The sequence below is a fragment of the Ambystoma mexicanum genome, chromosome 1p (assembly GCF_040938575.1).
Source record: "Ambystoma mexicanum isolate Mex_15411 chromosome 1p, UKY_AmexF1_1, whole genome shotgun sequence".
Classification (NCBI taxonomy): domain Eukaryota; kingdom Metazoa; phylum Chordata; class Amphibia; order Caudata; family Ambystomatidae; genus Ambystoma; species Ambystoma mexicanum.
Window position 1 is genome coordinate 654184688 of NC_090921.1, and position 1153433 is coordinate 655338120.

Below are 1153433 nucleotides of genomic sequence, written 5' to 3' on the forward strand. Positions count from 1 at the left end.
GACTGCAAATACAATGTTGATCTTGTTGCTTCCAAATCGATTTCACGCATTCTTAATAATTTCCTAGAAGATTTTAACTTGCTTAGCAATAAGGATGAAGATTCACGAATAACTTTGTTATCCACCATTCTTTCTCATCTAGGTCTTCATCAATGTATTCGACTTTCCAGGCAGAGTTTGGGGAATAATTTGCATTATATTATTATCTCTCCATCTCTCCTCGCTTCTGATTCTCCTTTGGGTATTTGCTTGGACTGATTACTTAGCCATTTAATATACATTAGGCCTTTTAAAACGTTTCTCCTGTTATTCTGAATGAAGATCTGTCTTCTACATTTTCTGACCTTCCTATTTCTTCTTCCATTTAAAATAAGGGTATAACGTTAATTCGTTGCCAGGCATTTCTACGCCTGCATTTTAAACGTGTACAAAATCACAAATACGTTTATTTAAATGTTTTTGGGTGGGAAAGGGAAGAAAAGAGGTTGGGGGTGTTTGGGAATTGTAAAACAAATAGGTGGGGGACGAGGGGTTTTGGGGCGGGAGCCCCCATAAAAAAAAAAGATTTGATGAACTTTTTCATAATTCTGTCCACGTTTAAAAGGCAGTAGTAAAAATGCCTCACGATGAAACAACATAGAACCCAAAAAAATGCCCCAAGCACCAATTATCCATCACTTGCATCCCAAGCAGCAGATCAGCTGGCGTCTGTATGATTATTTTATATCAAATCCCATCCCTCAGCTCGCTGCTTTACTCACCAGTTAAGGGAGAAAAAACGTTCATCTGACGTACTGAAAATACCTGGCGCAAATCTCAAGACCATCTTTATTTGTGCAGTTTTCCTCTCCAGAGTTTCTCTTCATTTAAAATTAATGCTGCTAACTCCCACTTTATACATACTCAGGTTCCACATGCTTCTAATCAACCATGTGATTTATTTAATGTCATCAAGCTCTGTATTGGTCCTTTTCCTGTTTCATCCATACTATGTTCTCCCCGTTTAGTTAAAATCCAGCAAAATCCTTAGGTTTCACCATTGACAGCAATCTGTCCTTTCCGAAACACATAGCCAAGAAGGCCCAAATACCCTGGCTCAGAATATCTACCCTTCGAAAAATCAAACCCTTCATCCCTGTGCAGTACTTTCAGACCGTAGTGCAGGCCTGTGTGGTCTCGCACATCGATGGGGGAAATGCTCTCCTGACAGGACTCCCAGCTGCTCACTTGGCTCCCCTAAAAGCAGTCCACCACGCTGCAGCATTTCTTATTACGGGAGCACAGAATTTGGAAGGAATTACCCCATCCTACGCAAACTACTTTGGCTTCCACTCCAAGCCTGGCTACTGTTCAAGACTGCATGTATCATCTACAAAGCAGTCACGAGTAGCACCCCAACATACCTGGGGGCTAAGCGCCACATATCTGGTGGCACATCCTCCACATGGATCAAATTGACCAAACATGCTTGAATCACAACTCGTCCGCAAAGAGAGGACCCATAAACAATCCTATTCTTGTCATGCACCCACCCACGGGAACTCGATCCCGGTGTTGGCTCAGAATGGCCCCAAAATTCTCCAATTTCGCAAATCTCTCAAAACATAGCTCGTTCAACAACACCTGACCAAGGGCTTATTCCAAGGCATGCACATACCAACACACAGACCTCACCGTAATGCACTACTGTTAAAAGAGGCCAGTCCAATTGCCGGCTACCCCGACTCTGTGCAGTGCTCTTCTGTTCTCGAGCTAGGTCAGTGCTTTAAACAATAAAAACACATTTAAAAAAAAATATGAGCAATTCTATTTTCTTTCAAAAAATTTAAACAATTCAATCTGATATCCCTTCCAAAGTTCCCCATTCCCTTTCCCCTACTCATGTTATTTGATCAGATCCATCCCAATTTGCATTCTTTTTTACCTGTTCAAAATTCAGATTTTTGGATTTTACGCCTGTATGAAACCTACTTCCTACTCTAATGATTCTCTTCCATCACATCTTATTAAATCTGTTCCTGATATAATTTATTGCTTTTGGCTACCCCCATTGATTCTTTCAGCCAATCTTCCTTTCATGACTTGTTAAAAACTTGTCAAATATTCCCCTTACTAAAGAAGCACAGACTCAACCCCCTGGACATAGCCAACTACAGCCCCAATTACCACTTTGTTGTTTCTAGATAAAGTCCTTGCAGTAAAGGGCATCAGGTGAACTTTCCCAGCACCTTTCCCATTACTGTTTGCTGTAGGACGTTCAGTCTGGCCTCTGTCCCTGGTGTAGCAGAGAGACTGCTACCCTGCAAGTGATGGATGATGCTCTGTGCATCCTGGACACTTGTGGGGCCATGTCATCTCATGTTCCTGCATCTCTCAATGGCATTTAAGATGGTCAACAATGAGCTGTAGCTTAACATCTTATCCTCCTGCATGTGTTGGTGGGACCCTCCTAGACTGGCACACCTCCTTTCTGCGAAATAAGTCTCAGTTTGTGAAGGTGGCGATTCAGGGTTTCTCTGCACTCTGTCCGGTCACCCATTTTGTTTAACATCTACATGGGCCCCTGGGGATCTGGTTTGTGGATTGCGACTTTAAGTGCACCAGTATGCCGATGACGCTCAGATCTATCTGAGGGTGTCTTTGCCAGCAGATGTCTCAATGCCATTGAGGTCTGGATGTCGTCTTTTTCTTTCAAATGTAAACTCTCTAAAACCGTGTTTTTCTTGACTTCTTCCATTTCCTCTTCAACAGCATGTTTCGAAGAGTGGCTTTCACCACGCTCTTTGCTTGGAACCACTCCTACCTTGGTGTTCTCTGTGAAGTCTCTTGGTTTTACTCTCGGTTCACTTTATCTTTATGGCTCGTATCTCCTGCTTGTCCCTTTCCAGTGTTTTTAGTTTACTGTTTTTGCCTCCCTCAGATTTTCATACTGCTGTATTATGGAGCCTGGACAGTGATAATACCAACTTCACAGATTTGCCAGAGGCATTTTTGGATTATTTTAAGACTGTATCACACTCAGCCGCCCATCTTATTTTTTGGCAGTTGAACATTTATTCACCACCCCCTATCTGAATTACTCATTGTTGGCTCCCAATTCACTTCAAATAACTTTTCAAGATGTATTGCATCACGTGCAAGAAGTGGGAATTGAACGGCTGGCTTACCTGGCCGCTAACCTCTTCATCTCTATAGGTTAGGCAGTTCCCTACCTAAAACATGGCAGATAATCTGCCCAATTTTTTTCCGCTGCTGTTCCCTGTGCTTGGAGTGTGCAGACATGCTCCACTAGTTTGCTTCCCACTTCATGAGCTTTTTTTAAAGCCTTTAAAACTCATCTTTTGTTTTTACCTTGCTTATCCCTAAAGGCACCTAACCAGGAAATCTGGTTGTATATTTCTACCCTCTTTCTTGATTTTAGACATTTTTCTTTGCTGTTTAGCGCTGTTACCAATTTTATGTTATTGAACGTTGTTGTTGCCATTTCCAAATTGTGATTATGTAATGGGCTGCTATGCGCTTTGTAAATGGAAATTAAAGTGAAAAAGGAAGCAATATTAAGGACCCTTGTTATGCTGGAAAACACTGGCACAGAATGGAAAAGTGGTTACAGCTCACTAAACTCCTGATTGTATTAAACTCTTAGGGCAAGATTCATGGAAAAGTGCGCATTTCTCCCGCAATTGCTGTGCACCGAGAACAACACTGCGCGAGCCTGTGCATAGAACAAAAAATGCGTGCCCTGCATATTCATGTAATGTAGGGCAGAAAGTAACCGCATTCGCAAGTCGCGCCCGGAGCACCCCCCGACAGCCCCCACGCAAAGCATAAACAGCTAGAACAGCTACCTTTGCATGCTCCCCGACTGCGAACACACGCACCCTTCAAACAGTGCACGGCCTCTCCCGCAATTAGGTCTGCATCTTGGGGACCCTGCGCAGGGTCCCCATAACTCTTGCCGGCACCCTGACAACATGCGTATGATACTTGGTAACTTGGGTAAAACTCAGAGAATTGGGGGGATAAACCATTCCTGCACCCTGCTACACTGCGTACGTACATCCCTAAATTAGATCGGAACCTCAGTTGCGTACACCCACCTGTAAATCCGACATGCAAACCCATATCTGCGATTCCTCTGCTCAAGTGCCTTAACCCCTGCCTTCGGGTGGCGTTGTGATCAAGGGATTTGCATGGCTTTCTCCGCTGAGAGGCTGTGCGGGTGGTTCCATGAATACTTGTTGTTTGGCACAATTGTGGACGTGAGAGGGGCTGTCTGCTGGCCGTCCCTCGTAATTCCCACTTTTTCACATTTTCATCCCCATTCACTGTGTTCCCCTCCCATTACAGCCCTCTGTGCAAGCCACACCCATGCTCTGCGTGATGTCTCGCACAAGGCGCTCGGCAGCTCGCAGACCCGTGCTGAGCTTGCGCAAACTCCACGGACGTCCTGGAAAAGTACTGAGCATTCGATTCCATGAATCGACAAATGTAATTTTGCACGCAGTTTGACGCACAAGTTCCCTATTTCCTGTGCACGTAATTCCATGAATCAGGCCCTTAGTGTTCATGCTATGGTTCAGGGCACAGAATGGGACATCCATTTGTAAACGTGGGAGAAGAGGGCAAAAAATTGAAGATGGGAACCCGGGCAAAAACATTTAAGGTCAAGATGTATGTTAAGAGCCGAGGACGTACATTTTAGGGACAGTCAATATGCTGTGAATTGGGGGCACCGATATAAAGTACAATGAGTATGGCGGAAGCTGAAGGCAAAGAATAAAAGGGGTACTGGTATATTGCGAAACACTGGTGGGTGTGTTGAAAGCTGATTGCATAGAGGTGAAAGGCAAAGGGTATGCTGGGATATGAGGGTACAGAACAGAGGGAGAATGGGTAGGCGGTGAATAGAGGTAATTTAATGAAGTGGCGGTTGTTATGCTGGAAGCTACGAGCTGAACATCAGAGGATGTGCTGGGACATGAAGGCAGACAATGGATGAAGCCACAGGAAAAGAATGAAGAAACTGCTGGCAGGATGGGAGAGGAGGCTGAAGATCTGAAGGGCAGAGGGTAAGATGGAAGTTGAATACAAAGAACAAAGAACAACAGTGGTGTAGAGACAGTTGACCAGATTGCCGGAAGGATGGAATATACATTTGAAGACAACTGCGCAGATATATACCAGGATTAGAGGGATAAGGATCCTGGGACAAGTGCACCGTGTGTCCGAGGCTGTCCGGCATAGTAGCTCCATTCACTGCTTCACCCCTTTTTATATGAGTTATTTCAGAAAACGACGCCTATACTCTCCACACCCTGTCCCACCTTTCAAGCAATTCAAGGGAAAATCCGTTTTTGGAATTTTAACAGACAAACAAGGCAAATTGATTGTCACTAGGTGCTCTTTAGAGAGCACTAAAAGAACATAACACAAATAAAAATGAAATCTTGAAATCTTGATTCCAGATATATTGTTGTAATCCCATCTCGTTTTGAAAAAAGGCTGAATGGGTGCAGCAACTACATATGTGTTTGTTTGATTTGTTGGAACTGTTCTTAAAGTGCTGGCTCCTAATCCATGAGTGTAGATAACACTTGAAAGGTGAAAACCCCCAAGATATCCACATCTTCTCTGCCAAATCCGAGTTTTGCTTTAGGGAATATCTTTGATGGTGCTGCATGATCAAATGAAGTCATGGTGATTAGTGCACATTTGCAGCAGTTTGATCAGATCGCATGATCTTTTGATTACCGGCTACCTGAAGTTCAGAAACAATCTGAAATCTTGGTTGTGGCAATTTATCTTTTTAGGGCTCTTTGACAATTGTGACGATGCAAAGTGATGTTTCATTGTTAGGTTCATTGTTGTGTATTGGTTGTTTTGTAGCTTATGTGCGAATACATTTGTATTTTTTAAACGTGCTCCAATTCACCAGTGCCAGGTTCACCCTATATAAGTATTATAAATAAACAAGTAAATAAATAAATAAATAAACAAATTAGCTTTATTCTCAAGGACTTGCAATGAAACAAAGGAGGGGATAGCAGTGAGCATCGCAGATGTATAACAGGCCTAGAACGGCAGTAAATATGGATATGCCTGTAGCATCTCTGACACACACGCAAATTGGATTGACAAACATTTGCTGAAGGACAAAATCAAACCGTTTCAGTTTTAGGCTATTAAAATCATTTATTGTAGCAGGAATACATTTGAGGTACTCACAAATATATTCTGATTTGCTACAGTGCAGATATTTAGGAATGAACCCAGTCATGTTTACAAATAAAAGGTTCTCCATATGGTCCCCAAGATGAAGTCGGAAATCACATATTGAAAAAGGTTTCTAAAGGAGGGTCTATGAATAGGTTACCAAAATTCAACACAAGCCTTAACACTAACTATGCCACCATACACATAAACACTTCATTTGCACAAAGTGTTGCACTTTCCCAGAATTATTTTTAATATAAAAGTAGAAACCTTTGTGTATTTTACAATACTAATATGGTATATTATGTTCTTGGGGAGTGACGTGGCACTCACTCAGTGGCCAATTTCCGAGCTATACAAGCTTAGATAATCTATGTAGCCCAGAAGGTGGCCATTGAGGGAAGCCTCGCCATTCATCCAGGCTTGCTAGGCTGGCCGCATGGCTCTCAGTGCCGCACTCCTGTGAAAAGAGGGAGCACAGCATTAACATCCATGCTGCCAGAATTGCATGGCTCTCAGCGAGAAGCTCTCTCTTATCAGGGGAGCACCGTGCTGGTAGCCATTCGTTCATGGCTCTCAGAGCGGCTCGCCACCTTGGCCGGCTGCATCTGACACATGTGGCCCAGCCACCTAAATCTCCTGCCCCCTCCCAACTGCTGATTACTTACTAAGAGTGACGAATCAACTTCCAGGGTAGGAGGTCAAGGGGTGAATATCGGTTTTTAAACCATCAATCAGGCCCATGCTTCTAATACACCAGAAGAGTTACGAACACATTGGAATAACAACAAAATTATAAAACTCCTTGTCCAATTTTGGTAACGTGGAAGCAACGGCAGGCTTATCTCCTAAAGGTCGTGGATCGTTGGTTAGTTACAAAACAGCAAAAATACAATTATTAATCAATGATAAAACGGACTGTCCAGTCAAGGTTGTATCAAAAATATCTACTTTATTTATATCACAACAGACAGTTCTAGCAACACTAGGAAATACAGAAGGAAAAGGGATGCACTCTGGATACTGATAGGAGGGTAGTCGATATGGTTAATACTCACAACAGTTTAAGGTTACTTGGCTCTATCAGAAAGCGAGAAATGGGCCTTAGTATGTTCGTAGGGGCCTTCTGGGAAAGACCAGGGTGACAGATCCACAATGTACCTTGTGCTGTAGGTGTTCTTGGTGCTCAACAGGGTTGAGTCGGCTTCAGGGCGCTTTGAAGTCTTCTGTGACAGAGTTCAAGATGGGAGCCAGCTGCGGTTATCCAGTGGCAAGATGGTTCGGCAAGCGAAGCTGGACGAATGGCTGAAGGCTGGCCTACACAGTATCTCCGGGTCAGGAATCGTCTCAGTGCTGGTCGGCAGTTCTGGAGCACTGGTTTTGATGTGTCGGATGTCTTTAAGTGACTGCGGCTTGACAACGGTCAGCGTTGCAGTCAGTTGAAGCTCAAGGAACTCAACTGGCTGAAAAATGTCCTTTAAGGGGGTGGGCGGTAGATGCTTGTCGATGAACTTCTCCCAGCTTCTTCAATGGGCTTGTGTCATCCTTTAAGGCAGACGTCCCGAAGCTGAGGAGTGTGTTGCAGGCAGCTGCCTTGTCCTTGGTTGTAGGTTCAGAGATGTTTTGGCGCTTCCTAGGAAGTTTGCTCCAGAGCCTAGCAGGGCAGGCTGTGTGCTGGCTGGGTACCAGTTCTGGAGCGGTCGGAGTGTCCTCTGAGGCCTTTATCTCCCTCTGTTGCCTGGGAGATGTTTAGGGGAGGGATCTTGCTTCCCTATTTGGAGGCCCTGCCCTTCCTTCCCTGGTGGAAGATGTAAGGCAGACTGTACCTTCAGCCAGGGTCCAATGATGAGTTTTTCTTGCTACTCCTTGCAAAGTCTTCAGATGATCTGCCAAAAGAGGGGCACAGCCCTCTTTTAAAGCCAAGTGTGGCACAGTGATTGGTGTAGGCTAAGCCCACCTTAATGAACCAATCCTGGGGACCACGCCAACAATCTCCTGTATGCATGAGCTCATAACCAGAGCGCTTTGCAAAAGGAAAGGTAAAGGGGTGACATCTTTCTGTCTGTTGTTCATTGAAGAGTCTTTCTGGTTAATGGAATCTCTGTGTGGCTACTGAATAAAGCGACAGGACTCCCTTGAAGCTGCAGTGAGAGCAATCCACATTCTCCTACCTTATGAATGGGGTCTCCCTAACGGGTTGGCTTACTGTAACCAAACAGTCCCAGACATGACAGCTCACTGTCATTGTTACTGAGGACGAGAGCTGGCTTCATGTTGACACAGTTACATATGAAAGGTTGTTGGATTTCCTGTATCCTTTGTTAAACTCTGCAGATAGTCCCCACGCGGGCCTGTTTGAAGTACCATCTAATTGGTATATTAATTGCTGCCACCAGCTGCAGGGGCCAACAAAAGAGAAGTGAGGATCCAGGGAGCCTTTGTTAGTTAATCAGGCTGGCCATGGCAGGGGAAGCTTGGTCCTCCTTCTTCCTGGAGATGGCATAGTGTACTCCAGGTTGTCACATTCCAACAAAATATGATAGGGTGGACTGTTTCTGTAGGCTGTATCTATCCAGAGTACACGGGTCTATTTGTTTGCTGTGGTGTGAGCATAAGAAAATGTCCGTGGATTAGCCCCACACATTTTCCTGAGGTTGGTCTACCATCATTCCATTTAATTACAAATTTCAAAAAGCCCAGGCGAGCATCCACCCACTATGCAGATGGTCGCATTCATCACACCAAGGGTGGGGGTGGGGTGCAGGGACATCATTTCACCAAAATGCCTGGGATAGCGGAAGTGACATGAACCATGACTTCTGATGACATCACAGCAAGTCATGTCACTGGACCACACCCCCAAGTGACATCACGGGAAGTGATGGAACATGACCTTTCACCCCTTGTCAAAACAGGAAGTGGCATCACACAGCATTGATACTCAGTACACTAAGAAAATATGGTTATATCACTGTAATATGATGTACATTTCATACAAGAATGGATCAGTATATATATCATTAATATCACTGTGTATAGGCCCATATTACCAAATTAGTTTGGATGTAACCGAACATCCAACACAAAAACCTGGACTATTGTACATCACTCGAGCTAAACTGTAAGCAGACACAGCATTTTGAAGAGGCCTAAACCCCAAAGCGCAGACATCCAGTGTCTGCCAAGTGTCTGGCCACAGACTGGACACAGCAATTGACCAACACAAGTCCAACCAGAAAAACGATGGGCTGGAGGATTGCCCATAGTTGTGCCAGTGGTTATGAATGATTTGAAACCTTTCAGTCATCACCTTTCTGTTTTGCTTATTTGGTAAGTAACCCCATTTTATTTTGTTAGATAGGAGATAGAGGGGAAGGATGTGTTGCAGGTCACAGTAATAGCAGGATTTTTTAATTTTAAAATGTAGACAGAGGCAGCAGCTCCATGACATCACCTGCCCATTTTATTATTTTCTTAGGTCCATAATATCTTGCTTAAGGCCAGCCTTCTCCAGCCTCTAAGCGCTTGAACAGGAACTGAACCCATGTTGTACTGCATCCTCTTGTTTCAAGGCAAGTGCGCTGCCCCTGAGCTATCCTTCCAAATATATATTTTTTTTGATTGAGGAAGCAACAGATGGTTTATTTCAAAGGCATAGGGCAACTTCATGTAAATTAATTATCTCACCTTGTGTCTATCTACAGTGTGCCTGTTATGCAGGTCTGGCAGATCTGGGTCAGGTCACACATTGCCCAAGCAAGATTTTTGGCAGAAGCCACTGAGACACACTCCTCTCATCACAGGCCCAGTGGCTCCCTGGATGTACAAAGCAGACAACGGTAAACACTGATGAAATGAGGGTTCATGATATGGTGTCACTGAGTACTGCAGGCTGCTCTTACCCATTCCCAGCTAGCTAGACCTAGCCTCCATACCCTTCCTGTTGCTACAGTACTAGGTATGAGCTGCACAGACAGTCCCGCCTCTGAACACAACCGTTCAGGCATGCTTCACTAATGGACTGCCAACCTGTTAGTGATGGCGGCTTCAGGGTTTTTCCTGCGTCCCTGTTATTTCTCCAGCTAATGAGATCTAGATTCCAGGTGAAAAAAGCTGGTACATTTAGCTGCATTTACAGCTGCCTTTTTCAGGTGCAACACAGATATCTGCTCTTGGGACTGCCTCTTTTTTCCAGTGGCCCAGGGGTTGCAAGGACAGGTCTAGAGGTAGCAGAAGGGAAGCAAGGGGTAGTAGCTGCTATCCCTGGCCTCCCCCAAATTTTGTCCCTGGGGGGTGTATGCCCCTCTGACAGCGCCACCCTCTTCCTTGCCTGGGGTGAACCTGACAGAAGCTGCCCAGGCAAGGGAAATCACCTGCCCAACTCACCCAACTCCTTACCTTTTTAGGGTGGTGCTGACTTCCCCTCCCCCTTACTGCCTGCTGTCTTCACTAGGTCACACCTGCAAATGCAGCCCAGCTTTTTCTAAGCCTTGACCCTCCTTCCTCATCATGTTTCTACATGTGCTCACTCCAGGCAGATTGCCTTTTTTAAAAAAAATATATATTTATTTATTTTAAGGGGCATCATATTTTTCTAGACCATGCCCTCGAGCATTTAAAAGTAGACCCTACAGACCAAAACAAATCAAAGAACATCTCATACATACAAAACATTCAACAACAATCAACCACAGTGATTACAAATACACCTTAGTTTAACCTTGCCTGATCAAGATTAGGATACAGCAATCCAAAGATGTGTTCTATCCCAAGTCTAACGTTATCCCAGATTTGTATTCCTATGAAACAATTCTTACTGCTGCAACTGGTCAGATCAGCCTCAGTTTTGACCATGAAGAGGTGGCAGGGCCTGTGCAAGGGTTTATGCTCCACATGGCAAAGGGCCATTTTGGTGCTTCTCTACCTTAGAACTGGAGGACCCAATGTCATATTTTCTGGGGGCAACATGGCGTCCTTGGCACCCTCTTTGTTTGTGGAGCCCTAAACAGCTGCCCAGAATTGCCTTATTGTCGCACTGATCCTGAGAATAGAACAGTAAAGAAGAAAGTAGCATTAATGCCATCTAATTTACAGACAGAGAAACACAGGCCACTGTCAATAGTATCTCCTCATTTATGAATTCAGGCATATAGGAGATTGCTTAAATTGTCAGGCGATTATTCAAGAGACTGCACAGTGCTTGGACATGGGACCCTTTTAGGAGAGTGAATAAGAATATTCCTTCTGCTTCCCTAGAATTTCGAATTCACAATGGGGGCACTCAGTGAGCTAAGGAGGGCCAGTTCCTCTTTACTGGTGCAAATGCCCATAAAGTACATAACTATGCCAACGCTGCACACCTGTTGATTTGTGAAATAAACACAGTAATCATGTTTGGTTTATTATTGTTATGTTTAATAAAAGCCACAGATTTTTATTGCCAACACAAAAAAAAACAATGAGTCTGCATAATTTTGTATGATGCGTAATGTATATTTTCAATGCCACACAGAGGCTAGCTATTCAAAAGCTTGTGGCACCCTGAGCATGCACACCCACCCAGCTGCCATGCGAGCGCATGGTCATAGGTGCGAACTGGCATCGATACTGGGGAGGGATGGAAGGGGATCGATGGACTTGAAGAGGGGAGCCTGGAGACACTGGGTCTGGGGAGGCCATGTGAACAATGGTCCCTGTGCAGAAGATCCCTTTGAATTGTATATGGTGTTTGGCAACTGGAGTGTTGCAACCCACCCAGCCCCCTTAGGAGCGCACGGCCACAGGTGGGAACTACCATTTATACTGAAGGGGGGATGGATGGGCATGAGGCGAGCGCAAAAAGTCCAGAACACTGCTGAAGGGACTCAAACTTATGTTTATTGCAGGGACAGGTCTTGAAGTGTGGAGTCCGGAACACTGGGTCTGCAGAGGCCATGTGAACAATGGTCCCTGTGCAGAAGATCCCTTTGAAGTTTATATGGTGTTTGGCAACGGGAGTGTTCCAACCCACCCAGCCCACGTGGGAGCACACGGCCACAGGTGCGAAATGCCATTGATACTGGAGGGGGGATGGATAGGCATGAGGCGAGTGCAAAAGGGCAGCAACACTGCCGAAGGGACTGTCGGGGGGAAATTCTGCCGGGGTCGGCCGGGCCGTCCGCAGACCTCCGGGCAGGGAGGCCCCAACTCCTCCCGTATATCCCAAAAGAGATAGAGTATGAGACACGCACAAGAAGCAAGGTGACTCTGCTGTTTATTAAACACAAACGGCAGGGATGGGTCAAGGATCATACGCGTCTGACCTGACACACACACAATCGTGGGGCTCGCAGGCCCTTTTTACTGTAGTATGACGCGCTACTTGCGTCACTTCGAAAGTTGACAAAAAACCTATCGCCACTCTTAATTGGTTGCTCGAGTGGTAGAGTTAGTATAGCATACGTATAGAGAATAATATGAGTGGACGAGGGTTAGTCAGGTGATATATCTGGGATGTCCCTACAATTAGATACATGAGAATTGTTACATGAAGACTCCTAATGATTGGTTAATATTAATGGCGTCAGTGATAAGAGCCCCATGTTCTGATTGGTGCGCCCGTGAGCTTCCCAGCCTGGGACCATCGCTGTTCCCAGCTCTCGGTGTACCTGCAAGTTGCAACAATGTTTCACTATGGGTACATGCAGACAATGTGAAGACTTATTCATGAGCTGGACGGCCGACTACTCCCACTGTCGCAGATGTCCATTGATCCTTTCAAGTGTATCTGCCAGTGTCTTGTAACGAGGGATCCAGACGCCTCCTTCCTCCTGGGCTTGGCATCTTGTCAGGTTCTGCTTGGTCACGTGAGGTGGGACCGTGTTTGAGGCAGAATTCTGCACAATTAATATTGTTTTTCCACTGTGTGCCTGGTTTAATTTACAGGTGCGACTTTGATGTTGGTGCACGGCGTGCGAGGTTGCAACATCGTGCCCTTGATGGTCTGCTTTTGGAATGTGAGTTTGCAACATTACGACCTTGGCTGTCTGCTTTCGCCAGGCTCATTCTGCAGGATCAGCAACCTGACTCTTGTTCTGTTAATGTCCACGGGAGCTCTTGCTTGCGGCCTACTTAGGCCTGGTGTATAGGTGGAACCGTTTGGTGCACAGGCGCTTTAGGTTATAGTCTCATATTATCTTATGACCAGTATCGTGTCTTCGTTATAATTCTCATTATGGCACCTAGGTTTAGAAGAAGCGTAAGCAAGCTCTTTAGATGAGTTCATGGTGCGTCTTGCGTTTCTGCATTTTGAGAGCCTATGTGGAAAATAATAAAGATGCACGTCCGTGAGTATGTCTGTCGCCTACGTCATAGCACTGAGTATATGCTTCGTGTAAATTGGTGCGGGAGTGTCCAGTGTGTATATTGGCACAGGTGTGCTATCCGTTGGCTAGGTCGTCATGGCATCTCTAACGACTTATAGGTTTTAGTCTAGTTGATCCATGCCGCAGGCATCGGCATGGGCAGGGCGGGCTGCTGGGCAGGCAGATGGACACATCCGTATGTTCCTGTACCAGGGTATTTGGTCGTCTGGTAGGTGGGCAAACTCTTCTCGTGGTGGGTGCTTGGGCCGTGAACCTTTAGGCCAGGCGCGAGAGGGGGAAGATGGGAGCCTGTTTTTCCATTTTCCCACTTCAGTCCCCCCTCTGGTCGACTTGTCGACCACAAACATATCCTTTTCGTTATCTCCTCTTACTCTCCATATTTTAGTTATTCCTCCTAAATGTCCATAATGGTTAACATGATCTTCAAATGACCAATACATATATTCACAGGTTCCTCCAGGAGTACAGTATACCCATTTCCCTATGTAACTCCTGGGGTTTCTTGGGTTCTCGACCTTCACCGATGGTGGGTCCAGGTGGTTGGTAATGATCTGATTGCGCAATTTCTCTCTCTTTTGTATGATTATGCCTGTGTGTTGGCCGTCATCTGCTGGCATCAGTGGGTGCATACCGACCATTTCAAGCAACTCGTCAGTGGTGCGTGCCTTCCGGGCTTTCCAAAATCTTATTATGATCAGTGTTGCTCCAGCAAAAATAATACAACCAACTATAATTTTCAGTCCATCTGACAGCCAAGATGGCATCCATGACCATAATAGCGAAAACCAGCTCTCATCCTTTTTCACACCTTTACTTTCATCCACCATTTTGGAGTGCAACTGGGCCAATTGTGAAACTGCTTCTGTCAGTGTACCGTTGTCAGCATCGTTGGCAGGAATGAATGTGCAGCATGATTGTCCTATCTTTGCGCAAACTCCTCCTTCCATGGCAGTGAGGAGGTCCAATACATATCTGTTCTGCAGTGCTACCATCCTTATTGCTCGCAGCTCCTCTTTTATCGCGTTGAATCCGTTTACTGTAGAATTGATGGTCATCATAAGTTCCCATCTAGTTATCTGGAGCCATTTTGCGTTTGCGTAAGCCTGTAGTCCCGGATGTATTATTGAGGAGAAGAACATTGCTGCTCTGCTGAATAGTCTGTGTTCTGGCGGGATTGAAGTGAGTGCCGTTTCCGATCTTCCCCATAGGTAATTTCCTGTTAGAGGTTCTCCTTGTCTTTTCCGTCTATTTAGGACAGTATCATTGCCGCTGGTCCTGTTCCCTGGCTCCTACTGAGGTGGTGCAGATCTCTTATTTCTCTTATCCCCTTCATCCATCTTGGGAAAGTTCGCCACATTCACATGCTTCTGGGGTACCACTAGTGATGGTACATTGACGTGCACCATCGTGCATACACCATTCCACAGAGGGGGCAGTGTGTGATATGCCTTTTCTCCACAGGCCCAGAAATGGTCCATTATCACTGCTGTTCCTGCTCCCCCCTCAGGTAACTCCATCACGCTTCCACAATTGGTGTTGTATCCTACGTCCACCTCTCCTTTATGTTGGTAGCATACTTTGGGCGCAGTCAGTGGCAGAATTGTTATCGGGTCTTCATCCGTTTCTATCCATGTGAGCATAGGCACGTATTTGATCCAAGTCATCCAACATCTGTGGTTGTGTGCATCGATAGTTGAAATAGTTTCTTTTGTTACCATGTTGCTGCCAACCACTCCTATCTCCCATTTGTTGTCCAAGTACACTTTCCCCGTTATCGTCACCAGTGGCCTCTCCCAGCATCCTAGTTTACCAGGAACTTCAGTGGCGTACCAATCACATGATAAATACTGCAGTGTTACTTTCTTTGTTTCTCCTTTTGCAGGACCACTTGTTATGTATCTGAATGCTTCAGCATGTAAACTGCTCTTATGGTAACTCAAATAAGTCTTGAGGAAGTTGTTTTCGTATGGGTATGAGTCTCGTGTTTTCCACGTCATATGCACCACTGTCCCTTGAAATCTTCCTTTCGTTTGGAACAGTGCCAAGTATATTATGCATCGTGCTGTTTTCTCGTCTATCTCTGTGGCAACAAATGTTCGAGAAGCACTCATGGCGTATGGTATTAATGAGCAAACGTAGCAGCTGTCTTCTGTTGTCTGCTTACCAATGCGGGTCATGTGTTGATACCATATGTTGTTTGAGATGTGTGCTGAATCTTGTATGTAATTGTCAATACCTTTATTATCTGAGTATGTGCTGCGTTGAACTCTATTTTGCTTGTGCGCAATTTTACTAATATCACCTGACGTAACACCTGTTGCAGCTGGGGATGGGGGTGTGTTAGGTTTGGGTACAGCAATAATATTGATAGCACAGCTGTACTGCCATACAGAGGCAGCTACGAACCCGGTGATTACCAAAATCCCTATTACTTTTATTACATACGCTAATTTCACCGGCATTTTGCTCTTACCTTGCTGCAGTCCGGCAGCGTATTCTTGCGACGTTAGAGTTGCCCGCCTGAAAATTCTCAATATGCTGGTTATTAAATGTTAGTTGTTGTTTTTTAAGCTCTCCCTATCAAATAATCATTCAGTGCCCAGGCGAAGAGCTGTTCCCACGCTACTCTAAGCGATCTATCTCTTAGGGCAGGTAAGTATGGGTGGAGGTGGGGCATCGAATATTCTATGGCCAAAAGGAATGCCGTGTAGTAGACACGTACCCTTTTCCTTTTCAGGTACGTTGGCCTTTTTATTTCATATACAAATTGGTGTGACAATTCTTCTGGGTAGTTATCGTCTGAGGGTACCATCTACTCCTGTGCAGTGAATTTGTTAGTTATCTACTTTCTTAGCAATACAATAATACGCGATTCCTGCATGTGCGAGAGAAAAGAGAGCATTCACGTGTTTACATGTGTAGTTGTGCAAGACAATGTCCTTCAGTTCAGTTACTACTGTAATGGGGACAGGGGTCAGTGGATGATGGGCAGGTTTTTTTTGGGTTCAACTGGTGGGCGTGGCTTTTACTCTTTGAGCGTGTGATCATGGGGTGGGCTGTATGGGGATCACCCCTTCCTTCTTCAGTTATTGTCTCTAGGTAGTCTGGGGAGTGACAAGGTATGGGAATACTTGGGCCGCTGGCTGTGGTAGGACTTTCTTCTTCCGTTGTCGATGTTGTCGCTGTTCTCTCAATGGACCTGTCGGTGGCGCTGGGGCGGGTCTGTTGTCTGTAGATCTTTATGTCGTGTAGGTGGTTCCAGGCACGCTTGTCTTGTAGCTTTACTGCTCTTGTTGATACCTCCTCTACCAGATGGGGACCAGTAAAACGTGGGCTATTCCATTTCCTATTGAAGTTGCGAAGTAGTACGTGGTCACCTTTAGCAATCTTACACAGTCCTTCCTTTTCCAGTTCTTTATCCGCGTCTTCTTGTTGGCTTCTATTAGACCCGCCCCGTGTGCGCTCGAGCTGTTGAGACACAAACACTACACTAGTAATCAAAGAAGACACATATTGGTACATTTCATCACCCAGAACACTTGCAGTACTTTCGTGGTCGGTAAATGCTCTTGACGTTGGCGTTAGGGGAAGGCGCATTTGACGTCCGCTAACCACCTCATGGGGAGTGAGGTGGTTGTTGGACCCTGGCCTATTCCTTAGCTCAAATAAAGCTAATGGAAGACAATATAACCAACTCCTCTTTGTTGTTTGTTGTATCTTTGCAATTGCCTCCTTTAATAGGCCATTCAGTCGTTCACATATACCGTTGGCCTGTGGGTGGTATGCACATGCAAATTTATGTTGAATGTTCAGCAGTGATGTAATGTGCTGAAACATCTCGTTTGCGAAATGTGGGCCATTGTCTGACCTTAACACCTTGCATACTCCCCACCTGGGGAAGACCTCCCTCACTATGAATTTGGCTGCTCTAAATGCATCTGGGTGTGAACAGGGCCCTGCCTCAATCCACCTAGAAAATGGGCAAACTACTACAATCATATACCTATTTCCTTGACATATATTGATCATATCAACATAGTCAATATGGAGATGCCGGAAAGGTCCCTCTGGCCGGGGTATAGTACCTCTTATCACCTTTAGAGTGTGGCCGGCCGTAAACTGTTGACATGTGAGACAATTACTGATAAAATTTGACACATGCGAATTTAACTCGGGGCAGAACCAGTCTTCCCTAATTCGTGCTGCAATTACTTCCTTGCCTGTGTGAGCTGGATGATGTAGTTGGTTCAGGGCGGTGTTCAAAAGTGCCAATGGCATTACAACCTTTCCAGTGCCACCCTGGCGCCATAGTCCGTCGGTTGGTGACATTGTACACCCTCTTTTTACCCATATTTCTTTTTCGGCCATTGGTGCAGCCGCTTGTAACTCCATAATCTGTGTGGCTGGGAGATGGGTGTACCCTTCTCTTATCAACATCTCCTTAGCCATTCCCCTTCCTCTCCCTCTCTGTGACTCTGGGAGGTTCCATATCTCACCAAAGTATGCAGCATACTTCGCATGTGCGTCCGCTGCTGCGTTTCCCTTCGAGACGTGGTCTTCACCATTGGTGTGTGCGGTGCATTTCACTAAAGCTAATTCTTGGGGGTCATTAATTACTTCAATTAGTTCAGCCAATAAGAGGGCATGTTGCACTGGAGTGCCATCAGCTCTCCTAAACCCTCTTCTTCTCCATTTCGACAGCCCTGAGTGGACAGTGGATGTAACATATGCGCTGTCGGAATATATGGTCACCCGTTTGTCAAAGCTTTCCTTCAACGCCAAGATCAGTGCGACCAGTTCAGCTGCTTGAGCGGAGTAATGCTGTGGTAATTGTACACATTTCATTGCCACACACACTGGTACCTCCATCATTTTTACCACCGCAGCCCCTGTTCTCCTCACACCATCCCTCTGATCGATAGTTGATGACCCATCAATAAATAAGAGCTCACCCCCCTCTAGTGCGTTTTCCTCAACTTTTCTAGTACATGAGTACATTTCAGTCGTTTGTGTACAGTCATGGGCATAATCTCCCTCCTCAATTACTTCTGCTAGGAACCTTGCAGGGTTGACCGTGCCGCATCTAACAATTGATAGTTCGGCTCTGGATAGAATGATCTCATAACCTGATGCTCTTTGCGTGGTTAGGGTGGATTTAGGTTTATTTAATATCGCAAAAAGTGCATGTTCCACAAATAGTGTAGTTGGGCACCCCATGGTGATTGCTGATGCTTTTTCTACCGCAAAAGCAGCTGCGGCGAGACCTTGTTCGCAGGGGAAGTGGCCTAACATTACAGGATCTAAGTGGCCACTGTAAAATGCTACTGGTTTGTAGCCCATGCTTGTTTTCTGAGCCAACACTGCTTTCATTACTGCTGAGTCGCAATGTGAAAATATAAAAAATTGCCGCTCATAGTCTGGGGATGCCAGTACTGGAGCAGTTGATATCGCATCTTTTAATTCATCAAAAGCTTCTTTCATTTCCATCGTCCACCCCAGTTTTTTCTCCCCTTTATTAGCTTCCCGTAACGCCTCAAGCAGAGGTCCTATGTACGAACTGTAATCAAATACCCAAGCTCTACAGTAGTTGCAGAGCCCCAGGAACTGCTGCAGTTCCCTTACAGTTTGTGGCATTGGAGTGGTCGATATAGCTTGTGCTCTTTGTGGTGCGATCTTTCTTCCATGTTGGGATATAAGCTGACCAATGTAAAGTACCTGTTCTTGACAGTACTGTATTTTCTCCATGTCTACCTTGTAACCTTTGTCAGCCAATATTGTCAGCATCTTTAATGAGTCCTCTCTGCATGTTTTTTCGTTTTTACTGCAAATTATTATATCATCCACATACTGCAACACCGTGCTTTCTACTTCAATGTTACCCAAATCCATCTGTATTACTCTATTGAAAATTGAAGGTGATTCACAATACCCTTGTGGCAATCTGGTGTGTTTCCACTTAGCGTTTCTGTAAGTGAAGCTCGTCAGATCTTGTGAGTCTGGGTGTAATGGTATTGAGAAAAAAGCATTTTTAAGGTCGATCACTGTAAATCGTGATGCTTCTGCTGGAATGCCACACAATATTGTGGCCGGGTTTGCAGCTACGGGATATTCCGCTTCTACTATGTTGTTCAAGGGCCTGAGATCCTGTATAAAGCACCAAGATCCCCCTTTAGCCTTGCGCACTGGGTACACAGCCGTATTACATGGTGATTCTGAGGGGACCAATATACCATTATTTATAAGGGCCGTTATGGTTTCATATATGCCCTCATCTGCCTCTTTTGATAGTGGGTACTGTTTTACTCTGGGGAGTATTGCACCTTTTTTCAATTTTATTTTTACTCCCCCTATACTTTTTATGCAGCCCACGTCATAGGGGCCAGTAGTCCACAATGATTTGGGTACTTTTGACATATCGTCCTTAAAGAAAGGGACCGGTGTGCATGCGGGTGCCTCAAGTCCATTGCAATTTTCTGTGCTACTTGTTTGTAGGCCACTCTTAGCCATATTTCCACACTCATCATAAACACCATTTCACCTTCCTCCTTTTCATCTGAAAACAGCTCCTCATCTGACACCTGGGTGAGCCTACATCCTTCTGCTAATGCTATCACTGCCCTCCATGCTCTTCCTTCTCTGTCTTGGGCATGTACGGCAATATAATCAGCTGTTGCAATAATGCTTTCAATATCCATTGAAACCACCTTCCCTTCTTGCTCATTAACAGGTGTTTCTGGTCTGAACAGATAGGCTGCTGGCCTTCTCCATATTTTCCCTTCTATCCCTGGCATCCATGCAATTGCCATGTCCGTTCCATACTGGAAGAGCTCACCATCTACTGGCTCCGCCCTAATCGCTGTCTGTCCACAGTATGCTTGCATAATCTGTCGTGCCGTGAGCATGTTAATCCCCGGAGTAGAGCAAATTATGCCGTCCTCGGTGAAGGAGATCGTCATATTCAACCTATTCATTATATCTCTCCCCAGTATATTTACTGGTGAGGCACTATAATATAAAAGTGGAACTGACAGATCGTAATCTCCAATAGATAAGGGAATGTTATCAGTAAAGGGAACCAACCCTCTAGCCCCAGAGAATCCTTGGGTGTTCATGGTCTCGCCTGACATCTTAAATTTACCTTCCTTTATGCAAGACCGGGTCGCCCCGGTGTCAACAAGGAATGATAATTTTTTGTCACCTATCGTTACCTCTATGCGTGGTTCCTCCGCACTATTAGGTGTTACTGACAGGATGGGACACACCAAGGCCGTCTGTGGGCTGTCCTATTGGGGGTACAACGACTGGCCATTTCCGGTATAAGGGTTATGTCCCAAAACCGTCACCCTACCCAGTTGTGTTTGTGGTATTTGTGGTTGTTGTGTCATCGCTACCTGTTGTTGTGGCAGTGTTTGGGGCTGTTGTTGTGTTAATTGTTGTTGTTGTTCATTTCCTTGTTGCAACATTTGCTGTTGTGGTATGCCCTGCTGTACCTGTGAGGGCCTTGATTGTCCCTGATCACTCCATGATGGTGTTCCTGGTCTAACTCTACACGTGCGTGACATGTGCCCCAATAGTCCACAGCTCCAACACACTGGTGGTTCCCTATTCTGCCATGGAAAGCTCCCTGTGTTGTCCTGGTATACTGGTTGCCCTAAGGGGTAGGAATTTCTAAATCCTCCCACCTGCGGTTGGGTGCCATATCTGTACCCTCTCCCTCTCATAATTCCTCCTCTCCCCCTGTTATAATTATAATACCCAGCTCCTTGCATTGGGTATCCTCCTCCCATGTTGGGCGTGTATGGTTGGAGTGGCGGCACCTGTTGTGATGTAGTCTGTGAAGGTGGTAATTGGGCGGAATCTTGTGCAGCCACTACTTGTGTGGGGCTTTGGGTCATTGTTGTAGGTGTAGTTATTAGTGCCCCTTCCATTGTGTATTTAGTAAGCTTTTTCTGTACTAATTTAGCCTCTTCCGTTTTCCTGTCCTCTTCCTTTTGTTTCATTTTTCCTTGCCATGTCCTACAATGATGCACTATAGTCAGTTGTATTTCGGGCCATGGTTTTGCTTCCATTCCCACTACTTTCTTTAGTTGTTTCTGAACTCCTTCTGGGAGCCCTTGTACCAGTATATGGTAAAATATTGCTGGTGTTTTATCCCATTGTTCTCTAGTTTCCATGCGCCACTTCTCTTGGATTTCCTGGATATAATCAACAGGATCTTCGTTCTCATGCATCTTGCGGGATGTGATTGCTCCTATATCTGATGTGTCTGGGTACTGTACCCTCAGTGCCTGCCATAGTGCATGTCTGCAGTTTGCGAATGGTGCCCCATCGTGTGATGTATTTGTTATTGTTACCCCATGAAATCCCGCTCTCTTCCAGATGTCATCCGCTCTATCCCCTAATATTGATATTAAAAGGCCCTTTACATCTCCTACTGCCAGCTTCTGTCCTGCGGTGTGTTTTTCCATTTCATATATCCATTTACCCGCACCTCCACTTAATGATGGGAGCCTACATTTTATATTTTCTTTATCGGTATGCTTCCAAGGAACATACTGTGGTCTAACCCCACCTCTCTCCAAAAGTGGCATTAAATTATGTCTTGTTTCACCCTTTGTATTCCATAATATTGAGTCCTCACACCCTTCCTCCTCTTCCCTTTCTTCCACATTTTCACTTTCGTTTGTATTTCCCCTGCTCATACCTCTTTCTTCTCCATCTTTTCCCCTTCTTCCATCTTCCTCTGTATTTAATGTGGGCATGTGTATACCTCTTTCCTGCCTGCGACTAGGGAGGTCTCTAAGCCGCCATGTATAGGGTGTCAGTTCGTCGGTAAAGGGCGCTAGTTTTATTTTGCGTAACGAACGTGAGGTGGTTGAGCATGTAGGGTGCGATAGGGGAGGGCGTGATGGGGATGATGGGGATGGGGATGTTGCATCCTCATGTGCCTGTCTTTCCTCTATTCCTTTCTTTCCCTCCTCACTTCTCTCCATCTCACCCTTTCTCCTACTGATCCATGGTGAGTCTAGGTTGGTCCGGGTGATGTATAGTTTATCTAAGCTTTCCCTTTCGCTGTTTCTTCCTTCATTTTCCGCTCCCTCTTCCTCACTACAAAAGCTAGTCATAAACGGCACCCCCCACTCGGTCTTTTTCCCCTTGATCGTTACTGTATGTAAATCTATTAGGTCCAGTTCTCCTCTTTCTCCTTTATCAACCGCTCCCCTTTGTGCTGATGTTGTTGCTACTTCTGTGTCATCATATACATCCCTCCATGCTCCACTCTCCTTTCCCCTATCTCCTCTTTCTCCTTCATACCTTTCCTCCATCTCCTTACTAGTTTCCTCCCTTTTCCTTTTCAATTCCTCCATCACTTCACTTCTCATCTGTTCTAATATTCTTTCATCCTCTTTCTTCCTTTCCCATTTCGCCCTTTCTTTTTCTACTATATTCTCCATCACCCTCCCTTCTTCGTATTTCTTAGTTGATTCTGATAGTAACCTCCTCCTCCGTATTGCCATTTCTTTTTCTTTTTCTTCTTCTTCCCTTTTCTTTTCCCGCAGTACTACTCTTGATACCCTTTCTGCTGCTGCTTTTACCCTGTCAGCTTCTCTCCTTTGCTCCTCAGTTTGTTCCCTTATTTTTTCCAATTCGTTCTTACCTTCTCTCCTTTTCCTCACTCTCTCTCTCTCCTCCCTCTCAAGCTGCTTGATCAATTCATTCTGTTCATCCCTTAATTTTGCTAATCGTTCCTCCAAAACCTCTTCTTTTTGACTTAACAGCTCTTCCCCCCTCAATTCACTCTCTCTGGCATTATCCTCGTCTGTTTTCTTTACTACCTCCTTCTCTTCTCCTGTTAATGAACCTCGTAATTTTAATAATATCTGTGCAGCTACCCATTCATCATTTCCTATTTCCACAGTCTGGTCTTCTCTAGTCCTCCCCTCCCCTGCTGGCATTTTCCTGTGAGCCACATATGGTGGAGGGCTGTATGCCGGATTCGAGTATCCCTCAGCCGCCCTTAACTGTCCTCTTTCTATTTCTCCCAATTCTCTTAAAGGGTACAACCCCCCTCCCTCTGTTTTTACTCCCGTTGCTATGGGTATATCATTGCTCGGTTCCTTTTTTATTTCATCTGCTTTATTATTCTTTCCTCCTCCCTCACCTCTGTTTCCTGTGTTCTTTGGGTCCTCATTCCCCTGTGTCCCATCCTCTCCTTCCTCCTTAATCTCTGTTTCTTCTGGTATTTCCCCCATAGTGAATATTCCATTTGGTCCTGGTCGGGACCCCTGGAACATCCTCCATAAGTTAAACACCTCCACGTGGTTTGCCAACTTCTTCCCTTTATACGTGTTGTGCATATGATTTAATAGTGAATGTTGGACATATGGGTCGAAGCTGCCGTTAGGTGGCCACGGTGTTAACATTTTGTTATCCGTCCCCTGGGTCCATTCTATGCTATACTTAATCAGTTTCTCCCTATGGGGTGGCAGTGTTGTGCATATGTATTGTAGTGGCGTGGTGAGGGTGTTCCCCCACCCTCCCGATCCTGTTCCGTATGACATAGTGGCGCTCCACTTGCTACCCTCCCCTAATCTGGTATCAGTTTATCCCACTAGTAGTTTACAATATACAGCCTTATATCATTACCTGGCCCCGTAAGTTTGGGGGCTTGCGATAGTCCGCTTAAGGAAAATTATAAAAATATAGTATGTTACATCTGTAGATTTTCCTCTACCTTTTCTTCCTTTATACAACACCCTTACGGCCCCCTGCGGCCAAGGCGTACATAGCCCCCTGCAGCTGCGTACCCTTTATTGCGTTCTTATACAATCGTCCTGTTTCCACGTGCTCCTCCCCCTTCTACACCTGCCGTGGCCGGCGTTCTCCGTGCGCAGCCACGTTCCCCGTTTCGCCTTTCCTTGATCAACTCGTTTACCGTTTATCTCCGTTTCCACTCCCTTACCACAGTTCTCTTCCCCACCACTCTCAAAACGAAGATGCCTCGTGCTTGTGATATCCTATGAAAACCCTACTGGTGACGTCACCGATCTCGTAGAGCTACTGGTGAGTTCTTCGTATATTCTTTAAATCCAAAATACACCTGCAATCTACCCCCGTTAACCCCACAGCTGTCTTCCCGTCACTCCCGGAACAAGGTAATCAAATCAACAATATAATCGGACTGCGCACACTGCGTCGCCTCGCATGTGATACGCCCCTCGACAGGAGGGCTTAAACAGCCAATTATCTTCCGTATTGGGCAACTAACTAGCTACCGCCTACAGGGAAACGTCATCTACCTATCGAGTGTCTTGCTCGAACAATAGGGATCCTCATCTACTCATTGTTCAATAAATGCCAAATTGTAGGAAACCACACACACACACACCCTTACACGTAGTCGCGACCTGGGCCAATCAGGTTCTACGAGCAGCCGCACGTGATGTTTTCGTGCTCCGCCCCCTTCTCTCGCGTTACGTAGCCAACTGCTCTCGCGCTTGTTCAACTACCATTCATTCTATTTCTAACACTAAATTCTCGAACCTTCGCCGTTCACCTGTGCAACACCTCCCGCCTCCCGTTTTTAATTCCTCCCCCCTCCCTCACAATTTCACATTGTTTGTTGTGCGTGGCATGCTCACCAAGTTCTCTTGATGCGGGGCCGCTCGACTGCGTGCACCCCTCCGAGCGGCTCGCCACCTCCCCTCGTCTGGACCACGTCTGGACACTCGCCAACCGCGGGCGGGATACTTCTCAACCGGCTCCCGAGGGCCAATATCCGGATTGCGCTGTCCGGTCTTCTCGCAGTTCCGCGATGGTCCTGTAGTCCTAAGAAGGGGGCGACGGCAGAGGGGGCCGCGCCGCCGGGCCTCCTCGCAACTGGAGTGCTTGGAAAAAGTAAAAAAAATAAAAATGCCGATCTTAAACAAATCTCAGCAGTGCCTCCAACTTGTCGGGGGGAAATTCTGCTGGGGTCGGCCGGGCCATCTGCAGACCTCCGGGCAGGGAGGCCCCAACTCCTCCCGTATATCCCAAAAGAGATAGAGTATGAGACACGCACAAGAAGCAAGGTGACTCTGCTGTTTATTAAACACAAACGGCAGGGATGGGTCAAGGATCATACGCGTCTGACCTGACACACACACAATCGTGGGGCTCGCAGGCCCTTTTTACTGTAGTATGACGCGCTACTTGCGTCACTTCGAAAGTTGACAAAAAACCTATCGCCACTCTTAATTGGTTGCTCGAGTGGTAGAGTTAGTATAGCATACGTATAGAGAATAATATGAGTGGACGAGGGTTAGTCAGGTGATATATCTGGGATGTCCCTACAATTAGATACATGAGAATTGTTACATGAAGACTCCTAATGATTGGTTAATATTAATGGCGTCATGTTCTGATTGGTGCGCCCGTGAGCTTCCCAGCCTGGGACCATCGCTGTTCCCAGCTCTCGGTGTACCTGCAAGTTGCAACAATGTTTCACTATGGGTACATGCAGACAATGTGAAGACTTATTCATGAGCTGGACGGCCGACTACTCCCACTGTCGCAGATGTCCATTGATCCTTTCAAGTGTATCTGCCAGTGTCTTGTAACGAGGGATCCAGACGCCTCCTTCCTCCTGGGCTTGGCATCTTGTCAGGTTCGGCTTGGTCACGTGAGGTGGGACCGTGTTTGAGGCAGAATTCTGCACAATTAATATTGTTTTTCCACTGTGTGCCTGGTTTAATTTACAGGTGCGACTTTGATGTTGGTGCACGGCGTGCGAGGTTGCAACATCGTGCCCTTGATGGTCTGCTTTTGGAATGTGGGTTTGCAACATTACGACCTTGGCTGTCTGCTTTCGCCAGGCTCATTCTGCAGGATCAGCAACCTGACTCTTGTTCTGTTAATGTCCACGGGAGCTCTTGCTTGCGGCCTACTTAGGCCTGGTGTATAGGTGGAACCGTTTGGTGCACAGGCGCTTTAGGTTATAGTCTCATATTATCTTATGACCAGTATCGTGTCTTCGTTATAATTCTCATTATGGCACCTAGGTTTAGAAGAAGCGTAAGCAAGCGCTTTAGATGAGTTCATGGTGCGTCTTGCGTTTCTGCATTTTGAGAGCCTATGTGGAAAATAATAAAGATGCACGTCCGTGAGTATGTCTGTCGCCTACGTCATAGCACTGAGTATATGCTTCGTGTAAATTGGTGCGGGAGTGTCCAGTGTGTATATTGGCACAGGTGTGCTATCCGTTGGCTAGGTCGTCATGGCATCTCTAACGACTTATAGGTTTTAGTCTAGTTGATCCATGCCGCAGGCATCGGCATGGGCAGGGCGGGCTGCTGGGCAGGCAGATGGACACATCCGTATGTTCCTGTACCAGGGTATTTGGTCGTCTGGTAGGTGGGCAAACTCTTCTCGTGGCGGGTGCTTGGGCCGTGAACCTTTAGGCCAGGCGCGAGAGGGGGAAGATGGGAGCCTGTTTTTCCATTTTCCCACTTCAGGACACAAACTTATGTTAATTGCTGGGGCGGGGTCTTGAAGAGGGGAGTCTGAGACAATGGGTCTGGGGAAGCCATGGGAACAATGGTCCCTGTGGGGAAGATCCCTTTGAAGTGTACATGGTGTTTGGCAACTGGAGTGTTCCAACCCACCCAGCCCCTTGGGAGCGCACGACCACAGGTGCAAAATGCCATTGATACTGGAGGAGGGATCGATGGGCATGAGGCAAGCGCAAAAGGGCCGGAACTCTGCTGAAAGGACACAAACTTATGTTTATTGCAGGGGCAGGGCCTTGAAGAGGGGAGTCTGGAGACACTGAGTCTGGGGAGGCCATGTGAACAATGTTCTCCCTGCCGAAGATCCCTTTGAAGTGTACATGCTGTTTGGCAACTGGAGTGTTCCAAACCACACATCCCCCTTGGGAGCGCATGGCTACAGGTGCAAACTGCCATTGATACTAAAGGGGGGATGGATGGGCATGAGGTGAGCGCATATGGTCCGGAACACTGCTGAAGGGACATAAACTTATGTTGATTGCTGGGGCAGGGTCTTGAAGAGGGGAGTCTGGAGGATCCCTTTGAGTAGTACATGGTGTTTGGCATCTTTAGCATGCCCACCCACACACTACTGGAGGGGGGATACTAGAGGGGGGATTGATGGGGATGAGGTGAGCGCAAAAGGGAACCAACCATTCTTTCATGATCCCCATAAATGATTGGGCGTGTTCTTGACTCACTGAAAAATTCAACCAACTATTTTGTATATGCTCATTTGTATTTTACTTAGTTTGGTGATGTTGATGGCACAAACAAACTACAAATTGTATACTTGAGGTTGCAGCACAATGTGTGAAAATCCCTGTACTGTCTGCTGTCACTGGGGAATTTGGCACGAATAGCTCAAATGACACAGGCGGGTTTACTCGTCGAATGCGGAATCCAAGCCTCCCATGAAGCCACCATGTAAATGAACAGTATCTTTGAAAGAGAAACATAAATATTTTAATTGAATGAGCCAGATAAGTGTACCACCTTACTTGAAAATGCATCCTAAATTCGATGGCATATTTGCCCTTAGAAAAGTATCTTTCTGGAAACATGTACTTGGGCTTTGAAGTATCGACACATTACAAAAGTGAACACCGATTCAAGCCAGAAAGGTTTGGGCCATAGAGAAATATAGTTTTTTAGTCGAAAGTGAAAGACATGCAAGCGATGAACACTCTGATTTGCAATAAGTGCGAGAAATGTATTTAATTTACAGACTAAATTAATTTGTCAGTGATCGATCAAAGTTACGACAATGTAGGAGAACAACAAGAAATGTTAGTCATCCCAGTGGTCAAAATTCCATTACATCTAGACTATACTTACTCGTTACTTGGATTGCGAAGGTGAACTGTTGCGTGAAGTTTGTGCATAAGCACCATCATAATCCTCAACACGGACCATGTGAGGCAGACTTCCCTGAAGTCATGCAGCTCGTTAATGCATAGCGGTGGTGTGTCTTCTTCGGCTATGTTGGACAAGCATCCAGAGTTGTCTTGGCAGCAGCAGTTCTCCACCTCAGTTGGCATGACCTTGCAATTATTGCAGGTACACCAGGTGGAAACGTCTTCCATTCGACTAGGCTCAGGCTCCGGTGATTCATCTTCCCAAATATCAACCGATTTCCCATCGTTTCCGCTTCTTTCTTTTTCTCTTTCAATTAGTTCCTCTTCAGAATATTCTGGCTCGTACTTGTAGGGCTGTATTGTTGCCATAGTTCTTGAAAATTGAATAAGTACAAAATCCACAGTCAGCAAAATAAAAACGTTTTTGTTTGTATGTAGCAACTACTGATAAAGAAGAAGAAAATACATTGCAATGTTACAAATACCCATAGAGCAAATAAATGCACAATCGGCACAAATTATGACATTTCGAAATGATATAAGGTTTGATAAAGACATTGATTCATTATATGATACATTTTTAAATAAAACACAAGTACTGATTTAAATAATTTCTGCTAGTGTAAGTACCTGTTTACAGGGCGTCGTGCTAGGAAGAGAGCTGCACAGAGCAGAACCAAGTCACTTGCAATCGTAACTAAATACATGGAGACGACTGAAAAAGCGACTGCAATGTTGTCTGCTCAGAAAGGGTCTGTTCATACTTGTTGAGGAAAGAGGCATCCTGGCATTTCCATGGAGACACGTCAATAGCTTGCGCACAGAGAACGTTGACACGAGACATACATTGGCATTGTAAGCTTCTAGTGATGTCACTTTGAGGGGCGGGCGATCTGTATTCTTGCGAGGGCACTTGAACCTAAGGCGATGCATCAACAGATAAGATTAGCACAAGATGGCGGCGCCCAAGCCGTTGATTTCGCATGTGTAAAAGTGAGGAAAACTAAGGTAAAATGCATAGGAAAGAATTTTAAGATCGATTACAGTATGCTTAAAAATACATGCCTGAACGATCGGGACAATAACATTTTTATCCAAAATTCCCCTTTAATGTTGCGTTTGGTGAAGACTTCACCAGTGCTGGAATTGGGCAGGATTTTCTTGGATTCTGAATCCTGAAAAACATGTCACTATGGACCCCGATTAAGGAAAAACAAACAGCCAATGTCCTTGATGAGTCACTTTAATAAACTGCACCCAGAGTGATCAGCTTTCTCATTGGTCAGAGACATTCCAAGCTCAAAACAGCTCTCCTGAGGCTTGTCTTTTAGTTGTTGTTTTGTTTTGAACATAAACAAATACAAGTGTCGTAAAGGCTAAATGTTTACAGACATAGCAGTATTGAATGACTAGGATCAGGGTATCTGTCTTAATAGGTGCAAATGGTGGGTGATAGAAAATTGTAGAGATGCATGCATTATGGCACTCTGACACAACACAGTTGTTTGTCTTGCACCATTAGTCTTCCTTTTTTCAGAGGCAATTGTTTAGGTTTACATTAATCTACACAATAGTCATTATAGGCTTCCATTCAGGAGACAGAAAATAAAATCATCTACATTCTCCGATCCTGTCGTTATGTTATTTCTGCAGATTTCAGATCATCTCTGTTATCCTATTCCTGTGCTTGTATACTTTTTTAGAAGTCGGTCACATGTGTCCCGTAACACCACCCCTAGCCTTGCGCATCATGCTCACCCCTAGAGCGTCACGTGATCTCAGGCTATTTTTTCCTATTTCCAGCACTGCATTGGAACATTATTTCAGGATAACCTTTAAAGTAGCGAGACGAGGACATAATTCTCGTTTCTGTGAAAGATGTCCCCCGCATGTTCCCAGTATCCGCAGGATGTCCATGGTACTAATGAGATTAACCTTAATTCTCCCGCTGTTGGCGAGGACGTGGTTCACATGGAAGCCTAACTCCTCGGTTAACAGCAGTCCAAAAAAGCCATCTTGTTAACGGATTAATTCTATAAATGAGGCATTTGTCACGTTAAGAGCTTTGTTGTTATCAGCCATTTTGATTTCTTAAAGAATACACAATCTCCTGGCATGCCAGTGTGTTGTTCACAGTTTCTGTCTACAAGCACTCGGACACAGTTTGATGTGGAGAAAAGTACGTACAAATACTATTTTTAAATAAATATAAATTTGGGAAATTATGAAGCAGTACAGCCTAAGCAGGGGTCAAGTCCTAAACAAAAAAGTTGAGGACTTAATGGAAAATGGGAAATATGCATATTTCCTTCAATTAGCTTTGCATAACCATATACATCGCACAGGGCGAGTGGCATTTGCATTCATAAGATCAACACACAAAAAAAGAGAGAATTTTTTCTTCTAATGTTTTGAAAGCAAGGTGTGCATGTTTTAAGCCGCAAGAATCAATACCGATATTTTTCCTGGAACGTGCAGTCCTGAAAATGTGAAATTTCACATTTAGTTGTTTTTTACTTTTCGGCAGGTTATATGGTGTAGTGGTGAACCTGCCCACCACTGTCCTATTCTCGAGGTCGTTGTAAATTTAATATAGGCGGTCAATGTTGCTCATTTTACACTCTGCCTCTAAAATACCAGCGGGAACGGTTCTGAAAACATGGGCGGACGCCGTCCAACCGCGTATACCTCGACTTGAGCCCTGAGCCTATGGGCCTGATTCATGGAATTATTTGCACGGTTCAAAGTGACTTTGCACTGCTGAAAAGTGACTTTGCGCTGCCGCCACAAAGGGCCTCATTACGACCCTGGCGCTAAGTGGTTAACGGCGCCGTAAAAGGCTGCGGCGCCGTTAACCACTGAGCGCCTTACTACGAGGTCCCTTTTTTGCGGGACCCGACCCTAACGGCTGGTACCGTAATTGCCGCCTTCCCCATTCCCATTGAGCCCTATGGGGCAAAAATGGGAATGGGGAAGGGCGATGGTGAAATGGGGAAATACCGCCCCGCCAACCTTGGAATGTGGCGGTATTTTCCTATTTCACCATTGCGGACTCGTTACAATACCGGCACCAACCATGGTGCTAATAGCGCCATGGTTTAGCGCCGGTGTTGTAATGAGGGCCAAACCCTGATTCATGGAACCGTGCAAAGTGTATCCATGAATCAGGGTTCTTGTCCGCAGTGTAAAGACATTTTTCAGCAGTGCAAGCAAAGTCACTTTGAACCGTGCAAGAAATTCCATGTATCAGGCCCTTAAAGCACTGATGATACCCCTGATTCATGGACTTATTTGCGTATAAAACAGGGATTTGCGTGCCATTCTTCCCGCAAATCCCCATTCGTCAAACAGGGATTTGCGGGCAGAATGGCACGCAAATCCCCGTTTTACACGCAAATAATTCCATGAATCGGGGAGAGAGTGCAAATGGAACCGCTGGCACCGCTTCCTGCCACCAACACATTTGCTGACATTGTTGAAAAGTGGCAGGGGCTTTTTCTAGAGTAGTATGAGTCTGCAATAGCAGTTTTCGGGGAGCAAAGTGAAAATGGAGCACAGCAATGTACTTAACTGGGGCAACCCTGGGTTTACAATACTGAAACGTGAATTCTGGTTTTCTGCGGGTAATGTGAAACAGGCATGTGCATTTTCAGGAGGCAGTGTAAAACTGGCATTCTAATTTTCTGGGGCAGGTTGAGGTGTAAACCCAGAACAAACATTGGCAAAGGCAATAGGTTATGGTGTCCATAGGTAAAGGGCAGTCTCTAAAGGCTCAATAGTTCCATCATATGTCTGGAGTTGTCACCATTTGCTAAGTGCGGTGACAACACTACTGCCCTGCAGGAATACAGGGATGAGTACTGGCTTCTAAGCTGTTACTCTGCTCCACATTAATACTAGAACAGTAATGATCCCAATTATAAAGGTGAACCAGGCACAACATGAATGGGTACCTCCTTCTCCTCTTAAGGTAGCTTGGGCCGAGGGCAGGCTATACTCTTCAAAAGGGAGTGAGCCAGCATGGAAGCATTGAAAACAACCATAGTACGGTAAGTACCAAAACAGCAGAAATGTCAAATCAGTTTGCTATAATAACAAGATTTTAAGTAAACTAAAGAAACAAACTATTAAAACACTACCAATCTACCCATATAGTGAGAAACATAGACAATGCAGCCTTTGAGAGAAAAGAGCAGTCCGGATATTGAAGAACATGGGTCTGCAGGTAAACAGTCTTGTGGGGCAGTTAAACAAGTTCAAGAATATGTCATTAAGGCATTCAATGTGTCTTAAATGTCACTGGGGCCCATAGAAGAAGACCAGGGTACAGAACTGCTGATTAATACCTTATTGTCTTATTTCACAGTACCAACTTCCTCGGGCAGGGCTTCTGGTGGCTTTCTTGTACTTCGTGTCAGGATTGAAATGGTCAGCTGCCTCGATAGGATTCAACAAAGCGATGTGGTTCGGCAAACGGAAATGGCTAGAGGTTTGTAGAAGTTTGGCACACACAGGTGATGTTCAAGTTGGATTAGGTTAAAGGCATCATTGGGTCTCGATATGAAGAAAGTTGATACTCAGCTTCAGCAGAGAGTGGGCTCAACTGGATCCAACAAAGTAGTGCGGTACAACAAACGGCAGCAGCTTGTGGCTTGATGAAACTTGAGACAGGCTGACAAAGTTCAAAGGTACTCAAAGCAGCTCAAAGTGCAGCTCTGTTGGGTCTTTGCCGTGGTCCAATGGAGTTTGGAGCACTGAAAGAGTGCTCATAGGCTTTGCAACTGGGTGACGCTGAGTTAAGATGTTCATCAATTCCCAGATCCGCTAAATTTCAGGAGTTTTGTTGTGTTGAATCTGATCACTTTAACTCTCTCTTAACTAAAACCTTTTCACTGAATTTCGAGGGTTTTGTTATATTATAGTTTCTTCAGGCCTCGCTAGCTATGGCCTTCAGCTGTGGCCACTCTTCTACATGTTGCACTATCATAGTCAGGGCCCACTAGTCATGGCGTTTGACCACGACCAGTGACCACGGCCTTTGGCAGTGTCCACTGCACATGTTGCATAAATACGTTTCTTCAGAGCCCACTAGCATGTTACATCAATATTTTCTGCCCAAAGACCCATTGCTCCCTGCCTAGTAGATGTGATTGCTTTATATGTCAAATATTTTTTCTGCTCTCCATTCCCGTAATAATTGCCCAGCAATCATTTCCAATTATGCCGATTCCTGTGGTCGCGCATCTGTGTTCTGATTCCTGCGATAACAGAAAAAATGCTCAAAATTAATATATCTTCCCTGTCCTCACAGGCACTCAACATTTGTCCCCCTCCTCTTTTCTTGGTCCCCACTCCTCCCAATTGCTTTTTCCCTGCCTTAACCTCTCCCATTAATGCCTATCACTCTTTGGTTCATGTGACACAGCTTCTTTTCTGAGCGTGTCTAGCAGTGTTGCCGTGTTAATCTTGTGAGATTCTCCCAGTTTTTCACTGATAAACTGAAAATATTCTACTCTTAACTTGCTCCCCAGCCCACCTTCAACTCCTCAACTTCACACGGTGTCCTCTTTCCCATGGGTGTTACTAGGTCTGGAAAAGATTTCGGGCTTCGCTAAAGTCGGGACTGTGGGGACTCGGGGGTTAGCTAGCCTTTTGGTTGTAGCCCCTGAGCATCTATCTGGGGCTACAGCCAAAAGACCTGGGGCTAAAGCCCCCTCAGCTCCCCCTAGCAATGTCTCTGCTCTTTCCATCTCCCCACCTCTAGCCTGATGTGATTGCATACTTATTCCTTTTTAGCACTTCTCATTTTCGACTTCCCCTGGTGTTATCGCGACAATAGCTTGCATCGAGCAGGAAAGAAATGGCGGATTTTCATTTCTGCGAACCCTCTCAGCCACTCCGCTGCAAAGTACCATGAGAGATATTTAAATGTTTTCTGGGAACCAGGGGAACCCCATTCTCTGTCAAGAGTTTCAAAAACTACGGGAGGGATTTTCCGCAAACTAGCAAAAGAAATATCTGAGTTTTTTATGCCCAAATTGTTCCTTAGTTCAATTGATGCACTTTTCTCTATGAGAAAATGAATGTGACTGGGGATTAGGGATGTGAGCCTGCTATGTAATACCATACATAGGGGAGAGGGCAAGCAGGATTCTACTGGGGTTGACCCCCTCTGGGGACAAGGAATCTCATTGTAAGGATTTCATTCCACCTCCCCTTACTTCAAAGACCAAAGTGTTTGTTGGTTATATGAGAATTCAACAGTGCAATCATGTACTGGGCCCTTTTAAAGTGGTTTGCTTGGTTTCTGACCCGTTTCTGTTGCTGCCCTTCTGTGAAGACTGGAACAAATCGAATATTTCCTTTCTAACGAGAGCCATAAAGCCACCTCAACATCAAGAGAAAGAGAGAGAATCAGCCATAGAGCGAGAAACGCCGGCTTGAGCAAGCATGCACAGGTGGGCCTCCCTCCCTCGCAGGAGTTGCTGGGCCAAAGAGCAATGCAGTCGACTTGGTGGGTGGAGACTCAGGGCAGCCTGTGGAATGCTGCCGCTCTGATGAACGTGGGGGACACCATGAGCTTGAGGCCACAGAGGAAGGAAGCAAAGCCAAACCAAAAGAAAAATATTAGTTGTCCTGTCTTTCTGATGCCAAGGTCCCAGAGAGGAAGAAGGGACGTGAGAAAGCTGAGTGTGCAGACCTGTGAGGGGTTAAGAGAATGGATCTAAATTGGCCAGGAAAAACACCTCCACGAACGGGGATGATGAACAGAAGGTATACAGCATTGTACGAGGAAAGGGTGAAGGGCAGTGAAGCCACAACGGAGCCCTCGCTGGGCTAAGATTTTGAAAACCCCACGGAAGGTGGATTAACTGATAACCAAAGCAGGGCTGAGCATGCCCAGACCTGTAGCTCACCTCAGAGTGAGAATCTGAATACCCCATAAGGGGTGAGAGAAATGACAAGCAAAGTAGGGCTGAGCAGGCACATAGCCCATGCAAGACTGAAAGCATAAATATCTCCAGAGGGATAAAGAGAGAGGAAGTCTCATTTATTTTAGTTACGCCGTCATTTCTTCACGGCATTTCGTTTTAACATTCGTTTTTAAGGAAACATGTATGCTAGATTAGTGGAAGTGAATCCTTCTTTAACCTGTGAAAAAACAAGTAGTAGCCCTTTTGTTTACCAGCTTGAACTAAGTTTGAATACCTAGATATTGTTTTAAACTTAAATAGACTGTTGTTTTCCATACGAGCTGCCTGGGGAGCTTAAACTACATCTCCCAGCAGCCCTGTAGTTCTCACTCCTTCTTCTGTTCAACCTCGGCGCGAACGCGCCGGCGAGAATGGGGCAAGCCGGTCTGTGCCGGTCCGTGGCCGGACGTGTCGGCGTTCTGGGGTAAGTTTTCCTTCCCTACCTTGGGAACATTCTCTTAATCACGGCATTAGGGCCGTTTTTATTATAATTGTAGCTAAGTTTCAAAGGGGAATCATAAAAGGGGAATTCTAAACAGTTTTATTATATTGTGTGTATCGTAGGCAACTTGCTGCCTCCAGATTTCATTTCTTTTGAAGTCTTAGCAAGCCCTAGGAAGGTCTGTATGAGCGAACTCATTGCTGTGCTTGCTTTCTAACTCCGCCCTCGTTCTCCCTGTTTTCCTGGGCACTTGGTGCCACCCGGTGCTTAGGTTAGACGGGGCTAGCGATATGCAGGCCCTAGATGCAGAAATGCAAGTGAGATCGCAGGAGGGGGAGGGGCCCATAATTAATGAGGTGGAGGGGAACACTAATATTGAACCACCAGAGGAGTGTATTGAGAAGTTTTTGCATCTTAACATTGGTCTATTTAATACACGTTCCTTAACTAAACATGCCATTAACATCAAAGACATGATTAGTTCGAACAACTTTGATATTCTCTGTGTAACGGAACCCTGGCTTAAAGACCCAGTGGGGCCCGCTTGCGAACAGGCCATACCAGAAGATTACACTATTTACTTTGACAACAGATTGCAGGGCAGGGGGGGTGGGGTGGCAATTATTGCTAAGGATAGCCTCAAACTTTTTAAGGTGACTTTAGGCTTTAGTGGGTGTGAAGCTTTGCACCTGAAACTGGTTTTCTCACCCAACAACTGCCTCACCCTAATAGCTATCTATAGACCACCGGCTCTAGTCTCAGACTTTTCATCGGAACTCTGTTCATACTTAAACACTCTAAGATCCGTCAATGTGTCCACGGCTATTATGGGAGACCTTAACCTCTGGCGAGGGAATAAGAAGGACAAAGGAGCCATGGCTCTGGAAAAAGCATTGAACAATCTTGACTTTAAAGTTCTTAACAAGGACCCCACTACCTCTCAGAGAAACCAGTTAGACTGGATGTGTGGATACAATATATCCCTGCAAGACTGCAGAACCACACCCTGTATCTGGAGTGACCATTATCTGATATCGGCCAACTTAAAACTGCCTTACTACGCACATAAGCATAATCCCCACTTCAAAGTAGCTAATAGAAATTTTCAAAATCTAAATAAGCTACTGCTTAAGTCATGCACTGATAAAATACTGGGTTCTTTTCAGGATCATGACTCGTGTGTTAATCTTCTAGATAAATACAACAAGCATCTCCTTGAGTTAGTGGAGTCAGAGGCACCGCTCACAACCAAGCTAGCTAGGAAAAACAATAATAGTCAAAAATGGTTCACCTCAGAGCTCCATTTATTGAAGAAGGAAAAACGGACCTTGGAGAGAAAATGGATCATAGATAAATCTGTGGATAGTAAAAATAATTGGAAAAGAAAGGACAAGGAATATAGAGACAGAATTAAGGCTGCTAAGGCCGATTTTTTTAATTCTGAAATTGAGCATGCAGACAATAAGACTAGCAAACTCTTCGATATTCTGAAGAGTATTGAAAAACCTGCAACACTCACCCCTCCATTCATGCCCACAGAGGAGGACTGTAACACGGTTTTAAATGCCTTCCAAGCCAAAATCGAAAAAGCACAACAAAATATTATCAAGGCCAGAACCTCCGTTAAACAGGACGTTCGCCCCACTGAAGTGGAGGCAACTGTCAGAGTCAATATACTAGTGAGGGGGAATCCCTTATTTTAACTACTCAAGTAGTTACTCTACCTTTTATCATGAAGACAATCTTGTTAGACATGAGAGGTAGATAGTTTTTTTATCAACATATAACAGACATATTTCATTAACTGGCGCTGTAAAACAAGTAGTTCATTCGATTTGTAATATTCAAATCTGTTAGAAAAACACATAGTAGCTTAAAAAAGCAGTGGGTAAATCCCATTCACTTGACATAAAACAATTGTACGTTGTTTAAAAATACAAACAGTTTTTTGTTGTGACACTTAAACTGAGCCATAGGGAAGTAATAACTTCCATCTAAATGGCTAGACTTTGGTTCAGTGATCAGTCTGGGAAGCAATTGCTATCTCTAACTGTTCACGGGACCTCGGTTCAGGTTATTGAATCATCATGCTAGTGTCAATTCTAGATGGTTAAACTAGCAACTGTCAGAGAACAGCTCTTTAAATTTGACCCCATTTCAGAGGCAGAGCTGCTAGAGGTGTTGAATGATATGAAACCTACCACTTGTGTAGAAAATAGTTTACCACCTAGTATCATCCTTAACCACAAAGACATTTCGCTCCTATCCTCCGGAGAATAGTGAATGCATCTTTTCAAGAGGGCACAGTGCCCAGAGATCTGAAGAAAGTCACCATCACCCCACTTGTTAAAAAAGCTGGCCTGGATCCTAAGGACCCAGCAAACCTTCGCCCAATAACTAACTCGAATTTCGTTCTTAAACCTCTAGACAAGGTAGCAACACAGCAACTTCACCACTTTGTAGAGAACCAGGAGATTTTGCACCAGCAACAATCAGGCTTCAGAGCGTCCCATAGTACTGAGACAGCCATGCTGGACCTGCAGAATCAGATGCTGAGTTTGTTAGACAAGAATAAGTTAGGGATGCTGATGCTCCTAGACCTAAGTGCCGCTTTCGACCTGGTGGACCATCTACTTCTTATCAAGGCACTTAGAGAGAACGTGGGCTGTTCCAAAGGAGCCATTGATTGGCTTCTGTCATTTCTATCTAACCGCCAAGCCAGAGTCCATTGGGGTAACAGTTTCTCTGATCGCTGTGACATTCTATTTGGAGTTCCCCAAGGGGCCAGTTTGTCTCCGATGCTGTTTAATATATACATGCGCACCCTGTGCAGTTTATTGGTGGAAGCAGGTGTGTCGTTTACAAATTACGCGGACGACACCCAACTCATATTGGAATTGGGGGGTAGTCATCACGCCACGGATAGCGAAGTGATTGCAAGGGTTTACAAGACTATAGACGACTGGATGCAGGCAAACCGGATGTGCCTTAATGACTTAAAAACAGAACTGATGCTGTTTGGTTCCAGTCGTCAGTTGGCCAATCTGGGGGTAGAGTACAATTCTTTCCGAATCAAGAATGCCACTATTTTGGTGGCCCCTAAAGTGAAAACCCTGGGTATGATGGTCAATTCTGCGGTCGATTCTCATGCCCAGACCAGCTACCTTAAAAAAAACATGGCGTATTACCTCAGGCTAATGAAAGCAATTTAGCCGTTCCTTAATGAAGGCAATATGGCTACGATAGCCAGAGCCATTATTCTATCACGGCTTGACTATGGTAATGCGCTGTTGGTAGGGGCCTCTTCTAAGGACCTATCAAGCTGTCAGGTGATCCAGAACAATGCAGTCAGGTTAGTTAAGAATTTGCTACTGCAGATAGATTATCTCTGCACTGGCTTAGAGTAGAGGAAAGAGTTCAAGGCTCTCTGTTTGGTACACAAGTGCCTCTATGGCACAGCGCCGGACTACTTGAAAAAGAGCTTAGTGCTCTACACACCCAGGAGAAATCTACGCTCGGAGGGTAAGTGCCTACTGACTTTACCTAAGTTCAAGTTGAAGTCCGGGTTGGGTAGATCCTTCCTGGTGCTGGCTCCTAAATTGTGGAACAGCGTTCCTGAAACTCTAAGGTCAGAAGTAAATCACCCTGCTTTCAGGAAGCGGTTGAAGACACACCTTTTTAGATGATGAATCGGGGGAAAGCAGTATTTCAGGGTCATTTTTCAGGCCGCAGTATTCGTTATTTAATGTCTTTCGTGTAGCTGCTGTGTGTAAGTTTAAGTGCCCTGATGCCCTCGGGCTACCGGCACTATATAAAAATAAAATACATACATACATACAGACTGCATCTCAGAAGATGGGATAAAGTAGGATAATTTAGGACTGGCTGATAAGGCCTTTGATTTTGCCAAGAGGACAACTGGGTCACATTTTTTTGTTACGACTACTATAACAGCTAGAAGGCTGAAAAAAAGATTTTGAGAACACTTTTGTGGGGTTCAGGAAAACAGCCACCACTAAGTTAACTTCGGGAGAGTAACGCTATTCTAAGCTAAAACATATATTGTCTTTTCTTTTCATAGTGGTAGGGCAGATGTTAGGATAGTGCAGGTTTTCCTTTACAGAGTTTTCTTCGTAAAACGTCCTGACAAGCACCCACTTCTTTTTTTTTTATTTTTGGAATAGGGAACACAGCTTAAAAACAGGGTTTAGAGGAGGTATTATTTATGTTAATAAAACATCCTGTTCAAACATGTCCACTTGTCTGTCTCTTATGTCTGAAAAAAACTTTAGTTAATGAACAGTTTAGGTGAATAAGTTCAGTGCAACAAAAACCTTGAAATTCAGTCAAATAACTTTAGTTGAAACACCACTAAGGTGAAACAATGTGATGCAACGAAACCCTTGTAATTCAGTGAAAACATTTAGTTGAAGTGATTTTAAGTTGCTGATTAAATGCCACAGAATCCCTAATATTCGTTAGGTTATGGAAGTTACACTACCTTAACGATGAGGTGGCATTGCACAGCCCCTAAGCAAATGGTAACCATTGCCAAAAACTATTTGGTCAAAGTGTATTTTGGCAAAAAAAAACAGGACATCCTCATAGATCTGGCTAGCAGTGTCTGTGATCGAGCAGTCATGCCCAACTCTTAGGACGGGGGCAGGGAAGACAAAAATACATATTAACACTATTTTACTCTGAATTAATACCTGGGGGAAGGTGATAAAGACCTCATCGATCAAACTCCAAGATGTATCTCATGGTAAGGCTCAGACTTTCTCTGGCTCACCACTCGTCACTAACCTCCCTGCCATTCTGCTGTTTTTTAATCTCTGTCAAAGGTTCTACCCCATCTCCGGCTTGCAGCCTTCCTCCTTGCTGTCACCCACATCCTCCTTCACCCCCAATGGCATGTCTTGCTGACAGATTCCCCTCTCCACCTCTGTATGGTCACCGTGAACTCCCACATGCTTTTGAGCCCTTCCTTACTATTTACTGTTCTACTTCCGCATATTAGCCTGTGCTGTTTCTGGCTCATCGTTCTCCAGGGATGGGCTGGCAAGGGAGCAAAGGGGAAATTGCCCCCCGCCCACCAATCTGGCAAGGTTGTTGTTACATTGGTTGGAAATTAAAAATGCAAACGTTTCTTGGTCACCCCCACACATAGACCTCATCAGTGAGTGAGCAAGCGGCAAAAGAGCTCAGACAGCAGTCCCACAATCATAAAACGCACGGGTGGAGTCTGCATTTTGAAGGTATGCATTTAAAATGTCAGGCTCTGTGGCCCTGGGTGGTCATGTTGGCACTGCTGCGGCCCATACACCAATGGTCTTTTATGACCCTCAGCAGCTTATCATGGTTCCTGATTTCATATGAGCTTGTCCTCGATATCACAGGAGGGCATACCCTGTGCTGTGGTGAATTGCTTGATCACTCGAAAGTTCATTATGAAAAGTGCTTACTAGCTCCCAGAATAGCACTGATGGAGGTTACTATATGGTGCCTATAGTAACGAATCTTGGACTGTTTGTGACTTTCACACAGTTGGGAATCATGTACATAAAGATGCCAAATTTGGGTGTTATCAATGATAAGTGGGGTACAATGTGAGTTTGTGACAGTTTTTCATTGCATTGTACAGTACACCCTTGTGTGTTGGGTGGGGAGTACTATGTGTTTGACTGTATCTGAGACACGACTATTCATTCCAGAGCAAGTGATTGCATCATAGCACGCAGCTATCATGAGTATGACTTCACAGTGCTGAGCCGCCCTTGTCTAATCGATATACCTCTGCTCAACGGAGGGTACAGGGGGCTGCATCTGCTACATGAACTTGCATGGGCCACAACACACCACTCAGCAGACGGGCCTACATTCTCTAAAACCACAACACTGGTGACAGGTGCTGTATACATTTTTATTTTAACATAGGATTATGGCACACTTCTTGCCCAAATAAGGAATTGGTTCTACCATAACGGCATCTCACAGCATGAGCACACAGATATCCACTCCCACACATACTATACACAGGCGTAAACACACTCATACTCGTCACTCAGATTGCAGCAAACACACACACACAATGTGACAACATTACTACTGCTCTGCAGGAGTACAGGGACGCCATTTCACCAGAATATGAGGGGTAGGAAGTAACATCACACGATCCATGACCGCTGATGCCATCACATGAAGTGATGTCATTTGACACCCCCCCCGGAGTGACATCACAGGAGGCGATGGAACTTGACATTTCACCGCTTGACAAACTAGGAAGTGGAATTACATAGCATTGTTCCTAAGCACACTATGAATAATGTGGTTATGATATCACTGTTAAGTGATATACATGTCATACAAGAGTGGATCACCATAAGTATCGTTATTATCAGTGTGTATAGGCCCATATTATCAAATTACTGTGATTGCAAGCAGACGTCCAAGGTCAAATGATAATGATGTGTTATTATTTAGCACTTACGCTTAAGCGCTTTATATAGAACAAATATACATACAATATCACCCAACCTGTGCTGGTACTCATTTATCAACCTCAGAAGGATGAAAAGCTGAGTTGACCTTGCTGGAATTCAAACCTGCAACTTGCAGATCACATACACATCGCAGCAGCGAGTGCTCAAACCACTGAGCTATTTTAACAGCTATAACTATCTTACCGGCTACAGTAAAATGAGCTGTCTGAATGTTCTCAAAGTCAGAAAGCAAATTATACTCTAGTTGATACCATTAAATTGGTAACTCAGATTTAACAGCAGGACCGGTCATCTGCAAGTCTGGTGCAAAGTTGACCACGTGTCAAGACTACATGGATCTACTTTTCAGGCTTCAGAGGTTGACAAAATACATACCATTGGGAGGGTTCGTAACTGTGTATTAAAGAATTTAGAGTAGCACAGGGAAAGCAGCACACTCCAATGGCATCCCATACTCTGGACACTCGTTACCTCATACCTTCTATGAAACATCCTGAACAGCATGCCATGGAGATAGTAAAGATACACACATTATAACAAAGCACTCATTGTGGCACAATGAAATCAAGGGTCACTTTCTGTGCTATGGCCAAACATTTCTACACTGTACACAATCTTTTAGGCACATGGATTTTTTCAAGTGACCGAAGACACCGAAATTTAATTTCTTGTGATGATCGTAACAGAGACAACGGCAGAAAAAAATGCTATAACTGCAACTTGCGAAAAAAGCAAAATACATAGTCCAAAATGTATGCTTATTCTACTGTAAAAGCTTTTTGGACGTTTTTGTCTAAATTGTGAATTTGAAGTGAGCCTGAAATAAACCTTTAATGAGTCTAGCAATTGTTGCATAGAATTCCAGAAAGACACATTATTTGTTATTCCTATTCTTTCTTATTTAGGGTCACTTCTCAAAGTGTTACACTTGTGGAACCATCTGTTTTTTTAAAAGATCTGAACAAGGAAGCCAGCCCTTCCAGAAACAAAGAGTCACATGGTGCTGGCGACGTCCAGGAGCTTCAATATAAATACATTTAAAAACAAAAGATTTAGTTTTTTTCAGGGGTAGCAGGGGTAGTGAGAGAGACCTCAGGGGTCACTGGTGCGACTCCTGGTGACCCCCAAATGACGTCCCTGTACAGTGATAAGTAGTGGATAAAACTGCATTCTCAGTCCCACACTACTTCTAAACCAGCAGTGACACCAATCGTTAAGGTGAAACAGGTACATTCAGAAAGGTATACATCCATCACCTTTTGCGATAGCACAGTTCAAGGGCAGGCTCTATCTTTATGAGGGGAGTGAGCTGCTAGGAGTAGCAACCCAAACAACTTCCAATCAAGGTTCTATACACATATAGACTATTAGCCAAACAACAAAATGCAAGCAACTAATCAGAAAACACTAGGAAAAACCACTCACTCTCCAAAAACACAGAGAATGCAAGTCGTTTATGAAAGGGCACTTTAGATACATGAGCAGGGGTGTTGCGGCAATAAAATGGCAACACTGTCATTGTTAAAGGATATGTCTTCCTAAAAAAAAGATGGGGAAGGAGGACTTAAAAGTTACTATGGTCCCAAAAAGTGCCTATATAGGACATGCCTCATTCACAGTGCCTTTATTCTTCGTCCTTGTGTTGGAGTCTGCGTTGGTTTTTAGGTCATCCCATATAGATAGTAGTGCTGTTTCCATTACTCTCATGGTCTGAAGCTGACTTGCGCCTGGTCTAGAATCTGGTTGTTTTCTACATGTTCCAGTATTTATTCGTAGATGTAGCGTTCTAGGAGTTTTGATGGGTACAGAGGCCCTCGCATCCGTGTCCGGGTCCTCGGAATGAGGACTTACCGGGCCATTCTGAGTTCGGATGGCCCGGTAATTCCTCCCTCAAGGACCCGGACACGGTCCTTCCCCATTCCCATTCAGCCCCCATAGGGCTGAATGGGAATGGGAGAGGGAGCAAACAACGGGCCATAACGAGATGGCCCGTTGTTTGCTCCCTCTTCCCCTCGCGGGACCCGGTAAGCACGCCTGGCTTTCCCAGGCGTGCTTACCGTGTCCCGCGAGGGGACCTCGTAATGTGGTGGAACGGGTTGAACGGTGCCGTCACCTTATACGGCGCCGTTTAACCCATTCTGCCAGGGTCGTAATGAGGCCCACTATGTTTGAAATTGGTCGGTAGTTAGTTAGGTCTTCCATGTTTCCTACTGGCTTTTTAAGCAGTGGATTGATGTATGCTGTTTTGAAGGCTTGTGGCTCATTTCCTGTTGCTAGTGAATTGTTAAAGTGGTTGCCGAAGTATTCTGCAGTGTTTTTTGGGTCCGAATAGTATTGTACATATTTGTCGGGCCACGGTCTTCTGATGAGCGTGTCACTTTTTTCACTAGGCTGTTGAATTTTTCTGTTGAAATTCGTGAGAAGTGTGCGAGTAAAAGACTCAGTACACTACATATGAAGTGCAGCGGTACATAAAGCACAAAACAAAACAAATAAAGCACACACTTTGGGAAATTGAAGGCATGTCATCAGTGTGCATGCATCATTATCTGCGCATGGGTAGTTGGGACACAGTTTTGCCGAGATGCATTTGCCGTGACCTTGAACAACCTACTCGCTTTTCATTGGGGACATTTCATGGGGGTGAAATGCAGCCATTTCACCCACCCCTAGCCCTGAGTTACGACCAGGATTGAGTCAAAATTGGTAATGAGTCCAATATACCTTGAGTGCAACCACGTCATCTCCAAGTTTAAGGTCACTATAAAGCTGATTATAGCCAAAATGGAATGCAAGCAAACTCTCATATGCCATTGTTTCACAAACTGGGAACACTGGGATGGAAAGGTTATGATATTTCTTGTGCAATTTGGCCATCCAAGTCAACCTGACCTGCAGAATGGTCTTATAAATATGCGAGAAATGCACTGAAAGATTTCATAACAATGATTAACTTAACCTTTTTGGAGGAAGGGGAATACTGTGCTGACAGATGCTTGTGAAATCAAACGTGTTTCGAAAACCTGATTTCCAGGTTATTGTAATTCTCTTCTTAGGAGTTGGAACACTTTTTGAGCAGAGACATGTTTTTGGAGAGGTATCTAAGACTTTGTGCTTACATTGAGTAGGGTGGGTAGAGCTTCTATGATGCTGGATTGGAAAACATGAATCCCGCTCTCAGCTCCCTTGGAAAATATTGATAGAATGTAGAAGGAGATCCCTGCATGAAGACCAGTGGCTTGGCCTGAGGGTCAACCATCAGAAGCTTAATCCAACACTAGCCAAAAGCAAGACACAGATCATCTGCCACAGGTGGTCACCTTCTCCAGTTCATTAATGTCTCAACTGCCTGGTGCACATCCTTCCTGAACAACTTGTAGAAGACCTTGACCACTCTAAGGGTGTCAGATTCCTCATTGGGCATCGTTACAAACTTGGGGTGATGTTTAAATATGGAGGTGAGTGCTGATTCAGCCACCTTCAATACCAATACTGGTGATCAGAGCAGAATTATGTCTGAGATCGCCACTATCAATTTCCAAATGGAATAAGCTGAATTTCTATTGTAAAATGCTAACATCCCTGTTAATATGGAATGAAGTCTCCACAGTAGTACACAAATGTCTCTGTGGTCAAGCACTGAGGTACATAAAAGATTCTATTAGTGTTTTTAACCGTAAGAGAATGACTAGATCTAGTGATTCCATACGCCTGGTTGGTCCGAAAAGCAACGGGTGAACGGCCCTGGTAGGTCTTTCCATTCACAGGCAGCATGGGTATGGAATAACCTCCCCAAAGACCTGTGTGCGGAAAGCAACCATGCAACATTTAGGAAACGTTTGAAAACAGTACTTTTGAATTAATTCATTTCACAGATCTCCTCTTGTATTTGACCTTTACTTCTTCCCTTCTTTTCTCTGCGCCCTGATGCCTGCTGGCTCCGGCACATTATAAATAAATAAATAAATAAATAAATATTAGCAAGAATGTATTTGTAGAGTTAGAAAAAATTGTTAAGATGCTATTTAAAAGGCAAATTAAGTGAACCAAATTATTTAGTAGAGAGGTTTAACGCGGTTAAACCAAAAATTTAACAATGGAATATAATTGAAAATGGGGCGCAATTGTGTTCATACACTCGCCTGGAAAAATTTAATGAACCATCCCTCTAATGAATCAACCAATGGCATCCCTGAGGAAATGTCTATTTAATACTAATAGGAATTGGTATTTTAAATTCCAGTTAAACACCTTGAATATGCAGGAACTTACTGGGCCTATTAGAAAAAGCAAAATAAAGTGACATTTAACAACTCAGTCATAGAATGTCATGCATTAGATGAGGAAAGGTAGAAGCACTTTATCCGTTTTGTACATTCGAGAGGACACCTGCATCGCAAGCAATTTTGGGCTTGAGAGATGCAGGGAAAACAGCGATCTCTGACCACTGCACTTACATCCTTTTGCTTTTAGGAGTCTGGGTGAAGACCAGCAATTCATCTAGTCTGTCTCTATATGCATTTGATACATAGTTAGATGGTCACTATGAGATTCTATGGTGACGGGTGTAGCCGTAGCCAATAGCACGGACCATGAGTCAGATCAGACACTGTTATATCCACCTGGGATACTCTCGTATGATGCATTTTACATATACTTAGAGGATTACGCTGATACTTTATGTTCGCTGGTAGAGCCACAGTCAATAGCTTGGACTGCGTGTGGGATCAGGACTTCTATATCCATCTGGGACACTTCTGTACGTTGCATTGTAAATAGACATCTCACATTGAGTCCTTGTATATTGGTATGCATTGTCCCCTCTTACGTATTATCTCTGATTAGAAGTGGCACCACCTCAATGTTCGCACTGTAGGCACTGGCACTTTGTTGATCTACATGCTACCAGGATTCGTGAGCTAGCAACATGATTACATCATCATGAGAGACTATCTGATGAACGACCAGGGTTTACATTGCAATTTTTAAATGGATAATGTTAGCATTTTTCTTTTTTTTTCTTGTAAATAAATTGTATTATCATGTATTATTCATTCCTATTTGTTGTATTTTAATCACATTGTTATGTAATACTTTCTATAACAAGTGAAAGGTTTAATTTACAAACCAAATTACAATGAACAAGAACAGACAAACAAGGAAATGTGTCACCTCAGCAAACAGCTACCTCCCTGCAATGAGGCCAGATATAGGGCCTCATTATGGTTTGGGAGTGAATTGTCAAATCAGAGGCGTTTACCAAGTACCTCTGATGTGCCAGATCATCACTCTGAGTCTGGAGGGAAATGCCATTGGAGGCTCTCCCAGGGAATACTGCATGAGGTGTAACTAGTTGGTTTTGATTTGAACATCCACCTGTTTTTACTTCGACTGAAGAGGTGGATGGAAAATTCCCCATAGGTTCAAATGAAAAAGAAACAGGGGACGTTCTACTGGTGAGATAAGAATGCCAAATTGAACCAATAGAAGCCAGTAACCAATTTCAAGATGCAATGTTATCATCTATTGTACTCTCTCACGTGCGGATTAGAAACTGTCCATGAACTCAAATGCAAGCCCATGGGTCTGGCAGACATCATTTCGCACACGTCCACCGTTATTTATAGGGGGGTCAGAGAAGAAGGGTGCGGATGATCGCATTTCTGAATGCTATGGCTTTTGTTAAAGAGGGGGATGTCTGAAGTCTTCTGTGGTCATTGGCTAGTGGGAAAGCTTGGCTGGTAGGCCCTCCGAACAGGAAGGCAAACGTGGTGTGTAGAAGTGGGCTGCATGCAACAGCCCAAGATTTGGGGATAACTGGACACAAATTAACACATACAAGACTTGGGGACTCATCAGGAGTTGGGCTTCCGCCCTTAAATGCTGTGGTAACGCTATTACCGCCGCATTTAAGGGTTGGCCCAATCATGAGTTGAGCTGTAAATTGGACTTTTACCTCCATCTTTTTGCTGGAGGTAAAAATGTCCACTTACCACCTGTTTTCAGCACTATGACCATGGCCGGAATTACCTCCGGTGTTAAATTTGCCCCAGCCCCATTGGGATACCCCCATGTCATGATGAGGCCATTTGGGTGGATGGATCAGCTGCGCTCTTTCCAGGTGCTCAGGTTTGAATCGATGAGCTTGAAAGTTAGTTTGTAACAGCCCACAGAAGCCTTGCATTATTTGTTAAACAATATGTTTATCAAACAGATTTCCGTGCACCCACAAGTTTAAAATCAAACCGAATGAAGCATTTTTATTAAACACCAGCTATCCTCCTTTTCATATCTGATAGTAGTTAATTTAATGTTGAGAAAATATAGAGGCGAATCTACTGGAAGTAATACACTTCACTGTCGCAATTGCTAATTGGAACATATAATGCACATGTATGAATTGATTAAAAATAAGTAATTGAGTTTAATAAAAACATTGAATAAAAGATTGAATGCTCTGGTAGTCTTGTACTTTCATAAATTTGCAAATTCGTTTTTTTCACGGTATTCGGGGAAGTTTTTTTTCTGCGGGAGATGTCTCTGTTTCACATTTGTGTGACAGAAAAATGCAAATAAAATAAAAAAAACTTATGAAACAGAGAATAAATGCATGTGTATTTTAAGAAGCGGGTAATCCCATCTGTGGCCCGGGCGTGTCCAGCTGCAGCTGGGGCTGCTGCTCCGTGACCGCTGGCACTTTCAGTCCCCTGCAAGTTTGCCAACACCTGCTTGGGTTTCCGTTTAACAATGATCTCCTCAAGACAGCTAAGACCTTTTCAACACTTGAAGTTCACATTGTCCTTTATGTTGATTAAAGTGCCAGTGGAATGCGGTGTCTTCATGTTACTGGTGACTCCTTCCTGGATAAGCACTTGGGGCACTGCATGGTCTGCATCAATGGAAGTCCTCCTCCAACAATGACCTGTCACAGATCTGGAGTTACTCCGCCACACCCCAGAGATAAATCCTTGGCCAACCACTCGGTCAACTCATTCATTGGACTATATACCGACTGAGTCCACCTGTGTACCTTTCAGTAAACTCTTCGGATAGACACTGACCAGCTGTCAGATAGCAACAACAAACAGCTTTGGCTCTGTTGAACTTGTGACTTAGAAGTTATAAACTCCTGTGCTCCCCCCAATCCTCCAAACAACGTTCACACATGGATCTTGTTTGTAAGGGGCACAAAGAGATATCCAAACAATAACCACTATAACTGTTACCCAGGGAGTCGGGAATGCCTCTGTACACTCTGCCTCTAAACCTTTTTGAGAAGTACGCAGTGGATAAAAGAAGGATAGCTGTGTTTTCTGCTTTGGCCCCTCAATCTGGCTCTTTCCGGTTAATAACCAACACAAGGCTGAAATAGTTTGCAACTTTGGCAATTCTCTCCATATCAGGAGACGCAATTCTGCAACTTAAACCTCCCCCATTGAGCTCCCATGAATCTCGAATCCAAAGATATCTGTATGTGCATTCTGCAGTCAATAGCCTCCATTGCAGTCATGCCCACCCTCCTTGGGTGCATCTCTGCCCCTGATCCTCATGATCCTCTTTCACACTCACCATGTACCACTAAATACCACTTTATTACATTTGTTATTGTGGATTTGTAATGCACCTACACACGTGCGTGTTTCAAAGCCCAACAAGGCAAGGGGTCTGGGGAGGGAGGGTCAATCCTACCAGGCCTTGTACATTCAGATCGTGCAAGTGAAGGTATATATAAAACGCTTAATACCTGAGGTCGATTTTTTAAGCGCAGAGTGCGGATTCAAACCAGTGTTGCTGATCTTGCTTCCAAGACCCACACGCTGCCACTGAGCTATCACCCCTTCGCTTGAGCAATTCAATTAGATGACTGCTCAGTTGTACCATCGTGCATTTGGAATGCCACCCCAATTGACTACCTTCCAGAGTTCCTTTTGGAGTTCATCATTGGACTGTGAGACATATTCTTCTATCACCAAACGACGTGCCCCATTTGGTATGCAGATTGCACCCCCCCCCCCAAAATCCCCTTTCTCAACCATGCAGCAGACGAACCTTGATCCACTCACTGCTTGGCATATCCCATTCCTTTATTTGATTCCCAGATCCAATATACAAGGATAACTGTCACCCTCCCCACACTGCTGGAATCCCAATGCATACAACAGAATTCCACCGCCACTCCCTTCAGAAGCTCCTGCTTCCAAGCCATGGAACTGAAATAAAACTATCCTGATTCAATGTGCAGGCAGCTTGCAGTATTTTCCCAATGATTGTATTGATATGTTTACAACAAGGGCACATGCGCTAAGGGGCTCATGAATGTAAATAATAGCACTCCAATTCAAAAACACTGTGCACCATTTTTATTTCCATAAGGATTGCACAGTGGCAACGCGCTGGCCTTGGAAGCAAAGTCACGCAGCGCAACAGAGGTTCAAATCCCAGATAGGTGCTTAGAAACCGAACTGAGGTATGGTATTAGACACATTATTAAAATAAAAACTATAAAATAAATAATAAGTCCAACCAAATATACATAATAGGCCACTTCTAGAGAACTACATTACCAGCCTTTATAAAAAGTGGAGAGTAGGCAGCAAGGGAGGGGGTGTGTGAAGGGAGGGGGAGCAAGACGATGGAGCACACACCACATTACCTTATGGCATTTCCCACACTTTGTCACCCGACTTTCCAAAATTCCACGTGGTCCAAGTAATGCCTGGTTTACACTCCAGCGAACCTGAAATCACTCCTTTGCCTCGCACGGGCTCACCACAAAGCATTAGCATCACCCGCATCTCCAGATCTGCTGCCAGCCCGATCTCCTGAAGGCATCTCCCATTTGGAGGTTGTTCCATTCTCCATAACTATGCCAATGGTGAAGTAATAATCCCCGTTTCCAGTACCTAATGTATAACGTGTGCACTCCCTATGGGCGTATTGCAACATATAAGCAATCTTTACATAGAATGGATCCATGTATGATCTGGGTCTTCTTTTAATGCACATAAGTGCATTTCCTTGCATCTGGGTATTGACATGTTATAATACACTGAGGAGCCCTAGCCTTGTCTGAGCATTTTCTATGCTTGCATTAAGTAAAACAAAAAAACAAAAAAGAAACATTGTTGCACCCTGAATAGTGCCAAGTAGGGGTTTTACAGATGTACAGCAGCCAACTTTAACTTAATTATTCCCGTAGCTTTCTAGAGAGAGCGATGAATCATTATTGCCGGATAATGACCCACATGTAAGTTTTCGCCTCAGGCTGTACATTGTGGAAGGGCCATTATCATAAGCGATGATGACCCCTTCCGCAGGCTATAAGGCTACTAACTCTAATTACCTTATTATGGCAACAGAAATATTGGTTTTGGAGTGGTGGTGAAGTATACAGCATTATTTTCATAGTGAGTAATGTACATGGACACCATGTTAGTAAATGATATGTGGTTAACTATTGCAGTATTTACATAGCAAAGTAGACATTTTAATTGTAAGATTGGTTGCATGGGCACTGTTTTAACATGAGCATGCCTTAGGTGTGATTGAAAAATAAATGCTCTTTCTACATGAAAGTGAAAAAAAATGTCAATGTTTTAGTATGTTTGCATTACATTGGATGTTGCCTGTCACTTTGAAGGCTCAGTGAAATAAAATCCACCAGAAGTCTGGGAAGAAATCTTGCTGGAAAATGGCATTGCTGTTTCTGAATGCAGAGAAATGCTTCCTGCTGTTTCACTTTCTGCTTCTGCAGATGAATACACAGGTACTGTCGTATCACCTGTCCCGGTGTGATTCGTGGAGCCCACAAATCTTGCCAGCCTCTCTCTTCTGCAGGATGTCAACATACACTTACCATGGATTTTCTCGGCAAGGCAGAAAAGTGTTCCATCTAAACATTTTCAGTAGCAAATCGAAAGATGAGTATGGCTACATCATATTTAACAAGAAAGCCACCAGCAGATATTGAGCCTCATCACGAGTTGGACGGTAATAGCGTTACCGTCACCCGGTCCGGCGCTATCAGCGCCGGATCAAGGGTTGGGCGGTAATGGACTCGTGATTGGGCAGACCTTACATGCAGCGGTAATAGCGTTACAGCCGCATTTAAGGGCTACCGCCCAACTCGTAATGAAGTCCAATGAATTGTTAAATAACTTGCCACTCACCACATCCAAACATGCCAGTATCCATTTTGGTTTATAATTTGACGTATAATATTATACATAGTATTGATCATACATATATAATAATTAATTTCTTTGATAGAAACTATTGGTACTAAGTGAAAACATAGTTTTCACTAGACCAAAAACAAAAAAGATCTATTTAGAAAGACCGCTCTGTGACTGCACAGAGCGGTCTTTCTAAATGGAACTGTCAGCTCCTGCCACACCCAAGTGCGCACAGGTCCTGGCAGGCTGACAGGCACGGCGAGACACAGAGGAGTCATCGCAGGTGTGTCAAGTGAGTGTGTGTGTCTGCGTGTGTGTTTGTGTACATATGTGTGTGGACTTGGTGTGTATTGTGCTGAGTGGGGGAGGTGGGTGGGAAAAGGGTGGGGTTTAAAATAACAACAGGTGGGAGAGCGTGGGGGTGGGGAAGGGATCATCTTATGGGAGCATGTCATATTTCGAAATTTTAAAGCCGGCACAAAAACGGCCGAAATAAATCTGGAAATTTGACAGAGAACCAAACTATTTCATTAGGCAGGTCAGCAGGAATTCAGGCATGATTCTTCTAGATTATACATTAGTATTGAATGATATTACCATTATAAAACAGTATATAATTCGCACATTTTATGTATGTAATACATTGCAAGAAGTCTACATTGGATTGTTTTTTCAGTGTTTGGTTTAGTGCCGACCTACCTTATTTGCTGCTGCACCATCTCAAACGCGAGGTGTTTAACATGGCAGAGTATGGCAGGTGGGTCTGGACCACAGAAACCCCAATGGGATGAGGACAGGGGACTTGTGATTGGGCCAGTACTAGATGTCACACTGTATGGTTGACATTTACATTTTATATCTTTAAAATTTGACTCACAGGGGGATAAAGTGGATTACCCAGAATCATACGAGTTTCTGGCCAAGAGTCAAACTTCGGATTATAACAAAGGTCTCAGTTCCGAATTTCAGCAAACTAGAGGCAAGTCCACATCCCCTCCCTGTATGGAGTCAGATGCATCTCATAGCCATATCTGGGTCATATATGTTAGTGCAATGTTTTGTACCAACGCATGGGTCATTGGAACATCCGCTAGAATGTTGTATCATGGGAATTCCATAGTGCATCTCAATACAACCAGTGCCTGCATGGATTTGTGGAAGTCCCTCTCTGGGATGTATTGCCCTATGCTTCTCAGCAAGTGTAGCTGCAATTGGGCTGCTTCCGAAGACTTAAGTTAAGTATTCACATTTTTTGCTGAAAGACGTTTTGTAATAGCTTCTTGCATTCAATCACTCCCACAACTCTGAATGGCCTTGTCCCCTCCTGACCAGCTCCTTTTCCTCCTTCTTTCCATTCTAAGACCCCCGCTTGAGTTCACAAAGTGTCATCAAATTCTAATGCAAACAACAAACGTGTAATTAGTAGGTTTTGGTAAATGGACATGCGCAAATAGCAATTGTGATGACATTTTAAGTTTGGCAATTTTTTGGTAGCAACAACATTTTTCAATTTCACTAAAATTGCTACAGATAAAATAAAGTGATATCTGAACTTTGTTCCACCACATCCAAAATCCTGGATGGATGTAAAATAAAGAAGCTCTGGACAACATTTCCTAGTCAACCTAGTGTATTACTACTTCTCTCACCTCAAATCGATTGCTTTTCCTCTCCCTCCTGCAAATGATGCTAGACACCATGTGCCTGGTTTTGCCAAGGCTGGGCTACACAACCAGTTGGACTTCCCAAGCGAATAGAGAATGCTGATGCTAGTCTACTTCTACCACCACATCAGAGACAGCAGAAGAATCCAGAAAAGAAGATAGCATGCAGATCAAAGAAGACATTGTGGTCCGCCTTGGCTGCCTACCTCTCGTGCCACCACGAGGCGGAACATGGCAGGAGGATCCCCTGTTGCTGATGTGGTGTCTAGACTGTGGCACTCCCTACTCAGAAGAACCCGATCCCTGTGAGACCACAAGACTGGAAGAATCCATTCCCTGTGAGACCACAACACTGGAAGAAAAAGCATTCAAAACATGGCTATTTACAATAGCAGCCACATCCTAGAAGCTGCCCTACCCAACCAGAGGTGGTCATCACAGCTAAGAGCTTAGAAACGTTACTAAGGGAACCGCTACCTACCCACTTGGGCCCTTAGGTCTGAAGACCAATGTCTGCTCGTTATCCCTAGGACGAATTGTAGCTTGAGAGGAGATCGCTGTTTCTCAGTTGCCAGGCCCAGACTGTGGAACAGTCTTCCACTGAGCCTAAGACAGGCAAGCTCTCTGCTGAGATTCAGAGCGGGTTTAAAGACCTATCTATTTAAGTAAACCTGGTGATTTCGGCTTCTGTTTGATTTTTGTGGTGTCAGTTTCTACTAGGCTGATGTTTTCTTTTTATCATATGGTTTCATCTCTGTCAGGACTCAATTAAGTTTGTTGTGTGCACTTTACAAATCCCAAAAACCCAAACTCAAACTCAAACCAAATTAACTAAAAATACCCGTGGACCCAACATAGAAATGTGCTACTAGTAAGTCAGTACTAATACATTAAATGAATAATCACACCTTAAACCCAACAATACAAAGACCGGCTACTGGTTTACCATGAGACCAACACTAACAACCATCTGACATCTGATGGCCTCAGATGTGGTTGCGCACCAAAGCCACTCCTCTAGCCATACTTTTTCACACTAGATAAGGATTCAAAAGGCTACTCATGACGAGTTAACATCGTCCAAACTCACCTTTGCAACAGACAACAGACCCACCATGTTGTTTCTCTTGCTCATCCCAAACTAGGCTGAGTCAGGATCAACAATGCCCCCAACACATGAAATCATGATATGTAACCAGCCGATGATACAGGCCATGACACTAGTTCAAGTTGCTTCTCCACTTGCACTGCTACCTACGGCACAATATACCACAAAACCCACACTCATATGCTCATAGGCAACGCATTCCCAACCAGCCGTTCACACACCGATTTATTTAAGTGGTCTCTTAATGGAAGAGAGGGATCCCAACATCACGATGCAATAGGCTTATGTTTAAGTCAATTTACTCTTTACTGCTTCACCCTGAGGTAGGCTGTGTCAGTGTCTTCAAGGATCCTTGTAATCCACCTCATCACCATAAGTCTAATAATGATAACAATTGCATACTCTGTTTGTATTATGACTCATTGAAAGTGGTATGTCACATTGCACATTTGTTTGTTAAATCATGTTTGCGGTAGAAAACTGATGCACGGTTGCAGTGTGCAATGGACTGTGCAATGCCAGCAAGTCATGAAGGTATTAAAGGCTTGCAATACGAACCTGCATCTAACATCTACCAACGTCCAACCCTAAACAACATCCTTCATATCTACAATAGTCCTGCCTGCCTCACACAAATGAAGCACTCACTAAAGTCCCCAATTCTATCATCCACTCTTGCCAGCTAGCCAGACCCCTAAACTAGTCCACATGCGGGCGGCAGTTTCTGCTTGAGAACACCACCTCCCATCTAAACCGCAGACACATGTCACACACAAAGGACACACACATATGCAGGCAACAGCAAAATATGGCCTGCCTTGCACAGCTGATCTAATAGCAACCTCTACTCTGCCCCTGAGCCCCCACTAACCCACCCATAACTCCATCTTTTTACTTGCGTGACTTTACCAGCCAAGAGGTCATGCAAAGAGAAACAGAAGCATTGTACCTAGACACAGTAAGGTACCATAGCGTACAATAGATGGGGAGTGGCACACCTAGAAAAGAAGAAGGGCGAAAGGTGAATGTGGGGAGCAGTCAGGGGATAGACAAAGGGTCTGGGTCTTTAGGTGCTGGGTGCAGCGCAGAAGTGAAGGAGCTGATGGTGAAGGGGGAGGCGAGCAGGTGGAGGTAATACGATTGAAGCAGCTGCGATCAGAGTTGAGTTTCATTATTTGTATTTGATTGGAGTTTATATAGCACTTTTAGCCAAAGCGCTTTACATAGAACAGGTAATACATTACGAAGCAAAGTGAATTCTTAACATGAATCATGTAGCAGAGAACAATATACAGAACAATTTACTATGAAACAGATAGTAACATAATTGAGCAGAGTTGGTCGGTGATCAAATCAGCCGTTGACTGTTAGGCGGGTGAGTGGAGTAGGAGGGCTTTTAAACTAGTGCAGATGGAGGAGTAAGAGGTGATGGAGCGGAGAGGGAGAGATAGATGATTCCAATGAAGTGGGGCAAGGAGTTGAAAGGAACGGAAACAGGATTTTGCACAAGGGTTGGGGGGAAGAGTAAGTAGGAAGAGATCAGCAGAGTGGAGAGAATGAGAGGGAGAATAGAAGGAGAGGAGGGATGCGAGGTAGGCGGGGCACGTCCGTAGAGAGATTTGAAAACAAGACAGAGGAAGTTGTATTTGAGATGAGAGTGAAAGGAGAGCCAACCTAATGAGGTAAGGGATAAAGAGATAGTGTCTTGGTGGGAAAGAAGACAGAGAGAATGGATGGCAGAATGGTAGATGGATTTATGGGGGGCAAGATGGGAGGAAGGGAGGCCAAAGAGGAGAACAGAGTAATAGAAAATTCAAGAGAAGATTAAAGAAGATATTAGAATTTTAGTGGCCTGGAAAGTAAGGAAGGGACGAATTTTGCGTATGTTGTATAGGTGGAAGCAACTTAAATATGGAGGAAGCCCGGTATACAGTTGACTGAAATAAGTTAGCAACGTATACTCTGTCTGAGTCCGGGAGGACAAAGATCTGTATTTAAAGCGAAGACAGAGCTATAGTGTAGATGCCACACATATACAGGACTCCCAGAGTCGGGAGACCACACAAGGACCAGTCATTTTAAAAAAATGATAAACATCAAATTTAATAGGGTTAGGATCTAAAAAGTGATTAAATAATGTGGTCCACAATACATACAATTCATAAACAGAGTAACAAGAAAACAAACAGTCGTTACGTGACAAGCTATAATCTAGCTGATTGACAATGTATCAAACCATAGACACATTCAACATCAGTAGGTACATTTTTACAAATAGTGTACCGTACCCTACAGTGGTTAGGTTTAGTATGACAACAAATTAGTAACTCTGGTAACAATACAGAGTATTAGCTCGACATGTTTCAGTTCCTACAGTTATTCTGGAACATTCATCAGGAGGTATATAATTAACCACGTAACCAAGACAACAATCAATAGACAACTAATAACATTCGTGGTATTCGTAGCATCTCCATTGATGCCTTGTGGGTGCTCTCTACTCAAAAAGTAGTAGGCGGTATGGGACCGAGGGTCGTTCCTACCTTCGAATTGAAAGTAGCTGCACCGAGCATAAATGGATCTAGCAAACAGGCTCCGGGGAAAGATCCTGCAGCCAGCGATAAATGCTGTGTGGTTCGTACAGCGAGTATAGGTGGAAGCGGCAGGACCGGGAGGTAAGAGGGTTGTGGTGAGTGAAAGAGAGCTTGGTGTCAAGGTGGAGAGCAAGTTTGCGGGCAGAGTGGGAGATAGGGAGATGGGAGGGAGGAAAGAGAATGGAGGGAGGAGGAGAAGGAGGATATTAGCAGGAAAGAATAGAACTTCAGTTTTCTCTGTGTTCAGGGTAAGAAAGTGGGAGGACATCCAGGAGTTGATAGCAGTGAGGCAGAATGAGTGTTTGATGATGGATGTCGGGGGTGAAAGATGAGAGAGATATAGCTGGGTGTCGTCAGCATAGAGGTGGTGAGATAAACCAATGGAAGAGATGATAGGGGCAAGAAGGGAGGTGTACAGATAGAAGAGAAAAGGGCCAAGAACGGATCCTTGGGGGACGCCATAGTCGAGAGTGTAGGAGGGGGAGGTGCAGCCCCCCCAGGAAACAGAAAGGGTGCATTTAAATAGATAGGAAATGAACCTGTCAAGGGCGGAGCCCTTTAAGCCAAAGGAGGAGAGGGAGTCAAGAAGTAAAGGGTGATCTACAATAATAATAATTTGGCATTTATATAGCGCTACAAACCCTCAGGTATCTGAGCGCTGCTTATTATTACCCACGGTGTGTGGTGCTCATTTATCAACCTCGGAAAGATGAAAAGCTGAGTTTGGCCCCGCCGGGCTTTGAACCTGCGTTAGCAGGCTCTGCACGGATGTCAAAGCGAGCGCTCTACTCGCTGTGCCACTTGACCGGCATTCGACAATGTCGAAGGCGGCTGATAGGTCAAGGAGAATAAGCAAAGAAGAGTGTTTGGAGTAGCGGGCTGTAAGGAGAGAGTTAAGGACGGAGGTGAGAGCAGCTTCAGTTGAATGGCGAGGGTGGAACCCTGATTGAGTGGTAGGGAGGAGAGAAAGCTTAGGGACGTAAACTGAGAGTTGTGAGTAAACGAGGCGTTCAAGGAGCTTGGATAGGAAGGGTAAGAGGGAGATGGGGCAGAAGTTAGAAACCAGGCGAGGGTATGCGGAGGGCTTTTTCAGAATTTGAATGATGATTGCTGCTTAAAGGCGGATGGGAAAGTCGAGGTAGCAAGACAGATGTTGAAGAAGGATGTAAGGTAAGGTACCAGGAGCGGGTAGACTTTGGGGATGAGAGAGGTGGGAAGGGGATCACCGGGGGCTGCGGTTTGGATAGGAGAAGGGAGACTTCAGAGTCAGAGATAGGAGTGAAGTTAGAAATTGTGGTGGAGGTGGATGTGAGAGGTGCGGAGGGGGAATATATGTGGGTGATTGCAGAATGTCTTGACGTAGAGTGTTTACCTTAGAGGAGAAGAAGTTAGAGAGATCAGTAGCCAAGAGAGGCGAGGCAACAGAAGGATCAGGCGTGGGGGGAGAAAGAAGGCAGGTCAAGGTTTGAAAGATGCAGTGGGGATGAGTGGACTGAGTGTGGAGAAGGTCTGAAAAGTAAGTTTGGCAGATTTAATGCAGTTGTCATAGAGAGTGTGGTAGGAGAAGTAAGAAGCCTGGTTAGCTGGAGATCAATGTTTGTGCCAGCGTCTTTCAAGGTGGCGGAGGATGCGGCGCACAGAGAAGAGATGTGGAGAGAGCCAGGGTTGGGCGGGTTTGCAGGAAGGGTGGAAGGAGGTGAGAGGGTGGAGTTGGTTGAAACTGGTGGAGTGGGATAAGTAGAGAGTGGATGTGGCATCATTCGCAGAGAGAATGAAAAAGTGAGGGAGAGAGGGAAGGGAGTTGGAGCAGGTATTGTAGAAAAGTGAAGCATTAAAGTTGTGCAGGTCACGTCGGGAGAAGCAGGTGGACAAATAGCAAGGAAGGTCAGATACAGTGGAAGCCATGAAAGAGGAAACAATGATTAGGTCTAGAGTGGAACCGGAAGTGTGAGTGGGCGGAGCAGGGAGAGGGGTGAGTAGTTAGGAGTCGAGTAATGAGAGGTCATTACTCAGAGTCATTACTCTAGAGGAACGGTTTTCAAAATGATTGTATTTATAGGGGTGCTTTTTTGTTAATGATTTGTTCAGTTTTCACACTCCTGATTTTTGCACGTTTTATTTTTGAGTGCAACTCTTTATAAATGATTGCCAAACCAAAATGTTCAGCCATAAAGCGGTCCCATCACTCGACATAGTCCAGAATTAATTCATACTGACCATTTCGGCCAGATCAGATGAATCTGTTACTAACAGAAATTCAAAAAGTGTACAAAAAACTTTATTGATACGAGCTCTATGAGGTCGAAATTGCCCTCTCTTAACTCTAGTTGGGTGTTGTCAGCATATTGGGAGGTATTGATGACCAGTCTGATAAATACAGCTCTTAGCAGTTACACAACGACTTCAAATAACATATTTTTAATTTTTATTTAGGTTATATTTATAGTGCAATCTAACTAGGGAGCAAAGGAGCGCTCGTCAGGGAATTGAGGGTAACATATGGGGGTAGGGAGGGGTTACAAAATGTAACAGGGTTCTTCTGGCCATGGGGGTGGGGTGTCATGTGGGAACACAAGGTACCTTGGTTACACCTCGGTATTGACTGAAGAGTATGCTCATCAGTTCCTTCCTGAACTGCAGGGGTGATGGCAGAGTCCAGATTGCTGCTGGGATATGTTTTCAGTAGGCAGGGGAACAGCAAAAGGAGTCCTGTTTCCTGGTATTTCCTTGTGTACCGGTTTAATCTCGAGCCTAGCGATGGTTTGGCTCCTGGTGGAGCATGAATTAACTGAGCTACAGAGGTTTGCAGCTAAGTAGGCAGGCACACAAGCAGTGATTGCCTTCTAGGTGCTGGAGGCAGTCTTACTGTCTGGGAAGGGAAGCCAATGCAACTCCCTTCCCTGTCTGTAGGCTTGGAAAGATGTGGTTGCTTTTTTTTTCTTCCCATTATGAGTCGTGCCGTGCCATGTTGGGCAGCCCTAAGTGGGGCCAGGTGTGTTGATTGGTTGATCAATGGTTGATTGCAGTCGGGAGTGAAGTCCTAATGCTTTGCCATTGGGTGAAGGTGATGGTTTGGGTGTGTTTGTAATCATTCCAGTGCGGGTCGAAATCCCATATGAACATGGGGTTTGAGGAGTCTACTTTAATAATTTGAATGGTAATCTGCAAACAGACGATTAGTCATGTAAAAGTAAAAGCAGAGAGAGCTGGTGTAGACCATGCCGCTTGTACCTATTATAGATTTGTGTAGAGAATGTGGCATTCACCATACATTTTGACCAGTATATGCGGAACAATGTGATGTACACGCTTCAGCTGTACAAGTGTGGGGTTTAGAGAGGAATCGAAATGATGTGACAATCTAAACCTACCACATGAATGTTCAACAGAACTGGAATCATTATTTTAGAACAACGACAAGGACATTGACTTTTCTTTTTCAAAAACACATATACTTTTTGTTTTTATTTTTAAAACAGTGATGATTAAAATCCCTTTACTTTTTCGGTTGTGGTCTTTATGAATTCTCCAGTCCTTTGTCAGTTATTGACATAACATGTATCATCCAATGGTCCTTGTGGACCTCCAGTGTTGTATTCGATCTAAAATATATGCATGCATTTAATTCCTGCTCTTTTTATGTTTCACAACAAACGGTGGCCTACTAGGGCCAGATACAATTGAATGTTCCATGGATTGTAGGTTTAATGGGCAAGATCTGGTCCTTAAAACATTCCATAGGTTCCAGCCATCAGAATTGTATTTATTGCTCCCGGAATATAAGAATAAAAAGTTTTTTTTTTTTTTTACAAATAACCCTAAAAGACAACCCTCTTGTTCCCATTAAATGTGTCTTACAGTAATAGTGTTGAACTTTCACCTGGTACGATGAGATTATCTCTCACCATATTGGATGGTATATTGAATAGTGGCATGCACACGTGGGTGCAATTAAAGCTTCTTCTCCATTAGCATCTTCTTTATGGTCTCGGCACAGGATGGCATAATGTGGTAGAAGGAGGCAATCTGTCATGGGCTGCGGGAAGGGTTTGCATCATGGTAAATAGTTCAATGTTTGCCTGATGCCAATGTGCTATAATTCAACTGTACAAACCAGACCTGCATTTCAATTTTTTTCAAAAACCTGTGATGTCTGTGCCTCATTTATACATGTTATAATGGGTGATAGGTGGGCTTAAATGAGACTTTTTGACTAAGTCATTCTGGATGTATGTGGTTAGTTGCTTATTGTAGGAAGGCTAAGTCTAAGACTAAAGCTTATTAAAGAACGGTTAAGACCAAGATAACAAGCCTCTAAATATGCATTCACTATGGTTTCTAGTAATTTCAGTGCGCCTAGCTCTTTGGCAGTGTAGTTGCAACTATGATGGAAAAAGCTCTGGCAAACAAATCGTTGAGCTTATTAAGGCTGCATTATAAGGAATGACCATGGCATGCGACAGACCTGGAACTTGAGAATGATCATTTATGATTGCTTATTTTCTGAGATCTTTTGTTATTTTATTGGGGTTCAGTTATGTTAATAGATATTTTGATATTTGGTTTATAGGAGCACATAGGGATCTCATTAGTGTGGTCACTGTGAGAGGTATTTTGCCTATTAGGCAATCGCCTATGATTGTTGCCTTTCAGTTAATTTGAGGTTGTTTGAGATTTGTGATCTGGAGTCTAGTTGTCCTTTTCTCCTGGTCTCTGGGGCCTAGTGATGTTTTCTGGACAGACCCTGAGGGCTGGGACTCAGCACCCACTACATAATGCAAGGTCAGGTGAGTTAAACAGAGGAACTCCCAGTACATCGCCAGCCCCAAGAGAGCCACAACCACAATCACCCACAGTAGACCCCAGAATGGACACCAGATCTGAAATCAAGGGGCTCAAAGCCTTAATAGAGGTATTGTAGCCAGTCACGAGGGAGGGGAGACTGGTCCCAGAAGAAAAGAACTTTGAGGGAGATGAAGCCACCTAAGTTCCTGCTGAACAAACTGGGCTGGAAACTAAGGGAACATGCTCCAACGAAAAGCAAATCCAGTAATGCCAGTACGAATACAGAACCGAAATCAGCTGTCACAAACAAACCACACTTTCAGGCCGATTCATGGAATAATTAGCGCGGCGCAAGTGGCCAAAAACGTGCGAATCGCAGTGGAATAGCGAAAATCGCAGTGCAAGTGCGAAAATCGCACGAAAAGCAGCGCACATCGATTCATGGAAGGCCGTGCGCGAGAAAACCATCGGATGTGCGATAAAAAAGTGTGCGGCGCACGTCGGCGCACAGGCCATCTAACTGCGTGCGCCAGGTCACAGCGAAAATCGCACAGGCCACAGCGAAAATCGCACATAGCTCGGCGCACGCAACAAAAGTAGGCGGAACACGGGGCGTAACACTCGGAATGGGGAACAACTTGCCAAAATGTGGGCATCACGGGGGAAGTACAGGAACGCCCACACGCTCGCCTACAACACGTATTCATGGAATAGAATAGGGCAAAAAAGCGCACGCTCAAACCAGCGCACAGGCACAAACACGACCGCCACAAGAAAGCAGGCGGTCGCGTCTCTGCGCCTGTAAGAAATGTGCGCCAAAAGGTGCGCCAACAAATAGCACCTATATACAGCCATGATGAATGGCCCATACTGTGGCCCTCCAGGACAAATGACGTGCAAAGGGCTACCCACAAACACGGACACCCGCTGAAAAAAAATACGTGTGCGTGTATGCCGGGGTGCGCGGGAAGTCTCACACGCGATTTGTCAGGGTACGTGGATTTCAGGGGTGCGCGGGAAGTTCCACACGCGATTTGGCCATGTACGTGGATTTCAGGGGTGCGCGGGAAGTTCCACACGCGATTTGGCCGGGTATGTGGATTTCAGGGGTGCGCGGGAAGTTCCACACGCGATTTGTCAGGGTACGTGGATTTCAGGGGTGCACGGGAAGTTCCACACGCGATTTGGCCGTGTACGTGGATTTCAGGGGTGCGTGGGAAGTTCCACACGCGATTTGGCCGGGTACGTGGATTTCAGGGGTGCGCGGGAAGTTCCACACGCGATTTGGCCGGGTACGTGGATTTCAGGGGTGCGCGGGAAGTTCCACACGCGATTTGTCAGGGTACGTGGATTTCAGGGGTGCGCGGGAAGTTCCACACGCGATTTGGCCGGGTACGTGGATTTCAGGGGGGCGCGGGAAGTTCCACACGCGATTTGGCCGGGTACGTGGATTTCAGGGGTGTGCGGGAAGTTCCACACACGATTTGTCAGGGTACGTGGATTTCAGGGGTGCGCGGGAAGTTCCACATGCGATTTGTCAGGGTACGTGGATTTCAGGGGTGCGCGGGAAGTTCCACACGCGATTTGGCCGGGTACGTGGATTTCAGGGGTGCGCGGGAAGTTTCACACGCGATTTGGCTGGGCACGTGTATGACAGGGGTACGCGGGAAATTCTACACGCGATTTGGCTGTGTGCTCCCAGTTATTCCCTGTACACCCTCCACAGCCCCTGCAGGCAGCACACACCACAGGGGACTACCCTGCACACCTGCTCATGTCACCCAGCACCCCCAGCCCCCAGCCACCAGGGGCAGCCTCCACCAGGCCCCCACTCATGTCTCCCACCACCCCCACCCCCCAGCAGTGCAGGGGCAGCCTCCACCAGGCCCCCACTCATGTCTACCACCACCCCCACCCCCCAGCATCCAGGGGCAGCCTCCACCAGGCCCCCACTCATGTCTCCCACCACCCCCACCCCCCCGCCACCAGGGGCACCCTCCACCAGGCCCCCACTCATGTCTACCACCACCCCCACCCCCCAGCATCCAGGGGCAGCCTCCACCAGGCCCCCACCCATGTCTCCTACCACCCCCACCCCCCAGCAGTGCAGGGGCACCCTCCACCAGGCCCCCACCCATGTCTCCCACAACCCCCACCCCCCAGCAGTGCAGGGGCAGCCTCCACCAGGCCCCCACCCATGTCCCCTATCACCCCCACCCCCCAGCCACCAGGGGCAGCCTCCACCAGGCCCCCACTAAAGTCTCCCACCACCCCCACCCCCCAGCAGTGCAGGGGCAGCCTCCACCAGGCCCCCACCCATGTCCCCTATCACCCCCACCCCCCAGCATCCAGGGGCACCCTCCACCAGGCCCCCACCCATGTCTCCCACCACCCCCACCCCCCAGCATCCAGGGGCAGCCTCCACCAGGCCCCCACTCATGTCTCCCACCACCCCCACCCCCCCAGCAGTGCAGGGGCAGCCTCCACCAGGCCCCCACTCATGTCTACCACCACCCCCACCCCCCAGCAGTGCAGGGGCAGCCTCCACTAGGCCCCCACCCATGTCCCCTATCACCCCCGACCCCCAGCATCCAGGGGAACCCTCCACCAGGCCCCCACTCATGTCCCCTATCACCCCCACCCCCCAGCATCCAGGGGCACCCTCCACCAGGCCCCCGTCATGTCTACCACCACCCCCACCCCCCAGCCACCAGGGGCAGCCTCCACCAGTCCCCACTCATGTCCCCTATCACCCCCACCCCCCAGCATCCAGGGGCACCCTCCACCAGGCCCCCACTCATGTCTACCACCACCCCCACCCCCCAGCCACCAGGGGCAGCCTCCACCAGGCCCCCACTCATGTCCCACACCACCCCCACCCCCCAGCAGTGCAGGGGCAGCCTCCACTAGGCCCCCACCCATGTCCCCTATCACCCCCACCCCCCAGCATCCAGGGGCACCCTCCACCAGGCCCCCACTCATGTCCCCTATCACCCCCACCCCCCAGCATCCAGGGGCACCCTCCACCAGGCCCCCACCCATGTCTCCCACCACCCCCACCCCCCAGCATCCAGGGGCAGCCTCCACCAGGCCCCCACTCATGTCTCCCACCACCCCCACCCCCCAGCAGTGCAGGGGCAGCCTCCACCAGGCCCCCACTCATGTCTACCACCACCCCCACCCCCCAGCAGTGCAGGGGCAGCCTCCACTAGGCCCTCACCCATGTCCCTTATCACCCCCACCCCCCAGCATCCTGGGGCACCCTCCACCAGGCCCCCACTCATGTCCCCTATCACCCCCACCCCCCAGCATCCAGGGGCACCCTCCACCAGGCCCCCACTCATGTCTACCACCACCCCCACCCCCCAGCCACCAGGGGCAGCCTCCACCAGGCCCCCACTCATGTCTCCCACCACCCCCACCCCCCAGCATCCAGGGGCACCCTCCACCAGGCCCCCACTCATGTCTCCCACCACCCCCACCCCCCAGCCGCCAGGGGCACCCTCCACCAGGCCCCCACCCATGTCTCCCACCACCCCCACCCCCCAGCAGTGCAGGGGCAGCCTCCACCAGGCCCCCACTCATGTCCCCTATCACCCCCACCCCCCAGCATCCAGGGGCACCCTCCACCAGGCCCCCGCTCATGTCTCCCACCACCCCCACCCCCCAGCAGTGCAGGGGCACCCTCCACCAGGCCCCCACCCATGTCTCCCACCACCCCCACCCCCCAGCAGTGCAGGGGCAGCCTCCACCAGGCCCCCACTCATGTCCCCAATCACCCCCACCCCCCAGCCACCAGGGGCACCCTCCACCAGGCCCCCATCCATGTCTCCCACCACCCCCACCCCCCAGCAGTGCAGGGGCAGCCTCCACTAGGCCCCCACCCATGTCCCCTATCACCCCCACCCCCCAGCATCCAGGGGCACCCTCCACCAGGCCCCCACTCATGTCCCCTATCACCCCCACCCCCCAGCATCCAGGGGCACCCTCCACCAGGCCCCCACCCATGTCTCCCACCACCCCCACCCCCCAGCATCCAGGGGCAGCCTCCACCAGGCCCCCACTCATGTCTCCCACCACCCCCACCCCCCAGCAGTGCAGGGGCAGCCTCCACCTGGCCCCCACTCATGTCTACCACCACCCCCACCCCCCAGCAGTGCAGGGGCAGCCTCCACTAGGCCCTCACCCATGTCCCTTATCACCCCACCCCCCAGCATCCTGGGGCACCCTCCACCAAGCCCCCACTCATGTCCCCTATCACCCCCACCCCCCAGCATCCAGGGGCACCCTCCACCAGGCCCCCACTCATGTCTACCACCACCCCCACCCCCCAGCCACCAGGGGCAGCCTCCACCAGGCCCCCACTCATGTCTCCCACCACCCCCACCCCCCAGCATCCAGGGGCACCCTCCACCAGGCCCCCACTCATGTCTCCCACCACCCCCACCCCCCAGCCGCCAGGGGCACCCTCCACCAGGCCCCCACCCATGTCTCCCACCACCCCCACCCCCCAGCAGTGCAGGGGCAGCCTCCACCAGGCCCCCACTCATGTCCCCTATCACCCCCACCCCCCAGCATCCAGGGGCACCCTCCACCAGGCCCCCGCTCATGTCTCCCACCACCCCCACCCCCCAGCAGTGCAGGGGCACCCTCCACCAGGCCCCCACCCATGTCTCCCACCACCCCCACCCCCCAGCAGTGCAGGGGCAGCCTCCACCAGGCCCCCACTCATGTCCCCAATCACCCCCACCCCCCAGCCACCAGGGGCACCCTCCACCAGGCCCCCATCCATGCCTCCCACCACCCCCACCCCCCAGCAGTGCAGGGGCAGCCTCCACTAGGCCCCCACCCATGTCCCCTATCACCCCCACCCCCCAGCATCCAGGGGCACCCTCCACCAGGCCCCCACTCATGTCCCCTATCCCCCCACCCCCCAGCATCCAGGGGCACCCTCCACCAGGCCCCCACTCATGTCTACCACCACCCCCACCCCCCAGCCACCAGGGGCACCCTCCACCAGGCCCCCATCCATGTCTCCCACCACCCCCACCCCCCAGCAGTGCAGGGGCAGCCTCCACTAGGCCCCCACCCATGTCCCCTATCACCCCCACCCCCCAGCATCCAGGGGCACCCTCCACCAGGCCCCCACTCATGTCCCCTATCCCCCCACCCCCCAGCATCCAGGGGCACCCTCCACCAGGCCCCCACTCATGTCTACCACCACCCCCACCCCCCAGCCACCAGGGGCACCCTCCACCAGGCCCCCATCCATGTCTCCCACCACCCCCACCCCCCAGCAGTGCAGGGGCACCCTCCACCAGGCCCCCACTCATGTCCCCTATCACTCCCACCCCCCCGCCACCAGGGGCACCCTCCACCAGGCCCCCATCCATGTCTCCCACCACCCCCACCCCCCAGCCACCAGGGGCACCCTCCACCCGGCCCCCACTCATGTCCCCTATCACCCCCACCCCCCCCGCCACCAGGGGCACCCTCCACCAGGCCCCCATCCATGTCTCCCACAACCCCCACCCCCCAGCAGTGCAGGGGCACCCTCCACCAGGCCCCCACTCATGTCTCTCACCACCCCCACACCCCTGCATCCAGGGGCAGCCTCCACCAGGCCCCCACTCATGTCTCCCTGCACCCAGGTCCTCACAATCACCAACCATGTGCGTAATGGTCAGCCTCCACAGCCAAAAGGCCCTACCAAGTAACCCATTCACCCACATGGAAATGGAAATTACATGTTACACCCCCAACGTACATAAAGCAAATGAACCCATGTCTGTCACACACAATGGTTGCAAATGAATTGGAAAACACCCAACATGACATGCATGAAACCAATGAAATGATACCACACAGTGAAGTATGAAAACAAAATTGTATTAAAAAAATAAGAATGCAAATGAAATGAAACAAACTACAATGCCAATGAAAAAAAGAAAAGGTGCATGTCCGTCCCAAAAAATTAAAAACACCAAATCCAAAAAAAATGTACTTCAAAGTCACATTAAAAATGAAATCAATCCGACAGAAAAAAAATAAATCCAAACACCATTGCTCCATGGAGAAGAAATAAAAAATTAAAAAATAAAACAATCCAATGAAGAACTATGTACAAAATATCCAAGGGTCCATGAGCCCAACTGAACAAAGGAAACCTACAAAAAACCCTAACAAAAATGCAACTATATACAAAAAGTGGAGCTGTGTCCGTCGACTCCAAATCATAAGAATAAACAAATGAAACCTAAAACTAAAGAACAATATACAAAGGCGGCGGGCAAGTCCAGCGGCTCACTCCGTAGTGTTCCGGGCCAGGGCATCATCAAACTCCTCGTCTATGTCCCAGAGGCGGTCCTGTTCCATGGCCCCGAGGGTCCGCAGGGACGATGCCATCTGCTCCTCCAACCCCCTGCGGATTGCCTCGAGGCACTCGGCCCGCCTCAGGGCCCTCCGGATGGAGTTCTCCGCCCTGACCATCGTGAGCCGCTCCTCTTCCGCCCGCCGCCCCTCCGCACCTATCTGCTGGCCCAACCGCAGCCACACGGAAGACACTTCCTGTCCTGGGTCCTCCTGCCCTCCGGCCGATGCCTGCCCCTCCGATGTTGATGGCCCCGAGCCATGATGCCTCCCACGTTGACTCTGCTGCTGCCTCCGACGTAACTGCCTCTGCCAGCACGACGGCTTCCAGGCTGATGGAATCCACCGACGCCGTTGTGCACGTGCCCTGCCTGATGATGCCGGCACATCCTCCATCTGCTGGGGTACAGTTGCTGTGGTGTCCACCACTGCTTGACCTCCGACTCCCGACTGTGGCAGGGATGGGATCCCCACCGAGCTGGCTGCATAGGTCAGGGCAGGTCCACAGGGGGCCCTGGTGGCATCTGGGCCGGAAGACGGCAAGGAGAACGACTGGCGTATAGCCTCCACAGAGGAGGAGAGGGCCGCCAGATTGGCCGACACATGCAGGAAACCCCCGAACATGGAAGATCCCAATTGGGCCACGTCGACACGGTGCTCTTCGTGATGATGTGCGTGCTCCTCCCGGGAAGCACGCACGTCATCACGAATTGCACCCGCGCGCATCGCAACCCCAATCAGGACCTTCTCCATACGAACACGGGTCCCCTCGTCCACAGGTGGAGGGGAGTCAGGTGACATGGACATCCCCTCTACCTGCGGACGGGCCTGGGACGGGGCATCCCTGCTGGTGCATGGTGGTGCACTCACAGGGTCAGGGACAGCGACATGCACAGGCCCCTCCACAGTGACCTGTGCTGCCTCCTGCCCCTGGCCCTGGACTGCACCACTTGCACCAGCAGGGATGCCCCCACCAGGCCCCATGTGTGCCCCTGTGGCGGCCTCCTCCTCCTCTGTGGAAACCACCAACCTGGATGGCTCCTCACCGTCTTCCACCGTAGCAGGCCCCTGTGGGGGCTCACCCACCCCTTCCGCTGCAGCCGTGGGGGCATCCCCGCCGCCTTGCTCCACAGCGCCGTCTCCGCCCTCTTCTTCACTAGCCACTGCGTAGAGGGAGACAAAGAACACAAGCATCAGGGTACTGTACAATGGTCCCCTAGACAGGAAGCAATAGCAGATGAGTACCACTGTCAAAGTACACTTCCATCATGTCCCTCCACAACACATGGGTCAGTCCAGGCAAAACACACACAGTAACAGGCATGGTGCATGCCATGGACATTTCCATACATGTCCAATGGACTCTTGAAACATACAATGATATGGAACTCACATGCATCATGGGTCATGCCTATCACATGCACACACTTCACCTCAGTCACATCCATCTGGCCCCATACACCCCAAACACAGCGGATACAAGGGTAACTAGGCTGCATCAGTGAATCTGTGCATTGTCACACACATGTGTCATGCATCCATGGCATGCACAAGTCACAGAGACACAGGTCAGGCACACAGACATGGCTACCATATATGTACCTGGCATCAGCACCCATCCCTCACCCCCACCCATGTCCAGGAACAGAGACTGGCATGCTCTCATGTTTAAAATCTGCATAGGGCTCCCCATGTGGCATTTAAACACATGCAACAACCATGTGGTTCACACATCACTGGTCGCACATGCATTACCATGATGTTCCTGCACACATACATGCATACATGGCCTATGTCACACATACAGGCAAGTATCAGAGAACCAGCACACCGCAACATGCCCTGTCTCACACAGCAATGCTTGGACACTTACCGCTCAACTCCAGACGGGTCTCCCTCTCAAGGATCTGGGCGTGGAGCGCTGGGCGTACGCGTTCCAGGACCCTCATCTGGATGGAACTCATGCGGCCCCGGACCCCCTCCACGAGGCGCCGGGCCTTCACGAGGGTCCTGGACCTCAAGTCCTCCCAGCGCTTCTTGATCTTCTGGACATCGCGGGTTGCCACCCCCTCTGCGTTGATGGCAACCACACAGTCGGCCCAGATCCTCTCCCGTCCTTCCTTGCTGGCGCGGGACGATCCAAAGAGGGCATCATACTGCCCCAGGACATGCTCCACCAGGACACCAACTTCGGTGGCAGTGAAGCTGGTGCCCCTCTGCCCCTCTGTCCTGGGGTTGCCACTGGTGCCAGATGTGGAAGTGCCCGACATGGCAACCCCAGAGGCAGGTGTGGGTCGGCAACTGGGTCCTGGGGCTGGGCTGTGGAGCGATGTAATCCCAGTCGGGAGTCTTCAGTTCCAGCAGGGGTGGACACAGCAACTGGACCCCTGCAGATGGCTGATGTGCAGGCACCAAATGGCAGGGCACGGTGCCAGCAGGCAGGCAGGCAGACAGGCAGTAGCAGATGGCACGTGGGAGGCTGCTCGGGGCACTGGGGGGCAGTAATTCGGCCTTCTGGGCAGGAGCGTGGTCTTCCGTGTGTTTTCGCGTGGCCAGCTTGATACGGAGTGATTTGGCACGTGAAAATCCTGCACGTCAGCGTGAAATTCGAGGAAAGGCCCTTAGCGCGTAAGCGCGTCAGCACGCATACGCGATTCTATTGGACCAAAGGCCCTCAGCGCTTAAGCGCGTCTGTGACGTGACCCGCACGGGTGTTTCCCACACAGCACGTGATGACGGAGCACACGTGGAAAGACTGCACGTCAGAGTGTCATCGCGTGTAATTGGACAAAAGTGCGCGTACACGCGATTGGCCTATGTACGTGTATTTCAGGGGTGCGCGGGCACTTACACACGCAAGTACGTCAGCGCACCTGTATCCCGGGGTGCGCGGGAATTCCCACACGCTATTGGACTGGGTACTGGATTTCAGGGGTGCGCGGGTCACACGCTCGCCTACAACACGCGCAACGCATAAATTTGCGTGCTAACAAAATAACAAGCTCTGACCCAGGATGAACATACCGTTCCTAGCAGCAGTGGCCGTGGGCTACCAAAGGAGGAGGAGGAGGATAGTCAGGGCCAGAATATTCACACCCAGAACCAGCCTTTTCGGGATGCCTGATGACCAGGTGTATGGGAGGTACAGGTTTCCACCACACATAATACTGGACCTGGTGAGTGAGTGGGAGGATGACCTCACATCACCCACTCTGTGCTCCCAAGCACTCAGCCCCCTGGAGAAGGTCCTCAATGTACTGCACTTCTTAGCCACTGGATCATTTCAGCGGACAAGTGCCATAGTGGGTGGGGTATCACAGGCCACCCAGTCACGCTGCCTACACCAGGTCTTGAACATCATCACTGCAGGCCCATCAGTCCGCAGGCACATATACCTGCCCAGAACACCTGCAGAAAGGCATGCTGCCGCCCTGGATTTTTACGGTGTGGCACGATTCCCCAAAGTGCTAGGTGCCATCGACTGCACCCATGTGGCTCTACGTCCCCCCAGGGCATCAGAGCACATCTATAGGAACCGCAAGCACTGGCATTCCATCAACGTGCAGGTAGTATGTAATGCCAAGGGAATCATCACCTCAGTATATGCCAACTATCCCGGGTCCACCCACAACAGCTTCATTTACCGAATGTCCACCCTAAGACGGGACCTAGAAGCTGGGCGGCATGGCGATACATGGCTGCTTGGTGAGTATGAATGCCACTGCACATGCATGCATGTCAGATACTGAGCAAGGTCACAACCCCACCAATGATACCAATCACCACCTCCACAGGGGACAGTGCCTACCCTCTCAGCCCCCACATGATGACGCCAATTCGGAACCCCACCACACCACCCGAGGTAAGATATAACACAGCCCACATTACAACCCGGGGCATAATGGAGCGCACATTCGGAGTGCTAAAGTCACGCTTTCGCTCCCTTGACCGTTCTGGCGGGCAGCTGTTATACGCTCCCCCAGTACTGTGCAGGATCATAGTGGCAGCATGTGTCCTGCACAACGTTGCAACACGCCGGGGCCGGGCCGTGGACATGGTGGTGGCCCCACATCCCCAACCACATGCACAGCCGCTGCACATGGGAGGGGAAAGGGCACGGGGGGAGGCAGCCCGTACACAGCTAGTGGCTAATTACTTCACATAGAAATCACACCCCTGTGGAGTGCACACTGCCCTGGCACATTCCATCTGACAATCAATGATGACTCAACCTGACACTGATCCTGAATGTCTGGAGAATCAACCGTGAAAACCATATCAGCCTGAGATTGTTCACCTGGAAGTGTTACAATGTGTGCATCCCTACCCACACAGACACCACCAAGGCAGTTTTGTGAAGAAACACATTGAAGCAGCTAAAATGAATACCCACTTGCAAAATGCAACAAGAGGACAGTGCCATGTCAGCCAACCCATCCCCAGCACCGCCACACGACACACCGTGCCATGTCATGCTATTTGCAGGTAAACAAAGTAATCCCCACAACATGACACAAGTGTCACAATGTACAGTGTCCCTAATTGAAACTTGCAACACCTGAAATGCTCACAGTAATGCAGGACCAACAACAAACTTGAGCAGGTACTACCATTAGCATGACATCACAAATGTAATAAATTAGTAGTCTCACCACCTGGAAATGCCTGCACTCCCACCACTTCCAACTGTACAGTGTTGGCGCCATGTAGAGTTGTAGGTGCACTGCTGCCAACATGGACCCCATCTCCAAACTAGAGGGCCTTGTGTAGACATGAGGAAGGGACCTGCAAATTGGGAGGTAGACACAGATGATGAGTTACACATCAATGCAACATGCAGTGTACAACACAACAGCAATATGCACTAGGAATGTATACACAGTATTGACTAGACTACCCACACATGTAGTGGGAGTCCAATGTCACCATGTACGTCAATGTCACTTGGGCACACCCTTTGCAAGCCCATGGAAACGGGAAGCAGGAGGGGTGTGTGTGACTCAAACCCAAGCATCTGAACCAAATACATGACAAGCCTGCATGTGCCCAGCCACAATGCAGCGTATGCCCACAGAAACCACGGAAGGCAACAAATTGTCCCAAAAAAATTGGGAAAAATAAAAATAAAAATAAAAATAAAAATAAAAAAAAATAAAAAATGGCCATTGATGGGCCCGGGGGGGTTGGGGGGGCCACCCAGGAGGTCCGAGGACAGGGTGCACACCAAAACCCACCTGTGTGGATCCTGGGAAAAAAAAACACCTCCATGGGCTCATGGCCCACACGGCTACCCTATTGTGGGAGTATCACTGCTGTCGCTATTATCACCCTGTGCAGCTGCATCCGGAGGTGGTTGCACTATGGGAGGCAGCCCACGCAAGGCCCTAGTCTGCTCCTCCATGGCTGCAAGCATGCGGGTGTGGTAGGTCTCGTTCTGGAGGATGAGTGTGCGGAGGTCCCCATGCAACAACTCACGGGATGCCCGGACCTCCGCCCTCGTTGCCTGCATCTCAGCTGAGAGCATACGGGTGAGACGCTCCAGCTGCTGTTCTGTCCTTTGGTGTGTTGAAGCCTCAAGCTCAACTAGAGTCGTCCTGAGGTGAAGGAGCTCCTGCCTCAGGGCTTCCCTGTGGCCCTGGGACTCTATGGAGATGGCCTCCTGCAGAGTCGCCAGTGCCGCCCGCCTGTCCCTGTTGGACGCCAACATGTCCTCCCTGTGTGACTGGCAGATGGAGTCGGTTGCCTGCTGTAGTCGCTCCATCAGCCTTTCAGGGGGGACAATGGAAGTGGCCACCCTATCCATGGCCTGAGCCATCATCTCGGATGATGCTGCCTGTTGGGTTGCCATACCGTAAATGGATTGCTCCCATGCGGTATTGCCAGGTGGCGTACGGCCACCACGTCGGCGGGCACCACACCTGTCTGGGGCAAGGCAAACTGCGCCTTGCTGTGCCGGCACTGCCTGAGGCTGCAGGACTGCATTCCCCCTCTGATCTGCTGGCCCAGGAACAGGATCAGATGTCGCGGAGTGTGACCCTGCATCCGTAACCACCAAAGGCGTAGCTGCCAACACTGACATCCCCATTGAGGGTTCTGACCCTTTTGCAGGTGGGTGGGACAGAACAGAATCCCTCCCTGGAACACTCACCTGCGACGGCACGTAGGTCTCATCATCCGAATCAACACCTGAGTACAGCTCGGGGGAGGTGCAGCCAGAGACACCCCTTGAGAGCACGACCTGCAGCACTTGTGGGTTCTCACCCACCACCACACCACGTCCCTCACTGGTGGTTGGTCGGCCCTCGGACCCCTCCTGGGTCTGCACCATCTCCACAACCATAGCAGTATCAGGTGCGTCTTCACCTGCAAAGACATAAAAACAAAGAAATGGAAACAGGCATTAGCACCATGGCACACAATGAGGGCTGAGAAGCAAGAGAACCAGTACTTGATTGACACATGTCCCACATGACTAAAACCCTCCCATGCATGCACCCTCACTGCATATGAAGGGCAGGCAAATGGCACACACTGATGACACCAAGATGGAAGATGAACACATTTTCTGCATGCTGCCTGGCAGTGGCATCACACATTGGCCTGTGATTGCCAGGTGAAACACACATGCCATCACACAGATGGCATGTACCATTGCTATTGAGTGAAGATGGAGAGGAGGGCAGCACCTATTCATTCAGTCCAGTTCCCGCATGTAATAGCTTTTTCAATTCAAACAGGTCAGATTTTTCACCTAGAGCTGCCAGTCCAAAATGGTCCAATTGCACAGGGACATGTGTGAACAAATGATATCCAGGTAACAAAGTCACTCCACTTTACCATAGCCATGTCAGACATGTGACTAGAGGACTGAGAAATGCCTAGTAAAAGTGGTGGAATGCAAACAATCTGCCAGAATGAACAGAGAAAAATAAGCAACAATGTTGTGGCAAGGTGACACTTCAAGGGCAACTGGCGTGCTGTTGGGCTAGATGTCTACTGTTGGCAGAAGGGATACTGCTATGGCCAAATGCAGCTGCGCAGGAAGTATTGCATGAAGCACATGGCTGACCCATACGACTCAGGCGCACACACTCTCACCTGGCACACAAACAGAAGCCCTCACACACACAACATGCACATGGATGACACACACATGCATGTGCACTCACCGGACAATGCCTCGTAATCAGGCAAATCTCCCACGCCTTGGATCTGTTCCTCCGTGACGTAGGTCCCAGCGACTGTCTCATGTGGAGTGAGTTCCATGTCTACTACTGGAGACCCACCTCCAGTCACTAGAGTTGCGGCATGACTTGAGGCCAGCTTACTCTTTGCCCTGCGCTTTAGGTCATTCCAGCCCTTATAGCAATCATTGGCTGTGCGCCTCACGATTCCAAGGGCACTTACGATGTCCGCAACGGTCTGCCAGTGTGCCTGGCGTTGTGCAGGTGTGGTCTTGGATCCTGCAACAATGACCATCTCGTTATCATGTCCGGACACATACTCGACAAGTGCATTCAGTTTGTCATCCGTGAAGCTTGGCTTCCTCGACGGGCCGGACTGTGTAGCCGTGTCTGGGGCATCAGCCTGTGCCGGACGAGCACTCTTCCTCTTCCGCTTGGAAGGTGGTGGTGATCCTGAGTGTCCTGCGCCGCTCTGGACACTAGGGGCAGGAGCCCTGGTGGACTCTGTATCAGGAGTGTGGGATTGCACACTCAGCATGGGAGTAGGTGCAGGCATTGGCTCAAGTGTAATGGTGTCAGGGGGAATGTCAGCAGGATGGACTAGGACCGACACTGTCCTGGCTGGGTGTGTGAGAGCTGGGGTGGATGGAGCCGCAGCTGCCCCTGCAGCCTCTCCGCCCTGCCTACTTGGGGCAGCAGATGACCTTGCTGCCCCAGATGCACGTGGCATGATGACATCAACGTGCACCAGCGCACGTGTCATAGGCCTGCTGACCTGGAAGTCAGCCATGGAGTCAGCCAGGTCTGGTGCCACAATGGGCTGGTCCAACAAGGGCTGAGCATGGATGGTGTCAGCCACATCAGCCTCAACGGGGGGGGGATTATGGGTGCCCTTGACTGGTCCTCCACACATGGGGGGACAGGCTCAACCTGCAAGTAACGACCACGTCCCCTACCGGATCCACCACGGCCACCACTTGTGGCTCTTCCACCTTTGCCACCCTTACGGAATCCTCGCCTCCCAGCCATGGCACTGATGTTAATGTGCGTATGGGAGTGGCTGTAAACTATTGTCCTGGGCAATTGGGGTTCAAAGGGGTTGGGTACCAGATGGTAATTGTACCCTAGTGCTCTAGAAAGGCTGAATGTAACCCCTGGGGAAAGATGACGGGTCACGCTATGCACAGGAGCCCCAAAAAAGGGAGATGACGTGCACGCAACCCCTCCTAGACCACGTGTGCAGAAAGAAAAACCTGCACTACGCTGTGGCACCCAGTAACACAAGAATGAACGTATGCGTGTCACACGCAGCCTAGAATGACCTCTGAAGGGGTAGGCTACACACGGGGCAAGCACAGATGTTAGATACGTGCGTGACTCACCGTCTGCCAGGTAAAAGAGCGTGAAAAAGGAGCGCGTTTGGTTGGCAACACCCCCGCCAAAAGAAGATTTGTACGCTGTCTGAGGAGACAGGACAACAGTAGAAGGGAACACTGTTTGAGGGAACAGGCCCAGGTAAACCAGTAAAAGAGAAAAAAGAGAAAAAGCTGTCAGAGGTAACAGGGAATACAAACTTGAAACGCCATGAAGTAAATCGCGTGTGAAACGACAAGAAGTACAGAATTCACCCACTCGCTCTCCACGAAAAGCACGTACAAGGAAATGGTGTTCAACACGTACCTTTTATGCAGGCCCACACGTCCAGCGTCACTTACGCGGCGTGTACGCGCTAAGGCCATTTCCACCAATTACACACTTTGTCACTTCTGCGTGTAGGGCCATTTCCACCAATTACACGCTTTGTCACTTCTGCATGTAGGGCCATTTCCACCAATTACACGCTTTGTCACTTCTGCGTGTAGGTCCATTTTCACCAATTACTCGCTTTGTCACTGCCGCGTGTGCGCGCTAGGCCCATTCCCACCAATTACACGCTTTGACACTCGGATGTGTCTTTCATTTTTTTCACACGCAACATTTTCCAACGTGTGCCCAATTCAACGTACACGTGACTTCATAGACGCGCATATGCTGGCGACGTGTTTACGCGCTAAGGGCCTTTCCTCGAATTACACGCAGACGTGTTGGATTTTCACGTGCCAAATCACTCCGTATCAAGCTGGCCACGCGTTCACACACGGAAGACCACGCTCCTGCCCAGAAGGCCAAATTACTGCCCCCCAGAGCCCTGAGCACGCTCCCACCTGCCATCTGCTGCTGCCTGACTGCCTGCTGTCCACGTGCCCTGCCATTTGCTGCCTGCACATCAGCCAGGGGTGCTGTTGCTGTGACCACCCCTGCTGGAACCGAAGACTCCCGACTGATTTACCATCGCCCCACAGCCCAGCCCCAGGACCCAGTTGCCCACCCACTCCTGCCTCTGGGGTTGCCATGTCGGGCACTGCAACATCTGGCACCAGTGGCAACCCCCGGCCAAGGAGGCAGAGGGGCACCAGCTTCACTGCCACCGAAGCTGGTGTCCTGGTGGAGCATGTCCTGGGGCAGTATGATGCCCTCTTCGGAAGGTTGCGCGCCGACAAGGAAGGACGGACACGGATCTGGATGGACATCGTGACTGCCATCAACGCGGAGGAGGTGGCAGTCCGCGACTACGAACGTGTCAGGAAGCGCTGGGAGGACTTCAGGTCCAGGACCCTCAACAAGGCCCGGCGCCTCCTGAAGGCAGCGGATGCTAAGGGGCGCCGGGGCCACTTGTCGGTAGATCAGATGAGGGTCCTGGAACGCATATCCCCAACGCTTCACATCCAGGTCCTTGAGAAGCAGACCCGTCTGGAGTCGAGCGGTAAGTGTACATGCATATTGATTGTAAGCTGTGCGTGTGGTGGTGTGCCAGGAGTGTGCAGGTTGAACATGTATTTTTATGTGGCCAAGTAGGGGGGGTGTACAGGGCCGTGAGGGTGACACATGCGAGGGGTCTCATGTGTGACACATGGATGGTGCTTGTGTGTGTGGGCTTGCATGGCACAGGATGTGGAGGAATGATTGTCAGGTGTGACATGGATGTCGATCAAAACACTGCGACAGTTGGCGGAGGTGTACACATGCATGCAAGTTTGGTGTTGTGTGTGCATGTGTAGTGTACTCCCTATGTTGCATGTGATGTGTGGATGACCTTTGGCTGCTCATGCTGTTGTATGTGAATGGATGGTGCTGGCTGTTGCATTATGGCTGTGGTATGGCTCATGTGTGCAAGTTGAAATGACATGTGTGTTGGGGATTGTGATGCCATGTCTGAGGTTTACCAATGCCACTCATGTATAACTGTCATGTGTATATGAGTCCATTTTACAGTGCCCTGATGCCTGTGTTTTCTTTCACCCTGTCTGCAGCGTCAACTAATGAAGAGGGCGGAGAAGGTGCTGTGGAGCACAGCGGCAGGGGTCGCACCACCAGCCGGAGACGCAAGGCCCGGATCCCCTCCCAGGTTGTGATCCCGTCGGGGAGTGAGGAGTCCGGTGCCGCGTCCCAGGCCGCAGCTGCCGAGGGAGGTCCAAGAGGCGGAGGTTGGAGTTGGACTCCTCGGCAGCAGAAGGGGCAGCTGGGACCCCACAGGGCCCAACGGGGGAAGATGGCACGGAGTCATCCAGGTTGGTGGGGGGTTTATTATTTTTATTTTTTCATTCTTCAATGTGTGGTTTCATCTCATTGTTTTCATGCATGTCATGATATGGGTTTTCAGGTTCCCTTGCAACCATTGTGTGTGTGTGAGACACATGTGTTGATTTACATTGTTTCCATTGGAGTAGTATCATGGGCACATGTAATACTTGGTTGTGTCTTTGGGCTGTGGTGGCTGGCCATGAGGCACATGCTTGAGGATTGTCAGGGCCTGTGGGCAGGGGGACATGAGTGGGGGCCTGGTGGAGGGTGCCCCTGGTGGCTGGGGAGTGGGGGTGGTGGTAGACATGAGTGGGGGCCTGGTGGAGGGTGCCCCTGCACTGCTGGGGGGTGGGGGTGGTGGGAGACATGGATGGGGGCCTGGTGGAGGGTGCCCCTGGTGGCTGGGGGGTGGGGGTGGTGGGAGACATGAGTGGGGGCCTGGCGGAGGGTGCCCCTGCACTGCTGGGGGGTGGGGGTGGTGGGAGACATGGATGGGGGACTGGTGGAGGGTGCCCCTGCACTGCTGGGGGGTGGGGGTGGTGGGAGACATGGATGGGGGCCTGGTGGAGGGTGCCCCTGGTGGCTGGGGGGTGCGGGTGATAGGGGACATGGATGGGGGCCTGGTGGAGGGTGCCCCTGCACTGCTGGGGGGTGGGGGTGGTGGGAGACATGGGTGGGGGCCTGGTGGAGGGTGCCCCTGCACTGCTGGGGGTGGGGGTGGTGGGGGAGATGAGTGGGGGCCTGGTGGAGGGTGCCCCTGCACTACTGGGGGTGGGGGTGGTGGGGAGATGAGTGGGGGCCTGGTGGAGGGTGCCCCTGGTGGCTGGGGGGTGGGGGTGATAGGGGACATGGATGGGGGCCTGGTGGAGGGTGCCCCTGCACTGCTGGGGGTGAGGGTGGTGGGAGACATGGATGGGGGCCTGGTGGAGGGTGCCCCTGGTGGCGGGGGGTTGGGGGTGATAGGGGACATGAGTGGGGGCCTGGTGGAGGCTGCCCCTGCACTGCTGGGGGGTGGGGGTGGTGGGAGACATGGATGGGGGTCTGGTGGAGGGTGCCCCTGCACTGCTGGGGGGTTGGGGTGGTGGGAGACATGGATGGGGGCCTGGTGGAGGGTTTCCCTGGTGGCTGGGGGGTGGGGGTGATAGGGGACATGGATGGGGGCCTGGTGGAGGGTGCCCCTGCACTGCTGGGGGGTGGGGGTGGTGGGAGACATGGGTGGGGGCCTGGTGGAGGGTGCCCCATGCACTGCTGGGGGGTGGGGGTGGTGGGGGAGATGAGTGGGGGCCTGGAGGAGGGTGCCCCTGCACTGCTGGGGGGTGGGGGTGATAGGGGACATGGGTGGGGGCCTGGTGGAGGGTGCCCCTGGTGGCTGGGGGGTGGGGGTGATAGGGGACATGGATGGGGGCCTGGTGGAGGGTGCCCCTGCACTGCTGCGGGGTGGGGGTGGTGGGAGACATGGATGGGGGCCTGGTGGAGGGTGCCCCTGGTGGCTGGGGGGTGGGGGTGATAGGGGACATGGATGGGGGCCTGGTGGAGGGTGCCCCTGCACTGCAGGGGGTGGGGGTGGTGGGAGACATGGATGGGGGCCTGGTGGAGGGTGCCCCTGGTGGCGGGGGGGTGGGGGTGATAGGGGACATGAGTGGGGGCCTGGTGGAGGCTGCCCCTGCACTGCTGGGGGGTGGGGGGGGTGGGAGACATGGATGGGGGCCTGGTGGAGGGTGCCCCTGCACTGCTGGGGGTTGGGGGTGGTGGGAGACATGGATGGGGGCCTGGTGGAGGGTGCCCCTGGTGGCTGGGGGGTGGGGGTGATAGGGGACATGGATGGGGGCCTGGTGGAGGGTGCCCCTGCACTGCTGGGGGGTGGGGTGGTGGGAGACATGGGTGGGGGCCTGGTGGAGGGTGCCCCTGCACTGCTGGGGGGTGGGGGTGGTGGGGGAGATGAGTGGGGGCCTGGTGGAGGGTGCCCCTGCACTGCTGGGGGGTGGGGGTGATAGGGGACATGGGTGGGGGCCTGGTGGAGGGTGCCCCTGCACTGCTGGGGGGTGGGAGTGGTGGTAGACATGGGTGGGGGCCTGGTGGAGGGTGCCCCTGCACTGCTGGGGGGTGGGGTGGTGGGAGACATGGGTGGGGGCCTGGTGGAGGCTGCCCCTGCACTGCTGGGGGGTGGGGGTGGTGGTAGACATGAGTGGGGGCCTGGTGGAGGCTGCCCCTGCACTGCTGGGGGGTGGGGGTGGTGGTAGACATGAGTGGGGGCCTGGTGGAGGCTGCCCCTGGTGGCTGGGGGGTGGGGGTGGTGGGAGACATGGGTGGGGGCCTGGTGGAGGGTGCCCCTGCACTGCTGGGGGGTGGGGGTGGTGGTAGACATGAGTGGGGTCCTGGTGGAGGCTGCCCCTGCACTGCTGGGTGGTGGGGGTGGTGGTAGATATGAGTGGGGGCCTGGTGGAGGCTGCCCCTGGTGGCTGGGGGGTGGGGGTGGTGGGAGACATGAGTGGGGGCCTGGTGGAGGCTGCCGCTGGTGGCTGGGGGGTGGGGGTGGTGGGAGACATGAGTGGGGGCCTGGTGGAGGGTGCCCCTGGTGGCTGGGGGGTGGGGGTGGTGGGAGACATGGGTGGGGGCCTGGTGGAGGGTGCCCCTGGTGGCTGGGGGGTAGGGGTGGTGGGAGACATGGATGGGGGCCTGGTGGAGGGTGCCCCTGGTGGCGGGGGGGTGGGGGTGATAGGGGACATGAGTGGGGGCCTGGTGGAGGCTGCCCCTGCACTGCTGGGGGGTGGGGGTGGTGGGAGACATGGATGGGGGCCTGGTGGAGGGTGCCCCTGGTGGCTGGGGGGTGGGGGTGATAGGGGACATGGATGGGGGCCTGGTGGAGGGTGCCCCTGCACTGCTGGGGGGAGGGGGTGGTGGGAGACATGGATGGGGGCCTGGTGGAGGCTGCCCCTGCACTGCTGGGGGGTGGGGGTGGTGGGAGACATGGATGGGGGCCTGGTGGAGGGTGCCCCTGCACTGCTGGGGGGTGGGGGTGGTGGGAGACATGGATGGGTGCCTGGTGGAGGGTGCCCCTGCACTGCTGGGGGGTGGGGGTGGTGGGAGACATGGATGGGGGCCTGGTGGAGGGTGCCCTTGGTGGCTGGGGGGTGGGGGTGATAGGGGACATGGATGGGGGCCTGGTGGAGGGTGCCCCTGCACTGCTGGGGGGTGGGGGTGGTGGGAGACATGAATGGGGGCCTGGTGGAGGGTACCCCTGGTGGCTGGGGGGTGGGGGTGATAGGGGACATGGATGGGGGCCTGGTGGAGGGTGCCCCTGCACTGCTGGGGGGTGGGGGTGGTGGGAGACATGGATGGGGGCCTGGTGGAGGGTGCCCCTGCACTGCTGGGGGGTGGGGGTGGTGGGAGACATTGATGGAGGCCTGGTGGAGGGTGCCCCTGGTGGCGGGGGGGTGGGGGTGATAGGGGACATGAGTGGGGGCCTGGTGGAGGCTGCCCCTGCACTGCTGGGGGGTGGGGGTGGTGGGAGACATGAATGGGGGCCTGGTGGAGGGTGCCCCTGGTGGCTGGGGGGTGGGGGTGATAGGGGACATGGATGGGGGCCTGGTGGAGGGTGCCCCTGCACTGCTGGGGGGTGGGGGTGGTGGGAGACATGGATGGGGGCCTGGTGGAGGGTGCCCCTGCACTGCTGGGGGGTGGGGGTGGTGGGAGACATGGATGGGGGCCTGGTGGAGGGTGCCCCTGGTGGCTGGGGGGTTGGGGTGATAGGGGACATGGATGGGGGCCTGGTGGAGGGTGCCCCTGCACTGCTGGGGGGTGGGGGTGGTTGGAGACATGGATGGGGGCCTGGTAGAGGGTGCCCCTGGTGGCTGGGGGGTGGGGGTGGTGGTAGACATGAGTGGGGGCCTGGTGGAGGGTGCCCCTGCACTGCTGGGGGGTGGCGGTGGTGGGAGACATGGATGGGGGCCTGGTGGAGGGTGCCCCTGGTGGCGGGGGGGGGTGGGGGTGATAGGGGACATGAGTGGGGGCCTGGTGGAGGCTGCCCCTGCACTGCTGGGGGGTGGGGGTGGTGGGAGACATGGATGGGGGCCTGGTGGAGGTGCCCCTGGTGGCGGGGGTTGGGGGTGATAGGGGACATGAGTGGGGGCCTGGTGGAGGGTGCCCCTGCACTCCTGGGGGGTGGGGGTGGTGGGAGACATGGGTGGGGGCCTGGTGGAGGGTGCCCCTGGTGGCTGCGGGGTGGGGGTGGTGGGAGACATGGATGGGGGCCTGGTGGAGGGTGCCCCTGGTGGTGGGGGGGTGGGGGTGATAGGGGACATGAGTGGGGGCCTGGTGGAGGCTGCCCCTGCACTGCTGGGGGGTGGGGGTGGTGGGAGACATGGATGGGGGCCTGGTGGAGGGTGCCCCTGGTGGCTGGGGGGTGGGGGTGATAGGGGACATGGATGGGGGCCTGGTGGAGGGTGCCCCTGCACTGCTGGGGGGTGGGGGTGGTGAGAGACATGGATGGGGGCCTGGTGGAGGGTGCCCCTGCACTGCTGGGGGGTGGGGGTGGTGGGAGACATGGATGGGGGCCTGGTGGAGGGTGCCCCTCGTGGCTGGGGGGTGGGGGTGATAGGGGACATGGATGGGGGCCTGGTGGAGGGTGCCCCTGCACTGCTGGGGGGTGGGGGTGGTGGGAGACATGGATGGGGGCCTGGTGGAGGGTGCCCCTGGAGGCTGGGGGTGGTGGTAGACATGTGTGGGGGCCTGGTGGAGGGTGCCCCTGCACTGCTGGGGGGTGGGGGTGGTGGGAGACATGGATGGAGGCCTGGTGGAGGGTGCCCCTGGTGGCGGGGGGGTGGGGGTGATAGGGGACATGAGTGGGGGCCTGGTGGAGGCTGCCCCTGCACTGCTGGGGGTTGGGGGTGGTGGGAGACATGGATGGGGGCTTGGTGGAGGGTGCCCCTGGTGGCTGGGGGGTGGGGGTGATAGGGGACATGGATGGGGGCCTGGTGGAGGGTGCCCCTGCACTGCTGGGGGTTGGGGGTGGTGGGAGACATGGGTGGGGGCCTGGTGGAGGGTGCCCCTGCACTGCTGGGGGGTGGGGGTGGTGGGGGAGATGAGTGGGGGCCTGGTGGAGGGTGCCCCTGCACTGCTGGGGGGTGGGGGTGATAGGGGACATGGGTGGGGGCCTGGTGGAGGGTGCCCCTGCACTGCTGGGGGGTGGGGGTGGTGGGAGACATGGGTGGGGGCCTGGTGGAGGGTGCCCCTGCACTGCTGGGGGGTGGGGGTAGTGGGAGACATGGGTGGGGGCCTGGTGGAGGCTGCCCCTGCACTGCTGGGGGGTGGGGGTGGTGGGAGACATGGATGGGGGCCTGGTGGAGGGTGCCCCTGGTGGCGGGCGGGTGGGGGTGATAGGGGACATGAGTGGGGGCCTGGTGGAGGCTGCCCCTGCACTGCTGGGGGGTGGGGGTGGTGGGAGACATGGATGGGGGCCTGGTGGAGGGTGCCCCTGGTGGCGGGGGGGTGGGGGTGATAGGGGACATGAGTGGGGGCCTGGTGGAGGGTGCCCCTGCACTGCTGGGGGGTGGGGGTGGTGGGAGACATGAGTGGGGGCCTGGTGGAGGGTGCCCCTGGGGGCTGGGGGGTGGGGGTGGTGGGAGACATGGGTGGGGGCCTGGTGGAGGGTGCCCCTGGATGCTGGGGGGTGGAGGTGGTGGGAGACATGAGTGGGGGCCTGGTGGAGGGTGCCCCTGGTGGCTGGGGGGTGGGGGTGGTGGGAGACATGGGTGGGGGCCTGGTGGAGGGTGCCCCTGGATGCTGGGGGGTGGGGGCGGTGGGAGACATGAGTGGGGGCCTGGTGGAGGCTGCCCCTGCACTGCTGGGGGGTGGGGGGGTGGGAGACATGGGTGGGGGCCTGGTGAAGGCTGCCCCTGCACTGCTGGGGGGTGGGGGTGCAGGGGGGGACATGAGCAGGTGTGCAGGGTAGTCCCCTGTTTTGTGGGCTGCCTGCAGGGGCCGTGGAGGGTGTACAGGGAACACCTGTGAGGACCCACCCAGCCTAATCGCGTGTGTAACTTCCCACGCACCCCTGTAATACACGTACCAAGCCAAATCGCGTGTGATAATTCCCGCGCACCCCTGTAATACACGTACCTGGCCAAATCGCATGTGAGAATTCCCGCGCACCCCTGTAATACACGTACCCAGCCGAATCGCGTGTAGAACTTCCTGTGTACCCCTGTAATACACGTACCCAGCCAAATCGCGTGTGATAATTCCCGCGTACCCCTGTGATACACGTGCCCTGGCTAATCGCGTGTAAAACTTCACGCGTACCCCTGTAATACATGTACCCTGGCCATTCGCGTGTAGAACTTCCCGCGTACCCCTGTAATACACGTACCCTGGCTAATTGCGTGTATAACTTCACGCGTACCCCTGATATGCACGTTACCCGCTTTGCCTTCCTTGTTTGGCAGCCCTGTAGACTGGTCCAGGGTTAGCGCAGCCCTTTGCGATGATTTAGCGATTTTGATGGCTTTTCCTTGCGCGAGGGCGTTCTTGGGGGCGTTACTGGCGCTGCTGCAGGGTCGCTGCGATACTCTGCGCCACGGCTGGTTTGGGAGCCTAAAATCCATGAATACGCTGTGCGCGGAAATCGGTTTTAGCGCACGTGCCTGGCGCAGACAATCGCACGCGGACACTCTGCGTCAGCCGCTTGCGACACTTTTCTGCGAAATTCTATGAATTACCCTGTTTGTGTTTTGTGTGAATCTTCCCCCTTCCCAGACCTTGTTTATTGATTTATTTTATTTTATGCATGTATTTTAGCACACAAAGCCCTGAGGCATCTAGGCGCTAGTTACAGTAAGTGCTTGTTAGAATTCATAGGTACAAGGACACACATGGGGATTACAGCATAGTGGCAGAAGGTGAAAGCAGACATTGACATGCCTCAACTCATGTTACAGGGGGCTACATCAAGCATGCAGGAATCATAGGGACAACATAGGTGCAAATATATATAGCCTGGCAAAGCTTCACATCATGTTATGGGGGGGCTACATCAGGCATGCAGACATCATAGGGACAAACTAGGTGCAAGTATACAGACATGTCCGAAATGTGAGAAGAGAATGAGAGAGTAGAGTCAAAGATGACCCCCAGGTTTTTTGCCTCACCAGTCAGTGGGGGCGCAGGACCAAGGGAAGCCGGCCAAAGTGAGAGTGGGAAGGTGGGTTCAGGGGTCCCAATGAGGGTGATCTCTGTCTTGCTGGCATTAAGGCAGAGGTCGTTAGCAGCACACCAGGACTGAATTGTGGACAGACAGTCAGGAATGAGCGTGGAGGAGGAAGAGGCCGAAGGAAGCCGAAAGGAGGGCTATGTGTCATCCGCATAACACTGAAAGTTGGAGGTGAAAGCAGAGATTTTGTGGGCCAAAGGAGCCATGTAGACATTAAAAAACCAGGGGGATAGATTAGATCCTTGGGGGACACCACAGGTAGCGAGGGTAATAGCGGAGAAAAAGGACAAAAGCCACGCCAGTGGCTGATCTGTGATTCCCAGGTTATCACGGAGATGGGAGATCAGGATATTGTGGTTTACTGTATCAAAAGCAGAAGAGAGGTCAAGGAGAATGAGGACAGAGGAAGAGTTGGAGTCAAGGATTGTGAGCAGGTCTTCACGGATGTTCAGAAGAGCAGTTTCCATGCCTCTGGATGCTCTAAAGCCAGACTGGTGGTCATAGAGACAACCAAAAGATTCAGTGGAGGTTAAGTTGAGAGGTAGCCAGCTTCTCCAGGAGATTGCCCAGGAAAAGGGTGATGGAGATTGGGCGATAGTTGGCCAGAATGGAAGGGTCAGCAGAGGGTTTTTTGAGCAGAGGGTGCACAAGAGAGTGCTTTAGAGAAGTGGGTAAGACTCCAGTGGCAAAGAAGAGGTTGCATAGGTCTGCTAAGGCTATAGCTAGGGAGTCAATTTTATTTATTTTTATTTTATTTATTACATTTGTTACTCGCCCAGACCCACGGGTATCACGGCGAAAATTTCAATAAATTGTAGCATTTTTATACAAGGTTACAGTTACCATCACATAGTACATATTTTGTACTGAGTTACAAATAAATCATGTGAACATATTTCTTATACTCAGTTACAAATGGTCACGGTAGCAGGTCACATTTTGTTTAAAACACTAGTTGCAGATCTAGAGGTACATGCGAGCCGTAGGGACTACATTTACTGTTTAGGTTCAAAGAAAGGCGGTAAACCAGAGACATTCTAGTACTAAGGTGGAGTAGGACTAGTTGAGGTTAATATTTGTTAAATAACCAGGTTTTCAGTGCTTTTTTGAATTTTAGTAGGGAGTCCTCATTTTTGATACTAATGGGTAGTGTGTTCCAGTGCGATGGGGCTAAGACTTTGAAGCTGCTTCCTCCTGCTCTACTGTATTTGTATTGAGGAACTTCCAAGAGGGCCAGTTTATTCGATCTCAGTGTCCTACAGGAGATTTTATTCTTGATGGTGTTGTTGAGGTAGCTAGGCGCTTTGTTGGTGATGCATTTATAAACGGTGCTGAGTGTTTTGAAGATGATTCTTGCTTCAATAGGCAGCCAGTGGTTTTCTCTTCTGATGCTAGATATATGTTCAAATTTCTTTATACCTAAAGCCGCTCTAAGGGCTTTGTTTTGTAATAGTTGGATTTTATTTAAATTGGTTTTGGAGGTTCCTAGGAATAGGATATTACAGTAATCCAATTTCGTTAGAATCAGCGCTCTGACTAACGTGATGCAATTTGTAGGGGTAAGAAATTGGCCGCTGAGTGAAATACGTTTTGCTGTGTAGGCTGTGGACGAGGAGAGGGTTGCTATTTGTTTGTGCATAGTGAGGTTGGCATCTATATATACACCAAGAGTTTTAACTTGTTTGAGTTCTGGGATCTGTGTACCATCAATGTTGAATTGAGAGTAGTTAGAGTGGAGGGTGCTTATTCTTTTTTGGGAGCCCACAATGAGGACCTCCATTTTCTCATCATTAAGGTAGAGACTTTTTAGGGCCATCCAATTTTGTATTATAGAATAAACTTTATTGATGGTGTCGGTGTCTTGAGAGTAGTCACCTGTAATGGGGATGAGGATCTGGGTGTCATCAGCAAAGTTGGTGTAGATGACACCCATAGCATCAAGAGCCGAGAAAAGGAGTTTAGTATATGCATTGTAGAGGGTGGGAGAGAGGCAGGATCCCTGGGCGACTCCTGTAGGTACTACTATGGGGTCCGCTGCATAGTTTCTGATGGCAACTCTGGATGTGCGGTCCGTTAAAAAGGATTTGATCCACTGAGTCGCGTTAATGGAGAAATTGAAGTCTTTTTTTAGGGTGTTGCATAGTTTATCATGGTCTACCAGGTCAAATGCTGCTGATTGGTCTAGTAGCAGCAGGGTGGCTAGTTTGCCTGAGTCTCTGATAGAGTCCAATTGGATTTTTAAATCCAAGAGGGCTGTCTCCGTACTGTGGTTGGGCCTGAAACCAGATTGTCTGGCTCCTAGTAGGTTATTTTGTTTGAGGTGGGATTGTATTTGGTTGAAGGCTAATTTGTCGATAATTTTAAGTAGGAAAGGGACAGTCGTTATGGGCCGGTAGTTCGTAGGCACTAATGGATCTAAAGTGGGCTTTTTTTAGTAGAGGGGTAACCCACGCCGCTTTAATGCTAGCTGGGTCCTGATTGGTATCCGAAGGAGGCATTTACGAAATTGGTAATTATGGGTGTGAGAGTAAGGGCACATAGTTTGATTAGGTGCGCTGGAAAGATGTCTCCTTTGCAGTTTGAAGCTTTAAGTTTGGATATAGTATTAAGTACTACATCATGTGAGACTGGTGAGAAGTTAAAGAGAGGGGTGGTGTCTACTATGTTTGTGGAGATTTGGTTAGGCGTGGAAGGCTTATCAGTAAGGAGTTTTCTTTTGGAGATGATTTTGTTTTGTAATAGTTTGATTTTAGATGCTAGGGCATCTTGGATGGTGGTGCACCATTCTTTACTTGGTTGGACTGGGTTGATTATGGGGATCGGATTCTCCAGCTCCTTGAGTATGGTGAACAATTCTTTGCTGTCAGAGGATGCATTACTTATTCTGGTGTTGAAGGCATTTGCTTTATGGGTAATGATGGCTAATTTATAGATTTTGTTTGCAGAGTTGAATGCTTCCATAGCTTCTAAGGTATGGGTTTTATTTAGCCGGTGTTCGAGCAATCTTTTAATCCGTCTAAGAGAGACTAGTTCCTCGTTGAACCAAAAAGAGGATTTTTTATCCTTGCATTTGGTTTTGTTGACATAGGGTGCTAGGGTATCAATTGTACTGGTCAGACAATTATGATAAAGTTCAGCTAGGCCACAGGGGTTTTCAGTATTGATCTTTTTTGTTGTTGAGAGAGGCGGCTAATAGGGGGTTGAGGTTTTTTGCTGTAAGTTTCCGGATGTTTCTTGTTACATAAGATTCCTCAATGATAGTTTTAGGTAGGTCTGGTTCATTACACAAAATAGAGAAGTGTATACTGTGATGGTCTGACCATGGTATCGGGTTAATGGAGTCTATGGATACTAAGGTATTGAGTGGTAGTATCCAATCTAATGTTCTTCCTTTTGTATGGGTAGGGGCGTTCACTAGTTGTTTGAATGCCATGTCTTTGAATGCACTGTGTAGTGCTTCTGCTTTGTGGTCTTGAGTGTCATTGAATCCTAAGTTCAAGTCCCCTAGGACTAGACATTTAGTATTCGGTTTAATAAGTGGCGTTAGTAGTAGTGGTATATCTAATTCTGGCTGAGATTTGGCGTTAGGTGCTCTATAGATAGTTATTATGTTTATGGTAGTCTTATGGTTTGTAGCTAGTTTGGCTAGCAGGACTTCGTAACCGTCTGGGTTCTCAATAGGGCACGTTCTTATTTTGAGATGGGTTTTAGCAATAATAGCTACTCCCCCACCAATGTTGTCCTTGGTGGTTTGGAGGGGCAGGGGTCCACCTGTTTGGAGGAGACTTTCATGGACCGGACTTGTCTAGAAACCTCCCCAGGTGTGATAGGAGAGAAGGAGAGAAGGGGGGAGTGGTGTAGGCAGCCGAGGAGGGCCCAGAAGATGATGGTGCATTAGTGAGTATGGTGGAGAGAGAGGGAAGGATGTCCGGTATTTGGGCGGTGAAGTGTGCAGCCAGGTCTCCGCAAAGGGCCTGCATGGGTGCAATAGAGGAAGATGCTGCAGTAGAGTTGGCCAGTTCCTTACAGACTTTGAAAAGTTTGGCCGTATTGTTGGAAGCCACAGAGATGCAGGCTTGAATATGGGCTCTTTTCTTCTGCAGGGTGCTGAGTCTATATTGCCTTTGCAGAAGGCAGCAAGCCACCTTATCATTGGGTGCACCTGAGGATCCCCATTTCCACTCTTTTGTTCTGTACTTGCGTTTAAGGTCAGCTTCAGTCGGACCCTCATGATATGGGCAAGGATGTCTAGAGTATTTGTCATGGAGAGGTGAAAGTTGGAGAGGGCTGTGTCAGGTGGGAGTCAGCCGAAAGAGTAGGCAGAGGAGAGTAGGTGGAGGCAAAGGCAGCCACTGACACTTTTTTCATGGGTCGGAAGACGTAGGTGGGAGGCAGTGCAGGGTATGCCAGTGTTAAGGGAAAAGAGAGCATCAGATAAGAGGAAAGAAGAAAATGATCCATCCATGAGAGTGGAGCAGTGAGAGGGATAGAGAGAGGGATGTCTTTGGAGATGAGTGCATCCAAGGGGTGGCCAGCAGTGTGCGTCAGACCAGAGGGTAGAATGGAGAGAGGGAGAGCGAGTCGCATAGGTTGTGCAAAGCTTCTGAGGAGTCACGAGAGTCAAGATGGATGTTGAGATCCCTCAGAAGGAGAAGTTGGGAGGTGGACGACAAGAGAGAGGATGCCAGGTCAGAACATTCCGACAGGAAGAGGGTGGAATGGCCCAGCGGCTGATAGAAGGTGGCCAGAGTGAGAGAGGAGACAGGGGAGAGAAAGCCTGCAGACCAGGCATTTCAAAAGAGGAGTAGGCCTGAGTGGGAATGGTAGAAACAGGGATCCACTCAGGATATATCAGGGCAACTCTCCCTCCTGGCTTGGTGAGCCTGTTTTTAGGGAGGATCTTGTAGCCTTCAGGGAGAAGTGTGTCAAAACTTGTGACAGAGCTGCCCTTAATATAACCACAAAATTGATGGGTGGAAGGTTTTGAATGAATCTGAACCATTGGCATTGCTCTGGGCAAACTGCCACACCTCAATTTTTTAGCCCGTCTGTGCCATTACAAAAGGCATCCAGCCATATGCAAATCAGTCAGGTACTGCCACTAATGGTAGCAGCCCAAGCCGAATTGCTAGGCCAGGTTCCCTCTGCATGGAAACACAAGCAACCCCAGAGCTGTCCTTAAACAAGGTCTCAGTGAGAGCAAGAACATCAAGGTCCAGGTGTTCAAGGAGGTAACAGATGTCAGAGTATTGTTTGACTGCAGAGCAAGAGTTAAGAGTGGCTATGCAGAGCAAATTGCTATTTCTGAAAGACTTACGGGAGGGGGGTGCAGGGGACAGAGGTCCCAGCTGTAAATGTTGTGTGTGCCAAAGAGGTAGAGGCAAGATAAGGCAGAGGGGCCAGAGGTAGTGCAGGCAAGGGAGCCAGGACAGTACAAAAAGGCAAGGGAACCAGTGGAGGAGGGGCTGCCGAGGGCAGGGGGCCCCCAGATGCTTCAGCAGTGGGTGGCAAGGGCCCCAGCATGGGAGAGGTTGACAGGGTCAGTGCTGAGCGTGTGGACAAGGGAGCCAGGATAGTAGAAGAAGTCAAAGGAGCCATAGTAAAAGAGGCAGTGTGGTAGTGTGGAGGAAAAGAAGCCCGGGAGGCCATAAGTGTCATTGGCAAGGCAGCCAGTGAGGAGAAAGTTAGAAAGTTGATAAGGCGAGGGAGGGTCCTATCAAAAAGAAGGAGGTTGCGTTGAGGCCCTTGTACCAAGATGATACCAATTCGATAGACATTAGTGATGACTCTGGAGTTTGAGGAGGAGGCAAGAAGGACCAGCCAGTGGGTGCCACCCTTGATGTGTGGGGAAGAGTAGGGAGAGAGCGGAGCAACCCTATGAAGAGTCCACAGGTCGGGGGAAGGAACGACAAAGAGAATGTCAGTGAGAGTCTCTGGCTGAAGTACTGACATAGGTGTCCGCGATAGGGAGGCCTGGGATGGAGCCAAGCGTGTCCTTTTTAAAGGAATGATTTGGTCAGAAATTTGTATTGTCCCTACGGATTGGCCATGTGTTTTTAAGCCTAAGTCGGTCGATCGTAGAAAAATTTCCTATGGACCTTACCCGAGTTTTCGTCTACTAAACACACGCGAAAACAAGCAGCAGGGCCGCCATTTTGTGATAATCTTATCACTTGCCCCATCACCCTGGGTGACCTGCTTTTGAGGCACTAAGTCATATCCCCCGACCCTGAGCCTGTCATCAGCAGACGCGTACCGCCCATTTCCCAATGCCAAAGCACGTCTAGTGTCAACAATCGCTGCGCTTCAGCTAATGACGTGTCGCCATGGAAATGGCAGGACACTTCTTTATTCAATAAGTATAAACAGACCGTTTGACAACACACAGCAGCAGATTTTCGATTCCATTCCTCTCTCTGTGTTACTTTGAGTATTCTGTGACTCGTTTCTGTGCTCTGGTCAGCTACCTTCGCCGCTTGTAGCCCGTGTGAACAGATACCTTTACCATCGCTATAAATTATTTTAGTTTGTTTACCACACAATGGCTACAATAATGCCCTACATGTACGAGCCCGAGTATACCGAGGAGGAACTACTGGAAAGGGAAACATGCGAAAAAGATGGGGCTTCGGACGGCAGTTGGCAGGACAAATCAACAGATGAAGACCCTGGACCTAGTCGCATGGACAGTGTTTCCACCTGGTGTACATGCAATCGGTGCGAGCTAATGCCAACCGGGGATGAGAACTGCTGGTGCTGTGAAAAATTTGGATGCGTGGCCTACATTTCGGAAGGCGAGCCACGGTTGCAATGCATCACCGAGCTGCCAGACTTCAGGGCAGCCTGCCTCACACGGTCCGTGTTGAGGATAATGATGCTGCTTATGCACTAACTTCGCGCAACTGTTCGTCCTCATAATCCGAGTAACGAGTAAGTATACTCTGGTTGTGATGCCACTACTATTTCATGGTCGTTTCCTATATTCAAAATTACATCTACATATCATTGTAACGCATGGAAGTCATTCAATACTGTGCAGTGTCTAGATAGCATTTGTCCGAGCAGAATGCCATTAGTTACAAGAATTGTCATTGACAACAAAGGTTTAATAAACTTATCTTGGTCATTTAAAAACAGTTTGTATCGTTCTTTTTCACAGGTGATACAGGCTGGTGGCCTATCGTTCCTTTACATGGTGGCTTCACGGGAGGCTTGGACACCGCGTTCGAAGAGTAATACCCGCCTGTGTCGTTGGTGCCATAAGACAAACTTTCAACAGTGACAGCTGTCAGTACAGGGGATTTTCCCTCGCTGTGCTGCAACCTGACCTGTACAATGTGTAAAGTTTAGTATTTTTGTGCCATAAAAATAAGAAACAAAATAAAACACAACATATATTTTAACAACGGTTGTTTTGATTTTTTAAATGAATCCAGTTTGTCTTCATTCAGCAGTGTTCCGGTGCCTTGTCTGCATGCCCCCGGCCCATCCATCCCACCCCCCTCTATCAAAGGAAGTTCGCGCCAGTGGATGCCAGACTTGGTGAGCAGTGAAGGGTAGGAGATAGAGAAGCAGTTGGAGAAGATAGGAGAGATGAAGAGCGCCATGAGGGGGCACAGGACGTGCTACACTTGATGATCAGCTGGGCTCACAGGAGGGAGTGAGTTGACAGGAGGACACACACAACAAGTAATCACAATGGGAATGGGGAGAAACAGTGCGAGCTCAACAAGTGAGGAGGGGGTACCAGGGAGCAGGTGACAGGGACAGGAGAGCACAGGAGTATGTAAGATTTTTAACTAGCAGGACAAAACTAACATAATGGGAGTACACCTATTTTTGATTCTTTTTTAAAGAAACTGTTACAATTAATGCATGGGGAATACACCTAAATTCGATTTTTAAGCAAACAGACACAATCGATGTATGGGGGAAAAAACACCAAAATTCTATTTTTTTTAAAACAGACACATCAATGTATGAGGAAAACCACACCTACATTTGATTTTTAAACGACAGACACATCAATGTATGGGGAGAAACAAACCTAAATTCGATTTTTAAGCAAACAGACACAGCTAATGTATGGGGAAAACACACCTACATTCATTTTTTTTAAACAACAGACATCAATTTATGGGGGAAACACACCTACATTCGATTTTTAAGCAGACACAATCAGTGCCTGGGGAAAACACAACTAAATGGGTGAAAGCCCACCTAAATTCGAATTTTGTTATTTCTAATTCAAACAAGCAGCCAGCAATCAATGTATGGGGAAGGCACACCTAAAAACGAATATGTTGAGACAGGTTTTCAGGCAGCAGCACAGAAATGTTGCATTGTGGAGGGAGCACCATATGGGGAGGAACCAAAAAGAGGGAAACATCTTCCTTGTAAGGGTACATGAGTCATTAGGGATGCGGCAGTGATAAGTGCCTGGAAGGGAGAGGGTATGAGCCCAGGAGAGATACAGCAGTCCATTGTGCTGTGGTTGCTGAGATGGAGACTTCAGTGGTTGCCTTCGCAAATCCTGGGCGCCATGGAAACGCACATCAGGAAGGCCAAATGTCCGTAGATACACAATAAGGTCCCAATTCATAAAGTTTAAGAAGTAACCCTCGTATCACGTGTAGGACTCCCCTGCATCATAAACATAAAAGAAATACAGGTGGAGAAGAATGTGGAGGAGGAAAGGGAGATGGAGGAAAGAGATGGAAGGATGTGGGAATTGGTCAACCATGAGGGGTGGAGAGATTTGTAGCAAGGAGGTTTGTGACAAGTAGAACAAAGGAGGAGAGCGATTATTTTGAGAGGAGGAAGGAAGCATCAGAGATACAAGGGGCACTAAGGGGGAGGAGGAGAAAGCTAAGAGAGGAGGAAATCAGGGCCCTCCTGTTTCATAGCATTGAGGAGGAAAAAGAAAAGAGTGAAACAGCGGAAGAGAGGAAGGGACAAGTGACAGGGGTCAAAATAAGAACGAGTTGCACAAAGCCAGAGACATCAGCCTGCTAGGAATCCTTCCATCCCAGTGTTGCTGAAGACTGAGGAAGAATCTGATAACTACATAAGTAGTTGGATCTTGGCCATTTCCTGGCCCAGACTGATCTGGTCCAAGGTCATTGCAGCTTCCCTACACGTCCTGTGTAACAAGGCCCCATGAATCCAAGAGGGTAGAAAACTCTGCCAAAGAGACCTACTTCCTGACAAGTGCAACGAAAGGACAACCCTACATCAAAGCCAAGAAAGAAGTGCCCGGACTCTTAAAACCCCAGTCCCTTGACTCATTTGGACTCGTTATTGTGTAAGCACTGTACTGGATATTCTGCCCTTGGGCCTAGTGGACCCACACTATGAACATCTGCATGAACCAACACACTAGGTTCAGCCTCAACAGCATTCCGTACAGTGCTCCACTTGGGCATGCTGTTTAATAGCCAACTTGTATTCCTGCACCTAGTGCACACAATCATGTATTCCACCGCCTGTCCTTGTTGAGAGATGTCTTTCTCTGTGTTAAAGAAGACCACATGGAAACCCGCTATTCCCTTGGGTCTGCCCTCATACAAACATGGCCTCTACTAGTCCTTTTTTTATGCCCTTCTGACGGGACTCATGCCAGAAAACTGCCCCCACCCACAACACAGCAAGTACTGGGACCCTAACCATTCTTTCTTGCAACATATTTTGGCACCAGTTAAACTCACGGCACTGAGGCTGTTGAAGGAAAGCATGCAGTGTTGTATAAACACCTAACATAAATTAATAAATAAGTAAAAACATATATTTTTGTGAGGGTTGTTGCCTCCAAGAGGATATTGGAGTCAACTTGACGGTTTAAAAGGATATCTGAGTGGAATTAAAGATCTGCTTTTAATAGATAGAGTTGCATGCCCCAGGTGCAAACACTGAGTGAAAATCACACAATACACAGTACATGGTGACGGTAGTGTACTAGTGTCCTAACAGGGTGTATGGCTGTGTTCGTTCATTTAAAACTGTGAATGCCCCCACCACACCAAGTCCAAGAATCGAGAGGCCAAAACAAGTTTTGACCACCCATCCCTGGAACTTTATGTTGTCTATATGTGCCTAAGGGCAAAATAACATGACAACTTTTTTTTAGAATGCATATATACCGAATAAGGTCGCTCACAGGGTTAAAGTAACAATGTCAATGCTTATTCTGAGAACATTTCTGTTAAATGGCTCAAGTTTCGTATTAAGAGATTCAACAATGTTTTAGCCACTTTACAGTTCAAATGAGGCTTCTTCTGACTGCATGCCATTAAATGAGCTTCTCATTTACGTAAGATTGTAGGTATTGCGATGTAAACTCATTGACTAGACGGAGTGGGTGTTGAATACTGGTTAGTGTTGTCTTAAAGGCAATAGAAAAACTGGAGGTATTCAGTGAGCTTTGCACTTACGGGGCGCCCAAGCTACTAAACAATGTTGGATTAATTGCTTCTGAGAGTGGTGCTTGTTTGGGTTAGCCTGAAAGATGTCATAGTTCTTTCAAATGTATTCCCAACTAGACTGAACACTTTTACTGCATGTATACTGACGCCTGCAATATCTGTTATCAAGGCATGTGGAAGCTGGCGATACTGCTCCCGCGGTCACCAAAACCACACGATACCTGTCACTGGGAGCATGTGGCAATTCCTGTTACTGGAGGTATTTGGGAAACTGTTGATGCCTGTGTTAGGCAGAATTATATGCAGTACCCTTTGGGAACACAACACACAATTAAGACTACAAGTGACAGTACAAATTCACCTTTGGTACAAGCCTGTACTACACAGTAAAGCGGTAGGGATGGCTGAGCAGCCAGACTTATCTCAAGAGTAAAGTGAGCAGTATCAATAGTTACATAAAGGACAGCAATTACTATGATTCAAACAAACACTGACTCAAGTTTTCTGAGTAAAAGAATATACATTTATTTACACATCAGTTGTATAACATTTCACTAAAGTAAAGCAATTGAGAATTCACACTCTTAATACACCACACCACGCCCAATAGATTTTGGACAGTTAAGCTCAAAAATGAAGTGAGAGCAAAATGGCACTCCAATAATTTAAAAGGGAGGGAAAGACAAAGTTAGACACAAATTGAGCAGTACCAACAGGTAAGTAAGCAGGGCAATCTAGAAAAAGCAACTACAGTGAGGGAATCACATCAAAAAGGCTTAGGGCCAAAGTGAATAGGACAAAAGTCTTTTGCTCAAGATCACACAGTTCAGGGTTGTTCGCGGTTAAGTCTTTGTCAAGAGTTCCAGATGGGGTTGGTCGGCAGAAAAGTTAGTTCAAAGAGTAGAGAAGGACAAGCCCTCGGATTGGCGAAAAGTTTCACACAACTTCACCGCGGCTGGACGAAACGAACAACCGGATTCGAACAGTACCTTAAAATGGAGAAGCAGCTGTAGCTGAGGCGAAGGTTCCTGGCTGGTCCTGCAGGCTCACGGTTCCTGAAGCGACTGTCGGACTGACACGAAGTAGGAAGACTGGAGGGTCCTGCACCGCCCAGGGAAGAAACCAGCAGTAGAGCAAAGCAACAAATAAAAGGTGTGCTCCTTAAAACCCAAGCAGGGATCGACCTTCCTGGCTATCCGGTTCACTGTAGCTCTGTACAGCAAATTCGACCAGAGGAGGGAGGCCTGGCTTCGGGTTTGGGTGTACTGGTTGGTCCCACCAGCTCAGGGGAAGAAGATTCCTGATGGATCTTCTCTGTCGTTGGAGTCTGAAGGTTCGGACCTGCAGCAGGGCTTCACCGGGCGGTTCAGTCATGGTAGGGGTCCTCTTCTGTCAGCTCCTCTTCGGTTCTCTCGTTCCAGTGGCCACCATTCACACAGCCTGGCTGTCAATCACACAGCAGGGTGGCTGTCCTGCCAGGACAGTCGCCACAGCCAATCAGATCAGAGTGCGACATGGGTCTCCAAGGAGACCCTGTGCAGGGAGTCCTAAACCCCTCCCTCACATCCTGTCCCCCCAGAAGTGCAGGCGCCTAAGGAGGGCTTCTGTGTAGAAGCCTGCGAAAGGGCAACGAACAAAGGAACCAAACCTGGTTTGGTGTGCAGAGTAAAACACAAGAAAGATATTTTCAAAAAGAAATGGTGAATAAACCCAGACGGAGCCGTATAAAAATAAATTGTTGGTGCTTAAAGAGATGTTAAAGAAATGTTACATTTTGAACTATGAATGCAAAGTCCGAAGTGCTTTAAAACCGAATCACTATACTATTTAATTACTATTTATTTTCTTTGTTTGGAAATTAGTTCAATGCCTATCCCCCCAAGGGAATCAATGAGCTTTCGAAACCACGCCTACTGACACCCTAAGTGTTATTCCCAGAGCAGCGTTTTCATCCCTTTCATATGACAGGGTATGTATTTTCTTTTTCCGCATTAAAGGTAATCTGTTCTATAAGAACGTGCCTGTTACTGACAGCCAGGATCTGCATTGGCTTTATTTCTGAACCTGTCTACTGCCCGTAAGGCTTTATTTGCATTTTGGTGTGATCCCATCGAGTTTTAATTGATCCTGGATCCAATTGCCAGCTAATTTATTTATTTATGATAGGCCAGGTTGGCTTCCAGGTCTGTGCCTTTGTGCTGATAGTTTTTTATTTCTGTTAACCTATTGATTACTTTATTTTTGTTAAGCCTGTCAATTGAGGGTTTTGTTGATCCACTTTGGGTTCAACGATGGGCACTGATGCTGGTGAGATAGCATGCTTGGAGGAGAGTTAGGGTTCTTTGGAACAATTTCATCTAGTAAATGCTTAGAGGAGAATCACTGTTCTTCCGAGTAATTTCATCTAGTAAATGCTAGTTTTATGACTTTGTTGTTGCCTCTCTCAGCAGATCTTGTAGATCTGATGTAAATAATGAGGAGTTCAGTACTCTGTGTGAGGGATATGATTTTGAATTATTGAAAATGTGCAACAAAGCAGAACCCCCTGCATGTTTGAGCAAATAACTTACACATTCAATTAGACACACCAGAGACAATGGAAAAGCACAGCAGAATAGCAGAATAGATAGGTCGTAAGAGCCTTTTGAAGTGGATTAGGAGGTTGATGTTCCACGGTTAAAGCGTTCCGGCTATGAGGTCCAGCCACAGAGAATCTATGATCACCTCTGGACTTGCAGTGATACACCATCATCGAAAACATAGAATTGACTAGCCATTCGGTAGCAGATTCTATTCAGAACTCAATGGATAGTCTGTAAATCCTGGAATTGGTGAACTCCAACATTGTGGGCCTTTGGTGGTCTCTCCACAAACCAAATGCTATCTGCCCAGCTAACCGCTTAAGAGTGTTGGGTGTTCTGACCCCCGTTTGGACTATTATGCTACAACATTTGGTGCTGTGGGCTTAGGAAATCCAAGATGGCCGAAAAAGCCCACATGTGCGCCAGAATCTATGAAAACCGCGCAGTTTGTGCGCACACCAAAATGGTCGCCTGACTTGCCACCCCCCGGTGCGGGTGTGCTGGGTCAGAAGAGCAATGAGTGAAATGGGGTGCCAAAGAGAAAAACAGCAGTGCCTGTTCGCTAGAAAGCACTTTAAAAATCACTCTTTGTTTCTCTGAAGGCAAGCTCAGAATGCCCATTTCAAACATTGCAGAATATCCAACAATCTCACTGAACACCAGCAGACATTTGACAGAATAAAGTCTTGTGGGCATACAAAATCTGGAAAGAGGATGAGCCTAAAATAATGTTCATAGCAAAACTGGCTGAGCTGTGGATTTCAGCAGTTTAAGAAAATTTGGACTGAAAGACACTAAAAATCTAAATGTTTAAAAGAAATGAGTGACCTACTTTTGAGTGTCACATAGGTTTCAATTGTTTAAATGTCATAGTTTTAAACTTAGAATCAGCATTCCAGCTGCATGTGTAAAAATTGTTAGTTTATTTGAATGCAGAAAACTGGGTAACTAGAAGTGACATTAGCTGGGGCCTGGCTTAAGGAACTGAATTCTGCCTGACATCTACCCCCACAGGAGTTAAAACCTGCTCAGCCACTCTTCCCCTTGCCAAAAGGAGTTGTCACCTCTCTGATTAGATTAGGGGTGGAGCAGCTACAGGGAGTTGAACAAAGGCCTGTCCTGGGCCCAGGCAGATGGTTTATTAGGGTAGTCGTAAATGGCTTCCTTTTGAACAATGGGCCTTCCAGGGCCCAGGCAGATGGTTTATTAGGGGGACCGTAAAATAGCTTCCTCTTGGCAGAAGCTGGGAGGGGCAGGGTCTCTGAGCTTGTCAGAAACTGGATAAACTGGTTTCTACACTATGTGACCTGGGAAACCACACCCCTTTGGGGCCAGAACATAAATCTAAAAAGATGGATCATTCATAGAGCGGACTTGTGAAAATTTTATAAGTGATATCATTATTCTTGTGATTTTTCTGTGCACATTTGAAGACGTGGTAGGACCCGGTGGTATGTTCAGGGGCGTTTTTAGCGGAAAAGAGGATATTACTCTAAATGTATGTATGTATGTTAAAAATCTGACACTCCACCACCTAATGCCCACATGCTTTGCGAACATTTGTGTAAATGCGGGGACAAATCCAATATTGGTAACCCGACCAAAAAGTGAAATATTTTGCCATTTTTTAACCCAAGCCCCCAGGAAGAGCAGAGTTTGAACAGGGTATACCTCATGTGATATGTGATGGGTGCATGTAATTTCAAACCACTGTGTATCTATGAAATATGTCTTTAGGTCAAATATAGATTGTGTGTAATTTGACAGGGGAGTGTCCTTTCTGCAAGCCATTAAATGACATCGCTCTGACACTCCACTTCATTTCCCCAATCAAGAGAGAAAGGAAAGCTTGACCAATGGGCAGTTGAGAGAGGGGCTGGCTAGTGATGATGCACACACACCCACTTTCAAAAGACATAAAAAGAGCCACTGGAAGCTAGAGAGGGGATTCTATTCCACCTGCTGCGGGACGCTCTGCCGGGAAAAACCATACTTTACCTCCATCAACCTCCAGAGAGCCAACATAGAGACTTCAATCTATCCACCTTCAGAGACCAAGACTTTACTTCAGAATTTGTAGCAGAGAGGTCAACTACAAGCTAAACCCCTCTTTAGCAGGTCTCAAACTATTGCCACTATTCACAGCCAGGCGAGCTGTTTGAATTCTTTGCAAGAACTCTTGCCATTTGCCAGAGAGCAGTGTTGTATCCAGAGAGAGACCAGCTGAACCGGAGACCGCTGTATCCGGACCCACAGACCTGATCAGAACCAGAGACCCAGACCAGACCAGCAGAGTAGAGCTGACCCAGACGCTGTGCGCAGAAACCATCCGTGGCGAGTGAAGAAAACCTGTTGACCAGATCCGTGGCGAGGCCCATTCCTTTTAAAATTATATTTTGAGTACCTAGCAGAACTGTGCAGAACCAATCTCTTAGTTAAAATAATATAATTCAATCTATTTTAATCTAACCAGAACTGCCTCCTAACTGTCACCTGTCATTTGCAAAGCTGTCACTTGTCATTTTCTAGCTGCAAGCTGTAACCTGTCGCTTTGAACTTTTAAAATTTCAAATCCGAAAAACTACCTTTATTTAATCGTCCGTATCTCTGGAACCGTTTGGGCTAGGAACTTGGTTTAACTTTCCTCTGAAAGCTTAGAATCCTAGCTTTTCAACGAGCCTAGACTTCCTACTCCTCATACTTTTGCCGTAATCAATGATTCTCGCACTCGCGAATTTTACCGCGATTTTCAATTTGGTTAAAAATCCAGCCACGTGTGAAAACAGCAGCTTCATTGCTTTCCTTTGCCAAAAATTCGTTTAACCTGCTAGTTACTCCTAGATCCTTGCTAAAGTGAGCCTGAACTCATCCCAAGTATATTTCACTCACCCTGAACCTCCTAAAGGGAATTAAAACCATTTTCAGCATATTTCTCACTGCATTGTCACCATATTCAAAGCATTTTGCCTGTGTTTCAAAACTCCTATCTGTTGTATAAGCTGCTGGGGGGGAATTGAACTGAATTCTATTTGATTGCATTCCTAAGAACTGTGTCATCTTCATTTCCTTACAGTGCATAAAAGGGGGGGTGAATTGTCCAAGAAAGTGATTACATTGTCTTTTGCTGAAATCCTATCAAGTTATTTTCTGTACTGCATTTCATTCCACATTGCATCCATTTGAAACCATAAAAGTATTGTTGCTATCGTATCCATCCTATAACCACTCATCATTGATTATAAAGAAGTGTGCTAGTGCCTGACTATCCATTATTGATTACTGCTCAGATTAAGTGTGATATTTAATTATTAATTTATTATAAAGTGTGATATATATATATATATATATATTGTTTAAATTATCAAATAAACCGTTTAAACTTGCAAAACAGAACTACTTCGTGGCTCAGTGGGGTCAGGGGGATTCCAAGAGAGGGGTGTTATATAGGGGTAGTCATCCAGAACGCATGAACTGGACGTAAAGATATATCAATAAGGGTTTCCATTCAGTATCTCAGACTAGGCATTGACTTAGCTGTAGTGTTGAATTGAATCCTCTTACAAATTGAGGGCTCGTCCGGGATGTTTGGGTTAGATCTATCACCTGTGCAGATTAATACAGTATGCCAGCTGACCAGATACACATATCCGGTCGGATCACCACGCTGTGTTACGCTGTAAAGCACACCTCAAAGGAACGCTCTAAGGAAAAGGTCTGTTTTGCAAAAATAAAATATAAACTTCTGTAAGTCAGGAAGGAACTGAAAATAGCCAGAGAACACTTCTTACATAAGCTATTTGTGAGAGGTGAGTGGAATCATCAGGACCAAACGGTCTGGTTGCAGGCAATCGCGCAACAGGTCACTGAAACAGGGTCAGATAGATGGGGAGATCAGGGTCCCCTACATATGGCCCTGAGTGAACTATACATGGCCCCAAAGGCCAAGGATGAGCACTACAAGATTGCCAGGGTAGCGGCATATTTATAGTTACATATGGGAGCCATGCAGGACAAAGCCATGCAGGACAAATGTGCTGAAGGCCAAGATCTGGCGAGTAGGCAACTGCTGGCATTACAGAAGGCCCAATCTGATCTGGACTCTTCTGAGCAGAGGCTGCTCAGGAGCCAGGAGTCAGAAAATGACAGCAGACGGTACATCACTAAAATAAAGGAGGATATGGATGTGCTGCAACAGGAAAAGGCGGAACAGGATACCAGATTTCTGGCCTTGCAGAAGGAGTACCAAGAAGGTTTGGACTCCCTACTGCAGAGCCAGAAAAAGCTGGTGCAACAGTTAGACTTCAATAGGGCATGTGCTGAGCAGGTAGTCACCCTGCAAAGCCACCTAGATAGGGAGAAGGCTGAGAGCAATAAACTGATTTTGAAAGACCTAGATACCCAGGCAGAGTTTGACCAGGAGCGCCAGAAAACTGGTGCCTTCCAAAGGCAAAGGGACGACCTGGCGGCACAGATGCAGGCTCTTAGTCAGGAAAGGGATACCTTAGGCCAGGAAGTCTGCCACTTAAAAAGGAAAATGGAAGAAAATCACCTGGCCCTCCAGGGACTGGGTGACCTCCAAAAAGAACACCAGAACTTGTTAGAGCACACCAGGAAGGTGGAGGATGCTCTGGCAAAAAAGGAGCAGGCCAATAGGGACACAGCTCAGGAGGTAACCCTCCTGCAGCAAAGACTGGCCCAGTGCTCCAGGACCAATCAGGAAATGCAGAGAGAGAATGAGGCTCTCTGGCAGCACAATGATAGGCTCCAACAACAGGTAGCGATGCAGGAGAGACTGATAGAGTCTAGAAAGGCCTTAACTGAGGAACTGAAGGCGCAGGCTCTTGCATTGCAATAGGGAGCAGGGGCGGATAGAGACCAGGTTCGCTGGGAAAGGGAAACTCCTGAGCATAACCTCAGGAGCCCTAGTACCAGAGGCCTTTATCTCTCTCAGTCCCTGAACTCTGCCACCCCCCTGTCCCCTGGCGCACATGAGCACCGGGCCACAGGGATGGCAGATTACTATCCAGCCAGAAGCATGGGGCTCATAGGCCAGTACCTCCCAGGAATGGATGGGCGGGCATCCGGGTATGGGCACCCAAGCACAGTGCAATTTAGTGGGGAACCCCAGGAGAATAGGCCCATTAAGGGCATCCTGAAAACTTCTGCCCAGTTAGGTCAGTGGGGGGGGGGGGTACCCATCAAATCCTGGCAGCAAGGAGGAATCTGAAGACTCCTCTGTACGGCGCAGGACACAGGAGACCAGGTCCCCACATTCTGCCAGCCATTCCCAGGCTCGCAGAATCCGGGAAAACCTGGAAGATCAGACAGGAACCTCTGGGAGCAGTGCCTCTGAGTCAGAGGATGAATGGACAAGGGTTACCCGAACCAAAAAGGCCAATAAGGCAAAAAGGGCCTTGCTTAAGGACCCATTGAAACAGATTAAGGCAATCAGGAGTGTCATCACGCCTTATCATAAGAACGCCAAGTACTCTGTTTGGGAACACTTGGAGCTCTATGAGCAAATGATGGAGACTTTCCATTTGAAGGACAGCAGTAGCTGCATCCAGTACGTCAAATGGACATTCTCCCCAGAATACTCCAGTTTCTTTGCAGGGCTGGAGGACCAAAATCATTTAAGATGGTCCACCTATAAGGCGGCCATCTTGAAACATTTTTCTGTTCACAGAAATCCTCAAGAGGCTCGCAAGGCAGCCTACAATTTGCAATGTGGGGAGGATCAGGCCCCACAAGAATTCGTGCAAGAACTGAAACGTGCCTTTGCGCAGACCACCAGAAGGGTGCGCACAGACAGCAGAGAATTTGTCAATACATTTTTCCATGCCTTGCCCAAATATATAATGACCCAGCTAGTGAGAGATTTTCATGAGAAAAGATCTTTAGACTGGGTCATTGAACAGGCTACCCGGATCTATGAGGTGCAGAAGCCCATAGAAAATAAAAGCAATACCCAGAAAAATCCCAAAACCAACAGCACCCCTGCTGCTGCCAAGGTGGCAGAGGTAAAGGTCACCCCCGTTTTGGATTTGGAGATGGGGGGGCCTAAAAACCTACCTGCACCTAATAATGCTAGGCCCAGAAGGTCCTCGGGCCAGTCACAGACAGGGAGTGAAAGAGGTAGTCCCACAAATGAGGTCCCTCGCTCTCCTGACTATGTAAGTCCCCATTACAAGGGAAACAGACCAATCCTGGGTTATGTGTGGACTCCTCCAGCCCAAGGGGGGGGATCCGGCCAAGCACCTGACCCGGGGAACTTCCCTCCTAACTTCCCCAAGGAGGGCAGAAATTCTCCAAATCCTGGGCAGAACTTTTTCCCCAGGTATCCACCCAATTTCCAGCCCCAAAATCATCCATCCTTCTTTCCCCAATTCCCTGAACCCAGACAACCTAATCCGGGAGAGGGGAGGCCAAGGGTGGAGGGGTACCAAAATCTTCCCAACCAGGGGTACTACCAGAGAAGGGATAGCTACCCTTCCCGGGATCAGCCCAGGGGAGAAAATAGAGCCCCATATCAGCCTGAGCGGGTTTCCCAGTTAGAGCGCCAGATCCAAAATATGGCACGGGATCTAGGTCACATACTGAGGGCTCAACAGAACCCTCAGATGAGCATGCCACCGCAGAATGCCCCAAACTCTGGACCTGGTGCTCCAGAACAATGACGGGGGCAGCACCCCGATAACACACCGGTTCCCAGGGAGGAGGCACAAGGGGAAGGGGGGTGTAAAGCCTTGGAGGAAGCTTCCTTCCCAACTTGTAAACAGCCCCTGGAAAACCAGGAACCGGAAACAAAATCTCCTGCCCCTGAAAGCCCGCCTCCCAAGGAGCAGAGGGGGGGTAGGAGAAACAAAGGACCCAAACAGACCCACTTTGTGGAGGAGGTACAGGTCTTCCAATTTGAGGGAGAGGGATCCTCAGAGGATCATGGGGAAAGGACCTTCTCCTTCAGAGATGGGGGAACTCCTCCCAAGGAAAAATAGGTCCCAAGGGATGCCAATTCAGACTGGGGAGATATGGAGACTGAGCTACCGCCGCCCATCATCTCATCCCAGAACCCACAATACCAAAATCCCCTGGTTCAAACCCATCCTGATGACTGCCTCCAAAAAGGGGGGGGCGGCCCAGAATCGGAACCAGGGGAACCCACAATGGCTCTGATCTCCAGTTGCCAACTTTTTCTTTCAGATTCCCAAGGCTCTCCACAGAATTCTGCCCAAATTTCTTCTCTTGCAATGTCCAAAACCAGAAAGTTAGCCCACCAGTTGTCCAAAAATGTGCATTATCTGTGCGCCCTTGAGGAGAAGGAGGGGAGATATTATGCCCTGGTACAAGTACAGGGGCAGGGTACGATTTCAGCGCTGGTGGACACGGGATCTCAAGCTACCCTTCTGTCCAGAAGGGCATTTGATGAACTGAATGCAGGAAGGGGAGGGAATTACCAAATTCCTCTCACCTCACTTCCTGGACAACTCCAGAACTTTGACGGGAAGGAAATTCCCGTTGAGGGGACGGCAGATTTGGACATTAAAATTGGGCGACACAAGTTGAAACACCCGGTCATAGTTGTGATTCCAGAGGGCACCCCTTGTTTACTAGGGAATGACCTCCTGAGAAGGTTGTCACCCCTAATAGATTGCGTAAACAAGGTCCTCTGGACCCAGACTAGCCGACCCATAAAATTAAAACAGAGTGTCAACCATGTTAGTTTAAACGGCACATGCCACATGGTTGAACAAAAATCTGACCAAGTAGAATTCCACTTCCAGAATAACCAAATTCCAGACGTGACAGTAATAGCAGTAGGACAACAGACTGGTGATGGGGGGTCCTCTCTATTTCTGAAAATCAACCTCCCTTCCAGTTTAAGGTGGTATTCCACACTGGAAGGAAACAACCTGAAATTCTTTACTAATCCACAATCAGAAACTCCCACTCCTATAGTCCAGAAAGATGTGAAATCAGCTCAGAGCCTGGCTGATATTCAGCAAATTGGAGAGCAGTTGTTCATCCCTGTTCAGTTAAATGATGGGAAGGACTCTGTTCTCGCTCGAGTGTGTGTGAACAACGGTAAGAGCTTCATCAGCGAAGCCATGTTCCGCCAACTCCTAAAAGATCCAGCCATTCCCACATTCAAACTGATAGACAAATTGGAAATGCACCTGGAAGCACCCAATTCCAAACATCTCCTGCCAAGCAGGTGTATGCTCAAAATCTCCATTGGCAACAAGAGCATAGTCCACAATTGTTGGGTCGTGCGAGACGTCACTGCCGCTTTTTACTTAGGCAGTGACATTCTCAATCGCTTTGCCATTAGTTTGGACCTAATAAACTTCAAAGCTTGGTCCCGATTAGCAGATAATTCCATGGGCTTTGATGATCCAGAAAAAGCATTTAGGTCAGCTCAATTGCTACCTTATGCAGTTGAGATTCAGATCAAAGAGGAAGTCACCATCCCAGAAAGGACCCGACAATTCTCCCTGGAAGTGAAAGTTAAAAGAGGACAACATTTGAAAAACCCTGATGCTTATATACACCTAAATGCTTCTCTCCAACAGCAAGGGTTGGGGGTAAACCCAACTCCATTAGTCAACATAGAACATGACACCATTCTAATAGAGGTGGATAACAGCGACTTAAAGAGTATTACTCTAGCCGCAGGCACCATTATTGGAATGGCAGTTGATGACCGACATTTTTCCATCGATTTAGGAAATGAACTGTTAGGACCAATCCCCAAGGACTGTTTTGACAGTGACAGTGAGGACAATACAACACCAGACAGGATTTTTACCCGCCATGGGGGGAACTTCCTGGTGCACACTTCTTGCCCTTATGGTAAGGAAGATGTGACTTGTGACTTCAGGAGGGATGAGGTGATTTTCCAGGTCCATGAGGGCTGCCTTTCCCACCTGAAGCCTCCAGTCCAAATCAGCACTCTGACCAGGGACTTCTCCACCCAGCTGGAGGAGGCCGTTGAGATAGCCAAACCAGAAGTCTTTCCAGGCTTCAGGCAGATGGTGGAAGAGAGAGTCAACCTAGCTGATGCCTGTGTGACTCTGGAACAGAAGCAAAAGTTGAAACAAGTCTTCTTGGATTTCCAAGATCTCTTTGCGGTAGACTCATATGACTGTGGTCGCACCGACATCCACACAACAACAATCCCCACGGACCCTGGCATGACTCCAGTGTTTGTGAAGCAATATCGCTTGCCTCTCGCATCAATGGAGTCCCTTACTGAATTACTGAAATAATTAAGAACCTTGAGTCCAGGGGAATAATCCGTCCCGTCCACAGCACCTTCAATAATCCGGTGCTGGGAATATTAAAGCCAAACGGCCAGTGGAGACTCTGCGCTGACCTTAGGGAGCTCAACAAACGGGTCCATACTTCCCGATGGCCTCTTCCCTACATTGACCAAGGGCTGGCCCAGATTCAGGGGTCACAGGTATTCACTGCAATAGACCTGACCAATGGATACTGGACCGTGCCGGTCAGTAGGGAGGACCAATACAAGCTGGCTTTTACCTTTGGGGGCCAGCAGTATACATGGACCCGGACTCCCTTCGGATACCTCAACTCCGGCAATGAATTCAACATTTTCCTACATAAGGCCATGCCCAACCTGGGTGCGAGGGGTAACCTGGCTTATGTAGATGATGTCCTCATCAAAAGTTCATCTGTGGAGGAACACATAGCGGAGATCCGTTATGTTCTGACCCAGTTGAGGGCCGCCGGAGCAAAACTTTCCTTTCAGAAAGCACAGTGGTGTAGAACCCGTGTTAATTTCTTGGGGCATGAGATTACTCCTCAGGGTCTCTGTCCCCAGGAAAAGAAAGTGGAAGCACTTCAGAAACTGAAAGACCCCGCAACTCTGCGGGAACTAAGGAGCCTCCTTGGACTGACTAATTACAGCAGAAAGTTCATTGAGGGCTACGCAGAGATCACCAGACCCCTGATTCATCTCCTGAAGGGGGGGGTCAAGTGGGAATGGGGTCCAGAACAAGCTGAGGCGGTAAAACAACTCAAGAGAAGCCTCTCACAAGCGCCTTGCCTAGTTTACCCTGTCAGAAACAAGGAGTTCTTCCTGGAGACGGGGTTCTCTAATACGTGCTTGACGGCAGTATTATACCAAAAGCATGACAAGGTCAATAAAGTAATCTCCTATGCGAGCAAAACTTTATCCTCTGTGGAGGAAAAATTCAACGATTGTGAGAAGGCACTCCTGGCAACGGTGTGGGCATTGAAGAATTACCGCCCGTTTATCCAGGGGGAACACATCATAGTGGAGACTCCACACCAGCCTCTGCAATATCTCCAAAGTGACAGAATCCGGGCCGGAAATGTGAGTAATTCCCGAATTACTTCCTGGATTCTGTCAATGCAAGGCTTTCCTGTGGAGGTCAGATATGGCCAAAACAAGAAGAGTCCCCTCGCGCAAGGTCTGGCTGACTTGCATGATTGTGCCAGAGAAAACTGTCTCGAGGACGAAAGTCTAAAAATCAAGGACAACACGGAGGCATACCTTTTTAATTCCCCACACAAAGTCTTTGAAGAGGACAAGTGTGAGGGAATGCCCACTGTCTATGTGGATGGATGCTCGTACCATGTTGACAACGACGGGGAGAAAGAACTGGTGGCTGGCGTAGGGAATGCATGGGTGAAGGAGTTCCCAGAACCCTCCGCTGGATACAAAATTGGTCCCCGAAGTAGTCAGGTGGCAGAATTGATGGCTGTGCATCAGGCCATCCTCACTGCTGTCCAGCATCAACTCCACAAACTGGTCATAATCACAGATTCGGATTATGTACGGAATGGGTTCGTGGAGCACCTGGTTAATTGGAAAACCAGAGGCATGTTATGTGCTAATAACAAACCCTTGAAACATGGGAAGTTGATCCAAAACATTGATGATCTGGTCACCTCGAATGAGATGACCATCTATTGGAAAAAGATCAAGGGTCATTCCAAAGTAGAGGGACCAGACAAAACTGGAAATGACTTAGCTGATCAGCTGGCCAAAACCGGGGCCATCCAAGGGGATCTAATAGAAATAGAGTCCCTGTTGGGGGAAATCCAGGTCACTGCTATCACTAGGTCCCAGACAAATGCTCACAATGATCTGTCAACTGCCCAATGGAGCAAGGAGACCCCTGATGCTGATTTGATTACCGCTCAGAAGGGGGATCCAATAATTGGTAAATTTTACCAACACATTGAGGACCCTGAGAACTTTCCCCTGACGGATACCGATTACAACGGGAAAGAGGACCTTAGAGTGTTGATGAAATGTCCAAAAATGTTCCAGATCCAAGACGGTTTGTTGGTAAGGAAATCCAAAGCTGGCCACGATCAGTGGGTGGTTCCTACCTCATTCCGAAGCCTGATGTTAAGTCACGCCCATGGTGCGGCCACCGCCGGTCATAGGGGGTTTCACACAACACTGGAAATCTTAAGAGAGGTTGCATACTGGCCACACATGGGCCAGGACCTCAACCAATACTTGAAGGGTTGTCTTGTGTGTGCACAATTTCAGCCAACATCCCTCACACACCGGGCGCCTCTCCAAAAGAGGGGGATGACACTGCCATGGTCAGATTTACAAATCGACTTCGTAGGCCCTATGATTCGCTCGTCTAGAGGAAATAAGTACATGTTGACTGTGACATGCTTGTTTACCAAGTGGGTGGAATGTCTCCCAGCCCCAAATTGCAAGGCAGAAACAGCAGCTGCCCTGATGATTAACCACATCTTTTCCCGTTTTGGTCTACCTCAAAGGATTGAGTCAGACAGAGGTAGCCACTTCACCAGTGAAGTAATGACAAAGATGTGGGAGATACTGGGGGTCAAGAGAAAGCTACACATTGCTTACAGGCCAGCTTCTTCTGGAGCAGTGGAGAGATACAACCGAACCATTGTGAGCATATTAAAGAAGTTTGTGGCAGATTCTGGGCCAAGTTGGGATATCCGATTACCTCTGGTCCTAATGGCCATCAGATCTACCCCTTCATCTGCAACCAAAATGTCACCATTTGAGTTGATGACTGGACGCAAGATGGTGCTTCCTCAGCATTTGCTCTACAGAACCCAAGAGCAAACGTTCATAAATGCCTCCACAACTCATGAGTATGTGGAGAATTTAAGGAAACACCTTCAGCATGCTTTTGCCTATGCTCAGCGGAATCTAGAAAGATCAGCTGAGAGTATGAAGACCCACTATGACCTGAAAACTTCCAGGAAGGAATATCAGGTGGGGGACCGGGTCTATCTATACAATTTCCAAAGGAACCAGGCCAAGCAGCGAAAATGTTTGCCTACATGGAAGGGACCCTATGAGATTATAGACAAGATCTCCCCTGTGGCCTACAAGATCCGCATCCCCAAAGGCGGTTTGGCAGAGGGGGAAGACAAGTGGGTCCACATAAACCAGTTGAAGTGTTGCCATCCCAGGCACACTTTGCAGCAACTGGAGGAGTCCTCGGTAATCCCAGAGGGTACCACTCCAGAGTAATTCAATTCCAACCCTAAAAGATCCTACCTATAGCCTATCAAATTCTGTGTTTCTCAAGTTTATGTGTTCCTGTCTCTTAATTTAAAAAAATGTGCATGTTCATATCTGTTGAGTTCTAAAATATATATGCCACCCCACTATATCAATGGTGGGGGAGAAATGTCCATGAATAGGTATTGCGCTCTTCCTTTGTCGTCCTAGGAGAAAGAAAACCTGGAGACTGGCCAAGGAGGACGATCCGGAGACCGGGAGCAGAGACGCAAGGGGCCCAGTGTACCGCCCAATACTCCCATCAGGACCGGCGAGGAGAACCGACTGATCCACCCCTGATGGAGGAAAGGATGCTGAACTTTGTCATCTGCGGAATTGGAAGAAGATGATGCGGACCTCCGAGCACGTGGGTCAACATCCTTAGCACCCGACATCCCCTCGACTCAATCCAAGTGCAGTCGGGCGGGGGGGTTTGTTGGGTGTTCTGACCCACGTTTGGACTATTATGCTACAACATTTGGTGATGTGGGCTTAGGAAATCCAAGATGGCCGAAAAAGCCCACATGTGCGCCAGAATCTATGAAAACCGTGCAGTTTGTGCGCACACCAAAATGGTCGCCTGACTTGCCACCCCCCGGTGCGGGTGTGCTGGGTCAGAAGAGCCATGAGTGAAATGGGGTGCCAAAGAGAAAAACAGCAGTGCCTGTTTGCTAGAAAGCACTTTAAAAATGACCCTTTGTTGCTCTGAAGGCAAGCTCAGAATGCCCATTTCAAACATTGCAGAATATCCAACAATCTCACTGAACACCAGCAGACATTTGACAGAATAAAGTCTTGTGGGCATACAAAATCTGGAAAGAGGATGAGCCTAAAATAATGTTCATAGCAAAACTGGCTGAGCTGTGGATTTCAGCAGTTTAAGTAAATTTGGACTGAAAGACACAAAAAATCTAAATGTTTAAAAGAAATGAGTGACCTACTTTTGAGTGTCACATAGGTTTCAATTGTTTAAATGTCATAGTTTTAAACTTAGAATCAGCATTCTAGCTGCATGTGTAAGAATTGTTAGTTTATTTGAATGCAGAAAACTAGGTAACTAGAAGTGACATTAGCTGGGGCCTGGCTTAAGGAACTGAATTCTGCCTGACATCTACCCCCACAGGAGTTAAAACCTGCTCAGCCACTCTTCCCCTTGCCAAAAGGAGTTGTCACCTCTCTGATTAGATTAGGGGTGGAGCAGCTACAGGGAGTTGAACAAAGGCCTGTCCTGGGCCCAGGCAGATGGTTTATTAGGGTAGTCGTAAATGGCTTCCTTTTGAACAATGGGCCTTCCAGGGCCCAGGCAGATGGTTTATTAGGGGGACCGTAAAATAGCACCTCTTGGCAGAAGCTGGGAGGGGCAGGGTCTCTGAGCTTGTCAGAAACTGGATAAACTGGTTTCTACACTATGTGACCTGGGAAACCACACCCCTTTGGGGCCAGAACATAAATCTAAAAAGATGGATCATTCATAGAGCGGACTTGTGAAAATTTTATAAGTGATATCATTATTCTTGTGATTTTTCTGTGCACATTTGAAGACGTGTTAGGACCCGGTGGTATGTTCAGGGGGGTTTTTAGCGGAAAAGAGGATGTTACTCTAAATGTATGTATGTTAAAAATCTGACACTCCACCACCTAATGCCCACATGCTTTGCGAACATTTGTGTAAATGCGGGCACAAATCCAATATTGGTAACCCGACCAAAAAGTGAAATATGTTGCCATTTTTGAACCCAAGCCCCCAGGAAGAGCAGAGTTTGAACAGGGTATACCTCATGTGATATGTGATGGGTGCATGTAATTTCAAACCACTGTGTATCTATGAAATATGTCTTTAGGTCAAATATAGATTGTGTGTAATTTGACAGGGGAGTGTCCTTTCTGCAAGCCATTAAATGACATCGCTCTGACACTCCACTTCATTTCCCCAATCAAGAGAGAAAGGAAAGCTTGACCAATGGGCAGTTGAGAGAGGGGCTGGCTAGTGATGCTGCACACACACCCACTTTCAAAAGACATAAAAAGAGCCACTGGAAGCTAGAGAGGGGATTCTATTCCACCTGCTGTGGGACGCTCTGCTGGGAAAAACCATACTTTACCTCCATCAACCTCCAGAGAGCCACCATAGAGACTTCAATCTATCCACCTTCAGAGACCAAGACTTTACTTCAGAATTTGTAGCAGAGAGGTCAACTACAAGCTAAATCCCTCTTTAGCAGGCCTCAAATCATTGCCACTATTCACAGCCAGGCGAGCTGTTTGAATTCTTTGCAAGAACCCTTGCCATTTGCCAGAGAGCAGTGTTGTATCCAGAGAGAGACCAGCTGAACCGGAGACCGCTGTATCCGGACCCACAGACCTGATCAGAACCAGAGACCCAGACCAGACCAGCAGAGTAGAGCTGACCCAGACGCTGTGCGCAGACATCGTCCGTGGCGAGTGAAGAACACCTGTTGACCAGATCCGTGGCGAGGCCCATTCCTTTTAAAATTATATTGTGAGTACCTAGCAGAACTGTGCAGAACCAATCTCTTAGTTAAAATAATATAATTCAATCTATTTTAATCTAACCAGAACTGCCTCCTAACTGTCACCTGTCATTTGCAAAGCTGTCACTTGTCATTTTCTAGCTGCAAGCTGTAACCTGTCGCTTTGAACTTTTAAAATTTCATATCCGAAAAACGACCTTTATTTAATCGTCTGTATCTCTGGAACCGTTTGGGCTAGGAACTTGGTTTAACTTTCCTCTGAAAGCTTAGAATCCTAGCTTTTCAACGAGCCTAGAAACGACTTCTCATACTTTTGCCGTAATCAATGATTCTTGCACTCGCAAATTTTACCGCGATTTGCAATTTGGTTAAAAATCCAGCCACGTGTGAAAACAGCAGCTTCATTGCTTTCCTTTGCCAAAAATTCGTTTAACCTGCTAGTTACTCCTAGATCCTTGCTAAAGTGAGCCTGAACTCATCCCAAGTATATTTCACTCACCCTGAACCTCCTAAAGGGAATTAAAACCATTTTCAGCATATTTCTCACTGCATTGTCACCATATTCAAAGCATTTTGCCTGTGTTTCAAAACTCCTATCTGTTGTATAAGCTGCTGGGGGGGAATTGAACTGAATTCTATTTGATTGCATTCCTAAGAACTGTGTCATCTTCATCTCCTTACAGTGCATAAAAGGGGGGGTGAATTGTCCAAGAAAGTGATTACATTGTCTTTTGCTGAAATCCTATCAAGTTATTTTCTGTACTGCATTTCATTCCACATTGCATCCATTTGAAACCATAAAAGTATTGTTGCTATCGTATCCATCCTATAACCACTCATCATTGATTATAAAGAAGTGTGCTAGTGCCTGACTATCCATTATTGATTACTGCTCAGATTAAGTGTGATATTCAATTATTAATTTATTATAAAGTGTGATATATATATATATATTGTTTAAATTATCAAATAAACCGTTTAAACTTGCAAAACAGAACTACTTCGTGGCTCAGTGGGGTCAGGGGGATTCCAAGAGAGGGGTGTTATATAGGGGTAGTCATCCAGAACGCATGAACTGGACGTAAAGATATATCAATAAGGGTTTCCATTCAGTATCTCAGACTAGGCATTGACTTAGCTGTAGTGTTGAATTGAATCCTTGAATTGAGGGCTCGTCCGGGATGTTTGGGTTAGATCTATCACTTGTGCAGATTAATACAGTATGCCAGCTGACCAGATACACATATCCGGTCGGATCACCACGCTGTGTTACGCTGTAAAGCACTTCTCAAAGGAACGCTCTAAGGAAAAGGTCTGTTTTGCAAAAATAAAATATAAACTTCTGTAAGTCAGGAAGGAACTCAAATTCCAGAATGACGACCTTGGTAGATATGAAAATAGCCAGAGAACACTTCTTACATAAGCTATTTGTGAGAGGTGAGTGGAATCATCAGGACCAAATGGTCTGGTTGCAGGCAATCGCGCAACAGGTCACTGAAACAGGGTCAGATAAATGGGGAGATCAGGGTCCCCTACATGTGGCCCTGAGTGAACTATACATGGCCCCGAAGGCCAAGGATGAGCACCACAAGATTGCCAGGGTAGCAGCATATTTATAGTTACATATGGGAGCCATGCAGGACAAATGTGCTGAAGGCCAAGATCTGGCGAGTAGGCAACTGCTGGCATTACAGAAGGCCCAATCGGATCTGGACTCTTCTGAGCAGAGGCTGCTCAGGAGCCAGGAGTCAGAAAATGACAGCAGACGGTACATCACTAAAATAAAGGAGGATATGGATGTGCTGCAACAGGAAAAGGCGGACCAGGATACCAGATTTCTGGCCTTGCAGAAGGAGTACCAAGAAGGTTTGGACTCCCTACTGCAGAGCCAGAAAAAGCTGGTGCAACAGTTAGACTTCAATAGGGCATGTGCTGAGCAGGTAGTCACCCTGCAAAGCCACCTAGATAGGGAGAAGGCTGAGAGCAATAAACTGATTTTGAAAGACCTGGATACCCAGGCAGAGTTTGACCAGGAGTGCCAGAAAACTGGTGCCTTCCAAAGGCAAAGGGACGACCTGGCGGCACAGATGCAGGCTCTTAGTCAGGAAAGGGATACCTTAGGCCAGGAAGTCTGCCACTTAAAAAGGAAAATGGAAGAAAATCACCAGGCCCTTCAGGGACTGGGTGACCTCCAAAAAGAACACCAGAACTTGTTAGAGAACACCAGGAAGGTGGAGGATGCTCTGGCAAGAAAGGAGCAGGCCAATAGGGACACAGCTCAGGAGGTAACCCTCCTGCAGCAAAGACTGGCCCAGTGCTCCAGGACCAATCAGGAAACGCAGAGAGAGAATGAGGCTCTCTGCCAGCACAATGATAGGCTCCAACAACAGGTAGCGATGCAGGAGAGACTGATAGAGTCTAGTAAGGCCTTAACTGAGGAACTGAAGGCGCAGGCTCTTGCATTGCAATAGGGAGCAGGGGCGGATAGAGACCAGGTTCGCTGGGAAAGGGAAACTCCTGAGCATAACCTCAGGAGCCCTAGTACCAGAGGCCTTTATCTCTCTCAGTCCCTGGACTCTGCCACCCCCCTGTCCCCTGGCGCACATGAGCACCGGGCCACAGGGATGGCAGATTACTATCCAGCCAGAAGCATGGGGCTCATAGGCCAGTACCTCCCAGGAATGGATGGGCGGGCATCCGGGTATGGGCACCCAAGCACAGTGCAATTTAGTGGGGAACCCCAGGAGAATAGGCCCATTAAGGGCATCCTGAAAACTTCTGCCCAGTTAGGTCAGTGGGGGGGGGTACCCATCAAATCCTGGCAGCAAGGAGGAATCTGAAGACTCCTCTGAACGGCGCAGGACACAGGAGACCAGGTCCCCACATTCTGCCGGCCATTCCCAGGCTCGCAGAATCCGGGAAAACCTGGAAGATCAGACAGGAACCTCTGGGAGCAGTGCCTCTGAGTCAGAGGATGAATGGACAAGGGTTACCCGAACCAAAAAGGCCAATAAGGCAAAAAGGGCCTTGCTTAAGGACCCATTGAAACAGATTAAGGCAATCAGGAGTGTCATCACGCCTTATCATAAGAACGCCAAGTACTCTGTTTGGGAACACTTGGAGCTCTATCAGCAAATGATGGAGACTTTCCATTTGAAGGACAGCAGTAGCTGCATCCAGTACGTCAAATGGACATTCTCCCCAGAATACTCCAGTTTCTTTGCGGGGCTGGAGGACCAAAATCATTTAAGATGGTCCACCTATAAGGCGGCCATCTTGAAACATTTTTCTGTTCACAGAAATCCTCAAGAAGCTCGCAAGGCAGCCTACAATTTGCAATGTGGGGAGGATCAGGCCCCACAAGAATTCGTGCAAGAACTGAAACGTGCCTTTGCGCAGACCACCAGAAGGGTGCGCACAGACAGCAGAGAATTTGTCAATACATTTTTCCATGCCTTGCCCAAATATATAATGACCCAGCTCGTGAGAGATTTTCATGAGAAAAGATCTTTAGACTGGGTCATTGAACAGGCTACCCGGATCTATGAGGTGCAGAAGCCCATAGAAAATAAAAGCAATACCCAGAAAAATCCCAAAACCAACAGCACCCCTGCTGCTGCCAAGGTGGCAGAGGTAAAGGTCACCCCCGTTTTGGATTTGGAGATGGGGGGGCCTAAAAACCTACCTGCACCTAATAATGCTAGGCCCAGAAGGTCCTCGGGCCAGTCACAGACAGGGAGTGAAAGAGGTAGTCCCACAAATGAGGTCCCTCGCTCTCCTGACTATGTAAGTCCCCGTTACAAGGGAAACAGACCAATCCTGGGTTATGTGTGGACTCCTCCAGCCCAAGGGGAGGGGATCCAGCCAAGCACCTGACCCGGGGAACTTCCCTCCTAACTTCCCCAAGGAGGGCAGAAATTCTCCAAATCCTGGGCAGAACTTTTTCCCCAGGTATCCACCCAATTTCCAGCCCCAAAATCATCCATCCTTCTTTCCCCAATTCCCTGAACCCAGACAACCTAATCCGGGAGAGGGGAGGCCAAGGGTGGAGGGGTACCAAAATCTTCCCAACCAGGGGTACTACCAGAGAAGGGATAGCTACCCTTCCCGGGATCAGCCCAGGGGAGAAAATAGAGCCCCATATCAGCCTGAGCGGGTTTCCCAGTTAGAGCGCCAGATCCAAAATATGGCACGGGATCTAGGTCACACACTGAGGGCTCAACAGAACCCTCAGATGAGCATGCCACCCCAGAATGCCCCAAACTCTGGACCTGGTGCTCCAGAACAATGACAGGGGCAGCACCCCGATAACACACTGGTTCCCAGGGAGGAGGCACAAGGGTAAGGGGGGTGTAAAGCCTTGGAGGAAGCTTCCTTCCCAACTTGTAAACAGCCCCTGGAAAACCAGGAACCGGAAACAAAATCTCCTGCCCCTGAAAGCCCGCCTCCCAAGGAGCAGAGGGGGGGTAGGAGAAACAAAGGACCCAAACAGACCCACTTTGTGGAGGAGGTACAGGTCTTCCAATTTGAGGGAGAGGGATCCTCAGAGGATCATGGGGAAAGGACCTTCTCCTTCAGAGATGGGGGAACTCCTCCCAAGGAAAAATGGGTCCCAAGGGATGCCAATTCAGACTGGGGAGATATGGAGACTGAGCTACCGCCGCCCATCAACTCATCCCAGAACCCACAATACCAAAATCCCCTGGTTCAAACCCATCCTGATGACTGCCTCCAAAAAAGGGGGGGCGGCCCAGAACCGGAACCAGGGGAACCCAAAATGGCTCTGATCTCCAGTTGCCAACTTTTTCTTTCAGATTCCCAAGGCTCTCCACAGAATTCTGCCCAAATTTCTTCTCTTGCAATGTCCAAAACCAGAAAGTTAGCCCACCAGTTGTCCAAAAATGTGCATTATCTGTGCCCCCTTGAGGAGAAGGAGGGGAGATATTATGCCCCGGTACAAGTACAGGGGCAGGGTACGATTTCAGCGCTGGTGGACACGGGATCTCAAGCTACCCTTCTGTCCAGAAGGGCATTTGATGAACTGAATGCAGGAAGGGGAGGGAATTACTAAATTCCTCTCACCTCACTTCCTGGACAACTCCAGAACTTTGACGGGAAGGAAATTCCCGTTGAGGGGACGGCAGATTTGGACATTAAAATTGGGTGACACAAGTTGAAACACCCGGTCATAGTTGTGACTCCAGAGGGCACCCCTTGTTTACGAGGGAATGACCTCCTGAGAAGGTTGTCACCCCTAATAGATTGTGTAAACAAGGTCCTCTGGACCCAGACTAGCCGACCCATAAAATTAAAACAGAGTGTCAACCATGTTAGTTTAAACGGCACATGCCACATGGTTGAACAAAAATCTGACCAAGTAGAATTCCACTTCCAGAATAACCAAATTCCAGACGTGACAGTAATAGCAGTAGGACAACAGACTGGTGATGGGGGGTCCTCTCTATTTCTGAAAATCAACCTCCCTTCCAGTTTAAGGTGGTATTCCACACTGGAAGGAAACACCCTGAAATTCTTTACTAATCCACAATCAGAAACTCCCACTCCTATAGTCCAGAAAGATGTGAAATCAGCTCAGAGCCTGGCTGATATTCAGCAAATTGGAGAGCAGTTGTTCATCCCTGTTCAGTTAAATGATGGGAAGGACTCTGTTCTCGCTCGAGTGTGTGTGAACAACGGTAAGAGCTTCATCAGCGAAGCCATGTTCCGCCAACTCCCAAAAGATCCAGCCATTCCCACATTCAAACTGATAGACAAATGGGAAATGGACCTGGAAGCACCCAATTCCAAACATCTCCTGCCAAGCAGGTGTATGCTCAAAATCTCCATTGGCAACAAGAGCATAGTCCACAATTGTTGGGTCGTGCGAGACGTCACTGCCGCTTTTTACTTAGGCAGTGACATTCTCAATCGCTTTGCCATTAGTTTGGACCTAATAAACTTCAAAGCTTGGTCCCGATTAGCAGATAATCCCATGGGCTTTGATGATCCAGAAAAAGCATTTAGGTCAGCTCAATTGCTACCTTATGCAGTTGAGATTCAGATCAAAGAGGAAGTCACCATCCCAGAAAGGACCCGACAATTCTCCCTGGAAGTGAAAGTTAAAAGAGGACAACATTTGAAAAACCCTGATGCTTATATACACCTAAATGCTTCTCTCCAACAGCAAGGGTTGGGGGTAAACCCAACTCCATTAGTCAACATAGAACATGACACCATTCTAATAGAGGTGGATAACAGTGACTTAAAGAGTATTACTCTAGCCGCAGGCACCATTATTGGAATGGCGGTTGATGACCGACATTTTTCCATCGATTTAGGAAATGAACTGTTAGGACCAATCCCCAAGGACTGTTTTGACAGTGACAGTGAGGACAATACAACACCAGACAGGATTTTTACCCGCCATGGGGGGAACTTCCTGGTGCACACTTCTTGCCCTTATGGTAAGGAAGATGTGACTTGTGACTTCAGGAGGGATGAGGTGATTTTCCAGGTCCATGAGGGCTGCCTTTCCCACCTGAAGCCTCCAGTCCTAATCAGCACTCTGACCAGGGACTTCTCCACCCAGCTGGAGGAGGCCGTTGAGATAGCCAAACCAGAAGTCTTTCCAGGCTTCAGGCAGATGGTGGAAGAGAGAGTCAACCTAGCTGATGCCTGTGTGACTCTAGAACAGAAGCAAAAGTTGAAACAAGTCTTCTTGGATTTCCAAGATCTCTTTGCGGTAGACTCATATGACTGTGGTCGCACCGACATCCACACAACAACAATCCCCACGGACCCTGGCATGACTCCAGTGTTTGTGAAGCAATATCGCTTGCCTCTCGCATCAATGGAGTCCCTTACTGAATTACTGAAATAATTAAGAACCTTGAGTCCAGGGGAATAATCCGTCCCGTCCACAGCACCTTCAATAATCCGGTGCTGGGAATATTAAAGCCAAACGGCCAGTGGAGACTCTGCGCTGACCTTAGGGAGCTCAACAAACGGGTCCATACTTCCCGATGGCCTCTTCCCTACATTGACCAAGGGCTGGCCCAGATTCAGGGGTCACAGGTATTCACTGCAATAGACCTGACCAATGGATACTGGACCGTGCCGGTCAGTAGGGAGGACCAATACAAGCTGGCTTTTACCTTTGGGGGCCAGCAGTATACATGGACCCGGACTCCCTTCGGATACCTCAACTCCGGCAATGAATTCAACATTTTCCTACATAAGGCCATGCCCAACCTGGGTGCGAGGGGTAACCTGGCTTATGTAGATGATGTCCTCATCAAAAGTTCATCTGTGGAAGAACACATAGCGGAGATCCGTTATGTTCTGACCCAGTTGAGGGCCGCCGGAGCAAAACTTTCCTTTCAGAAAGCACAGTGGTGTAGAACCCGTGTTAATTTCTTGGGGCATGAGATTACTCCTCAGGGTCTCTGTCCCCAGGAAAAGAAAGTGGAAGCACTTCAGAAACTGAAAGACCCCGCAACTCTGCGGGAACTAAGGAGCCTCCTTGGACTGACTAATTACAGCAGAAAGTTCATTGAGGGCTACGCAGAGATCACCAGACCCCTGATTCATCTCCTGAAGGGGGGGGTCAAGTGGGAATGGGGTCCAGAACAAGCTGAGGCGGTAAAACAACTCAAGAGAAGCCTCTCACAAGCGCCTTGCCTAGTTTACCCTGTCAGAAACAAGGAGTTCTTCCTGGAGACGGGGTTCTCTAATACGTGCTTGACGGCAGTATTATACCAAAAGCATGACAAGGTCAATAAAGTAATCTCCTATGCGAGCAAAACTTTATCCTCTGTGGAGGAAAAATTCAACGATTGTGAGAAGGCACTCCTGGCAACGGTGTGGGCATTGAAGAATTACCGCCCGTTTATCCATGGGGAACACATCATAGTGGAGACTCCACACCAGCCTCTGCAATATCTCCAAAGTGACAGAATCCGGGCCGGAAATGTGAGTAATTCCCGAATTACTTCCTGGATTCTGTCAATGCAAGGCTTTCCTGTGGAGGTCAGATATGGCCAAAACAAGAAGAGTCCCCTCGCGCAAGGTCTGGCTGACTTGCATGATTGTTCCAGAGAAAACTGTCTCGAGGACGAACGTCTAAAAATCAAGGACAACACGGAGGCATACCTTCTTAATTCCCCACACAAAGTCTTTGAAGAGGACAAGTGTGAGGGAATGCCCACTGTCTATGTGGATGGATGCTCGTACCATGTTGACAACGACGGGGAGAAAGAACTGGTGGCTGGCGTAGGGAATGCATGGGTGAAGGAGTTCCCAGAACCCTCTGCTGAATACAAAATTGGTCCCCGAAGTAGTCAGGTGGCAGAATTGATGGCTGTGCATCAGGCCATCCTCACTGCTGTCCAGCATCAACTCCACGAACTGGTCATAATCACAGATTCGGATTATGTACGGAACGGGTTCGTGGAGCACCTGGTTAATTGTAAAACCAGAGGCATGTTATGTGCTAATAACAAACCTTTGAAACATGGGAAGTTGATCCAAAACATTGATGATCTGGTCACCTCGAATGAGATGACCATCTATTGGAAAAAGATCAAGGGTCATTCCAAAGTAGAGGGACCAGACAAAACTGGAAATGACTTAGCTGATCAGCTGGCCAAAACCGGGGCCATCCAAGGGGATCTAATAGAAATACAGTCCCTGTTGGGGGAAATCCAGGTCACTGCTATCACTAGGTCCCAGACAAATGCTCACAATGATCTGTCAACTGCCCAATGGAGCAAGGAGACCCCTGATGCTGATTTGAATACCACTCAGAAGGGGGATCCAATAATTGGTAAATTTTACCAACACATTGAGGACCCTGAGAACTTTCCCCTGACGGATACCGATTACAACGGGAAAGAGGACCTTAGAGTGTTGATGAAATGTCCAAAAATGTTCCGGATCCAAGACGGTTTGTTGGTAAGGAAATCCAAAGCTGGCCACGAGCAGTGGGTGGTTCCTACCTCATTCCGAAGCCTGATGTTAAGTCACGCCCATGATGCGGCCACAGCCGGTCATAGGGGGTTTCACACAACACTGGAAATCTTAAGAAAGGTTGCATACTGGCCACACATGGGCCAGGACCTCAACCAATACTTGAAGGGTTGTCTTGTGTATGCACAATTTCAGCCAACATCCCTCACACACCGGGCGCCTCTCCAAAAGAGGGGGATGACACTGCCATGGTCAGATTTACAAATCGACTTCGTAGGCCCTATGATTCGCTCGTCTAGAGGAAATAAGTACATGTTGACTGTGACATGCTTGTTTACCAAGTGGGTGGAATGTCTCCCAGCCCCAAATTGCAAGGCAGAAACAGCAGCTGCCCTGATGATTAACCACATCTTTTCCCGTTTTGGTCTACCTCAAAGGATTGAGTCAGACAGAGGTAGCCACTTCACCAGTGAAGTAATGACAAAGATGTGGGAGATACTGGGGGTCAAGAGAAAGCTACACATTGCTTACAGGCCAGCTTCTTCTGGAGCAGTGGAGAGATACAACCGAACCATTGTGAGCATATTAAAGAAGTTTGTGGCAGATTCTGGGCCAAGTTGGGATATCCGATTACCTCTGGTCCTAATGGCCATCAGATCTACCCCTTCATCTGCAACCAAAATGTCACCATTTGAGTTGATGACTGGACGCAAGATGGTGCTTCCTCAGCATTTGCTCTACAGAACCCAAGAGCAAACGTTCATAAATGCCTCCACAACTCATGTGTATGTGGAGAATTTAAGGAAACACCTTCAGCATGCTTTTGCCTATGCTCAGCGGAATCTAGAAAGATCAGCTGAGAGTATGAAGACCCACTATGACCTGAAAACTTCCAGGAAGGAATATCAGGTGGGGGACCGGGTCTATCTATACAATTTCCAAAGGAACCAGGCCAAGCAGCGAAAATGTTTGCCTACATGGAAGGGACCCTATGAGATTATAGACAAGATCTCCCCTGTGGCCTACAAGATCCGCATCCCCAAAGGCGGTTTGGCAGAGGGGGAAGACAAGTGGGTCCACATAAACCAGTTGAAGTGTTGCCATCCCAGGCACACTTTGCAGCAACTGGAGGAGTCCTCGGTAATCCCAGAGGGTACCGCTCCAGAGTAATTCAATTCCAACCCTAAAAGATCCTACCTATAGCCTATCAAATTCTGTGTTTCTCAAGTTTATGTGTTCCTGTCTCTTAATTTAAAAAAATGTGCATGTTCATATCTGTTGAGTTCTAAAATATATATGCCACCCCACTATATCAATGGTGGGGGAGAAATGTCCATGAATAGGTATTGCCGCTCTTCCTTTGTCGTCCTAGGAGAAAGAAAACCTGGAGACTGGCCAAGGAGGACGATCCGGAGACCGGGAGCAGAGACGCAAGGGGCCCAGTGTACCGCCCAATACTCCCATCAGGACCGGCGAGGAGAACCGACTGATCCACCCCTGATGGAGGAAAGGATGCTGAACTTTGTCATCTGCGGAATTGGAAGAAGATGATGCGGACCTCCGAGCACGTGGGTCAACATCCTTAGCACCCGACATCCCCTCGACTCAATCCAAGTGCAGTCGGGCGGGGGGGTTTGTTGGGTGTTCTGACCCACGTTTGGACTATTATGCTACAACATTTGGTGATGTGGGCTTAGGAAATCCAAGATGGCCGAAAAAGCCCACATGTGCGCCAGAATCTATGAAAACCGTGCAGTTTGTGCGCACACCAAAATGGTCGCCTGACTTGCCACCCCCCGGTGCGGGTGTGCTGGGTCAGAAGAGCCATGAGTGAAATGGGGTGCCAAAGAGAAAAACAGCAGTGCCTGTTCGCTAGAAAGCACTTTAAAAATTACCCTTTGTTTCTCTGAAGGCAAGCTCAGAATGCCCATTTCAAACATTGCAGAATATCCAACAATCTCACTGAACACCAGCAGACATTTGACAGAATAAAGTCTTGTGGGCATACACAATCTGGAAAGAGGATGAGCCTAAAATAATGTTCATAGCAAAACTGGCTGAGCTGTGGATTTCAGCAGTTTAAGTAAATTTGGACTGAAAGACACTAAAAATCTAAATGTTTAAAAGAAATGAGTGACCTACTTTTGAGTGTCACATAGGTTTAAATTGTTTAAATGTCATAGTTTTAAACTTAGAATCGGCATTCTAGCTGCATGTGTAAAAATTGTTAGTTTATTTGAATGCAGAAAACTAGGTAACTAGAAGTGACATTAGCTGGGGCCTGGCTTAAGGAACTGAATTCTACCTGACATCTACCCCCACAGGAGTTAAAACCTGCTCAGCCACTCTTCCCCTTGCCAAAAGGAGTTGTCAAATCTCTGATTAGATTAGGGGTGGAGCAGCTACAGGGAGTTGAACAAAGGCCTGTCCTGGGCCCAGGCAGATGGTTTATTAGGGTAGTCGTAAATGGCTTCCTTTTGAACAATGGGCCTTCCAGGGCCCAGGCAGATGGTTTATTAGGGGGACCGTAAAATAGCTTCCTCTTGGCAGAAGCTGGGAGGGGCAGGGTCTCTGAGCTTGGCAGAAACTGGATAAACTGGTTTCTACACTATGTGACCTGGGAAACCACACCCCTTTGGGGCCAGAACATAAATCTAAAAAGATGGATCATTCATAGAGCGGACTTGTGAAAATTTTATAAGTGATATCATTATTCTTGTGATTTTTCTGTGCACATTTGAAGACGTTTTAGGACCCGGTGGTATGTTCAGGGGGGTTTTTAGCGGAAAAGAGGATATTACTCTAAATGTATGTATGTTAAAAATCTGACACTCCACCACCTAATGCCCACATGCTTTGCGAACATTTGTGTAAATGCGGGGACAAATCCAATATTGGTAACCCGACCAAAAAGTGAAATATGTTGCCATTTTTGAACCCAAGCCCCCAGGAAGAGCAGAGTTTGAACAGGGTATACCTCATGTGATATGTGATGGGTGCATGTAATTTCAAACCACTGTGTATCTATGAAATATGTCTTTAGGTCAAATATAGATTGTGTGTAATTTGACAGGGGAGTGTCCTTTCTGCAAGCCATTAAATGACATCGCTCTGACACTCCACTTCTTTTCCCCAATCAAGAGAGAAAGGAAAGCTTGACCAATGGGCAGTTGAGAGATGGGCTGGCTAGTGATGCTGCACACACACCCACTTTCAAAAGACATAAAAAGAGCCACTGGAAGCTAGAGAGGGGATTCTATTCCACCTGCTGCGGGACGCTCTGCCGGGAAAATCCATACTTTACCTCCATCAACCTCCAGAGAGCCGACATAGAGACTTCAATCTATCCACCTTCAGAGACCAAGACTTTACTTCAGAATTTGTAGCAGAGAGGTCAACTACAAGCTAAATCCCTCTTTAGCAGGCCTCAAATCATTGCCACTATTCACAGCCAGACGAGCTGTTTGAATTCTTTGCAAGAACTCTTGCCATTTGCCAGAGAGCAGTGTTGTATCCAGAGAGAGACCAGCTGAACCGGAGACCGCTGTATCCGGACCCACAGACCTGATCAGAACCAGAGACCCAGACCAGACCAGAAGAGTAGAGCTGACCCAGACGCTGTGCGCAGAAACCGTCCGTGGCGAGTGAAGAAAACCTGTTGACCAGATCTGTGGCGAGGCCCATTCCTTTTAAAATTTTATTGTGAGTACCTAGCAGAACTGTGCAGAACCAATCTCTTAGTTAAAATAATATAATTCAATCTATTTTAATCTAACCAGAACTGCCTCCTAACTGTCACCTGTCATTTGCAAAGCTGTCACTTGTCATTTTCTAGCTGCAAGCTGTAACCTGTCGCTTTGAACTTTTAAAATTTCAAATCCGAAAAACTACCTTTATTTAATCGTTCGTATATCGGGCTAGGAACTTGGTTTAACTTTCCTCTGAAAGCTTGGAATCTCAGCTTTTCAACAAGCCTAGAACCGACTTCCTACTCCTCATACTTTTGCCGTAATCACGATTCTCGCACTCGTGAATTTTACCGCGATTTGCAATTTGGTTAAAAATCCAGCCACGTGTGAAAACAGCAGCTTCATTGCTTTCCTTTGCCAAACATTCGTTTAACCTGCTAGTTACTCCTAGATCCTTGCTAAAGAGAGCCTGAACTCATCCCAAGTATATTTCACTCACCCTGAACCTCCTAAAGGGAATTAAAACCATTTTCAGCATATTTCTCACTGCATTGTCACCATATTCAAAGCATTTTGCCTGTGTTTCAAAACTCCTATCTGTTGTATAAGCTGCTGGGGGGGGGGAATTGCACTGAATTCTATTTGATTGCATTCCTAAGAACTGTGCCATCTTCATCTCCTTACAGTGCATAAAAGGGGGGGTGAATTGTCAAAGAAAGTGATTACATTGTCTTTTGCTGAAATCCTATCAAGTTATTTTCTGTACTGCATTTTCATTCCACCTTGCATCCATTTGAAACCATAAAAGTATTGTTGCTATCGTATCCATCCTATAACCACTCATCATTGATTATAAAGAAGTGTGCTAGTGCCGGACTATCCATTATTGATTACTGCTCAGATTAAGTGTGATATTCAATTATTAATTTATTATAAAGTGTGATATATATATATATATTGTTTAAATTATCAAATAAACCGTTTAAACTTGCAAAACAGAACTACTTCGTGGCTCAGTGGGGTCAGGGGGATTCCAAGAGAGGGGTGTTATATAGGGGTAGTCATCCAGAACGCATGAACTGGACGTAAAGATATATCAATAAGGGTTTCCATTCCGTATCTCAGACTAGGCATTGACTTAGCTGTAGTGTTGAATTGAATCCTCTTACAAGAGTAGACACATGATGTATCTCAGCAACTTAAAGGCTCTCCCTCAGGAATCATGCCCCAATCCACCTCAGACAGGAACATATCTATGTGGTGCACTATTAGGGTGGAAGCTCCACTTTTATGATGGAGCAGGTAGTAGAGGCCAATGAGATGTCGATGTACAGCACCATTGTGGCACCTACCGCAGAACTCAATGAATCTGCGTTGTGATCTTTTCTGCAGTTTCTCCTCTTCCACTACCTTCCCTGCCACAGGGTTCTAAGATGGATTTATAGTGGTAGGAGTGCTACTTAAAGCCCCAAAATGTTTAAAAAAAGGAATACAAGTAACTTAGTGGCTCTTTGCTGCTAATGAGAATATCAGGCACCTCTCAGGGATCTGCTTTTAGTTAGCTTACGGTCAGGATAGTGCTGGTCAACAGTTACTAGTTATTAAATGACTAGGCTCCTACAACAGACCAGTTATTTTTTATGGAATTATCTGTCCGCTTTTGGTGACCTGTTAGTCATTGGCCAGCCCGATACTCTTGGTGAGCAGTTATTTGTTATGGTCTGTCCTTGCTGTTTGTTGCTGTTGGAGCCCCGCCTGCCCACAACAAAAGCTGTCGCATCCGCCCGCGAGGGTGAAGCCAGCGGCGAGTAAGTCTAAAGGGCTGGTTGTTCTGATTGGGTCTGTCATTACTGATTGCTGCTGCCTGAGACCTGCCCACCCACAACAAAAGCCGCTGCATCCCCCCGTGAGGGTGAAGCCCGCAAGGGGTAAGGCTGCGGGTGTTTGCTCTTGTTGGGTCTGTCCTTGCTGTTTGCTGCTGCCAGAGCTCCTCCACCCAAAACAAAAGCTGTTGTATCCCTCCGCGGGGGTTAAGTCTTCTGGTGTTCGCTCCCGTTGGGTCTGTCCTTGCAGTTTGCTGCTGCCGGAACCCTGCAAGGGTGAAGAGCTACCTGCCGCGGAAGCCAGGGCGTGGGCATTTGTGACCTGCAAGAAGTGCCCACATAACTTGAAAGGAGGCGAGAAAGCACGAGAGACTTGAGCCCAGGGGGCAGGGAGCCTTTCTGTTGTGAATGACTGCTCTGGCTATTGCTGAGGATGTGCTAGAGTTCCTGCAATGGAGGAGGCGGTGGAGGCCCTGTCCCCCTTTCCTCAACTTTTTTTCTCCAAGTCTGCTCTCCTTTCTAATCTGCAAGGTCATTTAGACGCTAAATCAAGCTGCAAGTTCAAGGCGGTGCGAAGAAAGGGGAGGAGGGATGACTGGATACAAATGTCGATCTGGGAAGGGTCCCTGCCTCAGCTGTTGCTGACACTTTCTGTGCTTTGGGGGGTGTAACGAGGAAGATAACCTGCGAGAAACCTAGCAGCATGCTCAGCCTCAATGGAGAGGATTTCCAACAATTACATGAAACAATTCAACCCCCTGTCCTTACCCCCTCCACCAGGACCCCCGGGGAAGGCCATCCAAGCGTGAACCAAGATGAACCACTAATCAATACAAATCTGTCCATCATTGCAGGGAACCCAGTCTGCATGGATGCCACTGATTTTTTTGACTCATTGGGTGGGGGAACCGAGAAGCTTACCATGGGTATAGCCAGACTCATTGGGTGTTGTGACCTACTGGATCTCTCTCTGTCCCCACCTGGGCCTTCTTGCCTGCCACTACGACCAGCTCCTGGAACTATTTGCTTGGCCCATGAGTCATGGGTGGCACCGGGCCAGATGGTGCCCATCTCCCGCCTATTCTTGACCCCCCTCCAAAGAGCCAATGCACTTGGATACCGAAGGATCTGGTGAGGCAAAGCCCTCTTTTAGTTTCACCAGCAGTGGCTGGAGCGAGACTATGCTGGCCCCCCACTCAAGGGTTGGGTCCTTCCTGTGCCTAACACACCTTTGGGGAGCTAAGCCCTCTGTCCAAGGGAATCCGCCCATTGTAGACCCATCACACCCAGAGCCAACACAACCCGGGGCTGCTCCTGTGAACGGCTGCTCTCTGAACTGGCAGTCATAAAAAAACTACTATTGGATTTGATTGAGGTCCAGGGGAAGGGAGAGGTGCGGAGGGGTGGAGAGGGTCTATTGGGGAATGTATCTGTGTGTACCCCCATTGTAGTTATGGGACCACACCCCTCGTGTCCCCACCGTCCAAAGCCCCAGCTGCCCTCGATCTACCAACACTGAGGAGGCAACCCCAGATCAACCAGTCGCTTAAACCAAATGCCTCCAGAGAGCCCATTAACGGCCCAATTTTGGGTATTGACCTCCCCCCCATGTTGGCAAATAATGCCCCTTGCATTTCGGGCACCAAGAGTCCTGGTGAGAGGGTATCCAGTGTAAGTAACCCTCGCTATTGGAGGTATTTGTCCAAGCTCAAGGCTCATGAGGGGCCAAGAAGATCCAATCAATCAATCAATCTGTCAATCAATTTATTTGTATAGCGCTCTATCACTCAAGGAATCATGACGCTCAAACAACTGATAGTCAGGATACATTTAAACGAAACCCAGATGTCAAAGGGAGTACCAAAATTACCCATAGATAGACGAGAACCGAGGGACGCCCTTTCAAATAAATGCCTTCATTGGCTCCATTACTTTGGGGAGTGTGCCTTCGTGACTAAGGGCGTGATGGTGCTCCAGACTGTCCAGTGACTATCCCGTAGATTCTGTTAAACTGGTCTTTAGGGATGAATGAATGGCCAGGGATGTCCTGAGAAAATGTGAGTGGTTTGGCCGGCCCCCAAGAAGATGGATTGTAGTCAGTCCATCTGCCATTCCTGGATCTGTGGGCTCCGCTGGAAACTTCTATGGTAATGAATTTCTATCAGGGGCGAATCTCACTCATCTGGGCTTTCGGCGATCTGGGAGTAATGTGGCACTGGGTCAGTAGAACTGATAACAGAGACTTGTTAATGCTGCCTAATATGGGTGAATTATTGTAATAGTAGCCTAGACATGTTTTGCTAGTATGTGCTTTGATGGCCCAAAGACTGAATAAAGGTATTTGACTGTTATGGGCTGGCCTAAGACCCTTGAAACCTGTTATTTGTTATGGGATGGGCAGGGTTTGCGCACTGATTTGTCAATAACTGTTAAATGGACCGCCTCTTGGTCACCTGTTGTAAGATATTGGATGGTCAGGCCCCTCCTCGAGACAAACGATTAGTTATATGGATGGTCAGGGTGAGCTCACCGATTTGTTAATAACAATGGACTGGCCCGGCTCCACTTGGCCACCAGTCATTAGATATGGGACGATCCGGCTCCTCTCAGGGACCTGTAATTAGTTATGGAACGGTCAGGCTGTTCATGCCAATCGACAGTAAAATGACTTGCACAGCTCTGCTATAGTTCTACCCTATGGCAAAGAGTGATACCCTCATCTTGGCATCACAGGCCTGACCTGCTCTCAGCTCTCCTCGTACTTTCCTGCTACACCTGAAAACCCTGGAACCGTTGGTTGCTGGCTTACATCTAATGCATTTATGAGGATGTTAAGACACACTCTAGAAACAACACATCTTCAAAGACACATGAATGCATTGAAAGCACAATGCATTTGTTATAAACTTTGCTTATTGAAAGGAGTTTTAAAAAAACTCACTCTGTTTGCTTTTATGAATAATTTTATAGTTTTAACAGAGTATTATAAAAGATCAAAACAGTGCAGAACAATGCCGAGAGAAGAAGTACACTATGCAAGTTGCGAGCACAATGAAACAGTGCAGAACAATGCTGAGAGAACTACATTATGCAAGGTGCGAGCACAATTAAACAGTGCAGAACAATGCAGAGAGAAGAAGTACACTATGCAGGTTATGATCACAATGAAACAGTGCATAACAATGTTGAGAGAAGTACACTATTCAAGTTATGATCACAATGAAACAGTGCAGAACAATGCTGAGAGAAGAAGTACACTATGCAAGTTGTAAGCACAATTAAACAGTGCAGAACAATGCTGAGAGAACTACACTATTCAAGTTATGATCACAATGACACAGTGCAGAACAATGTTGAGAGAAGAAGGACACTACGCAAGTTGCGAGTACAATGAATGAACCACAAGGATGGATACAATGTGTGCATGACTGCAGACACACTCCATTGAGAAATATCATTACTTTGGATAGTCTATCCAATAAGAAGACAATCAGCAAGCAAGATGTGCGGCAAAATGTGCAGTACCGGCTGGCCAATAGGGAAGTAGAGATGTTTACTGATGGCCATGCCCAGTATCTAGGTATGGTTCTGCTAAGAGCATTCAGACAGCTTTATACTTCGGGCGGTGATTGAGGTCGAACCATCCTGCTGAATCTGGCAGGTAACCTGCGAGTCCCGCTTAATGTCCGCCATGGTAAGGTAGCTGCTCATGCTGAAGGTGTTGCTTCCGAGATCCCGGGCTGGTTCTCCGGTCACTGCACCCTGGACCATCTTTCTATCCACCAGCCAGTTTACTGTGCCGAAAGGAACTGAGAGATTGCTGATGTGGCAGGTCAGAGTGGGCTGGATGCTTCCACTGGCCACCTCTGGTTGTGGTGAGAAAAGCACTATTTCAGGCTCTGGATAGTTTGCACCTGAAAAATAAACAATATGTTCAGTACGTTTGCGACATTGTATGCACATTATGTATCATCATAGAGACAAAGACGTCAGCTTGTCGTAGCTTGGAGTAGCAATCACTACCTCTAAGTGGAACATACCAGCAAATGCTTTTTGGCAAAAGCACCAGGAGACTGATTTCAATGCAATAGAATATTCAGATGATACAAGAGTGGGAGAAAGCAATGGAGGTGAAGGTACATAGAACCAGATGAGAATGTGCTTGTGGGTTTCCATTAGGGAATTCCTGGTACGCCAATGATCAGTAATTAGAGCTCTAATGATGAAATCAATGATAGGTTAGTCTGTCGCATTGCGTGTGGACATAGAGTGCTCCCACTGCGCTCTTATTAGTAACACATTATTCAATGCCACCACAGAGATTGCGTCAGCAAATAATATTTTCTTCATGTTATTGTCTGTTGCTGACACGTGTTTCGGCCTTTGGCCTTCTTTGAAACCAGACATATACTAATTAGCAATAAAACTAGAATGTCTTGAAGTTTTTCTTATTATATTCTTAAGTTGTAACAAGTAAATAGGTAAAATCCCTGTACCTAGATCTCTGGAGATATCAGCTCTCCTCACAAGGCCGTGTTTCAGAAAAACAAAAACTACATAGGAACAGGTTGATATGACAGAAAAACAGAGTGAGGAAGGGAGAGCAAAACGATTTAAAGAGAGAACGATGGTTTGGGGGGGCAGAGAAAGGCACGCAATATCATATAGATAAGGGTTGGGCATGGGCAGAGCCACTTAGAAACTGGTAGCCAAAGAGCATTAGTGATAAGTAGAAATGTGCACTTTAAAGAGGTCATAGCAGGAGAGATGAGGAGCCAGAGGGGAACAAAGGGAAACAACAGAAGGATGAGAGGAACATTGAAAATAGAAAGCCTCAAATAAAAAAGGAATATACGATATACAGTGACAATCGGGGTAACAAGGAAAGAGCAAGAGCACGAGCCAGGGGAGGCAGAGAGGGCAAGAGGTAGACAAAGAGAGAAATAGAGAGGAAGGTATAGGAGAGAGAGTGAGAGAGCTAGAGGCAACACAGAGGCACAGAGAGGGGTTGCAGATAGAGAAAAAGGAGGAATAAACGACAGCGTGAACTGCAAAGATCAAAAGGGGAAAATGAAAGGGAGAGATGTTCAATACGTGTGTGGGTGTGTGTAAGAGAGGGAGGGCGAGACAGATGGGGGTAAGGAGGCTGAGAAAGTTGGTGAATAGTGAGGAAAATGGAAAGGGAGAGAGATCAGGTGCTGTGTATGGGGAGAAGTGGAGGGAGAATTAGAAGAAATAGGTGGAAGAGAAATATAAGTCTGAGGTGGCGGCGGATAGTATGGATGCAAGATAAAGTGTGAGCAGAAAAGACACTGGATGACAGTGTGAGAGTGGAGGGCTACAAAATTTTAGAAAGATTGATAGTGAGAGAGTGATAGAGAGAAAAAGAGCAAGAGAGAAAGAGACAGTGAGTGGGTGGGGACAAGTGGCTGAGATTGAGGGTGAAGGAGAAGAGAAATGAGTGAATGTTAGAGAATATAGGGGAGACAAATGTAAGAGAGTTATGATAATAGAGGCCTGACAACATGTTTTCTTCTCTTTAGCGAATCAGAACATGTGGAATCCAGTCTCTAACCAAAGTACAAGACCCCATGCTATGCTTTACCTTTGCACTTCTCACAGCTTCCAGCTCTTTAGCCAATCAGAAAGCTTGAAATGGAGGCTCTGCCTGTAAATCCTACATACCAAGCTTTCCTTTGTGATTTGAACACACTGGACACTGGTCTAGTCCATGGATAGGCAAACCTTGTAGCCCGGAACAACCTCTAATAGAGTTAGAGCCCCAACCATCAGGATCTTGTGTTTGGTAGGTGGCTTTCACACTGATTAAAGACACTCATTTTCATATGGGACCCCTAACATGGGCTGCGGTCACCACAATAGAGCCCTCTATCGTGGGCACTAACGTTTCACTATGCGATAGCATGAAAGATTGAGAAGGAGAATACAAATTATTTAGAAAGTTTATAGAGAGGAACAGACTGAGAGGTTAAAAGGAAGGAAGGCATGAGAGAAGAAAGAATGAGGAAAGAAGAAGGAAATAGCCTGAAAATGAGGGAGCTAGAGAGTGGTAGAGAGTTGGGAAAGTAATAAGCAAGCACTAGTGGAGGAGATAAAGAGGAGAGAAAACGGAAGACTGTAAGAGAGGCATGGCGAATGAGGGACAGAAAGAGACATAGAGACTTAGAGAAGGGAACAGTTTAAACGATAGGAGCTAGAGGATATGGTACCCTCAAGGAACACCAAGATACTGAGTAGTGGAGAAGAACATGGCACAATATTGAGAAAGCATGTGAGTCAAAGGAGGAAAGAAAAATACTGCAAGAGTGTGGCGGAGCGAACTATAAGTAGAGTGAAGCAAGTGACGATGAAACTAAATGATCAAAGAGAGGCAGAAAGAAATATGAGAAAAGCAAAAGATGGAAATCTGTTAGAAATCAGGAAAAAAAGAGAAAAAACAATGCAATGGCAAATAAAGAAAAAAATGAACAAAAACTGAAATGAGAAATAGAGAGAAAAAAATGCCAAAATGGAAAGGTGAAAGAAACAAGAAAGAAAGAACAGAAGATAGAATGGAAGGGAGCACTAAATAAATGGTGCATAACCAGAGAGGAACAAATAATGTAGAGCAAGGAGAAGAAAACAAAGTAAGTCATTACAGTGTGTGAGAAGAAAACAATTTGAGCCAATATTGTGCAGTGAAACACGCCCATCTTTTGCTCACACACTATTCCGTTACTGAGAGTGGACCTGCATAGAATCAACCTAACACTGAAATTGTGCAAGGGCATCTTGAACTGCTCACATCCATTTACTCGGTGACTAACAGAAGATAATTGACTGCCCGAATGTTGTGCTATATATGTGCATGTAACATCACAAACATGTTAGGACTTATGCTTAAAGACCCATGTCTGAACTATGATCAATTTTCGCATCACTAAAGCATGCTTACACAATCTAAATTAAGTCACTAAGGGCCTGATTCATGGAATTTGTTGCACGCTTAAAAGTGACTTTGCACTGCCGAGAAGTGACTTTGCACTGTCGGCATACACCCTGATTCATGGAACTGTGCCAAATGACTTTGCACAGATTTTGCACTGCAAAATGCACTTTGCACAGTTCCATGTATCAGGGTTTGTGTCATCAGTGCAAAGTCACTTTTCAGCAGTGCAAAGTCACTTTGAACCGGGCAAATATTCCATGAATCTGGCCCTGGATGTAAAGAAACACTTGAACAGTGACAAACTGGCCCAAGTGGAATCTGGAGAAACCCCCACATGCCTGTGAAGGACCAGTGCGTCTATGACAGTGTAAGTCATAGGTCAGGCACCCATTTTAACATTACAACTAGACTTAACTGTATTTCCTTACATTAAGACTTGTATATTTACAGAAGTTGCATTTTGTGCAGGGATGTGAAAACTACAGCAGTAGCACCTCGTTTTCTTTCACCAACAAGATGCACGCAATGCACTTTAAGAATGTTATCAAGCCATCTCTGAGAACTACATTTCATTTGCAAACGTTTTAAATCAGTGTAAAGTGTATTTACAATACATAGCAACCTTTACAATTCAAGTTGTTAAACTCCAGATTGCTAAATTAGATCATCCCGATTCTAATTTAATAGAGATTGACGGGAAATGGCAGCCTCCCATAAGCAATGTGGAACACACATTCAATGCTGATGTGGACGTTATTAGCCCTTTCAACTGAGGAAGTAGTGACTCAACATATCAGATGCTTTCCAGTGTAAATACACGAGATCTGCCTTTTTTTTAAAATTGTCAAAAAACACACATCATTTTACAACAATGTTACTACTACAGATAAATCTAAGCCCATGCAGAATCAAATGTTTAGTTAAGAGAAAATTGTATTTTCTTTCAAATTAGTACACACTCTTTAGTCAATTCAGGAAAAGTATTCATGCATTATAATAAAAATGGAACATTACACAATAGGTATTCTGAATTATGTCCACTCATTTTACCTATAATGATAAATAAACTTGCTTCTTTGACATAAGTGCAACAGTTTAAGGGAGCAATATATCAAAACTCATGGCTCATTGGAAAATTCAATATTAAAAAATGTTGAAATACATTTCTTAGTGTGTTTATTTATAATGAACTCACACCTTTAACTGAGCATTTTATAGAGATTTTGAGAACGCATTTCGTAGTAAACCTTGTCAATTTGAAATGAAAACTGATGGAACAAAGTGAAGAACAACACATTGCCACAAATGAGCATACACAACTGCTTGTGCCTGTCGCTTATGATTATTTTCGTACCAACATTGTGCTGCTTTAATAAAATCAAATATGTGTGAAATGTCTTGCTTCAAAATCTCTTCCACAAAATATGCTTCTTCACCTAGACATACATGTAGAGAGTAGTAATCAATCATTAGCAACACAGCAATTCTTTTTTTAAATATAAATCAAAGATTAATGAAAATTAAAGAAATGTCTGAAAATTAACCATGCTGACATCAGTATATGCATCTCTGGAAAGGTTTGCCTCCATCATGAATACCTTTGAGTGTTAAACATTTGCAGTTATCATAAACTTTGAACTGGAGAAAGTGGAGACCCATTTTTATTCAACCCTTACTTGCAAACTGAATGCTTGTCTTTTGTTAAATCGATTTCTATCAAGGATCTAATTTGTTTAATCTCAGTCTGTTCCCTGGGATTACATTTTAAGGGTGCACCCCAGACATTAAAGGCTAATGCATTTTAACTAATCAAATGTGTTGGCTATCCATCATCAAGATTACAATTAAAGTATCTCCTTGACACTTGTATTAACTCAGCTTTCTCTTACAGATTAAAGCATATCAATATAATATTATTATTGGATCCTAAATGTCAGTATTAAAAGGATGCCCATCTTTGTGGTTAAATTGGTATTCATTGTATTTGTAAAGAAATGGTATCAAAGAAAATTGTGTTTTTTAAATGTGACTGGCTTGAGGAATCCTAAGTAACTACTTGTTATTTAAGTAAAACAAAAAAATAAGCCAAATACTTTGAATCAATATTAATAGTTGAAATCAAGAGATTAAGTGATTTCGTCCATCTTCATTGTAAAAGTCAGTTAGCTTCTTTGACTGAAGGTCCACACACTGCATAACCATTTAAGCAACTTCATATGAAAACCCCAATGTGGTTGCAAAATCTAGTGCATTATTTCTTAACAATGTTATTAAGGTCCATTTTGTGGCAAGTTCAAAAAATGTAGAGTTTTCTTTACAGCAATGTTAAATACATCCTGTCAATATTAAATTAAACAATGAGTAGTGGTAAGAGAATATTTTGTTTTAATATAATAGTGAATAATCATATTTTAGTTAAATTGCCAATATGTACCATCTAACAGCACAAATCACATTTCACTAGTAGTGATGTCAACTGTTTTAACCATTTTATCTGTAACAGTCAATTTGCTTCTTTCACCGAAGACCCACACAGTGGATAAGGATTTAAGGCACCCCGTTTCAAAACCCTGCCTTACTGGTTGAACGTTAAACATGGCAGGGGAGAGCTGTTGAAACCAAATGATTGGTAATCATGAAAAGCTTGCTTTTTATTCAATTGATGTCTATCAAGGATCTCATTTGTTCTGTCTCAGTCTGTTCCCTGGGATTAAATCTGTAGGATGCACCCCAGACATTAAAGGCTAATGCATGTTAACTAATCAAATGTGTTGACTATATATCATCAAGATTCAAATTAACGTCTTTACTTGACATTTGTATTAACAAAGCTTTCTTTTACAGATTAAAGCATATTTACATAATATTATTAATTTGATCCTACATGACGGTATTAAAGGGATGCCCATCTTTGTGTTTAAATTGGTATTCATTGTATTTGTAAAACAATTGTATCAAAGAAAATTTAGTTTTTTTTAAAATGTGACTGGCTTGATGACTCCTAAATAAATAACGACTTGCTTTTTAAGTTAAAAAATTAAACAAGCCAAACATTGTACATCAAAGTTAATAGTTGAAATCAAGAGAGTAAGTTATTTCACCCATTTTCATTGTAGCAGTCAGTTAGCTTTTTTGACTTAAGGCCCACACACTGGATAATCATTTAAGTAACTTTGTATTAAAACCCCAACGTGGTTGAGAAATCCAGTGCATTATTACTTAACAGTGGTATTTAAGGTCCATTTTGTGGCAAGTTCATAATTATTTTTTACAGCAAAGTTAAATAAATCCTGTCACTATTAAATTAGAAGATGAGTAGTGGTAAGAGAATATGTTATTTAAATATAATAGTGAATAATCATATTTTAGTTAAATTGCCAATATTCACCAGTTCACAGCAAAATTCACATTTCACTAGAGGTGATGCCAGGTGTTTTAACAATCCTACCTGTAACAGTCAATTTGCTTCTTTCACTGAAGACCCACACAGTGGCTAAGTGTGTAAGGCACCCTGTATCAAAACCCTGCCTTACTGGATGAACATTAAACATGGCAGGGGAGAGCTGTATGAAACATTCAACAACTAATAATTAAGTATATCCTATTCCGAATCTTAAGAATAGTGAACACACTCTTGTAATTTAACAGATGCAGTTTTCTTTCTTTAAATTCAATGGTTAAACCATTTTTTTAAATATTATTTAGAAAACAAAGTTCTGAAAATGTCCTTTATATTACTTGGTATTTTCCGGTTGCCTGTTTCTATTTTAATGCAATCAATTGACAAATCTGGTGAATATAGTTTTAGACCAATATAACCAAAACCAAATATGTGGGAAATGTTTTAGTTCAAAATATCTTCAACAAAATATACTCTTCTTCCTGGGAAGCATCCTATACATAAAGAAAGTACTAAACACCTTCAATATAGCATACATTAAGGGGACTTGACACAATCTTATGCATAACTCAAGGGTAAATAAATGTTCTAGGTAAACCTGCACATTTACAATGTTGCCAGATATCAGTGCATCCTTCTCTTCAGAAACTTGCCACCATGAAGTACACTTTTGGGAGTGAACAGTTTTTTCCTGCATTATCTTTGAACTGGAGAAATATTTAAATCTACTCTACTTCAATTTACATACACTTACAGGTTGATTTGTAATCATGAAAATTTTCTCTTTTGCTCACTTGATCCCTATGAATTATCTCAGTCTGGGAAGTGCATCAAGCATTAAATATAAATGTATTTTAGTTAATCAAATTTTTTGGAAGTCTCAGTTCAAGCTTCTCAAAAATGTATGACATCTTCTTTGCCTTACAGATGAATATATATACATATATATATATAACATACAATTCTTAATCCGATACTACATGAAATCATTATAATACAATGTGATAAATCTGATATTAATTGCATTTGTAAAGCAAATTCATAGATGACAATTGTATTTTTAGATATGATTGTGTGCATAATTATGCATTAAAAATTACTCACTGATATTTAAGTAAAATTATTAATAATTCATAAGAATGCACATCAAAGTTAATAGTTCACATCAAGGGATCTCAAGTGCTTCCACCCTTCTTAGCTGCAAACATCAGTTGACTTTTTGACTGAAGACTCATATAGAGGATACCATTAAACAGCCCTGTGATAAAAACCGGGTCACATTGCAAAATCCAATGCATTATTTAATATCAAAGCTCATTAAGATCCATTGTATGGGAAGTTTTAAAAAATTGTGAATAATTTACAGCAATACAAAATGGATCTTGTCAATATTAAATCAAATGATGAGAAGCAGGAACATTTTTATTTTGCTTTAAGATTACATAAAATGATTAAATGGTAATCAATTTGAGAAGTTTCAACTGCCTCACTGCTAACAGTCAATTTGCTTCTTTGACTGAAGGCCAACGCAGAGGCTACTGTTTTAGGGAACCATGCAGCAAAACCCTGCCATGTTGAATGAAGATTAAACATGCCAGGTGAGACCAGTTTTATGCCGTCAACAAATGAAGATTACGTTTATTGGGTAGGTTTGTATGTGCCGTTTGTTTTGGGACTCATAGTATCTGTTTCTGGATTTGTTGGTGTGTAAAAAAGGGTGAGTGGTGTTAAGGTCTGTCATTTATTGCCTCCATATGTACAGATTTCTTTAATTTCTTACTACTATCGGCCATATGGTAGATCTAAGAAAGGTAAGATGACTTGTAAATGATGTAGGTTGTTTTCTTTCTATGTATTTCTGCTTAGAAAATACAAAGGCCAATGAAAAGAAGATACTTGAGTCAAAATTAGCTTATCGTTCGCCAACAATATTTCAATACAACATTAAAAAAAGATTCTATCTGCAGCTCTAAAATATTGGTGCTAGGTGCTTGCCACAGATCCAAGTCATCTTACCCTTCACCATCCGCTCTTCTTTCTTCGTAAAGATTGGATTGAAATATGTGTATAGAGTATCAGAGCCTTTGCAGGGATTCCAACAGAATCATTCCAAAGTAATCTTTTCACAGGTTTTAAGTAAAACTATTCTTTTTAAATGAAATGTTTGCCGATTGGCATTGAACTGAACTCCAGGACTAGTGAAGAATAGCCCTCCTAAACATGTTTCCATTACTTTGCGATACTTCACGTAGTGCATAGGCATGTACGTATGAAGTACTTAACAATGTTTTTCAGCAATATGCTCATCTACAGAACAGGAAAGAAAATATGAGTGAATACCATGTAAAGTGACATAAATACGCGTCAAACTCAGGAAATGCCTAGGGACGATTTATTACTGGTAATTACCCAGATTCTGGCAAACAGATACACATTCTGCTCCCTGTGTCCAATAAACTATCTGTGCAGCTGTCCTACTTTAATCAAAAATATAATTGAAAGCGGTAAGTGGGCACGGGGGCTCATTCGAGCCACATTAGTTAGCACAGGTCTAGGATTTTATGATTTCGAGTGGTCAATCAGTGGGTCGGTGTTGGCTAAGAGTAGTGTTACTGATTTCGTGTCCAGTAGACAGAACATTGAAAATAACTAGTTCTTGTTTTTATTCAGCTAGTGAGGATTGCATATTCTGCTGACACCTATTGTCTGAAAGCTTCCCAAAAGATGGTGGTTTCCATCATAATTCTTGAGGTGGCCCATTAGCTGGGATGGACAGAAGGATACTGGGCAAGTAAAGCATTCATCTGCTACTCGTGAGAGATTAAAAAATAATCTGTACAAGGTTATCAGCAAGGACTGAGCCACCCCAACCACTGGGAGTAGTTCTACAAAGTGCTATCACCTTAAGTCTGACATACACAAGTTGTGGGCTGATCAATAATGCCCAAGGCTATTCTATCAGGAGCAACACTTTTGAAGACTCAGGTTGTTAAATGTTTTGGTGTGTGCTGCATATGCACAGTAAATCTTTTTTTCGGACCCACACATTGTCCTTTGTCTATGGACTTTAAACAAGAGGCATCTGTTCACCATGGGTAAAAGAGTGCGTGTTTGTGTTCCTGCAATCACAGTACAAACAGACCAATAGGCAGTGTGAATGGCTTGCTTGCAGGTCCTATGGACGAAATTGTGTTTCGCACGCTGCGCTTCTCTGTGCATTCAGGTCACGTGAATGATGCGTAACTGACACATAGGGAAACCCATGAGGTCAAGCAGATTCTAAGGGGTTGCCCCATCTTTCAAATGTTGGCGTTTGACAGTTGATTGTTATGCACTTACGCAAACTCGTGCCATACACAGAGGCACGTTTTCACCAGCTGCACGTGAAACTGGGGAAATGCGTGAGATTTACACGAAGTAGACCCCACTGGCACTCAGAATAACCTTGCATCAGTACACATCTTCACACACGACTGCCAGAGGGAAGAAACTGTGGAGAAGTTCTATTTAAGGGATTTTTAATTATTCCGGTCTTTAAAATGGTTTAAGGGTAGATGTGAACATTTCAGTAGCGTTTGGTAAAATTAGGTCTTTAAAAGCCATCATGTAAAATAACGGCCCAGAAAGAAGATCTTGAACGTTGACGGTAAACGCATGTCATTTCAGATTATAGAACTGCAATCTTTCACGAAGAAAAGACACATCCTTTGCCCTTTGCCTTTTGATACACATTGCACCACGAGAGACTGCTCCACGAAGCCACAATGGTTCAGAGAGGCACTGGAGCTGTTTAAGCTTGTGCTCAGTTCTCATACGAGAGTTGAGGATCAGAGAGAAGGCATATATTTTTTTTACAACATTTGCGAGAGTAGCCACAACAAATCGGAAACATTCCCAGCAAGAAAAATCTAGTATTCTTCCATTGTCTATTTTTGAACGGTAAAGTGCCAGAGAGGAAAGCGAATCAAGTTTTTAGAATTCACGAAAGATCACATCAAAAAAGTTGTATATGGCACGAAAGAAAAAAAAAAAGATGTACCTGTGACAGTCAGCTTGCTGGGTTGGCTGAACACGAACACAGTTAGACAATCTATATAAGACCCTATGCAAAAACGATGAGCAGCCGACCCATGAAATGCCCAGCGCTCAGGAGCAGGAGGATAGCCTGCTGTACACTTTGGTGACATAGGGTCTGCACCACCGCCTCCAATTAGAAGGGGACGCGTGTGAAGGAAAAGGAAGTGAAACAAAGAACATGACTCAGCATCATCAACATTCTCTCTGCACTTGCGCGTGCTGAATGCTCAGAAGGCCTGGTAGGACCACCTCTCTGTTTCATTGCTCTATTTGCCTTTCATTCCCATGTTCCCTCCCCGATGCCCGGTGGATGCCTTGAAACAGAATGTATTTGATGTGTATGCACCTTACAGATGCACAATAAATAAAAATAAGAAAAAAACTCTATGCTGGGTGGGCTTTCTCTGTAGAAAAAAGTCCCAATATTACCGCCTTGCAAGAGTTCTGTGCTTCGTTGTTTCTTAAGGGAGCTGTGAAAATTCCTTAGCCTAATAACAAGGCGATATCTCCTTCTACAACATAGCTGTGTCTGGTAAAGTCGAGTAGTGGCACAGGGCAACTGAAGCAAAGGCCTGTGCAACTAGACAGTTGCATGAGAAGTTCCAACCCGGTTTACTAAGTCCTTTATACTTGTAACGGTGAGTTCTCTTGAGTCTATTATATCATCCTTGGGAGAAGCATTTCTGTTGGGATGGACATATCTTCCTTGTCAGGGTGAGCGGACTCGGGATGGAAAACGCTATTCTCATTTACATCTACTTGGACTGCAATATTATGGAGAGGCTGAATTTCCGTGCAACAGTAATATCGTCTATGAGAGAATGAGTTCCATTGGCGCCATTATATGATCCTGTCGAATTGTGACTCACTAGTGTTATAATGTTTTGTTTCTGTGGGTGAGTTTGCTTGGCATTTTAATGATGGTCCACATGAGGATGAGTTCCATGGGATGGGCAGTATCCTCCTTGTAAAGGCCTGTGGGACAGGTTATATCATATCCATGTGAGGAATGGTTTCCGCTGCAGGTAATATCGTTCATGTTAGGTTTAACTAATTTGAAATAATAATACTAACCCTGGTTTTTAAACTATTATATTTGTGTGGAGGTATTCCCTTGGCATTGTATTACAAAAAATCAAATGAGGTTGAGGTCCATTATGTTGGTAATATCATTCAGATGAAGGTGAGTTCCATTAGTACATACAATACTATGCTTCTGTGGATGAGTTTCCTCTACATTGGATTAGCCGTGTGAGACTGAGTTCCATACGCGGGTATCACTAGGATGGGTAAAATCATCCACTTGTGGTTGGGCTCCAGGGATGGGTGATATCTCTTGTGTAAAGTTAAATCCATTAGAAATGTTAATAGTAACACCAGCTGTTTACTGTGAATTTGAAAGTACACAAATGTTATGAGTTCTGTAGACATACCAATTGAACTTGAAACAACAGTTATGATTTTGTACTTTTCTTAATTATGAAATGGCAAATTTTTCATGTTATTAAAAAAAGAATCTAGGAATTATATATATATTGTCAGAAGAAAGAAGAAACGGGCAAACCATTAATTGACTGAAAAAATAGAAGAGATGTTCAAGGATTTAAAGATACGAAAGTGATCCGAAAGATACGTATTTAAAGATACGAAAGATACGAAAGTGTTCCTGTAGATAAAGTTACAGTAGCCGAGTAGATAATGTATAGTCGACTGTCAGAATACCTAAAGGTAATTATACTGTATTAGGAAGAGCATACAAAGATCATAGGACCAGAGCATTGCATCCAGATGAAATGAATAAGAACATATTCTTACATGTGTTTGCAAAATGGCGATGCATTCATGTGTCAGGGCTCTCTTTGTTCACTATCACTACTAGTTCATGGAAGTATAATTAGCCATTAGCTTTGTGTCTCTAACATAGATTGGCAGTCATTTTACTTCTTTGTCTTGATAATCAGATCCAGATTTCAAATCATGGTTTTATATATATGTGTATATATATGCCAAGGCCTGAGGTAGCGGCCCTGTAGTTATAGTGAAGTTGCTTAACCAATAAGAAGAGCACTTCTTGGGCAGTTTATACCTTCTGCCCCTTGGACGAATCCTTATGAAACTTTGCAAAAAAGGTATATGGCCCTGTCAGATTGATCCTGGTGAGGTTTCGTCAAAGGGGGCAAAGTTCTAGGGGGTGGGGGGACCCAAAATTATAAGGTGTTCCCATAATGTGTGGTTTTTCCCATAGATGCAATAGAAAAAGAAATGTGCTCACGCCTACAGCCCAAACTGCTGGATGGATTTTCAACATATTTGTGGCAGGAGAGACGGCTTGGTCCCGAAAGTGTGCTTTTACAAATTTGGTGTAAAACCATCCAATAGTTTTTTTAAAAACAAGCAAAAAGTAGCTAAAAATCAATTGTGATGGGCGATGTGATGTCCGAGGACATCGGACATGTCCGCTGATTGGTCAATAAAAAATATAAGATACGCCAGATGTTTGGAAATGCCCACCATGTTGGTTTAGCGTACAGCCAGAGACATTTTTATGGGAGGGCAAAAGGGACACTTGCCCAGGGCCCCCACTATGGAGGGGGCCCCACAAGGGTAGCTGATCTGAAGAAGTAAGATTCCATTGTTCACCAGTCTTAAATAGCACATGTCTGGATATGTTATGGTGTGCTGCTGAGGCTCTAAACCCATTGACTTTCTGTTTGGCAAGAGCATTCTGCCTTGATCAATTCATCATGTACTGCTTTCTGTGTTCACTGTGGTATACATAGTTTGTGTTTTCCTTCCTGTGGGAATCATGTTGCTCATGTGCAATAGGCAAAGGTTGACATGCATATTGATAAATTGTGCCACAATGATTCAGAAGTTAGCTCAGTATGTGAGCCCCCCATTGCAGAGATATGAGACCATATGCAAAATTAGAATATCACAATCCAGCAAGGCTGGCTGAGTCTTCCCTATGTCTAAAGTTTATTAACCTGCCTGCATATGTACTTGGTTTTGCAGACCAACATCTGCTATTATCAGCAATGTACCTGTACCAGATAAGGGTTGTTATAAAAACTAACTTATCATCCGTATGGTGAAGGTCTAGAAATTGGTTTGTTTAGATGGGGTGTTGTCAAACCTAGGCAATCGCCTCCAATGATGGCATAAACTGTTAGTCCAAGAGGTGAATAAGTATCCAAATTCAAGACTATGGAATGACAGCATTCATGTTTGCATCATGGATTTGCCAGCAGACGATACAGTAATCCTGGTCAAATCATCTAATATATCTTATAGTACTGTGCTGTCTTCTGTGAGGTTTGCCTTCTTGCATGCTGCTGGTATCGTTTAGCCCATTACTTGATCTTTCTTCTTATGTAGGCCATTTGGGTGGTAGACAGAAGAGAGCGGACCATATGTTGCAAGCCTCATGCAAGCATATTTTAAGGTCTGCTTGTTTGACACAAAAAACGGTTTGCTTTTTGGTAAAAGTCAAAGGTTTTCATGCACGTTTATAAATGAAAATGTCACAAGCCATTGTTTTGGAAGTATTTCAAGCTTTAAAATATAAAAGACAAACCCAGATTAAATTTGGTAAAACACATAGATTGGTATGATGGTTATTATATATTCCCTTGATGGAGAGAATTAAGCTAGAATCAGTCCCATTTTGCATAACGCTCTTCTATAATATTTTGTTTAAAAATTGTCATGTTTGGTAATGTCATCTGTGTACTTTCCATTTGATAAAATGAGATTGTTTTAGTTCATAGTAAGAACTGGAAAATCAAGTGTTCAAATGCAGAAATTGCAGAGTTGGTAAAATCCCAGCTTCACCCCTTCACCCCTTAACCAATGTGTGATCCTGGGCATCTCATTTAATCTTGTATTGCCTAACCTCTCAATATTGCCAGTCCCTAAACCCTTCAAAATTGTCAGCCCTTCCAAGTGAGTTCCTTCTCATGGTATGATCTTCATGAAAGCCTTATTCATGGTTTCACTGTGTTAATAGTGACCATATTTATATCACAAACCACAGGCATTTGTTCTTTTGATATCTAAAGGCAACACTATTTGAAAACCATGTCCCACTTCTAATCTCAGTCTGTCTGGATAAAGACACCTTCCTGGTAGCTTCTAATCTGCTTCCACTATCCATGCTATGGTATATGTAGCATTCTCCTTCCTTCCAATTGGTGGTCTCTATCCATGCATGAGCACTTTTGCGTTGTGTGAGGCAGCTAATGTGAGTTCTCTGTCTACAATGGGTTACATGTACCTTTTACATACGGTCCTGCACTAATACTACATCTACCTTCCTGGATGTTATTGATAAAAAAGGATCATGTATGTACTAGAACAGTAACCCCTTTGTAGACTGCTAATGTTGGTCTTCAAATGCTATTTGTTTATCATTCTGGTTAGAGCAAGAATGAAGGGGGCAAGGAGACTTATAGGGAATAAGCATGCTTATTATGCTGCAAGACAGCATACCAAACTATATGTTGTGAGCGCGAGGGGTGGGGGGCACAACCAGTATTCTTGATCGCTTTATTACTTTGGTTTGGTGGAGGGGGGGCCCAAAGAAGTCTGTGCCCAGGGCCCCAAAAGTGCTTAAAATGGCCCTGTGTATAGTCCCCATAGTCCGGGGACATCACGGAAAGCACATTTAAAAAAACACAAGATTGCACTTGTCAAACTAATTAAACAATCTCTGGGAAGGCGAAGGGTTATGAGGATTGGATGGGATATGGCCTTAGAAAGCAAATAAAAATGTGTTTTTCTTCCCCAACGTATGCAAACATTCCAGGGCAGTCGGGGGCATCTATGCTTATTTGTGCATTGCAGGGTTGCTGAAAAGCAGTTTTTGGATGGTTATTACTTTGGCGCCACTCTTTGAAACTGCATGAAATTTCAGAATTTCAGTCTAGACCTGATTCTGAATGGTTTTGAAAAGTGTGGTGCTGTTTTGTTAAGAGGTATCAAAATTAGACGGGGGTCCCAATATATTTCAAAGGCTTATAAATGTTGTTGCCATTTGACGAATTTGCACATAAGATTGCAAAAAGATTTTAGACCTAGATATGAATGCTGTTGAAAAGTTTGCTGGGATTTTATTAATAGGGGGCAAAATTAGAGGGGGGTCTTGACATTATTAGATGACTTATAACTTTGTTGCCATTTGACGAATGTGCACACACGTTTTCAGAAAGATTAAAGACCTAACCTTCAATGTTTGTGGAAAGTCTGAATGGATTGGGTCAAGTGGGGGCTAAGTTATATGACTATTGTATGTACAAATATTTTGACACTTTTGAACAAATAAAACATGGGCAGCTTTCATGCAAACTTGTGTAAGGAGCATTGGCAAGGACCTTAAAGCATGGTTTTTCAAATGTGCTTGTGTTTTATTTTTTGACAAGTGGCATAATGTAGGCACAAAAAATAGTGATATACCTTTGGTGACTGAGTTATAGCCTGTGGCCATGGACAGTGCCAGATTGTCCCGGTCATGGTATAAGGTCATGAACCGAACCATTTGGCTACTGGCCATGGCCGCAAGAGACCGAAAATAGGGTTAAAGTGGCCATGTCCACCTTGGACCAGCTATGTGGTAAAGTTATTCAAAAGTAGACTAGGTTAGAAAGGGAAATATGGTCATAGGGTTCTGTCTTTGCCTTTTCCAGGCTGCCATGGAAAGGGAAGAGGGGCACTGTACGTAGTGCCGCATTCCCTTTCCATGGTGGGCATTTTGGAAAAGGATTTTCCTTCCTACAGGCATCCCGCTGTAGGAAGAACAATCAATTGTTTTGCACCCCGGATTCCTGCTTTGGGACCTAGGGCTGCTAATGGCCTTTATCCCCCATTGCAGGGGCTGCAATGGAGGATAATGGTCTGGAGCCCTCGTTATTTATTTCTTTATAATGCGCCAAAGCATGCAGGCATCAGGGCCCATACAGACACACTTTGCTTTGGCCGATAAGTTGGACTGCCGGCCTGGTATCCCTTGTTCCAGTCCCTGAAACGGGGCATGAACACCACATTATTTCCATTAGCATAACACAAAATGCTAATAGAAATGTTGGAAAAACGGATTGAGTCTATGTACTTTAGTGAGAAATGTAAAGTAGATGGAGTCTATAAGATTTTTTTTTTTTAGTTCTATTTTTAACTTTGACAGGTGGTTCATAAAGGAACCTTTTTTAAAAAAATAATATTTTCAGGAGAGGTTAGAACGTAAGGTGAGGAGGGAAATGAGGGAAGAGGCACCGCACACTAATTTGGAGGGGCAGGTGGACAGGGGAAGATGTTGCATGATTCTTACTTCTAAGGTAGTGGCCAGTATTTCTCATGCTCCTTGATTACAGCTTCAAACACACTTCGAAATTGCTTCCCCCTGCAGAGTGGTGTGTGGAAGTATATACAGAGGACTAATGTCTTCCAAAGATATGGATCAACAGCCTCTTTTATTAATTGCAAGGCAGCTGGTGGGATTTTGTGTCCCACAGAAGTAGGCTGTCTGGTTACAGTATTGGTTGAGGAAGATGATGTGGAGGAAGACAGCCTACTACTTGCTAAGAAAGAAACAATCTTTCTGAGAGCATTGCGGTAGTTGGATTTGGTGTGGTGGTGCACATGGCACATGGTGGTGGTTCCATAGGAGTAATGTCCAGGTAGTCCGCGACTAAGTACAGTGCATTTCACTTTTGTAGCTTCGGCCTTTCGTACATTCCCAACAGTGGTAAAGAACTGCCACACCCATGATTCTCTCTGGGTGCTAGAGGTAGGCACTTCCTCTACCTCATCTTCTTGGTCCTCTTCATTGTATTTGGAAATACTGCACTTTTTGTTGTTGTGTGGGTTGGTGGCTCTTGGAGAAGAGGGATGGAAATAGCTGATGTCATTTTTAAGATAAATAGCAGTTTAGCTACTATTCGTCTAAGTATGTGCTTTGTAAAAGATTGTGAATGGATGATGAGCAAGAATAGGTGCAGGAGCTGTGCAAGGGTACATTTTGAGCTTGAAACTTCCTAGATCAGTAAAAAATGCAGTTCCCAACTGTCCTCAAAGCAAGGACCCGATAGCGAAGTGCAAATGCGTTCATGGACAGGTAATAATGCCGGGCGCGAGCCATGGTCACGTGACACTGTCCGAAGGTCCTCAATGATGTCAGATGTTCGCAGATGTCGTTGGAAGCAAAAACAGTAGAAAAAGTACAAAAGTGTTAAAAATGATGCTAGAAGGTGGGAAATGGCAGAGTTTTAAGGTGAAACTTTGTAAATTGGACAATAATGTTGCTATATTGGGGTAAGTATCATATTAGTAAGTTGCAGATAAATAGCATGCACTGGTAAAAACTCATGAAATTCTCTCAACAAACTTTGTTAAAGAGACGCTATGGTTAAGTTGCACCAATAATATGCTATAAAATTCAATGAAAAAACTTTGTTAAAGGGACGTTATGGTTAAGTTACACTAATAAAAACCTATAAAATTGAATGGAAAAAATGTGGTAAAGGGACGTTATGGTTAAGTTGCACTAATTAAAACCTGTGAAATTCAATGAAAAAACATTGTTAAAGGGACGTTATGGTTAAGTTACACTAATAAAAACCTATGAAATTCAATGAAAAAACAGTGTTAAAGGGACGTTATGGTTAGGTTGCACTAATAAAATCCTATAAAATTCAATGAAAACACTTTGTTAAAGGGACGTTATGCTTACAAGTAAAACCAAAATTCGCCAGTTATGTCCTGGGTGTTAGTCTTAGCAGTGCACGGTGGTGGCACGACTTATGGTTGCTTAGCTTAACATAACTGGTGAATTTCTGAGGTTTTTAGGTTTTACTTGTAACCATAACGTTCCTTTAACACAGTTTTTTCATTGAATTTCATAGGTTTTTACTAGTGCAATTTAACCATAACGTCCCTTTAACAACGTTTTTTCATTAAATATATATATATACACTTTAACTGCTTGTGGATTTGTTTTTTGTGACTTCCAGTCTCTCACCAAAAGCATCGCCAGAGTGCCGTTGTCCCCCGGATTGGTTTCCAATCTTTTCTTTGTTTATATATATATATATATACATAATTTGGACTGTACTTGTGCGATTGATGTTGATGCTTTCTATTTACACCATTTCTTCTATTTCTTGCTAACTCAAATAACATAGGTTGAGTCACGGAGCACCTGGAGACTGCCCTTGGGTGATAGAGGTGCGTGGTATAAAGCATAACATAACATTATGTAGCATGGGGTGCAGGGATCAGCAGATGATACTTCCTAGGAGACACCTACTTGTTTAGAGGCTTTCTTTGATGGGATGCTGGTTCCTTAAAGTTGGTGTTCCGTCTTGCATTGCCACCTTGGTCAGTTTTCGTGTGCAAGGTGCTGTTGCATTTGTTTTCACAGGCAGATGGTAGAATATGACCTGCACTCCTCCTTTTCGGCATTTTTGGTAAAACAATGTTAGTATGTTTTTCTTCCCGACTGGGAAATGTAAGGAAATTCAGGGTGCATGGGAGAAATATGTGATTCTGGCATCACAAGTCACACCTAAAAGTAACAGTTAGTAAGTGTCCTGGACTTGTGGACACTCCTGTCCCATGCACACTTATTACACTGGAGCAGAATTCAGTCAAAAATAGTTAGTTAGACTTTTATGTGCTATGTGATGAATAGTATAAGGAAACTGAATATAATCAGTAAAAAACTGTTTTTACCATGGAAACTGTACTAGTAACAGGAAATTAATATTTGTATCAAGTTTTCAACAAATGCGCTAATGAGGCTGACATATGATTACAATTGTCTAGATATTACTCAGTCCTTGAATAGACATGGATGGTATTGCAGACACATAATAACAGGTTCTTATGCTTAAAAAACGACTTTCACTTCACATTTCTGCAACACGAGAAAGACTCTGTATTTACAAACTACAATTCCCATTAAACTAGGACGTCTCGGTTATGACCGCATGACATTCTGTGTAAGTGTAAACATTTCCTAGCAACATTTGTTATCAATTGCTCAGCTACGAGCCACGCTCGCACTTGCACGAAGGAAATCAAAAGCATTCAACTGTACACAGCTGTTGTAGTGTAGTCATGTCTTGCCACTGGCCTGGGTGCTTGCTCTAGAATGTTGATGCATGAATGTAGCTCAGGAGAATGTTGGGTGGATCTGTGTGTGAATGTTTTGTGAGTGTCAGTTGGGGGCCTGAGCTGGGTTGAATGGATGGCCGGTGGGTCAGCTCCTTTATAAGTAATGTTATACCTTCCCATGTTCCTGTCTATGTCTACATGTGCTGTAAATACAAGAGTAACTGGAGTAATGTACAGATTGTACATATGTGAAATAAAGCCTACCTGGAAGCAATCTAGAGTAAAGCTGGTCTGTGATTCAGAAGTGCACTCTGAATGTCTAGCATTAAGGCTTTACAACATTGGCGACAAGGTTAAAAGAACCTGCATTAAAGGGAAGGTGGAAGGGGGGAAAGCAAATAGGACAGAAAAACAGCGAGAGGAGCTGGAGCAACTGAGATGTACACTAAGGAGTGCTGTGGAGGGGGGGGGGGGAGCAGCGAAAGAGTGACCCACCATTCCCCCAAAACCTTGAATATAACCATCCTGTCCAGCAAATTGGAATTTAAAAAAACATTGGACTGGACTCTGGGAGGGATGTCCCCAAAAATGATAATGCCCCAGAGCTCCCCGCAAGGTTGGAAGGAACCTTGCAGGCAGAGTAACATTATCTAATAGTTTGCAGAAATCCACCATGCTCAGCTAATTGGAAAGCACTCCTAGCGGCCAAGGAGTAGCAATGCCCAGTAATACGTGTTAAAATGAAACTTGGGGCGGCTGTGATTGTCCAGAGCCCTGCTGAAGTAAAAATGAATAAGAGCTGGAAATAAAAATAGACTTGCAATGACTTTGGGCTTGATCCCACAGAAATCCAGCAGGTGGCGATGATGCTACATGTTTTAATTCATGAAAAAAAAGGCGAAATGAATTGGGTTTGGATTATGTTTATTGCTTCCTCTAGCTGAAAAGGGAGTTACTGGAGCGTGTTTCTTCCAAGTTAGTACATTTATGTGCACATTCAAAGAAATTACTTCACTGGACTACTGCAACTGATGTTATTCTGGGCGGCGAATGTAAATGATTTGTTGCACTGGAGAACTACTTCGTATGTGAAACTGTGCTGCATACTTTTAAAGCATGAAATGAAACTATGGAAATATTTATAGCATTGTTTCTAAAATCACGATAACGAAGATGACTTTGAAAGTTACGTTTAAATTAAGCGCAGGATTCTATTTTATGGTTTTATATGTGGTATCCATAACTATAATGGGAATTTGGGGAATAAAATGTTTGTTCTAATGTGTTTATGTGGACAATGCCTGAAGACAGAAGGCACATTTAAAGTGCACAGCACGGTGCTGGTTTGGAGGTTTATTATGCTACAGGCGTAAGCTTTTATAATTATAAATACAGTGAAAGATACAGATTTGAATTATCTTGCAGTTTGCAATAACGTTTTTTTTAAAGGGTTCCTTATGTGATTTTGTTTTTGGATGGGGTGTTACATACATGACGAGGAACCCTTAGTAATGTGTTGGGTATTATGTATAATGCAGCACAATTGATTAGACATTTATAGGTAAAGGAGGACAATTGACACAAATAATAGTGCAATACATGTAATTTATGAAATGCTACACTAGAGATTCTGGATATTGTAATTTTTGAGAGTGTGCATGGGCCGGTGTCTCGTGTGTTGTTTTTATGTTGTGGCACCAAGAGTTCTTATTGGTGCAAACTACATTTATGGTGACAAAGTAAACTTTTTCAAAATGGTAAAGATTCGGAAAGTAGATACAGAAATGGTGAAGTTAAATTATATATGGGAAAAGTGAAATGTATACATGTGGTCAACTGAAAATGGTTGATATTCGTTTTTTCTTTCTTGGAACACATGACACTGTTTTCACACGATTTTAAGGTTGTTAATATTATTTAAGGGTGGCCAACTGCATGTTTTTGAAAGTGTGGTTGGTGTCATGTTTAGAGGGGAGTACACCAAATATTTGTTTTTGGTTGCATGGTGCGACAATCTGCATTAATTGTGCATTTGTATAAAACGTGTGAGGTTTTATGCAATATGAAGATGCAAAGTTATATGGGGACATCTATCAAGTCTTTTATTGGCTGGATGGTGTGGCAATTTTTAGTGGTTGTGCACTTATTAAGTAAATATAAAGGGTTTGAGGTTTATAAATGTGAAAATGCAAATGCAGTTAAAGTGCAGTAAGTAAAGTATATTAAGTAAAAGTAGAAAAGGAGTGTGGATGTATACACAATTTGAAAATTCAAATGTAATTAAAGTGCACTAAGGAGAGTGATGAATGCATAGGTTATTAGGGTACCCGATAGTTTTGAATTGTTATGGTTTTTAGTTATTATAGCTATGTTAGGCAAAAAAAGGTTAATGCTACCAGGAGTATTTAATTTGTTTTTTGGTGACTTGGCATGGGTCTGGTAGTGTCTGGTTTGGATGATATTTGTGATAAGTGATGTGTGCGTATGTTCACCCTGACTGGTTGGAGTTTGCTTGTAGTTGTGGTGGTAGCTGTTATTTTGTGTGGCTGTGATTCTGTGGGATGTCTGAGGGAGTCAAGTGGGAGCAATTTGTGTTTGGATGAGATGTGAGGGTGTAAAGAGGAAGATGTGTGATCCAAGTTATCCCTCTGCAAATGTTGTCCTGTCATGGCAATACCTTTTTTGGTTTGTTAGATGGTTGGACTTGGACTATTTTCCATTTGGTGTCATGTTGTGGTGATACCGGGTCCGTGGCGGGGCAAATGCGTGGTCCCCCAGACATGGATGGTATTGCAGACACATAATAACAGGTTCTTATGCTTACAAAACTACTTTCACTTTACATTTTTGCAACACGAGAAAGACTCTATATTTACAAACTACAATTCCCATGAAACTAGGACGTCTCGGTTATGACTGCATGACATTCTGTATGAGTGTAAACATTGCCTAGCAACATTTGATAACAATTGCTGAGCTACGAGCCACGCTCGCACTTGCACGAAGGAAATCAAAAGTGTTCAACTGTACACAGCGTCTTGGCTATGACCATATTACATTCATTACAAGCTCAAACGCTACTTAGCAACATCTGATCATAACCACCGAGCAGACACAAACGAAATCTACAGTGTTCAACCGCAAATGTCCGCAGACCACATAATTTAAGTCTTGAGCTACTTTAACACATCTGATTAGTCTCATGTAAACTGACACATGAACTGAACATTATCCCGATTCGTTACAGAATAAGGGTTTCGCAGACACATCGTTTGAATATTCCGAAGTGGGACACTTAGCCACTCTACTTATGCAGCTATATTTTGGAAGTAGTATCCTGCCGAAAACAGATAATTTGAAAATAAGTACGCTACAGTTGCACTGAACGTTACTCATATTATCTACAGGCAGAATTACTGAAACGGAATTTCGCAAGGGCTATGACTGTGAGAAGATTGCACTCAGTTGAAATAGCACCAGACAAGAACTTCTAAATACACTCTTGATTTCAAGAGGCTTATTAAGGTAAATCTGAATACGCTATTCAATTTAGTGGCAGAAATACAATATAAAATCTATATTGAGATTTCCTCTATATATGTCATTCACAGGCTTCCTCCTAATAATGCAACCCTTCAGCACAGAAGTATTACGTATTCAGAACATCAGTATTCCACAACATGAGAAAACATTAGGTGAAGTATTCAAATGCCTGCTGAGTTTTGGATCTCGGTAACAACTCAGGAAGTCTTAAGAGGCTTGTGTGCCTGACACTTTTGTTTCATATTTGTTTATAGATTGAATTTGCTGAAAATTTAAGAATAATAGTTTTTTCGCTCCTGAAGAAGAGATTGTTATCTCGAAACGTATAGAGCTCATTTTATATATATTGATTTGTATTGTTATGGTTTTTTCATAATATTGTGTTCTAAAATTGATTTGTTATATTTATGATTGTAGAACTTGACTACTACTTGATACAACTTTACTATTACACCTAGATCTCTAGGTAATACAACATTGTGCATATTCAGTTTCCTTATAACAAAATTGGCTGAAGTACTATTCATCACATAGCACATAAAATTCTAACTAACTATGTTTGACTGAATTCTGCTTCAGTATAATAGGTGTGCATGGGATGGGAGTGTCCACATGTCCTGGACACTTACAAACTGTTACATCATCAAAAGGACTGGCAGGAAAACACTAAATCCTGTAAGCCAATGGGGTGATCGACTGGTTAGTTTTGTCATTTAGCAGAATGTTTTATGTAATCCAGTATTATTTATGTTAAAAACAAAAACACTTATGGCAGGTTCTGTAAAGTTCACAATGCCCCTCTTCTCTGAATAGTCGAATGTCTTTTGTAAAGGGACACACTGTCAAGTACACAATAATGGGGAAGGTGTGTCGACACTCTCCCCCGAACCACAAAAGCCGAATGAAGTCGACCCTCCACCCATGGTTGGCACAGGTATCTGATCTACAAACAACAGGATACCACGTGGCAGCCAGTGGTGGGGAAGAGAGTTAGGGAGAGGTTGTGGACGGGGAGGGGGATGTTAGGAACACCGGGTAGAGGGTTAGGGAATACCTATTTTGGATAGGACCGGGGAAGTAACAGGGAAAACACCTACTCTGTCTAATATCTTGGTAAATAACATATACCATGAATACCTTACTCGAACAGACCAGTAGTACCACTTCATACAGGCACCTGATGTACCTTCCTTGATCAATTACAACAATAGCACCCCTTGATACAGGCACATGTTGTCACACGATTGCAGTTTTCCCACCATGAAGAACATAACACGTGGTGTTATGGGCAAGCGTTAGCAACAATTACAAACATAAAACATAAAGAGTCATAGACATGGAACAAACGCAACCACTGTGCTGTTTCTTGACAAACCCTGAGTACTCTATTTAACATCACCGATACTCGAGTGAAACCTGTGATTCTCCCCTGTGCAAGCGCAACCTGCGTCGAAGCACTAGCACTCTGAAAAAACATGTGGCAAGAGAAACGTTTCCTCTCCGGGCAGTTTTGCTTCAAACTGCTAATACTCTGAGCTCACATGAACTGCACATTCAACTGTTATGTCCCATTAGCAAACCAAACTCAATGAAAACATCACCAGCGTGTTGCCCGCATAACATTAGAGTTCAGCAGAGCCCCTCCAGCACTTATCTTTCATCCGGGAATCTTGCAAGCGTTCCCGGACGTAATCTTGTGCAGCCCGTAGCAGCCACACGTGTCCTCCTTCCGCCACTGCAAAGTTCAGTCTGCTCGCTCATGAAAAGGCAAATACAGGCACGGGCGTCTTCCCTACTCCTCCGGCATGACTTTGTCCCAAAAACCAAAATAAGCCACACCTGACGTGCGCCGTTGGCTCCTAATAAGCTGTTGATAATTAGCGTATGCTGGCCATACGCGCGCATGTCAAAGAACTACCAGTTGTCCCAAGGACAGCTGGGAAATGTAGTTTATTCCCTGTATTGCAGTTACCTGTGCATGCCACCTTCTCCACCTATTCCACCCCATACTCCTGACACACACGCTAATAGGGATCTAATTCACAAAGTGAAATTATTACATCCTGGAAAGGAAGTGCTCAAGTAAACTGTGCATATTTTAAAAGTCCTAAATTTGCGCTATTCAGAAACATAGGCCCCATGGAATTGTGCATATGCAATGACTGCATGAATTCGATACATTGAATGAATGGCGGAGGACAGAGCAGTCAAATGATCAACTGGACAGTGAAGTGGTTGCAACTGCCCATGCAGAATGGGTATGTCTAAGGAGAGGGAAGTCCAGTGAAGGGAATGGACTCGATGGTCGTCCTCGGGATATTTGCTGACTTGCTGTGCTGAGCAAAAGGTTTGTTCCAGTTTTCCCCATTCACAAACTTCCCAAATCCAAACATGAGCAAATTTTTTCATTTTTAGGACACATTTCTTTTCTAAGTTATACACAATTGAACTGTGCTATTTTGTCAAATTACATTTCTTCTTAATTTGCACCCTTGATAGACAGTTAACTGTGTCCTTTGTCATACATATAATTCTTGAACATTTCATTGCTGAGTTTATGTATTGTTGCATTTCTGCAATGGTATCCAGAACAAATGGAAGATGAAACATCAAGGATTACCTTTCTGAGACCAACCTTTGCCTCAAGAAGTTGATTATTTAAAGAGTACTATTAAATTGGATAATAATAACAAGTGTTATTACAAGCTCAGAATAGAAAGCAGTCGTGTAAAAATGTAATATAAATCATAACATTTAAATGTTTGAATTACACATAAAAATATTAAAATCTTGCTCCTTGTGTAAATGATTCACTGGTCACGATCGTTTCATTGCTATATGCGAAATATTTGGTGTACCGTGAAGACGTCCGGCCACTAGGCTTGCTCATTATCGCTATCATGAAGAGGCCACAAGTCAGAAAATCTGGTCACTGAGATAAGTGCTCAGCTCAGAAGTCTGTGCGTATCATAGAGTCTCGGATTTAGGCTCTTTAGGAGACTTTTGGTATGACCAAATCAGACATTCATCCTTCTGGAATGAATACACTGAGCACCATTACAATGGGAAGTAACACAACTAAAAGTACTTTCGTACAACTGTGAGCAATTCAGCAAGATAAAAATGTTACCTCTATTGGCACGCCAGTTTTCTCTCATTAAATCTTTGACATGTGGTTTCCTGAGTAATGTTTTCAGGTAGTCAAATCCTTATAGCAGGACAACACATTTTTGGATGGTCCACTATTCCATAGTCTTCTTTACTACACATCTTTGTTCTTCAACGTATGCCTTATATATTGTATCTCTTTGATAAAACAGCATATATGTATGCTGTGGTTACACATACTCAACTCACTGTTTGGGCCTCATTCAGAGGCTGGCGCGAAGGATTACCGGCACCGTTAAGGACACCGGTGCCGGTAATCCCTTTGCGCCCTATTCCGAGGTCCCTTAGTGGGAGCCGCAAAGGGTCCAGGGAGCAAATAACGGTACCGCAAATTGCGGTACCGTTATTTCCACCTTCCCCATTCCCATTGAGGGCTCAAATGGGCTTGGGGAATGGTATTTTCAATGGGGACTTACCAGTCCTGCAAAGGTCCGACTAGACCGGTAAGTCCCCATTGAATGAGGGCAGACTCGGTACCGTTATTGGAGGCAGCCATGGCGCTATTAGCGCCATGGCTGCCTCCAATCTCGGAATGAGTTTCTTGTTTGAAATAATCAGATTCTTCATAAAAAATGCCCTTCTAGTATTTCTCCCAAAGATTAGACCAGGTACACTTAGTGGAATGGCACATTTGACTGAACATGGGTCACACACAAAAATGTAAGCTAACAAGGGTGACCATATCAATTAGGTTAACTCTTCAATTAAGACTAATGGACAATTCTGCCAACTCTTTAGGATGTTCTCAATGTCCTCCAATAGTGCCCTTAAATTATCCACAAAGATTCTCTGTAGATTGCTTTGCTTTGTGAAAACAAACTATGTTAAAAGCTGAGGTGTCTAACACATTCTATTGCGCAGACTAGAGTTTCATTCACTTTTCTTTTATTTTGATGCATCACACACTGCCCATGTTATTTGAGTGGTTCTTTTCTTAAGCATGATTTGAGTATAAGCAAGTTGGCATTGATACTGGATTTCATTTCTACATTTCGTTGTCAGAAATTCCATATACATTTATATTACATGCATGTAGCACATTGAGAAGTGAGTATGTGTATTTCTATTTTTAACCTAGGTCATAATTCTGTGCAGGGAAAGGAAACAGTATCTGCACATAGCAGCTGACCCCCAATAGAGTCACAGGTTTCACAACAATGTTATCTTCAAAACCAAATGTCAAGGCTGTCCAAATCAGTAGCTTCAATGCTACATGCATTTTAAGGTTGGGGTGAGTGGTGTGAAAATGGAATAAGCACCACGTTCAGTGTGCATTACACACTTAGTGATTCTAGCATACAACCTTTTTAGCATGGACAAATATGTCAGACATAAAGATATGTGGCCATTCTTAATGTTCCCAAATTTCTCTTTGACTTTGTAGAAAGCAGACTGTAGTCGTGACTGGTCTGATCTGTCCGGTTCCTTTTTCTTATGGGGTATTTCAAAAGTGTACAATAGAAGAGTACAGGACTGTTCATCATTGAACGATAACCATCTATCAGAAAATAACATATGGGTTTATTCTAGGTTCTGATGATCGACATTTCTCAGTGGACAAAATTATATGGGAAACACAAGCAAAGTTATGGTGGGTTTAAAAAGGCTTGAAAACCCGCCAGAAATGTGAAAGTAGAATAATACATTTGAACCAAGTCACACATGCCACAACACCACCTAGTAGCCATTGCTGGAAGTTCACATCCAGTTCAGAGCTACATCAGCAAGGCATTATAGGTATCCAAATGAGTGCAAATGCAAGCCTTACACGACAGAATATTGCCTTTGTGGAACATGTGTGGAACATGACAGCGAAACTTTATAGCTTAACCCACCCAAGAGAGACATTTCTTAAAACTCAAGACAACTAATGTCTTGGGAGGATAGGTCAGGGGCAACGTGCTCGCCTTGGAAGCATGATGACATGGAGCAACACAAGTTCGATCCCTGGTCCGCGCTTACAAACCTCTGGGTATTAAGCGCATTGTAAATAACCTATCATATCAAATACCTGGTTTCACCCTTATTAGGGATTATCAGTGGTGACAGACTTGTGGTTGGAGAATTGAGGCATGTATAGTAAACACCAGCCAAGTTATGGTGGGTTAAAAATGGCTTCAAAAGAGCGCTTTCATCAGAACTGTGAAAGTAGAATAATCCATGATTATTCTAGATGGTTAAGCTATGAACAAAGTAGCCCTGCCCTGCATGACATAGACAGAGCATGTTGTTTACTGTTCAGGCATGATTGGTTTTGCAGGTTGACACTCCGCCTGGGGTTGTGCAGACTTGTAGAAGTGCATGGAAGTGATTGCCTCAAGTACTCTGCTGTATGACTAGGATTTGTGCATATGAAAATGTTTAATTTGTCCAAGAAGTCAGTGCTAGTGCTCCCTTGCATAGTAATGACAGGGCATTTCTCATTTGTGGAATTTGGTAGAAGTGCATTGGACACCTTAATTATGTCTTGCAACATTGATCGGCTGCAATGTACACTATGCTGACATTGTCCTAATGACTCTCTGAGAGGTCATTGTCATTTTCCATTGTGGACGTTAGAAATATTACGTATGGCATACCTTCACTCACTTCTAGCACCGTCAGTCCAGTCAGTGTAGTTTGCACCCAAGTGGGTGAATTATTCATGGTACTTCTGTGGTCAGTATATTTGTGAATTGGATCATTTTGCGCTGATTGATTTTCCATTGCGCTAGAGTATTGTCCACTTTCCCAATGATTGCCAACCTCAGTATGTAGTCTGAATCTTTAGTATTTCATAGACCTTTACCCTCTGTCAAAACATCAGCTAAAGGTGGAGTTGGTTGTCAGGTGAAACTCCAGGTTGTACATGCTGTGGTGCCTTGTCACCAATGCAAGAGATAGTGAAATCTGATTACCCCTCATAAGTCTGTTCCAGAGATCATTGCCAATCACCACTGTGGTGGAATGAACAAAAGGACCAAATATTTTTAACCTATTGTCCAACATTTCTTGACATTCCATTGCTAGATGATAAAGTATCTCTGTGCATTCCTCTTTACAAAATCGGCATGTCCTTAATTCTTTCCGAATCTTTAAACCCGGTACATCATTTCCAATGTTGGCAAACAGTTCAATCCGAACTTTAAAAAACAATGTTGTGCATACTGTGATGGTAATTTAGCCAAGTACACACTTGTTTTATCATTTGGTAAATGAAAGAGTCCGACATCAGTGTATCATTTGTGTCTTAGCAGATCCTCAGTTCCTTTAATCTTGTACCATCTTTTTAGTGCCCTTTTTAATGCTAATTGGGACACATCACCATCTATTTGAATTTTTTTCAAACATATCTCACATTTATTCTCATAATCACACCAAAAAGAGTTAGAATTCAAACTCAGCATCTTGCACACATGCAACAAAATTCCACCCTCAGCAGCATTTGTTATCTTTATATAAAATGAGATACTTTTATACAAATATTGAGACTGACATAGGAATTTTTAAAACATCCTTCAAAATACAACCTTTGAGTTTATCCAACCACTTCCTATTTGTTAGATGATGTAGCTCTATACCATACAGAATAATGGGTGACACCTTTGATCTATAAAACTCAATCAACGGGATGAGGGAAAAGGCACACAACCTCATCTTGACCAATTTCATCAGGGAGGAACAACTTTTTATTTAGCCACTATTTTACTTTTTTGCCTTTCCTGAAGTTTTTTTTTTACCAGAAAACAAACCTAAATAACAACAATGTGTCAACGTCCTCCACACGTATACCATGAACTGACCATGAGTACCCTTTTTTCTTACATTTATTTGAGATTGTCATAATCCTAGACTTTGTTGGAGTAATTAAACATTTGTTTTGTTCCAAATAATGAGCTACTCCATCCAGGCAACGTTATAACCCCACAGGGGTAAAATCTAAAAGAATTAAATTGTCAGTATAGGCAATATCATTGGTCTTCAAGGTCCCGCCCTTGGGAGGATAACCAAACAATTCTTTACTTATGTCCCACATATTGGAAACGGATAAGCTAGAAAGTGTGGGGGCGAGTACACACCCTTGTTGTACTCCTTTGTTTACTTCGGTGCTTCTTGAGAGATCTCCTTCAATATTTATCCTCACTCTTACGGTATTGGTGAAATAAAAGATTAATAATATACCTAACACACCTGTCTGGAATACCCCAATTTGACAATGTTCCCAATAAAATGTTGTGATCTATATTTTTAAAAGCAGAGGAAAGGTCTAGTGATGCCACATATAGTAATCTTCTTGTATCCTTTCCAGCGAGTTCCAAACAAGTGAATAAAACAAACCCACTCCTTGCTCTGGCTATGGCTTTCCTATAACCCATTTGTAAAGGACTGAATACCTCTAGATTGTCCGCCCATTTGATTAGGTCCCTCAGTTCCATATTTGCCAAATTTTTAGATGTGACATCTATTAGTGAAATAGGCCTATAGCTCAGTGGATTATTTCTAAAATCTTTTGGTGGCATGAGATAGCACAAATTCCAGTAATGACCAGCTGAGTAAAAAAACGAAAAAAGAATGTCGGACCATAAAAAAGGATTATTTTTTAACAGGGAGTTTAACATGCCATCAGGTCCACTGGGTCTTGAATTTTATAATTGTCCAATCATGAGCACAATATCTTCCTTGCCGAAATCATAGTCCCACCTACCTCCTTTAAACAATGGTGTGGGGGATCTATTGATAACACCTTCCAATTGTCACCCAAACATAGGGGGTAATTCATAGAATTTAGCGCACAAGTGGCGCACGCGGCTGGCACAGAGTGTGTGTGTGCAAATCTCTGCGCCAGCCGCGTGCGCTAAAATCCATTTCCGCGCACAGCGTATTCATGGATTTCAGCTACCAAAACCAGCCGTGGCGCACAGTGGCGCAGCGACCCTGCAGCAGCGCCAGTTACGCCCCCAAGAACGCTCCTCACGCAGGGAAAAGCCATCAAAATTCCCAATCCAGCGCAAAGGGCTGCGCTAACCCTGTACCAGCACGGCAAGCGGGGTACGTGTATTACTGGGGTTCACTGGAAGTTTCACACACGATAGGCCCTGTGCGAGGGAGGTACGTGTATTTCAGGGGTGTGCGGGAAGTTTCACACGCGATTTCAGCAGGGTACGTATATTACAGGCGTGCGCCAGAAGTTTCACACGCGATTTCAGCAGGGTACGTGTATTTCAGGGGTGCGCAGGAAGTTTCACACGCAATTTCAGCAGGGTACGTGTATTTCAGGGGTGCGCGGGAAGTTTCACACGTGATTTCAGCAGGGTATGTGTATTTCAGGGGTGCGCAGGAAGTTTTACACGCGATTGGTCTGGGTACATGTATTTCAGGGGTGCGCGTGAAGTGTTACACGTGATTTCAGCAGGGTATGTGTATTTCAGGGGTGCGCGTGAAGTGTTACACGCAATTTCAGCAGGGTACGTGTATTTCAGGGGTGCGCGGGAAGTTTCACACGCGATAGGCCCTGTGCGAGTGGGGTACGTGTATAACTGGGGTTCGCGGGAAGTTTCACCCGCGATCTCAGCAGGGTACGTGTATAACTGGGGTTCGCGTGAAGTTTGACACGCGATTGGAGCATGGTACGTGTATTACGGTTTTCGCGGGAAGTTTCACACGCGATTTCAGCAGGGTACGTGTATTTCGGGGGTGCCGGGGAGTCCTACACGTGATTTGGCAGTGTGGGTCCTCCCAGGTGTTCCCTGTACACCCTCCACGGCCCCTGCAGGCAGCCCACACCACAGGGGACTACCCTGCACTCCTGGTCATGTCCCGCAGGCAGCCCACCCAACATGGGCATGCCCCCCAGCAAAGCCACATGTCTCCTTGCACTACTGATCACCAACTCATGTCCCCTTGCACCCCCACACCCCAGCAGTGCAGGGCACCTGCCAGCAGGACCCCACTCATGTCCCCTTGCACCCCCGCCCCCCAGTAGTGCGGGGCACCTGCCAGCAGGCCCCACTCATGTCCCCTTGCGCCCCCACCCCCCAGCAGTGCGGGGCACGTGCCAGCAGGCCCCCACCCATGTCCCCTTGCACCCCCACCCCCCAGCAGTGCAGGGCACCTGCCAGGAGGCCCCCACGCATGTCCCCCTCAACATGTCAGCACGATCCACAATCATGGGACTAATGGCCACCCAAATCCCACCCCACGCCACCCCAGTCGAAACACACAACCAAGTATTACATACACCCCACATTGAAATCCCCATCATATGAAACATCCCAAATGGCAAGTATGCACATCAATACATGCCCATCACACACACACAATGGGTGCAAGTGAATATGCATTGTGACATGCAGGAAACCAAGGAAAGCATACCACACAATGAAGTATCAAATAAAAATGTATTAGACACAAAAGCAAGGGAATGAAATGAAATCACACAATAATGTAAATAATAAATAAAAAGCTGCATGTCCAAAATATGAAAAAGAAGATGTATAAAACCAGAATAAAAATCAATCCAAAAGCAAATGGGTCCAAAGAGTCTGTCCGTCAAATCAAATCCAAAGTGAAAAAAAAGAAAAATCCATTAATCCATGGTTAAAAAAATGGCAAATGAAGTGAAATCCATTGTGGAACTATATACAAAGTACAAATCCAGGGTCCATGAGCCCAACCATTGAAAGGAAACCTACAAAAACCCTACATAATGAACAACTATATACAAAAAGGTGGGGCATTGTCCAAGCGCCCCAAATGAAAAGAAAAACAAAAGGAAACCTAACACTATATAACTATTGACAATAGCAGCGGGCTAGTCCAACGGCTCACTTTCTGATTTCCCGGGCCAGGGCATCATCGAACTCCTGCCCAATGTCCCAGAAGCGTTCCTCTTCCATGGCCCTGAGGGTTCGCAGGGACGATGACATCTGGACCTCCAGGTCCCTGCGAATGGCCTCGAGGCACTCGGCCCGCCTCAGGGCCCTATGCATGGAGTTCTCTGCCCTGACCATCATGAGCCGTGCCTCTTCCGCCCGCTGCCGCTCCGCATCAATAGCATGGCCCAACCGCTGCCACACGGAAGACATGTCCCGTCCTGGGTCCTCCTGCCCCCTGTCCGATGCCTGCCCCTCCGATGTTGAAGGCCCCGAGCCATCATGGCTCCCACCTTGTTGCTGCTGTGCCTCTGCATGTGCCCTGGCTCCTGCTGCCTGCACATCCTCCTCCGGCTGGGGTGCAGTTGTTGATGTGGCCACCCCTGCTGGACGTCCGACTCCCAACTGTGGCAGTGATGTGTCCTCCACCAGCCTGGGTGCAGGGTCAGAGGCAGCTCCACAGGGCACCCAGGTGACACATGGGTGGGAAGATGGCACGGAGGACGACTGGCGCATAGGGGGTTCAGTTGAGGAGCGGGTCGGAACAAGGTCCAGAAAACGGAGGAATCCGGCCCTGGTGAGCTGTCCCAGTGGGTCAACGCGGTGAACGAGCCATGCGAGAAGACCTGCAGTCTCCTCATGAAAAGACTGCATGTCAGCTCGCATGGCACGTTGACGCAATGCCACCCCACCCAGGATAGGCTCAACCCGGTGCCGGATAGCCACATCCGCAGGGAGAGGAAGGCCAGTTTGTGTAAGCCAATCCCCTCCCTGAGAACGGGTCTGGACGTAGGCATCCCTGCTGGTGCGGGATGATGCAGTGACAGGATACGGGACAGGATTACACACAGGCACCTCTGCGGCGGCCTGTGCTGCCTCCTGTTCCTGCCCCTGCCCCTGCACTGAACCACTAGCACCAGTGGAATCCCCACCTCCAGACCCTGTCTCTGTCCCTTGCATGGCCTCCTCCTCCACCAAACCGCCCACCAACCTGGATGACTCCATGCCATCTTCCTCCGTCGGGCCCTGTGGGGTCTCAGCTGCCCCTTCTGCTGCCGAGGAGTCCAACTCTGACCTCTGCCTCTTGGACCTATCCTCAGCAGCTGCGGCCTGGGACGCGGCACCGGACTCCTCACTCCCCGACGAGATCACAACCTGGGAGGGGAGCCGGGCTTTGCGTCTCCGGCTGGCGGTGCGATCCCTGCCGCTGGGCTCCACAGCACCCTCTCCGCCCTCTTCATCAGTTGATGCTGCAGACAGGGAGAGATAGAAGACAGGAATCAGGGCACTCTACAATGGACTGATACACACATGACAGTTCCACATGAGTGGCAGTGTCAAACTTCAGACATGGCATCACAATCCCCAACACACGTCATTTGAAATCACACACATGAGCTATTGCACAGCCATATCACAACGGCCAGCACCATCCATACACATACAACAGCATGAGCAGCCAAAGATGAGCCAGACATCACATGAAACACAGGGAGTGCACTAGACATGCACACACGCCACCACATTTACATGCATGTGTACACCTCCACCAACTGTCACAGTGATGAGATTGGCATCCATGTCACATCTGGCAATCAGCCTTCTACATATCAGTGTCACATGCATCCATGTTGCATCACTGTTGCACCCTTGTCAAATACACACACATGCACATGTACACGGTGCAGATACATGCAGCTGGAACCAACATCCATGTGTGACACCACTACCATGCCAATTTACATACACAGTCATTCAAACATGTGTGCTCACACATATGCATTTGGCCTGCATGCTTACCCACACATACACCATCCATGTGTCTCACACATGAGAGGACTCACATGTGTTAGCCTCACGGCCCTATACATACACATCCATACATGGCCCTACAAAACCACATGTGCAACCTGCACACTACTGGCACACCACCACACGCACAGCTTCCAATCAGTATGCATGTACACTTACCGCTCGACTCCAGACGGGTCTGCCTCTCAAGGACCTGGACCTGGAGCGCTGGGCATATGCGTTCCAGGACCTTCATCTGGTGTTCTGACAGGTTGCCCCGGCAGCCCTTAGCATCCGCTGCCTTCAAGAGGTGCCGGGCCTTGTTGAGGGTCCTGGACCTGAAGTCCTCCCAGCGCTTCTTGACATGTTGGAATTTGCGGACTGCCACCCCCTCCGCGTTGATGGCAGTCACGATGTCCGTCCAGATCCTGGTCCGTCCTTCCTTGTCAGCGCGCAAACTTCTGAAGAGGGCATCATACTGCCCCAGGTCTTGCTCCACCAGGACGCCAACTTCGGTGGCAGTGAAGCTGGTGGCCCTCTGCCTCTCTGGCTGGGGGTTGCCAGTGGTCTCAGATGGTGGTGTGCCCGACATGGCAACCCCAGAAGCAGGTGTGGGTGGGCAACTGGGTCCTGGGGCTGGGCTGTAGAGCGATGGTATCCCAGTCGGGAGTCTTCAGTTCCAGCAGGGGTGGTCACAGCAACTGCTCCCCTGGCTGATGTGCAGGCAACAAATAACAGGGCACGTGGGAAGCAGGCAGGCAGGCAGCAGCAGATGGCAGGTGGGAGCGTGCTCGGGGTTCTGGGGGGCAGAAAAATGGCCTTCAGGGCAGGAGCGTGGTCTTCCGTGTGTTTTCGCGTGGCCAGCATGATATGGAGTGATTTGGCACGTGAAAATCTTGCACGTCAGCGTGTAATTCGAGGAAACACCCTTAGCGTGTGAGCACGTCAGCGATTTAATTGGACCAAAGGCCCTTCGCATGTAAGCGCTTCTGTGACGTGAGGCGCGGGGTCGTGCGCGGGCGTTTCCCCCCTGAGGTGGGCATAGCGGATTAGCGCGCGTGCGAAAAAAATGCACGTTCCCATGTGAATGCGTGCAATCCGAGGAAAGGGCCTACGCGCGTAAGTGACGTGACATGCGCAGGCATTTCCCTCAGCATGGGTTAAAGGTGAGCGGGGCCAGCAGTTCGCTGTATGTGCCTTTCATAGAGACCGACGTGTGTTGCTGCTTCCTGTTGTTTTGCACGCCATCACAACTTCACAGCTATCAAGGACGTACCTCTTCTTTTGGCGGGGGTATTGGCTACGCGTGTTTTTCTGCATCGCGCTAGTCAGACGGTGAGTCGCGCACGCTTTTTTTCCCACTGCGGGTGCCCCTGTGTATCGCACGCTTTTTGATGTCATAGTAGCCTGCGTGTCCCACGTGTACGCGATTTTTGTGTTACTGGGTGCCACCGTGTACTGCGGGAGGTTGATTCCACGCACGTAGGCTGCAGGGTTGCGTGCACGGTTTTCCAGCAGTTTTGGGGTACCTGAGCGTTGCGTGACCCATCACCTCATCACCGGGGTCACATACAGCCTTGCAGGTGCAGGGGGGCTGTTAACATCTTGCTTCCCACCCCCTTCACCCCAATTGCCCAGGTCAATTGTGGTGTACACCTCCTATTGGCACTACTCCATCTGTGCCGGCACTACTACATCTGTGTCATGGTTGGGAGGCCACCAAAGGTGAGGGGCGCCTCAGCTGGGCGTACTCCTCGTGGCGGGCGTGGTCAGGGACGTGGCCGGTGTGTCCAGGGAGTAGGGGGATTCCAGGGTGTCCAGGGCAGCCGCAGAGGGGGAAGAGGCAGGGGTGCGCCACTTGAGCATGATGTCGTGCCATGTGTCGGTGCAGTCACGCCACCACCCCCTGTGGTTCCGGGAGATGCAGCTTCTGCATCTGGCACTGGCGCCCATGTGACCCGGCAGTCCATTCCATCGACTGCCACGGGCCCAAGGGTAGTGGTAGCTGCAGGTGCAGCTGTGGACACCGCCACCCAGGCTCAGGGTCTGCCAGCGCAGCCTGCGTTGGCACTGGAGGAGCCCTTGGAAGATTTCCAACAGGCCAGGAGGGAAACTGTAGGGGCACGCAGGGCTGCCCTGACCAAGACACGTGTCCCTGGGGCAGTTATGTCATCTGCTGCCCCAAACAGCCAGGTGTTAGCAAGTGCAGGGGCAGATGCACCCAACAACACCCCGGTTGTGAGTCTGCCAACCAGGACAGTTGCGGTCAATGACCCTGCCACAGCGGATGTTGCTGTGCAGGGTCCATTAGAGGGCACCCAGCTGCCACTGACACAAGTCAGGCCTTTGGTCGTCCCTCCACCTGCCACTCCCTTGGCTCAGTCCACCGAACCCACTAGCCATACTGGTCAGGGCGGCATTAGCCTGCCAGGGTCTGAGCCACATTCCAAGAGGAGGAAGGTTGCACCTGCAGCACAGGCTGGGACCTCACACACAGCCACGACCACCTGCACGTCGAGGAAGAAGCCTTTCTGCAACCAGGAACTGGACTTCCTCGTGGGCTACGTGCGGGCCACAGCCGTGACATGCTAGTGGGTGCCAATAGTCAGACTACGGCTTCCCAACGTGATACCAACTGGAAGCATGTTGCGGAAAATGTCAGTGCATTCGGCCATGAGGTGCGCAACGCGCAAGAGTGCAAAAAGCGTTGGAATGACATCAAACGCAGCGCTAAGGCTAAGCGTGCCTCAAATTACAACTTGACTCTGGGGACTGGCGGTGGGCCTGCACCAGAGGAGGAAGTCCTCACTCCGCATGAGTCACTTGTTGCGGAGTTCATACCATCTGAATCGGTCGAAGGAGTGGGAGAGTTGCTGGACTTTGATGCCCAGTCCAGTGAGTGTTGATGCGTGTTTGTTGAGGATGTGTGTATTTTACTTGTGGGATGTGTTGTGCATGATTGCCACTACATGTGAGGTGTACATGGTTCGGATGTGCAAGTAATGCAATGCTTCCGTGATGCATGTCTGCTCTGCTGGATGGTGGACATGTGGAGCAGACGGGGACTGTCGGCATTAACACTATTGCACCCTACTCACATGCTGGTTACCAGGATGCCCCTCCGGTCCGTGTCCCAGCTCACTGGCCCTTCTGCATGTAGCGTGGGGTGACCTTCCTCTCAGCCCAGGCACGATGTCATAGCATGACTGATGTGCATGTGTCCTCTGCCTGCATGTGGGTACTCCATGTAGGCATGTTCCCTTGCCCCTCCACCCCCCGTTCTGCACCCCAATTCCACCTTTGCACTGGTCTGCTTCAATATTGCCGTTGGGTACTTCCCTGTTAATGCGTCCTGTGTACATGCTAACTTCCCGCAACCAATCTGCCAGACATATGCTGTGTGGTACAGCCTTAGTTCTTGATGCAGGGTATCTCACTTGCACTGTGCAGAGGTTGGATGCCCCGCAGGGACATGAGTGCCCATTCATGCTCCATGTGCATTGCACGCATGCCCCTATGTGTCCTTGACTGGATGATCACTGTAATACAAGTCCTGGGTGACATACATTGCATGGCATTTCATCAGCCTTCCCATGTCTACTGTGGCTCAGTACTGCGTTGCACACATGTTTAGGGTCTGACAATCTGGGTGGGTCACAGGCCTCAGCCTGTTTAATGGCCAATGACTCTGTCCAACTGGTGTAGTGTCCTCTTCACACGTGGGTGGCCTCCAGACGTTTCATCATGTGTCCTGCTTACTGTCCCATCATCATTTGCAGTGCTGTCACTTGACTCACATGAAGCTGTTGATGCTAGTCAACACTGTCTGTAAATACACAGGTCTATGGTCAGCCTTTTGATACAATGCTAGGCATCCCTGCTTTTGCACTTGGGTGGAGGGGTGCTTTGCTTGTAGATATGCTACCCATTGAATGCACATTGCACGTGATGCCTGAAGTTGGCCTTGCACTGCCTTCACATTTTCTGACACACACCATGGAGTTCTTGTACATGTAGGTAGTGAGTAACATACATATTTGCTGCACTGCATAGACCCACTTCAATGCAGACTGCCACCTTTCAACAGGTCTGATCACAGAAGCAATTCCAAGTTGACCCAGCATGCATGCCATGTTCTATTTTGTGTGTCACATGTCTGCCTGATGTTGTCGGGGTGTGTGTGTGTGTTGTGTGCTTCTGACATGTGTAGTGACCTTTTTTCTCTCTATTTTTCAGATGATGATGCAATGGAGCCGGAGGATGGTGTTGTCATGCCAGGCACAGGGTTGGTATCACTACATCAACCCGGCACAAGTGGGGGTTGTGGGGTGGCAGGCCACGAAAACCCCCAAGTGCTACAGGCCATCTTGTCTCTGGCTGCCTATGAGTCCAGCCCTGATGACGACTCTGACATCCATGTCGAGTGGATGAGCATCAGGTTCATGTGTCAGGGGTGAGTGATTCTGATGTGGACACTCCTCTTTCCGCGACACCTGCACTGAGGGGTCAGACAGTCTTGGAACCTCTGCCCGTGGTGGATCAGGACACAGGGTCACCCTCCACACCAGTCACTGATGTGCCTGGGACATCACGTTGACGGGGGCATGTAGTCGTGTAGCCGCGGGCGGTGCCAACACGACGAGGACAACCGGTCCTTGGGTCCCGCAGGGGTCAAGCCCAGCACCACAGTCGCCGCGCGCAACCGCTGTATACTGAGTGGGAGCAAGACATGACTGCCAATTCAGAACGGCAGGGGGCAGCAATGGAGAACATCGCTGAGAGCATGGGGCGTATGGCCCGATCCGTGCTCCCCCCTGCTAGGCAGGTGCTTCTCCAGCAGCAGGCGGCACGGTCCACGGCCCGCTCGCTCAAGCTGGGCATGGCGGCCTCAGACAGGGCACGCCAGGCTGAAATTTCATCTCTGCGTCAAGCAATTGCTGCTCACGCAGAGGCACACATGGAGGCCCTGAGGGAGGAGTATGCTTCCCTCAGATCCACTCTGGGTGTCTTTCTGATGTCCCAGAGGGAGCGGTCAGAGGAGAGGTTTGCACAGCTTGAGCGTACCATCTCGGCTGAGCTACAGGCTTGCCGGGAGGTGCAGCGGTTGTCCAGCCAGGCCTTGCAGGAGGAACTCCGTGTTACATGTGCTACCTTGCAAGAGGAAGCACGTGTATCACGGGAGGTTCTGCATGCAGACGTACGTGTCATCGCCACACAGAACCAGGCTCACCCATCCGGAAGACTGGCTGCCGACGAGGGGCAAGCTGCGGCTAGGCGTGGCCAGGCTATTGTGCCACATCCTCCTTTCCAGGATGAGCCAGAGTCGGACGACCATCTATCTCCCACATAGGTCGGGCTGTGCAGGCGTTGAGTCCATGGAGGTATTTTTTTGGCTCAGCATCATCGCATGTGGGTGTTGAACAGCACCCTGTACCTCCCCCCTCCTGGGTGCCCCCCCCCGGGTCGTATGTGGCCATTTTTGATTTTTCTTTTAGTTTAGTTAGTTAAGTTTCTGTTTGATACTTAGTTTAATTAGGTAAAGTAGGTTTTTCGTAGTTAGTGTAATTAGTTAATATAGTTTAAAATTGCTTGTCTATTGTGCTTTCATGTGACAGTGTGGTGCTTTGTGGCTTTTGAAAGCATTCACTGGCTGTTCCAGCTGGGCCCTTCAGGCTTGTCTTGTGTATGTGTTTGCTGCTTGGGGTCCTTGACTCACATATGCCACTCCTGCTTCCCTTATCCATGGGCTCGCAAGGATGGTTCGGTGTAACAGCCTATTACACAAGGGCTTTGGACTGTCATATCTGTGGCATGTCTGCTGCTGTGGAACTTGTGTTAACACCCCTAGTGGGGATTATTGGGGTGTTATTGACCACTGTTCTGCTTTTGCTAGATGGGGTGTTTCATGATTCATGCGTAAATTCATTGCTATGCATTGTGTAGTATGTTTCTTATCTTTACTGTACATGTGCTTGTTGCAATTCATGCCATAGATAGTGTGTTCCACACTTTGGCTGTGAAAGACGGACGGTGGTGTGATTTCTGATGTACATCTCTGACATGGTCCAGTGAAGTGATGCCTGAAGAGACACACACAGATGAATCTAATGCATTAATCATGTGTTTCATGCCCTTTCTGCAGGGGGATGAGACTCCAGACCATCTTTGCCAGCAGACATGGTCCATTGGACGTCTGGAATCTGGACACGTTTGGTGGTGCCCACATGCACATGTGTGCGCAAGCAGAGGCACAGGGATTGCAATCATACATCCGAAAATTGCTGACATGTTTCAAGGGACTGCAGGCAAGGTGATCAGCACAGGGGGGCCACAACACAGCAAACCTTCCACCAGGCCAGTTGCACATGCATGCTTAGTAGCAGCACTGAGGGTGAGCTTGGACGAATATTGGTGTTGAAAAGCACAATACAGCTCAGATGTGTTGGTGGACTCATGGCTAGTTGATTGTAAGGTTGGCTGGGGCACCTGCAGGGGCAGTGACACATTCCCTCCGGTCCACCATGGTCCATTCAGGCACTTGTATCACCCAAGTAGCGTTCTGAGACATGGAAAGAAGCAGTTGACAGGGACAGACAGCAAGGGACAGACTTGGGTGCAGTGCATTTCATTTCCATGTAGAATTTGAAACATGCACTGCCTACTTTCTTTGGGTCATGGTGGAACACGACTTGTTTGGAAGTCATACCTTGCTATATGCGTCTGTCTGCTTACCCAGGGAACATTGCATGTTGTGTGATTCGTGACACATTGGTGTTCCATTTGGCACGCACCCACCGGCGCCTGACTTACTGCATTGACTGTGTATGAACCATCACAGGGGTAATGTTACGCATGGGTACGAAGCATCCACACCAGATTGTCTGTTTGTAGAGTAGTTTGTTACTTTGGGGCATATTTGGTGGTGTGTTTGTGTGTTATGGGCATGCACAGATTTTTAACTGTGGCTCTCTTTGCAGCATTGAGGTGCTCCTGTTACCGGACCTGAGAGTGCGCAGGCAGGAGGCCAGCACTCACCCCAGAGATAACTTTCTCTTTGACTTCCATTTCAGTGAATTGCTGCTATGTTTATGATGAACAAGTTTGGTATGATTGTGCATGTGTTAATGTGAGTACAACATTCTTGGCCATTCCCTACTTTCCTGTGTCAATCCTACTCCCCTCTCCTGCCCCTCATTCCGGTTATCCAGTATGCCAACGCCTGTCCCGACTCCATATACCTGACCCTCCTTCCCCACCAGGGTCTCAGAGGCCTGTGTGAGTTTGACCTTGCAGCCACCCAGACCACGGTGGGGGTGGTTGGTTCGTGCCACTCCTGTACCTGTACACGGGAGCAGTGACAGTACACATCCGTTTGTGGTGCTTCATTCTATGTTATGTACCACACATGGTACACATCCTGTTGTGACATTGTTTTACTGTGCTACCTTAGTTGTTACATCATTGTGGTAGTACTGGGCCTTTGTGAGGTACTGCTACTTCAAGTCATCTACTGGAGGCTGTTCTGGTTAGTTTTTCTGCCTGCAGGCTTTTTGCTTGGCATCAGTGTTGGCCTGCTTTGAGTTCTCTTGGATGTAGTTTTTTTGAAAATCAAGGTGGACTCTGAGGGTAAAGGGAACTTTTTACACACAAGGTGGGAGATGGTGACAAAGGGGAAGGGTGATCCTGTGGCCAGGTGAAATTCAAGGATGTAGGCTCCATAACCCCGGTGCAGTTGTTCAGTGGGTCATGGTGATTTGTGAGGGAGGGGTGGTGCTTGGTTGGTGATAGTTGCCTTGCCCTGCAGTGTGATGGGCACCCTGACATTGTAATTGTGGTATCCTATGTACATGATGTGTTCTGCTGATCAATGCCTGTTCATGTGTTGTGTTCACCTTTCAGGTGTGAGGGGATAGTTGTGGTTTGACATGCTGGGGTGTACACATGGTGAATGTTCACATGTGATGGGTAGAGGACACTGATGGTCACTTGATTGCACATGCATATGTTGAGTGTATGTCCCTACTGACCCACACACTCGCACTATAATGCACTACATGTACAACCACCCTTCCATGTCCACGTGTACACTCTGTTTTCCTTCTGGTGCCCACTGTGTCCCTGCAGCACATGTCCTATGACCAATTGGGGATCCTGTACATGCCTAATTTGCTTTTTGATGTGGTTTGTCGCTTAGATGTGGTGCTCAGGGTGTGCATCACGCGCAATGGCTGTTCACTGTGCTGTGCACTGAGCAGTGTGTTGCAGGAGGTGGACATGGCACACAGAAGCTGCAGTGTTGATTTTTCAATGCACAATGTGCATGTAGACAGGCATTCATTGTTATGTTACAACTTCGACTTTTGGAATGCATTTGGGTATGACTTCTTTTGGGTGGGAGGTTGTTGGTCAGTCATTTCATCTGATTCCATGTCAGGCATCATTGTCTGATGCTTATTTACATTTTTCACATGGCAATGTGTACCTTATTGGTACTGTGTTGGTGTATGGCTATTGCTTGCCATGTCATGTTGTGCTTTGGGAGGGTTTGAGTGACATACCAGTGATAGTCATGGCCTGTTTTGCAGGTGTGTGTGATTCACACCTTGCATGTGTGCCTTTTGGCCCCACAGGATTGCTTGTGTTTAAGTAGCTAGGGATGCACACAATGTGGCACTTCCATGGCAACAATCTCAGGGTGGTAAGGTTGTGACAGTTGACTGTCTGTTTGTCATCATCGATTGTCACCTGATAGGTGCCAGGCCTGTGTGCACTCCGCAGGGGTGGGAGTTTAGGTGAAAAATGTGTCCACAAGCTGGGTCCGGGCATCCTCGCCACGTGCCCTATCCCCACCCATGGGCAGCGCCTGTGCCTGTGGTTGGGGATGTGGGGGTACCACCATGTCCACCGGTACGCCCTGCCATGTTGCAACATTGTGCAGGACACATGCTGCCACAATGATCCTGCACACTACTGGGGGTGCATAGAGTAGCTGCCCACCAGAGCGGTCAAGGGAGCGGAAGCGTGACTTGAGCACTCCGAATGTGCGCTCCACTATGGCCCTGGTTGCAATATGGGCCGCGTTGTATCTTACCTGGTGTGGTGTGGTGGGGTTCCGGATTGGCATCATCATGTGGTTGCTCAGAGGGTAGGCACTGTCCCCTGGAGAGGTGATAATGGTTGTGATTATTGGGGTTTGTGTATTTGTGTGTCTGTGTGTGACATGCATGCATGTGCAAGGGCATTCGTACTCACCTAGGCGCCATGTGTCGCCATGCTGCCCAGCTTCCAGGGCCCGGCTCAGGGCAGACATTCTGTATATGAAACTGTCATGGGTGGAGCCAGGGTAGTTTGCATAGACAGAGGTGATGATTCCCTTTGCATCGAATACCACCTGTACATTGATGGAATGCCAGTGCTTGCGATTTCAGTAGATGTGCTCAGTGGCCCTAGATGGACGTAGGGCCACATGGGTGCAATCTATGGCACCGAGCTTTTTGGGGAAGTGTGCCACCCTGTAAAAGTCCAGGACAACGGCCTGCCTTTCTGCAGGTGTTCTGGGCCTGCGGACTGAGGGGCGCGCTGTCATGATTGCCAATACCTGGTGTAGGCAGCATGACTGCGTGGCCTGTGAGACCCCCCCCACGATGGCAGTGGTCCGCTGAAATGACCCAGTGGCCAAAAAATGCAGGACATTGAGCACCTTCTCCAAGGGGCTCAATGCTTGGGAGCAAAGGGTGGAGGATGTAAGGTCATCTTCCCACTCCCTGACCAGGTCTAGGATGATACAGGGGGGAAATCTATACCTGCCGTAGACCTGGTCGTCAGGCATCCCAAAAAGGCTTGTCCGTGGTGAAAAAATGCGTGCCCTGGCTATTCTCCTCCTCCTGCGGTGTCCCACGATCAGTGCTGCGACAAATGGGGCATTCGTCGTAGCTGTATATACGTTTTTGTTGTTTGCGCACACTTTTATACTGTGCGCGGGGACGCTTCCGCCTGCCTTCATGTGGCGGACGCATTCACGCCTGTGTGCGTCTTTTGCCATGCGCGGGTTTCCCGTATTCGTATCCATGAATACGGGTTGTTCGCGTGCGTGTGGGCGTTCCGTGTAGTTCCCTGCAGTACTTCCCCAGTTACGCCTTCTTTTTCACACGTTATTCCCCATTCTGCGTGTTACGCCCACTGTTCCGCCTACTTTTGTTGTGTGCGCTGCGCTATGTGCGCTTTTGCTGTGCGCGTAGTGCACGCCGTTTGATGACGTGTGTGCCCGTGTGCGACATGCACCAATTTGGCACACAACCAGTGGGAAACAAGCACAGCGCCTTCCTTGAATCGCACGCGTGCGCGTGCGCTTCTTTCTCACGCTTGCGCCACCTTGCGCCTGCTTGCGCTGGGATTTTCGGCGCACGTTTGTTCCATGAATCGGCCCCATAATCTTGAAGTGGTCAACCCACTCATTTTCAACAATACCTGATAACTGTGAAGTCAACTGACTCACATGTTTGGAATTCAATTTCCACCTCAGAGCCCTATTCAGGGTATTTGTACTTCTTATTCCGACACAACCCACAACAGTAGATAGATTGTATTGATTGTCTTTGAGCTACCACAATCAGCAATTACTCTCTTACTGCTTGACCTTGAATAGGTTTAGTGCATTTAGCACTTTACTCGGTGGCAGCATTGCACAATGTGGCTTGGTACATCCTTTTCAGTTTTTCATCTTCCTTTTGGAAGCATTAAACTCCATGACAAACTCCATTGCACAGGATGCCATTACAAACTAACAAATGCGATGCCTGAGGCACCTACACAACTCAGGAGATTCATGGTTGTGGAGCTTAGGATGTTGTGGCCTCTGATGAAGGCTTTATTTTCTAGCTAAATCCATCTCACCGTGAAGACAGCAACTGTGCCATTTACACAGCGATGAGCAAGTCACCCTCTTCCGAGTGCTTGATCCATTTACTTCTCCCAGCAATTGATCCAATTCCAAAGATCCAACATATTGAGAGAGATGGCTGAACCTACATTGCCTGAAGAGTTCTTGCAGTCTTTGCAGCCAAGCAAGTTAAGGGCATGAGAATAGGGAGACTGGTGAAAAAAGAGATATGAAACAGGAGCAGAAGCATTAGATGGGACAGGCAGACAATGCTAGCACTGCCGGAGCCTTCAAGGATTAAAATGACTGTGTCATGCCTGTAGCTGTAGCACAGATTATGGTAACATGGTGAGCTAATGACAGAGATCAGAATGTTCAGAGCACAATTAAAAGAACTCATACTTTTGACTTTGTTGAAATTGTAATAGACAAAACCATCTATAATAATGAGGAAATATCTACCACTGAAAAACAGAGATTCATCCATTAGCTGATAATGCACTATCACCAGAATACAGCCAGGTACTTCCTGATTAGAATTCCATCACGTAACATGTCAAAATGTTTGCCTCGATGTGCAGAATTTTAAAATGTACGTTTCATTAGGTTAGACTAGATGAGTCAGAAATTTGAGCATAACAATGAAATGATCTTCTCTTCAGAAAGAGTAAATTCCGACTCACATTTTCAGGCAGGACAGGGCAGGCTGGCAGACACCTAAGTGTAGAAGATACATTCTGCAGGTAGGTACCCCTGCCCCATTCTTGCCATCTTCAGTTAGGGCAGGCATTCAAACAAGCAACTTTAGAGAAATGATTAATTCTTAGGCGCTGCATTGTTGATATGTTGGCTCAATGCAGGCAGTTTGTGTAAATAGTAAGGGCTCTACAAAGTCCATACTTTCTTAGCCATTGTATTTTTAGTTTGGGCTATTGGGTGGCACCTCAGTGCCACCTATAAGCCCAAACTATTGTATTAGAGTACAGCTATGTGGGAGTTGGCAAGTGAAGAAGGACACATAGATTGTGGGTGTTGGTTATTTACCTACCGATGGCCTGCTCATGAGCATACTCACCTTTATGCTCATTCCCACCCACTACTGCCCCTCACCACACAAAACACATCCTCCTGAGATCTCTTTGAACTCACTCTATCATTCCGAAACTTCACACCTTTGCCTGTCCGAGTTATTTCTTTTTTTTTCTTCAAATCTCTATAGTAGCATGTCGTTAAAGTGAATCACAGAATAATCAAATACAGAAAGGAATAGTTAACCAGAGAACACAAATCAAAACCTCATAATGAAATAACATATCAATAAGCAAACAACATAATCAAATAATCCCCCCGACATACCAAGAAAATAAACTTTTCATTTATGTAAACAATAAAAGAGCATAATACAACAGTTAATTAAAGTCATCCAACATAGAACACACACACACACACACAAACACCAACAACGCATAGACATCAAACAAAACTCCCAAAAAGAACCCCCCCTTTTATTAGTTATTTGTCTTCCTTTTTTCACTTCATACCCCATTTTCTTTTTCCTTCCTTACCCCCTACCTCTGTATCATCTCTACCCGCAGCTCATACAAATCCACAGCCTACATAGTCAATCATACAAGGCATTGAATGGACCCCAAATGAGACTGTATACCTCTTCTTTGTCTTTTGCTCTAAAGGAAAGCTTTTCAAAATTTGATAAGGTGCGCAAATCAACTAGCCAATCTTCCACTGTAGGCTTCTTCCTGGTTTTCCAAACCCGAAGGTTCAGTCTCATGGCCACCAATAAAGCTTTATTTATCCAACCACCATATTTCAAAGAACGCCTACACCTACCTCGACGTAAAAATAAGATGATGTTCCCACCCGATCTCTGTAAAACTACATCTAAAATTAAATCAATCCTATCAATCACATCAACCCAGAAATCTCGAATTCTAGAGCAGTCCCAGAGAAGGTGTATAAGGGTGCCAACTTCCTTTCCACATCCCCAACATAGATTATCAGCATGTAGCCCTAGTTGAAACATTTGAACTGCTGTCCAGTATACCTTACCCACCACTTTCTGCCTAATCAGACGCAAATTCAAATCCGTAGCCACATTGGCACTTACCCTAAGAATATCATCCCATTCCCCGCCTGTAAAATATATATTTAGATCATCCGACCACACCAATCTCAACTTATCCCATGCCTCAACATGTTTATTTTCCAATTGCATAGAATTCATATATGTACGTACTGAATACTCTTGGCCTGTAAGCAATTGACACAGTGCAGGTTTGGTTTCTAATGAAACACCAATCATCCTTTGCCTAAGACAAATCAGGGAGCTCAGGTCATCATATTTTTGTCTCTCTCGTTCATGCAACCCATATTTCCTCTGTATGTCTTCAAATGTCAAAAGATGATCACCATCTAGATTCTAACATATCACCTACTGTTAAAATCCCCTTCCGAACCCGTCTGCCAAATAAAACATCTGTCGTTCAATTGTAAGACCTCCTTATGCCAAAGAGAAGCATCTTTACTAAAACCATATGACTAGCCATTCTCTCCAAACCACCCCCGCAAGGTTTGCCTGGTTGCCGCTATAGACTTCAACTTCAATCTATTAACCATCATATTGCCCATAGTATAAAGGCTATCCAAACGATAAGGACTGCAAATCCCTCTCTCCATGCATAGCCAGATAGCATCTGCAAAGTCATCAGTCGTATAATAATAAGTCCCCTTCTTAAGCAGAAACGCCTTACAGTATTTATACAAGTCAGGATATCCAAAACCACCTTCATCCAAACTTTACATCAACATAAATCTAGGGATCTGTGGTCTTTTACCCAACCCCCACAAGAAACATTGAAACAGTTTCTCAATCTGCAAAATACGCTTTTGGGAAATTAAGAATGGAATTGACTGAAATATATATAACACTTTTGGCAATAAAATCATCTTTATTGCATTTATCTTAGCCCATAATGACAAATGAAGTCTCTCCCATCGTCTTATTGGATACACAATTTTATCTACGAGTTTATCAATATTAAATTGCATAATTTTCCTCAAATCACCAATGATATATATACCAAGATACTTAACACAAACAGGGGACCATTTGCAATTCCAAACCTTCAAAATATCCTTACTACATTCATTAGACAATGGGAATATCTCAGTCTTGTCCCAGTTTATCTTATGACCCAAAATATCACCCACTTCCTCAAACATCTGTTTCAGAACCAATCCACACTGTTCAGGATTAGACGGCAGGACCACCATATCATCAGCATAAGATAAAACCTTCACTTCCACACCCCCAACACATAAACCTCTGATATCTCCACATTGTCTAATATAAGCCGCCAACGGTTCTAGTGCTAAATCAAACAAAAAAGGCAATAGAGGGCACCCTTGGACAAAGAAAAAGACTCCGATATTAAACCATTTATAGTCGCCCTCGCTTAATTGCATCATGAAGGGGCTAATAGTGTAATAAACATGACTGAACCAAGTGTGCTATTAGCCACTTGATTCTATGGCATGACAGGAGGTTTCATATTATGCATTTCCATCTTTACTCTGAAACCACAGAAGCAAAGAAAAAACTTTTACAAACAAAAATGTTTCAACAACAGAACTAGATAGAGTTCAATGTCCATGCTTGGGGAACTCCCCAAACCACCATGGAGGACAGGTCATGCCCTGCAGGGGAACCAATGAGCAGGGACCCTCCTCTATATATGTCCATTACTCTAACCCCAACCCTTCTTTCTTTGCTGCTGACACCACAAGCTAAATCACCCCTTGTAGTTGTGCTTTGCATGTTAGTCAGTGGTTGACATATGACTTTCTGTATCAAATATATATGTGCTTTACTGCCCTTGGGAATTGTGTTTCCTTATGTTAACTTTATGGTTGCAGTATTGCATTGAACGGCCACTTCGTGGCGTCTGACAAAATTAATGGGTTGAGAGCACCTGCGCTTTATTTAATGTGTGCCTGTGTTTTATGAAGAGAACGTTTCGTTTGAGTACACATTTCCTACCCAACGCGTGCAGGCATGTTTGAAGCTTTTAGCTTCAGGCCTGTCACGCGTGGGTTTGGGGGCGCCTGGCAGCGCCGTGCTCTGTGTTTGTTTTTCCTTATTGCCTTCAGGGCGAGTTGCGCACAAGCGTTTGTTGTTTCCATCGCGTGCGGCTCTTTTGAAGCTTTAGCTTCAAGCCTGTCACGCGACGGTTATGGAGATTTATTTTGTTTATTGAGTTGGCAGCTGTGCGCGCGGGTCTTTAGAAGCCTTGGCTTCAGACCTCACGCGCACAGACTGCCGTTTGTGCTTCCCTCCGTCGGGTCCTTTCAGAAGCTTTCGCTTCAGTCTGGACGCGCGGCGAGAAGCCTTCTGATTTACACTTTTTGACAGCTATCCGTCGTCCGCCCCTCCCTCCCCATTCTCCTCGCGTGCGGGTATTAAAAGCTTTGCTTTGCTCCCGACGCGGCGGGGGGGACGGGAAGGGGGGTTCTAGTGTTGGGAATTTTTTCCTTTATGGTGCAGCGCTCTAGTACCTGTAGGTTCGTAGCGCTATATAAATTGGGAATTAGCAATGTCAGCGCTCTTATACCGGTGGGTTCGAAGCGCTATAAATATATCTATATAACTGCACAATTATTAATGCTCAATTGTTCCTTTTAGACACAATAAGGTACAAGATTGATGGGAAGTTGTTCCCCTTTTTTCTTTTACGCTGCCTCAGGCCCCGGGGTAGGGTTTAGCAGCGCTATGATACCTGCGGGTTCATAGCGATATATATATATATATATATATATATATATATATATATATATATATATATATATATATATATATATATATATATATATATTTTTTTTTTTTTTTTTAATGCTGAATGCTAAATTGTTCAATTTCACCCAATGAGATATGGGGGTTCCCCCCTTTCTCCTTTTAAAGGACACATTATGGGAAATGTGCAGATTTTCCACATGTCCCCTTGCGCACCCTGACAACAGCTTTGCTTACTGATGCGCAGGTCGGGGAGCGCCATGTACCATCTCCCTTACATTTTAGTAATGCAATACATAAATTATAATGTGTCTCACTGTTTGGGGATATATTGTGTCAGACTTTCGGCACATACATTTTGAGTTCCGCTGCCTGCTCGGCTTCAGGTTTCACCTGAGTTTGGATTCTAGGGTTGTTCCCTGGCAGGCTGTTGATTTCCATACCCAGCTAGGGTGAACAGCTTGTGCTGCGCTTGCTCAGCGTATTCCTTGGTTACAGCAATGGTTAAGCTGTAGGTGAAGCATCAACACTTCCCCTTTGTTAAAAGAATTATTCTGTTTTGTTCATTTTTCTCATTTTATCCTTCAAAGAAAAAGACTAGGGTTGGTGGAGGTGGTCGCTGAATGACCTAGAGGGGGCTTGGGCCTTCCTATCCAGCCATCATGCAGGCGCAGTCCTGTACTACCATGATATTTCATGTCCCTTTACGGGGAAAAAAATGTCTGGTTTGTTACCCCTCTCTCTCTCTTTTTTCCATTAGGTAGGTTCAGGGCAACTCAGTCCGTTTACTTCCCTTAGGTTTCTCCTCCCCTGAAGGGGTCAAGTACGCAGGTTATGTGGAGTACCCACATTTCTGGTCTGTTCCTCATAACCTGTTTTCTTAGTATACATCTCCGCTAATGCATGGTCCTTGTTTCTGTGACAGTTAATTTGACAGACCCTACTTGCCTTCATGAGGCGCAAATGACCTTAGCCTTCTTCCCTCATCAGGGGGACGGTCTTGTTTTGTGAGCTAACCCTCTCGACATTGATTGCACAGTCCTTGGTATCCTTCTTTGTCCTAGGGACATAAGGGGTAGGACCCTACGAAGGAAGAGTGGTATCTGTGTTTTTAAGACCTGTATAACTCAGTTTGCTCGATTGGCTAAAGAGGGATGTAACCTCTATTTTTACTAGTTGATGTGCAAGTACTGGGCTACTTGATTGAGATCTTTTTGCCTGCTAGGCAACGACGGCGCCTCTGCTCTTACGGAGCGGCGTAATTACCCCTCTTGTGAGGAGGGATGGCTCAAGGGCAACATATTCCTCTGAGAGGTTAAACTATACAATTCAGGTTCGGATTATAATACTAGCACTTGAAAATGTGCGGATCATGAAGGGCTGGATTATGAGAGCGACTGCCTGCTCGGCATCGATGAAAAACATTCATGGCCACAGGATGGCGTAAGCCCTTACCCGTGCGATTTCATCTCAAATTATTATTGAACAGGGGGCTTTATTAAGATCTTTGCCTCTCAGGAGAAGGGAGTCCGTTCCTTTGGGTGATTTCATAAGTCTACCTATCCGGTAGAAGGTGCATCAAGTGGTGCGCACAGTTACTCCTCTGCTCGAGGGGCTGGAGCACAGTGTTTTTTTGTCCATTTGGAGGGATTGTGCCGATAGGAGTCCTGCTAGTCATAGGATATCTCCTGTAATGCCTCTGGTGTTCACCAGGTTTTCGTAGATGATGTTAATCTCAAACCCCTGGGGGTTGCTGTGGGGTAACAAGGATCCAATGTGCGCTCTTCCTCTGTCAGTTTTTCCCTTGCCCTCATTTTAGAAGGGGCAGTGATAACAGCCTCCCTCACGGTTTCTCAATTATGAATGAGATAAATATGCTCCCTCTAATTGTGAGTGGGCATATGGGGTACTTCTAATAATAATTAGTTTGCAAGTTTTAAGCTCTATTTGTGGCACCCTTTAAATGGAAGTGTTATGCTCATTGTTTCCTGTCTCCTGGCAGATGATATGGTCGTGTTAGACCTCGAGGATTAGTGCTGGGGGTTCCTCCATTTTTCCTCCTCTTAGGAGTTTCCGCTTCAGTTCCACTGTTGGGTTCACTCTTATTATTGTCCCTCCCTTTCGGTTTGGCCTTTCCCATCAGCCCTGGTGTTACCAAGTTAATGAAGAAGGTGATAACTCACCTCGGTTCCAAAGGGTTCTGGCGAATATATATATATTTGTTTCTTGGATACAGTTAGAGATGTCCCTTCCGCGATCACGGAGTTGTTCCTGGTTTTAGGCACGTCATTATAACTCTGCATCTTGTCCTTTGGGATGATAGACTGTACTTAAGTAAGGAGTTAGCTGTTTTCTCCCTTGGAAAGGGTGATTTTTTCCCTTAGCTATCTAACCTAGATGGGCAGAGGGCCAGCTCCTTCCGTGTCATTGTTCCAAGCACCCGCGCGAGAAACTATCGTTCTCGCATTTAGATCAGCCTTTGGAACAGTTACCTAACTCTGTTACACTCATGAGCCTTTCTCTAAGATCAATTGCAGTTAGCTCAGAGACTGGAGCAACATATTGTCAATCAGGATGTCGGTCCGATAACTCAGCAAGTACAGCACTCGCTTTGACATCTGTGCAGAGCCTGCTGATGCGGGATCCAATCTCGACAGAGCCACACTCAGCCTTTCATACTTCCGAGATCGATAAATGAGCTCCACACACTGTGTGTTATAACAAGCAGAGCTCAGATGCCTGATGGTTTGTAGCGCTTTATGGAAGCTACATTATTAGCTCTCTCTTGGCCACGATCTTGTACGGTTGGAGTTCCGATTGGGTGATCTCTTTTCCTTGTGAGAAGGTGGATGCCAGTGCACTGTCTTTGGACGGTTCCTCTGGGATTGCTCGGTTCCTTTTGGGGCCTTCTCGGGATGGGGGTGGTTCCCATCCCTATAGGATTTTACAGTGCATATTGTCTAGTGTCATCCCTATCCACCTGTGTCTATCTCTGCCCGACAGTTTTCTCTTATGGTTCCTTCAGGGGTTTCTCTCTGTTATTCATTAGAATATATTTTCATCTCTTCCTGGGGCTTCAGAAGTTCTTTGCGCAGTGCACTATCTGGGTCACCAAGGACTTTGGAAAGCCTTCAATAAGTCTATTTTCTTTTAGATGGCGGCTATCCAGTGAATGGGTATGTGACTCAGATTTCGATTCTGTTCCTCCCTTAACAGAAAAAGGGTTTCTGGTAGAACGGTCTACGAAGGCTACTTTACATGCCAATGATTGCATTTTACTGCCATTATCTCAGCGAAACATGGTCGCTAAGGGTGAAAACGGTGGTTTGACAGTACTCGGTGCGCAGGACCTTCAGGTCCATTGGTTTTGGGGTTCCACCTTGACTAGGTGTTTTTTATCGGCTACAATTATAGCATATTGTATTACCACATCTTTGTCTTTTCAAGGAAGGATTGTCTGTGCTACAACTGTTTTCAAAGTTATCCATGTGGAGTTTCTTTCCTGTTCAGTGCATCTCCTGTGTCAGTCCTTTAGATATGGACAGTGGAATGTTCTCCCGGGGGTCAGAAAAATCACTTTTTTTATTGCCAGAATGGGTACCCGTTGGGTTTCCTCCATCTATTATCCAGGTCTCAGGGACATGTTCTAATGTATAAGTTATGAAGTGTTTTTAAATGCTTAAGTTGGACTTAACCCCTAAATACCTCTCAGCTGCTTTCCTGTGGGAACACTATTGTGGGGTCTCTTACCCTTGGGCCATATGGATTAAGTAGATTTTGCAGAGAAAGTGAGTCCATTGCTCCTTTGGTCCTTCTGTGGAACATGCTATAGTGTTTAAGATGCTCTCCTGTGGGGAGGGAATTGTCAAAGCAGCTGTTTGGTCATGGGAATAATATTTGGAATAATTTTATTTTATCACAAGTGCATTGCTCAGGTTGGGATTTGGAGTGGGATGCAAGGGCTTTGAACTTGCATAATATGAAGCCTCCTGTCATGCCATAGAATGGGAAATCCCCCTCACTAATGTGACAGGGGGTTTAGATTCTATTAAAGACAGGAGGCGAGTATCATCCCACCCACCCTCCCTTTGTATTGGCTGTTCTGCTTCCACCCACCCACCCTGTTATATTTCATATTGTTTCAGATTTTGGGTGAGAAGTCCTATCCAGAAGAACTTCGTCATAGATGCAGGCTGAGGAAAGGTTAAGATCTCTCCAGTTTCGCTGGATCCTTTCTCCGCGCTACGCAGTTCAACCGTTTCAATGGACCTCTGTTGCAAGACAGCTGCAGAAAGAGGGGTTGGGGTTAGAGTAATGGACATATATAGAGGAGGGTCCCTGCTCATTGGTTCCCCTGCAGGGCAGGACCTGTCCTCCATGATTGTTTGGGGAGTTCCCCATGCATGGACATTGAACTCTATCTAGTTCTGTTGTTGAAACCTTTTTGTTTGTAAAAGTTATTTCTTTGCTGCTGTGGTTTCAGAGTAAAGATGGAAATGCATAATACTCCGCTCCTGTCTTTAATAGAATCTAAATCCCCTGTCACGTTAGTGAGGGCGATTTCCCATTATTATCTGTTCCTTGTACTGAATGTCTGTTAAAAACAAGAATTGACAAAGCCAGGGGGCTTATGCATAGGTATTAATTAGGTATTTGCCAAGCACTGCTATGAAATGTCTAGGTAATCATACAATTTTCCTGCTGTTGCAATCCTTTGGCCAAGTAGTACAATAATAGCAAATGTACATTACGTATCTAAACAAAAGCCCAAGCTGTTAGTTTTGATAATTCTTGTACAACCAAGCAGCATATCTCTTGTAGAATTCAAACTCCATACATATTTATGATCAATTAGGTGTACACCCTGAAAACAAGAATACTTTAAAAAACAATAGGGAGAAAATGAACAAGACTTTCACATTTTCTTTTTCTAAAGCTGTATTCTTGATAAGTGAGAATAGTCCTTTGACAACTGGTTTAAAGAGGTAATTTTATTTTTAACTTTCAAAATTCCCCTACAAATTAATCCATACAAAAAAGCTGTTTTCCTGACAAATGAGAATATTCCTTTGACAAATGGTTTGAAGGGGTAATATTCTCTTTCTTTTTTGAAAACTCCCTTACAAAGTCTTCCATGCAGAGATTGTTCTTTCTTTTGTGCTTATATGGTTAGAATTGCTTTGCGATCATGATGCGTTGAGCACTGAAAGGGTGTGACTACACAGCACATAATAGAAAATGGGTTCTCACAGGATGCAGTTGAAATGACTTTGAACATTGCAGAGACATACATTTCATGCAGTCCTGGAAACGCGTCTGCATAATTATTTACCACTTCACATAATGTGGCAATATCTGAATAAACTGTGATTTTTTTTTACCAGCAATGACTTTGCCACTGCAAGTTCTGCTGCCAAAGCGGTTTTCTGACCTGTCAGCTCTGTATCTGATGCTTGTGTCTGAGTACTGTAAACAAAGCTCCCTTTGGATCAGTTCCTAAATAAATTACAATTGTTAAATACAACATTTTCTCCCTCAGTTTGTGAGCAGTTTGATGAGTAAATAAATCACATTCAGTTTGTAAATAAATGGCCCTGCCGCAGTGTGCTTCCATAGGTGCTCATTTAGGGTTTCAATTTCCCTGTTGGCTTCTTTCCTGTTTTCCGCTGTGCAGAAGCTAAACACATTGGCCCTCATTACGACCTTGGCGGAGAACCATGGTGCTATTAGCACCATGGTCCATGGCGCTAAGTTGCCAACTCCGCCATGGTGGTTGGCGGACTTACCGCCCCATTCCGACCTTGGCGGGGCGGTAAGTCCCCAATCCCCATTTACCCTTCCCCATTCCCATTTTTGCCCCATAGGGCATAATGGGAGTGGGGAAGGCGTTAATTACGCCACCGTAAATTACGGTGGCGTAATTAACAACAAGGTCCCTTAGCGCCATGGATTTTACCGCCTGCAAAAAGCAGGCGTAAAAATCACCATGGCGCTACGGGAACTCGTACTCAGGCGGTAAGGGTCGGCGAAGTTTACGCCGGCGTAAACCCCTTACCGCCTGGGTCGTAATGAGGGCCATTGTCTGGTTATAATCTACAGCTATCAACCCCCTGGCTCTTTTGTTTTATTTATGATTTTGTCACAACATGTCAGGAGGGGATGACATGCACATATTTACTAGGGAGGCACCAGTTTTCTCAAACTAAAGGCTGCATCACTTAAAATGTGCTTTTGCTTTCCAAGCTCCAAAGACAGACCTATTTAAGGATGTTAACGTATCACCACAGATATGTTTTAGCTCTTTAGTGTGGGGCAGGGACTATATTTATTTATGGAACAATGTAGTTGAAGGTGGGACTCATGTTATGCGCCTTCAATCATAAATCCAGGGAAATCACCCATTGTGTTTGCATTCAGAAATATTTCAATGTTAAGTTATGCACCATACCAGTGCCTCAGAGGGTGGGTTACAGGGCCCCCAAACATCATTTTTAAATGTGCATCCATGAGCCCAGTGCATCTTCAGCAAAATATGAAATCCCCCATGAGATGGGGAACACCCAAAAATAACTCATGAGAAAGAGGTGGAAGACCACAACACATAGCACCAATGTAATACACTTGCTGCTCCACATAAAACCAAATATCACACTGGGAACTTAAGAATGAACGCCAATAGTTATATATGACATATCTGTACAGCAATATCAAGATTGCAACCCTTATGAACACATAACACATACTGGCCTTTCTGCTTATATTATTTGATTTTTGATAACACCCTAATTGTAAAATGACTGAAAACATCTGCTCATATATCCTAATTTGGACAGTAATTGACTTTGAGTAGGCTGCCCTGATGTAGCAGCAAACAGTTTCCAGCCATGCATTTCTTTCACAACCCTTCAATTGGAAAATCAGTTCTGAGTGCTTGACTCAGCACTTGCAATCAATTAACATAGTTGCATCACGCCAGACAAGGGTGAATGATCTCATAGACCTAGTACAGGCCAATGATGGATTATGGAGACAGCAAATGACTTGTCTTTTACACGTTCTCCCCCCTCTGCTTGGCAACCCCAGCCAAACACATTTTTTCAATATTTGCCAGTGACCAGTCTTGCATGCACGGCGTGCAGACATGCATTACAAAGGTTCAACAAACACTACATTGAAATACACACGCTACGCTTTTTTTTAAACGTGCTTCACTTCACTGCTGCTTTCTTTTCGTGCTTCACTTCACTGCTGCTTTCTTTTCGTGCTTCACTTCACTGCTGCTTTCTTTTCGTGCTTCACTTCACTACTGATTTGGTGTCCTCGAAACTCATACGGGGGAAAGAAATACAGGCAAAGACAACAACAGCTGCCTGGTGTGCTCCTGCACCTCCAGTATTAATGAGGCTTGGTACTTGCAGGTGGGCTATTGGTTGCTAGGCAACGATGGAAAGTATAGAGGCAATGCTGCAAGCCATGCATGGATCTCACGATTTTTTGTCTCAGTCATTTTTTTAAAAGTGATCTTAAAGTTAGTACTGCGCTCATTGTGTAAACAAAAAATTGTAAGAAGAAAGTTACTTGCAAATGAAAACAGAACAGAGCACAAATCTGTCTGGTCAGAGGCCTTCTTTCTAGGCTGGGGACAGAGCAGTTGCTTGAGAGGGGGGACTGGCCTTCTTGCCCCCACCCCCTTCTGAAGCTGTCCCTGGCACCACTCCTATCATCAAGAAAGTAGGATCTGTAGCTCAGCTCAAGACACAGTTGTTTCAAAAGCCCTCATAACCTTCTACAATTGAAACAGAGGAAATAAGGGAGCTGCTTCACTAACTTCCAGGCCTTCTGATAAGGCCTCATTAAATGCTGTACCCACACATCTGACCTCTGATTCTATTTTATCATCGCGCCCTGCTGCCCGTAATGGATTATCTTGCTCAGGAATCAGTAGAGTAAATGGCATTGAAAGAAGTAGCACCAAGGGAAAAACCTTACAAAAACTCAGACTCGAGCTCTGTCGATCCCCCTCCCACGTCACACATCATGTAGATCTTTCCGAGCTGCTGGATAATGAATGCTGAAAGAAAAGAAGGTCCTCAAGTGAAACTGCCTCTGGAATGTTGGTGAGGCATGGGGCATACAGGTTGCAAAGCAGCTGATCTGGGCCAATTATAGTCACACCGGGGGCAGGGATAAAGCAGTCCTCTCAAATCAGTCCCTCTGGCAATGGAATCATGGGATAGAAGTAGAGCATTTCACTCCTGGAGATGCACCTGGCTATACATCTTGAAATCTATAACTCCCTCCTGTCTCCAGTGAGATCCTCAGCATCAATGACAGGCACCAACATATAAACAGGACACTCCTGATAAGAAGCCGTCTCAGAGCACATCAGAGTGAATCCCACTAGTAAACCTGTGGGGAAGCATATTAAACTCCACACCGAGGCTCTGCTTGGATTGGCAAAGTCCCAGGTGTGTTCTCTAAGTAATCAGGGGAGCTACCCTCCTCAGTTGAAGTCATAATCGCCAATTGCAGTAGAAAATATCAGATCCAACCCGATTCTATGGTGCCATTAGGGTTCCTGACCATCAAGAAGCTTAGCAATTACCCCTTTGTCGGAATCAACTTTGAGCATGGCATTAATACTGATAAAGAGGAAGTCTGGCATTAATGAATAAGAATAGGAGGCAGGCAAGGCGCGAATATATGCACACTTGTGCGTTGGGTCCCCCGCAAGCAGGCCTGCATTTTGGGGACTCCGCCTTGGAGCTGTGTCCAAATTTGGTATTAGCCGTTATTTGTGAGCATTTTTTTTACTTTCAACGATCTTTGAGTCTAGGACTTTGACTGCGCCTTGGTTATCGGAGGTTTCCCTTTCCCATATATTTCCTTCTTGGAAGCCATGTTATCATTCACCACACTTGGAGTGCAAAATGCGACTTTGGTCAACGGTGACTGCAGGCCTGGTGACTTTAAGCCGTGTGACTATCTTAGTCCGCCTGTTTACAGTGTGGGGGGTGGCTGTGCATTAAACTTGGGTCTGGGCATTCCAAGATGGCGGCCGAGCCGAGTGGACATGCGTGAGCAGAGCTCCGTCCCTCAGCTCAGGCCGCAACAATAAAGCACCACACATAAGCGCACACCGTGCCCTGCAGAGCGCAGCCTCCCTCCAAATTCAGGCGAGAAGAGAAGTCCTGAGTAGCGAGGACCTCGCACGAATCGCGAGCCTTTCCAGAGACGCCGTCCCGGAGGACGGGCGAGATCCGGAAGCCCGGCCCCAGAGCAGCCCAGAGAGGTGGAACAGACGGGGAAGCCAACCGCCCTTTGGAGCCCCACCACCCCCCGCCTGCAGCAAGGAGAGAAGGGCCGATCGACGAAAGGAAGGAGCAGAGACTAGACGAAGAGGTCCGTCTCAGAGGACGCAGGAGCAGCTCCAGAGAACTCCAAGCCACAAACGGGAAGGGTGCCAGCCAGGCACAGCGAGCCCAGCCGCGGACGACGCAGCAATCCAGGCGAAGTCGGGACCCGGAAAGAAGAGGCCGCCGCAGTCGAAGCGGGAGAAGACCTGCTTTCAGACGATCCCGATCGAAGGAGCGAGGGAGATCCAGTCACGGCAACAAACCACCGGAGGACGACGGGGCTCCGCAGAAGCGCCGGATCCACGGACACTCAGGTACCAGGTGGGGGGAGAGAGCCTAGCATCGGCCGACCACCCCCCCCCAGAAAATATTGCAGCGCCCCAGGGCACCACAGCGGGCAGGGGGATCCAAGTAGCAAACGACCCCTGCGCCAAAAAGAGGGGAGAGCAAGGCCCTAAATATAAGCTATCAAACTACACGCAGCGGCAGGCCGGGGCCTACCCCTGTGCCGGTAACGCAACACCGCTAGGCCGCAGAGCGCCAACCCATCCCCCCCTTGAGACTCATACCCCCCAAAAGCATCGAGGGGTGCTGGCCCTTCACTCCACCAAACGAGGCAGAAAAACTGTGGAATAAATTAAGGGACAAAGAGAAGGACAGAACAAACGCACAAAACCCCCAAATAGAAGGGGCAGCACCGAGAAGCAGACTGGCGATGGCCCACACCGACGCCCCCAAGAGTTCGACAAAGGGGCTCTCGGCAAACAATAAAGAACCCCCCCACACAAATAACAAACCTGCACCGAGACCACCGAAAACCGCACACAGATCGCGCGTAATTCATGATAAAGGGTCACAGAAGCGGACACCCCCACAACCGCAAAGGAAATACACGCGGACCAGTGCAGCCTAACCAAAACTCAAATCAACACGAAACATTCACGAGACAAGCAACCAAGGTCCCTTAAAACACATACATGTCAAAAGTCAGGACCAGACACGGAGCTCAGGCAGCATTAACGAGCAATAACAGAACCAAACAGGCTCAGGACCTGATCCAAATCTGGGGTGCAGGAAAAATAGCGCCAACACAAACCGACAAACAAAGAAATAAGGGGGAAAGCACGCCAGACCAAGAAGGGAAAGCAGACATGGCCTCGAAGGACGATATGAAAACCTGGTTCAAGGAATTTCAGGAGCAATTCATGTCCATAACGCAGGCACAATTTGAGAACATGAAGGGGGAAATGAAGCAAGCAGTCCAAGAATTAAAGAGGGACATAGAAAACCTGGAGGAGAGAACGGACACTTTGGAAAGGACAGTACAAAACATAGACGAGGAAACTCTCCAACACACAGAAGCGCAAGACAGAATAGCGCGATTGGCGCAGAAACTAGAAGCACAATGTGAAGACCTGGAAAACAGATCCCGGAGGTCGAATATAAGGATTAACAATATGCTGGAAACGGTGGAGGACAAGGAACTTCGCACTGCAACACAACAGGTTTTCAAAGACATACTCACAGATGACACCGGGGAAGAAATCCAGATAGACAGGATACACAGAGTGGGCCCAAAAAGAACAGGCGAACCCGGAACCCGCCCGAGAGACGTTCTAGTGGCAATGACACAATATATGCAAAAGGAACAAATCCTCAAGAAGGCTATGTCAATAGAAAAAATGAGAATGAACAGCAAAGAAGTTCAGCTATATCAAGACCTGGCACAATCCACACTCAGAAAGAGAAGAGAAATGCTCCCAATAACAAAACTCCTAATCGAAAAACAGATACGATACAAGTGGACCTTCCCGTTCGGCCTACTGTTTACATGGGAGGAGCGTCAACATTGCATCATAACTTGCGAGGAAGGCCTCAAGCTCATAGGATGTCAAGAACATGAGCCAGAACCTCCAAACGATGGAGAAACAAATAGAAGAAGGAGAGAACCGAAGGGATGGCAGACGGAGAAAAGAAAAACAAGACTCCAATCCCGCAGATAAGAGGGAAATACATACGACCTCGGACAAGGATGACAGACTTAAGTAAAAACGGAGGGGGCCTCAAGGAAAAAGAGCGATGAAAAGGATATAATCCTCCGTCTGGGCAGGTGTCCACTTAAGGACGTGGCAGAGCAGGGGGACACCCCTGGAATCCACAACTCAAGCAGGGTTTAGGACTCCCTGCGGAACTGTACACCTGAGATGTTAGAGGGCATGGGGCAAAGGCGGAACGCCCGAGCAACCATAGGGCCCAGAGCCCTCCTCAGGGAAAAAGTTGGGGGGGGAAAGTGAGGGAGGGAGGGGGGAAGTTGTTGGGGAAGTTCAGAGGGGGAAAGACACAATCACTGCGACCCGCGAGAAAAGCCCCATCAGCAGAACTGACCCCAAAAGAAAAGATGAGGCTAAAAATCCTGACATATAACATCAGAGGCTTGAACACGCCAGTAAAAAGGAAAAAAATCGAAAAGTTCCTGCACAGAGAAAAGTTTGATATAATAACGTTCCAAGAAACACACATACCAAAAACAGGAAGACCCTAACCGGCATAAGAGGTTTCAATCAAATACTCCAATCCAATGACACGGAGAAAAAAAAAGGAGTCTTGATAGCATTTGCCAACCACCTTAACGTACAAATCAAAGAGACAATGGCAGACAAAAATGGTAGATACCTGTTCACAGTGGCCCAGGTGGAAAATAGACTACTAACCATAGCAACCATATACGCCCCAAACACGGGCCAGGATGGATTCATCAAAGAAACGATTAACAAATTAGAACATTTCGCAAAAGGTGGAGTGATACTAACAGGGGACTTTAACATCGCATGGAATCACCTGGTAGACTGATCAGACACCAAACACACCCATCAAGGGACCCCTTAATCAGCACTAAAACAGATCATGAACAGGATGGCACTAGAAGACGTTTGGCAGAGACTCAGAGGAACGACCAGTGGCTACACGTACCACTCGCATGTACACAACACAAGCTCCAGAATAGACTACATATGGGCCTCAGGAAGCTTAATGGGCGAGATCCAAGATATAGAGAAAGGACATATATCACTGTCAGACCATGCCCCATTATGGATCACACTCCCCAAAATACGTAAACGGTCAGGTCTCTGGCGTTGGACACTCCCCAGAGATACCCTACAAGACCCGGTCCTGAAGGAAACAATAAGGGAAAAGATAGCAGACTATTTCGAACACGACGACACTCCAGATCTATCATCAAGTACAATTTGGGAAGCTTTTAACGCAGTGATAAGAGGTCAAATCATAGCACTAAAAGCACAAAAAGACAAACAACTTTACAAATGGGAAGGCGAATTAGAAAAAAAACTGGAAGAGATAAGAGAAGAGATGACCAAGAACACATCCCTGAAAATAAAGAGAGCATACCAACACGTCCAGAGCCAGATTGACACACTCAGAACTAAAAGAGCGGAAGCACAACTTCTCAACACAAAGCACTGGTATGCGATGAAATCAAATAAGGCAGACAAACTACTGGCGAGACAACTAAAAGGCAAACAGCAAAACCAAACGGTGCAAACACTAAAAGACCGGCAGGGGTGAATAAGAACACAATTAAAAGATATAAAAGAAATATTTAGAGACTATTACCAGGAACTCTACACATCACAGAACCCGAACGAACAGGAACAGGCAGCCTTTCTAAAGGAAGTTACGCTCCCAACCATAACAGAAGACAGCACTGGACAAACTAATAACACCAGAAGAGGTCGCAAAGGCAATCAGAGACCTTCCCAGGAATAAATCTCCAGGACCTGATGGCTTTACAGCAGCCTTTTACAAAACATATGCGGGAACACTGACACCTATCTTGACGACTCTCTTCAACACCTTTAAAGACACGGCCAATATCGCTCCCTCCATGAACGAAGCAAAGATCCTAGTCTTCCACAAGAAAGGGAAAGACCCAGAAAACCCGAGCGCCTATCGATGCGAAACTCTATACTAAAGTGCTCGCCAATAGACTTCCACCCTTACTCCCGAAGTTAATTCATCAAGAACAAGCAGGATTCATCCCGAATAGGAAAACCCATGATAACATTAGACGAATAATTCATCTTATAGAGAAAGCCGGAATCACAAATATCCCCTCAGCAATACTATCAGTTGATGCGGAAAAGGCCTTTGACCGGGTAGAATGGACAATGCTCTTTGCGACACTGAAGAAAATGGGCATGGGCAACTCATACATAAACATGGTTCGGGCCAATTACAATTCACCATTGGCTAGGATAGCAGTGAATGGAGAACTTTCGGACCCGATCCGAATTGGAAGAGGTACCAAACAGGGGTGTCCTCTATCAACCCTGCTCTATGCAGTCTTCCTCGAACCACTACTGGCAAAGATCAGAGAGACACCCACGATAAAGGGCATGGAAATGGGCAGACAGACCCACAAGACAGCGGCATACGTGGATGATATGATGACGACCCTAACAGATCCAATCAAGACACTCCCTCTCCACATCAAACAAATCGAGGAATACAGAGCAATCTCAGGCATAAAAATAAACAGCCAGAAATCATCAGTGATGGCTCTGGCAGGAGACAAACGAGCAATCTACAAAAAGATGAAGGATCTCCACTTGCAGACGGTGGAAGACGGGGTGAAATACTTGGGAGTCACCCTAACGGACACAGTAAAGAACCTCTACGCAGGAAACTACATGGAGCTCATAGAAAAAGTGAAAAGAGACCTAAACAGATGGAACCCCTTAGCAGTCTCTTGGTGGGGCAGAATAACAGTCATCAAAATGACAATACTCCCAAGACTACTCTACTACTTTCAAGCACTCCCTATTCGGATACCGCCGACATTCTTCAAGACCCTAGCCAAAATAGTCACGAAATATATCTGGCAAAACAAAACACCTAGACTGTCACAACAGGCGCTCACAGCACAGAAACTAGACGGGGGCATGGCACTCCCTCACTTCAAGAAATATTATGAGGCCGCCCAACTATGGGTGCTGAACGAATGGACCACCAACAAGTCGGACAAGCGAGATCTAATCTATGTCACCTACTATGGAGCAAACCCGAGCACAGACAGCAGAACGTCAAGATAAGTGAGATCATGAGCTCCGTAATGAACGTCTGGGACAGATTGACCAAGAAAGGAATACTCACAATAGATCCAGCCCCTTTCATTCCAATCCTAGACAATCCAGACTTCCCCCCAGGGATGGGAAAGGGAGCATTCCAGAAATGGCAAGACCTCGACTGCACAAAAGTAGGAGACATGCTGGATGGACAAGGAATTAGAACATTCAAAGAATGTCAAGACTTACTGGGCCTCACGGAGAAGGACAGATATCAGTACGAACAACTGAATCACTGGCTCACAACTTCAAGAATAACACAGGCATTGACAAGAACACTGACACCGTTCGAAACGTATATAATGTCCCAAACTGGCGAAAGGAAATTTGTCTCCACCCTATGTAAGTTCCTGAACGCCCAGACGGAATCCATGACGAGGCAATACATGAAGAAATGGGAAAAGACCCTAGGGAAACAACTAACGAGGGAACAATGGATTTACATCTGGCAAATAATCCCCAAATGGACTAGGTCGATCCAGACGAGAGAAGCCTGGACAAAAATAATTATACAATGGCACCATACCCCGGAAAAACTCCATAGAATGTATCCCACCTCGCAACCAAAATGCTGGAGGGGATGCGACACAGTAGGGTCCTGGAGACACATATGGTGGGACTGCACTGAACTGCAACCATTCTGGTCAGAGGTGAAATCACAAATGCAGAATCTCTTCAAAGAGACGGCAAACCTAGGAGAGGAAGTCTGGATGTGCGGCATGTGGGACCCTCGAGACAGGTCTCTCACAAAGACACAAAAAAGGAACTTTATGGGATTTCTCATAGCAGCATGGCTAGCGATAGCCCAAAACTGGAAATGAAAATCACCTCCAACCAGTCAAGAATGGCTACACAGGATATGGACATATGTGGCAATGGAAAGAATCACATACAATATACAAGGAGACAGACAGAGATTTGCAACAGACTGGGGGGATGCGATAGAGTACTTACAAAGCGACTACATGCTCCAATGGTGTCCACATAAACTCTGAATACTGGACTTGTTCACAGGATAACTCTGAAGTGGGAAAAGAGACTCAGTGGGACACCGAAGAACGATGCGGCCGGTGCGGGGGGAGGGGGGAGGGATGGGGGTTGATACGGGACACTGTTGAGTCCCCATGTTTATGTTTATAGAAATGCCAATAAAAATATTTTTAAAAAAAACGGGTCTGGGGCACACCACGCGTATTATTCCCCATCTTTGTTTTCAACCAGGGGATTTGCCCTTCCTCTGGCAGATGCATCTGCGGAGTGCAAATCCTTCGTTGATTGGGAATCTCCCTGTCTCGTATATAACTGACAAAAAAATATTGAAGGCTGCAAATCTCCCCCTCCCTCTGCCTCCTAAAAGACCTTTGACTCCCAGCACAAAACGCTCTAACGTACGGACATTGCCACAAAGTACTCCTAAAGCCCCCAACAAAACTAAAGACCCCGGAAGTATTTTAATAGATTGTTTTTTTCCTAAAGACTCAAATCCTAAAACAAAAGAACAATTAAAAGTTGTATCTATAATGCCGGAAATGCCTAAGGTGGTACAGCATAATGAACAGTTGATCCCTTCTTCCTGTTCTGAACTTTATGCCCAAATATCTCTGTGTGAATCTACTAATATGTTTAATTTTACGACTCGTGACGTTTCTTCCGATTTCAATGATTCTAAAAATCAAAATGTAGACTGTTCAGTTTTGTGTGCATCCCCCTACTTTTGAATCACTAAGGAGACCGTCGTTATCTACCTCTGCGTCCAACTTACGCTGGAAGGTCCTGTCAGATGAAACACTGATTGAAATCAATCAAGTGCTATGCATTATGGTGAAACTATATGAAGGGTTGAAAAGTGATGTCAATAATAATGCACTGCTTTTAAACGAGGCTCTTGGTAAAATGGATAATTTAGCTGCTATGTACAAAGCCTCAAATAAGGGACCCTCTGACTATGTCTTCAATGTCTCGTCCTTGCTGTTCTCCCACTCACTTAATTAAGTAATCTATGGATTTTATTATTTCCAGCACACTGCCTGTGGATAATATAAGTGTATTAGAGGAGAGGGCAGGAAGGGGGGGGGGCAAGGACGATGTAATATTTGTGACTGAACTTGTTCCACCTTTTTTAAGCATCCCAATCATAGTATAATGAAACCTATTATTAAAAAAGAGTTGAGTGATCTCCCCACAATTGTTACATCTATTGCACCTTCTGATGGTTGATCAGAAAGTTCGAATTGGGGGGGAACACTAAAAGGACCGTGTCTTTTAATAATTAAAAAAAATCATACTGAGCTATCCAAAAATGTTCTATGAACGTTTTTTAAGCAGCCCCTCATTATAAATCTGCTCTCTGGCCCCTTGGGTAAAAGAAAGTGTACAACTTCCATCCGTAAAGTTCAGGCCCATGTACCGGGTAGCATACCGAGGAGGCCGAACAAACTGACTAAGACTCATTCCTCTAATAACCGTGTGACACGATCTGGGCCTGGTGAAAGGGTCGAACTCCCCCAGTTGGACCAAAGGTCTACCACTCCCTCTTCTGAGCCCATTCAAGCCACCATGAATAACAACTTGCCTTTTAAGATTGGATGTGATCAGAGAGAACTTGGCATAAACTCAAGTGTACTCCCTAGGGTCGGCACATGGCCCTTAGAGGGGTTGAAAACTGGGGGACTGAATCGTCCTGGAGCTTGTCAGTGGAAAGTCCCCCTGCAGTCTCTTCCTCCCCACTTGCAAACTAAGGAGCTCAACAAAGAGCACATGAGCGTTCCTAGTGTAATTCAGGAGGAGCGCATCAATGTTGTCCGCTAGGATTTCCCTTCAATTTAAGGAGCACAGGGACACATTACCCACAGAATAACTAGAGCGGTTTCCAAAGGGCCCACAATATTATGAGAGGGCTAAACCGTCTAGTCAGCCCAAAATAGATAGGATTTCTTCTGAGCCCTCCCCAGGACCAATCCTCTTGAGTGTATTATCCCTGAGAATAGGGAAATGATATTGAAATGTACTACATTCTTGCAATTATTTGCCAAAGTCCCTAATCTGAATGGCATCTCTGCTGCTGTAATAAGAAGAGTTGATTTTGTTGTACATGATTGTATGGATAGAGCAAGTGTGGAACTTAGGTATTCTGGGAAGGGGGGCGCGGTCACAAAAATCTCCAAATAATGATGTGGTCTGTATAAGGAAAATGTATGGAAGACGTATATTAGAGTCGAGTCAATGCTTGCCGCAAGAAAGTTAACCTTAATCACTTTAACCACTCGTGCAAAGAAAAATTATTACTTGATTATCAAACAAAGTCCAACATGAATTCTATCCGGACGTGTTGTGGGAGCTTTGATCACTTCTCCTTACGCATGCGCATGCAGCAGGCAGCAATCCACTGGAGAAGTATCGGCAGCAGCAAAGTCTACCACAGCCCAACAGCCGGTACTTCGCCGGTACTTCTGGTGCGCGTGCGATTGTGCGCACGCACACTAGTGATAAGGTATTCTGGGAAGGGGGGCACGGTCACAAAAAGCTCCAAATAATGATGTGGTCTGTATAAGGAAAATGTATGGAAGACGAACATTAGAGTCGAGTCAACGCTTGCCGCAAGAAAGTTAAACTTAATCACTTTAACCACTCGTGCAAAGAAAAATTATTACTTGATTATCAAACAAAGACCAACATGAGTTCTATCCGGACGTGTTGCGGGAGCTTTGATCACTTCTCCTTACGCATGGCGCATGCAGCAGGCAGCAATCCACTGGAGAAGTAGAGGCAGCAGCAAAGTCCACCACAGCCGGTACTTGGGCGGTACTTCTGGTGCGCGTGCACACTAGCGATAAGGTATTCTGGGAAGAGTGGGCGCAGTCACAAAAAGCTCCAAATAATGATGTGGTTAGATTATCAAACAAAGACCAACATGAGTTCTATCCGGACGTGTTGCGGGAGCTTTGATAACTTCTCCTTACGCATGGCGCATGCAGCAGGCAGCAATCCACTGGAGAAGTAGAGGCAGCAGCAAAGTCCACCACAGCCCAACAGCTGGTACTTCGGCGGTACTTCTGGTGTGGAACTTAACTCTAGATTTGTCTAGAACTCAATCTTTAAGGAGAGTGACAACATACGAATCTTGGGGTGTGACGTCACAGCCTTCATGTCCAAAGTCAAAAAAGGGCTAGGCCTATAGTAGCTGCAGCGATTGAATATCTTAGTCATAAAATTCAGCATTCTGAGGCTACTAATAATTGGGCTTGCCTATTTACAAAGCCCAATCCATAAGGACACTTTTCAGGTAATTGATAGTATTATTGTTCCACATTGGACTCTTATTACTTGGAACACTCGCGGTCATAGGCACCACCTTAGGCGCTAAACTACAGTCAGCTCACATAATAAATGTGCATGAAACCCGGCTTACATACATTTGATGGATTTGTAGTAACTTGTCAACTGGCCATACAATGCACCTTAGGCCACTCTTCTGGGGTCTTTTAACACTTGTTCGATCCTCGGTAGAGGTTAAAGTGAAGGATTCCTTTAGCATTATCAGAGGAGCGCTGGCCACTCACATTAGCTTGGGACAAGTTGCTCCGCTGGACTTGCTGGTGGTGAATGTTTACTGGCATAGAGGAATTGATGCCCTGACTTCATTTCTTACTAAAATAACATCCCAAATACAAGCATGTCAAGACGGGTGTCCATGAGGTCACATAGTATTGGTGGGGGACCTTAATGCAAAATGTACTTATTTAAAAGATAGCTTTGAAAATAGAGGTCTCTCTCTTTTGACCACCCCAAGATGAAAGATGGTGTAGGGTGGCTCTCAGCTCTGGGTTATTTGGGGCTATGGTCACTGACTATAGCTCTTCGTAATAAAGCTGCTCCTTTTCCAACTTGGTCGAACACGCCTGTTACCTCAGCAGTGGACTACATTTTTGTGGACCATTGGTTAGGTTCCCTTTGCACTAAATTCACTGGTACTTTTACTCCATTTAGTGATCATGCTATTTTGAAAGCTGATTTTAATATCTCGTATATACCACTTTGGTGAATCTGCTGTGCGTAATCCTCGAATGACATGCGCCCTAGATTTGTTAGTTAGGACGTCAGGCCCTCAAGTGCGATGGAACCCTTGGAAGGTGAACAGGGTGAACTGCATTCTTGCCTCTCACAAGGACTCGGTGGACCAGTCTTGGGAATACAATACTCTTATTCCTTGTGAATTTGGCAATTTTTTGTGTCATATTCCAAAAACGACTGGGGTTTTCTCTCGTGGAGGCGGTACCATTCGCAAGGTGAACTATAAAGATGTATACAACATAGAGGTGATAAAAAAGAAAAGGGAACTCTGCCATAAGATTGCTCACTTGAAAAAACATGGAAAGGGCTCCCAGTCTGAAATATATGAGCTAATCAGACATCAGGCACATCGGAATTGGCTCAGACAAACTAAGGCAAACAGACTACAATGGAATGATGAAGCAATGCTCCTATGCTTAAGAAATAAGAACTCCTCGGCCTTCTGGCAACTAATCAGCAGCAGTGAGGCTCTCCAATCGTTACTCCAAATTAATGGAGTCTCGGAGTCGGAATAGTTTATGCATCTCGAACAGACCTTTTCAAACCCCAGAGGGCGTAGTTGTGTGCCAGTGGTAATTCCTGAATGGGACCTGAGACAATCTCGCTGATGGACTTTGCTAAAGATGTTATTCTTAGAATACTAAGCTCTATTAGTTCTTCTAGTGCTCCAGGCCCTAATGGCCAGACCAACCAACTCCTGAAGTCAGATAAGGACACTTGGGCTGCTAGGCTGTCTATACTGTTCGCTAATATTTTTACTTCAGGGGTTTTTCCTCTTTCATGATCCAGCCACCATATAATTCCTATATTTAAAAGAGGCGATAGATCAGATTCGTCAAGCTATTGTCTTATCGCCCTTTTGGACTCTGATAGCTACATTTGTGCCTCAGATATGCGCTGCAGACTCGTGGTGAATCTCTAAGTGTCAAAATGGTTTTAGGAAACAAATGGGGACAACACTAAATGGCCTAGTAATTAACATAATTCAGCACCTTGCATGGAGTGACAAATACAAGGCTGTTTATGGAGCCTCAATTGACCTCACAGCAGTTTTTGATGCCTTGGATCGGGGTCTAATGCTGAAGAAACTTGCAAGCTGAGAGTTACCCGCTAGTCTCCTTAGTCTACTTTTCCGGCGACACTCTAATACTGGCATCATAGTACGACTGAATAATAATGGAGGTTTATCAAGAGAAGTCACATCAGTGAGGGCGGTTAGACAAGGTTGTGTTGTAGCCCCTTGCATTTTTTATCTTTATACATCCTATATTATGGATGCCCTAGCGGATGCTTCATTGATTTCACCAAAACGGCTCCATCTTCATTTCCAATGGCTCGCATATGCGGACAACTTTATTTTATTTGATGCCAGTAAAGTCGGCCTGCAAAGACTAATTCATTCTTTCATTGAGTATATAGGAAAACATTCCCCTAATGTCAATCCGGCAAAATCAAAAGTGATTAGATTTTCGAATAGTACAAAGAAATTCCCTTTGAAATGGAGTATGACTGGCTGTTCAATAACATGTGCTGCCTCATTGATCTACTTGGGTTTTCCAGTATTTGGGAGATCTTCATTGCAGAGTAGTATCTCATGGGTAAATGAAATTGCAGGGAAAATGATTAACCAGATTAAAATGATAGACATAAAATTTGGTAGATTCTCCATAAAACCTGTGATTAGATACTATGAAGCAAAACTCATCCCCAAACTTCTCTACGGAATTGAGAACCATCCATTTGCCATTTTAGAACATCTTACGGTATTCGATGGAAGGATTTGGAAACATATCTTAAACCTATGGATGAGTTTCCAAGTAGCTGTTATTCATTATGATTTGGGCCTAGTTTCCCATGCAGCACGTGCACACTGGAAAATTCTGTCTCGATTCAGGAAAATATTAGTTCCGGTGGAGGGAAGTCTATATGTAGACTTTAAAACACTTAGGAGGCGCAAGGCCCTGTCCCAGATTCGAGGCTTTAAACGCCTTGAGCCTTTTTAGTCTTGATAAACTCGGTTGCCCTGCTCGCAATCTGGTAGATCATCCCAGTAGGATCAAATACTTATATCAACATGATTGGATATCAACATTCGGTAAATTACACTTCCATTTGTCATTGGTTCACCTGAGTAAGGAACATAAGAGAAGGGGCACTCTGTCACCTTTCCTTAGTATATACCCACATAAGTGGACTGAAACTACTTTTTTATTCTTTCGTCGGAATTCGCTTTACTCTTAAGAAATGATGCTGAAATACAATAGGATTTCTGGAGGTATGGTAGCTTGCAGGTTCCGTGGGTCTTTAAACTATGTTGAAACTTTGAAGCATTGGGTGACGTATTGCTCTGCACTAAATCATTTGTGCCCACTTTATCTGGGAAAATGGGCTACCCGTCTGCACAATGTGGATTTGGGTGAATTTTGGAATAGATGCCTGGTGGGTAGGACAACATCAATTGTAATTGGAATCTCTTCTTTTATTAATGCACTGAATTTACATGAGTATTCTTTTAATTGAACAAACTTTTAAAAAATGTAATGAATGTTCCCCTCCTCTTATTCGTCTAAACTGTATAATTATGTGTTTTGCTGATGTTCTTTTTACTGCCCTTTTTTCAATTTATTTTTTATTATGTGAATTTATGTATTGTTATTAATGTTGACTGATTGTTTTTTGCTTGCTTTTGTACTTAGTATTAAAGGTTGAGTTTTACTTCACCAAAAGAAATATATATATATGGCCATGAAGTTATGGTTAAGTTGCTGTTTCCATAGGAAGAGCACTTTTTGGGTGGCTTATAACTTCGCTCTCCCTGGACGGATCCTCACCAAACTTTGCAAAAAAAGTATTTTGGTCACTCTGAATATTTTTGCAAAGTTTGGTGAGGATTCTTCCAGGGGGGGCAAAGTTATAGGGGGGTCCCAAAACTTTTTTTTTTTCCCATAGACTGAATGGGAAATTTTTTTTGCTCGCGCCTACAGCCCAAACCGCTGGACGGATTTCCACCAAATTTGGACCAGGAGCAGCGGCTTGGTCCCGAAAGCGTGCTTTTGCAAATTTGGTGAAAATCCGTCCAGTAGTTTTTTTTAAAATTACCAAAAAGTAGGTAAAAAAAAATTAGTGATATCTGTGTTCGGTTCGCGGACACACTTCCCTGTTCGCTCCGCGGACAGTGTCCTGATTGGCCAATCGTCTTGTGTGATGTTCGCGGACATGCAACGTGTTCGCTGATTGGACGGCGTGGAGCGTGAAGTGCGTCAGATTTTTCGGTAGCGCCCGCCATCTTGGATTCGCGGACATCCGCGGACAGCGCGGTGAAACTTTGTTCAAAATGTGTATTTTGTAGAGTGTGTTGGTGTGTAGGAGTGTTTGGGGAGGGTGGGAGTGTATGAGATAGGACGAAAGTTGTGTTTTTTTTATGTGTTAGACGTTCTTTTTGTGTTCGATTTGTTTGCGGACATCACAGGTGTTCTGAAATGTTCTAAATAAACTGACTGGAGGGTGTTCTAAGGACTCAATATGTGTCCGTTTTGTACGCAAGCAAAGTGAAACTGTTCTAAGAACACTCGCGGTGTCCGGGGAGTGTTCGTAGGGGGTGTCCTGAGGACGCTGTCCGTAATGTTCTCTGTCAAGTTGAATGTGTTCTAAGAACACCCGCGGTGTCATGAAATGTTCGCAAATAAACAAAATGGGGGTGTTCTGAAGACATTTTTGAGAACACTCCCGATGTCCTGAAATGTTCGTAGGGGGTGTCCTGAGGACGCTGTCCGTATTGTTCTCTGTCAAGTTGAATGTGTTCTAAGAACACCCGCGGTGTCCTGAAATGTTCGCAAATAAACAAAATGGGGGTGTTCTGAAGACGCTTCTAAGAACACTCGCGGTGTCCGGGGAGTGTTCGTAGGGGGTGTCCTGAGGACGCTGTCCGTATTGTTCTCTGTCAAGTTGAATGTGTCCTAAGAACACTCGCGGTGCCCTGAAATGTTCGCAAATAAACAAAATGGGGGTGTTCTGAAGACGCTTCTAAGAACACTCGCGGTGTCCGGGGAGTGTTCGTAGGGGGTGTCCTGAGGACGCTGTCCGTATTGTTCTCTGTCAAGTTGAATGTGTCCTAAGAACACTCGCGTGTCCTGAAATGTTCGCAAATAAACAAGATGGTGGTGTTCTGAAGACGCTTCTAAGAACACTCCCGGTGTCCTGGAATGTTCGTAGGGGGTGTCCTGAGGACACTGTCCGTATTGTTCTCTGTCAAGTTGAATGTGTTCTAAGAACACCCGCGGTGTCCTGAAATGTTTGCAAATAAACAAAATGGGGGTGTTCTGAAGACGCTTCTAAGAACACTCGCGGTGTCCGGGGAGTGTTCGTAGGGGGTGTCCTGAGGAGGCTGCCCGTATTGTTCTCTGTCAAGTTGAATGTGTCCTAAGAACACTCGCGGTGTCCTGAAATGTTTGCAAATAAACAAGATGGTGGTGTTCTGAAGACGCTTCTAAGAACACTCGCGGTGTCCGGGGAGTGTTCGTAGGGGGTGTCCTGAGGACGCTGTCCGTATTGTTCTCTGTCAAGTTGAATGTGTCCTAAGAACACTCGCGGTGTCCTGAAATGTTCGCAAATAAACAAGATGGTGGTGTTCTGAAGAAGCTTCTAAGAACACTCCCGGTGTCCTGGAATGTTCTTAGGGGGTGTCCTGAGGACGCTGTCCATATTGTTCTCTGTCAAGTTGAATGTGTTCTAAGAACAACGCGGTGTCCTGAAATGTTCGCAAATAAACAAAATGGGGGTGTTCTGAAGACGTTTTTGAGAACACTCCCGGTGTCCTGGAATGTTCGTAGGGGGTGTCCTTAGGACGCTGTCCGTATTGTTCGTTGTTAAGTTGAAAGTGTTCTAAGAACTATCGCGTTGTTCTGAAATGTTCGTAGGGGGTGTCCTGAAAACGGTGTCCGTATTGTTCGCTGGCAAGTTCAAAGTGTTCTAAGAACACTCACATTGTTCGCGGACATTAAAAGTTTCCCATAGATCATAGTTGAAATGTTTGACTCTATGGATGTGATATGCTGCGGTGTTTGTTGCCAGGGCATAGAGTCTTGGGTGCATGGCCATTTGGCCATGCACCCAAGACTCTATGCCCTGGCAACAACCACCGCAGCATATCACATTCATATTTGCTTATAACTTTGGGTGAAAAACAAATGTATAAGGAACACAGGTATTAGATACTATGGATGTGATATGCTGCTATGGTTGTCCTTATTATTGTATGCTTACTGTTTGGTCTAGTAATGGGAGTCCATGTTTTTCTTCTTCATTTCTGTGATAAAAGAAAATAGCATGTTAGTATTAGTATTTTGTAATTACTTATTACATTGTATAAGCAATATACTTTTATTTTTTTTCGACCCTCATATTTAGTAGAGTACAAATCAGAGTACTGTGCAATTTGCTCAGTTTCTGTATTTGTTGCTAAAATCATTGGGTCTGTGGGAGAAAAAAAAATCCATGTTGGATTAAAAAAAAAACCTTTTTCTGTTATGCTACAGTTTATTTGTTTGTTTTCAGTGTTCACTTGTTGTTTCTGGCTAATGCTTTATACTTTGCTTTGTTGTATTTTTTTTGGAGCAGTAACAGATTCTTCATTTGTTTTGATATTGTTAAATTTTGGGACAGTTAGATACCAATTGGCGTATTCTAACTGTGTATTTTTTGGCCTAATTTAGTGGTATTCATTTATCTGATTAGTTGTTGTAGAATCTTTGAGCTGTTAGATAGCTTTTGGAGTATTCTAACAGTTTATATTATTTTAACACAAATTTATAATTTTGGGACAGTTAGATACCAATTGGCGTATTCTAACTGTGTATTTTTTGGTCTAATTTAGTGGTATTCATTTATCTGATTAGTTGTTGTAGAATCTTTGAGCAGTTAGATAGCTTTTGGAGTATTCTAACAGTTTATATTTTTTTAACATAAATTTACTTAAAGGTTTAAATACAGTTTATTTATCAAATTTTGGTTTTAAGAACATCAAATAAGCGTTTGTAAGATTTGCTGGTAATCTCTGCTTTAGAGTAATGGTACTATCATTACATTCAAACCATCCACATTTCTTTTTTATATATGCCGTGTAGTGCTCTGAATTGGTTGTGGCTCCTGCGTGGTAGATTATACCTATTGTTGTGAAGGTTTTCTTACCAAGTGATATTTGACTATGTGTGAATCCAGTCAGTTTGCAGTTGTTTTTGGTACCATCTGCATTGTAACGTAGAAGCATTAGTATTACGTATTTACTATGTGTTTGTACTACTAACGTGGAGCGATTATCTGAATTGCAGGTAGAGCATAATCTACCATGGTTTGCATTTTGTACAAGTTGCTGAAATGGAATGGATTCACAATTTGGTATTGATATATATATGAAGCGTTCATTGGGAATTTCTTCTTGTGTCACATTGTTGCACAGAGTGCATGTATGTTTCCACATGTATGAAATCTGGAAGATTTCATTTATAGGTATGTTTTTGTTTTCCAGTACTAATAGTAAGTACATTAGAAATTCTTGTGGATCTTCCTGTGAGTTTATAGTGAATTTCACCATTCCAGCACAGTAGTCCAATTGTCGTCTTATTCCAAAAACACTATATGTGTTGTCAGGATTGTTTGCTGCATTTCTGTGAAGTACTAACATTTGCAAACACAAAGGGTCTGTACTGTGTAAGTAAATGTTGTCAACAATTGGTGGTAATTGAAATAGAATATTCATTGCTACATTTGCATAGAAACTTACACCAACTATATTTGAGAATTTAAATGGTCCAGGTAGTTCTGTATCTAACTGCTTTTTTTGGAGTTTGTCTTCCTTCTTTAAAGAAGTACCTGGTTTACTTTCTCTAATTGATTCTTTTTTGTTTGTGTTACTTGATGAAGTATTAGTTTCTTTTACTCTCTTTGGAGGATTTGCAGTGACGTCCTGTTGCATTTCTGTTTGATTTAGTTTTCTTTTACAACGTTTGAGCTTTTGTGGAACAGAATATGTGTTTAGATGGGGAGTGTATAGTGAGCGAAGTCTATTATATTCTAAAATTCAAGGAATATCAGCGTTTACTTTACTTGCATCAAAGTTGATTCGAAATAGACCGTCAAGTGTACGTAAGCGTGATAGTGCTACGTAGCTCATGCCTTCATTAAAGACTTTGTTACCAATATCTATCATTGCTTTGTCTAGGGTAAGACCTTGTGATTTATGAATCGTGACTGCGTATGCAAGAGTTAGAGAAAATTGTTCTCTGCGTACATACATATCTTTGAAGAGAAGGAATCTAGCTGTTGAGCGTCCTATCCGTTTTACTTCTGAAAGTTTGTCAAAGAGTATATTGACAAACTGAATTTTGTTGTCACGTGGGTATGTTTGAAAGCCAACAACTGTACCCAGTGCTCCATTAACTAGTCCTTGGTCCACGTCAAGGTTACGTTTAAGCATTACTCTGCAATTTAAGGATAGTTTTAACATCTTTTCTAAGCCTGCTCTGTTTGAGATTGATTTTTCTAAATTATTTAGTCTTGTTGTGGCTTGGTCACACATGGGTAGTGTCATACCATGTACATCTAGTTTGTCTGTGGCGCTAATTTCCATTATTGGTTGCATTTCTTTACTTAACATTATTTCATTGAATTTGAGACAGCTTGCAAGAGTTGGCATTAAGGCCATACAATTGACATTTTTGTGGGCTAATTGTTCCATAACATCTGTAGCACATGCATTATCGCCATAAAGTGCATTAATGTGCCGGGTTTTCAATGTTGCTTCTGCTTCTTTAGAAAGTATACCAACTCTCAAACTTTTTAAAATGTTGGCATAAGTTAGATCTGCAGATTGGCACATGTTTTCTGTTAATTCTCTGTATTGGAAATGTTGCCAAAGGTTGACATTTCCAATGCTGCCAACAGTTTTACGGCAGAGTTTGTGCCCTAATGTTTTAAAAATAGGTTCACCTTTTACTGGTGTTAATTGAAGCAGATCTCCAAAAACAATAATGTGTTTTCCTGCAAAGAACTCTTCATAGTCTGTTTTGAGTACTTGTAATCTGAGGTGAATCGAAGCTAACATCAGGTTGGAGACCATGCTCACTTCATCTATTAGTAGCATTTTCATTTGTTTCAATACTCTGCGTAATTCCATTGCAGCTTCTGCAGAAAGTTTGTAATAGTCTAATTTGTTCTGGTGTTCTACTGGTAATAGTAGTAATCGGTGTAATGTAACACCACCTATCTTGTAGGCAGCTAAACCTGTGGGGGCAGTGACAACAGCTGACAGTTTGTTGTTTGTCAATTGTTGAAGGAACTTACTAATGATTTTGATTAGGAATGTTTTGCCAGAACCAGCTTCACCACTGACGTACAGTAGTATACGTTTATAATTATGGCAGGAACATTCTTTATTTTCATGTTTTACACCATGTGCAATTTGTTTTGTTACTTCTTAAAAAATGCTACTTTGCTCATTGTTTAGTTTTGATTGTAGTATAGTTAAGTCGTCCTTATCTTCATACTGAAACATGGTGTTTTCTACTTCTATCATAGCTAATTCTGCCTCATTTGTTATTAGTGGTTCTCCCAGTGGTTCTTGGCTTCCTGTTACAGAAGGTTGACTACTGTCAGGAGTATCCTTATCTAGTTGGGCTTGGAGTTCTTCTTCATGTTGCTGTTCATTGTGCAACATTGTTTTGTACTGTGTAAAGTTTACATCAGTTATAGTGCTTTCATTTGCTTTGAAAGCATCCTCATATGAGTCATAGTTATCTAGTAATTGTTCTTCTTTTCTCCATGGTTTGAAGAGTTGTAGCAGGGACATGTAATATACTTCTTTATGTTGAGGAGTCTTTAATGACAATTTGATATGATTAATTAAATTTGGTTTAGTGAGTTTAACTAAGCTGCCTTCACAGTCTGTCACTCTATATTTACCTTTTTTTTCATCAGGTTTCATATTATTTTTGTATGTGTAGTTTTGGGCTATTTGGTATAGACACCTGTTTTCCAAAGTATTACTTCTGTTTGGGTAGTATGTGTCCAATAAATTGTTTTTTAAAATGTCTTGGCTGTTGGGATCATGTTTGGCTATTGTTTCTATATCTTCATATGATTTTAGAACTCTTTTTCTAGATTTAGCTGGCCCAAGACTTAGCCATATTATATTTTCAGATTTACCATACAATGAAGTAACAGTTAAACGATCAGCTGCTTCATAAGATCCACATTCTCTATGGGTGAGCATTTTTATGCCCAAGCTGTATAATTTCTGAGATACTGTTTTATCTGATGACAGGTCATTCCAGAGGTCTTGGAGCTCTGTCTTTTCTGCTTTAGTTAAGTATGCTGTGACATATCGTGCAACTGCAGTAGAATTGTCTGCAGTGTACTGCACATCTAAGCTTGCATTCCATAAGTGGGCAATGATTGCATTATAATCATTGATATATTTTTCTTCTTCTTTTCTTTTTATGTAATATGTATTTTTAGGTGACTTACCTTTAACACTATGTCTAACTGAAGACATGAGGTTGTTTACTTGACCTGTATTTGTAACTGGTCTAGGGAAACCAAATCGGCATTTGGTGTAGTATTTGCCTTTGTTTTTGTATTTGCGACGACAATATTTTCCACATTTGTGTCTTTGAAATTGTAAAATTTGTGCATGAAGATCACTATTTGTGGCTTCTGATGGAATTTCACAAGTGACATATTTTTCAATAAACTGTAAAACAGTGGCATCACTGTCTTGACCAAATTTAGGAGCATCTTTAATCCATAAAAGCATGTGGATATGTGGTGCTCCTCTGGCTTGGTATTCTTTTCTCCAAAAGAAGTGTTGCACTTCTCCAAGGGGAGGAACAGTTTTATTACAAATAAAATGTAGCATAGCAATGAAGCGATGGTGAAAATATCTTGAAACATTAACAGGATCCAAAGAACAAAGTTCTCCAGGTGTTAGAATATCTATGTTTGTTTTGTTTTTATTTGATATGCGTAGGAAATCATGTAAATCGTCCCATGCATATTCTGCGCAACTTAATGTAACAAACCAAGTGGGTGGGCCAAGGTTTCTGATCATACAACGTACATCTCCATGACGTCGAAACCAGTACTCTTTAGTACCACGCATATTTGCTAATAGATTTGTAATATTTGATTGTAAAACCTCATCCTTTTGTTGCACTTTCTCTAATAATTGTGTAGCTGTCATATTTTGAAAGTGTGATCCTGATTTTAATATGTGTGCAACTCCGTAACATAAAGTTGCTAGTTCACTTTCAAAGAGTAGGTGGAATATGTATTCCACATTTTGTCTAAATCTGGGATCTTCAGAATACATCCGTAATGAGCGGTATTCTGAAGCTGATATTTGAATAGGTCTATCATCATACCTTCCTCCTTTGCCAGTAGGAAAGAGTAGAGGAAAAGCACGTGCTTCTATACTTTTTTCCCATATACTGATTGGCGATCCTTTTGTTTGACGCATTTGGTAAGTTTCCAGTACATCTTGTACAGTGTCATTACAGTGCAAAGGATGAATTGTATAATGGTCTAAAGTATTTGATATTGTAGCAGGATCTAGTAGCTCAAATTGACCAGCTTCTTGTGTTTCTTGAATTATTTCAGTTGTTTCTTTCAAGTTTTCTTCAATATTAATTTCTTTGTAATATTCATTATTCTCTTTAAGATATTGGAAGGCTTGTCTAACTTTATATAAATCTACCAGCTGTTACCATATTTTTTTGTCTTTTGTAGGTACTCCATTTACTAATATAATTAAAGATTGCTGCATTGGACGTTGCACTCCTAGAGTATGCACATTTTCTTTTAGATTTAATGGTAAATAAACTACTTTTCCACGAATGCCTTTTACCAATTCAGAGGGAGGTAATTTTGCTGTTTTTGGTTGAAGGCGTATTATTGCTTGAAATGGGTGTACTGTTTGAATTATGATGCTCTCATATAAATTAAGTTGTTGTAGAGGTTTTGGTACTGGGTATAATTCCAAATTATTTGTGATAGAACGTGAAGGAGTTTGGTTGTTGTCAAGTTTTGTAGTGCAATAACTGCAAAGTATTAAGGGCTCAGTTATTTCATATTTGTTTTCTGCTACAAGGTAGAGAGCTAATTCAAACCATTTAGAATCTTCATTGTCTTCTATTTTGTATGATAGGTCCACGGTTTTTGTGTTACTTTTATAAATAAAATTCTACGGCAACATACACATACATGGTTTGGTACTTCAGCTGATGTACTTTTACATTTTAGTATTTCTTTTTTGTATGTGTTAAGCAAAAGGTTGCCATGTGTAGAATTGTTGCTTAATTGGTTTAAAGCTATTTCATTCTGTAAATGGCTTTCACTTCCAAAATATTTTTTCTGGATATAGGGAATTTCTTCAAGTAGGTATTTTGCTGTACCATGTAGAAGGATGTTATTTAACTTTGCTAGTGCTAAAGCAGGACTTTTAGCATAGTACAGTTTATAGACTAGATTTCTTATAGTTGAATGATGTGTTGATATCCTTTTGATACCGTGGAAAGTGGTTTTACAAGTAGGTCCTGTGTTGTAGGCCAATGAATGTCCTTGTAGTCCTGTGTACTTGCGCACTGGACAGGTATCTATATTTTGCAGTAATTTAATTTTGATTTTGTCTTTGCTTTTTACATATTTATTGAGGAATTGGCGTAAAGATTTGAAACATTGTTTGGGAATGTTACACATTGACATGCATGGCCATTTGTACACTAGACGTTCTGATTCAGTTGAATGGAGGGGTATTTCTAAGTTTTCAGGGCATATTTTTGTAAGAAGTACTTCTTGTTCCATTATGGTATTATTCACTTTTTCATAACCTCGACCACTGCTATGTATGGCAATTGTATTTGTTTGCTTTTGTTTGTACGCTTCTTCATTAAAATATGGTTCTGTGCTTGTAGTGTGATTCCATTCACCTCCGCTGATACTTAAGAAGATCTTTCTGTTGATATTTCGCTTATTGAGAAGTCTTTTTTGTAATTTAGTTATTAGTTTTGTTAGTGGTTTCATTTTGTTTAACAGTAAAATAAATACATTTCTTTTGAGAAGAATTGCACTGTCCATCAATGCTTCTAAGATTAATTTCCTACGATAGGTTTTAAGCTTTGAACCTGATTTCTCTCCTGTTTTTATAAGATTTTGAAGGACTTTGTGACGGTATATTTTGGCTAAAATACTTTTCTTGGTATGCTTACTTTGCACTATATTAAAATTTGAAGAAGTAGTTTTATCTGTACTGATAGCTGATTTTCTGTTAATTGTTTTTTGGTTTGTTTTACATTTTGATAGAGGAAGCGAAGTTGTTGTACTTGAAACTTCTTGTGTTTCACTAAATGATTGTATTAGCTGTTTTGTTTCAACTTTTTTTACAAATTCTGCTAGAGATGGATGCTTATGTTGGACATCTTTATTTTCATTTGCTCTACTTTTGCGTTGCTTTCTACGGACTTGACTTTTGGTAGGCATTCTTTAGGGTCTGTTGAAAAAAATAAAGAAGATATGGGTTGGGGTGTTCTGGAATGTATGTGTGCTGTGTGCATGAGTGTTTGAGTAAGATGATAAAGATGTATGTAATGGTGTGTGATTGTGCATTGGGAACTAAAACTAGTAGGGATAGGTATTCTTGAATTTATGTGTTACTAAACTGGGGTTCAGATGACAAAAAAAAAGTAAGCTAGTGGTGTGGAAAAGTACGAATAGTAAATCTAATGTATACAATTAAAACAGTTGTTTGTTCTATAATATGAAAATTGTAGTGGTTCAGTTGAGTAATTTGTGTGTCCAAAAATAGAAATTTGGGGCCATTCTGGCTGTAAATCGCTGTTTAAGACATGGACATTTTTGGACAAAATGGTACAAAATCTCTATTTTTAGAAACCGAAATAGCTCGTATTAACGTTATAGTATATTTGATTAATAATACAAATATTATGGTGATATTTTACTTACTTTTTTTTAAAATTAACAGGTAACTTCTTAGTTTTTCTTTCTTCTTCGAATTCGGCTGCTTCTTTTCAGGAAACTGGTCTTCACTGCAATTTTAAAAGCTTCAAATTAGTAACTTTGTTTGTATATAGCACTGTTTTTAATTTAGATATTGATTTTTTTAATTGAAATCCTCAGTGCCTTCTGTAAAACCATTAAACTAATTTATTTACATAAGATACATTGCATCAGTTCAGTACATATGATATGTTCTTAATGAACAAATTGTATTGAATGACTAACTGTAGCAAAAAAAAATATCTTTACTATGTCTTGTGAAATTTATAATATATTAGTGAATACCACTATTTCTGTAAGTAAACTGTTCTAGGTAATAGCGCCTCAATGTCATGTCTAATTTAAAGTAATTAAGTAAATAAATAAATAAAAACAAAAAATATGAAATTGTATAAGTATTTTTATAAAGGTTTAAACATAGATTGTGTTTGCATGCAATTTTGTTTGAATATATGTAGTCTATATATTTCATTTAAAAAATGTTAGTTTAACATGATTTGAGTGTGTGTGTATAAAGAAAGTAAATAGTTTAAAGGTTTATAAGTGATAGTTGATTTTAGGAAATTGAAAAAAGTACAGTAAATTCATTTTATAGATTTTACAAGGTAAAAGTCTGTTTGAAAATGTGTCCATCTACTATACAGAAAATATGCATACCTGAAGTTTGTGTTCATGCATATGGATATGCATGGAGCTGCAAGTAGAAATCTTGAAGACTTGTACAGTATTTCTGGTAGATGCTGCTTGCCAATGATAAGACACTTGTACTCAGAGAGATTCAGAGTACATTTGCAGTGCTGATCTATGATGATGCAGTTAGATGTAGAGGTCTTGAATGTGATTGGTGCATGGTCATGTGATTTTTGAGGTACATCCAATGAGGGAATGGCAGAGAGAGTGTAGTGGAAATGGTAGAAGGGCTGTTCATGTTACGATATGTCCGCGGACATGGCGGTAGTTCGCGGACATCGGGAGTTACATCCGGGGATTTTTGGGTTCAGAAGTCATGCAAATGAGAATAAGCACTGAAAGGGATTGGTCAGGAAAGTTTGGTGGGTGTGTTGTGCCAGGAGAGATTTTCTCAGATACTCTTTTTGCTGAGAGAACAAAAGATAGCTATGGCTGTGTGTTTCAGAAAACAGATTGTTTGGATTTTAGGAGATTCGTGGATACATTGGTTGAAGGTGCATGCAGAAAGCTGTGGAGTAGCTGTAGATCTTGGATTCCCACATGTGGAAGTACACTGGCATGGAGTACGTGGAATGAAGTGGTTGGACTTGCTACCTCTCTGTGCTACTTTGGAGACAGAGCAACATCCAGACATAATTGTAATTCATTGTGGAGGGAACAGTTTAGGACATGTGACTGGAATTTTTTTGCAATTTGCTATGAAAGAAGGACTTAGGAAGGTTATGGACATGTTTCCTAATTCTCAAGTGATATTTTCAAGGATCGCGCAAAGACAAATGTGGCTTCGTTCTTCTTCATTTGGTCCACAAATGGAAAAAGCAAGGCGCAATGTTAATAAGGCTGTTTGTGCCTTTCTAAGAGATTTTGGCATGTCTTCTTTTCACAATGAAAATATTATGTTTTGTAGTACATACATTTTTTGCAGAGATGGAGTCCATCTTACTTATGCTGGCAATCAGATTTTTCTGAGAAATGTACAAAATGCATTGCGACCTTTTTTGGAATTACAACAACGATTTTGAAGTAGATGTTAAGCATTTACAATTTTTGACTTACAAACACCACCCAAAGGCTCTTTTCAGAGCCACCACTTTTTTCCAGAGAAAATTACAATGTTTGTGATGGAGTAGCAACCCAATATTTTTAATGTTCGCGAACTGTCCGCGGACTTCTAAAAAATACAAAGAGCCCTGCTTCATTTATTTTCACTTCTATTTTTTAACTGGGAAAGGCGGCTCTGAAAAGAGCCTTATTTTTTTTTGATTTTTGTAATTTTGTATTTTTTTTGGTTTTTCAGACACGACACACTAGGAGAGGAGGGTGAAGGAGGGTAAGGGGGGGACACCAACCACAGGGATAAGAAAGGGCGAGCTGAGAGAGGAAGATGTAGAGTGGTTTTATTTGGGTAGTGAGCAGGTCTTCTCGTACTCTGAGACGATAGTCTCAAAAGCACTCCGAAGTCGCTCCCCCCTGCAGAATAATGTGTCACAGTACATACATACAACTGTGACCCTCGAAAGGTAAGGGTCATCAGCATTCTGTATGGCCTGTGAGGCAGCTTGAGGAAGACACTGTCCCACAGAGGTGGTCCTTGTGGTGACAGGATCAGAAACAGAGGATGAAATAGAGGAAATCAACCTGCTACGTTCTTCACAAGGTACAACCCTGCGAATAGCCCCAGAGTGAAATGACCTCAGGTGTCGCTTCATAGTAGTGGTCCCAAAGCTGTACTTACCGTGCTTCCTGCGACTGAGTATCATTTTGCACTCTTTGCAGGTAACACGGTTCGCACGAGCCTTAGGAACATTACCATGAATGGTAAATAACCGCCACACCCAAGACTCACGCCTAGTGCGGGTAGTAGGGTTTTCCTCTACCTCATTCTCATCATCCTCTTCTTCCTCCTCCGCATCCTCACTCCTGTTCCCCTCTTCAGGCCCTTGGGGAGGTGGTGGTGGCGGAGGGGGTAGAGGTGGTGGTGGCGGAGGGGGTGGGGGTGGTGCTGAAGCAGGTGCAGCACCAAGTGGCAGTTCAGCAGCCAAGGATGCCATCTCGATGATGGTGTAGTCTGCAGGTGGCAGCAAAAATCACTGTGTTCTGAAGAATAGCCAGAAACACAATGGGAATAAGCTCTTGGGCGTGGTCTTTTATAGGGGTGCTTGTGCGCGGTTCGCAGACATGCGCACTGTGCCCGGACAGATCGAACACAAAAAAAGGATCGGAAAGTTTCAAAAGGTATATAGAAACTCAAGATTGCTATGTGGGACTTGTGCCGTGGTGAGATTTTATTGAAAAATATTATGGATTAACTGAAAATGTACTTTTAAATTGTTCGGGGACACGAACAGTGTCTGCATTTCAGGACACATGATGAGCGTGGGCGCGGTCATATGATCCGTTCGCGAACTAGTCCACGAAGGAAGCGCCTGTCTGCAGGACACCAAGTGCACGGAGATTGGTTAGCGCATGCGCATTGATGTCCTACGGACACTGTTCGGGTTCTGAAGTAATTAAAAGTGCGTCACACGTGAAACGAACATTTCAGGACACCGCGTTTATTCTTAGAACAGTTTAAACTTGGTAGCGAACAGTAAGGACAGATATAGTGTTCTTCAGGACACGTGTAATTTCGTTTATGTACGAACATTTCAGGACACCAATTGTGTTCTTAGAACAGTTTCAATTGGGTAGCGAACACTACGAACAGGTATAGTGTTCTTCAGGACACCTCCATTTTCGTTTACTTACGAACATTTCAGGACACCAATAGCGTTCTTAGAACAGTTTGAACTTGCTAGCGAACAGTACCGGACAGGTATAGTGTTCTTTAGGACACTTTAATTTTTGTTTGTTTACAAACAATTCAGGACACCGCGTGTGTTCTTAGTACAGTTTCATGTTGCTAGCGAACACTACGAACAGTTGTACTGTTGTTCAGGACACATAATTTTCGTTTATTAACGAACATTTCAGGACACCAATTGTGTTCTTAGGACAGTTTTAAGTTGATAGCGAACATTACTGACAGATTTAGTGTTCTTTAGAACACTTTCATTTTTGTTTCTTTACGAACATTTCAGGACATCACGTGTGTTCTTAGAACAGTTTCAACTTGCTAGCGAACAGTACGAACAGGTGTGGTGTTCTTCAGGACACCTCCATTTTTGTTTATGTACGAACATTTCAGAACACTCGCACTGTCCGCGGACACTTTTATTGTTTTTTTTTTTTAAACGGAAACTATTCACAATACAATATAAAAATTAAACTTTATTTAACATATATTAATAATTTATGACAGAGAAGGTGAGGCAGAAACAGAAACAAAAACAGGAGAATTTGGGATTTCAACATGATTGGTATTAGGTGAAGAAGGGATGGAAGTCTCATCAAAACGTTTTGGATTATGGAGAGGGTTTGGGGATAATTGACTGGGATATGGTGAGGACGTACAAGTACATGTGGGGCAATGGTACAAGGTTTTTGGTTTGAAATGATTTTCTACAAATGTTTTTAAATTATTAAAATTAGCCAACAATATATCCATTTTTTCTTCTATATTGTGAAGACTGTTATCCATAACAGGGTTTTCTGAAGTTTTTTCTATTTTGTTATGCTCTGTACAAAAAAATAAAATATATGTTAAATGTATATAAAAAAAATAATAAATAAATGGTTTATATTATAAAGTGTTTACCATTAGTTTCACTATCTTGTGACATTTCTTCATGTGGGAAATTGTCCTCTAGCCATTCCAGAGTACTAGACATTTCTGTGAGAAAAAAAAAAAGATAATATATTTTTTAATCTAATACAGAAAGTTTATAAATATATGAGTAAAATGAAGTACACTTACTATTTCTGGTAAGATAAGTCCTATGTATTCAGTGGGTCTGGTCTTGTTCTCAGTTCTGTTGTGTCAGTGAGGTAATTATGTTGGAAGCCAATTTATCTTCTTGTGGTATATTCCATTTCAGAACATATTGTATTTAAATGAATGGTTAGTGTGTTACATATATGGGTTACATTTCTTATGTATTACTATATATAATGTGTTTGTGTGCTGCTTTTTTGAATGTGTTAAATGTTCCTATATTATGATATAACAATCAAACATACCCCCCCAACCCCCTCCCCCACAGTTGTCCTCTGTCCACAGTTTTTAGGTAGTGGTACTGTTCTCTGAACATGAGAACTGCTGACATCACATGTGTATGTACTTCTCATGAAATATGTGTAGAAGGGATTCTTATTATGTTGCGAAAAAAGTGTCAAGAATCATTGCAAGAAATATACCCTAATAAGTACACTGAACGATGCATTGATATAAATAGCATCCTATTATGGGGTTCTATCTAGTATACTAAGCTACTCATACAGAAACATAACATTGTGTGCAGCGCACAAGATGAAGGTATGATATTCGTAATGTTAATATGTTGAATAATGAAATGATAATTGTTTTCTTAATAGATTTTTGTGTACTGTGAAATATGCAATAAGTAGCTAATAAAACCCTTGTATTACATAATTGCATTACTATAGACAAAACACAAAGACACAAGAACACATACCAATATGGGTATATACAGGGAAAGTGAAGTTAGCAAAAAAGCACAAGTAGTAGCAGAAACAATTCATAACTTAACTGATTAGTTTCATGCAAATAAATGATTGCTCTGTTTCAAAGCTGCTATTTACCCTATGTATATGTATCACTTGATGTGATTGGACCCTAAGGAAAGTAGTGTGAGTACAATGTATACAAATATGGCCATATACAGGGAAAGTACAGCCATAAAAAAACAACAGAACTATCAGAAAGTGCTCATAGGTCTAGTGATTATCTTTATGCACAAAAAGGATTGCTGTCTTTCAAGCTTGTGTTTTCCCATATGTATATGTTTCATATGATGTGACTGTACTCTAAGGGAATTACTGTAAGAACCTACTAGAAGGATACGTCTACAAATAAAATAAAATTCTTAGTTTCTGACTGTTACTGAAGAAAACCATGTGGCCTAGATATGTCAGCAAAAGAAAAAATAGTGAGCCAGACATGTGATGTCATCAGTGATGCCATCAATGACATTTGTGATGTCATCTTTGATGTCCTGGGTGTTAGTCTTAGCAGTGCACGGTGGTGGCGCGAGTTATAGTTGCTTAGCTTACCATAACTGGCGAATTTCAAGGGTTTTTCGGTTTTACTTGGAACCATAACGTCCCTTTAACAAAGTTTTTTCACTGAATTTCATAGGTTTTTAGTAGCGCAACTTAACCATAACGTCCCTTTGATAAAGTTTTTTTCACTGAATATATATATATATATTTTACACTGCCTGCGTGTAGTTATGGTTAAGTTGCTCAACTCATAGGAAGAACACTATTTAGGCGGCTTATAACTTCGCTTGCCCTGGACGAATCCTCACCAACCTTTGCAAAAAAAGTATATCACCGTTCAGAATTTTTTGGGCAAGTTTGGCGAGGTTTCGTCAGGGGGGGGGCAAAGTTATCGGGGGGGACCCAAATGTTTTTTTTCCATAGACTGAATGGAAAAAAGCTTTGCTCACGCCTACAGCCCAAACTGCTGGACAGATTTTCATCAAATGTGCGGCAGGAGTGGCAATTTGGTCCCGAAAGCGTGCTTTTGTAAACGAACAAAAAGTAGGTCCCAAAAAATGTGTGATATTAGGGTTCGGTCCTCGGGCCCATTTCCCTGTTCGTTCTGCGGACAGGCCCCAATTGGTCCAGAGGGTGAAGTGATGTCCGCGGACATCGGTCGCACCCACTGATTGAATGGTAAAAAGCGTGAAGTGCGTCAGATTTTTGGAAATGCCCGCCATGTTGGATTCTCCGACATCAGAAGGTGTCCACGGACATCGCGGTATTAACATATAAAAAAACACAACATTGCACTTGTCAAACATATCAAACAATCTCTGGGGATGTAAGGCGTGATGAGGATGGGATGGGGCATAAGAAGCTAAAAGAATTGTGTTTTCACCGTAAAAGTCGATTAACTGTCCAATGGGTCCTGTAAAGTTTGTGTACACTTGCAGGGTTGGTGAAAAGCATTTCTTGGTTGGCTTATAACTTTGGTACCACTCAATGAACTGCATGAAATACTATTCTAGACGTAGTTCTGAAAGGTTTTGCAAAGTTTGGTGGGATTCTGTGAAGAGGGGGCAAAATTAGAGGGGGGTCCCAAAATAATATAAAGGCTTATACATGTGGTACCATTTGACAAATCTGCACACAAGATTGCAAAACGACTTTAGTAAAGTTTGGTGGGATTTTCTCAAGATGGGGCTAAATAAGAGGGGGGTCTCAATATTTTTAGATGGCTTATAACTTTGTTGCCGTTTGACGAATGTGGACAAAAGTTTTCAGAAAGATTATAGACCCAACCTTGAATGTTTGTGAATGGATTTTGTCAAGTGGGGGCTAAGTTATATAACTATTGTATGTACACACATGTTGACACTTTTGAAAAAATAAAACATTGGCGGATATCAAGCAAACTCCTGTAAGGAGCATTGGCAATGACCTGAAAGCATGGTTTTGCAAATGTGCCCATGTTTTATTTTTTGACAAGTGTCATGATATGATATGTTATTTATAATGCACTTAAGACCCAGAGGTTTCTAAGCGTGGACCCGGGGATCGAACCTGTATTGCTCTGTGTTGTCTTGCTTTCAAGGCGAGCACGTTGCCCCTGAGCTATCCTCCTGAGACACATTTAGGTACAAAAAATTGTGATATACCTTTGGTGACTGAGGTATAGCCTGTAGCCATGGGAAGTGGCCAGATTGTCCGGGTCATGGTATAAGGTCATGACCCGGACAATCTGGCTACTGGCCATGACTGTGTGGGATGAAAAATGGGGTTAAAGTGGCCATGTCCACCTGGGATCGGCTATGTGGTACAGTTATTCGAAAGTGAGATAGGTTTGAAAGGGAAAAAAATGTGCTTGTGGTAATATGGTCAGAGGGTTCTGTCTTTGGCTTCTGCAGGTTGCCATGGAAAGGGAAGAGGGGCTCTGTACGGAGCCCCGCCTTCCCGTTCTATGGTGGCCATCTTGGAAAAGGATTTTCCTTCTGTGGCGTGCCGCTGTAGGAAGAAAAATCTATGTTTTAGCATCCCTGTTCCGACTTTGGGAACCAGGGTTGGTAATGGCCTTTATCCCCCATCGCAGGGCCTGGAATGGAGGATAATAGTCCGGAGCCCTCTTTACTTTTTTATTTATTAGTGTTCTCATGCTCCTTGATTACAGCTTCAAAAGCACTTCCCCCTGCAGAGTGGTGTGTTGCAGTATATAGAGAGGACTGTTGTCTTCGAAAGATATGGATCAGAAGCCTCTTTTATTGCTTGCAAGGTAGCTGGTGGGATTTTGTGTCCCACAGAAGTAGGCTGTGTGGTTATAGTATGGGTTGAGGAAGATGATGTGGAGGAAGACAGCCTACTACTTGCTAAGAAAGGAACAATCTTTCTGAGAGCATTGGAGTGGTTGGATTTGGTGTGGCTGAGCATGGAGGTGGTCCCATAGGAGTAATGTCCGGGTAATCCGTGACTGAGTACAAAGCTGCACTCAGTGCATTTCACTGAGTGGTGGTGGCTCTTGGGGAGGAGGGATGGCAATAGCTGATGCCATTTTTAAGATAAATAGAAGTTTTGCTACTATTCTTTCAAGTATGTGATTTGTACTAGATTGTTAATGGTAAGAATAGGTGTAGGAGCTGCGCAAGGGTACATTTTAAGCTTGAAAGTTCCTAGATCAGTAGAAAATGCTGTTCCGAACTGTCCTCGTGGCAAGGACCCGAACGCGAAGTGCAAATGCATTCATGGACACGTCATAATGCCGCATGCAAGCTCATAGTCACGTGGCACTGTCCGGAAGGTCCACGATGATGTCACACATTCGCGGACATTGACGGAAGCAATAACAGTGGGAAAAGTATAGAAGTGTTAAAAATGATGCTAGAAGGTGGGAAATGGCAGAGTCTTAAGGTGAAATTTTTTAAATTGGACAAAAATGTTGCTATATTGGGTAAGTATATTATCATGCACTGGTAAAAACCCTTGAAATTCTCTGAAAAAAGCATTGTTAAAGAGACATTATGGTTAAGTTGCATCAATAAAAATCTATAAAATTCACTGACAAAACTTTGTTAGAGGGAAGTTATGGTTAAGTTGCACTAATAAAAAAATATGCAATTCAATGAAAATACTTTGTTAAAGGGACGTTATGGTTAAGTTGCACCAATACAAATCTATAAGATTCAGTGACAAAACTTTGTTAAAGGGACTTTATGGTTAAGTTGCACCAATAAAAACCTATGAAATTCAATGAAAAAACTTTGTTATATGGATGTTATGGTTAAGTTGCACTAATAAAAACCTATGAAATTCAATGAAAAAACTTTGTTAAAGGGATGTTATGGTTACAAGTAAAACCGAAAAACCTCACCTGACATCACATATCTGGCCCACTTGTTTTTGTTCACTGACATATCTAGGCCAGATGTTTTTTTTCCACTGACAGTCAGAATATTAAAATTCAAAAGGTGCTGTATATCTAGACATTAACCTTGTCATATGCCCTTAAAGAACTTTCCTTATGGTTTGGTCTCAGCTCATGGTGCACATACATGGGGCAATAGGCAGGCCTCAAATACACAATTCATTTGTATACATAAAGATAAACTTTAATGCTATTAACATTTTCTGATGATGCTGTTTCTTTATTCCTTAATTTAGTTTCCCTGTATGTGCCTCTGATGTGTATGCATTGTGGGTCTTCATATGTATTGTTTTTACTAGCACAAATGTGTAGTAAGTCTGGAATTGTTAGGTAGTTATTACAAGTTTAACATTACACAATCACACCTGACATCTTGTTACCAACATTATAAACACAACCCCTTTTAGGGACTTTTCATCAAAATGTATTTCACATGTGATGTCATCAGTGATGTCATCAATGACATTTGTGATGTTATCTTTGATGTCCCGGGTGTTAGTCTTTGCAGTGCATGGTGGTGACGCAAGTTATGGTTGCTTAGCTTACCATAACTGCTGGATTTCTGAGGTTTTTCAGTTTTACTTGTAACCATAATGTCCCTTTAAGAAAGTTTTGTCATTGAATATATATTACACAGCTACGGTATGGTTAAGTTGCTGTTTCCATAGGAAGAGCACTTTTTGGGCGGCTTATAACTCCGCTCCCCCTGGATGAATCCTCACCAAACTTTGGAAAAAGGTATATGGCCCACTCTGAATTTTTTTGCAAAGTTTGGTGAGGTTTGGTCCAGGGGGGTCAAAGTTATAGGGGGGGTCCCAAAATTTATTTTTTTCCTATAGACATAATGGGAATAAACTTTGCTCACGCCTACAGCCCAAACCGCTGGATGGATTTTCACCAATTGTGTGGCAGGAGTGGCGGCTTGGTCCCGAAAGCGTGCTTTTGTTAATTTGGAGTAAATCCGTCCAGTAGTTTTTTTAAAATGACCAAAACGTAAAGCAAAAAAATTAGTGATATCTATGTCCGCTCTGCGGACACACTTCCCTGTTCGCTGCGCGGACAGGACACTGGTTGGCTAATTGACTTGCGTCATGTCCGCGGACACCCAACGTGTTCGCTGGTTGGTTGGCATGAAGCGTGAGGTGCGTCAGATTTTTGGAAACGCCCGCCATCTTGGATTCGCGGACATCGGCCGGTGTCCGTGGACATCGCGGTAAAAACATATAAATAAACACAACATTGCACTTGTCAAACTTATCAAATAATCTCTGGTGAGGTGAGGGGTGAAGAGGATGGGATGGAATATGGCTGCAAGAAGCAAAAAAACTGGTGTTTTTTACCGCAAAAGTCTGCAAACAGTTCGGATGTTTGCGAACAGTTCTGTGAAAGTACACGGACACCTCTGCATTACTGGTTTGGTGAAAAGCAGTTCTATGATGGCTTATAACTTTGGCGCCACTTAATGGAACTGCATGTAACTTTGCAATTATATTCCTGACCTGATCCTGATGAGTTTGCAAAGTTTGGTGGGATTCTGTCAAGAGGGGGCAAAATTAGAGGTGGGGTCCAAAATAATTTAAAGGCTTATAAATGATGTGCCATTTGACGATCTACACTTAATTTGGCAAAATGATAATAGATCTAGATATAAATGTTTTTGCAAAGTTCGGTGGGATTTTGTCAAGAGGGGGCAGAATTAGAGGGGGGTCCCAAAATATAGGCTGTTAAATGTGGTGGCATTTGACAAATCTACACAAAGGTTTGAAAAAAGATTATAGATCTAGATATAAATGTTTTTGTGAAGTCTGAATGGATTTTGTCAAGTGGGGGCTAGGTTATATGATGATTGTATGTGCATCATTTGACACTTTTGAAAAAATAAAACATGGGTGGATTTCCAACAAACTTGTATAAGGAGCATTGAGAAGGACCTGAAAGTATGGTTTTGTAAATGTGCCTGTGTTTTATTTTTTGACACGTGTCATAATGTAGGTACAAAAATAGAGATATACCTTTGGTGACTAAGGTGTATTTTTTGACAAGTGTCATGACATGATAGGTTATTTATAATGCGCTTAAGACCCAGAGGTTTCTAAGTGTGGACCCGGGGATCGAACCTCTGTTTCTATGTGTTGTCTTGCTTCCAAGGCGAGTACGTTGCCCCTGAGCTATCCTCCTGAGACACACGTAGATACAAAAAATTGTGATATACCTTTGGTGACTGAGGTATAGCCTGTAGCCATGGGAAGTGGCCAGATTGTCCGGGTCATGGTATAAGGTCATTATCCGGACAATCTGGCTACTGGCCATGACCACGAGCGACAAAACATGGGGTTGAAGTGGCCATGTCCACCTGGGACTGGCTTTGTAGTAAAGTTATTCGAAATTGGGATAGATTTGAAAAAGAAGAAACATGTGCTTGTGGTAATATGGTCATAGAGTACTCTTTTTGCCTTCTGCAGGCTGCCATGGAAAGCGAAGAGGGGCCCTGTATGGAACCCTGCCTTCCCTTTCCATGGTGGCCATCTTAGAAAAGGATTTTCCTTCCTACACCAGAATGCTGCAGGTGTCCCGGTGTAGGAAGAAAAATCCTTTTTTTCCAGCACACCAGCTTCCTGCTTTGGGAACCTAGGGTGCTAACGGCCTTCATCCCCCATTACAGGGGCTGGAATGGGGGGGATAATGGTCCAGAGACCTCATTATCCACCCTTGCTTCGCTTGGGTTGATAACTTGGGCTGCCAGGCTGGTATCCACCGTTCCAGCCCTGGAACGGAGGATGAACGCCATAATATTCCCATTAGCATAACACAAAATGCAAATGGAAATGTTGCAAAATCTTATTGAGTCTATGTACTTTACTGAGAAATAAAAAGTAGATAGAGTCTATACTTTTTTTTTCTAGTTCTGTTTTTTAACAGTGAAAGGTGGTTCCGGAAGGAACATTTCTTTTTTTGTTTTTGGATGTATTTTTACTTTTTTTGGCAGGAAAACTAAGAAGGAAATGTGGGGAGAAAATGAGGGAAGAGGCACAAACACTAATATGGAGGGGTAGGTGGACAGGGGAAAATGTTGAGCGTGTGTTATTTCTAAGGTAGGGGGCAGTGTTTCTCATGCTCCTTGATTAAAGCAGTGGTGTTGGCTCTTGGGGAGGAGGGATGGCAACAGCTGATGCCATTTTAAGATAAATAGCAGTTTTGCTAAAAGTATGTACTGTGTACTAGATTGTTAATGGATAATGAGTATGAATAGGTGTTGGAGCTGTGCAAGGGACATTTTGAAGTTGAAAGTTCCTAGATCAGTAGAAAATGCAATTCCGAACTGTCCGCAAAGCACAGATCTTATTGTGAAGTGCGGATGGGTTCTCGGACACATCATCATGCAGTGCGCCAGCGTATGGTCATGTGGCACTCTCCAGAAGGTCTGCAATGAAGTCAAATGTTCGTAGACGTCCACGGATGCAAAACTAGTAGAAATAGTTGCAAAAAGTGTATAGAAGTGTTAAAAATGATTCTAAAAGGTGGGAAATGGCAGAGTTTTAAGGTGACACTTTGTAAATTGGACACAAATTTCTATATTGGGTAAGTATGATATTAGTAAGTTGTGGGAAAAATAGCACACACTGGTAAAAACCCATGAAATTCAATGAAAAAACGTTGTTAAAGGGACGTTATGGTTAAGTTGCACTAATAAAAACCTATGAAATTCAATGTAAAAACTTTGTTAAAGGGACGTTATGGTTAAGTTGCACTACTAAAAACCTATGAAATTCAGTAAAAAACGTTGTTAAAAGGATGTTATGGTTACAAGTCAAATCGAAATCCCCCTGAAATTCACCAGTTATGGTAAGCTAAGCAACCATAACTCGCGCCACCACTGTGCACTGCTAAGACTAACACCCAGGATATCAAAGATGACATCAAAAATATCATCGATGACATCACATCTTTCTGCTGAACTCCTGGCTGAAACTGTAACTGCACTGGTCATCTGGCTACCCTCTGCTCTCAGGCCCAGGTCCCCTCCCTGCCAGTTGCACACCTGCACTGCCCCCTGACAACCCTTGCCCTCAGGTACTGTTCTTTATCCCTACAGCCCCCTACCAGCACTTGACACCTGGTGTCTGCATTTACCCATGCACTTGCCACCAGCTGGCCGCACTTTTTATTTATTGTCTTATTTATTTTACTGTTATCCTATGCACTGCACTGTCCTCTCACCCTTTCCCCCTGCACTTCTCCCTTCCCCCCTCCCTTGCACTTGCGCGATCTCACTGTCACCTGGCCTAGTAAAATCGTTGTCTCTGTTTTCACTCTGCCCCCCCTCCCTTGCCACATCGCGGCTTGAAACACTTGTGTATAGGTGCGTTATAAAAGCCATATCATATCATATCATGTCTACCTCTCCCTGCCTCGGTCATTGTATTTCTCTCTCTGTCACTCTCTCTCTACATCTCTCTCTCGCTCTCTTCTCTCTTTGTCACTATATATTTCTATGGGCCTCATCACGAGTTGGACGTTAGGCCTGAAACCCAGTGGTACCGGTATAAGCGCTGGCAATACTGTTCCGCTGGATCAGGACCCTCCGACAACACACAGCACAATTACAGCCAGATCACAACTGCATGCACACCGGTATTAGCACCAAAAAACCAGCACTAATAACAGCTGAGAAATACCTCCAGCATACAGCTGGAGGTAATTGAACTCAGGTGCCATAAATAAAGCCACAGGTGCACACCAGAGGCCTACATAAGACACACTCAGGCCCCAAACACTGCTACCAACACCATGCAACCAATCCATGATGCTGGTGAAAGTCCTGCAGTTCCTGGGAACCGGCACCTTCCAGCACTCTGTGGCCATGATGCATGGCATGGCACAGCACACATTCGGCACAGTTCTGGGCTAGGTGCTGGATGCCCTCCTGTGCCATGTCAACCGACACATTGTACTGCCCACCACCCAGGCCCAAGTAAATGACATAAAGGCACAGTGTTATGCCACTGCACAACTACTCAATATGATAGCAGCATTGACTGCAGCCATGTAGCACTGGTGGTGCCCCAGGCCCATGAGGCGGCATACAGGAACCGGAAGCATTACCACTCCCTCAATGTGCAGGTGACATGTGGCCCTGACCTCAACATCACCCACTGCTGTGCCCACTACCCAGGTTCAACACACGACTCCATGGTCCTATGCAACAGAACAGTGCCAGGATACATGGCGAGGGACAGAGGACAATGGACCTGGATAGTGGGTGAGTAGAAATGCAGCCACTTATGCGCTGTGAAGTAGAATAACAGAAAGGGGGGTCGCCACAACTAAAGGAAGCATTGCATGTCAAGAGGATGCACTGGCAGCACCCGGGCAGCACCTGCACCTAAGAAGGCAGACATCCAAGGGTGCATTCACACATTGTACACAACTGGCCACACATGTGCTGACAGGCACACACTGTTGCCATCATAATGACACATCAAACCACATAAACCACAATGCATCTTGAATGTGGCACAGCACAGATCCACCCAAGAGCACCCAACAGCATGTCCACCCATACCACAGCTGTCTGCCCATGTACAGTCACCAGGGACACGCCACAGAACACCCACCAAAATAACGCAGGGTGCATGCACAGGACAAGCAATGTATGGCATGATATACAAAAGATGCACACCCATCACACATACACATTGCATGGGCAGGATGCACACAATAATGATCACAGCAAACAATGCCCAGATACATTGAGACTGCAGACCCATGCATGAGACAAATGACAGATATCTGTATTTCACACCATGTAGGTAACTCTGGATATTCACAGCTGGCATGGCTGATGACCCGTGTGAGTGGCCCACGTACACCACGTGAGACCACCAGCAACCATGCCCACAGCCCGACTCACGCATGCATAGAGTGCACCTTTGGACTCCTAAAGGCATGATTCCGGTGCCTAGATCACACTGGTGGAGCCTTTATGTATGCCCCTGACAAAGTAGGGAAAATAGCATTGGTGTGTGCAATGCTCCATAACATTTTCCTGAGGAGGAATGTGCTCGTACCCCCTGACAGTGGCAGGCCACACCCAGAGGAAGATAGCGAGGATGACCATGTGGCAGGAGCTCGAGCAGATGTTCACAGGGATGACGTGAGGGAAGGGAGAGTGGCCCAACAGGCACTAATAGACAATTACTTCTAGAACGGTGACCCGACTCAGTACATAACCAGCAGAGTGTGAATAAAGTGCAAAAGAACACAATCATGAATGTCCTGGCCGGCTTTCAGTTAAGCATATTTTTAGGTAACTTGTTCAAACACTATACCCCCTCCCCACCCACCACCAACACCCCAGCACACTATCACCCCTCCCCCACACCACACCAAAACCCCAGTACACTATACCTCCTAATACCAAACCCCACAAACATTGCAGCACAGTATCCCCCTTCCCGCACCCCCAGCAAAAGCCCAGCACACTATCCACACTCCCCCACCCCCACCAACACCCAAGTAGACTAGACCCCCCACCCACCATTGTGTCCATGGCAAGGCCACTCAAGCCAACAAGAGTCATGACATTCAAGAAGGCCTTGCCCTCATCTCCCAACTCCCAGCATCCAGGTAATGTGAGCGCAGCTGGCATAGGGCCTTCCACCTAGAGGTTCTCTGATGAGATTCCTCCGTGGGGTGGTTGAAGTGGCAGAAATGGATGCGGCCACCTACAGCTGCTGACATTGGAGGGAATTGCTCTCCCTAATTTGTTCTGCAAGGGCAGAGACCGCTTTGCACAACTCACACACCCTTTGCCCAAACCCAGTCAGTGAAGCCATGCATGCCGTGTTGACAATCCTGGTCCTCATATTGTCGTTGGCCATCCTCCTCATGGCCCCATGGATGGTGTCACAAATAGCCTCCATATGGTCACTGTGTACAGTGGCAATTGTCTCCATTTGCCTCTGCCTTGCCTCCATTTCATTTAGCTGCTCCATGACGATGCTCAAAGTGGGCGTAGGCTGGAATGGTGAGGGGTGGCATTGCCTGGAGGGACTGCCAACAGGGAAACCATAGGAGCTGGTGTCAGGTTCAGGTGTGTGTGTTTTTTCACGTCAGTGGCGTGGTGGGCTCTGTGGGATAGGGCTGCACTTCATATGACACAAACTGGGCTCTCGGGTGTGGTGGGTGGTGGACGGTGCAGACTGCATTCTGTTGTCATGGGTGCTGCCCCATGGTGGCTGTCATTGCTGCTGCTCTCCCCTTGTTCGTCCAGAGACATGGTTGGCAGGGGTGTGTCCTCCCTGGTGGTGTGGACTGCCATAGTGGTGTCCTCAGTTGCAACAGGTGTGCTCCTGGTGGGCTGGGTTGGTGGTGTAGGCAAGCCTATGCTGCGGCGGGGTGTGGTGGGGTGCGTGTTGTACCTAGGGGTGGCATGCCATCCCCTTCACGGGGCGCTTATTTTGCTGGTGCGAGAGGGTGCACATGCAGATGGCACCGCTGCGTCCTTGTCCCCTGACGCCTCTGGTGATGCTTGTGTGCCTGTAGGGGACATACGGGATGGCGTTACAACAAAATCTCTCATGTTTGGCACACTTGACAGTAAATGCATGGTGATGGGTGTAGCCCCAGGCTGTTGGACTGATGCACAGGCCTGGTCTGGTTGCATTTGGTAGTGGGTTGGCAATGATGGGGACACGTGCTGGAAGGGGGGGGCACATCCAGTGACTGCATTTGGCCGTGGTGGCATGGCAGGGGGACATTGCTGGCCTAGCTGTTACTTGACTTGCATGCATCTGATCCCCATGATCAACTTCACAGTTACACATGATTATTTGAGGAGGGTCTGGTGCTTGTCACTGACAGGTCCTGATGGGGCACTACTGTGCCCCCGCCATGGCTGTGTGGTGTATGGTGCTGGGATGTGTCCCTTTGCTGCCCTGTCCACCGCTCTGGCTCACAGGGGTGGCCTTAGTGCACAGGCACATGGGTGCTGCGATAGATGCCTGTAGTGGCTCCCACACACTGCCACCAGTCGCAGGGCCCAGCTCATGGGTCATTCCACTGTGGGATGCTGTGCTAGGCTGTATTAGTTGCATGCACATTGATTTATGATGGATTGTGATTTTCAAAATGCCTGTTGCAATGCTTCCCGTTCCGGCAGTGACACATTTCCCACTGGCACTAATAGCGCCGGCAGCAATAGCTCTATTTGCGCTGGGGTTTTGTGCGGTAGCCCGCTTTCCAGTGCAGTTTCCACCGGGCACCATTAGCATTACCACCAGGGCTGTGTTCACGTGCCAGTATACTTGTGATGCAGCGCTATTTGCGGCACGGATCCCAGCGGTAACTCTATTTCCGCTCGGCAGAAATAGTGCCCACTTACTGCCCAACTCGTGATGAGGCTCAATGTCTCTTTACTTCGCTCTCTCTCTTTATTCCTACTTTCCCTTTCTCTCTCCCGCTCTCTCAGTTCAGAATGTGCAATCTCTGTGTGTCTGCACGACTTTCTGCCTCTCTCTATCGTTCATGCTAATCGCTTTCCCTTGATTTTAACAGAAGCCCCAACAGATTTTGATTGCTCGTCTACAGAAGGAGGACTGTGACAGCACCATTGACTGCGGGGGCATTTCACATGTTATGTACCTTGCCATCCATCTGCTAAGCACTCTCTATGTCTCTGTCTCTATCTCACTATCTCTTTTCTTCTCTCAGTGCAGTATTTGTCTCTGTTCCTCTGTCTTTCTGTGTATCTGTGAGTCTGTCTGTCAATCTCTCTTTCTGTATCTTGGTCAACACTCCCCCTTTCTTCTTTACCAGAAGCTCCATGGTTGGACATGGTCCATCTACCCAATAGGATATTGACATCACCATTGTGCTTGGGGGGATTGCAAATTGAATGTATTTTGCTTTCCAGCAGCTGCTGCAATCTCTCTATGTCTCTTTCCCCATATGGCTATCTCCCTATGTCTCTCTCATTCCCCCATCGCCATCTCTCTCTCTCTCTCTCTCTCTATCTCTCCATCTTTCGCTACTTTCTCTTTATGTCTATTGCTTGTTTCTCCCTCTCCCTGTATGTCTCTTACTCTCTATATAAGCCTCTCGCTTTATGTCTCTCTCCCATTATGTCTCAATTTCTTGCTCTTGCTTCTCTGTCTCTCTGTCTCACTCGCTCTCTTTCTCTCTCTCTCTGTCTGTCACTAAACACTCTACTGTTCTTCTTTAACAGAAGCGCTTCCACCAGAGTTGGCCATCGCCTATCTAGAGAAGGAGGACTTTGACCGCATCAATGGGCATTGCACATGGTTCATACTTTGCTTTCCAACTTGTCATCTCTTTGTCTCTCAGTGTTTTTATATCTATGTCTAACTTTCTCTATGCCTCTTTCCTTCTTTCTATGACACTCTGGCTCTCTCTTTATGCAACTCTCCCTCTATAAATATGTGTCTCTCTCTCTCTCTCTCTCTCTCTAAATCTCTCTCTCTCTCTGTCACTCACTCTTTGTATCTCTCCCGCTATTTGTCTCTCTCTCTCTATTCTTTCTTTGTCTCTTGGTTCTCTCTCTCCATCTCTCTATCTCTCTTTCTGTATGTATGTCTTTCAAAGTAAAAAGGTGTGCATGGGATGCGATCAGAGTGCACAAACCAGAAGTGCAACATGGAAGCTCTTTTACTCAAGGATGCAATGCAGCGTGCATACATCTGCAATCACAGAGCAGGAAACGACTACTGCGGGAACAGGAAATTGACTCCCTCCTTCATTACAGCCTGGCTTATGACACTCTGTACGTGCTCTGCAATTGCGAAGCAACCCCTAGAGTCAAGGAAGATATCACTGGTCCTACAATAGTAGAAGCACGGCCTTAGTCTTCTCCCGTGATGCATTAGCAAAAAAGAACACCACACAATACCACATTTTCCAAGTGCATATTTGGGAACAAGCAGACGTTCTCAAATTCTCAAACTCTGTCTCTGAATGAAATAATAGAAAAATCGAACTTTGAGTGCTGCTTATTGCCAATAATTTAATTCAGACCCCCCCGCTCCCCCACTCATCTGCAAACCCTACATGATGAGGAAGAACATGCCATGCTAGACTCAACATAGCAGGGATAACCTAGGGCACAACTATGTTTTCCAGATGTTTGAACTATGACGCCCACAATGCCTCACCAATAACTATACTGCATAGGGATGATGAGGTTTGCAGTCCAAAACATCTGGAGAGCCAACGGTTGCAGACTTGTGGTATATGACAAGCTGATATTCACCAAAGCGCAACATAATACCTCACTGTAGCTGACAATTCCAGGTATGTACAGCGACTGTACATTGTGCAATTTGTAACGGGGGAGTTAAAGAGGTAGTTCGGTCATAAATGGTATTAGCCCAATCGATCGGGCATATATTTCTGAGCATTCATAATTCATTCTTTTTTTTAAAAAAACATTTCTTTATTAAGTTTTATTAAGTCTACACAACAAGGCCAAACCGTGAAAACCCCAAACATCTTATCCCTTCCCGTTTCCCCCGCTATTTCTCCCCCGAACCCCTGATCTCTCATCCCTCAGTGTCCGTGGATTACTGCAGATTGTTAATTGTTGACTTTTGCCTTCCTCCTTCGCCCCAATGTTCAATTACCCAGCACTGCCACTTGCTGGCTGCACTCCCTCTGTTTGTTGCCTTTTTATTTATTAAGTTATTTATTATTATTTATGTTTTTTTTTCCTCCTTGCTCTGCACTCTCCTTTTGTTCCCCCTTCCATGCACTTCTCCCTCTCCCCCTCTACCATGCACTTGCGCGTTCTCAATGTCACTGGGCCTAGTAAGATCGTTGTTTTTGTTTCTCCTCTGTTCCCCTTCCCTTGCCTTGTCGCGCTCTGAAACACTTGTGTATGAGCGCGATAGAAATAAAATATCAATATCAATGTCAATTTGCCTATGAGCTCGCTCACTGAGGTTTTTAAGTCTTGCGTAGATGCCAGTTCATTCAGCAGTTACCCCCAGTCCAATGCCAGAGCGTTCTCCCACTCTTGGTCTCTGTGTTTGTTCAGAAAAGCCACTTCGCAAAGCCCCATCTCTGTACATCCTGAAGGCATTGCCCCAGCGATGGTCCCTCAGGCCTTTTCCAGGCGATCGCTATTCGCTGTTTGGCTAGCCCCAGTAAAATATTGTGACTTTATTTGTGTTTTTTATATTTCTTGGCCCCCGGCAACAAGCCCCACAGACACACCTCATATGAGCATTCATACCTGCTCCCCAACAAAGTGTTCTGTCGCTCCTGCACCACTCAATGCTTTGCGATGACCGGACCCTCCCAGACAATGTGCCATAGACCCGCATGATCCCTGCATGGCCAGCCTTTTCCACCCCATGTTCCACGGTAGTTCCCCCAACGTCTTGTCCAGCATCTGAAAGAACACTTTTTTGATGACATAAGGGATGTTTGCAAAGTAGTATATGAGCCTTGGGAGAACCACTATTTTGCAAATTTCTACCCATCAATGAGAGGGGGAGCTTCTTCTCCGCAATACGCGAGAACGCCCGCCCCGTGTTATACATGAATGTGTCCTCCATCTCATGGAAAACATTTTTTCGCCCCAAGTATTTAAAGTATTCTCCCTCCCACTGGAGACCCCAGTCTGGTAGCGTGTCTCTCCTACGTGTCCTTAGTGCCGCCAATGGCAATAGTAGTGATGTTTCTCGGTTAACCTGATAACCCGATAGTTTGGAGAAGTTGTCTAGCACCTCCAATATTCTAGGCATATTGCCAAGAGGATCATCCACATACAGCATAATATCATCTGCGTAAAGGGAGATACTATGATGAATCCCTCCAGCCCATATACCCACCTCCGGGATGTATGATCTGAAATATCTTGCCAGTGGTTCTAGCGCTAAGGCAAACAGGATAGGTGACACCGGGCAGCCCTGCCGTGTCCGTCTAACCAATGTCTATCCTTGTAATACCCAGTTCCATGTTTTCACGCTAGCTGTAGGTTTATGATATAACAGACGTAGCCACTTCAGGAACCCATCCCAAAACCCATAGGCCTCCAATACCCTAAACAGCCATGGCCACTCCAGTGAGTCAAATGCTTTGATTGTATCTAGTGCTGCCAGCACCATTTCCCTCTGTGAGTCCTTAACTAGGTCCATCACATGGTGTAACCTACTTAGATTCATGCCTGTAGCCCACCCCCCTATGAATCCACACTGCTCCGGGTGCACCAGAGTTGGAGCTATCCTCACCAACCCGGATGCCAACACTTTCCCCAGGATCTTAACATCCATATTTAGTAAGGAGATGAGCTTGTATGATGTACATTGGGCTGGGTTCTTATCCTTCTTCAGCAGAATTGTGATCACTGCCTCCTTCATGGATTCCAGTAGTTCCCACTTTTGGAGTGTGTTGTCATAAACCCATTGCAGTTGGGGTACCAGGATGTCAGCACATTTTCTATAAAGTTCCACCGGGAGCCCATCGCTCCCCGGGGTTTTATTAGCCTGTATTGACTTTATTGCGCCATGTATCTCCCCTTCTATTGGTGTGTATAGTGTTTCCTTGCCTCACTCTCTAATTTGGGTAGCCACACCAGATACAGCCGATCCGAGGCTTCTGGGTCCAAACAGGTGCCTTCCGTCGCATACAATTGTTTATGATATTCTAGGAATACCTCATTTATTACCCGCTGTGTGGCCATCAATTGTCCTGCCGGGTCTTGTAGTTGTGTGATCATGCATCCTGGGTGTACCTGCCATATCAGCCATGCCAAAAGCTGACCTGTCTTATCACCTACCCCATGTATACGCTCAATGTAACTTTTCCAGTCAAACTGTGTTAGGGAGTCTTGGGCCTCCCTGTGTGCCGACATCCTTTCGGCCAGCAAGTCGCCAACTTCTTGTCCCTTTGTTACGTCCCTCTCAGTTTCTGGATTTCCCCTTCTAAGTGCTTCATGGAGTTATTTAGAGTCCACCTAACCCCCACAGTTTGGGACATGCATACTCCCCTCAGGGTCGCTTTGAATGCTTCCCACTGTATTCCTACATCACTCACTAATCCCTCATTCAGTTTGAAGAAAGAAGATATGGCCTCCCCCAGATATTGAGCCTTATCTCCATCCTCCAGTAACCCCTGCCTCATCCTCCATATCGTGGCCCCCCCAGGGAGTCCTCTCCGCCCCCAGTCTTGTTACTAACGATGAGTGATCAGATCGGACAAGGTTCTATCCAGGTATTGTGGTGTAGAAAACCAGTGAAAGTGCTCCCTGCCTGTAAATAAGTAATCCAGTCTGGAGTACAAGCCATGACCCCCCAAGTGATATGAGTATCCACTTTCTGTTCCATGTGTTTCCCTCTCAAGCTCCACCAGATCCAATTCCCCCAGAATTCGGTGCAGTGCTGCTCGTGCCTGTGGTTTCTTGGTGCCCCCTTCCCTTTTCTTTCCAGCTCTGGGTCTAGGGCACAGTTGAAGTCTTCCCCCCAGATGTACAGTCCCGTATGTTGACCTCCAGACAGTTTCACCACTGAAGGAAAGTAATTTGGGGCATAGGAGTTTATCATGCACATTTTCTGCCCTTTCCATTGAACCATAATGGAAATCGTCCCTCCTTCCATGTCTCCCACTGTTTGTTCCACCTGGATGGGGATCCCTGGAGCTACCCATATCAGTACTCCTCTGGCGTATGTCGAGTACAAGGAGACACATCCCTGCCCTCCCTACTTGGATTCAAACACTCTTAGATCTGCCCCCTGCATGTGAGTTTCCTGCAACAGTTCTACCTATATGGAGTGCCTCTTTAGGTAATGTCCCACCCTCGTTCCCTTTCCCTTGTTGCCTAGTCCCTGCACATTCCATTTGCCCATCTTAAGGAGGTTTGTTTTGAGTAAAGTATGTTCACTTGAGGTCGCTCTCTCCCTTTTGACACTTGTTGTAGCACCGGGTCGCCTGCCCCTTGCACAACACAACCAACCCCACCCCAACATTAAACAACTCTTCCCCAACTCTCTCCCCCATTGTCCCTCCTCCCTACCCCTTCCCTCAACCTATGCCAACCAAGATCAGTCTCCATTTCACACCAGGTCAGTGTAATCAGAGGTATACCGATGTTCGGGGTGGGCTGGATTATGCCCAATCCAGTTGCAAGATGTCATACATAAGCACTGGTTTCCTTCGCCAAGGCTTTCTCCTCTCCATCCCCTCCAGTGTAGCCCTACACTGTCTCATTATCTTTGTTTCCTGGCTGTCGGTCGCTGAGACCTCCGGATGATCTTGCCAGTGCTTTCCTGTCCAGCCAGTCCCATGCCTCCTGCAAGTGATGGAGGGAGGCAAATCCTTCTTATTTGCCTCCCTCCATCACTTGCAGTTTAGCTGGAAAGATAGTCATGTACCACAGATTAAGTTCCAGAAGCCTTCTGTGGGCCGAATCAAACGACCTTCTCTCTCTTATGACTTCCTGCGTGAAATCAGGAAAGATCAGGATTTTGGCATTCTCCACCTCAATATATCCAGCTTTGCGCACCATCTGCAGTACTGTATCTCTATCTCGATAATTCAACAATTTGGCTACTATTGTTCTAGGCCAGGGGTGCACAACTGATTTTGTCAGAGGGCCGAAAGTACCTTACATGAGGGCTATAGTGGGCCTAAAAGTAGAAGTGGGCGGGGCGGTAGGCGGGACATGTCAGGAGGCTTTTTCAACCCCCAATTTGTATTAAACACATGGAAAAAGAATATGTTTTTGAGGGGTAACTATTTTTATTGCATTTCAAACTTACATTTTGTACTATACATTATCAATTGTTATCATTTATTTTGATTTAGTTATTGTATATCGTCTGTTTAATTAAATTATATATATATTTTTTATTGACCCTTGATTGGACATTCCGTTATTTTGTACTGCTATAGTTTGCTGTTTGGGTTGCCCAAGAGGAGTATGGCCTTCGTTGAGTCAGGTTTCCTCAAAAAAGCAAAGGATGTACATCTCCTAACTGTGCCTGTTTTAGCTTTATTATTGAGTTCACTCTTGGAGTGCAACACTATGCCCCATGGCTCCCACCCCCAACCAAACACTATGCCCCATGGCCCCCTCACCCCCAAACAAACACTATGCCCCATGGCCCCCTCACCCCCAACCAAACACTATGCCCCATGGCTCCCCTCACCCCCAACCAAACACTATGCCCCAAATACATTCTCAAGCATGCACCCATACAGACCCGAACCGCCCCACCCCCCAACTCACCACACACTCTCAAGCATACACCATGCACCCATACAGACCCGAACCCCCCCACCCCCCAACTCACCACACACATTCTCAAGCATGCATCCATACAGACCCGAACCCCCCACCCCCCAACTCAGCACACACTCTCAAGCATGCACCCATACAGGCCCGAACCTCCCGCCCCCAACGCAGCACACACATTCTCAAGCATGCACCCATACAGACCCGAACTCCCCCACCCCCCAACTCACCACACACTCTCAAGCATACACCATGCACCCATACAGACCCAAACCCCCCACCCCCAACCCACCACACACATTCTCAAGCATGCACCCATACAGACCCGAACCCCCACCCCCCAACTCAGCACACACTCTCAAGCATGCACCCATACAGACCCGAACCCCCCGCCCCCCAAAGCAGCACACACATTCTCAAGCATGCACCCATACAGACTCGAACCCCCCACCCCCCAACGCAGCACACACATTCTCAAGCATGCACCCATACAGACCCGAACCCCTCACCCCCCAACTCAGCACACACACTCTCAAGCATGCACCCATACAGACCCGAACCCCCCGCCCCCCAACGCAGCACACACATTCTCAAGCATGCACCCATACAGACCCGAACCCCCAACCCCCCAACTCAGCACACACACTCTCAAGCATGCACCCATACAGACCCGAACCCCCACCCCCCAAATTAGCACACTCTCAAACATGCACCCATACAGACCCGAACCCCCACCCCCTAACTCATCACACACTCTCTCAAACATGCACCCATACAGACCCAAACCCCCAAATCAGCACACACTCTCAAGCATACACCATGCACCCATACAGACCTGAACCCCCCACCCCCAACTCAGCACACACACCCTCAAGCATGCACCCATACAGACCCAAACCGCCCACCCCCCAAATCAGCACACTCTCAAACATGCACCCATACAGACCCGAACCCCCAACCCCCTACTCAGCACACGCACTCTCAAACAAGCACCCATACAGACCCGAAACCCCCACCCCCTCAACTCAGCACACACTCTCAAGCATACACCATGCACCCATACAGACCCGAACCCCCACCCCCAACTTAGCACACACACTCTCAAGCATGCACCCATACAGACCCAAACCCCCCAACTAAGCACTCAAACTCTGAAGCATGCACCCATACATGCATCTCAACATACACAACACAAACACTCAAAAACAAACATTCATGCACATCCGACACGCCCCCCAGCCCCCATCTCAACATACACAACACAAACACTCAAAAACAAACATTCATACACATCCAACACCCCCCACCCCCATCTCCACATACACAACACAAACACTCAAAAACAAACATTCACACACATCCGACACCCCCCCACCCCATCTCAACATACACAACACAAACACTCAAAAACAAACATTCATACACATCTGACACCCCCCACCCCCCATCTCAACATACACAACACAAACACTCAAAAACAAACATTCATAAACATCCGACACCCCCATCTCAACATACACAAAACAAACACTCAAAAACAAACACTCATACACATCCGACACGCCCCCCACACCCCCATCTCAACATACACAACACAAACACTCAAAAACAAACATTCATACACATCCGAAATGCCCCCCACCCCCCAATCTCAACATACACAACACAAACATACAGCAGAACAGACCCGACACACAAACACAAACACACAGCCCACTTACCGGAAACGTGCTGGAAGGCAGGTAAGCTGGAACGCTGGCGAGGTAAGTAGGTAAGTGGAATCGTACTACGGCTGGCGTGGCAAGCAAGGCTGAAATGCCTTCTGGCATCAAGCCTTACTGGCCACGCCAGCCGTAGTGCTGGCACTCCATTGGTGCAGCACACACGCACTACGTGGCTCATAGGAGCGACGTGGTGCTTGTCTGCTGAGCCAATGACGGCCAGTGTTTTGTCCGGCCCGGAAGACAACAAAGACTTTCCTAATGGAGGGCGGCTGATGCTGCTTGTCTTTGTGCCTCGCTGGCCGGAAAAAGCAGCATGGCGGGCCGCAACTGGCCCGCGGGCCGTATGTTGTGCACTCATGTTCTAGGCTTTCCTCCTGGGGGTGGGGTTGGGGGTCTCCCCAGTACCCTTTGCGCCTGTTCCACTGTGAACAGTTTTGACAAGCCTTTGGGTCACAGAGATTCCAGGACCAGTTTCTCTCCATACAGCTACGTATTCTACCCTTCTTGACCTTCCAGCACCCCCACCAGGTGGATGTTATTGCGGCCGGATCGGCCTCCGTTTTAGTCTCCAGTCCTCGTGTCGCCCCCACTAGGCTGTGCACTTAACTCTTGAGTATGGCCGGGTTGTCCTCCTGTGCTCACCCACCTCCGTCATCTGCTTGCTGACTTTGAGTAGGTCTGCCCAAACCAGGGACACGTCTGCTCTCACTTCCTGTATTTTCCCATCCAGGGATGTCCTAGCATGCTGTATGTCCATCATGAGTCCTTCCACAGTAACCCCTCCTCTTGTCTCTCCTTCCGTCTCAGATGCCACTTGGTGGCAGTGTAGTTGTCAAATTTTTGCTGCCCCTTCACCATGGCTACACTTTGGGGTTCCTGGCTTATGATCACCCCTCAAACTTGCGTCCTCGAGATCTCTCAGTGGTTGTCTCTTGGTAGGCTCTCTCTTGTTTGGTCTGGGTCCGCTTTATTCTGCGCTGTCCATAAGAGCCCTTCTGGGGGATGGGGGGTACCTGGTGTCTGCTCTGGTTCCCTCCACTGGGCTGTTACTTCTGCTCAGTGCTGTCCCCCCTCAACGTTTTCAGTGTCCTCCTGGCCTAGCTGTTAGGTTAAGTTGTTACCACTCAGTAAGGCTGTCAATAAGGCTGTCAGTTCTCCTCTGCCCGTGTCGGAATTGTCGTCCTATGATTAAGGCCTAGGATCCTTCCCACTCGGTCAACAGGTGTACCCAGAATTTTCTGTTCAGCTGCGATCAGAGGGGCGGCTCTCTTCCTCTGCTCTTTGTTCTCCCCCAATGCCCTGATCTGGTCTGGTGCATTATCTGAATCTCTCTGATGCAGTCGGGTTGTGCCCAACCTCCATGCTAGCTCCCTACACAGTGCCTGACTGTTGTGTTGCACCCAGGGGTGCTGCACCCGTCCTCCGCTTTCACCTTTCCTTCTGCCTCACGTCTCTTAGGCTTTTAGTTCTCAGGTGGTCCCTGATATCACCTGCCCCCAGGGTTCACACCATCTCTCCAGTCCTGGTGATAGGGCAATGTGGGGAGGGGCTCAGCCGTACGTCCATACCTTTTCTGGGAGCTCGCCCTCACAGCCTGCTCCTCGCCTTTTCGGATTCTCACGCTTCTGCCACTGTATACTACGTCCCCTGGACTTACATTGGCCTGGCTCTGTGTCAGCACCCCTCACTATCCTCTTCACACTCTCCGGGTTGAGGGGGTCCACACTCCTCTGGAGCGACAATCCGTTTTGGCAGAGTGAATCAGTGACCTCCGTTAGTTGCCCGGTTCCGCTCGGTTTCACTGCTGCCTCCTTCAACTATCTGCTGGCGCTCCCCTGCTGTTATCTGGGAGGTGCAGTGCATCTCGGCTGGTGGCACTGCAGGACCAAGTGAGGGTCCGATGCTTAGGTGCCCCTGCTTGCAGTTTTCATGCTTGCCGCCATCTTGCTCCCAAGTTCAGCCCGCTCTGCCTTCTTTCAGTGAAGGGGCTTCTTTTCGCCCATTGTTTCTGCTTTTTACCAGGATAAAGGCAGGATAGTGTGCGGTCTGGAGCAGGAGCTCCGAAGTTGTACCAATGCATCATCTGCTTGCTGGCCACCACCTTGATTCATCATTCGTTCTTGAAATACTTTCCAATGCAACTTACCTGAGTTGTTCTCACTTTAACCCATGCGAAAACGACGGGTGCTAATCTTATCCGTTGATCCATCGCCCTAAGTTCAAGTGCCCTTGTGGCACTAATTTGGATTACCCGCTCCTAACGCTGACATCACTAGATGCTCACAATGAGCTCCACCTATTTTAATGACATTTGTGGGCAGCGTAGCCAAACTTACCCAGTCATCACCAGCGTCATAACGTTATCCAATGCAGAACCAGGAACATAAACGCACACATCCACAACAGACGCAAAACTTTTCTTTCTTTTCACAAAAATGATAAAAAACTGTTTATTTTTTAAAAAAAGCAATAGTTGGGATTGTAACAAGTACTTTTAATTTTTACATGACATTGAAACGGGGTAATTAAGTTCATGGAAACCCGGGTAACTTTTTGCATTAGAGGTTATAGCTAGCAAACATTGCATGGTTCTCAATTTTTTGTTTAAATGTGAACAGTGATCTTATACTGCTGATTCCGTTCATCGATCGATTAATCCCAGTCTTTCCATGCTTGACAAAAAGTTATTATCTTCCATCAGTGATTTTCCATTGTCGCACATGGTGTTCCATTACAGAGAACAAATGAGTGATTTCAATTAGAAATGCAACACTTTCACATCCGCACTTTTTAGAACCTATAGGCTACCATGTTGCTCCTTGTTCTTGCAACAGCAAAAAGACATATTGGTGTCTGGCGATCGTCCCAGATAATGGTTATCACAGATGTGTTGTTGATGATTATTGCCCAATTATGGTTGAAGAAGCTGTCTACCGGTAGACTGTACCCATGACAGGCACACACCGGTATAATATAACTATGTAAAATCGTGAATGCAAAAATATATTTCAGTACCCACTTTCTAATTGAATATACACAGTACATTTTTATATTAACTATCAATTTAAGTTACAATTAACACGTACAATATCTATTTTCTACATCAAAATGAACATTCATCTGTCACTATGTTAATCATGTAGAATACAACACACTTGTCATCCTCACTTGCATAAATATTATTTAAATCTTTCCTTACATTGTTTCTTGTATTTCCATTCTCCCCATGTGATGGACGACCAACCTCTTTGAAAGACAGATACCAGAAATCGAAACTTAACTTTCCTATGTTAGATTTCAATATAGTGAAACCTATCAATTCTTTTTGGATATTTGAAACATTTTGTCCTTCAAATTGTTAGTGTGGTGGATTCAAGGACAGGTAACAATGGGACCCTTCATCCAGTATTCGCTGTGTGCCGAAGTGAATTTAGTTTTTGGAACACATGCCACAAAAATGCATAATATTAATGCCAATCAGTGCAGTGAAAAACAACGAAATATTTCAAGTATCCCACATAAGAAAACATTTACTTCCATTTGCACCTTGTCCCACAACATTTACATAATCTTTCAAAGAGGACCCTAAGCAAGGTGAAGACAGGCTTGAATTTACCTATACATCAATAGGGCAATGCCCAAAATAAAAGCCAAATCAATAGTGTGGGGCAGTTTTCATTTTTACAGAGTTGGCCAGTTCTTTTCTGAAATAAACATAAATTCAAAAACGCATCAGGAAAACAGGCTTTTGCATCTTGTGCACAACGGCTTCAGCAATTCAGTCAGTTAGTTAGATAATTTCACTGTTTGGACCGTGCAAACTATTTCGACAGTACTATATGCACCTAGCACCCAAAACCTGATAAGTATGTATTGCTGTTAGGTAAGTAGATATTCGCTACCCACCCTCAGTGCACTCATTCGATTAATCATACTTCTCATACAGAGATGGTTAAATCATGAAAGACTGATTCATTGATATAGATGAACAAATAAAAAGTGGTGTATTAATCTATAGAGAGCGGAGTGCGAAGGGGTGATTTCGCACCAGGATGGGTGGAATGTTGCACCTAAGGCAACATGTGGGAAAAAATTACATCACTAAATTTCCAGCATGCCTCGAATGGGTGCAGTTTTTAAAGGCTTACCAGCTTCTGTGTACATCTAATCGAGCAGTCATATTGATTTCTGCACTGATGCAGGCACAGTTGGTTGTCAATATTTTGGCTTCCACAGTAAGATGTAAATATGCAAAGGTCACAAGCGCATGTTCATAGTGCATGTTAGGAAATATTTCTCTTTACTGCAACTTTCCTTCCATCTTTATGGAACCCCCCAGACTTCTTTCTTTAAATGTTAATACTGAGCTGCTCATTTTGCAGTGCAGTGAAGCCTTAAGTTTCACTACACTGGCTTTTGTCATATGTTATGGGGAAACTGACATATCCTTCAGGGTTATCAGTGCTGGGAAACATTGTTTCCCTTAGATGTGTTACTGTGTTACTACTTTTGGTTACTTTGTATCACTTGTGGTAACTTTTAACATTGTACAAAGCAGTTTACACGGCAGTATGATGTGGTACACTTTTCTTTGCGCTAGACTAACATTCAAGGTGTGGTAAATGGATAAACTGGTGGCAGCAGTGACTTTTTCCACTTTTTGGGACTTTTCATTTCAACATTACCGGGTTTACCAGGTTTGGCTACTAACTGTGACTACTGGTCAAACATGGCCGTGCCACAAACTTTTGTGAGACGAGGAAAATCCTTATAAGGACATTCAGTGCTTGGGAAAGCAGAAGCTTTTGGCAGGCAACTGGAGGGCTGTGTGTGTGTGCTAGCAGGATGTGGTCTGGTACTGCCTGGACCCAATGCACAAACTGGTTTCAGTGTGTCTGAGTTATATGCATGAGTGTTCCTGCCAGTGGTCCTGATTGGACTGCTGGGGTGTGTGGGGTTAAGTCGTGTCATTGGCTAATGAGGGCACCCGCTCTTACCTGGCTTTTAGGATAAGAGGAGGACCCCTGCACCCATTCCTCAGAGAAACCTGAAAGAGCCAAGAATTCTATCCAGCTGTGAGACCTGTGAAGAAACCAGAGACCTGTCAGAAGGAGGCCTGGCTACCAACTTCTGCTGCTGTCCCAGAGGAGCACTGTCTTACTGAAGATCTTTAATAGTCCTGCAAGGGAGCTGTGAGGGAACATCCATTCCTGATGTCTGCTCAGTACCCTGCGATGAAGAGCCTCCGGAAGTGTCCCGGGACCGTCTTGTTGGGGACCTGCTCTGAATTTGGGCTACCGTGCTGCCGATGTCATCATTCCAGGATTCGACCTGGAACTTTGGGGATCCGCAGTTGGCCCTACAAGACTCACCTCTGTGAAATGTCGGCATCCATGCATCAAGGGGACCCGAGAGAGGAGAGAAAGTCTGACCGCGGCAGTTGAGTCCCTTTGCGTCGATGTGCTGTAGTGACCACCATCCAAAATCAGTTACCTGGCCTGAGTCCAGTCCTGAGAGGGGTTCTGCATTGATTTTTGTTGCATTCTTCATTCGAGAGTCCTTGCAACAGTGAAAGACATCAACCGGAGATCAGCTAGAACTTGCAAACCCTGAGAATCGAGGACTGCAACATTTGGTGAGAAAAGCAAACTCTGACCCTATTCCTTTGTTGTGATCCTTGTTGATTCTTACCTACCCCTATAGTCACATTATAAGACTGTGGGCTTATAATAAACTTTATTCTAACACTATTGGCTTTGGCAGTGCTTGCTTTTGCAAGACTTCTGGAAGTTGTGGCCACTTCTGTTAGCTAGTTAAAGTTGTAATCTGACAATTAGAACCCTTCATTGGACCACATAGACCGTACCTGCATTTTTTCCTGCCTCAAAGTTTGTGTGGAACTTCACCTGAACTATTGGGCAAAAGGACACAGAAAACTTAGGACTGGACATTTTTAGTTAGGGATCATTTTATGTGTACCGTGACTGCTTAATAATAACCTTACATTTCCTTTGCAGGGGTTTGTGATGTGTATTATGCCCTCTGATAAGTGAATGTATATATGTATCTATTTTGCTAGTGTTGTGTGATAACTCTACTTGCCAGTAGTCATTCTTCTATAGTTTTGCCAATAAATAATAATTGCATTTTTATACATCCTGTCTAAGCGTAATCTGTGATTCCCATTGTGTGAACTCATTGTGGACCCTTTACAAGCTCACCATCTTTGAAGAACTTAGGTTAGACTGCCTGTCACTGCCACCTGAACTAGTTTTTTAACTACAGCTCCCCAGAGTTGTCCCTGTCACAATATAGACTGGCCTTCTATACATCTGTCCACCAGGCCAGAGTATAGAAAATCAGTCCTAACAGTGCACATTGGCATGACTTATTCGTTCGCCCGTTATTTAAATGTGGGCTTGCACTGTGGCACATAAACCTTTGGCATATTGCAATCTGCAGCCACCTATTATGTATCCAACTTTCCAGCAAGGTTAGTCTTCATTTATTTAATTATTTATTGGTTATCTGTAAAGCACATATACAACAAATTGTGTTTCAAGACGCTACACGACAAAAAAGGGGGGGGAGGTAAGTACACAACAATAATGGTCCTACTAGGTCCTACTAGGTCTTGTTCCATTTGAATCGTGCAAGAGCAGTAAAAAGAAGTGCAGGGAGGAAGGAGGCGGGAGGGGGGTAGTTCATAGCAGAAGGGAAAATGCTACAGTGAGAGTGAGGTACTAGTGTATGGGGAGGAAGATGAGGGTCAATTTGGCTAGACAAGTGCTAGGGGGATCACAGGTGGGCAAGCAGGGAGTGAGGACCACATGCTAAGCGTGAGGATGGGGGTGGATGAGGCTAGGGAGGTATTCACACCATGCCAGGCTTGTCAGGGTAAAGGAGCTCTGAAGGGCAAGTGCAGGTTGTTCACAAACTATTTCAGTGTATTGAGTGGTCATTTAGTGTACTGTGATTGTTTGTGCATTTCTTCTGAGAAGTGCATGCTGTAGACACAGGATCAATTGCCCTTCATGTCATCCAAGACATCCTTGGCTCTGCTTTCAATTTCGGGCACAGGAAATCTGCAGCTCAAGAGCCATTTCCTTATTAAATTTAAATCCTTTGGGAATACATTCAGGACTGTACTCAGACTTTTAGCATGGCTGTTATTAGTGCAACCCAAAATGAGAAGACAGCATTTTTGGATTGTCCCCATGATCTATTAAAGAAATATAAATTCATATTACTATTAAAAAGCAAACATGCATTGAAAACACGCACTATGAGATTTTACAATTGTAAACAATACTCTGTAATGGTATTTGCTAATTACAGAGATAAAAATGCATCAGACAGTTGATAATGGTGTAGACCTTTTGAATTATATAAAATGAGAATAGGGTGTACATAGAGTATAAAGCAATAGAAAGGGGTCAAGCAGAGAACATTGACACTACAGAAAACTATACTAAAAGTTGACTAACCGTTACTTAAAAGAACACATGAGCCGATTCAACAAGCAAAGTAAAAACTGTAGGGCTGGCGATATCCGTTGTTGATCTCACTGATGTTTTCTTGGTAACTTGGTAAGTGTTAATAAAGGCTTACAGAAGTGGGTGCGTATGTGAATGTCTGAAGTGTTCATTCACACCCACCAGGCCTTTATGACAATGTTTGGCCTCCTCAATCTCGCCAGTGCAGCCCCCTTGTGAGCGCACGGCCACAGCCGCAAACTGCCATTGATAGCACAGGGGAATGGATATGGATGAGGCGAGCGCAAAAGGCCCGGAACACAGTCAAAGGACACACATAAATGTAGATTGAAGGGACGGGGGCTTCAAAGGGGAGTCTGGAGACACTTGGTCTGGGGTGGCCATGTAGATAAGGGTCCCCATGCAAAAGAAACCTTTGGGGTGTACATGGTATTCAGCACCTTGAGCCTTCCCATCCTCCCAGCCCCCTTGCAATCGCATGGCCACAGGTGCGAACTGCCATTAATAGTGGATGGGGATGGATGTGGATGAGGCAAGCACAATAGATCTAGAACACAGTCAAAGGACACAGAGATATGTAAATTGCAAGGACAGGGTCTTCAATGGGGAATGTGGAGACACTGAGGGCCTCATTACACGGTAGGCGGTAAGGGTTTACCGGTACCGGTATTTTACCAGTACCGGTAAACCCTTACCACCTTACTATGAGGTCCCTTTCCGGGTTGGAGAATTTAACGCCTGCTTTTTGCAGGTGTTAAAAACCAACCCGCAAAGGGACCTTGGAGCTAATTAAGGTACCGCAATTTGCGGCACCGTAATTAGCGCCTTCCCCATTCCCATAGAGCCCTATGGGGCAAAAATGGGAATGGGGAAGGGCAATGGGGGAAAGGGGAATTACCGCCCCGCCAACCTTGGAATAGGGTGGTAATTCCCCTTTCCACCAAGGCAGAGCCGGTATTTTATCGGCATGGACCAAGGTGCTAATAGCACCTTGGTCCACCGCCATCCGTGTAATGAGGCCCTGAGTCTGGGGTTGACATGTGGATAAGGGTCCCCATGCAAAAGAACCCTTTTAGGTGTATATGGTATTCAGCACCTTGAACATTCCCAGCCTCCCAGTCCCTATGCGAGTGCATGCCCACAGGTGCAAACTGTCATTGATAGCTGAGGGGTGATGGAGGTGGATGAAGCGAGCGTGATAGGCCAGTAAACTTGTTAAAGCACACCAATCTTTTACGATACTCCTAGATGTTTATACATGTTGTGGATGTACAAAAAATGTCTAACAACTTTTCAGATTAAGTAATTGTTTATTTTATTGATTTAGTTTGCTAAAGTGGATGGCAATGACACTACAAAGTAATCTGCTGTGGTCTAGGCACTGCCTGCCTAAATCCAAAGTATTGTCCATGGTCACCAGGGAATTCATCACAAATGGCTCGAACCACACAGGCAGGTATTACTTGTTGAACACAAATTCACAGTCTTCCATGAATCCACCATGTAAAGGCATGATATGCCACAAGTCTGTACCACCTGTTTAAGAGATACAGAAATCGTTTACTTGAACAAACCCAATAAATGATTTTTTTATTTGCAATACCTTGTAAAATGTAATGCATTGTTATGCTTTAAAAGGTATCTTTTCGTGCAAAGTACTGACAGTACTTGTGGTTTCCAGTAAGGATCAATTAGAAATGTCAACACATACTCTAGCAAAAACTGTTTTGGAGATACTTCAAAGTGAAAGAAACATAATTGTTCGGACGATACATCTAAAGATGAACTCTTTGGTTTCAGATTAGAATGAGTAATTTATTCAGTTTACAGAAATATTCTTTTGTAAGTGATCCATCAAAGTTATATTGATGTAGGGGAACAACATATTATGTTAGCCATCTCGGTCGTCAAAAACACAATATATATATATAGTGAACTTACTTGTTAGTTGGATTAAAATGACGAACTGTAGCTCGAAGTTTGTGCATAAGGACTTTTATCATTCACAACACTTATCTTGTAAGGCAGGTGGCCCTGAAGTCATGCAACTCAGTAACGCATAGTGGTGATGTGTCTTCTTCAGTAATGTAGGCCAAGCAGCCAGACTTTTCTCTGCAACAGCAGTTCTCCAACACAATAGGCGTAAGCTCACAAGGATGGAAGGTTGTCATTGCCTTGTCTTGCGCAGAGGCAGCACAAACTCCTGCCTCCCCATTGGATCTTGGCACCTGGGAGTGTAAATACCACAGGCCACCATAACCCGCCTGGGAAAGAGGGTTTGGGTCCGTGCAATGGATTGGTAAGTGTAACAGGGTTACCGGAAAGAGGGTTAAGAGATCTCTCAGTGGTTGTCTCTCGGTAGGCTCGCTCTTGTTTGGTCTGGGTCCGCTTTATTCTGCGCTGCCCATAAGAAGCCATCTCGGGGGGGATCCCTGGTGTCTGCTCTGGTTCCCTCCACTGGGCTGTTACTTCTGCTGAGTGCTGTCCCCCCTCAATGTTTTCAGTGTCCTCCTGGCCAAGCTATTAGGTTAAGTTGTTACCACTCAGTAAGGCTCTCAATAAGGCTGTCAGTCCTCCTTTGCCCATGTCAGAATTGTCATCCTTCGATTAAGGCCGAGGATCCTTCCCACTCGGTCAACAGGTGTGCCCAAAATTTTTCAGTTCAGCTGCGATCAAAGTGGAGACTCTCTCCATCTGCTCTTTGTTCTCCCCCAATGCCCTGATCTGGTCTGGTGCATTATCTGAATCTCTCTGATGCAGTCGGGTTGTGCCCCGCCTCCATGCGAGCTCCCTACACAGTGCCTGACTGCTGTGTTGCACCCAGGGGTGCCGCACCCATCCTCCGCTTTCACCTTTCCTTCTGCTTCACGTCTCTCAGGCTTTCAGTTCTCAGGTGGTCCCTGATATCACCTGCCGCAGGGTTCACACCATCTCTCCAGTCCTGGTGATAGAGCAATGTGGGGAGGGGCTCAGCCGTATGTCTGTACCTTTTCTGGGAGCTCGCCCTCACAGCCTGCTCCTCACCTTTTCAGATTCTCATGCTTCTGCCACTGTATACTCCGTCCCCTGGGCTTACGTTGGCCTGGTTCTGTGTCAGCACCCCTCACTATCCTCTTCACACTCTCTGGGTTGCGGGGGTCCACACTCCTCTGGAGGGACAATCCGTTTTGCAGAGTGAATCAGTGACCACCGTTAGTTGCCGGGTTCCGCTCGGTTTCACTGCTGCCTCCTTCAACTATCTGCTGGCGCTCCCCTGCTGTTGTCTGGGAGATGCAGTGCGTCTCGGCTGGTGGCACTGCAGGACCAAGTGAGGGTCTGATGTTTAGGTGCCCCTGCCTGCATTTTTCATGCTTGCCGCCATCTTGCTCCCAATTTCAGCCCGCTCTGCCTTCTTTCAGTGAAAGGGCTTCATTTCGCTCATTGTTCCTGCTTTTTACCAGGATAAAGGCAGGATAGTGTGCAGTCTGGAGCAAGAGCTCTGAAGTTGTACCAATGCATCATCTGCTCGCTGGCCACCACCTTGATTCATCATTCGTTCTTGAAATACTTTCCAATGCAACTTACCTGAGTTTTTCTCACTTTAACCCATGTGAAAACGACAGGTGCTTATCTTATCCGTTGATCCATCGCCCTGAATTCAAGTGCCCTTGTGGCACTAATTCGGATGACCCGCTCCTAACGCTGACATCACTAGATGCTCACAATGAGCTCCACCTATTTTAATGACATTAGTGGGCAGCTTAGCCAAACGTACCCTGTCATCACCAGCATCATAACATTATCTAATGCAGAACCAGGAACATAAACACACACATCCACAACAGACGCAAAACTTTTCTTTCTTTTCACAAAAATGATAAAAAACTGTTTATTTTTTTTAAAAAGCATTAGTCGGGAGTGTAACAAGTACTTTTAATTTTTACATGACATTGAAATGGGGTAATTAAGTTCATGGAAACCCGGGTAACTTTTTGCATTAGAGGTTATAGCTAGCAAACATTGCATGGTTCTCAATTCTCAGTTTAAATGTGAACAGTGATCTTATACTGCTGATTCCGTTCATCGATCGATTAATCCCAGTCTTTCCATGCTTGACAAAAAGTTATTATCTTCCATCAGTGATTTTCCATTGTCGCACATGGTGTTCCATTACAGAGAACAAATGAGTGATTTCAATTAGAAATGCAACACTTTCACATCCGCACTTTTTAGAACCTATAGGCTACCATGTTGCTCCTTGTTCTTGCAACAGCAAAAAGACATATTGGTGTCTGGCGATCGTCCCAGATAATTTTTATCACAGATGTGTTGTTGATGATTATTGCCCAATTATGGTTGAAGAAGCTGTCTACCGGTAGACTGTACCCATGACAGGCACACACCGGTATAATATAACTATGTAAAATCGTGAATGCAAAAATATATTTCAGTACCCACTTTCTAATTGAATATACACAGTACATTTTTATATTAACTCTCAATTTAAGTTAAAATTAACAAGTACAATATCTATTTTCTACATCAAAATGAACATTCATCTGTCACTACGTTAATCATGTAGAATACAACACACTTGTCATCCTCACTTGCATAAATATTATTTAAATCTTTCCTTACATTGTTTCTTGTATTTCCATTCTCCCCATGTGATGGTCGACCAACCTCTTTGAAAGACAGATACCAGAAATCGAAACTTAACTTTCCTGCGTTAGATTTCAATATAGTGAAACCTATCAATTCTTTTTGGATATTTGAAACATTTTGTCCTTCAAATTGTTAGTGTGGTGGATTCAAGGACAAGTAACAATGGGACCCTTCATCCAGTATTCACTGTGTGCCGAAGTGAATTTAGTTTTTGGGAACACATGCCACAAAAATGCATAATATTAATGCCAATCAGTGCAGTGAAAAACAACAAAATATTTCAAGTATCCCACATAAGAAAACATTTACTTCCATTTGAACGGTAACAACACACCTTGTCCTACAACATTTACATAATCTTTCAAAGAGGACCCTAAGCAAGGTGAAGACAGGCTTGAATTTACCTATTCATCAATAGGGCAATGCCCACAATAAAAGCCAAATCAATAGTGTGGGGCAGTTTTCATTATTACAGAGTTGGCCAGTTCGTCTCTGAAATAAACATAAATTCAAATACACATCAGGAAAACAGGCTTTTGCATCTTGTGCACAACGGCTTCAACAATTCAGTCAGTTAGTTAAATAACTTCACTGTTTGGACTATACAAACTATTTCGACAGTACTATATGCACCTAGCACCCAAAACCTGATAAGTATGTATTGCTGTTAGCTAAGTAGATATTCACTACACACCCTCAGTGCAGATTAAGGGCCTCATTACACGGTAGGCGGTAAGGGTTTACCGGTACCGGTATTTTACCGGTACCGGTAAATCCTTACCGCCTTACTACGAGGTCCCTTTGTGGGTTGGGGAATATAACGCCTGCTTTTTGCAGGAGTTAAAAACCAACCCGCAAAGGGACCAGGGAGCTAATTACGGTACCGCAATTTGCGGTGCCGTAATTAGCACCTTCCCCTTTCCCATTATGCCCTATGGGGCAAAAATGGGGAAGGGCAATGGTGGAAGGGGGAATTACCGCCCCGCCAACCTTGGAATGGGGCGGTAATTCCCCTTTCCACCAAGGCGGTGCCGGTATTTTACCGGCATGAACCATGGCGCTAATTGCACCATGGTTCTCCGCCTACCGTGTAATGAGGCCCTAAAAACGCAGAAACTCATTCGATTAATCATACTTCTCATACAGAGATGGTTAAATCATGAAAGACTGATTCATTGATATAGATGAACAAATAAAAAGTGGTGTATTAATCTATAGAGAGCGGAGTGCGAAGGGGTGATTTCGCACCAGGATGGGTGGAATGTTGCACCTAAGGCAACATGTGGAAAAAAATGACATCACTAAATTTCCAGCATGCCTCGAATGGGTGCAGTTTTTAAAGGCTTACCAGCTTCTGTGTTCATCTAATCGAGCAGTCATATTGATTTCTGCACTGATGCAGGCGCACTTGGTTGTCAATATGTGGGCCTCCACAGTAAGATGTAAATATGCAAAGGTCACAGGTGCATGTTCATAGTGCATGTTAGGAAATATTTCTCTTTACTGCACCTTTCCTTCCATCTTTATGGAACCCCCCAGACTTCTTGCTTTAATTGTTGATACTGACCTGCTCTTTTTGCAGTGCAGTGAAGCCCTAAGCTTCACTACACTGGCTTTTGTCATATGTTATGGGGAAACTGATATATCCTTCAAGGTTATCAGTACTGGGAAACATTGTTTCCCTTAGATGTGTTACTGTGTTACTACTTTTGGTTACTTTGTATCACTTGTGGTAACTTTTACCATTGTACAAAGCAGCTTTCACTGCAGTACAATGGGGTACAGTTTTTTTGTTTTGCGCTAGATTAACATTCAAAGTGTGGTAAATGGATAAGCTGGTGGCAACAGTGACTTTTTCCCACTTTTTGGGACTTTTCCTTTTAGCCTTATCGCGTTTACCTGGTTTGGCTACTAACTGTGACTACTGGTCAAACATGGCCGTGCCACAAGATTTTGTGAGGTGAGGAAAATCCTTATAAGGACATTCAGTGCCTGGGAAAGCAGAAGCTTTTGGCGGCTACTGGAGGGCTGTGTGTGTGTGCTAGCAGGATGTGGTCTGGGACTGCCTGGTCCCAATGCAGAAACTGGTTTCAGTGTGTCTGAGTTATATGCATGAGTGTTACTGCCAGTGGTCCTGGTTGGACTGCTGGGGTGTGTGTGGGTAAGTCCTGTCATTGGCTAGTGAGGGCACCCGCTCTTACCTGGCTTTTAGGATAAGAGGAGGACCCCTGCACCCATTCCTCAGAGAAACCTGAAGGAGCCAAGAATTCTATCCAGCTGTGAGACTTGTGAAGAAACCAGAGACCTGTCAGAAGGAGGCCTGGCTACCAACTTCTGCTGCTGTCCTGGAGGAGCACTGTCTTACTGAAGATCTTTATGAGTCCTGCGAGGGAGCTGTGAGGGAACATCCATTCCTGATGTCTTCGCAGTACCCTGCAATGAAGAGCCTTCGGAAGTGTCCCGGGACCGTCTTGTTGCTGACCAGCTCTGAATTTGGGCTACCGTGCTGCCGACGTCATCATTCCAAGTTTCGACCTGGAACTTTGGGGATCCGCAGTTGGCCCTACAAGACTCACCTCTGCGAAATGTCGGCATCCTAGCATCAAGAGGACCCGAGATAGGCGAGAAAGTCTGACCGCGGCAGTTGAGTCCCTTTGCATCACTGTGCTGTAGTGACTACGATCCAAAATCAGTTACTTGGCCTGAGTCCAGTCCTGAGAGGGGTTCTGCGTTGATTTTTGTTGCATCTTCATTCCAGAGTCCTTGCAACAGTGAAAGACACCAACCGGAGATCAGCTAGAACTTGCAACCCCTGAGAATCGAGGACTGCAACATTTGGTGGGAAAAGCAAACTCTGACCCTATTCCTTTGTTGTGCCAAGTCTGGGGAAGAATCAGAGTATGGGGTAAGTTACAGTGATTCTTACCTACCCCTATAGTCACATCATAAGACTGTGGGCTTATAATAAACTTTATTCTAACACTATTGGCTTTGCCAGTGCTTGCTTTTGCAAGACTTCTGAAAGTTGTGGCCACTTCTGTTAGCTAGTTAAAGTAGTACTCTGACAATTAGAACCCTTCATTGGACCCCATAGACCGTACCTACATTTTTTCCTGCCTCAAAGTTTGTGTGGAACTTAACCTGAACTATTGGGCAAAAGGACACAGACAACTTAGGGCTGGACATTTTTAGTTAGGGATCATTTTCTGTGGACCGTGATTGCATAATAATAACCTTAAATTTCCTTTGCAGGGGTTTGTGATGTGTATTAAGCCCTCTGATAAGTGAATGTATATATGTATCTATTTTGCTAGTGTTGTGTGATAACTCTACTTGCCAGTAGTCATTCTTGTATAGTGGGTTTTGGCCAATAAATAATAATTGTATTTTTATACATCCTGTCTAAGCGTAATCTGTGATTCCCATTGTGTGAACTCATTGTGGACCCTTTACAAGCTCACCAGCTTTGAAGAAGTTAGGCTAGACTGCCTGTCACTGCCACCTGAACTAGTTTTTAACTACAGCTCCCCAGAGTTGTCCCTGTCACAATATAGGCTGGCCTTCTATACATCTGTCCACCAGGCCAGAGTATAGAACATCAGTCCTAACAGTGCACATTGGCATGACTTATTCCTTCGCCCGTTATTTAAATGTGGGCTTGCACTGTGGCACATAAACCTTTGGCATATTGCAATCTGCAGCCACCTATTATGTATCCAACTTTACAGCAAGGTTAGTCTTCATTTATTTAATTATTTATTGGTTATCTGTAAAGCACATATACAACAAATGGTGTTTCAAGGTGCTACACGACAAAAAATGGGGGAGTGAAGTACACAACAATAATTGTCCTACTAGGTCTTGTTCCATTTGAATCGTGCAAGTGCAGTAAAAAGAAGTGCAGAGAGAAAGGAGGTGGGAGGGGGGTAGTTCACAGCAGAAGGGAAAATGCTACAGTGAGAGTGAGGTACTAGTGTATATGGGGAGGAAGATGAGGGGAAGAAGAGGGTCAATTTGGCTAGACAAGTGCTAGGGGGATGCCAGGTGGGCAAGTGCCAGCAGAAGCAGGGAGTGAGGACCACCATGCTAAGCGTGAGGATGGAGGTGGATGAGGCTAGGGAGGTATTCACACCATGACGGGATTGTCAGGGTAAAGGGGGTATGAAGGGCAAGTGCAGGTTGTGGGGGGCAGGAACACAGTGTGCTGGGGTAAACTGTGTAAAGAGGGCCTTGTGCGCTGTGGAGGTAGCTCAGAAGGGACCAGGCAGCCAGTCAATGTGACAGATGGGGAGGGAATGCAGATGAGAAAAGGTGGGTCTTGAGAAGCTTCCAGAACTTTAGGAGATCTGGCAATAGCCTGAGAGGGGCAGGGAAGCCATTACAGAGGGAGGCTGCTGCCAAATTAAGAAATCTACCCGATACTCTCTGCTTGGAATACCGTCTGATCTGTAGAGAATTGCAGCTAGATAGCCAGAATGTTGCTAAGTGGGAGGTATTTAGGGAAAGAGTCAGATGAAGTGGGGTTCCTGGGCCTAGAAAGCCTTGGGAATGATGCAGAGGGCCTTGAACTTAATCCTGGCAGCCCCCGGGAGAGTGGAGATATTTTTGACCTTGAGAGATGCAGTCCAAGGATAAAAATGAGCTTCTGGTAATCGTTGGTTTTAAGCTTGCCAGTCTCTTCTACATTTTATTTGTGTCACATACTTGAAGTAATCAGTCTGATATTTATTGCTGCAATATAAATCAATTATATTGATAGTAATAAATACAAAAATAAAAGAAAAATAGAAATGTTAAGGCTTATATAGTGACAATACTTCACAAACAGTAATTAACTAAAAATACATTATTTAACAATTACATCTCCAGTGACATACTATCACATTTATCGTACAATGAAAAAAGTTTCCAAACACTGGGCAAAAGTTTGAAACTCTCTATTAAACATACTATCTATGTCAAAATGAAGCCTTTAAGGCCTGTACTTTAGGCACGTGCCATGTAACACCTCAAAATCTCCAGTGTGGCAAAACTTGGTGGGTCCCCTCATGTCTCTTGAAAGCGTTTTGTAGTATACAATCTTCTCAAGGGCTGTGTGTGGAGGGGAGCCTGGAACCAACCACCTTTTCTTATGTTCCTGCCCCTCGCTAAATGGTCCATGTGCACATTCGTGGAAATGTTTGTTTTGTTTCCAAGAGTGTATGTTAGAACAATGGTGCATCAATGAACACCATTTTTCAAGCAGAATATACACAGATCCATCACAAGTTTTTGAGCTCTACCAAAGATGGTTGCTGATAGACTGAGACCAATTTAAAATGTTTTCTGTAGCCTTTTTTTCTCAGTAGCTGTAATTCTTTTCAAAATAGATTTTACGACATGCCATGCTGATACTTTACCTGTTCACAAACTATTTCAGTGTATTGAGTGATCATTTATAAGACATATTATGCAGGCAAATTTAGAAAATGGTAAGATACATTTCCAAATGCAGTGTCCACTACTCACTGCGGTTAGCGTGTGCTGAAATTCAGTTTGAGCTGCATTTGAAAGTAATTTGAAAAGGAGTCTGGGGCAATTCTTTTTGGTGTACTGTGATTGTTCGTGCATATCTTCTGAGAAGTGCATGCTGTAGACACAGGATCGATTGCCCCTCATGTCATCCAAGGCATCCTTGGCTCTGCTTTCAATTTCAGGCACAGGACATCTGCAGCTCTAGAGCCATTTCCTTATTAAATTTAAATCCTTTGGGAATACATTCAGGACTGTACTCAGACTTTTAGCATGGCTGTTATAAGTGCAATCCAAAATGAGAAGACGGCATTTTTGGATTGTCCCTATGATCTATTAAAGAAATATAAATACATATTACTATTAAAAAGCAAACATGCATTGAAAACATGCACTACGAGATATTACAATTGTAAACAATACTCTGTAATGGTATTTGCTAATTACAGAGATAAAACATGCATCAGACAGTTGATAATGGTGTAGACTTTTTGAATTATATAAAATGAGAATTGGGTGTACATAGAGTATAAAGCAATAGAAAGTGGTCAAGCAGAGAACATTGACACTACAGAAAACTATACTAAAAGTTGACTAACCGTTACTTAAAAGAACAGGTGAGCTGATTCAACAAGCAAAGTAAAAAGTGGAGAGCTGGCGATATCCGTTGTTGATCTCACTGATGTTTTCTTGGTAACTTGGTAAGTGTTAATAAAGGCTTACAGAAGTGGGTGCGTATGTGAATGTCTGAAGTGTTCGTTCACACCCACCAGGCCTTTATGACAATGTTTGACCTCCTCAATTTCGCCAGTGCAGCCCCCTTGTGAGCGCACGGCCTCATCCGCAAACTGCCATTGATAGCACAGGGGAATGGATATGGATGAGGCGAGCGCAATAGGCCCGGAACACAGTCAAAGGACACACAGAAATGTAGATTGAAGGGTCGGGGTCTTCAAAGGGGAGTCTGGAGACACTTGGTCTGGGGTGGCCATGTAGATAAGGATCCCCATGCAAAAGAACCCTTTGGGGTGTACATGGTATTCAGCACCTTGAGCCTTCCCATCCTCCCAGCCCCCTTGCAATCGCATGGCCACAGGTGCGAACTGCCATTGATAGTGGATGGGGATGGATGTGGATGAGGCAAGCACAATAGATCTAGAACACAGTCAAAGGGCCTCATTACGACTCAGGCGGTAAGGGTTTTACGGCGGCGTAAACAGCGCCGACCCTTACCGCCTGAGTACGAGGTCCCTTAGCGCCATGGCGGACTTAACACCTGCTTTTAGCAGGTGTTAAAATCCATGGCGCTAAGGGACCATGGAGTTAATTACGCCACCGTAATTTACGGTGGCGTAATTAACGCCTTCCCCACTCCCATTATGCCCTATGGGGCAAAATGGGAATGGGGAAGGGAAAATGGGAAAATGGGGATTTACCGCCCCGCCAAGGTTGGAATGGGGCGGTAAGTCCGCCTACCACCATGGCGTAAACATAGTTTACGCCATGGTGGTAAAGTCACGGCCCAGGCGGTAACTTACCGCCTGGGTCGTAATGAGGCCCAAAGGACACAGAGATATGTAAATTGCAGGGACAGGGTCTTCAAAGGGGAATGTGGAGACGCTGAGTCTGGGGTTAACATGTGGATAAGGGTCACCATGCAAAAGAACCCTTTGAGGTGTACATGGTATTCTGCACCTTGAGCATTCCCATCCTCCCAGTCCCTATGCGAGTGCATGCCCACAGGTGCACACTGTCATTGATAGCTGAGGGGTGATGTAGGTGGATGAAGGGAGCGTGATAGGCCAGTAAACTTGTTAAAGCACACCAATCTTTTACGATACTCTTAGATGTTGTGGATGTACAAAAAATGTCTAACAACTTTTCAGATTAAGTAATTGTTTATTTTATGTATTTAGTTTGCTAAAGTGGATAGCAACGACACTACAAATTATACTGCTGTGGTCTAGGCACTGCCTGTCTAAATCCACAGTATTGCCCATGGTCACCGGGGAATTCATCACAAATGGCTTGAACCAAACAGGCAGGTATTACTTGTTGAACACAAATTCCCAGTCTTCCATGAATCCACCATGTAAAGGCATGATATGCCACAAGTCTGAACCACCTGTGTAAGAGATACAGAAATCGTTTACTTGAACAAACCCAATAAATGATTTTTTTTCTTTGCAATACCTTGTAAAATGTAATGCATTGTTATGCTTTAAAAGGTACCTTTTCGTAGAAAGTACTGACAGTACATGTGGTTTCCAGCAGGGATCAATTAGAAATGTGAACACATACTCTAGCAAAAACTGTTTGAGAGATATTTCAAAGTGAAAGAAACGTAATTGTTCGGACGATACATCTAAAGATGAACTCTTTGGTTTCAGATTAGAATGAGTAATTCATTCAGTTTACAGAAATATTCTTTCGTAATTGATCCATCAAAGTCATATTGATGTAGGGGAACAACATATTATGTTAGCCATCTCGGTCGTCAAAAACACAATATATATATAATGAACTTACTTGTTACTTGGATTAAAACGGCGAACTGTATCTCGAAGTTTGTGCATAAGGACTATCATCATTCGCAACACTTATCTTGTAAGGCAGGTGGCCCTGAAGTCATGCAACTCGGTAACTCATAGTGGTGATGTGTCTGCTTCGGTAATGTAGGCCAAGCAGCCATACTTTTCTCGGCAGCAGCAGTTCTCCAACACAATGGGCGTAAGCTCACAACGATGGAAGGTTGTCATTGCCTAGTCTTGCGCAGAGGCAGCACAAACTCCTGCCTCCCCATTGGATCTTGGCACCTGGGAGTGTAAATACCACAGACCACCATAACCCACCTGGGAAAGAGGGTTTGGGTCCGTGCAATGGATTGGTAAGTGTAACAGGGTTACCAGAAAGAGGGTTAGGCAGAGGTAATGGGTTGGTAGGGGTATTTGGGGAAAACCATGCTCTTCGGTTCTGTTGCTTCTTGTCAGGTTGTTGATCTCTGCCCACTTACACCATTCATACACATCACAATGAGGACCCAGATCCGAGAACCTTGCTAGTGCCTACTTTTCCCTGTGGGCCTATGAAGTACCTGAGTGCCTAACACTCTGACATTACACCATGCCAGTGTAGTGCGACAACATTTGCATTGGGTTTTCACAAACAGTTTACACCCTCCAGTGTACTGATATTAGCATTGCATTGCATCAAACAATTTACACCCCACAGAGCACAAGCATCAACTATTCAGCATATCCTCACGCTGCTTCTGATGTTGATTTGTGTACAGGTCTGCATCAACATATTACAAACGTATTAACACAATTTAGCAACGAGTTGTCTTCTCTGCTCGCTACCGCCTGAGTGTCCATCTCCAATGTGGGTAATTCCCCTAGAAAACAAATACATCAATGAGAGTGCACAGCGGAAGCGGCCCCTAACTTCTGACAAGCGGTGCTGCCTTTTGTCACACATTCGTTCTGTCAGCCGCTGTGCCAGTGGCCGTTAGATCCCTGGATTTTTATGCAGCCAGTAAGTCGTCTCATTATGAGGCCACTAGTAGTATATTGTATGGCCATCAACTCACCCTGGTTCAATCGTGACTGAAATGCCTTTCCCATAGGTTCCCAATCCGGTGAAATGTCTTTCCCAAAGTTCGGTTACCAAACGCGCATTCGTTATAGCTGAAGCAGAGCGCTTGCGCACATAATCAAAGAAACGTGCACTTATCTGGGAATGGGAGCAGGGCGTACAGGGATTACAGGCGGGACATGGCTCTGCAATGGTTTGCCTGCCGGAGCTCCTCTGGAACACAACTAGTCAGCTGAAAAGCTTTAGCGCGAGCAAGGTCTTGCGGGCGTGGATTGCGCATGCGTGTTTGCAAGGCAGTGCCTCCGGCTGTGCTGGAAGGCTCAAGCTCACACGGGCCTTCTTTGAAATACAGGTCTGGAGTGTTCCCTGCCCTTTTTCTGCAATAAAAACAAATTAGTCTTCTGGTATAGCTGGTTCTGAGTTTCTTTTTGTCCTTATAGAGTGTAGTAATCCTGCCAAAGCCTCCAGCCACATGTCTTTTCTTGACACAGGTACACCAGGTAGACACGTGTTCCATGCGACTGGGTTCAGGTTCCGGTAATTGATCCTCATGACTTTCATCTAATTCCACATCGTCTTGAGTTTTTTCACTTTCAAGGATTTCCTCCTTATCAGAATATTCAGGCTTGTACGGGTAGGGCTGACTTGTTTCCCTAGTTCCTGAATAGTGAAGAAGCACAGAATCAACAGTGAATTAAATAAAAACGTTTTTGTTTGTATACAGTAAAGAATGGAGTTTCCCCCATAGCATTGCATGTCAAAGAAAGACAAGAGAAGAAACAGCCATGTTACGAAAACAAATTGTGAAAAAAACAAGATAAATAGGCTCATACTTCAAAAGTTTGCAAGGACACATGTTTAAAAATGTTTTAGTATAGATATTTGTACATAATGTAAATAATGAAAAGTGAATACTGATATATTTCCTTTTAGGCAGTGTAAGTACCTATTCTCAGTGCGTAGCATGTGGCAAATAACTGAACAGAGCAGAAACAAGTCAGGGAAGCTCGACATTAAATACATTGACACGAAGGAAAAAGAGACTCCAACATTGTGTCATTAGAAAGGGTTTCTTTACACTTGTCGAGGAACAAAGCGTCTTGACTTTACCATGGAGACACGTCAATAGATTGCGCACAGAGGACTCCTTGCCCCTGCACTTAGATTCTAATTTTCTTGTTTTTCTTCTTTCTTCCAGTTCTCTGTCCTGAACCTTGCTCACTTTGACTTCCTTTTTTCCCCTGGATATTTCTGTTACAATTCTTGTCTTCACTTGTGCCTTGTGTAACGCCTTTGTTCAGATTTTGGCTGCTGGGTTTCCAGCAGGCAATCTCTGCCCCTTTCCTTTTTCGCATTTCAGTAGTGTACCTTGTGTCATTGTTAATAGTGCGCTGGTTCCTGTTTCAGGAAGCAGTCATTGTTCATTTCCTGCTGGACCGTTACAGTCTTCAGTCTTGTGAGTACTGTTACCTTGTTCGTGCCCTAGGGTCCAGACACTGACACCAACTGCTGTTGCTCGTTTCAATGAGCATTTAGAGTGCGGCCCTGTAATAACCTGATCAGAAGGCTGGAGTTTCCCCGGTTCGGTGGGAAACTCTTCCCCCATTCTGCGTACACCCCAAGATGGAATCTAACGTGTTTTGTTTTACTTATACTCCCTGCCTCTTTCTGTTCACTGCCTCTGTTGCCTATCCTTTCTTGTCTGCAGGACTCCTTGTACTCCTGCTTCTTGTGTACTTTTCTCCCTTTGGCTTTATGGGCACGTTTCTACCTGCAAGCCCCTTTGACCGTTTCTTCAGCAAAGATCTCATTCCACAACAGAATTTTCCCTCCCAACAGTGGGCTGTTGAAGTACACACCCAGTCAAGGCCAAATCAGCATCATGAGCATGTGACATCCACATATAAAATGTCAATGCCACATTGTCTGCCATACCCAACTCTAATACCATGTTACATTTTAAATCTTTTTACCTTTTTGGCAGAATACAATATGTCAGTGCCTTCCTGGAGGGATGATCATAATTACAATTTAGCTACCTGACCATGTACTGAAAGCCTACATTTTCCACAAAAGACAATGACTGGCAGTCTAGAGCAACCATCAGAACCTGCCACGTCCACCTATGCATCCTAAAACAAATATTTCCATACCTCACTTCCCCCCCAAAAATTCTCAGCTATACTGGCCATTATCATCTCCCGCCTGGACTACGCCAACTCCCTTTATCTCTGTGTCCCAGCTTGCCAGATAAGGAAACTTCAATGTATACAAAATGCGGCAGGCAGGCTGCTCCTCGCCCCCTTGTCCAGAGAACACATCACCCCCGTATTCAGAATCCTGCACTGGCTCCAAGTTAGCCTAAGAGCAACCTTCAAAGTCATATGCATCACACACAGAGCTCTGCATCATTCGGGACCTGTGTTTATTTAGAACAAAATCATCCACTAAAAGCCTGCCAAGCCTGCCAGAAACCTCCGATCTGGCTCAGCTCTCCTCCTGGCTATCCCACCGCACCACTCCACTAGAGTTGGTGGCTTGGGTTACTATATCTTTGTGCCCACCATCTGGAACACTCTTTCTCTACACATCTGCTTCACTGAAAACTACCTCTGATTAACGCAAAGTATATGAACTATATGCCCAGGCAGATTTGTCTGCTTTTGTGGCATCTTCAACCTATTTGTCTCCATATACCTGACGGTGCCAACTGTGTTTGCAGTGGCCTGGTCCATAGACACTACATACACCCATCATGACCCTGATGTCCCCCAAGCACCACTAGCTGATTTACAGCACTCTCACATGTAATGTCACAGGATTCATGAAAGCATAAAGATAAATAGATGTACCCTTGCTAGTGAACAATACTCAAGGTAATAATTGGGGTGGACCAGTTCAAGTATTAAAGCTGGTCCAAAAACTTGTTTTAGTAAAGTGGTTGGTTGCTAAATAGCAGATCCAATCGGGGGGTCAAAAAACATGTACAAACCATTCACTGTGTTCAGAAATACATAAATGCAAAAAACAGAGATTTATTTTCTCATACGGACTAACACATAGTGCATAGATTTTTTTTAAAAACAGTGCTGTAGAGTACAGCATACATGTGCAAAAACAATACTAGTTCATAATGACATCACTTAACAAAAAACAAAAAAATGTGATATATACAACCAGATAAACATAAAATCCTGTATGATTAGTATACAGATAGGTTTCAATAATTTCATTATTGTTTGACAATATACATGTTGATATAGGTGAATAAGTGTTTTCTAAATAAATCCAAAGTAAACAACTTGAGAGAGACAGGAGGGGCTAAATGGCTTCCCAAATCTCATTAAATTTCCTAATTTATGGGTAATTCCTTTTTATAGTTAATATTTCTTCCAATTATGACAATAAACGTTCCAGGGTCTTGGGGAAAACAAGATATCTTTTTAGGCCAACGTGGCAGAGACTGAAGATACAGAATCTGGTACAAAGAGGGAACAAACAAACAAGTGTTCCCAGTTCGAATCACGTTTCGGCGGATTTGCATCAAATTGCGTCCGCCTTCATCAGGGCTCCGTAGGGGCGACCCTGTAATGTATATAGAGAGAACTCCAGTGAGTATAATTGTGAGGTGCCAATACTCAGTAGAGCATAGTAAAACATAAAACACGTTCTCAAAACACCATGCTGGCAGCTTACCTGCCGGTGCTTTAGATCCCAAGTACTCGGTTCTGAATCACAGAGGGGCCAGCGGCTGAGCATTAGGTTATCCTCCGGTTTGGTCCTGCTGGGAGATGTGGACCCTTGCAGTGGAGGATAAGCTCTACATCATGGTGCTGTGTAGAGGGTAAAAGCAGAGAGACAGGGTTTTACATGAGAAACAGGTGCCTAGACCACATTGCTTGTGGTGGAGAAACATGAAGGCAGTGCATAGACAGGAAATTCAATTTCACAGTAATGCTACAAGAATATATTTAAAGGCGAAAAGGCGGGGTACCTGCTGAACAAGTAAGGATGATTCACTGCAGGGAGAGAGGGTTGGACGTGCTAGTAATATTATTCCTCTTTACTTCGAAACAGCCAACAGATTGCTGTAATCGGTTCCTGGAAAGGTCAGGGTAACTAGGGAGTCGAAAGGAAGGAAAAGAGAGGAAAACATGAATGAACTGGGCAGTCATTGTAAGCCTATAGTAATCTGGCTGCAAAACATTAATCTATGTGATTGTAGAGAGTGACAGTTAAAGGGGTGGTACGGGTGAAGAGATATAAAGAACTCCCGTGAGGGTACACTGTCAAGAGATTAGTGTGGACATGTGTAGATGGCACAGATAGCATTAGTAGTGTGTCGAAAGTAAGAAGTAGTCCACCATACAAATAGACACTGACCACGCGGTGCCGTCATATAGTTCGTGGCAAGAAGAAATTGTAGTTGATTCGTGTTATAGTGACCCCCGGTGTGCGTTAGATTTCATCTGCAAGCGTATCACGGAGGCGGGTAAAATACCTTTCGTAGGACGAGCACCCGTGTATGTCTCCACATCAGGTAGCGTACCGGCTAGCTGGGGTAGGCTGCTGCTCAGCGTACTCAGGACGACCATGAGCGCTGTGAGCCAAGGTCTAAATGACCGCGTCCTTAGCAACCGCGCGTGCGTGAAGCGGGTAGCTCCAGTGCGCAGGCCAATCCCGTGAGACCAGGAAGTGATGTACGGTCGGAGTGCGGCCGCACACTTTTCCGTCTGATTGTTTAATCAATCGCCATAGCGACCCGTGCAAAGCACGGGTCTGAAGCCTTTGAAACGCTGCGTACGGAGACAGTCTGGTGCTCATCCCACATGTCGGGTAGGTACGGATCAGCAGAAAGAAATCTTGTACACATATGTATGTATCTAAGTATGACCTAGATTGTGGAGTGTGCACGTTGTACCCAATCAGAGGATTGGGGATGACAATTGATTTTTAGCTCCAAAGCGCGGGCCAATCCCGTGAGACCAGGAAGTACTGTGCGGTCAGAGTGCTGACGCGCGCTTTTCGGTCTGATTGTTTAGTCAATCGCCATGGCGACCCGTGCAAAGCACGGGTCTGCAGCCTTTGAAACGCCGCATGCGGAGAGGGTCCGGTGCTCATCCCACGTATCGGGTAGGTACGGATCAGCGGAAAAGAAATCTTATACTCGTATGTATGTATCTAAGTATGACCTAGGTTGTGGAGTGCGCATGTTGTACCCAATCAGGGACCAAAAGGTGGATGGGGCAACTGGGGCTGTTGTCAGCATATGGCTTGTGGTGACGGCATATGCTAGACCGCGTGCTGGTTGTTGGAGCACATATCACATAGTTGCACATGACCAAGGAAGCATTATCGGTAGTCCGGGTTGGTAAGCCTCATCAGCTCAATACTTTAAATCAGAGGCTGAAAGGTCTTGTTTAAACCATGGTGGTATGTGTCTAGGCGATGGATCCACCTAGACTCTTTTTTCAAAAGGCTGTGTTGAATATAAGGCCCACCCTTGACTCTTTCCACCACCCACCACATGATGTCATTGGGGGTGTGATGCATGGTAAGGTAATGTTCCACTAGGGGGGCTGTCAGAGTTTTGCATCTGATTTTTGAACGGTGTTCTGAGATGCGGGTACTGACTGTCCGGGTGGTCTGGCCTATGTATCTAAGTCCACATGGGCACTCAATACAGTAAATGACATTTTGACTTTTACAGTTGGAGAGATCTCTAAGGGTCCATTCTATGACAAGACTGGAGGCGAGCATTATGCTTCAACTTCTTTAATTTACTACTCTTCACAGCAGTTTCAACAAACTCAAAACTATAACAAAACACTGAAAACAGTCTGAACAGACTTTTTCCTCCTTGAACTACAATCCCCATAGTCTCTGTAGTCCATCATACTCCTGCTCAGCTATGACCATATCCTGTCCCTGAGGTCCTCCTCTTCTTTTACTGCTCTTCAAGCAGATAAGTGACTTTCTGTTTACCTCTTAGCTAATGTGGATTTGATTAGCATTAGCGTAGGATTTAGGTTATATGAGGGGTTTCAGGTGCCTCCACGACAAGTTTACACGGAGTGTGTAGGGTTTAGTGACAGTAATTGCAGGGTTTTAATACGTGGTAAGATGTGTTAGGCTGAACTTCATTTCAGGTCAGGAACACCGCATTCGCGTGACTTTGTAGAGCGACCTTATCAGCTGCTTCGTAGCAGCATTGGGAGCTCCGGCGACCACCAGCCCCGTGCTGCACTACTGGCACTCGAGGGGTGTCCGCCGGGCCCTGGAGCTCCCCGAGCCTCCCTTCACCCCAGCGGGGAGCGGACACGCTACAGCGGGCCCCCTCCCTTGTGGAGGAGGAGCCGAGCGTCGAGCACTACGAGCCCTCGCAGAGGGCCAGGAGGATTCCCCCCCACCCTTGGGGGGGCGGAGCTTGCAAAGCGCTGAGCTGCGTCGCTTTCACTACGCGACGCGGCTGCAGCAAGAAGAGCTCGCACGATCGGTGCGTTACAAGGCTCCGTGAGCTGAGAACCCTGACTTCCCCTCGCGCGCGTGAAGCGCCCAGCGAGCGTGGGCCTGCATAACCTCAGAAGAGGCAGCAGGAGCGAGAACTTCCCGGAATAATTGAAAAAAAAAAAAAAAAAAAAACCTTTTGATTGAAGTGGACAGTGCCAGCGAGCTACCTACAGCTGGCTTATAGAACCTAAAGACCCACAAGCCGCCACAGGCATGGTACATTAGACGAGTCCGGTGCAGCCACATAAAAAAATAAAAATAAAAAAAAAATTAAAAAAAATTTAAGTATAAGAGTAATATCTGGAGACTTGGAAAGGGTCTCGGAGGAGCATCTATCAGGAAGTGGGCAGCAAAAGACACCTGCACGCAGGTATTAAGGCACGCAGCACCCCTTATCATGTCTGAATATGAGTGGAGTGAGGAGGAGCAGCCCCTAGACTTGGCTGCAAGTTTCAAGGAGGTGCTGGGGAATTCCCTGATAGATGCGGTGGCTCAAGGGGTGAGACCCTTACAGGAGAGGCTAGAGACACTGGAAGCGATGCTTCATCAGCCTAAGGAGAGCACCAAGACGACTCGCAGCTTGCCCATGGAACCCTCTGGAGCAGGGTCTAAGGGGAGTATTCAGGCCCGCAAGAGGAAAGCCTCTGCAGACCCCCAGGGCCCAACGGATGGGGCAGGAGACAAGGCCCCGGAGGTCGCCGACGCCTTCGCGAAGCTTAAGAGAGCATATTTGCAGCGTCAGGCCGTGCCGGACCTCATGACCCCCTCTCCTGGGGAAGATAATGAAGGAGATGATGACCCAGGCTCGGAAGAAGAGCCAGAGGAAGAGGACTTGTCCCCTCAAGAGCCAGAGGAACCAGTCAAGGAGGAGTGGGCAACGCCCAGCGGGGGAAAGAAAGCCCGCAAAGAGAAGCACCTCAATGAGGAGCAAGATGATATGTTCGATCCGGACGCCATCAGAAATCCGAGATCTTCCGACTGGCAGCCTTCTCCAAGAGTGGCTCTGTACATGACAGCAAGGCTCAGAAAAGCTTTGGATAAGGAAGTCCGCCAGCGACTTCGAGCGGAATGCCCCAGGCCAGACTTACCGGGGAAGGTGGCGGAAGCCCCCGAATTGGATCCAAAGATGCTCACTTTTGTGTCGAAAACCAATAAGGACCCCCATAAAGGGATTGATAGGTCATGGAAGAGTTGCCAGGAGAAGGTCCTGGACTTAGCCGGTCCGCTCGCTAAGATCATGGACTTGGCTGAAAGAGCGAAGGATACAGGCGAGGAGGTGGATCCAGAGGCCCTAGCTGGATGGGCACAAAGGGCGGTTTGCCTCCTAGGTAACGCGAATTGCGCGATAGCCTCCGAGAGGAGAAGAGGATTGCTTCTGAAGATAGACTCGAAGCTCAGTGACCTAGCTTCCTATGAAGCCGGGGAGACAGCACAAGGTCTCTTGTTTGGTGAGACTTTCGGGAAGGAGATGGGCCGATTTGTAGGCACATACACGTCACTGGAGAAAGCGCAAGCATCCATCCGTAAGATCTTCCCGCAGAGAGTTTTTGCCGGGACCGGTCGTTACAGGGGTCGCTCGACCGGTCGCCAACAAGGAGGAAGAAGACCCCCGAATCACAGGGCCCAGTACTGGGAGAACAGGCAACAGGACACGTTCTTCCAGGCCAGAGGCCGTAATACCAGAGGGCGACGAGGAAGAGGCTTCGGACGAGGTCAGGGGTTCACACCAGGTAAGAGCGATAACCTACCCTCCAGTGGGAGGGAGAACAAAGATGTTCTGGGGAAGCTGGCGCGCGCTTTCCAGCGATGCCTGGATTTTGCAAACCGTCAGAGGTCTGCAGCTAGAGTTCATCCAAGACCCAGTGCAGACAAGAGCACCCCATCGCCAGCAGCTAGCAAAAGAGGAGCAAGCAGCCCTCAATACCGAATTGGAGCTCTTAGTGAGAAAGAGAGCCATAGAAAGATGCCCCGGGGTCCCAAGTTTTCTCAGCAACATGTTTCTCGTTCACAGGAAGGAGAAAGTACGCCCAGTAATAAATTTGAAGGAACTGAACGGATGGATAGTTTACCATCATTTCAAGATGGAAGGAATCCATCAGCTCAGAGACTCCCTGAGAGAAGGAGACTGGTGAACCAGGTTAGACCTAAAGGATGCCTACCTTACAGTCCCAGTACAGGAGCGGTTCAGGAGATTCCTGGCCTTTCGCTGGAAGGGACAATTTTGGCAATTCAGGACTATGCCATTCGGGCTTGCGTCAGCGCCTTGGGCGTTCACGAAGTTGATGAAACCAGTAGCCGCAGCCATCCGAGAAAAGGGAATTCGGCTGATCATATACTTGGACGATCTATTGCTTCTAGCGGAAGATCAAAAGGCACTGGAATATCAGACGCAGTGGGTTCTAGACCTCTTACAGTCACTAGGGTTCCTAGTGAACACAGAGAAGTCAGATACGAAGCCGGCGCAGAGGCTGGACTTTCTCGGCTTCATCCTGGACACGAAGAAAGCCACCCTGGAACTTCCGGCAAGGAAGATCCGAGATATCAAGAGAGAGATCAGAGCATGCCTAGGGAAGAGAGTTATATCTCTGAGGGTCCTAGCGAGGATTGTGGGCCTCCTGGCAGCCTCAATACAAGCTATTTTTCCAGGTCCCTTACACTATCGAGCTTTACAAAGATTGAAGATCAGACACCTGCAACAGGGGTTGAGATATCATCAATCGATACCGCTAGATCAGGAATCGGTCACGGAACTGGAATGGTGGTTGCAGAATATGGACGCCTGGAATGGGCGTGCCATATTCGGGGACCGGCCGGACCTCGTGATAGAGTCAGACGCCAGCCGTATAGGATGGGGAGCGCGATGCGGAGAGTTGCAAACTGGAGGGAGATGGAGCGCAGAGGAGCTGAACCTGCACATAAACTGCTTAGAGCTCCTAGCAGGCTCCTTCGCGATAAAGACATTCACGAGAGACAGAGTGAAGTCCTGCGTCCTACTAAAGATGGACAACATATCAGCAGTGCGTTACATAAACCACTTAGGAGGGACGAAGTCCAAGTTGCTGGCCGAGCTAGCGAAGGATTTTTGGCATTATTGCCTGAGGACGGGGACATCAGTGACAGCGGAGTACTTACCCGGAGCACTGAATGTGATAGCAGATTGGAACTCCCGGTACCTCACAGACTCCAGCGATTGGAAGCTAGATCCAGCAGTGTTTCAGATGCTGGTTCAGAAATGGGGCCCATTACACACGGATCTATTTGCGTCTCGGCTCAACGCCCAGATATCCAGCTACTTCAGCTGGAGACTAGACCCAGACGGGAGAGGTACGGACGCATTCTTGCAAGATTGGGCAGGCGGCACTCATTCCGCCTTCCCTCCGTTCATGATGCTGAGCAGAGTGCTGGCGAAGTGTCGGAGGGAGAGAGCAGAGCTAGTGCTGATAGCACCGTTGTGGAAAGCCCCGGTGTGGTTCCCGACGCTGATAGAGCGGTTAATAGATCTGCCAAGGATCCTCCCGGAAGGGGTACAATTGCTCACGGACCCAGCTGGGCAGTATCATCCTCTGAGAATGAAGAAGACACTCCCGCTCATCGCGTGCAGGATATCAGGAGACGATGGGAACTGCCAGGCATTTCGATGCAAGCAGCAGAACTTATTGCCGAATCCTGGGCTCCATCGACTCGGAGGAGCTACGACGCGGCTTGGGCCAGGTGGACGAGTTGGTGTAGCGGGAGAGGTTTTCATCCCATTTCTGCACCTATAGTGGCCATATTGAATTTTCTAGCACAACTGCTGCAAGATGGGAAAGCTTTCCGCACTATTGGAGTGTACAGATCAGCGATTTCCGCGGGTCACGTGCCGATTGAAGGGGCGCCAGCAGGTGAACATCCAGCAGTCTGTAGGCTCATTCGAGGAGCTAAGTTTAAAGCGCCACCGGTTCCCAGATATACAGTGCTATGGGACGTTACAAGAGTTTTGAAATTATTAGAGAGCTGGCCGGTGAATAGATTCTTGTCTCTCAAGCAGTTGTCAGGCAAATTGGCGATGCTGTTATGTCTCATATCCTGTAAGAGAGTGTCAGATGTTAGAGCCCTAGAAATTAATAGAAGGACCTTCGGACCAGAAGGAGTGACCTTCGTAGTGGTGCAAAGGACGAAATCAAGTACATCCACAGCGCACTATCCCTATTTCCCCAATAATGTCAAATGGTGCATAGCTAGTTGCATCAAGGAATATGAGGCCAGGACGGCAGACAATAGAGCGAGTAGTACTAGTCAGTTGTTGATAGCGCGTAGGAAGCCCTTTCAGGCGGTAAAGACAGCTACCATAGCGAGATGGGTCAGAGAAGTAATGCTAGCAGCAGGGATTGATTTACAGCAATTCGGTGCGCATTCAGTGAGGGGGGCCATGGCGTCCAAAGCATATAGGACGGGGGTTCCCTTGCAAGATATTATGGCAGCAGCAGACTGGGCGAATGAGCGCACATTTAGAGAATTTTATTTTAAACCAACGGAGAGTATGGCGAGTACAGTGTTGGGACAGCTTTTAACAAGCATAATGCTCGCCTCCAGTCTTGTCATAGAATAAAGATTACCCCTGCTAGCTGCGCAGGGAGTATTAATTCTATTAAAGACTAGGAGGCGAGCATTAAATTCCCACCCGAGAGATGTATTGTGCATATTATTGAATGATCGTATGTGGTAATAATATGAGGCTTGCAGCAATACATGGACACCTCCCTGATTTTCTGCTTTCTATTATTTCTAGGAGAGGAGCAGAAGAACAATTGAAGTGAGAGACTAGTAGAAGTCGTTGCCTGAGTAGAAGGAGTGCGACATTCTTTTGGAGTGGTTCAAGTTATTGCCGGTTGCAGGACTAAGTGTGGAGTTTTCACTGTGACTTTCAGAGCGAGTAAAAGAGAGGAGGAGCTCAGGGACAGGATATGGTCATAGCTGAGCAGGAGTATGATGGACTACAGAGACTATGGGGATTGTAGTTCAAGGAGGAAAAAGTCTGTTCAGACTGTTTTCAGTGTTTTGTTATAGTTTTGAGTTTGTTGAAACTGCTGTGAAGAGTAGTAAATTAAAGAAGTTGAAGCATAATGCTCGCCTCCTAGTCTTTAATAGAATTAATACTCCCTGCGCAGCTAGCAGGGGTAATCTTTATTGTCGTCCACCAATCGGAAAGGTTTTCATCTTCTTGGTGAATTTACAAGTGACACAATTGCCGCATGGATGATGACCCTGTAGGGGACGGAGTGTGCGAGAGCTGCCGTCCATTGAGTCATGTTGATAGAGGGAGTGAACCAGGTGTTCTTTTATATTTTTCGCACGTTTGTAAGCGAACCTCGGGGGCTACTCACCTGTTAGGTTCAGGCGTGCGATATGCCAATGTTCATTGACAATTTTCTTTAATTGTGCAGTGTGTGTGCCAAAGGTTACCACACATGTCATGCAATTCTCAATGGGCGGGGAATCTTCCTGCTCCGGATGGATGAGGTTGTCTCGATTAGAATTACGTGCCCGATTGAAGGGGCGCCAGCAGGTGAACATCCAGCAGTCTGTAGGCTCATTCGAGGAGCTAAGTTTAAAGCGCCACCGGTTCCCAGATATACAGTGCTATGGGACGTTACAAGAGTTTTGAAATTATTGGAGAGCTGGCCGGTGAATAGATTCTTGTCTCTCAAGCAGTTGTCAGGCAAATTGGCGATGCTGTTATGTCTCATATCCTGTAAGAGAGTGTCAGATGTTAGAGCCCTAGAAATTAATAGAAGGACCTTCGGACCAGAAGGAGTGACCTTCGTAGTGGTGCAAAGGACGAAATCAAGTACATCCACAGCGCACTATCCCTATTTCCCCAATAATGTCAAATGGTGCATAGCTAGTTGCATCAAGGAATATGAGGCCAGGACGGCAGACAATAGAGCGAGTAGTACTAGTCAGTTGTTGATAGCGCGTAGGAAGCCCTTTCAGGCGGTAAAGACAGCTACCATAGCGAGATGGGTCAGAGAAGTAATGCTAGCAGCAGGGATTGATTTACAGCAATTCGGTGCGCATTCAGTGAGGGGGGCCATGGCGTCCAAAGCATATAGGACGGGGGTTCCCTTGCAAGATATTATGGCAGCAGCAGACTGGGCGAATGAGCGCACATTTAGAGAATTTTATTTTAAACCAACGGAGAGTATGGCGAGTACAGTGTTGGGACAGCTTTTAACAAGCATAATGCTCGCCTCCAGTCTTGTCATAGAATAAAGATTACCCCTGCTAGCTGCGCAGGGAGTATTAATTCTATTAAAGACTAGGAGGCGAGCATTAAATTCCCACCCGAGAGATGTATTGTGCATATTATTGAATGATCGTATGTGGTAATAATATGAGGCTTGCAGCAATACATGGACACCTCCCTGATTTTCTGCTTTCTATTATTTCTAGGAGAGGAGCAGAAGAACAATTGAAGTGAGAGACTAGTAGAAGTCGTTGCCTGAGTAGAAGGAGTGCGACATTCGTTTGGAGTGGTTCAAGTTATTGCCGGTTGCAGGACTAAGTGTGGAGTTTTCACTGTGACTTTCAGAGCGAGTAAAAGAGAGGAGGAGCTCAGGGACAGGATATGGTCATAGCTGAGCAGGAGTATGATGGACTACAGAGACTATGGGGATTGTAGTTCAAGGAGGAAAAAGTCTGTTCAGACTGTTTTCAGTGTTTTGTTATAGTTTTGAGTTTGTTGAAACTGCTGTGAAGAGTAGTAAATTAAAGAAGTTGAAGCATAATGCTCGCCTCCTAGTCTTTAATAGAATTAATACTCCCTGCGCAGCTAGCAGGGGTAATCTTTATTGTCGTCCACCAATCGGAAAGGTTTTCATCTTCTTGGTGAATTTACAAGTGACACAATTGCCGCATGGATGATGACCCTGTAGGGGACGGAGTGTGCGAGAGCTGCCGTCCATTGAGTCATGTTGATAGAGGGAGTGAACCAGGTGTTCTTTTATATTTTTCGCACGTTTGTAAGCGAACCTCGGGGGCTACTCACCTGTTAGGTTCAGGCGTGCGATATGCCAATGTTCATTGACAATTTTCTTTAATTGTGCAGTGTGTGTGCCAAAGGTTACCACACATGTCATGCAATTCTCAATGGGCGGGGAATCTTCCTGCTCCGGATGGATGAGGTTGTCTCGATTAGAATTACGTGCCCGTTTCCTGGCCTGTGCAAGTTGTCTTTTAGGATAGCCTCTAGCTTGTAAGTGCGTAGAGAGGGCTGCTGAGTGTTGTTTATAGTCCACCACCGAGGTACAATTCCTCCGAATCCGGAGGAATTGCCCATAAGGCAGATTGTCCTTAGTGTGGGCTGGGTGGTTGCTAGTATAATGCAGGAGAGTATTCCTGTCTGTAGGTTTACGGTAGAGGTCACATTGTAGGGAGCCCTCTTTATGTCTGATTATTAAATCCAAGAAATTAATCTCAGCATTGCTGTGGTCCATGGTAAATTGTATATCCCGATTGCAGGTATTGAGCCATGTCCAAAATGTTTTGAGCTCGATTTCGGTACCAGTCCAAGTACAAATCACATCATCAATATATCAGTGCCAATTACTAATCTGAGTCTGCCACAGGTTAAGGTCCGAGGAGATATAATCATTCTCAAATTTGGCCATATACAGTGTTGCCAGACTAGGGGCAAATGCCGCACCCATAGCAGTTCCTTAAGTCTGTAGATATATTACATTGTCGAAGGTGAAGAAGTTTTTGCATAATGCAATCTCCATAAGTTCCAGTACAAAGTTAATCAGGGTCTTGTGGGGGTTTGGATCAGCAGATATCCATTCCCGAACACATTTGATAGCTTCAGCTTGGGGGATGTTAGTGTATAAGGACTTGATGTCCATTGTCACCAGAAACTGAGCTAAAGGGTCAAACGGTAAGCCCTCAAAAATTGAGATGGTGTGTGTTGTGTCCTTTAGGTATGTGTGTGTTTGTATACTGATAGGCTGTAGAAAGTGATCTACAAACTTGCAGAGGGGCTCCAGACTGGAGCCACAGCCGGAAACAATCGGGCGACCAGGAGGATTAAGGGGGTCTTTATGTATTTTTGGTAGGGCATAAAAACAAGGTGTTCTCCCTGATGGTCTGCTCAGGAAGGCTGTCTCCTTTTCTGAGATCCAGTCTCTTTCTTGTGCGTAGGCAACGGCATCGCTAATTTCCTGACAGAGGTCCTTTGTAGGGTCTTTGCGAAGAATGCTGTAGCTCTCCCTGTCGTTGAGTAACAGGAGTACCATGGCTTTGCATTGTTTCTTGCTCATAATTACTACGCCCCCTCCCTTATCCGATGGTTTAATGACAATACCTTTGTTATTCTGTAGTGATGTCAAAGCTTGTCTTTCTGTTACGGAGAGGTTATGCCTAGTTCTCATGGTTCTGGGTTTCAGTCGAGCCAGGTCCTCTAGGACGCATCTTTCAAAGGTCAGAAGGTCATGGGGGACTTGACTGTCAGATGGGGTGAAGGTTGAGGGCAGGTGAAGGCCAGTGTCATCCTCATCATCCTCTACACCCAAATCATGTTCCTGAAAGAAGGTTCTCAGTCTCACTTTGCAGAGAAAAGTGCGTATCTCCATTTCTGAATCATACCAATCTGTTGGAGATGTTGGTACGAAGGATAAACCTTTAGACAGTACAGATAATTCAGATTCAGAGAGATGGATCTGAGCTAGATTAAAGACAGGAGTAGTTTGAACATTAGCTAGGGGATTCAATACTTCTGTCGGCGCCGGCGTTGGTTTGCCCTGCCTCCCCGGGCGGGGAAACCCCATTGTTATTGCACCCATTGCGGGTTGCCAAAGCCCCCAACTAAAAAAGGAAAGAAGGGAGGTGGGGGTTGCGGGGGATATGCAAAATTTGCCTGTTTTCGGCCCTGTTGTGACCTGGACTGGTCGTCAGAGGAAGATCCACTACTTGAACCTGAGAAGGTGATGCCTCTACGGCGGTTTCTCTGGAACACTCTTCCTCTACACATCTGCCTCACTGAAAACTACCTCTGATTAATGCTAAGTATATGAACTATATGCCCAGGCAGATTTGTCTGCTTTTGTGGCATCTTCAACCTATTTGTCTCCATATACCTGACGGTGCCAACTGTGTTTGCAGTGGCCTGGTCCATAGACACTACATACACCCATCATGACCCTGACGTCCCCCAAGCACCACTAGCTGATTTACAGCACCCTCACATGTAATGTCACAGAATTCATGAAAGACTGCACCAGGCAAACGGACAGAAAATGGGTTCATCACAACAATAGTAGTAGAAGCACGGCGGCTGGGATAGAACCAACACCACCCCACAATCGATCCTTAGCGCACATTGAAGAATCTGGCCTCCTGTGGCGATTAGGCTATTGTTGCTTCTAACTGTTTCTATCACAGCTGAAAGAGTCAACAGAAGAAGTAAATTACCTGAGCGGGCGCTCTAACATCAAAGTGTGTCAAATTGACAGCAATGGTATAGTATAATGCACCACTCCACTGCTGCAGGCATGACTAACCACACACATCAGTATACAGCAAGTACTACGATAAACATTTGGTTGTGCTGTTCACATAAACTCTCCGTCTACCAACACCCGACAATGCCTCAACACCTCTTGACCGCAGAATGCTGCGTAGTCATATGATCATTTCAGGCATGCTGAACACATAGCAAGTCAGTAGCACTGACACCACCCCTATCCTTCTCGGCACTCATTCAAATGTCTGTAAATACATGGGTTGTTTTTCCACCAGAGCCTGACCAGCCCTGCTAAGCTTTTTTCAGTCAATTGTACACAAGCATCAAACCTCTAAACCTAGCTTCCCAGGAAGCTTTCTGTTCCTTCTGAAAAAAGACATGATTAGATGGGTGCATCTGGTAGAGTCTCGCACCCTCATAATGGTCCTCTTCATCATACACCACTTGCATTTAATGTCAACATAGTCCATGCTAGAGTCACTGCCAACAAAAATACAATTCTCATAATGTTCATAAATTGCGTACTGCATGCACTCATTGCTGCAAGCATTTGTGTTGAGACTCTTTTTTGGGTGTTTGGGTCCGAAACTGCTGGGGTTGCTCCCTCAGATCCTGGCACACTGTTAGGCTGGCGGGACAACTCCACATCTGCTCTAATTCTCTGGTTACTGGCTGGTCCAACACTATGGGGAGTATCCCCTCAACCTCAGAATGATGCTCTTGTAAACACGTTTCTCTGATAAAAATGTGTTGCCATGGAAAGGTCGGAACAAGCCGCATATGAGATTGGTGCCTCATGTCTTAAGGCAAACTAAGTAAATAGTTATGTGTTCACCAGACATAAACATGCAGTATAAGCAAGGGGTGGGAAGGGAGGTTAAAGTCCAGTAGATAGAAAAGTTGCAGTGATTTCAGCATCTTTAAATTGACACAGAAATTTGACAACATGCTAGAAATGGAGCCCCATCCGGCTTTCATTACCAAGCCACTTGTGCAATCACATGCTCACAGCCCCACTGAAGAACTGAAGCATATATCTTTCCCTACTACTACACGTACTTTGGAGACCACCTGCAACTTAACAAGGAGGCAAATCTAGGTGTTTGTGCTTTCCTTACCTGATCCAACTGGTGCTGCACTGCGTGTAGTATCTATGGCTCTGTTATTCTGTGGCTGACATCTTTTCAAAATTAAGTCCAACTATATGCAACTGCTTCGGCGACTGCTCCTTGTTCCCTCTAGTCTATAACTAGAACCTCTCTCTAAAATGAAAGACATACTTTAGGACCAAAAACAGTCTAAATAGGGTTCATATTTTGTGTTGTGTAGTATGTTACTGGCCAAGCATAAGAAGCTACTGGTGCACTATTACTGAGCACCTTTTTGGGTTACCTTGCTAACAAGCAATTCACAAACACCCCACATATTACTTTACATACACTCTTGGCAAAGGAGCTAAGAAAAAACTACACAAAATGGGGACATGCAATCTGTGCAAAATGATAAGAATGTACGGTGATGAAGCTGGCAGACAGTCTGTTGCTAGGGTGGGTTTTGAGGAAATTATTTTACACGGAGGCCCATGTGTACCATGCCCTCACAATTGTATGCTTATATCACTATCCCAGCCATATGGCATGATAAATAGGTACACCAATGAGCCAACAATGTTCGTCTGCCACTCACCCCAACTTTAGAGGGCTTTCTTAGTGTACACAGGGTATGGGGCTGTGTGCATGCACCCTTTTACAAAAATCCAGTTATCACTTTTCTAAAATCCCAGAGGGTGGGCAGCCCTGCCCCCAACCAAGCCCGCTGCCCCGCATACACTGTGCAGGGGGAAATGGCAGCAGGGTCCATTACTGGACCACTGATCTAAAAAGTATTTGAATTGGACATGAGGGGACAGGGAGTGGAGCAGCTGTAGCAAAAATGGAAAGAAAATAAAAAGGCGGGGAAGGTCTGGAAAGGAGGCTGGGGTAGGTGGCATGGTGGTAGAGGAGGTCCTTTGGGCACTGAACCAGCACTGGCAGTGCCAACACTTTAAGCTTTTGTGTAGACATGGGAAAGGTATATGCCAGCCATTGCTGTAATGGTACTACTAACTGAACATTAATGGTAGCAGCTGAAAAATGGTGCACCTGCCTAGCAAATGCCTACTTATTACTTATACACAAGCCTAAACTCTTGGCTTTGCCAACGCTTGGCTCTAACACAAGTTCAGTGAAGGTCAAGCATATTGCTTATAATCAGACGGCAGAAGGCATACTGTTGCATGGATAAGACATTTTTTATTAAACCACCAGTAGTGCATTTTCAGCACCAATTTAACCATTAGCTCTGAGACTGCTTTGAAAAAACCCTGGCAGGCTTGATAAGTGTAGCTCAGAAAGTGTGTTTTGGGCAGTGAGGAGCAGCGTCAGGTGCCTTGGCCCACGTTTGAACTATTATGCTACAACATTTGGTGCTATGGGCTTAGAAAATCCAAGATGGCTGAAAAGCCCACATTTGCGCTAGAATCCAGGGAAACCATGCAGTTTTGGCGCACACCAAAATGGTCGCCTGACCTGCCACCCACCATTGCGAGCGTGATGGGCCAGAAGCGCCATGAGTGAAAGCAGTGCAAAGGAATATGGTGCTGTTCAAAATCTGTTTTAATTGATGTCAGAAATTGCTAAAATCATGGCCACAAAATTACTCTACTGCAGAATCTATAGCAATACACTGTTAGTAAATACTATCAAGTAAAATCCCTTTTTTTTTAAATGTATTAATTCAAGACAGCTCCCAAAAAGGGGTGCAGTACCGGCGCTCGACACTAACCGGCGCTAGCGGTCTAAACTCTGACAAGAGGCCTGTCTTTCAGGAGCTGACAAGGAACCTGAGTTAGCTGGAAACTTCAAAGCCTTACTGGTTAATGTGAATTCTCAACACCTACTGTTCCCAGGCCCCACATCAGAAGGCAGTCTGATCTAATTAAAAGTTCAAGAGGCCTCTGTCAATGGGAAACATTCACACCTGCCCTTACCAGCAACAGCACAAGGAGATCACAGGTTTCTGTTAACCATATGCAGAGTGGCACCCTGCTCTGCTGACCTCAGGCAACACAATAGACTCTTCGGCTGAATAGAATATGCTGATTTGAGGTGTAATTGTGAACAGTTGCTCTGGGGGAAGGAAGACATTTGATCTCTGAGTCAAGCCAAGTTCCCGGGGGTGGGAACAAGCAAATGGGTGTACTGAAGAAGATGCCAATGTAGGTTTTGTTTAATTGCTTATAAAATATTGTATTAAGCTTACATAAATGTACAATTTGGAGATTCTTTATATGAAAAATGTCCCTACAAATTGAGACTAAGTTCAACTCTGTGTGATGTTCTGAGGCCAAACCCTGGGATGTATGAATATTGTGGGTACGGTGTTTGTGCTAGAGACATGATAACTTATATTAATATGCTCAGGGAGAGGGGGCAGGTCTGTGTACATTTTGAGGAAAAACCAATATGGCAAAAGTCACTAAAAAGCGCAAAATGTTGTCGTTTCTGAACCCAAGCTCGCAGGAACATGGGGCTTGAACAGAGAACTGTATTAAATTAATCTGGGATGTGTACATATATTCTTAACAACTTGTATACCTTGGAAACATGTTTGATTATCAAAAATTGGGTTCTCAGTAAAAGCAAAGGGGCGTTTCTTCAATAGATTGCACTCACAACTCTGTTCTCCAGTGACAGCACAGAAAATCCTTGAACCTATTAGGATCCTCAAAGGGTTGGGCATAGAAAGTCAGCCTTCCCACCCACTTTCAAAAGACATAAAAAGAGCCACTGAGACCCAGGTGGGGAATTCACTTTCCAATTCAAACTGATTTCTTGCGAAGCGCTTTGCCAGAAGACTCCAGAACCAGAACTTAGAATCCAGACTTCAAATCCAGAAGACTTCAGAACCAGAACTTAGAATCCAGACTTCAGAACTTGTAGCAGAGAGGCCTAGTCCACAAGCTGAATCCTTCAGAGGCATCAGAATCCAGCAACCTAACCAAACTATTCAACAGCCGGGCGAGCTGTTTGATTCTGGCCTAGAACCCTGTGCCAGAACCCAGAAAGCAGAGCTGTATCCAGACCGCCGTGCAGTGCCGATAGAAGACCAGACCCAGACCAGACTGCTGTGCAGTGCCAGAACATTTGCCAAAACCAGAGACCCAGACCAGATCGCTGTGAGCAGAACCGGTACCAGAGACCGTCCGTAGCGAGTGAAGCCCAAACATGACCAGATCTTGATGGCCTATTCCAAAATTTGGAATGAGTATCCAGCTGTGCAAACCAATCTCTTAGTTTAAAAATAATCTAATTGAAACCATTTCCACCTATTTAGAACTGCATCATACAAATCGTGTGTTCATTCTGTGATTTCAAACCTGTGAAAGTGTCATTTGCCATTCTGAATCATTATTTCATTTTTGAAAATCGACCTCCACAAAATCGTCCGTATCTTTTGAACCGCGTGTGCTAGGAACTGGATTTAACTTTCATTTTAAAGCTAAGATCCTCAGCTTTCCAACAAGCCCTAAACTTTCTACTCCTTGTAGTTTTTCCATTATCGCGCTTTGCATACTCGAAAAAAGTGCCGCGAATTACAATTTGAATCAGATTTCTCAATCTGTCAAAATTGCTGTCTTTTGCTTGCAACTGCGGAAATCCTTTTTCAATCTGATAATTCATCATGAATCATTGCTAGTGTATCTATCTCCTATAGGGAATTAAAATCATTTTTAGCATATTTTCACTTCTTTGCAAATCCCATTTAAAGTATTCTTGCCTGTGTTTTAAAATCATCCCTGTTGTTCTAAGCTTGCTAGGTGGGAACTGAATTGGTATTGCATTTGATTGTGTTCCTGAAAATTGTGTGCTTCTCTTCCATCTCCTTATATTGCATAGGGGGGGAGTGAATTGTCAAAAGAAAAAGTGATCATATTATCTCTTGTGGAAACCATCTCAGTTATTTCTGTGCTGCATTCTTTTCCATCATTGCATTTCCTTGAACCCATAAAAGTATTCTCAGCTACCTTATCCTTTCTCTACCAACTCCTAAGTAATTCAAAAAGTGTGCTAGTGTAATATTATCCATTGTTGATCACTGTCATATTCATAAGTGTGCTGTCAAATATTAATTTATTTATAAAAGTGTGATATATATATATTGTTTAATTTGTAAAATAAATCTTTTAATTTGCAAAACAAACCTACTTCTTGGCTCAGTGAGGTCAGGGGGTTTCAAAGAGAGGGGCGTTATACAAGGGTTTATCATCCAGATTCATGAACATGTCATAAAAATAAATAATTAAGGGCTTCCCTTGGGCATCCCATACTAGGCACTGACTTAGTTGGAGTACTGAATTGAAGTCACTTTACATAGGTGGGGCTCAAGCCGGGACGTCTGGATTAGAATTACCACTTGTGCAGCTTAATACAGTGTGCTAACTGACAGGATACATAAATCCTGTGGATCACCATGCTGTGTTACACTGTAAAATCACCCCTCAAAAGAAGGACGCTCTAAGGAGACGGTCTGTTTTGCAAAATAAAATACAAACTTCTGTAAGTCAGGAAGGAAATCAGTTTCCAGAATGACGACATTGGTAGATATGAAGATAGCTAGAGAGCACCCCTTACATAAACTGTTTGTGAGAGGTGAATGGTCTGAACAGGACCAGAATGTGTGGCTGCAGGCGATCACACAACAGGTCAATGCGACTGGGTTAGACAGTTGAAAAGATCAGGGTCCCTTACACGTGGCCCTGAGCGAACTATACATGGCCCCTAAGGCCAAAGATGAGCACAACAAGATTGTTAGGATAGTGGCATATTTGTATTTGTATATGGGAGCCATACAGGACAAATGTGCTGAAGGCCAAGATCTGGCAAATAGGCAACAGATGGCATTAGAGAAGGCCCGATCTAACCTGGTCTCTTCTGAGCAGAGGCTGCACAGGAGCCAGGAGTCAGAAAATGAGAGTAGATAGTGGCCCTCATTACGACCCTGGCAGTAAGTGAAAAACGATGCCGGTAAAGGATTACCGGCATCGCTTACCGCTAGGTCCGATTATGACCCGAGAAAGTGCAATCAGCGGCACCGTAATTAACGGTGCCGTTAACAGCACCAAGGGCGCGGGCACGCGACCCCCCATGCCGTAAATACCGCCATGGCGCAAAGTGGGGAATATCACGAGTCAAGCGGACATGCTCTTAACGCCCTTGCGAAGGCCGTAAAGTACCTTACCGCCATGGTGCTAATACCGCCATCGCGGACCAACCTTAAATGGCCATGTGCAGTGCTCCCAGCTGCCACAGGTGCACACAATCAGCACAGGTGGAGTCAATACAGACTGACCAAGTACAAAAAGAGCACACCCCACCCCTTCCCACACCCAGTCACATTCCACAATGATTCCAATACGACTAGCAATGTTAGGGCTGGAGGACCTGATTGCAATGCAAGTGCTACAACAACAACAACAACAACAACAACAACAACAACAGGCAGCACAGAGGAGACGCAGGAGGAGAAGGAGGAGGGCAAGGCAGGGCCAGCAAGCCCCACCAGCACAGCCAGTGCAACCAAGCAGGCAGCCCCCAATCCCACACATCCGAGCCAGTCCATTCAACCTCACCCTGAGCAGATCCACACCTTGTACTGTTTGGACCGGGACACCATCACCACCATTGTGGACATGATACACGACAACATCGTCAGCATGATTGAAACACCCACCGCCATCCCCCCCTACTGAAGGTAGTGTGCGTGCTCCACTTCCTGGCCACAGGCACCTACCAGCACACAGTGGGGCACTTGCATGGCATTTCACAACCATTATTCTCACGTACGCTGATCCAAGTGCTCGATGCCCTCCTCAAGCACACAGACGACCACATATCCTTACCACGGTCTGCCCAGGAGATCGCAAACACCAAAGTGGGTTTCCATGCACTGGCCAGCATACCTGGTTGCATTGGTGCCATTGACTGCACCCATGTAGAATTGGTGGTCCCACATGCCACTGAGGTAGTGTACCACACACGTAAACTATTCCACTCAATCAACGTGCAAATGGTATGTGACTCCAACAGGATCACCACACATTGTTGTGCCCGATTCCCCGGATCAACCCATGATTCAATGGTCCTGCGGAACTCCACTATACCACGCTACATGGAGCGACATGCAGGGCCAAGATCCTCGCTACTCGGTGAGTCACATGTCATGTGCATGGAAATGTGAAGTGGGTAGGTGATTGACGTACCAATGCATACTATACCTGGCTGAAAGGGGGGGGGATACATGCCTTACCTGGCCGAAAGGGGGGGAGAGAAGCATGCCTTACCTGGCCGAAAGGGGGGGTGCATGCCTTACCTGGCTGAAAGGGGGGGGAGTGATGCATGCCTTACCTGGCTGCGAGTACCAGAGCCAATGGAGCCAGCACATACCCTAAGGCAGGCCAAACTTCAGCCGACACCTGAACACATAATGCCCGATGTAAGCAGCCCAACCATGTGATTGAAGGTGTCTCCCAACCATGACACAACCATCTGCAAGTGCACTGCATTGAATCAGACCCCATCCACCTCAACGAAATTCACCTACATCCAGTGACTCCAGCCAATACACGGCATCAAACACCATCAACTGAAAGGGCAGTCCCCAATAACTGCGCACAAAGGAGGCACATGACGGACATCAACATCAATACACCACTACACAGACACCGAGGACCATCAAAATAGCATAACGACATTTGAAGTCCCCAGTGAGGTCAACATGAGGCTGACAGCAATGTTGCCATGATGAGAGCATTGATATCACTGGACACCTGCCAGGTCACCAAAAGAAACGCTATGGACTGACACAGTGGATGGGCACACACAAGGCACTGAACCCCCCTGCATTCACTGGCTGATGGCATGCAAAACAGTCCATGAGAGGAATACACATATACCGGTCTCATAGTGTGACTCAAATAGTGCATGTAAATGTAGTACACAGTGAGAGATGAATGCATGCCATGTAGCCAAGTCATTAATGGAATTTGATGACATGACTGACACATACATTGTTGCCCACATACAGGTGATGCAGGCTATCCCTTGAAGAGGTGGCTCCTTACCCCAGTCCGGAACCCACAGAACCAGCACGAGGAGGACTTTAATCGTGCACATACACAAACCCGTGTGGTGATTGAGCAGACATTTGGCCTATTGAAGGCACGGTTTCGCTGCCTCAGCAGGTCTGGTGGGTCACTCCAATACCGCCATGAGAAGGTGGCAAAGATGGTCATGGCATGTGTAATGGTACATAATATCTGCATCAGACGAAATGTGCCCCTGCCCCCTGACGCTGAACTGCAACCACCTGACAATGAGGATGAGGAGGGTGCAGATGGGGCCGCACCTCATGGAGGAGGCGATGCACAGGAGGGACGTGACATGCGTCAAAATATCATCAACCAATGCTTCTAGCACACACGGCTGGTGTGTGTCACATGGAGACGACACTTGGGGCACTGTGTGTGTCTGGGACATGCACACTGTGGACTGTACACCAATAAAGCACACATACGCAATGAGCAATGTTCACACATTTGATTTGTGCAAAAGGGAAAAGTGTATTGTAAATGTGAATTGGTTTAACACACCCACTCCCGCCTCCCCCCTGAACTCCCCAACACACCCACTCCCCCCTCCCCCCTAAACTCCCCAACACAAACACCCCCCCCCCTGAACTCCTCAACACACCCACCTCCCCCCTGAACTCCCCAACACACCCTGTGATGAAGTGGCTAATGTTGGATTTTTCCACTGGCCGGCCACTATTGGCAGCCCCCTCTCCCGACCCCTGGGGCACCCCTGCTTGTGCTCCGCAGGTTCCTGCCCGATCGGCGGACGGGGCTGCTTGGGGTTGAACTGGCAGCGGAGGAGGTACCTGCCTGCTCATTGGAACGCATGTCCCTAATTGACTGAACTAGCTCAGAGAGCATGTGCCGCACCGCGGCAAGTTCAGCACAGATGTCCTTTGTGGAGGACTGTATTGCAGCCTTCACGGTCTCTGCGCATTGCTCCATTGCTGCCCTTGCACCCCCACATTCTGCCACATGCTCAGTCAGGAGTGAGGAGAGTTGGTGCTGCCGTGTGATAATCTCCTCCAACGACTGTTGATTTTTCTGGGCCATGGATATTGCCAGTGGTGTTTCCATTGGGCTGCTCACCTCCTGCACATCTTGCAGTGAGCATGGAGAGCATGGCCAAGACTCATCATCTGATTGCCCCTGTGTGGCATCTTCATGCTGGCTGCTTTGGGACAGGTAGGGGGAATGAGGGTGGGCAGTGGGGGGTCCTACAACGATCTCCTCATCATTCCCCGCATCACTGTCAGAGTAAGCTGCGATGGCAGCAATTTCCCCGATTGTGCTGCTTCCTGCAGACACAGTCCCTTCTGTGGCCACCAGTTGGTGGATGTCTGCTGCTGCTGCTGGTACTGTGCTGCTTGCTGTGGTGCCTGTCCGTGCCCTGTCCTGTGTTTCTCCCACAGATTTTGGCTGCTGTGGGTGTTTAGTCTGTACAGCAGAGGTGGAGGGTTGGTGTGCTGGCACTGCGGTCCTGGCCTTCTTGGCAGGTGTGGTGGCAGTAGTGTCTTCCTCGTCGATGTCGGAATGGGAGCTTGTGGTGGAGCAAAGGAGGGAAAGTGTTATTGATGGGTCTGCGGACATTGAGCGGGCATTGTGATGACTGCCATCATTTTGATTACTAGATGCTGCACATTGGAGGCAGGGACATACAGGTTGTCTCCCTTTTGTGTGGAAGTAGCATGGAGGTATGTGGGTGCCTACAGTTAGGGTGTGCATACTGTATGTGTACAGGGTGGAGGTCAGAAATGGCTGTAGGCAGTCTTCTGCTGATGTGTCGCATTAACACTATTAGGCAACATTGTGCTTCACATGAATATGGACTTCAGTGACTTTTGCATGGCTTGATTTGAGGCACCTACCTGCATCGCCTGATCTCGGGGCTCCTCTCTCCATTTCTCCTACCCCCTCGATGCTCTCGATGACGATTGTAGTGGCACAGATTTCCTCCCAGGGCTCCAATTTTATTGGGGACTCTGATCCTCCGCCGGTTGCCATGCCCATGTTCCTGTTGGCAGACAAGATGCTCCTAACGTGGAGCCGGAGATAATCCCACCACTTACGGCACTGATTCGCGTTGCGGGGTGCTGTCCCAACTGCACTGACCCGCTGTGCAACTAGGGCCCATATGGCCTTCTTCTGTGCGATAGCCGGTCTGGTCATTTGGGTGGAAAAGACTACAGCGGCATTTTCCTGGAGGGTCTCCGCCAACATGTTCAGCTCTTCCCTGCTGAAACGGTCCTGCCGCTGGCGGTCACAACTTTTCTTGACAACTTTAGGCATTTTCTCGAAGGGTAGATGTAGCTGATGTTTTGTGCCGGTTCTCAGGGTCAGATGTCCACTGGTTGCGGAGGATGGAAATGGATTGTGTTTTTTAAGATGGCCGCCGTGCTCTTTCCCGTTCCGCCGCGATGGAGCAACAGCTGGACTTCAATAGGGCATGCGCAGAGAAGGTAGTCACCCTGTAAAGCCACCTAGATAGGGAGAAGGCAGAGCGCAACAAACTGATTCTGAAAGACCTGGATACCCAGACAGAATTTGAGGAGGAGCACCAGAAAGCTGGTGCCTTTCAAAGGCAGAGGGATGACCTGGCGGCACAGATGCAGGCTCTTAGTCAGGAAAGGGACACCTTAGGCCAGGAAGTCTGCCACTTAAAAAGAAAAATGGAAGAAAATCACCTGGCCCTCCAGAGACTGGGTTACCTCCAAAAGAGCATCAGAACTTGTTAGAACACACCAGGAGGGTGGAAGATGCTCTGGCAAGAAAGGAACAGGCCAGTAGGGATGGGACTCAGGAGGTAACCCTCCTGCAGCAAAGACTGGCCCAGTACTCCAGGACCAACCAGGAAGCACAGAGAGAGAAAGAGGCTCTCTGCCAGGACAATGATAGGCTCCAGCAACAGGTAGCCATGCAGGAGAGACTGATAGAGTCTACTAAGGCCTTGACTGAGGAACTGAAAGCACAGGCTCTTGCATTGCAACAGGGAGCAGGGGCTGATAGAGCTGAGGTTCGCTGGGAAAGGAAAACACCTGCGCATAACCTCAGGAGCCCTATTACCAGAAGCCTTCATCTCTCCCAGTCCCTGGACTCTGCCACCCCCATGTCCCCTGGCGCACATGAGCACAGGGCCACAGGGATGGCAGATTACTATCCAACCAAAAGTATGGGGCTCATAGGCCAGTACCACCCAGGAATGGAAGGGCGGGCATCCGGGTATGGGCACCTAAGTACAGTGCAATTTAGCGGGGAACCCCAGGAGAGTAGGCCCACTAAGGGCATCCTGAAAACCTCTGCCCAGTTAGGTCAGAGGGGGGGGTACCCATCAAATCGCGGCAGCAAGGAGGGATCTGAAGACTCCTCTGAGCATCCCAGGACACAGGAGACCAGGACCCCACATTCTGCCAGCCATTCCCAGGCTCGCAGAACCCGGAAAAACCTGGAAGATCAGATGGGCACCTCTGGGAGCAGTGCTTCTGAGTCAGAGGATGAATGGACCAGGGTTACCCGAACTAAAAAGGCCAATAAGGCAAAAAGGGCCTTGCTTAAGGACCCCTTAAAACAGATTAAGGCAATACGGAGTGCCATCACCCCTAATCACAAGAACACCAAGTATTCTGTTTGGGAACACTTAGAGCTTTACGAGCAAATGATGGAGACTTTCCATTTGAAGGACAGCAGTAGCTGCATTCAGTATGTCAAATGGACATTCTCCCCAGAATACTCCAGTTTCTTTGCGGGGCTGCAGAACCAAAACCATTCAAGATGGTCCACATATAGGGCGACCATCTTGAAACATTTTTCTGTTCACAGAAATCCCCAAGAGGCTCGCAAGGCAGCCTACAATTTGCAATGTGGGGAGGATCAGGCCCCACAAGAATTTGTGCAGGAATTGAAGCGTGCCTTTGCGCAGACTACCAAAAGGGTGCGCACGGACAGTAAAGAGTTTGTAAATACGTTTTTCCATGCCTTACCCAAATACATAATGACCCAGCTAGTGAGAGATTTTCACGAGAAAAGGTCACTAGACTGGGTCATTGAACAGGCTACCCGGATCTATGAGGTGCAGAAGCCCACAGAAAATAAAAATAACGCCCAGAAAAGCCCCAAATCGACCAGCACCCCTGCTGCTGCCAAGGTGGCAGAGGTAAAGGTTGCCCCCACTTTAGATTTGGAGATGGGGGGGCCTGAAAACCTGCCTGCACTGAAAAATTCTCATCCCAGAAGGCCCTCGGGCCAGTCACAGACACGGAGTCAAGGAGGTAGTCCCACAAATGGGGTCCCTCGCTCCCCTGACTATGTAAGTCCCCACTACAAGGGAAACCGAGCCATCCTGGGGTATGTGTGGACTCCTCCAACCCAAGGGGGGGATCCAACCAGGCACCCAACCCAGGGAACTTCCCTCCTAACTTCCCACAGGAGGGCGGAAATTCACCAAACCTTCGGCAGAACTTTTTCCCCAGGAATCCACCCAATTTCCAGCCCCAAAATCATCTATCCTTCTTTCCCAATTCCCTGAGCCCAGACCACCTAATCCAGGAGAGGGGAGGCCAAGGGTGGAGGGGTACCCAAATCTTCCCAACCCGGGGTACTACCAGAGAATGGATAGCTACCCTTCCCGGGATCAGCCCAGGGGAGAAAATAGAACCCCGTATCAGCCTGAGTGGGTTTCACAGTTAGAGCGCCAGGTCCAAAATATGGCACGGGATCTGGGTCACAACAGAACCCTCAGATGAGCATGCTGGCGCAGAATGCCCCAAACTCTGGGTCTGGTGCTCCAGAACAATGACGGTGGCAGCACCCCGATAACCCACCGGTTCCCAGGGAGGAGGCACAAGGGGAAGGGGGGTGTAAAGCCTTGGAGGAAGCTTCCTTCCCCACTTGTAAACAGACCCTGGAAACCCAGGAACCGGAAACAAAATCTCCTACCCCTGAAAGTCTGCCACCCAAGGAGCAGAGAGGAGGTAGGAGAAACAAAGGACCCAAGCAGACCCAGTTTGTGGAGGAGGTACAGATCTTCCAATTTGAGGGAGAGGGATCCTCAGAGGATCCTGGGAAAAGGATCTTCTCCTTCAGAGATGGGGGAACTCCTCCCAAAGAAAGATGGGACCCAAGGGATTCACATCCCGACTGGGGAGATGTGGGGACTGAGCTAGCGCCGCCCATCATCTCATCCCAGAACCAACCGCATCAAAATCCCCTGGTTCAAACCCATCCTGGTGACTGCCTCCAAAAAGGGGGGGTGGCCCAGAACCGGAACCAGGGGAACCCACAATGGCTCTGATTTCCAGTTGCCAACTTTTTCTTGCAGATTCCCATTACTCTCCACAGAATTCTGGCCAAATCTCTTCTCTCGCAATGTCCAAAACTAAAACATTAGCCCGCCAGTTGTCCAAAAATGTGCATTATCTGTGCCTCCTTGAGGAGAAGGAGGGAAGATACTATGCCCCGGTACAAGTGCAGGGGCAGGGTACAATTTTGGCACTGGTGGACACTGGATCCCAAGCTACTCTTCTGTCCAGAAGGGCCTTTGATGAACTAAATGCAGGAAGGGGGAGAATTACCGTATTCCTCTCACCTCTCTTCCTGGACAACTTCAGAACCTTGACGGAAAGGAAATTTCCTTCGAGGGGACTGCAGATTTGGACATTAAAATTGGGCGACACAAGGTGAAACACCCGGTCATAGTAGTGACTCCAGAGGGCATGCCTTGTTTTCTAGGGAATGCCCTCCTGAGAAGGTTGTCACCCCTAATAGATTGCGTAAACAAGGTCCTCTGGACCCAGACTAGCTGACCAATAAAATTAAAACAGAGTGTCAACCATGTTAGTTTAAACGGCACGTGCCACATGGTTGAACAAAAATCTGACCAAGTAGAATTTCACTTCCAGAACAACCAAATTCCAGACGTGACAGTAATAGCAGTAGGACAACAGACTGGTGATGGGGGGTCCTCTCTATTTCTGAAAATCAACCTTCCTTCCAGTTTAAGGTGGTATTCCACACTGGAAGGAAACACTCTGAAATTCTTTACTAATCCACAATCAGACATTCCCACTCCAATAGTCCAGAAAGATGTGAAATCAGCTCAGAGCCTGGCTGATATTCAGCACATTGGAAAGCAGTTGTTCATCCCTGTTCAGTGAAATGATGGGAAGGACTCTGTTCTCGCCCGAGTGTGTGTGAACAACGGTAAGAGCGAAGCCATGTTCCGCCAACTCCCAAAAGATCCAGCCATTCCCACATTCAATCTGATAGACAAATGGGAAATGGATCTGGAAACACCCAATTCCAAACATCTCCTGCCAAGCAGGTGTATGCTCAAAATCTCCATTGGCAACAAGCACATAGTCCATAATTGTTGGGTCGTGTGAGACGTCACTGCCGCCTTTTACTTAGGCAGTGACATTCTCAATCGCTATGCCATTAATTTGGACCTAATAAACTTCAAAGCTTGGCCCCGATTAGTGGATAATCCCATGGGCTTTGATGATCCAGAAAAAGCATTTAGGTCAGCTCAATTGCTACATTATGCAGTTGAAATTCAGATTAAAGAGGAAGTCACCATCCCAGAAAGACCCGACAATTCTCCCTGGAAGTGAAAGTTAAAAGAGGACAACAATTGAAAAACCCTGATGCTTATATTCATCTAAATGCTACTCTCCAACAGCAAGGGTTGGGGGTAAACCCAACACCATTAGTCAACATAGAACATGACACCATTCCAATAGAGGTGGATAACAGCGACTTAAAGAGTATTACTCTAGCCGCAGGCACCATTATTGGAATGGCGGTTGATGACCGACATTTTTCCATTGATTTAGGAAATGAACTGTTAGGACCAATCCACAATGACTGTTTTGACAGTGACCTTGATAACAATACAACACCAGACAGGATCTATACCCGGCAGGGGGGAACTTCCTGGTGTACACTTCCTGCCCTTATGGTAAGGAAGATGTGACTTGTGACTTCAGAAGGGATGAGGTGATTTTCCAGGTCCAGGAGGGCTGCCTTTCCCACCTGAAGCCTCCAGTCCAAATCAGCACTCTGACCAGGGACTTCTCCACCCAGCTGGAGGAGGCCGCTGAGATAGCAAAACCAGAAGTCTTTCCAGGCTTCAGGCAGATGGTGGAAGAGAGAGTCAACCTAGCTGATGCCTGTGTGACTCTGGAACAGAATCAAAAGTTGAAACAAGTTTTTTTGGATTTTCAAGATCTCTTTGCGGTGGACTCATATGACTGTGGTCGCACCGACATCCACACAAAAACAATTCCCACGGACCCTGGCATGACTCCAGTGTTTGTGAAGCAATATCGCTTGCCTCTCGCATCCATGGAGTCCCTTACTGAATTAATTAAGAACCTTGAGTCCCGGGGAATAATCCGTCCAGTCCACAGCACCTTCAATAATCCGGTGCTGGGAATATTGAAGCCAAAGGGCCAGTGGAGACTCTGCTCCAACCTTAGGGAGCTCACCAAACAGGTCCATACTTCCGATGGCCTCTTCCCTACATTGACCAAGAGCTGGCCCAGATCCAGGGGTCACAGGTATTCACTGCAACAGACCTGACCAATAGATACTGGAATGTGCCTGTCAGTAGGGAGGACCAAAACAAACTGGCTTTTACCTTTGGGGGTCAGCAGTACACATGGACCCGAACTCCCTTCGGATACCTCAACTCCGGCAATTAATTCAACATTTTCCTACACAATGCCATGTCCGACCTGGGTGCAAGGGGTAATCTGGCTTATGTAGATGATGTCCTCATCAAAAGTTCATCTGTGGAGGAACACATAGCGGAGATCTGTTATGTTCTGACACAGTTAAGGGCCGCCGGAGCAAAACTTTCCTTTCAGAAAGTGTAGTGGTGTAGAACCCGTGTTAATTTCTTGGGGTATGAGATTACTTCTCAGGGTCTCTGTCCCCAGGAAAAGAAAGTGGAAGCACTTCAGAAACTGAAGGACCCCACAACTCTGCGGGAACTAAGGAGCCTCCTTGGGCTGACTAATTACAGCAGAAAGTTCATTGAGGGCTACGCAGAGACCACCAGACCCCTGATTCATCTCTTGAAGGGGGGGGTCAGGTGGGAATGGGGTCCAGAACAATCCGAGGCAGTAAGACAGCTCAAAAGAAGCCTCTCACAAGCACCCTGCCTAGCTTACCCTGTCAGAAACAAGGAGTTTTTCTTGGAGACAGGGTTCTCTAATACATGCTTGACTGCAGTATTATATCAAAAGCATGACAAGGTCAATAAAGTAATCTCCTATGCGAGCAAAACGTTATCCTCTGTGGAGGAAAAATTCAAGGATTGTGAGAAGGCACTCCTGGCCACGGTGTGGGCATTGAAGAATTACCGCCCGTTTATCCAGGGGGAACACATCATAGTGGAGACTCCGCACCAGCCTCTGCAATATCTCCAAAGTGACAGAATCCGGGCCGGAGATGTGAGTAATTCCCGAATTACTTCCTGGATTCTGTCAATGCAAGGCTTTCCTGTGGAGGTCAGATATGGCCAACACAAGAAGAGTCCCCTCGCGCAAGGTCTGGCTGACTTGCATGATTGTGCCAGAGAAAACTGTCTTGAGGACAAAAGTCTAAAGATCAAGGACAACATGGAGACATACCTTAATTCTCCACACAAAGTCTTTGAAGAAGACAAGTGTGAGGGAATGCCCATTGTATATGTGGATGGATGCTCTTACCATGTTGACAACAACGGGGAAAAGGAACTGGTGGCCCGCGTAGGGAATGCATGGGTGAATGAGTCCCCAGAGCCCTCCGCTGGGTACAAAATTGGTCCCCGAAGTAGTCAGGTGGCAGAGTTGATGGCTGTACATCAGGCCAGCCTCACTGCTGTCCAACATCAACTCCAAAACTGTTCATAATCACAGATTCAGACTATGTACAGAACGGGTTCTTGGACACCTGGTTAATTGGAAAACCCGAGGCATGTTATGTGCTTATAAAAAACCCTAGAAACATGGGAAGTTCATTCAAAACATTGATGATCTGGTCACTGTGAATGGGATGACCATCTACTGGAAGAAGATCAAGGGTCATTCCAAAGTAGACGGACCAGACAAAATTGGAAATGACTTAGCTGATCAGCTGGCCAAAACCCGGGGCCATCCAAGGGGATCTAGTAGAGATTGAGTCCCTGTTGGGGTAAATCCAGGTCACTGCTATCACTAGGTCCCAGACAAATGCTCACAATGATCTTTCAACTGCACAATGCAGTAAGGAGACCCCAGATGCTGATTTGATTATGGCTTAGAAGGGGGATCCAATAATTGGTAAGTTTTACCAACACATTGAGCAGCCTGAGAACTTTCCCCTGACGGATACCGATTACATTGGGAAAGAGGAACTTAGAGTGTTGATGAAATGTCCAAAAATGTTCCGAATCCAAGACGGTTTGTTGGTAAGGAAATCCCAAGCTGGCCATGATCAGTGGGTGGTCCCTACCTCATTCCGAAGCCTGATGTTAAGTCACACCCATGATGCGGCCACCACCGGTCATAGGGGGTTTCATACAACACTTGAGATCTTAAGAGAGGTTGCTTACTGGCCACACATGGGGCAGGACCTCGACCAATACTTTAAGGGGTGTCTTGTGTGTGCACAATTTCAGCCAACATCCCTCACACAGCGTGCGCCTCTCCAAAGAGGGGGATGACACTGCCATGGTCAGATTTGCAAGTCGACTTCATAGGCCCTGTGATTCGCTCCTCTAGGGGAAATAAGTACATGTTGACGGTGACATGCTTATTTACTAAATGGGTGTAATGTCTCCCGGCCCCAAACTGCAAGGCAGAAACAGCAGCTTCCCTGATGATCAACCACATCCTTTCCCATTTTGGTCTACCCCAAAGGATTGAGTCAGACAGCGGTAGCCATTTTACCAGCGAAGTAATGACTAAGATGTGGGAGATACATGGAGTTAAAAGGAAGCTACATATTGCTTACCGGCTAGCCTCTAGTGGTGCAGTAGAACGTTACAACCGAACCATTGTCAGCATACTAAAAAAGTTTGTGGCAGATTCTGGGCCAAGTTGGGATATCCGATTACCTCTGGTCCTAATGGCCATCAGATCTACCCCTTTATCTGCAACTAAAATGTCACCATTTGAGCTGATGACTGGGCGCAGGATGGTGCTTCCCAGCATTTGCTCTACAGGACCCAAGAGCAGACATTGATCAATGCCTCCACTACTCATGCGTATATTGCGAATTTAAGGAAACACCTCCAACATGCTTTTGCCTATGCTCAGCGGAATCTAGAAAGATCAGCCGAGAGTATGAAGACTCACTATGACCTGAAGAGTACCAGGAAAGAATACAATGTAGGAGACCGGGTCTATCTATACAATTTCCAAAGGAACCAGGCCAAACAGCGGAAATTCTTGCCTACATGGAAGGGACCTTTTGGAATTGTAGACAAGATCTCCCCAGTCGCCTACAAGATTTGCATCCCCAAAGGTAGTTTGGTGGAAGGGGAAGACAACTGGGTCCATATAAATCAGCTAAAGTGTTGCCATCCCAAGCCCACTCTGAAGCAACTGGAGGAGTCCTCTGCAATACCAGAGGGGGCAGTTCCAGATTAATACAAGTTCAACCCTAAAATATTCCACATATAGCTTATAAAATCCTATGATTCTTGAATGCAAATGTCTCCTGATGTATAAAATGTATATGTTCGCCCCACCATTAATTGTGGTGGGGAAATGTCTATGAATATGTTTCTGCCGCTTTTGCTTTGTCATCCTAGGAGAGATGAAACCATGGAGACTGACCAAGGAGGACGACCCGGGGACCGGGAGCAAAGATCCGAGGGGCCCGGGGTACTGCCCAATACTCCCATCAGGACCGGTGAGGAGAACCGATCGATCCACCCTGATGGAGGAAAAGATGCTGAACTGTGCCATCTGCGGAATCAGAAGAAGATGATGCGGACATCCCAGCGCGTGGGTCAAAACATCCTTTGCGCCCGACTCCCCCTCGACTCGAAATCAAAGTGCAGTCGGGCGGGGGGGCTTGTCAGGTGCCTTGACCCACGTTTGAACTATTATGCTACAACATTTGGTGCTGTGGGCTTAGAAAATCCAAGATGGCTGAAAAGCCCACATTTGCGCCAGAATCCAGGGAAACCGCACAGTTTTGGCGCACACCAAAATGGTCGCCTGACCTGCCACCCACCAGTGCGATTGTGATGGGCCAGAAGCACCATGAGCGAAATCAGTGCAAAGGAATATGGTGCTGTTCAAAATCTGTTTTAATTGATGTCAAAAATTGCTAAAATCATGGCCACAAAATTACTCTACTGCAGAATCTATAGCAATACACTGTTAGTAAATACTATCAAGTAAAATCCCTTTTTTTTAAATGTATTAATTCAAGACAGCTCCCAGAAAGGGGTGCAGTACCGGCGCTCCACACTAACCAGCACTAGCGGTCTAAACTCTGACAGGAGGCCTGTCTTTCAGGAGCTGACAGGGAACCTGAGTTAGCTGGAAACCTCAAAGCCTTGCTGGTTAATGAGAATTCTCAACACCTACTGTTCCCAGGCCCCACATCAGAAGGCAGTCTGATCTAATTAAAAGTTCAAGAGGCCTCTGTCAATGGGAAACATTCACACCTGCCCTTACCAGCAACAGCACAAGAAGATCACAGGATTCTGTTAACCATATGCAAAGTGGCACCCTGCTCTGCTGACCTCAGGCAACACAATAGACTCTTCGGCTGAATAGGATATGCTGATTTGAGGTGTAATTGTCAACAATTGCTCTGGGGGAAGGAAGACATTTGATCTCTGAATCAAGCCAAGTTCCCAGGGGCGGGGACAAGCAAATGGGTGTACTGAAGGAGAGGCAAATGTAGGTTTTATTTAATTGCTTATAGAATATTGTATTAAGCTTACAAAAATGTACAATTTGGAGATTCTTTATATGAAAAATGTCCCTACAAATTTAGACTAAGTTCAACTCTGTGTGATGTTCTGAGGCCGAACCCCGGGATTTATGAATATTGTGGGTACGGTGTTTGTGCTAGAGACATGATAACTTATATTAATATGCTCAGGGAGAGGGGGCAGGTCTGTGTACATTTTGAGGAAAAACCAATATGGCAAAAGTCACTAAAAAGCACAAAATGTTGTCGTTTCTGAACCCAAGCTCGCAGGAACATGGGGCTTGAACAGAGAACTGTATTAAATTAATCTGGGATGTGTACATATATTCTTAACAAATTGTATACCTTGGAAACATGTTTGATTATGAAAAATTGGGTTCTCAGTAAAAGCAAAGGGGCGTTTCTTCAATAGATTGTAAAATGTAGCAACACTCTGACTCACAACTCTGTTCTAGAGTGAGAGCACAGAAAATCCTTGAACCTATCAGGATCCTCAGAGGGTTGGGCATAGAAAGTCAGCCTTCCCATCCACTTTCAAAAGACATAAAAAGAGCCACTTAGACCCAGGTGGGGAATTCACTTTCCAATTCAAACTGATTTCTTGTGAAGCGCTTTGCCAGAAGACTCCAGAACCACAACTTAGAATCCAGACTTCAAATCTAGAAGACTCCAGAACCAGAACTTAGAATCCAGACTTCAGAACTTGTAGCAGAGAGGCCTGGTCCACAAGCTGAATCATTCAGAGGCCTCAGAATCCATCAACCTAACCAAACTATTCAACAGCCGGGCAAGCTGTTTGATTCTGACCTAGAACCCTGTGCCAGAACCCAGAAAGCAGAGCTGTATCCAGACTGCCGTGCAGTGCCGATAGAAGACCAGACCCAGACCAGACCGCTGTGCAGTGCCAGAACATTTGCCAAAACCAGAGACCCAGACCAGATTGCTGTGAGCAGAACTGGTACCAGAGACCGTCCGTGGCGAGTGAAGCCCAAACATGACCAGATCTTGACAGCCTATTCCAAAATTAGGAGTGAATATCCAGCCAGAGCTGTGCAAACCAATCTCTTAGTTTAAAAATAATCTAATTCAAACCATTTCTACCTATTTAGAACTGCATCATAAAAATTGTGTGTTCATTCTGTGATTTCAAACCTGTGAAAGTGTCATTTGCAATTCTGAATCATTATTTCATTTCTGAAAATCTACCTCCACAAAATCGTCTGCATCTTTAGTGTAGTCCTGAACTAATTCAAAGTAGCTGTCACCTACCCTGAATCTCCTATAAGGAATTAAAATCATTTTTAGCATATTTTCACTTCTTTGTAAATCCCATTTAAAGTATTCTTGCCCGTGTTTTAAAATCCTCCCTGTTGTTCTAAGCTTGCTAGGTGGGAACTGAATTGGTATTGCATTTGATTGTATTCCTGAAAATTGTGTGCTCTCCTCTCGTTCTCCTCATATTGCATGGGGGGGAGTGAATTGTCAAAAGAAAAAGTGATCATATTATCTCTTGTGGAAACCATCTCAGTTATTTCTGTGCTGCATTCTTTTCCATCATTGCATTTCCTTGAACCCATAAAAGTATTCTCACTACCTTATCCTTTCTCCCAACTCCTAAGTAATTTAAAAAGTGTGCTAGTGTAATATTATCCATTGTTGATCACTGTCATATTCATAAGTGTGCTGTCAAATAGTAATTTATTTATAAAACTGTGATATATATATATTGTTTAATTTGTAAAATAAATCTTTTAATTTGCAAACAAACCTACTTCTTGGCTCGGTGAGGTCAGGGGGATTCAAAGAGAGGGGTGTTATACAAGGGTTTATCATCCAGATTCACGAACTTGTCATAAAAATATATAATTAAGGGCTTCCCTTGGGCATCCCATACTAGGCACTGACTTAGTTGGAGTACTGAATTGAAGTCACTTAACAGCAGGAAGTAGGCAGGTATGGCCATTTGGATTAGCATGGCCATAAGCAGTCAATGGATGAGCAAATAACCAAACACTTACAAATATTGTGTCCCTCATATGCCATCTCTCCCCACCTGTAGTGCATTAGTATAGCGAAAATAAAAAATATGAGGAAGAGAGGAGAGGAATGGAGGTGCGCTGGATGGGAATAAAAGGGAAATGAAGTGGAGGGCCCAGCCAGGAAGCAGGGAAGTGGTGGCGGCGGTCCATTTAATAAAAAAGAAAATATGAAGCGTAGAGAGGGGGCTGCTGCAGCAGCATGGAAAAAAGGAAATAAGGAAATAAAAAGGAAATAAAATAAATGGTGACCTGAGAGCCGGGAAGGACGCAGGGAGTACGTGAAATTCCACCCATTCCTTTTTATTTACCTATTTCCATTTTGTCCGCTGTGGAGCGGCGTGGGCAAAATGGAAATAAATAAATAAAAAGGAATGCAAATCAATGGTTGCACGGGCAGGGACGGCATCAGAGCCTTGCAGCTTTTTTCAAATAAAAGGCCCCCTCGAGCCTCAGGGGGCCTAGAGCGAGTGCCCCCATGTTGCCAGTCAGCAGTGTAACATGGAAATATATTAATTTCTCTATTTTCAAAGTGGGGCTTAAAATTATATGATATGATATGATGGTTTATTTATACAGCGTCTACACACAATGGGCCTCTTTACGAGATTTTCAGTAAAAAAAAACGGCCATTACCGGCATGCCGATAATAACGCGTCCGAGTAGCCTTGATGCCGCAAATGGTGGCCTATTACGAGAGTGCATGCACGCACGTGCCGGCATGCCGGTAACGTCCGTAGTGCCATGCCGCTAACGACCCTCAAACCCCCGATAGCGGCATCATGTAATGCGATGATGCTGTCAGGCTGAGTCTTGCTTGAAGTCCACGGAAGCTGCTGAATCCCGACAGACCCACCAAAGGTGTGAAGCGCTCAACCCTGTCAAGTACGGTTAAACATCCAACATCATTGTGGGAAAGGGGAAAGTGGAGAACATAAAAAACTGGAACAGATTCTCTGGTAACTGGTACCTCTGGAAATCTGCAGCAAAGACAAATGAAATACAATCCTGCATAAGCAAACAGTTCTATGTGTTAAATCACAGACTAAAAACCATACACACTCACATAAACAGTTGCCTGTTTGCCCTAAGCAGAAAGCCTTGAGGGCTGACATCAAACTTTGTTCAATGATGTTGACTTAAAGGCCTAAACTGGCACACAGTTCAAGAATTGACTTTAAAGCTTAAACTGACACACAGTTCAAGAGTTGACTCCAGATTAGATTCTTATTCAGTTTTTACACAGTTCACATATCCAATTCTATGACAAGACAGGAGGCTCATATTATGCATTACAATCTTTACTCTGAAACCACAGCAGCAAAGAAAATACTTTTACAAACAAAAAAGTTTCCACAACAGAACTAGATAGAGTTCAATGTCAATGTATGGGGAACTCCCCAAACCATTATGGAGGACAGGTCATGCCCTGCAGGGGACCAATGAGCAGGGACCCTCCTCTACATATGTCCATTACTCTAGCCCCAACCCCTCTTTCTTTGCTGCTGAAATCCACAAGCTAAGTCACTCCTCCTAGTTCTTGACTTCGTGTTGAATTTATGGAGTTTAGAGTGTTATTTTCTGTTATTTATGTATATTGAAAGTGATTTATTGCACTGTACCAGTGAAAGAGTGTTGTATTTTCTTGTACTATGAGCAATTGGCTGAGTGCAGTCAGCGGCGTTTTCGCCGTGTTCAGTGTAATCACAGTCACCTGCCTCATAAATCTCAGGCGGCGACACGTGGGATTCTTTCCCTTCAGGGGAGGTTTGTTTATTTTAGCGCGGCTGCCTCCAGTCTCCGGGGCCAGCGCGCCCTGCCCACGTGTGTTTTAACATTCTTTCCCCTCAGGGGAAGTGTGGGTTCTCTCGCATAGCTCACTGCACTAGGATCCAGCTTGGGGTAATAACATGGCCTGTTACACAGGTTCGTATCCTACCTTCGGTGTTTAACTTGTGTGTAATAATAACATGGCAAGTCCAGTGCGCATTGCCCATATGTTTGTCACGGTGGCAATACAGCTCCGTGTAGTTTCATTTCTCTTCGCACGCGTCGCGTGTGTGTGGTTTTCTTTTATACGCTGCTCGCGTTTGAAACCAAATGCACACAGGTCAGGTATGTTCTTGGGACCCGGCTGGGAGGCAGTTCGCTAGGCCCTCATTTCGTTGGTGTAGCTCGTTAATGAGCATTTCTATTATATTCCTTAGTATATATATATATATATATGAAGGCTCCTGTTTCAGCACACAAGAGACATAGCTCAAGGGGAAGGTTGCCGGTTTACCATACTGAGGGAGCTGGGTTCGCTGCCCGCCATTGCAAGTGTACACATATGGATGTGTATTTATATGTATATGTAGTTACATGTGTTTATATATATATTTCCATATATATATTTAAAAGTGGATATTTTATGTCATGTTTTAATTTGATATTTTCAGCTTATATTTACACCAGTTCGCCTAGGGAAGAGCCTCATACGCTGCCATTCTGCTGGTTTATTTATTTATTTAAGTGCGGCTCACGGCATGGGTGATTTGCCTTCACTGTAGGTGCCATACCCTGTTTCGGTTTCAGGTTCTGCCAGAGTTCTATTGCGAGGTTAACCCCTCGTCTGCTGCTGATTTCCACACCCTGCTGGGGTGAGCAGTTTCAGGTACATTGGCTCAGTGTATTCCTCCCTTAAACTTGGCAGTTTTGTTTAAGGGCGGCTGGTGGCAGATGTCTTTTTCTCCCAGGTTAAGTACCGTCACCTGCTCGGGGGCGGGTCTTGCCTGTGTTTTTTGCTGCGAGGTGGCCCCTCGTATACGCCTGGTTCCACACCCTGCTAGGGTGAGCAGTTTGCGGTACACTTCTCAGTGTTTCCTCCCTTAAAGTTGGCAACTTTGATGATTACAGTAACTGGTATGTGCCATACCCTGCTCGGGTTCAGGTTTTGCCTGAGTTCTAATGCGAGGTTACCCCTCGTGTACTGCTGGTTATCACGCCCTGCTCGGGCGAGCAGTTGGAGGTGCACTTGTTCAGTGTTTTTCCTCCCTTAAGGTTGGCAACTTTGTTTAAGTGCTGCATATGGCGGATGTCATTGTTTTTTCTGTAAACATACCATAACCTGCTCGGTTTCAGGTTTTGCCTGAGTTTTACTGCAAGGTGCCCCCTCGTGTACTGCTCGTTGCCACACCCTGCTAGGGTGAGCAGTTGAGATGCACTAACTCAGTGTACTTTGATAAACAATATGTTTAAGTGATGACTGGAACACATTGGCATCTTCAGAAAGGTCTGTAGCCTGCATAGCTCAGTAGGTATCAGCTTCTATAAAGGCCGGGGGTCCGGACCCCTGTGAGGGCGTAACCCCTCTTCTTTGGATATCTTATATATATATTTTATACATTTTATATTATTTATTGAGTACTTTAAAGAAAAGAGTGTATAAAGGTTGTTGTACACAGACCCATAATGGGGGGTCTTACCTTCCTCTCTAGCCATCACTCTGGTGTTAACCTTCATCTTTTAGCTAACATTCTGTCGCCCTTTACCTTAGTTAGTTGCAGGACAACTCAGTCCTTTCCTTAGGTTTGCTTTCCCCGATATCAATTGCTCCACCCACTACCGGGGCTGGTTAAGCTGCAGTATTTTTCTCCCAACATAAGGATGAAAAGATGATGCGATTTGCCTCTATTGAGGTCTGCAGGGCTCGAGGCTCTCTTTAGTGGGGACGTGTTTCCCTTACTATGTGTCCCATGGACATTGATTATTCTATTGGACTATTGGTGGAGACAGGGTCAGCTCGAGGGTAACTGTTCAGTTTGTTGCATGGCAACTTGAGCAACCATGTTCTACTTGGAGGAAGTGTTTGGAAACACTTGATGGTTTTGGATAGCCGAATGGCCAAATAATAACTTTATGGCACCTGCCCATGTTTCCTCCCAAAGCTTGGCCTATGGTTCAGCTAACCGTCTAACAGTGTGTTGCAATTTCTCCTCTGCTCGAGGAGTTTAAGCAGGTTTCTTTACCCTCTAGAGCGTTGCTTGACCTCTTTTGGTGTGTATATATATATATATATATATATATTTATATATATATAATTTTCTACAGTGCAGCGAATAGAGTGCTGTTTTTCATATTAGTGCTGACCCTACTGATACAGATTCCTAATTTTTGGAAAGGTTTGAATAAGTCTTTATCCTGCTGAGATCGATAAGTGAACACCTCTCTCCACACCGTTCATAGTAGTGATAAGCACCACTCGTATACCTGTGGGTTCGTAGTACTATATATGTACTGTTTTGCTATGGACAATGTGTTTAATTTTTTCCTTCACCTGATTCCCTTAGTGGCCAGTCACCCTCACACGAATACAGCAACTCAGACCTCAGGGTTTGTGGGGACAGTGTCCCTGATTTTCTTTCACAGCCCTACATTTGCGGGGCATTAATAATTATACAGGAGTCTTTTCCCCCTCATTCCCCTTCTCGCCATCCCTGGGGGAGATTGCATCATGATATACACCTCTTGTTGCTCCCGATGGTTTCTGTTTCCTTTTTACAGGAGTTCTGGCTCGTGACCTGTGCAAACTCGCACTGTGCATTTCCCTCTCGCCAGTTCTTTTCCTTTGCGCAAATTCCTGGTATTTCAATAAGTTAAGCGGAGCCTGTCCACGGTCAGGGGATTGGTTAGAGGGGTTAGAATGTATTTATTTCTCTTAAGGATGTAAAGTGGGGCCTTATGGTCCTCAGGATAGCCTTCTTCTAGGTTGCAGGGTTTTCCCTTGGATAAGTGAGTGGAGGGTTCTCCTCATTTGTGAAGGCTTAATATCCCTTGGTGGGATAGAGGGGTCTGGGAGTGATACTAATCTCCCATCCAAGTTATTAAGACCCTCTATCACGATGCGTTCCAGCGTCTCTACATTAACTATCAGAAGGTGTCTGCCAGTACGATTCTCAAAGGGCTGGGATATGTATGTTTACTTAGTGACTTGGTTCTCCTAGTCACCTGCTTTTTTCACAAGAGTTTGTTCTTGCAATACGGTGCCAGCTCAGGGTGCTGTGAGCTTCATGGATCTTAAAAATTGGCTGATTTAGAGGTTAGACTTCTTCTGGTGGGCAACTTCAGTTTAACTGTTCAGTGCTCAGAGCTTTACAGTTTAGAGTCTGGCTAAGACTTTGGCATTTAGGTGTCCTCCTTCGGTTAGTTTTTGATCCTATGGGGATTTCTTCACCCAGGGAGGGAGAACAAGGTTCAAGCACCGGGTATATCTACAAGGGGGTTTAGATATCACTATAATGGTGGCGATTGGATGTAAGATACATTTTTTCTCCTTGCCAAGTTTGGCCTCTTAAGGATCAGGTTTGTAAATATCTGCCTTTTGTCATGGTAGCTACGTCCTCCTTCAAGAGTTCGGGAGGTCGGTAGGTCTCCGTGTTGGCGTTTTTACAGCTTTATCTTCCCAGGTGGGCCCCTCTCTTCCATTCTGCTCCAGGAGTCATCCCTCCTTAGTATACACATATGTCTGAAGACAATTGTGGGTTAGGTCTATTGCTTTTCAGCTCCGCTCAGGATGGGTTGACCTATTACAAGTTAACAAAATGTCTTTTTACTCTCATTTTACCTTTTGAAGATTTGTCTTTCCCACTTGGTTCCCCAGTGTAGTGATGTGACATGCCCTGTTTCCAATGCGATATCTTCCTTTAATGCATGGGATGGATCCTACAAGTCTTTCACCCCTATGGGGTACTTTTCTTTATCTCTAGAAGTGTTAGGTGCTTATTATTTTTTCTTCGGTACACTATCCAGGTTCCCAAAGATGGTATGAATTTAAGTGTTTTAAATGTTTGACTGGACAAAGGAGGCGTTTATTTCAGATGAGTTTTGTCCTAACCTATTAGTATAGGAGAACTTTGTTCAATGTTTTTTCCCCTCTTTTAACCAGTTGGTTTTGGTGCCCTGTAAGGAACGCTGGAATTGGCACTTTTCTTGTTTTCTTGCAGGATTTGACTGCCTTATAAGACAGTTTTTCGGGCGGCCTAGTCTTAGGCAATCCTCTTGCGGTCAGCTGATTAATTTAATAAAGGCTTTTAAAATGTTTCCTTTCCTATTAGTTATTTTATTTATTATTGGCTCTATTGTATGGATCATGTTGTACTAATGAGATGCAAGGGCTTTGAACTTGCATAATATGAGCCTCCTGTCTTGTCATAGAATAACTAATCCCCCACACTAACGTGAGATGGGGGTTTAGATTCTATTAAAGACAAGGAGGCGATTATTATCCCACCCTCCCACCCTGTATATGATATGATATATGTCAATTGTGATACGCATGTACACAGGTGGTTCAAGTAAGAACATTCTTTGGTTTGTTGTTCTTCCCAACCACCCACCCTTCTTGCTTGTTCTTACAGCTACGAGTTGAGGTTCTGATCAGGAGTGTGGCTCGCAGTTACAAGTTGTGGAGTGCGTGATTAAGTCCTCTCCAGAAGAACTTCGGCATAGATTCAGGCTGCGGGAAGGTGGAGATCTCCAGTTTCGATGGATCCTTTCTCCGCGCTACGCAGTTCAACCGTTTCATTGGACTTCTGGTGCAAGGCAGCTGCAGAAAGAGGGGTTGGGGTTAGAGTAATGGACATATGTAGAGGAGGGTCCCTGCTCATTGGTCCCCTGCAGGGCATGACCTGTCCTCCATGATGGTTTGGGGAGTTCCCCATACATTGACATTGAACTCTATCTAGTTCTGTTGTGGAAACTTTTTTGTTTGTAAAAGTATTTTCTTTGCTGCTGTGGTTTCAGAGTAAAGATTGTAATGCATAATAATCGCCTCCTTGTCTTTAATAGAATCTAAACCCCCATCTCACGTTAGTGTGGGGGATTAGTTATTGTGTGTTGACTCTTGACTCAGATGACTATGCCCATTGAAAGTTAAAGACTTCTCTTCAGAGTTCAAATGAAAATTACTTGCAAACTTGTGTTCAATGTCTTAATGATCTCAGTATTATTCTTTCAGTCTTTAGGCTTGGCAAATAATACAATTTATTACACAGTCACCGCTGAATTGCTCTAAGCTAGCATTAAAATGTCAACAAAATGAACTGCTAACATTTCACTGGGCTCTTATACAAGAGTTCTTGCCAGTGAATTAGCAGCTTGTCATTTCTAAATGGGCTGTGCGTTCGAAATTAATAGAAAATAAACGTGCGTAATTTAACTCAGACAAGTGTCAGCTTGCAGAGCTAACACAGAGCACTGCTTAATTACATCAAACAGACCCGCGGCAAAACGAAAACCCGCCCGCGTCTGTAAAATAATTACTCTCTCTCTAAACTACGCTAAGGAAAATAAAGCGCTCAGTGGTCAGCAACCTAAAAATTATATTACTGAACACGAGCTGAACGAAAAGAAATAACAAATGCGTTCCGGTCCACCGAAGCGAAAACTGAAGGAAAACACTAGTCAAGGTACGCATTTGCAAAAGAAAAGACACGCGCTGCAGTACACGAGCAAGCCACACTTACAGATTAACCAAGTCATTAATCTTATTTAAACAGCCCACAGAAAAACAGTTAAACAAGGCAGCAAACAATTGTCAAGTCAAACAGTTATTTAGCAGATGAAAGTTTTGAGTAGATTACTGCACTTCTGTTTTGTCATGACAAAAATCTTTTTACTTAGCTTGTTTTTCTGATCCCTTCTTCTTAGGATACTTGATTGGTTTTTTCTTGATTAAAGATGCCTTCGGCAAAGTCCAGTACACAGTCAGACCTCTTAAAATGCCTGATAACCGGGAACTCCTGAAACACCTCCTGCTCAGCTGTGATTCTGACAATGAAAGGCAGTTGACAGAGTTTCCAACTGCCCCTGATAACATTTCAACCAATTAGGTCACGGCCCTTGTCCACCATCTTGGCTCGGGTTGATTCCTCTGACTGAAAAGGGAAAGTTAAGGCCTAATAGGAGAAATGACAGACAGCAGCACACAAAATACCTTTTCCTACCACAATCACCCTACCCAAGGACACTAAGACAGGCAGACTGGACTGGGACAACCCTGACAGATGCCGCCTCTGCCTCTGACCACCCCTAAACAACGGACCTGGCAATACCATTAACCCGGACGGAAGTAACATCATCGCACCGGAACGGGAAATGCACCGGCGGCCATCTTTAAAAACACAATCCATTGCAATCCTCCAAACACAGGAGCTGTACTGACTACAGAGCACACCCAATCTGTATAAAATGGCAAAAGCTACCAGGAAAGACGCCCCCCGGCAGCGCAAGAAGCGATTCTCAGATGACGAGCTCAACATGTTGGCGGACACATTGGTTGAGCACGCGGATGAAGTCTTTGCTGCAGACCAGAGGCGTCCCGCCCAAATCCGTAAGAAGGAAATATGGGAGGAAGTGGCCAGGAAGGTCAGTGCGGTCGGCACCACCACCCGCACTGTCAAAGATGTAAAGAAGCGGTGGGACGATCTCCGCCTCTGCGTCAAAAATATACTGTCGGCCAACCGCAGTCAGGGGCTGGCAACAGACGGCAGCGACCACTCTCCCATCAAACTCATCAGGTGGGAAGAGACATGCAGCACGACCATTAACATGGAGGGAATCGAAGGATTCAGAGACGTTGAGTTGGGGCTACCGTCATCGGCAAATGAAGGTGAGTGTCCCCACAAACCATAGATAACCAAAGCATGATGTAGGCCAACTAATGTGATAGTGAAGTAAGGCAATGCATGACCTATCATACACACATGGACATATCCCTGTTGAGATGGTGGCCCAACCACTGTCACATTAACATGCATGCTGCATGCCAATTCCATACCCAATAGACACCCTACACACAGCAGAACTGCACATGTCACACAGCACGCAAAGCACAATACAACGGTAGGCCCCACAGCTGACACCACTGCAAATATATGAGAACCCGGCGTATGCCAATATACCCCCCCCCTATTGCAAGCACCCTGTCTGCCACAACTACAAGAATGCAATGCATAAAATGGGAATGACTGCACTAACACCAATGTATGCATGATGCACGTACTACCATCACTGATGTGCTGCCTCACTTGGTCCCCCACAGGCACGGATGCTGACAGTGACGGACAGGTTGCAGCCGCACAGGCCAGGACACCTGTTAAGAAATCCAGGCCCAGGGATGATGGCAACAGGGCATCAACATTGCGGGCCATTCCGATGCCCAAACTGTTACACAAAGCACCACCACCAACACAGGCCAAGCCACAGGACAGCCGAACCGCAGCTGAGGCACCACATGAGGAAACTGCAACACAGGACGTGTCCACTGTAGTGGAAGCAGAGGCACACGGGACAAAGTCGGCTGCCACCAGCTCCATCAGGGAGGCAGCTGCCTCAGCGCCCCATAGTGATGCAGAGGGAGAGTGGCACGGTGAGGAGCACTAACACGGGGACGACAACCTGTATGGGGATGGTGCACATACACCAAGCCCCCAGGCCACCCCCCAGCACACCACAGAAGGAACCCCAGACGGAACCCCTCAGCACCAGTCCAGAGGACAGGGGAGTCAAGGGGTTTGGTCCCCACCAGGGGACAGCCCTGCATTGGGCCCCCCTGCAAGTGCCCCATCCACCTCCACAGCCATTCGTGACATTGAGGTGTGCATGACACGAATGGAGGCGCGCCAGGAGCAGATGACCGAGCTAGTTAGGCAGTATGTGGCAGAGGGTGAGTTGACCCGGTGCCAATTCCGTGAGAACACTGCGTCAATCGTAGAGGCCATTAACAGGAACACACAGCTGATCAATAAGGGGTTAGCAGCAGTAACCCAGGTCTTGGGCAGGATTGCAGATAACTATGAGCAGCGGCGTCCTGCACCAACAGAATCACAACAAGGCACATCCACATCATCCGGCACACCAGCCAGTTCGACCCAAACCAGCCCTGTGAGGTTGACCAGGCACAGCACACGGCGCTCAGAAATGCAGCCCCCGGATCCAAAGAGAGGCCGCCAGTAGCAGGGGCACCCAGCATGTGCTGACTCCATTTGCACCCAAAAACATTTATTGAACATCATGTGTGGGTGTGTGGGGAGGAGGTGGAAGGGGTGTGGGGTGTGTGGGAGGTGGAGGGTCATTTGAAATTGATGTTTACAGTTAAATACACCCGTTGAGTGCAAAACAATATCATGAGTGGACATTTGGCTTCTTTGGCGTGTGTTTATTCAATGCATGACAGTGCACAGTACCCATCTACCCCCAAACCCTGTGTCCATATGCGCGCGATCCCAGTGCCCAGAGAACAACATCCATTGCACCCTATGCATCCCAGTGTCTCAGTAATAACCATCCATCACTGATTGGCACACAGCACGTCCATCTGGTGCATCGCGACCTGGCTGATGTGCTACATCTTCTCCCTCCTCATCCTCATCCTCACCCGGTGCTTGCTGTTCAATGTCAGGTGGCAGAGGTACGTTCCGCCGGATGCACATGTTGTGCAGCATGGCCCGTAGAGGAGTGTGCCACCAGACCTGCTGAGGCAGCGGAACTGTGCCTTCAATAGGTCAAAGGTCTGCTCAATCACAACACCAGTACGGGTATGAGCCCGATTGTAGTCCTCTTCGCGCCTGTTCTGTGGATTCCTGACAGGCATGAGGAGCCACGGCTTCAGGGGATAGCCAGCATCACCTGCATGGGACCACAATAAGGTATGAGTGAGGGTATTTCTTCTATAACACCTGTACTTAGCCTGTTCATTGTTCTTGTTGGTACGCAGGGTTTCACCGATGGCAGCCATTGGCTACACATATGCGCATCGGACTGGCCTGTTGACGACTTGGCGGAGGGCATGTGTGACATACAGGACTAAGGGGCCTTCACATCGGACTCACCACTCAACCAGATGGAGTGAGAGGGACCATGATGTAGATATCTGTGAGGGATGTGTGGCAGGTGATGTGACAAAAATCATGTTGGCCAATGTTTGGTGCTTTAGGCTGAGGTCCACCATGTCACATGTACTTTGCACTCTCATGCTTGCAGCTATTTGATGACGCCATGTCCCGGGACGTCTGCACACATGTGAATATGCCACAATGTGTTGGGTGGTATGGTCCACAGGTGTGGGGTTGCGTTCCTATGTTGATGCAGGGTGTCCACTTGCATGGTGGTACTCGTGTACTGTGGATGCCTTCCACTCAAATCGCACTCATATAGGTGATGTTGACTACTTGGTAGGTAGCAAGGATTGAGAAGTGGATTCGAACCAAGGTGTCCGTGCGCTGGTGATCGCTGATTAAATTATAGTTGGACAAACTTGAAAGTAGTAAAAATAAGATGGGTGCAAGCAGCTCTGATCCCGCCAACCAATCCACCCTGGTTGGTAATAATAGAGTATACAAGTGAAGGATGGGATGGTAATGCGCTTTGCACCATTAGAGTAATGATAGTAAATGCAAGAGAAAGTATTTGTAGATTTAATTAAATCTTGAACAGCCAACACGTGTTTCGACACGCAGGTCATCTTCAGGGCACGAAAAATTGCAGCCAAAGAATGATCTGTAGAATCCTAATGGATGGCCGTGTGCACTACACAGCAGAAACACCTAGATCGTCATGCAATGTGATAGTCACAATGAAATAAATGCCGTAATGGCTGAGTCAAATATATGGCTCATTCAATCGAGCGGCGCAGCAATGTACGGGGAGATCCCAGTGAGGATAATTAAATCTACAAATACTTTCTCTTGCATTTACTATCATTACTCTAATGGTGCAAAGCGCATTACCATCCCATCCTTCACTAGTATACTTGGTAGGTAGGTCTACTGGCAGTCTTGTCACAAGTTTGTCATTGCGTTGTCATTCATCTGTTCATTTGGCCATGGTGGCATGCAGCGCTACTGCGGTAGAGGGCCAGTGACAATCAGTGGATTCCCTGGGTGGGATTTATTCATGCGCACTCATGGATGCATGACCTGTGTGGTGCTTTGATGCATTCATGTACATTACGCTTACTGACTGCATGTTGCATAATTGTGTTTCTGAGGGTACAGTCTGATGATGTGCAGTGGACATGATGAGGGGTGTGGGCTGCTTGCTAGTCTGACATTTTGGCATTGGTGTGCCGCCAGAGTAAGTTGGATGACATTTTCAGTGTCATGTTCAGGTTGGGATGTTTAGGGGCACATTGTTTTGCAGTATGGACAATGTACAGTCACCACCCCAGACTCACCCAGGTGATATATGCATCTCTCCCCCCAGACTCACCCAGGTGGTATATATATCTCTCCTCCCCCAGACTCACCCAGGTGGTATATGCATCTCTCCCCCACCCAGACTCACCCAGGTGGCACATACATCTCTCCCCCCCCAGACTCACCCAGGTGGTATATGCATCTATCGCCACAAGACTCACCCAGGTGGTATATGTATCTCTCCCCCCAGACTCACCCAGGTGGTATATGTATCTCTCCCCCCCAAGACTCACCCAGGTGGTATATGCATCTCTCCCCCGACTCACCCAGGTGGTATATATATCTCTCCTCCCCCAGACTCACCCAGGTGGTATATGCATCTCTCCCCCACCCAGACTCACCCAGGTGGCACATACATCTCTCCCCCCCCAGACTCACCCAGGTGGTATATGCATCTATCGCCACAAGACTCACCCAGGTGGTATATGTATCTCTCCCCCCAGACTCACCCAGGTGGTATATGTATCTCTCCCCCCCAAGACTCACCCAGGTGGTACATGCATCTCTTCTCCACAGACTCATCCAGGTGGTATATGCATCTCTCCCCCTCAAGACTCACCCAGGTGGTATATGCATCTCTCCCCCCCAGACTCACGCAGGTGGTATATGCATCTCTCCCCCCCAGACTCACCCAGGTGGTATATGCATCTCTCCCCAACCCAATTCACTACCTGGGCCTATCAGCTGACTTACCCAGCAGCCAGACACGTCGTGCAGCATGTCGCTCCATATAGCGGGGTAACGAGGAGTTCTGCAGCACCATTGCATCGTGAGTTGATCCAGGGAATCGGGCACAGCAATGTGTGATCATCTCGCTGGAGTCACATACCATCTGCACATTGATGGGGTTGTATAGCTTACGAATGCGTTACACCACCTCCATGGCATGAGGGACCACAAATTCCACATGGGTGCAGTCGAGGGCATCAATGCAATTAGGCATGCCTGCCAGTGCATGGAAATCATTTTTTGTGTCATTTACCTCCTGGCCAGTCCGTGGTAGGGATATGTAGTCCCTTGCGTGCTTCAGAAGGGCATCCAACACTTGGTTCAGCATGCGTGAAAAACAAGGTTCTGATATGCCATGCAGCTGCCCAACTGTGTGCTGGTAGGTGCCTGTGGCCAGGAAGTGGAGCAAAGACACTACCTTCAGTTGAGGGGGGATGGTGGTGCGGATTTCAATCAGGCTGACTATGTCGTTGTGTATCATGCCCACAATGGAGGTGATGGTGTCCCGGTCCAGGCGGTACAGGGTGTGGATCTGCACAGGGGTTAGTTTGAATGGACTTGCCCTGATGCAAGGGATTGGTGGCTGCCTCCGTGGAACCACTGCCTCCACTGGTGGGACTTGCTGGGCCTGTCTCACCCTCCTTCTCCTCCTGCATGTCCTCTGTAGTGCCTGTTGTAGTTGCTGCTCATGGAGTAGCAGTGCAGGCATGCCCTCCATCCCCAATATCTCAACAGAAAGTGGGATCATTTTGGTCTGGGAAGGGGAGTGGTGTGTGGTTGTGCTCCTTTTGTGCTGGCCCAGACTCCATTGCCTCCACCTGTGCTGATTGTGTGCACCTGTGGCAGTTGGGAACACAGCAGATTGCTGTTAACGGGTGATCTGCGATGCCTGTATTGCCGGCATCATGGTGGCCCTTTTTACCAGCATCTGGATGCCGGTATTTGCATGTCCGTGCTACTCGTTGCGTCCCCTTCCTTGCAGCATGCCAGTGTTACTGGCATGGTGCCCGCGCACTCGCGCGCACTCCGGTATGGTGGTGCACGGCCACAGCGGGTCCCTGTCAATGCCAGGAGTACTGGCATCTAGGGTCCTAATGCAACGGCCCGGTAATGGATGCCGGCATTGCCTTACCAGTACCATTATTACTGGAGCGCAAACCTTGTAATGAGGCCCAATGTGTTTCAAAGCGCTTCAAGGCAAGGAAGGGAAAAAGGGAAAATACAATGACATTCTTACATGGCCATGAACAATAAGAATGTGAAATAACTATCGTACTCGGCCTGGCGACATTTCAGATAGGGCAAGAGCTAAGACAGAGATGAGGAAGGGAGGGGGTGAGTGGGAAGGAAATGGGAACAGACAAACGACTACCATACTAGGCCAGACAACATTTCAGATAGTGCTGGGGGGGGGACAATTAAGGGGTGTGGGGAGGCGACAAAACAAGGTTGCTATCATACTAGGTCTAAGGACAATTCTGATAGAGTAAGTGCATAGAAAAAGGTAAGGGGTGGAGGGGAGGAGAGAGAGGGAAGGCAGAAAAGGAGAGGAGGAGAGAACAGAGAGTAAAAACAGTGAAAAAGGAGAGGAGAAGCAAGAGGGTAGAGCGAATACAGTTGCAGAAGTCAGTAATAACACATAATGTTGCAAGAGAACAACAGATGCAAGCCAGGATTCAAGATGAAGATAGGCACAGCATGATTCCGGACCACCATGAGTAGGAGATGCAGGGGAAGTCCAGCATGACAGCTGAGAAATGGTGAAGCACTATAGTCCAAAAAAGTCAAATCCAAGCATTGGCCAACAAGATGGTGATGGTGAAAACATACTGTATCAAGACAGAATCCTGCAGTGGTTAGGTGTGGGGGGGGACAAACAGACATCACGGGGGACGAGAGGGGTGGGGGGGTACAAAGGGACATCACAGGGTACCGGGGGGGGGCACAAACTGACATCAAGGGGGCCAGAGTGGATGGCTGGCACAAAATGACATCACAGGGGACCAGCGGGGGGGGTGGGACATTACAGGGGAACAGAGTGGGTTGGGGGGGTAAGGGGACATCACGGAGGAACAGAGGGGTGTGGGGGTACAAGGGGACATTGCAGGGGAACGGAGGGGAGTGAGGGTACAAGGGGACATCACATCACAGGGGAACAGAGGGGGGCAGGGGTACAAGGGGACATCACGGGGGAACAGAGGGGGGTGGAGGGTACAAGGGGAAATCACGGGGGAAAAGAGGGGGATGGGTGGTACAAGGGGACATCACAGGGGAACAGGGGGTGCACACAGGGACATCATGGGGGACCAGAGGGGGGTACAAAAGGACATTGTGGGGAAACAGAGGGGAGTGGGGGGTACAAGGGGACCTCACAGGGGAAAAGAGGGGGGTGGGCTACAAGGGGACATCACGGGGGAACAGTGGGGGGTGCGGGGTACAAGGGGACATCACAGGGGAACAGAATGTGTGCTTTGCAGTGCTTGCATTACAAGCTGTCTTTTCCCTTCTTCGGGAATCTACTGAAGTGTTAGCACCTTATTGCCTTCCAACACTGGTTCCTCCACATCAGCCACTTGCTGACAAAGAAGGGTTTAGAGCTATCAATTGGGCATTTATGGTTTAAACTCCCATCTAGCTGGTCGTCGCGTGATAATCGGCGGCTATTAACATTATCTTTGCCGTCATTGTACATCCCACCCGTGCGTCAGACTGTTTTCGCTCTACGCAGGGGGCTCTCAACAATGGTGATGAAATGGGCCCACACACATCTTCAGCCTGGCCTGTGTCAGTGTGCTGGGAAGGGCTCCTTTCTGGTACCTGGGCCCCCGTTGATTTTCTTTCCTTTTCATGTATGTATTTCTATTTAGTCAGCCGCGGAGCAGCGCAGGCAAAAGGGAAATAAATAAACATAAAAGGCAAGAAAGTCAATGGGGGTCAAGGGGCCAGGAGGAATGCAGGTAGTAGTGAGGCTGGAATTGGGTGCGGGTCGGGGTGGGATGAGATAAACGCACCTTAGTTAGGCAGTCATTCGTCATTGTTGTCATCAACTCGCTATCGCACTACAGTCTCCTGCAGCAAATGTACACACCTGCCCAGCCATATCACGCTGGAAACAGTCTTAATGAGCTGATGGTTAAAAATGGAAAATGCCTCTCGAATCAGCCTCTTTATGGCTGCTGCGCCTCTGGTTACTCCCTGTTCTGCACCCAGCCAATCTTGTATTGGGCAGGAGAGGGAGTCTTGGCTGGCCGGCTGGCATGTGCGACTCTCTAGTAAGTGGGTGGACCCTGCGTGGCATGCAGTGTAAGCTGCATTTTCTTTTGCTCTCGCGCAGTGCACGCTTTTGTTTTTAGCCCAATCGCGCATTGCGATCAGTACGGGCACCGGGCAGATGGTTGGTGGTGGTAGGGGCCCGTAGTGGGCTTGTGGCAACAGGGGCACCAGCTGCAAAAAAAGGGTTGGGTTGGAGGCCCCATTTTGGGACTGGCCTGTGGGGTGCTGGATGGTGGGGAAAAGGTAGACACAAAGGTATGTGCAAAGGTTATTTGGTAATGGTTTGTCTTTGTGTGGGGGCGTGTTGTGGCTGTTCAGGTGCAACTCGATTCTCTTTGCGCCTCGGGTTACTTTACGGTTTGGAATCCATGATTACGTGGAACGTGCAAAGAAACATTTGCGAGCAAATAGGCGCAAAGGTGTTTTAGTTCCTTAGTACTTTGCACTTTTTCTATGAGTCGGGCCCCAAGAGTTTAATGTTTGCACAGGTCCAGACATAAGGTCCCATGCAGCATGCCGAGATGAAAGGGAATGCAAAACAGGGAAACGGTTAAGGGAAACGTATGGGGTATGGGAAAATGGACGGTGGTTATCAGCGTGTTGGTGATTAGCACAAAATAAAGGGAGCCAAATCTCAAAGTTTCAAGCACAGGTACTAACAAAGGGTCTGGCGCAGCATGTCAAATGGAGAGGGAATTGGGGGGCTGGGTGGAAGCGGACAGTGAACTGATCCTGATCCTGCAGCTGTACCTGGGGTGAGAACAGATGGATGGAAGTTTCAGGAAGGGACCCCATGTGGACTAAAAAGAAAAAAAAGAACCTGACCCAGAAGGGAAATGCCAGCGAGCAGTATGGGCTAAGGGAAGGGAGAGAATGGCACATGGTGTATGGGACTGGGGAAAGGCAGGGAATTGGGGGCTGGTATAGTATGTGGGCCAAAATGGAGACCAAACGGTAACAGAGCTAGGGTAATTGTACAAGAAGAATTGGTATTTTATTAGGTTAGACAAAATTACATTTTGTAATGGAGCGTCAAAATCAATGTATATTCAGGAAAGCAGTTTGTTAGTTTGAAATTGTTGAGGGGGCCTCAACCCCCCCACCCCCCCAGCATACCTCCAAGATGATGGCCGACACCCACTGAAGCAGCCCCACAGACCACAACCAGATGACATCACCAAAGTTATCATAAATAGGCGACATGGCTGAACCCACACATAGAGACATTAGCCAGGTGCAAAATAACACACATGAACTGCTGGCTGACACTTAAAAGCAATTACCATGAACAGCCATGAAACCGAAAACAGAGCTGGCAGTGCAGTCTCCAATCCAAGCCTTGCCAAGGACGCTGTGAAAGTTCGAGTCAGCAGAAAAGATTAAACACATGCAAGGGCAGAAGGCTGACATTTTTCATGAATGCAAGCAGAGAAAATCAATGTTATGGTCCCCGAACACGTGATCTGAAGCAGGGGAACAAGGCCCATTCATTTGAGCCAGACAGGAACTGTTGTTCCCATCAAACTGAAGACAGAAAATGCAAATGTGTAACACAGCATGAAGGTGGAGACTGGAGTGTCCTTGCTCTATGCTAGAGAAGTCAGAGAGGCGGTAACATTAGTGGGAAACAGGCAGTGCTCTGAGTCTCTTCTCCCCACCCATCATTTCTGTTCACATGCTGGTAAATTTCCTAAAATGACAAGGCTTACACTGACCTCCGGGGGGGGGGGGGTGGTAATAGGCAGAGCCACCAGATCTGGCCAGACAAATCCAATTATTTGTCCCCTATCGGCTATAATTATGCCTATACTGTTCACCCAATCCCAGTTAACCTAGAGCCCAGGAATGTAACTATTTGCTGTGAGGTCATATCAGTTTAAAACCTCAGTGCCTGTAATCAGCTGAGAAGGCATTTGGACAGTGCAGAAATCTGTGTGTTTTTCCCTGCATTGGATTAGTACAAGCAGTAAATGTGTCACATTTCTGGACTCCTCTGTTTCTTGGCATGGAGGATTTCCCTCGAGCCAGCCTCTGGTTTTTAATTCTGCTTCAAAATAGAACTATTCAATTAGGTAAACTGCCAAATACACTGATTAAGAACATTTTGCTCTGGAAAGCTAATTGTGTTCAAAATGTTTTAAATAGAAACGGGAACCTGGATTACAATTTCAGTTTCCCCACAGAGTCACAGCTGTGTGATCCTGAGCAAATGCCTGAATCATTCTGTACTTCAGTACACTTCATTGACAATATTGGAAGTGCACACATCAGTAATGGCTATTAGTGATACATGGGACATAAAAACTAAAAAATAAAACCTTTTTGTCCTGCCTTGCTGTCTGTGGTGTTTCAGCTTTCCGACCAGAGCCATTAATATGGATTTGAGATAATCCTCAAAGATTGTCTAGTTTATTATTGATACTTTGGGTCTTCATAGTGTAGCATGCAGACGAAAATCCATTAAAAACAAATATGGGGCAACAGAAGGCGGTACCAGAAAATTCTTCCCTCATGGTACTTAAGTATAACCTGCTAGCCGGCCTACTATTTACTTTATGGCCACAATCTGGAAACAGCTAAGCTGATGGCTGTACTGCTTATCCACATACAGAATGAATGCCCTGGCTCCCCTTTGTCTGTCTTCGATCTGTCTTTGGTTCATGTAGGATCCGGCAGCACCTTAGTGTAGTCAGACATGCTTTTTGTGGTAGTGCACATGGGAACTGTCGATATTGATATTGATATTTTATTTCTATCGCGCTTGTACGCAAGTGTTTCAGAACGCGACAAGGCAAGGGAGGGGAACAGGGAAGAACAAAACAGCGATCTTACTAGGCCCAGTGACATTGAGAACGTGCAAGTGCACAGGAGAGGGGGAAGGGAAAAGTGCATGGAAGGGGGGAGAAGTGGAAAGTGCAGAGCAAAGGAGAAACAGATGAATAATAATCTGTTGATAGATTCTGCCGCAAAATGCAGGAATGGACATGTGAGCACATGGTGCTGCCCTTAAAAATGAATCACTATGTTAAACAGCACTGACTTAGTGTTCACTGTATTATCTGCTTATAAAGTATTTTTTAATATCAATTATATAATATGAATGGATGTTTGGAGCCACTGTGCTGCTTTGGGCTGGGGATTTTGCACCATGAGCCAATATATTGTACTTTCAGCCCCACGCCCAAAAATTGCCAGTCCTTCCCTGAAATGGTATGTCTGTCTATACAAAGTTAGGTTTCATCTGTGTGTTGTTCTGCTACTTCTTGAGTGCATTTTTGTGGTCTTTCCTTTTTTCTGTAGGGTGGATGAGTATTCTTGAAAGTGCAGTCTCTATGGAGAGAGAGGTTGTGTAATTACAGGCTGGTGAAATTAAAGGTGGCAAAAAGAAATTGGGGAAATTCCCCAATGATTCCATTTCACTGGCCGGGCATTTCTTTCCCCATCTCTGCCACATGATTCGGCGGTTTTCTTTTTGCACAGGAAATTTTATTTTATTTGTTTGTACCGAAAAACACGCAAAAAAAAAGAATTTGTGAAAGAATGAACAAAATCTAAGGGAGCATTATATATGAAAAAAGATCTTGTGTGGGAAAAGGTCAGAAACAAGAGCATGAAAAGACCCATTAGACAATGGGTAACCCGAATGGGTGTCTAGTCAATTGGTCGACAGACAAATGGTCGACAGACAAATGGTCGACACAATTTGGTCGACAGGTCAAATGGTCGAATTTTTTTTTATTTATGAATATATTTTTAGGTTTTCGTTTAGGGAAAAAAAGGGTTTTTAGCAAAAAAAAGGGGGTTGGGGGGACCCCCCCAAAAAAAACAAAAAATGTGAAAAAACAAAAAAAAAAATTGACCATTTGACCTGTCGACCTTTTGGTGTCGACCATTTGTCCTGTCGACCATTTAGATTCAACCAAATGACCTAGAACCACCCGGATGCATTCCTCTGGAAACCTCTCAAGGTTTACAATATCTAAAAATAGAGAACTAAACTGTAATCATTGTGATTTAAAAAACAAGAACATTCAAGATCAGTCAGTGAAGATAAATGTACTGACTAACAGTACAGTCTCAATATTTTAACAACACAATGTTCACCATCAAAAATCACACATACAAATAGTTTCTTAGCATCAAAATGCACACCAAAAATCAGTTAACCCCACGCAAATACTTAAATACAAATTTGATGGTCCTTCAAAAACAGCCACTGCAGCTCATAGTAAATGAACAAAGTTCCACAAAGCTCTTCTCTCATCACGACGCGTTTCGGCTTGGTCAAACATCCTTCTTCAGGGTATCAGGTAATATTATCCCCATATATATGGTCGCCGTATATAATATCACTGTGAAAAGGTTGTGGCAATATTATATGGGTGACCATATATATAGGGGCAGGGGCAGCCAAAAAAAAAGGGTTTGGGGTTTGCGGGGGTGTCCCCCGCATGTTCCATGCAATAATGTCCCCACAAAAAACGGCCATTTTTTGGTGACCTTTTTGCGTGGCGATATTTTTGAGGGGATATTATTACATGGAACCTTCTTCAGGGACTCATAAACTGTCTTCCTGTGGGCATTAATAAACACAAAACCAACAAACATTTACTCTCTCATAACTATTTTACATGTACCTTTCAACAATCGTGCTTCAAAGAAGAAGCATGATTGTTAAACTATATCTATGAGAGAGTAAATGTCTGTTTTTATTAATGCCCAATGGAAGACAGCTTGAGACCCTGCAGAAGGATGTGTGACCAATCAGAAAGGAGTCAGGACAAGAGAAGGGCGTGTTTGTGGAATCCTGGTGGCCTAGGATTTATCCCGCCTGACAGTGAAACAATGTAATTCATTGTAATTGTTGGATAATACATAATTACTTGTAGTGCACTCCCTTGTTGCTACTTAAAAGGCCAGAAACATCCAATTCTGCTAAGCAAGCTAAATGGGCAGATCGAGCAACTGTGTACCAGAATCTGCCAATGTTACCATGGAAGATCATCGAGCCATTTCGCCCTCCCCGAGGTGTGAGGTGCTTGTCTGTAGCTGCCTGAAGTGAATGCGATATCATGCGCGTTTGCTTGTATTCGTTCTCCCTGTGTGTCAGGTGCAGTGAATCTGACAGAGTGAATGCCCGGTGGCCATCCTCACTGCAGTCCTTGGGCATGAATTACAAACATGTTTTCAATCGCACTTCCCCCATGTTAAACCATTGCTGTAAACCAGACCCCTTACCTCGTAAGGTAGCGTGCATTGCAGCAACGCTCCTGCGTGTTGTTCATGCCATTCATTAGTTGGTCTTGTTTGTCTTGACCTGTGCCCTCTGTTAGGGTCTTTGCACTCTGATCGTTTTGTTCTCTGAACCTCAGAAAGTCCTGGCGGTGGGATTAGAGTCCAGACCGTGGCATCTGCTTAGGCTTCCTCTGGGCCTGCCTGTAGGTGGGCTGGAGGGGGTAGGGGGGATGTCACATGTGCCTGCCTGCACGTTCATCCCCAACCCAAGTCTTACAGTATCCTGGAACCGAGCTGTTTCGAGATAGTGATGACTTCTTGGAGGTATTTGACAGTCTCTCCATCATAGTGGTGGCCATTGATGCCTGAATGCCATCTTTCACAGTAATAATGCGCCGTGTCCGCAATCTCTGCATCTTTGATAATGAGCTGATACTTGGTCCCGGCGCTGTCCACGGAGGCGGTGAAATGGGCCGATGACATTCCAGGCCCATACTTGGGGTCAGTGTAGGAGTGATGGTGGTACAGGATGAGCTTTGGGACTTCTCCTGGGATCTGCTTGTAAAATCTTAGAGCATTGCCGTCTTTGATTCCTGTTTCGCAGTCAAAAGTTGCCCGTTCCCCAAAACTAACCTGGACAGCAGGTGTTATCACAGGCGACTGAGCACGAACAACTGAAAAGTGAAACAAAATGTCGGTTAGATTACAGATGATACATAGCAACCGATAAACATGTGCGCTTTGTTGCCTGCGCGCTTACACGAAATCCACAACAGGACACATGAGACCGGGGTCTGCAGCAGCCGCATTTTACAGCTTTGGGTGTTGCCTTTCCGAGCGATGGTCCTTGGTCTGCATTAAAAACCAGGCGGCAGACAGTACTATATACCTGCAGTGCCCAGGGGCCAAGAGTAGGTATGCAAAGATGAAATGGGCGTTCCTAAATACAACCCCACTTTGCATAATTATCATCGACTGCGTGGGTGCGTCCTCTTAAGACTTCCTGTTTAATAATCAGGGGCAGGCGAGTGGGGGTGAAACTGGCAGATGTCAAATACTTCCTCCGAGACGACCATTTGGTTCTAATATTGCATTTAGGCTGCCACTGTACCACAGACCTTCGCTACTTTATGGGAGCCTGCTCGTTTCTCAGTAGTCGTTGCTGTCACATTGTAAACTATCTCATATTTTAACTGCTGCGCATTTCCACTTCGAGGAAAACAGAGATGTATTTGACTGCATATTGAAGGGTCACTAGAGTTTTCCAAAATGAAACACTCTCAGTGATCCTGAAATTCCACAGTAAGCTGTTGATTCTAATGCTATCAGGAGTTTTAGGATTTGTATTTACACTTCAGAAGATAAACTGCAATATATGTCCGACCTGGGTGCACCAATGAAAAAATGCATTATGGACGGCGGTCTGGAAGAACGCAGGGTTTACTGGCGTCACTCCACGTCCAGCAATAGAACTCGAGATGTGGCTAGTATATGACGTAGACACAATAATACAAGTGAACTTTGGTAGATTACTGTCCGATCCTCGAGCCCAGTTTAAGCGACGGGAAGAGATCTTACCCCTCTCAATTGCTGGCCGCATAAACAACGTTAACATGTCAGTGCTGCCTTATTTGTGATTTGTCTTTTGGCCAATAGCAGAACTACAGCACTATCGAACATAAAGCGGGCATCACTCAATGAAATAATGGGGGTCATTACGAGGTAGGGGATAACCATGCTGCTTTTAGCGGCATGGCTACCCCCTCATCGGATACCGGGTCTGGGTTCCTTGAATGAGGAATTACCGGGCCATTCCGACCTTGGAGGGCCCGGTAATTCCATTCAGGGAACCCAGACCCTGAACATCCCCATTCCCATAGGGCTCAATGGGAATGTGGAGGGTGCTAACAACGGGCCCGTTAATAATGGGCCCATTGTTAGCATCCTGGTCTGCTTGCAGGACCCGCTCAGGGTGCCTGGTAAAACCAGGCGTCCTTAGTGGGTTCCCACGAGCAGACTCGTAATGAGGCGGTAAGGGGTTGACGGCTCCGCCACTTTTACCGGCACCGTTAATCCCTTACCGCCAGGGTCGGAATGACCCCCAATGTCTCAGATTAGACAGAACTTTCCATCGATTGGAAGCAGCTTCAAAAAAGGATGTTAACCTATCAGGACCGAGGTTCATTCGTTTCTGCTATCGGCCATTATAATTGTGCCACTATGGCCGTTCACTTTATTGTTTTTTTTTATATAACCTGCGTTACAAAGCGTTGTTCAATAGGGGTTTCCCATTGAAAACTGCTTTTGTCAATTTTGAGATATTGCTACATCTATTTCAATCTTCGATGTGACCTTGCGCTAGACTCTCAGATATGGAAAGGGAAAGTCCAACATCCCAAATATTTTACTGCAGACTTTTGTAGGTTCTTTTATGATGTCCTGGGAACTCTTGAAATTTCCACATGACCATGTAACTCCTCAAGCCAGGATGAGGGTTTGCCCGGGATCTTTTCAAGTGGGTCTGGTGATCGTATTTGGAGTGACAAGAAAGTGTTAGTGTTGGGCCAAAAGGGCACATTATAAAAACATTTCAAAGCTTTTTAGATTTGCCTCAGGCGTTTCCGATACTGTCAAACACATTTTGAAGGACTTAAGATTCCATCATTTAATAAAGTCACCTTCGATTTCTTTTGGAGAGGAAACCAGACCTGATTATGTTTTGAAGTTGTACTCGATGTTGCTTAATAGCAGGGTATACAAATACATATTTAATGAACAGCATAACAATCTATTAAAACACATATGCACACAGATACAAAAAATCACATATGTGCCATACAAAAGACAATATAGAATGCACCAAAATGCACCTCATAAAACAGATCATACATTGTAAAATCGGTTCCATGTGTTAATATCCCTACCAAAATATCGCGATACAAAAATATCGCCATATTTTTGCAGCGATATTGACCCATGGACCCTGCGGGGGACCCCCCCGCATTATTTTAAAATGAGCCTTGTTGGGCCTCATCAGTGAGACAGAGCTGTGCCTCTTTGAGAACAGTAAGCAGGGAGTCCACGTCTGGGTTCCCCCAGGTAACTCAGGGTGACCAACCCCAAGTTCCTTGCAAACATTTTTCAAAAAAGGTAGCAGGAGCCCCTCTCCAGAAAGAACATAACCTGTTCTGTGTTTTTTTCCCACTTTGAGAGTTCAGAGCCATCGCTTTTTGCTCACTGTACCTTTCACAGATGGGAAATATCCGTTTGCATATCAATCTCTGTCCCGCCCACATGGGCAGTCCAGCACCGAAATGCTATGGCAATTCCATTTTGAACAAGAGTACCAACAGCAACCTCATAAATGTGTTTCAGCCTTGTTGGGCCTCATCAGTGAGGTGGAGTTGTGCCTCTCTGAGCACAGTGAGCAGGGAGTCCACATCTGGGTTCCCCCAGGTGACTCAGGGTGACCAACCTCAAGTTCCTTGCCAAAGTTTTTCAAATAAAGTAGCAGGCGCCCCTCTCCCGAAAGAGCATGGAATGATAACCTGTTCTGTGGTTTTTCCCCACTTTGAGAGTTCGCCATTAAAGTTATGCGAGGGTGGCCAAGACCCTGCTAGTCACCCATGTCTAAATGGAGTGTATATGGGCACAGCCGACCCAGTTGCAGAAGAGGGGTCCCTAGCTAAATAAATAGGCACTCAATCTATTGCACCTCTGTTCTGCAAATAATGTATCCTGCCTACATTTTTGACTGCTCCATCAGTGATAAGCAATATTTGTTTTTTGTAATACCCAAGTGTTCTTTTCCAATGGCATTAAACACGTTCTGCATTGTCTCTGAGCAATGTCTGCAAATGAATAGCCACAACTAGACCTATTGTTTGCCCTGAGCATACAATGCTTTTTTTGTGCATACCATTTTTTTCGCTGCACAGGAATACTTTTGGTAGGTACTATGGCAGAACATGAACTCGTGGACTTATTCATGAGCATATAAGCGCATATAAAATAATAAAATATTAGTTTTTTAGCCTGTATGTTTGGATAAAGTGTTGTAAGATGCATCTATTACACTGTTTTAATGAAGTGCAGTGGTTGGGAAGGGAGCATTTCCTTCCAAACTCTTTGGAGATGGTCGCTCACTAATTAGGCATGCTAACATGGTGGCTTACTTTGTTAGTCAATTGCGCACATGGAAAATAGTTTGCGTACGAAAGCCACCCATTTCCGCACTTGGAGAAAAATAATTAGAGGGAACATTGGTCATCACATACATTTACTTGACTGGGGAGTTTGACTGCATGTCTGTCTCCACCAACAAAGTGCAGATGCTGTCATTACCATGTAGTAGGTGGGTGGTAAGCAGTATGCAAGGAGTATGTGTACTCCACATGAGTCTAATAGAAATACAGGAGTGGGTTGTTAGTATTTGTATTTGTTTGGTTCTCCTTCTGGTGTGATCACAGTCTTGTATTTTATCGAACCTTCATCGGGCATTCCTTTTGTTTTGGTATTGGTACTATTGTCGGTTTGGATGCTTTGTTGCTGGCTCAACCCCCTCTTGAATCATATAGCCAGCCGTACACCCACTGGTACCTTAAATAGGCAGTGGAGTTTTACCATTCATATTTTGCCAATTTTACCTTTATTATTGGCATCACTGCTGGTTTCGGGATAGTGTGGTGATGAGTGGGAGTTTAGAAACCATAATACATCCCTGTACTCCGGCAGAGCAGAAGTCATTTCGTCACACTGCTATCAAGTGGTTGGGATCCAGTTCTGACTGTGCCTACAGCTAAGACAACCTAAATAAAACAACTGTGCAAGCAATATTGGAAACACTGCCAGGTAATTTGTTTGTGTAATAGAACTCTGCATGATTTCCCATAAGGCCTTGAAAGTCAAAGCCCTATGTGATATATATCAGGAAAGTGGACTCCCCTTGGGAAGTAAGGTTAGTGAGCCTGAAATTCAAAGGACCCTCCAGGATTATGAGGAAGCAAGGATGCTCAGGAGACCCTTGGTATGGGTAGTGACCCTGAGCTCTGAAGCAAAGTACATGTTCCAGAAGGGGGCATAGTAGGTGAAAGGAACATTGACAGCTATAGTTGCTCTTGCCATTACTCTGAAATGAAGGGTGGTCTGGGTTCCCACAGGTCCTGCATTTCAGCCCAGTCCCACTTATCTGCAAGTCCCAAAGGTAGTCCCACCACAACCGATCTAGCTACTAGCAGAAAAGAAACAGAGATATCAGGCAAGCATTGCTGGGCTAAAACAGAGAAATTAGCGGTGTTGCCCAATTTAGAACTTGAGTTACAGAGGCATGCATACATACCTCTAATGGTGAGAGAAGTAATTTAAGTTAAGGCACTGGCGAAAGATCAGGCACCAGATCCTCAATAATTTAGTGCAAGTTTATGAAGTGGAGAAGGCAATTTTTGGCTGGTTCGGGGAACTAGAATTAACCATCCAACTCCAGGGGGTAGAAGAAGGATTGTAAATTGCCAACTTGGTGAGAGGCTCACTGTCCCAGGGCACTGCTGTCATCAATTAGTTAGCTCCTGAGGAGAGACCCATTTATTGCAAAATGATAGGAGCCAACCTCAGGAAGGGGTGCATAAGCAAAAACAATGCCTTGGGAGTTTTAGAAAACTCACTAAAATAGGCAATCAATCTTTTTAGGCATTCACACATTTGTCTCTGAAGTATCTGAGTGGGTAGGTAACTGAAAAGAAAGTTTTCAGACTTGAAGTAATGAATGATTTTAAAACAGGCAAAAATACTTTTGAATGTGATTGCAATGAATGGGAAAATATGCTAAAATGATTTTAATTCGCTAAATGAGATTCAGGATAAGTGATAGTTACTTTGGATTGGTTCAGGTCAACACTAGCAATGATTCATGAGTGATTTATCAGATTGCAAACGAAATTCAGCAGTTGAAAACAAGAAACAGCTATTTTGACATGTGGTGAAATGGAGCTAAATTGCAATTACGGAAAAACTATAATGAATTGGAATGTTTCAGGTACGTTGGAAAGCTTAGGATCTTAGCTTTGAAATGACAAGATTTCAAAATGACAGATTGCGGTTTACAGATTTGGAATCAACAGGAGGGACACAAGATTCTATAATTCAGTTCTGGACAGGTTGAAATGGATGGAAGAGGATTACTTTAAACTAAGAGATTGGTTATGGACAGTTCTAGACTAAATACTCACTCCTAGGCTTTAGAATGGAGTGGGCCTCGTGAAAGATCTGGTCAAGGGTTTGGCTTCACTCTCACCACTGGACAGGTCTCAGGCACTTAAAACGCCGGCTTTCTGGTAGAGGTGAGCAACGGTATTACACCCATTTTGACAGCTGTCTTCCCATCAAGTATCTTTAAAATAGGATTTTGTTCTGAGAACATATGATTTTTGCTGACATTGTATTGATGTGGATTCTTGCAGTAACATGATGTTGACCACCCAACAAAGAGGTTGGATCTTTTAGGTGATTTGTGAGCCATGATTTTAGCAATTTTTGACAATCAAGAAAACGGATTTTCAAACAGCTCTGTGTATCTTTTTGCACTCAGCATTGCTATTTCCAAGTGGTTTCAGGCTACTTTGTGGGTAGCCCAATGGTGGTTTTTGGCATTGATCTCCTGTGCTCACTAGATAGGCAAAAGTAGATGGTGATCTATTTTTCAGGTTTTCACTGGCAATTTCTGGTGATTTCTAGCGAGCAGCCATTATGATGTTTCTGCTGCCAGCAATGCACAGTGATGTTGCAGGGCTTGGATGAGTAGGTTGATACATCCCACAAGCCCTCCTCTTGCGATGGCCGTTGATCTTCCATCAATGGAACTTCGCAAGACTGGGATGTAAGCCTCATCTCTCCGGATTCCACAAATGGCAAAGTTCATCGTCTTTTCCTCCATCAGCGGTGGATCGATCGGTTCTCCTCGCAAGTCCTGATGGGAGTATTGAGCGATACCCTGGGCCCCTCAGATCTTTGCTCCTGGTCCCGGGTCATCCTCCTTGGTCAGTCTCCATGGTTTCCAATCAACTATAGGTTATCTCTCTCTCTTTCTCTCCTAGGATGACACAGCAAAAAATATTTGTAGACATTTCCCCACCACTATTAATGTAGTGGGGCGGACATATACATTTTATAAATCAGGAGACATTTTTATTATTTTATTTTATAGACTTTATGTGGAATATTTTAGGGTTGGAATTTTATGGATCTGGAGTGGCCCCCTCTGGGGTTCCAGAGGACTCCTCCAGTTGATGCAGAGTGTGCCTAGGATGGCAACACTTTAGCTGATTAATATGGACCCACTTGTCTTCCCCCTCTGCCAAACTGTCTTTGGGGATGCGGATCTTGTAGGCGAATGGTGAGATCTTGTCTACAATTTCAAAAGGTCCCTTCCAGGTAGGCAGAAATTTTCGCTGTTTGGCCTGGTTCCTTTAGAAATTGTATAGATAAACCCGGTCTCCTACATTGTATTCTTTTCTAGTAGTCTTCAAGTCATAGTGGGTCTTCATGCTGTCGGCTAATCTTTCTAGATTTCGCTGAGCATAGGCAAAAGCATGGTGAAGGTGTTTTCTTAAATTTTCAACATACTCATGTGTTGTGGAGGCATTGATCAATGTCTGCTCTTGGGTCCTGTACAGCAGATGCTGGGGAAGCACCATCCTGCGTCCAGTCATCACCTCAAATGGTGACATTTTAGTTGCAGATGAAGGGCTAGATCTGATGGCCATTAGGACAAGAGGTAATCGGATATCCCAACTTGGCCCAGAATCTGCCACAAACTTTTTTAATATGCTCACAATGGTTTTGTTGTAACGTTCTACTGCACCACTAGAGGCTAGCCGGTAAGCAATATGTAGCTTCCTTTTAACTCCATGTATCTCCCACATCTTTGTCATTACTTCGCTGGTGAAATGGCTACCTCTGTCTGACTCGATTCTTTGGGGTAGTCCAAAACGCGAAAAGATGTGGTTGATCATCAGGGCAGCTGCTGTTTCTGCCTTGCAGTTTGGGGCCGGGAGACATTCCACCCATTTAGTAAACAAGCATGTCACAGTCAACATGTACTTGTTCCCCCTAGTTGAGCGAATCATGGGCCCAAAGAAATCTACTTGCAAATCTGACCATGGCAGTGTCATCCCCCTCTTTTGGAGAGGCGCACAGTGTGTGAGGGATGTTGGCTGAAATTGTGCACACACAAGACACCCCTTCAAGTATTGGTCGAGGTCCTGCCCCATGTGTGGCCCGTATGCGACCTCTCTTAAGATTTCAAGTGTTTTATGAAACCCACTATGACCAGCTCTGGCTGCATCATGGGCGTGACTTAACATAAGGCTTCGGAATGAGGTAGGAACCACCCACTGATCATGGCCAGCTAGGGATTTCCTTACCAACAAACCGTCTTGGATTCAGAACATTTTTGGACATTTCATCATCACTCAGAGGTCCTCCTTCCCAATGTGATCGGTATCCGTCAGGGGAAAGTTCTCAGGGTCCTCAATGTGTTCCTAAAACGTACCAATTATTGGATCCCCTTTTTGAGCCGTAATCAAATCAGCATCTGGGGTCTCCTTACTCCATTGTGCAGTTGAAAGATCATTGTGAGCATTTGTCTGGGACCTAGTGATAGCAGTGACCTGGATTTCCCCCAACAGGACTCGATCTCTATTAGATTCCCTTGGATGGCCCCGGTTTTGGCCAGCTGATCAGCTAAGTCATTTCCAGTTTTGTCTGGTCCCTCTACTTTGGAATGACCGTTGATCTTTTTCCAGTAGATGGTCATCCCATTCGAGGTGACCAGATCATCAATATTTTGGATTAACTTCCCATGTTTCAAGGGTTTGTTATTAGCACATAACATGCCTCTGGTTTTCCAATTAACCAGGTGCTCCACAAATCCGTTCCGTACAGAATCCGAATCAGTGATTATGACCAGTTCGTGGAGTTGATGTTGGACAGCAGTGAGGATGGTTTGATGCACAGCCATCAACTCTGCCACTTGACTACATCGGGGACCAATCTTGTACCCAGCGCAGGGTTCTGGGATCTCATTCAGCCATGCATTCCCTACGCCGGCCACAAGTTCTTTTTCCCCGTTGTTGTCAACATGGTAAGAGCATCCATCCACATAGACAGTGGGCATTCCCTCACACTTGTCTTCTTCAAAGACTTTGTGTAGGGAATTGAGGCATCCCTCCATTTTGTCCTTGATTTTTAGACTCCCGTCCTCGAGACAGTTTTCTCTGGCACAATCATGCAAGTCAGCCAGACCTTGCACGAGGGGACTCTTCTTGTTTTGGCCATATCTGACCTGCACATGAAAGCCTTGCTTTGACAGAATCCAGTAAGTAATTCGGAATTACTCACATTTCCGGCCCGGATTCTGTCACTTTGGAGATATTGCAGAGGCTGGTGTGGAGTCTCCACTATGATGTGTTCCCCCTTGATAAACGGGCGGTAATTCTTCAATGCCCACACCATTGCGAGGAGTGCCTTTTCACAATCATTGAATTTTTCCTCCGCAGAGGATAATATTTTGCTCGCATGGGAGATTTTTTTTTTTTTTTTAACAATTTGTTTTATTGACAACATACATATAGGGCTGAACAAAACGGTCCGTTCCACCAGTAAGGCACAGAAGAATAAAAGAAACGGGTTGTCAGTTTTTCCAGTATTAACTCCCTTCCCACCACCCTCCTCCCTCCCACCCTAACCCAATGTCAACATACCAAGTTTTGAGAGTTCACGAACAATAATAGCTCTGGGGAGAACGGTTGTTTGCCAAGTACCAATTAGACAAATCACTTGACACAGTGGGTTCAGCTTGTGAATTGCCCGGAGGGAAACATTCACAGTCTCAAGGAAGAATGGGGATAGGCATCTTGTGGAGGCAACCTAAGATACAGTCTACAGGCGCATAGAAATACAATCCTCGTGGAGAAGAACTGCAGTCCATTCTTGCACAAAGTCCGTCATGGTGTCGCTCGTTATTGCGGTAAGCTTTTCATATATGGAAATCGACCTGAGTTTGCAGAGCCATTCCTCTTTGGACGGGGCCAATGCACTTTTCCACTTTTGGGCGAGCGCTAGCCTCCCCGCTCTCAACATGGCCCCAATGACCTTAGGGAACGCATTCAGTTCTGTCTCCGGTGCAGGGGTGCCCAGGAGGATTTCCAATGGCAGTAAGGTCTGGCAGAACCCCTCAATTTCCTTAATCCAGCTAAGTAGTTCCGTCCAATAAACCTGAATACTGGGCATTCCCACCACATATGAAACCATGTGCCCCGTTGTTGACACCCTCTGGGGCAAAAGGGGGACACGTCCCTAAACATTTTGGACAGGGTGGCCGGGCGGCGGTGCCATGAATGGAGAATTTTGAAGTTATGTTCCATAGCAGCCGTATACAGAGAACCCGTGAAAATGCATTTAAAAATTGCCCTCCACGTATGATCATCCAGAGGCATGCCCAGCCTAGTTTCCCAGATCTTTTTGAAAGGTTGTCTACCCTCCAAGTCCGCTGTTATCAAGACGCTATAGAATAAAGATAAGGAGCCCCTCCGAGTTGTGCTTTTGGCCAGGATAGTCTCGAAAGGGGTGAGGGGGCGTTTGAGACGATCGGCCCAGCGAGGGTGGGTCAAGATCCCCTTCAAGCGTAGGTATTCGAAGACTGAGGGAGGGTTGTCCGCCAATGCTTCGGTCAGTTTGTCATATTCTATAAAACCCTCCTCACGATATAATTGAGAGATTCTCTCCAGGCCCATGTCTGACCAACATTGGGTGTCTCGGAATCCCTTGGAGCCCAGATCAATAGGGGGGCCCCAGAGCGAAGTCAGGGGGGATGGCCAAGAGGATAGTTGTTTGTTAGCAGCGTTGGGCTTCCAAACCGCCCAGAGGGCTGCCAAAGTGGAGTGAGTTCTGAGATGTGGGGGGAGAACCCTAGGGGGGCCCCACAAAAGGTCTCTGACTTTTCTCGGGTGGGCATGAATGTCCTCAATATATGTCCAATATGTTCCCATGTCATCCCTCATATGTTCCAACATTACTCGGAGCTGGGCTGCTTTATAGTAAAGCTTGAAGTCCGGGAGACCGAATCCACCATCTGGCTTTGGAAGGGTCAAGGTAGAAGTCTTGACTCTCGTCCTTTTGCCATTCCAGATAAATTGGAGGACCCGGAATTTGAGTACCTCAAAAAAGGCCTTGGGTATCACCACAGGGAGCGCCGCGAAAAGATAAAGGAGGCGGGGCAATATATTCATCTTCACCGTAACCATGCGCCCCAGCCAAGAGAGTGTAAGGGGAGCCCATCGTTTAAGGTTGTTACTAACCTGAGCCAAGATCCCTGGGAAATTGCATTGGTATAGTTGGGAGAGGTCTCTGGGGATGATGGTGCCCAGGTATCTGGTGGATTCCCGCTCTATTCTTACCCCAAGTATTTCGGTGCTGCCCTCGATCTCATTTTCCCCTGGACCCATGGCCATTACGCTAGACTTGGACGTGTTTATCTTCAGCCCCGAGAAGAAGCCAAAGTAGTGTATGAGATCAAATAATCGTGGTAGGGAGACCCGGAGGTTGGTTAGGTAGCCCAGGATATCATCTGCGAATAAGGATAGTTTAAAGTCGCAGTCGCCACACCTTATCCCCGTGATCTCTTGGTCTGTCCTGACTGCTATAGCCAGGGGTTCCATCGCCAAAGCATATAAAAGGGGAGAGAGGGGACATCCCTGTCGGGTGCCCCTGGAAAGGGAGAACGGCTCAGAGGTGCCTCCGCTGATCAATACTCTCGCTGAGGGGCCGTTGTAAAGTGCTGTGATCCACCCACAGAAGTTGTCTCCCAACCCTATCTTGCGGAGAACTCTGCCCATGTAAGGCCACTCGACACGGTCGAAGGCCTTTTCTGAGTCTAACGAAAGAAGTTAGCCTTCCACCTCCTGTTTTGAAGCTTCATGCATGAGATCGAGGGTTTTCCTAATGTTGTCTGATCCCTGGCGCCCCGAAACAAAACCCACCTGATCGCCATGTACTAGGGAAGGAAGGTGTTTCGCTAATCTATTTGCTAGGAGTTTAGCCAGGATTTTAACATCAGTGTTGAGAAGGGAAATGGGGCGATATGATTGGCAGTGGGCGGGATCTTTCCCTCCTTAGGGAGCACAACAATCAAAGCCGACATCATCATGGGTGGGAGGGAGCCCTGATTCAATGCAGCGTTGAACATCTTGGCCATGAATGGGGCAAGCGTGGACCGATATGTTTTATAAAACTTAACTGTGTAGCCATCGTCCCCTGGGGCTGTTCCGCTTTTCAGCGAGGATATAGTATCTATTATTTCTTGTGGGGTTATGGGTAGCTCCAGTAACTCAGCTTTGTCGGGGTGGAGGCCCGGTATCGGGAGGGAGTCGAGAAAGCTGTCAACCTCGTTTACATCACCCACGCATTCCGAGCTGTACAGCCTTTCATAATATTGCCTAAATTGTTCCGCGATTTTACTATCCCGCACAGTCGAGTCCCCCTCCGGGGTGTGGATGGAATTAACCCTTCTGCTGTTTCTGAACTCACGAAGCCTACAAACCAGTATCCTATCCGCCTTTTCCCCCTTTTCCATATATTTCTGTTTTAAGAAAGAGAGTTTCTTCTCCGTCTGTCCCACAAGGAGGTCTGCTAATTTGGTTCGTAACCTTTGCAATTCCTCCCATTTCCCAGGGAACATCTGTGTTTTTAATTTCCCCCCTGGTTGTATTGCCTCTATCTTTTCCCTTAGTGATTTCTCCTCCCGGGCTCTTTCCCTCTTTTTCCCCGACCCTATCCCAATGAGGGTGCCTCTAATAGTAGCCTTAAATGCCTCCCATACTCCCATGACCCCAACCTCACCGTTATCATTGAGGGAAAAATAGTCCTCAATGGCCACCAGAACGGATTGGCGGACCTCTTTGTCCTGCAGAAGAAGGTCATTACACCTCCACCCGGAACCTACTGCTGGGGCAGGGGGGAAACCCAGTCTAATTTTCACCATGTCATGGTCAGTCCAGGGGACAATCTTCACTCCCGAGTCAGTGACCTCCCTCAGAAGCGAGGTCTCAACCAAAATGTAGTCAATAAGAGAGAAAGCTGCGTGAGGCCTTGAGTAAAAGGTATAGTCGGGATTCCGACCCTGCTTGCAGGTGCATGTGTCACTCAGGCCCAGTTCCCTGTTCACTTCGCGAAAGGCCACAGCAAGTCTCTCGTGAAGGCTCATGTTTGGGCAGGGTCTAGCAGATTTCCTATCCCTCTCGGGGCACAGAACCATATTAAAATCTCCCCCAACCAATAGGGTACCCTCCGGGAATGATATTATTATTGCTTTCATTTCAACCCAGAAGGCATCTTGTGCTTCATTCGGGGCATAAATGCACACCAGTTTAAACAGCCGACCCCGCACCTCCCCCTTAACCATGAGATATTGTCCATCTGGATCTGATTTCGAAGCTTTAAGCACAAAATGGGCCCTGGGGGATACCACCAAGGCTACTCCTCGCTTTTTTACCTGAGAAGATGCTGTGAATACCTGATCAATAATTTTAGCCCTGAGCTTTGGTTCCTTGCCCCGAACCCACTGAGTTTCCTGCACAAATAAGAAGTGAAGCCGGAGCCTTGCAAATTCCCGCACCAACAACGACCTCTTTGTAGGCGAGTTGAGCCCCCGCACATTTAGCGATCCCACTGTCAAGTATTGGAGCAGATCATCCATTAATACACCGATAAAAGCTCGTAGCGCCCCTCGACAAACAACAACAGTTCCTACTCCCACCGTGCATGCCTACCCCATTAGAGGCTCGTGAAAGCCCTGGGGGTGCGTAGTAGACCCCAAAACTTGGCATTCCATAACTGTAACCCCAACATCCCAAACCCCTTACTTTCCCCCCTCCCTCCTCACCCCTGATCGCCTGGCAGGTCGTTGGTGTCATTCTATCGCCAACCAGGCCACCATTGTCTCCCCCTCCGGGCTCAATAACTCTTGATTAACAAGAACTCGAGCCCCCCACCCCCAAGGTCATCCTTAGATATAAACAATTGTTTCCCCCTTCCACTCACGAAGTCGATTGCAGGCTTTTTCATTAAACCCCACGGTCCGTTTCATGTGTCCGGGAGCCCCGGGGATGCCGGGGCCAGTCTCCTGAATTTCCTTTGGCCTCAAAACCTGCGTCTTTCCCTTGGGGCCCTGGTCCCTTTTGGGCCTGTCGGAGCTCGCTCACCCTCCTGGTCACCCAGATCCATATTCAGACCGGCCAATAGTTCGCCTGACACTCTCTGGATGTCGTCCTCCGTCAACAGGGCATACTTATAGCCTTCAAACTCCAAAGAGAGTGAGAAGGGGAATCCCCACCTGTACCGGACCCCCTCGGACTGGAGCATTTTTGTCAGCGGAGAGCATAATCGGCCCCTTGCCAAAGTAAAAGCTGACAGATCTTGATAGATTGAAATTTGGGCCCCTTCCCACTCCACTGGGCCTGTCTTGCGAGCCAGTTCGAGAATCTTGCTTTTCTCTGCAAAATAGTGAAAATGAACAAGAATGGACCTGGGGCCTCTGGAGGATGCGCCCGCTCTGTGGGCCCTGTCGATGGTGGGCACATTCGTGTTGGCCCCTCCGAACAGCAGACCGAACACTGCGCTAACAGCTTTATTGATATCCGCTTGCGTTTCACCTTCGTGCTCCGGGAAACCTAGAAAGCGCAAGTTACACCGACGTTCCCTGTTCTCCAAGTCATCCAACTTCAAGGAGCATTTCTCTTCCCTCCTTTCAAGCTCCGCAAGGCGCATATCGAATTGGGTCTCGAAGATATCGTTGGAAGCAGTGTTATTCTCGAGCGCAAGAACTCTATCGTCTATTTTGTCAACTTTCTTGTCCAGGGTGTCCAGTCGCAGCGCTATATCTGCCCTGAAGCCTCTGATTTCCTCCAGAAGGGCCGCCATGCCCCTGGTGACAGTGCTGGTGTCCGCCGCTTCCTGGTGTGTCTGTGCAGCCATTTCAGGAAGTATTTGGGGGCCCGGGGACGGACGGCGAAATCTCTGTAGTGCCTCCTTCCAGCTCATAGGCCCCCTCCGGACATCTCTGACCCAAGGGGTCTGCCTCCAAAAAGCGTGTGTTCAGGGGGCCTCACCGCCGGCTTCCCCTCCTAGGTGCAGAATGCACCGCCACTGGTATACCACCTCATACCCGCACTTCTGCGTCTTTCCTTGTCCTGCATATGGGCTCTCCACCTCAGCCAGGCGGGGGATGCAAGGAGACTCCGCCAGTACCCCTCCAGGTTCAATGGGAGGGGTAGTGGACCACCCCCTAGTGTTGCTCTGTTTCCTTCCACGATCTTGGGGGTTCTCAGGGTACCGTTCTTGGTCTCCTCAACTCGTGGGTCCGCTGGTGCCACCCTGTGGGGTTGATGCCGTAACCAATCTGAGCGGGCCAGGGGAAGGCCCCGCCGTCCGTCCCCGTGCCTCGGGGCCAGGTCCAAGTTCTCCGTTTTCGTGCATCTCTCGGCACAGTAAACCCTCGGCGGGGCTCTCTTATTCTGCCCGAGCCCGCTCTCCACGGGCCTCGCGGCGGCTCTCCAGGCACAGGGGGACCCAGCGGCGCCGCTCCGGGCCCTCCCCGGGCATTGCAGGGGGCTTGCGTCTGCCCCAGAGGGTGCGGGTCCAGCTACAACCAGGGTGCGCCCTGCCACCACTACCTCCCTCCGGGGAGAAGGGGGAAGGCGCCAGCCAGCGTCGCTCGGCCTAGTCACAGGCCGCTCTCTAGCCCGGGCTCCGCGTAGTTTCTTGTGGAGCCGCGGCGCCGAAGGGGGGAGGGGTCACTCTCCCTCCGAACTTCAACGGGTCACGACTTCGCAGCGGTTCCACCGCGGAAGTCCAAATTCCGGGGTGATGTGCCCACCAACGTTGGCAAGGTGGGGGTATGGTTTTCTCCTCACTCTGGGGGTGTTGGTGGGGGCTCAAGACCCTCAAACGGTGCCCTTTGGAGGAGACGAGCTGAGATGCTTCAGCACATCTCTGCGCCCCCTGGTGGATCATGGGAGATTATTTTATTGACCTTGTCATGCTATTGGTGTAATACTGCAGTCAGGCATGTATTAGAGGACCCTGTCTCCAAGAAGAACTCCTTGTTTCTGACAGGGTAAGCTAGACAAGGCGCTTGTGCAAGACTTCTTTTGAGTTGTCTTACTGCCTCAGATTGTTCTGGACCCCATTCCCACTTTACCCCTCCCTTCAAAAGATGAATCATGGTCTGGTGATCTCTGCGTAGCCCTCAATGAACTTTCTACTGTAATTAGTCAGTCAAAGGAGGCTCCTTAGTTCGCGCAGAGTTGTGGGGTCCTTCAGTTTCTGGAGTGCTTCCACTTTCTTTTCCTGGGGATAGAGACCCTGAGGAGTAATCTTATGCCCCAAGAAATTAACACGGGTTCGGCACCACTGTGCTTTCTGAAAGGAAAGTTTTGCTCCGGCGGCCCTTAACTGTGTCAGAACATAACGGATCTCCGCTTTGTGTTCCTCCACAGTTGAGCTTTTTATGAGGACATCATCTACATAAGCCAGGTTACCCCTTTCACCCACGTCGGGCATGGCCTTATGTAGAAAAATGTTGAATTAATTGCCGGAGTTGAGGTATCTGAAGGGAGTCCGGGTCCATGTGTACTGCTGGCCCCCAAAGGTAAAAGCCAGCTTGTAGTGGTCCCCCCTACTGACAGGTACAGTCCAGTATCCATTTGTCAGGTCTATTGCAGTGAATACCTGTGACCCCTGGATCTGGGCCAGCCCTTGGTCAATGTAGGGAAGAGGCCATAGGGTAGTATGGACCCATTTGTTGAGCTCCCTAATGTAGGCGCAGAGTCTCCACTGGCCTTTTGACTTCAATATCCCCAGCACTGGATTATTGAAGGTGCTGTGGACTGGACGGATTATCCCACGGGACTCAGGTTCTTAATTATTTCAGGAAGAGACTCCATTGATGCGAGAGGCAAGCGATATTGCTTCACGAACACTGGAGTCACTGGAGGGCCTGTGGTAATTGTTGTTGTGTGGATGTCGGTGTGACCACAGTCATATGAGTCCACCGCAAAGAGATCTTGAAAATCCAAGAAAACTTGTTTCAACTTTGCTTCTGCTCCAGAGTGTCACAGGCATCAGCTAGGTTGACTCTCTCTTCAACCATCTGCCTGAAGCCTGTAAAGACTTCTGGTTTCGCTATCTCAGCGGCCTCCTCCAGCTGGGTGGAGAAGTCCCTGGTCAGAGTGCTGATTTGGACTGGTGGCTTCAGGTGGGAAAGGCAGCCCTCATGGACTTGGAAAATCACCTCATCCCTTCTGAAGTCACAAATCACATCTTCCTTGCCATAAGGGCAGGAAGTGTACACCAGGAAGTTCCCCCCATGCCGGGTGAACATCCTGTCTGGTGTTGTATTGTCATCACTGTCACTGTCAAAACAGTCCTTGGGGATTGGTCCTAACAGTTCATTCCCTAAATCAATGGAAAAATGTCAGTCATCAACCGCCATTCCAATAATGGTGCCTGCGGCTAGAGTGATGCTCTTTAAGTCGCTGTTATCCACCTCTATTGGAATGGTGTCACGTTCTATGTTGACTAGTGGTGTTGGGTTTACTCCCAACCCTTGCTGTTGGAGAGAAGCATTTAGATGCATATAAGCATTAGGGTTTTTCAATTTCTGTCCTCTTTTAACTTTCACTTCCAGGGAGAATTATCGGGTCCTTTCTAGGATGGTGACTTCCTCTCCAATCTGAATTTCAACTGCATAAGGTAGCAATTGAGCTGACCTGAATGCTTTCTCTTGGTCATCAAAGCCCATGGGATTATCCGCTAATTGGGACCAAGCCTTGAAGGTTATTAGGTCCAAACTAATGGCAAAGCGATTGAGAATGTCACTGCCTAAGTAAAAGGCGACAGTGACATCTCGCACGACCAAACAATTATGGACTATGCTCTTGTTGCCTGTGGAGATTTTGAGCATACACCTGCTTGGCAGGAGATGGTTGGAATTGGGTGCTTCCAAATCCATTTCCCATTTGTCTATCAGTTTGAATGTGGGAATGGCTGGATCTTTTGGGAGTTCGCGGAACATGGCTTTGCTGATGAAGCTCTTACCGTTGTTCACACACACTCGGGCGAGAACAGAGTCCTTCCCTTCATTTAACTGAACGGGGATGAACAACTGCTCTCCAATTTGCTGAATATCAGCCAGGCTATGAGTCGATTTCACATCTTTCTGGACTATTGGAGTGGGAATGTCTGGTTGTGGATTGGTAAAGAATTTCAGAGTGTTTCCTTCCAGTGTGGAATACCACCTTAAATTGGAAGGAAGGTTGATTTTCAGAAATAGAGAGGACCCACCATCACCAGTCTGTTGTCCTACTGCTATTAATGTCACGTCTGGAATTTGGTTGTCCTGGAAGTGAAATTCTACTTGGTCAGATTTTTGTTCAACCACGTGGCATGTGCCGTTTAAACTAACATGGTTGACACTCTGTTTTAACTTTATTGGTCGGCTAGTTTGGGTCCAGAGGACCTTGTTTACACAGTCTATTAGGGGTGACAAACTTCTCAGGAGGTCATACCCTAGTAAACAAGGGGTGCCCTCTGGAGTCACTACTATGACCGGGTGTTTCACCTTGTGTCGCCCAATTTTAATGTCCAAATCCGCAGTCCCCTCGATGGGAATTTCCTTCCCGTCAAAGTTCTGCAGTTGTCCAGGAAGAGAGGTGAGAAGAACTTGGTATTTCTCCCCCCTTCCTGAATTTAGTTCATCAAAGGCCTTTTTGGACAGAAGGGTAGCTTGGGATAGAGTGTCCACCAGTGCCAAAATTGTACCCTGCCCCTGAACTTGAACCGGGCATAGTATCTTTCCTCCTATTCTGCAAGGGGGCACAGATAATGCACATTTTTGGACAACTGGTGTGCTAATGTTGTTTCAGTTTTGGACATGGAGAGAGCAGAGATTTGGGCAGAATTCTGTGGGGAGTCCTGGGAATCTGCAAAGAAAAGTTGGCAACTGGAGATAGGGGGAGTTTTGGGTTCCACTGCTTCCGGGCCGCCCCCCCTTTTTGGAGGCAGTCACCATGATGGGTTTGCACAAGGGGATTTTGATGTTGTTGGTTCTGGGATGGGATGATGGGTGGCGCTAGTTCAGTCCCCACATCTACCCAGTCTGGATTTGAATCCCTAGAGACCCATTTTTCTTTGGAAGGAGTTCCCCCATCTCTGAAGGAGAAGATCCTTTTCCCAGGATCCTCTGAGGATCCCTCTCCTTCAAATCTGAAGATCTGTACCTCCTCCTCAAAATGGGTCTGTTTGGGTCCTTTGCTTCTCCTACCCCCCTTTTGCTCCTTGGGCGGCAGGATTTCAGGGGCAGGAGATTTTGTTTCCGGTTCCTGGGTTTTCAGGGGCTGTTTACAAGTGGGGAAGGAAGCTTCCTCCAAGGCTTTACACCCTCCTTCCCCTTGTGCCTCCTCCCTGGGAACTGGTGAGTTATCGGGGTGCTGCCCCCGTCTTTGTTCTGGAGCACCAGGTCCAGAGTTTGGGGCATTCTGTGCTGGCATGCTCATCTGAGTGTTCTGCTGATCCCTCAGCATGCAACCCAGATCGTGTGCCATATTTTGGACCTGGCGCTCAAGTTGTGAAACCCGCTCCGGCTGATACGGGGTTCTGTTTTCTCCCCTGGGATGATCCCGGGAAGGGTAGCTATCCCTTCTCTGGTAGTACCCCAGGTTGCGTAGATTTGGGTAACCCTCCGCCCTTGGCCTCCCCTCTCCCGGATTAGTTTGTCAGGGCTCAGGGAAGTGGGAAAGAAGGATAGATGATTTTGGGTTTGGACATTTTGTGGATACCTGGGGAAAAAGTTCTGCCCAGGATTTGGTGAATTTCTGCACTCCTGGGGGAAGTTAGGAGGGAAGTTCCCTGGGTTGGGTGCTTGGTTGGATCCCCCCCATTGGGCTGGAGGAGTCCACACATAACCCAGGATGGGTCGGTTTCCCTTGTAGCAGGGATTTACATAGTCAGGGGAGTGAGGGATCTCATTGGTGGGACTACCTCCTCGACTCCCTGTCTGTGACTGGCCCGAGGGCCTTCTGGGCTTGGAATTATTCTGTGCCGGTAGGTTTTTAGGCCCCATCATCTCCAAATCTAAAATGGGGGCAACCTTTACCTCAACCTTTACCTCTGCAGCGGCAGGGGTGCTGGTCGGTTTGGGGCTTTTCTGAGCATTATTTTTATTTTCTATGGGCTCCTGCACCTCATAGATTCGGGTGGCCTGTTCAATGACCCAGTCTAGTGACCTTTTCTCATGAAAATCTCTCACTAGCTGGGTCATGATGTATTTGGGTAAGGCATGGAAAAACGTATTTATAAATTCTTTACTGTCCGTGCGCACCCTTTTGGTAGTCTGTGCAAAGGCACGCTTCAACTCCTGCACCAATTCTTGTGGAGCCTGATCCTCCCCACATTGCAAATTGTAGGCTGCCTTGCGAGCCTCTTGGGGATTTCTATGAACAGAAAAGTGCTTTAAGATGGCCACCCTTTATGTGGACCATCTTGAATGATTTCGGTCCTCCAGCCCCGCAAAGAAACTGGAGTATTCTGGGGAGAATCTCCATTTTACGTACTGAATGCAGCTACTGCTGTCTTTCAAATGGAAAGTCTCCATCATTTGCTCAAAGAGCTCTAAGTGTTCCCATACAGAATAATTGGCGTTCTTGTGATAAGGCGTGATGACACTCCGTATTGCCTTAATCTGTTTTAAGGGGTCCTTAACCAAGGCCCTTTTGGCCTTATTGGCCTTCTTGGTTCGGGTAACTCTGGTTCATTCATCCTCTGACTCTGAGGCACTGCTCCCAGAGGTGCCCATCTGATCTTCCAGGTTTTTCCGGATTCTGCGAGCCTGGGAATGGCTGGTAGAATGTGGGGACCTAGTCTCCTGTGTCCTGGGACGCTCAGAGGAGTCTTCTTATTCCTCCTTGCTCCCAGGATTTGATGGGTACCCCCCCCACTGACCTAATTTGGCAGAGGTTTTCAGGATGCCCTTAGTGGGCCTACTCTCCCGGGGTTCCATACTAAATTGCACTGTACTTGTGTGCCCATACCCAGATGCCTGCTTATCCATGCCTTGGAGGTACTGGTCCATGAGTCCCATATTTCTGACTGGATAGTTATCTGCCATCCCCGTGTCCCGGGGCTCATGTGCGCCTGGGGACATTGGGGTGGCAGAGTCCAGGGACTTGGAGAGAGGGAGGCATCTGGTACTAGGGCCCCTGAGGTTATGCTCAGGTGTTTCCCTTTCCCAGCGAACCTCATCTCTATCAGCCCCTGCTCCCTGTTGCCATGCAAGAGCCTGAGCTTTCTGTTCCTCAATCAAGGCCTTACTAGTCTCTATCAGTCTCTCTTGAATGGCTACCTGTCGTTGGGGCATATCATTGTGCTGACAGAGAGCCTCATTCTCTCTCTGTTCTTCCTGGTTTGTCCTGGAGTACTGGGCCAGTCTTTGCTGCAGGAGGGTTACCTCCTGAGTCCCGTCCCTACTGGTCTGTTCCTTTCTTGCCAGAGCATCTTCCACCCTCCTGGTGTGCTCTAACAAATTCTGATGCTCTTTTTGGAGGTCACCCAGTCCCTGGAGGGCCAGGTGATTTTCTTCCAGCTTCCCTTTTAAGTGACAGACTTCCTGGCCTAAGGTATCCCTTTCCTGAGCAAAAGCCTGCCTCTGTGCCGCCAGGTCATCCCTCTGTCTTTGAAGGGCACCAGCTTTCTGGCGCTCTTCCTCAAATTCTGCCTGGGTGTCCAGGTCTTTCCGAAATAATTTGTTGCACTCTGCCTTCTCCCTATCCAGGTGGCTTTGCAGGGTGCCTACCTGCTCTGCACATGCCCAATTGAAATCCAGTTGTTTCTCCAGCTTTTTCTGGCTCTGCAGTAGGGAGTCCAAACCTTCTTGATACTCCTTCTGCAAGGCCAGAATTCTGGTATCCTGGTCTGCCTTTTCCTGTTGCAGGATACCCATATCCTCTTTTATTTTAATTAGATACTGCCTACTTTCATTTTCTGACTCCTGGCTCCTCTGCAGCCTCTGCTCAGAAGAGTCCAGATCAGATTGGGACTTCTCTAATGCCATCAGTTGCCTACTTGCCAGATCTTGGCCTTCAGCACATTTGTCCTGTATGGCTCCCATAGACAAATATAAATATACAGCTACCCTGGCAATCTTGTTGTGCTCATCCTTGGCCTTAGGGCCATATATAGTTCACTCAGGGCCACATGTAATGGACTCTGATCTCTCCAGATATCTAACCCAGTTGCAGTGACCTGTTGTGTGATCGCGTACAACCACGCATTCTGGTCCTGCTCAGTCCACTCACCTCTCACAAATAGCTTATGTAAGAGGTGCTCTTTAGCTATATTGATGTCTACCAATGTCGCCATTCTGGAAATTGATTTCCTTTCTGACTTACAGAAGTTTATTTTATTTTGCAAAACAGACCATTTCCTTTTGAGTGGTGCTTTTACCGCGTAACACAGCGTGGTAGTCCAACAGATTTTATGTATCCTCTCAGTTAGCACAATGTATTAAGCTGCACAAGTGGTAGATCTAATTCAGAAATCCCGGACGAGCCCCCAATCTGTAAGTGACTTCAATCCAGCACTCCAACTAAGTCAATGCCTAGTCTGGGATGCCCAATGAAAGCCCTTATTTATATATTTTTATGTCAAAGTTCTTTAAATCTGGATGATGAACCCTTATATAACATCCCTCTCTTTGAATCTCCCCAACCTCACTGAGCCAAGAAGTAGGTTTGTTTTGCAAATTAAAAGGTTTATTTGAAGAATTGAACAATATATATATCACACTTTTATGAATAAAATAATATCTGAATAGCACACTTATGAATATGAACAGTAATCAGTAATGGGTAATATCACAATATCCACAATCTCTTTAATCAGTTAGGAGTAGGAATAGGAAGGATAAGGTAGCAGAGAATACTTTGTACGATTCAAGGAAATGCAATGATGGGAAAGAATGCAGTACAGAAATAAACTAGATATGGTTTCAATCAAAAGACAATATAATCACTTTTTCCCCTGTGACTACTCACTCCCCCCACGATGCAATATGAAGAGATGGAAATAAGAGCACACAGGTTTCAGGAATATTAATCAACAATGCAGTTCAATTCCAGTTCCCCCAGCAAGCTTAGAGAAAACAGGTATCATTTTAAAACAGGTAAAAATACTTTTGAATGTGATTGCAATGAATGGGAAAATATGCTAAAATGATTTTAATTCACTAAATGAGATTCAGGATAAGTGATAGTTACTTTGGATTGGTTCAGGTCAATACTAGGATGTGCGGTTCAAAAGTTACGGAGGTTTTTGTGAAGGTCGATTTTCAGAAATAAAGTGAAGATTTCAAAATGACAGATTGCGCTTTACAGATTTGGAATCAACAGGAGGGACACAAGATTCTATAATGCAGTTCTGGACAGGTTGAAATGGATGGAAGAGGATTACTTTAAACTAAGAGATTGGTTATGCACAGTTCTAGACTAAATACTCACTCCTAGGCTTTAGAATGGATTGGGCCTCATCAAAGATCTGGTCAAGGGTTTGGCTTCACTCTCGCCACCGGACAGGTCTCAGGCACTCTGGGTTCTGCTCTCAGCACTGCACTGCGGTCGGGGTGGCCTCTTGAACTGGATCTGATGGGTTCTGGATACAGCGCTGCTTTCTGGGTCTTGATCCTGGTTCTAGCACAGGGTTCCTACCTAGAAGCAAAACAGCTCAGCCAGGCTGTTGAATGGTTTAGTTAGGCCCCGTGGAAGTTTAGGGGTTAGAATCAGGTTGCTAGGTTCTGAAGGCCTGCTGCAAAAAGTTCAGTTTTGCGTTAGGCCTCTGCTTCAGGGTTCTAGAGTTTGGTTCTAGAGTTGGTTCTAGATCTGGAGTCTGGGGTCTTCCTGCAGGGTGCTGCGCCAAGAAATCGGTGAGTAGTGGAAAAATGTGTGTGTCCTATCTGTTTTCTGCATTCTCTATTTATGTATTTCCAAAGTGGGTGGGGAGGCTGATTCTACAATGCCCAACCCTCTACGGATCTGATAGGTTAGAGGATTTCCTATCCCCTGTTTGGAGAAAGGATCAGCATGTCAGAGTGATGCCGTGTTTATGGTCCAAAAGAAATCCCTCCCTTTTGTTTTTACCTAGAAAATCTATTTTTCCCAAAAAACATATTTCCCAGATACACATGTTGTTGAGAATACAAAATTACATGATAGATTGCTTGAGGTGCATTTGTGTCAAGTCCCATGTTTCTACGAGCATGGGTTCAGAAATGACAAAATATTTGTGCTTTTGGAGGGTTTCTCAATAATCATTCTGCACTAAATTTGATACATGCATGCATATCCTCTCTGAGCATATCACTGTAAGTTTTTATGTTTCTAGCATACACACAGTATCTACAATATGAATACATTCCGGGATTCAGTCACAGAACATCGCACAGATTTCAGCTTAGTCTTAAACTGTGAGTGAATTTTTCATTTTCACAATCTCAAAGTTTGAAATTTTTGTCAGTTCAGTACATTTTGTTATAAGCATTTTTATAAAACATACATTTGCTTTCAATTCAACTCACGTCTCAGTCTGGTCCGCCTCCTAGACTGGGCTGACTCAGAGGGTCACATGTCTTGTTTCCTGCCAGCAGTTTGTGGTCAGTTGCACCCCAAATTAGCATTCACTATTCAGTCCAAGGAAGGAATCTATTGTTCCTTTCTCTGGGCTACAGAGAAAATCTCCTCCCTTTTTGATTAGCATGCCAATGCGACATCCTCCTTCTGGTGGGAATGACAAGGTGTGAAGGGTTCTCAGGAGAAGCATGCCTTTTGGAGTTTTTAACTGCATCAGGTTACTTTCCGATCAATTGTAACATAGAAACTTGTGAAAAAAAATAACATTTATAAACTTAAAATAAGCAACATATCTTTAAATCAAGTCTTTTTCAACATGAAATCACTGTGTGGCACCCTTATATGGCATTTTGATGGAATTCTCTTCTTTGGCATAGTTTGAGTTCAATTGTTCAACTTTACAAAAAATGGTTTTGAAACGCTGGCTTTCTGGTAGAGGCGAGCAACAGTATTACACCAATTTTGACAACTGTCTTTCCATCAAGTATCTTTAAAATAGGATTTTGTTCTGAGAACATATGATTTTTGCTGACATTTTATTGATGTGGATTCTTGCAGTAACATGATGTTGACCACCCAACAAAGAGGTTGGATCTTTTAGGTGATTTGTTTGCCATGATTTTAGCAATTTTTGACAATGAAGAAAATTGATTTTCAAACAGCTCTGTGTTTCTTTTTGCACTCAGCATTGCTATTTCCAAGTGGTTTCAGGCTACTTTGTGGGTAGCCCAGTGGTGGTTTTTGGCATTGATCTCCTGTGCTCACTAAGATAGGCAAAAGTAGATGGTGGGCTATTTTTCAGGTTTTCACTGCACAATTTCTGGTGATTTCTAGCGAGCAGCATGCTTTCCGGCAGCCATTATGATGTTTCTGCTGCCAGCAATGCACAGTGATGTTGCAGGGCTTGGATGAGTAGGTTGATACATCCCACAAGTTCAGGGGGTTATTCTCCCCTGACTGGAGTACACCACTATTCTCTGCCTCAAGGTACTCCTCTCCTTCTCACGGGATTAGATCCCTCTTTTGGGATCCAGTGGGCTCTTCTCCATCTAACGTGAACACACTTTTCTTCTGGGCTTTAGGGGACTTTTCTCCACCTACTGGAGTACACCCCTCTTCTGGGGGTTCAGCGGACTCCTCGCTTACTCACTCGAGCAGACCCCGCATATGGGTCCAGGGTTTCTCTTCTCCTCCTAACTGGAGCACACTCCTCTTCTGGTATTCAGGGGGCTCCTCTCCCCCTCATTAGAACAGCCCCCTTTTCTCGGGCTGAGGGGCCTCTACTCTCATCCCTGGAGCACTCCCCTCTTCTAGGCTAAAAGGACGCCACTGATCTGGTGCTCTCCCAGTTCCTGAGCAAACTCATCTCCCCTGCTCCTACCCTGCTATATGTGTTACTTAGCCTCAGATTTAAAGCACTCATCATTCTTCCATTGGCTTAGATAAACCTTTGAATTGATTGATTAATTGGCATCCTATTCCAAGACAGAGGAAGGAAGTCTTAGATATTGAGCGAAGCCTAGGGGAGAAAGTTTGCATTAATAATGTCTATATTAATAACAAATTGTCATCTAGAAACATCTTTAAAATTGATGGGAATCTTATAATTCTTTGCCTCATGATAAAAATTGCAGTTGCCTAATAATGGGTGATTTTAATGCAGAACTAGAGGGAAAGGAAGATCTGGATGAGAGCCAGATTAGCCTAGCTAAAGTGTGTGGTATCCCAAGCCATTGTCCATCTCTACCAGCCCAGGATATTAGAGGATGTTTGATCAATGACTTTATGAAAGATCTATGACTAGTTGAGTTAAACGGGAGATGGCCCGGCGATATTCCTCTGAAAGCAACATTTAGATCAGGAGAGCGGTCCTCGGTGATAGACTGCAGATTGGTAAACTATTTTGCTTACAGAAAAATTGTGAACCTTATGGTCATTGACTGGCCTGAGAGTGACCATAATCCTCTAATGATTAAGTGGGAGATTTTAGCTGTTGACCCAGAGGTGGAAAACAAAGAGATCCAGGCAAACTCAAAAACTATTCTAAACATTTGCCGAATAGAAAGTATGTTAAATTCTAATAATTTTGATCCCTTAAAAGCAGCTATACTTAATCCTAATGAGGAGGAATTTAAGGTCATCGCTATGTTTCTGCTCCTAACCCAAAATGAAGCAGAGGCTCTAAAAAGGAGACGAACCAGTGCACCCAGCATCCCGAGTAGAAGACGAGTTGATGACCCATGGTTTGACTTGGAGTGTAGGGAGGCAAAACAAAGACTGTGCCTGGAGGCCAGTGCAAAGACTCTGAAGGCAGGGGAACTATATGCCCTAAAAATGGGATACAAAAGTCTATGCAAGAAGAAAAAGGTCACCCATATAGAAAAATAATGGGATACTTTCGACCAGATGGTACGAAACAACAATACTGAGGCTTTCTGGAGGTTGGTAGCTAAAGGGACAACATCCAGGGGCAATAATGAAATTAGTGCTATCAAGCCGGTAGTGTGCAGTTCCCATTTTCTAGATATTTTATTCAACTCCTCACTGGCTGGGGTCCTCGAAATAGGCCCTGGACTCCCCCTAACTGACAGTATAACATTTTCAGAAGGAGAAGATATTGCTTCACTGACAGCAGCAAGGAGCAGAGACCTCAGCTATTGTAAAATGTACTGGAGCAGTTAGATTCTCAAGGGAGTTTACTACAAGGGGTCAGACAAGACTGCCCCTTTGCCCCATTACTATTTATTCAATTCTGATCAGATTTTGATCTGTCTAATTCATTAGCTCAGACAAATCCTCCTACTATTAATGGGACAAAATATGGTGCGTTAATGTACGCTGATGATACAGCTCTCATTGATTTAACATACAGAGACCTTTAAGAGTCACTTAACTATGCGCTTACTTTTTAACGAGCACAGCTTAGAATTGAACTGTGAAAGTCATCAATAGTTCAATTTGGAAACTCAAGAATACATTTTGTGTGGGCAATAAATAAAGCCAGTATCACAGTGCTGAAGGAATATCATTATTTAGGAATTATTTTTCACCAAAGTGGTACTTGGCCTCATCATATTAATAGGACACTAATTCGAACTCAAGTAGGTCTCAGGGGGCTGAGCTGCTTTTATTATAAATATGGTGGCAAGAGAATGGAAAAATGTTTAAAGGTTGTGGAAATTCAAATACACGCTTCTGCACTACATGACTGCGAAATATGCAGATATTCCAACTGTGGTACACTCGATGTGGCGCTGAATAAATTCCTGCTAAATATAGCAGCGATTGGCCCCAGCACTCCCGGGGATGCTTTACGAGCAGAACCCAGTGTACAAAGAATCGCAGTCCTTGCTGAGTTATCTCAAAACTAAGACATTTGATATCCCTAATCCCATTAGATTAAAAGCAGTTCATGAAATATTCTCGTCGCCAGCAAAAGAAAAATATTCATGGTACAACTATGGGAATACCTTGATAATCAAGCAGGGCATCGACTTAAGACAAATACATTCCCCGACTGAACTGAAGACTACGCTCAGGGATAAGGCAAGGAAACTTGAACTTGCCTCGATGAGGAACCGTGTATCTTCTTTACCATCAATGACATTTTATGTGGCCTCCTCTCAAAACAGCCATGAGATAGGTGCTGTAAGTGAACTATATCCCCGGAGCATGAATATTTTACCGCTGCTAGCGAGAATGCCTTGGGCTAGTGGTGATAAAAAATGTTCCTGTGGACTAGGATATAACGAGAATATTTAATATTTTTTGTTGATATGTCCTGTTTTTCTTGGCTTGAGAAGAATTTGTTTTAAAAACCATTTTGTCACGTTGGTAATTAGGGATACTATAAGCTCTATGAATCTATTTATGAATTGTAATGACTATTTTTATTTTTTATTATTAGCCTACAGCACCTGGTATTCCCAGCCGGTCTCCCATCCAGGTACTAACTAGGCCCAACACTGCTTTACCTCCGGGACCAGACGAGATTGGGCGAATTCAGTGTGGTGTGACGTGGCCGTACTTGAATTTTATATCTCATTATTGTGAATGCTAGTCTGCCTTACATCTAGACAGGATTGTGAATATTAGCCTGCTTCACATCTAGACAGCATTCTGAATGTTAGCCATTGCCACATTTAGACACTATTGTGAATATTAGCCATTGCCACATTTAGACATTATTACTACCACATTATCACTAAACCTATGCTCAAATCTCTGCATACCTAACAAACACGAAAATCTACACAACCATCTTCTCGCTCAGCAAACCGCATGCACTTCACCACACTGCAACAACAAACAAACAACACATAAATCGCACCAAAGGCATACAAGTTCTTGGTCGTCCGATTTTCACACCAAAGCTCAACGCACTGTGAAAACTGAACTTTAGCTGTCAACAGCACACCACTTCTTTCACTTTCCTATTCCCTCTTCACCCGACTAACCCACCCGCCTTCTTGTTTGCAGATCCGCCTGAGTGCCTGGGGACCAATTCCATTGGTGACGGCGCGTGGAACAAATACCTTTAACATTAACATTAACATATCTGATGACTGTAATTTTGTCAAGCAGGGTCTCAAAATCTATGGCAGACTATTTTTAAAATAAGGATTTTATGGTTTTTAACTAATGTTATCTGTTATGTATCAATGTTTTAAGAATGTTAGTGCCTAACGCTGAATACAATAATTTATCTCTCTTAAAAGACTGCCACCAACTTAGAATTCTTTCAGTTGGTTTCCAAGTGCAGGAGCTGGTGTTTGTCTACTGTTCTATGGCTGCCTTGCCTCTTGGCTGTTCCCCTGTTGGTTAAAAGGTCATCCCAAGGGACAGGAACACCTTTAGTAAGTTACCACCTGTGCAAAATTGTTTTCCCTTTTGTAATAGGAGAAGAAAGCATTTCTCTGTTTTAAATGCTGCAGGTGCAGGGCAGGGCAGGTAGAACGTTTGTCCTTCACATGCTCTGCTGCTAGTAGGGAGCTGGATAAGTTCGATTTTCCCTTTGAGGAGCCTCACCTGTTGACTAAGGTGGCTCACTAGATGTGCCCCATAACATATCTTTCCCTAAATCCCTGAAAGACACTCCATATTCTGCTCTGGATTTTGGATCTCTAAATCTGATGTCTCTTGGCAGATGCAATCCTGAATACCCTGTTTGTTGAATAGTTCAGGTCTAGCCCCGTGAGTCCTACTCTCAGGCGGGCCAGAGACTGGATGCGATGGTGGCACTGTGACTTTTTCACACTAACCCCTGAAGTCCTACTCACAACATAGTGCATGTTGTGATCGGGCTGAGGTCCACAATGGCCCAGTACATGGAAAAATCCACTGGGAATTTGATGGTCAGCTTGGACTTGATGAAGCAGTGGCATGATCAGAAGGATACTGTACCACAGTACACTCCCACACAGTTAATCTGGATAGTGGAACCTGTGAAGCCCAGTGCACTTCAGAATAAGGAGACTTGTAATCACTTCTATCTATGGAATATATTTACTTTTATAGAGTGGGCCCTGCTGCCCGCTTCTTGATTTTTTAGACCCACCCCGCTGCACACCAATCGCGCTCTCCTCTACCCGTCCCCTGCCGCAGTCACTTCCGTTTCCCTCCCTCCTCACTCCCCCACTGCACTGATTGGTCACTGCAAACCCACTTAGATCACACTTCTGGGGCAGACCCTGCCCGTGCAACCCCGTGGTGAAGGATCCGAGGTAAAGGACAACAACACCTGAAGAGACAGGTCCAGACCGTGTTTGCCCGTGTTAGCCTGTGATGCCTGCAGCCATCAACCTGCATCGACCGACAAGGTAAGAGACCAGCACATGCTGCTCTTCTGTAAACTGTCCATACCCTTCTAAATTCATTCTAACCCCTCCTGTTGAGTCTTATCACAGCTGGATTCGAGCCCTTGCCAAATACAGCCTTTTTGTAGTTTACCACCAATAGCCATATTCTGCATCTAGTTAGCCTGTACCTCTAAGCCAAACATTGCTTTCAGTAGATTTTGACCAAGCCACATTAGCTACATAGCAGCCTCCCACATTTATATTACTCTATTTACCAGATAGCAGCCTCTCACATCTAACCTGACTGTCCCAGATAACCGGGTTGACAGCCGCTTACCAGAGTTGCCTGACTGTTCCAGCTAGCTCTATTCAGGAATTTTAAATCTAGATTTTCTGTTTACTACCGGCCTCTCACTGTTACTACTGTTATTGTATATACTGTTGCCCCCCGTGTTAGGCCTTTTCTCATTATTTCCAGGTGTCTCAAATCTAGGTGCTGCTATTACACTTACTGTTATTGTATTTACTGCTGCCCCCGTGTTAGGCCCTTTCTCCCTCTATCCAGGCGTCCCAAATCTAGTCATAATTTTGCACTTATATAGCGCTACACACCCTCAGGCATCTGAGATCTGCTTATTATTACCCACGGTGTGTGGTGCTCATTTATCGACCTCGGAAGGAAGAAAGGCTGAGTTTGGCCCTGCCAGGATTCGGACCTGCATCCGCAGGCTCTGCACACATGTCAAAGCGAGTGTTCTACTCGCAGTGCTATCTGACCGGCTAGAAAGGAGCTGCTGTTGCATTTACCGTTATTGTATTTATTGTTGCCCCCCCCCGTGTAGGCCCTTTCTCCCTCCATACAGGTGTCCCCAATCAAGGTTCTGCTATTGCATTTACTGTTATTGTGTTTACCGCTGCCCCCCACCCATGTTAGGCCCTATGTACCCTCTATTCAGGTGTCCCAAATCTAGGTGCTGCTTCTGTATATACTGTTATTGTATTTACTGCTGCCCCCCCCCCTCCCGTGTTAGGTCCTTTCTCCCTATTTCCAGGCGTCCCAAATCTAGGTGCTGCTACTGCATTTACTGTTATTGTATTTATCGCGGACCCTCGTGTTAGGCCTTAGGTACCCTCTATCCAGGTGTCCCAAATATAGGTGCTGCTATTACACTTACTGTTATCATATTTACTGCTGACCCACTTGTTAGGCTCTAGGTACTGCCATTGTATTTACTTTATTGCATCTACTGTTGTCCTGCATGTTAGGCCCTTTCTCCCTCTATCCAGGTGTCCCAAATCCAGCAACTACTATTGCACTATCGCTCAGTACACTTCTGGCTATCTTACTCTTGGTGCCTCGACCCAGATACCTTCCATTCTAGTCCTCTAGACATGCAGCCAATCTCTGACCCCCACATCGCTCAGCTACAGAATTGCTCCATCTCACAACCACGACTGACTCCCCCTCCCTGTTGGGGATACCATGACAATAAAGACCACCTCTCCGTCCCCTCAATCCTGCACCTTCTGCACCACACAGACCCCGCAACCAAACCATAATGCATCCCACACAGCAAATGTCGTCCGTACTAGCACCTCCCCGTCAAGAACCCCCCTACATGCCACATCGGCTCACAACCTCCGACCCATGCTCCCGAACATCCTGACCCCCCACCTCGCACACACCCCAATCACCATTCCACCTCTAACTCTAAGAACAGAGGAGCGCTGTGGTGCACCAAACTCCAATGGCCTCATTCCCTCAACCCACACATTTCAGCCCATCCGGACATCTCACCCTCCCTCTGTCCCCAGACATCTATCGAGAATGACCGCCTACTCCCCGTTGATATTCCCTGCGCAATCTCAAACTCACAAGCCAGAGGAGCTCTCTGGCACTCCAAACATCAAGAGCCCCCCACCACTACCGTGGCATCAGCACAATCACTCATGTACCCCCATACTAGCCCACCCTCCTCAGCCCTCCCCGCCCCTGCCAAACCCCCTTTGACACCTGCACTAGCACCCACCCACTCGTATAGAGCTCCACATCACATAAACATCATCAACCTTCCACCAACATTCACTCCATCCACACCCCCCTCATCAGTACCACACCTCCTCACCACCAACAGCACTCCTTTGAAAACCCAGTGTCCCCTTGACAGCGTGGTCCCACAGGGACTACGGCACCTCACAAACTCTACACAGCTCAGTGCCCCCTCTTCACCTGGGAAACCCCCTTGCCCTACCACCCACACCCCCTCTCCTCCACCCCTAACTCCTACTCGACCCCGTCCCTAGATCTCCCCCTTCAAACCCTTTCCCTTCTCACAAAGTAGCACGCCTTGCCCTTTCTAATAATGTTGCTTTATCCCATTTCCCCTCTGACCCTCCTACCCTCTCTCACACCCCTCTGGCGGACAAACCCAAAAAACGCAGAAAGCGTGACCGGCCCTCTCCCTTGACACTCCATAAGTCACCACTTTTTCATCGGTCCAACCTCCAATCCTTTCCCAACCCTACCATCAGACCCTCCCCTCCTCTCTCTCCATGCCTCCCCCCTTGAACTCTATCTCTCAGCAAGAACACCCGAATGCCTAGCACCCTCCAGACTTGAACCACAAACAACTTGCTTGACCCCACTCGTAACTTGCGCACCACTCACCACTCTACCTCCTCTGCTGATCCTCCCCACCATGTCTCACACATACCTACAACCGCCCGCCTACTCTTCCCTCTCCCCATCAACCTAGCCCATTCACCTGCCCTCAAAAAACACCTGCGTCCCGAACCCCCACTACCACCCCTCAGACAGTCTCAGCCACCCGGACTGATCCGACCACACCTCCCATCGGAACGACCAACACCTTATCCCCTGCCTCTCAATCCAACCAAGCCCTCCCAGCCATGAGCATCACATGCCTCCTTTTCAATGCCCGCACCGTGGGGAGAAACAGACCAGGCATCTTTTACCTTCTTTCCACTGACAATCCTGATCTCATTTTTATCACTGAAACTTGGTTCTCAGACGACTTTGCACCTGCTCCTCTACAAATCTCATTTCTCCATCTCACTCACCGAAACCCAGACATGCAATGTTAACGGTGAATCCCTTCTAGTAAAATTCTCGCTACCATCAACACTCACTCACAGCTTCCTACTCATATACAGACACCCTGGACATGACAGACATTTTGCCAACAATCTCTCTGACTCACTAGCTACCATTCAGATAAATCACCCAACACTCACTCTACTGGGGGATTTCAATATCTGCAACCCCATGACCCAACCCCTGGTTGACAGTCTAGAGGCACTAAACCTCTCCCGGCATACCACAGGTCCAACCACTCTGGTGGTCACACCCTTGATGCGATCTTCAGCTCCTATGACCGTGTCTCTATATCTAATCCCAAACCGCTTATCTGGACAGACCACTCTGCCATCCCTTTCTCTGTCCACACACCAGCCTCTCCACCCATAGCCCACCCTACCCTCACACATGATCACAAATGCTGGAACAAAGTCAAGGTACTCCCCGACCTAGCTGAAGCCCTGCTACACAGTCTCCCAGCACCCCCAACCTCTGATAGACCCTTAACCACCTAATCCTTTGACTTTTGGCTTAATTAATCACTACTTTCCCCTCACCCCCTCATGCCCCACAGCCTCTCGCAAAGGACCATCCCCCAAATGGTTCATGTTCTACCTGAAGACTTTCAAAAGTCAAAATAACTCTCTGGAGCGCAAATGGCGAACATCTAAAACTACTCTCAGCAGATCTATATTCACCCATCAACACCATAATTACAAATCCGAGATCCGAAGGGCCAAAAAGGCCTATTACAATAAACAAATCCTGAACTGTCACAGCAGCAGCAAAGAACTCCACAGAATCATCTGCGAATTCATGAAACCCACCTGCACCTCTGCCCAGACCACGGCCACGCAAACGCTCTGTGACTCTCCCTCGCTGCATTTCTACAACACAGCACTAGACAGGATGGCAACCCTTAATACCAAACTCTCCACGCCTACCCCCTACCCCACTCTGGCCCCTCCTGATTCAGATGCCCCAACTATTGCAATGCCATCTTTCGACTCTCAACCCCGTCTCAAGAGACAAGTTCTTAGATCTAGTATATGACAGCAGACCCTCCGGAACCTCCCTTGACACCTGTCCTGCCTCTCTTCTGCAATAAATATTTTCCTCCACTTGTGCAGGAGAACTAGCAAGGTCCATACTAAATGATTCCCTCACCTCTGGCATCTTTCCAGAGGCCTTTAAAATAGCGCATGTCAAACCGCTTCTAAAAAAGGCATCTCTAGACCCCTATGACCCTAAGAATTACAGGGCGATCTCCGACACCCGATTCCTGGTGAAACTCATTGACCGCGCTGCGTACTCTCAACTCAACTGCTTCCTAGAAGCCAACAAACTACTCGACCTCGCTCAATCAAGCTTCAGACCTTGCCAAGGAACAGAAACCACCCTGCTCTCGATCTGGGATGATCTCAAGGTCTCAGCAGACTCGGAGGGTGCGCAGCACTGATTCTCCTGGATATGTCAGCAGCCTTCGACACCGTTAACCATTTAATCCTCCTTGACCGTCTCCATTCCCTCCTCCTTCCTCAACAACAGGAAACAAATCGCTCTCCTCTCCCCTTTTTTCTCAACTGCTCGCAATGGAGTACCCCAAGGGGCATGCCTCTCTGCTCTCCTTTTCAACCTCTATCTAACCTCTCTACCAGGAATCATCTGTGCACAACTTCACCTGCTGCAACTATGCTGACAATACCCAAATTATCCTAAGAATTCCCAAAACAAGCTCCAACCCACATCCCAACCTTGAACTTACCTCTGAGATATTGACTGATGGATGACAAGAAACCACCTCCTTCTGAACCCGGATAAAAGTGAGATCATGGTGTGCGGCAATACTTCCTGCTCCTGCAACCACTGCAGTGGCCCCCGTCCCTTGGCACCCACCATCCTCTGTCCAAATAAGTCATAAACCTTGGCTGCACTATGGACTCGGGCCTAACCCTCCCCCATCAGATCAAAAATGTCACTATCAGCTAAGACTCCTAAAACGCATTTTCCCTTACCTCACCCACCCCAACAGACTCACAGCTATTATGTTCATTGTTATGTCGAGACTGTACTATGCCAACTCCGTATGCCTGAGGGCATTGGCATTAACAAACTCCAGAGAGCACAAAATGCTGCCACCAGACTCCTTCTTGCTCTGGGACACAGGGATCACATCTCCCCCACTCTCCACACTCTTCACTGGCTCCCTGTAGGACGAAGGGCCACTTTCAAAACCCTTTGCATTACCCACCGAGCAGTGCACAAGACAGGCCCAGCTTACGTACAACAGAAGGTAAAACCCTACCGACCATCACGCACCCTAAGATCAAGTTCTGCCCTCTTACTAGTGATTCCAGCCTCCAATTCAGTCAGGATTGGAGGATCTGCCTTCTCAACCTTGACTCCAACTCTGTGGGACTCACTCCCTCCGGACATTCGACACAGCCAAGACTATATGGCATTCCGCAACAATCTAAAAACTGTCTCTTTCCGTAAACCTGATTAGGACCAAATAGGGCGGCTGAAACCCATCAACATCATGAACCATGACTTCAGTGACATTACATCTGAAAGTAATTACAGCCTGTGGACAGATGTTCAGGGAATACCGAGCAATGAGACCACAGAAAGCGACCAATAAGTCACCATGACAGAATTAGGAAGTGGATACCAGAGATGACAACTTTAGCGTCCTGCAGGCTCTAGGATATGTAATTGCTGACTCTCCACTTCCTGAGTCTACTACACAGGCCTAGCAGCCTCTCGTGCCATCAAGCTGATAATCCCCTTTCGCTCCATACCTTACCCAACTACATACCTAAGATAAAACCCCACATGGGCGCAAAACCCCCAGACTCTAAAAGGCCTCTCTCCAGTCTATGCCTTAGCATGGCTACCTCAATGTTACCACGCTAATACAAGACACCCCCTGTCCTATAATCAAATATCCTGCCTAGATCCAACCTACAACCCACCATAAACCACAACCAGAGACCGGAATATGGGCTTGGTGTGACAACATTGGTGCGAGATAGCTCCTGCCACATAACCAAATATCCTCCCTAATACTACCCTGCAACCCATCATAAACCACAACCAGCAACCCCGAACTGGGCCCATGTGATGCATAGTGCTGAGCATAAGAATAACAACCGCCTGTCCGAACAAACATATCTTACTCTGCTCCTAGCGATAAATCTACCTCCGAGTGACACTACAACGAAACACGAGGACGACCGCCACCAATTTATCCAGATCCAGAGTGTAATCCTGGAACAGCAGGCTTGTAAGAATAAACCATCCACTCCAGACACTCAACTCTCCTACCACTATGCTCACTCTCTACTTTTCACCAACACACAACAGAGCGCAACTATACACATCAATCAATTTTGGCCTAGTTGCACCCATCCAACATTACTCCATGAACACCTCAACATCCTGCTAGAACGCAGCTATACCCCATGAAAGAATCGGCCTAGCTTCACACATATACGTCCTACACAGGCCTAATGCCACCAGAATGCAGTCTCGGAAACCAACCACCTGACTACATGCATTCAACTGATCTCTCATTACCATCGCACCTAATGTTAGGGTGCAGCTCCAATCAGACAATTCACATTATCTGCACACATACTGAGAGCACCCAATCACCCTATACTACCCTACTCTCTCGACTGATCTGGACTACGGTCCCCAAGGGCGTTTAACCCACAAGTGCTTTAAGGTAATACCAATGATATATAGAGCGCAATATAAATGCCAAATAACAATAACAACAATAACAACAATTATAGTGATTGTATTTAATGGGTAAACATCCCTGATCTAATAACCCCCCACCATGGCAATCCCATACAAACTAAGGAACAAGAAATTCACTGTTTTAAATCGGAATATTCTGCTTTATTTAAAATAATGAATCTTAAAAGTTACATCAAACTTCCAAACATATGTATAATCAAATATACACTATTTTTGTAGACATAAATGGGATCCTCTAACATCTATGTATACCCAAAACTAAATACGTTCTCTGTTTAAGTAACATATAACGCATAAGAAACAGTTCACTAATATGAGGAAAATATTCCTATGGTACACATATGAAATTGTAGTAGCTACCTGTTCTGTCTAATTAGAAAGTGATGGGTTCCAGATATCTCACACAACATTTTTCAAACAATGTTAATTAAAAGTTACACTTTGTATTTCAAGTATACAGAATTATGGGAAGTCCTCTAATGAGAATGAACACGGTTCAAATAACCTGTTCTATGGAAGATTTTCCACTCAGGAGTGCCTACAACCATATTTTACCTCATTGTACCTTTCACAAAGGAGAACCAGGGCAGTCCAGCACCAAAATGTTAAGCAAATCTCCTCTGAACTGAGCACGATCAGCAACCCGAGACAAGTGTTTCGGCCTCTCTAAAGCATAGTGACCAAAGGGTCCACGTCTGGGTTACCATGGGTAATTTAGGGTTAAACCCCAACTATTACAATATTACACAAAATTGAGAGTGAACACGGTTCAAATAACCTGTGCGAGGGTTTTCCCCTCAGGAAGGTCTACAGCCACGTTTTAGCTCACTATACTTTTCATATAGGAGAAATAACCATTTGCATATCAGTCAGGTCAGCCCCGCCATGGCAGTCCAGCAACGAAATACTAGGCAAAGTACGTTGGAAATAGGTAACATGGGACACACGTATTTAGGACAACACAGGACATAAAAGTAGGCTTACATTACGCACAACATTAACACAGAATATAGATTCCTGATGTAAAATATAGGTTAGTAAGAGCCTTTTTATTATAGATGGCTGTAGGCCTCAAAATCTCATGAGTGTTTAAAAAGTGCTGAGCATCCATAGAAAAGGTGCTCTGTGCAGAAAGGGGAGTATGTTGGTCAGAAAGCCAAGGTACACTGAGATGGCAAAAATCTAATAATATAACATGTTGTTTTCGATGGTGTGACTCATACAAACGAAAGTGGCATAACAGGCTGGAAAAGATAATGTGGAGAAATTAACTGTTAGCCAACCAGACCGTCTATTTATGCCTTGAACACGTAATTTCTGGAAACTTGTTTTTGTCCAGCTTTAATGTTGCAACATATGTCAATGACTCAGTGTAATTTCGGAAACTACCTAGTATTGCTAATTTGCATAGGGAATCATGTTTTTCAAGAAGTGTTTATGTCCAATGGGACACAAGTGATGTTTTGACCTTTAAGTAAAGTAGCCAATTAGAGCATGTTAAAATCTAAGGTTCAGATTAGCATAAAAATTATTGTGCATTACTGTATTTTCTATAAAAGTGTGTTTAAAATGGGCAGGCTTTGAGTATTTACCTTGCTAACTGGTCAATGATAGCTTGTGTAACGCTCCCCAGTTGACTGAGAATAAAACATTTGCTGTTTGCACAATTCTGTCTCTAAATGGGCTTTTATTGAGTTATGAGTGAGCAGGGCCCCTATTACATTTTGGCAGACCATAAAGCGACCAGCGTCAAGGTCTTTCCTGATAAAATGCGATGATGTACACATGCTGCAGACTGTAGAGCGAGACAGGTGGAGGAGTAAACGGAGCTTGTTAAAAACAGATGTGTCTTTCTCCGCATTCTGCAGTGTGCAACACAGAAGTCAGATTTTGGGTAAAGTATGAGATTGTGCAGAGCAGCAAAGACAATTGTGTTAGAAATTATATATATATAATTTCAGGCCAAGTGATATATATTTATATATATATATATATATATATATATATATATATATATATATATATATATATATATATATTATATATATTACTTGGCCTGCGGAAGCAGCCATGTAGTTATGGTTAAGTTGCTCATCTCATCGGAACAGCACTTTTTTGGGTGGCTTATAACTTTGCTCCCCCTTGACGAATCCTCACCAAACTTTGCAAACAGAGTATATGTCCCACTCTGAATGTCGTTGCAAAGGCTGGTGAGGGTTGTACAAGTGGGGGCAAAGTTATAGGGGGGTCCCACAATTTCTTTTGTGCCATACACATAAAGGGAAAAAAACTTTGCTCACACCTACAGCCCAAACCGCTGGACGGATTTTCACCAAATTTGCGGCAGGAGCGGCAGCTTGGTCCCAAAAGCATTTTGTTAATTTGGTGTAAATCTGTCCAGTATTTCTTTTTTTAAATGACCAAAATGTAAGGCAAAAATGTGTGATATCTATGTCCGATCCGCGGACTCACTTCCCTGTTCGGTCTGCGGACTGGCTTCTGATTGGCTGTACTGGCCACGGTCTGGCCTCTGATTGGCCAGAAAAATAAGATGACTTTTGCGTGGTCCGCGGACATCGGGACGCGGCCGCTGATTGGGTGGTGAGAAAATGTGAAATGCGTCGGTTTGCCTGAAACGCCCGCCATCTTGGATTCGCAGACTTTTTTGGAGTCCATGGAGAGCGTGGCGAAAACAAAAAAAAAAGCAGCATTGCACTTGTCAAACTCAACAAACAATCTCTGGGCATGTGGGGGGATGAAGATTGGATTGGATATGGCCATAAGAAGCCAAAAAATAGGTTGTTTCACCCCTCGAAAGTCTGCGAACACTCCAGATGTCTTGGGGCAGTCCTGTGGTGTTCGCTGACATTTCAGATGTCCTAGGACATCTGTTAGGACATCTGTACCTATTTCTGCATTACAGAGATGGGGAAAAGCAGTTTTTGGATGGCTTATAACTTTGGCGCCACTCAATGAAACTGCATGTAATTTTGCAATTTTGTTCTAGAACTAATCCTGAATCGTTTTGCAAAGGTTTGTGGGATTCTGTCAAGAGGGGGCAAAATTAGAGGGGGGTGCCCAAAATTTTGTAATGGCATATAAATGTGTTATCATTTGAAGAATCTGCGCAACATTCAGCAAAACGATTTTGGATCTATATATAAATGGTTTTCTAAAGTTTGGTCTGATTTTCTCAAGAGGGGGTGAAATTAGAGGGGGGTCTGAACATTTTTACATGGCTTTTAACTTTCTTGCTATTTGACGAATGTGGACAAAAGTTTTGAGAAAGATTATAGACCCAGACTTCAATATTTGTGTAAAGACTGAATGGATTTTGTCAAGTGGGGCTAGTTATATGACTATTGTATGTACATACATTTTGACACTTTTAAAAAAATAAAACATGCAGATTTCAAGCAAACTCGTGAGGAGCATTGGCAAGGGCATTAAAGCATGTTTTTGCAAATGTGCCTGTGTTTTATTTTTTGACAATTGTAATAATGTAGGCACAAAAAAATAGTCATATACGGTTGGTGACTGAGGTATAGCCTGTGGGCGTGGGCAGAAGCCAGATTGTCTGGGTCATGCCATAAGGTCATGACGCAGACAATCTGGCTACTGGCCATTACCGTTAGGGACGAAAAAAATTGTGTTAAGGTGGCTTTGTCTACCTGAGACCGGCTATGTGGTAAAGTTATTTGAAGGTAGGATAGGTTTGAAAGGGCAAAAAAAGTGCTTGTGGTGATATGTTCATAGGGTTTTGCAGGCTGCCATGGCAAGGGAAGAGGGGCTGTGTACGGAGCCCCTCCTTCTCTTTCCATGTTGGCTGTCTTGGAAAAGGATTTTCCTTCCTTCTTACAGCGGGACTTCCCGCCAGGAAGTAAAATCTATGTTTTAGCACCCTGGGTTCCCGCTTTGGGAACCAGGTGTGCTAATGGCCTTTATCCCCCATTTCAGGGACAGCAATGGACGATAATGATCTGTAGCCCTCCTTATTTATTTATTTATTTATTTATAACGCACCAATGCCCGCAGGCATCAGGCTGTGTGGTTACAGTATTTGTTGAGGAAGATGAGGTGGAGGAAGACAGCTTACTACTTGCTGAGAAAGGAATAACCTTTCTGAGAGCATTGCAGTCATTGGATTTGGTGTGGCGGCGCACGGAGGTGGTCCCGTAGGAGTACTGTCCAGGTTGTCTGCTACTGAGTAGAAAATTGCACTCAGTGCATTTCACTTTGGTAGCTTTAGCCTTTGGTACACTCCCAACAGTAGCAAAGAACTGGCACACCCATGATTCGATCTTGGTGCTAGAAGTGGGCACTTCCTCTACCTCATCTTCTTGGTCCTCTTCATTGTCTTTGAAAGTACTGCGCTTTTTTTTGTTGTGAAGGTCCTCCAGCTGGTGGTGGTGGTGGCTCTTGGGGAGGAGGGATGACAATAACTGATGCCAAGATAAATAGCAGTTTTGATAAAATTCTTCCAAGTATGTACTGTGTACTAGATTGGTAATGGATAATGAGTACGAAAAGGTGTAGGAGGTGTGCAAGGGAAATTTTGAAGTTGAAAGTTCCTAGATCAGTAGAAAATGCAGTTCTGAAGTGTCCGCGAAGGACGGATCTTATTGTGAAGTGTGGACAGGTTCTCGGAAACGTCATCATGCCACGCGCCAGCGTATGGTCATGTGGCACTGTCCAGAAGGTCCGCAATCAATTCAGATGTTCGTAGGCGTCTACGGATGCAAAACTATTTATAATAGTTGCAAAAAGTGCATAGAGGTGTTAAAATGATTCTAGAAGGTGGGAAATGGCAGAGCTTTAAGGTGGCACTTTGTGACCTGGGCACAAATATTGTATTATTTGGTAAGTATGATTTTAGTAAGTTGTAGGAAAATAGCATGCACTGGTAAAAACCCATGAAATTCACTGAAAAAACATTGTCAAAGTGACATTATGGTTAAGTAGGGCTAATAAAAACCTATGAACCTCAATGAAAAAACATTGTTAAGGGGACGTTATGGTTAAGTTGCACTAATAAAAACCTATGAAATTCACTGAAAAAACGTTGTTAAAGGGACTTTATGGTTAAGTTGGACTCATAAAAACCTATGAAATTCAATGAAAAAACTTTGTTAAAGGGACGTTAAATTTGGAGAGCAGACAGGTTTGCAAGTGACACTTGATCATAGCATATGGGAGAAATGACAGTAAGCTTTTTTTACAGAGTGTACAGGGTAAGTGGCAGTTACCCTGTTTATATGCATTTATACAAGAGCTGTACATGTACTGTGCAGAAAATAGCATACCTGTAGTTTGTGTTCATGCATGTGGATGTGCATGAATCTGCAAGTAGAAATGTTGGAGAGTTTTGTAGTAGTTGCTGTAGGTGCTTTGCAATCACCACCCAATTGTACTCAGAGTGATCAACATTACATCTAAAGTGCTGAACTGTGATGATGGAGTTAGATGTAGAATTCTTGGATGTGATTGGTGGATGGTTGTGTGACTTCTTAACAGTAGCCAATGAGGGAATGGTGTAGAGAGTGAAGTGGAAAGGGTAGAAGGGCCGCCTCAGTGTTACATGCTTCGCAGCCACCGCGGCTGTTCATGGACAGGGCGTGCCACATCTAGGATTTCTCAGCAATTCCAGTATGGAAAGGGGACTTTGGGGATTAACCAATCAGGTGTTGAGGTTTTACTTTGTATTGAAAGGTTGTGTGTAGTGAAGATGGCATAGGTGGAGAAAGTCAGGGTGTTGGTGCTTGGAGATATGTTTGTGAATGGTTTGGAGCAGTATGCTAAATGTTAGAACTTGGCTAACAATTTTGATGTAAAAGGAGTGGAGGTGGTGTGGAGCACTTTGGTTGGTTTCAATTTGCAAGCAATGCTAGAAGTTTGTCAAGATATGGCTTGGGTTAACAGTCCACATGTGGTTGTGCTGCAGTGTGGTGCTTTGCATTTGGGCTATGTCAGTGCCCCTACTTTGTTGGAAGATCTGGAAAACTTGGTTCCGGCAGTAATGAAAGTATTTCCAAATGCCAAGGTTATTCTTTATAGTTTGGTACCTAGGACAATATGGGACAAAAGTTCTGTTTTTTGTCCTCAGCAAAATGTTGCTAGGTGTTTAATCAACCGATGCATGTTTGTTTTTATGATTAGAGCTGGCATGTTCTTTTGCAACAATGACAACATTGATTCTGGTAATGCTGTTTAAAGCAGAAGGCATGTCTTTATCTTTTATGGGAAATGCCATGCTGTTTTGGAACATAAGGATTGCTTTGGAGAAGCTCACGTGAAGATATTTGGAGGAAAACAAGGGGAAAAAAACAAAACAATTTACAAAATGAAAGGTGTTTTTGAAGCATCTGCAAAAAACAAAAAAAAGGCTCTTTTCAGAGCCAATCTCAAAGGGGAAATGGGGCACACTATTTAAATTTTCATTCCCCACTCTCCGGTTTTTCGATTTGTCCGCAGACACCGCGCTTGCCCGCCTTACATACAGGGATTTTGAGGTTGAGAGGCATGCAAATGAGACTTAGCAGAGAAAGGGATTGTTCAATAAGTTTTACTGGGTGTGATGTGTAAGGAGAGACTTTGTTAGAAAGTCTTTTTCCTGAGAGGAGAGCAGATAGCTATGGCTGTGTGTTTTAGAAAGCAGATTGTCTGGATTTTGGGAGATTCGTGGATACATTGGTTGGAGGTGTATGCAGATCGCTGTGGAGTGGCTGCACATCTTGGATTCCCTCATGTGGAAGTGCACTGGCATAGAGTGCATGGAATGAAGTGGCTGGATTTGGTACCTCTGTGTGCTACTTTGGTGACACAGTGTCATCCAGACATTATTATTATTCATTGTGGAGGGAACAGTTTAGGACATGTCTCTGGAATCTCTTTGCAATTTGCAATGAAAGAAGGACTTGGGAAAGTCATGGACATGTTTCCAAAGTCCCGAGTAATTTTTTCTCGTATTGCGCAGAGACAAATGTGGTTGCGTTCTTCTACATTTGGTCCACAAATGGAAAAAGCGAGGCGCAATGTTAACAAGGCTGTTTGTGCCTTTTTGAGAGATGTTGGCATGTCTTCTTTTCACAATGAAAGTATTATGTTTGTTATGAGATGGAGTACATCTTACTTATGCTGGCAATCAGATTTGTCTGCAAAATATACAAAATGCATTGCAACCTTTTTTGGAATGACAGCAATCCATTTTGCAGTAGGTGTTGACCATTTGAAGTTTTTGAAACACAAAAAAACCCACAAAAAGGCTCTTTTCAGAACCCCACTTCCTCCCAGAGAAAAGTGCAATGGTTCTGACAGGGCAGCATCCCCAAAATGTAGATGTCCGCAGACTGTCCGTGGACTTTTAGAAATGCACAGGGCCCTGCAATATTTCATTCACACTTCTATTTTTGAACTATGAAAGGCGGCTCTGAAAAGAGCCTTTTTGTTTGGTTTTTGTTGTTTTATATTTTTTGGGTTTTTTAAACACGACACACAAGAAGAGGATGGGAAAGGAGTGTATGGAAGGGACACCAACCACAGGGATAATAAAGGGCAGGTGAACAGAGGAAGATGTAGGGTGGGCCTTATTCAGGTAGGTATCAGTCCTTCTCATGCTCCCTGAACGTAGCCTCGAAAGCACTTTGAAGGTTCTCCCTCCTGCAGAGTACTGCGTCGCAGTACATGCACAATACAGTGACCCGCAAAAAAGGTAAGGCTTAACAGCATCACGTATGGCCTGTGAGGCAGCTGGAGGGATGCGCTGCCCCACAGGAGTGTCTCTTGTGGTGGCACGAGTGGAAACGGAGTATGCTGCAGGGGAACTCAACCTACTATGTTTATCGCAAGGTACAACCTTGCGAATAGCCCCACCGTGGAATGACCTTAGGTGTCGCTTCATTGAGGTAGTACTGTAGCTGTACAAACCTGGTTTGCCACCACTCAACACCAACTGGCACTCAGTGCAGCGCACCTTGTTTGCACAAGCTATCGGTACTCCCTCAAGAGTGGCAAATAACCTCCACACCCAAGATTCACGATGAGTGCTAGTAGTAGGGACTTCCACTACCTCATCCACATCATCCTCTTCATCACACTCCTCTGCATCCTCATGCCTGTTCCCTTCTGAAGGCCCTTGGGGAGGTTGTGGTGATGGCGGGGGTGGGGGAAGTGCTGAGGCAGAAGTAGCACCAGCAGGAGCAGCAGCAGCCATGGTTGCCCTTTTCAATGGTATCAGGAACCACCAGAATGCGAGCAGTCTGCAGACAGGAAAGAGCAAGAGAAATCCAATTCAACAAGGAGCAGTCTCTGTCCTGGAAGCCAAAAACAGAATAAGGAGCAGCTCTCGGGTGTGGTCTTTTATCGGGGTGCTGGGGCGCGCTTCGCTGACACGAGCACCGTCCGCAAACACTGCGAACAACAAGAAAGGGCTCAAAAAAGTTCCAAAAAGTATGTAGATCAGCAGGGACATTGTCTGGGACATGTGTAAGGGTGAATTTTCCCAGGAAAATACCTTGGATTGCTCAAAAAAGCACTTTTTTGGTGTCCGGGGGCCCAGACTTTGCTCAGCATGGGTGCGGTCACATGATGATGTCGCGGACACGTTCGCGAATGGGACGGCTGTCCGTAGGACACCAAATGCGCATGGTCAGTTGTGTTCTACGGACAGTGTTCCTGTCTCTGAACTAATTAAAAGTGCGACACATGTGCGGCGGACAGTTGCGGACAGATGCAATGTTCGTAGGAGCCAAGGGTGTGATATGCATGCATGCGGGTGTTCTACGGACAGTGTTCAGGTCCCCGAACAAAATAAATGTGCGTCACAACTTTGCGGACGGGATATGTGTTCTACGGACATATTCATTCTGGTTGCGGACAATACAAACAGAGGGAATGTTCTTAGGACACCTTAATTTGAATAGTTACGGACATCCGGATGGATTTAGTGTCCTGTGGACACCTCCATTTTGACTACGGACTGTGCAAACAGGTATAGTGTCCTTAGGACACCCCCACTTTGGTTAATTGTGAACGGGCGGAGATCTTGTGTGTCCTAAGGACAACTCCATTTTGATTGCGGACAGTGCGAACAGGTGTAGTGTCCTTAGAACACCCCAATTTTGGTTAATTGCGGACATCCGAAACACCCGTGCTGTCCACGGACACCTTAACTGCTTCTTTTTTTACGAAAAAGACACAGAGGAATATGGTAATCACACATAATATTTTATTATTGTATAAAAATTATGAAAGAGAAGGGGAAGCAGAAACTGATACAAATACAGGGTAATTAGGGATTTGTACATGATGGATAGTAGGGGAGGAAGGGATTGAAGTCTCATCATAACGTTTTTTTTTGCTGGGGAGTTTTTGGGAATGTTTGGCTGGGACATGGAGAAGGGGTACAGGTACAAGTGGGACAGTGATATTTAATTGTTTTCCTTTATATGGTCCTCCATGAAGTTTTTTAAAAGAATTACATTTCTCATGAATAGATCTATTTTACGCTCCACATGATGCGGATGAGTTTCCAAGGTGTCATCTTTGATGTCCTGGGTGTTAGTCTTAGCAGTGCACGGTGGTGGTGCAAGTTATGGTTGCTTAGCTTACCATAACTGTCGAATTCCAGGGGTTTTTCGGTTTTACGTGTAACCATAATGTCCCTTTAACAAAGTGTTTTCATTGAATTTCAAAGATTTTAAGTAGCGCAACATAACCATAACGTCCCTTTAACAAAGTGTGTTTACTGAATATATATATATATATGAAACACCATGGGCCTCATTACGAGGTTGGCGGAATGGGTTTACTGGCTCTGGTAATGATGCCGGTGCCGGTAAACCCATTACGCCCTATTATGAGGTTCCCTTGCAGGACCCACACAGAACGTCTGGTCAGACCAGACGTCCTTAGCGGGTCCCGCAAGGGGACCAAGGAGCTAATAACAGGCCCGTTATTAACCGCCCCATTATTAGCCCCATCACCATTCCCATTGAGCCCTATGGGGCCTCAAATGGGAATGGGGATTGCTTTTGTGAATGAGGAATTACTGGGTCCTCCAAGGTTGGAATGACCCGGTAATTCATCATTCACAGAACCCGGAGCTGTAACCCGATATGGAGGCAGCCAAGGGCATGGCTACCACCATGCCCGTAATGAGGCCCCATGTCTGATTTGTTGCCCTACGAAGAAATACAGTTCTACCTCACCAACACCACCTATAATTTTATCATCAACTGGTTTCCTGTGTCTCCAACAGTTGACAGAGTTCTCTGCATTATTGTCTGGGACTGGGACTCACCCACACAAAGTTGCTGGACCCAGCCCTGAAGACACTCTTTGTTCTCTGCAGGCTTGCCATTTACAGAGAAACAGGCCAGTGCTTCAAAGGATTCCCTGTTGGCACAATGGAAAATCACACCATAGGGAAAATTACTGGAGAATCTTTGATCAGGCAGAGATGAGGCAGAGGGTTATAGAGGAGCATAGGAGAAGATCTTACTCCAGAGGGAGGGTCCCACCTTCTTGGGAATAATTAAGCCTGTTCCTTCCTGTGCTCCCTCCAAACTTCCTGCAGGCAAAGCACTCCGGGAACTGGCATTGGAAGGCAAAAGCTCTTGTTACAACAGGTCTTACAGAAAGTCATCCGTTACAGAAGGCTTGGATTGAACCAATCTGCTGTGGCAAAATAACTGTTTAAGGGTGGGAGAGCACCCCTTATTTGAATCATCCTTTGACTCAAGAAGAAGACAGATTTTACTGGAACCTTGTTGGGATATCAGTCTGCCCAAAGTCTCTCGCTATATGGGGTGAGGATAAGGATTTCCAAGGAAGGAGCAAGACCTTACCCCCACTCACTTCAGGGGAGACATTCAGAGTCACCTGCTGCTGGAAAATCCTGCCTGCTGCTGAAATTGACCCTGGCAACCTTCTTGTCTGGGAAGGACAAATTAATGGTGTGCCTTTCATCTGAGACACTGGACGGGGCCCCACAGCATTCCAGAGTCATAAAAAGCAGCTTTCGGCTCTGTTTCACAATTCAAACAACGTTCACGCTAACCTGACCACTCTTGAGTCCTTTTCAAGCTGCTACAAGACCCAAAGGATCTGCCTTTGACATAATATGCTGTTCAATTAGCTTCAAACCACTTTGTTCCCTGGGCCTTGATTCAAACTTGCCTGCCTGTGTCTCCTATCGGATCGACACTACAGAAATGTATTGTTTTAATGTACCCACTCACACCTGTTTGTTGCTGCAGTTGATTCAACACTTTGAGACCCACAAGCCATTGAACAGCAATGATTTCCACATTGCCTGTTTCTAAACTTCCTTCAAGTCTCAAACTGATTGGTGCTTGTTGAAGTACACAGTGTTTGCCTCGAGGCGTACCCACTCAATGATCTTGACTGGCTTGACACTGTCGAGTCCCCAAAAAGGAAGGTATTAGGATATATATAGTTATTTGTCCGGCTTTTATGGTTTTAAGGACCCTGCTGACAATTAAGATTCCTCCTTACCTTTTCAAAAGACGTGTTTCAACTTGAAAATGGTGCAAAGACAATTGCATGCATACCCCTGTCTTCATACCCAGAACTCCCCTTTTATCCAAATGTCTGCATAATCTGTGTATTACATTACTGGATTGTGTTGTTAGTGTTTTTATTAGTTTGTCTGTACTTTTAATTTTTTAAAGTATAGTGTTTTATAGAACCTTGATTGTACATCTCTTTGCGTAGGAGTTCCGAATCTAACCGCTGTATTCATGCTGAGCTGTAGTCATATCATCACTGAGATGCACACAACCTCTGGGGGGAAAAGTGAAAGCTAGGGGAGTTTTTATTTACACACCCATCTTAACAAAAGTATATTGTGTTATATCTGTTGTGCCTTCAAGTATCTGAGAGTATTGCTATATTTATTATGAAAATCTTGTAGTGTGCCAGTGTTACAAACATGGCATCGCCATCCTTTACAAAGGCTATCTTCCGGTCAGCAGCACCACCTACCCACCATGAACATTATGTGAAGCCCTCTCTGCCTCCTGCTCCCCTTCATCACATTCACATCCACATTCATCCAACTCATATACCGCCACATCAAACAATTCCAATTTCCAAGCTGAATAGAACGACTTCACTACAAACAACCATAGCTCAACAAGTACCAACATCTACCATGTCAATTGCAACCGGGATAGTTTCCACCCAGCCATCAACACCACAGGTATTGGATTGTCACTCCACTCTTCTCCTTACTCAACATATCACCTACCCCACACACATAGCTGGCCATACCCCCGACCTCCTGATGTCCTGCAAAAATGTGGTTATTGTGCAAAATTGAATCTGGGTTTCGTGGTCAGCACACTTTGCTCTCTCTTTCACACTCACCCTCCCAAACAATATCACTCCACTCACCAAAAACGCCTGCCCCCCAGCCATGCAAATCAAACACATCACAAACAAAGCTCTCACAATGCACATACCAAACATGCTTATACCAAACCCACTATCCCCACACCCACCGCATATTTTAGGAATTACAACACCACCTTCACCCAAGTGCTTGACAAAATAGCCAACCACAAAAACCAGAAACCCCATAGCCACCACAGCAAGTCAAGAATGAATGAGCCCCCCATCACCACCAAAAAGGACGCCTGATGCCTACAAAGAGTCTGGAAAAAGAATCCGTGCACCTCCACCAACGAACCCCTCAAAGACTGCTGACCCAAATACAAGATGGCTAAAGGCAATGCCAAAGCCAGTCCTACTTCCACAAGCTTCAATCCTTCCATAATCACACAAAGGCACTTTCTAAATCACAATCCACCCCTATCATGCCCCACCTCAGTATACAATTCCCTGATGGACTATTTCAACTCTAAAATACACAACATCAGGTAAGCTCTCACTCCAGCAGATGCACTATCACCCACCATTCCCACCCAACCACTTTCAAATATATGTGATACATTCCATCCCATCAGCCAAGACAGACTCATCACCCTTGTTGACAAGAAAATGCCTGACCACTTCCTGGACAATGCATGCCCAGCACCCTAGCCCCATACTAATTCCACATTGTCAACTCCTGTCTCTCACATGTAACTATCAAGACAATTCCAACATCACATCACAAAAACGACCTGCTCAACCAATTCCAATCAGGTTACTGCCCCAGACACAAAAACGAGACTGCAACCCTTCACATCCTGAATGAACTTCACAACATCAATAACACAGGTCAAATAGCCCTTCTAGTCTTCCTTGACGTCTCTGCAGCTATCAACACCATCGTCAACACCATCCTCCTAAACATGAGAACCCACATGATGTAACTCTGAGGCACTGTTCTGAACTGGTTTATCTACTTCCTCTCTGGCAGAACACACTTCTTCTCCATGCCCACTTATCAATGAAATCCCACCCCAGTCAAGTACAGGGTTTTACACAGATTCTCCCTATCTCCCCTTATGTTCAATTTATATGTTGAGAATCCATCAGATAAACTCTAAGCATCCACAATATCCACTTTCACAGATAAAGAGAGGACACACAAATATACTTAATTCCCCCTATGATTTTTAAAGCTCTTCTTTGCTTCCCCAAGTGAGATCCGCGCTCAATAATAATAATATAATAATAATAATAATAATAATAATAATAATAATAATAATAATAATAATAATAATGATAACAAAATAATAGTAATAGTAATGATAATGATGAGATCTTCTCCACCTCAGAACTCCACATTGGCAAAAACTGTCTATCATCATCATCGGGATGTCCGACCATTCCCTAAAACGGAACCCAGCCGATACTGAACACCTCCTCATCTGCCCCCCACATATAAACCCGACCTCACAGCCTTGATCAAAGAACTCACCATAAACAACCCACCTATATCCCACTCCATGTCAGTACATTCCTTAAGCTTCAGCAACAATCCTACCTCTACTTGACAGACTCATTGCGTCCATCATCAAAGAATGCAAACTACAGCTGGTCCTCCTATGCAGGATGTGACACGCCTTTCCTCTTGACAAATGCTGCATCGCAGTCTAGGCACTAGTCATCTCCAAACTGAACTATGGAAATGCAATCCTCACTGGAATCCCCAACAGCCCACTTGCCCCCATGGGAGCCATACAGAAGTCAGCAGTAAGAATTACTCTACACTTACACTGTCACATAAGGCCATCTATCTACCAGCTGCAGTATTCCTCATAGCGCAGACAATTGCTTTTAAAAGACTCTTCATCGTATACAAGACCATCCACCTCAAAGACCCATTTTATCTGCACAAGATACTTACATCCACCCACACACAAAAGATAAGGCAACTAAATGTATTTGAACTTTGTAAAGTGCTCTGAGAGCCTCTAAGTAGGGCCAGGGCTGTTTTAAAGGTTTAAATCAATATATCAATCAACCAGTCAATAACTACTCTCTAAATTGCCATTTATTCACTTATTGCCTGATCTGTATTGACAATATTAAATAAATGTTTGTTTCCGATTGTTATTTTTGTTTTACTCCTGACAGGACCGTCACCACTGTAGGCCACCATTAAACATTAGAAATATAGACAGCACCCTTGTCTATGAGAAACATAAGCCACATGTGGTTGACTCAAGAGAGTTTCTTACCTATCCAGTTTCAGTACAAAGGTTTAACAGGAAATGTGTGGGCAGATCAATTTGCAAACTCCAAATACCCCTCCTGTGTCCTCCTCGCTGACAATTGGATATCTGCTAATTGGCTTGGCAGCAGATGGATAGCCTTTATATTTCAATGGATACAGTATGCGATGGACGATGGCAGCTCTTTTTGTTTAGCAGTGTCTTTGAAAAAACCTTGTGAGCCCTTTTGCTTTGCATCCTCGTTAGGCAGAATCACATGCAGTACCCTTTGGGACCACTACATGCAATTAGGACTACAAGTGTAAGCACAATTTCACCTTTGGTACAAGGCTGTACTACACAGTAAAGTGGTAGCGATGGCTGAGTAGCCAGACCTATCTCAAGAGTTTAAGTGAGCAGTAGAACAAGTTACACAAAGGACCAACAAATACAGTGATTCAAATATACACTTACTCAAGGTTTCTTGGTAAAAGAATATACATTTATTTAATCAGTCAGTTAGAGAACATTACACTAGCACAAGAAGCTCAATATCACACACTAATAAACCACAAAAATCCAACCGGTAAGTCATTGAACAGGTTTAGCTCCAAAATGAGGTGGGAGCAAAATGGCACTTCAAATACTTATAAAAGGGATAAAAATACAAGGTTATAAGAATAGACAGCCCAAACACATTGATAGGCAGGGCAAAGGGTTTCAGTTAAATACAACCAGCAATTCTTCTCGTAGGCCTGGGCCAAAGTCAATGGTTCAGAGTCTTTGTATAGGATAGCACAGTTCAGGTAGATAACGGTTAAGTCTTTGCCACAGAGTTTAGAAGAATTTGGCTAGGCGAAAGGTTTGACGAATGTTTAGGGAAGGACAAACCTTCAAAGTTGAGGAAAGTTTCACGCACTTTCTCGATGGCTGAAAATATTTCCGGACCGCGTTTGCACAGTATCTTGTTAACGAACAAAGCTGTAGCTGAGGCAGTTGTTCCTGGCAGTTCCGAGCAGGTCTTGCGGTTCCTGAGCTTCAGTCGTGGGGACAAGAAGGAGGACGTCAGGAGGTTCCTGCACTGCCCAGGGATGAGGCCAAAAGCTGTAACAAGACGTCAGTTTAAGGTGTGAGTGCCTTGAAGTCCACAAGCCGGTTTCCTTCCCACTGGCTATCCAGTTTTCAACAGCACTCTGATGAAAATTCGACCAGTCAGGGACGGTGTCCAGGTGGCTTACAAGTTGGTTGTTCCCACCAAACTCAAGGGAAGAAGTTAACCTTGAAGGGCTTCTCTGTCGATTGGAGTTTCAGGCATTTCAGACCTGCAGCAGGGCTTCACCGGTCATCCAGGAGTTGCAGCAGTCCTCTTCCTTCAGCTCATCTTCGGTTCTTTCGTTCCAGTGGTTGACTCTGCTTTTCAAGTCCCAGAGACCTGCTTTTAAACAGTTTCCCCCATTAATCCAGCCTGGCTGTCACTCACCCAGCAGGGTGGCTGTCCTTGCTGGACAGTCAGCCAGCCTATCACACCAGAGTGCATTCAGGTCTCTTAGGAGACTAAGCACAGGGAGTTTCGGACACCTCCCTCACATCCTGTCCACCCCCGACACTCTGGCACCAGAGGAGGGCTTCCACACTGAAGCCTGCCAAAGGGCACGAAGAAAGGGACCAAACCTGGTTCAGCGCACAGAGAAAACCCCAAGAATGACTTTTCCTAAAAGAAATGTCAAAAAAAGATGAATGGAGTCTGTTTTTACAGATAGATCTGGGGTGCCATATTGAAAAACAGTGCTGCCCCGATTTTTCGCGACTTTTGTTAGCGGTCTCAAACAATCACCGTAGTTGATCTAAACCACTGCCACCAGCAATATAAAGTAGGAAACGGTAACATTTTACTATTAGATGAGTGTTTTGACCCAGGGGAAGCTAGGCAACCCCTCCAGCACTCTATGGGAAGATAGTGTGTGCTGGGTCAGTAAATTTAAAAAGACTAGTAAAGCCAATGTAACTTTACAGGCTCTGGGAGATGGTAGTCAGTCCCAGAGAAGGTATTTAAACCTTGGGGAGTCTGAAAGACACCCCCGTGTTACTGCACTGAAGGTGCTGTGTGACACACAGAAAAATATTATGCCACTGCAGTTGTTTAAAAACTCTATAACCAGAGAACACAAAAGGAAAACACACACAAAATACATGGAAGAGTGGGAAAAAAGGCTGACACTCTTCCCAGGTAAAAATTAAAAAAAAATAAAAACCTAGAAATACAGCAAAGTTGCTGAGGGTCTCAAAAGGTAAGGGAAATTAGCATATTTTGAGAATTCTCCCTAACAATCCTCTGCTCCTGAGAATGAGGGCAGTAAGCCCTCTTCCAGCCAACACTCTGGAAAGTAGGGGTTTTAAGTTCCCCCTTGCCTTCTGGTTCCTATGCACCACTCTCAATATCATTCCAGAATTTCAGCAAGGAAATATAAGATCGTAAACAGATCGACACTTGTTACAGATCCGATTTATACTGTTTCCAAAATTAATATTCTCAATTGTGGAATACCATACGGGCTGATCTCAGAAATGGGTACTGAGAAATATTACAATTCTGCTAAAGTTCTTGATGTAAAAAATGTGAAACATTTCTATTTAACACCTAATAAAAAAAACATTAGTCCGTTAAACAATACACCTGCAGTTAAATATATAGATTAATAATAATAAGACAGTTCTGGCAAACCTATTCACAAACATCCAATACCTGGAGGTAATCCTTGAGGTCATGGTTGGCCAGTAATTATGTACTGGGCCTCATTACGACCCAGGCGGTAATCTTCCGTCATTACCGCCATGGCGTAATGAGCGTTTACGCCGTGGGCCGATGGCGTAAAGAGCGCCACATTACGACCCATCGCCACGAGCATTACGCCATGGCGGTAATGCAATTAACGCCATGGCGGAAAAGGCCCCTACCGGCATCGTAAAGCGAGCAAGGTGCACTTCCGCCACCGTAAGTAGCGGCCACCGTAATTAACGCCCACCGTAATTAGCGGCCACCGTAATTTGCGGTGGCCGTAAAAAGCTGGACCGGAAATAGCGTCATTGCGCCGGAACGGGAAACAGCACGTCGGCCATCTTCAAAAACACAATCCATTGCCATCCTACCGAACAACACCAGAGCCAACCCTGACACCTGTCCCAACCAATCACCCACCCATCCAAGTACCCGAAAATTCCTAAAGTTGTAAAGAAGGCATGTGACCGCCAGCGCCAGGAGAGATTCAGCCGGGAGGAACTTGCTTGCGGAGACCCTGCAAGACAACGCAGGTGTCGTTTTCTCCCCGGAAATGACCAGGACAGCGATAGCGAAGAAAAAGGCCATCTGGGCCCTGGTGGCCGATCGCGTCAGCGCGGTGGGGACCGTACCCCGAACCCCACAGCAGTGCAGGAAGCGCTGGGATGACCTACGCATACGGGTCAGAGCCGTCATCTCTGCAAACGGCAACCTTGCCCTGGGTACCGGTGGAGGGTCGGAATCCCCACTAAAACTCCAACCGTGGGAGGAGATCTGTGCAACCACGATTGGCATGGAATCCATTGAAGGCGTCGGAGGGATGGAAAGGGGAGCTCCGACATCAGGCGATGAAGGTAGGTGCCTCAAACAAGACATGCCATAGTCACTGCAGTCCATTCATGTGTAGCACAAGGTTGCCCTACAGTGTAAATGCAACACATTTCAACACTGCCCATAGCCACATGCGAGCACCACCCTGTATACACTGCTGGCACCCGCATACCTGCATCCACATTCCACACTAAAAGGAGACAACCTGCAACATCTGCCTCATCTACTGACCAGAATAATGTCAATCATTGTCATTCCAAAGTCCGCAGACCCATCAATAACGCCCTCCCTCCTTTGCTCCACCACAGGCACAGATTCACACCCCGAGGACCAGGACACCCCTGCGACGAAGAGAGCCAAGAAGGCCATCAATACCGTCCCCGCACCCTCAACCTCAGCTGCAGTGAGGCAGACCCCACAACAAGCAGGACCCACTGCGAGCATACCGGACGTCCCACCGGCAAGCACCCCTGTAGGCAGCAGGCCAGCAGCAGCTGCTCCACCTCTACCGACATTGCCTGCCACAGAAGGCACCGGGTCAGCGGCCAGCAGCAACATCGGTGAGACAGCTGCAATAGCTGCATGTTCAGACTCAGACATGGAGCACGAGGTCAGAAGCCCCACTGACCTACTACATTCCCCCTGTTTCTCAGACGCCAGCCCCCATGAGGATCACACACAGGGGCACACAGAGGTAGAGGAGTGGCCTTCCACCCCATGCCCAGTCCTCACTCCGCCCCTCCATCACACCACCAGCACTGGCCATGGGCCAGCAGGGGCAGCAGTCCCTCGAGGACATCACAGAACGGCAGCAACTGTCCACGATGCTGACTGAGCATGCCGCGGAATGTGTGGGGGCTAGGGTAACCATTGAACAGGCCACGGAGACCCTAAGGGCCAAAGTAGCGCAGAGCACTGCCACCCTGAGGGATGCCATGCAGGCCATGTCCAGGGACATCTGTGCTGAACTTGCCGGCTTGCGTCGTGCGCTCACTGAGCTCACCCACACCCTACAGGACGTGCATGCACGGGGGCAGGCAGGGACATCCTCCACTGCCAGTTCTGCACAGAGCAGCCCCTTGCGACGTTCCGGACGTAACCTGCGCTTCACAGCCAGGGGTGCCCCAGGGGCCGGGAGAGGGGGCTTGTAACAGCCTGTGGCCACTGTCACAGGCATCTGTTGACACCTACATGGGGTGTGTTGGGGTGTGCAGGGGGGAGGTGGGAGGGGGTGTGTTGGGGTGTGCAGGGGGAGGTGGGAGGGGGTGTGTTGGGGTGTGCAGGGGGGAGGTGGGAGGGGGTGTGTTGGGGTGTGCAGGGGGGAGGTGGGAGGGGGTGTGTTGGGGTGTGCAGGGGGAGGTGGGAGGGGGTGTGTTGGGGTGTGCAGGGGGGAGGTGGGAGGGGGTGTGTCACGACGTTTCATAGTTTGAATACACTTTTTTCTTTCCGAAAAAGAAATGTGTGGACATTTTCATTGCGTATGTGTGCTTTATTGGTGTACAGTCCACAGTGTGCATGTCCCAGAGCCACACAGTGCCCCAAGTGCAGTCACCATGTGATACACACCAGCCGTGTGTGCTAGAAGCAGTGGTCGATGATACTTTGGCGCATTGCACGCCCCTCCTGTGCATCGCCTCCTCCATGGGGTGCCGCCCCATCTGCACCCTCCTCATCCTCATCGTCAGGTGGTTGCAGTTCTGCATCAGGGGGCAGGGGCACATTCCGTCTGACGCACATATTGTGTAGCATGACACATGCCATGACGATCTTTGCCACCTTCTCATGGCCATACAGGAGTGCCCCACCAGACCTGCTGAGGCTTCGGAACCGTGCCTTCAATAGGCCGAATGTCTGCTCTATGATCACACGAGTACGTGTATGTGCACGGTTGAAGTCCTCCTCGTGCTGGTTCTGTGGGTTCCGGACTGGTGTAAGGAGCCACCTCTTCAGGGGATAGCCTGCTTCACCTGTATGTAGGCGAGAATGTATGTGTCAGTCATGTTGTCTGATCAAGAACATGATGTTCCACCATGGCTTGCATCCAACTGTTACTTTGGCTCACTTCTACATGCACTAATTGATTCACACAATGCAACCAGTATATGCTCATGGCTCCCATGGCCTGTTTTGCATGCCATCACCTAATGTATGCAGAGGGGTTGTGTGCATTGTGAGTGCCCATCCTCTGTCTCCGTTCTCTGTGTTACTCACAGCCAGGTGGCATATGCATCCCCCCCTTTCAGCCAGGTGGAGTATGCATCACCCCCCCCCCCTTTCAGCCAGGTGGAGTATGCATCACCCCCCCCTTATAGCCAGGTGGAGTATGCATCATCCCCCCCCTTTCAGCCAGGTGGAGTATGCATCATCCCCCCCTTTCAGCCAGGTGGAGTATGCATCATCCCCCCCCTTTCAGCCAGGTGGAGTATGCATCACCCCCCCACCTTTCAGCCAGGTGGAGTATGCATCACCCCCCCCCCTTTCAGCCAGGTGGAGTATGCTTCACCCCCCCCCCCCTTTCAGCCAGGTAGAGTATGCATCGGTACGTCATTCACCTGCCCACTTCCATGACATTGGACTCACCGAGTAGCCAGGATCTTGGCCCTGCATGTCGCTCCATGTAGCGTGGTATTGTGGAGTTCCTCAGGACCATAGAATCATGGGTTGATCCGGGGAATCGGGCACAACAATGTGTGATGATCTTGTTGGAGTCACAGACCATTTGCACGTTGATTGAGTGGAACTGCTTCCGGTTGCGGTACGGTACCTCCATGGCACGTGGAACCACCAATTCCACATGGGTGCAGTCGATGGCACCAATGCAACCGGGTATGCCGGCTAGTGCATGGAAACCCACTTTGGTGTTTGCAATCTCCTGGCCAGTCCGTGGTAATGAGATGTGGTCATCTGTGTGCTTGAGGAGGGCATCGAGCACTTGGATGAGTGTTCGTGAGAATAATGGTTGTGAAATGCCATGCAGGTGCCCCACTGTGTGCTGGTAGGTACCTGTGGCCAGGAAGTGGAGTACAGACACTACCTTCAGTAGGGGGGGGTGGCGGTTGGAGTTTCTATCATGCTGACAATGTCGTTGTGTGTCATGTCTACGATGGCGGTGATGGTGTCCCGGTCCAAACGGTACAGGGTGTGGATCTGCTCAGCAGTGAGGTTGAATAGATTGGCTCTGATGCGTGGGATTGGGGGCTGCCTGCGTGGTGGCACTGGCTGTGCTGGTGGGGCTTGCTGGGCCTGCCTTGCCCTCCTTCTCCTCCTGCGTCTCCTTTGTGCTGCCTGTTGTTGCTGTTGTAGCACATGCATTGCTATCAGGTCCTTCAGCCCCAACATTGCTAGTCGTATTGGTATCATTGTGGAGTGTGACTGGGTGTGGGAAGGGGTGGGGTGTGTTCTTTTTGTACTTCCTGAGTCTGTATTGCCTTCACCTGTGCTGTTTCTGTGCACCTGTGGCAGCTGCATTCACTTAACATGGCCCTTTACGGTTGGATCGCGTTGGCGTTATTAACACCATGGCGGTAAGGTACTTAACGGGCTGGGTGATGGCGTTAGGTGCATGTCCGCTTGGGTCGGCATTTGCGTACCTTTCCGCCATGGCGCTAAGTACGGTGTGGGCGGTCGCGTGCGTGCACCCTTAGCGCAGTTAGCGGCAGCGTTAACTACAATGCCGCTAATGGCATCGTAGTTAACGGTCACGGGTCATGATCGGACCTGGCGGAAAACGATGGCGGTAACCATTTACCGCCATCGTTTTTCACTTAGCGCCAGGGTCGTAATGAGGCCCACTGAGTTTTAAAAACAAGCACTGGCAAAGGAAGACAATTTGTGTAGTTACACCTATCCGCTTGTTGTCTCTGGCTCACTTTCCTGTGCAGTCTCTTAACCACCCCTCTCCTCTTCTCTACCTCACTTGAGCCATTCTTCCCTTTCAGCTTATCTTTTAAAAGGTTTTTGAACAGGCCCTGAAAACCACATCTCCGAACCTCCCCAAACATCTGCTGGACATTTGGGATGCATTGTATCATTCATCCAAAACTAAGAGATGTGTTAAGAACCACAAACATCTTTTAGAAAAGTTCACCCGAGCCTTATCTGATGTTTGTTGACGTTTCTCCCAGTCCCAGTTCTTTTGGCTTGGGTGAGTTGAGGGAGAATTGTAAGCCATTTTACTGCCCCTAATCGTATATGTTGACTTAAAGAGTGTCAAGCTCAGGCCAGTCTAATGGCACTAGTGGTGATGTGCAATGCACCACAGTCCGTGCTTCTGGCGTGGGAGAATCATCTGACAGCAATATTTCTCTTCCCCTGTACTTGTGTCTTTGCGTTCTGAGTATTTTATTCTGTGATCTTATCAAGCGTTCCATCATGGGATTAGAATTCACTGCAAAATGACTCTCGAAGTTTGCAGTGTGTCTTCTTGGAGGGGGTTTAGGTGGGCTAGGTAGTTTAATCGGGGTGACATATATTGCTAGTATGTCACTCACATACTTGCCATTAAATGTCTTGAAACCTACAGAAGAGATTGGCCAGACACCACGACTTCAATTTCTAAAGCAAGTAATGTTTCTGTGGGTACCCAGTCATTTTACCGAAAATAAATCAGAGTAGTACGTTTTTACTGAAACCCAAAATACTGAAAAACATACCAAAAATGTTAATTAAATATATATATGGTAGTCGGGTAAGGGGTTAAAATGGGTGGGGATGGAGATTGGGGTGGGGTTAACAGGATAGAAAAACAGAGGGCTCGGGGGAGACCCCCCAAATTAAAAAAAAATTCTAACAATTCGGTATTTGCTCTATTTTTACTCGGTGAAATGGACCACTCTGATTCTACATTTGGTAAAATCACATATAACTGTTTCCGTAATGTTTCTTTGACTTCGTGTCTGCGTGCATCTCTTAATGAGAGGTTTTTGTCATGGTCTCGCGCACAGTGGTATGCGTTGATACTTGTGTACCATTTGACACAGTAATGATGGACAGAGTCGTCGATTTCAGCTTTCTTGATGATGAACTGATATCCGGTCCCGGCGCTGTCTACTGTGGCAGTGAAATGGTCCGATGACACCCCGGATCCATACTTAGGGTCGGTGTAGGAATGGTGATGATACAGGATGACCTTCGCGCCCTCTCCTGGTATCTGGCTGTACCACCAAACAGCACCCCCATCTTTGACGCCAATGTTACAGCTGAAAGTGGCCCTTTGCCCAAGAGTGACCTGCGCAGCCGCTGGGGACATCACAGGGGTCTGAGCCTGAGCAACTGGAAAGTGAAAGAATTAACAGGACATTGGTCAAACTAATATGTATAAAATGTGTTGGATAGGTGGCAGAAACATGAAATGCGTACTACTTACGTGAAATGCAGAGCAGGGCACAGGATACCAGGGACTGGACTAACGTCATCATTCAGCTTCTGGGGTCGCTTTTCTGAGCCCTGCTCGTTTGCCAGTACTAAACACAAAGCCGCCCAGTCTGTGCTATATAGCACCCGTGCCCGGGGAACCATGGCCAGGTATGCAAATGTGAAATGGCACATTCGGAAAAACAGGCCCAATCCAGTCACCAATAACTGTGTATTTGCATGCGCTTCCCTCTGTGCTCTGGAGGTTTCGGTTTCAATTTCAGAGATGCGGCGCCGAGGAAAAAGGAGGGGGGGGGGACATTCTGTGGGGTGGGGTGAGTAGGGAGCTACAGGTGATGAGGAAAAGACCCACTTCAAATTAAAAAAACACACACCACCAGCGGACAAAAAAGGAACACGCCTGACAAAAGCGAAGTCATGACAAAATGAAGGTATTGTGCTCTAGGATAGTGCGTCATCATCAAGATCAGTCAGTCATTCAGTGCTACAGTTATTCATACAGGTGATGCTTTCACTGCAGGCTTTATTTTATCACATTTTCACAATGTTAACTCCTTAACTGCTCTGTATTTTCCCGCTCAACCTCTGAACTATGTCTAGCACGCAAACTTCAACAACTTATTTTTGGGATCTTGTGTTCCTACCGCCAAGTTCAAGTTTGTATGCAGCCATTAACATAAAAATGCAGAAACATGGCCAAAAGGTGTTCTTTAACAATTTGCATTACAAAATGTATTTAAACAGTAATATTCGTACTCAATTTTGCACCAAGTGGACGTCATTTTCTTTTTGACTCCAAGACATTCATCGATGCCAGTGGCTACTGAATACCCACGATTCAGGACTCTCAAATTTGGGTGTGTTTTTCTCCTGTTTAAATTGCATTGTGAAAGTATTTAAAAATTACATTGTGAAACCTAAGCCTTTTCCCCACTATTCAGGACTTTCAAATTTGGGGAGTTAAATTGCATCATGAAAGTATTTAAAAATGGCATTGTGAAGCCTGGGCCTTTCTCCCCTATTCGGGACTCTCAAGCTTAGGTGTGTTTTTCTCCTGTTTTAAATTGAATTGTGAAAGTAGCGCCATCCTACTAGTGAGGCACTCATCTAGTGAACCTTTCTACCACTACCTAAGTGTCTGTCGTCGTGTCAAATTGTATACTTTTCTTGTCCCCCCTCTGTCTCGTCTGCTTGCACCCTGCCCTGTATCCTTCTCTAGTGTTCTCCCCTACCCCTTCCCTCTCCCCTTCTCCTCTCTCCGCTTATTGTATGGTGCTCTCTGTCTCTCCTATCTTTCCTAACTGCTTCTCTATTGACTATATTGCTCTCCTCACCAAATCTGGTAGGAAGAAGTTTAAAAAGGATATCCTGGTCTCCAACCCAGGCCTCCCTATCTCTGTCAACTATACCAGTGCCTCCTCGTGGCAAACTTTTACTGACATCCTCTTTGTCGTTCCCTCGCCTGACCTATGGACTCTACATATGGTCTCTGTGCTTTCTCCACTCTCTTTCTCTCCCATTAATGGTGGCACCGGGTAGGATGTCCTCCTGGCCTCCTTCCACTCCTCTAAGGTCATCAATAATGTTTGCTTGAATGGTACCCTCTTGGTCCAAGGCCCTCAAGCCAACCTTCCCGCGCCTCATTAATTCTTCTGCTGTCCCCTCTCTTCCTTCCATGGCTTCTTTGCCTCCCCCTGCTGTTTCCGCCTCGGCTACCTTCCCCTCGCCTCCTTCCTCTTCTGCCCCCCTTTGGGCTGCTTCTACACCTCTGCAGGGTGTATCTCTGATTTGCACCCCTCCCCGGAAGTCTTTCAAGGATGGCAACCTTCTCCATATTACCACCCTAAACTCTTGCTCAGCTGTCAAATACTCCTCTGACATCTGCTGCCTCTTGATAGAACTTGACCTCGATGTCCCCGGTCTCACTGAGACATGGTTTGCAGCCAGCTCTGTCACAAGCGTTGACACTCTCCTCCCTGATGGCTACAAGATCCTCTCCACACCCAGATCCAACCGTTCCGGAGGGGGTGTAGCCCTGATCTTCCCTGAGTGGATTCCTGCCTCCGTTATTCCTACGCAGGTCTACTCCTCTTTCAAATGCCTCGTCTGCAGGCTTCTTTTTTTCTCTCCTGGCCATTCCCTCACTGTGGCTACCATCTACCGGCCACCTGGTCAGATCTCCTTCTTCCTCCCTGACTGGGAAGACCTCTCCTCTTCCATCCTGGTCTCAACCACTCAACTCCTCCTTCTTGGAGACTTCAACATCCAACTGGATGCTTCCTGTCCTTCCACTGGACTCTTTTGAGACCATTGTGACTCTCTCTTTCTCACTCTGCAGGGCACACTCCAGATGTTCTGATCTCTTCAGATCTTCCCCTTTCAAACCCTCTCACCACTCTTTTCTCCTGGAGTGATCACTTTATCCTTTCCTCCCATCTCACTCTCTCTACCCCTCAGGCCAAGCTAACTCCAGCATTGCCAGCTACCTTCTCGATCATCCGTCCCATGAAGTGTGTGTTAGTTGAGGCGTTCGCTGCCACCTTCTCATCCCCTCCTCCTCTGGCTGATTCACATCCTGACACAGCCCTTTCCATGCGCCACTCTACTATATCTGATACTCTCGATGTTTTTGCCCCTGTCACAAGGATCTGCTTGAAACCCAAAGCCAAGTGCAACTCTTGGTATGACTCAGACCTCGTCACCCTTAAACGTAAGTGCAGGGTGGCCAAGAGAAAATGGTGTTCTTCCTGTACATCCTCTGTCAAACTGGCCTGTCGCCTGCTCCAAAGGCAATACCGGCTCACTGTCCGCACCAAGAAGAGAGCCTCCATCCAAGCCTGCGTCTCCGCGGGATCTAACAACTCGCCCGAACTCTTTAAAATCTGCAAGGAACTTGGAAATTCTGCTGCAGTCTCTACCTCTCCTGTCCCCTTCCAAGCCCTCTGCACAGCTCTGGCTTCTCATTCCATCTCTAAAACTCAGGACATCCTGTCCTCTCTCCCTTCCTCTCCCCCTCCTCCCTCTACTCCATGCTCATCCTCTGACCCTTCTGCGGCCACCTCGCTTCCCTCCTTCTCTGCCTTTCCCCTGTTCTCCTCTGATGAGGTTTCTAGGAAGTCCGATTTATGAAAGGACCACATTGACACCGTGGCTCCTGCTCTGGCTGATTTCTACAACCACTCCTTTGCCACTGAAGTCTCCCCCTCCCCCCTGAAGAAACTCCCTTGTGCACCCTCTTCTTAAGAAACCCTCTGCCGACCCTTCCTGCCCAGCTAACTATAGTCCAATCTCCATCACTCCTTTCCTGGGAAAACTGCTGGAAAAGCTGTCCATCTCCCAGCTTAATCTTCACACTGAATCTGTTGGCTGCCTCAATGACCATCAGTCTGGCTTCAGAGCTGCCAGAAGCACAGAAACTGCTCTCCTGAACATCCGTGAAGACCGGCTCTCCAACCTTGATTCTAACACCCCCTGTGTCCTCATCTTACTTGATCTCTCGTCTGCCTTTGACATGGTCAACCATGCCATCCTGCTCAACCGTCTCCATGATAACCTGGGTATCACTGATAAGGCCCTGGCTTGGCTGACCTCCTTCCTCTCCGATTGACCTTCCCAGGTCCAACTTGGATTCTTCCTCTCCTCTATCTCTATCTTTACATGTGGTCTTCCCCAGGGGTCTAACCTATCTCCCTGGTTGTTCAATCAATACCTGGCATTTCTTGCCCACCGCATTGCCGCTCTCTGCCCCAACTTTCACCCAACTCATTTTCAGGCTCCCTTCCACCTCCTCTTCTCCTTCTCTCATCTTGGACTGTCTGTCTGCTATCCAGGAGTGGTGTGCCGCCAATGATCTCTGCCTTAATGCCAGTAAGACTGAGATTCTCCTCATCGGCACACCCACTGCCTCCTTTCCTGTCACTCTCTGGCCATCCTCTCTTGGCCCTCTTCCTGCTCCCACCAGTGAGGCTAAAAACCTTGGGGCCTTGGGGTCATCTTCGACTCCACACTTTCCTTCTCTCCTCACATCTCTGACATCTCTTAGAAGTTACACTACGAGCTGCACCTCCTCAGAGGTATTTCTCCTCCCACCACTCCCCAGAAGCTCACTATCTCCAGAGCTCTGGTTCTCTCTAGGCTGGACTACTGCAACCGCCTCTTTCTAAATCTGTCTGCCTCTACTTTCCGCCCTCTGCAACTCATCCAAAACAGGACTGCGAGACTTGTCCTTGACCTCAAGCCCAGGGATCATATCTCTGCAGGACTGAAATCTCTTCACTGGCTCCAAGTGGTGGTGAGAATTAAGTTGAAAACCCTCTGCATTTTCAACAATGCCTTCTGGGGCTGGGACCTGAATACCTTCTACTCTCTCTTCCTAAATATCATCCTTGGCGAGCTCTTCGCTCATCCGCCTCCAACTCTCTCATGGTCAGTCGCTTCTTCAAGCAGCAAGTTGGTGTTAGATCTCTTTCTAACGTGGGGGCCTCCCTCTGGAACAGCCTCCCTGTCTCTCTGAAACTTGATGGGAACCAACTCCGGTTTCGGAAGCAACTCAAGACCATCATCTTTGCTTCTGCTTTTTCTCTTCCTCTCCCCCGCTGATCTCCTGGCTGAACCTGAATTGGCACTGGTTACCTGGCTAACCTCTGATCTCGGGCCCAGATCCCCTCCCCATCAGTTGCACACCTGCACTGCCCCCTGGCACCCTTGCACGTGGGACTGTTTCTGTATCCCTTCAGCCCCTACCAGCGCTGACCCCTGAAGTCCTATCTTACCTCTGCACTTGCCACCAGCTGGCAGCACTTTCATTTATCGTTTTTGTTTATTTTACTGTGATCCTATGTACTGCACTGCCCCCTTCCCCTTTCCCCCTGCCCTTTTCCCGTTTTCCCTCCCCCGGCACTTGCGCGATCTCAATGTCACCTGGCCTAGTAGGATTGCTGTCTGTCTTCCCTCTGTTTACCCTCCCTTGCCTCGTCGCGCCTTGAAAAACTTCTGTATAGGGGTGTTATATATGCCATATCATATCATATCATTCACATTTTCTTAAGCTGGCCCCTCACTCCAATGAGTTACAATATTGGCCATAGCGGGCCATAGTTAGAAGCCTGAGCGAAGCAAGAGCTTTAACGTAGCCCAGGGGCATTACACGTCCCATAATGACCCCCTCTGAGGGTTATATTGCTATTAGTACCCCAGTTTGTCTTACCGGGGTACTAACAGCAATTTTTGTTGAGTTGAGAAACAGCGCTGCAACTGTTTATGACCCCCTCTGAGGGTTATATTGCTATTAGTACCCCAGTTTGTCGTACCGGGGTACTAACAGCAATTTTTGGCGAGTTGAGAAACACCACTGCAACTGTTTCGCGAAATGAGAATAAAAAGCACAAAATGGCTGTCGGGGAGAAAGGACTACATGTAGTCCCTTCTCCCTTTCCATAATGGCCACTCGTGGAAAGAACTCTGGGAAGCGGCAGTCACAGAATCTTGTCGGGCAGGTAATGCCCCGGCGACGGCCAATGAGCTTGCTTTTTACACATTTCTATTAAAAGCAGTCTGTTTTTAAACATCCTCCCTGCACCATTCCTCCATGCATCGTCCCTCCCAATCCCTGACATCCTCAGACTGCCCTAGTCAGTCCAGCCCCACAATTTGAAGACTGCTTCCTTACACTGAATCCCTTTGTTTGTCCTTGTCTGCACCCCCATTTTGACTTCAGGAAATATCCTAACCTGTCCCACTTGATAGAATCCTTTTGTGCAAATTTCACCCTAGAGTACCTATGTCGCCCCCACCTGTAGCAAGGAAAGTGACCGTCCATCACTTAGCCTTGTGATTTTGCATAGGGATGCAAGGTGTCATCAAACTGAGTGTCGTAACAGTACAGAAAGTAACATTGAGGCGCTGGCATGCATAGAAGCCCTTTACCAGATAATAATGGCTTTTTTTTAAGTATCTTGGTGTCGGTTTAAGGTTGCCGTTGAAGCTAGGCACATAGAGATCATAACAAATGTAAATTAGATTTTCACATTTTAACTTGAAAATCTCATTATTAACTGGCCTCCTCTTGAAAATCCTCCCCAAAGAAAACATTATTTACTTCATAACAGCAGAGTTAAATGTGCCTCACGGGTAGAAGGGAATCTGTATTTTCACTGCAAATTCTCCTCCAATAGGGGGTTTATCCCCACTGCTGTAGTTTTAGCCCTTAACACACGTGTCAACAGCCCCTGGAGCTGCAGATCTTGACAAACTCAATTTTAGAGGAAACCAGAGCATCCAATACAATTCAAAGCTATGGGACCCCCAAACTTTGAGGCTTCTTTGGGGGCACAGAGCCTCATGTTTTTTTAAGGGCCTGTACTACGAATTGAAGAGTTGTCTTCAGAGTGGTTCAGTCTACTCCCTAACCAGCTATGTACACAGTTGTAATGCTCTACAGCAAAAGCGTTAACTGCCTCATTTCAGAGAGATGAAGTGCCTGGAAGCCTTACAATTAGCTCTTGCTATCTGTGGAGAACCCTAACACCAAAAACATTAAAGAAAATTAGAAGTTTACAGCTAAACGTGTAAAGTGTACCTGTAATACCTTATACAGCACTCCATCTAGCCTTGATACACGTGCTGAAGGCACGTACCTTCAAACAGAGAAAGTATCACAACTCAAGTGGAAGACGCTGGGCCTGATTCACAAATGTTTGCCCTGGAGCAAATCAGAAATGCATATGAGCATCTCCGATTTGCTACTGCTACCTTATACCTGATTCACAAAGCAAAACTCTGGAATAAATATGGAGAACCGGGAACATCTCTGAGATGCTTGGTAAATCTCACGGCACATGCATGTCTCAGATAGTCTCCAGGCACCTCTCATTTACTACAGTGCAAATATTTTAGAATCAGACCCATTATTATTATTGCTATTTTTAGGATATTTATTCAGCTCATTCGTGGCTTCGGGAAGCAATTGAGCGCTTTGCAATTTTAGGGCGAGGAACATGGTGAGGGAGCAGGGAGCTAACAGGGGTGTGAGAGGGCAGGCAATTGGCAGCAATCGATCTCCAAGCAACCAGGGGCGAACACAGGGGGGGTCAGATCACCCAATCCAGGCTAGGTGGCCAGTGGCGGTTGTGTGGATCTTAGGTGTTAGGGAGGAGCCATTCCTTTGCACCATAATGAAATAAAACTGTTGCATTTTTCCCAGTATGCCCAAACGTTACCTTGTACTAGCTTGGCTCCCCTTTGAACCAGCCCAGAGCCTCCCCACTTTCACATGTTCTAGAACACTCTCCCATTTCCATAGACATTAATGACTTTTTGATAAAGCCTTTCCTTAAATAACCTTGCAGTTCAGCCCTATTGAACAGGTAAGACTACTTCTTTCCATGTTCGGCAACTTCTTCCCTTTGCTAATGTTTTGCACTGCATCCCATATGTGGTTTCGAAGTTACACACCTCTTTGTTTTGACTTAGTCTTCTTCCATTACCTTTTTTAAGTCTGTTTTATGCAGCTTCAGATCTCTGTCAGAGCTACTTCAGCCTTATGTAGTGGGCCCTGGTGTCAATTTACTGCTCCATGATGCAGAAAGAGGGGATCATGGTGAAATCATTGTTGTAGTGTTGGCCTTTTTGTATAAGCTAGTAAAACTGCGTTAGTTAGGGAGAGCGTCGTCTAATATTGTTAACACATTGCTTAAATGCTACTTGGTACACTGATGTTTGGTCTACTTTTATGCTGCAAACTCCTTAACACACCGCTACTCCATGATGCAGAGAGCGCCTTTCACTGGGTCATTCTATCCATCAAAGGAAATGTGCAGCAGGGAGGCGTGGCTAGGCGCCGATGAGAGCGGCAGCCTGACCTGTGCGCTCCTGCTTTGGTGATAATATATAACATTATAAAGCTTCATAAAGCTTTGTGAGGTGTCGAGTGGACTTGCTTTTCATGACTGGGGACTTCGGTGGGCGAGGCCTGTGACAGCGGAGTCCTGTAAGAAATGTATCTGACGTCTCCTGACAGCTGGTCGGGAGAAGTACTGCGTGAGGAGCGCTAACTCGCTGGGAACACGTTTCTTTGACAACAAGTGTTCCTTTACAAGAAATGCTAGTTTAAGCACACGCATATGTATTTTTACATTATTTAATAACTTAAAAGCTTAAAAGCTTATTTTTGAACATTTTGTGTGCTGTAGCCCAATTATACTAAATTTTACTCCTCATACATCAGAACACTCTCAAATTGTTGAATATTCACAGAAATTGAGGAACTTTTTCACAGATTATCTTTGAAACAATCATTTAATAATCATTATTATTATTAGATATTTTGCTACACATCCTGTTCTGGGGGTAAACTGACGCAACCTAAATTCAATATCATCTATTTCTTTTGTGGCCTGTACACCCCACTCAGTCGTTGTTTATCATCACTACGCACCTAATTATGATGGCATCTAAAAAGCCCCAACAGAAAGACATCCCTGCATCCCCTTCCAATACTCTTAAGAGGCAGAACCACCAAAAGATAATTCCTTAGACCAAGGAATGCAAGCTATTCTCAGTGAAATCAGGGCGCTGAAACCTTTCATGGAGTACAAGGATATTAAGTTAAAGCGACTGAATGATAAATGGTCCGCCTTTGATTCAAGAATCACAGAGGTTGAGAGACGGATTGGTAACGCAGAAGATGTTGCTAGTAAAGTCCAAATGTTGGAAAGCTCTGTTAAACTCCTCCAAAAACAGATAGAACATCTTGACAACTGCAATATGAGAAACAATCTTTTGGAAGGCACCGAAGGAGACAACACAAACGTATTCTGAAAATGCAATGCCCAGCAAACTCCTGGATTTGCAAGCATCGACACAACACAACTTAATATACAAAGAGCTCATTGCATTGGCCCTATTAACAATATACTGCCTTCCAACAATCCCCCCAGAACTCTCGTTTTTGCTTTACTAGACTACACACATGATATGCTTATAATGGAGAAAGTGAAGCTATTAAAGCAGCTCTTCTGGAATGGTAGGAAAATATTCATCTCCCAAGATGTTTCAAATGCTACAACCACAAGGAGGAAACCGCTACTTACCTTCAGCCCAGCATTAAAACAACTAAACGCCACATATAGCATCATACATCCAGCTATTCTTAAGGTCACCCTCAATGGTCGTACGTCTAACTTTCAAGATCCAGCTGAATTGAGGCACTTTATTCAAAACTATAAAAAGGATGAAATGGACACATCAAGAGCGCCTACTTGACTATTTCAACCGATATGATCCCTATGATTGCAACATATAATATTTTCACTTCACCATTTTTCTTCAACATGGTTTGCTGTGGCTTTTTTTGGTTTGCCACATATTTCTTCAAGATTTCTATGTTATATTTTATATATATCCATGTTGATTGTGTTCATCTCCCCACATCCCTCTTGTATCTTCCGGTTCATGTTCCTACCCTAAGTACAATTCTACCAATTTCTATTTATGGATGGTCCACCAATAATTTTTCCAGTCGTTGCTACATTGACGGTTGTCACCATATTGATGTGTACTATACTATAATACCACTGTATGTTAATCACTGTACTCTGAATCATGACTCTTAATATAACATCTTGGAATGTTAAAGGATTACAGAAAATACTGTCACACCTCAATAGAACTAAATCGTCAATAGCCTGTATACAAGAAACACTTTTATCACAAGCAGAAGCTGCCAAACTTAAACGGTACTGGGTCGGGTACCTTTTCTCCAGTGCAGCTGATGGCAAAAAAAAATGGAGTGGCGATTCTTCTGAATAAGAGGTTTAAGTGCAGGATTGTTGCTAATGAATCTGATGATTGTGGAAGATGGGTGCTTGTTAAATTGATTATTGAATCAGTGGAATATACTATCCTGTATACAGTCCTACATTACCAGATCCCCAATTTCGGACACACCTTAGAAACCATATTCTCCATCTAACCCAAACAACTTAATTATTTGTGGAGACTGTAACAAAATTGTTGATCCATTTCTGGATAGAAAATCCAATGTTCTTTACAAAAAGACCAAATCCCACACACAATTTGTTAATTTTATACATACATTAGGAATCATAGACACCTGGCGCATCACTCACCCCTCAGATTTAGACTACACCTTTTTTTCTAATCCTCACAAAACCTTTTCTCTACTTGATTACATTTTTACATCAAAATCCATGTCCAGCTCCCTACTGCAAGCCAATATTGAGTGCATTTCGCTTTCTGATCACCCACCAGTAAACATCTGACTCACTTTACCACAATCTCCATGTAAATACAATAGATGGAGATTCAATTTGTCCCTTTTAATGGACGACTCGTTCACTCCCTATGTAACCAAACAACATAATCAATTCTTTGCAGAAAATAGAACTCAGGAAACTTCCATAACCAATAATTGGGATTGTTATAAAGCAGTTCTTTGTGTCTCCATTATATCATTGGCTGCAAGAAAGAAAAGGTTACTTGAACAAGAATCGGCCAACATCCTTAAACAACTCAAAACTCAAGAATCCTTATATGCAGGTACCAACTCAGAAGCTAGTCTAAACATTATTATTAAACTGAGAGTACAATACAATAAACGTGCTACAGAGTATTCTTGTGCAAATCTACTAAAATACAAAGCAAAAATATATCAATTTTCTAACAGATCTAGTAAGTCTCTTGCATCATACCTCAAATTTAAAAGGGAAAAGGCTAGAATTGTGGATGTTAAATATCTAACTGCGTTTGCAGTCAAGGACACTTCGTTTTTGCAAATATTGGAACAATAGTGAGTCCCAGCACCTCGAGTCACTCAGGACTCTTACCGCCCGCAGCTTCGTTCCCAGGAGGGGGCGGAGCTTGGCGAAGCATCACGTGACCTGACCAGCCCTCAAAACCCACCTGTAACCAGGCGAGCGCTGCGTTTGCAGTCAAGGACACTTCGTTTTTGCAAATATTGGAACAATAGTGAGTCCCAGCACCTCGAGTCACTCAGGACTCTTACCGCCCGCAGATTCGTTCCCAGGAGGGGGCGGAGCTTGGCGAAGCATCACATGACCTGACCAGCCCTCAAAACCCACCTGTAACCAGGTGAGCGCTGCGTTTGCAGTCTTCGGCAGGAAGCCAGTTGCCAGGTAAGACCCTACGATCATGGACTCTTGTCCTCTGACTCGCTCAAAAGCAAAACAAACCTTCATGGGTGCTGGGGATGAAATGTCTGTGAACTTGATGTCTACTGAAGCAGATACAAGCCTCCAGAGTGTTGAAACAGGGGCTTGTAACAAGACTGGTGTTCTGGGAACGGGGGTTGTGGGGAATGAGACGGGATCATCAAGTCCCCTCCCACAGGGGTCGGCGGCGATTGCTCCATCGACGCAAGCAAACTTTGATCCCCCCCTTTCCCTATCTTTACTTCAGTAGTAGGACGGTCCAAAACGGGGGTTAGCACTCTTCCAGTAATCTCGAATGATGAGGATAGTCTAGCACCCGGTGCCATTGTCACTACGAGTAACACAGAGGTGAAGAGTTCCGTAAATGAGGAAAACGGGCACGAGCGAAATGCTTGTTTGGATACCCCCACAAAACCGCAGTGTGCGAAAATTATCAACCAAACTTCGAGTGAGCAAGAGCGAGAGCTCAACTCACAAAGCAAAGAGTATGTTGGCATTCAAAATGTAGTAAGTGCCGCCCAACTGGCCTGCAAAAAGAGTCCTGAACCCTCAAGAAAAACCACACACATATGTGCTTTATCTAATGGGAACAACGAGGAAGGGGAAGACAACTCTCCCTTTGATGTGACAGATGCCGAGCTCTTGAGCGCAGAAGTAGCGCGGGCTCATAATAACATCAAAACACTAAGATTTCATTTTAGGAAACAGGCTCAAGAGCATTCTGTTACTCAAATTGAAGCTCCTCCTTCGACCCAGACAAGTCACCCACTGATTAGTCAACTGGCGACCAGTATATCATCGAAACTGGACACAATAAATATGGAGCAATTGGTGTCCAATGGAAAAGCGAAAAAACAAGTTGGCAATACACATTTGACTGCTTCGTCGAGATCGAACAACAACGAAATGGATCAAACAGGACGGGAGGCCAGACTCACCCTGAGACTACAGGCTGACTTCGAAGCAATGAAGGCGAAGCTTGAAGATAGCTACTCAAAAGACAGTCTTGGATCAGGCGGTAGGAATCGAAAAATGTCATCTTCAGAGCAATTAAATGCTCCGGAAATAGGAATCACAAACTCTCAATCAAAATTATTCCATCAAGAGCAAAAGGTGACTACGGCTGTCTGTTCACCGGAATGGGAGGATGACACCTTCGGCCTACATTCGTCCCATGATAATGGAGATGGTCGGGCTGAAAAGAGGATTGAGGAAGTACAGCGACTGAAACCTTCTCTTAAAAAAGGTGGAAATAACGCTCCAAACTGCTCAACCCCTTTAAATACACATACAGCTGAATTTCCAGAGACCCGACGAGAGACTGCTTATCCCTCGCGACAATTCGAACGAGCCAATTACAAGTGTCACTGTAAGGACAAGATGGTACATCCGACGGACTCAATAACAGAAGCTAAATCTAATTTATCTGTTGCAGCGGCAATTCAGATACACAACAATGTCCTAGCTGCTACATCACAGGCTTTAATCCCTTTCATAAAATTATATGAAAGTGTGAACGAAACAATGCATAACAACGGAGCCATAATTGGACACCTGGCTGAAAAAATATCATCAATGGAACTCAATCAACACTCAAATCAACAACAAAGAGTAAACGAACACAATGAGATCAACAAAGGTTTTAAAAAAATAATTCAGTTGGTTGATAAAAACTCAAATGAAGCCAGGATCAAAATGGATGAGTTGCTGCACTTTATGAAAAAGACTCTTTCGAACTTAAACCCAGTTTCTCCAAACTTGGCCAAATCAGGGAGTCGTAATTGTCTCGATTTAGGTCTAAGTAAAAAAGTTCTACCACAAGGAACACAAACCGAAAATGATGTTTTCATAAGCGCAACAGCCAGCACATCTCTGCGGTCACACTTTGACGTGGGAATAAGAAATCTCACTCCAAAAATGACTGATAATGAGCAAAAAATTGATAATCAAGCGAACCCCCAGACACACATAACGGAGTTTCAACAACCAATCGGAGAGAGGCATATATGTAATGCTATAAAAGGATCAGTCCCCTCTATTGCCCGGGAGTCTTCATTTGTGGCATCAAGTAGCTCCAAACTAAAGGCGTCCTTCGGAATTTTTTATGGAGGGGCAAAAAACTTTCAACCTGAAAAGAATCCAGATCCAACTCACGACGACAGGCAAGGAGGTACAACAAGTTTATTTCAATACAAAAAAAGAAAAGAAAAGACAAAAAATATAGTTGTCAAGAAACACACCTCAAACTCGAGGAAATTTCTTAGAAACTTAACAACCCCTCCAAAACCTAAAGTCTTCGTCGATGGAAGGCTGCCAGGGAAAATGACGAACAAACAATCGTCAACTATCGCCTTGGGGTCAACAGTGGAGAAAGAGCTTGGAAAAGATAAACACAAAAAAACAAACGACTCGTTTCTGGCTAATAACGATGTAACACAGGCGTCTAAGAAAGATAGTAAAAATCCAAATAAGCGCAGAAGAGTCGACTCTGACTCTAGCTGTGCTTCAACAATTGATGATACTGAAGAATTTTGCAATCTATCTACTTATTCTTACGAGGAAAGTGAAGAAGATAGTAGTGCTCCATATGATAACGTTTCGTTTGAAGGAACGACTGTTCAAGATGATCAAGTTCAGAGCCAGCAGAATTTACTGAAAACAAAACAGACTCATCAATGTCTTCCAACACAAAGAAGAGAAAATCGTACTATAGCTCCCGTGGAGCACGACAAACAAAGAAACGGTTATAAATTGGAAATTCCTTGCAATAGCAAAGGAAAACTTGTCACAGTATTAAATCCAAAGCGAACAACTGCTCAAAAACAGAAAACTGGAGAATTAAAACCGAGGATATCCAGCTCTGGGGAACACGCGAACTCATCAAAAAAAATAAAACTAGTGAATGTGTTAGCAGATGATACTGATGTGAATCTGAACCGTGGTAACGTAATGCGTTTACTGCACTCAGCACCTTTACTACGGACGATCACCTCCGATGATCTAAAAATCGTGGAATACATCTCGGAAGAACGAGTTGACTGTGTATTGTTACACATTAAGTCCAACGCAGTAAGAAGGCTATTGATGAAGGCAAAGGATGACATGTTATGTCTCGGTTTTGAAATTTCAGAATATTTCGAGCCGCTAAAATCGACTGCTCTAGACGGCTCAGACAGGCACGAGAAAAAGAGTTCCCTGAGACAACGGCGTGACCAGATTCGAATGTATCTGAATTCAAATTCGATATCTGGAAAGAACAAGATCGATGTGCAAGAAGAAAAAAAACATTAACTAGACAATGACGGATTGGACATTGTTAATTCCTTGATCTCGTGGAACACTAGAGGCTTTAGCCATTTATATAACAATTTCCCTGTGGATCTATCAGACAACTTCATAGTATGTTTGCAGGAAACTTGGATGTGCCATCCCCCTGTAAAGGATGGATTCCAAATCTTGATAAACCCTGCAAAGAAAAATACAAGAGGACGTCCTTTTTCTGGCCTCCTGACGTTAATAAAAATAGGAACAAGTTGGGAAGTGGCAGAGTCAATAAATCCAAACGGATATGTGCAATCGACTTTGCTGATAAGAACAACCATAAGAGCTGGAAAAGTGGGACACCCACCTCAACACCTGCTGCTATTCAATGTATATTGGAATCCTGCAAAGATTACGACTGGGAGTTTTATCCAATCAATAACTACAATAATTGACAAAGAACAAAGACGTCTTCAAAATCTCTGGATAATTATATGCGGTGACTTTAACATATCGTGGTTCAATGGAAATCAACAGAAAAATATTTGCTACCGCGACGAAGATCAGAAGTCTTCCTCCAGAAGAACACGATGGTCAGAGGCAATGACATCTAGAGATTGTATCATGGTAAATGGAAATGTGTCTGGTGATTCCCCACCACAAATTACGTGGCAAAACATGGGGTTAAAAAAAACTCTGGATTACATCTGGGCATCGAATAACGTGATGCATAAAATAACCAATTTACAGATAACGCCATCGAACAATAGTGACCACTACCCATTGAAATTGTTGTGGCAACCACGGTGCAGATATCTGAGTGGCACAGCGAGTACTCAATTAGAAGTAAACCCTGGTCGAAACAGACTCAGGATGAACATAAAACAGATTCAGCAACTGACTTCTGGATTTCAATATGAAAATAAAGTCTCCTCAGATTTCATAAATTATCCAGTCATTCTTCCTAAGCCGAATATAGCAAAGGCAAGAAACCCTCTGTTCGCATCAAATCACAAACATATGTGGAGCATGAGTCTGAACATTGAAAAGAAGAAACTGAGAAAAGACTTAAAGGATCTACGAACCAGATTCGGCACCAATAGTGCAGAAAAAATAATTAAACAACGAAAACAAAGATACCGAAATTGGCTAAAGGCATTTGTGCACCAGCGAGATCAGGAACGTGGGGAGGTGATGCTCTCCTTGATCAGAACAAACAACCCCAGAGAAATTTGGAAAATTCTGAACCAAGGTTACTCAAATCAAGCAACAACAATGGCAAATGGATTACCTGAGGCGAAATGGGTGTGTCACTTTCAGGAAGTATTCTCATCCAATGTTCAGCCTAAGGAGGCGGAAATTGACTCTGTGGATGTAGCCTGGCATACAAAGGAGACGATAGACAACATAGTAAGTGCCATAGCAAAGCTAAAAAATTCCCAAGCAGCCGGCCCGGATGGCATCTCCAATGTGATGCTAAAACAACATCCTCGTGAATGGGCCATTTTCATAGGCGAATTGTTCGAGATAATAGCGAAATCCAGGCAAATCCCATCATCCTGGTCTGAGGCAATAATTGTTCCAATCCACAAAAAGGGTAGCAGGGATGTCCCCGCAAATTATCGTCCAATTGCCCTATTGGACACCATAGGAAAAGTGTTCGCAACCTTTCTACAAGAAAAGATCTCAACTTGGGCCCTCGAGTTTGAATTAAATGATATCAGACAAACTGGATTCACGAAAGGAGTTGGAATCGAAAACAATTTAACCATACTGAATCTTCTGAAGTTAGAAACCTTGCGAGGAAAAGGAAAATTGTTCCTTGCATTTATCGACATGCAGCAAGCCTTTGATGGCATCAATCGGGAAAAACTCTGGGAGAAGTTGAAGAATTGGAATTGTCCAGCGAACATTCTGAATCCCATAAAAGCTCTACATGACCAAACGTCGATAAGAATAAGGTTAATTGAAAACAGAGACCTTTCTGCACCAATTGTAACAAATAAGGGAGTAAAGCAGGGCTGCCCTTTGGCAGCGATTCTTTTTAAACTATATATCGCTGATGTATCTGGAACACTAGCGAAAACGCATTGCTTTCCACCCAAAATTAATGGCAATCCGGTAAGTTGTCTTATTTACGCAGATGACCTTGTACTGATCGACAAAACACAAGTTGGTCTACAGAGGTTATTAAATACACTAAAAACATACATGGTGGAAAACGATCTGAAGATCAACGTAGAGAAAACAAAGATAATGAAATTTGGTCATGTTGAGAGTCACAAAGACAAGAACTTCAAGCGGACAATAAATAATGCCCAGATTGAGGAAGTGAATGAGATCCGTTACCTGGGCATATTTTTCAGCACCTCGATAAGAGAATGGAGCTGGGTGACTGAACTTGGAAAAAGAATCAAAACCTTGGCTCTCCAAGGATCCAGAATTCATGCACAGTATGGGAAATTCTCCTTGATCCCAGTACGAACCTTCTAAATGCAAAAGGTGATTCCATCTATAACGTTTGGAGCCGAAACAGGCTGGAATATTGACCATAAGATCTGGGCAAAATTTGAAGGTCTGTTTTGGAGACGTGTACTAAGATTGCCTAAATATTTATCAATCATAGTCATACGCCATGAACTAGGGCTGGAGCCGATGCGTGGAATTGTTATTTGGAAATCGATGGCTCTGCTACGCAAGATGTCGTTGGAAAAGAGCGAACCTGCATTTAGATTATTCAGACCACAGATCAACTTGAAAACGGACAGTTTACAGAAATTGTGGTCAGAAAAAGTGAAGGCAATTATGCAGGTCGCCGATGTTTCCAAGGAAAGTCTACAAGAACAACCTCAATATGCAAAGAAAAAAATGAGACATTGGCTATGGATTGAGAATTTGGAAAAATACCACGAATTAAAAACTGCCCTGGATTTGAGGCCGATGATGAACAAATTAGACAAACTGCCAAAATATTTGTGTAAATTTCCATCAAGACGTCATAGAGATGGCTTTTTACGTCTAAGAACAAATACATATAAGACCAGGCAAATGTGTTTCATCCGGCACATTGATAATGTAAAGGATCCCTTATGTAGGTTCTGTGCCATTTTCCCTGAAACGCTAAAACACTTATTGATCGAATGTCAACTGCTTAAAGATTTAAGATCTGTACATCTACATAAATTTGCTCCTCTCACTGACAGCATGGACGAATTGTGGTTACGAATCTTAGGTGGGAACTCAGTGCATCTGACATGTGCTGTCATAAATTTTCTAGATAAAGCACTGAACGAAAGCCTATTAAAACCTTGAGAAATGGCACATCATAAGATGTGGAATAAATAAAAAAAAAAAAAAAAAGAAGAGATTAATCAGTTGATGTAAGAAAATTGTAATAAAAGTTTGTAAGAAACTAGAAATTACAAAAAAAAAAAGAAAAAAAAAAGAGTCTTCTTGGACAAAGATATTATTAAAGTCTTTACTGAATTCTATCAAACGTTCTATACATCAGAAGCACCTCCCAAACACACTCATATAGAGGGATTCCTTCAGTGCATACCTCACTCCACCTATCCAAAGATTGACCTGCAGATGCTTAGAAGCCCTATAGCCCTTGAAGAGATTAACAAGGCCATAAAAGATCTTAAACAGCGAAAAGCTCCAGGGCCGGATGGATTTTTTATTGATTTTCGTCACACACTTTAAACAACTTTTGGTGCCCTAACTTAATGAGTTTTTTTCTCATTTCATTCCAAATAATGAAGCAAAAGGCTCCTTTTTGGAGGCTATGATTATTGTCTTTCCAAAACCTAATAAAGACCCAGAGCTCCCTCAAAGATACAGGCCTATATCTCTCATCAATAGAGATTGCAAGATGTTTGCCAAAATCTTAGCGAATAGACTTCACCCCTTATTAAATAAGTTAGTCAAACATGATCAAGTGGGTTATATTAAGGGTAGGCTGTCTTTATGAAATATTAGTCTTTTCCTGAAGCCACTAGACCATATTCATAAATCTACTTACCCATTTGCTGCAATATCTCTTGATGCAGAGAAACATTTGATCGAGTGGAGTGGAGTTATAGTAGCATGGTTTCGATTCTAGTTTGATTTCCCTTATAAGAATACTCTATTCCAATCCCAAAACTACAATTTTCATTAATGGACAAATGATCCCTTACTTTCCTCTCTTTAGAGGTACACATCAGGGCTGTCCACTTTCCCCACTTCTATTCATTTTAGCTATGGCACCATTCCTAGAAAGTATTAGGCAAAATGAAAACATAATGGGAATACAATGTGGCAATATACATATTAAAACTGCAGTTTATGCTGATGATATCTTGTTATTAATAAAAAAACAGATTTCTCCATACCATATCTTTTGAATAACATCTCAGTAGTCCCCATAGCATCAGGATATACATTAAATGTAGACACATCAGAAATTCTACCCCTAAATATACACTGTACAAAGCATCACACCCTTGCATCAGGAATTAAATGGTCCCCAAATGGTTTAAAATATTTAGGAATCCACATTTCTAATTCTTTCAAGGAGATCATAAAACGTAATACCACATCTATATCGTTAAGAGATAAAGAGCTCACAAATTCCTGGTCTCTCTTATTTCTGTCCTGGTGGGGTAGATTGGAATCTATTAAAATAATGGTATCTCTTTTATGATGCATCTGCTATACATGCTACCACTACCCATCTTCATTTTTCAAATCCATAGACTCATGTCTGACAAAGTGTCTCTGGGGAACCAAGAATCATGGAATTTCTGTATCTAATCCATGAACATCTGTTGGAGTCGGTTTTCCAGATTTTAGGAAATACCATATGGTCTTTGTACTGAACCAAAATCAAATGCGGTTTCCACATGTTATGTTATGCTATGTTATTTGGCACTTATATAGCGCCTTATGTATCATTGGTATGATCTCAAAGCGCTGGTAGGTTGAACACCCTCGGGACCGCAGTTCAGTCAGTAGAGTGAGAGTGTGTGGTATGGTGCGTGGGCGCACCGGATATTTGTGCAGCTGGTGTGGTTGTTGCATGAAAGCTGCTTGTTAGCGATAGGTGTGGTGCTGAGGAAATCAGTTGGATGTGTTCAGTCTGGAGGGTGGACACCCAGACTGAGTTCTGGCTGCGTTAAGCCTGAAGAGACGCTTAAGTTAGCTGTAATGTGCTCAGCTAGCTTTGTTTTATTAGGATGATGTGGAGTTTGTGGGGTCATGTTAATTATGAGAATAGCTAGACCGAATGTGTCATAGTACAGCTGTGTTCTAGTTGAATGATGGTGTACAGGGGAGAGTAAGCGTAATAGTTTGATACGGTGACTATCAGTAAAGCGCCTGTGATCAAGCACGAGAGCAGGACAGGGGGCGTACATTTAGGCACAATTTCTAAGTTCATCAGTACCACAGTTACACTATTAGGCACATTTTCTAGATTCAACTTTAGCACAGTGACGCTATTAGGCACACTTTCTAGATTCAACTTTACCACAGTGACTATCCTACAGAGATGCTATTAGGCACATTTTCAAAATTCAACTATACCAGTTACGCTATAGGCACAATTTCTAGATCCAACATTAGCACATTGACGCTATTAGGCACACTTTCTAGATTCAACTTTACCACAGTGACTTTACTACAGAGACGCTATTAGGCAGTACATGACCAATCTATTGATGTACCTCAGTGGCCATGTCTGGCGAGAGCTATGGCATCCCCCCTTTCTTCAGAAGATTACTATCTTATAAAAAAGAATACATTTATTAAATGTACAAGTACTATTTTGTCATCTGGTTACCTCCAAATGTATTTATACCCTCATACTTCAAACCTCACCAAATTTATTTCATCATATCTTCGGTTTAATCTGTTGATTAAAATTTAAAAAAGTTCCCCCTTCTGGGGGCAGTGGCTCTCTTTAGACATCGAATATCTTAATCAAATTTTTGCATGTGGGGCTCCAGTTACTTTTGATGAACTTGTTACTAAATTTCATATCCCAACCTCATTTATTCGACAATACGTATTATGTAATAATATAACTGAAGATGCTGATAGACTAAAAACAATCCATATTTCCCTCATGACTGCCTCACTTTTTTATAACATTCTTTTAGGTAGCCCTTCAATTGTCACTATGCAGAATTGGTTTCAAGCATGGCAACAAGTTTGTGCTATTCCAGATGATGAATTACAATGGCCTTCAATATGGAAACATATATCGAGAGTCACCACCTCAGCAAACCTATTACACACCTTATTCTTCCTTCATCATAGAGCTTTCATCACTCAGTCGTTACTCTTCAAATGTGTTGCCTCACAGGATGACAATTGTTGGAGCTGCCTCCAACATTCAGGAACTTTTAAGCATATGATATTTGAATGCACATTTGTTAAACCTTTCTGGTTTAGTGTTTGGAGTGTACTCAAGAAATTATTTAATCTACAATGTGATTTTTTTCCCCAAAGTACTTTTTTATTGGTAATGCTTACTCTGTATTTACACTCACCCTACACAAGAGTAATGTAAATGTGTTTAATCTTATTTAATCTTATTTGTATTTATTTGTATTTGTTTTATTTGTATAGCACATCTGGACCCGTAGGATCTGGGCGCATCATGAAATTGTATTTGTTACATACATTACAATCAAATGAACAGTTCTTGATGGTACAATCAAATAAGAGGAATGAATTTACAAATATGTATATACAGTTATATAGTAACTGTTTACACTTTACAGGAGTGCAATATACATACAGTTTTAAACAATTGTATAGTTGCATAGTATACATCGGTGACATACAATAGTTGTGACAAATAGCAGGGACGTTATAGGTGAGACCTGCTCATAGAGCCATTTCTTGACTTTATGCTTGAAGGAGTGGAAGGAAGGCTCAACTCTGAGTGTAGTAGGGAGAGTGTTCTATAATTTGGCTGCCAGGACGAGAAAGCTGCCCCCCCTGCTTTTTGCAACTTTAATATGGGTATGCGCAGAGAATGGACTTGGGTGGATCTCATGGGTCGTGTAGAGGTGTGAACCCGGAAACGGTTCAATAAGTATTCCGGTGCGCAGTTCGCTTGGAACTTATGAGTCAGAGTGAGTGTTTTCTTTTCATGTTGATAGCCATCAAGACGATAACATCCAATTGGAAAAATTCAGACAAACATTATCTTAAGAATTGGTGGAACTCTGTATGTAATATACATAGATTAGAAAAATGTAATGCTTATACTACCTCACAACTACTCATATATGAATTAAAATGGAAACCTTTCATAGAATGTTTAACCAATACCACCTCTCATTAATAATCATCCATCTAATTCAATTTATGCTCATTATCCATATCCATCCTTTACTTTCCTGTTGACCCCACCCATCCTTTTGCATATGGTGTGTTACCTTTTGTCTTGTTTATCATGTATGTCTTAATCCCCTCCTCACCACATATCAAAATACTTTGGGTTTATTACCCTTTTAGACCTGTATCCTTACAAATCTTCAATTTATCCAAACTGTTAAATTTAGATTTGTTCATTGTTAACTCATATGTTCTAATCAGTTGCTGCACTCTAATGTTACTTTGCGTTATGCTTTGTATGGTTATTGTTAATAATAAACCTTTATTAAACATAAAAAAAGGAAATGCGTGGCAATGTCATTCATGTTCGACCATTCTAATATGGCACCAGAAATATTATTTCTGTAGTGACATTTGTTATTATAGTGACACAATTATTGTTTGACAATGTGATTTGTGTGTGTGTGTGTGCAAGTAATCTGTGATAATGTGTCTATCCAGCATGTGTTCTACTCGTGCATGACCAATTTGTGCTGTGGTACGTAATTTTTACCTTTTAGTAAATGAATCACTGCATTATATTATCAAGAAATATTTACGCTAAGTATTTTTGAAAGATAGTGTCATTGTTTGCGTGAGGTTCAACAAGCGTGCTGCAGGGTCGTAATGGTTGTGGCAAGCATCACAATTATGAAAGAAACTTGTGACTTTCCTTGTTGGTTTGGTGTAGGGCACTGAGCGTGCTTTTCCAAAGTGAAAAGAATTGGTATGTATAGGACTAGTTCTGGAAAGGTGAATGTTAGTGTGATGATGGTTATTTTCACACAACTGTGTATCCACTAAGGCATACTGTTGAGTGAAGACAGTTTAGTGAATAAACTGTCTTCTCTCAACAGCATATCATCCATCCTGTGTGTACATTTATTATTATTATTATTATTATTATTATTATTATTATTAAATATACCATAATCTAAAGCAAGCAACAGGACTATATAGGTATGGAAATATGATCTGACTGACTTCTGGAGCATGCGTTGGAGGTGCTGCTCAGGGAAATTATAACAGAAATAAGGAAGGGTGCAGGGCAATCAGGGTGCTTGCAATCTTGCAGTCATTAAGATTTGGAAGCATTGGGATTTATCTTCAATGACTCATACAGAATAACACGCACTGGCAAAGCAAATATATATGACTTTGCAAACGTAGAGTGTAAGATTGTTTTGTTGTGCCGCAGTTTTACAAGGTAATTGTACCATCTACACTTCCAAATTCTGCTGGCTTTGCCTTTGCTTGTTACCTTATGATTTTCGCTCTCAGCATCAGTTTCAGGTTTAAGCCTTAACCTAGACAAAGTGACATGAAGGAAAGCCAAGAGAGACCTTAGAGCAGCATCTTTGTCTCACCTGTGTTTGCTTATAGCTGTGTTTGGGTGTGCACATTCAGTCTGTGTTTTTTCTTTCCCCTCTTTCTTGCAAGAGACCCTCCCACATGTGTTAATAATTGAACCATTGCAAAAACACATCTGCGCTGTGTGAATTCAGTACAAGAACATCCCGTTCAGGCTAAACAGTCCGGGTCTACAGATTAGTTTTAATGGAGCGTTTCCTATTGATTAAGGTGTATGCTGTGAGCTGTGGTAAAAGTGGTATCTCCTCTGTGAGGCAGGAATACAGAAGAACCTCCTTTATAAAATCTTCAGAGGAAGCCCACATCTTTCTGTCTCCACAACACCTTCTATAGTAAATGCCTGACCCTTTCCTGATCATTTTGAAGCTTCACTCCAGAAGGGGTGGCACCAAGGAAGCTAGTGGTGGAAGGAAAGAGGCAATTTGCTAAAGGAAAAAAAAGCTTGTTCTTGAGACCCGAGTCTTCAAAAAAGGGAAACCGGGTAACAAGAAAATGCCAAATAAGAAGGAGATGCAGAAGGCTGTCCGTGAGATCCTGACAGTGGAGCCCATGGATTGACGCCACACAGCAAAAGTACTTAAAGAAGATTTAGGTAGTTGTCTCGTAGAGAGTGATACAATTTGGCTGGGTTTAGCTGTTTGATGCCCCAAAAAGATGATGTACACTGGACTGATGTCCTAATAGGGTATTTCTCAAGGTGGAGATACTATTATAGAATAAGAATATCTCAGGGAGGTGTCGGAAGCGGCTGCATTGGCAGACGAGACATGAGCAGTGCAGCTTGACATGTTACCCGTCGTCACTACGTGCTTTCCTCTAACATTCTGTCTGTGCTTGAACGCTGACGGACGGAGGGAGAATTGCCTACTCATGACAGCTACTTGTTGCTGCTGCTTTTCTGTGGTGGTTTGTGGCTGAGAGAAGGCACTGCGATTTGGATAGTATTTGTGCACCCCCAGCCTGGTGAATTCTCTGCTGCGCTACAATACTACCACACTACCATACTTACTAAGGTAAGCTCCCTAACCGACTAACCCACTATGCCCTACTGAGACTGCAGCAGTGAGTGCAGTCAGCACCCCGCTGTGGGGGTAGGTGGGATAAGGTGGGATACAGCGTCATTGCTGCATAGCATTGAATGGAGTGGAGTGTCTCAGCTGGCCCATGATGACGTGGTTCATTTTCTTCACAGTGTTACACCATCGCCCATGTAAACTTCTGAAAAGCCTGCCTTTTATTTCTGCTAATTTGTTGCTAAATTTGCCACGCTGCCACTCACCGGCTATTACTGCTATTATTGCTGCTACACGACTTGTCACGTTATCACTACCAAGCGACTGGTAGCACCCCGTTTGAGGTGCCTTTATTCCACTCCTGACACCCCAAATACTGAAATGCCAAGGCAGCTCCCCTTGTGCAACGTGCACAATAAAGCATTCTGCACTTAAAATCCGGGGCTCCATGGATCTGTTGACTGTGCACGTCAACTCCCTTGATGAGGTTTCTGAGCAGCAAAGCATTATGAAAGGAGATGAGGGAGATGCTGACCCTGAAGCCACTTTGCCACATTTTTTGTGGGCTAATATACAAATAGCATCACTGTTAACAATACCAAAGGACATTCCAGCTCAAAACACGAGGTGTACTGCTCCTGCCTGTCCACAGCGAACCTTGAAGATGAAAAATCGCACTGAAAATAAGAAAATTACTGAATACCCCTCCCCTGCTATCAAAGTGAGAGCAGAGAAGTCGAAAGCGGACTTGTTCAGTAGTTTCTGGTTGTGTTAGAGATGCAGTTTGACTTCGTAACCATGCGTTCTGAGGTCCTTTCCTCAAGCCTTTCAGCATTCAGCATTGAGCTCTGAGAGAGCTTCAATAGCCCAGGTGTAGTTGGTGGCACGAAAAACGAAACTCCGAGGACAGTGTGGGTTTGGTCACTGCTTGATCATGAGAGGGCCGGAGGTGGCCCATGGGTAAGGACATCCTTGTTTTACCCTGTGTGTCCTAGTGTCGCTTTGTGCTACCCTAGTGTTGCCCAGAGCTTAGAAGCACCCGTAGCCGCCGGAGCTGCCAAGTGCATCGAGTGTATCTCGGAACACGTGCACTGCGGCTCAAGCATTGCAAAGTATTGCATTCCGCATACTACTCTTACTTTAATCACACGCTAGGCATTGCTGTTTTGAGCCGGTCCAGGGATTGCTGCTACGGGGTGTAGAGGCTGACTGTGCACACATTCGACACTGCAATAGCTGGTCTCTGCTATCTCTATCGTGTATGCACATGATACTTTCTGTATTGATACCTACGTACGTTGATGAGTTCGACAAAGCTGGAACTTTCTGCAAATAACCTCCAAACTCTCTACTTCAACAAAAGTGTTTAAATCCCGGCAAGGAATCGAGTCTACTTCTATCATTTGTTCTTCGGAACCCGGAGGAAAGGAGCTGATAAGCTATGGCAGTTCCCTAGTGAGATACTTTGCTGTTTAAAGCTCTTCTTCTTCATGGGAGACGACTGCAGGCCTTGAGCCTTTGGGTCTTTCCGTGTTTTCTTAAGCAACTATTGAGTGTTTCACTACATACTTTATACACAGTTTAAAGCGATTTTGGCTCACTGCTGTTACCAATCACTGATTATTAGAGCTGACTGCAGGCGTCATGCCTTTGAACCTCGCCAGTGGTTGGAATAACTTTGTAAAAATACCCAAGAAGTTATTTGCGAGAGGTTATACCATCTGCCTTTTGTTGGTAGTTACTGCAGACTAATGCCTGCTCTGAGAAGTGGCTTTGGTGCCATTGAAGAAGCCGGCAATAAGGAGTTGGGCTCCCTCGCTACTAAAGTGATCACTATGAAGGGAAAGGAGTCTGATGATCCAATAGAGGGGTCGCAGCCTCCGCCCAACACCCAACTACAGGGGTTGAATAAGCAACTGTCTAAAAAAGGGCCTAGTGTGACTACTTAGTCTGATGTCATGGCTGCAAATGTAAATCTGGGAAATATATCACCATCTCTATCAAAGGGGGTACCAAAGAATCTGTTGTAACTCCTTGTGACAAGGATCTCCTTGAGGAGTTCTCCAAATCCCTTGCTTGCCTGGGATCTAAAGTGATGGTAAGAGCGGTTAATGCACTTACTGATGCCACAGTACATCAGTCAGATGCCACGCTTGCTAACTTACCTAATCTAACCTGTTGTTTACTCTTGCCTGACACCCAGCATGAAGGTGCTTACTCGCTAGCTGGAAGCGGCCTAATAGTGTCTAAGGATGATAACGAGGTGCAAGGGCAAGTCCAAGATCCTAACCCCCCTCTCCAGATTGCAAAGCAAACAACCGCGGCTTGTGAATGTAGAACTGAAAACAAGCCCTTTGAACAGTTTAGTCCCTTCCCTTGGCAACAGAAACCCATCCTGTCACTTTGCTGAGCTCCAATGGCCTTTTATTACCATCTTCATCCAGCTCGTCTGATGAGTTGGACATCAGTTGGTTGTTCACAGTAATGTTTAACATCTTGGAGTCATTGCTAATGGTATTAAATAATACAATCAAGGTCCAAACTGGATACACAATGTGATGAACTGAGCCAGACTAAGGCCTCGATGGTGGCTCTCGAAGGTCTTGTGACATCGCAGACGTCAAACATGTTGGATCTTTGCACTCTTATTACCTCCACCTTACCCATCACTTCTGCATCGGCCTCTACCATCATTATCAACCCGGAAGAGGCCTCACCAAACAAAACTTTGGTGTCCCTAAATATGAATTTGGAGGCCCTGGTTCAAATTTGAGCTACTGGTCTCTTAGTCTCTGATAGAAGTGGCCACTCACATAACTGTACTAAACAAGCACTGATGTACGAACCATTGGCAGCTAAAAAGAGATGGCAAAGACGATCAGGAGAGCCTGATAAGACTAACAAGTCTGAGAAGGTCCCTGAAAGCAAATTTTTGACCCAAATATATCCACTGTTCAAAAATTGCCAGACGGGCCTTATTACAAATGGCAACGAGGCCTCATTATCAATTCCCAGCTGTGCAGTGTTCACAGGGGAACTCATTGCTATTCAGGGGCTAGAGATGGATGATGCCGCGAGCGTCTTCGAGCAGGTGCAAGTGGATCTAGGTCACCTGGCCTAAGCCCCGCCTACCTGGTGCCTTCCTGGTTGCCGCTCTTTTTCCCTACTTAAGGAGTCCTCCAGCCCCTTTTCCTTTGCAGATGGGGAGCAGGTGCTATTGAATCTGGGTCACCTGACCTAAGCACCACCCACCTTCTTAGCCCTGCCTCTTCCTTTCTGCTCTTAACTCTTAGATCAAGGGCGTCTTTTGCCAGGGTGTACGAAGCGAAGGCCATATAAAAAAAAGGGCAATTCCGTTTTGGACCTGTTCGGATCCGGAGGACCCATGACCCAAACCCCTGCCCAGATAGCAGGTAAGCATTCACCAACGTTTGTTTACTCTCTCTGTCCCCACAGGCCATCCCCACTATCATCAGGCAACACCAATGTCAACTTCTCTGGTGCTGGGGTGAGTAAAGGTGCTCCGTTGCACAGTAAGTTGTGCATTTTTAAAAGTTATATTCTCGCGCTGCAGCGCGGTGTGCAGTTTTGACTGTGTGGTCCCTTGCAATTCCCTATCACATGTGTCTCACGACCCCCCCTGCTTCAGCCTCCTGCACTCACATGCCACCTTTGCTCTTCCTCATTGACAGCCCTGTTTTGCATTGTATTGCTTTGTGTTCTGCTGCAATCTTCCTTCTTCTAGTTTTACATTTGTTGACTGCTTTGTTCTTTGGTATATAGTTCTGTGTTCTGCTGTGCTCCACCCTCCTCTAGGTTCTCTTTTTAATGACTGCTGTGTTCCTGATGCCCTGGTAACCTGATTTGCACACCGAACTGCCTTGTTTTCTGCCTGCTCTTCCACCTGAGTTCTTGTCTACTTAGTCAATTGTCCACTATTGTCTTGTCCCTTTCTGTCTTGTCTGCTTGCACCCCTCTTTTTATCCTCCCATAGTGTCTCCCCCAACCTTTCTCCTCCACCGCTCTTCCTCTCTCCTCTTCCCCCACCTACTCTATCTTGCTCTCTGTTTCTCCTATCTTTTCAAACTGCTTCTCAGGCAGGCAGCCCACACCACAGGGGACCACCCATCACCCGTGACCATGTGCCGCAGGCGGACCACACCACAAGAGACCCCCCATCACCTGTGACAATGCGCCGCAGGCAGCCCACACCACAGGGGACCCCCATCACCCGTGACCATGTGCCGCGGGCAGCCCACACCACAAGGGAGCCCCCATCATCCGTGACCATACGCCGCAGGCAGCCCACACCACAGGGGATCTCCCTTTCACCCGTGACCATGCGTCGCAGGCAGCCCACACCACAAGGGACCCCCCATCACCTGTGACCATGCGCCAGAGGCAGCCCACACCACAAGGGACCCCCCATCACCCGTCACCATGCGCCGCAGGCAGCCCACACCACAGGTAAATCTTCCTTTCCTAGTTCAACACCAGAACTTTTGCTTTACTAGTGGGATATTTTTCATTAATACCTCAGTGAGTGGGAACCTTTTTCCACACTCTCATAAACTTGAACTCTTTTTATGGGTGTCATTTTTAAGACTCTCCATAGTGTCTTTTTAAAGTTATCATCTTTAACAACGTATTGGCAATATGTGCATGTTGTTGCTGGGTTGCCCTAGGGGCTCCCCCTTTAACTTTCTTGTGCTAAACTTGAGTGAACTACAGTTCTCAAGGGTAGAAAGGATCTTTGGATCCCTTTTACATTTCGTTAAGTGAAACCAGCACACCCCACCTTATGTGGCGTGCTGGGGAGATACAATGTATCCCCTTTCGCATTAAACCTGTAAAAGTTTTGTTACAGTAACAAGCTTACCTTCAATGGCTGGTGGCAGTGATACCTTGTATTAATTTGGTGCACCTTTACCGCGGGCTGTGTTCACAGCTGCAGTAAAGGGACCTAAAGGTGTCCATTTTTACCAAAATGGCCCCTGTCTTCTTTTTTTTGCCATTTTAGTGTTTCATATCGTTTCTTATTCCTTCCCCTGACATCCAGGGTGGGAAATTCCTTTGTGTGATCTTTGTCTTAGGCAGGAGTCCCCTGGACTCCCCGTCCAGGCTCCAGTCTGTCTGTAAGAGCATCAAGTGAGAGAGGAGTCCAAAACTCCCCAGTCCTTTGTCTTATGTCTTGCTTGAATGGGGACAAATCCCAGTGGGGGGCTGGCTGTCCTGACTGGACAACCAGACCGCCCCTTCTTGTAAAATGCATGGAGAGAATGCAGAGCTTGTGCTGTAATTCCTGATAAATACTGCGAATCTGGAATCTGAAGATATGTCGACCACTGGAAAGTAACTCGAAGAAGAACATGAAGGAAAAGTGGTTGAGACGATTTCCACTGACCGGAGAGCCTGTTGTGTAACCGGAGCCTGCTGTATCCCTTCCTTCCAATCAACCTGGGAACTTCGAAAACGATGAACCTGGCCCAGAGCCTGTTGAGACCCACTACATTCAAGAAGACCTGCATTTTGTGCAATCCCATGCATTTCTGCAACCTTGCGTTTTTGGAATACCCAATACCCTGGGACCTCAAGCCATTGTGGGGTACACGTCTTCCGAATTCTGAATCTTGCTGAAACTTCGTGGGCATCCTGGTGGATCTCCAGAGACATTAATCGAGTCCATTAAAAATCCCCTCACAAGAGTGCTGGACCTTTAAAACAACAAGAATTCAACTGCGATTTTTTGTCTTCTTCTGTGCTCCTTGAAAAGGCGCCAAATCCGCAGAACCAAATTCAGCCACAGGGAAACCTTGCCTAGAGCCTTCTTCATCGATCCCTGCTGCAAAGTCCCTTCTGAGGTCTTGTTTTCAGTCTCTACAACAAGGAATCCACTGACCAAGTAATTGGCTGCAGACCCTGAAGTTCTCCTGCTTCAAAATATTCTTCAATGCTGAGGTACTGTGTTGGCTTGGGTATGTACTTACCTTGAGCCTGTTAGGATTTCTGTGTGGCTATGTGGTGTTTTCTGTGATTGGGAGGTCCCTCGTCCAGTACACCCAGCCCCACTGCTAGAATCTTGCTAGGGTGTCTTCTGCGAAGCCCCTGGACCTTCTTCTAACTCTAAAGTAAAGTACTTACCTGTTTGCCCAGTTTTCCTAAGGAACTCAGACTTTTGCTACTAAAGAACTTATTCTGACACTGCCTGTTGGTCACTAGTCCTAGTGACCCCCCTTCTGCCACTGACAACACTCATGCTCCAAGAATAAGGGAAAGACTGTGAAGGGATTGGGACTTCGGCCTAGAAAAGAAAATACGTGTTTCAAAGTTACTTACTTGTAAAGAGTTGGTTGGTAACCGTAATTCTAAGAGTGAACAGTTACAAAAAGGTTCTTACTGATCTTGAATGTGGGATGCACTATTCTTAAAAGTATGGTTAACATCTTTTCTTCCTTAGCCACTGTTTTGCCAGTTTAATAGAAAGTAGATGTATTTTACTCTCCTGCGATTAGGTTTTGCCTCTTCCCAAAAGTAAAGTGTTGGTATCACCGGATTAGTCCCTTGAGGATAATTGTATGAGTGTCCCCCAACTGGGTTTGCTTCCCCTGGCTTTCTGCTAGCCTGTCCTTAATAAGTCTGTTGTTGCCTAGCTAGAATAAATTTGAGTCATTCAGTAAAGTGTGACATTTGGTTTTACTTTCCCCTTCCTTGTGAGGTTAACAAAGTATGTGGGTTTTACTTAACTTGTGTTAGCTGTGTGCCATCCAAAATAAGTTACAAGAGTTACTGCTTACCTCAATCTAGGTTTCCCTGATTTCAAAACCACCTGTAATTGTATATTACATCCATAGGTTTTACTCACCTAGTATAACTGAGTGTTATGACAAAAGTAGTTATAGGTTTTTACTACACCTAGAATAAGTGTTCCACTATGCATCCAAAGTATATTGTCCAGTTGACTGATTAATTGATTTGTACTGAGAATCATTATGCAACTGGAAGGGTCTACTGCTCTTGCATTACTGACTGTAATTGTAAAAAGTAACCAATGTTTTTTTTACTCCCCAAGAATAGGCTTGACCTATACTAAATGTGTATGAAAAGGTTTTGACTTCCCTAGAACTACTGTTAGGTGTTCCAAATAAGGTCTATATTTGGGTCTGTGTACTTGCAAGTATAGTGTTGTGTTTTTATACTGTGATTTCATATAATGTTTTAGTGCTTACTTACCCCTAGATTTATCTGGGCCTACTTGTATTTAAATAAATCCTTTATTTTTACATACATAGTGTTTCAGTGTTTTTTTGGATCATTTGTATAACAATTTCACTTGTACTGATTCTACAGCCCTCTCTCCCTCCTACGATAAGCATGGCTGCTCTGCCTACGCTGCCATGTACTCAGGTGGTACAGTCTTATACTAAGAGTGGAGTCTTGTACTGCCTCAGTTGAATGGCTTTGAAGAAGTTTGTAGCACTTCAGAAAAACTGTCCTAACACTCCACACCTATCCATTCACCCCACTTCCCAGTACAGGCCCCATGGCATGTCATTCACGAAGCACACATGCATGCACCCAAAGACATACCCAACATGGCCACGGAGCAGTGGCACATGACTGAGGCAATGAAGACTGACACATGCACCAAACAAATTAGAGCAGACAACACAAATATATGACTTGATGAAAATGTATTAAAAAAAAGAAATTTACCAAAGGAAAAGCAACCATGACAATGAAAAATAAATGAATGTGAACTGAAATGAAATGCAAAATCCAAAAAAACATGACATTAGAAAACAAAGAAAATCTTCAAAGTGGCCCATGTCCAAAGTCCAGAAATCAAATTCCAAAAAGTAAACCAAACAAAAACATTCCTTCATGGGTGAAAAAATAAGAAGAATACAATCCACAGTATCACAACTATGTACAATGACATTTTGAGGGTCCATGATCCCAAAACAAAATTAAACTTACGAAAAACCCTACAAAAATACAACTATATACAAAAAGTGTAACAATGTCGGTGGACTCCAAAAAAAATAAAACAAAAGGAAACCTAACCCTAAATAACTATTTACAATGGCGGCGGGCTAGTCCTATGGCTCAGGTTCTTCCCAAGAGTATGGTCAGGGCATCATTGAACTCCAAATCTATGGCCCCAAGGCGGGACTGCGCTCTATCCTCGAGGGCTCGCAGGGATGCCGCCATGCTTTAGGCTAACTCCCTGCGAGTCTGCTCGAGGAACTCTGCCCGCCTCAAGGCTCGCCGCATGGAGTTCTCTGCCATGACCATGGTGAGCCGTGCCCTCTCTGCCCGCCGCTGCTCTGCATCTATCCGCTGGCCCAACTGCTGCCACACAGAAGACACACTTTGTCCAGGGTCCTCCTGCCCTTCGGCCGATGCCTGCCCCCATGATGTAGTTGGCCCGAGTCCTGACGCCTACTACGTCGAGCCTGCTGCCGCCTTGATGCCATCCGCGTGTGCCACCACTACTGCCTCTGGGAAGATGCCAACCCCCGGGGCTGTCGTGCACGTAACCTGCTTGATGGTGGCTGCACAACCTCCATTGCCAGGGGTCCAGTTGCTGGGGCGACCACCTCTGCTGGACCTCCGGCTCCCGACTGTGGCAGGGATGGTATATCCACCAACCTGGCCGTGGTGACTGGGGCAGGTCCAGAGGGGGCCGTGGTGGCATGTGGGCCAGAAGACGACAGGGAGTATGACTGGTATATAGTGGGTGAAGAGAAGGAGAGGGTCGCAAGAGCGCCCAGCACATGGAGGAACGCCGTCAATGAACCCTCCTAGCCGGTTCATATTGGAAAACACCTGTTCGTGATGACGTGCGTGGTCCGGTTCCTAGTGACTGTTTCGACAGTCAAACTTTCGACTGACAAAAGTTCCGACACAAAAGTGTCGGAAAAAAGTTTCACATTTTTTAAAATTTTCTTTATGGGGGGGAAACGCCCTGTTTTTTAAAAAAAAAACACTTTTTTAACTATACTAAATTAAAATAAACCCATTAATATTAAAAAAATAAATTCAAAACTTTTTTTCTCGCTACTTTTGTTTCATAACTTTTGTTTTTTGAAACTATTGATTCAAAACTTTGCCTGGACACCGCGTGGTCCTGCAAGGAAGAACACACATCATCACAAATCACTTGTGTGTGCAATGTGATACTGACTAGGACGGGCTCAACCCTGTCACGGATCGCCACGTCCACAGGTAGAGGAGTGTCACTTAATGTGGAACTCCCCCCTACCTGCGGACGGGCCTGGGACGGGGCATCCCTGCCGGTGCATGATGATGTAGTGTCAGTATCAGGGACAGGATTAGGACAAGCACCTCTGCGCTGACCTGTGCTGCCTTCTTGCCCATGCCCCTGGACTGCACAACTTCAGTGGAATCACCCCCACCAGGCCCCATGTGTGGGTCTAATGTGGCCTCCTCCTCATCCTCACCCACTACCAACCTGATGCCTCTGAGCCGTCTTGTGCTCTGGACAGCACCTGTGGTGGCTCAGCCTGTCCCTACCACTGCCGAGGAGCCCAATTCAAACCTCGGCTTCTTGGGCATCCCCTCGGTGAAAGACCAAAGAAATATCGAGGCTTAGTACCACAAAATGAAATATGCCAATCACAGGTCGAAAGATACAAGTATCTGTATTTCTGTTCACAATTCAAAGCAAAACAGATAGCTACCTCACAGTGTGTACTAGCAGACACAGTGAGGGGTGAGAGTGCTGGACATCTTAATACAAGCTGTTTTATACATTTTTCCAATCATTGTCCAGCCCCTCTCCAAACTAATAATGTACATGCTAGGGTACGTGCCCAGTTCATATGACAAATATGACAATATTATTTAACGGATTCAACAAGTTTGCTTGTCCATGAAGATACCATGGCTGTATTGGGTCTCCGGCTCATAGTAAGCCTAGTTTCAAGAAAGAACACAATATATTACAACCAAAGCACACAGTCTGAATTTGCTCTACATTGTCTCATTGTTTATATGAGGATGAGGCTAGTGAGCGCAGACAACACTTGGATTGCAGTTCATACGAGTCGCAAGGTTTCTTTGCACAGAACAAACAGTCTGCTCTCGGCCAGCCTAAATGTTGACACAACTCAAAGGTCGTTCGGCTCGGCTGTAGTTGAAAACACAGTCCACCATTTTAGGACACAAAGCAGGAGTTAAAATCAAAATGGTGAATGATTCTTAAAATTGCTGCCAAGTTGGTCAGAAATCGGAGCATTTCAAATGTGGTATTCTGTGCAACGCGAATGGGCTTAGGCCAATATTTTTATCAAGGCGGTATTATACAAATACAGTTTGACAAACTGTCATGCCTGCGCCATGGGCGCATCCATTTACGCTCAATTTTGACTATATGTTTATCATTTATTTACAACAGACTCTTGGATCTATCTATATTTACTTTGGAAACTTTATTTCCCATTTGCGAGACTTTGCTGCTTAATTATTATTTCCAACAAACTACGCATACCATAATGCACCTGGCTACAAGCATTGATTCCTGGCTGTTCCTATTGGTTATCAATGGAACTACACCCCCCAGAAGCCCTAGAGACTTGCCCTGCTTCCACCAGCCCAGGAACAGAAAGGGAGGTGGCCGATTGCTTGCAGGTGTGTTTAGCCAGGTGCAACCAATTAGCCTGCCTCTGTGCTGGGCTAGGCAGTATAAAGGCTGCTGCCTGCAGTGGCTCAGCCTCTTGCATCTGAGAGTCCTTCCTCCACCTTTCGCGTCTGTCTACGGATCCTTGCATGCTGTTTACCATCACTCCTGCTTGGACCCTGCCTTGCAGCTTGCTACACCCTGCTGCCTACAGCCCTAGCCTTTTGGGCTCCCTGCCTTGCTGCTTGCTACACCCTGCTGCCTACAGCCCTAGCCTTTTGGGCTCCCTGCCTTGTTGCTTGCTCCACCCTGCTGCCTCCAGCCATAGCCTTCCAGGCTCCCTGCCTCACAGCCCTGCTCCTCTGGGCTCTCCACACTGCAGCTGATCACGCTCTGCTGCCTTCCAGCCTCCGCCCTTGCCCTGCCGTGCTCTCCACATTGCAGCTGATCACGCTCTGCTGCCTTCCAGCCTCCGCCCTTGCCCTGCCGGGCTCTCCACATTGCAGCCGATCACACTCTGCTGCCTTCCAGCCTCCGCCCTTGCCCTGCGGGCTCTCTACATTGCAGCTGATCACGCTCTGCTGCTTTCCAGCCTCAGCCCTTGTATTCTGGGCTCCCTGCTCTGCAGCCTGCCTCACGCCGGCTGCCTTAGCCCTTGTCCTCTGGGCTCCCTGCTCTACAGCCTGCCTCACTCCGGCTGCCTTAGCCCTTGTCCTCTGGGCTCCCTGCTCTACAGCCTACCTCTCTCCGGCTGCCTACAGCCCTTGTCCTCTGGGCTTCCTACTTTGCAGCTTATCACGCTCCGCTGCCTACCCCCTACCTTTTTCCCGCTGGATCCTCGGCCTAGCAGCCCTCTACAGTCCTCTGCAACCTTCTACGTTCAGCGGCCCTGCCCCTCAGGGTTCACTCCTTACTGCCCGGCCCTTCTGGGATCCTTGCCGTGCAGTCTGCTTTACTCTGTTGCCCTAAGCCCTTTTCCTCTGGGCTTTCTACCTTACAGTCCCACTCCTGTGGGCTTACTCATTGCTTTCCTGCTCCTCTGAGCTCTCAACCTACCTTACTGTCCTCTGCTATCCTATCCTGTTACTTGACTTTCCCTTCATATCCTTCTGCTAGTTTGCTATCATCTCCTTTCCTGGATTTGTCTGTAGTATCTTCTCTTGTACTGTTTGTAGACCCTTTTGTACAGAGCTTGTCTGTTGGTTCCCATCAGTCAACCTCTGCCCCTTCCCTTGTCTCGTTTCTACATCACAGACACCCATAGCTGCTGTTCCAAGTCATGAGCAAATAGCGTGGGCCTCTGTTATAGCAAACTGTGCAGAAGGCTAGAGTATTTCCAAGGTTCGTGGAATACTCTTTTCCTATATCTGCATACACCCCAAGAGGGTATTCATTCTGTATCCTTTCCCTTGCTACTCTTGCCTACTCTTCGCTCCCTTTCCTTTCCGCTGTGTGTGTTCCTATCTGTCCACTTTATTTGGCACAACCACCCAAACCCTTTCTGGGTGTCCTGTGCCGCTCTTAATAGAGTGCCATCCTTGACAGAATGCAAGAGCCAAAGATTTCTTATTCCATTGGCCGGAAAGGCACACACAGACCAAAGATGCTTTCCTTTCGAGTTAAGAAACCTTTGCATAAACCTATGGTTTCCCTAAAGACAGCAAACAAGAAACTTAGTCTAAAGGACAGTCTCGCCTTAGTAAACAAAGATTTACAAGCACGGTACTATACTCACTGGCTAGCTGACCCTTCTTCCATGTACAATTATTATGACATTTGCGACTATGATCCGCAGTCCTTATCTGTTGCAGAGCTACAGCAAGATAATGAATTCTTACAGATCTTGTTAGACCAAACAGTGGAAAACTCTCCTGCGTCTTCTGACAAGCCTTCTAACACTGCAACAGCTAAGGACATATCACTCATTGTGAGAGAATCTAAACCAGAATACGCTGTTGCCAGTGTGATATGCGCAAGATCAGCTTGGCAAGCTCCCCAGAATGCTGGAAACCCTTATTTGACAGGACAAGGCAGTCATTATCCTGAGGTTTGTGCATCTGGTTCTGGGTACAAAAGACCTATACTAACCATCGGTAGTCTTAATGCTTCCACAGGATCTACTAACCACAATAACCCTAAGGTCAGTCTTCCCATTGCTACAACCAAATTTTCTGCCACACCAGCTTCTGAAGCTTTAGATCAAACTAATGATACTTACCTGCTACACGAACAACTCCTGTGCCTTAAACGAAAGACCGAAGACCTCTATGATGACTTTGTTTATTTGTATTATAAGAATCTTATTAAGGGACACAAGTCACCAGACCATCTGACACTATGTCCAACACCTGACATCTTATCTTTTGAGATCGACATGATAAGGCCTGGAATTGCCATACAGAAAAGTATACAGACTTTTACCAAGCAGATGGAAGACCTAAATATAGCATATGTATCCCTTCTAGAGATTGACACAGCTCTTTCACCTTCCAGCCGCAGAAACTCAGGTTGTTGTACTGACAGAAAAGAATTAACTCCTCTGGTGGGTCAAATCACGCACACAGCCATTACACCACAAAACAAGGGTGGTCTTCTGATTGGAAATCCCTCTGAGTCAAAGGATGGTTCCGCCCTCACCCTTGCCTATCGTCCAGTACTCACACTTACAACCTCTTCTGAAATGACAATGGCAGCTGAAGAGACTGGCGCAGTTCACACCGAGCATGCTGAAGTGGCAAGCGGGGCTTGCCAAAGTGTGGCTGTGCTATCAGACAACACTCTCGAGCAATTAACATCTTCCGTTTCTTCGATACCCCTTGAATCGCCAGTGGTTGTGGTACCCGATCTACCAGTAGTTGCAACACCTGAACTGTCTGTAGCTGCTACAGCACCCGAACTTCCAACTGCATTTCATGATCTTCCTGCTGCTGTGGTTCCTAAACTCCCTGCCACATTTGAGACTTCTCAAGTCCCTGCTGCAAATCTTGAGGTTGCGATAGCTACTGTGATTCCTGAAGCTACTGCTAATTCTGATGCTCCCGATGCCCAGTTTTCTACTTCCTTTGCAGCTGTGCTCGCTGCAGCAGAATCCTCTGCTACACAACCTGATCCCTCAGCACCTTCTCTTCCTGATCCTACATCCGCCATGCTAACTGTTGCAAAGTCAGCGAAGGTTTTTTCTGTTAAGACTACTGCTCCAGTTGTTCCTGCTGGTGTATCTATAGCACTGAGACTGCCAGACTCTACTCTACCAGGCTCAGGTGCGTTCCTGCCCGCTGGCTCTCTCATGACACCCACACACCCAGTTGCTACCGCCTTGATACTCTCTACAGCCATTCAAGACTCTCACCTTGAAACCCGTTTCTGGTGCTTCATGTTTTGCCTTTTTGGAGTAAGACTCTTGTACGGTGTGACAGACATTCTTCCTATAGGTCGGTCTTCAGGGAACCTGGAGAGGGGCCTGGAGAGGGGCCTGGAGAGGGGCATACTGTCATGCCTGCGCCATGGGCGCATCCATTTACGCTCAATTTTGACTATATGTTTATCATTTATTTACAACAGACTCTTGGATCTATCTATATTTACTTTGGAAACTTTATTTCCCATTTGCGAGACTTTGCTGCTTAATTATTATTTCCAACAAACTACGCATACCATAATGCACCTGGCTACAAGCATTGATTCCTGGCTGTTCCTATTGGTTATCAATGGAACTACACCCCCCAGAAGTCCTAGAGACTTGCCCTGCTTCCACCAGCCCAGGAACAGAAAGGGAGGTGGCCGATTGCTTGCAGGTGTGTTTAGCCAGGTGCAACCAATTAGCCTGCCTCTGTGCTGGGCTAGGCAGTATAAAGGCTGCTGCCTGCAGTGGCTCAGCCTCTTGCATCTGAGAGTCCTTCCTCCACCTTTCGCGTCTGTCTACGGATCCTTGTATGCTGTTTACCATCACTCCTGCTTGGACCCTGCCTTGCAGCTTGCTACACCCTGCTGCCTACAGCCCTAGCCTTTTGGGCTCCCTGCCTTGCAGCTTGCTACACCCTGCTGCCTACAGCCCTAGCCTTTTGGGCTCCCTGCCTTGTTGCTTGCTCCACCCTGCTGCCTCCAGCCATAGCCTTCCAGGCTCCCTGCCTCACAGCCCTGCTCCTCTGGGCTCTCCACACTGCAGCTGATCACGCTCTGCTGCCTTCCAGCCTCCGCCCTTGCCCTGCCGGGCTCTCCACATTGCAGCTGATCACGCTCTGCTGCCTTCCAGCCTCCGCCCTTGCCCTGCCGGGCTCTCCACATTGCAGCCGATCACGCTCTGCTGCCTTCCAGCCTCCGCCTTTGCCCTGCGGGCTCTCTACATTGCAGCTGATCACGCTCTGCTGCTTTCCAGCCTCAGCCCTTGTCTTCTGGGCTCCCTGCTCTGCAGCCTGCCTCACTCCGGCTGCCTTAGCCCTTGTCCTCTGGGCTCCCTGCTCTACAGCCTGCCTCACTCTGGCTGCCTTAGCCCTTGTCCTCTGGGCTCCCTGCTCTACAGCCTACCTCTCTCCAGCTGCCTACAGCCCTTGTCCTCTGGGCTTCCTACTTTGCAGCTTATCACGCTCCGCTGCCTACCCCCTACCTTTTTCCCGCTGGATCCTCGGCCTAGCAGCCCTCTACAGTCCTCTGCAACCTTCTACGTTCAGCGGCCCTGCCCCTCAGGGTTCACTCCTTACTGCCCGGCCCTTCTGGGATCCTTGCCATGCAGTCTGCTTTACTCTGTTGCCCTAAGCCCTTTTCCTCTGGGCTTTCTACCTTACAGTCCCACTCCTGTGGGCTTACTCATTGCTTTCCTGCTCCTCTGAGCTCTCAACCTACCTTACTGTCCTCTGCTATCCTATCCTGTTACTCGACTTTCCCTTCATATCCTTCTTCTAGTTTGCTATCATCTCCTTTCCTGGATTTGTCTGTAGTATCTTCTCTTGTACTGTTTGTAGACCCTTTTGTACAGAGCTTGTCTGTTGGTTCCCATCAGTCAACCTCTACCCCTTCCCTTGTCTCGTTTCTACATCACAGACACCCATAGCTGCTGTTCCAAGTCATGAGCAAATAGCGTGGGCCTCTGTTATAGCAAACTGTGCAGAAGGCTAGAGTATTTCCAAGGTTCGTGGAATGCTCTTTTCCTATATCTGCATACACCCCAAGAGGGTATTCATTCTGTATCCTTTCCCTTGCTACTCTTGCCTACTCTTCGCTCCCTTTCCTTTCCGCTGTGTGTGTTCCTATCTGTCCACTTTATTTGGCACAACTACCCAAACCCTTTCTGGGTGTCCTGTGCCGCTCTTAATAGAGTGCCATCCTTGACACAAACCCTCCTTTTGGCCTAAGCGAAGAGCATTACTCAAACATTCGCTTTATTCAAAACCCCACGCCTCAATGTCCGTACATCCCGAATCACTTTCTTCAGAAATATCAATCGCCATAAGTTCCTTGATAGAAATATCCTTCATTACTAAAACATTAGTAGTTTCCTTGGGTGTATGTACCTTTGGTCCTAGTGTACCTATCGTTTGTGCACAACATCTTCCTAACATCGAACATATGGCAGGGAGACACTGTACACAACAACAACAAAACAATAGAACACCAAGAACTATCATTAGGACTGCAAAGAGTTTCCAACCCCATGATCATATTAGGTCCAAGAACCAAGCACTAAGATTCCAGTTTCCCTCAGGGAAATGTACTTCAGTACTCAAGGTATGCAGATTTGGTATTGCCTTGAATATAGTAGGGGAGGAGTCAGGGTCAAAAACACAGCACGCGGATCCCACCAATTTACATACCCCACCACGCTCAGCTAGGATGACGTCTAACACCATCCTATTTTCGAGGGCCACTAATCTAATTGCCTTTTGCTCCAGCATCATGTTGTACTGAATATCAGTGATCCTATTGATGGGTTTTTTCCAGTACCCTTGCTATTCTTCTGATATCCTCAGAATTCATTATCTGTCCCCAAAATGGCACAAAAGGTTTTGCTACATCACCCATGACTTGTGAAGGAGTGTCACCATTCTCCTCCCGCCTTGGACAAGCTCTAGAAACTTCAGTAGTGGTAGCCACATATATCCCTGGTAACAAGATACCCAAATAACAAGTACCCTGCCAATCTCTAGCTAACCAAGGATAAGCTTAATTGCCACAAACAAAGTAAACAGGATCTCCACATTCAGAGGTCGGTCCTCACTGGTTAGATTTGCAATGTTAGTACAACCCTCAAATGTACCCATTGGCTGAGAACCTTCCCTTTGTATACAGAAAGAAACAGAGTTGGGGCTGTGATTAATAGTATAGGAAAGAGGCATGGCATCCCAGTTGCCTATGGGAGCCATCTTGAAGGAAATCAGTGATTGAAAAGGTCTAGAGAGTCTATCTGAAGGCCTAATAGAAGCAACAGAAGTTTGCTTCTGTTTGCAAAGAGAGAACATCCCAAAGGTGCTAAGACTCGCTTTTCGAATTCATTCAGATTAGTCCCATTGAAGTTCCCAGAAATACTATCATTCCAACGACCAAAGAATAATGCCCTGAGCAAGGCATAGCATGCAGTAGTTAGAGGAAGAGGATGAATATACCAGCCCAGTCCCTTTTCCCCATGTTGTGGCAAGTGTGAACACACCCAGCAATTTGTTCTGTTCAGAATCGCATGGGTCGCATTCATGATCATTAGGAGGGTGTTATTATGATAACCCTGTCTATGTTGGGAGTCTCGAGGAGGAAGAGTGTGCAGATGCATGAAAGGTGGAGAAACAGTCGAGATAATTTCAATGGGCAACAATGTCTCATGTGGACGCACCCGTTCCATGTACCAGAGCCCAAGCGCAAATATAATTATTAAACAAACCAATACTGTGATTACAAAAAAGTGGGTCCTCAAGGACCATGATCTCTGATGAACAGATTCTTTGTCATCCACAAGACCAATAGCTTGCTCTGCACAAGTGGATTTAGGAAGGGACATTGTTTCTCAGAGTCCGTTTAGAAGCCTCTCCATTAGGTTCTTTTAGTTCATCCGTCGCTAGCGCATGACCATGTGGTCTACCTTGCTTGAAGGTAACTTTGCTGGTCCCTGCCTCTTGTTTATTTTTCATCGAAAGAGTGACAAGGGGCTGGCTCAACGATGATTCCTTGTGGGCACAGCCGATGCTGTGCTGCGTGTCCGGTGTCTCGGATGTAAATCGTACCTCAAGACTCCAGGTACAGTGGGATCTGCAATTAGAGAGTGTTGTCACTTCCTGAAGGAAGTGATGAAGCAGAAGCAAGATTGTTCAACGGTGAAGAAAGATCCAAAGAAGAACTTGAAGTCAAAGCAGCAGTCTCCCCAGGCCCCACGGGCTTAGGAAGGATTTCCATAGACGAAACAGGCTCGTGGTGAGCATCAAAGTGAACATTTTCCTTCTCTTCCCCTTTGTCATGGGGCAGAGGAAATGGTATCTTCTTGATGTGCATTGAGTGGATCCAGTGTCATTTCCCTTCCACTCGTATAGCGGTCTGTGTGGCCAAGAGGACTTGGTACGGTCCTCTCCAGTGAGGTGCGAGACAGGAGGCTCTTTCAAATGATTTAACAAGCACCCAGTTGCCAGGTCAGAGTCAATGACTTGGACACTCATATTTTACTGGGAGGGGTTCTCACACCTGTTGATAAATCAAATACAAGTTTTGAGTTAACTGGTCACAGTACTCAGAAAGTAGCAAATGCTCTACATCTTTTAGCCGCTTGGGTTTAGTTACATTCCAAATATTGGCTGGTCTCCCCATGATTATCTCATAGGGAGAGAGCCATGTCTTTGCTTGTGCGGTCATCTGCATGGACAATAGAGCTATCGGTAAGGCATCTGGCTACTTCAACTCGCTATTCGCACAGATGTTCACCATCTTATTCTTTATAATATACCGTTGTGGCATTCTACAAGTCCGGCACTCTGAGCGTGTCTGGCCGAATGGAACCGTTTATCGATTTGCAATCCCGCGCATACTTGCAGGATAACAGCAGCGATAAAATGTGGACCATTGTCTGACCAAATGACTCTCGGTAAACCAAACCTAGGAAAATATTCCTTCAGCATGGTTTTCGCCGTTGTCATTGCTTTGGCATCTTTTAAAGGAAAAGCTTTGACACATTTACTGAAAGAACCAAATAACTACTAGAACATACTTATAATTCTGACAACGCTCCATTTCAATAAAATCAAAGTGTATAACCTCAAAAGGCATAGAGGGGGGACCAAAACAAACTGCCCCTTGGCATTGATGTACCTTTCCCAACATTATGTTGTAAGCATACCATGGAATTTTGGACTAAATGCTTAGCAGTTTTTGAAATATTTACATTAGCCCAGACAGGTTCTAACAGTTTACAAATCTTTTTAGCACATATGTGAGTTGGGTCATGAGCCATCGTAACCATAGCGGTAACGTAAGCATTGGGCAGCATCCATTTTTGTTTTCCATTATCTACCCAACAACCTTCATCATCCAAACTTGCTGAACCCTCAGCCTACTGTTTAAGTTCGTCTGGAGTGGCATCAGTCTGAATGTCTTTTATACAACCAATTCCTACGTCTATCACACAAGTTTTAGTGACCTCTTTTGTTATATACATTTTGGAATGCAAATCGGTGGCAGTCTGTTTTTCTATGCGGTCAGCAAAAAAGCGTTTCCTCTCCCCACATCATTTGTTACTTTCTGGTGTGCTGCGCACTTCATTATCGCTAGTTGAGTAGGAAGCGCAAGTGCTGAAAGTAGCCGAACTATCAAAGTGCCATGTTGTATCTTAGTTCCATGCAAGGCCAAGAAACCTCTCTCTACCCATAATCAACCGAAGTTGTGAACTACCCCAAAGGCATACTGACTGTCCGTAAATATATTCACACTAAGCCCTTCGGAATGTTCACAAGTTCGAGTCAATGCAATAATCTCTGCGGCCTGCGCGGAGTTATGCAGAATTCTTTTGGTTTCCACAACAGTGCTTAATGTAGTGATTGCGTAAGCAGCAGTGGATGTACCATCCGGAAGTTTGAAGCAGGAGCCATCGCAATACAGCTCCCCTTGTGGATCTTTTAATGGTGTATCACTTAGATCAATTCTGCCTTTGGTTTCTTGCTCTGTGGTATAGAGGCAGTCATGTGACATCTTGTCACTGCAAGCAATTTCTTGCAGAAGAGGCAATAGTTCAGCTGGATTTAATGAGCAACATCTCTTTAATTTGGATATGCGGTGAAAATAGAATCACCTCGTATCTTGTTAATCGTGCTAATGTGAGATGTTGCGTTTGCGTTCTGTTTAATAGAATGTCTGCCGAGTGAGGTAGCATCACGGTTAAGGAGTGACCCAGAACCATACCCTCACTTTGTTTTACAGATGCTGCAGCAGCAGCAACAGCTCTCAAACATCTCGGCAAAGCGCATGCAACAGGGTCAAGCGGGGGAAAAAAATAACCGCACAGTCTATTCTTTCCTCCATGCTCCTGCGTTAACACAGCCAAAGCGCATCCATCACATTCATGCACATACAAATTAAAGGCCTTGTCGTAATTTGGTGTGCCCAAAACTGGTGCTGAACACAACGCAGCCTTGAGCAGATGAAAAGCTTTCTGGCAATCCATGTTCCACAATAAAGGCAAAGAAATGCCCTTCTTTGTCAATGCCAACATTGGTTTTATCATTAATGAGAAGTTAGGGATCCACTGTCTTCAGTATGAAGCCATGCTTATCAAGGCTCTGACCTCTTTCTGTGTATTTGGACAGACATGCCAGAGATGCTTTCTATCCATTCAGGTGTCAGTCTTCTCCCCTCTTTCGACAGGAGATAGCCTAAATAGGCGACCTCCTGTCGACAATATTGAAACTTTTTTAATGAAGCCTTTTGCCCATGTTCTGCTAGATGGATAAGCAGCAACACGGTGCACTCCTTGCAAGCAACTTCTGAATCTGCAGCTAAAAGAAAATCGTCAACATACTGCAACAACGTACAGGTGGAAGGCATCTCAAGTGCATCAAGCTGTTCCTTCAAAGCTCTACTATAAATGCTTGGACTATCAGTGTACCCTTGTGGCACACGAGTAAATGTAAACGAGCGTCCCCCTAGGGTGAACGCGAACAAATATCTACTGTCAACATGTACAGGAATACTAAAGAAAGCACTCTTTAAATCCACAAATGATCTGGACTCATTGTCAATATAGTAGTCACATCATGCACAATTGGAAATTGTGGAGCAACAATCTTTTTGATAGCGCGTAAATCAATAATAAAACAGAAAGGAATTGCATTATCCCCTTCTTATACACCGTTAGAATCAGACTATTTCACAAACTTCCTGCAATTTCCGCAATCACTCCTCGGTGTACAAAATCAGAAACTATACACTTTAAAGCTTCTTCACCGTCAACAGAAATCTTATACTGTGGAATACGTGGTAGTTTAACACCTGGTTTCAATACCATTTTAACAGGCTCAATGTGCAAAATACCAATGTCATTATCATCAACCGCCCATAAACATGCCGGAACCTTATCCAATTCAGTCGGAAAAGGTATAGTCAAGAATTGTGAAACAGAGTTTCGTTGAGGTGAAATCGTCAAATGCACTCCATCCGGAAGAACAGTAAATTACAGCATTCAATTCTTTCAACAGATTCAACCCCAACAAATTTTTGCCACAATTCGCCGTCAAAAGAAATAGAAATGAATCGGTGAATGGTCCCAGTGAAATCGGTACCGGCTGAGAGACCGGACTAACCACTGGCGTACCAGAGAACCCTACAGAAATGTTGTTCTGCCCTGACAGTGGAATATCTGGAACCTGTGAATGATCAACGGAACACTTCTGTGCTCCTGTATCTATCAAAAATAGATGTTTCCGATTCCCCACCTTCATCTAAACATATGGCCCTTTCTGATCGACGGGAATAGGTACTGGTTCTAGACGCTGCTTAGGGCTGTCCTAAGGGAACAGTACATCATCAAATGCAAGATCCTCAGAAAAATAAACAGTCGAAGGATTATCAAAAATATTCCCATTATTAACAATATGCTGCTGACTATCCTGTGAAAACAACTGTCGATTCTGAGCGAACTGACTCTACCATGACCCCCTATCCCAGGATGGCCTCTGGATCATCTATCCATGGTACCATATGTGTTATTCGATCGCTGCTGAAGGATCGGGCATTGTGCTCGCCAATGACCTTCTTGTCTGCAATAGGCACATTGGTTCGTGTGTACAGGACCCATTTGTGCATTACCCTGTGGTGCAAACTGACCTATAAACTGTGTATTCCCTCCTCTGGTTCCTCTTACTGTTTGTTGCAACAATACGTTTGTCTTCAAGTCTCTCTTCTTCTTTTCTATCTTCTCTTTTCAGTATTAACCCTATTCTCATAATATTGAGCCATATGCAATACTTCAGACTGCGATTTAGCTTGCCAGGCACTTTCGGTAGTCATAATTTGTGATTGGATATCAGGCAACAATCCATGCACAAATGCGTCTACAAACAGCCTTTTTCCTGACTCTGTACTTAAGTGCTGACCGCTGAAATTTGAAAACACTTGTTGAAACCGATTAAAAAATTCGGTAGTGCCTTCAGATTTCCTCTGGATGCAAGCTGTAAGCTTGTCCCAAACTATTCTTCTCTCTGGAACCAGAGATTTCAATTTAGTTACTATTCTGTCTGGCAGTGTCAATATCACCTGTGGTGGTTTCTCACCAGCATTCCTTTCTCCATCTATCCGTACCAAGTTAACCCATGTGTCACCCGCTGTGGCCGTTGTGGTCCTTCTCGCTGGTTCAGTGACAAAGGAAACTCTTCACACCCATTTGTATACTGCTCTCCCCCTTCTGCCATAACATCCTGCCGATAGACATTGATACTACCTTTCCGTGACTCACTGCAAGTCTCCATCGTTCACGGCTTCTAAATCGTAATGCATAGTCCTCCATGACTTCACTACATGCGGCCATCCTGAACTGTCCGCACCGAATGATACCAACTGCCCCAGAATAAAAGCTAAATGTACACGGTACATACCTGATTGTGCCTTTTTGTGAAATCAACCATTGTATGCTTTGTACTCTCTGCTGTCCGTATAGTTTAGCACGGCCTTACTGTCTAATATGAACATTACAACTGTGATTACACTACGATTGTCTAGCCTTAACTTTGTGCAGCACCTACAACTGTAAACCCAACTGTGACTGGTGCATCCAATGCTATTGTGTCCAGTTGTGTCCAAATGTTCGTCACACTGTACTATTTACTGCACTGGCCCATAGCCACACCGCCTTCATTCAACCACATATTGAGAGTCCATCCATGATATCTTTAGTACTGGCCACCACATTGCCCTATTGGCACTGCTTTGTCAACTGTTCAGCCCGTTATTAGACAAGTAACCTGTGTCATATTACTCTGCTCCATACTATACTACCCATTAAGTCTCCGGTGCCCTATACACTGCAGTTACCGGCTATACGCACTCTTATATTGCCTTTGATGTATTTTACTGTCTATTGTGCTTAAATACTGTGCCTCTACACCTGTGTTTATATAGCGCTGTTCTCATTCGTAGGTTCATATGCAAACCGTATCTTATTGCCTATTGGTCTTACAGCCTGTGTTTATTTAAATGTGCCTACTGCTCCCATTTGTAAGATCATATGCAGACCAGACCTTACTGCTTATTGGTCCCACATACTGTGTTTTACAATTATGCTTATATAGTAGTGCCCCCATTTGTAGGATTGTGCATAGATTATATTCACTGAGCGCTTTATAATTATACGTATATAGCAGCGCTCCACTTGTAGGATTGTGCATAGATTGCATTCCACCGACTATTTCAACCACTATCCTTAGCAATCTGGTTTATCAACCCTACGCTTATTGCCAGGATATTCTGATCTAGCTGCTAATGCACCCTCGCCTCCCTACCAGACCTTAGTCTAGACATATAGCATAGTCACTGCATACCACCACCTCTTAAATATGCATATTATCTATATGGCTTTTGCGATCAGTATACACTGCCACACTAGTTCCTTAGTGCACAATGACGGGTGGCTCCCTCAAGAATCAGCCTTCCTGTCAAAAATGACAGTCAACAATCATAGTGTTACCCATCCTAACCGCTTCAGTACTACAGACCTCAGAATTCCAGAAACATACCCATGTACCACCATTGCCAGAAACCGTAAACTCTGCGCCAGACTATCTAAACTGCATGAACCTCTCACAAGATCCTTACCCCCTATTAACAAGAGAACCATTTGTCCTACTAGTGCGAAGCCTCTTAATTCTAACCAAGTCACACTTTGGACTTTTCACACTAATGCTAACCAGCATAAGTTACCGAAACCTAAGCCAACTGTCCAACACACACTCACTCACATTCCGGTTACAACTAAAACAGATGCACACCCTCTCAAAGGAGCACTCCTAAATGTGAGATTGCTCATTGCCCATGCCACAGACAGTTCTGACCTTATAGTGGAAAACAATCTGGACTTCCCCGCCATAACTGAGTCCTGGTTACATAACACCGCAGGACCTTCGCTTATGGTAGCTGTACCCGAGGGCTACACGATATCTAGACAAGATAGAGAAGGAACCCGAGGAGGAGGCATCGCCATCATATTCAAAGTAAGTCTATTACTGAGACTAGCCCCTCCACAAATTCTGCAATCATGTGAAATCCTCACGGCCAAACTCCCCCTATCCAACTCTCAGTCACTCACCATTCACTTAATCTATAGACCTCCCGGCCCTCTTGGGACATTCGAGGAGGACTTGTACAGCATACTAGCCAACAACCTCAAAACAACCACCCAATTACTATTGGTAGGTGATTTTAACTTAGACTATAACGACCCTGCAGACAAGCATGCCCATGAAATAGCCAGCATCATTACTGCATTAGGACTATCACACAAAATGAACAAACCCACACATATCAAGGGGAGAACCCTAGACTGGGTAGCCGATTACAACTGTACAGCCTCCATCACCTACATCTCACCGCTAGCATGGACAGACCTCTCCCTAGTGTCCTTCACCTTATCTACTACTAGAGCACGCCCTATGGCACCCCACACTGCCCCGCCTTGCCCAACTAGAAATAGAAAGAATATCACTATGGAGAAAGTGATCCCTGCCATTCTCCCCACCCTAAACTCATTGACTGACAACCTAGACCCCGACTCATTGGTCCATGAATACAACAAAATCATGCTCACCACTTTGGACAAGATTGCACCACTTAAACTTAGACCAAGTAAACCTAAAGCCCACCTAAACAAGTTGTTCACTCCACAATTAAAATACCTTCGCCTCCGAAAAAGAAAATCCGAAACCACTTGGAGGCTATGCCCATCCAATGAAAATACCATCCAATGAAAATAAAAGTAGACTTGCCAAAATTTCTGTGCAATATAAAAATGAAATTTGTCTGGCCAAACAAAACTCCTATAACGAACGCATCGCCAACTTCAACTCAAGTACGAGGGAACTTTTCTCCATACTTAAAGAATTAGGGGGTAATTCATAGAAATCAGCGCACAAGTGGCGCACGCGGCTGGCGCACAGTGTGCGCGTGCGAATCCCTGCGCCAGCCGCATGCGCCAAAACCCATTTCAGCGCACAGCGTATTCATGGATACCAGCCACCAAAACCAGCCGTGGCGCTCAGTGGCGCAGCGACCCTGCAGCAGCGCCAGTTACGCCCCCAAGAACGCCTCTCGTGCAGGGAAAAGCCATCAAAATCCCTAATCCAGCGCAAAGGGCTGCGCTAACCCTGTACCAGCACGGCAAGCGGGCTACGTGTATCACTGGGGTGCGCGGGAAGTACCTCATGTCATTTCAGCTGGGTACGTGCATTTCAGGGGTGCGCGGGAAGTTCCACATGCCAATGTCCTGGCTACGTGCATTTCGGGGTGCGTGGGAAGTTTCACACGCGATATCAGCAGGGTACGTGTATTCCAGGGGAGCGCGGGAAGTTCCACACACGAATCTCCTGGCTACGTGCATTTCGGGGTGCGGGGGAAGTTTCACATGCGATATCAGCAGGGTATGTGTATTCCAGGGGTGCGCGGGAAGTTTCACACGCGATATCAGCAGGGTACGTGTATTCCAGGGGTGCGCGGGAAGTACCACACGCGAATGTCCTGTCTACGTGTATTTTGGGGTGCGGGGGGAAGTTTCACACGTGATATCAGCAGGGTACGTGTATTCCAGGGGTGCGCGGGAAGTTCCACACGCGATATCAGCAGGGTACGTGTATTCCAGGGGTGCGCGGGAAGTTTCACACGCGATATCAGCAGGGTACGGTGTATTCCAGGGGTGCGCGGGAAGTTCCACACGCGAATGTCCTGGCTATGTGTATTTCAGGGTGCGGGGGAAGTTTCACACGTGATATCAGCAGGGTACGTGTATTCCAGGGGTGCGCGGGAACTTTCATACGCGATATCAGCAGGGTACGTGTATTCCAGGGGTGCGCGGGAAGTTCCACACGCGAATGTCCTGGCTACTTGTATTTCTGGGTGCGGGGGAAGTTTCACACGCGATATCAGCAGGGTACGTGTATTCCAGGGGTGCGCGGGAAGTTTCACACGCAATATCAGCAGGGTACGTGTATTCCAGGGGTGCACGGGAAGTTCCACAAGGGAATGTTCATGCCACGTGTATTTCGGGGTGCGGGGGAAGTTTCACACGCGATATCAGCAGGGTACGTGTATTCCAGGGGTGCGTGGGAAGTCACACACGCGAAGTCAGCAGGGTACGTGTATTCCAGGGGTGCGCAGGAAGTTTCACACGCGATTTCAGCAGGGTACGTGTATCACAGGGGTGCGCTTGAAGTTCCACACGCGATTAAATCAGGGTACGTGTATTACAGGGGTGCACGGGGAGCACCACACGTGAATTGCACGTGTGGGTCCTCCCAGGTGTTCCCTCTACACCCTCCACGGCCCCTGCAGGTGGCTCACACCACAGGGGCCTACCCTGCACATGTCCTGCAGGCACCCCATCCACCATGGCCATGCCCCCCAGCCAACCCACATGTCAACTTGCACTACTGCCCACCAACGCATGTCCCCCTGCACCCCCAGCCACCAGGGGCACCCTCCACCAGGCCCCCACCCATGTCTCCCACCACCCCTACCCCCCAGCACTGTGGGGCACCTGCCAGCAGGCCTCCACCCATGTCCCCACCACCCCCACCCCCCAGCAGTGCAGGGGCAGCCTCCACCAGGCCCCCACCCATGTCTCCCACCACCCCTACCCCCCAGCACTGTGGGGCACCTGCCAGCAGGCCTCCACCCATGTCCCCACCACCCCCACCCCCCAGCAGTGCAGGGGCAGCCTCCACCAGGCCCCCACCCATGTCTCCCACCACCCCACCACCCAGCAGTGCAGGGTCACCCTCCACCAGGCCCCCACCCATGTCTCCCACCACCCCCACCCCCCAGCAGTGCAGGGGCAGCCTCCACCAGGCCCCCACCCATGTCTCCCACCACCCCCACCCTCCAGCAGTGCAGGGGCAGCCTCCACAAGGCCCCCACCCATGTCTCCCACCACCCCCACCCCCCAGCACTTTGGGGCACCTGCCACCAGGCCCCCACCCATGTCCAACTCATGTCTCCCACCCCCCCACCCCTCAGCACTGTGGGGCACCTGCCACCAGGCCCCCACCCATGTCCAACTCATGTTCCCCACCACCCCCACCCCCCAGCACTGTGGGGCACCTGCCACCAGGCCCCCACCCATGTCCAACTCATGTTCCCCACCACCCCCACCCCCCAGCAGTGCAGGGGCAGCCTCCACCAGGCCCCCACCCATGTCTCCCACCACCCCCACCCCCCAGCACTGTGGGGCACCTGCCAGCAGGCCCCCACCCATGTCCAACTCATGTTCCCCACCACCCCCACCCCCCAGCACTGTGGGGCACCTGCCACCAGGCCCCCACCCATGTCCAACTCATGTTCCCCAGCACTGTGGGGCACCTGCCACCAGGCCCCACCCATGTCCAACTCATGTTCCCCACCACCCCCACCCCCCAGCACTGTGGGGCACCTGCCACCATGCCCCCACCCATGTCCAACTCATGTTCCCCAGCACTGTGGGGCACCTGCCAGCAGGCCCCCACCCATGTCCAACTCATGTTCCCCACCACCCCCACCCCCCAGCAGTGCAGGGGCAGCCTCCACCAGGCCCCCACACATGTCTCCCACCACCCCCACCCCCCAGCACTGTGGGGCACCTGCCAGCAGGCCCCCACCCATGTCCAACTCATGTTCCCCACCACCCCCACCCCCCAGCAGTGCAGGGGCACCTGCCACCAGGCCCCCACCCATGTCCAACTCATGTTCCCCACCACCCCACCCCCAGCAGTGCAGGGGCAGCCTCCACCAGGCCCCCACCCATGTCTCCCACCACCCCCATCCCCCAGCAGTGCAGGGGCAGCCTCCACCAGGCCCCCACCCATGTCTCCCACCACCCCCACCCCCCAGCAGTGCAGGGGCAGCCTCCACCAGGCCCCCACCCAGGTCTCCCACCACCCCGCCCCCCAGCAGTGCAGGGGCAGCCTCCACCAGGCCCCCACCCATGTCTCCCACCACCCCCACCCCCCAGCAGTGCAGGGGCAGCCTCCACCAGGCCTCCACCCATGTCTCCCACCACCCCCACCCCCCAGCACTGTGGGGCACCTGCCACCAGGCCCCCACCCATGTCCAACTCATGTTCCCCACCACCCCCACCCCCCAGCACTGTGGGGCACCTGCCACCAGGCCCCCATCCATGTCCAACTCATGTTCCCCACCCCCCCCACCCCCCAGCACTGTGGGGCACCTGCCAGCAGGCCCCCACCCATGTCCAACTCATGTTCCCCACCACCCCCACCCCCCAGCAGTGCAGGGGCAGCCTCCACCAGGCCCCAACCCATGTCTCCCACCACCCCCACCCCCCAGCACTGTGGGGCACCTGCCAGCAGGCCCCCACCCATGTCCAACTCATGTTCCCCACCACCCCCACGCCCCAGCAGTGCAGGGGCAGCCTCCACCAGGCCCCCACCCATGTCTCCCACCTCCCCCACCCCCCAGCGCTGTGGGGCACCTGCCACCAGGCCCCCACCCATGTCCAACTCATGTTCCCCACCACCCCCACCCCCCAGCACTGTGGGGCACCTGCCACCATGCCCCCACCCATGTCCAACTCATGTTCTCCACCACCCCCACCCCCCAGCAGTGCAGGGGCAGCCTCCACCAGGCCCCAACTCATGTTCCCCACCACCCCCACCCCCCAGCAGTGCAGGGGCAGCCTCCACCAGGCCCCACCCATGTCTCCCACCACCCCCGCCCCCCAGCAGTGCAGGGGCAGCCTCCATCAGGCCCCCACCCATGTCTCCCACGACCCCCACCCCCCAGCAGTGCAGGGGCAGCCTTCACCAGGCCCCCACCCATGTCTCCCACCACCCCCACCCCCCAGCAGTGCAGGGGCAGCCTCCACCAGGCCCCCACCCATGTCTCCCACCACCCCCACCCCCCAGCACTGTGGGGCACCTGCCACCAGGCCCCCACCCATGTCCAACTCATGTCTCCCACCACCCCCACCCCCCAGCACTGTGGGGCACCTGCCACCAGGCCCCCACCCATGTCCAACTCATGTTCCCCACCACCCCCACCCCCCAGCACTGTGGGGCACCTGCCACCAGGCCCCCACCCATGTCCAACTCATGTTCCCCACCACCCCCACCCCCAGCACTGTGGGGCCAACTGCCAGCAGGCCCCCACTCATGTGCAACTCATGTTCCCCACCACCCCCACCCCCCAGCAGTGCAGGGGCAGCCGCTACCAGGCCCCCACCCATGTCTCCCACCACCCCCACCCCCCAGCACTGTGGGGCACCTACCAGCAGGCCCCCACCCATGTCCAACTCATGTTCCCCACCACCCCCACCCTCCAGCAGTGCAGGGGCAGCCTCCACCAGGCCCCCACCCATGTCTCCCACCACCCCCAACCCCCAGCACTGTGGGGCACCTGCCAGCAGGCCCCCACCCATGTCCAACTCATGTTCCCCACCACCCCCACCCCCCAGCAGTGCAGGGGCAGCCTCCACCAGGCCCCCACCCATGTCTCCCACCACCCCCACCCCCCAGCACTGTGGGGCACCTGCCAGCAGGCCCCCACCCATGTCCAACTCATGTTCCCCACCGCCCCCACCCCCCAGCAGTGCAGGGGCACCTGCCACCAGGCCCCCACCCATGTCCAACTCATGTTCCCCACCACCCCCACCCCCCAGCAGTGCAGGGGCAGCCTCCACCAGGCCCCCACCCATGTCTCCCACCACCCCCGCCCCCCAGCAGTGCAGGGGCAGCCTCCACCAGGCCCCCACCCATGTCTCCCACCACCCCCACCCCCCAGCAGTGCAGGGGCAGCCTCCACCAGGCCCCCACCCAGGTCTCCCACCACCCCGCCCCCCAGCAGTGCAGGGGCAGCCTCCACCAGGCCCCCACCCATGTCTCCCACCACCCCCACCCCCCAGCAGTGCAGGGGCAGCCTCCACCAGGCCTCCACCCATGTCTCCCACCACCCCCACCCCCCAGCACTGTGGGGCACCTGCCACCAGGCCCCCACCCATGTCCAACTCATGTTCCCCACCACCCCCACCCCCCAGCACTGTGGGGCACCTGCCACCAGGCCCCCATCCATGTCCAACTCATGTTCCCCACCCCCCCCACCCCCCAGCACTGTGGGGCACCTGCCAGCAGGCCCCCACCCATGTCCAACTCATGTTCCCCACCACCCCCACCCCCCAGCAGTGCAGGGGCAGCCTCCACCAGGCCCCAACCCATGTCTCCCACCACCCCCACCCCCCAGCACTGTGGGGCACCTGCCAGCAGGCCCCCACCCATGTCCAACTCATGTTCCCCACCACCCCCACGCCCCAGCAGTGCAGGGGCAGCCTCCACCAGGCCCCCACCCATGTCTCCCACCTCCCCCACCCCCCAGCGCTGTGGGGCACCTGCCACCAGGCCCCCACCCATGTCCAACTCATGTTCCCCACCACCCCCACCCCCCAGCACTGTGGGGCACCTGCCACCATGCCCCCACCCATGTCCAACTCATGTTCTCCACCACCCCCACCCCCCAGCAGTGCAGGGGCAGCCTCCACCAGGCCCCAACTCATGTTCCCCACCACCCCCACCCCCCAGCAGTGCAGGGGCAGCCTCCACCAGGCCCCACCCATGTCTCCCACCACCCCCGCCCCCCAGCAGTGCAGGGGCAGCCTCCATCAGGCCCCCACCCATGTCTCCCACGACCCCCACCCCCCAGCAGTGCAGGGGCAGCCTTCACCAGGCCCCCACCCATGTCTCCCACCACCCCCACCCCCCAGCAGTGCAGGGGCAGCCTCCACCAGGCCCCCACCCATGTCTCCCACCACCCCCACCCCCCAGCACTGTGGGGCACCTGCCACCAGGCCCCCACCCATGTCCAACTCATGTCTCCCACCACCCCCACCCCCCAGCACTGTGGGGCACCTGCCACCAGGCCCCCACCCATGTCCAACTCATGTTCCCCACCACCCCCACCCCCCAGCACTGTGGGGCACCTGCCACCAGGCCCCCACCCATGTCCAACTCATGTTCCCCACCACCCCCACCCCCAGCACTGTGGGGCCAACTGCCAGCAGGCCCCCACTCATGTGCAACTCATGTTCCCCACCACCCCCACCCCCCAGCAGTGCAGGGGCAGCCGCTACCAGGCCCCCACCCATGTCTCCCACCACCCCCACCCCCCAGCACTGTGGGGCACCTACCAGCAGGCCCCCACCCATGTCCAACTCATGTTCCCCACCACCCCCACCCTCCAGCAGTGCAGGGGCAGCCTCCACCAGGCCCCCACCCATGTCTCCCACCACCCCCAACCCCCAGCACTGTGGGGCACCTGCCAGCAGGCCCCCACCCATGTCCAACTCATGTTCCCCACCACCCCCACCCCCCAGCAGTGCAGGGGCAGCCTCCACCAGGCCCCCACCCATGTCTCCCACCACCCCCACCCCCCAGCACTGTGGGGCACCTGCCAGCAGGCCCCCACCCATGTCCAACTCATGTTCCCCACCGCCCCCACCCCCCAGCAGTGCAGGGGCACCTGCCACCAGGCCCCCACCCATGTCCAACTCATGTTCCCCACCACCCCCACCCCCCAGCAGTGCAGGGGCAGCCTCCACCAGGCCCCCACCCATGTCTCCCACCACCCCCGCCCCCCAGCAGTGCAGGGGCAGCCTCCACCAGGCCCCCACCCATGTCTCCCACCACCCCCGCCCCCCAGCAGTGCAGGGGCAGCCTCCACCAGGCCCCCACCCATGTCTCCCACCACCCCCGCCCCCCAGCAGTGCAGGGGCAGCCTCCACCAGGCCCCCACCCATGTCTCCCACCACCCCCACCCCCCAGCAGTGCAGGGGCAGCCTCCACCAGGCCCCCACCCATGTCTCCCACCACCCCCACCCCCCAGCAGTGCAGGGTCACCCTTCACCAGGCCCCCACCCATGTCTCCCACCACCCCCACCCCCCAGCAGTGCAGGGGCCGCCTCCACCAGGCCCCCACCCATGTCTCCCACCACCCCACCCCCCAGCAGTACAGGGGCAGCCTCCACCAGGACCCACCCATGTCTCCCACCACCCCCACCCCCCAGCACTTTGGGGCACCTGCCACCAGGCCCCCACCCATGTCCAACTCATGTCTCCCACCACCCCCACCCCCCAGCACTGTGGGGCACCTGCCACCAGGCCCCCACCCATGTCCTACTCATGTTCCCCACCACCCCACCCCCCAGCACTGTGGGGCACCTGCCACCAGGCCCCCACCCATGTCCAACTCATGTTCCCCACCACCCCCACCCCCACCCCCCAGCACTGTGGGGCACCTGCCAGCAGGCCCCCACCCATGTCCAACTCATGTTCCCCACCACCCCCACCCCCCAGCAGTGCAGGGGCAGCCTCCACCAGGCCCCCACCCATGTCTCCCACCACCCCCACCCCCCAGCACTGTGGGGCACCTGCCAGCAGGCCCCCACCCATGTCCAACTCATGTTCCCCACCACCCCCACCCCCCAGCAGTGCGGGGGCAGCCTCCACCAGGCCCCCACCCATGTATCCCACCACCCCCACCCCCCAGCACTGTGGGGCACCTGCCAGCAGGCCCCCACCCATGTCCAACTCATGTTCCCCACCACCCCCACCCTCCAGCAGTGCAGGGGCAGCCTCCACCAGGCCCCCACCCATGTCTCCCACCACCCCCACCCCCCAGCACTGTGGGGCACCTGCCAGCAGGCCCCCACCCATGTCCAACTCATGTTCCCCACCACCCCCACCCCCCAGCAGTGCAGGGGCAGCCTCCACCAGGCCCCCACCCATGTCTCCCACCACCCCCACCCCCCAGCACTGTGGGGCACCTGCCAGCAGGCCCCCACCCATGTCCAACTCATGTTCCCCACCACCCCCACCCCCCAGCAGTGCAGGGGCACCTGCCACCAGGCCCCCACCCATGTCCAACTCATGTTCCCCACCACCCCCACCCCCCAGCAGTGCAGGGGCAGCCTCCACCAGGCCCCCACCCATGTCTCCCACCACCCCCGCCCCCCAGCAGTGCAGGGGCAGCCTCCACCAGGCCCCCACCCATGTCTCCCACCACCCCCGCCCCCCAGCAGTGCACGGGCAGCCTCCACCAGGCCCCCACCCATGTCTCCCACCACCCCCGCCCCCCAGCAGTGCAGGGGCAGCCTCCACCAGGCCCCCACCCATGTCTCCCACCACCCCCACCCCCCAGCAGTGCAGGGTCACCCTCCACCAGGCCCCCACCCATGTCTCCCACCACCCCACCCCCCAGCAGTACAGGGGCAGCCTCCACCAGGACCCACCCATGTCTCCCACCACCCCCACCCCCCAGCACTTTGGGGCACCTGCCACCAGGCCCCCACCCATGTCCAACTCATGTCTCCCACCACCCCCACCCCCCAGCACTGTGGGGCACCTGCCACCAGGCCCCCACCCATGTCCAACTCATGTTCCCCACCACCCCACCCCCCAGCACTGTGGGGCACCTGCCACCAGGCCCCCACCCATGTCCAACTCATGTTCCCCACCACCCCCACCCCCACCCCCCAGCACTGTGGGGCACCTGCCAGCAGGCCCCCACCCATGTCCAACTCATGTTCCCCACCACCCCCACCCCCCAGCAGTGCAGGGGCAGCCTCCACCAGGCCCCCACCCATGTCTCCCACCACCCCCACCCCCCAGCACTGTGGGGCACCTGCCAGCAGGCCCCCACCCATGTCCAACTCATGTTCCCCACCACCCCCACCCCCCAGCAGTGCAGGGGCAGCCTCCACCAGGCCCCCACCCATGTATCCCACCACCCCCACCCCCCAGCACTGTGGGGCACCTGCCAGCAGGCCCCCACCCATGTCCAATTCATGTTCCCCACCACCCCCACCCCCCAGCAGTGAAGGGGCACCTGCCACCAGGCCCCCACCCATGTCCAACCATGTTCCCCACCACCCCCACCCCCCAGCAGTGCAGGGGCAGCCTCCACCAGGCCCCCATCCATGTCTCCCACCACCCCCACCCCCCAGCAGTGCAGGGGCAGCCTCCACCAGGCCCCCACCCATGTCTCTCACCACCCCCGCCCCCCAGCAGTGCTGGGGCAGCCTCCACCAGGCCCCCACCCATGTCTCCCACCACCCCGCCCCCCAGCAGTGCAGGGGCAGCCTCCACCAGGCCCCCACCCATGTCTCCCACCACCCCCACCCCCCAGCAGTGCAGGGGCAGCCTCCACCAGGCCCCCACCCATGTCTCCCACCACCCCCACCCCCCAGCAGTGCAGGGTCACCCTCCACCAGGCCCCCACCCATGTCTCCCACCACCCCCACCCCCCAGCAGTGCAGGGGCAGCCTCCACCAGGCCCCCACCCATGTCTCCCACCACCCCCACCCCCCAGCAGTGCAGGGGCAGCCTCCACCAAGCCCCCACCCATGTCTCCCACCACCCCACCCCCCAGCACTGTGGGGCACCTGCCACCAGGCCCCCACCCATGTCCAACTCATGTCTCCCACCACCCCCACCCCCCAGCACTGTGGGGCACCTGCCACCAGGCCCCCACCCATGTCCAACTCATGTTCCCCACCACCCCCACCCCCCAGCACTGTGGGGCACCTGCCACCAGGCCCCCACCCATGTCCAGCTCATGTTCCCCACCACCCCGACCCCCCAGCACTGTGGGGCACCTGCCAGCAGGCCCCCACCCATGTCCAACTCATGTTCCCCACCACCCCCACCCCCCAGCAGTGCAGGGGCAGCCTCCACCAGGCCCCCACCCATGTCTCCCACCACCCCCACCCCCCAGCACTGTGGGGCACATGCCAGCAGGCCCCCACCCATGTCCAACTCATGTTCCCCACCACCCCCACCCCCCAGCAGTGCAGGGGCAGCCTCCACCAGGCCCCCACCCATGTCTCCCACCACCCCCACCCCCCAGCACTGTGGGGCACCTGCCACCAGGCCCCCACCCATGTCTCCCACCACCCCCACCCCCCAGCACTGTGGGGCACCTGCCAGCAGGCCCCCACCCATATCCAACTCATGTTCCCCAGCCAACATGTCATCACAATCTAAATCCCTGGTCCCTATGGTCAGCCTCCAAATGCAAAACACCCACCCGAGTATTGCATCCACCCACTCATAATTGGCAATTACATGACAGAACACCAATTGCAAGTTCCGAAACAAACACATTTCCCTCACATACACCCAATGGGTGTCAGTGAATCTCAAAACCCATATCATGATATGCATTAAACCAATGAGATACTACACATTGAAGTTCAATAAAAAAATATGTATTAAAGGAAACATAAATAGAATCAAAAATAAAGAAACAGAGATGGGAATGTACAAAAATGAAAAGAAGCATGTCCGTGAAAAAAAGCAAAACCAAAAATCATAATCCAAAGTAATGGTGTCCAAAGTCACTGTCCACAAAAGAAAATCCAATGGGAAATGATAATTGAAAGCCATTGCTCCATGGTCAAATTGTGAAAGAAAAATACAATCCAACATTGAACTATGTACATACGAACAAGCCAGGGTCCATTATCCCAACAAAAAAAATGAAACCTATCTAACTACACTAACTAATAAAATAAACTATATACAAAAATGTGGCCAATGTCCAAAAGGTCCAAAATAAATCCAAAAAAAAAGGAAACCTAACCTTACCTACATAACTATGTACAAGGGCAGCGGGCTAGTTTGACAGCTCACTTTTGGATGTCCCGGGCCAGGGCATCATCGAACTCCTGCTCAATGTCCCGGAGGCGGTCCTCCTCCATGGCCCCGAGGGTCCGCAGGGCCGTCGACGTGTCCACCTCCACACCCCTGCGGATTGCCTCGAGGTACTCTGCCCGCCTCAGGGCCCTCCGCATGGAGTTCTCCGCCCTGACCATTGTGAGCCGTGCCTCTTCCGCCCGCTGCCACTCTGCATCTATGCCACACGGAAGACACTCTCTGTCCTGGGTCCTCCTGCCCTCCGGCCGATGCCTGCCCCTCCGATGTTGAAGGCCCCGAGCCTTCATGGTTCCCACCACGTTGCTGCTGCTGCTGTGCCTCTGCCTGTGCACTGCCTCCTGCTGCCTGCACATCCTCCGCCGGCTGGGGTGCAGTCGTTGATGTGGCCACCCCTGCTGGACGTCCGACTCCCGACTGTGGCAGGGATGCCTCCTCCACCAGCCTGGCTGCACCGTCAGAGGCAGCTCCACAGGGCACCCAGGTGACTGATGGGTGGGAAGATGGCACGGAGGACGACTGGCGCGTAGGGGGTTCAGTTGAGGAGGGGGTCGTAGCAAGCCTCATCAAACGGAGGAATCCGGCCTGGGTGACCTGTCCCAGCAGGCTGACGTGGTCAATGAGCCATTCGAGATGACGTGCAGTCTCCTCATGAAAAGACTGCAGGTCACCTCGCATGGCCCGTTGACGCAACGCCACACCAGACAGGACAGGCACAACCCGGACCCGGATAGCCACGTCCACAGGCAGAGGAAGGCCAGTTGTCGTTTGCTCATCCCCTGCCTGAAAACGGGTCTGGACGTGGGCATCCCTGCTGGTGCAAGATGATGCAGGGACAGGATCAGGGACAGGATTGCACACAGGCACCTCCGTGGCGGCCTGTGCTGCCTCCTGTCCCTGGTCCTGCACTGCACCACTAGCACCAGTGGGATCCCCACCTCCAGACCCCGTCTCTGTTGCTTGCACGGCCTCCTCCTCCACCAAACCCCCCACCAACCTGGATGACTCCGTGCCATCTTCCCCCGTTGGGCCCTGTGGGGTCCCAGCTGCCCCTTCTGCTGCCGAGGAGTCCAACTCCAACCTCCCCCTCTTGGACCTCCCCCCGGCAGCTGCGGCCTGGGACGCGGCACCGGACTCCTCACTCCCCGACGAGATGACAATATGGGAGGGGAGCCGGGCATTGCGTCTCCGGCTGGCGGTGAGATCCCCGCCGCTGTGCTCCACAGCACCTTCTCTGCCCTTTTCATCAGTTGACGCTGCAGACAGGGAGAAATAAAACACAGGCATCAGGGCACTGTACAATGGACACATACACACATGACAGTTGTACATGAGTGGCATTGGCAAACCTCAGACATGCCATCACAATCCCCAACACACATGTCATTTCAACTCGCACACATGAGCCATACCACAGCCATATCGCAACTGCCAGCACCATCCATACCCATACAACAGCATGAGCAGGCAAAGCTGAGCCAGACATCACATGCAACACAGGAAGTGCACCACACATGTACACACACCACCACACTTGCATGCATGTGTACACCTCTGCCAAGTGTCGCAGTGTTCAGATGGGCATCCATGTCACATCTGCCAATCAGGCTTCCACATCCGGCTGTCACATGCATCCATGTTGCATCAATGTTGCACTCTTGTCAAATACACACAAATGCACATGTACACAGTGCTGATACATGCAGCTGAAAACAACATACATGCGTGACATCACGGACATGTCTACTTACATACACATTCATCCAAACATGTGTGCCCACACAACTGCATTTGGCATGCAAGCCTACACACACAAGCACCATCCATGTCTCACACATTCCAGCCCTCGCATGTGTTAGCCCCACGGCCCTGTACACCCCCACCCATACTCGACCCCATACAAACAGATGTGCAACCTGCACACTACTGAAAAATCACCACACGCACAGCTCACAATCAGGATGCATGTACACCTACCGCTCGACCAGACGGGTCTGCCTCTCAAGGACCTGGACGTGGAGCGCTGGGGATATGCGTTCCAGGACCCTCATCTGATCTTCCGACAAGTGGCCCCGGCGCCCCTTGGCATCCGCTGCCTTCAAGAGGCGCCGGGCCTTGTTCAGGGTCCTGGACCTGAAGTCCTCCCAGTGCTTCTTGACATGTTGGAAGTCGCGGACTGCCACCCCCTCCGCGTTGATGGCAGTCACGATGTCAGTCCAGATCCGAGTCCGTCCTTCCTTGTCGGCGCGGGAACTTCCGAAGAGGGCATCATACTGCCCCAGGACTTGCTCCACCAGGACACCAACTTCGGTGGCACTGAAGCTGGTGCCCCTCTGCCTCTCTGGCCGGGGGTTGTCAGTGGTCTCAGATGGTGTTTGCCCCGACATGACAACCCCAGAGGCAGGAGTGGGTGGGCAACTGGGTCCTGGGGCTGGGCTGTGGAGTGATGGAATCCCAGTCGGGAGTCTTCGGTTCCAGCAGGGGTGGTCACAGCAACAGCACCCCTGGCTGATGTGCAGGCAGCAAATGGCAGGGCACGTGGGCAGCAGGCAGTCAGGCAGCAGCAGATGGCAGGTGGGAGCGTGCTCGGGGCTCTGGGGGGCAGTAGTTCGGCCTTCTAGGCAGGAGCGTGGTCTTCCGTGTGCTTACGCGTGGCCAGCTTGATACGGAGTGATTTGGCACGTGAAAATTCGGCACGTCAGCGTGTAGTCCGAGGAAAGGCCCTTAGCGCGTAAGCGCGTCTGCACGCATACGCAATTTCATTGGACAGAAGGCCCCTGAAGCGCAAGCGCCCCTGTGACGTGACGCGCACAGGCGTGCATGGGCATTTCAGCACACGTGAAAAACTGCACGTCTGCGTGTAATACGAGGAAAGGGCCCATGCGCGTAAGTGACGTGACGCGCGCGTGCGTTTCCCTCAGCACGGGTTAAAGGTGAGCGGGCCCAGCAGTTCGCTGTACGTGCCTTTCGTGGAGACCGACGTGTGTTGCTGCTTCCTGTTGTTTCGCGCGCCATCACAACTTCACAGCTATCAAGGACGTATCTCTTCTTTTGGCGGGGGTATTGGCTACGCGTGTTTTTCTGCATCGCGCTAGTCAGATGGTGAGTCACACACGCTCTTTTCCCCACTGCGGGTGCCCCTGTGTATCGCACCCATTTCCGATGTCATATTAGCCTGTGTGTCCCACGCGTACGCGTTATTCGTTTCACTGGGTGCCACCGCGTACTGCGGGAGGTTGAATCCACGCACGTAGGCTGCAGGGTTGCGTGCACGGTTTTACTGCAGTTTTGGGGTGCCTGAGCGTTGCGTGACCCGTCACCACATCACCAGGGTCACATACAGCCTTGCAGGTGCAGGGGGGCTGTTAACATCTTGCTTCCCACCCCCTTCACCCCAATTGCCCAGGTCAATTGTGGTGTACACCTCTCATTGGCACCACTCCATCTGTGCCAGCACTACTACATCTGTGCCATGGTTGGGAGGGCACCAAAGGTGAGGGGCGCCTCAGCTGGGCGTCCTCCTCGTGGCGGGCGTGGTCAGGGACGTGGCCGTGGTGACCAGGGAGTAGGGGGACTCCAGGGTGTCCAGGGCGGCCACAGAGGGGGAAGAGGCAGGGGTGCGCCACTTGAGCACAATGTTGTGCCATGTGTCGGTGCAGTCATGCCACCACCCCCTGTGGTTCCGGGGGATGCAGCTTCTGCATCTGGCACTGGCGCCCGTGTGACCCGGCAGCCCGTTCCATCGACTGCCACGGGCCCAAGGGTAGTGGTAGCTGCAGGTGCAGCTGTGGACACCGCCACCCAGGCTCGGGGTCTGCCAGCGCAGGCTGCGTTGGCACTTGAAGAGCCCTTGGTAGATCTCCAACAGGCCAGGGGGGAAACCATAGGGGCAGGCCGGGCCGCTCAGACCAAGACATGTGTCCCTGGGGCAGTCATGTCATCTGCTGCCCCGAACAGCCGGGTGTTGGCAAGTGCAGGGGCAGATGCACCCAACAGCACCCCGGTTGTGAGTCTGCCAACCAGGACCGTTGCGGTCAATGACCCTGCCACAGCTGATGTTGCTGCGCAGGGTCCATTAGTGGGCACTCAGCTGCCACTGACACAAGTCAGGCCTTTGGTCATCCCTCCACCTGCCACTCCCTTGGCTCAATCCACCGAACCCACTGGCCATACTGGTCAGGGCGGCATTAGCCAGCCAGGGTCTGCGCCACAGTCCAAGAGGAGGAAGGTTGCACCTGCAGCAGATACTGGGACCCCACACACAGCCACGACCTCCTGCACGTCGAGGAAGAAGCCTTTCTGTAAGCAGGAACTGGACTTCCTCGTGGACTACGTGCGGGGCCACAGCCGTGACATGCTAGTGGGTGCCAATAGTCAGACTACGGCTGCCCAACATGACACCCACTGGAAGCATATTGCGGAACATGTCAGTTCATTCGGCCATGAGGTGCGCACGGTGCAAGAGTGCAAAAAGCGTTGGAATGACATCAAACGCAGCACTAAGGCTAAGCGTGCCTCTAATTACAACTTGACTCTGGTGACTGGCGGTGGGCCTGCACCAGAGGAGGAAGAGCTCACTCCGCATGAGGCACTCGTTGCGGAGTTCATACCACCTGAATTGGTCGAAGGAGTGGGAGAGATGCTGGACTTTGATGCCCAGTCCAGTGAGTGTTGATGCGTGTTTGTTGAGGACGTGTGTGTTTCACTTGTGGGATGTGTTGTGCATGATTGCCGCTACATGTGACGTGTACATGGTTCTGATGTGTAAGTAATGCAATGCTTCCGTCATGCATGTCTCCTCTGCCTGCATGCGGGGACTCCATGTAGGCATGCTCCCTTGCCCCTCCTCCACCACTCTGCACCCCAGTTCCACCTTTGCACTGGTGTTCTTCAATCTTGCCAATGTGTACTTTCTTGTTCATGCGTCCTGTGTAGATGCTAACTTCCAGCGTAGAATCTGCCAAACATATGCCGTGTGGTACAGCCTTAGTACTTGATGCAGGGTATCTCACTTGTACTGTGCATAGGTCAGATCTCCCGCAGGGACATGAGTGCCCATTCATGCTCCATGTGCATTGCACGCAAGCCCCTATGTGTCCTTGACAGGATGATCACTGTAATACAAGTCCTTGGTTACATACATTGCCTGCCATCTCATCAGCCTTCCCATGTCAACTATGGCTCAGTCCTGCGTTACACACATGTTTAGGGTCTGACAATCTGTGTGGCTCACAGGCCTCAGCCTGTTCAATGGCCAATGACTCTGTCCAACTGTTGTTGTGTCTTCTTCACACATGGGCGGAATCCAGAGTTTTCATCATGTGTCCTGCTTACTGTCCGTGCATCATTTGCAGTGTTGTCACTTGAATCACATTCAGCTGTTGATGCCAGTCAACACTGCCTGTCAATACACAGGTGTTTGGTCAGCCTTTTGATACCATGCTAGGCATCCCTGCTTTGGTACTGGGGTGGAGGGGTGCTTGGCTTCTAGATATGGTACACATTGAATGCACAATGCACGTGATGTCTGAATTTGACATTGCACTGCCTTCACATTTCCTGGCACACACCATGGAGTCCTTGTACATGTAGGTAGTGAGTGGCGTACACATTTTCTGCACTGCAGACCCACTTCCATGGAAACTGCCATCTTTCAACAGGTCTGATAACAGAAGCAATTCATAGTTGACCCAGCATGCATGGCAGGTTATATGTTGTGTGTCACATGTCTGCCTGATGCGTTTGCTGTTGGTGTGTGTGTGTGTTGTGTGCTTCTGACATGTGTAGTGACCTTTTTTCCCTCTATTTTTCAGGTGATGACGCAATGGAGGCGGAGGATGGTGTTGTCATGCCAGACACAGGGTTGGTACCGCTACATCAACCCGGCACTAGTGGGGGTCGTGGGGTGGTAGGCCACGAAACCCCCCAAGTGCTACAGTCCATCTTGTCTCTGGCTGCCTATGAGTCCAGCCTTGATGACGACTCTGACGTCCATGTTGAGTTGGATGAGCATCAAGTCCATGTGTCAGGGTGAGTGATTCTGATGTGGACACTCCTCTGTCTGCGACACCTGCACTGAGGGATCAGACAGTCTTGGTTCCTCCGCCCGTGGCGGATCGGGATGCAGGGTCACCCGCCACACCAGTCACTGATGTGCCTGGGACATCACGTCGACGGGGGCATGTAGTCGTGCAGCCGCGGGCAGTGCCAACACAGCGAGGACCCCCGGTCCTTGGGTCCCGCAGGGGTCAAGCCCGGCAACGCGGTCGCCGCGCGCAACCGCAGTATACTGAGTGGGAGCAAGACAAGACTGCCAATTCAGAACGGCAGGGGGCAGCAATGGAGAACATCGCTGAGAGCATGGAGCGTGTGGCCCGATCTGTGCTCCCCCCTGCTAGGCAGGTGCTTCTCCAGCAGCAGGCGGCACGGTCCACGGCCCGCTCGCTCAGGCTGGGCATGGCGGCCTCAGACAGGGCACGCCAGGCTGAAATGTCGTCTCTGCGTCAAGCAATTGCTGCTCACGCAGAGGCGCACATGGATGCCCTGAGGGAGGAGTATGCTTCCCTCAGATCCACTCTGGGTGTCCTTATGATGTCCCAGAGGCAGCAGGCAGAGGAGAGGTTTGCACAGCTTGAGCATACCATCTCGGCTGAGCTACAAGCTTTCCGGGAGGTGCAGCGGTTGTCCAGCCAGGCCTTGCAGGAGGAACTCCGTGTTACACGTGCTACCTTGCAAGAGGAAGCACGTGTATCACGTGAGGTTCTGCATGCAGACCTACGTCACATTGCCACACAGAACCAGGCTCACCCGTCCGGCAGACTTGCTGCCGACGAGGGGCAAGCTGCGGCTAGGCGTGGCCAGGCTACTGTGCCACGTCCTCCTTTCCAGGATGAGCCAGACTCGGACGACCATCTATCTCTCACATAGGTCGGGCTGTGCAGGCGTTGAGCCCATGGAGTTTTTTTTTTTGCTCAGCATCATCGCATGTGGATGTTGAGCAGCACCCTGTACCTCCCCCCTCCTGGGTGCCTCCCCTCCCCCCCGGGTCATATGTGGCCATTTTTGATTTTTATTTTAGTTTAGTTAGTTAAGTTTCTGTTTGATAGTTAGTTTAATTAGGTAATGTAGGTTTTCCATAGTTAATGTAATTAGTTAATAGTTACTATAGTTTAAAATTGCCCATCTTTTGTGCTTTAATGTGACGGTGCAGTGCTTTGTGGCTTTTGAAGGCATCCACTGTCTGTTCCAGCTGGGCCCTTCAGGCTTGTCTTGTGTATGTGTTTGCTGCTTGGGGTCCTTGACTCACATATGCCACTCCTGCCTCCCTTATCCATGGGCTCGCAAGGATGGTTCGGTGTTACAAAATTTTACACAAGGGCCTTGGACTGTCATATCTGTGGCATGTCTGGTGGTGTGTGACTTGTGTTTACACCCCTAGTGGGGATGATTTTGGTGTTATTGTCCACTGTTCAGCTATTGCTAGATGGGGTGTTTCATGATTAATGTGTACAATCATTGCTATGCATTGTGTAGTATGTTTCTTATCTTTACTGTACACGTGCTTGTTGCAATTCATGCTGTAGATAGTGTTACACACTTTGGATGTGAAAGACGGACTGATGGTGTGATTTATGCTGTGACTCTCTGACATGGTCAAGTAATGAGATGCCTGAAGAGACACACACAGATGACTTTGAAGCATTAATCATGTGTTTCATGCCCTTTCTGCAGGGGGATGAGCCTCCAGAGCACCTTAGCCAGCAGACATGGCCCATTGGACGACGGAATTCTGGACACGTTTGTTGGTGCCCACATGCACATGTGTGCAAAAGCAGAGGCACAGGGATTGCAGACCTACATCCTAGAACTGCTGACGTGTTCCAAGGAACTCCAGGCAAGGTGAGCAGCACAGGGGGGCCACTACACAGCAAAGCTTGCACCAGGCGAGTTGCACATGCAGGCTTAGTCACAGCACTGAGGGTGAGCTTGGACGAATATTGGTGTTGAAGCACACAATGCAGCTCAGATGTGTTGGTGGACTGATGGCTGTTGATTGTAGGGTTGTCTGGGACACCTGCAGGGGCAGTGGCACATGCCCTCCGGTACACCAAGGTCCATTGAGGCACTTGTATCAACCATGTAGCCTTCCGGGACATGGAAAGGGGCAGCTCACAGGGACATACAGCAAGGGACATACTCGGGTGCAGTACATTTCATTTCCATGTACTTTATGATAAATGCACTGCCAACTTTGTTTCGGTCATGGTGGTACGCAACTTGCTCTGAAGTCATGGCTTGCTATATGGGTCTGTCTGCTTACCCAGGGAACATTGCATGTTGTGTGAATTGTGACACATTGGTGTTCCATTTGCCATGCACCCACCGGCGGCTCACTTACTGCATTGACTGTGTATGACCCGTCACAGGGGTACTGTTATATATGGGTACGAAGCATCTACACCAGATTGTCTGTTTGTAGAGTAGTTTGTTGCTATGGGGAATGTTTGTTGGTGTGTTTTTGTGTAATTGGCACGTACAGGTTGTTGACTGTGGCTCGCTTTGCAGCAATGCAGTGCTCCTGTAACCGGACCTGAGAGTGCGCAGGCAGGAGGCCAGCACTCAAAACCAGAGCTAAGTGTCTTGTTGTTTTTCTTTCAAACTGCTCTGCATAGGCTTGCTGGGGGGTGCACTAATGCATGGATGTATGTGTGATTCAATTTGGTATGTTTTTTTCCCCTAATCACCCGGAATCCTATGCAATTTTGAACCCTGTACCCTCTACTCGGTGTTCCTGCTTCCCGTACCTATCCAAGCAACGTTCCCTAACCCTCTTTCCCCGCTGGGGTTGCGGATGCCTGTGTAAGCCCCGAACTTGCAGGCGCCAAAACCCTAGAGGGGGTGGTTGGTTCGTACCACTCCTAAGCCTGGACTACAGAAGGCCATGACAATGATGTCCAAGTTTGTTTGGATTGTGTATGTGTTCATGCAGGTAGTACATTTTTGTGCATTCCCTACTTTCATGTGTCATTCCTCCTCCCCTCTCCTGCCACTCATTCCAGTTATCCAGTGTGCCAACACCTGTCCCAACTGCATATCCCTGAACCTCCTTCCCCACCAGGGTCTCAGGGGCCTGTGTGAGTTTGACCTTGCAGGCACCCGGGACACGGTGGGGGTGGTTGTTTCGTGACACTCCCGCGCCTGTACACGGGACCTGTGACAATACACATCCGTTCATGATGCATCATCCTATGTTATGTACCACACATGGTTCACATCCTGTTGTGACATTGTTTTACTGTGCTACCTTGGTTGTTGCTTCATTGTGGTAGTACTTGGCCTTTGTGAGGTACTGCTACGTCAAGTCATCTACTGGAGGGTGTTCGGGTTCATTTTTATGCCTTGGATTTTGTGATTTTGGAAATGAGTGTGGATTCTGAGGGTGCAGGCATCTTTTTACACACAAGGTGGGAGATGGTGACGAAGGGTAAAGGTGATCCTGTGGCCAGGTGGAATTGAGGGTTGAAGGCTCCATGACCCAGGTGCAGTTGTTCAGTGGGTCATGGTCATTTGTGAGGGAGGGGGGGGTTGTTGTTGATAGTTGCCTTGCCCTGCAGTGTGATGGGAACTCTGACATTGTAATGGTGGTATCCTATGTACATGTTGTGTTCTGCTGATCAATGCCTGTTCATGTGTTGTGTTTAGCTTTCAGGTGCGAGGGGATAGTTGTGGTTTGACATGCTGGGGTGTACACATGGTGAATGTTCACATGTGATGTGTAGAGAACACTGATGGTCACTTGAGTGCACATGCATATGTTGAGTGCATGTCCTTGCAGACCCACACACTTGCACTCTGATGCACTACATGTACTCCCACCCTTGCATATCCACGTGTACACTGTTTGCCTTCTGGTGGCCGCTGTGTCCCTGCAGCACATGTTCTGTGACCAATTATGGATCCTGTACATGCCTAATTTGCTTTTTGATGTGGTCTGTCGCTTAGATGTGATGCTCAGGGTGTGCATCACACACAATGGCTGTTCACTGTGCTGTGCGCTGAGCAGTGTGTTGCAGGAGTAGGACACAGCACACAGAAGCTGCAGTGTTGATTTTGCAATGCACAATGTGCATGTAGACAGGCATTCATTGTTATGTTACGTGTACAACTCTTGTAATGCATTTGGAAATGACTTATTTTGGGTGGGAGGTTGTTGGTCTGTCATTTCATCTGATTCCTGGTCAGGCATCATTGTCTGATGCCACTGTACATTTTGGACATGGCAATGTGTACCTTATTGTTGCTGTGTTGGTGTATGGGTATTGCTTGCCATGTCATGTTGTGGTTTGGGAGGGTTTGAGTGACATAACAGTGATGGCCATGGCCTGTTGTGCAGGTGTGTGTGATGCACACCTTGCATGTCAGGGTCATCCGCTTCTCAGAGCAACTAGCTGGGAGTAGATCTCTCTCCGCGGCAGGGCCCTCCCTCTGGAACAGCCTTCCTGCCTCACTTGAACTTGAGGGGAACCATCTCCGGTTCGGGAAGCACCTCAAGATCTTCCTCTTTGCTTCTGCTTTCTCTCTGCCTCTCCCTTGCGGAATTCTTCACTGGAACTGCACTGGATCTGCAACTGGGCCACTCTCACCGACCTCGGTCCCTGGCCCAGCCACTCTCCACTGCCTCCCTGGCAACCCCTGCACTGCGGTACTGTCTCTCTATCCCTACAGCCCCCCCTTCCCAGCACTTGTCTGCACTTACCTTTGCAGTTGCCACCAGCTGACCTGTGTATTTGTTTTTTGGTCTACTTCCCCTGTACTGCACCCCCCCTCCCCTTCCCCTTGCACTTTTCCCTGCCCCCTACCCCTGCACTTGCACAATCTGAATGACACCTGGCCTAGTTGTACTGTTGTCTGTCTTCCCTTGTTCCCCCCTCCCTGTCTCATCGCACCTTGAAATACTTGTGTATAGGCCATATCATGTCATATGTCATATGTGTGCCTTTTGGTCACACAGGATAGCTTGTGTTTAAGTAGCTAGGGATGCAGACGATGTGGCACTTCCATGGCAACATTCTCAGGGTGGTAGGGTTGTGACAGTTGACTGTCTCTTTGTCATCATCGATTGTCACCTGGTATGTGCCAGGCCTGTGTGCACTCCGCAGGGGTGGGAGTTTAGGTGAAAAATGTGGCCACAAGCTGGGTCCGGGCTTCCTCGCCACGTGCCCTGTCCCCTCCCATGGGCAGCGCCTGTGCCTGTGGTTGGGGATGTGGGGGCACCACCATGTCCACCGGTATGCCCTGCTGTGTTGCAACATTGTGCAGGACACATGCTGCCACAATGATCCTGCACACTACTGGTGGTGCATAGAGTAGTTGCCCGCCAGAGCGGTCAAGGGAGCGGAAACGTGACTTGAGCACTCCGAATGAGCGCTCCACTATGGCCCTGGTTGCAATATGGGCGGCGTTGTATCTTACCTGGGGTGGTGTGGTGGGGTTCCGGATTGGCGTCATCATGTGGTTGCTCAGAGGGTAGGCACTGTCCCCTGCGGAGGTGATAATAGTTGAGATTATTAGGGTTTGGGTATTTGTCTGTGTGTGACTTGCATGCATGTGCAAGGGCATTTGTACTCACCTAGGAGCCATGTGTTGACATGCTGCCCAGCTTCCAGGGCCTGGCTCAGGGCGGACATTCTGTATATGAAACTGTCATGGGTGGAGCCTGGGTAGTTTGCATAGACAGAGGTGATGATTCCCTTTGCATCGCATACCACCTGTACATTGATGGAATGCCAGTGCTTGCGGTTTCGGTAGATGTGCTCAGTGGCCCTAGGTGGACGTAGGGCCACATGGGTGCAATCTATGGCACCAAGCACTTTGGGGAAGTGTGCCACCCTGAAAAAATCCAGGACAACGGCCTGCCTTTCTGCGGGTGTTCTGGGCATGTATATGTGCCTGCGGACTGAGGGGCGCGCTGTCATGATTGCCAGTACCTGGTGTAGGCAGCGTGACTGTGTGGCCTGTGAGACCCCCCCACTATGGCAGTAGTCTGCTGAAATGACCCAGTGGCCAAAAAATGCAGGACATTAAGCACCTTCTCCAAGGGGCTCAATGCTTGGGAGCAAAGGGTGGGAGATGTAAGGTCATCTTCCCACTCCCTGACCAGGTCTAGGATGATGTGGGGTGGAAACCTATACCTGCCATAGACCTGGTCGTCAGGCATCCCAAAAAGGCTTGTCCGTGGTGCGAAAATGCGTGCCCTGGCTATTCTCCTCCTCCTGCGGTGTCCCAGGATCAGTGCTGCGACAAATGGGGCATTCATCGTAGCTGTATATACGTGTTTGTTGTTTGCGCGCACTTTTGTACTGTGCGCGGGGACGCTTCCGCCTGCCTTCGTGTGGCGGACGCGTTGACGCCTGTGTGCGTCTTTTGCCGTGCGCGGGTTTCCCGTATTCGGATCCATGAATATGGGTTGTTCGCGTGCGTGTGAGCGTTCCGTGTAGTTCCCTGCAGTACTTCCCCAGTTACGCCTTCTTTTTCACGCGTTGTTCCCCATTCCGCGTGTTACGCCCACTGTTCCGCCCACTTTAGTTGTGTGCGGCGCGCTATGTGAGCTTTTGCTGTGCGCGTAGCGCACGCCGTGTATGCCTGCGTGCGCCATGGCTGGATTGGGTGCACGGACAGCGGGAAACACGCGCAGCGTCTTCCTTGAATCGCACGCGTGCGCGTGTGCTGCGTTTCTCACGCTTGCGCTCCCTTGCGCCTGCTTGCGCATGGATTTTCGGCGCACGTTTGTTCCATGAATCGGCCCCTTAGAGTCTCCGATCCCTATACCTGACATCTGCACCAAAAATAAAAGCTGGTGTTCAGACATTCAAAATGCCCTAGCCATTAAAGTAAAGACACTTCAAAACAAAATTCACCAAAAAAAAGATTCCTTGAACTTACAGCACCCCCCTAATACCCTTTGCTCGAGTGGCACATCCACTGCCCAGGTCACTAGACTTTGCACATCCACTGCCCAGGTCACTAGATTTTGATTCACCAAAACATCGGTCCTAGAGGTCGAGAAAGTTATTCTATCTCTTAAACATTCTAATTGCAAAGGTGACCATTGCCCAGCCCAAATTATAAAAGACGCCGCCAGAGATTTGTCACCATTCATATCCAAACTGATCAATGCCTCCTTCACTTCTGGCACCATCCCGTCCAACCTGAAACAATCCTGGGTACTCCCCCTACTAAAGAAACAGACCTTAGACCCACACATGGACTCTGCCTGAATGATGAGAAGACAGAGCTGATAATTCTGGGTACCCACTCCAATCTTAATAAACTAGATCATGAATATTCTTCATTTACTATAGATGGAAATATCATCAAAGTAGCCAAAGAGGTCAAAACCCTTGGTTTCTACCTCGACTCAACTATGTCCTTTGACAAACAAGTGAAGTCACTGGCTTCCACTACCGCCTACACTTGTAAGCTTATCAGGGCAGGTAAGCCATCTCTATAAAATGACAGCTGTACGACCCTAGCCAGAGCACTAGTATTATCAAGATTAGATTATTGCAATGCTCTTTACAGCGGAGCTAATAAATCTATTATCCAGAGGCTACAAACCTTGCAAAATAACGCCTTAAGATCAGCATTAGGCATCAACAAAAGAGAGAATATCTCATCTAGCAGAAGGCAATATAAATGGCTCTCCACTCATAATAAAATCCTGCTAAAAACTGCCTCATTGACCCACAAAGCATTAAACAATGCTGCCCCAAGTTACCTGTCAGATAGATTAAACAGAAGAACAACTCTCAGACCAACTAGAGTGGGCAATACCAACTGTCAGGTGGTTCCCAGATTTAGACTCACCATAATTGGTGGAAATTGCTTCCTGGTGAAAGCGGCCACACTTTGGAACTCCTTGCCACATGAGCTCAGAGCTGAGCAACCATACTTACACTTTAGAAAACACTATATCAATCTACTCAGTTCCACCGATCACTAGTTGATTTTTGGTTTTGCATTGCTTTTGACTACCTTGTAAATATACTGCAAATAATATATTGTAAATATATATGACCTCTCAAACCTTACCCACTATAATATGTACATCTGTACCTATACCTTGCTCTGTACTCTCACCTGTATCTAAATTGTATTTTATGTCTTGACTGTTATACTATGACCCATTTGCAACTTGTAAGCTATGTATCTCCTTATTGCTGCGCCCTGCTACCCTCGGGTTTGGTGCGCATTAGGAATTAATAAACAAACAAACAAACATACAAACAATCCCAGCCCTCCCTGCTCATCTACAGTTCTAATCTGTTTCCATAAATCAGCAGGTAGGATCACAGGAAACAACAAGTCTATATCACCCAGCGTGAAAACTGACGAATGCAACACAGATTCAATTTCTTTATAAAATCCTGTTGGATTTTTCCTGATATCTGGAATCGTTTGTCTGATGGTATTCACTTCCTGTCTAGAAATGGGACATGAACAAAATGTGAGACATAATGAGCTTCAATAGTAGCAGCTGCTGCGCCTGTCACGGCATTAGCTGGAATTTGTACTTTAGGAACAAATGTCGGAGGAGCCTCCCTCATTGGTAATTGAGAACTAGGCTAAATCAAGTGACAAAGTAGTCAAAGCAGTATCGGGGGAAAATGCTCTCTTATAAATGACCATCAAATCTGCGGGACAACAAACCTTTTTCTTCATAAACTCATCCTGTAGATACTCTACCATTACCTGTAAGACTTTCTTTGCATTGCCGGAGCATACTGACTAAACGTGTCATATACTTCAATGAGAGAAATTGAAACATCCGAAATCCACCTAAGCGCGTCTCTTGTGCAAATACGTGTCTCTTCACTCATTGGTTTACATGAAGGAAGAAATTGTTTCTGCACATATGAGGCTTCCAATCTATCTCCATCTACTTCATCATTCTGGAACCTATCTAACTCCCTCTTAAACTCAAATACCCTCTCAACATGCTTGTGTACTTTCTCTGCAGTGTCCTTTGAGCGAGCTAAGATATTCAAATCCCTCAACCCCTGTGGGACATTCATGTCCGTCAAATCACTCCAAACATCAGCCAAATCCATTCCCATCCCCTCTATCAAAATATTCTGTTTGGGAATACTTTCTTTGTCATAAATTGCAGTTAAGACAGCTGATTTTTCACCTTCGTCTATATATTTCTTAGCCCATGCATACAATTCTCTTTTCCTGGCTTTAGATACTGTACCACGAGTCACTATTCTTGAATCAGCACTCGCCCCTTAAATTGCTACAAGCGGAGCAGAACCACTTGGAAAAGAAAGTTTAGACAAATCTTGTACAATAGGCAGTGGAGACACTACCGCTGGCGGTAAAGACGGAATTAAGGGAACAGCAACTGTCGGTAAGGGCGAGGATGCAGAAGGGGAGACAACAACAGGAAGAGGAGCAACAATTGGAGGAGGAGCAACAACGGGAGAAAAGGAACAACAACAGGAGGATGTGCAACATGGGGAAGAGTTAAAACAACAGGGAGAGTCACATAAGGAGGTGGTGCAGTGACAACAGTCCTACGCTCATTCAATAACTTATCGATAAGTTCGTCTGAGGTATGAAAATCCTGAGACGGATATATTTTCTGTTCTCCAAGTTGAAAAGCCCTATCCATACTTCTAATAGATTTGGTCTGTTTCTGTTGATCATATAATAATGCTTTTTCAGTGTTAGACATATGTTGACGTGCGTGTTTCTCTTTACTCTTAAGTTGCTGCATAGCTTCCTTTCTCCAATGCTTAATCACATCAAACGCTGCAGGTCTAGCCTTTTTCTTCAACAATATAGACTCTAAATACTGTCTGTGCCAAATATCATTAAATGCAATACTATTGAGGCTGTACTTACAGTACATTAAACAAGCCGGTGAGCCAACAGGTGGCGCCGGTTGACCTCGTCCCAAAGATTGTCTGTCTCTGCGGAATAAACCCCTGAAACAGGCAGACAGTTTCCCAGGCATGTCAGATTACTGATGTTAACTGGCATCATTTGTATTCGCGGGTGCAAATCTGCAACCAATATCAGGATTCTTAGGAATCGGGCACGACTCACCTGATTTCAAAGACTAAGGCGTTCCGATCGGATTACGAAGGATCCTTGTGGTTGGCGTTCAGGGATTGAATCGTGCAGTACTGTCGAGGAGTCGCGTCTCATACAAAGGGGCCCCTTTTTCTCACTCTCCGATCCCAGTTCGATAGCCACATCTTCTTTTCAGCGAGGAGACATCAATCTTGAGGGTCCCTATTCAGGCACCATCTGAAAGACCAAAGAAATATCGAGGCTTAGTACCACAAGATGAAATACGCCAATCACGGGTTGAAAGATCCAAGTATCTTTATTTCTGTACAGAATTCAAAGCAAAACAGATAGCTATCTGGCTCCCAACACCTCTCAGTGTGTACAAGCAGACACAGGGAGGGGTGAGAGTGCTGGACATCTTAATGCAAGCTGTTTTATAAATTTTTCCAATCATTGTCCAGCCCCTCTCCAAACTAATAATTTACATGCTAGGGTTCGTGCCCAGTTCATATGACAAATATGACAATATTATTTAACGGATTTAACAGGTTTGCTTGTCCATGAAGATACAATGGCAGAATTGGGTCTCCGGCTCATAGTAAGCCTAGTTTCAAGAAAGAACACAATATATTACAACCAAAGAACACGGTTTGAGTTTGCTCTACATTGTCTCGTTTATATGAGGATGAGGCTTGTGAGCGCAGACAACACTTGGATTTCAGTTCATACGAGTCGCAGCGTTTCTTTGCACGGAATAAACGGTCTGCTCCCGGTAAGCCTAAATGTTGATGTAACTCAAAGGTTGTTCGGCTCGGCTGTAGTAGAAAACACAGTCCACCATTTTAGGACACAAAGCAAGAGTTAAAATCAAAATGGCGAATGATTCTTAAAATGGCTGCGAAGTTGGTCATAAATCGGAGCATTTCAAACGCGTTTTCTGTGCAACGCGAATAGGCTTAGGCCAATATTCATATCAAGGCGGTATACAGTTTAATATCGGCAGCTCTGACCATGGACGCGGCACAGTACCCTCGCTCCCGGAAGATGACATGTCATGGGAGGGTGACTGGGCCATGCGTCTCTGCCTGGTGGAGGAATCCATGTCGCTCTGCTCCACAGCGCCGTCTCCACCCTCTTCCTCAGTCGCCACTATAGATAGGGAGAGATTGAACACCAGCATCAGGGTACTGAACAATAGTCTGCTAGACACAAAGCAATTGCACATGAGGGGCACTGTCAAACGTCAATTCCCTCATCACCCTTCACAACACATGGGTCAGTGCAAGCAACACACATGCACAAACAAGCATGGCACGTGCAACAGACATTTGCATCCATGTCCAAGGCACTGTTGGAACATCCAATGGGGGCTGAAGGTCACATGCATCATGGAACATGCTGATCACATGCACACACACCACCGGACAGTCATGCTCAAGCTTCCTGCCTCTCGCTGTCCTGTCCACCTGCACTAGCTGACCTTTCTAGTGTGTCCCCCTCTCCCTTCCCCCACCCAATCTATGGTGCTCTCTGTCTCTCCTATCTTTTCCAACTGCTTCTCTATAGACTATCCTGCTCTCCTCACTAAATCTGGTAGGAAGAAGTTTAAAAAGGACATCCTGGTGTCCAACCCAGTCCTCCCTATCGCTGACACCTACACCAATGCCTCCTCCAAGGAAACTCTCACCAACATCCTCTTTGTTGTGCCTTCGCCAGACCTATGGACCCGCCACATGGTCTCTGTGCTCTCCCCTTTATCCTTTGCTCCCATTAATGGTAGTACCCGTTGGGATGCCCTCCTGGCTTCCTTCCATTCCTCTTAGGTCATCATTAATGTTTACTCTAATGGGACCGTCCTGGACCAAGGCCCTCAGGCCAACCTTCACCTCTTTGATAGACGCTTCCCGCGCCTCATCAACTTCATTTCCTCTCCTGCTGTCCCCTCTCCCCTTTCCATGACTACTTCACCCCCCTCTTCTGCCTCCTCCTTGGCTACCTTGCCTTCCCCTTCCCTCTCATCCCCTTCTCAGGCTCCTTATCCACCTCTGCAGGGCGTACCTCTGATCTGTACCCCTCCCCGGAAGTCCTTCAAAGATGGCAACCATCTCCATATTGCCACTCTAAACTTGCGCTCTGCTGTCAAGCACTCCTCTGATATCTGCCGCCTTCTGGAAGAACTTGACCTTGATGTCCTCGGTCTCACTGAGACATGGTTCATGGCCAGCTCTGTCACAAACTTTGATACACTGCTACCTGACGGTTACAAGATCCTCTCCACACCCAGAGCTAACCGCTCGGGTGGGGTTGTAGCCCTGATCTTCCCCAAGTGGATTCCTACCTCTGTCACTCCTACGCAGGCCTACTCCTCTTTTGAATGCCTCATCTGTAGGCTCTCTCTCTCCCTAGCCATTCCCTTACTGTGGCTACTATCTATCGGCCACCTGGTCGGATCTCATCCTTCCTCTCTGTGTGGGCGGACCTCTCCTTCTCACTCCTGGCCTCAACTACTCAACTCCTCCTTCTTGGAGACTTCAACATCCACCTGGATACCTCCTGTCCTCCCTCAGGACTCTTTTGCGCCCTCTGTGACTCTCTCTCACTCACTATTCTCCCCTCGGGCCCAACTCATTCTGCAGGGCACACTCTTGATGTTCTGATCTCCTCAGACATTCCCCTCTCTGTCCCTCTCACCACTCCTCTCTCCTGGAGTGATCACTTTCTCCTCTTCTCCCACCTCACCCTCCCTATCCCTCAGGCCAAGCCACCTCCATCACTGCCACCCACCTTCTCGGTCATCCAACCCATGAAGCGCGTGTCAGCTGAGGCTTTCGCCGCCACCTTCTCACCCCCCCGCCTTTGGCTGACTCTCATCCTGACACAGCCCTCCTCCCTTTACATTCTGCTATATCTGATACTCTTGATATCCTTGTCCCTGTCATGAGAATCCACCTGAAGCCTAAAGCCAAATTCAACTCCTGGTACGACTCAGACCTTGTCACCCTAAAACGCAAGTGTAGGGTGGCCGAGAGGAAATGGCGTGCTTCATTTAGATCCTCAGACAAACGGGCCTGCTGCCTGCTGCAAAGGCAATACCGGCTCTCTGTCCTTACCAAGAAGAGAGCTCACATCCAAGCCCGTGTCTCTGCGGCATCTAACAACTCGGCTGAACTCTTTAAAATCTGTAAGGAACTGGCCAATCCTGCTGCAGTCTCTACCTCTCCTGTCCCCTCCCAGGCCCTCTGCATCGCACTGGCTTCTCACTTCATCTCTAAAACTCAGGACATCCTGTCCTCTCTCTCCTCCTATCCCCTCCCTCCCCCTACTCCCTGCTCTTCCTCTGGCCTTCCTACAGCCAACCCCCCTCCCTCCTTCTCTGCCTTTCCCCTGTTCTCCGCAGACAAGGTTTCTAGACAAGTCCGATCTATGAAAGTCTTGTCAAAACAGGTTCACCCCTGTTCCTCCAAAACTATCAAGGACCACATCGACTCCCTGGCTCCTGACCTGGCCGATTTCTGCAATCACTCCTGCCTGGCTAACTATCGCCCAATCTCCATCACTCCTTTTCTGGGCAAGCTCCTGGAGAAAAAAGCCATCTCTCAGCTTAATCTCCGCACTGAATCTGTTGGTTTTCTTCATGACCATCAGTCTGGCTTCAGAGATGCCAGAAGCATGGAAACTGCTCTCTTGAACATCTTTGAATACCTGCTCTCCAACCTTGACTCTAACACCCCTGCGTCCTCATCCTGCTTGATCTCTCTTCTGCCTTTGACACTGTCAACCATGCCATCCTGCTCAACCGTCTCTTTGATAACTTGGGTATCACTGGTCAGGCTCTGGCGTGGCTGGCTTCTTTCCTCTCTGACCGACCCTCCCAGGTTCAACTTGGGTCCTTCCTCTGTGATATATTTTTCTCTACCTGTGGTGTCCCCCAGGGATCTAACCTGTCTCCCTGGCTTTTCAACCAATACCTGGCACTCCTTGCCCACCGCATTGCGCTCTCTGCCCCAATTTTCAGTGCTATGCGGATGATACCCAGCTCATTTTCAGGCTACCCTCGGCCTCATCCTCTCCCTCTCTCATCTCTGAATGTCTGTCTGCTATCCAGGAGTGGTGTGCGGCCAATGACCTCTGCCTTAATGCCAGTAAGACTGAGATTCTACTCATCGGCACACCCACTCACTCCTTCCCTGCAGCACTCTGGCCGGTCTCTCTTGGCCCTCTTCCTGCTCCCATCTGCAAGGCTAAAAACCTCAGGGTCATCTTCGACTCCACACTCTCCTTCTCTCCTCACATCTCTGACGTCTCTAAGAAGTCACACTACCAGCTGCACCTCCTCAGAGGTATTCTTCCTTTCCTCTCCTTCCCCCAGAAGCTCACTGTCTCCAGAGCCCTGTTTCTCTCTAGGCTGGACTACTGTATCAGCCTCCATCTAAAACTGCCTGCCTCTACTCTCCGCCCTCTGCAACTTATCCAAAACAGGACTTCGAGACTTGTCCTTGGCCTCAAGCCCAGGGATCGTATCTCTCCAGGACTGAAATCTCTGCACTGGCTCCCAGTGGCTGCGAGGATTAGTTCAAAACCCTCTGCATTGTCCACAAGGCCCTCTGGGGCCTGGGGCTGCAATACCTTCAACTCTGTCTTCCTAAATATCTTCCTTCTCAAGTTCTTCGCTCATCCGCCTCCAACTCCCTCAGGGTCAGTCGTGTCTCCAAGCAACGAGTTGGCGGTAGATCTCTGTGGTCGGCAGGGGCCTCCCTCTGGAATAGCCTTCCTGCCTCCATTAATCTCTGGTTCCGGAAGCACCTCAAAACCTTCCTCTTTGCTTCTGCTTTCTCTCCCCCTCTCCCCTGTTGAATTCCTGGCTGATACTGCACTGGTTACCTGGCCACCCTTCTGATCTCGGGCCCTGGCACCGCCAGTTGCACACCTGCACTGCCTCCCTGGCAACCCTTGCACCTGGGGACTGTTTTCTGTATCCCTACAGTTCCCCTACCAGCACTTTGTCTGACAGACAGCCTTGCAGAGTACAGGGGTACCAATTCCATCGAGAACCCTGCCCCCTTCACCCCAATTGCCCAGGACAATTGTTTTCTGCACCTCCCATTCGCACAAGTACATCAGTGCCCAAAGCTGGGCGACCTCCCAGAGGTGTCTGCGGTAGGGGACGTGGCCAGGATGACCAGGGTGGCCAAGGTGGCAGCGGTGGCTGACATGGGCAGGGTGGCCCATGAGGGCAGTGTGTCTAGGACCATTCAGGGTCAGCTATGCCCCCCCCAGTGGGTCAGGGAGATGCAGCTGACACCACCCCAGCTCAGGCCCTGCTAGCCCGGGCCGGATTGATCACGGAACAGGCATAGGATGACTCACAGGCCGACTTCCGTGTCACGAATTCCAAGCCACGTGTGGCTGTGAAAGTTGCTGTCACCAGGCCACATGGATTTGGGGCAGCAATGTCATCTGCGGGCTTCTAATTACGCCTCTACTCTGGGGACTTGCAGGGACACCACCAGAGGACGATGAACTCACAGAACATCGAGGCGATCGCTGGAGGGTTCATCACAGAGAATCCGATCCAAGGCATGGGAGACCATCCGGATCTTGAAACGATGTCCAGTGAGTGTCCATGCATGTGTGTCCAGGCCATGTTTGTGTTGCTTCGGTGATGTGTTGTGATTGAGTTCCAGGTCAGGCTATGTAGTGATAACTGCCATGTGTGACCTATGCACTGCCTCCAAGCCATCTCCCGTCCTTGAGTTTGGGGTTCACTGTATCCCTACAACCCACTGCAAACACTTTGCACATGATGACTGCACTTGCCCTTACACTGCCATCATGACACAACATTGTAATTACAGTTTTTGTCTTTTTATTGACAGTTGAGGGCCTACACATGTACTCCACTGCACCCGCTCACTTCTGAGCCCTGTTTCAACCTTCAACATGCCTATTCACTTGTGTCATGTCAAAGTGACCTACCATTGATGTATCGATGTGCCTCCCGTCACTGTATTTGAACACACTGGCATTGTTGCAGCGTGTGACACGTGTGTTTTGTCACAGTCATTTGTATGTACTATTTGATGACATGCATTTTACATGGATGGGGGACAGTAGTGATTCACTCCCATCTGGGCCTGCTTGTCAGTTCTGCCATGGCTATGCTAGGTGCCATCTGTCTGCTGGCATCTGTCATGTTTGTTGATGGTCAATGCCAGTCACAGGTTTCTGTGTGATGCAGGTGCTATGCACCATGCAGCACATGTGTTGTTTTTCCATTTTGGACTAATTAGTGTCGGCTTTCAGGGTCTCCTTCCACTTCATTGGCACTGCGTGCATGGCAGAGTTTGTGTCATGTGTGACATTTCGCGCCTTGAAACACTTGTGTATAGGCGCGTTATAAATGCCATATCATATCATATCATATCATATCATATCATATCATGTCTGTTTAATGTGTTGAATGTCAACATTGTAATGCCTATGTGTGTGGCGTATGCTGTTAACGTGTGTGTTCATCACTTCTTTTTTATTTTGTACAGGCGATGAGGCACTGGAAGCAGTGGAGGAGGAGGAGATGGCACAGGGGCAGGAGTATTCAGAGCCCCAACCAGGCACCAGTGGAGGAAGTGGGGTGGTGGCGCACGAGAATCCATTGATCCTACAGACCATCCTGTGCACGGGTATCTCTGAGTACACCTCTGAGGATCTCTATGGCTCAGGCGCTGAATCGGATATTGACACATATGTCCCATTGCAGGTGAGTGATTCTGGCAGGGATGCTGTTCTGTCCAACACACCTGCACTGGGGGTAGACCCCTCAATGGCCTATTCAGTTATGGAATGCAGGGTCACGCTCCACACTATTTGCTCCTGTTCCTCGGGCAGCAGATAAAAGGAGGAATGCAGTCATGCAGCCCCAAGCAGCGCCAGCACAGCAAGGTCCACGTCTCCTTGGGCCCGACAGGTGTGGTGTCTGGCAACGCGGTGGTCGTGCGCCACCGGGTAATACTGTGTGGGAGAATTCCATGTATACCATTGCACAGCAACAGGGGGTATCATGTGAGATGATGGCTCAGGCCGTGGAAAGGGTGGCCACTTCCATTCTCCCCCACCAAAAAGCAGGTGCAGCCCTAGCAGCAGGCAACGCGGTCCACGTGCCGCTCACACAGGCAGGACATGTCCGCCAACAGGGACCGATGGGCTGAACTGGGGGTTCTGCGCACAGCCATAGCTGCAGAGGCACAGGCCCACAGGGATGCCCTGAAGAAGATAACAGCTCCCTCAGATCTACTCTGGGTGCACTTGAGATGGACCAGAGTAGACGTGCAGAACAGCAGATGGAGCAGCTAGCACACAACATCTCGGCTGAGCTCCAGGCAACCCATGCATCACGTGAGGGCTTGCAGGTGGAAGTCCGTGCAATACGTGAGGCCATGCAGGTGGAAATCCGTGCCACACGTGAGGTGCTGCATGGGGACCTCTGGACCATCATCCTGCAGAACCAAACCTTTCAGACCTGCATGCTTGCTGCCATGGAGGAGCATTCCAGGGCTATGCGTGGTCATCCTCCCGTACCACTCACATCTTCTCATATTGCACCAGAGGGTGACAACAGCGACAGCAGTTCTCCCACTATCGGGTAGCGATGTCGGCCATGAGCCCATGGAGGTTTTTTTTTTGGATGTTGACGTGCACCCTGCACCTCCTCCCTCGTGGGTGGTCCTGTCCCCCCTACCTCAACCTTTTTGTCTATTGTACATTCATTTAACAGCGTGTTGCTTTGTGTGGTATCCGAAGGCATCCACTGTGTGTTCCAGCTGGGCCCCTACAGGCCTGTCTTGTGTTTGTGTTTGAGGCTTGGAGTCCAGACACATATGCCACTCCTGCTTCCCCTTTCCAGGGGCTTGCATGGAGGGCACAGAGGCATTGGGCTTCCATCAGTTGTGTGGCCAGTCTCAAGTCCAAGCTGTGTATACACTCCTAGTGGGGATTCATGATGGTTTCTCCACTGCATGTTTGACATGTATATTGGATTTAATATTGCTCATTGTGCATATTTACATGTTGTTTCTTCATGTATTACCTTGCCTGTCTCCATTGTAGATGTACTTCATGCTGTATGCAGTACCCTGCCACATTTAGCTATCAGCAACACCCTGAAGATGGGAGGGGCGGTGGCTTTGTCAGATTGTGACACTTGGGCTATTGTGATTGGTCACTGTCTGATGTTGGCACTTTTGTGTCCTGTATTCATGTTTTGTTATGCTGGTAAATATAGGTTCATGTGTACAGTTTAATTTTGATGTGTGAGAGGGAATTGTCTGTGGCCTGTTTCCATTTGTAACGGTGCACTTTGTGACAGTTGTGTCATGTGTTGTGCAATTATGTGGTTGCTTTCACATTGCATGCCATGGCATGGTGTGTCGGGCGGGTGACATGGGGTTTGGGAGGGTTTAGGTGACATACCAGTATTTGGATGTGCTGTTTTGCAAGGGGGCAATGCATTATGCGGCATGAATGTGCGCCTTTTGGTCACACGGCATTGGATTTGCGTAAATAGCTAGGGATGCACCCAATGCAGCACTTCCAGGGACACATTCTCAGGGTGGTAAGGTTGTGACAGTTGACTGTCCCTTTCTCATCATCGATTGTCACCTGGTATGTTGTAGGCCTGTGTGCACTCCGCAGGGGTGGGATTTTAAGTGAAAAAATGTAGCCACAAGCTGGGTACGGGTTGCCTCACCATGTGCCCTTTCCCCTCCCATGCGCAGCGGGCATGTGTGTGTATGGGGATGTGGGGCACCACCATGTCCACCTGTACGCCCCGCCGATTTGCAACATTGTGCAGGACACATCCTGCCACAACGATCCTGCACACTACTGGGGGTGCATATAGTAGCTAGCCAACAGAACGGTCAAGGGAGCGTAAACGTGACTTGAGCACTCCAAATGTGCACTCCACTATGCCCCGGGTTGCAATATGGGCTGCGTTGTATCTTACCTGGGGTGGTGTGGTGTAGTTCTGTATTGGCGTCATCATGTAGGTGCTGGGAGGGTAGGCACTGTCGCCTGGGGAGGTGATAATGGTTGTGATTAGATGGGTTTCTCCATTTCTCTGTGTGTGACATGCATGCATGTGCACAGGCAGTTGTACACACCAATGAGCCATGTGTCGCCATGCCTCCCAGCTTTCAGGACCCGGTCTAGGGGTGACATTCTTAATATGAAACTATCATGGGTGGACCCTGGATAGTTTGCATAGACAGAGGTGATTATTCCCTTGGCATCGCACACCACCTGCACGTTGATGGAATGGCAGAGCTTGCAGTTGCAATAGATGTGCTCAGTGGCCCTAGGTGGACATAGAGCCGCATCGGTGCAATCAATAGCACCAAGCACTTTGGTGAAGTGTGCCATCCTGTAAAAGTCCTGGACCACGGCCTGCCTTTCTGCGGGTGTTCTGGCATGTATATGTGCCTGCGGACTGAGGGGCATGCAGTCATGATTGCCAACAACTGGTATAGGCAGCATGACTGCATGGGCTGTGAGACACCCCCAACTATGGCAGTTGTTCGCTGAAATGACCCAGTGGCCAAAAAATGCAGTACATTGAGCACCTTTTCCAAGGGGCTCAGTGCTTGGGAGAACAGAGTGGGTGATCTGACGTCATCCTGCCACTCAGCAACCAGTTCTAGGATGATATGGGGTGGAAACCTGTACCTGCCATAGACCTGGTCATCAGGCATCCCAAAAAGGCTGGTCCTGGCTATTCCCCTCCTCCTGCAGTGTCCCACCACCACTGCTGAGAGAAACGGTACATTAATTGTAGCTGTATGAGCTTGTTTGTTGTTTGTGCGCACTTTTATGCAGAGAGGGGGCGCTTATGCCAGCTTTCGCCTGGCGTACGTGTTTCCGGTTTAGCACGTCTTCTGGGGCGCACGGGTTTGCCCTGTTCGATTCCATGAATACGTGTTGTTAGCACGCGTGTCGGCGTTGCAAGGATTTCGCAGCGGTACTTCCCCAGTAATGCCCACATTTTTACATGTTGTTCCGCATTTCGTCTGATCTGCCCCCTTTTTAGGTGTGTGCGCTGGGCGGTGTTCGCCTTAATTGGGCATCTCGCGCACAGCCTTTGCGATGTTGCAATGACGTGTGCGTCACACGCGGATTCGGCGCAGGTCCCAGGTAAGTCATGTGCAGCGCTTTCCATGAATTGGGAAACGGGCACTTGCGTGGGTTTTGCATGCGTGCGCTGTGTTTATCACGCTTGCGCCCCCGTTTTCGGCGCACATTAATTCCATGAATTACTTCTATATATGGACATACGCTCTTGAGCTAGGTTCTCAGCACTCCAGTGTAGATGGCCTCAGTAGGTACTCTAAGGAGCAGACACCCCCCTCTCTTGTGGCTGACAAGTAAATATGGTAGTTAGGGCCAACACCCCTCCCTCCTGTCCAACATTGTAAAAATCAGGAGTATTGTTTATTTAGGTAGTTAAGATACCCTTATTGAGGGAAAAGTACATTGGAAATAGGTAACATGGGACACACGTATTTAGGACAGCACAGAACAAAAAAGTAGGCTTACATTACGCACAACCTTAACACAAAATAATATAGATTCCTGATGTAAAATATAGGTCAGTAAGAGACATTTTATTATAGATGGCTGTAGGCTTCAGAATCTCATGAGTGTTAAAAAGGTGCTGAGAAGACATAGAAAAAGTGCTCTGTGCAGAAATGGGAGTATGTTGGTCAGAAAGCCAAGGTACAGTGAGATCGCAAAAATCAAATAATATACCATGTTGTTTTCGATAGTGTGACTCAGAAAAACGAAAGTGGCATAACAGGCTGGAAAAGGTAATGTGGAGAAATTAACTGTTAGCCAACCAGACAGTCTATTTATGCCTTGAACACGTAATTTCTGGAAACTTGTTTTTGTCCAGCTTTAAGGTTGCAACATATGTCAATGACTCAGTGAAATTTGGGAAACTACCTAGTTTTGCTAATTTGCATAGGGAGTCATGTGTTTCAAGAAGTGTTTATGTCCAATGGGACACACGTGAGGTTTTGACCTTTAAGTAAAAACGCCAATTGGAACATTTTAAAATCTAAGGTTCAGATTAGCATAAAAATAATTGTGCAATACTGTATTTTCTATAAAAGTGTGTTTAAAATGGGCAGGCTTTGAGTCCTTGCCTTTCTAACTGGTCAATTATGGCTTGTGTAACGCCTCCCAGTCGACTGAGAATAAAACATTTGCTGTTTGCACAATTCTGTCTCTAAATGGGCTTTTATTGAATTATGAGTGAGCCGGGACCCTTTTACATTTTGGCAGACCATAAAGCAAACAGCGTCAAGGTCTTTCCTGATAAAATGCGATGATGTACGCGTGCTGCGAGACCAGTGGAGGAGTAAACTGACCTTGTTAAAAACAGATGTGTCTTTCTCTGCATTCTGCAGTGTGCAACACAGAAGTCAGATTTTGGGTAAAGAATGAGATTGTGCAGAGCAGCAAAGAAAATTGTGTTATAAATTATATATGGTCTGACTGCTGGCAGTAGTTACACTGGGAGAATGTTATTTTAAACTCCTATTTGAATAGTAAAAATAAAGGTTGTGAGATTCATCAACCTTGGCAGTTTCCTGCATTCGTTGTTCCTTGTGTTTCTGAACTTTGGGTCTGGGCATCCAGCAACACGGGAGTGCCACTCGCCAGAACAGCGTTTCTCCCACCGTTCAACTTTTGAATATATATATTTATATATATATATATATGTGAATGTAATGGGATGTGGGTTAAGAAAAAGGATTCCTCGTTTTCGAGTTTCAAGGAAGCTCAAGGGCATCCACTACACTCCAAACGGGGTCATTTTTAGAGATAACCGTGGCAAAAAGCCAACATGAAGAGTGGGTTGTCATTCTCGAAAAATTGGACCATGTTTTGTGATGGGATAAGTCTGTTTAGCTGGACAAGATGGCTGTAATATTATCTGCACATGTGGGGCTTTATCTGTGTTAATTTAAAATTATGTAAATATTGTTTACATTTTTGTGTGGTTTTTGTCATGTCAGTGATGACTGATATTGTGTATGTGTCTTGTGATGTATTATTTATTGTCTGTTAAGTTCAAAGAAAAAATATTTTTTTAGCATAGGCCAATATATCCTTATTTCACTTTTTAGCAAATTAATGCCATAGAAATAGGGTACAATGTCCTTTCATCGCCTGCATGTTCATCCCCAGGCATTTTAACATGCACATTCCAGTAAAATGTGCTCATCGAATTTTTTAGGGAGGGATGGGAAAGGGCAGATAAGGGTTTGGGCGGGTAGGCAATAGCAAAAATAAGTGTGGGTGGGGCGCTTGGGGGGAAGCCCCAACCCCAAAAAAACAAAAAAAATATGAGTATTTTCTATGGAATGTGCACGTTAAAATGACAGGGGATGAAATTACAGGTGATGAAATGATATGGAACCAGAAATAGAGCCCCATTCTTGATCAGTAAAGAAGTATATTGTGATGCGTCTTTTTCACTTTGCCTTCAGCACAGAGATAAAGATTTTATTTTTGGGGATTTCCCCCATGCTAAGCTATGGCCTGTGGTTTAGGTTTCAGAAGAGACATTGCTCAGTGGTTTTGTTATTACGAGCATTTTTGGCTAAAGTGCACACAGTTTATGTTCATGCTAAACAGAGATAGCATTTCTTGGGTTGTTAACACATTTCAAACAGTGAAGACAGTTTTAAATTAATTAAATTACAGATGAAAAAGTTTTGGAAAGATACAGTGTTTCTTTTCGTGTTGAAATTAAATAGCTGTGTTAAGTAGAAAGGCAAAACTTATGTTTTTTCTGCTATGCTCGTCTCCTGTGTGTGTGCGATGGAAACATGCATCTTGCTCCAAATGAGGCATGTTCATGAGCTGCATTTGAAGAAATAACAGTGCCACATTCCTTTGAGTGAATCAAGGCAGCTAGCCTGAAACATGGCGTGCCCTAAATGAAAGAAAAGCAGAACATGTTTTATGTATATAAGCTTTTAGCTAAAAAGGTTAATTCTATACATTGTATCTCATTTAGGCCTACAAAGAATGTGCATATCTTATAATTTATTTACGTTAAAAAATAAAAAAGGTTAGAGAGAGATACAGTGGTTTTGTTGTTGTTGATCCGAACAGTTCAGTTAGAGTGTGCCATAAATTATGGTCTCACTAAGTAAATATAAACATTCCTTGGATCACTAATAGAGTCACATAGCTCGGCCTTCAGCAGAAGAGCAGAGGGAGGGGTATGAGCTTTCGCAGAAAACACAAACAGCCTGCATTCCTTACGAAATACAAGAGACAAACAGAGGCTCAGTTAGGTAGCTCATTTGTAAGTGCAATGGTTGTTTAGCTTCACACAAGTGATGGAGTAGCATGCAATTATGAAGCTTTGTTGATGTTTGAAGAGCTCCCAAGAAGTAGGAGTTATGTATTACATGCACAGTTTAGCTTAAATGTATTATTTAAGTTTCAATTAAGGCTGGTTTCTTTGGGAGGCATTATTTTACAGATGCCAGTAGAACTTGGGAAGCTCAGAGAAATTATAGAAAGTGTTTTGGATTCTTTAGGAAGAGGGATTGGGTTGTTGCAAGTATGACACAGAAGGAAAAGTTGGTTTTAATGTTGGCTTGGCAATGATGATAGTAATATTTATGTAAAGTGCTTTGCAATAAGGAGTTATGTGATAGAGTTATGCTCAAATACAATGCACAGAAAAATGCAGTTTGCTTTACAGTAGTAGTTATGGGTTCATAATATGGACATGAAAATGAGACGGCAAGGTTGAAACAATGGTTTGAGGAAAAAATATATATTATGAGAATGACACAGAGAGGGCGTATATAAGTAGATATTGGATTTTTAATGAGGTAGGAAGTGGTTGGTGTAGATATATATGTGTATTAAACATGTTCTGTGAATGAGAAGAAAAAGGGCTACATTAAAAAAGATGAATCTCCTTTTTAGCAGGTGTGATTTGAAGCCCATAAATTGTTAGATTGGTTTTGATGGTATATTTTGAAGATGTATTTATTTTTAATACACAGCTATAAGTAAGCAGGAGCTCATTGCCACTCTCATTGAAGAAGTATTTAAGAACCAGAACCCAATAAACTGACTTACCTTTTTAAGGGTGTTTTTGATATATATCCGTAATAATGGTGTTTCTTGAGTAGAGGAGGTCCGTTTTAGTTTAATCTAATAACAGCAGTTGAATACATTCAAGATTGGGTAGATTTTGATATTTGTTTCATGTTATGTTGAAGTGATGTGCTGGGGGAGAACTTGATTGGAATATATGGGATTGTGGGGTGGGTAAGCCATTGGTTTTGATTTGGGGAGGGTCTATATGTTTTGAATACTTTTTGTATTGTCTAAAAATGAAGCATGACTAACCATATTTTGAGCAAATTTCCTCACACTAGAGTGTGTCCCTCTTCATTCTCCATATATGGAGTGGACTGGTCCTATTAAATCACTTTTTGAAATGACACAAGCCATTTTCCCATTTTAAAATTGTATTCGTTTTTTGGGATTTTTGGAACTATGCAATATACTTTCTTTTTTATGGACTTGATCATAGAAATTATATTACCACACACCAGAGCACCCCTGACTTTTTTAAATACCATTTTAAGAATTATAGGCATCTTTAGTAGTAATAGATAGGGCATCTTTAGAAACTCACCCAATTCTTTTTGTATTTCAGATGGACAGGGAGCACCTGCACTCTGAGTGATCTCGGAAACCGAGCCTATGAGCCGGGAGAAAGACCCTAACTGTCATAAAAGGGGTTTAAGGGACCCAGCCAGATGCCCAGTTGCAACTAAAACTAAAAAAGCAACAGCCCTCTTTATGAACTCCCCCATCCTTGTGTTCCCCAGAGCATCAAATGTCCCTTCGACTGACTATTTTATTCAATAAAGACATTGCGTCCTTAAGCATGCCCCGTGTACAGATTAAGGGGCCCCTGAACATGCTGCAAAGCAGCTAAAAAAGAAAAACATAATAATGATCTGATAAAAGGACCTTGAAATTGGAATAAAGAAAAAAGAACAAATGGAAGAGGTGCAGATGGAAGATAAGCAAGATGTTGGCCAGGAAATGAACGTTAAGCAGCTTGCGAATGGGACACGGACAAACAGCAATGTCATGGGTTGGAAGAAAAAAGAACATGTGTACACATGAAAATGTTTAATGAACTAATTAAAGGAAGAAGAAAGAGCAGTGACAAAAAAGAGAATGGGCTGATGGGTCCCTTCAAGGAATATAAATGTTGTTTTGCGGCATCTCTCGATTCTCGTAATGGCAGAATCACACACTGGGCATGTAAAGTAACATTTAATTGGGTAACAGGGGTGGGAGCAAAATGGAAGTAAACAAGGACACTTTCTGCGGATACATGTATACACACAGAATAACAAAAGAGAGAAAACTATGCCACACCTTTGATGAAAAGTGTACATATACCATAGATTAGTAGAATACAATATGATTAGAGACACTATTGGTTCTTTAGAAGTGTCTTTCACAATGTATCCCATTGAGTTGAACGGGGTGATTGAGATAGGGGTGCATAGGTACATTGCATGCTGGGGAGGGTAACAATAAGTATGTGTTCGAGAATTAGTCGAATAGTGGTTGAATATGTTGACCACTGGGGGCAATGTAGAGGAACAGCCCCCGGCTCTTGTCGCAGACAGCTAACTATGGTAGTTAGGGCCAATACACCTCCCTCCTGTCCAACATTGTAAAAATCAGGAGTATTATCTATTTAGATAGTTCAGCTATCCTTAAACAAGGCAAAGCACATTGGAAATAGGTTACACTGGATGCACATATTTAGGACAACACAAGACATAAAAGTATGCTTACATTACGCACAAAATTAACACAGAATGTAGATTCCTGATGTAAAATACAGGTTTATTCATTTATTTATCTATTTATAGCATTTGTTACACGCCCAGATGCGGAGGTATCACGGCGTAGGTTACATAGCTTATCTGGTTACAGCGAAGGTTAAATACAGATGGGATTGGTTACAACATGGGTTATTATACAAACAAAAAGGGAAAAAATGATTACAGCATCCATCTAGGCATTTCTGGATGTGATTCCATGGGTTAGAATTTTTTCAATAACCAGGTTTTAATAAGATTCTTGAACCAGGGGCGGGAGGGTTAATATCTGATGGTCAGTGGGATAGAGTTCCAGATTTTTGGAGCTATTACTGGGAAGATGACACCCCCGCCCTAGAGTTCTTGAATCTAGGAATGAAGAGGTGTGAGCTAGAGCCTGATCTTATTGATTATCTTTTTTGGATGTCACTATTATTGAGATAGGTAGTGGCCTCTTTAGTAATACATTTGTGCGTAATGATGAGGGATTTGAATAGAATTCTCGCTTGTATGGGTAGCCAGTGTACTTCTCTGCTGACATGCGAAATATTGTTCCTAAAAGGTTATTAAGAGCCATTGTTTTAAAGATGACTGTAGGCCTCAGAATCTCAGTGCTGAGCAGACATAGAAAAAGTGGTGTCGGCAGACAAGGGATTATGTTGGGCAGAAAGCCTGGGTACAGTGAGATGGCAAAAATCAAATAATAGAACACATGGTTTTCAATAGTGTGACTCATAAAAATGAAACTGGCATAACAGGCTTGGCAATATAAGGTGGAGAAATTAACCAATAGCAAACCAGCCAGCCTATTTACGTCTTGAACCCAGTGTTCTAAAAAGTCTGTAGACGTCATTTCTGGAAACTTGTGTTGTCCAGTCTTAAGGTTGCAACATATATCAATGACTCTGTGAAATTTGCGAAACTCCCTAGTCTTGCTAATTTGGATAGGGAGTCATGTGTTTCAGGAAGTGTTTATGTCCAATGGGGCACAAGTGATGTTTTAACCTTTAAGTAAAATGGCCATTTAGAACATGTTCAAATCTAAGGTTCCGATTAGCATAACAATGATTGTGCAATACTGTATTTTTTATACAGGTGTGTTTAAAATGAACAGGCTTTGAGTTGTTGCCTTGCTAACTGATCAACTATGGCTTGAGTAATGGTGCTCAGGCGACTGAGAACAAAACCTTTACTGTTTGCACAATTCCATCTCTAACGTGGCTTTTATTGAATTATGAGTGAGCATGACCTCCTTAACAGTACTTTAAGCTTGATGAGGAGCCAGACTATTACAAAAACTCTTATTAAGATTTTGCTCACCATATTTGACTGGGAGGCATATGAAGAGATTCCATTTGGGTGGGTGTGCAAGCCAATGCTATTGTTTCCTAGGTAAAATGATGATGGTATTTCTCTCTCAGAAAGTGAGTTCTGTTTATTGGTCCTTGCTTGCTAAATGCTTCATGCTGAAAAAGTAAGGTACACATGTGTTCTCTTTTCTGGACCCTTTTCCAGAAAAGAAAACACTGACAATCCAGCAACTGTCATGTGCTTTGACAACATGGCAGAAACAAAGTAACATGTACATTTCTGAAACAGCCTACTGGAATCCAAACTATTTGGACAATCGTGGGATGCCTTTCACAGTGAGTACCCATGATTGAAATTGTACATAACTGTCTGGTGCCATGCTTGATGTCTTAGCTTAACATGGTAGTGATAAATTGCCATGGTGTAGACATGTAAGGCCCATGCTAAATAATTTGGACCTTAAGGATCTGTGGGTAAATCCTTCTAGCACAAATGGGGAAACCAAGGCATTGGTAAAACAAGTATATGCTAATGAAGAATGTAATCAACTAACTGAGGAATGTCAAAACACTCCATCTTCATTAGGAGAGAATACTAGTCATGTAAAAAACATGTTTATGTGGTTTATCTAGATGTGATCCATCTGCAGTTTGCTAGATCTCTGTACACTAAATTCAGATTAGGGATCCTGCCATTAGTCTATTTGAAAAAGATTTGTAATGCTACTGAATACAGATCTATGTGTATCATGTGCAAATGTGAAAGAGAGATTTGAGCACTTTATACTGTTATGCCCTTTATAGAGAGATTTGAGGTCCACATATTTGAAGCCAATTCTAAATCAACACAAGATTTGTTACCCATGCTATGAGTTTCGGTAAATCCACCCTCAGTAATGTTATTATATTTGTCATTTTAAAATGTACCCACAGAGCATGGTACAGGAAAGAACTGGTTGATGGGAATGTATAAATGGTGCATCTTTCCGGCTTGTACTATTTATGTGATGTTTTTATTCAATGATTTATAGGTTTATAGATTCATGGGCATGAGCTATTGAAGATACATTTGTTCATATTTGTATGTAATCCAAACCGTTCCAAACTGTGTTTATGTCTTGCCTGAATGGTTATGCCGAAAAAAGCTTGAAACTATAATATATTATATATATATATATATATATATATATATATATATATATATATATATATATATATATATATATATATATATTATTCATTTTTATATATATATATATATATATATATATATGAAACACCATGTCTGATGTGTTGCCCTACGAGGAAATACAGTTTTACTTTACCAACACCACCTATCATTTTTTTATCATCAACTGGTTTCCTGTGTCTCCAACAGTTGACAGAGTTTCTCTGCATTATTGTCTGGGACTCACCCACACAAAGTTGCTGGACCCAGCCCTGAAGGCACTCTGCAGGTTTGCCCTTTACAGAGAGAAACAGGCCAGTGCTTCAAAGGATCCCCTGTCGGCAAAATGGGAATCACACCATAGGAACATTACTGGGGAATCTTTGATCAGGGAGACATGAGGCAGAGGGTTATAGAGGAGCATTGGAGATAATCTTAATCCAGAGGAAGGGTCCTACTTACTTGGAAATAATTAAGCCTGTTCCTTCCTGTGCTCCCTCCAAACTTCCTGCAGGCAAGGCACTCTGGGAGCTGACATTGGAAGACAAAAGCTTTTGTTACAACAGCTCTTACAGAAAGTGGCCTGTTACAGAAGGCTTGGATTGAACCAATCTGCTGTGGCAAAATATCTGTTTAAGTGTGTGAGAACACCCCTTATTTTAATCATCCTTTGACTCAAGAAGAAGACAGATTTGACTGGAACCTTGTTGGGATATCAGTTTGCCCAAAGTCCCTCGCTGTATGGGATGAAGCTAAGGATTTCCAAGGAAGGAGCAAGACCTTACCCCCACTCACTTCAGGGGAGACATTCAGAGTCACCTGCTGTTGGAAAATCCTGCCTGCTGCTGAAATTGGCCTTGGCAACCTCCTTGTCTGGGAAGGGCAAATTAAGGGTTTAACTTTCGTCTGAGACAATGGACGGGGTCCCACAGCCTTCCAGAGTCATAAAGAGCAGCCTTCGGCTCTGTTTCACAATTCAAACAACTTTCACGCCAACTTGACCACTCTCGAGTCATTTTCAAGCTGCTACAAGACCCAGCAGATCTGCCTTTGACATTGTATGTTGTTCAATTAGGTTCAAACCACTTTGTTCTCTTGATTCAAACTTGCCTGCCTGTTATACAGTGGGCCTCATTCCGAGTATGGCGGTAAGGGATAGCGGCCACCGCTAACGAGAGCGGTGGCGGTAATCCCTTACCGCCATACTCCGAGTTCCCTTAGCGCCATGGTGCTTTTAACACCTGCTTTTAGCAGGCGTTAAATACCATGGCGCTAAGGGACCTTGATGTTAATTACGCCACCGTAATTTACGGTGGCGTAATTGACGCCTTCCCCACTCCCATTATGCCCTATGGGGCAAGAATGGGAATGGGGAAGGGTAAATGGGGATTGGGGAATTACCGCCCCGCCAACCTTGGAATGGGGCGGTAATTCCGCCAACCACCAAGGCGCTGCCGGTCCGTGTACGGCGTCAACCAAGGCGTTAATAGCGCCATTGGTTAGCGCCGTACTCGGAATGAGGCCCAGTGTCTCCTATCAGATTGACACTACAGAACGTATCACTTTATTGTACCCACTCTCACCTGTTCATTGCTGCAGTTGACTCAACACTTTGAGACCCACAATCCATTGAACAGCAATGATTTACACATTGCCTGTTTCTAAACTTCCTTCAAGTTTCAAACTGACTGGTGCTTGTTGAAGTACACAGTGTTTGCCTTCAGGCGAACCCACTCAATGATCTTGACTGGCTTGACAATGTCGAGTCCCCAAAAAGGAAGGTATTAGGATATATATAGTTATTCTGTCCGGCTTTCATGGTTTTAAGGGCCCTGGTGTCAATTAAGATTCATCCTTACCTTGTGCTTCAACTTGAAAATGGTGCAAAGACAATTGCATGCATACCCCTGTCTTCTTACCCAGAGTTCCCCTTTCATCCAAACATCTGCACAGTCTGCGTATTACATTACTGGATTGTGTTGTTAGTGTTTTTACCAGTTTGTCTGTCCTTTTAATTTATTAAAGTATGGTATTTTTATAGAACCATGATTGTACATCTCTTTTATTTTGGTATCACTGTACTATTGTTGTTTTAGCTGTTTCCTTGCTGGCTCATATCCGTCTTGAAGATTAGAGCCTTATCTCTGCCCATGCTACATTAAAGACACATGTTCTGCCTCTTTTTGTATTAGAGTCAGGCTGCGTAGGCAGTCAGAATCTGACCCCTGTATTCATGCTGCGCTGTAGTCATATCATCACTAAGATGCACAAAACATCTGGGGGAACAAAGGAAAGCTAGGGGAGTTGTTATTTACACACCCATCTTAACCAAAGTCACATTGCAGTACATCTGTTGTGCCTTCAAGTACCTGAGAGTATTGTTATATCTATTATGGAAAGCTCATAGTATGCCAATGTAACAAACATGGCATCACCATCATTTACAAAGGCTCACTCCTACTCAGCAGCACCACCTACCCACCATGAACTTTCTGTGAAGCCCTCTCTCCCTCCTGCTCCCCTCCATCATATTCACACCCCACATTAATCCAACTCATATACTGCCCCATCAAACAATTCCAATTTCCAAGCTGAATGGACCGACTTCACTACAAACAACCACAGCTCAACATGTACCAACGGTGGTCGGTCAAAAAACCGAAAACAAAATATCGAATCACAAAAATCCCGAATCCAAAATCTCGAAAAAAAAAATCTCGAATTATTTATTTATTTATTTATATGTATTTGTGGGTTCAGGTAAGTATAAAAAAAGGGTAAAAAAAAAAAAAAAAAAAGAAAAAAGGGGGGTTGGGGGGGGAACCCCCCCATTTCGAAATAAAAACGTATTAAAAAAAAATTCGAGATTTTTTTTTTCGACATTTTGGATTCGATATTTTTGTTTTCGATATTTTGGAATTCGGTGTTTTCACTATAAACCGTACCAACATGTACCATGTCAATTTCAACCGGGATATTTTCTACCCAGACATCAACCCCAAAGGTATTGCATTGTCACTCCACTCTTCTCCTAACCCAACATATCACCTACCCCACACACATAGCTGGCCATACCCCCGACCTCCTGATGTCCTGCAAAAATGTGGTTATTGTGCAAAATTGAATATGGGTTTCGTGGTCAGCACACTTTGCCATCTCATTCACACTCACTCTCCCAAACAATATCACTCCATTCACCAAATAACTCCCTGCTCCCCAGCCATGCAAATCAAACACATCACAAACAAAGCTCACACAATGCACATACCAAACATGCTTATACCAAACCCACTATCCCCACACCCACCCCACCGCACATCTTAGGAATTACAACACGACCTTCACCCAAGTGTTTGACAAAATAGCCAACCACAAAAACCAGAAACCCCATAGCCACCACAGCAAGTCAAGAATGAATGAGCCCCCCCTCACCAACAAACAAGACGCCAGATGCCTACAAAGAGTCTGGAAAAAGAATCCATGCACCTCCACCAACGAACCCCTCAAAGACTGCTGACCCAAATACAAGATGGCTAAAGGCAATGCCAAAGCCAGTCCTACTTCCCCAAGCTTCAATCCTTCCATAATCACACAAAGGCACTTTCTAAATCACAATCCACCCCTATCATGCCCCGATTCACCTCAGTATGCAACCGCCTGATGACTATTTCAACTCCAAAATACACAACATCAGGCAAGATCTCCCCCCAGCAGATGCACTATCACCCACCATTCCCACCCAACCACTTTCAAATATATGTGATACATTCCATCCCATCAGCCAAGACAGACTCATCACCCTTGCTGACAAAAAAAATGCCTGACCACTTCCTGGACAACACATGCCCACCACCCTAGCCCCATACTAATTCAACATTGTCAACTCCTGTCTCTCGCATGTCACCTTCCCTCCACACTCAAAACTCGACCCCACATGTCTGAAGACTACCATTCCAACACAATCAAGACAATTCCAACATCACATCACAAAAAACAACCTGCTCAACCAATTCCAATCAGGTTACCGCCCCAGACACAAAAACGAGACTGCAACCCTTCACATCTTGAATGACATTCACAACATCAATAACTAAGTACAAATAGCCCTTCTGGTCTTCCTTGACCTTGCTGCAGCTATCAACACCATCAACAACACCATCCTCTTAAACATGAGAACCCACATGATGTAATTTTGAGGCACTGTTCTCAACTGGTTTATCTCCTTCCTCTGTGACAGAACACACTTCATCTACATGCTCACTTATCAATGAAATCCCACCCCAGTCAAGTACAGGGTTTTACAGGGATTCTCCCTATCTCCCCTTATGCTCAAATTATATGTTGAGAATCCCTCAGATAAACTCTAAGCATCCACAATATCCACTTTCACAGATACAGAGACGACACACAAATATACTTCATTCCCGCTATGATTTGTAAAGCTCTTCTTTGCTTCCCCAAACAAGATCCACGCTCAATAATAATAATATAATAATAATAGTAATAATAATGCTAATGATGAGATCTCCTCCACCTCAGAACTCCACAGTGTCACAAACTGTCTATCATCATCCTCGGGATGTCCGACCATTCCCTAAAACGGAACCCAGCCGATACTGAACACCTCCTCATCTGCCCCCCACATATAAACCTGACCTCACAGCCTTGATCAAAGAACTCACCATAAACAACCCACCTATATCCCACTCCATATCAGTACATTCATTAGGCTTCAGCAACGACCCTACCTCTACTTGACAGACCACATTGCGTCCATCATCAAAGAATGCAAACTATAGCTGGTCCTCCTATGCAGGATATGACACGCCTTTCATCTTGACAAATGCTGTGCCGCAGTCTAGGCACTAGTCATCTCCAAACTGATCTATGGAAATGAAATTCTCACTGGAATCCCCAACAACACCCTTGCCCCCATGGGAGCCATACAGAATTCAGCAGTAAGAATTCTTCTGCAATTACCCAAACACTGACACATAAGGCCATCTATCTACCAGCTCCAGTAATTCCTCATACTGCAGAGAATTGCTTTGAAAGGATTCTTCAGTGTATACAAGACCATCCACCTCAAAGACCCATCTTACGTCCACAACATACTTAAATCCCCCCCACACACAGAAGATAAGGCAACCAAAACTTTAAATTGTAACTCCTTTTATCATCTCCTCTCTTTGAACTTTGTAAAGCCAGGGCTGTTTAAAGGTTTAAATCAATTAATCAATCAACCTGTTAATAACTACTCTCTAAATTGTCATTCATTCACTTATTGCATGATCTGTATTGACAATTTGAAATAAATGTTTTTGTCCGATTGTTATTTTTTTTATACTCCTGACAGGACCGTCACCACTGTAGGCCACCATTAAACATTAGGGATATTAACACCATCCTTGTCTATGCAGAACGTGAGCCACATGTGGTGACTGAAGAGAGTTTCTTATCTACCCAGTTTCAATACAAAAGCTTAACAGGAAATTTGTCACTGATAATTGGATATCTGCTAATTGGCTGGGCAGCAGATGGGTAGCCTTTATATTTCAATGGCTGCATTACGCGATGTCAGCTCTTTTGGTTTAGCAGTGTCTGGAAAAACCTTGTGAGCCTTTTTGCTTTGCATCCTCTGCTCATGAGAATGAGGGGAGTAAGCCCTCTTCCAGCCCCCCAATCTGGAAACTAGGGGTTTTAAGTCCCCCGATGCCTTCTGGTTCCTATGCACTGCTTTGAATATCATTTGAGAATTTTCAGGAAGGAAATATAAGATCTTAAAAAGAGGGACACTTGTTACAGATACGATTTATACTGTTTAGAAAAAAATAATATTGTCATTTGTGGTATACCATACGGGCTGATCTCAGAAATGGGTAGTCAGAAATATTACATTTCTGCTAAAGTTCTTGATGTAAAAAATATAAAACATTTCTATTAAACACCTAATAAAAAAACATAAGTCAGTTAAACAATACACCTGCAATTAAATATTTAGATGAATAATAATAAGACAATTCTGGCAAACCTATACACAAACATCCAATACCTGGAGGTAATCCTTGAGGTCATGGTTGGCCAGTAATTATGTACTGAGTTTTAAAAACAAGCACTGGCAAAGGAAGACAATTTGTGTAGTTACACCTATCCGCTTGTTGTCTCTGGCTCACTTTCCAGTGCAGTCTCTTAACCACCCCTCTGCTCTTCTCTACCTCAATTGAGCCATTCCTCCCTTTCAGCTTATCTTTTAAAGGTTTTTGAACAGGCCCTGAAAACCAAACATCTCTGAACCTCCCCAAACATCTGCTTAACATTTTGGATGTATTGTAGCATTGATCGAAAACTAAGAGATGTGCTAAGAACCACAAACATCTTTTAGAAAAGTTCACCATGGCCTTATCTGAAGTTTGTTGACGTTTCTCCCAGTACCAGTTCTTTTGACTTGAAGAGCTGCGGAGAATTGTAAGCCATTTTACTGCCGCTTAATGGTATATGTTGACTTAACGAGTGTCAAGCTCAGGCCAGTCTAATGGCACTAGCGGTAATGTGCAATGCCCCACGGTCCCTGCTCCTGGCGTGGGAGAATCATTTGACAGCAATATTTCTCTTCTCCTGTACTTGTGTCTTTGCATTCTGGGTAGTTTACCTGTGATCTTATCAATTGTTCCATCATGGGATTAGTGTCTTCTTGGAGGGGGTTTAGGTGGGCGGGGTGGTTCATCGAGATGACGTATCTTGCTAGTACTACACTCACATACTTGCCATTAAATGTCTTGAAACCTACAAAAGAGATTGGCCAGACACCACTACTTCATTTTCTAAAGCAAGTAATGTTTCCGTGGGTACCCAGTCATTTTACCGAAAATAAATCAGAGTAGTACGTTTTTACTGAAACCCAAAATACTGATAAAATACCAAAAATGTTAATTAAATATATATATGGTAGTCGGGTAAGGGGTTAAAATGGGTGGGGATGGGGTTGGGGTTAACAGGATAGAAAAACAGAGGGCTTGGGGGGAGACCCCCCCAAATTTTAAAACAAATTCGAACAATTAGGTATTTGCTCTGTATTTTGACTCGGTGAAATGGACCACTCTGATTCTACATTTGGTAAAATCACATATAACGGTTTCCGTAATGTTTCTTTGACTTCGTGTCTGCGAGCATCTCTTAATGAGAGGTTTTTGTCATGGTCTCGCGCACAGTGGTATGCGTTGATACCTGTGTACCATTTGACACAGTAATGATGGACAGAGTCGTCGATTTCAGCTTTCTTGATGATGAACTGATATCCGGTCCCGGCGCTGTCTACAGTGGCAGTGAAATGGTCCGATGACACCCCGGATCCATACATAGGGTCGGTGTAGGAATGGTGATGATACAGGATGACCTTTGCGCCCTCTCCTGGTATCTGGCTGTACCACCATACAGCATAGCCATCTGTGACGCCAATGTTACAGCTGAAAGTGGCCCTTTGCCCAAGAGTGACCTGCGCAGCCGCTGGGGACATCACAGGGGTCTGAGCCTGAGCAACTGGAAAGCGAAAGAATGAACAGAACGTTGGTCAAACTAATATGTATAAAATGTGTTGGATAGGTGGCAGAAACATAAAATGCGTACTACTTACGTGAAATGCAGAGCAGGGCACAGGATACCAGGGACTGGACTAACGTCATCATTCAGCTTCTGGGGTCGCCTTTCTGACCCTGCTCGTTTGCCAGTACTAAACACAAAGCCGCGCAGTCTGTGCTATATAGCACCCGTGCCCGGGGAACCATGGCCAGGTATGCAAATGTGAAATGGCACATTCGGAAAAACAGGCCCAATCCAGTCACCAATAACTGTGCGTTTGCATGTGCTTCCCTCTGTGCTCTGGAGGTTTCAGTTTCAGAGATGCGGCGCCGAGGAAAAAGGAGGGGGGCGGGGGGGGGACATTCTGTGGAGTGGGGTGAGTAGGGAGCTACAAGTGATGAGGAAAAAGACCCACTTCAAATTTTTAAAAAAGACACACAAACCAGCACCAGCGGACAAAAAAGAACACGCCTGACAACAGGGAAGTAATGACACAATGAAGGTATTGTGTTCTAGGATAGTGCGTCATCATCAAGATCAGTCATTCAGTGCTACAGTTATTCATGCAGGTGATGCTTTCACTGCAGGCTTTATTTTATCACATTTTCAGAATGGTAACCTCTTAACTGTTCTGTATTTTCCCGCTCAACCGCTGAACTAAGTCTAGCGCACAAACTTCAACAAATTATTTTTGCGATCTTATTACGCTGGTGTTCCTACCGCCAAGTTCAGGTTTTTATTCAGCCATTAACATAAAATTGCAGAAACATTACCAAAAGGTGTTCTTTAACAATTTGCATTACAACAAGTAATTAAACAGTAATCTTCGTAATCAAGTTTGCACCAAGTGGACATCATTTACTTTTTGACTCCAAGACGTTCAGTGATGCCAATGGCATTCACATTTTTGGAAGCTGGCCCCTCACTACATTGAGTTACAATATTGTTGACAGCCCCTCCAAATACCAGCTAGAACATAGTCAGGCAATATAACCTGAGGAGGGGGGAATTACCAGTAGGGTAATGCGCCTAGGGCCATAGTCTGAGCCTTAGCCCAGCATAGCCTGAGCTAAGCAATAGCTTTAACGTAGCCCCGGCGCGTTACCCGACCAGTAATGACCCCCTCTGAGGATTATATTGCTATTAGTACCCCAGCTCTTAGTACCGGGGTACTAATAGCATTTTTTCTCGAGCTGAGAAACAGGGCTGCAACTGTTTCTCGACTTGAGAAAAAAAAGCACAAATAATGGCCGTAGGGGAGAAGGGACTACATGTAGTCCCTTCTTTCTTTCCATGATGACCACTCGCGGAAAGAACTACAGGACGCGTGAGTCACGGAGCCTTGTTGGGCAGGTAATGTTCGGCGTGGGCCAATGAGTTTGCTTTTTACAAGCTCATTGACCCTCGCCGGGTACACATTTCTATTAAAAGCAGTCCGTTTTTAAACAATCTCCCTACACCGCTCCTCCATGCATCTTCACTCCCAATCACTGACATCCTCACACTGCCCTAGTCGGTCTAGCCCCACAATTTGAAGACCGCTGCCTTACAATAAATCCTTTTATTTGTCCTTGTCTGCACTCCCACTTGGACTTCAGGAAATATCCTGACCTGTCCCATTTGATAGAATCCTTTTGTGCAAATTACAACCTCGGGTACCTGTGTCCGCCTCCCCCCCCGCCCCCTCTCCCCGCGCCTGTGGCAAGGAAACTACCCGTCCATCACAAAGCCTTGTGATTTTGCATAGGGATGCAAGGTGTCATCAAACTTACTGTCTAACAGTTCAGAAAGTAAAATTGAGGCCCTGGCATGTATAGAAGCCCTTTACCAGATAATAAAGGTTTTTTTTTAAGTACCTTAGTGTCGGTTTAAGGTTACTGTTGAAGCTAGGCACATAGAGATCATAACAAATGTAAATTAGGAGATTTACCCATTTTAACTTGAAAATCTCATAATTAACTGGTCTCCTCTTCAAAATCCTGCTCAAGAAATCATTATGTGCTTCATAAGAGCAGAGTTAAATGAGTCTCAAAGGTGGAAGGGAATACGTATTTTCACAGCAAATTCTCCTCCAATAGAGGGTTTATCCCCACTGCTGTAGTTTTATTGCTTAACACACAATTAGCACACAAGTGTCAATAGTCCCTGGCACTGCAGATATTGACAAACTCAATTTTAGAGGGAACCAGAGCATCCAATAAAATGTTGCGGGACCCTAACTTTGAGACTTCTTTGGGGTCACAGAGCTCCATATTTTCTAAGGGCGTGTACTACGAATTGAAGAGGTGTCTTCAGAGGGGTTCAGTCTACTCCCTAACCAGCTATGAACAAAGGTGCAAATCTCTACAGCAGGGTCTCAAAGCGTTAACTGCCTGATTTCAGAGAGAGAAAGTGCCTGGAAGCCTTACAATTAGCTCTTGCCATCTACAGAGAACCCTAACCCCAATAACATTAAAGAAAATGAGGGTTTTACAGATAAATGTGTGAAGTGTACCTGTAATAACTTATACAACACTCCATCTAGCCTTGATACACTTGCTGAAGGTTCTTACCTTCAAACAGAGAAAGATGCTGGGCCTGATTCACAAATGTTTGCCCTGGAGCAAATCGGAGATGCATATGAACATCTCCGATTTGCTACTGCTACCTTATACCTGATTCACAAAGCAAAACTCTGGAATAAATATGGGGAAATTTCTCTTCTGTGAAAGGATGGTGAGCTAGAGACTCTGGTTGAGACTCTAACCCGGGATATAGGCCGGTAGTATAGAAACTCCCAGAACCCCCCTTGTTTTTGCATATTAAGTAGCTTTGGGTTTTCACCCTAAATTAGGAGGGTAATCCAGACGTGGAACCTGTGCTCACTGTTCTTAGAGAGGCACAGGTCCATCTCACTGATGAGGCCCAACCAGGCCGAAACACGTGTCTGGGGTTGTTGTTGGTACTTTTGTTCAGAAGAGAATTGCCAGGCATTTCGGTGCTGGACTGCCCTTGGGCAGGACACAGACTGATATGTAGTGGAAATGTCTCTTCTGTGAAAGGATGGTGAGCTAAAGAGTCTGGTTGAGACTGTAACCCGGGATAAGGGTCGGTAGTAGAGAAACTCCCAGAACCCGTGTAATTTTTGCATATAAAGTAGCTTTGGGTTTTCACCCTAAGTTACGAGAGTAAACCAGATGTGGAACCCTTGCTCACTGTTCTTAGAGTGAAGGGGCCCCTGAGGGACCCTCGCGTATGGAAACAAGGCACAATCACCACACACGAACTGATACGCCAGACATGAGGTTGTATTCCCAAAATCTAGGGTTTATTGCAAAGCAAATAGTCTCAGTTGGCCAACTGGTCCCAAGCCCCGCGACGTGTGTCTACCAGACCTCGGGGGACACAAGAGTGAGAAATTTGTTACATATATACAAAACAAGCATCTAATAATCAGTAGTGTCACAATTTATACCGCCCCTACTGCATTTCCTTTGAACTAAGCACGATGATTGACAATGGTGACGAGTATGACACCTTCAAACATTCATTTAGTAACAGTTTGCAATTTTGTAAGCTCACAGACATAAATATTTGTTTTAAAGAACACAATGCTTTTGTTTCTACAAGCAAGCTGTGCGTAGGGAGAGACACATTCCAGGCCTTGCTATCTCCTCGTTTCTATTCGTGTACTGGGAGTCAACTTGCTCTCCATGGCTCTACCGGGCTCAGGAAAGGGGGGCCGCAAAAAAGAGCATAATTCAAGTCATTTAATGTTCGCTCTAGCATTTCTACTGTGCTTACCCAGACTAGCTGGCACCTGCTGTACTGATTAGAATGACTTGCTGCTCACTCTCCAAGGATATGCGAGGGAGGGGACCGGGCATTTCTGTCCGGGTTACTGCGTTATGTTTCAACATGCCACTCGGGGCCTTGCATTGTGCACCAGTGAAGCAGAATAATATTTCAGCAAAGCAGTTTTACATGAGGCAAAAAGGCAACGTTAGAGAAAACAAGAAGAAAACAAAATGCCGATTTCAGTCACCTTAAAATGGCCACACCATAGTTAAGCTTTTGCTACACCTTTCTATTACTAAACACAGGAGGCGGTTGGTCTTCGGCCAACAAAGTATAGTGCCTTTCGATCGAGGGGGTGTCTATTCTTTCTGGACTGACAAAACCCTCCTTTTGGCCCTATGCCAAATGCCTCATCCATACATTGCATCCTCCTCCGACCGAGTATCTGAATCAGATTCTGAATCTTGCACACTACTGGTCTCATTTTCATTATCATCAATATCAATTGACATTAATTATTTTACTGTTCTTGATTCAGCATTACCATGAGTATTTGATTTAATAGTGCTCTCTTTTTCTCTCATATGTACACACTCTTCACTTATTTTAGTGCATTTTACAGGTAGGCAGTGTATGCAGCAACAACATGTCATAAATATTCCTAGTACTGCTACTAGGATCGCAAATTTTATTTATTTATTATTTAGTTATTTATTCGTATTTGTTAAGCGCTCAGAAACAGCCCTGAAGTATCATGGCACTGGTTACAATAACAAGCGATACTTAATTACATCCCAGAGTCATACACGCATGCAGTTTTCGACAATAGAAAAAACAATAGCAACGTGTGAATGTTTGGCTGTGGGTAGAGGAAGTTTAGTTGAAGAGAGAGGTTTTGAGTTTTTTTCTAAAAGCTGTAAGGGAGCATTCTGCTCTTAGAGCGTGAGGGAGATTGTTCCAGAGTCTAGGTGCTATGTAGGGGAAACCCCGACCTCCCGCTGTAAACTTGTTGATGTGTGGTACCGTGAGTTGGTTGGTGTAGCAAAGTCTTGTAGGTCTGGATCAGGCCGGTCTGTGAATAGTGTCTGAGAGATAAGGTGATGCAGTGTGATGGATGTATTTGTGGGTAGTGGTTAGAACCTTGAAGGTGATAAGTTCTTTGACAGGGAGCCAATGAGCTGATTGTCTTGCATGCGATATGTGGTCCCTTTTGGAGATGCTTAAGGCTGCTCTCAGAGCGTTATTTTGAGTCACTTGAAGTTTGTTTAGGTTTTTTTCAGAGGTGCCGGCTAGGAGTGCGTTACAATAGTCAGGTTTCGCGCCTATGGTAGCTCTTGCTATTGATAGGCAGTTTTCTTTGGTGAGGAATGGTTTGATGGCGTTTATGAATTTGGTGCTTAGCGCAGATGAAGAGACAATGGCATTGACTTGTTTGTCCATAGACAAGGTTGCATCCATGTGGACCCCTAGCGTTTTTACAGAAGATAGGACTGGGATGGTGCAGTTGTCAATGTTAAAATTGACATAGAGGCTATCTAGCCTGGCAAGTGTAGACTTTTGGCCAAGGATCATGATTTCAGTCTTATCCCCGTTAAGACATAGGCCGTTAGTGGCCATCCAGGCTTGAATAGTTGCGTATATGTGTTTTAGGGCCAGGGCGTCTATGTGGTAAGAGCCAGTTAGGGTGTCGTCTGCGTAGTTGGTGTAGGCAATCCCAAGTGCATCCAGTTTATCGAAGAGAGGCTTTGTAAAGAGGTTGTACAGCGTGGGTGCTGTACAGGAGCCTTGTGGAACACCGCAGTGAATTATGGATGGTGTTGCGTTGGATGTGTTTGAAAAGACTTTCATCGCCCTGCCTTCTGAAAAGGATGTTATCCATGAGGTGGCTTGGTCTGAGAAATGTGCAGACTGGGAGAGGTGTGAGGTGAGGGTCTTGTGGTCCACTAGGTCGAACGCCGATGAGAGGTCAAGGAGAAGGAGAAGGGTGGGTTTGCCTGTGTCCAGTATCTTAGTTATTTGGTTTTTAAGGTCCAGCAAAGCAGTCTCTGTTCCGTGGCCTTTGCGGAAGCCTGACAGTCTAGTACCAAGGATGGAGTTTGATTCAAGGTATAGTTGAATTTGGCTGTGTGCCATTTTATCTAGAATTTTGCGAAGGAAAGGGACTGTCGTTATAGGTCTGTAGTTGTTGGGCAGCGTGGGGTCGAGAGTGAGCTTTTTTAGAAGTGGGCGCACCCAAGCTTCTTTGTGGCTGTCTGGGACGGAGCAAGTTTTGAAAGAAGCATTAATGAATGCAGTAATGAGTGGGGCAAGTGGTTCAGCGCAGTCCTTGATTAACTTAGGAGGGCATGTATCGCCTTTGCAGGTCGATGGCTTCAGATGTTTCAGGATGTCCAGGACTTCTAGTTCTGAGACTTCAATGAAGGCAAATTTAGGGATGTTAGTGGTTTTGCTATAGGTTTGAGATTGTGAGTGCAGACTCTGTTTCGGTAGGGTATTGTAGTGGTCACGGATTTTGTTTTGTAGGAGGTCTATTTTGTTGAGCATCGCAGCTTGGATACTGTTGCACCAATCCCCTAGTTTCCATACCCACAAATATAATAACTCCCAGAACCAGGAGCCTATATCCCAACCCCCTTCTTTGGTATGGAGTTCAGAGCTCAAGACATGTAGCTTTCTTATTGCTTCAAAAATCGTGGAAGAGGAGTCGTTTACAAATACACAGCACACTGATCCCACGATTTTGCAAACACTGCCACGATCAACCAGGATCACATCAAGCGCCATTCTATTTTGTAGTGTCATTAAACTAATCCCTTTCTCCTCTAATGTCATGTTGTATAATATATCTGATGTTCCATTTATTGTTTTTCCTAAGATTCTGGATAGTTGTATATCATAGGAGTTTATTGCCTGTGCCAAAAATGGTATAAATGATTTTGCTACGTCCTCTACTATAAATCCGTCTTCATTACTCCTCCGTGGCCTAGATCTAGATAGTTTGGCTATGTCTGTTGTTAGAAAAGAAACACTCCTGGGAACAAAAGTCCCAAATAACAAGTACCTCCTCAGGTTCTTGGCAACCAGGGATGTGCTTTTTCCCCACATATAAAATATACAGGGTCACCTACATACACTGGTTCTACTTCCATATTAAGAATTGCTGTATTCATACATCTAGTGAATGTCCCTACTGAATAGGAGCCCTTCTTCTTTAAGCAAAAAGGAACAGAATGTGGGCTGTAGTTTACCGTATAGGAGGGAGGCACTGCATCTTTATTTCCTTCTGATCTCATACGAAATATGATTACAGATGATTTTTCCAGCACAAACAATCTATCGTGTGGCATTGGTTTGGGCGTAGCTTTTGGCATTATCATTCGTGCTCTATGAAATATGGAGCAACCTATAGGTCTCATAATTATCTCCTCAAATTAATTCATGTTTGTGCTATCTAATTGACCCGTTTCACTTTTATTCCATTTCCAATAATATAATGTACTCAGGGATGCACTGCATGCAGAACTTAATGTTAGTGGCTGCACGTACCAACCTATACCTTTGCCACCATGTTGTGGCAAATGAGCACACACCCAACAGTTATTCCTTTTTCAAAATTGAATGTGTCATACTCATTATTTGCAGTAATGTGTTGTTTCCATAACCTTCCCTATGTTTTTCTTCCATTGGGGACAGAGTGTAAGTAATTACATGAACAGGGCTTTAGGTGGTGGAGATGTTTCTCATGGGCAAGAACATTTCTAATGGGTGCATTTCTTCCAAATACCATAATACCAATACTGTCATTATTGGGGCCAATATACTCATTATATACATTATTATCGTTAAGCTCAGCATACACTTTTTTTCCGACCATTTCCTTTCTGTGACCTTCTATGCGCTATGTTTAATTCATTATCAGCAGTGGTGCAGGAGAGGGCAAAAGCTGGTTCCGGCATTTTTCTCTCACGGTCCTTCTTCTTCTGCAGTGTTTGTCGTGAATGTCTCTCGTCGTTGCACTCGTTGGAATGTCAATAAGTTCGATAAATGTCAACAGTCTGTTCTGCCAGTTCTTAACAGCCTGGATTGCTACACGCTGGGCAAGATCTCTGTGCGTCTGCACATTGCTCAAAGAACTCCTGAGAAGTTATCAATTGCCTTCATACCATGTGCGCCCCGTTCGTTCGCACGGGTTCAGGACACATTGATTTTATGTTAGCACCGAGGAGCCTCGTTTATTGGGCTGTCCGATTTGCACAACCCTCACGCCACTCTCCTCTAGGCCTCCGGTTCCTACTTCATCTGAGAATAGGAAACAGAGGCAACAAAAAGATCAACAGAAATGCAGGTTTGATCACTCCTTCTTCCTAGGCCGCAAATTGTATCGCCTTGCTCCTGGTATCGTGTGATCAATGAATAGTGCGGATGCATTTCCAGACTCCAGCTCGGAGTCAGCCTGTGGCGCAATAGCAGAAGATGGTGGGCGCCACAGTGATGATGCAGCTTTCGTTTCAGGCTGCGGTGCAATGAAAGAGGGTGGCCGCCAAAGTGGTGCACGCTTTACATCTGCCAGCAGTGATGCAGATTCTGCTGAACAACATTGGGGCACTCCTTGCCCTTCCTCTTTTATAGCAATCTTTTCAGGTTTTGTTTCATGATCAGGCAGATTTTGTGGCAAAGAACTGGCAATCGTTTCTTTCGTTTCTGGGACCACTGTCTCTTTCTGGTCGTCTCGATCAATCTGTTTTTCAGACGGTGATGGGACCTTCTTGGCATGTGTCGCATGTATCCACGCCTTCCTCCCATCCACCCGAATTGTCGTCTGCATAGTTAAGAGGATCAGATAGGGTCCACACCATCTTTCGCTCAAAATTCTTGATTAGCACCCAGTTTCCTGGTTCCAGTGCGTGTCCCGGGCCAGTGTATCTTATTGGCAATGCCTCCTGCACCTTCTGATGAATCAAACACAATTTTTGAATTAAAAGATTACAATAAATGCTGAGCACAGGTTATTCGAGTTCCCTCAGCCTTTTTGGCTGAGGTGCACACCAAACATTCGCCGGTCTCCCCATAACAATTTCGTACGGGGAGAGCCCAGTTCTTGCCTACACAGATGTGGGCATGCACAGTAACGCTAGCGGTAATGCATCTACCCAGCTTAACTTGCTTCCTGCACATATCTTGCTTATCTTAGATTTCAAGATACCGTTGTGGCATTCAATAAGACTCGCAGACATGGGGTGTCTAGAACAATGGAATCGCTTATCAATCTGGAGACCTGCACAAATCTGTAATATTACTGCACCCACAAAATGTGGACCGTTGTCTGACCATATGACACGGGGCAGGCCAAAACGGGAGAAGTATTCCTTTAACATTACTTTCGCCGTGCTCATGGCTGGCAGTGCAGTCTTTCAATGGATATGCTTCCACCCATTTGCTAAATGCACATATGACCACCAGAACATACTTCAAGTTTTGGCATCCCTCCATCTCTATGAAATCAAAATGGATTACCCAAAAGGCAGAGAGGGGGGGGGGAAAACTGCCTGTTGGAGTCACCGTTCCCTTCCCCACATTGTGTTGTAGACATGTGATACAATTCTGGACCAACCTCTCTGCATTTTTCTTTATGTGCGCATTCTCCCATACTGTGGCAAAATGTTGGACTATCTTTTTGGCACAAATATGAGTAGGGCTGTGGGCCATCATGACCATTGCAGTTTCATAGGAATTGGGCAGCATCCAGTTCCTACTCTTCTTGTCTACCCAGCAACCCTCCAGATCTAATTCAACAGAGCCCTCAGCCCACCCTTTTATTTCATCTGAAGTGGCTTCTGCCTGCATCTCTTTGACAGTGGTAATTCCATTCTCTATCATGCAGGGCACTTCCTCTGACTGTACTGTTAACATTTTGGTATTCAGGTCAGTGGCAGTTTGTTTCGCAATCCTGTCTGCAAATGTGTTTCCCTCTCCCACTTTGCATGTTACTTTTGTATGCGCCTCGCATTTTACTATTGCCAGGTGCTTTGGACACGTAAGTGCAGACAACAACCGTACAATCAAAGGGCCATGTTGTATTCTAGCCCCATGTGATGTTAGGTAACCTCTCTCAGCCCAGAGTCGGCCAAAGTTATGAACCACGCCAAAGGCGTATTGGCTGTCAGTATAGATGTTTACACTCAGATTTTCCGAAATCTCACAAGCTCTGGTGAAGGCTATTATCTCTGCCACTTGTGCGGAGTTGTAGGGGATTCTTTTACTCTCCACAATACTTTTTAGCGTGGTGATAGCGTAAGCAGCAGTTGATGTGCCATCCGGCAATTTAAAACAAGAGCTGTTACAAAACAACTCTCCATCTGGCTCTTTTTGTAGGGTATCTGTTTAATCAATTCTCCCCTTTGTTTCTTCCTTAGTAACCATTAAGCAATCATGGGGAGGTGATTAATTCCCATCAAGTTAGTTTTCCCATGGGTAGTGGCATTAATTCAGCAGGATTCAAAGTGCTACACCTCATAATTTGGATGTGTGGTGCAAGGAGGACAATTTCATATCTAGTCAATCTAGCAGAGTTGAGGTGTTGCGTCTGCGTTCTATCGAGTAGAACGTATATGGCATGTGGCACCATCAAAATTAAGGTGTGCCCCAATACCATCCCTTCCGTTTGTTTCACTGACGCAGCAGCCGCTGCAACAGCTCGCAAACATTGTGGTAGTGCACGCGCTACAGGGTCCAGCGCAGAAGAAAAATAGCGGCATGGCCTATTTCTTCCACCTCGTTCCTGTGTCAAAACAGCCAACGCGCAGACTTCACTCTCGTGTACAAACAATCGGACATTTTTTTTATGATTTGGTGTGCTCAAAACTGGAGCAGAACACAACGCAGTTTTGAGCACCTCAAATGCTCTCTGACATTCTTCATTCCACTGCAAGGGCATCACAACATCCTTCTTTGTCAACTCCACCATTGGCTTCACAATTAGGGCAAAATTCACAATCCACTGCCGACAATAGGAAGCCATGCCTATTATAGCTCTGACTCCTTTCTGTGTTTTTGGAATAGGCATACCAGAACTACTCTCTATTCTCTCTGGCGTCAGTTTTCTCCCTTCTTTCGAAAGTAGGCAACCCAAATAAGTCACCTCCTTTCGAGAATATTGGAACTTCTTTAAACTCACTTTGGGGCTATGTGCTGCCAAGTGTGTTAATAGTAAAACAGTACTCTCTTTACAAATCTCTTCTGTATCTGCAGCGATTTGTAACAATACACAACCTGCTGGTAACTCTAGCATGTCTAGTTGTTCTTTCAATGCTCTGCTGTAAATAATCAGACTTTCTGTGTAGCCTTGTGGAATGCGAGCAAATGTAAACAATCGTCCTCCTAACGTGAAGGCGAACAGATATCTGCTTTCCTTGTGCACTGGAATGCTAAAGAACGCATTCTTCAAGTCAATAACACTAAGGGGGTAATTCATAGAATTCAGCGCACAAGTGGCGCACGCGGCTGGCGCACAGTGTGCGCGTGCGAATCCCTGCACCAGCCGCGTGCGCTAAAATCCATTTCCGCGCACAGCGTATTCATGGATTCCAGCCACCAAAACCAGCCGTGGCGCACAGTGGCGCAGCGACCCTGCAGCAGCGCCAGTTACGCCCCCAAGAACGCCTCTTGCGCAGGGAAAAGCCATCAATATACCCAATCCAGCGCAAAGGGCTGCGCCAACCCTGTACCAGCACGGCAAGCGGGCTACATGTATTACTGGGGTGCGCGGGAAGTACCTCACGCGATTGGCCCCGTGCGAGCACGGTACGCGTATTTCAGGGGTGCGCGGGAAGTGCCACACACGATTCCAGCAGGGTACGTGTATCTCAGGGGTGCGCGGGAATTTCCACACGCGATTGGGGGTACGCGTATCTCAGGGGTGCGCGGGAAGTGCCACACGCGATTTCAGCACGGTACGTGTATTTCAGGGGTGCGCGGGAATTTCCACATGCGATTGGGGGTACGCGTATCTCAGGGGTGCGCGGGAAGTGCCACACGCGATTTCAGCAGGGTACGTATATTTCACGGGTGCGTGGGAATTTCCACACGCGATTGTGGGTACGCGTATCTCAGGGGTGCGCGGGAAGTGGCACACGCGATTTCAGCATGGTACGTGTATCTAAGGGGTGCGCGGGACTTTCCACACGCGATTGGGGGTACGCGTATCTCAGGGGTGCGCGGGAAGTTCCACACGCGATTCCATCAGGGTACGTGTATTACAGGGGTGCGCGGGGAGCACCACACGTGAATTGCACGTGTGGGTCCTCCCAGGTGTTCCCTCTACACCCTCCACGGCCCCTGCAGGTGGCTCACACCACAGGGGCCTACCCTGCACATGTCCTGCAGGCACACCATCCACCATGCCCATGACCCCCAGCCAACCCACATGTCAACTTGCACTACTGCCCACCAACGTACGTCCCCATGCACCCCCAGCCACCAGGGGCACCCTCCACCAGGCCCCCACCCATGTCTCCCACCACCCCCACCCCCCAGCCACCAGGGGCAGCCTCCACCAGGCCCCCACCCATGTCTCCCACCACCCCCACCCCCCAGCAGTGCAGGGGCAGCCTCCACCAGGCCCCCACCCATGTCTCCCACCACCCCCACCCCCCAGCCACCATGGGCAGCATGCACCAGGCCCCCACCCATGTCCCCCAGCACCCCCAACCCCCCAGCAGTGCAGGGGCAGCCTCCACCAGGCCCCCACCCATGTCACCCAGCACCCCCACCCCCCAGCCACCAGGGGCAGCATCCACCAGGCCCCCACCCATGTCTCCCACCACCCCCCAGCCACCAGGGGCAGCCTCCACCAGGCCCCCACCCATGTCTCCCACCACCCCCACCCCCCAGCCACCAGGGACAGCCTCCACCAGGCCCCCACCCATGTCTCCCACCACCCCCACCCCCCAGCCACCAGGGGCAGCCTCCACCAGGCCCCCACCCATGTCCAACTCATGTTCCCCACCACCCCCACCCCCCAGCACTGTGGGGCACCTGCCAGCAGGCCCCCACCCATGTCCAACTCATGTCTCCCACCACCCCCATCCCCCAGCACTGTGGGGCACCTGCCAGCAGGCCCCAACCCATGTCCAACTCATGTTCCCCACCACCCCTACCCCCCAGCACTGTGGGGCACCTGCCAGCAGGCCCCCACCCATGCCCAACTCACGTTCCCCACCACCCCCACCCCAAAGCAGTGCAGGGGCAGCCTCCACCAGGCCCCCACCAATGTCTCCCACCACCCCCACCCCCCAGCAGTGCAGGGGCAGCCTCCACCAGGCCCCCACCCATGTCTCCCACCACCCCCACCCCCCAGCAGTGCAGGGGCAGCCTCCACCAGGCCCCCACCCATGTCTCCCACCACCCCCACCCGCCAGCCACCAGGGGCTGCCTCCATCAGGCCCCCACCCATGTCTCCCACCACCCCCACCCCACAGCCACCAGGGGCAGCCTCCACCAGGCCCCCACCCATGTCCAACTCATGTTCCCCACCACCCCCACCCCCCAGCACTGTGGGGCACCTGCCAGCAGGCCCCCACCCATGTCCAACCCATGTCTCCCACCACCCCCACCCCCCAGAACTGTGGGGCACCTGCCAGCAGGCCCCCACCCATGTCCAACTCATGTTCCCCACCACCCCACCCCCCAGCACTGTGGGGCACCTGCCAGCAGGCCCCCACCCATGTCCAACTCATGTCTCCCACCACCCCCATCCCCCAGCACTGTGGGGCACCTGCCAGCAGGCCCCCACCCATGTCCAACTCATGTTCCCCACCACCCCCACCCCCCAGCAGTGCAGGGGCAGCCTCCACCAGGCCCCCACCCATGTCTCCCACCACCCCCACCCCCCAGCCACCAGGGGCAGCCTCCACCAGGCCCCCACCCATGTCTCCCACCACCCCCACCCCCCAGCCACCAGGGGCAGCCTCCACCAGGCTCCCACCCATGTCTCCCACCACCCCCACCCCCCAGCCACCAGGGGCAGCCTCCACCAGGCCCCCACCCATGTCTCCCACCACCCCCACCCCCCAGCCACCAGGGGCAGCATCCACCAGGCCCCCACCCATGACCCCCAGCACCCCCACCCCCCCAGCAGTGCAGGGGCAGCCTCCACCAGGCCCCCACCCATGTCACCCAGCACCCCCACCCCCCAGCCACCAGGGGCAGCCTCCACCAGGCCCCCACCCATGTCTCCCACCACCCCCACCCCCCAGCCACCAGGGGCAGCATCCACCAGGCCCCCACCCATGTCCCCCAGCACCCCCACCCCCCCAGCAGTGCAGGGGCAGCCTCCACCAGGCCCCCACCCATGTCACCCAGCACCCCCAGCCACCAGGGGCAGCATCCACCAGGCCCCCACCCATGTCTCCCACCACCCCCACCCCCCAGCCACCAGGGGCAGCCTCCATCAGGCCCCCACCCATGTCTCCCACCACCCCCACCCCCCACCCACCAGGGGCAGCCACCACCAGGCCCCCACCCATGTCTCCCACCACCCGCACCCCCAGCAGTGCAGGGGCAGCCTCCACCAGGCCCCCACCCATGTCTCCCACCACCCCCACCCCCCAGCAGTGCAGGGGCAGCCTCCACCAGGCCCCCACCCATGTCTCCCACCACCCCCACCCCCCAGCAGTGCAGGGGCAGCCTCCACCAGGCCCCCACCCATGTCTCCCACCACCCCCACCCCCCAGCCACCAGGGGCAGCCTCCACCAGGCCCCCACCCATGTCTCCCACCACCCCCACCCCCCAGCCACCAGGGGCAGCCTCCACCAGGCCCCCACCCATGTCTCCCACCACCCCCACCCCCCAGCCACCAGGGGCAGCCTCCACCAGGCCCCCACCCATGTCTCCCACCACCCCCACCCCCAGCCACCAGGGGCAGCATCCACCAGGCCCCCACCCATGTCCCCCAGCACCCCCACCCCCAAAGCAGTGCAGGGGCAGCCTCCACCAGGCCCCCACCCATGTCACCCAGCACCCCCACCCCCCAGCCACCAGGGGCAGCATCCACCAGGCCCCCACCCATGTCTCCCACCACCCCCACCCCCCAGACACCAGGGGCAGCCTCCACCAGGCCCCCACCCATGTCTCCCACCACCCCCACCCCCCAGCCACAAGGGGCAGCCTCCACCAGGCCCCCACCCATGTCTCCCACCACCCCCACCCCCCAGCCACCAGGGGCAGCCTCCACCAGGCCCCCACCCATGTCTCCCACCACCCCCACCCCCCAGCCACCAGGGGCAGCATCCACCAGGCCCCCACCCATGTCCCCCAGCACCCCCACCCCCCCAGCAGTGCAGGGGCAGCCTCCACCAGGCCCCCACCCATGTCACCCAGCACCCCACCCCCCAGCCACCAGGGGCAGCCTCCACCAGGCCCCCACCCATGTCTCCCACCACCCCCACCCCCCAGCCACCAGGGGCAGCATCCACCAGGCCCCCACCCATGACCCCCAGCACCCCCACCCCCCTAGCAGTGCAGGGGCAGCCTCCACCAGGCCCCCACCCATGTCACCCAGCACCCCCACCCCCCAGACACCAGGGGCAGCCTCCACCAGGCCCCCACCCATGTCTCCCACCACCCCCACCCCCCAGCACTGTGGGGCACCTGCCAGCAGGCCCCCAAGCATGTCTCCCACCACCCCCACCCCCCCAGCAGTGCAGGGGCAGCCTCCACCAGGCCCCCACCCATGTCACCCAGCACCCCCACCCCCCAGCCACCAGGGGCAGCATCCACCAGGCCCCCACCCATGTCCAACTCATGTTCCCCACCACCCCCACCCCCCAGCCACCAGGGGCAGCCCCACCAGGCGCCATGTGCGCCTCAGTCGCGGCCTACTCCTCCTCTGTGGAAACCACCAACCTGGATGCCTCCTCGACGTCTACCGCCGTAGCAGGCCCCTGTGAGGGCTCACCCACCCCTTCCGCTGCAGCCGTGGGGGCATCCCCGCCGCCTTGCTCCACAGCACCGTCTCCACCCTCTCCTCCACTAGCCGCTGCGTAGAGGGAGACATAGAACACAAGCATCAGGGTACTGTACAATGGTACCCTAGACAGGAAGCAATAGCAGATGAGTGCCACTGTCAAAGTACACTTCCATCATGTCACACCACAACACATGTGTCAGTCCAGGCAAAACACACACAGTGACAGTCATGCTGCGTGCCATGGACATTTCTATGCATGTCCAATGGACTCACGAATCATACAATGTAATGGGACTCACATGCATCATGGGTCATGCCTATCACATGCACACACTTCACCTCAGTCACATCCATCTGGCCCCGTACACCCCAATCACAGTGCATACAGGGATGACTAGGCTGCATCAGCGAATCAGTACATTGTCACAGACATGTGTCATGCATCCATGGCACTCACAAGTCACAGACACGCAGGTCAGGCACACAGACATGGATACCACATATGTATCTGGCATCAGCACCCATCCCTCGCCCCCACCCATGTCCAGGAACAGAGACTGCCATGCTGTCATGTGTGCAATCTGCACAGGGCTCCCCATGTCACATTCAAACACATGCAACAACCATGTGGTTCACGCATTACAGGTCGCACATGCATTACCATGATGTCCCTGCACACATACATGCGTACATGGCCTATGTCACACATGCAGGCAAGTATCAGACAACCAGCACACTGCAGCATGCCCTGTCTCACACAGCAATGCTTGGCCACTTACCGCTCAACTCCAGACGGGTCTCCCTCACAAGGACCTGGCCGTGGAGCGCTGGGTGTGCGCGTTCCAGGACCCTCAACTGGATGGAACTCATGCGGCCCCGGCCCCCCTCCACGAGGCGCCGGGCCTTCATGAGGGTCCTGGACCTCAAGTCCTCCCAGCGCTTCTTGACCTTCTGGATGGTGCGGGTTGCCACCCCCTCCGCGTTGATGGCAACCACACAGTCGGCCCAGATCCTCTCCCGTCCTTCCGTGTTGGCGCGGGACGATCCGAAGAGGGCATCATACTGCCCCAGGACTTGCTCCACCAGGACACCAACTTCGGTGGCAGTGAAGCTGGTGCCCCTCTGCCCCTCTGGCCGGGGGTTGCCACTGGTGTCAGATGTGGATGTGCCCGACATGGCAACTCCAGGGGCAGGAGTGGGTGGGCAACTGGGTCCTGGGGCTGGGCTGTGGAGCAATGTCATTTGAGTCGGGAGTCTTCTGTACCAGCAGGGGTGGACACAGCAACTGGACCCCTGCAGATGGCTGATGTGCAGGCACCAAATGGCAGGGCACGGTGGCAGCAGGCAGGCAGGCAGGCAGGCAGGCAGCAGCAGATGGCACGTGGGAGGCTGCTTGGGGCACTGGGGGCCAGTGAATTGGCCTTCTGGGCAGGAGCGTGGTCTTCCTGTGTTTTCGCGTGGCCAGCTTGATACGGAGTGATTAGGCACGTGAAAAATCTGCACGCACCGTGTAATAGGAGGAAAGTGCCCATGCATAAGCGTGCTCGCGTGAAAAACTGCACGTCCGCGTGTAATGCGCGTAATCAAACGTGAAAAAGTGCACGTCCGCATGTGACGTGACCCGCGCGTGCGTTTCCCTCAGCACGGGTTAAAGGTGAGCGGCCCCAGCAGTTCGCTGTACGTGCCTTTCGTGGAGACCAACGTGTGTTGCTGCTTCCAGTTGTTTCGCGTGCCATCTACTTCACAGCTCTCAAGGACGTATCTCTTCTTTTGGCGGGGGTATTGGCTACGCGTGTTTTTCTGCATCGCGCTAGTCAGACGGTGAGTTGCAAACGCTCCTTTTCCCACTGCGGGTGCCCCTGTGTATCGCACCCATTTTTGATGTCATCGTAGCCTGCGTATCCCACGCGTACGCGTTATTCATGTTACTGGGTGCCACCACGTACTGCGGGAGGTTTAATCCACGCACGTAGGCTGCAGGGTTGCGTGCACGGTTTTACTGCAGTTTTGGGGTGCCTGAGCGTTGCGTGACCCGTCACCACATCACCGGGGTCACATACAGCCTTGCAGGTGCAGGGGGGCTGTTAACATCTTGCTTCCCACCCCCTTCACCCCAATTGCCCAGGTCAATTGTGCTGTACACCTCCCATTGGCACCACTCCATCTGTGCCAGCACTATTACATCTGTGCCATGGTAGGGAGGACACCAAAGGTGAGGGGCGCCTCAGCTGGGCGTACTCCTCGTGGCGGGCGTGGTCGGGGACGTGGCCATGGTGACCAGGGAGTAGGGGGACTCCAGGGTGTCCAGGGCAGCCACAGAGGGGGAAGAGGCAGGGGTGCGCCACTTGAGCACAATGTTGTGCCATGTGTTGGTGCAGCCATGCCACCACCCCCTGTGGTTCCGGGGGATGCAGCTCCTGCATCTGGCACTGGCACCCGTATGACCCGCCAGTCCGTTCCATCGACTGCCACGGGCCCAAGGGTAGCGGTAGCTGCAGGTGCAGCTGTGGACACGGCCACCCAGGCTCAGGGTCTGCCAGCGCAGGCTGCGTTGGCACTTGAAGAGCCCTTGGTAGATCTCCAACAGGCCAGGGGGGAAACCATTGGGGCAGGCCGGGCTGCTCAGACCAAGACACGTGTCCCTGGGGCAGTCATGTCATCTGCTGCCCCGAACAGCCGGGTGTTGGCAAGTGCAGGGGCAGATGCACCCAACAGCACCCCAGTTGTGAGTCTGCCAACCAGGACCGTTGCGGTCAATGACCCTGCCACAGCTGATGTTGCTGCGCAGGGTCCATTAGTGGGCACCCAGCTGCCACTGACACAAGTCAGGCCTTTGGTCATCCCTCCACCTGCCACTCCCTCGGCTCAATCCACCGAACCCACTGGCCATACTGGTCAGGGCGGCATTAGCCAGCCAGGGTCTGCGCCACAGTCCAAGAGGAGGAAGGTTGCACCTGCAGCACAGGCTGGGACCCCACACACAGCCACGACCTCCTGCACGTCGAGGAAGAAGCCTTTCTGTAAGCAGGAACTGGACTTCCTCGTGGACTACGTGCGGGGACACAGCCGTGACATGTTAGTGGGTGCCAATAGTCAGACTACGGCTGGCCAACGTGACACCCACTGGAAGCATGTTGCGGAACATGTCAGTTCATTCGGCCATGAGGTGCGCACGGCGCAGGAGTGCAAAAAGCGCTGGAATGACATCAAGCGCAGCACTAAGGCTAAGCGTGCCTCAAATTACAACTTGACTCTGGTGACTGGCGGTGGGCCTGCACCAGAGGAGGAAGAACTCACTCCGCATGAGGCTCTCGTTGCGGAGTTCATACCACCAGAATTGGTCGAAGGTGTGGGAGAGATGCTGGACTTTGATGCCCAGTCCAGTGAGTGTTGATGCGTAGTTGTTGAGGACGTGTGTGTTTCACTTGTGGGATGTGTTGTGCATGATTGCTGCTACATGTGACGTGTACATGGTTCTGATGTGTAAGTAATGCAATGGCACCGTCATGCATGTCTCCTCTGCCTGCATGCGGGACTCCATGTGGCCATGCTCCCTTGCCCCTCCTCCGCCACTCTGCACCCCAGTTCCACCTTTGCACTGGTCTGCTACATTCTTGCCAATGTGTAGTTTCTTGTTCATGTGTCCTGTGTAGATGCTAACTTCCAGCTTATAAAGTGCCAGACATATGCCGTGTGGTACAGCCTTAGTACTCGATGCAGGGTATCCCACTTGTACTGTGCATGGGTCAGATGTCCCACAGGGACATGAGTGCCCATTCATGCTCCATGTGCATTGCACGCATGCCCCTATGTGTCCTTGACTGGATTATCACTGTAATATGAGTCCTTGGTTACATACATTGCCTGCCATATCATCGGCCTCCCCATGTCAACTGTAGCTCAGTCCTGCGTTGCACACATGTTTAGGCTCTGACAATCTGTGTGGCTCACAGGCCTCAGCCTGTTCAATGGCCAATGACTCTGTCCAACTCTTGTCGTGTCTCCGTCACACGTGGCCGGCCTCCAGATCTTCCATCATGTGTCCTGCCCACTGTCCCAGCATCAGTTGCAGTGTTGTAATTTCAATCACATTAAGCTGTTGATGCCAGTCAACACTGCCTGTCAATACACAGGTGTATGGTCAGCCTTTTGATACCATGCTAGGCATCCCTGCTTTGGTACTGGGGTGGAGGGGTGCTTGGCTTCTAGACATGGTACACATTGAATACACATTGCACGTGATGTCTGAATTTGACATTGCACTGCCTTCACATTTCCTGGCACACACCATGGAGTGCTTGTACATGTAGGTAGTGAGTGGCGTACACATTTTCTGCACTGCATAGACCCACTTCCATGGAAACTGCCACCTTTCAAGAGGTCTGATCACAGAAGCTATTCAAAGTAGACCCAGCATGCATGCCAGGTCATATGTTGTGTGTCACATGTCTGCCGGATGCCTTTGCTGTCGGTGTGTGTGTGTGTCGTGTGCTTCTGACATGTGTACTGACCTTTTCCTCTCTATTTTTCAGGTGATGACGCAATGGATGCAGAGGATGGTGTTGTCATGCCTGACACAGGGTTGGTAAGACCACATCAACCTGGCACTAGTGGGGGTCGTGGGGTGGTAGGCCACGAAAACCCCCAAGTGCTGCAGTCCATCCTGTCTCTGGCTGCCTATGAGTCCAGCCATGATGACGACTCTGACGTCCATGTTGAGTTGGATGAGCATCAAGTCCATGTGTCAGGGGTGAGTGATTCTGATGTGGACACTCCTCTGTCTGCGACACCTGCACTGAGGGATCAGACAGTCTTGGTTCCTCCGCCCGTGGTGGATCGGGACGCAGGGTCACCCTCCACACCAGTCACTGATGTGCCTGGGACATCACGTCGACGGGGGCATGTAGTCGTGCAACCGCAGGCGGTGCCAACACAGCGAGGACCCCCGGTCGTTGGGTTCCGCAGGGGTCAAGCCCGGCAACGCGGCTGCCGCGCGCAACCGCTGTATACTGAGTGGGAGCAAGACATGACTGCCAATTCCGAACGGCAGGGGGCAGCAATGGAGAACATCGCTGACAGCATGGAGCGTGTGGCCCGATCTGTGCTCCCCCCTGCTAGGCAGGTGCTTCTCCAGCAGCAGGCGGAACGGTCCACGGCCCGCTCGCTCAGGCTGGGCATGGCGGCCTCAGACAGGGCACGCCAGGCTGAAATGTCGTCTCTGCGTCAAGCAATTGCTGCTCATGCAGAGGCGCACATGGATGCCCTGAGGGAGGAGTATGCCTCCCTCAGATCCACTCTGGGTGTCCTTATGATGTCTCAGAGGCAGCAGGCAGAGGAGAGGTTTGCACAGCTTGAGCGCACCATCTCGGCTGAGCTACAGGCTTGCCGGGAGGTGCAGCGGTTGTCCAGCCAGGCCTTGCAGGAGGAACTCCGTGTTACACGTGCTACCTTGCAAGAGGAAGCACGTGTATCACGTGAGGTTCTGCATGCAGACCTATGTAACATCGCCACACAGAACCAAGCTCACCTGTCCGGCAGACTTGCTGCCGACGAGGGGCAAGCTGTGGCTAGGCGTGGCCAGGCTACTGTGCCACGTCCTCCATTCCAGGATGAGCCAGACTCGGACGACCATCTATCTCCCACATAGGTCGTGCTGTGAAGGCGTTGAGCCCATGGAGGTATTTTTTTTTGGCTCAGCATCATCGCATGTGGATGTTGAGCAGCACCCTGTACCTCCCCCCTCCTGGGTGCCTCCCCTCCCCCCCGGGTCGTATGTGGCCATTTTTGATTTTTCTTTTAGTTTAGTTAGTTAAGTTTCTGTTTGATAGTTAGTTTAAATAGGTAATGTAGGTTTTCCATAGTTAGTGTAATTAATTAATAGTTGAGTTAGTTTAAAATTTGTTGTCTATTGTGCTTTCATGTGACAGTGCATTGCCTTGTGGTATTTTGAAGGCATCCACTGTCTGTTCCAGCTGGGCCCTTCATGGTTGTCTTGTGTATGTGTTTGCTGCTTGGGTTCCTTCACTCACATATGCCACTCCTGCCTCCCTTATCCATGGGCTCGCAAGGATGGTTCGGTGTTACAGAATTTTACACAAGGGCTTTGGACTGTCATCTCTGTGGCATGTCTGGTGCTTTGTGACTTGTGTTGACACCCCTAGTGGGGATGATTTAGGTGTAATTGTCCACTGTTCAGCTTTTGCTAGATGGGGTGTGTCATGATTAATGTGGACATTGGTTGCTATGCATTGTGTATTATGTTTCATATCTTTCCTGTACACGTGCTTGTTGCAATTCATGCTGTAGATAGTGTTCCACACTTTGGAGGTCAAAGACGGACTGATGGTGTGATTTGTGATGTGACTCTCTGACATGGTCAAGTAATGAGATGCCTGATGAGACACACACAGATCACTTTGATGCATTAATCATGTGTTTCATGCACTTTCTGCAGGGGGATGAGGCACCAGAGCACCTTTGCCAGCAGACATGGGCCATTGGACGACGGAATTCCTGACCCGTTTGTTGGTGCCCACATGCACATGTGTGCACGAGCAGAGCCACAGTGATTGCAGACCCACATCCTAGAACTGCTGACATGTTCCAAGGAACTTCAGGCAAGGTGAGCATCACAGGAGGGCCACGAGACAGCAAAGCTTGCACCAGGCGAGTTGCACATGCAGGATTAGTCACAGCACTGAGGGTGGGCTTAGACGAATATTGGTGTTGAAGCACACAATGCAGCTCCGATGTGTTTGTGGACTGATGGCTGTTGATAGTAGGGTTGTCTGGGACACATGCGGGGGCCGTGGCACATACCCTGCGGTACACCAAGGTTCATTGAGGCACTTGTATCAACCATGTAGCCTTCCGAGACATGGAAAGGGGCAGCTCACAGGGACATACATCAAGGGACATACTCGGGTGCAGTGCATGTCTATTCCACGTACTTCAGGATAAATGCACTGGCAACTTTGTTTTGGTCATGGTGGTACGCAACTTGCTCTGTAGTCATGGCTTGCCATATGGGTCTGTCTGCTTACCCAGGGAACATTGCATGTTGTGTGAATTGTGACACATTGGTGTTCCATTTGCCACGCACCCACCAGCGGCTGACTTACTGCATTGACTGTGAATGACCCGTCACAGGGGTGATGTTATATATGGGTACGAAGCATGGAGCACAGATTGTCTGTTTGTAGAGTAGTTTGTTGCTATGGGGCATGTGTTGTGTGTTGTGTGTAATTGGCACGTACAGGTTGTTGACTGTGTCTATCCTTGCAGCATTGCAGTGCTCCTGTAACCGGACCTGAGAGTGCGCAGACAGGAGGCCAGCACTCAAAACCAGAGCTAAGTGTCTTGTTGTTTTTCTTACAAACTGCCCTGCATAGGCTTGCTGGGGAGTGTACTGATGCATGGATGTATGTGTGGTCCTATTTGGTATGTTTTTTACCCTAATCACCCGTGATCCTATGCAATTTCGAAACCTGTACCCTCTACCCGGTGTTCCTGCTTCCCGTGCCTATCCAAGCAACGTTCCCTGACCCTCTTTCCCCACTGGGGTTGCGGATGCCTGTGTAAGCCCCGAACTTGCAGGCGCCAAAACCCTAGAGGGGGTGGTTGGTTTGTACCACTCCTGAGCCTTGGCTACAGAAGGCCATGACAATGATGTCCAAGTTTGTTTGGATTGTGCATGTGTTCATGCAGGTTGTACATTTTCGTGCATTCCCTAGTTTCATGTGTCATTCCTCCTCCCCTCACCTGCCACTCATTCCAGTCATCCAGTGTGTCTACACCTGTCCCGACTGCATATCCCTGAACCTCATTCCCCACCAGGATCTCAGGGGCCTGTGTGAGTTTGACCTTGCAGGCACCCAGGACATGGTGTGGGTGGTTGTTTCATGAGACTCCGGCGCCTGTACAGGGGACCTGTGACAGTACACATCCATTCATGGTGCATCATCCTATGTCATGTACCACACATGTCTCACATCCTGTCGTGACATTGTTTTGCTGTGCTACCTTGGTTGTTGCATCATTGTGGTAGTACTTGGCCTTTGAGACGTACTGCTACGTCAAGTCATCTACTGGAGGGTGTTTGGGTTCCTTTTCATGCCTTGGATTATGTGATTTTGGAAATGAGTGTGGATTCTGAGGGTTCAGGCATCTCTTTACACACAAGGTGGGAGATGGACACGAAGGGTAAAGGTGATCCTGTGGCCAGGTGGGAATGAGGGTTGGAGGCTCCATGACCCAGGTGCAGTTGTTCAGTGGGTCATGGTCATTTGCAAGGGGGGGGGTTGTTGTTGATAGTTGCGTTGCCCTGCAGTGTGATGGGAACTCTGACATTGTAATGTTGTTGTCCTATGTACATGTTGTGTTCTGCTGATCAATGCCTGTTCATGTGTTGTGTTTTCCTTTCAGGTGCGAGGGGATAGTTGTGGTTTGACATGCTGGGGTGTACACATGGTGGATGTTCACATGTGACGTGTAGGGAACACTGATGGTCACTTGAGTGCACATGCATGTGTGGAGTGCATGTCCTTGCAGAACCACACACTTGCACTCGGATGCACTCCATGTACTCCCACCCTTGCATATCCACGTGTACACTGTTTGCCTTCTGGTGCCCACTGTGTCCTGGCAGCACATGGTCTGTGACCGATTATGGTTCCAGTACATGCCTAATTTGATGTAGTCTGTCACTTAGATGTGATGCTCAGGGTGTGCATCACACGCAATGGCTGTTCACTGTGCTGTGCGCTGAGCAGTGTGATGCAGGAGTAGGACACTGCACACATGAGCTGCAGTGTTGATTTTGCAATGCATAATGTGCATATAGACAGGCATTCATTGTGATGTTACGTCTACGACTGTTGTAATGCATTTGGAATCGACTTATTTTGGGTGGGACATTTTGTTGGTCTGTCATTTCATCTGATTCCGGGTCAGGCATCATTGTCCGATGCCACTGTACATTTAGGACATGGCAATGTGTACCTTATCGTTACTGGGTCGGTGTATGGGTATTGCTTGCCATGTCATGTTGATGTTTGGGAGGGTTTGACTGACATGACAGTGATGGCCATGGCCTGTTTTGCAGGTGTGTGTGATGCACACCTTGCATGTCCAGGTCATCCGCTTCTCAGAGCAACTAGCTGGGGGTAGGTTTCTCTCCGCAGCAGGGCCCTCCCCCTGGAACAGACTTCCTGCCTGACTTGAACTTGAGGGGAACCATCTCCAGTACTGGAAGCACCTCAAGACCTTCCTCTTTGCTTCTGCTTACTCTCTGCCTCGCCCTTGCAGAATTCTTCACTGGAACTGCACAGGAGCTGCAACTGGGACACTCTCACCAACCTCGGTCCCTGGGCCAGCCACTGTCCACTTGCACTGCCACCCTGGCAACCCCTGCACTGCAGTACTGTCTCACTATCCCTACAGCCCTCCCTTCACAGCACTTGTCTGCACTTACCTTTGCAGTTGCCACCAGGCGACCTATGTATTATTTTATTGGCCTACTTCCCCTGTACTGGACTACCCCCCACCCTTCCCCTTGCACTTTTCCCTTCCCCCTACCCCTGCACTTGCACAATCTCAATGACACCTGGCCTAGTAGTACCATTCTCTGTGTTCCCTTGTTCCCCCCCCCCTGCCTCATTGCGCCTTGGAATACTTGTGTATGGCTCATGTCATGTCACATGTCATATGTGTGCATTTTGTTTGCACAGGATAGCTTGTGTTTAAGTAGCTAGGGATGCAGACGATGTGGCACTTCCATGGCAACTATCTCAGGGTGGTAGGGTTGTGACAGTTGACTGTCACTTTGTCATCATCGATTGTCACCTGGTATGTGCCAGGCCTGTGTGCACTCCGCAGGGGTGGGAGTTTAGGTGAAAAATGTGGCCACAAGCTGGGTCCGGGCTTTCTCGCCACGTGCCCTGTCCCCTCCCATGGGCAGCGCCTGTGCCTGTGGTTGGGGATGTGGGGGCACCACCATGTCCACCGGGACGCCCTGCCGTGTTGCAACATTGTGCAGGACACATGCTGCCACAATGATCCTGCACACAACTGGTGGTGCATAGAGTAGTTGCCCACCAGAGAGGTCAAGGGAGCGGAAACGTGACTTGAGCACTCCGAATGTGCGCTCCACTATGCCCCTGGTTGCAATATGGGCAGCGTTGTATCTTACCTGGGGTGGTGTGGTGGGGTTCCGGATTGGCGTCATCATGTGGTTGCTCAGAGGGTAGGCACTGTCCCCTGGGGAGGTGATAATAATTGAGATTATTAGGGTTGGTATATTTGTCTGTGTGTGACTTGCATGCATGTGCAAGGGCATTTGTACTGACCTAGGAGCCATGTGTCGCCATGCTGCCCAGCTTCCAGGGCCCGGCTCAGGGCGGACATTCTGTATATGAAACTGTCATGGGTGGAGCCAGGGTAGTTTGCATAGACAGAGGTGATGATTCCCTTTGCATCGCATACCACCTGTACATTGATGGAATGCCAGTGCTTGCGGTTTCGGTAGATGTGCTCAGTGGCCCTAGGTGGACGTAGGGCCACATGGGTGCAATCTATGGCACCGAGCACTTTGGGGAAGTGTGCCACCCTGAAAAAATCCAGGACAACGGCCTGCCTTTTTGCGGGTGTTCTGGGCATGTATATGTGCCTGCGGACTGAGGGGCGCGCTGTCATGATTGCCAGTACCTGGTGTAGGCAGCGTGACTGCGTGGCCTGTGAGACCCCCCCCACTATGGCAGTGGTCCGCTGAAACGACCCAGTGGCCAAAAAATGCAAGACATTGAGCAGCTTCTCCAAGGGGCTCAATGCTTGGGAGCAAAGGGTGGGGGATGTGAGGTCATCTTCCCACTCCCTGACCAGGTCTAGGATGATATGGGGTGGAAACCTATACCTGCCGTAGACCTGGTCGTCAGGCATCCCAAAAAGGCTTGTCCGTGGTGCAAAAATGCGTGCCCTGGCTATTCTCCTCGTCCTGCGGTGTCCCACGATCAGTGCAGCAACAAATGGGGCATTCATTGTCGCTGTATATACGCGTTTGTTGTTTGCGCGCACTTTTATGCTGTGCGCGGGCGCGGGACGCCTCCGTGTGGGCGGACTTGTTGGTTTCCCCTATTCGGGTGTCATTGCGTGTGATCGGAGGGGAGCGAGCGTACACGCGATTGGCCTGGGTACGTGTGTTTCGGGGTGCGCGGGTAGTTCCACACGCCATTGGCCTGGGTACGTGTGTTTCGGGGTGCGCGGGTAGTTCCACACGCCATTGGCCTGGGTACGTGTGTTTCGGGGTGCGCGGGTAGTTCCACACGCCATTGGCCTGGGTACGTGTGTTTCGGGGTGCACGGGTAGTTCCACACGCCATTGGTCTGGGTACGTGTGTTCCGGGGTGCCGTGAACTTTCACACGCGATTGGTTGAAATCCACGTGTGTTCTGTCATCACGTGCAATGAGGGATACTCCCTCGCACGTCACGTCACAGACGCGCTCACGCGCTGATGGCCTTTGGTCCAATGAAAATGCGTATGCGTGCAGACGCGCTTACGCGCTAAGGGCCTTTCCTCGAATTACACGCTGACGTGCAGAATTTTCACGTGCCAAATCACTCTGTATCAAGCTGGCCACGCGTAAGCACACGGAAGACCACGCTCCTGCCCAGAAGGCCGAACTACTGCCCCCCAGAGCCCCGAGCATGCTCCCACCTGCCATCTGCTGCTGCCTGACTGCCTGCTGCCCACGTGCCTTGCCATTTGCTGCCTGCACATCAGCCAGGGGTGCTGTTGGTGTGACCACCCCTGCTGGAACCAAAGAATCCCGACTGGGATTCCATCGCTCCACAGCCCAGCCCCAGGACCCAGTTGCCCACCCACTCCTGCCTCTGGGGTTGTCATGTCGGGGCAAACTCCATCTGTGACCACTGACAACCCCCGGCCAGAGAGGCAGAGGGGCACCAGCTTCAGTGCCACCGAAGTTGGTGTCCTGGTGGAGCAAGTCCTGGGGCAGTATGATGCCCTCTTCGGAAGTTCCCGCGCCGACAAGGAAGGACGGACTCGGATCTGGACTGACATCGTGACTGCCATCAACGCGGAGGGGGTGGCAGTCCGCGACTTCCAACATGTCAAGAAGCGCTGGGAGGACTTCAGGTCCAGGACCCTGAACAAGGCCCGGCACCTCTTGAAGGCAGCGGATGCCAAGGGGCGCCGGGGCCACTTGTCGGAAGAACAGATGAGGGTCCTGGAACGCATATCCACAGCGCTCCACGTCCAGGTCCTTGAGAGGCAGACCCGTCTGGAGTCGAGCGGTGAGTGTACATGCATCCTGATTGTGAGCAGTGTGTGTGGTGATTGTTCAGTAGTGTGCAGGTTGCACATCTGTTTGTATGGGGTCGAGTATGGGTGCGGGTGTACAGGGCCGTGGGGCTGACACATGCGAGGGCTGTAATGTGTGAGACATGGATGGTGCCTGTGTGTGTGGGCTTGCATGCCAAATGCAGTTGTGTGGGCACACAAGTTTGTATGAATGTGTATGTGAGTAGACATGTCCGTGATGTCACGCATGTATGTTGTTTTCAGCTGCATGTATCAGCGCTGTGTACATGTGCATGTGTGTGTATTTGACAAGGGTGCAACAGTGATGCAACATGGATGCATGTGACAGCTTTAAGTGGAAGCCTGATGGGCAGATGTGACATGGATGCCCGTCTGAACACTGCGACACTTGGCAGAGGTGTACACATGCATGCAAGTGTGGTGGTGTGTGTACATGTGTGGTGCACTTCCTGTGTTGCATGTGATGTCTGGCTCACCTTTGGCTGCTCATGCTGTTGTATGTGTATGGATGGTGTTGGCAGTTGCGATATGGCTGTGGTATGGCTCGTGTGTGCGAGTTGTAATGACTTTTGTGTGTTGGGGATCGTGATGACATGTCTGAGGTTTGCCAATGCCACTCATGTACAACTGTCATGTGTGTATGTGTCCATTGTACAGTGCCCTGATGCGTGTGTTTTGTTTCTCCCTGTCTGCAGCGTCAACTGATGAAGAGGGCGGAGAAGGTGCTGTGGAGCACAGCGGCGGGGATCCCACCGCCAGCCGGAGACGCAAGGCCCGGCTCCCCTCCCATGTTGTCATCTCGTCGGGGAGTGAGGAGTCCGGTGCCGCGTCCCAGGCCGCAGCTGCCGGGGGGAGGTCCAAGAGGCGGAGGTTGGACTCCTCGGCAGCAGAAGGGGCAGCTGGGACCCCACAGGGCCCAACGGGGGAAGATGGCACAGAGTCATCCAGGTTGGTGGGGGGTTTGGTGGAGGAGGAGGCCGTGCAAGCACCGGAGACGGGGTCTGGGGGTGGGGATCCCACTGGTGCTAGTGGTGCAGTGCAGGACCAGGGACAGGAGGCAGCACAGGCCACCGCTGAGGTGCCTGTGTGCAATCCTGTCCCTGATCCTGTCCCTGCATCATCTTGCACCAGCAGGGATGCCTATGTCCAGACCAGTTTTCAGGGAGGGGATGAGCTGACGTCAACTGGCCTTCCTCTGCCTGCGGACGTGGCTATCCAGGCCCGGGTTGAGCCTGTCCTGGCTGGTGTGGCGTTGCGTCAACGGGCCATGCGAGGTGACCTGCACTCTTTTCATGAAGAGACTGCACGTCATCTCGAATGGCTCGTTGACCACGTCAGCCTGCTGGGACAGGTCACTCAGGCCGGATTCCTCCGTCTGATGGGGCTTGCCACGACCCCCTCCTCAGCTGGACCCCCTACACGCCAGTCGTACTCTGTGCCATCTTCCCACCCATCAGTCACCTGGGTGCCCTGTGGAGCTGCCTCTGACGGTGCGGCCAGGCTGGTGGAGGAGGCATCCCTGCCACAGTCGGGAGTCGGACGTCCAGCAGGGGTGGCCACGTCAACGACTGCACCCCAGCCGGCGGAGGATGTGCAGGCTGCAGGAGGCAGTGCAGGGGCAGAGGCACAGCAGCAGCAGCACCATGGTGGGAGCCATGAAGGCTCGGGGCCTTCGACATCGGAGGGGCAGGCATCGGCCGGAGGGTAGGAGGACCCAGGACAAAAAGTGTCTTCCGTGTGGCAGCGGTTGGGCCACGCCATAGATGCGGAGCGGCAGCGGGCGGAAGAGGCATGGCTCTCAATGGTCAGGGCGGAGAACTCCATGCAGAGGGCCCTGAGGCGGGCTGAGTGCCTCGAGGCAATCCGCAGGGGTTTGGAGGTGGACACGTCGACGGCCCTGCGGACCCTCGGGGCCATGGAGGAGGACCGCCTCCGGGACATTGAGGAGGAGTTCGATGATGCCCTGGCCCGGCACATCCAGAAGTGAGCCGTGCAACTAGCCCGCTGCCCTTGTACATAGTTATGTAGGTAGTGTTAGGTTTCATTTTTGTTTTTATTTCATTTGGACCTTTTGGACATTGGCCACATTTTTGTATATAGTTTTTTTTATTAGTTAGTGTAGTTAGATAGGTTTCCTTTATTTTGTTGGGATAATGGACCCTGGCTTCTTGCATTGTACATAGTTGTGGACTTGTACATACTTTCTTTTTTAACATTCTCCATGGATCAATGGATTTTTTTTTTATTTCCCATTGGATTTTGTTTTGTGGACATTGACTTTGTACAACATTACTTTGGATTTCAATATTCTTTATTTTTTTTAATTTTGAACGGACATGCTCCTTTTCATTTTTTTGCATTCACATTTCTGTTTCTTCATTTTTGATTCTATTCATGTTTCCTTTAATACATTATTTTTTAGTTGAACTTCAATGTGTGGTATCTCATTGTTTTCATGCATTTCATGTTATGTGTTTTGAGATTCACTGACACCCATTGGGTGTATGTGAGGGACATGTGTTTGTTTCGGAACTTGCAATTGGTGTTCTGTGATGTAATTGCAAATTATGAGTGGGTGGATGCAATACTCGGGTGGGTGTTTTGCATTTGGGGGCTGACCATAGAGACCAGGGATCTGGACTGTGATGACATGTTGGGTGGGGAACATGAGTTGGACATGGGTGGGGGCCTGCTGGCAGGTGCCCCACAGTGCTGGGGGGTGGGGGTGGTGGGGAACATGAGTTGGACATGGGTGGGGGCCTGCTGGCAGGTGCCCCACAGTGCTGGGGGGTGGGGGTGGTGGGAGACATGGGTGGGGGCCTGCTGGCAGGTGCCCCACAGTGCTGGGGGGTGGGGGTGGTGGGGAACATGAGTTGGACATGGGTGGGGGCCTGCTGGCAGGTGCCCCACAGTGCTGGGGGGTGGGGGTGGTGGGAGACATGAGTTGGACACGGGTGGGGGCCTGCTGGCAGGTGCCCCACAGTGCTGGGGGGTGGGGGTGGTGGGAGACATGGGTGGGGGCCTGGTGGAGGCTGACCTTGCACTGCTGGGGGGTGGGGGTGGTGGGAGACATGGGTGGGGGCCTGGTGGAGGCTGCCCCTGCACTGCTGGTGGGTGGGGGTGGTGGGAGACATGGGTGGGGGCCTGGTGGAGGCTGCCCCTGCACTGCTGGGGGGTGGGGGTGCTGGGGGTCATGGGTGGGGGCCTGGTGGATGCTGCCCCTGGTGGCTGGGGGGTGGGGGTGGTGGGAGACATGGGTGGGGGCCTGGTGGATGCTGCCCCTGGTGGCTGGGGGGTGGGGGTGGTGGGAGACATGGGTGGGGGCCTGGTGGAGGCTGCCCCTGGTGGCTGGGGGGTGGGGGTGGTGGGAGACATGGGTGGGGGCCTGGTGGAGGCTGCCCCTGCACTGCTGGGGGGTGGGGGTGGTGGGAGACATGGGTGGGGGCCTGGTGGAGGCTTCCCCTGCACTGCTGGGGGGTGGGGGTGGTGGGAGACATGGGTGGGGGCCTGGTGGAGGCTGCCCCTGCACTGCTGGGGGGTGGGGGTGCTGGGAGACATGGGTGGGGGCCTGGTGGAGGCTGCCCCTGCACTGCTGGGGGGTGGGGGTGCTGGGAGACATGGGTGGGGGCCTGGTGGAGGCTGCCCCTGCACTGCTGGGGGGTGGGGGTGCTGGGAGACATGGGTGGGGGCCTGGTGGAGGCTGCCCCTGCACTGCTGGGGGGTGGGGGTGCTGGGAGACATGGGTGGGGGCCTGGTGGAGGCTGCCCCTGCACTGCTGGGGGGTGGGGGTGCTGGGAGACATGGGTGGGGGCCTGGTGGAGGCTGCCCCTGCACTGCTGGGGGGTGGGGGTGGTGGGAGACATGGGTGGGGGCCTGCTGGCAGGTGCCCCACAGTGCTGGGGGGTGGGGGTGGTGGGAGACATGGGTGGGGGCCTGGTGGAGGCTGCCCCTGCACTGCTGGGGGGTGGGGGTGCTGGGAGACATGGGTGGGGGCCTGGTGGAGGCTGCCCCTGGTGGCTGGGGGGTGGGGGTGGTGGGAGACATGGGTGGGGTCCTGCTGGCAGGTGCCGAACAGTGCTGGGGGGTGGGGGTGGTGGGAGACATGGGTGGGGGCCTGTTGGAGGCTGCCCCGGGTGGCTGGGGGTGGGGGTGGTGGGAGACATGGGTGGGGGCCTGGTGGAGGCTGCCCCTGGTGGCTGGGGGGTGGGGGTGGTGGGAGACATGGGTGGGGGCCTGGTGGAGGCTGCCCCTGCACTGCTGGGGGGTGGGGGTGGTGGGAGACATGGGTGGGGGCCTGGTGGAGGCTGCCCCTGGTGGCTGGGGGGTGGGGGTGGTGGGAGACATGGGTGGGGGCCTGATGGAGGCTGCCCCTGGTGGCTGGGGGGTGGGGGTGGTGGGAGACATGGGTGGGGGCCTGGTGGATGCTGCCCCTGGTGGCTGGGGGGTGGGGGTGCTGGGTGACATGGGTGGGGGCCTGGTGGAGGCTGCCCCTGCACTGCTGGGGGGGTGGGGGTGCTGGGGGACATGGGTGGGGGCCTGGTGGATGCTGCCCTTGGTGGCTGGGGGGTGGGGGTGGTGGGAGACATGGGTGGGGGCCTGGTGGAGGCTGCCCCTGCACTGATGGGGGTGGGGGTGCTGGGAGACATGGGTGGGGGCATGGTGGAGGCTGCCCCTGCACTGCTGGGGGGTGGGGGTGGTGGGAGACATGGGTGGGGGCCTGGTGGAGGCTGACCCTGCACTGCTGGGGGGTGGGGGTGGTGGGAGACATGGGTGGGGGCCTGGTGGAGGCTGCCCCTGCACTGCTGGTGGGTGGGGGTGGTGGGAGACATGGGTGGGGGCCTGGTGGAGGCTGCCCCTGCACTGCTGGGGGGGTGGGGGTGCTGGGGGTCATGGGTGGGGGCCTGGTGGATGCTGCCCCTGGTGGCTGGGGGGTGGGGGTGGTGGGAGACATGGGTGGGGGCCTGGTGGAGGCTGCCCCTGGTGGCTGGGGGGTGGGGGTGCTGGGGAACATGGGTGGGGGCCTGGTGGATGCTGCCCCTGGTGGCTGGGGGGTGGGGGTGGTGGGAGACATGGGTGGGGGCCTGGTGGAGGCTGCCCCTGGTGGCTGGGGGGTGGGGGTGGTGGGAGACATGGGTGGGGGCCTGGTGGAGGCTGCCCCTGCACTGCTGGGGGGTGGGGGTGGTGGGAGACATGGGTGGGGGCCTGGTGGAGGCTTCCCCTGCACTGCTGGGGGGTGGGGGTGGTGGGAGACATGGGTGGGGGCCTGGTGGAGGCTGCCCCTGCACTGCTGGGGGGTGGGGGTGCTGGGAGACATGGGTGGGGGCCTGGTGGAGGCTGCCCCTGCACTGCTGGGGGGTGGGGGTGCTGGGAGACATGGGTGGGGGCCTGGTGGAGGCTGCCCCTGCACTGCTGGGGGGTGGGGGTGCTGGGAGACATGGGTGGGGGCCTGGTGGAGGCTGCCCCTGCACTGCTGGGGGGTGGGGGTGCTGGGAAACATGGTTGGGGGCCTGGTGGAGGCTGCCCCTGCACTGCTGGGGGGTGGGGGTGCTGGGAGACATGGGTGGGGGCCTGGTGGAGGCTGCCCCTGCACTGCTGGGGGGTGGGGGTGCTGGGAGACATGGATGGGGGCCTGGTGGAGGCTGCCCCTGCACTGCTGGGGGTTGGGGGTGGTGGGAGACATGGGTGGGGGCCTGCTGGCAGGTGCCCCACAGTGCTGGGGGGTGGGGGTGGTGGGAGACATGGGTGGGGGCCTGGTGGAGGCTGCCCCTGCACTGCTGGGGGGTGGGGGTGCTGGGAGACATGGGTGGGGGCCTGGTGGAGGCTGCCCCTGGTGGCTGGGGGGTGGGGGTGGTGGGAGACATGGGTGGGGGCCTGCTGGCAGGTGCCCCACAGTGCTGGGGGGTGGGGGTGGTGGGAGACATGGGTGGGGGCCTGGTGGAGGCTGCCCCTGGTGGCTGGGGGTGGGGGTGGTGGGAGACATGGGTGGGGGCCTGGTGGAGGCTGCCCCTGGTGGCTGGGGGGTGGGGGTGGTGGGAGACATGGGTGGGGGCCTGGTGGAGGCTGCCCCTGCACTGCTGGGGGGTGGGGGTGGTGGGAGACATGGGTGGGGGCCTGGTGGAGGCTGCCCCTGGTGGCTGGGGGGTGGGGGTGGTGGGAGACATGGGTGGGGGCCTGATGGAGGCTGCCCCTGGTGGCTGGAGGGTGGGGGTGGTGGGAGACATGGGTGGGGGCTTGGTGGATGCTGCCCCTGGTGGCTGGGGGGTGGGGGTGCTGGGTGACATGGGTGGGGGCCTGGTGGAGGCTGCCCCTGCACTGCTGGGGGGGTGGGGGTGCTGGGGGACATGGGTGGGGGCCTGGTGGATGCTGCCCTTGGTGGCTGGGGGGTGGGGGTGGTGGGAGACATGGGTGGGGGCCTGGTGGAGGCTGCCCCTGCACTGCTGGGGGTGGGGGTGCTGGGAGACATGGGTGGGGGCATGGTGGAGGCTGCCCCTGCACTGCTGGGGGGTGGGGGTGGTGGGAGACATGGGTGGGGGCCTGCTGGCAGGTGCCCCACAGTGCTGGGGGGTGGGGGTGGTGGGAGACATGGGTGGGGGCCTGGTGGAGGCTGCCCCTGCACTGCTGGGGGGTGGGGTTGGTGGGAGACATGGGTGGGGGCCTGGTGGAGGCTGCCCCTGCACTGCTGGGGGGTGGGGGTGGTGGGAGACATGGGTGGGGGCCTGGTGGAGGCTGCCCCTGCACTGCTGGGGGGTGGGGGTGCTGGGAGACATGGGTGGGGGCCTGGTGGAGGCTGCCCCTGCACTGCTGGGGGGTGGGGGTGGTGGGAGACATGGGTGGGGGCCTGGTGGAGGCTTCCCCTGGTGACTGGTGGGTGGGGGTGCTGGGAGACATGAGTTGGACATGGGTGGGGGCCTGCTGGCAGGTGCCCCACAGTGCTGGGGGGTGGGGGTGGTGGGGAACATGAGTTGGACATGGGTGGGGGCCTGCTGGCAGATGCCCCACAGTGCTGGGGGGTGGGGGTGGTGGGAGACATGGGTGGGGGCCTGCTGGCAGGTGCCTCACAGTGCTGGGGGGTGGGGGTGGTGGGGAACATGAGTTGGACATGGGTGGGGGCCTGCTGGCAGGTGCCCCACAGTGCTGGGGGGTGGGGGTGGTGGGAGACATGAGTTGGACATGGGTGGGGGCCTGCTGGCAGGTGCCCCACAGTGCTGGGGGGTGGGGGTGGTGGGAGACATGGGTGGGGGCCTGGTGGAGGCTGCCCCTGCACTGCTGGGGGGTGGGAGACATGGGTGGGGGCCTGGTGGAGGCTGCCCCTGGTGGCTGGGGGTGCAGGGGGACATGCGTTGGTGGGCAGTAGTGCTAGTTGATATGTGGGTTGGCTGGTGGGCATGGCCATGGTGGATGGGGTGCCTGCAGGACATGTGCTGGGTAGGCCCCTGTGGTGTGAGCCACCTGCAGGGGCCGTGGAGGGTGTAGAGGGTACACCTGGGAGGACCCACACGTGCAATTCACGTGTGCTGCTCCCCGCGCACCCCTGTAATACACATACCCTGATAATATTGCGTGTGTAACTTCCCGCGCACCCCCGAAATACACTTACCCCGCTCATTCGCGTGTGTAACATCCCGCGCACCCCCGGAATACACGTACCTCGCTCAATCGCATATTTGACTTCCCGCGCACCCCTGAAATACACGTGCCCCGCTCAATCGCGTGTGTGACTTCCCGCGCACCCCCGGAATACACGTACCCCGCTCAATCGCATATTTGACTTCCCGCGCACCCCCGAAATACACGTACCCCGCTCAATCGCGTGTGGAACTTCCCGCGCACCCCTGAAATCCACGTACCCGGCCAAATCGCGTGTGGTACTTCCCGCGCACCCCTGAAATCCACGTACCCTGACTAATCGCGCGTGGTACTTCCCGCGCACCCCTGAAATCCACGTACCCGGCCAAATCACGTGTGTAACTTCCCACGCACCCCCGAAATACATGTACCCCGCTCATTCGCGTGTGTAACTTCCCGCGCACCCCCGGAATACACGTACCTCGCTCAATCGCATATTTGACTTCCCGCGCACCCCCGAAATACACGTACCCCGCTCAATCGCGTGTGTAACTTCCCGCGCACCCCCGGAATACACGTACCTCGCTCAATCGCGTATTTGACTTCCCGCGTAACCCTGAAATACACGGATCTCGCTCAATCGCGTATTTGCCTTCCCGCGCAACCCCGAAATACACGTACCCCGCTCATTCGCGTATTTCACTTCCCGCGGCGCCACTTTTTTGATGCGCTGGGACTCTACCGCCTGCCTTCGTGTGGCGGCCGTGTTTCAGCTTGTGCGTGGCTTTGGCTGTGCGTGGCTTTGCCCTATTCGATTCCATGAATACGTGTGGTTCGAGTGCGTGTGGGCGTTCCCTCTGCTTCCGTGCAGTACATCCCCAGTTACGCCCTTATTTTCGCGTGTTGTTCCCCATTCCGCGCGTTACGCCCCATGTCCCTCCCACTTTCTGGTGTGTGCGCTGAGGTTGTGCGCTTTCACTGTGCGCGTCGTGCACGCCTTTCGCGATGTTGCAGTGACTTGTGCGCCATGCACGGGTTTGGCGCACATCCCGCGGTGAACACGCGCAGGGATTTCCATGAATCGCACGCGTGCGTGTGCGCCTGTTTTTTTCCGCTTGCGCATGCTTGCGCATGCTTGCGCCTAGATTTTCGGCGCACGTTTGTTCCATGAATCGGCCCCTAAAATACTCAGCTGAGGCAGGAATCATGGTCAAAATCGTGGTAACATCTGGGAGTAACGGGAATTGAGGATCTACCACCTTGTTTAATGCGCGCAGTCAATTATGAAACGGTACCGTACCTCATTACCTCCTTTCTTATACACCGGGAGAATGGGACTGTTACACGTGCTGCCTGTAATCTCTTCAATCACCCCCAATTTTACCAAATCAGAAACAATACTTTTCAATCCTTTCTCTCCTTCTACTGAGATTTTATATTGCGGAATATGCGGTAACGTTACTTCTTCTTTCAAAGCAATCTTCACTGGTTCTATCTTCAAACATCCAACATCATTGTCATTTATAGCCCAAATACAAGTTGGCACCTCACTCAATTCGCCTGGCAAAGGTTTAGACACAAATTCGGATACCGGTACATTCTGTGGTGAAAGGGTCAAAAATACTCCATCTGGTGTACAGTGGATTACTGCACTCAATTTCTTCAATAAATGTAATCCCAAAAGATTCTCCCCACAGTTCTCTGTTAAAAGGAATGGACAGTATTCAATTAATGGGCCTAATGTCACTGCTACTGGTTGGGACACTGGATTTATCACTGGGGTGCCTGCGAACCCTACTGAAATATTTGTTCGCCCTGACAGTGGTATTCCTGGAACCAAGTGATGGTCTATCGAACACTTTTGTGCCCCCGTATCCACGAGGAATCTGTGCTCACTATTCCCAACTTTTATTTCTATGTAGGTTCCTTTCTGATTCACAGGAATAGACACTGGCTCCAACCCCTGTCTTGGGCTGTCCTATTGAGGAAACAACACACCATCCAATGTGGAATCGCTGCTGTTATTATAGTACGCATTCGCATGAGTATCAAAAATGTTCCCGCCCCTTCCTCTATTCCCATTTTGCATGTTCTGCTGGCTCTGATTCTGATTAGAGGTTTGATTCTGAGCTTGGTTCTGATTTTGGGCACCATTCCCTTGACTATTTTGGTGCTGCTGCATGTTATTTCTGTTATGCCCATTTGCTCCTGGATGCCCCCTTTGATGTCTTCTCTGGCCGTACCCATTTCTATTTTGCAAGTGTGGACATTGCCCTCGCCAGTGACCTTCCTCTCTGAAATACACGCATTGATTCAGCCCCAGGGGCCCTCCATGCATGTTCGAATTACCTCTGCCCTGGCCGTTTCCTCTACCTCTATTGTGTCCCGCTACCTGCTGGAGTAGCACCTCAACTATTGTTCGTAATGCTTCTATTCACATTGGCACGGGGTATTCATTACATATCTCATGTATCTCCATTGTGGGAATACTAGGATCTGAAATCCATTTCAACGCCTTTCGTATGCACACTTTTAGTCGGTTGCCTGTCTGTCTTGACGACGACAAATATTGCTGCTGTATATAGGGCTCTACCACTTCAGTTCTATCTCTCCTAATATCTCTACTCCTATACCCAGGTGTGGCAAACATTTCAGCATATTCATTATCACGTTCATTCTTGAGTTCAAAAAGTTGGTCTACATGTTCCCTCATCTCTTCATCCCTCCCTCTACAACATGCCAATGCATTCAAATCCAACAGTCGTTGCGGAGGCAGCTTCCCAATTAACTGTTTCCATCTCGCCACTAAATATTCCCCCATGCATTCCAACACTACCTGTCTTTCGTTGCTCCTCCTGAAGTCGAATATTGAAGCCATCGCTGACATTTCATCATTCCCATCTATATACATTTCGGCCAGTTCTTGCAACTCTCGCTTCCACTCCTTGCTAATCGCACTACGAGTTACTCTCGTACATCCCTTTTGTTCAGCCCCTTCTTCTGTTTCAACAAGTTCAAGTTCAATCACAGAAAGGGCAAATGGGACAGAACCGATCTCTTGAGATGGAGGTGCGGATGGGACAGCAGGACCGGGAGGTGACTGTTGCGGCACTGACTGGCTAATGGGAGGCACTGTTTGTGCAGTGTGTGGCTGGGCTGGGATTTGGTCAATTGGGAGGGGATGAGCAACAGGAGGGGGCTGAGCAGTTGCTACTGACGTGATCGTTGCGGCACTGACTGTCTAATGGGAGGCACTGTTTGTGCAGTGTGTGGCTGGGCTGGGATTTGGTCAATTGGGAGGGGATGAGCAACAGGAGGGGGCTGAGCAGTTGCTACTGACGTGATCGTTTCAGTCTCTCTTCTTGGACCTTGCTTTGTATCTGTCAATATTTTATCTATTAATTTGTCTGATGAATGCAACTCCCGTTGTGGGTATATCATTTCTATGCTCAATTGCTCACGTCTATTTGACTTTCTCAAACTATCATTCCACTCCTCCTCTTCCTTTTCCTTCGCTCTCTCTGCTTTCGACTTATGCTGGCGTGCATGTTTCTCTCTACTTTTCCAGCGAACCACCACTTCCCTTCTCCAGTCCCTAAGGATATCAAATGCTGCAGGACGTGCTTTCTTTTTCATCAACACCTTCTCCAAATGATCTATTCTCGTCATTTCAAAACTCCCATGATTCGGCCATTGAAGATCTTCCTGCTTTCTGGTTTGCTTATGCGAAATCTCACAAAACATTATTGCTCCCACACCATACTTCACATACATCTCATACGCTGGCGACTCCTCGGGTGGCGCAACCTGGCCAGTTTCCAAAGATTGTCCGCTGCAGCAGAAAAATCCCGCTAGGGTGGACAATACCCCAGGCATGTTTTAACCTTACCTTTGGCTAATCAAACTTACATTGGGTGTTTGATTTTGCAAAATCAACTCTCAACCAATATCAGGATCACTTTTGAATCAGGGCACGACTCACCTGATCAATCAAGTTGTCTTTTCAAGACACAATTCGTCCGTATACTGTCGCAACCATTGACGTCGTGTCTGCGCATCTTGGCTCACTCTGCCTCGTTTCGGGACCCTCGCCCCCTTGTTCTCTGGCCAGGCACGTCGATCAGGGATCAGTTGTGTGCAGATCTGCAAAGGAATCTCTCATCACTTTTGCAGGGGCGCCCCAAACACCTCTTGATCCCGGCTCGATCGTCCCGTCCTCGCCGTTCTCTCCGCCTTCCTTATCTTACAACGTACACGATGGAACAAGTGGGGGAGGGTCCCTATTCGGGCACCATCTTGAAGGGGCCCCTGAGGGACCCTCGCGTATAGAAACAAGGCACAATCACCACACACGAACTGATACGCCAGACACAAGGTTGTATTCCCAAAATCTAGGGTTTATTGCAAAGCAAATAGTCTCAGTTGGCCAACTGGTCCCACGCCCCGCGACGTGTGTCTACCAGACCTCGCGGGACGCAAGAGAGAGAAATTCGTACAACAGTTACATATATACAAAACAAGCATCTAATTATCAGTAGTGTCACAACTTATACTGCCCCTACTGCATTTCCTTTGAACTAGGCACGATGATTGACAATGGTGACGAGTATGACACCTTCAAACATTCATTTAGTAACAGTTTGCAATTTTGTAAGCTCACAGACATAAGTCTTTGTTTTAAAGAACACAATGCTTCTGTTTCTACAAGCAAGCTGTGCGTAGGGAGAGACACATTCCAGGCCTTGCTATCTCCTCATTTCTATTCGTGTACTGGGAGTCAACTTGCTCTCCAGTGCTCTACCGGGCTCAGGAAAGGGGGGCCGCAAAGAAGAGCATAATTCAAGTCATTTAATGTTCACTCTAGCATTTCTACTGTGCTTACCCAGACTAGCTGGCACCTGCTGTACTGATTAGAATGCCTTGCTGCTCACTCTCCAAGGATATGCGAGGGAGGGGACCGGGCATTTCTGTCCGGGTTAATGCGTTATGTTTCAACATGCCACTCACGGCCTTGCATTGTGCACCAGTGAAGCAGAATAATATTTCAGCAAAGCAGTATTACATGAGGCAAAAAGGCAACTTTAGAGAAAACAAGAAGAAAACAAAATGATGATTTCAGTCACCTTAAAATGGCCGCACCATGGTTAAGCTTTTGCTACACCTTTCTATTACTAAACACATGAGGCGGTTGGTCTTCGGCCAACAAAGTATAGTGCCTTACGATCAAGGGGTGTCTATTCTTTCTGGACTGACAAGAGAGGCACAGCTCCACCTCACTGATGAGGCCCAACCAGGCCGAAACATGTGTTTGGGGTTGCTGTTGGTACTCTTGTTCAGAACAGAATTGCCAGGGATTTCGGTGCTGGACTGCCCTTGGGCAGGACAAAGACTGATATGTAGTGGAAATTTCTCTTCTGTGAAAGGATGGTGAGCTAAAGACTCTGGTTGAGACTCCAACCCGGGATATAGGCCGGTAGTAGAGAAACTCCCAGAACCCCCCCTTGTTTTTGCATATTAAGTAGCTTTGGGTTTTCACCCTAAGTTACGAGGGTAAGGAACCCTTGCTCACTGTTCTTAGAGAGGCACAGCTCCACCTCACTGACAAGGTCCAACCAGGCTGAAACACATGTTTGGGGTGGCTGTTGGTACTCTTGTTCAGAAGAGAATGTCCAGGCATTTCGGTGCTGGACTGCCTTTGGACAGGACAAAGACTGATATGTAGTGGACATTTCTCTTCTGTGAAACGATGGTGAGCTAAAGACTCTGGTTGAGACTCTGAAGCCGGGATATAAGCCGGTAGTAGAGAAACTCCCAGAACCCCCCTTGTTTTTTCAGTCAAAAACAAAACATCCAATCCTTGGGACTCAATTAAGAGACAGATCTCCGTAGTATGAGCGACCTCAGATCTGGTGTTTACTAGTCCAGCCAATATCGATGTCTGACCATCTAAATGTGGTTCAGCACACACATTAACTGGCTCTACTCTTTCAATTCCCAGGCCCCGAATTTTCAATAGTGTTTGGAGAGAAAAAGACCCTTTATTAATATTCATATTCAGCAATGATTCCCTTGAGTAACAAGTTATAGTCATGCTGTGTGCACAGTCCAATAATAAAGTAGATTAAAAAGACGGCAAAATACCAGTTAGCAACTTACCTGGATTTGTCTATCCAGGGTGTTTTCTACTTGTGCATGACCAATTTGTGCTGTGGCACGTAATCCTACCTTTTAGTGACTGCATTAAATTCTCAAGAAATATTTACGCTTAGTATTTTTGAAAGATAGTTTAATTGTTTACGTGAGGTTCAACAAGAGTGCTACGGGGTCATAATGGGGGGAGTTGTGGCAAGCACCACAATTATGAAAGCAACTTGTGACTTTTCTTGTCGGTGTGGTGTAGCGCACCGAGCGTGTTTTTCCAAAGTGAAAAGAATTGGTATATATAGAACTATTTCTGAAAAGGTGAATGTTAGTGTGATGATGGTTATTTTCACATAACTGTGTATCCACTAAACTGTCTTGAGCAAACAGTATATCATACATCCTGTCTTCAAATATACCATAATCTAAAGGAATCAAGCAGCAGGACTTTATAGGTATGCAAATATGATCTGGCTGACTTCTGGAGCATCCATTGGAGGTGCTGCCCAGGGAAATTATAACATAAATAAGGAAGGGTGTAGGACAATCAGGCAGCTTGCAATCTTGCAGTCATTAAGATGTGGAAGTATTGGGATTTCTCTTCAATGACACATACAGAATACACCACCTGCAAAGCACATATATATGACTTTGCAAACGTAGTGTAAGATTGTTTTGTTGAGCAGCAGTTTTCCAAGGTAATTGTACCATCTGCACTTACAAGGTCCATTGGCTTTGCCTTTGCTTTTTACCTTAGGTTTCTCGCTCTCATCATCAATTTCAGGTTTAAGCCTTAACCTAAACAAAGTGACATGAAGGAAAGCCAAAAGAGACCTTAGAGCAGCATCTTTGTCTCACCTGTGTTTGCTTATAGCTGTGTTTGGTTGTGCACATTCAGTCTGTGTTTTCTCTTTCCCCTCTATCCTGCAATAGACCCTCCCACATTATGTGTTAATAATTGAACCATTGCAAAAACACATCTGCGCTGTGTGAATTCAGTACAAGAACTTCCCGTTCAGGCTAAACAGGCCGGGTCTACAGATGACTTTTAATGGAGCGTTTGCTATTGATTAAGGTGTATGCTGTGAGCTGTGCTAAAAGTGGTATCTCCTCTTTGAGGCAGGAATACAGAGGAACTTCCTTTATAAAATCATCAGAGGAAGCCCACATCTTTCTGTCTCCACAATACCTTCTATAGTAAATGCGTGACCCTTACCTGATCATTTTGAAGCTTCACTCCAGAAGGGGTGGCACCAAGGAAGCTAGTGGTGGAAGGAAAGAGGCAATTTGCTAAAGGAAAAAAGAGCTTGTTCTTGAGACCCGAGTCTTCAAAGAAGGGAAACCAGGTAACAAGAAAATGCCAAATAAGAAGGAGATGCAGAAGGCTGTCCGTGAGATCCTGAAAGTGGAGCCCATGGATTGACGCCTCAAAGCAAAAGTACTTAAAGAAGATTTAGGTGGTTGTCTCGTAGAGAGTGATACAATTTGGCTGGGTTTAGCTGTTTGATGCCACAAAAAGATGATGTACACTGGGCTGATGTCCTAATAGGGTATTTCTCAAGGTGGAGATACTGTTATAGAATACGAATATCTCAGGGAGGTGTCGGAAGCGGCTGCATTGGCAGACGAGACGTGAGCAGTGCTGCTTGATACGTTTCCGTTCGTCACTGCGTACTTTCCTCTAACATTCTGTCTGTGCTTGAACGCTGACGGACGGAGGGAGAATTGCCTACTCCTGACAGCTACTTGTTGCTGCTGCTTTATTGTGGTGCTTTGTGGCTGAGAGAAGGCACTGCGATTTGGATAGTATTTGTGCACCCCAGCCTGGTGAATTCTCTGTTGCGCTACCATACTACCACACTACCATACTTACTAAGGTAAGCTCCCTAACCGACTAACCCACTATGCCCTACTGAGACTGCAGCAGTGAGTGCAGTCAGCACCCCGCAGTGGGGGTAGGTGGGATAAGGTGGGATATGACGTCATTGCTGCAGAGCATTGAATGGAGTGGAGTGTCTCAGCTGACCCGTGCCGAGGTGGTTCATTTTCTTCACAGTGTTACTCGCCAAACCCGTGTAAACTCCCGAAAAGCCTACCTTTTATTGCTGATAATTCGTTGCAAAATTTGCCACGCTGCCTCTCACTGGCTATTACTGCTATTGTAGCTGCTACACGACTTGTCATGTTATCACTACCAAGCGATTGGTCGCACCCCGTTTGACGTGCCTTTATTCCACTCCTGACACCCCAAATACTGAAATGCCAAGGCAGCTCCCCTTGTGCGACGTGCACGATAAAGCATTCTGCACTTAAAATCCGGGGCTCCATGGATCTGTTGACTGTGCAGTCAACTCCCTTGATGAGATTTCTGAGCAGCAAAGCATTATGAAAGGACATGAGGGAGATGCTGACCCTCTAGCCACTTTGCCACATTCTTTGTTGGCTAATATACAAATAGCATTACTGTTAACAATATCGAAGGACATTCCAACTCAGAACACGAGGTGTACTGTTCCTGCCTGTCCACAGCGAACCTTGTAGATGAAAAACCAGCTTAAAGTAAGAAAACGACTGAATACCTCTCTCCTTCTATCAAGGGGGGTACCAAAGCGTCTGTTGTAACTCCTCTTGACAAGGATCTCCTTGAGGAGTTCTCCAAATCCCTTGCTTGCCTTGGATCTAAAGTGATAGTAACAGTGGTTAATGCACTTACTGATACCACAGTACATCAGTCAGATGCCACGCTTGCTGATTTACCTAATTTAATCTGTAGTTCGCTCTTGCCTGTGACCCAGCGTGAAGGTGCTCACTCGCTAGCTGGAAGCGGCATAAGAGTGCGGAAGTATGACAATAAGGTGCAAGGGCAAGTCCAAGATCATAAATCACCTCTGACGATTGCAAAGCAATCAACGGATGCTTATGAATGTAATACTGAAAACAAGCCCTTTGAACAGTTTAGTCCCTCGCCCTCGCCAACAGAAACCCATCCTGTCACTCTGCCGAGCTCCAACGTCCTATTATTACCATCTTCATCCAGCTCGTCTGACGAGTTGGACATCAGCCGGTCGTCTGCAGTATTGTTTAACATCTTGGAGTCATTGCTAATGGTGTTAACTATTACAATCAAGGTGATCTTGTCTAAAATGGATACCCAATGTGACGAACTGAGCCAGACTAAGGCCTCGATGGTGGCTCTCCAAGGTCTTGTGACATTGCAGACGTCAAACATGGTGGATCTTTGCACTCCACCTTACCCATCACTACTGCATCAGCCTCTACCTTCATTGTCAACCCGGAACAGGCCTCACCAAACAAAACTTCGGTGTCCCTAAATATGAATTTGGAGGCCCTGGTTCAAATTTTAACATCTGTTCTCTTAGTTTCTGATAGACGTGTCCACTCACGTAACTCTATTAAACAAGCACTCATGTACGGACCATTGGCAGTTAAAAATAGATGGCAAAGAAGATCAGGAGATCCTGATAAACTTGACAAGTCCGAGAAGGTCCCCGGAAGCAAATTTTTGATCCAACTATATCCACTGTTCAAAAATAGCCAGACGTTGGACCTTATTACAAATGCCAACAAGGCCTCATTACCAATTCCCAACTGCGCAGTGTTCACAGGGGAACTCATTGGTATTCGGGGGCTAGACATGGATGATGCCTCAAGTGTCCTCGAGCAGGTGCAAGTGGATCTAGGTACAAGGCCCTGCCCACCTGATGCCTTCCTGGTTGCCACTCTTTTTCCCTTCTTAAGAAGCCCTCCACCCTCTCCTCTTTGATAGACGCTTCCCACGCCTCATCAATTTCCTTTCTTCTCCTGCTTTCCCTTCTCTCCCTTCCTCGGCTTCATTGCCTCCCTCCTCTGCCTCCTCCTTGGCTATCTTGCCCTCTCCTCCTTCTTTTTCTGCCATCCCAGGCTCCTTCTACAACTCCACAGGGAGTACCTCTGATTTGTACCCCTTCCCGGACGTCTTTCAAGGTTGGCAACCTTCTCCATATTGCCACTCTCAACTCTCGCTCAGCTGTCAAACACTCCTCTGACATCTGCTGCCTCCTGGAAGAACTTGATCTCGATGTCCTTGGTCTCACTGAGACATGGTTCATGGCCAGCTCTGTCACAAGCTTTGACACTCTCCTCCCTGATGGCTACAAGATCCTCTCTGCACCCAGATCCAACCTTTCCGGAGGAGGCGTAGCCTTGATCTTCCTGGAGTGGATTCCCGCCTCTGTCATTCCTATGCAGGCCTACTCCTCTTTCAAATGTCTTGTCTGCAGGCTCTCTCTGTCCTGCCCACTCTCTTACTGTGGCTACTATCTATTGACCTCTACTCCTCCCTCCTGGCCTCGACCATTCAACTCCTCCTTCTTGGAGGCTTTAACATCAACCTGAATGCTTCCTGTCCCTCCTCTGGACTCTTTTGCGACCTCTGTGACTCTCTCTGTCTTTCTATTATCCCCTCTGGCCTGACTCACTCTGCAAGACACACTTTGGATGTTCTGATCTCCTCAGACCTCACCCTCTATATCCCTCACCACTCCTCTCTCGTGGAGTGTTCACTTTCTCCTTTCCTCCCTTCTCTCCCTCTCTAACCCTGAGGCTAAGCCAACTCCAGCACTGCCACCTACCTTCTCGGTCATCCGACCCATGAAGCGGGTGTCAGTTGAGGCTTTCACCACCACTTTCTCTCCCCATCCTCTGGCTGACTCGCATCCTAACACACCCCTTTCCATGCTCCACTCTTCTATCAGTGATACTCTTGATGTTCTTGCCCCTGTCCAGAGGATCCGCTTGAAGCCCAAAGCAAAGTGCAACTCCTGGTATGACTCTGACCTCGTCACCCTTAAAAGCAAGTGCAGGGTGGCTTTGAGGAAATGGCTAGCTTCCTGCGCATCCTCTGACAAACTGGTCTGCTGCCTGCTCCAAAGGCAATGCCGGCTCTTTGCCCATACTAAGACATCCAAGCCCGCACCTCTGCGGTATCTAACAACTTGGCCGAACTCTAATAAATTTGCAAGGAGCTTGCCAATCCTGCTTTAGTCTCTACCTCTCCGGTCCCCACCCAGACCCTCTGCACGGCTCTGGCTTTTCATCTCTAAAATCCAGGACATCCTGTCAACCCTCTCATCCTCTCCTCATCCTCCCTTTACTCTCTCCATTACCTCCGCCCTCCCTGTGGCCACCTCTCCTCCCTCTTTCTCTTCCTTTTCTCTGTTCTCCCCTGACAAGGTTTCTAGACAAGTCTGATCTATGAAACTCTTGTCAAAACAGATTCAGCATGTTCTTCCTAAACAATCAAGGACCACATTGACACCTTCACTCCAGCCCTGGCTGCCACTGGAGCCTTCGCTTCCCACCTGAATAACTCTCTTGTGCACCCTCTTGTCAAGAAACCCTCAGCCGAGCCCTCCTGCCCGGCTAACTATCACCCGATCTCCATCACTCCTTTCCTGGGCAAACTCCTGGAAAAGATGGCCATCTCCCAGTTTAATCTTCACACTGAATCTGTTGGTTGTCTCCATGACCATCAGTCTGGCTTCAGAGCAGCCAAAAGCAGGGAGACTACTCTCCTGAACATCCATGAAGACCTGCTCTCTAACCTTGATTCTAATCTCCCCTCTGTCCTCATCTTACTTGATCTCCCTTCTGCCTTCGACACTGTCAACCATGCCATCCTGCTCAATAGTCTCTGTGATGACCTGAGTATCACTGATCAGGCCCTGGCCTGGCTGACCTCGTTCCTCTCTGATCAACCCTCCCAGGTACAACTTGGGTCCTTTGTTTCCTCTATCTCGCTCTCTACCTGTGGTGTTCCACAGCGGTCTAACCTTTCTCCCTGGCTGTTCAAATAATACCTGGCACCTCTCACCCACTGTATTGCTGCTCTCTGCTCCAACTTTCAGTGCTATGGGGATGACACTTAGCTCGTTTTCAGGCTCCTCTCTGCCACCTCTTCTCCTTCTCTCATCTCTGACTGTCTGTCTGCTATCCAGGAGTGGTGTGCCGCAAACGATCTCTGCCTTACTTCCAGTAAGAGGGAGATTTTCCTCATTGGCACACCTGCACCCTCCTTTCCGGTCACTCACCGGCCGGCCTTCCTGGACCCTCTTCTGGCTCCCACCTGTGAAGCTAAGGACCTCGGGGTCATCTTCGACTCCACACTCTCCTTTTCTCCTCACATCTATGACGTCTCTAAGAAGTCAAACTACCAATTGCACCTCCTCAGAGGTATTCTTCTTTTCCTCTCCTTCCCCCAGAAGCTCACTGTCTCTAGAGATCTGGATTTCTCTAGGCAGGACTACTGCAACACCCTCTTTCTAAATCTGCCTGATTCTATTCTCCACCCTCTGCAACTCATCCAGAACAGTACTGCGAGATTGTGCTTGGCCTCAATCCCAGGGATCGTATCCCTCCAGCACTGAAATCTCTGCATTGGCTCCCAGTGGCTGCAATGATTAAGTTCAAGACCCTCTGCATTGCACACAAGGTCTTCTGGGACCTGGTCCTCAATACATCCAACTCACTATTCGTAAATACCTTCCTACTCAAGCGCTACGCTCCTCACCTCCAACTCCCTCAGGGTCAGTCGTTACTCAAAGCAACAAGTTGGTGGTAGATTTCTTTCTTCAGCTGGGGCCTCCCTCTGGAACAGCCTCCCTGACTCGAGGAGAACCATCTCCGGTTCCGGAAGCACCTCAAGACCTTCCTTTTTGCTTCTGCCTTCTCTCTTCCTCTCCCCTGCTAATTTCTTTCCTGTCTGATACTGCACTGGTCACCTGGCTACCCTCTGATTTCGGTTCCAGGTCCCTACTCGCCCAGTTGCAAACCTGCACTTCCTTTGGCAACCCTTGCACTTGGGTCTGTGGGCCTCATTACGACCCTGGCGCTAAGGGGTTAACGGCGCTGTAAAAGGCTGCGGCGCCGTTAACCCCTTAGCGCCTAATTACGAGGTCCCTTTGTGGCTCCCGACCTTAACAGCTGGTCTGGACCAGCCGTTAAAGTAGGGACCCGCAAAGGGACCTTGAAGGTAATTAAGGTACTGCAATTTGCGGTTCTGTAATTACCACCTTCCCCATTCCCATTGAGCCCTATGGGGCAGAAATGGGAAAGGGGAAGGGCCAATGGTGCATGGGGAATTACCGCCCTGCCAACCTTGGAATGGGGTGATAATTCCCCATTGCACCATGGCAGACTCATTACAATACCGGCAGCAACCATGGTGCTAATAGCGCCATTGGTTACGCTGGTGTTGTAATGAGGGCCTGTATCTGTAACCATACAGTCCCCTTACATGCACTTTTGGACACCTTCTGGCTGCACTCACTCTTACACCTGCCACCTGCTGGCCACACTTCTTGTTATTGTTTTGATCCCATGTTCTGCACAGCCCCTTCCCCTTTCCCCTGGCACTTTTCCCCTCCCCGTCCCCTTTACTTGCATGATCTCAATGTCACTTGGCCTAATAAGATTGTTATCTCTATCCTCCCTCTGTTTCCCCCTTCCTTGCCTCGTCGCACCTTGAAACACTTGTGTATAGGCGTGTTACAAATGCCATACCATATCATATGACCACTGACCCCACAAGGAAGCCAAAGCCAAAATCAACAAACACTATAAAGGCATTGATTACACTGTCTAAGAAGAAAAATGACAATTTATGGCCCTCAACTAAACGAGGATCAAGACTACGATATTAATTTAACATCACTGTTCGATTGCCAACAAGAGCGAAATAAGATTACAACTGATGCCTCTGAGCAGACCAAATGGGAGTCTTCCCAGCCTACTACTAAAGCCCAGATAGTAAGGCCCACGCCCAGCCATCTCAAGAGGGCATGCCAATTGGGCCAGCCCGTCTTGAGCTCTGAACACAAGACGGGTGGCTGACCTCCTCAAATCTAAAGCTACTTCACAAGGCCCTTCAGGTTAGGAGCCTTTTTTGTGAAAGTAACGCCTTGTCCTTGAATCACGCCCTTATATTGGACTTGTTCCATGACATTATTCCATTGCCGCACATTGATGACATAAGGACAGTTGAAATGTGTGAACAAGTACCTAATACCACTACAAGTGTATTTTTAAAAGCCAATAGCACTCTGTCTTATGTAATGGATCATGTGACTTATTTTGGCCGGATGGGTTATGAATGTCTATCAATGGAAGCTGAGAATGGCAATAGATTCTGCCTGACTGATAGGGATAGACCCCTGGGGGTTGTGCACTCGGGTAGTAACAAAAGCACTGAGGCCCTAAGCTCCCAGGATGGTGGCACCTTGGTAGCATGCACACACTCTCTGGGACCTCAACATAGAGAAGGAAATAGGCAGAATACCCAGTGAGAAGAACGCCACTGGGCCTTGCTGGCTAAATTGATGGCTCAGCATGGGCCATCAGGCCTTTAGCACTGTGTGTTGCACCAGTGGTCAGACTCATCTGTTGGAATACCCATGATCATAACCACCTACTGGAGCGTGGTGGGGTGATGGAGCCAATTGATGAATAGTCCATGTGACCTTCCAGGAGACTTGGCTCACCACTGAATTGGTCATTGAAGGCTGGCAAACACTCCACAAATTGGTTGTCAAGGCCCCTAGGGGCTGCCCAAAGGGTGGATTACTGCTAGCTGTCAAGAGCCATTTATTTATGGTGCAAGTGGCTACCACATCCCTGAACGTACTTGTGGGTAAAATCTTATTCCCACTTGGTCCCATTGAAAGAGGAACTCCCGATTGCCCTGAGGATGGGTGACCTATAGAGTTAATTGTAGTAAATATTTATGATCCTCCCTACAGGTTGCCTCATGTGTTGGTAATGTAAGAAACGGAGGCTCTGTTCCAACGCCTACTTGGACGTTCAACGTGTATTATTTGTGGGGATTTTAACTCCAGGATTCCCAGGGAACTAGCCCCTGATGATAGAGATGCTTCTTCCATGAATAATCAGGTGGAAGATGATTTGCTCTCTCGCTGCTATAAGAGGGGCGTTGAGTGGGCAAACATCTTGTATTCCTTTGAGTTTTTGATGGTCAATGGATGTACTCCTTTCGGACTCACCACCCCATGAATAGTCAGTCGCCTGCCTCGCACGCTCCCGAAATCTGATGGGGAGCTAGGAGTTAATTCCTCCTTGAACCGCATATCATGGAATGACCGCAGGCTGTCATCAGTCGTGGCTCCTAAGCAGTTGGCATTGAATTCATATGTCCGGGATTGTCAAGAGTCGGCTCTCTCCATGGAACTTGTTAGAGCTCTGAGGGAACTTAATTTGATCAATGAATGAGCTCAAAGAGGAGAGAAGGTAGTGTAGACTAATGAAGCTATGGTGGGATGAACTAAAGTTTTCTACTTTGCTCTTCTTGTGTTGTGTCTAATGAAGTAATTCCTGCACACTGTAGTCTCGATGAGACTAAGGAGTTGTAGTGTATCAGAAATAGGCTGTCTTCTGATGTTCCTTTTTTCTTTTCTCCGGCTTCAGTGTTTTAGATGTTAGACTGTAGGAAGTGGAGTGTATATATTGTTTGTAAAGTTTTTCTTTTTTTTCTTATTGTATGTATTTTTTTTTGTAGGTGTTTAAAGTCAAATGTTGGCTATGGCACGATAAATAAATAGAAAAAATATATATATGTCCGGGATTGCTAGGAGAGGTCGCTTGTACCCTCAATCTCCCAATCTGCTGAGGCTATCAAGGACTTTGGGATTTATATCCAGGAAATTATCCTTACAACCTTTGTTAACAGAAACTCCAACGTCTGTGTGACCAACAAGAGGCCTCATAGACACCTGTTTGACAAACTAATCATTAAGAAGAGGAAGGAGTTGGCTCCTCCTTGGTGGCCTTATCTCGAATGACACTGAACTCCCTCGAACCTGCCTCCTGAGTAAGCACCATGAAAAACAACTACCGTAAATGGTTGAAGCTTTGTCGGTACCAATTGGAGTGCCTACGCTGGCAAACTTTGGTGAGCTAAGCACGAGCCTAAGATGCTCGCCAGTTTTGGAGGTACATTGTCAGTGACTCCACTTTGACTTGTGATGTAATTGGTGTAACACAGGTGACCTGGATTGAGTATACCACAAGATCTCCGCAGATAAATGGGTGTACTCTAAAAGCCCTGTGGACACCCTGAAGCTGATTGGGAGCAGCAAATCCTCTAGAGCCCCCGACCCTGACGGTATATGTAGTTCTCTAATTAAATCAGACTGCACACACTAGGCTAATTCCCTTGATTGGCTTTTTCATTGGATTAAAGACACTCAATCTATCCCATCATCATGGTGCAACAGCATTATTCTTCCAGTTTTGAAGAAGGGCTGTCGCTCAGAACCCATTATTTATCGATTATTAGCGATGCTGACTGCACCGTCTAAAGACTTCTCCCGTTTCCTACTGAATGAATTTTATTTTCGAACTGGGCAGAAAGTACCAGCCTTATTCCTTTTAATCAGACTGGTTTCGGAAAAAGGGACTGAGCTCTTCCACTAACTACCTTGCTTTGCTAACAACCATCCAGCACGCATGGGGTATACATTGGAGGCCTGTGTATGTGGCGGTCATCGACTACAGTGCTGCCTTTGACTCGTTAACAGGATGAGGCTCTGGAATAAACTTGCTAATTGGAACATCCCTTATGGTCTGCTTACCATGATCATTGCACTCCACAAATGGACCAGAGTTAAAGTCTGGCTTGACAAATCTGGCAGTAAGTCATTCTGGATCCTAACCTAGCAAGGACTCAAACAGGGGTTCATTCTTGCTCCCCTGCTGTACAATCTGTACATGGCTGACATGGGCATTTCACTGTCTAACCCTATTTCCATTCCAATTCAATTGAGGAACCTTCCACTCCAATGGATGGGGTACGCGGGTGATATTGTCCTGTTAGATCTTACCTCCGTGGGGCTACATGCAGCTTTAATCAAACTAAAGGAATTTTCTTTTATAAACTGCCTGACCATTAAGATCAATAAAACCAATATTATGTTTTTTTCCCTGTGCCGTTCCAAAACTCGATCTATGGACTGGTGCTTGGACGGGAATACGTTGGAAGTGGTTGACGAATACAAGTACCTAGGAGTCCTGCTTGATAACAAGCTATTGGGCACCCGACACCTTGAGCTACTTGAACGTAAATACTTGCAGGTCTTGGGTGGATTGTCAAAATTGGCTCTTAGAGGAGAGGGATACTCATTGGCAATTTTGCCCCAATTGTATTCAGCTAAGATCCTCCTGATCCTCTTGTATGGATTCAAAAATTGGGAGTTTTGGTAATATACCAGCCCTAACTACGTTGGAGTCCAGACTACTGAAGAAGCTTTTTTGTCTACCAGTGCATGCTTTGGTAGATTTTATTCGGCTTGAATAAAATTTGGTTTCTTGTGAGGTGAAAGTCCAGATGTCATGTGTCGACACTTATCGGAAATTGACCAACGACCTACTTGGCTCCCTAAATCATTATATTTTTGAGGTGGAGAGTCTAAAACCTAGTTTTATTCCTAATAGCAATTTGGCTACCATCAGACCCTGTGTGCTGGCCTTCACTTGCCTTCCTCCCTGGCTGGCTCCTCTGTTACCACACCCTGACCCAAAGCCACTGAGGAGATCCCACCACAACAACCTCCTGGGGCATACCCCCAGCAGCTGCGCCTGATGTTACGTGTGCTCCCCCAGCCAACTCTCCCTGAGATGAGGTGGTTGCCATGGTGGCTGGCCAGGGTGTGCGCTTTGGTCTGAAGGTCCGGTCACTGCCTTTCTGCTCCACAGTGATGCCTCCTCCCTCTTCATGTGCTACAGCAACTGTGGAAAATGGGACAAAAGACATTGGGCCTCATTATGACTCTGGCGGTAGATGCACCAGAGTCATGAATTTTCCAGCACCCGGGAATGGGCATTACAGCCCCGACAGACCCGGTAACTGCCCATTCCCGGGCACTGGAAAATATTACTCCCCATTCCCATTGAGTCCTATTGGACTCAATGGGAATGGGGAGGACGGATGCACCGGCACCATTCATGAATGGTGCCGGTGCATCCGTCAAGGTCTGCGAGCAGGTGCCTTTCTGCCCGCCAGGTCAGACCTGGTGGGAGAAAGGCACCCGCTTGCAGACTCATAGTTTGCCGGTCCGGAAACAACGGTATCGCCAAGCTTACCAGTACTGTTTTTTCTGGACCGGCAACCTTATAATGACCCCCATTGACTTCAGTTATCATCGTAAATGCATGAGTGGCATGTCTGACCCTGCCGGATACAGCTGCCCCGGTAGGCAGACTCATCACGGAAGCATCAGCACCGTTGGTAACAGTGCTGATGCTTCCATTACCCCATTCCTGTGAAGTCCTTCAGGACTCCACGGGAATGGGGACTAACATTTTCTGTCACCCAGCTTCCTGGTCCGCCGAGGAATTTAATGTCCCGGTGGCAACGGAGTGCTAGGTGCCAGTAAAATGTTATGAGTCCGGCGGCAACCAACCAGAAGCACAGACAGGGTTACCGCTGGACTCGTAATGAAGCCCCAAGTGTTTTAACTTTTAATTGTGTTTCTATAGTACAACCATCGAGCAGAAAGTTATCAGACCTTGGGTCTCATTTCTTTATTGCATAGGTAGAGCTAAAGACTGATAACTCCGTTTTGGAGTCATTTAAGCACATCCAGTGCCTCAACATCCATTGATTTTCTATCTTAAAGAGAACATTCAAATTGTGTGAAACCTGGTCATAATCTCCTGTCAGCTCCAACAAAAGCTGTGTATCATCAGTATAGTTTGTGAAGCTGACATTTTTCTCTTCCAGCATCTCGCACAATGGTCCCATATAAAGATTGAAAAGCTATGGCGATATACAGGCCCCTTGTGGAAGTCCAAAGTTCATGGGAGCATAACTAGAGGATGTGTCGCCCCAGTGAATGGCTGCAACTATGTCTGGTAAGAAAGAGTGGATCCACTTAATTGCGCTACATGAACAGTTTCCCACTCTCTCCAATGCGGCTAGGAGAATATCATGATCTAACAAAACAAATGCCGCTGATAGGTCTAATAAGATTAGCATGCTGCATCTACTAGAATCTACATTATCTGGCATGTTCGACTGTAGGTTTAGGAGTGCACTTTCTGTGCTATGATGCGTCTAAAACCAGATTGTTTCAGATGCAGTATTTGATTTTGGTCCAAGAAATTCTGCAACTTTTTGGTAGCCATTTTATCCAATATCTAAAACACAAATGGTGTGTTCATAATTGGATGTAGATTAGAAATGTTTTCCAGGCTATTATTTGCTTTTATGGCAAAGGGAGTCACAGTCACTGTTCTTATGTTTAAGCTCACATTATTGCGCTGAAATGAGCCATTAATGAAAGGGACCAATGAACAAAAGTATGTTTGAGTTAAGATTAGTTTGGCGGGAATAGTATCTCGCAATTCTGCTGTCTTTATATTTCTGACAGAGAATAGTTATTTTTCTTCTTCCAAGCTTTCCATTTGTTTATAAATCAATGTAGAGGCATTCCAATTGGGTATGGCATTCAAGAGTTCTTTGCAAGATGATGCGCTAATCTTAATACGGGCTACCAAAATGTTGTCAAAATGTTGTCAACAAACGCCTTTTGGACTCTAGTGCAGTCCTCAGTGTGTTAGAATATAATAATAATATTTGCATTTGCTTAGCCTAAGCCAATCAATTTTTGCGATCATACCCCCGTTTTCTTGCAATGTTTTTAAAGGGTTGCATTTGTCAATTTCACCAGACAAATCAAAATAGAAATATATCCGTGGCCTTTTCCGTCATTGCAAGAACATTTTATTTCAAGAAAAGACTGGATCTGTGTAGAATGTATGTTTTAGTCTCTTGGCCTTCGCTGATAAACTTAGGTTAAATAAGATTAAAGGCAGGTCCTCCCATTTAGTGGAGGAAGAAAACCTGTTTCAATACGGTTTCATTCTCTTGGTTAAATACTATGTAAAGGCTGACCGCACTAAGCAAAGTGTACAGAAGGTAGCCCCCCTCCCCCTCAAACAGAATGCAGATAACTTGTCGGGTTGATCAATGAGTCTAATACTACGAAAATCTGAAATGTAGTGCCTTTCAGAAAAACACTTTGAAGGGCGATCTATTTTGTGAGGTCAGAATGACTTGCATAGTAGAGAATATGTCAAGTAGTACAAGTTTATGATACATTATCAAACAATCTAGATTCAAAACTGAGTAGGGGCTAAGCTATAAGTAAAAATAGGTTGGTCAAGCATTTCATAATTTGGTAAGACAAGTCAGGCAACTCTTAGATGGATGTCTGGGCATACAAAATGGTCGATTTGTATAAAGTCATGATGATGTCAGTGGATGCTGTTTTCATAGAAGTTCATGGAGCGCCCACAGGTCTATAATAAGTTAGGTGAAACCTGTTTAAACTTGTTTTGAGTGGCAGTTAAGGCAACCAACCAGGGATTAGAAAAGGGGTTGTCTTCAAGTACCAATACCAATCAGGATGTTTTATATTGATCATTGCATTACCTCACTTTTTAAAATAGTGTATAAGGGTCTGGAATCTGAGGTCAGTTTGGAGTTGCAGATTTTTCTTCTGTGTGCTGTATGCTGTATCCTGGTCTGCTGAAAAGAATAAACAGATGGCTTTTGAAATCCAGCCTATGTGTCCTGATGTGTTTAAGCCTGCTTTTACTGATCTAGGGGTGCAAATGCACAGAGAGATGGTGATGGGACCTTCTCTTCAAGAGTTCAATTACACACTGAATCATAGTGTTCAGCCTTTCCATTCTTATCAAATGCATAAAAGGTATCTTTGAAAGTTTGCTCAAATAGGATTAGCATTGTTGAAACGAAGAGCAGGCAGGTTTATGTTTAATGACCTCAAACATAAGTCACCAACCGTGAACTGGTGGTTGAAGTATATGATTGAACCATAAGCAAAGTAAAGACTCTTGACATAGCAAGAACATCTGCTGAATACACCGTTTCTTTTACCCACTTGAGATTAGATAAAGGTTGGGTGAATTGTGTGTGTGTGGTTTAAACATATTTGTGTTATTATTTTCTTCAAATTAATAACAAATGAACTATGTTGATTCAGGCTCAATATGTATAAAAAGTGACACAGTGAACCATTCAGGTACTTCACTTCTCCACTCTCCATTAAATACTGGTCGTGGTTGAACCTGAAGTCCCCTCAAGTGTATTACATGTGTATATTAAAATTTGACTTGCAATCTTGAAACTCTGTCTCAGATGCTCTATTTCGTTTGAATTATAGCACTTAGAAGTCTGAAAATGGTGCCCGACATGGGGCCCAACTGAGGATGAGGGCATCTTGATTACTAGACATGACAGAGAGAAACCAGCCAACTGGACTGCTTGGTTTCGGGGATCCCTGCTATTGTTGTGATTTGATTGCTCGCTGCTGACACTACCCTCCATCTGCGGTCTTCTCTCCATAGACACCCTCTCCCGGCTGGGGCTCTTCGGACTGCATGTGATATTTCGCCCAGGGCAACTGAGACAGAACGTTTATGCGTAAGTATAGCTGTATGGCAGGTAATATTTTATTGGTTGGGTAAAACTGAAGATATTTGCAAATACCTTCTTTTGCTAGGAAAAATCCAAATGTTTTTATGATGCCAGGCCAGTAAGCTTCATAAATGTTGGTCCAGACTTTGTTGCATTCACTTTGCGAATTACTTAGAATTTGGTCAGCCTGTACCCTCAGAAGGTCCCTCAGTGTACAAAATGTATGTCAAATATAAGTTAGGGGCAATAGTATTCAACAGTTCATGGGACAATCATACTAAAGACCTGGCTAGCTTGCGCTGGCCACAAAATGGCTCTTTTGATGTATCCATAATTCAGCATCTAGAATCTGCATTATTAGAGAACTAGGATAGACCCTCTGCCTTTGATGTTATCCACGATTGGCTCAAGAAAGCCACCCAGAAAATCACATGCGAACAGTAATTTGTTCGAAGATGTATGTCACAGGCGAATAAAGTTTTAGTTGATGATCAGCAGAAACATCAACACAATAATAGAGAAATAGACGGAGATTGTCAGTTACAAATAACAGGAATTACCCCATTATACCTACCACTGCCCAAGATAACATAATAGAACAAATTCTTAAAAACCCCCGCCAACATCTTCTCCCATCTGCACCTCCTCCCCCTTATGGTCAACCACAAAGCCCATTAGTATTACGGCCCCTAACCCCCAAATTCCCTCCCACTATTCCGATCCCCTAGATCCTTCCCTCTCGCCAGGTGAAGATGACATCTCACATGCCATCAGAGATCCTCCCAGTGAATATATACATGGCCCATTGACTAAAGAAAAGGCATGGAAATTAGAACCATTTATTAGGAATACACATGCTGCCTTAATGCCTACCCAATGGAAGAAACCAAGGGAGCAGGCTATTCGACTCATATCGAGCCGAGTCAGACAGGATGCAGTGGAGGAAGTACTTGAAACCCAAGGTCATGAACGACTGATTCTATTAGAATGATTGGGTGACGAGATCCGGATACAGTGGGAACAAATAATTCCTTCTGTAGTTCCTAGGGAATTGCAAGATTTAAACTTAGCTGCTTTGTCTTGTCATACGGTAAAGGATGCTTTTACCTGTGTTGAAGTTTTTTTGGAAATATTTAGTGAAATGAAAGGACTAGAGAAAGCTTGTTTGGAATTGGTAATTGAAGCTGATATTACTGAATATGTCCAACATCCCTCTGATACCATAGTATGTATAGAGCCTTGCATATCAGATGAGGAATTACAATTAATTACACGTACTGCTCTCAAATGGGCCACCATTCTGACACCTCTCAGTTATTTCCAGTACCTTTTGTCAATATGCCCCCCAGATGCGGATGCATGCCATGAAAGTAACGTTGGATGCAATTATGCAGCAAAATGAGGAAAGTGAGATATAGAATTCCGCTGAGTTGGAACATCTTAAAATAATAATATATTGCATCCATGATCAGTCGCCCAGAGCAACATATACAATTAACAGCACTTTTAAAATTACGAAAACCACCTAGTTATCTGCTTCCTATGCGGGAGGTGCTGCATACTCATATACCACAGCATGCCACGCTTGATGCTCAGGGAAACCCTGTCCTTGATAACCAATGGAAACCAATTATGCAACCTGCTAAATATGACACTCAATTTGTTCACGTGCCCTTTTCCAGGCAATCATTGAATGCATTTAAACAGACAATCCCTGACATTAGAAAAAACTATACTGGGTTCTATAAAGAATTAGAGGCCATTTTGAATACCTCCATCTTCACTAGTATGGTTCTGGAAACCCTATTTTCAGTAATTTTGCCATCAGATATTTGAGAACAAATCAGAAATATCACTGACCCTGCAACTGGGATATGCTTTTTCAACTTGACATTAATAGGGCAGCTGGCGAAAGGCCTGCTCCCGCAATGCTCAACCTTCCCACCATGATAGTTGCACAACTTAAGAGGGTGGTACCTGAGAAATAAATTAATTGGGACAAGCTTGCTGCATGTGTCCAGAATAAAACTGAAGGGGTAACAGAGTATTTAGTAAGTTTGAGCAAGTATTTATTGGTTTTTCAGGACAAGAAATGGCTATGCCGGCAGGAAAACAGTTAGTTGTAGATAAATTTGCCAGGCAATTATTACCTGAAATTACCATTCTTATAATGCAATCAGAGAGCGCTTGGCAGACTGAAACACTGTCAGATATCCTGCACATGGCTCAATGTTATGAAAATAGAGTGATTGTGGAAAAAGAAAAAGCAGAGAAGAAGAGAGTGGATCTTAAAACAAGAGTGTTAATAGAGCTGGTACAACAGGGAACTAGGGGAGAGCCATTTATTGGCCCAAGAGTGTTGGTCCGTTGTACCATTTTCACCACCAGGGCCTAATCAGTGTGCATATTGCAAACAGGAGGGCCACTGGATGGCACAGTGCCCAGCCTTGTTGAATAGGGGCAGTGGAATGTATATATGAGAAGATAAGAAGATGTCAGGGATGACGGGTAGGATCTAGGGGCGGATGGGTACTACCTGGGCCTGCGGCTGGCCCTGCTGCATCTACTACAGTCCCTATCAGCTCCAACATTTTTGATAATCCAAACGATTCTTTCGACTTTAATCAATACAATACTGAGGATTTCTCTTGCGATTTCTCAAAATAGGACATCCCTCAAATGAAAATGGAACCAATTCCCATCCCTGTGGATCAAGCAGAACCCTACATTCACATGAGAGTTGGGAGACAAGAGCATTGATTTTTAGTAGACACAGAGGCGCAAAAGAGCTCTATAGATCATGCTACAGTTCCAGATATTCCTTTGAGTGGGCATACCAATATTTCAGTAGGGCTCGCTGGAACACCAGTAGCTAGTAAAGTATCTGCTGCAGTGCCTGTTCTTTTAGGACCAGCAGCTAGCGAGATACCGTTCTAATTGACTACACAGTGTGGAGAACATTAATTGGGTTTGAATTTGTTTAGGAATTGGGTGCTACTAATAATTGCGTGCCCGATTGAGTACACATTACAGCATGCCCTTCGAAAATGAATCAGCTTTTAGCAAAACCTCTGACACCAGGGTTTGACAACATCCCTGATGCATTTTTGGCAGTATCAGATAATAATGTTGGCCTTAAGGAAATTTCCCCAGTGAAAAGACAAATACAGCAGCGAGCAGTTTATCCGCGTATTCCCCAGTACAAAGTATCTCCTGAAGGTTATTCAGCACTTGAAACAATTGTCTCGACCTAGTAAGACAAGGGATTGTAGAAGAAATAAAGGGGTGTGTATGTAATAGCCTCAGTTTCCCTGTTTATAAAAAAGGGGAAACAAACCTACCATATTGTTTTGTAATTGATTTAAGAGCGTACAACAAAATTGTAGTACCTCAATTTCCAATATTTCCAGACATTACCACCATTCTTACCATGATACTACCATCTGCAGAATATTTTTCAGTTATCAACTTGACAAATGCATTTTTTAGCATAGATTTCTATTTGCTTTCTGCCTTGGTGGAAGAGTGTTTACTTTCATTAGAATAGTACAAGGTTATACAAAAAGTCCAAGTATATGCATTAGGGCACTTAAGGAACAGTTGGATTCCTCGATATTCCCTGTGTCTGTTACGCTAATTTAATATATTGATGATTTACTTATTGCAGCTCCCATGGAGGAACTCTGCAAACATGCAACCTTAGTGTTAGTGTCCCATCTACCTCGCCATGGCCAGAAAGCGTCTCTGAAACAAATTCAGTATTGTTGACAGGAGGTAGCATATTTAGGGTACCTCCTGTCTAAGGGGGGTAAGAAACTAGCACCTGGCAGAATACAAGCGATTTCTCAAACACCACAGCCAAAAACACAAAAGCAAGTAGGAGCGCTTATAGGCACTACCTCTTGATTATTGTCAAACCCTTGATACAACTCACGGCTAAACATATATAGGATCCAGTGCCATGGACTGATGAACATCAAGAGGCATTTGTTTTGTTGCGCACAGTGCTTTGTTTTACTCCCATTTTAGGGACTTTGGATTACAATAAATAATTTGTTTTGTTTGTGTATGAAGTTAATGGATGTGCCTTGGCTGTATTGACACAGGAACATAGAGGAAGGAATAGACTGTGCGGCTATTCTTCCTCCACGTTACACCCTGTTGCATGCGCTTTGACTAAATGTTTGCACACAGTAGCGGATGAAGCTTTGTCAGTAAAACAATGTGAAGGTATGGTTTTAGGTCACTCTTTTTTTATTCAATTTTATTAAGTTTCTATAAGTGCAAGTCACAGATAAGAAATACAAGCAAGAAAAGACAGTACTAAGTTGTAGACATTTCCATTTGCCACCTACATGTGAACCACTTATATCTTAACAACCTCGAACTGTAGATTTTCAGAATGACTTTTCCCATCTCCCACCCTCCACCCCCCCCAGAATAGAGCAAATCTCATAAGAGACATGTGTGCATCAGCCTTAAAATAGCCACAGTTTAGGCCTCACGGGACTCCCCCCAATATGGAAATCTCTTTTTAAATCCTTCGTGTTCTTTCCAGTTCCATTTTATACAACATCATACAGTGTACAGGTTCGCCCACTTCAGCCCATGAGGCAGGATATTCTCCCATCACCACTTCCACATATTAATTTAGTACTCCCAGCATGTGTTTGTCCACAAAATCCATCCATAGCACATCACACTGTGTAGATCCCCCATGTAGAGACAAAGTTATTTTTTCCATAATGCATATATTTGAGGCTACATTAATCCATTCTCTCATACTTGGCACCAACTTGGATTTTCACTTCATCACTAGCAGGGCATGAGCAGCCAACAATAACTCTGGAACCAGGCCTTTAATCCATTTTCCATTCATCCTCGCATTTCTCAAAACCAAAAAAAATGAGAGAGGGGTCTGCGAGTGTGTGGATCCCATCGAGGTCTTTAATCCACCCCAGAACCTCATCCCAGTAAACCCTAATACGGGGACATCCCCAACACATATGCCAATAGTCCGCTATCTCGCCACATTCACACCAGCATCGTGGGATAGTTGTCTGGAACATTTTAGAAAGCCTGTGGGAAATACTGCCATCGATGCAATAATTTGATTGCATGCAGTTTGTATTGACTCCATATCGAAGTTTGTGAGGCAGCCCTGCACATTCTTCTCCACATGCCTGGTTCGATGTATTTGCCAAGGTCTCGCTCCCATCTACTTTTTAGTGGCTCGGTGGTCCCTTTTCCTGCTTCTACTAATTCTTTGTACATCGCGGATATCAAGCCTTTCATCTCTGTTCTGGAGGTCAATATAATTTCAAAGGGGGTAAGGTCTCTCTTCAACTTTTCCTTCCATTCTGCTCGTGTCAAAACCCCCTTAATCTGCAGAAATTGAAAGGTAGATACATTTCCTATTCCCAGAGCCTCCTCCAACTCCGGGAGTGTGATGAAGGAGTCGGTTTTCAATGGTTGACCCACCATCTCCAGACAAGCCTCATACCATGATTGGAATCTCTCTACATTGGGGATGTATTCCCTAATACCGGGGACCATAGGTGGCTCAATGGAGATGGCCACAAGGAGACTTTCTGCATCCTTCTACCCTCCCTCCAAATCTCCCATATGGTTCCCAATATCGAGTGATTTTTCAGTCTATTTATAAGTTCATTCTTCGGGAACCACAACCATTCTGAAACTGTTGCTGGGGATAAATAATGGTTGTCCATGGAAATCCACTGGGGTTTTTTGTGATTACACAAGTGGGGAATTAGAACTCAGAGTGGGGTAGCTTCATAATATTTCCTAAGATCCAGGAGACCCACTCCTCCCTTATCCTTAGATAATGTCAGGGTGTCATAGGCAACCCTAGCCATTTTCCCCTGCCACAGGAATCGAACAATGGCCCTCTTGACTTCATTGAAGAAGCTTTTGAAAGGGATACAGGAATCAGGAGAGACAAACCATTTTAATTGCACTGAGTTGGCCTAACCAGGATATCGTCAATTTGTCCCACTTCTTGAGATCTGCATGGAACATCTGGAGAAGAGTGGGGAAGTTGGCTTTGTATAGATCATTTATATCCCTTGTAATTTGTATGCCCAAATACTTCAATTTATATTGTTCAATCATAAGAACCCGTGGGGCAAATTTGGCCTAATTGATCCGTACCGAATTCTGCAGAGGGAACAAAGTGGACTTGGCCTTATTTACCTTAAAGCCAGAGAGTTCACCATAGTCCTCTATGAGGTGAAGTGCTCTGGGAATTGATGTTATCGGGTTGGTCAAATGAAGGAGCACATCATTAGCGTACAGTGCTACCTTATATTCAACCTACCCCAACCGTAGTCCTTCTACCTGGGGATTGTCTCTCAATTTTTGGGCCCAGGGTTCAAACGAGAGAGCAAAGAGAATAGCCGAGAGAGGGCATCCCTGTCTAGTACCCCGTCCTAGCTTGAACCACCTGGAGTATTCGCCATTTATGAATACAGATGCTTTGGGAGATGTGTATACCGCCCGTATTCCCTTCCTAAACTTTGGGCCTATCCCCACCTTTCATAGAACCGCCATTAAAAAGCCACATTCAACCCTGTCAAAAGCCTTCTCTGCGTCGATCGAGAGCAGGACAGGGTCGTTGATCATGGTCCGTGATGCACTGATAAGATGTAAGGTTTTTCGCATTGTGTCGGCGCCTTGTCTTCCCAGAATAAATCCCACTTGGTCAGCACAGATGAGTCGGGGCATGAGTGTCTCCAACCTACAGGCCAGGACACGGGTGTAGATTTTAGCATCTATATTAAGCAGAGATATGGTATGATATGATATGAAATGATATGGCATTTGTTACGCGCCTATACACAAGTGTTTCAAGGCGCGACGAGGCAGGGAGGGGGGAACAAAGGGAAGACAGACAATGTTCCTACTAGGCCAGGTATCATTCAGATCATGCAAGTGCAAGGGTAGAGGGGAAGGGAAAAGTGCAAAGGAAAAGGGAGATGGGAAAGTGCAGTACAGGGGTAGAAGAAAAACAAGATAAATAATACGGGCCAGCTGGTGGCAAGTGCAAGGTAAGTGCAGACAAGTGCTGGGAAGGGGGGCTGTAGGGATACAGAGACAGTCCAGCAGTGCAGGGTTGCCAGGGAGGCAGTGCAAGGGGAGAGTGGCTGGGCCAAGGACATAGATCGGTGAGAGTGGCCCAGTTGCAGAATCAGTGCAGTTTCAGTAAGGAATTTAGCAGGGGAGAGGGGGAGAGAAAGCAGAAGCGAAGAGGAAGGTTTTGAGGTGCTTCCGGAACCGGAGATGGTTCTCCTCAAGTTTCAGGGATGCAGGAAGTCTGTTCCAGAGGGAGGCCCCTGCCACAGAGAGAGATCTACCCTCAACTCATTGCTTGGAGAAGCGGCTGACCCTGAGGGAGTTGGAGGCGGATGAGCGAAGAGCTCGAGAAGGAAGATATTTAGGAAGAGAGAGTTGAAGGAATTTTGGCCCCAGGCCCCAGAAGGCCTTGTGGACAATGCAGAGGGTGTGGAACTTAATCCTCGCAGCCACTGGGAGCCAGTGTAGAGATTTCAGCCCTGGAGAGATACGGTCCCTGGGCTTGAGGCCAAGGACAAGTCTTGCAGTCCTGTTCTGGATGAGTTGCAGAGGGCAGAGAGTAGAGGCAGGTAGATTTAGATAGAGGCTGTTACAGTAGTCCAGCTTGAAGAGAACCAGGGCTCTGGAGACAGTGAGCTTCTGGGGGAAGGAGAGGAATGGAAGAATACCTCAGAAGAGGTGCAGCTGGTAGTGTGACTTCTTAGAGACGTCAGATATGTGAGGAGAGAAGGAGAGTGTGGAGTCGAAGATGACCCCGAGGTTTTTTGCCTTGCAGGTAGGAGCAGGAAGAGGGCCAAGAGAGGCCGGCCAGAGAGCTGCAGGGAACGAGGGAGTGGGTGTGCCGATGAGTAGAATCTCAGTCTTACTGGCATTAAGGCAGAGGTCATTGGCGGCACACCATTCCTGGATAGCAGACAGACAGTCCGAGATAAGGGAAGGAGAGGAGGAGGCCGAGGGTAGCCTGAAAATGAGCTGGGTATCATCTGCATAGCACTGAAACTGAAAGTTGGGGTATAGAGTGGCGATGCGATGGGCAAGGAGTGCCAGATACTGGTTGAACAGCCAGGGAGAGAGGTTAGCCCCTGGGGGACACCACAGGTGGAGAGAAAGATGTCAGAGAGGAATGTCCCCAGTTGGGCCTGGGAGGGTCGATTGGAGAGGAAAGAGGTCAGCCATGCCAGAGCCTGACCAGTGATACCCAGGTTATCACGGAGGCGGTTGAGCAGGATGGCATGGTTGACAGTGTCAAGGGCAGAAGAGAGATTGAGCAAAATGAGAACACACGGAGTGTTAGAGTCAAGGTTGGAGAGCAGGTCTTCACAGATGTTCAGGAGAGCAGTTTCTGCACTTCTGGCAGCTCTGAAGCCAGACTGATGGTCATGAAGACTACCAACAGAATCAGCATGGAGATTAAGCTGGGAGATGGCCAGTTTCTCCAGGAGCTTGCCCGGGAAGGGAGTGATGGAGATTGGGCGATAGTTTGCCGGGCAGGAGGGGTTGGAAGAGGGTTTCTTAAGAAGAGGGTGCACAAGGGAGTGCTTAAGGGGAGAAGGGAAGACTGCAGAGGCCAGGGAGTGATTGCAGAAGTCAGCCAGGGCAGGAGCCAGGGAGTCGATGTGGTCCTTGATAGTTTTGGAGGAACAGGGGTGAACCTGTTTTGACGAGACTTTCATAGATCGGATTTGTCTGGAAACCTCTTCAGCAGAGAAAAGGGGAAAGGCAGAGAAGGAGGGAGGAGGGGTGGCTGCAGAAGGGCCAGAGGAGCAGGGAATAGAGGGAGGGAGGTAATAGGAGGAGAGTGAGGACAGGATGTCCTGAGTTTTTGAAATGAAGTGAAAGGTCAGTGCTGTGCAGAGGGACTGGGAGGGGACAGGAGAGGTAGAGATTGCAGCAGGGTTGGCCAGTACCTTGCAGATTCTAAAGAGTTCAGCCGAGTTGTTAGATGCTGCAGAGATCCGGGCTTGGATAAGGGCTCTCTTCTTGGTGAGAACGGAGAGCTGGTATTGCCTTTGGAGCAGGCAGCAGGCCAGTTTGTCAGAGGATGAACATGAAGCACGCCATTTCCTCTCTGCCACCCTGCACTTGCGTTTTAGGGTGACGAGATCCGAGTCATACCAGGAGTTATATTTGGCTTTGGGCTTCAGGCGGATTCTCATGACAGGGGGAAGGATATCAAGAGTATCAGATATAGCAGAGTGGAGAGTGGAGAGGGCTGTGTCAGGGTGGGAGTCAGCCGAAGGGGTATGGGGGGATGGGAAGGTGGCGGCGAAAGCCTCAACTGACACGCACTTCATGGTTCGGATGACCGAGAAGGAGGGTGGCAGTGATGAAGGTGGCTTTGCATGAGGGGGAGGGGGAGGGAGGGTGAGGTGGGAGGATAGGAGAAAGTGATCACTCCAGGAGAGAGGAGTGGAGAGAGGAACAGAGAGGGGAGGTCAGAAGAGATCAGGGCATCAAGAGTGTGCCCTGCAGAATGAGTCGGCCCAGACGGGAGAATAGAGAGTGAGAGAGAGTCGCAGAGGTCGCAAAATTGTCCAGAGGGGGACAGGAGGCATCCAGGTGGATGTTGAAGTCTCCAAGAAAGAGGAGTTGAGTGGTTGAGGACAGGAGTGAGGAGGAGAGGTCCGCCCACTCAGAGAGGAAGGAGGAAATTTGCCCGGGTGGCCGATAGATAGTAGCCACAGTAAGGGAATGGCTAGGAGAGAGAGAGAGAGTCGGCAGACAAGGCATTCAAAGGAGAAGTAGGTCTGCGTAGGAGTGATAGTGGCATGAATCCACTCAGGGAAGATGAGGGCAACACCCCCACCAGTACGGTTGGGCCTGGGCACGGAGAGGATCTTGTAGCTGTCAGGAAGGAGTGTGTCAAAGGTGGTGACAGAGCTGGCCGTGAACCATGTCTCAGTGAGACCGAGGACATCAAGGTCCAGCTCCTCTAGAAGGCGACAGATATCAGAGGAATGTTTGACAGCAGAGCAAGAGTTTAGGGTGGCAATGTGGAGAAGGTTGCCATCCTTGAAGGACTTCCGGGGAGGGGTACAGATCAGAGGTACGCCTTGCGGAGAAGAAGAAGGAGCACGAGGGGGGGCAGGGAGGGAGGGGTAAGGCAAGGTAGCTGAGGACAGGAGAGGGGACAGCAGGAGAGGAAAGGAAGTTGATGAGGCACGGGAAGCGTCTATCAAAGAGGTGAAGGTTGGCCTTGGACCAGGACGGTCCCATTAGAGTAGACATTAATGATGGCTTTAGAGGAGTGGAAGGAGGCCAAGAGGACATCCCAATGGGTGCCACCATTAATGGGAGAGGAGGAGAATGGAGAGAGCACAGAGACCATATGAAGGGTCCATAGGTTAGGTGAAGGCACGAAAAAGAGGATGTCAGTGAGAGTTTCCTTGGAGGAGGCACCGGTGTAGGTGTCAGCGATAGGGAGGCCTGGGTTTGAGACCAGGATGTCCTTTTAAAACTTCTTCCTGCCAGATTTAGTGAGGAGAGCAGGATAGTCAATAGAGAAGCAGTTAGAGAAGATAGGAGAGACAGAGAAACTGTCAGGAAGAAGGCAGACAAGAAGTGAGCGGTAGTTCAAATCTCGAACCAGTATGAGGCCACCTAAGTTTGAGAATCCTGTAGGGGACAAAAAGGCCTAAAAAAATACACAGTGCAAGAGTGGGTACTGATACAGTGCGTAATGCAACAACATGCGTGGAACCACCTAAATTTGAGAATCCTGTAGGGGAGAAAAAGGCCTAAAAAAATACACAATGCAAGAGTGGGTACTGATACAGTGCGTAATGCAACAACATGCGTGGAACCACCCAAATTTGAGAGTCCTGTAGGGGAGAAAAAGGCCTAAAAATACACAGTGCAAGAGTGGATACTGATACAGTGCATAATGCAACAACATGCGTAGAACCACCTAAATTTGAGAATCCTGTAGAGGAGAAAAAAGGCCTAAAAATACACAGTGCAAGAGTGGGATTATATGGGATGATATGAACCACATCGGTTGGGATCTCTTCCATCCTTGGAAATCACTGTGACTAGGGCTCAAACAAAGGAATCTGGGGTCAACCATGAAGGCTAGGAGGTGTGCGCTGAAGGATTTGTAGAATCCGGCTGTATATCCGTCCTCTCCTGGGGGTTTGCCCAAAGCCAATCTTTTAATTGTATTCTGGATTTTCTGTTCTGTTATGGGGGACTCCAAAGACTGCAAGTCTGAGCCAGATATCTTTGACATATTAACCGAGGACAGATAACTTTCAATGCCTGGTAGGTCTGGGTCTACCTCCAAGCTGTACAGCGTCTCATAGAAGGTGGCAAAAGTCTCCAAAATGGTGGGTATGGTGATGACCGGGGAGCGCCCCTCCTCCACTATTTCAAGCACTTTTTGCTCAACACTTTGTTCCCTAAGTCTGGCAGCCAGCACTGCATCAGCTTTGTCCCCTTTTTCGTAAAATGTCTGCTTCAGGAGTCGAAGCTTACGCACCGTTTGGTTGTGCTCGAATGGCAGAGTTCCTCTTGTTTCTTTTTCGATTCATTGTTTTTATCCTTCCTAACCTCCCCGTCCAGATGGCATATCTCCTTTATAAGTCTGTTTTTGATTAGCTCCCTCCCCCTTTTTTAACGGGACCCTTCCTTTATCAGGATGCCTCTCGATGTCACCTTCCCCGCTTCGCATATTACTTGCTTTGAAATCTCCCCAGTGTCGTTCACCTTAAAGTATTCGCTAATCTCTGTCTCCATCTCTGCCTTAAAGACAGGATCCTTCCAGAGAGCCTCGCTACATCTCCACCTACCTCCCGTGAAAGGTAGGTTTTCCCACTGGATGTCGGCGATGACCATATTGTGATCAGACCATATGTCCGGGACAATCTCAGACTCCGTTGTAACGTCATAGAGATCTTTAGAAAGGTATTTGTAGTCAATTCGGGTCAAGGTGTTGTGCAGGGTAGAGTAAAAAGTGTAGTCTCGCTCGTCTAAATGCATCCCTCTCCACACATCCTTCCTGCCATATACCTCCATCATATCCACAAACTCATTGCGTTCACCCTCGGGTCGATTTCCCATGTTAGAGTTGCCAGGCTTCCGGTCCATGGTAGGGTCGGCCCACAGATTGAAGTCTCCTCCCAAAATAATATGACCTGTAGCCTCAAGCATAATTTTAGGGGTTCGTTTTGGCAAGAAACCAGACCTCACCACAGTTGGGGGAGTATATTGTGGCGATTGTTACATTTACTTTCGCAATGGATCCCGTCACTAACAGAGTGTGACCCTCTACATCTAACCATTCCTTGGCTACCGTAAACTCTATTCCTTTCCTAATGAGTATCCCAACTCCTCCTCTCCTCAGTGGCCCAGAGCCCCAGAACTCCATTCCCATGTTTCTCAAGGACTTGTTGTTCTTCCCCTTTCACATATTTAGTCTCCTGCAAGAGGAGAATGTCAATCTTTGCCCTACAAAATTCTCTGCATACCAAGGATCTCTTAGTAGGTGAGTTCGTCCATTTAACATTAAGTGTTCCCACCTTAAGGGAGTCCCTCCCCCTTGAATCAATAATCATCGCTGTCGCCTAGCATTAGAGTGGAACGGCCTTTCACCGCGACCAACATGTCTTCCGCTCGTTGTGCATCACACCACATGTCACCTTTTGGACAAATGAGGATATTGATCTCTTCCTTTTACCCTTCTCAACCCTTCCCCTTAGCCCCCTTTCCCCACCCTCTACCCCATTTTCGAATTGATGGCGTCCGATCGAGCTCAGTTAAAGACACCAGCCCTTCATTGGACCACCAGCGGAGACCGTTAATTCACTGCCCCATTCATAGAACTACAACAATGTCAAATGAGCCCCCATTTCGCCCCCCCACTCACACATCAGTCTCATAACAAAACAGTAACAACTGTAGTAATCGGTTGGGCAAACATCACATCTTGGCATAGTATAACCATGAATCTGTTGAGTCAGACCAGGGTCAGTTGACTCCCTCAGGAGAGACATTGCCTCTCCGGAACTTTCTTGAGCCCTTCACCCGCTTCCTCCTGGGGCCTTGAATACGCCATTCCCTTCCATCTTGTCTTGGTTCCTCCTGATCTCCCCTCAGCCCTTGCGATCCTGTGAGCTCGGAAGTGCATTCTCTAATTTCTTTTTCAGAATTCAACCATACCTTTGTTCCTTCATATTCAAAGGAGAGAGAGAAAGGGAATCCCCACCTGCATCGAATGTCGCCTTCCTTCAGCCATTTGTGAGGGGGCTGCACATCCGCCTCAGCGACAGTGTCAACGACGATAGGTCCTGAAAGATGGTTATCTGTGCTCCCTCCAAAGTAATCACCCTCCACTCCTCGCCTTATGCAGTAACCTGGCCTTGTCCTGATAGTTATGGAATCTAGCAAGGACCGATCTCTGACCCCCAGGTGGTCCTCCCGCTCTATGGATCCATTCGGTTTTGGGTTCATTGATTGCGTTGTCTGATACCAGACACTTCATGATGTCGTGGAGCTTTTTCCTGATGTCACTCTCTGTTTCCCCCTCTTGTTCTGGGATATCAAAAAATCGCAGGTTATTCCATCTTTCCCGGGTTTTCCAAATCGTCCATTTTAAGCTTAAAGTCCTCCTCCCTTTTCCCAATTCATCAATCCTGTGTCCAAACTGTGTCTCAAGGGTGTCTTTCCACGCCTTGTTGTTCTCCACTCCGTCAAGCCTCTCCTCTGTTATCTATGCGCTTTGTAATTTTGTCAATCTTTCCGCCTATCCTCGCCCCCATATTCTTGATTTCACTCAATAGAGCCGCAGTGTTCCCTTTCATGGGGGCTGATTCAGTCCCTGCGCTCCATAGCTGCCATGTAGGGGTTATCAGTATAGGGAGGAGCTGGGTAGTAGGCGTAGCTGGCCAAGTTTTGCTTTGCACTCATATGGTCCCAGGCGGAGTTCACAGCGCCCAACCAAACTTCAAGAAGAAAGCTGTGAGGTGGAGAGAGGTAAAGAGGTACACCAGGGTGGGTACAATGTTGAGACTGAGGACACTCGAGTCTACCCTACTTACTTTGCCGTTCACACAGGGTCTTAAACGATTCCGACTACATGGCGGTTCTCAAAGTACTCAAGTGGTTTTGGCTGTCAGCAAAGGAATTCTTCCTCTCTCCTCCTATATAGGTGAGCTAATGTCTTTGTGTGTCATGTATTCCTATTGTGGCCAATTAATTCTGGGCATGTAATGTGCCTTGAGGGTTGGGTACAGTCACAGGGCGGAGAGAACAATTTGGCTGCAATTTATGGCTTTCAGCTCCCCAAGTGGATATGCCCTGGTTCTTCAGTTTCCTTCCTTAATTTGGGGCAAAGGAGGCCATAACTTGAGAGTCGTCCATGCTCGGATCAGTGTGGTGAAAGGGACTAGAGATCATTTCACTAGTATGAAGTACCTGTCCACTTGACTTGTAGGTCCTTTCTGCACTCTCCAGGAGAAGGAGGGTCTCCCTTCCCAAGTGTGCGTGTCAGACAGAGTATTTTTGGGGCGAGGACTCAATTAAGATCATATGGTGGTTCGGTTTCTCCCTTATAAACACCGGGTTCTCCAATGTTCCCGGTCTTACTGCGCCTTCCCACTTCAAACTCCGTCAAAAAAAGAGGGGCCACGGCTCAGATGACTCCACAGTGATTCCAGGAAATGGGGGCCTTCAAATGTCTGGGAACAGATAGGGATTGAGCGGGCACTGCTAATTAACTAAATCTTGAAGCAGATGATGAGTACTCCAATGTTTTTTGTGGGGTGCAGCCCACTAACTTGTGCTACCGTGTGACAGCACAAAAAATGTGAACTACGTGAAAAAAGGACCTAGGCAATGTTGCCTGCGGTGTGAGCCGCACACCCTAATATCCCGTTGGGATTCTTTGAATTTTATGATATCTTGGTATTCCAATAAAGAAATTTGTTTAATGTGTGAGTTTTCCAATTTATTCATTAATCTTCAAAAGTTATTATCATTGCTTCTCTATAAGCAAAACATCATCATGATGGCCAATGCATTTTGGACTAAATAGTCCTTCATCGGGGCCTTGTCTAATCGACATTGTGGTCCAATTAAAAAAAAAATCCATATTAATTGGGTTATGAACATGATCAAAAATACATTGAATTAAGTGAAACATAACAAGTCAAAAGTGCAAAACATTATAAACCAAAAATATACATTGTAACAAAACAGGATACCATACATAGATACAAGACATGCACGAGCAGAAGAGAAAAGAGAACAGAGAAAAGAAAAATAAGACAAAATATGCATAATAAGTCATCATTAGACATGTCTTACACCATGCTGTACAATATAGCCATCATTTCTAACATGTGTTTATCACTTTGTCAAATACCACATTTCATGTTTGTGATGGTGTGTATGCACTGATATCTACATGTGCTTCATGCAAGAGTAATCGTGCTTCCCGAGTGGTTGTATGCATATATTCATCGTGATAGAAATAATGTCAGTATTAGTGACGTGATGTTGAATACTAGCACCGTGAGTGAGCGCAATATGGAAAAAGTGATTCTGTCATACGACTATTCTCTGACCTTTAGCGATGTTGTTTGTTGACGTAATTTCTTGCGTTCCAAATAGCGGTGAGGCCGCTGTAGTTCGATTTAGAGCGTACACCTGTACACATAAAATATTGTTACTAAACTAGCATTCATTCTGGATGCACAGACTGGAATGACCATGTCTTCGGATAGTTTCACATACCTTATGTGTCTCTCTGAACCATCTGATGCTGACTAACTCTCGATTGCTGTACGCTGGCTAAGTGAACACGGTGTCGCGCTGTGAATACGAGGCTCCGGTTGCTGTGGTGACTAACTCACTCAATATGGATGCTTGACCATACTAAGGCGCCATCTTGTGAGGGGCACTCAGATAATTCACGGTCTAACGTTGCCTCCCAGTCCTGAATGAGATACTGCATAGTGTTGGGATGTCTAAAAATGTAAGTGTGAAAGTCACGTTACTAATCAAAAAAAGGAAAGATATTTACTGTCATATCTGGAGTGAGTAACTTCAGTACGGAGTGCAGTGCGAATGCGCCACGGATCACTCCAAACCCATGAAAGAGATCAGAAAAAATGAGGACAAATTCGCAATGTGCAAGTCAGAGGAAAATCTGGACTGCACAGAGTCCATTAAACACAAAAACTAATGTAAATGCTGGTCAAGAGTATGGTAGTGTACCTGGTGTGTGGTATCTTTAAATGTGGTTACGTTATACACATATAAAAACAAAATTACAAAATGGATTAAAAACCAGAAACAGAAAGTGATCAAGATCAAATATGGAATATATCTCGCAGGTAAGATCATGAGAGCACACATGTGCATAACAGAAACTGGTAATTAAACTTAAAAGTCATTGGGCCTCATTACACGGTAGGCGGTAAGGGTTTACCGGTACCGGTATTTTACCGGTACCGGTAAATCCTTACCGCCTTACTACGAGGTCCCTTTGCGGGTTGGGGAATTTAACGCCTGCTTTTTGCAGGCGTTAAAAACCAACCCGCAAAGGGACCCAGGGAGCTAATTACGGTACTGCAATTTGCGGTGCCGTAATTAGCGCCTTCCCCATTCCCATTATGCCATATGGGGCAAAAATGGGACTGGGTAAGCGCAATGGTGGAAGGGGGAATTACCGCCCGCCAACCTTGGAATGGGGCGGTAATTCCCCTTTCCACCAAGGCGGTGCCGGTATTTTACCGCCATGAACCATGGCACTAATAGCGCCATGGTTCTGCCTACCGTGTAATGAGGCCCATTAACTTTACAAGAAGCAGTTCACATCAAATTCCTCGTTCATTCCTCTGGGTACTAATGTGTCCAACCGGTCTATCCAATATGCCTCTCTCTGTTGGCGTCTTCTTTTAGGGTCAATACCTGGTTGATTGAAATTCAATACCTCTAGTAATTGAAACCTTAATTGTGCTACTGTATGGTTTTGCTGATTAAAGTGTCTAGCAACTGCTGAGTTTATGTTCTTGTTGCGTATGCAGGATTTATGTTCATTCATTCGGATTTTTAACTTGCGTCCAGTTTCTCCTACATAGTATAGACCGCATGGGCAGCGTATACAGTAAACCCAGTTCTCAATATTGCATGTGCCAAAACATCTTAGTGGAATTTTTTCTCCAGAATGGGGATGTGATACAGTGGTTCCCTTGATGATACTGTTACAGTTGTTGCAATTCAAACACGGATGTGTTCCTTGTTGTTTATGCTTCCTATGTGTGTCCTTGTTGCTTTTGGTGTTAACCAGAATGTCACGTAAATTGCTGGTACTTTGGTATGCAAACACTGGCTTGCTCTGAAATAGTTCTGTGGTGCGTTCATCACTGGTAAGTATAGCCCAATGTTTAGTGATGCATCTCTTTAGTTGTGCACTTTGGGTGGAAAATTTAGACACATAAACTATTGTTGGAGCCTCTTTCTTTGCTCTTTGTTGAAGTGAACTAGCTCTGGTCATGACTGCTACTTTTGATGCAGCTTTGTCTAATTCTTCATGATTATACCCTCGAGCGAGTAATTTGTCCTGAAGTTTGTGTAGTTCTTGGTTGAGTTCTTCTTGATCGCTAATGATCCTTTTGAGGCGTAGCATCTGACCGTATGGGAAGTTGCGTAGCGTATTCTGCGGGTGGAAACTCATATGGTGTAGAAGGTTGTTCCTATCTGTTGGTTTTGTGTACAATGAGATAATGATCTGTTGTTGGTTAACTTTAACCTCCACGTCGAGGTAATGAATGTTAGGATTGCCAATTTCTGCTGTAAATTGTATTTGCAGGTCAATCTGATTGATGTAGGTGAAAAAATCTTTCAATGACTCTCGGGTACCCTTCCATATCCCGAAGATATCGTCAATATATCGTAGCCATGTTTTCAAATGGTCATTTCATTCTTTTTTTTCAAGGATGTGTTTGGTTTCAAAACGGTGCATAAATGCATTGGCATATGAGGGAGCCATGGTGGCCCCCATCGCTGTGCCAGATGTCTGAAGGTAGTATTCATCATCGTAAGAGAAGTAAGAATTCATGGAGATAAAAGTGAGTAGAGTCAAAATAAATTCTTTGTAAGCTCCTATGTTGCCTTCCTGTAGTAGGAGCCATTCTACGGCTGATTGGCCAAGGTCATGAGGTATGTTGGTATAAAGACTGTTGACGTCTATGGTGAACACGATGCCATGTTCTTCTAACTGAATCTGTTCCAAGAAATTCAGGAAATGAGTACTGTCCTTAACATACGTGGTTGTTTTTTGTATGATCGGTTGTAAAAAATAATCAATGTAAATACCCAAAGGTTGTAGTACCCCTCCTGTTGCTGCCACGATTGGTCTACCTGGCTGGTTGATCAAGCTCTTATGAATCTTTGGAAGTAAATAAAAGTGCTGTGTTTTGGGTCGGGAATTTTGCAGATATTGCTTGGTTTTTTGCAGATAAGCACTCCACTATGCCCCTTGTGGCCACATGTGCAGCATTATATCTTGCCTCAGATGGTGTGGCAGGATTCCTGTATGGTGTCATCATGAATGGTGATAGCTGGTAGGCTCCGTCCCCTGAAAATGTTTACTTAGTTGATACTGGCACTTATTGTCATGGTCTGTTGTTCAGTGTGTGACATGCATACATGCATGTGCGTGCCACTTCATACTCAACAACGAGGCAGGTGTTGCCATATTTCCCCGATGCCAGGGCACGGTAGAGTTTTGACTGGCCGTAACTGTAGCTGTCATGAGTGCTGCCAGGGAAATTGCATTGACTTGCATGATCACTCCATTTGAGACACAGATGACCTGCATGCTGCTTGAATGTCAGTGCTTCCGATTGCAGTATATGTGCTCTATCATTCAGGGGTGGCATAGTGCAACATGTGTACAGTTTATTGATCCAAGTACACTTGCAAAGTGCGCAACCACATAGAAATCCTAAAATGCTCTCTGCCTTCCCTCCAGTGTGCTGGGCATGCTGCGCAGACATGCACATGATGTGATGCAGGCCAATGCCTTGTGCACATAGCGGGATTGTGTGGCCTGTGCTATCCCACCAACTATGGTAATGGTACGTTGGAAGGAGCCAGTGGCAATGAAATGTAGTGCTGTATGCACCTTTTCAATGGGGTAAGGGCCTGGGAGCAGATGGTTGGTGATGCTAGGTCTTCCTCCCACTCTCTGACAAGGTCTAAGATGATATGAAGTGGGAACTGGTACCTGGCATGCACCTGGTCATCAGTCATCACAAACAGCATGATGTATGTAGCAAAAATCCAGGGCCTGGGCATCTTCCTCGTCCATCTGTTTCCATGAACGATGGCTCCCACTATTGCAGCATTCATCGTGGCTCTATGACGTTAGTATGGTGTACATTGCATGTTTTATAAGTATTGAATCCCTTGCGTATTGAGGTTTACGCCTACTATCATGTGGCAGTTTGATCACAGGGTTTGCATGTGCCTTTTCCTGACGTAAGGTTGCGCGTTGGAATCTATTAATTCTTTTTGCTTTGCAATGGATTGGGCATTCCATTGCTTTGCGTGTCCCGCCCCTCAACACGGCCACATTATTCCTCATTCTGCATCAATAATTGGGTATATGCATATCCCGCCCCCTATTATTGTCTCTGCCCAGGCCACACCCACGCTATGGGAGGAGTCTCCCGCAAGGCATTTGACTGCATGCAGAGAGACATGCCGGACCAGCGCGAACACCAGGCAATGTTCGGAAAAGTCCTGCAAAGTAATTTCCATGAATCTTAAAAAAGGGGAGGTTTGCGCACAGAATGGGCCGCAACGTCCCTATTTTCCGTGCAAAGTATTCAATGAATTGGGCCCTTAGCGTTTAGCATGGTTCCTGTTTGTTTATAAGTATTATGCACCGGGCATCAGAAAATTCAGAATACTAAAGGACAACAATCCCAAACATCCCTGTGCTGGAGAATATATAGAGAGCCAGGATATTTATTGGGTTCAGACTCAACCTGAGCGAGGCCACAATTCAAAGGAAATTTAAAGGTAATTCATAAACCAATTAACAAGGCCGAGGGAATTGATGGCCTCTAATGGTTTTGTTTTCAAGCATGTACAGAAGACATTTTCTGCTGGACAATTGCCCACATTAAAAGTATACTACTAGTTGTCATTGAAAGGATTGGGCAGTTACAATTATGGTGTGTTTGTGTATTTTGTGTATATTTAATAGATGCTCTATTTATGTTTTTCTTTAACTGCAACTTTTGATTAAATGCAGAAGAAATTGTACCACGTATTGTTCCCACTTTAGACTTTGTTTCTTGGCTTTTCTGCCAGAATGACACTCAGCATGCAGTCAGATGGAAACAGTTGGGAGGAAATGGCAGCAAGGGAAGGACAGCAATAGGAGGGAAGGCCAGCTCGGAAACGATTTTGATGAAGCTGTTGGACAGTACTACTGTAGAAAAGGAAAATGGAATGGACAAAAACACAGCAGCATTAGACATGAATGGACTGCTAGAACTGAGGGAGCTTTCTTCAACTGGAGGACTAGTTAGGCTGAATTGTGCCAGGAAAAGAGACTGTGTAACTCTAGCATGTCTGCATAAGCAGGCAGTGATTCCCCTGGCGTGTTCCAATTTTACTGGCAGAATGATCTCCTGTTCAGTGAGCTGACAAATTCCGAGATGGAGTGCAACTGTTGGTTACTTGCCCCTGAACGCCACAGGAGGTCCCCACTTGGCTTGGCTCATGACATACTTTTGGATGGTCACTTAGGTGTGACCAAGACCTCAGATAAGTTGTCAAGCCATCTTTACTGTCCTCAGATGGGCACGAAATTAAAAGAGTGTGTTGACTCCTGTCAGGTTTGCTAAGCAACTCGTAAATCAGGTGGGGTGACCAAGGCCCACTTAATTCCTCTTCCCATGGTTTAGTGGTCTTTTCAAGAATCGGAATAGACATTGGTGGTCCCTTGGATCTGCAAACATCCTCAGAAAACTGGCACATCAAAGTGGTAACAGAGCCTGCTACTCCTTAACCTGAAGCTGTTCCGTTATGAAGTATAAAGGCCCCCAGAGGGGCAAAGGCTCTGATAACATTTTCTCTCAAGTGAGTTTTCCCAAAGAGGTCCCGACTTCATATCTACCTAAATTAAGGCTATAGTGAATGAGTGTAAAGTGACATATACATTCTGTACCACTTTCTGCCCACAAACCAATGAGATAGGTCTGAGATTTAACAAGGCTCTAAAAAGCACCATAGGTGTCCTGAAAGACCACATATAGAGAAAATGGGACCTTCTCTTGAAATGTCTATTATTCATCTACAGAACAGATAGGTACAACATTACAGACAAGTGTTCAATCCCTTTGAAAGTCTGTTGGGCGATCCTGTGAGAGGTCCCTTAAGTTTGGAAAGAGAAGAGTGGAAAAATAATCCCTGAATCCCTGTTCATGAAATGGTGGACTATGGGCATGGGTTATGATGCAAAATGGGCAAGTACATGGACAAATATCAAATGAACTGGAAAGCCAGGCAGGAATTGGTGAAGCACTGGTGTGACCAGAAAGCGACCATGACAAACATACTCCATGCCAAATGGTGTGTATAGTTGTACTTGTCAATCCCAGTACATTTCAAGATAAGCAGATTGGACCCTATATTGTGGTTCAGAGAATCAGTGACCATTAAAATAATAGGTTTCAGCATTGTGAGTAGTATTCCAATTGTAATGTCTTACTGTTCAAAGACAAGCACTCATTAAACCATAGCCGTGTAATATCACTTAAAAAGCTCATTCAAACTCTTTAATAATTATATGATCCTTACTTTGTATGCATTTTTGTGATTCCAAAATATTGTGCTCTTTAAATTAACATTCCCTGTACAAATTACCTTTTAAACGAGTTTCTATGTTTTCCCATTTACAGTATTTTTTTTACTGATTCCCTTCATCAAGTATGTTAGAAAAGAACAAATGAACATTGAATGTGACTCTGAAAATAAAGCTTGTATTGTGTCTTCTAAATTAACTTTTATCTGAAAAAGTGAACCTTTGTGTTGTGACTAGAGTGTATGAGTCTTGCGTGTTTGCAGTGAGGGGCCTGTTAGAATGTTGTGAGGTGTGTGGAGCCTTGTGGTACCTTGGACACCTCGAGGTTTCGGGAATGTCAGTTAGGACTTGGAGATAAGACAGGGACTAGAGTGGATGCATGCTACCTTCTCTCCCACCTCCATAATGAGAAGCTGTAACTATGAAGAATAAACGATCCTGTCTCTATTTATAACTTACCTAGGTGGTCTGGTTCCTGCTCCTTGCCTTATTACCTGGCCCAGGATACATTTGGCGATGAGGATTTAAAAAAACAAGCCCATAGAAGAGGGGGAGAGTGGACGAGACTCAAGAAGCTGATGAAAAGAAGTCTGCTAACAGAACAGAGTACTAACTGCACGTCTGCACTATTCTCTGCTCCTCCGCGCTTCAACCTTCATCTGTGGATTTATCACTTTCCTTCAAGTGAACTGGACTGTGTTGATATCCTGCTGGATTGGTGGCCACACCCCCCTTAACCTTAAACCTACAAATTCAGATCCTGCGCGCACCTGCGCTTGCGCACCCAGCCGAGTACCCGCAGAGTACTGACTGCAAGTCTGCACTACTCTCTGCTCCTCCGCGCTTCAACCTTCATCTGTGGATTTATCGCTTTCCTTCAAGCGAACTGGACTCTGTTGACATCCTGCTGGGTACTACTGTTTTCCTAAGCCATTCAAGTTGTTACTTGTTACTTGTGAAATTCTGTTCTCCTTTCAAGCGTTCTTCGCTTGCCAGATACAACCCTATTGACAAGTGAATCTTAATTGCTTTTCCACAGAAGTCGAAGCTAGAAGCTCGAATCCGACATTTATCCAGCCATTGACTCAGCCTCAAAGCTTGACGAAATCCCCAATAAGCGCAGGCTTGCCCAAACTAGGGTCTGCCACTACAAAAACATTGGGTTCTCACCAGACATTCGACATTTTTTGTTGAATGCGTATTCCACCGGCGCGGTCTCTTTAAATGCACAACCGTCGAATGCTGTTTCCAGTGTTTCAATCCATACGCATGACCCTGACCAACTTGGAATAATTACAGCCAATCGGCCGGCTCTTTTGTCTGATGCAACAATGCAACGTTGCATTTCATTATCATCTGGCCCGCTGAATGCTGAGCACTTCCAACAGCCTAGTTACCTTCCTGAATTTTCTATGGAACCGTCAGTTACCAACTCCATTCAACCTTCTCAGAATTGTGCTCCCCATGTATTATACTCTCAGGTGGTGAGACCCTCGTTTGAGAAAAATTTAGATCACATCCAAGTAGCATTTTCTTCTTCTGATCATCGCAAGCCTACTCTTCCACTTCCATTACCACTTTCTTCTTCTACCCAATCGGCAGATCCGATTGTTGCTGATTCTATTCCATACCAAACAGCCCATTCTAATGACGCGAACATGTCTGCTCTTTCTAAATCTCCTGAACTATATCCGACTGATGCACCTGAAGACATAATTTCACCTGGCGAGTCTCAATCATCTTTAGTAGCCTCATTTTCTAAACCACTCCCGCGTCCCTCCTTTGGATTTCCTTCTATCTCCAATCCTGCTTTAGAAGCTGCTTTAACAGCTATTAACACAAGCATCTTTACCCTAGTCAAATTGTTTGAAGTACTGGATCTTAGATCAGCCACGCAAAATGACTCCTTACTTCTTCTCCATAAGAAAATGGATTGGTTTGCTGCTAATAGATCTAACAGTCCTACATCAGAGTTAATTGTAGAGCCTCACATTGTAATACCCTCGGAGATGCCACTGATCGAAGAGGCTGATGTTGAAACTCAATCACCTTCTCAATCTCCCCCAATCCCTGATTCTAATGACATTGGAAGTAATTCACCTGACATCCAAATCATAGCAAAACCTCTCTATGAAGTGTTTTCAAGACCTACACAGTATAGTAGGCGAAGGGGGAGAGGTAACAGGAAACGTACGTCCCAAAATTTCAATGATTCTTATCGTAACCAGAACATTGACCAAAGATCAACCAAAAACTCAAAACAAAAATTTGAAATCCAAAACTAAGAAATGTATTGCTAATATTGCAGCTTGTGATCTGGTGTCTCAAGAGTCAACTGAACATCGGCCTGATTATGTGACAAACCAACCGATTTCAGCCTCTGTTACAACCAAGCCTCTCGATCTGGTCCTGTGCCTTTCCAACGGTAAGAAGCTCGAACTTGTACATTCTGTATGTAATGATTACGAAGATCCAAATCAACCTAATCTGAACAATACACATGAACAACTCATGAATTTGTCTGTTTATCCGAACGACATTAATCCAATTACAGAAGATGTTTATCATGGTTTACATAACCCTTTGCGCAACAAACGCCAGTTGGTTCCAACTTTTCATGTAAACTTTGATACGGATTTTACTGCCTTTAAAAGCTTAGATCAAAGGCAAAATGAAGTACCGCCGAGTACCGCCGAGTACATTTAATTCAACAGAGGGATCTACATCATCAGTTCCTCCTCTTTCGACTTTTTCCAGTATTCGTTTAAATACGGTTCACCATCAGTTGACACCTCAACTGCCTACAATTGATGAATCCAATCTAATATCTTCTGCAAAGACAGGAGCCCTGCCAGAATTTCCTCTCAATTGCCATCAGACATAATTCACGAAGATCTCAGACCTGATGTCTATCTGCCGAATCCTCCAATCCTAGAAAATGAGAGCATCCGTATTACAATGCTTGACAGGGTATATTCTGATCCATTCCTGAATCGTACAACAGTTCTTCTAATTCTCAACTCGATTCCATCACTGAGACAGATTAACTCTAGCGACATAGAATCAGTGAGTTACCCAATAACAGCACAACAAGACGTTAGTGTAATTAATATCCGCTCCAAAATCAAAAGAAATCTAGTATGGAGCGAAAGACAGCAACTATTCACTCGAGGACTGGGCCTTAAAGCCTTTCTTCCTCCATCTTCGATCAAAGAGATTATTCCTGTGAATATGTCTCACCAAACTGTAAATTCTAATCATAACCAAAATGGCAAGATTGACGCATCCTGCTGTACATACAGGTCTGATTCTCGATCGAATAACATACCCCCCGTCAAAGTGGGCCTGGGTCGAAATGAGATGAAGAATCATTTAGCCCCGACAACCCACTAGGATAATCCCTTGAATACATACCATGGTGGCTCCTTAGCATCCTAGAATACTAGGGGTTTTTCCCATCTACTATTCACTGACACATCAGAACTAAATAGCTATGATATAGTCCTTTTACAAGAAACATGGATGCAAACTGCTCCAATCCGGACGAATCATCAAATTAAAATAGTTCAGGCGTCTAAACCAACGAGAAGGCGCCCGGCAGCGGGTCTTCTCGTTGCTGTTCGCAATGACTGTCAGCTATCACTTGCAGCCTGGCCCTCGCCTGACTCTGGCATACAAGTTGTAGAACTATCCACAACTAATACATATCATCCTCTGTTCCCAAGCTGCCTATTACTAAATCCGGTTTCTCCTACTGAACCTCAATTCATTGATAAAATTGAAAATGTTCTGAATCATTCTTTATTAAACATAACATCAAGACGATAATAATCGCTGGTGATTTTAATCTCAATTGTATCACCCCAAATACTCATTTCAATTCAAGAGCTTCAAGATGGGCAAATTTGGCAACTGCGAGAAATCTTTCAATGCTAAATGGATCCACGCCGGAAGACTCGCTGCCAAATCCCACAATGAGTAGAAACTCCAGCAAATCCATATTAGATTACATGTACATTTCTGCGGATGCAAATAAGTTGATAGCGACATTTCAGGTCCTATTGACCAAGCTTAGCGACCATAATATACTCCAAGTTTCCTGGATGCCTCATTGTGTGCAAAACTTTGACTATTATTATTTGAATCTTGATATAAATAATGCTGGCAATCATCTTAAATGGTTTCTCGGCCAAATGATTAAACTACAACAGAGAATTACACAAGCTGATCCTAAATTACCTGCTACTTCGCACATTTTCTATAACGAGTGCATCTTGATGTTAAGTCAAGAGTCCTGTGGATCGTCTTGACCCTCTTTCATCCATAGATACCCTTGATTACTACACATTTCAATTCTTTAAAAAAGAAATGAGGCGTGCCCTAAGAACTTCGTCCATTAAGTTGTGTAACTCCTCAAGAAATCAAATAAAGAGGGAGTACAAAACCAAAATCAACAGCTTTTATATGTTCATAAACAGGAACAAGCAGAACTTATGTTAAAAACACTAGTCTCCTAATCTTCAGGTGAAATATGGAAAGAGATCAACAACATACCTTCCAACGCACACAGATCCATTTTGTGGAATCCCATTCCAGAATCTCTATGGACCACACATTTTCAATCACTCTTACAAAAATCTGACCTTTCATATAATGTAGACCTCATAGATAATCCTGTTCTAACTGATCTTAAATTTGATGAACTAGATATTCTGATTATAATAAAGAAATTAAGCTTGTCAAGAGCTCCAGGTCCTGATCAATTAACTAATGCTATACTACAAGCTAACCCTGAGAAATGGGTGTCTCTTTTGGGAATTATATTTACGAGGGTTATAGGTAAAAATCAAATTTCACTGTCTTGGCAACAGGCCATTATTAGCCTTATATTTAAAAAAGGTGACAGGTCTGATCCCAATAATTATAGACCCATAGCTCTACTAGATGCACCTGGGAAAATATTTGCTGAACTGGTGCTGCGTGACTTATCAAAATGGCTTGTAAGACAACATCTCCTGGACATAAACCAATCTGGTTTTGTACCCGGCATTGGAACAGCATTAAATCTACTTATTTTGTCAACTATAAAACAACAAGCCATTTTATCCAAACAACCTGTTTTTATTGCTTTTATAGATTTTAAGCAGGCTTTTGATTCGGTTTTGAGACAGGTATTATGGCAAAAACTTTTAGGTGCAAATTGTCCTTTATATATTAGATTTTTAATACTTAAGTTTTATTCTAACACCTCAATAAGAATCAAACTGACAACCAATGGCCTGTTATCTCAACCAATTGAAACTGATTCTGGCTTAAAACAAGGATGTCCGTTTGCCTCGATTCTTTTTAATTTTTATATTAATGAGATGGATCTCACTTTTAAATCCATACGCTCGTGTTCACCAAAATTGAATGATCATGAAATATCCTATTTATTATATGCAGATGATCTTATGTTATTAGACAGAACTCCCATTGGTTTACAGAGGAAACTTACTGCCCTGTCTGATTATGCACAGAACAACGAGCTAATAATTAAAAGCCAAACTAAGACAAACCCTAAGGCTGTGAGGAGGGATATTCTGGAGGGCATCTACTGAAAACACATTCTACCAGTGCCCACGTGTACTCCCATCTCCCTTATTAGGTATGAACTCGGTCTTGTCTCTTTGAATGCATCAGTCTCCTGGCACATGTTAGCCATGTATAGAATATGTTTAATTTCCTCTGATTTAACCAGGAACTTGTTTCCCGTACTGATGAAGGTCTTATAGAAACCAAATTTTAAACCACTGCACGAATGGAAAAAAATATGTCTTCTAATCCTCCAAGAAGCTGACTTTTCAATGCTGTTATTGTTGGAATTTCCAGATAAAGCAAAATTGAAACTGTGGAGACGTGATTGGATAGGTACTATTGACCAAATCAACTCGTATCAAGCCATAAGAAAGGGCTCATTCCAATTGTGTGCTGTTAACGTGTTACCGCAATATCTAATCAAGTTTCCAGATAGAAAATATGCAGATGCTTTTTTACGTTTTCGATTTAATCTGCTTCCCACAAAAGACAAACTTGCTTCATAAAATAATTCTTTGAATCTGTCCAGATCTTCTACTAATTGCAAAGCTGCAGATTCCATTGAGACAACAAAGCATCTCCTAATAGACTGTTCAGCCTTGATTGATATGACGACTCGTTATCTTTTAAAACATTTTTGTCACCTATCATTATTAACCAAAGATGATTTATGGGTCGCAATATTGAACACCTCTAACACTTCACTCATCATTGATATTGTACAATTTCTGAGGGAACTTAAACCAATTTTGTTTGAGTAAATGTTGTCGAATTCATTCACATGTTGAAGTTTGCTCATAACCAAATTTTGTTTACCTACTTGATGCTTATGTTTTCTTTTTTCTCAATTTCGGATTATAGTCGATTTAATTGATTTAACTGTTAAAGGTATCATACTGAACTATGAATGATGGTCTTAAAGAAATGACAAGTTCACATTTTTATGCATGTATTAGTGATAATTACTATTTATTTAACTGTTTGAATTGATGTTCAATTGAATCATTGTACAAACCAAAAAAAGAATGAAATACAAATGATAATGTAAATAATTGAAAAGGTTGTTAATTCAACTAAAACAATTTTATCCCAAAAAAAAAAAAAAAAGGCTGTCCACGAGAAGTGAAGAATCTGTGGACGCAGAGCTGAGGCCAAAGGAAGGGAACCCTGGAAGTATCCATGATGTGTGAAATCCACCTAAGGACCAGGACACTGTTGCTCCTGTTTTGTGACAGAAAATATAGCTGTTAGTGGCACACCCATGCGGGGAGCCAGAAGAAAGTGCACACTGCCTGTGCATATCAAGAAGACACAGGGCCTCATCACGACTTTGGCGGTAACCCTTAAATCCGGCGGTAGCGCTATTACCGCCGGATTTAAGGTTCCGCCGAATCAGGGCTTCGGCGGATTTCGCCCCAGCTTTGAGCTGGGGGGAAATCTGCCAAAAATTTGCACTATTACCGCCTGCGGGAAATCCGCCGGCGGTATTAGCGCAAAGATTCCCCATTGAGCCCAATGGGGAATGGGGCATTCCCGAATGGGCTCAGTGGGGAATGGGGTCTTACATTACCGCCGAACTCATGATCCGGCGCTATTAGCGCCGGGGAGTTCGGCGGTAGGGCTAATACCGCCCGCGCTAATAGCGTTACCGTTACCGCTCAAGTCGTGATGAGGCCCACAGTCAGATACTGCATGTGTGCACCGTTGCGCCATGAAGGAGAGGTGGATTATGGGACTTGAAGTCCGTTGGAAGCATTTTGTGTTTCAAGGACAGCTTCAGTTGAGTGGCCATAGCGTTTTAGGCCTGAATTAAGGGTCCCTTGGGACCGTGGGATGCACATGCCCAGCAGAACCCCCGCCTGTGTTCCAGTCCTGCTGTTATGCTGGAACGCAAAGATAAAGCTGGCGCCATTATCCTTCAAGCCGAGAGTCAAATAAAAGAAATCATTATAGGAAGGGCCCTATTGGTGTGGCATGAGCGTGATGACACACCCGGAAGAAATTAGTTTGATAACTGGGCAAGGACATTGGGCCTCATTATAACTCAGGCGGTCCGGAAATAACGGTGGCGGTAAACCCGCCACCACCGTTGTTTCCCGACTGCCTGATCCCGACACCTGCAGGCGGGAGGTGATGTTCCCGCCAGGTCTGACCTGACGGGTTTAACACCGCCCGCCTGCAGGCGGCCGAGAAAACACCGGCAGCATTACGAGATGCTGCCGGTGTTTCCATGATCCCCATTCCCATCGAGTCCCATAGGACTCGATGGGAATGGGGATTAACACCATTCCGCCTCCGTGATTCCCGGAAAACCGGGGTTGTAATGCCCCGGTAATTCCGGGAATCACGGAGGCGGAATGGTAATACGAGTCCGGCGGTATCCAGGCGGTTTTACCACCGCGGTTACCGCCGGACTCGTAATGAGGCCCATTGTTTTTCAGAAGACGTTTGTGGAAGTTCACAGACTATATTGATTGCAGCATGGTTGAGAGAGACAGAACACGAAGAGCCAGGAGGAAATGCAAGCAGTGCCGGTTCACAGACTATGATGATAGCCTCACGGCTGAAGGAGCCATGAGTGGCGGTGTGAAGGAAGGTACTGAAAGTCAATTATTGTGCGACGCCAGCAGATTGGGATCGAGATCGCATTACAAGTATGGAATCTGGATAAACATACGCTGACAACATAAAGTGCGAGCCGACATGGTACGGTGTCAAACTGGCAGCTGTGGGAAAAAGAAATGAAAAGGAAATGTTGACTACTATATTTCCCTGTTTGTTCACGAGGTAGAAGAGGCAAGGCCGGGAGGGCAAGTGAAGGAAACATTTTATTGCTGCCTGTTTTTGTTGAAGAATAGTAAGAATACGTTCCGAATGTTCTCCTAGCAAATGTGTCGGATCTACTCCGTCTTTGATGACTTATGCTGATGCTGCATTAATAATGTAATGAAGCAGTAACATTGATCATGTTTTCAGTAACAAAGCTTTTAAGTAAAAGACTGTTTTTTAAGAAATTATTTCTTTTCTAAATATGCTATTTGGTGTTTAATGAAGTGGTGCTCAGTAGTTAAATTGACAGCAGTGAAATTTAGAGAAAAATGCATTTAGTATGCTTCAATTGAGTGCAGTGTCTTCTGTGGAGAGGAGCGAGGCAAATGATGAATGCAAAATGCAATCTTAGTGCTATTACATGGCAGATCAGAATTTAAGAAGAATACAATTTGTTATGTTGCTATTTTTAAAAGAAATGTATAGATGGCATGCACAGTATGTGGCGAATGCTATGTTTTTATCTGCACTGAAATATCAGGTGAATTATTGAAAATTAGGTTTGGGTAGTTACAAATGTATTTTGTGTACACAGACAGAGCAGTGCCCGATCCACACTGCTCTGCCTAGTGCTAATCCCAACATTCATTCACTATTGTTTTCATGAGTGTAAAGTTATAGTGCAGAATCTACAGTACATGGAAATGTGTAATGTGCATGTTTAGGTAGAAACATGCATGTGGTTTTTAGATGAAATTTCATTTTAAGGAATATGAAATGTAATCCAGTTTATGATGTGCATGATGAGTAATGATGTATGAGTGGAGGTATGCATTTAGGTGATAAAATGTGCATGAGGTTTAAGAAGTGGCTCACATGCTGGCCATATGTGTTGCCCACATTAACATCAAGAGTTTAGAGTGCCAATAAATTAATGATTCACTAGAGGTGAAGTTTGAGTTGCAAGTCTGAGTGCATCCAGGTTAGATGTTGTTACATGTGTCGTGTGTTTGATCGGAGTGGCCATGTATGGAGAAATTGAGATGCTCTAAGAAGTTAGAGTTTAGAGTGCCAATAAATTAATGATTCACTAGAGGTGAAGTTTGAGTTGCAAGTCTGAGTGCATCCAGGTTAGATGTTGTTACATGTGTCGTGTGTTTGATCGGAGTGGCCATGTATGGAGAAATTGAGATGCTCTAAGAAGTTAGAGTTTAGAGTGTCAGTAAATTAATGATTCACTAGAGGTGAAGCTTGAGATGCAAGTGTGAGAGCATCTAGGTTAGATGTTGTTACATGTGTCGTATTTTTGATCGGATTGGCCATGTATGGAGAAATTGAGATGCTCTAAGAGGTTAGAGTTTAGAGTGTCAGTAAATTAATGATTCACTAGAGGTGAAGCTTGAGATGCAAGTGTGAGAGCAGGTTACAAGTCGTATGTTTGATCAAAGCGACCTATCTAGTTGAAGAGCAAAGTTGGGGTTTGTGTTGCCCATTTGTTTAGTAGATTTTGGATTATAATTCCGTTGTTTAAAAGAGGGATTTGAGTTCCTATTTGGCGCACAAGGTTCAACCAGTGTAATTGAGGTGTATTAGTGTAGTTTATTTGGTGGCATGTGTTACATATTAAACCTTGCAAGTTGCGGTTTATAAACACTGGTAAGAATTATTACCAGATGTCTTTGTATCTTGACACCATGTCTGTGTGGTTGCACAAATTTGGTTAGTGTGTTCTTTGTTTTGTAAGTTACTTTTCTATCCACTTCATTCTTTTATGTGTTCTTGTGAGAGAAGGGATGAGGTGTAGATTGTCTTTGTATGTTGTGGTTTTAGCTTAGATTAAATGCCTAGGGCGTTGTTTTAGCCAGTGAATGTTGCCACAGTGGTGGGGTTAGGTTAGTACTCAGGTGTGGCAGACCTGTGGCCAGGGAGTGGTAGTACCTGGCGGAAGGAGTTTCAGTATCTTTGTGTTGGTTGAGTGTGTAGGTTTGTTTTTGTGTCCTTGTGTGGCAACGTTGTGCTTGGTAGTGGCAGTACATAGACCCTGGCGTGGCAGGCCAGGGTAGGAGGAGTTTAGTTTTTTTGTGGTTGTTTGTACTGTTATGTGAAGGAGTGTCCTTGACAATTATTCTTGTTTTCAGGGAAGGAGATGTGTTGCGACTAGAGTGTATAGGTCTTCAGTGTTTGCAGTGAGAGACGAGTTAGAATGCTGTGCGGTATGTGGCGACTTGTGGAACCTTGGACACCTGAAGGTTCCAGGAATGTTAGTTAGGACTTGGAGATAAGACAGGGACTAGAGTGGATGTATGCTACCTTCTCTCCCACCTCTATACTGCTAAGCTGTAACTTTGAAGAACAAAGCATCCTGATTCTAATTATAACTTACCTGGGTCAGTCTGGTTCCTGCTCCTTGTCTTATTACCTGGCCCAAGATACTACACTTTGCTTACCAGGAGTAATGTGAATCCTAACCTCAACTCCTTGCTGAGTGCCAGAAGTGTCGATCATTTATACATATTAACCTTGATGGCTGTATGGTCATATGGCATGTGTTCATTAAAGGAGTTGTTATGCTGTAACTGTGACAAAGGTTGGTTGTGTAAATTAGGTCTGTAATGTGTGTGTACAAAAGGAATGTTTGTTAAAATGTGCAACTAGCCTTGACGTTGTTACTGTTATATTTAAAACATTGATTTACTGAGAATTCAAAACATGTCTATCAACATTCTCATTTTAATCTTCTACTTGGTAGTTTGATGTCGTACGTACTATGTCTTTGTTTGCAAAAGCTACTAGAAATTGTAATTACATACCTTCATTATCATTGCCTTGTAGTTTTCAATGCTTTAAAAACATATAAGAGATTGTGCATAATCATGTGTTGAGTTTTTGAGTTACACTGAACTCATAAAGTAGACATGATCCTAATAATTTACCTTGACAACAGTACTGAATGTATCCCTGTAGTGATGACAACCTACGGGAGGAACTCCCTGAAGGACTATGAAAAAGAGAAAAGAAAGAAGCTAGTGATGTCACCAGAGACATACAACGTCCCGAGATACTAGCTGAAAAGGATATATGGATCCTACAGAAACTAATGACGAAGTAAAGAATCAAGTGAACTTTTAAGTACGGAAAAGAAGATTGCACGTGCACAGAGTGCTGCAGAGAATCTACTGTTCAATAATTGTACAGATGCTGAAACACAAGTAGACTAAGTCATCATAGAAGCTGGCTATACGCAGTGAATAAAATGCAGGAAAAGCTGCCATTGTATAGAAGCTGGACATCGGTATCATGAATTTAGTAAGCCAGGACCCATGAAGAAGGAAGGGAAAAGTATGTCACAGCAAGATTAAACAGCATCCTGGAGAAGAAAAATGAGGCTGTCTGGCCTTGGGTCAAGACTGAAGCAGCCAAGGGCAGCTATCTATTCTATAAAGAAGCGAATGTGCGAAGGATGAATCATCCCTTGTTAAGGTGCAAAAGAGTGCCAAGTTTAATTCATTTAAGACATTTAAAATATGCTAAATTGACCAAATCGTGGTCTCCTGTCACGTGAGCCAAGGATGAAAATAGAGTTTGAAATTGAAGTCCCAGAACATAATAATGAGTGCCCACACTCCCATGTATTCTGAAGACAAGGATACTTTTGCAAGGTCAAGTTCAAAGACAATCTTCATGGCAGAAGACATGGGCGATGAGAGATGCTGGGCTAATTGGGTGGGGAGGTTGTGTCGGGCCCCATCTCCTTGCACATGGGTCTGGGCATACGTGCTGCTAAGTTAACTGAATGTTCCAGATTGGCACAACCGTGCCAACCAATTGTAGTAGTCCATATAACAAAGGACCTTATAGTTTGAAATCCAATGAGAAACTGTGTATATAATGTTTCTGAAGATGACATGTTTTAGAGGTAGGCATATATTGTCCACCTGACAGTGGGCAGCCAATCACAATCCTAGTTCCTATAGATAATGTACTTAGATGTTCCCCTTAAGTCAATCCAGACTTTTAGTAGGTTTTTCATTATTGCTACGTAGTATGATGTCGTTATGAAACCAAGGATGGGCAACCCCTACAGCGTGGACCCGGGGAGAGAGAACCAAGTAAACGAAACGGAAGGGGGTGGGTCACAAGGAAAAAATACCTTAGTCAAAGAAAGGATAAATTTGACTTCAATTGTAAAGACCCAGGAGGGGATAGGCCAGGTCAAGGAAAGTATAAAAATAGCATATTTTATTAATCATATATCAAAAAAAAAGTAGCACATAATACATAGTAAAAATACATATAGATTCACAGCTCATGTTAAATACAAAGAATTAAAGTGCATGCCTCACAGTGCCCCCTACTGCATTTGGGGGTAAGAATCAGTGTACAAATAGTGTACTGCTGTTCTAAAAAAAGAATAAGAGGGAAGAGACTGCCTCTGAGGTAAGTCCCTAACTAAATGCCAACAGTCCTCCTAGTATATTAGTGCATACACAATCAAATTGTCGAATCAATGTATACATGAGGCAATCAATAGGTTATCAATAAATATAGCCAACCAACATTAGAAGTGCAAAAATTGCTACATGCTGAATTCAAGAACATATCCAGACTAATAATCTGGAATACTCAATTAATTGACAATAAGCTCCGTCAATCGAGCTTGCAATGCAGCAGATGATAAAATGCTGCATGCAATGCTCCACACCATTTCAAACTTAATAGCCTGTAGTATGATGTCAACTCTGACATATTTTTAGTACAAAGTCAATGTTGTGTGAAAAGATGGTTGAGAGAAATCGAGCATATGTCTGTTGATGCTTGTTGCAACTGCCTGTTTTAGATAATTGTTATTAAAATAGTACTTTGCCATTTTATTGAGTTGGTTTTGATTATTTGGATTCAGAGTTATGCTGTGTGTTGCTACCCATTACATGCACGTTCTTAAAGGGCCCTAAACTCACTAGCCTCTACCCACTCCTCTTCAACATTTACATGACCCCCTAATGAAGCTCATTCAAAACCAAGGACTGACCTACTACAACTACTCAGACGATACCCAACTCATCTTCAAGATAACCTCAACCCAAGACACATACAACACCCTCAACAAATGCCTCACAGACAAATACACCTGGATGACAATCTACAATCTCAAACTAAACCTAACCAAAACAGAAATAAGAATCTCCCCCAAAGAAGATAAGGCAACAAACACACAGACCTGAGCTGGCCACCATGAATGGAAACCCAACCGAGGCACCCGTTGTGACAAAAAACCTGGGAATACTCATGGACAACGGACGTTCACTAGAACCACAAGTCAACACAATAGCAAAGAAATCCTTCTACCTCCTGTGACTAATTAGAGGGATACTGCCCTACCTCAACTTCCCACACAGAACCCTTGCAATCATCTTCTTGGTATTATCAAAACTTGACTGCGCAAACAGCCTCTACCCTGGAATGCCATATTGCCTCACAAAAATACTTCAACACCTTCAAAGCACTGCAGCAAGACTACTTCTGAGACTAAACAGAAGAAAGAGACGACATCACACCAGCCCTGACAAGCCTGCACTGGATTCCAGTAAAAAAACAGCATTAACTTCAAAGTACACTGCTTTCCTCACAAATCACTACACGGACAAGGAGCCGAATTCCTCCAAGCCAAAATCAAATGCTACCAAACAGGAAGAATCCTAAGATCAAGCAACGACCTCCAAATCAAAACAATGCAATATGAGATAAGGAAATTTGAAGGAACTGTATTCTCCTGTTTGATAGACAAATTATGGAACTCAATACCGAAGGAAATAAGAACGACAGAATATCACTTAACCTGCAGAAAACTACTGAATACCTGGCTATTGAACTCACTGAGACAACCATACTAACGGGCACCTCCTGCAACTCTTAATCCAGACCCAAGGCAATCTTGGGACAGTGCAGATCCTAGAACCAACAATAAAAAAAAAAAATGTTTGGCCTCCTCAGGAACAACACCTGAATAAAAAATGGCATGAACATTTTATGAGCATACTTGTGTATTTGATATAGTATGACCTATTTTGTTGAACATTGTATAACTAATTGACTGTTTTCAGTATCTAGGTGTGCAGGGGATGGGAGGGTCTATAGATTGGATTCTTATTTTCCAACAATAAAACAACCACACACAACTAACCATCCCTGCTCCTCGCTCCTCTCCTGCATACCTCCCACATACCACACACAGCCTAATGTGCGAGCCTTACTACACACAAAACGCACAAGCCACACATCTGCCACAAGAATAAACTGCCACAAACAACCCAGACACTGGACGTTGCCCCTCCGGACACAATAACCCCAGTGCACAGAATGCAAGCACACTCAGAAAGCTTACACGCACATACGCCAGTTCCTCCTGGTCCTGCAAGCACCAACAGAAGAGCACAACTTCTATCCTATCCCTCTTCCCCCACTAACCTACCCCGCCGACTTTCTTACAGAGCAACGTGAGCACCTGGAAACCATGCAAGGAGTAGCGGTTCACAGTATAAATCAACTTAACATATAAGCACAGACACATGTTTGCTATACGCATAATGAGAGTTATCATATTATAAAAGCATGTCCAATCTGGCCCTGCCAAAATATGGCAGCACACCCCATGTAAGAACATACTCATGTTGGCTTAGCCATTAAAAGTGCCTTCCCTGAACAAGAAAACATGTCCAAACTGGTTGAACCAATGTAGGCCAGTCTAAACACATGATACCACTTATGCTTGTTTTATCGTGACCAGTAAAAAATGCCATGCCACGATAAGATATTATAGCTAGACTTGTTGCACAATAACACCAGTCAAGCTATGTAATACCATTTATCATGCTTGCCTTTTCAAATATTCCCAGTAAGAAATGGCATACCACAGTAAGAAATGGCTAGACTGACTCCACCAAAATGCTAGTCTGCCCACGTTATAACACTTAAACAACATATGACTGATGAGGCACACTACTATAACCTAACAATCAACTTTATGAAGTATACCATTGTTCAAATCTATTCAGGTAAGTTTCAGGTGCCCTGGGTACAATCCTTGCTAAAAATGACAGAGTTAACATATTAAACAATAGTTCATCAAGTCATTTGATGAGAAACCCAGTCACTCCTAAAACAAAAAATGATTCCACACATAGTCACATATGTTTACATTTCTTTTAATACATCAATTTATTACAAGTAATTTATGGTTCAAATCATTGATACCTCAAATAAATCAGACATTGTTTTTCATTAACATTCAGAGAAAATCATTTATTTCATAACAAACTTCTTATTAAACCAAGGAAGAATGACACAATTTGTTTTACAGAAAAAACGTATTTCTAACAAGTAACAACATGTCTTTTTGATATTTATCTTGTTATCTAACTATCCCAGATAACATTCTTGAATATAAAAAATCCAATTTCAATGAAGATGGTCACTCATATGAATATTCTTATATGCAGTACTACACGTTTCGGGGCTCAAGGTCCCATATTCAGGTGCAAATGTTATCTGTCCAAGAAATCTAATCAAGTAAAAGAGATATCAGTTTTGGATGAATGCTCCTCGATTTTTTTCAAATTTATGCATACTCATCAAAGAATATATTTAATCTCTAGATCTCACAGTAACCTGAGTTTTGTGGTACTATCCGTATGCACAACAAATGTAAAGCTTATTTCTCTCTGTTCCGTTGTGAGTAAAAATGTTGTAGTGAGTAACTAGCGTGACTCAGTGTTGATCACAATACCATTCTCTACAATTCAAAAGAGAACATATACGTCCTGTAATTGTTATATTCCAGCACAATCCCATGGCTCAATCTAATAGCCCACTGTATAACTACTTTCCAATCAATTAACACTTACCTCAAAATCCACTCAAATCTGTTGTGGGTTCATGGTATAAATCAATTTAACATATAAGCTCAGACTCATGTTTGCTATGCGCATAATGCCAGTAAGCATACTACAAAAAAATGTCCAATCTTGCTCTACCAATATATGACAACACGCCCTTGTAAGAATATACTCCTGTTGACTTTGCCATTAAATGTTCCTTTCCTCAACAAGAAAACATGTCCAAACTGGCTGAACCAATGCAGGCCAGTCTAAACACATAATAACACTTATCATGCTTGCTTTCTCATAGAGGACCAGTACAAAAATGCCATGCCACAATAAGATGTTATAGCTAGACTGGTTGCACAAAAACACCATGCAAGAAATGTAATAACAGTTATCATGCTTACTTTTGTATAGATTCCCAGTAAGAAATGGCATACCATAGAACCTACAGAAAGTAATGGCTAGATTGGTGGCACCAATATGCATGTCTAGACACACAACACCACTCAAGATGCATGATTATCATAAATGCCAGTAAAATATGTCATGCCACAGTAAGAAATGTCTAGAGTGGCTTAACCAAAATGCCAGTCTAGCCACGTAGTAACACTTATCATCCTTGCTATATTGTCAGGGGTTCACAGGTGATAGGGGTAAGTGAGAAGCACTAAACAGACAATGGTAGATTGGTGCAACCGTATGGACACAGGAAAAGGCCAAGCCACCCTTATTTCAAAACATTACTTTGTGTTATGTGCAGGCAAAAGGCTTGGAGTGGACTTCATGGACTAAAAACCCTCTGGGTCGTGAAAAGGAGCAAAGAACTACATTTCCCAGAAGGCTTGTGTGCCCACAAGCCCCTGAGACCTTCCAGGACAACGCCCAGCCAAACGCGCATGCATGCGATGCGCACAAAGATCCCTGCTTGTGCTACAGACTGCCGGATAGCGAAGATGTGTGTCCGAGGGCTCCTGCAGGTTGCCATCCGCATGACTGTTCCCCGCCTGCGAAAACTGCCGGCCCTGCATGTGGCAACAGATAAGTGCACTTGCTAACATTTTGAACTGTAGTGATGGAACGCAAGCAGCGTTCGGGTGCTCTGGGGGAAAGCTTTGTGTGCAGGATGAAACAGAATCGAAGGCAAGCAGCGTTCAGGGCAAGTGACTGGAACTTGGAAGTGTACGGAGCATAGTGGTGCTCACTGCAGAAGGCAAATCCCTGACGCACCAGCAGAATTAGTGTCGGGGTACCGGCACCATTGACCGTCTACATTTGTATGCTGTAGACCTTCTGTGGGGAGTTTTTGGTGATCTGTAAAAGTACTGCTACGCGATTCTACAACGTCCGCTCACATGTGCTTTTGATTTCTTTGTAGCGACCTTCCGTTGTACCACATGGCTAGAACATTGAGACTTCAGCTCATGCCAGAACCACCCGATGCACGACACAAAGCTAAGTGCCATATTCTTGTTTCTTGAAAGCTAATGTGTGGTTGTGCAGTCCAACAGCCACTGCATATATGTAAGCAGAAGCAGAAGGGTACTGTTCGCTAAATATGTAGACAGGAGGGTATGTGTTTGTAATACTCTAAGGACAGAACCTGTTGGTGCTGGTTGTGGGTTCAAGCATCCGCACGCTAGGTAAGAGTTTGCTGGTGACCCATAGAGAACCCTAAGGTACAACGTGCCAGGTGTCAAAGTGGAACAACAAGGGCCAGAACGGCAAGGAAAGGCAGGGCTTGGAGGCATAGTGTGAAGTGTGCAGGCGTGTGGGTGGAGTATCAGCAACCTCAGGAACCCCAGGAGGGGCAACAAGGCAATCCTCTGCCTAAAAACCCCTGACCCATCCATTACCTCTCCCTGACCCTCAATCCGGTTACCCTAATCACCCCTTACCTATCCAATACAGCGGACCCTAACCCTGTTTCCCCAGCAGGTCACGGAGGCCTGTGATTGTGTACACTCCGGGCTCCAAGACCCAACAGGGAGGCAGGTGTACATGCTACCTCCAGGCAAGACCAAGAAACCTAACATATATCATGGATGCTCAATACAAAATGTCATCACACAGTACGAAATAGCTAGACTGGCTGTACCAAAATACCAGTGTAGCCATGTAATAACATCATGCTTGCTTTATTATACATGCTGACTAAGAAATGCCATGTCTGCCCCCTGGGAACACAGCACCTTGCATGCACATACAATCACAATCATTATGAATTTGATTGTGTGTGCATGTAAGGTGCTGGGCGATCTATGGTAGATGCCCAGTGAAAATGCCATGCAAACAGGCATGGAACTTTTTACTAGGCTAAGATAGATACCCAGAATAAAATACCATGCCTGCACCCTGGGCCCCCGGTGTCTCACACGTACACATAAGCACATTCATTATGTAATTCATGGGGCTCAGGGTCACTATCTGCCCCTAGAATCACCCCAGCCTTCTTTGCATGCTCAAAAAATTGGAGGCATTTTATAATTTCAGTTTAGTTAACACTTGGGCCAAATCAAAGGCATATCTACTAGATCCAAAAGTGCACCTGTCAAGCACTTTTTGTTATCCATTAAAAGTCATTTTTAAAAATGTGTGATATATTTTTCTTAGTGTGGTCCACACATTTATTTTATTTTGGAGGACTAAGCAATAGATACATTCCAGTACTTAATGCCTCTTTCTGCCCACTTGGGAGAGCATGATTTCTAAGCACTGTACCCAACCTCGAATTGCAAACAAGCCAAGCAGTGTCACAACCATAAAGTTAACACAGTTGGAAAGTGCATTGTATTTCTCCTTCACCTCTGCTTGGCAATGTGAGCTGAGGACAGCCTATATTCTTCAGAGAAGTGAGTCAATAGTGTACACCTATACATTCTGTTGAATGAGCAAGAAGGGGAAATACAGTCAAGAATGGCAACAACTGTATATACATGATTGATTACTTTGAATGTCTTGTTATGGCAAAGTAAAGGGTCCAAAAGCATCTCTAAATGCCAAGGTACAAAGCCATGGGGTGGTGCCAAATAAAAAGAAACAAGTTAGGATCCAATTGACTGAGCGAAGCAAGAACCTATAACGAGGGAACAGGACGTTACCACCCTTTCCAGCCCTTGGGGCTAACTGAAAGTCTTGGGGCTTATTGAAAGTCTTTTCGTTCCGTAAACGGGGCGTCCTTAGCGGGTCCCACAAAGGGAACCTTGTTATAGGGCGTCCCATAATGAAGGGTGCCGGTCCCGTACTGGCACCCTTCATTACGAGAGCGCCAGCCTCGTAATGAGGCCCATAGTGTGCTCGACTACAGGAATGCATTATTAAAACGTGTGCAAAATGATCAGGGCATACGCATGACGAGTTGCTATGAGATCTATTCTATTAGAACCTAAGATTTTTGCATATGGAGTTCGCATATTAATGTCATGACTACCAGACCTTGCAGACAGAACAATGAGAACACCAGATGAGTTTGTATTAGACCAAGAATAATTATGCATGAGGTAAAGGAACAAGTGTTTCCCTTGACAATGCACACAGCGATAGTACGAGGAGAGGTGACTTTGCTTGATGGCTGTGATGATGAAGGCAGACAATGGTGGGCTATACTCGCCATTGGGGAAGGTTACAGACTGACTGATGTCACTGATGACGATCTATTTGAAGAACAAATAGGTGAGGATGAGATGACATTTGAGTTTAATCTCATTTATTGGGTGAAAGTGATTAAAAGAGAGGTGCCCCAGAGGATGATGCTGGCACAAAAATGTCCTGCATATTTTGATGATGACATGGCAAATGTGCCTATCTCAGTATGGACTACAGGCCCCTATGATGTAGGCCTACTAAAGGGAGTTGGAGAAGTGAAGATTAAATTGAAACCAGGAGCAATTTTACCAAGATCACGACAATATCCCATGTCTAGGGAGGCAGATGAAGGGATTTTCAAGACAATTTCTGACAAGATGTATCAAGGTATCTTAGTGACGTCAGAGTCGTCGTGTAATACTTCGGTTTATCCGATCAAAAAATCAAAGGGAGTGTCTTGGCGTTTAATACAAGATTTAAGACTGATAAACCAGATAGTAGAGGCCGAGTTCCCTCTAGTCCCTAACCCATCTATAATCCTATGTAACATACCTGTTGAGGAACGTTATTTCACGGTGATTGATTTGAAAAATGCATTTTTCTCAATCCCATTGCACAAAGACTCACAAGATTTGACATCTTTGACGTTCAGGCAAGTTCGTCTGAAAAGCAAAAGGTTGCCCCAAGGTTATTGTGAGTCTCCTTCGATTTTCAATAGAGTCCTGCAGATGGACTTAAGCAACATTGCATTAGAGAGTGCTGTTTTGCAATACGTGGATGACATTTTAGTCTGCAGCACAACAGATGAAGAGTGCAGACGCGATTCCATTCAGTTATTGACTATACTTTCTGAGAAAGGATATAAAGTTGACAAGGAGAAGTTACAGTACTGTCAACAGGAGATGTACATAGGCCAATTGATTTCACATGAGGGAATGAAGGTTACTCCTGCAAGAGTTGAAGCTATTTTAAGAACAGCTAAGCCAGACATGGTAAAACAAATGCAAAGTTTTCTAGGATTATGTCATTATGTTAGGGCATGGGTCTTTGACTGCAGCTCTTATACCAGGCCCTTATTACAAGCCTTAAAGAAAGCGCAGGCAACCAAAGAAAAATTGTGTGGACTAAGGCCATGGAGGAAGGGTTTGATGAACTAAAAAAGGCCATTTGCACGGCACCAGTTTTAAGGATTCCCAATTATGCATAGGAATTCTACCTGTTTTCACACACAGATGGTACTGTTATGACAGCAGTTCTTACACAGTAAACCATGTTGGGCTACAAGCCCCTGGCATACTACAGTGGGATTTTAGACCCAGTAATGAGAGGTCATTTCCTGTTATTCTTTGAGCACGCATTATTTGCCATTTTAGAGAAACCAAAAGGTACATTGACATCACAAAGAACTTCTGCTTATGAAGTAGTCATATCAAATCCAGCGATTAAAATAATTGGATGTAGAATAGTGAACCCAGCTATGTTTATAGCAGAGCCAGTTATTGAAGGAGAGCCAATACATGATTGCGCGAATTATGAAGAATTCTATGATGAGATCCCAAGAGTAAAGGAAAATGTATTGGCAGAAGGAGAAATCGTCTTCATTAACGGTTCTTCGAGGATCGCAGAAAATGACAGACAAAGATATATATGTGCCATGGTAGTAAAGCACACAGCAAATGGGGAATTTGGAGTACCTATTAGTGCACGTTTACCCTCTCATTATTCAGCACAGGCTGCAGAATTATTGGCATTGATACTCGAGATACTTGAGAATCACGCAGACCAGGAAGTAACGGCGTACAGTGACTCTGCCTATGTGATGTTGACAGTGCACGCAGGCTTAGTGCGCTGGAAAAGGAGGGGCTATCTCCGAGGGAACGGCACGCCATTGCAACATGCCGCCTTATTGGACAGGCTGATTAAGGCACTACAACACCCAGTGGGCATAGCAGTCGTGAAATGCGCAGCCCACATGAAAGGGACAGATTTTATCTCACACGGAAATCAAGCAGCAGACGCTGAAGCCAAGTGTGTGGCAACTGAAGATGAAATAATGATGAATGTGGAAATATCTGATGTGCATGAGAAAATTATTGTTGTAAGGAGTGAGCCGGAAGGCTACAGTAAAATGTCGAATATACAATTAATGGAGCTCCAAGGGGAGGCAACACAGAAAGAAAAGAACCTTTGGAAGCGAAGAGGGTGTTCTTTAAACCGCTCTGAGGCTTTATGGCGGCAGGAAAGTACTGGTAAACCAATAATGCCTATAGCCCTACTGAAAATAGCACTGGAACAGTTACAACTATCCAGCGCAAATAACAAGAGAGAATCTAGCAGCAACCATTACCGAAGACTGGTTTGTACCAAACCTAGCGGAGCATGTTGCATTTTTTATGATAAATTGCATAATCTGTCAGACATGTACGGCTGGGCATACACTATGTGTGATCAGAGGAGTCATCCCAAGGCCTAATGGTTCTTTTCAGCACGTACACATAGACTATATGGCGATATGATTCAAGTATGTAACGGGTGCAGGTATCTAATTGTTGTGGTGTGTCCATTCTCTAGATGGATAGAAGCAGGTCCATGTGTACACACCCAGACTCTACATGTGCGGCCAAATTCTTGGTGAGGGAGGTGTTTCCCAGATGGGGAGTTTGTGAAGTAATGAGGTCAGATAACGGTCCTCATTTTGTTAACGCAGTATTTGAACAGATCAGCTTGTTGCTTGGTATAAAGCACAAGTTTTCGTCGTATCATCCGCAAGGGAATGGGATATGCGAGAAGCTCAATGGCTTGTTAAAAGAAAGGATAGCCAAGTTGAAGTTTACTCTGAAGAAATGATGGTTGCATTGCCTTCCACTGCATTGTATGCACTCGTAACTAGCCTGGTTCTGACCACCATCTTGTGCCACATGAAATTTTGACGGGGAGAAGAATGCAGACGCCTTTAATGATTCGAACTAGAGCTAGATGTGATGCTCAGCCAACAGGAGAAGTGCTAGGATTGGAAATGCAAAACTACCTGAACTGTATGACTTCCAGTTTTTCTGTAATTTCAGGACAGCTGCAGCTACGACAAGGAGGGTGTAGGGCAGTAAGGAACAAAGAAGGAGATATTACAGCTGACAAGGTTCCAGAGTTACGTGCACCTCAACTATACCCTGGGGATACCGTGTTAGTTCGGAATCACACAAGGAAAAGGTGGGACGAGCCAAGGTTCCACGGCCCTTTCATTGTAGAGGATATTATGCCATCTGCAGTCAAGTTACAGGGAAGAGGAGCTTGGATCTTCCTTGGTGACATCAAACCATATATTGGAGAGACCCCTCTGCCCGCACCCCAACCCGGAGAAACTACAGACAACGGGAAAGAACCACAGCACTTGCAGATGAGATCTATGACGCGGAAGAAGGACGCATGACCAGTCAAGTGAAAAAAGCTAGGAACCTTTGTGCTATAAGACATTCCCTTTCAGCAAAATAAAGGAAAAAACGACATAAATACGAACACTGTATGCATCCTATGCATTTATTGAGCCACAAGTAGCTTGTTGACTTTGGACTGAGGCACACTAAAGCCTTGATAAGAAAAGCTATGCCAAATTTTGATAAAGGATATATAAACTGGAAAAGAATACAATATCCTGAGTCCTTCCACACAGAGGGCCTCATTAGAAGGTTGGAGGTAACCATGCTGCTTTTAGCGGCATGATTGCCTCCATACTGCAATCCGGGCCCGGGTTCCTCGAATGAAGAATTACTGGGCCATCGCAACCTTGGCGGACCCGGTAATTCCCCGTCCGAGGAACCCAGACCCGGTCCATCCCCATTCCCATTCAAGCCCCCATAGGGCTCAATGGGAATGGGGATGGAGCTAACAACGGGCCCGTTAATGACGGGCCCGTTGTTAGCTCCCTGGTCCCCTTGCGGGACCCGGTAGGACGCCTGGTTTTTCCAGGCGCCCATTGCGGGTCCCGCGAGGAGACCTCGTAATAGGGCGGAACGGGTTTACCGGCACCTTTACCAGTGCCGGTAAACCCATTCCGCCAACCTTATAGTGAGGGCCAGAGTCTTTGTTTGGACTTACTTATGGTGTCACACAATAGAGACCTCACTAGGCCCATACTGACCTATTTTGAATTGGTATTGACGTCCTATCCGTCGTTGGTGGGGAGACTTACAAGCATAACAGAGTTTTTGCAAGAACCTGATAATGAAAGGACAATAAGAAGACTGCTCATAGTCATTACAGAGCAGTTTCTTTTACTTCCAGAGTACAGCGAGGACAAGACCAATTTCCCTATCACCAGAGAATCATAGAATGGCAAATGCAGTGTTTTTTTGTTTAATTGAAGACTTTCCAGACCTTGTTGGGAGACATGCCAATGTTGATGTGCTCACGTTCATCCGTGATCCAGCCAACACTACTAACTTGAGTATGCTTCTACATAGCATAGGAATACAGGTTGCACTTTCTTCTCATCAAAATCACAGAACAGTGTTGAACTTTCATTCAAGGGACAGATCATGGAAGTATTGATAAAAAATACACTTTTGCTGACAGGGAAGCAACATGTCATCTGGAGTCAAGCAGATTCGAGGTATAGACTGGGAACTAGTCTATATGGGACACGTATTATATACTTGCTGAGGTCATTGTTCATTGTTGAAACATTACATTGCAAATCGAACTGTTTCCAGAGACAAGAGACAGTCCATTATCCAGAGTCAGAGGACAACTGGTCCAGAACTATTGATCCGTGAAGCAAATACAGCAGAGTCCAGAACATACCCACAAGAGCACCCAGACCTTATATAGTCATTCCTGTTCCAAGAAAAAATGACAGAGTGATTGAGCTTGAAATGGATGTGTTAAGCAATGACACACACAACACTTGTTTTAGCAAATGAGTTGAAACGCCGGAGACATGGTCGGCAAAGTAAACCAGACAAGAGGTCGATGAAAGTTACACCTATAGAGATAATGAGTACAAACACACATGGTCTAGTGTCAATAAGTTCAGAATCACATTACAGAGAATGGGGGAAGCTTGGACAAACAACGATGAGAAGGTTTACACCAAGAGAAGTTGAGAGACAAATGAAGAAAGCTGAACTTTTAAAGGTACAAAAGGCTTTCGAGAATAAGCAAATCGAGACCACACATGCAAGCACAGCTGATCCTGCGAGATATGATATCAGGGCAGTGCCTGGAGGGAAGTCACAATCAGAAATTATAAGAGACATTTTCATGCCTAGTTGGTATATTGAAAGGATGAAGCAAATTGCACAAACTCCTACTAGAACAGTACAAATGGAAACAACCAGATCACTGATGGAGATGCCTGAGAAACCTCCAGCAAGAAGGAGCTATCCAAAAGTATTATGTGACATGCTTGTGAAAGCTCATGTCATAAGAATAAGAGCCAAAAGAAGCACAGAAGACGACAATAATGAATTGAATGATTACCTGGATAGCACAGCACATTTGGGAAACAAATTATGGTACCAGCATAGGAAGGAAGTTGGAAGACTCACTTCGGACGAAGAATGCTTTTGTCAGTCTAGAAAAATTAGATGCCCCTCGAACGGAAGGCAATGTAGGATACTTGGTTGGCCGAAGACCAACCGCCTCATTTTCAGTGTTAAGAAGATATAGTTATTAGTCATTATATAGTCATTAGCTTAACTAGAGTGGAGCCATTTTAAGATGGCCAAAATCACCATTTTGTTTTCTCTCCATTTTCTCTAACGCTGCCTCTTTGCCTCATGTAAAACTGCTTTGCTGAGATATTATTCTGCTTCAATGGTCCAAGGTTGTTAAAAGCCATGATGAAACATAACGCCGTAAGCCAGACAGAAATGCCCGGTTCCATCCCTCACGTATCCTTGGAGGCGAAGAGCAAGGCATTCTAATCAGTGCACAGATGCCAGCAGTCTCCCTAGAAGAATAGCAATGTTCAAAACTAATATTAAAAGGTTTAAATTATGTTCTTCTTTGCGGCCCCCCTTCTTGAGCAGTGTGAGGCCCCAGAGAGTAAGCTGACCTCTAGAGCGTGAATAGAAACCAGGAGATAGCAAGGCCTGGAATGTGCCATCCCCTACGCACAGCTTGTCCACGAAAACAGAAGCGTTGTGCTCTTTAAAATAAAGACTTGTGTCTGTAGGTCCGAGATTATAACTGTTGCTAAATATAATGGTCTGAGGTGTCATATTCGTCACTATGGTCAATCATCGCCTCCAATTCAAAGGGAATGAATTAGGGCGGCATCGAATGTGTCATTACTGATTGTAAGATGCTCATTTTGTATATATGTAACTGATGTATGATTCTCGCTCTCTCGCGTCCCCCGAGGTCTGTTAGACACACGTCGCGGGACATGGGACCATGCGGCCAACTGGGACTATTTACTTTGCAATAAACCGTAGATTTTGGGAATACAACCTTGTGTCTGGTGTATCAGTTCGTGTGTGGTGATTGTGCCTTGTTTCCACATTCAAGGGTCCCTCAGGGGCCCCTTCACTTTGTATGCGAACTTCTGCCCTACAGCATGGGAAAGTCAAAAATCTTTGTAGCTATCGAGATTGATGTGCATATAGCAATGTGCAAAACCAGAGGTCAGTTCATGGGAAGTGATGCTCCTTTGAAATGGGCGACTGAAAAAACAGATCCAGATGAAGATAATTATGTCCAAGACATAAAGACAAGAAACAATGCCAAAATATAGAATATTGTGATCAGATATGAAAAACTTGGAATAAAAGGAGCAGAGATCAGAAGAGAAGTGAACAAGAAATTGGAAACTACAGGGAAGACTTCAGAAGAATATTGCAGGTGGAAGAACAGAGGTTGAATGCAAATCTGGGGAATAGTGCTTTCACCAGACTGATGAGATAAAGGAGTAGTGATCTGCAGAGCATGGGTAGTAATCGGTTGTTACCAGGCTACCATTGACATAGTGCAAAATGGATGCAAGCCATTATGGCCAAAGCTTGCAAAATTACTGACATGGGTCGAGGACAGAGGAGGACCCTTGCAGATAATACCATTGGAGAACCCAAAATTCTGTTTCAGAAATAATGGCACAAGAAAAATGGGAGAGAATCGCAATTGTAGTCGAGTCTTTGATGTTCCAGGAATGGTGCATGGTACTGCAGTAATCATGGATCACTATTCGGCATGTGGATCCCAGGCATGCATGAGATTGCCACAAAATCTATCTGGATCCCAGGCATGCATGAGATTGCCACAAAATCTAAATCTACTCTACATTTCTTTGCAGAATTATTTTCCTCATTTTGTTCTGTAGTTTTGTGATGTATTGGTATATGTATTTCATGTGTGTTTTTGAACTTGTATTTGTCAAAACCTGCATTATGCTGCTTCATTTAAATTATTAAAACTTATACAAATTGATGTTTTTGTTTATTTTCATTTGACCTTCATTCCTCTCTTCCTGCTGTATTAATACGTATTTGGCCCAGCAAATGAGGGTTTATGGGCTTGCCTACCTAGTGTGTTTGTGAATATAAATGAACCTAAACATGCAATCAGTGTGTTCGTGTGCTCATGGACTGTGCAACAGCGAGGCTCACTCACTCCCACCACCCAGGCTTACATCTTCAACTGCCTGGGGTGGAGACTCTTTCACACACAACTATGTGCTGACCATAAGAAGATTAAAGGTTTGTTGTCTGCCAAGTAGGAGGGAGCATGCATGGTGACAACCTTTTGAAGGATGCAAGCTGCTTTGAAGGTCATACATGTTTGTAATGGTAGCTACTGAAGTTGAAGAGTTTGTGCATTATGGGCTCAGACATTTTATGAGACAGGCAGCAGCATGGAGGACACCTTTCATAGGTTCTATGGTGGTGCAGATTAGGCCAGTAAGTAGGGCCCATCCTCTCTCCAAGTGAAATAGCGCCACTGCCCATGTGGTGAATCTGAATTTAGTGTTTGGGTTGTAAGGGCTTGTTTATATGCAGGAGGGATGGGTACCACTGTGACAAATTGACTTGTGCCCTGCAAGAGAACAAGGATGAGTAGGGTCTTCACACTTCTACAAACCAAGAACCAACACAACCATAAAGGTAAAAAATACACAGTTAAGAGATATACCTCCTTTGTCTTTTGTGGTAACGCGGGTAATGGGAAGGATATGCTCTTAAGAGGGGTGGGAATGTGGCTCAGTAGCAACCCAAACAGAGTATTAGAACAGACAAATCAAGGTTCTATAAAAAATAAAAAATATATACCTTAATCAAAAACACCATCGTGTGGGGTTTAATGGCAGCCCCAGGGTCAAATGACCAGAAGGCAATGTTAGGCCCTTATGTGTTGAAATACATTCTTCTCAGGAAAAGGCCCACTGGCAGATGAAAAGCCAGCCTCCAAACTTTAACACAGCCAATGTGCCTAGTAAAATCAAACTGTGTGTATTTCTGCAGTTGAAACAAGGAATATGCAGAAATGAAAACCAGACTGTAGAAAAGAACTGCAAAGGCACATTGTGAGTTTACAGCTAAAATGAAAAGCAGCAGCATTTCACTTGCATCTGCCAAATTAAGAATGCCATTTGTAAATAAAGAGAAATACATTTTCTGGTGGGGCCTTGCATGTGATGCAGCTGAAATAAAAAAACACATGGGGCCTCCTTACGAGTATGGGGGTAGCCATGACGCTTATAGCGTCATGGCTACCCCCATACCGGGTACCAGGTCTGGGTTCCTGGAATGGGGAAATACCGGGCCATTCTGACCTTGGAGGGCCCGGTTAAGGATGGGTCCATTGTTAGCATCCTGGTCTGCCAGTGGGTCCCACGAGCAGACCTCATAATGAGGCGGTAGAGGGTTTACGGCGCCGGCAGCACTCCCTGTGCCGTTAACCCTCTACCGCCTTCCTCGTAATGAGGCCCATGAGTTAGAATTTCCCTTGCAAAAATTAACATGTCATGATGGGAAAGAAACATTGTTGGTCTTATGCAAGTATATTAAGAATAAACAGAAGGCTTCATGTACCCAAAGAAATGTAAGAATGTCTGCCAAGAGACATGAACCCCTTAAGTGCTAACGATGAGTATGCTTGTTCTTTTTGCATAGACTTGATTAAAGCTTCGCAGTTAAGGAGTTAAGTTTCTTTTTCCTAAGAAGGGCTTGGTTTATTCAGAACTCTCAAGCAGTGAGCAAGGGATTTTATGAGGGTGTGTTCTCTCAGATCAGCAATCAAAGTGCCATTAGTCTTGGGAGACGAAAGGCTAATAATTTAACTCCAGGCTTAAGTCAACAATGAGGCCACAGTAACTTACATTTTGAAATGAAACTCAGAATTTTATGTCTATAAATATGTGGCCATAGGTACATATTAGGAATTACGTTTTCCCAATTAACCCTTGAACCATGATACTTATAGAATTGGGGCAGTTATAATTTTAAAGCTTATTACTAGCCTGTGATGTTGATATCAAAGCTCTGTTACAACCTAAAATGTGTTTCTAGCTCCCAAGAAAGTTTTATGAAGCTGAAAGTAGGGGAGCTGGTGGGTTAAGAACTGTGTAAAGTGCAAAACATTGGCATTTAAACTTGCAATGTCCTGCCGAGACAGAAGTCATCTTGATAGGTCTGGCATAAGTAGAGGAATCAGAATATATATATGTTATGTTTATTTGTCCAGTCTACGTTTTTGTCACTTAGGACTTTTTCTGGTGCATAATTACATGTGTAAAAGAAAAAGTGAAAACTCCAGTAGGTGTGTTGCGTCCCATCAAGTCAACTTCATAACTTCAAGGGGCCTATCACCAGAGAGGAGTTAGACCTTGGAGGAGGAGAAGGGAATAAATGTCCAATGAAATGTCACAACCAATAAACTGGCACCTACTAATTTTAATATTTTTGAGGTGTGGCTTAGAAATTAAAAGGTGGCTTCACAAGCCACACTGGAGGAACTGCCTAATAACCATCGGGGTGAAACACTAAAAGAAGGTGGCAGAATGTAACCCTGCCAGGACAGCTGCCTAAACATTATCTGGGGGAAACTTTTGAAAGCTGGATCGAGATTTAACATTGCATAGGAGACTGCAGTTGGGAAGGTCTAAAAGCTGACTGGACCCTATGACCAAGTAGAGCCAAAGAAAGGGATGAATGCTGGTGGCTATTTTGAATGAAGTACCTGACCAGGTCCCTGGGCTTCCACAAGGGAAGGTCCTGAAACACTGATACCTTTAATGCGTTCTAAACCCAGAGAAATACAATGTAAGTACCAAGTATGGGGGGATTTGTTTGATTTAATTCCTTCCCCTTAGTTATTGGGTGGGGATATGGAAGTAGATCCTTAGTATATTTGATCAATAATAATTCAATTAATTCGCCTATAGCCAAATATCAGTGGGTGATTTTGTTAACCTTCTAAATGAACACATTTAATTCCCAGTGTACTTTAAAAACTATAGTCAGTTAATGTAATTGGGTACACCTATTTTGTTGTCAACCCCAGACTTCCCTAAAGGAAAGGGGTGTCCTTGTAAAAAATGAAATCCCTAATTGTCACCACTTCTCAGACCTGGCCTTTAAGCAGATGTGTGTAGAATGTAATTGAAGTCTGGGTTTGGTACTGGGTAGAGAAAGGTTTGGCTAAATAAAACAAAGTGTAATTCCTAATTGAAAAGCGTGCACTCTTTCCTGAGAGTTAGAAAGTAACCCTAATAGACGAAATATTTCATATTGTTTTGGGTTGAAGAAGTGAGAAGGCTTCTACCAATCAAAAGTAGTATCGAAATTCTGTTTTGATTTCAAAATTGCGAGCTTTTTTCCAGTGTGCAGGGAAACTAAATACAGAAAGTGTTGCATGTGTGAATTTGCTTTTGAACACATAAACATTTTGTGTTTGATTTAAATCTAAACCTTATCACAGAACGCTAATGATCATGATCTAGTAATGTTCCCAGGTATTGTTGAATTTGGATGTAAAAGGGGTTTGTGGGACAAGAGGGTGGAACTGTTTGTTTAGCCCGTGTTCCATGGACAAAAGAGAAATTCAAACGTAACATCCCCAAAAGAAAATGTTTGTATTTAAGATTTGTTTTTTGCCACAGAGAAGGTGGCGTGTGTAATAATTTGGTGCAAATAGTCATTGAACCTATTATTTAATAAATATATATTTTCCTGTACCCTGGCCTGGTTCTTGGCTCATTGGTGACACAGGGGGAGGGATATACGTGGCTCTATGGCAGTCAAAGACAGGGCTAGCTTGAACAAAAATAATTATCTATTGTGTGGCACCTTAATGAGGGGGGAGCTCCCCATGTTAAGAGAGGTCTCTCAATTTATTGTTACAATGTACAATAATAACTGTTAGGGAGAATTCTCTGTTTAGGCTGAATTTCCTAACCTAGTGAGTCCCCCAGCAGCTTTGCTGGATTTCTGGAGTTTGTTTTTTCCATCCTGCCAAGAGTGAGACTCTTTTCCTCCCACTCTTGGACATGAATGTGTGTAATTCCTTTGAATGTCAATGTGTTCTATGGGCTATGGGGTATTTTACTCCATAGGGTCTCATATGTTTTTCTATGTGTGTTACACCGCACCCTACGTGCCGTAACACTGGGGCGTCCTAGCGGACCTCCACCATAGACTCCATACCCGGGGACTGACTACTGTCTCCCCGGGCATGTAAAGTCACCATTGGCTTTACTAGACCTAAATTTACTAACAGAACTAGTACAAACCATCTTATTGTGGACGTGCTAGTAGGGGTAATTCGATTACTCCTAGATCTGTTACTCGAGGGGGCACTGTCCCGTCCCACCTCGTCGAGTTTTGGCTGGTGGTAGTGGAAACTACTTGTTATGTTCAACCCCGAGCATAACCCTATGGGATTCGTCCCATTGTTGGAGATTGATACTTTTCCTCGTTAATCTCTAACGTACCACCGGTCTACTTATCTTAAATAAGTTTATCGGATTGTATTTTCTGCCAGAACTCGGTTTTTAAAATGGAGTCTGTGTTCGTCTCTGTGACTCCTAAACCAAAGGTTGAGCCCTTTGTTCCACTTTTGGCGGGCCTCTGGACAGAGACCCTCCAAGGTGGTTCCATTCTGTCTGGGTTACCACAGGGGTGTGGGAGGGGGTTTAGGCACCCTGGACCGAGTTGCCTTGCCAACTCCGGTCGCACTCTGGTGTGATTGGCCCAAGTGGTGAGCCTCCCCGCTCACCACTTAGCGTGTGTTGATTGACAGCTAGGTTGAATGAATGGGGGTTTTCTGCATAAAAGCAGGGCTCTTGGGACTGGATCTTCAGAAGTCGCCACAGGACCTAAGAATCCGACGAGGGTAACGCTGAGCAGACCTGCACGACGACACTCCCGGTGGAGCCCTGCGGAACCGACTCACCACTTCCCGACGACAGAGGAGATCTCCCTGCCGGAGAGTCTCTTCCCCTGACTGGTGGGAACAACCAGTCCCCTTTTCCTTTTTGTTCGCCTCAGGACGCAGTGGTCGAATTGCCCGTGCATAGCACCTCGGCAACCGGATAGCCACTACCCCTGTACCGCGACCAAAAGGTGGTGCCTTGTGACGGAGCACTCCGCGGCTGGTCTCTTCCCTGGTGGTGCACCGGACTTCACTTTTCTTCGACGACGAGATCATCTCTACTCTTGGCAAAGACCCGACGTGCATCCACCACCAGGAACAACTGCCCCCGCCGGAGCTGTCTCTCCACAAACAAGGTACCGTGTCCGCCTGGCTTCCCTTTCTGCCGGATCGAGTGAGGTGTCTTAATCCTCGCCTTTCCATTGGGTCGCCTCTAAGCTTTCTTTAACGTGCGGTTCTGAACTGGTTCCAAACTTTCCAATAACAATTTGCTAGACGGGCTCGAACGCAATTCCACAAAGAGACTTTTTGGGACAAATCGCCTTGCCTCTCTCCGAGGGTGCTTGGCCTCTGAACTTTATGATCTATTATGGCTCTTGTCTTCTTGCCTTGCATTTTTTTTCCCGAAAAGTATTGAACTGTGTTGACTTCGTAACCTGCCTATTTTTCTCTCCCATCCTAACTAATATTAGAGTGCCATCTAGGTTGAGGTATACACCTCTGTCTGAAAATAAGTGATACCGGTAGAACCTAGGCTTGTCGAAATATTGTTAGGGGGATTGATTGTTTTCTTCTTCGTAGAGTAATTGTGATTGAAGTGTTTGCCGTGATAGTGCCATAGTGTTTTCCATAGATGTTCCGTTATAAATAAATACCTTAATATCTTTACACTGAGCCTCGTTGCGTGTTTGCTTGTCTTACTGTGAAGAATTGCCCTATATTGTATACTCCACATACTGCTTAACTCTTCTTGAGGGAAGTCTGACTGCTCAGCCACAGCTACCAAGTGAATCTGTGTGGTACAGACTGCTACCAAGTGGGTTTACTGCCAAACACCTGTAGTCCTAAATCTTTTGCAGTGGTCCCAGAGGGAACTGCACAGGTTTCCGCCTAACACTGGTGTACAGCGGTGGGATTTGTATCGAGTATACAGTTTAGAGTGCTTTTCGACACTTTAGGATAACTAACCACGAAGCTTAGCACTAAAAAGCAACTTTCAAAAACATGTCTACGATGGAAACTTACAGTCAAGAATCCTTGTCAGGTGAAAATACTGAGAGTTTGCGAGCTCTCAGTAGGCAAGAAAATCTTTCTGTAAGAGGCAAGAAGTTAGAACTAATAGAGAGATTGCTGGCGAACCAAAGTCTGGGTACTGGTTCAGAGGAGCCAATTTCTCCAGCAAATGTAGAAAACAGTGATGGTGTTGATCTGAATCGTAATTCTGATGATAGCGATGAAGAGGCTGACGAGGACGGAGAGGCTAACGAAACTGTCTCCCCTGCTCCTCTACCTGCCTTACCAGCTGTGCCTATGGGGCCCATACCAGGTCCCACAAGTAACCCTGCTTATTTTGAACTTGAAAAAATGAAGCTCGAATTAGAATACAAACGGTTCTTGGCTCAATCTGAACGAAACCAAGAGCTCGAGTTCAGACGGATGAATGCCCAGGCTGAGCAGAAGCAAGCTGAGTTAAGACTCAGAGAAATAGAACTTAATCACGAGTTAGAGATGAAAAGGTTGTCTATAGAAAATGCTTCTCTCTCCTCTGGTTCCTCTAGGAGCTCCAGTCCCAAAAGACCCCGGATGCCGAAGGAATTAGTGGGTATGTATGAACCGAGATTGGATGTGTTGGATTGGTTAAAACTGTTTGAGTACAATCATGGGCTCCAGGACATCACCGGGAATGATTTACTTCCCTGGTTGTTCTCTAGGCTCCCTCCTGTTGCGACTGATGTGGTAATGGAGTTGGGGGAGGCGGATAAGACGGATTACGAAAGTGTGAAACTAGCTTTGATAGCTAGATTTGGGAAGACCCCTTCCCAGTATCTTAAGAGGTTTAGAACCCTCAAAAAGCATGATGGTAACCCTTGGGCTACCTGGGTGATTGAAGGGTTGAAAAACTTAGAAGGATGGATTAAGGGTTACAAAGTGAACACTTATAAGGGTATGAAGAATCTTTTTATGTTGGAGTCTATTTATGATGCCTGTTCTCCCGAGCTCAGACAGCACTTGGCTGATTCGAAGGAATTGGATTCCCGGACGCTAGCTAAGGCTGCTGACTTGTGGGTTGCTAACAGGGCTACTCACAAGGATTCTGGGGTAACTCAGAAGAAGGATGAGGGAAAACAGCCTAAAAAAGACTCAAAAGAGAATTCGAATAACTCAAATTCCAAAGAGGGCCCCAAACAAAACTAGAAGGGTAAGCCACCGGGAAAACCAGAGCAGCATAGTGTGTCTTCTGGTGCCAAACCGGAAGGAGGTCAGAACAAGCCACCATTCCAAAAAGCATTCGGTAAATGCTTTGTTTGTGGCTCGACTGACCACGTGAAAGGAGATCCCAGATGTAAGGGTAAACCTTCAGGGGTCCAGCTTGTCTCCTTAGCCTTCGCTCCAGAGGAGGAAGTCCAAATGGCAAGTGGAAACTTTCTACTGCTAGCTGACGAACCCATTGGAGTCTCAGCCAGTGTTTCTTTAGTATCTCTGGGGTTGTGGGAACAACAGAATTTAGATGTCTATAATTCTATCCCCGATAATACTAAAGAGTATTATAAGGATAGTGTCCAGGTGAATGGTCAGGAGACTCCTGCCATTCGGGACACTGGGGCCAGCATAACTGTGGTGGATAAATCGTTTTTTCAGGCTGAGGATGTTGCTAAGGCACCCGAACGCCTCACCAAGTTAGCTGGAGGGCCTGTGCAGATGCTTCCCCAATTACCAGTTCTCATCCAGTGTAACGACATGACTGTGAAGATACCTGTCAGCATACAGAGTGAGGTACCAGGACGCGTACTGTTGGGTAACGATTTGAAAACTCTCGGAGTTGTATCGCATACTCCCAGACCTCCTAGTAAACGGTTACAGGAGCTAACCAGACCTGCAAGAGAGAGGACCATGCGCGGTACTCTCCAGGAGATGATGAAGAAAGAGATCACTCCTGCTCCACTGGAATTGTCAGCAGCTGTCTCGAAGAAATGAGAAGCGAAAGGGAAACCTAAGACTTCTATCCCGAAACCAGCAGCCAGCATTTCAGTGCAGCCAACACAGACTTCCCTGCGGTTGTCCAAAGTTACACCCGTAACTCCACCTCCAGCTGAGGCTGAGAGGGAGGTACAACCCTGTGTGGTAGAATTAGACTCTGAGGAAGACCTAATTGAAGGCCAGGAACTCATTGGAGATCTGGATCCTGTTGACCATCCTGAGCTGCAGTCTTTACTGGCAGAAGGTGGACCCAGCAGGGCAGACTTCAGTAAGGGACAGAGAGAATGTCCAACTCTGGAAGGTCTTCACCACCAGGCAGAAGCTCAGGCTTAAGGGCAAGAGCCTGGGAAATACAGGTTGCACTGGGAAGATGGCCTCTTCTACAGTGAACCGACCGAGTCTGCACCTGGAGACTACAAACGACTTGTAGTACCCCAAGAGAACAGACCACAGTTCTTGCAGTTAGCCCACGAGATTCCTTTGGCTGGTCACTTGAGTTTCAAGAAGACTAAGGAAAGGCTCTCTCTCTACTTCTATTGGCCGAAGATGGGGGCCGAAGTAGAAAAACACTGCAGGAGCTGCCACACCTGCCAGACCTCTGGTTAGGTTGGCTCCAAGAATGTGGCACCTTTAGTGCCTCTCCCAGTTGTGGGAGGGAGTCCTGTTTGAGAGAGTAGGGATTGACATTGTTGGTCCCCTTGATCGTCCAACCTCCTCAGGCAACAGGTTTATACTTGTTGTAGTAGACCATGCTACTAGGTATCCTGAGGCAATTCCTATGAGGACTGTTACAGCTCCGGCTGTGGCTAAGGCCCTCCTTGGTATTTTTACTAGGGTCGGGTTTCCTAAGGAAGTAATCTCTGACAGGGGGTCAAACTTTATGTCCCACTACATGAAAGCCATGTGGAAAACCTGTGGAGGTACTTACAAGTTCTCAACAGCGTACCACCCACAAACCAATGGGTTGGTAGAACGGTTCAACCGAACCATGAAGAGCATGATAGGTGCTTTAGAAGAACCCCTTAAGCGTAAGTGGGACCTTCTACTGCCATGCCTTCTCTTTGCTTATAGAGAAGTCCCTCAGGAGGGAGTAGGATATTCTCCCTTCGAACTTCTCTATGGTCATCCCGTCAGAGGTCCATTGGCCCTGATTAAGGAGGGGTTGGAGAGTGCTCCTTCCCCCAAGCCAGTCAGAGTGACTGACTACGTGATGGGTCTCCGGAGGAGAATGTCGCACATGATGACGAAAGCAAGCGATAACTTGAAAGCTGGACAAGCATTGGTCAAAAACTGGCACGATCAAAAGGCTAACATGGTTGAGTTCGCTCAAGACCAGCTTGTTCTCGTTATGATCCCAACAAGGCAGAGGGCCTTACAAGATAAGTGGATGGGACCCTTCAGAGTTGTGGGTAAACTCGGAGAGGTCAACTATCTGGTGGACTTGGGCAATCCCAAGGAGGCTCCGACAGTCTTTCACACCAACCGACTCAAAGAGTATGTCTCAAGACCAGATGTAGGGGCATTGCTTCTAGCATCATCCGAGGAAGAAGAAGAGAGTGAAGCTCTTCCGGATCTCCTCAGAGGCTTACCTTTAGACGAAAAAATTGAAGGAGTAAATCTCTCCTCTAATCTGACACCCGAGCAACAAGAAGAGTGCAAATCCATGTTGAATCAGTTTGCCTCTCTGTTCTCGCGTTCGCCAGGCTTGACCCCTTGGGGCCAGCACGACATACTCACTGGTGACTGTCTGCCAGTCAAAAGCAGAGGATACCGAATGTCAGAAAACGTACGAACCCACATCAAAGGTGAGGTCAGCAAGATGCTTGATCTCGGGGTAATAGAGCCCTCTACTAGTCCATGGTCTAGCCCAGTTGTGTTAGTACCAAAGGCCGGATCTAAAGAGCTTAGATTCTGCGTGGATTATAGAGCTCTGAATGCAGTCACCAAGACTGATGCCCACCCTTTGCCAAGAACAGATGAGTTGGTGGATAAACTTGGCGCCGCCAAGTTCCTCAGCACATTTGACTTGACGTCAGGCTATTGGCAAATAGCCCTAACAGACCATGCCAAGGAGAAAACTGCATTTTCTACCCCCGTTGGCTTATACCAGTTTAAGGTAATGCCTTTCGGATTGAAGAATGCACCTGCTACGTTTCAACGGATGGTAAACCAGGTTCTGAATGGGATGGAGGACTTCTGCATGGCATACTTGGATGACATCGCAGTGTTCAGCAATTCCTGGGAAGAACATGTAACCCACCTGAGAGATGTTTTGCAGGCTCTTGGACGCGCCAATCTGACCATAAAGGCGAGTAAATACCAAATTGGACAGAGTAAGGTAGTCTACCTTGGACATGAGGTAGGAGTTGGAGAAATAAGGCCTTTGCTCAGTAAGATTGAAGCTGTGCAAAATTGGACAACACCTACTACTCAAACCCAAGTGAGAGCCTTCCTAGGCCTCACTGGGTATTACAGGAATTTCATAGAGAACTATGGGACCATAGCTTCTCCACTGAATGTCATCTCCTCGCCCAAATTTCCTAAAAAGGTTAAATGGAACGAGGAGTGCAATCAGGCTTTTGAAAACCTGAAAAAGGCTCTTTGCCAAGCCCCAGTACTCAGAGCTCCTGATTACCGCCAACACTTGATTGTGCAGACAGATGCTTCAAATGTAGGAATAGGTGCCGTACTCAGTCAACTGGATGGGAAAGGTAGGGAGCACCCTGTTTGCTTCATCAGCCGCAAGCTGAAGGATCCTGAAACAAGGTGGGCAACAATCGAAAGAGAGTGCTTTGCTATCGTGTGGGCTCTGAAGAAGTTTAGGCCGTACTTGTATGATTCTACTTTTGTCATTCAGACTGACCACCAACCCTTGAGATGGTTAATGCAAATGAAAGGGGAAAACCCAAAACTATTGAGATGGTCGATCTGCCTGCAAGGGTTTGATTTCACCATTGAGCACAGGTCAGGATGTCACCACCAAAATGCTGATGGTCTCTCTAGGATGTATGTCATCGACTAGAGGTATGAGATTCATCCAGGAGTGGATTAAATCCTCCTGTCCCTTAGTCTGGAGGGGGCGAGTGTTAGGGAGAATTCTCTGTTTAGGCTGAATTTCCTAACCTAGTGAGTCCCCCAGCAGCTTTGCTGGATTTCTGGAGGTTTTTTTTTTCCATCCTGCCAAGAGTGAGACTCTTTTCCTCCCACTCTTGGACATGAATGTGTGTAATTCCTTTGAATGTCAATGTGTTCTATGAGCTATGGGGTCTTTTACTCCATAGGGTCTCATATGTTTTTCTATGTGTGTTACACCGCACCCTACGTGCCGTAACACTGGGGCGTCCTAGCGGACCTCCACCATAGACTCCATACCCGGGGACTGACTACTGTCTCCCCGGGCATGTAAAGTCACCATTGACTTTACTAGACCTAAATTTACTAACAGAACTAGTACAAACCATCTTATTGTGGACGTGCTAGTAGGGGTAATTCGATTACTCCTAGATCTGTTACTCGAGGGGGCACTGTCCGTCCCCCCTCATCGAGTTTTGGCTGGTGGCAGTGGAAACTACTTGTTATGTTCGACCCCGAGCATAACCCTATGGGATTCGTCCCATTGTTGGAGATTGATACTTTTCCTCGTTAATCTCTAACGTACCACCGGTCTACTTATCTTAAATAAGTTTATCGGATGGTATTTTCTGCCAGAACTCGGTTTGTAAAATGGCGTCTGTGTTCGTCTCTGTGACTCCCAAACCAAAGGTTGAGCCCTTTGTTCCACTTTTGGCGGGCCTCTGGACAGAGACCCTCCAAGGTGGTGCCATTCTGTCTGGGTTACCACAGGGGTGTAGGAGGGGGTTTAGGCACCCTGGACCGAGTTGCCTTGCCAACTCCGGTCGCACTTTGGTGTGATTGGCCCAAGTGGTGAGCCTCCCCGCTCACCACTTAGCGTGTTTTGATTGACAGCTAGGCTGATTGAATGGGGGTTTTCTGCATAAAAGCAGGGCTCTTGGGACTGGATCTTCAGAAGTCGCCACAGGACCTAAGAATCCGACGAGGGTAACGCTGAGCCGACCTGCACGACAACACTCCCGGTGGAGCCCTGCGGAACCGACTCACCACTTCCCGACGACAGAGGAGATCTCCCTGCCGGAGAGTCTCTTCCCCTGACTGGTGGGAACAACCAGTCCCCTTTTCCTTTTTCTTCGCCTCAGGACGCAGTGGTCGAATTGCCCGTGCAGAGCACCTCGGCAACCGGATAGCCACTACCCCTGTACCGCGACCAAAAGGTAGTGTCTTGTGATGGAGCACTGCGCGGCTGGTCTCTTCCCTGGTGGTGCACCGGACTTCACTTTTCTTCGACGACGAGATCATCTCTACTCTTGGCAAAGACCCGACGTGCATCCACCACCAGGAACAACTGCCCCCGCCGGAGCTGTCTCTCCACAAACAAGGTACCGTGTCCGCCTGGCTTCCCTTTCTGCCGGATCGAGTGAGGTGTCTTAATCCTCGCCTTTCCATTGGGTCGCCTCTAAGCTTTCTTTAACGTGCGGTTCTGAACTGGTTCCAAACTTTCCAATAACAATTTGCTATACGGGCTCGAACGCAATTCCACAAAGAGACTTTTTGGGACAAATCGCCTTGCCTCTCTCCGAGTGGGCCTGGCCTCTGAACTTTATGATCTATTATGGCTCTTGTCTTCTTGCCTTGCATTTTTTTTCCCGAAAAGTATTGAACTGTGTTGACTTCGTAACCTGCCTATTTTTCTCTCCCATCCTAACTAATATTAGAGTGCCATCTAGGTTGAGGTATACACCTCTGTCTGAAAATAAGTGATACCGGTAGAACCTAGGCTTGTCGAAATATTGTTAGGGGGATTGATTGTTTTCTTCTTCGTAGAGTAATTGTGATTGAAGTGTTTGCCGTGATAGTGCCATAGTGTTTTCCATAGATGTTCCGTTATAAATAAATACCTTAATATCTTTACACTGAGCCTCGTTGCGTGTTTGCTTGTCTTACTGTGAAGAATTGCCCTATATTGTATACTCCACATACTGCTTAACTCTTCTTGAGGGAAGTCTGACTGCTCAGCCACAGCTACCAAGTGAATCTGTGTGGTACAGACTGCTACCAAGTGGGTTTACTGCCAAACACCTGTAGTCCTAAATCTTTTGCAGTGGTCCCAGAGGGAACTGCACAGGTTTCCGCCTAACACTGGTGTACAGCGGTGGGATTTGTATCGAGTATACAGTTTAGAGTGCTTTTCGACACTTTAGGATAACTAACCACGAAGCTTAGCACTAAAAAGCAACTTTCAAAAACATGTCTACGATGGAAACTTACAGTCAAGAATCCTTGTCAGGTGAAAATACTGAGAGTTTGCGAGCTCTCAGTAGGCAAGAAAATCTTTCTGTAAGAGGCAAGAAGTTAGAACTAATAGAGAGATTGCTGGCGAACCAAAGTCTGGGTACTGGTTCAGAGGAGCCAATTTCTCCAGCAAATGTAGATAACAGTGATGGTGTTGATCTGAATCGTAATTCTGATGATAGCGATGAAGAGGCTGACGAGGACGGAGAGGCTAACGAAACTGTCTCCCCTGCTCCTCTACCTGCCTTACCAGCTGTGCCTATGGGGCCCATACCAGGTCCCACAAGTAACCCTGCTTATTTTGAACTTGAAAAAATGAAGCTCGAATTAGAATACAAACGGTTCTTGGCTCAATCTGAACGAAACCAAGAGCTCGAGTTCAGACGGATGAATGCCCAGGCTGAGCAGAAGCAAGCTGAGTTAAGACTCAGAGAAATAGAACTTAATCACGAGTTAGAGATGAAAAGGTTGTCTATAGAAAATGCTTCTCTCTCCTCTGGTTCCTCTAGGAGCTCCAGTCCCAAAAGACCCCGGATGCCGAAGGAATTAGTGGATATGTATGAACCGAGATTGGATGTGTTGGATTGGTTAAAACTGTTTGAGTACAATCATGGGCTCCAGGACATCACCGGGAATGATTTACTTCCCTGGTTGTTCTCTAGGCTCCCTCCTGTTGCGACTGATGTGGTAATGGAGTTGGGGGAGGCGGATAAGACGGATTACGAAAGTGTGAAACTAGCTTTGATAGCTAGATTCGGGAAGACCCCTTCCCAGTATCTTAAGAGGTTTAGAACCCTCAAAAAGCATGATGGTAACCCTTGGGCTACCTGGGTGAGTGAAGGGTTGAAAAACTTAGAGGGATGGATTAAGGGTTACAAAGTGAACACTTATAAGGGTATGAAGAATCTTTTTATGTTGGAGTCTATTTATGATGCCTGTTCTCCCGAGCTCAGACAGCACTTGGCTGATTCGAAGGAATTGGATTCCCGGACGCTAGCTAAGGCTGCTGACTTGTGGGTTGCTAACAGGGCTACTCACAAGGATTCTGGGGTAACTCAGAAGAAGGATGAGGGAAAACAGCCTAAAAAAGACTCAAAAGAGAATTCGAATAACTCAAATTCCAAAGAGGGCCCCAAACAAAACTAGAAGGGTAAGCCACGGGGAAAACCAGAGCAGCATAGTGTGTCTTCTGGTGCCAAACCGGAAGGAGGTCAGAACAAGCCACCATTCCAAAAAGCATTCGGTAAATGCTTTGTTTGTGGCTCGACTGACCACGTGAAAGGAGATCCCAGATGTAAGGGTAAACCTTCAGGGGTCCAGCTTGTCTCCTTAGCCTTCGCTCCAGAGGAGGAAGTCCAAATGGCAAGTGGAAACTTTCTACTGCTAGCTGACGAACCCATTGGAGTCTCAGCCAGTGTTTCTTTAGTATCTCTGGGGTTGTGGGAACAACAGAATTTAGATGTCTATAATTCTATCCCCGATAATACTAAAGAGTATTATAAGGATAGTGTCCAGGTGAATGGTCAGGAGACTCCTGCCATTCGGGACACTGGGGCCAGCATAACTGTGGTGGATAAATCGTTTTTTCAGGCTGAGGATGTTGCTAAGGCACCCGAACGCCTCACCAAGTTAGCTGGAGGGCCTGTGCAGATGCTTCCCCAATTACCAGTTCTCATCCAGTGTAACGACATGACTGTGAAGATACCTGTCAGCATACAGAGTGAGGTACCAGGACGCGTACTGTTGGGTAACGATTTGAAAACTCTCGGAGTTGTATCGCATACTCCCAGACCTCCTAGTAAACGGTTACAGGAGCTAACCAGACCTGCAAGAGAGAGGACCATGCGCGGTACTCTCCAGGAGATGATGAAGAAAGAGATCACTCCTGCTCCACTGGAATTGTCAGCAGCTGTCTCGAAGAAATGAGAAGCGAAAGGGAAACCTAAGACTTCTATCCCGAAACCAGCAGCCAGCATTTCAGTGCAGCCAACACAGACTTCCCTGCGGTTGTCCAAAGTTACACCCGTAACTCCACCTCCAGCTGAGGCTGAGAGGGAGGTACAACCCTGTGTGGTAGAATTAGACTCTGAGGAAGACCTAATTGAAGGCCAGGAACTCATTGGAGATCTGGATCCTGTTGACCATCCTGAGCTGCAGTCTTTACTGGCAGAAGGTGGACCCAGCAGGGCAGACTTCAGTAAGGGACAGAGAGAATGTCCAACTCTGGAAGGTCTTCACCACCAGGCAGAAGCTCAGGCTGAAGGGCAAGAGCCTGGGAAATACAGGTTGCACTGGGAAGATGGCCTCTTCTACAGTGAACCGACCGAGTCTGCACCTGGAGACTACAAACGACTTGTAGTACCCCAAGAGAACAGACCACAGTTCTTGCAGTTAGCCCACGAGATTCCTTTGGCTGGTCACTTGAGTTTCAAGAAGACTAAGGAAAGGCTCTCTCTCTACTTCTATTGGCCGAAGATGGGGGCCGAAGTAGAAAAACACTGCAGGAGCTGCCACACCTGCCAGACCTCTGGTTAGGTTGGCTCCAAGAATGTGGCACCTTTAGTGCCTCTCCCAGTTGTGGGAGTCCTGTTTGAGAGAGTAGGGATTGACATTGTTGGTCCCCTTGATCGTCCAACCTCCTCAGGCAACAGGTTTATACTTGTTGTAGTAGACCATGCTACTAGGTATCCTGAGGCAATTCCTATGAGGACTGTTACAGCTCCGGCTGTGGCTAAGGCCCTCCTTGGTATTTTTACTAGGGTCGGGTTTCCTAAGGAAGTAATCTCTGACAGGGGGTCAAACTTTATGTCCCACTACATGAAAGCCATGTGGAAAACCTGTGGAGGTACTTACAAGTTCTCAACAGCGTACCACCCACAAACCAATGGGTTGGTAGAACGGTTCAACCGAACCATGAAGAGCATGATTGGTGCTTTAGAAGAACCCCTTAAGCGTAAGTGGGACCTTCTACTGCCATGCCTTCTCTTTGCTTATAGAGAAGTCCCTCAGGAGGGAGTAGGATATTCTCCCTTCGAACTTCTCTATGGTCATCCCGTCAGAGGTCCATTGGCCCTGATTAAGGAGGGGTTGGAGAGTGCTCCTTCCCCCAAGCCAGTCAGAGTGACTGACTACGTGATGGGTCTCCGGAGGAGAATGTCGCACATGATGACGAAAGCAAGCGATAACTTGAAAGCTGGACAAGCATTGGTCAAAAACTGGCACGATCAAAAGGCTAACATGGTTGAGTTCGCTCAAGACCAGCTCGTTCTCGTTATGATCCCAACAAGGCAGAGGGCCTTACAAGATAAGTGGATGGGACCCTTCAGAGTTGTGGGTAAACTCGGAGAGGTCAACTATCTGGTGGACTTGGGCAATCCCAAGGAGGCTCCGACAGTCTTTCACACCAACCGACTCAAAGAGTATGTCTCAAGACCAGATGTAGGGGCATTGCTTCTAGCATCATCCGAGGAAGAAGAAGAGAGTGAAGCTCTTCCGGATCTCCTCAGAGGCTTACCTTTAGACGAAAAAATTGAAGGAGTAAATCTCTCCTCTAATCTGACACCCGAGCAACAAGAAGAGTGCAAATCCATGTTGAATCAGTTTGCCTCTCTGTTCTCGCGTTCGCCAGGCTTGACCCCTTGGGGCCAGCACGACATACTCACTGGTGACTGTCTGCCAGTCAAAAGCAGAGGATACCGAATGTCAGAAAACGTACGAACCCACATCAAAGGTGAGGTCAGCAAGATGCTTGATCTCGGGGTTATAGAGCCCTCTACTAGTCCATGGTCTAGCCCAGTTGTGTTAGTACCAAAGGCCGGATCTAAAGAGCTTAGATTCTGCGTGGATTATAGAGCTCTGAATGCAGTCACCAAGACTGATGCCCACCCTTTGCCAAGAACAGATGAGTTGGTGGATAAACTTGGCGCCGCCAAGTTCCTCAGCACATTTGACTTGACGTCAGGCTATTGGCAAATAGCCCTAACAGACCATGCCAAGGAGAAAACTGCATTTTCTACCCCCGTTGGCTTATACCAGTTTAAGGTAATGCCTTTCGGATTGAAGAATGCACCTGCTACGTTTCAACGGATGGTAAACCAGGTTCTGAATGGGATGGAGGACTTCTGCATGGCATACTTGGATGACATCGCAGTGTTCAGCAATTCCTGGGAAGAACATGTAACCCACCTGAGAGATGTTTTGCAGGCTCTTGGACGCGCCAATCTGACCATAAAGGCGAGTAAATACCAAATTGGACAGAGTAAGGTAGTCTACCTTGGACATGAGGTAGGAGTTGGAGAAATAAGGCCTTTGCTCAGTAAGATTGAAGCTGTGCAAAATTGGACAACACCTACTACTCAAACCCAAGTGAGAGCCTTCCTAGGCCTCACTGGGTATTACAGGAATTTCATAGAGAACTATGGGACCATAGCTTCTCCACTGAATGTCATCTCCTCGCCCAAATTTCCTAAAAAGGTTAAATGGAACGAGGAGTGCAATCAGGCTTTTGAAAACCTGAAAAAGGCTCTTTGCCAAGCCCCAGTACTCAGAGCTCCTGATTACCGCCAACACTTGATTGTGCAGACAGATGCTTCAAATGTAGGAATAGGTGCCGTACTCAGTCAACTGGATGGGAAAGGTAGGGAGCACCCTGTTTGCTTCATCAGCCGCAAGCTGAAGGATCCTGAAACAAGGTGGGCAACAATCGAAAGAGAGTGCTTTGCTATCGTGTGGGCTCTGAAGAAGTTTAGGCCGTACTTGTATGATTCTACTTTTGTCATTCAGACTGACCACCAACCCTTGAGATGGTTAATGCAAATGAAAGGGGAAAACCCAAAACTATTGAGATGGTCGATCTGCCTGCAAGGGTTTGATTTCACCATTGAGCACAGGTCAGGATGTCACCACCAAAATGCTGATGGTCTCTCTAGGATGTATGTCATCGACTAGAGGTATGAGATTCATCCAGGAGTGGATTAAATCCTCCTGTCCCTTAGTCTGGAGGGGGCGAGTGTTAGGGAGAATTCTCTGTTTAGGCTGAATTTCCTAACCTAGTGAGTCCCCCAGCAGCTTTGCTGGATTTCTGGAGGTTTTTTTTTTCCATCCTGCCAAGAGTGAGACTCTTTTCCTCCCACTCTTGGACATGAATGTGTGTAATTCCTTTGAATGTCAATGTGTTCTATGAGCTATGGGGTCTTTTACTCCATAGGGTCTCATATGTTTTTCTATGTGTGTTACACCGCACCCTACGTGCCGTAACACTGGGGCGTCCTAGCGGACCTCCACCATAGACTCCATACCCGGGGACTGACTACTGTCTCCCCGGGCATTTAAAGTCACCATTGACTTTACTAGACCTAAATTTACTAACAGAACTAGTACAAACCATCTTATTGTGGACGTGCTAGTAGGGGTAATTCGATTACTCCTAGATCTGTTACTCGAGGGGGCACTGTCCGTCCCCCCTCATCGAGTTTTGGCTGGTGGCAGTGGAAACTACTTGTTATGTTCGACCCCGAGCATAACCCTATGGGATTCGTCCCATTGTTGGAGATTGATACTTTTCCTCGTTAATCTCTAACGTACCACCGGTCTACTTATCTTAAATAAGTTTATCGGATGGTATTTTCTGCCAGAACTCGGTTTGTAAAATGGCGTCTGTGTTCGTCTCTGTGACTCCCAAACCAAAGGTTGAGCCCTTTGTTCCACTTTTGGCGTGCCTCTGGACAGAGACCCTCCAAGGTGGTGCCATTCTGTCTGGGTTACCACAGGGGTGTAGGAGGGGGTTTAGGCACCCTGGACCGAGTTGCCTTGCCAACTCTGGTCGCACTCTGGTGTGATTGGCCCAAGTGGTGAGCCTCCCCGCTCACCACTTAGCGTGTTTTGATTGACAGCTAGGCTGATTGAATGGGGGTTTTCTGCATAAAAGCAGGGCTCTTGGGACTGGATCTTCAGAAGTCGCCACAGGACCTAAGAATCCGACGAGGGTAACGCTGAGCCGACCTGCACAACAACACTCCCGGTGGAGCCCTGCGGAACCGACTCACCACTTCCCGACGACAGAGGAGATCTCCCTGCCGGAGAGTCTCTTCCCCTGACTGGTGGGAACAACCAGTCCTCTTTTCCTTTTTCTTCGCCTCAGGACGCAGTGGTCGAATTGCCCGTGCAGAGCACCTCGGCAACCGGATAGCCACTACCCCTGTACCGCGACCAAAAGGTAGTGTCTTGTGATGGAGCACTCCGCGGCTGGTCTCTTCCCTGGTGGTGCACCGGACTTCACTTTTCTTCGACGACGAGATCATCTCTACTCTTGGCAAAGACCCGACGTGCATCCACCACCAGGAACAACTGCCCCCGCCGGAGCTGTCTCTCCACAAACAAGGTACCGTGTCCGCCTGGCTTCCCTTTCTGCCGGATCGAGTGAGGTGTCTTAATCCTCGCCTTTCCATTGGGTCGCCTCTAAGCTTTCTTTAACGTGCGGTTCTGAACTGGTTCCAAACTTTCCAATAACAATTTGCTATACGGGCTCGAACGCAATTCCACAAAGAGACTTTTTGGGACAAATCGCCTTGCCTCTCTCCGAGTGGGCCTGGCCTCTGAACTTTATGATCTATTGTGGCTCTTGTCTTCTTGCCTTGCATTTTTTTTCCCGAAAAGTATTGAACTGTGTTGACTTCGTAACCTGCCTATTTTTCTCTCCCATCCTAACTAATATTAGAGTGCCATCTAGGTTGAGGTATACACCTCTGTCTGAAAATAAGTGATACCGGTAGAACCTAGGCTTGTCGAAATATTGTTAGGGGGATTGATCGTTTTCTTCTTCGTAGAGTAATTGTGATTGAAGTGTTTGCCGTGATAGTGCCATAGTGTTTTCCATAGATGTTCCGTTATAAATAAATACCTTAATATCTTTACACTGAGCCTCGTTGCGTGTTTGCTTGTCTTACTGTGAAGAATTGCCCTATATTGTATACTCCACATACTGCCTAACTCTTCTTGAGGGAAGTCTGACTGCTCAGCCACAGCTACCAAGTGAATCTGTGTGGTACAGACTGCTACCAAGTGGGTTTACTGCCAAACACCTGTAGTCCTAAATCTTTTGCAGTGGTCCCAGAGGGAACTGCACAGGTTTCCGCCTAACAATAACTAACTAGAAAACACTGTAAAAGCTCACCCCTGTAAAACGAACACAAAAAATGCAAAGATGGAATAGATGCAGCATTCTGGGTAATAAGATAGGGAAGGAAAGGCAATACAATACCACAATGTTCAAAGGATATGTTCTTGAGTTTGCAAAAGAGATTAAAATGACCTATCCAGTCTGTAGGTCCAAGGGGGCAGATATCAGTCAGTAATCCCTTTTCAAATGCCTAGGCGGTTTAGTGGCAACAAACCAGGCTTCTTGACATTGAACACGGGTTGTCTTCCGGTTTGAAGATGCAGCAGTGGTGGTGTTCCAGCTGCAAACTGGCATCCAATCAGTGTAAAACGGTATGCAGCTGTGGTCTCTAATCGTATAGTCGAGCTGTGCAATTCGGGGGTCATCAGGTTCAGTTCGGCGGTTGAGGATTGGTGCCAGTTGACCTGGGCCGTGATGCCTAGGCAAGTTGATTCTATGTGGGACTCAGAGGTGGAGGTTCGGGAGGCACTGGGTTGGGTCGTTCAATTTACAGGAGTGGTAATGTGGTTGGTGTTTTGGACAGAGACTTGAGCAATGCACGGCAGCTGTACTTTGTTGCTTTGAGCCGAGGCAACAATGTGCTTCAGCGGGCATTGTGCGCCAGCGAATGGATTCACACAGGAAACAGCAGTTCAAAGAGTTTCACTCCAGGGTCACAAGGGCCAAATCTAGTCCTTTCTATGGCTCCCAAACACAGAGGAGGCTGGCACACACCTTCAGGGGTCCTTCAACACAGTGAGGTCCCAGTCAACAGGGTGGCTTGCAGAGATGGAGTTTTGGTCCAGCAGCTGAGGTCACCCCCAATGGTCCCTGGGGATGGTTAGGATACAGAGCTTGCCTCTGCCTTGGAACACCTGCATTCTCCTCATAGCTGGAAGAGTCTGGAAAGGATTACTCTCCCAGCATTGTCAAAAGAAATCTACTTTCAGGATTGGAGTGCAAACGATGAGTCAAAGAAGTGGTGTGGGAACCATTCTTCTAAAGGTAAAATTCCACAGGTCATTGGACTAAAGCGTGCCAGCTTTAGTGGTCCAACCCATCTCTTGAAATGAACGGACTTTGCCCTCTTGACATCACATCTGAAGTGACTTGTGCTACAGAAAGTCGAGGGGACAGGAAAGAGAAAGAGACACACAGCTAAACAAGATGGCAGAGGTTTTCCAGACTTGTACAGATCTTCATCTGGTTACACTAACACCTTCCCCTTCCATTCTCAAAAGAATCAAAGGCCTTTAGAAATGCGGAACAAAGGTGTGAGGCCTAGTCCTTCATGAAGGGGTGTGTCCTTTGATTCCTCTTCGTAGGTCAGCTTCCTGTGGATTGGCTGTCTCTGGAGAAAGGGTGTTACCTGCCCTTACAAAGGAACAAAGAAAGGCAATTCCCCAAGGCTATGGTCCTGGCAGTGGGCAGGGGGAGCCTTGTCTGCAGTGAACACACATATCCCTTCCTCAGCTGAACTAGGCCCACAGAGATGGCACATGTGTGATATCAATTTAATGTGGTTGGGAGAACTCTGAGAGATGTTGGCCACCATACCCTAATTCAGGTATTCCTTATATTTACAGTTTACCATGCCACCTGCCAGGATCTGCAGAGCTATGCAGTTTTTAGAACAGGAGGGTGCATCTTAAATGTAGCCCCTATGCGGTTGACACTTGGCTGTCATTGCAGCTGTTAAGAGGGCACATGTGATCTCTGCACCAGCTCTATGCCACTGGTAGAGAGGGTGCTGCATACCAGGATACTGATGCAGCAGGGCACAAATACAGACTATGCTTCTGGCATGGAGCTTATGAAAGGGGAATCTGATTAGCAGGTCCCAAACGTGTCCTAAAAGACCTGGGCGAGAAATCTAGAAACAAGCGCACACGAGCAACATGTTTGCATCATGTGTCATGCATCAGTCCTACATGGTGTAGTGGACCCTGCAGAACAGACCTAGAAATGGAAACCCATCAAATATTATACTTCATTAATATGATTTAGTCAAACACAGGCCAGCTATGTGTAGCATTATTTTTTATGTACGATCAAATAAAAAAATACAAACATTCATTAATTTTAAAATAATCCTAGCAATCCACATGAATTCTGCACTCGCTTAATACGGCTAGTACAATCCCATGCCAGTGCTTAATTTGTGGGGGTGTTTCCCAGGGTTCAGCCCTGGCCCTTGTTTCTGAGCTGCAGCACTTATTGTCTCAGACTCAGTGTGATAAGGATGTGGTGTTTTGGCAACTGTATTATTGTCACATAATAAACACCTATAGAACGAGCAAAATATAAATGATGATTGTGTTTAAAGACACATTTAACAGTCCTGTGTCAAGACGCAATGAGTATGTTATTTTGTGTGTATGTTGATCGGTATCTGTAAATCAACCGCAACGACAATAAGCCAGTGGGAGTTGCAGCTTTAACCCCATATATGATCACAGCATGGGGAGTAGTCATGGGTAAAGGCAACAGTGGTCGGGGAGCTGGCCATCCTGACGTGTAATGGGTGTGTTGGAAAATATTTGACTCCCCTTCAGTTATTTCTTTACAAATGAAGCACTGCCAATGACTTGACAGTTATAACAAGCAGTAATGTAAATGATAACATTAATATTAGCATAGCTCTCTGGTGAACCTCGTTTGACAGGATCACCCTGCATTAAAGCCTCGTTTTTGTTCGAAAAGCATCACTTTATAGCTGTAATGCAAGACAATATGTCGCATGCCCAACCGATGCCTTCGAAGAAAGTCCTAGACTACAGTGTTCACGAGAGACGTGGGACGAGTCTTCCAACACAGGCCTTTGTACATTCGAGGTCAGGAAATTAATCACTATTAATTTGAGTAATAATAATGACATATATTATTGCAGAGCTTAGAAGCAGGAGGAATCCTGACTGAAGCGCTATATGCAAACCTGATACACGGAAGTGCAAGTTGGACCAACATCTAATGCCAGATGGTCTTAGTTCAGCTTTGGAAGGTCGGAGCTATGAACTGGTCACATCAGCAATGATGCCAGAAAGTTGCAAGTCACAGCGTGAGTTTTTGGAGGTACTGAGTTCTCGGGTAACCTGATGATTCAATCTTTGATAAGAATAAATGCACTGAAGGGGACCTCTGCCCAGAACTAGGGGGGGGGGGCGGCATCAGTAACTCATTTGCAAAGTGTGTTGGCTTTGCTGTTAAACGCCGGGTTGTTCACAGTTGGTTGTGTTGGGCGTCGCAGCTCAGGTGTTTTTGTCGGACTCTTTATCACAGTGGTATCTGTTGACACTCTTAAACCATTCGGGCTCCATGGAATGGGAATTTACCGCACTTTCCGCCACCTGCAATATTACAGTTAAAACGAGATATCAGGCGGCAGAATTGGTAGGTACGTTTGCCGGTATCCTGGCTGATTTTTTTTCGCCAGGATACGGGCAAACCTATAATCCGGCCCAGTATGCCTCTACTGAATACTAATATCAAAAACTTTGGCAAGCAACATCTAAAATACAAAGGTGTGGGAAGTAAACATAGCTGCACCAACCATCCCATTTCCTGGTTTCAGTATCTCATCCCTAGAGATGGCGCTTTAGCTATACCCTCGTGAGTGTTGTCAATGGGGAGAGTGTGGAGCATGTGGCATTTCTGATTCATATACTGCCTCTGATGTGTGTTCGTTTGCGTAGTTGCCAGCATGACCAATTCCAATGTGTAGGTGATTATCCAGTCCTGTTTTTTTTCTTTGCATTCTTTGCATTCTGGGACTTGTAGTTCCAATTTTCACATTATAAAACTAGGACTACATGTCCCACAATGCAAAGAAAAAACAGGACTGGATAAGCACCTACAGATTGGAATGGGTCATGTTGGCAATTCTGCGCATGTAGCGATTTTAGTATGCTTTATGAATGCAAATGTGCTTTGAATGTAGTGCCACTGGTATTGTAAGAGTGTTGAATATGGTATGCAGTGAATGTGATAAGTGTGATGTGCAGTGAGTGTGATGAATGTGGTCAGTGTGTTGAATCTCATCTGTGAAGTCCGTCTAGGGCTGCGTGTGGTAATGATTATGATTGTGGGGTGTGTCCTCTCATTCCACGCATCAAAAAGGTCTCTCAGCTGGAACATGCCAAAAGCACAGCTTGCCACTTAATGGTTATCCGGATATGACGGCTTACCATTTGCAAAGCAGCAGGCTGAGTTCATTTGCACAAACCAAACCCTGCTGGCAGTAGTGGAGGAGGCAATGCGCACATCTTGCGGGATGCTAGTTCACCACATACGGTTCAGTTGAGCTGGGAATTTGCCACCAGAGCTTGATGCTCAAGCAACCCTGTCCACCTGTCCAACTGAAGTCATCTGAAGTAAGGGTTGGCTCCTAGTGGAGGGGGGGTCGCAAGGTCCCTTAAATGCCTCTTAGCCCAAGCCTGTGTCGCGTCTGCATCCTTTACCGTGGAAGTGGAAAACCAATAAGTGTATCCTGAGAAAGTGCTTTAATGCAGGCACTAAACACTTGGCAAGCGTTCGGTTCTACTTACCATGACCACAATCGGAGCCAGAAATTGCCACTGCATGAGCCCACGCATAGGGAGTGGGAGGATTAGCCAGACAAACAAGGGGTAAAAACATCAACATTCAAATTTCAAATGTTTATTGCCAGAAGAGTGGACCCATACCCACTAACACTGAGATTGTAAGAGCTTGAAACCAGCAGAAGAATAACTGATGTCTTCAAAAGGGATGGATAGACAAATAATCCTTTAGTGAACACCCTTAACAGTCCCCCAGCCACCCCAACATCCTTAAATCGGCTCCACACAGTTTTGTTCAGGAGCATAAGTAAAAATAGAGGTTGGAAGAAGAGACAGAGGAAGCCCTACCTGTGACTCGCTAGAGTTGGTGTCACCCTACGTCTTCGGTACCAGTGAGTCCCACAAACTCTGTGCTGTCTGGGGCTTCTGAAGCCTTTGTGACCTCAACTCCTGCACTCTTGCCACAAAATGTATTAGAAAACCCAATGTTGAGAGAGTCGAGGAATTCGGGATGGCACTGTGCCTACGTTTTATCCTTGCCAGGACTTGAAATGTGGATTGAAGAGCAAGCAGCAGTCCCAGGGGTTCCTCTTCTAGAACCAAGGCCGTGCCAATACCAAATGCAATAGTTCTGCCCAGTGTGGTGCCCACAACCAATATTCCTTGTGAACCATTCAGATCAAAATGAGGAACAAAATATTCAGGTATGTCTCCCAGGAAATTCAAACCAGGAATGGAAATATATTAAATTCAAATTAAGGGAAAAACAGAAATAGCACAAGCTCGAGTATATTTTTGGATTGGACACTAAAGGATTTTCGGATTCACTGCCCAAAAAACAGAATTGTCCTGATGCTGGGCAGATATAGGAGATCTGTAAAGCGTAACACATACTAAGTCATCCTCACCTCTGCGAGGGGGCAGTTGGCCAGGTGGGCACAGGCATGGCAATCTGAGACTTGTGAGGTTGCCTACATTTCACCGAAAATGCAGTTTAGACTATAAAGGGTGTGAACTCTGGTGGGATCCAGATCTCTTGTTGGATGGAAATCTGGAAAATAGTCAAGGAATACCTCAAGGATAAAACAAGCAATAATAACTATTCTCATTGTGCTACTCATAAGCCTCTGCGTCCTACAGATAATACTGGGATATTGCAGGTGGGTTGGAAAGAAGAGTGCACAGGAAAACATGATGTAAACCACGCTAGTTTTTTGAGGTGCATTTCCCTCTCGATACATGCCCTTATGCAGACAGATATATCGAATGACGAGAGGGAACACTGTATGGTTAGGAGACAAAGGCTGGTTGGTCCCCCTGGAACATGCCTTTCCCTCCCTCCAGACCCTGAGAACTATACACAGCATTGGGTAAATTGTGAGGCAGATGGTGATTGCTGTTTCATGACAAGTGAACTGGAAAAGTACATAGCTCGAGGAGGTAGATTGAAGTGGGTGTGTAGGTCATGAATTCCAAACAATGAATATGACAGGATCAAGGGAGGGGGCAAGGGTTTTTGGTCAATAAATTGACCGGGGGGGGGGGAATGTGATGGTGCAGGTAAACATGATGATGCACCAAACCACGCCCCCTGTTGTCTCCAAGCAAGAGCAGACGTTTAGACTAATAAGACTCTTGTAGCACACGTTTTGTGGCCATTGTTGTTTGCACAGCTGCCATGTTGTTTTGTATATTGTTAAAACAAGTAGGGTAGAGTTTGTTTTGCAACACTTTAGGGTTTAGGGAGCTAGTTTTGCTGCACTGCAGGGATGGTTAGGTTGCTGAATACACAGATGACACAGGGAAGGCAATGGATTGTGGCATGCATTGGCGAGTAGGCTATATATGAGAAAATGACGTGTCAAGCAGCGAGCAAGTGTATCACCATTGTTCAGACAAGACCCTCATTAAAAACTGCACCATCTCTGAGTTTAGATGGTTTAATGGAAGTTTCTGTTCGTTCATGGTGTTCTGAAAGCACAAGGGGGCCAAGGTTTAGAGGAAAGGGAGGATGCAATAATGTAAGCTGAAACTGCAAGAGTTGGCCTTTGCCAGGACTACAACCAAATATAAAACAATTATTTTAGGTTCAGGTGATGGCACAGATGAACACACAAGCTTTGATTGCCAGGTGCATTCAGTAACATTGCCAGTTAAGCGATGATAAGATGTATACACAGTGCCCCCAAAAATAAACCAGTGCCATTACACTTATGTTAGAGTGCAGTGGTGAAACTAATAAATACGAAACATTTGTTTTGTACACTGGGCACTCACCACGTTTTTTATAAGACAGTTATTCATTGCATGGCCTAATTAAAATATGGTGTGCCTGCAAGTGGCAATGTGTATTGAGACAGGAGGCAAGGATAAGCTATTCAAGGTTAGGGAACAGTGTGGGTTTATTGGGGACTGGCATGGGAAAGCAGATGGGAGTGTTCTTGTTCTTTTTTCTGAAGCTGAATTTCAATCTCTCTGTTTTGCGCTTTCATGGGCTGTGATGCTGTTTTTCTCATTGTGCTTCTGACTTGTTCATGTCATTCAAAATGGTCACATTTCCCAGCCACAACAAGATAGCATAAGTGTTGTGCTTTCAGTTACATCCACTTAATTTAATCTCCTCCTACCCCCTAAAAATTCTAAGCCTTTTTTTATGCAAAGGGATTGAGAAAAATCCTCAGGCTTCACCATTGACAGTAGCCTGTACTTCCAAAAACACAAAGTAAAGAAGGCCCAGTGGCACTGGCCCCAAATCTCCACCCTTTACAATAACAGACTCTTCATCCCATTGCAGGACTTCCGGACCGTAGTGCAGGCCCTTGTGGTGTTGCACATCGATGGGGAAAATATCTCTTGACCGGGCCCTGAGCTGCTCACCGGGCTCCATTGAAAGCAGTCCACCATGCTGAAGCATGTGTTACTATGGCTGCACGAACATTTGACAAAATAAGCCTGTCCTAAGCAATTTACACTGGATTTCTCTCCAAATGAGGATTCTGTTCAAGACTGCATGTACCATCTACAAAGCAGTCATGAATAACACAACAGCATACCTGGCAGCTAAGCTCCACATTTCTGGTGCCACATGCTCCTCAAGCAGCAAAATGGCCAACCGGCTTGAATCACAACTCGTCCATTTAAAGAGGACCCGCAAACAATCCTTGTCTTGTCATGCAACCAACCTCTGGAACTCAATCCTGTTATTCGCTCGGATTGCCCAAACAATTCTCTAATTTCACAAATCTCTCACAACATGACTCTTTCAACAACACCTGGCCAAGGACTAATCCCAATAGATGCACATATCAGCACACAGGCCTCAACTTACAGTACTCCACTACTGTTAAAGGATGGCAGCCAAAACCAAACCCTGACTCTGGCTACCCTCACTCTGCAGAGCGCTCCACTGCTCTCGAGCTAGGTCTGAGCTTTAAAAAATACAGTCAATAAAATTAAATATGCAAACGAGCTAATTTTGTCTCACCACAAATAGATGTCACTAAAAGCAACCTCCTCCTGCTGCCAATGAAATCTAAGACCTTCTCTATGCAAACAATAAGCAATTTTGTCTCACCACAAAAAGATGACATTTACAGCCACTGGATGTAATCTTTTCCTACCTCTGAAGAAAGCTTACACTTTTTCTATGGAAGCCACATGTATTTTGTCTTTCCACAAACAGTGAGTTTACTGAGTTACATCCATGAAGTGTAGTCTCCTGTGAGATTACAATGAATTCTGTGATGTTCCTCGCCTCACACTGGCAAGAAATATGACATTTTTAAGGAATACAAGATGATCACTTGGATACTAGCTTGTGACAGTAGTAAGATGATGTACTGAATTCCATCCACTTAATATAATATCTTCCTGCTTCCAAAGAGAATGAGACTTTTTCCAGAAAAGGGACACATATTTTGTTTTAGCACAAAAAGGTTATATACTCAGGTACTGTCATGTAATGTACTCTTCTGACTCAAAAGAATGTTCAGAGTGATTTGCCTGACCACGAAAAATAAGGTGCCATGATTTCCTGCCACTGAATGTAATCTCCACTAACAAGAAACTGTTAAAGTGGGCCAAAAGTCCCAGGTAAACCCAGAGGAAACAGACTCCATCCAAACCAGACTCAATGGCGGAGAAGACAAAGTGCACGCCAAAATATAAATGTATTCCCAATCAAAAAACAAAGCTGGGACAGCATACACGCTTTGAAATGACCTTGCTCTCGGCAAACTTATCAAAACAGTTGCTTTAGTGCTACAATATAATATCAGTTCACAAAATGACACTGCGTCACTAACAATATACCTGGTGTTGCAACCGTCAGTTAACATTGGGCGTCTACACAAGCAGGCGGCATTGCTCAAAAACCTGTGATGAGGAAGCAGCAAACGTGTCCTAAAAGACCTGGCCAAGATTTTTAGAAACAAGCGCACATGAGTAACATGTTTGCATCATGTGTCATGCATCAGTCCTAAATGGTGTAGTGGACCCTGCAGAGCAGACTTAAAAAGCACCGTAGAAATGGAAACCCATCAAATATTATACTTCAATAATATGATTTATTCAAACACTGGCCCTATGTGTACCATTATTTTTTATGTACGATCACTTAAAAAAAAAAAGAACTTTAATACATTTTAAAATACTCCTGGCAATCCACATGACTTCTGCGCCCACTTAATCTGGCTGGTAGAATCCCATGCACTGAAGGGGACCTCTGCCCAGAACTGGGGGGGGGGAAGGCATCACTAAATCATTTGCAAAGTGTGTTGGCTTTGCTGTTAAACGCCGGGTTGTTCACAGTTGGTTGTGTTGGGCGTCGCAGCTCAGGTGTTTTTGTCGGGCTCTTTATCACAGTGGTATCCGTTGACACTGTTAAACCATTTTGCACATTGATAATGCGCCGTGTCCGCGATCTCTGCATCTTGGATAATGAGCTGATACTTGGTCCCGGCGCTGTCCACGGAGGCAGTGAAATGGGGTGATGACATTCCAGGACCATATGTGGGGGAAGAGTAGGAGTGATGGTGGGACAGGATGAGCTTTGGGGCTTCCCCGGGGATCTGTCTGTGGAAACTTACAACGTGCTGCTCCTTCACCCCCACATCACAGCTAAGGCTGACACGTTGCCCAAGATTGACCTGGGCAGAAGGGGGCATCACAGGCGCCTGAGCCCGAGCATCTAGGGTTAGAAGAAGAGGAGAGCAAAAAACATGTTGGTTAGCATGCAGTATTCACCCCCGCCCCCCACCCTTGCCCCCTCCCTTCAGTGGTGGCTTTCGCTTCCATTCTACCGAACATACATGAAACACACAACAGGGCGCACAGTAGCCATGTCGCCAGCAGACTCATTCTCATCAATGCCAAGTGGCCCTTTACAGAGGTGGTCCTTGCTCTGTGCAGTGGCAGCAGAGGTAGGCAGGATGCAATATATGCCAGAGGCACCGAGGTACCCGGGCACCTTATGCAAATAAGGCACCATCGCACAGAAGTACCAGACCCGCATGAACTGTGCTTGCATCTTGTCAGGATATATGCAAATGTCCTGCCAAGAGTGGCTGCACAGACGTGCTTGGCAGAGCTCAGCTGATAGGCCAGACAAGTGCAAGAGAGATTTCATGTATGCAAATACCCCACAGTTGTTCCGCCGGGACCTTCTTTTGAAAGGCCTTTCCTACATTTCAGATCTGGGACTGGTTATTGCAACTTGGGTTTTCCTTTCTATGCTCCTAATTATTCGCTACATCATAGAAGGAAAATGAGTGCAGAGCACAGGTGCAGTGCAATACTAGGGAAGCTATACACATCCTGTGGAGGCTGAATCTTCAGCTACTATCTAAATAAGACACGCTTTTCTTGTATTCTTTGTTTGCTTCACAGGAACTTAAGGCTGGTCAGATAGCACAGTGAGCTCAGCACGCACTCCTGATTTCTGTGCTCAGTCTGCAAGCTCAATTCCGCCTTTCATCCTTCCAATGTCAATAAATTGAGTACCACTCTGTGGGATAGTAATGTCTTCTGTTATTTTAGCGCTCTGAGACCTATGGGTGTCTAGCACTACATAAGACATTAATTATTGTTACAAAGGCGTCATTGATGGGGAGAATTCTCCAGAATGGCTAATTTCGCTTACCTACAAAGTCCCTCAGCAGCTTTGCTGGATTTCTAGGATTCATTTTTTTTACCTAGTAAGAGTGTGAGCCTTTTTTCCCACTCTTACATGTGTTTTGCTATGTGTTTGACATTTTTGTGTTCATAGACTATGGAGCTTCACCTTCTCCATAGGCATCATCTTTTTGCTGTGTGTCACACAGCACCTTTAGTGCAGTGACACAGGGTTGTCTTTTTCAGACTTCCCACTCTAAACTCAATTTTCTGGGACTGACTACTGTCTCCCATAACATGTAAAGTTTCCATTGACTTTATTGGTCTTTTTAAAAACCACAGACACATACAAAGTATATTTCATAGAGTACTGGAAAGGGTGAATAGTTATCCCTTTTTTTCTGTCTCTCATGGAACATTATTTCGTTCCCCTTTCATTAAGACTTGGCTGGTGGCAGTGGTATCTACCATATCTTTCCTACTGCAGTCTATGTAAATAGTCTTGGTATTGTTTTAGGCTATCATGGTACGCTCGAACCTAAACCCGCTGGACCACATTTACTTTAATATGGTTCCGCTGGGTCTATTCACCATTTCTTTTTGTAAAGGTCTTTCTCATGTTTTACTCTGCGTGCCAAACCAGGTTTGGTTCCTTTGTTCACTGTCCTTTGGCAGGTTTCTCCACAGAAGCCCTCTTTAGGCACCTGAAATCAGGGTAGGCAGGATGTGAGAGAGGGGTTTTAGGACCGCTGCCACGGGTTGCCTTGGTAACCCAAGTCGCACTCCTGTTTGATTGGCTAAGTGACTGTCCTGCCAGGACAGCCATCCTGCTGTGTGATTGACAGCCAGGCTGTGTGAATGGGGGAAAACTCCATAAAAAGCAGGTCTCTGAGACTAGGAAGGCAGAGTTGCCACTGGATCGAGAGAACCGAAGAGAAGGTGAAAGAAGAGGACCACTACCATGACTGATCCTCGCGGTGAAGCCCTGCTGCGGGTCCGAATCTCCAAACTTCAACGACAGAGAAGATCTGCAAGGAATCTTCTTCCCCTGAGCTGATGGGACCAACCAGTTCTTCAAATATCAAAAAAGGCCTCCCTCTCCTAGTCGAATTTTTCTGCTGACCAACTTCGTTTTGAACTCTTGGCAAAGACTTAACCGCAAACTGCTCTGAACTGTGTGATCCTGAGCAAAGACTGTGACCCATTAACTGTGACCCATTAACATTTGCCCAGGCCTATTGATTTGAATCCTCATTATAGAAATCCTTTTCTAGATTGCCCTGCCTACTTACTTGTCGGTGCTGCTTAATTTTGTATAGCCTTGTCTTTCCCTCCATTTTTAATTGCTGGAGTGCCATTTTGCTCACACCTCATTGTCAGCAAAATGGCACTCCAGCTATTTAAAAGGGAGAAAAGACAAGTGTAAACAAAATCAACAGCACCAATGAGTTATAGGCAGGGCAATCTAGAAAAGGCTACTACAACTAGCATTCAAGTCAATAGGCCTGGGCCAATGTTAATGGTTCAGATTCTTAGCAGAGGATCACACAGGTCAGAGTAGTTTGCGGTTAAGTCTTTGCCAAGAGTTCAAAACGAAGTTGGCCAGAGAAAAATGTATTCAAAGGAGAAGAGAAGTACGAGCCTTTGGATAGGCGAAAGATCTCAAGCACTTTTACCATGGTCGGACGGAAAGAACGACCGGATTTGCACAGTACCTTAAGTGGAGAAGAATGCTGTAGCTGAGGCAGTTGTTTCTGGCAGTTCCTGCAGGCTCACGGTTCCTGAATCTTCAGTCATGGTGACAAGAAGAAGGATGGATGGAGGGTCCTGCACTGCCCAGGGAAGAAGCCAGCAGCATAGGAAAGCGATGAAAAAAAGGTACGCTCCTAAAAACCCAAACAGGTTCCGTTCCTCTTGGCTATCGGGTTCACTGCAGCAATGCAAAGCAAATTCGACCAGGAGAAGAAGGCCGGCATTTGGCGAGCTGGTTGGTCCCACCAAGCTCAAGGGAAGAAGATTCATGCAGATCTTCTCTGTCATCTGAGTTTCGGGCGATTCGGACCTGCAGCAGGGCTAAACCGGGATGTCCAGTAGTTGCAGCAGTCGTCTTCCTTCAGCTCCTCGTTGGTTCTCTCGTTCCAGTGGCGACTCTGCCTTCCAGTCCCAGAGACGGGCTTTTTATGCCCCAAATCCCCCATTCACACAGACTGGCTATGAATCACACAGTAGCGTGGCTGTCCTGACAGGACAGTAACCTAGCCAATCCAACTAGAGTGTGACTTGGATCTCCAAGGAGACCCTGTGCAGGGGGCCTAAAAACCCTCCCTCACATCCTGTCCACCCCAGATACTCAGGCGCCTAAGGAGGGCTTCTGTGCAGAAGCCCGCCAAAGGACGGCGAACAAAGGAACCAAACATGGTTTGGCGCGCAGAGTAAAACACGAGAAAGACCTTTACAAAAAGAAATGGCAAATAAACCCGACCGGAACCAAAATAAAATGAAAGGGGTCCAGCGGGTTAGTGTTCGAGGCTACCACTATAGCCTCTAACGGTACTGAGGATATTTTCATAGCTTGCGGTACAATAAAAATGGTAGATACCACTGCCACCAGCCAAATCTTAGAGAAAGGGGAACATAAAAATGTCCCATGAGAATCAGACAAAAAGGGATAACTATTAACCCTTCCAGTACTCTACCAGAAGATAGGGTGTACTGGGTCTGTAAATCTAAAAAGACTAGTAAATTCAATGGTAACTTTACATGTTCTGGGAGACAGTAGTCAGTCCCAGAAAATGGAGTTTAAAGTGCAAAGTCTAAAAAGGCAACCCTGTGTCACTGCACTGAAGGTGCTGTGTGACACACAGTAAAAAAGATGATGCCTATGGAGTGGGTGAGACTCCATAGTCCATGAGCACAAAAATGTACAACACACAGCAAAACATATGTACGAGTGGGAAAAAAAGGCTCACACTTAGATAGAATTGGGAATATTAGCATGTCCACACTTAGATAGAACTGGGAGTATTAGCCTGCGTCGCATCTAGATAGAACTGTGAATATTTGCATGTCCACACTTAGATAAAATTGGGAATATTAGCATGTCCACACTTAGATAGAATTGGGAATGTTAGCATGTCCACGCTTGGATAGAACTGTGAACATTAGCCTGTGTCGCATCCAGATGGAATTGTGAATGCTGGCATGCCCACACTTAGATAGAATTGTAAATAAATATTAGCATGTCCACACTTAGATAGAATTGTGAACACTAGCCTGCGTCACGTCTGGATAGAATTGTGAACATTAGCCTGCGTCGCATCTAGATAGGATTTGACTGATAGATAGCATGCCCGCGCCTAGATGAAACTTGAATGTTAGCATGTGCCACACTTAGAACTGTGAACACCAGCCTGCGCCGCATCTAGTTAAGGCTGTGAATGTTGGCATGCCCACACCTGGATGGAGTTCTGGACATTGGCCTGCTCTGCGTCCGGATGGGTTTGTGAGGGCCAGCAAGTGCCACACTTGGACAAAACTGTGAATGTTAGCATGCTAAAGGTCAAGTAACCCACTAACCAATACAGCCTCAAACTCTGCATACCTATCTCACTCAAAAACTCACACAACCATCTCTCGCACCACAAGCCGCACGCACTTCACAACACTGCAACAACACATAAAACGGAGCAACCGCACATGCGGACTGTCACGGATCCAATACCCGCACCAAAGCTCAGCACCCGGTGTATACCTAGTTGAAGCTGCCAACAGAACACCACTCCTCTCACTATCCTACACCCTTCCCACCTTATCGTTTACAGATCCGCCTGAGCGCCTAGGGAACAATTCCGTTGATGACGGTGCGCGGTACAAATACCTTTAACATTTAACTTTTAACTCTTACCAGGTGAAAGGTTTAAATCCTAGAAATCCAGGGACTCGACAGGTAAGGGAAATTAGCCATTCTGGAGAATTCTCCCTAACAGTAATAACCTTGGCTCTTGGCCACTTCTGGGTTCATATATCCCCCTGGTTACTTTTCTGGTAATGCTGCATTACTAACAACACCTGCGGCATAACCTTTAAAGTAATAACACATGTCACTCCCCGGCTTATTCTTTGTGGCTTAAAAGGCTGCAGGTTTATTATATATATACTGTCACATGTATTCAGTTGTACTTCATGATTGTCATTAATGCAAATCACTATTAATTCTAGGTTCCAAACAAATTTGCAATACAAAACATTTCTCCTTAAGCAGCGAACAGCCGAATAAATCACGATTTTCATACTTCTACCTCGAATCGATCATCTCCATAATTTATTAGGCCAAAGGTCCCCAACCAAAGGTCATATTGCTCTGTCTGCCCTTGTAGGAGTTCCCGGGCTGGGGAGCGCCGTTTGTGACGCAGGAAGCTTAGCTTTATTCCTTTATTAAAGTCAAACCTTTCTTACTTCCCCCTCAAATCATTCATCTCCATAATCTATTATGCCAAAGCTGCCCAACCAAAAGACTCATGGGTCTGCCTGCCCTTGCACGAGATCCTGGGCTGGAGGAGTGTCGTTCCTGACGGGGAAGCTGAGCTTTATTCCTTTAATAAAATCAAACGTTTCTTACTTCCCCCTCAAATCAATCATTTCCATATTTTATTAGGCCAAAGCTCCCCAACCAAAAGACTCATGGGTCTGCCTGCCCTTGCATGAGATCCTGGGCTGGAGGAGCGCCGTTCCTGATGCGGAAGCTGAGCTTTATTCCTTTATTAAAGCCCCCCTCGCTGCTGGGCCTCAGAGGGAGGCTCACCACGGCGAAAACCCCTGCTGATTATTGACAAGCTCACTTCATAGTCTTTTAAGTCCAACTTGTCGCTTGCATCCCGCCCCTGCGACTACGGCAGTTGCATCAACATGACATTGGTACCTGGATTGCTCATAAAATCCTATACTGCCGGGGAAGTGGGAGGAAAACGCTGCCCTCCTTGCATCTCAGCGGCTGTACAATGGAAAAGATCGTCCTGCAGACGCGGGTAGCTTTTATGTACTTGGAGAGTGGCAAGCCTCCTACTGGCTGCTCTCTCCTCTTCCTCCTACAGAGACCCCTTCTGACTTCCGGGCCTTAGTTCATTTTCATGGGCTCCCCCCCCCCAGGTTAAGCTTATGCCTCGTCCAGGACCAGCTCCGCTCCCACGTCGCGATCGCCACTCTAGCTGCTGCAATTCCTCAAGTGTTTCCAGTTAAAGTGGAGGATTTGCCGCCAACAGCCTTCTGGGTGGAGATCCTCCACTTTTAAGGCATAATTGTTATTTGACAGTGTCGTAAAAATGCCCCCCAAAAAAGGCAGTATCGTAATTAGCACCATTTTTCTTACTCACACCTAATGAGCCCCGATATATTAGGTTATTGAGTCTGGTGCAGCTACAAGTACATGCAAATAAAATTTTCTTCTGATGGTACTTGAGGCCTAGCAGTCTCGATGAGATTCTGATGTCACCGGGTAAATTCTCTGTCTGTTGGAGAGGGGTAGATCAGCAGGGTCAATACTTCAGAACGGGTGGTCCCCCAAATCGATTACTTCTGAAAGAAATGCCAGCATTAGCAGCAACGATCCCAGCGATACAGCTTCCTTGAGAACAACACGCTCTGATGCTAAGTTATGCTGATGAGGAAAGGATGCCCGTGACTCTTCCGTTGCACACACACAGCCAGGATGACAATGGTGCATCCTTAGAGGTGGACTAAAATGGGGAACAATGTGGCAATGGAGAAAATAGCGGGAGACCAAGAGGAAACCTCTCTATTCACGGTCACCATCCAGAGAATATATTCCAGGAAAAGAGAGCAGTGATCTTTCGAGACCACATTTTCTGTGACATTTCTTCGTTTACTAAAACTAGCATTGGCAAAGACAATCATTTGGACATTTGCAGTTATTTATTGCATTTTACATTTATAGGTCATCACAGGTCATCACAGTAGTTTGTCAGGCTGCCTTGGTCCTTTGGAACTCGCTCTGATTATCTAGTGGCTTATGTGCCTCCTCTAGATGTGGGTTTCGAGTGGAAAGTGGTCCTCCAGCGCCAAGATGCCCTTGGGTGCTTGCTGCGTTTCCAGTGGAAAGTGGTCCTCCAGCGCCAAGATGCCCTTTGGTGGTTTCTGCGCTCAATACATGTCCATAACATAACATTACACAACATGCCATTAAATGTAAGCATGTACACTGTTACAACTGCTGTACATCTGTCATTGCCATTGCTACCTTGTTGGCAGGTTGTGTTTTACTTTTATAAAATCAACCAGTAACTACCAACCATTGTGGTAGTGGGCCTTCAGTTTCTGCTGTCTGTTACAGAGGGCAGAGATGTTTTTATGGGATGGCAAAAGGGGCACTTGCACAGGGCCCCCACCTCGGAGGGGGCCCCACAAGGCCAGCTGATCTGAGGAAGTAAGATTCCATTGTTCACCAGTCTTAAATGGCACACGTCAGGATATTTTATGGGGTGCTGCTGAGGCTCTAAACCCATTGCCTTTCTGTTTTGGCAAGTGCATTCTACCTTGATCAATTCATCATGTATTGCTTTCTGTGTTCACTGTGGTATAGATAGTTTGTGTGTTCCTTATGACACAACGCGGTAGCATTCTTTCCTTCCTGTGGGAATTAAGTTGACCATGTGCAATAGGCAATGGTGAAATGCATATTGATAAATTGAGTGCCACAATGGTTCAGAAGTTAGCTCAGTGTGTGAAGCACCCATTGCAGAGATATGTGTTCATATGCAAAATTAGAATATCCCATTACAGCAAGGCTGGCTGAGCCTTTCCTATGCCTGCATATCTACTTGGTTTTGCAGAACAACATCTGCTATTATCAGCAATGTACATGTACTATAAAATGTACTATAAAACTAACATATCATCTATATGGAGAAGGTCTAGAAATTGGTTTGTTCAGATGCGGTGTTGTAAAACCTAGACAATCTCCTCTATTAACTGCTAATCCAAGAGGTGAATGAGTATCAAAATTCAATATTATGGAATAACAGCGTTCATGTTTGTATCATGGATTTGACAGCAGATGATACAATGATCATGGTCAAATCATCTAATATATCTTATCTTACATTACTGTGCTGTCTTCTGTGAGGTTTGCCTTCTTGCATGCTGCTGGTATTGTTTAGCCCATTACTTGATCTTTCTTCTTATTTAGGCCATTTGGGTGGAAGGGTTGGTAGACAGAAGAGAGCAGACCATATGTTGCAGGCGTCAGGCAGGCATATTTTAAGGTCTGCTTGTTTGACACAAAAAACGGTATACTTTTTGGTTAAAGTCAAAGGTTTTTATGCCCGTTTATAAATGAAAATGTCACAAGTCATTGTTTTGGAAGTATTTAAACCTTTAAAATATAAAAGACAAACGCAAATTACATTTGTTAAATCACATCGATTGGTATGCTGGTTCTTATATACTTCCCTTGATGATGGAGAGAATGAAGCTAGAATCATTCCCATTTTACATAACACCCTTCTATAATATTTTGTTTAAAAATGCTAATGTTTGAACAAGCAACCATTCTGCCTATTCAGTAAACTATTGTTCTATATGAACCATTTTAGGTCTCATAGGTCTTGGTAGGGAGAGCTTTGCATGCCGCCAGGCCATATGAAAATACACATTATAGAGGGGACTTGCTGGCAGCCAGCTGCTCTGTTATGTATAATGAGCCTGTTCAAAAGAAAGCTCTGCTACAAAAGTAACCATTTTAAGGTGAGGTAGCGCTATTTAAATTGGTGAGAGTTTTGCCAAATCTTCTTTTAAAGGATTTCTTGTGTTTCCATGTTGTCTTTTGCAATTGTGTTCTGCAATAACATTTGTTTATATCATTATGGCCTTTATTCGTGTTTTTGCTCACATAGCATAATACTCTTAGACATAGTAAGAAGACGTCTGTACCATGGTGGTTGGAAGTATGTTTACTATCTCCATTCAAAGTGTATCATGTTTGCAAACATTAGCTGTCATCGATTTCTGTGTTGCAAGTTACCAGGTAGATCATATGTACGGAATTATGGTGACTTGACCGTTTGTTTTGAGATAGTGCTATTACAATTTCAAAACGCAGTAAAGTGAGAATAATAATTTGAATTGGCCCTAAATATATGTAAAAGTGTAAAAATTAATCCAACTAAATGTTTTAAAACAAACCTACTCAGCACCACTTCACATATGAAATTTACAGATCAGAGCAATCATGCTATGTATGGAAGTAATGGAGCAGTGTCAGTGTGCAGCTGAGTTGCTCACTGTGTCACATAATTATAGGGCCACAGGTAATATGGAGAGTACTTCCCCTAATATAAAGTGCCACATAAATGGACCTTTGCTATAATTCAATCTAGCCCTGTCTCTGGCTCATTTCACACCACTATCAGTCCTCACCCATGAGCACTAAATAAACCAAGAACCAGGCCGATGTATGGAAAGAATATATTTGTATTAATGAATTAGGAAAAGTTAATAGTTATGCAACATCACACACTACACCACATTATCCTTGACACTAATAAAGCTTCAGTACAAATAATTCACCTTTTTGGGGACAGACATTAACCAATCCAAGATCACACCACAGGTGCATTTTTGCTTTTGAGTCTCCAGGAAATATAATTCAAGTCAAGTGAACATTTCAATAGATTTATCACACACACAAAAAATCCCTTAATGCCAAAATGATACAGCACCTTAAAACATAACAAAACCCTTAAACTACCACCTATGTTTTGCATGAGGTTCACTTTCATCAACATGTAGCACCTTACAACATGACCATATCATCAGCTTGGCACTATACTTTATATGAAATGTAATTAAAACAAAATGCAGCACTGTTTGATTTTCAAAAGAACTTTAACACATGTAGCACTCTTAATTTTCATTTACCTGCGCAATTGGCAATACTAGCTTTATTGGAGCACAACAAACTTTTAACAACAAAACACTTTTTAAAATATTTATGAAACCCTTTTACATCGCCACTCTGCACTGCAAAATCTCCTTTCTCTCAGGAATTACTTTCTCACTTTCTGCAGAGAAGCACTTTAACTCACTGAATTCCCACTGCTAACTTTTGGGAAGACTCTTGTTCTGCCCCCACACAAACCCAGTGATTCAGTTGATCATTTGGGACCCCTCTGCCTTAATGCAGGGGTCAGGGGAATGGAAAATAATATGGAATGTCGTTTTAATTTATCCCTTCATGTCGGGAATTTTGGGATTGGCAAAAAGAAATAAGAGTATCAAATTACATACACTGGAAGTGATGTTCTTAAGTTTGAATTTCAACAAAATCACCCCATGTGATTTGGCTATGTGGGAATTAGTTAAATTACAGTTTAGTAACAATGCTAAGGATCTATTTTTGATCTCTCTGCCCAATCAATAAAGGGAAAAATTACATCACACAGGTCCCCAAAAGAGGTAGGATGGCCGGACACATCAACTTGCATAATTATATATGGGGTTGTGCTCAGGAAAGGACAGCCAGATCACCATTCACGAATGCGCTCAAAAAACAACATGAGTCATGGACAGTGCTTTAAGTGGGGTAAGAAATTGAGGGGGGGCCCTGGTTTTGGGGCGTGGCTTCCATTGTGGGAGTGGCCTAAAAGTGCACAAATCATAGTAAGGTGCGCAAACAAATATATAAATGTATTTGAGCATTTATATATTTGTTTGCGTACTACTATGGTTTGTGACTTTTCAAGCCTTCTTTTATATACATAGCAATGTTACATATTTCTATGTTTATAAAAGGTGGCTTGTAAGTGCACAAAGCATAGTAAATTACGCACACTTGTGTGCTTACCTTACTATGATCTGTGTACTTTTCAAGCTGCCTTTTATAAACATAAACATTTGTAACATATGTCTATGTTTATAAAAGACGGCTTGAAAAGTAGGCATCTTTTATAAAGCGTTGAGGACGGACAAAACCCAAGGTGGCTTTGTCCGTCGACAAAGCTTTATAAAAGATGCCTTGAATTGTGTACGATTCTTATGAAAGATGGCTTAAACGTACACAGTTGAAGGCATCTTTTATAAAGCCTTGCCAAAGGAGAAAGGCGCCTCGAGCTCAGTGATCTCTGCTCTGAGCAGAGATCACAGACCCTGAGGCGTCTTTCACCCTCTGCGAACCCGCCGGCTCCGTGATCTAATCTGCATATTTGATCATGGAGCCCGCGGGTTCGCTGAGGGTCAGTGACCTGGCGAGGGAAAACTAAAGGACTCTAGCTTCCTCTGATGGCCCCTCAGATGAGGGGTCATCAGAGAAAGTTACAGTGACTGACGGAAGTGCCAGCCAGGCACAGCAACGGTGTGCCTGGCTGGCACTTCTGTCAGCTTGCCTGACGTTAAAGTGGTGGGCGCATCTCCCGTCGCGGCTGCGGCCGCGGTGGGATAATGCGTCCTGCCATGGCGTGATGAGGTCGGGGGGCCCCGGCAGGGCCCCGGCTCAGCCCCACTTTTTGGAGACTGCCGGGGCCCGGCCCCGGCAGGCCCCGGCCCACTTAAAGCACTGGTCATGGATATTCTCCAGCTTCAATCCCTTCCGGTTTACTCCAGCAATTGTATCAGCAGTTCCAACTCATGTAATTTCAGCCAGTCTCTCTGATTCATTTTCCAGGCTGATCCCTGATTTCCCATGTGCATCTCCTTGTAACACCTAAACCACACTGCAGAAATGTCGAAATGATTACATGCCAGTTCATGGGTCATTAGTTTTGATTGGACAACTGTTTTCCATCCTCTTATTAAAGGACTAGCCTCCCTTCTTTGATTGGTCCCTTCGGCTTACCAAGGCCAAATTGGGAGGGGATCAGTCCACCCACTTGCATTTACTTTTCTACACATTTCAATTTTGCACTTGAAGGTCACAACATGGCATTTTTTTTATTTTACAGTTAAGCACAACAATACATTACATGGACGCCCTAGCGTCCATGTAGTTATGGTTAAGTTGGTGTTTCCATAGGAAGAGCATTTTTTGGGTGGCTTATAACTTCGCTCCCTCTGGACGAATCCTCACCAAACTTTGCAAAAAAAGTATATGGCCCACTCTGAATTGCAAAGTTTGGAGAGGTTTGCTCCAGGGGGGGCAAAGTTATAGAGGGGGTCCCAAAACGTTTGTTTTTTCCCATAGACGTAATGGGAAAAAACTTTGCGCACGCCTACAGCCCAAACCGCTGGACGGATTTACACCAAATTTGCGGCAGGAGTGGGGGCTTGGTCCCGAAAGCGTGCTTATGCAAATTTGGTGTAAATCCGTCCAGTAGTTTTTTTTTAAATGACCAAAATGTAAGGCAAAAAAATTAGTGATATCTCCGTTCGCTTCGTGGACGGACTTCCCTGTTCGCTCCGCGGACAGTGCCCCGATTGGCCGAGCGGCTTGCACGATGTCCGCGGACATCCGACGTGTTCGCTGATTAGACGGCGTGGGGCGTGGAGCGCGTCAGATTTTTGGTGGCGCCTGCCATCTTGCATTTGCGGACGACCGCGGACAGCGAGGTGAAACCTGGTTAAAAAATGGTATTTAGTGGAATGTGTTGGTGTGTAAGAGTGTTTGGAGAGGGTGGGGGAGTATGAGATAGGTGCAATGTTGTATTTTTTTTATGTGCTAGACGCTTTTGTTGTGTTCGATTTGTCTGCGGACAACACGGCTGTTCTGAAATGTTCGTAAATAAACAGAATGGATTCGGTGTCAAGTTGAAAGTGTTCTAAGAAGACGCTTGGGGTCCTGGAATGTTCGCAGGGGGTGTCCTGAAGACGTTGTCTGTATTGTTCGTTGTCAAGCTGAAAGTGTTCTAAGAACACTTGCGTGTCCTGAAATGTTCGTACAGAAAGAAAATGGGGGTGTCCTGATGACGCTGTCCGTATCGTCCTCTGGCAAGTTGAATGTGTTCTAGGAACTTCCTTGTGTCTGCGGACATTAAAATGGTTGAAATGTTTGAATCTATGGGTATGATATGCTGCGGTGGTTGTGGCCAGGGTATAGAATGTTGGGTGCATGGTCATTTGGCCATGCACCCAAGACTCTATGCCCTGGCCACAACGACCGCAGCATATCACACTCATATGCCATGCACCCAAGAGTCTATGCCCTGGCCACAAGCACCGCAGCCTATCACACTCATAGTGGCTTATAACTTTGGGTCAAAAACAAATTTATAAGGAACAATGTTATAAGCCAGTATGGGTGTGATATGCTGCGATGGTTGTATTTATCATGTTATACTTACTATTTGGTTTAGTAACGGGAGTCCATCTTTTTCTTGTTCATTTCTGTGATTTTTTACCCTCATATTTAGTAGATGACAAACCAGAGTACTGTGCAATTTGCTCAGTTTCTGTGTTTGTTGCTAAAATCATTGGGTCTGTGGGAGAAAAAAAATCCATGTTGGATTAAAAAAAAAACTTTTTCTGTTATGCTACAGTTTATTTGTTTGTTTGTTTTCAGTGTTTACTTGTTGTTTCTGGCTAATGCTTTATACATTGGATTGTTCCAGTTTTTGGGAGCAGTAAGATATTAGGTATTTGTTTAGTAATTGTAAAATTTTGGAGCAGTTAGATACCAGTAGGTGTATTCTAACTGTTTATTTATTTATATAATTTCGTGGTATTGCTTTATCTATTTGGATATTTCTAAATTTTGGACAGTTAGATACCAATTGGCGTATTCTAACTGTCTATTTTTTGCTCTTATTTGGATATTTCTAAAGTTTGGGACAGTTAGATACCAATTGGCGTATTCTGACTGTATATTTTTTGCTCTATTTTAGTGGTATTAATTTATCTGATTAGTTGTTGTAGCATCTTTGGGCAGTTAGATAGCTTTTGGAATATTGTGACAGTTTATATTTTTTTACTACAAGTGTACTTAAGGTTTAAGTACAGTTTAATTATCAAATTTTGGTTTTAAGAACATTAAATAAGCGTTTGTAAGATTTGCTGGTAATCGCTGCTTTAGAGTAACGGTACTATCATTACATTCAAACCATCCACATTTCTTTTTTATATATGCAGTGTAGTGCCCTGAGTTGGTTGTGGCTCCTGCGTGGTAGATTATACCTATTGTTGTGAAGGTTTTCCTACCAAGTGATATTTGACCATGTGTGAATCCAGTCAGCTTGCAGTTCTTTTTGGTACCATCTGCATTGTAACATAGAAGCATTAGTATTACGTATTTACTATGTGTTTGTATTACTAACGTGGAGCGATTATCTGAATTGCAGGTCGAACATAATCTACCGTGGTTTGCATTTTGTACAAGTTGCTGAAATGGAATGGATTCACAATTAGGTATTGATATGTATATGAAGCGTTCATTGGGGATTTCTTCTTGTGTCACATTGTTGCAGAGAGTGCCTGTATGTTTCCACATGTACGAAATCTGAAAGATTTCATTCATAGGTATGTTTTTGTTTTCCAGTACTAATAGTAAGTACATTAGAAATTCTTGTGGATCTTCCTGTGAGTTTATAGTGAATTTCACCATTCCAGCACAGTAGTCCAATTGTTGTCTTATTCCACAACCACTATACGTGTTGTCAGGATTGTTTGCTGCATTTCTGTGAAGTACTAACATTTGCAAACACAATGGGTCTGTACGTGTAAGTAAATGTTCTCAACAATTGGTGGTAATTCAAATAGAATATTCATTGCTACATTTGCGTAGCAACTTACACCAACTATATTTGAGAGTTTAAATGGACCAGGTAGTTCTGTATCTGACTGCTTTTTTTGGAGTGTGACTTCCTTCTTTGAAGAAGTACCTGGTTTACTTTCCCTAATTGATTCTTTTTTGCTTGTGGCACTTGATGAAGTATTACTTTCTTTTACTCTCTTTTTAGGATTTGCAGTGACATCCTGTTGCTTTTCTGTTTGATTTATTTTTCTTTTATAATGTTTTACTTTTTGTGGAACAGAATATGTGTTTAGATGGGGAGTGTATAGTGAACAAAGTCTATTGTATTCTAAAATGCAAGGAATATCAGCGTTTATTTTACTTGCATCAAAGTTGATTAGAAATAGACCCTCAAGTGTATGTAAGCGTGATAGTGCTACGTAGCTCATGCCTTCTTTAAAGACTGTGTTACCAATGTCTATCACTGCTTTGTCTAGGGTAAGACCTTGTGATTTATGAATGGTGACTGCGTATGCAAGAGTTAGAGAACATTGTTCTCTGCGTACATACATGTCTTTGAAGAGAAGGAATCGAGCTGTTGAGCGTCCTATTCTTTTTACTTCTGAAAGTTTGTCAAAGAGAATATTGACAAACTGAATGTTGTTGTCTCGTGGGTATGTTTGAAAGCCAACAACTGTACCCAGTGCTCCATTAACTAGTCCTTGGTCCATGTCAAGGTTACGTTTCAGCATTACTCTGCAATATCAGGATAATTTTAATATCTTTTCCAAGCCTGCTGTGTTTGAGATTGATTTTTCTAAACTATTTAGTCTTGTTGTGGCTTGGTCACACATGGGTAGTGTCATTCCATGTACATCTAGTTTGTCTGTGGCGCTAATTTCCATTATTGGTTGCATTTCTTTACTTAACATTATTTCATTAAATTTGAAACAGCTTGCAAGAGTTGGCATTAAGGCCATACAATTGACATTTTTGTGGGCTAATTGTTCCATAACATCTGTAGCACATGCATTATCACCATAAAGTGCATGAATGTGCCGGGTTTTCAATATTGCTTCTGCTTCTTTAGAAAGTATACCAACTCTGATACTTTTTAAGTGAGATCTGCAGATTGGGGCATGTCTTCTGTTAATTCTCTGTATTGGAAATGTTGCCAAAGGTTGACATTTCCAATGCTGCCAACAGTTTCACGGCAGAGTTTGTGTCCTAATGTTTTAAAAATAGGCTCACCTTTTACTGGTGTCAATTGAAGAAGATCTCCGAAAACAATAATGTTTTTTCCTGCAAAGAGCTCTTCATAGTTTGTTTTGAGTTCTTCTTGTAATCTGAGGTGAATCAAAGCCAAAATTAGGTTGGACACCATGCTCACTTCATCTATTAGTAGCATTTTCATTTGTTTCCATACTCTGCGTAGTTCCATTGCAGCTTCTGCAGAAAGTTTGTAATAATCTAATTTGTTTTGGTGTTCTACTGGCAGGAGTAGTAATCGGTGTAAAGTGACACCACCTATGTTGTAGGCAGCTAAACCTGTGGGGGCAGTGACAACAGTTGACAGTTTGTTGTTTGTCAATTGTTGAAGGAACTTACTGATGATTTTGATTAGTAATGTTTTGCCAGAACCAGCTTCACCACTGACATACAATAGTATAGGTTTGTAATTTTGACAGGTGCATTCTTTGTTTTCATGTTTTCATGTGGTACACCACGTCCAATTTCTTTTGTTACTTCTTGAAAAATGCTACGTTGCTCATTGTTTAGCTTTGATTGTAGTATAGTTAAGTCTTCTTTTTCTTCATACTGACACATGGTGTTTTCTACTTCTATCATAGCTATTTCTGCCTCATTTGTTATTAGTGGGTCTCCCAGTGGTTCTTGGCTTCCTGTGATAGAAGGTTGACTACTGTCAGGAGTGTCCTTATCTAATTGGGCCTAGAGTTCTTCTTCGTGTTGCTGTTCATTGTGCAACATTGTTTTGTACTGTGCAAAGTTTACATCAGTTACACTGCTTTCATTTGCTTTGAAAGCTTCTTCATATGAGTCATAGTTATCAAGTATTTCTTCTTCTTTTCTCCATGGTTTAAAGAGTTGTAGCAGGGACATGTAATATACTTCTTTATGTTGAGGAGTCTTTAATGACAATTTGATATGATTAATTAAATTTGGTTTGGTGAGTTTTACTAAGCTGCCTTCACAGTTTGTCACTTTATATTTACGGTTTTGTTCATCAGGTTTTATATTATTTTTGTATGTGTAGTTTTGGGATATGTGGTATAGGCTCATGTTTCCAAAGTGGTACTCCTGTTTGGGTAGTGTGTGTCCAATAAATTGTTTTTTAAAATGTCTCGGCTGTTGGGATCTTGTTTGGCTATTGTTTCTATATCTTCGTATGATTTTAGAACTCTTTTTCTAGATTTAGCTGGACCAAGATTTATCCATACTATATTTGCAGATTTACCATACAATGCAGTACCAGTTAATCGATCAGCTGCTTCATAGGATCCAAATTTTCTATGGGTGAGCATTTTTATGCCCAACCTGTATAATTTCTGAGACACTGTTTTATCTGATGACAGGTCATTCCAGAGGTCTTGGAGCTCTCTCTTTTCTGATTTGGTTAAGTATTCTGTGACATATCGTGCAACTGCAGAAGAATTGTCTGCAATGTACTGCACGTCTATGTTTGCATTCCATAAGTGGGCAATGATTGCATTGTAATCATTGATATATTTTTCTTCTTCTTTTCTTTTTATGCAATATGTATTTTTAGGTGACTTACCTTTAACACTATGTCTAACTGAAGACATGAGGTTGTTCACTTGACCTGTATTTATAACTGGTCTAGGGAAACCAAATCGACATTTGGTGTAGTATTTCCTTTTGTTTTTGTATTTGCAACGACAATATTTGCCACATTTGTGTCTTTGGAATTGTACAATTTTTGCATGAAGATCACTATTTGCGGATTCTGATGGAATTTCACAAGTGACATATTTTTCAATAAACTGTAAAACAGTGGCATCATTGTCTTGACCAAATTTAGGAGGATCTTTAATCCATAAAAGCATGTGGACATGTGGTGCTCTTCTGGCTTTGTATTCTTTTCTCCAAAAGAAGTGTTGCTCTTCTCCAAGGGGAGGAACAGTTTTGTTACAAATAAAATGTAGCATAGCAATGAAGCAATGGTGAAAATATCTTGAAACGTTAACAGGATCCTGTGAACAAAGTTCTCCAGGTGTTAGTATATCTATGTTTGTTTTGTTTTCGTTTGATATGCGTAGGAAAGCATGTAAATCTTCCCATGCATATTCTGCACAACTTAATGTAACAAACCAATTGGGTGGGCCAAGGTTTCTGATCATACAACGTACATCTCCATGACGTCGAAAACAGTACTCTTTAGTACCATGCATATTTGCTAATAGATTTGTAAGATTTGCTTGTAAAACCTCATCTTTTTGTTGAACTTTTTGTAATAATTGTGTAGCTGTCATATTTTAAAGTGTGATCCTGATTTTAATATGTGTGCAACTCCGTAACATAAAGTTGCTAGTTCACTTTCAAAGAGTAGGTGGAATATGTATTCCCAGATTTCGAACAAAATGTGGATCTTCAGAATACATTCGTAATGAGCGATATTCTTATGCTGATATTTGAATAGGTCTATCATCGTATCTTCCTCCTTTGCCAGTATGAAAGAGAAGAGGAAAAACACATGCTTCTATACTTTTTTCCCATATGCTGATTGGTGATCCTTTTGTTTGACGCATTTGGTACCTTTCTAGTGCATCTTCTATGGTGTCATTAGAGTGCAATGGATGAATTGTATAATGGTCTAAAGTGTTTGATATTGTTGGAGGATCTAGGAGCTCAAATTGACCAGCTTCTTGTGTCTCTTGAATTATTTCAGTTGTATCTTTCAAGTTTTCTTCAATATTAATTTCTTTGTAATATTCATTATTCTCTTTAAGATATTGCAGGGCTTCTCTAACTTTATGTAAATCTACCAGTTGTTGCCAAATTTTGTTGTCTTTTGTAGGTACTCCATTTCCCAAGATAATTAAAGATTGTTGCATTGGACGTTGCACTCCTAGAGTGTGCACATTTTCTTTTAGATCTAATGGTAAATACAATACATTTCCACGAATACCTTTTACTAATTCAGAGGGAGGTAATTTTGCAGTTTTTGGTTGAAGGCGTATTATTGCTTTAAATGGGTGCACTGTTTGAATTATAATGCTCTCATATAAATTTAGTTGTTGAAGGGGTTTTGGTAGTGTATATAATTCCTAGTTATTTGTGATAGCACGTGAAGGAGTTTGGTTGTTGTCAAGTTTTGTAGTGCAGTAACTGCAAAGTATTATGGGGTCAGTTATTTCGTATTTGTTTTGTGCTATAAGGTAGAGAGATAATTCAAATCATTTAGAATCTTCATTGTCTTCTATTTGTATGATAGGTCTACAGTTTTTGTGTTACTTTTATAAAAAGTTCTGCGGCAACATACACACACGTGGTTTGGTACCTCAGCTGAAGTACTTTCAAATTTTAGTATTTCTTTTTTGTATGTGTGTAGTGAAAGGTTGCCATGTGCAGATTTGTTTCGAAGTTGGTTTACAGCTAATTCATCTTGTAAGTGGGTTTCACTTCCAAAATATTTTTCTGGATATAGTCGATTTCTTCTAGTAGGTCTTTTGCTGTACCATGTACAAGAATGTTATTTAAATTGGCTAGTGCTAAAGCAGGACTTTTAGCATAGTACAGTTTATAAACTAGATTTCTTATACTTGCATGATGTGTTGATATCCTTTTGATATCATGGAAGGGTGTTTTGCAAGTAGGTCCTGTAATGCAGGCCAATGAATGTCCTTGTAGTCCTGTGTACTTGCGGACTGGACAAGCATCCATGTTTTGCAGTAGTTTAATTTTGATTTTGTCTTTGCTTTTCACATATTGATTGAGGAATTGGCGTAAAGACTTGAACATTTTTTTGGGAATGTTACACATTGACGTGCATGGCCATTTGTACACTAGATGTTCTGATTCAGTTGAATGGAGGGGTAAATCTACGTTTTCAGGGCATATTTTTGTAAGGAGTACTTCTTGTTCCAGTATGGTATTATTAACTTTTTCATAACCTCGACCACTGCTATGTATGGCAATTGTATTTGTTTGCTTTTGTTTGTAGCTTCTTCATTAAAGTATGGTTCTGTGCTTGTAGTGTGACTCCATTCACCTCCACAGATATTTAAGAAGTTATTTCTGTTGACATTTCTTTTATTGAGAAGTCTTTTTTGTAATTTAGTTATTAGTTTTGTTAGTGGTTTCATTCTGTTTTACACTAAAATAAATAACTTTCTTTTGAGAAGAAGTGCACTGTCTATCAACGCTTCTAAGATTACTTTCCTACGATAGGTTTGAAGTGTTGAACCTGGTTTCTCCCCTGTTTTTATAAGATTTTGAAGGATTTTGTGACGGAACATTTTGGCTAAAATTCTTTTCTTGGTATGCTTACTTTGTACTATATCAAGATTTATAGAAGAAGTTTTATTTGTAGTGATAGTTGATTTTCTGTTAATTGTTTTTTGGGTTGTTTTACTTTTTGATAGAGGAGGCAAAGTGTTTGTACTAGAAACTTCTTCTGTTTCACTACATGACTGTATTAGCTGTTGTGTTTCAACTTTTTTTTACAAATTCTGCTGTAGATGGATGTTTAAGTTGGAGACTTTTCTTTTCATTTGCTCTACTTCTGTGTTCCTTTCTATGGAGTTGCTTTTTGGTAGGCATGCTTTAGGGTCTGTTGAAAAAAATACAGAAGGTATGGGTTGGGGTGTTCTGCAATGCATGTGTGTTGTGTGCATGAGTGTTTGAGTGAGATGATAAAGATGTATGTAATGGTGTGTGATTGTGCATTGGGAAGTACAACTACTAGGGAGGGGTATTCTTGAATTAATGTGTTAATAAACTGGGGTTCAGATGACAGAAAAAAGTAAGCCAGTGGTGTGGAGAAGTATAAATAGTATATCTAAAGCTATACAATTAAAACAGTTGTTTCTTCTACAACATCTAAATTCTAGTGGCTGAGTTGGGTAATTTGTGTGGCGAAAAATAGGAATTTGTGGGCCATTCTGCCAGTAAATCACTGTTTAAGACGGGAGGATTTTTGGTCATAATGGTGCAGAATCTCTATTTTTAGGCACAGAAGTAGCATCAATTAACATTAGAGTGTGTTTGAGTAATAATTAAAATATTATGGTAACAATCTACTTACTATTTTTCTAAAATGAGCAGTTTGATTCTTAGTTGTTCTTTGTAATTCAAATTCGGCTGCTTATTTTCAGGAGAATGGTCTTCACTGCAATTGTAAAAGAAAGAAATTAGTAATTCGGTTTGTATATAGCACTGTTTTTAATTTAGACATAGATTTTTTAAATTGAAATGCTCAGCGCCTTCCACAAAACCATTAAGGGGCCGATTCATGGAACAAACGTACGGCGAAAAGCCATGCGCAAGCAGGCGCAAGGTAGCGCAAGCGCGAGAAACGCAGCACACGTGCACGTGTGGGATTCAAGGAAGACGCTGCGCGTGTTTCCCACTGTCCGTGCGCCCAATCCAGCCATGGCGCACGCAGGCATACACGGCTTGCGCTACGCGCACAGCAAAAGCGCACATAGCGCGGCGCACACAACCAAAGTGGGCGGAACAGTGGGTGTAACATGCGGAATGGGGAATAATGCATGAAAAAGAAGGCGTAACTGGGGAAGTACTGCAGGGAACTACACGGAACGCCCACACGCACGCGAACAACCCGTATTCATGGATCCAAATACGGGAAACCCGCACATGGCAAAAGACGCACACAGGCGTCAACGCGTCCGCCACACGAAGGCAGACGGAAGCGTCCCCGCGCACAGTATAAAAGTGCGCGCAAACAACAAACACGTATATACAGCTACGATGAATGCCCCATTTGTCGCAGCACTGATCGTGGGACACTGCAGGAGGAGGAGAATAGCCAGGGCACGCATTTTCGCACCACGGACAAGCCTTTTTGGGATGCCTGACAACCAGGTCTATGGCAGGTATAGGTTTCCACCCCACATCATCCTAGACCTGGTCAGGGAGTGGGAAGATGACCTTACATCCCCCACCCTTTGCTCCCAAGCATTGAGCCCCATGGAGAAGGTGCTCAATGTCCTGCATTTTTTGGCCACTGGGTCATTTCAGCGGACTACTGCCATAGTGGGGGGGGTCTCACAGGCCACGCAGTCACGCTGCCTACACCAGGTACTGGCAATCATGACAGCGCGCCCCTCAGTCCACAGGCACATATACATGCCCAGAACACCCGCAGAAAGGCAGGCCGTTGTCCTGGATTTTTTCAGGGTGGCACACTTCCCCAAAGTGCTCGGTGCCATAGATTGCACCCATGTGGCCCTACGTCCACCTAGGGCCACTGAGCACATCTACCGAAACCGCAAGCACTGGCATTCCATCAATGTACAGGTGGTATGCGATGCAAAGGGAATCATCACCTCTGTCTATGCAAACTACCCTGGCTCCACCCATGACAGTTTCATATACAGAATGTCCTCCCTGAGCCGGGCCCTGGAAGCTTGGCAGCATGGCGACACATGGCTCCTAGGTGAGTACAAATGCCCTTGCACATGCATGCATGTCACACACACACACAAATAAACAAACCACAACAATCACAACCATTTACACCTCCCCAGGGGACAGTGCCTACCCTCTGAGCAACCACATGATGACGCCAATCCCGAACCCCACCACACCACCCCAGGTAAGATACAACACCGCCCATATTGCAACCAGGGCCATAGTGGAGCGTACATTCGGAGTGCTCAATCACGTTTCCGCTCCCTTGACCGCTCTGGCGGGCAGCTACTCTATGCACCACCAGTAGTGTGCAGGATCATTGCGGCAGCAGGTGTCCTGCACAATGTTGCAACACGGCAGGGCGTCCCGGTGGACATGGTGGTGCCCCCACATCCCCAACCACAGGCACAGGCGCTGCCCATGGGAGGGGACAGGGCACGTGGCGAGGAAGCCCGGACCCAGCTTGTGGCCACATTTTTCACATAAACTCCCACCCCTGCGGAGTGCACACAGGCCTGGCACATACCAGGTGACAATCGATGATGACAAAGAGACAGTCAACTGTCACAACCCTACCACCCTGAGATAGTTGCCATGGAAGTGCCACATTGTTTGCATCCCTAGCTACTTAAACACAAGCTCTCCTGTGTGACCAAAAGGCACACATATGACATGACATGATATGGCCTATACACAAGTATTTCAAGGTGCGATGAGGCAGGGAGGGGGGAACAAGGGAAGACAGACAACGGTACTACTAGGCCAGGTGTCATTTAGATTGCGCAAGTGCAGGGGTAGGGGGAAGGGAAAAGTGCAAGGGGAAGGGGAGGGGGGGCAGTGCAGTACAGGGGAAGTAGACCAAAAAACAAATACATACGCCAGCTGGTGGCAACTGCAAAGGTAAGTGCAGACAAGTGCTGGGAAGGGGGGGCTGTAGGGATAGAGAGACAGTACCGCAGTGCAGGGGTTGCCAGGGAGGCAGTGCAAGTGGAGAGTGGCTGGGCCAGGGACCGAGGTCGGTGAGAGTGGCCCAGTTGCAGATCCAGTGCAGTTCCAGTGAAGAAATTTGCAAGGGAGAGGCAGAGAGAAAGCAGAAGCAAAGAGGAAGGTCTTGAGGTGCTTCCCGAACCGGAGATGGTTCCCCTCAAGTTCCACTGAGGCAGGAAGGCTGTTCCAGAGGGAGGGCCCTGCCGCGGAGAGAGATCTACCCCCAGCTAGTTGCTCTGAGAAGCGGATGACCCTGACATGCAAGGTGTGCATCACACACACCTGCAAAATAGGCCATGGCCATCACTGTTATGTCACTCAAACCCTCCCAAACCACAACATGACATGGCAAGCAATACCCATACACCAACACAGTAACAATAAGGTACACATTGCCATGTCCAAAATGTACAGTGGCATCAGACAATTATGCCTGACCTGGAAACAGATGAAATGACAGACCAACAACCTCCCACCCAAAATAAGTCATTTCCAAATGCATTACAAGAGTTGTAGACGTAACATAACAATGAATGCCTGTCTACATGCACATTGTGCATTGCAAAATCAACACTGCAGCTTCTGTGTGCTGTGTCCTACTCCTGCAACACACTGCTCAGCGCACAGCACAGTGAACAGCCATTGTGTGTGATGCACACCCTGAGTATCTCATCTAAGCGACAGACCACATCAAAAAGCAAATTAGGCATGTACAGGATCCATAATTGGTCACAGAACATGTGCTGCAGGGACACAGTGGGCACCAGAAGGCAAACAGTGTACACGTGGATGTGCAAGGGTGGGAGTACATGTAGTGCATCATAGTGCAAGTGTGTGGGTCAGCAAGGACATGCACTCAACATATGCATGTGCAATCAAGTGACCATCAGTGTTCTCTACACATCACATGTGTACATTCACCATGTGTACACCCCAGCATGTCAAACCATAACTATCCCCTCACACCTGAAAGGTAAACACAACACATGAACAGGCATTGATCAGCAGAACACAACATGTACATAGGATACCACCATTACAATGTCAGGGTTCCCATCACACTGCAGGGCAAGGCAACTATCAACAACAACCCCCCCCCTCACAAATGACCATGACCCACTGAACAACTGCACCTGGGTCATGGAGCCTTCAACCCTCAATTCCACCTGGCCACAGGATCACCTTTACCCTTCGTCACCATCTCCCACCTTGTGTGTAAAAAGGTGCCTGCACCCTCAGAATCCATACTCATTTCCAAAATCACAAAATCCAAGGCATAAAAACGAACCAGAACACCCTCCAGTAGATGACTTGACATAGCAGTACCTCACAAAGGCCAAGTACTACCACAAAGATGCAACAACCAAGGTAGCACAGTAAAACAATGTCACAACAGGATGTGAACCATGTGTGGTACATAACATAGGATGATGCACCATGAACAGATGTGTACTGTCACAGGTCCCGAGTACAGGCGCGGGAGTGTCACGAAACAACCACCCCTACTGTGTCCCGGGTGCCTGCAAGGTCAAACTCACACAGGCCCCTGAGACCCTGGTGGGGAAGGAGGTTCAGGGATATGCAGTCGGGACAGGTGTTGGCACACTGGATAACTGGATGAGTGGCAGGAGAGGGGAGGAGGAATGACACATGAAAGTAGGGAATGCACGAAAATGTACTACCTGCATGAACACATACACAATCCAAACAAACTTGGACATCATTGTCATGGCCTTCTGTAGTCCAGGCTTAGGAGTGGTACAAACCAACCACCCCCCTCTAGGGTTTTGGTGCCTGCAAGTTCGGAGCTTACACAGGCATCCGCAACCCCAGCGGGGAAAGAGGGTTAGGGAACGTTGCTTGGAGAGGTACGGGAAGCAGGAACACTGGGTAGAGGGGACAGGGTTCAAAATTGCATAGGATTCCAGGTGATTAGGGGGAAAAAAGCATACCAAATTGAATCACACATACATCCATGCATTAGTGCACCCCCCAGCAAGCCTATGCAGAGCAGTTTGAAAGAAAAACAACAAGACACTGGTTTTGAGTGCTGGCCTCCTGCCTGCGCACTCTCAGGTCCGGTCACAGGAGCACTGCAATGCTGCAAAGAGAGCCACAGTCAACAACCTGTACGTGCCAATTACACAAAAACACACCACCAAACATGCTCCATAGCAACAAACTACTCTATAAACAGACAATCTGGTGTAGATGCTTTGTACCCATATATAACATTACCCCTGTGACGGGTCATACACAGTCAATGCAGTAAGTCAGCCGCCGGTGGGTGCATGGCAAATGGAACACCAATGTGTCACAATTCACACAACATGCAATGTTCCCTGGGTGAGCAGACAGACCCATATAGCAAGCCATGACTTCAGAGCAAGTTGCGTACCACCATGACCGAAACAAAGTTGGCAGTGCATTCATCATAGTGTACATGGAAATGAAATGCACTGCACCCGAGTATGTCCCTTGCTGTATGTCCCTGTGAGCTGCCCCTTTCCATGTCTCGGAAGGCTACATGGTTGATACAAGTGCCTCGATGGACCTTGGTGTACCCGAGGGTATGTGCCACTGCCCCTGCAGGTGTCCCAGACAACCTTACAATCAACAGCCATCAGTCCACCAACACATCTGAGCAGCATTGTGTGTTTCAACACCAATATTCGTCCAAGCTCACCCTCAGTGCTGTGACTAAGCCTGCATGTGCAACTCGCCTGGTGCAAGCTTTGCTGTGTTGTGGCCCCCCTGTGCTGCTCACCTTGCCTGGAGTTCCTTGGAACACATCAGCAGTTCTAGGATGTAGGTCTGCAATCCCTGTGCCTCTGCTTGTGCACACATGTGCATGTGGGCACCAACAAACGTGTCCAGAATTCCGTCATCCAATGGGCCATGTCTGCTGGCAAAGGTGCTCTGGAGGCTCATCCCCCTGCAGAAAGGGCATGAAACACATGATTAATGCTTCAAAGTCATCTGTGTGTGTCTCTTCAGGCATCTCATTACTTGACCATGTCAGAGAGTCACATCATAAATCACACCATCAGTCCGTCTTTCACATCCAAAGTGTGGAACACTATCTACAGCATGAATTGCAACAAGCACGTGTACAGTAAAGATAAGAAACATACTACACAATGCATAGCAATTAATGTACACATTAATCATGAAACACCCCATCTAGCAAAAGCTGAACAGTGGACAATAACACCAAAATCATCCCCACTAGGGGTGTAAACACAAGTCACACAGCACCAGACATGCCACAGATATGACAGTCCAAAGCCCTTGTGTAAAAGTTTGTGACACCGAACCATCCTTGCGAGCCCATGGATAAGGGAGGCAGGAGTGGCATATGTGAGTCAAGGACCCCAAGCAGCAAACACATACACAAGACAAGCCTGAAGGGCCCAGCTGGAACAGAGAGTGGATGCCTTCAAAAGCCACAAAGCACCGCACCGTCACATGAAAGCACAATAGACAAGCAATTTTAAACTATATTAATTAATTACACTAACGATGGAAAACCTACATTACCTAATTAAACTAACTATCAAACAGAAACTTAACTAACTAAACTAAAAGAAAAATTAAAAATGGCCAAATACGACCCGGGGGGGAGGGGAGGCACCCAGGAGGGGGGAGGTACAGGGTGCTGCTCAACATCCACATGCGATGATGCTGAGCCAAAAAAAAAACCTCCATGGGCTCAACGCCTGCACAGCCCGACCTATGTGGGAGATAGATGGTCGTCCGAGTCTGGCTCATCCTGGAAAGGAGGACGTGGCACAGTAGCCTGGCCACGCCTAGCCGCAGCTTGCCCCTCGTCGGCAGCAAGTCTGCCGGACGGGTGAGAATGGTTCTGTGTGGCGATGTGACGTAGGTCTGCATGCAGAACCTCACGTGATACACGTGCTTCCTCTTGCAAGGTAGCACGTATAACACAGAGTTCCTCCTGCAAGGCCTGGCTGGACAACCACTGCACCTCCCGGCAAGCCTGTAGCTCAGCCGAGATGGTACGCTCAAGCTGTGCAAACCTCTCCTCTGCCTGCTGCCTCTGGGACATCATAAGGACACCCAGAGTGGATCTGAGGGAAGCATACTCCTCCCTCAGGGCATCCATGTGCGCCTCTGCGTGAGCAGCAATTGCTTGACGCATAGACGACATTTCAGCCTGGTGTGCCCTGTCTGAGGCCGCCATGCCCAGCCTGAGCGAGCGGGCCGTGGACCGTGCCGCCTGCTGCTGGAGAAGCACCTGCCTAGCAGGGGGGAGCACAGATCGGGCCACACGCTCCATGCTCTCAGCGATGTTCTCCATTGCTGCCCCCTGCCGTTCTGAATTGGCAGTCATGTCTTGCTCCCACTCAGTATACTGTGATTGCAAGCGGCGACCGCGTTGCCGGGCTTAACCCCTGCGGGACCCAAGGACCGGGGGTTCTCGCTGTGTTGGCACCGCCCGTCGACATGATGTCCCAGTTACATCAGTGACTGGTTTGGAGGGTGACCCTGCGTCCCAATCCACCACGGGCGGAGGAACCAAGACTGTCTGATCCCTCAGTGCAGGTGTCGCAGACAGAGGAGTGTCCACATCAGAATCACTCACCCCTGATACATAGACTTGATGCTCATCCAACTCAACATGGACATCAGAGTCGTCATCAAGGCTGGACTCATAGGCAGCCAGAGACAAGATGGACTGTAGCACTTGGGGGTTTTCATGGCCTACCACCCCACGACCCCCACTAGTGCCGGGTTGATGTAGTGGTAACAACCCTGTGTCTGGCATGACAACACCATCCTCCGCCTCCATTGCGTCATCACCTGAAAAATAGAGAGAAAAAAGGTCACTACACATGTCAGAAGCACACAACACACACACACACCGACAGCAAACGCATCAGGCAGACATGTGACACACAATATATAACCTGGCATGCATGCTGGGTCAACTTTGAATTGCTTCTGTGATCAGACCTGTTGAAAGGTGGCAGTTTCCATGGAAGTGGGTCTATGCAGTGCAGAAAATGTGTACGCCACTCACTACCTACATGTACAAGGACTCCATGGTGTGTGCCAGGAAATGTGAAGGCAGTGCAATGTCAAATTCAGACATCACGTGCATTTTGCATTCAATGTGTACCATATCTAGAAGCCAAGCACCCCTCCACCCCAGTACCAAAGCAGGGATGCCTAGCATGGTATCAAAAGGCTGACCATACACCTGTGTATTGACAGGCAGTGTTGGCTGGCATCAACAGCTTAATGTGATTCAAGTGACAACACTGCAAATGATGCTGGGACAGTAAGCAGGACACATGATGAAAACTCTGGATTCTGCCCATGTGTGAAGAAGACACAACAACAGTTGGACAGAGTCATTGGCTATTGAACAGACTGAGGCCTGTGAGCCACACAGATTGTCAGACCCTAAACATGTGTGCAACGCAGGACTGAGCCACAGTTGACATGGGAAGGCTGAGGAGATGGCAGGCAATGTATGGAACCAAGCTCTTGTATTACAGTGATCATCCAGTCAAGGACACATAGGGGCATGCGTGCAATGCACATGGAGCATGAATGGGCACTCATGTCCCTGCGGGACATCTGACCTATGCACAGTACAAGTGAGATACCCTGCATCAAGTACTAAGGCTGTACCACACAGCATATGTTTGGCAGATTCTACGCTGGAAGTTAGCATCTACACAGGACGCATGAACAAGAAAGTACACATTGGCAAGATTGAAGAACACCAGTGCAAAGGTGGAACTGGGGTGGAGAGTGGCGGAGGAGGGGCAAGGGAGCATGCCTACATGGAGTCCCCGCATGCAGGCAGAGGAGACATGCATGACGGAAGCATTGCATTACTTACACATCAGAACCATGTACACGTCACATGTAGCGGCAATCATGCACAACACATCCCACAAGTGAAACACACACGTCCTCAACAAACACGCATCAACACTCACTGGACTGGGCATCAAAGTCCAGCATCTCTCCCACTCCTTCGACCAATTCAGGTGGTATGAACTCTGCAACGAGTGCCTCATGTGGAGTGAGCTCTTCCTCCTCTGGTGCAGGCTCACCGCCAGTCACCAGAGTCAAGTTGTAATTAGAGGCACGCTTAGCCTTACTGCTGCGTTTGATGTCATTCCAACGCTTTTTGCACTCTTGCGCCGTGCGCACCTCATGTCCGAATGAACTGACATGTTTCGCAACATGCTTCCAGTGGGTGTCACGTTGGGCAGCCGTAGTCTGACTATTGGCACCCACTAGCATGTCACGGCTGTGGCCCCGCACGTAGTCCACGAGTAAGTCCAGTTCCTGCTTACAGAAAGGCTTCTTCCTCGACGTGCAGGAGGTCGTGGCTGTGTGTGGGGTCCCAGCCTGTGCTGCAGGTGCAACCTTCCTTCTCTTGGACTGTGGCGCAGACCCAGGCTGGCTAATGCCGCCCTGACCAGTATGGCCAGTGGGTTCGGTGGACTGAGCCAACATTGTGCTCAAGTGGGGCACCCCTGCCTCTTCCCCCTCTGTGGCCGCCCTGGACACCCTGGAGTCCCCCTACTCCCTGGTCACCACAGCCACGTCCCCGACCACGCCCGCCACGAGGAGGACGCCCAGCTGAGGCGCCCCTCACCTTTGGTGGCCTACCAACCATGGCACAGATGTAGTAGTGCCGGCACAGATGGAGTGGTGCCAATGGGAGGTGTACACCACAATTGACCTGGGCAATTGGGGTGAAGGGGGTGAGAAGCAAGATGTTGACAGCCCCCCTGCACTTGCAAGGCTGTATGTGACCCCGGTGATGTGGTGACGGGTCACGCAACGCTCAGGCACCCCAAAACTGCAGTAAAACCGTGCACGCAACCCTGCAGCCTACGTGCATGGATTCAACCTCCCGCAGTACGCGGTGGCACCCAGTAACAAGAATAACACGTACGCGTGGGACACGCAGGCTACTATGACATCGGAAATGGGTGCGATACACAGGGGCACCCGCAGTGGGAATAAGAGCATGTGCGACTCACCGTCTGACTAGCGTGATGCAGAAAAACACGCGTAGCCAATACCCCCGCCAAAAGAAGAGATACATCCTTGATAGCTGTGAAGTTGTGATGGCGCGCGAAACAACAGGAAGCAGCAACACACGTCGGTCTCCACGAAAGGCACGTACAGCGAACTGCTGGGCCCGCTCACCTTTAACTCGTGCTGAGGGAAACGCACACGCGCGTCATGTCACTTACGCGCATGGGCCCTTTCCTCGTATTACACATGGACGTGCAGTTATTCACGCGCGCTGAAATGCCCATGCACGCCTGTGCGCGTCACGTCACAGGGGCGCTTGCTCTTGAGGGGCCTTCTGTCCAATGAAATTGTGTATGCGTGCAGACGCGCTTACGCGCTAAGGGCCTTTCCTCGAATTACACGCTGACGTGCAGAATTTTTACATGCCAAATCACTCCGTATCAAGCTGGCCACGCGTAAGCACACGGAAGACCACGCTCCTGCCCAGAAGGCCGAATTACTGCCCCCCAGCGCCCCGAGCACGCTCCAACCTGCCATCTGCTGCTGCCTGACTGCCTGCTGCCCACGTGCGCTGCCATTTGCTGCCTGCAAATCAGCCAGGGGTGCTGTTGCTGTGACCACCCCTGCTGGAACCGAAGACTCCAGACTGGGATTCCATCGCTCCACAGCCCAGCCCCAGGACCCAGTTTCCCACCCACTCCTGCCTCTGGGGTTGGCATGTCGGGCACTGCAACATCTGGCACCACTGACAACCCCCGGCCAGAGAGGCAGAGGGGCACCAGCTTCAGTGCCACCGAAGTTGGTGTCCTGGTGGAGCAAGTCCTGGGGCAGTATGATGCCCTCTTCGGAAGTTCCCGCGCCGACAAGGAAGGACGGACTCGGATCTGGACTGACATTGTGACTGCCATCAACGCGGAGGGGGTGGCAGTCCGCGACTTACAACATGTCAAGAAGCGCTGGGAGGACATCAGGTCCAGGACCCTGAACAAGGCCCGGTGCCTCTTGAAGGCAGCGGATGCTAAGGGGCGCCGGAGCCACTTGTCGGAAGATCAGATGAGGGTCCTGGAACGCATATGCCCAGCGCTCCACATCCAGGTCCTTGAGAGGCAGACCCGTCTGGAGTCGAGCGGTAAGTGTACATGCATCCTGATTGTGAGCTGTGCGTGTGGTGATGTTTCAGTAGTGTGCAGGTTGCACATCTGTTTGTATGGGTCGAGTATAGGTGGGGGTGTACAGGGCCGTGAGGCTAACACATGCAAGGGCTGTTATGTGTGAGACATGGATGGTGCTTGTGTGTGTAGGCTTGCATGCCAAATGCAGTTGTGTGGGCACACATGTTTGGATGAATGTGTATGTAAGTAGACATGTTTGTGATGTCACGCATCTATGTTGTTTTCAGCTGCATGTATCAGCACTGTGTACATGTGCATTTGTGTGTATTTGACAAGGGTGCAACAGTGATGCAACATGGATGCATGTGACAGTGGGATGTGGAAGCCTGATTGGCAGATGTGACATGGATGCCCATATGAACACTGTGACACTTGGCAGAGGTGTACACATGCATGCAAGTGTGGTGGTGTGTGTACATGTGTAGTGCACTTCCTGTGTTGCATGTGATGTCTGGCTCAGCTTTGCCTGCTCATGCTGTTGTATGTGTATGGATGGTGCTGGCAGTTGCGATATGGCTGTGGTATGGCTCATGTGTGTGAGTCGAAATGACATGTGTGTTGGGGATTGTGATGGCATGTCTGAGGTTTGCCAATGTAACTCATGTACAACTGTCATGTGTGTATGTTTCCATTGTACAGTGCCCTGATGCCTGTGTTTTATTTCTCCCTGTCTGCAGCGTCAACTGATGAAGAGTGCGGAGAAGGTGCTGTGGAGCACAGCGGCGGGGATCCCACCGCCAGCCGAGACACAAGGCCCAGCTCCCCTCCCATGTTGTGATCTCGTCGGGGAGTGAGGAGTCCGGTGCCGCGTCCCAGGCCGCAGCTGCCGGGGGGAGGTCCAAGAGGCAGAGGTTGGAGTTGGACTCCTCGGCAGCAGAAGGGGCAGCTGGGACCCCACAGGGCCCAACGGGGGAAGATGGCATGGAGTCATCCAGGTTGGTGGGGGGTTTGGTGGAGGAGGAGGCCGTGCAAGCAACAGAGACGGGGTCTGGAGGTGGGGATCCCACTGGTGCTAGTGGTGCAGTGCAGGACCAGGGACAGGAGGCAGCACAGGCCGCCGCGGAGGTGCCTGTGTGCAATCCTGTCCCTGATCCTGTCCCTGCATCATCTTGCACCAGCAGGGATGCCTACTTCCAGACCCGTTTTCAGGCAGGGGATGAGCTAACGACAACTGGCCTTCCTCTGCCTGCGGACGTGGCTATCCGGGTCCGGGTTGAGCCTGTCCTGACTGGTGTGACGTTGCGTCAACGGGCCATGCGAGGTGACCTGCAGTCTGTTCATGAGGAGACTGCACGTAATCTCGAATGGCTCGTTGACCGCGTCGGCCTACTGGGACAGGTCACCCAGGCTGGATTCCTCCGTTTGATGGGGCTTGCTATGACCCCCTGCTCAACTGAGCCCCCTATGCGCCAGTCGTCCTCCGTGCCATCTTCCCACCCATCAGTCACCTGGGTGCCCTGTGGAGCTGCCTCTGACGGTGCGGCCAGGCTGGTGGAAGAGGCATCCCTGCCACAGTCGGGAGTCGGACGTCCAGCAGGGGTGACCACATCAACGACTGCACCCCAGCTGACGGAGGATGTGCAGGCAGCAGGAGGCAGTGCACAGGCAGAGGCACAGCAGCAGCAGCAACGTGTTGGGAGCCATGAAGGCTTGGGGCCTTCAACATCGGAGGGGCAGGCATCGGCCGGAGGGCAGGAGGACCCAGGACAGAGAGTGTCTTCCGTGTGGCAGCGGTTGGGCCACGCCATAGATGCGGAGCGGCAGCGGGCGGAAGAGGCACGGCTCACAATGGTCAGGGCGGAGAATTCCATGCAGAGGGCCCTGAGGCGGGCCGAGTGCCTCGAGGCAATCCGCAGGGGGTTGGAGGTGGACACGTAGACAGCCCTGTGGACCCTCGGGGCCATGGAGGAGGACCGCCTCCAGGACATTGAGCAGGAGTTTGATGATGCCGTGGCCCGGGACATCCAAAAGTGGGCCGTCAGACTAGCCCGCTGCCCTTGTACATAGTTATGTAGTTAGTGTTAGGTTAGGTAAGGTGTTTGTTTTTGAATTTATTTTGGACCTTTTGGACAATGGGCCACATTTTTGTATATAGTTTTTTTTTATTAGTTAGTGTTGTTAGATAGCATTCATTTCTTTTGTTGGGATAATGGACCCTGGCTTGTTCGTCTGTACATAGTTCACTGTTGGATTTTCTTTTTCTTTCACAATTTACCCATGGAGAAATGGCTTTCAATTATAATTTTCCATTGGATTTTCTTTTGTGGACTGTGACTTTGGACACCATTCCTTTGGATTATGATTTTTGGTTTTGCTTTTTTTCACAGACATGCTTCTTTTCATTTTTGTACATTCCCAATTCTGTTTCTTTATTTTTGATTCAATTTATGTTTCCTTTAATACATATTTTTTGATCAAACTTCAATGTGTAGTATCATCTCATTGGTTTCATGCATATCATGATATGGGTTTTGAGATTCACTGACACCCATTGGGTGTATGTGAGGGACATGTGTTTGTTTCCAAACTTGCAATTGGTGTTCTGTCATGTTATTGCCATTTCTGAGTGGGTGGATGCAATACTCAGGTGGGTGTTTTGCATTTGGAGGCTGACCATAGGGACCAGGGATCTAGATTGTGATGACATGTTGGCTGGGGAACATGAGTTGGGGCCTGCTGGAGGGTGCACCACAGTGCTGGGGGGTGGGGGTGCAGGGGAACATGAGTTGGACATGGGTGGGGCCTGCTGGCAGGTGCCCCACAGTGCTGGGGGGTGGGGGTGCAGGGGAACATGAGTTGGACATGGATGGGGGCCTGGTGGCAGGTGCCCCACAGTGCTGGGGGGTGGGGGTGCAGGGGAACATGAGTTGGACATGGGTGGGGGCCTGCTGGCAGGTGCCCCACAGTGCTAGGGGGTGGGAGTGCAGGGGAAAATGAGTTGGACATGGGTGGTGGCCTGCTGGCAGGTGCCCCACAGTGCTGGGGGGTGGAGGTGCAGGGGAACATGAGTTGGACATGGGCGGGGGCCTGGTGGAGGCTACCTCTGGTGGCTGTGGGGTGGGGGTGGTGGGAGACATGGGTGGAGGCCTGGTGGAGGCTGCCCCTGCACTGCTGGGGGTGGGGGTGCAGGGGAACATGAGTTGGACATGGGTGGGACCTGGTGGCAGGTGCCCCTGGTGGCTGTGGGGTGGGGGTGCAGGGGAACATGAGTTGGACATGGGTGGGGGTCTGCTGGCAGGTGCACCACCGTGCTGGGGGGTGGGGGTGCAGGGGAACATGAGTTGGACATGGGTGGGACCTGGTGGCAGGTGCCCCTGGTGGCTGTGGGGTGGGGGTGCAGGGGAACATGAGTTGGACATGGGTGGGGGTCTGCTGGCAGGTGCCCCACAGTGCTGGGGGGTGGGGGTGCACGGGAATATGAGTTGGACATGGGTGTGGGCCTGCTGGCAGGTGCCCCACAGTGCTGGGGGGTGGGGGTGCAGGGGAACATGAGTTGACATGGGTGGGGGCCTGCTGGCAGGTGCCCCACAGTGCTGGGGTGTGGGGGTGCAGGGGAACATGAGTTGGACATGGGTGGGGGCCTGGTGGAGGCTGCCCCTGGTGGCTGTGGGGTGGGGGTGGTGGGAGACATGGGTGGGGGCCTGGTGGAGGCTGCCCCTGCACTGCTGGGGGGTTGGGGTGCAGGGGAACATGAGTTGGGGCCTGGTGGAGGCTGCCCCTGCACTGCTGGGGGGTGGGGGTGATAGGGGGCATGAGTGGGGGCCTGGTGGAGGCTGCCCCTGGTGGCTGGGGGGTGGGGGTGGTGGGAGACATGGGTGGGGGCCTGGTGGAGGCTGCCCCTGCACTGCTGGGGGGTGGGGGTGCAGGGGAACATGAGTTGGGGCCTGCTGGAGGGTGCACCACAGTGCTGGGGGGTGGGGGTGCAGGGGAACATGAGTTGGACATGGGTGGGGGCCTGGTGGCAGGTTCCCCTGGTGGCTGGGGGGTGGGGGTGGTGGGAGACATGGGTGGGGGCCTGGTGGAGGCTGCCCCTGGTGGCTGGGGGTGCAGGGGGACACGCGTTGGTGAGCAGTAGTGCAAGTTGACATGTGGGTTGGCTGGGGGGCATGGCCATGGTGGATGGGGTGCCTGCAGGACATGTGCAGGGTAGGCCCCTGTGGTGTGGGTCACCTGCAGGGGCCGTGGAGGGTGTAGAGGGAACACCTGGGAGGACCCACACGTGCAATTCATGTGTGGTTCTCCCCGCGCACCCCTGTAATACACGTACCCTGCTGATATCGCGTGTGAAACTTCCCGCGCACCCCAAGATACACGTAGCCAGGACATTCACGTGTGGAACTTCCCGCGCACCCCTGGAATACACGTACCCTGCTGATATCGCGTGTGAAACTTCCCGCGCACCCCAAGATAAACGTAGCCAGGACATTCACGTGTGGAACTTCCCGCGCACCCCTGGAATACACGTACCCTGCTGATATCGCGTGTGAAACTTCCCGCGCACCCCAAGATACACGTAGCCAGGACATTCGTGTGTGGAACTTCCCGCGCACCCCTGGAATACACGTACCCTGCTGATATTGCATGTGGAACTTCCCGCGCACCCCGAAAACACACATAGCCAGGACATTCGTATGTGGAACTTCTCGCGCACCCCTGATATACACGTACCCTGCTGAATTCACGTGTGAAAATTCCCGCGCACCCCTGATGTACACGTACCCTGATGGAATCGCGTGTGGAACTTCAAGCGCACCCCTGAAATACACGTACCTAGCTGAAATGACGTGAGGTACTTCCCGCGCACCCCAGTGATACACGTAGCCCGCTTGCCGTGCTGGTACAGGGTTAGCGCAGCCCCTTGCGCTGGATTGGGGATTTTGATGGCTTTTACCTGCGCGAGAGGCATTCTTGGGGGCGTAACTGGCGCTGCTGCAGCGTCGCTGCGCCACTGTGCGCCACGGCTGGTTTTGGTAGCTGGAATCCATGAATACGCTGTGCGCGGAAATGGGTTTTGGCGCCCGCGGCTGGCGCAGGGATTCGCACGCGCACACTGTGCGCCAGCCGTGTGCGCCACTTGTGCGCTAAATTCTATGAATTACCCCCTAAAACTATCTTATGACTAACTGTAGGAAAGAAAATATCTTTACTATGGCTTGTCAAAATCATAATGTACCACTGAATACCACTATTCCTGTAACTAAGCTTTTCCATGTAATAGTGAGTCCATGTGATAGCCTGCTTTTCCACGTAAGAGAGGGTCAATGTCATAGCCTGCTTGTCCTATATAAATGTAAGTAATTATATAAACTAAAAAAATTAAAACCAAGTATGCGTTTGTACAAATATTATTCTTTGAGATTTGATGATAGAGTGTGCATGTAATTTTGTTTGATCATATGTAGTCTGTATATTTTATTTCAAAAATGTTAGTTTAACATTATTTGTGTGTGTGTGTGTGTGTGTACGAAGAAATTAAATGGTATAAAGGTTTGTAAGTCACAGTTCATTTTAGGAGAATGAAAAAATTATCGTACATTCATTTTACAGATTATACAAGGTAAAAGTCGGTTAGACAATGTGTTCATGTACAGTATAGAAAATATGCATACCTGTAGTTTGTGTTCATGCATATGGATATGGACGAAGCTGCAAGTAGAAATCTTGGAGACTTGTCTAGTATTTCTCGTAGATCGTGCTTGCCAATGGTATGAGACTTGTAATCCGAGAGATTCACCGTACATTTGCAGTGCTGATCTGTGATGATGCAGTTACATGTAGAGGTCTTGGATTTGATTGGTGGATGGTCATGTGATTTCTTAGCTACATCCAATGAGGGAATGGCACAGAGAGTAACTGCACAGAGCAGGCGGAAGAGCCGGCCCACCGAAGGCCATCTAAGGCCCTGTTTGCCCCTGTAGTGGCATTGCCTCCAGAGCCAGCAAGGTGGCGTGGGCTGGAGCCCCCACCAACCCACAGAAACCAGGGATCCGACCCTGAACCGAAGGAAAGCACCTCCCTACGGCCTCACATGCCGTCTGATGATGCCCCGGACCACCAGAGTCTAGAACAAAGTAAGGCTGACCACCCACCTGTACTGGTGCCCCCCAGCACCCCTTACTTTCACCCATTGCAGCCCAGGCCCCCCAGGACGCGCCTGCATCAGCGCCGACATTGCAATCCAAAACAAAATGTCGGGCGCGATGCGGCGCCATAACGAGGCTGTGTTTCCTGCTGGTTGCTAAGCAACCGTTTGCTTCAATTTGTGCCGCATCCGCCGGCAGGCGGAAGAGCTGGCCCACCGAAGGCCATCTAAGGCCCTGTTTGCCCCTGTTCGCCGCTGAACGGCGTGTTGTGATTTAACCACCTAGACTTAGCTTGGACTTTGCTTTATGACCTTACATCCATTGTAAGTACCGACTTGCAGCTAACACCATGATATTCGTGCGTTAATAGCCTCATGCATTTGTATTTGTATGTCGTATCTAGTTTATATCTGACTAGCCACCTGATGCTACATTAGCCTCTTTCTGCCCATTACCTGAACACTGCACCTAGCCTATACTTGCCTAACAGTTGAGTGATGCTTTAGTTCATGCCTAACTAATTATCTTACCACTATGCAACTGTATCGCTATGCATATCACCCTTACTACTGCACTTGCTCAGCACCATTATATGCTCAATGTGCCAAATACTAGTCATAATCACACTAGCACTGCAATGTATTATGTAATGATTATCGCACTGCCTTCACTGCTAAATCGAATTTAGGTGACCCCATCCTATGCATTTGACTGTATTGCCTTTTGCCTCTCACTGCTAATCTGAATCTAGGTGACCCCTATTTATGCACCTGATTGTTGTGCCTCCCTAGCTCTTTCCCTCTTACTCAGGTAACCAGGACTACCATCATGCACTTCAGTGCACTCCTTCCACTATACTACACCCTAGCCCTACGACTTGCCCAAGTCACTCAGTTACCCGCAGTAACAACCGCACCACCCCGGGTTAAACTTGATCAGCCTCTCCTCAGTCTTGCACCCCCACGACTTATAGTGTCTCCCAGAATGAGCCCGGCAGCTCCCGCTGTAGGCCAGATCACCCAACACCTTAATGACCCAGCACTATGGCTGGAACACTTCGCTAGGAAACCTACACCCAACCAACCCTGCCCCCTCTCTCTCAGAAATAAGAGATTAGGCACCAGATTCCGCCTACGTCACTCCCGTAACAACGCCTCTCCACCTGGATCACCGTCAATCACTACCTCATGCAAATCCACAACCACAGGGGTTAAACTGCCCAGGTTTAAGGGTGCCCTTATTAACGCCAGATCCCTCACTGCACATGCACTAGACATAGCTGACCTCATCACCACGTCTGACCTTGACTTCATAGCTATATCCGAAACATGGCTTCATGCTGCTTCTGGCCCCTTACTAGCGTTGGCCCTACCGCCTGACTACGGCATCACACGAGGTGTGGGGTGTGGCTTTCATCCATAAAAATGAGCTCGACCTAAGAGTGATACCTGATGCCAAACTTGCATCAGCTGAGTCGCTGTCAGTCAAATTAGCACTCACACCCAACCAAACGGCCACCTTGCACCTTATCTACAGGCCCCCAGGACCGGCACCGTCCTTTGCCAGTGAAATTTCCACCCTCCTCCTTGACAATACTAAAAATAATTCACAAACAATCATTTTAGGCGACTTTAACTTAGGTCTTGGTGACCCAAAGGATCCTGTGGCAACTGACCTGGAGAACGTACTAACTGACCTCGGCTTCACCTTGTATATTCAAGAACCTACCCATATCAAAGGTAGAACACTTGATTGGTTAGCTGGTTCCAACTGCAATATTAAGGTTCTCAGCATCACCCCCTGTATATGGTCTGACCACCACATCACAACCTTTAACATTGGAGCAACCCCGCGTACCCCGACTCCAATAGCCCCAGCACTCCTGACCAGAAGCAAAAAAGACATAACTAAGGAGAAACTCCTCCCACTGTTACTCCCGACCCTTAATGCAGCTACCAACACCTGCTCTGATCCTACCTCCTTAGCAGACACTTACAACCAAACAATGCTAACGGCCATTGACTCTATAGCTCCTATCAAACTTAGGAAGGCTAAATTACAAACTCATCTTAACTCATGGTTCACCCCACAGTTAAGATTACTCCGCAAAGCGAAACGTTGTGCTGAAAATCGATGGAAAAGCCACCCTTCTGAAGAGCACAAAGATGGTTTCCTTCTTGCCTCACTCTCTTATAAAGATGCTATCATCACTGCAAAAAAGGAATCTCTTAACAACCGCATTATGCAAGCTGACTCGAACACTAAGGAGCTCTTCAAAATCCTAAAAGAGCTTGAAACTCCAGTCGCCCCCCCTGGCACTTGCTTGAAAGATAGTAAATGGTGTGCCAACATCCAAGCAGCCTTACTAAATAAAATCTCCACACTACAAGCGAAAATTAAAGATAAGCAGGACAGTCTGAAGCGAGACAACCGCGCTCTCTCCCATGCCAGGGCCCCCCTTCCAGACACTGCTAATACTACACCATTTACATTCTCACCGCTCACCGTTGCCGAGGTAGAAAACATAATTCTAAGAATTAAACCATCCAACTGCCAAGGTGACCCGTGCGCTGCCCCTATTATTAAGGACTCAGCGCATGAGCTGGCCCCATTCATTACGGCCTTCATTAACTCTTCCTTCAAATCCGGTATTGTCCCGGATAACCTGAAGGACGCTTGGGTGATCCCACTGCTCAAAAAACCATCCCTTGACCCAAGCATTCCTACTAACTTCCGACCTATCACCACAGTCCCATTTCTGCTTAAGATTTTAGACCGTGCCGCATACCTCCAGACACAAAACTATTTGGAATCTAATAACTTGCTAGCTCTACGACAATCCGGATTCCGCCCCAGACACGGGACGGAGACTGCTTTAATAGACCTTAAAACCCAAATCGAGGTCTTAAAGGATCAGGGCAAACTAGCAATGCTATTACTTCTCGACCTTTCAGCCGCTTTCGATTTGGTCAACCACCAGATCCTATGCAAGCACCTCCACTCCGCTGCCAACTTCTCATCCTCTGCTGCAGCCTGGATCAAATCCTTTTTGAGCAATAGATCCATGAGAGTCTTTGCCCCATCCGCAGCCGCCGACCCTTCCCCAATTCACTGTGGCGTACCTCAGGGATCTTGCGTGTCAACCACACTTTATAACATCTTCACTAAACCACTCTTTGATGTGCTTGACTATCTGGGTGTCTCCTATACTAACTATGCGGACGACACCCAGATACTCATTCCCATCACTGGTGATTATCTAGCTGACACCAAGTCCCTTAATGTCATCTACCTGGTCATCCAAGCTTGGATGGCCCAACACCAGTTGTGCCTAAACGATGACAAGACGGAGCTTCTGATCTTAGGCACTGCACAACGCCTGAGCAGACTAGAACCGTCCTATCAGTCATTCACCATAGACGGTAATAACATTCGAGTCTCAAAAGACACTAAAACATTAGGCTTCTACCTTGACGCTACACTATCATTAACTCGACAAACGAATGCTGTCAGATCTGCGTCCGCATACACATGCAAACTCATCGCAGCTTGTAGACCATATTTTACTACCGCCAACAGTGTCACATTAGCAAGAACCCTCATCATGGCTAAAATCGATTACTGTAGTGCTCTTTACCTAGGCACCAGCCAAGAGAACCTGAATAAACTCCAAACTACCCAAAACAATGCCATTCGTGCCGCCCTAAACATTCCCCGCAACCAGCATATCACAGAAACTAGAACCAAGTTAAAGTGGCTACCTGTCAAGCAGAGAATTACACTCAAAACACTCGCCCTTACGCACAAATGCCTGGCTAACAAGGCCCCTATCTACCTCGGCAGTCGACTGTCACGCCACTCGACCTCCCGACCACTAAGAACTGCCCAGTCCCACTGTCTAGCGATCCCTAGATTTAAACTGCAAAAAGCAGGGGGTTCAAGCTTCCCTGTCCTAGCCTCCAAGCCATGGAACTCCCTCCCTGCTACCATCAGAGCTGAAGACTCATTTAACACTTTCAAAGCTAATACTAGATCTTGGCTTTTTGACCAGCTTTAAGCCCTGCTCAGCGCCTCTGTCTTACACACTCTGACCTGCTGTCCTCTGTTATTACCAAACAGCACCGGCATCACTGTAGTATACGTAGATAGATTCCTTTAGTCACCTACTGTCTTTGTGCAACTGTAGTATATGCAGATAGATTCCTTTAGTCACCTACTGTCTCTGTGTACATTTTTTAATATTATGTCTGTACATATGTATATCTGTAACCTGTACAAATTGCGTCCTGATGCCTCCGGGCCTGTGGGTTTGCGCGTTACAAATAAAATAAATACAAATAAATACAAAGAGTGAAGTGGAAATGATAGAAGGGCTGTCCATGTTACAATATGTTTGCGGACATGGCGGTAGTTCTAGGACACCGCGTATTACATCCGGGGAATTTGGGGTGGGGAGGCATGCAAATGAGATTGAATGTAGCAAGGGATTGGTCAGTAAAGTTTAGTGAGTGTGTTGTGCTAGGAGAAGTTTTCTCAGATATTCTTTTTGCTGAGAGAAGAACAGATAGCTATGGCTGAGTGTTTTAAAAAACAGATTGTGTGGATTTTGGGAGACTCGTGGATACATTGGTTGAAGGTGCATGCAGAAAGCTGTGGAGTATCTATAGATCTTGGATTCCCACATGTGGAAGTGCACTGGCATGGAGTCCGTGGAATGAAGTGGCTGGATGTACTACCTCTCTGTGCAACTTTGAAGATAGAGGAACATCCAGACATAATTGTAATTCATTGTGGAGGGAACAGTATAGGACATGTGTCTGGAATTTCTTTGCAATTTGCAATGAAAGAAGGACTTCAGAAGATCATGGACATGTTTCCAAACTCCAAAGTATTTTTTTCACAGATTGCGCAGAGACAAATTTGGCTTCGTTCTTTCTCATGTGGTCCACAAATGGAGAAAGCAAGGCGTAATGTCAATAAGGCTGTTTGTGCCTTCCTAAGAGATTTTGGCATGTCCTCTTTTCATAATTAAAATATTATGTTTCGTAGTACATACATTTTTCGCAGAGATGATGTCCATCTTCCCTATGCTGGCAATCAGATTTTTCTGAGAAATGTACAAAATGCATTGCGACCTTTTTTTTGAGAAATGCAGCATGCATTTCAAAGTAGGCGTTAAGTATTTATAATTTTTGACATACAAACACCTCCCAAAGGCTCTTTTCAGAGCCACCACTTCCTCCCAGAGAAAAATGCAATGGTTACAATAGGGTAGCATCCCAATTTTCTTTATGTTTGCGAACTGTCTGCGGACTTTCAAGAAATAGAAAGGGCCCTGCGTTATTTATCTTTACTTCTGTTTTTTAACTGTGAAAGGCGGCTCTGAAAAGAGCCTTATTTTTTTTTGTTGATTTTTGTTATTTTGTATTTTTTTGGGTTTTTTACACACAACACACTAGGAGAGGAGGGGAAAGGAGGGTAAAGGGGGGGACACCAACCACAGGGATAAGAAAGGGCGAGCTGAGAGAGGTAGATGTAGAGTGGGTTTTATTTGGGTAGTGAGCAGGTCTTCTCCTGCTCTGAGACGATAGTCTCAAAAGCACTGCGAAGCCGCTCCCCCCTGCAGAGTACTGTGTCACAGTACATACATACAACTGTGACTCTCCAAAGGTAAGGGTCATCAGAATTCTGTATGGCCTGTGAGGCAGCTTGAGGAAGACGCTGTCCCAGAGAGGTGTTCCTTGTGGTGACAGGATCAGAAACGGCGGATGAAGCAGAGGCAATCAACCTACTACGCTCTTCGCAAGGTACAACCTTGCGAATGGCCCCAGTGCGGAATGAGTTCAGGTGTCGCTTCATGGTCGTAGTCCCAAAGCTATATGAACCATGCCTCCCGTGACTGAGTACCATTTTGCACTCATTGCAGGTGACACGGTTCGCACGAGCCTTAGGACCATTCCCATGAACGGTAAACAACTGCCACACCCAAAAATCACGCCGAGGGCGGGTAGTAGGGCATTCCTCTACCTCAGTCTCGTCATCCTCTTCTTCCTACTCTGTATCCTCACTCCTGTTCCCCTCTTCAGGCCCTTGGGAAGGTGGTGGTGGTGGAGGGGGTGGGGGTGGTGCTGAGGCAGATACAACACCAGGTGGCAGCAGTGGAGCCACTGAAGCCATCAGGTTGAAGATGGAAATCTGCAGGTTGCAGCAAAAATCTCTGTGCTATGTAGAATAGCCAGAAACACAATGAGAATGAGCTCTAGGGCGTGGTCTTTTATAGTGGTGCATGTGCGCGGTTCGCGGAGGTGCGCGCCATCCGCAAGACAGATCGAACACCAAAAAAGTTTCAAAAAGTCACAAAAACTATGTGGAAACTTAGGATTAGTATGTGGGATTTGTGGTATGTTGAGTTTTTAATGAGAAATATTATGGATTACTTGGAAATGTACTTTTAAAGTGTTCGGGGATACGAACAGTGTCCGCATTCAGAACACGTGATCAGCGTGGGCGCGGTCACATGATTGTTTCATGAGCTTGTTCGCTAAGGTAGCAGCCGTCCGCAGGACACCCAATGTACGGACATTGTTTTGCGCATGCGTGTTGATGTTCTACGGACAGTGTTCGGGTCCTGAACTAATTAAAAGTGCGTCACACGTAAAATGAACAGTTACGGACAGCCGTTTGTTCTTAGCCCAGTTTAATTTACTTGTGCACAATACGGACAGACATAGCGTCTCAAGCACACCTCATTTTCGTTTATTTACAAACAATTCAGGACACCACGAGTGTTCTTAGAACAGTTTCAACTTGCAAGCGAACACTACGAACAGGCATAGTGTTCTTAAGGACACCTCCATTTTCGTTTATTTACGAACATTCCAGGACACTACGAGTGTTCTTAGAACATTTTCAACTTGCATGAGAACATTACGGACAGAAGTGTCCTCAGCACACTTACATTTTCATTTATTTACGAACATTTACGAACAACCGCGCTGTCCGTGGACACCTAAATTGGTTTTACCACAAAGAACTGAAAGTAATTACAACACAATATAAAAAAGTAACTTTATTTAACATATATAAGCAATTTATGACTGAGAAGGTGGGGCAGAAACGGAAACAAAAACAGGAGAATTAGGGTTTTCAATATAAGTTGGATCAGGTGAAGAAGGGATGGAAATCTCATCAAAACGTGGTCCATGGAGAGAGTTTGGGGTTAAATGAATGGGATATGGTGAGGGGGGACAAGTACAGGTGGGACAATGGTATGTTGTTGGTGGTTTTAGGTGATCTTCCACAAAGTTCTTTAAATCCGTAAAAAAAGTCGGTCCATTTTGTGGGTAATGTGTTCAAGAGTGTTATCCACTGCTTCTTTTTCTTTGGAAGTTGCAATTTTTGTAGGGTCTGTAAAAAAAATGTATATGTTGAATGTATACAAAATAATATTTATTAATTCGTTCATATAGTAAAGTGTGTACCATTAGGTGGACTATCTTCTGACATTTCGTCTCGTGGGAAATGCTCCTCTAGCCAGTCCAGAGTAGTACACATTTCTGGGAGAAAACAAAAAAGTAATATGTTTTTTTTTCTAATATAGAAAGTTTATAAATATATGAGTAAAATGAAGTGCACTTACTATTTCTGGTAAAATATGTAATCAGTGGTCTATACGTCTGGTCTTGCTGTTAGTTGTGGAGTGTCTGTGAGGTAATTATGTTGGAAGCCACTTTATCTTCTTTTGGTATATTCCATTTTGGAACATATTGTATTTAAATGAATGGTTAGTGTGTTACATATATGGGTTACATTTCTTAAGTATTACTACACATACTTTGTATGTGTGCTGCTTTGTGAATTTGTTAAATGTTCCTATGTTATGATATAACAATTACACATACCCCCCCCCAGAGTTTTTAGGTGCTAGTACTGTTGTCCGAACATGTCCGCGGACCGTCAAATTCAGTAGAAAGGGTTCACTATGTTCCATATTACATGTACATAAAATCAAAGTTATTATTGTTAAGTTGTGCTACTAAAAAACGATGAAATTCAGTAAAAAAACTTTGTTAAAGGGACGTTATGGTTAAGTTGCGCTACTAAAAACCTATGAAATTCAGTAAAAAAACTTTGTTAAAGGGACGTTATGGTTCAAAGTAAAACCGAAAAACCCCTGAAATTCGGCAGTTATGGTAAGATAAGCAACCATAACTCGCACCACCATGCACTGCTAACACTAACACCCAGGACATCAAAGATGACATCACAAATGTCATTGATGACACCACTGATGACATCACATTGCTGGATCTCCCTTTTTTTCCTTTACTGACATATCTAAGCCACATAGTTTTCTTCAGTAACAGTCAGGAAGTAAACATTGAAAAGGTACTATATTTGTAGACTTAGGGTCAAGTCACATCATATGAAACATATACATAGTGGAAGACACAGGCTTGAAAGAGATAAATCCTTTCTGTGCATGAACATAATCATTGGAGTTATCAGCACTTTCTCATAGTTTTATTTTTATGACTATACCTTCCCTGTATATGCTCATATTTGTATACATTGTACTCACACTCCTTTCCTTAGGGTTCACTGACATCATTTGACACACATACATACAGTAAGTAGCACCTTTGAAACAGAGCAATCATTTATCTGCATAAAGATAATCAGTTAGGTTATGAACTCTTTCTGCTACTACTTCTGCTTTTTTGCTTACTTCTCTGTCCCTGTATATACTCATATTTGTATGTGTTGTTGTCTCTTTGTGTTGTGTCTGTATTAAGTGTAATTATGTATTAAGTGGGTTTTATTAGCTACTTATTACATGTTAGATTATGAATATTGCACCTTCATCATGTATACTGCACACACTGCCTAAGTTTCTGCATGAGTTGCTAAGTATACAGGATAGAACTTCATAATAGAATGCTATTTATATCATTGCATTGTTTAATGCACTAATTAGCTCATGATATTTATTCAAATGATCCTTGACACTTTTTGGTCAACATTATAAGAATCCCTCCTACAGAGTTTTCATGAAAAGTAAATGCACATGTGATGTCATCAGTGATGTCATCAATGACATTTCTGATGTCATCTTTGATGTCCTGGGTGTTAGTGTTAGCAGTGCACTGTGGCGTGGGTTATGGTTGCTTATTTTACCATAACTGCCGAATTTCAGGGGTTTTTTGGTTTTACTTTGAACCATAACATCCCTTTAACAATGTTTTTTTACTGAATTTGATAGGTTTTTAGTAGCGCAACTTAACCATAAAGTCCCTTTTAACAAAGTTTTTTCACTGAATTTCATAGGTTTTTAGTAGCGCAACTTAACCATAACGTCACTTTTAACAACGTTTTTTCACTGAATTACATGGCCACGTTAGTGGCCATGTAGTTATGGTTAAGTTGCTGTTTCCATGGAAGAACACTTTTTGGGTGGCTTATAACTTCGCTCTCCCTGGACGGATCCTCAAACTTTGCAAAACAAGTATCTGGGTCACTCTGAATCTTTTTGCAAAGTTTGGTGAGGATTCGTCCAGGGGGGGCAAAGTTATAGGGGGGGTCCCAAAACTTTTTTTTTCCCCATAAACTGAATAGGAACATTTTTTGCTCGCGTCTACAGCCCAAACCGCTGGACGGATTTTCACCAAATCTGGACCAGGAGCAGCGGCTTGGTCCCGAAAGCGTGCTTTTGCAAATTCCAGTAGTTTTTTTAAAAATGACTAAAAAGTAGGTAAAAAAAAATTAGTGATATCTGTGTTCGGTCCGCGGACACACTTCCCTGTTCGCTCCGCGGACAGTGTCCTGATTGGCCAATCGGCTTGCGTGATGTTCGCGGACATGCAACGTGTTCGCTGATTGGACGACGTGGAGCGTGAAGCGCGTCAGATTTTCGGTAGCGCCTGCCATCTTGGATTCGCGGTCGTCCACGGACAACGCAGTGAAACTTTGTTCAAAATTTGTATTTAGTAGAGTGTGTTGGTGTGTAGAAGTGTTTGGGGAGGATGGGTGTGTATGAGATAGGATGAAAGTTTTGTTTTATATGTGTTAGACGTTCTTTTTGTGTTCGATTTGTCTGCGGACATCACAGGTGTTCTGAAATGTTCTAAATAAACTGAATGGGGGGTGTTCTGAGGACTCAATATGAGTCCGTTTTGTTCGCAAGCAAACTGAAACTATTCTAAGAACACTTGCAGTGTCCTCAAATGTTCGCAAATAAACAAAATGGGGGTGTCCTGAGGACGCTGTCCGTATTGTTCATTGTCAAGTTGAATATGTTCTAAGAACACTCGCGGTGTCCTGAATTGTTCGCAAATACACAAAATGGGGGTGTTCTGAAGACGTTGTCGAACACTCGCTGTGTCCTGAAATGTTCGCAAATATGAAGGGGGTTGTGGCTGACAAGTTGAATGTGTTCTAAGAACACTTGTGGTGTCCTGAAATGTTCGCAAATAAACAAAATGGGGGTGTCCTGAGGACGCTGTCCGTATTGTTCTCTGTCAAGTTGAATGTGTTCTAAGAACAATCGCGGTGTCCTGAAATGTTCGCAAATAAACAAGATGGTGGTGTTCTGAAGACTCTTCTAAGAACACTCGCGGTGTCCGGGGAATGTTCGTAGGGGGTGTCCTGAAGACGCTGTCCGTAGTGTTCTCTGTCAAGTTGAATGTGTTCTAAGAACACTAGCGGTGTCCTGAAATGTTCGCAAATAAACAAAATGGAGGTGTTCTGAAGACGTTTCTAAGAACACTCCCGGTGTCCTGGAATGTTCGTATGGGGGTGTCCTGAAGGCGTAGTCCGTATTGTTTGCTGGCAAGTTGAATGTGTTCTAAGAACACTTGCAGTGTCCTGAAATGTTCGCAAATAAACAAAATGGGGGTGTCCTGAGGACGCTGTCCGTATTGTTCTCTGTCAAGTTGAATGTGTTCTTAGAACACTCATGGTGTCCTGAAATGTTTGCAAATAAACTAAATGGGGGTGTTCTGAGGACACTGTCCGTATTGTTCTTTGTCAAGTTGAATGTGTTCTAAGAACACTCGCCGTGTCCTGAAATGTTCGCAAATAAACAAGATGGTGGTGTTCTGAAGATGCTTCTAAGAACACTCGCGGTGTCCGGGGAATGTTCGTAGGGGGTGTCCTGAGGATGCTGTCCGTATTGTTCTCTGTCAAGTTGAATGTGTTCTAAGAACACTCGCGGTGTCCTGAAATGTTCGCAAATAAACAAAATGGGGGTGTTCTGAAGACGTTTCTAAGAACACTCCCGGTGTCCTGGAATGTTCGTATGGGGTGTCCTGAAGGCGTAGTCCGTATTGTTTGCTGGCAAGTTGAATGTGTTCCAAGAACAATCGCAGTGTCCTGAAATGTTCGCAAATAAACATGGGGGTGTCCTGAGGACACTGTCCGTATTGTTCGTTGTCAAGTTGAAAGTGTTCTAAGAACTATCGCGTTGTTCTGAAATGTTCGTAGGGGGTGTCCTGAAAACGCTGTCTGTATTGTTCGCTGGCAAGTTGAAAGTGTTCTAAAAACACTCATAATGTCCGCGGACATTAAAAGTTTCCATAGACCATGGTTGAAATGTTTGACTCTATGGATGTGATATGCTGCGGTGATTGTTGCCAGGGCATAGAGTCTTGGGTGCATGGCCATTTGGGGGCCATGCACCCAAGACTGTATGCCCTGGCAACAACCATCGCAGCATATCACATTCATATTTGCTTATAACTTTGGGTGAAAAACAAATGTATAAGGAACAAAGGTATTAGATACTATGGATGTGAAATGCTGCTATGGTTCTCCTTATTATTGTATACTTACTGTTTGGTCTAGTAACGGGAGTCCATGTTTTTCTTGTTCATTTCTGTAATAAAAGAAAATAGCATGTTAGTATTAGTATTTTGTAATGACTTATTACATTGTATAATCAATATACTTTTTTTTTTGTTGGACCCTCATATTTAGTAGATTACAAATCAGAGTACTGTGCAATTTGCTCAGTTTCTGTATTTGTTGCTAAAATCATTGGGTCTGTGGGAGAAAGAAAATCCATGTTGGATTAAAAAAAAACCTTTTTCTGTTATGCTACAGTTTGTTTGTTTTCAGTGTTCACTTGTTGTTTCTGGCTAATGCTTTATACTTTGGCTTGTTGTATTTTTTTGGAGCAGTAACATATTATTTATTTGTTTTGATATTATAACATTTTGGAGCAGTTAGATACCAATTGGCGTATTCTAACTGTCTATTTTATTTATATATTTTAGTGGTATTGATTTATCTATTTGGATATTGTTAAATTTTGGGACAGTTAGATATCAATTGGCGTATTCTAACTGTGTATTTTTTGGTCTAATTTAGTGGTATTCATTTATCTGATTAGTTGTTGTAGAATCTTTGAGCAGTTAGATAGCTTTTGGAGTATTCTAACAGTTTATATTTTTTAACACAAGTTTACTTAGGGTTTAAATACAGTTTAGTTATCAAATTTTAGTTTTAAGAACATCAAATAAGCGTTTGTAAGATTTCCTGGTAATCTCTGCTTTAGATTAATGGTACTATCATTACATTCAAACCATCCACATTTCTTTTTTATATATACAGTGTAGTGCCCTGAATTGGTTGTGGCTCCTGCGTGGTAGATTATACCTATTGTTGTGAAGGTTTTCTTACCAAGTGATATTTGACCATGTGTGAATCCAGTCAGCTTGCAGTTGTTTTTGGTACCATCTGCATTGTAACGTAGAAGCATTAGTATTATGTATTTACTATGTGTTTGTATTACTAACGTGGAGCGATTATCTGAATTGCAGGTAGAGCATAATCTACCATGGTTTGCATTTTGTACAAGTCGCTGAAATGGAATGGATTCACAATTTGGTATTGATATATATATGAAGTGTTCATTGGGGATTTCTTCTTGTGTCACATTGTTGCAGAGAGTGCATGTATGTTTCCACATGTATGAAATCTGAAAGATTTCATTTATAGGTATGTTTTTGTTTTCCAGTACTTGTAGTAAGTACATTAGAAATTCTTGTGGATCTTCCTGTGAATTTATAGTGAATTTCACCATTCCAGCACAGTAGTCCAATTGTTGTCTTACTCCAAAACACTATACGTGTTGTCAGGATTGTTTGCTGCATTTCTGTGAAGTACTAACATTTGCAAACACAATGGGTCTGTACTGTGTAAGTAAATGTTGTCAACAATTGGTGGTAATTGAAATAGAATATTCATTGCTACATTTGCGTAGCAATTTACACCAACTATATTTGAGAATGTAAATGGTCCATGTAGTTCTGTAGCTAACTGCTTTTTTTTGGAGTTTGTCTTCCTTCTTTAAAGAAGTACTTGGTTTACTTTCCCTAATTGATTCTTTTTTGCTTGTGGTACTTGATGAAGTATTAGTTTCTTTTACTCTCTTTGGAGGATTTGCAGTGACATCCTGTTGCATTTCTGTTTGATTTATTTTTCTATTATAACGTTTTACTTTTTGTGGAACAGAATATGTGTTTAGGTGGGGGGTGTATAGTGAGCGAAGTCTATTGTATTCTAAAATGCAAGGAATATCAGCGTTTATTTTACTTGCATCAAAGTTGATTAGAAATAGACCGTCAAGTGTACGTAAGCGTGATAGTGCTACATAGCTCATGCCTTCTTTAAAGACTGTGTTACCAATATCTATCATTGCTTTGTCTAGGGTAAGACCTTGTGATTTATGAATCGTGACTGCGTATGCAAGAGTTAGAGAAAATTGTTCTCTGCGTACATACATATCTTTGAAGAGAAGGAATCTAGCTGTTGAGCGTCCTATCCTTTTTACATCTAAAAGTTTGTCAAAGAGTATATTGACAAACTGAATTTTGTTGTCGCGTGGGTATGTTTGAAAGCCAACAACTGTACCCAGTGCTCCATTAACTAGTCCTTGGTCCACGTCATGGTTACGTTTAAGCATTACTCTGCAATTTAAGGATAATTTTAATATCTTTTCTAAGCCTGCTGTGTTTGAGATTGATTTTTCTAAAGTATTTAGTCTTGTTGTGGCATGGTCACACATGGGTAGTGTCATACCATGTAAATCTAGTTTGTCTGTGGCGCTAATTTCCATGATTGGTTGCATTTCTTTACTTAGCATGATTTCATTGAATTTGAAACAGCTTGCAAGAGTTGGCATTAAGGCTATACAATTGACATTTTTGTGGGCTAATTGTTCCATAACATCTGTAGCACATGCATTATCCCCATAACGTGCATTAATGTGCCAGGTTTTCAATATTGCTTCTGCTTCTTTAGAAAGTATACCAACTCTGATACTTTTTAAAATGTTGGCTTAAGTTTTTCTGTTAATTCTCTGTATTGGAAATGTTGCCAAATGTTGACATTTCCAATTCTGCCAACAGTTTTACGGCAGAGTTTGTGTCCTAATGTTTTAAAAATAGGCTCACCTTTTACTGGTGTTAATTGAAGCAGATCTCCCAAAACAATAATGTGTTTTCATGCAAAGAGCTCTTCATAGTCTGTTTTGAGTACTTCTTGTAATCTGAGGTGAATCAAAGCTAACATCAGGCTGGAGACCATACTCACTTCATCTATTAGTAGCATTTTCATTTGTTTCAATACTCTGCATAATTCTATTGCAGCTTCTGCAGAAAGTTTGTAATAGTCTAATTTGTTCTGGTGTTCTACTGGTAATAGTAGTAATCGGTGTAATGTAACACCACCTATGTTGTAGGCAGCTAAACCTGTGGGGGCAGTGAGAACAGCTGACAGTTTGTTGTTTGTCAATTGTTGAAGGAACTTACTAATGATTTTGATTAGGAATGTTTTGCTAGAACCAGCTTCACCACTGACGTACAGTAGTATAGTTTATAATTATGGCAGGAACATTCTTTATTTTCATGTTTTACACCATGTGCAATTTGTTTTGTTACTTCTTGAAAAATGCTACTTTGCTCATTGTTTAGTTTTGATTGTAGTATAGTTAAGTCTTCCTTTTCTTCATACTGACACATGGTGTTTTCTACTTCTATCATAGCTATTTCTGCCTCATTTATTATTAGTGGTTCTCCCAGTGGTTCTTGGCTTCCTGTTACAGAAGGTTGACTACTGTCAGGAGTGTCCTAATCTAGTTGGTCTTGGAGTTCTTCTTCATGTTGCTGTTCATTGTGCAACATTTTTTTGTACTGTGTAACGTTTACATCAGTTATAGTGCTTTCATTTGTTTTGAAAGCATCCTCATATGAGTCATAGTTATCTAGTAATTGTTCTTCTTTTCTCCATGTTTTGAAGAGCTGTAGCAGGGACATGTAATATACTTCTTTATGTTGAGGAGTCTTTAATGACAATTTGATATGATTAATTAAATTTGGTTTAGTGAGTTTAACTAAGCTGCCTTCACAGTTTGTCACTCTATATTTACCTTTTGTTTCATCAGGTTTCATATTATTTTTGTATGTGTAGTTTTGGGCTATGTGGTATAGACACATGTTTTCCAAAGTATTACTTCTGTTTGGGTAGTATGTGTCCAATAAATTGTTTTTCAAAATGTCTTGGCTGTTGGGATCATGTTTGGCTATTGTTTCTATATCTTCATATGATTTTAGAACTCTTTTTCTAGATTTAGCTGGACCAAGACTTAGCCATACTGTATTTTCAGATTTACCATACAATGCAGTACCAGTTAAACGATCAGCTGCTTCATATGATCCACATTCTCTATGGGTGAGCATTTTTATGCCCAAGCTGTATAATTCCTGAGATACTGTTTTATCTGATGACAGGTCATTCCAGAGGTCTTGGAGCTCTGTCTTTTCTGCTTTAGTTAAGTATGCTGTGAAATATCTTGCAACTGCAGTAGAATTGTATGCAAAGTACTGCACATCTATGTTTGCATTCCATAAGTGTGCAATGATTGCATTATAATCAATGATATATTTTTCTTCTTCTTTTCTTTTTATGTAATATGTATTTTTAGGTGACTTACCTTTAACACTATGTCTAACTGAAGACATGAGGTTGTTCACTTGACCTGTATTTGTAACTGGTCTAGGGAAACCAAATCGGCATTTGGTGTAATATTTCCCTTTGTTTTTGTATTTGCGACGACAATATATTCCACATTTGTGTCTTTGAAATTGTAAAATGTGTGCATGAAGATCACTATTTGTGGCTTCTGATGGAATTTCACAAGTGACATATTTTTCAATAAACTGTAAAACAGTGGCATCTCTGTCTTGACCAAATTTAGGAGCATCTTTAATCCATAAAAGCATGTGGATATGTGGTGCTCCTCTGGCTTGGTATTCTTTTCTCCAAAAGAAGTGTTGCACTTCTCCAAGGGGAGGAACAGTTTTATTACAAATAAAATGTAGCATAGCAATGAAGCGATGGTGAAAATATCTTGAAACATTAACAGGATACAAAGAACAAAGTTCTCCAGGTGTTAGTATATCTATGTTTGTTTTGTTTTTATTTGATATGCGTAGGAAATCAGGTAAATCTTCCCATGCATATTCTGCACAACTTAATGTAACAAACCAAGTGGGTGGGCCAAGGTTTCTGATCATACAACGTGCATCTCCATGACGTCGAAACCAGTACTCTTTAGTACCACGCATATTTGCTAATAGATTTGTAATATTTCATTATAAAACCTCATCCTTTTGTTGCACTTTTTCTAATAATTGTGTAGCTGTCATATTTTGAAAGTGTGATCCTGATTTTAATATGTGTGCAACTCTGTAACATAAAGTTGCTAGTTCACTTTCAAAGAGTAGGTGGAATATGTATTCCACATTTTGCCTAAATCTGGGAGCTTCAGAAAACATCCGTAATGAGCGGTATTCTGAAGCTGATATTTGAATAGGTCTATCATCATACCTTCCTCCTTTGCCAGTAGGAAAGAGTAGAGGAAAAGCACGTGCTTCTATACTTTTTTCCCATATGCTGATTGGCGATCCTTTTGTTTGACGCATTTGGTAAGTTTCCAGTACATCTTCTACGGTGTCATTACAGTGCAAAGGATGAATTGTATAATGGTCTAAAGTATTTGATATTGTAGCAGGATCTAGTAGCTCAAATTGGCCAGCTTCTTGTGTCTCTTGAATTATTTCAGTTGTATCTTTCAAGTTTTCTTCAATATTAATTTCTTTGTAATATTCATTATTCTCTTTAAGATATTGGAAGGCTTGTCTAACTTTATATAAATCTACCAGCTGTTGCCATATTTTTTTGTCTTTTGTAGGTACTCCATTTACTAAGATAATTAAAGATTGCTGCATTGGATGTTGCACTCCTAGAGTATGCACATTTTCTTTTTAGATCTAATGGTAAATAAACTACTTTTCCACGAATGCCTTTTACCAATTCAGAAGGAGGTCATTTTGCTGTTTTTGGTTGAAGGCGTATTATTTCTTGAAATGGGTGTACTGTTTGAATTATGATGCTTTCATATAAATTAAGTTGTTGTAGGGGTTTTGGTACTGGGTATAATTCCAAATTATTTGTGATAGCCCGTGAAGGAGTTTGGTTGTTGTCAAGTTCTGTGGTGCAGTAACTGCAAAGTATTAAGGGCTCAGTTATTTCGTATTTGTTTTCTGCTACAAGGTAGAGAGCTAATTCAAACCATTTAGAATCTTCATTGTCTTCTATTTTGTTTGATATGTCTACAGTTTTTGTGTTACTTTTATAAAAAGTTCTACGGCAACATACACATACATGCGTTTGGTACTTCAGCTGATGTACTTTTACATTTTAGTATTTCTTTTTTGTACGTGTTTAGCAAAAGGTTGCCATATGTAGAATTGTTGCTTAATTGGTTTAAAGCTATTTCGTTCTGTAAATGGCTTTCACTTCCAAAATATTTTTTCTGGATATAGTGAATTTCTTCAAGTATGTCTTTTGCTGTACCATGTAGAAGGATGTTATTTAACTTTGCTAGTGCTAAAGCAGGACTTTTAGCGTAGTACAGTTTATAGACTAGATTTCTTATAGTTGAATGATGTGTTGATATCCTTTTGATATCATGGAAAGTGGTTTTACAAGTAGGTCCTGTAATGCAGGCCAATGAATGTCCTTATATTCCTGTGTACTTGCGCACTTGACAGGTATCCATATTTTGCAGTAATTTAATTTTGATTTTCTCTTTGCTTTTTACATATTTATTGAGGAATTGGCGTAAAGATTTGAAACATTGTTTGGGAATGTTACACATTGACGTGCATGGCCATTTGTACACTAGACGTTCTGATTCAGTTGAATGGAGGGGTAATTCTAAGTTTTCAGGGCATATTTTTGTAAGGAGTACTTCTTGTTCCATTATGGTATTATTCACTTTTTCATAACCTCGACCACTGCTATGTATGGCAATTGTATTTGTTTGCTTTTGCTTGTACGCTTCTTCATTAAAATATGGTTCTGTGCTCGTAGTGTGATTCCATTCACCTCCGCAGATACTTAAGTTCTTTCTGTTGACATTTCGTTTATTGAGAAGTCTTTTTTCTAATTTAGTTATTAGTTATGTTAGTGGTTTCATTTTGTTTAGCAGTAAAATAAATAACTTTCTTTTCAGAAGAATTGCACTGTCCATCAACGCTTCTAAGATTAATTTCCTACGATAGGTTTTAAGCATTGAACCTGATTTCTCTCCTGTTTTATAAGATTTTGAAGGACTTTGTCACGGTACATTTTGGCTAAAATACTTTTCTTGGTATGCTTACTTTGCACTACATTAAAATTTGAAGAAGTAGTTTTATCTGTAGTGTTAGCTGATTTTCTGTTAATTGTTTTTTGGTTTGTTTTACATTTTGATAGAGGAGGCAAAGTTTTCGTACTTGAAACTTCTTGTGTTTCACTAAATGACTGTATTAGCTGTTTTGTTTCAACTTTTTTTACAAATTCTGCTAGAGATGGATGCTTATGTTGGCCACTTTTATTTTCATTTGCTCTACTTTTGCGTTGCTTTCTACGGACTTGACTTTTGGTAGGCATTCTTTAGGGTCTGTTGAAAAAAATAAAGAAGATATGGGTTGGGGTGTTCTGGAATGTATGTGTGCTGTGTGCATGAGTGTTTGAGTAAGATGATAAAGATGTATGTAATGGTGTGTGATTGTGCATTGGGAACTACAACTAGTAGGGATAGGTATTCTTGAATTTATGTGTTACTAAACTGGGGTTCAGATGACAAAAAAAAGTAAGCTAGTGGTGTGGAAAAGTACAAATAGTAAATCTAATGTATACAATTAAAACAGTTGTTTGTTCTATAATATGAAAATTGTAGTGGTTCAGTTGGGTAATTTGTGTGTCCAAAAATAGGAATTTGTGGGCCATTCTGGCTGTAAATCACTGTTTAAGACATGGAGATTTTTGGACAAAATGGTACACAATCTCTATTTTTAGGCACCAAAATAGCTTGTATTAACGTTATAGTATGTTTGATTAATAATATAAATATTATGGTGATATTCTACTTACTTTTTTTCTTAAATTAACAGGTAACTTCTTAGTTCTTCTTTGTTCTTCGAATTCGGCTGCTTATTTTCAGGAGACTGGTCTTCACTGTAATTGTAAAAGCTTCAAATTAGTAACTTTGTTTGTATATAGCGCTGTTTTTAATTTAGATATTGATTTTTTTAATTGAAATCCTCAGTGATTTCTTTAAAACCATTAAACTAATTTATTTACATAAGATACATTGCATCAGTTCAGTACATATGATATGTTCTTAATGAACAAATTGTATTGAATGACTAACTGTAGCAAAAAAAATATCTTTACTATGTCTTGTGAAATTTATAATATACCAGTGAATACCACTATTTCTGTAAGTAAGCTGTTCTAGGTAATAGCGCCTCAATGTCATGTCTAAATTAAAGTAATTAAGTAAATAAATAAATAAAAACAAAAAAATATGAAATTGTATAAGTATTTTTTTAAAGATTTAAACAGAGATTGTGCTTGCATGCAATTTTGTTTGAATATATGTAGTCTATATATTTCATTTAAAAAATGTTAGTTTAACATGATTTGAGTGTGTGTGTATAAAGAAAGTAAATAGTATAAAGGTTAATAAGTGATAGTTGATTTTAGGAAATTGAAAAAAATACAGTAAATTCATTTTACAGATTACACAAGCTAAAAGTCTGTTTGAAAATGTGTTCATCTACTGTACAGAAAATATGCATACCTGAAGTTTGTGTTCATGCATATGGATATGCATGGAGCTGCAAGTAGACATCTTGGAGACTTGTACAGTATTTCTGGTAGATGGTGCTTGCCAATGATATGACACTTGTACTCAGAGAGATTCACAGTACATGTGCAGTGCTGATCTATGATGATGCAGTTAGATCTAGAGGTCTTGAATGTGATTGGTGCATGGTCATGTGATTTTTTAGCTACATCCAATGAGGGAATGGCAGAGAGAGTGAAGTGGAAATGGTAGAAGGGCTGTTCATGTTACGATATGTCCGCAGACATTGCGGTAGTTCGCGGACATCGGGAGTTACATCCGGGGATATTTGGGTTCAGAAGTTATGCAAATGAGAATAAGCACTGAAAGGGATTCGTCAGGAAAGTTTAGTGGGTGTGTTGTGCCAGGAGAGAGTTTCTCAGATACTATTTTTGCTGAGAGAACAAAAGATAGCTATGGCTGTGTGTTTCAGAAAACAGATTGTTTGGATTTTGGGAGATTCGTGGATACATTGGTTGAAGGTGCATGCAGAAAGCTGTGGAGTAGCTGTAGATCTTGGATTCCCACATTTGGAAGTACACTGGCATGGAGTACGTGGAATGAAGTGGTTGGACGTGCTACCTCTCTGTGCTACTTTGGAGACAGAGCAACATCCAGACATAATTGTAATTCATTGTGGAGGGAACAGTTTAGGACATGTGACTGGAATTTTTTTGCAAATTGCTATGAAAGAAGGACTTGGGAAGGTTATGGACAAGTTTCTTAATTCTCAAGTGATATTTTCACGGATTGCGCAGAGACAAATGTGGCTTCGTTCTTCTTCATTTGGTCCACAAATGGAAAAAGCAAGGCGCAATGTTAATAAGGCTGTTTGTGCCTTTCTAAGAGATTTTGGCATGTCCTCTTTTCACAATGAAAATATTATGTTTCGTAGTACATACATTTTTCGCAGAGATGGAGTCCATCTTACTTATGCTGGCAATCAGATTTTTCTGAGAAATGTACAAAATGCATTGCAACCTTTTTTGGAATTACAACAACCATTTTGAAGTAGGTGTTAAGCATTTATAATTTTTGACTTATAAACACCACCCAAAGGCTCTTTTCAGAGCCACCACTTCTTCACAGAGAAAATTGCAATGTTTGTGATGGGGTAGCAACCCAATTTTTTAAATGTTCGCGAACTGTCCGTGGACTTCTAAAAAATACAAAGGGACCTGCTTCATTTATTTTCACTTCTATTTTTTAACTGTGAAAGGGGGCTCTGAAAAGAGCCTTTTTTTTTTGATTTTTGATATTTTGTATTTTTTTTGGTTTTTTATACACGACACACTAGGAGAGGAGGGGAAAGGAAGGTAAAGGGGGGGACACCAACCACAGGGATAAGAAAGGGCGAGCTGAGAGAGGAAGATGTAGAGTGGGTTTTATTTGGGTAATGACAGATCTTCTCGTGCTCTGAGACGATAGTTTCAAAAGCACTATGAAGTCGCTCCCCCCTTTAGAGTACTGTGTCACAGAACATACATACAACTGTGACCATCGAAAGGTAAGGGTCATCAGCATTCTGTATGGCCTGTGAGGCAGCTTGAGGAAGACGCTGTCCCACAGAGGTGGTCCTTGTGGTGACAGGATCAGAAACAGAGGATGAAGTAGAGGAAATCAACCTGCTACGTTCTTCGCAAGGTACAACCCTGCGAATAGCCCCAGCGTGAAATGACCTCAGGTGTCGCTTCATAGTAGTGGTCCCAAAGCTGTAGTTACCATGCTTCCCGTGACTGAGTATCATTTTGCACTCATTGCAGGTAACACGGTTCGCACGAACCTTAGGAACATTACCATGAATGGTAAATAACCGCCACACCCAAGACTCATGCCTAGTGCGGGTAGTAGGGTTTTCCTCTACCTCATTCTCATCATCCTCTTCTTCCTCCTCCACATCCTCACTCCTGTTCCCCTCTTCAGGCCCTTGGGGAGGTGGTGGTGGTGGAAGGGGTGGGGGTGGTGCTGAAGCAGGTGCAGCACCAGGTGGCAGTTCTGCAGCCAGGGATGCCATCTCGATGGTGTCATCAGCAAGTTGCTGGAGAAATAGCTGTGCTCTGAAGAATAGCCAGAAACACAATGAGAATAAGCTCTAGGGCGTGGTCTTTTATAGGGGTGCTTGTGCACGGTACGCGGACATGCGCGCTGTCCGCGGACAGATCGAACACAAAAAAAAGTTTGAAAAGTTTCAAAAGGTATGTAGAAACTCAGGATTACTATGTGGGACTTGCGCCATGGTGAGATTTTATTGACAAATGTTAAGGATTAATTGAAAATGTACTTTTAATTTGTTCGGGGACCCGAACAGTGTCCACATTCAGAACACGCGATCAGCGTGGGAGCGGTCATGTGATCCGTTCGCGAACAAGTCCGCAAAAGAAGCGCATGTCCGCAAGACACCAAATGCACGGAGATTGGCTAGCGCATGCACGTTGATGTTCTACAGACACTGTTCGGGTCCTGAACTAATTAAAATTGCGTCACACGTGAAAAAAGCATTTCAGGACACTGCTTGTGTTCTTAGAACAGTTTAAATTTGCTAGCGAACAGTAAGGACAGATTTAGTGTTCTTCAGGACATGTTCAATTTCGTTTATGTACGAACATTTCAGGACACCAATTGTGTTCTTAGAACATTTTCAACTTTCTAGCGAACAGTACGGACAGGTATAGTGTTCTTTAAGACACCTCCATTTTTGTTTAATTACGAACAATTCAGGACACCGCGTGTGTTCTTAGAACAGTTTGAACTTGCTAGCGAACACTACGGACAGATTTACAGGTTAATTCATAGAATTTCGCAGAAAAGTGTCGCAAGCGGCTGGCGCAGAGTGTCCGCGTGCGATTGTCTGCACCAGGCACATGCGCTAAAACCGATTTCCGCGCACAGCGTATTCATGGATTTTAGGCTCCCAAAACAGCCGTGGCGCAGAGAATCGCAGCGACCCTGCAGCAGCGCCAGTAAACCCCCAAGAACACCCTCGCGCAAGGAAAAGCCATCAAAATCGCTAAATCATTGCAAAGGGCTGCGCTAGCCCTGGACCAGTTCACCGGGCTGGCAAACAGCAAACGCCAAGCGGGGAACGTGTATTTCAGGGGTGCGCGGGAAGTTCCACACGCATTTGGCCCCGTGCAAGCAGGGTACGTGTATTCCATGGGTGCGCGGGAAGTTCCACACGCAATTTCAGCAGGGTACGTGAATTCCAGGGATGCGCGGGAAGTTCCACACGCGATTACAGCAGGGTACGTGTATTTCAGGGGTGCGCGGGAAGTTCCACACGCGATTGGGCCCGTGCGAGCAGGGTACGTGTATTCCATGGGTGCGCGGGAAGTACCACACGCGATTTCAGCAGGGTACGTGTATTCCAGGGGTGCGCGGGAAGTTCCACACGCGATTCCAGAAGGGTACGTGTATTTCAGGGGTGCGCGGGAAGTTCCACACGCGATTGGCCCAGTGCGAGCAGGGTACCTGTAATCCATGGGTGCGCGGGAAGTTCCACACGCGATTTCAGCAGGGTACGTGTATTCCAGGGGTGCGCGGGAAGTTCCACACGCGATTTCAGCAGGGTACGTGTCTTTCAGGGGTGCGCGGGAAGTTCCACACGCGATTGGCCCAGTGCGAGCAGGGTACCTGTATTCCATGGGTGTGCGGGAAGTTCCACACGCGATTTCAGCAGGGTACGTGTATTCCAGAGGTGCGCGGGAAGTTCCACACGCGATTCCAGCAGGGTGCGTGTATTTCAGGGGTGCGCGGGAAGTTCCACACGCGATTTCAGCAGGGTATGTGTCTTTCAGGGGTGCGCGGGAAGTTCCACTCGCGATTGGCCCAGTGCGAGCAGGGTACGTGTATTCCATGGGTGCGCGGGAAGTTCCACACGCGATTTCAGCAGGGTACGTGTATTTCAGGGGTGCGCGGGAAGTTCCACACGCGATTTCAGCAGGGTATCTGTATTTCAGGGGTTCTGGGGAGTACTACACGTGAATTGGCCGTGTGGGTCCTCCCAGGTGTACGCTCCACAACCTCCACGGCCCCTGCAGGCAGCCCACACCACGGGGGACTACCCTGCACCCCTGCTCATGTCCCGCAGGCAGCCCATCCACCATGGGCATGCCCCCCAGCCAACCCACATGTCACCTTGCACTACTGATCAACAATGCATGTCTCCCACCACCCCCACCCCCCAGCCACCAGGGGCAGCCTCCACCAGGCCCCCACTCATGTCTCCCACCACCCCCACCCCCCAGCCACCAGGGGCAGCCTCCACCAGGCCACCACCCATGTCTCCCACCACCCCCAACCCCCAGCAGTGCAGGGGCACCCTCCACCAGGCCCCCACTCATGTCCCCCTGCACCCCCACCCCCCAGCATCCAGGGGCACCCTTCACCAGACCCCCAACCATGGCCCCTATCACCCCCACCCCCCAGCCACCAGGGGCACCCTCCACCAGGCCCCCACCCATGGCCCCTATCACCCCCACCCCCCAGCAGTGCAGTGGCACCCCCCACCAGGCCCCCACCCATGTCTCCCACCAGCCCCACCACCCAGCCACCAGGGGCACCCTCCACCAGGCCCCCACCCATGGCCCCTATCACCCCCACCCCCCAGAAGTGCAGGGGCACCCTCAAACAGGCCCCCACCCATGTCTCCCACCACCCCCACCACCCAGCCACCAGGGGCATCCTCCACCAGGCCCCCACTCATGTCTCCCACTACCCCCACCCCCCAGCCACCAGGGGCAGCCTCCACCAGGCCCCCACTCATGTCTCCCAGCACCCCCACCCCCCATCCACCAGGGGCACTCTCCACCAGGCCCCCACTCATGTCCCCTATCACCCCCACCCGCCAGCAGTGCAGGGGCACCCTCCACCAGGCCCCCACTCATGTCTCCCACCACCCCACCCCCCAGCAGTGCAGGGGCACCCTCCACCAGGCCCCCACTCATGTCTAACACCACCCCCACCACCCAGCAGTGCAGGGGCACCCTCCACCAGGCCCCCACCCATGTCTCCCACCACCCCCACCCCCCAGCCACCAGGGGCACCCTCCACCAGGCCCCCACTCATGTCTCCCACCACCCCCATCCACCAGGGGCAGCCTCCACCAGGCCCCCACCCATGGCCCCTATCACCCCCACCCCCCAGCCACCAGGGGCACCCTCCACCAGACCCCCACCCATGACCCCTATCACCCCCACCCCCCAGCAGTGCAGGGGCACCCTCCACCAGGCCCCCACCCCCCCCACCACCCAGCCACCAGGGGCACCCTCCACCAGGCCCCCACCCATGGCCCCTATCACCCCCACCCCCCCAGCAGTGCAGGGGCACCCTCCACCAGGCCCCCACCCATGTCTCCCACCACCCCCACCACCCAGCCACCATGGGCACCCTCCACCAGGCCCCCACTCATGTCTCCCACCACCCCCACCCCCCAGCCACCAGGGGCAGCCTCCACCAGGCCCCCACTCATGTCTCCCACCACCCCCACCCCCCAGCCACCATGGGCAGCCCCCACCAGGCCCCCACTCATGTCTCCCACCACCCCCACCCCCCAGCAGTGCAGGGACAGCCTCCACCAGGCCCCCACTCATGTCTCCCACCACCCCCACCCCCCAGCCACCATGGGCAGCCCCCACCAGGCCCCCACTCATGTCTCCCACCCACCCCCACCCCCCAGCCACCAGGGGCAGCCTCCACCAGGCCCCCACTCATGTCTCCCACCACCCCCACCCCCAGCCACCAGGGGCAGCCTCCACCAGGCCCCCACTCATGTCTCCCACCACCCCCACCCCCCAGCCACCAGGCGCACCCTCCAACAGGCCCCCACCCATGTCCCCTATCACCCCCACCCCCCAGCAGTGCCGGGGCACCCTCCACCAGGCCCCCACTCATGTCTCCCACCACCCCCACCCCCCAGCAGTGCAGGGGCACCCTCCACCAGGCCCCCACTCATATCTCCCACCACCCCCACCCCCCAGCAGTGCAGGGGCACCCTCCACCAGGCCCCCACCCATGTCTCCCACCACCCCTCCCCCCAGCCACCAGGGGCACCCTCCACCAGGCCCCCACTCATGTCTCCCACCACCCCCACCCCCCAGCCACCAGGGGCAGCCTCCACCAAGCCCCCACCCATGGCCCCTATCACCCCCACCCCCCAGCCACCAGGGGCACCCTCCACCAGGCCCCCACTCATGTCCCCTATCACCCCCACCCGCCAGCAGTGCAGGGGCACCCTCCACCAGGCCCCCACTCATGTCTCCCACCACCCCACCCCCCAGCAGTGCAGGGGCACCCTCCACCAGGCCCCCACTCATGTCTCCCACCACCCCCACCCCCCAGCAGTGCAGGGGCACCCTCCACCAGGCCCCCACCCATGTCTCCCACCACCCCCACCCCCCAGCCACCAGGGGCACCCTCCACCAGGCCCCCACTCATGTCTCCCACCACCCCCACCCCCCAGCCACCAGGGGCAGCCTCCACCAGGCCCCCACCCATGGCCCCTATCACCCCCACCCCCCAGCCACCAGGGGCACCCTCCACCAGACCCCCACCCATGACCCCTATCACCCCCACCCCCCAGCAGTGCAGGGGCACCCTCCACCAGGCCCCCACCCATGTCTCCCACCACCCCCACCACCCAGCCACCAGGGGCACCCTCCACCAGGCCCCCACCCATGGCCCCTATCACCCCCACCCCCCCAGCAGTGCAGGGGCACCCTCCACCAGGCCCCCACCCATGTCTCCCACCACCCCCACCACCCAGCCACCATGGGCACCCTCCACCAGGCCCCCACTCATGTCTCCCACCACCCCCACCCCCCAGCCACCAGGAGCAGCCTCCACCAGGCCCCCACTCATGTCTCCCACCACCCCCACCCCCAGCCACCATGGGCAGCCCCCACCAGGCCCCCACTCATGTCTCCCACCACCCCCACCCCCCAGCAGTGCAGGGACAGCCTCCACCAGGCCCCCACTCATGTCTCCCACCACCCCCACCCCCCAGCCACCATGGGCAGCCCCCACCAGGCCCCCACTCATGTCTCCCACCCACCCCCACCCCCCAGCCCCCAGGGGCAGCCTCCACCAGGCCCCCACTCATGTCTCCCACCACCCCCACCCCCAGCCACCAGGGGCAGCCTCCACCAGGCCCCCACTCATGTCTCCCACCACCCCCACCCCCCAGCCACCAGGGGCACCCTCCAACAGGCCCCCACCCATGTCCCCTATCACCCCCACCCCCCAGCAGTGCAGGGGCACCCTCCACCAGGCCCCCACTCATGTCTCCCACCACCCCCACCCCCCAGCAGTGCAGGGGCACCCTCCAACAGGCCCCCACTCATATCTCCCACCACCCCCACCCCCCAGCCACCATGGGCAGCCCCCACCAGGCCCCCACTCATGTCTCCCACCCACCCCCACCCCCCAGCCACCAGGGGCAGCCTCCACCAGGCCCCCACTCATGTCTCCCACCACCCCCACCCCCAGCCACCAGGGGCAGCCTCCACCAGGCCCCCACTCATGTCTCCCACCACCCCCACCCCCCAGCCACCATGGGCAGCCCCCGCCAGGCCCCCACTCATGTCTCCCACCACCCCCACCCCCGAGCAGTGCAGGGGCAGCCTCCACCAGGCCCCCACTCATGTCTCCCACCACCGCCACCCCCCAGCAGTGCAGGGGCACCCTCCACCAGGCCCCCACCCATGTCTCCCACCACCCCCACCACCCAGCCACCAGGGGCACCCTCCACCAGGCCCACACCCATGGCCCCTATCACCCCCACCCCCCAGCAGGGTATGGGCACCCTCCACCAGGCCCCCACCCATGTCTCCCACCACCCCCACCACCCAGCCACCAGGGGCACCCTCCACCAGGCCCCCACTCATGTCTCCCACCACCCCCACCCCCCAGCAGTGCAGGGGCACCCTCCACCAGGCCCCCACCCATGTCTCCCACCACCCCCACCACCCAGCCACCAGGGGCACCCTCCACCAGGCCCCCACTCATGTCCCCTATCACTCCCACCCCCCAGCCACCATGGGCACCCTCCACCAGGCCCCCACTCATGTCTCCCACCACCCCCACCCCCCAGCCACCAGGGGCAGCCTCCACCAGGCCCCCACTCATGTCTCCCACCGCCTCCACCCCCCAGCCACCATGGGCAGCCCCCACCAGGCCCCCACTCATGTCTCTCACCACCCCCATCCCCCAGCAGTGCAGGGACAGCCTCCACAAGGCCCCCACTCATGTCTCCCACCACCCCCACCCCTCCAGCACTGCAGGGGCACCCTCCATCAGGCCCCCACTCATGTTTCCCACCACCCCCACCCCCCAGCCACCAGGGGCACCCTCCACCAGGCCCCCACTCATGTCTCCCACCACCCCCACAACCCAGCCACCAGGGGCACCCTGCACCAGGCCCCCACCCATGTCTCCCACCACCCCCACCCCCCAGCAGTGCAGGGGCACCCTCCACCAGGCCCCCACTCATGTCCCCCTGCACCCCCACCCCCCAGCATCCAGGGGCACCCTCCACCAGGCCCCCACTCATGTCCCCCTGCACCCCCACCCCCCAGCAGTGCAGGGGCACCCTCCACCAGGCCCCCACTCATGTCTCCCACCACCCCCACCCCCCAGCCACCAGGGGCACCCTCCACCAGGCCCCCACTCATGTCCCCCTGCACCCCCACCCCGCAGCCACCAGGGGCACCCTCCACCAGGCCCCCACCCATGTCTCCCACCACCCCCACCCCCAGCAGTGCAGGGGCACCCTCCACCAGGCCCCCACTCATGTCCCCCTGCACCCCCACCCCCCAGCATCCAGGGGCACCCTCCACCAGGCCCCCACCCATGGCCCCTATCACCCCCACCCCCCAGCCACCAGGGGCACCCTCCACCAGGCCCCCACCCATGGCCCCTATCACCCCCACCCCCCAGCAGTGCAGGGGCACCCTCCACCAGGCCCCCACCCATGTCTCCCACCACCCCCACCATCCAGCCACCATGGGCAGCCTCCACCAGGTCCTCACAATCCCCAATCATGTGCGTTATGGTCAGCCTCCACAGCCAAAAAGCCCTACCAAGTAACCCATTCACCCACATGGAAATGGAAATTACATGTTACACCCCCAATGTTCATAAAGCTAATGAATCCATGTCCGTCACACACAATGGTTGCAATTGAATGGGAAAACACCCAACATGACATGCATGAAACCAATGAGATGATACCACACAGTGAAGTATGAAAACAAAATTGTATTAAAAAAAATAAGAATGCAAAAGAAGTGAAACAAACTACAATGGCAATTAAAAAAAGATAAGCTGCATGTCCGTTAAAAAAATTAAAAACACCAAATCCTAATCCAAAAAAATGTTGTCCAAAGTTAAATGAAAAATAAAATCAATCCAATAAAGAACTATGTACAAAACTTCCAAGGGTCCATGAGCCCAACTGAACAAAGGAAACCTACAAAAACCCTAACTAAAATGCAACTATATACAAAAAGTGGAGCAGTGTCCGTCGACTCCAAATCATAAGAACAAACAAAGGAAACCTAAAACTAAAGAACTATATACAAAGGCGGCGGGCAAGTCCAGCAGCTCACTCCGTGGTGTTCCGGGCCAGGGCATCATCGAACTCCTGTTCGATGTCCTGGAGGCGGTCCTGTTCCATGGCCCCGAGGGTCCGCAGGGACGACGCTGTGTCCTCCTCCAACCCCCTGCGGATTGCCTTGAGACACTCGGCCCGCCTCAGGGCCCTCCGCATGGAGTTCTCCGCCCTGACGATTGTGAGCCGCGCCTCTTCCGCCCGCCGCCGCTCCGCATCTATGGCGTGGCCCAACCGCTGCCACACGGAAGACACTCTCTGTCCTGGGTCCTCCTGCCCTCCGGCCGATGCCTGCCCCTCCGATGTCGAAGGCCCCGAGCCTTCATGGCTCCCACCATGTTGCTGCTGCTGCTCTGCCTCTGCCCGTGCACTGCCTCCTGCTGCCTGCACATCCTCCGCCGGCTGGGGTGCAGTCGTAGATGTGGCCACCCCTGCTGGACGTCCGACTCCCGACTGTGGCAGGGATGCCTCCTCCACCAGCCTGGCCGCACCGTCAGAGGCAGCTCCACAGGGCACCCAGGTGACTGATGGGTGGGAAGATGGCACAGAGGACGACTGGCGCGTAGGGGGTCCAGTTGAGGAGGGGGTCGGAGCAAGCCCCATCAGACGGAGGAATCCGGCCTGGGTGACCTGTCCCAGCAGGCTGACGTGGTCAACGAGCCATTCGAGATGACGTGCAGTCTCTCCATGAAAAGACTGCAGGTCACCTCGCATGGCCCGTTGACGCAACGCCACACCAGCCAGGACAGGCTCAACCCGGACCTGGATAGCCACGTCCGCAGGCAGAGGAAGGCCAGTGGACGTCAGCTCATCCCCTGCCTGAAAACGGGTCTGGACGTAGGCATCCCTGCTGGTGCAAGATGATGCAGGGACAGGATCGGGGACAGGATTGCACACAGGCACCTCCGCGGCGGCCTGTGCTGACTCCTGTCCCTGGTCCTGCACTGCACCACTAGCACCAGTGGGATCCCCACCTCCAGACCCCGTCTCTGGTGCTTGCACGGCCTCCTCCTCCACCAAACCCCCCACCAACCTGGATGACTCCGTGCCATCTTCCCCTGTTGGGCCCTGTGGGGTCCCAGCTGCCCCTTCTGCTGCCGAGGAGTCCAACTCCAACCTCCGCCTCTTGGACCTCCCCCCGGCAGCTGCGGCCTGGGACGCGGCACCGGACTCCTCACTCCCCGACGAGATGACAACACAGGAGGGGAGCCGGGCCTTGCGTCTCCAGCTGGCGGTGGGATCCCCGCCGCTGTGCTCCACAGCACCTTCTCCACCCTCTTCATCAGTTGACGCTGCAGACAGGGAGAAACAAAACACAGGCATCAGGGCACTGTACAATGGACACATACACACATGACAGTTGCACATGAGTGGCATTGGCAAACCTCAGACATGTCATCACAATCCCCAACACACATGTCATTACAACTCGCACACATGAGCCATACCACAGCCATATCGCAACTGCCACCACCATCCCTACACATACAACAGCATGAGCAGCCAAAGGTGAGCCAGACATCACATGCAACACAGGAAGTGCACCACACATGTACACACACCACCACACTTGCATGCATATGTACACCTCTGCCAAGTGTCGCACTGTTCAGACGGACATCCATGTCACATCTGCCAGTCAGGCTTCCACATACCGCTGTCACATGCATCCATGTTGCATCACTGTTGCACCCTTGTCAAATACACACACATGCACATGGACACAGTGCTGATACATGCAGCCGAAAACAACATACATGCGTGACATCACGGACATGTCTACTTACATACACATTCATCCAAACATGTGTGCCCACACAACTGCATTTGGCATGCAAGCCTACACACACAAGCACCATCCATGTCTCACACATTACAGCCCTTGCATGTGTCAGCCCCACGGCCCTGTACACCCCCAGCCATACTCGACCCCATACAAACAGATGTGCAACCTGCACACTACCGAATAATCACCACACGCACTGCTCACAATCAGGATGCATGTACACTCACCGCTTGACTCCAGACGGGTCTGCTTCTCTAGGATCTGGACGTGGAGCGCTGGGGATATGCGTTCCAGGACCCTCATCTGTTCTTCCGACAAGTGGCCCCGGCGCCCCTTGGCATCCGCTGCCTTCAAGAGGCGCCGGGCCTTGTTCAGGGTCCTGGACCTGAAGTCCTCCCAGCGCTTCCTGACATGTTGTAAGACGCGGACTGCCACCCCCTCCGCGTTGATGGCAGTCACGATGTCAGTCCAGATCCGAGTCCGTCCTTCCTTGTCGGCGCGGGAACTTCCGAAGAGGGCATCATACTGCCCCAGGACTTGCTCCACCAGGACACCAACTTCGGTGGCACTGAAGCTGGTGCCCCTCTGCCTCTCTGGCCAGGGGTTGCCAGTGGTCACAGATGGTGTTTGCCCCGACATGACAACCCCAGAGGCAGGAGTGGGTGGGCAACTGGGTCCTGGGGCTGGGCTGTGGAGCGATGGAATCCCAGTCGGGAGTCTTCGGTTCCAGCAGGGGTGGTCACAGCAACAGCACCCCTGGCTGATGTGCAGGCAGCAAATGGCAGTGCACGTGGGCAGCAGGCAGTCAGGCAGCAGCAGATGACAGGTGGGAGCATGCTCGGGGCTCTGGGGGGCAGTAGTTCGGCCTTCTGGGCAGGAGCGTGGTCTTCCGTGTGCATACGCGTGGCCAGCTTGATACGGAGTGATTTGGCACGTGAAAAATCTGCACGTCAGCGTGTAATTCGAGGAAAGGCCGTTAGCGCGTAAGCGCGTCTGCACGCATACGCATTTTCACTGGACAGAAGACCCCTCAAGCGCAAGCGCCCCTGTGACGTGACGCGTACAGACGTGCATGCACATTTCAGCGCACGTGAAAAACTGCACGTCCGCGTGTAATACGAGGAAAGGGCCATGCGCGTATGCACGGCAGCACGCATATGCGATGTCATTGGACCAAAGGCCCTTAGCGCGTAAAGGCGTCGCCAGCGTATGCGCGTCTATGAAGTCACGTGCACGTTGAATTGGGCACACGTTTGAAAATGTTGCGTGTTAAAAAAATGAAAGACACGTCCGATTGTCAAAGCGTGTAATTGGTGGGAATGGGCCTAGCGCGTACACGTGGCAGTGACAAAGCGTGTAATTGGTGGAAATGGCCCTAGCGCGTACACGCCGCGTAAGTGACGCTGGACGTGTGGGCCTGTATAAATGGTACGTGTAGAACACCATTTCCTTGTACGTGCTTTTCGTGGATAGCGAGTGGGTGAATTCTGTACTTCTTGTCATTTCACACGCGATTTACTTCACGGCGTTTCAAGTTCATATTCCCTGTTACCTCTGACAGCTTTTTCTCTTTTTTCTCTTTTACTGGTTTACATGGGCCTGTTCCCTCAAACAGTGTTCCCTTCTACTGTTGTCCTGTCTCCTCAGACAGCGTACAAATCTTCTTTTGGCGGGGGTGTTGCCAACCGAACGCGCTCCTTTTTCACGCTCTTTTACCTGGCGGACTGTGAGTCACGCACGTATCTAACATCTGTGCTTGCCCCGTGTGTCGCCTACCCCTTCAGAGGTCATTCTAGGCTGCGTGTGACACGCATACGTTCATTCTTGTGTTACTGGGTGCCACAAAGTAGTGCAGGTTTTTCTTTCTGCACACGTGGTCTAGGAGGGGTTGCGTGCACGTCATCTCCCTTTTTTGGGGCTCCTGTGCGTAGCGTGACCCGTCATCTTTCCCCAGGGGTTACATTCAGCCTTGCTAGAGCACTAGGGTACAATTACCATCTGATACCCAACCCCTTTGACCCCCAATTGCCCAGGACAATAGTTTACAGCCACTCCCATACGCACATTAACATCAGTGCTATGGCTGGGAGGCGAGGATTCTGTAAGGGTGGCAAAGGTGGAAGAGCCACAAGTGGTGGCCGTGGTGGATCCGGTAGGGGACGTGGTCGTAACTTGCAGGGTGAGCCTGTCCCCCCATGTGTGGAGGACCAGTCACGGGCACCCATAATCCCACCCCCCTCCCCCCCTCCCGTTGAGGCTGATGTGGCTGACACCATCCATGCTCAGCCCTTGTTGGACCAGCCCATTGTGGCACCAGACCTGGCTGACTCCATGGCTGACTTCCAGGTCAGCAGGGCTACGACACGTGCGCTGGTGCACGTTGATGCCATCATGCCACGTGGATCTGGGGCAGCAAGGTCATCTGCTGCACCAAGGAGGCAGGGCGGAGAGGCTGCAGGGGCAGCTGCGGCTCCATCCACCCCAGCTCTCACACACCCAGCCAGGACAGTGTCGGTCCTAGTCCATCCTGCTGACATTCCCCCTGACACCATTACACTTGAGCCAATGCCTGCACCAACTCCCATGCTGAGTGTGCAATCCCACACTCCTGATACAGAGTCCACCAGGGCTCCTGCCCCTAGTGTCCAGAGCGGCGCAGGACACTCAGGATCACCACCACCTTCCAAGCGGAAGAGGAAGAGTGCTCGTCTGGCACAGGCTGATGCCCCAGACACGGCTACACAGTCCGGCCCGTCCAGGAAGCCCAGCTTCACGGATGACGAACTGAATGCACTTGTCGAGTATGTGTCCGCACATGATAACGAGATGGTCATTGTTGCAGGATCCAAGACCACACCTGCACAACGCCAGGCACACTGGCAGACCGTTGCGGACATCTAAGTGCCCTTGGAATCGTGAGGCGCACAGCCAATGATTGCTGTAAGCGCTGGAATGACCTAAAGCGCAGGGCAAAGAGTAAGCTTGCCTCAAGTCATGCCGCAACTCTAGTGACTGGAGGTGGGTCTCCAGTAGTAGACATGGAACTCACTCCACATGAGTCAGTCGCTGGGACCTACGTCACGGAGGAACAGATCCAAGGCGTGGGAGATCTGCCTGATTACGAGGCATTGTCCGGTGAGTGCACATGCATGTGTGTGTCATCCATGTGCATGGTGTGTGTGTGAGGGCTTCTGTTTGTGTGCCAGGGGAGAGTGTGTGCGCCTGAGTCGTATGGGTCAGCCATATGCTTCATGCAATACATCCTGCGCAGCTGCATTTGGCCATAGCAGTATCCCTTCTGCCAACAGTAGACATCTAGCCCAACTGCACGCCAGTTGCCCTTAAAGTGTCACCTTGCCACAACATTGTTGCTTATTTTTCACTGTTCATTCAGTCAGATTGTTTGCATTCCACCACTTTTACTAGGCATTTTGCAGTCCTCTAGTCACATGTCTGACATGGCTATGGTAAAGTGGAGTGACTTTGTTACCTGGATATCATTTGTTCACACATGTCCCTGTGCAATTGGACCATTTTGGACTGGCAGCTCCAGGAGAAAAATCTGACCTGTTTGAATTAGAAAAGCTATTACATGCGGGAACTGGACTGAATGAATAGGTGCTGCCCTCCTCCCCATCTTCACTCAATAGCAATGGTACATGCCATCTGTGTGATGGCATGTGTGTTTCACCTGGCAATCACAGGCCAATGTGTGATGCCACTGCCAGGCAGCATGCAGAAAATGTGTTCATCTTCCATCTTGGTGTCATCAATGTGTGCCATTTGCCTCCCCTTCATACGCAGTGAGGGTGCATGCATGGGAGGGTTTTAGTCATGTGGGACATGTGTCAATCAAGTACTGGTTCTCTTGCTTCTCAGCCCTCATTGTGTGCCATGGTGCTAATGCCTGTTTCCATTTCTTTGTTTTTATGTCTTTGCAGGGGAAGACGCACCTGATACTGCTGGGGTTGTGGAGATGGTGCAGACCCAGGAGGGGTCGGAGGGCCGACCAACCACCAGTGAGGGACGTGGTGTGGTGGTGGGTGAGAACCCACAAGTGTTGCAGGTCGTGCTCTCAAGCGGTGTCTCTGGCTGCACCTCCCCCGAGCTGTACTCAGGTGTTGATTCGGATGATGAGACCTACGTGCCGTCGCAGGTGAGTGTTCCAGGGAGGGATTCTGTTCTGTCCCACCCACCTGCACCAGGGTCAGAACCCTCAATGGGGATGTCAGTGTTGGCAGCTACGCCTTTGGTGGTTACGGATGCAGGGTCACACTCCGCGACATCTGATCCTGTTCCTGGGCCAGCAGATCAGAGGGGGAATGCAGTCCTGCAGCCTCAGGCAGTGCCGGCACAGCAAGGCGCAGTTCGCCTTACCCCAGACAGGTGTGGTGCCCGCCGACGTGGTGGCCATACGCCACCTGGCAATACCGCATGGGAGAAATCCATTTACGGTATGGCAACCCAACAGGCAGCATCATCCGAGATGATGGCTCAGGCCATGGATAGGGTGGCCACTTCCATTGTCCCCCCTGAAAGGCTGATGGAGCGACTACAGCAGGCAACCGACTCCATCTGCCAGTCACACAGGGAGGACATGTTGGCGTCCAACAGGGACAGGCGGGCGGCACTGGCGACTCTGCAGGAGGCCATCTCCATAGAGTCCCAGGGCCACAGGGAAGCCGTGAGGCAGGAGCTCCTTCACCGCAGGACGACTATTGTTGAGCTTGAGGCTTCAACACACCAAAGGACAGAACAGCAGCTGGAGCGTCTCACCCGTACGCTCTCAGCTGAGATGCAGGCAACGAGGGCGGAGGTCCGGGCATCCCGTGAGTTGTTGCATGGGGACCTCCGCACACTCATCCTCCAGAACCAGACCTACCACACCTGCATGCTTGCAGCCATGGAGGAGCAGACTAGGGCCTTGCGTGGGCTGCCTCCCATAGTGCAACCACCTCCGGATGCAGCTGCACAGGGTGATAATAGCGACAGCAGTGATACTCCCACAATAGGGTAGCCGTGTGGGCCATGAGCCCATGGAGGTGTTTTTTTTCCCAGGATCCACACAGGTGGGTTTTGGTGTGCACCCTGTCCTCGGACCTCCTGGGTGGCCTCCCCAATCCCCCGAGCCCATCAATACCATTTTTGATTTATTTGTATTTTTATTTTTAATTATTTTTTTGGGACAATTTGTTGCCTTCCGTGGTTCCTGTGGGAATACGCTGCATTGAGGCTGGGCACATGCAGGCTTGTCATGTATTTGGTTCAGATGCTTGGGTTTGAGTCACACACACCCCTCCTGCTTCCCGTTTCCATGGGCTTGCAAAGGGTGTGCCCAAGTGACATTGACGTACATGGTGACATTGGGCTCCCACTACATGTGTGGGTAGTCTAGTCAATACTGTGTATACATTCCTAGTGCATATTGCTGTTGTGTTGTACACTGCATGTTGCATTGATGTGTAACTCATCATCTGTGTCTACCTTCCAATTTGCAGGTCCCTTCCTCATGTCTACACAAGGCCCTCTAGTTTGGAGATGGGGTCCATGTTGGCAGCAGTGCACCTACAACTCTACATGGCGCCAACACTGCACAGTTGGTAGTGGTGGGAGTGCAGGCATTTCCAGGTGGTGAGACTACTAATTTATTACATTTGTGATGTCATGTTAATGGTAGTACCTGCTCAAGTTTGTTGTTGGTCCTGCATTACTGTGAGCATTTCAGGTGTTGCAAGTTTCAATTAGGGACACTGTACATTGTGACACTAGTGTCATGTTGTGGGGATTACTTTGTTTACCTGCAAATAGCATGACATGGCACGGTGTGTCGTGTGGCGGTGCTGGGGATGGGTTGGCTGACATGGCACTGTCCTCTTGTTGCATTTTGCAAGTGGGTATTCTTTTTAGCTGCTTGAATGTGTTTCTTCACAAAACTGCATTGGTGGTGTCTGTGTGGGTAGGGATGCACACATTGTAACACTTCCAGGTGAACAATCTCAGGCTGATATGGTTTTCACGGTTGATTCTCCAGACATTCAGGATCAGTGTCAGGTTGAGTCATCATTGATTGTCAGATGGAATGTGCCAGGGCAGTGTGCACTCCACAGGGGTGTGATTTCTATGTGAAGTAATTAGCCACTAGCTGTGTACGGGCTGCCTCCCCCCGTGCCCTTTCCCCTCCCATGCGCAATTACACGCGATGACACTCTGACGTGCAGTCTTTCCATGTGTGCTCCGTCATCACGTGCTGTGTGGGAAACACCCGTGTGGGTCACGTCACAGACGTGCTTACGCGCTGAGGGCCTTTGGTCCAATAGAATCGCGTATGCATGCTGACGCGCTTACGCGCTAAGGGCCTTTCCTCGTATTTCACGCTGACGTGCAGGATTTTCACGTGCCAAATCACTCCGTATCAAGCTGGCCACGCGAAAACACACGGAAGACCACGCTCCTGCCCAGAAGGCCAAATTACTGCCCCCCAGTGCCCCGAGCAGCCTCCCACGTGCCATCTGCTGCTGCCTGCCTGCCTGCCTGCCTGCCTGCCTGCCTGCTGCCACCGTGCCCTGCCATTTGGTGCCTGCACATCAGCCATCTGCAGGGGTCCAGTTGCTGTGTCCACCCCTGCTGGAACTGAAGACTCCCGACTGGGATTACATCGCTCCACAGCCCAGCCCCAGGATCCAGTTGCCCACCCACTCCTGCCTTTGGGGTTGCCATGTCGGGCACTTCCACATCTGGCACCAGTGGCAACCCCAGGCCAGAGGGGCAGAGGGGCACCAGCTTCACTGCCACCGAAGTTGGTGTCCTGGTGGAGCATGTCCTGGGGCAGTATGATGCCCTCTTTGGATCGTCCCGCGCCAGCAAGGAAGGACGGGAGAGGATCTGGGCCGACTGTGTGGTTGCCATCAACGCGGAGGGGGTGGCAACCCGCGACGTCCAGAAGATCAAGAAGCGCTGGGAGGACTTGAGGTCCAGGACTCTCGTGAAGTCCCGGCGCCCCGTGGAGGGGGGCCGGGGCCGCATGAGTTCCATCCAGATGAGAGTCCTGGAACGCGTACGCCCAGCGCTCCACGCCCAGATCCTTGAGAGGGAGACCCGTCTGGAGTTGAGCGGTAAGTGTCCAAGCATTGCTGTGTGAGACAGGGCATGTTGCGGTGTGCTGGTTCTCTGATACTTGCCTGTATGTGTGACATAGGCCATGTATGCATGTATGTGTGCAGGGACATCATGGTAATGCATGTGCGACCAGTGATGTGTGAACCACATGGTTGTTGCATGTGTTTAAATGCCACATGGGGAGCCCTATGCAGATTTTGGACATGAGAGCATGCCAGTCTCTGTTCCTGGACATGGGTGTGGGTGAGGGATGGGTGCTGATGGCAGGTACATATATGGTAGCCATGTCTGTGTGCCTGACCTGCGTGTCTGTGTCTTGTGCATGCCATGGATGCATGACACATGTGTGTGACAATGCACAGATTCACTGATGCAGCCTAGTTACCCTTGTATCCGCTGTGTTTGGGGTGTATGGGGCCAGATGGATGTGACTGAGGTGAAGTGTGTGCATGTGATAGGCATGACCCATGATGCATGTGAGTTCCATATCATTATATGTTTCAAGAGTCCATTGGACATGTATGGAAATGTCCATGGCATGCACCATGCCTGTTACTGTGTGTGTTTTGCCTGGACTGACCCATGTGTTGTGGAGGGACATGATGGAAGTGTACTTTGACAGTGGTACTCATCTGCTATTGCTTCCTGTCTAGGGGACCATTGTACAGTACCCTGATGCTTGTGTTCTTTGTCTCCCTCTACGCAGCGGCTAGTGAAGAATAGGGCAGAGACGGCGCTGTGGAGCAAGGCGGCGGGGATGCCCCCACGGCTGCAGCGGAAGGGGTGGGTGAGCCCCCACAGGGGCCTGCTACGGTGGAAGACGGTGAGGAGCCATCCAGGTTGGTGGTTTCCACAGAGGAGGAGGAGGCCGCCACAGAGGCACACATGGGGCCTGGTGGGGGCATCCCTGCTGGTGCAAGTGGTGCAGTCCAGGGCCAGGGGCAGGAGGCAGCACAGGTCACCGTGGAGGGGCCTGTGCATGTCGCTGTCCCTGACCCTGTGAGTGCACCACCATGCACCAGCAGGGTTGCCCCGTCCCAGGCCCGTCCGCAGGTAGAGGGGATGTCCATGTCACCTGACTCCCCTCCACCTGCGGACGAGGGGACCCGTGTCCGTATGGAGAAGGTCCTGATTGGGGTTGCGATGCGCGCGGGTGCAATTCGTGATGACGTGCGTGCTTCCCGGGAGGAGCACGCACATCATCACGAAGAGCACTGTGCCGACGTGGCCCAATTGGGATCTTCCATGTTCGGGGGTTTCCTGCATGTGTCGGCCAATCTGGCGGCCCTCTCCTCCTCTGTGGAGGCTATACGCCAGTCGTTCCCCTTGCCGTCTTCCGGCCCAGATGCCACCAGGGCCCCCTGTGGACCTGCCCTGACCTATGCAGCCAGCTCGGTGGGGATCCCATCCCTGCCACAGTCGGGAGTTGGAGGTCAAGCAGGGGTGGACACCACAGCAACTGTACCCCAGCAGATGGAGGATGTGCCGGCATCATCAGGCAGGGTACGTGCACGACGGCGTCAGTGGATTCCATCTGCCTGGATGCCGTCGTGCTGGCAGAGGCAGTTGCGTCGGAGGCAGCAGCAGAGTCAACGTGGGAGGCATCATGGCTCGGGGCCATTAACTTCGGAGGGGCAGGCATCGGCCGGAGGGCAGGAGGACCCAGGACAGGAAGTGTCTTCCGTGTGGCTGCGGTTGGGCCAGCAGATAGGTGCGGAGCGGCGGCGGGCGGAAGAGGAGCGGCTCACGATGGTCAGGGCGGAGAACTCCATGCAGAGGGCCCTGAGGCGGGCCGAGTGCCTCGAGGAAATCCGCAGGGGGTTGGAGGAGCAGATGGCGTCGTCCCTGCGGACCCTCGGGGCCATGGAACAGGACCGCCTCCGGGACATAGACGAGGAGTTTGTTGATGCCCTGGCCCGGAACACTACGGAGTGAGCCGCTGGAGTTGCCCGCCGCCTTTGTATATAGTTCTTTAGTTTTAGGTTTCATTTGTTTATTCTTATGATTTGGAGTCGACGGACACAGCTCCACTTTTTGTATATAGTTGCTTTTTTGTTAGGCTTTTTAGTAGGTTTCCTTTGTTCAGTTGGGCTCATGGACCCTTGGATATTTTGTACATAGTTCTTCATTGGATTTTTTTATTTTTTTATTTTATTTTTTCTTCTCCATGGAGCAATGGTGTTTGGATTTTATTTTTTTTCTGCCGGATTGATTTATTTTTTCATGTGACTTTGAAGTACATTTTTATTGGATTTGGTGTTTTTCATTTTTTGGGACGGACATGCACCTTTTATTTTTTTCATTTGCATTGTAGTTTGTTTCATTTCATTTGCATTCATATTTTTTTAATACATTTTTGTTTTCATACTTCACTGTGTGGTATCATCTCATTGGTTTCATGCATGTCATGTTGGGTGTTTTCAAATTCATTTGCAACCATTGTGTGTGACAGACATGGGTTCATTTGCTTTATGTACGTTGGGGGTGTAACATGTTATTTTCATTTCCATGTGGGTGAATGGGTTACTTAGTAGGGCCTTTTGGCTGTGGAGGCTGACCATTACGCACATGGTTGGTGATTGTGAGGACCTGGGTGCAGGGGGACATGAGTGGGGGCCTGGTGGAGGCTGCCCATGGTGGCTGGGGGGTGGGGGTGGGTGGGAGACATGAGTGGGGGCCTGGTGGGGGCTGCCCCTGGTGGCTGGGGGGTGGGGGTGGGTGGGAGACATGAGTGGGGGCCTGGTGGAGGCTGCCCCTGGTGGCGGGGGGGTGGGGGTGATAGGGGACATGAGTGGGGGCCTGGTGGGGGCAGCCCATGGTGGCTGGGGGGTGGGGGTGATAGGGGACATGAGTGGGGGCCTGGTGGAGGGTGCCCCTGCACTGCTGGGGGGTGGGGTGGTGGGAGACATGAGTGGGGGCCTGGTGGAGGCTGCCCCTGGTGCCTGGGGGGTGGGGGTGGTGGGAGACATGAGTGGGGGCGTGGTGGAGGGTGCCCCTGGTGGCTGGGGGGTGGGGGTGGTGGGAGACATGAGTGGGGGCCTGGTGGAGGGTGCCCCTGGTGGCTGGGGGGTGGGGGTGATAGGGGACATGAGTGGGGGCCTGGTGGGGGCTGCCCATGGTGGCTGGGGGGTGGGGGTGGGTGGGAGACACGAGTGGGGGCCTGGTGGAGGGTGCCCCTGGATGCTGGGGGGTGGGGGTGCAGGGGGACATGAGTGGGGGCCTGGTGGAGGGTGCCCCTGCACTGCTCGGGGGTGGGGGTGGTGGGAGACATGAGTGGGGGCCTGGTGGGGGCTGCCCCTGGATGCTGGGGGGTGGGGGTGGTGGTAGACATGAGTGGGGGCCTGGTGGAGGGTGCCCCTGGATGCTGGGGGGTGGGGGTGCAGGGGGACATGAGTGGGGGCCTGGTGGAGGCTGTCCCTGCACTGCTGGGGGGTGGGGGTGGTGGGAGACATGAGTGGGGGCCTGGTGGGGGCTGCCCATGGTGGCTGGGGGGTGGGGGTGATAGAGGACATGAGTGGGGGCCTGGTGGGGGCTGCCCCTGGTGGCTGGGGGGTGGGGGTGGTAGGGGACATGAGTGGGGGCCTGGTGGGGGCTGCCCATGGTGGCTGGGGGGTGGGGTGGGTCGGAGACATGAGTGGGGGCCTGGTGGAGGCTGTCCCTGCACTGCTGGGGGGTGGGGGTGGTGGGAGACATGAGTGGGGGCCTGGTGGGGGCTGCCCATGGTGGCTGGGGGGTGGGGGTTGGTGGGAGACATGAGTGGGGGCCTGGTGGAGGCTGCCCCTGGTGGCGGGGGGGTGGGGGTGATAGGGGCCATGAGTGGGGGCCTGGTGGAGGGTGCCCCTGCACTGCTGGGGGGTGGGGGTGGTGGGAGACATGAGTGGGGGCCTGGTGGAGGCTGTCCCTGCACTCCTGGGGGGTGGGGGTGGTGGGAGACATGAGTGGGGGCCTGGTGGAGGGTGCCCCTGCACTGCTGGGGGGTGGGGGTGGTGGGAGACATGAGTGGGGGCCTGGTGGGGGCTGCCCCTGGAGGCTGGGGGGTGGGGGTGGTGGTAGACATGAGTGGGGGCCTGGTGGAGGGTGCCCCTGGTGGCTGGGGGGTGGGGGTGATAGGGGACATGAGTGGGGGCCTGGTGGGGGCTGCCCATGGTGGCTGGGGGGAGGGGGTGGGTGGGAGACATAATTGGGGGCCTGGTGGAGGCTGCCCCTGGTGGCAGGGGGTGGGGGTGCAGGGGGACATGAGTGGGGGCCTGGTGGAGGGTGCCCCTGCTCTGCTGGGGTGTGGGGGTGGTGGGAGACATGAGTGGGGGCCTGGTGGGGGCTGCCCCTGGATGCTGGGGGTGGGGGTGCAGGGGGACATGAGTGGGGGCCTGGTGGGGGCTGCCCCTGGTGGCTGGGGGGTGGGGGTGGTGGTAGACATGAGTGGGGGCCTGGTGGAGGCTGCCCCTGGATGCTGGGGGGTGGGGGTGCAGGGGGACATGAGTGGGGGCCTGGTGGAGGCTGTCCCTGCACTGCTGGGGGATGGGGGTGGTGGGAGACATGAGTGGGGGCCTGGTGGGGGCTGCCCATGGTGGCTGGGGGGTGGGGGTGATAGAGGACATGAGTGGGGGCCTGGTGGGGGCTGCCCCTGGTGGCTGGGGGGTGGGGGTGGTAGGGGACATGAGTGGGGGCCTGGTGGGGGCTGCCCATGGTGGCTGGGGGGTGGGGGTGGGTCGGAGACATGAGTGGGGGCCTGGTGGAGGCTGTCCCTGCACTGCTGGGGGGTGGTGGGAGACATGAGTGGGGGCCTGGTGGGGGCTGCCCATGGTGGCTGGGTGGTGGGGGTGGGTGGGAGACATGAGTGGGGGCCTGGTGGAGGCTGCCCCTGGTGGCGGGGGGGTGGGGGTGATAGGGGCCATGAGTGGGGGCCTGGTGGAGGGTGCCCCTGCACTGCTGGGGGGTGGGGGTGGTGGGAGACATGAGTGGGGGCCTGGTGGAGGCTGTCCCTGCACTCCTGGGGGGTGGGGGTGGTGGGAGACATGAGTGGGGGCCTGGTGGAGGGTGCCCCTGCACTGCTGGGGGGTGGGGGTGGTGGGAGACATGAGTGGGGGCCTGGTGGGGGCTGCCCCTGGAGGCTGGGGGGTGGGGGTGGTGGTAGACATGAGTGGGGGCCTGGTGGAGGGTGCCCCTGGTGGCTGGGGGGTGGGGGTGATAGGGGACATGAGTGGGGGCCTGGTGGGGGCTGCCCATGGTGGCTGGGGGGAGGGGGTGGGTGGGAGACATAATTGGGGGCCTGGTGGAGGCTGCCACTGGTGGCGGGGGGTGGGGGTGCAGGGGGACATGAGTGGGGGCCTGGTGGAGGGTGCCCCTGCTCTGCTGGGGTGTGGGGGTGGTGGGAGACATGAGTGGGGGCCTGGTGGGGGCTGCCCCTGGATGCTGGGGGGTGGGGGTGCAGGGGGACATGAGTGGGGGCCTGGTGGAGGGTGCCCCTGCACTGCTGGGGGTGGGGGTGGTGGGAGACATGAGTGGGGGCCTGGTGGAGGCTGTCCCTGCACTGCTGGGTGGTGGGGGTGGTGGGAGACATGAGTCGGGGCCTGGTGGGGGCTGCCCATGGTGGCTGGGGGTGGGTGGGAGACATGAGTGGGGGCCTGGTGGAGGCTGCCCCTGGTGCCGGGGGGGTAGGGGTGATAGGGGCCATGAGTGGGGGTCTGGTGGAGGGTGCCCCTGCACTGCTGGGGGGTGGGGGTGGTGGGAGACATGAGTGGGGGCCTGGTGGAGGCTGTCCCTGCACTGCTGGGGGGTGGGGGTGGTGGGAGACATGAGTGGGGGCCTGGTGGAGGGTGCCCCTGGATGCTGGGGGGTGGGGGTGCAGGGGGACATGAGTGGGGGCCTGGTGGAGGCTGCCACTGGTGGCTGGGGGGTGGGGGTGGGTGGGAGACATGAGTGGGGGCCTGGTGGAGGGTGCCCCTGGATGCTGGGGGGTGGGGGTGCAGGGGGACATGAGTGGGGGCCTGGTGGAGGGTGCCCCTGCACTGCTGGGGGGTGGGGTTGGTGGGAGACATGAGTGGGGGCCTGGTGGAGGGTGCCCCTGGTGGCTGGGGGGTGGGGGTGGGTGGGAGACATGAGTGGGGGCCTGGTGGGGGCTGCCCCTGGTGGCTGGGGGGTGGGGGTGGTGGTAGACATGAGTGGGGGCCTGGTGGAGGGTGCCCCTGGTGGCTGGGGGGTGGGGGTGATAGGGGACATGAGTGGGGGCCTGGTGAGGGCTGCCCATGGTGGCTGGGGGGTGGGGGTGGGTGGGAGACATGAGTGGGGGCCTGGTGGAGGCTGCCCATGGTGGCTGGGGGGTGGGGGTGGGTGGGAGACATGAGTGGGGGCCTGGTGGGGGCTGCCCATGGTGGCTGGGGGGTGGGGGTGGGTGGTAGACATGAGTGGGGGCCTGGTGGAGGGTGCCCCTGGTGGCTGGGGGGTGGGGGTGATAGGGGACATGAGTGGGGGCCTGGTGGAGGCTGCCCCTGGTGGCTTGGGGGTGGGGGTGATAGGGGACATGAGTGGGGGCCTGGTGGGGGCTGCCCATGGTGGCTGGTGGGTGGGGGTGGGTGGGAGACATGAGTGGGGGCCTGGTGGAGGGTGTCCCTGGATGCTGGGGGGTGGGGGTGCAGGGGGACATGAGTGGGGGCCTGGTGGGGGCTGCCCATGGCGGCTGGGGGTGGGTGGGAGACATGAGTGGGGCCTGGTGGAGGCTGCCCATGGTGGTTGGGGGTGGGGGTGGGTGGGAGACATGAGTGGGGGCCTGGTGGGGGCTGCCCATGGTGGCTGGGGGGTGGGGGTGGTGGGAGACATGAGTGGGGGCCTGGTGGAGGGTGCCCCTGGATGCTGGGGGGTGGGGGTCCTGGGTGACATGAGCAGGTGTGCAGGGTAGTCCCCTGTGGTGTGTGCTGCCTGCAGGGGCCGTGGAGGGTGTACAGGGAATACCTGGGAGCACACAGCCAAATCGCGTGTGGAATTTCCCGCGCACAACTGAAATCCACCTACCCTGACCAATAGCGTGTGGAACTTCCCGCGCACCCCTGAAATCCACTTACCCGGCCAAATCGCGTGTGGGACTTCCCGCGCACCCCTGAAATCCACGTACACAGCCAAATCGCGTGTGGAACTTCCCGCGCACCCCTGAAATCCACGTACCCTGACAAATCGTGTGTGGAACTTCCCGCGCACCCCTGAAATCCACGTACCCGGCCAAATCGCGTGTGGTACTTCCCGCGCACCCCTGAAATCCACGTACACGGCCAAATCGCGTGTGGAACTTCCCGCGCACCACTGAAATCCACGTACACAGCCAAATCGCGTGTGGAACTTCCCGCGCACCACTGAAATCCACGTACCCGGCCAAATCGCGTGTGGAACTTCCCGCGCACCCCTGGAATCCACGTACACGGCCAAATCGCGTGTGGAACTTCCCACGCACCCCTGTAATCCACGTACCCTGACAAATCGCGTGTGGAACTTCCCGCAAACCCCTGTAATCCACGTACCCTGACAAATCGCATGTGGAACTTCCCGCAAACCCCTGGAATTCACATGCCCTGCCAATTCGCGTGTGAGACTTCCCGCGCACCCCGGTATACACGCACACGTATTTTTTGTCAGCGGGTGTCCGTGTTTGTGGGTACCCCTTTGCACGTCATTTGTCCTGGAGAGCCACAGTATGGGACATTCATCATGGCAGTATATAGGTGCTATTTGTTGGCGCACCTTTTGGCGCACATTTCTTACAGGCACAGAGATGCTACCGCCTGCTTTCTTGTGGCGGTCGTGTTTGTGCCTGTGCGCTGGTTTGAGCGTGCGCTTTTTTGCCCTATTCTATTCCATGAATACGTGTTGTAGGCGAGCGTGTGGGCGTTCCGCGCACTTGTACCCTGTACTTCCCCCATGACGCCCACATTTTGGCAAGTTGTTCCCCATTCCGAGTGTTACGCCCCGTGTTCCGCCTACTTTTGTTGCGTGCGCCGCGCTATGTGCGATTTTCGCTGTGGCCTTTGCGATTTTCGCTGTGACCTGGCGCACGCAGTTAGATGGCCTGTGCTCTAACGTGCGCCGCGCACTTTATTATCGCACATCCAATGGTTTTCTCGCGCGGCCTTCCATGAATCGATGTGTGCTGCTTTTCGTGCGATTTTCGCACTTGCACTGGGATTTTCGCTATTACACTGCGATTCGCACATTTTTGGCCACTTGCGCCGCGCTAATTATTCCATGAAAAGGCCTCATAGTGTTCTTTAGGACACTTTAATTATTTTTTTTTACAACATTTCAGGACACCGCGTGTGTTCTTAGAATAGTTTCATCTTGCTAGCGAACAGTACGAACAGGTATAGTGTTCTTCAGGACACCTCCATTTTTGTTTATTTATGAACATTTCAGAACACCTGCACTGTCCGCGGACACCTACATTGTTTTAAAAAAAAAAAAAACTATTTACAACACAATATAAAAATTAAACTTTATTTAACATATATTAATAATTTATGACAGAAGGTGAGGCAGAAACAGAAACAAAAACAGGAGGATTAGGGGTTTCATCATGATTGTTATTAGGTGAAGAAGGGATCGAAGTCTCATTAAAACGTTTTGGGTTATGGAGAGGGTTTGGGGATAATTGGCTGGGATATGGTGAGGAGGGACAAGTACATGTGGGGCAATGGTACGAGGTATTTGGTTTAAAATGATCTTCCACAAAAGTTTTCAAATTATTAAAATTAGTCAACAATAAATCAATTTTTTCTTCTATACTGTGAAAAGTGTTATCCATAACAGGTTTTTCTAAAGTATTTTCTATTTTGGTATGCTCTGTACAAAAAATATATATATATATATGTTAAATGTATACAAAATAATAATAACTAAATGGTTTATATTATAAAGTGTTTACCATTAGTTTCACTATCTTGTAACATTTCTTAATGTGGTAAATGTTCCTCTAGCCATGCCAGAGTAGTAGACATTTCTGTGAGAGAAAAAAAAAAGATAATATATTTTTTTATCTAATACAGAAAGTTTATAAATATATGAATAAAATTAAGGACACTTACTGTTTCAGGTAAGATATGTCCTATGTACTCAGTGGGTCTACTCTTGTTCTCAGTTCTGTTGTGTTTGTGAGGTAATTATGTTGGAAGCCAATTTATTTTCTTGTGGTATATTCCATTTTAGAACATAGTGCATTTAAATGAATGGTTAGTGTGTTGTATATATGGGTTACATTTCTTATGTATTAGTACATATAATGTGTTTGTGTGCTTTTTTTTGAATTTGTTAAATGTTCCTATGTTATGATATAACAATCAAACATACCCCCCCAGAGTTTTTTAGGTAGTGGTACTGTTCTTCGAACATGTCCGCGAACATTAAATTAGTTCGGGGACATCAAGTACAGTAGAAGAGATTCAGTCAGTTCCATATGATATGTATATAAAGTGAAAGTCATTATTTTTAAGTTACACTACTAAAAACCTACGAAATTCAATGAAAAAACTTTGTTAAAGGGACGTTATGGTTAAGTTGCGCTACTAAAAACCTATGAAATTCAGTGAAAAAACTTTGTTAAAGGGACGTTATGGTTCCAAGTAAAACCGAAAAAACCCTTGAAATTCGCCAGTTATGGTAAGCTAAGCAACCATAACTTGCGCCACCACCGTGCACTGCTAAGACTAACACCCAGGACATCAAAGATGACATCACAAATGTCATTGATGACATCACTGATGACATCACATGTCTGGCTCACTCTTTTTTCTTTTGCTGACATATCTAGGCCACATGGTTTTCTTCAGTAACAGTCAGAAACTAAACATTTTATTTTATTTGTAGACGTATCCTTCAAGTAGGTTCTTACAGTAATTCCCTTAGAGTCCAGTCACATCATATGAAACATATCCATAGGGGAAGACACAAACTTAAAAGACAGCAATCCTTTTTGTGCATAAAGATAATCAATAGACTTATCAGCACTTTCTGATAGTTCTGTTGTTTTTTTATGGCAGTACTTTCCCTGTATATGGTCATATTTGTATATATTGTACTCACACTACTTTCCTTAGGGTCCAATCACATCAAGTGATACATATACATAGGGTAAATAGCAGCTTTGAAACAGCAATCATTTATTTGCATAAAAAGAATCAGTTAGGTTATGAATTGTTTCTGCTACTACTTGTGCTTTTTTGCTAACTTCACTTTCCCTGTATATAGCCATATTGGTATGTGTTCTTGTCTCTTTGTGTTTTGTCTATAGTAAAGCAATTATGTAATACATGGGTTTTATTAGCTACTTATTACATATTTCACAGTAAACAAAAATCTATTAAGAAAACAATTATCATTTCATTATTCAACATATTAACATTACGCATATTATACCTTCATCTTGTACGCTGCACACAATGCTATGTTTCTGCATGAGTAGCTTAGTATACTAGATAGAACCCCATAATAGAATGCTATTTATATCAATGCATCGTTCAATGCACTGTATTAGGGTATGATATTTATTGCAATGATCCTTGACACTTTTTTCGCAACATTATAATAAGAATCCCATGTACACATATTTCATGAAAAGTACATACACATGTGATGTCATCAGTGATGTCATCAATGACATTTGTGTTGTCATCTTTGATATCCTGGGTGTTAGTCTAAACAGTGCACGGTGGTGGCGCGAGTTATGGTTGCTTAGCTTACCATAACTGGCGAATTTCAAGGGTTTTTCGGTTTTACTTGGAACCATAACGTCCCTTTAACAAAGTTTTTTCACTGAATTTCATAGGTTTTTAGTAGCGCAACTTGACCATAACGTCCCTTTAACAAGGTTTTTTCACTGATATATATATGCCTAAGATGGTCTGCCTATGCTGGTTCTAATGAAACAAGTCTCGTCTCAGTACAATGTTGCATTTGTGAATGGGAGTTTTTCTTGATTTATTCAAACATTATACAAGCCAGTATCACTGCATGTTAAATACAGTTAAATAATTCACTAATCTAGTATCACCCATGATCTCTGCTTTCTGACAGTTTTTTGAGAAGGTACCATCACTTTTCTGATTACAGCTTTGGTTCCCAAGGTCAAATTGTCACTGCTGCCAATGGAAGATTCTTCTCATACCCTTTCCAGTGATTTTTGGTTATCTTTCTGCGACATATGCATCTCGGGATAATCAGTAAAATCTGATCTTCAATGTAAGCCTATGGAAAATGATTACTACATATGATTACAATGAACAGCACATTTCTCTTCCCATGACCTGTATGTGGGTCTGGCCTCTGGCCTTGTTGACCCAGGCTGAAATAAAGTTTATTAGCATTCAAGCCAAATCAAAAGGTCTGCAGAAGGGATCTTATCTCTCTGGCCAGAGGGGTCTCTAGCATCATGTGGCATTTTTTATTGCCAGCACCACAACATTTCTTGAAATATGGGGAATTGAGTGTGTCACAGGGGTCAGCTGTTCACCTAATAAAGGCCTTAGTCCAGCACTTGCTGGCTCTGCCGAAGCTTCAAAGAGAGCTTTAGGGAGATAGATGAGCAGAGCTTGCCCCTTGGATCTGTGAAGTGAACTGTTCTGTGTTAATTGCATGAGAAATGGTCTGTTTGGGCAAAACAGATCTTTTCCATGCAAAGAAAACTAATGTTTTCGAATGCTGGTGTTCCTTTTACACATGAGGACTTTTAATATGTCTCATCATGACATTAATGAATATTTATCATTATAATACACATTTGAATGGTTCAGGCCAGGGAGTTTCACTGAATTAAACAGCTCATTTTCTTAGAGGCTGCAGAATGCCCACATTTCTCCATGTAATATTTCTTTTGGGAAAAATGCACTTTGGGCCTCAGACACTTGAATTGAAAAGTAGGCCTTTGGTTTTGGAAGCTTTGAATATCGCATGCAGGGCCCCTTTTGCACTCTTTATTTTTCATGTACACAACATTCCAATGTGCGTTAGTTGGGAATGAACTGCTGGCCTTTCAATTTGGGAGACATTTCTGTGTGTTTTCAATCCTGTGCATTTTAGCCCCAATGTTGCCCAATGCAGTTTCCTTTTTCTCTGGAGCTGTATTTGAGCCCCACAATTCTCCCTCCCTGCTCTTTTATCATATTTTTGCTCCTGCGAAATATCGAGGCTTAGTACCACAACATGAAATACGCCAATCATGGGTCGAAAGATACAAGTATCTTTATTTCTGTACAGATTCAAAGCAAAACAGATAGCTATCTGGCTCCCAACACCTTGCAGTCAGTGTGTACCAGCAGACACAGTGAGGGGTGAGAGTGCTGGACATCTTAATGCGAGTTCTTATATGCATCTTCCCAATCATTGGTCAGCCCATTTCCAAACTAATAATTTACATGCTAGGGTAGCCCAGTTCATATGACAAATATGACAATATTGTATAACAGATTTAACAAGTTTGCTTGTCCATGAAGATACAATGGTAGTGTTGGGTCTATAGCTCATAATAAGCCTAGTTTCAAGAAAGAACACAATATATTACAGCCAAAGCACACGGTTTGAGTTTACTCTACATTATTCCGCTGTTTATATGAGGATGAGGCTTGCGAGCGCAGACAACACATGGATTGCAGGTCACACGAGTCACAAGCTTTCTTTGCACAGAACAAACAGTCTGCTCTCGGTCAGCCTAAATGTTGACATAAATCAAAAGGTTGTTCGGCTCGGCTGTAGTTGAAAACACAGTCCATCATTTTAGGACACAGAGCAAGAGTTGAAATCAAAATGGCGGATAGTTCTTAAAATGGCGACAAAGTCGATTAGAAATCAGAGTATTTCAAACGCGGTTTTCTGTGCAACGCGAATGGAAATAGGCCAATATTCATAACAAGGCGGTATAATACGAATATCGTTTAACACTCCAGTTCTTTCGATCCACAGGGTGGAAGGAATGATGTTAATAATTCTAGAGATGAGTAAAAAGACTTGTTAAGTATTTTGGTTAGAAATTATTTCCCCACACAATATTGCATGTGAATTTGAACAAATTGATTGCGTTTCACATTCAATTTTCTATCAAATTACTTTAAATTCTAAGATCTAGCCTGGGATGACAGCTTTGTAACTGATTTATATGGGCCCATGTATTTTCCGTCTGTTCTCCGTTTGGGATGTTTATCTTATAGGCAACAGGTGAAATTGTGTCCACAATTTCAAAACTACCACACCAAAATGAAGAAATTTCTGTTCACTGGTCTCGGTTTCTCTGTAAATTGTACAGGTAACCATGTCACCTACCTCATACTCCTTAATTGTCGTCTTCAGGTCGTAGTACGATTTCATTTTCAGCCAACATCTCTAAATTGCACTGTGCATAAGCTAAAGCATGCTTAGGTGCTTCCTTAGGTTTTCAATGTACTCAAGAGTGGTGGACGCATTTATCAATGTCTGCTCCTGAGTTCTATAGAGCAGATGGATGCTGACGTAACACCATTTTACGTCCGGTCATAATTTTTGTTGCAGATGATGTAGACCTAATAGCCATCAGGACAAGTGGTAATCAAATGTTCCAACTAGGTCCAGAGTCAGCAACAAACTTCTTCAGTATGCGTACAATTGTTTTATTCTATCTCTCAACCCCTCGCCTCAATGCCAGCCAGTAGGCGATGTGGATTTTTCTTTTTACCCATAGATTCTCCTACATCTTGGAAATCACCTCACTGGTAAAAATGCTTCCTCGGTCTGATTCAATTCCTTGTGGGAGGCCAAAATGAGAGAAGATGTGATTGGTCATTAGAACAGCAGCTGTCTTCGCCTTACAATTCAGGGCAGGAAGACATTCTACCCACTTTTTAAACAAATATGTTACAGAGAACCATCTTGGATTCGAAATATTTTGGAAAATGTCATCAATACCTGCAGATCCTCTTTAGCAGTATAATCCGATACTGTTAGAGGAAATGTCATGGAGCCTTCAATGTGTTGATAGAATGTTCCTATAATAGGGTTCTGTTTTTGTGCATTGATCAAATCTGCATCCAAGTCACCTTTACTCCACTGAGCAGTTGAGAGTTCACTGTTGGTATGAGTTTGAGACCTTGTGACAGCTGTGATTTGGATTTCACCGAGCAAGGATTCCATATCTATGAATTCCACCTGCAGAGCTCCATTTTTAGCCAGCTGGTAAGCCAGGTCATTCCCAGACTTATCCAGCCCTTTTATTTTGTAATGACCTCTTATCTTTTACCAATACATGGTCATCCCATTAGAGGTCACCAGATCATGAACCAACTGGATTAGTTTCCCATACTTTAATGGTTGTTGTTAGCACAAATCATGCATTGATTCTTCCAGTTAATCAGGTGTTGCATAAACCCATCCTGACATAGTCAGAATCAGAGATTATCACCAGTTCTTAGAGTTGGTGGTGTACAGCAGTGAGAATGGCTGGATGAATGGCCATCAAATCTGCCACCTGACTACTTTGGGGTCGTATTTTGTAAACAGTAGAGGGCTCCAGGGTATCATTCACCCAGGCATTCCCAATGCCAGCCACCAGCTCTTTTTCCCCGTTATTGTCAACATGGGAGGAACACATGTCCACATAAACTGTAGGTATCCCCTGGCAAGTGTTTTCTTTGTAGACCTGATGTGGGGAAGTTAAATACACCGCCATATTGTTTTTGGTTATTAGACCTTTGTCTTCAAGACAGTATTCTTGAATCCAATCATGCAAGCCTGCCAATCCTTGTGCTAGAGGACTCTTCTTGTTTTGGGCATATCTGACGTGGAATTCCTTATATTCCCTGTCTGTATCCCATTACTTTGTAAGTTTTGGAAGGGTTGGTGAGATGTCTCGATGATAATGTGCTCACCCTACACAAACAGGCAGTAGTTTTTCAATGCCTATACCGTTTTGCTTGGTAAGAGATAACTTTGTTGACCTTATTGTTCTGTTTGTGCAATACCGCTGTCAGGCAGGTATCTGAAAACCCTTTCTCCAAGAAGAACTCCTTATTCTTAATAGGGTAAGCCAAACAAAAAGCTTGAGAAAGGCTTCTTTTGGATCTATGTGATTAGTACGACCCCCAGAATTCTGATGGCCGGAAATGTTCACTTTATTTTTCCAACCCCCTTTACACCACATACATATGCAGGGGGATACTCCCCACAACTCTCCCACACTATTATTATATCCCATACTCCCCACATATATATGTGGTATAAGGAGGGGTAAAAGAAATAAGTCGTAATTTCAGCAGTCGTAATTCTGAGGGTGACATTTTGGGCCATTACCCTTCTTTTCAGTTGTTTAACAGCCTCTGATTGTTTCCGGACCCCACTCCCACTTGACTCCGGCCTTTAATAAATGGTTCAAGGGTCAAGTTACCTCTGCGTAGTCTACAATGATATATATACCATAATTAGTGAGTCTAAGAAGGCTACTCAATTCTAACAGAGTAGTAATGTTTTTCAATTTCAATAAAGCTTTGTCTTTCTTTGCCTGGGGGTTTAGACCTTCAGGGGTGGTTTTGTGCCCTAAGAAATTCACTCGGGTCTTAGACAACTATTACTTCTGAAATAACTTTTTTGCTGTTGCTTTCTTCAACTGGGCCAGACCATAGCAAATTTCTGCTATATGTTCTTCCACAGTTGAATTCTTTATCAATACATCATCCACATAGACCAGGTTTCCCTTATCACCCAAGTCGGGCTTAGCCTTATGCGGGAACATATTGAAAACATTTCTGCAGTTTATGTATCCAAAGAGTGTTCAGGTCCACGTATTGTTCTGCCCCCCAAAGGTAAATGCAAGCTTATATTGGTCTTCACTACTCATAGGTACTATCCAGTAACCATTGGTCAACACAATGGCTGTGTACACTTTTGACCCTTGGATATGTGCCAGCCCTTGATCGATGTTGGGAAATGGCCATCTTGACATGCAAACCCATTTGTTTAACTCCCTCAGGTCTGCACATGGTCTCCATTCCCCATTTGGTTTTAGTATCCCCAGTAATGGGTTGTTAAAGGTAATGTGGATCAGCAAATTATCTCACAGGATTACAAATTCTTGATAATCTCCATGAGTGACTCCATGAACATGAGATGTAACTGGTATTGTTGAACGAATACCGGAGTCATTTCTGGGTCTGTGGGTATGGTGGTTCAATGAATAGATGTACGTCTGTAGACATATGAGTCTACTGAAAATATATTAAGTCCAGGAACACCTGATTCAGTTTCTGTCTCTGTTCCTCGTTCTCACAGGCATCAGCAAGATGAATCGGTTGCTCAACCATCTGCCTAAAACCTGGAAAGACCTCAGGTTTGGCTATTTCAAAGGTATCTTTGAGTTGGGTGGAGAGACCTACTTTTATGGTGTTCACCCTTGACAGGACGTTCAATTGATTTGAGAAAGTTGTTAGTCTCTCTACATACCACCTGATCCTTTCTGATATCACAAGTTACCTCTTCCACCCAATAAGGCATTACGAGTTCACCAAGAAATTCCCCCCAGGAAGGGTAAAACAAGTTCCTGGAGGAAAACCATCACTGATGTCGAAACAGTAGTGAGGAATTGGCTCAATTATCTCATTAACTAAATCAACAGAATAGTGTTTGGCATCAACCACCATTCCAAAAGAGGTGTTTGTGCCCAAACTGATACTTTGAGGGTCGCTGTTATACACCAATATTCGAATGGTGTCATGTTCTCGATCCACTAAAGGGGTTTCAATTCAAATGTAAACCTTGTTGTTGAATGTCAGAGTTCAAGTTTATATAGGCATCCTTATCATTTAGGGTCTGTCCTCGCTTACATTTGAGGGGAATGGTGAATTGTTGACCTGTCGTGAGATGAAGACTTCTTTTCCCACCGGAACTTCAACCCTATAAGTCAGCAATTGAGCTCAGCTGAATTCTTTTTCAGTAATGTCAAAGAACATGGGGCTACCCCCTAGTCATGACCATACTTTGCTGTTGTTCAAATCCAGACTCATTTTGAATAGATTTAGAATGTCAACACCAAAACAAAAGTGAGAGAGAACGTCTCTACTGGCCCAACAGTTGTGTGCTATAGATTTGTTGCAAATTGACATTTTTAGCATACATTCCTGAATAATCCTTTTTCCATTATTCAGGCATACTCTAGTGAGTAGGGGTCCTCCCCCTCATTTATTTGAATGGGGAAAGACAAGTGTTCACCCTTTTTTAGAATGTTGGTCAGACTTTGGGCTGGTTTTTCATCTTTCTCTTTCAAAGCATTCTGTGTTTCCTCCAATTTGTGACTGATATGAAATGTCAGAGTGTTCCCTTCAGTGTGGAATACCATTGCAACTGGTGGGAAGGTTGATTTTCAGGATTTGAGAAGTGTTCCCAACATCAGCTGTGTTCCCCTTCAGAGATGATGGTGATTTATGGGACTTGCCTGTTCTGAAAGTAAAATTCAATAAATCGGTATGCCGGTCAATAAGATGGCAGGTGCCATTCAGACTCACATAATCTGTACTTCTTTTTAGTCTGATGGTCCATTTAGTCTTAGTCCAGAGATTCACACAATCGTTCAGAGGTGATAGCCTCCGTAGGAAATCGTTCCCCAGTAAACAAGAAGTACCTTCTGGAGTCATGACTATCACTGTTTTAATTGAAGTCACACAATTTTTATCTCTCGATCCGCAGTTCCTTAGTCAGAAATATCATTCCCATCCACATTGTGAAGTATTCCGGGAAGAGGTATGAGGGGAATCTGGTGACTCTCACCCCTTCATAAATACATATGGCCAAACACCTTTTTGGACAGGAGAGTAGCTTGGGATCCAGTATTCACCATAGCCGATAATTCACACTAACCCTGTACCTTGACTGGGGCATAAGATCTGCCCTTTTTTCCCCAAGAGTATAAAGAAAGTGTGGGTATTTGCCAGATCAGCGATCATTTTCTTAATATTATACTCTGTCACTGTTTGATCTTGGTTGATTTTCCATGTCAGAGTTCGGAATCTGTAGGAAGACATTGACATCTGGCAATTTGCGTAGTTGGGGGATCCTCTTTCTCCTCAGATTCATTGTTGTCTCCCTTTGTCCGAAGACAGTTCTCAGAACCTGCTTGTGGGGAGGATACCTCTAAGGTCTTTGTAGGATCTGGCTCGCACGGTCGGGGTGTAAGAAATTCTTGATCTGGTTCTGTCTCCATAGCTGGCTGTCAAATTCAGGGTCTCTTGGGACCCATTTTTCCTTTGTGAGGGATACCCCTTTCCTAAAAGAGAAGATTTCTTTACCTCTGGTTTTCTTTTTCCACAAAGTGGCTTTTTCTATGATCTCTCCTACTTACCCTCTGTTCTTTGGGTTCTGGCTTCCAGGGGATAGAAGATTCACTAGCAGACTGAGAGGTTTCCTGTGGTTCAATTCTGGTAAGAAAGGAAGCGTCCTCAAAGGCTTGGCATCTCCCTTCGACCAGGGCCCCCTCCTAAGGAGCCTGTTGTTTGTTGAAACTTTCCTTCAGTCATTCTCCCCCCGGGGCATCAGACTCGGGTATTGGGGGTTTCTGGGAAGCATGGTTGGTTTGAGTGTTCGACTGAGCCCTCAACATGCACCCCAGTTTGTCAGACAGTTGTTGGACTTGTTGCTCCAGCTGAGTAACTTTCTCTGGGCTGTTGGGAGGTAGCTGTTCATACATCTTTTGCTCCCTTAAAGGGTAACTGTCCCTTTTAGCAGGGTAGTTCGGATATTTGGCATTTCCCCCATAATTTTCAGTCCTGATTCTCCCTTCTCCTGGGTTCAGGGATCGATTATCCTGAAACTAGGGAGAAGAAGGAGTATTCTTTTGGAAGTTAGGATTTTGAGGGTTCCTGTTGAAAGAAATCAAGTTGGGAGGTTGAGTGGTACTTTTCTCTTGCAGGAAATCTGGAGGGAAGTTTTCCTGGGAAGTACTTACCTAATTTGCCACCCCCCTTTGTGCCGGGGGTGTGTGCACATATCTCATGATTGGTTTTGTACCCTTTGGTTTTGTACCCTTATATTGAGGACCTACATAGCTGGCAGGGTCAGAGGGGTAATTTTGCTGATACTCTGCCTAACTACCACTCGATTGGGCCTGAGCCGAGAGCCTGCTCTGCCTCTCGTTCTGCTTATTAGTTGGAGGAGTATATTTAGGTCCCCCTGTCTCCAGGTCCAAAGGAGGGGTAGTTATCACCTCTGCCATCTTGGCAGCGGCAGGTGTGATAGATGGTCTAGTGCTTTTAGGGTTCTTTTTACTGTCAGTGGGTTTCTGGACTTCATATGTCCTGGTGGCTTGCTCTATTACCCAATCCAGGGTCTTGTGCTCATGGTAATCATGAACTAATTGTGTAATTATATATTAGGGAAGAGCATGGAAGTATGTGGTCACAAATTCCATTCTATTCATATTCTCCCGCCTGGAAGTCTGTGCAAATGCAAATTTCAATTCTTGGGCAAACTCCCGGGGTGCCTGGTCTTCCCCACATTGTCAATTATATGCAGTCTTGCGTGCCTCTTGCAGGTTCCTGTAAGTTTGTTTATTTTATTATTTATATTGCGCATCAGACCCGTGGGTATCAGGGCGCATTGCTTAAGACAATTTACAGCTTAGTTACACAATTAAAATACAGTACACATAGCACAAGCAAAATACAGGGCGCATAGCATAAGACAATACACAGCTTAGTTAATAATTAAAATACAGTACAATATGATATAGTGCATATGATTTACAACAGAGTATTGAGAACACCGGTGGGGGCACAAGTAAGGTACACAAAGTACGTCAAAACAGAAAAGTATAGTTATACATACACCAAACTCAAAAGCACAGCAGCAGCAGCAGCGTCAAAAGCAGAAAGGTAAAATAATGCATACTTCATACTCAGCTACGGAGCAACATGACATAATTAGAGGCGGGGTCCTATACAATGGCTGGTCGAAAATACGTATAGTATAATAGGTAGGTGGCTATTTATGCAGTTATTTACAAGGTAGCAGAAGAGGGGATCAATTATTTGTGACGAGAACAGGCTTTATTTATCGGAGTCTTTGAACCATTTTATTAGGTTTTGGCAGAATTCAGGTAGGATTAGTCTGCTCTTAATGGTGGGGTTAAGGCGTTCCAAAGTTGGGCTGCCTTGAACATGAAGCTATTACCACCGACTCTGGATAGCTTGAATCTTGGGATTTGGAGGCAGTTAGTATAAGATAAAGTGGAGAAGTGTTTTACAATGGCTGCCTTATAGGTGGACTATTTGCAATGTTCCTGGCCTTCCAGTCCCGCAAAGAAACTGATGTATTCCGAGGAAAAAGTCAATTTCACAAACTCCATGCAAATGACATTGTTTTTAATTGCAAATGATGACATCATTTGTTCATAGAGTTACAAATGTTCCCACTCTGAATACTTGGCATTCTTGTGGTATGGGGTCATGAAGCTCTTTATGGCCTTGATCTGCCTGATTGGGTCTTTAACAAAACCCTTTCTTTGTTTGGTATTTCTTTTTTGTATCTGAACCTGAGTCCATCCACCCTCAGAATAAGTGCTGCTATGGTCACTGGAGTCCCTGTCTTCTAGGTGCTCTCTACCCCTATGAGGTTGGTAATACCTTGCAGAATCATTGGATCTGGACTCATCATTTTGCCTGTGCCGCCGTGAACTCTCAGGGTCACTCTCCTTGTCGTCACCTTTTGGTGCAGGATAGAACACAGTCTCTCCTTCAGACTGTTGCCAATGTGCACTTTCCCTCCTTCTAGGCAGCCTGGGGGAATCCACCCATCCACCTGAGTACATGGAGGTTTTTAAAATGCCCTTCTTAGATAGAATGTCTGGCTTTTCTTTTTCAGTGAAGCAGGCTAGGTGTTCACTTTGCAATAACATTTTCTGTAAATCTACCTCTATGATTTTCTCATCATATTAGTTTTCAGGGTCAGAAGTACTCTCAGGGCTATTTTTAGTCTCCCATGACACACTAGTCTAGCCACCTTCCCTTCTGTTAGGTATATGTGGATATTCATCAAAGTCAGATAAGGATGAGCCTTCTTGGCTAGATGTATTAGGAATAGGCAAAGACTACAACCTCATTTTTCGCTGTTCTTCAGAAGTGGTATTCATGAGGTCAGTTTCAATCTGGAGTTGGGAAGTTATAGGTAACTGGCATGAGGTCCTTGATGGAAGGGGCATCTCTCCTTGATCATAGGGCCCTATTCCATACCCTGATTAGTCAGGGTCTCTCAATGCCTTTGTATATTTTTGGATTTCAGTATTTAATTTCTTACAGGTGTTTTTCTCAGCCAGGATTACCTGTTTACATTCAGAGAGTTGAATCTTTTACTCTGACACCAATGCCTGGATGGCTTCAAGCCCGCTGCTCTGAACCACCAATCCATCCCTCACTAACTGAACATCTTTGCGATTCTTGTATTATGCATGCCTGTTCATGGCACTTTTCTTTTAAACTGACCATTTCTCTTTCTTGCACATCTCTACCATGGGCAGCTTGTATAAGGTCAGCATCTGCTTGTCTCAAACACTCCTTCAGATCCATATTTTCTTCCCTAATTCTGGTCAGTTCCTGAAACCCAGAATGACCCTTTGCTGTATCCATTTTCAACTGATTTACCTTTTTGTAATAGGACATTGTTATCCTGGTTCAAAAGGTCTTTTTCCTTAATCAGTTGCATTTTCTGTTGTTTCAGAGTATTTAAATCTTAGTGCATCTGATCAAAGTCATTTTGAGGGTCAGCCCCTTTTATAATTAAATGACTGTTTTCTTGTTTAGGCTCAATAGGCCACAATCTCATCCAACAATGCATTAATGTAATTACTTTGATCATTCACCTTATGTTTAAGTCTGCTCAGTTTTTCCACACACTATCCTTGTCCTGGAGTGCAGAGAACTGCATATCTTGCTCAACACTCTCTTGCTGATTTGTTTTTAGCTCATTTCTGAGTTGCTCAATGAGGTTTTCATATTTGAGCTCTAAAATCTGACTTTGCAGTACTTTGGGCCTCATTACGAGGCTTGCACTCATGTAATAAAGGGTGCCGGTACAAGACCAGCACTGTTCATTACAATATGCCTGATTACGAGGTCCCCTAGCAGGACCTGGAACAGATGTCTGGTAAAACCAGACGTCCTTTCTGGGTCCCGCAAAGCGACCAAGGAGCTAATAACGGGCCTGTTATTAACGGGTCTGTTATTAGCTCCATCCCCATTCCCACAGAGCCCTACGGGGGCGCAAATGGGAATGGGGATTGGTTTTGTGCATGAGGAATTACCGGGTCCTCCAAGGTTGGAATTACCCCGTAATTCCTCATTCACAGAACCCGGTACTGGAACCCGGTATGGAGGCAGCCATGCCCTTACTAAGGGCATGGCTGCCTCCATACTCGTAATGAGGCCCTTTATCTTCCAATTGCTGGAGTGATTGCTGAGCCTGCTTCATGTCTACAGTCTGATCTAAAATATTATCCTCTTTATTTCTCAATTAATTTTCAATTATTTGCAAATGGAAATACAATGGTGCTGTGAGTTGAGCCATTTTAGTCTGCTCCTCACTCACATTTTGAGTCATGTAAAACCCTCTAGAAATGTATATAACATATGCTACTCTCTGTAACATGGGACCACTCTCTGCCCCAACTTTCAGTGCTCTGCGGATGACACTCAACTCATTTTCAGGATCCCTTCTGCCACCTCTTCTCCTTCTCTTATCTCTGACTGTCTGCTATCCAGGAGTGGTTTGCCGCCAATGATCGCTGCCTAAATGCTAGTAAGACCGAGATTCTCCTCATTGGCACACCTGCTCCCTCCTTTCCTGTGACTGTCTGGCTGGCCTCTCTTGGCCCTCTTCCTGTTCCCACCTGTGAGGCATAAAAACCCTCGGGGTCATCTTAAACTCCACACTCTCCTTCTCTCCTCAAATCTTTGAAGTCTCTAAGAAGTCACACTACCAGCTGTACCTCCTCAGGGGGATTCTTCCTTCCCTCTCCTTCCCCCAGAAGCTCACTGTCTCTAGAGCTCTGGTTCTCTCTAAGCTGGACTACTGCAACAGCCTATTCCTAAATCCGCCTGTCTCTACTCTCTGCCCTCTGCCACTCATCCAAAACAGGACTGTGAGACATGTCTTTGGCCTCAAGCCCAGGGATCGTATCTCTCCAGGACTGAAATCTCTGCACTGGCTCCCAGTGGCGACGAGGATTAAGTTCAAAACTCTCTGCATTGTCCACAAGGCCTTCTGGGGCCTGGGGCTTCAATACCTTCAACTCTCTCTACCTAAATATCTTCCTTCTCAAGCTCTTCGCTCATCCGCATCCAACTTCCTCAGGGTCATTCGCTTCTCCAAGCAACACGTTGGTGGTAGATCTCTTTCCTCTGCTGGGGTCTCTCCTGGAACAGCCTCCCCACCTTTCTGAAACTTGAGGAGACCTTCCTCTTTGCTTCTGCTTTCTCTCCTCCTCTCCCCTGCTAATCCTCCAGGCTGAAACTGCACTGGTTATCTGGCTACCCTCTGATCTCGGGCCCAGGTCCCCTCCCCGCCAGTTGCACACCTGCACTGCCCCCATGACAAACCTTGCACTCGGGGACTGTTCCTGTATCCCTACAGCCCCCTACCAGCACTTGAAACCTGATGCCCACACTCACCCTTGCACTTGCCACCAGCTAAACGCACTTTTAGCTATTTATGTATTGTCTTTATTTTGTTACTGTTTCCTATGTACTGCGCTTCCCACTCCCACCCTTTCCACTCACACTTTTCCCCTTCCCCCTTGCACTTGCACGATCTCAATGTCACCTGGCTTAGTAAGATTGTTGTCTCTGTCTTCCCTCTGTTCCCCCCCCCTAGCCTCGTCGCACCTTGAAACACTTGTGTATAGGCACTTTATTAATTCCATATTTTATCATAACATCATATCATATCAGATCCAATTATCCGGCCAAACATCAGTTCCTACTGAGGTAATCTCTTGCATCATTCTGCATCATTCTAGTCTGCCAGCACCCAGCATTGCCAGTCTCCTCGGGATACATAACTTGGCTAGGAGATGTTTCCTGGCATCTTCCATTTCAATAGTGCTCATTTAAAAAGTGGATTGTTTTCCAACCTTGTAAACGCTCTATGCACTTGAGAAAAAACCTCACTTTATTCCTACTAGCTTTCAACAATCAACAATCCAAATGAACTATCTTTGCATTAATTCTGCACAATATTTCACTTCTGTATACCACCCTGATTCTCAGGATTCAGCAGACAGTGCCACTTAAACAATGCATCAACCACCTTCTACCCACCTCAATGTGGTTACACTAGAATGAATAGCCTGTCAACATGGCATTTGTCATGAGTCAAAAACAGCAAGCTAGTTCCCAGAATTCAGCCTCCATTTCTATATACTTATGGGGCCACAGGTAATACAGAGAGTACTTTCCCCCATTCAAAAGCGCCACACAAATACACCTTTGCTATATTTCAGTCTAGCTCTGTCTCATTTCACACTACTATCAGTCCCCACCATTGTGCACTAAACAAGCTAAGAATCTGGCCAATGAATAGAGAGAATATATTTTTATTAATTAATATGAAAACGGTAATAGTTATATAACATCACACAACACACCACATTATCCGTGGCACCAATACAGCTTCAGTACAAATAAGTCACCTTTTTGGGGATAGACATTAACCAATCCAAGTTTACACCACATGTGGTTTTTTGCTTTTGAGTCCCCAGTAAATAGAATGCAGTTCAAGTGAACATTTCAATACTTGAATCACACACACAAACAATCCCATAATGTGAAAATGATACAGCATCTTAAAACATGACAAACCCCTTTAACAACCCCCTATGCTTTGCATGAGATTCCCTTTGAACAACATGAAGCGCCTTACAATATGACCGGATCATCAGCTAGGCACTACATTTTATATGAAATATAATTTTAATAAAATGCAACACTGTTTGATTTTCAAAAGAACTTTAACACACACAGGGCCTCATTACACGGATGGCGGAGAACCATGGCGCTGTTAGCGCCATGGTTCATGCCGGTAAAATACTGGCACGGCCGTGGCGGAAAGGGGAATTACCACCCCATTCCAAGGTTGGCGGGGCGGTAATTCCCCCTTCCACCATTGCCCTTCCCCATTCCCATAGGGCTCAATGGGAATGGGGAATGCGCTAATTGCGGTACCGTAATTAGCTCCCTGGGTCCCTTTGTGGGTTGGTTTTTAACGCCTGCAAAAAGCAGGCATTAAATCCCCCAACCCGCAAAGGGACCTCGTAGTAAGACAGTAAGGATTTACCGGTACCGGTATTTTACCGGTACCGGTAAATCCTTACCGCCATCCGTGTAATGAGGCCCACAGTATTCTTATGTTTGTTCTCCCTGCGTGCTTGGAAATTCGAGCAATATTGAAGCACAACAAACTCTTAACAACAAAACGCTTTTAAAATATTAATAACACCCTTTTTCATCCCCACTCTGCACTGCAAAATCTCCCTTCTCTCAGCAATTACTTTCTCACTTTCTGCAGGGATGCACATTTAACTCAGTGACTTCGCTCTGTTTACTATTGGGAAGACACTTTTACTGCCCCAACAACAACCCAGTTATTCAGTAATAATTTGGGACCCCTCTGCCATAATGCAGGGTTCAGGAGAATGGGAAACAGTAGGGAATTTCGTTTTAATTCATCCCTCCCTGTCAGGAATTTTGCCAAATTTGAATTTCAACAAAATCTCCCTGTGTAATTTGGCTATGTGGGAATTAATTCAATTACTGTTTAGTAACAATGCTTAGGATCTATTTTGAATCTGCTCAACCAATCAATAAAGGAAAAAATGATAAAACACAGATCCCCACAAGACATAGGTTGTCTGGACAAGTTAACTCACGCAATTATTTCTGGGTTTGAGCTCAGGAAAGGACAGTCAAGTCATCTTTCAGGTACAGGACAGGAATCTGGCCAAAATCCAACCTCAGTCATGCATATTCTCGGGCCACAATCCCTCCTCCTGCCTTACGCAAGCAATTTTATCAGCAGTTCCAAACCAGGTAATTTCAGGAAGTCTCTCTCAATCATCTTCGAGGCTTTACCCTGATTTCTATTGTGCATCTCCTTCTAACACCTAAACCACAACCCAAACATGTCTAAATGATGACATTCCTGCTCATTGGTCTTTGGTTTTGACTGGACATCTATTTTCCATCCCCTTATTCAAGGGCTAGACCGCCCCCCTTCTTTGGTTGGTCCCTTCAGTTTACCAAGACGAAAATGGGAGGGATCAGCCACCAACTTGCATTTCCTTTTCTACACATTTCAATTTTTTTCACTTTAAAGTCACAACATGGCAACCATTATTATTTTACAGTTAAGCATAACAATATTTCTCGTTGCAGCACAATGTTGCATGTGTGAATGGGAGTTTTTTGTGATGTATTCAAACATCATAAAAGTCAGTATCGCTGGGTTTTACATACAGTTAAATAAATCACTAATCTAGTAATTCCCTGAATCTCTGCTTTGTGACATTTTCTGAGACGTTTACCTTCACATTTCGGATTATAACCTTTGATCCCAAGGTCAACATTTCAGAGGAGTGGTGTCAATCGAAGTGTCTTCTCATGACCTTTCCAATGATATCTGAGTTATCTTTCTGTGACTTACGGATCTCGAGATAATCAACAAAATGTGATCTTCAATGTAAGTCTACAGAAAAATTATTACAACATATAATTATTACAATGAACAGCACATTTCTTTTCCCATGACCTGTATGTGGGTCAGACATCTTGCCTTGTTGAATCTGGCTGCAATAAAGTCTATTAGCATTCCTGCCAAGTCAAAAGGTCTTCAAGAAGGGATTGTATCTCTTTGGCCAGATGGGTCTATAGCATCATGTGACCTTCTTTATTGCAGGCCATCTGCCAGCCAGCCCAGGGATGGACCACAACATTTCTTGAATTATGGGGAATTATTCAGTGGTCAACTCATTAAGTAAATCTTCTGTTGTCACAGGGGCCAGCTGTTGACATCATAAAAGCTTTAGTCCACCACATGTTGGCTCTGCCTAAGCTTCAAAGAGATCTATAGGGAGATACATAAGCATAGCTTGCTCCTTGGATCTGTTGGGGGAAGTGACCAGATCTGTGTCTGTCAATCTCACGAGAAAATGTCTATTTGGGCTAAACACATCTTTTCCATGCACAGAAAACAAATGTTTTCGAATGTTGCTATTCCTTTTACACATGACGACTTATACAGGCCGATTCATGGAATTAATGTGTGCCGAAAATTCCGGCGCAGAGGTGCCAAAACGTGCGATTCGCAGTAAAAGTGCGAAAATCGCAGTGCAACTGCAAAAATCGCAGGGAAACCAGCGCACATCGATTCATGGAAGTCCGTGCGCTGAAAAAGTGCGCAGCGCACGCCGGCGCACAGGTCATCCAACGGCGTGCGCCACGGCCGCTGCGAAATCGCACATAGCGCGGCGCACATAACAAAAGTAGGCGTAACATGGGGCGTAACACTCGGAATGGGGAACAACGCGTGAAAATATGGGCGTCACGGGGGAAGTACAGGAGGCAAGTGCGTGGAACGGCCAAAGGCTCGCCTACAACTCGTATTCATGGAATCGAATAGGGCAAACCAGCGCACGGTCAAAGACGCACACAGGGCCAAACAAGTACGCCACAAGAAAGCAGGCTGTAGCGTCCCTGCGCCTGAAATAAATGTGCGCCAAAATGTGCGCCAACAAAAAGCACCCATATACAGCTATGATGAACGATTCATACTGTGGCCCTCTAGGACAAATGAGGTGCAAAGGGGTACCGACAAACACGGACACCCGCTGTGTGAAAAATAGTGTGTGCGTGTATTACAGGGTGCGCGGGAAGTTCCACACGCGATTGGCCTGGGCACGTGTATTCCGGGGTGCGCGTGAAGTTCCACACGCGACTGGGCCTGTGAGAGTGGGGTACGTGTATTCCAGGGGTGGGCGGGAATATGTACTCGCGACTGGGCCTGGGAGAGCGTGTTACGTGTATTCCTGGGGTGGCCGGGAAGATTTACATGGTCGCCTACAATGCACCAAAAAAAAAGGTCCAATCCGGAAACACGTACGCCAGCATAAAAGAGTGCGCAAACAACAAACAAGCTCAGACGCCAGGATGAATATACCGTTCCTAGCAGCAGTGGCCGTGAGATACCACAGGAGGAGGAGAAGGATAGTCAGGCCCAGAATCTTCACACCCAGAACCAGCCTATTTGGTATGCCCGATGACCAGGTGTATGGGAGGTACAGGTTTCCACCACACATAATACTCGACCTGGTCAGTGAGTGGGAGGATGACCTCACATCGCCCACCCTGTGCTCCCAAGCACTCAGCCCCCTGGAGAAGGTCCTCAATGTACTGCACTTCTTGGCTACTGGATCATTTCAGCGGACAGTGCCATAGTGGGGGGGTGTCACAGGCCACGCAGTCACGGTGCCTACACCAGGTGTTGGCCATCATCACTGCACGCCCATCAGTCCGCAGGCACATATACCTGCCCAGAACACCTGCAGAAAGGCAGGCTGTCAGCCAGGATTTCTACAGGGTGGCACAATTCCCCAAAGTGCTAGGTGCCATTGATTGCACCCATGTGGCTCTACGTCCCCCAAGGGCATCTGAGCACATCTAAAGAAACCGCAAGCACTGGCATTCACTCAACGTCCAGGTAGTATGTGATGCCAAGGGAATCATCACCTCAGCATATGCCAACTATCCAGGGTCCACCCACAACAGCTTCATTTACAGGATGTGAACCCTAAACCGGGACATGGAAGCTGGGCGGCATGGCGATGCATGGCTGCTTGGTGAGTATAAATGCCACAGCACATGCATGCATGACAGATACAGAGTAATGTCACTACCCCACTAATGATCCCCATCACCACCTCCCCAGGGGACAATGCCTACCCTCTGAGCACCCACATGATGACGCCAATTCGGAACCCCATCACGCCTCCCGAGGTAAGGTACAACCCAGCCCATATTGCAACCCGGGGCATAGTGGAGCGCACATTCGGAGTGCTCAAGTTACGCTTTCGCTCCCTTGACCATTCTGGCGGGCAGCTGTTATACGCTCCCCCAGTAGTGTGCAGGATCATAGTGACAGCATGTGTCCTGCACAATGATGCAACACGCCGGGGCCTGGCTGTGGACATGGTGGTGCCCCCACATCCCCAACCACATGCACGACCGCTGCGCATGGGAGGGGAAAGGGCACGGGGTGAGGCAGCCCGTACGCAGCTGGTGGCTAATTACTTCACATAGAAATCACACCCCTGTGGAGTGCACACAGCCCTGGCACATACCATCTGACAATCAATGATGACTCAATCTGACAATTATGATGAATTAAGGGACAGTCAACTGTCAGAACCATAGCAGCCTGAGATTTTTCATCTGGAAGTGTCACAATGTGTGCATCCCTACCTACACAAACACCATCAATGCAGTGTCATCAAAAGACACACTTCTATGCAGCAAAAATGAATACCCACTTGAAAAATACAACATGAGAACAGTGCCATGTCACCCAACCTCTCCCCGGCACCGCCACACAACACACCATGGCATGTCATGCTATGTGAGAGCAAACAAATGAATCCCCACAACATGACACAAGTGTCACAAACTACAGTGTCCCTAATGGAAACTGGCCACACATGAAATGCTCACAGTAATGCAGGACCAACAACACACATTACCAAATATTTACCAATAATACTAATCACCTACACAACCTCCAACCTACCATAAACATGACAGTACGGATTTAAAAAATTGGTAGCCTCACTACCTGATAATGCCAGCACTTCGAACACTTCCAACTGTACAGTGTTAGCGCCACGCAAAAGTGTAGGTGCACTGCTTACAACATGGACTCCATTTCCAAAGTAGACCGCCTTGTGAAGACATGAGAAATGGACCTGCAAATTAGGAGGATGAGATGGATGCAGAGGCACATATCAATACACCATGCAGTGTACAATACAACAACAATATGCACTAGGAATGTATACACAGTATTGACTACAGACTGCCCACACATCAAAAGGGAGTCCAACGTCACCGTGTAAGTCAATGTCACTTGGGCACACCCTTTGCAAGCCCATGGAAACGGGAAGCAGGAGGGGTGTGTGTCACACAAACCCAAGCATCGACCCAAATTCAGGACAAGCCTGCATGTGCCCAGCCACAATACAGCGTATGCCCACGGGAGCCACACAAGGCAACACACTGTCCAAAAAATCAAAAATCAAAATTCAAAAATCAAAAATCAAAAATCAAAAATCAAAAATGGCAATGGATGGGCCAAGGGGTGTGGGGTAGGCCACCCAGGAGGTCCGAGGACAGGGTGCACACCAAAACCCACCTGTGTGGATCTTGCGAGAAAAGAAACACCTCCATGGGCTCATGGCCTGCACGGCTACCCTATTGTGATAGATTTGCTGCTGTCGCTCTCCTCACCCTCTGCAGCTGCATCAGGTGGTGGTGGCACTATGGGAGGCAGCCCACGCAAAGCCCTAGTCTGGTCCTCCATGGCAGCAAGCATGCGGTGTGGAAGGTCTGGTTCTGGAGGATAATCGTGCAGAGGTCCCCATGCAACAACTCACGGGATGCCCGGACCTCCTCCCTAGTTGCCTCCATCTCAGCTGAGAGCGTATGTGTGAGCCACTCCAGCTGCTGTTCTGTCCTTGTGTTAGTTGAAGTCTCAAGCTCAACAAGAGTTACCCTGAGCTGACGGAGTTCCACCCTCAGGGCTTCTCTGTGGCCCTGGGACTCAATAGAAATGGCTTCCCGCAGAGTCTCCAGTGCCGCCCGCCTGTCCCTGTTGGACGCCAACATGTCCTCCCTGTGTGACTGGCAAATGGTGTCTGTTGCCTGCTGTAGTTGTTCAATCAGCCTTCCTTGGGGGACAATGGAAGTGGCCACCCTATCCATGGCCTGAGCCATCATCTCAGATGATGCTGCCTGTTGGTTTGCCATACCGTATATGGATTGCTCCCATGCGGTATTGCCAGGTGGCGTACGGCCACCGTGTCGGCGGGCACCACACCTGTCTGGGGCAAGGCGAACTGCGCCTTGCTGTGCCGGCACTGCCTGAGGCTGCAGGACTGCATTCCCCCTCTGATCTGCTGGCCCAGGAACAGGATCAGATGTTGCAGAGTGTGACCCTGCATCCGTAACCACCAAAGGCGGACCTACCAACACTGACATCCCCATTGAGGGTTCTGCCCCTGGTGCAGGTGGGTTGGACAGTACAGAATCCCTCCCAGAAACACTTACCTGCGACGGCACATAGGTCTCATCATCCGAATCGACACCTGAATAGAGCTCGGGGGAGGTGCACCCAGAGACACCCCTTGAGATGATGGTCTGCAGCAAGTGTGGGTTCTCACCCACCACCACACCACGTCCCTCACTGGTGCCCGGTCGGGCCTGAGACTCCTTCTGGGTCTGCACCATCTCCACAACCCCAGCAGTATCAAGTGCGTCATCCACTGCAAAGACATGAAAGAAAAGAAATGGGAACAGGCATTAGCACCATGGCACACAATTAGGGCTGAGAAGCAACAGAAACAGTTCTTCATTGACACATGTCCCACATGACTATAAACCTCCCATGCATGCACCATCACTGCGTATGAAGGGGAGGCAAATGGCACACATTGATGACACCAAGATGGAAGACCAACACATTTGCTGCATGCTGGCTAGCAGTGCCATCACACATTGGCCTGTGATTGGCATGTCCAATACACATACTTGACACATGCCATCACACAGATGGCATGTACCATAGCCATGTCACACATGTGACAAAAGGACTGAGAAATGCCTAGTGAAAGTGGTGGAATGCAGACAATCAGCCTGAATGAACACAGAATAATACGCAACTATGTTGTGGCAAGATGACACTTCAAGGGCAACTGGCGTGATGTTGGGCTGAATGTCTACTGTTGCCAGAAGGGATACTGCAATACCCAAATCCTGGTGCGCAGAATGTATTGGATGAAGCACATGGGTGACCCAAATCACTCAGGCACACACACCCTCACCTGGCACTCAATCAGAAGCCCTCACACACACACCATGCACATGGATGACACACACATGCATGTGCACTCACCGGACAATGCCTCGTAATCTGGCAGGTCTCCCACGCCTTGGATCTGTTCCTCCGTGACGTAGGTCCCAGCAACAAACTCATGTGGAGTGAGTTCTATGTCCTCTGCTGGAGACCCACCTCCAGTCACTAGAGTTGCAGCATGACTTGAGGCCAGCTTTTTCTTTGCCCTGCGCTTCAGGTCATTCCAGCGCTTGTAGCAATCATTAGCTGTGCGCCTCACAAATCCAAGGGCACTTATGAGGTCCGCAATGGTCTGCGAGTGTGCCTGACGTTGTGCAGGTGTGGTCTTGCATCCTGCAGTAATCACCATTTCGCTGTCATGTGTGGACACATACTCAACAAGTGCATCAAGTTCGGCCTGATTGAAGCTGGGCTTCCTTGGTGGGCCGGACTGTGTAGCCGTGTCTGGAGCATCAGCCTGTACTGGACGAGCACTCTTCCTCTTCCGCTTGGAAGGTGGTAGGGATCCTGAGTGTCCTACGCTGCTCTGGACACTAGGGGCAGGAGCCCCGGTGGACTGTGGACTAAGAGTGTGGGGACTTGGTGCAGGCATTAGCTGAAGTGTGATGTAGTCAGGGGGAACGTCAGCAGGATGGACTGGGACAGACACTGTCCTGGCTGGGAGACTCAGAGCTGGGGTGGATGGAGCCGCAGCTGCCCCTGCAGCCTCCCCACCCTGCCTACTCGGGGCAGCAGATGACATAGCTGCCCCTGATCCACGTGGCCTGGTGACACCAACGTACACCGCCACACGTGGCCTAGACCTGCTGACCTGGAAGTCAGCCATGGAGTCACCCTGTGCCAGGTCTGGTGCCACAATGGGCTGGTCCAACAAGGGCTGAGCAGGGATGGTGTTAGCCACGTTACCCTCAACCAGGGGGGGGGGCATGGGTGTCCCTGACTGGTCACCCACACATGGGGGGCTAGGGGCACCCTGCAAGTCCTGGCCACGTCCCCTACCGTATCCACCATGGCCACCTCTTGTGGCTCGGCCACCTTTGCCACCCTTACCGCGTGCTCGCCACCCAACCATGGCACTGATGTTGTTGTGCGTATGGGAGTTGCAGTAAACTATTGTCCTGGGCAATTGGGGGTCAAAGGGGTAGGGTACTAGATGGAATTCGTACCCTAGTGCTCTAGCAAGGCTGTATGTGACCCCTGGGGGAAGATGACGGGTCACGCAACGCACAGGCACCCCAAAAAAGGGAGATAATGTGCACACAACCCCTCCTAGACCACGTGCATGGAAAAATAAACCTGCACTACGCTGTGGCACCCAGAAACACAAAAATGAATGTATGCGTGTCACACGCAGCCTAGACGACCTCTGAAGGGGTAGGCAACACACGGGGTAAGCACAGATGTTAAATACGTGCGCGACTCACCGTCTGCCAGGAAAAATCGCGTGAAAAATACACGCGTGTGCGCGTTGGCAACACCCCCGCCAAAAGAAGAATTGTACGCTGTCTGAGGAGACAGGACAACAGGAGAAGTGAACGCTGTTTGAGGAAATAGGCCCAGGAAAAAGACAAAAACAGAAAAAGCTGTCAGAGGTAACAGAGAGTACGAACTTGGAACGCCGTGAAGTAAATCGCGTGTGAACTAACAAGAAGTACAGATTTCACCCACTCGCTCTCCATGAAAAGAACGTACAAGGAAATGGCGTTCTACATGTACCTTTTAAACATGCCCACACGTCCAGCATCACTTCCGTGTGTACGCGCTAAGGCCCCATCCTCCAATTACACGAGCTGACACTCTGACGTGCAGTCATTGGACGTGTAACATGCACCCGTGTACAGGGAAATGCCCGCGCACACGTCACAGACGCGCATACGCGCTGGTGGCCTTTGGGCCAATGAATTCGCATACGTGTGCTGACGCGCTTACGCGCTAAGGCCCTTTCCTCGAATTACACGCAGACGTGCTTGATTTTCACTTACCAAATCACTCCGTATCAAGCTGGTCACGCGTAAGCACACGGAAGACCTTGCTCCTGCCCAGAAGGCCGAATTACTGCCCCCCAGTAACCCGAGCACGCTCCCACCTGCCATCTGCTGCTGCCTGATTGCCTACTGCCCACATGCCCTGCCATTTGCTGCCTGCACATCAGCCAGGGGTGCTGTTGCTGTGACCACCCCTGCTGGAACCGAAGACTCCCGACTGGGATTCCATCACTCCACAGACCAGCCCCAGGACGCAGTTGCCCACCCACTCCTGCCTCTGGGGTTGTCATGTCGGGCACTGCAACATCTGGCATCACTGGCAACCCCCGGCCAGAGAGGCAGAGGGGCACCAGCTTCACTGCCACCGAAGTTGGTGTCCTGGTGGAGCAAGTCCTGGGGCAGTATGATGCCCTCTTCGGAGGTTTGCGCGCCGACAAGGAAGGACGGACTCGGATCTGGACGGACATCGTGACTGCCATCAACGCGGAGGGTGTGGCAGTCCGACTATTCCATCATGTCAAGAAGCGCTGGGAGGACTTCAGGTCCAGGACCCTCAACAAGGCCCGGCGCCTCGTGAAGGCAGCGGATGCTAAGGGGCGCCGGGGCCACTTGTCGGATGATCAGATGAGGGTCCTGGAACGCATATCCCCAGCGCTCCACGTCCAGGTCCTTGAGAGGCAGACCCGTCTGGAGTCGGGCGATAAGTGTACATGCATCATCATTGTAAGCTGTGCGTGTGGTGATGTGCCAGTAGTGTGCAGGTTGCACATGTGTTTTTATGGGGCCAAGTATGGGGTGGGGTGTACAGGGCCGTGAGGCTAACAAATGCGAGGGCTCTCATGTGTGAGACATGGATGGTGCGTGTGTGTGTAGGCTTGCATGTCAAATGCAGTTGTGTGGGCACACATGTTTGGATGAATGTGTATGTAAGTAGGCATGTTCGTGATGTCACACATGGATGTTGGTTTCAGCTGCATGTATCAGCAGTGTGTACATGTGCATGTGTGTGTATTTGACAAGGGTGCAACAGTGATGCAGCATAGATGCATGTGACAGCGGGATGTGGAAGCCTGATTGGCAGATGTGACATGGATGCCATTCTGAACACTGCGACAGTTGGCAAAGGTGTACACATGCATGCAAGTGTGGTGGTGTGTGTGCATGTGTAGTGCACTCCCTGTGTTGCATGTGATGTCTGGGTCACCTTTGCCTGCTCATGCAGTTGTATGTGTATGGATGGTGCTGGCTGTTGCGATATGGCTGTGGTATGGCTCATGTGTGCGAGTTGAAATGACATGTGTGTTGGCGATTGTGATGCCATGTCTGAGGTTTGCCAATGCCACTCATGTACAACTGTCATGTGTGTATGTGTTCATTGTACAGTGCCCTGATGCCTGTGTTTTATTTCTCCCTGTCTGCAGCGTCAACTGATGAAGAGGGCGGAGAAGGTGCTGTAGAGCATAGCGGCGGGGATCGCACCGCCAGCCGGAGACGCAAGGCCCGGCTCCCCTCCCAGGTTGTCATCTCGTCGGGGAGTGAGGAGTCCGGTGCCGCGTCCCAGGCCGCAGCTGCCGGGGGAAGGTCCAAGAGGCGAAGGTCGGAGTTGGACTCCTCGGCAGCAGAAGGGGCAGCTGGGACCCCACAGGGCCCAACGGGGGAAGATGGCACGGAGACAGAGTCATCCAGGTTGGTGGGGGGTTTGGTGGAGGAGGAGGCCGTGCAAGCGACAGAGACGGGGTCTGGAGGTGGGGATTCCACTGGTGCTAGTGGTGCAGTGCAGGACCAGGGACAGGAGGCAGCACAGGCAGCCGCGGAGGTGCCTGTGTGCAATCCTGTCCCTGATCCTGTCACTGCATTATTTTGCACCATCAGGGATGCCTACGTCCAGACCCGTTTTCAGGCAGGGGATGAGCTTACAACAACTGGCCTTCCTGTGCCTGCGGACGTGGCTATCCAGGTACGGGTTGAGACTGTCCTGACTGGTGTGGCGTTGCGTCAACGGGCCATGCAAGGTGACCTGCAGTCTTTTCATGAGGAGACTGCACGTCATCTCGAATGGCTCGTTGACCGCGTCGGCCTACTGGGACAGGTCACCCAGGCCGGATTCCTCCGTTTGCTGGAGCTTGTTCCAACCCCCTCCTCAACTGAACACCCTATGCGCCAGTCGTCCTCCGTGCCATCTTTCCACCCATTTGTCACCTGGGTGCCCTGTGGAGCTGCCTCTGACAGTGCGGCCAGGCTGGTGGAGGACTCATCCCTGCCACAGTCGGGAGTCGGACATCCAGCAGGGGTGGCCACATCAACGACTGCACCCCAGCCGGTGGAGGATGTGCAGGCAGCAGGAGCCAGGGCACGGGCACAGGCACAGCAGCAGCAGCAACGAGGTGGGAGCCATGATGGCTCGGGGCCTTCGACATCGGAGGGGCAGGCATCGGCCGGAAGGGCAGGAGGACCCAGGACGGGATGTGTCTTCCGTGTGGCAGCGGTTGGGCCACGCCATAGATGCGGAGCGGCAGCGGGGGCGGAAGAGGCACGGCTCACGATGGTCAGGGCAGAGAACTCCATGCGGAGGGCCCTGAGGCAGGCCGAGTGCCTCGAGGCAATCCGCAGGGAGTTGGAGGAAAACATGTCGTCGGCCCTGCGGACCCTCGGGGCCATGGAGGAGGACCGCCTCCGGGGCATTGAGCAGGAGTTCGATGATGCCCTGGCCCGGAACATCCCAAAGTGAGCCGTCGGACTAGCCCGCTGCCCTTGTGAATAGTTATGTAGTTAGTGTTAGGTTTCCTTTGGTTTTTCTGGTTTTTTTTGGGCCTTTTGGACAATGGACCACATTTTTGTATATATTTTTTAAATTAGGTAGTATTAGTAGATAGGTTTCATTTCTTCTGTAGGGATCATGGACCCTGGGTTGGTTAAGCTGTATATAGTTGACTGTTGCATTTTATTTATTTTTTTGGAATTTACCCATGGAGCAATGGTTTTCGGCTTTGATTTTCCTTTGGATTTACTTTTTTGAACTGTGACTTTGGACACCTTTCCTTTGGATTATGATTTGTGGTTTTACATTATTTTACGGACATGCTGCTTTTTGTTTTTAATTCCCATTGTCGTTTGTTTATTTTGGATTCCATTTATGTTGCTTTTAATACATTTTATTCATCAAACTTCAATGTGTAGTAGCATCTCATTGATTTCATGCATGTCATGATATGTGTTTTGACATTCACTGACACCCATTGTGTGTATGTGAGGGACATGTGTTCATTTACATACTTGCCATTGGGGTTGTATCATGTAATTGGCATTTCTAAGTGGGTGGATGCAATACTTGGGTGGGTGTTTGGCATGTGGAGGCAGCCCATAAGGGCCAGGGATCTAGATTCTGATGACGTGGTGGCTGGGGGACACGAGTGGGGTCCTGGTGGAGGGTGCCCCTGCACTGCTGGGGGGTGGGGGTGCAGAGGGACATGAGTTGGACATGAGTGGGGGCCTGCTGGCAGGTGCCCCTGGATGTTGGGGGGTGGGGGTGCAGAGGGACATGAGTTGGACATGAGCGGGGGCCTGCTGGCAGGTGCCCCACAGTGCTGGGGGGTGGGGGTGCTGGGAGACATGAGTGGGGGCCTGGTGGAGGGTGCCCCTGGATGCTGGCGGGTGGGGGTGCAGAGGGACATGAGTGGGGGCATGGTGGAGGGTGCCCCTGCACTGCTGGGGGGTGGGGTGCTGGGTGACATGAGTGGGGGCATGGTGGAGGGTGCCCTGCACTGCGGGGGGGTGGGGGTGCTGGGAGACATGAGTGGGGGGCTGGTGGAGGGTGCCCCTGCACTGCTGGGGGGGTGGGGGTGCTGGGTGACATGAGTGGGGGTCTGCTGGCAGGTGCCCCACAGTCCTGGGGGGTGGGGGTGCTGGGAGACATGAGTGGGGGCCTGGTGGAGGGTGCCCCTGGATGCTGGGGGGTGGGGGTGCAGAGGGACATGAGTTGGACATGAGTGGGGACCTGCTGGTAGGTGCCCCACAGTGCTGGGGGGTGGGGGTGCTGGGAGACATGAGTGGGGGCATGGTGGAGGGTGCCCTGCACTGTGGGGGGTGGGAGTGCTGGGAGACATGAGTGGGGGCCTGGTGGAGGGTGCCCTGCACTGCGGGGGGTGGGGGTGGTGGGAGACATGAGTGTGGTTCTGGTGGAGGGTGCCATGCACTGCGGGGGGTGGGGGTGCTGGGAGACATGAGTGGGGGCCTGGTGGAGGGTGCCCCTGGATGCTGGGGGGTGGGGGTGCAGAGGGACATGAGTTGGACATGAGTGGGGGCCTGCTGGCAGGTGCCCCACAGTGCTGGGGGGTGGGGGTGCTGGGAGACATGAGTGGGGGTCTGGTGGAGGGTGCCCCTGGATGCTGGGGGGTGGGGGTGCAGAGGGACATGAGTTGGACATGAGTGGGGGCCTGCTGGCAGGTGCCCCACAGTGCTGGGGGGTGGGGGTGCTGGGAGACATGAGTGGGGGCCTGGTGGAGGGTGCCCCTGCACTGCTGGGGGGTGGGGGTGCTGGGAGACATGAGTGGGGGCCTGGTGGAGGGTGCCCCTGGATGCTGGGGGGTGGGGGTGCAGAGGGACATGAGTGGGGACATGGTGGAGGGTGCCCCTGCACTGCTGGGGGGTGGGGGTGCTGGGTGACATGAGTGGGGGCATGGTGGAGGGTGCCCTGCACTGCGGGGGGTTGGGGGTGCTGGGAGACATGAGTGGGGGCCTGGTGGAGGGTGCCCCTGCACTGCTGGGGGTGGGGGTGCTGGGTGACATGAGTGGGGGCCTGCTGGCAGGTGCCCCACAGTGCTGGGGGTTGGGGGTGCTGGGAGACATGAGTGGGGGCCTGGTGGAGGGTGCCCCTGCACTGCTGGGGTGTGGGGGTACAGGGGGACATGAGTTGGACATGAGTGGGGGCCTGGTGGAGGGTGCCCCTGCACTGCTGGGGGGTGGGGGTGGGGGTGCTGGGAAACATGAGTGGTGGCCTGGTGGAGGGTGCCCCTGGATGCTGGGGGGTGGGGGTGCAGAGGGACATGAGTGGGGGCATGGTGGAGGGTGCCCCTGGATGCTGGGGGGTGGGGGTGCAGAGGGACATGAGTTGGACATGAGTGGGGGCCTACTGGCAGGTGCCCCGCAGTGCTGGGGGGTGGGGGTGCTGGGAGACATGAGTGGGGGCCTGGTGGAGGGTGCCGTGCACTGCAGGGGGTGGAGGTGCTGGGAGACATGAGTGGGGGCATGGTGGAGGGTGCCGTGCACTGCGGGGGGGTGGGGGTGCTGAGAGACATGAGTGGGGGCCTGGCGGAGGGTGCCCCTGGATGCTGGGGGGTGGGGGTGCAGAGGGACATGAGTTGGACATGAGTGGGGGCCTGCTGGCAGGTGCCCCACAGTGCTGGGGGGTGAGGGTGCTGGGAGACATGCGTTGTTGATCAGTAGTGCAAGGTGACATGTGGCTGGGATGGGGGGCATGTCCATGGTGGATGGGCTGCCTGCGGGACATGAGCAGGGGTGCAGGGTAGTCCCCTGTGGTGTGGGCTGCCTGCAGGGGCCGTGGAGGGTGTAGAGGGAACACCTGGGAGGACCCACACGGCCAATTCACGTCTAGTACTCCCCGTGCACCCCTGAAATACACGTACCCTGCTGGATTTGCGTGTGATACTTCCCGCGCACCCCTGGAATACACGTACCCAGGACGATCGCGTGTGGAACTTCCCGCGCACCCTTGAGAGACACGTACCCTGCTGAATTTGCGTGTGAAACTTCACGCGCACCCCTGAAATACACGTGCCCTGATGGAATCACGTGTGACACTTCCTGCGCACCCCTGAAATACACGTACCCTGTTGAATTTGCGTGTGATTCTTCCCGCGCACCCCTGGAATACACGTACCCAGGACAAACGCATGTGGAAATTCCCGCGCACCCCTGATATACACATACCCTGCTGGATTCGCGTGTGAAACTTCCCGCGCATCCCTGGAACACACGTACCCAGGACAATCGCGTGTGGAACTTCCCGCGCACCCCTGAAATACACGTGCCCTGATGGAATCGCGTGTGTTACTTCACGCGCACCCCTGATATACACGTACCCAGGACAATCGCGTGTGAAACTTCCCGCAAACCCCTGAAATACACGTTCCCCGCTTGGCGTTTGCTGTTTGGCAGCCCTGTGAACTGGTCCAGGGTTAGCGCAGACATTTGCGATGAATAGGGGATTTTGATGGCTTTTCCTTGCGCAAGGGCGTTCTTAGGGGCGTAACTGGCGCTGCTGCAGGGTCGCTGCGCCACTCTGCGCCACGGATGGTTTTGGAGGCTAAAATCCATGAATACGCTGTGCGATGAAATGGATTTTATCGCACGCGGCTGGCGCAGTGTATCGCACGGGGACACTGTGCACCAGCCGCGTGCGCCACTTTTGTGCAAAATTCTATGAATTACCCTATTAATATCTCTCACCATGACATCAAGACCACTTAAAATGATAATATACATTTGAATGGTACAGGCCAGGGAGTTTCACTGAGTTAAACAGTTCCTTTCCTTCCAGGCTGCAGAATGCCCACATTTCTCCATGGCCTCTTTAATCAGGAAAAGTGCAGGCCTCAGTCACTTGTATTGAAAAGTAGGTCTCTGGTTTTGGGGGCTTTGAAAATCGCATGCAGGGCCTATTTAGTACTCTTTTTTTCATTCCGGTGTGTGTCCGTTGGAAATTAGCTTCTGCCCTTTCAATGTGGCAGTCATCACTGTGTGTTCTCAATGCCGTGCATTTCAGGCACATTGAAGCCCAATGCAGTTTCCTTTTTGTCTGGGGCTGTATTTGAACCCCACAAGTGATGCTAGCAGTGGAGAGAGCAGCACATGCTGGATGCAGTGTGTGAACCGTGCTACGGGATTGAGCTTTGGTGCAAGCATGAAACGTCCACTATTTAAATGTAGATCAGTCTCTGATGCAGCTACAACCCCTATTACTCATGGGGTGGTTTCTGGAAGATGCTGTACCCAAGCATCATGTGCACTGCCAGGCCCACCAAAGAATGAAGATGTTGCTGTCATCGGGGCTTCCAGCAGGCTACCAGCAACCTTCTTTTCTCCCAGATACTCATGCCTCTCCTCTTTCCCATATGACCAAAGAACTCAATGCAATTCAAAAGAAGGTTAACAAGGACTGAGTTGTCTAATAGCAGCTTTACAATTCTTTCCCATGACTGTGATAATGCACACAGCTGCTCTCTCTGGGTAAATATGTAAAGGGCCTCAGATATGTGGAGTCACCAGCACTAAAGCACGAGGAACAGAGGCAAGTGAGCAATATAGAAGACTAATTATATTTAGAAAACAATCAAATTAAATCACATTGCTTTTTTGTATCCTTTATTGTGCTGTCTTGTAAAATAAGAAGGCCACATTCAGCAGAGCTCTGACTTGGCATTTTTTGAAGTCAACAAAATAAGATTATCTTGTGATTTGTCCATCTTCACATTCTAATAAGATGCATTCCTTTTTTTTTGGTTTTTGCTTTAAATCTGTTTATTCACATTTTAGTAAAAATACAGTTACAACGCCCTCTGGCCATTATCACACCATGGCCAAATGACAATATTTCTCTGGTAACATTTATAACAAACAAACCTAACATACTTAACAACAGCTTGCCTTCCAACAACATAGTTGATCAATAGATTATGCTTTCGTCAGGGAGAATGTACAGGGCCATGCCCCGTGTCCACATGCAATGGCGCCTCCTCCCCAAACTGCCACACTATCTCCATAGTCGGGTATCATTCTCCCATCCACGTTCATTCCCCGCATTTATTAAAATTCACTTTCCCTCAAGGGGGTTTGTCGTCTGAAGAAGCACATTCCAGACCATAATATTGTCACTCACCTCCCGCATTTCTCTACACTCAGCCTTGTGCCACAATGTGGTCTCTGCCATTGACCATCGTTTGAAATTATTCCACCAGGATTCTATCCGTGGATCCATTGAGGACTTCCACGCCATGGCAATCCTGTGCTTTGTCAATATACAAGTCAAACCTATGACTTTGGTGACGTGCTTAGTAGTACTTGAGTTAATTTTATTAATAACTATTCATTTACTTTATAACTATTCTAATAACATGTATTACAATTTCTAATTTAACATATATCCAGATTCACACATTTTTGATGGCAGAGCAGGTCTACCATTCTTAACATTGCCTCGACAGTCTCAGGGCATTGGCTCCTTGTGAGACCTTCCGGTGCTTTGTAATGCAGTTATTGTTTCTCTACACTAATCTGGCTAAGGGGTTTTCCCCATGCGCGCTAAACACAGGACGTTCTCCGCAGTATTTATGTGCTGTGGTCATTCGACTGAACGGGTTTAACGGTTGTTCTACTATAGCGGTCTGCACCCATTGGCTCTCCCGATGCTTCAGACTACAACTACTATAAGCTCGCCCCAGCATAGTCAATAATTAGGGATCATAGGAGTCAGGGGAGAATGGTCGGCCCTAGGATATGAAAACTCCTGCGCTTCATTCTAGCTTCTGGTGATTTTGTGATTGTATTCTGCAAGGTCACAGGTGGTTGCGGGTGGTTCCCACACCTTCTTGGTGTAGTAAAAGAGACGGTTCCTGGTTACCTCGCACTGGGTATATCAAAAAGGATGAGGATCCACACAGTAAATCATGGGTTCAGTGTTATTTAGGCATTTCTGTTTGCTCCCAGTCTTGGATCCTGAATGGACCTGTTGGTTCTCAGACTATGATGTCCGTCCTAGCGTCCTGTCCTGAAAAGGTCTGGCCCATTCACGACCCAAGACTTGGAGCAAACGGAAACGCCTCATCCCAGACAGGAACCCCACCCAGGACCCCAGAGCCGCCTTACCTAACACATAGCCTTGATAAAGACCCCAGAGGTCGAAACATGTGTTGGCTGACCACTACCAAGACTAAATGTCTTTACTTAAATAAATAACACTGAACCCAAGATTTACTGTGCGGTTACTCATCCTTTTCGACATACCAAGTGCTAGGTAACTAGGAACTGTCTCTTTTACTACATTATAGGAGTCTCAGTCCAACACATCTGGAGAACCGCATGACTACTTTTTTTTAGGATAATACTTTACTTAGATTGTGGAATATTAGGTGGATAGATAAATGGGTATCTGGGTAGATGGATGGATCCATGGCAGCCAGTGGAGGACAGGGATGTTTCATGTGGCCGTGTTGGTGGAGCATGTATGTGTAGGTTGGGGAAATATAAAGATGCAGACGTGGGTTTGTGGAAGGATGGATGTATGGGTGTACCGTTTATAGCTGGTTAGAATAGTGCATGACAACTGGGCCTCATTATAAGCCTGCCGATGCGGTAATAAAGTTCCAGTATTTACGTATACCGGCACTTTACCGGACTCGCAAAGTACAAGTATGCTGGTGGAGGTAACCAGACTTACCTCCAGCCAAGAGCTGTCGGTAACTCAGGCCCCCACTGTCATAAAACAGCGGGTATTTTCGGAACCGGTATTGCCAGTGCCAAAAATACCAGCAAATCCCCCACACATTTCACATTTGGACTCCATAGAATGGGGATTTACCGTCCTTTCCGCCACCTGTAATAATCAGGTTTAACCGGGATATCGGGCGGCAGAAATGGTAGGTACATTGCTGGTATCCTGGCAGATTTATTCGACAGGATACCGGCAAACCCATAATGAGGCCCAGTGTGCCTCTACTGAATACTAATATTATAAACGTTTGGCAAGTAACATCTAAAATACAAAGGTGAGGGAAGTAAACTTAGCTGCACCAACCATCCCATTTCCTAGTTTCAGTACCTCATCTCTAGAGATGGCGCTTTAGCTATACCCTCGTGAGTGTTGTCAATGGGGAGAGTGTGGAGCATATGGCGTTTCTGATTCATATACTGCCTCTGATGTGTGTTCGTTTGCGTAGTTGCCAGCATGACCAATTCCAATGTGTAGGTGCTTATCCAGTCCTGTTTTTCTCTTTGCATTCTGCGACTTGTAGTTCTAATTTTCCCAATATAAAATTCGGACTACAAGTCCCACAATGCAAAGAAAAAAACAGGGCAGGATAAACACCTACAGATTGTGATGGCTCATGTTGGCAACTCTGCGCATGTAGCGATTTTAGTATGCTTTATGAATGCAACAGTGATTTGAATGTAGTGCCACTGGCATTGTAAAAGTGTTGAATATGGTATGCAGTGAATGTGATAAGTGTGATGTGCAGTGAGTGTGATGAATGTGGTCAGTGTGTTGAATCTCATCTGTGAAGTCCGTCTAGGGCTGCGTGTGGTAATGATTATGATTGTGGGGTGTGTCCTCTCATTCCACGCATCAAAAAGGTCTCTCAGCTGGAACATGCCAAAAGCACAGCTTGCCACTTAATGGTTATCCGGATATGACGGCTTACCATTTGCAAAGCAGCAGGCTGAGTTCATTTGCACAAACCAAACCCTGCTGGCAGTAGTGGAGGAGGCAATGCGCACATCTTGCGGGATGCTAGTTCACCACATACGGTTCAGTTGAGCTGGGAATTTGCCACCAGAGCTTGATGCTCAAGCAACCCTGTCCACCTGTCCAACTGAAGTCATCTGAAGTAAGGGTTGGCTCCTAGTGGAGGGGGGGTCGCAAGGTCCCTTAAATGCCTCTTAGCCCAAGCCTGTGTCGCGTCTGCATCCTTTACCGTGGAAGTGGAAAACCAATAAGTGTATCCTGAGAAAGTGCTTTAATGCATGCACTAAACACTTTGCAAGCGTTGCGTTCTACTAAGCATGACCAAAAGCAGAGCCAGAAATGGCCACTGCATGAGCCCACGCATAGGGAGTGGGAGGATTAGCCAGACAAACAAGGGGTAAAAACATCAACATTCAAATTTCAAATGTTTATTGCCAGAAGAGTGGACCCATACCCACTAACACTGAGATTGTAAGAGCTTGAAACCAGCAGAAGAATAACTGATGTCTTCAAAAGGGATGGATAGACAAATAATCCTTTAGTGAAGGCCCTTAACAGTCCCCCAGCCACCCCAACATCCTAAAATCGGCTCCACACAGTTTTGTTCAGGAGCATAAGTAAAAAACAGAGGTTGGAAGAAGAGACAGAGGAAGCCCTACCTGTGACTCGCTAGAGTTGGTGTCACCCTACATCTTCGGTACCAGTGAGTGCCACAAACTCTGTGCTGTCTGGGGCTTCTGAAGCCTTTGTGACCTCAACTCCTGCACTCTTGCCACAAAATGTATTAGAAACCCCAATGTTGAGAGAGTCGAGGAATTCGGGATGGCACTGTGCCTACATTTGATTCTTGCCAGGACTTGAAATGTGGATTGAAGAGCAAGCAGCAGTCCCAGTGATTCCTCTTCTAGAACCAAGGCCGTGCCAATGCCAAATGCAATAGTTCTGCCCAGTGTGGTGCCCACAACCAATATTCCTTGTCAACCATTCAGATCAAAACGAGGAACAAAATATTCAGGTATGTCTCCCAGGGAATTCAAACCAGGAATGGAAATATATTAAATTCAAATTAAGGGAAAAACTGGGAAATAGCACAAGCTCGAGTATATTTTTGGATTGGACACTAAAGAAGTTTCACTGCCCCAAAAAACAGAAGTGCCCTGATGCTAGGCAGATATAGGAGATCTGCAAAGCGTAACACATACTAAGTCATCCTCGCCTCTGTGAGGGGGCTGTTGGCCAGGTGGGCACATGCATGGCAATGTGAGACTTGTGAGGTTGCCTACATTTCTGCAAGAATGCACTTTAGACTACAAAGGGTGTGAACTCTGGTGGGATACAGATCTCTTGCAGGATGGAAATCTGCAAAATGGTCGAGGAATACCTCAAGGATAAAACAAGCGATCATTCCTATTCTCATTGTGGTACTCATAAGCCTCTGCATCCTACAGAAAATACTGGGATATTGCAGGGGGGTTGGAAAGAAGAGTGCACAGGAAAACATGATGTAACTCACGCTTAGTTCTTTGAGGTCCACTTCCCTCTCAATACATGCCCTTATGCAGACAGATATATCGAATGACGAGAGAGAACACTGCATGGTTAGGAGAGAAAGGTTGATTGGTCCCCCAGGAATGTGTCTTACCCTCCCTCCAGACCCTGACAATTATACACAGCATTGGGTAAATGGTGAGGCAGATGGTGATTGCTGTTTCATGACCTGTGAACTGAAAAAGTACATAGCTTGAGGAGGTAGATTGAAGTGGGTGCGCAGGTCATGAATTCCAAACTATGAATATGACAGGATCAAGGCAGGGGGCAAGGGTTTTTGGTCAATAAATTGATCAGAAGGGGGAATGTGATGGTGCAGGTAAACATGATGATGCACCAAACCACGCCCCTGTTGTCTCCAAGCAAGAGCAGAAGTTTAGACTAATAAGACTCTTGTAGCACACGTTTTGTGGCCACTGTTGTTTGCACAGCTGCCATGTTGTTTTGTAGATTGTTAACACAAGTAGGGTTGAGTTTATTTTGCCACACTTTAGGGAGCTAGTTTTGCTGCACTGCAGGGAGGGTTAGGTTGCTGAACACACAGATAACACAGGGAAGGCAATGGATTGTGGCATGCATTGCTGTGTAGGCTATATATGAGAAAATTACGAGTCAAGCAGCGAGCAAGAGTATCACCATTGTTTAGACAAGACCCTCATTAAAAACTGCACCATCTCTGAGTTTAGATGCTTTAATGGAAGTTTATGTTTGTTCATGGGGTTCTGAAAGCACAAGGGGGCCAAGGTTTAGAGGAAAGGGAGGATGCAATAGTGTAAGCTGAAACTGCAAGAGTTGGCCTTTGCCAGGACTGCAACCAAATATAAAACAATTATTTAGGTTCAGACGATGGCACAGATGAACACACAGAGCTTTGATGTCCAGGTGCATTCAGTAACATTGCCAGTTATACGAAGATAAGATGTATACACAGTGCCCCCAATGATAAACCAGTGCCATTGCACTTATGTTAGAGTGCAGTGGTGAAACTAATACATACGAAACATTTGTTTTGTACACTGGGCACTCACCACGTTTTTTATAAGACAGTTATTCATTGCATGGCCTAATTAAAATATTGTGTGCCTGCAAGTGGCAATGTGTATTGAGACAGGAGGCAAGGATAAGCTATTCAAGGTTAGGGAACAGTGTGGGTTTAAATTAGCCAATCATTATGTTAGAATGTTATGAAATACTGTTTTTTTATAATTATATTAATTCTGAGGTTTCTTCCTTTAAAACGCTTGGCTCAATGTCGACGGCTTGAGAATGTTTTGGTGTCTTCCCCCGGCCATTTATTTTTTGTAAATAAAGCAAATAAAGCTGTTTTTTCCATGCACTTTGTTCCGCTTCATTGTTTTGGATTATTCGCTGGTTTTGGGAGCACTTGTCAAGCTTCAAGCAAGACAGGCCCATTACAGAACACACCTCCTCATGGACCTGATACTACTTTATCTCGCCACGGAAAAAGACTCTGATGGGTGAGGAAAACACTGTAATATGCAACCTATGAAATTTGCCAGTGAAGCAGAACCAGGGCAAAACACAAGCAAAGGAAACAGGGGCACGTTCTGACTAGTTTACAGTGTGCATTTCCCTTCCAGTTATCCTCTTCCAGAGCACCCTTCAGTGATGCGGTCGGCAATAAGACAGTTTCTGTTTGCTTAACAGAGGTGGAACCCCTGCCCATGTCTGGCCACACTGTCACAAACAGATCTGAGGCCCCCCACATTCTGATCCTGCCCGGTTACCTCTATGCTCCGAGCATACTGCACCAGTGGAACCATCCACTGGAACAGTATTGTTGCCACAACCACCATTGCAGATTGTTGGTAGTGGGTCACGATGGGTGAGGCCACAAACAAGGCAGACAACATTGTTTCTAACTTGCTGAAGATAATGAGTCTGATTAGAAGGTGGTTAAACAGGTGGATTCCATCAGAACCCATTCATTGTACACCACCATGAAAATGTCATGCAGGCATTAAAGCATGTGCCCTTTGAAGTCAAAGCAGGAATGCACAGTGGAAATGTAAATTCTGTTTTGTGATCCTACTCCGGTTGCAAATCGCTGTAAATTCCCATGTATGCAAAAGTAAGGTGTACATTTCTCACACCTTGCTTTTGAGCCTTGCTTTTGCATTCTAGGCTTACAAAATAAGTCCCTATATGTTTTTGACATGGTGGAGACATTTGGGAAATTCATCACATCTCAAGTGTTGCCTGAGGTGGGACAGGCATTTGGGGATGGCTGAGCAAGAGGAGAAGAGCCCTGGCTGGCAATGAAGGTTATGCCAAGGGTCAGAAGGATCCAGAGTGTGGAGTGACGGGGGCAGAGCTGAAAATGGAGTGTTGCCACTACCAGATTCCATTTCAATATTAACTGGGTTGGGTTAGTAGAAGCTACAAATGTAAGCTTTGCAGAGGATGTCAGGTAATATTACACAACAGATAATCTTGTAGGTCTGCTTGGACATCATACTTAGTTCTGAACATTTTCCATCTGGTCATAGATGGCTTGGGGCTGACGATGTGTTTTCTGAAGCAACCGTTTAGATGCCTGCAACTTTGATAAGGCACAAGAAAGCAGTTTCATGCCATACAAATGGAAATGCACCACAGCAAATTACTGCAGTTGAAACCTGTGTGTTTGCGGCAGCCATGCACTAATTTAGCCGAGTCCGAGGTACTCAAAAATATTCATGTGTGCATATCTCATTTTATAGGAAGAACTGAACAAATTGCTTGGACACTACTGTGTGCCCTACTGGGAGTTGGCGCTCTGTGCATTATTGCCACTCAAAAACAAGTGAGCAGTACTCAATCACAGAACAATAGTAGTGCAAATGCTCATATAATCTAAAAATATAATTTCTGTCACCACCGCTGCAGTCAGTCACTGGAGATATGTTACAGCAAGAACATTTTCTGGGAAGAAATTATAGACTGGAGGTTGTATATTGGTTGGCTACTGATGAAAGGTCTGAAGGACAGGTCTTCTGGGTTCATCCTAATCCTGTGCATTGTGTTGTATTATATGGCATCCAACTTCCCCACCTTTCTGTCACACATTTTTATTGCACTTTCATGGGTGAGATGCTGTTTTACTCATTGTTCTTCTGACTTCTTCATGCCATTCAAAATGGTCACATTTTCCCAGCCACAAGATAGCATAGTTGTTGTGCTTTCAGTTACATTCACTTAATTTAATCTCCTCCTACCACCCAAAGAATTGTATCTTGTTTCTATATAAAGGGATTGAGCAAAATCCTCAAGCTTCACCATTGATGGTAGACTGTCCTTCCAAAAACACAAAGTCAAGAAGGCCCAGAGGGCCTGGCTCCAGATCTCCACCTTTTACAATATCAGACTCTTCATCCCACTGCAGGACTTCCGGACCGTAGTGCAGGCTCTTGTGGTGTTGCACATCGATGGGAAAAATATCTCTTGACGGGGCTCTGAGCTGCTCACCTGGCTCCATTGAAAGCAGTCCACCACACTGCAGCATGTGTTATTATGGGTGCATAAACATTTGACAGATTAAACCCTGTCCTAAGCAATCTACACTGGATTTCTCTCCAAGTGAGGATTCTGTTCAAGACTGCATGTACCATCTACAAAGCAGTCATTTATAACATAACAGCATACCTGGCAGCTGAGCTCCACATATCTGGTGCCACACGCTCCTCAAGCGGCAAATTGGCCAACCGGCTTGAATCACAACTCGTCCATGAAAAGAGGTTCCGCAAACAATCCTTCTCTTGCAACTCAACCAACCTCTGCAACTCAATCCTGTTATTCACTCGGATTGCCCCCACAATTCTCTAATTTCGCAAATCTCTCACAACACGACTCTTTCAACAACACCTGGCCAAAGACTAATCCCAATGGATGCACATATCAGCACACGGGCCTCAATTTACAGTACTGCTGTACTGTTAAAATATGGCAGCCAAAACCCAACCCTGACTCTGGCTCCCCTCACTCTATACAGCGCTCTACTGCTGTCGAGCTAGGTCTGTGCTTTAAACAATACAGTCAATAAAATAAAATATGCAAACAAGCTAATTTTGTCTCACCACAAGACAATGACACTGAAAGCAATCTCCTCCTGCTTCCAGTGCATTCTAAGACTTTCTCTATATAAACAATAAACAATTTTGTCTCATCGCAACAATATGATGCATTGATTTACAGCCACTGGATGTTATATTTTCAGACCTCTAAAGAATTCTTACACTTTTTCTATGCAAGCCACGTATTTTGTCTTTTCACAAACAGTGAGCATACTGAGTAACAGCAATGGAGTGTAGTCTCCGGTGAGATTCCAAAGAATTCTGTGATGTTCTTCGCCTCACAATGGCAATATGACATTTTTAAGGAATACAAGATGATCACTTGGATACTAGCCTGTTACAGTACTGTACTGAATTCCATCCACTAAATATAATATCTTTCTGCATCCAAAGAGAATGAGACTTTTTTCAGAAAAAGGGACACATATTTTGTCTTGACACAAAAAGGTTATAAACTCAGTTACTGCCACTTAATGTAGTCTTCTGACTCAAAAGAATGTTAAGAGTAATTTGTCTCACCACGAAAAATAAGGTGCCATGATTTACTGCCACTGAATGTAATCTGCACCTACAACAAACTGTTATAGTGGGCCAAAAGTTCCAGGTAAACCCAGAGGAAACAGAGTCCATCCAAACCAGACTAAATGACAGAGAAGACAAAGTGCATGCCAAAATATAAATGTATTCACAATAAAACAAAGCTGGGACAGCATACACTCTTTGAAATGTCGTTGCACATGGCAATCTTATCAAAACAGATGCTTTAGTGCTACAAATGTGTCATCAATGATGTTAAAACATAATATCAGTTTACAAAACCTATGGGGAATGGGGATCGGTTAGTGGGCTTGGCTACATATAGGGCCTCATTACGACCCTGGCGGTAAGGGGTTAACGCCAGCGTTAGCTGCGCCGACCCCTTACCGCCAATTACGAGGTCCCCTAGCGCCATGGTGCTTTTAACACCTGCTTTTAGCAGGTGTTAAAATCCATGGCGCTAAGGGACCATGGAGTTAATTACGCCACCGTAATTTACGGTGGCGTAATTAACGCCTTCCCCACTCCCATTATGCCCTATGGGGCAAAAATGGGAATGGGGAAGGGTAAATGGGGATTGGGGACTTACCGCCCCGCCAAGGTCGGAATGGGGCGGTAAGTCCGCCAACCACCATGGCGTAAACGTAGTTTACGCCATGGTGGTAAAGTCACGGCCCAGGCGGTAACTTACCGCCTGGGTCGTAATGAGGCCCATAGATTCCTTAAGTGTTAAACATTTTCATTGGGTTACACATATCTGATGACATCACCTGGAACCACCCCTATGTTGATAAAGGTTAAACTGCATCATTTTCATGTCAAGGGGTTGGTTGGCATACTACTTGATGGGCAGCGTGTATCTAAGGATTTTGATAGGTTGGCACATTGCTTACCAACCTTGGAACATTGGCAGGTCATCAGCATATGAGCCAGACATAGAGTAGGGGGAGACAGGCCCATGGAACATTCATCCTTCAATTAAACATTACCATCCCTCATTCTCAGGCCATGAGGCCAGGCAATCTCTGTGTGCTTGGCCTTATTTTGTACGTGTGGATTATGGAGTACAGCAGGTGTCCTATCTGTGTTTGCTTTTAATGAATGGCCACTGTTTTCCAATTATGGGTCACGTGCAATGGAACCGTGTTTGCAATAGATTTACCTTCTATTTATTTGTGTTTTCTATTACCACTGGCGACACTCTTGAGTTAGTCATCATGGAGTCTTTTGGCTTACTGTTTTGTTGCACCTTGCTAACAAAGGCTGGTTGTGCTCTTATAAACTTTAATAAATCTGGGAGTAAATTGCGTCTTGGGAATTGCTTTCTTGTGCCTTCATTCCGCCATACAGATCATCCCTAATTTCGATTTAACATTATTAGTGTTAGCCACTTTCTGAGATAAGTAATTCTTTGGATTCAGCCTTTTGAATTTTCCCGAGGCTTTGAGGCCTGTGCTCCTTCAGAGACGCTCAACTACACTCTTGCTTCTTTGTTAGCGAGCTATTTTTGAAAGTCCTTCATGTTGCATTTACCTTATACATTGGTCATCTCTTTCTCCTTTCATCTCTTTCTTCCTCTGACTTTGTTGGTTATTTCACTTCTAAACTTGCTAATCTTTGTTCTGCTTTTGCTTCTTCTCCCACTCCTCCTCCTTCCTTTTCTTGCAGTTAACTTCATATTCTTCATCCTCATTCTCTCCTCTTACCCATTCAAATACTTCTTCCCTTCTTGCCCGTGCTCATCCAACGGCACCTCCTTCTGATCCTCTTACCTCTTCTGTTATTCCACATGTCTGTCCCCATCTTCTTCCGTTTCTTACTTTACTCATGAATTCTTCTCATTCTAACTCATGTTTCCCTGCCACCTTTAAGCATGCTTTTATTCTCCTTATTCTAAAAAAAATGATTTGACTCTTCCACTACTGCACATTTTTACCCGTTTTTACTTCTTCTCTTTCTCTCTAAAATTCTTGAGCAGGCTGTATATGCCCAGGTTGCTAGATTCCTAAATCTCAATTATCTTCTACCACCTCTTCAATCTGGATTTTGTCCTTCTCATTCTACTGAGGCTGCTCTTTTGCATGTCTCTAACTCTCTTCGCTCTGCTTGTAATTCTAAGCTCTCCTTTCTATTTATTCTTCTTGCTCTATCAGCTGCATTCAGTACTGTTCATCGCACTCTTATTATTTCCTCACTTTCTTCTTTGGGTATTACTGGGTCTGTTCTTGAATGGTTCTGCTCCTATATTTCTCAGCAGTTTGATTCTGTTACTTGGGCTGGACAGACCTCTTCCTCACTTCCTCTTCTCAACGGTGTTCCTCAAGGTTCTGTACTTGGTCCTCTCCTTTTCTCTTTGCACTCTCCACTCGATGCTCTTATTTCTTCATTTAATCTTTCCTTTCATCTATTCACAGATGATGCACAAATATTTCTCCTTTTTTCTTCCTTTGACTTTATTCTGCACTCCACTGTATCAACTTGCTTTTCAGCTGTCCAAAACTGGATGTCTTCTCATTTTCTACACTTCATCCTTCTAAGACTGAGGTTCTGTTTTTACGGCTTAGAGTATTTTGTCTAATCTTCCTCCTCAATCTTTCTTTCTGCCTCCTTCCTCTTTGCCCTTTTCCTCTTCTGCACACAATTTGGGAGTTATCACTGATCCCTCGTTTTCCTGTAAACTGCATATCTCTTTCATTGCTCCCTCCTGCTACCATGCCCTTTTTAACATCAGTCGTGCTCGCCCGTATCTCTCATTTCATGCTACTAAATGTCTTCTGTTCTGTTTGGTCTTTTCTCGTATTGACTACTTCTCTCTTCTTCTTGGTCTTCCTGCCTCTCATCGTCTTCCTCTTTAATCTGTCTATAATTCTTCAGTTTGTCTTATTTTCTCTTTAACATTTTGCTCCTCTTTCACTTCCCTTTGAATCACGTCCTCTCTACCATTTTCTTTCTATTGTTTTTAAATGCACTCACAGATATGCTCCACCTTATCTTTCTTTGCTAGTCTCATTCTATTCTCTGATCACAGAATCGGCTTCTTCTCACTGTCCCCAAGCCCACCTGTGCTTCTTCCCATTTCTGATCTTTTGCCCTCTTAGCCCCTAAACTTAAAAGCTCATCTTCTCTCGTTTCCTTCTACTTAGTGACTTTCTGTTTCTCTCCCCTCCCTTCTGTTTTTAGCTGTTTTTTACATTATCATGTACCTTGTACCATTTTTCTAATATTGTGTAATAGCACTTTTGGCAAAAGGCGCTTTACAAATTCAGTAAATGAAAATGAAATGGTCATGTCTGTGGATGCTATGTTAATTTTCTTCATGTCTGAATGCAAATATTACCTATTGTTCATGTTTTTCATGGGGAGTGCAAATTTGCTTTGTGTCGAGTGCATGCTTTTCTAATGTTACACCATTAGTTTGAATGTTTTTGCCATCTCTATCTCACATTGTTTTTATGCCCTGCTGTACCTGCGGGGGATAAGGGCAAAACGGCTGTCTCAGTGAATAATGTCTCTCACCTTTGCGGTATTGATGCAGGTGGGGGGGTAGAAGCTATGGATGATGTATTCATCTTCCTCCAAACACTACCCCTCTCTGGTTGAGTCATCAATCACACTTCATTCCAGGGCACATAAGGCACCGATATTTTTCTCACCCCCTTAAGCTACCACCATGTCTGACATGTACATCTGGTCTGCAAGTCATGTAGCAGCATTCCCCCTCAGAGTCACAATATACCCAGTGCTCTGTGTAATTCTGGGGGTATATATGAGACTTTTGACCCAGAAGGTGAAATTGGCATCTCCTCTATTTTGGTATGGACTAGTCATCCATTTGTGTATGTATACTCATGCATGTGAGTATCCAATTTTATCACTATTCTTATTCCTACTGCATTTTTGGCAGTCTTTTTGCAATGGCTTAGTGTTATTCTCAAGGCACAGAAGGCTAGCAGTACTAATACCAGTATGGCCAGTAGTATTTTGAACATGTTTACCAACCAGGTGGGTATCCAACAAACAGGCATGCAAACCAGTCATCATCTGCAATGTTGTCCACCTCTTCCACCATTTTTATGTACAATTCTTTCAAGGTGGTTATTGCATCTGTGAGGGTCCCATTTTCCTCATCGTGGGCAGGTATTTATGTTGTGATCAATCAGAGGTGATTATCCCAAAGACCCTGGCTTGGGACCCCTCTCATGTGGCCAGTGAAAGGCAGATGCTTCCTGATCCTGACTCTGGAGGTTGTGATCTGCAGGAGCATCACATGGGAGGGGACTCAGGTCAGGAGAATTGGAAGAACCCTCAAAACGGCTTCCCTAGTGATCCCACTGTTTTAATGGCCTATTGCAAAACTGAAACATTTGATAAAAAGGAGAAAAAGAGCATTAGGGACTTCAAGCCTCATAATGCCCTAGGTACTGCGATGAGGAAGAGGGGCTCAGAGGCACAACATTGCAATATGCAGTCTAGTATTTCTGAGGACCCAAAGCTGAGTGGGAATTTGTATTATTTAAATCCCCTTCAGGTGCGGGCCAGCAGAAGCAGTAGAAGGAGTAGCCAGCTGCCATGTATGCAGCAGGAGCAGAGAAGCCACAAAGCCAGGACCATCGATGTGTTCATAGTGGATGATGGTGCAGAGAGAGTCGTAGAAGGTAAAACCCTCAACTGCAGAGGAAGTGCAGCTGGAAGTAACGCTGTAACAGGCTGCCCCATGAGAGAGGGAAGTTCTCCCTGTCCAGTGCCTTATTCTGGTGGCTGGTGAGCACCAGAGAAGATGAGGAGACCAACATGCACCTGTTTTGAGAGGCATAAACCACACAAGTGCATGCTAAGCAATCAGAATCTCCAAACTCGAACAAGTGAGAAGATGGTGCAGCAACAGTAGTTTGAGCGGATGCGCAAGGAGAGATCAGTGAGTTGGCCTTTGATAGGTGACCCCGGGTTGCTCCCCGATAGACTGCTGCCTGCTTGCACACATTCATAATACTGAGCTAAAGAAAGAAAGTATTTGTGGTGCAATACTTGTATTGAGAGAAAACATAAAGAGAAAAATTGCAACTATTATTACCAAAGTAACGCGGGGTCAATATTGAATCCAGACAGGAACCATCATTGCCAAAGTAAAGAGGGGACAATAAGTGAAGCATTGCCCAAGAAGGGCTGCTGTTCATAAAAGGTGGTAGGAGAGAAATCCTCCTTGTAAAAGGTAGCAAGGGGGAGAGAAACATTAGCAGCAGTTTTATGGTGTGGTAGTAGGAACTCAAATGTCGCAGGTAAGAAGCCCTTCTTGTACAAGATATCGAGGGGGGAGGAATGTATCCTGTGTTGCATGAGGCAAACAAATCAGTGGAACAAACAACATTAATGGGCTTGGATCCCGGTGAGAAAAGTTGTGAATTTCAATGTTGTTAAACTTTGTTAAAGTTTTGAAGTAAACCTCGCCAGAGAATATTTTTTGTCATGGTAGGAGTTTTATTCTGGCAGGCGAGTACACCAGGAAAAGGATTGTTAGTGATGGTTCTGGCAGGTTAGTGGACCAGGAAGAAGACATTGAAGTACTGCATTGTGGTGAAAGGTTGCTGTTGAAAGAAATTGGCAAAGCCACTAATGTGTTTGATGAGCTGTGAAAAAACCATCCTGACGAAACAATGTTGCTGATAAAGAAGAGATATGAAGTACTTGACTTTTCCAAAGAAGAGAGGTTACATTGAAATACTCACTAGAAGTGTGAAGACACATGCTTTGGTTAGATAAATAAGAGCTTGTGGAAACTTCATTTTGCAGAGTGATGACCTTTGTTTAATTATAAAATAATCCAAGTGCCAAGAAGAATCCTAAAGGAGGAAAGGAATTTAGTGTTACCCATGAATCATAATCTGACTATTATAAATCACTTTGCTAATTGGAACTTGTATTTGGAAAATCCTGCATTAATTCTGGGGAAGGAGATCTACCAACCCTGGTTACAAGGAATTTTGGTTATCAAGTTTGTGTTTGAGTATAACTCTTATTTTGGTGAATTTGTACTGCCATATCAATTCCTGTATGGTTTTGTTGTATGTATAAGTGTGAGAGACAGACACCTTTTGATGTTAGAGTATTTTCCTTTAGTCTAAGTTTTACAGGCAAGGAGATCCTCGTTAGATTGGGGAAAGCGAAGCATTCATTACACCCTTATAAATTAATAAAACGGCTTGTTGTGAACAATCTCTACCAAGTTTTCCACCTCAGATTTCAGACCCCTCACAATTTGCAGCAAGACGGTCAATTTCCATGCACATGCCACCTTCATTGGCCGTATTAACGTAACGAACATACCTGTTTTGGAGAGTTATATGCCTTACTGCTCTCAGCTCTTTCCTTATGGCATTAAAGCCTTTCGCAGTGGTATTAATTGTCTGCAGCAGTTCCCAGATGTTATTTGCAACTGCTTGGCATTGGCATGTATTGTATTGTATTGTATTTTGCATTTATATAGCGCCTTATATACCATTGGTATGGTCTGAAGGCGCTGGTAGGTTGAACGCCCTTGGGAACCGAGGTTCGAGTCAGTAGAGAGGGTGAAGAGAGACAAAAGGTGCGTGTGCGCACAGAGTATGTGTGCAGCTGGTGCGGGGTTATTGTGGTAGCTGCTTCTTAGCGGTAGGTGTGGTGGTTGAGAGGTCAGGAGAATGTGTACGCTCTGGCAGAATTAATCCAGCTCGAGAGTGGCTGCGTTAGGCCTGAGGAGAAACGCCTGGCTGGGGGTGTTAAACCAGCGGTGGTTACTTAGAGTGATGGGGAGTGAGCGGGAGATGTTGATATGAGAACAGTTATACCGAATGGTGTCATAGTATCCCTGTGTTCTATTTGAGTGATGGTGTAAAGAGGAGAGTAGGCGTGAGGTGTGGTATGATATATGTTCATTCGAATGTTCCCGCATATCAATGCATATTATGTACATTCTTCACACTCAGCTATTCCCTACACTCAGCCAATTCCTACATTCAGCCATTCCCCACACTCAGCCATTCCCACATACTCAGCTATTCCCCACACTCAGCTATTCCCCACATTCAGCCATTCCCACATACTCATCCATTCCCACATACTCATCCATTCCCACATACTCAGCCATTCCCATATACTCAGCCATTCCCCCCACTCAGCCATTCCCCCCACTCAGCCATTCCCCCCACTCAGCCATTCCCCCACTCAGCCATTCCCCCCACTCAGCCATTCCCCCCACTCAGCCATTCCCCACATTCAGCCATTCCCCACACCCAGCCATTCCCCACACTCAGCCATTCCCCACACTCAGCCATTCCCCACACTCAGCCATTCCCCACACTCAGCCATTCCCCACACTCAGTCATTCCCCACACTCAGCCATTCCTCACACTCAGTCATTCCCCACACTCAGCCATTCCCCACACTCAGCCAGTGCCCCACACTGAGCCATTCCCCCACACTCGGCCATTCCCCCACACTCAGCCATTCCCCCACACTTAGCCATTCCCCAAACTCAGCCATTCCCCCACACTCAGCCATTTCCCCCACACTCAGCCATTTCCCCACACTCAGCCATTCCCCCACACTCAGCCATTCCCCCACACTCAGCCATTCTCCACACTCAGCCATTCCCACACTCAGCCATTCCTCATATTCAGTCATTCCTCACACTCAGCCATTCCCCACATTCAGCCATTCCCCACACTCAGCCATTCCCCACACTCAGCCATTCCCCACACTCGGCCATTCCCCACACCCGGCCAATCCTCACACTCAGTCATTCCCCACGCTCAGCCGTTTTCCATACTCTGCCATTCCCTACACTCAGCCATTCCCCACACTCAGCCATTCCCCACACTCAGCCATTCCCCACACTCAGCCATTCCCCACACTCAGCCATTCCCCACACTCAGCCATTCCCCACACTCAGCCATTCCCCACACTCAGCCATTCCTCACACTCAGCCATTCCCCACACTCAGCCATTCCACACACTCAGCCATTCCCCACACTCAGCCATTCCTCACACTCGGCCATTCCCTACACTCGGCCATTCCCCACACTCAGCTATTCCCCACACTCAGCCATTCCTCACACTCAGCCATTCCCCACACTCAGCCATTCCCCACACTCAGCCATTCCCCACACTCAGCCATTCCTCACATTCAGCCATTCCCCACATTCAGCCATTCCCCACACTCATCCATTCCCCACACTCAGCCATTCCCCACACTCAGCCATTCCTCACACTCAACCATTCCCACACTCAGCCATTCCCCACACTCAGCCATTCCCCACACTCAGCCATTCCCCACATTCAGCCATTCCCCCACACTCAGCCATTCCCCCACACTCAGCCATTCTCCACACTCAGCCATTCCCACACTCAGCCATTCCTCATATTCAGTCATTCCTCACACTCAGCCATTCCCCACACTTAGCCATTCCCCACACTCAGCCGTTCCCCACACTCAGCCATTCCCCACACTCAGTCATTCCCCACACTCAGCCATTCCTCACACTCAGCCATTCCCCACACTCAGCCATTCCCCCACACTTAGCCATTCCCCACACTCAGCCATTCCCCCACACTCAGCCATTTCCCCTACACTCAGCCAATTCCCCACATTCAGCCATTCCCCCACACTCAGCCATTCCCCCACACTCAGCCATTCTCCACACTCAGCCATTCCCACACTCAGCCATTCCTCATATTCAGTCATTCCTCACACTCAGCCATTCCCCACACTTAGCCATTCCCCACACTCAGCCGTTCCCCACACTCAGCCATTCCCCACACTCAGCCATTCCCCACACTCAGCCATTCCCCACACCCGGCCATTCCTCACACTCAGTCATTCCCCACGCTCAGCCGTTTTCCATACTCTGCCATTCCCTACACTCAGCCATTCCCCACACTCAGCCATTCCCCACACTCAGCCATTCTCCACACTCAGCCATTCCCCACAATCAGACATTCCCCACACTCAGCCATTCCCCACACTCAGCCATTCCCCACACTCAGCCATACCCCACACTCAGCCATTCCCCACACTCAGCCATTCCCCACACTCAGCCATTCCCCACACTCAGCTATTCCTCACACTCGGCCATTCCCTACACTCAGCCATTCCCCACACTCAGCTATTCCCCACACTCAGCCATTCCTCACACTCAGCCATTCCCCACACTCAGCCATTCCCCACACTCAGCCATTCCCCACACTCAGCCATTCCCCACACTCAGCCATTCCCCACACTCAGCCATTCCCCACACTCAGCCATTCCCCACACTCGGCTATTCCTCACACTCGGCCATTCCCTACACTCAGCCATTCCCCACACTCAGCTATTCCCCACACTCAGCCATTCCTCACACTCAGCCATTCCCCACACTCAGCCATTCCCCACACTCAGCCATTTCCCACACTCAGCCATTCCTCACATTCAGCCATTCCCCACATTCAGCCATTCCCCACACTCATCCATTCCCCACACTCGGCCATTCCCCACACTCAGCCATTCCTCACACTCAACCATTCCCACACTCAGCCATTCCCCACACTCAGCCATTCCCCACACTCAACCATTCCCTACACTCAGCCATTCTCCACACTCAGCCATTCCCCACAATCAGACATTCCCCACACTCAGCCATTCCCCACACTCAGCCATTCCCCACACTCAGCCATTCCCCACACCCTGCCATTCCCCACACTCAGTCATTCCCCACACTCAGCCATTTTCCATACTCAGCCATTCCCTACACTCAGCCATTTCTCACACTCAGCCATTCCCCACACTCAGCCATTCCCCACACTCGGCCATTTCCCACACTCGGCCATTCCCCACACTCAGCCATTCCCCACACTCAGCCATTCCCCCCACTCAGCCATTCCCCACACTCAGCCATTCCCCCACACTCAGCCATTCTCCACACTCAGCCATTCCCACACTCAGCCATTCCTCATATTCAGTCATTCCTCACACTCAGCCATTCCCCACACTTAGCCATTCCCCACACTCAGCCGTTCCCCACACTCAGCCATTCCCCACACTCAGTCATTCCCCACACTCAGCCATTCCTCACACTCAGCCATTCCCCACACTCAGCCATTCCCCCACACTTAGCCATTCCCCACACTCAGCCATTCCCCCACACTCAGCCATTTCCCCTACACTCAGCCAATTCCCCACATTCAGCCATTCCCCCACACTCAGCCATTCCCCCACACTCAGCCATTCTCCACACTCAGCCATTCCCACACTCAGCCATTCCTCATATTCAGTCATTCCTCACACTCAGCCATTCCCCACACTTAGCCATTCCCCACACTCAGCCGTTCCCCACACTCAGCCATTCCCCACACTCAGCCATTCCCCACACTCAGCCATTCCCCACACCCGGCCATTCCTCACACTCAGTCATTCCCCACGCTCAGCCGTTTTCCATACTCTGCCATTCCCTACACTCAGCCATTCCCCACACTCAGCCATTCCCCACACTCAGCCATTCTCCACACTCAGCCATTCCCCACAATCAGACATTCCCCACACTCAGCCATTCCCCACACTCAGCCATTCCCCACACTCAGCCATACCCCACACTCAGCCATTCCCCACACTCAGCCATTCCCCACACTCAGCCATTCCCCACACTCAGCTATTCCTCACACTCGGCCATTCCCTACACTCAGCCATTCCCCACACTCAGCTATTCCCCACACTCAGCCATTCCTCACACTCAGCCATTCCCCACACTCAGCCATTCCCCACACTCAGCCATTCCCCACACTCAGCCATTCCCCACACTCAGCCATTCCCCACACTCAGCCATTCCCCACACTCGGCTATTCCTCACACTCGGCCATTCCCTACACTCAGCCATTCCCCACACTCAGCTATTCCCCACACTCAGCCATTCCTCACACTCAGCCATTCCCCACACTCAGCCATTCCCCACACTCAGCCATTTCCCACACTCAGCCATTCCTCACATTCAGCCATTCCCCACATTCAGCCATTCCCCACACTCATCCATTCCCCACACTCGGCCATTCCCCACACTCAGCCATTCCTCACACTCAACCATTCCCACACTCAGCCATTCCCCACACTCAGCCATTCCCCACACTCAACCATTCCCTACACTCAGCCATTCTCCACACTCAGCCATTCCCCACAATCAGACATTCCCCACACTCAGCCATTCCCCACACTCAGCCATTCCCCACACTCAGCCATTCCCCACACCCTGCCATTCCCCACACTCAGTCATTCCCCACACTCAGCCATTTTCCATACTCAGCCATTCCCTACACTCAGCCATTTCTCACACTCAGCCATTCCCCACACTCAGCCATTCCCCACACTCGGCCATTTCCCACACTCGGCCATTCCCCACACTCAGCCATTCCCCACACTCAGCCATTCCCCCCACTCAGCCATTCCCCACACTCAGCCATTCCCCACACTCAGCCATTCCCCACACTCAGCCATTTCCCACACTCAGCCATCCGCTCTCCAGACCCATACGCTCTCCAGACCCATCCGCTTTCCAGACTCATCCGCTACTCACACTCATACACTCCCCACACTCATATGTTCCATACATTCATACGCTCCCCACACTCAGTCTCTCCCCTCATTCGGTTGTTCCCCACATTTCTCCGCTCTATATGTGCCTCTGTTCTCAGCGCTCTTTCGTTCTGTATGATCTTGCGCTCTGCACATTCTCCAGGCTCATTTGCCAACAGCATTTATCCTCACATTCATCCATACTCATCTATACTCATCCATACTCATTCGTTCTTTCTACTCATCCGGTCGTGCCCTCTATGCTCATCCGCTCTCCTTGTTCATCCGCTCTCCACTCTCTCTTCTTTCCATTATTCAGTGATTCTTTTTCTATTTAATCATTTCCCTGTTTAGATCTAGTTTATTCGTTTTAGTTCTGTTTGTCAATGTAGGTTACAATCTGGTTCGGTTACTTTATTTATTTATTTAATATATTTGTTTTATTTGTTTTATTTTTTTTATTTTTTATTTTTATTTTATTTTTTATTTTTTTTGGGATGATGGTGGTTTAGGGCTGGTTGGTTTTAGGGAAAGAGCCAGGTTTTCAGTAGTTTGCGGAAGGCCGTTAAGTCCTGAGTTCGGCGGATGTGGGGTGGGAGCGAGTTCCACAGGGTTGGGGCCAGGGCTGAGAATGATGCTCCGCCTAACCTGACTGAGTTTGTTTTAGGAATTACTAGGAGGCCGGCTGAGCTTGATCTAAGGGTGCGGGTAGGGTGATAGGGTATTAGCTTTTTTTGAAGATAATAGGGTCCAGTTTTATGTAGAGCTCGGTGGGTGAGGCATAGGGTTTTGAAAGTTACCCTACGGGCTACTGGAAGCCAGTGCAGTGTCTTAAGGGCTGGGGATACGTGGTCCCTTGGACCGAGCGCGAGAAGCACTTTGGCTGCTGCGTTTTGTGTTCTTTGTAGTTTATTCAGTTGGTAGGCATGAATTCCGAGGTACAGGGGGTTACCATAGTCCAGTCGGGATATGACGATTGATTGGACCGCAGAGACTCTGTTAGGGAATGAGAGATATGGAAAGATGCGCCTAAGGTTTTTGAGGTGGTAGTGGCAGGACTTAGAGACATTGTTGACTTGGCGCGAGAGTGTTAGGTCGGAGTCCAGGGTGCACCCAAGATTTTTTGCTGTGTTAGAGGGGGTCGGTGAGATGCCCATGGCGGGTGGCCAGGGTAGTGGGTGCGGAAGAAGATCTGAGTTGCCGCAGACCATGATTTCTGTTTTGGAGGGGTTTAACAGGAGGTGGCTTTGGGTCATCCAGCGCTCGATGTTGAGGAGGCAAGAGGTCAGGTCAGGTTGGGAGTTGGGGTTCGCGTTCAGGAACTTTAGAATTAGTTGAGTGTCATCTGCGTAATTGTAACACAGGATGTTGTGAGCACGAATTATTGGTGGGAGGGTGATCAGGTAGAGATTGAACAGGAGGGCGGATAGACATGCTCCTTGTGGGACTCCTGTGTTAACTGGTCGGGCTTGTGATGTAAAGTTGGAGAGTGTCGTTATTTGGTGCCTGTCTTTGAGGAATGAGGCTATCCATTTAAGGGCTGTTCCACGGATTCCTAGGGAGTGGAGGCGGTCAAGGAGTATTGAGTGATTGATCGTGTCAAAGGCGGCTGATAGGTCGAGAAGGATTAGTGCGGCGCATCCTGCAGAGTCAGCAGTCATTTTTAGGTCATCCCAGATCGTGGTTAGGGTGGTTTCAGTTCCATGGCAAGATCTGAATCCTGATTGGGCGGGGTCTAGGAGATTGTTGGCTTCAACAAAGGTGTTTAGTTGGGAGTAGGCTGTTCGGTCAATGAGTTTGGCAAGGAACCTGGTGTTAGAGATCGGGCGGTAGTTTTTTGGTTCGAGAGGGTCGAGTGAGGGTTTTTTAATCAGAGGTTTAACGTACACTAATTTGAATGCATCTGGAAAGATACCGGAGGAAAGGGAGGCATTTATGATAGATCTTGCATGTTCTCCTGCGCAGGTGGAGGCAAAGATTTCTTTAAGGGTTTTGGCTGGGCAAAGGTCTAGTGGTGATCCAGATGGCTTGCGGTCGGATAGGAGTTTGAGAAATTGTTCTGGTGATATTGGACTGAAGGATTCGAAAGTTGGTTGCGTAGTGGTCGTAGTAGGGGGGCTGGCTGGTACGGGCTGAGGATTGCCTGGTGGTTGTAAGAGAGCCTGTTTGGTGGTCAGAGATTTTGTCCTTTCAATGGCCGTGGAGTAGAAATGGAGGGAGAGTGAGTCACATAGTGATTGTGACGCGGTCGGGATGGTTGTGTTACATGCCGGTTTGGTGAATTCGGAGATAATTTTGTGAAGTTCTTTGCATGGGTTTTTGCAGTTTAGGATTCGTGAGTTGTAGTGGGCTTTTTTTGCTTTCCGGATTCGGCTTTGTACTGGTACAGGTGTTGTGCCAAGGTGGTCCTGCTGTCTTGGGTTTTCTCTTTATGCCATTTGCGTTCTAGGTGTTTGTAATGTCGTTTAGTGTTTTTAGCTCAGGAGTAAACCATCTGGGGAAAAGGCCAAGTCGGGTTGATGGTTTGCACGAGGGGGTCAGGCGCATCAGGGATGAGTTGAGCCATGAATCAAAGGCCTCAGGGGTTAGTTGATTGTTGAGATGGCAGGTAGGTTGTGGGGACTGGAGGAGTGCCTCGGCTAGGTCCGGGGTGACTATTAGTTTCTTCCAGCTTTTGCGAATGTTCGGAGGTTCAGATACGAGTAGGGGAAGGGGTTCAGGTGAGTGGATGGCGAACGAGAGAATGAAGTGGTCGGACCAGATGATAGGTGTGGGCGGCCTTAGATGAATCAAGGTGTTGGAGCTGAAGATGGCATCAAGAGTGTGTCCTTTATAATGAGTCGGGCCGTTTATGTGGGGTTGGAGATTAATTGCATCTAAACCGTCAATCAGGGAGTATGTCATGGGGTTGGTGGGGATGTCGAGCCATATGTTGAAGTCTCCAAGAAGGGTGAGGTTGGGATGGTTTAGTTGGAGGGTGGAGATGGAGTCGCAAAGGTTGTTTGCGAAGTGTCTATCATAGCCAGGGGGCCTGTAGATTATTAGGAAGCTGTACGAGAGTGAAAGGGAGAGGGATAGTTTAACAAGGAGCGATTCGCAGGATGGAATGGAGGGTTGGTTGTCGATGATTGAGGCGCGGAAGAGGGATTTGAAGACGAATGCTATCCCTCCTCCCCTGGACGTGCGGTTCAGTGGGATGAGGGAATAGTCCGGAGGAAAAGCTTCATTAGCGATTGGGCCGAAGTCATCAGAGAACCAGGTTTCGGTGATGAAAACTAGGTCTGGTGTGGCAGAGGAGAGGAGGTCAAAGATGGAATGTCTGTTTTTTGCTACCGATCGGGCGTTAAATAGGATGCAGTTCACATCGGCAGCTAAGGATGGTCTCGGTGCTGGAGCGGGACGGGGCGGTGGTGGGGGGTGTGGACGGAAAGGGGTAGGGTGGGTGGTGATAGATGGGAATAGTGGGCGAGCAGTGAGATTGGCAGGGTTCGGGAGGGGTTGGGAGGCAGTGTGTGATAGGATGGTCGGGTTTTGATTGGGGGGTTTGAAAGAGGGATGTTGGCGGTTAGGAGTTTCAGTTGGAGTTGATGAGAAATCGAGGGAGAGGGGTTTCAGGTAGGGAGAAGCGATGGGGGAAGGAGGGGATTGCGGGATAAAGGTGATGGGTCGAGCCAGGGGAGGCGAGGAGTGCTGGGAGGTTGAGGGGACCAAGAACGTTTCCTCTTTAGTTTCTTTGTTGCGACTGGTGTGTGGGAGAGAGTAGGAGGTCGGAGGGTGAGCAGGAGGCAGCTTTGGTTCTTGCTAGGGCTAGCCGTGCAGTTTTTAGGGGGGGGAAACGGTGTGGTCGGGGGGGGGAGGGTGGCAGGGGTGTGAGGGGAGGGCGGGAGGTTGGTGATGGCAGGGGTATGAGGGGAGGGCGGGAGGTGGGTGATTGCAGGGTGGGGTGTGCTAGGTATGGTAGTGATGGGAGCGGGTATGGGGAGTGCTGGTGGGTCGGGAGTGGGGTTCAGGGGAAGAGTGGTTTTAGGGTGGGTGGTTCGCCATCGTGCTCCCCTGGCTTGGTGTTTGGAGAGGGGAAAGGCAGGGAGAGAGGGAGAGGGTGCAGGGGTTTCGGGGGGGCGGGATGGGAAGGAAGACTGATCGGAGGAAGGGGGTGGTCCATGGGAGATGTTTCTGACTGATTCTGGTGGAGTGGGTGCACTCATGATTGGTGTAAGCTTAAAGGATGGTTTAGGAAGGTTTTCTGATTGTAGTTCTAAGATCGGTGATGACACGCTTTTAGGTACGCTTCAAGGTTCAACTGCTCGAAGATGGTATTAGGTTTACTTGGTGCTTTTCTAGTTACAGTTGTAGATAGTGATTGTTTTAGTTTATTGGGTACACTTCTAAGATTGTTTGTCCTCAGGAGGATATTCGGTCAGCCTCTAGATTCTATTTGCTTAGAGGGGGAGTCAGATTATTAGTCACAGTTTTAGATTCAATAATATACAGTGGTACTGTTGGTTATACTGAATAGGATTGGGTAGGGCACGGTGGTGGTGGACTTTTCCAATTCGCCTTTATACAGGGACGGTGTTGTGTGGATTTAAATCAACTTTGTAGTCATCATTTAGATTCTACATTGCGCAGTTATACTGTTAGTTATTTCTAAGTTAGAGTTGCGTAGACAGGTTGTTGGGCGCACTTCTAGATTCGCAATTTAGCTTGTTGGGTATACTTCTAGAATGCAGCTTCTAAGTGCGTTTCTGGATTCAACTTTTCTGAGGGGCTATTGGGCAAGCCAGCAATAAAGATCGATGTAAAGAACATTTTTGTTCTACTGAACAATGTATGCTCATCTGGTATGGCGCCATATGCATTGGCTGCTTTTACCAAGGAGTAGTTATCCCTCTGTGTGTGTTTAAAGGTGAGGGACCTTTTATTTCTTAGGTGTGCATTAATTCGGGGGAAATCACCAATTTGCACCTCCCTTTGGGGCACTACTAGGGACAGTGCACTTATCACCACTATGGAGGACATTCCTTTCCAATTCAGAAGAAGCGGAATGCAGGCTCTGGAACCCCAAGCCCAATAATGGTCCATTAATACTGCCATGTCTACCTTCATTCCAGGCAAATACAAAATGTGTTTGCACCCTTTATTTTCCCCTATTTTTAGTGTGCCGTATTTCTTATGCAAACAGAGGCATTTTGCAAGGGGGGCTATGTGTAGTGGCCCTGCTTCATCCTCTACCCATGTTAACATTTTAATGTATTGAGTCCATTCTTTGATGCATTTCTTATTTACTTTTTGCACAACCACTCGCATTTGCCCTCCAAGCACCTCTGCTTTACAGCTGATCTGTCCTTCGACCAAGCCTTTTGTGGAAAATACCTCTACTTCTATTTATTACTGGCCACTTTCTCAACATGCAGGAATTCCTCTTCCCCGTTTGTCAGTGCATTTCAGAAATTGATGGCCTTTTATTATTATTTGTCCTCTTCTCGGGCCTGATAATAAATAAAATATTACCTGTGTGTGTTTCAACATCGCTCATCACATACACTTCTTTTATGAAATTTTCCTCATGTGGGAAATCTTCTTTTGTTACCCAGTGCAGGGAGGCATTTCTGTCCTGAAATTGCCCTCTGGTCATACATGCTGCAGGGCGGGTGTTACAATGTTCTAGGTGTGTGGGTACTTCAGTGGCTAGGAATATTCTGGAGACACTCATGGCCTAGGGTATGAGAGAAAACACAAAACAGCTCTCATCAGACATCTCTCTCCCTACTCAGCTCATATGCCGATACCAAGGATTATTCGAGACATGAGCAATACTATCCACATTTTGTCCCATAAAGTTTTGATCATCAATTACAATTCTTTTTGCCCTCATCCCTGGAGTATTATGTTTGGGATATGTCTCAGGGGTTGTTTCATTTGGCATTACTATATGTATTGTACCGGTGTTAACATCATGGAGGACAGGAAAGGCTCATCCTATTTGCAGTACTTGCTATAGTGTTGCATGAAGAACCAGTAAATAAATTACAGACACAAAAAGGAGTAAAATGCTGCTTCTATCATGATTGTTGGAGTATCTAAAAGTTTCAGATAGCTATGGGTATACGGTCTTCTATGTCCTAAAAGAAAATATCTCATTTTGTTCAATGGACGCATCTTTCTGTCAGGGGAAATGTTTTTTTTGTTTCTTAAAAAGAGCAAGAGTTTACAAGTAGAATCTGGTTAAGGGTGAGAGGAAGTTGCTTTATAGAACAATATACATCTTGATGTTATATAACAATACAGTCAGACAAATGTTCCAGGCTCTTAGAAAGTTATAAGTGTTCAAAAAAAATTACAGGACCAGGAAAAATAGGATGGCTGTTGGGAACATTTGTTATTTCTCTTTTATTTTGGAAGGGCCACACATTATTTTTAAACAAGCCCTTTAAAGGATGTTAAAACAGTTGTTTTTGTATGTATAAAAACAAGCAATGTGTCTTTATTTTTCTTGTTGCTGATTGGCTCTTGTCTGAGATCTTGTCTGAGATCTTCATGTGCCTTCTTTACCTTCTGGCTCAGTATTCTCACACAGCGGTGTCCACCTGTATATAGTATCATGTCAGTTAGGTGGATCAATGCCAAGGCCTTCCACCTTAACTTCAGATGGAGTGACAGTTTCTACCGTAAAAGGGCCCTGAAAGCAGGGCTTTTGCCACTGTCTGATGAAGTTATGGCACAGCACCCTATCACTGGGGTATATTAAACGGTGCTTTGCCAAATTGTCCGGGTCAGGTGGTTCACCTTCTTCTTCTGTTGTCTTTGATCCCCCTGCTGCATCTGCACCTGTCGAGACATACATTTAAGAGATCCTTTCATAGCTGTAAAATAATCATGAATTTCCTTCCCCAGCACAGTTGCAGCATTCTCAGCATCAGTATGAGCCTGTGTGGGAGGAGCAATGGGAGTATGCATTTGGCGCCCCGTCACCAGCTCATGTGGAGTCAGGTGATGGTCGGAGCCTGCCTGATTATGTAAGGCAAATAGTGCTAAATGAAGGCAGTATAGCCAACTCCTTCTAATAGTGTCTGTTATTTTAGCAATTGTGAAGGAGGCATGGTATCACAAGTAGATACTGATACAAGATCTGCAAGTTTCAAAACCTTTATTGATGGTTTAAAAGGGGTTGGAAAACTCCTATCTTGCCCTATAACTAAGATGTGAGTATTCTCAGCCATTAAACGAAAAGAAAATACAGTGCTAGTCAGTCCTTACTCAAAGTAAAATGGCCTATACTAATAAATCGAATGCCTGCCCTCTTCCTAATTCAATAAATGTGTAAAGGGAATGTATAATGCAAAAAGGAAAATCAGTGTTTAAAAGAATTGTCAGCATGGCTGAGTAAACTCCGTTCCCCATGTTTTGTAGCATGGTTGAAGGTGGCACACTTGGACCTTGCAACATACTCTGGCTTCGGACACAAGGATGCAATTTGTTTATTGGGCCATGGTTACTTGGCCTTTCATGAAAAGTCGCTAATACAGTTCAACAAAATGTGTGTCCTTCTGGTTACCACAATTCAATACAGGTTTCCCTCTGCCGGGCTCAAACCTTTTTATCACAATTTGTGGGGGCTCCCTTCCCCAAGTTTCAATCACACCTTCATAGGCTCCCCTCCCTCAGGCTCGACCGTCCTTTCACTTTCCTTCCACTGTCAAGGACTTTCGAAACTACAAGGCTTTTCCTCTTACCTCAGCATGACCACTTCGATCTTCTTTCCGCAAATTTCACTTTTTCTCTCCTACACCAAGGCCTCTTGGTAAATGTAGTTTTGAACATGGTACTTCTTTCAAAGTTCAAAAATATCTCTCACATTCAGGTTTCCCTCTGCCGGGATCGTCCTAACAGTTCCAAGACATCTCTCACATCCAGGTTTCCCTCTGCCGGGATACATCCTAACAGTTGCAAAACATTTCCCACATCCAGGTTTCCCTCTACCGGGATCAACCATAACAGTTCAAAGACATTTCTCAGATCCAGGTTTCCCTCTGCCAGGATCAAATCTGATGGTTCAAAGACATTTCTCACATCCAACTGCTGGGATCAAACCTAACAGTTCAAAGACGTTTCTCAATTTCTTTCTCTTGCCGTCACTTCTACAGCATCAGACATTTTGCCGAGACTTTCGATTAAGCAATAGTCTATCACTGGGCCACTATGTTACTTTGTATCTTTCATTTACAGTTTGTTACAATGCTTTGCTCTCTCTCGCATCGTATCGGCACACAAGCAAACTTCATTTGTTGAATACTGTTGCCATCAAGTTTCATTTAACACAGACCGGACTTTCATTGCTTTCATCAACTCACTAGCTGTGTTAATACATTCTTGTCTTTTGCAGCTCAGAGCCTGAAGTCAAGGCTTATACCACAAATGCTGCTGCCCTTCCCCACCCAACTCTGCCGTTCACCCAGCAGGGTGGTTCGTATTCTTGGAGCACAAAAGAGGTTTGTCTCTTCTCTCCAGTTGGGCTTCCTTGCGCAACCTTCAAAACCCTTCAGAGGTAATGATCTCTCGCCGGTGTGTCCAGGGTTTCTCCGTACATTGGTTCAGTCCCTCAGCCTGTCGCTCTGATCTGCCTCATTCATTGCTGCCCTGGAAGAACAACTAGTTCACGTGCACCACCTTGCTCAGAGTGTGTCTCAGTGTTCCCACCTTTTAACCATGTTAGGAGAGCTAATAGGTACCAGGTGTTTGTAATTAAGATCAAGTGCCTGATCTTATTAGTGGGACATGCCAAATGTATTGCATGGGTGGTACTCAGTTGAGCCTCAGATCTTCTATTCCTCAGCTCAGTGTTTGTGTAGAAAAGGGGGGTCTGGGGAGTTGGAATATCCTATAAAATCAGATGGGAGAGGGGTATTTGGAAAGGGGTGATACATGTCTCGCCATCGAGCATTCCACCCCCACTTCCAGAGGACCCCTCACCCAGTTGATGCTCCCGCACTGGTCCAACCTCAGGGTCTGGATCCAAAGGCAATGGCCATGCCCCGGCCACCTAAGTAAGGGATCCCTGGGTTCTAGGCAGTGAAACACCCTCTGGTTTTTCATACAATCCATTCTTTTAAGAGGCCATTTAGGTGCTCGCATAATCTGTTTTCTTGTGGATGATAGGTAGACGAGAATATGTGCTTTATCCCCAAAAAGATAGCGATGTGCTCAAACACTTCATTTACAAAGTGCGGTCCATTGTCAGAACGTAGCACTTTGCTCACTCCCCACGTTGGAAAAACCAACCATATGAGGAATTTTGCAGCTGACGTGGGCATCTGAGTGGGTGCATGAACCAGCTCTGATCCAGTGGGAAAAATGACACACAACTATCACATACTTGTTGCTGTTACAAGTTTGGAGTGTATCCACATAGTCGATATGCAAATGCTGAAATGGTCCAGTAGGATGAGGTATTACACCTTTCACCATTTTCAAAGCATGGGTAGCAGTGAACCTTTAACATACAAGACATTTTATAATGAAATTTGCGATGTGTTTGTTTAAGTTAGGGGCAAACCGAAATCAGCATTGCAAGACATTCCCTTGTTAGGTGTGCTGGGTAACACAATTGTTCTAGTGCTACTGTAAGCAGACCTAGGGGCATAACAGGCTTCCCAGTGCTGTCCTACCACCTGTGGGACAATGAGGACCCCTCTTTTTCCATAATTCCTATTCTTCTGGTTGTGCCCTTCCCTGCAACTCAATAATTTGCCCTATAGGTAGTGTATTAAAGCCCCCATTAACCAATGTGTTGCATGTACATGTGTATTTGTTTGGGCCAGCTGCAATGCCAGACACATCTAGAAAAAATGCTGCCCTTTTTGCTTCTAATTCAGTGGCCTTATTGCCATGAGAAATCACATTTGACCTCTAATGTGTTCTGCGCACTTCACCACAGCGATAGCTAATGAAAGTTCAAATGCGTCCCTGAGCCTTTCTAGTAATGGTGCATGCTGTACGGGTGTGCCGTCTGTGCACAGGAAGCTCTTCCTTTTCCAATGTAACAGTCCTGCGTGTACTGTACATGTAATGTAGGCAGAGTCGAAAGTCTGAGACAATAACGGTATGCACAGGCAGAGTGTTAGGGAAAATTCCCACTCAAGTGCTAAATTCCCTCTACCTTAGACCCCTCCAGCTCTTTTGCTATCCTTTGGGACTTTGAACCTTTTATTTTTAAATGTGTTTCACTGTGTGTTCTTTGGATATAGAGTTTTAAAGACAGCTCCATAGGCATCCTCTTTTTCTTGTGTGTCACAGGCACCTTCAGTGCAGTGGCACAGGGATGTCTTTCAGATTTCCCAAGGTTTAAATACCTTCTCTTGGACTGACACCCATCTCCCAGAGCATGTAAAGTTAAATTGACATTACTAGTCTTTTTTACAGACCCAGCACACCCTATCTTCCTATAGAGTGCTGGAGGGGTTGCCTAGTCTAGAGTCTAAACACTCATGCAACAGTCAAATATTATCCTTTTCTACTTGAAATGACTGGTGGCAGTGGTTTGAAACTATTTACCATGATGTTTCCCGACCTTGAACACCCGTAGCTAAAAATCGTGTCAGCCATGTTTTCCAATATGGCGCCGAAGACCTATCTGTAAAAACAGACTCCGGTCGACTTTTTTTGCTATTTCTTCTATAAAAAGTCCTTCTTGTGTTTAACTCTGCGCGCCAAACCAGATTTGGTCCCTTTGTTCATTGGCCTTTGGCGGGCTTCAGTGCTGAAGCCCTCTGTTGGCGCCTGGGGTGTCGGGGTGGACAGGATGTAAGGGAGGTGCCAACAACTCCCTGTGCTTCATCTCCTAGGAGACCTGAATTCACTCTGGCATGGCTGGCTGGCTGGCTGTCTGGCAAGGACAGCCACCCTGCTGTGAGAGTGACAGCCAGGCTGGAATGAATGGGGGAAAACTGTTTAAAAGCAGGTCTCTGGGACCACTGAGTCGACCACTGGAACGAAAGAACCGAAGACGAGCTGAAGGAAGACAACTGTTGCAACTCCTGGTCCACCGGTAAAGCCCTGCTGCAGGTCCGAATTGCCTGAAACTCCTTAGACAGAGAAGCCCTTCAAGGTTAACTTCTTTCCTTGAGTTTGGTGGGAACAACCAACTCACAAGTCACCTGGACACCGTCCCTATACTGGTCACATTTTCTTCAGAGTGCTGTTGAAAACTGGATAGCAAGTGGGAGGGATAGCAGTTTGTGGTCTTTCAGGCACTCACACCTTAAACCGACGTTTTGCCAAGCTTGTGGCCTCTTCCCTGGGCATGCAGGAACTTCCCGATGTACTCCTTCTTGTCCCCATGACTGAAGCTCAGGAACAGCAAGATTTGAGATTTGTAGGAACTGCCAGGAACAACTGCCTTAGCTACAGCTCTTCTTCATTTTAAAGGTACTGTGCAAGTGGGGTGCAGAACTCCGTTCGGCCACAGTGAAAGTTTGTGAAACTTTCCCGACTTTGAAGGCTTGTCCTTCCCTAAACCAACATTTAACTTTTCGTCTGAACAACTACTTCTAAAATCATGGCAAAGACTTAACCGTTTACTACCAGAACTGTGCTATCCTATACAAGACTCTGAACCATTGACTTTGGCCCAGGCCTATTGAATTGAATTGCTGGTCGTAGTGAACTGAAACTATTTGCCCTACCTCTGAAAGTATTTGTGTCTTTCATTCTTTTAACCTTGTCTTTTTACCCTTTTTTTTAAAGTAACTGAAGTGCCATTTTGCTCCCACTACAGGGAAGCTGAACTTGTTCAGAAACTGATTGGTTGTGTATTGTAGTATATTAAATTGTGATATTGAGATGCTCTTGCTAGTGGAATGTTTTCCAAATGACTGTGTAAATAAATGTATATTCTTTTACCAAGAAACCTTGAGTAAGTGTTTGAATCACTGTGATTGCTGGTCCTTTGTGTAACCTCTTGTACTGCTCACTTTACTCTTGAGATAAGTATGGCTGCTCAGCCACTGCTACTACATTACTGTGTAGTACAGGCTTGTGCCAAAGGTCAAACTGTACTGACACTTGTAGTCTTAACTGTGTGTGGTGTTCCCAAAGGGTACTGTATATGATTCTGCCTAACACACAACAAGTGAATATGATAAAAGTAACAGTTGAGATACAGCAAATAGGCCTGACAGCAATTCCTTTTTTATTTAAGTGCACACAAGGGAGAACAGACAGATGATCTTCAGGCAGAGATGCATTCAGATCGTGCAAGTGGAAGACGGTCAAGGGAGTGGGGGGTCTAAGTGCACCCAGTCGGTAGAGACTTGAGTGAGTGCGGAGAGAGAAGCTCTCTTGGATTTATTCACAAGTGCAGTGAGGGGGGTGCGGTACAGGGCCCTGAGGCAAGTGCAGAGAGGACTGGCTGGGGTACCAAGGACTTGTGAGACTCTGAGGTACACCAGGAAGCCAGTCAGCAAGCTTTATGTAAGAGGAGGGAGAGATGGGAAGAGCAGAGAGCTAGGTTAGCAGGTTAGGGGGAGAAAGAAGGAGGAGGAGAAGAGAAAGGTCTTGAGGAGTTTACAGAACTTAAGAAGATCAGGCTGAAGACGCAGGGTGGCAGGGAGGCTATTCCAGAGGGAGGCACCTGCTGAGGATAAGGATTTCCCTCCAAATCTCGGCTCACTCACAGAAGGTTGGAGGCAGATGAGCGGAGGGCTCGAGAGGGACAATATTTAGGTAGGAAATGCTGCAATTAAGTAGGTCACAGGCCCCAGAAAGCCTTGTAGACAATGCAGAGGCTCTTGAACTTGATCCTTGCAGCCACTGGGAGCCAGTGAAGGGATTTCAGTGCTGGAGAGATGCAGTCCCTGGGCTTGAGGCCAAAGAAAACTCTTGCAGTTCTGTTCTGGATGAGTTGCAGAGGGCACAGGGCCGAAGCAGGGAGGTTGAGGAAGAAGCTGTTGCAGTAGTCCAGCCTAGAGAGAACCAGGGCTCTGGAGATAGTGAGATTTCGGGGGGAAATGAGAAAAGGTAGAGTGCCTCTGAAGAGGTGTAGTTGATCGTTAGACTTTTTTGAGATGTCAGAAATGTGAAAGGAGATGGAGAGAGTAGAGTCGAAGATTACCCCCAGGGTTTTTGGCCTCGCAGGTGGGGGTGGGCACGGGGCCAAGGAAGGCCAGCCAGAGTGAAAGTGGGAAAGCAGGAGCAATGCGAACGGTCTCAGTTTTAGTGGTGCTGAGGCAGAGGTCGTTTGCAGCACACCTCGGCTGAATAGCGGACAGACAGTGAGATATGAGTGAGGAGGATGAAGCGACTGAGGGTAGCCTGAAAGATAGTTGCGTGCCACCCACATAACACTGGAAATTAGAGGTGAAAGTGGCTATCACACATGCCAAGGAAGCCATATAGACATTGAAGAACCAGGGGGATAGGTTTGATCCCTGGGGAATGCCACAGGTTGAGAGAGTGATAGTCAAGAGGAAGGCTCCAAGTTTCACCTGGGATGGGTGGTCGGAGAGAAAAGAGGTTAACCCCACCAGTGCTTGACCTGTGATTCCAGGGTGTCACAAAGATGTGCAATCAGGTTGGTGTGTTAACCATGTCAAAGGCGGAGGAAAGACCAAGGAGAATGAGGACAAAGGGAGTGTTAGTGTCAAGATTTGAGAGCAGGTCTTCACAGGTGTTCGGGAGAGCAGTTCCATGCCTCTGGATGCTCTAAAGCCAGACTGAGGGTCCTGGAAGCAACCAATTGATTCAGTGTGGAGGTTCAGCTGAGAGATAGTCAACTTCTCCAGGAGTGATAGATATCAGGAGGTAGTATTCTGGAATGGAGGGGACAGCAGAGGGTTTCTTGAGCAGAGGGTGCACAAGGGAGTGCTTAACAACAGTTGGGAAAACTCCAGTGAAAAAGGAGAGATTACAAAGGACAAACACGGCTGGGCGAGGGAGTCAATGTTGTCCTTAATGGGATTGAAGGGGCAAGGGTCCACTTGTTTGGATGAGGTCGTCATAGACGGGACTTGTCTGTTTATCTCATCGGGTGTGAGGGGTGAGAGAGAGGAGAGGGGAAGTGGAGGTGGGGCCAAGGGAGGCTCCGGTGTTGGTGTGTGCTGTGATGTGGGCAGAAGGGAGTGAAAAATGCACTGCCAATCTTCTGCTTGTTACTTTTTCAAAGCTGTCCTTCTCTCCTGCCATCAATACTGCTGTTCCACTGTGCCTTTCACCAGAGCTCTGTTTGATCATTGATCACCCACCAATGAAGATAATTATCCCACCTCCCAGGGCATTTTCTTTAATATGAGGTACATCATCATAGTAATCAGCGTAGGTAGTGCAATAATGTACATAATCTTCCTGCTTTACTGTTCATGCTATGAATCTGGCTTGGTACTCAACACCTAACAATTTTAATCAATGAATTTGATATAATGACTCAATAGCCAGAAGTTTTCTTTGTTGTCAATGTATTTTTTGGCTTTACAAGGATGGCGAAAAGAGCATGTTCAACATATAATGTGACTGAACAGCCCATAGTTATGCTGGCCAATTTCTCAATTGCAATGCCTACTGCAGCCAAAGCTGGCTCACATGGGTAATGGCCTCTCATTACAAGATCTAAGATCCCACTGTAGAATGCTAATGGTTTGTATCCCATCGAACCTTTCTATACAAGGACAGCCATCATGACTACTCCATTTCAATGGGAAAACAGGAAAAAGTCTTCTTTGTACTCAGGATTCCCTAACACTGCAGCAGTGTTAATTGCTACTTTCAACTCATCAAAGGCATCTGTCATGTAGCCTGTCCAGGCTATGCCACCTTTGTCCTTTTGTGCTTCTTTTAGTCCTTTTAAGTGCGGCCTGGCATATGTGGAAAAGGTCCAGAAATTGCTGTCATTCTTTCACTGCCTGGGGCCTGTGTTTTTTCTGCTCTTTCAGGTGTCAAATTCCTCCCTTCTTTTGATATTAGCTGGCATATGTACAGGACCTCTTCCTGACAATTTTGCAGTCTCTCTTTGTCAACTTTGTACCTTTTTCTCCCAGTACTATCAACAATTTCACTGAGGCTTTCCTGCACTCTTTTTCCCTGGTGCTGCAGACTAAGATGCCATCCACATATTGGATGACCGCACTGCCAAGTTGGACATTTCCTAGGTCCACCTGAAGCACCCTGTTGTAGAACGAGGGTGATTCACTGTACCCCTGGGATAAACAGTAATATTGCAATCGGGGTCTGTGATAAGTGAAAGCTTTCAAATATTGTGACTCTTCATGTAAGGGAATTGAAAAGAATGCATTCTTTAAATCAATCACTGTAAAATATTTAGCTGTAGACAGCATGTTATGTAAAAATGTGGCTGGATTCGGCACTAATGGAAATTCTCCCTCAACAATATTATTCAGGGTGCGTAGGTCCTGTATAAATCTCCATGCCCCTCCTGTCACATTCTTAATTGGGTACTATCCCATACAGGTGAACGGATTCCCTCCTACTATTCTAGGTGCATGTGTCTGTGGTAACATGTTTGCCTCCCACTGTGCCACCGTGTTCTGTTGTGCCGATGATTGTGCTTCCATTGGTGCTTGCTGTGTCTGAGGTTGCATTGTCAGTTGCATCTGCTGTATTTGTGGTACTGTGTCCGATACTGTGTGTGATCCTAGTCATAATATTCTGCTTGTCCTGTGCTACAGTGTGTGGTATGCTAGCCCCCTCTTGGGTCTACTGGTTGTCAATTCTGTTCCATTCATCCCCTACTTCTGCATACACGTGAAATATACCACATTTTCCCACATGTCCAACACTGTTGTGGGGATCCTCTGAATCGTGACTGCCCTTCATTAAACCCTCCTTCTTGCAGAGCTTGGAAGTCAAAACCTTTGCCTCTGGTTGCAAACCCTCATAATGATACTTTCCTCTTACTGCAAAATTTCTGTTCATTCCTGGCTGTGCTTGTTGTTCTCCTTGTGCATTATAACTTTCTCCTCGACTTGTCAACACTTCTCTTGCTACTGTCAATTTTGACTGTTTTCTCTGAACCAACTTTGCTTCCTCAATCTTTCTGTCTGCAACTTGAATTCTATCCTTTTTTTGTTTTAGTCGACAATGGTGAACAATAGTCAATTGTATTTCTGCCATTTTGCTTCCATTCCCACAATTTTTTTCAACTGTCTTTGCACTTTTTCAGGAAGTCCCTGACATAATATATGATAAAAAATAGTAATGTTTTTCTCTCACGGTTCCCCAACCTCTAGTCTTCATTTCTCCTGAATGTCCTGCATATATGCAGCTGGACCTTCGTCTGCTCCCATGTTACGGTCCATAATTGCTCATATCTGATGAGTCTGGATATTGTAACCTAAGCTCTCTCCATAAGTCAGCTCGAAAATCATTAAGGTGCTCTGTCATGTTTGATATTTTGTGCAGTCACCCAAGGATATCCTGCTCGCTTCCAATGCCATCCAAATGTCATCTGATTGATTTCCCAAAATGGCAGCAAATAGGCTTTTCATGTCCCCTACGGCTAATGTCATCCCAGCCCTCATCCTTTCCAACTCATAAATCCATTTGCCTGCTCTTGATGTGATTATTGATGGCAGCTTACAAATTCAATTATTTTCATCCGTGTGTGGTCATGGGATATATTGTGGCAGTCCTCCCCCTTTCTCTAATAAGGGAAATTTTGCTATCCTGGTGCCATGTCCAAGCGTGCCAATACCCTTTGCTTTGTCACCATGTCTGTCATGTTAACTCTCTTCTGTCGTGGTAGATTTCTCCATCTATTTACATAGGGTGTTTGTCCTTCTAAACTACTTGAGCGTACCTTCAGGCATCTTGAGTATTCAACCTCATTGCTGTATACTCTATCTCTGCCGATGCTACCTCTTTCCCTAACTGTGTACGCATGGATGAGGCTTGTGCCAACTCCTCCACACTCTCCTCACCCTCTATGTCTTCAGACATTGTATCCTCACTGTCTTCATCCTCTTCCTCCTCTCTATCCTCAAAATCTAGTTTTCTAAAGGGATTTACCCTATATGTTCCACTCATAAATTCTTCCAATGCATCCCTTCATTCACCTTGCTGGGATCCTCCTCTAATTTCCCTCATATTGGTGTCAACATTCTTACTCCTGTACAACTTTCCGATCCTCCTTTGTATAATTGCATCCTCTTCTCTGTCTGAAGCGTATGTTTGTTAATAATATCATCAATTTCTTTTCGGCGCCGATCCCTACTTCTTTCCTCATTTCGTTGTCTTTCTCTTTCTGTTCTTCTTCTTTTCTTTTTCTTTCCCTCTCTGCATCTTTGTTTATTTCATTTCCTTTCTTCTTCTCATCTCTTCTCCCTTTCTCTTACTGCCTTTCAGCTGTTTTCCTTCTCCATTTCTTCCTTGCTCATTTTCTTTTGCTCTCTCTTTCCCCCTCATCCTTTTTGCTTCTTCTTTCTCCTTTCTTTCTCTGACTTCCCTTGCTTTCTCACTAGCATCATCAATGCCCTTGCCATCCAGTTTGAGCATTATTTGCCCTCCTATCCATTCATTCGACCCAATTGCTGTCTCATCCCTGTCATCTTGTCTACCTCTCTCTCTCTCTGAACTTGTTGCTCATCTTCTCTTAACTATGCTTGCAAATCGCAGAGCTCTTCACATTCTACGTGTCTGGACATTGGTCGATGTTTGCTTATTTTCTCTCCACTCATAATGTCTTCACTGCTGTATGCGGGGTCAAATATGTGGGATTAATAAACCCTGCCGCTGCTTTTAATGCTTGTAATAGATATAATACTTGTGCAGTTGAGGACGGATCACTGCTCTGGGGAGTAGGAGGAGCAGTGGCATCATAGACCCTTCGTCATATTGGCTAAGCATCCATTCTTTCTTATCTGGCTACACCACGTCTTTCCCAAAAATGTTCCATAACTCGAGTATACCTAGTCTGTTATTTAACTGTTTGCTGTTATAAACGTCATGTAAAAAGGTGCACATGTGTTGCAGTACTGTCTTCGAATGAGTGCCTTCTTGTGTTCATTTTGTGTGCATAGTCTTTAACCCTTTCCGTATGGTACTTTACTATTTTGTCCTTCTAAGGGGCAATGATTTACATAAGTGAATGACTGGGGTGTCTCCCATGACGATAACTCAAACACATACCAATGATCACCAACTTCTACTTCAATTCTCGCTCACCTTTTTTCCTCCTTTACGCACCCCTCCCCACAATATTTTCCCAGAAGGTAACACAACCTTTGTCTCTGAGACCACGTCGCCTGAGTCTCTCAACCCTTCTGAGTGGCACCACAAATGTCACTCATGTCCTGAGCAGCCCCACCTCACTGCTCCGGCACAAGACCACACTCGTTGGTCCACACCACCACTTAAGATCCTCCACAATTTCAGAGAAAATTACCTATAAAATCCTAATTTATCTCACAACATAGGCTTGCACTAGCAATGATTACACCAATAAAATACAGCTGTCTTCTCAACTCTTGCATTACTGCGCCATAACAAGGCTTACCACATGATCTTTCCAAACCATTGTCGGAAGGTATCTCCTGTTCACTTTCTGTTTTCTTCAAAAAAGCCACAAAAACCACAATATACAACAAACCCTGTCCCTTGTTTTGCCATGCCTTTGTCACACTTACATCCACAGATGTGCTGAACGTCTTCAGTGTCGAGTCTACCCTATCAGTCTTTTATCCTCCACAAACTACGGGGCGGCCTGCAGGGACTGGAATGGATTTTTCTTGAAAGGGGGCACCTCTCAACCTCTCTCTGTTGCACGTAATCCTGCTCTCCACAGGTAGCTCTGCAGTCCTCGGGACACAGCAGGGACTGTCTGATGACACTTAGCCGATCCTCCTCTGCTACCATGTGTTAAGGTGGCCCAAAAGCCCCATGTAATCCAGACCAGACTCAATGATGGAGAAGACAAAGGGCACAGCAAAGCCCAACTTTATTTGCAATAAAAACAGTAGCTTTAGTACTACAAATGTGTCATCAATGACGTTATATCAGTTTACAAAACCTACAGGGAATGTGGATAGGTAAGTGGGTTAGACTACAAAAAGATTCCATAAGTGCTTGGGCCTCATTACACGGATGGCGGAGAACCATGGCGCTATTAGCGCCATGGTTCATGCCGGTAAAATACCGGCACTGCCTTGGCAGAAAGGAGAATTACCGCCCCATTCCAAGGTTGGTGGGGCGGTAATTCCCCCTTCCACCATTGCCCTTCCCCATTCCCATTTTTGCCCCATAGGGCATAAGGGGAATGGGGAAGGCGCTAATTACGGTACCGCAAATTGCGGTACCATAATTAGCTCCCTGGGTCCCTTTGCCAGTTGGTTTTTAACGCCTGCAAAAAGCAGGCGTTAAATTCCCCAACCCGCAAAGGGACCTCGTAGTAAGGCGGTAAGGATTTACCGGTAACGGTGAAATACCGGTACCGGTAAACCCTTACTGCCATCCGTGTAATGAGGCCCTTAAACATTTTCGTTGGGTTACACATAGCTGATGTCTCCAACTGGAATCACCCCTATATTGATAAAGATTAAACTACATCATCTTCACGGCAAGGGGTTGCTTAGCATATTACTTGATGGACAGCATGTCTCTAATGATTTTGATAGGTTGCCACATTGCTTACCAACCTTGGCCCCTTAGTATTTCATCAAGATATGAGCTAGTAATAGAGTAGTGGGAGAGATGCCCATGGAACATTCTTCCTTCAAAAAAAAGTTACCATCCCTCATCTCAGGCAACGAGGCCAGACAATACCTTTGCACTTGGCCTTGTGTGGCACCTCATGTCTACATCTGTGTTTGGGGAATACGGCAGTTGTCCTATCTGTGTTTGCTTCTAATGAATGGCCAGTGTTGTTGAATTATGTGTCACGTGCAATAGGACCATGTTTGGAAACGAATGACCTTCTATTCATTGAGATTTCAGCTAATATTAATGTTGTGTTTTCTATTACCACTGGCAAACTCTTGAGTTATCCTTCATGGAGAATTTTGGCTTACTGTTTTGTTGCACCTTGCTTACAAAGGTTGGTTATGCTTTTATAAACTTTTATTAATCTGGTAGAATACTGATTTCGTCTTGGGAATTGCTAGCTCATGCCTTCGTTAAGTGGTACCAATCCTCCCTAATGTCACTTTAACCTTGGCATTAGTTGTTAGCCACTGTCTGAGTTCTGCATGATATATATTTCTGTGGATTCAGCCTTTTCAGTTTTCGTGAGGCTTTGAGGCCTGTGCTAATTCAGAGACTTGCTGCAGCTTCCATTTTTACTAAGATGGCTGCCCAACTACACTCTTGTTTCTATGCTAGCAAGCTTTATTTGCATGCCAATCATGTTGCATTCATTTTATACATTGGTCATGTTAGTGTACTTCATGCCTGTGAATGCTATGTTAATATTCTTCATGTCTAATTGCATATATTAACTATCGTTCATGTTTTTCATGTGGAATGCATATTTGCTTCGTTTCTAGTGCATGCTTTTCGACTGTTACAACGTTAGTTTGAATGATTTTGCCATCTTCAGCTCACATTGTTCCTAGACCCTGCTATACGCAAACAAGTATTTTGTCCTGTGACAAGACGATAACCCTGAATTACAGTCACTGAATATAATCCAGTCTTCAAACCCAAAGAATTATACAATCTTTTCTGTGCAAGCCACAACTATTTTGACTCACCGCAGTAAAATGGTACAATGAGTTATAGCCAGTGAATAGAATATTCTGACTGCCTCCAACAATTCTTTGATATTCACCCCTCACACTGACAGTAACTGTCATGTGTGTTTATGTTATGCAAAATTCTCACTTTTACTCTCTCATACCCCTAGTATTAAGATGGCACAAAGAGTTACATGCACAAAAATTAATCACCTGCTGCCTCCAAAGAGTTACACGACTGTTTCTATTCAAGCAATACATATGTTGTCTCACCACAAAAAGAGGACACACTCTGTTGCAGCCAATACATGCACTCTTCTCCCTCTAAAGTATTAAGTTTTCTATTTAAATAGCACAAATAATATACAAATAAACAAATATATTGCATCCGAATTACACTCATCAAATGCAATCTCCTACCTGCAAATGATTGTAATACTTTTTCTATACACGAAAGACTAATTTGTCTCACCACAAGATGACACACTAAGCTAAAGCCACTGAATGCACTTTCATACCTCCATAAATATCAAAGGGGGTCATCGCGAGTTGAGCGGTCGCCCTTAAATATGGCAGTAATGCTATTACCGCTGCATTTAAGGGCTCACCCAATCACGAGTTGGGAGGAAAGTTGTAGTTTTACCCCCAGATTTTTGCTGGAGGTAAAAATCTCCACGTTCCACCTGTTTTCAGCGCTATTAGCACCACGCTAATTGCACCAGCACTAATAGCGCTGAAAAACCCCAATGGGCCAATGAACTCAATGGGGAATATTTGTATTTTTTTATTTTATTGTTTTTGTGTTACGCGCCTAATACCATACCTGAGTTCGGTTTCTAAGCAAGGATCCGGGATTCAAACCTCTGTTGCTCTACGTGTTCTTGCTTCCAAGACCAGCACGTTGCCCCTGTGCTATCCTTTGTTCACAGTTTAGGGCTTAACCGCCTTAGCACTACTCGTGATCCGGCGCAAATTGCGGCAGACTGAGTAGCGGTAATGATATTTTCATTGGCGGTATCCCTGCGCAATTACCGTTCGGATATTGCCAAAACTGTGATACAGCCCAAAGACTTTTCCTATGCAAGCAAACTGTTGTTTCGCCACAAAACGAACTCAGTTGTAGACACTGAGGGAACTCTCTTGTCTGGAGACAATACTGGGATGCTTGTCTGCTCACTGGCAAGAATTGTCACCTATGTTTATGTCATGCAAGGTGGTCACGGGATTGTAATAGAAGTAGTCACAAAAAGATGGACTGCCTTAGTTCAATGTTCTACCTCTCCCCCAACTAAATATTATTTAAAATTTCCAACACTTCAGCGCCTTAATCCTATTAATGTTCTAGGTCTCTTTCAATTAAAGCCTACTCCTACAACTGCTCCAGCAACCTCCTGCCTCTGCCTCTGCCGAACACACAAGCACTTGTGCCAAGTTCTTGTGTTTTTGAACCACACAAGCACTTTTAATAATATTTTAAGCCCAACCATCCGAAACACTAGGCACAAACCACTGATAATGTTCGGAGCAGCTCGATTCTCCAGAAACGCCCAACATGACAAATCCAATCCTCCAGGATTAGTCATGAACAAAGGCAATGTGCACAGTCTATTTTAGGGGCACAACATGCTGATATGGTACCTTTGCACTAGGAGACATTTTTGATATTATCTATTTCGTTAAGTGTATATTATTAACCAGAAATATACAATAAACAAAGGCAGCTATATCCTAGAATATTGTGTCAGCCTTGAAGACGTCTAACTGTGCTCCGAAAGAGAGGCTCACCATCGTTTCGTGTCAGTTCCTCTTTGGGCTCGGTGCATATATGGGTGTTTTTTGTCAGGCCCGTATCACGGTGGTATCCGCTCAGACTCACATACCATTTTGCACAGTAGTAATGGGCCGCGTCGGGGAGCACTGTGTCTCGTATGATGCACTGGTACAGCGTGCCGGCGCTGTTGATGGTGGCACCATAATGGGCAGAGGACAGTCCAGGTCCGTATTTAGGAGATGAATAAGAATGATGATGAAACATTATGAGCATAGGGGCATCTCCTGGTGTCTGCTTGATGAAAGCTATCCCCCCTCCATCTTTAACTCCAACATCACAATTCAACGTGGCGCTCTGTCCCAGGCTCACAGACGGACTCAAGAGAGTCAACGTGGGGGACTGAGACATGGCATCTGGGAAAAGAAGATGGGAAAGGGTTAACATGTATCCACAGTATTATTAACTCACCCCCTACAGTACACATATTATCATGATCCACCCACATGAAATCAGCAGTGAAACACAGTGCAACACAGGCATGGGCCTCATCTTATCAGTTCAAGGTTCTGACGAACAGCCCCTAATGATGCCAAGGCTGCCTTCGGCACAGCTGCTTATATACCAATCGTTCCAGACCCCCGGTTAGGATTGATATGCAAATATACAACCTCCAAACCCGGCTGCATATGTGAAAATGCAAATGTAGCAGCACGTGCTTGATGAATGTCAATGACCGATTTCAAATACTTTTTAGGTGGATAATGTTGAGGAGCTTGTATTCGTCAAGCAGCAGACATCCTGTTTAAAGTGCCACACAGAGTGGAAAATGTGTTCATATGCGATAGTGGCTATTCCATATAATATCCTCCATCAATCATAGGAGGGCGAAAGGAAGAACACCCCTCCACTTCTGCAAGTACCTCCATCTGGAAACAGAGTGGCAACAAAATGCGGTCCCATCATCCCATTGAATCTGTCTGGAAGTGCAAGTAATCAACATTTCTGTCACAGAGCAGAAGGTTGAGAAGACACACTATGAACAGAAAGGAGGGAAGCCTACCTCTGCTGGCCACTTTCAGAGGATGAGCTGGTGTGGGGCAGGGCTGTGTCACATGGGGCTCCGCCTCCCAGAAATGACGTATCAGCTCCATGGGTCAGATGTGATTGTGCTGCTGAGCCATGCACAAATGAAAGAGCGAGTCAGAACATTATAATTATATTTTCTAAATATCCAGCACCAGGTAAAGAAGCTCTTTGGTTTTTGAAATAATGCAGTGGTCTGGAAAACGTGTATCTCAAAATATTCTGCTGCATAGTTTCTCTGGCGAATCATTCACTTAAGTGCCTCCTCGAAGGGAGAAAGCACAGCCCCCCTCACTAATAGGGCGATGCTGGAAAGAATTCCTCTTGTAGCTGAAGTTCTACAGGGCAGACAAACCACGGCACTCAATTCACGTATGCCCAATAAATGGCGCAAGGGACTAAGCCAAGAGCAGCAGCCACAACAAATAGGGTTGCTGGAGAGGGGGGGGGGGGTTCACCCCCAAGAATTTGTTTTCTAATAAGGCCTTAAACTGTGCTTTTAACCAACTACTTTCTGCATACATTTTGTGTAAAAAGCCATACAAATAAAGATAGATTTTTTAGAGTAACACAATATAATATAATAATAATATAATATGATAGTTTATTTATGTAGCGCCTATACACAATGTGTTTCAAAGCGCTTCAAGGCAAGGGAGGGAGCAAGGGAAAATACAATGACATTCTTGCAGGCCATGAACAGTAATGATGTGAAATTAACTATCATACTCGGCATGACGACATTTCAGATAGTGAAGGAGCTAATACATTGATCAGGAAGGGAGCGGGAGAGTGGGAAGGAAATGGAAACAGACAGCCGACTACCGTACTAGGCCTGAAGACATTTCAGGTAGTGCAGGGGGGGGCCGGGGGGACAAGTAAGCGGAGGGTGGAGAAGACAGACAAGGTTGCTATCATTGTATGTCCAGGGACAATTCTGATAGAGTAAGTGCATAGAAGAAAGTAAGGGGAGGAGATAGGAATGTTAGGGAGAATTCTCAAGAATTGCTAATTTCCCTTACCTTTTGAGACCCCCAGCAACTTTGCTGGATTTCTGGGATTTAATTTTTTACCTGAGAAGAGTGTGAGCCTTTTTTTCCCACTCTTACATGTATTTTGAGTGTGTTTTACTCTTGTGGTCTTTTGGTTATGGAGTTTTAAAGCAACTGCAGTGGCATCATCTTTTACTGTGTGTCACACAGCACCTTCAGTGCAGTGGCACAGGGATGTCTTTCAGACTTCCCAAGGTTTAAATACCTTCTCTGGGACTGACTACCATCTCCCAGAGAAGGTAAAGTTAAATTGGCTTTACTAGTCTTTTTAAATGTACTGGCCCAGCACACCCTATCTTCCAATAGAGTGCTGGAGGGGTTGCTTAGCTTCCCCTGAGTCAAAACACTCATGTAACAGTAAAATGTTACCTTGTCCTATTTTAAATGGCTGGTGGCAGTGGTTTAGATAAACTACAGTGATGTTTCGTGATCGCTAACAACGGTAGCTCAAAATCCAGGGTAGCCAGGTTTTTCAATATAGTGCCCAAGACCTATCTGTAAAAACAGACTCCGGTCAACTTTTTTCACCATTTTGTTTAGGAAAAGTCCTTCTTGTTTTCAACTCTGCGCGCCAAACCAGGTTTGGTCCCATTGTTCATGCCCTTTGGCGGGCTTCTGTCCTGAAGCCCTCCTCTGGTGCCAGAGTGTCTGGGGTGGACAGGATGTAAGGGAGGTGACCAAAACTCCCTGTGCTTAATCTCCTAGGAGACCTCAATGCACTCTGGTGAGATTGGCTGGCTGACTGTCCAGCAAGGACAGCTGGGTGATTGACAGCCAGGCTGAATGAATGGGGAAAAACTGTTTAAAAGCAGGCCTCTGGGACTTGGAAAGCAGAGTCGACCACTGGAACAAAATAACCAAAGACGAGCTGAAGGAAAAGGACTGCTGCAATTCTGGGACGACTTGTGAAGCCCTGCTGCTGTTCCAAATTGCCTGAAACTCCAATCGAAGGGGAAGCCCTTCAAGGTTAACTTCTTCCCTTGAGTTTTGTGGGAACAACCAACTTGTAAGCCACCTGGACATCGTCCCTAAATGGTTGAATTTTCAGCAGAGTGCTGATGAAAAGCAGATAGCCAGTGAGAAGGAAACCAGTTTGTGGTCTTTAAGGTACTCACACCTTAAAGCAATGTCTTGCTACAGCTTTTGGCCTCATCCCTGGGCAGTGCAGGATCCTCCCGACGCCCTCCTTCTTGTCCCCATGACTGAAGCTCAAGAACTGCGAAACCTGCTCGGACCTGCCAGGAACAACTGCCTCTGCAACAGCTTTCTTCGTTAAAAAAGGTACTGTACAAACGTGGTCCGGAAATATTTTCGGCCATCTAGAAAGTGCGTGAAACTTTCCTCTACTTCGAAGGTTCATCCTTCTCTAAACATTTGTCAAACCTTTTGCCTTGCCAAATTCTTCTAATCTCTGTGGCAAAGACGTAACCATTATATACCAGAACTGTGCTATCCTAGACAAAATACTCTGAACCATTGACTTGGCCCAGGACTGTTGAGAAGAATTGCTGGTTGTATGTAACTGAAACCCTTTGCCCTGATTATGAATGTATTTGGGCTGTCTATTCTTATAACCTTATCTTTTCCTCCCCTTTAGAAGTATTTGAAGTGCCATTTTGCTCTCACTTCATTTTGGAGCTAAACTTGTTGATTAACTTGCTGGTTGGATTTTTGTGGTTTATTAGAGTGTGATTTTGAGCTGCTGGTGCTAGTGTAATGTTTTCGAACTAAATGTGTAAATAAATGTAAGTGTATATTTGAATCACTGTATTTGTTGGTCCTTTGTGTAACTTGTTCTACTGCTCACTCTAACTCTTGAGATAAGTCTGGCTGCTCAACCATCGCTACCACTTTAGTGTGTAGTACAGGCTTGTACGAAAGGCGAAATTGTGCTTACACTTGTAGTCCTAATTGCCTGTAGTGTTGCCAAAGGGTACTGCAGGTGATTCGGGAGAAAGGGAGAGGTGGAGAGAACAGAGAGTAAGCAGTCAAAAAGAGTGGAGAAGTAAAAGGGGAGAGTGAATACAATTCCAGAAGTCGGTAGTAACATATAATGTTGCAAGCGAGAAATAATTAAGTAGATGCCAGTTTGCCAGCAGTACAAGGGAGCATTTACCAGGAACGTCATTTCACCTAAATGCCTGTGGTAGCGGAATTGACATCACACACCTGAAGACATCACCGGAAGTGATGTCACATGACATTTGACCCAGATTACATCAGTTCCTCTTAAACCCTGATGACAACAACGGAAGTGGCCTGCAGCCATAAGAAATGTACGTAAATGTACACATTTTAACATACCAAATAGGTACTTACAGCAGACTAGAATATTTTAGGTACCAACCGCATTTTAACAAGGGTGCTGCCTTCATATGCCATGGATGTGGTCATGATATGGTATGGTTAGATCCAATAGAATCAACATAGGCCGAGGCACTCCCAGACATATGCCACTTCAGCATTGTATGGCCAGTTACTTCGATATTTTGCCAATTATTGCTGCATGTAAGTATTGTTATTATATGATAAGTAGAGCCTCTACATTGTCAGCTGCTGCAATATTACAGTATCCAAAAATCCAATAGCTGCAAGTCACCAACAGTGCACAAGAGCATTAATGCTTGGATTCATGATAACGATTTGATATTTATATAGAGCTGCACCAGTTGTCCTATCTGTGTTTGCTTCTAATGAATGGCCAGTGTTGTTGAATTATGTGTCACGTGCGATAGGACCATGTTTGGAAAAGATTGACCTTCTATTCATTGAGATTTCAGCTAATATTAATGTTGTGTTTTCTATTACCACTGGCAACACTCTTGAGTTCTCCTTCATGGAGAATTTTGGCTTACTGTTTTGTTGCACCTTGCTTACAAAGGTTGGTTATGCTTTTATAAACTTTTATTAATCTGGTATGCTCTAAATGCTCTAAAGCCAGACTTCGTCTTGGGAATTGCTAGCTCATGCCTTCGTTCAGTGGTACCAATCCTCCCTAATGTCACTTTAACCTTGGCATTAGTTGTTAGCCACTGTCTGAGTTCTGCATGATATATATTTCTGTGGATTCAGCCTTTTCAGTTTTCGTGAGGCTTTGAGGCCTGTGCTAATTCAGAGACTTGCTGCAGCTTCCATTTTTACTAAAATGGCTGCCCAACTACACTCTTGTTTCTATTCTAGCAAGCTTTATTTGCATGCCAATCATGTTGCATTCATTTTATACATTGGTCATGTTAGTGTACTTCATGCCTGTGAATGCTATGTTAATTTTCTTCATGTCTAATTGCATATATTAACTATTGTTCATGTTTTTCATGTGGAATGCATATTTGCTTCGTTTCTAGTGCATGCTTTTCGACTGTTACAACGTTAGTTTGAATGATTTTGCCATCTTCAGCTCACATTGTTCCTAGACCCTGCTATACGCAAACAAGTATTTTGTCCTGTGACAAGACGATAACCCTGAATTACAGTCACTGAATATAATCCAGTCTTCAAACCCAAAGAATTATACAATCTTTTCTGTGCAAGCCACAACTATTTTGACTCACCGCAGTAAAATGGTACAATGAGTTATAGCCAGTGAATAGAATATTCTGACTGCCTCCAACAATTCTTTGATATTCACCCCTCACACTGACAGTAACTGTCATGTGTGTTTATGTTATGCAAAATTCTCACTTTTACTCTCTCATACCCCTAGTATTAAGATGGCACAAAGAGTTACATGCACAACAATTAATCACCTGCTGCCTCCAAAGAGTTACACGACGGTTTCTATTCAAGCAATACATATGTTGTCTCACCACAAAAAGAGGACACACTCTGTTGCAGCCAATACATGCACTCTTCTCCCTCTAAAGTATTAAGTTTTCTATTTAAATAGCACAAATAATATACAAATAAACAAATATATTGCATCCGAATTACACTCATCAAATGCAATCTCCTACCTGCAAATGATTGTAATACTTTTTCTATACACGAAAGACTAATTTGTCTCACCACAAGATGACACACTAAGCTAAAGCCACTGAATGCACTTTCATACCTCCATAAATATCAAAGGGGGTCATCGCGAGTTGGGCGGTAGCCCTTAAATATGGCAGTAATGCTATTACCGCTGCATTTAAGGGCTCACCCAATCACGAGTTGGGAGGAAAGTTGTAGTTTTACCCCCAGATTTTTGCCGGAGGTAAAAATCTCCACTTTCGACCTGTTTTCAGCGCTATTACCACCACGCTAATTGCACCAGCACTAATAGCGCTGAAAAACCCCAATGGGCCAATGAACTCAATGGGGAATATTTGTATTTTTTTATTTTATTGTTTTTGTGTTACGCGCCTAATACCATACCTGAGTTTGGTTTCTAAGCAAGGATCCGGGATTCAAACCTCTGTTGCTCTACGTGTTCTTGCTTCCAAGACCAGCACGTTGCCCCTGTGCTATCCTTTGTTCACTGTTTAGAACTTAACCGCCTTACCACTACTCGTGATCCGGCGCAAATTGCGGCAGACTGAGTAGCGGTAATGATATTTTCATTGGCGGTATCCCGGCGCAATTACCGTTCGGATATTGCCAAAACTGTGATACAGCCCAAAGACTTTTCCTATGCAAGCAAACTGTTGTTTCGCCACAAAACGAACTCAGTTGTAGACACTGAGGGAACTCTCTTGTCTGGAGACAATACTGGGATGCTTGTCTGCTCACTTGCAAGAATTGTCACATATGTTTATGTCATGCAAGGTGGTCACGGGATTGTAATAGAAGAAGTCACAAAAAGATGGACTGCCTTAGTTCAATGTTCTACCTCTCCCCCAACTTAAATATTATTTAAATTTTCCAACACTTCAGCGTCTGGATGAGGATGTCACAGGATTGGAGCAGAGGTAAACCTTTGTTTAAGTCCCTGAAAGGCTTCTTCTGCTTCTTTGGTCCAAGCAAACTTTTTATTGTTTTTTCGTAAAAGTACTGTGATTGGGTGCACAACCTGGGAGAAGTCTGGGATGAACCGGCGGTAGAAGTTCGTAAAGCCCAGCATGCTTTGCACCCCTTTCAGAGATGTCGTGGAAGGCCATTTCAGAATGGCATCTACCTTGTGCACGTCCATTCTGATGCCTCCTGGAGTAAGGATAAAACCAAGAAACTCTACTTCGGTGACCTGAAAAAAGCATTTTTCAAGCTTTGCAAACAAGCGATGTTGACAGAGCTTGGTGAGGACTGAACAAACGTGCCTGACATGATCTTGTTTCGAGGCTGAGTATACTAAGATGTCGTCTATGTACACTAAGGTGCACACGTCAATTAACTCCCTTAAGACGTCATTCATGAAATATTGGAATGCCGCAGGAGCGTTGCATAACCCGAAGGGCATGACTTGATATTCAAACAAGTCGTACTTAGTACCGAAGGCGGTTTTCCATTCATCTCCTTTTCTGACTCGGACCAGGTGGTACGCTCCTCGAAGGTCCAATTTGGTATCAATCTGGACATCTTTCACTTGGTCTAGCTTCTCAGGGATATGTGGCAAGGGGTAGCGGTTCTTCACGTGAACTGGTTAAATGCGCGGTAGTCAATAAAGGTTCTCAAGTCCCCTTCCTTTTTCAGTACGAAGAACAAAGGACTGGCTGCGGGGGACTTCGAAGGACTGATAAATCCGTTTGCAAGGTACTGGATTAAATAGGATTGCAAATGAAGGTTTTCCGGTTCTGTGAGAGCGTAGATCCTGCCGCAAGGGATTTGTGCACCAGGAACAAGGTTGATCTGACAGTCATAGGGCATGTGCGGCAGCAATGTATTGGCTTGGTCCTTTCGGAATACATCCTGGAAATCATGGTATTCACTTGGCAAGGTATTAGTTGCTCCCAGGGTTGATACTGTCGCTCCGGGAGTCATGGGGATACAGATGTCGGGTTTCTCCTCTTTGTAATAGCAGACAGGGGAGCAGTCACCGGGGAAGGTTAATTTTCATGCCCGCTGTTAGGGAGAATTCTCTTATAAGGCTAATTTCCCAAACCTAGTGAGTCCCCCAGCAGCTTTGCTGTATTTTTTTTTTTTTTTCTCCTGCTAAGAGTGAGACTCTTTTCCTCCCACTCTTAGGCATGATTTGAGGTATGTCTTTGACTTTGTATGTGCTTATGGGCTATGGGGTCTTTTACTCCATAGGGTAACATCTGTTTTTCATGTGTGTTACACAGCACCCTCAGTGCAGTAACACAGGGGTGTCATATTGACCCTTAAACATAGACTCCATACCCTGGGACTGACTACTGTCTCCCAGGGCATGTAAAGTCACCATTGCCTTTACTAGCCCAAAATTGTGAACAGAAGCAGTACAAACCATCATATTGTGGAAGTACTGGAAGGAGTTAATTTGATTGCCCCTGGGTCTGTTTTCAAGGGGGCACTGTCCAGTCCCCCCTTGTCGAGTTTCTGGCTGGTGGCAGTGGTTACCACGCAAAATATTCCACCGGAATATTTCCTATGGGATTTTCCCATTGATTTTAAACGCACCACTTTTTGGTACAATGTTAAAGATACCGCCGGTTTATTTATTTAATATTAAATCAACAGTTGGGTCTTTTTGCCAGAACTCTTTTCTAAAATGGCGTTTGTGTCCGTCTCTGTAACTCCAACCAAGGTCGGGCCCTTTGTTGTAGAGTCAGATGAGGACAGTGAGGCCAATGTAACTGCCCCTACTGGCCCTCTGCCTGCTCTAGCACCTCAAGCTATGTCTACTGGACCTTTATCAGGTCCCACACTAAGTCCTGCATTCATTGTGCTAGAAAAAATGAGACTTGAATTAGAGTTCAAAAGAATTAGTGCCCAATCTGAAGAAAAGCACCAAGAACTAAGGCTCAGAGAAATGGAGCTCAAGCATGAGCTAGAGATGAATAAATTGTCTGTTGAAAATACTTCTCTCGCCTGATCCTCTAGGAGTTCCAGTCGCAAAAGACCCTGGATGCCTAAAGAGATTGTGGGTATGTATGAACCTAAGTTGGATGTGTTAGATTGGTTGGCTATGTTTGAGTATAATCATGGGCTCCAGGACATTAGAGGGAATCAGTTGCTTCCTTGGTTGTTCGCTAGGCTCCCCCCGTTGCGTCTGATGTGGTAATGGAGTTGGGGGAGGTGGATAGGATGGACTATGAATGTGTGAAGCTAGATTTCATAGCAGGATTTGGGAAGACCCCTTCCCATTACCTTAAGAGGTTTAGGACCCTCAAAAAGAATGATGGTACCCCTCGGGCTACCTGGGTGAATGAAGGATTGAAGAACTTAGAGGGATGGATTGAGGGTTACAGAGTGAACACTTATGAGGGAATGAGAAATCATGTTATGTTGGAGTCAATTTATGATGCCTGCTCTCCTGAGCTCAGACAGCACTTGGCTGATTCCAAGGAAATAGATCCTAGGAAGCTAGCTAAGGCTGCTGACTTGTGGGTTGCCAACAGGGCTACTCACAAGGATTCAGGGATCACTCAGAAAAAGGATGAGGGAAAGCAGCCACCAAAAGTGAATCCAGAGAATTCTAATACCTCCCATACCAAAGAGGGCCACAAACAACAGAATAACCAGGGTACGCCACCAGGGAAACCCCATCAGGCTAGTGTACCTTCTGGGCCCAAACCAGAAGGAGGTCAGACAAGCCACCATTCCAGAGAGCATTTGGAACATGCTATCTCTGTGGGGCAACTGACCACATCAAAGGAGATCCCAGATGTAAGGGTAAACCTGCAGGGATCAGCACAGTCTCCTTAGCCTTCACTCCTGAGGAGGAAGTACAAGTGGCTAGTGCTCACTTTGAAATCTTTGCTGAAGAACCCTTGAGTCTTCAAGCAAGAGTATCATTAGAGCCTATGGGTCTGGTTAGCAGCCAGAATAGGGAAATCTATGACTCCCTACCAGCAAACTCTAAAATATATTATATGGACAGTGTTCTTGTCAATGGCCAGGATACTCCTGCCAGGAGAGACATGGGGGCTAGCAGAACAGTAGTGGATGAAAGCTTTTTCAAACCTGAGGATGTGGCTAAGGCACCCAAAGGTCCCACTAGAAATTCTGGAGGCCCTGTCCAGATGGTTCCTATTTTACCAGCCCTCATTCAGTGTAATAACATGACAGTGAGGATTCCTGTCAGTGTTAAGACTGAGTTGCCTGGGAGAGTCCTGTTGGGGAATGATCTAAAAACTCGAGGAGTAGTATCCAGTACCCCCAGGCCTCCCAGTATGGAGACACAGAACCTAACCAAATTGGCTAGAGAGGCCACCTTAAGGGACCACTCTAAGCCTGTGGGAACCTCTACTGAGAACCCCACTAGAAACTCTGGTGTTAGTAAGTTGACCTCTAACCCAGGCACATTTCAGGCTAAAATGTTAGGGAAATGGGAGCCCGAACCAAGCTCCATCATTAGTCCCCCAGTTTTAGAGTCTCTGACTCCTCCTGCTTCTGAGGAAGAGGTGGATAGACCAACTGGACCCCTACCTAGGCCTCAGAGAACTGGTAATTCTCAGTGCTGGTGGAAAACCAGAAAAGAAAAGTCTAAGGCCAAAAACCTTCAGACCGTTGGACCTTCTACTGAAGACTCCAACTCAAATCCTAGTATTGGGAGTGAAGCTCCTAAAGTAGGTGAGTTAAGATCTAAGAGGAATGGGAAGCAGGTACTTTGCCTAACCCCAACCCCTCCAACCAAGAGGCCTGAGATCCAACCTGCACCCAACAGAGAGGTGGTGAAGAACCTTGGAGGCCCCTCTAGATCTAAGGGAATCCTTTATAAGGACCCCTTGAAAAAGCCTGACACAGGTTCAGAAGTTGTACCCACTTCTGGGGGACTGGTCAACCAGATCCCCTATAGATTTAACAACTAAGATGTTCCTCAAAGGGTTTTTAGGTAATATAGCTTACAAAGGAAGACCTTTGAATTATCCATTGAACACAGGTCAAGGTGTCACCGCCAAAATGCTGATGGTCTCCCTAGGATGTTTATAACCGACTAGAGGTATGAGATTCATCCAGGAGTGGATTCAATCCTCCTCTCCCTTAGTCTGGGGGGGGCGAGTGTTAGGGAGAATTCTCTTATAAGGCTAATTTCGCAAACCTAGTGAGTCCCCCAGCAGCTTTGCTGGATTTTTGTTTTTTGTTTTTTTTCTCCTGCTAAGAGTGAGACTCTTTTCCTCCCACTCTTAGGCATGATTTGAGGTATGTCTTTGACTTTGTATGTTCTTATGGGCTATGGGAATTTTACTCCATAGGGTAGCATCTGTTTTTCATGTGTGTTACACAGCACCCTCAGTGCAGTAACAAAGGGGTGTCATAGTGACCCCCAACCATAGACTCCATACCCTGGGACTGACTACTGTCTCCCAGGGCATGTAAAGTCACCATTGACTTTACTAGTCCAAAATTGTGAACAGAACCAGTACAAACCATCATATTGTGGAAGTACTGGAAGGGGTTAATTAGATTGCCCCTGGGTCTGTTTTCAAGGGGGCACTGTCCAGTCCCCCTTATCGTGTTTCTGGCTGGTGGCAGTGGTTACCACGCAAAATATTCCACCAGAATATTTCCTATGAGATTTTCCCATTGATTTTAAACGCACCACTTTTTGGTGCAATGTTAAAGATACCGCCACCTTATTCATTTAATATTAAATTATGGTTGGGTCTTTTTGCCAGAACTCTTTTCTAAAATGGCGTTCGTGTCCGTCTCTGTAACTCCAACCAAGGTCGGGTCCTTTGTTCCACTTTTTGGCGGGCTTCTCCACAGAAGCCCTCCAAATGGTGGCACTCTGTCTGGGCTCCACAGGATGTGTGGGGAGGGGAATTGGCACCCTGGACTGCGTTGCCTTAGCAACCCAAGTCACACTCTATTCTGATTGGCCCAGTGGTGAGCCGCCCGGCTCATCACTTAGCATGTTTGAGTGACAGCTAGGGTATTGAATGGTGGATTTTCTGCATAAAAGCAGGGCTTTTGGGACTGGAACTTCAGAGGTCGCCACAGGACCTAAGAATCCGAAGAGGGAAGAAGCTGAGCCATCTGAAACAACGACACCACCAGTGTAGCCCTGCTGCAACAAACTCACCACTTTCCCAACAACAAGAAAAGATCTTCTGCTGGATGAGTCTTCTTCCTTTGAGCTGGTGGGATCAACCAGTTCACCCCTTTCGCCTTCCAAAGATGTCTCTTGGTCGAATCGCCTGTGCCAAGCACCCCGGCTGCCGGATAGCCAAGCTTCACCACTTTGACCGTGAATAAAAAGAACGCACCTTTTAACCGACGAACTCCGCGGCTGGTTTCATCCCTGTGCAGTGCATTGACTCCAAGTTTCCTCCTCGACGAGATCATCTCTTCCCCTGTTCGAAACAATGAACTGCAACCACTGCCAGGAACAACTGCCACTGCTGGAGCTTTCGCTCTCTTTCAGGTACTGTGTTCTGCCTGGCCTCCCTTTCTGCAGATTGCTAAAGGTGACCCTTAAATCCTTGGCTTTCCAACTGGGTTGGCCACAGACCTTCTAACTTTACTTCTTGGATCACCCCCAACCTCTTTTGAAAATTCTGCAAAGACCTTTAGTGCATTTTAAACTGTGTGATCTTGGGCACATTTCGCTTTGCTCCATTTAAAGTGGGCCTGGCCTATGAACTTTGGCTCTACAGTGTATACTGCCTTTACTCCCTTGCTTTGAACTTCTAAAAGTGTTGGGAACTGTTTTATTTCTATGCCCTGCCTTTTTCTCTCCCTTTAACTTAACTATTGGAGTGCCATCTAGGTTACACGCTCACATCTGTTTTAACAAATAGTGGTGTTTTAACACTGACTTGTCCAATAGTTATCAAGGGAGGTGTTTATACTTTCCCTGACTGTGTCTTAACTTGCTTTTGATTTACAGTGCTAGTGTATTGCCTAGAGTGTGTTTTAAATAAATAATTATATACTTTTGATACAAAGCTTTGGTCAGTGTTTGTTTGCTCTACTGTGTTTTTAGCCCTATTGTGTATACTCTATATACTGCCCTACTCTTCTTGAGAGAAGTCTGACTGCTCAGCCACAGCTACCAGGTAAATATGGGTGGTACAGACTTCTACCAATTGGGTTTACTGCTTACTCCTGTGGTCTTAATCTTCTTGCACTGTTCCCTAAGGGAACTGCACAGGATTCTGCCTAACACCCGCCAGTCTATCAAAGGGTTGTGAGCAACCAACCATGGCATACCTAGTATTAGCCTTAACTGAGGTACCCTGATGAGACGAAATGAAATAGACTCCCGATGTCCGTCCTGGCACAGCAAGGTTACCCTGGCTGTGTACTGGGATACCGGTCCGGAAGCGATTTCTGTCCCATCCACGGTGGTTACCTTGTCCATAGTTGGCTTAGAACACAAAGGAAGCCCCATCTCTGCTGCCAGTTCTTGATCAATATAATTTCCAACTGCCCCGCTATCGATGTATGCGTCAACGGCATGCATTCTTGACGACTGTTGGTGGTTAATTAAGATCACTGGTATTGCAAAGTGCGAAGTCAGCAACTCTTTCTTCTCACTCGACAAACTGACCTCTACGTTTGTCGAGCTTGGTAGTTTTCCGATTCCTTAGCTTCATCCTTCTCTGTGGCCCGACTGTTCTTCTTGGGGGTTTTACTGGACAGTCCTTCAGGAAATGTCCTGGTTTCCCACAATACAAACAAAGTTGTTGTCTTCTTTTGTCCCACTCTTGTTTTGTTAATGGAGGCCATATCCCTCCAATCTGCATGGGTTCTACAGCATTTTCAGGTACATGGGGTGTATTTTCCCTTGGTCGAACATACACGGTCCGAGGGTCCGTCTTAGAACGGTCTGCTTTTCGGTCCTGCAACCGGTGGTCTAGCTGCACAACCAGATTTATGAATTCGGCACAGTCTCTGGGTGGATCAACCACCTGGGCTAAGACGTCCTTTAATTCGCCTCGTAAGCCTCGATGGAATAACGTGGTTCTTTTGTTTTCTGGCCACCTAGCTTCGGCAACCAGTCTGTTGAAGGTAGCAATGTACGTTAACAAATCCTGATTCCCCTTTCGGAGGGACAAGAGTTCACTGTCTACTGCTTGTTCCTGGGTATGGCGAGCAAAAAGTTTTTCCATTTCTCTCTGGAACCCCCCAAAGTCATGTAATAGAGGATCGTCATGGGTCACCAACGGCACCGACCAATCTGCTGCACTACCACTCAGGCGTGATAAGACAAAAGCTACTCGAGCTTGGTCGTTTGGAAATGCTCCAGGCCTACAAAGAAAATGAAGGCGACACTGATTGATGAATGCCGCATACTTCTGTGGGTCGCCTGAGAACCTTTCCGGTGGTGCCAGGGGAACTGTTCCAGGTAACGTGATCCGTACTGGAGTGGGGGTAGTAGCTGGTAAGGTGGGGTTTTGCATCAGTGGGTTTCTCCCAGACAGAGGAGTCTGCCCTGCCTGTGATTGCAGGATCTGCCTACTGATCTCCTTCGTACGATCTTTGGTCACTAGCAAGTCCCTCCGGAGAGCATTAGTCTCTTGTCGGGCAGAATGAAACTCAGCACGAAGCTCTCCTAGTAATTGGGCCAATTGGTCCATTTCTGATGTCTCAATGCCGCCCAGGTGGATTTGATACGGTAGGCTTTGCGTTTTGTTACGCTCACATGGTATCCACAGGGATGCCACCCAGCCGGGTTACTCGCTGGTATGCTTCTCAGTTTTGCCCAGATGTGGTCTGCGGGGAAGGTTCTGCCTGAAAATACAGGAGGACTGTGTTCAAGACTGGTCGACCGGGGTTAGTATCCTCCATCCACCCCCGTATGATTTCAGCCCCTCATGGGCCCTCTCCTCACCTTGTGGTAGAGTTAGGCGTGCTCTCCGTCCTGCCTTCTTTGCTTGGGCGCGTTGTCTTTCATGGGCATGTGCGGTCCAGTTACTTCACTGACGCTGGCCCGTTTCATATCGTTCGTGTAGGTCTTATTGCTGTTCTTTAGTATTGTTGCTATCCTGCATGCCTCTCTTTGTTTAATAATGTCTCTTTTTCTCCCTTAGGTATGCAGAGCTTCAGCACGGCAAACTGGCTTGGTTGAGCCCCGCTGGTAAATGATGGTGCCTTAAGAGCGCTATGATGCGGTAAGTAAGCGCAATGCGCAGCGCTGTGATGGCTTGCCTTTGCTAACCTGTTTTGTCTTCTTTCCTTGCAGGTCGCGGTGTTCTTCAGCATGTGGGGAATTTCCAGAGTGGTGCCAGCTGAGAGGCGACCAGCGAGGTAAGCCTTTTGAACAGTTGGTAATTTGCAATGTCTCTTCTGCTTTCTTAATGTTGCCTCTATCTTCCTCTTTCAGGTTGTGCAGTCTGGGAGGCCTGCAGATCCAAGGAAAGCTGTTCTCAGGAGCTGCGAGTAACTAAAGATGAAGACTGCAGGTAAGATGCTGCTGCTAATGATGTTCCTTTTGTCTCCATGCAGGTTCTGCTTCTCCGAGGTTCGGGGTATAGCTGGACATGGTGAGCGTCACGTTGCAAACTGCAAAGTAACGCAGAGCGTGTTGTCTTGCTCGGGTGTGGTTTAAATAGCCCCAAAAAAATAGTCCAGGTAAAGTAGTCCCCCCAAAACACTAGACCGCATAGCTTGGTTCCTAGGAACCAAGCTATGTGGATGCCTCTATGTTGGCTGACAACACAATAAGTAGTTCCCAAGCACATGTTTTTCATGGTGTATGCGCCTGGCGCAATAGGCACCAGGACTGGCCCCAAGAGGGTTTTGGAAGAGGATGCCAGGCTCTAGATGCCCGAGTCCTGACTCAACCTGGCCAATGGGTTTGCCATAGGGGGTTTTAGGCAAGGGTCGTGACAGCATCTGAGACAGAATCGATAAAGCCTATCAAGAATTAAAAGACGGTAGCAAATCGAAGGAGAAAATCAGTTTAGCCTCGATCACAGAACCTTATCTTTAAGTAGACTGAACTTAGATAAGGGTGAAGTGGAAGAGAGCCACACTAGTTGGGGACTAGACATGTCAGATGAGGAAAGAGAATCCTTCCATGGGGAAGAAGGAGGAGGTGCATGTGCTCCCCAGGGAAACCTACAGATAGACAAGGAGGTAAGATGGTCCGATCTAGAGCAACCCAAGGATAGGACGCCAGATCCCATAGCAAATCCATACCATTCCAGAGGACGATTGTATAGTGAGAAAGGAGAATCACTGCCATATGTGAGCAGGTTAAGGTCATTACCGACAAGGAGACGGAAAAGGACAATTGTCCCTGCAATGGATAGGCAGATGAAAGGAGACAATTGCGGGTTAGGGTTTATGCAGTTTTACTTATTGGAAGAAGGGGTAGTAAGACCACAGTATATTCCATGGCCACAGATGGATAAGGATAATTTAAGATGCAAACTACTGAGTTTGATGTCCGGTGAGGGAAAATGGATTTTTGAATTAGAGAAAATGACAAGAGGAAATACATTGGCCATAGGGGACATCAAGGGTCTCTTGGCAGCCATTCTTGGGGAAAGAGCTGATGTCATATGGAGGAGAGCAGACTATTCAAGTGTGACAGCACAGAACACAGCACAGAATGGAGCACTGTTTAATAATTGCAGAGCAGACGTTTGGGGAGCTCTCAGTGTGCAGTATCCTGACACATCAGATATGAGTGCGATTATGACACGTGAGATGAAGGAAGATGAAGACCCTTTTGCTTACATTCAGGACATTCAAGAGTGTTGGCAACTTCAAACGAGGGAGACGTGGGGAAAAACTGTGGGATTATTTTACCACATTTTATGTCAGAGGTTGCCTGAGAAAGTACAGAGGCAAGTGAAGGAACAAGTTGGAATGGAAGCAAAGCCATGGGCTGAAATACAGCTGATGATAGTGCATCACTGTCGGTTATTGCAGAAGAAGAACAAGAAGAACGCTGAGGTGAGGATAATTGAGGAAGCTAAATTAGTTCAGAAGAAATTTTCCGAATTTGCCATAAAAGGTACGGTATTGACAAGTGAAGAAGGGTTGGGAATGCAGCAAGCAGTGGGCACATTGCAGGCGAATAATCAGCACCCAAGGAGGGAATGGGATCATGCCACGAGGCAGAGACATGGGCTATAGAGGAAGGGGTGGATTCCAAAACAATTAAGGTGGTTTTCAAAATGCACAGAATGAGAGTCAGAATGCGCACAAAGGATTTAACCAAGGGGGACTAGTCAGACAGGCTTCTCCTGTATGTTGGACTTGTGGATGACATGACACATTGCACGAATATGTGGGAGCCAAGGGAATGTACAGAATGGCTAATTCTCAAGAGGGGGGACAGTTTATGCTACACCATATAGCACACAAACTAGAGAAGGGTTTGGGCCGCGAGCTCTGGTGACACCACACGGGACATTTTGCCTGCAAGAGAGTTTACCTCTCGTAATAACACGCTTACACACAGCTTGGTGAGGTTCATTCAACCATACTACTTTAATGATTTGTGCCTTCTGATATTTCTCCACGCAACCCGAGTGGTACATACCATGTGCTGCCATGCGTTGTGGCAATTTGTAGCTGTTTAAGATTACAGATGTGCACCAGTGTATGTACTTTGGCCCGTAATCACCCACCAAAGTTGTTGGTGTTACTTGCTTCAACTGCGTCTCTCTTCTCGTTGGCTAACATACTTTTGGCTCATCATTACTACTCAGAGCATGATATCCGATTGAGGGGCTGAACAGAGAAATCCTTTACCTGATGAAGGTGGTGCACCCTTTCAATTCCACCGAAACGCCCACTGTGCCAAATTTCTGCTTGGCTACTGTTTTGTACTACTAGAACAATAGCGGCTGGCTAACCATGCTTCTACTAAATCAGGCAAGCGGAAGGGTGTATTTTCTGTTGTTCCTTCAAAATAAGCTTATGGATTCATCGCTTAAAAATAAGCTTATGGATCTATGTTTCAATTTTGTATGTTGAATTTGTTTTTATATTTATTGTTTGCGTTTCCTTACAACAATATTTTCTCTGTTGTTAGTTGTTCCTCATATTAATCTAGTTGTGAAATATCAGTAAGCTGCTCTATTTATTTTGTTTTTGCTAATTTAGTTGATTTATCGGCGTTACATTAAGACGGCATGTTTATTTCATGAGTTTCAGATGTGCATGTACCCACAATAGGACAGCTCACAGGGCGACTTGATGTGTTTAGTACTATCAGTGACACCAGACTCCCAAGAGGAACCAAAGGTTGATGTGACAATAGGAGACAAATCTTTTTTTTCTAGTAGACACTGGGGCTACTCGTTTATGTATACGAGAGGGAAAATATCCAATGTCGGGAATTGCCATGAATGCTCAAGGGTCCTCTGGAGCGACGAGTCGAGTTCCTTTTACTGATGAATTACCAGTCTCTAAAGGACAGACATGTGACTGTTGTATTCACGACAGACACCAGTTAACATTTTGGGAAGAGATTTGATGACAAGGCTTAAAATGATGATTTCACTTACTGACGAAGGTATAGTGTGTTCCACTCCCAGAATACACTATTTAAATGTGGGTGAATTTATACTGGCATTCACAGGGTAAGTGGCTCCACGAGGCGTACCAGTAGAGCCATAGGTTTTTCTTTATGGTGTGAGCGTTCTGTTGACATGACTACCTGGCTTAGTGGGAAGAACTATGGGGATACCTGACAAATTCTTGTTTAGACCACGGATACCTATGGACGAAGACTGGGAACAGACTATCCCTCTAGAGTTAGAAGCAGCCACAGTACAAAGGGAATTGGTGATGATCGAAAGGAACGGACGATAAGGGTAGATCATGGAGGACAGTGACAGTTCCCGAAGAAGGGTGCAGGTTGACTGACATTACTGATGACGACAGGTTTAGAGAGGACCCAACAGATGATGAAGTAGTGTTCTTTATGAGCATTATATACTGTATAAGAATAGGGAGGAGAGAAATCCCACCGTGAATGGTGATAATGCGGCAGCGTCCAGCATTTTTCAACGAAGACTTGAAAAAAGTGCCCAGCGTCCTCTGGAATACAGGCCCTTATGATGTAGGATTATTAAAGGGAATAGGGGATGCTAAAATAAAACTGACGCCAGGGGCAATTTTACCTCGAGCAAGACAGTACCCCTTGTCTTGCGAGGCCAATGAGGGTATATTCAAGACCATCTCAGAACTGATAAAACAAGGTATTCTGGTGCCATCAGAATCATCATGTAATACCACAGTGCATGCTGTCAAAAAATCAAAGGGAGGGTTGTGGAGATGTATACAAGATATGAGACCGATTAACCATATTGTAGAGGCAGAGTTTCCTTTAGTTCCTAACCCGGCAATAATACTATGCAGTATCCCAGTGGAAGCACAATATTTCACAGTGATTGATTTGAAAAATGTGTTTTTCTCAATCCTGTTGCACAAGGACTCATAAGACTTGATTTCCTTTATGGTTCGCCAGACTCGTCAGAAACATACTAGGCTGCCTCAAGTGTCTCCATCGATCTTTAACAGAGTCCTCCAGATGGACTTGGGCAATGTTGATTTAAAAAGTGTAGTGATACAGTACGAAGATGACATTTTAATTTGTAGCACTACAGAAGATGAGTGCAGACAGGATTCGATTCAGTTAATGACTATCGCAGAACATAGGGCAGTTCATTTCACATGAGGGGAAAAAGGTGACACCTGAAAGGGTTGAGGCGATTATGAAAACTGCAAAACCGCACACAGTGAAACAGATGCAACAATATTTGGGGCTATGTAATTATGTTAGAGCCTGGGTTTTTGACTACAGGTCGTACACGAGACCCCTTTTGCCGGCTTTAAAGAAAACACAGGTGAATGGTGTTACAACAGAATGGACTGAGGAACTGGAGGAAGGATTTGAGGAGTTGATGAAAACAATTTGCACAGCTCCTGTTTTGGGAATCCCCAATTATGCTGAGGAGTTTTTCTTATTCTCGCACACGAATGGGACAGTCATGACAGCGGTGCTTACACAGAGGACTACATTGGGGTACAAACCTCCAGCGTATTACAGTGGGATTCTAGACCCAGTTATGAAAGGACACCTTCCGTGCGAACAGTCATTGGCAGCCACTGCGTTCACAATTGAGAAGTCTACAAATATTGCAATGGACTGCTCTATGATGCCTTTTGTGTAACATGCTTTGTTTGCCATTTTAGCGAAACCCAAAAGTACATTGACATCCCAGAGAGCTTCTGCTTATGAAGTAATGATTTTGAATCCAACTATTCAAATTGTCAGATGTAAAATAGTGAATCCTGTCATATTTTTAGCTGAGTCAGTGGCAGAGGGCGAGCATATGCATGACTGTATGAATTATGTTGAATTTTATGATGATATACCGTGTGTGAATGAAAATGCTTTGTCAAGGGGGAAGTTCTCTTTATTGATTGTTCTTCGAGAATTGATAAAATGAGTGGAGAAAGACATTTTGGTGCAGCTGTAGTGAGGCATAAATCGAATGGGGAATTTGAGGTTGTAGTGAGTAAAAGGCTACCATCTCACTTTTCAGCACAAGTAGCAGAATTAGTGGCGCTTATTGTCATGCTAGAGAAACATGAAGGACAGGACGTGACGGTGTACAGTGACTTCACCTATGTGACGTCAACTGTACACGCCGACCTAGGATGTTGGAAAAGGAGGGGCTACCTCCGAGCAGACGGCACTCCAGTGCAACACGCATCTTTATTGGACAGGCTTATTAAGGCACTACAGCTCCCAGCTGTCATAAAGATAGTTAAATGTGCAGCTCATACTAAACTGACAGATTTTATCTCTTACAGGAATGAAGTCACAGATGTAAAATAGAAGCCAAAAGGGTTGCATGTTCTTCAGATATGTCAAGTTTTAATACACTAATTATGAGGAAGTGAGTAGCCACGACCATGATAATGCGAGAAGGATTTAATCATTTGCCAAAGACCCAATTAAAAGAAGTGCACCCCAGGAATAGTAGGAATTATGGAAATGAAGGGGGTGTATTTTATCCCCCACAGAAGCATTATGGTGACGGGATAGTATTGGAAAGCCAGTAATGCCAGTAGCGTTATTAAAGATCACACTAGAACAGCTGTTACCCCCCGCATGTGACTAGCGAGAGTCTTGATGCAATGATTGTGGAAGACTGGTTTGTCCCGAATTTGTTAGAACACATGCATTTTATGTAGTGAATTGCAGATGTTTACAGCTGGGCATACACTGTGAACGATTAGAGGAGTGAATGGTCCTTTTCATCATTTACATATTGACTATGTTGATATGCTGCAGGTGCGTAATGGATATAGGTATCTGATAGTGGTGGTGTGTCCCTTCTCTAGGTGGATCGAGGCAGGTCAGTGTACACACCCTGACGCCACTTGCACAGCAAAGTTTCTAGTATGTGATGTTTTTCCAAGATGGGGTTTGTGTGAAGTGCTGAGATCTGATAATGGGCCACATTTTGTAAATAAAGTATTTGAACAGATATGACTGTTATTGAGCATTAAGCACAAGTTCTCTTCTACTTATTACCCGCAAGTGAATGGGATATGTGAGAGACTCAACAGCCTCCTTGAAGAAAGGATTGGCAAGACCAAGCTAACTTTGAAGAAGGGATGGCTATATTGCTTGCCCATAGTTGTATATGCCCTAAGGAATCAGCCTGGGTCGGACCACCACCTCACACCCCATGATCTTGTAACAGGGAGGTGAATGAGAACGCCTCTTACACCTCCATCGAGGAGTAGAAGTGATGCCCAAAGTACTGCGAAACTGCAAAGGGATGAGCTACATAATTATTTGACATGCATGACGGCCAGCATATTTCTCTTTTCAGATCAACTCAAGCGTCAGGGGGGTTCAGTCTCAGAACACAGATGAAGACTATTCAGCAGCCGGATCTCCTGAACTATTATCGGCACCTAAACTATTTGTTGGTGACACCGTGTTAATCAAAAACTTTACCAGGAAGTGGCGCGAGCCATGATTTAATGGTCTCTATTGCATTGAAAATGTAGCCCCCTCAGCAGTAAAATTCCAAGGCAGACGAGCTTGGCTTCATTTGAATGACGTAAAATTGTACAACGGCGACAATGCACCTCCCACCACAGCTGCTGATCCAGAAGGAAGACATAAAGTAGAATTTCAGCATGTACAAACTTGATCGATGACGAAAAAGAAGGACGATAAAGCAACCAGTTAATAAATGCAGATTTTGCATATGGACTGTGACTCGGTCAGACCCTCATTATAGATATTATAGCGGGAGTGCAAACCCTTGCTGTGAGTCACAAGAATCTTTTGAAAAATGAACTTCAGAGTGATACTGATTTATCACGAACATGCCTGAGCTTGATTTTGAATTTTGAAAACTGGAAACAAGAGCAATATCCCAAATTGTTTCTCACTGTATACCTGTCTGGATGAATCTATGGTCCTAACAGATGGGGATGTCAACAGACTTATATTTGGTGTTTTTCTATTTATCCTTCAAGCTTTTCCTGCTTTTGTCAGAAGAGATGTTGATGTTTGCACTTTATTACAGGATCCTACAAATGGCCTTCTAATCATGGAGAACCCGTTCTGATATACTTCTTGACTACTATGCAAGCATCGACTTTGCATATGGGAGACATAAGAGAAATGCAGAAGACAATAATGGTGGGATAAACACATCATTTGATAATGCAGTACACTTGACTAATAAAATGTGGTATCAGCACATGAGAAAGGTGGGAGAGAGAGTATCTAAGGAGAGTTGCTTCGTGTGTTCCCTAGTATCTTATGCTATGTGAACCTCTAAAATATTCATAGCCACAGAAGTATCAGTGAAAAGAGCGCATTGGCTGACACATCTCACACTTTGCATGACCAGAGGACAAATAAAGCGACATCTCAAAGAGAAGATAATTATGTGCAAGACCTAAAGACAAGAAAGAAGCCAGAAACAAAGCATCAAATCATAAAATATGAACAGCCTGGAATAAATGAAGCATGAATCAAAACAGAAGAAAACAAGATCCTGCAATGCAAAGATAAGAATGGGAAGGAAATATGTGAATGCTACAAATCAAAGAAACAGCGCTTACTCATGGAGGATGGGTTGATGGACTAGTTGTGTGCAAAGCAGCAGCATTAACCAGACAGTGGGAAGCAGTTGTGGCAAAAGTAGAAAATGAATGCAAGGGTGAATGGCCGAAGATTGCAAGATTGTTTACTTGGGTTGACGATAAAGGAGGACCATTGCAGGTACTGTCCCTGAAGAGTGCGTCCTTATGTTTCAGAAATAATGGGACGAGGAAATTTGGAGAGAATCGCCAGTGTGGCTGAATTTTTGGTATACCAGGCATGCAGGAAGGAACAGCAGTCCTGATGGATCATTATTGGGCTTGTGAGTCCAGGGCCTACATAAAGCTGCCCAGGGACTGGGGAGGGACGTGTTCCTTGGTGCTCATCCATATTCCAATGTTAGTGATTCCACAGAGTGACCTGAACATTGGTGAATTTCCGAAAGCGGATGCCCATTTAAGAAAGAGAAGATCGCTCAAATTTCACAATCGAACAAAGAGGGAGAACTATTTCTCAGCAAAATCAATAGAAGCATTTGATACTATTTCATATGATCACAGGTTGTTTAGCCAGACTGCTGCAATATTCACGACTATCTTTATGTCGGGGATCCAGATGATTGTGAATGCTAAATGGTTGCAAATAACCAGATGGGAGCTCCTGCAGACGATCAACACTACCATAAAGGGGATTCAATGCTATCAAGGAAGAATTGAGGGCCATGCGACTGATGACCCTACAGAATAGATATGTCCTTGACATGATCACATTGATGGATGGAGGAGTTTGCACCAAAATCGGGCCATCATGTTGCACATGCATACCTTCTCACGATGGCGAGAATGGGACTTTGACAGAGGCCATAACTTTGCTGATGAAACTGCACAACCAGATGGAAGATGAGACAGAGGCCATTGCAGTTGACGGTTGGTTTGCGTCTATCTTTTCATGGGTTCCACAAAGTTTGGTGAGCATCTTCAAGTTTCTTGGAGCAGTATTAGTGGGGGTGATGTTTGGATTCACTGTGATCAAGATACTAATTACACAGTGCAAGAAGGCTACAAAGAAGGCAGTAGGAATGAAGATTATGATCAATGTCGAATCAGGGTTTGGCCCTAAGGGGTTGACAGATGAAGATATCAGAAAATATATAGAGGCCAGCATCTTAGCACCTGAGGGAATGAAGTTCCTGCATCCAAAGGATCACAAGAAGTATCTAGGACGATGGGTCTATAGTAATCCAAATGGACAGTGCAGCTACATAACCTGGAGTGTAGATGAACATGTCCAACCAGCAGGATCCCTGAAGGGAGTAGTAAAGATCTGGACCCTGATGAAGCACTTCTTCAAGAGAAGAAATCAAAATGTGGAGATTGGTGAAAGAGTGGTCTATGAATCAACCAGAGGGGGGAGTGAAAAGCAGCAGCCGAATGCCACTGCAGGAAGTCCTGCCCCCTTCACACCTATATCCTGGAAGCCAGAAGCCGTGCCATACTTGACCCCAGTGACCATGACTATTTCGCTTAGAATCTTTGAGAAATGGTTTCCACTAAAAAATCATACCTAATGTATCCTTGAAGAGATAACAATCTCATGAAGGAGATCCACGAAGGAATTTGAAAATGAGAGAAAGAGAAGTTGGTGACATTACAATAGATGAGCGTGATGCACTGAGAAGACTTGCTGAAGAAGAGAATGTATGGACCTTATAGAAACTGATGACAAAGTAAGGACTCAAGTAAACTTTCATATACAGAGTAATGATTGCACGTGTGAAGAGCACTGCAGAAAATGCAAGTTGTTTAATAACTGTACAGATGTAGCAACACAAGTAGACTAAGTGATCATGGAGGCTAGCTATACGTAGTGAATAGACTGAAGGTGAAGCCGCCATTATATAGAAACTGGAGATTGATGTCAAAACTTTAGTAAGCTCAAGTCCATGGAGAAGATGGCTGAAAGCTATGCCGCAGCACAGAAGCAACTGGAATCGTGGAAGACTCGAGAAGGGCTGTCTGGCCTATTGTCAAGGATGGAGCTGCCATGAACCAGTTATCTATCCTTGAAGAAGAGTAACGCGAGATGCTGAATCATTCCTTGTTAGGTACAGAGAAAGAACACCATGAGTGCCAAGGATTATTCATTTAAGAAAATTAAATTCAGAAAAATGGGCTGAATTGTGGTCTCCTGTCAAGTGGGCCATGGATGGATATAGAAGTTGGGCTTGCGGCTCTAGAACTGAGATAGCGCGCACTCACACTCTATTATATTCCCAGGGCTGAGAATGCATTGCAAGGTCAAGTTCAAAGACAATCTGCATGGCAGAAGGCATGGGCGATGAGAGATGTTGGCCTAATTGAGTGCGGAGACACAGTCAAGTCCACCTCCTGACACCTAGGATAATGCTTACATGCTGCTAGTGAGCCGAATGTTCCAGAAGGGCATAAGTGTGCCCACCAATTGTAGAAGGCCATATAACAAAGTGCCTTGTAGTCTGAGAACAAATGATGTACCATGTATCTAAATAAGTGTTACAGATAACTTAAACTTGGGGTGGGCATGAGTTGTCCACCTGACTGTAGAGACCCAATCACAACCCGATCCCCTACAGAAAGTATACTTAGCTGTTCCCCTTGACCCTATCACAACCCCCTGTAGGTTTTCGCTTATTTTCCACGTAGTCACTCATCAAGTATGATGAGTTTTTGCCATAAAAGTATTGTTTTTTATGAAATGCGATGAGAGATAATGCTGTGCGACGTCCGTTGATGTCCGTTGTAACTCCCTGTTTTAGATCATTGATATTAAATCAGTAAAATGACTTTGTCATCTTCCTGAGTTGGTTTGACAATTTGGTGTAAGAGTTACTCGGCATCCCATCAACTGCATGACATGCTACCTATTAAGGGCCATAAGCTCAATATGTACACATATGTACACTACAGACACACATTTAAACTTAAAAAATACATTTCCTTACCTTCCTCGAATCAATTGCTCCTCATCTACAGGTATGCCTCAGGCTCTCATTGTCCAGCACGCACACAAGGAACCAGCTCTGGTTCCCTTCATGCGCAGCAGAGCATAGGAGCCAGAGGGTTCCATGTCCTGGGAGGGGGGCTTGGATTTCCAAATGCAATTTATTTTATTTTATTTTTATTTGTTGGGTATTTATAATGCGCCTATACAGCCAAATGGTGTTTCAAGGTGCATCAAGACAAGGGATGGGGACGAACAGGAAAAAAGAATAAACAGTAACGTTCCTACTAGGTCTTGAGACATTCGGATTGTGCAAGTGCCATAAAAAGAATGCAGGGGAGGTGGGCGTGAGGGAAAGTGTAGGGTGGGGATGAACAAGAAAGAAGACAAACAATAGCATTCCTAATAGGCCATGAGACAATTTGGAGCGTGTAAGTGCAGTAACAGAAAGAGAGGAGAGTGGGGAGGAGGGGAAGTGTCGGATGGGATGAGCAGGGAGGAAGACAAACAATATTTTTCATACTAGGTCGTGAGACAATTCAGAGCCTGCAAGTTCAGTAACAGAAAGAGGGGAGGAGGCGGAGGGGAAGAATAGGATGGGAAGAGCATGGAGGAAGAAAAACAAAAGCGTTCCTACTAGGTTGTGAGACAATTTGGAGTGTGCAAGTGCAGTAACATTAAGAGGCATGGTGGGAGGATGGGGAGTGTAGGGTGGGGATGAACAAGAAAGAAGACAAACAATAGTGTTCCTACTATGTTGTGAGATAATTCGGAGCTTGCAAGTGCAGTAACAGAAAGAGGGGAGAGGGAAGAGGAGGGGAAGCGTAGGGTGGGATGAGCAGGGAGGAAGACAAGCAATGGCGTTCCTACCAGGTCGTGAGACAATTTGGAGTGTGCAAGTGCATTAACAGAAAGAGGGGAGAGGGGGAGGAAAGGAAGTGTAGTATGGGATGAGCAGGGAAGAAGTTAAACAAGAGCTTTTCTACTAGGTAGTTAGACAATTTGGACATTCTTTTTTAAGTCATTACATTAAGGAAAACCAAAACGGAAATAATTTCCTTTTTTATTCGAATTGAGTTCAGAAAGAAATGATCTATTTTTGAAACGAGAGTCCCCTCCATAGCCAGGGGTTGCAGAGACGGTGCCAGGGGTTTCATGGAGTTGCCAGGGGTTGCAGTTGCGCTTCTTAGTGACCCCCAAATGACGTCCCTGGCAGTTACAAAAACGTTTTTAGGATGCAGCAGGAAAATGCAGAGAGTAGCTCAGATAGTTCTTATATAACTTACATAACATCATCTTTGATTCCTTAGTGCCAATGAAGTTTGAATTTGTGTCAGGCTGTGAATGTGCTTGAACAGTGATGATTGAATGTAAAAGAGATCCGATTTGGAATGAGGGATTTATTGAGGTTCGGCCTTGTAAATCAGAACTACTTCTGCATTCATTTTGATGGTTGGACTAATGCTGGAGTTAACATGCGTAGAATGAATGTTGCTGCTTTTAATGCATCACCTTACTTAGTCAATATTGTGACTGGCATGTAGCTTTGTGGTGTGCACCTATCCACCTACCTACTTTTCAGTAGCTCAATCTATGCAATGCTTTATGACCCTTGCATGCCCCACCAGTGAACTACAGCACATCAGGTATAGCTTCAGTTTTTGTTTCTTTTGAAGGAGGTAGACTGTTGGACCAACCCTTCAACTGGTCTGTCTGGCATCTTGGATGGCACTCTCCCCTTCCTGGCTCTATGGTGAAGAACAGACTGGAAACACACTGGTAAGTTATGTTAGTTTGTAGTGGAATTGCAACATTGTGTCTGCAGTGAAGGAATGGTGGGTCAAGACATAATGAACTGGTAACGTTGAATCACACATGGAGTGACCCGCTATCACAAAACTGAAAGTTTGAAAGTTGTATCAAGTTTGTGATTCTGGCGCTCATTCATAGGGAAATCTGCTTTCGCAGACCTGCAACCATACAACATAGTATCAAGTACAGCTCTCCAGTATCAAGTACAGCTTTTACTGAAGCTTGCAACTGATCTTTCTACTACTGTAGGATGACTTGTCACAGCATCAGAACACACACTGGTAAAATAAAAGAAACTTCATTGACTCTGGTAAAAAGGCAGCATTTATTTTCCTGTACTAGATATTTGGGTCAGCCCAGAGAGAGTTTCAGGCACTCTGTTTTGGGGAGAAGATTCATAGAATGGGTTTTGGTGACAGAGTCCTGCTATGCAACTGCAACCAACGAATCCACCCCATGACAGTGGGTTATTATTACACGGTGCGATTTCAATGACTGTGCTTCCGCAAAAAGAAGAACAAACAAAGCAATGGGTATGACAAATTGATATCTGCCCTGTGAGTCTAAAGTTCCTGCTCAGCCCTCACACTTCTACAAACCATGAGCCAACACATTCATAAAGGTAAAACAACAGCAGTTAAGAGATATCCCTCCTTTGCCATTTGTGATAACATGGGTCTGGGAAAGAATATACTCTAAAGAGGGGTGTTAATGTGATTTAGTTGCAACTCAAACAGTGAAATATAACAGTCCAAAATAAAGGAATTCCAATCAAGGTTCTATAAAAATGCCTATACCTTAATCAAGCACATACTATACAATAATAGATAAATAGAAAACAATAAACAGAACCCACCCCTGAGGAAAGAACACAGAACCAGCAATGATAGAAAGATGCAGGACTCTAGGTAATGAATCAGGGGTGAAAGGCATGAAAAGCCACAATGTTCTTTATAAGTATATGTTCTTGGCTGCAAAAGGAATACAAGTGATCTAACCAGTGTCAAGGTCAACAAATGGACCCAGGTGGCAGTTAGCAATCAATAGTACCTTTTTGCGGTTGTGGACAGTTCAGCAGCATCGAACCAGGCTTTGAGCTGTTGTGCGAACAGTTCAACCCCGGTTTGGATGCAGCGAATCATGTTAATCCAAGTGGAGAGCTGGCATTGAGCTTGGGAGAATCTGGAGCTTAGAGTGTTTTCAACGGCACTGTTCTAGCAATGCAGGTTGGAGCATTCACCAAGATTGGTTTGGGGATCAAGTCGGGGTTGTAACCTTTGGATAGGGTTGGCGAGTGGCGCACCTGTGGTTCGAGTCGGGGGTCGGTGATGGTTTGTAGTGGTGATCCTGATGATTCTGTATGCAGTTTGATGAATCATCAGTTCGATGTCAAGCCAGGTTGTTTTGTTTGTGTAACAGATAGTTCGAGTCAGCAAATGACAGTCCAGTGGTTCTAGACCATGTCATGCATTAAGCAGTTGGTTCAAGCGTAGCAGGTGAGGGGATCTGTGGGGCACGATGCAGCGGCAAGCTGCTTCAAGATGCAAGCATGCTGATTGGAAAAGTTTGGTTGAATGCCAAATGCATCACCAGCTGGTCCTTTGGTTTGAGATGTAGTGAACACGGTTCAAAATCAGTTTGACTGATTAAGTGCGATAAAAACAGGGATGCTGGCTGTCTTGACTCTCAGTGTGCTGTGAGTCCCAATCCAGGGGCTCAAAGATATGTTTCATCCTTGTTCCCGGGCTCCTAAACATGGGGGAGGCTGGGACACAACTGCAGGGGTCCTTCAACACAGTGAGGTCCTGGGTACCATTGCATCTGGCAGAGAAGCAGATCTTGTCCCAACGGCAGTTCACCCCCACTAGTCTTTGGGGATGGTTAGGGGACAGAGCTTCCCCTTGCCTTGGACATTCAGTCTTCACCTCACTGACAGAGGCTATTGGAAAGATCAACTCTCCTAACAGAGGTCCTGTACCGGGTGACCCATTCTCTCAAAGGCAGAAACCAACATGTGTTTGGACTAAAGCCAGTCTGCTTTAGGGACCCAATACCTGTTTTTAGAACAAGTGGACTTTGCCTTTTGACATCACACACAAAGTGCTTTGTGCTACAGAAATTGGAGGGGGCAGGATGGAAAGACAGTGCAGAGAGAAACAAGATGGTGAAACTTTCCTACAGCTGGGAAGAGACTCCTTTTTCTACACTAACATCACCCCCTTCCCTTCTCAATAGGATCAAATGCCCCTTTTGTGTGCAGCACCCTGGTGTTGCATGGAAATCTTTGCAAAAGAAAAGGATGTAAAGATAAAATCTTTACATTTAAAAATCCAAATGTAAGCTGCAGCCTGTGCACATCATCTGAAAAAGACATGTGTGGGGAAACGTGCAATGTTAGCAGCATATCTATAACAATAGTATTTGTCAAAAGTAACTGACACGGGCAAGATAAATATTTCCAGTTACCAGAAAGTATCCAGCAACCTTTTGTTAAATGGAAAAACAGTAACATCTGGGATGAGAAGCACAGAATTTCATAGGAGAATCAAAATCGAACTGAAACCTTCTGGTGTTTGTTTTTTATTTCCTTATACAATCAACAATCAGCATTATAAAACCTACAGATACTTAAAAGTATAAGGGCCTCCTTATAAGTTTTCCGGTATCCCGCCAGTAATTCCGGTAGAATACCGGCAAACTGACCTACTTTTTCTGCCACCTGATATCCCGAAATTTACAGGATATTACAGGTGGCGGAAAGGGTCGTAAATCCCAATTCCATGGAGAACCGTAGGACTCCATGGAGGGGATTGCTGGTATTACTGGTTTCCGGTGCCGGTAATACCAGAAGAATTTTGCCTGTGCAGGCCTGATTTACCTTAAAGCTATTGGCTGGAGGTAAATCATTGACCCACACTGGCAAACTTGTAGTTTTGTGCTGTGGTAAAAGTGCCAGTCATGGAAATACGGGCACTTTTACCACCACTTTTGCAGCACCGTAAAACTTGCAATGAGGCCGAGTCTATGACAGGACTTTGATTGCAAGTAAAATGTTATAATGTCCTGTCATTCCCTGAATGAAATGACAATGGCAACATGGAATGAAATGATTTTTAAAAGCATCATTTGTGAATAGAACTAGTAACATGGTCTGGACAGCCAAATAGCACCTCCCCACCCCCCAGCCAGAGCAGGAAAAAGGGGCATGGCCTGCTTTCCCATGAGAAAAGTGTGAACTCTGGATTTGAAGCTCCCCATAAAACATGATTCTCTGCCTGGAGTTCGTTCTCAGGAACCAGGAATTGCAAGCAAAGCAAGTGCTCACCATTTACAACTTCAATCCGTCTCAGCTTAGGCTAAAAATCATACACAAAACACTTTGTTTGCTCAGGGAAGAGGTCTGCAGTAGTCTCCCCTCAAGTAATCAAAGCCCTCCATCTGCCATGAAAATTAACTTTGCACCTATGGAGACTGGATGTCTGACACAAGGGACAGACAGATGCTGGAAATCACTCACATATTTGCTTATAATTTTTCTGAAAGGTGCTCTAGACTTAATTCGCTTAATTGTTCAGGGTGAAAAGCTCCATCTGCTGAATGTAAAATTATATTTTTTTGATGTGTGTTTCATCGTATAAATTAGGTGAATGTTGATACTTTTTCTCAGAAACGGCACATGCCAGGGATTCTTGGAGCCCACATAGAACGGAGTAAGTGCTGAAACCGCAGCTGGTTCTGTTTCATGCCAGAAGGCATCCGCTCATCCTGAGGGCAGCCTTTCCCCATGTTTTACTCTTAAAAGTGCATCCGACACTCATCTTCCCACTCCATCTTCCCTCCTCCCTTAGATTGCATCACCTCCCTCTTTCCACCTAGCATCTCATGATTGGTTTAGGGCCTGATCACAGGATCCGAAAGACAAACCCATGGGTAGGCCCTCTTTCTCCATAACACTCTCACTTGGAGCACACACAGAACGGAGTAAGTGCGGCATCTGCAAATGGTGCTTTTTCATGCTAGAAAGCATCCACTCATCCTGAGAGCAGCCTTTCTCCATTTTGTCCTCTTAAAAGAGCTTCTGGCGCTCATCTTGCTGCTCCATCTACCATCCTCCCTAGGATGGCATTCCCTTCCATCGTCCCACCTACCATCACGGGGTTGGCGGCCTGATGACAGTACCCGGAAGACAAACCCACAGGTAGTGTTTCTCCACAACACCCTCACTTGGAGCCTACATGGAATGGGGTAAGTGCTGAATCTGCTTGGCAACTGCTCATCCTGAGTGCAGCCTTTCTCGATGTTTTCATCTTAAAAGCGCATCCAGCTCTCATCTTGCCACTCAATCTCCCCTTCACCCTAGGATTGGATCTCCTCCCCTCTTCCCGCCTACCATTACAGGATTGGCTGAGGCCCCGATCACAGGACTTGGAAGACAAAATACCTTCCAATTCCCAGGTCAGCCTTGCTCGGGCAACCGGCGAAGGGCACTGGCGACAGGCAGGTTTCCTGTTTTCCTGTTCGCCTGGCACTTTGCCATATGCTGCAGCCCCATGCCAACCCAAAGAACCATTGAAAAAGGTAAGGGACGAGGCAGCATTTGTCTAAGTTGAATTGATCACCTCCCTTCATGTGTAAACCCACTGAATCCTCATACAATTAAGTCTCACCACCTGGAATCTTTGCTGTCTTGATTTCTGACACTGTGAGATTTCACCGTTGAGTTTTGATGCCCTGAATCTGTCACATTTTAAATTTTCTAGTGTGTGGTTTACCTCATTGACGTTCTGCTGTTGTGAGGTCTCTGTCATGGTCATGAAGTCAGGGGCACAGGCATGCGGGGGTCGCATGCACAGGAGACCTAGGTGGACACTGTCCTGGCACCTTTGGCGCCAGGCTCATGTACAAAAGTAAACAAGAATATCCATTTAACACCAAAAAGCTTTTATTATGGACATAGCACTTCATGTGCATTAACTTTGAACATTCCATCCATTAAGCAGGATGTATTAACCTTGAACATGACATCCGTTAAGCAGCCCCAAGTGTATTCTTGGGTGTGGCTGCTAATGGATTGCCTTCGCACATGCTCACTCTCTGGGAGTGGCAGGGTGTGGTTGGTAAAGAGGCCCTAATGGGTGTGCCCACGATCTCAGCTATATAAGCTGCACCAATCCTCAAGACAGACGCTTTGTGTTATTCTGAACTTGCAAGCAGTGTAACGCTCACCATCGACTGAGGTCAGACTAACCTTTGAAGATTCTGCTTCCTGGACATCCTGCTTCCTATCAGCATACTTACCAACTGGGGGAAGCTGTTGTTACCTGTACATCTCTTCGGCGAACCAAGTATTCTTCTTTACACTTTCCGTAACGCCGAAATCTTCATCTTGGCACCGCAGCACAACACGCTCCATCGTCGACAGGAGTGCCTGCAAGGAAAAACAGAAGACATTAGACATCGAAAAAACAGTCAGTTTAAGGTTGCGCTTCACCATACTTTGCGCTTTTCCTTAAACCATCACTCCATATTCCATCCGGACGCGTCTCTCGTCTCACAGCTGCATTGAGGCCGCATTTCCATCTAAGGGAAGAAAACAGAAGAGAGACATTATTGCATCCATAAATATGAGCAACATATAAAGACATTAAACACAACAAATAGCTCAAGAAAGACTTATCAATCATATATTTTGCATTTTTAAAGCGCTCACACAGCCCGTGGGCATCGAGGCGCTGTTACAGGAATTGAGTTTTATTTGCGTAATTGTTTTTTTTGTCTTAGTTGCGTATTTATAACGCGCTTAAACACCCAGAGGTGTGTAAGCGCAGACCCAGGGATCGAACCTGTGTTGCTTCGTGTCTTCGTGTCGTGTTGCTTCCAAGGCGAATGACTTTGCAGCTGAGCTATCCTCCTGGGATCATAAGGAGATGCATAGTCGCAGCTGGACTGGACTAATCCTTATAAGGGATCAGTGAAGGAACTAGATCCCATTTGACGCACCCCTGCCAGAAGTAGCAGGACGGAGAGCTTTTCTTTCATAATTCACAGGTGAGCTTTATGGGCTGGCGTATGCTCACAGAAACCGTACTTTGGGTGAAGGGTTCGAGAGGTACAACAATCACAGATTGGTGCACTCACACACTCTTATCTCCACGCAGGATCAGTATCACCACGTACCACCGCTCACAGCTTTTTTACTGAGGGAGAGGCCTGAAGGGGGTGATTCAAGTTCATGGAGGGCTGCAACCGTGCCCCAACTCCTCCGCAGAGACCAGGTGAGCATAACAGAATGCAAAGCCTCTAATACACTCTGCCTGGGCATTATGGAAACTTCATAAACAGATCAGTTAGCCCTCTTAGTAGGGGATTTACAGCAGAAGTACATGCTTCAAGACAGGGAACCAATGCATTACGGAGGGATCTGAGTGTAACTTGAGAAAGAACTGATGAATTGGCAAGACAAATGCTACAAGCACAAGCAGGACAGGTTCCACTGCCTGGAGTGACCCATTCTTCTCATTCTTCCACACCACAACAATCAACACCGGTTCAGGTGGTTCTTCCAGGAACAGTGCCTCTAGCCCCTCCTGAACGCTTCATCTGCGACCCAAACAAGTTTGCTGTATTTATGAACCAATGCCACCTTCATTTCTTGTGCAGACCAGGAGCCTTTCCTAATGACCAAGCCAAAGTGGCGTTTGTACTCTAGTATTTAGGATGTATTGTGGCGGACTGGTCTATACCTTTGGTAAATCAAGATGACCCTTTACTCCGGAACTTTGAGAATTTCCAACATGAGATGGAGAAATTGTTTGCCCGTCATACTCAGGGTCAAGCTCTGGACAACGAGTTGTCACTCAGACAAGGGAGTCAAGATGTATTAACCTATATTGCAACCTTTGATCGTCTCATAATCCAGACCAACTGGCCAGAAGAGAAGAGGACTACACTCTTTTACCGAGGGTTATGTGGATAACGTAAGGATGTGTTAGCACAAGTGGTGAATCCCCCTGAGAGGTGTGCGGACTACATAGACCTTACGGTGCAACTCGATCATAGGTTGCAGACTCGGAAAACGGATCAAGCTAGATTAGAGGGACAGTCAGTTTATGTACGCCCTCATGAGAATCAGACTCAACCACATGAACAGTCTGAGCCAATGCAAATTGGTGCATTACGAAGTCTCCATACCAAAGCAGAAAGGGGAAAAAAAGACAACAATAGCTTTGCTCATATTGTGGGCAAGCATGTCACTTCCTCCGTGATTGCCCGGTAAAACCACCCAAGAAAATGGTTGGGGCAACAGACAAAACTGATGAAGACGAAGAACAGAACTCGGGAAACGCCAATGCCCGGCAGGTGTAGGGGTCCACTTGTCGAGCATGAAAAAGGAATCCGTACAGACCTCACAGCTAGTCCTTCCAGTGCTTTTGTTGAATCACAAGCAACCATCAAAAATACATGCCTTGGAGGCATATCTTGATTGTGGAGCTGTGGGTAACTACATTGACCAAGATTTTGCTCTCCGAATAGGCCGCCTTCTCCGACAGAAGCAGAAATCGGAAAACATCAGTGCTGTGGATGTTTCTCAGCTATCATCTGGCCCGGTGACACAATACACCGAGAAAGTCAAGCTTCTGTGTCATGACGGGCATCAAGAGGACATTACTTTCGATCTCATCAGTGCTCCTCAGTTACAGATGATATTGGGAATGCCCTGGCTGGAGACCCACAATCCTAGGATCGACTGGCAAAAATGAGTTCTGACATTTCCTCATGATTGTGCCAACACATGTTACAAAAAAGATGACACCAATCTGAAACCGAAGAAAGGAATTGTGTTGGGCCTCATCAGCTCCTTACCGCTTGAATACCAACATTACCAGGATGTCTTCAAACAAGAGCAAGCCAACATTCTGCCCCCACACAGACCCTACGATTGTCAAATAGATCTTGTACCCGAAACCTGATCCCTTGCAGACGACTTTACGCTCTGACAGAACAGGAAAATCAGCATATTAGAACTTACCTGGATCGGTACCTGGCGAACGGTTTCATTCGCAAGTCCAAGTCACCTGCCTCCTCGCCCTTATTCTTCGTGCCTAAAAAGGAGGGGGACTTAAGAACTTGCATCGACTATAGAGCCATCAATCAGATCACAGTAAAAAATCGATATGCTTTACCACTTAGACCAGAGCTCCTGGACCAAGTGAAACATTCTCAAATCTACACAAAACTGGATTTAAGAGGAGCATACCATCTTGTAAGTGTAAAAGGGTGAGACGAGTGGAAAATGGCCTTCCGCACCAAGTACAGCCTCTTTGAATACCAGGTCATGTCCTTCGAGCTATGCAATGCCCTTGCGGCGTTCCAACTCTTTATGAATGATGTACTCTGTGAACTACTGGACATTTGTGCTTTTGTTTAAATTGACGACATTCTTATCTACTCAAATTCCTTGGAAGAACATGTAGGCCATGTCCTGGCAGTCGTAGAGAAGCTTCGACAACACCAATTGTATGTCAAGTTGGAAAAATGTTTTTTTTCCATGTAACTGAGGTCGAGTTTCTCAGTTTCATGATCACACCACAAGGCGTACATATGGATACATGAAAGGTGGATGCAATCCTCCAATGGCCCTCACCCACATCGACGAAAGGAGTGCAAAGCGTGCTCGGATTTGCCAACTTTTACTGTCGGTTTATACCTGGGTTTTCACAAATTGTACATCCAATGACCTCCTTGTTAAAGAAAAAACAAAAATTCCATTGGTCGCAGAGCCAAAGAAGCCTTCCAGAAGTTGAAACTATCATTCACTACAACACCAGTCCTTCGACACCCACAACCAGACCTACCTTACATAGTTGAGACAGATGCTTCAAAAATAGCCATGGGAGCAGTATTGTCACAACGAGACCCTGAAACAGGATAACTACATGCCGTTGCATTCTAGTCCCGCAAATTTTCAGCCCCCGAGTTGAACTACGCAATCACAGATAAGGAATTACTGGCAATAAAGCAGCATTCAAGTCCTAGAGACATTACCTTCTTGGGGCGAGACATATAGTCACTGTCATCACGGACCATCGTAACTTGCAATACTTGAAAACCGCCAAAGCACAATCCTTGCGTCAACTTCGTTGGGCTCTCTTTTTCCCGGAACACAATTTTATTATCACTTATAGACCGGGAGTACGCAATAGGAAAGCAGACGCTCTATCACGCATGAGTGAAGAGAAAGAGGCTTTTACAGCATCCAACCCGGTGGCCATAATTCCTGAGGAAAGGATTCAAACCATAATAGCAGCCACCACGTGTGTGGATGACCAAAGAACCAGCTGGCAATCCCCGATGGTTCAATCAACACAACAGGAATGGCTGTTAAAAGGTGACCAGTACACCATCGAAGGAAATCTACCATATTTCCAAGGACAATTATATGTCCAAGACCAAGAACTGCAAAAGCAAATCATCACAAATTACCACGATTCATTAGTGGAAGACACCCAGGAATAGCCAAAACTCAGGCTGTGGTAAAACAAACTACTGGTGGCCAACCTGGCAGAAAGACATCGCCCAATTTATTGAAACCTGCGGTGTCTGTGCACAACACAAGTCTCAGAAACAGAACCCTGCTGGCTTACTATATCCCCTAACAGTACCGCCAGCACCTTGGCATCACCTGTCAATGGACTTCATCACGGATCTTCCACCCTGCAATGGATACAACACCCTATTAGTCATTGTGGATTTATCCTCCAAAAGGGCCCATTTCTTCCCTCTGAAGGGACTCCCAACTGCGTCAACTCTCGCTTCTGTGTTCCTAGAGCAAATTGTTCGATTGCATGGATTTCCATCAATATTAGTATCTTATCGCAGAACTCAATTTGTTTCTGCCTTTTGGAGAAAGTGTTGTATGATTGCCAAAATCGATCTCTGGTTGTCCACAAGCCATCACCCTCAAACTGAGGGGCAAACTGAACGAACCAACCAAACTTTAGAACAATATCTCAGGTGTATGTTGCAACTGTCTGATGATTCTTGGAAAAATATACTCTGGATAGCTGAGTATGCATACAACAACTCAGTTCACACAAGCACAGGGCAAACTCCATTCAACACTGTGCATGGAAGACATCCGAGGACATCAGTATTTGATCCATCCGATACCCTGGAAATGCTAGCCATAATAAAACTTGCATAAAACCATCCCTCAGGTTGTTAAAGAGGCGACAGAGCATCTGACCAAGGCTAAGGAAAGACAAAAACTGTTTGCTGATCGACATCGGAAGGCTCCCGCCTACCAGATTGGAGAAAAGGTGTGGTTAGCATCCAAATATATTCCCCTGAAAGGGCCAAGAGCTTTTCACCCAAGATACCTGGGCCCTATACTATAAAGTCCATAATCAATCCTGTCGCCATGAAATTGGAGTTACCATCTGACATGAAAATTCACCCCGTATTTCATGTCTCTTTCCTCAAACCAATGAAATCCAATACACGACTTAGTTCTCTCCCATTGCCCGAAATCATAGATGGAGAACCAGAATATGAAGTCAAATCCATCCTGGACTCCAAGGTGGTTCGATCAAAATTGTATTACCTAATTGACTGGAAAGGTTACGGACCTCAAGACCGAACTTGGGAACCCAGTGAACAACTCCATGCTCTGCATTTAATCAGAAAGTTCCATCGCAATAATCCCACCAAACCAGGACCGGGAGGAGAACCAACCTTGAGAGGGGCCTTGAAGGGGAGTGCTATCATGGTCATGAAGCCAGGGGCAGAGGCATGCAGGGGTCGCATGCACAGGAGACCTGGGTGGACACTGTCCTGGCGCCTTTGGCACCATGCTCATGAACAAAAGTAAACAAGAACATCCATTTAACACCAAAAAGCTTTTATAATGGACATAGCAATTCAGATGTATTAAACTTGAACATTCCATCCATTACGCAGGATGCATTAACCTTGAACATTCCATTCATTAAGCAGCCCCAAATGTATTCTTGGGTGTGGCTGCTAATGGATTGCCTTTGTACATGCTCACTCTCTGGGAGTGGCAGAGTGTGGCCGGTAAGCCGGCCCTAATGGGCGTGCCCGCGATCTCAGCTATATAAACTGCCCCAATCCTTAAAACAGACGCTTCGCATTATTCTGCACTTGCAAGCAGCATAATGCTCACTGTCGCCTGAGGTCAGACTTACCTTTGAAGATCCTGCTTCCTGGACATCCTGCTTCCTGCCAGCATACTTACCAACTGGGGGAAGCTGTTCTTACCTGTACATCGCTTTTTTGCGAACCAAGTATTCATCTTTACACTTTCCGGAACGCCAAAATCTTCATCTTGGCACCGCAGCATGACACGCTCCATGTTCGACAGCAGCGCCTGCAAGGAAAAACAGAACACAAGGTTAGACATCGAAAAAACAGTCCGTTTAAGGTTGTGCTTCACCATACTTCGTGCTTCTCCTTAAACCACCACTCCATCTTCCATCCGGACGCGTCTCGCCTCTCACAGCTGAATTGAGGTCGCATTTCCATCTAAGGGAAGAAAACAGAAGCAAGACATTATTCCAGGCATAAATAGGAGCAACATATAAAGACATTAAACAGAACTAACAGCATCACAAGAGCTCAAGAAAGACTTACCAATCATAAGGAGAAGCATAGTCGCAGCTGGACCGGAATAATCCTTTTCAGGGATCAGTGAAGAACTAGATCCCATTTGACGCACCCCTGCCAGAAGTAGCAGGACGGAGAGCTTATCTTCCATAATTCACAGGTGAGCTTTATGGGCCGGCTTATGCTCACAGAAACCGTACTTTGGGGTGAAGGGTTCAAGAGGTACAACAATCACAGATTGGCGCACTCACACACTCTTATCTCCATGCAGGATCAGTATCACCACGTACCACTGCTCACCGCTTTTCGACTGCGGGAGAGGCCTGAAGGGGGTGATTCAAGTTCAGGGAGGGCTGCAACCATACCCCAACGCCTCTGCAGAGACCAGGTGAGCGTAACAGTCTCACAGCATTTCTACTTTGGTACTGTGTGGTTTCACCACATTTGAGCTCTGCCTTTGTGAGGTTTACCTAATTTTGAATTTTGCTGATGCAAGGTTTCACCATATTTTCTGAATTAGCTGCTGTGAGTTTCCACCCCATTAGAACTCTACTACCGTGAGGTCCACCTCATTTTGAAATTGCTACTGTGACGTTTCACCACATTGAACTCTGCTATTGTGAGGTTTACTTCATTTTGAAATGTACTACTGTGAAGTTTCAGCACATTTGCATCCTACTCTTGAGAGGCCTCACCACATTTAAAGTCTAGCGTGAGGTTTACCTCATTTTGAATTTTGCTGCTGCAACGTTTCACCACATTTTTCAAATTTGCTACTCTGCGGTTTCACCACATTTGAATTCTAGCGTGCAATTTAACTTATTTTAAAATATTGCTACTGTGAGGCATCACCACATTTGAACTTTGCTATTGTGAGGTTTGCCGCTTTGAATTTCAGCTATTGTGAGCTCTCACCATATTTGAAATTCTGCTTTTGTGAGGTCTCACCACATTAGAATTTTTGCTATTGTGAGGGCTCATCACATTTGAATTTATTTCTGCTTTTGTGAGGTCTCACCACATTTGAATTACTGCTATTGTGAGGTGTCACCACATTTTTTAACTCTGCTATTGTGAGGTTTGCTGCATTTGATTCACACCATTTAAATCTCCTACTGTGCATTTGACCACACTTGAGTTCCGCTACTGTAAGGTCTCACCTATTTGAATTCCGATGTTGCTGCTCTGAGGCTTCACCACATTTTGAACCATGCTACTAGGAGGTTCCACCACAATGAAGTTTGCTGCTGTGAGGTTTCACCGTGTTTGAATTCTGCTATTGAGAGGTTTCGCCGCATTTTCATTTTCTACTGTGAGGCAAGGGTGTTGCTAGGTCTGGAACAGATCTGGGTCTATGCTAATTTTGGGACTGTTCGGAAATGGTGCTAGTTAGCCTTTTGGTTGTAGCCCCTGAGCTTCTATCCATGGCTAAAACCAAAGAACACAGGGCTATGGCCCCCTCAGCGCCGCAAGCAACGCCTCTGCTGTGAGGTTACACAACACTTGAGTCCCGCTCCTGTGAGGTTTCACCTCATTCGAATTAGCTACTTGAGGTTCAACACACTTAATCTTGCTACTGCTAGGATTCGCCTCATTGAATTTTGCCACTTACAAGACTCATCACTCGGAACATACTGCTCCGAATGCCAACAGTTTGACTTTTACCGATGTGAGGTTTCTTCACATTCAACTTTTCTACAGTACGGTGTACACCATTTGAGTTCTGCTGGATCTTACCAGGACAGAGGATTGTGGGCCAGATGCACAAAAAAGGAGCGCAAATTAGAAAAGCACAAAGGACGCGCCTTTTTCATTTGCGCTCATTGCTGAAATGTGCAGGTCATCTTATTCTCAAAGGTGATGAGTGCATTTCAGGAAGGGCTGGACAGACGCAAAGCTGCACTGTCCAACCCCTTGCATACTTAGTGTCAGGAGGGTACCACCGACAATAATGAATGACAGGCTCCCAGCAACCACTTCATTTCACAGGGACAAGCCCTTAAACGGCCCATCTCTGTGAAATGATTGAAAAAAGAGCATTTCCATCCCTGTTTGGGGGATGAAACTGCTAGGTATTACCCGTGGCTGTCACACTTAAAGAAACTATTATGACATGGTGAGAAATGACCCTGCCATGGTTTGCGTCTCCCCCTACGCCTGTTCCCAACAGGCACATGGGGATGTTTCATTTCTTTACATTTAAAAGTGCATCCCTTTTGTGAATTTGGGATGTACTTTTAAATGCGCAGAAATGCCCCTTTATTTGCGCAAATGCACAAAGGTGGAAAAAGGGCATCTGCGAGCACAGCGCAGCATGACACAGAATCAGGGCATTTACTTCCCACCTCTTTATTTACTTAAAAGGAATCAACAAGCAAACGCACAGGGATGCTTACTGCCGCAGCCCTGGACCACCAGCTGCCAAATTCTGCTCTAGAACTCCCTGATGCCGCGGGAGTGCAAGAACAGCGACGAGAAAGCAGAAAGGATGCAGAGGGGAATAAAACGAGGAGGTAGGACAGAGAGGATGGTGGCAGAGTAAGGGGGAAGAAAAGGGACATAGGTGGGACAAGGACGCAACAAGGGCAATGTCCATGTGATGTTCAGTGTCGTGTGTACTGCAGCATCTTCCTGAAGTGCTGGTTTAAGTTCAGCACATGGAATGGAAAATGCTGCACTACTCAAAATATTGTTTGATAGTTGAGCTACACAAGATGAACAGAAGTGTGGTAGGTTAATGCAGGCATTCAAGGATTTGGCAGGGCACCTGGGGGTTCTGCTGGCACCAGAAAAGACCAAAGGTCTGGCTACTTGGTTGACCGTTTGAGGTTTGAGCTGGACTCTGAGGCTGTGTGTTGCAGGTTTCTGTAAGGGAAGGCGGGGGAGTTGACGTGGTTATTAGATGAGGGATTAGTGAAAGGAAAATGGGTTCTCAGGCAATGCAGAGTTTATTGGGGCATTTGAATTTTGCTTGCAAAGTGGTAACACCAGGAAGGCAAGGAGCATGAAAGTAGTGAGATTCCTGTATCAAAAGATAAGGCTGTCAGGAGTGGTGAAGGAGAACCTTTGAGTTTTGAAGATTCTCCTGAAACACTTTAACAGGGTGTCAGTGTGGCTACTGGGGGTGGGCGGCAGAGGCGTGGCTGCATTTCATATGTAGAGAGACAGCCAATGCAATGTGAGGTGCATGTGTATTTTGTAGGCAGAGGAGAATGCAGAGGCAGTGAGAACCCTATGTTCTGCATTGTATGCAGGGTGTGAGCACGCCAAAGCAGTGATAGGCACATGTTAGGCCAATGATCTTAACACATACCAACTAGGTACTAAATATGCTGATCCACTGCAATTCTGCTTGGCAAACAGGTGGTCTGGCCTGCTGAACTTGTTCAATTACCAGTTGAAACCCTAAGCTGCCGTGCAGTGTGAACAGGATTTTAATGCTTCTGGGTCTATTGTGTCAGAGCACAGGAGGCTCCTCAATGACACACATGAGAGAGAAAATATTTGTATAGGACACAATATTGTTTTGTTTTTATTAATATTACATTGGTATATTCATCTACCACAAACAAAGCACAAGTAATCTGTAGACCTGGTCATCACATCATAGTAGATTTGTAATGTAATTGAATAACCTATACTAAACCACATAGAAATATGCAGAAAAGAGAGGGTGTTTGCAGTCACGCTGCGCACACAAACTCTAGAGTCAATAGCAATCCTTTAGGATTTTAATTGGAGATGCTAGGCAGTCTAACACGTGTTTCGAGCTGAGAAGCTCTTCTCCTGAGACTTCCAATCTTCAAGAATATTGCAAAATAGCATGCTTGGTATGAGGTATAAGTACTGTGGTTGTGACAATCACGGGCTTCACTATATATGTGCGGTTGCACGTATGGCCACCCAATTGGATGTGGTTAAATCAGCGTCTCTGCTGCGAATGCATTTCTGAAGCGTATAGAAATATGTGCATGACTATTTTGCCCAATCTCCAAAAGTAACCTGTACCAAAGGTACCAGTTTAGCTTATCTAAATCCTACAATAATGCGTAAAGATAGGTACATGCAATTATGCAAACTAAAAATATATGCATGGATGTGTATGCTGTGCGCGACTTTTGCTGGGTCAAGCAGTGAGCTGGCATCTAGTTGGTTCGAATCAGGAGCTTGATGCAGTTTGAATGCAGCTTTCAGGTTGTGAAGCTCGGATAGCTCACCATTTGTTGGATCTGGAATGCTTTCAGCAAGTGATGAAATTGTTCAGTGGTTCGAGTCGAAGTCCCTCAGTTAGATGGATCAACCTTGGTGCTCCAACGCAGGGTTCAAAGAAGCTGGGCGGCGAGCAGATTGTTCAAGCTGAACAGATGATGTGCCTTGCTTGGCAGAGAGACGGGTTGTACAGGGGATATGCAACGTAAGTTTGAGTTTGATGGAGTGCCAAAGAAACACCAATGAGTCCCTCTGGTTTGAGTGCGGTGAACACATTTCAAATTTGTTTTCAATGCGCTACGACCACTTCGATACAGCACAATGGGGATCTTTAGCTGTACTGGTCCTCCTGATGCTTTGAGACCCACTTCAGGAGCTCTAGTACGTGATGAGCCTATTCATGTTCTGCTCTCAGAGCCTAGGGAGGTTTGGTGCAGAGTGGCAGGTCATACACCTTAGCAAGTGTCACACAAAATGTGCCCTGGGAGTGGAACAGGGAGGGGAGCTTGACTGTGCCTTGAACGGCTCCTACTTCACCTCAGTGGATGAGGGCATTGGAAAGGTCAACTCCCCCAAAAGAGGCCAAATTAATTCTTCCTTCAGTGTTTGCCAAAAGGTGACTCAAAGAACGGGTAGGAGACCCCCTCTTTTGTAGGAAAAAGCCGAAAGGTGATTGGACTAAAGCAAGCCTTCTTTAAGGGGTCTAATATCTGTTTTCGAGACGAGTGATCTTTGCCTTCTGACATCATACCCAAAGTGCTCTGTGCTAAAGGAAGTCGAAGGAACAGGACAGAAAGAGAGATACATAGAGAATAAGATGGTGGAATCTTCTTCCAACTATGCTGACCTTTCCCTGTCTACGCCAGTGGTCTTCAAAATGGGGTGCTGGCACCCTAAGGGGGGCCCGAAGTATCCCATGGGGGGCAGACTCTTTAAAAGGGGATTGAGATGACTGTTTTTGAAATAAAAAAGAATTAAGGTGACTGCTTTGAATAAAAAATATAAGCAGAAGAAAATCGGTTTATATTTTAAAGAACCTGGGGCCCCAAAAAATCGTTTGGGCCCCCTAGAGTGGGCAACCCCTAGGTAGGGAGGGCTCAGAAACAATATGTTTACTCAAGGGGGGGCTTGGCATGAAAATCTTTGAATACCACTGGTCTACACTAAATCGGCCCCCTTACTTTGTCCACAGAATCGAAAGGCCCTTTCGGTCTGCAGCCACCCTGGTGTGAGGCTAATCATTTCGGGATGGGTGTGCCCTATTTTTCCTATCTCTAAGTGGGAATTGTAGGTCGGACCTAGCGGGCAGACCGGCACCCGCGAGCAGAGCATGTCGGATGCACCGGCACCATCGTGAATGGTGCCCGTGCATCCGACCTCCCCATTCCCATTGAACCCTATGAGGCTCAGATGGGAATGGGGAGCATTTCATTCAGGCGCCTGTGAACGGGCAATTACCGGGTCCGACAGAGCCGTAATGACCCGGTAATTGCCCATTCACGGGTGCCGGAAATGTTTGCAAGTTTGGTGCAGCCTGCCGGTTTTACCAGCAAGGTACCGCCAAACTTACAATGATGCCCAGTGTACGCAAATGAAGGTTTAACCCATAATCAGGGCAGTCTTTATATGATAAATAATAAATAATGGAATAAACCGTGGCATAACAACATCCATATAATCTCGTTAGGGTCATTATTACATCAGAGGCATGAAGCCCATGCAAGCAATAAAACCCTCTCATGGCTGTAGGTACCTAGGTGTCACCTTAAAAATTAAATAGTTTAATGCATACACATCAGTTTGCAGCTTTAAAACTCATGACTTCACAATAAACATTGATTCAACAGTGTCTTGGCTAGAACTAGGTTCAATACCTTAAATACATTTGGCTCACCTTAACACTTAGTCAAATAGTGTTATGCATAAACACCAGTTTGCAGCTGTAAAACTCCTGGCTTCACATTAACCATGGATTAGAGTGTGTCATAAGAAAACCTAAACCAATGGTAACTGCAGTCTACCACTCAGACGACTTACACTTATACCAGGCAATACTGCACCTACAAAACGAGACACGAACGGAATGACGCAACATTGAGCAAGTGGTCCTGCCCCTCTGGTCACGGAACCCAGCTTTAACTGCTTTCCAGCTAAAGTGCTCTGATTTAGGGGGATAAGAAATCATTTGGAGCTGAAGGCTTTGTCAACCCATTTAGAAAGTCCCAACGCGGATACGCTGGCACCATGCATAGATCGTGTAAAGTACCTCTAAACTGGGTACCTATTTCAACATAAAAAACAACGGCCAATCCTGTCAGCCTTGAGTGTATTATGAAGAAGGGCAAGTAGGTGAAACCCAAAGAAAGCAATGCAAATGAGCCCGCAAGTTTTTTCTCGGGCGCCTCCCATGAACAACGGCGCCATAATACGACACATTAGAGATGCCTCAACTGCCAGAACACAGCTGTGTTCTTTTCTTAAATAGACACTCCCTAAAAAGAAGTGAGTAGCGCAAAACCTTAGGTGGTTTTTACTGGTGAATTTCCCTACAACGCAGCTAACTGAAAACCTGCTACGACTATGAAATGCGTACTAGTGAAAAAACGCAGACCTTAATAAATCAGAGCTGGTTCTCGCGGAGCCAACAAGAATCAAGGCAACCGCCAACCGCCACACCGAAATAACACTTGATACAGCCTACAACAAAAATGATCTCACTGTACCATATCTGTTTTTCTTTCTAAAACAGGATGAAGGAACAGATATATCTTTACAAAATGTAGTTGTAATATAGAATGACACCAGACCAAACAATTTATATTATCTGGAATACAGTATACCTCCCACCACCCATCACGCTCTTTGACATAACTGTCGCATGATCTTATATAATGCCAGGAAGAAGCCAACACATGATATGGAGCTTCCAATCGGTTGCCACAAACCAACGGGGCTACTGACAGAGTGGGCCTCATTACGACCTCGGCGGTAGCCATGCCGCTAATCGCGTCCGGGTCCTCAGAATGAGGAATTACCAGGCCAATCCGAGTTCGGAAGGCCCGGTAATTCCTCCATCCAAGGACCCGGACCCGGTCCTTCCCCATTCCCATTTCAGCTCCCATGGGGCTGAATGGGAATGGGAGAGGGAGCAAACAATGGGCCATTACGAGTTGGCCCGTTGTTTGCTCCCTCTTCCCCTCGCGGGACCCGGTAAGCACGCCTGGTTTGACCAGGCATTGCTTGCTGGGTCCCGCGAGGGGACCTCGTAATGAGGCGGTACGGGGTAAACGGCGCCGGCACCTTTTACGGCGCCGTTTATCCCATACCACCAGGGTCGTAATGAGGCCCAGTGTGTTTTTAGTTCTTGTCACAATCCTGACTGTCACCTGACCAGACAGCCTCATGGCTAGTCCGTATCAAAATACCACGGGCTTAAGAGACCAAACAGTCCAAAAGTTTTCCCCTATCCTACCTCAGTCGCATAAATCACAGAGAGAAAACTGCCGCATAGGACAGCAGCAGCTTAGTTTTTTTTGTCGATGGACCGTGACCATAACCTGGTCCGTTGGTCAGCAGGCATCACTCCTCTACACTACCTTTATGCGGACTACCCGAAGGGGAAAGTGTGCGCAACTCCAGGCCGAACCAGCCTGGATGGCGGGACATTGAGAGCCCACGAGAGATCAGGAAATCCCTCTGTCTCACTTCGCGCCCCTTCCGTCTTTCCTGTGAGAACAAAAAGCATGTGCTTTTCCTCACACGAGAACATACAAAAAAAAAAACAACGTAGGGGGGGAGAAATCCACCGAAGCACGACTGCGCGCCCTCACAGAAACATAGGCTCCTCCTGCTGGTGACGATACTATTAACCTCCATTTTTTTAAAAAAAACAAAACTTTATTTATTTGGCAAAATAAACAGAGTACAGTAGGTTCCAATCACCATTTAAACCAGGCAAATTGATAACGGACATAGCAATTCACGTCGGGGTAGAGACGCTGAAGCATCTGAAGATCACAAGATCTCACTGGGAAACCATAGCCACTGACCATACCTTCGGAAAATTATTCAACAGGGGCAAGGTTGGCCAGATAGGTTTTAAACTCCGGCCATGCATCGGTTGGGCAGGATGTGGGAGGCAATGAGTCCATATACAACTCCTCACAGTTCTGGGCCCAGGTTAGTGCCGCCAAGCATGCCTGAACAATGGGCGGGATGTTATTCTTCCACCTCAGTAATATACATCTCTTGGCAATCATACAACCTGTATTCACAAATGAGCAGAGTCTCTTGTTGGAGAGATTCTCCTACATACCAAATAACACTCCCAAGGGGGAGCGCTCCAGGGGAATGCCCACCACTTTCGAGAGAGTCTTTTAAACAGAGTCCCAAAATGTTTCCAGGTGACCACAAGACCAGAACATGTGCATGTGGTCAACCTGGGCAAAACGGCATCTAGGACAACAGTGTTCTACACCCTGGTACATTGTACTAAGTTTCATGGGGGTATAATACAGTCTATTCAGCAATTTATACTGCATACATCAAAATATATAATTTAACGAAAATGTTTTGATGTGTACACACATTGGCCCTCATTAGGACTCCGGCGCTAAACCATGGTCCTATTAGCACCATGGTCCATGCCGGAGTCCGCCATGGAGAAAGGGGGAATTACCACCCCATTCCAAGGTTGGCGGGGCGGTAATTCCCCCTTTCTCCATGGCCCTTCCCCATTCCCATTTTTGCCCCATAGGGCTCAATGGGAATGGGGAATGCGGCAAATACGGTACCGCAAATTGCGATACCGTAATTGCCATCAAGGTCACTTTGCGGGTTCCTACTTTATCGGCTGGTCCAGACCAGCCGTTCAGGTCGGGAGCCGCAAAGGGACCTCGTAGTAAGGCGTTAAGGGGTTAACGGCACCGCAGCCTTTTACGGCGCCGTTAACCCCTTAACGCCAGGGTCCTAATGAGGGCCATTATTGGCTCCATTGAGTATCAGATAGTTCAACCCCTACATTGTTAGACCAGCTATTTGGTGCCCCAAGGTCGAGGGTGGTTGTTTATTCACTAGCATTTCATATAATTGTAATTTTAATTGTATTGTCGAAAGTAGCCGGCGGCTATCACTAGAAATTGCAATATATACAAACTCCTCAGTTTCAAGGGGCTCCGATGGGTAACACAGCCACTGTGACTGCACTGCAGTACCTATTCTATAATAGTGCATAAGTTCCACCCCTGTGCCGGCATGTTCCTGCCACCATGTTAGTGGAGTAATCAAAATCCAGGAATAAATCAGCCATTGCACTATAGCCCCAACATTCCCATTGTGCCGCCAACGTGGCATCCCAGGTAGGTCCCAGACCCGGGAACCTCCACAGTGGAAGCCATTTATAATATGGATGTACCTCGGCATTCGGAGCAAAAATGGTGCACGAGGCTAGCACTGTGGAAGAAGCCGGGTCAAAGAGGTAATCATCTTTGTACTTGTGGTACATAATTACCATCTTGAGGTCTGATATACGCGCCGCTAAGCACTCAAGTTTGACATGAGGTGGTTGCAGCTTCTCGTCATACCAGTAGGTGGTAAACTGGGCCTGTGCCGCCACCCATTGAAGCTAAATGTTTGGGGCCGTAAAGCCCCCCATATCGTAAGAGGGAGTCATATCAATCCACTTTTTCCGGACCACTCCCAAATGGCATAAGAATTGTGCGCAGTGCCCATGGAGTCTAGAAAAGACAGGCTGGCCGGGCCAAACCGGGACATTGGCAAATATGTATAAATGTTTGAGCACTAACACCATCTTCACCAAAGACAATTTACCAGCCATCATGAGTGGGAGTGCCCTCCATCTAGTCAGTCTGCTGTCACATAACCCTCCATTGCCAGATAGTTGTCTTTCAGAAGGGAGGATTTCGCACCGGAGACCTTCACTCCCAGAAACAGAATTCCATTTGGGAACCACCAGAGGGGGTACATGCTATTCAGTCGTTTAGTACTGCTAATCAGCAGCAACATCTCTTATTTGGTGTAATTTATTGCGAACCCAAAGAAGCCCCCCAGCTGGATTATGTCCCGGAGGATCAGATCTAGATTTCTCTCTGGGTCCCTTACGTACAATAAGACATCATCTGCATATAGCGAAACTATCTTCCGCATAAAGCAGCTTAATAGAGTGAAGCATTTCTGGGACAATACCCATCTTTTCAAGCACCACTCATAGGTACTCCCACATGACCATGTCAAATGCCTTCTGGGCATGGATGGTCACGGCCACCGCTTCTGCTACCGGATCTATTCTGGCCATCGCATCAAACAAGCGCCTGATATTCAGTGATGTGGGGACATAGCCTCCCTAATCACTGTGGATGATATGGGGCATTAATGGGAGAAGCCTATTTGCGAGAACCTTGGCCTAGATTTTGGTGTCAACATTCGTGAGTGAGAGGGGCCTATAGGACCCACACTTATTGCTTGGCTTGTCGGGTTTAAGTAGGATGGTTAAAGTGGCATCACGTAAGGATGTAGGAAGAATGGAGTTGCGGGGCGCCTCCTCCCATACCTCCAAGAGTAGAGGAACTAGCAGGGCAGCATGTTCTTGGTAGAATTCCAACATGAGACCATCGAGACCAGAGGCCCTACCCTTGGCCAGGTTGGTAACCACTACAGGGATCTCATCCATAGACAGGGGGGCTCTCCCTGGTTTGGATATTAAGATACAACAAGGGTATCCCCTCAAGTAGGGAATGTATAGCCTGCACGCCGTGCAAAGGACCAGAGGCTATAAAGATCCTTAGAAGTCACAGAACACATTGAGTATCTCCTGGTCTGCCCATTGGGGGATCCCCAGTGCATCGATAATGCAGTCCACTTGGGTACGCCCACCTTCTGATTTTGCAAGTCTAGCCAATGTCCTCCCCGGCCTCTACCCCTCCCCATATTTCCTGGCTGCCTGTAGATGAGAGAAGTAGCACACCTCCCTGAGGGCGTGCGCCTCAAACAGCTCCAGTTCGAAGCATATTTTCACCAGCACATGTGGATCTAGGAGAAGGTAATATTCCTGCTCTAAGGACTTGAGCTTAATCCCAGACTGCTGTAGGTCACTCCTGATAGCTTTTAAAACCCTGGCTTCTCTGGAGATCAACAATTCCCTGATATAGACCTTGAAGGCTTCCCACCGTACGCCTGCAGAGGTCACTGTGACGAATCAACTTCTAGGGAACCAGTGGTCCATGGATGAATATCGGTTTCTAAACCATCAATCAACCCCACACCTCTAGTGCACCAGAAGGGATCTGAACAGATTGGAATACCTCCTGTCCAATTTTGGTAATGTGGCCGGAATGGCAGGCTTATCTCTGCAAGGTCGTGGATCGTTGGTTAGTTGAAACAAAGCGAAAATGCAATTATTACCCAATGAAAAAAGGGACTGTCCAGTCAAGGTTGTATACAAATATCTACTTACTTATTACTACAACAGACAGTTCTAGCACACTACAATTACAACCCACACTGTAAAGGAACACAGAGGACAGACAGTTTCACAAAGGAAAGGGATGCACTCTGGATACTGAAAGGAGAGTGGGTGGTAAAGTAATCAGTCTTATAGTTCAAGATTATTTGGCTACAAGACCAAAGGGGCATAGGGTCATAACTGTCTCTAGGGGCCTTCAGAGAAGGACCAGGTGGGAAGAACCACAATGTACCTGGTGCTGACGAAGTTCTTGGTGCTCGACAGCATCAAGGCAGTTCCAGGGCGCTTTGCAGCCCGTGAGACAGAGTTAGTGGTGGGAGAGAGCTGCGGGTACAGGCGGCAGGCAGTTCTGCAAGCAAGGCTGGACGGACATCTGCAGGCTGTCTGCCGCAGCGTCTCGGCCCAAGAACCATTGTCTCTGTGCTGGTTGAGGAATCTGGAATGTTGGTCGATGAGTCTCGGATGGCTCTGGTGACTGTGGCGTGAAAACAGTCAGCAGTGCAGCCGGATGTGGTTCGAGGACTTGATTGTCTCGAAATTGTCCTTAAAAAGATGATGCTGGATAATGCTTGTGTGGCACTCCTCTTAGCTTCTTCACAGGGTGTGTGTCCTTTCAAGGTGGACGACCCAAAGCTCAGGAGGGTGTTAGAAGGCAACAGTCTTGTCTTTTGTCCAGAGACTCTCTGGCACTTCCCACCTAGGAAGCTTGCTGTCAGAACCTAGCAGGGCACTCTCTGTGCTGGCTGGGTACCAGTTCTGGAGTTGCTGGACGGGTCTCCTGAGTCTGGTGTCTCCCTTCCCTGGGAGATGTTCAGGGGAGGCTTCTTGCTTCCCTCATGGAAATCCTGGCCTTCCTTCACTGGTGGAAGATGTAAGGTAGACTGTGGGCCTCATTACACGGTAGGTGGTAAGGGTTTACCGGTACCGGTAAGGGCACCGGTATCGGTAAACCCTTACCACCTTATTACGAGGTCCCCTTTGCGGGACCCGACCTTAATGGCTGGTGTAGACCAGCATTAAAAGTTGTGACCCGCAAAGGGACCTTGGTGCTAATTACGGTACCGCAATTTGCGGTACCGTAATTAGCTCCTTCCCCATTCCCATTATGCCCTATGGGGCAAAAATGGGAATGGGGAAGGGCCATGTAGGAAGGGGGAATTACTGCCTGCCAATCTTGGAATGGGGTGGTAATTCCCCTTTCCTCCATGGTGGTACTGGTATGGTACCGGCGGCAACCATGGTGCTAGTAGCACCATGGTTTACCACCTACCATGTAATGAGGCCCTGTATCTTCAGCTCAGGTCCAAATGAGTCCTTCTTCTACTCCTTGCAAAGTCTTCAGATGATCTGATCGGTGAGGGGCTCAGCCCTCTTTTAATGCCAAACGGGCCCCAGTGATTGGTGTAGGCTAAGCCCACCTTAATGAACTAATCCTAGGTCCCCACCAACAATCTCCAGTGATGCTTCAGGTCAGAATCAGAGCACTTGGCAATAGACAGGGGAAGGATGACAACATATACTTGTGAGTCCCACCCATCTTCCTGTCTGCTGTACATCAAAGTGTCTCCTTAATTAACTGATCCCTATGCAACTCTTGGTCACAACATGAGCCTCCTTTGAAGGAGGGGGTTGCAGGCAGACTTTTGTCTCCTACAATTCACGTACTTCCCTGCTATGAAATGAGAGGTTCCAGACAGGACAATCACTGCCCTTTCATACCAAGGAGGGGTGTCAGTAACAAGTTGACACATTGCATTACAAAGAAGTGTCAGTCTCTGGTCTCCATTGTCACTTCCTGCACCTACGCCTTCCCTGAGGCCTGCTAATTAACATTCTTCAGTATTCGCCGCCACCAGCAAGATGTAACAATAGAGTTGGAAATCCATGGGGCCTTGAAATGCAAATCAGGCTGCCCACGGCCTGAGGCTGTTGATGTACCCACAGCTGTCAGGTGTCAGCTACACATGACAGGGGGGGCGATGCTGGTAAACTGTGTCCCAGAGTACATGACTATTTTTCTGCTGTGCAGTGAGCGTGGAAAATGTATGCTGGAATTAATTCTTTTAAATAAACAAAAAAATCAAAAAGCCCAGGCTAGCGCACTCTCCCTGTGCGGATAGTTGAATTCCGCACAGTTGCACCTGACGTGTTACACGTGAAGTATGTCTCTATATCTGACCTGATCTCCACGTTAAAGACTATGGCCTCATTACGAGTCCGGTGGTAACCCTGCTGGTGCTACAGGCAGGTTCCTGCCGGACTCGTAAAGTTTTACCCGGGCCTGACTTCTCGGTGCCAGCGGGAGATTACAAGTCAGCGGCCCGGGAAGTCAGTCACCGGTAAAATGTAAGTCCTCATTCCCATAGAGTTGAAAGGGACTCTATGGGAGTGGGCACTCAGAAGCACCGGCGCCATTGCTAACAGTGCTGGTGCTTCCGTGATGGCTCTGCCTACCATGGCCGCTGCGCCAGGCAGGGTCAGACCTGTCGGGCACAGTGGCTCCAGAAGTCACGCTTGTAATTTGCCGGTCCGGAAACAACATTGCCGGAGAGCTTACCAGCACCCTTGTTTCCGGACCGGCAGGGTCATAATGAGGCCCTATGGTGCTACCAGCGGGTTGCCGCCAGACTTGTAAATATGTACCGGTGCCTGACTTCAAGGTGCCACTGGGAGATTACCAGTCTCACGGCCCGGGAAGTCAGGCGCCAGTAAAATGTAAGTCCCCATTCCCATAGAGTCCCATAGGAATCTATGCGAGTGGAGACTTGGAAGCACCAGCACTGTTGTGACGGCTCTGTCCGTCAGACCTGCCGGGTGCAGCATCTCCGGCAGGCAGACTTGTAATTTGCTGGTCTGTAAAGAAGAGTGCCGGTGAGCTTACTGGCACCCTTGTTTCCGGACCAGCAGGGTTATAATGAGGCCCGACATCTTTGAGTGCTTCGGATTTGAAACGCCAGGAGCTGCCCAACCTTAGGGATCTGTCAGTTTTCAGGGTCAGTACCATTGGGGAGTGGTCGGAAAGGGTGCGTGGTAAGATTACGGCATCCACTACTCTGCCCATCAATGAGCCAGAGGTCAGATACATATCAATACACAAGGACATATCATGCACTGATGAATAGAACATATACTGGTGCACATATGGGTGTAGTAAGCGCCATGTATCCCCAGCTCCAAGTACTCCATATGGCCTAAGGGCTGACTAGCCGCCCTTAACTGTGGTCTGGGGACCACACTAGTCCTATCCATGGTTTGATCAATAACAAATTCATGCCCCCCCCTTATAGGATAGGGACCCCTACATAAAAAGTACGTATTGCTGCCACTTAGGGCTCAAGTCGAAGGTCCATGCGGGGGGATGGAGTCCACCCACTTTATTCAGAGGGGGACTCAGTCCCCCCAGCTACAATGAGAATCATTGAATGTCTTCTTTGAATTTCTGAATTAAAGCTGACCTCAGGGATCAAACCACAGTCAGCAGATTTGTAGGCCGGACACTGCACCACTAAACTATATAACTTGATGAAAAATAACAAACAACTAAAGGTGAAATGTCCTATTTCAGTACTGCAAGTCCCACAGCAAACATTTGTATGGGTTTAAAACATGGACACCTTTTAAAGTTTTCAAAAACACTATTAGAAGAAAATATCCTCTCTTGGTTTTGTGTCTTGGTTTTGTGTGTGTGTTGATTTCATGAAAGGCAAATGCCATTCTTACTGGTCAATTTGGGTGGTTATGCAAAGCCAATTTAATGAAATGTGCATATTTCACCTTGATCTGCTAATTTCTGACGATGTCACATCCCATTGCATTTGTTGATGAGTCCCCCCACTTTAATTTTTAGGATTTGACCCCCTGCTGCCACTACATCAAAGAATTCAGGAGAATGTTATGCTCGGGCCATACGTGTTTACCAGTAACAACTTCCATCGATGAGGCAATGAAGAATGACATATTGCCCCCCGGGGTCCAAATACTGCTTTTTTAGGGTGAGGTTCATGGACGTATGAACTAGCGTCATGACCCCCCTAGATTGAGTTGAGTACGAGGTGAAGAACCTGTTTACTCCCCATGCAGGTGCAAAGCCCCGGCAAACCCCCTCTTTAGCATGCATCTCCTGCAGTAGAAGGACATTCACTTTATGCCTATTTGCATAAGCCATGACCATCAGTGATTTGGTGAAATTCCCCAACCTTCTAATATTCCAACTCATCACCTTTAACCCCATTGCAATGGATGGTTGATGTTGATGGACGCCCCATGGTCATCCCGATACTCATTCTGCCTATACAAGCAAATTTCAACCATGTACTCTGCTGACAACTTGTTTTCTCAGGTTTCTCCCCTTCTCACCCACAATGCGCAACTGGCTCTTGAACACTTGGGAGAACCTGTGCCTAGCACAGATCCCAACCCCCGCCCTCCCACCCTCACTGCCCTCCCACAACCTGCAGTGTAAAATCCCTCTCCACCCCCACCCCGACCACAGCCCACCCCAGCTATGCCACAAGGACCAACATGGACCAACATTAACTGAGAAGCTGCTATGGGGCTAACTGCTGCCGCAGTGGCCCGCGCCACAGCCCAATCAAAGGAGCACATATCAATATGTATAAGTGGCAGCGGTAGGTTACAAGTTAGATGCTATGTACTCATCTGACAGACAGAAGTAACTGAAATGCCGCCATGACCAGCTCAGTCAGACCAGCTGCTCTTTGTTTGCATTAGCCTCCTCCTGGTCCGGGATCAGTATTTGAGCTTCAATGAACTTTGCCGCCTCGTTTGGGGCCGTGAAAAAATATAATTTGCCCGGATTTGAAATCTCAGATGAGCTGGAAACAGCATTGCGTATTGTGAATCGCGGGCACGCAACATTTTCTTGACTCCAATAAACTAGCGTCTCTCCTGTTGTACTGAAAGTGAAAAGTCTGCAAAAATCCAGATCATCTGGGAGCCCAAATCCATTTCCTTTTTGTCCCTGGCAATGTGGAGGAGATGGTCTCTGGCCCGAAAGCTCAAGATTTTCGCGATGATGGGACGGGGAAAATCCCCTGGTTTTGGTTTGGGAGTGAGGGCCCAGTGGGCACGTTCATCAGCAAAATAGGGGGAGAACACTGGGGCACCTAGTACATCCTTGAGGAGATTTTCCACTGCCTGATCCATGCCCTAGACAGTGGATCCTCTGGGACCCCCACAATTCGTATGTTGATCCTCCTCGAACACTATTCCAGGTCATCACACTTATTTTTCACTACCTTCATTTCCTTCGCCAGGGATGCCACTATAACCTGCAGCCCCTGCACTGTGTCTTCCGTCACTCCAATCTGTGTCTCAGCTTCGTTATGCGTACCGCCTCCTTTGCCATTTGCGAACGCATGGATGCTGCGTTAGCCGTGATGTCATCTAGCTTCTCATGTACTGCAGCAAAGCTCTTAGCCATGGCTTCCATCATGTGTGTGAGGTCCGTAGGTGGTGCAATAATAGGTTTGACCTGATCCGGGTGGGACCTAGTTGAAGGCCTGGGAACCCCATGGGAGGCAATCTTAGCAAATTTGTCCTGTTTTCTTTCCACTGCCCGGTGCCTTTAGTCATGATGAACGGATATGGGTGATCAGCATGGGGAAGGACTCTGAGACTGCAGAGCAGAGGGTGCCCACTGCCAGGCACGCTACCACCTATGCTCCTGTACCACAGCTAGGCCCAGACCTGCTGACCCTACTCCTTGGCACTGCACAGGGACAGGAGCGCACCCCTGAACACTAAGAGAGTGCGCCCTGAGAGGTATCCTGGGGCTACTACAGGCTGATTAGGCACCGCGCCATGCAGTGGTAGGCTCAGGGTTGTCCAGAAGTCACCAGTCACCAGTGGCCCATGAAGCCCAGTAGCACCCTCTGATTCGGGGCGGAGTCTTACAGTATTGGTGCATACACATTTGCTGATATGTGGCCGTACCTCAAGCTTTGTGAAGTTCTGATTGGGCCGTGACTGGGCAGGGGTGCTGTGTGGCTCACGGTTTAGCCCAGGCAGTCACAGTGTACTCATTTGTGTGAACACGGAAGCACAACCGAGATCCCTGTGTCATTTAATCTGACCTCGCCCTCCCTGTTGAGGGGGCGTGGGCGGTCACCACTCTCGTCTGGGGGCCAGTAACTCACTGTCTGTCACAGCCCTGGCGTGTAGATGTGGCCTCCTTCACTGTCCCAGGTCGAGGCCTCCAGTTGCTGTTGCATGTCCGCTCTCAGCACCGGCACCTATTCCTGCACTGCAGAGTGCGGCGCTCAGCTGATGTTCGTTCCCACCCAGCGAAGCAGGCGGTGGAGCAGGCCTCGGTCTCCCGCTCAGATTACAGAGCGGCGGGAGATACCTGCGGCCCCTCATGGTTCCTCCGCCGCTAAGCTCTTGATGTTGTAGCTCACAACCAGCTCCACCGTTTTAGTCACCGCTCACACCAAGAGTTCCCCACTATCTGGGATAACAGCACACAAGTTTACAGCACAGAGAGTCCAATATTGCTGCCGCCGCCACAACCAAATGTGTCGGGCTGAGATAAAGAGTTTAAACCCTTGGCAGCCATCTTGTCAGCTGCTCAGCAGCCCCGCCCCCCCCCCCCCACCATCCACCATTTCATGAACTCCTGAAAACCACAATGATCTCCAAAGGCGAGATCAGATGGTGGAAAAAATATTTAAGGTACATTGGTATAAATGATATAGAAACAAAATGAGACGTGGACTGGAGCTCCCTTCAACATCAATAAACATCCATATAACATAATATATTGGTGCATAAATAAAATGACAGAAAGCAGTACTTTACAGAATATATTTTAAGCACCTTTTATATCAGCAAAATTTTACTTTCTTCATTTTTCTTTTCCCACATAAGAAATTCTCATATGTTTCATAAGACACTCTATAAACAGGGATTGCACCAGAGTTCAAATGGCAAACAGGAGTTAAATGGAGGGTTACAAAGGTCTAAATAAATTAGGGTAAATCCAAGTCATCTACATCTTCCAATCCCACTGAAAATAATAATGAGGGCCCCCCTAGCCCCGGGTCACCCAAATTCAAAGCCCCACAGGACTGCCTTAAGTGTGGAGATGAGAGACACAAAAAGGGAGATCCTTCCTGCAAAGGTAGGCCCAAACTGGCTGGCGTTAGTGCTACCCTCATGAAGTAGTGAAGGAGTTTGTAAGTGCGCACATCTTAGATGATAAATTCTCATTAGGCTAGATTCTGAGTCCACAGAGGCACCAACTCTCCCGCCAGAGAGGGCCTGGTGGCCACGAGGTTCCTACTGTGGTGACACCAGACTCAGTGATCGAAGAGTTGGCAACAGGCATAGAATCACAACCTGGTGTGGAGGACAGGGTGGTCTCAGATCGCAAGGGCCTACCAGAACTAAGTGATGTGTCCTTAGCTGGGAACCCCAGTGAGGCAGGCATTTGCCAAGCACAGCGTGGCAGCCCCATTCAAGCAGATCTGTGTAAGCAGGTAGAGAAACAGGTCCAGGGGGAAGTCCCTGGGATGCTCAGGGTGTATTGAAAGAATGGTCTCCTGTATTGTGGGCACAATAATTTTGAGGCAGGAGCCAGCAAAAGTTGGTGGTCCCCCAATACCAAATAAGGTTCCTACTGGACTTGGCTCATGACACTCCTTTGGAACGTCATTTAGGACTGAGCAAGACAGCTGACAGGCTGTTTGCTCATTTTAAGCCACAGATGGGAGAACATTTTTTCCAGTTCTGTCACACTTGCCAAGCATCCGGCAAAGTTGGCGGAGCAACAAAGGCCCCCTTAATTCCACTACCACTGGTTAGGTGGCTAATCGAGAGAATAGGTATGGACACTGTGTGTCTTTTGGATCCCCAAACCTCATCAGGGAACCAGTAGATCCTGGTAGTGGTAGATTGCACCACTCAATAACCAGAGACTGTACCTTTGAGGAGCATCAAAGGTTGTGGTAAAGGTCTTATAGGCATATTGTCTCGTGTGGGATTCCCCAAAGACGTCATTTCTGACCGGGGATCCAACTTCATATCTGTGTATATGAAGGCCATGTGGGATGAATGTGAAGTTTTCCACATCCTTTCATCCATGGACAAATGGTCTTGCTGAGCAGTTCTACAAGACCCTGAAGTACATGGTAGGTGAGTCGTAATAGCCCCAGAGGAGAAATTGAGATATTCTCCTGCTATGCCCCCTGTTCTCCTGCCACTGAATGGTCTTACGTTCAGTCCCTTTGAGCTCCTGTTTGGCCACCCTGTTAGGGATCCTCACTGTGTGGTGCTGGAAGCATGGGAGGGCAATCCCCAAACTCCTTCCCACAACAAAAGTGGACTATGTACATTGCCTCAGATTCAGAATGACCAAGTACAGGGAACAAACCGCCAAAACCTGAAGGCCATTCAGGCACTCATGAAGAACTGACATGTTTGGGGATACTTGTGGTCTCGTGCAGATGGGATGTGGCTTAGCAGTTCGGGCTGGAATGCCCCTTTTCGGGTGGGAACAAGCCAGATTGGCATATTGTTTTTCCCCTTCTGTAATGTCTTGGCAAACTGAAAAATGATTTTCTTGAGTGTCGCCCAGAGCTGTGCCGGTGGCTATGATTAATTCAAAACCTTCCAGCCATCATCTTTTTGTTTTGCTTAAGTCACCCTGAGTGGGATGGGTATGACCAGACGTGGGTCCCAAGCCTGCTCGGCTTAGAGACCCAAGTTACTCCTCACTGATGAGGCCCAACAAGGCCAAAACATATTTTGGCATGCTTGTCGTCTTGTGCGGAAGTAATGTGGCTTAGCAGTTTGGGCTGGACTGCTCCTTTTAAGGTGGGACCAAGCCTGATTTGCATATGGTCTTTCCCCTTCTGTAATGGCTTGGCAGGCTGAAAAATGATTGTCTGGAGGGTTGCACAGAGGTGTTTTGCCTATGATAGAAAGCCACCATGAATGAGTACTTGCCAGGCCAAATGGTTTGGATAATGGAGCCAGACAAGCCCAGGGCCCTTCATGATAAGTGGACTGGGCCTTATATGGTGCTGGGGAAAGTCAGTGAGATCAACTTCCTAAATGATAGCAACACCATTAGGTAGTTACATCTGGTCTTACATGTCAACTGATTAAAGCCCTGTTTCAGCAGGCATGACTTAGTTATGGCTCTGGTCACTGATGATGAAACAGGAAGAAACGCACCCCATACCGAGTACAGTGATGGGACGCTAGAGAGAGCCCCGATCTCCCTCGACTTGACAGAGCTGTAATTGCGAGACTGTCAGCAGCTGTTGGGCCAGTTCACGGGTCTGTTCTCACTGACTCCAGGAACAATTGTTTGGTACATCCATGTTATCAATACTGGAGACAGTAAACCAGTGAAGAGTAGAATTCACCGGATGTCTGATTAGGTAAAGGGCACCATGAAGGAGGAAGTCCCCAAGAAGTTGGAGATGGGGGTTATTGAGGCATCCTGCAGCCCCCCCCCTGGGCAAGCCCAGTGGTTCGGGCCCCAAAATAGATCAGATGTGGGAAAGCTGAAGTCTGCTTTGTGTGGGCTACAGAGAGCTCAATTCTGTCACCAAGACATATTGATACCCCATACCTAGAGCACGCAAACTCCTTGATAGATTAGCCACTGCCAAGTTCATGTGTACCTTGACCTCATGGCAATGTAGGAGCAGGTTGGCCTAACTGACCAAGAAAAGGAGAGGTCAGCTTTTTTCACTCCAGAAGGGCACTATCAGTTCAAGGTTATGTCCTTTGGGCTTAAGAATGTCCCTGCCACCTATCAGAGCATGGTAAACCAAGTATTGTCATGACTGAAGGACTTCAACATTGGCTACCTAGATGGCGTTGTGTATTCAGCCATATGAGGGCTGAGACGATAGTTCAGTGGCAATGTGTTTTTCTTGGAAGCAAGACAACGCAGAGCAACACAGGTTCGAATAACGGTCACACGCTTAGAGACTGCTCTCCTGTATTAAGCTTGTTATAAAATATGAATTAATTAATTAAAACATGAGAAGACCATCTATCCCATCTGAAACGGGTGCTCTAAGCCATGCAGAAGGCTGGCTTTACTATCAAGGCCCCCTAGTGCCAGATACTGCAGGGGCTTACCTAGGACACCTGCGTGGAGGTATGAAGCAGCGTCTCCAAGGCCAAAGTTCAGACAGTGGTGGATTGGGACCAAAGAAGGTCACCTAGACACCTGCCTGTCAGACATCCTTCCAGAGTTTAAAGGATGGCCTGTGCTAGTCCCCCGTTCCAAAGGTCCCAGACTAAGAGCAAGAATTCACAATACAGGCAGGCACCTGTGAGTTCAGAATTGGGGGAGTGTTAGGATAACTGAACTCTGAAGGGCTAAAACAACTTTGTGTATACCTGAGTAGGCACTTGACCAAGCAATTGAGAAACTGGGTCATTAATGAGAATGAGGCTTTTGCTGTTGTTTGTGCGGTAGACAAGCTGAGACCCTTCCATTTTGCGTCTCACTTCAATATCAAAACAGACAACGGACCTCTTTGGTTGTCGAGGGGCATGCAGGGAGAGAATCCCAAGTTATTGAATTGGGACATATCCCTCCAGGATTGGACATGGACGTCCAACAGAAACCGTGGGTTGCAGCATTCCAATGCAGATGGCCAGAGTAGAGTTCCTTCACAAGGAGGTTGATCCAGTCTCAGTCTTTGTGGCAGGGGTGGCATGTGAAGGATTTCCATCTGGCAAGGGTATAGAATCCCTGGCTTTTCACATTTTTATTAGATATGAAATAATGTGGGTAATTCTCTCTCAGAATGGGTGATCTGATGACCAGCCACCATATCCACTAACTGATAGTGTACACATGTGCTCTGCTGAATCAGTATCCTGATCAGCAGCACTTGCTCCCCTGTGGCGCATGGCAGGTATAGTGAACACAGGTGCCCTCTGACAGCTGCACTGACAGCCAGGCCATTACAACATGTGGGGCTTTATTTAAGATATTCACCCCCGTTCCCAAAACCATATAACTAGGAGAGTTGGTGTCTTGGTGGCAGTTGTAACATTTAAAGTTGGGATATGGTGGGTAGCATCTCTCACACTTATTACAGCCACATCCATTTGATATCATGTCTGTATTAGCACTGTGAGCCCAGCTCAGCTGTAGACGGGCTAATTGTATTCTGGTCAAACAGCCTGGTCTCCTGCCAAGTAACAGGGTCGGAGACTGGATGGCTATTCCTCTCCATTTGAAATATTTTGAGGCTGGGTAACACCTCTCCCCATTGAGCCAGCCTCCCTGCATGATCTGGCATGGAACACAGGAATAAAAGGGCACACCATTCCTAAAGGAAACATTGACAGCAGGGTGCTGCATACCAAAAGCACATTTGATTATATTCACAAGGGAAGAGGTTGGAGTTAGTATAGACAGAGGGAACTCAGTCTATCTGGAGGAAGATTCCACCATTTTGTTTTCTCTATATATCTCCCTTTCTGTCACCACCACTTCCTTAAGCACAATGCACTTTGGGTAGGATGCCAGAAGGCAAAGTCCAATTGTCCTAAGGTTAGGGATTGGACCGCTAAAGCAGGCTTGCTTTTGTCCAATTACCTGGAGTATTTTGCCTTCAAATCTGAGTTTATCTGAGGTGACATAGACAAGTTAGTGTCAAGGAATATTCAGAGAGACTTAAACTTATCTGAAATTCTGACATATTCCTGAGGCGCAGAATATGAGAATACCAAGAGATGAAGTCTATTCTTAAATTGGCAGTATGAAGTAGATGGAGCTTGGTTTTTGATTGATTGAGTTTAAGAACATTTTAATTCATCCATTTCCCAATTGTGATGTAAAGTTCCTGACAAAAAGCTGAGTTGTCCTCTGGAGTGCAAATAAATTTCAACCATTTCCGCATGGTGACCATGGTGAAAGTAATGGATTACAGTGATGAGCATATGCTCTACTTAGAGATGTAGTTGGGAGAAAATAGGGTGATGTCAGGGAAATGTAGACCTAATGTGGGGTCATAAGTAGAATCTACATACACAAAGATTTGTGGATTCATTTGGGGTCCTTAAAACATTACACTATGTAAATGTTTAAGGAAATTAAGATCGGGGGTAACATCTATACCAAATAGGACTATATATATATTATCGACATTTGTGGTATCTTGCTCAAGGATGAACGTCAGGAGATGAATTTGCATCATTTAAGAACCAGGGGGTGGCCCATAGGGAATTATAATGAACAACTAGCTGCAATATGGTGAGCGGCAATAGTCACCCATTTTGGAGCAGGAAGGGGAGTGGCCTATAGCCCCCGACCGGCTTGCCAGGTCTATGCCATTTCTGCTGTCTTCCGACTGCACGATTGGGTCACAATGGAAGAAATATGGGTCCTACATCATGTTAAAGTTAATGTTGATATTGGTTCAACGTGTTAGATCGATTAGGATCTGGGATACATGCACAGGGTCCTAATTTCTATACGAGTAATTGACAATACCCTATGCATTGAAATTTTGCAATTTTCAGTAATTACAAGCTTATTAGTGTGATTTAATACTTCTTTGGCATTCTCTTGGAAGTTACATCATTGAGGGCAATGCTCCCATGCCCTTTGATGAAGGACCGGTAGTACCCGGTGAGATTTAGGAAGGTTCTCACCTCTATCTATGTGGTGGGGATGTCCCAATCCTTCACAGCCTGTGCTTTCGTTTCCAGAGGTTGTTTCTTATCTCTAACGATCAGGTGGCCTAGGTAGGTCACTGTGTCCTATGCTATCTGGCACGCTGCGGCCTTGATAGTCAGACCTGTGTTCTGCAGCACCTGAAGCACTTGTTTCAGGTGGGATAACTGCTCCTCCCAGGTGCCACCAATGTTTTCCAGTCCAGATAAAACCTGGATAACCATCCTCTGGAAAGTGGCAGGGGCATTCTTCAATCCAAAGGGCATCACAGTAAACTGCTAATGTCCTTCTAGGGCTGAAAATGCTGACCCCCCTCTCGCTCTGTCTGTCAAACCTCCTGCATGTACCCTGCCATGAGATCAAAGCTACTCATGTAATTGGCATTGCCAAGCTTGTCAATGAGTTAATTGTTCGGGGAATGAGGTCAGCATCTGTCTTTGTGACAGATTGAGCCCTCTGTAGTCCACACAAAAGCGGACTTCAGTCTTCCCACAAATGGTGTTTTAAGGGACCAGTACCACTGGGCTAGTCCAGGGGCTGTGGATGCCTCTATAACTCCTAAGGAAAACATCTTGGAGACTTCCTCCTTGATGGTGTCCATGACCTTATCAGACATCCGATGAATCCTTATCTACACTGGCTTACTGTCTCCAGTGTCCACATCATGGGAGCACCGTTCTGCGCAACCTGGAGTCAGCGAGAACAGCCTGCAAACTGTCTCAGTAAATGGGAACAGGCTGTCAGTCGCTGTTCTGACAGGTCAGTTGCAAGGTTGACACCTTCAAATGATCCATCTGTGGCTTCAATGTGCAGGAGTTCTGGGAGTGGATCAGTCTCCTCCTCAGTCTTGCCATCTGTCACTAATTCCATGACCAAGTCATCCCGGATATAACGTGGTTTTAACTGGTTGACGTGAAAGACCCTGCACATCTGTTTAGGTTGTTTCACTTCAATGAGAAACAATTAATTCTCAGACATAATTCTCTGCAGCCAGCCATCCTGACAATGAACATACTTCTTGTGCGAGGAAGGAACATCAGTCACTGCCCTACAGTTGAAAAGGGAACATCTCAACTCTGTAAGGCATTCACCATGGGTTTCATACAACAGCAACAAATTGCACAACAATGTATGCTAATATGGTCATTACATTTTAACAAATTCTAATTAGCCAGTTTACTAAAGATCAAAATATCACTTATTTACCATTGGTCATAAACACTCCCTGAAACACATGACTTCCTAGGTTGACCAGGGGCTTTCCATCTTTCTGAAATTACAAGGCCTGTGTTGCAACCTTTAAAAAATGAACAAAACAAGTTTCTGGGAATGACACATTTGCTCCAGACTTCTTAGCACATTCTGTTCAAGGCCATCTTGCTCTGCTTATCTGCTTCAACTTACTGCCAAATTTTATTTATAGAAAACCTTTCAACACCACCGTTAGAAACTGTATATTCCTACCATTTAAACTGCTGTATCACCTCATACTGGCTTCTTGTTCAATACACTAAATTTTTTGAACATGGCACTACATTTCCGTGCTTTCAGCACTTTTTTTTTAACCTTGATATGATTCTGAGAACTACAGGCATTCATAATGCACTGGCTTTCATTAACCTGTATTCTTCATCAGAAATCTATATTCTGTGTTTAGTGTTTTTGAGTACTCTAAGCATTTTGTATGTCCTATGCAACCCTAAATAAGTGTGTCCAGTGTTCCCTATTTCCAATGTACTTTGGCCTAACTACTATATTTACCTATCTGCCTCAATAGAGAGGGGCGGGTGGTATGCTCCTCCTCTACAGAGATCGTTTACCTCACTGACTTTTTCAAGAACACAGTAATGCCCAGTCCACTTGTCCTGAAGGGCACTGGGTTTGACAGGTTCCAAATTTCACACCGACTGGCCTGGAGAATAAACTGTCACTGTGGCCTTCTGGTTGTGCCAGTGTTTCATCAGTTCCTGACTGGACTTTAGATTCTTTGTCGACTGTTCCATGTACTTTGTCATTCTAGACCACAGGCCAAGTACATAGTCCACCACATCTTGTGTGGAGGATGAGGGGTTTCCCTCCCATCCCTCGCTCTCTACACTGAGAGGACCTCTTACAGGGTGTCCAAACAGAAGCTCGGTTTTGTGGCACCTCCTTGTAGGAGAACAGAAAGCATGATAGGACAATATCCCATTCACTCCTCGGGTGCTCTTCCAAGCCACCTATTATGCTTTTCAGGGTCTTGTTGAACTGCTCAACAAGCCCATTCGTTTGTGGATAGAAGGATGTAGAGAGCCGATAGGTGACTTCACACTCTTCCCACATAGCCTTCATATACTCTGACATAAAGTTTGATTCCCCTGTCCGAAATGACTTCCTTGCAGAAACCAAAATGGAAGAATATCCCAATCTGAGCCTTCTTAACCACAGGGCCTTTGATGCTCCTCAGAGGGACAGCCTCAGGGTACCTATTGGTGTGATATACCACCAACACAATGTATCTGTTCCCTGAGCTGGTTTGGGGTCAAAAGGACCCACAATGTCCATGCCTATTTTCGTGAAAGGCAGCCCAACCAGGGGTAGTGGAAATAAGAGGGCCTTTGTGGCACTGTATAACTTGCCAGAAGCCTGACAAGTCAAGCAGAACCAGACAAATTCCTTGACTTTTACTCCCAACTGGGGCCAGTAAAAGTGTGCAGATAACCGGTCTGATGTCTTAGTTACTCCCAAGTGACCTGCTAAAGGAATTTGGTGAGCCAAATCCAAAAGGAATTTTATGTGGCATTGTGGAATCACCAACCTTTTGGTGCCATCACCCTCAGAGTCTTTCTGGTCAATGTACAGGAGTCCATCCTCCCAGTACACTTTGAACAGTACAGGGGCCTCACCCTTAGCCTGCTCCTCCACCTTCTTTCGCAGGCCACCCAGAGTGCGACACTCTTTATGGGCTTTGAAGAAGTCAGTTTGATCAGGACCACCGCTGATGCAAACTCATCCAGCTTGGCTCGGCCCTTCAGATCTAAACTCACCTCATCCTCCACCTCAGGTTCCTGTGCTGCACCAGGCTACTCTGAAGTCACTGAGTCCCCTGCTACCAAAGCAGGGTCCGCAGTGGCTACTGTCTTGTCTCCCGCAGGAGTAAGCGAGTCTTTAGAACTGGACCAGGGGCTACCAGCCACATCGGTCCTTCCAACAAGCCCTCTGGAAGCACTCCAGGCCCTAAAGGACTGAGAACCTTCAATCTCGCAGTCGCTTTGGCACTTGATCTGGGAGCCCGCCATGACTATCTCAGTGTCAGTAAGATCATTACCCAATAGACATGGGACAGGGATGGAGTCTTTCACCGCTACATAGCGCTGGGTCATTTGAACTCACCATCTGAACTATCTCCAAAGGGCACTTACTCTTTCCATCAAACCCACTGATGCTACAATCAGGCCCATCAATATACTTGCCTGGCTGTACCCGCTGCCGGGTGACAGCAGTGATGCTAGCCACAGTGTCTCTGACCGCCAGAGTTTTGTGTCCATTGATGTACACATGTTCTAAGAACAGTTGAGTATTATTTTAAACTGGGATCTCTTCTGTGGACCCAGTAACATTCCCACTCAGTGTAACCAATCCACATTCAGCCACTCCTTGGCATAGTGGGAAGTCCTCCTCTAGGCAGCCCACACTAATGATGGCCTCTTCCATGAGTCCAACATTCACTATGGGTTGCTTGGGTAAGCCCTTCCAAGCATGATCCCCTTTCCTATGGCCCAGCTCCTTACACACGAAACAACCTTTGGGTTGTGAGAACACAGGTGTCCCAGTGTTAGGGGTTCCTGCGCTCGTCTTTTTGGTGAGAACGGCTGAACTAAAGTTTGGGGATTTCCCTTCATTCTTTTGGGGACCTGACTTAGAACAGGAGTGAGTTGGATCTTTGTCCTTCGCATCCTTGTTACTTTTCTTGTCTGAGGATTTCTCGTCTGGTTTGGGTGTGCTTGCCTGTGCCTTTTTCTGAACTTGAGTACTTACACATCTGTTAGCAACCTTTGCAAGGTCCCTAGGGTCTATAATAGTCTTGTCCACAAGGGACTGGTGTAGGTCAGCCTCACAATTCTTCAAGACATGCTCACATGCAACCACATTGTACATTCCTTTAAATGTGTCAACTTTGTGACCAGACACCTACCCACTCAGATATTTCATTGATAAGCATGTGAACACTTCAAATGGCTGGCCACTTTTCCTTCCAAGCTCTCTGAAGCTCTTGAGATACTGTTTGGGGGTTTTACAGAACTTCTTGAGGACCTCCACCTTCAACCTCTCATAAACCGGCCTTTCCTCAGGAGTTAACTGAAGAATGGCATCAGTCCTTGGTGTCGGTAAGCGACTCATATGGGCTGCACCCCACAGTGCCTCATCCACCTCCTATATCTGAAAAGCAAGCATGAGCGTGTCAAACTTCATAAGCGTGCACTATATCTTTGGGGATGTGATGCCGGGGCTTATCTGGGTCACCTTGATTTGAGCCACTACTGCTGCTTTTGCTAGAGGTGGATCTGTTGACCTCCTTCTTCTCTTTGAGACCCTGCTTGCACAGATTTATGGTGACCTTATGCCTCTGTTGTTGTTCCTCCAGTGGTAGTCTCCTCTCCTCCAGCAGGAGCTTTCTAGCCGCTACCTCATCAACAGCCAGAACAATTACAGGGCCACTTAGAGGCTGTGTCGAGGCCTCGGACCTGTGAGATGCCACACTAGTCCCTGACCTCCCTGACACACTAGAGTGTTGAGGAGCCACGCTTGTCCCCTGGATAGATGGTTGTTGAGAAACACTGCTCATGCTGTTTAGCTCATCATCTTCCACTACCGCTTCTGGAAGGTCTTCTTCATTCGGGTGCATGGGGCCTAGCCCGTCCCCTGTGGTCCCCTCCCCAGCCGCCCTTGCTTCCACGAAAGCTTGGAGGCTGGTCAACTACTTAGGTTTATTAATCCTGGTGCTGTGGGGAAGCCCCCACTATTGACATGGGATGCGCAGGACATCCTTGCACATGCCGTTCACAGTCTCTTGTCAAGATCCATGATTATCTAACAATACCTAGCAGCATTCTAAACATTAACTGTGACTGTACTTTCATCATTGGGTGACTAAGCTGTGTGCCAGGCTCCAACTAGATCCAACCGTCTGCCACCATTGTGACAAATCAACTTCCGGGGTACCAGTGGTCCATGGGTGAATATCGGTTACTAAACCATCAACCAGCACCACACCTCTAGTAAACCAGAAAGGATTCAAACAGTTTGGAATAACAAGCACATTTTAAATCTCCTTGTCCAGTTTTGGTAACGTGGATGGAACAGCAGGCTTATCTCCCAAAGTTTGTGGATTGTTGGTTAGTTGCAGCACAGCAAAAAAAACTATTATCATCCAATGATAAAAGTGACTGTCCAGTCAAGGTTGTATCAAAAATATCTACTTATTTATATCACAACCGACAGTTGTAGCAACACTATGCAATCCAACCCACCCTGTATAGGATTGTAGAGGACAGACAGTATCAGGGAAGGAAAAGCGATGCACTCTGGATACTGACAGGAGGGTAGTCATTATGGTTAATTAACAAAACAGTTTAAGGTTTCTTGGCTTCAGCACAAAGGGAGCAACAGGTCTTGAAATGTCTGAGGGGGGCTTCTGGGAAGGACCAGGGGGATATAACCACAATGTACCTTCTGTTGTAGATGTTCTTGGTGCTCGACAGGGTTGAGTCACTTTCAGGGTGTTTTGTAGGCTTCTGCAACAGAGTTTGAGACGGGCATCAGTTGCGGGTATCAGAAAGAAAGATGATTCAGTGAGTGAAGCTGGATGAACGGCTGCAGGCTGGCCAACACAGCAGCTCTGGGTCTGGAATCATTGTTTCAGTGCTGATCAGTGATTCTGAAGCACTGGACGAGGTGTCTTGGATGTCTTTAAGCGACTGTGGCTTGACAACAGTCACCATTGCAGTCGGTTGCAGCTTGAGGAACTCAACTGGTACACAAATGTCCTTTAAGGTGGATGTCTGTAGATGCTCATCAAGGCACTTCTCACAGCTTCTTCAAAGGGTGCATGTCATCCTTTTAGGCAGACAGCTCACAGCTATGTAGTGTGCCTTGTCCTTAGTTGTAGGCTCAGAAACCTTCCAGTACTTACTTTCTAGGAAGGTTGCTGCAGATCCTAGCAGGGCACTCTTCGTGCTGGCTGGGTACTGGTTCAGAGTGGCTGAAGGGCCCTCTGGGTTCTTTGTCTCCCTCTGTTCCCTGGAGATGTTTCGGGGAGGGATCTTGCTTCCCTGTTTGGATTTCCTGGCCTTCCTTCTCTGGAAGAAGATGTAAGGCAGACTGTACCTTCAGCCAGGGTCCAAGCTTCAGTTCTTCTTTCTTACTTCTGGTGAAGTCTTCAGATGATCTGCCAAAGGAGGGGCTCAGTCCTCTTTTAAAGCCAAGTGGGCAACAGTGATTGGTGTCGGCTAAGCCTACGTTACTGAAACAATCCTGGGGTCCATACAAACAATCTCCTGCATGCTTGAGGTCATAATCAGAGTGCTTTGCAACAGGAAAAGTAAGAGGGTGAAAACAGGAACAAGGTGTGCCCCAGAACTAAAATGGTGGAAACCTTCTCTCAGCAGAATTATCTCTGGCCACACTCCCTTGTAATACTTAGTTACACCCATCTTCATGTCTGTTGTTGATCAAATAGTCTCTCTGGTTAATGGTCCTCTTTATGTGGTCCCTGTTAAAGTGGCAGATCTCCATTAAAGCAGCAGCAAGACCAGATGTTCTGCCTCCTGCAAACCACATTCTCATACCTTATGAATGGGGTCCACCCCAGTGGGGTGGCTTACTGTAAACAGCAATCCCAGACATGACAGCTCACTGTCATTGATAATGAGGGTGGGAGATGGCTTCAGTTTGCACAGTTACATATGAAAGGTTGTTGGTTTTCCTGTCCTCTTTGTTGACTTCTGCAGTCAGGCCCCATGTGGGCCTGTATGAAGTACACTCTTTTGGTAGGTTAAATGCGGCCACCAGCAGCAGGGCCTGACAAAAAAGCAGTGTGGATCCATTCAGTTAGTTAATCAGGCTGGTCATGGCAGGGGGAAGCTTGGTCCGCCCGCTTCCTGGAGATGGTGTACGATTGGCTGTAACATTCCAACTAAACATGACAGGGCGCACTGTACCCGTAGGCTCTGTCCACCCAGAGTACACGGGTCTATGCGTTTGTCATGGTTTGAGCATAGAAAAAATGCATGTGGATTAGCCCCACACATTTTCCTGAGGTTGGTCTACCATCATTCCATTTAATACAACATTTTAATAAGACCATGCCAGTGCACACCCACCATGCGGATGGTCAAATTCCTCACACCGCCTTATTACTCTCCTTTATTAGTAAGAGCACGGTTTATTCTGAAATTAGTTTGAAGTGGTTGAGCTCAGTTGGTATTAATGGGTTTTCTGTGTCTGGTAAGTTATTAGTTGTTTTTGAGGTGGTTGAGTTGATGGCTTATTGGATTTTCTCAATTTTTTTGCTTAAGTGATCTGCAATGTCATAAGGGAGCTTTTGGGAGGGGACGAGCATGTTGCTGCGTGAGAGAGGGTTCTTCAATTCTTTGACGATTTTTAACGTTTCATTCTGTGAGTTTGCTGCTGTTCTGATTCTTTCGGTGTAGTGACCTTCCTTTGCTTTTAACATGGATGATTTGTATAAATGACCTGCTGTTGGTGTGTAGCTTTGACGGGCTGCGTGTAGTGTTTTCTTCAGGGTTTCCCTAACTTGCTGCTACTTTTTTGTGATTGGTTGAACGGTTTCTGGGTTCTCACCATATGAAATTTCTTTACAAAAGTATCTGCCATCATTTGGTTCAGGCGGTAGACGTCTGGTTTGGTGTTTTCCATCAGTTGTGCTAGATTTTCTAGATTTGAGTTTTTCCAATTTCTTTTTGTGTGTGGGTGATGTGTGAAATCGCCAGAATGAGAAGGGGCAGTGGTAAGGCCATCACTGCCGACGATTGCATCGAGTGTACGTCTGGCCAGATGAGTGGCTCCATTGACTTTTTGCTTGAGATAAAGCCTTGCCAGAAGGGCAGTGAGCGAATCTGTCAATGTTTCATTCTCTCTCTCAAACTATATGTTAAAATCTCCTAGTACGATAATGTTCTCTTGTTTCTGTTTAACACTGGCTATTGTGTCTGCATGTTTCTCCGAGAACTAGGGATCGCATCTCGGTGGTATGTGTAGGAGAAGGAAGAGTATGTTTATTTGGTTGCTGTATTTGAAATTGACGAGAATAGATTCACAATCTTCCATATCTGATGATGAAGATGAGATTGTGATATGATTTTTGTGAGGTTAGTGAACACCCCCTTCTTCTCTTTTTCCTTTTATGAGTTTAAAGTTGTTTTGGGGATGGTATGTGGGCTACTTGTTAGTAGCCATCTGATAGCCATGTTTCCGTGAGGAATAGTGAGTCTTGCTTAGAAAATCATGCATTTCTGCTTTGTGCTTTGCCATTGAGCGTATGTTGATTAGGCTGCATTGTCTTGTGCTGTCTTGAGGTGATGCATTAATGTACGGCTCACGGTATGTTATGGTTGGGGCGAAGTTTGCGGTTTGTGTGCTCATCATTTGTACATTCACGGTTGTTCCAGTTTTGGTGAAGACCTCATCTGCTTTGTTCTTGAGCAGTTCCAACAGGTTGCTTAAGGGGCATTCTGTTCTGGATATTTGTCATTGTGGTATGTCTTGTGGTCTTTCCAATCTCTCATTATGTAAGGTGTGTTGAGAGTGCAGTGCTCATTTGTGTTCCACTGCTTTTAACCCCCTTTTCAGGTGTAGTTTTGGTGATGTGGGGTTCGGTCGTGGGTAGCGATCTCTTCCGTGTGTGGATTCTGTGGAGAGTTCCTGTGGTATATTGGCTTGATGCTCCCTTTCTTGTTTGCCCTTGGGTTGCTGAACGGGTGAATTTATAGGTTGAAAGATATCGTGCAATGTAAATGCTCTATTGGGTGCAACCAAATCTAACATTGTAGTAAACACCATGTTATATGCATCAATCAAGTCAGATAGTTTACACTGGAGTTAACTTGACCGATCCTGAGGTCTTAGGATTTTTTAGCCTGGAGGAGTTTCTCCCTATTTTAGGTATCACCAGTAGTCTACTGGGTATGTCGCTTCGAGTTTGGATCCTGGCTTCAGCAAAACACGGATGAAATACATTAAAGGGTGCAAATGGATTTCACGGATCCGAGATATGATATGATATGATTTTGTATTTATAACACACCTTTGCACAAGTGTTTCCATGGAGACATTTTTTGCAGGATCTTGGATGCGGGAAAATTTGCCAATGAAAAGAGCGCTCTATAACCACCACGGGTGCTATTGCACTCTTTTTTTAATGAACTCACCAGTGATCAAGAAATTCATCAGAACATAGGGTAAGCATTCTGACAGAATGAAATCGAGGGCAAACTATAAAACGATGTGTACATTTACTTCCTTGGCAGGTAGGCGAGATAAGCTGCTATGAATTGTAACAGACCAATGGAGTGTGGTGCTCAGTGGTGCCAGCATTACCACCCAGCGTGAAAAAATCTGTCATTTATATTTACATTTTGCAGCTCTGGCCCAGTGGGTAAGAAAGAGCCCAGCCTGCCTGGAGGGGCAGTTTCCACAGTGACCCCCTTTCCAGTCAAGCCCTGCTCCCATATGTACAGGATCTGATCCTACATTTCAAGCACACATGATTTAAAAACAAATGCAATACTTATAAAAACAGGTCGGAGTCGATTAGTTTCGTGTGGAAATAATTTAATAATAGGTGGAACAAGATTATAAAATGTGAGACATTGATTACACGAACTCGATGATTCAAATGTGCTAGGTTCCAGGTTTCAGCCCGGATGTGTACACAGGTGTCTGCAGTTCCGGTTGCACCGGGGACGGGTTTTTGTCAGGCGCTTCACCACAGTGGCATCCTTTCACGCTGTCGCGCCATGGCTTCACCCAGCAGCACGAGGCTGCATTCACCGGGCCCGCATCTTTCAGGGCCAGCTGATGCTCAGTCCCAGCGCTGCTCAAAATGGCAGTGAAATGGGCCCTGGACATTCGGGGCCCATAGGGTCGGTGGAGGAGTGGTGCTGGGACAGGATGCGCTTCGGTTTTCCCTCCAGGGATCTGCGTGTTGAGCCACACAGGGTGCTGCTCCTTCACCCCCACGTTGCAGCTTATGTCTCCCAGACTCAGGGAGAAATCACGGGCGTCTGAGACTGCGCCCCTGCGATTGGGGAGAAACGGAATGATAATTATTAGTATTGGTAATAATAGTAGAATTGCTATTAGTATTTCAGGCATACGTGCGTGAAATTCACAGCAAGACCCAGAATGGAGAAATCTGTATCGATATCATTGTAAGTTTCGAGTGTGCGCTGGTTTTGGTGCGAAGTACAGACACCGTGGCAGGTATTTATATACACACAGGCAGCGCTGGCCAATGGGCCGGCTCTTGCCCGGCCGAGATCCGGCATCAGATGTCTGGCCCTCGGGACCCGGCCAGCCCCAGCCCAGCAGGATTTACCGAGGCCTCGGCTTTGCTGAGGGAAGCTGGGGGCTTGGTGTTCTAATCTTTGCTGTGCTCCGTTCACCGGCCGTCATTCTCGCGTCTGCCAGCTTTATTCGCTCAGCCTGCTTTCTTTCTTCTGGCTTGAAAGGGACACCACTGGAATCAACGGGCCATGAATGTAACTGGGAGGGGCATCACTGTTGACAGCAGGCTTTCTACATGCTGGGCACACTATTTTCTTCCAAATGTGCCTTTCACACATCTATCGAAAAACGATAGGCTGAGTAGTGTGGGTTCCCTTTGCTTCTCTTACCAGATCCCGACCTAATAAATTACAGACAACTTATGTGTATGGAAAAGTTGTAGGCCGTAGGCATTTTATTTTCTTACAGAAAATACAACACAACAAAAATAATTACACAGCCATATGCTTTTGGGCACATTGTGTCCAGTTCCGAAGCTGCCCAAGGCTCCTCCTGAGTCCTTGTTATCCCTGAGCCTTCGTTCCTGGGCACATGCTGCCTACGACGTGTCTTGGACCGTGTACCGAAAGAGTACTCGGCATTCCTTTCTTCTGCCTGCTCCTTCTTTTCTTGGACCGTGTACCGAAAGAGTATTCGGCTTTCTTACTTCTGCCCGCTCCTTCTTTTTTGGACAGTGTACTGAGAGAGTACTCGGCGTACTGGTTCCTGCCTGCACCCCTTCTTCTTCCGTTTTTCTTGTAGGGTGGGTTGGGTGGAAAAACGTTTTTCCTTCCCCTTCTCCATGTACCGAGAGCCTACCCGAGAGAGGTGAGCTCTTACCTGGTTTGTGCTGCCTCTCCATTTCCAGGCTTACTTATACCCGCCCCTGGCCTTTTGTTCCTTCCTGGGGGCAGCCGGGTTACCCCCCTGACCCCTTGCTGTTACAATTCGCACCTTCCAAGGTGCTGTTTCCTGCCCTTCCTGGGCTTTTGTTTCTTGTGGCGCCATTCGGACGCCCCTCCCTACGCTTTCGCGTCGTTTTCACCCACCCTGCACCTAAACTCCCAGACCCTCTATCGTCCCGTATTTCATACGGCCCGGAGCCTGGGTCATAGGCTGAGTAGTGTGGGTTCACTTTGCTTCTCTTACCAGATCCCTACCTAAGTAATAAATTACAGACAACTTATGTGTATGGAAAAGTTGTAGGCCGTAGGCATTTTATTTTCTTACAGAAAATACAACACAACAAAAATAATTACACAGCCATATGCTTTTGGGCACATTGTGTCAAGTTCCGAAGCTGCCCAAGGCTCCTCCTGAGTCCTTGTTATCCCTGAGCCTTCGTTCCTGGGCACATGCCGCCACACCTGAGTGGGTGTTCCTTACGCCCGCTCAGGTCCACCCAAAAGCACCCTACCTACAACCCCGTTCCTGGAGTGCCCTAAAAATGTTGTCGGAAGAAACCCCCATCCCTTCCTTTGATAGGTGCACCCCATCCTGGTGAAACATGTCCGGATTGTTCCGGTGGAAGCCATGTTTTATGAAATGCAGCCCTGTGCTCTTGCAGTACTTTTCTACTGATTTATTTAGTTTCTTTCTGGCTATCTCAATTGCGTGCCTCTTCTGTGTCCCATGCCAGACCCTTCTTGGTATTATCTCTGACATAAAAATCTTGGTTTTCCACCAGCTGCGGGCTATGCTATGCAGTGACTCGCAGATGTTCCTTTGTAATTTACCCCTGTTTGTGCTCACCAGGTCGTTCCCCCCTAGATGTATAACCAGGTACTCGGGGGGGGGGGTCCCTGAAACCTATCAGGTCCGATAGCCTGTCGTGGATGTCCTCCCAGTGCATCCCCGGGAGGCCCCACCATGACGTAATTGTGTTCCCGAAATGTAGTCCTTGCTTCACCTCTTCCAGCCACCTGCCTGCCCGGGTCACGAAAGAGTGCCCCACTATCCATGCCGATTTGTATGGTCTGGCCTATGTAGAAACGGGGGAGATAAGTGTCATATCAGTTCCTCCCTTATGTATTTCTTAAAACATTGCGACTTCCATCCCCCAATTCGTCTCACCCCCTTTGCTCCCAGGCCCTCCGTCCACGCAGAGGTTGCTGCCCCTATCCTAAAAGAGTGTGTCCCAAATTCGGCTGAATCCCATCCCGATTTCACCACTGCCATTTTTAATACTGTCTGAAACTGGTACCTGCTGAGCGCGCTGCTGTCCCTATGGATCAATAACTGTCCGTCGACCTCTGGTCGCAGCGCCAGGAATTCTTGGGTGATGCATCTGGGACAGTGGTCCTTTTCTCTGATGCAATTGAGATCTATTGCTCTTCCCTTCCCCATTTGGTCTGTCTTAGATTTCCTTAGCATTATCGACATCCCCTTGATACCCATACTAACGTCTTTTCTTGCCAGGCCGTCTCCTGCCACCGTATTCCTGGCCACCAGTTCCCCTATTCTGAATGCTCCATAGTATGCTAGCGCAAATGCTGCCCTGAACAGCGCGGTTTCGTACGTGCTGCTGCACGTGTCTTGCAGCACTTTTAGCAGAATTATCAATTTCCCAAAATGTACTGGCCTTCTGCTATCTGGTTTTTTCCCCTCTAATGTTGCCCATCCCCTCATAGCGTATTTTATCTTAGCGCTGTCAGTCGGGTCCGGTATGCCCGCCACTTTTGTGGTATATGCCACCGCCGCCAGGTGCGCTGCTGCCCAGCTTTTCTTTTTCCCTTTGGCAAATGCCCCGTCAAGAAATTCACACATTTTTTCCGTTTAAATTTTTTTCACCTCTTTACACCTGATTCCATCAACACATCTTTTACATGCTTTTCGTACTGCTTACCCGTTTTGTATGTCAGGGCATTTCTGGTCAGCTTGTCAATGACCCTTTCTTTTCTCCATTCTTCTCCCACTTCTTTTGAGTCGACCTTGAGGCCAACCGTGTTTTCCTTTCTAGTGCCTCCAACGGGACCCATGCCTTCCGTGGCGTGGGCGTTCTTTCCTTGTCGGCGTCCGGTCGCAGCTCCCTGAATTTCTCCCACTGAAAGCGAGAGATTGCATCAGCCACCACAATTTCTTCCCCAGCGATATACCTCGCCTTTATGCATGTATTCCTTTTTAGGCTTTCCAGTGTGATTGCCCTCATTAATTCTAATACTATCATGCATGACGCACTTCCTTTGTTTAACACGTGCACCACCGCCATGTTATCTGACCATACTGCCAACTCCTCGTTCCCTAGCTCTTCCCTCCATGAGCATAAGACGACCAATATCGGGAAGAGCTCCAGCAGCGTTATGTTCTTTGTCCATTCCACCACTTGCCATTATTTTGGCCACTTGCCTGCACACCATTTTTTCCCCAGTATTGCGCCAAAACCAAAGCCACCGGCTGCATCAGTGAACAACACCCTTTTACCTTCATCGTTCACCGGTGAGCGCCATATTACCGCCCCCTTGAAGTTTTTCAGAAATTCTGCCCATACTTCCAGATCTCTCTTGATTCCTCCACCTAGCCTGACTCTGTGGTGCCCTTTGGTAGCACCTCTCGTTTTCAGCTCGATACTTCTCTGGAACACCGTCCCCTTAGGTATGACTCTTCCTGCGAAGTTCAGTTTACCTGCCAGCGCTTGCAATTCTCTCACTGTTGCTTTGTTTCTTCCTTGTAGTTCCTTTATTGTCTTCAGCAGCTCTGTCACCTTGTCCTCCGGGATCCGACACCTCCCCTTGTTTGAGTCAATTTCTATACCTAGGAATTGGAAAACCTGTGTTGGCCCCATCGTTTTCTCCTCCGCCAGAGGAAAACCCCACTCGCTCGTTATTTCTACAAATTTGTCCTGGGTTGCCCTGCATAGATCCGCACCTTTGGGGCCGACAAATAAGAAATCGTCCAGCTAATGCACCATCATGGACTCCCTCATCTCCTGTGTTACTGCCCATTGTAAGAATTAACTTACCCTCTCGAAATATGCGCATGAGATGGCGCACCCCATCGGAAGGCATTTGTCGATGAAGTATTCCCCCTCCCAATGCATGCATAACCATCTTTGTCATCTGCTGTTGACTGGCAACAGGCGAAATGCCGATTTAATGTCTGCTTTCGCCATCCATGCCCCTTCCCCTGCCTTTCTGACCAGTTCCACCGCCTCCTCGAAGTCTGAAAATGATACTGTTGCCTCGCTCTGAGCGATGCCGTCGTTCACCGAGGCACCCGGGGGGTAGGACAGGTGGTGTATCAACCTGTATTCCCCTTCTTCTTTTTTCGGCACCAGTCCTAGTGGTGAACATAAAAATTCTTCGAATGGTAGGGCCGTGAACGTGCCCTCTACCCTCCCTAGTTCTACTTCCTTCCTGATCTTACTGGTCACTATCTCCCTGATTTTAGATTCCTAGGAATGTCATGTGCTCCCTGCCCAGTAAACGGTATGTTGAAACCCTCTCTAAAGCCTTGCCTGATCTGTTCTGCCGCTTCTTGTTCGGGGTATTTCCGGAGCCACCTTTCCATCCTCTCGATTTTTACCGGCGTGGCCCCTTTCCTGTCCCAGTTTTTATTTCCGCGTCTTATCTCTTCTGCCGCTTGGTGCCGCGGCCCTTGTGCACTTGGAGCTGCTGTGGTCACCCTTGCATCTCTCGCTCTTGTGGCTGAATTTGCACTTCCATCCCCAGCTACATGGTACCCCCTTTTCAAAGCTCCTGCATTGACCTGATTCCGCTCGTGCCGTCCCCGTGCTCCCACTGCCCCCACCCTGTGTTGTCGGGGGCAGGCTGCTCTGCCATCCTCTCTGTGACCCGTAATTTCTGCTCCGAAAACTCTGGTCTCTATTCCTGTCATAGCTGGATTCATACCTTCTGCCACTCGCTCTATAATCCGTTTTGTAATCATTCTGCCAGTACGGCCTTCTCTGCTGTCCCCCTGTGCTCCGCTCCTTGGAATCTCATTTCTCTTTTAGCACGTTAAAAATGTAGAGGTTAAAGTTTTCTTCGTCCCAGCCCACATCCGGAAAGCAGTCCATCTCCTTTCTGAACTCATGGTCATACTCCAGCCATGCATCCCCTCCAAATGCTGCGTGGACCTTCAGCACCCTCTGTTGATATGCACTAATGCTACCCCGTCTTCCGGGAATTTTTGTAATATAATTGTAGACATTACGGTGAAGGCCGACATCCAATTGTCAAAGTTCCTTACTACTGGCCCCTTTTTTAGTAAGCTTTTTTCATCCTCTTTCATGTCCTCCAGGGCCACATTCATCCCCCCTCTTTTGACAATCTAACAATGTAACTATATCGATCAATTCCTTCTTCCAGATTTTTTCCTTTTCTTTGTCATTTATGTACCAAGCCATCGCTTTCATTGACCTGCCCTGTGCGTCTTTACCCATGGTTGGCCTGCCATATTTCATCATGAGTGGCCCCTCATTTTCTGCCGCTGTCACCGCCGGTGCTGCCCCCGGTGGTGGGCCCCTGCCCCTATGTTTGGCCCTACCGGTACACCTTGTGGTGCCGGTAAAATTGGTGCTCCTTGCGGCACCAGGGCTACTGGTGCCCCCTGTGGTGCCGGGACCGGGGCTTCCCTGGGCTTAGCTGGTGCCCCCTGTGGTGCTGGGACCGGGGCCATTCTGGGTTCTGCCCTGCCCCCCCTACCCCACTCTGCCTTTCTTTGCTCACCACTCCTCTCCATTTAACCCAAGCCTTTAGGTGATCCCTTTCTTCGTCATCACTGCTTGATTCGTCTGATGAACTCCCCTGCCACTCTTCCCCGCTTTTCTTCCCCCGTCTGCTCTTCTTGTCATTGGTTCTGAGCGACTTACCCGAAACCGTGACGCAATTTTTTAACATTTTTACTATTTTATTCCCCACATTATTATTCACAGTACCTTTCTTTTTATCTTTTTTCTTTCTCTTGGTCAGTGCCTCCGTCTGTTCCTTTGATCTCTTCGACTCCGCTCTTCCCCTTTTCTGTCCTTGCGGTACCTTGTCTTCTCCTTCGCTGCTGCTGTGCTCTATGAACAGCAGAGGTGACGTTGCCTTTGCTCTTTCCTCTTTCTGCATTACTTCTAGCACCCATTGTGCTCCATACTCCTTCTCTGCCTTTCTTGCCCATTCTGAGAATTCTCGGGCCCTCTTCGCTCTTCCTTCCGCCATCTTTCTCGTCTGAATTCTGTCGGTTGCGCTTCTGTTTGACCACTGCGAAAGTATCCTTTGTTTGTTCCCCGCTGATACTTCTGGGTCGCTCCTGCTCTGGCACTGTTGTAACCACTGCGATAGTATGAACTTCTAGAGAGGTAGAAAAATGTGTGAGCCCTCAAGAGCAAACGTTTTTCCTTCCCCTTCTCCAGGTACCAAGAGCCTACCCGAGAGAGGTGAGCTCTTACCTGGTTTGTGCCGCCTCTCCTTTTACAGGCTTACTTATACCCCCCCGGCCTTTTGTTCCTTCCTGGGGGCGGCCGGGTTACCCCCCTGACCCCTTGCTGTTACAATTCGCACCTTCCCAAGTGCTGTTTCCTGCCCTTCCTGGGCTTTTGTTTCTTGTGGCGCCATTCGAACGCCCCTCCCTACGCTTTTGCGCCGTTTTCTCCCACCCTGCGCCTAAACTCCCAGACCCTCTATCGTCCCGCATTTCATGCAGCCCGGGGCCTGGGTCAAAGGAATCTCCAATCTGAAAAGTGCTGCTTGCATTCACTAGTTTTCATTGACATTTTTTTTTGTCAGACTACCACACATTCTCTGAAATGTTTGTGCCCCTTTGTGTTTTATCACAGATGTATTTATAAAGATGTTATATGCTTGTCAAACTGGTTAATCACAAATAAATGCTTCTGTTGTGCTGACTGCAGTTTTTAGGAGATTAAACTGTGGGTTCATAGGTGCCAACTTTTGATTTTCACTACAGGGGCAGAAACACCCCTATCTCCGCCCTAAAAATAAGCATATAAACCCAACCCATCCCCTCGCTAAACACATTTTATAGCACTTGTTTTTTTATATGGAATTGCAAAAAGTCATATGATTAACAACCAGTTTTGAATATATAACATCTCAGCAACGGTCTCTCAGCCTGCTGAGCTACCCCGGCAGCCTTCTACTGTGGAGCGTGTCCATGGATCCCTTAATGTACTAAAAAGCACTGCATCACCAATAGTATTTTGGGTGCACCACTGCCATGGAAGTGATGCTGTACAGTGTGGAGTTTGGAAAGAAGCAGCATGAAAGAAATTACACCATTTTAAAAATATTATTTTGAACATTTCCTTTGAGTGGAGTCCAACTGCCAGCTCCGCCGCCTCGGAACTCGGCCCCCGCGGCCCCTCGCACCTACCTCCAAACTCCACCCCCACGTGGCCCTTGTGCAGTCCCCTTTCCATGTTTTCCATTTCCACTACTGTACACAGGAGAGAGCGTGGGGGCTCAGCTGTGCAAATGTGGAGCAGGCGCCCGACCAAAGCAGCATTCCCGCCAACTGTCGGGTTTCGGCTTCTGCCCACTCCCCTGAAATCAAGGTGAACCCAAACCCAATGTCCTGAGTTCAGCTTCAAGTCCAGCCCTATGCAAATCTGGATCAGCGGCGCTCTTTAGATCGCAAGAGATATGCACTTTACGCTAGTAGTTTGGGAACAAAAGTTAATGTTATTCACGGGAGAGCAGAGAGTCACGAGCGCACAGGTAGTATGGTTCAAGAAAATGCATTTGCAATCAATGATAGACTGTCATACCCAATACCTTCCATGATAGAAATGTTTCAAGTTCCTAGAAGGTCCATATGCACCTCCTGTATTGTGAGTATCTGCCTGGGTGTTTTAAAAGCCTGCACCAATAGGAATCCTAGTTATGTGATTTACCAACAGCTCTGGTGGGATGTGGCAGCTCTTGTGAGGCAATATGGCGCCTTCCACGCTACACAGTCGCTGACCCCAAGACTGGTCATCAGCACCAATCGGAGCAAGGACTGGACTGGGAACCAAAAGTAGCCCTGGGAATGTTTTTCAAAGTGGCCCCAAATTAGCATATAGGGGAAGATTTGTAACACATTCTTTACCTCATCCCACCCAAAAGAGGCCCACCTGGAAATCTCCCGAGTTTCCTTGTAGGCCAGTCCACCACTAATCAGAACCCACCTGAGATTATGGTGTCCACGGCAACTGCTGATGCTCTATGACAGCATTACCCTGCTGGGCCTGCCGTAGGTGAAGCCCAAGAGATGCACTCCTAATATGTCACCCTTCCTAACGTCGGAATTCTCCACTGTCTCTTCTGTGAAGGAGAGAGATGGCTGTGGTTGAATGGATTGACACCTCTCCTCCGAGAGGGTGACATGCCCATTGCTGCACTTGGACACCTTGGCTTTTGTTGCAGTGTGCAGATGCACCATAGTTCCTTCTTGCCATCATTGATGGCAAGTTGTTGACACTGCGCAGTTTAGGGCCCTTTAGGAATGTGCATGTAATGGATGGGATCACCCAGAATAACTCAGAGTCCAAATAACCGAACAAACTCAGGAAGATGGCAAAGTACTGTTTTATTAACAATTATCTAAAACAGGGAGTTTACAACGAACAGCAACGGACGTACGCTCAGGTTCTCTCAGCGATTTTAATACAAACAATAGCTTTTATATCAAAATACATCAGAGGTGACGTCATATTACATGGCAATAATGAAAAACCTATCAAGGATCGGGATTGGCTTAGGGGAACATCTAAGTATATCTTCTATAGGGACTAGGATTGTGATTGGCTGCCCACTGTCAGGTTGATAACATATGCCTATCTCTAAAACATGTCATCTAGTAAAGGGCACGCTCAAAACACTGGTTAGCTGTGCTGTGCTACCCGCTATCTGCTGTCACCTGCTGCCTATGTACCTCCTCCTGTGGATTATCTTGGTGGACACGAGCGGAGCAGAGCATGTGTGGACCGAGACCAGAGAAGTTGCAATTGTAACCATTGTAATCACAGAATTCCAAGGACCTTATCAACTTAAAAGGAAATAAAGGCACTGCTGCCTTAAGAGCCTCAGTGTTTGCAGCCCGGCCCATTCAGGAAGTGAGGGCTATTTAATTCCAGCACATCGCCCTTGCGGCGTGGAGCCCGCACTAGTAAAGGGCGCGCTCAGAACACTGTTTAGCTGTTTGCTCTGCGCTGGACATTGACGGTGGAGGGAGGATCCGAGTGATTCGAGTGAAGTAGTTTATGTATGTCCGTTGCGCTCAGCTTCCGAGCGGGATAAGAGGTAATGTTACATCCGTGAGACTGCTGATCATTGCCTATTGATCCAACTAAGCTCTGTGAGGCCGTTTTATTGAACACTGCCCAAATCCATGTCTCTCTAACTTTTCGGATTGCTGCTGCTTGGGGCGGAAAAATACGGTTCTTCCTTTTTTCATTTATTATTAAAAATTATTTGTGTATATTTGAATTTATTTTCCTCTTTTTCTTTTTGTTGTTTACCTTTGCCTGTAGCGTGCTAATTGTTACACAATCTTTTGGGAACTTTGGTAAAAATAGCCCCGGGGACTGCAGGCTTATAAGCCTTTGACGCGAGGGGGAATCAATAGCAAAGAACTGTAGCCCTGCTAACAACACCTTGGGGACTGCAGGCCTTGAGCCTTTGACCCAAGGGTTGTGTGCAGGTGCCAAGATCTGAAAGGCAGCCACAAAATGTATAATCTACAGAGCTCAGGGATTCCAAACGACACCCGTCAAAAAAAGAACACAAAGGTGGGGCATTGTAAGGAACAGAATGAGAGTTTACAGGGTACACAAGGCAGATCCTTCTTGAAACGTTATAAGACTGGTGGGGGTGTCTTTCGTCCACCGCCTAGCGTCTTTTCTTCTGACAACCAAATACCCTCAACCTCTGGTTTACTGATTTCGACCATGGACCTCCGAGCCCTGCAAGGACAGGAATTGGGCCTCTCGACGCCGGTCAATCATCTTATTCGAGATTCCCTTCCTATTAACCTGGACTATACCTTGAGGACGACTACAATGAAAAATGCAATACTAACTCATTTCTCCCAAGGCATAGGAACAAAAACTAACTGCTCCTTGTTGGGGTCCCCAAACTCTGAATTGGGAAAGGAAACCGCACAAGTGCCGATAATTGAGATAGACCCTTGTGATGAAGAGCTGCTGGAGTTAGAAATGCAAATACCAGTGAATCTATCACATGAACTAAATAAAATACCGGAAGAACAACAGTGTGACTTGGAGAGCGAGGTTGCACGATCTGAACCGATCAGGTTGGGTGACTCTTCTGCAAATATGCAGCCACAAGGGCAGGTCGATTCAAACTCAACCCTAATCCCTCAAACAATCACTGCTTTGAACTTTGTGTTAAGCTCATTAGTGAAGGTGTTTGAAACCATCAAGTTAGAGGTCCAGCAAAATACAAGTATATTGCTGGAAATAACGAAGGAATTGGAACTGAATGACATCATGATGACGGCAATGAAATCAGCCATCAATGAAGGGCTGGGAGATGTCCAAAGGGAACTCCGGGAAATATCAAAAGATCAAGCAACAAAATTGGATCAAATTTCAGACTAGTATGCCCTGTTGAAAATGGATATTAGTGCTCTGGTGGAGAATCTAAAGTCCCCTCCAAAGGGGAATGAGGAGGGTCGGAAGTGTGAGCAACCTGTGATAGCCCCAGAGCTATCACTTGATGATTCTCCTCTATCAGCTTCAGTGATGGAGGAATTTCTGTGAATGGCACAGGTCCCAGATCTTGATATATCATTCAAAGCTACGGTGCCAGACCTGCCAGGAAATATATCAACAAACAGGGAGGACCGTGAAGAAGGGAAACAAAAGAAATTGTCAGGTAAAGCAAAAAAGAAAAGGAAAACATTGGCCTAGGAAGATGCCACAAACTTACAAGCACCGTTGAAGGGCAAGTCGAAAGGCAAGAGGAAACATCTGACAACTGATACGAATCGCTTTGTGAAGACTCTTAAAACGAAGGCAGGAGAGGTGGGAAGAGAAGAAAAAGAAAATGCGCCAAAGAGGGGTAAAAGTCAAAAACAGAAAAAAAGCATCAAAGTAAAGGATAAGAAAACGATCATTGAGATACCTGAAGCTGAACTAAAGAAAACCAAAGTGGGCAGCCAAACGGACATAATTGAACCACCTAAGTGAATTGCCCCCATTTTTTTGTTACCTAAAAAAAAAAACAAAGATGGTGGACTCTGCAATTAAAATAGCTTCAATCTTTTTGAAACTAAACATCCACAAGAAGCAGGTAAAAGGGGAATGGGCTCCACCCCTGCCACTAGTGTCGGGCTAGCGTCCACAGAGGCAGGTTTGGGTCCACAAGCACTGGCATTAACAAATCTACTACCTGGTAGTACTAAAGAATTGGTCCAAATTCCTGCACGCTGGGGTGTGGGCTGTGAGCCAATGAATAACATCCCATCTTAACCACAGAGGGAGCAAAAGCTAGATGCCTGCAAAAAAAAATCCAAATAACTCAAAACAGTTGAAATACCTAAGAGTCTATGTATCTATAATGTCACCGACGCCTCTGAATCAAGGATCCTAACAGAAAAGAAATCAATCCCGGGATTAAAATACTTCTCCTCCGGTGACATTGAAGTGGTAAAATTTCCTCTCTCTCCAGACACTAATACAACTGAACTAATACTGAAATCAAACTTGGGTCTGGAATCTATTTTGGGGAAACAGAAGCCTACGGAAAAAGGGGGTTTAAGTATCCAATTCGTGCCCTGCTTCAGTGAATACACAGCCTCAGTCAAAAGGAAACCAGCTCTACAATCAATCCCAAAATAATAACAACGGTAATGGCCCACTACCAACGGCTGCCTGGGAAATGGTTCCAGAGATCGTCTACCAGGTTCTCCTTAGAATGGGTATTCAACAGCAGAGCCTATAGTAAAACAAAGTCATTGTAAGGTACTGTCATGTAACTCTTGAGGCTTAAACTTGTTTTTCCAGGAGCCGAGGAAATCCTATATTTTTGGCTCTTTTGACTTGATTCTACTCCAGGAAACTTGGCTGACGTGTCCAATTGGAATAGATGAATTTACCATGTTCCAAAACCTGGCTATGGTGTCGGAAGAAGGGAGACCTTCGGGGGGTCTGATGACTGCCTGTAAAAATAGTGTTCTGTACGAATCTAGATTACTATCAAATGAAGAACAAGGTATCTTGACTTGATAGTGAGGGTGGAATATAAATCTCCGAATGTTGGCCAGAATTGGACTTTAGTAAATCTGTACTGGAATTCCCAGGGGGAGAGTCTCCTTGATTTTCTGTCAAAGTTGTCTGATTTGCTGGTGGACATATTATCTCTGTTCCCTATGGATGAAGTGCTAATAGCAGGAGATTTAAATTCCCAATGTTTGACGACGAAAGATTAGGTCATAGGGAAATCACGCTATCAAACACAAAATGGCCTAACATGAGCAAATTTCATGAAGGGGTGGGACCTTTGGATGCTCAATGGACATATTAGGGCTGATATCCCGAGTAGTCCAACTTGGCATAGGGGAACAGCTTCCTGTAAAATTTACTACTTTTTTGCCTCTGGGAAAATCCTTGAAAATTGTGTGACGTTGTTTGTGGAAGAAGGAAATACAGATGATCATGCAATCCTTAAATTATTAATAGAGGTTAACTTTTCCTCAACTGTCTCTTCATATACATGTAAATTGTCTGTGAATACGGCTGGAAACTGTATTAGAAAATTCGATAGAGGGGGAAAAAGTTTGACTAGCAAACTACAAAATATGATGGCCAATGCTCCTGAGGATGAAATGTTTGAAGCCTGTAATCCATCTAGTTTTCATTTGTTATTTTTGGATCTGGATCCTCAGAAACATAATATCCCAAAAAAGTAAACTGCCCCATAAGTATTCCTTTCTCCTTCAGATAATGTAACCAAAGAGGAGTATAAGGCAGCAACAGGCAGTGTTAAAAAGAGCTAAACTTGATAGAAAGTCCTTAGAGACAGCTCTTATCCTCATAAAAAATAGGTATAGAAATTGGAAACAATTATTTAATTCATCCCTCCTACAGCATGATGGAGAACTTATGCTTAGGGCATTAAGTCAGAGAAACTCTGGACATTTCTGGGCTGTTGTGGGGGCAAATCAAGAACTGCAGATGTGCAGTCAAGATGCTATATTACAAGAAAAAACTTAGGTTGACCATTTCACCCTGGTTTAAGGTTTAGTAGGTTTGCATGTCATTGTGAGTTTGGAAACTACTCAATGGTCCCTTACATATACCAGAGCTGATATAGAGCTACTAATAAAGAACTCTTCAACTTCTAGAGCCGCTGGCCCGATTGGGCTTAGTAATTGGACCCTGAAAATGAATCCATCATTTTGGGCTCATGTACTTAAATTACTCTTTGACCAAATAATCTTGTCAAAACAACTCCCAGAATCATGGAAAAATTCGATCACAATCCCGATTTTTTAAAAAGAAGATTCCTAGCAGTGAATTATAGACCAATTTCACTATGGATGCTGACAGTAAAATCTTTGTCGGCTTATTTTTAAGGGAGTTGGAGGAATGGGCCATATTGAAGGGAATAATTCCGAAACAGCAAACTGGCTTTAGAAAGGGTCTATCCACCTCCCTTAATGGCTTGGTTTTCAGTTGTGTAAATGGAGATCTAGGAAACAAAATGGGCTTGCCACTTTTTGGGGCATGGATTGATCTTACCCAAGCTTTTGATATGGTTAATAGGAGTATTTTGTGGAAGAAACTGCATTCATGGGGAGTCCCGTCCAACCTACTCTCTATCCTGATTTAATTACATCAAAATACCAGGATGAGAGTTAGACTCTCTAGGATGGGTCAACTAACAGAGCCTATACGGGTTGATACAGGGGTTTGTCAGGGTTGTTTGATAGCGGCTCTTTTGTTCATTCTCTTTATGGCTGATTTGGGTATAGGCCTGAAGGAGAGTGGTCTAGTATCACCGTGCCTTGGCTCAACTAAAATCAACTGGTTGGCCTACGCAGATGACGTGGTGGTACGTACTGGATCACTCTCAGGTTGGACTGCAGAGGTTGCGCTCTGCCCTGGAAACCTATGCCAAAAATAATGATCTCAGAATAAATCCCGAAAAATCTAGGATCCTTATTTTCAAACATCCGAACAAAAGAGTTAAGAGCTATTCATGGAAAATGAACCACCGAACAGTAGAGATTGTGTCTGAGCTTACTTATTTCGGATCTAAAATTAAGTCATACCCAACTAAAATCCATCTATTCGAAACCGTTCATCTAAAACATTTTAAGTTGGGGGCTCAGATGAAAAGGATAAGAACGAAATTTTGTAAATTTTCTCTACTTCCTTTGGTAAAATTCTACCTAGGAAAGGTGGTGCCGGTCATTTTATTTGGCATGGATACAAATCTGCTCACGATGGATGTGAATTAGGATTCGATTGAGTCAAAGCTTTGGAAAAAATCACTATCCATCCCGAACTGTGTTCCTATTGTATCCCTGAGGTATGAATTGGGACTCTCCTCTTTAAGATTGTGGCTGGAGTGGAAATGGATCTCCGTATATAGTTCCCTCTTGGTTCCTTCAAAGGGAACATTATATGAGGATCTGTCCCTCCTACTCCAGTGCAACTCGAACAAATTCCTTGAAAATTTAAAGCTGAAATGTCTAGAGCTGTTGAAAAACTCGGAATGCACATCAGATCTCCTGATACAAAACCCGATAAAAGTAAAAGAGCGGATGAAAATCTGGGATTGGGTGGATACAGGCAAGAGGATGAGGAGGACAAAGTTGTCACAATCATTTTCCAGCCTGGGTCAAAAAAGGACTATTCTGCCACCATACCTGATGAAATACCCAGATCCGTGGACCTCTTCCTAAGGTTTAGACTCAATTTACTCCCTACTCTGGAAATTCAATCAGCCAGAGACATAGCCCCATTGGATGATTGTTGTGTGAAATGCAATGCTAATGAATGTCAAACATTAAAACATCTGTTATCTAAGTGTTCGGGCACAAGGGAGGAGAGAGTCTTGAAACTGAGAAGATTTGTCCATGATATTAGATGGCTAGACACGGAAGAATTCTGGATTAGACTGTCGCCTGGGAATTAAATCTTTCTAACCGTGGAAGTGGCAAGACTCTCGAGAGACTTAAAGTTATATGGTCACTAAAAGAGGAATTTTGATGATAATTGTAAATGTATTACTATTTTTGTTTTCGCTTTCATGATTTTATTGGATGAATTGATTTAAATATTTTGTATTAGTGTGAAAATGTGTTAAAAGTCAGACTATTGGCTGAGGCACAATAAATAAATACTTTTTTAAAAAAACATGTCATCTTCAGAAACATTAGATAGACAGTTTCTCATTGGTCTTCAACTATAAGTCCCTTCAATATATGGACTGATATGATTGGTTGGCACACTTGTGTCAGGTCCGGACCGTTCGGTTCACTTAGCAGCAGGTAAGCCCAGGCCCAGGTGCAAGGAGATGGGGCATGACACTACCTCCCGACCCAATTAGCCCAGCATCTCTCATCACCCATGCCTTCTGCCATGAAGATTGTCTTTTTACTTGGCCTTGTAAAAGTATCCTTGCCTCTGAAAATGCAAGGGCGTGAGAGCAATCACTATCGTGTCTGGGACTCCAAGTTCAAACTCTATTTTCATCCTTGGCCCACATGACAGGAGACCACGATTTGGTCCATTTTGTAGGTTTTAAATGCTCTAAATGAAATAAACCTGGCACTCTTGGTGTTCTTTCCTTGCACCTCAACAATGGATGATTCATCCTCTGCATGTTTGTTTCTTTCCAGAATAGATAGACAACCGTGGCTGCTTCTGTCTTGACTCCAGGAGGCCAGACAGCCTTGCCATGCAGCTCGGTGATTCTGCTTATTCTTGCTGTGACACAGTTTTCCCTTCCTGCTTCATGGGTCCTGGCTTATTAAAATCATAATACCGATCTCCAGCTACTATATAATGGCAGCTTCGCCTGCGTTCTATTTTCTACGTATAGCTAGCTTCTATGATGACTTAGCTTACCTTGCGTTTCAGCATATGTACCATTATTGAACGGTTGATTTTCAGTGCTTCGTGAACGTGTACTCTTCTCTTTTGCAATTAAAAGTTCACTTGATTCTTTTACTTTATCCTTAGTCTCTTTAGGATCTATACATCTCTTCAGTCAGTATCTCGGGACATCGTATATGCCTATTATGACGTCACTAGCTTCTTCCTTTGCTCTTTCTCATATTCCTTCAAAGATTTCCTCCCTTAGGTTGTCATCACTTAGGGGATACATTCGGTAGGGTTGTCTCAACAGGTATCTTTTTTTTTTCGAACGCCCGCTGTAGTATTGGCACAACGGCGGGTTTCAAAACATGGAAAAATCTCAGGTCTCCAACATATGGGAGGAAGGGGGGCAGGGTTTCCTGCAGAGGCATGCAGCAGCTCCTCTACATTCCCCCCTCTGGTCGAGTCCTTGACCACCTCCTCAATTGTTTCTACATCCTGATATTTTCTCTTGAAGAGGTACTTCTTTGGTGTCCATATCTTCATCACCCCCCTTAGGGTGCCTGCTCTTTTGACATGTTCATCTACATTCCAGGTCATGTAGTTACATTGTCCATTCGGGGTACAATAGACCCATTGTCCCACGTACTTCTTGTGATTCTTTGGACACAGAAACTTTATTCCCTCAGGTGCCACAATGCTGGCTTCTAAGTCTTTTCTGACAGCGTCATCAGTCAGCTCCTTGGTATTTGGTACATCGCTGGCATCAATCATAATCTTCATTCCTACCCCCTTTTTTGCCATTTTCTTGCATTGGGCAATCGCTATTCTGACTATACAGAATCCAAACATTACTAGCACCAGTATCACTCCAAGAACTTTGAATAGATTCGCCAACCACTGAGGAATCCACAAAAACGAGGCGGTAAACCAACTGTCTTCTTCAATGTCATCCGTCTCATCTTCCATCTTGGTATGCAGGTCTGTCAACATCGAAATGGCCTCTGTCAAGTTCCCATTCTGGTAATTGTGAGAAGGTGTAAATGTGCAACATGATGGACCGATTTTGGCACAAATTCCTCCTTCCATCGCTGTGATCATATCAAGGACATACCTATTCTGGAGGGTCATCAATCATATGGCCCTCCACTCTTCTTTAATGGTGTTCAATCCCTTTATGGTAGCATTGATTTTATGCAGGAGCTCCCATCTGGTGATCTGCAACCATTTGTCATTCACCACTGTTTGAATTCAATGCATAAATATAGCTATCCTTATCATAGCAGTCTTGCTGAACAGCTTCTGCTCATCAGGAATAGTTTCACACACTGTTATTGATTTGGCTGAGAAATTGTTTTCTCTTTTTGTCTATATGAGTTCAAGTGATCTTCTTTTTCTCAAGTGATCATCCACTTTTGGAAATTCATCAATGTTTAGGTCTCTGAGGAATCACTAATGCTGCTACATGGATGAGCACCAGGGAATACAATCCACCCCAATCCTTGGTCAATTTCATATAGGCTGTAGATCCACACCCCAATATCAATCCATAAGGACGGCTGTCACTTCTCCCATCTTGGGAACGTCAATTGTGGTTTTGCATTCTTTGTTTTATCCCACATGTTTCTTTCCGTGTCTTCGGAACTACAGTGTCGCATTAACCAATCGGATTACAACACTGCGCCTGATTCATCTTCTACCCATGCCAGTAACTTGGAGTGCCTTGCCAGTGACTTTAAGCATCCATCATTCACTTTCTGCACTTCTTACACATAATCTGTTTTCAGCAGATGAGCTGTACGGGACATAATTTCTTCTTCCCATCCCTTCTTGGTATGCACTCGTCCATAGATCAATAGTTGTGTTTTTTCCCAACATCCAGGTGATCCTGCTATTTCCGTCACATCAGGACAATTCATTTTCTTCATTTCTTCAATGATCACCTCATCCTGTCCTGCAGCAGAATACACATGCATCTTGCTTTTCCATCATCCAGGCTCCTTTTCCACTTGTAGGGTCTTGATATAGTCATCGTGGTATGGAAACGACCATCTTGATCTCCATCGCAAGGTCGCCCAACTTCCTTGGAACTGTCCTCGAGTAGGACAAGCTGCAAGATGGCTGAGGCATTTTGCATTGTGTGCTGAAACCTCCTTTGAAATGAAAGTTGTTACTGTATTCATGGCATAGGGGATGAGAGAGCAGACATAGCAATTCTCATCAGGTGCTCTCTCCCCCACCTTTTTCATGTGTTAGTACCACATGTTATTTCCCAGGTGAGCTGCATTATCTAGGTAGGTATTTATCCCTTCATTATCTTCCTCTACATCTCTCTTATGTCTCCTAACATATTTACAGAGATCAAGGAAATAGTCATCATTTGCACTCATCGTGGGGAGAATCATAGGCACTCTTTCTTCAGTAGAACCATTGAAATGATTAAGACTGTGATAAATAAGGAACCAAAAGACGAGAACAATCATGCAAATATAGATCATGCATAGAAATCAGGGCATCCATTTCTCGTGCCATCGTACGGCTTGCTGAACTTGTTCACGCTCTATGATCATACCATTTTCTTCATTAATCATTTTTAATACAGTCATTGAGTTCCTTTTTTATCTTTGTAATTGTACAATTTGCTCAATTATAGCCATGAGGAGTCTTCTTATCACTGGACATTTTTTAGGATCCTGCAAGAAAGTGTGAATATTAATGTTTATTCTAACAAGAGCAGGGTAAGATTGGAGTATAAACACAAAGACAGCAACGTCAAGCCGATGAAAGTTACTATTGAGAGGTGTCATGTGTTTTTATCACTTAAAACAGATGTTCTCCATGAAATGAATCTTGATATTGGTCTCTTTTTCCAATTTCTGATCAAGAACTGACGTTTAGGCATAAGTCTGATACATTAGTCACTACTTAAATATATTTCTAAAAGTTAATTTGAAATTCTGGAATTCCTCTGCAAGTCCTTGCACTCTCTGCTAAAATATGTATAAGGAGTGTCTATTGAATTCCAGTCCAAATAAAGTACGTGTTAGTCACTTGTTGATTCTTGTTAGTCATCGATCAGATCTGCACACGTTGAAATTCTTCTTCTTGCCTTGCTTATGGAGCCGCAACGGTGGGAGGGAGGGTCTCGTCTTTATACATCTTCACGTCATTCAGATGTGACCAAGTTCGTCTTCCTGATGTTCTAACAGCAAAAGGGGACACCTCCTCAACACAGACTGGGCAATTAAAGCGTGGCTCATGCCACTTCCGGGTGACATTTCGGATCAGGATGAGGTCCCCAACATATAATTTAGGTGGTAGTAATAGTTCACTTAGATTGGTTGCCGAATTATCATCTTCCGTCATCCTAGACATGTAGTACACACCCGTGCGGCTGACTGGATGGACCATAGACAGTTGCTGCCTTTATCCATATGGGATGGCAGTTTATTGGTCCCAGCCCAATCCATCCGTCTTCCATCACATGGGCACTGTGGGGCTCATATTCTTCTCACGTAGAAGGTCAGACAAATTAACTACACTCCTGCTATACTGCTTGTTTATCACTCATGCCATACACTTGGCAGGCTTCAAAACAGGCACACAGGAGGTTCCAGGACACTCTAAGCTTCACCCACCCATTTCACTCACTCACTCTGTGTCATCTGACTCCCAGGTCTTCCATTCTCATTTGAACTATAATTTATCCCTCCCAGCACCTTGCAATCCAAATCACATGATTGTTGCTGCAACGATACATCCTGTCCATCCCCTTTGAACATTTCAGGACTTTTTACTTTGGGGTTGATGGTCAAAGGGCACCTGGTTTCATGGAATTCGGGGATTTTAGGGTTTAGTCAGTTATATGGGCTATAACTCGAGGTCACTGGGGAATGGTCCGGGTCGTGCTTTGGCCAAAGTGCGATAACATGCCCACCAGGCGCCGGCCTCTAATCGCGAATCAAGAACAATGGACAAATAGTGTGGTGGGTGGGGGTGCAACTGTCCTCATTGGAGCTTGGGCATGACTGGAGAATTCTGTTGCCTCATGGATTTATGCCTAGTGCATGCAATGTCGACTTTACAGTGCTTACCGCGTAAGCCTTCTCTTCTACCTAAGAATATTAATATCTGCGCAAAATAGCGATGCCACCCACGGCCTTGGGTCGCACCATATGAATATGCTATACTTGATGATGTTAGCATGGGGTCCAAATGGATGGGAAAGCGCTCATTTCACTGACCCACCTGGCCCCTTGTTCATTACAGTGCCTCAAATGCATCTCACCTTACTTTAAAACACCTAGGGGGCAAGGGGAGTGGAACTGTCCCCTTCCCAACATTCTCTTGTCATATATAATGCTGCTTTACATATATACCATTCCTAACTGTGCATACTACCATTTTCTATGTTCCCTCTCTGTGTATTCAGCAACCTAACCCTTCCTACAATGTGGCAAACTAGCTCCCTATAGTGTGGCAAACAAACTCTATCCTACCTGCGTTACATTCTACATGGCGGTAGCATACACAAAATGACACTTCATTCTAGTTTTCTTATTCTATATGTTCGCTCTCGTTTGGGAACAGGCGGAGGAGGGGCCTTGTGCTTCACTGGTGTTATCTCCACCATCACAGCACTGAGACCAAATAAATAATTCCACCAAAAATATCCTTCCCCCAACTCATGCTGCCTTAAGGCCCCCCTTACTCCAGTTGACCCCTGACCCCCTGACTCAAGCTGCCCTCTGCTCTCCATGCCACCTGCTTCCCCCTGTCACCTGTTCTTGCCTAGCCCCACTGACTCCTGCTGATCCGTGGACTCCCTGGTACCTGCTGCCTCTAGACTTCCCTGAAACCTTCTGCCCCCTGTCCCCCTGACTCCTGTTGCTCCCTGGTCGATTGACATTTTCTGCCTCTTACCGCCAACCCCCACCCCCCTGATTCCTTCTGTCCCCTGGTCTCCTGACATCTACTTTACCCTGTTCCCTCTGAAGCCTACTGCTCCCAGGCCACCCTGACAACTGCTGCCCTCTCGAACCACTCACACTTGCGGTCCCCTAGCCTCCATGGCATATGCTGAACTCTGGCCCCCCTGACACCTCCTATCACTGGGCCAACCTGACACCTTCTGCCCCCCCTGGATAGGTGTCACCACCTGTATTGCCCCTGAATACCCCCTAGACAAGAGACACCCCAGTATTACCCATACCCCCAGGACAGGAGACACCCTCTGTAGTGCCCCTGATACCTCCCTGGACAGGTCACACCACATGTCACATGTGACCCCACGTGAAACCCCAACTACTGTACATTCTCATCCCTTCATACACACAGACCCCCCTGGTCGTGGCATTACAATCCACCAAAACGCACCTCCAAACGCCCTTGCTTGTCCCCGAGTCATCACATCCACGATCTCTGTTTCCCCCCAAATCCCAAGTCCATTGTGGCCAATGTTGTGTACACCTACTACTAATTCCCATGTACATATGGGAAGAAGATGACAGCATGAGATGAAACAGGTGCATGGCCACACACGTCCACACTGATTGGGCCAAACCATGACTGGCATCCACATTGAACAATAGTCGTTGTCACATATTGTGTCAAAAAAGTGGTGAGCACACACACCCACAGCCCACATTCCTTTACAACCTCCCCCGGGATGTAGAGTTGCCACTGAGATGCACACCCCCCACCCCACATACATACTGCAATGATTCTCATGCAATTACGAAGTTGGTCAGGTACATGCACCAACCAAGGGGGTGTCAGTAGGGCCAATATGCACATAGCATGTGGTGTATGTACCACCAGTGTCACCGATGCAATCATTGCAGGATCATCTCTATCTGTCAGCAGTTCAACCCGAGAGTCACTTCCAGTGGGCTCACATAGATTACCCAAGCCTCAACATGCTGGATATACGTCATGCACAATAGGGGACATTAGCACCTGGAAGTCACATGCAAGTATGCCTTCAAGACATTGGCCTGTTGTAGCAGATAGGGTAGTAGCCAATGGCCATTCTGTTATAAGAAAACAAAGAGAACACCTTTCAGAGTGTTGCGTGCTCACCAAACGCCAGAAAACTGGCTACATCTTGATAATGTACGAGTTTACATAATGTAGTCCACAATAAACAAAATGGGGTGATCCAGAAACCTAGTTTCCAATCAGAGTAACAGGTGCGCCTTGTGTTGTTCTCGCAACCGTGTCAGCTTCCTCTAATAGGAAAATATTATTAAAAACTAGTTTTTGCATCACACCATTTTGTTCATTATGAACTACATTATGTAAACTTGTATATTATCAAGTCATATTTATGCAGTTTTCTGCCCTTTGGTGACAAAGGTTTCTCCAAGTTTTCTCTTTGTTGCTCCATAAACCCAAGGTGCCTTGGGCCTTCCTCTAGGGCTCCCTTTCAAAATTAATAACAGGATGTTGGCGATGACCGTTTGTGCATAATCAGGTGATGGCCACCTTAAATATGTTTTCATTCTGTTATGTGACCCACTTACACTGGACCCAGTATAAAACGACTAGGTCCTGGAGATGCACAAAACTTACTGAAACTCTTGGCTGACAAAAACTCATGGGAGTACCCAGGTTACAATGTCACTTTTAGAGTGGTGAAATACCCAGTGCCGTCATCCCACAAACCACAACTAATCTCATGTGTCCTGCAGGCACTGTAGGGCAGCGGTATTCAAACTGTGGGGCATGCCCCTGGAGGGGGCGCAGCCGCATTCCTGGGGGGCCGTGAGAGGCCAGCATGAAATGTAAAAAAAAAAAAAATGTGTTTATAAAAATGATTTTTTTTTTTTTTTAGATTGGAAGAAATGGGCAGGGGCGGCTCACATGGTCGGGCTGAAGCATGAAACTGTCTCCAATGAAAAAGTGGCCCGCAGTTGTAAATGGATATTCATTCCTTTAGTCACAGACTGTTTGAATAGCACCCGAGGGGGTGCTTTGTGTTAAAATGTAAGTAAATTGTGATATTTAAAGAATATTTATTCAGCAACAATGACCAAAATTACTAACTGCATAGTGAAGTAACTCAAACTGGCCCACAATTGCCAAAAAGGTGTCCCATTTTCACTGTCCCACACTAGCATTTCTGGTACAAGCATTGCCCTATAGGCCAATCCGAGCCTGGTGGCTCATCGATAATGGCGAGGGGGCACCCACACAGTGGCCCTCTCACCCATTATGGAGGAGCTAAGGAGCCAGCCCAGTGAAACAATGAGCCCTCCCTCAGCTGCTTTTTACAGCTGAGGGGGTGTTCCTGGGCTGGCTGAACTATCAAAGGGAAACACCATTTCCCTTTGACAGTTCAGTTCCCCAGCCACACATGCTCCCTGAGCCATACAAGGCTGGGGCATTTTGCTTCGCCAGCATTGCATAGCTCATTGGAAATGCTGGCTGGGGCACTGCATGTCTGTATGGGCGAGGGGGAGCTCCTGCGCCTCCTCGCACATATAGACAGAGCAGCCTGGAGCAGGGCATTTCAGCACCCACACGCAGGCCAATGCAGAAGGTACGTTTATGTTATTTTTTGTATTTATTTAAACATGTGTATGGATGCGTGTATGCTTGTGTTATGAGTGAGTGTATGGTGATGGATCCTTGTGTGAATGATAGAGGGATTGCTGTATGAATGTGTGTGTGTGAGTTAGTTTGTTTTGGTCCATTGAGCTGATTTTGGCAAGTGGTGGATAGAGGGGGGAAGGAGGGTTGTACAACAAAGGCATTTTAAAAATGCCTAAATGCCTTTGTTGTACAATCCCCCTACCCACCTGCCAAAATTAGCTCTCCTTCTGAGGCGCTGTGGAGCCCAGGGGACAGGGATGGTATTTTTTTACTGGATTTCTATCATAAGTGTCCAGTCAAAAATACCATGGGTTCCCCCTTGGCACTCCAGCACCTTGCATACACACATAATCATGTTGATTGTGTTAGGCACAGTGGGGCCCAGGGGACAGGGATGGTATCTTTTTACTGGACATCTATTATAGAGGTCCAGTAAAAAAATGTCCTGCCTGCTCCCTGGGCCCCCCCAGCACCAATTGCAAACTGTTTGGCTATTTACCCATTTTTTTAAGTATGCTCTACAATGCAACATTTTAACCCATTATTTAAAAAAAATGAATGGGGGAAAACCCCCCAAACCCTTTTCATTGGTTCGGGCTCCCTCACTGCGCTCGGTCGAAATGGCATTTTTGGGGGAAATAGTTATGCCCCTCCACTTAAAAAAATCACCAGCCGCCACTGGCCCTCGGACTGTGTTTGGAACAGGATGGGGGGAGCCCAGGGACTGTGGTGGGAGCATGATGGGTGGGAGTCATGGGATAGTGGTGGGAGTAGGGTGTGGAGAGCCCAGGGTCTGTGATGGGGTGGGGAGAGCCCAGGGACTGGGTAGGAGTGGGATGAGGGAGCCCAGCGACTGTGATGGGAGCAGGTGGGGAGTCCAGGGACTATACTGGGAGTCGGGTGTGGTGACGGTGCGCAATACATACTGTCCATTTGGCATTTTTGGGGGGCCCCGCTTGCCCACATTTTTCTCGGGGGGGGGGGGGTTCCCAGACAAAAATGTTTGAAGACCACTGCTGTAGGGTGTGCATGTATATGAAAAATAGCTTTATGAGCCTACAACAAATCCATGGCACGATTTGCCTGCGTTATGCTCACCCTTCTCCTATACTACAGGGCACAGGTGCCCGATGCATGCACTAGCTTGTCTGACTTGTTCTGATAACTAGTGTAGAGCCCCCTTTATTCTTACAGAGCCACAAGCCGTAAGGTAATCAAAAGTGGCAGAAGATGACTTACTTTATATTTCATTATATTGTATTGCAACTGCTTCCATTACCAACAACTTTCACATTTAAGCACAATCAATTCTTGAATGTGTCACACTTGGCTCAGGCTTGGCAGTCACAGAAGTAACATTGCGTGGTGCGACCAAAAGTACAATGTATAGAGATGCCCAGTCCAGTAAGCCAGTAAAGCTGCAGGATTGACCAAGCCCACTCTAGAGCACATCATGCATCCAACATTACATTACCTACTAACTCACAATTCTCCAAATCTCTCTTGGGAACACAAAACAATTACCACATTACTGTAGACCATAACCTCCTCTTTCTTTCGGAGCTGTGTTCCACCTGTGCTCTTGTGTGTGGCCTCCTCGCAAGTCATAAGCTGTTAGAAATCTCCTTTATGATACACTTGCAGCCCTAGAGTGTTTTGAGTTAAGGTGTTGCTAATGTTATCTATATATAATAGCCTTCTGATGCTATGGAAGACAACAGGAAAAAGAGGTGTATAGTTAGTTATACCTTGTGATTGTACACTATTTACTGATGAGAGTGTTAGGCATTGGTACGTTGTATTAGTTCATTTCTTTTTTGTTTTGTTTTAGAGTTTTCATTGACTCGGGAGGATAGCTCAGGGGCAAAACGCTCGACAAGGAGCAAGAGAGGTTCGATCCCCGGGTCCGCACTTCGAAACCTCCGGGTATTAAGTGCATTATAAATGACCAATTACATATATATATATATATTATATATGGAGTAAGAATTCCGTTCCAGGGGTTGTTTCCATAAGTCACACACAAGGGTCGTTGGCATGATAGACCACGGGAGGGGTTTTCTTTTATTGAAATATATCATCCGTACATGTTTATTTTTTTTATCTATTCTCTTGGCACTTTATTGTTTTTTCTTAAATTGCTATATATCTTGAAAATCTTGTTCTTTGAAGTGTTTTTGATACCCTCTACCTAGAGTCTGTACTGGTTGTTCATTGCAGATTCTTCTCTGACGAAAGGACCTTCGATTGGAAAGGTATTGGATGATAAAAACTACCCTTTTGTGAAGCACATGAATTAAAACGTAGTCAATTGATGATTGCTTTGCTTTTATATAACATTACTTCAGTTACTTGCATTAATAAATCAATAACCAAGTTACAATGTGCAGTGATTTGAGTCACTAATATGCTTGAGGTACCTCAGAAGATTCCTTTAGTTTTAGGGTGCACATCAATTGCGACCCATCAAAGGAGTGCCACTCCGTAATGCTGCTGGCAACTGAAAGTGGAGGGGTACGGCTGCAAACACGGGCGCCTATGACATAGATATAGGACCCTTTATCTTACATTGGTAAAGAAGCTGGACAGCGCTCACATCCACATAAGCCCCCTGAAAGGAGCTGCTTTATAGCTAAACAGCAGGTACTAGAAAATCAAACTCAGGTCAGCAGAGCACAAGACTTTCTGTAATGTAGGCTGCCAGCGGACGTCTGCTCTGACATGTACATAGTCCCGAACTGGGTGGCCCACTGAGAACCATTTCAGCACAGGCACAGCACATATTGCAAATGGGGCACTGGGGGAATGTCATATGAGCAGGTTAAGCTTCTCCCCAATTGGGAGTTTGGATTAATCTTCTTGTATCAACATTTGCAAACTTTGTTTCAAAGAGCTATAGACATTAAGAGTGACATAGTAAATTAGGAAACACATTCTGCTCTCAGGTCAGTCTTGTCATATGCTCCCTGATATAGTTAGACACCTTTCAATGTTTCTGAACTTTTCTATTTCCACATAAATAAAAGATGGCGGCTGTGTAAATTGAAGGGCACATATTGCCAACTGTTAACTTCTTAGGGGCCCATATAGTTTGGTGGTAATGGTAAAAACAGGTGCTATTTAAAATACTGCTCATTATGAGTACTTGGGTGTTTAACTCATGTGGTGTATAAAAAGTACCATATGTGGTATATATCTCATAATTATGAAACGTACGCCACTCAAAAAGTCCCATATTTCCTCTACTAAAACAATGAAGATAAACAAATTGCCATATTCCCGTTAGCGCATGCCTTCACCTATGTGACAAACAAATACAGGGGACGCCCAAATGGGCAGCGACTTGTAGAGGAGCAGACATACACATCCCCAGGAGATCCTACCACCCTACATCCCCTGAATTGTAGACATGTGACCGTGTCCTGTCTAACACCAGCTATTGTACCAATACCGTAGTTAGTATTTGGAAGATCATGGACTTTCCTATGGAGAGTGGCAGATAGAAATAAGCTTGCAGGAAATACCAAGACGGTTGGTAGGTCGCTCTTTGAAGAAATTCCTGCTCAGTTTCCATGGGTGTTCCGCGGACGGAAGGAAAAGTGGTCGGATTGGAGGAGTCAATACAAAAGGCCTCAATCAATTAAACAGATGAAAGTAGACTAAGGCAAATGGCAATATAAAAGGGCAGGATTGTGATAGTTTATGAAAAGTAGTTGGCTAACAGGAATTTTTTTATAGATAAAGGAACGCCTAGGTAATCCTATTTCAAGGGAGATAGAAGAAGAAATCTCAAATTCCATTCGGAATATTAAGAGAGGAGACACACAGTAGGGACCATGGAAGGTGACGTCTTAAGCTGCATACAGGGAAATATAATTGGAGGTATAGGAAGAATACCTATTACTATAAATGTTAGAGGGAAAAGATAAGGTGATCACTGGTTTCTTTTTTTAATGTGTACCTTGTTATTATTTTGATTATTATTTGATGTATGAAGTTCTGAAAGTGATGAATTGTGAAATTTGGAATTTAAGTTGTTTTGAGTTAAGTGTAGTAAAAGATTGGCGCCAGTCAGAAGACAGAATAGGTTGTTGAGACAAAAGAGGATTGAGTGGCGATTGATAGTGCTTGCTCATATTTATTGTTTTTGTGATTAAAAGTGGTGAGCAATAAGCTTTGAGAGAAGTAGAGATGTATTAAATATAACAAGGTAACAATCAGGTAAGCATCGACAGTTAATTGTGACTACAGTGCAGAATGGGTAAAGGGCACAGCTGATCAAATTTTCATGTCATGGCCACAAGGGGGAACATTGTCAAAGGCAGTATTACAACCCATGACCACATATGTGCACGCTGTGTACGCAGGAAAGAAATTAGGGAAAAGACTTAGTTTTTGAACTCTGGAAAATGTATTGAGAGGTGAAAGAGACCCGCTACCGGAGGAATGGATGCTTAATCAGCATAAAGGGGAGGGCATTGAGCCCTTGGCTCCTCCTAGTCTGCCTGAAAATAAGAATGCAGATGCAGAAGAGACATGATTTTACCCTTTGAAAGAATTAAAAGTAGCACCCGGGTACATTAATCCAGTATATGCACCACCCACTTATAGTAGTGATGACAGTCTAGAAGAGAGCAAAAAGAAGGAAGACGCAAGTAGGTTCTTATGAGATAAAGAGCAACAAGGGGAGAGATCGAACATATCAACAGATATAGACAAGGAAATCAAGAGATGGAAAGGAGAGAAGGATAGGGCATGCAAGTGACAGCAGAAAAGACGGCGCGCGATGGAGTGCCTTTTCATAATTATAGGGCAGATGTTTGGAGGGCTCTCAGGGTACAGTATCCGGATACGTCAGATATGGGTGCAATTATGACACATAAAATGAAAGAAGAAGAAGACCCTATGGATTATTCTCAGGATATTCAAGAGATGGCAGCTTCAGATGCATGAGCCTTGGAGAAAGAAAAGTGACATTATTCTATCATATTTTGTGTCAGGGATTGCCAAATAAAGTAATGATACAAATAAAAAAAAAAGTAGGAATGGAAGCGCAGCCATGGGCTGAGATACAGTTGACTATCATGCTTTGTTGCTGATTGTTAAAAGAGAGGAATAGAAAGAAAGATGAGAACAGGAAGGTTGAGGAAGCCAAGTAAGTTCAGAAGAAATTGTCAACATTTGCTATAGAAGGGGCAGTATTGGCAAGTGGAGAAGAAGGAGGAACGCAAGAAACAATGTGTGCATCATAGGTGAATAATGTACACCCAGTGGATCAAAGTGGGTATGGGTTTTGGCCACGAGGAAGAGGTGGAGGATTCAGGGGAAGAAGAGGTGAATTTCAGAACACCCAAGATGGATTTCAAAATGCCCAGGGTGGAAGTCAGAACACACAGGGAGGATATAATGGTGGGTTTGCCAGAGGGCCACCCCCATTGTGTTGGAATTGTGGGATGATAGGGCATATTGTGTGTGTATTTAGTAGTCGAGGAAATGTGCAAATAAAAGGACAAAACTCAAGAGGTGGGACAGGTCATCCACCACCATACATGCACACAAACACAAGAGGGCTGTGCCCAGGATCACATATCATATCAGACACAGGAACCACAAGCACAGCAACACAACAGCAGGGGTCAGTGCAAAAGCATCCACTGCAAGGGCAGTCACAACAAGCACCTATGCGTACACAAGGGTAGATCTGGAAGTCTTCATGTATGAGATGAGCATTTTGTTAACATGGCTACCTGGATTAGTAGGGAAAATTGTGAGGATACCTGATGAATTTTTATTTAGACCACAAGTACCTATGGATGAGAAAGAAGGATAGATTATTCCCATATAATTGGAAGTAGCTGTGGTACGAGGGGAAATAGCAATGCTTGAAGGAGTAGATAAAGAAGGCCGGCAATGGAGAACATTGAAAGCTCTTGAGGAGGGATGCAGATTGACAGATATAACAGATGAAGATATGTTCAGAGATTAACATATAGATGATGAGCTGGTGTTTTTATTAGCATTGCATATAGGATAAAGATTGAGAAAAGGGAAGTCCCACAGTGAATGGCAGTGATGTGGCAAAGAACAGCGCTCTTTCAGGAAGACATAGAAAAGGTTCCAAGTATCCTTTGGACTGCGGGCCCATATGATGTTGGCCTATTGAAGGGAATAGGGGAGGTTAAAATAAAACTGATGCCAGGAGCAATTTTACCCCAAGCAAAACAGTACCCCAAGTCCCGAGAAGCTGATGAAGGCATATTTACCTGACTATTTCAGCACTGATGAAACAGGGAATCTTAGTGCCATCGGACTCCACATGCAATACTGCAGTGAATCCGATAAAAATATCAAAAGGGAGGTAGTGGAGATTTATCCAGGACTTGCATCCTTTTAATCAGATTGTAGAAGCGGAATTTCCATTCGTTCCTAACCCCGCAACAATATTGTATAGCATCCCAGTTGGTGCTAAGTATTTCACTGTGATCGATTTGAAAAATGAATTTTTCTCGATCCCGTTGCACAAAGACTCACAAGACCTTACTTCCTTTGTGTTCAGACAAAAAAGACCAAAACTTGCTCATTTGCCTCATGGGTACTGTGAGTCTCCACCAATTTTTAATAGGGTCCTACAGATGGATCTAGGTAACATTGAACTCAAAAGTGCGGTAATTCATTACGTAGGTGACATATTAATCTGTAGTGAAATAGAGGATGAATGTAGGCAGGACTCTGTTCAGTTCATGACAATATTGGCAGACAAAAGATACAAAGTAGATAAGGAGAAATTACAGTATTTCCAGGAAGAGGTGTTGTACAAAGGACGGTTAATTGCACATGAAGGAAGTAATGTGACACCTGAGAGAGCTGAGGTTATCTTGAAAACACCAAAGCCAAAAACAGTGAGGCAAAGCAGCAATTTCTGGGCTTATGCAATTATTGTAGGGCCTGGGTGGTCTACTACAGCACATACACAAAACCACTTTTGCAAGCACTTAAGAAAGCACAAGTTGGTGAGAAAAAGATAGAATGGACTGAAGAAATGGAGGAAGGATTTGAAGAATCGAAAAGAGCAATTTGTACAGCTCCACTTTTGTGGATATTCCCAATTACAGTGAAGAGTTGTATTTGTTTTCACACGCCAATGGATCAGTAATGACAGCAGTACTCACACAAAGAACGACACTAGGGTATAAAACTTTGGCGTATTATAGTGGGATTTTAAATTCAGTTATGAGAGGACATTTTCCATGCGAACAGTCTTTGGCTGCTGCTACATTTACAATCAAGAAGTCCACAAGTATTACTATGGGCTGTGCAATGACACTATTGGCCATATTCACAGAGCGTTCTCCAAAAAGGCTTTGCCATTATAAAGCGCTTCTGTGAATTAGGCCCTATATGTGTAGCATGCCATATTTGCCATTTTAGAAAAACACAAAAGTACTTTGACAGCACAAAGAACATCTGCATATGAAATAATGATTCTCAATCCAGCAATTAAAATTGTGAGATGCAGAATAGTGAACCCAGCCACTTTTTTAGCTGAACCTATAGATGAAGGTGATCATGTTGCTGTGTATCTATGTTAAATTTTATGAGGATATACCCGTGTGAAAGAAAATGCTTTAGTAGGAGGGGAGATTCTTTTTATTAATGTATCATCAAAAATCAATCAAACTAATGGGGAGAGGCATATAGGATCCGCAGTTGTAAGACGCCATTTTTCAGCACAGGCAGCAGAATTGGAAGTGCTTATTGTTGTGCTCGAGAAACACAAAGATCAGGAAGTGACAGTGTACAGTGACTCTGCCTATGTGACATCAACTGTACATGCAGGGCTGTCACATTGGAAGAAGAGGGGTTATCGCCACACAGACGACACTCCAGTCCAACATGCATCTTTATTGGACAGACTCATTAAAGCACTACCACTCCCAGTGGCCATAGCAGTTATAAAATGTGCAGCGCATACTAAACAAACAGACTTTATTTGTCACAGAAACAAAGACACATATTTAGAAGGTAAAGGGTTGCTTATTCCTCAGAAATTTTGAGTGTCAACTAATAGAGATACAGGGCAGAGCCCCCCTAGAAGAGCAGGAGCTACGGAGACGTAGGCGGTGTACTTAATCCCCCACGGAAGCACTAGACACACAGGAAAGCACTGGAAAGCCAGAGATGCAAGCAGCATTGCTAAAAGTCGGACTCGAGCAGCTGCATTACCCTGTGCATATAACCAGAGAAAGTCTTGCTGCCACTATTGCCGAGGACTGTTTTTTCCCAATCTATTGGAACATGTTGCACAGTTCATTGTGAATTGCATTGTGTGTCAGAGGTTTACAGCTCGGCATACACTAAGAATGATCAAAGGAGTAAAACCGTGTCCAAATGGCCCATTTCAGCATTTGCATATTGTCTACATCGATATGCTGCAGACATGTAATGGGTATAGGTATCTATTGATGGTGGTGTGTCACTTTTCTCGATGGATCGAAGCCACTCCTTGTACACATCTTGATGCCACCTGCGCAGCAAGGTTCTTAGTGCGTGAGGCATTTCCGAGATGCGGTGCATGTGAAGCATTAAGGCCCAAAAATGGGTCACACTTTGCCAATGAGTAATTTGACCAAATAGGGCTTTTATTGAACATAAAGTATACATTTTCATCTGCTTATAACCCACAAGCAAACAGGATATGTGAGGGGCTTAATGGCATCCTCAAGGAAAGACTAGCAACGAGTAGATTAACTTCGCAAAAGGGATGGCTATATTGCCTACCCCTAACTTTGGATGCCTTTCGAAATCAGCCAGGATCAGATGATCACCTTACGCCTCATGAATTAGTAACAGGGGGCCGCATGAGGACACCTCTCATGCCCCCATCTAGAATCAGAAGTGATGCCTAGTGTGTGGCGCAGACTTTAGGTGATGAGATGCATGATTATTTGACATGTGTGACTACCAGTGTTTCTTTCATTTCAGATCAAGTCAAGCATCAGAGGGAGGGGTTGAGGAACAGGGAAGAGGACAGCCCAGTAACTGATCCAAGTGAATTATTGCCACCACCAAAGTTATATGTTGGAGATCAAGTGCTTATCAAATATTTTACACGTAGATGGCATGAGCCAAGATTTAATGGTCCAAATCAACTAGAGGAAGTTTCCCCTACTGAAGTTAGGGTGTCTGGAAGAAGAGCATGGTTACATTTGGGCGAAGTGAAAATCTTCAAAGGCAAGACCCCCTCTAGCACCCACTGACTGGGAAGCAAGACAAGAAGAAGAATTGCTGCATGTGCAGACTCGATTGATGACCAAGAAGAAGGACGATAAAGCAGCGTGTGATTAAAAAGCATTTCTTTTGGACTGGAATTCATTGGACACTCCTTAAAATACTAGTAGGAAGTGCATGGACTTGCAGAGAATTCCAGAGCTTAAACATGTTTTTAGAGATTCTTTGTAAATGTAGAATCATATCGGCACTATGCCCAAGCACCAAATCCTTATTAAAAACCAGAAGAGAGATAAATACCCAGATTCGTTTTGAGAGATATTGCAGAAACAACACATTGCACCAGCCAATAGTGACACACATAGGTTTGTGGGTGCAGTTTGTGTGTTTATACTTTATTCATACCCTACCCTTGTTAGGAGAGATGTTAATATTCTCACCTTTCTCCAAGATCCAAAGAACAGCCCAGTTATAAGGTGGCTTTTGATTGCAATAATCGAGCAGATTGTGTAACTACAAATGTGATTTGATTATATGTATTAAAATTGATCCAGGGAGTAAAAAATGCAGTTCCAAGAAGGCCAGTAAATCAAGAGGAAATAGAGTGGCACACAAAATGTATGTCAAAACTCTTATGCATGATATGCATATGCATATGCTTTCTTTTCTTCTTTTTGTATATCACATTTCAAAGTCTTTATCATTCTAATGGTTCAATTGAAAACACAACACATGTGATTTTTCCCAGTATAAGTACACATTATGATAATTTCCTTGACCTATTTGGGCATGTCAAATGACATGAGAGGGATGCAGAATAAGATAACCAGGGGATAAATACCTATATTGATAATTCAGCTCACTTTGGGAATAATATGTGGCACCAACATATGAAAAAGGTGCGGAAGAGAGCATCTGATGAGATCTGTTATATCTGCTCTCTCATCCCCTATGCAATGAGTACAGTAAGAACATTAAAACCACTTAACTGCCATGGGTCCCCTCCCCCCCAGTGCCAAGGCCTTTTTTGGTGATTTTGGTATATCACCTTACAATGCCTTCTATTGTTTTCTCTTTCATTAACCCCTTAAGTGCCAAGGACGAGGTAGCTCGTCCTTGGAAACAGGGAGGTAATCCCAAGGACGAGATACCTTGTCCTTGCCACTTAAGTGGTTAATTTCAAAATGTATGTCAGCACATGATGCGAAATGCCTCAGCCATTTTGCAGCATGTACCACCAGAGGACAGTTCCAAGGGAGCTGGGCACCCCTGCAATGGCTATCAAGAGAGACATTCCTATACTAGGATGATTAGATCAAAACAAAGCAAATGAAAAAGAGTCTGGATGGACAGGCAAGATGCTTGTTTATCCTTCTGTGGGACAAGACAAAGAAACCATTGAAGAAAGGGAGATGATCAATTGCTCTGGCAAAACTGAAGAGACTGCAATGTCATTATGCTGGGAGCGTTGACAGCTGTTAATCTATGGACAAGTGATTACAACCGAAGGATGGGAAGATGGGATTCTGTCCTGTGCAACTCATCTACTAAGGGAGGAAACAGTGCACGAGGTGCAGAAAGTGAATGATGAGTGTCTAAGGTCATGTGCCAAGAATTCTAAATTGCTGACATGATATGATATGGCATTTATAACGCGCCTATACACAAGTGTTTCAAGGCGCGACGAGGCAAGGGGGGAACAATGGGAGGACAAACAACGATCCTACTAGGCCAGGTGTCATTCAGATCGTGAAAGTGCATGGGAATGGGGGGAAAGGAAAAGTGCGCAGGGGGAAGGGAGAGGGGAAGTGCAGTACATGGGAAGTGGAATAAATATGACACATAAACAGCCAGATAGTGGCAAGTGCAAGGAAGTGCAGATGTAAGTGCTAGAAGTTGGGACTGAAGGGATACAGAAAACGGTCCCCAAGTGCAGGGGATGCCAGGGAGGCAGTGCAGGTGGGTAATTGACGGGGCCTGGGCCAGAGATCAAAAGGGTGGCCAGGTAGCCAGTGCAATTTCAGTCAGGAATTCAGCAAGGGAGAGGAGGAGAGAAAGCAGAAGCAAAGAGGAAGGTTTTGAGGTGTTTCCGGAACCGGAGATGGCTCTCCTCAAGTTTCAGGGAGGCAGGAAGGCTGTTCCAGAGAGAGGCCCCTGATGAAGAGAGTAATCTGCCACCAACACATTGCTTGGAGAAGCGACTGACCCTAAGGGAGTTGGAGGCAGATGAGCGAAGAGCTCGAGAAGGGAGATATTTAGGTAGAGAGAGTTGAAGGTATTTCGGTCCCAGACCCCACAAGGCCTTGTGTACAATGCAGAGGGTTTTGAACTTAATCCTCGCAGCAACTGGGAGCCAGTGCAGAGATTTCAGTCCTGGAGAGATACGATCCCTGGGCTTGAGGTCAAGGACAAGTTTAGCAGTCCTGTTCTGGTTAAGCTGCAGAGGGCGGAGAGTAGAGGCAGGCAGATTTAGATAGAGGCTGTTACAGTAGTCCAGCTTGGAGAGGACCAGGGCTCTGGAGACAGTGAGCTTCTGGGGGAAGGAGAGGAAAAGAAGAATATCCCTAGGTAGGTGCAGCTGGTAGTGTGACTTCTTGGAGACGTCAGAGATGTGAGGGAAGAAGGAGAGTGCAGAGTCGAAGATGACCCAGAGATTTTAGCCTTGCAGGTGGGAGTGGGAGGAGGGCCAAGAGAGGCCGGCCAGGGAGCTGCAGGGAAGGAGAGAGAGGGTGTGCCGATGAGTAGAATCTCAGTCTTACTGGCATTAAGACAGAGGTCGTTGGCGGCACACCATTCCTGAATGGCAGACAGACAGTCAGAGATGAGGGAAGGAGAGGAGGAGGCTGAGGGTAGCCTGAAAATGAGCTGGGTATCATCCGCATAGCACTGAAAGTTGGGACATAGAGTGGCGATGCTGTGGGCAAGGAGTGCCAGGTATTGGTTGAACAGCCAGGGAGAGAGGTTAGATCCCTGAGGGACACCACAGGTAGAGAAAAAGATGTCGGAGAGGAAGGACCCAAGTTGGACCTGGGCGGGTTGGTCGGAGAGGAAAGAAGTCAGCCACACCAGAGCTTGACCAGTGATACCCAGGTTATCATGGAGACGGTTGAGCAGGATGGCATGGTTGACCGTGCCAAAAGCAGAAGAGAGATCAAGCAAGATAAGAACGCAAGGGGTGTTAGAGTCGAGGTTGGTGAGCAGTTCTTCACGGATGTTCAGGAGAGCAGTTTCTGTGCTTCTGGCAGCTCTGAAGCCATACTGATGGTCATGAAGACAACCAACAGATTCAGTGTGGAGATTGAGCTGGGAGATGGCCAGTTTCTCCAGGAGCTTGCCCAGGAAGGGAGTGATGGAGATTGGGAGATAGTTAGCCGGGCAGGAGGGGTCGGCAGAGCGTTTCTTAAGAAGGAGGGTGCACAAGGGAGTGCTTCAGGGGGGAAGGGAAGACTCCAGTGGCGAAGGAGTGATTGCAGAAATCTGCCAGGGTAGGCGCCAAGGAGTCGATGTGATCCTTGATAGTTTTGGAGGAACAGGGGTGAACCTGTTTTGACGAGACTTTCATAGATCGGACTTGTCTAGAAACCTCATCTGGAGAGAAAAGGGGAAAGGCAGAGAAGGAGGGAGGAGGGGTGGCTGCAGAAGGGCCGTAGGAAGAGCAGAGAATAGCGGGAGGGGGGTGAGAGAGGGAGAGTGAGGACAGGATGTCCTGAGTTTTTTAAATGAAGTGAGAAGCCAGTGCCGTGCAGAGAGCCTGGGAAGGGACAGGAGAGGTAGAGTCTGCGGCAGGATTGGCCAGTTCCTTGGAGATTTTAAAGAGTTCAGCCGAGTTGATAGATGCCGCAGAGATGCAGGTTTGGATATGGGCTCTCTTCTTGGTGAGGACGGAGAGCCAGTATTGCCTTTGCAGCAGGTGGCATGCCAGTTTGTCAGAGGATGAACCTGAAGCACGCCATTTCCTCTCGGCAACCCTACACTTGCGTTTAAGGGTGGAGGTGGGTGGCAGTGACGGAGGTGGCTTGGCCTGCGGGGTAGGGAGGGTGAGGTGGGATGATAGGAGAAAGTGGTCACTCCAAGAGAGTGGAGTGGAGAGAGGGACAGAGAGGGGAAGGTCTGAAGAGATCAAAACATCAAGAGTGTGCCCTGCAGAATGAGTCGGGCCAGAGGGGAGAATGGTGAGTGAGAGAGAGTCGCAGAGGTCACAAAAGAGTTCAGAGAGGGGACAGGAGGCATCCAGGTGGATGTTGAAGTCTCCAGGAAGGGGGAGTTGAGTGGTTGAGGCCAGGAGTGAGGAGGAGAGGTCCGCCCACTCAGAGAGGAAGGAAGAAACCTGACCAGGTGGCCGATAGATGGTAGCCACAGTTAGGGAGTGGCTAGGCAAAAGAGAGAGCCTGCAGACGAGGCATTCAAAAGAGGAGTAGGCCTGTGTAGGGATGACAGAGGCAGGAAACCACTCAGTGAAGATAAGGGCTACGCCACCCCCAGAGCGATTGGGCCTGGGTGCAGAGAGGATCTTGTAGCCACCAGGTAGGAGCGTGTCAAAGCTGGTGATAGAGCTGGCCGTAAACCAGGTCTCAGTGAGACCGAAGACATTGAGGTCAAGTTCTTCAAGAAGGCGGCAGATATCAGAGGAGTGTTTGACAGCGGAGCGGGAGTTAAGAGTGGCAATGTGGAGAAGGTTGCCTCCTTGAAGGACTTCCGAGGAGGGGTACAGATCAGAGGTACGTCCTGCGGAAGTGTAGAGAGCTCCCGCGAGGGGGCAGAGAGGGAGGGGGAAGGCAAGGTAGCCTTTGGAATGGGAGGAGGGGACAGCAGGAGAGGAAAGGAAGTTGATGAGGCGCGGAAAGCGTCTATCAAAGAGAGGAACGTTGGCCTGAGGGCATTGGACCAAGACGGTCCCATTAGAGTAGACATTAATGATGACCTTTGAGGATAGTAAGGAGGCCAGGAGGGCGTCCCAATGGGTACCACCATTAATGGGAGAAGAGGAGAAAGGAGAGAGAACAGAGACCATATGGGGGGTGCATAGATCTGGTGAAGGAACAACAAAGAGGATGTCGGTTAGAGTTTCCTTGGAGGAGGCACTGATGTAGATGTCGGAGATAGGGAGGCCTGGGTTGGAGACCAGGATGTCCTTTTTAAACTTTTTCCTACCAGACATAGTGAGGAGAGCAGGATAGTCAATAGAGAAGCAGTTTGGAAAAATAGGGGAGACAGAGAGCACCATAGAGTAGGTTAGGGTGGAGGGAGGATCTAGGGGGTAGACAGAAAAGACAGCGAGAGGCAAGTGCGCAGGAGAGTGGGACAAGACGATGGCACTAAGGAGGTGAGCGTAGAAAGGCACAGCACATTCAAGACAGGAAAGAAGACATACCTAAATTTGAGAATCCTAGAGAGGGAGAAAAGGCCTAGGTTTCAACAATGCAGTTTCAGTGGTGGTAGCAATACAAACAGTTAAGGGCCACCTAAGTTTGAGAATCCTAGGGAGGGAGAAAAGGCCTAGGTTTCAACAATGCAGTTTCAGTGGTGGTAGCAATACAAATAGTTAAGCGCCACCTAACTTTGAGAATCCTACAGAGGGAGAAAAGGCCTAGGTTTCAACAATGCAGTTTCAGTGGTGGTAGCAATACAAATAGTTAAGCGCCACCTAAATTTGAGAATCCTAGAGAGGGAGAAAAGGCCTAGGTTTCAACAATGCGGTCCTAAGTCAGGCGGATTTGTGCATGAAGAACAGCAGAGGTTAACAGCTAGTGGGCGAAAGGAGGGGTGAGCAGGAGATCGAAGGAAGAGGGCTGGCACCTGGCGTCCCCTGCGGACACATGCAGACACAACAGGAGCCGCAGCAGTGGGAGCCGCCTTTTGCCTAAGGGCCCCTTAGCCAAGGGGGCTGCTAGGCATGGGGGCTGCCCAGGAGGGTCAGTTAAACCAGGAAGGCACCCAATAGAAAGGAGGGAAGGGGGGTCGTGGGCAGGCAGGTAGGCGGGAGGGAGGAGCAGGAAGTGGCTGCAGAGGGAGGGGGAAATGTTAAACCAAACACAATTCCCCCAAAAAAACACTCACTGGAGGCCCACGGGGGCCGTGCAGGGGTTAACCTGCAGGCTGGGCATGGCAAATGGCGACTGCTCACACCCGCTCCGCTCAACAAGAAGCGAGCAGGGAGAGCAGCTGTCGGGTAGTCCTGGAGAAACTACAGTCGGCACCAATCAGAGGGGGGGTGGGCGGTCAGGTAGGCGGGAGGGAGGGCCAGATCTGGAAGTGGCGGCAGGGGGAGGGGGGAGCGAGGAGAACAAGCGCTCAGAGCGCGGGCCCTAAATGTTAAACCAAACACAATTCCCCCAAAAAACACTCACTGTGGGTGGATGATGAATGAGGACCAATGGCTGTAGTCCCATTGACCAATTCGACAATGTGCTTTCGAAGCAAAGATAAAGTTTGGGTTGGAGAGAATAAAGGGTGCAAGAACATAATTGATATTCCAGGACTGCTGTCCTAATGGATCGTTATTGGGCTTGTGGAACCAGAGCATCTATGAAGTTTGCCCAGGAACTGGGGAGGAGTGTGTTCCATTGTACTCATCCATGTGCTAGCATTGGTGATTCCCCAGAACGACCTGAATATCAAGGGATTTCCAAAAGTGGATGAGCACCTGACGATAAGAAGGTCACTTGCACTCCAGCGGATGAAGAGAGAGAATTATTTCTCAGCTAAGTCAATAGAAGCTTACAATGAGGTCCTGGATGAGCAAAAGTTGTGCAAAAAGACTGCTATGATAATGACATCTATATTTATGCCGGGACTCCAAGCAGTGGTGAATGCCAAATGGTTGCAGATCACCAGGTGGAAGCTGTTACAGACAATCAATGCCACTATAAAAGGATTTAATGCCATGAAGGAAGAATTGAGGCCCATAAGGTTAATGACCCTCCAAAACCTGTATGTCCTCGATATGATTACAGCAATGGAAGGAAATGCTTGTGCCAATGTCAGGCCTTCATGCTGTACTTTCATACCATCTCATGATGTTGAGAATGGGACTCAGATGGGTGCCATAACTATGTTGACAGAACTACACACGAAAATGGAGGAGGAAACAGAGGCTATTGGAGGTGACGATTGGTTCTAATTTCTGTTTGCATGGATTCCACACTGGATGACACTTATTTTACATTTTTATTATTTTGCCATTTGTATAACGCACAAAGGCTAGAGCCATCTATGTGCTTTAACTTAAGAATATGGTTACAGTAAGTGCTGGAAGCAAAAACAAGTTACAATAGTTACAGACCATGCATACATTAGATCTGAATAGTGCAAAACATACATACTTAGGAAAGCTTGCCTCTTGTTGCAGGGAACTACATCAGGATTACATATGAGGGACATAATAGGTGCATTGTATATATACTTGGGAAAGATCGCCTCTTGTTGTGGGGAACTACATCAGGAGTAAATATGAGGGATATAATAGGTGCATTGAATATACACTTGGGAATGTTTGGCTCTTGTTGCAGGGAACTACATCAGGAGTACATATGAGGAACATAATAAGTACATTGGATACATACTGGGGAAAGCTCGCCTCTTGTTGCTGGGAACTACATCAGGAGTACATATGAGGGACATAATAGGTGCAATTGATACATACTTGGGAAAGCTCGCCCCTTGTTGCGGGCAACTACTTCAGGAGTTCAAATGAGGGACATAATAGGTGCAATGGATACATACTTGGGTAAAACATTGTTCAAGTTCCTTGGAGCAATATTGGTGATGTTGATAATGTTTGGATGATTCTGTGTTACAAGGATCATAATTGAGCAATGCCAGAAAACAGCAAAGAACGGAGTGGGGATGAAGAACACGATTGATATGAAGGATGAAACAGAAAAAAACGCACAGACTAAAAGTACCCCGTAAGTGCAAGGCTGTTGGGCTGGAACGTTGTGTATGGACTACTTCAAGCTGCAGTCGACAAGGAGAAGCTCCATCTATGCTGCAACACTTGCTTCTTTGCTATTGGACTGCTACTAAAGTAATTATTGCTGGTCTCTAGTAGACACCTCTACTCTACTCTGCTTACTTACTTGCAGTGCCTTGCAGTGCTTTGCACACTTACAGTTCACCTTTCTTATGCCCTTTTCTATTTTATTTATTTGCCTTGTTCCTCCCCCCTGGCTCCACCCACATGCTCCTGTCCTGCCTACATCTTCCACTCTCGCGCGCACCCGGAAGTGCCCCGTAAGTACAAGGCTGTTGGGCTGTTCGGGTGTGCAGCACGGTGCACGTGAGAGGAAATGTTTGTTATTGTTTTTTTCCAAAGACTGCAAGCTTTGATTGGGATATAGCACTCAGTGTTGGTGCGTGGTGAAGGTATGGCCTATTTTACTGCTGACATTTTCATTGGCTATACAAACAACCTATGAGTGTCTGCTATATCTAACATCAGAGTATCTTTTCATTGTGTGACATAGTTGATTTTGAGTTGCCATATTTCATTTCACTATGGCCACGAGCATGCTAAGGAATGGAAAATGCCTAATTAATCTGCCTACCAAACATCGAATAAGCTCGTCTGTAACGCCTGAGGTGACATCATTACCTCAATTAAATCTCTCACATACAGTGGGAAACTTGCATTCTCAGATTAACTCAGATTTGGATGTTGTTAGTGGTGGCATGTTTAATGACCCCACTCACGACAGCACATCCAATAAGAGTGGATTTGGAAATGAGGTAACAAATGCTGTTACACAGCAAGTTAATGTGACTGTACATGCTCATAGTTTGCATAATATTCCAATCACGGATAACTCTTTACTTGGTGCACCATTCGACTCTAATGCTATCATAGAATCAGACACTTTGCTCGTTGCACCAGTAGTAATGGCTGAACTACGCAAGCGAGCACGCTTGTCAAATGGTCCCTGTGCGTCCGCCTCTAAAACACAAGGTGTGAGGGAACAGGTACATTTCCACCAAACCCCAGCAAGATTTCAGACGTGTTCCAGCTTAAACAGGGTAGGACTCATAGAAAAAGAAAAAGCACATGAGCAAATTACTGCCAGCTCTCCGACATATGAAGCTGCTGCATTAATTTTAGAGCCTCTTCCCTTGCATTCTCCGGTGGATGTAATTAGCTCAGCATCACAGCAGGCCTTAGGCGTATCCGCTCTTCCTGCCTATGCCAATCTTCCTCTTTATCCCTTGGAAGAGTCTTTATTGGACTTAAATAAACATGAGCTGCAAAACTTCCCAGTACTTACTCGGATATTAAGGGGGTAATTCATAGAATTCAGCGCACAAGTGGCGCACGCGGCTGGCGCACAGTGTGCGCGTGCGAATCCCTGCGCCAGCCGCGTGCGCCAAAACCCATTTCCGCGCACAGCGTATTCATGGATTCCAGCCACCAAAACCAGCCGTGGCGCATAGTGGCGCAGCGACCTTGCAGCAGCGCCAGTTACGCCCCCAAGAACGCCTTCCGCGCAGGGAAAAGCCATCAAAATCCCCAATCCAGCGCAAAGGGCTGCGCTAACCCTGTACCAGCACGGCAAGCGGGCTACGTGTATTTCAGGGGTTCGCGTGAAGTTCCACACGCGAATAGCCTGGGCGCGTGTATTTCAGGGGTGCGCGTGAAGTTCCACACGCGAATAGCCTGGGCGCGTGTATTTCAGGGGTGCGCGTGAAGTTCCACACGCGAATAGCCTGGGCGCGTGTATTTCAGGGGTGCGCGGGAAGTTCCACACGCGAATAGCCTGGGCGCGTGTATTTCAGGGGTGCGCGTGAAGTTCCACACGCGAATAGCCTGGGCGCGTGTATTTCAGGGGTGCGCGAGAAATTCTACACGCGATTGGGCCTGTGCGGAAAATTCCCGCGCACCCCTGAAATACACGCGCCCAGGCTATTCGCGTGTAAAACTTCCCGCGCACCCCTGAAATACACGCGCCCAGGCTATTCGCGTGTGGAACTTCCCGCGCACCCCTGAAATACACGTAGCCCGCTCCCCCAGGCCCGATCGCGTGACAAAGTTCACGCGAACCCCTGTAATACACGTAGCCCGCTCGCACAATTGCTGTATGTTGCCACGTTTGTAATGCGCAGGGACGCTACCGCCTGCCTTCTTGTGGCGGACGTGTATCGGCTTGTGCGTGTCTTTCGCTGTGCGTGGCTTTGCCCTATTCGGTTCCATGAATACGTGTGGTTCGGGTGCGTGTGGGCGTTCCCTCTGCTTCCCTGCAGTACATCCCCAGTTACGCCCTTGTTTTCGCAAGTTGTTCCCCATTCCGCGCGTTACGCCCCGTGTTCCGCCCACTTTCTAGTGTATGCGCAGAGGTTGTGCGCTTTCACTGTGCGCGTCGCGCACGTCTTTCGGGATGTTGCAGTGACGTGTGCGCCATGCACGGGTTTGGCGCACATCCCGAGGAAGACACGCGCAGGGACTTCCATGAATCGCACGCGTGCGCGTGCGCCTCTTTTTTTCCGCTTGCGCCTGCTTGCGCCTGCTTGCGCGTAGATTTTCGGCGCACGTTTGTTCCATGAATCGGCCCCTAAATCTGTCTGACAAGGGGCACAAACATAGTCATTTAGCAATTAATTCACTCAGTGCATCTACGTCTGACATCCTGATTAAACTGAGTAGAATTGAAAGCTTTATGTTGGCACATGAACACTTTCAAACATCTTCATCACATCAAACTTGCACCCCCACTCATTGTATTATGAATCACCAAGATACCCCAGCAACAATCTATAGGACCCAAGAATCACAAACATGCAGTGAACTTGAACATGGCGTGAGGAAGACAAAACTTTTACTGATGCATTCAAATTGTCTAAATCTGTTCCACTTCAAGATGAGGCTTTGCTGCAGCAGGATAGAATTGCAGTCATCGAAAACATTCTTCTTCAAGCTAATCTTGTACCTAAAGATCCGCGGCATTCTGTTTACATGACAGATGACAATAATCTAACCAGTGTGCCAGTTTCTAGTACACCAGATGGTCCTTCAGCCATGACGATAATCCTTAAAGGGAATGATATAAAGTGTGTTGAAACAAATGGGGTACATGATGACACAATTAGTCAGCAAGAAATTCAACAAAATGATCATTTCATGTCGCGTAAAGTCAAAAAAATCATAGTTAAGAGCGATTTAAAGGAGAAAGACAGCCTTAGCTCGTGCCAAAACAGACAGAAACCACAATGGCTTGACACTTTGCAAATCTAAGAACATGCCACCAAAATAAATAAAAGGTCAAAGCTCTGATGTTAAAAAACTTGCGAATCTATCACACGATGATGCTATCATTGATCTCAATCAATTAGATCTTGAAAGTAAAATGCATCTCGATTAAGAAAATTCTGAACCTGCACAGTTAGTTAAGGTGACCTTAAATGCATCTAGTGTCCTTGCGTCCTCTGACATAATATCAAGGAAAGATGTTACTGCAGTTCGTTTCCGAACAGGGATATAGCGCAAAAAAAAATTAGCCCTGCAAATACTCTCTTGACGCAAACTCAGATGCTCAATTATTTTCCGGCAACTGAGAACAAAAAGACAATGGTTCTTATTCAGGATGTCCCTCCCGCTACCGTTGGTTTCAATTCTTCTATTAAAGAAGATATTTCCAAGCAAGGAATGAACTGGCAAGCCTTGCAAAGGAAATAAACACTAAGGGAAATACTACCTGTTAAAGACATGTTCTCTGTGCCTCTCCCCTCGAATGGACAGTCTGAAGTGGTACATAATTCCACCAAGCAACTCCTCAGAACTGAAAAAGAGGGTGGGGAATTGGGCTCAAAGAGTCCGGAAGGAGGAGAGTCTTCAAGTATTGCCTTTACTGATTTAGCATCTGAAATGAAGCTAATGATGGGCTGGTATTCAATTACTGAACAAAATGGAATAGCTAGCTTAAATCGGTCAGCTTTAATGAAACTTTTCCACCTAATTCCATCTCTCCGTGGTTTGATCTCGGACTATGTTGATTGGATCAAACTCCCTCTGTCAAAGAACAATCGTATGGTGTGCAAACTACAAACTCATATAATAGCAAAGCTAATCTGGGACCATGAAGCGGATTTGAGGGTGTTGGGTTATCAATTGTTTATGTTTAATTCAATAGACAAATCGGTCTCGTTTATTGAATTCCAACCACCCTTGTGTTCCTTGCCTGCCCCGACCACGGCCTTTGACCATCATTCTCTGGCAGCTAACAATGCCTTAAAAGAACAACTACATTCATTTGCCAACATAATAAAAGGACTTGCATGGCTTAAACCTCTGATCAAAACAATCACAAACACTAATATGATGGCCACAAATTCATAAAATACACCCTTTTCCATCTGCTCGTGGAATTGTTGTGGTTTTAGGAATTATCACACATGGTTCCAATCTTTACAATTCCCAAATTATCCCTCAATTATTATTCTACAGGAAACAAGTCACTTAAGGACATTGTTGTGGATGGGTATACTACATATTCCCAGCAGGCCGAAAAAGGACACCTAGGGAGACCGTTCGGTGGACTTGCCGTGTTGATTAAAAACAACTTGCTCTTCTCCTCTAGAGTATTTTTTTCTTCAGCTCAATTTTTAGTCATCAAACTAATATTACCCTCTACTCCTCTTTGAAACTTTTTGATAGTCTCACTTTATTGGAATCCAGTTTCGGTTCCCAAAGAAATTATAATTTCTAACTTGAATGTAATTTTATGTGATGCACTAGTATATCATTCTCACTTTGAAATTATCATTGGAGGTGGCTTCAATGTGCCGCTTCATGTGGCGGCGCAGTTGAATTAATCCAATTTACATTTGCAGGTTAATGGCTTATCTTGGGTTCAATTCTTTGAAGATTGAGACCTTCAGATCATGTTCGCAGATATACAATCTGTTCCTTTCACGTGGCAGAGAGGTGCCCAGAGTTCCTGCATTGATTACTTGGTACTATCGACAGGTGTTGCTAGGAAAGCAGGGCCTATTAATCTAGTGCATGTTGGGAACAGTGATTATCTCCAGCTGAAGTGTAGCGTATCTATTCCGATTTTCACACATATGGTAGATTCTACGCTCACTCTACTGGTCATTGATAGGCAGCTGCTTTCTGTCAAATGGCATCCTTCAACCTGCAGGAAAATTAACAGTTTGGTCAACCACGACCTATGGGTAGCTAACGACAACTATAAGGCAGGTGACCAACCCACTGAAATTGATAGATGGAATCTAAATATGATCACTGACATATTTGGGACCTAGCTCAATTAGAAGCTGCTTCTGTGCTAGTTAGTCAGCCGAAACACTTTAATGAATCAATTAGAGCATTGAAAAAACCGAAAACACTGTGCAGTCAGACAGTTGCAAAGTTCTATGTGTACCATCGCTGAGCACATGGCAACAAAGATATCTATCATCTGCAATTACAAAAATGATATAAAAATAAATAAATTTGATATTCATTTTAAGGTCAATCAAAACTTCATCAATCACATTTCTAAAAAAAATACAAGGCAAATTTGGGCGTTGATTAGAAATCCGATTGGAAAGCAAACAATAGACCTGCAATCAACAATTTCGGGAGCAACCTGGACTCAATGTTACAGAGCCAAGTACATGCTTCCGCATAGCTTTTGTGAATTTAGTGCTCACGAATATTCAAAATGTTTGCTACCCTTATGTCCTTGGGAAATAAATGACATTTATGATGCCATATTCAGATTGAAATGTTCCCGGGCGATCGGTCCTGATGGGTTGACACCATGTGTTTTGAAGGACGATCCTCACTTTTCGGCACCAGTCCTTAAAAGGCATTTGATATCATATTCCAATCCAGGATTATTTCTAGCTCATGGCTAACATCCATCATTATACCAGTGTACAAAAAAAGGCCTATGGATCAGACCTCCAACTACAGACCCATAGCTTTAATAGATGTTGCAGCCAAAATCTTTGCCTCATTAATTCTCCAAGAATTAAATTGTTATATCAACACGCATAAAATTTTATTACACTATCAAACCGGTTTTAGAAAATCGTTGCATACTCAATTAAATGCGACCATCATATCACATATGTTGGCGTCCTCTCCCCAATCAATAAATGGACCCATATATATGGCATTTTTAGATTCATCTTCTGCTTTTGATAGTGTGATTAGAGGAGTACTGTGGGCCAAAATGCAAACATTCGGCATCCCGTCACACCTTATTGCCATCATTGCCTTGTTACACCATAATGCAAGCTATCAAATCATAATTGATCAGAATGGCTCTTTAACTGAAGCAATTTGTACAGAAATAGGAGTCAAGCAGGGGTGTAACTAGGCGGCTGTGTTGTTAAACCTGTATTTTACAGATGTTGACGAACTATGGCTCAATCAAAAAATCTTTCTGGCTAAACTGGGAGGTTTATGTTTAAGTTGGCTTGCTTTTGCAGATGATACGATTTTATTTGATAGAACTCCATTCGGTCTGCAGACAAAAATTGCAATTTTTGCTGACTTTTGCACATCACATAACTTAACTACCAATCCAGAGAAATCCAACCTTCTTATATTCTCAAATAAAAAAAAGGCACTCATTTTAACTGGTCATTAGGAGGTAGAGTAATTCAACGCAAATGTGGTCTGACCTGTTTGGGATATAGGCTAAACATCAATAATTCCTTGATAACCTGGTATAATTCGCTTACCATCAAAGCAGCTCCTTTAATAGCCCAAATGAAAATAATTTGCAGCAAACTTTGGACATTTTCTCTGATTCCTGTGATAGACTTTTATCTACTCAAAGTGGAGTCTGTCCTGCTCTATGGCCTAGATATTTGTCTCTTAAACATAAACAATCATCTCAATAGGAAACAGGGTCTTATCTGGAAAAAGGTTTTACAGCTTCCAAAAAGTCTTCCCAATGCATGTAATAGACATGAACTGGGCTTATCCTCACTCTGTTCTAGGTTGCAATGGCGCATACTTAGCAACTTTAGCAAAATGCTACAACCACCAATAAATTCACTGTATGAAGAACTCGCTGAGATGATAAACAAGCATTTGCCTATCTCATGGCTTGATTTAAAGAACAAATGCTCACTTTACTAGAAGAGCTGGGGATGATAGAATTTGACTTGGTCTCCCGGCCAGGTATTGTGAAGAAAAAAATCCTGCAGTTAGATTGGGTGTCTACTTCAGATCAATTAGCAAATTATTCGCAACTAACTGCATATGCCAAATTCAGGCACAAACAAACCCCAAGGCTATATTATTTCAAGCTTTGTCCCAGTGATCGTGTTAGACAAATGTTTATGAGATTCAGGTTAAACTTGTTCAATACTAAAGAACGAACCAAACATTGGAAATATCAACAGGTAAATGTATCTGACCATTGTTGTTGTTTCTGTCATAAGAAGAATGATATAGAAACTCTAAAGCATTTAACTCTATATTGCCAATTTTTTTAAAGTCAACGATTGTTTCTTCTGTGCAATTTTATGCTGAACTCTTCAGGTTCTGCTATGGAACTTTTTGGGATCTTTTACATGTCGGGAGATGACAATACCTTGCTTCATGTTTTAATGTGCATTCTATCCCTCATTCAAACAACATTAGATGAGGGTGAGATTTAGCATTGATTAACCTACTAAAAATTGAATGACAACGAGCTGTATTGGCTAAAAACTATTTTTTCGCAATTTATGATGAACTTTGTTTATTTGTTTAATTTGAGCTCTTGTATTGAGTGTTGGGTTTCTGGAGACATGTCTTGTAAACTCCAAGAGCTTCGCTGTCAAAGGTTAAGTTGCGACTCTTTTTTGATATAGGCTGTACAGTTGGAATCACTTTATTATTTTAGGATAAGTTGTATCATTAAGTGTTTGCAGATGTATAGATTCATTTAGAGAATTGTATGGAAATAAGAATTATTGTCTTTCTTCTTCTGTTTTTGTGTTTATGTATTGTAAAGATGCTTGCATCATATATAATTTAAATTTTAAAAAAAGTACCATTAGAAACCACATAAAAGCAGTATTGAGTTCTACACCCAAGAGATCATATGAATTATGTAGGATATTGGGTCTTCTGTACCCCAAGGACAGAATGCAATTACATGATCTGGTGTGTGGACGAACAAAACAAAAATGTGGGCACCCTCAGGGGGGTGACGAAGATATGCATACCAAAGAAACCCTGCTTCAAGAGAAGATTCAAAGAAGCAGGAAAACTTGAGGAGGTGGTCGAGGACTCGACCAGGGGGGGAAATGTAGAGGAGCAGAGGTACACATCTGCAGGAGATCCTACCCCCCTATATTCTCTGTATTTGGAGACATTAGACTGTGCCCTGTCTAACACCAGCTATTGTACCAATACTGCAGCAAGTATTTGGAAGACGGTATCCATTAAGAAAACCATATCGAATGTACCCCCAAGTTGATGACAGCCTGCAGGAGGAGATCCCTGAAGATATATGAGAAAGAGCTTAGAAAATTGACTGATGATGTCATAAGTAAGTATGGACAAAGTGCTGAAATACTGAATTAAGACAATGTATGAATCCTAGAGGAGAAATGACGAAGTAATGAATCAAGTGAACCTTAAAAGTGTAAAAGAAGAAGATTACATGTTACAAAGTGCTACCGAAATTATAAGTATAATGAATGTACATAAGCTGATACGCAAGATAGATCAAGTCATCATATAGGCTAGCTGCAAGTAGTGACCAGAATGCAGGACGAGCCGCCATTGTACAGAAACTGGACATTTGTATCATGAAATAAGTAAGCCAAAGAACCATGAAGAGAAAATAAAAGGCTGTGTCACAGTAGAATAGCAGGTTGTTGGAGCTGCGTTAGAGGCTTTCTGGCCTGAAGTCAAAAACTGAGAAGTCAAGGTCAGCGATCTACGCTGAAGAGGAATATGTGGGCAGAGGATGAATCCTATTACCTTAAGGTACAAGAAAGAACACAGTAGATGCCAAGTCTTAATTTATTAAAACATTTAAAAACTTGCAGAATGAGCAGAATCATGGCTCTTGTCACGCGAGTCAAGGCTGAAAACAGGGCTTGAACTTGGAGTCCTAGACATGATAGCGAGTGTCCTGACTCCTGTTGCATTCCTAGGACAAGAATACTCTGCAAGGCCAAGTACAAAGAGAATTTCACGGCAGAAGGCTTGGGTGATGAGAGATGTTGGGCTAATTAGGCAGTAGGGCAACTTCATGTCTTATCTACTTGCACCTGGGTCTTGGTTTACGTGCTGCTAATCTAACCGAATGTTCCAGACATGACACAAACGTTCCAAACCAATTGTATTAGTCCATATAATGAAACACTGTGTAACTGATTTTTCTTAAATGGCACGTATGAAGAGGTAGTCATAAGTTGTCCACCTGTTATCTTACAGTCAATAACAAACTTAGCTCCTATATGATTGTATATCTAGATGTGTGCCTTAACCAATTCCAACCCTTGGAAGGTTTTCCACTGTTGCCACATAGCGTGACGTCATTCTGACATACAGAGAGAGTATATCATTGTATTTCATGTGGAAATCGCTGAGAATGAGCATACGTCCGTCGATGTTCGTTGTAACCTCCCTGTTTTAGATAATTTCTAATAAAACAGCAACTTGCCATTTTCTTGAGTTTGACCAGTTATTTGGACTCATAATTAGAATGGTGTAATCCCATCCAGTAACAGATGCACGTTTCCAAGGGCCATATGCTCAGACTGTGAGAATCTCACCCTCGTCCTTGAATGGAGATTCACAATGCACAGAAGGGTCATTTGTGACCTTTCTGCACATGTATTTCCATTGGGCCTCAGCTTTGTGATCCAGTGATATTCCACATGCTTTTCCATCCATCAGGATCAGAACACATTTTTAAATTTGACTAAAAACCGAACGTTGGGTATTTCTGAAATTTTGCATTTTGGGCATTACTTTACTGTCCTAGTGGTGGTAACATTATTATGAGTGTGTGTCCTTTGGAGAAACTATAATTATTGCATGTTTTATTCCTGGACAGAGTTCCATGGTAATCCTAATGACCAGCCTAATGTCCTTAAATTGATGAGCTTGATGCGTCCAGTTGATTCGGAGAAAAGTGCTTATTTTGAAATCAGAGTTAGAATGGTCGTGGCGAATAGTGAAAAGAAACCTACAATGGAGGTTCTTGATTACCTTAAGAGGGGGGCACACGTCGCTTTTGTGGCCAGGGACTCTCGGAGCGTCTGCAGAGGTTCAATATAGGTGCACAAGCTAGCACAAGGATTTCTGCATGATCCTGTCAGTCCTTCCCATTGAAACCAACAGGGACACATGGTTGAGTTCACTAGCATAGATTGCATGGCTTGATACGTGGGAATGAGTCCATTCCTGATACTCATCTGAAAGGAAAGGACCAACACAATTGTCAACGTGTCCAGTGGGATACTGGATGTCAGGCGCATGAGATGTCATCCGATCCCGCACTTGCCTGTATAGGTGGCACCCCATTCTTTGTCACTGGTGTCCTGTGAAGGGATTGTACCATGACAAGGTGGGTTCTCGTTACCATCTCGTTAATTTTGTAACGTATTTGGCATTTTACTTTTTCCAGAACTAAAAAATGCACAACTTTGTGAGAAACACAATATATATTTACGTATCCCGTTCTTTCACCGACAGTAATTACTCGTGGTAATTTACCACGCAGTAATTACTTTGAAATGTCATTGAAAAAAAATATAGGAGAGGTAAAAAGGGGGTGGGGGATTGGGGTAGAGGCAGCAATGAAGGGGGTGGGGGTATATGCAGGACCCCCTCAAATTTAAAAAAGAATTTGATGAAAAATGTTGAAGTCATTATTTTGGGGTGATTGCCACAAAGTAATTAGGGTCGACGAAGTGACATAGAACCTATATTTAAAATTGTGGAAAAGCAAGCCTATATCCATTGCAAATTAGCAAATAAATATCGCAATAATTGTCTTATTAATTAGCGGTATAAGATACAATAGTAGGAACATTTTAAATGATCTCTCTACAACTGTCCATACAGAGAGTTCAGAGAAGCAGTTCTGTTGGAGGGAGTAGGGGCGTCTTGGGTATGTTGGGTTCAGAAACAAAACCATAGAATACTGCACATGTGCATCACCACCAAGAGACTGTCTGCTGTCTTTTACCCACACATCTTTTGCATGATGTATCGATGATAACAAGCTGTAGAGATACACTGTACCTCCCTTTGACAATCTCTTGCTGGCCTTTTCTATCTTGCTCAAATTTTAATGAGCAATCACCCAGATTATGCCATTAAATTGTATTTATTTTAATAGAGAATGGGTAGCTTACTTTATAACGAATCTTGTTTGCCTTTCAATAACGCAGTTGTTAGAATGAAAAAGAAAACCAACAATTTGAAGACAATGGGCCTCATAACGAGTCCGGCCGCAACCAGCCGGTTTTTCCGGCTCAGTTATCGCCGGACTTGTATTACCATTCCGCCTCCGTGACTCCCGGAATTACCAGGGCATTACGACCCTGGTGTCCTGGGAATTCCGGAGGCGGAATTCGGTAAATCCCCATTCCCATTGAGTCCCATACAACTCAATGGGAATGGGGAAGTGGAAACACCGGCACCATCTTGTGATGGTGCCGGTGTTTCCACGTCTGCCTGCAGGCGGGCGGTGTTAAACCCGCCAGGTCAGACCTGGCGGGAACGCCACCTCCCGCCTGCAGGACTCGAGATCGGGCGGTCTGGAATTAACAGTGGCGGCGGGTTTACCTCCACTGTTATTTCCGGACCGCCCAACCCGTAATGAGGGCCAATATCACCTCTCTCATCACCCACTGTCTTACTGGTGGGTGATGCTACCAAAATTGTTCCCACGCAGTTATTTTTGAATGTGAAGACACCTGCATTTCCTCATTGCTTCAAAACCCCAGGGTTTGAAATTTAGAGGAGCAGGGAGCTCTAGGGCTCCAGCTTTCAGCCTAGAAGTGTGTGTTTAGCTTGACCCCGACAGCTACCAGAAACTAATTTTGACTCCCTAGTCCAAATTGTGCCATCCAAACATATCTGCCTAACCTTAGCTCTGTGTTCTTTGGGAATGTATATAAAAGAGCTTTGGGACACATGCAGGAGACATTTATAGGACATTTAGTAATATATACTGGGCACACGTTTATACTGTAGAAGTTGGAATTGTAGAAGGCTATGTGCTAGCTCCTCTCTCCCAAGAGTTGGCTTCTGCTTACTGGATGATGGCTGATGCCAAGGAGCTGTATTTAGATCCTGCTCATCAAATCCTTATTTCGACCCCTGATTATATGAACAAGCTAAGTTTGACTTGTTGAACTGGGCACCAAATTAAGATTAGCTCGCTCATGACTTGGAAAACGGCAATATTAGAATTGATGTGTTAATTTGTTGTCTTTATATTAACTTTAAGGGAGAAACGGCCACCTTCTCAAAACTTCAGCTGCATAGTTAAGGTGGGGGCATGGATTGCCCTCTATAATTGTGCACTAGCAGTTCCGGGTTGTTTTTGGCCTGTATGATTTTCAGTGGGATTCAATTATGGCGTTTTAATACTAGGAATTCTGGTTCAGAATATTTACAGTCAGTACACTTTGAAATTGAATAGGCATCCCAAATCTCTGGGGTCATTCCACTTCTCTAAATAATCCCGGCAGGACTGATGGAAGGCATGGGCTGTGGTGTGCGGCCGCTTTGCTCTCATGTGGGCCTTGCATTCCCCACTCATCTCCAAAACAGTTTATAAGAAGATGATGTTAGCAGGGCTGTGCATCTAACATCACTTTCCCAAAGCGGACATTAAGGTGATGCAAGGCCCTTAGTATGTCTATGCATTTAAAGGGGCAGCTGTTGGTCAGTTGTGAATGGCATCAAGCCCTCTAACTTAGCATTAACATTTGGGTGACACATTTATTAGACTTTTTTATTTTTTTGTTCAGCGCTGGCACTACCCAGAGGGTCCCAGAGAGCCATACAAGGTTCAAAGATAGTAGTGGTGGGGGACAGAGTTATGTGTGGGGAACCAGGTTTGTTTTGAGGCTGGTTCTGAAAGTGGTAATGGAGGGCGCAGTCAGATATGAAGAGGTAGGCTGTTCCATGCCCTGGGTGTTCATTGGTAAATTATTGCTTTTGTGTGCATGTTAGTTTGCAGCAGGGGTCAAGTCCTAAAAATTAAAGTGAGGGGACTCATCAACAAACGCAATGGGATCTGACGTCGCCATTAATTAGCACATGAAGTGAAATATGCACATTTCATTAAATTGGCTTTCCATAACCACCCAAATTGTACAGGGCGAATGGCATTTGCCTTTCATAAAATCAACACATCAAAACCAAGAGAGGATATTTTCTTCTAATAGTGTTTTAAAAGGTGTGCATGTTTTAAACTCCAAGAACCAATTACAAATGTTTCCCCTGGGACTTGCAGTATCAAAATGGGACATTTCACCTTTAGTTGTTTACTGTTTTTCCTCAGGTTATATAGTGCAGTGGTGAAGTGTCTGGCCTACAAACCTGATCACTGTTAAAAAAGTGTGTGGTCTCGGTCTCCGTCCCCACCCTTATCTTAAGCCCTGGTTTGCAGAGTGGAATGTGTGGAAGATGTTGGCTGACTTGTCCGGTGTCTGTGTGGATGATGTGTATTCGTTTGTTGTGAAGGCAATACAGGGTTTTGTGTTGGATCGTTTTGAAAACAATGCAGAGCCCTTTGAAGGCAATTCTTTGGGGTACAGCTAGGCAGTGGAGCTGGTGGCGAGAGCTGGGGTGAGGTGTGAATGTTCTGGTAGGTCGAGCGTGAGCCTGACTGCAGCATTTTGCATGGCTTGCAGGGCGGCAAGGGTGATACTGGGGAGCAATGTTCCCTCTAAATAATTTTATGTATGTGCGGAACTGGTTTGCTGTTGGGCACACATTATTTTCCATGTGCCCAACTGACTAATGCGGTAAGTCACTTTGTGAGCATGTGTATTTAGTCAACTACCGTCGCAGAAGAGAGTTTGGAAAAGAATTTCCTCTTCCCAGCCACTGCAATTCTTGACAAATCTTACAACACGTTTTCGAAACACACAGGCTAAAACAAAATATGTCATATGTGATTAAACAGAAAACTCATCAACCAGTCCAAGACTTCAACATCTGCCACAGTACCTTGCAAACATTTTATGATACTGGAAAATCACTAATGTGTGCTACTAAACACAAATCTCTCTTGTCATAAACTGATGTGGCTGTCAAGAAATTCAGACAGAATACATTTGCCAATGGATGAATGGCAATTAAAAGCAATGTGTCAAAAGCATGCTGATAAGAGTTCAAGTGCCACTTTAATGAAGTAATTCAAGGGCCAGTATAACATGCTTCTAATAATTTGAGTAAGGATAATTGCATCAGAATAACTGCATCTCAGAATATGGTGATCAAAAATTCCTGTGCCTCTGCTTACTATCCACAGTGGGTAGGGATAAAACCAGCCTTACAGCTAAGAGACATATACACCATCCATGTTTACTCCCTAAAAAAATGAAAATGCGCCAAACAAAAATGAGAAACCATGAAAATGTTGTTGCTTCAACCCACACAGCTCCACTGATATTTTTCCGAATTAGTGACCAGTAAAGCTGTGGCATAGGAAGGAACTCTAATAATATTAATGCCTGATCTCAACAGAAATTTTAAAGGGAAGAACATGTTTTAATAAGCAGAAAGTATCGCTATTGGCAGAGCTAGTTACTTTTTTACTCCCTGAAAAATCGTTTGAGTCTAAGTAGGGAGCAAAATCTGATTAGAGCCCTGCTTATACCCCTGACATAGGAAGTTAAATGACAGGGCACATAATAAAGTCTATAGTTTTGCCCACCCTTCTGCACCACAGCCTAGATAAAATTAAAGAAGTGCCTTGCTGAGGTTTATTATGGAGCACTGCTGAAGAACATGACATATATTTGCCTTTTTAAGTTAATGGCATCAATTCATCAGAGATACAACTGAGTGCCTTCTTCTGTAATAATTTGTTATCAGTTAAATACGATGCAGGGGGATGCTAGAGACGATACACACAGAACCCATGGTTATATTGAAAGGCCTCAGCAGCTGAGCGTAGAAAGAAAAAGAAGGTACCGTTGTTTAGACGAGTACTAGAATTTTCTATCCTTTAGCAAACAAGCAACACATTTCCTTCAGTGTACTTTTCCGAAATCTCTGACTTGGTTTTGGAAATGTGCTGTTTTGTTCATCACCCGCAAGGAGTGATGACCTATGCCCTTCCTCCCATACCCTTACCCGGTCCCTGTGCTAGCCTCCAATACTAGTTGATAGAGCACTGTAAACAGTGAGGGAGTGTAGCAGTAAACACTCACTGGGATATTTGCAGACCCACAATACTTTGCAAGCAAGGCATATTTAATGCTTTAACATATCATGTGCATTTTAAGAATGTCATGACTCTGCATGTACGCAATTCTTTTGCAGGGCATACAAGGTTATTTGCAACATACCCATTCTTGTATCATTCTGTAGGATTACACAGTGCTCAGGGAAACCGTTTTTGTTTAGCAGCGAGTTACAATATAATGTGTGAAGGTCTATGCCAAAGGAACACTGAACACTTCGAAACGAGGCAGAGTGTGTGAAAAGTATTCTCCTGTCTGAATATCCGGTGCCCTGACACTATGGACGAGTAATCCCAGGCATAGTCCATACCCATTATCCCTTCCAGGCAAAGTAAATGATATTGTAATGTTGCTCTCCACTTATAGGGTAATATTAGTAATGCAACAATAGGAGACGCTGAGCAACACATTTGTCTTATCAAAATCCTTACAGGGCAAATTAATATTTGGGTTTTATAAGGCATTAACTTGCAAGGGGGCCGCTTCAAAGCACTTGGGTGACATATGTACAAAGAAGAGGCAGTATGGGATAAGGTTACACATCCAGGTAGCCTGCTTACTTACAATCAGTATCCGATATTTGAGCTGGTAGTTCGAGTATATTGTGTGGGTGACGCTTTTGGTAAGGCACAATGAGTGACAGAAATTCTGGCACGTGAACGTTATTCATATTATTCAAATTACAACAGACATTAAACAAGTGGATGTAGATACACGTCTGCTAACATTTCGCAGAGCCAAGAGAGGATGTGTCAAGGTTGTACAGTACTATCTTCATGTTTTCTGGGGCAGAAGTTAGAGTCATAAGGTACAAGTGTGGTAAAATCAAGCTTAGGAGTCATGGTTGGGAAGGGAACATTATTTGGTTAATGTGTGCAGGCATATGTTGGTTAGATTCTTCTGTTCATGGAGCCATTTTTTCATATTCGTTTTTAACCTCTTATGTGTGTATTATGCTGTTAGAGATTTTAGCTGTTCTCTTGCATAGTAGTGTGATGCAAATTAGCAGAATCTCAAGACTAGGTGCTTATTTTAAGAGAAAGAAAATTTCAAGTAATTGCTGTGGCTTGTGCCTTATTAAATCTTTTTGAATAGGTGAGAATTGCCTGTGTGCGCTGCTAGAAATCTTCTCAGCGGCACCCAGAAGGAAGCTGGGCAAGCGCACATGCGCACAGCTTAGAGGCAACACTGCTGGGGAGTCCAGTGAAGAAAGCATTGCCATGTCCAGCTTGGACAGTACCAGTGCTTGAACTGCAGTGCGCGAGTCACCATGAGGAAAGATGTGTCTCACATTTAGTAGGTGTAGTTGCAGATTGCATATTTTGGTGAAAACAGCTATCTGGTGAGTGACAGAAAGGTGGGGGGTTGATGGTGATGCCAAGGGAGTTGCACCTGGATGCCCCATCAGTCAGTCAGAGATCAATAATACTTAATATGCAGTGATTTTATGAATGCTCATTTAATCTCGGCTGCCTTTGCAAAGATCTAGTGGCTGATTTACAAAATCATTTTTCATTGGGAATATCCCATTTAAAATCAGGCCCATAGCGTGGAAATGTTCTTCTTCGAGCTTTCTGTGCATTAACATTGTGTGAGAAGCTGAGGGTGAGTGGCATGGCTTGCTAGAGGAGCCATACAGTCACCTATGTTTACTTTGATGCTGTATATTGAATACATGGTTCTGATGTGAGTGTTTAGTTCATGAGTGCTCATGTTGTGAAGTCAGTTGACACATGGACTCTGGCATAAGTCAGCTTGTGCTGTCATTTGCACGTTTCCATCTGCACGGACTCTGGGCTCTCAGAATAGCTTCTGGAATCTCCCTGGGTGACTTTGAAGAGCACAGGTGCACCTTTCTAAGCAAGTGTGAACGGTACATTCCGCACAGATGGCGTTTCACTTTCACAATCACTGCTCGGTCTGAGGGCAGCACCTGCTCAAGGGAAGCACGTCACTTCCCTTTGGCCGTCTGCACCGAGAATGCACGTGCTTCAAACTATCATCCGTGTCCATGCCTGTGGATTCACATGAAATTCTTTATCTAAAGAGGCAACGTATATTAAACTTCAGAAAACAGACGTCTTTTGCAGAGGACACACATTATTGTGTCTGCTTCACCCGCGCATTTGCAGATATTGTGCGTGTGCTTGAATGCAGCGCCTAATAAGGGCCAGGTAGCCATAGCAATATTATCGTTGGGGTTTTATATAGCACTACAAACCCCCGGGTATCTAAGCACTGAAATAACAGTTGACATTATTACCCCTCAGCATGGTAATCATTTTATTGACCTCAGAAGGATGAAAGCCTTGCCAGGATTCGAACCTCCATCAACAGGCTGCACACAAATGTCAGAACGAGCGCTCAGCTCACTGTGCTATCTGACCGGCTAACACAGATCGGCTCACGCACATCGAACAAAGAATCCGCTCAAGAATGAGATACAATACACTGCAAAATAAGATTTCGCTTTGACATATAGAGCTAAAGAGATCTTGGTTGAATGACCAATTAGCTTTATTGCTCCTTCCAAGGTGGTATGACTCACTGTATTAGAAGCCTGTAACAGAACGATTATGGAGCACTAATGAAATAGGAATTTGTGCAATGCAATCTGTTGGGATCCTGTAACAGGAATCATTATAAAGCAGTTTGATGTATCCTATAACAAGAATGATTATGTGACTTTGTGTTACGACCCTGTAAGGTGAATGATTATGAAGCACTGTGTTGGTATCCTTTAACAGGAATCATTGCAAAGCACTGTGTTGGGAGCATGTAATAGGAATGATGATGGAACACTGTGTTGGGATCTTGTAACAGAAATATATAAAAAGTACTGTTTTGGGACTGTGTTACAGGAATGATTTGGTAGCACTTTGTTTGGATTCTGTGACAGTAATGATTATGGAGCAAGGTCTGTCTGGGGATCAGTGTTGCTGTGTTCTAAGAGGAATCATTAAGCAGCATTGTTTTGACATCATGTTACAGGAATCATTGTGTAACACTGTGCTGGGATCCTGGAACATGAATCATTATGAAGCACAGTGTTAGGTTCCGGTAGCAGGATTCATGATGATATACTGTGCCGGGATCCTATGACAGGAATCATTATGAGGCACTGTTGTGGCATCCTTTAACAGCCACCATGATGAAGCCCTTTGTTGTGATCCTGTACCAGGAATGCTTTTCTTTTTTCATGTTGACTCCCCCATAACCACACTTTTAATGTTTTGCTATCAAGGCGCTGCATTGCTACCAAACGTCAAATTCCAATTTTGAAAAACCATTGCTATGCTAGAAGAAAAATACACTTATGCTTTAATCAGTTGAAACTGACCCTCCTTTATGCCAGGGAACACTATCATGTTGTGATTGGCTTACTTATAAACTCTACCTTATATTATGTCCCTAAGTATATCTGACCCGTCTTTCCAATTCCAATGGCTCCAGAGCAGTCTTGATGCTGCTCTTTAATTGATTTTTAGTGTCAATAGAATGGACTCCATCCCCCATTATGTCGCGTGTTGCATTGGCTGTCTGTTTGTAGCTAGCTAGATTTCAAGGTGTGTTCGTTGTATACATGGTTACGCAGCTTTGCCTCATTTTCTTTGGTATCTAATCTCATGCCTTACCCAGTGGAGATGCTCTTACGCTCTACAGAGCATCAGTTCCTAAAAGTCCTCTATGCAAAATGCAAGAACACAGATGACGGGAGTTTTCGACCTAGATCCTGCGGCTCTGGAATGCTCCCCTATTGGATATCTCTACTCTTCTTCAGTCGTCATCCTTCTGAGAGGGTTTAAAACATTGCTTGTTACTTGTCTCTTTCTCTACTCGATTTTCTTGATTATAGTCAGTTATTCTGTCCCAACAGTCAATTCAATTTGCAGTATCCCTTGTCATTTGGTTACAAGCAGTTGAAATTCATGAATAATTAAGAGGGCAGGGTGTAGGGATTGGAGCATACATAGCATTTTTGTGTAGCAGGGGCCTGCAACTTGTGGCTCTTCAGATGTTTTGGACTCCGACTCTCACGATCCCTCACCATGCACTATGCTGCCTTGTAGTGGTGGGGTTTGTAGTCAAAATTATCTGGAGAGCCAAACGTTGCAGACCCCCGGTCTGTATGATAAGGAAATGTGAGACTGGCCCCCATGATGAAAATCAGATATTTGTGATTAGTGTAAAGTCTGTTGACCGTGAATGCAAAGCTACTGTAAAAGGCTAACAATGATTGCCTTGCTAAGAAGAATAGCCTACATGATACACACTTGGCAATCTTTTCTGCATCTAAAGTATGCAGTCCTATAAATAATATTATTATTATTATTATAGTATTTATTGAGCGTGGACCCAGATTCGGGAAGCAATGGAGTGCTTTACAATTTTAGGGGTCAGAACAAGGTCAGGGAGCAGAGCAACGAGGGAGTGGAGAACTTACAAAAGGGGAAGGGAGGGCAAATATCAGCAATGGGTCTACAAGCAAGTAGAGGAGGAAACACTGGGGATCAGATCACCCAGTCTGAGGCATGGGCAAAGTGGATGATGTATCTCTGGGGGACTCCGCGTCCCAGTTGCAATCAGCTCAACAGTCCACTTATATTCACCTCCAAACGTTCTTTCATGCCTCAGTAAGCTTCAGGGAGGCTGATTGGATTCAGGTGTGAAGGACAATATACCCCTCTGGTAAGTACCAGGATGTTGCAGCAAGAAATTCTGGTATCTGTAGTCTCGAGCCAGTCAGGATCCAACTCTCCCCCATCTTTCAATGTTAGCTCTCAGTGGGGGATGTGGGGAGTTACCACCAGTGTGCCACTTTAAAGTCAGGCATGGGTAGCCCGGATGCAGCCCCTCTGCATCCCCAGACTCCAGTTGTATGTGCAAACAAAAGAGGGCTGGCTGGGGTGTGACTCTGGCTCCCAGCTGCAATGAGCTCAACAGTCCATCGATATTTTCCTACAAACATGCTTTTTTGCTTCAGCAATTGTCAAAGACGCCGGTTGGATTCAGGTGTACAGGGTTACATCCCTCTGGTAAGTACCTGGATGTTGCAGCAAGGAATTCTGTTATCTGTAGACCAATCGAGACCAGCCATTAAGTTGATCTAAGAGAACCAATGCAAAAATCTGAGGTGTCCAGACGGTAGTTAGCTCGATTTCAATAGTCACCTTTTTTTAACAGTCGGGATTACATAACTGGCATTCGACTGCTGGGAAATTATGCCTTGGATTACTATGTTAGAAAAAAAGTTAAAACATGTCAAACAATGAGAAGGATTATCTTTAAACAGCAAATTGGGCAGACAATCAGGGCCCAGAGCATCAGACAATTTACATTTTTGTATTTTATACTCAGTATTAAGTTTTAAATATGAGCCCCACCAGGAACCCATTGTGTTAAATTCAAATTCTGGGACTGTAAGACTCTTAGGTCCAAACATTTGTTCCAAAAAAGCTACCCATTGGGCATCTGAAATTGTGTTGTCTAACGCAGAGTCTACGTGAGTACGACTGACATCTGCATTGTTAATACATCACCAAAACACTTGACAATTAAACGTAGTAACAATTACTAGCATGCTCTGACTGTCGTTAATATCTACATTTATTTTTGAGAGTTTATCCAATTCCTTTATGCTTGTTTGCATTCATTAAGTTTCACCATTATATCTTCTATCCCTATACTATCATCAGATGTTATGTCTTTGATAGATCTTTGATGAAGCAACTTCTTATCATGAACGACTTTATAATAAATGTTACTACAATCAAATAGTCTCTGGTTTCCTGGTAATAAATTCAGTTCTATGTCATTATTTTGAATTTTGAAGGGTGGCGAACCAAAAGACTCTGTTTGTTCTGCTGATTTTAGGCAGCCTACAGAAATTGAATTAATCACATTTCTATGCCAGCCACCACCCCCACCCGCTCTGCCCAGTTTTACTCCAAATCGGGGGGTTTTACCCCCAAACCTGCATCCCTCAGCCCTGCTGCCTCCATCCCCTCCAAGATCCCCTGCTCCAAAACACCCACAAACACACACACGTACATCCAACACACACACAAACACACACACATACACATAAACGCACCCACACTCCATCGCGGCCGCTTGCAGGTACTGGCATGCCTGTCATCCCCTGTGGTCACAGAGCGGTCTTTCTAAAAAAGGTCTATTGACCTAATACAATAAATTCCTGACCACACGTTCCCACACACAGTTACTAAGTTGTTGAAACAAATGATGATATACACTGAGAAACCCCACCTCAACGACCATAGCAACCCCACCACACTCCATCGCGGCCGCTTGCAGGTACCGGCGTGCCTGTCATCCCCTGTGGTCACAGAGCGGTCTTTCTAAAAAAGGTCTATTGACCTAATACAATAAATTCCTGACCACACGTTCCCACACACAGTTACTAAGTTGTTGAAACAAATGATGATATACACTGAGAAACCCCACCTCAACGACCATAGCAAGAACAGTATTGTTACATTTATTGATAATACCTCTGGACCAGGAAATCCGTTTTTTTTTTGTGTGAGGTTTGCTGCAAATCATTCCTTCTTCCCAGAGGGGACCCACCCCCTTTGAGGCAAGGGAGGTAACCCCGCTAAGCAATACCCTTCTTATGGGTCTGAGCAAGTGGGACATCACAGGGAATAACTCCCCTGCAGGCGACAGGGATACCCATTCCTACAAGGAACTCCCACAAAGAAAACTGTGTCTACCTATTTGGGAATAGAAAAGACTGATATAATTGCTTTGTATTGGCATACCCAACATACTATAATTAACCCCAGATATTTGGCTGAAGCCAGTGCTGAGATCCTAGTGAAGTCAACATCTGATGGAGATCAACGTGCTCTGTGGAAATACGGAAGAGAGAATAAAGAGATGAGGAAGCTGGAATGGAAGGAGAAGAATCCTACGCAGGGGTGAGTTTCTGACGTGAGAACGTCCTGGAGGGGCGAAGTCATGCTAAATTTCTGAGTCAGTGGTAGCGCAGAGAGAGAACAGAATGAGAGACGCAGGAAGGCTGGCGCTGTGAATGGCGACAATGCCATAATAGAGACAGAGACGGGGATGGTAGAGAGGCCTTCCTGCCTGGTGGCATGACCACATAGCAGCCGTGGTGGGCCTGGGGCCTGTTAACAGAGACCAGGCCGCAAAGGAGAAACCAAATCCCTGCTCTCCATATGAGAAGTGTATCAACTGCCGAGCTGGGTAGGATAAAAGGAAAGAAGTGCTCTGGAGAAGATAAAGAGGGGAGAGGGATGGATGGTTACATCGCTGAGTTAAGCAAACCTGAAAGCAAAAGGGGCTTAACTAAAAAGAGCAAACTAAGAAGCTGAAGAAGACATTAGGGCTACGGGAGCCAGAGAAACATGATTGATGGACACAGGCAGACACCCAAGAGAGACGCTGCTGAGTCGAGCATATCAGAGGGCCAGAATGCTTTGCAGAGCCCTAGAAAAATAGGCAGTATCTTTCAACACTTGGAAAAAAGGGAACCTGAAGAGTTCAACTTCTCAATCCTAAATCAAAAACAATTTGAAAGACAATGGGCCTCATTACACGGAAGGCGGTGAGCCATGGCGCTATTAGCGCCATGGCTCATGCCGGTAAAATACCGGCACCGCCTTGGCGGAAAGGGGATTTATCGCCCCATTCCAAGGTTGGAGGGGCGGTAAATCCCCTTTCCGCCATTGCCCTTCCCCATTCCCATTTCTGCCCCATAGGGCTCTATGGAAATGGGGAAGGCGCTAATTACGGCACCGCAATTTTGCGGTGCCGTAATTAGCTCCGAAGTCCCTTAGCGGGTTGGATTTTAACGCCTGCAAGAAGCAGGCGTTAAATCCTCCAACCCGCAAAGGGACCTCGTAGTACGGCGGTAAGGGTTAACGGTCACCGTTGCCATTAACGGTGACCGTTAACCCTTACCGCCGTCCGTGTAATGAGGCCCAATGTCTATATTGGGGAATCGCAGTAAGTGAATAATTTCTTCTTTTAAGGAACTGGAACCATTGAATTTGTGTAAAGACTTAAAACTTGTAATAAGTCAACTGAAGAGAGGACTGAAAACATTACTTTGATAAACTATTGAAAACCCACGTTAAACTGGGAAACAGTACTTGGGAGCAAACAAAGTAGCTTTGGTCAGAAGAAGCCAAACCGGAAAGGCTACTGCTCTGGCTATTTATTATGTTAGGTTTTTTCTAGAAGTGATAGGGTCAGCTAAGGATTAGGTTTCGGACTGAGGACTATTTTTGATTTGGACAATTGACGAGAACCCTTAGTTTAGTTTTTAGGCAGGGGAAATTATTCATAGCAATAGGTACAGGTAGGTATTTTCTCTCTATTTAAAATAAATACCCTTGAAATGTTAATCTCTAGTCCAACTCCTTTTTCTGATTTACCACAGGTTATAATGCCGAAAGGGCCCAAGGGAGTAATAGATGGAGCAAAGGAAAAAGAAAACTGTAAAAATAAACAAGCATGGTCACTTGCTCGGGTCTGATTTATGACCAAGTATTTTATGTCTGGTAGCAAAGACTCGGACACGTAAATATAATCGATTTTAGAGGAATGCATTCCCTTATGCCAAATAGGCCTACCGGGAATATCTCCACGTGTCCTGCCATTTAGATTATACAACATTATAAGCCACAAAGACATGACTATACCCCAATACTGTGCTCTCAAATCATTAGCCCTTGGTCTAGAAGAGTTTCTTACCATTCGATTTAGATGTTGACAGTGTCCAATATTACAATGTAAATCCCCCATTACAATTATTAGTGCTAGGCCATAGCTATAATGCCAGTTATGTAAAACATCATCTAATGTTGAAAAAAAGTGATTGCTCAGTTCTCTTAGGGTTCCTACATATGTTGATTCGCAGCATTTGAGCCAAGAAAGAATTATTGTACTTCCATGATAACTGCCAATAAACTTTCTGCAGATGGCCCTATTGCGTTATTGATGGAAAAAGATAGTTTTAACACTCCTTAAACCTCTTGGAGAGCAAAGACATAACATTTCGTAACATCACATGAACTAGAATCAGGATTTTAGAAGCTAGAATAACTTCTAGTGTTCCAAGACACTAAATTAGATACTGTTGGGCTAAAGATTTAATAATAGCATTGGGTTCTTTACATTGGCTCGTGAGGCCACTAACCATGACAATCACTAGTCAATGAGGAAGGGCAGAACTAATAGAAAAATAAGACACCAATCTGGAACCGTCGTCTGTGATTTTACACTTAATATACCCATTAAGATTTGGAAAGTCAAGAGATAATATGTGGGGCTCTTGAGCCTCACCGGTTGCTTGGAAGAAGTATAGATGTGAAGTGGGAAAATGGGACAAAAGACTCCTCCCAATCTCCTCGCGCCCCTGGCCTAGAGGATCGCGCCCCAGACACCCGCCACGAGATGAATTTGTCTACCTACCAGACGACCAAATACCCTGGTACAGGAATATACGGATGTGCCCATCAGCCTGCCCACCAGCCTGCCCTGCTCAAGCCGACACCTGCGGCATGGATGAACTCGACTAAACCTTTCAACAGTACATAAACACATTGTTAGAGATGCCATGACGACCTAGCCAACTGTCAGAACACCCATGCAACCATGCACACTGGACACCCCCACACCAATCCACATGAAGAACATATTCAGTGCTATGACGTAGGTGACGGACACACCCACTGACGCGCATCTTTATTATTTTTCACATAGGTTTTTCAAAATGCAGAAACGCAAGACGCACAAAGCACTCATCTAAAATGCTTGCTGACGCTTCTCCTAACCCTTGCATTATGATGAAAATACAACAAAGACATGATACTGCCTATGAAGCAATGTGATACCACAACTTAAAGTGTCATGCATTAAACATCCCCACCTATGCACAAGGCCCAAGTAGGCTGCAAGCAAGAGCCTCCACGAACATTGAATGAGCAAGAGTACAATTGCTGACCCTGCAGAATGAGCCCAGCGAGAACTGACAGCCAAGGGGGCAATGTTGCAACTCGCATGCCACAAGCCGAAGCCAAGGTCACACCTGCAAACTAAGCCAGACACACAGTGGAAAATACAACATTAAATGTGCAGAATTCTGCCTCAACCACGGTCTCTCCACACGTGACCAAGCCGAACCTGACAGGGAGCCAGACCCAGGAGGGAGAAGTTGCCTGGGTCCCACGTTTGAGACACAGGCTGCAACAATGAAATGCCCTAATGGACACCTACAGCGATGGGAATAGTCTGCTCTCATGCATATGAGCAAATCCACGCATTGTCTGCACAAACACATAGTTACATATTGTTGCAAATGACAGGTACACCGCGAGCTGGGAACAACGATGGTCCCAGGCTGGGGGGCTCGCGAGTGGACCAATCAGAACATGGGGCACTCATCACTGACGCCATTAACATTATCCAATCATTAGGGGTCTTCGTGTAACAATTTTCATGTATCTAATAGAAGGGACAACCCAAGTATACCACCTGACTGACCCTTAACCACTAACAGCGTTCTCTATACGTATGCTATACTAACCCTACCACTCGAGGAACCAATCCAGAGTGGCGATAGGTTTTTTGCTAACTTTCCCAGGTGACGCAAGTAGCGCGTCATACTGAGGCAAAAAGGGGCCTGCGAGCCCCACGAATTTCGAGAGTCAGGACGGACGCGTACGAGCCTAGACCCATCCCTGCCGTTATTCAATAAACAGCAGAATCACCTTGCTTCCTGTGTGTGTCTCATACTCATTTTTGGGATACGCGGGAGGAGTTGAGGCCTCCCAGCCCGGAGGTCCGCGGAAGGCCCAGCCGACCCCGGGAGAAACCCCCCGACAGATGTCAAAGTCCATTCTTAGCAGTGCTACTCCCCTCCTTTAATCAAGTTTAAGATTCATTTCGACTTGAAGTGTAATGCCACTAAGTCCAGCTGTTGTCCTCCAAAAACTCTGCTAGTTGCATATCCGCAGACTCACTCGGACACAATGATGGAATATAGGTAAGTATGAAGAGGATGGCAGATCTGTTGATTGTGGTGGAGGCAGCGTCTTTAAATACCCTTCCATGCCTAGCACAAACAAATTGGTGGGTGACAATGTTAGCAGTCATGCAAGAGGAAAGAGACTAAAGAGGGAGTTTACGGGAATCATTTAGAGACAATGAAGCGCCCTTTGACGAAGCTGAAGCAATTATACTGTCTGCAGCCCACCGAATGCAACACCCCTTGGATGAAGAAGAAGGAACTGGACCTGCCAGAATTGTTACCGCCTCCTTTGATGAAGTCATATCAATTGTGCTGTGCACTATGCAGGTGCCTGGTTCAAATAGGCATGCAGCTCCTTTCTGGTCAATGGACAACCACAACCAAAATCAAGGTTATTTGCACTAACACCTCTGCCGAACTGTCACTTACTTGCCACCTCCACACCAAATTCTGCATCGGCTCGTGGTTTAAATAGACGTGCAGCTTATCTCTTGTCGTTGGGCAACAGCAACCAAAAGCAAGGTTTCTGCACTTACACCTCTGCCGAAGTGTCACTCAACACTGTCGTGCAAATTTGTATTTATATTTGTATTTTCTTTAGTCCAGTAAACTGCTTTGACAAAAAACACTTCAAAAAGGACATTTGGGGTCAGGGCAGTCTAGGGTGATGGTGCCTTTTAATATTGCAAACGAAATACCTCAAACTCGAGTAGTTCAGAATGCTACGGATGTTCAGGAGGTTAAGCCTGTCAGCTTGTCATTAATGACCATGGAGATGATGAACTACTCGAGTTTGAGGTCGTTGTCAAAGATGACCCCAAAGTTGAAAGCCATGGGGAAGGAGTGAGGGTGTTAGGAGGAAAAGAGAGATAAGAGGAGTGTCAAGCAGAGACTGAGAGGCCTTGGGATAGATGATGTCTAAGATTAATCTGTTTTATAGGGGCTATGGATCCTGTATTCTTCCAGTGGTTCCAGTCAGCAGGGATCAATCTTGAGCAGCACGAGATATGCTGACTTATGGGGTGAGCCATGCCTCTGCAGCAGTGACATTTGTTGGGCTGAAGGGAGTGGAGCCAAATCTTTTTTCTAAGGCAGTGAGGAATGTTTTCCTTTGACAGTCCCTGCCATGTTGTATGGCCGAGATTAATCTTGGGTAGCAGTAGTTCTGTGGTCTTCTGGGGCGAGCCCAGATAAGTCACACCCTAACACAACCTAGCACAAGTACATAGCATTAAAACCTGATCTGGTGGGCAGGATCAGGTGTTATGTGACGATAATACCTGATCCGGCCGGCCAGAGACGGTGTTAACGCTATTAGCACCCAGGGCTTCTGATGCAGAAACCTGGAGTGTTAAGAAAAATGTATTCCCGTTCCTTGAATGAAAATACTGGCACAAGATAGCCACCATGGATCTGGAAGGCGGGTCCCTCTTCCATTTCCATGGCAGCCAGCAAAGGGAGACAGAGTGAAGCTGCAAAGGTGGTGTGTGGCGCCGCCACCACAATCAGTTAATTTGGGCTATCGAGGGGGGTTGGGTTTCTAAAATAATTAAGGGAACAGGAGGGCGGGAAGAAGATGGCAGCCTCCCGGTTCGATGGAAAGCGGGCTGAGATCAGCAGTTTCAGCCAGCTATCCGGGGAACCTGATTGGCTGCTCCCCCACTCGAGGGTGCTAATACATACTCTAACAATTATTTTTGATCTTATCTCGACAAACCTTCGGCATGAAATATATAGAAATCATTCTACATTTATATTACATCCAACTGGAGCAAACCAGTGAGCAAACTCGTCCAGTATAATTCACTAGCATGTCATTTTTCCTATGGTTCAATTTGTACAAACTCATATTTTTCTAACTGTCATCTTTATTTTTGGTTGATGGGTTGTGTCAATTAGCCTTCTTCAGGACCAAACCTTTATGTTCAGAAATTCTACTGGATCTGAAAAATATGGATTGTGAAAATTAAATTAAAATGCAGCATTTTCTCAAGTTGTATCACATAGTGAAAACTTGTGATTATCTATCTGTGAACATATACCATGGGCCTCATTACAACTCAGGCGTTAAGGGTTAACGCCACCGTTAACCCTTAACGCCTGATTCTGATTTTAACGCCTGCTTTTAGCAGGCGTTAAAATCCATGGCGCTAACCTGCCATGGTGCTAATTACGCCGCCGTAATTTACGGCGGCGTAATTAGCGCCTTCCCCACTCCCATTATGCCCTATGGGGCAAAAATGGGAATGGGGAAGGGAAAATGGGAAATGGGGATTTACCGCCCCACTCACCTTGGAATGGGGCGGTAAATCCGCCATCCACCATGGTGTAAACAGAGTTTACACCATGGTAGTAAAGTTGGTGCACTTAGCACCAAGGTTGTAATGAGGCCCCATGGGTTTAATCAATGGTCATTTAGTCTTCAATGTTATAGTGTTTCTTCAAAGCAAAAGCAACAGTTTGCATCAACTTCGGGTTACCGTAGATCAATACATGTTGTCATCAGGATGGTTTTCGTGACGTAAGGAGTTTCCTTCAAGGTGAAAAAGCCAGTCGCCATAGAGGAGCTTACCAGAAATGTCTTCCTCTTGATATTTTTCCGATGCACACTTTCTGAGTTGAAGAGAAAAATGAGGTGCCCCCTTGATCAACACCATTACATTTGAGCATCTAATGTGACATTGTACGTAGCAGCGCAATTACATCATCATGTATTGCATGGAGCAGCGTGTATGACATCAGAAATGTTTTCCCTAAAATTGATGCTCCCCCTGAATAACTTGATGTCTACCTAATTTGGGTGCTCTTAAAGTTGAACTGAGATAAATCAAGGTGTTTTATGATAGGTCATAGCAGACATTTTTGGGACAATAAGGGTGTGATTTACAACGCATTTTTCAATGGGATTTTTCAGTGGGCAGCCCTGTTTAACTCCACTGGCTGTGGGAATTGCAGAGGGAAGTACACCTCGTCTGCTCATTCGTACTTGGATGGTTGTGTCCGTGTGGAGTGCTTTCAAGGGTCCTAAAATCTCCAATGGACAGTTCCAGCCGTCCAACTTCTGCCACAATTTGGACCTATTTACCAGGTCAAAATCCTGAGTAAGGTCTATGAATGCTAAATAGATTTGAGGACTTCCTTCTGGGACTTTACATTTAAGGATGCTGAGGAGCATGATGTTAATGCTTGTACCTGCTGCTTTCTTGAATCCTGACTGTAGGTTGTCAGCACAGGGGGCGTTTTTTGCCCAAGACTGGAATTTGCCTAGTAGCAGGCTTCCAAACACTTTGCTGATGACATCAAGCAAGGCCACTGGTCGAAAGTCCTTAGGATCATCTTTGCAGCCTTTGCAGCTACTGAATTAAAACAGTTACTGTCAAAGAAAGCAGTTTTATCATTTGTGTAGACATGGGATCCACATTTTCAGATCACTACTCTAATGGTACTACTCGGCCATAAAATGGCAAACGTTGAAACAAGATGGAAGTACCTGGACATATTCTGGCTTTGTTTGGTAAATGCTCATCTAATACCTGCATGGCTGTGTGTGTAATTGGGTTCTATATAGCGCAAACCTAGCGGCGAAATAATGGTTTGTTGTATGTGTCTTTGACGTGAACATACGAGGTAAAGGGAGTGGCAATGTGTGGCACGAATGTCCGCGCCATGGGGATGGGAAGTGGTGCAGGGACACAACGGGACCAGGGGCACCTAGGTATTAACTGAAGAGTAAGGTCCTGAGTTCTTTCCAGAACTGCAAGAGCTTTGGTGTGGTCCGGAATGTCACCAGAACAGTCTTCCAGAAGGCAAGGTCATAGCAAGAGTAGGGCGCTTTCTTCTGTTTCTTCGGTTGTGCCATTTGTCCCTGTACAGAAGAAATTGCAGCCACACGTTTATTGACATGCAGCAGAGATGAGGTTGAAAATTGAGTTTGCCCCTCTCCCCTTTATTTTACTACAGCTCCGACACCCCGATTTCTGCAGTGTGGCAAGAAACTGGTGGTCATTCTGTTACCAATACTTTTTGGGCAGTAACAGAATTTCTGCTGCTTTTACCACACGGTTGAACTCTGAGTTTCCTCGAAGAAGAGGATTCGCCTCCAGCGCGACGATGCAGGGAAATGCTCGACTTTGAGGCCAGAAAATGGCACACATTACGAGTAATCACTTGCAGTGAATCAGCCAAACCCCTACCCCCCGGAAGTCCTATTGGGATGTATACAGCCATCCCACCATGGTAATGCCATGATACCACCAGGCGCTATCAACAAATAAAATAAATAAATAAATACAATGGCCCTCATTACGACCCTGGCAGAGTGGGTTTACGCCAGCGTTATTCGCGGCGGACCCGTCCGCCCTACTACGAGTTCCCGTAGCGCCATGGAACGTTTTCCGCCTGGTTTTTCCGGGCGGAGAAATCCATGGCGCTACGGGACCTTGATGTTAATTACGCCACCGTATTTTGCGGTGGCGCAATTAACGCCTTCCCCACTCCCATTATACCCTATGGGGCAAAAATGGGAATGGGGAAGGGTAAAATGGGGAATGGGGATTTACCGCCCCGCCAAGGTCGGCATGGGGCGGAAAATCCGCCAACCTCCATGGCGCTATCGGCAGCTTTCCGCCGTGCTCCGCGGTGCATTTAGCACCGCGATTTCCGCCAGGGTCGTAATGAGGGCCAATGAGACTGAGTGGACCTAGCGGTAAACGATTTTGGCAAAATAATAGGGGATTTATCGCAGATTTGCTGCCAAACTCATAATGAGTCCAAATGTGTTGTTACCTTATTATATTTGGTAGCATATTTATACTACTACATTTCTTACCATAATAATCCTACGTGAACACATTCTAGGAGTCTGTTAACATTTTATTTTTAAGAAGAGAATTTCTGAAAACACTACCGACTGGCGCATCTCTTTGCTTGTCTACCTGGGACCAGATTACAGAAACTTTGCACAGGTGCAAGTGCAAGGGTGCACGGTATTAGCACTAGGGCAAAGTTTGCCCTATTTTTAAAAACACTGGGGCATATTAGAAAACCTTTGCATCGTGGCAGGTGCAGTTGGGCATGTTATAAGCACCAGGGCACAAATTGCACTAGTGCTGACACCAATCCGTATAAGCACCAGGTCAAACTTTGTCCTGGTGCAAAAATGTGTTTAAAAGGTATCTTTTCTGCACATGGGCATTTTTTCTCCTGTTGTGTAAAACACGCCCGATTGCACTTGTCACAATGAAAAGGTTTTCTAATGTGTTGCAGTGTTTTTCAAAATAGGGCAAAATGTGCCCTAGTGCTAATACTGTGCAAACTTGCACCCGGGCAAACTTCTGTAATCTGGCCTCTGGGTGGCAAATAAAGTTTCGGTATTCGTAGACCTTGCTCTCTTGGATGCCTGTTTTATCGTTCAGTGGATATTCCCTCTTCGAAGGTGAAATAATAAGTAAGATATCGTTTGAAATATAATCTTCTTTTAGAGCACTGCTTCTTCTAAGTCGTAAAAACGGGCAATATTGCAGACTGCCTGTTTGTGATTTAGGGTGTTGGCTCTTCTAAAATGATTTTTCTATCCCAGGCATAATTGCGTTCCATGTATTTCTAGCGCCGCTCGATTGCAGCGCGCTTCTCTTCTGCGCCACCTCATAAAGCATGCTATTTTGGGTGCCTTCTTTAGCTGCAGTTGTGACCCTCCCCTCGCCAAAGGTTAGTTAATAAGTAAGTTATCATGTAAAATCTAATTTAAAGCTCAGTTTCTTCTTCTTTTAAGTCATAGAAACGGGCTGCAGAGCAGATTGTCTCGGGAGGATAGCTCTTTCCATAAGGTAACAGAATGGGGGTTCCATGTGTTTCCAGCACCTCTGTCGGCAGTCTATTCCTCTTCTGCGCAGGCTTTGATGCACTGCCTTTTACCACGCCAGTGCTCATCTCCCTCACCTGTGCCACTGCCATGTATTAAAGCCATGTTGACCTTTTTAAGGGGGTGGGATCTGCCCTTTACCCAATCACGTATTCTGCAGTCATCCATGGACCCCATGGCTGCACCTAAACTCCCCTTTCCCAGGCTCTCTCGCTGCCTCCATGCACCCTGGATCCTGCCCCTTCCTGTGCAATACTTCCACACCCCTTCCCCATACCCTTTTCATGCCCCTTTTTACCCCGTACACACTTCTGCAACCTGACCTGACGTACCAGTGCGGGAAAGAACTATGTTTGCTTAAAACCAGTTCTGACTGAAGATGGATTGTACTTCAAAATGGGTGATATAGGTTTTCGCTAGGCTTGAGGCAAACACTGCACCCATGGCTGCGCCTAACTGTGGTGTAAGAATTCATTATGAAATGAAAAACATTATGGCCCAGTGATAATGCACCTGAACTATCTTTTGAGGAGTGCCCGCACATTATATGACAGAATCTCCCCTATAAATCCCTTGCATCAAACAATGTGGCACCTCAGGCGAACAGAGATATGCACAGACTGCACGCGCCCATACACGCACACCCTCTCTCTCTCTCTCTCTCTCTCTCTCACTTTCTCTCTCTCTCTCTCTCTCTCTCTCTCTCTCACTCTCTCTCTCTCACTTTCTCTCTCTCTCTCTCTAGCATGCATGCAGTCATTCAAACTATCACGCACAGATACACAACGCCTATTATTCTAAACATGCACACACAGATACACATACATCTTTTTCTCTTGTCCAGAAAGAAGGATTTACAGATGATGAAGTGTGTTTTTTGGGGGCTAATATAACACTAGAACTAATTAATCTTCAAATGAACGCTTTTTTGGGGGGGTATTTGTCCAAGTATGGGACTGGGGAGAGTGGGGACCAGAGGGAGTGTTATGAAGGGTGTACAGGAGCATTCATCCAATCAGAGTAGGCCTCTAAGGGGCAAGCTAAATCCGGAATGGATAAATGCTCTATAGGAAGGAAAGCGCAATACAACTACTGCTGTGTCATTATATGAATCAGACAGGCCATACTACACATGCATATTTTGGCCAGTTTGCCTTGTCAACTTTTAGCCAAACATATAAAGACCAGCCAATGGTCAGCCAGCAGTAATACTCCAGAGTTGGGGGAGGGTCGGTACTCACCCCAGGGCGTATGGGCCGCCATGGCCCTGCCCTGTTAGGTGTTCAAGGGCTCTAGATTAAACACACTAACAATTTGGCAGCATCTGGTCTTTGTAGCTCGTTAGGGCTGCTTTAATTTGACAATTTCTATAGTGCGTCTTCATCTTCATTCCAGGTGAGCTACATCTAATTACATGTGTAGTCAATCCATCTCTTATGCCTTCCAACTCTACACAGATATAACACCAGATTCCATTAACACTCACACAGCCATCACAGTTTCATTTTAGGCATGCTAGGAATTGTTTGTTTTGCAGGAATTCAAATATATTTGCATTAAGTGGATTACTTTTTAGTTTTTTGTGTTTTTTCAAACATGTTTTTCTGCATCTATTTAGCTTCACCATGGAAAGCGGGGGCTGGTGGAACCCCTGCAACTCCCACTTTAATCATCCACCCACCCCTTTATATTCCTTACCCATACCAACCATCTGCGGTAAAAAAAAAAAAGAAGTAAAGAATTCACCGAAAATCCATTCAGTAAAGTTGCCATTCGGCAAAATTAAGAAGCACCATTTTTCTAACTACAAAGCTTTCATGCAATCGTCACAAGAACAAATCAGATTAGCTATTTGCTCTTGCCTCTTTCTGAATCAGATACTGCTCTTTACTTATCTCAAATTCTTCCTACTGCTTCCCCTCTCAACCCTTTGGCATTCTCTGTTATTATCTACCTACCATGCAGTGGTATCCACCTGTTTTCTTCTTGTTTTTTTGTGTCCGTCTGCACCCTCATGCCCTAGGGTTTATGGTTGCATATTACAAATAAATGAAAGTAAAGTATTTTTATTATTATTTTATTATTATTTTTGGTGGGATATTTATTGAGCATGGGCCGAGCTTCAGGAAGCAATTGACTGTTTTACAAATCATAGGCGGAAGGGCACAGGGAGGGAAGCAAAGCTGCAGGGAAGTTGGGAGCTAACAGCAGCTAAAGGGAGGCGGCAGGACATTTAGCAGCAAGGGATTTATAAACAACCAGGTATGAAACAGGTGGGAGAAGATTACCTAGCGGGGAGTGGAGGATATGTGGACCTAGGTGTTAGGGAGGAGCCATCCCCTGAAGAGGGGGTCTTGAGCTCCTTCTTGAAATGGAGAAGCGAGGGAGTGAACCTGGTGTCAACGGGGAGGAGGTTCCAGCATCTGGGGGCATAGACAGAGAAGGCCTGGCTTCTGGTTCTTTCCTTCCTGCACCAGCAAAGTTCAATTTTGCATATGTCCTTACTTCTGGTGGCTCATGGACCTCCAGAGATCCTATGTTTCTTAGTGGGGTAGCTTGGGGACTTCAGGGAGACAGAATTGTAGATGATTCAGCGGGATTTGATGATGATACGTGCTTGCAGGGAGAGCCAGTGCAGTTTGGTGAGGATCAGGGTGATATGGTCAAAATTGCAGAGTCCTTTGAAGATTCTTGCTGCAGCATGTAGGACACATCTCAGGGGTGCCAGGGTACTCACCACAAGGCCCCCCAAAAGGGCATTGACACCATCTAGGTGGGAGAGATCAAAGGCTTGGACAACAGACCTGAAGTTGTTTTTTTGAGATGGAAGGCTTCATTTTCTGCAGGAGAGAAAGTTGCTACCAGCCCATCTGTGTTTTCCTTGCCATGTACTGTTTGAAGTAGAGGTGTCCATTGATGCAGAACAAAAGGCAGTTGGTGTGGGTGGTCAGCTGGGGTGTGAAGCCCTCAAGGTTCATAGCAGAGAGCCAGTCCTTGATGTAAGGGCATTTGGTGTTATTGGCCAGAAGTAGGAATTTGGCCTTGAAGGCGTTGACCGCTGGGTAAGCATTGCACATTCAAGACTGGATCAATGTGAGGCAGGCCTTGAGCCTGTGGATGTCTTTGATGGAGGATATCTTGAGGTAGGGCTGTGCGTCATCTGTATATTGGTTGATGTGGATGTTGAGTGGAGTTCTGGAGGGTTCTGGGTGGTTTCATGTCAAGATTAAAGTTCAACATGGTCAGTATAGATCTTTGCAGGACTCCATAGGTCATGGGCAGAATTGGTGTGCTGGTGGAATCCATTTGGATGAATTAGTGGTGGTTGCTAAGATAGGACTTGAAAAAGCTGAGGACGACCTCTCTGATTCCCATACAATGATGTAGAATATCAGTGAGTGTCTGGTGGTCTACTGTGTCGAATGCTGCTGAGAGGTCAAATAGAACCAGGAGGCAAGGAGGGACATCATCATGGATTTTAAAGGCATCGTCAATCACCATGATGATAGCCTGTGCTTCAACTTGGTCTGAAACTAGATTGGTAGGATTAAAGGAAGACGTTGACTTCAATGTTTTGGGAGGTGTTGAGTGGCTACTGCTTTCTAGCAAATTGAACCTAGGAAGGGAAGATGGGTGATGGGTCAGTAGTCATTGAGACCGTCAGGGTCCAGTGTTGCTTTGTAGAAAATTGGGAGGATGTGTCTGATCTTGAGGGTCAAGGGAGAGGTGCCTTGAGTTAGGGAGCTGTTGATGATTGTCTGGTAAGGGAAGAGTGCTTCAGTCCGAAGGGTCTTGAGTACAGAGGCAGGTAGGATGACAACTGCATACAATATGCCTTGAGGGGTTCTAGGGTGGCAGTGAGGTCTTTCATATTGGGTGTCTTGAAAGTTGTCCAGGCATTTATCATTTTCTGAGATGGTATGTGTAGTGTGTCAGGCAGAGGGTTGATGCAATGCTTGATGGCTTTGAAGAGGGCTCTGATTTCATTTTTGGTCTGAGATATGTTGTTTAGGTAGTAGTTGGCCTTTACAGTGATGATCAGTGTTCTGAATGCAGCACAGAGTTCCTTGAGCAGGGCAAGGTAAGATGTACTGTCATATTTGTGCCATGTCTTTTCTTGTTTTCTGATAGTTATGTTGGTGAAGTTGAGTTCTTGGGTCTACAAGGGGGTGGAAGGTTTGAGTTTAGGGTGCATTGTTTCACTGGGGCATGGCAGTTGATGTTGGTTCTGAAGGTGGTGTTGAGTGCTTGTATAAGCAAGTGTCAGTTCTGGTTTGTCTGGGGTTGAACGGCCCATGTGAGGTGGAGCATAGCAAGGTCTTCCAGGAGAGCTTCCATTCAGAAGTTCTTGAAGAATGATCTGAAGGTTTTTTTGATGTGTTTCCAATGGATGTGCTTGACTGGGGTGGTTTGACTAAGGCCAAACTGAATTGCTAGAGGGTTCGACCAGTCAAGCAGGATTGAAGAGCTGTGAGGGAAGGTGGGGAAAGCAGTGATTATGAGGTCACGTATATTTCCTTTGCTGTTTGTTGGGTCTTTTGTGTGGTGTGTGAGATTCACCTTGTCAAGAAGGCAATAGAGTTCTTACTTCATTGACTTGGTGGCTAGGTTGCAAGGGATGTTAAAATCACATAGGAAGATGCTGTTGGTGTGCGTGAGATACACAGTGGTGGCCAAGTCTGTGAAGTTTTGATTAAGGAGGTGTTGGCCTGTAGATCAGGTGGAAAATTACTGTGCCCGTTGGGGAGAGCAGTAAGCTGCAGGACATGTTTTCGAAAGCACAATGATGGAATGTGAATGACGGCGAGGCCTCCGACCATCTTGTTGGACGGTCTCATTGTAGAATTCTGTAGCCATTCGGAATTAAGTACATCTGGGATGTGGGTGCATGTGAATGTCATCTAGGACTTGATAATGAAGATAATGTCTAAGTCATGTGTGGTGATGTGTTCGGCAGTATCTGCTGCATTGATGAGTGTTCAGCAGATATTGGCAAACATTCGTTTACAAGTTTTCATGTAATTATGGAGTGCTGATGGGGTCTGTGGTGACATGGGTGAGGTTGCTGTGAAGCAGTATTCATGATGTCGATGGTAATCAGCATGGTTGCAGATAAGTGGTGATAGTGGGGATAGGCTGTTGGGAGAGAGGGGTGAAAAACATATTTGAGGGAACTTACCTGATGTGAGAGGAACAGGGGTTCTGGTCCTGGGGACTTACTGTCTAAACAGGTCCAAGAAAGAATTACCCTTTTCTTCGTCTGCCCTTCACTTTGGACACCTTGGCAAGAGATACCCTTGGTCTAAAAGTTAAGAAAGAAAAGGAAAGGGCAGGGCTAAGCAGGTGGGTGAGCTTAGTTCTCATGACATATAGCAACTTGCACCAGCTCACCGACTGCAAAACACAATATGCTGGATGTCTGCTTAACTAGGTAAAAAGGGCGGCAAAACGAAAAGGCACCAAAAGATTAGCAGTGGTTAACAGGTGGGTGGGGCTTGTGTCACATGACCTTGATCCACTTGCACCAGATCCCCAACGGCAAAGGATAAGAGGTTGCAGGGCTGCTCAGCCTTAAGAGCTTTCCTCTCATAAACACCTCCCTCTCTACATCTATACATCTATTTTTCACACTGATTTCAAGCATGAAGTAATTCTCCCAATCTTAAAAAAGCCCTTGCTTGAGCTCTCTCTTCCTGCTAACTATCACCCCATTTCACTTCTCCTATTGTTGTCCAAAATTCTTGAACAGGTCGTTTATTCTCAAGTTCCAACTTACCCTGATCATCATTCTCTTCTTCCACTGTATCAATCTGGGGTTTTCCCTCTTTAGCGAAACTGCTCTCCTTATCATAACCAATGGATTCTACATACCCTTCACTCTAAATTATCTTCAATCTGAATTCTTCTTGATCACAATACTCTATTTTTCACTCTTTGGTCGTTGGTTATGTTCTCCAATGTTTTCATTCTTGTTTGGCTGATTGATCGTTCCTGGTTCCTCAGCTGGTAACTGGTCCGAGCCAGCTCCTTTACACATGCTATCCCCCAGGGTTTGATTCTTGGCCCGCTTCTCTTTTCATGGTATCCCTCCTGTCTCTGCTCGACTATATCTTCTTTTTGTCTCTCCTGACACTTTTATGCTGACGACTCCCAGATCTTCATTTCCTTCTCCTCCTTTTCTGGCTCCCTTGGCGCCACTCTTACCGCCTGTTTTCTGGCCATCCAATCCTGGATGCATGCTCACTTTTGTATCAAAAAGTGAGCTTCTCTTTCCTCCTGCCTCTACTGCTCCTGTCCCTCTCACCTTGCTATGCCTTTTTGCTCTCGCACCCTCTGCATTCCACGTAGGTGTCGTTCCTGACTACTCTTTTCTTCACTGCTGACATCTCCAATATTTCCTGTTCATGTCGCTATCAACTTTATAGCAATTTGTAAGGCTTGCTCCTTCCTTTCTCTATTTCTTTCTTTCTTTCTTTCTTTCTTTCTTTCTTGCTTTCTTTCTTTCTTTCCTACAAAACAACGTATTTGTTCACTTGCTTGTTCCTACCTATATTATCGTTCTGCTTTGCTCGTTGGTCTTGGCCTGCCTGCTTACCAATCTGTGCCTTTACGCGCTATCTTCAATTCTGCCATTCACATTGCCTGCCAACTTTCAGCTTAAGCTTCTATCTCTTCTTCCCTCGGTTCCATCTCCTGCCTTTCCTTTCAATGCCAACTTTTCTCGCACTTTCTATGTATCATTTTTAAATGTATCCACGAACTTGCCCATCACGTCTGACTGCTCTAGTTTCTGTTTTGTACTCTTCGTTCCCAAAATCACCTTCTCCTTGATGTTCCTAAACTGTCCTGTGCATGATCTTGCTTAGATTTATTTTCACTCTTACCCCCTAAACCTTGAAATTCTTTACCCCTTTCTATTAGATCTTCGTCCACTCCCTATGTATTATTTTCACGGATTAAAACTTTCCTACATTCTTTCCCACTGTAATTTGATTTACATCATGCAATTTGTATTGTTCCTATTTTTTGTACCATCAATGATGGTTCAGCACTTTGTCGAAAGCGCCTTATAAATCAACAAATACAAGCACAAGTAAAAAACATTATACATTTCGACCATCAAGAACGCACTCCCCAGTACACCGCAGGCAGAATCTACAGCAAACCCTTCAAAAACCGTGTTTCATTTATTCAGAGGAGGAAAATGCAGTCATTTTGGTTCCCTGCTTTATGCAAATACGTGAGATTGCTTGTGACACATTTGGAATCTTTAATGGTAAGCTTACTTTTGGAATTTACCCGAAACAAACCACTTGATTTCAGTTTCTTGTTGTGTGTCTGTGTTGAGTGTCTCTTTGATGAAACCAGACACGAAGTCCAGGTGAAGGAAACCAGCAGATGTTTTCATTCCACTTCTGAATGTCTGCCTCAGTCTCATTTTTGCTGAACAGAATTCTGTGCCACAAAGGTTCTGCTTTTTTTTATAGGAGTTCTGCTTCTCTGGTCTCCACTGCCACCTACTGGACGAATAATAAACTGTTGTTATATTTACATGCCTAGCAATGTGACTGAGATCGGGAGTGGGTCAGTCATTGCAAGTTGGGTAGTGAGGGTTAAATATGGTGGAATTAACGTACACTGCCGCATTTCCTCACTGTCCAACTATGAGTTGGGTGGAAACTTGGTGGATAAACGTCCAGCTATGAGCTGGAGGTAAGTCCACCCGTTCCCCTCCCATTTTCATCTGAATCACTGCAGAGAAATTGGTGTGTTAATTCCGACAAAAATGCCTCATTGAGTCCTATGGACAAAGATAAAATGGGGATTTATACCGCCACCTCTGGCGGTAACAGTAATACAGTTTGGTGGTATCTGGGTGGTTTTACTGCTCAGATACCACGAAACTCGTAATGAGGCCCGATTATGATGTTTACAACATGTTCTCTGAAATAGACCAAAAGTAGAATTCGTAACATCTTCAAACAAGTTTATACAACGTAGATAAATACACTTGCTTATATCTAGATTTGTTATCAATGTGTTTCGTCTTTGTTTTATTGTGTTTAGGTAAGCCCTCTAATTAACACATTTTTAAGTTAAATTCTTCAGGACATTTTTCTCAGGGCATGTGGTACAGGCTATCTTAGGCGCGGCCTCAGGCAGCAGTGGCAGAGCTAACGGTACCATGTCTGCTCTAAACTCATCTGGTTTCGTTGTTTGTCAGGGAGCATCAACAATGGCAATTTGTCTCTTGTGACATGAATTCTTGCATGGGCCCTGATAATTCCGCACACCATATCCAATACACGCGGTTCGATATAATCTGTGTAATGATAGTCAAACATTTAACTGTTGGGTAAATGCACAAAGACAGAGAAAGGGCAAAGTGGCACAGTTATTGAAGGCATTTGGTGAAATAGTGCATGATGAGGCAATGTATGACAGTGACAACACCTTTTGCTCTGCACAATTTAGTTATGCAGATATTTGAGGTTCCGCCGAGAATATTTGTTTTCACGATACAATAATACAACTTTTTTACATATCCTCTCATGAGGGCTTCCTCTAGTTTCTAGGCAATGTAATAACACAGTACTACAAAGCCATTCAATAACGCTAGTTTTTGCCCCTGAACCTGCGTATGAGTCCCAGTCATAGGCGATGCTGTTTCTGTAGAACAAGCAAAAACAACTGGTGCCATCAACTTCCTTCAAGGTTAACTCTGATACTAGCGCATAATTACACAAGCCCATGGTATCTCTCCATAACCTCCCACTCCTGCACCTCCATCCTGCCCTCTAATTACCGCTGTTCCACTTCTGCTCATTGCCAGTGCTTTGAATGCCTTGTGTGATCTGAGTGAGACTACAGAGCAGTCCTGTACAATACAAGTAGTTGCAGACCTCTTTCTGAGACATCTGACTGTCTAACTCATTATTCTAAACAATGCTCTAGGGACGCTTTAGGTCAGTATCAAGTTTACATTCTTTTATCTGCTATTTCCACATAGTTTCCTAGCCCAGACTACTGCATCCAACTTGCCCACTGGCCAGGGAGGGCAGCAGGGGGCGTGGCTATCATCCACAGGAGTGATTGGCCAGGCTCCATCAATCCCTTTCCCATAACAAGCTTTTTTCAAATCACTCACCTGCTGGTTCCCCTGATCCCACAAGAAATCTGTCACCTTTCACCTCATCTACAAACCACATCACAGGAGTCACTCTTTTATTGCCGGCATCTCCAACTTACCCTCCTGTGCTAAATTAGCACGCACTAAAAATGTCTTTCTCAGTGATGTTCTCATGGCAACAACCACACTTGAAGCACGCTTTTTGCACTGGCCGTATCCACAGATCTTAAGCAGATTGTACTCTCCCCCACACACAACAGAGGCAACCCCCTATATTTAGTCTTTACACCATCCCCCCTCATCACCTGCACAGACCCTATGCCACTCGACTGCTCGGACCAATACGCCATCCCACAGTCAACACCCACTGACGTATGACCCACAATGGTCAGGCTAAATGCACCTTCACTCAGCGCCGCTCATTCCAAACCTTCCTGGTCATCTACAAGGCAGTCATGAGTAGCACACCGTCGTACCTCACAGCTAGGTTCTACATATGTGGTGGCGCAAGCTCCTTGCACAGCAAATTGACAAGCCGCCCTCGAGTCTGCAAACAATCCTTCTCTTGTCACATACCCACCCTCTGGAACTCTTTCCCGGTATTGGCTTCGAATGCCCCCCAAATTGTGCAATTTTGCAAATCTCTCAAAACGTTTTTTTTTAACCGCACTTGACCATAAACTAATCCCAATGGATGCACAGACCACAACCCACAGTACTGTGCTACTATTAAAAGTTGCCAGCCCAAATACTGGCTACACACACCTTGTACAGTTCTCTGCTGCTCTCAAGCTAAGCCTGTGCTATAAACAAAAGAATAAAATAAACAAAAAATATACAGTACAGTGGGGAACATGAATAAGTGACAACATAATTCCATAGGGTGCATGAGATATTGTGTGTAGCAACACTATGGAATTATTTGCAAAATGTTAAGTGGTATTTACCAAAAAGGTACACCCAGTACTTCCTAATCACTTTGTCTGATTTCTGATGGTTCCCCATTGTGCAATTGGAGATACTATATTGTACCAAATGCATAAGAAGGAACACTGTTAAGTCTATTATTACACATAATGTCCCAGTGGAGTAATATGGCACTCCCCCATTGTCCAATTTCCAGGCTATAACAGCTGGTATGGCTCTGAAATGTGTATAGCTGGGACATTGGCCAATTAGCGAATGTGTTGCCATTCCCCGGGATCGCTGGTGGCATGGCAGTCAGCATGGCGCCTGAGGTCATCATGGGAGCCTCATGCTGACCGCCATGTTGGCAGCGCAGAATGGATCTCTGTGCGGTGCTCCTGTGATGAGAGCGATCATTGCGCTGAGAGTCATGCAGCCATGGATCTCAGTGCGGTGCTCCATCACTGACAGAAGTGCCACATTGACAGCCATACTGCCAGTGTGGCTCTCCTCTTTGTCTGGGATACACCTGACAGACACGGCCCGGGCAACCTAAACCGCCTGGACCCTTCGTCCAACTCCGAATCTGATAAGGTTCAGGGGCAGAGTCCCCCTGCCAGCTCCTCTCACCTCGATGCCCAGACCGCACCTGACAGACAAGGGCTGGGCATGTTAAATCATCCCACCCCTAATCTTTGCGGGGCTGCACCTGGCAGATGCAGTCAGGTTTTTTCTCAGCCTTGCCCATCCCTCCTCGTACCTGGTTGCCGGGAACTGGTCAGTTCCCAGCAACCACTCTAGGCAGATAGGCATTTTAATTTTTTTTTTAAATTAGAACATACATAATAGCTTTATAGACGCACCCTCTTCAGGGCCCTATAGCTACAGCCAGTGGACTAGGTCTATAAAGCTTAATTAAAGTTTGAATGGTGCCTGTTTTCCTTAATTTACAACTAAAGTTATTTAAGCAAATATAGTGGAGACACACAGATAATGGCATTAGAAGATAACCAATATTGTAGCTACAAAAACAGAAACATTAAGCTTTTCAGCTCAGGAGGCAGATGTAATTTGAATTTGAATTTGTTATTTCGATCATATGTTCCCCAGATATTGAGTCACATAAATAAACAGTTGGAACCATTAATGTGCAGGGAGATCAATAGAACATGGTATGATGTTACTATAGGCCCATATTACAAGGCGCGTAGGGGTCTCAGAAGGCTTTGTATACCACTGGGACTCACTCTTTGTAAAGAAAGCAAATCATTGATACATAAATGGGAACATATTCTAAACATATGCTCATCAAATGTTATCCTTTTAACTATTCTGGAGCTTACTGAAAATGCTAAACACTCTAAGCAAGATTGAATTGGACAACCATTTAGAGGAGACCAATAATAACTTGGCATGCAACCAGAATTAATTGGACCAGAAACAAAATGCGAAAATTTAAGGACAGATACGATTATCCGAATGGTGAGGTTTTCACCTGGATTAACAGGTTTAAACAACCTGATTCATAAACATTAAAACAAGGCAGTTCCTCAGAATTTTCTAGTTCTGATTCAGACTACATTCAAGTTCATAATGATTTCACTGAAACAATACTGACATTGAAATCAGTACCCCAGCCCAGAGTAGGTCAAGGGCGTTTTATTTAGAAAAATGAACAAAAGTGAAAGAAACTTCCCGGGGAGGAGGAAGAGATTACCGTCTGAGTCCTCAAACACAACAACAGTGCCAGAGAACTTTGTGGTTAATCTTTCTGATGGAGTTTTAATCACTTATAAAACATAACCTTTACAGAAAAGTTTAATTTTGTGCTTACATATATTCTACCCTCTTTGAGAATAAGACAGACCTTTTCAAATTCATCAGGAAGATGAGACTTGTATCATTTTATGCAGAATTAGAACCAACATCAGAAGAGTCGCTATCCAGCGATAGTGAAGCAAATGAAGCCAAAAGTACTTTTATACCAACTCTTAAAAATATAAGCATCGAACTTTATTCATAATCAGTACATATAGGTTTACAAATGTTATCTTTAAAAAAACAGAGGTAAAATAATCTACTCAATATGAGTTGGCATCAATTAAATCTTTTTTACTCGATGAAATCACCATTAGACTGGCCAATAAAGGTGGCACATTTGTGCTACTGCATAAGGATGATTATGATAAAGAACACGGCCAATAAATGTGGCACATTGGTGCTATTGAATACAAACATCAGTGATTAAGGTGGAGCACTGGAGCTATTGCATATGGATGATAATGATAAAGAATGCGGCCCATAAAGGTGGAGCATTGGAACTATTGCTTACAGGTGATGATAAAGAACATGGCCGATAAAGGTTGCACATCTGTGCTCTTGAATACAGATGATTATGATAAAGAACACAGCTGATAAAGTTGAAGCATTGGAGCTATTGCATTGAGATGACTATGATAAAGAATGCTTATGACAACTTAGGGATGAAGAGGTTTACATGACTTTGAATCATAAACTTTTAAAGGGCATCAGAGTGAACTTGACACAATTATTAGTTGCAGCAGTAAAAAAAGGTTGCATTAATTACAACACTAAAATATATCTTAAAAACATACCTAGCTATCCCCATTGCTATCTGTTACCTAAGATCCACAAGCATCCTACATATCATCTGTGCAGACCAATTGTTACAGTGGGTAATGGTCCTTTACAACTGTTGGGTGCATATGGCGATTATTTGAAACGTCTATATACTTCAATATCACACAATCCTTGATTAGAAATGGTTCTTGCATAGGAAAGAACATATCATGGATTGCAAGAGGTTGTACTTGTCTCTTATTGAGATTATTGTTCAGAATTCATATTTCAGATGTAAATGCTAAAATGTCAGCAGATAACTCCTTGGTGGATACTGAGGACATAAATAAGGACTTTAATATCCCTACGGCTACACTCTGAAAATCCAACATGCATAAGAAAAGTCGAATTTGGTTTGAACAATCACAGCCTAGTTGGCAGGTGCAATGGGGGCATTCCTGGAGAGTACAAAGAGATTTCCAAAACAACTGCCACCATGTGGGACTATATATTTATTGATGTAGCCAGTTTTTATCATGTTAATAGAAAATTGACCAAACGGGAAGAAATTGACAATTTCCACATTACTGGATTGTCACTACAATGTATAATCTACAAAGTAGTCATGAGTAGCACACCAGCGTATCTTGTGTCTAAGCTCCACATATCTGGTGGCACATGCTCCTTGTGCAGCAAATTGACCAATCGGCTTGAATCACAACTCATCCGCAGAGAGGGCCCACAAACAATCCTTCTCTTGTCATGCACCCACCCTTCGGAACTCAATCCTGGTGTTGACTCGGAATGCCCCCAACAATTTTCTAATTTTTCAAATCGCTCAATAAATGTCTCTTTCAACAACACCCCACCAAGGACTAATTCCAATGGACACACTTACCGATGCACAGATCTCACAGTACTGCACTACTGTTTAAAGATGCCAGGTAAAATGATTGCTATCTACACTCCCGAGCTAGGTCCTCACTTTAAGCAATAAAAATAAAAATAAAACAGGGAAGAGGGTAATCCTAAACTACACAGGGGCAGTCAGAGCTGCAAATCAGGCCAACTGCATTAAATGTAACACATCAAATCTGAGAAAAGCCAATGAATTTGCCAAAATAACAGGGGGTAAGGTGGCTTGATTCTCATGAATGCTTAATCTGTAAAGAGCACCCATTCGAGGAGGGTGCACCTGTGAGCAATATTGATGGTCACATGATCTCTATTAGTCATTATGAAACCTTTATTGGACATTTGGTGAAATGTATTAAGATTCCCAGAGAACACTCTGGGAAATCGATTCTGCCAAATGGATATAGGTTTGACACAAAGGTAAACATAGCTAAAACAAAATTAAGGCGAGATCTGATTAAGATACTATTGGAAAAATTGGAATGAGAGACAAGATAAGGCAGCTCAACCAGAGAAAGTCTAAATGTAAAACATGGCTGAAAACATTCCTGCTCCTGTGTAGAATGGCAGCAACTTATTGAAGTCTTAAAAGCAGATAATCTGCAATGTTTCAAGGGTATTGTCAATGGTGCGAAGTCTGGTCCTAGACAGCTACAGGGGCCTGTATGTGACAGCTTGGTTTGCTATATTAACAACACTATTGGTATTAGGCCTGTTAATTCTCAGGTGGAACTATAATGGAAATGCTATTGGCATTAGTAAGATCATAAGTACTAGTACCCGGAAGAGAATCAACCCGAATGTAACAAACATTCTGATTGGCTCTCGCCGGGGCATTACCCGGACGGGAATCACTCAGCCGGGATTCCACTACTTTGTCCACTGCGAGGGGCGTGGCAGCCCCTCAGCCAATGAGGAGGCTCGAAGCAGGGCTATCCCGCTCCGAGCCTCCAGACCGCTGGAGGCTGCCATCGTCCCCTGCCGGGGATTCAGGTACACTTCGCACAGGCCTATAACTCGTTAATGTCCCCGCGGCTCGGGGCATATTGCTTAATTAGGAACTCAAGAGCTCCGGGACCTGAAGGCATTTGCAATCGCCTGAAGGATAACGCTGACACTTGGGAGGCATACTGCATATGTTATTTCAGAATATAGGCAATGCAGGCTACATCCTCGAAATGTGGAAGTGCAGGACCATTATCCCGTTATGCACACCTATTCTGCTCATTGATCCTAAAAGCTAAAGTTTGCTAGCCATGCTCGATGCTCCTGCCAAAATACTCGCCATAGTTCTCATACTAGATCTACAAGAGTGGTCTGATAACAATATTATCTATATTTATCAAACCTGGTTTAGGAGGGGGGTTCTCCACGTTAATGAACATCTTGACATTCGTAATGTTTGTGGAACAGCGAAGAACTACTTATCAACAGGTGGTTTACAGAGCATTTGTGTACTTTAACGCCATTTTTGACGCTGTGAATCATAGCAGGTTGTGGCACAAAATTCACAAATTGGGATTCCCATATGGTATGTTCAAAATGACCATTGCTCTTCACGACAAAACCGATGTCAGGGTCAGATATTCTCAGGACAGCAAACGTAGTGGTTATATCCATACACACACACAGGCCTTATGAAGGGCTATGTTCTTGCACCCACCTTTTTTAATCATTACTTGGCAGATCTGACTGTTGCATTAGAAGGCACTAATGCCTGGCCACCCAGCCTCGGGCAAGCGAGACTAAAACTGCTTGGCTGTTCAAATGATCTAACATTATTAGATACTACATCTAGTCATTTGACCTGACTTCCAAAGATTGGATATATGTGGAACGCCATAAAACAAGTAACAGTGCCAAGTGTAACTCAGGATACACTGCAAAAGCATTGAGAGAGATGTATTTGATCAATATCTTACCTACAATACTCTATGGCTGTTGAATTTGGTCTCTTGGCAAGCAGAAAGAGCTCATGGAAAGTTAGTGCCTGAGAGCAATTACTGATTTAACCAAGAGCCTATCAGTTGAATATTTAAGGGGGAACAAACTATACCCTCCACTACTCTTATGGTTACCCAAAACAGATATTTGCTGATAGAAAATACCAAATGGCAAAACCCAACACATTAACACAGTTTAATTATTTTGGGGCTCCTATTCAGTAAAACCAGTCTACAAACACTTGCATGAGTATTTCTGTGAGGAAAGTGTGACCCTGGAAGCAGTTTATTGACCCTTATGACAGTGTTGCTGGCTTGATATAGAGTAATGGCAAGTCTTTGGTTAAGCAAGATCTCCAGTTCATTGACCATAAGCAAAACTGGGGGTTGATTTAGTGACTAAGTCACTATGTGGAGAATATTTAAAATTCATCCCTAAATTGCAGTACCCACCTCAATATATCCAAGAAATCCCTAATTTATGCATTAAAAGAGACGATCGAATGATCACATTTAACATGGTGTTGTATGGGGAAATCACTGATGACAGTAATAAAGCAGAAGGCGATTTCAGAATCTGCCGATTGTGCAGACTAAACTGTATGGAAGTGTTTGACTTCTGATGAATTCATTCAGCACTTTGGATGTCCTACACAGAAAACATATTGTGGCTTATGGGTGAGGTGAGCCTACCAGGACTAATCATAAACTGCGCTAGTTTAGATTAATGACAGGCAACGATAGACCCATAATATACCATCTGAAACTACTTTGGTGAGGTACTGAAACTCATGTAACCCATATGGTATTGGGATAGCATAGGTTAACTGAGGTGGTGGTTTGTCACTTTGAGTTGTCTTTCTTCCCTTTTTCTTTTCCTTAACTGGTCGAACTGGCAAGTGTTTTTCTTTCCTCTGCTGAATTACCATGCACTCTCTACTTTTTAACTTGATAAACAGTGCATGCTGCAACAGTAGGAGTAGATATGTTGTACTGCCAAGATATTTTATGTTTTTTTCTTCTCTTCTTTTTTATATACTGTTATTAATGTGAAGCTTTTGGCCTTATAGTTATTAATTGTTGTACTGTTATATTTGTATGAAAGGTCATATTAATATGAACATTATACTATATCAAAACTATATATATATATTACACGGCCACAGTAGTGGCCGTGTAGTTATGGTTACGTTGCTGTTTCCATAGGAAGAGCACTTTTTGGGCGGTCTATAACTTCGCTCCCCCTGGACGAATCCTCACCAAACTTTGCAATAATATATGGGCCACTCTGATTTCTTTTGCAAAGTTTGGTGGTGTTTGGTCCAGGGGGGGAAAGCTATAGGAGGGTACCCACCAGATACATGATCGATTGTATGGGTGTGATGTATGAATGTGGTATGCTGCAGTGGTTGTGGGCAGGACGTAGACTTTTGGGTGCATGGCTGCAGGCCGTAGGCCATACACCCAAGAGTGTAGACCCTGCCCACAACCACTGCAGCATACCACATTCATACATCACACCCATACAATCGATTATGTATCTGGTGGGTGTGGGCAGGGCCTAGAGTCCTGGGTGCAAATTGAGTACATGCTACAGTTAAAATGTTTCATTCTATGGGTGTGCTAATGATTTATAAGCCACCATGGGTGTAATATGCTGCGGTGGTTGTGGCCAGGACCCAGAGTCTTGGGTGCATGGCTGTGGGCCGTAGGCCATAGGCCATACTCCCAAGACGCTAGGCCCTGGCCACAATCACCGCAGCATATTACAGCTATAGGTACACCCGTAGTATCGCATATTAATCAGGTGGTCGTGGGGAGGGCCTAGAGTCTTGGTTGCATGGCCAAAGGCCATGCACCCAAGATCAAATTTATACGTAGAGAAATAATAAGCCACTATGGTTGCGATATGCTGTGGTAGTTGTGGCCAGTACGTCGAGTCTTGGGTGCATGGCCAAAGGCAATGCACCTAAGACCAAAGTTGTAAGTACTGCAGTTCTAAGTTACCATGGGTTTTATATAGTGCAGTGGTTGTGGGCAGGACAAAGACTTTTGGGTGCATGGCTACAGGCCGTAGGCCATACACCCAAGAGTGTAGACCCTGCCCACAACCACTGCAGCATTTCACATTCATACATCACACCCATACAATCGATTATGTATCTGGTAGGTGTGGGCAGGGCCTAGAGTCCTAGGTGCAAATTGAGTATATGCTACAGTTAAAATGTTTCATTCTATGGGTGTGCTAATGATTTATAAGCCACCATGGGTGTAATATGCTGCAGTGGTTGTGGCCAAGTCCTAGAATCTTGGGTGCAAGGCCATAGGCCATACTCCCAAGACTCTAGGCCCTGGCTACAACCACAGCAGCATATTACAGCAATAGATACACCAGTAGTATTGCATATCGATCAGGTGGTTGTGGGGAGGACCTAGAGTATTGGGTCCAAGGCCGAAGGCCATGCACCCAAGACCATATTTATACGTAGTGAAGTTTTAAGCCACAATGGGTGTGATATGCTGCAGTGGTTGTGGGCAGGACCTAGAGTCAAGGTTGCATGGCTAAAGGCCATGCAGCCAAGACTGAAGTTATAAGCACTGAGGTTATAAGTCAGCATTGGTGTGCTGTGGTACAGTGGTTGTGTGCACGACCTAGAGTCTTAGGTGCATGGCCGCAGACCATGCACCCAAGACCAAAGTTATAAGCAGTGAAGTTATAAGCCACCATGGTTTTGATATGCTGTGATGGTTGTGGGTAGGACCTACAGTCTTGGTTGCTTGGCCGCAGGGTGTAGGTGGTAGGTTATACATCGAAGACTCTAGGCCCTGCCTACAGCCACTGCACCATATTACTGCCATAGATCAGATGTATAGATTCGAATATGTATGACATGTGTGAAATTATACTTACTGTGTACTTTGTTGAGATTCCATATATTTGTTACATTGATTGATTGATTGATTGATATTTTATTTCTATCGCACTCGTTCACAAATGTTTCAGAGTGCGACAAGGCAAGGGAGGGGAACAGGGGAGAACAAAGCAGCAATCTTACTAGGCCCAGTGACATTAAGAACGCGCAAGTGCATGGGAGAGGGGAGAGAGGGAAGGGAAAAGTGCATGGAAGGGGGGAGAGGTGGAAAGTGCGAAGCAGAGGAGAATCAGATAAATAACAATAAATAAATAATAAAGACAACAAACAGTGGTAATGCAGCCAGCAATTTGCAAGTGCTAGGTTTAAGGCAGCAGACAGGGTAGGTCTGATAAGTGCAGGAAGAAAAAGGGGGGGCTGTATGGGTACAGATACAGACCCCAGTGCAAGGGGTGGCCCGGAGGCAGTGCGGCAGGGTGGTAGGATGAACAGGTACCTGGACCCAAAAGACAGAGGGTGGCAGGTGCACGGTGCCAAGAGAGAACAGATCAGCAGGGGAGAGGGGGAGCGAAGTCAGAAGAAAAGAGGAAGGTCTTGAGGTGCTTTCGGAACCGGAGATGGTTCTCCTCAAGTTTTAGAGTGGCAGGGAGGCTGTTCCAGAGGGAGGCCCCAGCCGAAGACAGAGATCTACCCCCAGCTCGTTTCTTAGAAAAACGACTGACCCTGAGTGAGTTGGAGATAGAGGAGCGAAGAGCTCGAGAGGGGAGGTATTTGCGGAGGGATAGCTGAAAGTACCATGACTTTAGTACTTGGTGCAAATATCCTTTTTTAATTTTTGTGATAAAAGAAAAGAGCATGTTAGTGTTTGTATTTTATAAAGACTTATTGCATTGTACAATAGACATTTTAGCTTATTTTCTACCCTCATATTTACTTTACAAACCAGTGTACTGTGCATTTTGATCAGTTTCTGTGTTTGTTTTTGAAATCCTTGGATCTGGGCAAAAAAAATCCTTGTCGGATTAAAAAAAAAACTTTCTTTGCTATACCACAAACTATTTCTTTGTTTCCTTTGAGTGTCTACTTGTTTCTGATTAATGTTATGTATTTTGGCTTGTTGCAATTTTTTTAAACAGTTAGATCCTTGTTGGTGTATTGTAACTGTGTATTTTTTGTTACGGATCTGTGGTATTCATTTATCTGTGGGGTTGTTATACACTCTTGGGCAGTTAGATACCTGTTGGCGTATTCTAACTGCTTATAGTCTTTCACTTGAACTTTTTGTTAATGGTGAAGTACACATTAGTTATTAAATTTTGGCTTTAAGAAGATTAAATATGCATTTGTAAAATTAGCTGGTAATCTCTGCTTTAGAGTAATGGTACTATCATTACATTCTAACCATCCACATTTCTTTTTAATATATGCAGTGTAGTGACCTGCATTGGTTGTGGCTCCTGCTTGGTAGATTATACCTATTGTTGTAAAGGTTTTCTTACCAAGTGACACTTGACCGTGTGTGAATCCAATCAGCTTGCAGTTGTTTTTGGTACCATCTGCATTGTACCGCAGAAGCATAAGTATTATGTAGGCACTATGTGATTGTATCAGTAAGGTGGAGCGATTATCTGAATTGCACATAGTACATAATCTGCCATGGTTTGCATTCTGTAGAAGTTGCGGAAATGGAATGGATTCACAATTAGGTATGGATACATACACAAACCGCTCATTTGGGATTTGTTCCTGTGTCACATTGTTGCAGAGAGTGCATGTATGTTTCCACATGTAGGAAATCTGGAAGATTGCATTTATAGGTATGTTTCTGTTTTCCAGTACTTGTAGTAAGTACATTAGAAATTCTTGTGGATCTTCTTGTGAGTTTATAGTGAATCTCACCACTCCAGAACAGTAGTCCAATTCTTGTCATATTCTGTGAACACTATACGTCTTGTCAGGATTGTGTGTTGCATTTCTATGAAGGACTCAATTGGTCTGTACTGTGTAAGTAAATATTGTTAACAATTGGTAGCAATTGAAATAGAATATTCATATCTACATTTGCATAGCAACTTACACCAGTTTCATTTGAAAATTTGAATGGGCCAGCTAGTTCTGTCTCTAAGTGATTTTTTCAGAGTTTCTGTTCCTTCTTTGCAGAAGTACCTGATTTACTTTCCTTAATAGATTCTTCTTTGCTTGTGGTAATTGATGAAGTTTTAGTTTCTTTTGTTTTCTTTGAAAAGATTTGCCGTCAGATTCTTTTGCATTTCTGTTTGAATTAGTTTTCTTTACCATCTTTTCCTTTTTCTGGAACAGGACATGATTTCAGATGGGGGGTGTATATTGAACACAGTCTATTGTATTCTAAAATGCAAGGAATATCAGTGTTCCGTTTACTTGTATCAAAGTTGAGTAGAAATAGACTGTCAAGTGTACGCAAGCGTGATAGTGCTACGTAGCTCATGCCTTCTTTAAAGACTGTGTTTCCTATATCTATCTATCAATGCTTTGTCTAGGCTAAGACCTTCGGATTTATGAATGGTGACTGCATATGAAAGAGTTAGAGAAAATTGTTCTCTATGTACATACATGTCTTTGAAGGGAAGGAATCAAGCAGTTGAGCGCCCTATCCTTTTCACTTCTGAAAGTTTGTCAAAGCGAATATTGACAAACTGAATGTTGCTGTCACGTGGGTATGTTTGAAAGCCAACAACTGTACCCAGTGCCACATTAACTAGCTCTTGCTCCACGTCAAGGTTACGTTTAAGCATTACTCTACAATTTAAGGATAATTTTAATATTTTTTCCAACCCAGCTATGTTGGAGATTGAATTTTCTAAGGTATTTATTCTTGTTGTGGCTTGCTCACACATGGGTAGTGTCATACCATGTTCGTCTAGTTTGTCTGTGGAGCAAATTTCCCTTATTGGTTGCATTTCTTTTTTCAACATTGTTTCATCTAATTTGAAACAGCTTGCAAGAGTTGACATTAATGCCATACAATTGACATTTTTGTGCGCTAATTGTTCCATAACATCAGTAGCACATGCGTTATCGCCATAAAGTGCATGAATGTGCCGGTTATTCAATATTGCTTGTGCTTCTTGAGATAGTACACCAACTCTAATACTTTTTAAAATGTTGGCGTAAGTGAGATCTGCAGATTGATGCATGTTTTCTGTTAATTCTCTGTATTGGAAATGTTGCTAAAGGTTCACATTTCCTATGCTGCCAACAGTTTTACGGCAGAGTTTGTGTCATAAGCTTTTAAAAATAGGTTCACCTTTCACTGGTGTCAATTGTAGAAGATCTCTGAAAATGATAATGTGTTTCCCTGCAAAGAGTTCTTCATAGTTTGTTTTAAGTACTTCTTGCACTATGAGGTGAATCAAAGCCAACATTAGGTTGGATACTATGCTCACTTCATCTATTAGTAGCATTTTCATTAGCTTCCAGGCTCAACACTCAGAGAAAGCAGGATTTCAGTTGGAGGTTAGACCCAGCGGTGCTAGTGACGGACACCTTCCTGCAGGTATGCAATTCCTCTGTTTTCAATGATTGCAAGGATATTAGCAAAGATCCACAGGTGTTAGTGATTGTGCCAGGCTGGGGGTTGCAGACATGTTTCCAGTTCTGATGGAACTTTCATTGGATTTTTTATGAGACTGATTCATATTTCAGGTGGACCTGCTGACGGACCCGGTAGGAAAGGTACTTCTGCTAGTGGAATCTGGCAGGCTCAATCTACTGGTGTGCAGGGTTTCCGGCATAGAGAGAACTTGTCAGGAATTTCAGAAGGCGCTGCAGAGTTCATCAGAGCCTCTTGAGCCCCATCTACAATCTTGAGCTATCATTCCACGTGGCAGGTTTATGAGGCATGGTGTGGATAGCGGGGCATTCATCCTGTTTCTGCCCCTGTAGTTCAGGTGCTGAACTTTCTGGCATCTCTCCCAGAGGAAGGCAGAGCATTTAGGACAATAGGAGTTCACAGGTGAGCCATGTCGGCAGATCATGAGATGGTGGATGGTTCGCTGGTAGGGGACCACCGGGCAGTGGTCAGGCTCATTAAGGGGTTGAAAATCTCAAAGCCTCTGGCATCCAAGTATTCATGTTATGGGACTTTAATGGGGTCCTTGAGTTGTTAGATCAGTGGCCAGACAATGAGAGGCTCACAGATGAACAGCTGTCAGGGAAGTTAGCCATGCTGCTATGCTTGGTTTGCTATAGAAGAGTGTTGGGTGTTAGGCTCTTGAAGTGGTCAGAAAAATGCCCTTGCAAACTTGGCTAAGTGTAGGGAGCGCTGAGCACCAATCACCTCACAGACAATGATTAGATGCCGTAACGATTCTGTCGCTTGACTACAAAAACGACATTGATCGTCCTGTTCAAATATCTCGCGCCTCCTTACAAGTGTTTCTTTGGTTTTATAGAGATTGAGACGTAAACGTATAAACATGTTCCTATGGTAACTAGAAGGGAATCTGTCCAGATATTTTAGGAGGGCGTCCAGTTTGTTTCGGGCACAACCAAGGTCTAAAGAAGAAGCCAATTTGTTTCTACTCTCTTCATTAGTTATCCAGTTTTGTTGGCGAATTTTCTCTTTTGCCACTTGTGGTCGCAAAATTACAGTCTCAAGAGACACATCAGCATTGTGTAGTATACAGATCAGCTTATCTTTCCACATTTTTACTAGGCCGGCAGAAGGGTGCTCTGAGACTGTGTGCATAATTTCATATGGTTTCGCCGGGGGCTCCAACATCATTTTCCTCATGGCGGAGATTGATTTCCACAAGACTGTTCCGTAGAGTGATTCGATACATAACCCGTAACGTATCGCAGCCACTGAGGAATTTTTTGGCAGGCTTAGGACTTTTCGCCAGAATTTACCCTCAAGCTTGTCCCACAGATCTTGGGGGATATTCCAGCCAGATTCACTCCCAAAGGTTATAGAAGGCATCACCTTTTGAAGGTAGAATGTTAATATTGGCTTAAAGGAAAATTTACCATATTGTAACGCTCACCTGATTCCCGTAGAGGCGCCGGTCTTGACTGGGCGTATACCGTATCTTCAAAGGTGATGTGTAACACACGGCTGGCTCTTTGGGCTGGACCTCTGTGCACTGTATGTCTGACTCGAAGGGTAAGATGTCTTAGGTAAGTGAACGCCGTGCTCTCCATCTGCCTCGGGGCAGGGTGCTGTAACCAGTTTCTTCACTGGATAAGGGGAGCAGGCCTCTTGACTTCAGAGGACTGCTGTCCGTCGTTTACTGCACGAACGGTAAGTTTCGAGTAATTCTAATGTCTTTAAAGTCTTTAGTAATGATGTCTCTTGTTTTGCAGGGTTCCGGCGATGGTGGATGACGGGCTGAAGTGAGTTGAAGATGGAGCCCGTGTGATGAATAGAAGCGCCTGGAAGCACGTAAGTAAGCGCTTGTTGCCTGCTTCACGATGCGCTCTAACTGTCTTTTTATTTTGCAGGTACAAGTTCGGAGCGGCTGCAGGGTGCCGGAATACCCACTGGGTTAGATGTGGAAAGGAGTAATGGCACGTGAGTATTAAAGTTCCCCAGTGTCTTTAAACGCACCTTGTTTTGTCTTTCAGATGCGGGATGCAGCGCCGAAGGCCTCCGGAGCATGCGAAGAGTTGGTAAGCTTTTGTCTTTCAGATGCCGGAATGCAGTGTGAAGACCTCCGGAGCGCACGAAGAGTAGGTAAGCCTTTGTCTTTCAGATGTCGGAATGCAGCGCAAGGCGTTGGTGACAGCCGATGGACCAGGTAAGTGAAGAGCTGTCACTGAAGACCGTAATGCTAACCTGTTCTTTCTTGTCTTTATTGGTGTAGCTGAAGACTGGATTCAGGATGGTAAGCCTTTTTCCTTAGGCCCAGGATCAGATGCAGAAGACACGATGAGCGTTCAGCTGCAGAGGATGCAGAATAACCCAAAGCAAGATTCATCCATCGGGTGTGGTTTAAATAGCCTCCTGTAGTGCTTAGGTGTCTCCTTCCACAGCCACGCCTAGGTAAGAAAAGAGTTCCTGCTTTCCAGAAGAGTTCCAGTGTTCTGAACCTAGGGAGCGGCTCCTGCCCCACCCAACAGGAAAAGTAGTTCCAAACAGAAGAGGATCAGATGCTCAACTGGCAGGCAAGTAAGCAGCATGGTCTGCCGCAGGTAAGTCCACCCAAGCATTATGAGCCCGGCGCTTCCAGAGCTGGGACTGGGCATATTTATGAGCCTGGTGCCACTGGCGCCAGGACTGGGTCCAAAAGGTCCCAATTGGGACTGGTTGGCACTCGGAACCTGGGTTATGGATCTGCTTCCAAGGGAGTTGGGAAAACCCTGACCTTTTGGAAGCAGAGATCATGACACATATGCTGCGTGTAATTTTGCCCCTTGAAGTGCAAACATTTGCATCCGGGCCAACAGATCTTGTGTCCAGTCCCATTCACGAATGGAATTGTTAAATTGAACTCCTAAGTATCTGATACTATTCGATAACTCTAGTTGTTCTTTCATGATTTGCCAGTGAAATTTTCGAGATCGTACTTGCATTCCTTGACCGACCACTATTATCTTTGACTTTTTAGAATTTATTCGTAAGTCATTTTGCAGGCAGTAGTTTTGAAGCGCATTTAACAATCTCTGTAGCCCAATTGGAGTGGAATCCATGAGAACAATGTCGTCTGCATAGATGACCCAGCTTATTTTTTGCCCGTTTACGGAAAAATCCTTAGGTCTTTTAAGGCCAGTGATAAATCTGAAATAAAGAGCTTAAATAGTTGTGCTGCAAGCGGGCAACCTTGCTTTATGCCCCTTTTTGTAAGAATTTCATCCGACAGATCACCCTGCAGGTTTAGCCTTACTCTAAAGGACGTGTTAGAGTGTAGTGCAATCAGGGGTGCCAACAAATCACTTGGGCAATTCCAATTTTTTAGTTTTTTTCCACGCTACGGTTAATGCTGTCAAATGCCTGACTTAGATCTATAAAGGCAAAGTACAACATTTTCTTCCTCATTAGGGCTTCAAGTTTTAAACAATTTAGGAGGAGCAGGTTTAACTCAACTCCTACCCCTTTGGTAAAACCTGTTTGCCGAGGATCACTCACTGTAGCCTCTTCCGCCCAATTTGCCAAACGCTTTTGGAGGAAAGAGCCGAAAACCTTGCCAATTGTGTCCAACAGGGCAATCGGGCGGCAGTTGTTGGGATCATCCCGATTGCCCTTTTTGAATATTGGCACCACCACTGCCCTTAACCATGACTCCGGCAGGGTTTTTTCATACGAAATTCTTTCGAACAGAGAACACATCATGTTTGCCCATAACATTTTATGGGTTTTCAGCATCACGTTGGAGATTCCATCAGGGCCTGCCACCCTGGAAGACTTTAGCTTCGTAATTGCCCATTCGATGTCTTCAGCAGAATTTTCAACGTTCCATTTTGCAGTAGTTAAAGATAATGGTGGGACCATGATGCAGTTGTGGTCATCAAAAACATCTGAAAAGTGAGCGACCCAGCTGGCCCCGTTCACACCATTCGACACTGAGTAAGTATGATTTAAGCTGCCAGTATTAATGATCTCCCAAATGTGTCTGCTGTCCTTTAATATGATCAGTTTTAACAACTGTTCAGCTTGATTCTGCACACGCAACAAATTGAAAGATTTGAACAAGTTTCGATATTGCTGGCGTCTGGATTTTATTTTCGTGGTTGCACTTCCTGGATATACTTTTTTCAGAAGCTTTATATCATCACAAAGTTTTTTCTTTTCATTACTTATTGTTGCATTGAAAGGATGTTTTTCTTCAATCGCAGCCCCCTTGTGAATGATGTTCCTTGCTTTGAAATAGTGAAGTAGCAAAGGGTAGTTTATCCTTGACGTTATTGTGGTTGCTTTCTCAAGATTGCGAGTCAATGTTAACAGCTGAGGTGCACTCAAGCGCAGTCTATTTGCTCTATTATTTATTGTTACACTCTCATAATACTTGAGTGAAGCAGGTTTTGTTGCTTTTTCCCAATTTAGCAGCATTGCGTCGTGATCACTCTTTTTTGTCTTTTTTATTTCGAGTGAGGTGACTTTTGATAAGAAATTTCTGGACACCCAGATATAATCGAGAGTCTTTTTACTCAGGCCTCGCTTCCATGTAAAACCTGGGGGAATATCACCCCGGGTGAATCCGTTTAGCATTGAACACTCTTTTAGAGCCATCTTCTTTAACCATCGATCTCCACGATCCTTCAATCCACCGTTGATCAGTGAGCCTGCTGCGGCTCGTTTTGCTATTGGGTTATTTAGCCAGGCATAATTAAAGTCACCACATATTATGATTTCCGGGTCGTCATAAGCCAATAGGCACTCGTCTACCGCCGCCAATACAGCACCAATGAAATTTGCTTGCGAGATCATTGCGGTATTCCAATAGATGTTGACAATCAGAATCACGTGACTACGGGTGGATGAGGATCTGGTGTTTTGGATTTTAGTTGTTTGCACGAACATATTAGAATTTTTGGAGGACACAATCGTCCAATCGATGTTATTTTTGATCATTGTGACCAAACCGGCAAAGGGACGACCAAATAGGTTCTTTCCTGCAGGATTCAAAAAAACTGTATAGCCATCACATACAGGGCATTCGCGCAACCAAGTTTCTTGTAAGCATATAATAGACAAATGCATCAGAAATTGCCACTTTCCATCAAACAGATGTGTGAAGCCACAAGTATTCCAGGATAAGAGCTGATGGTTGTCTTCAATAATGTCCACTCTTAGCTAATTTTCCTGTTGTTTTGCGTCTTTTAAACAAGGCGTATGTTTAGTGCTCATGTGTGCCCACAGTGCTTGCCTTCTTAATTCATTTTCGGTTTGTTCCACTGGCGACGGGTGAGGATTACCCTCATCGCGAGCGTCTACACTTATTACTTCAAAACCAAAAAACATTAAGTCATCCGCAGCATCCAATACGGCCGCCCTAAAAGATCTAGAGTTTAGATGTAGGTTTACCCAGTCCGAAAAATCCTCAGACATATATTCTACAACTGCTATGTTTTCCGATTCTGTTGCACGCAGCGTTGGGATACACTGCAGTAGTTTTAGAATGTTCTTTCGGTTTAAGTTTACTTCCTTCTGTTTGGGCAGGGCATTTTTGATTTGAATTCTCCAAGGGCCTTTACATGAACCATCAATTCGGTTTTTGCTAAACATATTTGCACCTTTTTCAGGTTTTTCAGCTTGTGCTCTTGTTAGTTTTGGATTTAGTTTTCCCCTCTAAGGGAATTGGGAGTTCAGCCATCCCTCCTTTATTCGAGTTTGACCCTTTACTCTCTTTAATGGCGATCGGTTTTTGAAGTGCCCTCGGAATTTGCTTTGATGCCTGCACGCCGGGATGGGGTAAAGACTTATTTGAGTCATCCGACCGCGGCTTAATTTCCTTCGCAAGTTTTTTTGAAGTCCGAATTTGTTACTGCTGCAGTATCGTTGCCCTCGTGAATGTCAACATCATCTACTGGGTATATTGAATATTCACATAGCTCTAGTGAGGCATCAGAGCTTGGATTATTATCGCTGTTTGAGGCTTCTCTTACTCTTTTGGCATTTGGTTGGAAAGTCGACTTTTTCACCAGATCAAGTTTGGGTTTTAGTATAGCCCCCAATTCCTTCACCGGCCGATTAAACAGGGAAGGGGTGGCGGTGTTGATAAATTCTGTATAAATTTTTTCTTACACGTTGTACGGGCGCGTTTGGCTAGTTGTTTCTGAATTGAACGATTTTGAGGAGATTTTACACCGCAAGACTTTTTTTCTTGAATTTGCTTTTCACTTTCTTTCTCCAACACTGTGGGCTTGTGGAAGATCCCAAAGGAGAGTATTTCCGTTAAATTTCTTGTATCTCGTTCTGCTACACCTTTTTCCGACTGAATATCAGCGTTTAGCGGTACAGGCGGGGCAACACCATCTCCGGCGATCACGGGGTCTGCCCTCTGAGGGTTATGAGTTAATACCCCAGCAGGCAGGAGGCAATTGCTCTTAGAGCTCGCCGCCAGGCTCTTTGCCTTCGGGAGTGAAGCTCCTTTTTCAAAAGAGGGGCATCCTGTAGCACCACTGCATTCAGGACCACCTGAGGTCTCTTGTCGCTTCTGGTGTACCTGTCCGGCCTTTAGAGGTGAATCTTTAGCCAAGTTAGTTTGACAGGGCGGACAATGGTGCCTTTCGCAATCTGGTCTCGTGGTTTTAGACGTGTTGTGGCGCATCCACTTTGTGCACTCGATTACTGCTTCCGTTAGTGTAAAGTTGTCACTGTGTGACTGCCGGGCAAGGTCACTTAATCTATTTTGCCATCTTGCAGATGTTTCAGCTTCATTTCCGAGTCTTGATGCAATCGAAATGGAGAAACTTTCTAAACTTGAGATTTTTGCATTGACAGCTGCAAGCAGAGACATTTGATCGCTTACCGCCTCATGTAATGATTCGTACAATTTCATAATTGGAAGTAATGCAATTGAAGTTGCAGCCAAGACGTTGTTATGTATTTGGATACTTGCAGCCGTAGACATGGAACTTTTCGATGGTTGATCTGCTCTTGCCGCTTCGGAGGCTGTCTTTGCCAAACTGGGCATCACATTGATCTCTTTTGCCAGGTCATCCCCATCTGTGATACATGTTACAGCTCTTATTTCAACTTCTTTAGTACCTGATAACTCAGTGCTTTCATGAGAAGTTTGAAGGGAGGAATCATTTAAGCCAGACTGTAGCGAAGTTTCACGTCTGTCAATGGATTTATGGAATAGACTCGCTGAACGCCTATTTCTCTGTGTTTCTAACTTATTTTTATGCATGGTATGGTTTTGTAAGAAACTGGCATTCAGGCGTTCATAGGTGGCTAAAAAATCTTCTTTCAGGTGGGCAGTCAGCCGTGCTTCACGAGCTGAAAGGTCGGTAGAAGTTTGCACCGTTGCAGGCAAGGGTTCAGCAAACTCACCCTCACCAGAGTGCATATTTGTTTTAGATTCACTGCAGTTGACATTTGTGGGTCCTTGTGCCTCTAGAGTGTTTTCACCCTCAACAGACATTAATAAGGGCAAAGAGGCCCCAGGCTTACCAGCACTTTGAGTGTCAGTCATTGGAGTTTTGCTCAGTTCCTTATCCTGTGTTAGGACATTTGGCAAATTAATTGCCATCAAATCAGAATCAGTCAATTCAAATGGGGATGTAAGCGCGACATCACTAGCATCAACATACACTGAGGGAGAAAAAGCCGGGACCATTTCAACAGGGCAAGTGTCAAGACTCCCCCATTGATTACCTAAGCCGCTGGCGCAGTCTTTCGCTTTTCGAATGCGGCCCAATGATGTTAGGGACAATGCGGCTAATGAAGTTACCGAGCCTTTTTCTAAGCAAGTGTGCACCTCCATGCCGTTTTCAGTAACAACCTCAATTAAGTCATTATGAACATTTGACTCCGCTGAGGCAACAGGGCTTACCTCCTTTGGAAGACTTGTTGGCACTCTTCTTCGAAAAAGCAGTGATTTCTGACGGGTCTGTGGACCCTCCTTCGCCATCACCATGCTGTTTTGGGCTTCCAACGCTGCCAGTACTTGCACACTTAGACTAGTACACGGGATAAACAGAATCCGTCAGAAAATCTGGAGAAAGAAACAAATGCCCGGCTGCGGACGCGCAGCGGACTGCGGAAGACTGAACTCGTCGCCGAACTCCGCGCCGCGCTCCGCGCCCCCACGTGGTATTTGAAGGCACATCCCAGGAATTAAAGCGGCAGTAGGGAAACACGGTCCGTAGTCGCAGCAGCTCCTGTTAGACAGCCACACACAGCGAGATCAGCGGAAGATATATATATAGGGACGTTGTGGTTACAAGTAAAACCGAAAAACCTCAGAAATTTGCCAGTTATGGTAAAATAAGCAACCATAACTCAAGACACCACCGTGCACTGCTAAGACTAACACCCAGGACATCAACGATGACATCACAAACGGAAAGGGGACTGTGGAGACCACGGACAGTCATGGTGTCCATGGACATCAGAGGATTAGCCAATCAGGTTTCCTGGGTGTGGTGTACAGGAAGAGAGGGTAGCGCGAGGTTTGTTAGTAGGAGCTGTGAGAGGATTGAAAATGGCCATGGCAATGTATTTCAGCAGGCAGAGTGTTTGGATTTTGGGGACTCTTGGGTCCATTGGTTGAAGGTGTATGCTGAGCATTGTGGAATAGCCAAAAATCTTGGATTCCCTCAATTGGAAGTGCTCTGGTATGGAGTGTGAGGCATGAAGTGGGTGGATTTGCTCACATTTTGTGCAAATATGGTTGAATTGAAACATCCGACATTATTATAGTTCATTGTGGAGGGAACAGTTTGTGGAACGTGAATGGAATTTCATTGCAGTTTGCAATGAGGGAGACATTGGGAAAGTTGAAGGAAATTTCACGCTTTGCCTAAAGATAGATGTGGATGCGTTCCAGTTCATTTGGTCCACAAATGGAAAAAGCCAGGTGCAACGTCAATAAAGCTGTGTGTGCTTTTGTTTGAGTTGTTGGCATGACATTGTTTCATAATGAAAACATCAAATTTGATAGGGCCAACATTTTTCAGCAAGATCGAGTCCATCTAACTGATGTGGGTAATCAGATGTTTGTGGAAAACATTCAAAATGCTTTGAAGCAGTAAGAAGAAATTATTAAATTCAGTGATCGGTTTTCTCAGTTCAGTTTCTAAAAGCCAAAAACTGAAAAAAAGGTTCTTTTAAATGCCTCCCTTTTTTGAATGCAAAACAATTAAAATGTTTTCAACTGTCCCACGCCTTGAATTTTTTTTATTTCCGCAGACTACCGTGCTATCTGTGGACTATGCAGAATGCACAGTGGCCCTTGACTTTTTTTCTCACTTCTATTTTTTAACTATGAAAGGTGGCTCTTAATGGAACCTTTTTTGTATTTTTTCAATTTTCTATTTATTTTGGCATTTAGGGGAGGAAAGGAACAGAAGGGGCAGCAACCACAGGGACGAAGGGGCAGGTGGAGAGAGAAGATGTTGGGTGGGCCTTAATCAGGTATGCGTCAGTGTTTTTCATGCTCATTGACTGCACCCTCGAAAGTACTGCCAAACTTCTGCCCCCTGCAGATCGGTGCTTCACAATACATGCATGGCACTGTGACCCTCCAAAGGTAAGGGTCAACAGCATTTGTTATGGCCTGTGAAGCTAATGCTGGCATTTATTGCCCCTAAGGAGTATCCTTTGTGGTGACAGGAGCAGATGAAGATGATGGGGTGGAGGAAGTCAACCTGCTCTTACATGATAAAGGTATTGCCTTTCTCAGAGCAGTCAGTGAGTAGATTTAGTGAGGCGCTTCATGAAAGTAGTCCCTTAGGAATACAAGCCAGGTTTCCTGCAACTGAGTACAACTTTGCAATCAGTGCATTGAACCTTGTTTGCACAAGACTTTGGGACATTTACAACGGTTGTGAAAAATTGACACACCATGGGACTCATTCTGAGTACTGATGACAGGGACTTTCTCCACTTCATCCTCTTCTTCCTCTTGATCCTCCTCTTCTGTATCACTGCTCCTCTTTCCGTCTCCAGGCCCACCAGATGATGAGGGTCGTGGTGGGGGTGATTGGGAAGTAGAGATGGACATATTAGATGCCATTGCAGCAGGTTCTCAGAAAGCTTCAGAGCAGGTGTTTTCCAAATGCTCTCTCTTGGACAGCCAGATTGAGAATGAGGAAAAGAAATGGTTGTGTCCCTTCTGAGGACCCGTCCGCGGACAGTCGGAAATAGGCCTTGAAAAGTTGTAAAAAGTTGCCAGATCAATGTAGAATGGGCATGGGAGCTGTGCAAGGGTAATGTTTCTGCTTGAAACACAATAGATTGGCTGGAAATGCACTTTTAAACTGTCTGCGGCCACAGACACCCTTTACGGACACCCCATCACACTGCACAAGTGCAGTCACATGATGACATCCATGACTGTCCGCGGCCCTGACGGCCATCTGCAGACATCCTTCAGGCAGGAAAAGCAGGGCGCATGTGCTGGGTGTCCGTAGAACAGGGGCAGTGTCCGCGTGCTAATTAAAAGTGCTTCATGTGAAAAAGGAAATGTCTGGACATTGCGCTTGTATAGGGTCACCTCCATTTTGAGTGCAGATACCCCAAACAGTTGTAGTGTCCGCAGACTCATAATAGGAGTTTAAAAAAAAAAGGAAATATCACACAACAATAAACAAAACATTTATAGTAAAAACAATATATTTAATCAAGAAAATGATGAAGTATCAGAATGGGAAACATACATGGGAGAATCAGGAACTTTTGTACAATAATTATGAGGTTTCATTAAAGCATCTTTCATTAAAATGTTTAGAATCAACAGGGGATGATTGCTGGGGAACATTTTTAATCACATGATATTTTACATTCTGTAAAGGTTATTTGAAATCATTACTAAGTTCATCTAATTTGTTGGACAAGTTCATGATTTCATTGTTTCATTGGGGGATAGGGCTTCTCTTTGTGATTCTGGGGATTGGGTATAATTAAACTAGGGTGTGGTTTCTTCATGAAAACTATATACTGTAAGAAAAATAGAAATTATTATTTTAGTAAGGTGTGTACAAAACACATTATTTTTTTACATTAAAATATCCAGTGTATACCATTGGAGATGTTATTGTCATTAATTTCTTCTTTTGGGAAGTTCTCCTCTAACCATATCAGTATGCTTGCCATTTCGGGTGGTTGGTTGGTTCCATTCCTTCTCATCTGGACGTGGTTATAAAATACAGTGGGGAACTTGTGCTTCTCCTTCAATCCCCATGTGGTGTGGTGTTCCCCAGGGGGCTAGCCTTTCCCCCATTTTGTTAAATCTTTACACAAGGTCATTGGGCCTCATTACGAGGCAGGCAGAATGGGTTTAACGGCGCCAGTAAAGGTGCCGGTGCCGTTAATCCCAATCTGCCCTATTACAAGGTTCCCTTGCGGGACCCGCTCTGGATGTCTGGTCAGACCAGACGTCCTTTGTGTTCCCGCTAGAGGACCAGGGGGCTAACAACGGGCCTGTTATTAACAGGCCCGTTGTTAGCTCCCTCCCCATTCCCATTGAACCCTATGTGGGCTCAAATGGGAATGGGGATGTGTTTCCTGAATGGGAAAATACCGGGTCCTCAAAGGTTGGAATGGCCCGGTATTTCCCCATTCAGGGACCATGGACCCGGACCCGAGTTTGGAGGCAGCCATGCCCTTTTTAAGGGCATGGCTGCCTCCAAACTCGTAATGAGGCCCGTTGTGTTCTATTTTGGATGACATAGGTGTGTTTTTTACTAACTACGCTGATGACACCCAGCTTGTTTTCGAGTCTTCTGAGGATCATTTAATTGACAACACATTCCTTGTTAAAATTTACCAACAGATTTAACACTGGATGTCATCGAACTTGCCATGTTTGAACATCAACAAAACTGAGATTCTTATTTTAGTGTCCAGACAGGCGCGAACAAAGTTAAGTCTGTCCTTTAAGTGTTTCAATTTGTGGTAACATCATCCTTGTTCAAACCTAGATAAAGACTCTGGGCGTCCAGTTGGAGGCCAGCTTGAACTCTGAGGCCCATGTCAATTTGTTGAGCAAAAACTGTAATTACATCTTTGTCTCCTGAGAAACATTCGCCCTGAAGAGAATAGTGTCACCATAGCTCGAGCTACCATCATTGCCCGGCTCGACTATTGTAATGCCCTGTTGAAAAAAAATGTTGTAAAAGGGACGTTATGGTTTCAAGTAAAATCGAAAAACCCTTGAAATTCGCCAGTTATGGCATGCTAACAAACCATAACTCGTGCGACTTCTGTGCACTGCTAAGACTAACACCCAGGACATCAAAGATGATATCACAAATGTCATTAATGACATCACCGTTGACACCACATATGAAATTCATTGTGATTAAAAGTCTCTAAATGGGGTTGTGTTTATAATGTTTGTAACAAGATGTGAGGGGTGATCAGGAGATCTATCATGAACTATTTAATGTATTAAAGAATGTACTCATCTCAACAAAACATAATATTGGAGTGTTGCTTTTAATTCAGGAACCTAATTATACATACACATAGGCAATGGCAGCAGCATGCACTATAGCAGTACAATATTTTCAATCTGGTGATTTTGTATTGTAAAATAATGAATGGAACCTTATCAGAGTTTTCAGTAATAATAAACACGGAATAAATATCTACTGGCTAATAGCTAATAATTGAAGACTTACTACATACTTGTGGTAGCACAAACCATCAAGACCTACAATGCATACAAATCTGAGGCACATACAAGGAAACTTAAGTAAGGAGGAAAGAAACAACACCCCAAAAAATGACAGTAACATCAGACTTTATCATGAAGTACCCAAATTATTTGTGTGTTTGAGGTTTGCTTATTTTGCCATGCATGTGTATCATGAACTGAGGCCAGATCCTAAGGAAAGTGCCTTAACAACATACACAAAGGTTATTTGACCATTCCGGTCTGGTAACAATGGTGTCGGTAAGCCTCACGGCACTGTTGTTCCTGGACCGGCATAGTGCGACTCTGCCATCCCCCCGCCAGGATCATTGAGTTCTATGGGACTCAAATGGGAATGGGGATTAACAATTTACTGGTGCCTGACTTCCCAGAACACCAGGGTCATAATCCCCAGGTGTTTCCGGCAAGCCAAACGGCGGTAAATATTGCAAGTCTGGCGGCAACCCGCCGGTAGCACCGGCAGGGTTACCACGAGACTTGTAATGAGGCTCAATGTGTTCATATATAACACCTTTTAAAATTGTCTCTATCAGTGAACGAAATCATGTGGCCTACATATGTCAATGAACAAAAAGAAGCAGGCCAGATACTGTGATGTCATCAATGACATTTGTGATATCATTTTTGATGTCCTAGCTGTTAGTCTTAGCAGTGCACAAGGGTGGCATGAGTTATGGTTGCTTGGAGTACCATGACTGGCAAATTTCTTTTGGTTTTACTTGTAACCATAACGTCCCTTTAACAAGGTTTCTTCACTGAATATATACACACACACAATTACATATGTCATAAAGATACAGGGCTCTATCAGAGGTCTGGTGGTATCCCGGCGGTAATTCTGCATATGCCCCCCGTACATGTCCCGATTGCAACCAAAACAATATCTATGAAGCAATACCGAATCCCAGGGGTGCCAGAAAGAAATTTCTGAAACAATTAAAGAATATATGGATGCCGGGGTGCTATATCCTGTATCCACGGCTTGGAATAATCCGGCTTGGCCTATCAAAAAAACAGGTGGTAGCTACAGGATGATTGTTATCGTGAATTGAACAAATATACTCCTCCTTTAGTGCCAATGGTACCCGATGCAGTTACTTTGGTGGAAAACATGCAGACATTTCAGGGCTCATGGTATGCAGTGTTAGATTTAGCTAACACTTTCTTCCCCATACCTATTGCAGAGGAATGCGAAGAACAATTTGCATTTTCTTGGAATGGGAGGCAGTATACTTTTAACCGCCTGCCAATGGGCTATATGCACAGCCCTACAATCTGTCACTGGCTGGTGGCAGAACATTTAGATAAGATTCTGTGTAAACCTGATGTGTAAATTGTGCATTATATTGATGACATTTTCATTCAAGGAAAAGATGAAGACAGTGTAAGAGTGCATCTAGAATTAATTAGGGATGGTTTAAGGAAGGAGGAATGGGAAATTAATGACACTTAGGCACAAGGTCTGGCAGAGACAGTGATCTTTTTGGGAATACAATGGCATAATGGACATCGTGAAATGGCGCCAAAGGCTAAACAAAAGATTCTCGAGTTCCCTACCCCAAAAACAAAAAAAACAAGCTCAACAGTTAATAGGCCTGTTTGGATTTTGGAGACATCCTGTTCCACATTTGGGACACATTTTGGTGCCTCTTTACAAAGTGACGCATAAAAAGTTCCGATTCGAATGGGGCGAGGAACAAGAGAAAGCATTTTAACTGGCCACAAATACCATTAAAAAAATACTTGGTCGGGAGGCCACCAGGCGGCGCACAGGTGATGGCTGCCTGAGCGTCGTGCTCCCGCTGAGGCTGGGCCATTGACGGGGACTGAGACCCCCCGGACCCCCTGGGCGGATTCAGTCACTCGACCGGAGCTGGCGAGCCCCCCCGTGACGCCCCCACCAAGAAGAACGGCACTCGAGCTCCCCCGGGAGCCTGAGATCGGGCCGTGTCGGAGGAGTGGCGAAGAGCGCATCGGCTCCAGGAAAGGAGGAGCGGCCCGCGGGAGAGCCTTTTGCCGGCGAGCCCGTCCCCCAGCACCCATCCACCCCCCCTCCCTCGCGGGGGGCCCAAAAGATTTCAGGACAGCGGCCCCGGCGGCAGATTCGGGCCTTCACCACCCCCCCTCCCCCCCGGGCCATGACGAGCCCCCGGCGGGGCGGGCCCTAGCAAGCACATTGTGCAAGCCGTCTCGGCCACGGCAACCAGGGCCTGATTGGGGAGGTTCCAGGCCCCGACCCCCCTGCGGAGCGGGAGAGCGGGGTCGGGGCGCGTGGGGGCCGCACAACACCACGCCCCCCCCAGATAATTATTTTGGGGGGAGTAAAAAAAAATAAAAAATAAACACCCTCAGAGCACAACAACCGCCGGAGCAGTGACGCAACCCCCCCTCTCTCGAGGGCTCCCAGAATCGCTACAGCCATTGAGGACATGCAGAGGGGCCTAGCCCGCCCACACCAGACTTCTACAGGTGGTGGCCCCTGGGCCCATTCCCAGGGCGTGTGCCCGCCTGACACCCCCCTGGAAGGGGAACACAACCTCAGACGGCGACAGCGAGACGGCGCAGACGGTCACCCCCCCCGAAGAGGAACGTCAACATCTCGAGGGAGCCCAGGTGTGAGGCCCCCATCCGGCGCTGGTGGGGCGTGTGCCCGCATGGGAGCTGCCCCCCCCCCCCCCACTGAAAGACACCAGTCTCCCGTGGGTTTCCCTGGGACAACACAGCCTGGGGACCTCGGGCCGGGTCCTCGAGGAGACTCCCTAAAGCCACCGGACCGCTGCGGTCACCGCAGTGGGCATAGTGGAAGACCGCATGAGCTGGCAAGTGGCACTGCAGGCATATCGCTTCAAGGGAACGGAGAGTGCGGTCAGCGGCCCCACTGACGCTGGGGACATGGCACAGCCGGAGGCCTCAATGCAGTCCACGACAGCGATGGAAAGGGGCTTTGCCTCTATCCTACAGGAAATCAGGGACATGCGTTCGGATATCGCCCAGAAATTCGAAAAGATCGACCAAAGGGTGGACAAGATCGAGGACAGACTCCTGCAAGTGGAAACCAACCAGTCATCAACGGTAGCCCAGGAGGTGCAAACTGAGCTGAGGCTCACAGCCCTGGAGAAGAGGGACGAGCAAAGGGCTAGACAGATGGATGACTATGAAAACAGGGAAAGGAGAAATAACCTTAGATTTTTTGGGATCCCTGAAACGGAGGGCGAAACGGAGAGAGACTTGATCCGAGTGGTGAGAGACATTATCACACTCTTGTTTTCAGAGGAAATGACCACAGAGCTCACGTTTGACCGAGTGCATAGGGCAGGGGGCAGGGCAGGGGGCCCCCGGTCGGTCCTGGCCCGGTTCCACTACTACTTGGAAAAGACTAAGGTGCTCGAGGAAGCAAGGAAGGCAGGGGTGGTGACCTATAACAGCGCTCAGATCAACATTTATCAGGACCTTTCCGCATACACCCTGGCCAAGCGCAGGATGTGCCGTCCCCTAACGCAGTTACTAAAGGAAAAGGGGGTACAATACAGGTGGGGGTACCCCTTCTCTCTGGCCTTCGAATACATGGGCCAACGGACAATGCTGATTACAGAAGATGACATAAGGGGAGCCATCCGGGATTACGTGGCGGAGTCTACCCCCCGGAGGGGCCCTGTGGGTCCGGAGGCCCTTGGAAGGGGCAGCCCTAGCCAGCCGGGTGCCAGAAGAAAGAAAACCAGTTCGAGAAAATTCAAAAAATTGAACACCCAGCCGCCCGCATTGGAAAGCGAACATGCCGACTCGGAGGGCTGACGGTGGTGATGCCCCGACCCGCAGCGGGTCGGAAAAAGGAAGTTCCTGAGCTTTCTCAGAACACAGAGTCCCCTTGAACAGCAAGTATAATGGGGTCAACTGAAGGGACGAAGCAGCGGGGGTGAGGTGGGCTCATAGACACGAGCACTGTACTGATTGCCTAACCGAGGAGGGTAGGCTGGTGGTCCGGCCAAATGCCAGCGATGGCGGAACTATCTGGCTGGACGCCGGGGTGGGGGGAGGGGGAGTACGAACTAGTTGGGGTTTGTTTGTTGGGGGAAGGGTTTGGGGGGCAGTTGGGGGAACGTTCCAAAAGTGTCCAAAAGGTGAAACAAAGGGAGCAAAGAGGGAGCGATGATGCAATATCATTGGCTAACAGAGAGGAAAATATAGATCATGGCTGATGCCCGCCAGGCCCTGGGTGTGGGTACCCTTAACGTGCGAGGGCTGAACACCCCCACGAAGAGGTCCCTGGTTCATAGGGAGTTTAGGAGGGCGACTCTGGACCTGCTCCTTCTGCAGGAGACACATTGGGCAAAGGGGAAAGAGCCTAGAATGCGAGGGGGAGGAATTGGGGAGGTCTTTCACGCCTCCCACAAGGCCAAAAAAAGAGGGGTGGCCATATTGGTGGCAAGGGACATGGACTTCGAGAAGGAGGCCATCCAGAGGGACCCCGAGGGTCGGTTCCTGATGGTGCGAGGTTCCCTGCAGGGCTCCCCCTTGACTTTAGCAGCAGTGTATAGTCCTAACGAGGGTCAGGCCCAATTCTGGGAGGAGGTAGGAGACAAGCTGAGGCTGTTTGTGCAGGGCCCACTGGTGGTGGGGGGGGGTTTAACATGGTCCTAGACCCAACTATAGACAGAAGACGGGTTGGGCCCCATAGCCTCAGACCCGCGGATGAAGCCATGGCGCAGAACTTTCAGAGGGTTAATGGGGACCTGGGACTGTCGGATACGATCCCAACCCCCAGATCAGGGACCCCCTCCTTTACCTATTACTCAGCCATTCACAACTTGTTCTTGAGAATAGACCACATTTTGGTGGATGAGGTCCTCACTTCATATGTAGCGGGCTATAGGATAGACCCAGTACCTTGGTCGGATCACGACATGGTCCGAGTCACCTTAGCGATGGGTTGGTGTGAAGAACCTAGAGGGCGCTGTAAATGCAATGATGCCCTATTGAGAGATGAGGCACTCGCCCAGGAGATCCTGGACTCCATAGAGGAGTTCTTTGAGTTTAATGATAACAGAGAGGTGGCCATGCACACACTTTGGGATGCCTTTAAGGCAACCATACGAGGAGTCCTCATAAAAATAGGCTCCATGAAGAAGAGGGAGAGGGAGGCCCAGGAGAAAGCCCTGCGGGGTAAAATAGCCTGTCTCCAGCCGGGGGGATCCCCGGACCAGGCTTTAGAGCATGACCGGGTGGCTGCACTGGAGGACTACAGGCTCCAACTGAAAGATCTGCTCCTACATAAAACTGAGGGGAGCCTCCTAATGTCACGAGTGTTGGGAACCAGCGTATTATCCTCCAAATCTGATAAATCAATGTCCACCTCCCCTTTCTCCTCACCTGTCTCTTCCGGAACGGGGTTTCGTCTGAAGGTCTTGGTCTGGGGCTTCTTCTTCTTTGTGAAGAGGTACGGCCGTCCGCGGGAAGAAGCCACCCTGATCCCCTGATAAACAGGGAAGCAGCCGGCCCCCTTCCCGCAGAAACCAAGATGAGAGGAAAAAAGCAGCCGCTTAAAAAAAACCTCTCTACGGATGTAGTTGGTACCAATGCTGAGCAGGAAGAGATGACTGTGAGCCCGGGAATGCAGGAAAAACCGGAGCAGGATAATCAAGGTAAGTTTTTCTCGGTGCAGCAGTAGGCTGGAGAATCCGGTGAAGCTGATACTGAACAAGGAGCAGTGCGAGAGACCGGAGTGGAAAAACCGCCAAGAACCAGGAACGGGAGAAAGGAAGGAGAGGAGAGAAGTAGAGCTAAAGGATACCGCGATAGAGGTCGCGGTGAATGGCAACAGGAGTAAGGTAAGGAAAACAAAGTAGCACGGCAACAAGGCACAGGAAACAAAGTTGCAATGCACAGAGCCCAGGGGAGGGCGTGGTTAAATACAGGAACAAGAGAAAAAGACTAGACCGTCAAACCAGGAAGTGAAGAGAAAAAACACGGAACATTCTAATGGCGCCGCCAACGCCAAGCCTTCCATAACCGCCAGCGACCACCAAAAGACGGCGGCATGACAGTATGCCCCCTCCCAAGGGACACCCCCCCCAGCTTCCCCGGGAACAGACGGTGAAACCGCTGAATCAACGCTGGAGCGTGAACATGAGACACCGGTTCCCAGGAGTCCTCCGAGTGTGGATACCCTTTCCAGTGGATGAGATACTCCAAGCGACCCCGCCGATGGCCACCTCATACTCATCGGAAGGAACCGCCTTGGGGACCGGGTCCTGTGGCAAAGGGTGATGGTAGGGATCACCCTTGCATTCCCTCAGGAGAGAGGAATGGAATACAGGATGTAGACGGTGCATGTGTTTAGGCAACTGAAGGCGGAAGGCCACGGGGTTGATCTGGTGTAGTATAGGGAAAGGACCCAGGTACCGGGGAGACAGTTTAGAGGGGCGAAGCCAGCGAGGCAGAAACCTAGTAGACAACCAGACCTTGGTGCCCCTTCGCCAAGCTGGAACGGGCTGGCGCTTAAGATTGCAGTATGATCGATACCGAAGACTGCTCGCCCGCAAGCTTCCCGTGGCAGACTTGTGAGCCTCCGAGATACTGGTAAGTAAGGCATCCACAGATGGAGTGGTAGAAGGAGGGAAGGAGAGAGAAGGAATAAAGCTGGGATGGAAACCATAGGAACAAAAGAAAGGACTGAGACCAGTGGCACTGTGCTCGGCATTGTTATAGGCAAATTCCGCGGTGACCAGCAGACTAACCCAATTATCTTGTTGGGCGTTTGTGAAGCATCGAAGATACTGCTCCAGCATGGCATTGGTTCTTTCAGTCTGCCCGTTAGTCTGAGGGTGGAAACCAGATGATAAGGCCGGTTCCATTCCCAGTCTCTCACAAAGCTCCTTCCAGAACCTTGAAGTATACTGTGAACCTCTGTCAGAAATAATCTTGTCCGGAGTACCATGTAAGCGAAATATTTCTCTGGCAAATACAGCCGCCATCTCAGAGGCAGTGGGAAGACCAGCCAAGGGAGTGAAATGTGCCATTTAAGTGAAGCAGTCGACAGTTACCATGATGCATGAACAACCTTCCGAAGGTGGCAGATCCACAATAAAATCCGTGGAAATAATGCTCCAGGGTCTCTTGGGAAGGTCCTTTTGTTGGAGAAAACCAATCGACTTTTGAGTGCAATGTTTGGATCGGCAGCATACCGGACATGACTTGACGTAGGTTGAAACATCTTTGGCCATACCGGTCCACCAGAACCTGCGATGAAGCAATTCCAAAGTGTTCTTAACACCTCTGTGTCCTGCCGTTGGATCATCGTGGCACCACCTTAAAGCCGATTGACGGGTGAATCTGTCTGGCAGAAACAATCGCTGTTGCTTGAAAGATAAACCATCTTTAAGGGATAGATCCTTTGAGAGAGGAGAGGTGGACCGCGTGGCCTTGCGGACTCTTTCTAAGAAAGACTCCACCGAACAGATTACTTTGACTTCAGGAAGCATGAGACTGGGAAATTCTTTCTGAGACATGTCTGAATAAGGCCTTCTAGAAAGAGCATCAGCCAGTATGTTCTTGGAACCTGGTAAGTAGGTCAATGTGAAATCATATTGGGAGAAAAAATGCACCCAACGAGCCTGACGGGAGTTGACACATTCCATCTTTTGCAGTACTTTAAGATTCTTGTGGTCAGTTCTGATTTCAAAGGGATGGTTAGCCCCTTGTAGAAGATGTCTCCATTCTTCGCATGCAGATTTCATGGCCAGGAGTTCTTTTTCTATCACTGAATAGTGTGTCTGGCTGTCATTCAGTGTCTTGGACATGTAGGCAACCGGATGTTCCAAACCTTCATGTTCCTGTAGAAGGGCTGCACCTATCGCCGCAGAGGAGGCATCAGTCTCCACAATGAATCTTAGATTCTGATCTGGTTGATGAAGTCCCGGGGCAGAGCAGAATTCCTCCTTAAGTCGTTGGAAAGCTCGGTTTGCCTCAGAAGACCAGATAAAGGGCATTGAAGACTTTTTTTAACAGCTTTGTAATGGGAAGAACTCGATCCGAGAAACCTTGGATGAATTTGCGATAAAAATTGGCTAGCCCTAGAAATCTTTGGACGTCTTTGATGGAATGGGGTGTAGGCCATTGCAATATGGCGTCGATCTTAGCGGGATCCATGCGGATTCCTTCCGAAGACAGGATAAAGCCAAGATAGTTGACCTCGGAGGCTTGAAAAATGCACTTATCAGCATTGGCTTTAAGTAGATTGTCTTGCAGTCTTTGAAGGACTTGTTGGAGGTGATCCGAATGGAGTTGGGCGTCTTTAAAATAGACCAGTATGTCGTCAAGATAGACGATGGCACAATGAAAAAGTAGATCAGAAAAGATGCGATCCATGAATCTTTGAAATATTGCTGGAGCGTTGACTAGGCCAAAAGGCATGACACAGTATTCGTAGTGTCCGAAGGGAGTGCGAAAAGCAGTCTTCCATTCATCACCGGATCGTATCCGCAAAAGGTGGTAGGCTCTTCTTAAATCGATTTTAGAAAAGATTTTTGCTCCTTGTACTGCTTCCAGAATGTCTCCGATCAGTGGCATGGGATACCTATCCCTAAGCGTGACTTGGTTTAGGCCCCTATAATCGATGCAAGGACGAAGCTCATTGGAACCCTTCTTTGGAACAAAAAAAAGTGAAGCCCCTGCAGGGGAGAATGAAGGTCGGATCAGGCCATGATGTGAATTAGAATCCAGATATTCCTTGAGAGCCTTCTTTTCCTTGAGGGAAAGGGAAAACATTCGTTCAAAAGGAACAACAGCATTGGGTTGGAGAATGATCTGACAATCCTCTGGTCTATGAGGAGGTAACTCCTGCGGGCCATCGTCCGTAAACACCTCCTGGTAGCGGAGATATTCTTTAGGGATGCTGTTTACCTTCAACACATCTAAACTGGAGGTTATATCTGGTAAAATGTGGACAGAAGTATGCAGGGTCTGTGAAGAACATGACTGACGACAAAAAGTTGAGGTAAATGACAATTGGTTCTTTGTCCAATCAATGGTCGGGTTATGCTTCCGAAGCCAAGAGACCCCCAGGATTACTGGAAAATGAGCTGCTCGGATGAGGTCGAATTGAATGGTTTTGTTGTGATGTAGGATCTTCATCTGCATCGGAGGTGTGGTATGTGTGATTAGACCCGAGCTGAGTGGTCTACCATCTACACCTTCCACCTTTTGGTCCTCGTCTTTCTGCAAACGGTGAATGCCGACCTTTTCCGCCCAAACCAAGTCCATAAAGCAACCAGCAGCGCCGCAGTCCAGTAGTGCCAGAACCTCATAGGACTGCTGAGAGATAAATAACTCTACTCCGACTACCATGAGACGGCTGTCTTCTGTTGTAAGCATGGGTGTGACTGATAAAGAAACAAAGGGACCAGTAAATCCCCCTCGGTAACTCGTCCCTACTAGCTCCGAGGAATGGCGTTTCCCGAACGTCTTGGTGGTACATTAGGGCAATCTCTAAGAATATGTTGGTTAGATCCACAATACATACACAGGTTGTTCTCCCTGCGTCTTCTTCTTTCTTCCGAGGTGAGTGGTCCTCGAGTAGTCCCAATTTGCATTGGTTCCCCTTTCGACGTACAGGTAGGAGAAGGAGAGGTAATCCCAGGATCAGGCGTAGCAGGAAATCCACGCTGTTTTCTACGTTCAGACCGCCGTTCTGAGAGACGGAAATCCAGCTGTACCACTGTAGACCACAAGTCGGTTAAAGTAGCTGGTCTGGTTACCCTTGCTAATTCATCCTTAAGGTCTTCCCTCAATCCTCGGCGAAAAATGGTGTACTGAGCGTTCTCTTGCCAGCCTGCGTCTGCAGCCACCCGTTTAAAGCGGGAGATGTAGGACAGAAGATCGGAACTTCCCTGTCGAATATCCAGTAACTGTTCACTGGCGACTACCGCAGACTCTTGCCTTTCAAAGGCCAATTTGAACTGGGCAGTGAACCCGGCGTAATCGTGTAGCAACGGGCTGGCACCGGTCACAAGTGGAGTAGCCCAGGAAAGAGCGTTACCCGTAAGGTTAGATATCAGAAACCCTATGCGGGCTGCATCTGAGGCATATGTCTGAGGTCTGAAGGTGAAATAAATTATGCAAGCCTCCATGAATTCTTTAAATCCAGTAGGTGAACCGTCATATTTACCGCAGGGTAAGGGCATGGGAGGCAGATCACTCCGGGACTGTTCGAAGTGGTCAACTCGCTGTCTTAGAGCAGCGTTTTCGGCTTTCACAGCCTGTAATTCTAAAGTCACATTCTGCATTGCTGTGAGCAGCTCTTGGACCTGTTCCGGAATAGACATTGTAATCTCTTTCTGGCGTTGCAAACTGTCACGAGTGTTGGGAACCAGCGTATTATCCTCCAAATCTGATAAATCAATGTCCACCTCCCCTTTCTCCTCACCTGTCTCTTCCGGAACGGGGTTTCGTCTGAAGGTCTTGGTCTGGGGCTTCTTCTTCTTTGTGAAGAGGTACGGCCGTCCGCGGGAAGAAGCCACCCTGATCCCCTGATAAACAGGGAAGCAGCCGGCCCCCTTCCCGCAGAAACCAAGATGAGAGGAAAAAAGCAGCCGCTTAAAAAAAACCTCTCTACGGATGTAGTTGGTACCAATGCTGAGCAGGAAGAGATGACTGTGAGCCCGGGAATGCAGGAAAAACCGGAGCAGGATAATCAAGGTAAGTTTTTCTCGGTGCAGCAGTAGGCTGGAGAATCCGGTGAAGCTGATACTGAACAAGGAGCAGTGCGAGAGACCGGAGTGGAAAAACCGCCAAGAACCAGGAACGGGAGAAAGGAAGGAGAGGAGAGAAGTAGAGCGAAAGGATACCGCGATAGAGGTCGCGGTGAATGGCAACAGGAGTAAGGTAAGGAAAACAAAGTAGCACGGCAACAAGGCACAGGAAACAAAGTTGCAACGCACAGAGCCCAGGGGAGGGCGTGGTTAAATACAGGAACAAGAGAAAAAGACTAGACCGTCAAACCAGGAAGTGAAGAGAAAAAACATGGAACATTCTAATGGCGCCGCCAACGCCAAGCCTTCCATAACTGCCAGCGACCACCAAAAGACGGCGGCATGACACCTAATGGTAAAACAAAAATACTATGAGAAGGGGAACAAAGCGGATAGGATCCTAGCCTGGAAGCTAAGGGAGGTCCAGAGAAGTAGAAGGGTGAAGGAGGTGAGGGATACCCAGGGGCATCTCGGCCGTGACTCCTCACATGTTGGAGAGGCCTTTCGCCAATATTACAAAACCCTCTACTCCTCGGAGTATGACGGGGATGACACCCAGATAGAGGATTTCTTGAACTCCATACAGATCCCATCCCTTTCGCGTGAGATGGCTGAGGGGTTGGAGGGTCCGGTGACCAAGGATGAAATTGACAAGGTGATAGGTGGGATGAAGGTGGGAACCTCCCCTGGAGATGATGGCTTCTCCGTCTACTTCTATAAAAGATTCCGGTCCGCCCAGGCCCCGTTCTTGGCGAGAGTCTTCAACGCTGTGCTGGAGGATGGCATCCTCCCCGAGTCCATGATGGGGGCCATAATAGCAGTTCTGCCCAAGGAAGGGTGGGACCCCGTGGAATGCTCCTCTTATCGTCCCATATCTCTGTTAAATATCGACGTCAAGATCCTGGCCAAGGTGGTGGGGAGGCGGATGGAGGGAATCATGCCAAGGCTAATCCATGGCGACCAAGTGGGCTTTATCACGGGAAGGCAAGGGTCAGACAATATCCGCAAAACAATAGACCTGCTCCACTTTGCCCAAACGTCGGGGTTAAATGCATGTGTCCTCTCCCTGGATTTGGAGAAGGCCTTTGACAGGGTCGAGTGGCGATACATGGGTCTCCTCCTCCAGAGGATGGGCTTCGGGCCTCACATCATGAGCTGGGTGACCGCCCTCTACATGGCCGCCACGGCAAGGGTTCAGGTGAACGGGAGGCTGTCCGAACCATTCCCCCTCTCCCGAGGGACAAGGCAGGGATGCCCTCTCTCCCCCCTGATATACGTCCTCACGATGGAGGCATTGGCAATAGCGATTAGAGCTCACCCGGACATCAGGGGGATCAGAAGGGGTGATGTTGAATTCAAACTTTCCCTGTTTGCGGATGACATCTTGGCCTACCTGGTGGACCCTGTAGTATCACTTCCCCCCTTCCTGGCGCTGGTGGCCTCATTCGGTCGCTTCTCAGGCCTGAAGATCAACGCCGCAAAATCTGTTCTGCTCCCTATGAGCACACTAGACCCGGGGCTCGATCCTCTGGACTGGTTTCATGGGATTAAGGTGGAGAAGGCCGCTGTTCGGTATCTGGGGGTACTCCTCACCAGATACATATCGAAATTGAGCGCCGCCAACTATGACCCCATGATTGGCAGAGATCAAATTAGATTTGAGGAGATGGGACAAGATGATCCTGTCGTGGTATGGCCGAATGACTGCAGTAAAAATGAATATACTACCACGGCTTCTCTACCTTTTCACGGCACTCCCAACCAACATCACAGCGCAGACTTTCAGAGAGCTACAAAAGGGGGTTTGAGACTTTGTGTGGAAGGGGAAAACCCCAAGGATAGGAAGGACCACTTTGACTCTGCCTAGGGAGGAGGGGGGATTTGGGCTCCCGGACTTTCAGCTCTACTTTTGTGCCGCCCAACTGCGCGTCCTACTGGAGCATATGAAAGAGGGAATGGGGACGTACTGGTCATACTTGGAAGATATGGATGCCCATCCCCTGAAGGTCAGAGACCTTTTGTGGGCCCCGCGCGGGTCGGTTCCGCAGCACTTAAGGTCCCACCCGACCCTGGGAGTCCTCTGGGACATCTGGAGAGAGGGCCCCCGGACTAGTCACCTCACCACTTGGCCATCCCCGATGACCTCTCTCTGGGACCCTCCCCTTAGATTGGGAGGCAGAGGGTTCCGGCACTCTCAGGAATGGTCGGACAAGGGAATGGAATGGGCGGGGCAGCTGTTCAGAGAAGGGGAATTCCTAACCTACGAGGACCTGAGAGACGCTCTCGGAAGAGATTCGCTATCCATCTTCGAATACCTCCGCCTGAAGGGCATCCTCTGCAACCCGACATGGGGCCTGAACCTGAGGAGACAGCTGACCCCCTTTCGAGAAACTCCTCGATCTGGCGACCTCAAGGAAGGGGGCGGTGTCCAGCATGTATAAAATCTTAAACACCTACGACCTTCAAGGCAGAAGGAACTTTCGTATGTTTTGGAACAACTTAGCAGGGGAAGAGATTTCCGAGGACTCCTGGGCCAGAATCTTCAAGATATCATTTCACGGAAATTTGTTTACCTCGGACATGGAGCATAACTTTAAGGTGTTACAGGGGTGGCACAGGGATCCCGCGAAGTTGTCGAGGATGTTCACGGGGGTCTCGCCTAGTTGCCCGAGAGGATGCGGACACATTGGCACCAGAGGCCACATGTGGTGGCTCTGCCCGAAAGTTCAGGACTACTGGGGATCAGTGCTGGATTGGATGGCGGAAGTAATAGAAGATAGTTTGCCACTAAATCGTTTAACAATGTTGCTGGGTCTCCCCCCGGAGGAAACAGAGCTGTATCTATACCCTAGGATGTGGGAAACCATGCTGAGGGCAGGCAGAGTGGCCCTTGCCCAGAGGTGGAAAAGCCCCGAGCCCCCCTCCAAAGAGGACTGGCTGCTAAAAGTGAAAAATATGTTCCTGATGGACAAACTGACTGCGATGGTGAACAAAGAAAGTAGCACTTTCCTCACAAACTGGTACAGGGTGCAGCAGTCCTGGGGCTGGGACGTTCATTGATTTTGACGCCAGACTTCCAGCCTGCACGAGCCGGGACTGACCCCGAAAGGTGAGATAATACGCCAGTGAACCCACGACCTGGGGAAAAGCGGCATCTAACCAACGGATGAAAGGCCACAAATCGCATCATCTCCATAGTACAGACGGAGGACTGGACATTGTAATTCTCCCAAGGCAAATACAGGTTTCTGGATACAGGGTAGGGGGTGGGCAGGGGTTGGGATGGGGGGTTGAGGGGGAGGGGCAGGGGGCTTTTTCTTTTTTCTTTTTTTTTTCCTTTTTTTTTCTTTTGGTTTCTGGTTTCTTGACTGCCAATAAAAACTAAAGTTTAAAAAAGAAAAAATACTTGGTCTATGGCCATTAAGAGAAGGAGAAGTGGAATTAAATGTGTCTGTGCAAGATGCTTAAACCAATTGGAGTTTGTGGCAAATACAGGACAGGCAACGTGTGCCTTTAGTAATCTGGAGTTGGAAATTACCAGATGCTGGTGACCGATATACTCCATTTGAAAAACAATTGTTAACCTGTTATTGGGCATTGATTGATACAGAACAGATGACAATAGGTCATGATGTATTGATCAGACCTGAAATACCAATTATGCAATGGGTACTGAGCTCCTCCAAAACACATCAAATAGGTCACGATCAAGAGGCAAGTGTTATTAAATGGAAGTGGTACATACAAGATCGTGCTAAAACTGGGAAGGGTGTTTTGGCAAAATTACATGAGCAAGTTGCCAGAGTACTCCTAATGGATTTAGAATCTAGAATCGGAAGATGAACCAATAGTTACTGAATCTTGAGTTCAATGGGGAATCCCCTACAGTGAATTAACTGGTGATCAAGTCGAGCAAGCATGGTTTACGGATGGCTCGGCTAAATATGTTGATACGGAACGCTACTGAAATGCAGTTGCACACAACCCTAAATTGAAAAAAAGCTTTTAACAACAACCAGAAAGGGAAAAAGTAGCCAATTTGCAGAACTTTATGCTGTTCATCAACCTTTTGGAACAGGAAACACCTGGCGTATGTTATTTGAACACTGATTCATGGTCTGTGGCAGATGAGCTGGTAGTATGGTTACCTACTTGGCAAAAGAAGTGTGGGGAAAAGAACTATGGCAGGACATTGCTGAAATGTTAATTCATACCACGACAACAGTATATCATGTAGACGCACATTGTGCAATAGACTCATTGGAACAATGGTTCAATTCTGTTGCAGACGAACATGCGAAAATTGCAAGCATGGATGCGAAGAGTGAGGAAGATGATTTGGAGGGATTTGCAAAATGGGTGCACCAGAAAAGTGGACATCTTGGAGAGGAGGCTACTATCAGTTGGGCGCAAGATAGAGGAATTAGTATTCCTTTAGAAATAGTAAAGACGATTATCCTGCAATGTCCTATGTGTCAACACCAGAAACAACAGGCTATTACCCACATTATCCATGGCACCTTAAAACGAGGGAAACTACCTGGACAAATTTGGCAAATTGACTACATTGGTCTGATGCCTATCAGCCAAGGTTGTCAATATGCGTGCACTATTGTAGATACTTATTCAGGTTACCCAAATGAATACAATTAAATTGTTAGATCAAATAGACCTGTACTATGGTGTCCCCTAACAAATACAAATGGATAATGGATCTCATTTTGAAGGAAAAATGGTACAAGACTATTGTCAAGGAAAAGGTATTGAATGGATTTTTCACGTCCCACATCAGCCGGAAGCCTCTGGGGTGATTCAGAGAATTAATGGGTTATTGAAAACACAATTACATAAAACTGGTGATTGCACTTTAAAGGGATTGAAAGAACGTGTGTTAGAAGCGGTGCAGATTTTGAATAACAATCCCATTGCAAACAGTGAAACTCCGCTGATGCGCATGTTAACTCAAATAAGACCAAACAGAGCATTGGAAACATTAATTTTGTGGGAAGTTTCTCCCAGTGCATTGCCCCCTTACCATGTCACTGCTGAGTCTGCTGGGGTGGACTTGCATGCAAAAGAAAAAATGTGTCTTGAACCAAGAGGCATTGTGGTAATTGATACAGGGATTGGAGTAGAAATTCCTTCTGAACATATGGGATTAATTGCCCCTAGATCAGAATTGGCTTTTAAAGGCATGCAAGTACTAGGAGGAATTATAGACGCTGATTATCAGGGCGTAATTAAGGTTGTTTTGATGTACAGTGGTGAAATCATGTTACCGATACATAAAGGAGATTGAGTGGCCCAATTGATACTGATACCCATTAAATTACCCACAATAGGAAAAGGAGAGCCACCTACTATTTTAACTATTCGTGGGGACAGAGGGTTTGGCTCATCAGATGTAATGATCCCTGGTGCAAAAGTGTGGGCTGAGAAACCGGATGGGCCACCTGCTCCACCAGATATAATTGAAGCTGGAGAGGACCAAATAGTCCTTGTGATGGATCTAGGGAAACGGAAATATTCCAGCTGACAAATGTTATTTGCACGAGTAATATACCCCGCTGATTCTCTGTTTTTTCAATCATGTTATTTTAGATCCTGAGTATGCTGAGTGCCTGTGTGCAGCCTGGTGGAGTACATTCGGGAGGGTCCGGGAACATATCAGAGGATGTGGTATATGTCTCTATTCTACCAATGAATCTTTGGTGGAGCATTCTGATATCAGGAGTCTGTTCTCCATATAGGAATATTGTAAATTCTTTGTGTAAACTTCTCGCAGATGGAAAAAAATCACTCGCATTTTGACTGATGATATTTCCCCGTCAGATGTATGCTTTCAAATGACTTGTGACCCGGTTTTTATTGGAAAATGTCAGGAAAGAACTATGGTGAAAGACAGAAAAATTTAATTATTTGAGCAACGATTATAAGCGAGATCAACAAGTGTTTGTATGGCTATATCTAATCCTATTTTTTCAATTTTACTATTTTAGCTGCTAGTCATTTAAATCATGTAAAACTCGCTCCAGGTTGGCTATTTAGCTGTGTTAATTATACTTATTCCTATATTCCTGCCAATATTACTGGCGGTCCTTGCACTTTGACCCGCCTCAGTCTAATGATGCTCCCTCTGCAGACTGAAGTCACGTGATCAATACGTGCTGCCTCGTATATTACTCTTTCACCAGACTGCAAATCAGAGGTGCATTTACTTTCAAAAGCTGAGGTATTAGCATTAGCAGTTTCTATAATTGGAGTTTGGGGTTTGGTGGCGGGGGCCTTTAAAACCATGATTAAGTTAGCATGCCTTGTAGTTAAGGGTCTTCATGAGACTCCACAGGCTTTAACTGAACTATTGCTAATTAATAGACATTTTCAAAAGGCTATTTAATTTGGGTTGTGAAGCAATGGAAGGTATGTGTTGTTTTCATTTGGGTGACCCTTTGCCTTCTATTGATAAACATATTCAGACACTGCGAGAATTGGCAGCCTGAGTTACACAGATCTGGGCTGGCAGTTGGTGGGAGGAGTTATTTGCGTGGGTTCCTGAAGCTTTACGAGCAGCCTTAGCTTGGATTTTTGTTGCTTCTATTATAATAGTTAGTCTTTGTTGTTGTGCTTCTTGTGTTCCACATTTATGGAATATGCTGAAGCGTTTGTGGGTGTCTCCGGACCTTCCTCCTGCAAATTATATGAAGTGATTTCCAAGGGGTGGAGTCTAATGGTGTGCGCTAAAACAATATGGCACCGGTCCGGGCCATTTTTGGACACTCGCTTTTCATCTGACGAATAAGGCATAGGCTGTTGGCAGGCTTTGTGAGCTCAGCAGAATCTGCTGACAACTTGGGAGCGAAGGCAGAGCAAGGTCACACAAATATTATTATCGAAGGAGCTCACTGTGGGGAATAGTTATGGTATTGTCCACTGAAGGACAAACTGGAAAGGGAGTCAGAGTGTATTGCAGGTGCAGTGACAAGGGGTCCTGGGAACAAATGCAAGGAGAAGAGAGCTGGGTTTTTCCACTTCTGACTGGATTTTTCCACTCTTTGCCACCTTCACTTATGAGCTGCTCTTTAGCCTAGGGCAGCCATAATGAAGAGAGGTGGTGAAAAGACCCCATAAGAATAAAAGAGGCTTATAAGCAGGAGAGCAGTCAGAACTTGGAGCCCCGGGTGAAGTAGTCACGCTGGAAGGGAGGACGCTCCACTCCAGACCCTGCTATTGCGAGCGATCTCTTGTGCCCACCTGCTATGGGACTAAGCAGTGTTGTATAGCCTAAGATGAAGGTGTTTCCAATAATAGTGCTGGCGGTGAGATCATTTATATATCCGATCTATGTATAACTAACCTTTTGTTTATGTGGTGTTTTATGCTTCTATTTGTGAGTGTGCAGACATATAATCCATATCGCGACCCCTCTGAATATGTAACTGCTATAATAAACGGCCTGTAACAAGCCTTCTTATAATCATTTCTATTGGTTGTTCTGAGTCTTATTTTTTGCCTCTCGGAGTTCAATTGTTTATTGTGTGGGATTGGCTTGGAACTGGTTAGTCTATATATACGGGCGCCAATAAAACTATCATAAACAAAATGCAAATACTGCAGAATAATGCTCTTAGAGCAGCCCTGGACATACCCCGCAGAGCACACATATCCAACATTAGGAAAGACCATCATTGGTTAAAAATCAGTGACAGAGTTCTCCTCAAGACGCTATCTCTCACCCACAAAGGACTGAACAACACCGCGCACCCATACATCTCGGCCAGACTGACCAGAAAATCCTCTACCTACCACACTAGAGCTTCTAACCACTTCTTACTTGAAACGCCTAGATTCAGACTAACAAAAGCGGGTGGAGCTAGCTTCCCTGTTAAAGCTGCCCGTGCCTGGAATGCACTCCCTACTGCATTGAGAGCTAATCTACCCTACTCTAGATTTAGATGTAATGTGAAAAGTTGGCTATGGACTAATGACGACTAACAAACTGATCCCCCGCTCTAGGCCCGGATCAACCACTGTAAATAATTACCACGATACTTCTGAAACCAGACTGTAGACTACCTTATTGCCCTTTATGATGTGAGGTACCCACATCCTGTATCCCTTTATATCTGTATGTTAAAAAACGTTAATAACACTTGTAATGTATCTTCTGTACGCATCCTATGTATGTAACCTAAGCTTAAGTATTCTTGTAACTGCTGCCCCTGGCTACCCCTGGGTTTGGAGCGCATTATCAAATAATAAACTAAACTAAACTAAACTAATCTATGGTGTTCCTCGAACAGGGCCAGACAAGAGCACCACAGGGGGGCCGTAAATCCCCATTCCTATTGGGTCCAATGGACTCAATGGGACATTCTGTGTGCTATTACTGCATTGCAGTTTGCGCCACTGTGCTAGCACCGCAAATGGGCTGAAAGGGGAGGCTTTTACCTCCAGCAAAAAGCTGGCGGTAAACCTCCCACTTTCCGCCCAACTCCTGATGACCTCCACGAACTCTTTTAAAAATTGAAAGATGCAATAAAAGAACAGAGACATTGGTGATCAATTGAGGCAGTACAAAACTATTTTGTTAACTCATCTTGCTTTTTATGATAGTTGTTCTTTTGCATGGTTTGTTAGACCACCCTACATCTGAGCCGCCAGGTCCTCCAAATATACTGGCTAACTATAAGCATGATCTTGGGGATCTCTGTCAATGTACACAAGTTATATGCAACATGGAGTTGCCTAATTCTGTATTCCTTAAGCATCATACTTAATCATTTATCTTAATATTTGAAAGTGAGGGCAGAGAAACAAAAAAAGTACAGCAGTTTCAATATGGCCTTGACTGCACGTACCCAAAATATCATGTGTTACAATTTGTCCCATGTTGCCTTGCAATGTGAAAACTGGCAATGTTTGTGCACATATCCTACCTAGACTAGACTAGACCCAAACCAAAAAGAGAAAATGATATAAGAAAAGAAGGTTGTCCACTCCCTTTGTTCCCATTTGGTTTGGTTTAGTGGTTTATTGTTTGCTTGTAAAGTGCTTATACAGCAAATAATTCTGTTTCAAAGCACCGACAGGGCCACAGGGGGGGAGCATGGGATTGCAGTACAAATTAAAATATACAAAATAAATACAGTGTGGGAAGGAATGGACGAACCTACTATGCCTTGTGAGTATTCAGAGTGTAGTGGAGGAGCAGAAAGCCTCTGCAGGAAGTCCTGCCCCTAAATTGGCTATATGTTGGGAACTGGAAATAGTGACAAGCAAGACACCTGTAATGATGCCTATAACACGAGCAGCCTTTGAAGCAAAGTATCCATTAAGGAAACCATTGTTTATGCATCCACTGAGTACTGACAGCCTCTTGGGAAAGATCCCTGAAGAGCACGTGAAGACGAATGAAAGAGGAGACTGGTGAGGTCACATGAAGTAAAGTGAGACACCTCAGAAGAGATGACAGAAAAGAAGATGAATAGACCATATAGAATCTGATGACCAAGTAAGAATTGAGTAAACTCTCATATATGGGAGGATGATCACACGTGTAAAGATCACAGAAGCAAGAGACAACCATTTTATAATTGTGCAGATGCAGTAACGCAAGTAGACAAAGTAATCATGAGGCTTCTATGCAGTGAATAGATTGCGGCGATGGGCCAAGGTATATACATGCATAGGAATCTGGAAGTTCTGCATCATATTTGGGCAAACTGGACCCCATAAATAGAAGGGCTGGAAAAGTGTGGCGTAGCAGATTGAGCCTGGCTGTAGATGGAAGAAGAATCAAAGAGGCCTGCCTGGCCCCGTGTCAAGGGATGAGGCAGCCAAGAAACTAGTTAATTATAATGAAAAGATACAATGGACGAGAAGGCGAGAGCCGAGTTCCTATTAAGGTGCGACGGAAGGACATTGAATGCCAAGTTTTATTCATTTAGTATTATTAAATACAACAAGGAATCTCAAAACATGGTGTCCTGTCACATGGTCAATTGAAAATAGACTTTGGGCAGGATTATTTGAGACCAGAAGATAAGGTCATGCTCACACTCTTTTATTCCCAGGAGCAGTGCTAATTTGCAAGGCCGAGTTCAAAGACTAGTCTCATGGTAGACAGCTTGAGTGATGACGGATGATGGGCTATTTGGGTGGGGAGGCATGACCAGGCCAAAACCACCAGCACCTGGGGTACCAGATTGCATGCTGCTAATGAGTGGAATATTCAAGAAAGGAACAAGAGTGCCAACCAATTATAAAGGGCCACGTACCAAAGAGCCCTATAGTTTAGAGTTCCAATGGGACGTGTATTTTATGACACTCACAATGACTTGCACTAGGTAGAGACCCAATCACAACACCAACCCTCATAGAAAGTATATATAGATTTCCCCCGTTACCCAGTTATAGACACACACATGTTTTCTCAGTTTGCCATGTAGTGTGACGTCAATGATGACAGGTTTTTAGTATATAAATGTGTTTTTTATGTTTTTCGCTGAGATCTTGCTGTCAGACATCCGATGATGTCCATTGTACTCCCTGTTTTAGATAATTGTTATTAAAACAGACCCTTTTGCCAACTTCCTGAGTAGGCTTTATTATTGATGTTTGAGTGATTTCTCCACCCCCATCCACCCTGTAGAGTGTTACCTCGTCATAAAGAGCCTAACGGTTCCAGGATGTGCAAGTGCATCAAGTGGGCAGTGGGGTAGGTGCTGGGGTGTCTGTGTTCGTGGATGAGTCACAGATGCAGTTCAAGGTATGGTAAGTGCTATGCAGCCAGGAGCTGTGTTGGGTGTAAAGGTGTGAGTCTCCAGTGTGGAGGGTGTGCATAGGCAAGTGCTGAAGGTAGACAGAAGCTGGGGAGATTGGGTGTGAGTGGGCAGGGGCCCATGTATGTATACAGGTCCAAGACACCAATCACAACAACTGTGAGATTAGCAGAGGAGGGAAGAAGGGAAGGAGGAGGAAAAGAGGAAGGTCTTGCGGTGCTTTTGGAATTTAGGAAGGTCCTGCTCAAGATACAGATGGAGGGGGAGTCTGTTCCATCGGAGGGAGCAAGCTGAAGAAAGTGATCGACCTCCTGCGCTCTGTTTAGTGAAACGCTTTACACACAGGGGGTTGGTGCCAGAGGAGCATAAAGGTCTAGAAGGAGTGTTTTTTGTAAGAGAGAGTTGAAGATAGTGTTATCTCTGGCCCCAGAAAGCCTTGTGGGTGATGCAGAGGGATTTGAATTTGATATGTGCAGCAAATGGAAGCCAGTGGAAACATTTTAGGGCAGGGGAGATGAGGTCCCTGGGTTTAAGGCCAAGGATAAGTCTTGCTAATCTATTCTGGATTAACTGAAGGGGACGCAGTGTGAAAGAGAGTAGATTGAGGAGGAGGCTGTTGCAATAGTCAAGCCTAGAGAGAACCAGGACACAGGAAACATTGAGTTTCTTTGGTAAAAGTGAGAAAAGGGAGAATTCCTTTGAGAAGGAAGAGCTGAAAGTGAGACTTCTTAGCAATGTCCTGAGTGTGAGGGAGTAAGAAGAGAGAGGAGTCAAAGATGACTCCAAAATTCCTGGCTTCGGAAGAAGATGCAGGGGGAGTGCCCAAGGTGGGAGGCCAGAGAGAAGGGAAGAAGGAGGGAGCAGGCGTCCCAATCAGAAGGATCACAGTTCTGCTGGCATTGAGGCAGAGATCGTTGGTAGTGCATCATGCCTGGATGGCAGATAGACAGTCAGGGATGAAGGAAGGTGCGAGTGAGTCAGTAGGAAGTCTCAAAAAGAGTTGAGTGTCATCTGCATAACACTGGAAGTTGGGGGAGAAGGAGGAGATGAGTGCCAGATGAGCAAGGTACATATTAAAGAGCCAGGGGGATAGATCTCTGGGGGACACCACAGGTGGAGAAGGAAGTAGGAGAGGGGAAAGTGCCCAGGATGACTTGGGAAGAGCGGTCAATTAGGAAAGTGGTCAGCCACTCTAGTGTCCGTTCCATGATACCAAGGGTATCATGGAGTCTTTGTATGAGCATTCAGTGGTTGACAGTGTCAAAGGCAGAGGAGAGGACAGGTGGGGAGTTGGAGTCCAGAGATGAGAGAAGTTCTTCACAGGGTCCAGAAGAGCAGTTTATATGCCACTGGATGCTCAGAATCCAGATTGATGATCACGGAGACCTCCAACAAGTTCAGTGTGCAAGTTGAGTTGGGGCAAGGCTAGCTTCTCAAGCAGTTTCCCCAGGAAACGGGTGATTGAAATAGGGCGACAGTTGGATGGACAGGTAGGGTCAGCTTTTTCAGGAGTGGGTGCACAAGGGAGCAATTAAGGGAGGAGGGGAAAGATCTAGCGGAGAAAGAGTGGTTGAAGAAATCAGAAAATGTCGGGGCAAGAGAGCCAATGTTGTCCTTGATGATACTGGAAGAGCAGGGGGAACCTGTTTGGATGAAACCTTCATAGAGCGGACAACTCTGGTTACTTCATCAAGTGTGACAAGGGTGAAGGAGGAGAAGGCGGAAGGCGGAGGGTGAGTGCCCAAGGGAGGCAAGGGGGTGTGGGATAGCGTTGGCGGCGAGTAACAAGGGTGTTCATGATGTTCTGAGTTTTGGTGGCAAGTGTGTGGCCAGTGCCTTGCGGAGGGCCTGAGAAGGAAGAGGGGGGGAGACTGCAGAAGGGTTGGCTAGCTCCCTGCAGAGTTTAAAAAAAAGGTTTAGCCGTGTTATTGGATGCACCAGATACCGTGCCTGAATGTGGGCCCTTTCCTAGGCATGGATGGAAGGTCTGGATTGCTTTTCAAGTAGATGGCAGGCCAGTTTGTAATAGGATGAACCTGAGGTTTGCCACTTACGTTCAGCCGCTCTGCACTTTTGTTTCAGAGCAGCCGGTTCTGAGTCATACCAGGTTTTAGGCTTAGAGGCGAGTTTCAGGCGGATCCTCATGACTGTGGCAAGGATGTCAAGATTATTGGTGATGGCCGAGTGAAGGTTGCTGAGAGCGGAGTCAGTGGAAGAGTCTGAGATGGGGGAAAGGAGAGATGATGGTAGAAATAAAGGCAGCAGCTGGCACTTGTTTTGTTTGGTGGATCTTGGAGAACAAGTTTGCCAGGGCTTTTGAGGGGCGGTAAGAGGGCCGAAAGGACCCAGGTGGGAGGAGAGGAGAGAATGGTCTTACCAAGAGATAGGGGTAACTAGAAATCAGCCAATTCAGAGAGGAACATGGTGGCAGCGCCTGGAGGCCAGTTACTGGTAGCAATGGTCAGAGTGGAGGAGGGAAAGATGACCAACTTGCAAAGGATGGCTCTCAAAGGATGAGTAAAGCTGGGTGGGTACAATGGAAGAAGGGACCCACTTAGGATAGATTAAGGCAACCCCACTGCCAGCACAGTGAGGTCGAGGCTTGGAAATGATGTGGACGTCGTCATGGAGGAGGGAGTCAAAAGCAGTGACAGAGCTGGCATTGTACCAAGTCTCGGTGAGAGCAAGAATGTTGAAGTCAGTGTCTTAAAGAAGGAGGCAGATGTCAGCAGAGTGTTTGTTGGCTGAGATGGAATTAAGAGTCGCCAGGTGGAGGAGGTCTCTGCCTTTGAAGGTTTTCTGAGGAGGAGTACATGGGCGTGGTACTCGGGCCAGAGTCGAAGGGACAGAGAGAGCGGTGGGGGAGAGGCAATTCTACATGCAGCTAAGAGGTTGGGGTACAGGGAAGTCAGAATCTAATTTCAATTGTAGTTATAGCCAATATATCCAAATGGCCCCAGATTACCCCTAATGTTAAAGCCTGTGTTTTATAGATCTGTTTAGAGGAAGGAATCCTACAGTTCTCCAGTTTAATATTAATTCCCTAATGATGTGATCTATTGAGACCTTATCTCAGTCACATAGATGCATCCAACACCTGTTTTTTACTCTCCTCATCCCTAGACAGTTGTTCGGTTTGTTAGCACCATACAAGCATCCAAATCAAATCATAGCCATAAAAAAGACATCTTCCAATGGGTTGTTTGCTATTAAAAAAGTATGTGCAGTGGTGGGGATCCATGCATTATGGTAAACGCATGATCGCTGAGCTCCGCTACGCCCAGGCTCCCAACTGCCAGTCAATGCTCCTGACAATAAATGAGGGTGTGCTGGGACTCCTAACTGGCGACTCTGTGGTATCCTTGACTGTGATCAACGGGCCGGCCCTTTGGGTCTTGGCGCCTCCTGCATCTGCCGGTTGTTTGTCACGAGCATGCACTTCTGGGATGTGCAGTGCCTGGATGGCAACGATGATCCCATAAGGGGCAGCCTGGGTCTCTGGGCTTGATGTGCCAATTTAGGCCGCAGCACCGAGCAGCCCAGGCTCTCCTGATGTGGTAGGAACTCAGGCTGGAAGAGGTTACCAATGAGGGCTGCCATGAGGCCCTCCAAGCAGGGCCATTGCACACCTTCATATTGAACTGTATGGACCTGCGAGATTGGTGGGTGACATAGCCGGGGCAATACCAGAGGGGACCTGAGGCTGCTGCTCTTCAAGTGCCAGGGACTAACTTTCTCAGCCTCCCCCTATGCACGCACTACAGTACTGTATGACGGAGCCTGCTGGCTTCCTGGTCCTGGGCTGGAAGCAGTGTGTCAGTCGGTATGGTGTGTGGCAGTGGTAAAAGGCTGAACAAGCTTGACACATTTGCCAGGGCCATGCCCAAATCACTGGCTTCATCACAGTGTCTGCAGGGCAAACCCTGCCCTGGCCCCAATCCCAAGAAGCCTTCCCCACCCAATCTTCAGCAGATTTTTCAAGTGATGTAGGAGGACTTCACTACGGTGAACACCAAGCTGGATGGCATTACAGCCAACATTAACAGGGTAATTCATAGAATTCAGCGCACAAGTGGTGCACTCGGCTGGAGCACAGTGTGCGTGTGCGACATTCTGCGCCAGCCGCGTGCGCTAAAATCCATTTCCGCGCACAGCGTATTAATTGATTTTAGCTTCCAAAACCAGCCGTGGCGCAGAGTGGTGCAGCGACCCTGCAGCAGCGCCAGTTACGCCCCCAACCCCTCCCCGTGCGCCATGCACAGCGCACAAATCCCGTACATGGCGCACAGGCCCCCAACCACAAAAACGCCTGTAAAACTCCCCGCGCACCCCTAGAATACACGTACCCCGCTGCACAGAGAGTCTCACACGTGATTGGAGTGGGGTACGTTTATAACTGGGGTTGGTGGGAAGTTTCACACGCGATTGGAGCGGGGTACGTGTATAACTGGGGTTCGTGGCAATTTTCACATGCGATTGGAGCGGGGTTCGTGTTTTTCCTGGGTGCGCTGGAAGTTTCACACGTGATAGGCCCTGTGCGAGTGGGGTACGTGTATTTCGGGGGTGCGCAGGAACTTTCACACGCAATTGGAGCAGGGTACGTGTATTTCGGGGGTGCGCAGGAACTTTCACACGCGACAGGCCCTGTGCGAGTGGGGTACATGTATTTCGGGGGTGCGCGGGAAGTTTCACACACGATTGGAGCAGGGTACATGTATTTCGGGGGTGCGCAGGAACTTTCACATGCGATAGGCCCTGTGCGAGTGGGGTACGTGTATTTCGGGGGTGCGCAGGAAGTTTTACACTCGATTGGAGCAGGGTACGTGTATTTCGGGGGTGCGTGGGAACTTTCACACACGATAGGCCCTGTGCAAGTGGGGTACGTGTATTACTGGGGTGCGTGGGAAGTTTCACACGCGATTGGCCCAGTGCGAGCGGGGTATGTGTATTTTCGGGGGTGCACAGGAGGTTTCACAAGCGATTACGCTGTCAGAGCGGGGTACGTGTATCCAGAGGGTTGCGTGTGGAGTCCCACACGTGAATTAGCACTGTAGGTCCTCCCAGGTGTCCCCTCTACCCCCTCCACGGCCCCTGCAGGCAGCCCACACCACAGGGGACTAACCTGCACCCCTGGTCATGTGCCACAGCCAGCCAACATGTCACCTTACACTAGTGATCACCAACTCATGTCCCCCAGCACCCCCACACCCCAGCAGTCAGGGGCACCTGCCAGCAGGCCCCCACTCATGTCCCACTCATGTCTACCAGCACCCCCACCCCCAGCAGTCAGGGGCACCTGCCAGCAGGCCCCCACTCATGTCCACCAGCACCCCCACCTCCCAGCAGTCAAGGGCACCTGCCAGCAGGCCCCCACTCATGTCCACCAGCACCCCCACCCCCCAGCAGTCAGGGGCACCTGCCAGCAGGCCCCCACTCATGTCCCACTCATGTCCCACAGCACCCCCACCCCCCAGCAGTCGGGGGCACCTGCCAGCAGGCCCCCACTCATGTCCACCAGCACCCCCCAGCAGTCAGGGGCACCTGCCAGCAGGCCCCCACTCATGCCCCCCCATACATGAAATACAGATGCACAATCATGGCCCACCTCTACACCAAAATACCACAGCACGCCACCCCATTCTTGAGACGCAATGATTTCCCAATCCACCCCACACCGACATGCCTATCTCAAGACACAAACCAATAGTCAACTATGTACATCAACACATGTCCGTCACACACTGGTTGGCATTGTTAGGCGGAAACCTGTGCAGTTCCCTCTGCGACCACTGCAAAAGATTTAGGACTACAGGTGTTTGGCAGTAAACCCACTTGGTAGCAGTCTGTACCACACAGATTCACTTGGTAGCTCAAGAAGAGTTAGGCAGTATGTGGAGTATACAATATAGGGCAATCTACACAGTAGAACAAGCAAACACGGAACAAGGCTTCGGTGTAAAGATATAAAGGTATTTATTTATAACAACACATCTATGGAAAACACTCTGGCACTAATACGGCAAACAACTTCAATCACAATTACTATACGAAGAAAAAGATCAATCCCCCTAACAATAGTTTGACAAGTCTAGGTTCACCGACATCACTTGTTTGCAGACAGAGGTGTATGCTTTAACCTAGATGGTACTCTAGTATTCGTTAGGACGGGAGAGAAAAATAAGGCAGGTTATGAAGTCAACGCGGTACCAATACTTTTTGGACAAATGCAAGGCAAGTAAGGCAGGGTCTACTGCAGATCACAAAGTTCAGAGGCCAGGCCCACTCGGAGAGAGGCAAGGTGATATGTCCCAAAAAGTGTCTCAGTGGAAATGCGCTTCGAGTCTTTATCGCAAAAGTGTTATGGAAAGATGGACCAGTTCAGAACAACACGTTAAAGAAAGCTTGGAGGCGACCCAATGGAAAGGCGAGGATTAAGACACCTCACTCGATCCGGCAGAAAGGGAAGCCAGGCGGACATGGTACCTTGTTTGTGGCTCCGGCGGGGGCAGTTGTTTCTGGTGGTGGATGCATGTCGGGTCTTTGCCAAGAGTAGAGATGATCTTGTCGTCGAAGAAAAGTGAAGTCCGGTGCACCACCAGGGAAGAGACCAGCCGCGGAGTGTTCCGTCACAAGGCACCACCTTTTGGTCGCGGTACAGGGGTAGTGGCTATCCGGTTGCCGAGGTGCTCTGCACGGGCAATTCGACCACTGCGTCCTGGAGCGAAGAAAAAGCAAAGGGGACTGGTTGTTCCCACCAGTCAGGGGAAGAGACTCTCCGGCAGGGAGATCTCCTCTGTCGTCAGGAAGTGGTGAGTCGGTTCCGCAGGGCTCCACCGGAGGTGTCGTTGTTACAGGTCGGCTCAGCTTTACCCTCGTCGGATTTTTAGGTCCTGTGGCGACTTCTGAAGATCCAGTCCCAAAAGCCCTGCTTTTATGTAGAAAACCCCCATTCATTCAGCCTAGCTGTCAATCAAAACACGCTAAGTGGTGAGCGGGGTGGCTCACCACTTGGGCCAATCACACCAGACTGCGACTGGAGTTGGCAAGGCAACTCAGTCCAGGGTGCCCAAACCCCCTCCCATACCCCTGTGGTAACCCAGACAGAATGGCACCATTTTGGAGGGTCTCTGTACAGAATCCCGCCAAAAGTGGAACAAAGGGCTCAACCTTTGGTTTAGGAGTCACAGAGACAAACACAGACGCCATTTTCAAAACCGAGTTCTGGCAGAAAATACCATCCGATAGACTTATTTAAGATAAGTAAACCGGTGGTATGTTAGAGATTAACAAGGAAAAGTATCAATCTCCAACAATGGGAAGAATCCCATAGGGTTATATTCGGGGTCGAACATAACTAGTAGTTTCCACTGCCACCAGACAAAACTCGATGAGGGGTGATGGGGCAGTGCCCCCTCGAATAACAGACCCAGGAGTAATCGAATTACCCCTACTAGTACGTCCACAATAGGATGGTTTGTACTAGTTCTGTTAGTAAAATTAGGTCTAGTAAAGCCAATGGTGACTTTACATGCCCGGGGAGACAGTAGTCAGTCCCCGGGTATGCAGTCTATGATGGAGGTCCGCTAGGACGCCCCAGTGCTACGGCTCGGAGGGTGCAGTGTAACACACATAGCAAAACATATGAGACCCTATGGAGTAAAAGACCCCATAGCCCGTAGAACACATTGACATTCAAAGGAATTACACACATTCATGTCCAAGAGTGGGAGAAAAAGAGTCTCACTCTTGGCAGGATGGAAAAAACAAACTCCAGAAATCCAGCAAAGCTGCTGGGGGACTCACTAGGTTAGGAAATTCAGCCTGAACAGAGAATTCTCCCTAACACTCGCCCCCCCCCCCGAGACTAAGGGACAGGAGGATTTAATCCACTCCTGGATGAATCTCATACCTCTAGTCGATGACATACATCCTAGAGAGACCATCAGCATTTTGGTGGTGACACCCTGACCTGTGCTCAATGGTGAAATCAAACCCTTGCAGGCAGATCGACCATCTCAAAAGTTTCGGGTTTTCCCCTTTCATTTGCATTAACCATCTCAAGGGTTGGTGGTCAGTCTGAATGACAAAAGTAGAACCATACAAGTATGGCCTAAACTTCTTCAGAGCCCACACGATAGCAAAGCACTCTCTTTCGATTGTTGCCCACCTTGTTTCAGGATCCTTCAGCTTGCGGCTGATGAAGCAAACGGGGTGCTCCCTACCTTTCCCATCCAGTTGACTGAGTACGGCACCTATTCCTACATTTGAAGCATCTGTCTGCACAATGAAGTGTTGGCGGTAATCAGGAGCTCTGAGTACTGGGCTTGGCAAAGAGCCTTTTTCAGGTTTTCAAAAGCCTGATTGCACTCCTCGTTCCATCTAACCTTTTTAGGAAATTTGGGCGAGGAGATGACATTCAGTGGAGAGGCTATGGTCCCATAGTTCTCGATGAAATTCCAGTAATACCCAGTGAGGCCTAGGAAGGCTCTCACTTGGGTTTGAGTAGTAGGTGTTGTCCAATTTTGCACAGCTTCAATCTTACTGAGCAAATGCCTTATTTCTCCACCTCCTACCTCATGTCCAAGATAGACTACCTTACTCTGTCCAATTTGGCATTTACTTGCCTTTATGTTCAGATTGGCTCGTCCAAGAGCCTGCAAAACATCTCTCAGGTGGATTACATGTTCTTCCCAGGAATTGCTGAACACTGCTATGTCATCCAAGTATGCCATGCAGAAGTCCTCCATCCCATTCAGAACCTGGTTTACCATCCGTTGATACGTAGCAGGTGCATTCTTCAATCCGAAAGGCATTACCTTAAATTGGTATAAGCCAACGGGGGTAGAAAATGCAGTTTTCTCTTTGGCATGGTCTGTCAGGGCTATTTGCCAATAGCCTGACGTCAAGTCAAATGTGCTGAGGAACTTGGCGGCGCCAAGTTTATCCACCAACTCATCTGTTCTTGGCAAAGGGTGGGCATCAGTCTTGGTGACTGCATTAAGAGCTCTATAATCCACACAGAATCAAAGCTCTTTAGATCCGGCCTTTGGTACTAACACAACTGGGCTAGACCATGGACTAGTAGAGGGCTCTATTACCCCGAGATCAAGCATTTTGCTGACCTCACCTTTGATGTGGGTTCGTACGTGTTCTGACATTCGGTATCTTCTGCTTTTGACTGGCAGACAGTCACCAGTGAGTATGTCATGCTGGCCCCAAGGGGTCAAGCCTGGTGAAAGCGAGAACAGAGAGGCAAACTGATTCAAAATGGATTGGCACTCTTCTTGTTGCTCGAGTGTCAGATTGGAAGAGAGATTTACTCCTTCAATTTTTTCGTCCAAAGGCAAGCCTCTGAGGAGATCCGGGAGAGCTTCACTCTCTTCTTCTTCCTCGGATGATGCTAGAAGCAACGCTCCTACATCAGGTCTTGAGACATACGCTTTGAGTCGGTTGGTATGGAAGACGGTCGGAGCCTCCTTGGGATTAACCAAGTCCACCAGATAGTTAACCTCTCCGAGTTTACCCACAACTCTGAAGGGTCCCATCCATTTGTCTTGCAAGGCCCTCTGCCTTTTTGGGATCATAACGAGAACAAGCTGGTCTTGAGCGAACTCAACCATGTTAGCCTTTTGATCGTGCCAGTGCTTGAACAATACTTGTCCAGCTTTCAAGTTATCGCTTGCTTCTGTCATCATGTGCGACATTCTCCTCCGGAGACCTATCACGTAGTCAGTCACTCTGACTGGCTTGGGGGAAGGAGCACTCTCCAACCCCTCCTTAATCAGGGCCAATGGACCTCTGATGGGATGACCATAGAGAAGTTCGAAGGGAGAATAACCTACTCCCTCCTGAGGGACTTCTTTATAAGCAAAGAGAAGGCATGGCAGTAGAAGGTCCCACTTACGCTTAAGGGGTTCCTCTAAAGCACCTATCATGCTCTTCATGGTTCGGTTGAACCGTTCTACCAACCCATTGGTTTGTGGGTGGTAAGCTGTTGAGAACTTGTAAGTAACTCCACAGGTTTTCCACATGGCTTTCATGTAGTGGGACATAAAGTTTGACCCCCTGTCAGAGATTACTTCCTTAGGAAACCCGTCCCTGGTAAAAATACCAAGGAGGGCCTTAGTCACAGCCGGAGCTGTAACAGTCCTCATAGGAATTGCCTCAGGATACCTAGTAGCATGGTCTACTACAACAAGTATAAACCTGTTGCCTGACGAGGTTGGAGGATCAAGGGGACCAACGATGTCAATCCCTACTCTCTCAAACGGGACTCCCACAACTGGGAGAGGCACTAAAGGTGCCACATTCTTGGAGCCAACCTTACCAGAGGTCTGGCAGGTGTGGCAGCTCCTGCAGTGTTTTTCTACATCGGCCCCCATCTTTGGCCAATAGAAGTAGAGAGAGAGCCTTTCCTTAGTCTTCTTGAAACTCAAGTGACCAGCCAAAGGAATAACTGCAAGAACTGTGGTCTGTTCTCTTGGGGTACTACAAGCCGCTTGTAGTCTCCAGGTGCAGACTCGGTCGGTTCACTGTAGAAGAGGCCATCTTCCCAGTGCAACCTGTATTTCCCAGGCTCTTGCCCTTCAGCCTGAGCTTCGGCCTGGTGGCGAAGACCTTCCAGAGTTGGCCATTCTCTCTGTCCCTTACTGAAGTCTGCCCTGTTGGGTCCACCTTCTGCCAGTAAAGACTGCAGCTCAGGATGGTCAACAGGATCCAGATCTCCAATGAGTTCCTGGCCTTCCATTAGCTCTTCCTCAGAGTCTAATTCTACCACACAGGGTTGTACCTCCCTCTCAGCCTCATCTGGAGGTGGAGTTACGGGTGTAACTTTGGACAACCGCGGGGAAGTCCTTCTGGGCTGCACTGAAATGCTGGCTGCTGGTTTCGGGGTAGAAGTCTTAGGTTTCCCTTTCGCTTCTGATTTCTTCGAGACAGCGGCCGACAAGTCCAGTGGAGCAGGAGTGATTTCTTTCTTCATCATCCCTGGGAGAGTACCGCGCATGGTCCTCTCTCTTGCAGGTCTGGTTAGCTCCTGTAACCGTTTACTAGGAGGTCTGGGAGTATGCGATACAACTCCGAGAGTTTTCAAATCGTTACCCAACAGTACGCGTCCTGGTACCTCACTCTGTATGCTGACAGGTATCTTCACAGTCATGTCGTTACACTGGATGAGAACTGGTAATTGGGGAAGCATCTGCACAGGCCCTCCAGCTAACTTGGTGAGGCGTTTGGGTGCCTTAGCAACATCCTCAGCCTGAAAAAACGATTTATCCACCACAGTTATGCTGGCCCCAGTGTCCCTAATGGCAGGAGTGTCCTGACCATTCACCTGGACACTGTCCTTATAATACTCTTTAGTATTATCAGGGATAGAATTATAGACATCTAAATTCTGTTGTTCCCACAACCCCAGAGATACTAAAGAAACGCTGGCTGAGACTCCAATGGGTTCATCAGCTAGCAGTAGAAAGTTTCCACTTGCCATTTGGACTTCCTCCTCTGGAGCGAAGGCTAAGGAGACAAGTTGGACCCCTGAAGCTTTACCCTTACATCTGGGATCTCCTTTCACGTGGTCAGTCGAGCCACAAACAAAGCATTTACCGAATGCTTTTTGGAATGGTGGCTTGTTCTGGCCCCCTTCCGGTTTGGCATCAGAAGACACACTATTCTGCTGTGGTTTTCCTTGTGGCTTACCCTTCTGGTTTTGTTTGGGGCCCTCTTTGGAATTTGAGTTATTCGAATTCTCTTTTGAGTTTTTTTTAGGCTGTTTTCCCTCATCCTTCTCCTGAGTTGCCCCAGAATCCTTATGAGTGGCCCTGTTGGCAACCCATAAATCAGCAGCCTTAGCCAGCTTCCGGGAATCCAATTCCTTCGAATCAGCCAAGTGCTGTCTGAGCTCAGGAGAACAGGCATCATAAATAGACTCCGACATAAAAAGATTCTTCATACCATCATAAGTGTTCACTTTGTAACCCTTAATCCATCCCTCTAAGTTTTTCAACCCTTCACTCACCCAGGTAGGCCAAGGGGTACCATCATGCTTTTTGAGGGTTCTAAACCTCTTAAGATACTGGGAAGGGTCCTTCCCGAATCTAGCTATCAAAGCTAGTTTCACACTTTCGTAATCCGTCTTATCCGCCTCCCCCAATTCCATTACCACATCAGTCGCAACAGGGGGGAGCCTAGAGAACATCCAGGGAAGTAAATCATTCCCAGTGATGTCCTGGAGCCCATGATTGTACTCAAACAGTTTTAACCAATCCAACACATCCAATCTCGGTTCATACATACCCACTAATTCCTTCGGCATCCGGGGTCATTTGGGACTGGAGCTCCTAGAGAAACCAGAGGAGAGAGAAGCATTTTCCACAGACAACTTTTTCATCTCTAATTCGTGATTAAGTTCTATTTCCCTGAACCTTAACTCAGCTTGCTTCTGCTCAGCCTGGGCATTTATCCGTCTGAACTCGAGCTCTTGGTTTCTTTCAGATTGAGCCAAGAACCGTTTACATTCTAATTCGAGCTTCATTTTCTCAAGTTCAAAATAAGCAGGGTTACATGTGGGACCTGGTATGGGCCCCGTAGGTACAGCTGGTAAGGCAGGTAGAGGAGCAGGGGAGACAGTTTTGTTAGCCTCTCCTTCCTCTTCAGCCTCTTCATCACTATCGTCAGAATTACAGAATTACGATTTAGATCAACACCATCACTGTTATCTACATCTGCTAGAGAAGTTGGTTACTCTGAACCAGTACCCAGACTTTGGTTTTCCAGCAATCTCGCTATTAGTTCTAACTTCTTGCCTCTTACAGAAAGGTTCTCTTGCCTACAGAGAGCTCGTAAACTCTTAGTATTTTCACCTGACAAGGATTCTTGACTGTAAGCTTCCATAGTAGACATGTTTTTGAAAGTTGCTTTTTAGTGCTAAGCTTTGTGGTTAGTTATCCTAAAGTGTCAAAAAGCACTCTAAACTGTATACTCGATACAAATCCCACCGCTGTACACCAGTGTTAGGCGGAAACCTGTGCAGTTCCCTCTGGGACCACTGCAAAAGATTTAGGACTACAGGTGTTTGGCAGTAAACCCACTTGGTAGCAGTCTGTACCACACAGATTCACTTGGTAGCTGTGGCTGAGCAGTCAGACTTCCCTCAAGAAGAGTTAGGCAGTATGTGGAGTATACAATATAGGGCAATCTACACAGTAGAACAAGCAAACACGGAACAAGGCTTCGGTGTAAAGATATAAAGGTATTTATTTATAACAACACATCTATGGAAAACACTCTGGCACTAATACGGCAAACAACTTCAATCACAATTAGTATACGAAGAAAAAGATCAATCCCCCTAACAATAGTTTGACAAGTCTAGGTTCACCGGCATCACTTATTTGCAGACAGAGGTGTATGCTTTAACCTAGATGGTACTCTAGTATTCGTTAGGACGGGAGAGAAAAATAAGGCAGATTATGAAGTCAACTCGGTATCAATACTTTTCGGACAAATGCAAGGCAAGTAAGGCAGGGTCTACTGCAGATCACAAAGTGCAGAGTCCAGGCCCACTCGGAGAGAGGCAAGGCGATATGCCCCAAAAAGTGTCTCAGTGGAAATGCGCTTCGAGTCTTTATCGCAAAAGTGTTATGGAAAGATGGACCAGTTCAGAACAACACGTTAAAGAAAGCTTGGAGGCGACCCAATGGAAAGGCGAGGATTAAGACACCTCACTCGATCCGGCAGAAAGGGAAGCCAGGCGGACACGGTACCTTGTTTGTGGAGAGATAGCTCCGGCGGGGGCAGTTGTTCCTTGTGGTGGATGCATGTCTGGTCTTTGCCAAGAGTAGAGATGATCTCGTCGTTGAAGAAAAGTGAAGTCCGGTGCACCACCAGGGAAGAGACCAGCCGCGGAGTGCTCCGTCACAAGGCACCACCTTTTGGTCGCGGTACAGGGGTAGTGGCTATCCGGTTGCCGATGTGCTCTGCACGGGCAATTCGACCACTGCGTCCTGGAGTGAAGAAAAAGCAAAGGGGACTGGTTGTTCCCACTAGTCAGGGGAAGAGACTCTCTGGCAGGGAGATCTCCTCTGTCGTCGGGAAGTGGTGAGTTGGTTCCGCAGAGCTCCACCGGAGGTGTCGTCGTTGCAGGTCGGCTCAGCTTTACCCTCATCGGATTCTTAGGTCCTGTGGCGACTTCTGAAGATCCAGTCCCAAAAGCCCTGCTTTTATGCAGAAAACCCCCATTCATTCAGCCTAGCTGTCAATCAAAACACGCTAAGTGGTGAGCGGGGTGGCTCACCACTTGGGCCAATCACACCAGAGTGCGACTGGAGTTGGCAAGGCAACTCAGTCCAGGGTGCCTAAACACCCTCCCACACCCCTGTGGTAACCCAGACAGAATGGCACCACTTTGGAGGGTCTCTGTACAGAAGCCCGCCAAAAGTGGAACAAAGGGCTCAACCTTTGGTTTAGGAGTCACAGAGACAAACACAGACGCCATTTTAAAAACCGAGTTCTGGCAGAAAATACCATCCGATAGGCTTATTTAAGATAAGTAAACCGGTGGTATGTTAGAGATTAACGAGGAAAAGTATCAATCTCCAACAATGGGAAGAATCCCATAGGGTTATATTCGGGGTCGAACATAACAAGTAGTTTCCACTGCCACCAGCCAAAACTCGACGAGGGGGGACAGGACAGTGCCCCCTCGAATAACAGACCCAGGAGTAATCGAATTACCCCTACTAGTACGTCCACAATAGGATGGTTTGTACTAGTTCTGTTAGTAAATTTAGGTCTAGTAAAGCCAATGGTGACTTTACATGCCCGGGGAGACAGTAGTCAGTCCCCGGGTATGGAGTCTATGATGGAGGTCCGCTAGGACTCCCCAGTGCTACGGCACGGAGGGTGCAGTGTAACACACATAGCAAAACATATGAGACCCTATGGAGTAAAAGACCCCATAGCCCGTAGAACACATTGACATTCAAAGGAATTACACACATTCATGTCCAGGAGTGGGAGAAAAAGAGTCTCACTCTTGGCAGGATGGAAAAAACAAACTCCAGAAATCCAGCAAAGAGGCTGGGGGACTCACTATGTTAGGAAATTCAACCTAAACAGAGAATTCTCCCTAACAGGCATTGATTGTGTAAACCCACATTTTCAAATGCATCAACCCAATGAGCGAATCCCACACATGGAACTAAAATATGAAAATGTATTATGTACAAAAAAAAAGCAATGACATGAAAGCATAAAAAAATAGCAAACATGAAAAGAAAAGCATGTACAAAAGATGAGTAAATGAAAAGTATAACCAATCCAAAGAAATCCGAAAGAATAATTGTCCAAACCCTCCCTCCAACAATGCAACTCCAACGGAAACCTAAAAAGAAAAATCCATTGATCCATGGTGAAATCAAATGAAAAAGGTCAAAATAATCCATTGTCCAGCTATGTACAATCCATTGTCATCCCTACATGGCCCTATGTACAATCCATTGTCAAGGGTCCATGAGCCCAACGAAAGAAATGAAACCTACCTAATAAACTACCTAATAAAAAAACTATATACAAATGTGTGTGGCATAGTCCATTCACCACAAATCAACGAAAAAGGAAACGGAAACCTAACTCTAAAAACTATTTACAATGGCAGCGGGCTAGTCCGACGGCTCACTTTTTGATGTCTCAGGCCAGGGCATCATCGAACTCCAACTCAATGTCTTGGAGGCGGTCCTCTCCCATGGCCCCGTGGGTTCGCAGGGAGGACAACATGTTCACCTCCAACTCCCTGCAAATTGCTTCGAGGCACTCGGTCCGCCTCAGTGCCCTCCACATGGAGTTCTCCGCCCTGACCATTGTGGGCCGTGCCTCTTCCGCCCGCTGCCGCTCCGCATCTATGGCATGGCCCAACCGCTGCCACATGGAAGGCACTTGAAATCCTGGGTCCTCCTGCCCTCTGGCCGATGCCTGCCCCTCCGATGTTGAAGGCCCCGAGCCATCATTGCTCCCACCATGTTGCTACTGCTGCTGTGCCTGTGCCTGCGCCCTGGCTCTTGCTGCCTGCACGTCCTCCTCCGGCTGGGATGCAGTTGTCGTGGTGGCCACCCCTGCTGGACGTCCGACTCCCGACTGTGGCAGGGATGTGTCCTCCACCAGCCTGGCCGCTGGATCAGAGGCAGCTCCACAGGGTACCCAGGTGATAAATGGGTGGGAAGATGGCATGGAGGACGACTGGCGTGTAGGGGGTTCAGGGGAGGAGGGGGTCGCAAGAAGGTCCAGCACACGGAGGAATCCAGCACTGGTGACCCATCCCAGCAGGTCAGCGTGGTCAAATAGGCATCCGAGATGACGTGCAGTCTCTTCACGAAAAGACCGCAGGTCACCTCGCATTCCCCGTTGACGCAACGCTATCCGGCCAGGACAGGCTCAACATGGTCCCGGATAGCCACGTCCGCAGGTAGAGGAAGGCCAGTTGTTGTGCGCTCATCCCCTCCCTGATAACGGGTCTGGAAGTAGGCATCCCTGCTGGTGCCAGATGATGCAGTGACAGGGACAGGATTGCACACAGGCACCTCCACGGTGGCCTGTGCTGCCTCCTGTCCCTGCCCCTGCACTGCACCACTAGCACCAGTGGAATCCCCACCTCCAGACCCCATGTGTGTCCCTTCCGCGGCCTCCTCCTCCACCAAAACCCCCACCAACCTGGATGACTCCGTGCCATCTTCCTCCCTTGAACCCTGTGGGGTCTCAGCTGCCCCTTCTGCTGCCGAGGAGTCCACCTCTGACCTCCGCCTCTTGGACCTACCCTCGGCAGCTGCGGCCTGGGACGTGGCACCAGACTCCTCATTCCCCGACGAGATGACAATCTGAGAGGGGAGCCGGGCCTTGCGTCTCCGGCTGGTGGTGCGATCCCTACCGCTGTGCTCCACAGCATCCTCTCCGCCGTCTTCATCAGTTAACGCTGCAGACAGGGAGAGATAAAACACAGACATCGGGGCACTGTACAATGGACTGATACACACATGACAGTTGCACATGAGTAGCAGTGTCAAACTTCAGACATGGCATCACAATCCACGACACACATGTCATTTCAACTCACACACATGAGTATTTCCACAGCAATATTGCACCAGGCAGCACCATCCATACACATACAACAGCATGAACAGCCGAAGGTGAGCTTGACATCACATGAAACACAGGGAGTGCACTAGACATGCACACATGCCACCACACTTACATGCATGTCTACATCTCCTCCAACTGTCGCAGTGATGAGATTGCCATACATGTCACATCTGGAATTCAGCCTTCTACATATCAGTGTCATGTGCATCCATGTTGCATCACAGTTGCACACTTGTCAAATACACACACATGCACATGTACACAGTGCAGATACATGCAGAAGGAACCACCATCCATGTGTGACACCAAAACCATGCCAACGTACATACACAGGAAATTCAAACATGTGTGCTCCCACACCTGCATTTGCACAGCATGCTTACCAACACATACACCATCAATGTGTCTCACACCTGAGAGGACTCACATGTGGCAGCCTCATGCCCCTGTTCATACACATCCCTACATGGCCCTACGAAAACACATGTGCAACCTGCACACTACTGGCACACCACCACACGCACAGCGTCCATTCAGTATGCATTTACACTTACCGCTCGACTCCAGACGGGTCTGCCTCTCAAGGACCTGGACGTGGAGCGCTGGACTTATGTGTTCCAGGATCCTCATTTGGTTGTTGGACAGGTGGCCCCGGCGTCCCTTGGCATCCGCTGCCTTCAAGAGGCGCCGGGCCTTGTTGAGGGTCCTGGACCTGAAGTCCTCCCAGCGCTTCTTGACATGTTGTAAGTCGCGGACTGCCACCCCCTCTGCATTGATGGCAGTCACGATGTCCATCCAGATCCTGGTCCGTCCTTCATTGTCGGCGCGCAAACTTCCAAAGAGGGCATCATACTGCCCCACGACTTGCTCCACCAGGACACCAACTTCCCTGGCACTGAAGCTGGTGGTCCTCTGCCTCTCTGGCTGGGGGGTGCCAGTGGTGCCAGATGGTGTTGTGCCCGACATGGCAACCCCAGAGGCAGGAGTGGGTGGGCAACTGGGTCCTGGGGCTGGGCTGTGGAGCGATGGTATCCCAGTTGGGAGTCTTCAGTTCCAGCAGGGGTGGTCACAGCAACTGCACCCCTGGCTGATGTGCAGGCAGCAAATAGCAGGGCACGTGGGCACCAGGCAGTCAGGCAGCAGCAGATGGCAGGTGGGAGCGTGCTCGGGGCTCTGGGGGGAAGTAATTCGGCCTTCTGGGCAGGAGCGTGGTCTTTCGTGTGTTGTTGCATGGCCAGCTTGATACGGAGTGATTTGGCACGTGAAAATCTTGAACGTGTGCGTGTAATTTGAGGAAAGGCCCTTAGCGCGTAAGCGCGTCAGCACACGTACGTGGTTTCATTGGACTAAAGGCCCTTAGCGCATAAGCGCGTCTGTGACGTGATGCACAAGGGCGTTTCCCACAGCACGGGTGCATGTTCATTGCACACGTGCAAAAACTGCACGTCTGAGTGTCAGCTCGTGTAATTGGAGGAAAGGGCCTTAGCGCGTACACGCGTAAGTGACGTTGTACGTTTGGGCCGTTTTAAAAGGTACGTGTAGGACGCGATTTCCTTATGCGTGCTTTTCGTGGAGAGCGAGTAGGTGTATTCTGTACTTCTTGTCGGTTCACACACGATTACTTCACAGCGTTTCAAGTTCGTACTCCCTGTTACCTCTGACAGCATTCTTTATTTTTTTGGGGCCTGTTTCCTCAAACAGCGTTCACTTCTTCTTTTGCCCTGTCTCCTCAGACAGCGTACAATTCTTCTTTTGGGTGGGGGGGGTTGCCTACGCGCACACGCACGTTTTTTTCACGTTATTTTTCCAGGCAGACTGTGAGTCGCGCACGCATTTACCAACTGTGCTTGCCCCGTGTGTCGCGTACCCCTTCAGAGGTCATTGTAGGCTGTGTGTAACACGCGTACGCTTATTTTTGTGTTTCTGGGTGCCACAGTGTAGTGCGGGCTCATTTTTCCACGCATGAGGGGTTGCATGCACGTTACTTTTTGTTTTCAGGGTGCCTGTGCATTGTGTCACCCGTCATCTTCCCCCAGGGGTCACAGACAGCCTTGCTAGAGCACTAGGGTACGAATTCCATCTAATACTCTACCCCTTTCACACCCAATTGCCCAGGACAATTGTTTACTGCAACTCCCATACGCACATCAACATCAGTGCCATGGTTGGGAGGCGACCAAGCGGTAAGGGAGGCCTCCAAAAGGTGGACGTGGTGGGTGCGGTAGGGGACGTGGCCAGGATTTGCAGAGTGCCCCTAGAACCCAATGTGTGGAGGACCAATCAGGGACACCCATGCTCCCCCCCCATGGTTGAGGGAAACGTGGCTGACACCATCCCAGCTCAGCCCTTGTTGGACCACCCCATTGTGGCACCTGACATGGCACAGGATGACTCCCAGGCTGACTTCCAGGTCAGCAAGTTTAAGCCACGTGTGCCGGTGCAAGTTGGTGTCACCAGGTCACGTGTATCTGTAGCAGCAATGTCATCTGCTGCCCCAAGTAGGCAGGGTGGGGAGGCTGCAGGGGCAGCTGCAGCTCTATCCACTCCAGCTCTGAGTCTCCCAGCCGGGACAGTGTCAGTCCTGGTCCATCAAACTGACGTTGCCCCAGCCAACATCACACTTCAGACAATGCTTGCACCAAGACCTATGGTCATTGTGCATTTGCACACTCCCAGTACCCAGTCCACCTGTGCTTCTGCTCCCACTGACCAGAGTGGCGCAAGCCACTCAGGCTCTGCTCCACCTTTGAAGAAGAGGAAGAAGGGTGCTCTGGCACTACAGGCTGAGACCCCAGACACGGCTACACAGTCCGGCATGTCAAGGAAGCCTAGCTTTAATGACCCCAAACTTGATGCACTTGTGACCTATGTGTCAGCACATAGCCGCGAAATGGTGGTGACTGCAGGGTGCAAGACTACACCTGGTCAACGTAGGGCACACTGGCAGACCATCGCAGACCGCATAAGTGCCCTTGGATTTGTGAGGCGCACAGCTGATGATTGCAACAAGTGGTGGAATGACCTGAAACGCAGAGCAAAGAACAAGCTGGCCTCAAATCATGCCGCTACTCTGGTGACTGGCGGTGGGTCTCCACCAGAGGACAACAAACTCACTGAACATGAGTCTGTTGCTGGGACCTTCGTCACAGAGGAACAGATCCAAGGCGTGGGAGAGCTACCTGATTACGAGGCATTGTCCGGAGAGTGCCCATGCATGTGTGTGTAATCCATGTGTATGTTGTTTGGGTGACGGGTTCTGATTGAGTGCCAGGTGAGGGTGTGTACTCCTGAGTGTTATGGGTCATCCATGTGCTTCCTCCAATACATTCATGTGCCTTTGATTTGGGTATGACAGTATCCCTTCTGGCCACAGTAGCCAATTAGCCCCACATTACTGCTGTTGCACTTGAAATATCATCTTGCAACAACATTGTTCTGTTTTTTCTGTGTTCATTCAGGCTGATTGTTTAGATTATCCAATTTTTCATATGCTTTTTTCATCCCTAATGCCACATATGTGACATGCTTCTGTCATTGTTTACACCCCACATTGTGCCACTTTAGTTACCTGGTTATGTGAATGATTAAACCATTCAGGGCGAGGGAGTATTGGCCTGCTGAAATGTATTTTTAGGGCCTGTTTGCATGTGGAACATGATAGTTGTTTCCTGTCATGATGAAGTGACCAACCATTGGTGTGTACATCTGCCTACAATCACTGTGTAATTGTACACTGGATGTGTTGCAGTGTGCGGCACATGCATATTTTGCAAAAATCCTGGACGACAGCCTGCCTTTCTGCCGGTGTTCTGGACAGGTATATGTGCCTGCAGACTGATGGGCGTGCAGTCATGATGGCCAACACCTGGTGCAGGCAGCGTGACTGCGTGGCCAGTGAGACCCCCGCCCCCACTATGGCAGTTGTCCGCTGAAATGAACCAGTGGCCAAGAAGTGCAGTACATTGAGCACCTTTTCCAAGGGGCTCATTGCTTGGGAGCAAAGGGTGGGCGATGTGAGGTCATCCTCCCACTCACTCACCAGGTCGAGTATTATGTGAGGTGGAAACCTGTACCTCCCATACTCCTGGTCATCAGGCATCTCAAAAAGGCTGGTTCTGGGTGTAAAAATTCTGGGCCTGACTATCCTCCTCCTCCTGCGGTATCCCACAACCACTGCTGCGAGGGACGGTATATTTATCTTGGCGTCTGAGCTTGTTTGTTGTTTGCGTGCACTTTTATGCTGCGCGGGTCCACGTACGCCTGCTTCCTGCTGGCGTATGTGTTTCCGGATTAGCGTGTCTTTTTTGGCGCACGCATTGGCCCCGTTCGATTCCATTAATACGTGTTGTAGGCACGTGTGTGGGTGTTCCGCGCATTTGGCTCCTGTACTTCCCCCGTGACGCCCACATTTTCACGTGTTGTTCCCCATTCCGCGTGTTACACCCTCTGTTCCGCCTACTTTAGTTGTGTGCGCTTTCACTGTGCGCATATCGCATGCTGTTTGGAGACGTGTGCGCCAGCGTGCGGATGCAGGATTTTAGCACACATCCAGGGATTGACACGCGCACAGACTTCCATGAATCGCTGTGTGCGGGTTTTGCTGCGATTTTCGCACTTGCGCTGCGATTAGCACGCTTTCGCACGCTTGCGCGGGAATTTTCAGCGCACATCAATTCCATGAATCGGCCTGAACAACTGATATTCAGTATGCCTTTGGGGTGGTCCACAACTTTGGGAGAATTTGGTCAGAGAGAGGGTTCTTAACTTCGCATGGTACCAAAATCCAATATGGCTCCCTAATAGTACAACTGCTCTCAGCGCTTGCGCTTCCTACTCTGTTAGCCGTTATGAAATGTGCAGCACATCGAAAGATTACAGATGACATAGGAAGAGGCAATGCTTTCGCTGATCAGATAGCTAGACAAACTGCTACCGATCTCCGTACGGAGATGTATGTTTCAAGGGAGACTGTAAATGCCTATGCAATGGACAAGGGTGTTGGGTCTGTACGGGATATCCAAGCTGATACCACGTTAGAAGAATCCAAGAGGTGGGCTGAAGGCTTGGAGAAACTCGATGATGACGGGTGTTGGGTGGATATAGTTGAAGGGAAATGGCTACTCCCTGACGCGTATGTAATGATGATGGTCATCATGGCCCATTGTCCTACGCATGTATGTGCCCAGAAAGTAACAAAAATGTTAGCGAAAGTTTGGCCAAATGACAAAATTTCGAAAATTGCCCAGCGCTATGTCCAAGATTGCATGATTTGCATACAACACAATGTGGGAAAGGGGCCAGCAACTCTAAGGGGAAGTTTTGGGCCACCCTCTGTCCCCTTTGAAGTCATCCACTTTGATTTTATTGAAATGGAACGGTGCAATAATATGAAGTACGTACTAGTGGTCACCTGTGCTTTTAGTAAATGGGTTGAGGCTTTCCCTGTCAAAGATGCTACAGCCATGACAACTGCGAAAACCATGTTAAAGGAGTACTTCCCACGGTTCGGGCTACCAAGAGTCATCTGGTCGGACAATGGTCTACATTTTGTCGCTGCTGTAGTTCTGCAGATATGTGCGGCATTGCAGATCGACAAACGGTTCCATTCGGCCAGACACGCTCAGAGCGCCGGACTAGTAGAAAGACACAATGGTATCATCAAGAACAAGCTCGCTAAGACGTGTACCGGCACTAAATTAAAATGGCCGGACGCCTTACCGATCATGTTATTATCCATGCGTACAACCCCTCAAACTAAGACTGGGCTCTCTCCATTTGAGGTGGTAATGGGGAGACCTGCCAATATTTGGAACCTTCCTAAATGTAGATTGTTAAGAAATGTTGAAAATGTATTACGTTTAGATTATTGCAGCCAGTTGACTAAAAACCTGTATTTGATTTATCACCAGGTACGAGAGACTTTACCTTTGCGATACGAGGTCCCGGCCACAGCATATGGCCTGGAAGCTGGGTGCTCATCATGGCATTTGAGCGCTCTTTCTGCCTTGCACCTCACTTGCGGGGCCCATTCCAGGTCCTGTTGGTCACCCAAACAGCAGTGCGGGTTTGTGGAAGAAAGAACTGGATCCACGCGTCGCACATCAAGAAACTTCCTCACCCTGTGCCACACGATACAGAAGAAACAGAACCCCTCGCTAACGCTGCAACCAACGATCCCAAAGCAGTAAATAGCACCGGGAGTGTGTCGGAGAATCTTTCTGAGCCCGTGAGGCTTGGGGAAGGAGCCATTTTGTCTCCACACTCTCCAAAAGTTTTGCATCCGGAAACTGCTGTTTCAAATTCGCCATCTTCACTTGTCGCTGATACGTTACTTCCAACGGGAAGTGACAACACATTGTTTCTGGATCAATCAGTACCGGGAAAAGTAAGGTACAATCTGGGTCCAAGAAAATAGGTTTACGGCACGGTTTTGCTGTGCATCTGATAGACTTAAGACACGGTTCGGCTATGCATTCGGAGAAGGAAAGGATCATCGAGGGCTTATTTTTGCCCAAATTTGAGAAAGGGTATTCTGTTGGCTAGGGTTGTGGAAGGACTAAGAAGTTGCGCGGCCGGGAGGTCGCCAGCAACGAACATTGGGGGTTTCCGTTTGAAGACTACAATGCCTGCCACCGCTACCGCTCGTATGGGACTTGTGAATGATGGTGTGACCAACCGGGACAATGGACAATGCACCTGGGCCCCGAAAACGTATTGCTGTGTTTTTATAATGATATTTGGGTTTTTAATAGTCACTGTCTTAGGCTTGTGGTACCTCGAGGAAAAGCATCCTTTAGAGTCCTTGTTACCAACTGAAAATGTACCTACTGTTCCTACTCCCTTTGTGCATTTACATACCCTGTCCCCTAGGGACTCCCAGCATAGACAAAGGTACCACAATAATACTCTGCTACTTATCATGAATGCTATGCATGCCATTTTTAATAAGTCTAACTGTTGGGTCTGCTCACATTTACCGCAACACGGGGATAAGGGGCTAGGTTGGTATATTCATCCTTTACCTTTGACAACTGCTTGTTATGCTTCTCTTAGAGCACTGTTCTTTGGCCGTTGGAACGATAGCATCTCGGGGAACTTTGATGGCACTAATTTGAATACTTTTGAGAAACGTGTTTTGACTCCCCCTGGATGCTCGCTTTTCGCAAACAGGAGTAAACCTAACGTTGCTTCTATTAAGCCTTCTGATAGACTGTCTCGTCCTTTCCAATCTTCGATTTCCTTTAAGATGGCTCTGATAGGCAATAAGGATTCCATGCCTCCTTCTTACACTGTTAACCATAGCCCCGATTCAGTTTCTTTTTGCATACAGAGGAATGGTACTCAGTCAATGGGAGATTTTAAAGGTTGGGCCAACGTTGCAAATTTGACTGAGGAAGACAGACCTTTGTATGTAGGGGAACCTGTCTACTTTGTTTGCGGTAATGTAGCATTTCCATGGTTGACAAATTTTGGGAGATATAGCAAAATCAGTTGTGCCATTTTGGGGGCAGATAGCGAATTCCGAAGATATCAGAAGACTAGCGAGAGTACTGGAGAGAACCATCAACCGGACCACGGACATACTCTATAACATGACATTAGAATAGAAAGCGATAAGACTAGTAGCGCTTCAGAACCGGATGGCATTAGATGTTATTCTGGCTGAACGTGGTGGACTGTGTAGATTAGTGGGGTCCGCTTGGGATTCCTCCCCAACTATCTTCAAGGCAATACAGAATCTGCATGCCCTTAGTTCCGAAGTGCATGTTCCCGAGGGAAACTGGGATCTTAGCGCTTGGTTCTGGGACTTCTTGTGATCTTGGGGTTAGAAGGTACTTTTGGTCTTACTGATTATTTTGGGAATTCTGTTGTTCCTTTGTTGTTGTATTCAGTGTTTACCTATTATATGTTCGATGCTAGGGGGATGTTGCAAAGTGTATGCCCCAGATAAAACTTCCAAGGAATATGTGTTAAAAGAAATTTTAACAAATGACCTGATGGCAATAGATATTTCTGACAGCGATTCAGGGTGCATGGATGATGATGCATGGAGTTATTTGCAAGGAGATCCGAAGTAGTTTAGCACTTGGCACAGGCCAAAAGGAGGGTTTGGCAAATGAGAAATTATATCGTGCCTCCTATTGCAATGAATACGTGTATGTTGGCCTACGCCAAGCTGCTGGTAAGTCACTTGAGAAGAAATCCGCGTTGCAAGGTCCTGACCTTAAAATCAATGTAAGCCGCCATTTTAGGTCAATCCGCCATTTTAGGTTCGCTTTGTAAAATCACCCTGTGAGTTAAAATGGTGGACGATGTCATTCCGAAATACAACATGGTCGTCTTGACCTCTGTGTGTAATTAATATATAACTTGCCTGCAGGCCACTTGTTGAGGTCGTGAACTGAGACCTTGTCCTTCGGTGTCCTGTGTGTAAAGGATTACTCGTGCAATGAAACTAATCCACAAGCATATGTTAAGAACAATGTATTCAAATACTGAACTAAAAACACTTGTTTAACTACATTGTATTAATGTTTGAGAAGACCTGTATGGGAAATCCCAAAATACACAGTTGCCGAGGAGGCCTGTTGACGTATGTATTAAAGGCAAACTGGTTACATGTGGACATGCGAACTCACTAGATCAGTGATGTATTAGAGGAATATTAACCCGAAGTAGGGTTGGACATTGTGTTCGCAAATAGTATAAAAGAGCAATGAATTCTAATGTACAGCGTCTCTCACTGAACACAGTGGCCCACCCCTCGCCTCAAAAAAGTGGCCCACCAATCACTTCAAAAAATGGCCCACCCCTCACCTCAAAAAAAGTGGCCCTCAAACCATCATCCGTGAATCGCGTCAATTCACGACTTTACACAAAATGCTACTTATGGAGGGTTCATGTGTCTGTTGCGTGTTGTTATGTTTTGTGTAAATGCTTGAGAATGTGATAACATTCCTTTTGTTCTTTTTTTTTTAAAACATCATCACATAGCTAAATACTTATTTTGCAGAACCAGACTCAAAGCATGTCTACTCGCTGCCACCAGTAATGAAAATAGTGTTGCAATTAATAAGCAGTACTGCTTTATTTAAGTCATTAACTCTCAGAAAACTGCTTTTCAAAAATACTGGCAGGAACTTTGAGTGCAAAGTTTGAAGGCAAGGCTTGATTAAAGCAAGCTGAAAGAGTTCCCATGAGGTGGTATTTTGGGCGTGGAGGCGGGCCAGGAACTGGGTGGGAATGGCCATAGGGATTAGCGTAGCCATGAGCACTCAATGGGTGGGCAAATAACGAAACCACACCGCAGATGGGGAGCAGGTGCAAGTGGATCTAGGTCACCTGGCCTAAGCCCCACCCACCTGGTGCCTTCCTGCCTGCCGCTCTTTTTCACCACTTAGCAAGCCCCGCACACCTGGTGCCTTCCTGCTTCCCGCTCTTTTTCACCACTTAGCAAGCCATGCCCACCTGGTGCCTTCCTGCTTGGCGCTCTGTTTCCCTACTTAAGGAGCCCTCCAGATTCTTTTCCTTTGCAGATGGGAAGCAGGTGCAAGTGGATCTAGGTCACCTGGCCTAAGCCCTGCCCACCTGGTGCCTTTCTGCCTGCCGCCCTTTTTCACCATTTAGCAAGCCCCGCCCAACTGGTGCCTTCCTGCTTGCCGCTCTTTTTCACCACTTAGCAAGCCCCACCCACCTGGTGCCTTCCTGCTTGCCTCTCTTTTTCACCACTTAGCAAGCCACGCCCAACTGGTGCCTTCCTGCTTGCCGCTCTGTTTCCCTACTTAAGGAGCTCTCCAGCTTCTTTTCCTTTGCAGATGGGGAGCAGGTGTAAGTGGATCTAGGTCACCTGGCCTAAGCCCCGGCTTCCTGCCTGCTGCTCTTTTTCACCACTTAGCAAGCCCCGCCCACCTGGTGCCTTCCTTCACAATCACCGTCTTGTGGCCAATGCTGCATTTGACTTTTATGGACTTCATTAATTCACGGTGCATCACTCTTTCTCAACTCTCATGCTGGACTTCCTTTGCATCTTGTACTCATGGTGGCCCTGAATTATGCTGTTCCCATCTTCATCTTGTATCGTTGCAACATTATGTGTTACTACTGACTTCTGCAATTGTATTCGCTCTCCACTCTTGCCTCTCCACTCTTTTTGACTGCTTACTCTCTTTTCTCTCCTCCTTTCCCTTCTCCCTTTTCCTATCTCCTCCTCTTACTTTCTTCTATGCACTTACTCTATCAGAATTGTCCCTGGACCTAATATGATAGCAACCTCGTCTGTTTCCTCCACCCTCCCATTACTGTTTTTTAATTTCCCCACCACCCCTCCAGCACTATCTGAAATGTTGTCAGGCCTAGTATGATAGTCGCTTGTTTTGTTCCTCCCCTCCCTTTCTGCACCCCTCTCCCTCACCTTTTGTTTTTCTCTGGCTCTACCAGAAATGTCGTCAGGCCTAGTACGGTAGTCGCCTGTCTGTTTCCATTTCTTTCCCACCCTCCCCCTCCCTTCCTTATCTATGTCTTAGCTCTTGCACTATCCAAAATGTCGTCAGGCCGAGTACGATAGTTAATTTCACATCCTTACTGTTCATGGCCTGTAAGAATGTGGTTGTATTTTCCCTTGTTCCCTCCCTTGCCTTGAAGCGCTTTGAAACACATTGTGTATAGGCGCTATATAAATAAACAATCATATCATATCACCTACAAGCTTTGTGTCCCTCCTCGTGCCATTTCTCCCTAGCTGTACTCTAATGCAATAGTTTCAGTTTATAGGTGGTGAAATAGCCAAACTAACAAGAGGACCCTGGAGAAATATAAGACAATTACCAAGTGGCACTAAAAAGAGTGACAAAGCACTTTGACTTGAAAGGCGACATACACAAGCACCATCTGCTATTCCACAATTGCCTTCAAAAACCAGGTCAGACTGTGGATGACTTTGTGAAGTGCTGTGTGGAAACCAGCAAGCACCTGCCAGTTTGCCAGTCACCATCCCGTTCTGCATGCAAGATCACAATAGCATTATGCAGATGAATGTGAGCCTAAAAAATCCCCCTTGGGTAAAGCCATAGTCATTATTTCATAAAGCCTGCAGCATTATGCACCCTTCTCACTGCTGATCACTCCCTCCCATGCACATTTCTAAGGGACACAAGTCCCTGCTAATAGTCCCCCTTACACAGAGCAAAGTGTGAGGGCCCCTCTGCTGCCCAGAGCTCCTTGGGGCATTGTCCTGGTAGGGGGACACCTGGTGTGACGTCCTGCTGCCAGGACAATGCCCACACATATTGTCCACCCAGCTGGACACCTTTCCCACTGGGCACCCTCAGTGAGGTGCCAAACGGGAGAAGTGTCTCACTGACAAAAGTCCCGCTCAGGCTCTCAAAAGAGCCTCTGCTGGGCAGCTTGCCCACTCTGACCACCCCACCCCAACCCATGCTCGGTACGCCACTGCGAATCCCACATCAAGCCATGATATTGCATTCCGACACACTACAAGGTGCTGCGTAGCAGTCCAACCCCATTACTGCAACCCAATAAGCATCACAAGCCATATTCTCCTGCTCCCCAATCCAACCCTAATGTGGCCACCCAAAGTCCAACATAAACCACCATTTGAGACCGGCCCGCTCCCATCCCCAGCACGAGATACCCTCACGAACCCCGAATGCTTCCTCATTACTGCAAGCCAACATCCAGTACAAGACATTCCCCAGGCTGCGCCACAGCCAACCTTAAGAAATGCTATAAAACACCAAATGCAACCTCACTACACCAATCCAGCAGGCCCAGGCCAGAAACCATATCATCCTTAATCTAACACGACACTCCTGCGCACCCAGTGACACCCAACCATAGCTATTTAACAACTATGCACATGACATGCTGCTGAAACACAAAGACCACATAGGTGCCATGTTATGTTGACTCATGTTTACCTTTTTGTGAACGTCTTGAAGCGAGTCATGCTCCTTGCGACGTTCTTCGAAAAATCGCAATAAATGCATCTTTTGGACTATACCTCCCATGATCCCTCACCCTTGACTATGCTGGCTAGGGTTGGGGGAACTGTAGTCCAAAATGTCCGGGAAGCTAATGGTTTCATTCAGACCCCAATCTCAGGGGCCGAAAACTTACCAAAGGGAGCAATAAGTATAAGCACCCGGGCCTTGTCCCGTCCCCGCCACCAACACCCACACCCCTTGCTCACACACACCCAGCACCGAACGAACATGCCACCAAATACGTGCCAGCCAGGAGAAATGCACGAGTCACACAGACAGTTCAGCGTGTTTATCAGACAAGCGTTTTCACTTGTCTCGCCCCTTTGTAGACCAGAGCAGGCGCTTCTTGGGGATTGATTTGTGATTTCTGTTTTTGACACTCTAGTCTGCACAGTGTTTCTGATTGATGGGGTCATGGTCATATTGTATGTTGAATTACATACAATAAAACAAAGCCAGGGACATGGAAGGCGACGCTATCAAGTGGGGCAAATAGACTGGGGAAGCATGCACGATTTACATAGAAGTACAATGCATTATTCTGCACGTTATTTTATCCAAATCAGCACCTGAAGGCCAGATTAATGCAACACAAGGCGCTACGTAAAAAAAAAACGATTTAAGTTAACGGGGAGACAATGTTAACGCAGTTTAAATTAACAGGTGGCCTGGGTGAATTCACTCTACTGCTAATTGTACCACGACCGGTTTCACTGAGGTCCTTGTGCACTGCACCCTACCATCACATGTGACCCCATGCCTGGTCTGACACTGCTGTGTCTATGAAAGGTCTGGGCTTTCTTTCGCCACCGTGTCATCTGGGCGACCCAGAGGTGCACCATGAGGAAGGGCCCGGGTCAGTCAGTAAAGTGGTTAGGCTGCTTATTTACTATTCCACGGTTATGAACAAAATGGAGGAAGGTGCCGTGAGGAGCTACGAACAGCTAACGGCTGAAACCAACCCATTTCAATAAATTCATTATGTGCCCATCTGGGAGTGACTTTGCTTTGCTTAGTATCGGGCAGGGGCGCAACGAAAACGACATTGCTGAGACCGTGGGGGAGGGGCACACTTATTTGGGTGGGGCTATCCAACTTATTTACGCATTCTAGTGAGACTGAATTTCTAGTACAGCTTCAATGTTATAAGCAGTTAACTCTCCTTTAAGTCTGGAAGCACTCTCTTAAGGACTGCTTTGAGAATGAATGGTCGTACCCTTCCAATCACACCCCCCCTGGCATGCAAGTACTAACCCATATCACAATTTCATTTGCCTGAAAATGTATACATATGAATGCAGCCAGGTGCTAACACGCAATGATTTACGCTAGTAATTGCCGGGCCTTTCTTAGCAGTCTGACATTTGGGGGGTAGGAGGGGTTGCGCCATTTTTTGGGGCGGTGGGGAAGGGTGCCACTGCTGATAGGATCTGAAGAATAACCTTGTTGCGCAGCACCGCAGACCTAAAAGTGACGTGCTTATACTGCCCATCTCGGGGACGGGGGCTTTCCTTTTGTTGCACGTCCTACAAGTTACACCCCGCTATCTGTACCGTAGCGGCCCCGGTGCACCTGGTGACAAAGTTACATCTTCGAGGCGACTGGCAGCTCAAGTCACTTGGAGTGAAGGATGAGGCAAGCCTTGAGCCAGGTGAATGACTGAACATTGACAGGGCAGTGGCAGAGGCGTTATGCTGGGCTGCTTCCAGGCGCTTGCAAGGTTATTTGGCAGAGTCCTCCTAGCGCATGAGCTCCACTACACACAAACCCCTGTCCTAGACCTCCCTGAAGTCTGCAGAGACTGGCAACGGCCGAGTTAGTTAGGCACCCATTGCGGGTTATGAGAGCGAAATAAACTTGTTACGGCCCGGGAGTGAAAGGGGAAGAGCGCACTGGCCAGTATTCACTGCACGTTTGCCTAATGGCTGCGATAATAAAAACACGTGTGGACGGTGGAAATCACACACCCCATTAAGCTCTTGGGTCCGTCCTTACCGGGGTCAGTGAGTCTGCTGCTGCTGCTGGGGCCTGGGCCTGGCTCCTGGCTCTGTGGGCGCCGCGGCCACTCTTGTGATGCTGCCTGCTGCAGGGATGGCTGGGAGTCGTCAGTCTTGGGCAATGGGCACTGAGCTGGCTGGCGAGTGTGAGCTGCTGCCTGCCTCGTCAACTCGTGGGCAAAAATGCCATGGTCAGGAGGAGGCTGCCCACTATATCAGAGAGTCACCCTCACCCACGCCACGTTTCCACACTCTCGACTCTCCTGCTCCAAGATTGTGGCGGCATTGGAGTCTGTCTGTCGTCGCTCCCCACGGCCTCAGCCCCCACCCACAGGCACAAGTTGCTTTCATCTTTGCAGGGCAACAAATTCGTTGTTGATACTTTCTGAAAGTTGAAAGCAACTTGTTGTGTGTGAACTCTTGGGCAGCCCTGCACCCGGCAGCCAGGCCCCAGCACTGCAGGCAGAGGAGCCGGAGCGAGCAGCCCAGCCAACCTCCTGCTGTGTGCTGCATTCTGCAGACCACCCACCACGGGCTCCGCTGATGTTTGTATTGTGTATTCGTTCATAAAACCAGTGGTCGAAGTGTACGAAAAGAAGTAGTGGAGCTATGTTCCCTGCTGGTCTGCCCCGCTTCTCACAAACCCCATTGCTGTGCCCCCTCCCACACACAATCCAAAAATCCAAACAAACACACCTACTATTTATGGGAATGTGCAGTGCAGTGCACTGAAAAGCAAGCTTCAACTTCTTCCTACACTTTTATTTTAAAAGGAAACCATTCCAGAATGGTTTCTTTTTTTAAAAAAAGTATAGGAAAGGTGAAACTTAAAAATAAAAAGTATAGGGGCACCGCTCCCGACCACTCCCGCCCACTTCGACCTCTGCATAAAACACGGTAGGGCTAGCTAGAGTTCAACTTCTCACGGGGTTTGGGGGCCGCTGCGCCGCCAGCCCTCTCATATGCATGATGCATCATGCATGCATCATGCATTGCAAATCATCAAAGCAAGGTAACACTTTTGTTACCTTGCTTTGATGAATATGCTGGCTCCGCACTCCAGGTCAGGGCCGGTGGCAGCTCCAGGCTGAGCTGCTGAGGCTCCCCCTGGCTGGGTGGGCCGGCCCCCAGAGAGTGAGTGAGAGAGCATGCGTGACAGGCCAACAGCGTCAGCGTCTCAGTTTCATTTCCAAATTGTAATTGTTTCCTTTTCGCCCGGCGCCCGAGGCGAGCTGGCTGCTCGGGCCGCGCCCAGCGGTCCAGGTCGCCACGGGCACGACACGGGACATGAGGCACTAGGCACGCAGCGCTGTGCCGACCTGCTGCTGCTGTAATAATAAACAAACACTTAATTAAAAAAAAAAAATAAGCCCACCTCAGGAAAAAACTGGCCCCCAGGTCCCAAAGGTCATCGGCCATTGGCCGATGGGCCGATGCCGCCAGTCCAACCCTGTCCGATTGTGTTTATGTGCGCTGAGTCAATCAACATGTCAGCCGCCCGTCTCCCTGTAGGTGTCTGGGGGTTTGTCTGTTGCCCATGTAGGTATTATTTAAGTGTTGCATCATCTGATAATGTTCAGTCAAGAAATTCTGATGACTATATAAAATGCCTCATTCAGCTTGAGTAAACCCATAATCAATACGACCGTAGGAATGAATAGCCTCCAACACCCGTGTGACACATTTATTTCTAATAGTCCATGTTCGTCATAAGTTCCAATAGTGTATTGGCTGCAAGCCCAATGTTTCTACCCCCTATATGAGAGTTGCCTGATTCTTTGAATAGTATATGATATGATATTATATGATATGGCATTTATAACACGCCTATACACAAGTGTTTCAAGGCGTGACAAGGCAAGGGAGGGGAAACAGAGGGAAGACAGACAGTGATATTGCTAGGTGAGGTGACATTGAGATGGCGCAAGTGCTGGGGGGAGGGGAAGGGGGAAAGTGCAGGGGGAAAGGGGAGGGGTAGTGCAGTACATAGGATAACAGTAAAATAAATAAAGACAATAAATAAAAGTGAGGCCAGCTAGTGGTAAGTGCAAGGGTAAGAACAGACATCAGGCGTCAAGTGCTAGTAGGGGCTGAAGAGATACAGAAACAACCCCCAACTGCAAGGGTTGCCTGGGGGCAGTGCAGGTGTGCTACTGGCGAGGAGGGGACCTGGGCCAAGATAAGAGGGTAGCCAGTTAACCAGTGCAATTTCAGATTCAGCCAGGAGATCAGCAGGGGAGAGGATGAGAGAAAGCAGAAGCAAAGACGAAGGTCTTGAGGTGCTTCTGGAACCGGAGATGGTTCTCCTCAAGTTTCAGAGAGGCAGGGAGGCTGTTCCACAGGGAGGCCCCAGCAGAAGAAAGAGATCTACCACCAACTCGCTGCTTGGAGAAGCGACAGACCCTGAGGGAGTTGGAGGCGTATGAGCTAAGAGTTCGAGAAGGAAGATATTTAAGAAGAGAGAGTTGAAGGTATTGAGGTCCCAGGCCCCAGAAGGACCGTTTGGACAGTGCAGAGGGTTTTGAACTTAATATCCACCGCCACTGGGAGCCAGTGAATAGATTTCAGTCCTAAAGAGATACAATCCATGGGCTTGAGGTCTCCCAGTCCTGTTTTGGATGAGTTGCAGAGGGCGGAGAGTAGAGGCAGGCAGATTTAGAAAGAGGCTGTTTCAGTAGTCCAACCTAGAGAGTACCAGAGTTCTGGAGACAGGGAGTTTCTGGGGGAAGGAGAGGAAAGGAAGAATACCTCTGAGGAGGTGCAGCTGGTAGTGTGACTTCTTAGAGACGTCAGAAATGTGAGGAGAGAAGGAAAGTGTAGAGCCGAAGACGACCCTGAGGTTTCTAGCCTCACAGGTGGGAGCAGGAAGAGGGCCAAGAGAGGCCGGCCAGAGAGTGACAGGAAAGGTGGGAGAAGGTGTGCCGATGAGGAGAATCTCTGTCTTGCTGGCATTAAGGCAGAGATCATTGGCGGCACACCACTCCTGGATGGCGGACAGTCAGAGATGAGAGAAGGAGAAGAGGTGACGGAAGGGAGCCAGAAAATGAGTTGAGTGTCATCCGCATAGTACTGAAAGTTGGGCAGAGAGCTGCAATGCGGTAGGCAAGAAGTGCCAGGTATTGGTTGAACAATCAGGAAAAAAGGTTAGACCCCTGAGGAACACCACAGGTAGAGATAGAGATAGAGGAGAGGAAGGACCAAAGTTGGACCTGGGAGGGTCGATCGGAGAGGAAGCCAAGCCAGGGCCTGATCGGTTATAGCCAGGTTATCACGGAGATGGTTGAGCAGGATGGCATGGTTGACCGTGTCAAAGGCAGAAGAGAGATCAAGTAAGATGAGGACACAGGGCGTGTTGGAATCAAGGTTGGAGAGCAGGTCTTCACAGATGTTCAGGAGAGCATTGTCCATGCTTCTGGCAGCTCTGAAGCCAGAATGATGGTCATGGAGGCAACCAACAGATTTAGTATGAAGATTAAGCTGGGAGATGGCCAGCTTTTCCAGAAGTTTGCCCAGGAAAGGAGTGATGGATATTGGACAATAGTTTGCCGGGCAGGCAGGGTTGGTAGAGGGTTTCGTAACAAGAGGGTGAACAAGGGAGTACTTCAGGGTGGGGGAAAGACTCCAGTGGTGAAGTAGTGGTTGCAGAAATCAGCCAGAGCAGGAGCCAGGGTGTCAATGTGGTCCTTAATGGTTTTAGAGGAACAGGGGTGAACCTGTTTTGACAAGACTTTCATAGATCAGACTTGTCTAGAAACTTTGTCAGAGGAGAACAGGGGAAAGGCAGAGAAGGAGGGAGGAGAGGTGGCCACAGAAGGGTCAGAGGAAGAGCAGGGAGTAGAGGGAGGATGGGGAGAAGAAGAGAGAGAAGACAGGATGTCCTGAGTTTTAGAAATGAAATGAGAAGCTAGGACCATGCAGAGGGACTGGGAGAGTGGCCAGCTCCTTGCAGATTTTAAAGAGTTCGGCCGAGTTGTTAGAAGCCGCAGAGATGCAGACTTTGATGTGGGTTCTCTTCTTGGTGCGGACAAAGAGTACTGCCTTTGGAGCAGGCGGCAGGCCAGTTTGTCAGAGGATGTACCGGAAGCATGCCATTTCCTCTCAGCCACCCTGCACTTGCGTTTAAGGGTGACGTCGTACCAAGTTGCACTTGGCTTTGGGTTTCAAGCGGATCCTCATGACAGGGGCAAGAACATCGAGAGTATCTAATATAGCAGAGTGGAGCATGGAAAGGGCTGTGTCAGGATGTGAGTCAGCCAGAGGAGGAGGAGGGGATGAGAAGGTGGTGGCGAAAGCCTCAACTGACGCACGCTTCATGGGTCGGATAACCGAGAAGGTAGATGGCAGTGCTGGAGTTGGCTTGGCCTGAGGGGTAGAGAGGGTGAGATGGTAGGAAAGGAGAATGTGATCACTCCAGGAGAGAGGAGTGATGAGAGGGATCAAAAGGGGAAGGTCTGAAGAGATCAGAACATCCAGAGTGTGCCCTGCATAGTGAGTCGGGCCAGAGGGGAGAATAGAGAGAGAGAGAGAGAGTCACAGAAGTTGCAAAAGAGTCCAGTGGAAGGACAGGAAGCAACCAGGTGGCTGTTCCTCAGAAGGAGTAGTTGAGTGGTTGAGACCAGGAGGGAAGAGGAGAGGTCCGCCCACTCAGAGAGGAAGGAGGAGATCTGACCAGGTGGCAGATTGATGGTAGCCACAGTAAGGGAATGGCCAGGAGAGAAAGCCTACAGACAAGGCATTCGAAAGAGCAGTAGGCCTGCGTAGGAATGACAGAGGCAGGAATCCACTCAGGGAAGATCAATGCTAAGCTCCCTCTGGAACAGTTGGATCTGGGAGCGGAGAGGATCTTGTAGCCATCAGGGAGGAGAGTGTCAAAGCTTGTGACAGAGCTGGCCATGAACCACGTCTCAGTGAGACCAAGGACATTGAGATCAAGTTCCTCCAGGAGGCAGCAGATGTCAGAGGAGTGTTTATCAGCTGAGCAAGAGTTTAGAGGGGCAATTTGGAGAAGGTTGCCGTCCTTGAAAGACTTCCGGGGAGGGGTACAAATCAGAGGTACACCCTGCAGAGGTGTAGAAGAAGCCCATGGGGGGGCAGAAGAGGAAGGAGGAGAAGGCAGGGTAGCCAAGAAGGAGACAGCAAGGGAGGCAAGGAAGACGTGGAGGGAAGAGAGGGGACAGCGGGAGAAGAAAGGAAACTGATGATTCGTGGGAAGTGTCTATCAAAGAGGAGAAGATTGGCTTGAAGGCCTTGGACCAAGACAGTACCTTTCAAGTAAACATTAATGATGACTTTAGAGGAGTGGAAGAAGGCCAGGAGGCTTCCCATGAGGTGCCACCATTAATGGGAGAGGAATTGAATGGAGAGAGCACAGAGACCATATGTAGAGTCCATAGGTCAGACGAGGGAACGACAAAGAGGATGTCGTGAATGTTTGCCTGGAGGAGGCACTGGTATAGGTGTCAGCGATAGGGAGGCCTGGGTTGGAGACCAGGATGTCCTCTTTAAACTTCTTCCTACCAGATGTGGTGAGGAGAGCAGGATACTCGATAGAGAAGCAGTTATAAAAGATAGGAGAGATAGAGAGCACCATAGAATAGGTGGGGAGAGGAGAGAAGAGAAGGAGAGAGGGAACAGGTAGGGGAGAACTCTAGGGAAGGACACAGGGAAGGGTGCAAGCAGACGAGACAGAGGGGGACGAGACAAGTAGACAAATGGACAAGACGACAGGCACTTAGGTAGTGGTAGAAAGGGTCACTAGATTAGTGCTTTGCTAGGAGGCTGAGTCACAGAATGGCACTACTTTCACAATGCAATTTAAACAGGAGAAAAACACACCTGAGTTTGAGAGTCCTGAATAGTCGGGAAAAGGCCTAGGTTTCACAGTGCAATTTTAAATACTTTCACAATGCAATTTAAAACAGGAGAAAACACACTTAAGTTTGAGAGTCCTGAATAGTTGGGAAAAGCTCTACCTTTCACAGTGCAATTTTAAATACTTTCACAATGCAATTTTAAAAACAGGAGAAGAAACACCTAAGTTTGAGAGTCTACTATATGGACAGGTATTGCAGGGAAGAGTACGGTTCTATACATAACCCTGGCCACTCCTACCTTGCTTAGTCACTGCTGGTTGACGGCTGGCCACTGGCTTCCCCTGCTGACACCTGCAGACACTAGCTGGAGCTGCCTCTATAGGAGTCGCCCTAGGGGCTCCCCATTAAGGTCATCTAAGAGGAACTGTCAGGTCAATCAGGGGAGGGGGGCAGGTTGGGAGATGGGAGGAGGGAGACACTGGATGAGGAAGGGTAACGGGGACAACGAGAGGGAGACACAAGGCCAGAGGGCGAACAAAGTAAATCAAATTGAGGCAGATCGAGCGGGGCACATAGAGGATCCCAGGCAGCACCTACCTAGTCTGCAGAGGAAATGAAGGTGGCAGACAGCAGGGACCCACGACTGCTAGGCCCAAGCAGAGCCCACACATGCACAACCAATCCAGTTGCAATCCGTCACCCACAACAACATGTAACCCACAGTAGACAATTGTGTAAAGATTCCAAGAACTCAGAGTTGTCAATATTGCGAGCAGAACAGCAAAAAAACAATGCTGTTCAGCTAGACAAAAACCCTGTTATTTACGTATGCATTTTATGAATTTAATGTTCTTGTTATTCCCTCAGACCTGCTAATCTCAACATGTCTGACTGACTTAATCTGCCAAACTATGCAAGCCTTTATCAATGTAGGTACTCCTGGGGCGGGGGGATGTCAAAAAAGAGCAGACTAAGGTGCCACCTCATCTCTTAGCCAATTTAGAAGACTCTTTTCTGTAAGATGGGTTTCTTTTAACATTCCTATATCGATGTGTTGTATGGTAATATATGACCAGATCCTGGCCCTTTTTAACACCCTATAATATCCTTAAGGTTCTGGGGAAATATCCTATAAATAATCGTGTAGTTTTCCGCACGTGTACTGATACATATATTCTGACATCACCATTCCCGATTGATACAATAGACTTGCAGTTGATTGTTAACTTATGCAGTTGTTGAATTCATTGACATCTGCATACATAACTAGCGTCAGGACCCCCGCACCCACAACCGAGGTTTCATTAACGTAATTATGTATCTTAATACTTGAACGAGTTATTTGCGACAGGAAGGCCATCCAGTCTCCAGCGTCCCTTTCGACAAGGAAAACCTATGAAAATGCAATACTCTAAATCTTGCTGCTAGGAGGGAAGCAACCATTTCAATAGTTGTCATTGGCCACCATGCCTTAGCAATAATGTGCGTCCATTCTCTTCAGTACTGTCAACGCCTCATAATAATGCTTTCCCCCTTCACAGCCTTCTTTCGATATACACCAATGCAATCTTTGACAAATCTCATCCATCTCATTGTGCATGCGAATGTTCTTGGAATGCAAACTAGTTTGACCTCCTCAAATATTCTTTACCTCTGAGTTTAAATATCCTACTCAGGATACAAGGAGAGTTTATTTCTATATTACATGATATTGCCTTGTGAGTGAGCTGTGAACCGTAAAAGTCAGATCATTGTCACTCTAGGAAGCCAATCCAGAGGTTGTCACTGAGATGGCGTGACAAGCGCCCTATCTACTGAATCACTTTCAAAACAGGTCCAGTGTCAAATGATGTAGAAATAAGGTTTTCTCACTCTCCTCTGGCAGACCTAGAATCTTAACTTTTTTCCTCCGGGACTTATATTTCCAAGACTTATATTTCCAAATGCGCTGGTTCCTTCACATTGATATGACATGATAGGTTATTTATAACCCACTTAAAACCCATAGTTTTCTAAGCGCAGACCCGGGGATCGAACATGCGTTGCTCCATGTCGTCTTGCTTCCAAGGCGAGCATGTTGCCGCTGAGCTAGCCTCCCGAGACATTAGCTTCAAGTGGTTTTTTTAAAAACTTTTATTTACAAATCATCATGTTACAAACCATTAGATAATCTCCATAAAACAGGCAAAAACCGAACAAATCACTGCATTTTGACACATAACTATGTACAGAACGAGATACAAATTACAACAAACCCCCCACCAAATCTATTGCATCTCTCAATCACCCACCCCACAAACCCTCCAAGAGCACATGTACAACACCAAGTCTAATATAACTGAAGAAATTTACCCCGGATTTTCTCAAACAAACCCAATTTCCCATCTCTCCTATAAAGCACCCTCTCCATACTCGCCAATTCATGCATTTCAGTCAACCATGTCTCAATATTCAATGTCAAAGTAGATTTCCAATTCCGTAAGATAATTTTCTTACCAGTCATTGCCCCTCTGAACAACCACTTCTTCTGATTCTGACTGAGATCATCCAAAGGCTCTTAGCTTCAAGTGTTGAGACACTCTTCTCATCTTCTCTAGAACAGTCACTCAATGTATCGCTATGAAGCACAGTAAGTACCCAGTCTGCTTCAAGTAGTCGCATATCGTCTTGTTATTTGAAGGTCAGTATAGCTGCCAGGAAATGTATTTCGGTGATGTGCTAGACTGTACTGCTCCTGTCCCACATTCAAGTCGGGCCCCAGCAGTCAGGGCTTCTAATGCTGGCCTGATTCTGTCCCTCTGCCCTAGTGAGCTTTTTGCCCTGGCATGGTGCTTCCACAGTCGGCAACACCCAATCTAATGCGAGGTTGCCATACCACCACCACCCAGGGCTCACTCATCACGCCAGATCCCGTTGCTGACATGGATTTTTGGACAGTGCTTGAATTGCTACAAAGAAAGTTGCAGTGATGAATCTTGGCCACCCTTGTGCACTGTACCACCCTCCCTGCCCCTGTGTATTGTAAGGAAAGCATTGTATCAAAGTAAGACAGACACAAGTGACCACAGTCCAAGGGTGTTTATTGAGCTTTATCAAGGGTGTGATAACTGCTTATCTAAACCTAAATCTAAGATGGGAGCAAGCTACAACCATAAAAAAATAATAATGCAGTCCTAGTGGAGTATCATCAAAAATAAAAGGGGACTATGCTAAAAAGTATATTGGCAATCCTTTCTGCTGAGTTATGAATAGTGGGGTAATGTTCATGCGAAAGAAAGAAGTGTTCACAAAATGATAAATCAGGATATTCAGGCTCTTGGCCTCCCTCCGCCACGTTTTCTGCACAGGATAAGGTGGTACACTCGAGCATAGCATTCTCTGGGGCTTCTTCAGCATGAGGGCACCTTTACATTACAAGCATCAGGGCCTTCTAGGCGCAAGTCTCTTTGGTTATCAAATAGTCTCTTGCTTCAGAGGGTCTGATGTCTTAAACAAACAAAAAGCTACTTTCCAAGTATTCAGAAAAGGGCGATTTACTCTTCACCCTGGATCCCCCTCAACCGGGTTCAGATCCCTTTTGCTTCCAGAATCCCTTAGGTGAATCGCGGTTCACCCCCCGCATCTCCCTCAGTTGGGCTCCGATCCCTTTTCCACAATTAGTCTCCCTCAGCCGGGTTCGGACCAATCACAGTTCATATGTCTTTTCTAGGGTGACTCACGGTTCCCCGTGGGTCCCCCCCAGTCGGGGTTAGATGCCCTTTTCACAATTAGTCTCCCTCAGCTGGGCTTGGACTAATCACAGTTGGTATGTCTTTTCTTTGGTGACTCACAGTCCAACCCAGATCCCCCTCAGTCGGGCTCAGATCCCCTTTTCACAATTAGTCTCCCTGAGTCGGGCTTGGAATGATGACAGTTTCTATTAGTTATCAAAGACTTTTGAATGTGCACAGGGTTTGGCTTGACCCGTTGCAGGACCACTTCGATTTCACATTTCACAATTTTACACTCTCAGTTTGATACCTAACAGAGACCTTCAAGTGAGCACCCACATGGGGCCAGACGACTCAGTATATGGTCTCTTAGTTTGCCTCCCAAAGTTCAATCACAAAGTTCAATTACTTCTTCAGTTCCAATTATACTCGCATCACTCATCACCAAAGCTTCATACTCGGTTTTCTTTATACAATGATGCCGCTTGCAACCTTGGTTCTAACACAGAATGGTCTGCTATCACTCTCCCTGACTCACCGGCTGTGCTGACTTTACTGGAGTGGCTTTGTTGTCGGAGCCAAGGACAGTACCATGGAGCCAATCACTCCTCCCTGCCTCAGCTATCAATGCGGGAGATCCCTGGGCACCTTCGATACACAATGCACCTTTCTAGAGCTTTAATTCCCGGTCTTATGTTTCGTACTCTGGAGGGTTCTTGAAAGTAGCGGTTTTCATCTGAAAAGGCCAAGGGCAACTTCCTCCTTGCAACTCTTTCTGGTCTTGCTGTCTTTCTCCTCGTATTAAACTGCCATACCGGAACTGTTGCTTCTTCATGTGTTTTATCTTGCTCAGAGTGTGCTTTCATGCTCTGCCTTTTATCCATGTGATGGAAGACAGGTGTGTGTAATTGTCAGTAATTACCTGACTCTGCCTGACCCTTGTGTTGGGCAATGTCAGGTATACGGCTCAGGTGTTAATCTGTTGTTTCTCACGGTGAACTGTCAGTGAGAAAGTGTTTGTATCAGAAAAGGGGGTTGGGGGTGGTTTGAGTTCCTAGGTATCGTACCTTGTAGGATGGGGAAAAGGTGTTATTGGGGAAGGGATACCGCGTCTCACCCTCCGGTGTCCCACTTCCACTCACTGAGGACCCCTCATGCAGGTGACCCTCCCGCACTAGTCCACCCCCAGGAACAGGATCCTAAAGCGATGGCCGTGTCCTGGCCCCCTGGATGACAGATCCCGGGGGATTGCCGGGTGGAAAACCTTCAGTTTTCTCACATACCCTTCCCCTATGCGAGGTGGATATGCCTGTTCTTTGTCCAGGTTATTTGTTTTTAATACATGATCGAGAACAGGGACGAAATATGTCCAAGAACTCTCGCATATTCCATTGATTTTCTTTTGCTGGTGTAGGTAGTGGTGGAGTGGTTTTATTGGTCTCTCTAAAGTAACCCATGAACTACTCTCTAAGGGTTGACTTTGGTTTCATAGGTTCTTAATATATCGAAGGGGTTTTGTGGGGTTCCGATTTGTCCCAGTCCCATATTGGTGAGTTTTGGGAGTAGTAATTTCACTGCCAGAAATTCTGGGGTAAAACAATCTCCAAAGTGAGATGGGGTTTCCTGCAAGAGAGTAGAAAAGGTAGGGAAATCCCTACCCAGAATAATTTCCTCAGGGAGTCCCGAAATGATGGCTGAAGATATTAAATAGGACTCGCCCCGAATGTTAATGTGTAAAGGTATTTTGGGGTATACTTCATTTTCCCCATGTACACAGCTAACTTTAACTAGGGCAGTGTTCTCGAGGACCTTTGTTGTGACCAAGTCAGCTCATATAGCGGTTTGTTTGCTACCTGAGTCAATGAATGCCTTTACTTGCTTCCCTTTTACTCAAGCCTTTTCATATGTGAAGTCAGCAGAAGACTCACATAAACATATGCTAAAGGTCACTAACTCTTCTTTGGATTCTTCCCATGCATCTCCGCTCAAACAGCCTATTCCCATAGGTTCGACCTTTAGATTCGTCTGGCAGTGTCTAGCTAATTGCCACGTTTCAATTCAGAAAAAGCAGATAAGAGGGGGTGGTCTGCTTCCTTTAGTTTCCTCTCTTCTGCTTTTGCCTTTGGTTTTAGGGTCAGATCCCTTGATTTCTAGTCTTTCTTTTGGTATATCTTCCTTGATTCTGTACAACCCCTCCGTGTTTGTGTACTCCCTGAAGATGAGGTCAGTGGATTGGTTTGTAATCTTTCCGTCCCTCCCCTTGATGTGCTGAGTGGAAGTGTTTAGCTGCATCTGAGTGGTTTTGTGCAGTTTCAATGGCCCTGGGTAGGGTAGGTCGACGTAACTGTAACACGGCTTTTTGCAAAAAAGGGGGCACGGAATTGGTGAACTATTCTAAGGTGATCCTCTCTATTAACCCTTCAAGGGATTTGTTATTGATCCAAAGGGCTACATTGTATTTGACACGTTCACCATTTCGAGGGTGATTTCTCCCAGGTTTAATCTAATGGCCCTCAATTTCTGCTGATAATGCTGATAAAAATTGCAAGTTTGCCCCACTCTTTTCAACAACCCTTTTTTGATGGATACAAAGGTGGCTCCCTGGGCAAGATTAAGTTTCTGATAGAAGGTTTGTAGTACACCTTTCAACAGAGGAGCCAAATAGTATGCTTTAAGGTTCTCTTCCAACCTAGTTGTTCCGCTAATCGTTCGAAATTCAAGAGACAATTTCCTAGATCTTCACCTTCTAGGTATGGTTGAAGTACCCTCTGTGGTAGTAAGGGTCTAGCTTGCAACTCAACCAATTTAGTTTCATTTTCTTGGATCCTAGCTTCAGCCTGCATTTGGTGGGCCGACAACTGGGCTATGACATTAGCTAGGTTGGCCATTTCTTCCGGTGGGGTAAGGGATCCTTCTGTTGTTTTTTCTGAGAAACAGGTCTCGACTCCCTTGGATGAGATATCGAAGTCATGGGTACCAAAAAAAAGGTTAAGGAGCTGGGGGTTCTAAGGCACTTGGTCGAATAAAGGTAAAGGCTGGTCAAACGTTCAGTATTATTCAATCCCACTGTTGTATATTATTAAGGGAGTGAGGAAGGGGTCTAATAATACTTCAGTTTTAAAGAACAGATCTTGTTGACCAGTCGGGATACGTAGTTGAGAGAACAAGACTTCTTTTAGCGTGGACACGCGGTCAGAGTCAAGGAGTTGAACAATTCTATTTTTCCTTTCTGGTGGTACGACAATTATCAGCATGGGTTTCAATTTTTATCAGTTAAATCACATCCCACTTATAACACCATATGTAAGGAAGGCATGCTATCAAAGTAAGACAGACACAAGTGACCACAGTTCAAGGGTGTTTATTGAGCTTTATCAAGGGTGTGATAACTGCTTATCTAAACCTAAATCTAAGATGGGAGCAAGCTACAACCATCAAAAAATAATAATGCAGTACTAGTGGAGTCTCATCAAAAATAAAAGGGGACTATGCTAAAAAACATATTGGCAATCCTTTCTGCTAAGTTATGAATAGTGGGGTAATGTTAATGCGAAAGAAAGAAGTGTTCACAAAATGATAAGTCAGGATGTTCAGGCTCTTGGCCTCCCTCCGCCACGTTTTCAGCACAGGATAAGGTGGTACACTCGGGCTTCTTCGGCATGAGGGCACCGTTACATTACAAGCATCAGGGCCTTCTATGCCCAAGTCTCTTTGGTTATCAAATAGTCTCTTCCTTCAGAGGGTCTGATGTCTTAAACAAACAAAAAGCTACTTTCCAAGTATTCACAAAAGGGCAATTTACTCTTCACCCTGGATCCCCCTCAACTGGGTTCAGATCCCTTTTGCTTCCAGAATCCCTTAGGTGAATCACGGTTCACCCCCCGCATCTCCCTCAGTCGGGCTCAGATCCCTTTTCCACAATTAATCTCCCTCAGCCAGGTTCGGACCAATCACAGTTCATGTCTTTCCTAGGGTGACTCACGGTTCCCCCTGGATCCCCCCAGTCGGGATTAGATGCCCTTTTCACAATTAGTCTCCCTCAGCTGGGCTCGGACTAATCACAGTTGGTATGTCTTTTCTTTGGTGACTCACAGTCCAACCCAGAACCCCCTCAGTCGGGCTCAGATCCCCTTTTCACAATTAGTCTCCCTGAGTCAGGCTCGGACCGATTACAGTTTCTATTAGCTATTGAAGACTTTTGAATGTGCACAGGCTTTGGCTTAAGCCGTTGCAGGACCACTTCGATTTCACATTTCACAATTTTACACTCTCAGTTCGATACCTAACAGATACCTTCGAGTGAGCACCCACATGGTGCCGGATGACTCAGTATATGGTATCTTAGGTTGCCTCCCAAAGTTCAATCACAAAGTTCTATTACTTCTTCAGTTCCAATTATACTTGCATCACTCATCACCAAAGCTTCACACTCGGTTTTCTTTATGCAATGTTGCTGCTTGCAACCTTGGCTCTAACACAGACTGGCCTACTATAAGTCTCCCCGACTCACCGGCTGTGCTGACTTTACTGGAGTGGCTTTGTTGTCGGAGCCAAGGACAGTACCATGGAGCCAATCACTCCTCCCTGCCTCGGCTATCAATGCGGGAGAGCCCTGGGCACCTTTGATACACAATGCACCTTTCTACAGCTTTCATTCCGGTCTTATGTTTTGTACTCTGGAGGGTTCTTGAAAGTAGCGGTTTTCATCTGAAAAGGCCAAGGGCAACTTCCTCCTTGCAACTCTTTCTGGTGTTGCTGTCTTTCTCCTCGTATTAAACTGCCATTTCGGAACTGTTGGTTCTTGATGTGTTTTACCTTGCTCAGAGTGTGCTTTCATGCTCCACCTTTTATCCATGTTGGGAAGTGTGATTCAAGTCAGGTGTGTGTAATTATCAGTAATTGCCTGACTCTGCATGACCCTTGTGTTGTGACATGTCAGGTATATGGCTCGGGTGTTAGTCCGTTGTCGCTCACAGTGAACTGTCTGTGAGAAAGTGTTTGTGTCTGAAAGGGGGGAGGTGGGTTGAGCTCCTAGGTATCCTACCTGGTAGCATGGGGAAAAGTTGTTATTGGGAAGAGGATACCACATCTCACCCTCCGGAGTCCCACTTCCACTACCAGAGGAATTCTTATCCAGGTGATCCTCCTGCACTAGTCCACCACCAAGAACCGGATCCAAAAGCGATGGCAGTGTCCTGGCCACCTGGTTGACAGATCGCAGGGGATTGGTGGGTGAGATACATTCAGGTTTCTCACAATATATACATCTGCAGACAGGGCACTGCGAGATCTGCTCTTTACCTCTTTCCTTGCCCGTTTATTCCTGGATAATCACTGTACCTTTTTACCTTGTTCATTGTTTATATTGAGGAAACCTGCTGCTGCCTTGTGATGTCTACAAAACACTCTTTAACACTGTAGAAGACAGAAGTTTAAACAATAAAAGCAATATCATGAAACACACGTATGCACAAGCAAGCAGCTTAATTGTCAAGTAATGGGTGGTAAGGAGTTTCCTCCTCTGGCCTCCTGGGATCGAATACATTGATATTAAGTTCAGGTAGATAGCTTGTGCGTACTTGTTGCTGGCATGCCATTAACCTGTACCCCACAAGTTCCAACCCTGACAAGGTCCACTCAGGCCATTATCCTTTAGAGGTAGATAAAGTGAGTATGTCTAAATGGGATAATAACATCAGCTACTATTACATTGATTGCATGGGGTAAACATACAAAATGAAACATTAGATAAAGGAACCTGAATTAATGTTTTGCTCTTGCTTGGCCATGTGAGGGGAACCCTTACCTATACGTTTCTCCGGCCACCTGCAAAACAAGTTATTGGACTCAGATAGGCACAAAATCACACTTAGACTGATGGTTGTGATAAAACTGAAAATGGCTCATTAGAGGCCCTTTATTCATACAAAATACATATATAGTGTACATCTAGAGACATACAATTAGATATATAAAAACATAGATATAAATGGCTTCACCATTAACAAGGATGCAGAAGACACCTTCAGCTTGGCCACTACGACACTGCTTAGTCCCAGAGCAGGTAGGCGAAGAGATCACTCGTTCTAACGGGGTCTGAGGTGGAGCGTCCTCCCACTCAGCGAGACTGTATCACCCGGCGGTCCAAGTTATAACTTTGACACAGAATTCCCTCTTCTTTATGGAGGCATATGCCCACCCTTCTCAGTTGTGTCTAGCCTCGGCCGAAGAGCAGATCACAAGTGGAAGGGGTGGAATAACCCAGCACCCCTCTCCTCACATTAACTCCCAGAACCCGTTATCATGCACCTGCAGGACGCTCCGACTCCCTCCCTGTGTTCGTCCTTCAGTGGACAATACAATAACTATTCTCCGCAGCAGGTCCACTCGGCAACAATATTTACGTAGTTGCATGGCTTTGCTCTGCCTTCACTACTGAAATGCTCATTTGTTTTACGAGGCCTGCGGAGATGCAGGCTTTTATTACAGTGATGGGAGAGGAGTGTCAAAAATGGCTGAGCACTGACGTCGTGTTGTTTTAGCTCGCATTTCGCACAAGCATTACAGCTATACAAATTATCAAGATTGAAAGGTTTTGCAATAGATCATAAGACATTGTCAGTTGAAAATGCAACCCTAAATGTCCCAAGAAAAAGGCACTTGTGTTATGCACAACTTGTTCCAGTATTCCATTCATGACTGCACATTCATATATCCATTTGAACATTTAATCCAACATATTGTTGAGGTATTTAAGTGTACACATAGCATGTAATGACAGCAGGTGCACATGTAGGGTTAAGTCTTACGTTATGGTGACTTTGTCAGGCATATGATGGCATTATTGGGACATTTCAGGTTATCCCATCTGGACATATGCACCATCTTCAAACACATTGGCATAGAGTTGAAACAATCATATCCTCTGATCCTAAGCTGTCAGATGCCTAAGACCAGCACCTGTAGGTGTCGGCTTTTTGTGATTCCACTACCTTATGGGTTCACCATTGTTGACTTTGTACATGTAGACGTAGCCGCAGGCCAACCTACAACACATCTTACTTGAAGATTGTGTGCTTCCTACCAAACTTAGTTTATTCCTCCCCCTGCCACTTCGTGCTCTGAGGCTGCCGCTGGGTGGCCTCTAACGGTGCATACATTTCATCATAAGGGAATGGAGTTAAGTCCCCCTTCCCCTACTCTAACCCTCTTCTACTTATCTTGCAGTCTTCTGGTCGCACAAAAAAAGCAAGACGATGAGTGCCAGGAAAAGAAAAAGAGAGGTACGTCTTTGCTTTATTGCAAATATATTTTTATCTCTTTGAAATATTGCATATAATTTGCTTTTTGCCCATTATATTTTTTCTCCCACTCAGGTTGAAGCCTTGTCAGTGGCGTTGCAGCCCACAAATCATATGTTTGCGCCAATTCAACCTTAATAATATCTTGTCTAATGGCCAGTAAATGAATTTTAGAGTTGCATAATAAACTGGTAACCGAAAATGCACTCTGCCCAATGAGTACCTGACATTCCTCAAACACAGGCCAAGGGCCATGATGCGTCACTCTCTTAGGAAGAACTCTTAAAATATCGACCTTTAGGTTTAAAACCTGTACTTTGTACCCCATCCTAGCATTATTAAAGGCTTATATTTTGAATGTGGTCCCTTTATTTGCGATTTAACATTCAGAGTGTTACATGTGGTGGCTGAATGTGAGAATGTATCAGGTACCATAAGTCTTTTTTCTAAATTAAATAACATTTCTTTGGGAGTTAAATCCCCTTTCTTCTCCAACTCTGTTCTGCTTATATTGCAGGCTGTCAGTCGCACAGAGAAAGAATGATGATTAGATCCATAAAATGAAACGCAAAAGAGGAGATCGCCTGGCTGCTTCTAATTATCGTCCGATGTCTTTGTTAGATGCGGACAATAAAATTTGTGTAGGTCTACTTTTGGCTAAAATGGAGTCTTGGGCCAAGTCTAAAGGCGTTATTCCTAAACAACAGTCAGTGTTTTTTTCAGAAGGGGACTTTTCCCCTCCCTTAATGGACTGGTATTAAGTTATTTAAGTGTGCATTCTAGGGGGAAAGTTGGTTTGCCCCTATTTGGAGGGTGGATCGATCTCTCCCAGGCGTTCGACACAATCAATTGAAATCTGCTTTGGAAAAAATTGAACGCGTGGGGGGCCCCGTCCCACCTCTTATCTATTCTCATTGAACTCCATCACAATACCACAATGTGAGTTAGGCTCTCGGGAGCTGGTGCACTGTCGGACCCAATTGAGATTAAAAGAGGGGTCCGTCAGTGCTGTCTGATCGCCCCTTTCCTATTTATCCTTTTTATCTCAAATTTGAGTCTATGGCTGCAAGATAGGGGCCTGGCGTCTCCCAAATTCGGAGATCTGAAAACTAGTTGGCTAGACTATGCCATTGATGTGGTGTTCTTGGACACACACACAAGTGGGTCTTCAGCGCCTACTATCGGCCTTAGAAGACTATGCCAAAGGTAATGACTTGAACATTTATCCCAAAAAATCTAAAATCCTTGTATTTAAACATCCAAAAAGGATACTCATGTCATTCACCTGGGTGTTTGGAAAAATGGGTCATGAGGTAGTTAATGAGATCACCTACCTAGGGGCTAGCATTGAATCTTTTCCAACTAATGGTCATGTTATTGAAACAATTGAAGTGAAGGCACTTAATCTGAGAGCAGAGATGAAGAAAATTCTTTATATGTTCTGTAAGTTTTATATCTTGTCTATGATTAAATTCTACATAGGCAAAGTAGTTCTGGTCATTGTGTTTGGTTTGCATTTTAATCCCTTATCTTTTATGCTAGATTGGGGAAATTCGAGGGCAAACTGCTAAAGAAACCGTTGAACTGTGTTCCTATCGGTTGTCTGAGATATGAATTGGGTCTGACCTCGTTAATGGCAATTATGGAGTGGAAATGGGTCTCAATTTTGAGGTTAATCTTAGACCCTCCTAAATGTTCATTATATGAGGATGCAGCACTGATGAGGCAGAGAGGAGGCAATTCCTTCCTCTACAAATTGGAAGCAAAATGTCAAGAAATACTGGCTAATTCGGATTGTTCAGTAGAAGTACTTGTTAAGGATTAAAATCAGGTGACAGATGGGGTGATGGTTACAATGAGAATGTGAGCAATGCACTGGATTTGACTTTTTAGTGGAGCATATACACAGAACAACAGGAAAGGAACACTTTTGATTTAGCACCTGGGATAGAATTTTCCCCCTGCAAGGTTCCCTCAACCCACCAATAATCAATTCCCGGTGGAAACAAAGAAGCAGCAGGTACTCAGGAATGTGAAACTGAAAACGGGATCTAAATCTGACCTTCCCTCCCCAAATCAGAGAGAAAACTGATTTTAAACTCCTTGCAATGTGGTGAAACGACACTCGGATATGGATAAATTAATAATGAATGGCCCTCATTAGGACTCCGGCGGAATAGCACCATGGTCGATGCCGCCATGGCGGAATGGGGAATTACCACCCCATTCCAAGGTTGGCAGGGCGGCAATTCCCCATGCCACCATGGCTCATCCCCATTCCCATTTTTGTTCCATAGGGCATAATGGGAATGGGGAAGGCGGTAAGTACGGTACCGCAAATTGCGGTACCGTACTTACCTCGAGAGTCCCTTTGGGGGCCCCTACTTTAACGGCTGGTCTAGACCAGCCGTTCAGGTCGGGTCCCGCAAAGGGACCTCGTAATCAGGCGTTAAGGGTTTAACGGCGCCGACACCTTTTACGGCGCCGTTAACCCCTTAACGCCAGGGTCCTAATGAGGACCAATGTGTGTTAAAAACCTTGGAGCAAATATGATTACTTACTAAAGCAACAATGCAAAGATACTAACAATCACAAAGAATGAATTACCAAAAGCATGCAGTTCAAAAATGAGTGGAAAGTTTAAAACAGATTGCTGTCAAATAACACGTTTAAAATTTACACTTTTGCAATTCCCGCCTGAAATTACTGGGTGAAATACACTGATTTGGAGTGCGGTTCCTATGTTGGGGAATAGATATAGATCACAGGTACTAGATGGAATTGAAAGTAAATCTCTAGCTGGTAAATTGAAAGAGTTATGCAATATAGAAGGAGACGTGATTTGAGTAAAATGAAGGGTGAAAATGGAAAGGAAATCAGTTTGTGAAAAGAACAGTTTTACTTTAAAGTAGATTTAAGGACTAAGAAAAGAGGAACGCCACTCGTGAATTCTCCAAGTTAAACTGTAGATGGAACCCTTCACACAGTGTACCCCTTTTCTTTAAGGAAAAGTACTTTATTTAATCAAAATATCGCTAATGACATATAATCTATGCAAAAAAGAAATTAAGAGGAAAGTAGCACTGATGCTTGGAGATTAATTACTAAATGCACAGGGAATTCTGACAATTAGACAAGTTATCATGTTAAGGATGGGATGACTTATAGAATGGGATAAGGACAATGCAAGAAAAGGTGTACTAGTGATTTCTATGGGGTGATGAAATACTCACAATCCACTTTTTGTTTTGGGCTTTTTGGACAGTCAATCGGGTCTGATCACTACATGGCTGGGCACCTGGAAAACAGCTGTGTGGGTCTGATCACCGGTTGGCAAGGACTGGACGGGCAATTCTGGTCACTGGATACTACAGGTCATCAGGATAGCAGGAGGGCAGCATGCAGTGAGTGGCAGCAAGCCAGGCTGGATAAGGATGCCAAAGGTACCACAGCTTTCCCCTTGTTAATGGGAGATTTAGTGTTTTTTTTTAGATTTGAGGCCTTGCTGGGAATGGGATCAGCACTGCTTGGGTTTTGCAGTGGGCCCTGGAGTAGGATCAGCAATGCTTGGCCTTGTAGTTGGAGTCTGTATCTGAATGATGACGGGTACAGGAACGCAGTGCAGGAAATCAGGAAGAGTGCCTGTCTAGAGTTTTTTCAGGGACCCTTATTTATAGTGCATGAAGACATCATCAAAGTAGAGGCTGGGCCGGGTTAACGCTGCTAAACTGCTTGGATTGGACAGGGGTGCTAATCTCCGCCTTGCTCTCAACTGGTTGGGTTTTCAAGGGAGTGATGTCAGATTTATGAGGTGACTTTTACAATGTCCAAAAACTTCCACATTTACTTTACTGAACATCTGATTTTGCCAAAAACATACATTTATACAATTGCAATCGCTTAGCAAATCATATCCACAGGTTACATATTATGGGCAGCACATATCAGTCCAATCCACCAGTCTGTGGGACTTTGTTTCGCCCTTCTGATATATTTTGGTCATTTTGAACATGAAAGATTCGGCCTAAAATTCCATAACTTTATACATAGATGCGAATTATCCCAAGGGAGGTATGTACACTATTTCAGTTTGCAACATTGATACTTTTAGATTTATCCTCAATAGTTTGCCCTTTCTACCATGTCTCAAAAGAATGCACAAAACAATCACTTTTAAACTGCAACATTTTTACAATTTTTCAAGTTCTTACTGCAGAGATAGAAGTCTTTTAAATGTATTCCTGAAATAGTCTTTGGGAACAAATGGCAGTCCCTTTGTTCCTAGGTTAATTTCTTTTTTCTTGCCTTCAACTGCTGCCAACTGTCATTTCCTTCAGAGCATGGTGGGGGTTTCTCCCTTGATTGAAGTTATATTGCCCCTTCACACTTCAGACTTCCTTCCCTGGGAGCTTCATTGTCAGGGTTCCAGCAGAGATGAAAGTCTGTTCAACCCCATAATTATCAGGGGGTTGTCAGTATCTGCTGACAGAGAACCCTCCTTTTGGTGCCACCCCTCCAAGCAGAAAACCTGTTTTCCAACTTGCAACTCCAGCCACCATAGTTTTAACCTTTAATTTCTCATCTTAGATCCAGAATTAAAGTAAGCCAGTTGCACAAAATAACCCATGTTATATAGTCTCACCAGCAACAAACCCCTTCATATTGCTAAATACTGGCAGGCTTTCATTCACCAGTGTACTGTTGCAACACACAGGCATTTGTTTTGCTTTCATTTACAAAGGCCCATTTTTTTTCTTTACACTTGGTGCAGCTGGCCTTCCTTCTTAAATTCAACTTTCCATCTCCCGCAGATTCACACACTGCCTTGCAGCTATAGTTATTCTCCTGAATGCTGGAGTTGGTCTCCAGCACAGATACATTGAAACAGACATGGCTCAGCTAGTTAGAGTGTCTCTCTGAACAGCTGAGTTTTGGATACTTTTGCAAAGAAAATGACCGTGTTTCCCGTGTAAGACAAAGTAAAGTTCCTGGTTGATTTTTTTTTAGAGTTGGTTTGATAGGGCTTGTCAATTCAGATTCATGGCTGGTTTTGCTCAGGCACAGTGAGACACCCAGGGCTTGATAGGGCTTATTAATCACAGTGGCTTTAAGGAACAGAGGGAATTAGTGGCAAAGCCGCATTTTTTTTCTTAAAGGTGAAAAAGGGTTTCTTTTCAATGGGGATTTTGGCTTTTTCCGCAAGCAACGCTGCTTTTTCCACTTTCTTCCTTTTATTTATGTCGGAACACACTGGCAATCTCCTTTAATGTGCCCCCTTTGTTCCATCCTGCCCGATATGTGCTTGGCAGGACGGTGCAGCCATTTTTTGTTGTTGCAAAACGCAGTTTTGAGCCATGGCGCTCACAGGAGTGAGCGAATCCATTTTGAGGTTTCTGCGCAACTGCAGCTTGGTGATGTGGGGAAATGCTGTTGAGTGGGTCAATGTATCCCACATACTTGTCCAGAATCCTATGAAAGTCAAAATGCGTATTCAGCGAGTAGACTGAACTAGGACGATGGACAAAATGAGGCAGGTGAAACTCTCTGCTTCTCATAACAAAACTGCTAAAGCAAGAGCGCATTCTTTAAGTTGGTCATCAGACTCAGTAATTAGATCAATTATTTTGAGATTCAGACTGAATTTACTTCCCACATGAGAAATTCTGTCAATAAGATACAGTGAGGAAGTTCTGAATAGCAGTTGTAATAAATGTGAGGATAAGGAAACTCAGTCTCTTCACCATTTATTTTCTAAATGCCCAGGGACGTGGGCATTGAGAGTATCCAGATTTCAGAGGTTTGTGCACTAGGTTAGGTGGTTGCACTCTGATATTTTCTGGGAGCAATTATCATCTGGTGAAGAAACCTTTTTGACATTTGAAGTAGTTGCAGTTCTTAAAGAGCTAGATTTAGGGGGGGTTGATTCTTAATGTGAACAACTAGATAACACTATGATATGTCTAAATAAATCTCTGGTGCTTTTAGGGCAATGTGGTTTAGATTGCTATAATGCTTCTTGTTTGTTTTAGTCTTTGAACTTGTTTTTATTTTGTGTATATTAATGTTAATTTTCTTTATCTTAGTATTTCTTTCTTCTTTTGCTTCGTTTTCTGATGTTATTTAATCTTTTTTCTTGTTTTCATTGTATTTTGTTGATTTATCTGAAATTTAGTTTTTGCTAAATTGCTAAATAGTTTTCTTTTTTTATCTTTCTTTTGTGTAAAAAGTGTAAAAAGCCATTATTTGTTTAAAAATTATTTTATGATGTTGAATATAGGGCTAATTCACTATAAATAAAAAAAGGAAAGACAATGAAACACAGAGGCATTTCTTTCTTCTATTGTAGAGTTGTGGCTCTCTTTTAAATATTCTATTTAATTTGCTGTCACCCATATTTTCTCTGCAACTTAGGTTGAAGGCTAGTCGTAGGCATTTCAGCCTACAAATCATACATTTGTGCCAATTCAACCTTTTAAATATCTTGTCTAATGCCCAGCAAAGGCATGTCAGATTTTAATGTAGTCTGAAATACTAATGTTAAATGAACTTTATAGCCCAAGAAATGGCCAGTCAATACATGAGTATGTATTCTTGTGTTTTCATAATTGTATTATGTATTTGTGTGCTGTTGTTAACAATCTATCCATAAGCAGCTGCCGTTATGAGTAGAGAGTTATATCATATCGCTTCAAATAGCTCAAGAGATATATAATATAATAACAAATCTTAAGTCTTCCAGCGAACCTGGCCCGGATGGCTTAGCCAATATTGTACTAAATAAATAACCTAAAATCTGTGATGATATCTTAAACCATCTATAAACTAAAGTATCCTGTGAAGGTGCGATTCAGGATTCCTGGAAGAAATCTATATTGATACCGGTCCACAAAAAGGAATCTAGATAAGACCCACTACATGATCGTTTACGGACCATGGTAGACGCCTCTTGCAAGATATTCTCGAATATTTTGATGGAAGACTTAGAAACATGGGTAAAGGAGAAACAACTGCTGCAGAAGCAACAAACCTATTTTCACAGGGCAATGGGAATGATACATAATATATGGACCATCCACGAAGGAAGCCCCAAATACTAATATTGACAAGTTTTGATGGTTGTGATTCTTGGCTCACCTGTTTCGTCTTTGCAGTTTTCTTCTTGACTGTTGGTTTCTCTTTTTTCTTTGAAGTCTGTGTCTTGTGTAGAAAGGGATGAGTCTCCCCTGACGCCACCCTGCTGGATCAGAAGACCAGACAGGCTAGCACCTGGGGAAACCGCTCAAAGCCAGGGAAAACCCAGAGGTATTCTTGTAAGTTTCTTCTTGTGGCAAAATCCAGGGAGGAAGAAATCCAGGAATTGAACTGTCCAATGGCAGCCAGGAAGGAGCAGAACAGGTATATGCAAACTGAAGCGGTCAATGGTAACAGGAAAAGAAGTGAGTAGTGGCAACGTGGCCAGGAGCGTGACGGAGCCTGAAAGCATAGGAAGGCAAGCGGCAACACTGGTAGGTGGCCCGGCGGAGCTAGGAAGTACAGAGTAAGTAAGTGGAAATGCGGTCAGGAGAGTAGCAGAGCCAGGAAGCACAAGCAAGGTAAGCGGCAACGTGGCCAGGAAGCAGAGGAGCCAGGAAGGATGGAGAAGGGAGCGGAGAAAACAGGAAGCGCTGAGCACGGCTGAAGGCTAACAACCGAGCCTTATGTGATGATGCCGTGGAAATGTCCCAGAAGCCTAGACTGCTGTTACCAAGATACGTATTAGCGGCGGCCATGTTAGGAGTAAAGATGGACGCCGTAAGGCGATGCCGGGCTTTCCAGGCAGACCAAAAAGGGCAAAAGCTATGAGACATGACAAATCTTGATATAACTTTAATTGACTACTCTGGAGCTTATGAAAGTTTGGACTGCAAAATGTTGTGGAGCAAGTTAGAAAAAGGGGCATAGATCGAGCCATATCAAACTTAATAAAACAAATTCACTATTTTACCACAGTGTCCACCAGACTGAATAATTCAGGAGCTTTGTCAGCCTATTTGGACACTAATAAGGGCTTGAAACAGGGGTAAATTTCAGCACCCTTCCTTTATATCTTTTGCGTGGTTGTCCTACATGGATGACACAGAAATCATGGACAGAACCCTGATTGGACTGATTCCTATTTCCTTTGGCTAATTTACTCTAATGAAAATAATTGTGTAACTAGCCACAAAACAGATACGATTCTGATTACTGGAAGAGTCAAATTTAAGAACTTCAAGTGGAGAATTAATTAATCCCCCATTGAGAGGGATTAGTTACACCACTGAGTGGCTCCTTCAGCATCAAATCCATCGAAAAACCATATCTCATCCAAAACCCTAAGGAAATTCAGAGCTATCCAGAACTACAAACACACAAAAGGGATCTTTTTACTAGAAGAGCTTATCAAAATGAATAAAGCCAGTATTGTGACTAGCATCCGTTATGGGTTAGAAAGTTAGCATGAGCGACAACTACGATGGTTAAATAAGCTGAAAGGAAAATTGTGGCATCCCATTCTTGCACGCTCTGTGCCCATAGAAGCCATCAGAATGGAGCTTGGCTTCACCTCAATGACTACTTTGTTAACTATCAAACGCAGTAATCTCCACATGAAAATCGTGATCGACTACAACAATCACAATTTGATAGTCCCTTTGCTCACTTGAGTAAAAGGATAAACATGCAAATGGCACATTGGGACAGTGTGATGAGGTCTACAAAGCCATTTATAGGAATATGGAGGAGGAAACAAATTTCAGTAACTCCGAAAAACAAATAACCAAAAGCGCTCTTGATTAGGATCATGCAATTAACATAGAGTAGTTCTATTCCAAGAAGTTTTACTATGAGTTTGTCAAACAGGACTTTACTTATCTATCCCCCCTCAATTACATTAAAAATTGTAATGATCTTCAATCCCGCAGATTCTATATTTGTTTAAGATCTACTCTTCTCCCAACACAAATGATCATGGGAGCATGGGATATATATCTCAAGAGCGTACAATCTGCCTATTATGCAGAACAAACTTGACATAAAACATCACTTAAGAACTCGATGTGTCACACTATTATCCTTCTATTATGCTGGTTATTACAATTTTGTATGTGATGTGAAACAAGTCAAAAAGTTTTGGTCATATATAATAAGGGGTAACTCATGGACACTTACATGAGTGGTAAACCATCTATGGAATCACATACCTCCCCTATTGCCTAACAGAATACACAATGTTTGGATATATAGTTCAGGAACTCAACATAAACACTTCTCAGCTTTAATTGATTGCACTGAAGATTTATTTGACCTTTGGTGTTTATTGAATGGCATGTGATTGGTTTATTGTAATAGTGTAAATTATTTGTTTAACCATATACACTGTAATAAATACAAATAAAAAAATTAAATGAAGGCATTTATGGTAAATTTATTTCCCTGAAATAAAGATTGGACCAATACAAATTGATATATAACAGAATTGATAGGCATACAGCATTGCATGTTTTCATCTTTGAGACTGATGCTTGGCACCTACTCTGCTGCTTTGCACATACAGTACAGAGTTTGGCTAGGTGTGTACTATTTGTTTGAGCTGGTCCTCAATGTTACCATCTGTAAGGTTTGTTGTGTCTCTAATCATATATCTTTGTCTTTGTGCAAATGAGTAAAGGTGACAGGCAATAGAGATGGGTGGAAAAGGTTTGAACGTTTGGGTGAAGGAGATGCTTAGGTTCGAACCCATGAAGTGGCGAATCAGCTAATCATGGGGGGGAGCATATCTTTGGGGGATGAACTGAGTCTTGAAGAAGAGGAGTTGAGAAGCTTTATCCATCAGGGGGATGAAGGGAAACAACTCCTTATCAAGAATTTGTCAACGCATAAGTGAGCCTCTAGGCACTCACCTTCTCATGACCTAATGAGATGGCCTGCAAGTTACATCATTTTACGGCATGTTGTCTGGGTAATCAAGCTATTTGGAATCAAACATTTATTCTGATGCTGTAACAAAGTCTGGAGAATATTTACTTTGCCCACTTTAAGATCTTGTTTTGGATTTCCTCGTCCTGAAATCCTTGATTAGACTTTGAATAAAGAGTATCTGGTCAAAACAATGGTTGTCACAGGTATGTGTTATGTAGGATCAAAACGAAACCATATTGAAACTACCTTGAGGTACACATTTTTTTCTTTTTCAAGGCTTTGTTTGACCTGTGTCTCCTACAGCAGCTTTTAGGAGCTAGGTAACAAAGCTTTGAGTGGTAAAACAGCAGACATTGAGACTGGAGAACTAGATTTCCACCTGGCAACCAGGTTGTATTCAACGTCTTTACTGTTGAGACCTAGGACACATATCATGTAAAGAGTCTCAGGCTGCGGCAAGGTTAACTGGTCTCCCACTGAGGCACACAAATCTCACTTGGGAGCAGACCTGTGCAATGGCGCTGAACCCCTACACCACTTCACAAGGCTGAGGGGGGAGGTGGGGTGGATTGGGGCTCTGGGACCCAGAAGTTACCAACCAAGGGGCAGATTCACAAAGAGGTTACTAATTGTAACTCTCCCTTAGTTTTGACCTATTACTGGAGAGAGACCCTTTGATTACCATATACCTCACCAGGTGTATCTCTGGTTAAGGCCTGGCTTACTCATGAACAAATAAAAAATAAACATTTCAGGAGTAAGTCAGAGTTACTGCTGGTGACCATTTTGTGAATCGAATTGTCTTTCTCTAGGAGTAATTCTGAATTGCTCCAGGTAGCTTTGTTAAGCAGCCCCCAAGTTTAAAAGTACAGTGAACTGGGATATTTTGATATTAGAGAGCTAGCCTATTTGCCAATCTATGACACGAAGACACCCTAGTTTATCTCTTCTGCTTGCAGCTCCTTGTAACTAATTGGTTTTATGAAAGTCCCTGGTTTTCTACTTGATATTTCAACACCACTTATGGGTTTTCCCTGTTCTTGTGTTTGTGTAAGTGTCAAAAGCTAACTTTACCCACCCCATTGTTGACAAGACAGTGCTGGCTTTATACAGTGCAAAATCGCTTCAAACCGTTTTATCTTCTTGTCATTAATACGCTATTATAAATATCTTAATACCGTACTTTGGTCATTGATTGTAAAGGTATGTGCTTCCCGGTATACTTGAGCAATACAAATAAAGGTGGCTATTATCTTCAAGAATTAGATTTATTAATGATTAAGTCCATATCAGCAAGCATTAAGACCTTTGCTGCCATGTGGGTTGAGAGACAGGAGTTATCTTTCTCACAGCTTCAGGGACAATAGAGGGGGTGTGACTGGCAGGGCCTCCTGCTGCATCAGAATTGTGCATTATGATATGATATGATAGGTTATTTATCATGCGCTTAATACCCAGAGGTTTCTAATCGTGGACCCAGGGATCGAACCCGTGGTGCTCCGTGTCGTCTTGCTTCCAAGGTGAGCACATTGCCGTTGAGCTATCCTCCCGGGACACATTGATGCATTGATGCTGGGTAAAGAGATTGAGAAGTCTTAAATTGAGTAATAATAATAATAATAATAATAGTAATGAGACAGAACAATTGTTGTAACATGATTTGAACTGGGAGGAATCTGGCAAGACATGATATATAAAAGCACACATTAATAAACTCTTACTAGTTTTCAATGATATAACCTTATCATTCCAAAGCATAAAGGTCTGAGCAAAGGATAATCTCCCACCTACTCCCTTACCATGATAACTTGAAACTACTACTAAGCTTTGATCTGCTGAGATTTAGGGTGGGCTGGGAAAACATTGGTCGGTCTGACAAGGTGTGTAACTAATAGGTCAGGCTACCCACACACTCAAATTTGAAAGTTGATCATTGGCCGCAATGTCAGAAAGGAAAACAACATAGGATTTGGGGAGTCCAGCCTTCAGGATGTAAAGTAATGCTTCAAGATATGTAGAGTTACTACAATACATGCGAGTGGCCATGCTCCTAATTAGCCTTGAAATTAACCAAGATCTCTCAAACACATAAATTCTCCATCCACTTCAAAAGCAAAAGAAATCAATATGCATCCACCGACAGCTTTGATCTGCTGAGATGGGAGAGCAAGCGCGGCTGTCACAGGCTATGCTTTTCCCGAAGCAGGTCCGGGTCCAACTGCGTGTAGTGCATGCATGGTTAGTCCGTGCTGGCTGAGGAGGAGAGAAATTTCGGGCCACCCAGCCGTGTCACAAACATGGACCAAGGGGGGCGGGGTCAGGTTTAGCTGAAGGGAAGGCTCGGCTGTTGGACGAGTACCAGCCTGGAAGACATGGGGAAACCGGAATCCAGCCTAGGGCGTCTCAAAGAGAAAACCCGTCTCGAAAAATAGAGCCAGGTGTAGTGAAGCCTGTAATGTGTAAAAAATGTCAGTGGAAAGGTCAATGTTCAATATCTACTCAGATTACATTTTTACCCAATATAATAGCAGGCACAATGTCATTTGTGCTACACCAAGAAGACTGCAATCTCACAGTACATCAGGAAATTGCAGGAAGAAGTACCGGTACCAAAAGAACAGTGATGGGGCATTGGAAGTGGTCGTACATATGGAGTCAAAGAGTAGAAGCATGACCAAGACATGGAGGCATCCGTGGGTTGCTGATTTATTTTTCATCATGAACTCTGCATGATATTGGGTACAAAGACGTTTCTTGTGATGATCATGCTTTTAGGACAAAACTGTTGCTTTAGATTTTTTGTTTCTGTACTGTTGTGTCAGATTTTGTTTACAAATGTATCTTACACTTGTGACTTATGCCTTTAATTTGTCATGCTTTTCATGATTGTATGAATTCTGTTGTGTATTTTTTGTATAGAATTTGAAAAAAAACCTTGTAATTTCTCAATAAACGGCTAACACGTCAAACAGTAGCCGGGTATAAATGTATCTTTTTGTTTATGCTTGTTACACCAATACAGTTGGCCATGGTTTATTAATTTATATACCCAGGGCACCTATAGGGTTCCACGTTACCTGCTCTTTGAGGCTAATCTGAGGAATGCGTCTCCACTGTTCTCATGAATTGGCAACAGAATCAGACGCGTGCCTCTGAATATGTATGGGAAGACCAGACCCCCTTTGTTTACTAGCCTTGCATATTTTCTGACATCTGAAGTTAATCAACTTTGTTTTTTAACTTTTTCCAAATTACTCATTGTACAGTAATTTCTAAAAAGGGCATGCATAAAATTGTTTGGAAAATATTAAACATGTGTTAAAAATAAAAAAATGCAGATTACAAAGAGTGCTTTGCATCAGTAAGGTCATTTTGCATCTGGACTGTAGGAGGAGCTGAAGGTAGCCGGCAGATGACAGATCCTGCAGTGGTGATTAGGAGAGGAAAGTAGAGAGGAGGTAGGGAGTTATTGTGTTGGGGAGGAAATGAAGAAGAGGAGTAGTGTCAGTGTGGAATGAGGATGCAAAGGGGAGTTTGGGGGGGCTTGGGAAGAGAGGAAATAGAGAATTCCTATCATCAGAATGTTTTGGGTAGGGAGGAAGTCTGAGGTAGTTGGTGAGCAGAGGGTTTGGATCCTTACTTCCCCATTCAATATATATGAAACACTCTATAGCAGAAGCTGAGGTGGTTGATGGTGTTGTAGAGGAAGGCATTCGCTACTGGATTAGATCGATAGTATTTTACATGTGGTCAGATGATTTTGGGTATTTTTAATAAATAAATACAATCTTTTTATTTACTTATTATCAATTGGCTCAGAAGGGTGAACCTTACACAATTCATTACATAACACATCAACATATAGCACTAAACATAAAAGGAAAAAGAGGAGAAGAAAGAAAAAAGCAAAACAAGAAAAATACATACAACTGGGTAATTTATAATAAAGAAGTAGATTTTAAAATCCCAACATCAGCCCACCACTAAATAAGGTAATTTTGTTTTGGAAAAAGCACAATTAAAAACCTAATGGCTGCTTTTTTCCAGGACATTTGTGTACTGACTAATATTTTATACCAAATTGTGGCTGGCGTTACCAATCTAAACTGCCGTGCAAAGCATTTAAGTCTACTTTTTTAGATTATGGCACTCCACCAGAAGGTGGTACAGGGTTTCTATCGTGTCAAGGGTATTGCATAGTCGACAGGTTCTCACATTTCTTTCTACATCGTTACGAGCAGCTGAATTTCATTCATAGGAAAAAGAATGAGACACAGTCTAAGAAACTGCGAGTGCCATCTTACGTCAGGGAAAATGTTAAGATAATTGTGAATCTCATGTGGCGTTTTCTCCATAACAGTTATATAAGAAAACAATTAATATTTTTTACAATCCAGCTTTGTAGATATCCAATCTTTTCTCCATAGTTTAGTTTTAACATCCTAAGGGTTAGACTTTAACCTCTCACAGTAGACATCTATGTCATTCAAAGTAAATTGACAATAATTTGCCTAATTGTTAAAAATATCTCTTTTATCATTTAATATATAGTTTTACATCATCCACAAAGTGCTGTCTGGAGCTGTTCAAATCTTTCTAAAAATGGATAGTATTTTCCATTTAACAATAACTTCTAAAGAGGGGAAGCCCAATTCGTAGCAAATTATAAGAATCGGGACCCCATTTGGTAGGTGTAGAATGCGTTTCCAGAAAGTGCCTTCTAGTTTAGACCAGTGTGACAAGTTGATTAATTGCGTGATTTCAGCCCCATAGCTTGAGAAGCTAATATTCACGTTTTTTGTTCAATAGGGACAATGCCTTGTTCTTGTGTCGGCCAGCACTCAAATGAAAACCCAAATAAGTAAAGGAATGGACCACCTGTTATGCTCACCTGGCTCCCACACGGGCGTCGATCGGACCCGGACAGCTGCGACCTCCTCCAACGTGAAGCGTAGTGCAGAGATGACAGACTGGACTGGACCGCCTAATCTCATCTGCTTGACCTGTAGAAATATTCTCCTGCAAGTGGAGAAAGGGATTCAGCCACCCGTGGATTTTAGTAATGGCACCCCACTGTTCTCCCCACTAATCACCACCGATATTCACTTTCTGTAAGCTCACCTTATGTTTGTAAATGATGAGCTCTCCATCCTGCGTGGAATGCAGGGGCGCGTAGATACCAGTTACTTCACTGGTTTGAGGGCGTTGGAAGAGTTCCGGATGAATATTGACTCCGAGGTTCCAGGCGAGAACCCATAAGTATAAAGTTCAAAGAGTTCAATATGTCAGATGTTCACTCTTGTACATTCCTTTCTTGTGTTGCAGCTGGGTCCAAGGGAAGATTGTCTTGTGGCAGCTGATGGTGTTGAGGTAAGAGTCTGTATTACCCAACACTGTCCGGCAAAGGATGCGTGTGTTTAAATTGCTGGTTTCTCTCTCCTTACAGGTGCGGCGTAAGAAGTTGCGGTTTGTTACAGAATAATGCCTCCGGTTGTTAATCAGGTAAGTCTATGGTGGAGAGGTTGTATTTGTTGGCTCTCTCGGCTCACCTTATGTTTGTTTTGTCCCCTAGGTGGTGGAATTCGGCGGAGAAAATGATGGAGGCTGCGCCAGATCGAAAAATGCTGTGAGGACTGGTGAGTATGGCACGGCGCTGCAGCTGGCGATACGACGCGTGTAGAATAATGTCCTTTTCAAGTTCGAAGACGTGATGGATCCGGAATTCAGGTAAGGATTGAAATAATATCTGTTTTCTAACCTTTCCTTCTTCTTTCTTCTATTGCTAGGAGCTCTGGATTCGAGACGGCGTGGCTGAAGACTGGATGCTGACTGCAGGCACGGTGAGTGTTACGCTGCTGGATGAAGAATAACACGAAGCATGTGCTGCTGTTCGGGCGTGGTTTAAATAGCCTCCAAAGTAGTTCCAGGTAAGAAGTCCCTAGAACCACACCCGAGTAAAAAATAGTCCCTGCAGAAAAATAGTCCCATCCAGGCCTCACGTTGGCTTGGATTCATTTGCAGCATGGTCTGCATGAGGTAAGTAAAGTCTATGAGCCTGGCGCCTATGGCGCCAGGAGTGATTTCTATTATGAGCCTGGTGCCTAAGGCGCCAGGACTGAACCCAGACAGCCCCCAGCCGGGGCTGCTGGGGTTTTATTAAATACCTGGATGCCTGCTCCCGGGGCTGATGGGCTTGATCCGGATGCCCGGGGGTAGGCATCAAGACACCACCTCTGACTCTGTTAGATTCAAATGCCATTTGAAGGAGGCGGATCATTTCTTTTTGAAGGACCTTAATATTAAGATTTTAGTCTTGCTTATATTAATAACTGATTCATTCTTGGTGGCATACTCTTGTAATGCCATAAGCTGTTTTTACAGACCAATCAGAGCTAGGACCAATAACGCAAGTTTGTCTGCATAAAGAAGCCAGCTTACTTTAGTGCGACCAAGCTGGGGAGGAAAAGAGTAAACTTTTGTAAATGCTTCACCAATGTCAGAGATTAATACATTTAAAACTTAAAACCCCATTGAAGTAATTTATGCCGCATTTGAGTTTGATTTATGCTATCAAAAGCCATAGGGTAGTCAACAAGGGCCACATATGCAACTGTGTTTTTATATAGGGGTTGCTCCTTAATTAGATTCCAAATAAATCCATTAAGCGGCGTCCCTGTTCCTTTCATAAATCCTAATTGGAATTCATTGAACCTGCCAGCTTCAACCACCCACATGTAGAGTTGATGTTCTAATAGAGATTAACACATTTTGCTATGCACATCTAGCAGGGTTATGGGCCTATAGTTCTGAGGGTTTCCTCTATAACCCTTTTTGAAAATTGGGACAACAATAGAGGATTTCCACAATTTCGGAATATTACGTTAAATAAGTATGTTAAAAACAACAAATAAGATATTAGACCAAAGGAGCCAGATTAGCAAATATTTGCAATGGTGCTAAAAAGTGAGCAAATGCTTCGATAATACAAAATGGAGCAAACAGATTTTGTCACAATCCATATTATCTAAAAACATGTGGATGCAGGCAAACATTAATCCGGCTTTTTTTGTGCTATGCTTTCTGTATAACATACAACAAAAGGTGTCTACTACATTTCTTTTTATGTTACGCAGCACACATTAAAAATAAAACAGCCTCCTCCTATTTTCCCCAGGTGAAAAGATTTTAGTTTAACTGATTAGTTAATGCTGATTCGGGCTAGACCTTTTTGCACCATTCTCTAGTAACAAAGCATCAAAATTGGTGCTACATTCATTTGCTTTGCTTTTTTCAGAATCACCCAAAAAGGCAGAGATTAAAGGACCGAATGGGATAATTGGATGAATTTCGGGTGTTCAAAAATACCGAACAGACAAAAAGTTCAAAAAAGTCCCCAATTCGGTGGCCGGGGCTGCAGATGTTTCCCCCGCACCCTGGCTCACTATATTGTGAGTGGAGGTTGTGGGGGTGGCCCCACTGCCGGTCCTGAAAACAAAAGAAAGGAAGGGACCCTCCGGCGCCGGTTGCCGATCACGAAAGTGAAAGTGAACAGGCGTTGCAGGGACACAGGAAGTAGGCAGCAAGGTAAGTAGGGGGCTGGGGGTGTGGGGGGGGTGGGGGCCAAGTCGGAAATGTTCAAGGGAGAAAAGACAGAAGGTTATTTCAGAGAAATAATCTTCAGTCTTTTCTCCCTCAAACATTTCCATCTCAGGCTTTCAACCCAATCCCTTTTTTGCATAAGTGCATATCTGTGATAATCTGGCCCCAGGTTAGGATTCTGTTTCAAAGTAATATTTGAGAGGCCATCAGGGCCTGGGGCACATGATTCTTTACTTTTAATGATTATATTGTGGGTATCTTCCAAGTCAAAAGTTAGAGGCCATGACGTGACAAATGGCTTCTCTAGCTCGATCATTGTTATATTTGTAGGCGAGATAGTGAGAAACCCGTCTGGTTTCTAAAATGGGGTTGATTAATGACTAAGCCTGAATATTAGCATCCAAATTAATCCGTTTTCAAAAGTCCGCTGACTATTTATTGGTCAGTGCATTCACACATTTATAAATTTCAACTTGTATTGTTAGCAATGTTTCTGGTGTCATTTTAGGTAGTCAAGTTTCGAACATGGCACTGTCAGGACTTCCCTTGTATGCTACGAAAACTTTAAAGCCACGAATCAGATGTCCACATATTGCTGGTTTATGAAGCACGGCCCCAACGGCAGCAAGTAACATCCCCACGTTTTATGTTATTGCACATAAATCGATCACCGGCCAGTGGTCGAAGTGTACGAAAAGAAGCAGTGGGACTAGGTTCCCTAATGGCCTGCCCCCGCTCCCAACAAACCCCATCACCATGCTCCCTCCCACACCCATTACAAACCCTCAATCAAACACATGCACGTGCTGTTTAAGAGAACATTCAGTGCTTCAACTTCTTCCTACACTTATTTTAAAACGAAAACATTCTGGAATGGTTTCTTTTTAAAATAAAAGTATAGGAACAGTAACACTTAATTAAAAAAAGTAGAGGAGCACCGCTACCAATCCCCCCCCCCCACTTTGACCACTGTCGCCAGCAGAATGCAGACACATGACTGAAGCAAGCTGTAGTCATGCTTCATCTCAAAAGAGCTTATGCTCAAAAGACTACTATCCATTGTACCACACTTACATACTACTTACAGAAAGTATATGAATAACAGAGTATTTTAGTGGCTGTACAAAGGAATAAGCTGTGATGTTAAAATGCCCCCATGTGGTAGCCACAGCTCCTTTCAAGAGTCCTATTTCACAACTTTCCTGGTCAATGTCACCAATGACTTTTGCTTTCATGCATTAAAACACTGATGCAAGTTTGCCTACAATGTACACTTAACAGGCTGACAGCATTCAAGATCATAACCTTGGTAGAAGTCATCATAATTACATGGTAAGCCTATTTGACTAACCTTTATAGATTCTCTACTACCTGATCGCTATTCCATCCTCCATCAAAACAAAGAGGATGGAACAAGAGGTTACAAAGAGGCACCCTAAGATTCAATAAGCCATGCTGCCATGCATGCTTCTGCTTCAAAAGCCCGACAATGGAAATACAAATTAAAAACTCAATCCCATTCAAGATCTCTAAATATCCTCTACCATCCACTTTGATACAATAAGTTCTTTGTCAAATAACCCAGAGCTCACGTCACAACATGACTGAATTCTCGGATTAAGCCTTCCTCAGACAATTCAGTCTTTACCACGTTGGATACGTCCTACAGACTGGTATCTGCCTTCCTTGCCTTCCTGTAATATAAAAATGTACTAAACTAACACGTGATAACAGAACGACATTAGATGCAATAATATCCAAGCCTGCCATCTACCAGACACCACTCTCATTATAAGTAGACTGGTTGAACTACATCTACCCGCTTGACTGATCAGACCACTAGCCGTGCCTTTCAACATCCTGCACACCACCCCAGTCAAGCACTCCCAGCAGAAAACCATCAGACAAACCTTCAGGTCCTCCAAGAACTTCCCGGTGGAAGACCTCTCCAACCTGCCCCTTACATGTCCTAAGCACCCCCAACCAAACTGTGACTCTCTACTGGAAGCACTCAACTCCACCCTCTCAGTCTCCATCGACCAAAACATGCCTCTGAAACAACACCCCTACAACCCGAAACCGTCAGCACCCTGGTACATGCAGAACAAATCCTCCCTCTACTAAAGGAACCCACTCTGGATCCCGATAACCTAGGTAACTATCGCCCCATCACCCATCTTCCCTTCCTAGGTATGATCTTGGAGTGGTAGTCACACAAATGCAGCAACAAATTGGTGCCAACAATCTCCTCCAAACCAGCAAATCCAGACACAGATGCAGTATGGAGACAGCAACCATACAGGCGGTTGATGATGGCTTCAACGCCCATTCACTTCTTTTCTATCAGACCGCACCCAGACCCTGGCCATGCCCCCATTCCTCTCTGCGCCCTGTCTCCTCACTTGTGGTATCCCGCAAGGTTCTTCACTGTCCCCGATCCGATTTAATATCTACATCTGGGCACTGGTATGACTTATCCGCGCCCACGGCCTCAACTGCTACTCGTATGACGACAACACCCAAATCCTGTTCCGACTAGATCAGCTCAACGGTGACAAGACCGAGGTGTTGGTGGTGGGTTGCCCCCGGAATCCCTCATTATGGGCCACTGCTTTTTGGCCCGCCTCTCTGGGTCCCCTCCCTCCTCCAGTTAGTAAGGTAAAAATCCTAGGTGTCATTCTCTATGCTTCCATCTCTATGTCACATCAATTCACGGCTGTGTGTCAAGCAGCCCATTACCATCTCAGGGTTCTGAAGAAGGTTCTACCTATGATACCCGAACAGTTGCACCCACCGGTAGTCGCAGATCTAGTTCTCTCCCGCTTGGATTACTGTAATTTGCTATATCTGTCGCAGCCTATTGGCATGATTCAGCGGCTACAGCGGATACAGAATCTGGCGGCAGGCTGGCTACAGGCACCCCGTATGCAGCTCACAACACTCCGGTGCTGCGCTCACTCCATTGGCTGCCGGTCAGCCAGCGTGTTTGCTTTAAGGCCTTGTGCAGAGTTCACCGTGCTATCCACGGTCAGGGGGCTGAGTTGTTGCAGGCCAGATTCTCGCACTATCTCCCAGAGCAAGACCTACGCTCCTCCACCGCGGACCTCCTTTTTGTCCCAAGATATCATCATACTAGGGTTGGTGGTAGGGCTTTCTCCATAGCTGCGGCCAACCTCTGGAATGAGCTCCCTCCTGTCATGAGGAAAATTCCCAATAACCTTGCTTTTAAAAGAGCACTTAAGACCACCCTTTTCTGTCTCTCTTCTTTTGTGCCATGTCACTGCTGTGTAGTTCTCCCTCTTCAGCGCCATGATGCCTTTGGGCGACCGAGCGCTATATAAGTGAAGATAACATAACATATGGGTTGAAAAGGTTTGAACTTTTGGGTGACGGAGATGCTTAGGTTCGAACCCATGAAGTGGCACATCAGATAATCATTGGTGGGGTGCATGTCTTTGAGGGATGGACTGAGTCCATGAAGGCAAACAACTCCTTATCAAGAATTTGTCAACGCATAACTGAGCCTCTAGGCACTCACCTTCTCATGACCTAATGAGATGGCCTGCAAGTTACAAAATTTTACGGCATGTTGTCTGGGTAATCAAGCTATTTGGAATCAACCATTTATTCTGATGCTGTAACAAAGTCTGGAGAATATTTACTTTGCCCACTTTAAGATCTTGTTTTGGATTTCCTCGTCCTGAAATCCTTGATTAGACTTTGAATAAAGAGTATCTGGTCAAAACAATGGTTGTCACAGGTATGGGTTATGTGGGATCAAAACGAAACCATATTGAAACTACCTTGAGGTACACATTTTTTTCTTTTTCAAGGCTTTGTTTGACCTGTGTCTCCTACAGCAGCTTTTAGGAGCTAGGTAACAAAGCTTTGAGTGGTAAAACAGCAGACATTGAGACTGGAGAACTAGATTTCCACCTGGCAACCAGGTTGTATTCAACGCCTTTACTGTTGAGACCTAGGACACAGATCATGTAAAGAGTCTCAGGCTGCGGCAAGGTTAACTGGTCTCCCACTGAGGCACACAAATCTCACTGGGGAGCAGACCTGCGCAATGGCGCTGAACCCCTACAGCACTTCACAAGGCTGAGGGGGGAGGTGGGGTGGGGCTCTGGGAGCCAGAAGTTACCAACCAAGGGGCAGATTCACAAAGAGGTTACTAATTGTAACTCTCCCTTAGTCTTGACCTATTACTGGAGAGAGACCCTTTGATTACCATATACCTCACCAGGTGTATCTCTGGTTAAGGCCTGGCTTACTCATGAACAAATAAAAAATAAACATTTCAGGAGTAAGTCAGAGTTACTGCTGTGACCATTTTGTGAATCGAATTGTCTTTCTCTAGGAGTAATTCTGAATTGCTCCAGGTAGCTTTGTTAAGCAGCCCCCAAGTTTAAAAGTACAGTGAACTGGGATATTTTGATATTAGAGAGCTAGCCTATTTGCCAATCTATGACACGAAGACACCCTAGTTTATCTCTTCTGCTTGCAGCTCCTTGCAACTAATTGATGTTATGAAAGTCCCTGGTTTTCTACTTGATATTTCAACACCACTTATGGGTTTTCCCTGTTCTTTCGTTTGTGTAAGTGTCAAAAGCTAACTTTACCCACCCCATTGTTGACAAGACAGTGCTGGCTTTATACAGTGCAAAATCGCTTCAAACCATTCTATCTTGTCATTGATACGCTATTATAAATATCTTAATACCGTACTTTGGTCATTGATTGTAAAGGTATGTGCTTCCCGGTAGACTTGAGCAATACAAATAAAGGTGGCTATTATCTTCAAGAATTAGATTTATTAATGATTAACCCCATATCAGCAAGCATTAAGACCTTTGCTGCTATGTGGGTTGAGAGACAGGAGTTATCCTTCTCACAGCTTCAGGGACAATAGAGGGGGTGTGACTGGCAGGGCCTCCTGCTGCATCAGAATTGAGCATTATGATATGATATGATAGGTTATTTATCATGCGCTTAATACCCAGAGGTTTCTAATCGTGGACCCAGGGATCGAACCCGTGGTGCTCCGTGTCGTCTTGCTTCCAAGGTGAGCACATTGCCGTTGAGCCATCCTCCCGGGACACATTGATGCATTGATGCTGGGTAAATAGATTGAGAAGTCTTAAATTGAGTAATAATAATAATAATAATAATAATAATAGTAATGAGACAGAACAATTGTTGTAACATGATTTGAACTGGGAGGAATCTGGCAAGACATGATATATAAAAGCACACATTAATAAACTCTTACTAGTCTTCAATGGCATGACGTTATCATTCCAAAGCATAAAGGTCTGAGCAAAGGATACTCTCCCACCTACTCCCTTACCATGATAACTTGAAACTACTACTAAGCTTTGATCTGCTGAGATTTAGGGTGGGCTGGGAAAACATTGGTCGGTCTGACAAGGTGTGTAACTAATAGGTCAGGCTACCCACACACTCAAATTTGAAAGTTGATCATTGGCCGCAATGTCAGAAAGGAAAACAACATAGGATTTGGGGAGTCCAGCCTTCAGGTTGTAAAGTAATGCTACAAGATATGTAGAGTTACTACAATACATGCGAGTGGCCATGCTCCTAATTAGCCTTGAAATTAACCAAGATCTCTCAAACACATAAATTCTCCATCCACTTCAAAAGCAAAAGAAATCAATATGCATCCACCGACAGCTTTGATCTGCTGAGATGGGAGAGCAAGCGCGGCTGTCACAGGCTATGCTTTTCCCGAAGCAGGTCCGGGTCCAACTGCGTGTAGTGCATGCGTGGTTAGTCCGTGCTGGCTGAGGAGGAGAGAAATTTCGGGCCACCCAGCCGTGTCACAAACATGGACCAAGGGGGGCGGGGTCAGGTTTAGCTGAAGGGAAGGCTCGGCTGTTGGACGAGTACCAGCCTGGAAGACATGGGGAAACCGGAATCCAGCCTAGGGCGTCTCAAAGAGAAAACCCGTCTCGAAAAATAGAGCCAGGTGTAGTGAAGCCTGTAATGTGTAAAAAATGTCAGTGGAAAGGTCAATGTTCAATATCTACTCAGATTACATTTTTACCCAATATAATAGCAGGCACAATGTCATTTGTGCTACACCAAGAAGACTGCAATCTCACAGTACATCAGGAAATTGCAGGAAGAAGTACCGGTACCAAAAGAACAGTGATGGGGCATTGGAAGTGGTCGTACATATGGAGTCAAAGAGTAGAAGCATGACCAAGACATGGAGGCATCCGTGGGTTGCTGATTTATTTTTCATCATGAACTCTGCATGATATTGGGTACAAAGACGTTTCTTGTGATGATCATGCTTTTAGGACAAAACTGTTGCTTTAGATTTTTTGTTTCTGTACTGTTGTGTCAGATTTTGTTTACAAATGTATCTTACACTTGTGACTTATGCCTTTAATTTGTCATGCTTTTCATGATTGTATGAATTCTGTTGTGTATTTTTTGTATAGAATTTGAAAAAAAACCTTGTAATTTCTCAATAAACGGCTAACACGTCAAACAGTAGCCGGGTATAAATGTATCTTTTTGTTTATGCTTGTTACACCAATACAGTTGGCCATGGTTTATTAATTTATATACCCAGGGCACCTATAGGGTTCCACGTTACCTGCTCTTTGAGGCTAATCTGAGGAATGCGTCTCCACTGTTCTCATGAATTGGCAACAGAATCAGACGCGTGCCTCTGAATATGTATGGGAAGACCAGACCCCCTTTGTTTACTAGCCTTGCATATTTTCTGACATCTGAAGTTAATCAACTTTGTTTTTTAACTTTTTCCAAATTACTCATTGTACAGTAATTTCTAAAAAGGGCATGCATAAAATTGTTTGGAAAATATTAAACGTGTTAAAAATAAAAAAATGCAGATTACAAAGAGTGCTTTGCATCAGTAAGGTCATTTTGCGTCTGGACTGTAGGAGGAGCTGAAGGTAGCCGGCGGATGACAGATCCTGCAGTGATGATTAGGAGAGGAAAGTAGAGAGGAGGTAGGGAGTTATTGTGTTGGGGAGGAAATGAAGAAGAGGAGTAGTGTCAGTGTGGAATGAGGATGCAAAGGGGAGTTTGGGGGGGCTTGGGAAGAGAGGAAATAGAGAATTCCTATCATCAGAATGTTTTGGGTAGGGACAAAGTCTGAGGTAGTTGGTGAGCAGAGAGTTTGGATCGTTACTTCCCTATTCAATATATATGAAACACTCCATAGCAGAAGCTGAGGTGGTTGATGGTGTTGTAGAGGAAGGCATTCGCTACTGGATTAGATCGATAGTATTTTACATGTGGTCAGATGATTTTGGGTATTTTTAATAAATAAATACAATCTTTTTATTTACTTATTATCAATTGGCTCAGAAGGGTGAACCTTACACAATTCATTACATAACACATCAACATATAGCACTAAACATAAAAGGAAAAAGAGGAGAAGAAAGAAAAAAGCAAAACAAGAAAAATACATACAACTGGGTAATTTATAATAAAGAAGTAGATTTTAAAATCCCAACATCAGCCCACCACTAAATAAGGTAATTTTGTTTTGGAAAAAGCACAATTAAAAACCTAATGGCTGCTTTTTTCCAGGACATTTGTGTACTGACTAATATTTTATACCAAATTGTGGCTGGCGTTACCAATCTAAACTGCCGTGCAAAGCATTTAAGTCTACTTTTTTAGATTATGGCACTCCACCAGAAGGTGGTACAGGGTTTCTATCGTGTCAAGGGTATTGCATAGTCGACAGGTTCTCACATTTCTTTCTACATCGTTACGAGCAGCTGAATTTCATTCATAGGAAAAAGAATGAGACACAGTCTAAGAAACTGCGAGTGCCATCTTACGTCAGGGAAAATGTTAAGATAATTGTGAATCTCATGTGGCGTTTTCTCCATAACAGTTATATAAGAAAACAATTAATATTTTTTACAATCCAGCTTTGTAGATATCCAATCTTTTCTCCATAGTTTAGTTTTAACATCCTAAGGGTTAGACTTTAACCTCTCACAGTAGACATCTATGTCATTCAAAGTAAATTGACAATAATTTGCCTAATTGTTAAAAATATCTCTTTTATCATTTAATATATAGTTTTACATCATCCACAAAGTGCTGTCTGGAGCTGTTCAAATCTTTCTAAAAATGGATAGTATTTTCCATTTAACAATAACTTCTAAAGAGGGGAAGCCCAATTCGTAGCAAATTATAAGAATCGGGACCCCATTTGGTAGGTGTAGAATGCGTTTCCAGAAAGTGCCTTCTAGTTTAGACCAGTGTGACAAGTTGATTAATTGCGTGATTTCAGCCCCATAGCTTGAGAAGCTAATATTCACGTTTTTTGTTCAATAGGGACAATGCCTTGTTCTTGTGTCGGCCAGCACTCAAATGAAAACCCAAATAAGTAAAGGAATGGACCACCTGTTATGCTCACCTGGCTCCCACACGGGCGTCGATCGGACCCGGACAGCTGCGACCTCCTCCAACGTGAAGCGTAGTGCAGAGATGACAGACTGGACTGGACCGCCTAATCTCATCTGCTTGACCTGTAGAAATATTCTCCTGCAAGTGGAGAAAGGGATTCAGCCACCCGTGGATTTTAGTAATGGCACCCCACTGTTCTCCCCACTAATCACCACCGATATTCACTTTCTGTAAGCTCACCTTATGTTTGTAAATGATGAGCTCTCCATCCTGCGTGGAATGCAGGGGCGCGTAGATACCAGTTACTTCACTGGTTTGAGGGCGTTGGAAGAGTTCCGGATGAATATTGACTCCGAGGTTCCAGGCGAGAACCCATAAGTATAAAGTTCAAAGAGTTCAATATGTCAGATGTTCACTCTTGTACATTCCTTTCTTGTGTTGCAGCTGGGTCCAAGGGAAGATTGTCTTGTGGCAGCTGATGGTGTTGAGGTAAGAGTCTGTATTACCCAACACTGTCCGGCAAAGGATGTGTGTGTTTAAATTGCTGGTTTCTCTCTCCTTACAGGTGCGGCGTAAGAAGTTGCGGTTTGTTACAGAATAATGCCTCCGGTTGTTAATCAGGTAAGTCTATGGTGGAGAGGTTGTATTTGTTGGCTCTCTCGGCTCACCTTATGTTTGTTTTGTCCCCTAGGTGGTGGAATTCGGCGGAGAAAATGATGGAGGCTGCGCCAGATCGAAAAATGCTGTGAGGACTGGTGAGTATGGCACGGCGCTGCAGCTGGCGATACGACGCGTGTAGAATAATGTCCTTTTCAAGTTCGAAGACGTGATGGATCCGGAATTCAGGTAAGGATTGAAATAATATCTGTTTTCTAACCTTTCCTTCTTCTTTCTTCTATTGCTAGGAGCTCTGGATTCGAGACGGCGTGGCTGAAGACTGGATGCTGACTGCAGGCACGGTGAGTGTTACGCTGCTGGATGAAGAATAACACGAAGCATGTGCTGCTGTTCGGGCGTGGTTTAAATAGCCTCCAAAGTAGTTCCAGGTAAGAAGTCCCTAGAACCACACCCGAGTAAAAAATAGTCCCTGCAGAAAAATAGTCCCATCCAGGCCTCACGTTGGCTTGGATTCATTTGCAGCATGGTCTGCATGAGGTAAGTAAAGTCTATGAGCCTGGCGCCTATGGCGCCAGGAGTGATTTCTATTATGAGCCTGGTGCCTAAGGCGCCAGGACTGAACCCAGACAGCCCCCAGCCGGGGCTGCTGGGGTTTTATTAAATACCTGGATGCCTGCTCCCGGGGCTGATGGGCTTGATCCGGATGCCCGGGGGTAGGCATCAAGACACCACCTCTGACTCCGTTAGATTCAAATGCCATTTGAAGGAGGCGGATCATTTCTTTTTGAAGGACCTTAATATTAAGATTTTAGTCTTGCTTATATTAATAACTGATTCATTCTTGGTGGCATACTCTTGTAATGCCATAAGCTGTTTTTACAGACCAATCAGAGCTAGGACCAATAACGCAAGTTTGTCTGCATAAAGAAGCCAGCTTACTTTAGTGCGACCAAGCTGGGGAGGAAAAGAGTAAACTTTTGTAAATGCTTCACCAATGTCAGAGATTAATACATTTAAAACTTAAAACCCCATTGAAGTAATTTATGCCGCATTTGAGTTTGATTTATGCTATCAAAAGCCATAGGGTAGTCAACAAGGGCCACATATGCAACTGTGTTTTTATATAGGGGTTGCTCCTTAATTAGATTCCAAATAAATCCATTAAGCGGCGTCCCTGTTCCTTTCATAAATCCTAATTGGAATTCATTGAACCTGCCAGCTTCAACCACCCACATGTAGAGTTGATGTTCTAATAGAGATTAACACATTTTGCTATGCACATCTAGCAGGGTTATGGGCCTATAGTTCTGAGGGTTTCCTCTATAACCCTTTTTGAAAATTGGGACAACAATAGAGGATTTCCACAATTTCGGAATATTACGTTAAATAAGTATGTTAAAAACAACAAATAAGATATTAGACCAAAGGAGCCAGATTAGCAAATATTTGCAATGGTGCTAAAAAGTGAGCAAATGCTTCGATAATACAAAATGGAGCAAACAGATTTTGTCACAATCCATATTATCTAAAAACATGTGGATGCAGGCAAACATTAATCAGGCTTTTTTTGTGCTATGCTTTCTGTATAACATACAACAAAAGGTGTCTACTACATTTCTTTTTATGTTACGCAGCACACATTAAAAATAAAACAGCCTCCTCCTATTTTCCCCAGGTGAAAAGATTTTAGTTTAACTGATTAGTTAATGCTGATTCGGGCTAGACCTTTTTGCACCATTCTCTAGTAATATGCATCAAAATTGGTGCTACATTCATTTGCTTTGCTTTTTTCAGAATCACCCAAAAAGGCATAGATTAAAGGACCGAATGGGATAATTGGATGAATTTCGGGTGTTCAAAAATACCGAACAGCCAAAAAGTTCAAAAAAGTCCCCAATTCGGTGGCCGGGGCTGCAGATGTTTCCCCCGCACCCTGGCTCACTATATTGTGAGTGGAGGTTGTGGGGGTGGCCCCACTGCTGGTCCTGAAAACAAAAGAAAGGAAGGGACCCTCCGGCGCCGGTTGCCGATCACGAAAGTGAAAGTGAACAGGCGTTGCAGGGACACAGGAAGTAGGCAGCAAGGTAAGTAGGGGGCTGGGGGTGTGGGGTGGGGGTGGGGGCCAAGTTGGAAATGTTCAGGGGAGAAAAGACAGAAGGTTATTTCGGAGAAATAATCTTCAGTCTTTTCTCCCTCAAACATTTCCATCTCAGGCTTTCAACTCAATCCCTTTTTTGCATAAGTGCATATCTGTGATAATCTGGCCCCAGGTTAGGATTCTGTTTCAAAGTAATATTTGAGAGGCCATCAGGGCCTGGGGCACATGATTCTTTACTTTTAATGATTATATTGTGGGTATCTTCCAAGTCAAAAGTTAGAGGCCATGACGTGACAAATGGCTTCTCTAGCTCGATCATTGTTATATTTGTAGGCGAGATAGTGAGAAACCCGTCTGGTTTCTAAAATGGGGTTGATTAATGACTAAGCCTGAATATTAGCATCCAAATTAATCCGTTTTCAAAAGTCCGCTGAATATTTATTGGTCAGTGCATTCACAAATTTATAAATTTCAACTTGTATTGTTAGCAATGTTTCTGGTGTCATTTTAGGTAGTCAAGTTTCGAACATGGCACTGTCAGGACTTCCCTTGTATGCTACGAAAACTTTAAAGCCACGAATCAGATGTCCACATATTGCTGGTTTATGAAGCACGGCCCCAACGGCAGCAAGTAACATCCCCACGTTTTATGTTATTGCACATAAATCGATCACCGGCCAGTGGTCGAAGTGTACGAAAAGAAGCAGTGGGACTAGGTTCCCTAATGGCCTGCCCCCGCTTCCCACAAACCCCATCACCATGCTCCCTCCCACACCCATTACATACCCTCAATCAAACACATGCACGTGCTGTTTAAGAGAACATTCAGTGCTTCAACTTCTTCCTACACTTATTTTAAAACGAAAACATTCTGGAAAGGTTTCTTTTTAAAATAAAAGTATAGGAACAGTAACACTTAATTAAAAAAAGTAGAGGAGCACCGCTCCCAATCCCCCCCACTTTGACCACTGTCACCAGCAGAATGCAGACACATGACTGAAGCAAGCTGTAGTCATGCTTCATCTCAAAAGAGCTTATGCTCAAAAGACTACTATCCATTGTACCACACTTACATACTACTTACAGAAAGTATATGAATAACAGAGTATTTTAGTGGCTGTACAAAGGAATAAGCTGTGATGTTAAAATGCCCCCATGTGGTAGCCACAGCCCCTTTCAAGAGTCCTATTTCACAACTTTCCTGGTCAATGTCACCAATGACTTTTGCGTTCATGCATTAAAACACTGATGCAAGTTTGCCTACAATGTACACTTAACAGGCTGACAGCATTCAAGATCATAACCTTGGTAGAAGTCATCATAATTACATGGTAAGCCTATTTGACTAACCTTTATAGATTCTCTACTACCTGATTGCTATTCCATCCTCCATCAAAACAAAGAGGATGGAACAAGAGGTTACAAAGAGGCACCCTAAGATTCAATAAGCCATGCTGCCATGCATGCTTCTGCTTCAAAAGCCCGACAATGGAAATACAAATTAAAAACTCAATCCCATTCAAGATCTCTAAATATCCTCTACCATCCACTTTGATACAATAAGTTCTTTGTCAAATAACCCAGAGCTCACGTCACAACATGACTGAATTCTCGGATTAAGCCTTCCTCAGACAATTCAGTCTTTACCACGTTGGATACGTCCTACAGACTGGTATCTGCCTTCCTTGCCTTCCTGTAATATAAAAATGTACTAAACTAACACGTGATAACAGAACGACATTAGATGCAATAATATCCAAGCCTGCCATCTACCAGACACCACTCCCATTATAAGTAGACTGGTTGAACTACATCTACCCGCTTGACTGATCAGACCACTAGCCGTGCCTTTCAACATCCTGCACACCACCCCAGTCAAGCACTCCCAGCAGAAAACCATCAGACAAACCTTCAGGTCCTTCAAGAACTTCCCGGTGGAAGACCTCTCCAACCTGCCCCTTACATGTCCTAAGCACCCCCAACCAAACTGTGACTCTCTACTGGAAGCACTCAACTCCACCCTCTCAGTCTCCATCGACCAAAACATGCCTCTGAAACAACACCCCTACAACCCGAAACCGTCAGCACCCTGGTACATGCAGAACAAATCCTCCCTCTACTAAAGGAACCCACTCTGGATCCCGATAACCTAGGTAACTATCGCCCCATCACCCATCTTCCCTTCCTAGGTATGATCTTGGAGTGGTAGTCACACAAATGCAGCAACAAATTGGTGCCAACAATCTCCTCCAAACCAACCAATCCATGTACAGACAGAGATGCAGTATGGAGACAGCAACCATACAGGCGGTTGATGACGGCTTCAACGTCCATTCACTTCTTTTCTATCAGACCGCACCCAGACCCTGGCCATGCCCCCATTCCTCTCTGCGCCCCGTCTCCTCACTTGTGGTGTCCCGCAAGGTTCTTCACTGTCCCCGATCCGATTTAATATCTACATCTGGGCACTGGTATGACTTATCCGCGCCCACGGCCTCAACTGCTACTCGTATGCCGACAACACCCAAATCCTGTTCCGACTAGATCAGGATTGTGCAGTGGTGTCGTCGTGCCTCTGTGACTGTCTGAGTGCCGTTGGCAAATGGATGGACCAGAACTGGCTCAAGCTCAACGGTGACAAGACCGAGGTGTTGGTGGTGGGTTGCCCCCGGAATCCCTCATTATGGGCCACTGCTTTTTGGCCCGCCTCTCTGGGTCCTCTCCGTCCTCCAGTAGGTAAGGTAAAAATCCTAGGTGTCATTCTCTATGCTTCCATCTCTATGTCACATCAACTCACGGCTGTGTGTCAAGCAGCCCATTACCATCTCAGGGTTCTGAAGAAGGTTCTACCTATGATACCCGAACAGTTGCGCCCACCGGTAGTCGCAGATCTAGTTCTCTCCCGCTTGGATTACTGTAATTTGCTATATCTGTCGCAGCCTATTGGCATGATTCAGCGGCTACAGCGGATACAGAATCTGGCGGCAGGCTGGCTACAGACACCCCGTATGCAGCTCACAACACTCCGGTGCTGCGCTCACTCCATTGGCTGCCGGTCAGCCAGCGTGTTTGCTTTAAGGCCTTGTGCAGAGTTCACTGTGCTATCCACGGTCAAGGGGCTGAGTTGTTGCAGGCCAGATTCTCGCACTATCTCCCAGAGCAAGACCTACGCTCCTCCACCGCGGACCTCCTTTTTGTCCCAAGATATCATCATACTAGGGTTGGTGGTAGGGCTTTCTCCATAGCTGCGGCCAACCTCTGGAATGATCTCCCTCCTGTCATGAGGAAAATTCCCAATAACCTTGCTTTTAGAAGAGCACTTAAGACCACCCTTTTCTGGCTCTCTTCTTTTGTGCCCTGTCACTGCTGTGTAGTTCTCCCTCTTCAGCGCCATGATGCCTTTGGGCGACCGAGCGCTATATAAGTGAAGATAACATAACATATGGGTTGAAAAGGTTTGAACGTTTGGGTGACGGAGATGCTTAGGTTCGAACCCATGAAGTGGCACATCAGATAATCATTGGTGGGGTGCATGTCTTTGAGGGATGGACTGAGTCTTGAAGAAGAGGAGTTGAGAAGCTTTATCCATCAAGGGGATGAAGGCAAACAATTCCTTATCAAGAATGTGTTGAAGCACAATTGAGCCTCTAGGCACTCACCTTCTCATGACCTAATGAGATGGCCTGCAAGTGACATCATTTTACGGCATGTTGTCTGGGTAAACAAGCTATTTGGAATCAAACATTTATTCTGATGCAGTATCAAAGTCTGTAGAATGTTTACTTTGCACACTTTAAGATCTTGTTTTGGATTTCTCGTCCTGAAAACCTTGATTAGACTTTGAATAAAGAGTATCTTCTCAAAACGATGGTTGTCACAGGTGTGTGTTATGTAGGATGAAAACTTGAAACCATATTGAAACTACCTTGAGATCCACATTTTTTTCTTTTTAAAGTCTTTGTTTGACCTGTGTCTCCTGCAGCAGCTTTTAGGAGCTAGGGAACTAATCTTTGAGTGGTAGGACAGCAGACACTGAAACTGGAGAACTAGATTTCCACTTGACAGCCAGGTTGTATTAAACACCTTTACCGTTGAGACCTAGGACACAGATCATGCAAAGAGTCTCAGGCTGCAGCAAGGTTTACTGGTCTCCCACTGAGGCACACAAATCTCACTGGGGAGCAGGCCCGTGCATTGGTGCTGAACCCCTGCAGCACTTCACAAGGCTGAGGAGAGAGGTAGGGTGGGGCTCCGGGACCCAGAAGTTACCAAGCAAGGGGCAGATTCACAAAGAGTTTACTAATTGTAACTCTCCCTTAGTCTTGACCTATTACTGGAGAGAGACCCTGTGATTACCATAGACGTCACAAGGTGTAACTCTGGTTAAGGCCTGGCTTACTCATGAACAAATAAAACATAAACATTTCAGTCAGAGTTACTGCTGGTGACCATTTTGTGAATCGAATTGTTTTTCTATAGGAGTAACTCTGAATTACTCCAGGTAGCTTTGTTAAGCAGCCCCTACGTTTAAAAGTGCAGTGAACTAACATATTTTGATATTAGAGGGCTCGCATATTTGCCAATCTATGACAGGAAAACACACTAGTTTATCTCTTCTTACTTATAGCTAATTGGTTTTATGAAAGTCCCTGGTTTTCTACTTGATCTTTCAACACCACCTATGGGTTTTCCCTGTTCTTGTGTTTGTGTAAATGTCACAAGCTAACTTTACCCATCCAATTGCTGACAGGAGAGTGCTGGCTTTATACAGTGCAAAATCGCTTCAAACCATTCTATCTTCTTGTCATTAATACGCTATTATAAATATCTTAATACCGTACTTTGGTCATTGATTGTAAAGGTATGTGCTTCCCGGTAGACTTGAGCAATACAAATAAAGGTGGCTATTATCTTCAAGAATTAGATTTATTAATGATTAACCCCATATCAGCAAGCATTAAGACCTTTGCTGCTATGTGGGTTGAGAGACAGGAGGTTTCCTTCTCACAGCTTCATGTAGCAGCAAACGTCACCAGAGTACAAACAGAGGGTGTGCGACTGCTAGGGCCTCCAGCGGCATCAGAATTGTGCATTGATGCTGGGTAAATAAATTGAGAAGTCTTAAATTGAGTAATCAGACAGAACAATTGTTGTAACATGATTTGAACTGGGAGGAATACAGCAAAACATGATATATAAAAACACACATTAATGAACTCTTACTAGTTTTCAATGACATAACATTATCATTCCAAAGCATACGGGTCTGAGCAAAGGATACTCTCCCACCTACTCCCTTACCATGATAACTTGAAACTACTACTAAGCTTTGATCTGCTGAGATTTAGGGTGGGCTGGGAAAACATTGGTCGGTCTGACAAGGTGTGTAACTAATAGGTCATGCTACCCACACACTCAAATTTGAAAGTTGATCATTGGCCGCAATGTCAGAAAGGAAAACAACATAGGATTTGGGGAGTCCAGCCTTCAGGTTGTAAAGTAATGCTACAAGATATGTAGAGTTACTGCAATACATGCGAGTGGCCATGCTCTTAATTAGCCTTGAAATTAACCAAGATCTCTCAAACACATAAATTCTCCATCCACTTCAAAAGCAAAAAGAAATCAATATGCATACACCGACAGTGAGTGCAAGTCCAACTATTAACCTTCAAAACTAAGAGTTCTGAAATAGCATCTGTGTATATATTATCTTGAATTCAGATCTTTTTGCTTGAATATTAACTGCTAACCGATTAAATCGTTGTTCATGCAACATGGCTTACTGTTCCAAACATGTACTTAAAGGACCTAAAAACGCATTTAACAAGACCACATTTAAGTATTTATTCGTGAGAATTGTAATCAATATCAGGGTCAGACATTCTGCTTCTTGCAAATTTTGTGACAGCTGAAGTTAATAAACTTTGTTTTTTCACTTTTACCAAATTACTCATTGTACAATAATTTATAAAAAAGGGCATGTATAAAATTGTTTGGAAAATATTAGGCATGTGTTAAAAATAAAAAATGCAGATTACAAAGAGTGCTTTGCATCAGTAAGGTCATTTTGCATCTGGACTGTAGGAGGAGCTGAAGATAGCCGGCAGATGACAGATCCTGCAGTGGTGATTAGGAGAGGAAAGTAGAGAGGAGGTAGGGAGTTATTGTGTTGGGGAGGAAATGAAGAAGAGGAGTAGTGTCATTGTGGAATGAGGATGCAAAGGGGAGTTGGGAGGGAAGAGAGGAAATAGAGAATTCCTATCATTAGAATATTTTGGGTAGGGAGGAAGTATGAAGTAGTTGGTGAGCAGAGAGTTTGGATCATTACTCCCCCATTCAATATATTGGAACCGCTCTGTAGCAGAAGCTGAGGTGGTTGATGGTGTTGTAGAGGAAGGCATTTGCTCCTGGATTAGATTGATAGTATTTCACATGTGATCAGATGATTTTAGGTATTTTTAATACCTAAATAGAATCTTTTTATTTATTCATTATCAATTGGCTCAGAAGGGTGAGTAGAGGAGGCCTCAAATATAGCCTGCCCTCCAACTGACCATTTTGAAGTTCCAGGAACGTTTACGCCGAGATATGTGACGTATGATGAGCAAATAAACCAGCAGAGAGCCGCAGTGTGGCTCTGTCCGATACCTACCAGATGGACAGCACCTATTGAAGTACCTGCACTTAAGAAACCTTGGATAGTAAGGTACCCGTTGAGGGAACCGTATCGACAAGTGAGACAGAATGACTATTGCCAAAATGTAAGGCCTGAAGAAGCCACGAAAGTCCTACACGAATACAAATGGTGATGTCACAAGAGCTCGGACTGACTCACAGATGAAGAAAACAACGACCTATGAATGACAAAAAGGGACGACACACCATGGATAAGCGACATCCTGAATTGAAGTTAAAAGGACAATGTCAAGTATAAGAAGCTTATGCCATAAGAGCGAAGAAGATATGCAATCAGTTTACACGTATACATATGCTTGGAAACGCTAGAAAGCTGAGGAAACCATGTGGCTTGCCATGCTTAGTAGAAAATTAGATTGTGGCGAGCGCCACATATACATATCTACCTCAAAAGGAGCACTTTATATAATGCATATGTCCACTTTGCAAAAGGGCAGAATCAACCACAAGTTACGAAGAGGCCCCAGAAGAAGCTCCTCAAACACGAGAATCGAAAGCCAAAGACAGAAATGAAACTCAGATGCATGAGACCTGTGCAAAGAAACCAAGTTCATCTTATCTGCCACAGGCTAATACAATTTATGACACCAAGAGAGGAACATCCTGTTCAAAGGAGTTGAGATAAGCAGCAGAAGGAATTTTGGTGGACAGAAAGCTAAAATTAAATACACAAATTACATGGAGACGGAGACGATTTTCGCGGTGCCTGAAACACGTGACCTACCAAACAAGAAGAGTTGGGGCTTTCACACCTACGTGCTGCCTTGAGCCATGCATAGATATAGGATCCTATAGTTTGTAGAACCAATGGGACGTCATACTTTTAGTGATGTCCACAGTAGTTATCCTGAAGGAAGGGCTTAGATGCCCCACCTGACACTAGTTATCCAATCCTCACACGCTACTATGAAATATGGATATAGTATCTATAGTAAAGTTACCTTCCTATAACCCATAGAATTGCATGCACCATTTTTAGTGTTTCACATCAGCGATGACGAGGATTTACTATAAATGATGTAGGTTTTGTGAAGTTCATCGGAGTGTCAAAGCTAGAAGGAAGATCACGCAACCGCAGATATTCATAACACCCCGTTTTTGGTACTTGTCATTAAACGGACTCCCTTTGCCAAACCACTGAGTTGTCATTGTTGATTTGATTCTTGAGAAGTAATCTGCATCCCCAGCCATCTCATGGGTGCTGCTATTCCATCTTAAAGTGGGTTTGGGAAAACCCCAGTCCTATGGGGCGGCTGGGGTCCCTCGTGCACACTTGGTAGCAGAGGATAGTTATCGATTATCGATTAAATAACACACCCATTAAACGTCGACATAAAGTAACTCTAGGTCCTCAGCAATATCACAAGTCCTTTGCCATCCAGCTAAGTAGACCGTGAAGCTCCCCGTAGATAGTGGATAGAATAAAGTGAAAAACCTGCAGGTGGAGGTCTGAAGGGACCTGTACTTTCCAATACAAACCCCTTCCCACTTCTACGAGCAGCTGAGCAGGTGAACGGCAGGAGATGCGGTAACAGAGGCAGTGATCCCGAGCATCCAGAGAGGAAATATGCGAATGGTGAGTGAAAAAGACTGAACGCTTTGGTAAAAGTTCATGCCTTGGAACAAGTAAGGGAAGGTAACGGAGGGAAAGCGGGAAAAGAGAAAAAAGAAAAACAAACATATAGTTAGAAGCAGAGTAGAATGTATATATATATATATATATATATATATATATATATATATATGGGGAAGGAAATAGTGACTCAAGGGGTGACCAAGTAGTGGATAAGAATACCGGGGAGGACACCTGTAAAGAGGGGATACCAGGAGGATACCTGAGAGAAGAGGGGAATACCGGGGAGTACACCCGAGAAGAGAAGAGGGGGATATGACCATCATTCCTACGCTTAATATAGCAGTTAGACGAAGCCTGCATCCACAGTCCTGAATAAAATGGGAATAAATAGGAGACCACAGCAGTTAAAGACGCTTGTGAAAGGGATGGGCTTGCACCCCATGTCGGGGTCACATTAGGGGCAGAAATCTATGTAGCCAGCTGGAGTTTGTCTAGTCTGTTAACGTTTGTCTTATGTGTTTTATGTTGTGACATCATAGGATGAACATTTTTATTTAAGGAATTAGCATACAAATTGCAAGATTGAGTAACTGGGATATGGTAGAATACGAGTTGAAGGTTGTGGGTTGAAAAAAAGAAGTATCATTTTTGTGGAAAAAACAGGATTGGAGATTGCAATGATTGGTGCTCGCTCATATTGTTGAAGTTGTTTGAGAGAACAAAAGGGCATAACAAGTGTTATATGAAGGAAAGGGGAACAGACTTAAGCATAGAGGATATTGCTCCATTAGTACCCCTGTGCAAACAGTTGCCAAAACATTAACCCAAGCAAACAAAATGTTTATGCCTTGGCCCCAGGGTGGATCGCTGTCTAAAGTGGTCCTACAGCACATGACGACATACTTGCATGCCACATACAAAGGTAAAAAGTTAGATAAACGCCTAGCTAGTTTAGAGCTTTGGAAGATGTACCAAGAGGATAAGGAGGAAGAGCCACCGGTAGATTGGATACTCAACGTATGTACAGAGGGCGGTGAGGTGCCTTCTGCGCCACCTGCCCCGTCTGAAACGAACATCGAAGTTAGTAAGGACGAAGGATTATACCCGCTAAGAGAGCTTGAAGCAGCCACGGGGTATTGCAACCCAGCATATGAGTCACCTACGCAAAGTAGTGACGAAGGCCCAGAGAAAGTCAAAGATATCAGCTCCAAAGTCCTGAGGGACAAGGAGAGACGTAAGAACAAGAGGAAAGACCAGAGAGAGAGAAGGTAAAAGATGGAAAGGAAATGATATGATAGGTTATTTATAACACACTTAATACCCAGAGGTTTCTAAGTGCGGACCCAGGGATCGAACCTGTGTTGCTCCGTGTCTTCTTGTTTCCAAGTCGAGCACACTGCCTCTGAGCTATCTTCCCGGGACATGAGGATAGAACTGATGAGATAGCATTCACACAGAACGAATGGATGAGAGGTCAGATTTTATGGTAAAGGCATTTATGATGCAAACCAAAAAGAGAAGTTAGACGATGTACAGAGAACGGAGAAAGAAAAGGAAAAAGGATTGAGAGACGAAAAAATTAGGAAAGAAGATAAGCAGAGACGAGAGCAGTTATATCGCGAAGAACGAGAAAGACAATGGGATCATAAACCGAGAGCATCTAATGATCAAGACAGACAGGAACAAATGCAAATTGAAGATGAGTAAAGCATACAGGAGATAAGAACAAAGAGACGAAGGGATGAGGAAATACAAACGGCAAATGAACATAGAAATGCAAAGAAAGAGGAAGAAGATAGGGTCAGAGAGGAAGCTTGGAGGTGCAGAGAACTAAATGACGACATAGAACGTAAGCAGAGACAGAAAGCGCGCGATCTCGAATATCTGGAAAGAGAGGTTAAAAAACCTGATCCAGTTGTAGAGTGGGAAGATATGAAAGAATTCTTTCCTGAGTATGATTCAGTACCAGGCACTTCTAAGGCAAATATCGAGGATGACTTCGACACCAGGAGCATCGGAGAGATGATCTATTGAATATACAACAAGATGGGGCTAGAACAAGTACCCCAAGGGGAAGGGGAGGACGAGCGCCTGGAGAGCACTCAGCTTTATGATGCTGAGGACATCACCCTAAATAGCAGGAATAGAGAGCTTTCCCTAGATAGGTTGGAAATCAGTAAGAGCAAGGAGGATGCGAGAAGTTGCACAACTTGGGCCCAGATAATGTCAGATATGCGGAAAGAGAGGAATATGAGGAAAAGGAAGATGAGAAAAGACGCGTAAGACATTTCTCAAGGGGAAAGGGAATAAGGTGGTCGGATTCTAGTGTGTCTGCACCGCAAACATCTGAATCAGCCACACAGTCAGGCTGACGCGAACAAATATTGTACGGTCAGAGGGGGGTGTCTCCACTGCTCTATGTGAGCCGACTGAGGGCATTAACAGGTAGGCAGTGATGCGAGAATATCACACCTACAGTAGATATAAAACCAATGAGAGGAGAGAGAGGGTTATGCATCTCAATTTCCGTTGCTCGAGAAGGGAGGAGCGAGACCACAGTATATTCCATGGCCACACATGGATCGGGAAAACCTGAAAAACAAGCTTCCAATGCTGACTTCGGGAACCGGAAAGTGGATACATGAGTTAGAAAAAATGATGGGAGGAAACACGTTAGCAATAGGGGATGTAAAGGGACTGTTAATCGCCATACTTGGTGATAGAGCTGACGATGTGTGGACACGCACAGGTTACCCTGGTGTGACTACAGTTAATAATGCGCATGACGGAGCACCATTTAACCACTGCAGAGCTGCAGTACAGAGAGCATTACAATCGCTCTATCCGGTTACTTCTGACATGGGAGCTATAATGTCACGTAAAATGAAGGAGTCAGAAGACCTGTTCAGGAGGAGAGGAATTCACTGACGGGCCCCTAGGTCAGTGCTCACCCTGTAGAACTTGTAAGACAAGATAGCTGCACCATGTGAGGACAGGGGGTGCAGGATTCACTTACTCCAACACGACTCAATAATGAGGACTCAAAGGGAAGTCCATTTAATGACAAGTACATCAAACAGAGAAACAAATGGAAATAAGCAGCATTGCGATCACCTGTCTCGCTCCGACTTCCTCGAAATTCAGTTGAACAGCAATTCTTATAGGCAAAATTCATCATCATTGACGTCTAACTGTACAAAAACTTGACATGCAATATAATTGGTTAGGAAAGGTAACTTAAGTATAGGTGCTATATCTGTACATGATAATAGGGCATGCGGATTGGATAACTTTTATCGGGTGGGTGTCTACGCCCATCCCACTACACCACACGTGACTGACGTCACTACAAGTACGACATCTTATTGATTCTACTATCTATTTTACTCCACATAACTTGGTCCATTGTGATTGTGCAGGTTATACCCCTAAGCATAAATCTCCACATTTAATTAGCAGCAGCAGAATGGACACCCAGGTGCCTAGTGCCCCAGGATTCACCCTGCCTCCTTTCCATCAATCAGCGTTTTAGGGCGATGTGTCAGTTAGTTGGCTAAGGATGGCCTCGAAACTGTAGTCTCTTATCGGGAAAAGTTATGGCATCCTCGGGTCCTGGATGACATCAGGCAGTGGTACTTCTTCGCGCCTGGCTGGTCACGTGTTAGTTCACCATGAATCTGCTTCAGTTTCCAGCTTTTAGTGTATTTAATTCTGTTTCAGCCTCACCACCTGCATGGGCCCCCCTTATCTTGGCCTTCATAAGGCAGGCTGGTATGCTCTGAAGTTTGAGTCTTGTTAGCTGACGCTCTCCTCCCTTTCTCTGGTTGACCTCAATTTCCTAGGCATGAGCCGCTCTTTGTTGAGTTTCGATTCCGCTCCTTCTCTTGCCTTTGGCTGGGTTACGAAACTTGGCCTGTCAGGCCTCTGGCAGCTTGGGTACATTTCTGCTTTTACAAAATAGAGTCGCACTTGTATAATGTGCCTTATTGAGGTAGATATATGGTTGGCGCTTGCCGCTCTAATCTTCTACTAAGCATTGCCAGCTGTATCGTCTCTTTTGCCTCTTGCGTTCCAAGCCTATTTACACACGTTTGACAGGTCGGTTGCTCCCATCTTGTCTCATAGCAACATTTCCTCATGTTGGAACATCGTCTCTTCTCTATGTCCATTATATTTAGTTTCGTAGTTACTCGCACAGGCATGCTATTTCGATAGCTGATTTTGTTCATTCACAAGTCATTTCCACTGGCCTTCCATTAGGGCTCTTTGGGTCTCTTCATGGACCGTCTGTAGGTACTCTTCGTTTCATATCAGCGGCTGGTATGGCTGTCTGATAGGGTACCATGCTGCCCAGGGTTGTCTGGTTATGGGAGCTTCAACAGGTATGGATCGTCTGATGTATACTGGGCAGAGTCCCAGTGCAGCTCTTTGTTGGTTCATTTGCTCCTCATACGTCACACACCTTGGCGAGTATGCTCCTGGTACCTCAAAATGAGGGGAATGGGTGCAGGCCATGTCTGGGACCTCCTCTACACTCCCCCCTCTGGTCGGTTCATCGACCACTTCTGCAACCTCTTTTGCATTTATTTCTTTTGATTCTTCAGTTTCATGTTCATCGTCTTTAGGGTTTGTTCATGATGGTGTGAATGTGTGAGCCTTTGGAGTCCATATTTGTATCACTCCTTTCAAACCCCCTGCGTTTTTCACATGTTCATCTTTCTTCCATGTCATTAGCTGGCATTGTCGATTTAGGCTGCAGTAGATCCATTTTCCTTCATACCTTCTTCGTTTCTTAGGGTATGTGAACCTTGTTCCTTCTGGTGCAAATTTGCTGGCCTTCACAAAGTCTCTTACTTCTTCATCAGTCAGGTCTCTGGGCTTCCACTCTGGCTCGACATCAAACATTATTTTCATTCCTATGGCTTTCTTCGCAGATTTGTGGCACTGTGTAATGATTATCTTGATAACACAGAATCCTAGCAATACCATTGCTAGTAGATCTCCCAGAAACTTGAATATATCTGCCGTCCATTGTGGGACCCACGAGAATAGGTCTCCAAACCAGCTGTCATCGTCCACTTCATCACTTTCATCGATCATCTGGTTTTTCAGGTTTGTCAGCATGCTTATGGCCTCTGTTAGGGTTCCGTTTTCTTCATCGTGTGATGGTACAATTGTGCAACATGATTCTCCGTTTTTTGCACAAACACCTCCATCCATTGCGGTGATCATGTCAAGCACATATCTGTTTTGGAGGGTCATCAGTCTGATTGCTCTCAGCTCTTCTTTGATCGTGTTGAATCCTTTTATAGTGGTATTGATGGTCTGCAATAACTCCCATCTGATTATCTGCAACCATTTAGCATTCATTCCAACTTGGATGTGGGGCAGGAGTAGTGTTGCGAATACTGTTGAGGTGTGGCTGAACAGCCTGTGTTCATACGGGATTGCATGGAATGCTTCTTCTGATTTGGGATAAAAGTAATTTTCCCTCTTCATCCTGGATACTAGTTCCACAGATCTCCTTCTTCTTAGATGAGCATCTGCTTTCGGGAAACTGTCCAACTTCAGGTCATTCTTAGGGATCACTAGCGCGGGAACGTGGACTTTCACTAGTGTGCATATGCCTCCCCAGTTTTTCGGCAGCTTATGTATGCCTTGGATCCACACGCCCAGTAATGGTCCATTATAACTGCATGTCACAACTTGTTTCTTCTCTGGCGCAGAGACAGCACAAACGCAGCACAAACACCTCCCTCCCCGTTAGGTCTTGGCACCTGGGAGTGGTTAACACAGGCCACCTTGACCCTTCGGGGAAAAATGGTTAGGGTCCGTTGGTTGGATGGGTAGAGGGTGATTAGGAAGACCGGGAAGAGGGAGAGGGAGAAGTTGTGGATAGGAATGGAAAAGAACAGGATAACATGCTCCTCAGCTCTCCGCCTTCACACTCCTGCACTCACTTACTTTCACACTATATGCCAGAATAGATGGGGCCTTTGTACTGGAGCCCTAAACCAGTCTTGTGTACTCCTCTACATTCAGTCATGTAAAACACTATCCCCACATTACATCGTGGAGGAAAACGACACCTGCATTACCTCATGCAGAAAATAATAAGCTTTACACTTTTCCCCTTATTCTGTACGTGCCCTTTACAAACAATAATAATTGCACTTAGCTTCGGTGCTGCTTGACAAGTCTTCTGGCCTTTTCGTGTTGTTTTGACCACTGCGGCATTCACAACCTCATTAGCACTGCAAGAAGCAAGAAAAAAGTCAGTACTGGAGCGCATACACATGCGGAGTCACTGTCTAGGGTTAATCTGGTATGACTATTCCGCTCAACAGATTCACAGTTTAGAATACATGCGGGTTACACACTTCATCTGGGAACACAATCGCATGTTAATGAGTGTGTCTCATGCTGGGTTATTGAATGGAGCGCCATGCATTTCCTAAGCGCTTCGGTCACGGTTCCTGTAAGCATTGAAGTCCAAACCGCGACTTCATTTAAGTAACACCTTCCGTTACGAAGAACAGTTGGAGTGCATACTATAGTGAGGCACTTATCTTAATAGTCACGCGGGGCCTAGGGTGAGTCTTGCAGGTGGCTGGCATGCCCCGCGTAGGCTTGCCAACAGGAGCTCTGAATCTGCACATCCTTCCTCTCTGCTGGCCAGAATTGCAAGCGTGGGTTTTTGGGCGTGGTTCGCGCATGCGCGTTAGCACGGGCGTGGCTGGCTTCACTCCAGCAGAACTGTGCAGCGCACGGCCTGCTGGTAATTGTAGTACTCGGGCTGTTCTTCGTCCCTCAGCCAAGGATCTATAAAAGGGATGCAGAACACACCTGGAGTGCTGTGTGGGAATAGCAGTAGTTTGTTTGTGCCTACACCTCTTTGCGCCAAATTTCTGATGTAAATGAATAAAAGTACGTAGTCAAGTTTCTTCAAGTATATTTTCTTAATTTATTTGATATATGTTCTGCCCATATGGATGACACGTGTTTCGGCGTTCCATTGGCGCCTTTTTCAAATCCGGGCTACAAAATTCTCTTGCTCATGCCTCATGTCATCCATATGGGCAGAACATATATCAAATAAATTAAGAAAATATACTTGAAGAAACTTGACTACGTACTTTTATTCATTTACATCAGAAATTTGGCGCAAAGAGGTGTAGGCACAAACAAACTACTGCTTACTTTACAAACGGAGCTGAGGGACTCTATGTCTCCGTGTTGACCCACATCCTTGCGACACAAGAATAAAATAATAAAATAAGAAAACCATTGCCAACTTTAATAGCACTAACATACGGGTCGCGAGAGTACACCTTATGATATCCCCACTCAAGAAGTTCCTCACTCAGTAGACTGTGTGGGAATAGTCCTGCACAATATAAGGGCACCCACTACCCTTCCAGAGTCCTTACCAGCCCCAGTCCTGAGACTGTGGTTCCTTGTGTCATTCCTGGAGCTTCAAAGATTCATCTGCAGTTTTGATTTTCTCCCATCCTCCTTGTGCCATTGTTTCTGAAGCATAGTTTCGGGCTCTCCAGTGGCACTATCTGCAGGGGTACCCCTCTATCTTTGACCCATGTTAGTAACTTTATTAGCTTTGGCCATAGGGGTTTGCACAGTTTTTGAGAGTTTTCTATTGCTTCTTTGCAGGCTCCAAGGACCATCCAAGCTCGGCAGATCACTACTCCGTCTTCCCATCCATTTGGGGAAACCACTGTTCCCCAGATCTGCATTTGGCCTCTGTTCTTCCAGATTTGTGCCTCTTTTGCAGTTTTCCGTGATGTTCAGTCTCGGGTTTGTCACCTATCGTGTCCCTGATCATTTGACGTCAGGATTCTCGTATCAGATCACGTGATTCCTGATGTGCGCCCTGTTTCTTGTTCTAATGTCCTGGACGTAGCCACCTTCGTCTGGGTAGTCCTTTTCGGTGGCCCATATCAGTGAAGCGCCTCTTCCCATAAATTGTCCTCTGGTGTTGCACATTGCTACGTGTGACATACAGTGTGCTGTAGGGACATCAATTTCTACAGCCACGAAGATCTTGGATTTTCCCATGCTGTATGGTAGGAGAGCACAGAAGAAGCATTCTCCTTCCGACTGCCTTCGTCCTACTTCCTTCATGTGCTGGTACCATATGTTGTTTCCGAGATGGGCTGTGCTGTCCGGGTAATCATTAAGTTCATTATTATCTTCGTACAGGCTTCTCTTGATTCTCAGTGTTCTTCTGTAGTTTGCTATGACTATGTCTCTAAATGCGTTTGTGCTGCTTTTCCTCTTTGGGTGTCTCAGTGGAGCAGGCTGCCTCGACTGCATCACTGTTGTAGGAGAAGGTTTTGTGTTTCCTTTCCTTCCCTTTTGTATTTTGTCATAGACTTCCTCTAACCGCCATTGGCTCCCTAACCTCCCAACGCGTGGTCGTGTTGTAGGCCTGAGGATTGTTCCTTGCGTTGGAGCAGGTGTGCTTGCTGTTATAGTCGCTATAGTCCTATCTTTCAGCTCCTCGTGCACTTTCTTTGATCTGACTATGAAGGGGAAGAAATTGTCTATCAGCATTTGTGTTTTCTTTGTGAATTCCTTTGTGGCTACTTCTGTTCTTTTGAGGGATTTTGCTATGCCTTCTCTCTCTAGGGTTTCACTTGGCTCCTCTTGGGCACTTTGACACTTGCCCTTGTCTGTGTGCATCCTATGTGTGGGTGCGTGCAGTGGTCAGTGCAGCGCTTTAATTCATTCCGTGCTGACCCTGTCTCCAGCTTTTCTCTTCATTTGTTACCTCAAATGTGTCTAAATTACTGCTAATTACATTTAATTTTAGTTTGCTACTTTTATCATCAGGTTTTCTTGGGACTGGAATGACTATATAGGGTTTGGGTGCTTTCATAGGCCCCAGACGTTCATTATCTGGTGGGTGCACTGAGATTAGGACACTTCGTGCACCAATAAAGAAAGCAGTTCTGATTGTTCATGACAGAAAAACAATAATAATAACTATACATATACACATAATCGTTCGGAATGACATTTTGCAACATTTTCTTCCAGGGAAGTGGGGGCGCCCTTCTGTTGTGGGTAAAACCAAGTTACTGTTCTGGGCCCCCATTTCGAATGAGTTCATAGTCAGTTATTTATTCCTTCTCTTGCTCTGGTCTCGTACTTAGAGAGTGCATTATTATTAAGTGACGAGTGCCTTCCAAATGTCCCCCCTCATGTGAGTGACGATGGTAGTCTCTGGGTACTCAGTACAGTTCCTGTGCAAGACTACGGAAAAGGGTTAGGTTAACAACTTTGGTACATCACATCCATTATGCATCTCTATGATAGACAAAATCCCAGTGCACTCCTCTAATTTGCCTTGGTCCTGAGGACATGGTGGAATCTGTTCAATGCGAAGGGCTGAACAGATGGAATTGCTGTAAATCACACAAAAATAAAATGTCGTAAAAATAAAACCAAAAATAAAAATAAAAGTGAACATATGAAAAAATAGGAAAAATGAGAAAAATGAAGCAAAAGGAAAATAAGATGGTGAAGTTCTTTGGTCCACTCCGTTCGCTCGGTCTCTCGGCGACAAGTTGAAGAACAGTGTCTCTCTCCTCGATCTGCTCCAAGGCAGAAAGATGACGAAAGGGATAATAAGAAAAATAGAAGAAAAAATAAAAAATAAACTAGGAACAAGATGTCGTAATCCTCGTTTCTGCTCTTCTCAATCTGTCCTCTGCGGAAGAATGAAGAACTGTGTCTTTGTCTTCTTGATCTGTCCCTGGCGGAAAGTCTCACTGGAATCTCCTTAGGAATTCTCACTGGAAGTTGGATAGCTCCACCTGGAGCATTATACTGTGGAGAAGTGTGCCCATGTGCGGGGTGTTGGCTGGATCTCTAAGGAAGGTGATGACGTCAACATCTGCAGGCCTTCCTACCATTTCTGGATAGTCTGTGAATAATCTAACCAGGACGTTCTGTGCCAGCCGGGTGTCCTCGGGTGATAGGGACATTTGCCCTGTTTGGCTGTGTCCTGATCACAAGCTTTTCTTTTGATTTGCACAGTCTTTGCATCTTCCTGTTGTGTGGATTACCACCAGATTGTGTAGTTTGGTCCACAGTTGACTTAAACGTTCGATATGTCTTGGGTCCCTGATGAACGTATGGGTATCAGTTGTTCTTCCAACGAGTCCTGGGCAACTTTCAATTATGCGGAAGAACAATGCGAAGGTGAGTTCTTCAACGTCTGTTTGCGGTGGAAGCATTTGTGTCCTTCTCACTATGCTCGGGTAACTCAGCAAGGACCTCTGCGATGACGGTTAGCAGCCACCTGATTACTTTTTTGTTAGCTGGTTCTTGAATAAAGTCTGTGACACTGGCTTCTCTCCCTATGAGTGATGGGTATGATAACACCACAAGTTGAAAATAGGTTAGTACATCCCACATGAGACTTCTGCTGGCATGTACCATAAGTTCTGTGCACAAACTCTTGATACTGGATGCTTCAGGATACTGTGTCGGGTTCTCAGAAATATTTTATTTTCTGCTTATCTGAGTTTTAGGGCTTTTCCAATGCTTTGTGTGGCTTTAAACGTTCATATGAGTAGCGTCACTGTAGTTTTAGATGTGCGATTCTCTTCTTTACCCTGCAGCTTTGGCTGCACAGAGTGTCCGTTTTATTGTCTTTAGTGCTTCGAGGAAATGTTCAGTGTAAAACCAAGATTTTCACAAACAGCTCTCTCGTCATGTCTTTTCTGCTCTTGCGTCTTTCTTCCTCGCCATAGATCTTGTCTGCACGTGCTGGGGTCCTTCGCAATTGGATGCAGCTGGAAGGCTCTCTCCTATATGGGGTTTAATGTCATTTAGGGAGATCCATGCCCTTCTGCCCTGGAACTTGACGGCGGACAGGGTGCAGTCCTCTACGATGAACGGGCCATTACATCTTGGCTTGTCCCACCTCTTCCGCGTAAAGTTCCTTATGAGTACTCTGTCACCAAAGAAGACGAGGGGCACATGTATACCTTGCGTGGTGTCTGCTTCAGCACTTCCTGATGTGTTTCGTGCTGTGCTGTCCCCTTTTCACCATCGCTGCAGTTGGCCTGAAATGACAGAGGCGCTGGATGTCATACAGTTAAGGTACTCCTGCATCTCTGTTCCCAGAACCTCTCTAGTTGGCTGGCATCACATCTATCTCTATCTCGGTGGGTAAGAGGGGTCCTCATCCTTCTGCCAGTAAATATCTTGTGCAGCGTAAAATGATGGTCGGAGCCGGGTTGGTTCCGAAGTGCATACAAAGCCAGTGGTAGACAGTGCAGCCATCCCTTTCTTAATGTGAGCTTCAACTTGGCTATCCTCTCCTTTAACAGGCCGTTGAGCCACTCACATATCCCATTCCCCTCCGGGTGATACGCCGACGAGAACTTGTGCTTTATACCAAGCAACAAGCTGATCTGTTCGAACACTGCATTAACAAAGTGAGCCCCGTTATCTGATCTCATTACTTCGCACACCCCCCATCCAGGGAACACTTCCCTCACTAGAGATTTGGCAGCATAGGTAGCGTCTGGGTGTGTACAGGGACCTGCTTCTATCCATCTAGAGAATGGACACACCACCACAATTAAATACCTGTACCCGTTGCACACTTGAATCATGTCGACGTAATCGATATGCAAGTGCTGGAATGGGCCATTCGGCCAGGGGATAACTCTTCTCATACTTTTAATGTGTGCCCAGCGGTAAACTGTTGGCAGATAATGCAGTTCACCATGAAAAATGCAACATGCTATGCTAAATTCGGTGTGAACCAGTCTCTGAGATCCTTGCAGCAAGATTTTCTTTTGTCATATGTATAGGGTAGTGTAACTGCTCCAATGCTACCTTCAGTAGGGTGACAGACATTACCAGTTTACCAGTGCTGTCCTGCCTCCACAAACCGTCAGAGGGGTATAAGGAACATCCTTGATGCTTCCACAAATTGTTCTCTTCCTGAGGTGCCTCCCCTTGGAGTTCCATTAGCTGAATCTGCCCCATGTTACTATAGGCCTCAGGTGTGGCTCGTGCTACCATCATCCTCTCATGGGTACGTGCCACCTCCACGTCCATGATTTCAGTTTTGGATGCCATGCGCTTGGCTTCCATGTCCGCTTCATGGTTTCCACGTGACACAAAATCTGTCCCCTTGGTGTGGGCGGCGCATTTCACGACCGCTATGCCCACTGGGAGCTGTAGTGCTTTTATCAACCTGTCCAGTGAGGCTGCGTGTTGCACTGGCGTGCCGTCCGCTCGGAGGTAGCCCCTCCTTTTCCAGCGCACTGTACCTGCATGTACTGTGGACGTCACATAGGCTGAGTCACTGTACACAGTTACTTCCTGGTCTGCATGATTCTCAATGGCCAGTATCAGTGCCAACAGTTCTGCAGCTTGCGCAGAATAGTGAGAGGGTATTCGGGCACTGACGAGTACTTGGAACTCTCCATTTGCTAGGTGTTTTACCAGGGCCATGCCTGTATATCTTTGTCCGTCTTCTTGATCGATTCTTGAAGAACCATCAAGGAACTCGATTTCGCCACCTGCCAGGGCTTTTTCTTTTACCCTGGGGATTTCATCATAGAATTCCTCATAAGTCGCACAGTCATGTATAGGTTCTCCTTCTGCGACTGGCTCAGCTATGAATGTAGCAGGGTTCACAGTTTTACGTCGAACTATTTTGATCGATGGGTTGGAGATAATCACCTCATATGCAGATGCTCTCTGTGATGTCAGTGTGCCCTTTGGCTTCTCAAGTATGGCGAATAACGAGTGCTCGACGTACAGTGTCATGGAGTACCCCATCACCATAGATGATGCCTTCTCAATGGCGAACGCTGCAGCAGCTAATTTTTGTTCGCATGAGAAGTGGCCCCTCATGACCGGGTCCAGACTCCTGCTGTAATATGCTAGGGGCTTGTACCCCAGCGAGGTTTGCTGAGCAAGCACTGCTGTCATAAAATTACCATCAGAGTGTGAGAACAGATAGAACTCCTCTGCATAATTAGGGATCTCGAGAACTGGGGCCTTACAAATTGCCCCCTTAAGTTATGCAAACCCCTTTTCCATTGCCTCAGTCCATTCAATTACTCCTTTTGTTGCCTGGGCTTTCTTCAAAGCCTGAAGCAGGGGCTTGGTATACGAGCTGTAGTCGAAAACCCATGCTCTGACATAATTGCACAGGCCTAAGAAGCTTTGCATTTGTTTTATCGTGAGTGGTTTAGCCGTGTTCATGATAGCTTCAGCCCATTCTGAGGTTACTTTTTCCCTTCGTGTGAGATTAGCTGGCCTATGTACAGCACCTCTTGCTGACAATATTGTAATTTTTCCTTATCAACTTTGTATCCTTTCTCAGACAGGATTGTCAGTAGCTAGACAGAGTCGCGCCTGCATTGTTCCTCAGTGGTGCTGCAGATTAGAATGTCATCCCATACTGCAAAACAATACTGTCTACTGCAATATTGTTTAGGTCCATCTGCAGGACTCTGTTGAAAATGGATAGAGACTCACAGTACCTCTGTGGCAACCTCGTGCTTTTCAGGCGCATTTGTCTGAAAGTAAATGACGTCAGATCTTGAGACTCATGGTGCAACGGGATTGAGAAAAATGCATTTTTCAGGTCAATCGCCGTGAAATAATTTGCCTCATTGGGTATGTTGCACAGAATTTTGGATGGATTAGGGACTAGAGGGAATTCGGCTTCAACTATATAGTTTAATGCTCGTAAATCTTGGATTAAATGCCAAGACCCTCCCTTTGATTTCTTGACAGGGTAAATAACCGTGTTGCAAGGTGATTCTGACGTCACTAGGATGCCCTGCTCCATCATGGCGGAAATTGTCTTTGCGATCCCCTCATCTGCCTCTCTGAACATGGGATATTGTCGCGCTCGTGGTAAAATTGCTCCTGGTTTCAGTTTAATTTGGACTTCACCTGCCCCTTTCAGGAGGCCTACGTCATAGGGCCCTGTAGTCCAGACCGCGGCAGGCACTTGGGCCGTGTCGTCATCAAAGTATTCTGGACGTATCAGCGCCAACATCATTCTCTGTGGCACCTCCCGTTTGATCATTTTGACCCGAAATGTGAGACTTACTTCCACCCTCGTCTCTTCCAGGTCAGGGTGTTCTTCCAACAGATCATCATCAGTGACATCAGTCACTCGATACCCTTCCTCAATGGCGATAATAGCGCACCATTGTCTTCCTTCGTCATCATATCCTAATACCAATACCACTTTCCCTCGCACTGCAGCAGATTGTATCATGAAGGGAAATACTTGTCCCTCCTCTTCATGCATAGGTATTCTGGGTCTGAATAAAAACTCATCAGGTGTCCTCATAGTTCTATCTAAGAGGCCTGGCAATCCCACCATGAGCACCCACACCCCTTATGCGAAGACTTCTGGCTCTAACGGTACAGCTCTCATGGCTATACGTCCGGAGTATGCTCTGATAATTTCGCACACGTTTGAATAATGCATTCCTGGAGTGGAGCACACTATACGGTTCTCGGTAAACGAGATTGTCATATTCAACTTAGTCATTAAGTCCCAACCCAGGATGTTTACTGGGCTCTGACGTGAGTTTAATAAGGGTACATTCATTTCACGCTCTCCCACAGAGACTGGGAGTGCGTCTGTAAAGGGAAATCTACTGTGAGCTCCCGTGAAACTCTGAGTATCTATGGCCCGCCGGACAAGGAAAACTTGCCTTCTCGTATGCACGAGCGCGTCGCACCCGTGTCAACTAAGAAGAAATATTCTTTACCCCCTATGACGACATTCACCCTAGGTTCCCTATTAGGGTCTGGTGTCACTGATAGGATATAACACATCAGAGACCCCGTGAGCTGTCCTATTTCATATATAAGTTCGGCCCACTGTACACTTGTTGATTTCCCCCAGCCCCAGGGTTGACTCCTCCTCCGGAGCTAGTGCCCTGTGACATTTGCGGTGGTGCCTGCTGGGATTGTCCCTGCGGTATGTTTCCCATGTGCAGAGGATGTACCACTTGCTGTGCACCTTGCTGCAGGCCTAGCGCCTGCTGCTGCACTGTATGATTTTGTGCAGTGCCCTGCTGCGGGATGGCAGGCTGATTCACCATGCCTGCCCCCATTCCTTGGCTATTTTGCCACATGCCTTTGCTTCTGCACACACGCGCCCCATGTCCTGTCATTCCACACGGCCAACACACTGGCGGTGGTCGGGCCATCTGTCCATCTGGCATAGCTTGACCACCCATCTGCGTGTTTTGAAAGCCATTTGGATTATTCTGAAAGCCTCCCTGGTTACCTCAAAACCCTGCCTGATTACTCCGCCTTCCTCTTCCTCCAAAACCCCTTCCCCTCGGGTAAAATCCCGCGTTACCCTGATTGTTCTGCAATGGGTTATTCGCTTGCTGTGCGCTTGGCTCAGCTGGGCTCGTCAGCATGGCTCCCTCGAGAGCATACTTTGAGAGTTTCTTTTGCACCAGCTTTGCCTCCTCACCCTTACGGGTTGCTTCATTTTTCTGATTCTTTTCTTGCAGTAGTCTGCAGTAATGTGCTATTGTCAACTGTATTTCGGCCCACGGTTCTGCTTCTACTCCTACCAATTTTTTGAGCTGCTTCTGCACTGTTTCAGGCAACCCTTGGCATAATATGTGGTAGAATACAGGGATAGATTTTGTCCAAGACTCATGCATTTCGAGCACCCACGCGTCTTGAAAATTCTGGATATAGATCAACGGATCCTCTTAACGTTTCATTTTCCGAGTCATTATAGACCCCATATCAGAAGTGTCTGGATATAACGTTCGAAGTGCTTTCCACACTGCTGCTCTACAGTTATTAAATGGCGCTCCGTCATGGGATGTGTTAGTTAGGGTTACCCTAGGATAGCCTGCAGATTGTATCCTGAAGGGAAATACTTGTCCCTCCTCTTTATGCATAGGTATTCTGGGTCTGAATAAAAACTCATCAGGTGTCCTCATAGTTCTATCTAAGAGGCCTGGCAATCCCACCATGAGCACCCACACCCCATATGCAAAGACTTCTGGCTCTAACGGTACAGCTCTCATGGCTATACGTCCGGAGTATGCTCTGATCATTTCGCACACGTTTGAATAATGCATTCCTGGAGTGGAGCACACTATACGGTTCTCGGTAAACGAGATTGTCATATTCAACTTAGTCATTAAGTCCCAACCCAGGATGTTTACCCGGCTCTGACGTGAGTTTAATAAGGGTACATTTATTTCACGCTCTCCCACAGGGACTGGGAGTGCGTCTGTAAAGGGAAATCTACTGTGAGCTCCCGTGAAACTCTGAGTATCTATGGCCCGCCGGACAAGGAAAACTTGCCTTCTCGTATGCACGAGCGCGTCGCACACGTGTCAACTAAGAAGAAATATTCTTTACCCCCTATGACGACATTCACCCTAGGTTCCCTATTAGGGTCTGGTGTCACTGAGAGGATATAACACATCAGAGTCCCCAGTGAGCTGTCCTATTTCATATATAAGTTCGGCCCACTGTACACTTGTTGATTTCCCCCAGCCCCAGGGTTGACTCCTCCTCCGGAGCTAGTGCCCTGTGACATTTGCGGTGGTGCCTGCTGGGATTGTCCCTGCGGTATGTTTCCCATGTGCAGAGGATGTACCACTTGCTGTGCACCTTGCTGCAGGCCTAGCGCCTGCTGCTGCACTGTATGATTTTGTGCAGTGCCCTGCTGCGGGATGGCAGGCTGATTCACCATGCCTGCCCCCATCCCTTGGCTATTTTGCCACATGCCTTGGCTTCTGCACACACGCGCCCCATGTCCTGTCACTCCACACGGCCAACACACTGGCGGTGGTCGGGCCATCTGTCCATCTGGCATAGCTTGACCGCCCATCTGCGCGTTTTGAAAGCCATTTGAATTATTCTGAAAGCCTCCCTGGTTACCTCAAAACCCTGCCTGATTACTCCGCCATCCTCTTCCTCCAAAACCCCTTCCCCTCCGGTAAAATCCCGCGTTACCCTGATTGTTCTGCAATGGGTTAGTCGCTTGCTGTGCGCTTGGCTCAGCTAGGCTCGTCAGCATGGCTCCCTCGAGAGCATACTTTGAGAGTTTCTTTTGCACCAGCTTTGCCTCCTCACCCTTACGGGTTGCTTCCTTTTTCTGATTCTTTTCTTGCAGTAGTCTGCAGTAATGTGCTATTGTCAACTGTATTTCGGCCCACGGTTCTGCTTCTATTCCTACCAATTTTTTGAGCTGCTTCTGCACTGTTTCAGGCAACCCTTGGCATAATATGTGGTAGAATACAGGGATAGATTTTGTCCAAGACTTATGCGTTTCGAGCACCCACGCATCTTGAAAATTCTGGATATAGATCAATGGATCCTCTTAACGTTTCATTTTCCGAGTCATTATAGACCCCATATCAGAACTGTCTGGATATAACGTTCGAAGTGCTTTCCACACTGCTGCTCTACAGTTATTAAATGGCGCTCCGTCATGGGATGTGTTAGTTAGGGTTACCCTAGGATAGCCTGCCCGTTTCCATACATCATCTGCTCTTTCACCAAGTATGGCAACGAGGAGGCCCTTAATGTCCCCTATGGCTAAGGTGACAGCCCCCGTCATTTTCTATAACTATTGTATCCACTTTCCGGCTCCCGATGTCAGCATTAGAAGCTTATTTTTAAGGTTCTCCCGGTCCATGTGTGGCCATGGAATATATTGTGGTCTTGCTCCCCCCTTTTCTAGCAACGGGAATTGGAATGAGCAGTCCTCCTTTTCCTTCCTCATAGCTCATCTATCTACCGCTGGGGTGGCATTCCCGCCTTGCCGTCTTCCTGGCAATGCCCTTAATCTGTCTGCATAGGTAGGTGCTGCCGCCCCCCTTTGACCGTGGGGTGTTCTTTCATGTCAGCCGGACTGCGCTGCACACTTCAGTGCCCTACTTGTGGACCCGTTAGTGTCTGACCATCGTACCCGTTGTTCCCCTGGGAACCGTTTTTCGCACCATCTCCCTTCCTCGAGTGCTACATCCTCCATTTCCCCACCAGAGTCAGATCCTGAATACTCCCAGTTTATACAACTCTTTGCATCTTCTTCGTTCTGCCCAATATCCAGCCTGTCTAGGGACAGTCCCCTGCTCCCACTACTTCAGGTGGCATCCTCAGTGTCATATAGCTGAGTGCTCTATAAGCGCTCATCTTCCCTTCTCCCATCGGATATCTGCTCTAGCCCCATCTCATCGTATATTTTATCAATTGTTTCCCCGATGCTTCTGGTGTCGAAATCATCTCCAATATTTGTCCCACGTATACCTTGCACCGAGTCATGTGCAGGAAAGAATTCTTCTATGTCTTCCCATTCTACATCAGGACTGGGTTTTTTTAACTTCCCGCTCCAGATATTCAAGATCCCGGTCCCCCCTACCGCGCTTACGTTCCATTTCCTCATTTACTTCCTTGCGCTTCCTCTCTTCTTCTCAAGCCTTATCTACTTCCTGCATTCTTTTGTTTCTACGTTCCTTTGCCCTTCTAATTTCCTCCTCTTCTCGTCTCTTCGCTCTCTTCTCACGTACCCTTTGCTCTTCTTCCATCCTTTGCTTAGTATGTCTGTACCGGTCGTAGGCTACCTCTTGTCTGCGATCGAGCTGTTTTTCTTGCTCGTCGCGATATAGTTGTTCTCGCCTTAGCCTATCTTTCTTTCTTGTCCTTTCATCCCTTACTTCCATCTCTTTCTCTCTCTCTCTCCTTTGCGTCTCATCAGACCTCTCCCTTGGCCTCAAATTATCACTTCCTTTTCCATCCAACTTCAGTAATATCTGACCTCCCATCCATTTGTCTTTCGCGAATGCTATTTTAGCAACTCTACCTTCATTTCCTTCACGTTTATTTCCCTCTTTCTCCTCATCTGGAGGTGCACAACTCTGTGCCCAATCTTTTCCTTCATCTTCGCGTCTCTCTTTGTCCCTTGAGACTGCATAGGCGATATTGTTTTCCTGTTCCTTTCCCTTATTATCGTCACCACTGTACGTAGGCCACTCATATGCGAGGTTGCTATACTCTGTGGCTGCCTTAAGTTCTCTTAGTGGGTAAAGCCCCTCTGTTTTACTCCCTTCATTGACTGGCTCAGGTGGGGCTGGTGGCGCGGTAGGCGTCTCACCCCCCTCTGTACATACATTTAGTATCCAGTCTGTGGGTGGTTCTTCCACCTTCGTTTCTTCAAACATCTTCCAGAATTCTAGAACTGCAAGTCGTCTCTCTAGCTTCTTGCCTGTGTACATGGCATGTAGGAAGGTCATCATATGCTGTAAAACAGCCTTAGAAAGGGACCCATTCTGTGGCCAAGGCATGAACATTTTGTGGGCGGTACCCTTAATCCACTCTGTGCTATACTTCTTGAGTTTGTTGCATGCTTAGGTAGTTGCATGCACAGATGCGCAAGTGGGGTGACCTCCTCCATTTTTGATTTCGTCACTAACAGTATTTATACAGTTCTTTAACCTTCCAATAGTATGAGTGAGCACCACATACGCAAGCTCCAATCCAATCTTTTCCCGCCACAATTCATGCCAACAATTTACTCAAAACCCATCAATTCAATGGCTATTCCCTCTTAGTTACAAAATTGCATAAAGCCAAAATGCATTTCATACAATCATTAATACAATTATTTTACATTTGACATACAACAAGACACGTATTACAGACACTTGGCAGACTAGACGAACACCAGCTGGTCATATGTATACCTGCCTTCTAATCAATACCCCATCATGGGATTTAAACAAACTCCCTTGATGACGTCTTTTAACGTTACCGTAGCCTAATCGTCCCCCCACTGTGGGCTCTGAGTTCATGTTTCTTCTGACCGCTGTATTAAAGCGCATGAATAAGGGGAATCCTTTGTTATTTATCTCAGATGCCCCCCTGGTAATCCTTACGGTTTTATCTTAGGTGCCCCCCTGGTAATCCTTATGTTTTTAACTCATACTCGAGTCATTACCCACTATATATACAGTCTTCTCTACTTTTGACTATTTAATTTTTTCTCTGCCACCCACCGTTACCTTTCCCTTACTGGATCTAATGCCTACACGACATTTGCCAAAGTAACGACTTTGTTGTTTCACTCACCGATCGCATCTTTTCCTCTCTGGGACTTCAGGATCACCGCCCCTTCCTCTTCCAGCCTTTTAAGGTTTTTTCGTCCGATTGGCTGCTCGTGGGAATGAGAAGGGTTATGCTTGGAAAGGCGGGATCCTTCAGACCAACTGCAGATTTTTTATGGACTTACTCTATCATTGTCCAGGGTGAGCTTCTCAGTCTACTCAGCCGGAATGGCGAAAGGACTTATGATATTGCCGAAGGCCCGGAGTTACTTTGTGCCGTCGGTCTAAGGTGTCTTAGTATTATATAATCAATAATTAATGGCCGAAACCATCCTCTGCTACTAAGTGTTCAGGAGGAGAGGAATTCACTGACGGGCCCATAGGTCAGCGTTCACCCTCTAGAACTTGTAAGACAAGATAGCTGCACCATGTGAGGACAGGGGGTGCAGGATTCACTTACTCCAACACGACTCAATAATGAGGACTCAGTAAGTTGGCAAAGGGAAGTCCGTTTAATGACAAGTAGATCAAACAGAGAAACAAATGGAAATCAGCAGCATTGCAATCACCTGTCTCGCTCTGACTTCCTCGAACTTCAGTTCAACAGCAACTCTTATAGGCAATATTCGTCATCATTGATGTCTAACTCTACAAAAACTCGACATGCAATATAATTGGTTAGGAAAGGTAACTTAAGTATAGGTGCTATATCTGTATATGGTAATAGGGCATGCGGATTGGATAACTCTTATCGGGTGGGAGTCTACGCCCATCCCACTACACCACACGTGATTGACGTCACTACAAGTACAACGTCTTATTGGTTCTACTATCTATAGGACTCCAGATAACTTGGTTCATTGTGATTGTGCAGGTTACATCCCTAAGCATAAATCTCCACTTTTAATTAGCAGCAGAAGAATTGACACCCAGGTGCCTAGTGCCCCAGGATTCACCCTGCCTCCTTTCCATCAATCAGTGTTTTAGGGCAATGTGTAAATTAGTTGGCTAAGGATGGCCTCGAAACTGTAGTCTCTTATCGGGAAAAGTTATGGCATCCTCGGGTCATGGATGACATCAGGTGGTGGTACTTCTTCGTGCCTGGCTGGTCACGTGTTAGTTCACCATGAATCTGCTTCAGTTTCCAGCTTTTAGTGTATTTAATTCTGTTTCAGGCTTGCCACCTGCATGGGTCCCCATTATCTTGGCCTTCATGAGGCAGGCCGGTATGCTTTGAAGTTTGAGTCTTGTTAGTTGACGCGCTCCTCCCTTTCTCTGGTTGACCTCAATTTCCTAGGCATGAGCCGCTCTTTGTTGAGTTTCGATTCGGCTCCTTCTCTTGCCTTTGGCTGGGTTACGAAACTTGGCCTGTCAGGCCTCTGGCAGCCTGGGTACATTTCTGCTTTTACAAAATGGAGTTGGACTTGTATAATATGCCTTATTGAGGTAGATATATGGTTGGCGCTTGCCGCTCTAATCTTCTACTAAGATCGCGGTGCGCGGCGCGAGTTGCGGGCCATTACAATTTTATTTTTGTTTCTATTTTGATTTGCTTTTTTACCTGAACGGATTTTGTCTGGAGCGACTTAGTTACTGGTGTCTAAAAGCTCCAAGGGATACTGTGCATCACCTGAAACCTTGCTTTGATAAATATCCAATAGTTACCCGATTTTTAATCCATCAGGTACGTGATTTTTGATTTATGTTTATGGCCTCTTTCCGAGACACACTCAAATCAAAAAGATTGGAAACGGTCCATATGACATACCTCCTTCGGAATCTCAAAAAACCTTCTTAGCTAAAAGACTCAAAGAGAACCAGGAAAAGAAAAAAAGGTTGATATCTTTGACCGTTGATATTCGCTCCTTCTGTCAAACTGAAGGTGCGTGGTTTCAGAAATCACTCTGCAACACCGCAACCAACACGCCGATAATAAACTCACCGTGTCCACCGTCTGCTGCTGTAATACAGAGTGAAGTAATAGTGCAGAGTGAAATTAATGTGCCATACACATCTTCTGAAACTGTGATGAATACGGAAATTGCTGACACCTCTATGTTTTAGCATGCTAATCTGGTGAAATACATGTGTCCCAAGTAATTAGAACTCATTTCCAAACATCAGTGGATTCATTACCGGCAAACCCACCACTATGTTCGGTTCAGGCCCAACACTTGCTAAGAAAGGAATACGAAAAATATACTCTTGCAGGTGAAACAGATGTTGAGAGTCTTGAATTTTTTAATTCCTCTCCTCCTCATGATACTAGTAACACTGACGTGCAATACATCTGCTCAAACACTGGCGACTTAATACAATTAATTGACAGATAAGGTAGATCTAGTCCTCTGACTGTCTTAGCGGTTCCTGCTTCTCCGACCATTCCATCAGCTTCTGTTTTTCAAAATAAGCCGGAGGACAGTGACAAACAGGAATTGTATAAATCTCCAGCTATGTTTGATAAATCCTTCAGTGCTTCTAATCGATCTTTATCCTTTGTAGCCCCTACCCCTAGACGTTGAAAATTTCAGGAAAATGCTGGTGGTCATCCATATTTTATACAAGATCCACAAACCTTGAATAGAAATAACAGATTTTCTTTCCCGGAAGCCCCAGCACTCAATAACACCTTAATTGCTATGAACACAGCTTTATTATCACTGGCCAAGCTTTATGAATCTCTAGATGGCAAAATACAACACCACGCTGACTGTCTGTTACAATCACATGATTACATAATCCATGAGATTGGTTTAAAGACACAAATAGATGTTAAGCACCATACGACTCATAATGATCAAGGTACTCAAACCATTGCCATAGATAAAGCCCATTTAAAGCCCCAGGTACCAACCCTGCCTGCGACTCTTACATCGCGCTCTGCTAATGTGATTGTTGATGCTCCTGGAAAATCTGCCTTTTCTGCTCATGTCTCTGAAGCGATTGTTGTGTATGATTCTCAACACGCCTCTGGGCAATCTGTGAATGCTGTAGTTGATGCTTTTGTAAAACCTGTATCATCCGCTCTTGTTTCTGAAGTTGTTGTTGTTTGTGATTCTCAACAAGCCCCTAGGTCAAACGTGGATGTTTGTTTGGAGCAAAAATTGCCAACCAATATAGCTCCTATGTTTCTCAGCTCTAAACATACACTCTCGAACTTTGCAAATGATACCTTGTTATCGAAATCAGCTCAATCTCTTGATAGGCTACCTTCTAACATCAAACATAAAAAGGTTGCAAGACTAATCAAGGCAGCAAAGAAAAAGAGACGACTACAACTTAAACAAGTTGGGGAGCATCAAATAAAAGAACCTACACCTTATAAGCCCTTGGATGATCTCTTGGTGGCCTCTGCCTCAATGGCATCAGCAAAAGCTGTAAACCTTATTCACAATCAAACTTTGAAAAATATGGTGTCGTCTAAACCAATGATGAATATAATTCATCCCATGAGTCTTGCAGGACTACTCCCATTAACTGACAGTGCAAATAGCACTCAATGCCAAGGACTTGATTTGCCTGTGGGTAGTCGTTCAGTGCAAGTTGCAACACCTTCTGACACAGCGTGTACCCTCCAGGAACTCCGCAATGAAATATGAACATCATTTGCAAACTATAAAAGAGAAAATGAAAACATCAAGCAGCTGATGCTGCAATCATGTTCTGGTGTGGTAAATGACTCCCCAAATTCGATGCAAAGTAAATAGCCAAATGTTAAACAACTTTTGAAGGGTCCAATCTTGCAAGGTCGAGATAAAAAAAACTGCGTTTCATAGCCTACAGAAGAAATAAAACGATTAAAATCTTGTTACAAAAGATGGTTACTTAATCGTCGAGCGCTTCAATATCAGCGTTACGGCGAAGCAATGTTGAGGCAAATTATTTTAAAATCCTCAGGGGGCATATGGGCACTCCTGAATTCTGCATGTCATCAAAATCAAATCACACTTCAAATTAATTCCATTTCTGAAAGCAACTGGGAAGTGTACTTCTCTAATATTTACAACTCCCCTTTGCTTGATGTTGGTTTGGAGTGGAATAAAATTGTTGGTGATCATGAAATACAATTTAATCAAGAAGATATTTTACATTGTATAGCCAAATTAAGTACGTCTAGAGCAGCAGGGCCAGATGGCCTACATAACGTACAAATCAAGCAGGACAAGAAAATATGGTCTGAAATATTACATCTTATTTTAAAGAGATCATGAGATCGGGGAAATTGCCTTTATCTTGGCAAACATCTTTGATTCTCCCCATATTTAAAAAAGGAGATTGAACAAACCCTTCATCCTATAGACCAATCACCTTATTAGATTGTCCAGGAACATTTTTTGCTAGGTTAGTTCTGAAAGAATTCAACAAATGGCTAGACAGTTTAAATTACTGTGATCCTTGTCAGACAGGCTTCATTCCGGGACTAGGCACTGCCATTAATCTAATGACTCTGCATGCCATTATTATGCATGGAAAAGAAATGAAAAAACCAACGTATGCCGCTTTTGTTGACTTCAGGTCTGCTTTCGACCTGGTTCTCAGAGAATTGCTCTTTAAGAAGTTATTAGACCTAAAATGTCCTTGGTACATATTAAAATGGATTGTGGAGTTTCTACTCTAACATATCCATACAAATTAGGCTAAACAATCTTGGCCTATTGTCCACACCAATAAGAATGGCTCGCGGCTTGAAGCAGGGGTGCCTATTGGCATCTGCCTTATTCAACTTCTTGATCTGGGATATTGGAATTGGGTTTTCTAATGTCATCACCGATCCAGTGAAACTTCAAGGATCAACAATTAACTGGCTCCTTTATGCGGATGACATGATTCTTATTTCTCAAACACCAATTGGTCTGTGCAATATGCTAAACGTGCTAGATATTTATGCTAGCAAAAATTGTATTAGCATTAATCTTGTGAAGACTCAACTCATCCAATTTGGGGAAAGAAAGAGCCAAAAAAGTAAACAATGGTGCCTGCAAAAAGTTCCATTGAAGGTTGTACATTCTTACATGTATCTGGGTATTTGCATCAACGACGACATCACAGACAAACCATATGAGGAACATCTCCTGATAAAACAAAAAACAGCCTTGTCTCAGATGTCCTTGATTCGCAAAAAGTCTTGTAAATTTTCAATTAATCCCTTAATTGTTTACTTCAAACAAAAATATATACCCACTATATTGTATGGATCAGAGACTAAAAAATGTCAAACTTATTCTTATTGGTTAAAATTCGAAAGCATCTACTGGAAAAAATCTCTGATGTTGCCCATGTCTGAATCCATGTGTGTCATCAGGCATGAGTTGGGATTGCTCTCAATTTATGCAATATATATGTGGAAAATGTGTCAACTGTTCAGGAAATGCATTATGAAAGAGAACAAGAATGGTTTACTCTTCATGCTGTCTAATTATTTGCTATACTCTAATGATAAATTTCCAAAGAGCTGGCATACTTTTGCTTATAAAATTCTGAATGATGATAATATATCTTATGAATTATTAGTTGAGAACCCTGATAAAGCAAAATCCAAACTTTGGAAGTACGATTGGATTAAAACAAGAATGGCTTGTTTGACATTGCAAAAATTCACCCAAAATCCATTTGATCATAAATGTCTCGGTCAAATTGAAAAATATTTGATTCAATCCCGAGCCCGTATCAGCGCTCAGATTTTTTGAGATTGAGGTTAAACATATGGCCTACAAAGGAAATAATGGTAAAATGGGGTAAAGTCTCAAAGGAAAGTATCGAATGTCGCTTTTGTATGAAGGGTAATGAGGCTTTGAAACATTTACTAGTGGAATGTGAAGCCCTATTGCCTGTACGAATATTCTATTTTAAACATTTATTTGATATTAAACATACACTAGATATGGATGAACTATGGATAAGATTGTTTGTGGGAAATTCTAAATCCCTAAAATATGCCATTGTAAAATATCTTAATCAATTGATTCGTAAGCCAACTAGTAAACTTGGAGTAGATGAAATATCAAGGCTGCATCAAATATGAATTAATACCTTTTTTACCTGCATATAATGAAATATTCCAAACAAATTTAAAACATTATTATGTATGTCATTATATGTTCATTATGTTTCAAATGTAAATAGAAATAACTTGAATGTGAAGAACGCATATGATATAGTTCAGTAAATATCTGGTATTTTTACTCCTGTAAATGTTTTAAACTAACCCTTTCTTCTTTTTGTATGTATATGTTGAAAGGTTAGATTAACCTCTGACCAAAACAACAATAAAAAAAAATATATATAATCTTCTAATAAGCATTGCCAGCAGTATCGTCTCTTTTGCCTCTTGAGTTCCAAGCCTATTTACACACGTTTGACAGGTCGGTTGCTCCCATCTTGTCTCGTAGTAACGTTTCCTCACATTTTAACATCGTCTCTTCTCTGTGTCCATTATATTTATTTTCGTAGCTACTCGCACTGGCGTGCTATCTTCGATAGCTGCTTTTGTTCATTCGCGAGTCTGTTCAGGCCCTTGAGTCATTTCCACTGGCCTTCCATTAGGGCTCTTTGGGTCTCTTCATGGACCGTCTGTAGTTACTCTTTGTTTTGTATCAGCGGCTGGTATGGCTGTCTAATAGGGTACCGTGCTGCACAGGGTTGTCTGGTTATGGGCGCTTCAACAGGTATGGATCGTCTGATGTATACTGGGCAGAGTCCCAGTGCAGTTCTTTGTTGGTTCATTTGCTCCTCATACGTCACACACATTGGCGAGTACGCTCCTGGCACTTCGAAATGAGGGGAAGAGGTGCAGGCCATGTCGGGGGCCTCCTCTACAGACCCTTTGCTTTGCATTCAGAATTTCCAAGACGCGTGGGTACTTGAAACGTGGGAATATTGGGGGAAATCTATACCCGTTTTCGACCACATATTATGCCCAGGACTGCCAGATCAGGTACAGAAGCAGCTCAAGAAATTGGTAGGAATTTAGGCCAAACCGTGGTCTGAAATGCAGTTTACCATAGCTCACTATTGCAGGCTGCTGCAAGAAAAGAATCGCAAAAAAGAGCCTACACGAAAAGCTGAAGAAGCGAAATTAGTGCAGAAGAAATTGTCAAAATATGCCATTGAAGGGTCAATGATAACTAGCACGAATGGATCAAACATGCAGCAGGCCAATAATCAACAGCAGGTTAATCAGGGCAGTAATGGGTTTTACCCCAGAGGGAGAGGATTTTGAGGAAGAGGTTTCCAGAGTAATCAGGGAGGTTTCCAGAGCATGCAAAATGGCAATCAGGATATGTCCAATGGGCAAATGATCAGACCACCACCAATATGTTGGACGTGTGGGATGACAGGGCATCTAGCGCGCACATGCAGAAGTCAAGGCATGGTGCAAAACGATCAAGGAACCAGAGCAGGTATGGTGAATCCAGGGAGGAAATGGAGTTGCGCAAAATCACACAGTACAAACTCAAGCGCCAGGAGCACAGCAAAGTTCCAACCCCAGAATTTGATAAATTGTCCACAGGGACAGTCCTAACAGTCACCGATGCAAATGTTGCAAACAACAAGCACAGGTCAGTCTTTGAATGATGGGATAAGAGTTAACGCTGATGATGGAGGAAGACCGTTCACGCAAAGTGGGACACAATTGTATATGAACTAGGACAGCTCACTGGGAAACCTGATGTGTTCTATCCTATCCGTGAAACCTGACCCTCACCAGGACCAAGGGTGGATGCCATTATAGTGGATAAAGAATATTCCTTCTTAGTTGACACTGGTGCGACACACTCGTGTATACGTGAAGGCAAGTTTTCCTTGTCTGGCGATGCTGTAAATACTCAGGGCTTCACAGGAGCAACAAGCCGACACACTTCCAGTCTGTATAGGAGAATGTGACATGAATGTGCCACTTTTATATTCAAGGCAAACCCCAGTAAATATATTGGGATGAGACTTAATGACAAAGTTAAACATGACAATCTCGTTCACGGAGAAGGGAATAGTATGTTCGACTCCAGGAATGCACTATTTGAACGTATGCGAGATGAGTAGAGCATACGCAGGATGCACAGCTATGAGAGCTGTTCTATTGGAGCCAGAAATATTTGCATATGGAGTATGGGTACTGATGGCATGGCTACCAGGCCTTGCAGACAAAACCATGAGGACCACATATGAATTTCTGTTTTGGCCAAGAATACCTATGCACGTGGAAAAGGGACAAGTATTTCCCTTAATGATGCACACAGCCATAATACGAGGGAAAATGGCTTTGATCGATGGGTGTGATGATGAAGGCCGACAGTGGTGCACAGTGATCGCCATTGAAAAAGGGTACAGGCTGAATGACGTCACAGATGACGACCTGTTTCACGAATTAACAAACACTGAGGAAATAATAATTGAAGTGAATCTCATTTTTTGGGCGCAGATGATCAAAAGAGAAGTTCCCCAGAGAATGATGTTGGCACAGAACCGTCCTGACTATTTTGAAGTCGATATGGCCCAGGTGCCTGTCTCAGTATGGACGACAGGCCCCTATGACGTAGGCTTATTGAAAGGAGTTGGAGAAGTAAAAATTAAACTGAAGCCAGGAGCAATCTTACCAAAGGCACGGCAGTATCCCATGTCTAGGGAGGCAGATGAGGGAATTTTCAAGACAATTTTGGCTATGATGGAACAGGGCATCTTAGTGACGTCAGAGTTGTCATGCAATACTGCAGTTTATCCTGTCAAGAAATCAAACGGAGGGACTTGGAGGCTAATTCAAGATCTACGCCCGATAAACAATATTGTAGAGGCTGAGTTCCCTACAGTCCCGAACCCGGCCAGGATCTTATGCAACATACCTGTTGAGGCACAATGTTTCACGGTGATTGACTTAAAAAATGTGTTTTTCTCAATTCCATTGCACCAACACTCACAAGATCTGATGTCATTTACCTTCAGGCAGATGCATCTGAAAAGGACGAGGTTACCCCAGGGGTACTGTGAGTCTCCCTCGATTTTCAACAGAGTCCTGCAAATGGACATAAGCAATATCGCATTAGAGAGTGTTGTCTTGCAATATGTAGATGACATCTTAATTTGCAGCACCGAAGAGGAAAAGCGCAGACACGATTCCATTCAGCTTTTGACTATACTGTCTGAGAAAGGATGTAAGGTTGACAAGGAAAAGTTACAATATTGTCAACAAGAAGTGTTGTATATAGGCCAGTTGATCTCGCACGAAGGGAAAAGAGTTACCCCGGAAAGGGCTGAATCCATACTGAACACAGCTACACCACACACAATAAAACAGATGCAGAGCTTCCTAGGTCTTTGCAATTACGTCAGGGCATGGGTCTTTGACTACAGCTCATATACCAAACCCTTGTTACAGGCCCTAAAGAAGGCACAGGTGACGAAAGAAAAAATGGTGTGGTCCGAGACCATGGTGGAAGGTTTTACTGAACTCAAGAAAGTCGTCTGCACGGCACCAGTTCTAGGGATTCCCAATTATGCAGAGGAATTTTATTTGTTCTCCCACAAGAATGACAGCGTCATGATGGCAGTACTCAGACAAAAAAAACACATTGGGGTACAAACCCCTGGCATATTACAGTGGGAATCTGGACCCAGTAATGAGAGGCCACTTCCCGTTTGAACAAAGTTTAGCTGCCGCAGCGTTCGCCATAGATAAAGTGACAACCATTGTGATGGGATGCTCAATGATGTTGTACATCAAGCACACGCTATTCGGCATTCTGGAGAAACAGAAAGGCACATTGACATCTCAGAGTGCTTCTGCTTATGAAGTGATCATATCGAATCCATCGATCAAGATCGTTCCATGCAAGATAGTGAACCCAGCTATGTTTATAACAGAGCCAGTCACTGAAGGAGAGCCAATCCATGGGCCTCATTACACGGTAGGCGGTAACCATGGCGCTATTTGCGCCATGGTTGCCGCCGGTATTTTACCATGTCCGCCTTGGTGGATGGCGGAATTACTGCCCTACTCCAAGGTGAGCGGGGGCGGTAATTCCCCATTCACCAAGGCCCTTCCCCATTCCCATTTTTGTCCCCATAGGGCATAATGGGAATGGGGAAGGCGCTAATTACGGTACCGCAAATTGCGGTACCGTAATTAGCACCAAGGTCCCTTTGCGGGTTCGTTTTTAGTACCAACCCGCAAAGGGACCTCGTAATAAGGCGGTAAGGGTTAACGGTCACCGGTTGCATTACCAGTGACCGTTAACCCTTACCGCCTTCCGTGTAATGAGGCCGACTGCGCAAACTATGAAGAATTTTATGATGAGATTCCCAGAGTGAAAGAAAATGCATTGGCAAGAGGAGAACTTGTCTTCGTTGACGGTTCCTCTAGAATCGACCAAAATGATGGATAAATATATACAGGCGCCGCTGTAATGAAGCACACGGCAAATGGAGAATTTCGAGTGATCCTTAGTGCACGATTACCATCTCACTATTCAGGACAGGCTGCAGAATTATTGGCGTTGATACTCGCAATTGAGAATCACGCAGACCAAGAAGTAACAGTGTACAGTGACATCATCAGTACACACAGGCTTAGGGTGCTGGAAAAGGGGGGCTACCTCTGAGCGGATGGCACGCCAGTACAGCACGCAGCCTTATTGGACAGGCTCATTAAGGCACTACAGCTCCCAGTGGGCATAGCGGTCATGCGCCGCCCACGCGAAGGGGACATATTTTATCTCACAAGGAAATCAAGCAGCAGACACAAAAGCCAAGCGTATGGCGTCCAAGGTTGAACCCATAATGGAAGTAGAAATAACGGACGTAAATGAGAAAATAATTGTTGCACGAAGTGAACCTGAGAGCTATAATAACATGGGGCAAACCAGTTAATGGAACTCCAAGGGGAGGCACCACAGGAGGAGAAGAACCTCTGAAAGCGTCAAGGTGTTCTTTAAACCCCTCCGAAAGCTTGTGGCGACTAGACAGCACTGGTACACCAGTAATGCCTATAGCCCTGTTAAAAATAGCGCTGGAGCAGTTACACTATCCAGCGCACATGACAAAAGAGAATCTCGTGGCAACGCTCGCAGAAGACTGGTTTATACCGAACTTAGCAGAGCATGTTGCATTTTTTATGATGAACTGTATGATCTGCCAGCAGTTCACGGCTGGGCACACACTAAAGGTAATTAGAGGAGTCATCCCTAGGCCCATTGGACCTTTCCAGCACTTGTATGTCGATTACATCGATAACGGGTACAGGTACCTAATTGTTGTGGTGTGTCCATTCTCTAGATGGATAGAAGCAGGTCCATGTACACACCCAGACTCTACCTGTGCGGCCAAATTTCTGGTGAGAGACAAATTTTCCAGGTGGGGGGTATGTGAAGTCATGAGATCAGATAATGGGGCTCACTGTGTCAACAAAGTTTTCAAACAGATTAGCTTGCTGCTTGGTTTAAAGCACTAGTTCTCGTTGGTGTATCACCCGCAAGGTAATGGAATCTGTGAGAAGCTCAACGGCTTGTTAAAGGAAAGGATAGCCAAGTTGAAGCTTTCTCTAAGGAAAGGATGGCTCCACTGCCTACCACTGGCACTGTATGCACTCAGAAACCAACCTGGGTCTGACCATCACCTTACGCTGCACAAAATAGCCACAGGAAGACAGATGTGCACTCCCCTGACACCCCGAAGCAGAACTAGGTGTAATGCTCAGCTGACATGTGAAATCTTAGGGTCTGAAATGCAAAATTACTTGAACTGCATGACATCTTGTATTAGTGTAATTGCAGGCCAGCTGCAGTGACGACGAAAAGGATGCAGGGCAGCACAGAGCACAGAAGGAGATACTACTGCAGACACAGTTCAGAGTCTATGTGTTCCTTCAATCTTCCCTGGAGACACCGTCCTGGTGAGGAATCACATAAGGAAAAAGTGGGACGAGCCAAGGTTCAAAGGACCGTTCACAGTTAAAGACGTCACTCCATCTGCAGGCAAGCTACAAGGAAGAAGAGCCTGGATCTTCCTAGGTGACATCAAGCCATACGTCGGAGAGATCCCCCTGCCTGCACTCCACCGCGAAGAGACTACAGACAATGGGGAAGAACCACAGCACGTGCAGACGAGATCCATGATGAGGAAGAAGGACGCATGACCAGCAGCAAAGCAAAGACAAAGAACTTTTGTGCAAATTTGTGGCTAAAAGTGGACATTCCTCAGAGCAAAAAGGAAATGAGGATAAGGACATAGAAAACGGACACTCTGTGCATCCTTGTTACAGGGTTAAGAAAAATGCATATGTAAGCCACAACATAGGTTATTAACTTTGAACTTTGAACTGAGGCACACTGAAGCCTTGATAAGAAAAGAATATGTCAAATTTCGATCGCAGGCATACGAACTGGAAGAAGATACAGTATCCAGACTAGTTCAAGACAGGGACATTATTTGGACTCACAAATGATGTCCCACAGCCGCAACATCACTAAAGTCGTTTTAACCTACTTTGACCTAGTCTTGAGGTAATACCCGTCACTAGTGGGAAGTCTCACTAGTATTCCCGAATTTCTGCAAGATCCAGAAAATGAAAAGACAATAAGGAGGCTGCTCACCATGATCGCAGAGCAGTTCGTCCTGCTTTCAGAATACAGAGAGGGAAAATCAAATGTCCCAAGTGGAAGAAGAAGCGAATACACTCATCAACGTGATATTTTTTCGTCTAATTGAAGAACGCCCAAACTTTGCCAGAAGACACACTGATGTATTAACATTTCTTCGAGATCCGGCAAACACAGAACGCTTGAGCATAATTTTGAACGGCATTATAATCCAGGTCACTCTCTACACCAACCTAGATCGTAGAAGCCACTCACAGTGAGTATCGAACTGTTCCAGAATTCAGCAGGACTAGACTAATGCCCCTGACACCAGAAGACTTTCCAGAACTTATAGGGAGACCTGCTGGTGCAGAGGTCCTTACGTTCATCAGAGATCCAGCTAAAACTACCCGGTTAGGCATGTTCCTGCATGATATTGTAGTACAGATCAAACTCTCCAATCTCCATCAGAATTTCCAGAGGAGACCGTGAAGCTTCCCACCGAGGGACAGATCGAGAAAGAATTACTAGAGACTCCACTCTTGCTACACTGACATAGACGCAACATGTCGTCTGTAATGAAACAAGTAAAAAGCATTGACTGGGAATTCATGTATTTTGCACATGCACATTAAAGAGACGTATTGATCAGATTACCCCATTTTGACATTTCCTCATACATAGAAAAAGAGAACTTTATCCAGAGACAACAGACAATCCAGTGTCCAGGCAAGAGGGACAATTTTTCAGTACATACAACCCGCAAGAGGAATTAGCAGAATCCAGAAATAATATTGTTCAAAATTGTATTAAAGCGTTAGCCTTTTTCTTTTAAAATGTTCGAGATGGGAAATCGAAACAGCAACTGTGTCCTCCCCCAGGAGGAGAGACGCTCTTATTTTTCCAGAAGAAAATGTTGCAATTTAACCTATAAGGGTATCATTTACTTATGCATTATATTCATCAATGTTTTACTGTCGCTGACGATTAGAACTGTATTTTTTATTTGTAAACAAAGTGTTCAGGGTCCAGTGCACCCACCTAACAATGCACACATAAAGCCCACAAAGGCACCCAAACGCTATGTAGTCATTCCAGTCCCTAGAAGGTCTGACAATGGAGGGAGTGAAATTGAGATGGATGTGAGCAGCAATGATACACACACAGTTGCAGTAATAAGCACATTAACAAGCCTGAGACAGGATCAGCAAAATATGACTGAAGACAGGTACTTACAACCACACGCATGCAAACGATGGGTGCACAAACACCAGGGCAAATTTCAATAACCACAGACCGACAGGCGAAAGAAGGGGAAAAGCTAGGGTGACCAACTGTGAGAAACTACCCCACAGGTGAAGAGAGAAGACAAAGGGGAAAAGCAGAACTTTTACAACCAAAGCTGAAGAATGAAACAACAGAGATAGCATCGACAAGCACTCAGGATCCAATGAATAGAACAAGCACAAGTCCCGCAAAACTATCACGAGCAGAGGTAGTAGCAGAATCAATTTGGCCATACATAACCAGAGCCAGGGAAGGACAGAAGATCAGGGAAAAAATTGCAAGACTTTCTCCTACCTCATTGGTACAGATGAAGAGGCCTGAACCATGGATGTAAGTGCCTGCAAATCCCGCAGTGAGAAGAAGTTAAATGGATGTTATTAGGGATGTGATGGTAGCAAACTACATGAAAACCTTGAGAATCAAGAGAAGCATACAAGGAGATAACAGTGGAATAAATGATTGCCTGGACAGCACAGCACATTTGGGAAACAACATATGGTACCAGCATATGAAAGAAGTTGGAAGACGAAACTCAGAGGAGGAATGCTTGGTTTGCGCACTCCTATCCTAGCTGTAGAAATTGCCGTCCAGACAGCACACTGTATATCGCACGTAGCAATGTGCAAAACAAGAGGCCAGTTCATGGGACATCATCGCTTAACTGAAATGGACCACTGAAGCAACTGATCCTGATGAAGATGATTATGTTCAAGACACAAAGACAAGAAACAGAGCTCATACTAAGCATCACGTGATCAGGTACGAGACACCTGGAATAAAAGGAGCTGGAATCAGATGGGAAGTGAACAAGAAACTGGAGAGTCCAGGAAAATCTGCAGAAGAAATTTGTGGATGGAAGAACAGAGGCCAAATGCAAATCTGGGGAACAGTGCTTTCACCAGACGGATGGGAAAAAGGAGTAGTGATCTGCAGAGCATGGATGGTCACTGGAGCCTGCAAAGAAGCAATTGAAAATTTGCAGAAGATATGCAAGCCACTATGGGCAAAACTTGCAAAACTATTGATATGGGTTGAAGACAGAGGAGGACCCCTACAGATAGTGCCATTGGAAAATGCTAAACTATGCTTCAGAAACAATGCTACTAGAAAATGGGAGAAAATTGAATTGTGGCCGAATATTTGATGCTCCAGGAATGATACATGGTACTGCAGTGATCATGGATCATTATTGGGCATGTGGATCCAGAGCATATATCAGACTGCCGAGAGACTGAGGATGTATATGCACAATAGTAAATGTCCATGTTCCAGTACTGGTGATTCAAAAAAGTGATTTGAATATTGACAGTTTCCTGAAAGCAGATACTCACATGAGGAAGAAGAGATCTGTGGAGCTGATGAGCAGAATGAAAAGAGAAAACTACTTCTCTGCCAAATCAGAAGAAGCATTTCATGCGATCCCATATGACCACAGACTGTTCAGCCTAACCTCATCAGTGTTCACCACAACCTTCATGCCAAGATTTCAGGTTGGAGCAAATACTAAATGTTTAAAGATAACCAGATGGGAGTTACTGCAGACCATCAACACGACCATAAAAGGATTTAACGTGATCAAGGAAGAATTAAGGGCGATTTGACTAATGACTCTCCAGAACCGATATGACCTTGACGTGATCACAGCTATGGATGGAGGAGTTTGTGCAAAAATCGGAGAATCATGTTGCACATTTACACCTTCTCATGATGAAGGAAATGGAACTTTAACAGAAGCCATAGGTATGCTGACGAAACTACAGAATCAAATGATTGACGAAACCGACGAAGTAGATGATGTCAGTTGGTTTGGAGCGATGTTTTCATGGGTTACACAATGGATGGCAGACGCATTCAAATTCCTAGGAGCCCTGCTAGTGATGATATTGCTGGGATTTTGTGTTATCAAGATAATAATCTCTCAGTGCCAGAAAGCTGCAAAAAGGCCATAGGGATGAAGATCATGGTTGATGCCGAGCCAGATGGAAGCCCAAAGACCTGACTGATGAAGAATTAAGAGACTTTATAAAAGCTAGCATTCACGCACCAGAAGGAACAAAGTTTCGGTATCCAAGGAAACAAAGAAATCACGTGGGGAAATGGATTTATTGCAGCCCAAATGGACAATATCAGCTTATGACATGGAACAAAGATGAACACATGAGCAGGAAGCTTGAAGGGAGTAGTAAAAATATGGACCCCAATGAAACAGTTCTACAAACCCTTGTGCATGAACCCAGAAGATGAAGGGGAAATTAAGGCAGAGGATGCTGGAAAGGTGGATGCCAAGGGAAAGATGAAAGTGGTCGATGAATCGCCCAGAGGGGGGAGTGTAGAGGAGGCCTCAAATATAGCCTGACCTCCAACTGACCATTTTGAAGTTCCAGGAACGTTTAAGCCGAGATATGTGATGTATGATGAGCAAATAAACCAGCAGAGAGCTGCAGTGGGACTCTGTCCGGTGCCTACCATATGGACAGCACCTATTGAAGTACCTGAACTTAAGAAACTTTGGACAGTAAGGTACCCGTTGAGGGAACCGTATCGACAAGTGAGACAAATGACTATTGCCAAAATGTAAGGCCTGAAGAAGCCACGAAAGTCCAAAACAAAGATAAATGGTGATGTCAAAAGAACTCAGACTGACTCATAGATGAAGAAAACAATGACCTATGAATGACGTAAAGGGACAAAACATCATGGATAAGCGACATCCTGAATTGAAGTTAAAAGGACAATGTCACGTATCAGAAGTTTATGTCATAAGAGCCAAGAAGATATGCAATCAGTTTAGACATGTACATATGCTTGGAAACGCAAGAAAGAGGAGGAAACCGTGCGGCTTGCCATGCTTAGTAGAAAATTAGATTGCAGCGAGTGCCACATATACATATCTACCTCAAAAGGAGCACTTTATATACCGCATATGTCCACTTTGCAAAAGGGCAGAATCAACCACAAGTAACGAAGAGGCCCCAGAAGAAGCCCCTCAAACACGGAAAACAAAAGCCAAAGACAGAAACGAAACTCAGATGCATGAGACCCGTGCAAAGAAACCAAGGGAATTTTAGCTGCCACAGGCTAATACAATTTATGACACCAAGAGTGGAGCATCCTGTTCAAAGGAGTCGAGATAAGCAGCTGAAGTCATTTTGTTGGACAGAAAGCTAAAATTAAATACACAAATTACATGGAGACGGAAACGATTTTCTCTGTACCTGAAACAAGTGACCTGCCAAACAAGAAGAGTTGGGGCCTTCACACCTACGCGCTGCCTTGATCCATGCATGGATATCCAAGTTCTCCCAGACAGAGAGGCAACCTCAAGGCCTACAAACTAGAAACTAATTGACACATGGGCAGTGGGGCGGTGATGGATGGTGGTACTGGTTGGTGGGAGGCTAGGGAAGCGGGCGGGCACCCTCCACCTGGCCAATCATTCTGCATGGCGCTAAGCGAAGTGGAAAAGTACAAGGTGACGTGGTACCAACCCAATCACAGTGGACCGAGTTATCTAGGATCCTATAGTTTGTAGAACCAATGGGACGTCGTACTTTTTTTGACGTCCACAGTAGTTATCCTGAAGGAAGGGCTTAGATGCCCCACCTGACACTAGTTATCCAATCCTCACACGCTACTATCATATATAGATATAGTACCTATAGTAAAGTTACCTTCCTATAACCAATAGAATTGCATGCAACATTTTTAGCATTTCACGTCAGCGATGACAAGTTTTTAGTATGAAGGATGTGAGTTTTGAAGGATGTGAGTTTTGTGAAGTTCATCGGAGTGTGAAAGCGAGAAGGAAGATCACGCAACCGTGGATATTCATAACTCCCTGTTTTTTGTACTTGTCATTAAATGGACTCCCTTTGCTAAACCATTGAGATGTCATTGTTGATTTGATGCTTGAGTAGTGATCTTCATCCCAATCCATCTCACGGGTGCTGCTATTCCATCTTAAAGTGTGGTTTGGGAAAACCCCAGTCCTATCGGCCAGCTTGGGTCCCTCGTGCACAGGTGAGCCTTACACAATTCATTACCTAACACACCAAATTATAGAACTAAACATAAATGGAGAAAGACGCGAAGAAAGTAAAGAGCAAAACAAGAAACATACATACAACTGGGTCATTTATAATAAAGAAGTAGATTTTAAAATCCCAACATCAGCCCACCACTAAATAAGGTAATTTTGTTTTGGAAATAGCACAATTAAAAACCTAATGGCAGCTTGTTTCCAGGACATGTGTGTACCGGGTAATATTTTGTACCAAATTGTGTCTGGGGTTACCAATGTAAACTGCCGTGCAAAGCATTTAAATCTACTTTTTTAGATTATGGCACTCCACCAGAAAGTGGTACAAGGTTTCTATCATGTCAAGGGTATTGCATAGTCGAAAAGTTCTCAAATTTCTTTCTACATCGTTACTAGCACCTGAATTTAATTCATAGGAAAAAGAATGAGACACAGTCTAAGAAACTGCGAGCGCCATCTTGCGTCAGGGAAAAATGTAAGACAATTGGGAAGCTCATGTAGAGGTTTCTCGATAACAGTTATGCAAGAAAACAATAATATTTTTTTACAATCCTGCATTGGAGATATGCAGTCTTTTCTCCATAGTTTAGTTTTAACATCCTTAGGGTTAGACTTTAACCTCTCACAGGAGACATCTATGTCATTCAAAGTAACTTGACAATAATTTTCCCAATTATTAAAAATATCTCTTTTATCATTTAATATATAGTTTAACGTCATCCACAAAGTGCTGTCGGGAGCCGTACTAATCTTTCTAAAAATGGAAAGTATTTTCCATTTAACAATAACATCTAAAGAGGGGAAGCCCAATTCGTAGAAAATTATAAGAATCGAGGCCCCATTTCATAGGTGCAGAATGCGTTTCCAGAAAGTGCCTTCTAGTTTAGACCAGTGTGACAAGTTGATCAATTGTGTGTTTTCAGCCCCATAGGTCAAAATAGGGACCACTTTGGATTTATAAAATCTTATCACCTGAATAAGAGAAAAGCAGCCATACTTGGCTTTAATGATGCTAGCTTGAGAAGCTAATATTAATGTTTTTTGTTCAATAGGGACAATGCTTTGGTCTTCTTTCCGCCAGCACTCAAATGAAAACCCAAATAAGTAAAGGAATGGACCACCTCTAACTCTGTTTGATTCAAATGCCATTGGAAGGAGGCATATCATATCTTTTTGAAGGATCTTAATATTAAGATTTTAGTCTTGCTTATATTAATAACTGATTCATTCTTGGTGGCGTACTCTTGTAATGCCATAAGCTGTTTTGGCAGACCAATCAGAGTTAGGTCCAATAACGCAAGATTGTCTGCATAAAGAAGCCAGCTTACTTTAGTATGACCAAGCTGGGGAGGACAAGAGCAAACTTTTGTAAATGCTTCACCAATGTCAGAGATTAATACATTTAAAAGTCCTCTTTCGTTGGTAAAGAGGACAGCCCCATTAAAGTAATTTTTGCCGCAGTTGAGTTTGATTTATGCCATCAAAAGCCATAGTGTAGTCAACAAGGGCCACATACACCACTGTGTTTTCATATAGGGCTTGCTCCTTAATTAGATTCAAAATAAATCCATTGAGCGGGGTGGTCCCTGCCCCTTTCATAAATCCAAATTGGAATGCGTTGAACCTGCCAGCTTCAACCGCCCACATGTAGAGTTGATGTCCTAATAGAGATGAACACATTTTGCTAGGTACATCTAGCAGGTTTATGGGCCTATAGTTCTGAAGGTTTCCTCCATAACCCTTTTTGAAAATTGGGACAAAAATAGAGTATTTCCACAACTAGGAATATTACGTTAGATAAGTATGTTGTTAAAACAACTAATAAGATATTAGACCAAAGGATCCAGATTATCAAAGATTTGCACTAGTGCTAAGTGAGCAAATGCTTTGATAATACAAAATGGAGCAAACAGATTTTGTCACAATCCATATTATCTAAAAACATGTGGATTCAGGCAAACATTAATCAGGCTTTTTTGTGCTATGCTTTCTGTATTACATACAACTACATTTCTTTTTATGTTACACAGCACACATTATAAAACAGCCTCCTCCTATTTTCCCCAGGTGAAAACATTTTAGATAATACTGATTGGGGCTAAACCTTTTTACAGCATTCTCTAGTAACAAAGCAGCAAAATTGGTGCTACATTCATTTGCCTTGCTTTTTTGAGAATCACCCAAAAAGACTGAGTTTAAATGACCGAATTGGATAATTGGACGAATTTCGGGCGTTCAAAAATACTGAACAGCCGAAAAGTTCAACCAGGTCCCCCATTCGGTGGCGGGTGCTGCGGATGTGTCACCCGCACCCTTACTCACTATATTGTGAGTGGAGGTTGCGGAAGTGGCCCCCCTGCCGGTCCTGAAAAAAAAAAGGAAAGTACCCTGCTGCGCCGGTTCCCGATCGCGGAAGTGAAAGGGAACAGGCGCCGCAGGGACAAAGCGAGTCGGCAGCAAGGCAAGTAGGGGGTGTGGGTTGGGGCAAGGGGCAAATCGGAGATGTTCAGGGGAGAATAAAACAAAGGTTATTTCAGAAAAATAATCTCCGTCTTTTCTCCCTCAAACATTTCCATCTCAGGCTTTCAACCCCGATCCTATTCTTTGATAATCTGGCCCCAGGTTAGGATTCTGTTTCAAAGTAATATTTGAGAGGCCATCAGGGCCTGGGGCACATGATTCTTAACTTTTAATGATTATATTGTGGGTATCTTCCAAGCCAAATGTTAGAGGCCATGACGTGGCAAACGGCTTCTCTAGCTCGATCATTGTTATATTTGTAGGTGAGATAGTGAGAAACCCATGTGGTTTCTAAAATGGGGTTCATTAATGACAAAGCCTGAATATTAGCATCCAAATTAATCCGTTTTCAAAAGTGTGCTGAATATTTATTGGTCAGTGCATTCACACATTTATAAATTTGAACTTGTATCATTAGCAATGTTTCTGGTTTCATTTTAGGTAGTCAAGGTTTCGAACATGGCACTGTCAGGACTTCCCTTGTATGTTACGAAAACTTTAAAGCCACGAATCAGATGTCCACATATTGCTAGTTTATGAAGCACGGCCCCACTGCAGCAAGCAACATCCACACGTTTTATGTTATTGCACATAAATCGATCGCCAGCCAGTGGTCGAAGTGTACGAAAAGAAGTAGTGGGACTAGGTTCCTTACTGGCCTGCCCCCCTCCTCACAAACCCCATCACCATGCTCCCTCCCACACCCACTGCAAACCCTCAAACACATGCACTTGCTGGTTAAGAGAACGTTCAGTGCTGTGCACTGGAGTTCAAGTTTGAACTTCTTCCTACACTTATTTTAAAACAAACAAACATTCTGGAATGGTTTCTTTTTAAAATAAAAGTATAGGAACAGTAAAACTTAATTTAAAAAAGTAGAGGAGCACCGCTCCCAACCGCCTCCCGCACCCCACTTTGACCACTGTCGCCAGCAGAATGCAGACACATGACCGAAGCAAGCAGTAGTCATGCTTCATCTCAAAAGAGCTTATGCTCAAAAGACTACTATCCATTGTACCATACTTACATACTACTTACAGAAAGTATATGAATAACAGAGTGTGTTTGCAAGGGGTGAGGAGCTTGGTTTTGGCACAGCCAGGTCCCCTGCGCAACTCGTTGTCTTTGTTCAAGGTTAAGCCTGCAGCCTGGTGCATGGTTTTGTCAGGGAACCAAGCTCCATAGTTCCCAGGAAGTTTGAGGAGAGAAGGGTGGGAAACCACCCGGACGCTCATGGACCACCGGCCCAGAAATCTGCTATCCAGCATCTACTCAGCGCCCTACTCAGGGTTCTTCTACTTATGTTCCAATGGGAGCCCCACCCCATTTTCAATGCCTTGAGAAAGACTTCGGTTGAAACGTGCGTCGGCTGTTTTTTCTACTGTTACGGTTCACCAACCTGGTACACTGTAACCCAGGCGTGATCCTGCACTTGAAATAATAAATATGCCTGCACACACAAAAACATCTTCGGTTGATTTGTGTAGTAACAAAGGGGTACCAACCCCCTTGCCAGTGCCACCAACCATCTAGGTTTTGTCAACCCACGCTTCCCTCCTCAGAGTATTTAAGTGCCTGTGCAAAGGAATTCGCTGTGATGTCAAAATGTCCCATGTGGTAGCCACAGCTCCTTTCAAGAGTCCTATTTCACAATGTTCCTGCTCAATGTCACGAATGACTTTTGCTTTCATGCATTAAAACACTGATGCAAGTTTGCCTACAATGTACACTTAACTGGCTGACAGCATTCAAGATCATAACCTGGGTAGAATTCATCATAATTACATGTTGTAAGCCTATTAGACTAACCTTTATAGATTCTCTACTACCTGATCGCTTTTTCCATCCTCCATCAAAACAAAGAGGATGGAACATGAGGTTACAAAGAAGCACCCTCAGATTCAATAAACCATGCTGCCATGCATGCTTCTGCTTCAAAAGCCTGACAATTCAGATAAAAAAACAATTCAATCCTATTCAAGATTTCTAAATATCATCTATCATCCACTTTGATACCATAAGTTCTTTGTCAAATAACCAGAGCTCACGTCATAACATGACTGAATTCTCAGATTAAGTCTTCCTCAGACAATTTAGCCTTTACTATGCTGGACATGTCCTACAGACTGGTATCTGCCTTCCTTGCCTTCCTGTAATATAGAAATGTACTAAACCAACATGTGATAACAGATCGACATTAGTTGCAATAATCTCCAAGCCTGCCATCTACCAGACACCACTCCCTTTATAAGTAGACTGGTCGAACTACATCCACCCGCTTGACTGATCAGACCACCTAGCTGTGCCTTTCAACATCCTGCACACCCCAGTCAAGCACTCCCAGCAGAAACCCATCAGACAAACCTTCAGGTCGTTCAAGAACTTCCCGGTGGAAGACCTCGCCAACCTCCACCCTACATGGCCCAAGCACCCCCAACAGAACTTTGACTCTCTACTGGAAGCACTCAACTCCACCCTCTCAGTCTCCATCGACCGGGAAATGCCTCTGAAACAACACACCTGCAACCCGAAACCATCAGCACCCTGGTACATGCAGAACTCGACCTCAGCAAAAGAATAATTAGGCAAAAAGAGAAAACCTTGCGCCACTCCAGGACCGTATCCGACCTGGCACTCCTCAAGGAACTCTTGTAAAAACTGATAATTGGAGAGGCCTGATTTGTTATAATTGCAGAATCATTACAACACATGTAGAGAATCATTAGACTCTTTGCTATGGAATCATTCCATTATTGTATCTTGTTTAGTTATCCATCATTTGATTAGTACTGATTAGGAGTACATGAAATAATAACATTATACTATTCACATTATTACCATGCATTTGAAGAGAGAAATAGGCCCTGTTATATGAAGGGTTTGCTTAGTTATGTTATTGCCATATATGTTGAAAGAGATGCTTTTAGAATTATGTACTATGCCATTTATGTAGCGCTTAGGCTGAGAGAAATGTGCTAGGCACTATAGAGAAAGAATGAGGCCTGGTATATTCATAGAGACAATTAGGGCCCTTTAGAGACACATGTTATGTTTTGTAGTTACATGTAGCCATGCATGCATTGTAGAGACATCACACATTGTATTGTGACTGTGCACTTAGAAATATGCATTATGCTTTGAGTATAGCGCTTGGTATTGTTTGAATGTGTTAGGCACTACATTCGAGAATAGAGAAAGCATGAAAACATTCCACTGAATGAGACAGAGAATAGCCACCATGTGCAAAGATTGTTTTGAATTACACTGAGTACAAGTATTCATAAACAGTTGCTTGGCAGGCAGACAGATCGACCCTTGTCCGAGTAGGGAAGGCAAAGGAGCCTTATCTGCATGACTTGTGTGCCGCGCAGACACAAAAAGGTTGGGGCTGCGCAACATGGTGAGAGGGAGAGTGTGCTTTTGAAGGGAGAGCCTTGCACACAGACATGTACGAGAGGGATTTCACAGTGGTATGAGTGGAAGAAATAGAGGAATAGATGGTGTATTGCAGGCAGACAGAAGGCTATGAGATAGAGATATGTTTTGAAATGTCACGCTGACAGAACATGCAGAGATTGTATACGTCATTGCACATCGTCATTGCACAGTATAACCAGAGGTAGAGAGAGGAGTGTTTTAGATGTTGATGGAGTTTGTTTGAGCTAGTTGTCGGAGATGGTGATGTAGATGGAGTTAGAGTTCGATGAGGGAGAGGTGTCTTGGTGCAGCAGAATCCGATGGCTTTGGGAGATCGAGAGCTTGGCAAAGGCTTGAGAGAGTTCGAGTGACCAGATCTTAAGACCTGGCCCTGACACTGACTGGCTGGTGGCAAAGAGAGCTGGAGAGGGGAGAGATGCACAAAGCTCAAATGGGAAGTTTGGTTTATGGCCTAAACTGAACTAATTGATTAGAACAGGCACTCACAAAGAGCTTTGGGCTTAGGAAAGGGTAAATCAGACAGGGATTGTCTTAGATAGTCGCTTGCATTAGGCTGCATTAGAATCACAGGCTTGCATTAGAAGCCTGTAAGGCTTATAGTTATTGCACGGTAGATTTGCACCAAAAGCATAAAAGGTGAAAATTCGATAGTTGCAAGATATATATATATATATTATTGTTTGCATCATGCCTTGCTGGGTGTAAATAAATGTATTCTATTGTTATAATTGAATCGATTCATGTGTTTTCTTTGTGTCTTATGTTATTGTGTCTATAGGATTATGTTAGGAGTAATCTAGGAGTAAGACAGTGCACATCGGCCCTGAGATACGAAAGCAGGGGGGGTATTTTGATCCATACCCCCCTAGGATATTGTCTAAGATTGTATAAGACCGGTGCATGGTTGCCCAAGGGGGGCTAGACCATGGTAGGAATTGTTTTAGGACTAACACTCTGAGCAACCCAATAGCAACTAATCAGCACAGCCAAGGCCTCCTACTATAAGATCACCATAGAAGAAGCCGACAACAAAAGCAGAGCCCTCTTCAAAGTGGTCTAGCACTGAGTCAACCCACTATCCCCACACTCCATGGAAAATTCCACTGCCATTGACACCTTCTTCATCAAAAAAATCAGCAAGATTGGCTAGCACATAGACACCAGCTCTACTTCCACATACACACCACACGTCCCTCCTCACAAAATCTCCACACCCTGGACAACATTCAAGACACTCTCAACAGAGGACCTGGTAGAAGCCCTGACCACCCTTGGCAACATGGTATACAGACAACATCTTCCCAGCATCAATCCTCCAGACCCTCCCTGCAGATGTTCTCCTTCCCTACCTGGAGATCATCAATAGCTCCCTAACACAAGGCACCTTCCATCAACTGTAAAAAACAGGACAAATCCTCCCTCTACTAAAGCAACACACTCTGGATCCCGATAACCTAGGTATCTATCGCCCCATCACCCATCTTCCCTTCCTAGGTAAGATCATGGAGGAAGTGGTAGTTACACAAATGCAGCAACACATTGATGCCAACAATCTCCTCCAAACCAACCAATCTGTGTACAGACACAGATGCAGCATGGAGAAGGCAACCATACAGGTGGTTGATGACAGCCTCAACGTCCTTGATGACGGCCATCTCTTCCTCCTGGTTCTACTCAACCTCTCGGCCGCTTTCGACACAGTAGACCACCAGACTGTTACGGATACCCTACACCGGTGCATGGGGATCAGCAACCTTGTCCTATGCTGGTTCAAGTCCTAGCTAGCCAACTGCCAGCAGTTTGTTCAGATGGACTCCTCTAGACCGCAATGCTACCCATTACATGTGGAGTCCCGCAGGGTCCCATCCTCTCCCCAGTAATCTTCAATCTATACATGGAACTGCAGGGAACCCTCCTAGCCACACACAACATCCACATCCACCAATACACCGACGACACACAGCTATACCTCAAGATCAACTCCATTAGAGACATCCATAGACTCAAGAACTGCCTCTCGCTGATCCAATCTTGGATATCCAGTGCATACTTGAAGCACAACACCTTGAAGACTGAATTCCTACTCTTCAGCAACAACACTGAACACCCAGAAATTCAGGTCTGGCTACCAACCATGAAGTCTGAGGGCTTCACACGCAAGCTCACATCCTGCGCCAAGTCCCTCGGGTTCCACATCGGCAAACACCTCTCCTTCAAGACACACAGAAAACCCAGACAGCTTGGAATCAGCTCACTCTCCTGTGGAAAGTCAAGCCCTTTCTCCCTCTGGACAGCTTTAGATCCACCATTCAAGCACTGGTCATATCCCACCTGGATGGGAGCAATGCATTCCTCGACAGGCCTCTCGTCGTCCTCCCTTGTGCCCCTGAGAAGTGTCCTACATGCGGCCGCATGTCTCATTAAGGTTCTATGCAGATACGACCACATCACCCCGGTGCTCTTCCACCTTCACTGCCTCCCACTGCACTCACAAATCACCTTCAAGTCTTGCTGCTTCACCTATAAGGCAATAAAGCCCCTCAAGTCACCCAGCTACCTCGCGGAGAAACTCAGCATCTCTGGCAGACTACTCACCACCAGAAGCCAGGACGCTGTGTTCTGGTTTGTTTTTAGTTGATCGTTGTTGTGTGGTGTTTGGTATGTGCTTGTATGTAGGTGGTTTATGGGCATCTTGTGGTGTTGTGGAGAGTCAGTCCATTGCTTCTAGTTTGCTGTTTTTGTGGAGGATTTATGTGTCTGTTTTCTAAAGTGTAGGAGGGCGGGCATGCAGAATGTTAGAGAGTTTTTAGTATGGTTTAGTACGGTTAGTCGGTGGTTGTCTTTTATTCCTGTGGGTTGGGTAGATCTGTTGGGTTAGTGTTATCCTATGGGGTTTGGGGTCGGTTGTTTTAGTTCAATCGGTGATCCAGTTTTGGCTTTCCTGATTTCTAATTCTTTGGCATTTGGTGGTTTTCATTCGTTGATGTTCCCTCTTTAGCTTGGTGAGATAAAGAGCCATGTATTTAACAGTTTCCTGAATTTTAGGTGATCTTCTGATGTTCGGATTTCCTTTGGGAGCGAGGCCCAGAGTCTCACCACTAAGCAGGAGAATGCTAATCCCCCGAATGTATTTTAGTTATTTAATTTCATTGTTTGAAGCACAGACTTAGCTTGAGAGCAGTGGAGCACTGTACAGAGTGTGGCAATCTGCCATTTGGGCTGGCATCTTTTAACAGTAGCGCAGTACTGTGACGTCTGTGTGTCGGCATAAGCGTCCATTGGAATTAGCCCTTTGTCAGGTGTTGTTTGAAGAGATATGTTTTAAGAGATTTGTGAAATTGGAGAATTGTGGGGGCATTCTTTGCTGACACTGGGATCGAGTTGCAGAGGCTGGGTGCATGACAAGTGAAGGATTGTGTGTGGATCCTCTCTTCGCGGACAAGTTGTGATTCAAGCTGGTGGGTCGATTTGCTGAGTGAGGATCATGTGCCACCAGTGTGGAGCTCAGCCGGCAGGTACACTGGTGTGCTACTTGTGACTGCTTTGTAGGTAATACATGCAGTCTTGAACAGTATCCTGGCTTAGAGTGGAAGCCAATTTAGTTTGCATAGGACAGGGGTAATTTGGTCAAATTTCCATGCTCCTATAATAAGGCGTTCTGCAGCGTGGTGGACTGCTTTTAGGGGAGCCAAGTGAGCCGCTGGGAGCCCTGGCAGGAGAGCATTTCCCCCATCAATGTGCAAGACCACAAGGGCCTGCACTACGGTCCGGAAGTCCTGCAGTGGGATGAAGGGTTTGATTTTTCAAAGGGTACAGATTCTGAGCCAGGCTATTTGGGCCTTCTTGGCTATTTGTTTCTGGAAGGACAGATTGCTATCAATGGTAAAGCCTAAGGATTTTTCTAAGTCTAAGATTTGTGGATCAAACCTTCTAGGCGCATGTCATAGAGCCATTGTTGGACAAGTTGTTTGTTAGCGGATGTTCCGATGTGGACAAATTCAGTTTTAAATAGATTTAGTTTGAGGTAGGTAGTCGATATCCAGGACTGGATGATGGCTAGATAATTGCAGAGATGAATGATGTCCTGCACATTATTTACTCTCATGCACAACAAAGTATCATCTGCATATTGGTAGATGGCTATATTGGGATCTTTGAGGAGAGTACCCAGAGGCTCCATGTAAAGGTTACAAAGGATTGGTGAGAGGATGGAGTATTGGGGGACTCCGCAGGAGACCTGTAGTCGGTTAGAACACAACAAGTTCATCTGGACAGCCTGGTGTCTACCTCAGAGGTAGGAGGTAAACCAATCCAGGACAGTGCCAGAGAATCCCATTCTGTCAGCAAGGAGGGAGAGAAGGATGCAGTGATCAATGGTGTTGAATGCAGCCGAGAGGTCAAGGAGGACGAGGAGGGATGAGTCACCCTTATCCATGATTTGGAGAGCATCATTCACCACCTGGATGGTGTCTGTCTCGATGCTACACTTTGGGCAGAACCCTGACTGGTAGTCATTTAGGAGGTGGAGTTGTTCAATTCTGACGACTAGCTGTGTAGCAAACTGTAGCAAATGTGTGCTTTGATTATTGTTTTGGTTTGAGGTGAATGTCATTGCTGGACCTTAGTGTTTGTGCTGGTTTCTAGATGGAGATTTGTTTCCTATATGAATTGTGCTTCTTGGCTGTGGATTGCATTGTATGTTATGCAGAGTGTTTTGAAGAAGATTTGTTTTTTGACTGGTAGCTAATTTAGTGTTGTTAGTGCTGGTGTAATGTGTTCTCTCTTAGTGAGTAGGAGGAGTAGTCTTGCTGCTGTGCTCTGTATTCATTGTAGTTTTCTCATAAGGTATTCTGGAATTCAGAGATAGATGCTGTTGGTGTAGTCTATTCTTGAAATGACGAGAGAGATGACGGCGAGTGTTCTCTCTGGGAAGGTGAAGATTGGGAGTATCCTCTTCATTGTGTGTAAGTGGAAGAAAGATTTCTTAACTACTGTGTTAAATTGTAGTTCTAGTGTTAGTTCATTGTCCATTAGTATTTTGTGATTTTTGACCACTTTGGATTGTTCTGGTGGGTTTCCCAGTTTGGTAGACCGTGGAAAGTGGTGATCATTCACCGGGTCATTGGGTGCGATCATGATTTCTGTTTTGTCTGGATTGAGTTTCGGGCTGTAAGTGCTCATCCAATGGCTTAATTCAATGAGGCAGTTGGTAAGGATTGAGTTTGTTCTTCACTGGCATTGATTTTTTAGATGATTTGACTGTTGCAGGTGAGGCCATGTTTTTTGATAAGGTTAATCGGGGGGCCCTGTAGATGTGGAAAGCAGTGATAGCGATGAGCCCTGTGGGACTTCAGATATTGTTATACATGATTCTCCCCTGCTATAGAAGGAGGAGGGACCAGCACGCCCACATCCATCAGGATCGGCCCCATTTCTGCTGCTTTTATACTCCTCCCCCTAGGGTTTTGTAGCTTGCCATTGATCACTCCTGACTGGTCAATGGTCATCCCCCTCACAGTGGTAGCTCCCCTTCCTAAGCCTTATCACAGCCTCAGGTTTTCACTGGTGAATGATCCGTTGGTTGTGATTGGCTTTTCCAAAGCCCTGTAGGGTTGAGGTTTTCTTATTATCGCAGGGAGCCTTGCCACCCATTTCCATTTCCTTTTGGACCTTTTGGTCCTAGCATCTGTCCAGTTGTGAGAACGATCTGTGCAGGTGAGTCTCGGTCTCTGTTTGCCGCTTTGCAAGCTGCTTTGAGAAAATTGCAGTTATCCACAAGAGTAGCTAAGACACACTCCAGCAATTTGAATCTAGTTTCCTTCCCAGAGCCGGCACGAGATCTGATCTCCCAACACATAATTTTACAGTCCACAGTACGTCCTTGGGTGTACCATCCCCTGGTAGTTCATACTCTTCAGGGATCCCAACAGATCTCTGCTCCCAATTCGAATTCTGGGGAACAATGGTATTCTGAAACTTGCAGTCCCTCTGGTTCTTAACCCTAGTGTGGAGACTCATGGGTGAATAACACACACACAAACACAACAACATAAACACAAACACATTCATAAGTGTAGAAAAAAGTCAGTTAAAAGAAATGTTGATGTTGGAGAATACCTTCTCATCCACCACAGAGACCCAGACTCATGAATCAAAAATATAATTCTGCAAAGTCCCTCCAAATGTTTTCACACTTGCGCTCAGAGTTTCGCTTTCTGATACACTGAGCATACCCATATCCAACAACCTTGCTCCTACTTTTGATTGAATCAGACTCTTCGAGGGCCGCTTAATCATCCTTTGCTCACGAGTGAGGCTCTCAGAACAAACTCCCTCTTCTCCCTGTTAAGCGATATTCAATCAACACTACAGCTAAGTCAATGCCTAGTCTGGGATGCTGAGGAAAACCCTTATTGATGTATTTTTATGTCCAGTTCAGTACTCTGGATGACAACCCTTGTATAACACCCCCCTCTTAGAATCCCCCTGACCCCACTGAGCCAAGAAGTAGGTTTGTTTTGCAAATTTAAAAGGTTTATTTGGACAATTCAACAATATATATATATCACACTTCTATAAATAAATTGATAATGGATATTATACTGGTGAATATGAGCAGTAATCAGCAAGAGGTAACTTATGAATAGGAACAGAAGAATAAGGTGGGAAAGAATGCTTTATATGGTTCAAGGAAACGCAAGGCGGAATAAAATGCAGTACAGAAATAACTTGTTATGATTTTAGCAAAAGGTAATATGGTCACTTTTTCTTTTGACAATTCACTCCCCCCCATGCAATACAAGAAATGGAAGGAGAGCACACAGTCTTCAAGAATCCCAACAAATCACACTTTATAATGCAATACACAGTTCCAGTTCCCCCAGCAAGCTTAGAGAAAACAGGTATGAGTTTTAAACACAGGCAAATTACTTTAATGTGGTTTGCAAGGACGTGAAAAGGTGCTAAAATTGCTTTTAATTCCCTCTAGAGATTCAGGGTGAGTGAGAGATGCTTGTTGGTATTAGTTCAGGCTCACTTTAGCAATGCTCTATGAGTTATTACCAGTTTTCAAACGGATTTTTAACAATGGAAAGAATGGAGCTGCTATTTTGACAAGTGGAGAAATTGAGCCAAAATTGCAAATTGCGGTAAATTTCGCGAGTGCGTAAATCGCGATGGCGGAAAAAGTATAGGGAGAAAGTCTAGAATCACAGCTTTAAAATGAAAGTTCCAAAGCCCAAACGGTTCCAGAGATACGGACCATTTAATAAAGGTAGATTTTCGGATTTAAAGTAAAACTCAAAATGACAGGTGACAGCTTGCAGCTGCAGAATTGACAGGTGACAGTTGTGCAGCTTTAAAAATGACAGATGACACGATTTTTGGAGGCAGTTCTACTTAGGTTAAAATAGCTTGAATTAGCTTATTTTAACTAAGAGATTGGTTCTGCACAGTTCTGCTAGGTACTCACAATATAAATTTGAACTAGGCCTCGTCACGGATCTGGTCAACACGTCCGGCGGCGGTTCTGTCTGCTCGGTGGGTCAATCAGGCACCGGTTCTGCTCACAGTGATCCGGATCTCTGGTTCTGCTCACAGCAGTCTGGGTCAGCTCTGCTCTGCTGGTCTCGCCTCTCTGGATACAGCGGTCTCTGGTTCTGGATACTGGTCTGCTTTCCGGTCCGAATCAAGTGGATTCTGGATGTAACACTGCTTTCTGGGTACTGGCAAAAGTTCTTGACAAAAGAATTCAGACTGCTCGCCCGGCTGTGGAATAGTTTGCAAAGGATTTTAAGGATGCTGAGGCCTGCTGAGAAAAGTTCTCAGTTTGTGGGTTTAGGCCCTTGCTTTAAGTTCTGAAGTTTAGTTCTGGTCTTTGGAGATTGATGGATGTGAAGTCTGGAGTCTCCCGGCAGAGCGTCCCGCAGAAAATGGAATTGAATGTCTCTACCTGTCCCAGCAGTCTCTTTTTATGTGTTTTGGAAGAGGGTGTGTGCGTGGCATAACTGAGACTGCCCCTCTCTACTTGTCATTGGCCCAATTCTCCCCTCTCCCATGATTGGGGGAAAGAAATGTGAGTCAGAGTGATGAGGTCTGTTTATGGGTCAAAGGATCCTCCCCTGGTCAATCTGCCCACAAATCTATATTTGATTCAAATACATATTTCCCAGATACACAAGTGGTTGACATTACATGTACACATTCTGTATTCCTTATGGTCCATGCTTGTCCGCCTCTGGTCTTCCTGGGGGCTTGCATTAAAAAATGACAACATTTTGCGCTTTTTGACTGGTTTACCAATATCGGACATTTACCAAAATTTACACACCTGTGAGCAGGGAGTATGGACATTAATTGATGAAGTGTCAGATTTATAACATGCAGACATTTGGAGTAAGACCCTATTTTCCGCTAGCAACCCCCCAGAATACACCACAGGGTCCTAACACCTCTTAAAACGTGCACAGAAAAATCACAAAAATAATGATATTACTTATATAATTCTGACAAGTCCGCACTATGAGTTATCTATCTTTTTAAAATTATGCCCTGGTCAAACAGGGGTGTGGCTTCCCACATCACATGGTGGAATAACTGGTTTATCCACTTCCCCCAAGCTCAGCTGGCTCTCACAGGCACTTCTCCTCCCACTTCTCCCAAGAGGAAGCCACTTTACGGCCCCCCCAATATAACATTTGCCTGAGTCCTTTGTTCAGTTTCCTGCAGTGCCCCTCCCCTGATCTAATCAAAGAGGTGTCATCTCCTTCTGTTGGGGAAGCAGGATGCAGCCAGGCCTGGGAAGAGTGGCTGAGCAGGTTTCTCCTGTCGGGGGTAGTTGTCAGGCAGAATCCAGTTTCATTAAGCCAGGTTTCAGCTAAATGTCACTTTTTGTTCCCAGTTTTCTACATTCAAATCAAACTGACAATTTTTACACATGCAGCTAGAATGCTGATTCTAAGTTCAAAACTATGACATTTCAACAGTTACAAACTATGTGACACTCAAAAGTAGGTCCCTCATTTAATTTAAACATTTCGATTTTAGTGGTTTTCAGTTCAGTTTAACTTAAGATGCTGACCTCCACAGCTCAGCCAGTTTTGTTATGAACATTGTTTTGGGCTCTTTTTCTTTCCAGATTTTGTATGCACACAAAACTTCATTCTGCCAAATGTCTGCTGGTGTTCATTGAGATTTTTGAATATCCTGCAATGTTTCAAATAGGCATTTTGAGCTTGCATTCAGAGAAACCAAGGGGATTTCAAAGGGCTTTTTAAGCTAACAGGCACTGCTGTTTTTCCTTTGGCACACATTCCACTCATGGCACCCCTGGCCCATCACGCTCGCACTGGTGGGTGGAAGGTTAGGCGACCATTTTGGTGTGCGCACAAACTGCGCGGTTCTCCTGGATTCTGGCGCGCATATGGGCTTTTTGGCCATCTTGGATTTTCTAAGCCCACAGCACCAAATGTTGCAGCTTAATGACTCAAACGTGGGTCAATACACCTGACAAAGCCCCCCCACCTGACTGCACTTTGAATTTGAGTCGAGGGGGAGTCGGGTGTGAAGAATGTTTTGACCCACGCACTGGTATGTCCGCATCATCTTCTTCCAATTCCATAGATGTCACAGTTCAGTATCTTTTCCTCCATCCGGTTCGATCGATCGGTTCTCCTCACCGGTCCTGATGGGAATATTGGGCGGTACCCCGGGCCCCTCGGATCTTTGCCCCCGGTCTCCGAATCGTCCTCCTTGGCCAGTCTCCAGGTTTTCTTTCTCCTAGGACGACAAAGGGAAGCGGCAATACCTATTCGTAGACATTTCTTCCCCACCATTGGTATAGTGGGGTGGCATATACATTTTATAGCCAAAACATTTGCGTTCTTATTTTAACAAAAAACAAGATACAATTATAAGACATTTTTTTTTTCCAAATCATAACATTTTAGAGACTATATGTGGGATATTTTAGGGTTGGAATTGAATTACTCTGGAGCGGTCCCCTCTGGTATTGCAGAGGACTCCTCCAGTTGTTGCAGGGTGTGCCTGGGATGGCAACACTTTAGCTGATTTATATGTACCCACTTGTCTTTCCCTTTCTGCCGAACTGCCTTTGGGGATGCGGATCTTGTACGCTACAGGGGAGATCTTGTCTATAATTTCAAACGGTCCCTTTCATGTAGGCAAAGATTTTCGCTGTTTGGCCTAGTTCCTTTGGAAATTGTATAGATAGACCCGGTCCCCCACAGCATATTCCTTCCTGGTGGTTTTCAAATCATAGTGCGTTTTCATACTCTCAGCTGATCTTTCTAGATTCCGCTGAGCATAGGCAAAAGCATGTTGGAGGTGTTTCCTTAAATTCTCGACATACTCATGAGTTGTGGAGGCATTTATCAGTGTCTGCTCTTGGGTCCTGTAGAGCAAATGCTGAGGAAGCACCATCTTGCATCCGGTCATCAACTCAAATGGTGACATTTTAGTTGCAGATGAAGGGGTAGATCTGATGGCCATTAGGACCAGAGGTAGTCAGATATCCCAACTTGGCCCAGAATCTGCCACAAACTTTTTTAAGATACTCACAATGGTTTGGTTGTATCTCTCCTCTGCTCCAGAAGAAGCTGGCCTGTAAGCAATGTATAGCTTCCTTTTGATCCCCAGTATCTCCCACATCTTTGTCATTACTTCACTGGTGAAGTGGATACCTCTGTCTGACTCAATCCTTTGAGGTAGACCAAAACAGGAAAAGATGTGGTTAATCATCAGGGCAGCTGCTGTTTCTGCCTTGCAGTTTGGGGCTGGGAGACATTCCACCCACTTGGTAAACAAGCATGTGATGGTCAACATGTACTTGTTTCCTCTAGACGAGCGAATTACAGGGCCTACAAAGTCGATTTGCAAATCTGACCATGGCAGTGTCATCCCCCTCTTTTGGAGAGGCGCACGGTGTGTGAGGGATGATGGCTGAAATTGTGCACACACAAGACACCCCTTCAAGTATTGGTCGAGGTCTTGCCCCATGTGTGGCCAGTATCTGTAACGCTCACCTGACTCCCACGGAGGCGCTGGTCTAGTCTGGGTTGCTGTGGCCTCTTCGTGCGTGATGCGCAGAACTCGGAACACCGACTGAACAGGACCCTCAAATCTTGCTTGTCTGGCCCATAGGAATATCCTTCTGCAGATGAGAAAGGGGATTAACAGTCTGCAGAATAGTGTGCTTGCTCCCCCTTCCCCCTTCGTTCTTCTCTAACTTCTTCCGAAATCCCCGGTTGAAGCTCACCTTATGGTTTGAAAGGATGAACTCTCCATCCTGCTTCTGGTGCAGGGGCGCGTGTTTGTCCAGTTACTTCACTGGTTTTCAGAATGGCGCTGGCAAATTCCACTTGACTTTTCCGAGCGGAACGCCGTAAGTATGAAGATCACAAAAGTTCAAGTGTTGAGCCTCCTTTTCTGTTGCCTTCCTAACCTGTGATCTGTCCTTTATTTCAGGTGCAGAATGAAGGCAATGCGTTGAGGGATTGAATTGGCGATGGTAAACTCAGGTGAGTTAGCGATCGGGACGATCCCTCTTAATGTCTTTATATTCCTCCAGTAATGTCTTTTGTCCTTTCCCCATAGGGACCGGGGTGCGGTACCTGCCAACGAAGCAGCGCCGACCCGAAATGAGGAATGATCCACCAACAGAAGACCGGTAAGTGTTATGGCGGAAAATTAGGCTTTCCTCATATGTTCCTTCTGCTCACCTTTTGTCTCTTCTTCTCTCCCCTAGGCGCAGAGATGTGGCGACCGGTGCAGACAGTCGCGGTGGAGCCAGAAGAACTCCCGAGGACAGGTGAGTGAAGCGCGGCGCTGCAGCGAGCAACGTGGTGCTTTTAAATGAAAGTCTTTTCTCAGGAACGCTGGCGTGAAGGTTCCGGATGCAGGTAAGAAGTTTGATAAATTTCTTGGTTTTCACCTTTCTCTTCTTTTCTTTCCTTACAGGTTTTCCAGGATCGAGGCGGGCATGGCTGGAGACCAGATGCAGGAGCAGACACGGTGAGCGTTCAGCTGCTTGGATGCAGAACAACGCGAAGCGTGAGCTACTGTCTCGGCGTGGCTTAAATAGCCCCCAAAGTAGTTCCAGGTAAGTATTTGCCCGAGTGGCAAAATAGTCCCAATGAAAAAATAGTCCCTTTCAGGTCTCAGGGAGGCCTGAATCTTGCAGCATGGTCTGCATCAGGTAAGTGCACAAAACACCTTCCTTTATGAGCCTGGCGCCTACGGCGCCAGGACTGATGTCCAACATGAGCCTGGCGCCAAAGGCGCCAGGTCAGAGTCCAAAGAGCCCCTGTAAGGGGCCGCTGGGCTTTTACCCAGGGGCATGATGCCTGCTCCCGGGGGTGCTGGGCCTGGCCTGGTGCTCTGGGGGTAGGCATCATGACAGCACTCCCCACCAAGGCCCCTCCCAAGGTCGTTCCCTCTGGAGGTTTCGGTTTGTTTGGGAAATTACGATGGAACCTTTTTACCAGCCGAAGTGCATGTATGTGGTCGCTGGGTTCCCAAGACCTTTCCTGAGGCCCGTACCCTTTCCAATCAATTAGATAGAAAAGTTTTGATTTTGAGATCTTAGAATCCAAAATGTTCTTCACCTCGAATTCAGGCTCCCCATCTATCTGGATTGGTTCTGGTGGCTTTATTAATCTGGTTCCTGGTTGCACTGGTTTCAAAAGTGACACATGAAAAACGGGGTGAATCCGCATGTTAGTTGGTAGATCGAGCTTGACTGCCACTGGGTTAATTATAGCTTTGATCGAGTAAGGGCCCAAATACCTTGGATTAAAAGTTTGAGGTCCCTTGAGCAATAAGTGTTTGGTAGCCAACCATACTTGATCCCCTGAAATAAAGTTGGTACCCTTTAGTGCGCTCCTTGGGAAGAATTACTCAATCACTTGGTTATGTTAATTCCAATTTGTTTATTCAGTATAGGTTCTGGATACTCCATACACTTAAAGTTTCAATAAACAAACTTTGTCTCCCAAATTGTCTCCCAACACGTGTTTCCCCATGACTTTAGCCACGGTTCCTCAGGGGAGATTCCTTGTCATGTTTCTCATAATTCTGATTCAGTATTGATTGGTATTCAATTTTCTCTCTCATCGGCTCTCTATTTGTCTTCCTTTTGTTCTTTTTCCCTTTTTTTTCCCTTTTTTTCTTTTTTTCTTTTTTTCCCTTGTGTGTAGATTCTTGTGGATTCAAAGATGTTCCTTTCTCTCGGTACGAGTGCCTCTGTAACACTAATGTCTTCTTTAATTTAATTGTGTCTCTAAATGTTGTTGTATCTATGCGTATGTGATGGCATCAACACGTTGGATCCAGCTTTCCATTTACTATATTTCAGTGTATGTGGTGTAGAGTATATAGGCTCTATGTATAAATGAACAACAAGTTACTTATACATGCTTTCAGTGGTAGACAGAGAGGTACTTAGGATGATGCACATATACAATCAATAGTGTTTTTATAACCAGTTTGCCATCTCTGGATCTGTGTTTAGACCAGTTTGGCATGTATCCATTATACAAATCCATTTTGACTCCATTCTCCTTAATATAAGTTCTCTGTCTCCTCCTCTTTCAGGTTGCTCGATTTTTTCCAGTCCAATGATTTTGATGTCCTTGATGTCTGATTGTTGGTGTTCTTTTGCAAAGTGTATGGCCATTGGGTACATTGCATCCCCGTTCTTGATTGCTCTAAGATGTTCCAATATCCGTATTCTAATTTCTCTTATCGTGCTCCCGATGTATTTCTTGTTGCAAATGCATTGTATAGCATAGATTACATATTGACTTCTGCAGTTTATAAATTGTTTGATGTCAATCATTTTTCCAGTGGGTAATTTAATTTGTTTGATTCCATTTATCATGTGTGAACAAATTGAACATTTGCTGCATTTGTAGGATCCTGTTGGTGCCGGCACTTTCAAAAAACTACTCAAGGAGTCCTTTACTGGGTTCCTTAGATGACTCGGACTTAATTTCTTTTTCAGAGTTGGAGCTTTTCTAAATACCATTAATGGTTTTTCTTCAATAATGGTGCTGAGTGTATCATCTGTGAATAGAATGTTCCAATGTTTATTCAAAGTTTTCTTTATGTTGTATATTTCACTACTGAATGTTGTAATGAAATGGGTTTTCATTTCTTTATTCTTTACTTTTCGTTTTTCAATTAATAGGCTGGTTCTTGTTACTTTTTCTGCTTTCTGAATTGCATGGTTAAGAGAGTCTTCTTTATATCTTCTCTGTATAAAGTTTTCTTTTAGATCTGTTAGATGTTTTGGTACCTGGTATCCAAGCTGCAATTGCGTTTTATTCTAAGTATTTCTCCATATGGGATGTTCTTTATGGTGTGTTTTGGATGGTTGCTTTGTGCATGTAGCTTGTTGTTGACTGCTGTGGGTTTGATATACAAGTCTGTTAGTATCTTGTCACCATCTGTGTACAGTTGTAGATCTAAAAATTCTATTTCTTCTGAGCTGATTTTTTCTGTGAATTTGATATTATGATTATTGTCATTAAGATAGGCAATATATTTCAGGAGGCTTGTTTTGTTTCCATGCCATATCACAAGGATATCGTCTATGTAACGACCCCAGTAGACAATTTTATTTTCTATGAATGCCTCATGGTGCCAGGCATGGATTAGTTCAAAATGGCCCATAAATAAATTCGCATATGATGGGGCAAATTTCGCCCCCATGGCAGATCCTTGTTCCTGCTTATATAGGACTTGATTAAACAAAAAAATGTTGTTTGACAGAACGAAGTTTAGCATCTCTAGAATCATATTATTCTGATTAAGAAATGAAATAGACCTTGTTTTCAAGAAGAATTCCGTTGTTTCCATTCCTTTTGTGTGTTGGATGCTGGTGTAAAGTGACACCACATCCAACGTCACAAATATATATTCTGCTTCCCACTGTATACACTCCATTTGTTGTATCACGTGTTTCGTGTCTCGTAAATAAGAAGCTAGCCCTGTTGTTAGGGGCTGTAGATATAAGTCTATATATTCTGAGATTCTTTCTGTTAAAGAACCTATCCCATTAATGATGGGTCTACATGGTGGAAACGTCTTGTACTTTTTATGTATTTTTGGAAGGAAATATATTGTTGGCATGACAGGTTTGTCTATTACCAAATACTTTGTTTCTTCTTCCGTCGGTAGGCCCATTTCTTCCCAATGTTTTGCCATTTGATTCCATTGAGCTTGTAGGTCTCTAATTGGGTTTTTTGTAGTATTGAGTAACATTTAGTGTCCTTTAGTTGTCTGGTTCCTTCTGTTATGTAATCTTGTTTCTTCATAAGCACAATGTTCCCTCCTTTATCAGCTGACTTCACAACTATTTCCTCATTTTTGGAGAGTGTATCTATTGCCTTTTTCTCAGCTTTCGTTAAATTGTATTTGATGTTGGTTTGCTTGTTTTCAAGGTATTTTTTTCGTAAATCATTGCTTACAGCTTTTTGAAAAAGATCTATGGCATTATTTTCCATTAAATTGGGTATGAATTTCGATTTAGATCTTAAATGTGTTTCCTCAGTCTGGAACGGATCTATATTTTGTTCCGCCATGAAGGTATCCAATGAGAAATCCGTTTCTGTTAAATTCATTATGTTTACTGATCCTTCTGCTAGTTCCACAGTGAGGGGTGAAATGTCTTGGATATTGCATTCTTTGAGTTTCATAGGTGATTCTACGAAATATTTTCTAAGTTTTAGTTTCCGACAAAATTTAAAAAGGTCTACTTGTGTTTGGAAGTAATCCGTCCTATTGGCTGGACAGAAATTCAGTCCTCTTAAATAGCCCCCAAAGTAGTTCCAGGTAAGTATCCTTCCCTGGCCATGCCCGAGTGGCAAAATAGCCCCAATGAAAATAGCCTATGGCGCCAGGACTGATGTCCACCTTTAAGGGGCCGCTGGGCTTTTACCCGGGGGCATGATGCCTGCTCCCGGGGGTGCTGGGCCTGGCCTGGTGCTCTGGGGGGTAGGCATCATGACAGTATGCAACCTCTCTTAAGATTTCCAGTGTTGTGTGAAACCCCCTATGACCGGCGGTGGCCGCATCATGGGTGTGACTTAACATCAGGCTTCGGAATGAGGTAGGAACCACCCACTGATGGTGGCCAGCTTTGGATTTCCTTACCAGCAAACCGTCTTGGATTCGGAACATTTTTGGACATTTCATCAACACTCTTAGGTCCTCTTTCCCAATGTAATCGGTATCTGTCAGGGGAAAGTTCTCAGGGTCCTCAAGGTGTTGGTAAAACTTACCAATTTTTGGATCCCCCTTCTGAGCAGTAATTAAACCAGCATCAGGGGTCTCCTTACTCCATTGTGCAGTTGAAAGATCATTGTGAGCATTTGTCTGGGACCTGGTGATAGCAGTGACCTGGATTTCCCCCAACAGGGACTCTATTTCTATTAGCTCCCCTTGGATGGCCCCGGTTTTGGCCAGCTGATCAGCTAAGTCATTTCCAGTTTTGTCTGGTCCCTCTACTTTGGAATGACCCTTGATCTTTTTCCAGTAGATGGTCATCCCATTCGAGGTGACCAGATCATCAATGTTTTGGATTAACTTCCCATGTTTCAAGGGTTTGTTATTAGCACATAACATGCCTCTGGTTTTCCAATTAACCAGGTGCTCCACGAACCCGTTCCGTACATAATCCGAATCTGTGATTATGACCAGTTCATGGAGTTGATGTTGGACGGCAGTGAGGATGGCTTGATGCACAGCCATCAACTCTGCCACCTGACTACTTCGGGGACCAATTTTGTATCCAGCGGAGGGTTCTGGGGACACATTCACCCATGCATTCCCTACCCCGACCACCAGTTCTTTCTCCCCGTTGTTGTCAACATGGTAAGAGCATCCATCCACATAGACAGTGGACATTCCCTCACACTCGTCCTCTTCAAAGACTTTGTGTGGGGAATTGAGGTATGCCTCCATGTTGTCCTTGATTTTTAGACTTTCATCCTCGAGTTTTCTCTGGCACAATCATGCAAGTCAGCCAGACCTTGCGCGAGGGGACTCTTCTTGTTTTGGCCATATCTGACCTCCACAGGAAAGCCTTGCATTGACAGAATCCAGGAAGTAATTCGGGAATTACTCACATTTCCGGCCCGGATTCTGTCACTTTGGAGGTATTGCAGAGGCTGGTGTGGAGTCTCCACTATGATGTGTTCCCCCTGGATAAACGGGCGGTAATTCTTCACTTCAATGCCCACACCGTTGCCAGGAGTGCCTTCTCACAATCGTTGAATTTTTCCTCCACAGAGGATAAAGTTTTGCTCGCATAGGAGATTACTTCATTGACCTTGTCATGCTTTTGGTATAATACTGCCGTCAAGCACGTATTAGAGAACCCTGTCTCCAGGAAGAACTCCTTGTTTCTGACAGGGTAAGCTAGGCAAGGAGCTTGTGAGAGGCTTCTTTTGAGTTGTCTTACTGCCTCGGATTGTTCTGCACCCCATTCCCACTTGACCCCCCCCTTCAAGAGATGAATCAGGGGTCTAGTGATCTCTGCGTAGACTTCAATGAACTTTCTGCTGTAATTAGTCAGTCCAAGGAGGCTCCTTAGTTCCTGCAGAGTTGTGAGGTCTTTCAACTTCTGAAGTGCTTCCACTTTCTTTTCTTGGGGACAGAGACCCTGAGGAGAAATCTCATGCCCCAAGAAATTAACACGGGTTCTACACCACTGTGCTTTCTGAAAGGAAAGTTTTGCTCCGGCGGCCCTCAACTGCGTCAGAACATAACGGATCTCCGCTATGTGTTCCTCCACAGATGAACTTTTGATGAGGACATCATCTACATAAGCCAGGTTACCCCTCGCACCCAGGTCGGGCATGGCCTTATGTAGGAAAATGTTGAATTCATTGCCGGAGTTGAGGTATCCGAAGGGAGTCCGGGTCCAGGTGTACTGCTGGCCCCCAAAGGTAAAAGCCAGTTTGTATTGGTCCTCCCTACTGACAGGCACGGTCCAGTATCCATTGGTCAGGTCTATTGCAGTGAATACTTGTGACCCTTGAATCTGGGCCAGCCTTTGGTCAATGTAGGGCAGAGGCCATCGGGAAGTATGGACCCGTTTGTTGAGCTCCCTAAGGTCGGCACAGAGTCTCCACTGGCCATTTAGCTTCAATATTCCCAGCACCGGATTATTGAAGGTGCTGTGTTATGGAAGGATTATTCCCCGGGACTCAAGGTTCTTAATTATTTCAGTAAGGGACTCCATGGATGCGAGAGGCAAACGATATTGCGTCACAAACACTGGAGTCATTCCAGGGTCCGTGGGAATTGTTGTGGTGTGGATGTCGGTGCGACCACAGTCATATGAGTCTACCGCAAAGAGATCTTGGAAATCCAAGAAAACTTGTTTCAACTTTTGCTTCTGTTCCAGAGTCACACAGGCATCAGCTAGGTTGACTCTCTCTTCCACCATCTGCCTGAAGACTGGAAAGACTTATGGTTTGGCTATCTCAGCGGCCTCCTCCAGCTGGGTGGAGAAGTCCCTGGTCAGAGTGCTGATTTGGACTGGAGGCTTCAGGTGGGAAAGGCAGCCCTCATGGACCTGGAAAATCACCTCATCCCTCCTGAAGTCACAAGTCACATCTTCCTTACCATAAGGGAAAGAAGTGTACACCAGGAAGTTCCCCCCATGCCGGGTGAATATCCTGTCTGGTGTTGTATTGTCCTCACTGTCACTGTCAAAACAGTCCTTGGGGATCAGTCCTAACAGTTCATTTCCTAAATCAATGGAGAAATGTCAGTCATCAACCGCCATTCCAATAATGGAGCCTGCGGCTAGAGTAATACTCTTTAAGTCACTGTTATCCACCTCTATTGACATGGTGTCATGTTCTATGTTGACTAATGGTGTTGGGTTTACCCCTAACCCTTGCTGTTGGAGAGAAGCATTTAGATGAATATAAGCATCAGGGTTTTTCAATTTTTGTCCTCTTTTAACTTTCACTTCCAGGGAGAATTGTCGGGTCCTTTCTGGGATGGTGACTTCCTCTTTAGGCTGAATTTCAACTGCATAAGGTAGCAATTGAGCTGACCTAAATGCTTTTTCTTGATCATCAAAGCCTATGGGATTATCCGCTAATCGGGACCAAGCTTTGAAGTTTATTAGATCCAAACTAATGGCAAAGCGATTCAGAATGTCACTGCCTAAGTAAAAGGCGGCAGTGATGTCTCGCACGACCCAACAATTATGGACTATGCTCTTGCTGCCAATGGAGATTTTGAGCATGCACCTGCTTGGCAGGAGATGTTTGGAATTGGGTGCTTCCAGGTCCATTTCCCATTTGTCTATCAGTTTGAATGTGGGAATGGCTGGATCTTTTGGGAGTTGGCGGAACATGGCTTCGCTGATGAAGCTTTTACCATTGTTCACACACACTCAAGCGAGAACAGAGTCCTTTCCATCATTTAACTGAACAGGGGTGAACAATTGCTCTCCAATTTGCTGAATATCAGCAAGGCTCTGAGCTATAGGAGTGGGAGTTTCTGATTGTAGATTAGTAAAGAATTTCAGAGTGTTTCCTTCCATTGTGGAATACCACCTTAAACTGGAAGGAAGGTTGATTTTCAGAAATAGAGAGGACCCCCCATCACCAATCTGTTGTCCTACTGCTATTACTGTAACGTCTGGAATTTGGTTGTTCTGGAAGTGAAATTCTACTTGGTCAGATTTTTGTTCAACCATGTGGCAGGTGCCATTTAAACTAACATGGTTGACACTCTGTTTTAATTTTATTGTTCGGCTAGTCTGGGTCCAGAGGACCTTGTTTACGCAATCTATTAGGGGTGACAACCTTCTCAGAAGGTCATTCCCTAGTAAACAAGGGGTGCCCTCTGGAGTCACTACTATGACCGGGTGTTTCACCTTGTGTCGCCCAATATTGATGTCCAAATCTGCAGTCCCCTCGACAGGAATTTCCTTCCCGTCAAAGTTCTGCAGTTGTCCAGGAAGAGAGGTGAGAGGAATATGGTAATTCTCCCCCTTCCTGCATTTAGTTCATCAAAGGCCCTTTTGGACAGAAGGGTAGCTTGGGATCCAGTGTCCACCAGTGCCGAAATTGTACCCTGCCCCTGTACTTGTACCGGGGCATAATATCTTCCCTCCTTCTCCTCAAGTGGGCACAGATAATGCACATTTTTGGACAACTGGTGGGCTAACTTTCTGGTTTTGGACATGGCGAGAGAAGAGATTTGGGCAGAATTCTGTGGAGCGTCTTGGGAATCTGAAAGAAAAAGTTGGCAACTGGAGATCAGAGCCATTGTGGGTTCCCCTGGTTCCGGTTCTGGGCCGCCCCCCCCTTTTTGGAGGCAGTCACCAGGATGGGTTTGAACCAGGGGATTTCGGTATTGTGGGTTCTGGGATGAGATGATGGGCAGCTCAGTCTCCATATCTCCCCAGTCTTGATTGGAATCCCTTGGGACCCATTTTTCTTTGGGAGGAGTTCCCCCATCTCTAAAGGAGAAGATCCTTTTCCCAGGATCCTCTGAGGATTCCTCTCCCTCAAATTGGAAGATCTGTACATCCTCCACAAAGTGGGTCTGTTTGGGTCCTTTGTTTCTCCTAACCCCCCTCTGCTCCTTGGGAGGCAGGCTTTCAGGGGCAGGAGATTTTGTTTCCAGTTCCCGGTTTTCCAGGGGCTGTTTACAAGTTGGGAAGGAAGCTTCCTCCAAGGCTTTACACCCCCCTCTGCCTTGTGCCTCCTCCCTGGGTCATTGTTCTGGAGCACCAGGTCCAGAGTTTGGGGCATTCTGCAGTGGCATGCTCATCAGAGGGTTCTGTTGAGCCCTCTGTATGTGACCCAGATCCCGTGCCATATTTTGGACCTGGCGCTCAAGTTGTGAAACCCGCTCAGGCTGATACGGGGCTCTATTTTCTCCCCTGGGCTGACCTCGGGAAGGGTAGCTATCCCTTCTCTGGTAATACCCCAGATTGGGAAGATTTGGGTACCCCTCCACCCTTGGCCTCCCCTCTCCCGGATTAGGTTGTCTGGGCTCAGGGAATTGGGGAAAGAAGGATGGATGATTTTGGGGCTGGAAATTGGGTGGATACCTGGGAAAAAAGTTCTGCCCAGGATTTGGTGAATTTCTGCCCTCCTAGGGGAAGTAAGGAGGGAAGTTCCCCGGGTTAGGCGCTTGGCTGGATCCCCCCCCCTTGGGCTGGAGGAGTCCACACATAACCCAGGATGGGTCGGTTTCCCTTGTAGCGGGGACTGACATAATCAGGGGAGTGAGTGACCCCATTTGTGGGACTACCTCCTTGGCTCCCTGTCTGTGACTGGCCTGAGGGCCTTCTGGGCTTGGCATTATTAGGTGCAGGTAGGTTTTTAGGCCCCCCTATCTCCAAATCCAAAACAGGGGTGACCTTTACCTCTGCCACCTTGGCAGCAGCAGGGGTGCTGTTGGTTTTGGGGTTTTTCTGCGCATTATTTTTATTTTCGATGGGCTTCTGCACCTCATAGATCCGGGTAGCCTGTTCAATGACCCAGTCTAAAGATCTTTTTCATGAAAATCTCTCACGAGCTGGGTCATTATGTATTTGGGTAAGGCATGGAAAAACGTATTGATAAATTCTCTGCTATCCGTGCGCACCCTTCTGGTGGTCTGCGCAAAAGCACGCTTTAATTCTTGCACAAACTCTTGTGGGGCCTGATCCTCGCCACATTGCAAATTGTAGGCTGCCTTGTGAGCCTCTTGAGGATTTCTATCAACAGAAAAATGTTTCAAGATGGCCGCCCTATATGCGGACCATCTTGAATGGTTTTGGTCCTCCAGCCCTGCAAAGAAACTGGAGTATTCTGGGGAGAATGTCCATTTGACGTACTGGATGCAGCTACTGCTGTCCTTCAAATGGAAAGTCTCCATCATTTGCTCATAGAGCTCCAAGTGTTCCCAAACAGAATACTTGGTGTTCTTATGATAAGGCGTGATGACATTACTTATTGCCTTTATTTGTTTCAATGGGTCCTTAAGCAAGGCTCTTTTTGCCTTATTGGCCTTTTTGGTTCGGGTAACCCTGGTCCATTCATCCTCTGACTCAGAAGTACTGCTCCCAGAGGTGCCTGTCTGATCTTCCAGGTTTTCCCGGATTCTGCGAGCCTGGGAATGGCTGAAAGAATGTGGGGACCTGGTCTCCCGTGTCCTGTAATGCTCAGAGGAGTCTTCAGATCCCTCCTTGCTGCCAGGATTTGATGGGTACCCCCCCACTGACCTAACTGGGCAGAGGTATTCAGGATGCCCTTAATGGGCCTACTCTCCTGGGGTTCCCCACTAAATTGCACTGTGCTTGGGTGCCCATACCCGGATGCCCGCCCATCCATTCCTGGGAGGTACTGGCCTATGAGCCCCGTACTTCTAGCTGGATAGTAATCTGCCATCCCCGTGGCCCTGGGCTCATGTGCACGAGGGGACATGGGGGTGGCAGAGTCCAGGGACTGGGAGAGATGAAGGCCTCTGGTACTAGGGCTCCTGAGGTTATGCTCAGGAGTTTCTCTTTCCCAGCGAACCTCATCTCTATCCGCCCCTGCTTCCTGTTGCAATGCAAGAGCCTGCACTTTCAGTTCCTCAGTTAAGGCCTTACTAGACTCTATCAGTCTCTCCTGCATCGCTACCTGTTGCTGGAGCCTATCATTGTGCTGGCAGAGAGCCTCATTCTCTCTCTGTGCCTCCAGATTGGTCCTGGAGTACTGGGCCAGTCTTTGCTGCAGGAGGGTTACCTCCTGAGCTGTGTCCCTATTGGCCTGCTCCTTTCTTGCCAGAGCATCCTCCACCCTCCTGGTGTGCTCTAACAGGTTCTGGTGTTCTTTTTGGAGGTCACCCAATCCCTGGAGGACCAGGTGCTTTTCTTCCATTTTCCTTTTTAAGTGGCAGACTTCCTGGCCTAAGGTATCCCTTTCCTGACTAAGAGCTCCTGACTGGCGCTCCTGGTCAAACTCTGCCTGGGTATCCAGGTCTTTCAAAATCAGTGTATTGCTCTCTGCCTTCTCCCTATCTAGGTGTCTTTGCAGGGCACATGCCCTATTGATGTCTAACTGTTGCTCCAGCTTTTTCTGGCTCTGCAGTAGGGGGTCCAAACCTTCTTGGTACTCCTTCTGCAAGGCCAGAAATCTGGTATCCTGGTCAGCCTTTTCCTGTTGCAGCACATCCATATCCTCCTTTATTTTAGTGATGTACTGTCTGCTGTCCTTTTCTGACTCGTGGCTCCTGAGCAGCCTCTGCTCAGAAGAGTCCAGAACAGATTGGGCCTTCTCTAGCGCCATCTGTTGCCTATTTGCCAGATCTTGGCCTTCAGCACATTTGTCCTGCATGGCTCCCATATATAGGTACAAATATGCCGCTATCCTGGCAATCTTATTATGTTCATCTTTGGCTTTAGGGGCCATATATAGTTCACTCAGGGCCACATGTAGGGGACCCTGATCTCTCCATCTATCTGACCCTGTTTCAGTGACCTGTTGCGAGATTGCCTGCAACCAGACCGTTTGGTCCTGATGGGTCCACTCACCTCTCACAAATTGCTTATGTAAGAAGTGCTCTCTGGCTATTTTGATGTCTACCAGTGTCATCATTCTGGAATTTGAGTTCCTTCCTGACTTACAGAAGTTTGTATTTTATTTTTGCAAAACAGACCGTTTCCTAGAGCGTTCCTTTGAGGAGTGCTTTACAGCGTAATGCAGCGTGGTGATCCGACCGGATGCATGTCTCCTGTCAGTTAGCACACTGTATTAATCTGCACAAGTGATAGATCTAACCCAGAATGTATCCCGGACGAGCCCCCACTTTGTTAAGCGATATTCAATCAACACTACAGCTAAGTCAATGCCTAGTCTGGGATGCTGAGGAAAACCCTTATTGATGTATTTTTATGTCCAGTTCAGTACTCTGGATGACAACCCTTGTATAACACCCCCTCTTAGAATCCCCCTGACCCCACTGAGCCAAGAAGTAGGTTTGTTTTGCAAATTTAAAAGGTTCATTTGGACAATTCAACAATATATATATATCACACTTCTATAAATAAATTGATAATGGATATTACACTGGTGAATATGAGCAGTAATCAGCAAGAGGTAACTTATGAATAGGAACAGAAGAATAAGGTGGGAAAGAATGCTTTATATGGTTCAAGGAAACGCAAGGCGGAATAAAATGCAGTACAGAAATAACTTGTCATGATTTTAGCAAAAGGTAATATGGTCACTTTTTCTTTTGACAATTCACTCCCCCCCTATGCAATACAAGAAATGGAAGGGGAGCACACAGTCTTCAAGAATCCCAACAAATCACACTTTATAATGCAATACACAGTTCCAGTTCCCCCAGCAATCTTAGAGAAAACAGGTATGAGTTTTAAACACAGGTGAATTACTTTAATGTGGTTTGCAAGGAAGTGAAAAGGTGCTAAAATTGCTTTTAATTCCCTCTAGAGATTCAGTGTGAGTGACAGATGCTTATTGTTATTAGTTCAGGCTCACTTTAGCAATGCTCTATGAGTTATTACCAGGTTTCAAACGGATTTTTAACAAAGGAAAGAATGGAGCTGCTATTTTGACAAGTGGAGAAATTGAGCCAAAATCGCAAATTGTAGTAAATTTCGCGAGTGCGTAAATCGCGATGGTGGAAAAAGTATAGGGAAGTCTGTTCTAGGTTCCTTGGAAAGCCTAGAATCACAGCTTTATAATGAAAGTTAAACCACATTCCTAGCCCAAACGGTTCCAGAGATACAGACGATTCAATAAAGGTAGATTTTCGGATATAAAGTAAAACTCAAAATGACAGGTGACAGCTTGCAGCTGCAGAATTGACAGGTGACAGTTGTGCAGCTTTAAAAATGACAGATGACACGATTTCTAGGAGGCAGTTCTACTCAGGTTAAAATAGCTTGAATTAGATTATTTTAACTAAGAGATTGGTTCTGCACAGTTCTGCTAGGTACTCACAATATAAATTTGAACTAGGCCTCGTCACGGATCTGGTCAACACGTCCGGTGGCGGTTCTGTCTGCTCGGCGGGTCAATCAGGCACTGGTTCTGCTCACAGCAATCCGGATCTCTGGTTCTGCTCACAGCGGTCTGGGTCAGCTCTGCTCTGCTGGTCTCGCCTCTCTGGATACAGCGGCCTCTGGCTCTGGATACTGCTCTGCTTTCCGGTCCGGATCAAGTGGATTCTGGATGTAACACTGCTTTCTGGGTACTGGCAAAAGTTCTTGGCAAAAGAATTCAGACAGCTCGCCCGGCTGTAGAATAGTTTGCAAAGGATTTTAAGGATGCTGAAGCCTGCTGAGAAGAGTTCTCAGTTTGTGGGTTTAGGCCCCTGTTTTAAGTTCTGAAGTAAAGTTCTGGTCTTTGGAGATTGATGGATGTGAAGTCTGGAGTCTCCCGGCAGAGCGTCCCGCAGAAAATGGAATTGAATGTCTCTACCTGTCCCAGCAGTCTCTTTTATGTGTTTTGGAAGTGGGTGTGTGCGTGGCATAACTGAGCCTGCCCCTCTCTACTTGTCATTGGCCCAATTCTCCCCTCTCCCATGATTGGGGGAAGGAAATGTGAGTCAGAGTGATGAGGTCTGTTTATGGGTCAGAGGATCCTCCCCTGGTCAATCTGCCCACAAATCTACATTTGATTCAAATACATATTTCCCAGATACACAAGTGGTTGACATTACATGTACACATTATGTATTCCTTATGGTCCATGCTTGTCCGCCTCTGGTCTTCCTGAGGGCTTGCATTCAAAAATGACAACATTTTGTGCTTTTTGACTGGTTTACCAATATCGGACATTTACCACAATGTACACACATGTGCGCAGGGAGTATGGACATTAATTGATGAAGTGTCAGATTTTTAACATTCAGACATTTGGAGTAAGACCCTATTTTCCGCTAGCAACCCCCCCAGAATACACCACAGGGTCCTAACACCTCTTAAAACGTGCACAGAAAAATCACAAAAATAATGATATTACTTATATAATTCTGACAAGTCCGCACTGTGAGTTATCTATCTTTTTAAAATTATGCCCCGGTCAAACAGGGGTGTGGCTTCCTACATCACATGGTGGAATAACTGGTTTATCCACTTCCCCCAAGCTCAGCTGGCTCTCACAGGCACTTTTCCTCCCACTTCTCCCAAGAGGAAGCCACTTTACGCCCCCCCCCCAATATAACATTTGCCTGAGTCCATTGTTCAGTTTCCTGCAGTGCCCCTCCCCTGATCTAATCAGAGAGGTGTCAACTCCTTTTGGTGGGGAAGCAGGATGCAGCTAGGTCTGGGAAGAGTGGCTGAGCAGGTTTCTCCTGTCGGGGGTAGTTGTCAGGCAGAATCCAGTTTCATTAAGCCAGGTTTCAGCTAAATGTCACTTTGTGTTCCCAGTTTTCTACATTCAAATCAAACTGACAATTTTTACACATGCAGCTAGAATGCTGATTCTAAGTTCAAAACTATGACATTTCAACAGTTACAAACTATGTGACACTCAAAAGTAGGTCCCTCATTTAATTTAAACATTTCGATTTTAGTGGTTTTCAGTTCAGTTTAACTTAAGCTGCTGACCTCCACAGCTCAGCCAGTTTTGTTATGAACATTGTTTTGGGCTCTTTTTCTTTCCAGATTTTGTATGCACACAAAACTTCATTCTGCCAAATGTCTGCTGGTGTTCAGTGAGATTTTTGAATATCCTGCAATGTTTCAAATAGGCATTTTGAGCTTGCATTCAGAGAAACCAAGGTGATTTCAAAGGGCTTTTTAAGCTAACAGGCACTGCTGTTTTTCCTTTGGCACACATTCCACTCATGGCACCCCTGGCCCATCACGCTCGCACTGGTGGGTGGAAGGTTAGGCGACCATTTTGGTGTGCGCACAAACTGTGCGGTTCTCCTGGATTCTGGCGCGCATGTGGGCTTTTTGGCCATCTTGGATTTTCTAAGCCCACAGCACCAAATGTTGCAGCTTAATGACTCAAACGTGGGTCAATACACCTGACATCCCATTCATACGTCAGGAATTGTGGGACAAGATTTAGCAGGACCAATTCTCTCATGGTACCAGGATCAGATGTAACGATTCAGCCTGACCCGAGAAAGACCTATTGAGTTGATTTGCTTTACTCATAGACCAATAATGTTTGTCCTTGAGCAGACCAAGCCTTAAAATCCTTTTAGGAGTCCAGAACACATTAATCATTCTCTACTGGGTATTCCGCAATGTCGGGTCAAGAGTAGGCCCAAAAACTCCACCTAACATTTCCCCAGTATGCTCCGCTAGATCCAGCCTATACTGTTCATCAAAAGTACTGCTTTAGTAGTCACTATAAACATAAACCCCAGGCAGGGGTCGATACAGTGCTGAGTTGAATGCAAGAATCTTCTTGAAAAGAATGAGAGAGTGTCTCTTTGTTGTTATTGTTATTGTTATTTTGCATTTGTATAGCGCCTTATATACCATTGGTATGGTCTGAAGGCGCTGGTAGGTTGAACGCCCTTGGGAACCGAGGTTCGAGTCAGTAGAGAGGGTGAGGAGAGTCAAAAGGTGCGTGTGCGCACAGGTATGTGTGCAGCTGGTGCGGGTTGATGTGGTAGCTGCTTCTTAGCGGTAGGTGTGGTGGTTGAGAGTCAGGAGAATGTGTACGCTCTGGCAGAATTTATCCCGCTCCAGAGTGGCTGGGTTAGGCCTGAGGAGAAACGCCAGGCTGGGGGTGTTAAACCAGCGGTGGTTAGTTAGAGTGCTGGGGAGTGAGCGGTGGATGTTGATATGAGAACAGTTATACCGAATGGTGTCATAGTATCCCTGTGTTCTATTTGAGTGGTGGTGTAAAGAGGAGAGTAGGCGTGGGGTGGGTATGATATATGTTCATTCAAATTTACGCATATCAATGCATATTATGTACGTCATGCAGTTGAAGCAGTCATGAACACATTCGCGCGTGCATAGTTCGTCTTGCGTGCTCTAGTCAATCCCTCATTTTCAGTGTGCTTCGTGCATGCTCTCATGTATTCCAAATGCATGCACTCCCGTCGTCCCCGCGAATGCACTCCAGTCTGTCTATGCGTTCATCTGGTCTGCACGCTCGTCCGGTCTGCTCTACACAGGCGTCGGCTTCATGCAGGCATCTGTTCTACACAGGCATCCGCTCTACACAGGCATCCGCACCACACAGGCATCCGCATCACACTGCTATCTGCTCCATACCGGCATCCGCATCAGATGGTTGGGTTTTAGGGAAAGAGCCAGGTTTTCAGTAGTTTGCGGAAGGCCGTTAAGTCCTGAGTTAGGCGGATGTGGGGTGGGAGCGAGTTCCACAGGGTTGGGGCTAGGGCTGAGAAAGATGCTCCGCCTAACCTGACTGAGTTTGTTTTAGGAATTACTAGGAGGCCGGCTGAGCTTGATCTGAGGGTGCGGGTAGGGTGATAGGGTATTAGCTTTTTTTGAAGATAATGGGGTCCAGTTTTGTGTAGAGCTCGATGGGTGAGGCATAGGGTTTTGAAAGCCACCCTGCGGGCTACCGGAAGCCAGTGCAGTGTCTTAAGGGCTGGGGATACGTGGTCCTTTGGACCGAGCGCAAGAAGCACTTTGGCTGCTGCGTTTTGTGCTCTTTGTAGTTTATTCAGTTGGTAGGCATGAATTCCGAGGTACAGGGGGTTACCATAGTCCAGTCGTGATATGACGATTGATTGGACCGCGGAGACTCTGTTAGGGAATGAGAGATATGGAAAGATGCGCCTAAGGTTTTTGAGGTGGTAGTGGCAGGACTTTGAGACATTGTTGACTTGGCGCGAGAGTGTTAGGTCGGAGTCCAGGGTGCACCCAAGATTTTTTACTGTGTTAGAGGGGGTCGGTGAGTTGCCCATGGTGGGTGGCCAGGGTAGTGGGTGCGGAAGAAAATCTGAGTTGCCGCAGACCATGATTTCTGTTTTGGAGGGGTTTAACAGGAGGTGGCTTTGGGTCATCCAGCGTTCGATGTTAAGGAGGCAAGAGGTCAGGTCGGGTTGGGAGTTGGGTTTCGCGTTCAGGAACTTTAGAATTAGTTGAGTGTCATCTGCGTAATTGTAACACAGGATGTTGTGAGCACGAATTATTGGTGGGAGGGTGATCAGGTAGAGATTGAAGAGGAGGGCGGATAGACATGCTCCTTGTGGGACTCCTGTGTCAACTGGTCGGGCTTGTGATGTAAAGTTGGAGAGTGTCGTTATTTGGTGCCTGTCTTTGAGGAATGAGGCTATCCATTTATGGGCGGTTCCACGGATTCCTAGGGAGTGGAGGCGGTCAAGGAGTATTGAGTGATTGATCGTGTCAAAGGCGGCTGATAGATCGAGAAGGATTAGTGCGGCGCATCCTGCAGAGTCGGCAGTCATTTTTAGGTCATCCCAGATCGAGGTTAGGGTGGTTTCAGTTCCGTGGCAAGACCTGAATCCTGATTGGGCGGGGTCTAGGAGGTTGTTGGCTTCTACAAAGGCATTTAGTTGGGAGTAGGCTGTTCGGTCAATGAGTTTGGCGAGGAGCCTGGTGTTAGAGATGGGGCGGTAGTTTTTTGGCTCGAGAGGGTCGAGTGAGGGTTTTTTAATCAGAGGTTTGACGTGCACCAGTTTGAATGCATCTGGAAAGATACCGGAGGAAAGGGAGGTGTTTATGATAGATCTTGCGTGTTCTCCTGCGCAGGTGGAGGCAAAGATTTCTTTAAGGATTGTGGCTGGGCAAAGGTCCAGTGGTGATCCAGATGGTTTGCGGTCGGATAGGAGTTTGAGAAATTGTTCTGGTGATATTGGACTGAAGGACTCGAAAATTGGTTGTGTAGTGGTTGCAGTTGGTGGGCTGGCTGGTACTGGCTGAGGTTTGTCTGGTGGTTGTAAGAGAGCCTGTTTGGTGGTCAGAGTTTTTGTCCTTTCAATGGCCGTGGCGTAGAAGTGGAGGGAGAGCGAGTCACATAGTGATTGTGACGCGGTCGGGATGGTTGTGTTACATGCCGGTTTGGTGAATTCGGAGATAATTTTGTGAAGTTCTTTGCATGGGTTTTTGCAGTTTAGGATTCGTGAGTTGTAATGGGCTTTTTTCGCTTTCCGGATTTCGGTTTTGTACCGGTACAGGTGTCGTGCTAAGGTGGTCCTGCTGTCGTGGGTTTTCTCTTTTTGCCATTTGCGTTCTAGGTATTTGTAATGTCGTTTAGTGTTCTTTAACTCAGGAGTGAACCATCTGGGGAAGGGGCCAAGTCGGGTTGATGGTTTGCACGTGGGGGTCAGGCGCATAAGGGATGGGTTGAGCCATGAGTCAAAGGCCTCGGGGGTTAGTTGATTGTTGTGATGGTAGGTAGGTTGTGGAGACTGGAGGAGTGCTTCGGCTAGGTCCGGGGTGATTATTAGTTTCTTCCAGCTTTTGCGAATGTTCGGAGGTTCAGAGAGGAGTATGGGAAGGGGTTCAGGTGAGTGGATGGTGAACGAGAGAATGAAGTGGTCGGACCAGATGATAGGTGTGGGCTGCATTAGATGGATCATGGTGTTGGAGCTGAAAATGGCATCAAGAGTGTGTCCTTTATGATGGGTCGGGCCGTTTATGTGGGGTTGGAGATTAATTGCATCTAAACCGTCGATCAGGGAGTATGTCATGGGGTTGGTGGGGATGTCAAGCCATATGTTGAAGTCTCCAAGAAGGGTGAGGTTAGGATGGTTTAGTTGGAGGGTGGAGATGGAGTCGCAAAGGTTGTTTGCGAAGTGTCTATCATAGCCAGGGGGTCTGTATATTATTAGGAAGCTGTACGAGAGTGAAGGGGAGAGGGATAGTTTAACAAGGAGCGATTTGCAGGATGGAATGGAGGGTTGGTTGTCGATGATTGAGGCGCGGAAGATGGATTTGAAGACGAATGCTACCCCTCCCCCTCTGGATGTGCGGTTCAGTGGGATGAGGGAGTAGTCCGGAGGAAAAGCTTCATTAGCGATTGGGCCGAAGTCTTCAGAGAACCAGGTTTCAGTGATGAAAACTAGGTCTGGTGTGGTAGAGGTGAGGAGGTCAAAGATGGAATGTCTGTTTTTTGCTACTGACCGGGCGTTAAATAGGATGCAGTTCACATCGGCAGCTAAGGATAGTCTCGGTGCTGGTGCGGGACGGGGCGGTGGTGGGGGGTGTGGACGGATAGGGGTAGGGAGGGTGATGGTAGATGGGAACAGTGGGCGAGCGGTGAGATTGGCAGGGTTCTGGTGGGGTTGGGAGGCTGTGTGTGATAGGATGGACGGGTTTTGGTTAGGGGGTTTGAAGGAGGGATGTTGGCGGTTAGGAGTTTCAGTAGGAGTTGATGAGAAATCGAGGGAGAGGGGTTTCAGGCAGGGAGAAGCGACGGGGGAAGGAGGGGATTGCGGGATAGAGGAGATGGGTCGAGACAGGGGAGGCGAGGAGTGCTGGGAGATTGAGGGGGACCAGGAACGTTTCCTCTTTAGTTTCTTTGCTGCGACTGGTGTGTGGGAGAGAGTAGGAGGGTCAGAGGGTGAGCAGGAGGCAGCTTCGGTTCTTGCTAGGGCTAGGCGTGCAGTTTTTAGGGAGGGGAAAGGGTGTGGTCGGGGGGGGAGGGTGGCAGGTGTATGAGGGGAGGGCGGGAGGTGGGTGGTTGCAGGGTGGGGTGTGCTAGGTATGATAGTGAGGGGAGCGGGTATGGGAAATGCTGGAGGGTCGGGGGTGGGGTTCAGGGGAAGAGTGGTTTTAGGGTTGGTGGTTGGAGGGTGGGGTGTGCTAGGTATGATAGTGAGGGGAGCGGGTATGGGAAGTGGTGGAGGGTCGGGGGTGGGGTTCAAGGGAAGAGCGGTTTTGGGGTGGGTGGTTCGCAATCGTGCTCCCCTGGCTTGGTGTTTGGAGAGGGGAAAGGCAGGGACTGAGGGAGAGGGTGTGTGGGTTTGGGGGGGGCGGGATGGGAAGGAAGGCTGACCGGAGGAAGGGGCTGGTTCATGGGAGATGTTTCTGACTGATTCTGGTGGAGTGGGTGCGCTCATGATTGGTGTAAGCTTAAAGGATGGTTTAGGGGGGTTTTCTGATTGTAGTTCTGTGATCGGTGATGACACGCTTTTAGGTACACTTTAAGGTTCAACTGCTCAAAGATGGTAATTAGGTTTAATTGGTGCTTTTCTAGTTACAGTTGTAGATAGATAGTAGGTCGGCCTCTAGATTCTGTTTGCTTAGAGGGGTGTTAGATTATTTGTCATGGTTTTAGCTTCTATAATATACAGTGGTACTGTTGGTTATACTTATAGGATTGAGTAGGTCCAATTCGCCTTTATACAGGGACGGTGTTTTGCGTGGATCTAAATCAACTTTGTGGTCACCATTTAGATTCTACATTGTGCAGTTATACTGTTAGTTATTTCTAGGTTAGATTTGCGTAGAAGGTTGTTTGGCGCACTACTAGATTCACAGTTTAGCCTGTTGTTAGTGATTCACAATTTTAGGCTGTTGGGTACACTTCTAGATGCAGCTTTTAAATGCGTTTCTAGATTCAACTTTACTGAGGGGCTTTTGGGCACGCTTCTAAATGCTTTACTCAGAGAGGCGATTCTGGATTCGACTTTACTGAGGGGCTATTGGGCACACTTCTAAGTGCTTTCCTCAGAGAGGCTATTGGGACACTAGTTATGTAATTGGGGACATTTATAGATGTAACTTTCCTCAGAGAGGCTGTAGGACGCGGGACCTAAATGCAATTGGGAACACTACTAAGTACAATTGGGAACACTTCAAATGCAGTTGTGAACACTTCTAAATGCAGTTGAGGATACTTCTAGATGTATCTTTCCTCAGAGAGGCTATTGGGCGCAACACCGAGCTGCAATTGGGAACACTTCAAAATGCAATTGGGAACAACTTCAGAATGCAATTGGGAACACTTCAAAATGCAATTGGGAACACTTCAAAATGCAATTGGGAACACTTCAAAATGCAATTGGGAACACTTCTAGAATGCAGTTGGGAACACTTCTAGAATGCAGTTGGGAACACTTCTAGAATGCAGTTGGGGACACTTCTAGGATTCAGTTGGGGACACTTTTAAATGAAGTTGGGGACACTTCTAAGTGTAACTTTCCTCAGAGAGACTATTGGGCGCAACACATAAATCCAATTAGGAACATTGCAAATGCAATTGGGAACACTTCTAAAAGGAACTTTCCTCAGAGGCTATTGGGCGCAACACTTAAATCCAATTAGGAACACTGCAAATGCGATTGGGAACACTTCTAAAAGGAACTTTCTTCAGAGGGGCTATAGGGCACAACTTCAGGGTGCGATTGGTTTGTCTGCTATCAGCAGTTGGGAACACTGCTAAATGTAATTGGGATACTTCTATATGTAACTTTCCTCAGAGAGGCAATTGGGTGCAACACCTAAATGCAATTGGGAACACTGCTAAAAGTAATTGGGAACACTTCTAGATGCAGTTGGGAACACTTCTAAATGCAGTTGAGAACACTTCTAAATGCAGTTGGGAACACTGCTAGAAGCAATTGGGAACATTTCTAAATGCAGTTGGGAACACTTCTAAATGTAGCTGGGAACACTACTAAAGCAATTGAGAGCACTACTAAAAGCAATTGAGAACACTTCTGAATGCAGTTGGGAACACTTCTAAATGCAGTTGGGAACACTTTTAAATGTAGTTGGGAACACTTCTAAAAGTAGCTGGGAACACTACTAAAAGCAATTGAGGACACTTCTAAATGCAGTTGGGAATACTTCTAAATGCAGTTGGGAACACTTCTAAATGTAGCAGGGAACACTACTAAAAGCAATTGAGAACACTTCTAAATGCAGTTGGGAACACTTCTAAAATGTAGTTGGGAACACTTCTAAAATGTAGCTGGGAACACTACTAAAAGCAATTAAGAACATTTCTAAATGCAGTTGGGAACACTTCTAAATGCAGTTGGGAACACTTCTAGAATGCAGTTGGGAACACTTCTAGAATGCAGTTGGGGACACTTCTAGAATGCAGTTGGGGACACTTCTAGAATGCAGTTGGGGACACTTCTAAAAGCAGTTGGGAACACTTCTAAATGCAGTTGGGAACATTTCTAAATGCAGTTGGGAACACTACTAAAAGCAATTGAGAGCACTACTAAAAGCAATTGAGAACACTTCTAAATGCAGTTGGGAACACTTCTAAATGCAGTTGGGAACACTTCTAAATGTAGTTGGGAACACTTTTAAATGTAGTTGGGAACACTTCTAAAAGTAGCTGGGAACACTACTAAAAGCAATTGAGGACACTTCTAAATGCAGTTGGGAATACTTCTAAATGCAGTTGGGAACACTTCTAAATGTAGCAGGGAACACTACTAAAAGCAATTGAGAACACTTCTAAATGCAGTTGGGAACACTTCTAAAATGTAGTTGGGAACACTTCTAAAATGTAGCTGGGAACACTACTAAAAGCAATTAAGAACATTTCTAAATGCAATTGGGAACACTTCTAAATGCAGTTGGGAACACTTCTAGAATGCAGTTGGGAACACTTCTAGAATGCAGTTGGGGACACTTCTAGAATGCAGTTGGGGACACTTTTAGAATGCAGTTGGGGACACTTCTAAAAGCAGTTGGGAACACTTCTAAATGCAGTTGGGAACATTTCTAAATGCAGTTGGGAACACTACTAAAAGCAATTGAGAGCACTACTAAAAGCAATTGAGAACACTTCTAAATGCAGTTGGGAACACTTCTAAATGCAGTTGGGAACACTTCTAAATGTAGTTGGGAACACTACTGAAAGCAATTAAGAACACTTCTAAATGCAGTTGGGAACACTTCTAAAAGTAGCTGGGAACACTACTAAAAGCAATTAAGAACACTTCTAATGCAATTGGGAACACTACTAAAAGCAATTGGGAACACTTCTAGGTGTAGCTGGGAACATTTCTAATGCAGCTTTCCTCAGAGAGGCTATTGGGCGTAACTTCAGAATGCGATTGGGACACTTAGAGGGGTGGCAGGGTAGTATGGCCTGAGGTGGTTTCTTCTGGCCCCGCCCTTGCCGCACTTACTTATTGTTGGCTTCTTGCTTCTCCTGCGGATACCTGCAGATACGATCTGGAGCCGTCTAGTTGGAGCCGTCCTTTGCCTTGGGTCCTTCGCCGATGGGGCTGCCGGGCAGGGGCTGCCCTGGGGAGATTGGCTATGAATGGAAGTCCTCTTGATGTGACCAATGGGAGGGGGTGGGCGGGAGCGGGAGGCGGGGAGGGCCGGGGAATGAGGAAATGGATGCGGGGAGGGAATGGGAGGTGGATGGGCTACGCGGGGGGAACGGGGACCACGGATGCCACCAGAAGGGTGGATTCAGCGGCAATGGTACGGGCGGCAACACTCACCAGGCTCTGGGGGCAATGGGAGTCGGGCCAGGCACGCGGGTCCTTAGGGTGGATGCGAGCGTCCGATTGACCAATGGGAGGGGGTGGGCGGGAGCGGGAGGCGGGGAGGGCCGGGGAATGAGGAAATGGATGCGGGGAGGGAATGGGAGGCGGATGGGCTACGCGGGGGGAACGGGGACCACGGATGCCACCAGAAGGGTGGATTCAGCGGCAATGGTACGGGCGGCAACACTCACCAGGCTCTGGGGGCAATGGGAGTCGGGCCAGGCACGCGGGTCCTTAGGGTGGATGCGAGCGTCCGATTGACCAATGGGAGGGGGTGGGCGGGAGCGGGAGGCGGGGAGGGCCGGGGAATGAGGAAATGGATGCGGGGAGGGAATGGGAGGCGGATGGGCTACGCGGGGGGAACGGGGACCACGGATGCCACCAGAAGGGTGGATTCA

General features: G+C 46.4%; 2 protein-coding genes across 10 annotated transcripts; both read right to left on the bottom strand.

Moving 5' to 3' along the window:
- Positions 1-132562: 132562 nt before the first annotated feature.
- LOC138578543 (immunoglobulin kappa light chain-like) lies at positions 132563-624204 on the bottom strand. Of its 6 annotated transcripts, none has more exons than XM_069649714.1 (4): positions 624067-624204; positions 623623-623945; positions 140015-140048; positions 132563-133531 (listed from the first exon to the last, which is right to left on the bottom strand). In XM_069649714.1, exons 1-4 carry the CDS (start codon positions 624119-624121, stop codon positions 133209-133211), a joined length of 735 nt encoding a protein of 244 aa, XP_069505815.1. In that variant the 5' UTR covers positions 624122-624204; the 3' UTR covers positions 132563-133208. The 6 variants fall into 6 exon arrangements, with proteins under 6 accessions (XP_069505815.1, XP_069505814.1, XP_069505817.1 ...); XM_069649713.1 differs by lacking the exon at positions 140015-140048 and adding an exon at positions 144006-144039; XM_069649716.1 differs by lacking the exons at positions 623623-623945; positions 624067-624204 and adding exons at positions 384420-384743; positions 384838-384931 and having other exon boundaries at positions 140015-140050.
- LOC138578512 (uncharacterized) lies at positions 262541-324197 on the bottom strand. Of its 4 annotated transcripts, none has more exons than XR_011303989.1 (4): positions 323857-324197; positions 268250-268374; positions 267952-268088; positions 262541-264915 (listed from the first exon to the last, which is right to left on the bottom strand). XR_011303989.1 is itself a non-coding variant. In XM_069649712.1 (2 exons), exon 2 carries the CDS (start codon positions 279579-279581, stop codon positions 278463-278465), a length of 1119 nt encoding a protein of 372 aa, XP_069505813.1. In that variant the 5' UTR covers positions 279582-281523; positions 323857-324197; the 3' UTR covers positions 277348-278462. The 4 variants fall into 4 exon arrangements, 1 of the variants encoding a protein (XP_069505813.1); XR_011303990.1 differs by lacking the exon at positions 262541-264915 and adding an exon at positions 264936-267840; XR_011303991.1 differs by lacking the exons at positions 267952-268088; positions 268250-268374.
- Positions 624205-1153433: the final 529229 nt, after the last annotated feature.

Coding starts and splice junctions, on each gene's coding strand:
- LOC138578543 (XM_069649714.1), bottom strand. CDS start 624,121: ATGAGAATGAGTCTGCTGGCGACATGGCTACTGTGCGCCCTGTTGTGT. Junction 140,049..623,622: donor TTAACAGTGTCAACGGATAC/CACTGTGATAAA, acceptor GCCACTGTGTGG/GTCTTCAGTGAAAGAAGCAA. Junction 133,532..140,014: donor AAGCAAATTGACTGTTACAG/GTAGGATTGTTA, acceptor TTTATTTTTCAG/GTGCAAACTATCCAGAGCCT.
- LOC138578512 (XM_069649712.1), bottom strand. CDS start 279,581: ATGGGTGCAATAACAATGGGGTTTCCCCGCCCGGGGAGGCAGGGCAAA.